The sequence below is a fragment of the Atractosteus spatula genome, chromosome 12, assembly GCF_055471065.1.
Source record: "Atractosteus spatula isolate fAtrSpa1 chromosome 12, fAtrSpa1.hap1, whole genome shotgun sequence".
NCBI classification, from domain to species: Eukaryota; Metazoa; Chordata; class Actinopteri; order Semionotiformes; family Lepisosteidae; genus Atractosteus; species Atractosteus spatula.
This window is the reverse complement of record NC_142717.1, coordinates 9563655-10717087: the sequence shown is the minus strand read 5'-3', so window position 1 is coordinate 10717087 and position 1153433 is coordinate 9563655. Positions and strand designations below refer to the sequence as shown.

Here is a 1153433-nt window from a genome sequence, read left to right as displayed (position 1 = left end):
GATCCAGATGGCAGGAGAGCAGGTTGGTGATGTAGCCCTCACCCTTAGCCCTGAGAGGTCCTCTATCAGTGAGGATCTGCTTGAGCAGCTGTCACGGGGCCACCGCCAGGTGCCCCTGGTGCAACATTCACAGGTTAGACAGGAGGTCCAGCTGGACGCTGAGACTACTGCGCTGTGGACACACCTGATCCCAGATGCCGATTCCCTCTGCTGTGACCCAGGGAACCTGCAGTCAGGTAACATTATTTCTCACAACTACCAGGTAGTGAGTGAGACTGACCTGATTGTTCCTGCCTCAACGGCAGGGTTGCCAACACACCCAGTCCCCCAGAAGGGACAGGGAATGAAAGCCGAGCTGGTTTTCTTACAGCCACCAGCTCAGTCTGTCAGTCTGAGTCTGACCAACAGTGGTTCAGCCAGACTGGAGCTGGATGGTCAAGCCACCCGCCTGCCAGTGCAGGACATCGCAAAGAGGGGTGTCAGAATCCCCGCCTGCACTGACATGGGCCTGGTGGGTGATAGCGAGTTCGAAGACAGTGAACTAGCTATCCCAATGCTGGGGCAGCTCCCTGAACCCCTAGCGAGGGAAGGGGGGAGCGAGCAGGTGTCCTACACCTACCCCCAGCGAACGATTGTAAACATGCCGATAGAGGGATTCCTCAATCAGGAGGTGTGCAGGGTGGACCTGAACAGTGAGAATGGGATAACAATCCCAGATCACTCAGGTGCTCCAGATGACCACTCAGCCGAGGGTCAGGCATGCTCCACCGCTGCACCACCCCCTGCAGGGTTCCTAGAGCACAGGCATGAACAAATCGAAAAAGCAGATGCCCTGGAAATGGAGGAGCAGCATCAGCCGCTGCGTCAGATCTCCCCAGATTTCCAGGATGTTGGTGCCCAGGATGCCACATGGCATACTGAGAAAGACACCATGTACAAGCTGTGCCAGCTTAGAAAGGCAACAGTCACTCAGAAGGAGATGACTGGGATCAGCCACCCTAAAAGACTTTTGGGAGGACTGATTGCTGCCACCACTGTTGTGCATTTGCTCTTTTTGGTAGGTTTGTTTGTTACTGGCACTCTCACCCTGACTGCCCCAAGAAGGCAGGTGTCAGAGATGCCAGAAGGTAGTGACAGACTGTATCAACAGCAGCAAAAGCTGGAAAGCTTAGGGAAAATCCTACAGGCAACTTCCTATGCAACAGAGGTGAACCTTATTCCCCAACCAGTGGACATGATTGCCAGTGTTATACAGTGGGTTTATGCTTGTGTGCAACAGGCCAGAATGTTGACACAAGACCTGTTAAGGGAGTTTAGTGCCACTGTAGCCAGTCTAGCCACGGCACAATTCCCAACCCACTTGATTCCACTCTTCTCAGTAGAGGAGTATGTGACATTAACCCCATCGCTCATAGCTCACCCAGAAGGCAATCCAAGATTGAATTCGGTTCCAAATCTTGAGATGGGTATGGCTACCAAAGCTATCCATTGGCTGTGTCTAAACGATTCACCAATGAAGGGTGTAAAGCTACTAATGGGCAGAGGGAGGTTAATGAACCCCATGAAGAGCAGGTGGGAAGTAAATGGCTGGTTAGCACACCACATTTAACTGTCACCATGACTTGTGACAGGAATGATACAGCTACCGCAATGCAGCTACCTAATCAAAACAGTTTTCCTGCAAGTTCCCGAGGAGGCCACAGTGTTCTTGAACTTAATACTGTACGGTCTGGAACCAGACAATATAAGACCAAACTTGAGGTCTTGGATGCCTTCAGGTGCCACACTATTGAATTGGATAGAAATCCAAGAAACAGTAAGCCTGAAGAGGTACAGGTAGTTGAGTTTGCTTTAATGGAACAAACCTCCAAACCACCCTAGCAGATACCCAACACAGGTGTTGTGGTTTATCGGGGGGCTGGGAACAGGAACTGTTGTTATTGTAACACTACTGCCAGGTAGCTGGATCATGACTGACAGTGTACTCTGAATGCTGTACTCTTACATCAAGATGTACTCCGGGTAGCATGAATGAGTCAAAGGTAGCATGTCAAAAGAAAGGAAGTGACTTCTCCCCAAATATCTACTACAGAGGTATCAGATATTGACAGTGAGCTTCCTGATGTGTAATTCCTAGACTTAGATAATGTCTCCTACCGTGTTTATACATACTCCAGATGTTATTCATCCTGTTTGTATCCAATGCTGGTTCTGGTATGAATTCTCGAGGAGTAATGTGGACATTTAAGATTAATGTTCTAATGGCAAGGGACATCACTTAACTCTGTTTTGTTTTGAAGGCAACAACGCCTCAGGACCTCGTGACCTTCAAAAAGGGGGGATATGTAGCGGCGAGGCTTAATAATAAGGCAGAATTAAGTGTTTCTGAGCTTCCCAAATGAGGCCCCATTTCTCTGTTCATCTCTGTGGAGCAGCCACAGAGAGACCATTAGTGCAGGGTGATTTAAGGTTTCCTAGGACAGCTCCCAAAGGGGGATGCACTTAGCTAAGTCTGGCTATCATGATCAATGGTCATCCACTGGCGCCTATCAGTCTAGGGAGTGCCGGATGGACATCTGGACTGCGTTACTAAGTGTCAGGACTAAGTGACTCATATCTCACCTTGATCAACCAATCAGGGACTGGTAGGGCTGAGTAACCCACGTGGGACTCTGATGCCCATGGAACTTTCAGCCAATCAACAAGCTGAAGTTCCTCCAGGTAAAAACAGGCAACACAGGCCTGGAGAAGAGATTCAGATTCAACAAGATTCAGATTCGGGAGATTCAGTAAGATTCTGGAGAGGATTCTGTGGACTGTTCTAAAGGGAATTCAAAGGAGAATTCCAGGGCAGGACGGCCCAGGAGCAGAAGGCTCCCAAGGGCAGGACATTCTCGCAGCGCGCCTCCTGACCATCCTGAGACTCAGCCCGGACAACCACGGAACGGCCAGTGTGTCCGAGGGCCAGAACTTTCCTTTGTTCTAAGAGTCTAGAGTGGAGGTTGCCAGAGAGTAACCAGCAGCAGGCCTCATGAACAGGTTGGAACTGTGGACAGCTGAATCACTATTCAGAACTAGCGCTTCACCAGGAACGAACCGGTCCCCTTCCTGACTTGCTGGGATCCACAGTCATCTTTTCTCCTGTGCACAAACTTTGCTAGTTAAAGCCAACACTAACTAGCCGGTCAGTGAGCATCAGCAGCGCACCGTCGCAAGCCGCACAGCACAACCTGGCACCGAGCCAGAGAGCGCGGATTGGACAGCAACAGCCTGCAACTGTTTCTTTGTGCCCGCAGGAGATCTGAATCCCCAGAGATTGGATGAGTATTCAACTTCAATGCATTACAGCTCGAGAATTCAATTGTTATCCAAACCAGTTGATATCAATTTAATTCCTAAGAGTTATGTACTTGTTTTGAGTATCTAATGTAGAAGTTGTAACCAAGTTCATTTACGAAACGGTCTAAATGAATGATATACTGAACGTATGTCCTCTTGAGATGTGTAACACTTCGTAACTGATTGAATCTATACCTTTTGTATTCTGATAACCCTCACGATAAGATCTGTTAGGTTTACATGCATATTCTATGTATTAATAAATGTATCCTCGTGTATTAGTACCTGTGTGTGCGCGTTGTTTGAGTTATGTCGCATGGTTGGATTCTAAAGCCATCAAAAGAATCAACTTTGTGATTTACTGCTACAATTAATAATTGTCACAGTAAATGCCCAAACCCTACAGAACTGGTGCCTTCAGAGAGCCACAACGTTACATATTTGGCTTCCCTGAACGGCTATGAAACACTACAACACATACAATCAGTCTTTTGCAAATCAGCCAATCGTCACTACTTAAGTGTTACGTTGCCTTATCTCTCCCGTCAGCAATCTCTAGCAAAACCCATCAATTTGCGTTGTGTATGTTTTTGTTTCTTTGTATTTTCAGTGAAAATCTGTGCAATGAAGTAAAATAAAGAAACCCCATAATGACACATTTAGCTTTCATATCCTGCCTCACCATTCTACAAGGACTAACTCATACTTATTTGATATTTCCCGAACAAATGAATGGAAGGAAAGGGATTTGTAAAGGTACATGTACCACTAAAATAAAGCCTGCTGTACTGTATGTCTCATCCTCCACAGCCTCCATCCCGATCCTTATCTCTCTCCAATGGGGGAGTACCAGAGCACTCCCCCCTACTCACTGTTCGCCTCCAGTCAGGCAACAGAAGCCCCTGGTTACAGTCTATAGAGGGCAGAGGCTTAAAGGCTAAAAAAGCATTTATAAAAATCTACATTGTCTAGTAGGACTTCAGTCATATGAGTTCTCTTCACTACTCTATTCCATGTTTAAATATGATGCTTAACTCCTTTTAAAAAAATATAGATCACTAATTTGCACAGTTTTGCACTAGCAAATAAAGAATCACATGCCTGATCAGTGAAAGTAATCCCAACGGCTTTAGTCAGTATATAAATTCAATGTGTAACTGTGGCCATTTGGCAGACATAATTACAGAATATTGTCTTGCTGCCTTGTGTTAGTAAAGATGCACTCTCTCTTCACGTCAGGCTTGTCAAGCCACGTGATATGTATTCATTTTGGTTTTGGACGAAAAAAAGGCTGTGTTGTCTTAAAGCCTTCATTAATTAATGGAGCCACGAGGCAACCCTAGAGCAGAGTGGATTGGATGTCTCTCCCTTACGGTCTCCTCTGACTGCCACAGGTACTGTAAGGGAGGGCTTGTGAGGATTACCTTCATGACTGCACCCATTCCTGGAGCCTGAGCTGAGCCCACTCCTCACAGCCACCAGGGACTTCATTTACATCTCAGCAGATCGCAGTGCCGCACATTGTGGGTCCCAGTCTTCAGAGTGGCATATAGCAATTCACCCTCCACTGATTCTGTGACAATGCCCCGAAACATACTAATTTAAGTTAGAAACAAGTTCTGTTAACAGATTCCTGTACAGTGCATCATCATTATAGGCTTAGACATCAAACTCCCCCATTGTCAACATGACGGAGATCCGTGCCGGTACAAATATGTGTGTAGCATAAGAATACGACATCCTTGAAATAAAATGTCAATACCTGAGATATAAAAAAACATAAAAAATAAATGGTGGATTCTATGATTGCAGTAAATGGGCAAATAACTGATGCGAGATGCTTCATTTGATTCTGATGTAGATAAAAAAGTAGATTTCTTTGCATTTAATTTAAAAACATTGCTAAAAAATAGAACTCTTTATTCAAAGCTAGTGCTGTTCTTTTGATTCCTATGAAAAATAAATAATACTGTTAATTCATTAATAAAGTCAAATCAATTTAATCTGTCTGTAACATATGAATATGCAGTATCACTATGAATATGTGATGCTATGACACCCATGACCTAAAAATCTAATACGTACAATATAATTATAATCTAATTAAATGGGCAACAGGCTGTACATTTAAGAGACAAAATATTTACAAAGAAGGTGGCTCTTGTGGAAAATATTTGATGTGAGATGTGAAAGATTTAGGGTTTTTTTTCATTTTTTTTATCTTTACATTTAATTTTTTTTAAAACATAGCTTAAAATCGATCTCCCTATTCAATAAGCAGTGCTGGAGCTGAGAATTTACTTCCACAAAAAACTATATAATACTGTTAATTCCTAAAAGACAAATTTACATTTTTCTATTGAGATGGAGTATATATATATACAGTAGTATAGTATTCACAGGTATGTCTGCATATTTATGCATATGTATTTATGCAAATGTTCACCTTAGTACACATTTACGTTAGATGATAGAGGTTTGTCAGCCTTCAGGCCTAGTCTCAGGGTGTGAAATGGGAGGTATTTGGCTAGGAGTCTCTGTTCTGTCTGTTTCAGGATAGCCAGAATGAGGAGACACCCCTGCTTCCATCATCACATGGCTCTCTGTAGGACATGAGAGGACAACGTAAAGGACTACGAATCCATACTCAACTAGGGACCTGGATAAAAATACAGTGCTGACAAGCCAATTAATCAGCTTTCAAGGTGCTGCGGCAGAAAATCCTTTAAAAGTTTCTGAGAAGAGCAGGCATGTTTACCACACAGAGCCCCATCTGCTTTTTGCCTCACTGCAGAAAGCTGTAATATGCTTCAGTTTCAGAAAACCAGCGTGAAAATTGAATGTATGTGCAGCGAGAGACACGCAGAGATAGCCATGTTTGCTAGCCCGTTGCAAGCAATTATATTGATTCACACAAACTTTAGGCTGATTTTAATAAAAATTAAATTTGTGCATATTAAATGACGTTATAATATTCTAGCACTGCCTATCTTGCATTTTGGACGTCTACTGTATTACTGTCGTTATCTGATACATTATTTAAGGGCCTATACAGGTAATTTTATCCCTGTTTTACGGGGTTATGGAGGACATTTTTAAAAGCACCGATGTATTTGTTCAACAGGTTTTTTGGTACAGGGTACCTCCTGGATGGGATACACGTTCACAACAGGGCAGGCAGATACCAGGGCCTATTTTCCTAGAAGCCAATTAATCAGCCAGCATGTTTTTGGAATATGGGAGGAAACCAGAGCACCTGGAGCAAACCCTTGTGAACACGCAGGTACAGTAGTACCTAGTAGTTCTACCAGTAGTAGAATTAAATCCTGGGACCCAGCACTGCTAGGGACGCAAGAAGCAATGATGGTGAGAGAATGGATGGATGGATCATATACTTTACATATAAACATTTGTTCTTTTTTGTTTGTATCCTCAAAATTCCTGTATTTCCTTGTCCCTGTATTTCTGTATTGTAGATCTCATAAAGACTATTGAATGGGTATTGAATCAAGGAACCAAAAGCAGCCCAAGAAAGATATGCAAAGTTGAAAGCAGCCAGACAAAGACAAATTCGAAACAATGCATCTGAAGCATTGAGTATTTGTTCCTTGAAAGGTGCGTTTTACAGAGATCTGTAATGTCTTTGTTCATTTCTTCCCTTGTGAATATTCTGTTGCATTGGTTTTGTGTTCTTCTTCTTCTCCTTTCTTTCTGTTTCCAATTACAGCATGAAGAACTGCTGGAAAAGACTTCCCCCAGCTGATTAGCGAGAGATGGTGGGTAGGTGCATGTGACCACTGAACCAGCATGTTTTATCGTGTGGTCTCCTACTGTAGGTGTAAAAGTTAATTGGTATGGTGAGTAACAATCTATACTAATCCCAAAGACAGAAAATTGCACAGAACAAGAATAAAAAGTGTAAGGCAATGACAAGAAAATACACAGAGTCTAAAATGGAACACTAAGACAGAAGCTGCTACAATCAGTTGGTTTTCACTGTAGTATGTCTAGATCTAATATCTTCCTCCCCCAATCAGGAAAATTAATTGAAAAGCTATTTCGATCTGCTGATTGCTGCAATAATGAACCCTCTGCAAACTTCAATAGCAGTTTTAAGTGGAAGAATTGAGAACACTGCACTTCAGCAGATATACATTTCTATATCTCCAGGGCATGCAGCATTGGGGTACCATGGGATGTGCTTTGTAAATATGGCCACTAATCAATAGTGCATGCCACAGAACTATTCATTTTGACTGGGATAATTGCGATTGCCCCTAGAACTCACTAGGCCTGTAGAGAGACTTAGAATCAGGAAAGCAACACTAGTTAAAATAGAGAGGCACTTGAAAAAGACGATTAACAATTAACCAGAAAACAATTAGAAACCTCATCTAAGAAAAATTTCACACTGGGGTTTGTAATTGTGTGACCTCTTCTCAAACATGTAAATGTACAGTATTTGCAGCGTTTTTATTTAAAGGAGTCCCCCCAGAAAATAAACAGTTCCCTTGTATAGAAAAAGCAAATTAATTTAGGATGAGCACAAAATTATGACCTCTTCCTGAAATCGTTTTATAAATTGTGTTGTACAATATGTTTTGGGAGGAAAGGCCAATTTTAATCTGCAAAACACAAAGTAATTCATTTTGTAAATAAATTGCAGGTGTTCTCTGTGCAAGGTACCACTGTAAAGAATGGGCCTTAACAAGAAGGGATTAAAGCAGAAAAAAAAAGGTTTCAGAGGCTGAAGCTGACCAAATTGGCAATTAGCAATTGATTGGCTGAGCGATTCGAGACATAGAGCTGTCTAATAGGGCGAGTGGGAGGGAGAAGAAGTATAGAAGTAAAAAGAGGCCGGAGGCCAAACCAAAAGAGCAGGAAAGAAAAATATTTTCAATAACAGGGTAAAAAACTGAGATTCTGTATGTGCAAGTATCATCCTGCTCTATGAAAACATTTTCTTTGGCTGTGTCTTTGTAACATGTCGAGAGTTTCTGTTGCCTCCAATAACGTGCGGCCATCTTCTACTTGTTCCTCATTTATGCTGCACACAAACATTCATCTGCAGTTTCTTTGCCTCTCTTGCTTTGTTTAACCTACCAGCTACAAAGCGCTTTATAATCAGCTGTTTATGTGATAAACGTGAGAATTAAGACTTGAAATTGCAGTTTGGAAGGCTGGTCAATTTTTTTTAAAGAAGCCCTGGGAGCCCTTCTTCATTTTCTAAGCATTATTGGGCTCTGCTACAAGCTGCAATTCAATATCAGGACATGCAGGGATCATTTCCTTTTAAGGACATTTTAAAGGACAACCACACGCTCTGGTCCTCCCTGTTTCACCAATTCCCCTTGGGCACAGGACACAGTGTACTGGACTTTCCTTTATAACGCCTTAGCTAAAAATAAATATTGGTTTAAACCTCCCCAGAAAAAGTGCATGCATCATCATCTACTGATAAAAACACTGTAATATGATTCATTTTTTATAATGTCTAAAGTACGGGAAAGACATTTGTAGAGAGAGATGCAAAAGCACAATGAAAATGTAACACTAAGCATTATTACATTTGCTGTTAATCTACACATCCTACCCCACCACTCTCAAGTGAAAAAAATATGATAGAACTTAGATAGAGTTAATTTAAAATAAAACTTACCTCAGGTGTAACCAACCATCTTCGAAATCACTCTAATCTTACAAAGAAACTGTTGTTGTATGAGACCAAGAATGTGTGTAATCCCAAGGTTTATCGGCAAGGTTGTTACATTTGGGTATGCATGCAGAAAAGGCATCAGATGAGGTTCTAGAACTTGTAGTACCATGCAGTCAAGTTACCTGTAGTAACTAGTTTCTTATTGCCCTGAATATCACATTTTGATCTTCTCATTATAGGTCTGTTCTATTCAATTAGTATGTCATTCTGCATGTCTGCACTTCACTCGCAAAACCTTGATTCATTGCAAAAGAGGCCTTGGCACTACTGTTAGCGAATCCTTCAGAGGATTCAAGAGGAGACTTGTCCAGGTCCCAGCATACCAAAGGTACTTTTGATAAGTGGGGTATATCGATTCCTTTTTGTGTTTTTCTTCCTTAACTTTCAGCAGGCTTGTCACCTGCACCCAATCTGCTCTCTCATTAATGAAGTGATTTAGTGTTCATGTAACACGCAAAGTCACTCGAGTGTATCATGGGTCAGTGATGAGTGATTAATCAATTAATCATGTCAGACCAAAATATAACAAACATTAAAAATCCATGTACAGGTAGTTTTCAATTTACACGGCAGATGCATTATGAAACAATGCCTTGAAACTCAAAAGCCTGGGAATTTAAAACTAACCATTTCCTTTAAGAACTCAGTTAAATGGCGTCCATTTAACATTAAAGTCATTAACATTACAAATCTTATGTTCTTTATTCAACTTTTTAGCTTGTAGACTATTGTTTAATCTATTGAAGATTAAGGTGAATGATTTGTTTTTTAATAGGCTTTATGTATGATTTATAAATGCTTTGTGCCACATTTTGTTTTTTCACACAATACGGTTTGGCAGTTTAGCTGATTTTAATTTAGAATGTACACAATATAAACAGAAGGTACAGACTAGACAAAGACATTGTACTGATTTGTTTAGCAAATGTGAGATATGGAATACGAACAGAGGCAGGAAGAACACTGAGACAGACTGAGACAGTTCTCCAGCTATTCTAGGTTTGGTAGAGCAATCAAGTTTTCTGTAAGATATCCATGGAATTACAACAGAATTTATAGTAGAAATCTGGGAGTTAGGTACGATCCTAATCATGAACACTTCCTCTCACCTTGTATATACAGTAAGTCTCACACCTGGGACTTCGCATCTCACTTGTCTGTTCCTGCCACCCTATCTACACCCCTGCAGCAGCTCCCTGGCTCATTCCTCGCCATTCAGAAGGGGGTCTGGGCAATATCACTCTTCTGGCCAGGATACCAATTCCCCCAGTCAGATCAGTTATGCTAAATTCACTCTCCATATCTCATCTCTCTCGCTCTCATTTATTAGGATTTAACAGAACTACTGTAATAAGACTTCCTGTTAAAACCTTGAACACTGATAATCTGTCCAACCACATTTTGTAACCTGAAGAATTCACGGTATAATTTTTCCTCAAGAAACAACGTTGTTGGACAGACATTTAACTACTCAGGCACTCCTCGTCTAGCACCCCTCCCTTCACCCCAACCACACCCTCACAGCAGCCGCCCTACTTTCTGTGCAAGGCAGAGCATTGTGACAGCTCTGATGTGTGGCCTGGCCAGTCATTTCCTCATCCATTTGAATTATTGCCAAAGTATTAAGTATCCCCTTTTCTATCCATAGACTTGTTTTATGGTGAATAGAATCTGACCATAGTACTGAAAATATGTTGGGAAGATACAGAAGAAAAAATTTAAAAGAACTATGCATCTGCATAGTTAAATGTGGTGGATGCTGTATGATGGCATGGGTTTGTCTTTCTTCCGTCGGCACTGGAGACTGAAGAATGAAGAATTGTCACGATTGTAATCTCTCCCCCTTAAGGGCACTCCGGCTCGTTCACATTTAAGTTGATTTTGTGCACCTGCTCAATGTTCCAGCCTCCTTACAAAAGCCAGACGCTCACTCACAATTTGTTGGATTCTTATACATCCGCAAGTTCTAAGAGCTCATTATATAGAAGGTTGTATAGCAGCAGGATGTTGGCCATCTCAGTCCCCATCAAGATATTATGGATTCCATATGAAATGGATTCCAGCCATGTTTGGTGAATGATTCAGCCTGGTTGTAAATCTGTAAATCATAGAGTTTGGTCTGTACATCAAGCAGAGCCAGACCAATTCTCTATGAGCCACAGGGTATATTAACTGTATATAAACTCTTAAAACCTGTATATTTTTTGGCATGCGTGACACCCTGATTGTTTGTAGAATGTTTGTAGGCATTGAAAAAGGAAAAAAAGAAACACCAAACAGCAGTTACAGTAAAGAGATTGTACTATTTTATTTACAGTCTGAGATGACTAATCTAAAATTTTAAAAGCCTACGGTAATCTCTGAGCTTCAAACTAGTTCTTCAAGAGCCCTCCCTTTATGCTCAGCTGGACAGTTAAGCTGCTTACTGTCTCTAAACACTAAGTCTCCCTCTGATATTCTTCCAATAGTCATGTGTTTCATTCAGTTCTATGGTCCCTTAGTTACCTGATCAAATTCTGCTTTCTCTTTCTCCTTCATCCTCTTCCTCTTCCTTCCCTTCCCCCTCTTCCTCTTCCTCTGGTACAGTTTACATAACGGATGATCTACCCTCTGTCTCCAGATAGCAGATGTTGACTAATCTTGGAAGCCTCAGCTTTCTGATATTTAAACTCTTACCTGACCGATTGTCTTCCACCAGATAGTCAGGTGACTAAGGATGGCAGGTCATCCCCCACAGCTTTTTTGGGGAATGTAGATCCTACAAAATTACCTTGTCTGCACCTCCCTCCCTCACACAGTATGCAAAATCTTAGTTACAGTTTACTGCACATAGTTCTTCCTGGAATGTGGTACAGTATATATTAAAAGACAGAAAACATCCTGTGACTGGCTTCCACATACAAACAAGCATGGAAACTGAAATGCAAGAGATCATTTTTCACATCCTGTGGGAGAGGAAGTAGGGTATTTTATTTTCAGTTTGTGATACTTAATATGGCTCAACGTATACAATGTACCAATGAATATGTTTAAATTGATTTTGACTTTCTTTCTGCCTCTATTTATGAATATGGAAGAGTTTTAAAAATTCAACGTGTCCTTTTACTCCATATTATTAATGAAACTCTAAACAATTAACCAGTTTAATTCATTTATTTTTATGAGAGGCTTTGATATGCTTGGTGTAGAAAACATTAGATATCACCCATTTACACTTACTGTATCTCCTTTGTATGAAATTACAACAAGAGTGACATTGCCTAGCTGGGGAGAAATGTAAGCTTTGGAGTTTGTGCAGACAAAGGTGATTTTTGCACTTGTAAAAGAAAGACAGATTAACCACATGGATGCCGGAGTTCAATAAAAGTGAGAGTCAATTCTCTGGCACTGCTGCTATGTCACTGTGAAACTACTAGCAAATTCAGGGCCCATTCATCTATCGTTACTGGACTCCAGCAGTGATACCAGCTCACAGAAAGCATCTATTATCAGCCCAAACCCCATCAGTTCCATTTAGAGACCTGAAAAGAGATTTAGAAGGACCACCTGTAGGATGCTAAAACACAGCAACAATCATGGCCTCTAACACAACTGGGTATCTCAAAAGACGTATGCATCTCACATGACTCATAGCTTTCAGGAACCAATGCAGGTGCCCTATCAATGGTAATATAATAAATCAATGACATCTGGCAACACTACTGTAACATGTGCAGCAGCCCCACTAGAGATATTGGCAATGTTTTCTGATGAATCCTGTTTCTGTGCCTTGTCAATGGAAAAGTGTATGGATACTGGGGAAATCATAGAATGTTACAGAGGCAATGTTATTTCACCAGCAGCAGCATAAAGCTGCAAGTGGTTACAAATGATATATTTAGCTGTTGGCTTTGTGGTTGTTAGTGGTATTATTAACACTGGCAGCGTTATGTTAACCATTTTTTGAGACTGTGCTCCACCAGTTGTATAAGCAACGCATGTGTAATCCTTTAATCTTTCAGTATAAAAAAATTATCAATTCAGCAAAACAAGGATCATTCACTTTCTGCTTAAATCTGAGATCGATGCTACACACTGTTTCTCTGGATCTGAACCAAACTGCACACCAGTGGGCCAAACAGGGAAGATGCACACCTGTAGATCAGTTTCAACCATCACAAAATACCCTTTGCTTATCTGACAGTTGCTTTACAGATTGAATGGCAGATCTTCTTATTTTTCCAATGAAACATCTTAGCCGATCTTTGCCATTCCATTTGCAAGTCTGAACTAACATTGGAAAAACAGGCATTAATTACTTACCTGGGACCTTCTCATGTAAAACAAGCCACAAGTGATTTTTAACTCTCAAGTCAGAAATGTGTTTATCAATGATGTCCCAATCAAATTGTATAATACGCACTTCGACTCATCCCCTCTCATGCCTGTACTGACTGTAGACTTGTATTTCTGAAGTGTTTCAATATGCGTTCATGCACACACAAGCAAAAACAGTTGCAGTCTGGGGCATCTGCAGTCAGACGTCTGTGAAGGCTGCAAAAATGTGGCCATTTGTTCTTCCTCAAGTGTATAAGAATACCAAAGACATGTGTAGACAACGAGTGTTTCAATCCTCTTTAGTCTTGTGATCTGAGTAAACAAAGACCTCTCCTGTTTGGGAGTGTGCCAAGCTGTTAGCCAGTGTTGCTAATTACAAAGGGAAGGAGAGAGTAATTAGGGAATCTGAGAATCCACTCATTCTAACTATGGGAAGGAGCTAATCTTTGAATTCTGCCTAGCCGCCGACAAGGGAGAAGCATTAAACTGTTATTTGAAAAAGCCCAACCTCAGGCACTGAAGTCCCTAGCCATTAGTATCCACTGGTATTAAAATAATATAAGCATTACTTACTCTGAATGTAAGGTTTTATGTAGAACAAACAGCATGGTTAACCTGTGTAAATAATGTTGAAGTGCTGATTTGTTATTACAGCTTGAAGACTGGAACTGTGGGCAGCATTTTACCAGACTGTCGATCCAGCAGGTTTTATAGATCTCTTGGTATCTCTAGCAACTAAATAACTGTGAAAAGGTGTTGAATTGATCCAGTTAAGCCAATAATAAGTTCAATTAGGTAGTTTACACCTATGGTGGGCGGAAAGAACCTGCAGAAGTTGTATGCCACTGTACTAGATGGCATTGAATAAACACAACATTATGTGAACAATAATAACTCAAAAGGGAAAGACAAATGTAATATTTTATCAAAATTTCAATTTCCTCAAAACGTATGGCAAGAGAAATTTGAAGTTTGCTACTACAGTATAATATTCAACTCACTTGTAATGTTCCTAAATCAAAACTAGACCCACCCGTCAGCACCACATCTTGATACAAATGAATAAAAGGCTGTAGTGAGTGCAGAGTAGTCAGGATGAAATTCGAAAAAAATATATCTACAACAATGCGACTTTTCAACATCAAATCCTACAGCTCTATGAAAGGGATTACAGAAATTGCAGATGACAGTAAAAATATAAGATTTTTTGAAAATGTAAATAGTTATTGAATGTTAAAAGAAACAAGTATACCTGTGTACTTGTTACGGTTTCCTAATTTTTAGAAACCACTAAAGAATTAAAACAGACCCTTTGCGGCACAGCGGAAGCCCTTAATGGACGAGAACCAAAACTATAGTCTGAAAAAAATAAAATACAAGGTTTTAATAACAAACCCATGGGAAATAATACTAATAACATTGTCTATAAGACAGTCTAAGGTCAAAGTTATCAGGCGAACAGGATATCAGGATTTACAAGTTCAATTACAGGCGTAAGACAAAACACTGAGTCCCTCCAAAACAAGACTTCTGTGATCACGATGTAATCCAAATACAGAGTCCCAAAATCCCAAGACCAGCACTGCTCCATTCGAAGGTATCCGTCACCAGGAATGGGATACAAGGCATTTCCCACGGGGTGAACAAGGACCCAGAAAACCAAGAGCTTCGCAACCCAGGAACACGGAATAGGATTCACGAAGAAGTCCGGAACCAAGAAAACCCAGGAGTCTATGCCGAAGATCTTCAACCAGGAAACCGAAAGCTTAAGTGCTGGAGAGAGTTCGACTGTACAAGCTGACACCGGAGATGTTACTAATCTGACAATGCTGAGCCCCAAATACAGGGTTAATCAACCTCATATACAAGGAAGCGATCAATGAACACATACTGATTGGCCACCACTCAAAGAGCATTCTGACAATTAGCACTTCCTAACACTACTTATATAGAGGTGAACACTGCATGAACATATAAAATGTATTTTATTGCATAGAAGGGGTCAATTTAAATGCTACATCTTTCTATCTGCTACTTTAAGTGACCATAAACATCTAGATTACTTGTATAAGTTTTGTATATCTTTATCAAGCCTGCAGGCCTATTAAGTCTTTTAAACCTCTGCCCGTGCAATAAGTACTTAAGAGCAAAGCACATTAAAAGCTGCTAAAGTTTCCAGGGTTCGTTTTGGTTTCCTGGTGTTAGGCTGGGCAACCAAATCTTGACAGAGCTATTAACTTTGATCTGGCCATCTCCCTGCTGACTGCAAGACCAAGGAAAGGGAGGAAAAAAAATACCACTGTGCTTCCGTTCCTGCCCATGACAGATTATTTCCTTGACAGAATGTCTTGTCAAAAACCCTTAAGACCTTTGTGAGATATTAGAGTATCGATTTCTCCGAGACGTTAAACGCAAGCCTCAGTCCTGCTTAAACTTCTGCCTCAATAAAGGGTTCACCTGTAACCCTGACAGTGGGAAAATAATTTAGAGACAAGAAAACAGCAACCAATCACTTCACTGTGCTCTCATAGATTACAATCAGTGTCGCCAAACTGAGATATTGATTTAACTCTTTCATTACTAACTGTTCCATTCGACCTTTCCAGCTGACCACTTTCACTTGGCTGCTGCTGCTGTCACTGACAGGTTCATGGTAGTCTGGTTATAGAAATTCAGGAGCACCATTCCCAGTTTTAATCAAAATGCTTAGAAAAAGATTGCCAGGTCTTGGATCATTTTAGAGATTAATATCAAAACGATACCCCACTGAGCATTTAAAATTGAACAAGCTGTGACGTTACCATGTTTTTTTATATATTCAGACAAATGAAATAAATAAAAAATATAAACTCAATGAATTAGACTACGGGCTTTTAACCCTACCTCTTAGTCTTTGCTTAATTTTGAGTGTCATAAATGATGGCTAACATATACAGGTAGCAGACAAAATGTTAATCATATAATCAAACTTTTTTGTTGACTATCATTTCTTCAAGGAACAGCAACAACCTGACACTACTTCAGTGCCTATTAACAAAGCAAGACCTTTTCTCACTTGTCAGACGCTACCTATACATCTAAATACATTCTGGTTAAGTGTCTTTTGATTTCAAAGATGCAAAGAAGAACTGCGAACTTTAAAAAACAAAAGACTGCTCTGCATAACTGGGCCTCCTCATTCATCATTTGATACATCTATATCTAAATGTTATTCCCAAAGTGGGATAATAAATATTTAACATCACACCTTTTATGCCCTACTGTAGATTAAATTATCAGATAATAATCCAAACGACAATGAAAAGACAGCTTTCTTCCTCTGCAAGATGTACTAAAAAACAATGTTTGGAAGGAAACATGAAGCAGAAATACAGCCAATATATGTCGGAATTTTAATACTGTTTGCATACCAAATAATAAAAAGGTGAATTATCAGCCAAATGATTAGCAAAATAATTAAATATTTACATTTTTAGTACAAAAGTACAGTATATGTCCAGTTGTGTTCGTTTCAGGGCTCAAAAAAGTAAACTAGTTTGTTATTGTATTAAAACAGTTTCAGTAACACAAAAGCATTTTCCCTCGGGCACAGAACACCTAGTAAATATAGCATGTGAAGTCCAAAAAACATCAGATTACCTCCTCAGATTTATTTTTAACAATCTATATGAAGAACTATAAATCTGGATGGTTTGCCACATATTTAGAAACAGAGGAAGACTAATTGTTCAGGAGATCCATATTGAATCCTACAGTAACAGCCAATGACCTACAGGAGGACTGTGAAACATCTGCTGGTACAAAAAACTGTACAATGGCAAGTGACCTGCTGGGTTCAGCTGTGCTTCCACTGGGATTCAATCACAGCCATTCGTGGGCACCTCTGGCTTCAGAGATGCTGCTCTGCTCCCCAGACAGCCGAGAATTCAACTATGCTATGTGGGAGAATTGAGTGTTATCCAGGTTCCAAGGCAGCAATGTCACCTTCTGTATAAGACCCAGTGTCACACGAGCACTGTTAGAGAAGCAGGGCGAGGTGTGAACCTACTCTCACCAAAATATCCAGATCAATTTGCACAAAACACTACACATACTGTAGAGCAATCAGCAATTCTGATTACTTCTCTGACAACTTCCTGTGTTCCCACAAATGTTTCATTGATGTCCGTACTGTTCGGGTTGAATTTGATTGTTTCCTCAAATTTAACATCACAACACGTAATAGAAAAAAGCAAGGATATGAGCAGTATGTTAATTTAACCTTTATCGCAAAGCCCAGTGAGTGAGTACAGAAGAGTGGACTTACCTTGTACAGTTATTTATAGCAAAGAGTGTGGCAGTAATTAAAGTTAATTATGTTATACAGAATAGATTTCAAAAGACAGAGGGGAGCGAGTGGGTAGACAAACTAATATGGAATGCAAAGACTTTGAAAGAGCTTTGGAGACTGTTTTGGTGAATGAAGTGCTCAGGCAGAAACTAACGAAGAGGAACACTGGTAATTATCTCTGAAACTCTTTGCACTACGTTCTAAACAAAAATGTTCATTTGAAAGTTCATTGCAATCTGCGAATCCTGTCTCTGTGATGCATCGTTATTTTTCTCATCAGGTTCTGTAAAATAGTTTTTCCAGGAGGGCTGTTTGCATAACCAGAGCTTTCCCAAGTGTCACAATATATCAAAGTGAAACTCAGTGCAGGATATACTTACTGCATAACCTTATAGTATATAGGCAAACAGTCCTTTAAAAATATGAGATCTGTTTGCTGTTGGTAAATTCAACTCAGATAAATGTTTTTCTGCACATATAAAGGAACATTATTTTATTGGTCTGTGCTGTAAATGCACAAAATCCTGGTGTTCTAAATGTAATTCCATCCTGGGAAGTTAAGATTATAATCTTTCTTACATGTCTCTATGTTTTTAAGCTGTATATATTTCTGTAGTAGTGAGAAATGTCAAAATCAATGCTCATAGTTATAACACATCATCAGCACTGTACTGATGCATTAGAGAGGGCAAAATATGGTTGAGTCAGCATGCAGTATTTCCATATAGAAAACATACAGTACGCAGAAAGGCACATGGACGTTTGCCATTTATAAATTCAGACTTCCAGTCTGGGTAGTAGATTTACATACTACAATAGTTTGTTAAACACTTTATTAGACAAAAAATATCAGAGGGTGATTATGTTAAAGAAAAATTAAAGTTTAAAGAAAAAAAGTGCCAGAGGTGAAAAGGTCATTTTAGTTGAAACCTAAACAATTTTATCCGTGCTTTTTAACAGTACAATTCTGGACTTTCTTGCTCTGACATATCTGCTTAGTTTAAACAACAGACGCTGCACACTAGTTCCTTATGAAGGCCTAACAGTACATCAAATGGAACAATGACTAAAATAAGTCAAGCAGAACAGTAGACATTTAAACTGCTTTACAAAAGCCAGGAGGGACACTTCTTTCAAGCTCTTATTTTTCTTTAACATGGCTTTTTCTTTTGAAGGGGTTTTTATAGGCAGTGTGTGAGACAGGCTAGGCGGTAAAGCATGCATTAACAAAACCATTATATTCTATGCCCCAGGACTCCTTTTCGAATGACACCTCACTCTCAGCAACATCTTTTGTAATAAAATATTATGCTAAGTAGTGAGAAAAATGTATTTTTCCTAAAGTATTTTTTCTTCCTCTCACGTTTTAAATAAGGAAATGGTATTTAAGTATCATATTCTTTAATATCCCGTTGTTGTAAGAACAGACTTTTTTTTCCTTCATAACAGCAGCTCTTTATCAGTTGAAAGGGTAGTAATATATGAGGGTCTTTTTAACACCCGTTCTCTGCCCCTTAGATAAGTGAAAAGCCTAGCAGACCCATAGGCAGGATCATGGAGAGAACGAAAGAGCAAGACTGAGTGAATGTTCTGTAATTGGACTGACCTAAGCTCCACTCCTCTCCCTTCTGCCTTTTTTCCCCTCTCCCTCGCTCTGTCTCCCTGCTAGCAATAGATTGTCAAACCCCAAACTCCCTCAGCTCATTTGCTGATGTGCATGACCGTATCCAAGAGGTAGCAGCTCTGTTATGAAGGAGAATCGGTGGTAGGAGTAGCACTGGGGAGAGGCAAGGGGGCTGGGAGGTTGCAGTGAGAGAGGAAGGGGTGGTGGGGGGTTATGAAAAGGGAACATACAGAGCCATTAACTTGCTCTAGCTGCTCATTTGTAATGCATGAACTAAAGCCAGTAAACACATTAAACCTAAACGCATATACTATACACTTTATACATCTAGCACTTTGTAATCATTTACTACATCCTTCTATAAGAATATTCAGAAACGGCAAAGAGCTTTTGCTGTTTTTATTTTCTTCTGGTTTTGTTTTTAAATTCCTTCAGGCTGTCAAAATCCCTGCTGTTAAATGTCTCGTTATGGACCACCTGTTCCGTCTGGCTTACAATTTATTGTCGTGTTTCGAGAACTTAATAGGAATCCAAAGGTAAAGAAAAGGTCTTTCTGAACACTTAAGCTGCTTTATGAAGCACGGTGTGATTTCCCCCCCCCAAAAAAAAACAGACAAAAAAACCCAATTAACAGTTAGACTACGTCCCAATGTAAAATCAAATGCCGTTTTGCTTCTTTCAGTTTTTTTTTTTCACATAAGCATATTCCTTTGAAAGATTCATAGAAAAATCAGCAGTTAAAACGCTCACATTTTGTCACCACTGCACTATGGCTGGGGATATGACATACTGTATTTAAAAGATTTACTGGGCTGCTCAGCTGAGCCAGAATTCTATTATGGGCCATTTTACAAAAAGTATGCTACATATTGTACAGAGCCATTCAAACAGAGCCAAGTTATAAAACCAAGAGCATTGTCAGAAACAATAAGAAACATGGGCAGAGGAAAGTGCAGAAGACAAGAGGAGGAGGAGCTCCTTTTTATCACTGCTTTGGTCTGTTGTGAAAACAGCTGTGGGTGGCTCTGATGTGTACAAGTGATGAATGTAGAAGGTGTTACTGTATGTACGTCAAGCATGCATACTTAAAATAATTAAAAGGTTTAAACTTAAAATACTTAAAGGGTTTCCATGTTCATGTCTTCTTGTTGCTTAATACAGTGAGCAATCAAAAAAAAGACAAACTTGCTTTGTAAAAAAAATTGCATTGTATCAATGCCTTAAAGCACATGAATTTTAATTTTCTATGTCCTTGAGGCATTAAGGAAATAAGAAAACACAGTTGTTCTTCTTGCTCTCAGAGTTAACACACTACCAAACAGGAGCAAGGTGACTTCTTCCCCCATCACTGCAATGATTATTCAGAAGTTATTCTGTAGCTTCCTCCTTAAAGATTCCCAAAACATCCATAGCTCACATCACCGCAGCTGGAAATGATGTGTGTTATAAAGGACCACTACAGTCCACGCACAGCAGTTCAATGAAATCACAGCCTGTCCATAACAGCTTACAGATCCCCTGATCTCTTGCACCAACAGGCAGTTAACACCTCTGTGTCCTTAATCACCAGTGCTATTTGGTGGCAGTAACAGATCTGTTTGCTAGTTTAAATTCACCACTTATATTGTACTATTTTCAACAACTTCAGTGTGCAGAATTTTATACTATCTCTTATCAACTTGTTGATTAAGAATATGTTTACTTTTATTTAATAAATAGCTCTTAAAGGGTTATCAACTGATAATTAGCAGACATAGGTGGGAATGACACTGTGCAGGAAACTCCCACAGCGAGTCGGTGTTTTTCCTTGTATCATTTCCTGATACATTTGATACATCCTGCATCATTCCCAATGGTTAAATTTCAGTTAGCACACCCAAATAAGGGCAGTCTCAAACTTCACTCACTAGGACCAATTACAAATCGCATTCCGTTTTTTTAAAGGCTTAAACCCAAGTTGTAAAAAAGGCCTAGCAAAGAAAAAATGGAAATCAATTAGACAGCGATTAAGATGTTGGCTGGAACAAAACACTGGAAACCCAGGTGTACTCCAGGACAACATTTTGGACTTTGAGAGGTTTTGCATAGGAAGCTGCAGAAGCATGCAAAGGAACAGATAAAGATTGCTGATTCCATGTTGGAAGGTAATGAAAGGAAACAGCACATTTAGTCTCTGGAGTTGCCATAGACACACCTGAAGAAGACTCCACAGCTGAAACCTTGTGTTCCTTTCCTTACCTTCCAGCATTAATCTTTATCTGTTCCTTTGAGATTATTCCAAGTTAAGCTGAGCGAATGGACCAGGATCATTCAGGAAAGCATAAAATGTCTAGAAGGAGCAACCTGAAGCTCATAGAGACATTTTTGGAAGCTCTAAGGTTAGTCGGAAGAGCAAATTGTTCAGCCCTTTCTTAAAAAAACTATTCTGTATAATTATAAAAGTAATAACCCAATGGCAAAACTTTAGTTTTCTATGTCTTAACTGAAGCTGGTCCTTTTGGGACCTCTATATATTAGGTCTTGTAAGTGCATTTTCTTCTACCATCTGTGTTTTTCTGAGATTTTAAAAGAATTTTAAAAACAACTGTTGTCACTGCTTGAACTAATAAATGTTAAGGAATGCAACTGGCTAGCAAAGATGACATTTGAGTGTATTGAGTGCTAATTGCAATCCAGTGAGCTGTGAGATTATATTTAAAAATCACCATCAAAGCAATATGGTAATGTTGCAGATCTGAAACAACGGTAGCATATCAAATTTAATTTAAAAATTTGTGTATGATGAGTTTCAGGTTGCAGGTAAAGGAAAAACACAGTGAAAAAAAACAGTCATATACTTTCTTTTTTGGGAGCTGTGTGGTCAGTGTGATACATTAAATATTTAATAGAGGAAAGTTTCTGCAAAATATGGAAATGCTCTCTTTCTGTGACATGTGCACAAAGTAACTCCTTCAGAACAAGATTTCTATGCAGAATGCATCCCCATGCCATTGAAGAACTCACAGCTTTTCCTTATTCATTTTAAATTCTCAAGAACACAGTAACTTAAAAGTGTACCTGGTCAAGTGTATAGAATAGTCTCCAAATGCATTCATACTGTACCTTTGATAAACTGTATCTAAAGTAAATTGGTTAGCAACATGCAGGAATGAATCCAATGTTGCAAACAAAAGGTAGTTAAATTGACTGATCCATCTTGCTTGGTTGCTTGTTAGATAACTGATCAAAGAAACTCATCCAGCTGCTTCTTGAAAGAAGCCTATTGATATTAGTTTTTACAGCATCCTGTAGAATTTCCAGTTGTCCACTTGGATTTACTTAGCCAATGCCTTCGACAAAGGAAGGATTTTGAGTACACAAATCTGGTCCCCTGCTTGTCTTCTCTGTTCAACACTAAAATGAATAAGTTATTTTGCCCCGTCAGTGTAGTCCTTCCGTTCCATGCATGGTTATGTATTTGGTTGCTCTTCTTTAATTCCAGGGTGACTCCAATAGATTATTTTCTTTCTGTAATGTGCTGACATAATGGTACACAATACTCTAAATGAGGTCCTTTCAGTTCACTGTACAATTTTAACACAACAGCCCTTGATTTAAATTATATTTTTGAATCATGTCCTAACTTTGCCTTTCTTTCTCATTCTTTACCACATTTACAGTACTAGGAGATGTAATGTCAATTTCATTTGGTGAGTAATCGTAATTTTCCAAATGCATGTCAGTTACTGCATTTTTTTGGATTGAGAACTGGTTAATGGATAGAAAATAGACAATACAAATAAGGAGTGCATTCTGTAACTGTACTGTAATTAGTGGAGCATCATAGTAAACTTTTTTGGACCACTACTCTTCCTATTTTTTATCCGTAATGAAGATTCTTGTATAGTTAGTATTTTTTATATTTGAAGATGAAAATAGAAAAATTAGCAAACACTGTATAAGCAGCAAAGGAAATTCAAATAGACTTTGACAAAGTATGAGGCTAGGCAAACACCTGGAAGATCCCAATTCATTTAGACAAGTGCAGAGTTTAGAAAACCAAGTCCATAAACTATAAATATGCAGTGGTATATGAAACACTGAACTTGAAGAACAAAAACGTTTGTGCTTGTATTGCTATATTTTTTAGGGAACCAATCAAAAGCAAACAGAATGTTAAGGTAAAAGAATAGAAGGCAGGTTGTATTTAAAATATTGTATACACTTTTGTCACCACATTGCAAAAAACTGCGTTGGAATCAAGACAGAGAAGTATGACTAGATACAGTCCCATCCTTAAAGGAGGTCCTACACATATACTGTAGATTAAAGAACTGCATCTTTTTAGTCTGAGGACTACAAGGGACTCATTTACTGTAAGTAACCAGATTCCTCAAAGACACTGAAAAAGTAAAACCAATCCATAGTGAAACTTGAACTAGAGGAGAGAAGTGGAATTAACAGTAAAGGGCTGTGAATTTGAACATTCACAACCCTTTTTACACAAAAGGTTGTGGGTTCTGGAACAAACTATCCAGCCATGATCTCTATGAGATCAAGCCAAAATGTGCCTGTGGATCAAATGGTCTCCTCTTATTTGTTACCTTCATTACAAACTCTTACGTTCTTAAAAAGTAGAAACAGTAAATAGACATAAGTGTAAATTTGTGAATATGTAGAGTAAATCCAGTGTAAAAACACACCTTGAAATGTTGGCATACTGTATATCAGAAGAAAGAAGTGAAGCAGTTTGAGTTTGATTGACACGTTCGTAACTCAACACTTCGAAGAAAAAGATTAATGTTTGTGAAATGTTCTTCAGATACTTTATTAATGTCCCTGCTGATCCACCCTCAGTGGTCGAAAACAACCCCCAAGTGAGAAGAAACCTCTAGGCCCTCTTCTGGAAGATCAAATTTGTTTTAATCCAGAGTCAGGAAAAGTGTCAAAAAGATCAAATGGATTGGAGAGCAGATCATTGGAAAATATTTTCTCAGCTGAACAAGAAATATGCTGCACCAAAGGAAAATATTTCCTTTCAAAAGAAGCACCAGAAGTAGAAAGAAGAGCTGGTCTGGAATCAAGACTTACGGGATCTGATGACCAGAGCAAGCTGAAAAAGAGCATGAGCATCACCACAGTAGACACAAGTACCATGAGGCATTAGGAAGGAGCATTTGGGCCTGTGTGTAATAGATTTAACTGATGAGAGTACACTGGTATCAGGGACTACCCTTATTACTCTTATAATTGTAGAAAGCAGACTTATTTTTGTAAATATCTGCAGGTAGTATCTTCAATGCCCTTAACAGAAGATCAGACATTGCTTTCATCAGCTGTAGTGCTTTGTTTTTCTGTGTGAACAACAGCGAATTGTGTAACCCTGGCAATTAGAGGCTCTGATTTTAAGACTGGTTCTGAGGTCAGTGCTAAAATGTAAGATCTTAGATTATACCTTTATGTTCTTTGGTTAAAAATTCCAAATAACATTGGAAAGAAAGCAAATTGTAATTATTTTACTGTTTTCTTTAAGTGATTTTGTTGGAAGCAGTTTAATATTTTGTGATATAACTGAAGATGTGTGTATGTACTGTAAATATGCACGAAGATCTATACAAATGCAGTCAGTTATTTATTACATTTTCTTCAACAACTTACAGTATTTTGGATTAAATGTAATTACAAAGGCGTGGGTTGATTGATTTTTTTTTCAAATCTTGCACCACCTTACAGTTCTGCGGTTGGAATTTTCTCAGACATTCTCCCCCAAGAGAAGCAACCAGTTTTGTTCAGTTTTCATTGATGTTCATCTGACTTGCACACCTCTCTCTTGAACCAATCTCATCCCAGCCTCAAGATGAAAAAGACCTTTGATTCCAGTCATCCATTCCCATCCCAGGTGACTGAATCCCATTCTGAAAGGTACCTATTTGATCCACAGACTTCAGTCACATCTCCTGCACTCTGAGGCCAGGCTGTGAGGAGACAGAAAGGGGCTTGAAGCTCAAGTAAAACTTTATCAAAGCAAGTCATAAAAACCAGAGATTAAAAGGGATATGGTTATCTTCATTCTTTTAGGATTCTACCTCCTCCATTTTAAAGAGCATGAATTCATTATTGGCATTCCTATTTTTGATCATTTTGCATTTGTTTTTACGGGTGTGACAATGACAGTCCCTTGTGCATTTGCAGTTGGGTGTCATTGTCTCATTGTGTGTCGTTGTGTTCGTCATTGTATTACTAATGTGATGTGCCAGACATCTATTCAGTAGACACACAAAGTGTACACAGAGAGTAGAGCAAGGCATTGAGATGATTCTGTAAATTTAAACATCAATTCCGTTTCAGCAAGCTCCTAATTGCTCGAAGGATCACAGATTCTCATCCTGGAAGCAGAAGATGTAAGTCAGGACTACACCTTTACGGGTGTCAGTACAGTATGTCACAGTGGGTTACACCCCAGGGAGATTCCCTAGCAAGCATGTCTTTAGAAGGTAGAAAGAAACTGGAACACAGAGAGAAAACCCTCTCTGATGGACAGAGGCAGTCCATCAAAACTCCACATACACTGCAGAAGGTGCCCTAGTCCTGTGCCAAAACTTGTCCAAGAGCTGTGAGGCGGTGCCACTGACTACAGTACAGTACCATGTTTAAATTTAGACATTAAAAAAAGGCCTTTTCAAAATTTAACACGTTACTTTGAAATATGAATGTGTATCAAAGGTAATAAACTATGAATGTAGCATTTTTAAAAGACCGATGCTTGCCAAACTGTGGCAGAGAAACTGGATATACTGTATATACTGTATGAATCCAGAGTCTTTCAAAAAGTGAATGTAGTCCTCCTGGCAATGATAGTAATAAGGCTACTTATTTCTGTCACGAAAGTAAGAAATAATGAACCTGAACAAAACCTTAAAAAGTCCCTTTAAGCTAAAATGAATCTCACTAAAAAATATGAACCTATCATATGGCCAATACTTATGTATAACTGTTGAAATTATGTTCAATCAACTCCTATTCTGCAACATCCATTTCCAAGGCTACAGCATTTATTATACATCTTGAGCAAGGAATCACCTTCATGGTAACCTGCATCTTATTACATGCAAAGTGCTTCACGCCTTAGGGCAGCTGTATAAGAGGGGACACTGCACACTGCAAAGCAAGGCAAAGTAGCTTATAATAACTTCATATTCAAATGATCCCTCTCCTGACACTGAAATCAACAGCTATTACTGCATCTGAGGATCGAAGCACCAAAGTACGTTTGCATTCCTCAGCACTGAAGTGCAGAACTATATTCTCCATGAGGGAATATCTAAAGGAATACTAACTACAAGAAGAAAAATAAGACTTCAGTGATACATGATAGCATTTCTTAATCATAAAGATAATGATCAACTGCTGCTACAATATTTCAGTGTGCACTACTCTGAGCAATTATTCAATGCACAAATAAAACAGTTAAATACATTATTTTGTGAATGTGTCTGATATTTATGTATGGCTATTGAACATATTATAACTATAGATATGTACTCAATGTTGTGGAACGGTACTTTTTTTCAATTTCCTGCATGTGTTTACAGTTTAAAATGAACAAGAAGCTGAGGGAAAACATTCTAAAAAGTCATCGGTTCAGTGATCAATGTAGTGTGTGAATAGTTTGAGTTAAAGTAATACTGTACATGACCTCTTTCAAATAAATTTCCTTTAAAATCTTGTGAGTTGAAAAAGTAATCTCTTACACAATTTGTGCTTGAAATGGATTAATTTTTAAATAACTTTTCCCAATACTATATATACTGATGCAGAATTAAAACACAACAGCACAAAATTTTATATTGATATCTTGCTGGACACATACATAATGATATTTACATTTAAAATAGTGAGTAATCATTTCCTTGGTTGTTTGAGTAATACTGTTCCTTGGGACAACAATGTTGCCCCACTATATTTCTTTCATCTGTATTTTGTTGATATTCTCCTTATTTATTTAACATATTTGCTAAAATGTCAGACCTCAATGTTGTATATTGTCTGTGCATTCATGTATAGATACATTTCCATTCATCTTTTACCAGAAATCTGCTTATTCATGGTAAAGGGCACAACAACCCAGAGCTTATCGTAATGCACTGCACACATAATGGACTACACCCCAGATAGCATGTCAGTAAGCCACAAAGCACACACATAGGGAGGAAAGGGAGGAAAGCAGAGCACTCACTAAAAACCTCTGTGAACAGGAAAAGAACATACAGACTCCATGCAAAGGGTGCCTGAGTTCAGAATCACATGAAACCAACAGCTGTGATACATTTCTATCCTTTTAATGGAGAACATTTAATTATCTTTCCTGCACAGTATCTATGACTGTGCTGATATGAAATTGTATCACGGCAAGTAGATTGTTCTTATTGCTTACTATATTAACAAGTGTGGTAGGTGGCAAAATCATATTGGTGTAACTGCAGAATCAGCAGAACCAAATTATATACAGTAGATCGAGCTGTGCATATTTGAAATGCACTATAATAAAAAAGGGATTTTGCAATGGGCCTGTCAGCTTCAAATACCAAAGACACTTGAATACCAATCTAAAATCACTTATCCATTCAGTCTGTTTGCATGGGTCATGCCCATGGAGAGCAGGTGTCACAGACTGGAATCTCCCGGTGCGAAGTTTCAGCTACAGTAGCAGAGGTTAAGCCAAACTAAGATATTTCAAAGCGGACATTCTAGTACTTACCGTCACGTTCATAAACCCCTCCTCTTAAGGACGCTCCAGCCCTTCCTTGTTCTTTACTCATCTCCCCCACCTGCTCCCTGTTCCAGCCCCCTTTTCAGTTCCCCTTAAAAGCCAGACGCCTACTGTCTTCCAGGCTCTGCATTGGTTCCCGTACCAGGCGAGTCCAGGACCTGGAAGCGCCTGGTCCCGTCAAGCTTTTAAGTTCCTAGTCCTGCCGTTTCGACCTGGTTCCCGTTTTTATTCTGTTCGTCTTGGATGGACCGCCCGGTTCTCTTGGATTCCCCCTTGGACTTATTTCTGGATTGTTTGCCTCGGCCACACCTTCCCCGAACACCAGCGCACCGTGGACACGCCCCCTGTCTTCATTCCTGACTCCTGCATGCTTTTTTCCCCGTGTTTTCCTCACTCATCCCCGGATTGTGTCGTCTGCATAGGGTCCGGAAAGAACGCTTCCGTTACACTTACTAAGATGGCAAAACAACTGATAACAGCAGTTGCAGTACAGTAGTCTGTTGTGAACAAAATGCAAGAATGAAGAAATGGATGTTAAAAACAGTTTTCCATGATTCAGGAAGAAGCAAAAAGAAAAAAGTGTTTTAAAAAAATAGAATAATCTTCTCTTGGATTATCTTTGTTTGTTTGTTATTAGAGTAGTTCCAGGAATTGCACATGCATTTAACCTAATATTCATACATTACATATACATACATTAGTAGATATAATTTCAGTATATTTATAGCTTTTTGAGATAATGCCAGTAAATGCTTATGCCATACACATCAGATTAATTGTTAGGCTATAAACAGGATTATTGTAAATATATTTCTAGGAACCAACATTCCAAATGAAATAATATTCATTTTAATCAAAAGACAAATGCTTCTAAAATTAGTTCTTTGGGTTGCCTCTTTTGCATACACTTCCAGTCCGAGTCTTGAATGACGGAAAATATCATGTTGACCTGTTTAGTTACTGACCTTTTTAAATGTTTCTTGTACAGTATACAGTACACATACTGTGTATAATGTGCAACAATAAATATTCATGATTGTGCTGTTTCTGTTTTCTCCTAAAGAAGGACAGCGTACTCACAGACAGTAAAATATTAAATGCCCAGCCAAATCAATGTGAAGAAAAATCTGATTTGTTTGCAAACACAAATGAGTAGATTCCGTAGTGAGATTTATTACATTTTAGATTGAAATTCAAGAAAAGAATTGAGTGTTTATTACACATATGACAAAATCTGGGGAATGGGTACTGTTTAATCAGATTCCACTAAGTGAAAAAAGGAGAATTGTATTCATAAGGACAGTTGCTTAAAAGGTGGTGCTTGTCTGTTTTCACTACCAAACGTCTATACATTAACCTAAGACTTGCAGGACAGCAAATGCCAAAGACATTGCAGAAAGAGATTAAAAACACAACAGAAAGTCCACTGTCCCTGACAGCCCTTATAAAATAAGCCATAAGTCGTGTTAGTGCAGATGTCTGCACAACAGATGAGCCAATGTCACACATGACCCTTTTGCGAGAACAGCATTTAAGGACTCAACCAAGAGAAATGTAGAGAAGGTGAACCGCACAATGATTAAAAGAGCAGACAAATTCACACAGCTAATAAGGGAAAAGCAAATTGTCAGAGAAAACCTTAGGGACTGCAACTTTAATTATAGCTGTACAGACATAAAACCTACTGTACGCAGTGTCCCAATCAGTATTCATGATGATAAGGATCATAGCAGTTGATCTTCAAGCCATATGAAATTAATTTAGCAGCTCAGGGTCTTCTCAGAAACATAAGATCTGTGATTAAAAAATAGAATTTGTTTTTTCCTGTGCACTTTTATAAGATCTCACAGCAGAGGCACAGATGCAATATTGTTTTACCATATGCTTATCATTAAGACATTATTTAATAGTTTGTTTTATGATTGAGGTGTAGCAAATTAATTCTTTCCATGTCCCCTTTAGAAGTTAGAAAACATTAATCGGAGGGAGGTTGTAGATAATGTTTTATTTTCTCAAAATATATGTTTTTGATTTACCCACCAAAACTAGGCAATATACAGACAACAGATTAAATGATGTTATGAGAAAAAACATTTTTCTTTACCTGTTATTATAGAATGTTGGTGCTACTGTATAGACTGTGCTACTATTAACCTTTTCAAAGAAAAATGGGTAGGATTCTGAGGCATAGTGCAACAGAGAGTGTCTTTGTTAGTCAGTTTCCTATAAATGTCACATTTCATTCAAAGTCAATAATTTGTGATAATGCAAATAGAATTACTGGACCTTGCTTAGTGGGCAAATAGATCATGAATTTGCAAAGTACCAATATCAAATGCATTCTGTATGAAGAGATGAATAAAGCTTACAAATTGTTGCAAATGTGATGCAAGAAAGCAACATTATCAACATTTCACACATTTTGTTCCCAGGTTATCAAAGCAGCAGTGTGGACAAGTATGTGTAATACCCCCTTAATTTGAAAAGATCTGTTTTGAAAATATTTGCTCTCTGGCAACTTCAAACAGGAAAATCACACCAATTTGGGAGAGTGGCTATTTTCTGCCTTTGAAGACAACTCAGGTTTTATAGCATTTGCACTCCTATAGAGCCAGGGCCTAAAATACAGTCTGCCACACCTCTCCCAGCAGCATAACATATGCAGCGTAGCTGGCCTGCAGTGGTCACCCACAGAGAAACTTACACTGAGATCATAGTCTTAAATGGAGAGTAGGCATCTAGGACACACAAGAGAAAAATTCCACTCATTCTTGTCTCATACTGGCCGGTGCTCCTGAATGCATGAATATTTCCTTCAATTATCTTTTTTTTATGAAGATTGAAATAACTCTGACATCTCTCTGAAGTGGAGGTTATAGACTCAGTTTTCACGGTAGGAAAGAAGCCCAACTGTCTGTCAGCCTAAAGCATGTGAATTATAAGGAATGCTTTTCTTAATCCTACTTGTAATGCAGTGCAGTGCCATTCATAACATCGTCCTCCAATTTAGAGGCTTTAAAAATGGCTGTCATGCAAAAACAAACAAAAAAAATTGCCTCCATTTATTTTGATTATGTTACAGATTTATGTAGTCATTCACTTGAAATGAATATATTACATATTTTTGCATTTACTGTATTTATGTTTAACATTAAAAATTAAAATACAGATCTGTTGAGGTTTTCAGATATTATATGTATTTCCAGAAGCCTCTCTTGAAAAAACAAGAACTATAAATCTAATAATAAAATAAAAGTAGGGCTTGCATGGTTAGCTTCGCTGCTGGTTTCAGACCTGGGTTCCATTCCATTCCAGCTCTGGGGTGCTGTCTGCATGGAGTTTGTATGCTCTCCCTGTGTATGGGTTTTCTCTCACAGTCCAAAGCCAACTAGCAGGGGGTCAAAGAATTGGGAGGGGGTTAAAGTATTCAGATTATTACCATGTTTACTCCCCTTAGTCTGGTCTCCAAGTAAAACTGTCAAGTTGTGTTCAATGTATGACTGAATTGCCACAGTCATTCTGTCCTTTTAATTTAGAAAAAGAAAGCTTTCCGAATTTAAATATCCAATGCAAAGAAAAATGCAGAGTCACAAGTCAGGACAATTTCCATCCATTCATTTTTTAACTTTATTATCCAATACAGGGTCACGAGGGAGCTGGTGCCCATCCCAGCAAGCAACAGGCACAAGACAGAACACAGACAGGAAGGACAACCAGACAGGATGCCAGCCCATCACAAGAACAGAAAGTGTAAGATTCTTCATCGAATGTTGCAGTAATATGCAGAGTTATTCTGCAAGAGAGTAGCATGTCATTATTTCCTATCGCTTCCCTGTACCTTATGAACTGAAACACCATGCTCCTTTATTTTTGCCACTGCTATCTACAATGATTGGAAATGGATGCCTTTTCCACAATTTCAATTAAGTAGGTTAATTGGCTTCTGGGAAAACTAGCCCTGATGTGAGTGTGTGCATGTTTGTGTGTGTGTCTATGTGTGCCCTACAACGGACTGGCACCCCTTTCAGAGTGTATCCTGCCTTGTGCCCATTGCTTGCCAGGATAGGCTCCGGCTCCTTCATGACCCTGTGTTAGATAAATCAGTTAAAAAAACGGATGGATGGAAGCAAAAGGGAGGGTCCCTACAAATACATTATCCTCCCTGTGCTACACTGGTACACAGACTAAAAGGTAGTAACCAGAGCTGTGTGATGTAGATCCAAGCGTTTGTTCACCTTATCATGGGTAAGGCTTTTGCATTAGTGGAAGTACTAATCTTAAAGGGCTGGAATTAAAAATGTTAGAATAGCGAAAGAAAAGCACTCAGACTTAAGAGGTCCTATAAGACACATGGCTTCTTCTTTTCCGATAATGAAGGACACTATGTAATGTACAGATTCACCCCCGCTACATCACAGCAATCTTTCTCTCTTTAGAAAGGACAGAACATGGTTTTGTTGTGCCTTGTTTGCAACCATATGAAAAATGCAAAAGCAAACTTTTTATACTGTTTAATGTAAAATTATTTTTATATTGTATGTTTTTTTATTCCATTCTCTTGTTGAACAGAAAACAAGAACAAAATATTTATGCCACTCCCTTTAAATACTTAAAATCCTATTTTTTTTACTTATTAAAACATCGGGAAATGATATATTAAAAAAGAAATATTTGTGTGGGAATAAATGAGAAAACATCTCAAATCAGTCTTTTAAAATAGTCAAGGATGATAAAACAACGACAAATACTGAGGCACCTGGGTTTAAATAAGTTCTGCATTTTACTTAAAACATGAAGTGAAATGAAGACTGACGTGAAAATACAGTGAAAAGCCTTCTGGATCAAAGTTGCTTGCAAATGTGTGAAGTGGTTTTGTATGGGAAGTGACATGTGTCAAAAACTTATTTTGCCTATACTAAAGACATAAAAAAACAGCATCTTTCATCAAGAACAGCTGTTTAAATTTTTCCCCTTGATAATTTTACCTGTTATGAAACCCAAGCAGTATACAGTGGATTGATTGTGTGTGATTCCTGTACTAATGTGTGCAATGTGATACTTTCTAATTTTAAGTATCTCGTCTTAACAAAAGTCAAGACTTTCAATTAATTTTGCCTCTGAGACAAAATGTTAGGGTTAAATCTGTCTAGATTTGGAGATTGTAAAAAACAGAACTGGAGTATGCAGGTCAAAGGATTTTGCAGTGTCCTAGTAATCACAGGGGAATAGCGCTGAGCTGACCAATTCATTAGACCTATACCAATATCAAATGATACCATTAAGCAACACAACTGGGTTTCTAATGACACAGAAGCAGAGGCTTAAAAAGACCTGAGGCTCCTATGAGAGATAATGTAATGTACTCCACCTTGAAGAAGCTCCAGAGGCTGAAGGTAATTCACTGAAATTAAACACATTAGCCAGAGGTAAGCTTTAATACATTACTGTGAGAAGGCAGTGGTAATCTGAGAGCACAACAAATGTTATACAAGACTAAAACTCCCAATTTAGAACAGCTGTGAAAGTATTTAAAGACAAGCATGCCAATAGGAATAGATGAACAGGGTCTTCTGTGTCTTGCTTTGGGAGGAAAGGTTTGCCTACAAGGAATGAAGATGATAAGACATTAAAAAGGAGGATAGTCAGATATACCCCTCTTGTCCATCCCACAATTAAGATAAAACCCTAATAAAGAATATTCAATCGCAGCAGTAATAAATTCATTTTTCCCCACAATCTGTTATGAATACTTCTGTGCTTAGCAGGTAGAAAACTGGACTAGTAAAATACATAATTCTGGTAGTTTTTGCAGTTCCAGTATGTCACTGAGTTTACTGAATATGCATTTTTAATCCTGGGACACTAACCCAGTGTTAACAAGCTTTTTCAGACAGGCTGATTAATACAGCTGGACTGTGACATGCTTGAGGTTACTTAAAGAGCTGAAAGAGGCGGATGAACTAACCAAGGGTATCTTGCGGTATCTTGCTTTTTTATGGACAGAACTTACAGTTAACTAATTTAGTTAACTTTTCATTTTTCCTGTGATATAAGTTTTTACTGTGAATACAAGCACGGCATATTATTAATGCTTCTTGCATTTCTTAATAACAATGGGATTTCTGAACCTCTTGTTTGAGTAGTTTACTGAAAATCAGATTCTAGGGTTTGTTAATCCTGACATTTTTTTCTTAATCGATTACTCTCACCATGTAGACGATTAATCTTCCCATTTAACAGGTAACTGTTAAACTCAATACTGTACTTGATCTTTGTTAAATATTGCCCTCTAGCAGGCTTTATGTGTAATGTTCATTGTATATGTTCTGAATTATGCATAGCTTTGAGATTAGGAATGAGCAACTCCTCATCGAAAAAAGCAGTGAAAATGAAGTTGCAGTCCTTCACCCTTTGTTGTAATTTACCCACCCTTGGGTTAAAAAGATGACGGTATATCCCAATAGCATACCTTCTGGAATTTTCTTTTCTTATTCATAGGTTTTTGCTATGATATGCTGTATAGATGAAGGATCAAGGACTTCTTAATCAGGTGGCACAGTGGCACACTTAGTATTGTTAGTGTTGCTGGCTTGCAACACTGGGGCGCTGCATTCAAGATCGGACCTGGGGTGCTATCTGCTTGGAGTTTGTATGTTCTCCCCATGCTTGCATGGGTTTTGGCTAGGTGCTCTAGCTTCCAATCTCTGACCAAAGAGGTGCCAGTATTTGGTTTCTGGGAAACCCGGCCCTGGTGTTGCTGTGTGTCTGTGTCTGCCCTGCAATGGACAGGCATCCCATCCAGGATTTACCCTGGCGTCTTTGCGCCCTTTGCTTTCTGGGATAGGCTCTGGCTCCCTCACTGCCCTAAATTGGTAGAAGCAGTTAGAAAATGGATGGATGGATGGACTTCTTAATCAATCAAAATCCACAAATCAATCAATCGGTAATAGATTAAATTCCCTACCAGATGTACATTCTTTGAAGCCCTTGTAGGAAAAAACGCTCAAATAAAGGATGGAAGGAAAAAAGTGATCTCCCATAGCCTAGCCCTAATTAAGGCAATGGAACCACCCTAGGAAGGTATTTCATGCAGAGTAGTAGGATACTAGAGATTAATATCCCATGTCAGAAGCAGGAGATTGTACCTGAGTTAAATATTACATTTCTGTGGTGGATCACGGGGGCAGGGGATTTAAAAAGCATTGTTCTGTTGACTGTTAACATCCCCAGGTACAAAGACAGGTATGTCGGTACTCTCAAACCTGTCATTTGTGTGAAGCAGAGCTGCAGGCCAGTTTTTACTGGTAGTGATAACATCTGAAAAATAAGCAGACTTCAAAGAAGGCCACGGCCTCCTGATATTGTTTCATGTGTAATTTATTGTTTTGAAAATCGATATAGAGGTCTGATGCCCTCCGGTTCTTCGGTAATGTACGTTACAACACTTTACAATCACACACTAAAGCAAGGTATGTTATCTTTGCATCACTGATCAGCTACTGTAGGTAATGAAGGAATTATCAGGGCAGGCTTGATATTAAAAAAACATTCACCTATGTATTAAGGAATTAGAAAATAATTGAAGGATCAAACTTTGAAGTAGCAACAACAACCAAATTGCTTTTGAATAATCTGTTGTCCATAAACTCATCTTTTTACTTTTAATTGACATGCCTGTCAAAGGTCATGAACCTTTGCTGAGATTTGGAGGTTTGGGAGATTTTCCAGTTGGCTATGGGGGCACAAAAATGCTTATCTTTTTTAAAGACAACTGCTCATGTCAGCAGTATTCCCCTTACAAAGGATCTGTATCTTTGGAATATCATTAGAAAAACCACAAATCACAGCCCTTGGAATTTGCATAAACTCTTCTTTACAATTGACATTCATCAGTCTCACATCAGTTCATGGACCCAAAAGCAGCAATTATTTGTTCGGCTCGGCACATGGAATGATTAAAGAGTGGTATGTTATTTCCAGACATCATTTTAGCACACACTTCCTCAGTCATGTCTCTCGTCCTCCGGTCAAGCTGTCTGTACCTTTGGATTCCATGAGCATGAAATTTGCAACCAGCACTTCATTGTGATGGAGATTTTCTTTTCTTTTAATCCCAACAAACCAGATTATGAATGCTTCACTCGGCTTTAAGAAAAAAAATAGCTTTATAAATACAATTCATGATGTGATTTCACCAAGAAATTACTGTTTGTGAATTAATTAGTTGAAATTTGTATAAAAATAGGTCTATGACATCTGGTCTAGTTGTAGTGCAAAGTGTTAATGAGGTCTATTCAGGCATTCTGCATCTGTTGACTGGATCTGTCTGCTATTATGAGGCCCAAGCCAAGACTGTACAGTTCTGGGCCAGAGAAAGCGGAAGTATAGGCCAGGGTGAGCATATTGTAGTTTATTTAGCTGTGTTAGACTGTAAAGCTTAAAAAGTGCTAGTAAAAACAAAGCCTTGTTCTTATTATTTATAGAAGAACGAGACATATAAATGACACTGCATAAACACATACATGTACGTGTATGTTAAATATCCACACCTGAACAATATGTATGTGTATGTATTTAATTATATGTATTCTATGCAGGCCCAGGGGATGTCAATACTACAGTATATCTGCAATTCAATAACCAAAAGAGTTCAAGACAATAGGATTGGTAACTCCCCTCCTGAAATTACCTTTTCATCTACTAATTCTCAGTGCATATAATACTTTTCAAGGATATCATATTGTCAGCAACCTGCCAATGTCCATGGTCTGTACCATGGACATTGACAATGGGGCACCTTCCCCATGGTGCTATTTACTGTACATGTGTACGAAATTTCAGGAGGGCTGCACCCTAGACAAGACTGTCGGGCACACACACAGAAGCTCACAGAAGTGCGGTATAGAAACACCAATTAACCCATCCAGAATGTCTCTGGAAGATGGGAAGATGGGGTGGGTATACAGTACCACCTGGCCAATACCCACAAGTTCATGGGGAGAACATACACACTGCACACTGAAAGCACTCCTTTCCAAAATCAGACTCAGAAGCCCAGAGCTTTGAGGAGGAGGGTAGTAATACATGCAAATTTTATAAGTCAGGTTTCCTGTTAATGCTGCTGAATTAGAAGATCACAAAACACAAGATAAAGAATAGTTACAGTATGACAAAGAACAACATATCTCAAACCTACAAAATTGCTATACAACACCTAAACTGTGCATTGCACATTTACCTGTACATACTTATATCAAAGAGTATTACTTTATTTGATAATGAGCAACTCTTTTAAATTATTTTAACTTAAATTTCTTCATAGAAATATATTTTATATTTTAAAACCTTCAGTTGCTACTTAAGAGGAAGAATATACAGTAGCAGGACATTTCTACATGTTTTGTTAGTCAAATGTTGCTATCCTGTGTAAATTGAAGCTATTTGAAATAGCGCCCGTACAGCTCATAGCTTGGTTCAAAGAAATCTTGATGCAAAGCCATGCACACTAAATTTACAAAAGTTAAGAAAGGCAAACATCTACAGTACGTCATGGTTCCTTAAAGCCTTTGTTACCTACATGGCACTGTAGTAATCCACCTTGCCTTTGTCAGTGTAGGCTTTTTGATGTTTCATGCATTATCCATACTTTTATGAGATATTAAGGGATAGACATTCAAATCTCTTTACAAAAATGTCTACTCTGCAAATGTATATATAAACTACGGTGCCAAAAACGAAACTTGCTCTTATCGCCCAGGTGAGGTGTCTCAGCAGTTATTGTGTTGGCGTGAATATGTCAGAGTCACGTTTCCAAAGTCTGTTCATTTCTCAGTCAACTAAAGAGGTGTAGATATGCGATTTGAAACAAAAGCACAGCAATATTTTCTATATGGGAGAATCCCTGGCTGTGACTAGAGACCTCTAAAATTAGCTTTCTCAGATAGACTGTGTGCAAATTCAGCAGATGCAGGAGCAGCGCTAGGTAAGAATCTTCCATGGGGACCTAAGTTTACCCCGTCCCACAGCTCCTGCTAGCAATATAAATATAGTTAACTTGGCATGGGAAAATGTTGCAGAGCCTGCAAGCTTCAAAAATGCAGTACAGGCCTCTGCAACCCAGCAGGGAAGCTGAAGGAGCTGTTTTTTTTATTTTATAAAGCACTAGCTTCATTTCTATGAATTGTCATTCCCAATGTTTCAAATTCTGTAGTGTTAGGTTCATGTAGGGGACCTATATTATGTATTTATCTTGTATTTCCCATGTTTTGCCTACATTTAACATTCTCAGTTTTCACCATTGTTTCAAATGTTGTGTTTTGTGCAGGTTAGTTGCATCGCTCATATACAGTAACACATCTCCTCCAGTTCTATGGATGATGCACGTTTTTTACTTTAAGACAGGGAATCATCTGCACCCACACAGAGCTCTTTGTCATCATATGAAGCTCACAATAGACCCTACCTTGTGCCTATTGCTTGTTGGGATTGGCTCTGGCTCCCCTGCAACTCTGAATTGGGCAACCAGTTAGAGAATGGGTGGATAATACAAAAGGTTAACTGTCATTCTTACTTATAATAATTGCTTACACTTATATAGTGCGTTTCTGGACACTCCACTCAAAGCCTTTTGCAGGTATTGGGGACTCCTCTCCACCATCACCAATGTGCAGCCCCCACCTGGATGATGTGATGGCAGCCATAGTGCACCAATACACCCACCCCACACCAGCTCTCAGTGGAAAGGAGAACAGAGGGATGAAGCTAATTCATAGATGAGGATTATTAGGAGGCCATGATTGGTAAAGGCCAATGGGAAATTTGGCCAGGATGCTACTCTTTTCGAGAAACACCCTAGGATTTTGAATGACAGGACCTCTGTTTACATCTCATCCAAAGGATGGTGCCTTTTTACAGAATAGTGTCCCCATTACAATACTGCATCATTAGGATCCACACAGACCAGAGGGTGGTCACCCCCCTACTGGCCCCACTAACAACCTTAGTTTTTCCCAGGAGGTCTCCCATCCAGGTACTGACCAGGCTCACACCTGCTGAGCTTCAGTGGGTTGTCAGTGATGAGCTGCAGGGTGATACAGCTATCACCGTAATATATTATCACCTATTATACTCTGCACCCTGAAATTATCACAGTAAAAACAATCGTGGAAATTATTTTAAAACCAAAACCATGTCCAAGACATAAATAAGTTAATCAACTGTATAGGCATACGAGATTAAGGGATAAGAGTTTTGGGGAGACTTGGTTTTGAGTGAGCATTATTAGCAGTTCAGAAAATGCGTAACCAATGTGACACAGAGCAGAAGTTTTTCCTCCCAACATACAAAAACCAACTGGTAGATAAATTGGTTTCACAGAAAATTGACACTACTGTATGTATGAGTGTGTGTGTGTGTGTGTGTGTGTGTGTGTGTCTGTGTTTGTGTCTGTGTCTGTGTCTGTGAGTCTGCCCTGCAATGGACTGGTGTCCCATCCAGGATGTACCCTGCCTTGTGCCTGTTGCTTGCCTTGATAGGATATGGCTCCCTGCAACCCTGAAATGGAGAAGAGGTCAGGAAAATAATTGATGGAAGACACAGAGCTCCAGTGGAGTGAGGGTTAAACAAAGAGATACATGCTGTAAATTAATATGTGTGCAGTGAAATGTACCATATTTGCTTCAGTGGTTGTATGCTACAAACTGTAGGGATTGCAAGTTACAGGTATTAGTTTCTACAGCAGTCACAATGACAAAAGAACAGCAATTACAGAATACAGAACAGGTGGATACTCCCATACAGCAGTTAACGACAGCAAAGAAAGATACACAATCTTACCTATACAGTATAATGAGCAGCTATATGGTTTAATATAACTGTCAATGCTGTAAGAGGTTCAACAGACTTCAAAAAGGGTCTTCAATATATTTTTAGCAGAACTATTTTTACATAATTTTCAAATGCATAATTATGGTACTTGTTTTCATATCTGGTGCGAGAAACTTACGTTTTTTATCCCCCTCAGTTTCTGTGTGCAGATATTCCCTGTTGTTTGATAGCTGCGCCCTAGATTGTAATTAGTACTGCAGTGTTTTTTTTCTCATTTCTACTATTAGTACTCTTCAATGTGCTTGTGAAATACAGCACCATATGCTAAACGCCAGCTATATTCAATCCCGGCAGAATCATCTTGTGTAAAAATAGAAGATTTAGCATATTTCTCTCTCTGTTTCAAATGTGTTTTCAAGTCACAGGAATCACAGCACTTCTGATTAGCCATATTTCAAATTCAGTGTGAAGGTACATTGGCAATCCCATGTTTATTAAAAGAATGGTCTGCTTCTTCTGGATGGCAATGGGCTGAGTGTGAACGAATGCAGAGGTACAGTAGTAATAAAGGCAAAATTTGAAAAACAGAAAGACAGTTTCTTGCCTGGTTTTTAAAATCGGTCCTCCTACCTTGTGAGACGGTAGAAAACATGAGAAGATGGGAAAAAAAAACTGTGGAAAAACTGCCAGCAGATTAAAAACAAAAAGGTTAAATTGATTAAAATATAAAGAAACCCAGAAATCTTCTTCTTTGACAGGGAGGACTGTAAGCATGAGGTCAGACAGCAGGAATGGTTGTGACAGCATGTCATGCCAGCTTGGTATCTCAAGGGCCTGGTGCTTGGTGCCAGTTTATTCCGAGCTTCTTTCATGGGCTTCTCCCCTCAAGGGAAGGAATGTCTCCTCCAGATTCTCAAATCCTAAGCCACAGGCTCATAAGTACGCAGAACTTGACATTTTACTCATCTGAATTTTGTGCTCATCTAGAAGGAAGCTGCAGTGAGTCATTTTTTCGGGTAGTCTGTTCACAACAGTGATAGAAAACGCAGTGCAATAACAGTTTGTTTTTTTTTAAAAAACAAAACAGTTCATGTGCTGCAAATCTATTATGGGCAAAACAATCCCAGGCCCTCCAGGTGAGCAACAAGTGTCACGCCCGACATCCCTCCCTAGAGGGCGCTCCACTGCTCCCATTATTGTTCGTGTGATTTAGTTCTCCAGGTGTACCCTTTTAGTGTTATTATTTAAGACCAGCTCCTCCAGTCCTCGGGGCTCATCATTAGGGTAAGATGTCGCGAGGCCCGCCTAGCACCAGGAAACCCTACGTCCGTCTCCTGAGGGCATAGGCCTCATTCCCGACACCTCCCGCTTCCTGAGCCCGGGGTCTGGAGGATCTCGCCCCGTCACCCTTGGACCTCCATGTTTTGTTTGTCCGTGTGCTCCCCCCTCCCGGGGATTTTAACTTTGTCGCGTCCCAGGATGGATTCCTTGTTGATGGACTCTCGGACTGTGCTTTGACCTGCCCTTGGACCCGTTTGGATTTGGATGCCGTTTTGTCTTCCCCGTACACTGTCTCACGGATTGTCACTATTATTTTGTGCACTATTAAACCCCTGTGTGTTCCCTTTTACCACGCCTCCTGTTTTCTCCAGCTCTTACCGCATCGCATAGGGTCTTCTACAAGATCTGACACGGATTTCAGTCCGTGTTCGTGACAACAAGTTTGTAATTGCTCTCAGGTTACATGGCTTTCAAAACTAGTTTTCTTCCAGAAATTCAAAATATATACAGACATGTCATAACTGGGAATTATTGACACCAATTTAGATGTAATCAGTGCTGTTTCCTCAAAACTGAAGCAATTAACAACCAAGAGCGATGTTTATAGTGCAAGTACACTTTGAGCCCAACAATCTTGATTCTGAAATTTAGCACTGATCCTAGAACAACATTAAATAAAATTCAATACATCTATATCCATATACTGCATTTTGATATATACTATAACATGTTAGTGCTTTGTGCACTGTTTGTGTAGAAGAATGAATGGAGTGCTGCAGTAGTTCTAGAGGAGCATGAGTAATCCTTGAAATGGCGATTGCAGCATTTTTTTAATATACAGAACCTTTTCAGAAGTTCATCACAAGACCTTTGAATCTGGCCCCTGGCCTTTTAAACTGAGCCTGTGTCCATCTGGCAGCCTGTCTACAGTGGTAAGATATCAATATAAATTATGTATACTGTACATTAAACACAGGAGGAAAAAAACGATACATTTTATTTACAATTCGCAAGGAAAACTTTAGTTTCTTTTTTCCCCAGGGAAAGATTACTCCAAAATCAAGATGTTCTTCTAATTAGTTTGTAGTTATTTTTTCCTAAATCAACATGACCTTAATGAATAGAGGAGATTTATTGTAGAAGAGAAAAACCACTTGCTTAAACATTTTACAGCCCAATTTACTCATTTGCTCAGCCTACTTTCACAAGATGGAAAAATAAGGACAAAGCAAATAGGTTATAATAGAGGTATCTTCAATGTTAAAGATGCACTATTTTATAACAGAGCTGAGTTGTTTTTTTAACTGCTTACAAATGTCTGTCTCTGTGTTTTATGCTAATTAATGTTTGGAGTGTCAGGTGTTGCTGATGAAGTACAGTATAAATATAGTTACCCTTTGATGACAATGTACAATATTAAATAATCCACCCCCTATCTTCAGGAATGTGAACTGAACACATATGTGTTGTTTCTTTTTTAAAAAAACAAAACAGCATGGTAGTAGAGTAATGGGAAAAACTTCAAATTTGTAAGATGAAAAAATATTTATTGTTATTTTGGGAGAAGTGTCTCTTAGATTTCAGATAAAGTCTGTGACACTTGGAAGGGTAAACACTTCTAACTTCAAAGGAGAGAGGATGTTTGCTGAGGTCTGGGGGGGCCCCTTGAGCAGAAACAATTGTTACGTTTACCTTAGTATCCCTAGGGAAGTTGTGGATTAATGATTGTCAAGAGGCAGTACAGACACACACAATAAAGATCACATGAAGAGCACAGAGAGGGAAGAAACAAGAAGCAGGGAAGAAAGAGAAGAGAGAGGAGTCCGGAGGAGTTGAGACTTGAAGCTTGCGCCAGGCGAGAGCCCCTACTTCATGATCATCCAAACCAAACCTGAGGCATGTTATTCTGTGTTTTTAGGGAACTTAAGTTTCCTGGGTAAAAGATACCTCAATTAGAAACATCTTTCCTGCTTAGGGTGATTTTTTATGGCTAGGAATATAGACTCCTGTTTATTTTGTGGCATCCGGGGTGCAGAGAGAGAGATTTAACTGCAGGTTGCTTTGTATTCAGTTAGAAGGCAGCTCATCTCTTATGTGACCTCTGTAGGCATTACAGTATGAGTTCATTGCTTAGTAGCAGTCTGGGGTTTTCTAGGTGACCAGAATATTAGGCCTCTGGAACGCCTTGTTTGTAAATACTGTACATAGAGTTACTTGTATGTTGTATGTTTTGTGGTGTGTAGTGTAGTTTGTGTCTTGTCATTGTAAGAAATATTTGTTTAACCATGTGTGCCTGGATTATTACTCCTCTCAAAGCTGTGCCAGAGAACAAAGAATTCACATGCCTCTAATTATACCAACCGCTCAGGTATATTCTGGAAAAAGCACTTACAAGTTGGGGGTTATGAATAATTATTTCACTTATTGACTAAATCTTTGTCAATTCCTGATTTTCACCATTTTTGCATTCCACCATTTGTAACATTATTTACAAAACTCAACAGGAACACATGACCTACTATTTACAAATAGTGCAGAAACAGGCTTCAGCTTTCTTGGACACTGAAAACCCTTCCTAAGCAAATGTCAGCTATACAGACATGGTGAACTACACCTCAATGAAATGGGCACCAGTTGTCTCAACTCAAAGATCCAGAAAGAGTTCCAGAAACATTGAAGTTGGAATGGAAAAGAGATGCCAAAAAACTTAAGAGGAAGGCACATTGGGAGTAATGGAGTCAAGGGAGAACAAACATAACAAAAGACGTGTTAATTACATGCTCATACCTAAATGCTTGCAGTAGTACAAATGAAGTACGTGAGACAACAGCTGACACATTAGCTGGTTATTATGGTGACACTGGAACTGCAGAAACATTCACTGGTGGTTGATCGGAAAAGCCACTCTAAATCACTCCCTCTCTCACAACACTATTGTCATTAAACCTAATTGCCAAAGCTACATCAGTCTGAAATATTTGTATAAAATATAAAAGAGAAATATTTCTCTTTTAAAATTGAAAGTGTAATGCATGGGCACGTCAGGGTTTAGTTGGACAACAGTGTGGAACAGTGTTTATGGATTTTGACTTGTAACTAAGGAGGCATGGTGATACAGTGGTGAGCACTGCTGCCTCAAAGCGCACGAGCCCTGGGTTTGCCGGAGTTTGTGTGTCCGTATGGGTTGTCGCTGGGTCTTCCAGTTTATTCCCACAGTCTAAAGACACACTGGCAGGTTAATTGGCTTCTGTAAATTGGCTGTCACATCTGCTGCTAATAGGAACCCTCCACACAAACGGTCTCACCCCAGTCAAACACCAGCTGGAGGCAATCCCCTCAAACGTCGCTGATCTAACCCTTCTTCCAATCAGAGCACCTCACTTGCTAACACACCCTCCACTTCCAAACCTGCTGAAGCCTTCCCCATTTCACTGAACATCGCTCGGTATCGTTAGCTTCTTCTGAACTTCTTGCCTCGCTTGGATAAACCTTTAGATCTTGCTTTTGGATATTCAGACCCGGAACTCACTTTCATCCTTGACCTCGTCTAGCGCTTTGGATTTGTCTGCCTTTCTCCGTTTGGATAACCTTTGGTATCGAACCCGGAATTCGCCCTCGACTACGTCTCTGTTTTGGATTCGTCAGAAATCTCTCCTGACTCGGCTCCCCAACTCCACATAGGGTTTTTCACTTGAACAGCAACACGGTTTACTACATTGGCCCTGGTGTGAGTATGTGTGTGTTGTGTGTGCCTTGCAATGGACTGGCGGCCCTTCCAGGGTTGCGTCCATTGCTGGCTGGGACCCCTGTGACCCAGTACTGGATAAAGCTGTTAGAAAGGATGGATGGGACCAGTAACTGAAAGGGTTCAAGCACTACCGTTACATGTTGAAGGGGTGTGTTCTATTGGGCCTCACTGTTGTGTTTGTGAATGTGTTGGGTGGATGCTGTCTATTGACAGCTTTGTGTTGTATATTTGTTTTGTGCGTCTTTATCGGACCAAATGCCATGCAATTCGATGTTATGGCAGTAAGGTATTGATCTGGGACTCCTTCACTCAAACTACTTCAGTAGAATACCAAGATGAATAACTAAGAACATATCTAAGATGTTTTGGATAAATGCATCAGCCAAATAAATTAATAAATTCGTAAGAATTGTGCTGATAAGCAATGCGTGCATATACTAATGCACAATAAGAGGCACGTCACTTACCAAAGAGATGTCTGAGTCTAGGTCAAACTTCCCAGCCTCCCTAGGATCGAAAGAAATGAGATTCTTGGATGTGTTTGTGTCCTTTTCACATTCTTAGGAAAATTCAGAATTTTGTTTTACAGACATTCAGAAATTTGCAGAATGGAAGCAAAATGCGTATTAATGAAGCGTGTACTTCCTATACATTTCCCGCGATTACCTTATGTGTTAATCACAGCCAGCTGAACCCTAATAACGAAGGTTGTTTGATGACAGTAAAGATGGCACACTAGTCACAATCAGAATCAAATGCTGGACCAATAAATAATCGATGAAAATGTATGTGATCCAGGGAATTCACAGACCGCTTTTACCCTCCTCTGCTCTGAAAGGGTTTAGACCTGCTGAGTTAAACAAGGACCAGATTGCAGGAGCAAGATGCCAAACAAACTCCTCCAGCATATTCCCATGTTAGCTCAACATCCTTCCCCATTACAGACTCCTTCTACCGCTACGGTTCACTGCATGAATGTTCGATCAAATTACCCAGCTGTATTTCCCAACAAGTGAAAAGGCTCCAGTGTATCTTGTGGTTTAAGTAATGTTTATCTCTTGACTACTGGCAGGGTGCTTTTTTGTACACCTAAAAGAAACATTAACATTGCCTGATGTAAAAAATGCTTTTTGAAGAAGATTCCTTTTGTTGCATCTCATTTACTGATAATATTCCAGGTATACTAAATATACTAATAATATTCACAAGACTTTACTAATCATTAATAAATTGTACACTGTGTATTAATGATACTTCTGAGGAACTATCTCTTCAGTTAACTAATGATTAAGAGGAGCAGAAATGCATTAATACAAGCACTACCTGTTACTTCAGGTCAAAAGACACTTAAGAGCATAAAGTTTGTTTAATTAAATTACTACCTATTGATTAGGACTCAACAGTAAGTAATATGTAAACTGACATATTGTATTTATAGTGGATTTTAACATTTGTCATAATAGTACTACTAATAAAAGACGTACAAGAAAAGGCTTTTAATTCCTATTGTTTTGAGCTTGTAAATCAATGCTTCATAGCTTGAGCATTTCTTACCAGAGCAGAAATGCAAATTAAGTCCAATCTATTTGTGCTATTTATACAATTGTCCTTATATTGTTCAAATTGAGATACCAACATAGCATTAACATGGCAAAAAGAGCAGGTCACCCAATTCTAATAGTACCCTACAGCACAAAAGGCATTTTAACAGCATGTCCTGTATAATGAGCATTCCTTTTGATTGTTTTTTACTTGGACTCGGTCTTAGACGCCACACTGCCAAGCCAGAAAACGCGTGAAAATCCATACAGCTCTGCTTTTAAGAATAAGGGATAAGAAGATGATTCCAGGTGAAGGCTGGTGCATTGCAGAGGCTAATTGTTAAACACAAAAGGTTTTGCAGCAGACTACAGCTCTTTAGGGACAACCTGAAGATCTCCTTGTCCACAGTCACTGCCAAGCTCATTTAATGTTTCATTAAAGTTAAAATTGAATCCAAGCTTTCAAATGCTAGAGGAGCAATCCAAATTATGTCCCCCTTAAACTTTACAGCTCCAGGTTCAGAATTATGGTAGTAGGAAAAATGGTTTAACATTATATAACGTAGCTCAGTTTATGTTTGCCCTTATGACTATCTATAGTACTTTTATGAAAAATCTAAATATACTACAACATTGGTGTTAATTATTCTTGAGCTTTCATCGAACTTTTAGTGTTTACATAAAGCAATATTTTCCTTTACGTGTTTTTACTTTTTACTACTTTCCTGTAAGATCCTGGAAAGACAGACTTAGATTAGAGCTGTATGTTTAATATTGATAAACATAATGCTTCAAAGTCTGTTTGCCGCACTCCTCCTGAGAAATGAAAATTGGACTCAGAAATGAGATATTGATGGCAATTCTTTAACGTTTCATAATTCTGATGACTTTTGGTTTCACAGAATAAAGTTCTACTTGGGTGTCAATATTGTTTTCATCCCAGTAATGCTTTTTAAATATTCAGTAGATGATTTATTTAAAGCAAAATCTCTCTCCCTCGGTTAATACTGTGTGTATCATTCGCTGATTGTGCTCCAAACTAGATATTTTCTTCAAACATTTAAACGTGACATGCAGTGTAAGAGTACAGTGGAAGTATTAAATTATGAAGCTTCATTTGCAGTGAAAACATTAAATTATTAGGATTAAATAACCATACATACCCCTACCCACTACTCAGCCAAAAGCTGCAGATCTGCACTGTGCTGCAAGAAGTAAGGAGCTGAGGAAAATTACTCATGACATACCAGACTTAAATATGATTGCTGCAGGCCTTATCCTGCTTAAAGTTTTCAAATGGAAGCTGATTGCTTGCACGTCGCGTGACTCTGACATTTAACTAGATATATTATTAGCACTGCTTCTATCTACTTATTCAGATTCATTATGAAGCAACATAGTCACTTGGCTAATATGGAAAACCGTTTGAAACAGAACTGAATAATTCCACTTGGGAGAAGTGCTATGTATCTCCACAGAAAAGCATCTCTCTTGTGCTTATCATAGTGGTTTGACCCCGGGACTTTATTGAGACCAAATTAAAGAGTGATTTATGGTGTAAGCATTAGGGCCAAACTTACCAAATTGTCTAATTTTGCTAATTACGTGCGCCTGTCCCCAATCCTGCCCCTCCTTATTTAAGCCGGGCGCTCTCGCTACTCCTGGCTCTGCATTGGAAGACAGACGTCTGGAGGCCCGCCTACCATCAAGTCGCCCTGCGTCTGCGGCTTGAGGGCATAGGTCTCCTATTGGTATCCTGACCCATCTGAGTCCGGGGCTCGGAGAGCCTGGCCTTGTCATCCCATTTTTATTCCCTGTCCCTGTACTGGATCCCATTCCGGTTTTTAACTCTGTTTTGTCCCGTCTCGGTTGGATCGCCTGGTTTTGGACTTTTGGACTTCGCCCCGGATTTCCCCCCTGGACTCCTTGGACTTGTTCGCCCTGGCTACGCCCCCGAGAGCCAGTTCACCATTGTCATGCCCCCCTGTCTGTCTACCCCATCTGATCCTCGTCGTCTCCTCCCCGTCATCCTTTTCCACTGATGACCGGATTATACCGTCTGCATAGGGTCCATGAACTACTCTTCAGTTTACAGTTGATGCATTTCAGTTATTCATACTGTAGCTCACAGTATTCCCCGCTCAGTCAAATAGATACATTGTTGAAGCAACTGAGTGATTTATTAACAGATACAATGTACTGTAATTGTGGACAGTTATCTGCAGTGCATCACAACATTTTGAAATGTTGCATTTGAGAAAAAATACTTGTACAGAGTACATTTGCTTTAAAAAGGGCCTTTAATAAGTAGAAAAAGTAGTGGATACAGTATTAGTAGTAGTGGTAAAATTTAACTTGCTTGGGAAAATGGCAAGAGATTCCAGACATTTTGCATTCCTTCACAATCTATTAGGTTTTTAGATCCGTCTATATATGCATCCATCCATTATCAGAAAGCCTCTGGTAAGAGTCATGGGGAACCAGATTCTTTGCACAGGGCATAAGGATGGAATGCCAGTACTGTACATCACTGGAGACAGACACAGTGACAATTTAGAGACAATACTTAACCTAAACAGCCTGTCTTCAGAAGGTGAGAGGGAGACCAGAGGACCTGACAAAACCAAACTGAACACAGCTGTCACGACCACCAGCCAGCAGAGATCAACGTGTAAGCGAGCTAATCAGCACCAGCAGAGGGTTACTATTAACAAGCGCCGCCGCACGAGTTAACACACCTGCAATTGCTCTACCGTGCGGCACGCCGGGTTACTTATACTATTCTAACCTACTTCCCGTTGCTCGGTATTGAGTTCACTTCTTGTTGCTCTGCCTAGCGTTTCTCACCCTTTTGCCTTCCTGGAATTCTGTCTACACCTTTTGCCTTCGGACTTCGGATCTCATCTCGCCCCTTGGATTGTTTGCTATCTTTGCCTGTTTTGGATTTGACCCTGCAGCTCTCTTTTCGACCACGATTCTGTCTCACATTTTGGATTGTTCGCCACCAGTGCCTTTACCGGATCTCGACCTACCTTATGCCTACGGACTACGACTCAGCTCCTGGTTTTGCTCTGTTCGCTTACTTACCTCCCTGCGACTCCTGCATCTGCATCGGATCCTTTTCACCTCTACAGAGCAGCGTTACAACAGCACGGTGTGTAAACTCTACACAGTAGGCATCAAACCAAAGGCTCAAAAACTGCAAGGTGGTAGCACTAACCACCACGACAGTGTGTGATTCAAGATGTAGCCAATCAAATAAAATGAGGTGGGACGCTATCTAAGTCTTAGGCCTGATTGGGCTCAAGTAAAACCTGCAGGACTTAAGTGTAACACTGCTCTTTTGTACAGCATGGAAGTCATGAATACTTACTGGAATACTATACATCTGTGCTTGCAATCATCAACAAAAATTAATATTAAAATCAGTTATACTTCACTGTGAGTTAGATCTACTATTTTGTCCTCTTTACAAAGTATAAGATTAGCAATTATCTAATTCAGAACAGCCTTGTTTTTTGTTAATAGAGACAGGTCCGGCTTAAGGAGTTTTCTTAACATGCTTGCACTGATAGATTTGGCACATTAGCACAGTGGTTAGCATTCCTGCCTTGCAGAGCTGGGACCTTGGGCTCAATTCCAGACCTGGGGTGCTCTATCTGATGGAGTTTGTATGAGGTGTGGGTTTCCTCTGACTGCTCTGGCTTCCTCTCACAGTCCAGACACATCCTGGTAGGTCAGTTGCCTCCTGGGAAGTTTGGTCCTAGTTTGGAGTGTGTGCATGTCTGTGTCTGTGATGGAATGGTGTCCCGGATGTACCCTGTTTTGAATCCATTGCTGGCCAGGTTAGACTCCCCCATTTCTTTGAATTGGAAGAAGCGATTAGAAAATGGATGGATGTTTGCGCAGAGGGAAGGTGGTTGGTACTTTACTAATGCTGCTCAGACATGGCTGATCTTCATAGCCTGGCAGCATGGGCAGCTGTGCCTTGTTTCTTGTTACTGTTGGGCATTTATTTTTTTCTGCCGCTCTACAAGTGACCTCAGGCCTCGGCATATGCTCTTCCTTCTCTGCTGTTGTAACAAATTAACACAGTTGTCAGCAAAAATTAAGCATTTCAAGTGCAGCTTTCAACTGCTAAAACATTGTCAGTTCTTAGAGACCTGCCTCTCACATAAAAATCTTGCATTGAAAAAGATAATGTCTGAGTGATATGCAAGTAGACATAATCATAAAACATTTAATTGCCAAGAAATAGTGTTAGTTGCACCAAGACTGTCTGGATTTATTCACATAAATCTTCTAATTCAATTTTGCTGTGAATAAATACACTTTAAAATAAAAATAATTGAATGATCAATAAAATGACCTTATAAAAAAAGGTTTTCCTGCATAAACCAGAAGACCTCATTTATCATGCTCGGTCATGATTTGTCCATTTAAAATCCCTCTGGAAGAGTACTTGTTTCTCTGTTTTTTAATTGGTATTAGTTAATATTGTTAAAAGTTAAATAGACATTTGAATCAAATATATATATATATATGTACTTGTGTATTATATTCACAAAAATCTTTGGGAAGTGATTCAAGTACTTTGAAATGAGGAATGTTCTTGTTTTTTCTCTTATTATCCATCCATCCAGCATATGTGTCTCTGTCGTCCTGGACCCATGAATTTTAAACATCTCATTACAGTACTCCCAGGGGCTTGTCACATTGAGACGCCCAGGAGATGCTCTTAAGGGACATAGAGCTGACTGAGACCAGGCAGGTGATAGCTGATGTGGTCACCTAGTGTACCCATCACACACAATGTTGATGCTGAAAGGTGGCACAAACACCACGGATAGTGGTATCATTATAAACATAGGTAGATCGGTTAGATCAAGGCGTGTGATACACACATCATGGTCATCCTCCAGGTGCAACTTTCCACAAATATTGCAAACCTGGGCATAGTATGTGTGTAGAGATTCATTTCACATCCCTCCCCCAACTTCTTACTAGGAGATGTGAAAGAGGCTTCTTTCTTCTCCTTGCTTGCTTTGGATTATTATTCAGAGAAAGCCATGACTACCTCTCACGTCTGACACAGCACAATGTTCAGCACCCTCTCTTCAAGGGTGCTGTGGTCATGATGATATCCCTCACTCATACTGGCATCAGGGCTTTTACTCAAAAATGCTTCCTGATACTGAAAAAGTACAGTAGGTTCTGCCTCATCCTAACATGTCACAATCTAAAACGATTCTCATAACTTCTGTGAGAGACCAGGCCCAGTAGAGACCCAGATTCCTCTGCGGGAATGAGCAGCTGTTCTGTCACCTGACCAGTTGCAGGAAGCCAATTGGTCAGGTGACTCTTTAAAAAACAGGACAAGGAAGTTTCCTGGATCAGTCAGTGAATGGAGGGCTGTCTGTCATCTGGAGGACAGAAAGACTGATGTGATCAAAGGAACTTGTGAGTGTCCTGAACCTTTCATAAAATGGTAAAAGAGTCTCAGAGAGAGAGAGAAACTTTGTGTATTTGGAAAAGTTTTTAAGAAGACTCTGGGAAGCAGGTAAGCAGGGTAGCTGTTTGGCCCTGATAGAGAGGGACTTTGAGACGTTTAGGCAGGAGTTTGATGAATTTAGTTTTTTTTATTTATTTGGCTGTGGTATTTTGAATTCCCTGCACTATAGATAAATTGCAGTAGGGTGTTTAAACCTCACAGCTGTGTGTGTTTTTGTTGTACTAGACCCACCTATTTTTAAAGATCCCATTACAATACGCCCACTGTTATGTCACACCATGCAGTTCAAGATGCTCATGCTCAAGGATATTCTCATGTAATATATTCTCAATATTCAGTGGTTTCGGACAGGTGACTGCTACACTGCACTAATACTGAAGAATGCATATTTTGACATCCCTATCTGTTCAGGTCACAGGAATTACCTCCATTTAAAAACTACCTCCAGGTTATCACATCCTGATGAATAGGATTAAGATGAAAAAAATATGCTACTCTTATCCTTAATTAGATTACGAATAGCTCTTCCTCTGGCTTGGAGGATGCACTCAACCTTGGAGTCAATGCAGAGATGTGGGTTTGTGAATGGAGGCACTGCTGTGACATTTGAGCATGCAAAATCCCATTTTAATTTTGAACGCCAGTAAGATGTTTTTGTAATCTGCAGCTCCTAGTATTCCAAACAGTGCGATATCCAGGTCAGATTCATATTTGTATTTCTGCTGTTATTGCACTGTTGTATTATGTAATTTACCAGAGTGGCAAAGATGAGTAGATAGGACCCCACCTGTATAAAGCATTAGTTGTGCTTGGTATCCAAGAATACCACAATGCTGATACCTTAGAGGACCTGAAAAAGTTTAAAATGTTAAAATGGTCAGATGAGGTCCCTGCTGTGCCAAACAGAAACTCAACCCATAATGTATTAGTTGAGAATATTGCTGACAAAAGCTTCCTGATTGTGCCTTGCAAAGTGAATAATGCAGCTAAGAATATTATTGGAGGAGATTGAGGGAAGCATACAGTTCCCCAGCCTCAGTGCTCACTGGGAATTGTGTTAATAAATTGACTCAATTGTGTTAATAAATTACATGTTGTTCTAGAAAAAAAGAAGGTAGATGTTCAGTGTGCTATGACAACATCCTGTGTAGCTGCATCCACCCTGAGAAGCAATCATAGAAACAATGTGAAAGAAGCCTTTATGTCACATTGTGAGACCCATCTCTACAAGTGACAGTGAGGTTGAGGGCAACTTTCACTACAGACAGTGTGACAAAGACAGTATCAGAGCGGTAATGTTCTGGTTGAGAGTCTAAAGCGCCCATTTTTAAATTAGCTAGTGTACTAAAAAACCAATAACCCCCGTGACCTCTATACTTCAAAGTACTTGAGATTAGTTACAGTACTGTAGACACTGGAGAAAACCTGCACTTCAATTTTAAGGTCTTGAGATAAAAGCCGAGTGCAAAAGTGTTTGATTTCCTTCTGCATTTGGAGAAACTGCCGCTGAAGAAGGTCAACCAGAAAGAAACAGAGAAGACATCTCCTTCTCTTTATTGAAAAGCTGATCAAAGACATTAAAAATGATGTTCTAGAAGCTGTCAATCCTCTCTTCTTCCCCCGATCTTTTAAACACAGTGTGTGATAAAGAAGACGAGGAGCTAGAACACCATGATGTCTGCATGTCGGAAGCTGCAACATATTCTGTGGCTCCCATCTTACCAGAGGAGAAAAGCACCCTGGTGGGATTTCAAGTAATCAAGCAGCTGTGAGATCTGGTGACACGTAATGAAGGTGCATGCTGCACTGCAAGCTGTTCAGAGCAATCAGATGGAGAATACTGTGAATCACGTCAGCCTGAAGACCTGTTAGGAAACCATGTATTGGGAAAGGGAGACAGGCCTCTCTTAACCCCAGCAACCCAGATGATGTATTGGAACAGTGCACACAAGCTAAACAGACATTAGGAAACACCAACAGGTTCCAACAGGGGAGCACAGTAAGGGATGAAAATACTCCCAAATAGTTGAGTAGACAGCTGTTAAGACCGTGAATGGGAATAGTCAGCCAAAAGCTGATGGCTGCCCTGATCAAACGGTGTTCAACAATTGGTAACAGCTGGCATGTAATTCATTGTCAATTCTATCATAAATACCAGTCACATGTGGTGTTACACCTACTTGAAGGACATGTGATGAGGGGAATGAATGACTACTGCATACAGGTGACCACAGACCTTACTGAGCTTTCAATCTGAACTCAAACCAAGCACATACAGGTATGTGTTCATTGTTCTAGGTCAATATTAGACACCTCCCAAAAGAGGTCACCCTTTAAATCCAGGACAGCACGAACAGGAACAACAATAGGTTCATGCTGGAGGAGGATGATAAAATTGCATGACAGCGCTCCAGCCTGCCATTGACATTCCTCTACTAACAGAAGCACTACTGTCTGTTTATTATGAGTATAATTCTCATCCACGTAGCCGGAGATCCTAGAGTAATCTAATATTTACCTTTACTAATATGTGCATAGTTCTGTGATTAATTGTTTTTACTGTAGCCGTCAGATGCTATAAGCAACAAGCTATCATAATACAACTGGTTGCAATCCTGGATGAGATCAATTAGCACTACAAACCAAAATCCAAATGGGCTAAGTAGCCATTTAACGTTTGTCAACGTTCTTATGTTCATATATGGGGTTAACAATGAAAGTTTGAGAGGGATGACTACAGTCACGTTCAGTCAGCAGCCCTGAATCATCATCATTCTTGTGAAGACCTGGAGACTGGCCCTCAGCCAAGCAGGTTAACACTGAATTTACTATACCTAAAACAGTCAGTAAAAATTCTCATCCACCCAGTTCTTGGGTGGTGAATTCCCAGCGAAATACTGTTAACAAAAACCCAAAGAAACATGTGGTGTTACAGTACAAAGTTCATATGCTTAACATGTCATTATTATCCATCTCAATGAAACAAAGTGTTTTAAAACTTCAGTTGTAGGAGAGAAGACCATCTGTAAATGCAGCAGGTGAAAAAACTTCTAGGTCAGCTTGCCTGGTACTTACCAATGGGACCAACTAAGAAGAGGAAAAGAGGGACAGTTTTAGAAAGAGAAGACTTCCTCCACCTCACAGACAGGAGAAGAGTTACTGGTTCACAGGAATGCACACAGTAAATATCTAACTTACAAGTTGAAATAATTTTCAGTGCGTCAAGTCCTTCAGCTCAATTCAGATTACTGGCCTGTAATCGATTAATACAAGATATTAGATTTCCAAAATGTCTTTCCAACAGCAGTCTCTTACTGAGCTTAGCTCACCTCTATTCTCTTAAGACAGTGCTCATATCCTTAGGGACATGCACTTGTTCAGCCATTTGCTTCTTTATCACATTGTGATGAGAACAACCACAGGTTAATCATTCAAGTAAAGATAAAAAAACTACAAATGTGGAAAACATGCCAAAACAAAATATCATCTTTATCTCTGTTATACAAACAATATTCTGTTTTAATATTATTTTTAATTTCAGCTGTCTTATCAAGACATCTTTCCTGAATGTAATGCTTAGTTTTCTTTTGAAGAATATTTTTTTACGTTTTCATTTCACTGGGTTTTAAAGTGACTCACTGTGTGTTGCAGCTTCTGTTCTCAGCCTTTGCTTCTTCAAACACGTGATGGCTCAGGGCTCCGTTCGTCTGCTGATTAACAAGGCCATGATTCAGCATCTTGTAATGAGAGGCATCCTATCCTACCAAGTTAACTTGCAGCTTGTACACTTCAATTAAAATCTGTTCTGATGTGTGTGGCAAACATTTTCAGAAGCAGTCAGCTCAAAGACATTTCAGGCTGTGAACTTCACACATCTGAGTAAAGAGCATATCTCATCGGACAAAAGTAACATGTCAATCACAATACACCACCTATTTATCCACATTTATCACATAATCAGGCTGGCTCTGGCTTCATCTGACAAACTCACAGACAGCTGATATTTGATACTGCCTGCAGTATGTAGATATAAAGAAGTTCACGATACACTCATTTTGAAAGATTTGCTAAGCTGGCAAACACAATAATGGCAACTTTCAGAAGAAGGCCTCCTTTGATAATTACTATCAAGCACCCTAGAAACACACACACTCCCTGACCACCACCAAAAAGTATTTTAAAAATCAGATACAAGAAAACAGTTCTGTTTACGTGGCTCTCACACAGCAGAACTCAGCCTTCACATGGGCTGCTTCACTTAACTTCACTTAGCACTTGTGATCCAAAGAAATACTCATCTAAACATCTAAATAGGAGTAAGCATCCAACAAAGAAGCAAATGTTCTTGCACATTTGTCTTACCTTCTGTGCTTTTTTTCTGTCATTCTTGTTCTTCTTCACGAACACATTTTTTAACGAAAAAAAACAGTCCTGTGTTTTGTACAAAAAACTCCAACTTGATTTCTGGTTACTGATGCTGTACATTAACTAATCCCCTTAATAAAAAGAAATCGTATTGTATTTCTGGCTTGCAGCTCTGGCTTTAGGGCTCATTTGTCTTCCAGCACTGAAAACATTGGACTTCAGGCTAATTAATAAGGTGAGCACTTCCACAGATATTGATTTTCTATCAACACTGAAGGTAATATCTCACTTTTTGTTGGCCAATATTCCTTCTTGCAAAAAGGAAAAGCACTTTTTTGCAAAAACACCTGCCTTTCTCAATGCTTAACATTGCTTGTGGTAACAGGTTGCTTGTGGGGTAGAGTGGAGGGGGTCTCTCAATGGTGTAGAAGTCTGGTATGATGTGTCTCAGTGCTTGGGGTTTATGTCTCTAAGGTTTGGAGACTTACCCATTCTTAATTTAAAAAAAAAATAGATCAAGGAATACTTTTTTTTTTCTTTCTAGTCTAATAATCTTTGGGGACTTCAGATGCAATATCCTTTCAGTCCTTGACCATTCAACATGATACAATTTCACACTGAAGCAGTCTGCTGACTTATGCAAATGCAGTGCTGGGGATTAGTGATGCATTCAGGTTTAAACTCTGTAACGACAGACACACATAAACACACGCACAGGGAAAAAGCAACAGGAAAGCTTTGAAAGTCACTCATGACTCAGGAATCTCTTCAGAGCTGATTATGCAAATCATTTAGTATAACTGGAAGGAAGGGAAAGAGCAGATCTTTGGCTCTGCATATACCCAAAAGCCCTAGCTACTGCAAAATGGATAAACCATGTCCAGAAGACAGAACAAATGTATTTCCAGTGCAGAAATGGGTCTGCCAAACATTGATTTTTACCAGAATGGGCTACATGGTTCCTCAGATTAGTTAATCAGAAGGTACTGTACCACTGCGGAATCTGAAGTCAGCAGCATTGGCACAGCAAGAATGACACGTGTTTTTGCTTACTATTCATTTGACCCCTTAAGCCCTTTCTTTCGTTAAAAAAATGATTTTTTATGTCTCACCAGAGTTAACTTTTCAGACAATAACGTTACAAGATGAAAAGAGCAAATGTGACATGAGTAGTTTTATTTTCTGCTGTTTCACTGTAACGTAGAATTTAAAAAATGTAAGATGCAGGTCATACATTTACATCTGTAAAGACACATAAAGATTACTGACATAAGAATACAACTATGCAGGGGAGCTTATTTACAGATAATACAGTGATTTTACTATGCGACATACTCTGCTTACAGTAGGGAAATTATGCATATCAAAATGTTTTAAATGAGAAATCTGTGATTATTGTATTTCATATACAGTAGGTGCAATTGTACTGAGGCTCCCAAAATCTGTGTTTTAACAGAAAAGAAACACGTTTTTTAGCTTAATGGACTCAACCTAAGCATTCCTGGGCACACTGTAACACTATTAAAACCATGACCCTGTATTTCTTTTAGAACACACCTCTGAACCTCTCTTGCATGACAAACTGAATGAATTGACTACCAGCAGAATAGCACTTAAGCTTCATTGATAAAGAAAGCCTTCTCAGGTTTTTGCTTTTTAAATAAGCCACCATTATCATTTATACTACAAAAACTAAAAGTGTGCTGTGCACCAGAGAGCTTGTGTGGAGTATCTGAGATTCAGGTTAAGCCTGTCAACAAATCAGAGAAACACCAAAAAAAGTATAAAAAAAACCTCAGCCCTGACATGCAGGGAGATTGTGGATATCAATCACTTACAGAATTGAGGTCATTTCCCTCAGTGATGGGGTTAATAGTAGTTACTCAAGGGAAAATACAAATCAGAAACAATTACCTATCCTCATCACATAGCCAGACTCTGTCCAAACCAAGAGCATGTTGGGAAGGAATAGCAGCTAGGAGACCTGGAACCTAACTCACAAATGATTACAGAAACTCAGCCACAAGCAGTGCTCAACTTGTTACCCATTATCCAAGTAATCTTAAGGCGTATTAGCAATACTGGGTGACAATCCGGGAAGAATGGTGTGATTGTGCTTTTAATACAGTTTTACTTTGAAATAAATCACCAGCCCCTGTCAAAAAACAATCCTTACACTATCTTAGACAGCCAACCTGTGAAAATCCTGAAAGAGTTCAGTGTTTCAATTCTGTCTTTATATGAATTAAAATTTCAAAGGTGTGTGAAATCAAATGTATTTAAAAGCAATCAACTGAGAAACGTTTCCCATAAACAATTTGAAATATGTGATTCCCTAAGTCTGTTAGTGAGCTATATCTTAAATGTGGAGCTGAACATAATGCGTGATGGAAATTATCCTGATTTGTTTGTCTGAGTTTGATGCTGATCATGATAACAAAAAGAAACAAGGCTTCAAAAGAGGACTTTATGGTATCTTCAAATGTCATTTTATTTTGAGTCTGTGTATGATGGACAAATTATGTTAAAGCCACAAAGAATTAATACACTTTCTCTCGGCATAGGCTTGAATATATATATTTTTTAGAAATCATATTATTATTTATATTCTTAGTATTCTTAGTGTTGACTCTTTGTCTGGTCACCTAGGCAGTTTAGGCATGTTTACCATCGATGTGTAGTGATTTGGTGGTCTGAATTTACTTACAAAATGAGAAAAGTAGATCAGCAAATTCAAAGTGCTTTTGTGGCTCCTACAAATCAATTAAACATTAATAATATTTCCACAAGGATTCAAAGAACATAAGAAACAATTATGTTAGTCCAATAATAAATTGTGACAATTAAACCAATACAAAAGGAAGGCTAAATCAAATTGCTGTGATACACACAAATGGCTAAGAAACCCAAAGTCCAAAACTTTGTAGCTGCTTCTCTGAATACGCATTGATATTCAGCTATAGTGACAAATGCATTTCTGGTGAACATATGAAATACTAGTTGGGAAATTGTCAGAAAACGTCTCTTGTAACACGTCTCTCAGTAGCCAAGTTCTTCTGCCTTAGAAGTACAGCATGGACAATGGCCGTCACAGTCATGTGATTAGTTAGTTGCCAGGGCTTTGGAGAGTGCAGAATGAGATGTAACAATCCTTAAGTCGCATTATGACGTATGGTAATTGACATTATGACATCATCAGGTGTAATAGCAAACCCACTTGGCACATTCCTCATTGGAAGGTCATTCTGGCCCTGTCGGTATGTTTATGATAGATGATAGCTATTTGGTGTATGAGTCCAGATTTGCATTCCTTTTGGAACTGCAGCCTACATGGTAGTGATTTGAGAATTATATAATTCCTTGCAAAAGTATAATATATTTTGTGTTGGCACAGTGGCACAGTGGTTAGCATTGCTGTCTTGCAGTGCTTCGGTTCAGTTCCTGAGATGTTATTTGTGTATTTGTGTAAGTTAGTATATTCTTCCCATGTTCATGTGGGTTTCCCCCAACATGCTAAGGTTTCTTTCATGGTCCAAAGACCATGGTTAATGGTCTTTTGGGAAAATTAATCCTGGTGTTTGTGTCTGTGTGTGCCCTGCGATGGACTGGCATCCCATCCAGGGTTTATACAAGTTTCACCTCTTCTTCTTTGCAAACTTGTTCAAGTTTGGGAATTGTTGATGGACACAATTTTAAGTCTTGTCATACATTTAATCAGATAAGATTCAAGCCAGGACTTTTTACTAGGCCATTCAGGAACATTCAAATTATTCTTGTTAAGCCCCTGTAGTTTGATCTTATGCTGTGGGCCATTGTCCTGCTGAAAAAAGAATTTTGTATCCCAGTTTTAAACTAAAGACTGTTGCAGATTTTTCCTAAGTTTTGCCTGTACTTTACTTCAGCCATTTTTCCATCAAGCTCCACAGTCCATTTTAAATAAGAAGCAGCCTCATAACATAATGTTGCCATTCTTAATAGCAGCAATGGTGTTGACACGGTGAGGAGTTTTCTTTGGGTTTACAGCAGATTAAACCAAAAAGGTCCCATTTTTTCTCATTTGCCCAGTGTCACAATTGTAGTCCCTCCCCCTTAAGGGCGCTCCGGCTCTTTCACTTCTGAGTTGATTTTGTGCACCTGCTCCCTGTTACAGCCTTCTATTCAGCCCACCTTAAAAGCCAGACGCTCACTCTGTTCCGGGCTCTGCATTGGTTCCTGTACCAGGCGAGTCCGGGACCTGGAGCGCCTGGTCCCGTTCCCCCCTGACCCTCCACAGGATCCCACTCCGGTTTTTAATTCCGTTTGTCTTTGTCTCGGATGGACCGCCCGGCTCTGGACATTTGGCTCGTCTTGGATTTCCCTTTGGACTGTTTGCCTTGGATTCACCCCCCAGAACACTTGCGCACCATGGACACGCCCCCTGTTTTCATTCCTGACCCCCGCATGCTTTTTTCCCCTTGTTTTCCTCACTCTTCCCTGGATTGTGTCGTCTGCATAGGGTCCTGAAAGAACACTTTCGTTACACCCAGTCTTCGCATCATTATCTGAAGAGTTTGTTGCAAACTCCATGCAATATTTCAAATGTTTTTTATTGTAATAGATTCTTTCTTGTAACTCTGTTATACAGATAAGCTTTGACTCATGGACATTTTCTGCCATCTTAGCCATTGAACTCTGCAGTTCTTTCAAAGTTGGCCTCACGTTGGCATTGCTGTTTCCTTCTTGGCCAGATGCACAGGTTGGAAGGACCCTCTGATCTAGGAAGAGTCTAGGTAGGAAGATGCAGCTTATAGTTCTTCATAACTTCACCATTCTCAAGGGTTTATTCATTGTTTTTTCAAAGTTTATGAAACATTTGTCCTGATGCCTTTCATGAGTCTATTTGAAAGCTCCTTCATCTTCACAGTTGAAAAAGCCTGACTGAAGGACCTTTCAGAGATAGAAGTATTTATTCTGAAATCATGTGAAGCACCATTATTGCACAGACAGAAGCCACTCAAATGCGTGTGTGTTGCGTTTTGTGCATATGAAATAATGAAACATAACAAAGGAACTGACTTATGCAATCAGTGTATTTTTTTTTCTTTTGCACTATCACTGGAGACCTTCTCAGAAACATTCTCAGAAACATTCCTCAGAAGTCAGCTCATTTGATCAGGTCCTGGCTACATTTGGAAGACAAGAGAATTACTATTTTTCAGATCTTTTTTTTGAATGATTAATTCTAGGCCCGGCCATAACCTTGCTACCACAGGCATCATTACTTTGTATGGAAAATAATATTTTTTTTCTTTTTTTTTTCCTTGGTGAAGTGTTAATTTAAGTGGTCTGCCATTTATTTCTGTCTAAATTGTATTCCTCTGTATGACATTTTAAGGGTTAACTTCATTTAACACTAAAGGCATGAACCCAGCAGTCCATCACTTTGGTCTCTTTCACAAATCTGAACACTCCATGGGAAAAACTTTAGAAATGTTAAAGAACCTACAAACCTGAATACATGTAGGATATTTATTTCTATAAATCAAAAGACTCCCTGTTTCCATTAGTGTGTCCCAGATTTTACTACCACAGTATCAGATACTGTATGTACAGGGCTTTTAGAAAGCTGGTAGGCCTATAAAAACATCTGTGGAAACCGAGCACAATGAACAATGAAATTTGGTGCACATACAAATGCACCATGGGGAGTACATTCCCATGGAAACTGATAATGGACTCAGAACAACTCTGTGCTACACACTTCCAAGCAACAAACTATCATGGATACAAATGGTGGTCACATACTGCCAATCTAATGGCCTCTTGTGTGTACTGTCTCCATCCACAAAAACATGTTCCCATAATCCTGTCTATGTGCATATACAATTTCATTGCTCCATGGTGCATGATTATTCGGCTCAGTTGTTTCAATAGCCCAATGAACTTTATAGGTTTCTTATATTTTCTACAGAAAAAAAAGCCAACGTAATCATAGAGATCCTGAAGGGGTCTTCGTTGTAGTAAAAAACGCTGCTGTAAAATGTTATTCCATTCCATTGAGGTGTTGGTGCATCAAAAACAAAACATTTTCACCTTTGCATTTCTCTCATAAGCTTCACATTTAAAACAGCTTACACCAGTGACAAATATGTCTGCTTTCCCTGTTGATACTGCCTGCAGTTGTTGCCATAGTCTGCATTTAGTACTCAAATGGTTCTTATGTATGACATGAATATCCAGTTACTGTGCTACCACAGAAGATTTCATTTGAGCCAGTCCATAGCTACATGAGTCAATTCATTAAGGGGTTAATGTGCTCCATGAAGATTCATTTGTTTGATTCATAGTATTCATAGCTTCACATGCGTTTTCCCAAAACAGCATCTGTTGGTTTTCATTCCAGCCGAGTTCTCAGTTATTTAATGGACATGCTTAATTAGTCTGTTTTCAGCACATTTAGCTCCCAGTATAGATTCTGGGTTACTTAGAAATTGGAATGTAAACTTGAGTTAACCAACACTTGGAAAAATTGAAAACCCTTAGAATGGTCTTTCTAATAAAAATTATTAGCACAATTAAGGATTCCATTGGCTACTGGGCATCTTTCCATGAATGAAAACAGGAGGACACTGGAGACACCGAGGGCAAAACTTGGGACATCCTGCATTGAAAAATTAGAATGTATTCATCTAAGGCTCTATTAATCTGAAGCCCTTTCAATTTACTTCATTGCAAAATGTGACTGCAATCTGCTCCTTAATTACTTACTTAATACTTAATTGATAATTACACAAATTGTGGGTCACACAGAACTACTGCAATCGAACAGAAGCCTGCATGTGGAATAGCCATTCTTTTTCAGCAACTATATTGTAGTTGAAGGCCATCTCAAATTTAACTTTAAATAATCTCATTTCTGCTTTCCGAAATGTATGGAAAGCATTTATTTCTACCATCATTTTTTTGTTTCCGAGCAATAACTTATTATAAAGTGAAGTGCACGGCAATAAAAAATGACTTGCTCAAAATGCATCCTTTATCAAATTAAGTCCCATGATTTCTTAGAAACTAGTCACTTTGTAGAATCCATTTCAATGACTGTAAATGCCAAGGGCATAAATAGTTTCAGATGGTGGAATCTGCACCGACTGCAAAGAAACCAATTAGTTATCTTTGACACATTGTACACATAACATTTCCTGTGTGCCCGTGTTTGTTGTGTGAGGTACTGAGAAGCAATAAAGAAAATTAAAAAAAACTGCTGCCTCATATGTTTCCATAATTAGAGGCATTACTGCTTACAAAGGAGTATATTAAAAGGGGGGAGAAGAATGGACCCCTTCTTATGTTTTCATATTAAAATTATTCCATCCTCCCATCCAATTTGTAACTGCTTTATCCAATACAGGTTCATGGGTGAGCTGGAGCCTGTCCTGGCATGCAACAGGCACAAGGCAGGATACACCCTGCATGGGACACTGTATGTTAAAATTAAGCCTTTTTTAAAAAGGACTCTTGTCTGTTTCAGGCAGAGCAAATTAAATGGCACGGGTTAGTAAGTGCTTTCTGATCATGTCACAGTCAGATCACATGCTCAGATGCTGCAGGAACTCTACAACAAGTGGCCATCAACCTGGAAAGGAGGAAACAAGTTGTCTTCCCTGCAACGAGATGACCGAGGGAACAAACAAGTCTACTCTGTGTTTGCAACCTGCCCAGTTAATCTGGCCAGCTCTGAAAATTAGGCTGAAGGCTAAGATCACTCTTTCAGACCAAAACATTGCACTGCCACTTTTGGTTTTATCTCATTTGTTTGTAAGAAAACTGTCAAAATATTTAGTTTTGTTCTGTTTCACAGATTTAGTTCTGTTGTTGTCACCAGGTGACAAAAGTGAGAGACAACTTCTTCGGTTCTCTTCAAATTATTTTTTGCTTTTACCTTTTATTCTACTTTTTTTATTCCCTATGTACAGCATTCTTGGGTTTGGAAAGGTGCATTATTATTAGTAGTAGTAGTAGTGTTGTTGTTGTTGTTGTGTTGTTGTTGTTTTTGTTGTAATACTTAGGTGTCTTGTAAGGGAGTGCTTGTGTTTTTTTCTCCTTTGTGCCTGCTTCTCTCTCCTATTAAGCTCTCCCAGCCTTCTGCCTAGACGCACATCAGTTACCACACAGGCAGAGACGACGCGTTAGATATGTGGGGGTCCCTGAGCAGGCTGGACTGGACCTGGAAGAGAAGAACAGAGAGAAGAGACAAAGGTTGAAAGAAGGGGGGAACGTTGCTCTGTGTCACCTGGTCACCTGCATACAGTCAGTTCCTCAAGTAACCCTCACTTATTTATTCCTTGCTACCCACCCCATGATCACCCTGGGACTCCTGCCTCTCATTAAAGTCCTTGGTTGTGGCAGAAAGAGAATGTACAAGTGAGTAGCAGCCAGGGCTGAGAGGAAGGCTCCCTGGATACTGTCTTCTTCCCTGGATTTGTTGTGGATGGTAGGTTAGGGGATATAATAACATTGTTTGGGACTGTCTATACTCTATAGAGGATGCTAGAGGCAATTGAAGGACTACACAGAGTTATGTTTCTTTCTTTGGGGCAGTGGAAGAAGGTGTGCCAGAATGCTGGACAGAACTGGACAGAACTGATTTGGCACAGTGATGTTGCTGGGTATGTTTGGGACGTCGGTTTACTGAAGATTATGGCATTCATTTTTGTCTGTGTGTGACCCTTGTGGATACTTGCTGTTTTTCTTGTTCTCTTTTCTATGGGTAGACAGTGCTAAAGACTACTCTGCAATTGAGTAGCCTTTCTGTCTTGTGTTGGCCTGTAGGTCCTCTGGTGATTCTTTGGGATATAACAGCCTGTGCAGGGAGGAGGTTTTTAGGACCTATTAAATTTCTGGGTGGCTAAGTTTGCCACCGGACCTGCAAATGTATGCAAACATATCCGCATTTTAACCTTGAATGTGGATTTATATGTAAAGATTAAATATGGAACTACCAAGTTATCTAAACATCCATGGTAAGTGAGTTAAAACTAAAAAAAAGCCTGATATTACTCTGTAACAAATTGAGCTAGAACGAAGAAAATGTCCCAAACCCCACCTCAAAACAAAATAGTAATAACTGACGGACTTTTAAAGTAATATATTACATGGCTTCCAATTGGCTCAGCCCGCAATGATGTTTATTTCGTAACACAGGCTGAGTTCTATCAGTCAGACATTTCTGCTTCAAGCACAGCTCATGTCATTACCTGACTGCAACCAGGATTCCTCCAACCTCCGCACACAACTGGCTGAAAGCTAGCTAGGGCAGGGTGGATTTCAGTTGACAGGGGTTCTCCCAGCTTTTGTTAAAAAGGGACTTGTGACTTACAGGCTTGTTCTGATATCGGGGAGACATGCACCCCCTGTAGGGCACTACAGAGCTTGCTGCATGTCAAAGGACGAAGGGCTCTGACAGGTGGCGTGTCGAGGGAGCACTCCTGCCAAGTCTCCAAACAGTACAAGAGACCACGAGCCCATGGCCATTACAGCAGGATCTTAAGCAAATGGCAAATCCAAGTCGAGGGGGTGTACAGCAAAAAAAATAATTGCCAATTCCATTTTTTTTAAAGAGCAAGAGTAGTATATTACCCTGGGGCTTGTGAAGGGTGAAGGACAATGGCACAGACTAAGTCAGTCTCTGCACCAGCTGGCAGAAGGACAGTTTCTTCTCACAGCTCTGCCAGAGCACCTCCATGCTGATATGAAGACCCCCTGCTATTTACCCCTGGTCCACCGCCAAGAACAACTTCACCATTGTGAGCTGTGTGGTGCTGCCTTTGTTCAGAATAATACCCTCTTGTGGATCAGCTGGGACTACCAGACCCCATTTGGCCAGTGGTCTGTTTTTGAACAAAACCATACCTAGGTGACAGGAATATGATAAATTCCACACCATTGTCAAAAGAATCTAATTAAACTGAGTAGCCATTTATTTTTAAAGTTATGATTCTAAGAGTTTATTTTTGGTGGATGTAAAACAATCATTTGTGCTTGCTTCACTTCACAAAATGTGTCTCATTTCTGAACATGTCATAGCTAAGGAATGCTAGAATTTGCTCTGTTATCACAGCAACCAAAATCATTCGAATGTGAGTAAACCTTTTGCAAAATAAACTGTATATTGATATGTATTAAAATCAGAACCAATTGGGTTTCACCAGTTGTTGTTATTGCAATGCCAGTTTTTTTAAATAATACTTTAATTAACCAGAGAGTTTAGGAAATAACAAATGACCATCTCAGTAGTTCAGTCAAATTCTAATTACAAAGAAACAAAGCTGATTGATAGAAAAGGGATAGCACATTTATTAATTTAATGTTTAGCATCAACTAACCCAACCAAGGAAATGATAGCCCTCGCTGAAGGTCAGAGCTATCACAACCCCCAAATGGATCCCCAAAATAACGATGGAGATTTTTGCAAAAACAGAGCCATGCATGCACCCAAATAGGTTTGGATGCAAATATTCACAGGAACAGACCGGAGATCATGCACCATAGCATGGAGTGATGACAACTGCATATGATGTAGGTATGAGTTATGTCTGAATGAGTAGATTTGGATATGCAATGCTTCAGACGAACACTAATGGAAGATAAAGTGAAGGAGAAGGACATATGATGTAGTTGTGAAATCAGCTACCAAGCTCTAGACTGCTTGAGATTGGAACTCAGCAGTATGCAGTGGAAGCTGGCAAGAGAAGCCTGGGGCGAACTGTCCTGACCCGGATGTAGGATAGTAATCACTATGGAGCTACTGCCTGCTGAAGTGTGGCAGAACTGAATGAATGAGGCAGGATTCCACATGTAACCCCCAAGAGAAGAAAAAAAATCGGCTATATTTGTAGGTGGAAGCCTGGGAAAGAGAAAGAGCCGAGGGCCAACACTGCACTAGTTGGGTGCCAACAGGAGTAAAGGGGGAGGAAACCTGTCGCTGTAGCAGCCTGAGCTGCAACTGAGGTGCAGGCTCCAGGGACAGTGAGAGCTACAAACAAGGAGCTCTTTTGAGGTGCAGACTGATGCCATGCGCCCTCACCCTCAGACCAAAATGGACTTCAGTGACCTGGGGGGGGGTCTTATAGGAATCACGAAAAGGAGGATTACAGAAAGGGAAAAGATGAAAGAATTCAGATGTGTTTGGGCTATAGGTGCAGTAGCTTAATAGAGAGGAAAAAGGTGGGGAGGGAGAGAGAGTGGACTGAGAGAGGAAATCAGAAGACACAGACACACAGAGTTTTGGACAGCCAGCAAGTATACATAGGATAGTGGAAATGCAAGATTACAATTTATCTTCCTGCCAAAGTTGTGTGAAATGACAATATTTACACTTATGACCACACCAATAGGCTTACAGCATTGTTGCAGAAAAAACAAAGTACGAAAAGAAAACAGTAATCAATAAAGTGTAATTAACCTAGCATAACAGGGCATGGGAGTGTTAACAAGTGCCAAGCTAAAGTGGACACAAAAGTGGATAGTTTCAACATACTCAGCAGATTTTTTCAGTCATTTGAATGGCAAATTACAACGATTTGGGCTAAAAGATGCCTGTTGCTCTTAGAAGGTTTCTATTTGATCACAACTGCATCTTGCATTGTAAGATGCTGCAGATACCAAAATAGATTTCTAAGATAGGAGAGTGTTTGCCAATAATGAGCATTCATGTAGTATACAAAGAGGGTCAATAAATCAATGAATAAAGATGAGTTTGACAGAGAACAATGATGAGTATGACAGTAGGAGCTACAGTATCACTGTAGTCCAAGACAGAGAATATGGACATTTGAACTATTGAATACCTGGAGGAACATGTAAAACAATATTCTCTACAATAAACAAAGCTGAGTCTTTAGTTTGTAATTTATTAATACATGTTTTGAAATGTAAATTATACAGTATACAACTAGTTGCCTATATACGGTATTTATAAACCTTCACTTGCTCAAACTGTGTTTCAGAAAAGAGCAATTGAAATGATATGTATTGAATGCTTGAACTTCTTTTTTAAAAAGAAGCTTATTTTTCTTTTTTGGAGTTTAAAAAATAATGTGAATTTATAGTAGAAATGACAGTGTGTATCCATTTAAATAAAACTGATTCTGAGTTCTATCAAAAGAAAGCTACACCAAAATGATGCAATCTATTTGATATATAAAGACAGGTATTGGTGCAGACATTTATATATATATAACTCACAAGCATCCAGCTTTGTCGATGATAAAAGCAGAATCTGAGACAAACCCTGTATAAATAAAAAGATCTGATGCAGCAGTGCTACACACGTGCTCCACTAGGGATAAGTTGTAAAGCAACAAAATTATTTAACCTGCCATGCAACTTCCAATTTAACACTGAAATCACTGAAGCCCGGGCTTTTGATTCCAATTACTTTTTGGCAGTAACCCTTCAGCTTTGAATCAGGATCCTCTGCAATTTTATCCAGTAAAGCTCCCAAGGCCTGCCCGCAGCTGTTCAGCAATCCACAGCCATCTTACTGTGACTGCAGCGTTCGAGCCGTCCCTCTCAAAAGCAATGGCTGACAGGTCGAGGAGGAAGGTATTCCCAGACCACTCTTCCTCAAACACCTTAGAGCTCTGGAGCAGAGGAGTGATTTGGGAGAAAGCCTCAGTGAATGATGGATCTGACTCCAATTAAAGCTGGCCAGATGGCAACACATGTCTGCAGAACACCGTAATAATGTTTTTTGGTCATGGTAGGAGCAGAACTATACAGATCGCCAACTGTTGTTAACCCAAATGCCCCTGACTACAATTTGGAGCCATTTGTGCTTGTTTAGAGAAACAATGAACTGCGAAGGCCTCTGTTGTCAAACACTATCTTAAATCTAATTTTCTCTTTTTTTCGAGATATTTTTATTTTAATTACCCAGCAGTATCATTATTCACTTGTGAGTTTATGCAGCTATTTAACTGGAATTTTCATACAATTTTCAGTGTTTTTAAAATTTTTTTTTATCAGCCAGGGATATTTAGGCATGTTATCATCAGAAAATTGTACATGCACACTTCTTAAAGTAAAAATGTATTATTATGTTTAAAGTAATCAGTATAGTAAGTGATCAATCGACTGATTTTATTTTCATCCATTGCCTTTGGCTTTCCTAATTGTTTATTATTATTAATCTAAAGCACAAATCAAAAAGTGAAACCTCCTGTCTGTTGCCAATTCAAATGTCATTTGAGGAGTTGAGGCTTCCTGTGGCACTGAGCTGAAGACTGCCATTAAGTGTTTAGCATTAATAATGTTTTCCATGATTCCTGCAAAGGTTTGACGAGAACTCGGGGTGATTATCTTGCTAGAAATCAAAACACTCACCTACAAGTTAACAGCTAGATTGAATAGTTTGGTTTTGAAGAATTCTGTGGTGCTCCTCTTTTGCCAATATTATTTTAATTAAAAAACATTCTTACAACAGTATCTTGAAGGAATCCCCAGTTCATTACAGTGCCTCCACCAGGCTGAATTGCTAGATCAACACCTTCCTTGTTAAAGTGTTCACCGTTAAAAATAAGGTGTGCACACAAACACATCACACATCTGCCCAGAACACGTCCTTCTAGTCCACTATTGTTCAATCTTGAAGTTTATTGCACTTTCAAGACTGTGAATTGCATTATCTTGCTAAACAAAAATCCTTTTACAACCACACATCCAGTTAGACATCCCACTCAAAAATGTTATTCCTGTTGAAAGGGATCCTTGATTGTCTTTTTTCCATTTAGGTGCAATGTGATCCTGGGGCTTGGTTAATTTCTGGGGCTGTGTTACACATGTCGGGCAATGTTAAATGCTCATCTCCCAGTTTTGATGTTGCTCTGCTAAACATATGGAATTGAGGATTCTTTCCTAAAATTCATTGCAGGGGGCCAGCAGACAGCACTGGACTGAAATGGTGGTAAACTAATATAATGCACGAAAGCTCACTAGTATTACTACAATATATATAGTTAATATTTCACATACAGTAAAGAGCTAAATTAGAAGTATGTTTATCTATCCATTCTTCCATTTTCTAAACCACTTTATCCAGTACAGGGGATGGCAGAGCCTTACCCAGCAAGCCACAGGCACAAGGTGGGATCCAGCCTAGATGGGATGTCAATCCATTGCAGGGCACAGAAAAATACAAATACAAACACACACTCATACCAGGGGCAATTTTCCCAGAAGCCAATTTACCTACCAATCTCTTTTTGGACTGTGGTGGAAACTGAGTAAAACACACAGGGAGAACTTACAAACTCCACACAGATAGCTCCCCAGGTCCAAACTGAATTTGTCAAAGGCTTTATCTTATTGGCTGATGGGACACAGCTCTTTAAGAGTTCTGAGTCAATAACCCCCTATGTATTTGGCCACAGGTATACTTCAAAGTATGAAGGTTTGGTACCTTAGGAAGAAAACATCTTTTGGTCTGCTTTAACAAAATGTGTAAGGACTGTATAATCTCCTCTTTCTACTTCTGGTAAAGCAATTGAATAGATAACATATAAGCCTTAGACCTGCATGTAGGGAATTGACAAAAGAAAGAATTTGACAGAGAAGCAGAGAGAGCCGCAGGGCACAAGAACAATAATGTTAAAAATGACCTGAGATGAAATCCCTCTTGTGCAAAGCTTTTCTTCCCCTCTCTCTGTCGCCTGGTGACTTATTTATAATGTGGTTTTGAGCAATGCTAGGGAGTTCCCACATAAACTGGGCATGGCTGTTTACCCATTGTGTTAAATAGTGCACTATATTGACTGGAATCAAAGAAAGAGAAATGGTAGCGTGATCAAGTAATTACTCAAGTCCATCCCTCCACGGTTTTGGGTTGCATTCAACTAATGGTTCCACTGCTCTCTCGGTAAAAGGGAATACAACATTTCTAAAACAGGGAGTAGTGTTTCTTTTTTATCCTTTTAATTAATGCCACACCCCTTCAAAAGATTTCATGGTACATAAGAATGGTATGTTCACAATTTGTTTTTGCTGTCTATACCACACACTTTGCTCTGCTGTGGTTTTATGTTAGGATTTACTGTGCTTTCATATGATTTTGCCATATTAATCTTTCCTGCTGGAAAACTCCTGGAAACCTTTAGAACAGTATCTTCATGTCTTTACACTCTCTTCCAAAGATAATGTTTAACAACTCTCCAAATAATAACAGATGTCACATACCTGTCTAATGAGGCAAACAACACAAAATCACCATACAGGCATACCAAATCACAGAAAAAATGGAGCCTTTTGACATCTGATTAATCCAGACGCAAATCTGGATGTATTGTCAGACTGAATGTTGGTATATAAAAATTACAAACTTAAAACTATGAAAGGCTTGAGTTTGCTTGAAAAAAAATGAGAAAATATCCTTTTTTAAAGTAAATCAAACTTTTATTTTGGATTTTATTCTGATTTTGATACTGAACATACAGTAAACCCTTAAAATAATTAATTGTTGGATACGAGAGAAATTAAAAGTTTGAGCAGAATCAGAATTCAGAATGCCTTCTGCCCCTGGTTGGGAGGGCCTGTCATTCTTTCAATTGCTTCAGTGCTCATGTCAGAATTTCTCACAGCGGCTTCGCTTGAGTACAGTACATGTTCATCACTATGACCACTGCTATTAGTCCTTTATAACCTTTCACAGTGCACCAGAATCCCGCACTAATATACCTATCACTGTTAGGGCAAAGGTCTTCCAAGGCACTGTACAATCTTGGAAGATATGAGTATGCTTTTCACTGCCTTTGAATGAAGAAATGTTTCAGATGTGGGTAGATTCCAGTTCAAATGTGAGTCCATAACAATCAGACAAATAAAACTGCTATCACTGTGAGCCGAACAGCACATATTTATTGAAAGAAAACCCAATAAAAAAAAACAACCTAAAGGAATCAAAAATGAGAGACATTTATGTGACACTTGTGAACTTTTCTTCAAATTAAGCAATTATTCACATTTTTACACTGTCTCACATTTGTGCCATCTTTAAAACCTTTTTAAGATAACGGTTTACATGTACAAGGCAGTGAAGTTATATGAAATCACAGTATCATTTTTAAATCATGAGCTGGGTTTCTTTAATTCATCCACTGTTTGAATCTTTTACAGATTTAAACAAAGGCAAGCAGAAGCCTTACAAACCTACTTAACATTACAGTTTAACAGTTAGACAGCGCCGAGCAGATTCCTTTTGGACCATGTGGTGCAAAATCTTTTAAAATTATCTTTCTACAAATGGCCTATACAGATGACTAAGGCTTAATGACATTTACTGTATCAAAAGATACAAAATCAGTCACAATAGAGAACCTCCACTAAGAGTTCAGAAGAGAGAAAGGGGTCTTTTCCTTCACTTTAATTTTGCAGACTATGCAGTTTGTTCAGCAGAGGGACAGAAAAACTATCTTTACCTACTGTATTGGTGTTAGCTTTTTATGGATTTGATCCAAACAGTGACTATATATAGCTCTGATAATGTAAATTGCTGCATCTCAGGGTAGTTGTTCCATACATAGACGTTACACTTGTCTTCAATGACATTGCATAAACGATAAGAAAGGGCGTTTTGCAAACACCTATGCAAACCACATTCTCAAGGTTGTTTCTTTAACCCTGTCTTTTTCAGTTCCCACTCTGAGCTTCACCTCAGTGACAGAAAGTGATCAAACGTGCAGCCAGTACGGTATGCGACAGCCAGCTTTGCAGCCCATTATAAATGTTTAAAGAGCACAGGGGCCAATTAACTATAGCTCATTTCCTACGTGCGAATGGGAACACTTAACAGCCATTTTTCATTATTAATACTTAAATATTACGGACAGAGAGGATAAATTTAATTTAATCAATTAACCCTCTATGAACTATTTCTGAGAGTTCGAAGCTAACCTACCTCTGTACGCTCATGAACTAAAAGAGAACTGCTTGGGATATTAATATTAATCTTCTCCTTTGTTATTTGGAGACACTTCAGAATTTCATTTCTAAGAACATTATACAGGCATAATGCCCCAGTTTATTTTCCAAAAGGACTACTGAATTACTGTCTGACCTTGTAGATTGACCTAATAATCTTCCAATCCACACCACCTTCCTACCAAAGAAACATGCATTCTCATTTTTTTAAAAGCTTTTAATGCTTAACTTAACCAGATGTGCTATCTACAATACAGTACATGACAGTCTACTTAATGAAGTTCATTAATTATAAAAGCAGTTAAAGCATATTTTAGACAAACTTGCTCATAGAAGTCTGGAAGCTTCTGTATACTTCTATTATATATATATTTTTTACCTTAAAGTACCTTTTCCTCTTCAGCAAGGATTGTTTTCTGTAAATTATTAACAAACAGGTTTATCTTGAAGGCATGATTGTAGTATACTGCAGCTGTTAAACAACACATACATTTTTTGTACAATAAAAGGCTGCTATCAAAGTTTATTCTTCATGTATACAAACTGATCAATATAATCGTAGTACAGTATAGATTTCAAGGACATTTTCCACAACCCCTAACTAAATCAGCTTAAAATATCAAAACGGAACTAAAATGATAATTTTACAAATAGGAAGCCATTTGAAAACGGGCATCTACCAAAATGGTGTCACAAAGTCAGTTAATAATGTCAGCATAGATTACAAAAAAAAACATTTAATCACAAATTCTCAGCTAATACTGCTATGGCGTGTAGAATCCACTGTTTATGAAAGCATATTTGAATTCAGCTGTTGCTCATGCTTCACTTGCACAATCTACACTTTAATTCATCTCCCTGCTTTGTCCAGATGAATTGAGCTTCTTCCACATCTCTGTCAATCTCTTGTTTTGCTCTTGGCGTGTCCCTCCTTTCACTTCTCCCTCTCAAAGCGCGTCTGCGCTTTGGCACAGCTGCTTGGCACAAGCACCCACCGCAAAACATAAAATAAAATAAAGCGACAGACCCCCGCTACAGCTGCCGATCCCTCTATAACAAGCCGCGCACACCGCCGAGCTGGCGATCTCCGTCACGCCGGTCACACGTGAGCACAGCCCCCCGGTCTCTCACTCCCGGGGAGTGACCGTCCCCCGCCAGCAGCGAGGGGGGTGCTGTAGCCCCAGTCGGCACCCTAAAGCACTAGCGCCTGAGCTGCTCCTTCACTATGCAGCAATTGCACCACCCAGAAGCAATGTTCCCTCTAATTGTTAATGGCCTGTGTGCGCAAAAAGTTCCGAGTCGTGCATTTTTTCCCCCAGTGACAAAAACATGTGCGCACTAAATGGAGTGCATGTAAAATTGTAAACCTGAATTTATTTTTTGTTAAGATAGTCATTCTCATAGAAGCATACAGATCCAAAAGACTGGGACAGCGATTCAACGAGCCCAGTCTTAGAGACTGTCGAGTGAGCATGAGCAGTGAGGTTCAAGACTACGAAAGCATAGATATCGATTATCAAGTAGCAATAATAATGCACACAGCCAAGTTGGGCCTCTCGCAGCCAGTCTCATGTGGTCAATTTATCATTTTTCAATTGACGACCGTGTTTGTTTTATTATTGTCATATTTTTGGGGATTTTTTTTTTGTGCGCAGTTCAATTTCTTATGTGCGCCGATTTCATAACCTGTGCGCGTATGGGAACATTGCACAGAAAGCTGTCCTGCTTCAAGTCTTCTGCATTTTAGTGCAGGGATTCAGAACAATAAGGCAGCTAAAAAAACAAAGATGAGAGTTTGGCAGGCATTTTCCAGCACAGGAGTGCCTGAACTAGCATTCTAATAATTGTACCACAAATGAGCAAGCACCCCGACCAAGTTACCTAATAATCTAGAGAGTTGATATGATTTCTACATCTTCTACTTCCCTTTTAAATACATGGAGGACATTAGATTTTTAAGCAACATACTTAGACTTTTCACTAACCTTTCTAATAGGACTTTGATCAATGCAGTTCAGCATAAGACCTTGCTCTTTCCTGGAAGATTTATTTAGTCTTCAAGTCTTTAAAGTGATTAGTCTAATTCATACTATGAAAGTATCAATAGTACAGGTTGCTTTAAAACTGAGGTAGGCAAATCTTGGTATCTTCATTAATTGACGGAAAACAATAGTGTTACTTACATTAACATAAATGCTGATTACAAGGTCAGCATTTAAAATGTATGGCGTCGTTTTAGAAGACACCTTTTTAGAAAACCTTTTCTATACAGTGTAACTTAATACCTCTGTAGTCCTAAATCATTAGCATATATATAAATAAAGGAAAGATGTGAGTTTTGACTGATCTATTCCTTCCATCCATTTTCTGACCACTTCATCCAGTTGAGGGTCATGGGGGAACCAGAGCTGATCCCAGTAAGCAATAGGTCCCCAGGCAGGGTACACCCTGGATGGGACACCAGTCCATCGCAGACTGATCTATTCCCACACAAGAAATTTGTCCAGTTTTCATCCTCTTAAGTTACTCACAAAAACATACAGAGAGGTTGGATTAGATACCGATGGTGTGCACAAGACTTTAGTGTATTTTCCAAAGAAAAGGTTTTAAACAATGCTGACATTTACAAAGTTAGATGGCAATAGTGTAATAATGGCATAGTCAATGTTTCTCAAAAGTACAAAACAGCTGTCCTAGTATGTTCAAGAAAATGCAAATCAATAGTGATTCCAAAGAAAATGATAAGTGAAGAACTATTGTTCCATACCAAGACAAAAATGTACACCCGCTTTAAAGGTTGCTATATGGTAGCAGCATCTATAATATACTGTACATTGATATTTCATTTAATTAAACCTTCCTACAAATATACCGTAACTATTGTAAGTAGGAAATATTGCTTTTTGGGAGGAACTACAATGTATTTGTAATATCTGTCTTAACTCTCAAGTACTAAGAAGAAAAATGTTGTAACAATTGGTTCTCTGGTGCACAATAACAACATGATAATAATGTCCATATATAAAATATATAACTATTTTTATATTAACTATTTTGCCTAAATAATTATAAATACAATGAACGTATTTCGCTTTATCTGTATTAAGGATATCCCATTTTGTTCCTTCATATAAATCGAACATTCATTTCAAAGTATTAATATGCTTGACTTCAAAGACACACATGAAAATCCAGCATTATTTTGGGGTAGGATGGAGTAAGAACAGTTTGTTGAACAAATCTAAAGTCTTAATAACAGGCAAATATTAACAATGTTTTTCTGCTCTCTGGCAGAAAAGAGATTCTCTTTTCTAGATCAGGCTAGGCTGTCCTAATGATGGCTTTGGGTATCCTGACTTTGCAAAACTCGGTCAATAAACCACATTAACCCAATAGAGCCCCACACATCTGTGCACAATTTTTCATTTCCTTTTGGCAGAGAGCTGGCCGACATCAGGATTAAGTTATAAGTGCTGTACCAGTCAGGCAAAATATTGTTTGAAAAGTTTTTAACAATATCTCTGCACCATGTACTATTGTACTGCTTATAAATCTGGAAATGAGCCCCAGCAATCAGACATTTTATCTGAAGAGTATGCTCTTTACAGCACCACTCATATCTTAAAATGCCGTTCTCAAAAATCCTAAAATACAGTCTGTAATGGGCTCCTATCTAAAAGGAAAAAATTGTTTCCAGGGAGTTTGTAGCAACTTGCCCTGTGCCTTTTTGAGACACAGAGCCGTGTTTCCAGATATGACTGACAGTGGTAATTGAAGTCTTGTTCTTTGACTTTCTTTTTGGGTTCCTGCAGTCACACAAAGGTTCAGAGCAGTTAGGAAACAGAATGTCAGGCTTACACTGCTCTCCTTATGTGCGAGTGAAGACAGATAAGTCCAAAACCTGAGGCATCCCTTAGAAACAGACAAGTGGCTTTTTCCTCACCAACACTCAGTCAAGTTAAAGAATGAATTTTCAAGGCGATAACATCAGTGCAACAAACTTACAAGACCCTTTTTTTTAATCAAAGTGGCTTTTTTTTTAATTTCATCCGAAAAATGCCTCCTTTGACAGATAAATAAGATAGAACTTTTGACCGAAACGGAAAGTGGTTCTTGAATTGGTCTTGTATGTGAATGCACTTTACATTTATCAAAAATATGGGCAATAAAGTTTTTTTTTTTAAATTCCAAACTTGGTTCCTGCAGTTCAGCTCCTTGCGCATTTGCTTGGATGTACCGCTGATAGGAATACATTAAGTGTTCTTTTTATCCCAGAAATTACGTTCTTACCCTTTTCTGCTGTGATAGTACCAGACAGACGTATAAAACTCAGCGAATAAATAAAACACACGTAGACGCGTCACATGATTTGGCACCACGCACTGCCCCTCCCCGCCGCGCGGGGGCACAGGGGTTCAAAAGAGCTGGAGTAGGAACTCCGGGGCCCAGTCCAGAGCAGTCTGCGCGACAGCCAGCGCGGCGGCCCCCAGCGTGGCCGAGATGCCCCACACGGCCATTTTGACCAGCTGGCTCGTTCCTGCGGGCGCCACCTCCTCCGGGACAGCCAGCTCGGACGAGGCCCTGTCCCGGAGCTGCTGTCGCAGGACGGTGTCGGGCCGCTGCTGGAGGGTGGCCATTTGGAAGTCTTTGAAGGAGCTAATGGTGATGCTGAGGAAAGAGAAAAGGGAAAGAGGAGGCACTGAGAAACAGCCAGAAAAGCCATGTCGTTCAGCAGCATGGAAAGAACAGCACATGGTGCTTCTTTCTTAAAGTGACGTCATTTAAACTGAATCAGGATGGAGCTCCGTTTTAGACTGTGATGAAGATATCCACTACTTGATACCTTTGGCTTGTTTATTCATATTCCTGCATACACTATAAAAACAAATAATTTTCTTCAAATGGGAACTTATTTTCGCTACCTAACCTATTTTCCATCCATTTTTCTAACTGCTTTATCCACTTATTTCCAGACCCTAAAGTGGCAAGCAAATTAGTGAAACGCACGATTCGTCCTGGACGGGACACCGGTCTATCACAAGGCAGACAGACACACTCACTCACACCAGGGGCAGTTCTCCCAGAAGCCAGTTAACCTGTAAGTATGTCTTTGGACTGTGGGAGGAAACTGGAGCACCCATAGGAAACCCATGCAAACATGAGGAGAACGTACAAACTCCACACAGATAGCACTCCCAGAATTGAACGCAGGGCTCCAGAACTAACCACTAACCACAGAACAGTGCTAACCACTTCGAAACCGTGCTGCCCATATTACCCCTATTATAATCTGGAATTAGAGCTTGGATTCACTTGTAACCACAGCATGCAGTACATAACGAAAACAGATTGTGTCATAACAGATAAAGGTGAGTTTGTTGTCCGTGAATTAGGGTCATAATTCCAGACTAATTTATTTCTCCAGAGACTATAAACACGAGAGTGAAAGTTTAATGCAATTAGCTATAGCAGTGCCTCTTTTGGTATGCTAATGATTTAGCCAGAGAGAGCTTTTAAAAATAAAAAAGCACACACAAAACTAAAAATATATAGGCTCAGTGTCTTTGAAAACAAACTACATGTTTTAATGAGACATCCAGTTCATTGTTTTCAGCTCGTTTGGATCTAGCTCTAAAGTTGCACAGCTATTAGTTATATAGATAGCTCCACAACAAGTTTAAACGTTGATGTGTAAAAGTTTAAAACACAAAATAATTAAACATTCTGCCCCCATAAATCACGGTGAACAGGTTTGGGACAAAAATGAAGACACTTGGGTAAATGAGGGACACCAAGTATATTAAAATCAAGGGATTCCACAGAGATGTGGCATTCATTAAGCAAATACAATCCCAGCATTGTAAAAGTCATGGATACAAATGTTGAACACATCTGGAGGGAGACCTCACTGACTCTGAAAGAGGGGTAAATGTTGGGGTGGGCGCTTTTGGCAGGAGCTTCAGTGACCAAGACGGCTCAACTTGGCGGTATTTCGAAAAGGTCATGTCCGCATGGGACTCCCGAGGGATAGAGGTCATTGGCAAAAGGGCAACAGCAGGGGGAAACGTGTCCTGCAGGATCGGGATATCTGTGCATGCATTCGAAGCGGCCGCGCCATCTCCACCGAATCCGACTCAGCACAAATTCCGCGGGAAACAAAGTACAGCTGACTGGGACGCCAGAGCAACTGAAAGCAATCTGCAAGCGACTGTCATCTGGGCCTTGAGGAAATAAATATGTTTGCTGTGAAGGGGGAGATGTAGATTAGATTGCAATGCAGAGGCTGGCTGTACAATGGGACTACCACTATCGTACAGAAAACCTCAGCTGTTGTCCGGAAGCACAGCTGCACTTGACCTTGTGGAGTGAGAAGACCTTGTTCAAGTGTTGCCTGACCTTCAGAGAGCTTCATTTCTAACCTAATGGATGTGCAGGCTTATCTACTATCCACCCCTTCCTTTCTGTACCTTAGAAACCCATTTTCTGTTTCGGGGCTATATCTGACTGATATGAAAAACAAGCCATATTAGGTACGTGGAGGGGGAAAAAAAAGGGATAAGAATCATCAGAAAACACTGGGAAAAAAGAAAACTGACATCCACATTATTCATTCTTTTTTACAACGTGGCTACCGAGCAGCAACACGTCGTCTTGCCCCCGATTAAGTCCAGCCCGAGGAAACAAAATAAATCACAGATCTGCCGGGATGACGCCAGACAATGACAAAGTCATCCACCCCAAATCCTGTCGGTAATCATATTTTTACAGTCCTGCTGCTCTTGATACCGATTCGCACTGCAAAAGGATGGACCTGGGCTGTAATACTTAATGCAATTCATCTGTACGGCCAACACCCGTTTTAGAATCTAGAATCTACATCGCTGAACATTAGCCTCACCTGCAACACCAGCTAGACAAAAAAAACAAAATGACGTCTGTTGTAATATTGTATATATTGCCGGCCAAACATTAGCGTTCGTGAACGAACTGTGCAGAGACATGAATACTGCTGCTAATAATGACCATTGGGGTGAATGTAGAAGGCATTATTCCCTCCACTGCACTACACTTTCAGGTCAGGCAGCACAATGGAGAGGAAGGTTAAAGCTTCATGCATGCTCATTTCATCACCTCCAACAAACAATGAGAGCACACGGGCCCCGGCACCCCTGCTGTGGAGTGCCAGCCCCGCGAGGCCGCAGATGCTGAGGGGGAATGTAATTTATGCAAAATTAGGCATGCACATAATTACCCAGGGACAGGTCTTATTTATTGCATGAGGTAGCTGCCCCCATAAGGGGCCTGGAGTCCCTTTAACTCTGAAAAGGCTACAAATGAAAGCCTGAAGTAACCCCAATTGTTAAATGCACTTTATTTCACCACTGTCTCCTCATAGGCATTGTATATATTGGCCTGTATCTGCTTTATTTTGCTTCTCCTGGACCGTAGTTGAACAAAACTACTGATCTTTTGGAGGGCAATGTGTTGGGGGTTTTTTTGTGCGTGAGCACATGTGAACAACATCCCAAAACTCTTTTCCCTTCTAGGAAATGAGATCTACAAATTCAATCTCCAGACTGACAGGCAATGTTTAGGCGGAAAGGATGCAGATGGAGACAGGCAGGACATTCGACTGTTGCATTACAACACCTCTAAAAGGCATCAGCTGCGGTGGATCTCAGCCTGTGATTTCATGCTCAACAGCCCCACCTTCTGGAGAAATGACATTCTGATAGGACAAGCTAATGGAGAACGATCACAAAATGCTGGGGGGAAAAGACCAGTCTCGTGTCAGTCGTGCAACTTCAGCTTTTCCTTAAAAATATTGCACACTCTCCTGAAAACTCTTTCTAGCCGCTGATTATTTTTCGGATTGACTTAATTTTCAAATAAAAATGAGAATGCCAGTGTATTTAACTCCAGTTCCCTGACAAATTAGGATTAACTCTAACTAAATCTAGGTTTTCCGTTTTGCTCCGCAGATGCTGTTTGTTTAATTTCTGAAGTTAATTTAAGGTGCCAAACAGTGTGCGTCATGCCTCAGAATGAGCATTCCAGGACACGAGAGCCTGTGTTCAGAGTTCACAAGTCCTTTATCGAAACATTACTGGCCCCTCACGGCGGTCTGCACAAACAAGAGCGGCTCTCAATCGATTATACTAGATCAGCCGCACTTGCCTACCTTAAATAAAACCACTTATCATATCCTTCTGGACAGAAATCTACTTCACAGTGCCTTTGCACTGCTACCTTGCCTGGATTTGGCGCCTCTACAGCATCACAGTCAGCAGTTGGGATTAGTGCTGAATTCTTCGATTCTGGGTACATCTTACTAAGCAGTTACGCCATCACTTATGTAGAACCTGCACAGTGAATACCTGAAACTAAATATATAACAAAGAGGCCTACTGCACCAGACTGATCTGACAATGATCCAATTTTTCTTCTTAGTTAAATATTTTTAAAGTGTCCAGGGAGTTCATTATAGCTGACCATCCTTAATCCATCACACTGCATGAGGAGGCTATAGGAGATCCAGACACGCTGACCATGAATTTTAACTTTCCATAAAAGTATGAGAAAGAGGACGAACACTCCAACAATTTAGAACTGCAGGCAAAGGGCACAACCTTTTTCTAGTACGTGTCATTTCACATCCCTCCCTCTGCTTCCTCGCCAGCCCTGCAGCAGTCCCTTGGTATAGTCCTACCTGGAGGGTTTCTGTGAGCTTTGCCCTCATAGCCGGGCTGTCTGTCCTTCAGCCAAGTGGATAAAACATCAAACCTCCCTTTCAAATTGCTCTGCCACTAAACCACTCTACAGAGCTTGAAGCGACTGAATACCAATGATATCCGCCTGATGAAATCTAATTCGGGCCACTCAGGTGATAGAGCGCCCTCTAATGTACCGGAGGGTGACTGCGCGAACGGACCGGGTGACGTCCCATCAGCCCTGATCTCCCGAGCGATGTGTCACTCCGAGCAGCAGCGAGAGGAAATCTGGATACATTCCAAATGAGGGAGGAACGCAACAAGCAACGCTTAAACCCTTCTTTTTTCATTGATACAGAGACAGGTTCATGTAGGAATGTCAGGATCCATAAAAAGGACACCTGTACTTGAAATCGCCAAGATGTACTACACTTAGAGAAAGCTATTAGGTACTTGCAAACAAAGCATTCCGGTCAAGTGACCTTCCTGAGTCCAGGAAAAGATGACTTTCTACACCGGTGTGATTTACAGTACGCATGTTTTAAAATGCTTCAGGAGACACGGCTCAGTTTCCACACGTATCTCCTCTCTCTTACCTCTCGCGGGGCTGAAGGGCAGCCTTCTTGGCGAGCACTACTGGAGGGTAACGAGTGAAGAGCTCCTGTGCAGTGGAGATGAGCTCCTCGTAAGGGAGGTTCTGGGGGATCTGGGACAGGAGGTGGTGGACGCTGGCCATGTCACAGTCACAGCTCTTCACTTCCTTCTCTCTGTAAAGAACTATCTGGAACAGGGGAGAGGGGAGAGGTGGAGGAGATGCAGGAATATGCTGCAGTATGTCTTTTGTCTCCCTCTGCCACATCACTTCGTAAGCTTTAAGTTATAGGACAACGTTCCAAGCTAGACGTTTCCACATTGTTCGTCTCAAAAACAGAAAATGAGTTGAGTGAAAACAATATTTCAGCGTCATATCATCTCCAGCCAGATCTGTACTTCTAAACAGCTCACACACAGCTGAACCAGGACTGAATTTTACCACGGAGCAAAAAGCTTTGGAAATTCCCGTCACTATTTTATACTGTTGACAACCATGCTACATTTTCCAGAGTCTTTGTTATCCAAACTTCAAACACCAGAGTGCCCCTTCAGGTTTCCACCCCATATCTGAAGGGGAATACGCTTATGGGAAAGAAGAAAGGAGCAATTTAAACTAATCTTGCTCAAACAGCAAAAGTCTTCCACACAAACCTCTAGTGAGTTCATTATAGTTCTTTAATTAACCGGTCTACAACAAAGTGCTCGAGACTCCCTCGTGACGTGAGAACAAAAACAGAAAGTAATGAAAAGTTTTATTTAAATCCTTCCCTTTTCTTTTAAAGATGCCTTGTTGTTGAAAACATAATGGAGGCAAAATACAACTTCAAACAGCACAAACGTCAAAGCATAACTTCAATTTTCCCTTTCTTATACCAGATTAAAACTAGTTTTTGAAAACTTGAGGAGTAACTCAGTTGCTTTGCACGAACTAGACAAATTGAAGACAGAAAAAAAATAATGGGATGCATAATTATTATTGAAGGCAGAAAGTTATAATCATAAGTGTAAGGCGAAACAAACTCCTTAATGGTACATAATAATAAACACAGCTACCTACTGGAAGTAATAAATTAAATATTTAAAATACTGACACTTCTTGGTATCACTGTTGTTCTTTTCATATTAAAAACAAATAGGAGTTAGGCTTACAATAAGAAAAATACTGAAAAAAATGTATCGTTCTTGGGCATTTTCTTGAAGAAGACAAAAAGATGAAAATATAATCACAGGAACTACAGTCGGAAAAGTGACTGCAGACAGATGACAGCAAAACTCTTGATACCTCTTCAGATCGTTCATAAATGAGCTCCCAAACACAATACATCCCACAAACATAATGCAGCACTGAATACAAACTGACACCTAAGTAACAATAATAGGTAATTTTTCCAGTCCTGCAAACTTAAATTCATGACAGGTTGCCTACAAATTCAATATTGATTGCTATGAAAGTAACAAAATAAAAAATTCTATTTAAGCTAAGACCAAATAAGTCAAAATAATTTAAGTACTTAATCTGAACAAGGAGTACATTTCTTAACTACAGGCCTGCCATTACAAAATAGGCAGCTTTTGCCAAGTCAGAAGAAAAGGATGGAAAAGGCTCTTTAACACTTATGTTTGGTTCGCATAGGATGAATACTATGCGAGTGTCATATAAACACGAGGTCGTGATATAAACCATACATGTAATATAAATAATTCTTCCAAATGGGTATAAAACCATTTGAGAAACCTTTGCTTCATGTAACAATAACAGTGTGGCTACGAATACTCATTCCTAGGCAATGTGCTTTTCCTAAGCCCTCATACCACTTTTAGTGGAAGCTAAAAGAGCCCTCACACCAGAAAGCCCATTAGATTCAGAAAATTACTGGGGTGCAAACGGGGTTGGTAGAAAGGAAACCTGGATTCTTACCACCGCAGCAAAGTAGATCGCCATTAGGGGATGGGAAGCCAGGAAGAAGTCGTAGAGCCTGAGAACGTGCCGGAAATCCGACAGAACATGCCCGTACCAGGTGATCAGCCAACTCAGCGCAAAGATTGTGCCCACCTCTGCCCTGCAGGAGCCAAAACAGACCACCACAAGGGCACTAGTGAGGGGAAACTGAACAAAAAAAAATCAATTTTTATTAGGGTAAGGTATTAATTAAACATAGTTTCCAATTAGGTTGGGGCTTGTTTCGCAGACGGGACTTCAGAAACCTTTAAAATGCTACTCGACTTCGAGAAGAAAAAATAGGCTCAATATTTTCTTCATTGAAACGCTTAAAAAAAAAAACTCCTCAGATGAAACACTTCTGTGCCCTGAAGCGAAACGGCATTCACCCAGCTACAGGTACAGCATACATTAGCAATGGAGTCTCGCCATTGATATTCACAGCGCAAAACCCAGCTGTTTATACCAATACCGTGGTGCTGGAGGGCCAGTCAATTAGTACAAAATGAAGCCTGACATCTTAAAGTGGTTTTCGAAGGCAATGAAACTGCCGAATGAATTTAAAACTCCTATAATAAAAGTTTCATTTTAACAGCTACTGAAGAGTTTGGGCCATGACCCTCACCGGGAATGAACAGCATGAAAACTGTGGGTTGGATGACAAGCCTGGCAGACACGTGCCTCGTATCTGTTTTATTTTTTTTTTGGGGGGTGTATAAAGGATAGAGCATGGTGTAAAAACAACTACCTAGCTCTGTAAAAAAAAAAAAGATTTTCTTCTTTGCTGCTTATCCAACGCGGACTCCTGCCTCCCAGGCTCTCCCATCGGAGAGAGAGCAACAGCACAGTCCTTGACTTGACTGTGAAACTGCTGACAACAGTGTCACTTATGATGCGGATATCCGTCTGCTGGGACCTGAACTGAGACAGACTGGCTTTCGGTCAGCAATGATTCTGAATGAAAGTGGCAACATGGTGATAAAAGACTTTGATGTCTTTTTTCCTCCAACCCCCACCCCCCATGTTAGGATGAGTAATTTCTTCCTCTCAACTTTATTACAGCCCAAGGACAAGATCCTGCAGCTCCCTACACTTCCCCAGGCCTGTGCTCTGTCACTTTGGCCTCATAAACCACAGGCAGCCAAGTGTGGCAGCTCACAGGACCTCGGAGAAGCTCTGCACCATTCGGCTTGGCAGGGGAACCTGTTACCTGCTCTCTTATGACTGCAGTTATAGACAATGCATCTTTCTCTGCCCTCATTCCGGGATGAGCAGTAGAACTACAGCAGCACAACTAATATACTAGGCACAAAGTGAAACAGCAGCACTTATACCGACAGTCACATTTTTCCTGTGTTTGTGCTACTCAGACCAGACAGCAGTATGTAAACCTCCCTCGGGCTCCCATGATGCACACATTCATTATTTATGGAGACACTCTTCTTCTCTAAATTTTAAATGTCCCGCGATTAAAAATAACTTACTGTGATGCTCGGTGCAGCCGAAGCTGCACGCACCTGAAACGCCACCAACCACCAAAAGTACATGTACACATTCAGACAACGAGCCAACAGGCTTTTGGAGTTATTTTTGTGAAAATAAATCCGATTTGGCGTGTATATTTGTAACACTTTTAGGTTTTAAAACGGACAGATTTTGGTACGTACCATAAACTGAAAAAAGGAAAACGTCTACCTTTATTCAGCTTAGCCTTTCATTCATATTGACCTCATTTTAAGCTTTAAAAGCCGTCAATTATAGTTTATCATTTTGAACAATGAATGGGTTTTCACAATTTATCATCCGCTAGCTTCTCCAAGGGCAGCAGGATGCCTGGGTTCAATTTCAAACCTGATTTGCCGTCTGTTAGGAGTCTGTATGTTCTCCCTGTGATCATGTGGGTTTCCTTCGGTTGCTTTGGAGGAAGACATACTGGTAGATTAATTAGCTCCTGGGAAAATTGGCCCTAATGTGATGTGAGTGTGTGCGTGTCTGTGTCTGTGACTGCCCTGCGATGGGCTGGCGTCCTGTCCAGGGTGAACCCTGCCTTGCACCCGAAACCTTGCCAGGACAAGCTCCTGCTCCCCTCCGTAGCCTTGAATTGGATAAAGTGGTTAGCTTTTAGCTTCGCCAAACCTTTGGTCTACATGGAATTGAAACAGCTCAAAACAAACAGCTTGATACAGGTCAAATCAAGAAAAAATATTGGGTTATGTTTCTTTGGGGGAAAGAAACACCAATAGCACCATTTTACTGGAAAGACGCTGATGTTTCCATTCAAAAATGATGCATTTAGGCCTACCTGACATGTCAATATAAAAAGTAAATGCAAATGCCAATTATTAGAAGGGGGTGTGACACTGAGATAGCAAACACAGCGACAACACTATTTATATGTTCCCTTGACTGCCGACAGCTTCTTTCAAGTAGTACAGAGTGTTGAGACAGATAAAAACTGAAGACTTCCCAATTATAGCGTGCAGAAGTGTATTTTCTGTCAGGTAATCAATTATGCACATACAAGAGGTGGAAAAAGTACCTGATAAACAGGAAGTTTACTGTATTAATTTACTGCAAAAGTTTCGGTTTTGCCCCCCTTCTCACATTTCATCAGCCTTGCAAACTCAGGAGCAAGGAGGAGGAAGTACAAAAGAGGAGATCGATAGAATGGATTTTCTCTATATCTGTTACTTTTGATCTACTGTAATTAATATCCCGAGACAGACTTGCATCCTGCACTTTACAGACATACTACACATGAAGCAAAAATATGAACAAAACTCCCTGTATAGAGGACATGATTGACATTGCACCCATTTAGTGTGAAGCAGTAATGATGATTTGTTCAAATAAAGTTATTTGTCCTATGTGTATTAAGATATAAGCCATCAGGGCTTCTGCATTTGTTGGAGCTGAATGCAGCTAATCGCATTCTAAAAATAAGTTTTTGCACCAGTTTTAATATTTCACTTGCTCAGAAGTATTCCTTAAGATTTTTTCAAATATTTATTTTTCAGGAGAAATACAAGTTGAAATGGCAAAAACACGTCTAATACATTATGCATAAATGTCTCATCAAAAATGAACAATTCTTTGCAAACGACTATTCTAGTCACTACTTGTTTCTCGGTAATACGAGAGTAAGTACTATTTACAACAAAAACTTGACAGGAAATAAAAAAGAATGACAAAAGCAATATTTTTATGAAACATCTAAAATTAGCCAAAACATTGTGTTTTCTTTCTTCTCTTTTCAGCATGGAATAAACCTATTACATGTTCCTTTGCAGCCTACGCATGCTGACGCAGCTACCCACCTGAACTAGAATAAAATTATGACTACTGATTGAGTTTTTCCCCCATTTGTTTTAATTATTTGTAAATTGAGCTTCAAAAAGGTCACTGGCACAAAATCTCAACTGCATGGAGACATTACACAGCCATTATATACTAGAGGAGAAACCTCTGTCACTCAGGGTGAGCTAAGTATTGTACAGAGCATGGCCTGAAGAATAAGCAAAACACAGGTTATTTAAATATGAACAAGTACAGCTATTTACTGCTTTTTTAACACTTAATCATAAATCTTAGAATCAAACCCATATCGTACAGGCAGCCAGCACAATAAAGGTAAGGATCACATGGCTTCTCATTTTAGATTTCATCAGGATGCAAGCTGCTCACATTCGGATGCGATTAGCCAACTTGTCTGGTACATCAGTTACAGAGTAGCTCTTCTGGTAATCAATTACACAAACAACAAAAGCTTTCTCAGTTTCAGGTAAGCCAGGACTTTAAACAGCCGATACCACAACTCAAAGAATTTTGTCAATTATAATTCCTTGTGTCTATATAAGCTCAAAACATTTCAAAGTGCTTTTCACACATAGGAGACCCACATCATCATTCACTGAAGTGCCACACCATGCAGCATGAGCCCCGCAATGTACAAGTTTAGGTAAAGTCATGAGAAACTGCTTTACCAACTGAGTTAAAGGGGTAAATTTAGAAAGGTCATTGTGTACAAGCCCAAAGTGCAGTTTAGTGAGGTCAACTGTAATAACATCCCTACTCTTTGGAAAAAGGCAACTTTGGATGTCTAATCTGCTAGTAATAAACAATTAAATTTAGTATCTCATCTGATAGACGACACCCCAAAACCACATCATCCCATACTGGTGCAATGGCTTGGTAAATTGGGAACAGAGGGCAAAGCGCCACCTACTGGTCCATCTATACCACTTGCAATAGCAAACTGGGTTACTCTGAAGGTTTTCCCTAATGGTGTAGTACTGACCAGGTCCAGCCTTGCTTAGCTTCTATGCTCAGATTATTAGAAAGTTATACTGCTTCTTATTATGATCCTTAATACACTGTCTTATTTTGCAGAAAATCTGATTGATGAGAACAAGCTGCAAGCTTGAAATCCAGCCTGCTGCTCCATTGCATCACTGAAAATGCGAGAATTAAAAATCAGTCCTGAATCAAGGAAATTCCAACCCAGATTTCTAACTTGAGGTGATAATATCTCAATATTGTCAAGAATCTCTCCAAGACGATTATACATCTGAAACTCAGAACAGAACAACATTGCATAATAGAATGTAATTGCAGAACATGACTCATTCAGCATTTCATTTGCTGAAAACTGTATCTGTATTATCCTTCTGCAGCGCTCTAGGAAACCACGAGAAGCAGAAAACAAATTTTATAAGGGTGAAAAGGCTGTTTTCACTTTGCAATTATGTCCCGTTGCATAAAGTATGTCTTACTCATGCTAATAAACGGGTAGGGTGACACAGCAGCAATGTAGTGGTGAGCCTAGTGCTGGGGCCCCGGGTTCAATTCCAGACCTGGGATGCTATCTGTGTGGAGTTTGTAAGTTCTCCCCGTGATTAGGTCCAAAGACCTACTTGCAGGTTAATTGGCTTGTGCAAAAACAGGCCCTGATGTGAGTGTGTGCGTGTTTGCGTCTGTGTCTGTGAGTGCCCTGAGAGAGTCTGGCGTCACGTCCAGCGCGTATCCCTACTTGCCCCACTTGCTTGCCAGAATAGGCTTAAGCAACCCTGAAGTGGATAAGGCTGTTTGTGAATTTTCATCTTTTATGTTACTGCACTGTTCAGTGCCTTATGGTATCTATATGCGATTCCGGCAATTCTTGTCCATCCACTTTCAAACACTTTGTAAACAGCTACTGATCTTCTGTGCCATTGATCACCACAGATTCCAATAATTTGAGCACACAGTGCAGACTGACATGGTGCAGATGTATAAGTTTAAAACAAATTGTGTTGCAGAAAATAAAATGTCATCATGATAAGAACATCAGTCACAAAAGTCAAAGGAAAGAGGCCTACAATCGCTTTACTTTAAGTGCCAAAGAAAACGCTTGTATATAAGCTGATAATTCTTCTTCCTGGACGTTTAAAAAAGCTGCACAGCTGACAGACCCACATTTTCAAGCCTACAGCTCTGTTTTGTACAAAGCACAAATCCTCATCGTACCACAGGGAGCATCAGGAAAGAAAACCTAAAGTGACTTCAGAGGAGTTAAACAGTTAGCAATATCTGCCCATGTCCGATTGCAATACTCTAAAACTCATCGTGTGACTGGCTACACAGCCTTATTAACATTCGGGGAGATTAAATACCGTCAATATGTAATCTAGCTATACGTTTTAATCATGTTCGTTCATTTTTTTTACGATTAAAACAGTCAAGGATAGGGGTTGTTTTAGAGATATGGTTGTAAAGGTTTCTCAGTCTTGACTTGATCCTGTAGAGTGTTTCTGTATTAACACGATGACCTCGCTGCAATCCATTCTAAAGGACATGGAACAGACATATTTCTGTTTACAACACAAAGTAAAAATCAAACTGAAAAACCAAAACAATTGGGGAAAAAGGGCTCAGTATTTCATATCTTGGACTATCTTTGCAAAAGGTAGCATGTTTTAAACTTCATCTAGGGGATGCTAGCCTGTCTGGTTTGAACAATATGCGATATTTTGCGCACGGTTCCCTTTTACAGAGAAAAAGCGAATGTGATATGGCTTCACTGTGGCATTGAGGGTTTCCTCCAACCTTTCCTAATGGCAGACTGAAGAGTTCATGTCCTATTCTGGTGGTTCCCAACCTCTAGTTCACAAATCCCTGATGGTGATCCTACAGGGGATCCGTGGAAAAGAAAATGGGATGTGGAGGCAGATTAAGGCTAAAGCTTGCACTGCTTACCTGGCATGGTGTCTTTGAAAAAAGCAAAATGGCAATTTAATACAGATTAACAATCTAAATTAACAGCGCAATACAGAGAAGCACTGCAGAGCTTTTCAAAAATATAATTGTTCGAGTACTGAATAAGAATTCGTGAACATTACAATGTCCACCAAGTGCTGACTATTTTTTGTTAGATATCCAATAATAACAAAATGCAAAACAAACTGGTAGCATCTGGTGGTTCACAAAATGTTTGGAAAATGGGACTGAACACTTGAAATTGTGTATTGTCCCACAGGTGGTATGACTGATTTCCCAGGATGTAGCTGGATGGAAGCTTACTGTATCATTACAATATGCCCACTGCTTTTCTCATGAAAATGCAGTGGAGCAACATTCCAGGTTAGAACCCACTGCTTCCTCACCTGATAGCTGCTATTGTGAAACAACTGGAGTTTAAGGGGACTAGTAAGCACGAATACTTCAGTGTTTCTCGCAAAACACTGGAAGATCTACTTCCATCTGCCACACATGGACTCCATTTTCGGGAACTTTGTTTTCTAAATGGTGGAGGGGTCAGACATGTTGCAAACGTCTTGCTACAGACAAGGAAGAAACAAGGTGCTCCCGTTTCAACGTAAACAGCCATACCTTTGCATGAAGTCATGGAGCTCTGGATCAACCTCCTCCAAGATTGGCATGAGGTAATTTAATATGTGCTTTGTGCTATCCATCGTAGGATCCATGAAATCCCTAAAAATGAAGTGAAAAATATGCACAGTTATCTTGTAACCATCTAAATGCGTATATTTAATTAAATACACCTGTATGCGTATATTAAAGTGTGGAAAAATATCCATTGATCCATTTTAGAAGAGCAAAACCATTAATTTTAAGGTAATTACCACAATTTGTTTGTCTTCAAGGTGGAATTTTAATGAAATCGCACCAGCTCCCTTTACCCTTGAGCTAATGTGTATTTAACAAATACTTCCCCAGTTGATGGTCGTCCTGCTTATTTCCACATCACTACACAAAACAGCCGACTTAGTCAGAAGAAACAATGCATGCTGTGACAGTAAGTCCTAGCACTGCAGTTGTGCTGCAAGACTGTCAGTAAGAAAGGAGATTACAGTCCCAAGCACAGTGGGCACAGAATCATCATTTCAGAACATTGCTGAAGTATTCTCATTACATGCATTGAAATAGCATCACAGACAAAATCTCTTTTTAACACAGGCACTTGTTGATCAAATCCTGCAGATGGACTGGGAATACATGCCATGTGCTTGCAGGCTCTGTTACGTTTAGTTCAGCTTTGGTGAAAACTCATTTATTGGGGAATACGTGACATTTTGTGTTGGCCACACCTTCTGTCACCCAGACATTGTGTACTCCATTTCAAAACTGACGGTTTAGCCAGTCTAGGGCATAGCTTGAAGCAACACCTGCAGCACAAATTAGCAGGTCAAAAGGAAATTGCAGATTGTTTTTCCAATGTTTTTTTCCCCCCACTATTAACTTGTCTGCATGCAGTGAATTTTCTATCCTCAACTGACATCAGAAAAAAAAAACTGTTTCATCTGTTACCCTCTCCGTTGAGGGAAAAACACACTTCAGTCATTATACAGTGCCTTCCAAAGGCATTGGAACAGTAAAATGAAAACCTGTTTTTGCTCTACAGTCAAGCAATTTCCATTGGTGATTATGAGAAAGTGGCAATCCTAGTGAGGTTAGTAAGCAAGCTCTCATCTTGATGAGACACAGGAAATCTATGCCCCAGATCAGTATTAAAGAAAAACAAAATTAGACCAGAAAGGAATACAGAAAGAGTAAAATGTGAGAGAACTCCTCCTTTACTGACCAGAGAATTCATTATCTCTTCATAATCAGAGCACTATAAAAACAGACACTAGCCTTTTATGTCCCATCCTTCGGATGAGATATAAAACTGACTCTCTGTGGTCATTAAAAATCCCAGGGTGTTTCTCAAAAAGAGTACCCTGGCGTCCTGGCTAAATGTCCCCATGGCCTCTACTAATTATGGCCTCCTAATAATTCCCATCTCTGAACTGGCTTCATCACTCTGTTCTCCTCCCCACTGAGAGCTGGTGTGGTGAGCGTACTGGTCTACTTTGGCTGCTGTCGCATCATCCAGGTGGGGACTACACATTCGTTGTGGTGGAGGACTGTCCAACAAAATGCTATATAAGTGAAAGATATTATTATATTATTATTATTAAGAGACTATTGCCTTAAACAGATGTACTTGTTTAGTGCAGCATGGTTTTGGAATAGGGAAAAAAGTCCATGTTTGTTAAGTATCCCTTTTAGAAAAAAAATAGTTCCAGAGATCACAGGTCTATAAATGTTAAGGTTCTCTATGTAGCTGTGATTTTTCCATAATGTACTTGAAAAGCCAGCTGGTGTCAGGACCTGAATTTTGATTATATATTCACATCCCCTTGTTCGTAATATTTACTTAAACAGGAAGAAAGTAGCTGGAATGAAAAGTTTGGGAATGCCCCAAGAAGTGAATACATGGATAAAAGAATGACATTTAACTATCTCAGGAAGTCATTTCTCATTTATGAAAAAATAACTGCTGAAAATGAAGAAGCCTCCCTCACGCACTTAAGACTGTACTGTAATGTTCTACTCGCTGGGGTATATAAATCTACTTTGAACAAACTGCAGTATGTCCAAAACTCAGCAGCCAGAATCCTGACCAGGTCTAGTGCAAATGATCACATTACTCCTATCCTGGAGTCCTTGCACTGGCTTCCGGTTAAATTCTGTGTGGACTTTAAAATCCACATGCTCACCTATAAGGCTCTGCATGGCTTGGCACCTCAGTACCTGTCTGAACTATTATTGCCCTATTCCCCACCTCGCAACCTTTGTTCTTCTAATTCTTGTCTCCTAACTGTCCCCCCCCCAAGCCCATCTTCATTGTATGGGTGACAGGACCTCCTGTTATGCCCCCAAGCTCTTGAACTCCCTGCCCAAGGATATCAGAGAGTCACCTTCTCTAAACTCCTTCAAATCCAGACTCAAAACCTTCTTCTTTAGAAGAGCCTTTACTTAACTGGTTCCATTCTTTACCCCTCTGCTTTTCTTAGTACCACCATCCATGGTCTCCTCTGTATATTGTAATTGTGTAATTGTGTTTTATCTTTTTATTTATTGTTGTTGTCATTCTGTAAAGCGCTTTGAGAAGCCACCTTTAAAGGTGCTATATAAAATAAAGTTTATCATTATTATTATTATTATTATTATTATTATTAAGACAGAACCCCTTTACCTGAGGTGGTGATTTGACAAAGTGTCCACCATAGCTGTAGCCATTCTCTCCCCCACGACCAGTAAGAAGGTGACCACGATATCATGGTAGCCTTGGTAGTAATGCAGTTGAGGGTTCCTCTTCAGGACATCCAGGATGATGTCAGTCAGCTGCTCCTGCAGGACCTCTCTCTGCTCGGCACGCATCCCTGAAGGAGAGAGGACAGCTGAGCCTGGCAGAGCCCGCGCTCGAGCCACGGGACACCAGACTCTCTGCACTTTACATCACCGCGAACAGCGGGTGCCTGTCCCTTCCTTACATCATAATCAGTCCTCGTCTGTCACCTCTGCCATCTGTTGAGCGAGTGTACGTTCTGCAAAGGACAATGGGATGCAATCGCAGATTGGGGAAGGAGGCTGAGGTGCCAGATCAGGCCCTAAATAGAACGGACAACCACCGCTTTTCTAAAAGTCCCCAGGCAAAAGAGTTCTGTAAACGTGTGAACCACACTTAATGGGCAGCAATGTCAAAGTTGACTTTTACCCCAATACCTGTACAACTGGTGGAGATTTACTGAGCAGCAGGGAACTAATAGAACTTGTTTCTTGATGTGGACAGAATGAATGTGAAAAGAATTGTGAAGACAGGTGTTTTTGTAGCTAAAAACAATGAATTTGTGCTCCTATACTGTGACAATGTGTCAGCTTTCTAATACAGGATTCTATTACTTCTGGGGCAGGGCAGTGGCTCTGTGGCTAAGGAACTCTGCCTTTGGCTGGAAGGTTGCCAGTTCGTATCCCGCAGCCAGCAGAGAAATCCTCCTCCATTGGGCTCCTGAGCAAGGCCCTTAACCCCAACTGCTCCAAGGGCGCCATATAAAAATGGCTGACCCTGCGCTCTGACCCCAAGCTTCTCTCCCTGTCTGTGTGTCTCATGGAGAGCAAGTTGGGGTATGTGAAAAGACAAATTCCTAATACAAGAAATGGTATATGGCCAATAAAGTGATCTTAAATGAAAGTCACAAATCTTTTGCAGTAACAAACTTTCCCTGTGCAAGGACACCAGGGCAGGAGTAATGCAACCACTTGTACGTGACCAGGTCAGGATTCCGGCTGCCAAAATCTGGGCATACTGAAGTTTGTTCACTGTGGATTCAGATACAAGTAGGGTGTTGCACTTATAAATCGTAGAAAATATTATTTTTTTTAAACTTACAACAACAATTCTACAGTTTCCTATTGAAATTTTCTGCCTTAACAATTGCATAATATTGCAACATTGCAGTAACAATGGGGTTTACTATAGATTAGTGGCACTACACGGGGATTGTTAATATCTATCCCACCCTCTTACAGTGGGATCCATTCTGAGCTCCTCTGTCACTTTTAAACAGTCGTTTCATACAACTAGTCAAAAGATAAAAAGGGAGACGTTACGGGAATGTTTTAATTAATTGTAATTACCTTTTGGAAAACGTCGCATTGACCTCCGGACATCGAGAAGCACCTGGTTGTAATCCTTGTGGCTCTCTCTGACATCTTTTCCTGGGGATATTTAAGAACCACTTTGTTATCGTTCTTGCTCATAACATTTGAAAATAAAATATTAGACGTCTCTTCCGGTCAATAATACATCTCAACAGACTGATGACTGAACATCAGAGCATTCATCCATTTCTACTTTGGAAGCCATCTAGGTTTCTATGGTTGACCATTTCAAATTGTGTAGAAAACAATTTTAGAAATCGCCCTCTTTATTCACAACTTCCATACCGAACTTTTACAGTTAAAAAAAAAAATAACATCTAACCGTGGCAGAAACCACAAGACAGCGCTTCATTTAGAGGCAATTAACTAGCAGAAGCTACAAAGAGCAGCCAATACATTTAAAAACACATCCAAATCATGCACGTTCATCGCAGCCTTCCACTTCTGTAGCACCTGGGGAGAATTAACGTTTGACCACAAGAAATTAACACCTGAGATATGCTAGCGGCCGATAAATAATTCAACATCAGCTTCCTTTCTAAGTTGCCTTAATTACACACATGAACACACTGAAACACAATCTCCACCATGGACACACGCCTGCGTGCTGTTTTCAGTGCTCTCTCACCTGGTCTGGGAGGCAGATTGTACACATTGACGCTGAGCAGCTTGGGCCACACTTTCCTCCTGATCTCGTCCGCCACGAGTCCCCCCTCGCTCACGGCGGCTCTGCGCAGGGTCTCGATGTCAACGGGATCGCTGTTCAGGGCCCGGTGGATCTCCACCAGCTTCTGCTTCTTCTTCGACTCGTGCTCTGTGCGCCGAAACCGAAAGGAAACGACTCCCCTCAGGGCCGGCATTCAGGGGGGGGGTAAAAGACGTACCCGTAGCACTTGAACTCACTAGCGGGTCAAGTTGTGGCAAACCTATCAAATGTGCAGCCTTCAAGCAACGTGAATACATTTCACCTGCCAGTGGAAAAGGAAGTCTTTTTTTAAGTCCTAACTACTCAGTAATGTTGGTTTTCTCTAAGAAATGCCGGATGGAATTAGCGATTGAAAAACTAGCAGCAACCACACGATCTAGACAAAAACCCAAATGGCCACCTCTTGCCTTTGATCGTTTTTATTTTTTAAATCTGCTGCCAGCGAACTGGATACGCTGAAGCGAAAAGCAACAATCCAGTTGCCTACAGGGGAGCTTATTTTGTGAAGATCCTATCACAACTAAATAGGGAGATGGATAAAAAAAAATTTGAAAATACCTATAATCAGCTGAATGGAACCAGTTCTTTTTGTCGTTCTGAAGGACTATCAACATCTTAAGATGCAGTACATGCACATCTCTATGTGATGTCCTCAGTGTGCTTCTAGAAATTACTAAACACTGAAGACTAACAACGGATAGGATCTTAAAAAGAGAAGGAAAAACTTGGATCAAATATGCTGACAGACGCAGATGTAAAAACTGTAGGTGTTTGCTATAATAAAGATCATTCACGTTGACACAATGCAGAAACATAGCACACGGAAACATAGAATTCAATATCAATATTTAATGGCACATGGCATTAACATCTCACAACACAGGCGAGGTCACTCCGTGGCACGCGCCCGTGTTAGGGCTCATTCACAGCCGTGCTGACGTCACCTGCTAATTTCCGGGTGGATCAAGACACAACATCAATACTTTCCTCCTGTACCCAACACTGATTTACATTACTGTCCTTCTTCAATATCTGGCCTGAATGGTCTTATTTTGACTTCATACTAATGGAATGTGGTCCTCAATTTTTCTGTTTTGGTGTGTCACAATTTGTTATTCGCTTTGCTTGAATAACGGCAGATCTTTTAATCTATTTTCCATATCCGAATTGGAAGAACCGACTGCAACTCAAACCTGGGATTGTGTCCAAACCTTAATTTACAGATTTCCACTCACAGCGTAATAATACATTCCTCTAATGGTGTTTTTTTTAATTGTTGAATTCCTACGTTAAATGGGAAGACAAATACTAAGTGTACACGGAAACAGTAGCCAACAGCTTTGGGAACAATTGTACAGATGTTTGCATTAGGCATGCAGCCTGACGTGATACTGACAAGATACGATGAAACAGAATTTTCTGTATTAAATACCTCATTGCAACAATAGAAAGAAGGCAAATTCTCATCGAAAGAACATCGTGTTATCTGTCTCCTCATTACCGAGATGGGATACTCAATTCAGGTAATATTCCACGGACAGCCCTACGCTACCGGTCGAAATCACTGTACTCTTTTTTTATAAACAAACTGTACACGGCTGCAGTATTTTATATCCGAAAAACACCGATTGCGACTGCAACACTGCCGCTGCTTTTATGCATTTTAAGCATTTACACATTTTGTCGATTGCCCGAAAACGTGCACTTACACGTAGGCACAGACTGAAAGAGCAGCCCGATTATGTCACTGGACGAATTTAGCGTAACACGGATTTGCATGACAGATAAAAAAAACAAAACGTAATTTTGCTGAGATAATAAAATATTCACAGTTTTGACACGGGTTATATGAAACATTAAAATAATAAATGAACGATTTTTAACCTCCTTGCTTCTTCACGGTTCCATTTCCAGTCACCTGGGATCCAGTGTTCTGCTGGTGTTTTTTTCCCTTCTTCATCTCCTTGTGACACGCTAGATTATCTCCCAGGATCTCACATACTTTTAAATAATTTTAAATAAAACAAACGAAATAAAGGTTACGTAAGCAGAACCATTCAAAAATCAGCATATCAGCCTTCCTTCACCTCAACCGTCCCCCGACAATGGCAAATTGCCTTCTACCCCAACCTTGACAAACCTGAAAGGGGAACTGTCGTGGTCTCTGATCCGATTGGTGCTCACTCGAGGACCCAGCCTGAGCGCTGCTTCTGATTGGCCGAGCTCTCTCGCTGGCGTCAAGCAAGGTATGTTGAGAGCGCCTGGTCGCGCAAGGAATTCTAGGAAATGTAGTTTTTTTTAAAAATCCGCTTCTTTTCCGTCTTTATTCTTCGGAATTTACCTGTACCTGTGTGGCGGCGGCCGCGACGTCGTTGACAGAAGAAGTAATGGAATTGGTGGTAGTGATATCTGAAGCTGTAGACCGAAGAGGCTGATCCATGTGGGTTTTGAAGTACATTAGACTATGTCAATATTAAACCATGAGCTCCTATAGACATGTAGTTATTCAATTCTGATATGTTAAGCAGGTGTTAAAATCCCCTTATACTGTTGACTAGGTTTGAAATGTCTGGTGTCCGTTCTGAATTGCACTCTGGGCTTGAGCAATCTGTTTTAACGAAAATGATCGGGTATTCAATTCGAGAAGCAGCATCTTCCTTTCCTGCCCAATTTGCTGGGCCAGTGGAAGAGGCGTTAGTGGGACCAGTAGGGTGCGCTCACCCTGCGGTCTGTGTGGATCCTAATACCCCAGTACGATGACAGGGACACTATAATGTAAAAAGGACGCGTCCTTCAGGTGAGACGTAAAACCGAGGTCCTGACTCTCTGTGGTCATTAAAAATCTCAGGGTGTTTCTCGAAATGAGTACGGGTGTAACCCCGGTGTTCTGGCCAAATTTCCCCCTGGTCTCCTAATACTCCCCATCTATGAATCGGCTTCATCACTCTCATAGCTGATGTGTGGTGAGCGAACTGGCGCATCATCCAGGTAGGTGCTGCACACTGGTGGTGGTGGAGGGGAGTCCCCATTACCTGTAAAGCGCTTTGAGTGGAGTGTCCAGAAAAGTGCTATATAAGTGTAAAGAATGAATATTTATTATATACTGGCATCTGTATCCCACCCAGGTGGATGCTGTACTCCGGGGATTGCTTTTACCTTCTACTTAGATAGCGTGGTAAGGGATGTAATCTCTATAAAATTATTTCTATCTAGTATACTGGACTTCAACTCCCAGGATCCCCCGCAGCGGCTCAGCCGAAAAGAAAACTACAACTCCCATGGCGAAAGGAGCAACGATATTTGTCACACCGCCTGTACATGACGTCTTGGGTTGGTAACTGTGGGGGGGATGTAAGAAGCTAGCCTTTGAATAGTCAAGACGCTCTCTGTGCTGGGGGAATTGAATAAACTTAAGGAAAAACTTTCGTACACATGCACGGGTTTTGATGCATCTCAAGGAAAATGGGAGATAAAGTCGAGAAAGGCCCCCACAACCGTAAAAGGCGAACCACCATCGCCGGAGGAGTGGGGCCAAGTTGGAAAGCTACTAAGTCTGATGGAGAAACTAACAGTGTCACGAACCACAGTGCTCATCAGAGGGCGAAGGAAGAAAAGATACAAGAGTTCCCCGCGGCAGCAAGAAAGGACAAGGGGAAACACGAGAACCACTACGACAAACTTAGGTAAAGGCGAGATGATATCTTTGATTGCTCAGACGCAAGCCCTCTTGCTATAGCACTCACGTATACTAATTTAGTTGTGTGTTTTAGATTGAGGAATAATTGTTGCATCGTTAATGACGTTGGGATGTAATTCTATAGTTTGCTCTTGCTTTCCACTCAATTGCTGAATTTCCCCCTTGAAACTGTTACTGTACCGTATCTCGTCACACGTCTTTTAAGTCTGGTCCTTTCTAAGAGGTAACTCTCGCAAAGTCCGAGGAGTGAACGGAGTCTGAATCAGGTTGCCTTGCGTGTGATTAGAATTGGGGCTTGACCTTTCTAGATGGGGGAATAATGACACACAAAAAAACATTTCGTACGGTGGTGTCAGTCCTGCTATTTTAAATAAACTACTCCACACGTGTGTGGGTTCATGTTCTGAAATTAAGCCAGGGTTTGAAGCCTGTTGACGAGTAACTCTAGTGCACTTGTTTCCGGGTGCAGCCCCTACTTGTAGTGGAGATTAAGGAAGTTCAAATCAGATACCAAATTCTCTCTTAAATTAACACCTTTTCTGCTTTTCATCTTGCCAGTATTATATGTGAAACATGGATTTTTAGCCCAATCCCTAGTATTGACATCTGAGTCTTAAGTAAAAACGAACCGATAAAATATAGACCAATGAAGGAAACATAGTTGCAGCATAAGTGATGTTATTGTGTAATTCTCTTGATATGGCAGTGCTTTTTACGTTAAAGGCAGTATACCACAACTCATTAACATGTGGTATCACCAGTACTGTAGGTTTGGGTAATGTCAGTGCGTTTAAAATGAAGTCTCCCTGGGATTTAAACGAAACGAAGTTTTGCTGTAGGTGTGAGCATAAAAAAGTTTTACAAACGTGCAGTAATAAATTCTTCCTTAAGAGATGTCATAATAATACTAATGGGAAATGTGCGCAGAAAGCTTTTGTTGTCATGGTTGAAGTAAAATATCCTATACCGCAAGTCAATAGAAACTTTTGCTTCCTTAATGTTGTGAAGTATGATTCAGTGAGGCGAAGATCAGCCTTGTGTGTACTTTATGCAAGCATAATGTGCTGGTTGTAAAGATATCTTCGTATGCAACCCCAGAGTTAGTTAAAAGGAAGATGTTTTCAAACAGCTAGGCGCAGGCAGGATCGACTAAAGAAAATGTGCTTTAAAAAACGTTTTTTTTAGGGTGCGGTTGAATGTTTGGCATCAGGTTCTTGGAACTTAGACCTTTGACCTTCAATATGGAACAAGCAGTAAACCTTTGTCCTTTAAATCATTCCTGTTGCTAAGTGTGAAGTTGTGTTAAGGAAACAATGAATGAGGCTTGGTTCCTTATGAGGGTATACCTAAAAAATGACCTTTGCTTTTAGGGAAAATTGCATTATTTTGAAACAATTTTAGTCACCCTAAAGTACACTACAGGAGACTAGTAATAGGTTTACAAGTCATAGGTTTATTAAGTCACAAGTAATAGGTTTATTCCATGCTGAAGAAAAGAAGAAAGAAAACACAATGTTTCGGCCGTGGAGCCTTCTTCAGGTGTGAGGAACCTGTAGAAGAAGCTCACACCTGAAGAAGGCTCCACGGCTGAAACGTTGTGTTCTCTTTCTTCTTTTTTTCAGCATGGAATAAACCTATTACTTGTTCCTTTGCAGCCTACGCATGCTGACTCAGCTACCCACCTGAACTACGGGAGACTAGGCCATTTTCTTCAAATTCCTATTTCTGGACACATTTAATTAGGAAAATGTAATGTGTAGGAGAACATTCTTTAAGAAAACTGATCAGTCGTATCCTATCCACTGCACAAAATAGCTAGGGGTTTGGTCAGTGCTTCCATGTGAAAGTGTGGCATTGTGGCTGGAAGGTTGCCGGTTCAAATCCCACAGCCGGCAGAGGCTCTGTTGGGCCCCTGAGCAAGGCCCTTAACCCCAACTGCTCCAGGGGTGCTGTACAATGGCTGACCCTCTACTCTCACCCCAAGCTTCTCTCCCTGTCTGTGTCTGTGTCTCATGGAGAGCAAGCTGGGGTATGTGAAAAGACAAGTTCCTAATGCAAGAAATTGTACAGGGCTAATAAAGCGATCTTATCTTATCTTATTCAAGAAACATTTTTTTGTCAAAATGACAGAAAATGAAATATTCAGTTTATTTCCGTAAAATCAGATAAAATTAAGGCAGTATATGAATTAGAGCTCTATTATAAAGCACCTTCAAGGTGATATTACTCCTACTTTTTTAGAGATCACCATGGGTCAGTTCTTTTCAAGGGACATAGTATAAAATACCTGTAGCCACACTACTTTTACATATTGTAATCTTGTCTCTGACAATCTTTTATTCAAGATTTTTAGACCTCTGACCCTTTCCATGTTTATTACATGTGTTGAAAACCCACAAAATACCAGATTAAAAATTTTTGATGTACCTTTTGCTTTTAGAAAAAAAAAGTCTGCTGATAACAGTGGACTGGAATGTTATTCACTGATAACAGATATACCCTGTAGTCAAGATTATTTAAGGTCTTTCCCTGAATGGTCGACCATCTGGTTTTGTAACTTTTGCCATATTCTGATTCCTTAAGATTTCGGAATCCGAATCTCTTGGGACTTTGTGTGTTTTGTAATTTATAAATGGCAGTTAAATACTTTACATGTCCTTTTGTGTCTTTTGGGCAAGTGGGATGGGTCTTTAAGGTGTGCCCTTGCTGATTGCACAATCCAGAGTGTTTAATGTCACTTAAGGTGTACATTAACATAGAAATCTGAGAAGAAAGAAAAGCCCAGGTGTGCTGAGATAAGTTGTCACTAGAAAAAGTACACCTGCAGCATTATTGCTTACAAATGCATGTTTTTGACATTATACGTTTTCTGCGGTTTTACAATATTTCACAATATTATATATAATTTGCAATATAATGGTAAGATCCTCCACAGTATTTCCAAGCATAGAGGAGCACTGAACAGTTACCCGGTACTTGAAAATTGACTCTTCAGCCTTGCCAAGTTAAAAATGGATTAAAATACATAATACTCTGGTGTGAAGATGGGGGGGGAAAGGCAGCACATAAACCTGCCTATTGTGATTCCTGATTTTTAAATGGTTTCCCTTAGCCTTTATAGGCTGATACTATCTGGAGTGGTAATAATTAGTTCATTGCTAATTGTTTGCCGATATTAATTACAGATTTGCTTTAGAAATTGCACTTTGAAAAATTAAATTCTTTCATATAGCCAAAACTAAGCTATAAGCTAGAAACCACACAACTTAAAACATCAAAGGCATTATCTTTTATTAATCTTATCAAACAGCAACGAAGCATTTGAAATTGCACACCTAGTTTGTCATATTTTCCGTTTGTGTTGCAATAGGCGTCCAGTGTGTTTGCACTTCAAAGTTTTTTGAAATTTGCAATATCTCTTAACAGATGTAAAGCTGTAACATTAGAATGTATAGAAAGTTTGCTGGCAAGCAAGGCTCAGCTAGTTCTTGGTTTCTAGCGGCTAACCGATCCAATGATCTCATCCAGCTGATTCTTTGAAAAAAGCAATTTGATTGTAACAACAAAGGGATAGATTGTTCCTTAGCTGATATTGCAGATCATCGGGTTTTGCCTGTTTCTTGAATGATTGTATTGGCTGAGATTTTAAGGTGGTGTTACTTTTAATCAAAGCAAGCATTTGGATCCTTCTTATTGACTGCGACCAAACGTATTCTATGTCTTGTCTTTTTGGAAATTGTGTGACTTTGTTTGAAAAAAGGATTGCTTAAAAGGTTAGAGCAGGTCAGAGGTTAGAACAGGTTGCCTCATGAGCATACCAGTTGCAAAGGAACAGGCAGAGGATAGTTTCAAAAGTTGACAGAGTTTGTTTCAACGATTAGTGGGTTGATGTTTGTTTGCTCATTTTTATCCAGACTCTCAACCTGACCTGCCTGTACCCTGCATATATATGTAACGTGTCTCATTGGATTTCTTATCTTGATTTAGTTCAGGTAAACTGAAGCATCATTGTGCATATAATTCACATCAGCTCCAGTGTAATCTTAATAATGTTTTGAGATGCGGCCCACAAAAATATCCCATGTAGCGCAAAAATGCTGCATAAATTAGTATGAAATATGTAAAAGGAACAAATGAAATGATAATCCTAGCAAACGTTCCCAGTCGTTTCAGTCATCAGACATATTTTTGTGCTATCGCTAGTGATTTCTCTGGTTAAATAACTGTGTAAGTGTTCTGATTATTCTACTTGGTTTTGTCTTCACTAGATGCCACAGGCAGCAGGAGTCCCTGCTCAGCTCAGCCAGTGGCTACAGTAACTACAGAGGAATCCTCAACTGGTGTGTTGTCATGCTAGTAAGTAACTTACATTGAGTGAGCTTCTACTCTCACTGGGCTCCTTAATATAGGTGGGTTATTTCAATAAAATGTATATTTGAATGCATTAAGCAAAACTGAATATTTGTATTCAGCCAGCAGCCATATCACCCTGCAACTCACAACTGGCAGCCCACCGAAGCTCAGCAGGTGAGAGCCTGGCCAGTACCTGGATGGGAGACCTCCTGGGAAAAACTAAGGTTGCTGCTGGAAGAGGTGTTAGTGGGGCCAGTTGGGGGCGCTCACCCTGCGGGCCATGTGGGTCCTAATGCCCCAGTATAGTGACGGGGACACTATACTGTAAACAGGCGCCGTCCTTCGGATAAGACGTAAAACCGAGGTCCTGACTCTCTGTGGTCATTAAAAATCCCAGGGCGTTTCTCGAAAAGAGTAGGGGTGTAACCCTGGCGTCCTGGCCAAATTTCCCATTGGCCCTTACCAATCATGGTCTCCTAATAATCCCCCTCTATGAATTGGCTTCATTACTCTGCTCTCCTCCTCACTAATAGCTGATGTGTGGTGAGCGTTCTGGCGCACTATGGCTGCCGTCGCATCATCCAGGTGGGGCTGCACATTGGTGGTGGTGGAGGGGAGTCCCCATTACCTGTAAAGCGCTTTGAGTGGAGTGTCCAGAAAAGCGCTATATAAGTGTAAGCAATTATTATTAATTTACATATTTTTATTAATTATATTTATAATTAATATTTATATTTATATATTTATTAATTATTATTAATATGAATTGGAAATGCGCCTCTATAGATAGACAATGTAGCAGCTGGAGGGCAATAAATCGTTAAGTTCTCCAAATTTGCCATGTCAGTTTTTCTTTGAAGACATCGGGTTGGCGTTGGAGGCTAAAAGGTTAAGTACAGTATTTGATGAGCTACCAGTTGCTACAACAGCTGCAGCATATAGTATAGGAAAGTACTTGAAGTATAGTCTTTCCCCTTAACAGCTGTAGCTCATTTATTTCACTCTAGTTGCAGAGTATTTTGGAAGGAACAAATATTCTATTGCAGTAAGCAAAAGGCTTTGTAGTCTTGACTTATACCTTTAAGGAAAGTGTAACATACGCTTAACATCAAACCCAGCTAATTGGATTATCTCCTTGTTGGTAAATGAACATAGTTTATAGGTAATTGTGACTCCAAAGGGAGGCAGAAACAGAGGAGCATGTCAGGAGACAGAACATTTCTTCTGGCTTGAGGTTAAATGAGGCGTTCATTATTTCTATAGTCCTTGTTTATTGCCGCTAATTCTGTTAAACCAACCAGACACCATTGTGTCTATGTGTTGGCTAGTCTCCCAGTGGTATCATAGACTTGCTGGTATGATGTTTTTTCAGGCGAAGATCAGATGATTTCATAGATAGGCTGTTTACTGTAGTTTTGGACATATTTAGTTTGACACAGCCTTTCCAGTGAAGGCTAAATCACCTGTCTGTGTGGTTAAATGGACTTTATTATAAATGCTTTGTGTTGCCTGGACCTAAGATTACCCTGTGTGGTATCTAGTTTTAAAGGGGTCATAATCCCTTCTATTTTTTATTTATTTTGTGAAGTCATTTTGCCAGTTGTATCTAGTTTGATCTATTCTGTCAAAAGGCTAGAAACTAGGTAATAATTTACTTATTCTGTTGATGTTATCTCATGATTTTGTAGTAAGGGAGAGTGGGGCAGGAGCAAATAATATCTCCTAATAGTAAAGAATAAAAAATGCTTGTAAAATAAAGCTGAAAGCCCTAAACCTGTTGGAGCATGTCATTCACTTATTATTAGCTTATAATTTGAGTGCAAATTGACATAGTCGATCAGTTAACAGAGGTCTTCACCCTTGAAACTATATTCTGGACACTCTAGTCTCTACTATTAAAAAAATACCAGCATTAAAGTATGCTGAGCAACAGGAATGTGGCTTTTTAGGGCATATGGAAAAATGATGCTGCTAAAAAATGTGTATCTCACTATTGATGCAAACACAAGCACATTGCAAAAAACTTCATGATCATTTATAGAATCTAAATATAATAAGGCTTTCTCATAGCAATATGTTCTGCCTTTCTGGGTAAAAAGTAACAAATAAAGTTACAAGCAGACTTTTTAAGGGGGCTCAATGATGCAGTAAAATCAGTCAATGTGTTTTTTCTATCCTCAACCGGTAGAACACATTTTTTCTGATTTTGTCACACTGATATAAAAATTAAATGGTCCTTCGGAAAAGACAGAAGAAACTCTCAGTTTGTTTGACGTTATGATGAATTTAAGAGCTCTTAAGTGTTACTTAATATTTAAATGACATAATGCTTAGTGTGCTTAATAGTTCGACCTAGCTCTAGGTCATAGGCCTTTGTTTGAGTTTGTAAAGTAAAACCATTGCACATGTAGCATTGTGAAACCTGGATGCCTTATGCCAGCCGTTGTTTATTTTTATAAATTGCCTTAAGGATGAAAAGGAAATGTTTTTGAAACTGAAAATAGTAGTTAGCATTGCTTGCATGTAGTGCTGGGGTCCTGGATTCAATTCCGAACCTGGGGTGCTATCTGTGTGGAGTTTGTATGTTCTCCCTGTGTTAACGTGGGTTTCCACTGCCTGCTCTGGTTTCCACATACTGGTAAGTGTATTGTCTTCTGGGAATATTGGCCCTGGTGTGTGTAAGTGTGTGTCTGTTTCTGTGTGTGCCCTACGATGAGCTGGTGCCCCATCCAGGGTGTACCCTGCTTTGCCCCTTTTACTTCCCAGGAAAGGCTTCAACATCCCCTCTGAATGGGAAGAAGTGTTTAGAAAATGGGTTGATGAACTCTGCTCACTGGATAACATGTTATGTTTAACATTATAAAACATTGGGCTAACATGAGGATTCTACGGTAGCTCGGGTTTAATAAAAGGTGTGTATTTTTATAGAACATAAAATCTGTGGTTCCAAAACTGACAAGTTCCTTACATGCAAAAGTCACCCTGTGAGCTCTACTGTGATAAAAAAAGCTTGTAGATTCCTCTTCCATAGAAAAAGAGCTAAAAGCTTTTATGACTGTTTAATCAAAACAAAATCAATTTGTGATCACAGCAGCCTCTTCAGATTCCAGTATGACTGCTGTAGCATGAGTGTGTTTAAGCTCCGTGTGCTATTTAAACACACAACCTTTCCCCTCTCATGCAGCAGATAGAAATGATATTGCAGTTACAGGCTGAACTCGGTGAACTGTGATGGCAAAACTTTCTCCATAACCAGGAAGCTCTGCTCTTACTCACGCTTACTGTCCCCTTTCAGGGGAGTTATTTATGAAGATGTGCTGTAGTTTTTAAGCAAATTACTTGGAAAGCCTTCAGGTTGTAGTGAAATATTTCTCAAATTGTATTTATCTACAGGCTCTCATTCTACTGACTATACGTGGGCATATGTCATGTTACTTAGTTACACAGTTAATTGAAGCCATCCACAAAAGTTAAAGATTTTTGAAAAAGCAAAATACTTTTATTGGAAGTCATCATTTGCTTCTTGCTCTCTGATATATAGTGTATATTGTTTTCCAGCCAATAATGTATATTGCAATTTGGAGAGAATATTTCACTGAAGCCAAGAATATAAGATAAGATAAGATCACTTTATTAGCCCTATACAATTTCTTGTATTAGGAATTTGTCTTTTCACATACCCCAGCCTGCACTCCATGAGACACACAGACAGGGAGAGAAGCTTGGGGTCAGAGCGCAGGCTCAGGGTCAGCCATTGTACAGCGCCCCTGGAGCAGCTGGGGTTAAGGGCCTTGCTCAGGGGCACAACAGAGTAGGATTCCTCTGCCGGCCGCGGGATTTGAACCGGCAACCTTCCAGCCTCAGGTGCAGATCCTTAGCCACAGTGCCACCGCTCCGCCCCGGTGGTATATTATTATTATATAATAATAAAATATGTATTATTCTATAATATATATTATAGAATATATATTCTATAATCCTTTTCTTCCACAGTAATGGTGAAAAAAAGAACTATTGTTTTTCTTTCAGCAATAAGATCATAAGACTGTCATTTTGTGAAGTAATAAAAAGGAATTTCCTTTCTGTGCTTTATTTTTAGACATTAAATCCCCAGGTTAACTGCCCCCTGTGGTGAGGTGTAATAGTGCCCGTTTGTGTTTTAGCACGTTTCTTGCTAGACCGCAGTTTCAAGGTACTGAAAGGTGACATTGGTACAGTAGAACGTCTTGGCTTTGTTTCATCAAGCACACTCGGTTGTTAAGGCGGGCCAGACTTCCCACCAATGACTTTGTGAGCAGCATGGGAGATTAAAATGTGTTGTGCTAACAGAATGGAGTGGTATCTCCTGGAATGCGATTTGTTTCTAATTTTGTCCATTCCTCCCTAGCACTTGGGGAAAAGAGCAGTTGCAGTAGATTAGGAACCTGCTTTACTTCTTCTTTTTTTCTTTTTTGTAAAATAATTTTTTGTGCCGTTTCATTTTTGGAAAATAAATACGAAACAAAACCATTTCCCCACTCTGCCACCATAGGTGGTACCTTCCTCCCAGTTTGAATAACTCAATTTATAAAATCACTCAAACGTCATAAATATACATTGTTATAAAGGCCCGACTGTGTCAGCAGCGGTATCACCAAACCCGTAACCATGAATATGAATAGAAAGTTCTATGAAGTGCAGCTAATCCAACCAGATTTGTTTCTACTAATGTAAAAGCACAAGGCCGGGGTCATTATTTCATAGTTGTGAACAGGAAACGGTATGGAATATTGGAAATGCAAGAAGAATCCAAGTACCTAGCCACATCGAGACGCTCCCTGAATGTATGTGCTGTAAAAGGTGCCTCCATCTCATTATGGGCAGATTACTGTATATGCAAGGGACTAGGTAAAAGTTTTATCTGATGGTATCTACAAGGGGTCAGTTGCATGCTTTGAAAAACTTAAAATATTTTCATTGTTAATGTTTCTAGAAGTCAAAATTAGCTTAAACAGTGGGTGTTAACCCCAGTGTCCTGACCAAATTTCTGCCCTGCTCTTGATCAGTCATGGCCTCCTAATAACCCACATCTATGAATTGGCTTCATCAATCTGTTCTTCTCCCACTGATAGCTGGTGTGTGGGGAGCGTACTGGCGCACTTTGGCTGCTGTGACATCATCCAGGTGGATGCTACCCACTGGTGGTGGTGGAGGGGAGTCTCTATTACCTGTACAGCCCTTTGAGTGGAGTGTCCAGAAAGGCCCTATATAAGTTTAAGGAATTCTTATTGTTAGAGCTGTTATCCAAAGCACCCCACAACATTTCTTCATTTGTAATGTTCGAATCTGTATTCCAGAAATGGCTGCAAAGACTTGTGTGATACTTCTAAAAGAAAGACAAATAAAGAATACAGTCTTTTTCTTTTGCCCATTTGTGTATCATTCTGTATGCTATAACAAAGAAAACCTGTACTCTTCTGTCATCTATTTGAGTAGAATGTGACCTACAGTACACTGTTCTTTAAGGGAATTATTTTGTTGTTGTTGCTTTAATTCGATTCATCAACCGTCTTGGGTTCTAGTTGAAGTGCTGTAGCTACCTAACATAGTCAATAGCCAGTGAGTTAGAAGACTCTATCAACAGTGTAATGTAGTGTAGTGTTTCATAGCCGTTCAGGGACGCCAAATATGTAATCATAGTGGCTCTCTGAAGGCACCAGTTCTGTAGGGTTTGGGCATTTACTGAGACAATTATCAATTGTAGCAGTAAATCACAAAGTTGATTCTTTTGATGGCTTTAGAATCCAACCATGCGACATAACTCAAACAACGCGCATACACAGGTACTAATACACGAGGATACATTTATTAATACATAGAATATGCATATAAACCTAACAGATCTTATCGAGAGGGTTATCAGAATACAAAAGGTATATATTCAATCAGTTACGAAGTGTTACACATCAAGAGGACATACGTTCAGTATATCATTCATTAAGACCGTTTCGTAAATGAACTTGGTTATAACTTCTACATTAGATACTCAAAACAAGTACATAACTCTTAGGAATTAAATTGATATCAACTGGTTGGGATAACAATTGAATTCTCGAGCTGTAATGCATTGAAGTTGAATACTCATCCAATTTCTGGGGATTCAGATCTCCTGCAGGCACAAAGAAACAGTTGCAGGCTGTTGCTGTCCAATCCGCGCTCTCTGGCTCGGTGCCAGGTTGTGCTGTGCGGCTTGCGACGGTGCGCTGCAGATGCTCACTGGCCGGCTAGTTAGTGTTGGTTTTAACTAGCAAAGTTTGTGCACAGGAGAAAAGATGACTGTGGGTCCCAGCAAGTCAGGAAGAGGACCGGTTCGTTCCTGATGAAGCGCTAGTTCTGAATAATGATTCAGCTGTCCACAGTTCCGACCTGTTCACGAGGCCTGCTGCTGGTTACTCTCTGGCAACCTCCACTCTAGACTCTTAGAACAAAGGAAAGTTCTGGCACTCGGACACACTGGCCGTTCCGTGGTTGTCCGGGCTGAGTCTCGGGATGGTCAGGAGGCGCGCTGCGAGAATGTCCTGCCCTTGGGAGCCTTCTGCTCCTGGGCCGTCCTGCCCTGGAATTCTCCTTTGAATTCCCTTTAGAACAGTCCACAGAATCCTCTCCAGAATCTTACTGAATCTCCCGAATCTGAATCTTGTTGAATCTTACAGGCTCTCTGTGTTGCCTGTTTTTACCTGGAGGAACTTCAGCTCGTCGATTGGCTGAAAGTTCCATGGGCATCAGAGTCCCACGTGGGTTACTCGGCCCTACCAGTCCCTGATTGGTTGATCAAGGTGAGATATGAGTCACTTACTCCTGACACTTAGGAATGCAGTCCAGATGTCCAACTGGCACTCCCTAGACAGATAGGCGCCAATGGATGACCATTGATCATGATAGCCAGGCTTAGCTAAGTGCACCCCCCTTTGGGAGCTGTCCTAGGAAACCTTAAATCACCCTAATGAATAGTTTCTCTGTGGCTGCACCACAGAGATGAACAGAGAAATGGGGCCTCATTTGGGAAGCTCAGAAACACTTAATTCTGCCTTATTATTAAGCCTCGCCGCTACAGTAGTATACCTTGTCAGGTGTACAATGTCCAGAAAAGATTTTGAGCTGATCCTTGTTCGGTCAATAAACATTCAACCCTTTCGGTGTATGACTTTCACGGGTTTATATATCAACATTCTAACACTCTTGCTGAGCTGACTTTTATCTTAGGAGGTTTCATTATTAATGGCATTGTGAAATTATTTAGATCAGGCATCTTGAGCCCTTCAAAGCAACAAGTAGAATTAGAAACCAGAAAAAAAATCTAAAGCCTTCTTCAAGAACGTTAGAGACATCTCTCAAATATGTAATCGGCACGTGACTTTAATTCATTTAAAGTTCCTGCTGTAATTAATGAAAACCATTAAAATGTGTGCAGTGAAATAATAAACAGCCTGCAGCAGCTACCCTCTCCGAATGGTAAAGTCTGGAGCGCCGCCTACTAAGTCTTACCTTCAAAGCAACAGAGAACAAATTTTAATTTTTAATATGGTATTAATCCACTCTTTGAAAGAAGATCATTTTGACATCACTAATAGCTATATTTTTTAATACTTTCTGAACACTTATCGTATTTCTTCAGAACATGGGCTCTTCGCTTGTATTTTTAATAATGAAAAATTACACATTGAAGTGGAAACTTGGCACTGCAAAATACAGAACAGTCCAGATTGCTGTGTAGATTACACAGAGTGACAGTTCTTATTTTAGCTCTCGAAAGCGAAGCCAGAGTATTTATTGAAAAATGTCATAGCCCCTGGCAATTAGTTCTATATTACATTAGAAGGAGTTAATAGATGTATATAAATAAAATGCATACTAAAGTGTTTCATAAATGTTTAACATTGCTTGTTTTAAGGCTAAACCGCACACTATGCATAATTTAGCCTACCTGTCACAAAGGGATTTTAATGCAGGCTTTTTCCCAAGGGAACCTGCTCTGCCATTCCCATATTTCGGGAAAGAGGGGTTAGGGAGATTTAAAACGAATTTGCTTGGAAGATACAGCCGTTTATTGCTGATTGGCATACAGCCGGCACAATCACAGCCCACTTGTAATGTGCACACAAGGGAGATAGGATACAAAAATAACAACTGGGAGATGAAGATTAATGTGCGGTGTATTTGTGTGAGGACCCAGCACACAGCTCCACAGTCCCTTTCCAGAGAGAAGAGCACATGATGTATTTGTATGCAGTATTTTTAAAGGAAATGTAAAAGTCGGCAGTTTTTTCTTCCCTCTTTTTCATTTTTCTTTTCAGATACCGCATTTTACAATAGCACTTTCAAAGAAAACCTTTCCCCCCCCCCCCCCTGTGCTTGAACTAAACTGATATGGTGTTTCTTAACATTTTAGACTATCTTCCTCGATTTTTTTAAAATGGTTTACTACATCTGTGATGTACTTCAGAAAAATGCTGCCATTGGCTATAACTCCTTGACATCTAGGCCACTAATGATATCCAGCGACAGCTAGATGTACCTGAAAGCATTGCCTTAAATGTTAGCTAGCATGCACAGTGCTGGGTGTGAAAGAAGTAGAATTCAGTGGAATAGTAGGCCACTTCCTAAATGTTCATTCCTCTTCCTTGAAGACGTAAATGATCTACACATACTGTAAGCAAATTCTTGATTCACTGGATGCCCCAGTAAATCATTATTATATTAATCATTAATATTGATTAATATTACTCTTTTATGTTTTATAAATATAAATCTTTAAAATTGACCATGTTGCTTTTATTTTTTATAATGTCAAACTAATGATGATTGCTGCAAAGACTGTATTTTAGCAATCTTTTGTTGTCAATGGATTGCCTGTTAATATTTGTTTAGTGAGAAATAGGGTTAAGCAAGTTTTAGAGACTGCATGAAGTTCTGTATGTTAAAGTCCTTGAAAATGTTTCTTCAATCAATCCTCAATTCAAAAATACTCTACTTCAAGGGACTGAAGTCTAAACAAACATCCATCAATTAAAGTAATTAATCAGCACTGGAGATTTAGAACTGAGCTGGAGCTTAAGCCATCAGTCCCAGAGGTCACTGAACCAGGGTTGGGGACTACTGTGTTGAACTACCAGAGCACCTGCTATTTTTGAAAGCTTCATACCGTTAAAATATAAACCTGACTAGAAGACAGTTTACCTACTGGGGCATGCAGAAATTTTAAAATGACACAGACTGTTTCTGTAACATGTGTAGATTGGAAGATAGGATTTTCTTCAGGGAAGCCAGCATAGGTAGAAAAACTATTTGAGATACAGAATTAATGTGAAATTGTGCCTTGAATTCTTCCTCCACAGGAGAAATGTATCTGCCAGATTCTGGTTGGTTTCACACTGAATGCCCTAATTCTCAAAATAGTTGGAGAAAACAAGATTCTGATTTCTTCACTGAAAGGGAGAACTTTGATATGGAGAGGTGGCATAATGTTTCTTCTACTGCCTATACACACTTTCTAGATCATGTTACAAGTGAAAAGACTTTGGTCTTATTCAGTCCTTTAATATACCGCAGTAAGTTCTGAAACTGGCCTGCTGTAGATGCACAGCCAGAAATACAACCTTATGGGTGCATGGGTTTGGTTGAACATGTTTATCCCCCTTTATTATTGTTTTTCCCTCAAAAGCAAAGGTAAGCAAAAGTAATTGCAGCATAGGGACAGGATTGTAGAGAACAATTCTTATGTTTCAGCTGTTTCGTGGATAAAGATTTTTTCATTGATTGGTCAAATTTCATGCATCTCAAAACCAGACAAACTGTTGTTCAGTTTGTCTACTGAATGACATCCGTCTGCTCAGGATGAGGGCAGAACAGTTCTAGGGTTCTGTTAGAGCTACGTAAAATGCTTTAGATAATTTTATTCTTTACATTTTATCAGACAGTGCAGCCACTAAAGGTCTAAAAGAAATATTACTGTATTGTACATCCGGTCTTCTGACAAGCATATTGAGAGCATTTTCAAGACATGACATGAGTAAATATGAATGTAGAACTCTGAAATCTACATATTTTTTTTATTTCATTATAACTGCTTTGCTGAGAACCCATAAAAACTGCTTGATCTGGCTGCTGTTCATTTTTGTTTAATGTAAATTGTAGGCTTTATCAGTACTGCTCTTTGACATAGATAAACACATAATGTTTTAGATTCACATCTAGAGACTTTGATCTGTCTTTCATCTAATATCAAATTAACCATCTGCACATTAAATCTCCATATTGATAGTATCAGTGTATCTTTAGAACAGCAGATAAGGTTTAATGTTGTGTGAAACGTCTGAATTTACAATTGACTGGTTATGATATTTGTCACATGCTGTTGTAACATATTTGCATTAACACGTTTTCTTCTCTATTTCAGGTATTGAGCAATGCACGACTTTTCCTAGAGAACCTAATAAAGTAAGTATTTTCTTTAATGTAGTAAACTGCTACCCTGCTTTCTTATTTTTCTTTTACTGAATGTGTGTGCAGCATGATCTGTAAAGGTTCTGTTATTGTACACAGAATGAAGAGTTCTGTTGCTTGATGCTAAGGACTCTATATAACATTCTAGTTTACGATGTTGAAGGATTCACAGCTGTATAAAAGGGAAAAATGTGCTTCAGGGGGAAAACTCATATTAGTTTAGGTAAAAAGATGTGCAACACTTGTGCACATCCAGACCAGCTACAAATGGGCATTCAGCTTGCTTAAGTTAAATCTATCACCACCGTCCTGAAATAACGTTCTCATCATTGAACAAATCAAAAACAAATATTTTATTCCTGTCTTTAAAGGGCTGAAATTTTACACAAGTAGCGATCAATGACACCAATTCAGATTAGAATTTCTTATATCAGGTCTGGGAAACAACAATGCACGAGGACTGAAGTTTTTACAGATGTTTTAAATTCAGCTACTGTACAAATTGAGGTGCAACATAGCAGGTTTTAACTTATCCAAATAATTAGTTCAGTTTGTCTCCCGATTTCAAGGGAGAAAAACAGATGCATATTTGTATTTTGTACAATATGTCCAGATGGACAGGAATGTTTGCCATCTCGTCTCACAAGAGCTGTACATTTTCATGCTACTAGGAATATGGACTAAAAATTAGAAGCTTGCAGCTGATATTGGATCCTCAAGCAACTTATGCAAATTTGAAATCGCTATTTCGCTTTGTTATACTCACCCAATTTAGAATAGCCAATTGTCTATTTTTCCCCCATCTTGGCTCATACTGTATCTATAAACCCTGTGACTGCACACGGGGAAGATTCCTCTGACCCACAACCTTTGAGCCATTAGTTTTTAATACAGGAATTTCAGTGCTGATTAGAACTTCTTTTAAAATACCTTTTAACTATATTGGCATTGGAATTCATTGGTCATGGGCTGTCTGGGCTAATGGCAGAACAGCAAATTCTTATGTTTCCCAGGTGTGTACAGGCTTACTGACAGTCAGTGAGAGATGCGCCACACCTCCAATCAGTGCCAACTCTACTGTGAGGCCCTGTGGTTCTGATGTGGGCAGATGTCTGCTTGATTGTCTTTGACCAGTATAGGAGTAATTGCTGTGAGTCCATACATAAGAATAAATAATTGGTACTTTCCAAGTGTGATGAGTATAAAATAAAAATCTCAAGAAAAGTCGAATGTTAACCAAAATAGAGTTCCTGTTACATAGAATATGTGTTAACGAGAATTAGTTTACAAGCAGGTCATTTTCTTCAGTGTTTTCCTACAGGACGGTCCTGCTTTACATTGTATGCTGTGTTTGTAGGTGAGGGCAGAAATAGTAATTAGGCGGCCTCATGTTCCTAATGGCAAAAAGTATCTTAGAGACGCAAGCAGTATTATGACAGGCCTTGAGGGAAACAATGTCAGAAATCTTGCCCACAGCGACCCTTTCTGAGAAAGTCAGTCTGTCAGCTCAGCTATGTATTCAGAAAACATTAGAATGTACAAAAAGACAAAAATGGGGAGAAGGTCAGTTGTTCAGTATAGCTTTCCTAAAAATGGGTTTCAGTGTTTGTGCCAGATAAAATTACTGTATGAGCAGAAAAAAGAAAGACGGAAAACCATTACTAGAAATACTAAATAATGTATGAACAATATGCCCATTAATGTGCTCACTCAGAAGGAAGTACTCTCACAGCTATGGGAGAATTTAGCCCACAAGGAGCCACTCAAAAGCTGTCACTTGAATCTGTGCCCAGTCCCTAAATGGTGCTGGTGCAAAAAAGTATTGCCATTTTTGTGTACTTGACTTGCTTAAAAATATTCCATATCAGTTGTCACTCAGTCAAAATAAATCGCACAATTAAACTGGTTAAATAGTACCGATGAAACACCACCTTTGGGTTAAGTTTATTCACTTGGCAGTATGATATTTCACAATTAATGACGTGTTTCTATTTTGTGATCTGTGAGAATTCATTTTATACCATCAGGGTAATACAGTATATGTGTTAGGTTATGTAGAATTATGCAGTTGTTGTTAGATCCATTTATGTTTTATTATAAACCACATCAGAGTAACTTTCCAGGTTACATCAGGCAAATAAAATACCTGATAGGGGAAATGGTGTTTTTTTTTCCTGTTATGAATGTTTGCCTGTGTACGCTGTGGTTATACTGTTTTTCATTTAATCTAAATAAGTGCTTCTCTGCAATATTATGTAAAAGAGTAGAGGGGCAGTGTGGTCTGCATACTTTGTGCAGACCTTACAGATTTTTGGAAATGTAATTGTAGAGAATATACTGAGCAATGAAGTATGCTTCTTGGTACAGTACAAATACATTTGATCAAATTTATCAGTTACTATGGTTTTTATGATTGCTTAGCATTTTGCTTCAAATATTTTCCCGTGTTGAGGATCCTAAACAAATGTTCAGTTCATTTTTGGAATGCCGTGGACCATATAGTATTTTTTTGGCATAGCTGCTATTTTGTGCACTCTTCTGACAGGAAGAAATATGGACTGAAATGTTGCAAAGAGGAAAGCAGTGTAAGCCACCATACTGCAGGCCATATGCTGCAATGCGAAATGTTGCAAAAGTTTCAAGTGTGCTGTTTTTCCCAGATGTCTCTGATTGCAGAATCCTTTATCCTCGCATTTACCAAGTTGAAGATGCTGAGGTTTAGTTTTTTTTCTTTGAATAACCCTACTGAACAATATAGAACCTTTCCCCCGCATCTTGTGTCTTACTGTCTTCTGGAATGTATTCAAAACTCTTCTGATGGGGTGTAACGACGTCTTTGTTATAAAGTTGGTATTGGGGTGTGTGGCAAGTTAGTTACATTGCAACATTTGTCAAGACCTTGTATAAATGCTAGTTCGTAAAGAAGTTAACAATGTGTTATCTTTCAGTATTAAGCGGAATATTTGTAACAACATAGGAAGCCAGTGCTTTAAAAAAAGCTTTCAAATCTTTGTTACAATGTGTTAAACTTCAGTCATCTGTATTGTTTGCCAACCATATCTAAACACTGCTCTGTGAAGCAATTTAGAGGGTGTGGGTATGCTATTTTTATTGCATTATTGTGACCCTAGTAAAATTGTTTAACACCACTCCTGACTTTAATTTTCCCTTTGCAATTTCTTTTCAATCAGATATGGTATACTAGTGGACCCAATCCAAGTGGTTTCACTGTTCTTAAAGGACCCTTATAGCTGGCCTGCTCCATGCCTTGTAATTGGTATGTATTCATTATTTCTGTGGTGTGGATTTTCAGTAGTGTTTTTCAAGTACAGTGTGTGTGGATTTTAGCTTGCCTGAAAGGATTTTCCTTCTGTTCGTTCTGGAGAATGCTGTAGTTTTTACAAGAAAGTTTATTACTTCCTGATTTTCGACTATCATCTCCAGAGGTATCTCCCCTGTCCTAGTTAATACACTGTGGAATACAACATCTAAAATAATTATTTTAATGTTTTGTTACATACACATTCCATGGTGCCATGTTATGTAAAGGTTGACCTTGGTGTTTGTTTCTGCAGAATACACTATTTTACTCAGTTGTAATAAAATGGTCACAAAAGTACTTAGTTTCCTTTGACTTTTCTGGGTGGCCTAATCATGAAGAAAAGATGGTAAAATATAAAGTTGAAAAATTGAATATCACATATCTTTGAGAGTGCCATGAAAAAAGCAATAACCTCTTCCACTCTCAAAAAGGTGTTAGTGCTCTGGAGTAGCTAATCATCTCCCAGTTTCTTGACATTCTGTCTGCATCACCTAGAGAAATGACAGCAGTCAGCGCTTTAACGATGGTTTTTCATTTTTATTAATTTTCTTGACTTCAACAACAAGAAAATGGGAGAAAATGACGATTCTTCCCAGCAGTATTGTAAATGTACTATAAACACTGTTGTGGTAAGAACTCAAGGATGCTTGACAGTAAATCCTACTGATGCTTCACAGTAAATCCTACTAATAGCCTTCTTCCTCTGTTTTGCTGTAGATCAGCTTAGCCGTTGTTAATGTCCAAAAGATGGTATTTCTTTACAAAACTTTGTAAAAGTACTTTCCCTACATGTGATAGTGGTGATGTAGACATAGACATAAATGTTTTAACTGGTTTGATAATTAGAATTCACAAGCCTTTTTTGCTTTTTAAAACATTTTGTTGAACTGCCTGCAATTAGCCTATCCACCCAAAAATAATAATGCCGGGAACATGTCCTGTTGCGAGAATGCTAACTTCTGTTCTTTTGCTTTTCTGTCCCAGTGTCAAATACATTTATAATCATAGCTTTGTACACTGAGAGGAAGCTGTCTGTGGTGAGTATAATCCCATAAAATGAATCTTTTTTACAGTGGATTTCTGTTAGTGTTGCAGGAAAATGTAGTATTGGCTGTAAAATGTCTGTTTGAATTCATTGAGGTGAATTAGAAAGCTTTATGATTTGTTAATTTACAATTTAGGAATGCATTTTATTAAATGGTTTGTTAATTCAGTGCAGTACTGTCTTTTTTTCCATTCAATATGCAGTACTTATAATGGATTTCTATTAGTGTTGCAGGAAAATGCAGTGATGGCTGTAAAATGTCTGTTTGAATTCATTGAGGTGAATTAGAAAGCTTTATGTTTTGTTAATTTACAATTTAGGAATGCATTTTATTAAATGGTTTGTTAATTCAGTACATTACGGTCTTTTTTTCCATTCAATATGCAGTACTGTGCAAACAAGGGTTGTTATCTCTATAGATGTGACCTAATAAATGACTTATAACCGTTGCATCATGGTACAATATTGTAACTGTACATTTTGACTCTACACTCTATGCTTTAGGATTTTTATAATGAATGTCTGTAAAACATTCCACAAGTTTAGATTTGTTGAATTCTTCTCTGATATGGCCCATATAGACTCAGTCCAATTCATGTAATGATTTTGAGAATTAAATGAGAATTAAATTCTTGTTTTGAAGTGTTTGCAACCCAAATGTCTTCACAGTACTGCTTATATAGTGCAGAATTGATGGATCACTATTATGAGCTCTCTAGCGAAACAGTGTATTTTTTTACTAATCAATCTCGGTGTCAGTCATACACTCTTAGCTTGTTCTTTCATTGAGTATAAGAAATTGAGTCCATGTTTCTTTTCAGCAGTACATTTCTTTCTCTCAACACTGTACCGCGTTGCCTTTCATATGCTTGCATCGTCATTTCATTGTTTAAAAACAAACACCTTCGTTTCCTCTGTACACAATAATTTGAGGGGCAGCTGTTATCAGTGTAATTACTTACTTGGTTAAAAAGAACGTTATGTTACACTTTGAGTATACCAGCCAATAAGGAAGAACATATTTGCATATGAATTGTCAGAGCACCCAACGCATCACATATTTGTATCGGATGACACAGGGCAGAATAATGATATCCGTTTCTGTGACAAAGTACTTTTGAGTTTAACCAGTGGCTGTGATTTGCACCTTTCCACAGGGTACTTTTTCTGAGAGGGTTGGGCTGTTTGTTCACTTCCTCAACCTTTCCACGATCCTCTGTTTCCCTGCTGCTGTTGTGTTAATGGTTAACTCCATGACTCCAGGTAAGCTTCTAGAAATATAGCATCACACTTTAAAAAGTTGGTTCTTCTTGCTGTGTGTTGCTATGAAATGCATTTGTCTAAGTGCACGTACAGATACATAAGAAGTAAAGCTGTTTGAAACAGATCCGTCTTCAGCTAATATTTAAACTAGGGGACAGTAGGGGCTTGTTTTAACAGTAGCCACCAGTGTCCCAGTGTAAGGCTGTAGCACAGCCCTAGAGCATTCCTGCTATTGTAGCTGGCTTAGGGAGAAGAATTGAACATGTTACACAATCCAAGGATCTTAGCTGCACCTCAGAGGTACAAACGGTCAGTAGATCAGGCAGGTTGTCAGGGCTGATTGTGTTAAGTTCATGGATTTCATTAGGAGAAACATCTTGAACCTGCTCCAGATTCTGACAGGCAACCGGTCAAGACCGCAGTAATGACCTTAATTAGAAAGTCTTGTGTCCAAGGGAATGCTGATGCATGACAAGGTCAAAGGCAGAATGGCAGCCTGCAGGTGTTTCTTTCAGGCCTGAAAAAGAGGTGGTTTGAGGCAAATATGGTGATGCACTGAAACGTGTTTTTTGTGGTATTGTGAGGCAGCTACTTCTCTCCCTCTTGATTCAATATGATAAGCCACGCGTTTCTTTCATTTGCTAGCAAAGAGCTCTTTATCAAGTGCTCTCTGTCTTTCTCCAGTTGGTGAGTTGTGTAGAAAACAGGGGATGAAGAATAATATACATCACACGCTGTTCTGTTGTAAATTTAAACCATTGTTACCTTGGGAAAGTACTTAATGGCGTATTTTTTCCTCTCATCTGTTAACGCCACAGGGAGTGACAAAGATCCACCATCTGTCAGTTGTTCCTCACACAGGGCGGCTGTTTATATATATCAAGGTCAGGGGAGTGAGCTGCTGTAGTCTCTTGACAAGTGAGCACCAGCCTTATCTTGGTGGCAGTGCCATCCATTGGAGCTCTAACAAGGGCCTTTTCCACTGACCACATGGTCATTATTAAAAAAGCCAGTAGTCTGTCTTGACAGGCATTGGTGTCTCGTTTCTTTGACCTGCTGCTGGTGTTTTTGTTGTTTTGGTCGGTTGGTCAAGCCAAAATAATCATGCAGGCAAAAACAAGAACAACATGCAGTTTTGAAGGCTTCCGAGCACGTCCCTACCCACACAATGTAGAAAGGCAACCTGCGTTAGTAAATCAAGCTCTAGACAGTGGCAAGGCTTGAAAGTCAGTGGTGGCAAGGAGATGGGATTCTGTTTCACTTCAGCGGAGTAAACAGTGGAAACTAAAATGATGACCTAGTAGACTATGAGCCAATCAATTTTAGAAGAAGAGCCGTTAGCCGTACTGGATGTGTGTGTCTGTGTGTGTTCACTGGTTCCTGAGCTCTAACAGTCACACAATGTCACACAGCTCATGCCAGCAAATGTTCAGTGGGCCTAAAGTCTCTAGCAAGTTGGACATCCATGCAGAACCGTCACATTCTCATTCCGCAAGAAAGCCATTGTTACACAAGCAGGGTAACCAGTGTGTCGTCCTGCTAGAATATTGTATCAGGACGAGATCACAGAAAGGGCAACAGGACCACCTAGGATCCTGTGTAGATCATCCGCAGTGTAGAGATCCCAGTCAGGTTGAGATCAGTAATTGCAGGCGAAGTCCTTTAAAGACAAGGCACTCCTGCCCAGACCACCACACTTGGACCACCCTCGGATTTGTCTGTTGTACACAAAGAGGATAGTTCTCTACACATCTGTGCCACACCTGCTGACATCCATCAGGGTGGTCTACAGAGAACATTCCCACGAGACCTGATTCTTCTCTAAGGAGGAGACAGGTCCACCTGTTTGACTTATTGACTCTGTGAAGCCTTCAAGCATACTGACGACACAAGGGCTTTTTTCCCTTGAGCACCATTCTCAAGAGAAAGTCTCTATTCTTTTTGTCCTCTTAAACAAATTAAATCCCCTCCACCTGTGCCAAGTTGAACACTCACTAATGAGGTGATTTAGTGCTTAAGCAGTAAGTCATTCAAGAGCATCACAGTCATGATCAATCTGTCAAAATGATGATAAAGATATTTACTCAGTATCCAAAACCTACAGTATGTAATCTATTTTACCTACAGTATGTAGTCTATTTTTTAAAAAACAAACACTTAAACAGAGGAATCAATTCCTTTTGTATTTGTATCTGACTCAGCCATCCAAAACAAACCCTATATCCAGTGTTGTGAAGTAAACAGGGATATAAGAGTGCTATTTTAAGAGAAAATGATTAAAATCAGACCTTTCTATATCTGTCTTAAAAACACATCCATCCATTTCCTAACTGCTGTATCCAATAAGGCAAGCAACAGAGCCAGGACCAGTTTTCTCAGAAGCCAATTAGGTTTCTTATGTCTTTGGACTGTTAGAGGACTGTTTACCCGGAGTAAACCCATTCAAACACAGGGAGAACATACAAACTCCACTCAAATAGCATGCCAGGAATTGAACTCGGGGCAGAATTTCAATTCATTTTTAAGTTTTTCAATAAGATAATATTTGTTCTTTCCTTTCCTGAATGCAACATCACTGAGCTCTGTACTTCGGGAAGAGTGTAAAGTCTTTTATTTCTTTGCAAATATGAGGTTAGGTGGTACAGCCCTTGCTGCAGCATAACAAGACATTTGTAAATTACCAGTAGATCAGTTTACATTACCAGTTTAAGACAGTCTTATTTAAGTTATCTGAAGTGATATATAAAAAGCTATTCTGAAATATTATGTAGTCTAAATGTTAGTAAGTAATGACTGGCCATCTGTAGTGGTGTGTAAATTGTGGTCCAAAAAAAGAAAATCTTAAATGTCTTTATTTGACCTGTTATCCTATACTATACTGTATATACCTATATTGGTCAATCACAAGCCATATTCTTTATCATGCAAACCCAGTACAAGCTGACTGACCACCAGTTCTAGTTTGGAAATGCAGGTTGCAGTTAAGAGTGAAGGTTGCGTTATGCGTGTTCCTTTTAAGCAAAGTAAGTAAAAATGAGTTGAAACTGAGAAAAGTATGTCTGAACCCAAATCATGGAGCATAAAACGTAGCGGCTGTCTGAATTTAAAATTAGCTTGGCTGAGATATTCATAATGTTAATAACTGCGGTTATATGTGGCATAGCAGCAATCTAGAAATTATATTGTAGGGTGTTTTACACATCAGCTCGAGGATTAGGCTTCTAAATGGAATGGTGTGGATTGAGGCACAGCAACGTGCAACTAAATCCCATCGAAGCCGTGACTAGAATACGGAGGCAGCGGCTTATGAAATGGAGAGAACAAAAGTATTGTCATAAAATGGAGGAGACGGCAGTATTGATGCTGGAAACCAATTTAAAATGACCGCTGGGCCTTGAAACGGATTTGTTCCCTTCTTTCTGTTTTTTTTTTTGTAATGAAACAGTTGGTGGATTATTCGTACTTGGAGTCTACACCATCCTGTTCCTGAAGTTGTACTCCTATAAAGACGTGAACAAGTGGTGCAGGGAAATTCGGCAAGCCCACGCTCGCAGCCTGGGCAGATCGCAGTCATGTAAGTCCGCTTCCACAACGGCCGTGTTATCTAACCTTCCCCGAGCTGTAGATGAACAGAGGCCTCAAGAATATTAAACACAATGGGAGAAAAAGTTTATTTTCGAGGCTGAGCTTTTTGGGTTTTTTTTTTATTGTTTATGAAATTCAGGATTTTTTACCATGTAACCATTTGGGATTTATGTCAGTGAGCTGCTATGATCAGCAAAACTTGAGTCACAGAACGCAGTGCCTACCATTTGTAACCACCCAGGGGTCCTCATAATTTACTGAGCTGTCTCGCCTCCCGAACTCTTGTGTAACGCAAGGAATGACGATGACCTTCCTATATTGCCTCTTGCATCTGAACAAAAAAAAATCCGCAATCAGGTTTATATGACTAATGTATAAATACATTTTGTGACCCACTGTTTACTGATGAGGTGTTACCTGTGAAGACGTTTTCTCTTTTTGCAAATTTTTCTCCTTAATTTTTTTAATCAGTTTTAAGCCTCTGCGGTGGTTACTGTCCTCTGCTGGTGTGTCAACGAATAGCAGGATGAATATGAATCCAGTTGAATGTGCTCTTTATTAATTATTATGCAATGGGAGGGAGTGAGGTAACAGGTTTTTGAGGGCATGATTAAGTTCTGTCTGAAATAAAATGTTCCATAATTGTGCTTTTAAGCACATGTTTTCAAGCAGTTTGGATAAGAAATCTCATTTTGGGCTGAATTTTATCATCCTGGCCAAATACATCTTGAAAAAAACCCCCAAAAACTGTTGTGTAAGACAGTGAAGCAGTAATTCCAGATTCTTGCCTTTGTGGTGCTACTCTTACATAAACATTTAACATGTCTCATAAGGACGACTTTATTAGAAAAGGCAATCTGCTCACGATTATTATGATCTTTTGAATGACCATTTATAATGTCTACCCATATTGGAGAATTTTCTGACAGTGACATAAGTGTCTGTGGCTAATGTTGAATAAGAATTGGAATGTTAGTTCTGAGTGAAGCACTCAAAAAAAAATCTGATCTTTGGAATCATTCTCTTAAATGTGTAAACTTATAGGACCAGAAAAGTTTTCTCTTGTGTTTTCAGATGAGGCCCTTCTTTGTACTGATAGCATTGAATCCTGTATTTAAACAGATCCAATGGTCGAGAAGGCTAATGGCTCAGCAGTTCAGGCTCAGACAACCTATCCTGGGAATCTCACACACAGAGGTCAGTAAGGAAGTACTGAGCTTGAAGGATGAGGAGAATGGTGTTATACGTACCATGATGGGTGCATTTTCACACACAGGATTTCTCATTTTGTCCGTTTGCTCTTTTTGTCCGTGTTCCAGATATGTACTATTTTATTTTTGCGCCCACCCTGTGCTACGAGTTAAATTTTCCCCGCTCTCCTCGAATACGCAAGCGCTTCCTCTTGAGGAGGCTTTTTGAAATGGTGAGTTGTACTTCAGAGTGTTCACGTTCGTCTTGTCCTGGTGCCTTAGCTTGTTTTCAGTGCTGCAAACAGCCGGTTCAGTACCGTGCTGACGGGCAGGATGACTCTTGCTTGGAACCTAGATTGTACTTTGGTTTGTAAGACTGGAAGTAACTCGAGCTAGTTCTCCAAAATTACATTTGAGTTAAAAGTTAAGTTTCATTTTTCCGGGTTTGCTTGCTAGATTTGCACCTTTAAATCTGGACATTTTCTGAAATAAAAACTGCAAATAAAAAGCTTTGAAAGCCATGCTGTAAGCATTGAACTTCTCCTGGCAGCACAGTAAGCTATTCTTTCTACCAAAAAAAACGAAGAAGCTCAGCCAGACCACACAGTGCTTACCATGGTGAGGAGTGTTCCATGTTCACTTTTTTACTTTGCCCTATAAATATCATAAAAAACAGAGATCATTCCATAGCCCTAGAGCAATATTGAGCAGTTTTACTGTTTTTTTGGAGTTTTGAATTTAAACATATTATATGAAATGTATATGGTATATTAAAGTACTTATCTTTTCTTCCAGCTTTTCTTCATACAGTTGTTGGTAGGATTAATTCAACAGGTATGTGTGGTTCAATTACAATGTGCTTTGTAAATAACACATCTAAAGCTGCGGTTCACTGTTTCTTCATATTCTCCGGAATTGAAGACTATTAGGATTGGTGTTGTTAAATGTACGAGCTTGTTTCTAAACCTCTAGATATATGTGCTTTTGAGTTCCAGGTGTTCCTAATGAGCAAAACAAGAGCAAGCAATCAGTGTATTTGCTGAAAACAGTCTCAGTTTCTTTTTCTCTTTCCAGTGGATGGTTCCAACAATTCAAAATTCCATGAAACCATTTAAGGTAAACCATCTTTCTTCAGATTTCTTATTTTTCAGACTTGTTCATTACCATCAGCAGTATCAATCTTGTCTGTCGTTTTTTTAGGACATGGACTTTTCAAGAATGATAGAGAGGCTCTTGAAGCTGGCTGTAAGTACTGAAGGAATATGACATTCATAAAATCATAAAATGATGACATTTTCGGCGACAGATATTTCATAATTACAGATTTCCTGCTAATTTAGTTGTCTACAATCCTATACACCAGATAAGGAACAGGTCAAGGTAATTCCATGCTGGTAAAAAAATCACAATATTGTACACCTGAAGAAGGCTCCACAGCCGAAACGTTGCGTGTCTTTTCTTTTCCTATCAGCATGGGATGAACCTTTAAATGTTCCTTTGCAGCCTACGCATGCTGACGCATGATCGGGTGGAAGTTTGGCCACAGCACAGTTGTACACCCCTACTCATTTCGTTAAATGGCTTGGGGTTTTTAATGAGAATCAGGACCTCGGTTTTACATCTCATCAGAAAGACAGTGCCCCTTTTTTACAGTATAGTATCCCCAATCACTATACTTGGGCATTAGAACCCACATAGGGTGAGCACTCCCTGCTAGTCCCAATAACGCCTCTTCCAGCAGCAACCTTAGCTTTCCCAGGAGGTCTCCTGTCCGGGTACTAGTCAGGCTCACACCTGCTGAGCTCGATTAGGTTGCCAGTTGTGAGTTACAGTATAGCTGCTGGCGAATGATGGGATGGGAGTTTCTCAACTGGGAGTCACTGGTGTTGACGACAGCCCGGGCCGGTTCTGGTGGAGTACACCCACTGGCTCAGAAAACCCCGAACAGAACCATTCACTACGTCGCCTGAAAGCAAGCTGGCAAGGCCCTGGCTTGTGCTAAAAACAAGAACATATTTATGGATGATAGCATGGAATAATAATTCAACTTTATTGTATATAGCACCTTTACAAGTGGTATCTCAAAGAGCTTTACAAGTTGAAGAAAATGTACACAAGAGAGGAGACAGCAGAATTACACAATTACTATAAGGGTTTGGAATATACTAATAAAGGGGCTGACACAGAACCAGTTGAATAAAAGCCCTTCTAAAGAAGAAGGTTTTGAGGCCTGAAAACCTGAAAATGGAATATTTCCTCACGATTTGAATGACCAGGCTGTGTATGTGTGTTTTTGTTTCAAAGCATTTTAAAAAGCACAGGGTTTCCCTTTTCGCCTTTAATCCCAACAGGTTCCCAATCACTTAATCTGGCTGATATTTTTCTATTGGTTTTTCCACTCCTCCATGAATTTTGTAGCTGAGCTCATGCAGTTCGGAGACCGCGAGTTCTACAGGGACTGGTGGTATGTACAAACACGTTACTTTGTGTGATTGCCTCATGCCTGATAACTCCTTAGAGCAAATTTGTGAAATTTGTTAGATTTGTGAAACCACAAATTAAGTACAGACTGTTAAATACAACTTCTTTGTAGCCTCAAATCTAGGTATTGTAAGGTAAACTTACAAAAGTGTTTTCATTTTACAGCAAAATTAATAGATATAGTTCTATCTCTTTCATTCTATAGTTACTGTATGATATTTCTTGGGTTTAATAAACTGATCTACTTCAATGAGGTTTGATAAGGGATGCGGGAATATATTTTGAGAGTCAAAGTGGGTGCATCCTGCAGTAAAGGTTAAGAACCTCTTAAAGGAATAGATGTGCTGTGCTGTTACTTGGAAACCTATTGTCCAACACCAGAAAATGGACAAGATGAACAGAGCAAAACAACAAACATAGCAAATTAACATTTGAGCTTTTTGTTCTCTGTAAATATCAGGTGGAGGGACACATTCCAGATGAATCTGTTACACGCTATCTCAGCTATTTTTGTATCTGAGAGCAATCTGTGATGGTTTCTGTGCAAATATTTGTCATTGTCATGACATTTAAAGAAATTGAACATCACTCCATCATAGTCGGTGATGGAAGATTTTGTGGAAATACTGTAGCTTAGCTTAGTTTCTCCCATAAGAAAGAATTGCATAAGTTAAATTACACTGTAGACTAGAATCTGATTGGTTGTTGTAAGACTTGGTATCCTGGGCCTGGATAACCACACATAAGTGTAGCATCTCTGTGTAACACAATATGAAAAGTACATCAGTAAGATTAGTGAACGTGCATTTCTCTGACCCACTTCTCTCAGAATTACAGAAAATAAGATTCACCTTTCTTTATTATATGAATAATATATGAATAATATACACCTACTAGAATTTCTAAAATTCTGCCTGGTGCTGTGTCGAGGGCGGGGGATATTGGTTTTAAAAATTGTCCCCTCAATGCAGTAAGCCAACATGAACATTACATTTTTTTTTCCAGCTTTTTAGTTTATTACTATGAAAAGTAATAAATGTCGAGGGGCATAGCTAAGATTACGGATTAAAAAAAAATACTTGAGTTGCTAGTAATGAGCTGTGAAAAGATTTGCTATTTATAATTTGAAATGCTTAGCAGGGAATTTAGGCAATCCTCTGCCTGATTTCCTACACTTTTTAATAATAGAAGCAGTGAGTCACAAGCCTTGGAAATGAGCTGTTTTTTTTTTTACTGCAGCTGTGAGGAAGCCGGTCTGTTCATCAAATTATGAATCTATATGTATTGTAAAGTATTGCTAAAAATGTTTTTTACATAGACCCTAAGATAATCTCAGTAATAAATCATCTTTTGACTGGTCTTGTCTTTGCTTCAGGACTGATGTCTCTAGGAAACCATTTTTTTTTGCTAAAAAGCTTAAGTGGTTGTTGGCCTGGAGTGCTAGTGATAAGGGCATTGACAGCAGCAGAAATCTAGGACACATGTAATTTCATAAATGTATCTTGGGTTTCCTAACAAGTTTTAATCTTGTTTATTTCTGGGGAAAAAGTCCTCGTGAAGAGTCAGGACAAGAAATATTATGGCACAGTGAAATATTTACTAAATTCAAAGCTGACGAATACTGCTGTTGGAATATTTACCACAATCTTGAGGTTTTTTTTGAAGTCTTCAACAAAAGCTAATTTATTTAAGGAAGGACTGTTTTTCATCACTCCGCAGGCTTTGAAGGCTCGCGATCTTCAGATAAATTTCAGTCTTGACACAGGATATTTATGTTGTGTGAATCAAGGCACAGCATAGGCTCATATTTCACATGCAATGAACAGGTCTTGCATTTTTCAGGAACTCTGAAACGGTGACATACTTTTGGCAGAACTGGAATATTCCTGTCCACAAGTGGTGCCTCCGGTAAGTCTCATAATCTTAGGCATTGAAGGTTTTAATTTAGGCATTTTAATTAAAATACTGTCACTTGTACAAGTAATCTGCCTACAGGCACATATTTCTTTTACTAAAGTTATCTAACATTGTCATTTTTGACAGTTGTTTTTTACCATAGTAAAAAAAAATGCTTGACAGTCACCATTAGATCATTTCTCAGAATGAGGAAAAAATAATCATGGCAAAGAACAACTTAGAAGGGTTATTTCTTTTTAAATGATAGGGATGTTAATAGTGAATTCCAAGGAAAATAATTTCTAAAATTTTCATAAATCATGAAGCTGGCAATGTTACTTAAAAAATATTCTAAAACATTTCGGGCAAAGAAAGACGTGTTCAGCAGTTTCCGAGCTCAGTTTTGTCAGAACCTAATTTGAGTTCGTACTTCCTCAGTGATTTATTATTAATCTCATTATTTTCTTTGAAGCCACTTTTACAAACCCATACTGAAGAGAGGAGTGGGTAAATGGGCAGCACAGACTGCTGTATTCCTGGCTTCAGCTTTCTTTCATGAGGTAAGGACTGACAGTTCATCTGCACATTCTCCTGGAAGCCTTGCATCCCTGGTAACAGATTGAGATTTATTCTCCTTTTTTTTGGCATTTCAAACCCTCCTCTCATCAATAATGGATTGAAATTCCATTTCACATACAAATCTGATCAGCAAAACTTTTCAGCTGTAATTGGCTTGTCTGATAAGACCCCTGAAAATAAATGTCTATAAGGGGATATAAAATAAATGCAGTACTGTTTTGGGAATACTGAAAAATAATTAAACGTCCTTGTTCTTTGAAAAGCATTATTGCATTTATTTTAGAATTTTTGCTACCTTTTCACCTTTCTCATGGTTCAAGATACTAATAACATCTGGTGGGAATCCTACCCAGTATTTGAGAACTCCTGATTTTCTTATATTTACTTTTTTAATGATGAACCATGATCATCACTCTCATTTAAAGACAGCTCATCACTGGTAGAAGGCAGAGTTTAAACACAGAGAGAGAAATGTTCCATTCTGTAAGACCAGCCTTTGAGCAACCAGAAAAGATTCATTCATCCAATGGAAAGATGTACTGTATGAATCCAAGCACAGTTGCTTATCTGCTAGATTCTAATCCTTCAGAAGTGGACTACTTGGCCCAACTGTGTTCTGACCCTCACAGGTGTGTTCATTTTGAATAATGACAGCAAAAATCTCAGGGGGAGAACTGTCCTTGCTGGGGTGACACCTGCTGAAGTTTGTGATTTGCACTCACCATAAAAACTAAGATGTGTCCCTTTGTTGTGTGCTGCTGACAGCTTAATCACATTTAAAAAATCACATTTCTGTGTTCTAGGTGACTGTATCCATTGTCTACATACAATGCGTGAAACACAATGCAACATGTTTTTGTTTTTCAGTATCTCGTCAGTGTTCCTCTGAAGATGTTCCGCCTGTGGGCCTTCATGGGTATGATGGCGCAGGTAAGAACACAGTAAACGGTAGTTTGCCTGCAAGTTGTCTTAAAATATTGCTGCTGTTTGATGGATAAGTCACCATGCATTGTATTTTTAAAAATCCTTATTTAGACATCCCAACACTAAGACACTGTTTGCTTTCATATCTCCAACCTTTTTGTCTTCACCACCTCTGACATGCATTGGAGGTGGAGAGAGTCATTTTGTGTTTTGTTTTACAGAAAAGCTTTTAACACTTACCATTGTAAATTTGTAATATACACATCTGGAGTTATTCAACAACCACATGTTTGAGAAATGTATTTGTAATGGGATCACTCCCTTAAATGTTATATTAGCTATTCGTTAAATCTCACTTATATAACCGCCAACCAGCTGTGACACCAGTACCATTTATAGCTGTTATGAAAGTGTCAACCGTAATAAAATAAAAAGTTCTCTTGTGAATCGTCAATATAATAATATAGACTACGGTGTGAAATGTATGCACCTGTCTGTAGCTTTCAAAAATACTGAGAAGTGCCTAAGGAGGCCTTCTGTAGTATCATATAGAAACTGATAATTATTGGAGAAATTTGTGTGCAGGTAGTAATACACCATTACTACACTGTCGACATTGGCATATCAAAATGATACGCTGTGGGGTTTTTTTCCCCTAATATCTCTCTAACATGCACATAACTTTAAAAACTGTGATCTGCAATTTCAGATTCCCCTAGCGTGGTTTGTGGGCAGATTCCTGAGAGGCAACTATGGCAATGCGGCCGTGTGGATTTCGCTCATAATCGGGCAGCCCATCGCAGTGCTCATGTACGTCCACGATTACTACATTCTGAACTTCGAAGAGACCCCAGCGGCAGCTGTGCAACACTGAAACGGAGTGACTCCAGAGGGCTTGAAACACTGATGCAAAAATATCCCTTTCTAGAGTTTTATTTTTTAAATTGGGGGGGGGGGGGGGGGGCAATGTTTTCGAAATGAAATTTGGGAGGAAAAAGGTGCATTCGTTCGTCTTACTGGAATACAGCGAGGGGTTATTTGTAGAAATGGATAAAAAGGGCAATCATTTCCCGTCCAGTAACGAGGGATCTTTAAAGGAAACATGCTGGCTTTGTTCATGGCATTGCTCACAGTGGTGTTCTATTTCCTGGTACTCTGCACTTTACTACTGCAGCTTCAGGGCTCTTATAGTATGTGCATCAACTTTGAAACACTGCCCAGGCGAAATTTCAATAAACGTTTTTATGCTGTTTTTCTTTTCTTTTTTACTTGAAAACTCGACTCTTCCTGTAAAATATGATCAATGCAAAGTATCCTCTTTTTCATTGCTTTTCACAATGTCAAAGAGACATACTTGGATGCCTTATTAGATGTTACTAGATGATAATTTGACTATCATACTGTTTCTTTTTAAGGAAATTACCTATTCACACAGACACTGAAGTAATAGTAATAGGTTCAGTTTGGCTTGGTTTTGAGTAAATGCAGCAAGATCTAAAGCACCCTTTGATTCAATTTAAAGCTGCCTCAGAATTTTTTTTTCCATTGTCATTACACCAGACTTTCTGCAAACTCTATTCACAATACAACAGACCACAGTGATTTTAAATGCACTTTGTGTAGAAATGCATTGCTGTCAAATGTCTGAATTTAAGATGCAGTGTTCTTTCTTGTGTTTAACTGCACTTCTACATGTTTAGGAAGAAAATAGGAGGGAAGTATCCTGCAGTCAGTTCAATAGGAAACTGTATCGTGCAATGCCAAGGCTGCAGCTGTTTATATGGGATAAAAGTCGTGAAAATAATTTCCATTTTGTCCTACAGATCTTAGGTCTCAGTCATGGTACCTTTGATCATTTACAATATAACTGGGAAAACTGTATATTTTAAATTAAAATACAATATTAAAGTTGCTAAAATTTGTATATTAAGCAATTGCAACTTTTACAATAGGACTTCAAGATTTGCATGTTCCTTTGAGCATATGGCATGCAAAGTATTGAGCTATTTTTTGCTACAACCAATGAGTTAATTTTCTGATCTTTACAGTTCCATATACAATACTCTGCCAACACCATGGTTGTTTTTCTTTTTCATAGTTTTACACAAGGTTCTTTGAAACAAACAGTTGCAGTCATCCTGGACAATAACTGTTTTTAATCAAGTATTCATTTTGTCCTGGTCATTGTTTTTAGATGACAATGTAAGTGTGCCATTTGTTTGACAAAATCATGATACAAGTCTGCTCTAGAAGTTTAAACAAATACTGCCAGGAGTTTGGTGATGTAGCGATTAACTTGTGGTGTATTTCAAGTCATTTTAAATAGTCAGATGATTTTCTAAGTATAATACTAATGAAATAATAATGCCCACGGTTGGTATGAATCCACTCAATAAGATGGAGAAATGTAACAATTTTTAAATAATTTTAATTACATAGACAGTTCCCCAAGTATTGGTTGGAACACCTAACATCTAAAAGTATTTAAAACAACTACATATTAAGAACATTTTATACAGAAAACAGACAATTCCAGGAAACTAGCATTTATGTACAGTATGTTACCCGTCTAGTCAATGCAAAGCAAATTCAAAGGTCTGAGATTAAGCGGATCAGATTCTTTATTCACTCGTATTGAAGTTTCTATTTCCAATACCATACAGTATACTGTTTATGAAATGTTTTATATATTTCAATATTTTCAATTTTATTCCTGTTTTTATCTGCTACTGCAGTAGCTACTATATGTGTGAAATAAAAGCTTGTCTTTGGAAAAAAATTAAATATTTTTCATTCAGCAAATCCATTTCCAACAGGACTGCTTTTTTAGGAACACCTATTTGTAACAGTGAAGAAGGAGAACTTTTACCACATTTTTGTGTAGTTAAAAAGTGGGGAAAATGAAAATGATTACATAATTGTAAAATCCATGGACATCTTTTCTTAATGAAAACAGGTTAGTGTTATCAACTAAGAGCTGCTTGTAAGCTTATTAGTGTCAAAAAATAGAACATATCCAAGAAATCGACTTTTGAGTTCATGTAAATAAAATGTTAATTCAATTAACACAAGAAATAATTATGCAAATGCTTATATATAAAATTTTTATTGAGCACAGGGTATTCATAATGTTAGACAGAGGTGAACACATGGTTGGAAAAACAATAAAAATCAGTGTGTGTTATGTAGGTGTCTTAATCTCATTCTGAAGGAAGATCTGAAGATAAATTAACAGCAGGGATGGAATGGAAAATTTCACCATTTGTTACTGCTGCAAAGAAAAGAAAAACAAGGCCTTTATCTGCCTACACATTTTTAATATAAACTAGCATTTATTCTGATTGCAAGACTTTATACTGCAGTCAAGTAAATTATCCTGGTACAGAAAAACGATTTTGACTTTAGAATTATTTCAGTCCATATTACTTTATACTAAAGTCCCCACTGTGGGCAAGCTGCCAATTCACAGTAACTAAATGGGCAGTTTGAACACAGGGTGAAATCCAAGCCTTATTTTTGTTGCTCCTGTGGGATTATTGATGACTGAATGGATTTTATTACTGAAGGTAAGATTACACAGTTCATCTGATATTTCTAAAAGGCATTTGAATACCTCTTCTATAAACAGTAAGTAGAAACATCCTGTGATGAGTAAATAATGGAAAGGATAAAAAACAACTAAGCAACAAAAGTAAATCTCCTTTATTCATTTAGAGGAAACATTTATTTTTCGGAATAACTTCATAAGCGAAGACTTACCTTTGCTTTATTCTGAACAGGTAAATAGAGTTTGAATTCTGCTGGGAGCTCATCTTCGGAATACAGTCTGTCTGAGAAATACACCCTTCGAATACGACAATTTGCGTGTATCTAAAAACGGCAGACAACTTTTAGAGACTATACTTAAGTTGGCTTTCGCAGTGGTATGTTAGTACCATAATGAGGAACATTCTGTGGAAAGCTTGCTACCTCTGATTCCAAGCTTTTCGTGACTGGAGAATCCAAAGACAAATACAGTTCGATAACTGGACATCATATTCTTCCTATCCACATGTGGTATTCTTTGGGAAAACTATTCTAGATTTTTAATAACTAGTTAAAGGTAAATATCATTTATATGCCAATTGGTTTACCCTATAAAGAACAGTAATTAATGGAATGCATAAAGTATTAGCTGCTGGTACAAAACATTGTAACTATACCATAGGTGGAGTGGTTTTACAGTAAAAATGCAACTAATTATTAAGTATGCAATTTGGCACTGTGAGCAGAAAGTAGATGAACATCAACAAACGCTATGAATGGGACTTCACTCACTTACCTGTACTCGGAGTGTCTCGATGTAGTTGGTGCCGTAGGCTCGGCGCGTAAAATCTGACAGATTAAACTGAATCTGGTTCCAGCCATCATCGAGCCTCATTGGCATAGTGCAGATGAAAGGTTTCACCCGGGTGGTACTCTGGTAATTGCTTGCTCGAAAACGGCGCCTGACGTTTTTATCATCTAACACCTAGATACAAACAAGCAGCAATGGCTGTTAATTTAATGCACCTATTTCGCTATGTGAAAATGTCGGCTAACGTGTGTTTTACAATTAAATGAAGTGATGAGTAATCCATGTGAAATTAATTTGTCTAGCCATCCCTCCATTTTCTAACCAACCTTATTCTTATCCAACCTTATGGCCAAATTTCCCAATCATGGCCTCCTAATAATCCCCATCTATGAATTGGCTTCATTACTCTGTTCTCCTCCCCACTGATAGCTGATGTGTGGTGAGCCTTCTAGCGCACTATGGCTGCCGTTGCGTCATCCAGGTGGGGCTGCACATTGGTGGTGGTGGAGGGGAGTCCCCATTACCTGTAAAGCGCTTTGAGTGAAGTGTCCAGAAAAGTGCTATATAAGTTTAAGCAATTATTATTATCCAATACAAGGACACGAGGGAGCCACAGCCTATCCTGGCAAGCAACAGACGCAAAGCATCACAGCGCACACACAGACATACGCTGCAGACTCACACCAGGGACAACTTTCCCATGAGCCACACCACAACATACCAGTAGGCCTTCCGACTGTGGGAGGAAACCCACGTGAGCACGGGGAGAACATACAAACTCCATACAGATGGTACTCCAGTTGGAAATTTAACCCGAATTGCGATGCAGCAATGCTAACCACTGCGCCACTGTGTTGCTCAAGTGTCTTTATGGCCGCTGGCAAAGTAGTGTTAGAATTCTTCAAGAACATAAGGTAAATTTGTATTTCTGTCTCTGCAGCGAAACAGTTAAATGCAAAACCATGTCATGTGGTGTGGAAATACTATTGTCATCTTACCTGGACTTCAAAGGTGAAATACTTCTTTAAATTTTTGATGATCATAACCAAAAATGGCAGCTTGATACCTAGTGTTTTCTTAGGATCAGCCGGACATGTGATGTAGGTTGTGCTACAATAGAAGAAAATGGAGATTACTTTAACATCCACCTTGTCCAGTTACCAGCAAGCCAAGCAACTGACCTGCACAGATATGCAAATACTGACAAGTAAGACTTGCTCCAGACATTCTTAGGAGCATTAACATATTAACAGCAGAACTATAGCAAGTAATTAACTTCAGTTGTTCTTAATGGAGCTGGAAAATGGAAGTCACAAAGCAAAAACAAACTCATTATTAGTACTTCCAAGTCATAAAAGAAACTAAGCTTTACCATTTTCTCATTACAATCCACAAGCCTAATAGTCACAGCTGACTAAAGTTCCAAAACTCTCTCAAAATGCATTTACTGATTCAAAGCAAGCAAATTAGTTTTGTATGTGTGTGGTAAATGTTATGTGCACTCCCTGTTCTGAATCCGAAGCAATATATTCCTTTTGAGGCTTTATTTAATTATAACTTACCTCACGTTAGTACCCTCAACTTCCAGCACCAGCGACTGGATATCATTGTCTGTTATCCGTTTAATGTGGCCATTTCTCACCTAAAATAAGGAACGGTGAGTTGTATATTTTACTTGTAGAAGATGCCAGAGCTCAATGAAAGCCATACAGGGTCCTTTTTAGTAAGTCAGCAGATCTGAACCCAACCCAACATTTATGGAACAATTCTGGAGTACTGGACACACGTGGAGGCCCAACGCCACATTAAGCAGACTCTACACTGGTGTTTCCACTTAATGTCCACTATCTCCATACCCTGGTCCTAGGGGACACTGAGGCTCCTATTTTGGTTCAGCCTTGGTCCAGTGATCTTACTCACAGGCTAGACCTAATTCATTTCAGTTTTCTATTGATATCTTCTTAAATTTGCTTTTCACAGCTGTGTAGCCTACTGCCTGATGCCTAATGCTCACTATGAGAGTTTTTTGACCCCCTCTGTGTCTGTTCATCACAAATTGATTACCACTTTAGGAGGTCTTTTAGACTGTATGAGGGAGTCTTAACTCTCAAATGAATGGGAGACGGCATCACTGCATCTGCTGATGCTCTGGGAACAATATGCTTTAAGTATGCTTGAAACCAAAGAATGACTACTGAGAATCTGACAAATAAGTACAGTAGGTATGTCAATATCAGCACTAGGTATTAAAAGCTCGACTGGAACAAAGCTAGCAGTCCCAACTATACTGACACGTTTAAATTCAGTATATATAAAATTGTAAAGACATTGGCAGCTTAGTATGGCACTACATACAGTATGATGTATATGATCATAATAACGTAAAAGCCCTTTCAAAGGGGACAACGATGCTACAAGCTACATCAATTAAGCTCTCACAAAGATAGATAAATAACTTGTTTATAATTTTCAAAATTAAAAAGCTAGCATTATCACAAGGAATGCTTTTTTAAGGAATGTATATGCCCTTAATTACAATATCCATCCACAGTTATTATATTCGGAAACCCTTAAATCAGAAAGTGACTCTTCTGAGCGAATGTATTAACCTGGGCTACCAATTGTTGAATATATCATCTACTTACAAAACAGGTTATTGATTGACATGTTTCATACCTTTTTATCCCAGATCTGTAGTGGTTTGCTCCCGATGCTGTACAGAATGGACAGGAATCCACTCTGAAATGTGTTTTTAAACATCTTCTTTCTTTTTGTCTTCTTGCACTCGAACGATGGGTTTCAAACTGCTCTGCTCCTACTTTTGTGTTGTTGTGTAGGCTCCCACCAATTGACATAAAATTCAAAAGCCTGCCTCCCCTTCCTTTCCCTGCAGAATGTGATCCGAGTGGAAACCAAGACAAACACTTAAGTTCCGCTGCTAAGAGAGATTACGTTTAAAAGACGACGCGAATTTTAACTTTCATCACAAAAGGCAGCTTTGACACTTTTAATTAGCTCATTAGCTACGCTGGTGTGATGCGCAAAATTATTATTTTTTATCTTTTAGAAAAGCACCAAATGACAAAAGAAATACCGCCTGCCAAAGTATGGTCACAACAAACGAGCGATTATATTAACACGTTTCCACTCGTTAATTAAAATGTATCAATATTTAAAAGATAAAACCGCATATCCAGCAGCACACAGCAGACTGGTGCTGCATGTGCAACCTTCTCTCTCTTGTATTTTTGAGTTGCTATGAGACGCAGCGCGGGTTCCTTCCCTGTTGACACATCAAGGTTGCCATCGTAACACAAAGCTAGCTAGTTATACATTCAAATGGGCGGTACTTGCGTCAAAGCGGCGTGCATGTATATAACAAATATAAATATCTACACATTTATATTTAATGAAATATGCATCATTATTCATTGCTAAGGTGTTGATTGTACCCATGTCACTCCTGTTTTTCAATCATTTTCAACAACTGAATAGCCCGAAACTACTTCGAATAGGTAGTGAAGGTGTAAAGTTCTGAATATAAGATTGTGTGTCTCTTAACCTTGAAACCTTCGTTTTGCATTTTTAACCATCTGACCTCTGCTGTGTTATAACGTAGAACAGTACTAATTTTGTTTAAAAGATGGGAGACTCACACAAGGGAGGGGTGCTTACCAAGGGCTTATTTTTCAACTGTGCAGTGCAAAATATCTAAACTGCACATCGTAAGCAGTAAACAAAACTCAGTTTGTTTTCTGTTGTGCATTCTCCAGAAAAGTGTGTAAAGCCCAAAGATTCACTTTCTTTAATACGTTTTAAAAAAAGCAATAATAAATAATGATTTTCATTTCTGATTTATAAAGCTATTTATTGAATCAGAATAACGTTTATGATTAAGGCAAGACAAATTTTCCTATGCAGTATTCCTATGTAATTTTCCTATCTAGATATTTTCCTATGCAGTCTTGCTAGAATGAATATGGCTGAGCACTGTAATACAATAATGTTCTCTTTAAGTGCAGTTTTAAGAGAAGAGAAAAGTGGCGCAGGGATAAGGAATAAATCGTCAATCTGCAGCTCTCAGGAAAATACCTTCTGCACACCGCAACCTACTTTTAGAAATGCTTTAAAAAGCAATACGAACGTGTCATTTTTCATGATGTATCCATTTATAGTTTTCATTTTCAGAAAAGCTTTTTAATGAAAAAATCACACCGACTTGCATTGATTTGGTCATGTGCCGTATACAGTATTATTTTTGCTTAGGCAGAAAAAAACGGCTGCCTGTTATCACAAATGTCAGCAATGGAACTGCTGACTGGATATGATTCCTGGAGTCCTGGTTAGGAAGAGCTGACACGGGAAAATCTTTTCCTTGTCATCAGCTGTGACGGGAAAATTGAGGCAAAAATGTAAACTCAGAGGGGCAATTTGTCAGTTAACTTGCCAAGTTCCTGCCTTCCAATTTTCTGCAAGCCATTGGCGCATAAATAAAATTACTGTATTGACCTGCAAGAATAACACAGACATTTCCAAATCAGGCAGTAAAAGCATGTAATCATAATGACACACTGAAGAAAGCTTAACAAATTAAGCAGTTGAAGAAACTGGAAGTTAAATAAGATATTAGTACAGTTTTGTGTGTACTTCCTCCCTACAGAACAGCTCCTAAGGCCTGGTTAATTTTAGCATCATCAAGATTTTGCCTAGTAATGCAATCTTTTTCTACAGGGTGGTCGGCATTTTAGTAGGGCTTGACAGGATTAATTGTTATACTGTATTGTGTCCAGTCCTGCTGCAACCAGTTTCTTTTGGGAGAGTTTGTTTAATCACGATGTAGTGAAGGGAGACAAAATGTACAGTACACTGTATATAGGATTCTGAAGTCTTAAAGAGAAGTACTACAATAGCATTCTGCTGCCATCAGTGGGAAACACAGTCCTAGACAATGAAAGACAGTATGATTTTATTCTTTTTTTCTTTAGTCAGTTGTTATAGATGAAATCTTCCCAAACAGAGAAAGACAGGGCAGAATTGAATTCTACCTGTACACTCTCATTCCCTTGATGACCTTTGAAGTAGTCCTTTGGTAGGTTTTGTAATATCTCAGAATTATGAAATTTAGTGTTTTTATATACTATAATTTTATAATAACTTTTGTACAAATATTTCATATAGAAAGAAGTCAGGACGAAACCTGATTACCGCACATTGCCAAACAGTAATTTATATTGATTACTGCCATGTTGTGGGTGCAGTGCAAAAGCTCTTCATATCCAAGCTTATTAGCTGAGGTGCAGAGCAGCACAGAACACTTACTGTTATGTCTTGTGGCAATCCCGAGATTGTAGATCCATCAAAGAAAATCTTATGAACATCTGCAGATATAATTTTTGTTAGCAAACCCTATCCCTCATACAGAATGACACTTCTATTTAAAGATTGTTTAAAGATGGTTTGTACTGTAACCTCAGAATTATATTGTCCCTGCTTATGGTTCCTTTAGAGAAAAGCTTGGCCCCTTTGGGAGATGTATTACTTTGATAATTTCCAATTCTAATTTCTGATCAAGTCCTTCTCTTGTTGAATTAATAAAATGTGATATGCAGAGATCAGGCCTCAACATATACAGTATAATCAATTACCACAATACAGTCTATTTTCTGAGAATGTACTGATCGTTTTCTGTACAAAGGTGTATAATTCAGTGTTTCAAGTATCAATAATTTTTTCAGCTGTCAGCCTTTTGTCGTTAACATTTTCTCTATATGTATTAGAAAATGTTTTTGAGTCAGAAATAGTCCTTCATCTCTGTGGTCCCCAGGCAATGTCTCTGTCTATCTATACTGTGCTGTTTGCATGCTCAGGTTTAATCTGAAGGTAGATAGACCAAGTATTGATCGCATTATTGATCCTGTCGGATTTGAACATGCCTGGTGTCTCATTCCACATGGGAAAAATTTTACATGGGAGCAAAATATACATGATTCATTCTTATAGTTGTGGCTATAACTATAAGAATAAATTGTATATGATCTGATTGTCATCTTCAATTATGGTTTGAATTTCACTGTGTTTCACTATATAATATTGTTTAAAAATATGTACTTGAACTTTATTGCCATATGTAACTGGTACATGTATGGGTACAATGGAATTTAGGCAAAATGTTTACCAATCCCTGTGGTCTTCTACTAGATAAAGAGGTTTAGAAAACTGGAAGAATTAATGCTTCCCAGAATCTCAACAAGATGATGAAAGGCTTATCAGTTCAAGCAATAATGTTTTTTCATTAATATTTCTTTATGGTAGTCCAAAACTGCCAGATTTTCACTTTGAATGAAAAATCCTGAGTACACTCAAAAATCACTTTCAAAAATCCTGATCCTCGCCTAAAAGGCTCAGCATAGTTTGGCACCTTAATACCTCTCTGACTTACTATCGTTCTACTCCCCACTTTTCAGTCTTTGTCTAATTCTGGTCTCCTGCCTGTCCCCCAAGCCTGTCTACACTCTATGGTATACTCACAGGGCCTTCTCCAGTTATGCCCCAAAGCTCTGGAATTCTCTCCTTAAATATATCAGAGAGTCACCTTCCCTGAGCTCCTTCTAGACTGGAAACCTTCTGTTTTAGAGGGACTTTTATTGAACTGGTTCTGTGTGCACCTCGGCTTCCTACTGTATGCTATACCCTCCTGTACTATCTATTCTCAACGTTTATTTTTGTTGGAGTTCTGTAAAGAGCTTTGAGAATCCACTTTTAACGGCATTGTATAAAAAATAAAAAGTGTATTAGTTATTATTAGATTTATCTTAGATTCTGCTGTTCCGTTCATTAAGACTGCTCTGCTCTGTCTGAAAAAGATTAGTTTTCTGTTTGTCCAGGAGGTGTCGCTATAAGGCAGCCAACGATTTAAATCCCAAGACCATTAAAAAAATTCGTTTAATGAAATTAGAAGAAGCTAAGATTTGCAGTGGTTCTCTCAAAAGTCGCATTATTACAGTGTCCTAAGGGGTATGAGGGCTTGGCTGTATCTAATCTTCTAGTTACTGCCACTGCTTACATATTTATTTATTATTTCACGGAATTTTAGACACACAATATTGGCATAGTACTCACTAGGGGCAACACACTGGCAAAGTGGTTAGCATTGCTGCTTTACAGTGTTGGTGCCCTGTGTTCAATGTCGGACCTGGGCTGCTGTCTGTGTGGAGTTTGTATGTTCTCCCCATGTTCACCTGGGTTTCCTCTGGGTGCTCCACAGACATACTGGTAGGTTAATTGGCTTCTGGGTAAACTGGCCCTGGTGTAAGTGTGTGTGTGTGTGTCTGTCTGTGCGTGCCATGTAATGACTGGCATCCTATCCTGGCTGTGTCCTGTCTTGTACCTGTTACTTGCTGGGATAGTCTCCTCTGACCCTGATTGGATGAAGTGGTTAGAAAAGACCGGATGCTTATTTTTCATGTTCAGAATACTGAATATTATTCGATCTAACCACTGTGGCCACACCGTCAAGCCCTAGACTCCCAAATTGCTGTTAATTTCACATATGACGTCTTTTGTTGGCGGGTCTTTATTGTGTGGGGATAGGTGGAGACTGAAATCCTTTTAGGGTGCCTTCGTTTATAGGAACTGTGTTTATAAAAAGACGTATAACTGAACTTAATGTACTAAGGCAAAACCTGTCAGCCCAGACTGTGGCATTTTTTTTATATAAAACATCTGTTTAATTATCCCTTTTTCCTTCCTTATGTTTTTTTTTCTGATTTTGAATTCCCTTTTATGGTGTTGTTTAGTTCTGTAATTGTTCAACGTTTGTTATGTTCTAAAAAGTTAAATAATTGGTTTAAAAATGCATACTGTGCCCTCCTAAAGTATCAGGAAAGCATTGTTAAAACTCTCATTTTTGCTTTACAGTCAGGCAGTTTATATCCGTGATCATTATATTATCATGAACAATATGTACTTTATAATATGCAATTTACTTTGAAGCACTTTCACAGATGTATTTGACCATAGAACAAAAACATACTTTGTGTTCACCCCAGTGATTTTAAGCGACCATAAGTATCAGAACACATTCCCTTTAGGTACATTTCAGTATATAAAAGCCAGTATTTGGTTGCAAATCCTCTGAGCCCATAACTGCATGAAGTAATCATTGTGTAATCATTTCAGATGCATTTCTGCAGCCACTTTGAGTTCTTGCCTATTACTTGGTAGACTTTTTTCGGCAATTAGAATACATGCTCAGTTGGGTTTAAGCCTAGAGAATGACTTTACTAGTCCATGATTTTCCACTTCTTTCAGCTAATGAGCTCACTGATTGTATTCACCATACAGTTTGGATTATTGTCATGCTACAATGTGAAGCATTGTCCAAAAGATGCGAAAGAACTTTGTTCTGCATAGACACAAGGGTTCAGAAAGACGTACTTGATGGTGTCTTCATCGGTTACACCACTAATAAAGGTGCAGAAGCCATGCACGTCCAGATCATGACATCGATCATGACCAACACTCTTCTGGCTCAGCTTTGTAGTTCCACTCAGTTTCTAGTCTGTTGTTGTGGTTTTTCGTGCTACTGAGAGTTTTACACGTGGTAGCATAACCCCTGTAAGTCTGCTGTCTCTTTTTTCTGCAAACTGTGGATTTTGTTGTTTTAACTCCCACACTCTGGTGGCTGTCGTGATTTCACTGATAGTTGTTTTAGAGTTTTCCTTGACAGCTCTCATAGTTTTTCTGTCGACAGCTTTTCTTGGCTGACCAAATTTTTGTTTTGTAATTGGTCTTTGTTTGGTAAGTACTGTATGCCGGAGGCTTCTTTCTTCTTCACTATACTCCAAGTCATTTCTGTCTTGGTATATGCCCATTATATGTGCATCTCTGTGCATCTGGGGTTTAATTTGACTTTTTCTTTTATTTCCACTTCACAATTGCCTGCTTTTCTGAAACAGAGCGTCCTCTTTGACTTTCAGCTATGGGCTTCACACATTGAACTCAAAGCAAGACAGAATGTTTAATGAGTGCCTAATTACGCAAATATCTGACCAACAAGAGACAGCTGTCAGCCAGTTCTCGCAATTCATCCGCTCCTTCCAAATAAAGAGGTTCAGCGCTGTTTAAATGAGTCAAGTGGGTTGAAATGGATTGACATAATTATTGTTGTTTTTATTATTACTGTTTGGCAATACTTCGTGAGAAATTATCATTATTTAGAGTTCATAATGAAACCTCCCGTCTAGACTTCAGTGTCCTAAAACTTTTAAAGTGTACTGTATAATTAAATATTTGGTCACATTTTGGTCATGTACTAAGCAATTTGACTTCTTTAGTCTGCTTTTTATGGATGAAAGTGGTGAATAAGAAAGTACATACCGTGCGCTACAAACGTATACGTAATATGTTAATGTGCAAAGAGTGTGTGCAAAATGTTATCTCGCGTCAGTCTACTCAACTTGTTGCAGAAATACAGGAGCTTCCTTCTCCAGAACAAAGCAATTGAAAAGAACTGGCAAAACTTGCAAGTTTCGTCTTTTGCACCTATTTTGCTCATTCAGAAAAGATCACTCTAAAGTTACTTTTAAATGTATGATCTGTGCTAAAGACAATATATGATACATTCACTATACAGGACTGAAATAATCGTAGGAACTGGGCTACTCCACGCGAATGGCTTGGCACATACAGTATCAGCTTTAATACGTCATTCCATCCAAACTTTCAAACGCAGATGTCATGCTTTAATGATAATATTGAGAATTCAGGAGTTATTTCTGATTAAATTCAGATGTTAATCAACGGTGAGGAGAATGGGCCTTTCCAATTTAACTACTGGAAAGCAAGCCTTTTTGGCTAAACTGCAGTCGATTCCAAGGTAACGGGAACACAAAGGCGGAGTTAGAAAAGTTTAACTAGCGTCAGGATAGAGGAGTCCCGATCGCCAGCGCCTGGATAAATAGAGAAATGAACGGAGCGCCTCTAGCACTTACCTCCTACTAAGACAGAAGTGGCATTAATCAACAGGGGAAAAAAACATCGACAGTAGGGATGCACCCTCTCGGAAACCTACACCACACCAAATAGCATAACGTCTTGTAACGAGAAAAAAAAATCCTTGAACATCTCTCTTCTTTACATGTGAGATGTTATTAAAATGGACAAGGCTGGAAGTTAATTTCTTTTGGTGCGAGGGTTTTAAAAATGTCAGAAACCTGCTCTGTCAGCTCGGGGTCCGTTGTAAATAGCGGTCAGCGGATCCTCCTGTTGGCTTTGAAAGGAGAATGGATCACACTGGAACAGACCCTCAAGGGATTTGACAAGGGAGATCCAGAAATCTCTCAAACTGATGAAGTGAGTACGAGGCAAAAAAATCAAACTTCACCTACAGTATGAGATCTCACGCCTTTTATTTTATTTTATTTTTTTGGGATTGTAAATAGTAAACATTTTTGTTACTAGTTATTTTGTGTAAACATCCTCGCTTATTCGTTAAGTAAGTAACGGGAAACAGCAATATACAATGGGAAATATAGTCCTGCAATTACTATTATCTGTATAATTAATTTCATACTTAAACAACTTCTCGTATGTAGTTACTGTACTTTAAACAAAGGCTGAGAGGAAATTCTAATTTCCAGAACTTTTTCATATTAAATTGAAACAGATTCCTCTACAATAGTTTAACAAATGTAAGTTACTCAGTGCAACAGAGCGTCTGCTGCTTGCTTTTCATTAGTGGTTATTTCCTCCGAGCCAGACAGTGCAATTGGAAAGCTTATGTCACTTGGCTGCTCCTGATTATTTGCTAAAGCAGTAGGTTTTTCTTCCAAAATCACACCGCTTTTTCTATGTATTTCAGGACAAATTACCTTTTGAAAAAATTAACTTAGGCTTCGCCACAGACCATTACAAACGCAGAGACAATGGTGGACTTAAAGTGAGAATTTCTTTTGGATTTGCAGGAGTTTGGCTTTAGCCCATTGATGATTGCCATCAAGGAGAATCGTCTCTCTATAGTGGACAGACTTCTGGAACTTGGTGTCAACCTCAGCGATCGAACAAAGGTAAGAGCGACACTAAACGCACATTGTGAATAAATGTAATATCCAAAGTAACAATATTCCTGCGTGGGTAAGGCTATGGGCAGCTCGGTGATGCAGTGGTTAGCATTGTTGCCTCACAGCGCTGGGGCCCAGGGTTCAATTCCTGAGGTGCTATTGGCATAGAGTTTGTCTGTTCTCCATGTGTTCAAGTGGGTTTCCTCCCACAGTCCGGAAAACATACCAGCAGGTGAATTGGCTTCTGGGAAGACAGGCCCTGTTGTGAGCATGTGCGTGTTTGTGTCTGTACTGTATGTGCCCTTTGAGGAACTGGCTTCCCGTCCAGGGTGTGTCCTGCCCTGTGCCTCTCGCTTGCCCGAGATAGAACTAAATTAATATTCCCATTTCCGGAACTCTCCAAAGATAGGATCCACAAATCTGCCCCTTGTTCCAGAGAAAGATTTTCTTTAAAAAAAAATACACGAAAAGATAAATTCCTAGAAGGACCCAGAAAGACAATGGTGGTTCTGCAGCGAGCTAATCTGTCTTCATTTTACTTGGCTGGAATGTGACAGGAATGCGAGGCTGACATTTCTGGAAGGAAGGTGGGGGATAGGGGCTGGGTGTTCCTCAAGGAAAAGGTCAGTAGCAGAAAAAAGAGGGAGAGACGGTCATAAAACAGCCTGGTTTTAATACTGACCTTTAAATAGAAATACTGCTATTGAGACCTCTGACTAGTAATATGCTTTTCCCTGGTGGCTATTGTGTGTGCTTGTGCCTGTAAGAAGACAGGAGAGCTGTGGTCTTCAATTCAGGGGGTTTGAAAAGGTGAGGAGTTCACTTTACAATAAACAGGAAGCAAAAGTGCTGCCTACAAAACCAAGCTTAGGGTAAAAAACATAGCTCTGACAACATAAAGATCCTTCTTTGTATTTCTTGGATTTATGTCTGGGCTCAATGGAGACAAATGCTTCGAGACAACAGGTTCACACACAGTGAAGGAATGCATAATGGAAAGTCAAATTTTGCTCTAAGTAGCACGGAATCTGTCTTTGTCCCTGTTGCATGATGTACAGTACATTAAACATGCTGTCCCAGTATCACAGCTCGCACATTTATATTGCTAGATACCAGGCTTACACATTTAGACTATTTTCTGTATTGTATCTATTGTTTGTTAGTTGATTCTTTCAAAGCTGTAACATCTGTAAGTGTAGTCAGCATAGCAGTAAACCTAACAAGGGACATTCAACAGATCCAGTGATTGTAACAAGTTGCGTCACTCATATGGATTCCATCAAAAGCCTTTAATTCTTTTTTTATTTTGTCCTTTCCAAGTTATAAAAACATCCAATAGCAGCCATTTTTCTTGTACAGAAACCGCAAATGTACTGAATCTGACTCAGTCCTGAAGAACAGCGTGGGTTAACTACAGCAAAGGTGAATAAAACAAGGCTGAGAAGGGCTCCTTTTTGTTCTGAAGTGTGCCTTCGTTTTAAAGACCAGGCATTGAGTGCCTTGCTCATCACGGTCACACCAGCAATTTAGGCACAGTGACGCAGAGGAGAGGCAACAGAACACCTGACTTGGGGGTGTTGCTCCTACAGCAATAGTCACCATTTCAGTGAGTGCTTGTAAATGACAGGAACTGAATGTAAATGATTGGACCACCCCAGTAAGTAGTGAAATAAGTAAGGTGCGCTTCCTTTAGTTACAAAAACAAGTAGAGAACAGCACAGCAGGGTTCTTTATTAGATACATTCTTTAAAGATATTATGGCTTGAGTGCTTGTTATGGTAAGCGACGTCCTGATTCACAAATGTGATTCAGAAAATCGCACCCAGTGACTGCATCCTGCTCACGACTATACCGCATCGCTTCCAGAGTCTGCTGTGTTTATAGCAGTGCACTCTTTAAACTTGCACAAAAATACAAAAAAAATGAGCTGCCTGGTTTTAAGGTTTCGCTTGAGAGCCCTTAACTAATGATGTCTGAACTAGGCACTGCAGCAGTTACGTTATTGGGCAGGGAAAATGCATGCGTGTGGCTTCTAAGTGAATCCTGGAGTGCAGAGACTGAAGGTAGGGATGTAACTATCCAAGCATGACAAAATTGACCAAGCCACTGGCTGAGTACATACTGTAGCTGGTTACAGTATCCTTGGTTTGCTCCACAGCACTGACCTCTGAGGCTTGCCAGACACCTGGGAGTTTGCTGTGTTGTCATTAGCTGAGGCATCTGTCCTCCCACTGCTGTTTTAGGTCAGTGAGAAAGAGACGTGACCATTCACATTTGGGAGGGTGAAGTGAATAAGAGATACAACACATGAATGAGGGTAGTAAGATGATTCCTGTTAAGAAGCTCTCAATTTAAAAAAGGGGGATTCGTGCTCGTTTTAAAGAGGCACATTACAAGATTTGGATTTGTACACCTGTTTAGTGATGAATCCCCCTGCATATTATTTCTGAATGGCTCCTAAAAACTGGATATATGTGCGGACATCGTGACTTTCAGACTAAAGTTGTTATGGCTCAGGGGTGTTGACTGGGTAGAATCTGCCATACAGAGTAACGTCTAAGAGGATTTCTGTTGCATGTGTGAAGAATCTTTCTAGTCTTTAATCTTAATCTGATCTTTTTTAACCTTGGTTTGCACGAGATTCAATTTGAATGGTGATGATTTCAAGGAAAAGCGGGTATTTGCTTGGTTGAATCGAGACAATGCCACCCAAGTTACAATCGCAGGGTTGTTTCACAATGAATGTGTAAGGCACAACAAGGCCCGTAAAACAACGTACTATGAGAAATTCACAGACACTTTTGTACCTCGTTAAAGTTTTAAGAGATCTTCAATTTTTTTAGAAAAAACATAAATCACTCCACAGACAAGCCTGCTAATGAAGATATTGGAAGGCCTTGATGACTTCATGTACAGAATCTCCTGGTAATAGTTTATCTGACAGGTGCAATTGATCTCTCAGATCATCACATTCAATAAATCAGATTCAATCAGATAATATACTGTCACCTCCAAAGTCACCCTTGATAAAAAAAGGGTGAAAAAAAGGCTTTATAAAATAAACAACACAGGTTATGTGCTATATTGTAATTTTTCAACATGTGGAATATATTTTACTTCATTAATGATTTAGTGGAATCAATCAAAATTACACGTTTCTCACTTTTCACATTTATTTCCAAAACATAAGTGCCACAATTTTGGCATTAGATCAGTTTTTCTGAATTAATACAAGATCTTCTTTTTAAAGATGTGGACTCTCAAGGTAGAGAGGTGTCTTGATCACAGAAAAAAAGCATCAAATGAATTATGGGATTCACAGCAATAAAATCTTTGAGTTCCATGAGTTTTAAATTAGAAATACAGTTAATACGTGTGTGTTCCTAAAGCTTTATTTTCCAATGCGTTCGAAAATTTGAATATGAAAAAGCAATTTCAGCATTATCATGACAACACCCATTAAACATTTACTAATAACTACATGGATGTTAAGAATTACCTGAACCCATTATGTAATTTTTGAAAGACTGGGCTTTACATTGGAAGAACATCATTCAGCCCATTTAGTAAAACCCTCCGACTTATGTGAACACATATCTACTGTATACTTTAATAAAGACACCCCTGTCCAAAAGTTCAGATGGTCAATCCATTTTCCAACGTTGAACGCAGGTTTCAACAAATCCAGAGAAGTATGCAGTTGGCTGTCGTTTCTTTCACACTGGTATCTTCAGAACGTTGGCCATTCAGCCCCTGATTAACTGAAAGAACTACATAATACTAGTGAGAGAACAGCAAGGACAGAGACCCCACTACACCCTTCATCCATATTACTCATCTTTATATCCTTTCCCCATATTTTGTGTCCATACAGTATGTGCACTATATTTTAGATTAAAACTTATGTATTGCCTTTTAATGGACAGATATGTATTGCTTTAACAACGTATACAGCATCATTTCACAGGAGCTTTGTAAAATTATATATGTTGATGCTACTTTCAGATCTTTGCTCAGGATTTGGATTCTGAAAAAATACTGCATCTCCTGAAGCCACATAAGAACAAAGTTCATACTGTGTAAGAGTTACACGTGTTATATTTTCAACAGGAAAGTTACTGTGCTTTTCTCTGCTTCCTAACGGGACTGGACTTGAATAACTTATGGGTGGTAAGGCATTACATACACTGCTTTCTTGCACAGCACTTAGCTATTCATTAGTACAAGACAACAATGTAAATGCTGTTAATAAGGAAGGGATTAAGACTGACACACTGTGTTCAGTTTTAACAAAGTTCCTGAAGGTCATGTTTGATTCACCTCCCAGGAAGGATGCCTGATCTGTCACGGAAATGTAGCTACTCTTGTTGCATGTTCCTGAACAGCAGAGCCTAGGACAGAAAAAATACTCACTCTGATGGAAAAATCGAAATATTTGCAAAATAATCATTGCTATTTATAGCTCAATATCCTGTATAAATATTACTAATCATGTTGCCCATCTCTTACGATGGAGATTTTTTTTTTATGAAGCTGGGGACTTCATTTATCTTTTCCCCCCCATCTCTGTTAAAGTGAAGCAACCAACACACCCACCCCAAAAAACAGTAACTGGATAATGAACATTCATCTCAATCTCTTCCGTGCATTAGTACCTTAAATAGCTCCTTGTGCAAAACGTAATAAATACAAATAAACGTAAAAAAACTACCTTCATGGGCATCACAAATGCTACACCTACAAACTGCTGTATCTAAGGTGCAGTTGTAAAACTGTGAATTCTTCATATGTGGAATTATTTCCAGGAGAGGTTTAATAGCCTCCAGGTTATGAATTCTTGCTGGAAGGACAATAGAAGAACAAAGCAGTGTTTAACCTTCAACATGTCATAGAAGTTAAGAAGTTTTCAGTAGTCCCCAGTAATAACAATAATTCATTTGAAGCTAAAGTAACAAAAGATGTGATTTTTTTTCCTGTTTATGAACAATTTTGATGGTCTATTTAATATAAAGCAGCTTTTTTGTTTTTAGAATGTGGTTAGGATGTTATTTGTTATGAGAAATAGGATGTCATTTCTAGTTTTTTGTTTGTTTTCCCTACTAAAAAGCAAGATGAAAATCAGTTTAATCATGCTGTTGCTCTTTAATGACTAGCTAGTGCTGTGTGGGCATGGTGACTCTGTGCTTCCAGACTTCAATATATCATATGGTCCATATCACACATAACTTTTACATTTTCGTGTTGTTATACTGTATGTACTGTACATGCTTATCTATAGATAGTAAAATGATATAACAGACAAAACCTAACTTCTAGATTAACATTATCCCCTCTAAAGTTGAATCTGTTTAGAATTTTGAATTAGAATGTGTTTGGTTTTTTTTTCAATAAATACAACTGTGCAATATAAAATACAGCAGATCAATGTCTCACCGGGAGCATAAATAATGTTACTCACATTTTAAATAGCAGATAGGTTTGAGCAGATAGGTTTGTTGATTGTCTGAGTATAATTCTTCCTTAAGACAAGAAACTGCTGAGCTTGGGCCATGTGATTTCACAAAAATGACAGGTGTTCAGTGCTTAAAATTTGAATTACAGATAAGAAAATTGAGTTGAATATAGTAGGTACAGTATTAGTACAGTAGGTATCTTCATGAGTGGCATGGTGGCGCTGTGGTTGGCATTGCTACCTCGCAGCACTGGGGCCCCATGTTCAATTACCGACTCTGCGTGGAGTTTATATCTACTCTATGTGTTCATGTAGGTTTTCTCTGGGCGCTCCGGTTCCCTCATGCGGTCCAAACAACAAACTGGTACATGAATTGGCTCCTGGGAAAACTCTAGGTGTGAATATGTGTGTGTGTCTGTGTTGGTGTGTCTGAACTGCGATGTATTGTTCCTGTACAAGGCTTATCGTCCCCTCTGCCCGTTGCTTGCTGGTACAGGCTCCGGCTCCACTGTGACCCTAAATTTGATTAAGCGGTTAGAAAATGGATGGATGGTGGCATCTATATAAATACCCATTCAGGAGAATGACAAAAAATACGCTTCCACAATCAGTCAACCTGTCCAGAGAAACCAGGAAATCAGTCTTTGATTGACAGGTCTTGTTCTGGAAGGCGGAGGGTCACCACACCAGTGCAGTAGCTACAGCATGAGGAATTCCAGGGAGAAATCCCATGTGCATCGGAAATGAAGACAATGTGCATGCTTGGTGGTCTTTCAAGGGTAACGTTTTGACAGGTGAGAAATAAAATCACTCACTTCTACAGGCTCAAGAACGGCTCAGGTGGTGGGGGAATCAGTGGTGGTTTGTATTATTCATCAATGAATACACTCCTGCCCTTGACAGATCTGGCAGAAGGCAATGTGTCTGGTGACAGCTTGGAAATTTATCCTGATTGTTACTTTGCACAAGATAAGAAATACGGCAGTAGAAGTGTGATGATATAGGGAGGATGATATAGACAAAATATTTCCTTAGGCACCCTACTGCTCAGCCATATATGTACCCCCCTCCCTCCTTTGGGGTAACAGTTTTATGACTCCAAGCCAAGCACCTGTTGTGTCTGTTTTCCGGCAGGACAATGTGAGATGATGGTGTGAGGATTACAATGGTACAACTTTACAAAAACAGTGTCGAGGTCTTGCCATGATCACCGGCACGTCTAGCTCAGAGACAGATTCAAAGACAGAGACCCACTTCTTGGATCAGTGCTGTCCAGGTTCAAAAGGCATGATTTCTCCTTCTGCACCAGGGGCAGTACCTCAACCTGTTGCACCAGATTTTTGTTTTCAATAAAACAGGTGGTTCCAACTCGCCAATGTCCTCAAAAGGAAACAACAACTAGAGAATCTAGTATGTACATTTGACCGATTATATGCTTATTTTACAGCTTATATTAATTCCAACAGTGGCCGCACACAGTACTAGCCTGTGGGTGTCACTTTTGAACAATCATGTTGATTAACCTTCTTGGTAGGCAATGTTATTCAGTCTGACATTTCTTGTGCCGTGCCTGTTCAATGTAATATCAGTGTACTTTCTACAACAAAATAATTTTTAGAAGCTTGCAAGAAATACTTCTGTTAATTTATTGCAGTTATAATGCATTTCTTTGCTGCTCACTATGTAGTATGGTTGTATAAGTACACGTTTACCATGTGATACACTTCTTTTACACAAACTTTACAATTCCTGAAGACTTTGATAAAGCCAGCAGAAATAATAGAAAAATAGATGGCGGTGTCATTGTGAGGGCAGCAAGTGACCATTGTGATTACAGAAATTGTAAATCACTAGCATTGATCTCTGTAAATTGGAGACGTAGATTTATAGAAGGTGTTGACAAACCTTAATTGTAGTGGGAACACAATGCTGCTTGGACAATAAATCTATTATTATAGTAAAAGTCCAGACAATTATTATATTTACTGATGGAATACCAGCCTTGCACAAAGACAGCTCTAATTTTAGGCTTTCTGCTGGGTTTTATTGATCTTGGCAGGGGCTCAAATCCATCACCAAGTGAGCTTCTAGTAGTCATTTTGTTGTCGGTTCCTCTCCTGCTTGCTCTCCATCTCTCTCTTCCCTTCTCATTAATGTGATCAAACATTGTGATTGTGTTCCCAGGATGGCAGGACAGCCTTGCATGTGGCAGCAGCTCATTCCAAAGATGAAATCGTTAAGCTGCTGGTGAAGAAAACTGATCCCAATGTGCCGGGAGGGGTAGGAGGTTTTTTTTTCTTAATAAACTTCATTCGTTTCCCCCATCCGCTTTTTAACTTCTCCAGGGACAAGACAGGATCCCAAAAAAGCTCTAGGGTCTAGTCAAATCAACCAAGTTTTTTATTCCATCACCTGCTTTTTCGTGGCCCTGACAACACAAAGCCTAGTTCATGACAGGGCACACAGATGCGCACAGGGACATTCTATATTTCCTGCATGTAGGAAACCAGCAGGAAAACCACCCACAGAAAACCCATGAACATGGGAAAAACATGCACATTCTACATGGAAGACACCCCTTTCCTGCATCAGGAACCCAGGAGCTATGAAAGCTGTTGCACTAACTGCCCCATCAAGCAAACATACAGTATATTTCCCACAGTATGTCAGTATAACTAAGGGCAGTAGGGTTGTATTGTTTAATATATGCATCATTTAAATATTTGGACTTTTCCACTAGGGAATAAAAGCAGAGTACGTGGTGTTTTTGGAATTCACTAGGGACACAAACTCCGCGTGTAGCTGGTCAGAATGATGTGGTCTCCTCAGAGTCTGTGGCGTGCACTGGGCTTCTGCTCCTGTCTGCAGATGTACAGCACGCCAAATCCAAGAGCTGGGGGGGAAGGAGCTCATCGGGTCTCCTCAGTTGAAATTGTGTTCCCTTCTGTTCTTCCACACCGACAGGCCACTTTTGTTTTGGAGACCAAAATGTTCCCTTTGAAAAGACTAAACATTTGGGTTTTTGTTCACTTTTCTGCTGATTATATACCTAAATTATTCACACATATCCACTTGCTGAGATAGACTCTAGGCCCCCCATGACCTTGAAATAGATGAAGCTGTTAGAAAATGGATATCCTGTATATAGTATATATGCATACCATATATACCGTATACGCATATCAGAACATTCCCTTTAGTATTTTTGCCACATGTATCTATGGCACCTGAGTAAGTATTGAGCAAGCAGTACTACAGGAGCTTCTTTAGTCAGGAAACTGAACACAGCCCTGTTTACTAAGCTTTGAGCCAGTGAAATCGTCTTCCATGCTTTTGCATACAAGCCTCTTGTGATGGTCTTTATGACCTCATGAAATCATCTCTCATGAAATCTCTCTCATACTGTACGTACAGTTTACAGCACCTTGTTAAATCACCCAGAAGTTTGGGGATTGACTTAGAATACCATTTAGATTTTAGGTTTTACCTTTGAAGCACTGGCATAGGTTCATATGCACTGAGGTAAGGAATTAATGCTCAGTGCTCTTTTATTGAAGGTGTTGTGCTTGTTTCTTAAGGTGGAAACACACACAAGGAATATAAAACACATCCTCACTCATTCTCCTAGTACTAACTGTGGCCTTTATTTCCTCACTACCCAATTTTGTACCCCAGGGGGTGTCTGTAGCACTGCTCCAAGGAACCTTATATGACAGGGTGAACTATTTCTAAATAATACACACACACTGCAGAACAGCAGTGAACAAAACAACAGGATCAAATTTTTACAGGTAACCAGTGTTCAAATGATACCTATATGCAAAGATATTTGTATTATAATTTATTATCTTTATTATCCAGTCCTAGATTTCCCCTGTGTGGTGTGTTGCCTTTATTGCATGTGCATAGTGATTAAAAATGATTTAATTTGCAGTTTTACCATTTTGCTTAGAAAAGAATATTCTTAGGCTGCTATATTGTGTTTTAAGAGCACCTGCTAAGTTCAGTTGAAAGTTTCAGATTCCAGCCTCTAAAGCCATAGCTGTGTCAATCTCTGTAGCCAGGAATCTGTCTGCTTCGTCTCTGAAACAGAAGCTTTGTTTGTACAGTGTAAAGGAAAGGAGCTGTACCCCCCAGGAGGTCTGCTTTCAAAGCCCTTCAGAAACACACTGTTGCCTACAGGATTCAAAAGAGAGTGAGAGCAACAGAAAATCCACTCATACAGTTCTTCCACGTAGGAGGAGCCTCACGGAGACTCACTGAAAGGGCCAGAGAAGAGGGCTCCCCACGTTGTAGGGCCGACTGCATGAACTGGGGATAAACAGTGTATTCAGATGCGCTGTGTAGTGCCAGATCGTTGCCTAAGGCTCTGGCAAGTTTAAACCCTAGCTCTGTCCGGGAGACATGGGCTTGACCGCTGCTTGGAGCCTTTAGCCTCTGAGTGACAACCGAGGGGGGGGGATGGCGGGAAGTTTGCCGCCACAGCGGTGAGGCCTGTAACTCAGGTTCAGTGAGGGGGGGGAGGGAGAGTGCATAAGACCCCCTCCCCCCTAATGCTGAGGCTGAGCCTTTACTGCTGGAGTGCTCACCGCTGCTGTCATATTATGAACACCCCTGGCATATACAGTACTGCATACAGCTCAAGGGCACACACGTATTGAGGCGGCTGGTGCAAGTGTAGTACCGCTTTCTCATTAAATATTGCACTTGGATATCATGTGGTGAGTGTTTGTTTCAAGACACCCAGGCATTTAGTGAGAATGCTGTGTCTATGTTGAAATGGGGTATAAAGGGTTATAACAGTGTTTATTCACTACAGATTCGTTGCCAAGTATGAATGCATACAGTGGATAAAGTGAGGCAAGGGGAAAATTCTTTAATCACCCAATCTTCCCCCTGGCACAGCCTTCTTGCTTAATACCTTAGTATTTTCTGGGTTTTTTTTTATTTTAAGGCCCATGTGAAACATTTAATAAACAAACCATATAACCAACCACCTAGAGAAGTATCCCTTGTTAGATACAGGATATGTGCACTGCTATGCAAAAATCTTTCATTGATCTTCTCCTTCCACTCAGTGTTTTCCACATTTATGAAGAAACAATTCTGTGGTGATCTGCTACTGAAATTGTATCCTTTGTTTTAAGACAAAATGAATCCTGAGAGATTAGCGTTTTATCGCACTTTTTATGGTTGCATGAAGAACAGATTGTTAATGTGGATGACCACCTGACAAGGAGTCAGTTAGTTTTGTCGGTAAATGTGATGGAGTAGCTCCTACAATGCTTTGTAACAGCTGCTGATGTATAATTTACCCTGAATTGTGGCAGACGTGCCTGTGGCATCTCAGTCCACCATACTGCACAGCCAATCCAACACTGCTAGCCTGTCACCTTACCGTTTCACGTTTTTAGCAGTTGGCCGCCACTCATATATTCTTTCAGACCCCGTTCCAAGAACCTAGCTCTTACCCATTGGTCCTTTATGGGGGAACTCTGTGCAGACTTCCCTCTGCCTTCAAGTCTTCCCTGTTACAAATATCTGGGCCCTGTGTTGACAATAAACTTGAATTCGCTAAGAACACGGGTGTCATTGGGAAGAAATCCCAGCGGTGCTTGTATTTTTAACTCTTTCTTTTATCTGTTGGTTCACTTCGCTCAGTTGAAAAGACAAAACACGCCTTCAAAATGTTGTAAACCTCAGCTCCAGACTGCCTGACACAGCTGTATTCCCAGCAGATCCTAAGGAAGGCCTATTCCATCACTGAAGACCCATCTCACTCCTTCATCAGTCTTTTAAACGTTTGTCTTCGGAAAGACGGTTTCACTATTCACAGTACAAGACAAATGAAAGGAAATTTAGCCCCGTTCCAGAAGACGTCTTATCAACGTCTTATCAACATGATGTCTGTTAGACAGAGCCCCCCAACAAATGTACATGTACTAATACCTTCCTAAATACTACACACTGTTACTGTTTGCTGTTATATCTACGTATACTTTTTTCTTAGCAATGTTTTTCTTTGTTTTGTCTTTGTTTTTGTCTTGTGCTGCACCGCTTGTTGCTGAAATTGCCCCCCTGGAGTTGAATAAAGTATTTTGAATTGAATTGAGTTCCCAAGTCTCTTCTCATACGCATGACTCTTGACTCACACTACTCTTCTTCCACACCATCATTCACTAGTTACGCTATCTTCCACGAATCGCCAGGCACTGGAGGATTCATCTTGACTGCCTTCCTCTCACCCTCTTCTCTGTCCAGTTCTTCACCATATCTCTCCATCCTTCATGAATCACCAGGCTTTAGGGCATCCGCATGCATTCCAATTTGCTCCGTGGCACCCAGCTTTTCGTTTACTCTTCACTAAGTCTTCACTCATACTCACTTCACTCCTTTCTCAAAGATACGCATTCACTCCTCACCAAGATTCTTCACTACCGCTCTTCACTAACTCTCGGCGGATCCTGTTGGCCGGGGTGCCTGTCCATAGCAAACATATGAATCGCTAACAAAGCAAAGTCATCCAGACTCTACTCTGTCTCAGCTCTGGAGAGGAAGATACACAGCTTCCATGACAACCCCTCAGTATAACCTCTACAATATCTGTTGGCCCAGTGGGAAATTCGCCATCTTGGCTCAAAACCCAGGGCCAAGGGTTTAAGCTTGAGCCAAGATGGACACCTGTTGAGTGAGAAAAGCTGTAGAATGAAGCACAGCTGGTCTGAATGAATCTGTATCTTCCTCAAGCATTCATAGCTTGCTGTTAACCAAATCCACCACTAATAACGACTCTCCCCTGAAGCTCTGAAGTTCTCACCCTCTCCCGTTCCAAGCACGAGCTTAAACACAGAGCCTCCTCCCCTCCGCCCAACTGCTACAGATTCATTTTAAACATCTTTGCTTCATTCTGCAGCTTTTCCTACTTAAGAGGTATCCGTCTTGGCTCAAGCCCACACCATTGACCTTAAGTTTTGAGCCAAAGTGGTGATTTTCTCACAGAGCCGCCTTCGGTTACAATACAGGGCCCTTTCTTTTATGTATTTTCCTTGTGCTGTATGTGCTCACTAATATTTTAATCTTTACAATGGTTCTGTTTCTTTGCATCGCATTGAATAAATAACATACAGTAATGAAGCTGTCATTTTTGTCAGATATATTCAATGACGCATGTAGTGGTTTTGCAAACATTTCTCAACATTAATGGTGATTTCTAAGCATTTCTGTAACCAAACTTTACCTTGTGTCCACTTTTGTTTTTTTCAGCCCAAGGACCAGTTGCCTCTGCACTATGCTGCCTCACGGCCCACAGGTGCCCAGAACGTTATTCAAACACTGCTCAGGTTTTCCAGCAAAGATGCTCGCATGGTGCAGGATAAGGTACAGAGTTAAAATATCCCTACTGGTTCCTCCTTATTTCCTTAAGTTATCTGTTTTAAATCAACTTAAATTTACAGTGTATACACTCTGATGCAATTTGCCAACTGAGCCTTTTACTTACAGAGGTTTTAAAGTCACAGTGGGATTACTTTTGTACTACAAAGATAACCATTGCTTGTTTTTACACATCCACCTTGTCGCCCAGAAACTATAAATGAATCAATCTCACCAGCCCCTTAGATTATGTTAATAATGCATTTAGAATGCAGTGCTGTTTCTTCCTCGGTGTTTACTACAGTATCATCATGCATATGCTGTACGCCTACTTCAATTCTTTCTAGGATGGCTGCATTCCAGTGTTTTTAGCTGTCGAAGCTGGGAATATTGGAGTTGTGAAGGAGCTTCTCGGAGCAACGCCAGAGCCACAGCTCAGAGCTCAGAGGAAGGTAAAAGTGGGACTGAGTCAGTGAAAGGCTTTGTTCCTTTAATCTTCACATCTTGGACGCTGTACAGTAGATCTGTCTTTGTATGATGTGCAGATTAAGTGAGCCCAAGAAGTTTCACTATATGTTTTAAGTTTTAAGTTCAGATTTTCTTGTTTCAGAAGTGTTTTGTTTGTTCTTAAGAGCCTCGTCCATTTCACAATAAGATGATGAAACTGCTAACGGTTACAATCAAATATGCCTACTGGTGTACAGAGGACTTGTAATAGTTTCTGAAAGACTGAAATAGAACATCAGCGTATGGTGTTAAAGTGTAAAAAGTTTCTCATTTCTAGGTGAGATGCGTAGTGCAGGGCAGCATGGTGGTCCAGTGGTTAGCATTGCTGCCTTGCAGTGCTGGGACCCTGGGTTCAATTATTATTAATTTATTAATAATTATTAAATTATTATTATTGTTTACACATTGCTTTTCTGGACACTCCACTCAAAGCGCTTTACAGGTAATGGGGACTCCCCATCACCACCACCAATGTGCAGCATCCACCTGGATGATGCGACGGCGACCATCGTGCACCAGAACACTCACCACACAACAACTATCAGTGGGGAGGAGAGCAGAGTAATGAAGCCAATTCATAGATGGGGATTATTAGGAGGCCCTGATTGGTAAGGGCCAACGGGAAATTTGGCCAGGATGCCAGGGTTATACCCCTACTCTTTTTGAGAAACGCCCTGGGATTTTTAATGGCCACAGAGAGTCAGGACCTTGGTTTTACGTCTCATCCGAACGACGGGCCTGTTTGTAGTATAGTGTCCCCGTCACTATATTCGGGCATTAGGACCCACGTGGACCATGGCTATGTGCATGAAATCTGTATGTTCTCCCCATGTTCACCTGGGTTTCCTCCTAGTGCTCTGCTTTCCTCCCACGGTCCGGAAACATACTGGTAGTTTAATTGGCTTCCAGGAGAATAAGCCTTGGAATGAGTGTGAGCATGTCTTTGTCTGCGTGTGCCCTGTGATGGACTGGTCTTTGCTTGCTGGGAAAGGCTCCAGTTCCCCTGTGACCCTGAATTGAAAGAAGCACTTAGAAAATGAAAGAATGTGTAGTACAGTTTTTAAAACCCTCATATACAAGTATTAATTGGAGCCAAAGCTACCATATTTCCAACTTAAACCCAATTTACTACTGTATTTCGAATTCTGATTTGTTCCTTTTTGCAAGGCTTGAGGTATTAAGTCATAACTTATTGGCAGAAAAATTACACTTGCGTTTAGATTGTCTCCATGTCCCAAGCGTTTGTTCTGTGTTATGAAGCTAAATCATTCCATCTGTAATTTTTCCAGCAGCTGTTATTAAATGATTCTGTGGTTCAAAAATGAGTTATGTGAAAATGGGAAAAGCCTTTAGATAACAGCAGTTACAAGATGCAGTTTGATTGTGTGAGTCACCATAGTGTTTAGTTCTTACTGCACAGCAAGATTCATTAAATACAGCACAATCATCTATTGCAGGTGGGTGCTTAGATCAGTATTAGTACCAAATGTGCCTAGATGTTTAATCTGCTTCTTTTGAGCAGTGCTAATTTTTGTGGTTTTTCAACTTAACCAAACAGACAACTGATTTACTTTAAAGGTTTTATAAATGGTCTTCACTTCAATTTAAATCTATGGAGGACCACCTCCATTCTTCAGGTGATTGTACCAGACATGAGATTCCACTGAATCCTTCTCCCAGGGATTTTTTTCCCGATTTTCATGGAAAGAGAGTTTCCATTCTCACCTTTGTCTAGTGCCGGGCAAGGTGAGCCGGGGTCTAGTGTGAGAAGGTTAAATAGGACCTTTGTTTGGAAGTAAAGTTGACGTCATACAACACAGCAAAATGAGAAATAAATGACACAAAACAACACAGGCGCCGCTCATACAAAAGTAAGAGGTTAGTGCATCTGCATTAAGTTATGTTGTGATTTCTCTTGCCATTGCAAACTGGCCCAACTTGTAATTAAATCTTATTTAATTTAATGTTTCAGGGTAATGGCGATGCTGCTCTGCATATCTGCTGCAGGAGGAAAGACATAGAAATGGCAAAGTTTCTCGTGGAATTTGGGGCCAGTGTAGACTTTCAAAATGTGAGTGTCGCTTCATTTTCAGTGGCACAGTTTCAACCAAATGTGACGGAAATACACCAATAAAGAAAATTACTGCAGCTATGAAGAAGCAAATCTGCGGTGTTATTGGATATCAGCAACTGTTAAAATGGTAAAAGAATGCCCATATGTCTATAAGTACACAATGGCCACATTTGTGCAGAATAATGAATGGATTCTTAGAATTTCCTTTGAGACACCACAAGGGCATTTCCTCAGTGGTTTCTGAATCTTTTCAAATGTTTGTCCAGCTGGAGTGTCGCCCGGTGCAGTGCTCTTTACGAGATGAGGCGATAGCTTATTTTTGAGTCGTAATTGTGGAGATAATCGTCTCCAACTGATTCTTGTGGCTTTCATTGCCTGACGTTAGGACGAAGGACAGACACCTCTCCATGTTGCTGCCTGGGAAGGAGATGAGCTCATGCTGAAATACTTCTACCAATGCAAAGCCAACCCCAACATTGTTGACAAGGTACATAGAGAATAGGAGGTATGGTAATGATGTGGAAGAAAAGGAGCTGGAGCTGTTGGAGCTGATGGCTTATTCACTGCTTTGTCACAGATGGACAGATCCCCTTTGCATATTGCAGCAGAACGAGGCCACACCAATGCAGTGGAAGTCCTGACAGAGAAATTCAGGTCTGATGTTTTGGCCAGGACAAAGGTACATTTTCAAATCCTTAATTGTTACACATGACATTTACCTTTCTATATTTTGTTTGGAACAGGAAGTTTGCCATCCAGTTTTCAGATCCTTAGAAGCCTTAATTGAATGTCTTAACCACATTATCAACCAAACTTACCTTGGTCGTCCTCAAAGTACTCAACATTCTGCATTTTAGTGCACTGGACCAAAGCATTTCCATCTCTGTGCTACATTCCCCTGATCGACGAAGGTTGCTATTGTTATGACACAATAGGCCTTATTGGGACACTTCTCTGTCAGTCTTCATGACAAGACAAAGTCTTGTCTTGTCTACCTACAGTACGTCCTGTAACAGACTGAAAACTTTGCACACAAATGCCTGACTACAACAATGAGTAGCCACATCTCATAGCTTTTCTTTCCCACAGGATGGCAGTACTCTCATGCACATTGCTTCTCAATGCGGCCACCCAGAAACTGCACTGGCATTCCTGAAAAAAGGAGTTCCTCTTCACATGCCAAACAAAGTAAGTTGTAAACAGCAGTTCAAAAAAGTGAATCAATGCTGAAAACTTCATAGGCTATCACTGTCTATATATAAATTATATTACTGGTTTACCTGAGCATGCTCTGGGACACATTTGTGTCAAAGACCCTCAGTTAAAATCCATAATTCTACCTGGTTTTGAGGATAATGCAGTCATTAAGTCACCAATATGGAGAAAGACCAAATGATTTGAGGCATTACTTTTTAAAAGAGTCCCCTGGTGATTTAACAAGGTCTTTTTTTTCTGTACCTGAAGAGTTAGTTTTCTCCTGAAACAGAACCCCAATTACTGCCCATTTAAGCAAATGTGTCATCCAGTCCATGATGAAACTGTGTAACCAGCGTTGAGAGTTCAAAATTGTAGATGCTGTAACAGAGCAGAGGAATCTGCTCTACCTCAGGGGGTTCTACCTCTGGTCAGACTGCCAGGGGCAGCGAATACGAACATTGCTAAGAATGTAATTAGTGTGCATTCTGCTGGGAGTTGTTACGGAAATTGGTGCCCCCTGCAGGTGAGTTGATTACCGACTCTATAAAAGAGAACTAAAGAAGATGGAGGTTATCGACTCCTTCAGGGATAGATCGGTAACGTCTCGAGCAAGACAAACATGGAGCTTATTCAGAGAGACAAAACAGTGAAATTTGTTATGATCTGGGAAAACTAACACCGATGGTTGCTGTGTTAGGGAATTGTGTAATCGTAGGTTTGATTTTTCGGTCCCTGGCCAAACAGGATCTACAAGTAGAAATATCAAATGATTTAGAATGGGAAAGTGGAACGGCTAAGGTTAAGGACCAAACTAGAGTCGGAAGGAATTAAACACCAAGGTTAGGCCGTCCTTAGCTGATTAACTACTTTTACTATTTAGAGAGAATAGGGTTACAGTATAAGTACATGGGTCCTCCATACCAAAGCGGTACGAACACGCTCTCGATGCTGGGGCGCTCCCTGGCCCAGCCGGCTGTTGTGTGCTCTCCCAGGCCGGAGCAGTGTGCCTCCATGCAGCCGCAAAGAGCGGCCACAGCGCGGTGGTGAAGGCGCTGCTGCAGAAAGGAGCCCACGTGGACGCCACCACCAAGGACAACTACACCGCGCTCCACATCGCGGTGCAGAGCTGCAAGCCCCTGGTGGTGCAGATGCTGCTGGGCTTCGGGGCCCGGGTCCAGCTCAAGGGCGGGAAGGTAGGATATCGATCAAACCCTTCCCATAGGCCATCGGCCATGACATTGAAACAGAACAGCATTGTGGTGTTTTTTACCGTATGTTAATGACAAGGTTCATATTTCTTATTTGTTTAATATACTGTAGGGGCTATTTATTTCATTCTAGGTTTACTATTGGCTTGATCCACATTGTTCCAAGATTGTGCGTCTTTCCTTATAAATATTTTTTGTGGAACATAATTAACTTGTGGGTCAGGGTTTTAATAAGGTGTATATATGGAGGTTTAATACATATTTATTATCAATTACTATCAGGTGAGATGTTTACAATGTTAATGAGGCATCCCTAGATATACAGTACTTATGAGACCAGGGTGCTGACCCAGTATTAATCTACTGTGTATCTGTACATATTGTACGAACATTCATGGCATTAATGTTATTTCTTCCACATTCACTAACATGATTAGCAATGGGGATATGGTGGCGCACTGGTTAGCATTGTTGCCTCGCGGTGCTGGGGCCCAGATTTCATTACTAAGGCTGCTCTCTGCGTGGAGTTTGTATTTTCTCCGTGTGTTTGCATGGGTTACCTCCAGGTGCTCCGGTTTCCTCCCGCAGTCCAAAGACAAACTATTATATTAATTGGCTTCTAGGAAAACTGGCCTTGTTGTGTGTGCCTGTGTGTGCCCTGTGATGGGCTGGCATCCCATGCAGTGTGTATCCTGTCTTGTGCAACTGCTTGCCAAGACAGTCTCTAACTCCCCCATGACTCTGTATTGGATGAAACAGAAAATGGATGGATGATAATGAATAGTATATGTTATTTATAGTAATGAGTTATCTAATGACTTATCATGTGGCTCTGACTACAGGCCCAGGAGACTCCTCTGCATATTGCTGCCAGAGTGAAAGAGGGAGAGAAAGTGGCAGAGATGCTGCTGAAGAGCGGAGCAGATGTCAATGCGGAGCAGGAGGTCAGAGAGTTCTGGATCATTTTGTATTTCCTTTTTTTTTCACAGGAAGAGAGAATATGAGAGTTTATTTACATAGAAAAAAAATACGGAAAGGGGAGAGCATGTGTTTTTTTATTTATAATCCAGGATATAGAGAATCGGGAGGAGAAATAAAAAGAAAACAGAAACATGAAGTGCCCAAAACTGACCTGCAAGAAATTCTTGAAGCCCCTTCAAGACTTGGACCGTCACCTTACTCTGACTTGCCAGTGTCAACATCATAGCAATTCACAAACGTTAACTAAGAGGCCCTAATTATGAGTTTTGGATGTGTCATTTTAATTCTACACATCTCTCCTTTCGGGCAGCTGCCCATATACACAACATTTTGGTAAGAAGTGTCAGGGAACCGATAGGTAGAATAGGAGGATCCTTATGCGTAACCGTGAATCCTTCAGAATGTGGAGTAGCACAGGGACACTATCCAAAACACGTAATCCAGGGGCTTGGTCAATTGGAGAAGCAATGAGTCCGGTTACCAGGGAAATCCGAGAAAGACAATCTGAAAAATGAAATCCAAAGGGCGTGGTTGAAAAAGGCAGAAGCAAAGATTAGGAACCGGGAGATCAGTCGAAAAGGTTGAAACGCGCACAAGAGAATTCTACAGGAGGCTTCTCAATAGTGAGCATGGGTTCGTGCGTGAGGGAACTTTAAATACTGAAGGGAGAGGGATGTGGTTGGATAATTGGTCTGGGAGTGAGAATTTGTGGAATTTGGTACCTGTGAGAATGTGATTTCAGTTTCAGAATGTGGGTTCAGTTAGGAATGATATTGTGAAACAGTGGGTTGGGAACGTAACTTTGCGAGGGAGAGTGGGGGGTGTGACAAGTACTTTGCCGTTACCAACGAAGACCTTGCTGTGGCCCTTTTTACCAGAATGGGGAAACAGCCATGCATATAGCCGCTCGCCATGGCAACCTGAAGATGATGCAGGCCCTGATCGAGGAAGGAGGGGATGTGACCTCGAAGTCTAAGGTAGATTTCTGAAGCATTTTGTGTGGGACCCTGCATCGGCTTGTGGGCTGAAACATTTTGTTTTTCTGTTTTTTTTCCTACTTTTCCACATGGAATTGACTTCTGCCTGTTCTTAAGGTATATGTATTCCTTCCTCTGACTGATTATTTGGAGTAAGCAGCAGCAGCACTGGGATTTGATAAATACCTTATTACTGTAATGGGACAGAATGCAATGGATTGATGTCAGCAAAACTACACTAACGGACGTTTTTTTTTCTGTCACATAATGAATTCCTCTCAGTGGGCAGTAAGTTGCTTTGTGAAGCACAAGCATCGCAGAACATAGTCCACTGACAAAAGATTGAGAAAGCACCCTTCCCTTTCAAAAACGTCTATAAAGAGACATGTGCTTTAAAAAAAAAAAGATGACATAGTTTTGTTTGTGTGTCTAATGATTTAAACCCTAAACCTTTGGCTTTTGACAGACTTTGGCACAAACAGTGGTCATCCTGGTCAGGATGTTTCCAATAGTGCCATTGTGCTTTGTGTAATGAAACCCAGCAGCTGTAATTACACTGATGGAGTTATCGTAGTAAGGGCAGTATAGAAATAAAAGAATAACAATAAGGTGTTTAGAGGTAAACTGTTGGCCTGTCCTGTGATTTTCTCAGATTGTGCACGGTACTTACTCCACACGTCAATATCTGCATTTCAATAAACCAAAACCCATTACCACCAGCCTAAGAATATTCTTGAATGTCTGAGCAGGACAGTAATATTGTCCATCTGTCTTCAGGCTGGAGAGAGTCCTCTGCACATAGGAGTACGCCACTGCCATGCCCACATTGTACAGGAGATCCTCAGCTATTTGGCCAATGAGAGGAGCCCCAAAGAGGCCACTGTGTGTGTCAGACAGGAGAACCAGGTGAGGGAAAGTCAGAGAGATGTGATTCTGAGTGATTGTGACACCAGAATGCAAGACGTGTTGTCACCGTTCCTCGGTGGAGCAAAAAGCATGGAAGACGTGAAAACAAAAATAATTTAAGACGGTTGTCACAAAGATGGTTTTGAATATTTTCTTATCAAATCAAATAAACAGTGCAATGCTGTACTATTTACAATAATATTTACAATACTGTAATGTGCACGCTGTAAAATGTTGTGTTGTAGATTGCATGTTGCTGCCTTTTATTATTTGTATGATCAAATTATCAGCAGCTATGAATAGTAGAGATCAGGTGCCATCAAGTGGTTGAGGCCTGTCGTTGCAGTCACTAGAACACAAGAGAAGATTACAAATGGCAGCAGACCATCTGACCCATCTAATTATCCACCCAGTCATAAGTGATCACTATTGCTAGGCAAAAAAAAAATTAACAAAAGAGAAAATCCTCTTTTTTCAAAGTTATTAATTGTACATTTAATTTAGCTTTATCAATTTGACAAATGGTAGAGATCCATCCATTCTTTTTCTAACCACTTTATCCGACTGAGTGTCGCAGTGGAGCCAGAGGGTTTCTCGGTGAGTAATGGGCAAGGCAGGATACACCCTGGATGGGACGACAGTCCATCACGGGGCACACCCTCGCACCTGGGCCAGGTTTCTCAGTAGTTTTTAGACTGTGGGAGGAAACCTGAGCTCCCAGAGGGAACCCACATGAAAATAGGAAGAATATAAAATCTCCACGCAGACACCACATCACACCACACCAGACCTGAACCCAGCACCGAGAGGCAGCAATGCTTACCACTGCCTCACCTTGGTCACCAGCCTATGGTCGAAATCCTTGTCACCAAAACACAGAAATCGGAAAACGAGCCAGCTCTTCAGATCCTTTCAACAACCTGTTCTTCTTCTCGTTTTCTCATTTCCGTGTTGGTTCTGTCTGTTCACTGGGTGCACAGGGCTGAGTAACTTAACTTTTAATTAAACAATGTGCCTGTAGGAAGGAGAGACACCCTTGCATCTGTCTGCGGAGCTTAAGAAGGAAATGATCCACTTCGAAGGAGAGGACATCGCAATCGTCAGAATCCTCATGGAGTGTGACGCGGACGTCTCTGCAGCGACAAAAGTGGTAACACACTTTCATGAGGAAGACTAACAGTTTTTGATAGTGAGGAGCACAGCAGCCTCTTTTCTCACCAAATCCTTTTAAAAAACAGTCTCCTCCAAAGACATGGGTTTTGCTGGACTCTGTCACCTTTGTTTTTTACGTTTCTCATTTCTCTGCCCATGTGCCCATCTCCAGCCCTCGTCACAGGACAGGATTCATCAGAAAACCTGACGTTGAAGGTCACCTAACTCATTTCTCAAAGAGGTTCCGACCCAAACACTGTCTGCGGTGTCTTCGTCAGTTTTTAACTGAGTTTTCTGTATCCCACCTACAAACACAAAACAAAAAACATGACCGACTTAAGACAATGTAGGGAGAGGTTTGAATATTTTGAGCGTGCTGTCTCTTTGCAGCATCTAAGTGGCTTCTTCTTTCTATTTTTGTGAACGTGCCGACAGTCCGGGGAGACACCCCTTCACTACTGTGCCAGAGTGGGCAATGCAGATGTCCTCCTGGAGATCCTCAAGAGCCTCAAGTCCAGTCAGCTGCAGCAGGCTGTCAACAAGCACGCCAAGGTACAAGTGTCTTCAACAGCTCAGACCTGGGAAATCAAAGTAGTGTCTTCTGAGGTGTGGGGATGAAATCAGCTCCTTTTGAGTTTCTAATGAATATCCTGTGTTCCTGGTTTCGGGAACCAATTACGCTTGAATCAACACATCACTGTTCATTACTTCAAAGAAAATGTTAGCCTAAGTCATTGTAATTTTGAGGGCGGTCAAGGGTTGATCCTAGTATAAATCTGGTTTGCTTACCATTAAAAATCCCCCTTCAGTAAAACAAAAATGTATATCGTGGAATTTGTTCTGTGGTGTTGGGACAGAATGGGTGGTCTCCACTACTGCTGGCGGCAGAGCAAGGACACAAACAGATTGTGAAGATCCTGCTGCAGAATCATGCCAGAGTGGACGTGTTTGATGAAGTAAGACATCATCCTTTCCTCTAAGATCTCCGTCATGTAGTCGTAGACTGAATGGTTTTTCTTCAAAGAAGAATGGTTGTTTTCCCCATCTGTGACTAAATTAGTCCTTATGCCAGAATATTGGGTATGGTTTTTGCTGTATGGCAAATATAAAGGCCTCTAATTTAGAAACAAATTTGCCGTGTTTATAAAAAAGTTGCCTGCAATGTCTTCTTAAGATTAGATTTCAGGTGTGCATGACATACGGTTTTACTGCATTACCAGTTTCACTCTCAGTCGGTCTTAAAAAACGAACACTGTTAAAAAGGTGTCTATTACCATGAAGGATCACAAGACATGCAAAGGTGATAATTTAAATAAACAGTCGTGCTTTTAAGTTTTGTACCTTCAGTCGCCCTTGGCTTGGTCTTCTTCTCTTGACATCCAGCACGGCAATGCAGCTCTGCACCTGGTCTCGGGAAAGGGCCATGAGGAGATTGCGGACATCCTGCTGTCACACAAAGCATTTGTCAATGCCAAGACCAAACTGGGCATGACCCCACTTCACCTGGGGGCACAAAATGGCTACAACAGGCTGGTGCGGATGCTGGTGGAGACCCACATGGCCAGCATCGATGCCCTCTCTTTGGTGAGACTCTTATTAGCAGTGAGCAAACTGCACATCTTTGTAAATGTGTACAATACCCAATGTGTATGATAGTGCAATTAGCTTCTAGTGTGTCTACCTAATTTTGCGTGAAATGATTACACTTTTGCCCATCCATCACTGTCTTTTTATAGCTAGCCATGATTCTCTTTTCTTTTCTTAACATTTTATTGAACAGACAAGACACGGGTAAAAGGCATTAATCTTACCTCGGTGCTTTCACTGTTTTTTATTGCGTTTTGCTGTTTTTTTCATTACAGTATATAGCATACACTTTTAGAAGGTTAGTAGAAGTGAGGGCTGATGAAAGAGAAGAACTGGCAGGTTTGTGCTTGGACCTCCCCCGCACATTTGGTGTCAGTTCTCATGGTATCTCAGATCATGGGCTGTCACTGACGGGCTGTGTTGGGCTGTATTGTCTTGGTAGGTTAAAAGTTGCTGTCTGCAACAGTTCTCTGATATAATCCATCCTCCAACATGGACTACAACACCAAAGGCACTATGATATCATTCTCTTGATACATGGGGTGTACTGGTGGCTTTCTTTCTGGGATTTTCTTTCTTTTCACCAGGCTTCACACTCTGCAGGTTAAATCACCTCATTACCTGTACTTTTCCAATCAACTCTCTCAGCAATGTGGTGACGTAGTGCTTACGTATCAATGTCACTGGAGTTGAGTTTATCAGTTAATGAAAAATGTAAATCAATATCCAAAATATACATAATTTTTTTTTAAAACATAGATCTATAAATAGTTCTCCTCTGATGCTCTGTTTACAGTATATGCTGGATAGATTGTAATCTCCCAAATACATGAATTTCCCAATTTCCCAAATACATAAAATGCCATATACAGCACTGCTGCATACATGGGGCAGCCTGTCACCCTTCACTACAGGTTTAGGAGTGTCACATATTGTGAAAAGTTAACTTTTCTTCTCTTCCAGAATAAACAGACACCTCTTCACCTTGCGGCTCTCAATGGTCAGCTAGAAGTGTGCAGCAGCTTGCTTAACATGAGGGCGGACGTCAACGCTACTGATATTGTGAGTGTGGGCTATAATGCTTGCCAAAGAAAACTGGGTGGTCACAGTGTCTCCAGGCAGCTCCTCATAGCAGCTTGTTGTAACTCACACCCTGAAAAAACCCGGAGGTTTACCCACTCCGTTTCCAGAACTGAAAAAGTCATGGAAGCATGGGGGTATAAATGAATATCCTGGGAAAATATAGGTATATAAGTATATAATATATAAGTAAAGCTGAGATGTGCTCTAAGTTGGTACATACCTAAACAGCCCAAAAATCTCAGATGGTAGTGAACGTGATTACAAGTTTTGTGGAAAAAAATAAAATTGTCCTGGAGGAAAATGCTTTCCCTGTGAACCTGGAGCTACTTTCCAGTGTGTTGGCATTGATAGAATACCTGAAAGTGCAAAGACAGACCATAGAACTCTGCTACCTTGTCACTCAAAAGCTTAAATTCCAGAGTTCAGCTTTTTTTATGGCATTTCATGGTAATATCTGTGACTCATACAGCGATTCCCCCTTCATCCCCACAGCACGGACAGACGCCTCTCCATCTGGCCGCAGAGAATGACCACTCGGAGGTGGTGAAGCTCTTCCTGAACCACAGGCCCGAGCTGGCCACGCTGGCCAACGTCGAGGGCGCCACCTGTGCCCACATCGCTGCTTCCAAGGGCAGCGTGGCCGTCATCAAAGAGCTTCTCAAGTTCAACAAGGGCGGGATGACCTCTGCACACAACAAGGTGACCGCTCTACAAAAAAACACAGCGTGTGATTGTGTCTGAGAGAGAGAGGTTCAAGGCAACGAAATCATGTGTTGTACATTGACCACCGAGAGGTCATCTAGGTCATTTGTTCATCCCATTGGAGTATATTGGTGGAGAAAACTGCAGTACAGCACAAAAGAATTTGAATAGGAGAAAAAGCAGGTTGTGATTGCAAGAAGATGATGTCGAAAAAAAATTGTTTCACTCACAAGGCACAGGGGACCACATACATTTTTTTGTTTTATTCTTGAGAATATCTGTGCCTCTTTTATATTAAACATGTGAAAACAGCAATGAATTCAAGAGATCACTTGTTAGTCTCAGTATGCATTGAAATAAAAAAACAAAGGGTGCTTTTGGTCACTATATTGGTACAGGAGGCAAAACACTTTTATAGGAAAATATTTCCAGTATGGAACCAGTTTTTCTTTTTACTGTGACAGGTGCCCACATGTGACTGACCCAGAGCACAAATCACAAACCTCGTGCAAATCTGATGTCTGTTCCCCTCTGGAAAAAAGAAGGGGCACAAGTGAAAATAATCGGAGTCTCCTTGGAATATCTTGATTGATAAATATTTGGGAAGCTTTAAGAAGAGCATCTCCTGGTTAACACAGTGATGAAGTTTAAAAGACGGCCATGATGATAAAGATAAACTGTTCCTCTTGCAGTAACTTCTGAGATACATTTATGTATACGTTTCTGCACTACAGTTGTGGGATTTTTAAAGCTTTATCTTATGGGGCAATTAAATAAATAATTTTAGTTTATCCATTCCCATTTATCCATTTATCCATTCCATTCCCAAATAAACCAGCAGCCTGTATATTTTTACCTTGGCTTGATTTTGTAGTATTTGGGCAGTCTGAGAATAGGTTTTTAGTACTTTATAGTTGATTACCTTATCTAAGGCAGCACTGGGGTTGCCCTTGAAGCACAGTGTTTTGGAACTCTGTGTTTTTGGGATCTTTCCCAGACAAATGGCTCGAGCCCAGTCCACTTGGCAGCTGCTGGAGGTCACACAGAGGTTGTGAAGGTGTTACTTGAGGCTGGAGCTTCAGCAGCTGAAGAAAATGCGGTAAGTGAACATACAGTAGAAGACAGTAAGGATGTATTAATGCACTGAGATAATAGACTGTGGGCTGACTGCACAGAACTCTGTGCTAACCTTTAATATCCACATCCTAATGACAATTTGATAAGGTGCCTCCTATTTTTGCCAATGGTGGTCTGTGGGACATTTCTTAATCTTAATTCTTTGTCACGATCACCAGGCTGTCAAGACCTACTCGTAAGCGAGCTAATCAGTCCCAGCAGCGGGTGATTATTAACAAACGCCGCCGCACGAGTTAAACCACCTGCTCACATTCCACCGTGTGGTGCGCAGTGCTACTTATACCATCTTCACCTGCTTCCCGCTGCTCGGTATTGAGTCTACTCCTTGAGAGCTCTACCTGGCGTTATTTCCCGTACCTCATTTTTTCTGGTTATTGGACTCCCCTTCCGCCTTTTCGACTTTGCACCTCGCCTCTCGCCTCGGACTGTTTGCTACCGGAGATCTCCTAGGATTACGCTTTGCCTTTCGCCTTGTGACCACGACCTTGCCTCTCGTTTTTGGATTGTTCGCCTGCCTCATCTATTACCCGTGCCTGCGTCTGCACAGGATCCTTGTATCTTCCCACCAGGGATTCCTAACATTCTTAATCTGCAAATGAAGCACATAAAAGACTATTTCTGTCTAATTACACCACCTATACACAAAAGACTGTCGATTTAAACAAATACCTGATTTAACGAAGATTTTCTAATGAACCTGGCTTAGAAAGCCATTGATAGTGACGTTTCTAGCAGAACAAAACTATTTTTAGGGAAAACTGTAATAGTGAGGAATGAGGTTTAAACCTCGAGAAAGGGACCAAAGTGTTTCTAGTTTTTTATGTTTGTTTTACATATAATCTTGTTTTACATATAATCTGAGTCACATTATGATCTGAAAAGCATTTAATTTTTTTCAAATTAACTTTGGTTAATTTATTAATTAACTAGTTATTATTTTAGATCTGTTTCAAAACTCTGACAATAGAAATACCGAGAGTTGACTGATATGTTTTTCATTTTTTTAGCTTTGTGAGGGTGATACTCATTCATGTCACTCTTTTATTGAATACCTAACAATAAAATATTTTTATGTCCTATTTTTCCTCCAGGAGGGAATGACTGCTATTCACTTAGCTGCCAAGAATGGACACACACATGTCCTGGAAGCCTTGAAGGGCAGCATCTCCCTTAAAATATACAGCATCAAGGTGCCCATTGAATTTAAGCACATTTTTCAATGGCTCAAAAATGTATTCATTTTACCATTTTGTTAGTACCATATTTGTGTTCAAAGGAAGCAGAATGAGGCTCTTCGGAGTTTAGAAATTCGTGTTGAGCCAAGATCGTGTTTCTCTGCAGCTATGAAAAATGCATTTTCAAACCATGCCCTGTTTGATTTTATTTATAAACTGGAATTTATTTTCATCTAAAATAGAAATGTTTACGGGAGCCGAACTATCTGTAGAATAAAGCACTAACATGAGCAGTATCGTAATGTCTGACTGGGCTGAACTAAAGCCACTGACATTCACCTTTTTATTTTGAGGTGTTATGTTTGAAGTGAAACACATAGAAACAGCTTTTTTTTAAATAAAAAAACACCAAGCCGTGCATGTTAAAGTGAAAACCGTAGAGAACTCAAGAGCATTGTGTGGTTTGTCCTTGCGTCTCGTAGATAATGGTTTTTCTAATCCTGTTGCGCAGACAGGACTCACCGCACTCCATGTGGCAGCTTGTTTTGGACAGACGGACTTTGTGAGGGAGATTCTCACCAAGGTGCCGGCCACGATGCGCAGTGAACCTCCTCAAAGCTCCCCAGAGGGACAGCCTGGTCGAGAACCACTCGCTGAGGTATCTTAAACCACGTGACAGGACCGAATAGCGCCGAATTGGCGCTGCTCAGCTCTGAGGCCCGGAGCTCAATTCCTGGGGTGCTGTTTGTGGTGTGGGGTTCGTATGTTTTCCCCATGTCTGCATGGGTTTGCTCCAGGTGCTCCGATTTCCTCCCACAGTCCAAGGGCAGACAGGTAAGGTAATTGGCTTTCGGGAAAATTGCCCCTGGCGCGAGAGCATGTTTATGTCTATTTGTTCCCCATGATGCACTGGAGTCCCGTCCAGGGTGGACCCAGCCTTGCACCCGTTGCTTGCTAGGATAGGCTCTGGCTCCCCCTGCAATCCTCAATTGAATAAAACTTTTAGAAAATGTACAGTATGGACAGACTACAAGACCTTCCCCCAGTACTTGCAAGAATGCAGGAAAAGCCATTGTGTCACAAGCTGTCTCAGCTCATTGTGTAACTCTGGGAGTGTGGATCAAAGTACCCAGCTGTGCTATTGAAGTCGATACCTAGGTTTCTTTCTAGAAACAGCTTATGAGATCTTTGGATCAATTACCTACTATCACCTTTTTTAGCTTTGTGATGCTGTGATACAAGCGAGGACTTCGTAATGCATGCGTTTCACTGTTTTATTGAATACATAAGACGGAAATATGTTTCTGTTTCTTGACCAAATGGCCTCCTTTCATTGTAACTGCTCTTATGTTTTGATGCGCAAGAGCTCAGTTACCTGGGTTGGGTCAGCAATGTTATGACACTTAATGGCTAATGTCCTCAGTTCTGAAGAATTTTTGCTTTTCAGCCATGTTCTCCTTTCTTCCGTGTTACTTGCGCTTGTTGGCTGTTTCTGTTCCTGTACGTCTATGTCGTCTCTCGCTCACCCTGTGCTGTGTGTGGCTGTCTCTCAGTCAGGCCTGACCGCCCTCCATCTGGCCGCACAGTCTGGCCACGAAGGCCTGGTGAGGCTTCTGCTGAACTGCCCCGGAGTGCAGGCCGACGCCGAAACCAACTTGCAGGCACGTCACACCCATTGGTTCTATTCTGAGAGCACAGTTTACATATTTTAGTGCTTAATACAGAGTAAATATAGCGTTAAAGAGCCTCATAAATGTTTTCATAACACATTTTTCAGGTTGACATTTTCATGAGATGGAAACACCAGTGCTCACTAATTACCAGATATTTTCCTATAGCTGTCCTTCCATTTATCCTTGGTGTTCTCTTCTCCCCAGATTGTCACCCTTTTTTAGAGCTTAGTTTGGCATGTTTTTCTTCCTTGTTGTGAACATGGACTCTGCAGATTTATTCCAAAATGAACCTCTTTTAGTCTCTTGTATCATTGTACTGTGGTTGTCATTTTCATCAAGTGTAATTGCTGTGTAGCTCTGTATTAAATACCTCACCGTTCTCTGGCAAGATTGGGGATCAGTCAGGTTAGGTGGCTTTTGAAAAGAAAAAGGGTGAAAAGACATGCTTTACCTGAATGGAGGTTATTGTTACGAATGCAAGCTGTAACAACCAAAGTGATGGACCCTTTGTGGGTGACGAGTTCACTATGAAGCCAACAGAGTCACAAGACGAAATGCCAAAGACGAAATCCAGAAGTTGAGGTCGAGAATATAGCTGTTGTCTGGTTACCAAGAATTCATACACAGAAGAAATGTTCACGCCCAATGGGGAAATTCAGCTCGCCAGGGAAAACCCACTACTGAGCACTGATGTCCCTACTGGCTCTCCTAAAGTACCTTAGCTCTGGAGGTGGGGTGGTGAACGGGAAAGGTGATTGGTAACTATCGCTGGAGTCTACGCCTTCTAAGATTGGTTGTGGTATGATTGCAGGAGGCTGATACCGTAACAGTTATTAACTGAAGTTCGGGAGGGATAACAACGACAAATCAATCTTACATAGCTGTACCTAATCACCATCTTTACGAAATTAGTTATATTGTATGTATATCGCACAATATAACACCTCCTTTCACGTTCGTCTCCAGCGTCCCTCCTCCACCACATGTCCACCTCGCAGCTGCCCCTTGGTTCACTCAGCCTAAATGGGGTTCGAGTCTCCTCATCCTGTGGCCAGGAGGCTGCCCGTTAACCAAGCAGGGCAAGCCAAACTTTTCTCACCCAAGTATTTCAAGCATTGAAAAAGCATTTAATTCTGAGATATTGTTGTCCCTAGTGCAATGATTTCAAAAATGCGCTTTGCATGACCAGGACTCTGGCCCCATTGCTGTTCGGTTGTCTTTGAGATCAGACTCTCTTCTCCCTGTATGCCCCCTTTGACACATCCTCAACAAAATTAACCTCTGTAGTCTGTAGTCTTGCCACACACTCAATGCACATCTGCACTATGCACTCTTACCATGTTTTTTTCTCTCTCACTACTACATATTTATTGTCCCACAACATATTTATTGTTCCTGTTGCTATATTGTGTTGTGTTTGTAATGTACTGTTTACATTGTGTGGTGCTGTCTGCTTGTAGCGATGCTGCGGTTGGAAGCATGGATGAGTCATCAAGGAGCAGAGTCATTTTATTCAGGAGAGCCACGTTCTTAAGATTTTCACGGAACTGGCTGCACCTGGTGACTTTAGCTCCCTATAAAAGCGATTCCTGAGGCAGTGAATGTTGCCTTTTCCACAGGCCCTTTCCACAGAACCCTCAAGGTTATGAAGCAGTGAGCATAGCGGGATTAGGTTACGATAGCAGCCTCGGTCGTTTTCCGGGCCGGCATGCTGGTAAGTAAGAAGACGGGTAATGAGCGCACCTGGCCAACTGGAATCGACCGAGAGAGGTTATTGCCACTGCTATCTGCAAAGAGACGGTTACAGGTTATGGAAAGATAAGGTTAAGGTTCATGTGGAAACCCCCTGGCCACGCTACCCAAAAAGGGGGCTCTTTCACACTGCTGTACTGTGTATGTCCAAAGAGATCAGCATGAATAAGAATTTCAATGTACGAGTGCGTCTGGCAATAAACTCCTCTACTCTATTACTCTCTCTCCACAGGGCTCGACTCCCCTCCACCTGGCCGCGCAGAACGGCCACACGGAAGTTGTGGGCCTCCTGCTCAGCAAGGCCACCTCCCACCTGCACCTGAAGGACAAGCGCGGGCGCACCTGTCTCCACCTGGCCGCCGCCAACGGACACATTAACATGGTCAGGGTGCTGCTCGGCCAGGGGGCAGAGATTAATGATGTAGACAAGGTGAGAGGAACACCGGCGGTGAGACAGAAGGAACAAGATGACACTACTCCGACTTTCTGAGAAAGGCAACACTTACTTACAGACAAAATTAGCTGTGTATGACATTTACCACTGTGAATTTAAACCAGAGGTTCTTCCCATGACGATGTGCTTTTATGCTTTTTAATTATTTATATTATGGTTTATAATCTTATATATAATCTTATGATATAATAGTATATATTATATAGTATATGTTATAATATTATATTATATATTACATAGTCTATCTTTTGGATGAGACATTAAAACGAGGTCCTGACTCTCAGTGGTCATTAAAGATCCCCGGGCATTTCTCAATAAGAGTAGGGAGTTGTACCGGTGTCTGGGCCAAATTTCTCCCCTCGGCCTTTACCGTGGCCCCCAAATTGTCCCCATGTATGATTGGCTTGCACTTGCCCTGCGATGGACTGGCGTCCCGTCCAGGGTGAACCCTGCCTTGCGCTTGTTGCTTGCCTACTAGGCTCCGGCTTCCCGCAACACCATGTGGTATAAAGTGGTTTGGCAAATAACATGACAGTGACATATTACATAGTATATATTACTATATATTATAATATAATAATTTATATTACAGTTCATCTTACTCACTGCCTTCACTGTTCTTTGCATAGTTTTACTTATTTTCATTACCGTATTCAATACCTAACATACAATACATGTCATTAAAAGTGAGGGGTGATGAAGGAGAGGAACTCATAGGTTTTTGTTATATTCCATTAAGGAAGAACTTCTTAAAAAGGTGGTAGTTACAAGGCCAGATTATTTATCTTTTAGCTTCATTGTAACTTGATACAGTACATTGTCTCAAACAGGAAGCCAAGATTTCAGCAGCTGCTGAAAATTGACATTTAAGGATTACACTTCTCCATCAGTTTTTGTAATCTAATATCGTAGCTGATTACGAACAGCATATGTTAGCTTATCCAACGCTGTACTATCCAGGAGCTAACCATGATTTTGTGGTCTAGATTAAACTAATGGACTGTATCTTGACATCTGCTCATGAGCACATTTTCCACTCAGCAGTAATGGATATAAATCTAGCACACTATCTGGTTAATTTAGATTTTCGGAAGCTTTTTGAAAAAGATAACTTCTCAACATTGTAGGTGATAGGCATTCAGATAATTCATGAACTTGAATGTAGTATGTAAGTGCCCTAATAACCAAGAACTGGCTGATAAGGGGCAGATCTACATTCTGGTTAAATGAGTAAACTAGTTACTGCAAAAAAAATATTAAAAGAGAGAAAAAAGAAGAGAGTTAATTCAGACTTGGGCCAACATCTGGCAGATGTCTTTTAATGTAGAAGTTCAGAATGTTGCATGCAAATAGCGAAAGCATTAACTATAAATAATTTGTGTCGATGCGTAATGTTGGGATATCATTTTAAAAGTGTTTGATTTGAGAGATTCAAGAAGGGATGTGACATTAAAATTTTAGGAGATGAGAATTCTTAATTTGAAAAAAAAAACACGTATTGTTTTTGTAAAACACCTTATTTTTTAAAAATCCACAGTCACAGCAAGATTTGCATTGATGCCCCGTATTTATTATTTAGTAAGACTATAACAGTATTATTTTTAAAATGCTTCAAGTACGATGAGGAAGCATGTTTATGAAATTCCACAGGTGTATCAGTCATTTTCCTTCTGGCCCTCAGAGTGGCTGGACCCCCTTGCATTTTGCAGCCAAGTCGGGGTTTCTGGGGATGGTGCGTTTCCTGGTGGAAAGTGGGGCGTCAGCCAGGATGGAGTGTAAGGAAGGAAGGACTCCCATCCAGTACGCCGCTGAGGAGAACCACCAGGACACCGTCAGCTTCCTGTTGAGGCAAAACAACAACACCTTCAAACTTGTGGAAGACAGGAAGGTAGGCCTGACGTCTGTCAGTCGGTCAACAGGCCACGAGTGACCCGTACATGATTCCACATCTAACTCTCTTTTTCATAATACCTTCCAAATTGGCACGCAATGAAAAACACCTTTGTATTCAGTAGAAAAAATAGGTCTGGCCTCACTTAACTTGTTAGAGTTCATTAAGCAAGTGGAAACAGCAACAGGCATGTACACAACAGGTATGTTAAAGTATATTTAATTTATAGGGAGGCTTTTTTTAAAAATGAGAGAAATATTCAAGATCATACATGTTTGGCTTGAGAACTAGCTAGTGGATAGAAAACAACATAGTTAAGGGGTAAATGCTCAGACTGATGTAATTACTAGAGTACCACAGCGATCTGGATCAAGACCACTGCTCTGCCAGATGTTTACCAATCTTCTAGATTCTGCTATGGTTGATAAACTAGTGACGTCTACAGATGATACCAAAATAGCAAACATTAGCATGGCTCTATTTTAAACTGATTTATGATGTATTTTAAAATCTGCCCCAAACTACAGTAAGATTTACTCTGCTTTTGGACACCATGTCCAATGTGACAGGCGTTTCTCTTACACAGATTTGATCTGTACCGTTATTGTTTTCAGTTCATTTTCGACCTGATGGTCTGCGGGAAGCTGAACAACAACGCTGTGATCGAGGAGTTTGTCCTCCACTCCCCTGCCCCTCTCGATGCGGCCGTGAAGCTCTCGCGGGCATTCAGCCTCACCGCTCTGAAGGAAAAGGAGCGCTCCATGGACCTACTGAACGCCGCGAAGTACTGCGAGGGCATGGCTACCGAGCTCCTCACCGTGGCCTCTGGAGGCAAAAGCGCTGGCTACATCCTACGCGCGCTGGACCACCGTGGAACAACCATGCTGGACTGCCTGATTGAGAGCCAGCAGAAGGATGTGGTGGCCCATCCTGCTGTTCAGAAGTACCTGACGGAGGTGTGGTATGGCAGCCTGAAGTGGGCACCCTGGAAGATCGTACTCCTCTTCTTCTGCCTGCTGTCCTGCCCACTGCTCTGGCTGGCCTTCTCCCTCCCACTGAAGCACAAGTTCAATAAGATCCCCATCATGAAGTTCATGAGCCACCTGGTCTCCCACATCTTCTTGTTATTGCTCTTCATCGTCACCATTGTTTATCCCCCAGTTAGTCCCATCTACCTTGGGAATCTGCTGCCCGAGTGGAATGAGTGGCTCCTCTTGGCCTGGCTTTCGGGGATGCTGGTGTCCGAATTGACACACCCAGGAGAGCGGGCCGGATTAGCCTGGATCCGTGTCTTAGTCCTGGGTTTCTCCGCTGTGGCCTTCTTCTGTCACTTGCTAGCTTTCGCCTTCCAGTCTCCCGATGACCTCCACTGTCTTTTTGCCCGCAACATCTTCCTAGCTGTTTCCATGACCCTCAGTTTTGTGCAGTTCCTGGAATTCCTGACCTTTCATCACTTGTTTGGTCCCTGGGCCATTATCATCCGAGATCTCATTAAAGACCTGGCTCGGTTCGCAGTCATCCTGGTTCTTTTCCACACTGCCTTCACCATGAACCTCTCTGCTGTCTACCAGCCAGTCTACCCAGAGGAGCTTTCCTTTGGAAACACCACTGGCGACCATAATAGTACAGAGATTCAAACCCCCTTGGAAATATCCATCAAACTGTTCTTTGCACTCTTTGGGCTGATTGATCCTGATTCCATGCCATCGCTGAATCGGTCGCCGGCTTTCACAGGAGTCATCACTCACTTTGTCTTCGGAATCTACCTGGTGGTGACAGTCATTGTGCTGGTCAATCTGCTGATCGCCATGATGAGTGATACGTATCAACGCATCCAGGCCCAGTCTGACACTGAGTGGAAATTCGGGAGAGCGGTGCTGATCCGGGACATGAACCGTAAATCTGGCACACCCTCGCCTTTCAACCTCTTCACCAACCTCTTCTTCTATGTCAAGATGCTCTGCAAACACGGAGGTATTTATATTGTTCCATCTTTTATTTCAAGAAATAAAGCAACAGATTACTCTTGCATTGACAAAAAACAATGGAAGTTCAGTGGGTTGCCTGCCTAAATTGTTTTCATATTACAAGGCTTATCACATATCAGATGGCTCAGCTGAAAGTGGAGCTCATTCAGTCCATGCCTTATAGTTCACAAAAAGCAGGCTAGTTCACTGTTGGGGACTGTCAAGTCCCCTACAAAGGTGAAGGGGTGAAAATGCAGCTGATACAAATTCAGCCATTTACCATGGAGAATTTACTGCATTTTTCAGGAAAGGTTTGCTCATCCGAAGGGAGGGACCTGATGACAGAGGAGGAGGACCTAGACGCCGTGTCAGACACCCACTCTCTAGATTTGCTGGCGCGCACATCTGTTGGCTGGATAAGAACTAACAGGAGGAGCCAGATCTCTCCAGAGGGCACGTACACCTTTTAATACATCTATTGGTACACTTGACTTTGAACACAATCTCTTGCTGTACATTTCCCAGTAAGTGCTGACCCTTAGCTTGTCTGCAGGACAACAGGTTTTTGAGGGAACGATCATGCTTGGATTGGGTTGGATGGCTTTTGCTTCTTATCTGTAGTTTTTCTGAAACGCTTGATGTTTTTGATTTTTTTAGGTGGTTTCGTCAGACACTCCAGACAGAGTGGGCTACTGCACATTGACGAGGTGACTGACTGGCACACTGTGTCTCTGCGGTACCTGGCCCTTAGGGGAAAAACTGATGAAACACTGCTTGAAAAGAATCAATGTCCATACGAGGAACCCATCGTGGTGCATTTTAAACATCCCTCCAATGCAAATATGCCAGATCGCATCTCCTGACAATAATTACTTTGTGCTTAATACTTCCTTGTCATTACAGCTCCTTATGCAGTGGTCTGCCTAAACCTTATGATGTAGTATCAGTATCTGTCACGATCGTTACTCCTCCTCTTAAGGGCGCTCCAACCCTTCCTCGTTCTGTCCCATTCCCCACACCTGTTCCTTATTCCAGCCCCTTTTTAGTTCCTCCTTTAAAGCCAGACGCAGGCGTTTGCCCGGGGCTTCTCATTGATTTCCACATCGTGAGAGCCCGGGGTCCTGCCGCGTCTGGCTCCGTTATGGTTTTAGTTTCCTGTTCCTGATTCCCTGCCCCGCCGGTCCCGACCCGGTTCTGGTTTTAACTTCGGATGGATCCCCTGGTCTTGGACTAAACCTCCCGTCTTGGATTCCCCCTCTGGATTTACCCTCGGATTGTTCGCCCTGGATTCACTCCCCCTGGACACCTGCACTCCTCGGACACGCCCCCTGTCTCCTGACCCTTCTCCTGCATGACTATTTTCCCTATTGTATCCTCACATTCCGGATTGTGTCGTCCGCATAGGGCCCGGAAAGAACTGCTCTTGACAGTATCAAGAAGAAATGACGCATCTGATTTGTTTTTCTTGCCACCTATGGAAAGCATGTAATATGAATGAATTAATTTCTACTGGGAATGCCAAAGAACTGTTTTCATCCAGGGAACCTTCATATCTGAGCTTTGCTGAGTAGAAACGGTAGATAAGATAGTACATAAAACCTATTGTTTGTTTTTTGTGACAGTTAAAGAGCAGACACTAAACCATGGTCATAAATGGATAGGACTGTTGCCCTTTACCACCTAAGAAACTTGCCAATTTTGTGTCCTCTACCTGTAGCTACTACTCCAACCCAGAGGGTAATGGTGACTATCAATTTAGATTGCGCGCTCAGCAGTGAATGTATCACCAGCAAGCAAGCTAAGATAATCTAAAGATTTCTACAAAGGGGCAGACTTCTATTGATTTAGACATTTTGGCACCTTATGTGGATGTAATGCTGTGGTCCAACATGAACTAAAACTGGGGCAAAAGTGTCTTTTCCCCAGCTAGCAGCATGTGGCCTATTTCTGGCTGCTGAATTTAGACTAGAAAATTATGTCTTTATTTTTATAAGGTGAAGACCATAAGACTCCGATAAAATAAACTTCAGAATGCAATAATATACTGTATATGTACTGTACATTCTAACGGTTTTTATTACCACTTGAGTTTATGTGCTTTAGTAGAGTGGTTCTTACTTCAATAACTGATTTTCTTCTCTTCTTAAAGAACCTAACCATTTGCCTAAGTGATGTTATAAACAGATAATCATTTTATTAGTGCTGATGTGTGTCTGAGACATGTCTCATGATTTACAAGGCTACATCTGGCACACTTAATTCCATCTTCAGCTTTAGTTTGATGTCATCGTGTCATTCTACACAGCCTAGACCTGTTTATTCGGTTTTCTCTGAATTTGTTTCATAGCTGTTATGGCTATTCGTATCTACATTTTAAATCCTCCACATTTTGTTGCTATCCATGTCTGCTGGAGTGCATGCTTTTCGAATGAGATCTTAGCTGCTTTATTTACAGGTAGGCCAGTTTTACTAGACTTCGGTCATGTTCAGACACAATAGCTCCTTTTACGTAGTGATCATTCCAGATGCACGGTAACAACTGGGCCAGAATGTGCCGTGCAGAAGCTGTCTGCATTTTCAAGATGTAGGCTCCATAATACACAGTTCAAGACGGCTAACAAAAATAATATGTTGTCATGCTGCCCATTAAAAAAAACAAATTACAGTATTAACATTCATTCTTTCTCTTTAAAAGCAAATAATTAACCTCCATTAAGTATTGCTTCTCTAGCCTATATGTTACACGAACATGTCGCAATGCACTAGAATTGAAGGGCTGAAAATGTTTAAATAAGCAGAAAATATTTATTCATGATCATTTTTTCACAGGCACACCTTTCTTCAAGAAGCTGTGTTTAAATGAATGTTTAGTGGTTCTTTTTAATACAGATTAACATGTTATATTTAGAAATTTAATTCTAAATTTCTGAAAGAAAATAGCCTGTGTCAACACAAGTGGATGACTTTTCGATAAAAAGGTACATTTGTTTATTTTTCTGTTGACCTTCCCATGTTGTGTGCTTAGATGTTGACGTATAAATGAAGATACAAAATGGAAGGTACAGTAGACACAAAATTCCTTTTCAGGACTGCGGTAGGTGACATTACAACCTATGTTGAAAATAATACGAGGAATATAATGGAATTTGAAGTTGCATTATATTGTTTGCAACAGTACAATATTTCACAAAGTTAGGCTAAAAATCACAAAGACATGTTTGACTCTGGTTCAGGCCAGCCAAAATCAGATTAGACTCTTGGACCTTATCACAGTGCAGTTATCTGTTACTGTTTAATACTGAGAAGATGTGGCTTGAAAGGGCATTTTTGCAACTATATTGTGCAAAATGTAGCATGCCTCTATAATGTAAGCACCTTATTAAGTATGTATTATAGCACTTAATTTGATGTTGTCTCCATTTAACCTAATGTCACCTTCAGGCTAGGGTTCATTATTTTGATGTTTTTCATGTTTGGTAAGGACATACCGTAACTATATGAATATGACTATATAGTAGCCTTCTAAAATATCTGGGCTGCAAAATCAAAATCTGGTTTTGACTAGCTGTTATTTTTGCTTTACAGTCAAGCATGTGGTATTTGTGATTGTGAAATGAATATGAATGATAAGAGCAATAGGACTTACTTTTATTTTTGGGCAATTCCATGCAGATATTTGATCAGATTTCGTCATATCATACTGTATAATAAGAAAACATTTAGACTATAAGTGAGAAGCACTACATTTACATATGATGTACATTTCAGAGTATTAAAAGACTTTGTATGAAACCCCTTGAGTAATCCTGGGTGATCACCAATTTCTGTGTAAGCATTGGGAATGCTTTGTCAAGCCTTTGCCGGATTTACTTTGAGATCTTGCCTAGTCTTAAGGTATTCTGACTTATTTTTTCTTTGGCACGTAAAATGCATGCTCAGTTGAATTTAACTTTGGACATGTGTTAGATTTTCTACTTTTTTCTCCTGATCCTTCTGGTTTACGTTTCCAGTATGCTTTGGGTCATTGTCATACTGCATGGTGAAGCACTGCGTGATTAGAATGGAAAACATTTTTTTTCCATGGATAGAAACAGAATGTTCCTGTCAACCATAGATAAAGACAAGTCAGCCAGTTCCTGAAACATCCAGGTGCTCTCAGGCCATGACATTACCTCCACCATTCTTCACAGATGAAGGGCTGATTTTTGGAGCACCTACAGGTCCTTTCTTTCTTCACAATTTAACCTTTCCATCACGTTGCTAAATGCTTATCTTGGACTCATCTGTCCATAAAACTCTGTTACAAACTATTCTGGCTCATCTCTGTACTTCTGAGGAAATTCAGAAGTATGGTGGTATATCATGGCCTGGACTGCCTCTGAAACTGACGAGTACATCTGAATCCATCTCTGTTTTTTATAAAAATAAAGTGTACAGATTTTGGATATGAAATGTCTTTTGTGTCATTTTGATTGATTATTCACTACTGGCTGTGAAACACTGAAGTACCATTGACATAAGTACCAAATGACTTCAGAAAAACTCAGAAAGGAATCGATATGCACCTGTTAACCAGAGAACTGATGACTTTGTACCATCAGCATGTGGAGGTTGACTGGCTAAATCTGACTGACTGACTAAATCAGTGCACTGTCATTCATTATCGGGGGGGTTCACAGCCAGTAATTTCAAGCCTGGTAAGACATACAACTAAACAAAGTCTGTCAACGAAAGACCCTGATCTGGGAGTCTTAGTGATTGTTTTTGGATTCCCAGTTAGACAGCATCAGAAACTCCAGATGGCAACGACCTGTACATATGAGCAGGAAACTCAACTGTTTTAAAAATTGCTCATTGACCAAGTTGAGCGAAGTTTTGTGAGTAATACTTCAGACCCAGCAGCAGAGCCAAGTACTCTTCAGGGAAGAATCAAGGTTTTGTGTGGTCTGCCTTGATGGATATCAGCAATTGTGGTGCAGACATTCAGAATTATGCTGTATGCTACTTATTGTGCACAACAGGCCAGTAGATAGGGCTCAGTGTTGTGGTTTCCAGAGGGAATGTGCCGTCTCCACAAGACTCCACTTGTGATGATTGACAGCAGCCTGGCTGCCCAGTCCCTCCTGTTGCCCTTCCTGTGTGCTCTTTCTTATGTGAGAACCTTTCTGCAGGACCTTGTTGTGAGATGCAAATGTGACAGTTGTTACCACTAATGCCCTACTTGCCCAGCTCCCCACAGAACATATGTGACGGTATGTTACATCTAGGCCTCTGAAGCCAGTGAACAGGCATGTGCTGTGCTGAGGATCTATAAAAGGAATTGGAAAACTACAGCATCTGCCAGCTGGTACAAAGCATCTATAGCAGATGTACAGCTTGTATTCACAACAGTGTCCACACATGCTGCTAGCCCAAATTTTAATCAGCATGTCACCTGCTAGTAATGTCCAAAATGTCCAACTACTAGTAATGTAATTTCCCTGCTCCAAAAAGATTTTTCTTCTTATTATTTTCCTAATAATTATTTGTGAATTGCTTGCAGTTCTTAAGCAATACATTCTATTTAATGCTCAGTATAAATGACCGGTTGTTTCTAGACTAATTGCATTTGGCACAGAGCTAAAGATGGGAGCTGGTAACTATGTATTAAAAGGAAGAGAAATCCTACTGTCATTGGGGGCAGACATTTTCAGGCTCTTTACTGCAGTTCATAACCATGCTGGATGTAGAACTATGGAGATATGGATCTGAAGTGTTGGGAGAATCTTGGAGATCCACACAAACTGTTTTGGTAGCTGCCAGAAGTAATGTCAATTTTGCAATTTGCACTATTTTATAATGGATTCATTGCATATTTTAAAGTTATTCAATTTTAGGCTTCAAAACAGAACAAGCTGCTTGAGCACAATGGAATGTAGAAATGGGGCATAACATGAGTAAAAATTTAGAGTCAGTTCTAAAGCATTGAAACTATTTTCTGAAATTTTTATTCCCTGTGATCTACATTAAATGAAGAGTTATGGTGTAGTCATAGTTCTACTTTATGATGGCTGTGGTGTTACACTAAGTCATTTCATGTGAACATGTTCAACATATTCTAGCATAATATTAACAGGATCAAGATCTGAACTGCTGTGTCTTTTTCTGTGAAAAGCATAACAAGAACATGAAGCTCAATAACACTGATGCATTTTAGACTAAACACTTGGTTTCTAATGGGCTATAAACACAATAAAAGTGTTCAGGACTTGGCAACTTAAGGTTTTTTCTAAATGTCTTTGTTAAATATATGTATTTTTATATATTGAATAGTTCTTCCAACAAGTTATTTTTCTATAAAGAAACAACTCCGTATGTGAATAATTTAATAATTATTTTATGTATGTATTAATGTATTCTTAGGTGACAATTTAATTGCATTTGAGATGAGTAAAAAACTTTTTATTTACTGTAGTGATTTGCAAGGAGACAGTAAAGGCTATGGTGTTGAGGATTTTCATGTAGAGTGAGCCTCTACTTCGAAAATGTTTAAAAACACATAGGATTTATGTGTTCTAGGATATCTTCATTGAAAGATTCAGAACGAGAAGGTTTAAAAAGGGGGGAAAGTTTTAAGTAGTATGATTCAAATTGCTCCATCTAGTCTTCACCTGAAAATAATGATCAAGTCTATACCAAAGCTGCTGCAGTCCGGAGTGTATTCTGGTATACAATTAAGTGCGCTAGAGAACATGTGACTCCCCCCTGGCTTTGTACAGATGTCCATTTCAGGTCTAGCCCCCCAGCAGTACCAGCCCCTTTTTATACAGCTGGGGGTGCTGGAAAACTGTGAAGAGGCACCTTGCTGAACGGTGTAGCAGGGACATAAACCAGCAAAAGACCAAAGACTTACTCACTATTGCCTCCCACCACCCCTAACCTAAAGACTCCCATCTGCAGTAATCAACATTCACAAAATGGCCCGGGACCTTTTTGTGAATATATCCACAACTCTTTGATTTACAGTCTACCGATGAAAAATGCTTAACTGGGGGAAAATCATTTTAAAATATTTTTCATTCGCTACATATGTACGATTTTAAACACACTGTGGCTTTTTTTTTGTGGTCAGCTTGATAAAAAGATTATTGGTGTCTATGGAGACAATTCGAGCCCCCAGAGTTTAACACCATGTCTGTACGGGTGTTTCAGTCTTCCTAATCACATTGTAGAATAAATTTCTGTTTCAACGCAGATTCCACACACTTCTCTGAGGCCAATGTGCATTAAATCCTGAAGACGTTTTGCAAACTTCAAGGAGATCATGCAAACATCCGGACATAGTATGCATAAATCACTTTTCATTTCAAGCTATTGTGCTTTCCAAAAAAAAAACCTATAAAGACATCCTGGGGTTAGTTCATATTTTTTAAATCCGAAAATCTTTTGCGATGGTGAGTGATGACATGGATGCATTAGTCTGTTCATATGAGAGAGTTTATCATCCAGGGGTGCTGATGTAACTTCCAAAAGGAATTATAGGAGTGTCAACACTGGGGTTTTAACAATAGCCCCGTGATACAAAGCAGAGGCCAAAAAGAATGTCGTCTTAGACTGACGGCTGAAGAAGATTGAGTAATTTTCCAGCCTAATATTAGCTTCTCAAGTTCAGCTCAACGTCAGCCACAGCTTGTTTCTGTCAGGGCCAAATTAGCTAAGCAAGGAAGTATTAGGTGGGGTTGTCTACAATGGGACTTTTCCGTTCTTCTGTTCTTCCCACATCTCAAAGAACTTCGTGACACCTAACAATAGTCCATCACTATTCAACAGTGAAATTTGACATTTAATTTAAAATTTAACATTTTTATACCCTTTTTTCAAGATACAGCAAGAAGGATTCTCAGTCTTGTTTTATGCGTCGCACCAATTTTCAACGTCAGACGTTTGATGAAAAAAGCAGGTTAAAACGCTGAACATCTGCAAAATGTTATGCTGAACAATAAAAAACTCACGCAATCCGCATTACCCAAGAAAGATTCATTTTGAATTGAACTCTGATCCGCTGCAGATGCCTGCTTCTTCATTGTGTAACGTCCTTCAGGAAAGGGCTGGAAATCAACAGGTTCGGGTTTTGTGCTAGGAAAAATGAAATACGCTGTGCATCTCACGCCATTGAAAGATGTTGCTGAAAGTTAGACCCAAATACATCCTTGGGCATCTATTTGAATTTTGCTCTGCTGAATTATATTGCTAAAGTCACTTACAAGAAGAAAGCCACTATAGTTATACAATGACTATGATTGTCCCATCTCCTGTTGAAGTGTCTTCTGGTTTGTGTTCCAGCTGTGTACAGAGTAACTTAAGAAGCTCAATCAGTTGCTTCATTATAAAGAGTTTTCCTATAATTCCTGCAAACATTTGGCTCTCCAGATCAAGGTGAGCACCACTGCAACAGACACTTTTAAATGGCCTTTGATGCCATTTTTTAAAGAAATGCAGGTTTAAGTGACTTAGTACATCACCCTTTTTCCAGTTGGATGTCCTTGTATTGTCTCCTCTATTAAACCATTCTGGAACTCAATTTGTGTTTAAAAAAGAAAGAAATATTTTTTAAACAAAAAAGTACAGGGATCCTAGGGCATAATATGCCCTGTGTGTCTGAAAGATTTACTTCCTATCCACTTGTTCTCATTTCCCATCTGTGTTCATCTATCTCCCTGTTCATAACACCTGACTGTCTTTTTGAGACGAAACATCCCCTTGACATGATGCATCTGGATAAAGAACGTTTTTGTGGAAAGGAAAAGGCTGTGAGATTAAGTTTCCCATAAATTAACTGAAGGTTTCTCTTGTAGTGTTTCACATAAAGATATAGCTCTGTGTGAAGATAGTTTTGAATTTTAAACAAAATACTATATGAATACAGAACTACACCTGAGAAGGGTTTTTTTGCGCATTATATGCAAGTAATTTTGGTGTTCCTACATGATCTCCATGGTACCAAAATGTGGGCTTGCATTGACATTCTTAGTTTAACATTTCAATTAAAAAATATATTAGTGTGCAGTTAAAGAGATGGTAGCAGAGCATGATCAAAAGCTATTTAACAGCTGGAATGTGTCATCTTAAGAAAACCTCTTGCATTAAAATTTGGTGGGAACTTCAAATCACCATAAACACTTCAAATTCATTTCAACGGCTGTAACAATCTGTCTGTGCAGCTGAACTGGTTATTTTGACCTAGGGGCCTAATACAGTGTACATCAGATCTAAATCAGAGCCTCCAACAATTTCGAAGTCAAATTGTGTATTTTAGAGACTTCTTATTTCCTGGCGATTGTTAAAAAATCTGTTGCAGTTTATGCGTGGCTCTTTCCTTGCAGATTCCAGATGCAGAATTTGCTCTGAATCTCTGCAGGGCTTTGAAATTTAAACACTTACTTATCTGATATGTGTGAGATTACTTAACTGTTACAATAGCATAACATTCTGTTAGTAATGGCATTTATCTTCATTTTCAGTCTCCATAGGGAAAGTATTAGGACTGTTTATACACCTAGTAGGGGGTCTTTATTTTTCACTCAGCAATGTACAAAGCAGCAGCCTAACCTCCCTGTAAACATATTTAATCATTACGGATAGTAAATTAAATCAATTTCTTTTATCAATTTTTATTATATGTGTATAAAGGTGGTAGAGTCATATGTTTAGATCCAACCAAATGATTAATGGCTTCAACTACTAAAGCTTTTCAACCATTTCAGGATATGTGTATAAAAAGCAACAACCTCAGAAACTACATCATTGCAGCAGCTGTTTAACTTGATGCCTCACACCGAGTAAAGAAACCTTTTTTTTTCTTTCATTTGTCCAGTTTTTTAAGCTATTAATTAATCACATGCTTTGGAATGTTTTCACAATCTAAGCTTTTTCAGATACATTTCTTTAAAATATGGGTAATATGGTCAAGACTAAGCTATTGTTGTGCATCAAAGTTGCTTAAGAAATAATTGTACTGAAAGCAAAACTCATGTGGCTGTCAGTCAAGGTCAAAACAAAATTATTCTTAAAATTTTTTGTCATTACACAAAAAACAAAGAAATAAAGGCTTGTGCCAGATTTAGACGCGCTTGAACAATTTTACAGGCTGTTTCTTTGTGGTCAATAATGATTGATGGCTACCAAAAAGTGTCTTATTTCTGTGCTGAACCAATGCACAATATTCAGTCTGACCACATATAGAAGTACTGTAATATTTGTGAGAACCATATTACAAAAATTATGATGATGCATTGGAAGTTTTAAAGAAGGAAGACTAAACTTTCCCAGGCTGAGAGGAATGAACTATGAATGAAGTATTGAAAGAGTTTGATCTTTTCTGCCTCTGAGAATACCACAGAGGGCTGATTCTTGAAGAGAATAAAGTGGAGCCCAGCAATTAGAAGCATTCGAAAACAAAAAGCAACACAAAGAGCTACTTAGTAAAGGCAGTTTTTATAATTGGCACCAGGAAACACTTCTTTAAATAATAAATGGTTGTTTAATAATTGTCAAGTTGTGTGGCACATTAGGATTAATCAAAGAATCAGCTAAATGTGGTGGCAAAGGTCATGTTCTTGTTTTGGATTGATATTTTTCGCTATCCTGCATGGGGCAGCACAGTGACACAGTGGTTAGCATTGCACTGGAGCCCTGAGGTCTAGACCTGGGGTATTATCAGCATAGAGTTTATCTGTTCTCTCCATGTTCGTGTGGGTTTCCTGCCGCTGCCCTGGTTTCTGGTTTTCCGGTTTAACTGGTAGGTTAATTGGCTTCTGTGAAAAAATGGCCCTGGTTTAAGTGTGTCTGTGTGTCCACCCTACGGTGGACTGGCATCCCGTCCAGGGTGTATCCTACCCAGCGCACGTTGCTTGCTGGGATAGGCTCCAACTCCATCGCGACTCTGAATGGAAAGAAAATGGATGAATGGATAGAAAATGGATCAGTGGATGCGATTCTGTGTGTTTTTTTGTGTGACAATGCCTATGGATCTGTCATCTCAGAGGGATTCTGGCACTACATATTGAGCATTAATGCAGAGGAGAAATAGATGTGTGGTAGATACAGAGGCTCTTTCCTAGTTTTGTGAAAAAAAATAGTATTGTTTCAGAAGATTTCACCCCCTAACACGACCAATTGTATTAGAATGTCTTATTTTTTCTCATTTTACATATTTTTAGTTTTTCATCCCTTCTTTCAATATGAATGATCTGCCTATCTGGGTGGGGGTCACTTCAGGCTAAGGCTTATACTGGGTAGTACAAATATAAAACATCTCTCCTCTTCAGCAATCGCAGAGCCATGGGGAAAAGAGAACAATTAAGCCACCACCATGTGCTTGAAGAGCAGGATACCAGAGCAACTGGAGAAAACCCATTCAAACACAGGGGGAACATGCAGACTTCACACAGACAGACACACAAGGCCAGAATTAAACCCTACACCCTTGAGCTCTGAGCTACAAATTATCATCATACAAAATTACAACCATACCTTAGAAGTTTTAATTGTTTATTTTAAGAAAATCGGTAATATCATAAACATTTGTCTTATATGATCAGTTATGTGATATTACGGAACTTATTTTAGTCAGTCTCTACCCTTTAGAAAACCATAACAACCCATAACATCGTGTGTAAGCTGTATAAAGCAGTCTGATCAGAATGTAATACAGATAATGTATCTGTTAATAAGAATCGATTCTGAAACTGCTTTTCAACCTTTCCTAATCTATACATTCACACTAAACCTCCAAATGACCTCATCCAAGCATACTTCCAAGGCTGTTTCTAGCTTTACGTCTGTATGATATGTTTTTGTGTGACTCCCCATTACCACTTTCAGGTGTTTGAAATTAAACACTCACCCCCTGCGCTTTGTCACAGTGACATACTGTTTAGCCAGGAGACTGCCTGGAGACTGCAGCTCTTGCTGGCAGCTTGCTCTTCTTATAAGCAGTGTACTTAAATGCAGCACTACTGTACTGTAGAATGTGCTAAAACATGAAAAGAAGTTATTTTCTAAAGACTCAGCTACTGATAGTGTTAAACAGAAGCAACCTGATTGAGAACTACCTATTTCATCACATCCTGTGCATTTTAATCGCATTATACAGTATGCGTTATTTGTACATGTTTTTTCAAAGGATCTAGTTATTCAGTTATGAGCAAAGACTTAGAAATAGTTTAAAAAATATACAGGTACTCACGAGTAGTTCCAAGTTTAATTCACTAGGCTGGTTTAATATATTAAAAAGGGTAAAATTCTTTTAATTTCTTCATAAATGCATTGTAGAATCAAAAAATAAAAACCTCTGAGCACATCAAGAATCTGTCATGAAAGATCGTGTATTAAAGAGTACACTTGATTAATTTTCATTCATCATCATTCATAATGTACAATAAAACTTTATGAAGTGACCACTGACAATCCACTCAAACAACAAAATCATGGATTTGAGCTACATATACGTAACTGCTTATAAATCTGTCAGATGCAAATTATTATTCCTTCCATATGAACTTTTGTGAAAAAAAACGCAAGTGAAATCATTTTCTAAAATTAACTTTTTGCTGTTAGATTAAAAATTTCAGATCCAGCCTCTTGCACAGGTCTGTTTGAAGTTTGTTTCATGGAGTTTTAAACAAATGTTTGTAAGAGGATTAATACCTAATTTCACACACTCCCACCTATCTAAGTATAAATATTACACTGATGCAGTTATATAGTAAGAGGTGGCTTTGTGAAGAAGCCACCATTTCAGTTTCCTGTTAATTGGGAAAACCTACAGAATGAAGCACAGCTGGTCTGAATGAGTAATTGGTTCACAGAGAGAGTGAGATTCCACATGAGAGAAAGGAGCTGCTGGGATAGGCTCTACATGGAATTAATCGCACCTCTGAGTTAATTAAGAAGCTTATAAGGGAGATTGGGAGGAAGAGGGTTTCAGACTTTGTCTAGGCTGTAACCATGAAGGAAGAAAGTGAGAGCTCCAGCTGAAGAGTGGGTCTCAATGAGCTAGGGTGCTAAAGAAGATATACTGTACTTCAGCATTAGTAAGAGGTTGTCACAGGTGTGAGATAGGCAGGGTGTATGGTAGTCTATTTGCCAGGCTCAATGGGGATGAAGTGCTCCTCTTGAGGATCATGGGTTAATTGAGGTATTGGCACCTACAGTTGTGGGTCATTGCTTGACAAGGTAGCAATATACCCCCCCACAGCTGAGAATGTCCAAGTCCCATAGGTTGAGTACAGAGAGCTCTCTGATCTTTACCACCACTAGAGAGATGGGCAGTCTTGGAAAGTGAGAGAATGGAGATGATGTAACCTGGCTGAGTCAGGGGTGCGAGGGTTGATGACGGGGAAGCATTTCTGTCCTAAATGGATCAGCTGGCAACATTTAATGAAGATTTCCTGCCTAGTAAGGAAAGCTGAGTTGAAGTGAGCAATTGAGAAGTGGGTGACATAGTGTTAATTGGGTTAAGTACTCTGGTGCTCAGTGATTTAATTAAAACAGTGAGGAGATGGTCAGTGTGATGACTGAGTAGAGGCAAGGGAGGATCAGCACAAACAGAAGAGGGCTACGTAGTATTCCCAAGAAGGGCCAAATGAGACGAAATGAGGGGGGGGTCTGAATAAATGGGACGTGCCATTTAAAATGTGAAATTGTCATCTTGCCGCTATTGGGGTTCTGGTGGCATATGATTCATCACAGCTTCTTGCTTGCTCACTTTGTTTTTTCACACCCCTCCCTCCACCTCATCTCTTTCCCTCTCACTTAAGTGCAATACAAGTGTGACAAAAAAAAAGTGAGTTTCGTTGTTGGTAAGACACAATTGGCGCTTTCTGGCCTAAATGCAAAGTGTTGCCAATTCTCATCACTCAGTCACCAGCATCGTTCCTGTTCGGTTAGGGTGGTGGCAGCATTGTTATCGTTCTGCTTCATCATCAGCAGCTTATAGGAAGGTTCTCACGACTTACTGTATGGGAACATAGATGTAAATAATTTACCGCCAGAGCTAAGAGGGAAATGTGCTCTCGGGCCTAAAATGGGCCACTTCAGCAGAATGATAAACTAAAGCACAAGACCAAAGCTACATTTAAGTTTAAGAATAATGAAGTAAATGTCCTTGAGTGGGCCGAAGGCCTGATGTGAATCCTGTCAGGAATCTGGGGAAAGACTTGAAAGCTGCCGTCTGTAAGCAGCCCCCAAGTAACAACGAGAGAGCTTGAGGAAAATCTTCCAACAAGAGTGGGCAAAAATTGCACGAAGCCGGTCTGCAAAGTTGGTGGAGACTTACAGTAGACAGAAATACATGTGGTTGCAATTGCTGTGAAAGGTGGTTCTGCAAAGTACAGTTCACAGATGCAAATAACCATTTCAGATTTCTTTCCACTTTAGTTTCAGGTTTTAAATGAAACATTTAGTTTGAAGAAATGTGTATGCCTCATGTAACTTAAAAAAATAGAACACTATAGGAAAGGCCTGTGTACCCCTTGCTGTCAGCTGGAGCGTTTAGGCATGAGGTTCCTAACAATGTCTGATTTGTGTAGTCTGTTGGGACGGAGCACATAATACCCAAGAGGCAAATTTCAATACAATGTATCCACTTTTATTTCCTTTAATATATGTCAACAATAGTTTACAAGAAAACAGAACATAGTCTGTCCAAAAATAAAACCAAATATGAAACACCCATTTCAGTGGTTAGGGGTTGAAAACATTTAAAAAACCATCCAACGTTGGTCAGAGCGAAAAGTGGCAACTTGCAAACCATACTTAAAAAATAGCATATTAATAAAAATATATGGTCTAAAAATAAATGGAGTTGTTAAACAGAAGTTTGGGAGGAGGTCAGATTGTAATCTTGCACTTCCACTCCATTTCACATAAATATCTTTCTTGCTAAACGCCCTTTAGAAATAGTAGTCCATTACATTTATATTGATAAACTTTTGTCTCATCTTCTTGCACATGCCAACCTTCCGAGCGTGGTTGGACTAGACGATCTGACCATTGTTCTCCTCCTCCAAGCCAGGATAGGAGCTGCTTTCTCATCTCATCTCAGACAAGTTGTTCTTCACCCCCACCAAGCTCTTCACAGAAAACCACTGGATTCCTGCACCTGCCATGATGTCTGCTCTTTTCTTCCCTTTTTTTCCAATGTCACACTCCTCCTTGAAACTCCAGAACAACTGCAGACTCTTCCTCTCTCATTGCCCCTCTACCCCCTCTGCCCTCTTTTCTGCCTTCCCTGCTTGCTCTCTCTCCCCGTTTCTGGTCGTGTCCAACCACCCACTCTGTTGTCTCTGTTTAGTTTTTTTCCCCTTCCCATCTATCTTTCTCCAAAGGACTCCGCTAGTTGCTAATGCTCACCCCAACCAAAGCATACAGTCACAGCTCGTTCTCAGCCCTCAATGTCCTCGGAGCCCATGGCGGTCATGTCTTCAGCTGATACAGCTACAGATCCCAAACTCTCTTATCACCCCTCCACTTGTGTCTAACAGGTGTTGTGTTGGCCCTCTACCTCGCCCCCAACACACACAAGCTTCTACCATAAATTTAAGGCCATCACTCAGACAAATAAACACCAAACATTAAAATATTGACTATACTGTTTCTTTATTCGTCATCTTGCTGCATTAATTAGAATGTGACCAGACTATTGAAATGTGTTTTAAAAGTAAACCATTAAATTTCCTTCTGTCATTCACACTTCCCAGACATATACAGGGGAGGTTTAACTGCATGTCTTTGGGAAAATACCATTATTTACCCAAATACCACCTGCTCTGTGTCTCCATGTCAATAATAATAATTAGTAGCAGTGGTTCTTTCAAACCACTGTACTTAAAGACTCCTGTGTTCTGATTTGAGATCAGTAGAGAAAATATTGGCCTTGAGTCTCAGCTCTTTCCCGGTTCTCCTGCTCTTCGTGTCTGTTGATGCCTTGTAACTGCCTGACAACATACACTGTTTATAAAGCAAACCCTGAAGAGGAGGAGGGCAGGAGGGTTGTGTGCTGCCATTCCTTCTGCCAGGCAAAGTCACAAACACAAGTGGAGGCTGCAGAGGAACAAAGACACAAGTAGTGATGCCCAGGAGACTCTTGCTGTGAAGGGCCTGTCATGATTTATGACTTACTAAATAAGTAATGGGAACTCTGCGGGCAATGACCTTGCGCATGTACTAAAGAGATGTTAAATGCATTGTTAGCGTCACTGAATGAGTTGTATGAAATGTGCTTTAATGGTTTCTCTACCTGAGCCATTGCTTTGCTTGATTTCTATTGGCCACTAACCATCAATCACAGAATAGATCAGGAAATCCTAGAGAATTAACTGTTTGGACACCAGTTAGTATGCATCAAAGAGCATTTTGCACTTGTTCATTAAGAAAAAAATCTTATTTATATATTAATATATTTGTATATTATATAATAAATAACAATACACTTACAGACATAAACGTGAGATCAGGATACAGCATACAATTTTAATCTAAACCATATATACATTGTTTATAAGTAAATCTTACACAAATGCTGCAAAACTGTTAACGCAGCACGAGTGATTCATGCTCTGAATAAACAGCTTAACTCCTGAATTCTCTGCATTGGGTAATATTGTATTAACATTTCTGTATTATTCTGTATTAACAATTGTGTTTCAAAAGTGTTCAAAAGCTTGAGTGGTCGGGCTCGGCAGTTGTTCTCTAACCAGAATATCCATAAAGAACATTTTCTAAAAACAGAGCATTGTTTAATTTTAAACTATAGTAGCAGAAGCAGTTAAATTGCGTCACACAAATACAAAAAAAGAGAAACAGACAGTCTCTACCAGTGTATATGTTAATGTTATTTTGTTTAGTATCAGTGTGTGTGGTATGGGAACACGGCTGTCTGTTAGTTTACTCAGTAATGCCCAAAACCCAAATACTGTTCGTACAGCAGCAGATGTGTAAGCGTCACTACACTGACAGCCAAGAAATGAGTGTTATGGCAAAAGATCCAATCTCTAGAATACCCCTTATAGTTCATCTGAATTGGCCTGTAATAAAATTAATTTTAGTGGTTTATATTTTCTTGACATTTATTCAACTGATGTTTATTAAATAAATGTCACAGAAAATAATGAATTCTAACAAAGGCACTCATATATAAAATTCTGGGCTACATTTTTGTTTGCGGTGGGACCTGATTTTTGTTTTTGCCATTTTTGTCTTTTGTTTCCATGTTGGTGCTAATTTGGGATCATATACGTTCCCAGGACCTACTAGAGAAAGTATTTTAACTTTGGCCAAGAAGGAAAAAAAAAGGAATCCTATGGGAATATTTCAGGGATTTGTTTTGGCTGAGCAGAAAAATGTTAAATACGTTTATTATTTTGGAGGGAGGGTTCTTACGTTTGTCATTTATTAATAAAAAAAAGCCTCCTGTATATGTCAAGCGCTTGTAAAAGATTCTTTCACGGAAAACGTTTGTGACTTTTGTAGGTTTTAGAAAAAAACATCATTCTTTTTGAGTGTGAGGCGTTACTCCAATATTAATTCCCACCCATATATTTTCGAACCACTTCTTCTAATTCGTGGTTACAGGGGTAGGTGGATCCTATGTCTGCAAGCAACATACCTAATACAGGGTACATCCTGGATGGGACGCCAGTCTATCAAAGGGCGCACAGACACAGACACACACACACACTCACACCAGGGCCCATTTTTCCCAGAAGCCAATTAACCTACAAGTATGTTTTTGGACTGTAAGAGGAAACTGAAGCACCTGGAGGAAACCCACACAAACAATGGGAAAAAAACGTAGAAAGCACCCCGAATCTCCTATATATAAATATATCATATATTAAAAAAGGTATGTGTTACAATTTTTTTAAACCTGTAAAATCTTCTGCAGTATGTGGTCTCAGATCTATTGACCAAACTAATACAGTAAATACACGTAAATGCAGGGATCTGATCACACAATGTGGAAAGATCAGTCCCACACAACACATAATTCCAAGCTAAAGAGCAGAAAGATAAAAACAACTTTTTGAGGTGACATGTTATGCCTTTTCTTGGTTTTTACTTTTCAACTTTGAATTAACCTCTGCCTGCATGCTGACACAGCTTCCCCACTCCTCGAATCGTAATGACTTCCGTGTGATATATTTCAAAATCCAATTCTTACATTTCGTCATCGCCTGCCACTTAGAAACGCTCATGTGTTAGAATTATATCTAGTTAAACTATATTTTACAGGGACACAATAGCTGTAGAATTATTGAGTAATACAGCACTGAGATAGTAATTCAAATGATTGCGATACATTTTTACGGCCATCAGTACACCGGATATTTTGTTGCAATCAGAGTTGAGATAAACATATTTAAATTAATGCATCAATGACATACGAGAAATTCATGATTAAATTATTAATTTACAATCAATTTAGGGATCGTAACCAACATTCACCATAGTTCCTTCAAAGTAAAGGTATAATTACGTGGAGTTTTTTTTATATTGCCATCTGTAACCACATAGGAGAAAATACCAATATTTTCTGTACTGTTCTCTTACACTGGCTTTTGTTTCACTCAAAGTCTCAGTTGCATAGTTAGTCAAAATATTTATTTTAGCTACATAATTGTAATGCTTCTAGCTAGGCTCTGAGGCAATTTATAAGTAACTGTATCTTTAATGAAGTGAATGTTTTGCATAATCAACTGTTAAAGAAAATAAAATCTATGTATGTCTAATTCAGAAAATAATGAAGTTAACTGTTGACTACTTTGGTCAGAACAAAAACAATAAGACAATAAGACAATGAGTATTAGTGTACTGTAAGTGGAAGCAGCTCTGTAAAAATGGATGTCCTATTCTTGTTTCATACTTAATAATTAGTAACTTCCGCCCAGTAGTCCAACTCGCCTTGATTACTTACAGGCCAAACGCAAGGGATACAACTGTGAAACAGTGCTGTTTAAAGAAAATAAGGTCCATTAACAGTCCTGCTGCTTGAACAGGAAGAGTCACCTGTAGAAAAACTTGAAAAGATTATGGCAAAGTACAGAGGAAAGGGAGAACTAGAGAGCAACCTTGTTAGTTAGCGAGATCTGAGAGGTTTCAAAGCAGGGAGGATGATCGATGATGAGGTGTGTTTAAATGGTATATGTGCAGATGCCTATAAGGAAGGAAGGGGTACCAGGTGATGAGGGCTGGGAACGACGCACTCGGGTCCTGAGCAGACTGATGCCATGCACTAACACTGATGGGGCCGACTGAGTTGCCCCCTAGGGTCAGCAACCAAGGGGCAACAAGAGAATTGGGAAGGGAAAGAGGCAGAATAATGAGGGCCGTTTCCAAAGGTGGAGTGGGTTGGACACCTCACCTGAAGGGGGGCAAGGGGAAGAGAGGGAGAGCAGAGACTGTGGAAAGGAGGGAAAACTGAAGGGGAATGGGGAGTGGAACACAAGGAGCCAGTTATTGTTTGGAGGACGGAGATGCAGAGGTTCAAAGGGCAGTTTGTTTGAGGAGATGTAAGAAGGCATTTCTTAGTTGGGTTGGGAGGGAGGATGGGAACTGTGTTTCTATCGCCAGGTGGAGTCATGTTGGAAAGACGATAAGGACACAATATTGAGGAAGCTGAGCAAGGAGGTTGGGAAATCCGAAGGGAAAATGGAGAAATGAAAGATGAGTACGAGGAACTCTACTCTAGCGAATGCAAAACAAAGAACATGAGAAAGAAACACAAAAGAGGTGCTCAGCAGGCTGTATACTTACTGTATTGTGTAGCAGAGTGGAAATGGACAATATAAGAATTTGTGCTCCCTCACTCCAAACTTCTCTTTAAAAACACCATTTGCCTGGTAAAACTGTTTTTTAAATACAGCTCAGTATTTAATAGTAGGTATGATGTCGCAAAATAAAGTGTTACCAGACACAATTTGTAAGACAGTCGTCTACAGATAACTATGAATTACCAAGCAAAAATCCCACAAGAATAGGAAAGATATTTCCAACACAGGTACCTCAGCATTGTACTGCACCTGTGCAAAGTAAAAAGATGTGTATTTTTACTGAATTTAGATATAAAGTCTATTGAAGCAAATACTGTTCATTTATAGCTCTCTTTCCATGACAGGCATTGTGACAGGTTTATATGAAGCAATAAATCTGGGAGTAAATTTGATAAGCTGTTGTCAGTAGTTAAGCGAACAATCTCAATGAGTACACATTACATTTTTACATTCATATGAGGTACTATGGGCCTCTCACTGAGTCATAGCCATGTATAGGATTCACAGCCATGTATAGGAAGAGGTAGCAACATTTGTGCATCTGTGAAGTTTTTACATTTATTCTAAACAACATCAGGGTATTAAATTGAACATGATAACATTTTGAACCAGTATGCCAGGCCGTCCATACTACTTATTTATTGAGATAACAAACTTCATAGGAGCAATATCCATAAAAGGTTGCCATATGTAACATCAGTAGAAGGACAATTTTTTACTCTATCTGTTGCCTAAGCATGCCAACCATTGCAAATATTTTTACATTTTTACCAGGAGTCAAAATCATTTGCACAACTGCTCTGCATCTCCACGAGAAAGACTCCTTCAGTCTTATCCCTCCAAAACAACTGCACCCCAAGTTTGTCTCTGCTGACCCCCTAGAGCAAATCCCAAGTTCTTACACTGTCTTAATGTTTCCTGCTAAGAGCTTTCCAAAGAAGTGTCAAGTGTTCTGACATGTGTCTAGACTATACAATTCTTTTCCTAAATAAATCAGAGTACAGTACTGGTATGTAATAATTCCTCTCCAATAGCTATAAACAAACATAATGCTAAGCCTGTTATAAACTTCAGCTAGGATTTATACTTGCCTTGAAGTATCAAATAATACAAGACAAAGCTGGCGATGTACTGAGAAAAAGCATACCGTTAACACTTATGCTTTAAAAACTTTGTTTTTTTTTCAGAATTTATTGTAGTTTTTTATCAACAAGAGAAAAGGCCCAGGGTATCCAAGCTATGGTCTGGTTTAAAGGGCCATTAAGAAACTGAAAAGGTTTCTGTTTTTGTTTTGTCAAGAGTTTGGAGAAGTCTGTGTAGTCTGAAAAGTAATTTGAAAAGAAGGAACAAAGCCTGAAAAGTTACATCATTATTATACTGCAACTATTATATCATCAGATTAAAAATATCACCTCTTTCCATGGCTTGTATTGTACTAAATAAAAAGTAATATACTGTAGAATAAGCTACTGTAGGCTGCTATTTTCGGCTCAGCGGTTTCTGTATCCCAGTTTTTTTGTTTCTGTTTGTTATCTTTGTTTTAGCCTTTATTTTGTCCATGTCTTTCTGCAATTTTATTGGCACATTCCAGGGGAAAGACCTCCCATTCCCAGCCATGTACTATAAGACTCCCAGCAGTTAAAAGGAAAGATCATGCACAGACAGATTGCGAATGGAGTGCGATAGTGACACTAGCAAGCTGCTTCCAGTGGACTTTTACCTAATAGCAGGTGAGGCTCCTGTTTGTCCTAATGACAGTCCTGATAAGACATATAGACGCTTATTTGTCATGGAAGAGGTGAATCCCTTCAGTCCTTGTAATTTACATGCTGTATCTGTTAGTGTCAGCTGAGCATGGTAGTGTAACAACAAAACTGTCAATTTCAAATGAAGTTCCTCTGATAGAGCTGAGGGATTGGAGAATCTGTGTTTTATATGCCAGGTATTTTTTCACACTCCTCAAACTATTTTAATAATCATTCCTAATGAAAGCATCGAGTGTGTGCTATTAGTATTTGCTTTAAATAAACACAAGCACAAGCTCTTTGATTTACTATCTGCATCTGAAACAAGAAAGGTCCAAAAAAATGGTTTGGGATTTGCTTTCTTCTTTAAATGTATCCCTTCCCTGGCCTTTTTTAATTAAACCATGCCTGCTGTAAGCCAAATTTTGAAACCACATGACGTCACTGTTAGAGAAAAACCTGGTAACATTTAGTTCCTCTTCAAGTGTCTAGAGCTGGGGGATAAAGCTGGAGTAGATTTGGCCATTCCAGATTCTGCAAGAGGCAGAGAGAGAGACTTCTGCTGCTGCAGCTGGTACTGCTCACTGGGACTGTGAGGACCTCCTTCTCTGAATAAAACGGGAAGAGGAAAGATTTACAGCACTGGAGAGAGAACAGTATGCATTCCCATTGGAGACTTTATTCTAAAGTGGAGACTAGCCGATAGAAAAGAACAGTAGTCAGGACAGCAGGGTCAACCAGTCATCAGTGCAAGACAATTCAGTCAAGGAATTACATAAATTCCATTGGAATTCCAGTGGAAGCAAACATCTGTCCAAACTGCAGCCTGGGCAACAGTTTACAAAATCACACAGCACTAAGGTAGGAACAGAACTTTCCTTGATTAAAACATCTTCCTGAAAGCTTCATTCTTGCCAGGCTTGATACCAATGGATTTGTTATCATGTCTGGATTGAATTTAGCTCATGCTGAGCAGAAACACATCTTCAGAATCTATGCAGTTCCTTTATAAATAAAGTGCAACTTTGGCTTCAGTTATAGGTAGATGGAGAAAGGCACAGATAAATATGCATTAAGTTTTAATTTAAAATTCTCCTACATATAGCATTTTTATCAAAGATAAAACCATATGTCCAAGGAAAAAAGGAAAATCTAAACAGTGTCTGTACAATTTTCTGTTTCAAGCATTTAACAATCACTTTGCATCATGCCTTTTTAAATTGTTCAGGACAGGAGAGGCAGAATTTTTGTATTTGATTATATCATGTGAAATAACCCCCATAGTCATCTACCAAAACAGTGGAAGAATATTTTTCCAGTTTGGAAGTGCTGATGCTGATGTTCCTTGGCAGTTGTTAAATTAAAATTGAGGTTAACCGAGCTTAATTTTGTTAGCTTCATTTCCTTGTTAATTGATCTGTTTGCCTTATCAGCAGAAGCAGTGTTATTAAGTCAGGCTTGCACTTTCTTCCACTTTTGCTATAATTGTTTTCTAAAGTTCCTTTGTGGTATGAGGAGCAACTAATTTCAAAAAAGGAAGCAAAGAATCAGCCATAGTGGGTGTTTTTATTTGTTGCTGTGTAATTAGTCAGTGAAACCAAGTTAGAAAAAAAAATAAAAAAGCTAAAGATAATGTTACAGATATATAGCTGTAAATGAAAGAGGGGGAAATGACATGGGCAGGCTAAATGATTTTAAAGTTTTTAGTCTTGAACAGAAAAGACAGGAGAACCTGATTCAAGTATTCAAGTCTAATAATCAAAATAACTGACAAAGTCGACTCAATGGACGTTTTTAGAGCTGCAGAATGTGGGAGTCTGAAGCGAACTACCCAGAGATGCTGTCGAAGCCAATAGTACCTCTTATTTCAAGAAACATTGGGATAAGGTCCTCAGGTCACTTAGCTACCACATACCCAGGCTTCCAAAAGGACCCCCTCTCATTTGCAAGCACTTTTTATGTTCCTGTGGAATATAACATACAGGACCTGGAAAGCCATTCCAGCAGGTGTCTGGATTTCTTTCGTTTTCAGTTCTTCTTCATCTCTGTTCTGACCTAAAGAAAGAACCTTTAAAAATATTAATAATAATAATAAACTTTATTTTATATAGCACCTCTAAAGGTGGCATCTCAAAGTGCTTTACAGAATGACGACAACAATAACAAAATACACAATTAATGCACAGTGAGAAAACACAAAACGAGCAGACAGTAGATGGGGGAACAGAATAAAGTAGGGGTAAAGAACAGAACAAGTCTAAAATGATTAAAATTAAAAATGTACTTCTCAATTGCCTACAGCTCTGCATACTGCCGAATGATTCTGCTACTTTTAGCTGAAGTATGAGAATTTGAACTGTAATAAATACATTTAAAGGAATAAAAAAGACAACAGAAATGGTGTAATGCATTCTTAACACTGGAAATTGATCAAAACTTGTAACAGTTGTTTTTTTTCTGCAATGCTTCATTTAAGAATTTTTCCCATAATTGATGAAAAGATCCTGTCCTTAATTTTCCACGCTGGGGTAAAAACAAAGCAGCTGGATGACCTAGGCAGTAGGAATTCAGTGAAATCAGATAAGTACTTCTTAAAGCATGTGCAATGCACAGCTGATACTCTTGTTTCTATTTTCTTTATTCTTCTGTTAATTCTTTTTCACTATCTGGGCAACATAAATAGCTGAGTGTCCAGAAGATATTATGTGCATCATTTAATAAGGAAACTTGTTTGGCAAAACACAATTAATCTAAACCGAACACTAAAACAATTTATGTCCCTCCTTGCTACAGGTTTCTCTTCTAACCTTATTCTAGAGCAGCCACAGAGCCCATCCAGTGTAGTAAACGTTTATTGTGAGTTCTTCTTGCCGTTCAGTAAAAGCTGTGTCACAGGAGGCAAAGGGGAGGGAAACAATGTCTAAAGAGAGCACGAACTCTCTCACACTGCAAGCTGACTTTCCCTTCCATTTTTAGATGAGTAGCAATTTTAATATTGAAAAATGATTTGTCATTTCTTAATGTCTTGCAGTTGTGTAGGAAAAAAAACAGTTTATCGGCAAGCACAAACCGTCCTCTCACGTTGTTTTGCTGGAGTTTTTAACCTTTCAGCTGCTGAATGTTTCTGACACTGGAGTCGAATCTGGCAGAATTATTTTTACGGAACACAACACAGTTTATGTTCTGCAGAGTCAAAAACCAGAACTTTCAGCCCATCTTCACGTCTGGAAATGTGTTGAAGGCTAATACTTTCGTCCATAGCGGAAGAGATGCTGCCCCATCTCACAACAACACTGTCGTGCTACTTCAGCACCATTTATAATCGTCTAAAATCTGGAATTTGCCATCTCTTATTTTGTGAGTCACTGGCATAAAGGACAGAGGTTGTATGTGTCGATTGATACTTGACTACTGTTTTGAGGATGAACCCTTTTCCTTTCTTTATTTTCCTTATTTGTATTAAATAAAGTGGAAGAGATAGTTGTATCTTACAAAATGAATCTCTTCTTGTGATATTTTGTAACATATTTTTGGGTTTGTTGATCTTGTGCTTAAAATTTGACAAAATATGAATCAACAGCTCAAGAAATTTCAGAAATGTAGGATTTGCGAGGACAATTTACCTTGCTCATACTCATTTTACTGGCTCAGTTAAGTGCCAGAGGATGTGCATTATAAGTCTTGTTCTTAGGCTGCTTTTTGTAATATCCTGATTGAATGTTTTTTCTTATAGAGAACTGCACACATGTAGACAGTGTCTTGTAAGTAATTTTTCTTACTAGTACTGAATTCTTCCCTAGCCCCATCATTATTTTCCCTTTTCATGGGCGTTGTGAAAAGACGTGTTATACCAAAGTGCTTTTTACTTCACTTTGGTTGAACGTGTTTTTGATCTTACACGTCTTGTTTCAGGTAATTAATTGTGTAACGTGTGTTTAACTTCCTTCCTGGTAATACAGTATATGTTTTCTTACGGCTTCAACGTAACAGTTTTAGAATTGGACAAAATGTATTCAAACGAGCAACACCTAAAATAAAGATTGTCGCCACAAAGTGTGTCAGGGTTCAAACCAAGGACCAGAAACCAGAATTTCCCTATATTTCAACACAAACCATTTACAAAACCTTTATTGCAAGTGTCGACAAGAAACTTGTCCAGGACAAGTTTGAGTGGAACCAGGACGAAGGATAAGAAGTGCTTTAAGGTAACAAAATGAATATTGAGAATGTTATAGTTGCGCATTCTTTAGAATATGATCTGTACAATACAGAAGAATATATAAAATTAGTTATGGTCACGGATATTTTTTAAAATTTCTGCTGCTAACCTTTCGAGCACTTCTATTTGTGGTAGCAGTGAAAGATGGAGCTGCATGAGATTAGTCTACGACAATAAAGTTTCCTTTCAGTCACATGTATGTCTTAGCAGGTTGCTGCATTTACAGTAGGTATGTTTAACTCAAACATTTCCATTTCCCGATTAGCTAGATCTAAGGCATGTCTGTGCCAGGACATACAATGAACTTTTCCTTGTTGGCCCTTCATTTTTGTCTCTGCATTTCAAATTTCAAAATCCATCACATTTCTTTGCCGTTCAGACAACAAGAAGTTGTCAAAGCCCCTATCAGCTGGCGGGGATGTTTCTTGAGAAGTGGCCACACTGTGCTCGTCAATGTGTTTCTTGTTCTGGTATCGCTGTACTGCTCTCCTGGGAGCCCATGCACCAGATTCTAGCAAATCCTTCCACAGCTTCCTGGCCCCTGTAAGGTTTGAACTCACAAGGTTTTTTAATGAAAGTTCAAATTGGAAGGTCCTGCTTTGACAGATGTTTGACGTAGTGTCACGTAGCTGGGGAGTTTCTCTTGTAACTTTGTAAAGTAGGGTGCATGACTTGCAGATGCTGCCACTACTTCACTTGTTCTTAATAATAAGGATTGCTCTGCTCCTTGGGAAGCCTCATTGTCTTTTCTTCTCATCGTAAGTTTATAACAAGCCTTTTAAACTTTGGTCAATAATCATTACTATCCTCTCATTATCCTTGTATCTTTAGATATGAACTGTACTATTCACAGTTCACAAGAATTGATTAGATGATTAGTGCTTTGTTTTACTTGATAATCATTATGTCACAATTTACTTGTTAAGATACAGCATGTTATATTGTAATTCCTGCTCACATGAAATGTTTCAGCTAGTTTTCTGTTTAAAATAGTATAGGTAATCAATTTCTTTGCTTAATATCATATCACTAACTATATTATAAATTGTTTTTTTTATTTTGGCCTTCATCACAATCTTTATAGATTATTTTGACAGAAGGAATATGTTTTCACTCTAAGTATATATTTAAATTCAAGTATGAGTTAGCATCAAATACATTTTTGTTTTAATAACAAAATATTATTGATATTTTAAAACCACACTCTGGTTTGAATTTTCAGTCAAAGAAAGACTAGGATTCATAAACCTAAGATTCTAGTAAACAACGTGGATTAATGTAGGAGCACTGCATAATGACTATGTACGAATTGATGTCCTTTATGAAATGTTAGATTTATTTTTAATGTAATGTTAATTTGTACTGCTTGTATGTTTTTGTAACATACAAACTGTTTGTGTAAAACACAGCTCTTTGGAAGGAAAAAAAATCTGAGAATTCGGACAAAGCATTATATAGAATTTTGCTGAGGCCAGATTCCTATACATAAAACACAAATGTTTATTCTAATGATTTTTACAGAAGATTTTAGTCAGGCAGTGTTGAGTAACAGTATGAGATAGGGACCTCTTTTGTTCTCAAAGCAAAACACTCTCTGTGACTTGCTGTTGGCTGTTGATAAACAAACCTTTCGTTTATCACCATCTAGGTGAAAAAAAAAATATGCCGTATCAGTGTTCGGCATAGAGGAGAAACGTAAAATATCTGAACCATGCCAATTCATTCCCCTGCTCAATTTGTTTACAACCCGATTCTACTGATTTATTAAATGTGGGTCAGGCACAATGTGAATGTAGCCCTTGCAGAGGTTTTCCCTCTGTTTCTGTTTCTGTGAGGTGATCCTTAAAAAGACAGGACAAAACAAACAAAATGTAATTGAAATCTGGAGTCAGTTCTCTCTCTTCAGTATGTGTCAGTTGTCAGGAATCTTGCATTGATTCACAAAAGGTGCAATTCCATTTTAAGGCATCTCACCACTGAGAAAAGAAGCCACATAATACTATATAATTCTATATATTATACTGTATATTTATATATATATAATATAGTAGAGAATTCATTTGTATATTTTTAATAATTATTTATATCTTTATTGTTATCCCACTTACAAGGTGTTAATTCCACATGTATGTCCACTGCTTAATTCATGTCTTCTTTCACTGCAAATTGTCTGTGTAGCTACTAACTAGACCTTCTGAATAGAAAATATATTTGTATTGAAAATATAATAGGATCTCACAAAAAAAAGTAAGGAAAACTTTGGAGTTACTTCATTCCTTTGTGATATAATTTGATGCATTTGTCTTAATTACTGGGTTGCTTTATGTATTTCACAAATTGCTATTGGCGTGTAAACATTAGCGTTTCTTTTGCCATAGTCCAGAATTTAAAAAAGTGGTATTAACAACCTGTATCTTCTTTTTTTCTGTTTGGGTCTTGAAAAGCAGTGAAGTTTTATTTTAACGGGTCAGTACTATTATATTAGCATATTCCCTGGCATTACGCAACGGGGTCACTTCTATCTCCCTTTGACAACTGCGCATTTGGGGTTCAACTGTGTGTCCCTCTTGGGTCAGTTATGTTTTTGTAAGAGACCAAAGAAGAATGTGATCACAGAAGCTATAAGGATACTTGTGTCAAAATATTTAAATTAACGACACAACTGTAACTTAATTGCAATAAAAAAAAACATTCTTATGCTGCTTTATAAATAGGGATTACATCTGAACAACTGTTTGTAGATCCTAATGTTTAACTCATGTAGTTTTATGATCGATACTGTTTTTTAAATGGTAAATCAAGAATCTTTTTCTTAAAAGCTGATTGTAACTGTGTCAGGAAGTAAGCCACTTCACAATTTAAGGCCAACAATCGTAGACAGAGATATAGAAAGAAAGACAGAGAAACACTGACCAGTGAAAAGTCTGTTATTAGATACTTCCCTATTTCCTAATATTAAATATTTTTATTCTTTTGGAAGCGGCATTTGCGGTAATACTAGTTGCTGAACACGTCAAGCCACAACCGAAAGGCGTGAAATATCCGGAAACTGCAAAGGGTAACAAGCTCTTTACAGTTAACTTAATACATATGCATTTTCCAACTTTAAATGCGTTTAATGCATTGTTTATGAGAAACATTGCGGTGGCCAGTGAAAGGATAGATTCATCGTTACGGAAACCAATTAAATGAATTCATACACGGTTTAAATAATATGGTTTTTATTCAAGGGGCTCATCTAACCTTCAAAAATGGGCTGGAATGCCCTCTGCAGTGAGCAGTGTTTGATACTGTATGTTCCATTGCCTCCTTCCTCCGACTTCAGAAGCCTTTCTCACCGTTGTTCCCTAATTTGGTAAATTACAAGCGGCTGATATGGATTTACACACACAGATCAAAAGGCGTACATCCTCAAGCGTTGCCTTTCATTCCATTATTATAAACAGGAGAATAAATCTTGCCATGAATTAAACAAGAGCTTCCAGAGAGATAGAGAAACATTGCCCAGGACTCCACTGCTTGCATTGTCTCTCCGAATCCTCTTTCTCTGAGCCTGTGCTCTTATATAAATAAATAGTCTAAGTAGGCAGTGACATCTTGAAAACCCCTACTGGAAATCATCCAGTTCATCGTCAAAATAGCAAATCACGGGCTGCGCCAGTTCTTTCTTTGGGATTATCACACGTTTGGTATAAATTGAAGCAGAGTTTTTTTCTTTTGCTGCTTGACAGCTTAGAAACAGGGGTCAAATGCTGCAGCTCATTACCACTGTGTATCTTAACAGATAATCAAGAACAAACATATAGTTTGTACAGTATGCGTTTATGTTGCAACGTTTGCATTACTAATTTGGTCGTATGAGAGTCTGTTTGTTTATAAACATACGGATGTGACATATAATACAATCTCGGATGGGTTTTCCTTTCCTACTTTTTGGTTGTTTTTATGAGAATTTTTAATTAAACTAAAAAGGAAACTAAAAAGGAAACTTTACTTAAATCAGTATGATGATTTGCGCCAACACGAAAATGTCTGTGTACGCAATTAGAACAGCTACATTAGCATTAACACCACTGACGATATTGAATTAGAGTAATAATGAGAAGTAAAAACAATATTAAAAAGTTAAAAGCAAGTTGTTCTCTTTCCACCTGAATAAGAATTTGAAAAAATGTATTTCTGTTGAGAAAATAAACTTTGAAAACCAGGAGCCACCTCCAGAAGTCACATGTGTGATTGCCAACATTGTCCACAGTGCCGTCAAAGTGCTCAGCACAGAAAGTCAAAGGACCTAAGAGGTTATCGGCTCTGGCCCAGCACATGCTAAAGGTGATTGAGTTGGATTTGAGTTGCTGTTTCCAGTTTTCACGAGCACCAGCGCAAGCTCTGGAGAGTGGAGTCTGTCCAAGTCTTCCAGTGAACACACACAATGCCCTAACAGCCAGCACTTTGTCATCATGATCTCATCCTGCATCGTTGTCTTAGTCTGTTCCTGGAAACCAAGATACAGTATAAAGACAACAGACAGCATTTCAGATAAAAAAAAACATTCCTCTTAGGAACCATAAAAAAAGCAGTACATACACAATTTTAAGGTGCATGCAGAATATCCCCATTTTCTTCTTTGTCAAAATGTACGAAATGAAGATGACTCTTACTCAATGAATTAGCAGCTGTATTGCTTACGTTTCCAAATTAAAACTAACAGCGCTGAAAGTGTCATGGTACTCCTGGAAGAATTCATTTGTTTTTAAATGCGGGTCATTACCGTCCTTTTGACCCTCACACGAGCAAACGAGGTAATGTCACCACAGAGGGCAGAAATTCTAAACCAACTCAGACAGAAGCTCAGTGTTGTCTGACGCTTACTACTGAAATTTAGCAGTCAAACTACCAACAGAAGGAAAGCCAAAATAAAGAACATCAAAAACTCTGCAGTACACAAGTACTGTCTGTCTGTGAACTACTTTCAGATATGATTTCCAGATATAAGACTTGACGTTTACTAAAATATGTCTTCAAGTACCGGTTGAAATTTTATTCGTATGATGCTCTTAAGGCTTAACGAATGCGTTGCAGGACACGTATCGTTTCATCTCCTGTCACCTAGAGTTAAATTACAGGAGGTTATTTTCCACTCTCTTTGGTGAGGGACATATGGACATATGCTAAATAGATAACACGAGGAGTACAGATAGTTCTGATATTTTTGGTGTTTATTCGATTTTTCAGATCAACTGTGCGGAAGGCTTTTCAGCTGGTGTGAAAATAGACATATCGTGTCACAATCAGAGTTGTGTAATTGAAGACACATGGGTGGATACAGGAACTTTTCTGCATATTGCATGACAGATATTCTTGTCATTTCACTCTTCTTCCTGAAGGGACGTTTCGACACAGTGTTGGAAATTTTCCAGAAACGGTGGTCCTGCGTCTAATTAAACCAATAAGCAGACGAACACGAAATGTCAGCATGAAGGTCAAGATAGAAAAAGTAATGTGAAGCTATCATACTCAAGTCACAGTTCACAAATAAATGGAATAACAAAGGAATTTAGAGATCTCATGAGATGAAGTGAGGATTAGATTTTGTTTTTTGCTAAACGTCAGGTTAACACCTGGACATCTTTCTGGAATTTTTATGTTTATGAAATGGGAATGTTTATTTTGTGTTATTCAGGAGCACTGCATGTGCTAATCCTAGCAAGATGCACAATAATTTAAAACTTCATCTTTTAAACACTTTTGCCAACAACATCCCCCTGCAATTCTAACCCAAGTCTGTAAATCTGAATACAGTAACAAAGATCATTTGTTTTCTAAGGATCAGTTAGATTTTAAAATTATAGTTAGAACCCACCTTGACCAAATACACAATGAATAAAACTACTCAAAGTCTGACACTAATTATGACAGCACTAGAGAACACATCAGCCTGTGCTGTCCATTCTGACTGAAGATTAGAAACATACTTTAAGAGTGGAGGGGTGGTGTAAGCCATTGGATGCAAAAGGTCCTATTACCACTAAGAGGCACGTGCTGGAGGTCTCATAAGCAACAGCAAAGAGGAAGCAACACTGCAACAAAATTAGGAAGTCCCCATGAGTGAAAGAGAGAAGCACAGCATTTGCGACAGCTATGAATCCGCTCACTCACGTGACTGTGCAAAATGTTTCAGAAAGACACTATCAGCTTTAACTCAAAGATAAGTTTCAAATGCCAAAGGATTTACCGTTTTTGGTTGACAGTGGTTGCTAGCCAGATCTTCTTGCCTCTGCAGCAATCCAAGATCAGCAAACGGGTAAAGACTTTATCAACGTGTTGGAAAGATAATGTCAGTGTCAGGGCTTTAGAATAGCTAAATAAACAGAAAATCAAAGAGATCTTCATTGTAATAAGATGTTCTTCATTGCTCTCAGGAGGACACTTGGGACGGAGCTAATTCACTGTTTCGTTGACATTGACTCCTTTTGCCTGTTGTTTTTCAGGTTGAAGTATAATTAAGAGGGGGATGGAGTCCTTCTTGACGAAAGACCCACTGCATGTTAATGTAACTACTGTGCCTACAGCAAACTTCAGCTCTCACCTCCACAAGGAGCCGTACCTACACAAGCTGGCGCACCTGGATGAGGGGCTTTACAATGACTTCTACAGCTTGTGGATAGCCTTGGTGGTCATCAATGCTGTGATCTTCCTGGTAGGCATCCTCCTCAACAGCCTGGCCCTGTACGTCTTCTGTTTCCGTACCAAGCCCAAGACCACGTCCGTCATCTATACCATCAACCTGGTCATCACCGACCTCCTGGTGGGCCTCTCCCTGCCCACCCGCATCGTCATGTACTACAGCGGAGGGGAGTGCCTCACCTGCTCCTTTGTGCACATCTTCAGCTACTTTGTCAACATGTACTGCAGCATCCTCTTCCTCACCTGCATATGTGTGGACCGCTACCTGGCCATTGTGCAGGTCGAGGCCTCTCGCAAGTGGAGGAACCCCAACTGTGCCAAAGGCATCTGTATCTTCATCTGGCTCTTTGCCATCGTGGTCACTTACTCCATCCTGACCACGGCCATCAAGTACGCCGCCTGCTGCCTCTCCAAACTTTTAGTCCTGACCGTCTTCGAGTTCTTCCTGCCCCTGGTTATCATTGTGATCTTCACCATCCGCATCATGTGCGCCCTGGCCAACCCCAACCTGATGCAGCAAAGCCGGGAACGCCGGATGCGGGCCGTCCAGCTCCTCATCACAGTGCTGGTCATCTTCACCATCTGCTTCACCCCCTTCCACGTCCGGCAGGTGCTGGTCTACGTCTACCCAGACATGCCCCACCACATCAGCCTCATTGTGTACCACGTCACCGTCACCCTCAGCAGCCTCAACAGCTGCATGGACCCCATTGTCTACTGCTTCGTCACCAACAACTTCCAGGCCACCATGAGGGGCATCTTCCGCAAGCCCGAGCTGGGACAGACCAGCGGCGACATCGTCAGTATGCAGAAGAGCTCCAAGGGCTCGGTGACAGTCACGCCAGTCACTCACAGTTTAATCACGACAAACTTTTCCAGCCCCGCGTTGGGTAGCTCTGAAGTGTGAGAGTTGAGGCGAAGGACATCCCCCGTCACTGGATTAATCAGGCTACTTATCAGTCCTGTCATGTCATGTATATCAGAGCATCAGCGGAGCTTTAAAGCACGTTGATGATCATTCTGTATTTGCTGTACATAGTTTCTGAAGCCAACCCGCGTGGAGACGCATTTGGTTTACTTGTCAGGTCCGTGTTTTTTCGTACTGTACATGGGCAAACACAGCGTTCTCACCCGTTCTTTGCAATGACTTTGACTGAAAAAAAGGAACTGAACTGTTTTTCCCGAGGGGGGAAAAAAAATTGAACAAAAACCCCGCTTTGAAGTTGACATAACGAAGCCACCTCCGACATATAGAGACAGGGAAGATGGACGTCAGGAAAACGGCTGGAATGTGCAGTACTGCATTCTTTAATTGAAATGGCTGTATCTGTGAAACATTCCTGTGAATGGTTTAATTCTTAATCACATACAGCATTTCACATGGAGCATTGTGCAGATAGATGCTTCAAGCAGTTAAGGTGAAAGGCTGGCTCTGGCTCTGTCACAGGGCTGTACTTATTACATCAAAGCAACAAATGACACAATTTATAAAGGATCACATACTGTACTACAGGATTTTTTAAATACATTTTTAGTTTGAACTGCTAATCTAATTCCCTTACATGAAAAATATTGCAGCCGGTGTCTGGAAATTTTTCTCTGGTAAATATTTCTACAAATTTGTTGTTGTTTTTTTTTTAGATAGAGCTCTTGTTATTTTGCAGCCTGTGTACAATGTAGTGGTATATATGTATAATCTGAAACCTTTAAAATTATCAACAAGCTGAGATTTAACCACATGAAAGGGCTACTTCCAAGGGTCAAAACAAGCTGAAACGTTATAAACTTGTAGCTCATGAAGAAAAGTACACAACTCATGATTATTACTAAAGAATCTATACAATTCATACAAAAATTAATTTGTACAAGAGAAATAATTGAATACTGATAATTGTGCATTGTTTGTTTTCAAATCAAAGTAATGTAACTAACTGTGCAGGTGATTTAAAAGTAATGTTGAAATTAATATGCATAATTAATACATATATTGAGATATTAATGGTAGATATAAGTTTGTAAAAATCTTCCCCTTAAAGAAACAGCATTCTATTTTTTATTTTCTTTTTAAAATCTCCAGAAATTCTTTATTATTCTTTATTAAAATAGTGTAATGTCTGTTCTCATCGCAGAGGTGTTCAATATTAAAGCGTAGAATTAAACATTTTAACTGTGGAAAAGTTTAGTATTTCTTAAATGCTCGTGGGTGACAAGGTGTGACACCCGAAGAAGGCTTAACTGCCAAAACATTACGTTCTTTCTGCATTTCAACATGGAATTTACTTTTACTTTTGCCTTTACAGCTCACACGTGTTTACGTACTATTTATAGTTTTCAGAAAACATACACTTTAGTGTCTTTTCTGAGTAAAGCTCTTCAACGTCAATTTTTAACTATCTATTTAACTTCAAAGTCCTATTAAATGAGCCATACTGGAATGGAATGTTTGGGTGTACATGTTTTTGGAAAATAAAAAAATACTTTCTGATGGAGGCAGCCCACCACATTTCTAAATTGCTATAACACTTCTTCTCAGCGCTCAGGCATTGCTTCACACACACCAAGAACAGAGCTGGTTTACAAGGAGATGTCTTGCTTGGGTTGATGTGATTAATAATCCAAAAAGAAACACCAGTGAAAATCGTATTAAAAGGCATACATCAGGTAAACTTTTTACACTTTGTTTAAATTATTTTCCATTAGGTACTGAGGAAAGTGAGCCTGGCAGCAGTGTTTATGTCACTTAACTTCTAAATATAAATCGACGATGAAAACAAGCATATTTGACCGCTACTCAGTCAGCAATGGAAAAGTGCCTAATTGTCTTTTGTCTTTAAGTAAATGCTTAACAATAGAACCATTGTCTGAAACGAGGCTTTTGAAAGGCCTTTTGATGAGACTTCTGAGTGTGTGCGCCTGAGAAGTACAAGTATCAACAGCCACACAGAGCCCACTAAATTAAATAAAGAATAATAAAGATCCACATTTGCCCACTTTTCATGTTTTGCATTGTTTGATCTTCGTTGATCCAAAAACGTCCACATAGTGTTCAGAAGTAAATATTTCCCAACACCAGGTGGCACAGTGGTTAACATTGTTGCCTTGCAGTGCTGTGGCCTCAGGTTCGATTCTGAACCTGGGGTCTGTGTGCGTTTGTCTTTATGTGCCCTGTGACAGGCTGGTTTCCCATCCAGGGCATATCCTGCCTCTTGCCAGTGAAAATGAAAAAGCATTTATTGTTGATTGTAGATTTTCAGGGGTGGCCTGGACTTTCCATTTAAAGCTGGTTTCCTATTCCACTTAGCGAATGTTGACACATACTGTACAGTACAGAAAAGGTACGTGAGCCACATTCTTCATCATATAAACAGTCTCAGTATCGCAGTATAGCATATTACTGATAATAACTGGCCACAGACAGAATGATGCAAGCTACATCTATGTGATTTGAGCAAGTAAGTCAACCAATTTACCTGCTGCAAGATGTATTTAAAATGAAAGAGACTGTCACAGTAATCTAGGATCATACAAATCTACTCAATCACCTCTCCAATTATTTTTCTGGTGTCAAGGCAAGACCATCAGAAGAGAGATAGAGAGGAGAGGAATTATCTAGTAGAAAGGGTTGAAATGAAAAGAAGACAGGCTTTCTTCAAGCCAATTTTTGATGGAGCGTTCAGCTGAAGTCTGACAGTAGAGAAATTGTAAATGCGAGGTGAGTGAAAAAATACACATCCGCGTACACAAAAATTAGCCCACAACGCACTTGATCATCTTTGGGACAGCTAACGTTTTTTTTTTATTTAAACAGAAACGAATTAAACACGAAAGTGATGATACAGTATATGAGAAGATACATATACGATATGTACCACTTATTTTCTTTTAGTATTGTTTCAATTTATAGAATAATTTTTGCAAGGTGTACAAAGGTGCTTGGTTACAGACACGCATTAAGAAATTCGAAAACGGACTACTCTTCTGTGTACATGTTGAGATGATTACTGTTCATACCATATATTTAGCAATGCTCCACAATTCACCAAGTCAGACATCATTGTTACATTATTGTTGTTGATTTGGAAGACAATCACAGGAGGCCAAGACAATACTATAGCAGGGATCCCAAACATGGAGTTTCTGGTTAATACAATAATTAACCTTAGCCAGACATCCATATTAAAACTTAATACTTAAAGCACACACTTTATTAAAAGTACAGGTGCCTATGTGGATTCTGGTTAGAAGCATTACAAATATGCAATCATTGGACCAACTATGCAACAGAGCTCAGATTGCATAGTAATTAGAAGACACAAGGCCAGAATTAGGCAACCCTGGTCCTGGAGCCTTTGTTTTGGTTTGAGTGATCAAATGTAATGGCTGCAGTAAACCAATTAAGTAGAATAGGAGTCACATCAGCTGTTATCCAGATGTTAGAAAGATGCAGATTGAAAGGTGCTTCTTACACTGTGGTTCCAATTCCTAATCCTGGGGAGCTGAGCCCTTAAATTAAATGAGTCCTTAATTGAACCAAAAAGTTACTTATGAATCCAATAGCTAAAAGGCAGACCCCCACAGGTATCAGAGCTGGCCCCAATTAAACAGCTCAAATTAAATCTATGACTAGGTCTATTCATATTAATTATTTAATTGAACAATCAGGCAGAGCAACAAACAGCTGGTGTGTGGTTTCTCAAGGCTAGAACTGGAAACTACTGCTCTAAAACTTACAGGGACCTAACACTTGATGATTAGGGATCCATTCACCTGCACTAAGGCCTTCAGAAATTGAATTTGAGGTCCTTGCGCTGGAAGAACAGAAAAGGACTGTATTTTTGCAGACTAACGAGACCTGAGGAGAACATCCGAACATTTACAGGATAACACCTCATAAAGCTAAGCAGCATCTCGAAACTACTCATTAAGACCCAGGGGTCCCCAGTCATGCCCCTGGAGAGTCCCAGTCCAAGTCTTAAATCACCTGGTTATTCAGGAATAACTAAGGCTGTTCCTAAAGAACACTGGCATATTATAGAGCAAATAAGCAACTAATTGTGGTTAATTTAAGGAGCTCTGATCCTCAAGGAGTTTTGTCATAAATTACATCTTTTTCATAATTTAAAAAATCGCCTGTTTGTAACTGATTACAGTAAAATTGCTCAGTTTTTAGAAATTGTTGACAATATTTACCAACGGTATAAAACCGGGGCTGGAGCCCTCTTGCCAATCTGCCCTTGATTGAGCATACTCTTGACTCAACTTCCCCTTACATCGCTGCCATCTGTTTTGAGGTAGTTACAATTACCAGATACGGCGAAATACGTTGACTGTATTTGTAGTTATTTCATACCACCGCGAGATGGAGCTGTTGTCATTTTTTTATTGATATAGCGCTAAGGTACAGTAAGCTAAACGCAACTGCAGCACTGTTCACCGTCACTTGACCGTTTGTGAACAATTGAGAGGAAAGACCATACGCAAATACACGTCACTAAATCAAAACCCACCTTTCCTACTGGGTTGTACGGCTAGAGTACTTCCTTAATGTCGGATGAAGAAAGCTGTTCTCTAATTTACGATTGGTGGCATGCCTGTGGCTGTGGTGTAATTGACGTTAATTCTTTAAACTGATCAAAACGGATACTGGCAAGATTTTCACTGTTTTCCGAAAATGTGTTGATTTGTTTTTAGGAACTTAATAACCATTCTTTTTAAGGAATTTAATACAACCTCATTTATTACAATTTCAGCCCTTTTTATTACTACTAGTGGATCACCGTTGTGAATTCCTACATGATAACCCTAAAACTCTTTTAATTCATAAAAATGAAGTCTTCTACTTCAGACAGCTTTGATTTGAATAGTTGCAAAAATGCAGAATTTAAATATTGACAGTTTAGTTGTTACCAGGTTAGAAACAACTCTGACTTGCGTTGTCTCTCTGTATTCTCTGTAGCTTTGTCTGTGCACCTACTTAAAGCGGTTGTGTCATCACATCACATTTGGAAAAGTTACGACCCTGGCTTTGTTGCATTCAATTATTCAGACAGCACTTCCAGTTACAAGAAACATGACCATGGGACCAAGTAAAGTAGCAATCCGTCCTCTGCACGTCTGTGCCTGTGTCTCATCTTAGTCCACTTTTGGAAATGCATTGAAAACCAAGCATAACAGGCACTTCTTCACTTGAAGGGTAGTGGGAGTATAGAATCAGCTGCCAAGCTGTTGAAGTCGATACTCTGGCTTGTTTCAGTAAGTGACTGGAGGAGATCCAGGGATCAATTAACAACAAACTACCAAATAGACTACATAAGACAAAGGGATACCTCATATGTGTAGCCCTACTTACTCTATATTCTTTCTTATGTACTTTTACGTTTTCTGATCATTGGCCAATTGTATATCTCGATGCACCTTATACGCTTAATATTGGGATAGCATACATTTCAGCAACAGCAAGCTGTCTAGCACTTTAATCCAGCTCAATGGTAACAGAAAGCAAAGCCACAGGAGCACAGAGAGACTAAAATGTAAAGCCTTTAATAGTGTAGGGCTTACACAGATGACCTTCAGATTACTGGCCGGCCGCCTCTGTGAAGATCACGGAACTGAATGTTTGCTGCCTCCTAGTGCGCATGTGCGTGTACTGCACTGACTTTGTTCCACTCCTGATGTTTCTATGCTTCAGTGTTGTGACTAAATATCCGTAGCTAAATACTATCTACTTGTAAGTATCTGTAAATAATGTGATTCTTTGGAATGTTTTAAATGTTTTTCTAAGATAAGACTTGCCTGTTGGACATACTGTTTACAAACTAGTATTATAATTTAGTTATTATTGTAGATAAGACTACTTTGTTGTTTTCTTTCATGTGTGAGAGAAATTTTTGCCTTTCCTCCAGATGGGTTCTGTCAGCTATGTGTCCCACAGTAATGGATGTGTACTGAAAACCAGATATCAACAAAACATCGGGATGTGAAGGAGCCAGTGTCTATCCCAGCAAGAAATAGGCATAAGGCAGGATACACCCTGGACAGGACACCATTCCATCAAAGGGCACACATACACACAAACACACAGTGACACACCTGTGCCCATTTTTCTCAGAAGCCAATTAACCTACCAGGAGGTCTTTGGACTGTGGAACCCAGAGGACACCCCATGTGAACATAGGAAGCACATACAAACTCCACACAGGCAGCAGTCCTGGTACAGAATTAAACCCAGGGCCCCAGTACTGCAAGGCAGCAATGATAACCATTGTATTACCCTGCTACTCCATGTAGGGCTTTTCATTCATTGTAATGGTAATGGCAGTTATTCTGAAGCAGTTAGAGCAGGGAACTGTGTCAGCATGTCAGCTGCAAAAGAATATTTAATTCTGCATGTGGTATTACCGACATCTTGTTCCACGGCTATAATTCAGTCATTCACTGAATAAAACATATCTGTGCACCTTCACAGCAATACGGACATATTACCCATAATTCTGTGCAGGAATCAACAGGAACAGAATGTGAAGGGAAAAAAATCACAGTGCTCTAGTTTTCATCTAGCAAAACAAAGAAAGAAAACAGTAGCCAGGTGCATGTACTGGTATGAAAGAGAGCCTAGGAGTTTCACAGAAACCTGGAGCAAGGTCAGAATTGTTCATTCTCCCACATCCAGTCTGAAAAAAGATTGTTTTGTTGTTGTTTTTTTGCTCCTTTATCTTTGCTGTAGGGTGCTCCCATGCAGGAGTAGCAAGGAATACCACATCTCCTCTAAAAAGAGACATAATAAAAAATACGAAGGGAAAAATACAAACTCAAGCCATAATAGAGAGAAGGAGTAACTTGAAGCTTTCCTGGCACAAAATCCATGAATTTGCATATCTGCTACATAATCAGCATGACAAAAGACCCTGACAGGGTGTTTCTCTGTATGGAAAAACCTAACCAGATGTCTGAGACAGGTGTGCTTGTAAACATTCATGTGCTAACAGCAGAAGTGCAGGTGACAAAATGTGCTGTTTGGAGCTAGATTTTTCTTAGATACTGCACAAACAGGTCACATCAAACATTTTGCCTTTGTGGGAAACTTCACTTTTTTGTGTTTTTGCATGTTATCCACTGTAAGTAGCAGAAGAATGACACAGCATCCCACTTCGATGTTCCTATATATCAGTAACATACAGTACATGATGCTGTGCTGGGTAACACATGTAGCACAATTAGTCAAACAAGCTGGCTCAATGTGTCCACAAGTAAGCAGTGGATTAAGTAGAAAGAAGCTATGTGCTATTTTTATTCTTAGATTCTGTTGGAAGTGATCAGTTTGTGAGAGTGAGAACTGCACTAGCTTTTGCTTGAGTGTCTGCTGAAAATAGTTTTTGCCAATGGCCCTTTCTATAGAAGCAGGCATCTTCCCAAGTCTACAAGCGCGTCCTGAAAACGTCAGTTGTTTCTCATGTAAAAACCCAGAACCGATTGTCAATCGAGGAGTGTTTGGAATTTCAAACACAAACAGGTAAAAATGCCCATTAGCTATGACTTGAGGCAAAAGGTGAATGAACTCTCCTGGGTTTTACTTATTCTGTTTATGAAAATGTATTTAAATAGTTTTACATGACACTTAGGGTTTAAGAGATTAAAGGATTTAAGTCTGCAGATATTATTTCTGTAATTAAAGACTGTAATTAATTTTGATGTTCAAATTAATATACAGTAAAAACATATTCAATGTCTTGATATTTATCATACTAATTAAAAAGGGTTCCAAGAAGAAAACTATGTAAAAACAAAGAATAACTGAAAAGATGTGAAAATAAAAAGACCTATAAAGGTCACAATCGTAAGCCCCTCCTCTTACGGACACTCCGGCTCTTTCTTGTTTGTCTTGATTTTTTGTTCCAGCCCCTCCCTACAAAAGCCAGACGCTCCCGCTATTCCAGGCTCAGCTTTGGAAGATGGACGCCTGGAAGCCCGCCTACCAGCGAGTCCAGGAGTGGCTCGATAGCATAGGCTTCGCACCGGTGTTCTGACCATCTGGGTCCGGGGCTGGGAGCGCCTGGCCCTGTTGCTCCTTTTTATTCCCCCGACCCTTCGCCGGATCCCGCTCCGGCTTTTAACTTTGTCATGTCTCTGTCTTGGATGGATTCCCCGGCTACGGACTCTTGCCTACTCTGGATTACCCTACAGACTCCCTTCGGACTTATTTGCCTTGGACCACAAGGACGCCCCCCCATGTTCTTCTCCCAGCCCCAATCCTAGTCTTCTTACCCCATGTTTGTCTTACTCCCCTCCGGATTCTGCCGTCTGCATAGGGTCCTGAAAAACACTTCGTGACAATAAATCTGCCTACATACAATATAAGAGAATTCAAATGTCTTCATACACTGAACCTATGAAGGGACATTTACAGTAAAAAGCTTTGCAATTCACATGCTTTTGTAATTCAAATACAATTAGGAGTGTCCGATTATGGTCTGTTGTGCTGCTATGTTTTCAAAGTTTCTTGAAAGCGGCAGCACTTGAAGATCAGGTACTCCAATGACCATCTGTTTGAGCTTGTAAGAGCTGTTGTTCCATTATCTAACTGTTGAATCCAATTCAGGCTCATGGGGCAGCCAGTGCCTATTCCGGCAAGCAATGGGCAAAAGATGGAATTCACTCTGTACAGGACAGCATTCCAGTGCAGGGCAGACACAGACACGCACACACTCACACCCGGGCAATGTCACGAGATTCCTGTGAAGTGCGTTGTTAAAGACCCTATGCGTGACGGTATATGAATGACACCAGGGAAGGCACAGCGAGATAAGGTCGGGATGACAGACAGGGGGCAGTGGCTGAGGTGATCCGGTGCATGGGGTAAGTGCAGGTGAACGAGTCCAAAGTGGTAGTTAGGGTGCAGTCCAATATCCAGATGCCAGGAGATCCACCCAAGACGCAGAGGATTAAAAACAGGAACAGGGAACTGGGACCAGGAACACAAAAGGTTAAAAGTCCGAGCCCCGGACTCAGAGGTCAGGACGCCGAGATGAAGCCTGTGCCCTCGGGCCACTGCTGATACGATCCCTGCCTCCCGGCAACGGAGGAGGCAGAAGTAGGCGTAGCCCCTATCCATCAGTTCACCTATTAGTTTTCCCATTCACCACCACACCCCCGTCTCATCCTACTTAAACACCTGTCCTTCCCTACCTCGTTGCTCAGTATTGGTTTTTCCTTTCGAGCTTCCCGGTCACGCTACTCCTACTTCTACCCTGTGTTCGTCTTGGCTTTCGGTTTGCGGTTTTTCCCTTTGGACTTCGGCTTTTTGGATCTCGGTTTGGCTTGGTTACTTTCGCTCTGTTTCGGATCACTGGCTACCCCTGGATTATCGGATTGCTCTACTGACTACGACTTCGGATCACGCTTCGGCTTCGGTACTCGTTCCCTTTCGGATATCTGGCTTCCCCTGGACTCTCGGCTCGTTCCTACGATTACGGCTTGCTTTCGGATTACGGCTTGGCTTTGTTCGCTCCTGCAAGTGGGTTCACTCACTGGTTCGGTCCCTCGTACCGAATCCCTAACAACTGCCCGGTGGTAGGCAGTCTGTCATCCAAAGCTGAGCCCGGAACTACAGAGACACCGGGCTTGAAAGGGGAAAGGGAATGAAACACCGCTGACACTAATAAAACTAAGAACAATACAGGAGAGGTAGAAGCACCCTCTAGAGGAGGGATGACGACCATGACAGGCAAGTTTTCCCAGAAGCCAATTAATCTACCAGCATGTCTTTGGACTGTGGGCAGAAACTGGCACACCTGAAGGAAACCCATGTGAACACGGGGAGAAACTCCACACAGGCAACGCCCTAGGTCAGGAACTGAACACAGGACCCCAGCACTGTGAGGCAGCCATCCTAACCACTGCGCTGTTATGCCATGCTAGAATGAAAACCCACAGCCCCAGTAGTGCTCCAGGACCAGATTTTAACACCCCTGCTATGCATGCTTCCTCTTCCAGCTTCATTCCATGTTTGCATCACCGCCTGTGGATGACTAATGGCCATTTGAAAGTGCTTTTCAAGACCTAAGAAATGTGCCGTCAACACATATTTGTGCAAAGAAAGCAATGGACATATAGTAGCAGTTTCAGGGGACGCTGCTCCGAGATTTTCTCCAGTGTCACAATGGATGAAGACGTTTAAACGTGTCAGAGAATATAATCAAAGATGAGCCCAGCTGAGGAAGACATTCAGGTATGACCAATCCAGAGTCAGTCAAAAATCTGTCCCTATGCAGAATGCTGCAGAATGCTCCTAACTTTGCTGGTTAAGAGTGCCAAGACATGATTTTAACACTGGAACAAGGAGTGAGTCAATGTTGTGGAAGCTCCTACTGTAGCATTTCCATTGAGAACGTTTGGCCTCCACTGTTGACGAGTAGATAAAAAAGCAATCACACAGCAGTTGGATATGAGGTCAATAATAACGTAATTGCTCATTTCAGAAGGACAATTAGTCTAGGTACATTGAGATGAAGACTGATCCCACTAAGAAATAAAATTGAGAAATTGATATTACCTTGTTCCTATTCATTTGAGATGCAAAACTCCTTTATTTCACATCAATATGACCAGTTCAAGTGCTTACTACAGAACTATGGCTGTTGAACCATGTGACTCTGTCATTAATACAAAGATAAATAGGGGACAGAGCAGGAACAGCCGAAGTGCTGGGATACACACTTCATTTTATAGCAGGAGACACTAACTAAAACAGGCTGTGGACATAGAATAATACAAAAAACAGTCCAGTCTGTCACTAAGTAGCAAGCATTACAGCACTCTAAGTGTGTATCTCTGGGATCCCCACAACACGGAAAGTGCATCCCTATTTTTACATACCCTAGGCCAGTGACACCGGGAGGACAGAGACCTTAAGGTACTGGAGGAACCCCCCCATTTACTTGAGCCCACAGCCCACCTGTGGTCCCTGCACTCATATTCCCTCCCCCAATGGGAGGGCAACATCACTGCCGTATACTCAGCTGCAGATCAGGACCTGACCACGGCCTACTCAGTGTAATGCGACTCCTGTCCTGTGAACACACATATACACACAGGAACAAGAACAGGGAGACAAACAAGGTGCAGAAAGCTATTTACAGTTATTCAGCTCTCGTTTTATGTCTTCAGAGCTCCATATTCATTACGACACCTTCAGCACATTCCTCTTCTCTCCTCATTGCCTGTTTTGTTGACACTCCCTCTTTTCGGGTTTTTTCCATAAGCGTGAATTTGGCAAGACGTGCTTGGACAAATTACACCGAGGCACACTTAATCGCTCATGTTCAAATTTGGAAAAAAAAATATTATTCGGCAGTTAGACGAGCATCTCCAAATTGTTTCAATTTAAATTGCTGTTTTCTGGGGAGGGGAATAGAAATTTCCTAAGTCAGTCCATGGAGCAACCTAATAATTCACATAAAAAATGCAGAACTCCGAATGTCCCCACAACAAGTGCTGTTCTGATAAAGATCTTTAGAATAAAACAAAGTTGAAAGTTACCTCTGACGTCTTTTGAAATATATAAAAGCCATGTCAGCTTCCTGTCGTTAGAAACTTTTTCTAAAGGTCAGCACAAACTGTTGTATTAAGGGAAGAGAGAACAGTTCTGCCACAAAACCTTCAAGGAAGTCAAAAAGGCTTTTTTTATTTTAGAACTTTAGGAAAACATTCAGATTATTAATAAATTTAAGTTTTGTTGAGCACAAGTTCATAGAACACTTCTCTTTCAAATCACAGCATACATATACATATATCTGAAGATGATTATATTACATACCCGTGCAAGTCCATTCATGCCTTTCTCATATTGCTACATTCAAAGATTTAAGTCTTGAAAGAAAAGTGTTTTTATTGAATTTACAAAGCTTATCCCACAGAGGAAGTACAATGAACAAAAAGCCCTTTCTTCATACAACAGGCACCAAATCAAAAACAATTCTTAGTTCTCTTACGGCTGACCATGTGGCTGGTCTTGGAGAAAGTGAGGAATTTAGGCAAACTAATCCCCTCAGATTAAAGTTCTATTAGATTAATTTTAAAACATTCTGTTGGGTATAGTCATGGCAACATGAATAAGGTGTAAGGTGTTCACTAGGAAATTTCCACTCACTGTTTTTTCCTGTTCTTCCTCATAGTTAGAGCTTTGCCTTCAAGTAAAAAACATCAAAAGTGATAACGTAATCATGCTTTTCTTAAGGGAACGAGATTTTAAATCAAATTCTGATGTGACATTTTTATAAAGGTTGGCTTATGACTAGTGTCACTAAGATGCCAATCACAGATTCTGGCTGTACAAATGGTATATAATGGCACCTCTTATGTAATAGGTAGCATTAAGTGTATTAAAAATTAAAACTTATACAGTAAAGTGCATTTCTTCCCAAAAGATCCCAAAGTTGCTGTACATATACTGTAGGTGAAGACCTACTTTGCCCAGCACAGCGATACACCCATCTTGGTTCTACATGGGAGCCAACTACAGCCCATGGGGTAGAGAAGTAAAAATATAAAATATACTTCACTAGTTGATGAAGTGGAGTTCAGCAAGGTCACTGAGGTTAAAACTCCAACTCCTTTCCCATCTGAAGAGCGGCACCTTGTATAGTTCTGTCTCCAGTACACTGGGATATTGCTTCAGAAGGAGGAGTACTGTCTACTGGCCACCAACCCTATTTATAGCAGCAACCTGGTTTCTTCATGAGGCGCCCACTCCAGTACTAACCAGGCCCAAATGTCAGGCATCACTTTCTGGGGTCTGAAGAGATCAGATGGGGCTCCCAGGTGGTAATGCTACTGTATTATATGATAGCTCACACAGGTAAGAGATTTGCACATCATCAAATTTAAAGTGAATAGTATTCTTTATTCTTTCTTCAAATGGTGTCTCTGGCGTCTTTTAATGACTTGCACTAGATTCAGCAAGCTATATTGTTTGGTATCAGTGCCAGTTGACACTATTACAATATTCATCGTTAATTTGTTTGTCTGATGTCTGTATTCAAAGTGGCTTACAGAGCTTGCAATTACTGTACCTAATTTCTTTACATACAAATGATGTTACCCATTTGTGCAGTTGAGTGTACAGAAGCAATCTGGGGGAGGTTTTTTCTTTAGGATACAGAAACTGCCACCACATACTGCCATCAACAATCTTAAAGCGTTTCTGGTAGGTGGCTGATATGTTTGTCAGAATTTGAGGAAGTACAACAGATTCCACAAAGGATTATATATATATTTTAATCAAAATGTTTTTTGCATAATATTGTATAGGTTTTACACACAAGATACGATTGATAGGACGTTTTCCACAAATGTTGATCTTTGGTGTCTGGGGTGGAAATGGCTACTCAGTTTGCCATAACGCCCAGGTATAGTTGTGCCCTAGACACCCATGTTAACACCGAAGACCCAGTGCGAAAATAAGCCTATGACCAGGCAGCTTACATGTGTTGGAACCAACTTCAGAGAGTGCAGTAGTAAGTTGGCGCGAAATGTTATTTGCTACCTCAGACCTAGGTGCATAATGGAACAAATCAATATCAATATCAAGTAACTTTATATTCTGTTGCTAGATGGAATGCCACTGCATGTACAGTAGATTCCTGTATTTGCTGTACGTTTTCTGTAAAAGAGCAAGGAGATAATTGCTACTTAACCCAAACTTGTGTGTCATCCCAGAATTATCGACGATTTAAGGCTCAGTAATGACATTAGCAACTAACATGAATATTTTCAAAAAGTGCACTTTAAAGAGTGCTTATTTTTCCCCAAAACAACGACATACCCGTGAACTAGAGACAAAGGTAAAGGCAAATGAAAGACATACTCATATATTTAATTTTTTGGGGGGGAAATTGAGCCACAGTAAATTTCTTAGTCGCAAACACACTTTATATCAATTTACAGTAAGAGTCTTAAATCCACTTCAGTTTTTTAAGAGATAATGCAGAACACTAAAGGTGTTTTTAAAGAATCTTTGTACAGCAGTGTGTTTTAGTGATTGTGCAGTACTATTTCATAAAGATGAGCAGGGACTTTCCTTCACAGTTGTTTCTCTCCTCCCAGCTAGTGGAATGCTGAAAATAGGACTTCCTCCAATAGGAAAGAGGTCACAGCATTGAGATGCCTTGAAACTGCCACCTACATTACGCCATCACCCAACTTACATTACAGCGTTGCCAGAGATCAGGCAAATATTATCTCTTAAAGTGACAGCATTCTGTAACATGCTTTTGTAACTCTTTATATGGACAAAGCAGGTAGGTCATTAGAAGACACACTCTAGGTAGTGCAGTGCTAGGTTACCATTCCAGTGCGTCAATTATATTGTTGTTCAGCTGAGGTGAGAAAGTGAGGATGCATTAGAATTCGTGATTATGTTCCAGTTCACAAAGAAAACAATAGTGGTTGGAGATCTGCCAAAGTTTGGATTCTCATTCACTGAGCCATGAGTTCACATTTTGTGCTCTTCCTTTCATAGTTTCAACATTCTTTGACTCAAGGAGGGCAAGATCTGGTAGCATGCTTTTGTTTTTGGTGTATACACAATTTTCTGTGTTCGGCACTCAATCTATTATATTGTTTGACAATCGTGTTTTGACTGAGAATGTGTGTGTCATACAATGTAGCATACAATGCGAGTTTGTCATACTGGTCTGATTTATGGAGGCAGGGACTTGGGGGAATGCGTTCAAGTAATTGTTTTGAGAAGGGGTTTTGAGGTGACAGAACTTGGTTAGCAGTTCAGACTTTTCAACTGACTAAACAAATCTGAGCTGTCCCGTTTTGCAGAAGGAATATCCAGTATCACTTTCAGTGAGGAAGTCTTTCATGTAGCTGTTTTCCAGCTTTGGTTTGTTTTTCTTACAAGTAGATTATACTGGGAAGCAGTAACTTGGCACCTGATTTATATATATTTCTTACACGGTTTCCCCCTTTTTCAAAGAAAAACAATAACAGAGTTCCTCACTTCAGAACATGAGGAAAAGTTTTTTTTTGTCAAAAAGGATATTGTTTCGTTTTCTTCTTCCCATGCAAGGCCTATATCAAGAGTCCTATGCAGAGACTTTTCCATTTATTAAAACCTTACTTCAATTATGTTGTTCTGTTGATATTACGGTATACAGCTGTGTTTAGTTAGAGGTTGTTAATGCTGTTTTCTAGAAAAATCCTTTCTCCCTTGGCTTCGTTCAATGATACAGTTTTAGTTTCATCTCTTGAAATGCATTTGAAATGCTTTTATCCCGGATTACAGTCTGTGGGGGGTTAGTAGTAATCTAAATCTTTCCAAGACAAAGATTAATTAATTAGTGACATACTGAAGAGTTTATGTTGTGGATGTTTACGAGAATGATGTGCTAACAAAAAAACACAAACTCTGAGAAATATTGCAGGAATATTGAATTTTACATTGCTGCCTATACAAGACACATGGAACCTTTGAAAACAGGTACAGTGTTTAATTTGCCTGATGAAAAGATTCAAACGTCAATAGTGAAGTCTTGGTAGGGTCTCAGCTATTAAATTAAACATTTTTATAAACCTTTATTTATAAAAGATGTGTCTTGTGAGAATAAAAATTACTTATACAGATGAAATTTACTGGAGTAATATTTTGGTAAAGGATACAATAGCATCCACCTGGGTTTTAATCCCACAATACTTTAGTCTTAGCACCATTGTGCATTGACTTTTTTGCCATGTACTGTAATACAATTCTAAAGCACTCCATCCTTAACCTTATTTGTAGTGTTTCCTCTTTCAATTGTAAACTTAGAAGCGTGGATTTCTAATATCTAATTTATGAGGTATTTGCTGTATATTTGTCAGAGCACTGAAAAATCATTGCAAATCTATTTTTCAGATAGACTGTAGATACTGTATATAGCCAGATAGATTAGCTGGGTTGAGGAGATGGAAATTCATCAAACCAAGATAAAACATACATCAGATGTAAAGGCAGGTAAAATAGAGAGACAAACACACATTGAAAAACATTTTTCCATCAACACAGTCACCCATGGAAAAGTGAGTCTACCCAGGAATGCAAACAAGCAAAGAAACAAAACAAGTGAAACATGATAAGTCATATATACAGTATATAGATATTTCATATTAAAACAGGGCAAATATTTTCATATAAAAACAAGGAAGACAAATTGCAAAAAGTGCTTTCAAGTAATTGGTAACCCATTTTGAAAGCTGTTGCTTGGAGCTATCAAACTGTATATGAATGAACCATGAAAACACACATTTTTAAAGTCCCAGCACTTACAAGAATGTTATGACGATGTACTCAACATTTTAAGAAATTGTTACAGTACAAACACCAGATGGTCAGAGAAGGGAGACAAGCATTGCTTAGCTTCAATTCTTCTGCCCTTTGTGGCTAGCCCCAGAGTCTGTCTTGACCAATAATCCCCACTCCACTCCATCCTTATGGCTTTTAAGAGTTTGAGCTTCCCTCACACCAACTGTAATTTAAATCCATCCTTACATCTATTTTGTAAACACGGTGCTGTGGTGGAGCTAGAGCCTATGGGCGGCACCCAAGGGTGGAGTGGTGGCTCTGTGGTTAAGGATCTGCACCTGTGGCTGGAAGGTTGCTGGTTCAAATCTCACGGCTGGCAGAGGAATCCTACTCTGTTGGGCTCCTGAGCAAGGCCCTTAACCCCAACTGCTCCAGGGGTGTGGTACAATGGCTGACCCTGAGCTCTGACCCCAAGCTTCTCTCTGTCTGTGTGTCTCACACGGAGAGCAAGCTGGGGTATTTGAAAAAGAAATTCATAATGCAAGAAATTGTATACAGTATTGGTAATGAAGTGATCTATCCTGGCAAGCAATAGGCACAAGACAGAATACACTTTGGATGGGACACCAGTCCATTGCAGGACTCATACAAACTCACTCACACTCACACAATTTTACCCAAAGCTAATTTAAATCCAGGTAAGAAAGTTCAAATTCTTCAACGTTTGCACTTTTGTTGCTTATTACTGACATCCCCTATTAAATAGAGGTAGATAACAGCAGGATTTCTATGTGTTTAATATAATTTTCACCAGCGACACTAGACCTTTTCTGGCTGCTAGATCTTAAGAATTTCTGTTGACTTTGAAAATATCGTAAATGGAGCATCTTTGCGCATCTTGCCATCTTGTTATTTCATGGCCAAAGAGGAGGTTATGAAGCCTTCTAATCTAGGAATTTCACTTTCTTGAGGATACAAAGAGGACACAACACTTCAAAGGAAAGGATTACCGATATCTGCAAGAAAGTTTGAATAGGCCTCTCATCTTTGTACCCTTTTCTTTCTTCTATGTTTCATTTTATTGCACTCAGCAACTTTGAAGATTATTTCTGCATTTTGTGGAGGAAAATTTTATTAGGGCACTACAAAAAAAATGGCTTTTGGATTTCCTTCTGCGATTAAATGAGCGGATCTGGCCACAGACCTCCCCGCAGTCTTCTCCCTTCTGTTGGGTTAGGAAAAGAAAAATAAAAACTTCCTTAAAAGAGGAGGGCGTTTGCCATACATTTCCTGATGTATCTTTTGCAGAATCAACATTCTGCTGTGTGCCCAACTTTTTCTCACAGTTTTTTCTTTTCCCAAAAAATTCTCTGTGCACCTTTAGCGTTCTGGAAGCACACGTTTATAAGCGCCTATAAAATAAATATTATACACAATTTAAATACATATGTTTATAATGTAGGGCATTAATTAAAAGGTCTACTTTCAATTGAATTTCCCAAATTCCTTACATTATTTTAAACCTATTCAAAGTCCACAACATGTGAGGTAAATTTAACAGCAATGTAACACTTTCTGAATCTGAAAGAGGTGATGTCCTTTACTTCACCTACAGAACAGCTAATCTCCTACTGTTCAGCACATTCCTGAGATGATTATTGCCCTGCTTTATTCAGGTGAGTGACTCAGGTCTTTTTTCACAAACATTAGTGGTGCTTTCCTAATAGAGGAGAGGATGGAGGGAGGGACTGGCAATGATTTGCACTTGAGGCCCAAGACCTTTGTCCCCAAAAGAAAAAGACGAGATTATTTCCAGCTATGTCATCTGAGAAATGTTACCTATGTTATCATTTTTAATGAATGGTCATTATTCTCCTTGTTCTCTCAGTTTTTCTCCTTATTTGATCTGTTTTTTAAACAGGTATCTGTTATCTGGCGGAGCTGTTGTTAAATGCGCACTGCACGTATAAATTAAGTGATCAGATTCACTCGTGCGTAGGAAAATTGTTCTTAATATGTGCTGTACTGTAAATGTGACACTTTATATGACTGTCGGTCTGCATTTTCTACTACAGGTTTACTTAACATCACATAGGAATTCATTATAAATAATAAAAATGCTCAAATGTGTTTCTCTAAAATGCTCCATACCACCTAGAACCCCAGATCTGTTTTTCAGAAGGCACTTTTATTGGAGCACCTATAGTATATGTGAATTTGTGCTGCTATCTTTCAGTTAACAGATTTATTCAGTAGCATAAAGAGGTTTTCACTCCGTCCCTGGCGTTGCTAACAAGGAGCCTTGTGGTGGCGATGGGAGAAACTGGTTACACCCGAACAGTTTCCCTGGGCTGGGTTCAGTTTTAATTATTTACAAATAAGAAAATGTCAATGCCCAGAGGCAGCTGTAGCTCCCAGACCCCAGTGAAAGTGGTTTTAAGCCTGAACTCTCCTTGTTTGGTATCTATGTATGTTTGGTTTTGATCATGAGCATTCAATGGCAAATGTCTCTTGACTCTTAGGTGAAAAGGGTAGTGCTTTGGTTATTGCAAGTGTACTTTGATTTTACTGTCCTTATTGCAAAGAATTATTCTATACACACCCTGAATCAAAGGTCTGGCAATGCCAATAGGCACTAGTGGTTGCTTAATGAGTCACGAGGCAGTGCTGCACTCACCAGACACTTTGTACAGTACAGTAGGTCTAACCAAAGCTATCAGTCTTTAACTTTACTTACAAACTCTTTACTTTAAAATATCTTTACTTAAAGACAGTTCTACAATACCTTCTCCATATTGTTATAATCCCTGCTACTGTAGTTCAGGTGGGGAGCTGCGTCAGCATGCATAGGCTGCAAAGGAACAAGTAATAGGTTTATGCTTTTTTTTTAATGCTGAAAAAAAGAAGATCCCTGCTATTGGCCCTTCACTGTTCTCTTCCATGAACATCATAGTCCCTTCTTATTTTTTCTAATGTTAAACTGCTGTGGCCTTTTTGCATTTCATGGTAAGATTACACAAGGTCGTTTCAGAAATCAGTGGATCGGAACAGACACAGCGTACGGAGTGATAATCAATTTCTTATTTACAGGCACAACCGAGCAAACCTGCCACAACAAATCCATCAGATTTCACAGAATGTATTCAGCAACATGGAATTCAGTCAACTTTCCCATCTTGCTGCACAGACTAGCCACCTAACCAGCCAAGAACATGTATAGAAAATGTTTTTGTCGCATTGAATTTGGAAACTCACAATGCAGAAAATATATTTCAGTTAAGTGAAGATTTGAGGATTTTTTTTTGTGTTAATAAAAAATGATCTTTTACTAGAAAAACCTTCCCCTGATGTCTTAGTTAATAGAGAACAAAGAAGGACCACAGATAATCTCCAGGTTAATTATTGATGCAGGGCATGTGAAATATAGTACCTAGACTACAAAATATGGACCAAATGCACAAGTAATAAAAAAGTGAATCATTCAAAGATTTTTTTTTGGACAATTGCGACATTTGGAAACCAGTGTAAAAGTCACAGGAGTCAACCAGAGTGCTTTCCTTTATCAGAAAGGATCTTTGATCAATGTGTGAATTGTTCAACAATGCTTTCATGCAGAACAGACAGAATGGGTTTATAATTCTGTCCCCCAGGTCAGCCACACCATCTGAAATCAAAATCTTCTTTCTTTTGAGCCGACACCTCCCAACTCCCAAACCACAAATACGGGCTCAGGCAAATAGGTTACTGACAAATTAAACAATGCAAAGCAACACATAACGTCAGAGTCAAATCGGAGTCCCCACCAGGTGCTGATCGTGCTGGATTCAGGCAGTCTCTGAAGATTCACATAATGGAAGTCGGCACAAGTGTGGCGACAACAAAGCAGTCTGTATAATAATAATGAATAATTGCTTACACTTATATAGCGCTTTTCTGGACACTCCACTCAAAGCGCTTTACAGGTAATGGGGACTCCCCTCCACCACCACCAATGTGCAGCCCCACCTGGATGATGCGACGGCAGTCATAGTGCACCAGAACGCTCACCACACATCAGCTATCAGTGGGGAGGAGAGCAGTGTAATGAAGCCAATTCATGGAGGGGGATTATTAGGAGGCCATGATTGGTAAGGGCCAATGGGAAATTTGGCCAGGATGCCGGGGTTACACCCCTACTCTTTTCGAGAGACGCCCTGGGATTTTTAATGACCACAGAGAGTCAGGACCTCGGTTTTACGTCTCATCTGAAGGACGGAGCCTGTTTACAGTAAAGTGTACCTGTCACTATACTGGGGCATTAGGACCCACATAGACCCCAGGGTAAGCCCCCCTGCTGGCCCCACTAACACCTCTTCCAGCAGCAACCAGTTTTAGTTTTTCCCAGGAGGTCTCTTCATCCAGGTACTGACCAGGCTCACACCCACTTAGCTTCAGTGGGTTGCCAGTTGTGAGTGGCAGGGTGATATGGCACAGAATCAGAGCATTTTGTTTAGCAGGTGCTCAAGCCTTTCCACCTTGTGTTTCAGCACGTTGTGTGGTAAGCTGTTTTTACCTAAAATGTGCTTCAGGGGTGATTCGCACAACACAAAAAAAGGGGTCAGAAAAGGTTATGTAGTGTGTACTAGCCCACACTGGTGGGGAGAGGAGGGACATGTGTTTGGCACTTTTCTAAAGGTATTATAATCTAAATAACGATTTATGACGGCAATTTCTTTTCACCGGGCAAACAGCACGTTAATTCGAGCAAGCAGCCAAAAAAGGATGTGGTATAAAAACTCCTCTTTTTCAAGCATTCAAACTGTCCTGGCTTACCAGTTCCTCAACTCTTTAAATCCACATTGCCAATAGCAGGAGCGAGCTCATCCAAGCAAGAAGATCCTACCCAGCACACAGTGAGCTGAGACAGAGAAATGTTTTGGACGTAATGAAGGTACTGTAAGGCATTGAGTAAATAAACGGAGAGGAGAATTCATACTGGAGAGTGGCAGGGCACAGATGGTTTTTAGCGAACCTAGGGTAGATAAATAAAGTGGAATAGTCCTATGTGTATTACAATAAATTTATCTGAGGCAAGGTGACACACAAGGGTTACAGCTAAAAGGCTTAGTTAGTATACATACCAGGCAACACTAAATCTCAGAATATGTGATGGAGTAAGATAATAAGTACAGTGACTGTACAGGGTGAAGAATACTGTAATGTAAATAGAGGGAAAGATAAGGAAATGTAAGGTGCCTGTTCACAAAAATGGCATGGTATTAACTACAAAGCAGTGTTGAAGACAGTAGGTCTGATAGAGGGGCAGATTGTAGGATCTAGAGGGGTAAATAGGTGAATTTAGATGAGAGGCAGGCAGGTGGTGACAAGTGATGTAAGGACATTGGTGTGGATTTGTAATAATAAAGCAAGCATTGAATTATAAAGTAGCCCAGTCAGATATCCAACTGGATTGTACATTTAAGGTATTGAATGGATTCCAACTTAGTAATGTTTTTGTAATATAACATTTTAAAGTAAAGGATGCAAACTAAAGATAAAGAAAAAAGTCAAACAATGATTTGCTAACCACCTTTATTTTTATATAGTGAATTTTGATACGTGACAGATTTACAAGCCTTACATACAGTAAAAGGCTCTGATATCAATGCCTTGCTTTTCAAATGTTTTCATTTTGCTTCAGCATTATAAACAGTGAAGTATCATCTAACCTCATCGCCCACAAACACTGTGCTTTACTTTCATGATTGGATTTGCTGCTTTTCTCTGAAAGTGAAAGTGGAGTTTTTAACATTAAAAAATATTCCATACGGACATACAGAAAATACCCCCATCGGATACCTGAAGGTATCTTTTTAAAAACCATTTGTTCCTTGAATTGTACAGGATGCATCGTTTAAATGGATTGTGTTTCTAAAATTATTAGTCTGGAAAATTACCACATCTTTTTTGTAGCTGCTGCACTGACCTTTTATCGAGGAGACACAACCTACTGTAGGTGAATTCTTTATACTGAATAACACTTGTCATTAACACAGAGCTAATCAACACGTACAGTAAATTAAAAGCAATGCACTTCTGTACATCTGTAATGTACGCTTTGCACCAGTTTGCAGATGCTTTCTTGTGGGATTCTGGCTCATTACTTTCAAAGACCCTGTAAAAACAGGTTAATTAGTCTCAGAGTCCTAAACACCACAAGCTTCCAGTTCATCCCACAAATGTTCGATAGGACTTTCATGGCACGGTTCCCACCGGAGCAGCTGGAAATGTTGTCACATTGGGATATGCCTGCAGAAAGATAAGCAAGTGAAGTCCCAGGACTTGATCAGTGCAGCATTATGTGAAGTTTAGGTCATTAGGTCAAGTGGACATTAGTCTCTACAAGTGGAGTGCGGTTCTGACTAGTCACTCTTGTCTGGATCACTACACTTGGTCTTTCCCATAATAATTGTAATTAATGGTTTCCCAGAAGGGTGCCTATATTAATGGACTGTGTTTTGGCTGTAACATCTTGCCAAGCTACAACACCCCAGACAGGAAGCAACCGTGTGCTTAGTCCAACCACTAGCGTACGGATGGCACAAAAGAAGTGTTCTCTTGATAAGTGGGAAACATTACTTTGTGTCCGTTTTGTCTTTTCTTTTGATTTTCGCCAGACTCGACGTGCAACAGCTTCAACGATCTCATTTCATGTGCTCGAATCCACTTGCTCAATGAGGTAATTTAGTTCTCATGCATGCAGGTCCCCCGGGTGTGTTGTGGTCAGTCATGAATGATTAGTTACTCAACACGCCGTCCAAAACATTTAATCAATGCTGAATATTCGTATACCTTATTTTCCAAAAATATATATTTTTAAAAAGGAGAAAGAAAAGCTCCTTTTAGTACTCAATATGCATTTGCTGAGCTTGTCCCTTTAAAACTACATAACTAACAGCAGACCAGCTGTCTTGCCTTTAAGATTTAGTCAGTACCTCTCAGTAGGTCCATCGACAGCCGTTTGTCCTTGCTCGGTCATACATTTTGCATATTCTCGCCATCACTTTCCCTTTAAATCCCAAACCCCACCTCTTTATTCAAATCAATTATTCCTCCGTCAGCGGAAGCGAGTGAGATTTTATTTCCGACAGAAATGTCTTTTTAAAGGAGAATTTAAACCGTGGAGGCAACAGTGGGACCTGTCCGAGAATATATCCCTTTAATGTTACAACAACAAAAAAAATTACCACCCGGAGGGTGTTAAAAGAAGAGAGACAAATACAACACTAAAAACGACAAACATAAACTCAACGCACTCGCATTAGAAAGAGGAAACCAGGTAAGCATTTTAAATGTATATTGTGGCATTTTGCAATTGCAGCATTTAAAGATGCATAAAATTCAACTATCGCACTGCAGTGGGTAGATGCATTCAAGTTACATTTAAGATGTTGTGGAAAGGCACATGAAAGACAATACATTCACAATCACTCTGTGGGGTCGTCAGGATGCATTAAGTACTGTACATGGTTGAACCATCTAGCGACACCTGTAATGCATCATCATCGTCGTCGTCGTCGTCGTCGCCTTCTGCCGAGGCAGCGTGCAATCAGTCACAAAAGCATTTTTGAACTGTTTTCGACCTGTTCGTGACTTTTCCTCGAATAGAAACGCCGAGCCACGCAGCTAGAAGGCGGTTATCCCGGCCGACCGCACTTACAGGTGCATCAGCAACTGGGGAAAAAAAGGGAATTCAAACGACATTGTCTCATCTGCTTGTCCAATTTGGGCACTTTTAAGAGTACGTGCACCTGTTGTATTTTTTTCTTCTTCTTCGATGAAGCATACAGTATTTAACCATGGATAGTCATACATGACTAATAATAAGATGCCGCATTAAAGATTGCCACTCTCTGGCAAAATGCAGCTCGAAATGAATTAAGGGGCTAGATCTCTTCAGTCGATTTACAAATTTACAAAGTCGATTTTTTTTTCCGTGCCGAGGTTAAGAAAATAGTTACAACTCAAAAAGTCCTACAGAAACGATGCCTCTCGTTTAGGAAAACGGTTTCTAAAATATCTGTATGCTGTAACGTGAAACTCAACTGTCTTGAGTAGTTTTTACGTTTGGTTTCCTCACTTGTTCCGTAATGCGTTTTTACGTTTAAACGCGAAGTCATTTCTTCTGCAGGGGAACTAACCTGAATGCTATGCGACGCTATATGGCAAGGGGCCGTTTTCAATTATTGTTTACGCTGCGTCAGACAAAAGACGCCACATTATATTACCAGATTACATTTTTAATACGTTATAAACACAAGGTGTTTTTAATTAAATAGGTTATTAAAGACAACATTAAAGTCGTTTGATACCCCCATTATAACAGTCCTGTATTGGGTGTCGACGTTGCCGGTGCGTGTTATTTTTTACTCTTTTTTTTCCCCTTGTGACTCAGGGTGTTAATTGAAATCCTGATTCGCGTCGTCAGTGCGGATTTATCGAAAGATTTCCCCCAGTTTTCATGATGGACCGGCAGATAAATCCAGCGTTTGTGATTGGTCCGACATTGAATGTTCACTTTAAATATCTGCAGACATACGGGTTTACTCGCAGCTGTTAAAACCAAGTCAAAACAGCAAGCCGTGTAGCTAAATCTTGATAATTTAGCTGACACGCTGCACTGACTCATGAACTCCAGTTATCAATTTGAGAAATAATTGCTTAAAGTGAAAGCATTGATCGCGCATACGTTTGCGCAGTACAGGTCGCAAGAGAATAAATTGCCTTTAGCTGTGTAGGTATGCGCCTGTGTTATTGATTAATACTTGACACTATTTCTTTTACGAAAGAATTAGGGTGTTTAATGTATTTTATCGTTGCTTTAATTGTTAAGTGAAAACCTGTTGCCGTGTTATATAACGAAAAGGAGTGTAATACGATGCGGTGCTTTTCTTGAGATCAGCTCGTCGACGCTTAAAAAGACATGCTCGTCCGAACTGAACGTTAAAATATTAGATCTAAAAATTATATTTGGTCCGTTGGGTGTTTTTGTTTTAAACGTACAGGCATGGAATTCGATCTCCCATTCGACAGCTCTTTCCGTGTTAAACTTCACGCATTACGATTTTTGAAATCCCCTTTTTTATATAAAAATCGTGTCAAAATATAGAAAATAACGTAAGTGTGTTTCATTTAGGTGAAATAACATTTTGGAAAAGTACTGCACTGCGTTTCACAGAGACCCATAACAACAGCGTCTCCACAGCGCAATCCTGTACTTTTCCAGGCTTGAAAGCTTGTCACGACTTGCTTAAGTATTCTTTAGGTTTCTATGTATCCTTCCTGTCTACCGGATTAGTCAGAAAGGTGGTTTTGCTCTGGTACAATGGGTTCATTTGATAATCTTGCATCACTTGCGGCATACCGTCTTGGAAAATATTTCATGAAGTTTTAACAGGCAGCCTATTACACAGCATTTTATCCTCTTTTGATATTATGCAGAGCTGTTTTCTGTTGGTTTTTCTGACTTCTGTTTGGGCTAATACGCAAATCCGCGGAATAAAGGAATGGTTAGTATGGACCCGTCTGTGTCGCAGACACTTTTTTTAGCGTTATCATGCCGATTTCTGCGGATAATTCTCATTTAAATTGGTACAAGAGAGATCATCAACTAGAACTGGACAACTGGAAGTTGTTAATCCTTTAAGTTGTTCCCATCCAAAGTTGTTCCAAATACTTTTTTTTTTAAACAAGAAAATTAACTGAACTCCTTATATAAAAAAACCTAGAGAAGTTAATGTACTGTATAGCTTACTCACCCCTAGTAAAATTTACTGGGACCAAACTATTGTTACACGTGGGGGGGTATTGTTTTATGACTGTACGTGGATATATTGTCATAAAAAGTATAGTTTACTCTTCCTTAGCTGAAAACAAGCAGGTTATCGCGTTATATAAATTCCTTTTGAATGCAGAATTGTTTTATTGGTGGAACCGGCCTTGCTGCCTGAAGTTCAGCTGCGTTTGAATTATGTAAATGTGGGCTTGGTTTTCCACAATTTTCAGTAACAACATTAGTCTTTGTCACACAAGTCTACCTAAAGCTTTTGGCAGTAGGAAGCGCATTGTTCTGTGTCATCTAACCTGTAAAGTAACATGGTGGCACAGTGACAAAGTACTTAACATTGCTGAGGCCCTGGGATACACTCTTTGTGGAGTTTGTATGTTCTCCCCATGTTTGTGTGGTGTTTTTTGCTAAGTGCTCTGACTTCCTCCCACAGTCCAATTATATACTGAGGTTAATGTGCTTCTAGGTAAATTGTCTCTGGTGTGAGTGTGTCTTTCTTGCAATGGGCTGATGTCCTGTCTAGGGTGGATCCAACTTTACACCTGTTGCCAGGATAATTTCTGGCTCCCCTGCAACCCTGAATTGAATGAAACAGTTAGAAAATGAATGGATATAGCAACGTGTGTGCCCTGTAATTCTAAAACCAAGCATTTCTCAATGTTGTTGTGTATTTTGTCTTCCTGAAAAGTCCTAAAATGGAATAATAGAGGAACTATGTCAAAACATGGTATCCCACCCAATGTTTCAGCTACCTGCAGGTCTTGTGCATCTTAAATTCTCCCACCTCTTCTGTGAACATGGTGATCTTGATTTCTGAATGTGAAATTTGTACTCCCCCATATTTGGATGTGTTGACCCTTTGTCAGTCATTGTGTTCTGCAGACTGATTTGTTTTAACCCATTGTGATCTTAATCTCAGTTTCTTAGTTACAATCACTACATGTAGAATTATCTCAAAACCAGTTTCTGTTCTAACAATGCTTGTAACTTAACACTAATTCTTCACTGTTAGACATCTCCACTGACTACTGCTTCAAGGGCTCTTGGCTGTGCTGTAAACTCTGTCTTTATATGTGGGTGGTTGCTATTGTTTTGCATGGTATTTTTGCCATTTTGTGTTTGAATGGTGGTTGAACCTTTGTTTTGTTACTTGGTTCCACTGTAAGATAACCAACTTTGGTATTTCAAGCAAAATGCCTCGTTCTTCCTAATTGTATTATGTCATTACTGCAAAAATTCCTTCTGAGACGCATACTAATGATTTGGGTTTGATGTACACACGTAAGAATGTAAAAAAAACTGAAAGGAGGTCATTCAGCTCATCTAGCCTGGTTGATAGTGAAGCAGAGAATTGATCCAAGGATCATGTGTTGCAGATTCTTGAAAGGAGCCAGGGTATCAGCTCCAATAACATGGATAGGTATTTTTTTTCCATTCTAAACCACAACCCCTGTGATTAAATCCCCCAAAAACCTCCTTAAAAATATATAAAGCAGTGTCTCTGTGTATAGGTTTGTGTTTTGGGAAAAAATTGCAACGTGAGAGGACAGCGACTAAACTAAGGCTAAATATTGTTGATGGCAATAAAGAAAAATGTCTTTACTTAAAACATTGTAAAACTTGTTACAGTCAAACATAAACTAAATAGCATTTCAGTGCAAACTATACATAACCCTATACTATAACCCTAGCTCTGTGCCTAGACTAAATTAAAATGTTTCCTTGGTATAGACTTTTATTTATTGATCTTCACAAATGTATCTCAAGTAGACTTTTATGATTAATTTGGGAGAGGCCTTTATCCAAGTTGCAGTATAAAGTACACTTGATACAATAACAAGATAGACACCGTAATCATATTATCAGTAATAATTACCTCTTATGTGCCAATAAAGGAAGCAGGTTATGAAGTGGTACCACAATATTCTGCTGTATTTGATATGTATGCTTTTAAAGCCTTCTGAAATCCAGGCAGGATATTTTGTAGTCTTTAACACTTGATGCTTTCATTTTAAAACTGGCGATTTACTCAGGAAAAACACAGCATCCGATGGCAACTGAAGAAATGAAATGACTTTTGTTTGCCAAACTTTGTCATTCTTTCATACCTCAAAGATTAAGATCATCATGCACGGGTGAGTTTAAGAGGATTATAGATCATACTTTGATGATTCATGGAGCTGAATGCATCTGGTGCTAATCAGTGAACTGTATTTGACATACTAATGTGGGGGAATACGCAGGCTCCACAGAAATGGGTATTCAAGACTGGAACTGAACTCGGGATCCTGACGTTATGTGGCAGAAAACACTAATGATGATGCCACCATGCCTCACGTCTGATCTGTATCATTAGTAAAATCAGATGTCTGTCATTGAAAACCAAAATAATGCACAAATGTGCACCAGAGCAGGATCTCCAAGCTGGACGACCCCAACTCTGTTACTCACAGGTAACCTCTTTCTAAATATTAACAACACACCTATAGTATTGCTGAATTAAGCAAGGGGTCTGTTCAAGTTGGAAAGTAATAATTGCTGGATGATGTACAGCAGCCATAGTGCGCCAGAACGCTCACCACACATCAGCTATCAGTGGGGAAGAGAACAGAGTAATGAAGCGAATTCATAGATGGGGATTATTAGGAGGCCATGATTGATAAGGGCCAATGGGAAATTTGGCCAGGACACCGGGGTTGCACCCCTACTCTTTTCGAGAGACACCCTGGGATTTTTACCACAGAGAGTCAGGACCTCGGTTTTGCGTCTCATCTGAAGGACGGCGCCTATTTACAGTGTAGTGTCCCCGTCATTATTTTGGGGCATTAGGACCCACATGGACCGCAGGGTGAGCGCCCCCTGCTGGCCCCACTAACACCTCTTCCAGCAGCAACCTTAGTTTTTCCCAGGAGGTCTCTCATCCAGGTACTGACCAGGCTCACACCTGCTGAGCTTCACTGGGTTGCCAGTTGTGAGTTACAGAGTGATATGGCTGCTGGCCGTGGTATGGTATGAACTGAAGTAAATTCAGCACTTGCTTGACCACATAGTAAAGTTGGAACAAATTAGAACATTGTGCCCATGTCAAAGAATCTGTAAAAGAGAAAAGTCAGAAGGGGATCATAGCTTTCAGTTTGCTGTCTGGCCAAGATAATTTCCCTTTTTTTGGTGGTGTTGATTGTATTTCACACGTTTTTTAAAAATCTGATTGTTGCCAGGGTTTTATCATCTGCTAAACCTTCCTTTAGAAGTTGGATGAACTCCAAAAAGTATTAGACTTCGTTTTTAGAAAGCTGTCAAAGTAGATTTTTGTGTTTTCATAGGATCTGTAATATGCTGCCTGTAAGGCCTTTCTTCATATACAGGAGTGACAGATTGCTGTACTCATAAAGTCTCTACTCTCTAAAATGAGACGCAAATTGCTTTTTACCCCAAGGGATCTGAAATGGCAAGCAGTTTACATTTTAACTGTGCACAAGGATTCACTGAATAATGTGCATTCAAAACTACAAGAATGCTTGTGATGTCAGTCTTAATTTTGTTCCTTGAAAAATATATTTGAACTGATATGATTTATTGACCTTTGCAGGTGCCAAGGCGTTTCTGGTCACCACTTACTGCACTGCACCTATCCAACCTGTGCTCTTGTATGCAGGCTGGGAGATATTTATGAAGCTTTCAAGGTCTACTGGTGAGTCAGACTTTGCAGATGTTGTGCCCTAGTGTAGATGCTGAAATTAAAAAGTGTGGGTGTTAGCACAAGAGGATGGTTTCATAAAGATGGTAATTAAAGGCAGAGTGCATTAGATTGCTGTGCATTTCTAGTCAGTTCTTGTTTGAATTCTAATCTTAATATTAACTAATTTACTGTCCTAAGCTTAAGAAATTAATGTCTCTTCATGTTTGCATTGAATAATAAACAATGGATGATAAAAGGATTTTTTGTCAAGGAGTGTTGCATAGAACCTTTGATTAAAGTTGTATATACTGTACTTGGAGAACAGCATATACATTAGGTAGTAGAATATGTATAGCAGAACATATTCACAATATTGTTCATTCTTTTTAGTCAACAGAAATAAGCATCTACTTATACTTAAATGTGTATTTAGCCTACCATAGATGTTTGCTGTCGGGACTCGGTGCAAATAAAAATCATTTGTATGAACAACACAGGTTCCATAGAACACACCTTTTCTCTCACTTCTGTCTGGCTGGTGTTATGAGATTGCCATGTTGAATAGGCATTTAAAAATTTGATAGTATGTAATAATAGCATAACTCAAATTACAGAAGATCTTTAGGTGACATTTTCTAGAACCTGTGAATAATGTTTGTTGAGAATAAATGTCTCTTTGGATGGTCTGGTTCTAATTATTCAACAGTCTTCCTTTCTTGTTGTCGATAATTTTGAGAGTCTCTTGTCTGTTTCTACAAAGAATACAGTATGAAATCCGATACTATAACAAAGAGGTTAAAGAATTCTCTTTGGCTTCATAAAGAATCACATTTCTTTCTTTTTATAGAAGGCGCCTACTATCCTTACTAGGGTAGTTATTACAATTATTTATGTACAAACAGCATATGTTTTTATTATTGTAGACACTGTATGCTTGCATAAACGCTACCAAATACAGAGAGAAGCCTTTCATAAATACCCAGGTTTATTACTTTAAACTAGAAGGGCAACTTTTCCTAGAAAATCCTGATTTTCAAGTGGAGGTGACCATTGCCAGTAACTCAATATTGTAATACTTTTCAGTCAGTAATTTTTATATTACACGAAGAGTGAAGGCTCATTGTATTATGACCATCAGGGACATCCGTTTTAATAATCCTATTGTAAAATGTACTGTTATGTCAGCTGAAGCTATGCAATGGAATAAATATCAACAAACAAATTCAAGTTTTGAAAGCCAAGATTTTAGCATTTAATTTCAGTACTAGTACAGTACTGAATTTAATGGCAGTGAAACCAGCTGTTTGTGGTGGATTACAGTCTGTGCACACAGAAGAAAAATATTTTTGGCTTATTGTTATCAAGCAGGTAGTTTGGTAAATTAAGTAGTTTTATGAAATGGAGAATGCTGAATATTGGTAGAAGTTTAATAAGTTATGCAAAATCTAATCATCACTTAATCAAGCATAGATGGCCATTTCTTGTCAGCAGATATTGTTACAATAAGGGGGTATTTCAGTTTTCAAAATGCAGTTTTAAGCACGTGATATTTTAGGTGAAGTGACGGAAATGTATGATCTCACTCGTGTCTGCAGTGAATCATATGAATTGCATGAAATTAAACCATTACTTCCCATTACTGGTATTGATTACAGTAGTCACTTTCGCTGACTCAGCAGAATGTTGAATCGGACTAGAGAAAAACATTGGAGGAAGTGAAACATGCACATACTTGTGATCTTATAAACGTTCCCTTGTTTCTGGTATGGAGTTAAGAATCGGTATCCATGAACGAAGAAAGAGAACTGGTGCTGTTCAGTACGTCAACTTCACCGTATCATATGGATTCTTCTGCTGAAGGAATCATTTTATCTATCTATATTGCAGTAATGGATGAAAGAGGAGTACTGTACATAACCGCTTACAATCCAAATATTATATACTATTCACAAGACTTTTCAAAGGTTAATATTTCAATTGAAGCATTTTAATAGGTTGCCTTAGGGCTTGGTAGGCTCTAAATCACAAAAATCTAGTTTTACCTTTTTCTTGCATTTTTTCAATTGCTTATTTTCTCTTAACTTAAGCACAAATGTTCATAAAGTTTCTATAAATTACTATAAAGCTACAAGAACTCCAGAAATCCTGCCTCTGCCCTTTTCACTGCTGTGTCGCTCACAAAAATAAGAAATCCATACTTTGCTATTGTTGGGAGTTGATCATGGATAATATAAGGTACATTCTGAAGAAGATTCTTCTGAATTTAATATTCTAAAGTACTATTTCAGAAAACTGAAATTATGACCTTGCATGGCCTTCAATCAGAACCCTTCTCTGGTTGAAACTTTGACCACAGTCCTTTTGTTACACTTCTGTTTTCTAGTTACTTAAATCCTTGAGGCACAGTGTTACAGTATGTTCTAGGATTAACTTTCTGCCTTGAATTTACAAACTACTACTTAAGATCTGTATTTATTTCATCAGTTTGCGTGTTGCAGCTTGTCGTTTTTCATAAGCTGGTGCTATTTAAGGTTAAGTAGCTGAAACACTTGCAAGCTTGAGGTAATGACCATATTCATGTGACAAAGTGCTTATTCTTGTTTTTCTGCCAGCAGAATGTCCATTGTGGTTACACAGTATTTCTTCATTTGTTTTGACATTCTTGCAGATCAACAGAGTTACTTTGAGATTTTGAAAACAAAACATATGTAGGGAATTAATTTGTATTAGTGTAGGTTTGTGGTGTAGTAGATTTTATTCGTATTCTAAGGCCTCTCCTAAGACACAGGCATATTGTAAACCTTTTTACTCCTGAATGAATGTTTTCTAGGGAAAGAATTTAAATAATGGATTTTTGTTTTTCTTTAGCCATCAAGTTGGAGGAAAGCTTTTCTTTCTCATAATAAAAGTTTGGATTCAGCTAAAGGAAGGAATTGAGCTATAATGTCCTTTATTCTGCTGGTGCGGTATTGCGTGGGCTGTTTGGTTTAATCAGGGGTTTTGTGATGATTAATTATGAGAACATGCAGATCCCTAGGTGAATAAAGAAGAAAAGCCAATCTGGTATTTTAAACGTATTTTGCTTGACTGTCTTTAATGATCTTGTCTTGGAATCTAATTAACAGAGATGGCATTGTAGAGTGTCCTAAAAGTGAAATCTGTGCATGCTGTATAGAAGAATTGAAACTAGATAGTTAGGAACATGACATTTTTAGATTTCAAAACTGGTTTACAGTTCCATTTTCTGCTTTGTTCCATTAGAGTGCTCTATACCTAACTACAGTAGAGCATTTTTACTTTAACAAGTGTGGTACAGAAGAATCTTTAGATCCTTGGCTATTCAGTAATGCAAAACACTGCTAATAATAGTTTATGTGAAGAGTGAACCCATTCAGTATGTGGCCTCTCCTTGGATGATCATGTGTGATCAGATCTAGGACTACTCCTCTGAAGCATACTGGCTAACATGCTGCCTTCTATGAATGTTTAGCCTATTATTTTCTACTGAACTTGGTCATAAGGTGTAATGCCTAGATGTTGCAGCATCACAAGTTAAATACTGTGTTGAGTAGACCCTTAGGCATGTTTTTTTTCCCCCCCAATCTGAGCGTATTTACAGTATTCTGGATCAATCAATTTAGATCACAGGGTGGGGCAAAAGCGAGGGAAGGGCTATGTGTGTATGTGTTTATTGTATTTCTCAGCGTTTTCTGAGTGTTAGACATGTCTGGGTGTTGTTGTCCTCGCCTCTTTTGACTGCCCTGTTGTTGGGTTTTTTTCTTCCTGCTTCCGTTTAAGAATGAATCAGATGGCAAATTTCTAGAGATCCTGCCTCCGGGGTTACCCTCTCTTTCCTAGAACCAGAGGCACTGAGAGGGCAGGGCAGAAGGGGGCGGGGGGGGTACCCCTTAGTTGTAGGAATGAGAGAAATGTTTGGCCGAAGCTGCGCTGTCGGTGAAATGGACACATTGCTGCCTGGAGATTCACACACTTCCAGTACATTTCCTTTAATTGCCCTTGGATTCCAGCAGTACGACTGAAAGATTAGAACTTTACCTGTTTCTTTCACCCATGTCTCGATCTTTTCCTGGAGATGATCTGGGCCTCAGGCTGTTTACTTGCTCTTGGGTGCTGTTCACGGTCTAGTGCTCTGGGACTACAAATTTTGTTACCTGCAGTGACACAAGGTAAGTTTCCTTGGTATACACCGTTTGTTACCAGGGAGTACTTGGCAGTAGTACAAAAAAACCCTTTGAACAAGGATTGTTACGAGCGGACAGACCTAAGGCTGTACAATGTGTAGGCTACGTCATACAGAATTAGTTGTTTTTATGTGTGGACACAGCAATTGAATGTGTAATATAGATCATGTATTGCAAGTCCTCCTCCTTAAAGAAGTTAGGGACTGATATTCTGGGAAGGATAGAGCCGTGCAATGTTTTATTGATGTAAAATCTTTACATCTATAGTAGTAGGTGTGAATGCATACTGTCATACTGAAAAGAGATGAATGAGAGGCGAGTTGCCTGCATTATATTGCATTGTGATACAAATCAGGATAAGGAAAAGGAGGAAAAGTTTCTGAAACTTGGTTTTCACAATGCAAGGGAAATATTCTTAGCCAGTTAAAGAGTACTGAAATAGATTTTTAGCAAATATACTGATTGAGAACGGTTTCAGTATTTTGGGTAAAATAAGAGGAAATTCATACCCAGTGCAAGACATCATTCTAAGGTACACAACAGACATGTCGGTCTAGGAAGCAGATTATGTATTATTCCCTGAAAATTGACATTATCCTTTAACTGACACCACAGCTTGTTTATGTGCAGCCTTAGAAATTTTGCTGAAGGCTCTTGCATTCTTTTGGGATTTATGTCAGATTGCAAGTTGAAGAGCAAAAAAAATTGTAATGAGCAGGTCCCGCGGTGCATCTGTAAGTGGGTGGCAGGAGATGGTCAGGAGCTGGGGAATATAGGCATTGAGATCACTGCCGTCGTGAAAACACAGATGTATTAACCAAAGAGGTGCTGCTGTTATGCTTTAAATATTAAACGTATATGGTCTGTTTTCTAACTAATCTTTACACAAGTACAGCATGCTAATGATCACACCTTATGTAATACTTCAAATATGTTTATTAACCGTTTTCACACCACAGTCGGATAGATCTGCTTTCGCCTCCTTAAAACCTGTATAATCTTTTACATGAGACTTCAAATTTTCTGACTTGGATTACTTCTGCAGTGTTGCATACTCTGTATTAACATGTAGTACAATGAGGCTTATTTCACTGTCGGTGAGATCTGAATTTGGGGAATGGACTTTCACAGATACCAACAGGAAGTTATAGAGCCCCAGATGTTATCAGCACTTGGTATGATGCATATTTAACATCTGGCAAGAATGCCATCTTGTAATATCCTCTATGTAGCCGTTTTCTGCTCTACACTTTTCATTTCATCGTGGTACTGTATGCATTTATGGCTCTCAATAGCTTGTCATATTGTTTAATACCTAGTGCTTCTTGCGTCTTGGACATCAATTTTTATTATTTTCAAAACAGAATAAATATGAATAAATTCAAAATTCCCCCCCTCACAATCAGTAGAATCCCTCACTGCACCCTAAGATACCGTAAAACAAAACCAGATAACCAGAATGGAAGCGTCATAACAAGGATTTTTCAGGATAGTCCAGGATGAGGTAATGCCAGCGGAGGAAATGTGGTCAGCGCCATTATCATTTTAGCTGCTGTTAGACTGGCCTGTCAGACTAATTTCTGCTGCTGGGAAGAGCAGTCATTGCCGTTATCATTTAATAATAATTCCTTACACTTGTACAGCACTTTTTTGGACACTCCGCTCAAAGCGCTTTACAGGTAATGGGGACTCCCCTCCACCACCACCAGTGTGCAGCCCCACCTGGATGATGCGACAGCAGCCATAGTGCGCCAATATGCTCACCACGTACCAGCTATCAGTGGGGAGGAGAGCAGAGGGATGAAGCCAGTTCATAGATGGGGTTTATTAGGAAGCCATGATTGGTAAGGGCCAATGGGAAATGTGGCCAGGACACTGGGTTAACACCCCTACTGTTTTCGAGAAACACCCTGGCATTTTAAATTACCACAGAGAGTCGGGACCTTGGTTTTAGGTCTCATCGGAAGGACGGCGCCTTTTTACAGTACAGTGACCCTGTCACTATACTGTGGTCTTAGGACCCACACAGACCGCAGGGTGAGTGTTCCCTATTTGCCCCACTAACACCTCTTCCAGCAGTTTTTTCCACACATACATATGTTCAGTGGGCTCCCAGTTGTGAGTTGCAGGGTAATATGGGTTCTGGATGAGAGCAAGGAATATCCTTGTTTAGAATAATACACCAAAAAGAGCCCGACTGCCGAATGTTAACCACACTTTCATAAAGGTACCTATAGTGTATCATGGACACAAGGGACTTGTATGAGGGACCTGTGTGCAATTTGTGAAGAAAGTTTGAGTGAATCATGTGCTGATTAAGATTTTTGGAAGCCTAATTTCACCTGTCCCAAATATTGTTATGGGAACTTTCTTACCCTGTAATCTAATTTACCACACACAGATTAGACATACAGTAGAGAATTAAGCCTGCCTAAATTCAATGGCAAAACAGAAACATTATATGATAGATACGTCCAAACTTCATATCGGAGAGGAATAAGTAGCGCTTGAATGAATAAACAGTAGGTGAAAGGCAATAATGGAAAGCTAGAAATTAACAACAGTGTAAACAAACTTCTGCCTGGAGTGGAGTAGGTAAAAACATGGGCACAGTAACCTCAACTGGGCAAGTATGTCCATATTGCCCTTTTTCTTTCAAACAATTGTTTCACAGCGTACCAGAGGAATTTGAAAGTAAACTTGGTGGCTTTTGCATTCCCTGGGCGTGTGATCTCCATATATTCTGTGTGCCTTTTGCATGCTCCAGTCACACTTTATCAAAACTGGACACCACGTAGGGACTGCTTTTTCAAGTCTCAGGCCTCTGGTTGGTTCACAATGTAGTTGTTGTTAGCTGGGAGCAGTCTTTTGGCTCAGTAAACGTGCGTTCTAGATTCTTCAGTTTTGTGTTCAGTACCTTTATTCAAACAAGACCAGGTCCAATTTGTAGAGTAACTGCTGAATAGTTGACTTTGAGCCCATAACTATGACAGAAATTTGCTAATTCACCTTTGCCTTCCCTCTTTTTGTTACACGCTGCGTCTGATGTTCCCATTGACACTGTCCATTTAAGTTGGTTCAGACGAATCGAAGGCTTTCTGCCTTTTTTTTAAATGGTGAAGAATCCGCCTCTTTTGCCTGGCTGCCTTTTTGGATGGATTTTACACTAAAATCAAATGTACAGTAAAGCTCTGTAAACCCATTTCACTGACCTAAATACTTGGCATAAATTGAAGCATTTTTGCTCAAAAAAATCTGTGGCATTGGATTTATGGAGTTGCTCAAAAGGCAAAGAAATGGAACTTGTAAGTGAGAGGTAGGAGTGTACAACTTCTTTTCTCTAATTTAGGTGGTAATCTAGTTGGCAGTTTGAACGCTTGTGGATTCACTTCTTTCTCGTGAAAGAAAGGGTGGTGAAAAGACAAAACCTGATTTTGAATGATTTTCAAAACTTCCAAGATAAATCCTAGAAGGATACATACATACATAAAAGTGGTCAAACAGGCTCAGAACAGGTTAAACTCTTTTCTTCATGTAGTCTGGGATCTTAAAATCAATATGGGGTTTGTAAGTCAGATTTTTCATAAGGTAGTAAAAGTATTGGTTTCTTCACATACTGCTAGGGTAGTTTTTAAGTCTTCTATGTGGCATCATAACTACTTATTGTATGAGTTAACACTATTGGGTACAGTATGTGCTACAGCTTCAGCATCTCCCTGTACTCTGTCTGCTTAATGCTATAGAATCCAGGTTAAGCCCTGATCTGGTGAGCCTCCGTGCTGTAGTTTGCCCTCGAGAACTGCTATATTTTTTTTAGATAGAGTTTTTAGATTAAGGGGCTCGGGAAATAAAACTTTGTAATTATTTGTGTTTTTTATAAGGATCTCTTTCTTACAGAAATAAAACGACTGGTTAGCCAATGCTGATTTATTACTTCTACATGCCTAAAGGGCCAACATTTTCTGTCTTGTCATTGTTTTCAAAGTATGACTGGTCCTTAGAGAGTTTCCCTGGTGAATGAATTGGGAGGATCTGATGAGGTTTTCTTAAATGCTTTTAATAGTTTTGGTACTGTTTTGGGGAGGTATAGTTGTTCTGCAGGTTACAATCGTGAGAAGGAAAAGGTGTGTACACTGAGTTCTATACTGCAGTTAAAGGTATTAAAAAAATAATTATTACTTACATGTTAGTTTCCTTATTTATTTCCATATCCTTTTTAGTTTGGCCACTTTGTCCTAATTTAGATGGCCAATACTGCATTTGTATTCTGTACTTTGTTTTAACTCTCTATTTCTGTCTAATTCTATCTAAAACATAAATGTAAGTGAATGAGAGACATGGGGTCCTGTTTAAGATGTATTTTTTTGTTTTGGGTTTTGTTAGGCCGATGGGGCACACCCTTCAGGCTACAATAAACTAGTATGGCTGAAAGTCATACAACCAAGCTGAGCGTGAAAACAAAATGGCTTTGACGAACTATTGATTAGCAGAGATTTTGCTTGGCACCTCAGTCATACTAGAAACTATAGTAAGTATATATCATCCACGTGCCTTGTCTGCAACTCCAATTTCAACTCCAGGAATGAAGTAGAAAAGGACTCCTAGGGAATTATCATCAATTTAGCACAAGGGACAACTGTTATAGGGTGTAAAGGGTCCTCTGACTGCACCATAGAGTCCCTTTCGCTTATCAGGACGAAGCAACAGTATATCAAAGCCCTCCAGAGTTTTAGAGGGGTAATTCTGTTTCAGTTTCACTGACATTTGGAATTTGCTAGCAAACTGGGTTTTGATGAGTGTGGCCCCTCCCAAAACAGCACTTTAGTTATAGCAAACTCCCCCCCCCCCCCCCCCTTGTTTTTTCTGAAATATAACCTTGTCTGCCAAAGTACCTCACTTCTTCTGTTTTGGAATGGACCTGGGATAACTTCACTGACACACACCAGTGTGGCAGTGTGCCATGGTATCTGCTGAACAGAATGATCTGGAGGGGAAAAAAACTAGTCCTTTGACCATCATATTTTGCATTTTCTGTCATCATTTTGGGTAGGTTTGTATTTTGCTAAAGTGTGCAGCAGTCTTTATGCTTGCCATACCATTTCCTTGTGTGGTTACAGTATACTGATTGTAGAAAAGGTGATTTCATTCAAATTGAAATAGAAACGTGTGTTTTTGTTTGTTCCACTTGGTCACGATCTGCTTTCCTTAAAAAATGGAAAGATGTCGTGTGTTTTTAGGATAAAAAAATGTTCAACTCCTCAGCAATTCAACAACTGTATCTTGTTTTGATGCCTGTTGCACTCATTAACAGATTCCTTGATGGATCAATAAATATAATTGCATCACTCGTTTTGTTTAAATATGAGATTAAATATGAAAGTAAAGGAGATGTGAATTGAAATAAGTTCCCTTAAGAATGTCATAAGGGAATGCGTCAGCATACAACATTCTTATGCTTGGACTGGACTGAATGAAGTTTATAACTAGTTTCTAATGGCAGTACACGGGAAGATACAGTGATACAATATATTAAATACAATTACACATTCTTTCTCTTTTTATTAACTGATTATCTTCCCAAAAATCATAAGTAGTGCTTTCTGAAATGAATGTTGAGTAAACACAGAAGAGATCTAAATCAGCCTGTCAAATAAGTGTAGTTTATCAGTAAATATTTCCAGAAAGATACTTCTCCCGTTGAGTGTTTTAGCAAGTGAGAAACCATCCCACAAGGCAGGACTGAAAGCGCATGAACTAACCCCAACCTCAGACTAGACAGTCAGTCCACAAACTATTACAGCTAATATGTCAGTAGTGTTTAAGTCTCCTATTATGTATTGCTTGTACAATGCTATTGTAAGATAAGGTAAACTCAATTCCTATTTTCATATTTATACATTATTCATTCATTACGTTAATAATCCCACACAAAGTGAGCACTAGTTAAGACATATGATCTATTCTTGAGCAACACGCATTCAACTTCAGACATTTTTCCCATTTTTAATCGCTAACCACAGGTCTGTGTAACCAGTCATTGAATCCCCAAGATAAAGAGCAACAGTGTCTCTGGTGAAAAATCATGCTTTAAACTACAGCAGCAGATCTATAGAATGGAATGTCAGGTCATGTTGACATTGGGGTCCTTAAAGAATGGATTCAATTCAAGGGAGATTAGTTCAAAGGAATTTGAAGTTATTCTCTACATTTTTTAATGGTGTTCTATTCTTTTTCTTATACCTGTACCATTCTTTTTCTGACTGCAGTACCATTGATATGAAAGACTATGTAAATTACTCGGTGAGTTTGTTGCAAAATATAGGAAATGTCAAACTTTTGAGGCGTAGTGAAAACTCCTTCCAAGTCTGAAGGTTAGTGGGATGCCTGGTTATAGACTTGCCCTTGAAAACGCCATCTCTGAGAAATTTCCTTGACCTGTTTCAAGCTGACAAATGTATCTGATTTTAATGAATTTGTTGTGTCAAATCTGCCCAGCAGACCTCTAAGAGTGAACTTCTACCGGTTGTAGATAATTCAACTGTTTTGTGGCACTGCTTGCTACAATTCCAAAGTACTGGATAAAAAAAGGTGAGGAAATTAAAATCTCAGGAATTAATGCAGGTTTATTTCTTGGCTCTATGCACATGTGATAAATAAGGACATGGCAGTTTGAGGTTTAAGACTAAGGAAACAAAACTGTTTTCGCTTCCAAAAATGAATGCAAAGAGATTGCAGCCAGATTTCACGGTTATTATTTATCCTTTTAAAATTAATCTCTGTTCATGCCATTCACTGCAGCAGTTAGTTTTTATGAAGATTTGACATGTGGAATTTTTGCTTGTAATTGTTAATATAGCTGGCATTTTTCATTTCTGAACAAAATACAAAAAGAAATAGTTTGTTTTTAATGTATAGTGTTAACCAGCGCACCTAGTACTTAATATGCTGTTGAGAGTCGCTAGTATTGGTTATTTTCAGTCATGATTAATTCTATAAAGCAACAGACTTGCAGTTGAAGTATTTATAGACAACAAGAAAAATAATTATACATACAGTTGCAATGGTCATGTTCCAAATGATTATTAATGTAGTCTGTTTTAAATACATTTCCTAAAACTGAAACTGAATAACTAACAGATAAGCTAGTATTTCTATTGTTAAACTAACTTTAAAAAAAATGATTTTATTTTTAAAAAACTCATAAGGGCATTTTAAATGCTGTTTGAAAAACACCTTGCTTCTGTGCTTGTAGTCCATTAATGGTGTTTGTTTAAAGTTTTCAACAGGTAAACAAGGGCAAAGCCTAGCTAATGCCACAGGCAGAAATGCAAGTAGTGTCACCAAAGTCTAAATATTAGTGGAGCTGTGCCTTGTGACTGTCTCTTGTCAAGCTCCATCCAAGTGTTTTAAAGCTCTTTGCCACAGCTTGGTGACTCAGACCAGGCCTCATCAAACAGCCTGCTACTCTGCTGAGCTGTTGTCACACATGACAAAACCCTCATTAGCAAAGCAGGCAAATAAGGGCTTTTGTCAGATCTGTTTTGTTTGGCCTGTGAAAATTGGATATAATAGAAAAACACGCTAATGCAAGTTGTTTAAGATGTCATAAACCTCACAGTTAGGATATGTAAAATTTTAAGTCCTTGTGTATTTTTTTAATTATTTGCTCGTATTTTTTTCATCACAGAATGTATATTATTTTTATATATACAGTATATTGCAGCAATTTGACCTGAAATGTCTCTGTGCCCTTTGAAATTAAATATTCCCCTTTTATTACGAGCAATTATTTGTTTCATACCCTGTTCCACTTCTCAGTTTGTGGCAGATCACTACAGCTCTTGTCTTCATACATATGCGCATACTGTACTAGAGCTCCAGGTTTCTCCTGAGCAGTTTTAAATCATCTTAACCGACTATAAATAACCTACCCTTCAGACTATGGCAGCAGGCATTTTCTTTCATTTTTAGCCAACATTGAGAGTAACTGGGGGCTGTATTCTCTTAAATTTTTAAGCTTGACACAGTATCGATTCCCAATGCCTAATTAACATTTTCCATGCTGATGATTGAATGCTAATGTAGGCCATATTTAATGCTGCAGAACCTTTCTCCCTCCCCCAGTACTCTTAAGCTTAATGAGTGGAAAAATATGCATGTGTTTTTCCTTTTGTATATTACGTTTTAAAGTACTGAATTGTTTCTGTTTGATGTGTCTTTCTAGTAAACCTTCTTTCTAGTTTTTAAGAAAAAAAAACAGTGAGCACATTTGCTGTGATACCTTCCAGGTTATTTACATTAAAATGTCATCTTTGCCATTTAGATCATTAGTACAGTTCTATAGTTTGAAGGGGAAAGTATTAAACCTACCAATGTTATTGTGTAGCTATGCAAGTAGAAATGTGATGCATCAGAAGGAACCAAACAAGATTGCAAATTTGGCTTATCTGCAGATGCACATGTCTTATTGAGCTCTTGCACATTGTGCAGTGTTGTTAATTTTGCATCACCCACCCTCATCCACCTCTGTGAACATGGAAAGTAATATTTGCCACCAAGACTAAGTCATTATCATTATCTCATCACAGCCAAAACCCTGTGGGTCACACACATGCTACGCTGTGTAGTACAATGCCAATGACTTATTTATGTTTGAAGACTCCTTATATATTGGTTAAAAATGGCAATAATGATGCTGTTCAATTTACTTATGTAACTAAAATTACATTACGCGTGTGGGGCATTGCTCCCTAAGTTACACTAATATACTGTATAAGAAAGAGTTACCTCTGAAAAAGGCATACATGAGCAAAAACAGTAACCAGATACAAGTGCATGAACGAGCTGGGTTACAGTAGGTTACGTCCGACACTTAATGTGCCTGGAGTAATCAGAGAGCAGAGAATGCCAACATCACGGAATCAAGAGGGCTAGTGTCTGCTAAATATAAAGGCAGGGATGATGATAGCCTTGTAATAGACTAGTAAGCCTGTGTAGTCCTTGGCAGCACTGTTAAAGAACAGGTCAATGACCTGACAGTGGGACCGGAGTCGTGATATTCAATCTGTTCATACAGTAAACTTTCAGATGAAGGCAGGAGGAATGCAGGCTTTCCATTGGTCCACTTTGTTTTGAACTTATGACACTTGCTGTGGTGGAGGTGTGTGTTAGACAGGTGTCTTAGTACGGTTGTGTAGTTCTGTTGTTGTTGATTCTGTCCTTAAGTGCTACAGTGAATTTTTGCCCCATGCTAAGTCGAGAGTGCTCCAGCTAATATACCGGCAGATCCTCTATAAACACTTTAAACACCATAGTTTTGAACACAGGAACCACAGGAACTGTAATATTGGGTTGATTTTTTTTTTTCCCAGTGCAGGTTCTGTCCTTATCTTGCTGCAGAAGTAGTGGATCTTGAATCTGTGAATCTTAAGGCGTGCGTGCTTTTGTCAAGCTGTTTGTCATGTCAGATTTGAGCTGTACGTCCTGGAAGACATTTGGGAACTTGGAGGCTGTGCAGCTGTATTTGATCGTTGTCATTTTGACTGTTTACTGGTGCAGACAAATGGGGTTTCCTTGAACACAACAGATGGTGCAAGGCTTCATCACTTGTTTATTTTCCTATTTTTAAATACTTTTTTAGAGAGCCTGATTAATTGTTCTAAAGAGTTAGACAGAGCAGCATTTTTCATGCTATTTTGTCTTACATTTGGAAACTTTAACATACCTTTATTAAAAAAAACACTCATACCAAAAACCTTTCTTCTGAAAACCAAATTCTAGGTTTAGTTTTCTTGTTTTCTTTTGTTGGGTTTATAATGTATCCTTTAAGGGGTGAGTCCTGTTTGTGAAGACTGACGAATGGTTGTGACTGTTGCCTAAGAATTTTCACTGAACTCTTCAGTTATCTTTTAAGCTTGTATGTGTTGCATGGAAAGTGATATAGTGTTAAAAGCAATAATAACCTGATTTTTTTTTTTACCTTTGAAAACCTAACACGGAATTCTGAAAAGAAGCTCTTCATTCATCCATGCATTTTCTAACTATTTTATCCAGTACAGGGTTGCAGGGGAGTTGGAGCCTATCCCAGCAACCAACAGGTGCCTACAGGACAGGATACACCCTGGACAGGATACCAGTCCATCGCGGGGCACACAGACAGAAAAACACTCAGGGCCAACATACCTACTCCACACAGATAGCACCCAAGGACTAGAATTGACCCCACGGCCCCAGCACTGCAGCAATGCTAACCACTGCTCCGCCATGACACCCCCAAGATCATAATGATTATGACAAATTCTTATTAAATTATTCCCCCTTTTTAAGTTAGGATATACAGTATATAAAGCTTGTTTTGAATTGCATACATGTCGAAGGCACCTCTGACAGCACGAACTCAGATAGGCCTGGATCTAACAACTTGAACAGGTGGCTTTCATGTATGTACTCAAAAGGGCAAAAGCTTTTTTGAGGTTTCACCTCAGCCTGAGATGATCCTCAGTGATTAGAACTCAGAGCTCCTGTTAAAAATGCGATTTGCGAGCTCAGTGGTTTACTGGGTAAAGGTGCTTGCTCAGAGCCCTGTAATCCCACGCTGTGCTGCATGATGGTGTTCCTCAAGCCGTAGTGCAGAACTGGCTTAGTGCCACATTGATTGGAATTGATTTGTCAGGGGAACCTCAGCTCAGGGGGCACCTGTTGGCACTGTTGTCAGTGACGGTAGTATCACGTCTTCGGTTGGTACGAACACTCCTGTGGGCACGAGGCTGGCAAATGTGCTTTCACAGAGGAACGCTTGCTCGTTTTTTACACTGGTGCTGGTACGAGGCTAGTAGAGATGAGCTGTGTTGATTCACAATTAGCACTGCCAAATGCCAAAAAATGGCAGTATTGACAGTGTTGGTGATCCCATTTTAAAAAAAAGTCATTTGTCTAGTACTTTGTTGTTACAATTATTCTGTTTTTACCCCAGTGTAAGAATAAGATAGGGTATGTGAATCTTATGTTGATTTATATTAATCTTGATATTAGAGATCTAAGGAAGCAGGCAAGGCTGGCATTCCCAATGGAGTGCACGGCTGGAATGATCCAAAACGATAATGAGCATATGTGATTTATTCATTTTGCAGGATTTTAGTGTTTTCTCTTTCTGTATGAGAATAAAGTGGTGTATGTCCAAAGTCCGTTTTAACATCCATGTGCCTGAATTCCAGGATTTTGGTGATTCTGTGTCTTAGCAGTGTATTCTGTTTAAACCAAGGGTGTCAGAGAACCTAGCATCATCCTCTGGTTTTTGTTCCAACCTGAGCTCTGGGTTACACTGGGTCTAATTAGTTAATGCGCTGCAAAATAGCTCTGAGGTGTTTTATAAGTAACTATCTTTTAATGAAGTGTTTTGAGTAATCAAGTGTAAAATAATAAATATGCCATAATGTATATGTCTGACTGATAAAATAATTAGGTTAATTATCTAATTGACTGTTCATGTTGGAAGAGCAGCATTAGATCCAGTAGATCCTTCAGGATGCGAGTTTAAAAACCCTGGTTTATACCATGAGGAGACAGTATTGTAATTTGTCAATGAAGCTGGTTTAAACAGGAATCAAGAATGAAAGTCTTTTCAATCGCAGTGTTTGGTAAGTTGAAAGCTGCAAAAATAACTCGGTGAATTACTCCCCCTCTGAAAAGATGATTCATGAATAGATCATTACTGTAACAATTTTGATTTGTTTGTGCGTTTCAGCTTCCTGAAGTTGGTAAATCTCTGTTCCGACAAAAGAAGCAGTGCAGGTTGTACAAGTGTTTGATCCAGTCAGATGGAGCCCTATTTTGAGATCTTTCTGGGTTGTTACATTCTGCCAAGCATGCTGCAAATTTGCTGTCAAAAATAGGATATTTTGAATTTCCTCTCCCCATCACCGGCAATGATTCAGAGTTAAAAGGAAAATAAATTGCTGTCAAACAGTCAGAGGAAGGGATCTCTGTAGACACATTTTGGCATCAGGTTTGCCTGCTCTTGAGTGTGCACTGACCTACGTATTTAAATCCGATAGCTCGTTTTCCCATCAGCTGGCCTCTCCACACTGAAGCATGTAACTCATACCTTATCTTTTTTTGACCAGGAAGGCCTTCTTGGCTGCCAGCTGCTCATTAAATTGTGGTTGTGTTTTTGCCAGTGTAGAAATCTACACCCTCTGCTGGGGTGTGACGAGACTTGGTCTGTCATTATCTAAAAGCAAAAGACAAATGGAATGTAGAGGTAACATAAAGCCATCTGGTGTCTGCACTGCGAAAGCGTTTTCTGCGTTCTGTTCAAGTTTTGAATATCTTGCTGGAATTTCCGTGCATTTTTCTGCAGTGAGGTCTCAATCCAGACCTTAGAAATGCCCCCAAAAAACTTTCCACATCTCACCGTTGTTTGGAAAATGAACGGCAATCTTAAGAAGAATGTGTGTAACTCGCAGTTTGATTTGCTGCATCACATCTTGATGGAGACCTGGTGGGTTTCTCCTGGTGAGCAGCTATCTGAGTGGGGCTGACCACAAGAGGCATGTTTGTCTTTTTTTTTCTGCCGCAGGTATAATTTTGCATATGCTCATAACAAGCAGATACTGTGCTTAAAAGCTTAAAGTCAGGCAGTTGTATTTTGATATTTTGTCACTTGTTTTCTTACCGTCTTATTGAAAAATGACAACACTTAACATCTTCGCATAAAATGAACGTTTCGTACCCCACTTAGCATGCAAAGAATGAAGAGCAGCTTATAAAATTCCTTGCATACAATTCAAGAGTTTGGTATTTAAACAACATTTGTAGTACCTTAATCACTTGACACAGCTGTGTTTTTCATAGTTTGGATACCTCTTAAGGTATTTTATGTCCTGGAGTTTTGCAAGTCAGTGTTCATCAGGTTTGCAGTATGTTAATCAAAAGGAAGGAAATGGAAAATACCATCAGCAAAAGGCTACATACAATTGTATATCAGAAGTCAGTGTTTCTGTTTGAATTTATTAGCTTAATGGAAATGGAATTTAAGTGTTTTTGGCCAGTGGATCACGAGTGATCTTTTACATATTGTACTGTTTTGATTCTGTGCAATAATTCATTTTGTATAGGACCTTTTCTGTCTAGTGTGTTGTCCCATGTACTTAACTGCAAATGTTAAAGCATACAGATTACAAGTATAGTAAAATAATTAAACTACAGCTGAACATCTTTAGGCAAATTAAATTTAACTGGAAACCAGCAATATGTGACCTATTTTGGTAGGTAATTAAAAATGTGTGTAAGAGATTTACAGCTTCGTAAACTGCCTTATCCTTTTTTTTTTTATCCTGCAAGATACATGCTTTTATCCTGCAAGATACATGTAAGCTGTTTTTTTTTTTACAGCACAGAAATTCAGATATTTTCATGTTACACCTGAATTGTACATTGTAAATACCTCCACAGGGACTCTATTTAGAAGCTAGATAAACACCTCCACACAGAGTTTGTCATTGGCCAAGTCCATGATGAAGGTGATACAGTAAACTTACAAGACACCATTATCAGCATTAAATTTTATTAACAGTACTCTTAAATAGTCTTGGAATATAGTATTCATTAACATTCATTGTAATTCATTGTTTATAATTAGACTTACCTTTGTATATATCTGTATTTTGCAATGCCATTTCTGTATAGATTGGAATTTCCTACGAACTGAATGCTATTCATTTGTTTTTATTCATCCAATTTTCAGTGTGGTCAACTGTATATCATGGTACTGCCATTTTAATTATCCAGCCTGTCTTGTGTGAAACAGTATACCAATATAGCTGTCCTTATTATGGACAGATGTAATTTGTCCAGCTTGAATTTTTACTGATTAAAGACTGGAAAAAATGGACAGGACGATGTTGACTTCTTTTAGCAAAGTTACATTTACATCCAAGATCCTGCATGAAAGTTTCCAATGAGTTTTTACCTTAGATAGGACAGCACTGTTGAACAGCAATGCAAAAATTAATTAAAGGAGTTGCCTTTTTTTTTTTAATCGGTAAACCACGTGTTCAGTTTAGTTCTGATAGAACATAAGTGATGCATTTACACAGTCAGCAGAGAAAGAAAGTTCAGAGAGAGGCCTTGTTATGAGGAGGACATGAAAAACATTAAGAGAAGGAGCAAAGCCATTTGAATTATATTAAACAACCGCTTTAATTATTAAAGAAATGTACCTGATTTCATTCAGCAGAGAAGTAACTTGACTGTATTATTACACACAAGTGGTTCATGGATGTTGAATTAACAAAAACTGATGTGCAAGCCATTAGATAGTGTGAACAGGCCAAAAATGGTAGTCCATGATTTTCACAGAGTGAGTGAAATGTAAAAACAGCCCTTTATTTGTTTTTTTTTCCACACATGCACAGTTATGTGCTTAAATCCAGCTCCTCAAGCATTACATTGTTTTGAGACCTCTCATAATGCTGGTTTGTAACTACCAGGCACTCATAAACTGAGTTTTAGTGTGTTAATCTCTTTGAAAAATAATCTCCCATCTCTAGCTGCAGTAAAAAGAGACGTTTTCAAAACCTTCATCTGTGTGTTTTTTTTATCATTCTTTCTAATGCTAGATTTTGTATTGTGCAAAAGAAAAGAATAGTGCTTTTTATTCTTTTCTCACGTTCATGTTTACACACATTTATATGTTCTTGCGGTCTCTGAAATATCAAAAAGGTTTTTTTTTAATAAACTAGCTGGAGAATCTGTCTGATTGGACTGATGAGGAATAAGAAATCTCGCATGTTCTCCCAGTGCCATTTTGGAAGGAGCTAAAGTTACTGGCATATTTCTGTCAAACGCAAAAACCCAACCATGTGTTTGTGTCTGTTACAAAATTGTCATATAAACGCATTGGAAACAGTCCTAATGTGAACAATTAAATATGCATACGATTTCCATATTCTATGTGTTAGCTTAGGGATGTCAAACACCTTACAGTTTACAATGCTGTTGACATTTCTGTATAAAAATGAATTGCTGTAATCACTTGTGCGTTACTGGTATTTTAGGATTATAGACTGAAATGAGTTCCGTGAGTCCTTGGTTTAATAAGCAACTGTGATCCACTAATCCACTTTCACTCCGTTTATATGGTAACGAAGTGTGATCAACTAAATAACATTATGTAAATAATTCAGAAATCTGCACTGTCAGTGGTAAAAATGCTCTGGTGTTTTTATTACATAAATCAGTCCCTGCATTTTTCATTTAGATAGGTTAAAGCACCATTTAGTGGTTGAGACTATTTTGTGATTTATTATACAAGAAATGAAAGAAAGCTCCACGATGAACATGGATTCAATATCTTCTGTCTCAAAGAGCGGAGAATGTGCAGTGTTTAAAAAAAGCTTATGAATATGTATGTATCTTTTCGGCAATAAACATAAATACGGTAAGAAGGATATGTATGAACCATTGTCATTCCAGCCCGGAAAGTATTCTTTTGTTCAATGTAAACTTTAAAGAAACAACTGCTTTAAAGCAGTTCAGAAGCTGCATTGTGGAAGATTTTAATCTTCCACAATCTAAAAGCCTTTAGTTCTTTAGGTGTTAGAATATTTATGTTAAACTCGTTTTTTATGCTAATTAAGTTGCACCAATATTTGTCCTCTGTATGCGTGGACTAAAACAGTCTCTGCACTATAGACATCATCATCATGCAGCCATCTCCTTTTGTATCGGTTTAAAAACAGGCTCCTGTCATAGTATTTAATGGGGAAAAAAAGGGTTTTTGGTTCCCATGGATTGAATTATTTTTTTCTCCTGCCAGCATCCCATTTAGAGCAGGCATTCATGAGACTGGGAAAGAAGAGTGACAGGCACTTGGCTTGCAGGATGCTTTTGCATTTTTTTTAACTGTTAGGATCTCTTTCGTCCCACAGTCCGAAGACATAATGATAGGTTAATTGGCTTCTGGGGAAATTGACCCTAGTAACAGTGAGTGTCTGTGTGTGTGCCCTGCAAGGGGCTGGTGTCCCATCCAGGGTGTACTCCTCCATGCGGCCATTGCTTGCCATGATAGTCTCTGGCTCCCCCACGATCATGAATTAGAAGAAGCAGTTCTAATGGATAGAAGATCTGTTCTTCTCAAATATTATGATGATAAGATGCATTAGGTACACGAGTGTCTGTAGTGGGGGTGATAAAGTGTATTTCCCATGGGGTTTTTTTCTGAGTCCCTGTTAATATTGCTTTTACGTCTATCTATTAGATCCCTCAAATATGGCGACAAAGGACCAGAACAGATTGGAACTTTGATACTCCCAGCTAGTTGCATATTACAGCTTGTGCTTGACTCTGTTTGGCAGAAGGAAGAATCCACTGGCAAACAAAGAGCTAATGATCCAAATGATCTGAAATTGGGGAACTACCAATTGACATTTTGGGCCTAAGGTAGATTTAGTGTATTAATGTAGTTTAATTTAACAGGAAGATGCATCTTGGCTGAGACTGTAAGCAAAGATCAAGAATTCATCTCAGTGAAATAACTACAGGAGGACCTCCAACCCTGCTGCTGGAGAACCCCAGTCCAGCAGCTTTTGTAGCTAACCATTAATAGTTTTAGTCTTAAAATAATTGCATTATGATCAAGTTAGCAGGTGATGTATTAACTTATTATATTGGGTATCATTTGTGACTTAAAGGGGAACTGCAACAATATTTATATTATATATATATTATTTATATTATATATAATATTATATTTATATATATAATCTATTCCAAATTGCTTGTTTTCATATTCATCTAATTTCAGCTAAAGTCCTTGGTTTTTTTTATGCCAGACCTGCAAGGCTAATCTCTAAACAAAAAAAAACAGTAATCTTCTGAAACATGTTAATTCCACACTGTGTTCAAGTAAGAATTCAGAACCCATTGCTGTAACTTTGGTATAATTCATGCTTTACTAAAGAAGGATTTCGTACATATACAGCTTGCTGTAACTATTTTCATTTCATTTCATTTTTTCTCTTTTCACATCGTCATTAGATTATCTGGTTGCCTTTTTTATCTAATGTGACTACCTGTTTATATCACTGGGCATTTCACTGAATCTTATTTCAGTCAAGTATCTTGTCCAGGAGTACAATAGCAGCTTACCCTGACCCCCAGGGGTTTAAGTTTTTAACCAAATTCATATCCCTCGCCTCTACACGATCCTGCTGCCTGCTCACAGGTTCACCTGTTTGAATTGTTCAGAAGTGTAAAGGCAGTAAAGTTAAACTGTTTGTCTGCTTCTTAGTCTCTTTCTGCTTCAATGAAGAGTTGTATGTTGTAGTAGATTTACAACTCCTTATGTCACTTTAAAAGCAACACAAAAATCAGATAAGATCACTTTATTAGCCATTTACAATTTCTGGCATTAGGAATTTGTCTTTTCGCATACCCCAGCTTTCTCTCCATGAGACACACAGAGGTGGGGAGAGAGAAGCTTGAAGTCAGAGCGCAGGGTCAATCATTTATACGGCGCCCCTGGAGCAGTTGGGGTTAAGGGCCTTGCTCAGGGGCCCAACAGAGTAGGATTCCTCTGCCGGCTGCGAGATTTGAACCAGCAACCTTCCAGCCACAGGCGTAGATCCTTAACCAGAGAGCCACCGCTCTGCCCACAAAATTATTAAAGACTCAATTTCTTCCTCTTCTAAAGAGAGGCCACACCTTTCTTAATAAAATCCAGGTGGCCGGGTTGACTTTGTGGTTCGGTGATGCATGTTCCCCTACACACAGTTACTGGTGGCTCCGTTTTGCTTTCCTATTGGCCCACCTTCTGTTTATTGTGCTTTCAACAAAAGGAGATGTAAACGAATGTTTTTTCCGCTAACTTTGGCGCCTGTTTCTCTCCTTCCCTGGCCTGTGGCTCTGCAGATTAATCGGCCGCTCGATGGGGATCTTCCGAGGAGCTCCCACTGGTGTCGCCTCCCCTCCACTCCGCCGCCTGCCTTCCCTCTTCAGGACCTCTTCCACAGAAATCATGAAACTCGTATTAACTGAATGGCAATTAATATGGATTTTCATTAATTGTAGTAGACAGTAAAGCCCATGACGAAGCCATATGTTATTGCATGTCCTTACCAAATACCTGTCTGTGCTCAGACACACGCCTGCGAAAGCCTCTTGAGAACCCCCAAGGAATGTCTTCACACTTCGCCACACTTCTGGAGAATTGATCACCAGGAAGGGGACAAAGACAAAGGAACTAAGTGCAATCGAAGACAAACCGCCAATCAGTCGTATTAAAGGAACAAAGCTGTATCGTTTGGGTTGTTTGTTTGTTTGTTTTTTTAATGCTGACAAGCATGGCGCCCCAGAACGCTGACTCGGATACTATGCAAGTTGAGAATGTCGCCGTGGCCCCGGTGAAAAAGCAGGGCAGCGGCGGGAGAGAGGTGGAAAGCCAGGATGAATCGGTGAGCGAGGGCTCTATAGACCGGATCCCCATGCGGCGCTGGGTGATGCACGGCGCCGTGATGTTCGGACGGGAATTCTGCTACGCCATGGAGACTGCCCTCGTCACACCCGTACTGCTGCAAATTGGTAAGCCGTCCTCCCTCTGTTCTCCGTGTACAGCTGCAGGCTAGAGCTGCAGGGTCATCTGTAGCTCCTTTGCATGAACCTTGGATAGTTATTCTTCCTATTTACTCCCATTTATAAGGCAAGAGGTGACAAGCGAATCAGTTGATATGACATGGCCTCAAACGACACCATTTTTCCCCAAGTGCTCTGTTCCGTAGTTTCTATGTTCTCAATCTTCCTTTCCAGTGCTTCGCACATTATTTTTATTCCTCACTGTAGTAATTAGCTTACTAAATGTACAATGCATTTTGTTGTAGCAAATGTAATGGATATTAGGACTGAATTTGATTTAATGATGATGCCACGGCAGAGGACATTTATGGCAAAACAAGTTCTCATGAATCTGTAGTTCACTGTGGTTCATTTAAGCATTTCCCAGTGCGCACAAATAATGGGATCTAATTGTTTAATTTTAACTGTAAGACTATTCAGCTGGAAAGAGTAAGATTTTTGCGTTTGTGTAGGAAAATTGTCAAGCTTTTCATGACCTTAAGATTTCAAAGCCCTAACTGTTTTGAGTACTGTATATTTGTTTTCTTAAGGCACATAAAGATATCAAAGAATGGTAAGATGATGCTAAAAATAAATTGAATACCAAAAAAGGAAAATGGAAAGTTCACCAGATAGACAAAACCTTTTTTGTTTTTCAAGCAGAACTGCAATTCTCAGTCTCGGATTTCTAAGCCAAGAGAATGTCGCTGAGCGCCAGAAATTGAATGTTTGCTTTTTGTTTACTTTTAAATGGAACTATTTCATGTTTATTCTTTTGCAAAAGTAAAAATGCTGCAGTTGACTTAAACCTAATGTTAAGCATAGCCTTCCAAGATTAACCAGTATCCATTATGAGATAATGTTTTGTCTCTGTAAGTTAGGGTTTATGTATACAGTATTTATAGCTCTATATGGGTCATTGCATGCTGCACAAATCTCTACAGCAAAAGCAGCAGACCGAGGAGATTTGCATTTATAATCAGTTTGAAAAAAACGACACTGAACTCCACTACCTGCAGTACCTGTGATAATGCTGTCTTGAATAGTGTAGACTTGCAATTTTTCAGATGTTTGCAGTTTACAACTTATATAACATTGCAGCATAAACTGGGCCAATGAATTTGTATCTACCCTAAAATGCCAGTTTGTTTCGGAATATACAGCTTACAAACAAAATTACATACAAGCATAGATCAGACATTACATCTTTCTTTGTCCTGATTTGTTTAAATCTGGGTGTTGAGAGCAGTAATCTGAGACCTTATAAAGACAATAAAATTAAAATATTCATCCATGGCTTCCAAGAAGCTTAACCAGTAATTGTGAAGGTGGAGAAATGGGAAATTTTATTATAGGGAAATTCTGCAAAACATTGAAGGACATTTGGCCTATCGAACTCGTTTTTTTTAAAGCTTATTGATCTTTTGTTATCCAGTCATTTCTGGAAAGAAGCAAAGCTCTTGACATCATCAACATGGCTGGGTGGCTGGTTCCAAAATTGCACATTGTTTTGTATAATAATAATAATTGCTTACACTTACAGTATATACTGTAGCGCTTTTCTGGACACTCCACTCAAAGCCCTTTACAGGAAATGGGGACTCCCCTCCACCAACACCAATGTACAGCCCCCACCTGGATGATGTAACAGTAGCCATAGTGCGCCAGAACATTCACCACACATCAGCTATCATTGGGGATGAGTATAAAGTATAGGTTCTTGTATTCCATTTTGAATTACCGTCGTTACCATTCTGGTTCATTCTTAAGGCTTGATTCTTTAGAAGCCTATGGGATGCAAGAAATACTTGATCAGGTACCCTCTTTGTCTTCTCTGTTCAAAGCTAACAAAAGTCATTTTCTTAGTCTGTCAGTGTAGGGCATCGTTTTTAAATTCCAGTATCTGTCTGGTCTCTCTTGCCTGCACTCCACAGTATACTGTTTGAGACATTTCTTGCCCACTTCCCCTTAAAAGCCATCTCGGACGTTAAAAGAAGTTTTTATTTCATGCGCATGGAAAGCGAAACACACAGAGATGCTCAGTGTATATTTCTCAAAGTAATTAAAGTAATTAAACAAAGTAATTAAACTAGAACAGTCCTTAAATATTTGTCTGTTCCCTTGACTTACAAGATTGGCAGTGTTCCAAAATCATGCACATCTTCTGACTTCCCTATTTGCTAAAGATAACTTCTTTTAGTAACATTTTTTACTTAGGTATAGAATAGGTATAGAACAGGATAGAATTATATAGTAGCCCTTGTGTCCAACGTTCTTCCAATCCAGTTCCAAATGTCCACCTTATGAAATATTGCATCTTCTGCAGGAAACGTGTGTACAAAGTTCACAGAGACCCTCTCAATAATACTAAACGAAGTCATTGTAAAATCTTGACATATCCCCGATACAAAATTCTATGCTATTAACTGTACTGTATATACCAACCTCCCATTAAATATCCTTTCCAACTTCTCTCTGTATCGTTCCAGTTTAAGTACATGTGAAGCTGAACTTCCGATTTCTGCAGTGTCTGTTCAGTGTAGTTAACCAACTTTAACAAAATCTAGATGATGGAAATACACCAGGAAAAGTGTATTAGTCATGCTAATGCATGTTTATGATGCTAATACAACCGTCTTAGTCATGCTAATACAGTTCCCTGTGTTACCACATCAATTCCTGTCTAACGAGCTGTTTTCTTCCACTGCTTCCCCCTAAGGATGTTTATTGTCTCCAATACTCTTTGTTCTGTATACAAATGACTTTAAAAGTTCCACTGAAGACACACAATTAAACTTGCAGACGACTCTGTTATTGTTAGTTTCTTGCGAGCAGATGAGACGGGGGAAGGGGCCAGGTGAAGATGAGGTTGCCACTTGGTGTGAAACTTGAAAATGTTGAATGTCTCTAATACCAAAGACAAGGCAATTGATTTCAGGATAAATCCTCAGTCCTCCACTTAAAACTGCAGGAGCGAATAAGTGGAAATAGACAAATATAAGTATCTGGGGACTGTTCTGGACTGCAGGTTAAATTTTGAGACAAACATTAATAATTAATAATAATAATTGCTTACACTTATATAGCGCTTTTCTGGACACTCCACTCAAAGCTCTTTACAGGTAATGGGGATCCCCTCCACCACCACCAATGTGCAGCCCCACCTGGATGATGCGACGGCAGCCATAGTGCGCCTGAACGCTCACCACACATCAGCTATCAGTGGGGAGGAGAACAGAGTAATGTAGCCAATTCATAGAGGGGGATTATTAGGAAGCCATGATTGGTAAGGGCCAATGGGAAATTTGGCCAGGACGCTGGGGTTACACCCCTACTCTTTTCGAGAAACGCTCTGGAATTTTTAATAACCACAGAGAGTCAGGACCTCGGTTTTATATCTCATCCGAAGGACGGCGCCTGTTTACAGTATAGTGTCCCCATCACTATACTGGGGCATTAGGACCCACATGGACCGCAGGGTGAGCGCCCCCTGCTGGCCCCACGAACACCTCTTCCAGCAGCAACCTTAGTTTTTCCCAGGAGGTCTCCCATCCAGGTACTGACCAGGCTCACACCTGCTGAGCTTCACTGGGTTGCCAGTTGTGAGTTGCAGAGTGATATGGCTGTGCATATTCCATTCTAGTGGCCTCTTCACACATTGTTTAACAAATTCCAATTACTCTCCTCAGATATAGATTTCCGTATTTAACAACAAACAGGTCTTCTCATTTATACCAGTGGCTATAACCTTGATCAATACACTGCTATAAAATATGTGTTTGTTTTTGTGTATACTGCTTTAAAGAGAGACTCTCTATCTTTGTTCTCTATCCAATAACTGAGTCCATTTCCATATTTATTTGAATATCACTTAAAACTCTTTAAATGTTTTATTCCATGCTGAAAGGAGAAGAAAGAAAATGCAACATTTCGGCTGTGGAGCCTTCTTCAGGTGTAAGAAGTCTTGATTCACCAGAAGAAACCTCCACAGCCGAAACATTGCTTGCATTCTTCTCTTTTCAGCATGGAATAAACCTATTACTTGTTCCTTTACAGCCTACGCATGCTGATGCAGCTACCCACCTGAATTCCTTAAATACTTATTGAAATAGGGAGGAGAGTTAGCTGCAAAGGAACAGGTGGTAATCACACTGGAGGCTGATGTTGGCTGTTAATGGCTTGGGTGACGGGCCTCTCAATGCAGTTGGAAGGATATCTCCCATCAACTGAAAAAAGAAACACATTTTCGGGACCTGCTTTTGGGCATTGACAAGACCCTTTATTCGGACACTTTCTCACCTGCCGTACACGTTCTGACCTGCTTTCTTTCCTTCTCCTTTGAGTCACATGCCTGTACCCTTTCTCTTCCACATAGTAAAGTAGCTCCCCACTTGATCCACTGTTCTATTGACCTTTTCCACAATGTTGCATGCAAGACTCTGATTTATTCATATATAATTACGGTAATCCCTCGTTATTAGAGCGTAATTCGTTCCTTGAAAACAGCTTGTAATGGGAAAACTTATATAACGTTAATTAAATTCCCATTACTTCCCATGTTACCTCTGTTGATTGCAAAACTTATACATTTTCCCTCCAGCACCCAAACTGTATCTTAATTCAGCACAAAACTGTACTTTAGTAGAAAAACAATAAGATAGCTTGCTAATTATTTGACTATCATGCTTAAAACAATGCATAAACAATATGTAGAAAAACAGTAGCACTCCAGCTTATGTACAGTACAGCATTTACATACCTTAGCTACAGTCATTAGTAAATGCATAAACATTAGGTACTGTCCTGTACTTGATTTAACACGCACATGCCTTTATAATAAAAAGTTTAAAATATATTAAAGAATAAAAAGGAGCTTTCTCATCTGAGAATATGCAAGAAGACACTCTGCAATGTTTAACGACAGCACAGCTTGTAAGAGGGAAAATCTCTTTTGAAATCTGTTAAATGAAAAGGCTGGCAGGAATGACTATATTGCATATAAACAAAAACCCATATGGCAGTTGTTCATATACTGAGGGGACTTGGTTTGATTTTGTAGCCTACTGTAATTTAAAAATGGATCCTAGTTTAGCAGTTCCAAATCCTGGCTAAATCATTAGTAGACTGACCAGATTCCCCCAAGGTGGTAGTACACAGTTTTTATGAACAAAGGGAGACCTTCAAACAGGCAGAATATCATTGCCTTGCTGCACAACAGCTAACACTTTGACTTGGCAGGTGTGGGTAAGCCAGTAAGGTCAGTGAGAGCCTTATTGTTGGTGGAAATGCACTGAAGGCAGTGAAATTCACACTAAATGGAACTCAAATGTATTTTTTTCATTTCAGGTAATGGTTTAGACAAAACCCTGTACTGTTCACCTTGTGCCAAAAGAGTGCACCACTGCAGATTCTGCAGATGTTTTAATGGTCTTTAAGCTGCCACAGGTTTTGTACAACAGAGAAATGTATCGAATAATAACAATGGAAATAATAAGATCTTTCAGCTAGACTTGGAACATGCGAGTCTTTTCAACCTTTTATAATGATTAATTGCCAGGGGGACAGATTCCAGATAATAACCAAAGCTTTGCTCAGTGTATTTTATAAAGATAGGTACTGTGTAGAATTCTCATTAACTATAAAATGACTTAAGCACAATCTTTCTAGTGTAAAGGTTAATAGTCTGATTGAAGTCATTTCTGTAAAGCTAGCTTTGTCTAACTGCTATAGAAAACCCTTGCTAAACTTAACCCAGCAGGTTCCTGTCTTGGAACTGTGGTAAATATTTTACAAAAGCTGGTACAGTCTTTAATTATAGACAAATTAAGTGTTACTGTAAGTATGCAAGTCATTGATAATGTCCAGGTGGTCGTTATTTTTCTCTGGAAAACAGATGAATCGGGAGTTGACTGTGACTGTAGACAGCATCAGATTAGAAAGGATTCCCTGGACAGTCTTTCCCAAAAGAACCACTTTTGTACCATAACCTTGGTTGAGATTGAATGTCAGAGACCTGCCAGATTGATTCTGTTATACCTTTGTGTCTTGAAATAGGCTGAAAAAGGACATCTCAGATCTAGACTTAAACAAAACGCATCCAGTTGGGATACAGTGTGCAATTGAATCACACAAACCGTATTACAGAAAATGTTGTTTAATGTCTTTCAAGTCAGGATAATGGAGCATCTCTGCTTCTTTGCCCTTCCCTGACAGTTCTAAATGGGCTTTAGCGGCATCTGTGAAATTGGATCTGTTTTACTTTATTGCTGGTAATGTGCGATAAGCCTGCAGACTATAGCTGCCATTCAGTATAGTTGGGGAAAAAAGATGAAGACTTGTATTTACACACAAAAACCTCAGTACTGCTACAATCGTGAGATTAAAAACAAATGTTTTCCTTTAAGCTTTCTTGTTTAAGCTGTATTCTATAGATACAAATCATGCAATATCAGATTTAAGGAATAAAGTGCAGTAATATGATCAGTTTAGGCGCTCATTTGGAAAAGAGACTGTAGTGTATGGAACGTTAGCCAATAGTAATTCATATTAAAAGTGTTCCTATGCACTTAGAAATAAATATTGCACGTTTTTTGAAAAGCCATTTTAAATGAAAGTTCAGTCACTTCAGGGATGAGAAATCCATGTTCTCCTTTGAACCTTGTAATATAATTTGAATGTGATATGACTTGACACGAAAAGAAAGCAAAAACAAAAATTATTTTTGTTATTCATCTTGTAATTTGTACAGCTTGGTACACTGTTGTTGCTCCTTGTTTTCTTTACTGAGCATGTGTGTTTTTCTGAACAGCTGTATATTTAGATTGATGTGTATGCTGTTAATATAAAGAAGCCAGATTTGAAATCAGTCAAGGTTTAGTTTTTAGTGTTGCATAAATCTGTAATGGAGAAGTTCATTGAGCGCAGCCTGCACTACTTCCCTCTTCCAGAGTTATCAACCTGGTGCCCTTCCAATCCATTCCCCGAGAGATTTTTACAACAAGCTACTGAAGTGTTGTATTTATCTTGCTGATTAGCAGGTAATTTAGGAGCAGGTGTATAAAGATTTGAGAATGGAGCAGATTGGAAGGGCCATAAACTGAGTAACCCTCCTTATTTTGTCCTAAAGAAAAAGCATTATGTGGACAATACAGTTGCAGTTTAATTATAATGAGAGACCACTTATTTCTTACTTTGGATCTTCTCGTCAAATACTGTATCTGTTGATAAGCATAAATCTTTATTGTAGTAATTACATTTAATCGCCACAGCTTGTCTTGCTTTCACAGTAAAACTCTGCTGGTTATGTCTAGGAACTAAATAATCTCTAATCCTATCCAAGTATAGCAGTCAATATCTTGAGTTTGTAAAACTTACTCAAACTTCATAGCAGTCACTTTGTCTCTCTTTGAGAGATTTAGCAAGCTTCCAAATTTCATTTTTTGATCATGCTGATGTTTTATGAAGTTCAAAATAGTGAACTTCTGAGGTACTCAAGGAAGAGCTGCTTGTAGCAGCTCCATTTTCTAACTGCTTCTTCCAATTCAGGATCACAGGGAATCTAGAGCCTATCCCAGCAAGCAGGGGGCACACGTCAGAGTACACCCAGGATGGGACGACATGCACAACAGGGCCATTTTCCCTAGAAGCCAGTTAACCTGCCAGTGTGTGTCTGGAATATGGGTGGAAACCGCAGCACCTGGAGGAAAACGCACGTGAACACAGGGAGAACATACTGTACAATCTCCATGCACATAGCACTCCAGGTCCAGCATTGAACCTAGACCCTCAGTGCTGTGAGGCAGCTACGCTAACAAATGCGCCACTGAGCCACCTGCTTATAGAATGCTTAAACATTAAACAGACAAGGAGAATCATTACTTACTATAGAAGGAGGTCTGTGGACAGACATTATTCCACAGGGCCGTACTATTCCTGTAAGTAAACTGAGCAGTGCTGAGTGCGTGAGCCACCACACGTAGGCTGTTTCTTGTACTTGATAAACTGTATAAGGTCTATTCTTGGCTTTTTAGTGTTCAAAAGTCAGTGCAGTTAATGTAATTGTCTTGTTTCAGGCCTTATGATTTCGTAATGCTTCTTTTTACTGTCGAATCGTGCAGGCTTACAGTATGTTTGCCTCATGTCCTTGTGATTTATGTCTGGCCCAAGTCTGCTGTTAAGTGCAGGCTGTGTATATGCCCTACAGCTTTTCCTTGGCTAGTGAGTCAGAAGTGGAGTGACGGGTCAGTCCTGCAAGCAGAGTAAGAAAGCTACTAACGAGATGGCATCATTGTGGAATCCTGTTTATACTTTATGGTTATGATTTGGGGCATAACGTCCACGTCTGACTTGATTGGGATGGTATAGTTAGTGATGCTGAAAGTTTGTGCTCATAACTTTCCCATTTCAGTGATGATGAAACTGCAAACTGATTCTAGAGTTCTGTCCAGCTATCCTGTTACCACACTGTCCTTACTGACTTTTTTTCTAAACATACCGCTATATGTTTGACACTGGTCTGATCGATTTAAATCTTCCTCATCTTTGTGCTGTGTATTTGTTATGGAAGGCTTGATATTAGATTATCTGACAGTGAAGGTATGTATCAACGAGGGAATAAATTAAAAACAAAACAAAAGATTCATTCATGCTCAGACGTAGGCTATAGCCTTTCTGCATGGGAAGCTGTTTGTGCTGTCTCTCTATGGTGATAAGTGATAATCTGAGAAATTGAGTTGTTTAGAACATGTGTATATATATATGTAAGTGCAGAAGCAAAGGGAAAAGCAGTTAAATTTGTATAGACTTAAAGGGGAGCTGCAACACTTTTTATATTTTGGAGTTAGAAGAAATAGTCTGTGATTCAGAACTAGGCAACCAAATTTCAGGTGAGGTGAAGCAGCCCTATTAGATTAACTACCAGGCTTGTGAATAGATCTTCTTGAATCCAATAGAAATATTTCTCTAAACTTTGAGACAGTTTGTTTGAGACAAATTTGGAATTTGTAAAGTTGTGCAATACCGTCAATGAATTTTTTGTTGTTGCCCCTATATAATAACTGGTGCCAGAAATTAGGACTGCGGTTCCCCCTTAATAGCTCTTTCTATTAAAACACCTGCTAATTTTAACAGTGTTACTTATTTATTAGCAAGTTTGGGGAACTTTTACAAAGTAGTCAAGTCACAAGTTTCTTACATAAGGGATTGCTTTTTTAATTAATATATTAATTAAAGGTAATGTATTACTTTGCATACACGTATGCACTACATTAGATCACTGTGTAAAATAGTTACTCCTCCTAAGATGTAAAATTATTTGTAAAAAGTAATCCCTTATGCAGGTACATGTTAACTAATGGATTATGTTTTAAAACGAATTTTCCCCACCACTGTTTATTGAAAGTATGCAATGAAAGAACTAGTGTTAACCATAGTATTTGTGATTGTGAACCACCTTGCTGGAGGTCAAGGGCAGCAATGTCGTGGATCGGTGTTGAGGTGCAATTGAGAAAGATATGTTAATAGATTTTTGAAAATTTTGAATGTCAAAGTAAATTAAATTGAATGTTGATAACCTCACGCTATTTCTCTTGTTTGTAACCTTTACATTTATATATTCTTAACTCGGCTGAATAAATGCCATATCATATATCATTTGGTATGCTGCTAGACTGAAGTTCAAGCAAATCTCGCTCTGGGATTAGTAAACAGCAGCTACTGTTATTTGTTTTGGAAAGAATGATAGGACATAACACTCTGCCCTAGCTGTAAATTCAGTAAAAAACTGTTCAGACCCTCTTTCAGAATAAGCAGAATTTTAATGCTTTTGACTAGGAAACGAATCACCAGAATGTATACTTTAAGCTATATGAAAGGCAGTAAAAACAGAAAATTTCAAGAATTGAGTATTTCAACACTTACAGTATGTTGGAGGATCATAAAACCTTTAAGGAGTAATTAAACTTGTGAAACTAGTTTCTTACCTAAAAACACCTTCTCTTCTTTATATCATTAAATGAAAACTTTAATGTTTTAGGCCTTAAAAACATGTATGCTTCCTTGTTTTTATTATAACCTGTTTTGACAGATGTTTGTGCTTTGCTCTTAGTGTTACCTGTGGAATGTTGCTAAACTCAACCCTGAAAATATTATTCCAGGTACTCAAATCTTATTCAGGTGATGTGTTCACAGCACCCACATTAGCAGTATATGCAGATTACATTGTGTTGACTCTATTGTTTATCCCTCAACACGCATAGTTGCAAAATCATATTTGCACAACTTGAAAATGTGGCACCAGCAACTACCCCGCAGATAAAATTCCCTGTCATGCGATATGAAAAGTGTGGAAATCTCAGACTGTTTCAGGATGCGTTGAAACGGCAATATCAAAATACAGGGAAGGGACACTTTGAAAATGAAAAAAATGGTTTCTCACCACAAACATGTATTAAAGCAATTCATGTGGTTTTCAGTAGTTAAAAAGCCAGGCTACTCAGAATTTAGAAAATAACTGAAAAAGGTGAAGCCACGTAAGTCACTTGAAATATTGCATATAGTCAAAGTAACAGAAAGAAAAACTTCTTAAACTGCTTGTTTTTACTGAGTCTTCAGAGTATGTCCCATTGGTGTCTTAATCTAGAGAAAACATTCCACAGAGAAATTTAAAAATTAAAAAATAGCAGTGTTTTCTGTCTTGAATTGTTACATTGTGCCTGAAGACAGCACAGTTTGGTCCTAGTGAAAATAACTTTCTAAACTTTCCTTCAGTCTAAATGAATTAGGTTTTTCTTATCCTCTTAAATTCTCCTCCAGTGAAACTCGTACTGTCTGTGAACATAACCACTGCGATCTATGTGATGCAGACTTCACAATCTTGCACTACATTGTGTAATGACAACTGCATCAAACCATGAATTATTAAGAGGTTTGAAAGGCACATTGTCAGTAGTCTTTTGTTGTTTCCCTTCAGCCTCGTCAGTTACTAATTTAAAAGACTGACAAAGGTCTGACTATCAAATACATCTCTTCCTCTTTAAAGGGGAGCTGCAGTCCTAGTTTCTCAGACTGGTTATTAAATCTCCGTCACAATATAAATTAACTATAATCTAAAATTGTACAAATTCTGAATTAAGCACAAAATCGTGATCTTTGTGAAAATATTTTAAATTGCTGTGTTTGTTTTGTCACAAACTCCTCGTCTTGCCATTGGGTGAGAGGGAGAGTTTGTGCAAATTGTAACGTGAAGCAGCCCTTCCTGCTGACCAGTCACATTTTACTGCAGAAATATTCCAACATGATCTCCGTATAGAGTTAACAAGTAATTAATAATAATAATTGCTTACACTTAAAATAGCGCTTTTCTGGACACTCCACTCAAAGCGCTTTACAGGTAATGGGGACTCCCCTTCACCAACACCAATGTGCAGCCCCCACCTGGATGATGCGACAGCAGCCATAGTGCGCCAGAACGTTCACCACACATCAGCTCTCAGTGGGGAGGAGAGCAGAGTAGGGCTGGGCAATGTACCGAAAAATGTACCGATACCGCCTAATTTTGCTTATATCGGTATGTTCAGTAAAAACTTTCCCCACTGTGTGCTTTCATTGGTGTTGGTGGAGGATGGAGGCCAATGGGAAATTTGGCCAGGATGCTGGGGTAAGACCCCTACTCTTTTCGAGAAATGCCCTGGGATTTTAAATGACCACAGAGAGTCAGTTTTATGTCTCATCCAAAGGATGGCTCCTTTTTACAGTATAGTGTCCCCTTCACTGGATTATAAGAGATGTATTCACAAACCTGCTTGTTTACAATGTAATTAGGGCTGTTTTACCTCACCGGAAGTCTGGTTGCCTTATTCTAAACTGCAGACAAGAACGGCAATGTAGCACTTAACATATCTGGAAATTGTCTATTTTGTGATGTGAATTGGGTTTTTTAAATGCACTCATCAATAAGATACGATCACTTTATTAGCCATACAGTATGCAATTTCTTGCTTTAGGAATTTGTCTTTTTGCATACCCCAGCTTGCTCTCCATGAGACACACAGACAGGGAGAAAGAAGCTTGGGGTCAGAGTGCAGGGTCAGCCATTTATAAGGCACCCCTGGAGCAGGTGGGGTTAAGGGCCTTGCTCAGGGGCCCAACAGAACAGGATTCCTCTGCTGGCCGTGAGATTTGACCTTTTAGCCACAGTGCCACCGCTCTGCCCAATGCAAATTCTTTCAACCCCAAAATATAAAAAACAGCGTTGCAGTTCCCCTTTAAGAGCAGTGACAACCTTTCTGTAGAAACAAGCAAAAAAGCGCTGGAGATAGCTGTCATTGCTAGTCTTTCACCTAACTACTGCGAAGGGCAAAGGGAACTGATTTCATGGTTATTCTCTTTGATAAAGTTAGGAAATTAGCTTCTTGTCTTGGCAGATGTTCTTAGTCCTTAACATGTGAACATTTTTTTGCCTTGTGGCAAGAAAATGTTCTGACTTCGATGGGTGTGCTGACCTTCCAACTTGATTATCTTTATGATTTATCAGGGGTTTAAATAGCAATGAGGCAATATTTCCTCAAACAATACTGTTACAGATTTAGGTGACTCTTGGATTACAGATAAAGTTTGTGTCACTTGGAAGGGTAAACGCTTCTAACTTCAAAGGAGAGAGGATGTTTGCTGAGGTCTGGGGGGTCCCTTGAACTGAAACAACTGTAAAGTTTACCTTAGTATCCCTAGGGAAGTGGTGGATGAATGATTGGCAAGGAGCAGTACAGACACACACAGTATAAGATCACATGAAGGGCTCAGAGAAGGAGGAAGAAAGAGAGGCAATGAGAAGAGAGAGGAGTCCAGAGGAGTTGGGACTTGAAGCTTGCGCCAGGCAAGAGCCCCTACTTCATGATCATCCAAACCAAACCTGACTGGAGTTACCTATTTGAACCTTGTTAGAGAAGGCATGCTATTCTGTGTTTTAAGGGAACTTGGGTTTCCTGGGCAAAAGATACCTCAGTTAGAAATGTCTTGCCTGCTTAGGGGACATTTTTATGGATAGGGATATAGGCTCCTATTTATTTTGTGGCATCCAGGGTGCAGAGAGATAGAGAGATTTAACGGCAGGTTGCTTTGTATATAGTTAAAAGGCAGCTCATCTCTTATGTGACCTCTGTAGGCATTATGAGTTTAATGCTTAGTAGCAGTCGGGGGTTTTCTGGGTGACCAGAATGTTAGGCCTCTGAAATGCCTTGTTTGTGAATACTGTAGAAAGTAACTTGTGTGTTGTATGTTTTGTTGTGTGTAGTGTAGTTTGTGCTTTGTCATTGTAATTATGTGTTTAAGGGCCTTGCTCAGGGGCCCTACAGAGTAGGATTCCTCTGCTGGCTGCGGGATTTGAACCTGGCAACCTTCCAGCCACAGGCGCAGATCCCTAGCCACAGAGTCACCACTCCGCCCTGCGTAACTGACTTCACACCTGAAGAAAGCTGTATGAAATTCAAAAGCTCCAACTGGTAAATGCTTTATCAAATTGCTTTCTAAAACATGAATTTTTTGTTTTAAAAAGCATTAAGAGTACATTGTTAATCAAAATGTGATACCACACTTTACTATACTCATGAAACATGCAGGGTGCTATTCCTTTATCTACCTGACACTATTGGCTATTTAATCTAATATACATAGGTTCAATTCTACAGTATGCTATTTAGTTATTTTGTGAAGTACTTTATTTTTATACTTAGCATTACTAATTATAGCTTTTTTTCAAGATCTTCAAACATAGGTTTTTATGTTGGGGACGATAACTATCTTTACTTATTACTCCTCTCAACAAAGCTGTGCCAGGAATAAGCCTGGCACGCTTGGTTAACCCCAACTGCTCCAGGGGCGCTGTACAATGGCTGACCCTGCACTCTGACCCCATGCTCTCTTCCTATCTGTGTGTCTGTGTGTCTCATGGAGAGCAAGCTGGGGTATGCGAAAAGACAAATTCCTAATGCAAGAAATTGTAAAGGGTTAATAAAGTGATGTTGTTATTATTATTATGACATTAGCATACAACTTAAAAGTAAAACTGGAATATCTGTGCAGCTGAGTGTAGACTTCAATGAATTATTTAAAAAATGTATCACTGGTGAAAATAGTGCATTAAATAGAAAGAGTTTGTCCCACCCCGCAATGGTACACTAGTCCATTGTGGGAGTCCCCCAGCAGTCTAGAACTCATTTTTGGGCTGAAGTACCCTACTGAAGCATGGGACAGCAGTCTAGGATCACACCTTTCCATTTAGAGTCTTAGGTTCTGCAGTCTTCTGCAGTTTGTTAGGTGACTGCCCTTAGATCAATGTGTGTTTGTGATTGAAGGCCTCCGAGACTCTCAATGTACCACACCTGAAAGATTCTCTTTTCTCATCTAATTAGAGAATGCCCATATAGAGGGTAAAGATTAGCAGATAAATCAAAACGTGTGTGTGTGTGTGTGTGTTACCATACTTGCATTATGGCATGAACCAGTTCCTGTAATCTGATAGGCTGACTGAGCTGAGAGAATCTAAATCCATTTTAACAGACCGTATGATCCCCCAAAAAACAACTGCAGTTTTGTGGTGTGTGTGAATCTGTACTCTTGTGTGTGTTGGGGGAGGGGCCAGGACTATTCACCTCCTCGTGTTTTGGTTGCGGTACATTCTTCACAAACGTCTCACATGGAGTACAATGCTTGGCTTGAGTTTTTGTGTATGGAAATCTTGTTGAGGGAAAATACAGTTCTGAGATTGAAAGCCAGCATTTCTTCAAATTGTGTGCCGTTTTGTTTCCTTATAAGATCTCGTGTTTCAAGAGTGAGAAGTGCTGTCCTTAGAAGCTCCTCACTTAATTGCTAGCCACCTTCAAGACCTTGAGGTGATATTTATTCATTTAAAAGCCTTGATATTATAGCATTACCATGAAACAACTTTTTTTATTAAACAAGGCTTATCTCTAACTGTTAAGCCCATGAGATTTTGTTTTAATTTGCCACTGGCACCTTAAGTGAGTAGAGTCTTTATTTCTAAATGGCACCACTGCTCATTTTTGACTGATGTGGACTTATAAACAGTTCTGGGGCACTTTCCAAAAATTTCATTTTCTGCTTTTTGTTTTTGGAGTTCAAGGATTAACACATAGTGTGACAGAATACAGTTCAGTTATAGAGGGAGTGTGCTATATACAGTGTTAAGAACCTCTATCCTCAGTAACCTTGCTTTCTAAAGGTTGTAGTTATCCCCATGGAAGCTGGACAGAGGAGATTGCTTTTCCAGAAAGCAATAGGAAAGGACAAGGAATAGCTGAATGCATAGGTGATAAGGAACAGCTGTTTTGGGATGGAGATTCGTTTTGCCATGAAATATTGTGGTGTGAGGATGAATGACTGGCCTAGAATAGGGCTTGTGAAAGCTGTGCGAAGGATTTGGGAAAAGAAAGGTTCTTGTAAAGGGCCTTAGTGCTGATGTGTGGTTGTTAAGTGGTCGAGTCACCCAACCTTTCTGATAGGCCTGAGGCCTGAGACCTGAAACCTTGAACTGATTCAGTGCTCTAAAAAAGGGAACTAGGTCCTTTTTTTTCCCCAATTTGTGGTCATTTTGGTTTGCACTGCAGGCGCATCTGTAAATACTGCAGCATCTTAAAAAGAAAATTGCTCCTGTTGTCTGTATCTTCTCTCCGTTCCAAAAGCCCAAACCACCATGACTCGACACACCGAATTGTCATGATAGTTCTAAATTACGTTGTCATGTGTGGTAAGCACACACACCTATTAAAATGAAAAAGCTGTGAACTATAGCTAAAAAAAGTCAAAACATCGAGTTTTAGATCCAATCGATTTTAACAGGGCACTGTCAGTTTCTCTTATTCTGTGTTGGTGGTATTTAAAAAAACATTTTGAACATAATTCAAGAGTCTTGTCTTTTCATAATTAAGATGAATGTTTGTTTCTTGTGGACTTGGTACAGTATGCATTTATATTGAACTGCAAAGGAAAGGAGAATGCTCTGAGTGCTGCTATTTTAAAAACATTTGAATAAAACTAAAAGCATGTCAGTTTGAATGTAATGGTTCCAGTATTCACATTTGTGCAGCTTTTTAAAGTGGTAATCAATTGTGCTCTGTAGCTACTATAACTGCATCTAAATTAAAACACAATTTTCCCAAACAAGACGACTCACTAGGCCTCTCCAACCCTAATCCTAGAGAGCCTCTGTCCAGCATGTCTGAAAGGTAACCACTAAATCAACTTTTAAAGATCGGAAACAATTTAACTATCAAATAGCTGATTTGCTGCATAAAGTTTAGGGATCAGCGAGACAAATTTGGATACCCTTCAGTCCTCAAGATGTTTGCTTAATTGATTAAATAATCAACTAAATGACTTGCTTAATTGATTAATAACTTCAATGGGCATCCTTAGGATGGCATGTGAGACTATAAATGGATTTGGGTTTTCCAGGATCAATGTTTACCCAGAGTATACTCACTTTTCAGAGCTATTGGTTTTTCTAAAGCAGAAAGGCTTCAAATTTTAATCTCTCTGATACTCGGACATTAAGAAAGGAAATTATGCTACAGTATAGAGCTTCATAAAACCGTTGTGATTTACCACACTTTTATATAAAGATAACCAGGAATTCACAGACTCTCTTTATCCTGAATATATCTTCTTGGTTTGACGCTATCGGATTATAGTGTTTATACACCATAAAGCTTTAATAAGGTGATGTGTTCTCATATGGCATGGTGAATCACAGTAAGGGTCTTCTGATCCCTACAATGAGTAGCTAGCTCGCACAGTCCAACAGGCAGCAACATCAAAAGCCTTTGGGTGACACTTTCATCCTACAAGGATAGGTAGGCTATGGACTTCTGTGTCTGGAAGGATTGTGGATTGTTTGTTAAACTATTATGTTACAGGCTAAATAATAGAATTTTAAGATCAGGGCAAGTTCAGGGTTAATATACATGTAGATGTGGAAGTCCTGGAGAATTTTTAATAAGTCTATTAGATTGAATTTAAATTATGGACTACAACACTGTAAGTACTCTACAAACTCCCTGTGCGTGAAATCTTTTTTCCAAAGGTGGTGTGGTTTACATCCATAAAGGGGCTATAACAGTAATTACATCCATTTTACACTAATGACTCCATTTGATGGGCCACTGGGTACCACATACTGCCTTTTTTATTTCATATTAAATTTCATGTTAAAATGCCCTTATATACATGACTTACAGTAGGTTTTCATTTCTTACATATATGTATATTAGAAAGGTTGGGAAAATAAGTGTTGGTCAATTGAGTTACTGATTTCTTTTTGTTGCTAAATAGGCAATAAAATTCAAATCTGAAGTCAGTGCTAAGGAATGCAAAGGATTAATTTAATCTTGTATATATCTTCAATTCCATTCCATACTGAACAGAAAGCCTACCTAGAACTAGTACAATGTGTTCCTAAATCAAGACCGTTTTTTTTAGATGCTTAGGTTTGTTAACATGTTTACAGTACGTGAAAGAGCATTATTTGTTGTTTTATGCGAATAAAAAATGAAATACAGTTTTGTAGACAGATCAAAATGTGTTATATGCATTAGTTGAGGTTGTTCAGGCATTGAATTGAACAAAAATCAATCTTAACGCGTTTAGCTCAGGGACATACCTGTGATTTGAACTGTAGGGCTTATTCTGTATACGTTTGTTGAACGTTGTGGAATGTTTTCCACTGCAATTTCTCTTCTGTATGAAATGCAGTGTTTGCATGTTGGGTGTATGGCATATATTGTAGGGGAATATCTGATGTTCAGCTGCGTGATAATGTAGGTTAATCCCTGTAAATGCCAGGTTCACCCTTTTTAAAAAGAAAGAAAAATGTTAATTATTTGCAGAGACAGCAAGGAGACCAATGTCAGGAATGTTTACCTACAGCGGCAAAAATAACAATGACATTTTTCAAGTTGGTAAAGTATGGTGGGAATGTTTTGAGTTAGCACATTCTTATTTTTCCCCGTTTGAGCTGTGGATAATTTAAGAGTGCATGATAATGTCATCCCTTGTCACAGTTATGAATCTATTTGCCACTCAGGGCCACTTGTCCAGAGTATTTTCGCAATCTCTCTCAGTGGGTGCTAGCTTTAATGTCAGTGTTTAGTTGGGCTCACCCTTTAGAGCATACAAATAACACTGAAAATGTCAACAGATTAATTTGCATCCTGTTCCACCTGTCATGTAGGACACTGGGGATGAAATGACCCCATTATAGTTGACAAAATATTCACAGCTTATATTTGCATTTTATAGTTGACTGCAAAAAAAAATGACAACTGAACCGCTCTTGATAACAGTGCTACACACAAGATGTCAAATTGGCAGGTATGTCATTGTATGTTGTGCGTCTGCTAGCTCTAACCGAGTTTCTGAAGCTAATTTGAATAATTGTGGGGGGAAAAGAGTCTACACAGAAATAGTACTGTGTGATTGTGTGGCTGAGATGCTTTAACTTCATAGATTGTACTACAGGGGTTCTTCTGTTGGCCATTTGTTTCTAATTTTTGAAAATATTTATAAATCCATCTGTTCTTATTATTCAGGTCTCATCTAGTTGTGTCCTTTTTGTGTTCTGCTGTATCCATCTGATATCAGATAAATATTTTCAGTCAGCTTAAAATGTTTTCAAAACCATGGAGATATAGCAGTATTTATTTGTTGCCTACCACTTGTTTGAGAAAACTGAGAGTGAAATGTTGTGGTTCTGAAATGCAGTTGTTTTTGTGGAATACATGCAGGTGCATAAACACATTTTTTTTTTTACTGTTTTTGTTCTTGTCCCAGATGTGAAATTTGCTTTGCAGGCATAACACATTACACAATACATTTAACACTGCATGAACTCATTAACAAATAGACATACATGTATGATGGGAAAGAAAATATACATATAAATAAAGTAAAATATTCAGTCAATTTTCCAAATTTTTCGAGGTGATTCTTGAAAACAGGAGTAGTGTCCTCATTTAGTTCTACATCTACTTGCCAATTGGCAGTTCTGTGCATCAGTTTGAATAGCCCGGCAATATTTAGAAGACAAAATACATGACTGATATATAAAAAAAGAAAAAATGCAATTCTTAAAAATACTTTAGAGATGGATGTTCATGTCAACCACATGGTTGAAGAACAGCTTGCCAAGAAGTAACAAAGCAAATGATCAAGACACAGGGATTTGTCCTTGTAATCTCAGTGTTAGGTTAATAATAATAATATTTGCTTACACTTATATATCTGGACACTCCACTCAAAACGCTTTACAGGTAATGGGGACTCCCCTCCACCACCACCAACGTGCAGCATCCACCTGGATGATGCGAAGGCAGCCATAGTGTGCCAGAACGCCCACCACACATCAGCTATTAGTGGGGAGGAGAGCAGAGTAATGAAACTAATTCAACTAATTCATAGATGGGGATTATTAGGAGGCTATGATTGGTAAGAGCCAATGGGAATTTTGGACAAGACGCCATGTTAACACCCATACTCTTTTCGAGAAACACCCTGGGATTTTTAATGACCCCAGAGAGTCAGGACCTCAGTTTTACGTCTCATCTAAAGGACGGCACCTGTTTACAGTATAGTGTCCCCGTCACTATACTGGGGCATTAGGACCCACATGGACCGCAGGGTGAGTGCCCCCTGCTGGCCCCACTAACACCTCTTCCAGCAGCAACCCTAGTTTTTCCCAGGAGGTCTCCCATCCAGGTACTGACCAGGCTCACACCTGCTGAGCTTCAGTGGGCTGCCAGTTGTGAGTTTCAGAGTGATATGGCTGCTGGCTAATGTCTTTACTGGCTCGTATTTGAATTTGGAACTTTATAAACGAGGCATCTTCCTTTGGAATATCGATGCGTGTTCATCAGTTAATTTCTAGAAATTTTAGGTGTCATCATATAAACTTGCTGGTGTTGAAAGAAGCAAGTAAATACATCTGTGTATTGTCCATCCCACTATATTTCCTGAGGAGACACGTGCATGATTGCTTTTCACAGCGGACCACAGCAGTATGTTAAGTCTGAGCCCCGATTGGTAAAACCTTCCTTCTTTTACTCAACAGACCATGCTGTAATGAAAAGCTATAACTCCCAAAACACCTCTCTACTCTTGAGTAAAATGTTTGTGCGAATGTTGCCTGCACATTTCCGGCCTCTAGGGAAACCTCTTCAACAAACTTTTATTAAAAGTGTCTATTTTTCCTGGCATCCAGTTGAAATACCTTGTAAACTTGGAAACAACTTGGAAATTTTAGGGGTTATAAATTTGAAGCAGCGCAAGAAGAAGAGGATATGTTCAGCGTGAGGTTTTTAAAACATGAGGTTACTCAGCCTGCATATGTTTATTGCTGCTGACAAGAAGTATTAAGGTTTCTATAAAAATGAATTCTATAGAGGTTATAAAAATCACACTTTTGCAACATTTCTCTGTAAATATATGTATAGTAGCCCTGGATATAGGTGTGGCTTTCTTTTCTTTGGTGTTCTCTTTCTGTATGGTTGAAGCGATATGTTAATAAAGTAGTCTTTGTAGTGGTTTCTTATTGTACTACATACAGGAGGTGGACAAAATAAACACCACATGAAAAAGGAGTTTAACTTTGAAGTTACTAAATTACAATTACAAATGCAGCTGCAAAGGTGAGTCATATTAGGTTGATTGCCAATTAGCAGTATCTGTCAGGTATAAAAGAGGTCTGACAATTAGCACTTTGATATGTGAGTTTTCAAAGCAACATGAGGCCACTAACAGAGTTCCAAAGAGGCCATATACTGTAGTTGGTGCCCGAATTGCTGGTGCATCGATCACAAAAACGGCAAAATGATTTCATGCATCAGGGGGAACAGTCTCAAAAATAATGACAGCATATGCCATCAGCAAACGGGAACAGGGATTGCAAGTCGAAGCTCACCGAGCAGGGATAGACGGACACTTCACAGAATAGTTGCCACAAAAGTACAGCCTCAAAAATTACCACAGAATTGAATCAGCACCTCTGTGACCCAGTCTCAACAAAAAGCGTACGTCGTGAGCTTCGCAAAGCTGGAATTTATGGCAGGGCTGCCATTTGGAAACCACTTGTATCCAAGGCCAACGCACAGAGACGCATAAACTGGTGTAAGGAGCACAAAACCTGGAGCCCTGAGCAATGGGGGAAAAAAGTGATATGGTCTGCTGAGTCATCTTTCACCCTATTTCCTACATCTGGACGGGTTTACATTTGGAGAAAGCCAAAGGATTCCTTCATCCCACAATGTGTTGCCACTTGTTAAAAATGGTGGGAGATACGTCATGGTATGGGCAACCATCTCGTGGGAGTCATTAGTAACTCTGCATGGTCGTATAACAGCCAAGGAATATGAGGCCATGTTACGGCACCAGGTGCACCCTATGGTGCAAACACTGTTCCCATATTCCAGGATGATAATGCCCCCATACACACTGCTAAACAAATTCAAGAGTGTCTTCATGAACACCAGCATAAAGTCAAACGCCTTCCATGGCCTCCCCAATCACCAGATCTAAACATCATTGAACCTTTATGGGAAGTTCTGGAGCGCAGAGTGCGAAGTAGATTTCCACCTTCTTCATCCCTCAAAACTGGAGGCTTTTCTTCTTGAAGAATGGTGCAGTATCCCTCTACACACAGTTCAGGACTTGTATGACAGCATTCCAAGAAGGATTGAAGCTGTTCTGAAGGGAAAGGGTAGCCCTACTCCTTATTAGGTCCTTGATATTAATATATTGTTAGGTGTTTCCGTTATTTTGTCCTCCCCTTGTGTGTGCAATTCTTGTAATCAGGTAAGATTTCTTGAATTGGGTTTCTTTAATCCTTGAGTTCCAACACAGTCTTGCAGTGACGGTAACTGAATGTTTGAATTGTAATTGTGAATTTCAAGATCAGTGAGGAAGACCTCCAGCCTGGAGGGGAATTTCCGATCACGAACCACCGAGATGCAGTTCAAGGCATTAGGCCACACTAATGCTGTAAGTCAACAGGCCTTTCTTCATGGGTATGGCACATTTCACAAGTGGGTGGGAAGCTTGGCCTTATACGACAGAGCCAGCAGTGTGCCATTATAGCTCCATGTCAGTATGAATTGGATTAAGACTAAATTAAACAGAAGTACTATAAGTGTCCTCTGTGTAATCAAATATCGTTACTGAATATACATGAGCATTAACAATGTGTACAGACATGCTCTTTCTACACTTACATAGTTATATGCCTGCCTCTTGAACCCCAGTGCTCTTGTATTTAAATAAACTTAAAACCTTGAACTATTTGTTCACACGGAAACAAAGGAATACAAGAAAACATTACAATGAGCTGTTTTTAGTGCATTATTGTTGTACTCCATTATATTGTTTTACTCGATCTGGCTATATTTTTATAGCAGTGCTGATGTTGGCTTAAAGGAGGGGTGGTGTCCTCTGGAATTCTACAAGGCCTTCTATTGTAGATTTCCATTTGCAGTACAATAGGTCAAATGTGGTTTCACAAAATAATAGTCATTTGAAATGAAGTAGAACCATTTAAATAATTGTCGGTTGCCTTCAGTGTTTTATTTGACCTAACCTGACACAGAAATTTATATTTTTTTCATTCTTCTTAAAAAAAAACCACCTTTCGGGCACGTTTTCTCAAGAAACGCGCTCTTTAAAATTTCCTGCAACACCAGGTGAATCTCTCTGTTTGGCCATTGTCTAAACCCTTTTCTCTCCTCTGCGAAATCCGAGCAAGTTGCCGTGCAAATGCTGCAGTGTTATGTAATGGGTGCAAAAGGGGAGCAGAAGGGTACCGCATAAAATTCATGCAGTTTTAATTATGTCCTTCAGGAGATGTAGCAGAGAAAAAAAAAAATACACTGCCGCATAAGAAGCAAAAGCATTAGAAGTCGTCTCGGCAGCTACCAATCAAATCCCTTCCCAGACACGCGTCATCTAAAAGCACTCCTGTGACCTTCACAGCAAAGCCACGACTCATGCTGATTATTTTCAGGGTATAGGGAGAACAGTGATGTGAAGTCAGGATTGGGTGTCCAGGGAATTGGTTCTGAGAACATATATGCTGTTAGAACTAAAGGCTGCAATGGGATTTTCACCTCCAGTTTGTTTGTTTTTTCCTCCTTAATCTTTTATGCGAATAATACCGTCTAAAATTATTTATTTTTTTTTATTTTCTTCACATGTGTTTGAAATGCAGTTCCTGGTGTTCTGTAGTCTTTCTTAATAGCTAGACGAGTGCTGTGTTCTTTTCTGGGTTGGAACAAGAAATCGCAACAAAATTAAGACTTCCATAAATGTCACAATTTGCAGATAAATACATTTGCGAAGATGAAACGGAAGAAATGCTTTCTAGAACACAGGATATGCAAAGCTTTACTGTGACTGTAATTCAGTCTTACTGCATACCAGCTGCAATTTAAGGAATTCTACTTATATATTGTGTTTTATTGTCAGCCTGTAATACAGTGCATTTCACCCCCCTGTGAAGTATCTGTGTTACTATCTGAGCTTACAATCATGACGCTTTTTAAATAGGACTTTATATATAGAATTTAAGAACGTTGGCCTGGTGTCCCCAGCGAATTTAAAACTGGGTAGAAAATTTACATTTCAGAAATACAATGGTAAGGCTTGAACATTGCAGTCCACTAACTATTCCCAGTGAACTTGTCACAACTGGACTAGTTTTTTTGCATGAAAAATGATCACAATTACATCATTCTACCGTACAGAGCTGGTAAAGACTTATCCAAAAATAATGATGGACTTTCTGAATCTACTTTTGTAGGTTTTGCTGGCATTCAGCTGCCTTCACATATAATAGTCTGAATTGAAACGTTCAGGGTGAACAGTACTGTTCTCAGTAAAAAACAGTTAATTAAAAAAATATATACACTACTTGTAATTCATTCGAATGCGGTATAATTGACAAGCTATGAACACTTTTGCTAGGCACTGTAAATGCAATTCAGAAGCAGAGAAACAAAAGCAAGCCAGTGTTGCAGGTCTTTTATTAGCAAGGGAATGTTTTTCCGAGCAGGCTGATGTGATAGTAACGGTAAATCTTGTGTGGGTCGACTGTATTTGAAAACTAATTAATGTCAGGCTTGTGAAGAGCTGAGTTTGCCGTTACGTTTCCTCTACTTTGCTCTGTGCCTGTGCTGTACCTGCCAGAGAGCTTAGTGCTAATGATGACATTGGTGTTAGCTCTGCGCTTCATACCTCAGCTCCCGTTGTAAAACTAAGGACTTGCATCTGCCTATTCCAAAAGTCCGTAAAAAGCCCCATCACATTTTCCTTTTCACTTTTTCCCCTGAGCTTTTCCAAGATGACTTTTAAGAGGTTTTACTGATTAGTATAATATAAAGGCAGCATGAAATTTGTCTAAATTTCAGCCATTATTTTTTTTTGAGTTGGTTTTCGAACAGTTGAGCTGACGCAAACGTGTTGATAAGGCAATGCTGTCTCCAGCAAAAATAGTGTTTATTAATCTGAGGCAACTTTTCCCCACTTGGTCTCCTTCTGGATGGTAATACCGGGAGGACCTGGTGCACTTGACTTTTTTTTGGCAGAGACAGGGGTGTACCAACTCGCTAAACAAGTGCAGGCACCTGTTTCCTCTCCACTTAACAAACCCCACGCCAGCATTCATCCCATCTGAAGGCACTTAACCCTTAACCCCTTCCTTCCTCTTAATTCCTTTCCCTTTTACTTTTCACACCATTCAAACAGTTTCTCCATTCTTCAGCTTTTCTCACAAGAAATGTTAAAGAGATGTAAGGAGAACAAGTCAAATAATGGGGCTTTCCGTAAATAGGTACATCACATGATATGCACCAATATGAGTCATTTTTTTTTTAAGTTTAACAGACGGTATAATGATTCACTGGATCCTTTCGGACATAAAATAGGCCTGGTGGGACAGTGACGTCAGAAGGAACTCTTTTGCCTGACCTCCCTTGTTCCGCAGAAGCTAGATCGTGAAGTTTGCTGAATTGCTTTATTGCAACTTAATTATTTGATGTAGTTCCAGTGCCGTTTTTTGTGCCGCAAGTGAGACCTCATCAGTTAAATTCTCTGTGGGACGTTTTCAAACCTTAAGATGCAAATTAAAACACATAGGCCTAGGTCTTTGAATGTATCAACAGTACTTTCTTTCTGTCTGTCCTGAACAAAATCTATTGGAAGTAAGCCACATTTTAAGTGTGCGGTTGCTTAATCACAGTTTCTGCTACAGTTAGGTCAAGGCGTAACAAATAGAGATAACAGAACCTTTTTTTGTTCCTTTCTTAGGTTTTTGTCAGAGCAACATAGAGAAGGTGTTTGCTATAATTCACTTTACTCTCAATGTTAAACAGCAAAATCTGTGCTATTTTATTTCCACTTTTTATTGAACAAAATGTAGGTTATATAGAGTAATACAATACAGTAATACAGGAGTTAGTGAGTTTATTTGTTTGTATCTTACTGTTTTTGTAGTGTCACCTTTGTGTGTGACTGTATGTACTTTTTTAGTTGTTTATAAGTGGTTGTCCCTGTTCTGACTGTTTTTGCCCTGGTTCTGCTTAGAATCCTGTGGTACAATAAGCATTTCCTGAGGTTCATGAGTCTTACAGCTCTCAGTATTGTTACTCATTTTTGTCCTAATGGAAAAACAGCATAATTTACTGTAATCTTATGTCCTGTTTGGATGTTTACAAGACTGGTTTCAGGAAAAAAAAAATCTGTGATTAAATCATTTTTTGTTGTGTTTTGCTACACAGAAGGTTTTTAGAAGGAGGGAAAAGTATATTTGTTTTCCCATAATCTCACAACAAAAAATAGGAAGAGGAAGTTGAGTTCTGACAAGTGATCCAGGAGGTCTGTCATTATACCGGGGAAAAAACTGGGTATGAAATATAATAAAAGGACATGTTCCCAAGCCAGGTCACTAATATTGTTAATTGTTTTTTGGTGTGAACAAAAATGTGAGTGAATTCTAAGATCCTGTTTGGATAAAGGGTAAAAGTCTAGTCTGAGGTAGCTGCTGATAAGGGCTTCCAGAATGTTCTTCTCACGCTCGTATCCAGTTACTCTAAGAGCCAAATAAAGATACAACAAACAGCAAAACTCAGAAAACACTGAGTGTAAAAACTAAAAAAACACAATAACGTGGAACAAATTCCAAACTACTTTTTATTTAGATGTTTTATCTTTTTAGATTTATTTTTTCTCGTGAGTGAAGCCTGGGTGTCCAAAGCAGCTTTAATATTAATTGTTTAAAGAGCTACGTAAACACAGTAGGTCTTTAATTTCCATAACCTCAAACGTATTTTTGTTGTATTGCAGAATTTTTTTTTTATCTAAAGAAATGAAGAAAATTGTTTTACTTATCACTTGTGTCTCTGGATTAAGGTATTGATTCAAACAAAAATTCTAATTGTCAGATACAGTCTTACTTAAAACATACCCTGCAAACTTTAAAATCCACTAAGAAGTTGCAATGCATTTTAATTATAAAATGTACATCTCTTTTAAATAAAAACAAGAACCAAATATTTAAATAGATGGTGTAGTAGTTAGTATTACTGCCTTGCAGGTTCGGTTTTCCTTGTTCAGTTACAGACCTGAGGTGCCGTCTGAAAAGATCACTTTATTGGCCATATACAATTTCTTGTATTAGGAATTTGTCTTTTTCGCCTACCCCAACTTACTCTCCATGAGACACACAGACAGGGAGAGAAGCTTGGGGTCAGAGTGCAGGGTCAGCCATTTATACTGCGCCACCCCTGGAGGAGCTGGGGTTAAGGGCCTTGCTCAGGGGCCCAACGGAGTAGGATTCCTCTGCCGGCCGTGGGATTTGAACCAGCAACCCTCCAGGCGCAGATTTTTGACAAATGTCTTTTCTGTTTTACTTCCCAATAGTTTCTTTTATCCCCCAGTTCACAGTACTGAACTCTAGTCCTGAATGGCAAGATTCAGGTTGGTTAGACCTGACCTTAGAAGACCTGCCCACCAATTGAGCCATTCATCTTCAACATACCACAGTGCTTTACAGCACTGCACACAGCACAGAGTTTTCACTGACATTGGTTGAGGAATACGCTCCTCTGCACAACGCTGAAATACAGGTGTCCAGGAAGTTGCAGAAAACCATGGCTCACTACTCTCTGATGACAATTTCTTCCACTTACAAAGCACTTATCTGCACACTCCACTCAAAGCGCATTACAAGTAATAGGAACTCCCCTCCACCACCACCAATGTGCAGCATCCACCTGAATGATGCAATGGCAGCCAAACGGCACTAGTACACTCCCCACAGATCAGCTATGAGTGGGAAGGAGATCCAAGTGATGAAGCCAGTCCATGGACAGGGATTATTAGGAGGCTATGATCAATAAAGACTAAGAGGAAATTTGGTCAGGACACCAGGATGACACCCCTATTCTTTTCAAGAAGCACCCTTCAATGACCACAGAAAGTGAGGACCACAGTTTTTTGTCTCATCTGAAGGACATCACCTTTTTTTACTGTAAAGTGTTCCCATTACTGTATTGAGGCATTAGGACCCACACAGACCACAGGGTGAGAAGCTACCTACTGGTCCCACTAAGACCTCTTCCAGCAGCAACCTTAGCTTTTCCCAGGAGGTCTCCCATCCAGCTACTGGCTTGGTCAACATCAAGCTGCTACTGGGGAAATCTCAGCTAGTGATTTATGGGCCATTGAGTTTATCTTCCACTCAAACAAGCACCTGTACTGTGTGAGCCACTTGAAAACTCGTGTTTTCTTTTTAGAAGGAAAATTGTTCTTCATTAATACAAAAGTTTTTTAAAAAATCATTTAATGCCATGTAAAGAGCTGATACTCCACATGACTTCAAGGATGACCCAAGCGTATTCCTCAATATTCTTCAACATTTTTTTTATCCACTTTACAAACCCTGCTGATAAGCGCTTTCTTACTTCATTTCTTTTTTTTCACACATTTTAAAGAGATCTGGTCTCGCTTAAACTCCAGAGAATATCGCCCGTGGAGCTATGTGTTTCATTATACCCGTAGTTCATTTATTGCAGGGTCTCTGAGCCAGTGATGGCTTGGTGGAAACAAGGAATGAAAGCTGTGCAGTAGTGTGTGAAGCTCCACATGGAGTATTTGTGACATTCGCAGTTTGAACACTCTGAGAGCACCTCAATTTACAGACTGTCAAGCCAGTGCACTAAAGTGTTTTTAGGTGAAAATGGCTTCATTGTAAAAAGGACCTGCTTAGTCCCTTAACCAAAGATGTCACTAATTCTAATGATGTTATTTCTATATGCAGTCTAGATACTGTTCTTTCGATTGGAGTGTTTTTTTCAATTGGATTTTGGTTATTGTCTTCTCCTCTAGAATAATGTTTTGGGGAGAGTACTGTAGGTGCACTAGGTGTTTCACATTGATGATGACACAGTTGTTGAAACAAATGTCTGTTTTACAGGTACAGTGTATCCAAATTGGTGAAAAGACATTTCATTTTCTTGCTCTAATTAATGGCAATGAGACCTAAACTGTGTTACTAAAGTCTGTTTGGCAAGTTTAATTCAGCATCTTCAATTTAATGTCTGTTCTTCTTATTGCAATGGTCATCTAATGCTGTGCTAGACTTGAGCTGATAGGCGTTGCCATCCTTAAGCAAGAGATTTACCTAATACCAGAAGAAAAAGAAACATTTTGCTCTATTTGTAAGTCAGTTCCATCAGTTCTTATAATCCTGCAACACCTTATTTAACAATCAGTTTTAATTTTTTGGCCAGTATGCAAATAAATCACCTAAACAGTATGTCGTGAGATCCAATCATTAAAACCAAGAATTTACTAATGACTAAATCTAGCCCTTAATGAAAAGCTTTGGTTAAAAGTTTACAAATAAAATAATTCTGCCATTCCTAGTAACCAGAGCAAAAAATGTTCTTATCTTATTTTGTTGTCCAATTTTATTGCTACCCTAATCTGAGAATGATAGAATGTAGTTTATATGAGCTATAATAAATGCTGTCAAGTAACTTAGCTACACTAATTTTATATTTTAGAATTCTGTTCTGTCAGTAGATATCAATCTAATGAACACACAACATAAGCACCATTTCCATGTTTTTCACAGGATTACGTGACTGTGCATTAATCCAATTTTACAGATCCTGCATACAGTTACTTCTACTAAAGCTGTTTACATCATGAGAAACTGAAGGTTATACAGCACGAATTCATAGGATTAATACAGTCCAGACGCTTTTTACCTCTTTGTTTTGTGATAGTGTTCACTATCTTTGTATAAGCAACACCTTAATCTACAATTTTACTACCTGTAGTTTCTCTAAAGGATGTAATAAAAAGACAAATGTTATTTGTGTAACCCTGGCCCATGCATAATTATCTGATGGGAAAACAACACATTCAGTAGCTCAGCAATAAACAGTGACCTTGAGATAACAGGACTCAGTAGCAATATAGAATAATGAATACCTAAACATTGAAATTTTATAGAAATTAGTAAGGGGTGTTGTTTTTGGCCTCAGTGTCTCATTTCTGGGCACAAGATGTACCTTAGTGAAGAAAATTGTTTTTCTTTGTCTGCATCTGCGTTATCTCATGGAAACAGAGGTCTACAAGGTCAGGTTGGTGCTTTTGTATTTGAGCAGGAGGTATTGGGTGATCGTTTCTCATCTGTCACTGCCATTGTTAACATGATGCACATCGACAGTTTCCTTACATTTGTGTCTACTTTCAAATATGATGCTTTTGAAGGCTGACAGGATCTACCCTTTGGAAGTTGATGGTTAAAAAGGTCATAACCTACAGATTAAGAAACAAAACAGGAACTTCATTTAAGGTGAGTTTTAACATCAGTATGTTAATTTGCAAGCCCTGGTTAGTACTCCTGCTTCACAGCTCTTCGGTTATAGATTATGGATTAACTCCTGACCTGGGGCACCTTCTGTGTTGTATTTGTTGACCTAGAGCTCTCGTGGCTTTTGTCTGAGTGCTCCTGTTTTCCTTCTTCTTTCCAAAGACATGCTGACTGGCTAAATGGGTTTCTCTGAAATTATTTTGGCTATTTTCTACTTCTGTCTTGTGCTCTGAGGTGTAGGGGCTTTGTAAGCAGCTTCCTGACAATGAGTGGATCAATATGGCTCAGAACATTTTCCTAATAATGTAACATTTTGACTTATAAAAGCGACACTCTCCGTAAAATAGAAGCAAACTGGAGACAAGGTCCTTATTGCTTTCAAAAACAGGATCCAGTTAATTTTAAAACTTTTTGGAACTGTTTTATTGTTGACATGAATGGCTATACTGACCCCAGGCCCTGAACATCTCAAATAGTGCTCCATGATGTTTAGTAGGAAAAAAAGGCAACTTATGCCTTCTAGGCCTGGGCTGGCAAATTTCCAGCCCTACTGTGGACTATCCCAGTTTTTTTTTATGAGTGTGGTGAAGTCTTCATTGTAACCCATTACTCTGAGGTAGCAGCTGGACACGCTGCTTTCAATAATGAAGCAATCATAGTCAAAATACTTTCAGAATACTGCTTGAAGTGGTAGTACCTTTATGTTTAGAAACAGACATAAAAGTAACAAATAAGAGATCCCGTCACTTTTTAACTGTGACATATCAAGGACATGGTACTCATCTGTTAAAGGCTGCTCGCAGAAGTTAACCTGTGCATTGAAGAGAAGTAGTTCTTAACTGTCTTATTTTCAGTTTCAGTATTTCATGGAGCATGCTGATGACCCGAGATAGAATATTGCTTTTGAAGCCACAAGTCTTACAAGTCCAGCTTTTTTCAAATTTGGGTCCTGACCCTGAGACATTTTCTTACAAAAAACACCCACAGCACAGTACAAACGAGATGTGATCAGTAGCATCCTGCTGAGATGTGACTGGCCTCCCAGTCATGATATTTTCCCTTGAGCATCATGAGCAACAAGGGTGTCTTGTACTGTCGTTTAATAAGACCTTATTTGCTCCTTTGCAGGAGGCCCTGCAAGTTAAATTTGGTTTTACTTTATTTTTAGTTTAGTGCTGTTAAAATGCATATATTATACTGTAATTTAAATTTTAAGTACAAATAACATTTTTAAAAACCTGACTGTTGAATTACAGTAAATGTACTGGTTATTTAAAAGTCGCTGTAATTCCTGATAGTACTGCAGGTGCCTAATAGTTTTTAAATTATTGTGCCATCATGGAGCTAATGCAAGCAGTGCATTTCCACATTTCAGTTTCATAGAGTTAAAAAGAACTTGAATTTAAAAACAAGCTTAAACAGAATAGAATATTTTAAATCTAATGGAGAAGCCTTTCCTTGGTTCGTAAGGAGTCCATGATCCCAAAGGCTTTTTGTAGCTACTACAGTACATGTAATTCTAGTTCTCAATATGGGTACTGCTTCATACTGCTACAGACAGATGTTTTATTCTGAGAATGTGTGTAAAAACTCTGTAGATACTTCTGTATAGTGTTTCTGTTACCACACATGTTCTATATTGAGTCTCTTAACAGATAAAAAAAACTTGCAGAAAAATGGATTAAGCTGTAGTACTCCATTATCTCAATTTCAGATTTTTGTTTTAAACAAGATCTTCTGTGGCATTTTGGTTTTCTCTGCAATTTTAAATTTGTATTTATTCCATGCTACCTTTAAAAGCCCGACTAGTGAATATTTGCAAACTCAAAGATGCAAGGTCTTCAAGAACTAAAGCCTGAAGATTTGCATTTTACATATTTTAAAGTACTTGGAAAGCTAGACCTTGTTGTATAGCCTCTGATAATTCCGAAATAGTTTGAATGTGTGGGAATATCTTCGGATGGACTTAGTTTTGACAATCATATTCATCTGAGGTAGCCAGTATGTTCGCTTTGAAAGTTTTGGATTCTTGTTTAGCTTTAGTGAATTTCAAAACAGCTTCTTTATCTTCTATTATTATCTTGGCAGACATTGATTGTCAGTGCGTGAGAAAGCTTCTAATTATAAGACTAGTACAGAATAAAGCACACACAATGGAAAAAGTGATGCTTCTAAACATAGTGGAGAAGCTATCGAACCAATGGCAGAATTATGCAAAACTACCTGGCATAGAGAGGAGTTGCCAGAGAGTGCAGATGTTCCTTTGGCAGCCATGAGCAACAGTCAAAGGGCAAAAATGATCAGCCCGTTAGTCCTTATGATATCTGGTCTTTCTGAGGTGTGAAACTGCTATAAAGATGAAAGCTTGTTCTTTTTTTCTGTTTTATTCTTTCTTGAAGGGTGCATCCCTTCCAAAAAAGGGTGATTTTTTCTTGCACAGTGCTACAGGTATTTAAAACATTTGAAATGAAAATCCCAGTAATGTGGGACGTTCTGTTAACAGTTGCTTCAGGGTTTCTATATGCAAGAATTTGGAAGAATTAGGTGTTTTCTTTCTCTGAAACTTGCATCGCACAACCCAGGACTGGTTCTCTTTAAAATAACATTTTTAATATGTTGCTTGGAACTTAACTGCCTTTTAGTTCCGCAAGCTGATATATAATGCATTATGTAGAGTCAAATAATTCTGCATTATGTTTGCTGGATTGGGCTTTTAATATTAAATATATATTATATTAATAATATATATATTAATATTTTAATATTTCTAAATGGTTAAATCTATAGTGTAGTAAGAGCAGTGTATTGATCTCAGTTTTGTGTTATGAGATTGATCCCGGCGTAGCTGAACTAGAGCGGCTTGGATTTGTTCTTTCTGACAACGTTGTCTGATGGGATTTCCCGTGTGGGGGATGATTGACCTTTGGCTGCTTGGTGTTAGATTCCACACCGCACATGTTTTTGCGAACTGCGTCATATGTGTGAGTTTGCATTGATTTCCCTTGCCATCGAATTGCATAATGGCTGTCTTTGCCTACAGAAATACAAGGTCACAGGGCTGCTTAACATCTGAGGACTCTGGTAATAGGCTTACTGTCTAACGAAAAAGATTAATACCAGTCCTGTTATTTGTGTTTGGGGCATTGAAAGGAAATAGGCTTGTTTTTGCTATGAATGCAAACCACAGGACACAACCGAAGGTGAATGTGCATTTAAAAACATAGAACAAGAGATACTTCCTTAGGCTAGGGGTTGTGGGAGTATGGAATAAGCCACCAAGCCACTTTCTTGAAGCCAGTAGCTTGGCTTCTTTTGGGAATTGGCTTCTTGGCTCAATTATAGTAGCATTCAAGTATTCACACCCCTTGGACTTTTTCGCATTTGATTGTGTTATAAAACTGTAGAATTTTGTCTTCACTTTGTCATTATGGAATGTTTTTTTTTATTGATTAATGGCAAAAAAAATCCAGTTAAATACATTATGACTCCATAGTGCAACACAATAAAATATTAAAAAGTTCATGCGGGGGAGTTGGTGAATACTTTCGATAGCCACAGTAGCTTCCGACTAGCAAGTGGACTAGACTGGCTTAACGGCCTCCTCTCATTTCTAATCCTTCTGCTCTTAAACCCTTCTTGTGGCAGTCGCATGCTTTTTGACTAGACCAGGCACTTGTTTTTGAGGTGTGTGTGTCAGTGTAAAACCTCCTAAATATGTCCATTTAAATGTACTGCTTGTTTATGTAAATTAATCAGTTTGCTATAGAAGATTGTCATACTGTATATAGTATGCCCGAAGTTTCAGCGTTCTAGATTTTATTTTTCATGAATAACAGCAGAACATGGCCTTTCTGTGAGAGGCCTTGCTAACATAAAATATTGATCTCTGCTAAATTTTCACTTTTGCACTCATCACAGGTGTTACTGCCTGTTTTGCAACATAGTTAAAATTGCATTGCTTTGTCAGCAAGTAATATTTCTCATCATTTTTTGTCCCTTCACTAAAAAAAAGTATTTTTGGCTCTATTTTGTGCAAGTAAGGGATATATTTAAATTATTCTTCAGCATTTCATGCACCTCACCTCCTGGGGAAGAGTTTAACTAAAATTTGGAGTTTTGTAATCCTTTTTATGTCCAAGCCAGGTTTTGTAAACAGTAATGGTAGACGTTTAAAGTATTGTTTGGGTTTACACTGACATTTCGTAAATAATACAGTTGCAAGCGCAACGCTGACTTGGAAGAAGGGGTTTCAGACTTGGAACTGACATACCAAATCTTTGTCTTCTGGTTCACCTTAATTGAGTTAGCTAGACTTCTTTTAAAAATGTTTGTCAATGAAAAATGTATAGTTAAATACATGATGCGGTTAGTTCAACTGCAGTGTTATTTATGTAGCTCTGACCTAAGATGGTACAGATGTCCTTCAGTTCATGCATTTTCTGTGTGCGAGTCATATACTTAAGTTTGTATTTTCAGCAGTTGTTTATTGTAGAAACAATCTTCCTTAAGATAGATAGATACTTTATTGATCCCGTGAGGGAAATTGCAGTGCAACAGCAGCTTAACACAGCAACAGTGTAACGAATGATACAATAATAATACAATACATACAATATAATCAGTACAGTGAGAAGTGCAAGAGATGTGTAAAAGATAAACAGAGACTAGGTGTGAGTGAAATGAAGGTAAGAGATGTACAGACCCTGTTACTTTAACTGAACAGCTGTGGGAGCACATTGCCACGCCACATTGTGAGTGCTGATGATGTAGGTTTCCTCAAGAAAAGCACTGATGAGATTCATGGTAAAGTGAGCTGCTAACAGCTGAATCACTATAAGTGAAATATGGGACTAATGTAATGCAGTTTAGTTTATGCAGGCTAGTTTTTTTTTCTCACATGTATTCAGTTTCCAATGTGAATAAACTGGGTCTGTTAATTATTAAGTGGGATACATGATGTTAAAAGTCTTGACTGTTTGGGCAGTTTCCTAATGACTGCTCCATATCTGAATCGAATATTGAATTCTTTTTTTTTTTTGCCAAAATGACACTATATTAATTCAACTAATGATTGCTGACTTCTGAAGCTTTTTTAACATAATTTAAAACTTTCATATGTATGATATTGCAGCAGGTCTACAGGATGATAGGGGAGCATATAATAATCATGTTTAATATTTATTCTTCATCATTTAGAAAGGGTTATGATAGCAGAAATAATAGTGTGAGAACCTAGCATGATAACATTGTCCTGTTGATCCCAAAGGCCAGACCTTTGTTATGCTTGAGAAAACCTTTGCAACTTATATACAGTATCTATCATTTTGTAACTGCTTTCTTTTCTTATTTTCTGATGCTTCTTACTGATGCTTATTTGGATGGCCATTCCTTTCAAATAAGCAGACCTCTAGACTGCAATGATTATAAAGGGTTCCAGCGCTTTAGAAGTGGGCAAATGTGTGTTTTAGAGTGTCCAAAGGATACTCAAGTCGCTTTCATGAATAGAGGGTTAATTTTGTCTGTTGGAGCTGAGCCAACACTCCCATTTTTAACCTTTCACAGTTTTAATTATGTAGTTGAAGTCAATATCTGTAATTTAGGGGATTGTGTAATCGTGGCCTTGGGTTGTGTGAAAAGCTCTTTTTTTTTCCATTTTACAGCATGGTGTTATAATGAACAGTAGTCATGTAAAAACCTAAAAGAACAAAATTGCTCTTTCTTTAGGTCATTCTTCCAATTATTTTCTGGGAGATTAGCTAGCCTTTGTACAGCCCCGTATTATGAGTCAAGAGCATTGTGATCCTAAGTCTTTCCTACTGCTGCCTAGCTTTGGGACTGGTAAAGCAGAGCCAAGGTCTAGCAAAGGGCTGTTACTCCTGGACTTGGAGAACCTTTTACCTTACAATATCTCCGCCAGCTGGTGGGAGGGGGGTCCAACTGCTTCTGTGTGGGTTGCAATTGCTAGAATTGTGAATTGAGCATGTCTGGAACATTCTGTGATTACCATGACATTTAATTATAATTTTAATTCTCAATGGCTGAACTGAGTGAAGAATGGTGAGCACATCTAGCACATTGTAATGAAACTAATCATTCTGCATGAATACTGAAGCAAGACATCGCATTAGCACATAGATGTAAGCAGCGGCAGAATGGGTGTGCTTTTTTATTGCAACAAAGCGAAAGTCGACATTGCTCCCAAACGCTAGCAGCTACTGGACTCCTCCTCCTGCATATTTAACAAACCCCAGCAAAACCCATGTTCCTTCCATAACGAAATTGGGTTTTAGTATGTTACTGTGAGGTTGGAACATAGACGACAATGGGGAAAGGTTGAAATACTGCTGTATTAACATCAATAAGTATTGGTTTATTGAACTGCAGTACCTCTGCAGTATTTGAATGAAAGCATTGATATACTGTTAAATTTTGTATAATTACATTATGTATTACAGTGTAATTACTATATATTATTATTCCCTTTGCAAATTATATATTGAAACCATGCTCATTTACCTCTTAATACAACACCAGCAGAAAACTCATATTTAATTACTTTGCTGTCTAAAAATGTGATTGAAAATAAACTTGAATTTGATTGAAAATAAGCTCGGAAATAGTCTTCCGAATATAGCAGGAAGTCAGTAGAATTGTCTCTTCTGTTTGGTGTCTTCTGTGTTCCAGCCGTCTGTGGGCAAGTTTAAAATGCGACGACTCTGACCTTAACGGCAATGTTAACTTTGGCCATTTTGCGGGTTGTTTCTTCCAGGTCTTCCAGAACAATACTACAGCCTGACTTGGTTCCTCAGCCCTATCCTGGGGCTGATATTCACTCCTCTGATCGGGTCGGCCAGTGACCGATGTACCCTACGATGGGGTCGCCGGCGTCCATTCATCTTGGCCCTGTGTGTGGGTGTCCTCCTTGGAGTGGCTTTGTTTCTCAATGGATCAGTTATAGGTGAGGCCAAACAGGGGTTTATTTCTCATTTTCATTTGGAATAATTTGTTTCTGGGTCTTTGTGCCAGAAAGCTGCTTGCTTAAACGAACACAACACAATACTCTTGCTTCATGCAAAAACATATGGTGTGTGTGATCAATGCAAGTACTTTTATGTTCAGCAGTTACCTGCTTTGAAATGCCACTAAGAGATTCATGCACAGTTCTTTTGAAAGTACACCGTTCGTTTCCTTTAATAGCCAATGTGGAGTTAGTGTCCACTCTTGTTTTTTGAGGGTTTTATGGATGGTAACATCTTAGTGGGAATCAGCCCTATCTTCTAACAACTGACTCCTGCACTTTACCCCAAAAGCAAAGTAACAATTAAAGACAGGTGAAGATTTAACTTCATTTCAGACTCGCTCACGTCCTGCAGGAAATGTATGTGTTCCGAATTTTACATTCGAAACACGAAGTAAATGTGGTCTGCGAGCTTTCTCGTGTCCTTTCTAGCATAATGTAAAGAAGGAATTGGAATATGAAGAGTGTGTTGAATAAGTAAGAGGCCCTTAAAAAAGCAGTTCCTTGAATCCAGCATGCTACATATGCTTCCTTAGGATTTGGAACAAAAAGAGTATGTTCAGACACGTTGCACAGTATTCTGCTGGTTGCTTCTTCTTACACTCCGGACAGTTTTGGGGTCCTCTGAGTGTTGTGTGTTAATGTAGTGATTTTGCTTTGCACTTTAGCCGGTCCACCAAATGAGCATTGTGTTCCCTTAGCTCCTGAGCCCTCATATATAATTCATCACCAAAACTAGTCACAATAATGGCCAGTAATGCAAACATCAGCGGTTGCACTGTGCACCGCTAGCAGCGCAAACTCGGTCTGTCTGTGTGACATGGGAAAGGAGTAGGAACCAGTTCACAGGGAAATATTTCCTGTTGTGCCCCTTTTACCTTTCATTGCCTATCTGGAAATACTTCCTGTCTCCAGCTTTATTTAAAAAAAGCATCACCCCTTTCCCCATTCAGCGTCTGTTCCATTGTCAGTAGGACGGCGCTGCCACCACACACAAGCACAAACCTGTGACTCTGACTTTTCTCTTTCAATAGCTACATGTTTGAGCAAAGCGCAGTTTCCTTTCTCAGTGACAGAGCTTGACTAATAACTTGTTTGTGTTATTGTTTTGTTTTGTTTTTTCTCCCAAAAGCTGTTACTGTCTTCTGGGACAAAAGAATTATTTGACTTCTACGAAAGCAAAGTAAAATAGCACACAACAAAGCGAAGGCATCATTGTTGCCAGGCTCTACCATCCGTGGTGCTGATCAGTGTCCAACATGTTCAAACAATGGCAATAATTCAGTGGAAAATGACATTCAGATAAATTTTCAAGCATAGCAATCCATATCCCAAGTGTGCTGTTATCAAGTAAACGGTGTATTTCAAGAAAGCATAAAATGATACGACTTGAAATACATGATCCATGATTTATACCAATATTAACAGCATCTCTTAAATGGAAAATTGAAGGCTAACAAAAGACAAAAAATGCTTTGTTAGCCCTTTAATATTTTGGCTATTAGTGTTTTTTGACTATACCGTTCCTGTTAAACATGACTGATGGGTGTGCCTTTTAAATCAACTCTCGCTGTCCGATATAGCAAATCAGGATGAATTTTATCTGTTACAGAGTTTCTCAGCAGACCTCGGAATCCCACTGATCTAATGATGAAGATGTCCCATTTTTCCCAACCTCCAACAGCACACGATCTTGAAACAGAGTGCCCAAAAGGTCTTCCTCGCTGGGCTTGTGGTACACGTGATGGATTAGATGTGACATTTCACACTGATTATTTCTGTTTCAGCCCGACCTGAAATCAGCACTCTTGCGGCCTCACACTGAGTGAAGTGCTTCAGCAGCCCTCTAAATCAATAGGTGTCATTAGAATGTCTTTTCCTTAAAACCCCAACATGGAACATTTGAATCACTCACTGTATTTTGGAATGGATGGACCAAGAAAGAAAGAAGGAAATTCAAGGACCAAGTCTAGATGCTAATGCTACTTCTTTGAGAATGTAGTAAATCCCGTAGTACAGCAGATAAACTGCAGGCATAGTATTACAACACCGAATGATACATGAAGTCTCATCATCATTCAGGCTAGAGACATTGACAGATTCTAAAATGCTAGTGAGAGAAAGGTTGCCTTTAGATCAATAGGAAAGCAGAGATGGATATACTGTATCAATGAAAGTGTGACACAGCGTATGTATTATGTATGTTTAAAATGGTTCAGCAAGCTGGGTAAATGTACTATGTAGTGCTCACTGTTCCTTTATTCATCTAGCTTGTTTTAAGAAATAATTGAGGTCTTTGTGAGGAGGCATGGTCAACCACTCAGGAATCTGAACTCTGTTCAAGTATGGCATGTAACATACACAGTTACGTGCCCGGCAATACACAAAGGGTTTGCCACTTTTTCAAAATGAAAACAGAGAAATGCCCGGCGATTTCCAAGAAGAGAACTCCAAGATGTAGTCCCCCATTTTAGTTTCCGATCAGATATTTTATTCACCCCGTTTTTAGTGCTTGAGCTTTTGAAACACAAAGTATTTACAGTATGTAATTGGGCTTATTAAAAAGGTGTTTTTTATAGATACAAATCCTTGATTCACAGAATGATCCAAAGGTATAGAGGACCTTCTGTTCAGCCGATGTTGAGTTTGAAGTGACGCTGACACACCTGACTGCACACACAATGCCCAGTAATCAGATAATGTTCTCCCAAGGGTTCAGCTGTTGTAAATTTTAAGTGGTCTGAAGTGGTATATTAGTCTAAAGGGCGAGACCTTTCTGAACAGTTTTTGCTTTCCATGACCGAGCCCGAATGTCTTGCAAGTTTTATACAGTATATAATATGGTACAGTGTCATGTGGTATATCTGTAACCAACTAAAAACATCTTAATTCATGTTTCTCAATTTCAACATGTTAATAAAAAGACTTTCAGTCAGAACCTGATTGTCATATAAAATACTTAAATGTTTATTCTCCCTTCTTTTGAAAAATATTTTAGGTTGGTATTCAGTTAGCTACAATTTTAACCGTATTTAAGCATTGCAGCTACATATACAGTATATTACAGTTATTATAAACTTAAAAAACTGCATAGTCCTTTAAACAAATAAACATGATAATTCAGGTGGGTAGCTGCGTTAGCATGCGTAGGTTGCAAAGGAACAAGTAATAGGTTTATTCCCTGCTGAAAAAGAGAAGAAAGAAAACACAACGTTTCGGCCGTGGAGTCTTCTCCACACACCTGAAGAAAGCTCCACGGCCGAAACGTTGTGTTTTCTTTCTTCTCTTTTCAGCACGGAATAAACCCATTATTTGTTCCTTTGCAAACGTGATAACTGATGCTTAACTCATTTAGCTCACATTTTTATCCAAAGCGTATTTTACATTTGTACCCATTTATACAGTCAGTTATTTTCTGAAACAATTCAGGTAAAGTACTTTCCTCAGAGGTAGAACAGTAGTGTTACATCTGGGATTTGAACCCACAGCCTTCCAGTTACAGGTCCAGAACCCTTAGAACTGCTCCACACCCTGGTCCCAAACCAAAACCTTAAGCTTGGTCCTTCTTAACTCTGTCAGCTGGGGCTATCCTTTTGAAAATAATTGCCATATGAGACAAAATTATGCATTATAGTTTTATTGCAGAGCTTTTTTATTGTGCCCTGCAAATGGCTCCGCTATCCCTGGATTGGGTATAACATTTAGAAAGAAGATGGCTGGATTATATTATTACACGTATCATCGTTTCTTGGTCCCTTGAACTGAAACTGTGAGTAAGAAGAATTGAGGTGTTGACATTAATTCATTTTAATTGATAATTGTTTCTTTTCCCTTGGGTACTGTGGTTGTAACCGTAAATTAATGTAATTATGCTAAGTAAAAACAAATGTAATTAGTGTGTTGCGACACAGGTCTGTTTTAAGGGTTCTTTAAAGCATATTTATGTTTTTATGATAGCTGTTCTCTTCTGATGTTAAGAGCGGTGTTTGTTTCGTTCTCTGTGTTACAGGTCTGGCCCTTGGTGATGTTCTCAATAACCAGCCCATCGGTATTGTGCTGACAGTGCTAGGAGTGGTGGTGCTGGATTTCTGCGCCGATGCTACTGAGGGGCCAATCCGGGCCTACCTGCTGGATGTGGCAGACACAGAAGAACAAGACATGGCACTGAATATCCATGCCTTCTCTGCTGGTATGAAACAGACTGATGCCGACCTTTCATGTGTACGAAATGGACACTGAGCCTGAAGAAGGGCGAACTACGCGTCTGAGGACTCCTATTTCAAACAGTATTGGGAAAAAAAAACTAGCGTTTTCTTTTGAATTTTTTTCTAGAAGATGTAAGCTATCTTAGGCTCAGCTTGGTATTTTTGGCAAATGTATCCCTCTTTCCAGCTGGGTTTTTGTAACATCTGCGCAAATACTTTTGCTTCATAACAGAAAAATGCCCAGGAATGGCAGACAGTCTATTCCAGTGGCCAAAATGTATTCTGTTTGCAGGCAAGTTTGAAGCCTGAAGTTCTTCTGGATCTTTACTGTACTACTGAAGATTTTTTTTTTCTTGAAGTCTAAAGAAGGTGCATTTTTAACTTGGCTTCACATACCACACCTAAAGCTGGGGGAACATTACACCAGTCTGTGGCTTGGTACCTAGTTTGAGGAGACAGGATTTCAAACCACTGCATGAGGGGTAGACCTGGAGAACACAAAGCTATTTTTATATAGGGTGATATACTCGATATATGAGGTGTCTATTCTTCATCCATCCTTTATCAGAAAGCTTCTTGTTCTGTTGAGCCAGGCTGCAAACTGGTCCCTGAAGCACAGGGTGTGTGGTATAACCTCACCTTGTGTCCATTGCAAGACACATACTCGCACATGGACAGTTTATGAGTCACTCATTGGCACAACCTTTGGAAGGTCAGGGAAAACCGGAGCATTCAGGGATGTTTAAAGACACCACAGGGAGAACATGGCATGGAAATATTTGAGAATGAAATCTGAGGATACAAATATATTTCCACTAACAGAATTCCTAATGTTTTATCCCTCACAGCATAGAAAAAGCTCCGTGTATCTGTTTAGAGTATTTGATGGCCAGTTTTCATCCTAAGATTCTTACTTAAGAATTCAACATGGGGTTGGAGAAGGGTTTCGACAGTTTCAGTTCCAGTTTCTGGGTTTTTCTTCTGTTCATAGGTCATTGATGACCAAAAAATACTCCCCACTATAGTAGACATTTGTAATACAGTCCACAGACCTTAAACTATTATTATGTAGAAGTTGGTGATTTACAGGTTTGCATATATACTGTATATCTACTGCTATTCTAACATTGCAATTGCTTGACTTTTTAGTAAAGTAGCATTATACATTTATAGGTGTATTGCACTTTTATAATTTAATATCTAGTAGTAGGTGATTTCACCAAACAGTAATGGCACATGTATCTGGTTCATATGACTCTTTAAATTAGTTTTTGTTTATTGTAACTATATTTCTCCTTTCTTGAATGGGTTGAATATGGTTACAATTTGTTTATCATCAAATCTCATTCTTAGAAGTCTATTATATCATTTAATGATCTGATGTAGAAGAGCATCGTGGGTTAACAAGTATCTCTTGTTCTGCCTCTGCAGGACTTGGAGGAGCAGTAGGGTATATGCTGGGAGGTCTAGATTGGACCCATACCTTCCTTGGCCAGGTCTTCAAGTCTCAGGAGCAGGTCCTCTTCTTCTTCGCTGCCATTTTGTTTACCATCTCTGTGGGGCTGCACCTCTTCAGCATTGAAGAGCAGCAGTACAGCCCTCAGCAGGATCGCCTGGATGAGGAGGCAGACACCATGTCTACAGTGAAGCTCAATGGCAGCCTGGTGGCTCCCGCCCTCCCCCCGCTGGACCTGATTGGCGAAGAGCAGCCCTACCGCCTGTACAACGAGGCCCACTCTGAGCACGACATGGACATGGACTTCCTGGACGTGGAGATTGTGAGGAGCAAGAGCGACTCCGTGCTCCACGTGACAGACGCCACCCTGGACCTGGACGCTGAAGCCCTGTTCCTGTGTGACATCGAGCCTTCCATCTTCCAGGACCACCTGTCCTCCTACCACAGCACCCCTCCGCGACGCAGCAGTAGCGTGGGCAGCCAGGAGTTCCTCCGGGCCAAGTTCGGCCGCCTCTCCGATTTCCTCCACGAGAACGAAAGGGACGGGCAGGAAACGCTGCTGAACAACCAGCTTCTCGAAGCCAAAGCTCCCAACGGAGGCCTGGCGGACGCCGACACGAACGGCCTCCATGGTCAAGCGCGCATCGGCATGAAGCAGTCCAACACCTCCGCCTCGATGCGGCGGCGCCGGCACACCTTCTACCGCCAGCCCTCCTGCACCTTCTCCTACTACGGCCGCGTGGGCACCCACCGCTACCGCTACCGCAGGGCCAACGCCGTGGTGCTCATCAAGTCCTCGCGCAGCCTGAACGACATCTATGAGATGCAGAAGCGGCAGAAGAAGCTGCGGCAGAGGCAGCGCCATCAGAGCGGGAACACCAACTCCAGCGGCGACACGGAGAGCGAGGAGGGCGAGACCGAGACCACCGTGCGCCTGCTGTGGCTCTCAATGCTCAAGATGCCCCCGGAGCTGCTGCGTCTCTGCCTCTGCCACCTCCTCACCTGGTTCTCCATTATCGCTGAGGCTGTCTTCTACACCGACTTCATGGGCCAGGTCATCTTCGAGGGGGACCCCACGGTAAACACCTAGTTCCCCCTTCACCTCTTTTTCCCTTGGGGATAACTGGTGTGACCTGATCTAGTGGTAGCAGGTCATTTGTGGTCTATTATTTTAAAGAGAAAAAGATGTTAAGTCTATAATCTTAGAAATGTTTATCCTACGTGATAAACAGATTTTGTCACACTTAAGGGCATAACAGAACAATATGTATGTTTTATGTATTTGAGTTCACCTTAAATCCACTGGTTTAACAGATTCAAATTGAGAACACTGTTTTTAGTCATGTCACGTTGTGAAGGTACTGTTAACAGAAATTAACAGCCTAGATGGTTTCTAATACCTTGCATTAATTGAATAATATAAAACCGACTTCCTTATTAAGCAGAACTAATCTAGTAAAGCTTTCCAAGCGTGATTTGCTTTGTAATAAGGTAAGAGCATTTTGTTTACACCTATACAAGGTAAAACAGTAGTATAAAGCAGTTTTAGGTTTTTAATTAAACTGTGAAAAGGCACTAACTAGTCTAACTGTATGTTACGTACTTTGTGAGGCCTATTAAGAGCATTCATACTGAAGGTGAAGTTTGGCTTCACTCATTGCAGGCTGCTGGGAACTCTACTGCTCTTCAGAATTACCACAAAGGAGTGCAGATGGGTTGCTGGGGGTTGGTCATCTATGCTGCTACAGCTGCCATATGCTCAGGTGAGTAATGGCAAACCTTCGACTCTACTCATGCAAACCCACCAACACCTGTATGGATCACGTGAACATTTTCCCCACTGGTTTCGTGGAGCAAATGTTGACAAATTTGATACAGTTCTTAATTAACATAGACAGTTTCCATTATGAAGAATGACCAAAAAAGTATTAATCTTAGAATCAGTTATTATTGTAGTGTGAGATTGCAGTGTTGCATAGATAAATAAATGCAGCATCATGCAATTTGTACAGCCTTCGCTCTCTCCAAGATCCCTAAGTAGTCTGAGCACAGCCTACATATTAGAGTAGAGTAGAAGAGGTAATTGTCATATGTCCATGTACATTGGAATTTCTATTTGCGCTGATCCCTTGGGACCTACACAGTATGACCGACAACACCACGCAATGTAGACAGTACATTACAAACACAATAAATAACACTACCAGAACAATACATATGTTGTGGCGACCAATAAATATGCAGCAGTGGAAAGAAAAACATGGTAGACCATGCAAAAAGTGCATAATTCAGACGTGCATTGAGTCTGTGTTATGCAGTTAGATGTTAAGGATGCGTCTAATACCCCTCAAGAGCAAATGGAGGCTGGTCCAGATTAACACCTGGTTCCCAGGCCTGTAGGGTGGGAACAGGAGTGAAGATGCAGCTATGCAAAGAGATTTGAGTGTGTTTTTTCGCTGTATATTTTCCGTAATATAAACCGAAAATAATGCCTGAATAATTCAGAAAAAAAATATTTCAGTCAATGAAAACCCCAAATTGGAATTCTCTGAAAATGAGACAGCGTATGCTGTAGATGTAAATTAGTCCCCATAACCTTGTTGAGTCACTAAACATGCATTAAATGCATAAATCAATTATCATTAAAATTCCATGCTGGAGAAGGCTGCTCTACTAATAATTAAGTGTTCATTTTGTTGTTGGGTTTTTAGCTTTACTCCAAAAGTACCTGGACAACTACGACCTCAGCATCAAGATCATCTACATCTTAGGCACCCTGGCCTTCTCCATCGGCACAGCAGTGATGGCCATCTTCCCCAATGTCTATGTGTCCATGGTGATGATCAGCAGCATGGGCATCATCTCCATGAGCATCTCCTACTGTCCATACGCGCTGCTGGGCCAGTACCACGAGATCAAAGAGGTGGGGCTGACATCCTGACCACAGGGCTGGGTGTGAATGCTGCATTCCATTTGCAGGATTGGGTGCTTCGAATATTTAACTTTCTTCTGAGTCACATTTATTCTTTCACCCCTCCGTACATAAGCTGAACAGGGCCAGCTCCATGTTCTTGAGGAATTTTCAAGCATTGTACATTAATGGTTACTTCATGTCTTTGGGACACAAAGTAAGTTTAACATCTTAAAGTATAATATGTCAAGAGGTTCTCTTCAACAATTACCCCAAGACAATCAATGTGAGACTTTACAATATGTAAATGTTTTATTATTAGGACCAAAAATAAATGGGACAGCACAGTGGCACAGCGGTTAGCATTGCTGCCTTGCAGTGCTGGGGCCCTGGGTTCAGTTCCAGGGGTGCTATCTGCATGGAGCTTGTATAGGATGTTCACCCCACATTTGTGTGAGTTTCCTTCAGGTGCACTGGTCTCCTCCCGCAGTCCAAAGATATATTGGTAGGTTTAATTGGCTTGTGAGAAATTTGACCCTGGTGTGAGTGTGTGTGTCTTGTGTGTCAGTTAAATGCCCTGCATTTAACTGGCATCTTGTCCAGGTTGTACCCTTCCTCGTGCCAGTTGCTTGCTGGGATAAGCTCTAGCTCCCCCGTGACCTTGAATTGGATAAAGCAGTTAGAAAAGGAAAGAATGAATTAAATAATTCTGTTTGAGATTTGGTTAATCTTTAATGAAGTGACCCTAATGGCTGTTTATCAGGGCAAGGCAAAAATGTAATAAAATATATTTTTCAAAAAACAAAAGCACCATGTTAGGAAAACCCACCAGTTAACATTCTGAGCAGTGAGCAGTGTGAACAGGATGTGCAGCACAAGAATGTACAACTTTTATAGCTAAGTCCTCTATTTTTCCTGTATATAAACACCTTTAACTGAGGTTCTGATAAGGATAATCATGTATGGGATTTCACTAAACTGCACACGACACCATAACTGCAGGTTATCAACAAGATTGATGTCTGGCAATTGTCTGTGTCAGGCTGAAATCAACTAAAATAAGATAATTTTATTGGCCTATGCCTAATTCTTGTATTAGGAATTTGTCTTTTCACAGGCTCCAGCTTGCTCTCCATGAGACACGTAGACAGGGAGAGAGAAGCTTGGGGTCAGAGTGCAGGGTCAGCCATTTATACAGCACCCCTGGAGCAGTTGGGATTAAGGGCCTTACTCAGGGGCCCAACAGAGTGGGATACGAACTGGCAACCTTCCAGCCACAGGCGCAGATCCTTAGCCACAGAACCACCGCACCACCGCTATATAATGCCAGTGTGATTATTTGACTGGGCTTTCCTTAAATGTTGACCACTGAGTGGAATATATACAGGATTGTAGTCTGTGAGGCCAGGTTGTTCAACTCAAACTCCTGTATCTCTTGTTTCTGCAGTACATTCACCACAGCCCTGGGAACTCCAAGAGAGGCTTCGGCATCGACTGCGCCATTCTGTCGTGCCAGGTCTACATCTCCCAGATCCTGGTGGCCTCGGCTCTCGGTGGGATGGTGGATGCTGTGGGTAGCGTGAGAGTCATCCCCATGGTGGCTTCGGGTGGCTCCTTCCTGGGTTTCCTCAGCGCCGCTTTCCTGGTCATCTACCCCAGCAGCGCCTCGGAGGAGCCCAAGGAAGAGCAGAAGAAGGCCCTGGAACCGGGCGAGGGGAGCGGGGCCAGCCCCACGGAGAAGCCCAGCGTTCTCAAACTGACGCGCAAAGGCACCACCACCACCACCTGCGAGGTGGAGTGTGAGTCCACGCTGTGACCTGGCGGCAGAGAGGAGAGAGACGAGGAGATCTTAGAGCAAGAATCATTCCCCAACCTTGAATAAATCCATCGCATCACCTGTATATGATCGGGAAAGACCGCAGGGGTGGAAAATGAAGCTCCACCGGTGGCTGTGAGGTCTGAAGTAGCAGAGTAGTGAGATTTGTCCTCACAGTCAGAAGCCTGGCTGTAGGGTGACCCCAGGTGGCCATCCTGTGAAGGGCACAGACTATCAGAAAATTGCAATTTTCTGAGGATTTTTCTTTTATTAAAAAAAGATAAACATGATTTAAGTTCTTCTGGAGAACAATTGGCAGGTATAAGATATAAAGCATTAAGCTTGTGGTAAATGTATATTCTTGATACAATTCGTTAAGAGTTAGAAATCATTTTATTGGCACAGGTTTTACATTTTATCTTTTTTTTATGTCTGCATGTGTTTCAGAGCAAAACAATAGAACTACCAAAAGCTGTTTGTTCTGAAAAAAAATTTCAAGTAGCCTACAAGTTTCGTGTTTTACACTTTATAGGCTTAATGGCTTTATATAGCAATGATTATACAGTACAGGGATATTTGGGGTGATTTTACTTTAGACTGGACTAGAAGACGAAAACACTGTCTGGATTGAGTTAGGAGAGTGCCATCTGACAAGTTTCCCATGTCTTTTTTTTCTCTCCACACCTATAAGTGCTTTAAGACATGGACATCTTTTTGTCTTCTGGGGGAAGTGGCAATTTCTGTGAGACAGGCGTCAGTCTTGATGGCTCATGTACAATATGTGCGCCATCTTATAAACGACATTTCCATGCTTGACGTTACTTAATCGTCATGTGGTCCATATGATAACTTTGATACCACCCTTCAGTGGAAATTCCACTATAATCAGCTTCCATGATATAAAACAACTATTTTTGAGGGCATTACTTACAGCAAAAAAAAAGTTGAAGACTTTAAAAATGCTGTATGGGAAATTGCATGGAATAATGTAAGCCTCACCATCCATGTGCTGTAATGTAGGTCGAGCGAGGAGAGTTTACCTTACCGAGAAAAGCCGCTCTCATTCAGCAGCTGCAGACTGAAGCATGGAATTAAGACTTTTATCTTAGAATCTGACAGGGACTGGCAGTTCTTTTAATATCTGTGTCTTTTGGGGGGAAGTCAAAGGTTTATGTTGAAATCTTTGGCTAGTTGCACTTTTTGGTAGAACATCTATTGTGCAAGAATACAGATGTATAATCCCAACTCTACACCCTTGATTTAGAAGAAAGCACTTTACCGGGACTCTCCTCAACATCCTGTCCTTAGCTCTTTGTTTACATTAGAGAACCATGAAGTGTTTGTTTTTTGTCATTAATGGAACCTCTACTGATTTGCACCTCCATTGTTCAGTGGGAAAAGAACAAGCAATCTTGGCGGTAGAAACACATCTCCAAGTGGCCTGCCTGCACATTCTGCTGTGCCTTTCGGGTCAGAAGCGAGTGGTTACAGGAGAGAATGAGGAGATGGTTCTATATAATGGCAATACACCGCATTATATGTGAGCCACTTGCGTTTTAAAACCAGGTGGCTAGTTGACACTATGTAGCACAGGGCTCTCAAATTCTTCATGTTCCTGTGTGGCCTTGTGTATTCTGGCTTTTGTTTCAGTTCCAAAAAAAAACAGTTACAATTGTGTAATAAATTATTTAATTTACTACATGTAAATGAAGTAAACAGTAAATTATTTAATTTACTACATGCTTCTAATTGGAGACTCACAGGTGTTATACAGGTAACTCTGTCTTTAAGAGAGTGAATATTTTGCATAATAAACAGTAGAAGACTGTAAGGGAACAATTATCTTAATCATTGAATTGGGTCCTCAGGTCAGAACAAACCCCAGAATCCTAGAATTTGAGATGCCTGATGTGGAGATGATGCCGTGACAGGCATGAGAATATAAAAAACGTCCTTGAATTGATGAAACGCATTGTGTTCTGTGCTGACATGTTGCCAAGCTTGCCTAGTGGGTATTTCAATAGTGCATTCATTTAAGCTGCTTCACCCACTCAGAACAAGGGGACAGAAATCCGCTAACCCTCAGGTGCAGTTTGTTTTAGTACATGGGATTCCAAGTATTACAGGCCGTAAATATAGCAATTCCTGTACTGCAGGAAAAAAAAAAATAGACATCAGTATCCTACAATTATATTGAAAGATTGTTCAACCAAATCCTGTAGGATGCTGGTCATTTTTTACATCTAATTACAGTATGTATACATATGTATTAGAATATATGTTAAAGCATGTGCGTGCATGTATTTGTAAAGGTATATGTGCTCACATATTATAATATATGGAAGTAGAATAATGCAAATATAAATCTGTACTGAGTGGGGAAAAACTAACATCTTAGTATCTTCGGAATGTAAAAAGAAGGTAAAAAGACTTGACAAAGGTAAAAAGTATCTGACAAATCACGTAAGTTGCAATAATTTATCTGCCTCAATAAGTGTAATCATTATAAGGCTTGGGGTGGGAGTACAGTGCTTTTATAATGAAAGGGTGGGCGTACTGTATGTGCATCCTGGTTCTCTTCACAAAAACAATATATAATAATCTAAGTACTGAAAATGCAACTTTGTAAAACTTTCTCTCAAGTCATTTTTTTTTAATATCTGAAGTGTGACTTGAGTATTTCTAAGATACACGAAAATGTGACATTTTCCAGTCCTTTTGGTTTGCGATACAGAAATGTCGGGACAGACTAGGAGCGTGTTCCCCTAGTTCAGGTATATCGGATTCATTTGGTTCCATCGGGCGGCAGAGGAAAGAAGATGAATGTAATTTTTTTTGTCGTTGAAATTTTGTTTTTGGCGCAACACATCTGAAATTGCACAGGACTTTATATGAACCTTGTATGCTTAAAAAAAAAAGAGAAAAAAGGTCTTGCCGAAGAAGAAGAAGAAAAACTGTGTGGATATTTATTTTTCGAACTTGTAGAATTGCCTTTTTTGATTTATTTAAAGAAAATCTATATTTAGTCTTCTACTGAATGCAAATGAGCCCTATTCTCACAAGAGGAGGATTGAGATGTGCTTGGGTAGGCTTCTGGCTCCAAAGTCACCTCTTCAGTCCTTCCTGATTTCAGTCTTCATCCTCGGCTTACCCTCTGGATATTATCCTCACAGCCTGTTTGCCATGGGCTGTCGTTCAGAAGTTGTAAATATTTCTTTATAGTAATTTTCTTTTGCTGCTTTTGAAGGAAGTTGATTGTTATTTTTGAGGTATTTTTTCTATACGTACTGTATATATAAATGAAATCTATGTAAATTTGCTTAAGCCTTTCTCATGTAGACCTATGAAAGAACACTGTATTGAATGCACCTTTTCACCTTTGTTAATCAAAATAAATTTTCTGTTTCTTTTTTTTTTAGAAATACCAAATTGAAATTTTAATAAATTGAACGTTTAAATGAAGATTAAACAATGAACAGACAGAATATTACAGACAAAAATGCAGTTTTCACTCTTCAAGGGAAAACTATTGGTACTTGAAGCTTAAACATTTTCTGTTAAGAGATCCCTACCCTGAAATACATAGTCATAAAACTTGTGAGGAACTTGAAAATATAATTTTGTGATCTTTTCAGTTTGCTCCACTGTAACTTCAACAGCTCCGAGTGCCTGATTTGTATAAAAAAAACACATTCTAAAATCAGACAAGAAGAATTTTAAAGATGTTCAGGAAACTACTTTTCTATATTGGAAAGGCTTTGAGGGTGTGCCTTCTGAGCTAAAAGTTTTAAAACACTGAATTTTTTTGAAATACCTATACAAAAAATAATATTGCATTTACAGTTTTAAAGAACTGCTGACCATACTAGTAAAAGCTTGTGTGAAAAAATATTCTCTGATCTGAAAAACATTTGTACTCCAGTGCATTTTGTTCTGCTGGATGGGAAGTTGACTGTGTCAACAGGGATTAAGGAGAAATGGTTTGCAAATTGATTGGTTTATATTTAGATATCTCAGGTGTATGTCTCTTTGACATCATTTTGAAATCAGTGCACCTCCGGATACTGTGTAGTCTGTGGAATTCCTTCATTGCTATTCAGACTTATGTTGTACACTGTGTGAATACTGTAGTTCTGTCACTTTGCATGACGGAGATCTGAGTCAGGTTCGGATTACTTCTGATTCAGCCAAGACAAATGGTGATTTGATCTCTGCTTAAGAGAGGGTGGAGGAGTAACTGCTCTCCTGTGCAGAGCTGTTGTCTACACTATTATAAATAAGTGGTTTTGAGCTCCTCTGTATACATTGAGAAGTTCCAAAAACTGGAAAGAATGCTTCATTTTGCTCTTTTACCTTCAAAGACACTTGCCTTTCAGGATTCAGCTCTAAACTGTGTAATGAGAGCCTTGTATCTTGGAACTGAAAGGACAGAATAGGATTGTCGATTGAGAGCAAACTCTTATTTACAGTACAATGAAGTTTCTGCTGTCTGATATTTTTACTGGAATGCTACGAGTGCAGTACCAAAGCAGGGTCCAGCCCAGAATTTGAATCCACATCCTTCCAGTTACAATTCCAAAATTAGCAGTTGCAACCAGTTTGGGTTGTTTTTAAAATTCAACTTCTGCTAGTCTCTTTTTGTTTTAATTGTAATTTAAGGTACAAGAGCTCCTTAAAATCACACCTGAAGCTGTTGGTCAAATGTCATTTGTTAAGCAGGTTTTTAATTACATTAAGATACATTGCAGTTCCAATTTATAAACTGCATTGATGATTTCATGATATGGAAACAGTTTTTATTTGATACTGTATATTGCCCCAGTATAACAGTGATGAGAAAGCAATATTGTCGGTAGTATTAAAAGAACATCAATGGTTCAATCATTTGGAACTTCGGGTCCCAGCTAAAAGTGAGCCTCATACTAATGAAAGGAGCAGTATTGCTACAGTATATAGTAGGAAACCAAGTGATTACATTATGTGGTGTAATAGAAATACTGGATCTAAAACCAAAAATTAGGCACTGCAATACTAAGTAATTATTTTAAAATAAAAACAGAAACATCAATTTTCCCTTGTTGTTTGACAGGCATCAGTTAAAGAGAAAAGACTCATGAATGTTCACTTAAAATGCCTTAAACCCTTTCCTGCTTACTTTTTGTGGACAAAATCCTTGAGAGCCCTGCTGCACACCACACAGCAGGGCTCTGACAGACAGCGGGAAGAAAATGTTAACCTGCTGTAGGACTTTGCTGTAGGACAAAGTGACGCATCACTTGCTTGTTCATTGTAATGGTTCATTTCCATATCTCTTATGTTACAAGCTAAGCGACAATTAGGCCAATTACCGGTCATCATTCGAAACCACTTTCTACAGCGGCAGCCAAATTAAATAATTGACTGTCATCTTCAGATACTTGAAGATCTGGCTTAATAAGTTTACTGGGCTCTGATTACCTGCTTTGTACAATGCCCTTTGAAGCCAGTTAATATCCTTTTATAGTAAATACTCAAACAATCCTTCTGGGCCTCACTATCATAATGGCATTCAAGCCACAGAAATTTCACTACAATATCATTACCATCCATTTTCTTAAGAGGATCACGGGGATGGCTAATGACAACCTTTTATCTTCCAGCTCCTCTATGATATATAGTTTTGGATTCTGTTCCGTAAAAGCATTGATGATGGCGGTTATGATTACAGTTTCCGATAATACCTTGTGGTTGCAATTAGAGTGAAATACAGTACATGGACTGTGACCATCTAAGCCTACGCTGAGTTCTTTAACTCTTTAACTATTGTTGCACCCAGTTCAGCCAAAAATACATCTTCCGAATTTTATGCTTTGTTAATCGCATAAGATAGACAACCAGTAACATACCAAACGTGTAGTTCAGCAGCACCCAACTGGGTGGTTTGGTATCCAACACTGCATTGAAAATGGCTTCACAAATACTTTTACGTATATACAGTAGCAACACATTGTTTTGCTAGACCCGCAGAGTGATGAATGTTGCTGACATAATTTGTATTTTCCTATTAAACAGGAGGGAGATGAGACGCCATTGGTTTTGTAGCCAAGTTTTCAAATTCTAGAAATGCTGGCCACCAATTCTCTGTACATTTTGACCAGGCCTGTTTGTTAGTCATGTAGCTTGTATCACTTGGATCTGTTGTCTGTTGACTTTGATGTTTTCTTTTTGTTTGAACTCAAACCTGAAGCTTGTGAGAGAAAAGGCCTCGTTGACTCTTAGCTAGACTGTGTATGTAACTGCAGAAGAGGCAGTTTAGAAGTATTAACATGCTGTTAAGGTGTAATGCTCAGTACTGATTTCTTTACTAGACATTACTGTGAAACCAGTCCCCTTCTTCAAAAAGACAAATACAGCTACAGTTTAATTTTTACCATTTCCTGGGTACCCAGTTCAGCTAATTGTTAGTTGTTCAAATACCATGTCATGGAATCAGGAGTTATGTAAGGCGTGGATTTTGTATTCTTTTAAAACTTTTAAAACAAGTTTTTCTCCTTGTGTCACTGGCGTGAAGTGGGTATGACTCAAATGACTGAGGAGGATGTGATGTCACATGAAAGGAGCTTTATAAAATAAAAATCATCACCATTATTCCTTAGAGTCAGTAAAGTAGAAATGGTGGGGAAAAAAAACATGATTGGAGTCTATTAAACACCCACATAAGCTAACAATCCATCCGTAAAAGGATATCTACGTAAAATATTTCTAGTTTTGCACAGCCTCTTTCAAATGAGCAGGGTGCCTAAAAAACAAATGACTTTTGCCTTGAATTGTTCTTCAACCAAAAAAAATATCTGTGAAATGAGACTTACTTTCGGAGTAATATAATTTCATTTCTAGACCTATTCAAAGTGAGAGAAGTCACTGGCCTAAAAACATGTTTTTGCTTTCTTCTAGATTAATGCCAAAATGAGAATTGTTTCATTTCATTTCACACAACAGCCTCGCCAAACATTATACAGTGATGAGTGCTGTAGGCATTACTTTTTTTTCTGTGAAAGATATACCAAAAATATTTTACTCGTTTTATCTGTGCAAGTCTCTTCAGGAGAGGAACCTTTGTTTCAGAATTTGAATCACTGTTACGTGAAGCTAGAATTGTAACTTGTTCACCAGGTGTACACTGTAATGCTACAATACCTTGCTGCATTATGAATTGAGCTATCACTCCCTCTAGAGCTGGAAATGTTTTTAAATGTTTTTGCCCAGCTTCAGAAATTAACTTTATTCTTCACAAACAGCAGGAAACAAGGAATACCTTGCGTGCAAAATACGGCAAGGATTTAAATATATGCCTGCATCAAAACAAACAGCATCAAGTACTTTTCAGGCTATCTTAGTCTGCTTTTCTTCTTCAACTCTTTGTGGAAGGGTAGCAGGCTGTAGGCAGATGAAAGGTGAATGAAATTAGCTTAATTGACCTTGCTCTTTAATGTTAGAATTAATTACCTGACACAAAATAAAACAGATGGGGTTTAAAATATAGGAAGCAGAGATGAAAGGGGCAGGAGACTGTCAGTGGTCTATTTGTCCAATGCAATGTCTGAATAAACAAATCCTCTTTTGGTGTTTCTTGAGTGACAGCAGCTGTTTCAGGACTCTTTCTGAGTCACCTGACGTAATGGGAGCAGTTGAGCAAACCACTTTTGCTCGGCTGATCATAATGTGCTTCAGGTGTAGCACAGCTTTACCCCTCTAGGAACTTCATAATGACACTGATTTAAAATTTTATATAATCTCTTTTACACGCGTGGTGTAGTTGCTCTCCTTTTTCAAGTCTGCAAATAGGCACTTCATTGTTGGATCTGTTTCTTTTTTTTGTTTCTTTCTTGAATATTTGGTTCCATAGTGAACTGATCGTAAATCAACTGCTTTTTTTATCAACTTATTAAGTTGGGGCGCTATTGTAGCTCTTGCCGAGTATAGTAATGTCATTTAACAATTTAAATAAGAGCGTGTGTTAAACACATAAGGTATTGAAAGACAAAAGGGATTAAAGCAAACAGGTGTTGCAAAAGAGCTAGTGCTGGAAACTGTGTGATATGAGGGCACTAATTGGACAAAGGCCTTCCTTATGTAGTGGGGGCGCAGGACTAGACTGCACCACATTGTACGCCAGTAGGCAAACCTGTGGAAACCCCACTGGCTGTAGAGGATTCAGCTTCAGTTTGGTTTGAAAGCATGATAGTTTACTATCTTAAAACATGCTAAAAGAGAACCAGAACTCTGTGACCATGTCAACACACAGTTTCTGTAAGGATTAGACGCAGTGTTTATTGTTTACATCGTGGGTTTGGAAGAAAGGGGGATATTTAAGGGGTTACGTCCTGAAGCAAAAAAGGTTGACTTATGTTGGGCAAAACTTAATCTCTTTATGAGTTCCCGTTCGTGACCATCACTGCATGTGGCATGTGATTTTGTGCCCATCAGTTTTAGCAACGTAAAGCATGCTGAAAGCACTTTAGACAGACCATCAAATGTCACAGAAAGGACAGGCACACACACACAAAAAAATGATGATAAACAGGGTTTTGTGCCTTCTGTATGTTTGGAATGGGCCAGGTCATTGCTGGAGAGGGTTTCTCTCAGGAGTGAGAAGTGTGTCCTCTCTAGAGTTTCTATGAGAAACCTTATTGAGTCCATGTACAGTTTGAACCAAGTTACACTTTGCAGTGCATGAGTGTGGAAAGGCCCAGACTCCTGCAGGTAGGTGGAATGGACACATGGTCTTTGTTTTCTTTGTGTTCAACCTTAAAGTTTTTATTTTAGTGTTTTTGTTTTCTTTCACTCTGAATTTTAATGCTGGGGGTGTTGGAAAAAAATACTGTTGCATGATTTCACTGAAGAAATTGTAAGGTTTTATTGGGAGTTTTTTTTTTCAAGCTTTTCGACACTTTTGAAGAAGTGTATAATCTTTGTTTTGGTTTCTTGAGGTTACTGGGTTTTATTGGTCATACAAAGAAGACTTCTTTGTCCACAGAGTGTTGTATGAAAAAGCTTTGTTCACAATCCCATACAAAATAATTTAAATATATATATATATTTCAATTAAACAGCTTCTCTTGTCATTCTTTAGTGTGCTCTGTGTATTTTTCCATGGTGAATGTAAAGAAAGAGTGAGGGCAGTGGTGTGTCTTGAATGTTCTTCAAAATGAGGGGAGCGGTGGCTCTGTGGCTAAGGATCTGCGCCTGTGGCTGGAAGGTTGCTGGTTCGTATCCCTCGGCAGGCAGAGGAATCCTGTTCTGTTGGGCCCCTGAGCAAGGCCCTTAACCCCAACCGCTCCAGGGGCGCCGTATAAATGGCTGACCCTGTGCTCTGACCCCCAGCTTCTCTCCCTGTCTGTGTGTCTCATGGAGAGCAAGCTGGCTATGCGAAAAGACAAATTCCTAATACAAGAAATTGTATATGGCCAATAAAGTGATCGTATCTTAAAGTGATCTTATGTTATTTTTTGGATTGTACAGTCTTAATAATTGGGGGTCTCAGTAATTTCAAGGAATATCGGAAGAAGTAGTCTGTCCTGCTCATGCCTGTCATCTGACTGGCATCATACCCGACCCCCATCCTTCGCCTCGTAGGGAGTGAGCCCACATGACAGCTCCATGTCGCCATTTTGGACACCAGCCCCAGGCCTGGTGCCAGTGTCCCTGATCGTCTCTGGGCAGGGTTCTCTCAGGGTTTACGTGAACCAGCGTGGGAGTGTAGTTTGGGTCGTTCCCTTTTCCGATCTAAGCCAGGGCCGGATTTGGGCATTCAATTATTGATTTGACAATTATAATTTTTTAGTTTAAACAGAATATCCATCACAATTGCGGTTCTTACTGATGAGCAAAATAGGGAAGAGAGGAAAGGTTCCTGTAGAATGTGTGACAGATAAGGTCAATCAATGCGCATTTACTATAGCTGCACCTCTGTACATTAATAAATTCACAGCCACGTCACTGAACAGGGGTCCTGTGTGCATGTATCCTAAATAAGTGGTGTTTGGCCTTATTGTTTTAGTTGGCTAAGTGGCTGATGCGCATGTACAGCGTGTGTTTGTGCAGATAGAGTGTAATTGATCTGTGATCTCAGCTTCCCATGACTGGAGTATGGCTGTCATCACTCAGAGCATCAGTACATACAGGAGCAAAAGTGCCAGCAAGTGTACTGTCTGAAACTGGAGTCAAAGAATTTCTTCATTTACATTACATTTAGGGAATCAGATACAGATTATTACTGTATAGTTAATTGAATTTTAATTTTTTTTTTAAATTGCAGCCTTTGAGGTCTGTTGCTTTGAAGTTTTTTTTATCCACAACAGAGCACCAAACATGCAGAAAGCTTAAGGGCCCTTCGAAGATGGCTTAGTACCAATGTAGACATTCTGAAATTCAGTGGTGAGGCCATTTTGTTCAGCCCACGGTGGTGTTTTTCAACATCATAGACTAGAACAAAATAAACCGATCAGTAATTTCTCCAGTGGCGTGAGAAAAGGGGTATGGAAAACATAAGAGTCAAGCTGTAGTAGACCCATGCAAAGAGAAATTGCTGTCATATTCCTCAAACACAACAACATGCGTTACTGGGGATATTCATAAGGAAGGATAATAATAATTGCTTATACTTACAGTATGTAGTGCTTTTCTGGACACTCCACTCAAAGCGCTTTACAGGCAATGGGGACTCCCCTCCAACACCACCAGTGTGCAGCCCCACCTGGATGATGCAACAGCAGCCATAGTGCGCTAGAAGGCTCACCACACATCAGCTATCAGTGGGGAGGAGAACAGAGTGATGAAGCCAATTCCAAGATGGGGATTATTAGGAGGCCATGATTGGTAAGGGCCAATGGGAAATTTGGCCAGGACGCCAGGGTTACACCCCTACTCTTTTCGAGAAACACCCTGGGATTTTTAATGACCGCAGAGAGTCAGGACCTCGGTTTTATGTCTCATCCGAAGGAGGGCGCCTTTTTTTACAGTACAGTGTCCCTGTCACTATACTGGGGCATTAGGACCCACATAGACCACAGGTTGAGTGCCCCCTGCTGGCCCCATTAACACCTCTTTCAGCAGCAACTTTAGTTTTTCCCAGGAAAAAGCAGGCTCACACCTGCTGAGCTTCAGTGACCCACTGGCAACCCGCCAGTTGTGAGTTGCAGGGTGATATGGCTACTGGCAATGACAACATGCAAAAATAGATGCAATTCAATTATCAGCAGGATCTGTTTCAGCATGAGTTTAACCACACTGAGTGTTTTCTGGCATCGATCGCATCCTGAAGAGCATTCATTGCTTCAGCCAGAGACAGCTCCTTTCCCAGGCGGAGTGACCTACACTATTAGCCAGGAAAGTGCTCTAGAGATGAGGTTCTCAGTCCTGGTCCTGGGGACCACCCACCTGCAGGTGAGAGGGAACTACCAAGGACACAACAGAGTCCTTAATTGACTTAATAAAATATTTAATTTGAGCCGTGACTGTTTGCAGTTGAAGTTCAGTCCTTCATTGCCGTAACAACCAGGTGTGTGGAATCTGGTTTGATGAACTCATGCAATTAGAAGACATACAATACAAATATACAACACAGAGAGAGAATAAACAGTATCCACCCAGCACATCTATACTTACCATCCTTGCACATATCAGTAATAACATGAATAACAGTAAGACTGGATAAATAAAGAGTCCTGCCAGAATTTCTAAATCAAAGTACCAAGGTCATGCATCTCACAGCCTTTGAGTAGGTTAAACATATTTTTAACATGTTAGTTGCCTTTTAACTATTGCGTTTCTTAAGTAAAATAAAACTTTTCAGTCCAAAAGTCTTCTGTTAGGTAGTCATGCTTCCCTTGAGTCAAAAACCAGCAGGTGTCTCTTCCTCCAGGACCAGAATTGGGAGCCCCTGAGCTAGGGCATTATACAGTATATCCTTCTCTTTTTTAGGATGGTCATGTTCTGGTCTGTCTGTGTACTTCAGGGACACTCGGGGTCACAACAGTCAGAGACAGAGTCAGTCATCACCATGGTAAGTGTCTGTACTATAGAAAGAAGAGCAGACAAGACAGGATAGACTTACACATGGCACATCAAATGTATATATGTTATTCTCCTGCAGGACAAATAAATTATTTATATACACTTATGTGTGCAACAGAGTGACACGGTGTGGCACAGTGTTAGCATTGCTGCCTAACAGCACTAGGGCCCTGGGTTCAATTCCAGACCTGGGGTGCTGTCTGTGTGGAGTTTGCATGTTCTCTCTGTGTTTGCATGGGTTCCTGCCAGGTGCTCTGGTTCCACAGTCCAAAAACATACCAGTAGGTTAACTGGCTTCTGGGAAAGTGGGTCCTAGTGTGACTGTTTGTGTCCCATCTAGGGTGTATCCTACCTTGAGCCGGTTTCTTGTAGTGCTGGATTAATTGGCTAATTGACAGCAGGAGAATGTGTGCAAAGCCTTTGTCTCATTTGCTGCTCAATCAGTCAATTAAATTAAACACCTGTTACAGGTGTTTGTAGACTATAAGAAGGGACTCCAAGGTAAGTTCAGTTAGTCCTGTTGAGGGACTCAGAAGAGAAAGCTTGCAACAGTTTCAGGCTTTGTGATTGCTGTTGGAGTAGTGGGGGTTCCTCTCTCATAAGCCAGTAATTTAACAGCAATGGAAGTTCAAGATGCAGTGCTAGGGTAGATGTTCAAGTGACAAGTTCAAGTACAATAGCCACTGCTCTGAAGAGCAGTAAAAGTTTGTTGTAGCTGTGGGAAACCACGTGTCTGTTGAGAGGGCTGGCTGCCCTGGTGCTGTGGCTATCGCTGAAAGGAAAACCACCTGGAAATGAGGTGTTGGAGACCTTTCTCCTTTCCTTTCCAAAGTGAAAAGTGTTTTTGAAGCCTTATAACACAAATGAGAATTGTCACCTGGAGAAAGGTGAAGGAGGAAGGAGTTGAATACTGTGCTTCAAAAACAGTCTGAAATACCACAAGATTTACAATATCCCCATTTTTTTTATAGAAATTTGCCAACAAAAATAAGCAGTGTCTGGAAAAACGTCTGGCCTTCTCAGCATTCAGATTTCTGCCAACTATGCCACCTAGTGGTGAGATACTGAGAAGCACTAGAAGGTTCCACAGTGTGACTAATGGCTCAAAAACCTAAATGTTTACATACATAATATAAATACTTCTATATTAATAAATTGTCTAATATATTACAGTATATTTGGATATAATGATGGACTGCCAGGGTCTCTATTAGCTCTAAGTGATGTGAAATCCACATCTGGATATAGTGCAAGCTCTGATCTCTCACTGCTTGCTACCTACAGGCATATTCAGCAAGTGGGTAACAAACATGCTGCAGAAATAACAAGGAAAGACTTCTTACTGTGTTAACTAAGTCGTGCTGTTACCTTAACTCCTCAGGCAGGAGACAGCCCTGTAATTTTATCAGTAGTTGATCTGGGGTTCAGCAATATAGATGGTTATATAGTATCTGATGAGCACTCCTCTTGAAACACTTACCTACTTCTAATTTGGGACAACTAGTCTACTTATAAACAGGGTCTAAGAAACCAGCCTCAAGAAATACAAAATATGAATTAAAACAAAATGTTAAATTAACCAGTGTGAATTTTTACAGCAGATAATTGCTTTGAAGATATTGTACTGTATATTTTTGCTCATACGATAACCCAAAAAGACAGGATTATTATCAGAAAGAAGAGTCACAGGCAGAATGTTTTGTGTGCAAACATGTTGCTATTTAATATTGAAACTATTCCATTAACCTTAATGTTATAACTATATATAGGGCTTCATTTACAGGCTCTTTTTTGTTCATCTTTCAAAATATACCCTTTTGAAGTAATTACATAGCATTTATTATATTTTTTACTGGTAGTTATATAAAACTAGCTGCTGGTGATGGAACAATATACAGTGTAAATCAGTCATATTCCAAAATATGACTATTCAAGTGAACATTGCTTTCACTTATAACTGTTTTACAAGATTTCATTAAATCGTATTCAAACATTAAAAAAATTCCGTACTTAATGTAAGAAAACAACAACACATGAAATATGGTTGTGCGTCAACAGCACATCCTTAAATATCACTGGAGGATGATTTTGTTCAGAATGACCGCATGTTAAAAAAGAAAACAGAACCAATTGGGTTGGTTCAAAGTAAAACACACTTTGTTCTTCTTAAGCTTCAAATGAATATATTTCAGTCCTAGCAGGAATCTCCTGAAAAAAGGAACCAAGTTCTTATAAAATGTATTCTTTTGGAAAAGTTATATAGAAGCAAGAACGTACAGTTTCAGTAATATGGAGCAGAACAAACAGAAACAAAACAATGAAATAATCCCTTCATTCAGTTGCCTGGGTTTGTTTTCAACTTCCACCTCAACATCACACTACATTCTTGGATGTTAACTTAAAACTGAAGATTTTTTTTTCCTTCAATAAATGTTTTTAAATGTTTTTTTTAAACTACAATTCAAACCAACTGTTTTTTTTTCTCGATAGACTGAGAGCTACTGTCTATAATTTACATTGTCATAAATAAAAACATGCATAGTAAAAAAAATACAACTTCAAGGACTACCTTGAATTAAAAGTAATACTCTCAAAGAAACATGTTTTGAGAAAAATGTGTATGTCTTTACGAAAATATTATTTTTAGTACTTAAAATGAAAGATAATGGAAAAACATAGATTTCTATCATCTATAATGTGAACCTCCAGACCTCAGTCTGGGGATCCACAATGTCTTTATTCCACCTCAGCTCAAAATACCCTAAATACCCTAAAGGTGGGTGGTGGTTTTGCCTTCGAGCGATTTTTCAACATGACTTCCAAAAGTTCTCAGCTCTGTGAGTCCTCTTCCCCCCAGATTAACCACACGCCATCACAATTATCCTTCATAAAAAACGGTCTGCGTCTCCCACCATTTTAAAACCTGTTTCACACCCAGAAGGCTGAGTTTGTTTTCCCCCGTGGTCCGAAGATCCTGATCCCAGCATGTCGCAGAAGAAAAAGTCCACGGGCCCATGGCTTCAAGGAACGAACTCGGGTCGGAAGGCCTGCTCTACTCCACCTTCCAGATGGCTATCTTCCCGTCTTCGGAAGCCGAGCCGCTGAGCACGTAGCGGTCCTCGGCGGAGCACAGGGCCTGCACGCAGTCTGTGTGAGCCACCAGCTCCTTCTCCACACTGTGCTTCTCCGTGTCCACCACGTAGATCTTCCCTCTGGGCTTCCCAGGAGTCTTCCCTTGGCTGCCCACCCAGATCTGTCGGGCAACACAAACGGGACACCGGGCCCCTGCTTAACATTGTCTCTGGACATTGAAGCTTGTGAAATAAAAGGTTGTTTCCGTATATAGTCTAGGATTTTGCAGTATAACCCAGGTTCTCTATACACAAGAGTGAGAAGACAGTGGCAGTCAGAGGATGGATAAGAGCCGCAGCCTAGACCAGGCTGTCCAAACCTATTTCTGGAGGGCTGCATTTTTTTGCGGATTTACAGTATATACCAGTTTAGCCCATATATGATCAATTTAATTATCTTAACTAAGTCCGTTTGACAGCTATTCCCATTTCCTATGGTGTTACTGTTTTAAAGGGGAACTACAGTCCCAATTTCTCAGACCAGTTATTCAATCTCGGCAGCAAAATAAATTGGCAACATTTCACAAAACACAAAATCAGGAACTTTGTGAAAGTACTACATATTCGCCATGTTGTCAAAAAGTCCTGGTCTTGGCACGGACGGGAGAGAGGGTTTGCGCAAATTGCAATGTGAAGTGGCCCTTCCTGCTCACTAGTCACTGTAATGACTAATGCAATGTGATGTACGAGCGAATATGTACAGGTTGTGCTGCAGACATTTCACCGCAGAAATTTTCCAACATGATCTGCATGCAGGGTTAACAAGCAAGGTCCACTGAAAGGCAACACTGTCGAGATATTTCTTAAAAGAAATGTATCCACAAGCCTACATCTACAATTCTGAATTGCAGAATATGGGGGTGTGCATACCGGTTTTGTGATGTAAATTGGAGGTTTGAAGTGTTACTGTGTATGTTCTACTTTCATTGTGGTTTGAAAAGCACTCATCAGTGACGATTCTTTCTAACCCCGAAATAACTTTCAAGAGGTCTGCAGCCCTTGAGAAGCAAGACTGAACAGTTCTGGAGATGACTGAAGACTATATTTGACATGAACCTTTTCTACTTCAGAAAACTAAACAGATAGTGTACATTCAGTATAAACAGGAGGAAGTCTATTCTGGCTAGCCTGCTCTTGTTTCTGTACTTTAAACATTTACAGTATCACACATTAAGGGAGATGAATGAAGGTTTTATCTGAGATATACCTTCCCTACTTCAGAAGTTAAAGTGACTTAGAGTCCATTGTCAGATTCTGGGCAAGATAAACATCATTTAAGCTGTTTATTTGGTCTAACAGACAGTTGAATATAAGAGGAGATGTCTTAATGGTTTAATAAAAAAATATAATCTAAAAATACTGTTTCTGACAAGACAGAGATTTCCCCAGGACTCCCCAAGACTGAACTGTAAACAGGAAACATTTGAATCTACCAAATCTGTCATAAAATATCCACTGTATCTGCAGCACACAAAGAAAAAAGAAAATCAAACTTTGAAGTTACGAGTTACTTATAAAAATGTTGTTAAAAAGAAGTTCAGGAGAAGGTCAAATTCCTATCTCGTACTTCTGCTTATCTCCTACATACAAATACTCCCTGGCTGCCCACATCTCTGTGCACATCCTTCCTACTCCCCTCTCTGCACCTACACTGAACCCTTGCAGCGGCTCCCTAGTTCATTCCTCATAAGGGAGGGAAACTGTGATAGTTCTGTGCCAGGTGAGTTAATGACAACGTATGAAGTATGCTGCCCCTTTGTATTTCTTGTAGTGATCAGCATTTGACCGAACTTCCAGAATCCCTTTTGTTATGATCTGTCTCCGATAACGGAGAACTCTTTTCTATAGCAATGGGAAGAGATTACCTGGTTCTTGACCTTTATCATGCAGCTGACGCCGGCACAGTCCTGCAGCTGGATCCTGTGGAAGGGCTTTGTCAGGTCTCTGACATGCCAGACGCACAGCTCACCAGCATCAGCACAGCCTGTCCACAGCTGGTCCTTCTGAAACACAGTCGGGATCGGGCTCTGACACCACACTGCTGTATAGGGCCTAGGCTGCACATTGACCGTGCCTACTGTTTAAAATGCAAAACCATACATAGCTTTTTCAAATTCGTATATCCATCCATTTTCTAATTGCTTTCTCCAATTCAAGGTTAGGGGGGAGCCAGAGCCTATCCAGGCAAACAACAGGCAAAAGGCAGGATACACCCTGGATGGGACACCAGTCTTTCACAGTGTATACACAGTATCAGTTTGCCCAGAAGCCAGTTAAATTACCTGTAAGTCTTTGGACTGTGGGAGGAAACCCACGCAAACATCGGAACAACATACAAATTGCACTCAGATAGCACCCTGGGAATCGAACCCAGGTCCACAGCACTGTGAAGGAGAAGTGCTATCCACTGCACTATAAGGCCTCCCCCAGTTAGTATACTGTATATTCATGGAAAATTATTTTTATAAGTGTAATAAAGCCTAACTGTGGAGGCATCTTATTAAGTTTAGGATACCAAAGTCAGTGCTCTTCTGCATGAGGTACATGTACCAGTCCAACCACCTCTTACTGAGAGTCATGGTTACTAACATCACATCATTCTGGTGTTGTTCCCTCTGAACACATTCACTATTCAGATACTATAGTCTGTGGTAGAATTGTACACAGAACAGAAGAAACAGCATCCCCGGAAGGGGACTCCCCTCTTCCTCCCTTGGAATGGCAAAGATGAATTAATTCAAGAAGAAACGAAGGACAAAATCAATCAACTATTTTCCCCAGCAATCACTCATCTGTCTGATCGGTTTTGCTTTCCGATGAAGTACTTCAGCAGAAAAGGTTGATTTAGGTCATTTTAATAAAGTTTTTAAAGTACTTATTAAAAAAATTAATCAGTCAGACCAGCTAATTAAAAAAACAATACAAGTCAGACCAACACTTCTTTCATTCCAAAAAACATGTTCCTTTAACTTGCAGTGCTGTCTACATCAGAAATGACCCTTGTGACTGTTTGGTTCATGACACTTTGCAAACAAAGTTATTTTAAGATGGTAAAACTCCAATGTAAAGTCACTTAACATGATGCTGGGCATCTACCGTAGCCTGTCGCTGATGATGTCTTTCCCTTGGAGTCGCCACCAAAGGCATTGCTGCTCGTGAAACGTCAGCAGGTTCAGCCATCATGGTCACTGAAGCTCCTGACAGAGGCGCCCCAACATTCACCCCTTTCCAAGTCCCCGACGTCTTCTCTTGCAGTTGTGCTAGCCATAATTAAAGTCAACCCAGCCGTGTCCATGTTTTTTATTCATGACCGTAAGCATGTTGGGATTGTATCTGCTTTATTAACGAGCGAGTCCCACGAACCATGAGCCTGTGTGGAAGCCCCTCCTTTCAATGTAATCGATGTCCTTCATTAACCTGGTGTTTCCATTTTTTTGTCCACTACATGTGAGTAACGTCAATAGACTGTACCCACCTCGATAAACAGTATGAAACTGCAGAAGAATGTAGGAATGTCTCTGAGATGGTCTGGAAGTGTCATCTTGCGATTCGTCATTCCATTTTTCCTGAGTTCTACGATGCAGTCTTTACCACCTAGACATGTAAGCAAAGGACATAACATTCATAACTAACCTACCTCGACTGGACTACATACTTAACAACTAGGACAGCATTATCCAAAATACGAATCAAACAAGTCAAATATGGATGGGATCGGAGTTTGTGTTACAAATGACTGAAAAAAAAGACAAGGAAATGAAAACTAAACTGGTAGTCGTAAAGAAAGATTAAACAGTATACTTACAGCACCACAGTGTTCCATTGATTGGCCTGATGGAAGTGAGTCTCTCACAAGTCACGTGAAACTGCTTTTTGACTTTAAGTGTAAACACATCCCAGACAATTACGGTGCCGTCAGCGCTGCAGGAGTAGGCTTGCATCTGGCTAATAAGGGTTACATAATTTGGAGATAAAAAAAGTCATGTTTACAGAATGTACTGTAGTTATTGGCTGCAGACTTTCACTAAATACAGTACGTCAAATGAGAGTACAATACAGCTTGATAAGAGTTATGGACTAAGTGAGCAAGTTTTTATAAGATTTAGAAACTCACATTAGGATTAATCTAGGTGGAGAGCAAGAAGGAGTTTTCATTTATCAACAATTTCAACTGTTTTAGGCGATGCTACTCTAGGATCTAGGAAATAAACCAGCTGAGCTCCCCTGTTAAATCATTTAAACATATTTTACAATAAATATTTTTTAAATGATAAAAATAAAGAATTCTGGTCAGATCAGAAAAAATGGACTTCTAAAATGTAAATAATAAATATAAATTATTTTTAAAGAAGGCGGATTTGTGATCTTACTGACAAAATCATGTTAGTGCTGTATCGCACAGACGATGATGATGATGATGATGATGTCATTTACCTGAACTTGTCAGTTTTCTCCTCTGTGGCTATATCGGTCACCTCACTGCGGTGCTCGGTCAGCTGCTTGTTACAGGACATGCTCCGAATGTTAATGATGTATATGACAGAATCCCGGGAGCCAATCCACACCTGGCTCTGATCCAAGCCCAGCATGCAGTTCTACACAAACAGAAACAGGTGTTTATAGTCTCTGAATAACTTAATCTACAGAAAAAAAGAAGTAACATACAGCAGTTAATTAATCGTCTTTCTGTAAAAGCTCTAATAAAATGGGACTATTTATAGTCTCTAGTGTAAGCAAGCTGGGTTTTTTAACCAAGAAAAATAAAAACAGAAACACCAGAGGGCGACAGAGTGGAACAACTTTATCTGCAAGACCTTATCAATCAACAAAAGAATACTTAATGCACCAAGCTTAATCCACAACTTTTTCTTGAGCAGATAGCAGCCTCTGCTTTAAGAAGAAAATGAGAACTGTTCAGACACATTCAGAAATGAGAACTGTCCATCTTGTTGAGTACAGTACCCTTTAATCTATATTACTCCTATTGTAGCATGGAAAGCTGTGAAATTCAAAGGAACCTATTTTAAGCACACAGCGGATTGGGAAATTCAGACACTCTACCTCTAAATTAAGATAAACATATTTACTGTATTTAACCATGTAGAGACACAGACGGAAGTCATAATTTAACCCATTCCTCCACAAAGAAAATCTCTAAATACTTCCGTTAAGTGCCAAGTGATCTTCATGTAAGCTTAAATTTAAAAAAAACTATTGCTGATATGTAAAAGCAACTCAGATTTGCTTGCCCAGGCAGGTTTCTGACTTTCAACATCTGTATTCGTATTGATTAGGTTATCAACTCTTAGATATCTAGACTCAAAAAATCGAAGGAGATAAAACTAGTAATAAAAGGAGATAATTTCTCTTTAAATGAAAAAAAAATATGATTCTTTTTCCTTTTTCCTGAGATTTTTTATTTCAGTCACATCTACTTCAACATAACCAAAAAAGTCAATTGTGGCTTCACACCACTGACTGAGAAACAGCGCCTCTTGGGCATCTCTTCGATTTAACAGATGAGCTGCTCTTATTAGAAGTGAACACAATACAATCTAAACTAGCCAAAGCTGTTGTGAGCTGTTAGGCCCAGCCATTTCTTGTAGTTTTCCCATAACCATACGTCTGCATGTTTTTATTCTGTTTCCCTTTTCAAAATTTAGCTACTGTACGAAGACACATGTGTGAGAGTGGGGAAGTAAAAGAGTAGAAAGCAACATCTGTGATCTTTGAGGGCTCTTTCTGTCATGGTTCCCTGTGGCAATGGTGTACTGAGGTTTCAAAAGGTTCTTTCTTTCTGATCTTACCAGTCGGGTGGCTCCCACTTGAATACAGTTCTGCTGTATCGACCAGCTCGCTGCATCGAACACCACTACCTTCCCATCGCTGAGGGCACACCATAGCTTTGGGTTCCCATCGCTGCCGGAATCGGAGAAACTCAGCTGGCCTAAAAGAAGGGGACAGGAAAATGGCTTCAGTTAGTGCAGCCAGTTAGGAGGGTCTGGCAAGTAACAGCTTAAGAAAGATGGCGTATCCCACGTATCTGTGTAGCTTAAAAAAAGAAGCTGCATGTCTCATCACAGGTAAAAGTAAGAAATACACGGGGCATGTGGTAAAAGTGCAAATTAAAACTGTTCCTATGATCAAACCTTAAAGCTATGTAGTAACAATTTTGATGAGTTGTTTCCTCATGCCTTTTCTAGTCATAGAAAGAGCCATGAGCTGTTATTTAGCAATGCCCATGCGTTTTTCAACATGTACTCTGTTAATAAGAAAATTGCATTGCGACTGACCATGAGGGAAATGCCCAGCCCACAAATGGGTCAAATGCTTTAACACTGTGTGGTTCTCACCCAGCAGGTTTACTAATGGCATGAGGTCAACCTGAGATCACTTGCAGCGACACAATCGTGCGAGTTTGCCGCAAATGCAAAACACTTAACTTAATGGTTCAGAATAGGAGGCTTAAAAAGCTCTCCTGAGGTTACTAGTTCTAAAGATATTCTGCTTAAAGTTACTTAATCTTGTTAAATGAACACACTGGAAAACAAAAAAAACACACAGACAGACTTGCTTTACTTGAGTCAATTTCAGCTCAGTTGTCAGTATTATGTTATTGCTTTCCTATTTGGGTTTTACTAACAGGTGCTTTTTAAATCATCCGTATAGCGATTTCCACAGGCTATTTTTATAGCACTGCAGTTACGGTAAAGGTTAAGGTTAGGAAATACTTTAAGAGGAAGTTCTGTGGGCATGCATGACCACAGGTTGTATTGATATAACTAATGTAAAGAGGTTTATGGAGCTGTAAAATTATCTAAAGCCTTCTTTTGACTTTAATCAAGAAAAAAAAACCCAACATTTTGTCTTTTTCAAAATTATATTTTTTTTTAATTGAAATGCCCCCATAGCAAATTGAAGAGAAAATAAGTTCTACTGGAACCTATCGGAGAGAGACAGGAAAGGTGGAAGAGGGGGAGATGTACAGTAGCATCAAAAAGAATATTGTGCACAGGAAACTGAGATAGATAAAGCAAAGGTCTCAGAAACTGTATTGCTCAGTGAGACTTGAACTTTAAAAAAATATATAACGATGCTACAAAACTCCAAATTCAGCTATCAATTATAATTTCCCACTTAATAAAGAACTTAAGAATATAAGAGTATAAGAAGAAGTCTTCATGGGAGACTTTAACTTTCCTCACATAGTCTGGGGAAAACCAATGGGAATGTCAGCAACAGAATGTTAAACTGTAGACACGCTTAATATAATAATAATAATAATAAACTTTATTTTATATAGCGCCTTTAAAGGTGGCTTCTCAAAGCGCTTTAATGACTGTACATAGTCTTTTTCAACAATCAAGACAGAGTTACGAAAACAAAGGGGAGAGAATTCTTAGGAAACTGATCATAATATGGAATGCTTTTATGTATAATTCGAAAGTGTACAGGGTTCAAGTACAGAAATTAAGTACACAGCAAACGTTCACAATTTCAGGAAAGCAGACTATGAGGACATGAATCAGTGTAAGAGAAGTAAAATAGGAAATAGGATGGATATTGAATCAGTATACAATGGATGTAAACAGTCCAAAGGTTTTTGAAGGAAAAAACAGATTTAACTCCAGAGTACACAAATCAAACAGTAGCAGGAAATGGCTCACATGGTTTAATACATGAATTAAAACTATATGGAGAATGATAGCACTTTATAAAAATGACTGTTAAATATTAAGTAAAAAAGTAAAGAAAGATGAAGTAAAATGAATCCGTGATAATAACAGGAAACCTTTGGGCTATTTACAGGGTAATGAGTGATGTATTAGACCCAATGAATGTTGCACTCATTAGATTTAGCATGGAGACGTATGATGAAGACAAGTGCAGTTTTTAAATGCAGATAGAAAACAATACACTATCAATACAAAATGGGAAACAGCCTGTAGAAGCTAACACATCATTTATATCTTCTAGACAGCACAAATAATAAAAAAGACTTAACATAAGAATAACTAGTTAAAATCTTTTTTTAAGTTCTAATGCTGATGTAGAATTCTACAGTTCTCTTACTAGTGTGTTGTACAAAAGCTTCACCTTGTTTGTTCTTACTGGAAAGGAGTCTACACAGCCTCCTTAACTATCCATTATATAATGTAGAAAATGAGAAATTAGGACTGTTTAGAGTTCAAATCTTCTTCATTGTCTTTCATCTGATGCATTGGATGTGTTTTTCCAATGTTCAGAACTTTACTACCTGACTTGAAGTATTACTGCTCTGTCTCAGCTTACCACTCAGCTTACCACTTTTTTTTTTAATATTATTTAACATGCTAGTAGTTGTATATTGTAAGTGAACAAACTGCACAATGTTGAACAATTATGTAACGTCCACAGGTCACGACATTTAAAACAAAATGTCCCACAAGTTACAGCCACTTAGGCTTTTTAGGTAGTCAGCTCTTCCTCTTTCTTCTATCAAGTGAAGTACAACAGATAAACAAAAAAAAGAAGCTTCTATTTTTCTGACGGTGTCTCAAAGGCTATTGAAGAAACTGAAACTTAACACTGTTACTGAAGCCTGCAGTGGAGAGCAGAGCCCTGGGGGAAGCGATGACGCAAGTAACCAGGAAACTGGTAATGCAAGACGCCTCTTTTGTCCTACCTGGAGTGTACAGCAAGACATCCACAGCCTGAGGAGCTGTCAGATCCAGGGACGGGTTAATCTTGTGCTTCAAGGTCTCAGATGTCGTTTTGGGAACCATCATAGGAACTACAAGAAAACAAAATGGGGAGATGATGACACAGATATAGCTTGTATTACATTTGAGAATGACAGGAATGGTCTCAATTTAGCCTGCTAGCAAACAAAGGCATTTTGTAATATTTGCTTTCAGGGGCGGCACTGCTGAATTTTTCAAATATTATTAAGAGCAACAAAGCTTTAAAAGAGCACCTTGGAGGAGGTCTGTAAGTCTGTGCTTTTGATGCTTTCAAGTTCTTGTTTCGCTTTCACTCATCTTTTGTTTTGAATGAAACAATAGAGACACTGCATTCCCAGGCTACGTGAGGATACTTTCACCTGGATTTGAGACTCAGAAACTGCAAATTATGCCCTGACGGGTGTACTCCTCAGTACAAAATGGAAACACCCTTCAGCCAGACAGCCTGTCTGAGGTATACCTCAAAGTGGGCTAGTGGAAATGTGGTATCTGGGCCGTTAGTGCACCACAGTTATACAACAAAAAAATCCCAAACATACCCTCATGCTTCATTTTGTCGAAGTATGCCAGCTTAGTTGCAGCAAAGATAGCTTTCTGTGACTGAAGACAACCAACCACAGCATCCATGAGCAGAACGTTTGTCAAAGCCTGCTGCATGTACTGCGGATCCTAGAGTAAACAGAAACTATTAATACGTAATCATACAGTGCCCTGTCCTGAAAACACATAGACACTTCAATTCAATTTGTTTACTATGAGGTTTGAAGTTCATGTTTTGTTCTTATGGCCCATACTGTTGCCCTTTCTGTGTTTCTGGAAGTAATTCTTCAGTGAACTTTGCTGGTACTTTCAGCTAACAACATTCATCAAGAAAATCAAACCCCAGTCGTACATGTGTGGTGCGTGTGTGAACCCATTAAGCCAATGCCTCCTTTATGAGATATGAAAAGAACCTGTCCTTATCCTTCTTCACAAAGCTCCTTGGCTGGCAGTTTAACTTGAGGATGACAACACTCTTAAAAAGCTGTCCAGCTCTAGAGGGGTTCAGGTGTAAAAAGCCTCTCTGTGGAAGGCAGGACAACACCTACAGCTCAGAGGGCAGTAATGAAGCCCCAGGCTGTGCTCTAGACTGACTGGAACTTTCCAATGACTGTTAGGAAAGGGAGGGGTTGGATCCTGGTTTCCTGTCCAAAAGCACCCACTATTACTGGCAATGCTCACACAAGACCTTGTGCATCATCCACTCAACAACAGAATTTCGGCGTTTTTGTGCTCCTCAACTGCTTGACCAAGAGAAACGTGTGACTTTTCTGTCTTGTGTCCTGGCCGATTAATCCTAACCCATCGTCTGGGGGCACTGTGCACCACTGTGCTTGAGAATCCCGTTCATGGATGGCTCGTGACAAGACCCAGATTCGAACAAACAAATGTCTGAGGCCATAAAGCTCAACTCAATCAATGGCAAGTGCCTTTAAGGAATTGATTATTTTAAATTTACCTTCAAATTCTTCCAAAATGTGTTGTTGTAGATATACTATAATGAGAGTATAGTATAAATATACTACAATAAGAATATTCAGTCCCAATAATCTAGGTTTTCTTTCACTCTCTGGACACCTGTGTGTTTGTCCACTGCTGGTCATTGCTCTTCCTCCTAACACGCATGTATGTGAGGTCTCTAACCTTGTGATCATCCGCCATCTTCCTCCCAGCCCACATTTCCTTCACCATCAGATTCCACAGGTCACACTCTGACTTCAGATTGGCTTCGAAAACCTCTTTTCTTGAGCTCGTCTTGATCTTCAACGAAGGCACTCTCAGTAAAAGGAAAGGCGCAGAAGAAATTTTCACTTCCTGTGTGAAGAACACAGACACGGAGTTGCCATTTCTTTTTCCGGTGAACAACTTGGACGTACTGTACTAATTTATACTGGGTCTGGGCAGACTAAAAAGAACTTCATGAAAGATAGCCACTGTCAAAAACAATCAAGCTACCTGGGGTTGGGACTGGAAAGACACTCCAGTGCAAACACTGTGTGTTAACTTAGGAACAATATCTGAGGTGTCAGGTTTATTAACGCGGCTGATCCTTCCTGCAAGCCTTGTGTGAGACGTTCCTTCTTCTTGCTTACTACTAGCTAAGACGGCAGAGGGTATCGGGTGGCTAGTTGTGTCACCCTGCCACAGTGTTACCACATTTGTCTTGTCACCACCCCGGTTTCATTAATGAGCTGGGCAAAGTGGTTTCAAGACAATGTTGCCACCAGATAGCACATAACATGTCAGCTGAATGTCAAACTGTCCATTCAGAAACTGCAGGAAACTGGGGGAGGTGGGGGGGGTGTTTCTGAAAACATTTTCAAATTTGAAAAAATTCATGCCTCACAGTTCGAAGTGAACTACCTCTATGTCTCTGAATTTGCTGATCTCAATGTAGCCTGGTCTGCCTTCTGTGAGTAGGAAGAGTCTCTTCTGCGTCATGGCAATCTTGCCCACGCCATGGTTGGTTTTGACAGAGCAGGACAGTTTGTACACACACTCGTTGGTGTCCAGGTGCTCTATGACTTCGGCGGGGAGGTGCACGTCCTGGGCTTCAGCCTCTGTCTCCTTCCAGAAAGTGTAGAAGACTCTAAACACCTCAGGGTCAATCTGCTTCTGCTGGCCTGGGGTGAAAGCAACAGAAAAAAGAGCCCCAGAGTTTCTTTTTCACTCATTCGCAATGAGATTGAACTATGCAGGCCAGAGTTTTGGTATTTCATAACAAAGTGGAAAAAGTACAAAGCTTTTAGCTCGACGTTTTATTATAAAATACCACCCTGCTACGCTTCCCAATAAAAACAAACATTACCATTCCAATCAGCTTTACTTGTCTGATTGATGTACTGAATAAATACTGGCTACACTTTAACTTGTAGACCTACTGTACTTGTTCTGCATTGTTTTACTCTAAACCTACATTAGAAAGTTTACTGCACAGCAGAAAGAATGGCAATAGTAATATTTTACAAGCCTTTTACATATTCTTGCAAAATAAAAAAAAATGGTTTATCTTAGCATTTTTGCTACTAAATTCTACAATCAACTCAAACTCTCCTCAAGAACAGACATAAATATGAAAATCATTGGAAACAAAGTATGACCTGCATACCAGTAGTGAAATTAGTTCTGTGTACAGGGGAAAAAACCTATGTGTAGGCTATCCTTGTAAAAAAAGACAACCAGCACGCCAAAGATAAAAATACAGTAATAACCAACAAGCAAAACAATTCAAAAGGGCTGAAACTAGCTCATGAATTCAATTCACGTAACATTCAGAATGCAGGTTATATAATTTAACTGATCATAAACATCTCCGACAATGAAATAAGGAATAATTAAAACAAGACTAACACCAAAAAATAATATATTTCATATATTTACTCCTGAAATATCTCATATAAGATCACAATAGCCTTGTCAATGGTAAAAACAAGCTCTTTTGTATGTTTGGGCATCATCTTCATTGAACTACATAATGTTTTGATAAGGAGAGGCCTTAATCAAAAGATGACCGCCTGCTTTTTACAACAACATAAAAAAACTACAAGGTCTGGCTCAATCAAAAAGGCCCTTTTTGTTTCATGACACTAACTTTCCACTTACCACTTACAGAACCAAGCAAATGCTTTTTTTTTTAAATTCCAATTGCTGCTTAATTCTTCTGCCTTTCTGCTTTTTTTTTGTTCAGTCTCTTTAAGTTCTCTTTTATACTGACTTGGAAAATAGCTTTTTTTAAAAATAGCAGAATACTTGCTGCAAAAATGAAGAAAGCTCCACGGCCAAAACGTTGCGTTTTCTTTCTTCTCTTTTCAGCATGGAATAAACCTATTACTTGTTCCTTTGCAGCCTACGCATGTTGACGCAGCTACTCACCTGAACTGATACACATTATGTACATACTGTATATGTACTGTATATATAAATACACGTTTACTTGTGTGGGGCTTTAAAAACACACATAGTGCCATCTAGAATGCTAATCCAAATACTACAGAGTATTTGAAAGACAAATTAAACCAGCCAGTTCAACTTCCCTGTCTTGGCTATGAATAATCTGAATTTTGTACACAGTACAGTGTTTGCAAGAAACAAAAGCAAACCTACTGTTGTTATAAAATTGTTTTCCTTCCTCACAAATTTCAACACAGATTTATCTCTGCATGACATTACATTGAGACCCAGGATACACAATAAAACTCAGGAAATACACAAAACTCTTAAAATAAAGCCCAAACACGGCTGAGAGAAAACGTATTAGTTCAGAAGCTGACGTGTAGCAATGCAAACACTGCGGAGAGAGCACAAATGTTGAAAAATAAATTATTTCGCGTGTTAACAAAATCTTTGCAAGGCCTGGCGGCAACAAAAGTGTAGCAGAAAAAAAAAGCTAACGCAGACTTCGAAGAGCAAACAGAAGGACTTGTGAAAGCAAGCGACCCTCCCATTCCCAAGCTGTGATTCAGACAGGCACAGCCACTTTGCAAGCCTCACATTTGCTTTGCTTACCATCCAGAGACGAATCAAGGTAAAATACAGATTGCGAAGATGCCCTCATTGCTGCATCCAGACCTTGCCAACTCAAGCCACTCTTAAAAGATTCTAATGAAGTGGATTAAGGGACAGTCAGATTTAGCATTCTATGCACCCATTAAGTAATCACATGTATATGTATGATAACATAAATGTGTATATACATATATAATGTGATTGCATATATACATGCTGTATATATGTGTGATCAACAGCATACACGAACACATATACTGAACATAAGTCACTGATTTTGTAGGAAGCTGCAATCATAATGTAGCATGTACTGCAGACTCATTAGAAGGGCAAATCAGGGCTCTCGGTCACCTATGATTTAGTTGGTAAAAGCTTGCAATAATCACCTCAGGCACACATGATTATGACACAATGAAAAAGAAAAATTGGCAATCAACGTAAAAGATTACAGCTGGTCTGAACCAATAAAGCATCAAATTCAAAGACATCACCTGAAAGTTAAATAAATGGAATTGAGCAATTTACCATCTTACAGTAAACTGAACAACCAGGTCAAACAAGCATACTTCTGCCTGCATTCCATACACAAAGACAGTTTAGTTCCTGATTGCTCATTCCATTCTCATTGTCTTCTGAAGGAATTTGAATTATTTGAACTCTCATGTCCTTCCATCCACTACTCATTTCTTCCTCAGGAACTGCCAAATCATGGTCAGAAGCCAGAAAAAAAAAGTAAAATAAAATGACTGGTTGTTAACAGATCAAGAAACCTGGGTTTATAATAAGAACAAAAAAGCAACAGCGCTCCTTGTTTTTCTGACCATTTCCAATTCAGCCCTGAGGCACTCGCGTTTGAAATATCTTGGTTCTCCGTAAGACCTGTGAGGAACCCACTCCCACTTACCGACAGTCAGCGCATCAAACAGGCGATGAATTGTCCCGACGTCCTTCACTATACCAGACTCCTGGATCCGCTTGACGAAATCCTCCAGCTGCATGTGCTTCTTTGGGAGCTCAAACTTCTTGACGTGGTCGTCCGACTTCACCAGGTCCCGCTCGTTGTCTTTTTTCATTTTGCTAATCAGCCGCTTCAGCTCCGAGCGCTTATCGGCTTGGGCCCGTTCCTCCCGGGCCAGGGAATCCACCAGGTTTTTCACCAGGTCCGTGGGAAAGATTTCGATGTCCGTCTTGTAGAGGTTCTGGAAGTCGCTCAGAGCGTCTAGCTTCTTCCCGCTGATGGTGTTGATGAAGCCCCGCAGGTAGAAGTATCTGGCTAGGAGGGTGGAATTCTCCGTAGGCACACTGGCAATAGCCTTCCCCAGCAGGCTTATCAGTTCCGAGTAATAGTTTTGGACATAATGGTAAACTAAGGGCGCAGGGAACTCTGGGAGCTTAAACAGGGTGATGGGCATCTTGGGAATCATAAGTGCTGCGCAGAATGTATACGTACATGGAGAAAAAGACATAAAGAGAGAACACAACCTTCACACAGATTCAAGCATAGTGAAAATACCTCTTGGATTTGCTAAACCATTCACTTTGTGGCAGTGTTACTTCTTGGGGAAATAATCATTATAAATAGGTCAATAATATCCACACTCCAAGATGAAAGAACTTGAAGCTTGAGGCCACCTATCTTAATGCCATAACTGCTTCTGACAGAAAACTGTCCTCTTTGAGAAATTCACTTATTAATCTCATTAAAATTGCACAGATTATGTAGGCGTCTACATTTTGTTGAAATTCAGTCAATCCTTCTACATTCAGTTGGAGTGGCCTTTTCACCCATGAGATGTACAGTAGCTTATAAATACTTCAACAGTAACAAAGTTAAGACCACTTAGGCAAATTAGTCCTCAGGCAATTGTTTGTCTTACAGAGGGTTTCTCTCAAAACTCCCAAAATGTTTACCTATACAAAAAAGGAGGGGGAGAAGGAAATCACACTCCAATGAGAGATTGTAGTATGACAAGTAATACAGGACAGAGATCAGAGACATAACTTGTAGCCTGTATACTGTAATCCATACCAATGTGACACATAAGCTAAATGTTAAGACGTCACAGTAGACTTCCTTAGATTCTGAGATGAACCATTAAATGAATCATGTAATGGCAACATGAACAATGTGCTTGCAACTAAATCACAACTTCCAGGTTGGCGTCCAGAGTTAAAACTGCCTTTCTACTGTAAGTCGGACTTTATCAGCGCAAACACGCTTGGAACGACACGTACTTTCATCTATCCATCCACTTCCTAACACCTTCTTCCAATCACAGGGAAGCTGGAGCCTATTCCAGCAAGCAAAGGGCAGGTACACCCCAGACGGGATGCTAGTTCATCGCAGGGCAAACCGACACAAACACAGACACACACACTCTCACACCAGGGCCAATTATCCCAGAAGCCAATTAACCCACCAGCATTTCTGTGGATTGTGGGAGGAAACTCACAGGAACATGGGGAGAACTACAAGCTCGATGCAGAGAGCATCCCAGGTCCAGAATTGAACCCAGGACGGGAAAGACGCTACGTTTCAAAATTAACCCTAGTCTGAAAAAAAAGTCCTTTTCGACAGGGAAGAAGGTAATTTACTACCGTTCTCTGTGCCCTGTTTCTTGAGTGAGGCCTGTCTCACTGGGAAGCCCACAGTCCTCTCCTCTTCCAGATTCGGCATGCTCATCCCCAGGCGCTTGCTCAAGCGATTCTCAGGACTGCTGTACTTTCGAGCCATTTCTTGCATGGTAGGCCTTCGGGGAGAGTCCATCGAGGGTTTCACTCTGTGGGGTAACCCAAAACATAACTGCAGGAGCTCTCTCTTATTATTTCCTCCTGCTAGTGTCTCAGGGTAAGGTGAGACACTATAACAAGATGAAGTTATTTGTTTATTTAAAAAAAAATATTACCAGAAAAGACAAAAGTACCAAAACAATTTGGAGTCAGGAAACTACAATGTAATGTAGCCTAGTAATGGGAAAACAAAATCCATATTCACTGGGAAAAAAATCTCAATTTCTTTCTCAGGAACTGCTGTCCCAGGAATTGTAAGAGAATAAGGCAGATGAAGAATACTGAAGTTCACCTAACATGTCTGAATGAGACTGGTGCTGTCCATAAGCAAACCAATTCTTGAAATAAATGTTGCTTTATATGTTTTCAATCTCTGCATACTTGTTAAATACTCTGTATTACAGGGGAGACACTGTATTAAGATGCACCACATGCAGATCTGTTTTATACAATAACCTGAGAATCACCTATGGGCTTCCGATCGACTGCTCAGCTCCATCCGACTGAAAGCGTCCATTTTCCTGCTGAGCCGCGCTTTCAGGAAGGAATGAAATATGTGCGTCTCCAAAACCTGAAAGAGGACAAGGATTTTCTCAAATTTTTTTACATGAAATATCTCTGCAGGAGATCCAATGAGCTTGTGTTAATTAACTGCGTAGTGTGGTTTGGTATTTAAAGTATTAAAAAGACATTTTAAAAAATATATATAAAATATCACCTTTTCGTAAAATGGCTGGTCCATTGGTTCTCGGGACTTGAGAAATTCTTCACTGTTAAACACTCTGTGTTCATAATTCAGATGATCATTGACTTCCCTAGAGAGGGAAACATCATCATTCAGTCTCCCTGTAACTGTCAGTAATGGCTTTTTTTTTCACAAACCGGTGTTAGAAGAGGGGTAATCTCAAGTGGTTCATCCAAGAAAGGTGCCCTCTGAGAGCACAGGTGGTGCCATTTAGTGCTGATATTGCCAGTCTGAGCCTGGATTGTGACAAATGTGTCAAAATGACGGTGTCCATCTGGCAGCGTGCTGCCTGCTGGGTGCTTTGCTCTAATCGAGAGTCACAGATCTGCACCAGTCAATGCTGACTCTTCATAAGGAATACCAATGTGTAAATCACGTCTGTGATTTACTGGAAGAGTGAGTTAGAAAAGTTTAGGAATGAATTACTGCACACAGGGGAACAATTCTGTAACTCTCATGATTATAGTACCAGCCCACATAAATGCAATGTAAATTACATGGTTTTTTTATGGTTTCAGTTCCCATCCAATTTGTTTCACTACCTGTACTTTGCTATCAGGTAGTCAGAGGGCAATCGTACGTGAAACTCAGTGCCTGTCAGGGGGAGACACAAGTCTGTTTAATTAGGATGGCTGTTTACATTTGGAAGGCAACTGCTACAGATGCCTCTGTACTTTTATTCAAGTTTTAATTTTCCTGCGAGGACACGGGGTGTTGAAAGTTACGTTGGTTCGGCGGTATGAGAAAGTGAGTAATACAGATGCCACAGGAAATTGCCACACAGGAAGTACAGTTAGACACAGCTAGAAAAAGGGGAAAATAAAATCAACACTATAGTACAGGAGAGCAGCTGAGGTAGGGGGAAACTCTGCAGTCTCACTGGTCCTTGTTGCACTTGATACATCACTGGCTAAAATAATAGGAAGCCCCCAGACAAATGAATAGGTTCTGTCAGTGACAAGCAACAACAACAACAATAACAACAATTATAGTAACTACTACTTTAATTTATACAGTACCTTTCCAAACCCAAGGATGTTGTACTTAGTGATAAAAAGATAAAAATGCACAATAAAAAAGTAAAAGACAAATACTAAAAAGAACATACAGGATAGAACACAAGGAAATTAGACACAGGCCCCAATCAAAAGGTGACATTTGAGTGTCTATCTGAATAGAACCCTCTCTCGAAGAGTCGGAGGAAGAGCATTCTATAACAAAAGAGCAGTGACAGAAAAGGCACAAATACACACTGGGAAGCACTTGCTACTCCATTTAGATGCACACTTCCCATAACAGTGGTGCAGACAGCACTGTGTGAAGGGGGGCTTACCTAAGGATATTGACTATTAGCTCTAAGGTAACCTGCTGGATTTCACGATTCAGCTTCTGCTGCCACTGTCTCCTCTGCATTCTCAGGTCGTTCATGTCAGTGCTGGTCCCCAGATGAGACAGCTCCAGATCGTAATGGACCTGAAGCCCTGCATGCCTGCAACCAGAAGGGAGAAAGTATACAAATGAGTACAATTCGGTTTTCTGCTGTTTTACATCCATTTTCAGTGCTCTGGTTTCAATTTGAATTACACGCCGCATCAGTGAGTGTGGAGGTCTGAGGTGGAATAAAATCTTCGCTTCATGTGAAAATGTTCATGAGTACAAGTTTCTCTCTTGAGTGAATTGTCGAATTGTTTATAGTGATACAGCAGGCACAGAATTAATCCCAAAATGTCAACTTTTATTAAAAGTTGACTCCTAAATGATATTTGTTAACAGACAATGGTCCTTTATGGTCTGGTACAGCATTTACAATAAACCAGAAACCATAAAAATCACTTGACAATAGTCACATTCTTTCTTGTGATTCTTTTCTTTGTAGGGAAATCACACACACAGGGAAAGTTCCTAGGCAGTTTTTTTACTTGGCCAACTTAATTGTCTTGAGTGAAATAAAAAATACCAATGCTACCAGACTGTAATGAAGGAATGAGAAAAGACTGCACTCAAATGGACTTTTAAAAATCACCAAATTCAAATTCTTGTACATATTGTACTGTACATGCTCACACCACAAACTCAACCACAGCCACAGATAATGATTCGCATTGACTATATGTTTTTGTACCCTAAGTACAGAGCTACTTTATGTGTGGTAGATACATTCCAGGGCATGCACTGTATGTGCAATTGAACTTTTCACCAGCAACGTTTGTAAAGCAATGCTAAATAAGGAAATATTCTGAGTTCATTAAAGAAGTCCCAAAAGAAATGTAATGTTTTTGAAGCACAAAAGGTGAAAGTGGCATTCAATCTGTCTTTCTGCAGAGCCATATTCCCCCTTATTAGCTAGAAACTGCATTCATTTGCACTTCCTAACATACTGTACCTATGACCTGTTAACAATACATAAACCCATCTGGAAGAAATGGCTTTATCAGTTTGCCATGCTGGCCTGTGATTTTCTTTGAAAACCTGAAGAATTCCTAGTTTTTTGATAGCACAACCTGTTATTGCTTTTTATAGAGAAAACAGTGGTTAAAGTGCTAAAACCTAAAATGAACTGCCAGTGGCTCTGTGGCTAAGGCTCTGCACCTGTGGCTGGAAGGTTGCTGGTTCAAATCCTGCAGCCAGCAGAGGAATCCTACTCCGTTGGGCCCCTGAGCAAAGCCCTTAACCCCAACTGCTCCAGGGACGCTGTACAATGGCTGACCCTGTGCTCTGACCCCCAGCTTCTCTCCCTGTCTGTGTGTCTCATGGAGAGCAAGCTGGGGTCTGTGAAAAGACAAATTCCTAATGCAAGAAATTGTAAAGGGTTAATAAAGTGATGTTATTATTATGTTATAAGTTGGACATTTGACTGCATAAATGCAATGTCAGTATAAGGATCACTGTGCATACAAAAGAAAATCTACAGAATATAAAAAATCTCGACCCATTCAACTCCTGGAAATTTAGAAAAAAACCTTTTCGTACCGTCTCATGAAACAGTCTGCTGAAGCCAATGGCATAGATGGGATGTCTGTATTTGAAGCAAATATTGTGCCATTGTCAATATTGATCAAAATCAGGTCATTTGTCTCCTGGAAGATGAAATAAAACACAGAAGAGTGATCAATATGGATGCTGGCTCTAAAGGTTGACTCTTGCTACAGCATTAAAATAGTATAAGATGCCACGAATCAAACAAATAATAGAAAAGGGCAATGTACAAAATAGGAAAACACATTTTATATTAATAGTAAATATTAAATATTAAAGTAAATACGTGAACTTAGAATTTATGTTAGAAATATACAATAGGAGTACAATATGCATTAAATGTTCACCTTTATGAAAAATCTACTCTCTTTTAACGCCACTGTAATGGTTAAGCATATTTTTTGTATTTGCTTAGAAATATCAAATCAATTTAAGAGAGCAAGGACTGCAACCAGCGGATGGCACAGTGGTTAGCATTTCTGCCTCACAGCGCTTCGACCCTGGGTTCAATTCCAGACCCGGGATGCTATCTGGGTGGAGTCTGCATGTTCCCACCGTGTTTGTGCAGGTTTCCTCCAGGTGCTCCAGTTTCCTCCAACAGTTCAAAAACATACTGGTACAGTAGGTTAATTGGTTTCTGGGCATATTGGGCGTGGTGAGCATGTGTGTGTGTGTCCTTGTGTGTGCCCTGTGATGGGACTGGTGTCCCATCCAGAGTGTACCCTGCCTTGCACCTATTGCTTGCTGGGATAGGCACCGGCTCCCCCGCGACCCTGAATTGGAAGAAGCGGTTAGAAAATGGATGGATGGAATGCAACCAGTGCTGAGAGGTTATAGTTGTCATCCTGCAGAGAAAAAACTGGGAGAGCCTTTCTTAGCCGAAAGCGTATTGCTTTACCGCTTCGACTTCTTCCAAGTGATCAATGTGGCAGCCCATGAGGAAAGAGGTCGGCGCCATGACGAAATCCAGCATCTGTCTGGAGAGGATGGGGACAAAGGTGTGCTGCCACTGCAGGGGGTGGATGTACAGCATGAAGCACTGCGACACCAGCGTGAGCAGGGCCCAGTCGGAGGAGAAGAACACTATCCTCTGCTCCGTCAGGAAACACGTGATGATCTGGCCGCAGAAAAACACACACGGACAGCCGTTCGTCAGCGCTGAGCTGTACATTCAGTCCTTTTAACCTCCCTGCCCGTGAACACATACTGTATGTCTTCATTTTCCAAAAAATAACATGTCACTTTAGAACTTACAGATACAGGAAAAATTACAGGTGAGGGGACACCATTGGAATAATAATAATAAATAATAATTGCTTACACTTATATAGCACTTTTCTGGACACTTCACGCAAAGCGCTTTACAGGTAATGGGGACTCCCCTCCACTACCACCAATGTGCAGCACCACCTGGATGATGCGACGGCAGCCATAGTGCGCCAGAACGCTCACCACACATCAGCTATCAGTGGGGAGGAGAGCAGAGTAATGAAGCCAATTCATAGATGGGGATTATTAGGCCATGATTGGTAAGGGCCAATGGGAAATTTGGCCAGGACGCCAGGGTTACACCCCTACTCTTTTCGAGAAACGCCCTGGGATTTTTCATGACCAGAGAGAGTCAGGACCTCAGTTTTACGTCTCATCCAAAGGACGGCGCTTGTTTACAGTATAGTGTCCCCGTCACTATACTGGGGCATTAGGACCCACATGGACCGCAGGGTGAGCGCTCCCTGCTGGCCCCACTAACACCTCTTCCAGCAGCAACCTTAGTTTTTCCCAGGAGGTCTCCCATCCAGGTACTAACCAGGCTCACACCTGCTTAGCTTCAGTGTGTTGCCAGTTGTGAGTTGCAGGGTGATATGGCTGCTGGAACCCATCTTGATTGCTGCTACTGTCTTATTAATCCAAGGATTTCCTGCCTTTTTACAAAGTATCCCAGGGAATTGGCTTCAGTAATACGGCTGGATAGATTATTTAAGTCAGCAACACTTTGTGTAAAGAAATTGGGAGAAATGCTTAAAAACCTTTTCATTCCTCTTCTCAATGGAATGTTTTAATACAAAAAAAAAACTTTCAGAAAGCAAACAAGTGTAACACTTCACCTAGAATTCACATTTTGTATCATTCCAAAATATGTTCCAAGATGTATTCTCCTAACTGTGCAGAATCTTCAGCACTTTTTGAACATACAAGTTCATAACATGAAAAAAAACATGACTGAACTTGCATGATAAAAGCTAACTGGTATTTCTATTTTTAAGTGCAGGCAAAGCTGTTTATGAGCTGGCACCTAATGATCTGCACTGACTGATCTGAAATGACTCATGGCAGCATGGTGGCACAGTGGTTAGAATTGTTCATTCACAGCACTGGGGCCCTGCACTTAATTCCTGGGGTGCTATCTGCATGGAGTTGGAAACTCTAAGTCTAAATACATACTGATAGGTGAATACATACTGAATGCTAGTTCAGACACCAGAAGATTTGCTGCCTTTGTAGGTATCATCAGATCTGCCTTTTATTTTCTTCCTGCCTGTGACAGCGGTTCGAGACAAGATGTAGGACGGCTACTCTTTAGTTGCGGGGTTGTGGTAACACATTCAAATTCACATCTGTGAAATGCCCTTGAATGACCCATTGAAGATTGGTTTTAGGATTAACCCTCATACCGCATACCAGTAAACCAGTGAAAAGAGTTTCAGAACCAATCAATACAACAGCCTGATTCAGTTCTACAATTTTTAAGTGCAGTTCAAAACAATACATGTTCTGTCACTAGTGTGGAATACAATATTACTGCAACCTTCCAATTTACCCAATGGGAAAATATTTATTATGATTATTTTGTAGTTCATATATCTAAAGAATGTATTATAGATTTTATTACATTAATGCTTTGCATAAAACAGGTATTTTGTTTTACAAAACAAAGTAAACACCATCCTCATCTTCTGCTAATACAAACCTCCCTTGTAAAATGTTACTATAGCTTATATTTTTTTCAATCTTACCTGCAAAATCTGTTTGGCATTGAAGCACAAGAAAGGAAGATGGAGATCCAAATCAACAGTAGGGTGATCCAAATCCTCTTTTGAAGGAAGCACAATCTGCAGAGGCTTCATATTGAACACCTAAATAAATATTAAAGAACATTAAATGTATAACATTTTTAAGAAGTTTAATTTGTATTTTTCAAAGCATGAAATATGTTATAAAAATTAAACAGTATCCATTCTGCTCTCCACATAAATTCTCCTCACCTATTCCCTCAATGGTACCCCCCTCCAAATGTAGTACAAATAGCTACAACTGAACCCCTGTTAGGATCCATAGTGTTGATAGGATCCAATCACCTGTTGTCACCCCACCTAGCAGTCAAAAGTTCCATATAAATAATATCAAGACAAGCCAGGATCCGGTGATCCCAACATAGGGAAAGCAGGAGCTCCCAATGCAGAGCCAATATTTGTTTTATCTGCAGTCAGACTACCCAGATCTATTTCCACCCATTTCCATCATCTAAGAAGGACACCCAATGTTAACAGGGCATTTTCCTATTCAGAATAACGGGATAATGGACAAACAGGAAGAGACTTGTTTCCAGAACACGATAACCTCTGGACACACGCACAACGTGCAAATAAATGCGACTGGAGCATGCTCATGGCAGGAAGCAGAAACCGTCTTCATAAAATATCATCTTCAAGACTCAAATACCTTCCATGAAGGAAATTTGAGCGGATCATTCGATGGTGAGCATTTTTGGAGACAGATAAGAAAATGGCCTTATCTCTAACATTCAAGTCCCTGTTCCAGACAGGAGATGCTGCTGAGAGTGTACAGTATGTGAAGTCTGTAATAGAAAGACTTCAACAGAAGAAGCTGAAGAAACCCTTTGTTTTATCCCTGATATTAGGTACTGAGAATACGAACCCCCTCAAGGGATTCTTTAGGTACTGTACACACTGCAGAATGTCAGAATAGAAAGAAAGAAGAGATTGTAGTGCGATTGCAAATCCTGCGATAAGCAAAAGACAGACTTTATGCAAAATATCTGTAGTAATATCATGTTCTTGTCACTCCAATGTGAGAAACGGGAAAGAAAATTACCTGTAAGGAGATTATGATGGTGCAAAACCAAAAAATTGGCATGTCTTCTGTGAATTTAAAAGCCTTTCTACTGAACATCAGGTCTTTAACTAATTGTGTCATTATGGGGCCAAAAGACACTCAACAATATATCCAAGACAATATATCAAAATATATAGACGGTAAGTACGACAATATCTAAGAGGTAAATCAGATTTTGATGTCATAAGGCTAGATTGGACTTTCTTCAAGTTAATGCCCAATACAGGAGTGTCAACCAAAGAAAGTTCAGAGAGATACAGAGTTTAACCAAAGAGACAATGCAAACCATATGCAAAGACATGCCATAGGAAAACATGTCATCCAGCAAAAGATTATATCATACATATAAAGGAGCTCTAAATTTTTAAATCATGAATGCTTTAGCCTCAGGGACTCTCTCTGAGTCAGGGCTGTGGTAGCTCTTTTCAAGAAATCAATAATGATTTGATCATGAGGGCTGAGGCAACCTTGAGCTATGACATCAAAATAAAATCTAAAATGAATATGGACAATACGAGTATCTGTTCTCATGTCGAATTGCAAGTTACAAGCCCAAACAAAATTTCCTCCCAGGAATGATAAATTGAATTGAAATTTTAAATTAAAAATTAGTGAATGGAACAGTATGGAGGTTTCAGCATCTTTTTTACTGATAGGTCTTACAAAAAAACAGCCCAACAGTTCTCACCAAATTAAGTTGTCCGGGTGGGGGGGTTGGCACTAAGGCCAGTTTTGCAGCAAATTCCTTGACTCGGTCTTCAAAGTCCATCCCTCTGTAAGACTTCAGCTGTGCCACTAGACTGCAAAAAAAAGAAGGGAAAAGATCTCAGGGAGAACAAGTTGGATTTTCCAGTAATGTATTAGGTGTTAACTGATTCTGCCACTTCACATCTGGAGAGGAAGGCCCTCCTGGTGAGGAACTGCCCGTGTGGTTTCAAGAAATCTGCTTGTTCTCATTTTTCTGTACACATGCTTTTCGAAAATGCAAATAACAGACTTATCTAGTGTATGTCCTTCCATCTAATGTGGCTATCTGCTCAGCCAGTCGTGAGATAGTGTTTTATTCCATTACTCAAGCACTGTTATCCATACGGTTATTGATTGGTATCATTATTATTATTATTATTATTAATTTATTCAGCTAATACCTCTATCCCCAGTGATTTATTTCACAAAAGATTTAAAAATAGAACAGTACAAACTACAAAACAGAGAAAATGCTGAACAGTGGATTGCAGTACAGGAATCAACATTATGCAATAAGAAAAATAAGGTCAATTCTTTTACTTTTTCCACGTGCAATAAACTTTTACCTGTACCTTTGCAGGATACGCATACTAATCCAGCCACTTACTTGAAATTATGCAATAAGATATTAAGAAGGAAAAACAACATAAGATATAGCAAATACAGTGAATGGAATAATGGAAATAAGGTAAGTAATTCTTAAAAATGTACTTTACAGGCCTCCTGAGTGGCTCAATGAGTACTGGCCCTTGCTTGGAGCACCTAGTGACTGTAATGTACTGTAAATTGCCTGTGCTCCATCATGAAACAACAGCATACTGCACAGCCGCTTGCCTGGTAGCATTTTAAATTTCTAAATGTACTGTAAATTGTAAAATCAGAGGCAAAGAACACAAACTTAAAAAGTGTGATAGAAAGGGACCTTCATGTGACCACCTGTTCGACAGTCAGGAAAATATTGGGGAAAAAAGTTAAACTTCTTTATTAAAATCCATCTAGTTGTATACACACTGTTGATTTTGTCTGAGCAGGGATATTCGTCTGAAAAGCTGTGTAATTAGATTGGTTACATCCAGCATCACACCTAATGATGAGTTTGGTCCTTTAAAGAAGATCAGGTGTGTTTCAGTATTTTCAAATCCTAAAAATCTGTCACCTAAAAATCTGGAGAGAAAAACTCCATGATCAATTGAATTTTTAGGGAATCCTGACAAGCACATGAAGTTATTAAATATAACAAGACATTAATATCAACTCTTCACATATCAAAAGGTTTTAGTGACAAATTCTTTCCAGCTACCCCATCATCAAAATAATAACATGGATCTTTGTTTTCCTTTACAAGTCTTAATCAGATGTCAGGTGTGAAGCACGAAGAGCAGTAAAAGCAAACAGTGAAACATTTGCAAATATGAAACCATTTATTTATTCACGCTCACATGGCTATTAAGCTTTCCAAGTGCTTTGGAATAAAGCTGTTAGAGCAGGTTCAGGCACAATGGCAGCCTTGTATGGACTACATTCCCCAGAAAGCTTTGGAGCATGAGCAGCCTCTCTCAGTCACCTGACCAGTTGCCAGATGACAACTGGTCAGGTGGCAGTTTAAAAACCAGAAAGCAGGGGCATTCCTGTTGGTTAATCTGCTGTATTAGAAGAGCAGGCAGATCTCTTTGGGGCACACTCACTGGAGGGGAGAGAGGACATGATGAAAAAGACAAATTTTTGAGTTATAGCAATTTGGAAGTGTTGTGAGGAGTCTAAGAGAGAGACTTACTTTAGAATAATGTTGTGAAGTCTGTGAGAGAGGCTGATGTTTAAGTTTTGAGGCAGGTAAGCATCTTAGGTACCTGGCATAATATAATAGTTTGGTGTCTTGTTTTGGTTTGTAGTGTGTTTTGATTTCCTGTACTGCAAATTGTGCTAGTTTTGAAATTTATAGTTGTTCATAAACCCCAATTTGTAAAGATTTTGCCAGAAAATATACACTAGTGGTTTGTATAATTAGTGGTACATGAGTTCTTTGGTTCTTTGGTGAAAAAAGTAAAAAAGATGCACTGGGTTAAACAAATATTTATTAATAATGAAAGATGCATTAAATACACAACAAACACATATAATATACAAGTTATGCTCTTTACAAATAAGGTGTCCCAGAGGCCTACAATATGTCCTGACTAGAGGAAAAACCACAGACATTCACATCCTCTATAACACCTATGAGTGAATGAAGAACCTATCGCCCTTTTCTAAAAATGTATTCACAAACCAAGAGAGGCAACTTTTAACCAAAGAGTTCTTTATACAAGAAATCAGTTTCTTAAAAACAACGGAATGGCAAGTTTTCTGAACATGGTTCGTATACTTAACATCTAGTCTTTACAGATCTGGACAAGGTACTCTTGCCTCGCACTTTCCTTCTTTCTCCTGTCTTTTGTCTCTTCCCTTATCTCTTTCTATCTGTATTATGCTATGTTCCTGGACTATTGATTGACACTTAATCACTTATCCAGACCTTAGTTACCCAAGGTAAACCAGAGATTGCTTTGATCGATGAATCTTGGACTCCTACATCTCAGCAAACATCTCCTTGCTTTGAAGCTCTGGAAATGTTGACACTAGTTAGGTGCCATTGACCCTGAGATTGACACTTCAATAAGCCACTTCCAACCATAAGAGAATATATCGAAGGCCTCATCCAAATGAACAAACTGTGTACTGTACTTACTGTATTTAAAAAAGGCAGGAAGCATGTTTCTTAATCATTTTAAAAAAAACAGACCGTGATAAACAGGAATCTTACCATGAAAGGCAGTCCTTGAGGGCATTGTAGTAAGCATATTTGGATATAATACAGATCCCAAAGGCAGTATAGAGTCGGGGAGCTCTGGAAGCAGACCAATGCATCTGCCCATTTTGATAGCAAGCAGCATCCTGTGAGAACTGAAACATGAACAAAAGTACTGCACATTAGCCAGCAAAAATGCCCATTGAGCTCACTCCCTATCCTAAATTCAATAAAAAACCACAACCCCCCCCCAACAAAGACCATTTTGGCCAAAACATCACAGTATTCTGCTTTCTATGTAAGCCCCTGCTAAGTTCCATCTTTCATTAGATGGTGCACTTTTTTCTTAGATGTTTAATCCTTCTCTTCATTGTATTGGGAGACCCATTTAGCCACGTCAAAAGTGTGGCAGGGTAACCAGCTCAAAATAGTGTTCACTGGGCACTGGTTTAGCGTGATAGTTGGAATCGCCCTACGTTTTGGGAGATGGAGCTAAAGCTGCTTGCTCTCCTTCCTATAATGGGGTTTCAGAAAGTTAAGATTTTTTTTTCTCCTTCCATTGCAGGGGTTCAGGATCCCCCGAGAGATAAAGAGCAGGGCTGGACCAGAGTCAGTTCTTTTCTTCCAAGCTTTCTTTCATTCTCATTTTAAGTGAACACCGAATGAAACGGTGACTGCTGTTCCCTTGACAACCCTCATTGCTTTAGTTGGCTATTTAACATCTCTTCACCCTCCTCGTTTGCCCTTTCAAGCGCCGTTTTGTTATGAGGGATGCCCTTTAGCAGAAGCAGAATCTCCACGTGTGGCTTTTCAACTTGAAAAATCCTCACTCGCTGGTATGTCGAGGGTCTTTGTCACAACCTTGGAGGTCTGTTTCTCAGCTGTTTTACTCACACTCACTGCAGTTCTGTATTTCCTGTCCAGATAGTAAGAGGGTTCATTAAGGATTTCTTTCTGCCATTTGCTCGATGTGCTTTATTGCCAAAGAAGTACCTGCAAGCAGTATTTGTATAAGACTGAATGCCTAAAGTAGCATTATTGGATCAAATGAACATGCAGTAGAATTCTCTACAGTCCTTTTGTTACTGGCATGGTATCATGGGGATTTAGTGCACAGTTAGCTCTACTGCCTTAAACCTCTTGGGTCCAGGGTTCACATAGAAAGTGCTATAGTCCAGAACCGGTGTTTTGCATGTTCTCCAATGGTCACACGTCTTTCTTGAGGTGCTCAGATTTCTTCTTTATAGGTTAATTGAAGGTTAATTAAACTGCTGTATAAGTGCTGTCTTTACTACCCCTAAACAGATAGTCTCCACTATTTAACTCGAAATGGCCTATTGTTTCATTTTCTCTTAAACTATTTTAAGAACAATTTAGGGACAGTATCTTGGGCAGTTGGGATTTCGCAAAAGGAAACAATTGTTTCTCTAGCTTTTAGCTTACACACATTTATCTTTTGCGTTTTGTTACAAGATAGCAAAGCAGGAAATAACCAAGCTTTATAAAAAGTGTTTTGTTTTTTTTCCCCCTCTGGCATAATGATAGAGTAATAAATCAGCCCTAAACCCAGACAAGACAAATATTAACACCTCTATGTAATAGTTACCTATTAAACAATGGTATAGAATTCTCTGTAATGTGCATTAACAATTAAACACCTTACAAAGGCCAAAGAAAGGACACCTGCATCCTGGCAAAAATGGAACTTGCTCCGTTGAATCTCTCAAACATAGATGCCTGTATGTGAATGAAAACCAATTGCCCTGTTCTAACAATGCGTTACTAAACTAAGAGAATGTTTTAGTCTAACGATTACACAATAAAGAAAATTGGAATTTCCTAAAATAATTTTGCTAACTCTTTCAATGCTCTGGTTACCTAGCCAGAATCTAGTCTACAAGACTACACATAAAGGATTTCCCACGTCGGTCATGCTTTGGAGGAAGTAGATGGTGTTTTCTCCTTCTCCCCCTGCCTCTCTGTCTTCCTGCTCTCCCACAGGAGTCACTTTCTTAGGTTGTAGTTGTGTGTTGTCCACTCCTATGGAGGCTGGCTAAACCTTCCTATTGGCCAGTTACTGTTGAATGTCTATTCTTTAATATGGGGTTTCTAATGATTAACTGTGACGTTAATTAACCAGAGTAAATCATTAGGAACAGTCTACTCAACTGTGTCTTTACCTGTTTGCCTCCTAGCCCCAGGACAGCTAGGTAAATACAGGAAAAAAAAAACACCGTTCTGCATTCTGATCAGGGCAACACAGCAGGGAAATGCAAATGTTGCTAAACTTAGTTAGCCTCCAAATCATGACAATATAATGGAAATTTCCTTTACAAACCACCTCTTTAACCACCTCTTTTTTGGTTTTCATTAAATAAGCCGTCTTTAATGTTAATCATGAGCACGTGCTATACTCATAAAATGCACACACCTGTACTGGCCTGTAGTATTGAACAACTGCTCCATAGGTTCTGGTCCCAAAGACATCGGTGAAAACCAGGAAGTGGAAGCGGTCTTCTTTCAGCTCATTGGTTACTTGAAGCCCTCCTGATGACAAAGACAAACAAAGAGCAGCCATAGGTTTGTGTGGGAATGTTTCATTTTTTCCCCCCAGACTTCCTGTAACCTGTAATCCTAAATCTTTCTGTAAACATGTACATGTATGCAATGCCCTGACAAAAAAAGGGCTCACCCATTCCATTTTCAAAATCTTTGTCCAGTACAGTTTTAAGGGGAGAGCCAGCATCTCTCCTTTCAAGCAACAGGTGAAGGTCAATTACTGCCCCTTCTACATTTTGCTATCTCTAGGCCTCTGGGATGCATTTTTTTTATACATGGTTTCTAAAAGTGTTAATTAATACACTCTCATTTCCATATATATGTTACACTCCACAACTGATTTTACTCCCTGGACAGGACGCCTGTCAATCGCAGGGCACACAGACATACTCGCGTCACGTCAATTAATCTGCTAGCACGTCTTTGAATGGCAGGAGAAACCATACTGGAGTATCGGGAGGAAACCCACACAAACATAGGGAGAACATGCACACTCCACACAGATAGCACCAGATGAACCCCGGGCCCCGGCACCAAAGCAGGCTCCACAGCCAAAACATTGTTTCCTTTCTTCTCTTTTCAGCATGGAATAAACCTATTACTTGTTCCTATGCCACCCCAAATGCCACATAACAGAGCAAATGTACATGTATAATTAATTGGTAAATACTTAAGCATTAAAGTGAAAGAAATTGTACCATGCAAGAAGCAGCTAATGCTAATGTCTTTTGAATTACTGCCCTTTCTACATTTTGCTGTCTCTAGGCCTCTAGGCTGGAGTTTTTGTTTATACATGGTTTATTAATACACTCATTTCCATATACTGTATGTTACACTCCACAACTGATTTTAGTGATTCCCAAAAGTAAATGCTGACTTGAAGAAACGCTGGCAAAGTTTTTCCCTTGTGTGAATCAAGAATTCCCATTAGCACTGCTGCAAATAACACCAATGTGGAAACGACAAAAGCTTGGCTAATTTCTTCCTCAAAATCCCCCTGGCAACGAATTCTGGGTCTAATCCAGCCCTTTCTTTTGTGCAGAAAAGTGTAGTCTTTTAAGTAAATTGTGCAGTGTTTTCTAACATTTTTTTGGGTTGGAAGCTGTAGAACAATTACTTCTGTTTTTTTTCTGGTAAAAGTATTACTTTTACTGGTTTTTAAAAACCAAAAATCATACATTACCTATATAAATTAGCTTAAGAATTTATTTTATTAAGTATTCCTTGTGTATATGCATAACTGTTATATTATGTAATATACAGAACATAACATTTTTACAAAATTGCCAGCTTTTCTTTCAAAGCTATCCCCCACCTTCCTTTTTGCTAAATTGTTTGGGCTCAACCTTCTAAATATACAAGCAAATATACCAGCATGTACAAAAAACTCAGTGGTAGTGTTAAAACTGGAATAAGCAGAGATGCATTCCCTCATAGCATGCTGTGAGGTAGTGAGAACTGACTTGGTGAGAAAGTCACCATCTTGGCTCAAACCACAACCCACATGGTGTGGTCTTGAGCCAAGATGGCTTACGCTGTTAATAGGAAAAACATGATGTGAATGTGCTCAGTGGGATACCATATGAGGAAATGCCGTTCTCAGTATAGGCTCTACAAGGAATTAGCCACTCCTCTGGGCTAAATAAGACTTCTAAGACCAGCTGGGTGGAAAGGGGTTTCAGTTGGTGTCTAGGCTACAGCCTAGAAGGAGAGAGAGTGAGAGCTCTAGAGATCCATTCTTAGAAATGGATTGGGCTGGTTTACAGGCCTGTAGGGCTCAGTGACCAAGGGATGCTGGACCAAATACAGCTCAGATGGTCCTGAGGGGTGTCACAGGCAGTATTTTTGCCAGGCTCAAGGGACTTGAAGTACACTGGCTATGAAACAAGGCGAGCCAGCTGAATCGGGACAGACTGGAGTCACTGGTACATGGAGGAGTGGGCCATATTGTTTGGCGAGAGAGAAGAGTCTAGACGAGTCTGGATGGCACAGGTGGAGTCTTGAGTACTCCTTGTACCTTATCAGCAGTAGACAGATGGCAGTCTCAAAGAGAGATGAGAGAGAAAATAACACACCAGCTGCTGCTGCTGTGTCGGGGGACCCTGGTCAAACAGGATCAGCCGTGGTGTAATCTTTAATTGTATAAAACATCTCAAGGCACTTTACAGTAGGTATAAATTAAATTTATAAGGATACCAAATTAAAAAAACAAGCATGTATGAAATGCAAGCGGGCAGAGCTGCGGCAGAAGATAATGGTCACTAGAGCAGACACGGACACTAAATAAAATATTTTTGGAGAGGCTTTTGATTCGGGGTTTGAATGTGATCAGTAAGGTGGCACTCTGATATCCTTGGGGATAGAAATCGAGAGCTTTGGGGTGTAGGAAGAGAAAGCTCATTCACCCACAGAATGTAAACGAGCTTAGGGGACAGACAGGTGACCGGAGTCTGACGAACAAAGGTTGAGAGGTGGGAAGGAGGAAGGTAAGTCAGACAGGTACTGAGGTGCTAAGCCATGTAGAGCCTTATAGCTGAGAATGAGGCTCCTGAAGTCGACTCAAAACCCAATGGGTAGCCAGTGCAAGGACTCCAGGACAGGTGTAATGTGATCACTTGCACATGACCTACATTCTTGCTGGCGAGTTCTGAATAGATCCATTTGTTCAGCGTGGTTATGGATCACCCAGTGAGTAGGGCTCTGCAGTAATCAATTCTAATGAAAAGAAAAATGTTGACCAGCTTTTCTGCTTTGGTCAAAGAAAACATAGGACAGAGACTGGCAATATTTCTGAGATGGAAGAATGTTGTTTTTACAATATTCTGCAGATGAGGTTCAAAAGTCAATCCCGGATCAAATTGGCTCTAAAAACTTCAGTTGTTTGAAATTTAAGCACAGTGCCATTCACAGATAAGGTTACTTCACTGGCTTTACATATGTGATGGGAGGTACTAAGTAGCATGACCTCATTTTTGTTACAGTATAGGTAAAGGAAACTGAGTCATCCAGGGTTCTATATCATAGATGCAATTAGAATGCAGACGAAGTAGCTGTTTCAGGTTTAGTGTGGACATGGAGGTATGAAAACGTAAGGTGACATTCTGGCAGTATCAGAAATGGGGCGATATACAGTAAGTGTATTAGCAATTGTTACTCTGATCTGAGTAAACCTGGCTGATGACAGTAGATACTCATCCTGAGCAGTTAATACCCACATAACCATGGCAGCAATTGTCCCTGCTCTGTTGCCTTAGGTAATCATAGCTGGTATAGAAACAGACCAGAGTTTATAAAATCAAAACCACAGGGCACAATCAACAGCCCTTTTCTAAAAACTCTTATAACATTCAGGCTACATTATCAAGTGGGTGATCCAAGACCCAATTATTTAACGGCTATAAAATCAACTCATGTATATCAGGACCCCTATAAAGAGTGTCATATAGATGCAATCAGATGTTTTAAAATGGTGTCTTCAATAAGAAAGTTAGAAGGCTAAAATATATTAGGGATCCATAGTATTTGCTCACATTTCTCCTGCCACTTCTAAAATGCATGTATCCAGTACTATATCTTCAAATTCTTCACCATAATTGTACTTTGGAATAAAGAAATGGCTAAATACCACTATAACTGAAAAGTACTCGCACATCGAAATCGACAGTGAGCTATGATTGAGCAGCTAAAACAAGCTGGATTTTGCATAGAACTTTTTTATAGATTCATTATTTTGGATGAACAAGGAAAGGTGTAACATTCATTCTGCAAGTCGCCAAAATCACCAATTTTATCCCAAACACCAAAGAAGGATATTTAATGGCAATGAAATATTGAAAAGCAGACCGCATTGTTATTACCAGGAAAGCAAAGCTGTGGCAGTCCAATAAGATCAATGTCTTTGGGGACGCTGATATCCTCTGTTTTTGGCTCACTGCTCTCTGGGTTTTCTTTCGAAGTCGCGTCAGGCTTCTCCCTCTTCTTCTTTATAAACGAGCGCCGACGCTGGACTCTGTTGAACGCGCTGCTCGACTCAAATGCATTCTCTTTCGTCACGAAAGGAGGAACGTGCACTTGCAGGACTTCAGGATCAAGAAGTGGCCATTCTCCCCCTTTTCCCTGTGGCTGTATCTGTACAGACAAAAGCAAAGGGCTACTGTACCAATGTGTGCGATGGCAAGACGACATAAATCAGATTTTTATTCCACAACATCTTTTCCAAAGATCGAAGGTCTGAAAATTGGAGGAATCATATAAAATCTGAAAGATTCAAGGAAAGAAAAAAAATCTTAGAAACATTAAGCTGCAAATAATCAAACTTTGAAAAACGATACAACACCAGTTCCATAACATTTAAATCCAGGTGGAGGCAGAGGGCATGTTTTGTGAGCTTTGTGAGAAATTTATCACACACGTCAGCTCCTAATTACAATTAATGTAATGAGTCTTCTGTCTCTTTCTCCTATAGTTTTACTTTTAGATGGGAACATTTTGGAGGGAGTGCGGTACTGGAAATTCTGTAATTTTTCCTTTCCATACATTTTCAGATAAAACACAATTTTTTATTACTTGAATATGTAACTAATGCATCGTGTATTTTTGCTGGTTTAAAAAACAGTACTTGTTCAAAACCTGACAGCCTCTTCAGGCAGGAGTGTAAGGAAGAGCATGTCTGTCTCATGTCTCGTTCTCTCCAGGTGGGTGCAGGAGCTACTGCCAGATACAATAAGTCTCCAACATTAAAAAATAAAGGGCAATTGTTTCTTATAAAAAGAAACCTATACCTCATTTCTCACAAATTGATCTTCACTTATGCTGCGAAACAGAAACAGAATCAATATTAAGCAGAGGTCTTCCCCATTTACCTGGCAAGTTTCCTTTAACTTATCAGTTGGCACTCCAATTACAACACACACTTCCAGCAAGCCGGAGGGAACAGTATCTGCCATCAGAAACGCCCCCCTTCACTGTGTCTCTCTATACCATGGCCACCTCCTGTGTGGGGAAACAAACAAACTCCCGTCTGTCAGATGTTACGCGCAGCAGACAGACGGCACATTGAAATCGTACATCTACAGGAAGCGGTGAGCGGCTTAACTCTCTGGGGAAAAAATAATAATTTGATGACTGGAAGTTTTACTCAATCCCATAGCTTGCTTGCATTGCTTATGTGATATGATTGTAGCATATACTGTATGGTTCACTAGGCAGCTTGGTGGCACAGTGGTTAGTGGTTAGTATTCTCTGGGTTCAATTCTTGTGGTGCTGTCTGCACGGAGGTTGTACGTTCACTTTGTTTGTATGGGTTTCCTCCAGGTGCTCTGGTTTCCTCCTACAGTCAAAAGACATGCTGGTAGGTTCATTGTCTTCTGGGAAAATTGGCCCTGGTGTGAGTGTGCGTCTGTGTGCGCCCTGTGATGGATTAGTATCCCGTCCTTCGGATGAGACATAAAACCGAGGTCCTGACTCTCTGTGGTCATTAAAAATCCCATGGCGTTTCTCGAAAAGAGTAGGGGTATAACCCCTGCGTCTTGGCCCTTACCAATCATGGCCTCCTAATAATCCCCATCTATAAACTGGCTTCAATATTCTGTTCTCCTCCCCACTGATAGCTAATGTGTGGGGAGCGTTCTGGCGCACTATGGCTGCCGTCGCATCATCCATGTGGGGCTGCACATAGGTGGTGGTGGAGGGGAGTCCCCATTACCTGTAAAGCGCTTTGAATGGAGTGTCCAGAAAAGCACTATATAAGTGTAAGCAATTATTATTAGTATCCCGTTCCTTGTGCCCATTGCCTGCTGGGATAGGTTCCTGCTACCACATGACCCTGAGTTGGATAAAGTGGTTAAAGATGGATGGATGTTACACTTTAAAGGGTTTAACTCTTCTTTCACTAAGTAGGAAGAGAATACGCATGATGAGACAAAATTAGATCCAAGATTTCATTTGGAATGATTCTAAAGAATTCCAAAGAAGAGCTGAATCACATTTCAACGAGAGTTGAGAGAGAGTCCTGATAAGTATTATTTTTGATATGCCTATATGTTGGCAGACAGACCTGTTTGACACTGGTTGTAACCCAGTTGTGATTTTCTCGGACAGCTGTACATTAGAATATTCTGTAAGACTTGCATGAATGTTCTATACCATGTATGACCTGTGACAGTCTATGGATAAGTGCTCCACCTTTCTATCTGTGGGAACACAAGAGGTTGACTTGGGCTGTAGAATGATGGTGTTTTCAGCACGGACCTCTGTTTATTGCTGTCCGGAAAGGCCTTCACTAAAATAAACTCATTTCAAAATTTCACTGAGCCATGCTCTGACTTCTTGAATCCCTGCTTATCACTGGTAGGTCCAGCAATGGATTGCCATTACGTCCAGGGCCAGATCAGACAAGGCCTCTCAGTTCAACCCTGTGTCTGTTGTGATATCAGATGCATGATTCAATAACATATTGAAATATACCTATACTTATCAGAAAATAGAGGCAAAAATCATTTCATCACGTGAACCGTATGGATAGTGAAGGGACTCTATTAAATGAATGTTGAAAATGACATGATTCTGTGAAAGGAAACACAATTAACCAATGGTTTGAATTGAAAGCCCAGGAAAAAGATACTTGAAAGGCCAAGAGGGAGATACTGTAGTAAGGGTTACTGCAATTAAGTCAAATGTTTGTCAGTATTCCAACAAAAATGCAGAGTTATTTAACATGAATCAGGGGTAATAGGAAACTTCTGGATAATAAAAGGAAAATGACTCATGTATTGAAAACAATGACAGTATTGAAAACAATCCACATACAATATATCAGTGACCTAGTAAGAGTGGTGAGATTATTTTATAAAATAAGTAAAAAAATAGTGACTTATTAAACATCTACATTCTAAGGAACATATTGGGATTAATTCTACATGGAAAACTAGAAAAAGAAAAGGTTTCAGTGGTGGGGTTTCTTCAGGTGTGTGGAGTGAGATACTGCAAAAGTAAAGTGTTCAGAAAGAGTATCATCTTCCTGTTGCCTTGAATGGAAAAATGACTTGGCGCAGCTTCTTTTCTGCGAGTCAGTTTAAGAGTATTGCTGGCTAGATGATCAGATCGTAAGTGAGAGAGGCTGGGAGTTTAATAGTTTGATAGTACAGGGGTAAAATCTGTCTCTGAGCCTGGTTGTCCGGGCCCGGATGCTCCAGTACCGTTTTCCAGATGGTAGAGGGTCAAACAGACTGTAGCTGGGGTGTGTGGGGTCTTTGATGATGCTTAGAGCTTTCCTCAAGCACCGTCTGTCATAAATGTCCTGGACGGGTGGGAGAGGTACCCCAGTGATGGACTGGGCAGTTTTCACCACCCGCTGTAGGGCTTTGCGGTCAGCAATACTGCAGTTGCCATACCATACTGTGATGCAACCTGTCAGTAAGTTTTCTGTAAACATTAGGCCTGATATTACGTGAAGTAGCCAATCGCAATGTTGCTCATAAATGTTCATCAGTGAGTCCTGACCGCAAAAAAAAGGTTTGTTGACCTCCATTGTTGAGAAAAACCATTTGCATACGTACGTACTGCCAATCATTGCTATGATTCTAACAAACGCAAAGACTAACCTCCGAAACCTTTCTGTCTACTTTCTTTATTGACAGAACTCCGTCAGCTAGCAATCAGGCAACAGAGATGTATACACCAACTCTTTGGGTTAATACACTCACAAGCGCTGTGAATAGGACCCGCAAGGTTAGGGTGGTTACAAGACAAGGGACAAAACAGGAGTAAGCAATTAACAACTATTTACATTAGGTTTTATAGTCACTATTTACATAGGCAGGGGCTATGCGGACCCTCAGACCATCTCCCAGCCTCCCAGTTCCCAGCCTGCACCAGAGGCACATGTATCAGCCAGGTGCGCCTTCACTTCGGCACCCGGAGAGGGTGCTACAATGTTTCCATGACGATTATTGAAACAGAAAATTAATCTATAGAACAAAAAATGTCAATAACCAGAACGACCTAATTTTTATCTTAAGACTGTGTGCAATAAGATTAATCTGGACAAGCTTTTCATTTGCCATCCTCAATATTGATTAAACAATATGCTTCAGTGGAAAAAAAAAAACATGCAACAATAATGTTTTAGACAAATTCATGAAGACTTTTATTTTCTGAGAGTACTGTTATTTTATATTGAGCAACATGTAACCTCTTGAGACCAGTGTCATGATAGCTGCATGCAAAACTGATCGTGCTTAATGGTGTACAAGCAAAGATACAGCAAACAATCAAATGCTCTGTGTATATACTATGCTGCTCGCTCTTTTGATAATGCTTTGCAGGAAGCAGTTCATACTGTACGTACCATTTTTGCAAGACACAAGTGAATATACGGCCGGCTTTACTTTGTGCGTCTGCCATGTTGTGTATAAGACCTTACTGCGAACAACAGAAAACATTCTGCCTGCTTTGAAAATGACCACATGGACAGCACGTGTCACGTTGCGTGTAACATTTCATACTGCTCTGTAGTGATGAAGAATAACAAGAAACAGCTGCCTCAAAAGTCAAAATGAAAAAAAAAGGGCGTCAAGGCTTTTGTGAAGTAATGGTGAATGTCTAGTTTCTGTTTACCAGATGACCTTCAAACTGGTACATATCCTGACTTCCATTTTGTATAACCTGAATGTGTGTCGCTGAAGCAAAACCAGTTAGGGAAACTGTTTAAACTGCACTTTGCCCAGATGAAGGGTTTCTTTGCTGTACTGTGGAAAGACGGCCTTAATCGTGCAAAACAACTCCGATGTACATGAAACTCAACTTCCTCAGCATCACCATTTTCACGGGAGAAAGATTCAAGTTTCTAATCTAACTGACAACCTCACAACGCCATATGACTGCTATAGGCAAATTTATTTTCAGAAATGAATCTGTATTCAGATTAATAACCAGATCAGATCTTTTTAAGTACAGAGTGATCACTCATTTCTGTCACGCTGCCCAACAATGTCACTTGCAGACCTTGAACTTTGGGAAAGGGACTTATTTTATTTGGAACTGATTTCAGATTTCAAAAAACTGAAAAATGGGTTAAGGATTAACCTAAGAGTTAAGGTATGGGGGAAAAAAATGAGTGTACAGCTGACATGTCCAAAGTAAAAAAAAAAAAGACCTTTCTGCCATCTTGTGCTCTGAAATGCAAAAAACTAACCATGCTTTTCCTAGTCAGACTTATTGTCCTGCTTATGAAGGTTAAAACATACCTAAGGGTATCTGCGCTTAGACTTAATTGTGTTGCAGTGCTTCCTTCACATATAGGCAATGAGCTATCCTTGAGCTAAGACTGCCAGGGTCTTTATGGGTTGGGAATGCAAGGAGAAGAAATCTCTTTATAAGAGAGAGAAAATGTGTTTCTAGACAATCATATGGTCAGTTAGCCCTTATGTTTGTGATAAGATGGTTAACGTGTGCTGTTACGGTGAAGGGTTTATACATATTTCTAATTCATTCTACCAGAAGCAGCAGGAGCTTCAATGTCTACGCAGCACAGTATATTGCAGTGATTCTTTCTTAACATTGCTTAACTCTTCAGATTCGATGTAAACATTTTAACAATAACTGCCAGGTTGCATGATAATTTAGCATTGCTGTGTATCTAAATACAATTAAATGTTTTGTAAGGTAGGGTTGGCCGGAGCCCCAGCGCTCCTTCAGGACCTGGAGCTGGAGTGAAGGTGAATCATTTTTACTCGGCTTTACTCCAGTGCTGGAGCTGGGTCTGCTGGAGCCCGGAGCTTAGCCGTAGGGGAGCTCCTGAGCCTGGAAGGAACTGAGCTCTAGAGTTGCCCCATGAATGAATGACTTGACCCAACATACAAAGGCCTAGCATTTTTTAGTAATGGAAGAAAAAAGTGCTTCCATGCTGAGTATTTACAGAACTGGCACTGATAATCCAATACCCTGCACTTGTAAAAGACATGATACTTGATGAGAGTGCTGTAAGACATTACACAGCAAGACAACACAAGTCTTCCTCAAACAGCGAAAAAATGTCCACAATCTGTAAATCTCTGGCTAAATACTGGAGAGACTGAAGGTGAGCACCCCAACAAGAAGTTTGACTTTAACTCGACAAGCGAACTGTAAAGATCTTTTGTCATTTTAAATGTTCCTTGACATTTAAACTTTAATAATTGGCAATTTTACTTTTTTGTTTAAATCTTGATATTTTAGATTTTTACATTAAGACTTAAATGTTTGACAGGTATGTTACAATCTTTCATATTTGTGTTCATGTTCAACCACCTCATTAAACATTCCACAATTAATCAACACAGTTGTGTTCATTGTTGCTTATGAGGATCTGACATTTTTTAAAAGACTTGTTAGCCTACTCAGTGTGACAAATGTTAAATCCAAGAGATCAGACGTTCTAGCTAACATCACAGAAACATAAGCCATCTGTGCAGACTGCAGAACTATCCACACATTCTACTTGCTTTAACTTACTCAGATTCTCTTTCTGCAAAACTATTAACACACACTTTAAGCACAGTTCTCATTGTGCAAACTTGTTTAAAGTAAACTTACTGTGAAGTTCCCACTTCAAAGTATACAATCTTTAACTGCCAGTTTATTTAAATCACGTACTATGTTTACAAATGTCCAAATAGTCGGTTGTTTTTTTTAAAGCATTTCTAATGCAGCTCAAATTGGAGTTGGAGCAGTTCTGGAGCTGGAGACCGCAAATCTGGAGCTATTGTAAAGTACTGCAGTATATCACATACTATACCAGCAGATTACACTACCATTAAAGAGCAGTTTACACTGGGCCCTCCAAGACTCCACACTTACAGAATTCAGCAACTTACAGGTTATAGAATTCTGCGACATACATGGGCAAGTATTTTGTGATCCTGTGATGGCAGACTGCTTTATTGTGTCTGTCCGTGTAAAAACTTTACCTATAATATGACAAAATACATATTCAATATTCTCCTTCAGTATCCTCTGTTAAAATGGCAGAACATATTGTGACTACCTGTGATCACGTGAAGTTGCAAAAAACAAGAAAATGAACGTGGGAGAGCTATGGTCACCACTATACATTCAATGCCTTGTAAATGAAGCAAAACAATCTAAACTAAGTTTCTGTGATTACTTGCTGAAGTGAAAATATCTTTGCCACCTTTTGAAGTTGATCAATATCACCATGACCACTGTAAAACTTCCAATTAACATTTATATATGGTATAGACCATATAGTCTCAGTCTCAGGACTGTCCCATATTTCCAGCCCTCACTTTTTCTAAACAAATTAGCTATTTCTCCCATGTTTCACATGCCTTCTGCCCTAGAAACCTCAAAAGAAATTACAGTAAAGCCCATTGACTGTAGGCACCCATGAAAATCCTTTTTTACCATTACCATCTTTGGTAGATATGGTCACCTAATATATTTGGAGCATCAGTTAAAACACGTCAGTTAAAACTGCAACCAAGTCACAGAGTTATTAGGCTTTTTTAATGGCAAGAGAGTGTGACAACTTATACCACCCTCCAATGTAAGAGGGCATATTGGATCCTTTCTGTGTTGTCTTTTTTAGCTCTGGCCAGGCTTGATATCCGACAGGTTAAACCACCCCATTTCCTGTACCGAATCTCTCTGATGACTCACTCACGAGATGATTCAGTACTTGCACACAATTTAACACACAGTCAATTTAAATGAATCACTGTCAGGTCATGAATGATCGCTTAACCAGAACGAGGCAAAAACATCTGGGTAATTTATCCATCCAGCTCTTCCTCCAACACCAAGTCCATCCCAGCAAGCTCCGGGAGCAAGGAAGGGTACACCCCGGACAGGACGCCAGTCCATCGCAGGGCACACACAGACACCTGGGCCAATTTACCCAGAAGCATGTCTGTGGAATGTGGGAAGAAACCCAAGAGACCAAACCAGGGTGGAGCGGTGGCTCTGTGGCTAAGGATCTGTGCCTATGGCTGGAAGGTTGCTGGTTCAAATCCCGCAGCTGGCAGAGGTATCCTACTCTGTTGGGCCCCTAAGCAAGGCCCTTAACCCCAACTGCTCCAGGCTGACCCTGTGCTCTGACCCCCAGCTTCTCTCCCTGTCTGGGTCTATGGAGAGCAAGCTGGGGTATGCAAAAAGATGAATTCCTAATGCAAAAAAATTGTATAGGGCTAATAAAGCAACATTATTATTATTACATGGGGAGAACATACAAACTCCACACGGACAGCACTCCCAGAATTGAACACAAGGCTTCAATGCCAGCCACTGCGCTGCTGTCCTGCCTGTGAATGATTTCGATGAAACTCAAAAGCTGGCTGTGTAGCTGATCCCTGCCAGGAATGGTCTTACTGGGGTAGGAAAGCTGTTTTCAAACAGAAAGCAGCGACATGGCACTACAGATATTCACATGAGGGGGCTACACTTGTGGGTGCAGGTTTAGTGTGAACTTTAATGAGGTAATGGTTGATAAGCACAAAGTTGCTGTTGTGAGAAAGCGCTGACTATCTCCACTTTCCACAAAACCTAAAACAAGCTGAGATCTATGACTAACAAATTCTGTAGAACTTCACTAAACATTTCTTTCCAAGCATTTAATCTTTCAATGATATCTCATGAAAGCTTAAATAATATTCTAGAGGTTTTTGAGAAATGTTCCCTTTTTCACCAAAACGCTTGTAATACAGTACATTGAACCTACTGTTTTTCAAAACCTTTAGTTTCCTGTTTATAGTGTTTTCTGGAACTTTGAGTTATGTAAAAGAAGAAACACGAAAAACGTTCAACATTTATTCAAGCAGAACTGACATAGTAATTCAAATTTTTATACTGTTTTGATCTTGTTTGCAACATTTCTATACTAATACTAAAGAACAAACTGAGCCACTGTTTGTGGATCTGTTTCTGGTTTATTCTGGGCTTTGATGTTGAAGGATTGTGGGTTTTTCATCATCAGAAAGCTATTATATCAAGCACACAAGCAGTCTTCTTGTACAATCCCCTAATTTGCACAGAGATGAACGGAAGTGAAATGATTTTGTTTGTGGAAACAGATGTGCTCTACTTAGGACCAGTAAAATCAGGAATGCGGTCTAAACAAAACATGCTAAATGATCACTGAATTGTTTGCTTTACTATCATAAGGTTTTGCAATCATTCAAAATCCCATGGCGTTTCTCGAAAAGAGTAGGGGTGTAACCCAGGCGTCCTGGCCAAATTTCCCATTGGCCCTTACCAATCATGGCCTCCTAATAATCCCCATCTATGAATTGGCTTCATTACTCTGCTCTCCTCCCCACTGATAGCTGATGTGTGGTGAGCGTTCTGGCGCACTATGGCTGCCGTCGCATCATCCAGGTGGATGCTGCACATTGGTGGTGGTGGAGGGGATCCCCATTACCTGTAAAGTGCTTTGAGTGGAGTGTCCAGAAAAGCGCTATGTAAGTGTAAGTAATTATTAATATTATTCAAGCATAACACAACTATGCCAAAATGTATGTAACTTGAAAACATAGCATAGATGAAAATGCCACAAAAAAAGTTTAAACCCAGTGAGTTGTACTTCTGTTTTTCTGTGGTTATTGACTAAATGCTAAAAAAGCTAGCTTTTGCTAGATTATATCAAAAGGAAATAAATTGTAACTTGCCTGTTCTTTCATCTATACATAGCATGCTATGAGGCGGTGGGGAATTTATTTCCTCTCTCATATCTAAGATTTTGAGCTTCTGTGCAGAAACAACTTGGCTGATTTGCACATACAGAAAACATCCAAATAAAAGATTTTCAACACAGGTTTGTGCTGGAAAGCAAGGAGGTGGCAACTTGAGTTCAGCAGTGTCATGATAAACTACTTCCACTACCACTATTAAGGAAGGAAAACTTGGAGATGTTAAGAAATTCTATTTAAAATGGCTCAACTATAAGATCAGTTTGTGGATTTGCTGAAGATAAAGCAGTAAGTATATGCCAAAAAATGCTGTGGAAGCTCATTTATTGTTTTTTTCAAGGGAAAACTTGACATATTTTGGACGTGCTGCAAAAAGTCAGGAACATTATGAGCCAAACTACAGTATGTGAGGCTCAAGAACTGACAAGCTAGAATTCCCAAGATCTTCAATTCTAGTACATTGTGAATTCACTGGAATCCAAACAGGCCAAAATCTAATCCAAAAAAAAAAGATTAAGCTTTTGCACAACAAAAATTAACTTATCCTGACTAGACCTTTTTTTTGTTGTTGTTGCTGTGAAATCGGGCTCCTGTATCGCAAGCTACTGTAGATAATATCAGCATCTCATCTCAATCCACTAATACAAAATCCAATATCCCCAATACTAAACTTCTTTGTGCTTGGGAATTCTTCCTTATTCCCAGTGGAATATCTCCAGCAAGCGCAAGGAATTTCCAGTGGTTGGCAAGTGAAGGTTTTGACATTTAATTCGTCCTTTCTTGATATTCCCCAAACACACATACAAATCTTTTCTTTTCCTTAGATTTTCACTATATTCTTATCCATCCGTTTTCAAATTGCTTCTTACAGTTCAGGGTTGCAGGAGAGCCTGAGCCTATCCCAGTAAGTAAGGGGCACAAGGCGGGGTACACCCTGGACAGGACGCCAGTCCATCACAAATGCACACACAGACACAAATCCAAACATGCTCATTTTCCCAGAAGCCACATAACCTGTCAGTATGTCTTCGGAGTGTTGGAGGAAACCCACCCAAACACAGGGAGAACATACAAACTCCACACAGAGATCTATAATCGAACCTAGCGCCCCAGCGCTCAGAGACAGTAATGCTAACCACTGCACCGCACTTTTATTATATCACATTAATGGTAAATGCAGCTTTTGGTTTCTATAAAAACTGCTGCCAGGTGGTACTTGTCCAAACTGTACAGAAAAAAATGTACTTTACGTGTTTTAATTCAGTCTCTGAACAACTGCAACATTTCAAGTCCTTACAGGACAGCAATTAACTTAGTGTTGCACAGAGCGCTAATGGAATGCACGAATAAATGTTCGTTAATATAGGAATATAAAAACTGAAGAATTGCAGACATGAGTTGGCTTAAGGTGAATTCTTACAAGTGAATGTTTTAGGCGTGGTTGGCTATATTTATTCCACGTATTGCAAAGAACAAAAACCCCTTTTTCTCCTTACTTACACTTACGGTATATAAGCATGACATCACGTGGAACTCGCCTATAGAGTTCGCAGCAATTTCCTTATATAGTTAAAAAAGACAAATTATGCCAAAACAAAAAAATTAAGAATGCCATTGGTCAAACACGAGGATGTAGGACTGAAAGTGTCAAAATAATTCCACAGACTGCTGCAATTTGTCGAAAATGCAATCGTTTAATCATGCCGTGATCGGGTCAGAACGTAACGTGGAGGACAGCCGATAGAGTCGATAGAGGGAGCTATAGAACTTCTGTGCTAATCATTTAGCAAGCTTGCTCCTTTTCCTGGGAAATTATACTGACCATTCACCGAATTTATTGGATGTGTGGCTATTTTGGGTAAACTGATATACAGTATAGGCCTAGATTATTTTATTGGCAATAAAGTGAGAGCATCGCCAATGCAGATTTTGAAAACGAGGAACTGCTAGCCAGACACTTGAACGACTTTTCCCTTTACAATTCGATTCGTGTGTTTTGAGTCGCCAAAATGTGACATCAAGCACTTCCATCACCCCAATAGCGTCGCACTGGCAAAAAAGTACAACGACCAGTGGACAAACTCCAAAAATGGGAGATGCCTGAAAAGTAGTTTGCATTCCAAACTAATGACATCACTGAAAAATGCTCAGATTGCTCGCTGGCCAATTTGCTTCTCTCTAAAAATTGTTTTAAAAACCGAAACTGGTGCAGCTACACACAAGAATTACTTATATATTCTTATGGACTAATTAAATTGTGCACTCCATAATCATAAAGCTCTTCAGTTTTAGACAGTTGTTAAGTTTGGAAAGAATCATGCAGAACTCAAATCAAGAAAATGCAGATACACTGTTATAATAGAACACAACTCCATGTTCAAAATCGTAGTAATTTGTTTGCAAATGCACGGAAATGTTCATTTTACATTCAGGTCGTACACTACTGTTTATCTCTTTAAGTGGTCGCACTGTTGACTGTTTCTGACGCAAAACGTTGACCTTTCGTCAATCATATTGTAGGCTATGAAAAAAAGTGTATAATTAATTCTGACCGCTTCCGATCAGTTTGATTTAATTTCATACGTGCTACACAAATAACATATTGTCTTTCTCATGCAAAATGTATTAAAATATAGACTATGCCTCTCTCAAGCATAAGTCCATAAAGAAAAGAAACATACTGTAAATGCCTAAATTGTACGATACAGTTATTGACTCCACTGGTTACATTAGAATTACACCAGCTCAGGTGTTTTGCAACGCGCAAGTAAAAATTACTAGATAAACAGCAATATGTATGTGTGTTTGGAATTTAAATGGTTCTTTCGTTGCCACTATCCTTAAGCAAATAAGTACAAACGATTTCTATCCTAATGCCACAAGTAAGCAAATCAACTCACTTGCGTCCGTGATTTTAGTCTCCCTCGTGATTAAATATCCCACGGTTAACATACCTCAGAAAAACGCACTTATTATCATAGCATGCTAAAACCCGGAAAAAGTTTTAGACAATTTGACAATGCCTTCAAAACCAAAGCTGCTGAATAAAATGTCACATGGAGACCGGTCACAAAAACATACTAACTAGTAAAACAAGTTAACTTCCCCCACGCAGAAGTTAAACATTTTCTTTGACAATAAACTAGCTCATAACTGTGCGCTACTTCACAGTGTAGACAAGTATATTGCCACTGCACAATAACATTCTTCAACAAGCTACTGATCTAAAAGTCTGCAATTGATGCAGGCATTGTCTTTAACCTGCTGTTTTTTTTCTTTAAAAGCTAATGAAATTACGGTTCACTTCCACCAGGTTCTTTTTCTCGTCTTTACTCATTCTGGAGTTAAAAAGCTCAACACGCAGTTGTGTGACACTGTATGCACGTACGGTGCCACTTCGCGGACACAGTACCGCAGCATCTAATGTAAATTAACGGCTCAATTAAAACCAACCTGGCAGCAGTCGTACTCTCGTCATGAAAGATCCTGAAAAACGCCCAGGATGATTCTTTTTGGAGTGGGACTGAGACCTTCCGAGCTGACAACCCCAGCCCAGAAGAGTATCCTTAACTCGTTAATGCAGTTTTACATGGTAAGGCAAGGTAAGAGAAGCTGAAATACTGCCCGATTCGGTGAATCTGCGCGCTGATGGCAGCTCCCCCTCCAGCAGATCCCCGGACTGTATCGCGAAGCTGCTTTCCCAGCCCCCCCTCGCTGTCTCACGCTGGCCGCTTCCTTACCCAGTCGACACATGCGCCCTGCAGGCGCGACAGCCTCCGTGCCAGTTGCCTGCCAACGCTTCCCGAGGACGGGCGAGTTTCCCGGGGACGCCAGCCGCCCGTTCTTTTACTAGGAGGAGCCGGTGGTCCCGTACGACTGTTAAAAGCGCCCCTGTGGGTGGGTGGGGGGGAGGGTTTCCAAAGTGTTTCTGTAAAAAACGACACTTTCAAAACAAGTACCAGGCGTTCTTTAAATCATTTTTAAAACCAACGTGTATGTACTGTAACTCCATCTGTAAATGGCAGTCTTAATTGATATAGGGCTGATACTGCGTTTTGGAAACGATTCTTGTTTGGCGTCTGACAATGAGAATTCACTTCCAAAAGTTTCTGTTTTACGCCTCTCCAAGCATTTTACTATACCACATCGTATTGATGCCCCCTAGTGAACACTGGTTAAACTATAGTGTACAATAGGCAATAGCGCACCAGAATATACTGTCCCTCTATTTTGTTGCATATTTAATAGCGATGAATTAAGACTGTGTCTGCTGGAGGTTGTAACCATTTCTGCGGTCTTTAACTGCATTTAATTTCATATACAGTAATTTAGAACAGTTTAGCAGTGAATGCATTAAGTGCTTGGAGAATCTTTTCTTTTGTTTTTCGCTACATTAGGTTATGATATATTTTAGGACAATAAACAATTTACATGTTTATCGAGTTTCTAGTCGTGTATGGACTGTTACAAAAAGTACACATGTAAGGGGGACCTTCTGTCTTCTCCTAGATCTCAGTATTTGTGTTCAATTCTCAACACATTGACAATCGTATTAATTTTAAATCTTATTAAAGATTAATTAATTAAGTTAAAAATGCATTTATGTTTTCTTTATGGTGGAGGAGTTTGCTGCTTCATACATCCATCCAAAGGTGTGCACAGATCATGTCAACTAATTAAAAACATATATAGCCCATCCATAATTAATTCAGCACACTTTCTGTTTTCAGCTGATAGTCTATGACCATTTTCCGAAAGGGCAAGAATTAAGGTGTTTCATCTCATATTTTGGTCAACTTTCTGTCTTTTTTGTGCCATTGCATTTGTTAAATCATTCACGCACAACTTGATATATAACAATATATCTATATTTGATGTTTCTAAAAGCATCAGTAAGCAGTTTTAGCATATCACCTTTACAATAAAATAAAGTACCGTCAAATTTAATAGCATTAAATAAGTGTCTGTTGTATAATTTAAGGACATCAAATTATGAAGTAGGAGACGTGTGTGTGACAGGCAGTTAATGTATCATTTTTTGTTGTGTTAGTCAGTTTTTGTATCCGTGTGTTAGTATATCAGTTCTTGGATCAGTTTATCTGTTAGTGTGTCACTGATTTTTACTGGTTCAGTAAATATGTTGATGTGGCAGTGTGTCAGTGAGTGTATCAGTGTGTCACAGTGCCACTCACTCAGTTATGCCAGCATGGTAGTCAGTCAGTCAGTGTGTCAGTGAGACAGTCAGTTAGTGAGACTGTTTCCTTTAGTTTTTCAATCAGCATGTACTGTATGTCAGTAGGTCAGTGTGGCAAGTATTCAGTTGTATTAGTAGTAGTAGTAGTATTTCAAGCAGGGTGTGAAGAAATCTTCAACAATCTCCTCTGCTACTTCCAGAAACAAGATGTGCTCCTCTGTGGAGACCCAAGTGCATTGAACAGGCACACTGGCAGACCTCATGAGCACACAGGGTAACCCGAATTATTGTATTTAGACAGTCCCCTCTGTACCCCACACTGGTCACTTCCCATACGTACAGCCATGACTGAGGTTAACAAAAACTGCTGTGAACTGCTACAGATCTCTCAAGGGTTGGCCCTGTACATCACCAATGCCAGGATGAGAGACTCTTCCATTTTCTAACCACTTCATTCAATTCTTTGAGAAGATTCTCTTACCATTCAGCTCCAGGTGAAGCATTATGGTGAACTTTGCTGTCACTAACTTGAACTTCTCCTCTATTAGTGCATCGCTTTTCGGGCTGAAATCTGAAAGTTGAGCACGGCAGTTGCTCCCGTGAAACACACGTTGCATGTGTGGGTTTTGCAAATTCTTATTTCTTTTTCATCTTTCTTTCCACATTTTTGTGATTAAATTGAAGCTTAAAAGGTGAGCTAATTGTTCGTTCTTTTATAAAAGTTTATAAAATTGTATACAATGGGGATGTTATGATTTGTATCTAGTGAAGTAGTTAATTCGTTAGATAATTGGTTAATGGTGAGAACCACATTCTCACAGGGGTTTCATTTAGCCTAAGTGTGGTATAAAAAGGGATTCACGGAGTTTGGTTTTAGATTGGGTGTTTCTTTTGTGTAAGGTGAGTTCATTTACTAAAATAAACCCTTTCACACAATTGTCGTTTTTTCTAGGGTAGTTTTCCCATGTGGTCTGGCTTCACAAGCTGCCCAGACAGTAGTAGAATTGTCAGAGTTACATTCAGCGTTTAGACCAAAAAATTCAAATTTGTTCATATCTCTCAAAATTAAAAGTTTGCCCTCTCTTCCAGCTGAGATATTTGAATATCTGCTTAAATGCATTTCACAATTAAAATATAAACTATAAAATATATGGGTGAGGCAGTGGTTAACATTGCTGCCTCACAGTGCTGGTGTCCTTGGTTCATTTCCTGCTGTGCTACCTGCATGGAGTTTGCATGGTCTCTCCGTTTTCTCTGTTTTTATATAGTTTTCCTCTAGTAAACTATACGTAAGTGTATGCATGTTTGTGTGTCCTGTGATGCACTGGAGTCCCAGCAAGGTGCACCCCTCCTTGTGCCCGTTGCTTGCTGGGATAGGCTCCAACTCTCCTGTGACCCTGAACTGGATAGTGGTTAGAAAATGGATAGATGGATCATGAGCAGGGCGATTGAGAATGTGCTGACAATTTGGCTCGTACTTTTCTTTCTCAAAATGCTTTCCCTGTTAAAGTTTTAATGTTTGTTTCCAATTCCTTAATGAAAACTTCAGCCTGATTTTTCTCCCATCCTAAACCCTTAAGAAGCATGTTGGGAATGGTGGACATCAGCTCATCGTACCAGAAGTGCACAAAGTGTGTGGAGTTCAAGTTTTTTTTTATCTTCAACGTACACAGATTTAGCTGTCAAGCACTGAAAAGTAAGAAAAAGTGCTATACCACTACCACTGAATGCATTTTGCTGATGCCTTACAGGGTGTTTCAAGAGTTCATGTTTTAACACTGTATGTTTTGCATTATTTTATTTTGGTTGAATGTAGCAGGTAATTTATTGTATTTTGTAACCCTTTGAATATTTACAGATGTCAAGATCATAGGTGCTGTAGACTATTCTCTACCATTTATTATTTGTTATTAAAACTCATGTTTCTGTGGGACAGGAGCTACTCTGGTACCTAGGAAAATACACCAGATCCAGAGGCAGTTCGTGACTTTAAGGTGAAACAATTCAAGAAACAAAGCTTCTTCAGATGAAACAATACACACCCTGTATCCCAATCCATTACCTTCAATGATCAGCCCCAGGCTGTTAACAACAAAGGAATCTTTGAACTGCTGCTTTGGCTCCCTCTATTGGTCGTTCTTGATCATTACAGTCATCATACTTTGGCAGGGCATTATCACAGTAACACACTGTGACCGAGATCTTTGTAAGAAAAAGCTTGTCGACTGCAATGAAGTTATCAACCGTGCTTCAGATGGTCGTTTTTTTATGGCGAAATTTAATTATATAAAATGTATGTGAATACCAGATTTTTGCCTTTAAATAATATATAAAATATATTAGTTTAGTTGCCTAGACAACGTGTTGGTATACATGAATGGTCTGTAGATATATACTATTTGGATTGCACTGGTACTGTGTACAAAAACACTTTCTCTCTTGTATAGTACCAAGAAGGGTAGCTTCTCTTTGGACTTGCCCAAACCCCACAAATAGGCCTTGTTTAAGAAGACATTTCACACCAGGGATTTGAATTCAATGTTGACTGGTAATGGTATAAACTCCAGTTTCCCTAAAAAACACTTACCCTGCCACCATTCATGGGAGACACTTGTAAGATGTAAGTACAGGTCATTTTGTATTAGGCATTCCAATGCACTTAAGTCGATCCATGCTGAATATTTAATGCAGAATTACAACAACACAACAGCCGCGGAGCTTGCGTTTTGGATTTTCATTCTCTCTCCCTTCTTTGCAGAATGAAATCCCCAAATCCTTAAATCAATGAATATGTGAATGTTAAATTAAGCATTAAGTGCAAAAGACTGCTCTTGCACTTAGCATGTGAATCAGTGCCTGTCTTTTTGCTTCAAAATGAACATTTAGTATGATGGGGGCCATCTGTGGTTTCCCTAGTGGCTTATGTGGGATGAATCATAGATGAGCAGGGAGGGTAAAAGACTTTGCAGATCTTTCTCCATTGGCACAAGCCCAGGAGGATGTGGAGACCGGCTGTATATCTATGTGCTGGACTGTAAAGTAAAACATGTCAGTAATAAAAGAAGAAAATTGTGCTCAATGGTTGCTTTCTGCCGTTGATGAGCACCGATGGATCCTGGACTGGTGCTGGTACAGTATTTGCTTTTGCTAATGAACACCAACACTGACTGTCCTGAGACAGCACCTGTCCTGAGGATCTTGAACAGTCTGGGATTAAAGGAAACCTTCAGAAAAAAGTAAAAAATCTTTGCAGTGCGAACTTTTACGAGAAGATGACAACCCCCATTGAAGACTAAATTCTTTTTTTTTTTAAATCTTAAAGAACCGGAAACATGTTTGAAGAGAAAATTAAAAAATAACTTTTCTCAAAAATAGAATTTTACTTTGGAAGTGTAACGTGTGCTTTGGTGTCTTAGACATAAGTATGCAGTGTTACAGCTTGTACACTACCACCAAGGGGAGACAGTACAGAAATCTTCAGTTCTGTCATTTCTCATACTGGTATGACATTGTTCTGTTGTCTTTTGGAGAACATTAATAAAATAAAGCTTTATATTTTTCTTAGACTGTGTCCCTTTACTCTGACAGTGGTTTGGTGTACACCACAAGGATGGTGAAAAGGTTTGATGATCAACTTGTGATCCTCTTGAAAAGTTGCTCTGCAGCTATTTAATCCAGAAGGACAAGGATCACTACAGATCCCTCAGTCCAGGCATTGTCAGATGTGGTTTTGAGTTCCCTGTGCTGAGAGTGAGCAAGCAGATTCTTTTCAGTTTTAAATTGAATCAAATCTGCAGTGCAGCCATATCCTCTACCAGCAATGGGCCTGGAGGCTGAAAGAGGTAAATTTGAAGCTTCACTATAAGAGAAATTATTCTCCTCCTTTGGCAACGCGACTAATGTGAACGCATATACAGTATGTTGTGTTATACAAATGACAAAGTTCAGGTGTCAGTGAAGCAGAAGTCTCTTTATTACATATGCATATGGAAGTCTGGCTTGCAACCATCAGACTTAAAAAATAAGTAGCTGAAGATGGTCCCTTATACCTTAAAACAAAAAGAGTTACTACTGTATGACACATTCTAAACAAATGGTAAGACAGCAACACATGCCAATTAATTATATCTAAGTTGCAGACTGGACAACAGTTAGTTCTTTTCGTGTTCTGGGCGTACAGCCAGCTTACCAAATACATGCCCTTTATCTTACCAAGGACAGGCAGCATCTTTATATATTTGGACGCAAAGCCAACTTCAAGACACTAGACTGCATAATTTGCAAAAAATACAAAAGCAAGAAATGATAGTATTATCTCACTTCCCAGGTGGCTCTCTTATCTCTTCAAGTATAATGCTTAATGCCACATCTTCTGCTGGTTCTAAATATGTTACAAGTTACTGTCTGTACAAAATAATAATTCCAGCCAGTATTAAGTTCCTGCAGCTCCAACTTGGACCAATGTTCTTACAATGGGAGTTCCAGCTCTATATCAAGTAAGATATTGGATCCTCCCTTGAAGAGCCTGTTGGTTTCTGAGCAATGCCATGTCTCAAGCAAAATCTACTCAGTGCCATATACAGCATGGAAAATAATGAAACAATGTAAGCTTCCTATTTTGTTTAATGAATGTCATTTCGCTTTTGAGGTTTTTATAGAGTTTTAAACACCCAGCTCAATAGGACACAGGCCTATACATTTTACTTTTTTTGCATTGTTCAAAGGCAAGTAGTTCTGACCTTTCAGATTTTAGAAATGGATAACTATCTCCGAGCTGGTTTGGACTTCAAAGACCTTTACGTTGCTTGAACGAGGCATTTCAAAATATATTGGCTGTTGCTGTTGTACGCCCCAGCAACACAAACATACATTTAAACGTTTAAATTGTTTTTACTGTCATTTGAGCATGTACCAGATTTTTCATTTTTAGGTGTCACTGAGCTTGATCATTAATTATTATTAAGGAATGAATTATTATATATTCATATTGATGCTTACAGCAATCAAAGGAAGACAAAATAAAATAGGGGAAGACTTGTAACTCCGGAGATTTCTTTTCAGCCGGAGAGCATCGTCTGTTCAATTGAGCCACTAAGGATAGAAAACGAGGTGTTAAACCGCTGTTAATGTATTTCTGGGGAAATCAGGGAAATAGGGTGTGTTCCATTTACAGCCACTATAAAATAGATGTCGATCATTTTCAGTTAATAGTGATCGCTTGGGAAGTAAACAAATTATGTAACTTGGCATATTTCTTTGAAATATTAAACAGCCCAAGCTCCTTCAGCAATGTAAAACTGGAATGCTGCATACCCTGTCTGTAAGTCAAAGAACAACATTAAACAAACACGGGCGTTGAGAAGCTTGTGAGCATTGAGTGCAGACAGAGGACGCTGTGGGCTTTTAAATGGTTTCTGTTAACCGTTGAAAGCACAGCAAAGTGAAGAAGAAAGTGTAACCCAGGCTAAGAGGGTAGTCCTGCTTATGAAAGCACTGTATCAAATGGAACTGTTAAGATATATCTACACTACAGCGAAAAGGTCTACAATGTGGTATTTTTCTCATCTTTCCACTCTTCCACTCAATCTTTCTACGTTTTTCTAGTCTATGATGATCTTCTATTGAACACTGTTTTGTTTAATAATAATTGTTTACACTTATATAGCGCTTTTCTGGACACTCCACTCAAAGCCCTTTACAGGTAGTGGGGACTCCCCTCCACCACCACCAATGCGCAGCCCCCACCTGGATAACAGTTTAAGATAACAGTAAACCCTGACAGGACTGGGTTTCACAAGGCAAAAAACTGCCTCTTGGCTTCATGGATGTGTGGAAACAAGCAAACTATGTTAGTGTCAGTGAATGCCTCGCATAAGCACTTACATTTGCTGTGATGAATCGCCTATAACACTTCATTTTGGCTGCCCATGTGTAGTTTACCTTCTGTAGTTGCAATTAGATTGTTGGAGATTCGTAAAATCGCCGTAAATTAAGGATTGCTAAATTACAGGCTAACTGTCGAAGCAGCTATAATAGTAGACAACAACATTGGAGGTGCCCTTAATATACATATATTGAAACTGGCAATACTGTCTAAGATGTACGCACAGCCTAACAGTGTATATAGTTGTTTGTGCATTAAAAGCAAAGCTGAAAAAGCAGAGGACTGAAAATATATTAATATACAGTAAATAACAGTGGTGATAACTGGAGCAAGGGTTAGTTCTGAAATGCGCCACAGGAGACAAAGAACATCTGTGAAAACCTAAAGTTAAAATGGTGAGATAAAAGCAGGAATACATTGGATGTCTTTAGCTGAAGACATGAAATAGTGGAAGATCACTGGGCAAGCCTTCATCTAGCAGCTGTGAAAAAACATGGGGGCAGGTTATAGAGGGTGTTTATAATGGATAGAGTGTTTATCCTCTGTAATTTCCACCCATCCATTTTCTAACCACTTTATCCAATTCAGGATCGTGGGGGAGCCGGAGTCTATCTTGGCAGGTAACGGCCACAAGACAGGATACACCAGGACAGGATACACCCTGAATGGGAGGCCAGCCCGTCGCAGGAGACACACAGACATGCACACACTCACACCAGGGCCAGTTTGGCCAGACGTCAATTAAACAACCAGCACGTCTTCGCACTGTGCGAGGAAACCAGAGCACCTGGAGGATAAACCTATGCGAATATGTGGAGAAAATACAACCTCCACGCAGACAGCACCCCCAGAAATTGAACCCAGGTCCCCTGCAATGCTAACCACTGCACCACCTTGCCATCCTCACTGTAATTTTCCTCATTTAAATTAGTTCAAAGACCCTAAAGGAAGTAGAACATTACATTTCCCAACTGGCCACAAGTTCTTTTTCCTTAGATGATTGAGCGCAGGAGTTGTCAATGAAGGCCTGTGCTACTGATACCCAGTTTAGGGGGTTGGCAAGCCAATTCTAGGGATCTTTTCATAGAGATCTGGTTCTGAGGCTGAGGGTAAAAAAAATGGAGGCCTTTTTGTTTAAGAAGAAAAAATGTAAATGACTGAAGAAAAGGACATTTGGCCTTTTGTTTAATTGTTGGTTATTGCATTAGGAAAAAGCCTGGAAAAAGTACAGCTAGAACTAGAGAGAGGAGGTTTTGTTTTGAAAGTGCTAAATTCTCTGGGCACTTGTTTTAAAAGTGCTTAAAAATAGATAATCTTAACAAGGCCCATGGGTCGTCTCTGCCATACTCAAGCCAAACAGAGCCCAGCTGAGGTGACCAGTCCCCCAAACTGTGACTGGATAAATACTGTGGATGATGATGATATACAGTATGTGTATGAATGTTTGTCTGTGTGTGTTTGACATTGGGCTGGCTCTGCACACAATTGACATTCTCATCAGTGAAAACACAAAACCAAGATTAATCTTTACTTTTTCAGATTGAGAAACATCAACATTTTAACTCATGGCCCGTCCATTTTTGCCAAACGGCAAGACATTTTATTAGGCTTCACGACCTTTTTCATTGATATGGTTGTAAAATGCACCTGCCATAAACTATTCTTCCTTTAGAACTCAAAGGAAAAGGATGGAAGATAACGAGTCTCTTAATTTCCAGTGTTTCAATACAACTGTCTTCTGAAGGTTTTGATTTAACTTCTGTTTATGATGCATTAAGGACTAATCACCCTTTTGACTTCATGATGCTTGAGCACTGTCGTCAGAGGCCGATAGTACAAAAGTCAAAAGGCAGCCATTTCTTCTTTTCTCAGTCTTTGTGAAAGAATTCAGACTCTGTACTCCAGTAGAACTGATTCAAAGCTTCATAGACTTGCATTGTGTCCTTAAACTTAAACATGCAACAGGAAGGAGAAGGAAAGGAGTTCCATCTTCCAGCCTGTGTTGTGGGAGCTGAGGCTGTAAATTCCAGTAGGATATGGTGGGCGGCCCGTCAGGAGCATCCCTGACCTTGTGGCCTCTTTTGCAGTGGATGATCTAAGAAGCAAGCGGAAAGAATTTTGGGGGGGGTGTGTCAGCTCAACAGTGAAAACACATTTTTATACGGCGCGTGGGTGTGGGTGTCAAGAGGGAATGTGTAGGCCTTCGCGTGCCGTAAGAAGTTCTGTGTTAGCAAAAATTCCCCATGGTACGCCTTTCTAGCATTTAATCAAACTGGAGCAGCAGGATAATTAAAAAAATACTTAATCTGCTTCGGAACAGTTAAGGTGGCTTCAAGATTAAATATACTTCTCTCGATGGCACTCTTTTGCCACAATTTGCAATCCTGCATAGACTTAGGCTAAACATAAGCCTTTTTTGTTTGACTTAAGTACTCAGTTCTCTGTTTATTTTTAATGTAGGTTACTCTCCCTCATACAGTATGAGGCCTACAAACAAACAGTGGTAAGTGAGGAGTTGCTGTTGACTGGGGGAAGCCGAAACGTGAATACAAAGTAGACTTCCAGCTGCATATAAAATATGACGAACACTGACTAGTTTGTTGTGAGCAGCAGGAAAGTAAAACATGAATAGTGTGTGGTCTGCGGCTTTTCACCAGTCAGTCGCACCACGGTTGATGACTGGAGTCCATGTGGATTTGAAACAAGGGAGGCAACGTAAGACTGCAGCCCGGAGACCTGTCTAGGTCAACAAATCTCTAGACTGTTTAATTCCTGCTGTACCCTTGAAACACCTCAGTGCTGTGACTGAGACGTGAACAGGTGGGTTCAAACATTTGCCCGAAAATCTCTGTCATGTTTGCCTTTCATTTTCCAGGTGTGCAGTAGACAAAAGTTCCAGGGCGGAGAGGTTGGTGGAGAGCTATGAATCACAGAAGACAATAAAAGGAAGAAAAGTGTTATTTACTCGTCTGTCTGAGGTCTCCCCCCTAAGGAAAAGTCCCAACAGTGGATCCCCATCTGCAGTGAGTCAAGTGATTTGTCTGTAATGACAGGTTCAGATTCCTGCTTTGAAAGACCACTGCATACAGTTCTGTAAAGGCTTAATTACATTTATCATATTTTCCTTTCTGTAAAATACAATAAAAGGTATAGGGTGATGAAACAATTCTGTCCAATGTACACTATGATACACGCCACAACAGCACATTCATGAACAAAACCTGTCCACATGTCCCAGCATTTGTGTATTATCACACTCTATTATTTTAACATCCACAAGTCATCCATCCTTTTTTCAACCACTTCATCCAGTCCAGGATAGAGGAGTCGGAGGCCAACCGGACGAGCAAAGGGCATAAAGCAGGATACACCCTCGACAGGACACCAGTCCATGACAGGGCAGACAGACACAAACACAGACACAAACACACACACCAGAGCCAGTTTTTTTCCAGAAGCCAATTAAACTATCAGTATATCTTTGGACTGTCAGAGGAAACCAGATCCAGAGGTAACATGCAAACAAGGGAAGAACATACAAACTCCACACAGATAGAACCCCAGGAATTGAACCCAGGGTCCCAGCTCTGCAAGGCTGGAATGCTAACCACTGTGCCACCCTATGTTTTAAAACTGTTTTTAAGATGGGATTGAGAATAAATATCGGATATTATCAGCAATCTTCAGAATGATACAAAACATCATTTACAGCTAAAAAAAAACACTACCGTGCACCGTTTTACATTCAACTGTAACTAGTGTTATCAGAACTTCATAAAGAGTCAGATATTATCAGCAATGTTCAGAAATATCGAAGGTTCTCAGACACTGGGGTGGGTAAGGCCATTTTCATATTAAAACTTTGTTAAAAGGGGATAGGTATTCACCCCACATTTTCCACCCAAGAATGTGTAGGTTGATTATTTCATCATGAAAGGCACTGTAAAGACTGCCTTCAAATGATCTAAATCATTTGAAGAAGAGTGCTTCACTTTTCATGCTGTTACAGTATGATGTAATCCCATGTGAAAAGCTTCAGCGCTTTTTGTGCCTGTAGTGTTTGAGAGCAGAAGAAAACAGGTGCACACTTTTGGCAGGTATTAAACACTAGTCTAGTCTTTATTAACTCAGTAATGTTTTTAGATTAACCCAGAGGACAGAAGAACCTTGGGGATAGTTCGGTATCACATCAACACTTGTTCTTAAATATTGCTTGTAAAAGCTGCCAACAAAAATAATTCAAATTTTAGCGATGACTACCTTTGAACGATAATGGTGTGCCATGTGTTTGTCATTGAGAATCTTTTTGAAATTAAACTGCTCCTGGAAAATGCTGTTCCTTTACGGGACTGTAAAGTGATCATTTATAGGACATAAGAACACGATCATGTTTGCATTACAGACCATTCTCAATTAAAACATTCCATTATTTGATTCTCCCTGCTCACAGGCAGGCAGTGTTTGTTAGTCAGGTCTGTTTTCATTGTTTGTTTTCAGATCATAGTGTGTCGTATTTTGGTCCCTACAGTTAGGGTTTAGTTATTTCAAAAAGCCCAATAAAATTCAATCTTAAAATCGTTTTAATATGCAGTATATTTGTAAAATCAGTCCTGAAAAAATATTTTAAAAGGGTGAAAAATCTACACAGTCCTGACAAAGACTTTCAATATTTGCAAGCAGTTTCCTAAGGGATTGCAGTGCCTGTAGTGGGTGGATTTGGGAATGACAACAATTCTTGTTCATAATACAAAATGGAAATTGTATACAACAGAGCTGCTATCATATACACATATTCACAAATGAAATGTAGTATTTTCCAATTGGAAGACCCAGTGTGGGCTGCTCTAGACCATAGATTGAAACCATGGCTTAACTTTCTAGTATACGTGGATTATCTTAGCAAAAAGTATTAATATTTTTTCAAAAATATTAGTCAAACCTGAACATTAATTGTGGTAGGTGATAACGTTAGAATTAGTTATTTGAAAGATTTAGCAATTGTTTTTACTGAGGGTACATTATTCCTCCATTTTCCAATCGCTTTATCCAGTACATTATCGTGGGGGAGTCAGAGTCTCAGCAAGTAATGTGCACAAAGCAGGGTAGACCCAGAACAGGACACCAGTCCATTTGAGGGCTACACACAGACAAAAACAAACATGCACTCACAAAAGGCCGAATTTTCCCGAAAGCCAAGTAACCTACCAGCATGGATTGTGGGAAGAAGCCAGAGCACCTGGAGGAAACCCATGTGAACATGAGGTTAACATACAAACTCCATGCAGATAGCACCCTACATTTTGGACTCAAAGCCTCATCCCTCCAAAGTACCAATGCTAACCACTGCACCACTGTGCTACCACACGAGCACAATAATGAAGTGTAATAGGCTAATCATTCCTTTACAACACATAAAGATGCATGTGCAGAAACATGGTCATGATCTCCTTAATTCCTTAGACAGTACCTTTCAATCATTAATTTTGGTTAAAAAACACACAAAAGATGTATTTCTAAACGGAGGTTATAAACAGCCACAAAAAAAAAGTTAAGGTACCTCCCATCAAGTGCCTGGGTGTCAACACAAGCCTTCCAAAGTAAGTGATTATAAAAATACTCCCTTTGTGCTATAATCAGCTATTTATATTTAGGTCTAACACTTTTCTGCAAATTTGTTTTCTTGAATTACATGTTTTCTTGCATGTGTTTGTTGAAGACATCAATCTTTCGTGGAGGCTCTATAAATGTTTTGTTTTTATGTATTGTTTGACAAAGGGAACGTATGACTATTTCCGTCCCAGTACTGTGCAGATCAGGTGATGGGTTTTTAATTAACCTAAACACATTTTTGTTCACATTGTTCACAAAGCCTAGCGACGAAAAGTTGAAAGGAAAATAGTTTCAAGATTTTTCAAAGCAGTGCAGTATAATCTATAAAAACTCTACCCATATATACAGGGTGCTTGTGAAGTTAGTTGTCCTGTTCACGTAACTAACTTGTATTAATGGAACCCATGCCTATATTACACAGCAGGGGACATTAATATTAACATTAACAGCAACCATCAGAGAATTTATGAAAGCTGTCGGGCACTAATAGTAGTTATAGAGATCCAGTATGGTGTTCTCTAGTGTTTTAATTGCCGTTTTCTTATAGAAATGTGTTCACCATTACCTAATTTATACAGTATATCTAAATTATTTAAGGGCTTCATCATGCAATTTTTGGGCCAAAATTCTTTGAATAATCTGACACTCATGAAAAGCCCTTCAAAAGTAAACAGCAGATGGGACAGAAAATGAACAGCCTGAGGATACAGTAGTGTTTTGCTAAAGTTTATGTGACAATAAAAATAATAATACCTTTAGAAATGTATTTTTTTGTGAGCCAGTCCGAAAAACATCTTAGTAACATGGGAGGAGTGAATTATATCTGCTGAACATTGTCATTGCCTTTTAATAATATCTTTGGTTTTTGTGTTTGGCACCGCAATGTACTGTATATTAACTTAGTTTAAACTGGTCAATTTAGTGCATTTGATCAGTATTGTTCTCTCACAGTTTTCAGACACCTTGACAAAAGTGAAGTCCCTTGAGGTTTGCTTCAGTTATTTTTCACTTCGTTAACATATGAAGTTCCTCTGTATTGACTGCTGTTGCCCCTTGTTCTTCAGTGGGTAATATATAAAGTCTGACAGCTTAATTGCGCCTTCATTACCATCTGTTTTAAGAGACTCTTGATTGATTGGATTGAAAGCTACAAAGTGGAGCTTACTGAAGCTACAGTTCCCAAATTTATAAACACAAAGTATTAACTTACTATCTGCATGAGACAGGTGACTGAACATCCTTCTAGGATGTGCTAGAAGGTTCACAACCTTCACATATTGCTGCATTTCAGTAATTGAAGTATTGTTGTTGCTTCCCTTATTACAAACCTGTGACAGTTCCATAGGTTGTGTTGAACTTGATTTGTGTTGAACATAGGAACTGAATTGGGCAAACGGGGACATGACAATGTTGAAGAAGGAACTCCAGCACTTACAGTACCACCAGCAGACAGCTGCCAGTGTTGAATGGACTAGACCTCAGCAGAGCTACGTTGGCAATAACTGGTAACAGAAGTAACTATATTGGCTATAAAGCTGACATGATAACATCAAGAGATGCACCAGGCCTCCAAACACATGCTAACACTCCTGTATGAACTGATTTGACTAACAATAGGTTCCAAACTGGCATCCATAAAACAGAAAATAATTCAACATTAAATATGTCTCGCAAGAATGCACTCTGGGGAAACAAATTTGTGCCATGTTATAATGTTCTGCCATTATAGCCTGTGCAATGCTCAGACATATGTCTCCAAACTTCTCTCCCGTGGAATCTTTTCCTGAACCAATTATTGTTAAAATTCTTCTGAAATGGCATTTTAAACGTAACCATCCTATAGCAAATTACTAGGGAGGAATGCAATCAGAAAAAGAAATGGAAAAGGCACAAAACTTATAATCCCCACTTTAAATCTGATATTCTGGAAAAATGTTTTCATGAGATACGAGTATTAAACTGTTTTTTTCTTTTTATTGACCATTACTGCATCGCCTCAAGAAAATTGTTTGGTATGAATAAAACATTTTAGATCTAGATCCCTAGGAGACAGTTTTATCCCACTGATGATGTGTTCCTGCAGTTTTAATCTCGCTCAGAATGAGAGGAGCCACAGGTTCAGACATTTGGAGTACGTGCTTGCTGAGGAACAAATGGCGTGAAACCCATCTGTGGGATTATGACTGAACGCCTAAAATAATTGTTCTCTGTTCTTTTAACCCTCCTAGCAGTCAGTCAGAGTGTTACAGTAGGGGATCATGCAGGAGGGCCATCACTAGATCCAGAGTACTCTTGACTGAAGTGGTGAATGGTGGTGCTCACACCATATTGAATGATGATACTGTAAGATGACAAGATTGTCAGTTTTGAATGATCTCTTATCAGTGATAGACAACATTGTTGAGTGTTTCGTGGGTGGAGAATTCTGCAGGTATCTGCTGTGCTGAGGGATAATGTGATTCTGTGCTAGAGCTGCAACATGATGGCATCATGCAGACTTGTCTAACTATGTCAGTCCTCATAGCTGTGATAAGCGACCACTGGGGGCCAGATGAGGAGAAATTCAAGGAACAAGATCAGCTGCACCACTCTGAAGTGAATGCAGTGTATCCATGCAGGAGGTGCAACTCTCATTATGATGGGAGAGGGAGTTTGTGGAGATGCTGAAGCTTGGGACTACCATCAGACACATACAGACACAGGTATCTAGTGTGGTCATCAAGGGCAGGGAGTTTGGCCCACACGTGTTAACAGGCACTGTCTACGGGGTCAACATAGCCATCACCCCAAAGGGATCACAAGCTAGTTGTCACTGTGTGATTAAACCCTGTAACCATAGTTAGTGAACACGAATGTGTCAAGGTCAATACAGATCAAGAGCCACAGAGTCAACATCAATGCAATCCAAGCTACAATAGGGACCTTCACAAGTGTCTTCCTGATTTTCAAAGCAGGACTGTGAGTGTAAGTGTGCAATAAGCAATTTGCACAACTTTTGAAGTTGAGTTTAGATGGACTGTCCTTGACAAAGAAGGAATTCTTCAGATCATTGAGGTCACGCCCACAGTCCCAATATCACGATACCAATGACTGTTGAGGACACTTGAGTTCAAAAGCCAGAAGAGCTGCAGAGTCTCAAGGCAGGGAGGCAGAATTAAAGGGTCTAAATGACAACCCTCAATTCAAGGTCTGAACCTTGAGTCAAGGTTGATGAGAATGGAGAATTGTTGATCCCAATCAGAACTGTTTTACACCACTGTCGAGTCAGGTTCAAGACACATTGAAGCTGGGCTGAAGTCCTTGAATTCACAGTGCTAAAGATACCTATAACCTGTTTTAGCCTAGACAAAGAGAATTGTAATGCACAGCCACTTTTAAGCATTTAGTGGTCCTCAACAAAAAGGGATCTGGAGCAAAGTACATAGAAGTCCCATACAGAAAGAGAGAGATGGAGAGATGGTAAGCAATTAAGAAAATGAAAGAAAAGGCCAGAGGGTTAAGGGTGTTACCTTATCAAGGGTTAAGCAACCTGCCTCCTAAAGAAAAATCCAGGTGTAGGACACAGTGAATCAAATCCAACTTCAACAGCAGAATCCAAAACCAGACCAAAGCCGTTTAAAAGCAGTAAAGACATCTGAGTGAACACAAGGAATGCAAAGAGATAGAGTCAATAGAGATTAAGAGCCAGGGTCAGGGGTGAGGCTAAAAATGGCATGACTTCTAGAAAAAGGCTGGGTTAGTATGAACTGATTCATCATACAAGCTCAGCAAACGTCATTGCAACATTAAAGCAACATTGATGTTCCACTTCCTGTTTGTTGCTAACTGCATTATGAAGATGAATGGGAACTATGGAATACATTATACAGTACGACTGAGGAAACATATCGTTTTAAGTACTACAACATACAGTATGGTGAAAGTAGCGTTTCTGGTCACCAAATTCACTGTTATCCATAGATTTTTCCAGTCGCAGGTCCACTTTTCAGAAAATGCAGTGTTAAAACTTGTAGGAACAGCATGCCAAGAATTTAAACATGTTGGCATTTTCTTTAATTCCTTAATTCATTGCATGAATTCCTTTGATTCCTTATTCCATTTTGATGTGATTTATTATGCATTCAATTAAATATTTTTTGCTCTGTTTAGAACTTTTTTTGCACAACCCTAGACACAGTGTCTTTTTTAGGTCAAAACTACAAAACAGTTTTGGATTTTGTTTGAATAGCAATATCCTTCCATCTGTTTTCTGACTGCTTTATTTAGTACAGGGTTGCAGGGGCGTCTATCCCAGCAAACAGCGAGCACAAGGCAGGATACATCCTAGATGAAACACCAGCCTGTCGCAGGGCACACATAGACACGCACACACCAGGGACACTTTTCCCAGAAGCCTGTTAATCTATCAGTATTTGAACTGTGGGGGAAAACGGGAGGACCCAGAGGAAACCCATGTAAACATGGGGAGAACACACAAACCCTATACAATGTTGACCACTGTGCCACCATAGTACCCAGAGCAGCAAGAAAACTCCATCATTTTTTACTTCTTTTGATGTCTCATTTTACCATTTTTATTTCATGTGATGTGTACTTCTATGTAAATGGCATTCGGTAATTACTGGGAATGTAGATGAAGTTTTCTATATTGTTTCAATTTTATTTAAATGATTATTTTTAAAATACCCATATTCCTTTAATTATGTGGCACTTTTTAATTTTGTTTTACTCTTTGAACATATCAGTACAGTGGTTATTAATTCACTGACAGCTAGAAACATCCACTTTTTCACTTGATTCCCAGCTCTAGAGTTCTTAGCAATAGGAACTGATTTAATCTGCATTTTGGGAGTGATTCTCAAATACTGAATTAGCTACAGTATTCTCAAATTAATACTCTAATTGTGTTCTAAATCCGAATGTTCATTGCAATTCAGAAGTAATCCATTCAAACATTCAAAACAAATAAAATCAGAGGATTTAATTAATGACTTTACACATGTTAGAGGAGTGTTAAGAATAATTCTTTAAGATAATTCTAAAGCAGATCCTGAAATAAACATGGAAAATCATGACAATAATTATTTTTTTCCACAAGTAACAAAGCAGCTCCTTACAGGGTGCCAAATAAAGATTAATGTTTCACTTACAAAACATGCCAATGCATAAGTTAGGCCGTGAATTAAGGGGAATGGAATTCATGACACCTGATTAAATTTAACTCTTTCTGCAAGGGTAGTGGGAGATGGTTTTCAGCTGCTGGTGGCTTATCTCTTGCTTCCAACTTGAACTTTACCACAAGAGAATTCTAGAAAGACAAGTCTGATGACAGCAGTTAATAATGTATCCAGTTCTGAACAGATCAGTCTCATTTAACACCACATTACCATCATATGAAAACAAAGTGTAAAAATGACTTCATAAAGAAAGGGAGAATTGAAGAAACTGTCTTTATTTAGTGAAAGTCCTCTCAGGCAGTCAGTGTTTTGTGTTTTATTATAGGGTATATTATATAAGTCAGGTTTGGTAGAGCTACAGGTAGTTTCAGTTGCTGTGTTAGAGGCACCTCTGAATGATGGCTTAGTAAGAGGTTTCGCTGCTAAGCTTGTATGTACACTTGCAGAATCAATTGGCTTAATTGATTTGTCTGTATAATTTGAAGGTGCAGAGGAGAATCAATGCTTTTTTTACTAACCGAACACTTTTATTCAATAGTGTAAATAAGAAAAATAACCTCTTCTATTTAAAATCTATACAACAACATGAAAGCGATCTACAGGTTCCTGAGAGACCATTTGCCTGTGCCCCCAGTCAAACCATAATCATTATACAATGCAATTAAAACTGGAGGTGACATTTTTTCCTTTGGGTGTGTTTAATTTCAATGGGACACAGACACAACGGTGGTGCAAGTTAGTCAAGAGAAAATTCACATGTATGCCTCTGGCTTAAAAGCTACTTCAATTAACGGCACTCTAGATGAACTCCACATCTGTCAACTCATGTTGAAAAGAAACAAGGAAAAAAGGTGTCAATAAATGGCACTGATATTGATGTGTTTATATACACGAAGAGAGATGGACTGGATAAATGTGCTCCCTGCCAGCTGGGCTGGCCTCTCTCCTGGTTTCCGAGAGGGTGTAACTGCCGGTTGGCCGGTTGCTATGCGTCAGCCATGTTGGAATGCTCTCCCCAGGATGCAGCGCTGCTGTGTCAGTGAGTGCAGGAGAAGGAGAGAGGCTGTGGTAGAGGCAGGCAAAGGGAAGCGCACGCAGAGCTCAGTCACCGCGCATTTGTCGGAATTAAAACACCTTTTAACAGCAAATAGGAGCGGAAACCCAGAGGGCAGCCTCCAGACTCTCACCGGGGAGGACAAAAGTGAGTAAGGCTTGATTATTAGGCATTTTGGAACGCGCATTTTTGACATAAAATAAGTTAAGTGTCTGTGTAGTCAGAGCAGTGGGAAGGGGGTTGCTGACACTGGGTTTTATGTTTCCATTCCCGACTGCAGAGTGGTCTCAAGGACTGGCTATTGCGCTTGAACGACACACTGAACTTCGCGTTATTTTGCAATAGCTGAGTGGGTCCGAGTCTTTCCTGGTCGGAATGGAGAGATTTTAAAACCTAGCAGGAGCGTTGCTGCTGACATTCTGGCCAAGAAAGCCTTTTCAAACTGTGCTTATGCTGGAACTGTACATAAGCGAACCAACCATTGACTTTTGCACTTTCCCCTCCCATTTCTCCCAGCGCCAGCAGCACTTAGGGCTGTGTGTGTACTGTACTGGGGATTTTCTGCAGAAAATAGCGGAATTATTCATCAGATGGTCAGGCGTACAGGCTCTAGAAAGCCACAGATTTCTGCTCCATACAAGTGCGCGATTGAGATGGGATACCACTGTTCCGATTGGCATCAGCTGTTGGAAATTAAAATCCGAAAAAGACCTAGTGCTTGCTTTCCAAATATAACGTGAAACCCCTGATTATTAATTTTCTGTGTGTTTTTTTGTTGTTGTTGGTTTGTTATGGATTGCTTTTGTCTTTGTCAAATTGAATCTTTCCACCGAGAGAGGGGGGTTTTAAGTAAACGGTCTGAGCTGTGTGGTTTTTGCTTTTCTTTTGTGTACGTTTTCCTTATGTTTCAAGTATTTATGAACAGGGTTGGGCACTTACCGCAGTTCATTTTAATTGTTCAACGCGAAAGCAATAGCGCTATTGGAGAGCGTTGTATTTCTGTGTATACAATGCCTTTATGGTATTTTTGCCTTTGTTTGAAAGTATTGTCGTTAGCTGGAAGGGTAGGAAATTGCAGTGCAGAAGGCCATATTATTTTTAGACAACAATTGGCTCACTTGTGCCTGAGCTCAATAGCAGCTTCCCCGCGTTTTGTAGTTCAAGTGGAAATATAATTTCAGTGAAAATATAGAAGAATGATGTGCAGTGACGGAGATGTTCCGGTGCTTGTACTTTATCGTTTACGTGATCTTGTAGGTGCTCATGAACGTAGACGTCATTTTCCTGCATCCTAGGTTTAGCATACTGCCTGTATACTCGTCAGAGCAATATACTGTATCCTACTGTAAGTCTTAGGTGCATCTTTATTTATAAACTTTATATTTTTATATTCTTATAAATGTTGTCAAACATGCTTAATATTTCATAAATAAAATTGCAGAGGCAACTGTGTGTAAGAATGTTTGTATGGCAATATGAAATGTTTATTTACCTCCACCTGTCGAAAGTGCTTATTATTCCTCACAAAGCTTGCAACAATATTTGTGCAGATTCATTCGATAACAATGGGCGTGAATTCGTTTCTCCTTTAAAAACAAACTTTTGTTTTAGTTTAAGAGCTTACAAACATGTTTTAAGTGATACTTTACATATAACATGTTTCCTCATTGAAAGTTTAGGACGGATTCAGTGACTACTTCAGATACTTTTTGCACTGGTATGAATGTTAAATCTGTGCCACTCATCTTTTAACTCTCTGGGTGGTAAGGAGCAAAGCGAGCAGCCTTTCTGCTGAAAAGCAGAAATATAAAAGTAGGGAGACTTCACCCATCCCTTAAAAAAGAAAAGCTTTTAAGGCCCGGGGACCAGATGTGCACTAGACAAAATTTATGAAAACAACTCACAAGGTTTCTGTTAAAAAACAAGCTCGGATTACATTGCAATCTAGAGTGGTGTGTGCTTCAAAATGCATTTTCTTCTGTTTTTTACAAGTGCCGCATGTCTTCCCAGGGCTGGATTGTGTAGTTTCCAACAAATAAGAAAACTGTGCACTTGAAATATATCCCTTAACATAAATGTGATTTCAATTTATGTTGGTTTTAATTTATGACATTTCTGTCAGTGTGTAAGGTCTGTGTATGGTACAAAAAATTGGATTAAAATACATAAAGAAAAATCATAAACTTGGGAAGTTTTTTAATTGGTAATCAAAATAACTGCACTTATGTAAAGTAGTACTTGAAATATTTGGTGCTAATATAGAGCTGTTTCGGGCTCTGTGTGGCCTGTTTCGAAGAGAAGGTCTGTTTTAAGTGCTTGCCTGCGAGAGGAAGTGTGGGTTAATCTGTAAGATTTGCTGGTTTATTCTGCCCAGATTGTAGATGCAGGATGTTTTACCTCATTCCATGTCCCTCAGGATCTGAGGGAAAACGCCTTTTTCCTTACAATAGCAAATGCTTGATATCCTTCTGTGTCGCGTTAAAGCTACATAGTCTTAAAATAAATGTGTGGAACAAATGGGCTTCATACCGTATCAAGTTTTTACATTTGATGCTTTCAAAATACACAGCATCTCCTTAGTTATCTCTTATTTGTGGAATGTGACTAATTAACTTCATAAACGAGAAAAAGTCCAAGCAAAAGGAATGACTCCATGCATGTCAGAGTCTTCTGTACTCTCTTAAGGGTTTTTATTTTCTGAGGAAAGTGATTTCTGTGTGGTATTCTTCATCTTAACGTTAATTATGAGTTGACAGAGAAAACTGCTAGCTTTCAGAGGTTAGCAAAATCCTTTAAATACTCTTTATGCTGTTCCTTCCTCCACTGCCTTTTAAATACCTCAGCAGTCGATGTAGAAAGTGGCTTTCTATAAAGAAAGTCCTGCAGTAATTACTGTGCTCTGGAAGGAACCATGTAGTGTTTAAGATGTTATATAAGATAAGCCTTAAATGTTTTCAGTTATGAAACAAAACTCTTTCAACCAATGAGTTTGATGGGCAAAACCTGAAATTTGTCATTAGGCAATACAAATATTTACAATTTAGTATTGTACTCTTTTTTTTTTTAAAGAGGGGGATATCAACAACACTGTGCTAGCAAGGATAGCAACCTGAAGAATATCTTGTAGATTGTATTAACAGCATACTTAAGTATATACAATATTTCAGGTGGGTAGCTGCGTCAGCATGCGTAGGCTGCAAAGGAACAAGTAATAGGTTTATTCCATGCTGAAAAGAGAAGAAACAAAACACAACATTTGTGGAGGTTGTGTTTTCTTTCTTCTCTTTTCAACATGGAATAAACCTATTACTTGTTCCTATAAACAATATTGTCAAGTCCAATTACAGTATGTATTCCCCCTTTCTAATGTACATTCAATGTACCCCAATGTTATGGAGTCTTGCATACAGGTGATTTGTTAGTGGAAACTCAGTTACCACAGATGATTACAAATATTGTCTTCAATCTCAAGATGGTAAAATCATAGATGCCTTGTACCCGTTTTGCTGCCTTTAATCCTGTGTCCACCAGAAAACTAAAAATATTGTAGCAAGATGTAAAGAGAAGACTAATCCAGTGGCTAGGATCAGAGAAAAAAAACAATCAGTCCTGTGTACTCCTGACATACAGGTTTCAGATCACTGCTTTTCTTAATTTATTTTAAGGACCTCATGCACATTAGAATACAGAATCAATTAGAAGCCATTAGCCATTTTGTTTGCAGTGAATTAAGCAGGGATCAGACCTTTTCTCTTTCTCTCAAAAATACGCATTTGTCAGCTCAGTCAATTTAAAAAGCAAATAGGATAATATTAAGCCCAAGTCAAATTAGAAAAGTGTTATTAATGTTGCACTATTATAGTGCTATTAATAATAGTACTATGTAGTGCTTCTCTACTGGTGGAAGCCAGCTTGATTTATACCGTTCTGATAAACATTACCACCAAAAACAGCTGTGCAGGTTTGTTCGCTATATCCAACAGATTAAAGTGTTTGTGTCTGTGTTGCCTTTGGCTTCACAAATCATTTCCTTACACAGACAAGTCTTCGTAATTAGCACTTTCAAAGACACAGCAGTGTTGAGCCTAATGAGCTCTGTACGGTCACATACTGTACAACACACAAATTCCTACAGCTCCAAGATTGCAGAGTGGTGACCAGTGTTACATGGGGTACTTTGAGAGGCACATTCATACATTTGCCTTAGTGTACCATTAGTATACATGCTGTACATGTTGTGTGAAGTAGGTCTTTAAGGTTTAATGTACTATACCTTCTGTAATATTTTGATGAAATGAGAACCACATTCTTTGTGCAGATTAAATGGCGTGACCAGCGACTGACAGTCAGTGGAACCTGGTGAAAACCACAAGACATGAATGAAAAGAAATTCCATTCGGTTTTGTAACACAGAGAATATCACTGAAACTTTTGGTGTTGGTTGGATGGGAGGATATAGGTTTGTGGAGTACTAAACAATCCAAAGTTAAGAAAATAATGAGCAGTATCCAGGAAAAACAGAAAGCCTGGTGACTTTTCAGACAATTCCACAATGTTTCTAAAAACACAGAAATGCTACAGATATAATGTAAAGATCTTTGATTCTCTGGTGTCCTGTGTACATGTAGTTCTACATGGCAGAGAAAATGTTGTTTGCACTCTTTAACGTTCCTTTGAATTTATACTAAGCGTGTCAAATGTTATTCTGTGTTGTAGACAACTTTAAATTGTGTAGTCTGAGGATACATATACATGCTGTGTATATGTTGTAGAGTCTAATTTAGTTTTTTAAATTAAAATAAACCTTGAACTGTGCTTATAATTTCCTGGAGTGCAGATAAATTGGTGAAATGGCATGTTCTAGGCACAAAAAAATTGTTCTTAATTTCTTTTCACATGAATGTTTCAGAGATGCCCAGTATTTCTGTGAAATGTCTTAATGTTTTTGTGTGTTTGTAACCCTACATGAACAGAAGAGTAACACAGAACAGGACTTATATTAGAAAATAATGGTTGATACATCACTTAACATCAAGAAGACATGGTTTGAGGGAATCTGACATGTTCTTTTAGCAGAGGCCTGATGGTTTAATCCATTAATGTGCATAAGCCTCTTTGTCAGTTTGGGGAATTTTATTTGAACAGAATCATGCACAGAGACTCTCTGGAGGATAAAACATCTTTCTGCCCGTCTGCAGCACAAGAGTACTGCTCAGATGAAAATTGTTCTGTAGATATGCTGCTTTGTTTACAGGGCTGCTGCTAAAGCTGGCAAGAGAGACAGGAAAAGGGAAACAAGCAAGGATACAGCTCAAAGATCCAGGCGAATGTGGACGCCTACCAAATACTTCTTTAACGAGGTTAACATCAGCACAAGCATAGTGATCTGGAGGTACTGAAGCCTCACAAGTGAGCGGTACAGCAGTAGATACGCTGCTAAATTTATCTACCAGCTAAAGAATTAATTGAAATGAAAAAACATGCGATAACTACTGTAATTATGTACAGTTGTGGCTTTGCAAATCAGAAACCTATAAATGAAGTTTATTTCCAGTTGCAGAAAAGTTACTGTTGAATGTGCTTATAAATGCAGTTTATCACAGTTAAAATTCATGACTGCTGTGCAAATCTGTTTCTCTAGATAGAATATCTTCAAAGCATTTTTGACTGTCATCAGGTTATCACTTTTTTTTCCTTTCTTTTCAGAAACATTACATTAGCAAATAAAGTACATTCACTGATACCTTGCTTGAAATTGCCAGACATATCTGAGGGTGCTTCCCTCCTACTGTATGTGCTTATAATACATCTCAACCATTGATTTGAGACCTAAACCAGGACAAGGAGCCATGAAAATTAGAAAACTGTTTGATATTGCAGCGAATGTGTAAGCTTATATAATGCAATTACTGTATGTGTTCATTTAAGTTGTCTTTTTTTATTTTCTCTAGCAATGAAAATAGAATTTTCTCATTCGATTAGTTTCGATGTACGTGTATACTGTGCATATATTTTGCTTGAATGTTTCCAGATTTAAAGTCTGGCTGGTCTGAAACGTTTGTGCTTCTGCCGTTAAATGAAGAGGTAATGTACTGTATCTTAAGTGTTGGTTGGCATTGAAAGTGTTAGTGATGCATGAACTGAACTGTAATTTATAATTCAGCTTATAGGGTTTGGTATGTGTCAAGACCTTGAGTGGCCTTCTGTCTATCTTTAACATTCTGTCTACTAATGAGGGAGCTTTTATCTTTTATGAGTTCAGTTTACTTGAATAAACTGTTACGAAAGAAGCTGTTTTCACGCTTGTATGACTGATCAAATTCAGATCTGTGACTGGCTTTCTGGGTTAGTAGTGTTTCTTTTTGTTTCTATTTTAAGCAGCAAGTAGACGTGAAGAATAAATAATTTGGGATTAGCTGATGTGTTGTTAATGTAGTGAAAACTAGTTGGCGTACAAATTAAGTATAACAATGGATTTTATATTTAGAATGACCTGTCATGGCTGTGGAGTTCAACTATGTTATTATAGCAATGTTTTAGCAATGTACTTAACCTGCTTTTTTAGAACACTTCTAACACTTCAATAGCCTGCAGCTATATCACCCTGCAAATCACAACTGAAAAACCACTGACGCTCAGCAGGTGTGAGCCTGGCCAGTACCTGGATGGGACACCTCCTGGCAATGCTAAGGTTGAGGAAGAGGTGTTTGTAGGGAGCGCACACCCTGCAGTCTGTGTGTGGCCTGTGTGAGACGTAAAACTGAGGTCCTGACTCTCTGCGGTCATTTAAAATCCCAGGGTGTTTCTCAAAAAGAGTAGGGGTTATTACCCTGGTGTCCTGGCCAAATTTCTCCTTGGCCTTTACCAGTCCCCAGCTCCCCAATAATCCCCAACTCCGAACTGGTTTCATCACTCTGTCCTCCTCCCCACTGCTGGCTGGTGTGTAGTGAATGTACCGTACGCACTTTGGCTGCCATTGCATCATCCAGGTGGGTGCTGCACATTGAGTCCCCATTACCTGTAAAATGTTTTCAGTGAAAATTGCTTTCACAGCTTTTCTGGTCATATTATTCTTCTGAGTTATTAATCATCTGGGCACTTAATGCACTCATTTATTGATTTTGAGGAGTAAATACGTTTTCCAAACAATGTAAAAATTCCTTAATTTAACAAATCTTTCCAAAAGATCACAAATCGTACTACATATTTAGAAATTGGTCATTTGACGGTCTCTTTTCAAACCTTTTGGGTTATGGCTTTCAAAAGCAGAGTTAGATATTGGAAGCCCTCACATTGAGACTGTTAATGTACTATAAGTTTGAGCTGTGTATTTGAAATGGAAAGTATTAAGTGGGAAAATGAACTAAGCTTGTGGTTGTTAGTAAGCGCATTCTAAAACTAAATTGAGCATTCTGTAAACTAGTAAACTTTGTTTTGATAGGTCAGCTTTTGGTTAAGTTTGTTGGCTATTTTATTCAATCGAGCTTTGAATAAGGAGCTGAGTCAGCATACGGGCTGCAACAGAGCAAGTGTTTAATACATTCTGAAAAAAAAGCTAATGTTTTAAACTGTGGAGCACACAGGACTCATCTGAAGGCTCTAAAGCTGAAACGTCTTTTTGTTCAATGACTCCTGACTCACAGCAAAGTGATTCAATTGATCTTGAATCTAGTGTTTTAGTTCTCATGTTGGGTAAATCCTTTACTTTTTTCTCACTCAGAATCACAATCCTCATTTCACATATGGGAAGAATTAAAAAAGTTTACACCACAGATATTGATATAAACTATTCAGCAAACATTAGTCCTGAGCTGATTTCCATTTGGATTAATTGTTCACAGATCTCTTTCATTCAGATCCACCTAGCCAGCCTCTCTGGTTAATGACACATGTATGATAGGCTTTTGTGAGTCTCCTGTGAAACGGCAGGTAAAAAAGGTTTCCAGTCTTGAGGGTTGAAAAAACTCTCAGGTTGTCACAGGTTTACACCTCAGTGGTCATGGATTGAGCTTTTATGAAGTGCTTGTCTTTTTTTGGATAGGAACATGGCATTTTTTATTTAGAGTTTTATACAGTGATTTATTCTGTCACTGAATGTCAAAGATGGTTCCAATTGGGCATCAAGTTCCTAGAGCCGTATACATGTAAATGTGGATTTGATTGTATTTTATGGGAAAATGTTCTTGACTGTAAGCTGTGTTTTCAAACTACACTGTCTTTTTCTTTCCATTATTATTTTTGTTTGTCTTGATGCACTACATTACTTTCATTCTTGCTTTCTTCTTGGGTATTTTTGTATTTTCATTACTGGAGAGAGTAAATGAAGAACATTACAGCTGTTCAAAAATCTCATTGGGATACCCAGTCATTAAACAGCTCGTCTCCTGTGGAGCTACCGTTAAGAGTGATTTAATAATATTCTCCAGAGCAAGATGAGAGCTCTGTGGTAGATATGGCCTTTCACGGAGCTGAGACTTCAACTATCAAGATTTCAAGTGTTTTGCTGGTGATAATTTTCAATAATGTGGCCTGTTGAAATTTCTTTTAAAATAGAAGTAGATCAGACTATTTTGGTCACCAGAACTATTTTTAAGCTCCCAAAAAGCTTTTTATTGCACAATAAAATTTAATAATGGTAATAATGGGTTGCACATTGGCATTGCATTGGGTCCTGAGTTTGATTCCAGGCTAGGGTGCCTTCAGGTGGAGCTGGCACGTGTGTTGGCTTCTGCCAGGTGTTTGGAAGATTGGAGGGAAACATGCGGACAGCGTTAATGAGTGTCTTGTATGCTGTATGTGTTTTGCATTGAGAGAGTAGTCTTGCCTTGTGCTGCCTTTAACTTCAGGGATAGGTATCAACATTTTATGATAAATAAAACACTTTATTGGTAGGAAAAAGTCGGTTACCCATCTTTAAACGAGTGTAACTGGAAAAGGTCAGTGGTGATGTGACTGAAAAAGCATAGGCTTTTAGTCTAAAACTTAACTTGCTGCACTGGAAATTAGTTTTGCTTAACATTATTTACCAGCGCTATATAATTAATGTTAAGAATCTTAAAAATCTCTCTGTTATTATGTTACTTAATACTCTGAGGAATGGTTGGAAGTTGTAGTGTTATTATCCCATTTATACACATGCAGTATATTTGCATAATGTGCTGTGCTACTTAATCTAAGTCAGTACCTAAGGTACTTTATTATTTTATTTAAGAAGTGTTAGTGGTTTTTGAGCTCTTGGTATAAGAGGAAAGTATTATTGAAAAGATGTTTCCTATTACTGCTAATTTTGTACGTTTTTTTTTCCCATAGGCACTCTGCGAAATGGCTCATCGGTAAAGTGCTGGTTTTTAACTTTTTTTAACCTAACATCATAATAGCCTTACATGAATGTGACTGTATTGCAATTACCTGATCCATGTCATGTATTTGTCAGCTGACCTATTTTTCTTTTTTTCTTTTAAGAAATTAATAACTTTGAATGCATTTTTTACATGATTGTGTTTCTTGCTTTTGTTCACACAATGTTGTGGGATTTCTCAGATCCCAATAACTGCACCCTTGTTTAGTTCCTATTTAGCTTAAATGGAGTCTGCCACCACTCATTGAAGGGTGTCAAGGCTGCACATTTTTAGTTTCATTTTAAAATAATGAAAGCCTGTCTGAACTAATCATATCAACCCACAGTCACGGAACTGGCTTAGAATGTCTGTAGGTACAGCGAAACAGATGAATCCTCTAACTTGTATCCCCAAATAGCACTCTTGCTTTTATGCTTACAGTATGTCAGAATATAATTTCCCAAAAAACAAGTAAGACATTCAGAGGTGTTGAGCAGCAATATTAAATATTAGATTATATCTAGAGGACCTGTTTCCAGCTAATATTAAATGCTAATGAATCAGTTCTTGATTTAAGGTGATACTATTTCCTTTTCTTATGTGATTTTTGCATGTATAAAATATTATACAGCCTTTTGACAGCTCATTCTCTTAGGTGATTTTTTCCATAGTAATTGCCTGGATAATTCAGAATTCACTTAGAGGCTATGAACGTCATAAGCATCGTAGATCCATGAGGCCTCACTGTGAAGTTCCTGCAGGTGCACTCTGAGATCATCAGACTGGAACCCTCTTGTTAACATTTAACAGGAACGTGTCTGGACTTTCAGTTACAGTTTTGGGATCTTTATTTGTTGTGTTATTGTGGACTCCTGTGGTAACTAGAAAGTGACGGGATTTGCTTAAGTCATTGTTTTGAATTGTCTTGCTGCCATATCTTAGTTATGTTCAGGGTCATTTCAGGGACCATTTCCAAAAGCATTTTCTCTAGAGACTCAAGAAGTGAGATGCACTGAAGTGATGCCACTGATAAAAAAAAATTGCAGAAGGTGGTTTTAGGTAGGGCAAGGTCATTGATGTTACAGTTCTGTCTTTTACCACCTCAGTAATTTTATGACACTGATACCGACCATGCCTGAGACTAGGACCTTCCTGCCTCTTGAATATCTTTCTTGATGCTACTTGTATGGCTTGATTAAGAGAAAGAAGAAAGGAATTCTAAAGAGTTTTTGGATTTCAGAAACGTTTAGCTACAGGGGGAATAAATGCCGTTATGTGAAAACGTCTCCTTTTAAGCTTTTCATTAAAACGTTTGCTCACTGATAATGGTCAGTTACTGTACCACAGCTAAAAGCAGCCATAGAAAGTCACACTTGTGAAACAAGGGTTAGAATGTGCTACCAACCCTCTTATGCGTTCAGTGTAGTCTGTATACTTATGCACTTTAAATTCCAATGTTTCTATTCAGTTGTTTACCTTGTTTATTGAATGCAGCAGATACGTATGTTAATAGAAGCATGCATTGTGACCCAACACTTAATGGCACCTTCTCTGTAAGGCGTGAATAAAGATTGTAATGTTTCTTCCATTAAACATCATTTGGGTGTCCATGCAGAACTAACTATAAAGGAATAACTCTTGCTTATAGATGCCAACAGATAATTTTTTGACCAAGGAAACAAAAGGAAAGACTGCATTTTATGAAAACACTGCAGTCAAGGATTAAGTGTTTTATAATGAATGTTTAATGATAAAGTCAGCACAATTATCTGTAGTTGTGCTGTGCATTGCTAAAATCATCATTAACAATTTACACTGCATTTCACTAAAGTGGTATGGCCCTTTTTCTCTGTATAAAATAAAATCTTTAATCACTCAATTTTAAATCTATATGAGGCTGTAAAAACAGGCTATTTCACTGCAGTTGGGATTTAGTAGGTCCAGTGTGAATTGTCGCTCAGAGGTGGTGTTTATACAGCTCTGCAACTGCAAGCAGTTTGTACCAGTTTTCTTAAGCCTTTGTGAGCCCCAGAATATTTTCTTTAGTGCTGATGAAAGCGAGCTTTATGAACTGCCATGCTCCACTATTTCATACCTTGACAATGTTTTAATCTGAATTTGATGCCCTACTCCGAGTGTTACAGGCTCCGTCTCTGAGGAAAAGCTGCTAAAATACTTTTTTTTCTGCAGTCTTTGCCCCACTTTGAAGAACAAACAGCTATGTAGTTAATACTTGAAATTGTTGCCTAGCATACATAACATAGTCACATTAGATTTTGAAGTCTTATCCCTTTTTCTTATTCGTAAGATTGAAGCCTCTGTGCTTTTACAGTATTTACAGTATGTGCTTGCAGACCATTTAGTCTAGTTGTAAAGACCTTACTGTCCCCTTGTATTTTGAGATAGATTCTACCTTTCTGATTTAAATAATGAGAGCAAGGGTGAAGGAGAGGGAGGGGAGGAGGGAGGGAGTGTGTGTGTGAGTGAGAGAGACAATGTGATGTGCAATTTCTGCGTCAGGAATTCATCTAGAAGAAGATTGCTTTGGGGCTGGATCTCCTGATATGTACCTTCAAAATGCAGTTTTGGAATTTTCTAAGCTGTGCAAGTGGAGGTAGGTCTATACCATTTCTGACTTTGTGGTCTTACGAAGATCTATAAATTCGATCTTTTACAGCAACCTGGACATTTGTGTACTAGAGTTTAAGAGACGATAGCTAGTGATACTGTAATCTGGACCTGGGTCATTTCGTAAACAAGAGTGAATGTGCTTGAGCTGAGATGAGGAATTTGTAGTATGTTTACCCTATGCAAGCAGCTGCTTGTGTGCATCTATAGAAACAGGTAAAACGATTTTGTTACAAAAAAGAAAAGCCTCATGGTCTTTAAACCGTTTATGGGATTTGTCAAACTTTCCATGCCGTGGATTCGTCACCTGTAGTTTGGAATTGTTGCGAACAGCAGTGGTATTTTAATGAGGGTAGCACTGCGTTTTATACACCAGTGACGGGGAATTCACAGTGGAAGGAAATGCAGTACCTAGATCACTGACTCGTAAAGCTTCAGGTCATGATTTTTGGGTTTCCTAAACTTTCTATGTGAATTTGAAAAGGGAGTGAATGTAAAAAAATTGTACTGTATATGTACAGCAAGTCTTGAATACTTGTTCTATTGTGGACTATTGTAAACAAGTGGTCTTATTTTTTACAGCATGTAACGGTGTATGGACACAAAAGGTTGATTAGTGAAGAAATGCCTATCATTGTTAGTTTTTATTATTTTCATTTTTTTTGGTAATTTCAGGGTTTGTGCTTGCATGATGAATGCCCTTTTATATGTGTTTTTATCAAATTGAGGCATTTGAATTACATGTTGAGTCAGTTTTATAGGATTAAAATATCTAAGCCAAGTCAAGTTATTTTGGTACCTTATGTACATTATTGGGTGGCACGATGGGAGGTGCTGGGCCCTTGTGTTCAATTCCAGACCATGTGGTGCTCTCTGTGTGGAGATTATATGTTGTTTCAGTGTTTGTGTGGGTTTCCTCTGGGTACTCTGGTTTCCTTCCACAGCACAGTTAATTTGGTAAATTAATTGGCTTATAGGAAATTTGGCCCTTGTGCGACTGTGTGTGTATCCATCTGCCCTGCCATGAATTGGTGTCCCATCCAGGGTGTACCCTTCCATGTGCCCACTGCTTGCTGGGATAGACTCTGGCTCTCCTGCCATGCAAATTTGAAGAAGCAGTTTGAAAATGGATTAATATTCACTCTTATACGATTTGTATATCAGTTAGTCAGGTAGTGACATATATACTAGTATTTTAAATGTGTTATTCCATAACACATCTTCTATAAAAACCTTGCTTTAAAAATATACAGAGTAGTTAGACCTTTTTCAGAAGTATTCTTTGCATTGTAGTAATTCAATGTAAAAGATTCCAGCATAAGAAATGTGCTGCCAGTACAATGCTGGCAACTGGAGCTTTGAACAGTGTGTTGTTTGCAGAGCTCACGTCACGGTATCTCAGCTGGTGAAGTCTTGGTAATGAGTTATGTTTTACTTTTTTTTTTAATGGAAACCTCATATTAAGCATGTGTGGTAAACTAATCTTCTCCCCTGTAGGCTGGGATGGTCATTCCTCTGGAAGAGTGGAGGTTAAAATTGTGACCCTTGCACTAGTATTCATTTCATGACAAGTCTGCACAAAGAGGAAGACCAACACACAGCTTCAGCAGCTTAGTGGATTAACGACCTCCTGTTTTCATCAGTATCTCTCTGCATCACTGGCTTTTATAGGAAAAGAATAACTACTGTAAATTCTGTTTCTTCCGTGCACTTCGTATCCTCAAACCAAACTCGCCTTTCCTCTTTGGAAGCGTGTCACCAATGTCTACCGTCCTAAGGCATAAGGCACAGTGAGAAACAAAATCCACTGGTTCCAACTGGAGCCTGTAATTAAGTAAAGCAATCCTTAGTGATTTACAGATTAACATCTGTGTAAAGGGTGAGCAATTATATTCCACCTATACGATATGTCCAGAAAATGCATTTGATGTTGCTTTAAAATGCATGTACAATAGTTTATTCCTGGTAGTAATTGAGCAGGGGATGTTGCAATTCTAGCATTTCTTGATAATATTTGTTTGCATATAAAAACAAGATTCAGCATGTAAACGTGAACCTATTTTAATGTTTTTCTGAAGTATAAGTGTTCATCTCATTATGGTATTTTTTTTTTACTGTGAACCTATAATTCACTCAATGTGGGGAAAACCCACTTTACACAATCTCTTTAAATCTTCGGCTATTATTTAGAAGTGAGTAGCCTATTAGAAATCCTAAACATGAAGTTTGTTTCCCCCCGGTCAGTGTGATTATATGGAAGATGTAGATTTTGTTTGCCTTATCGAGCTTGAAAAGTTGTGAAGTGTGGCTCCAGAGGAGTTTATTGCCATGTTCATCTGACAGTTGTCTGTGTCTTGAGTCCACACTCGCGTTTAGAGGCTCATCAGGCATGAGCTCATGCCCGTTCCTGCACCATCAGGAGGACTGAGAGAAGGTGACCCCCCCCAGCGTGGGACACAGATCCATCACAGGTTTAACCCCAGCAATGCTGATACCCATTTATCCAGCTTGGTGGAATGGAGCAATTGGGGAGAAATACCCTTCTCAGGGCTGCATCAGGTAGTGTCTGCAGTGAGGACATCCTTGCAGTTCTTAACGCTACTCTACACTGAAAGTAGCAGCTTCAGAGATAAGTAATTGAGGTTATTTCTTTCGGTGTTAATATTTACAATGGTGAAGATAAAGTCTGTCCATGTTTGTAATTATTCTTTAGCAATAACTTTCTCTGCTTGCTTAAAACAAAGGCTAAATAATGCTGTTTTTGGCCTTATTATTTTTTGCAAGATTTAGTACTGTGTGTTCTGATTGATCATAGCTTGATTGTCACATGTTATTTGGAAAATTCAAATGCAAAGCTGACTTGGGTGCAGTAAGTGCTGTGTTCAGGCGTTTCAGATTTCAGTTTCCCTTATAAATGTTCCATTGAATGCTGTTCTGGGGGTAAAAATCCAAACAGTTCTACACAGCAGATCGCACTCAAAATATGATTCCAAAATTTTCTCCTTAATTTTCTAGTAAATCGGTCCATCCTGCATTTCAATTCAATTTATTTTTATATAGCGCTTTTCACAACAAGGTTACCCCAAGGTGCTTAACAATGCAAGTAACCATCCAGTACATTTTGTGAATACAGAACAGAAGAGGAACCAAAAACTCCTTAGTAAGGAGAAAAAAAAACCTCTAGGGGTCCAAGGTCAACTGGCTGCCCAACCCCTATGGGCATGCTAACATTATATCATTTAAAAAAGGAAATACATTAATGGGGGTATTAATCCATCCATCATGTCTTCTGTATGTCAGTACTCCATGCAGATCTCTGTAGACCAGCAAAATCCTCCTAAACGATAGCTATATCCACGATGCCCCTCTTGGATCCATGGCGGCGTGCAGCACGGGCGCCATCCAGACATGTGGGGAGGAGAATAGGATAGTTTGGTCAGAACAGATGTATCTACCTGGTGGGCCAACATAGAGACACACAATGGCATGTACAGCAGCACCAGCAGCCATGGTTGCAGCAGGCTATGATGTAAGGTGTGAGTAGGCTAGGCTGAAGTAATAGGTCTTCAGTCTGGATTTGAATACTGAGATTGACTTGGCATCCCGAATATTGGGTGGAAGACTGTTCCAAAAGCTAGGGGCCCTGCAACTAAAGGCTTTACTGCCAATTGTTTTTTTTATTAATGCGTGGAATATGAAGAAGACCTGCACTCTGTGATCTAAGCAGGCGACTTGGATGGTATACGTTAATAAGTTCCATTAGATAGACAGGTGCCTGACCTCTGAGAGCCTTGTAAGTAAGCAGAAGGATTTTGAAGCCTGCTCTGTACCCGACAGGGAGCCAATGAAGAGAGCGAAGTATGGGGGTTATATGGTCGTACTTTCTGCTCCTAGTAACAATTCTAGCTGCTGCATTCTGAATTTATAGTTCTAGCTGCTGCATTTCTTGGGTAAAACGTTTTTCTAAAGTATATTGGATTATATTTGATGGAATACTAAATTTTTAAAAATAAGACTAATGAGCTTCAGAATCAAAATATTTTTTGTAGTGGAGTGTGTGTTATCTACATTGTAGAATTGTTTAGGTATTGAAAACTGCACATATGTCAAAAGTATTGTAAAAGTAAGGCTAATATGCAAAAGTCCAAAGCTAAGGCTACTGTAAATTTGCTACAGAAAAAAAACTTTCCAGACTTTATCTGATATGACTAGATTTTCCATGCCTCTGGTGCAGCTTTCGTGAGCAGATCAGTGTTTGCAGAAAACATTACTAAAGAGACTTGGAATGCTCAGTCTAAAATAAAAGATCTTCTCCACATTTGCATTTCAAAGAGAATTTTAAAGAACATTTCTCACTTTTATTCTCATGTGTTAGACCTGTTGGTAGTCGATCTATACTGTACAGTCAAAGCTTTTCCCAGTTGTTCCAGACAGGAATTACATTAATGCTACAGAAACGTCACCCCCCTGCCTATCTACATATGAATGATGCCTGTTCAGTGAATGCAATAACATTCACTGATCAGACAGATTAGAGAGTTAAAACCAGTCAAATCATGCCAGCTGACCTCTTGCTAGCGAAAGGTCATTCTTGGCCGCTTGTCATGATGTGATTTCCAAACATACACTCATTAACTCTTTGGGTATGTGGGTTTAGAGGTGAAACACCAAGTTTTGTACAGAATTATAGAGTTGTGTTGGAATAGACCTGAACAGTGGCCAAATGCTTGTGTTAATGTGATGCTGTATGTGTTATAGTGTTTTTAATAATGTGCTGGTTTAGAAGGTACTGTATAGAGAATTGGCAGTCTTGTGTGTAAATTATTTTCAAAGGAATGGATAACAATGGTGTACAGTATCAAGGCTCTAGGTAGTCATGTAATTTGAGGTCATGAACATTAGTTGGCAGATTTTATTTGGGTTTGTGCTCTAATTAGGATTAATTATGATCTGTAAGCTAATAAACTGTAGATGTGTGTTCTACTAATAAACTTGTAATTTGATTTTCAACATTGCTTCAAACAGGCTCCTTTTGTTGAGGTACATACTTGATACAGTACCGTTTGTTCTAGTATGCTGGAAGTTTCAAAAAGTTACAAAGAGGAAGATAAGGATTTTTAAAACATCAATAAAGTGATCTTTGAGGCGGTCATTCTGATGGGTTATTTTTTTGGGGAATTGGACTATTGTCTAATTATGGACATTAAAGATGGACAGCTGCTTCCAAATGTGATTTCAGGGTATCGGTAAAAGAAAATCAAGCTGCCTATTTCTTTTAAGTGTAAATCATTTTCCTTGACAACGTTACACAGCAATAATTAGAAATATACTAGTCAATTATTGAGTGATGGGGCAATATGTGAACCAAGTTTAAGGATCGTTTTGGCTGCTGATGTTTTTTCTGGTGTAGGAGACTTTGAATCTGTCAATTGTATAAGGACTTGAAATGTTGGTGTAGGGTAAAATAGAGAATGATGTGGACAACAAACATAAAGTACTACACAACAACAAGTATAGCACCATTTATCCATAACTCCTATCTGGTGATTAATGTGATCCCAAACATTACAGAAGCACCATGCATAGTTTTTGTATTGTTTATGAAGTATTATCTTACATCTTTTATTATCCTTATTATCTTACGTACCATCCTTTATTAATGATAGTTATATACTGTAGTTCATCTGGCTTTATTTAATTATGTAAAAATGTTGCTATGCCTAGTGTAATGCCTTCTATCGCTTGACATTGTAATTTTAAATCAATATAATTATTTCATAAACACAATTGCACAGTGCAAGCTACAGTATGTGTCAGGGAAGAGGTAAGGCTGTATGTGCATATGCCTTAATGTCACAGGACAATAAATAACATACAATAATGTTCAAATTTGCATGAAATTGCTGTAGAGTAAGTGTGTAATTTAAATAAACTTTAGTCTTGAATACTGGGGATGGCAAAGCACAGTAGGTAACCCATTGAAACGTTGTGGGTTGAGCTCCCCTCTGCAGGAACAGCTGTTGTATTTTGAGTGAGATGCTTTACCCTAGTTACTCCAGTCCACCCAGCTGTACAGTATGTGGGGACCCATGTTGCTGGGGGTAATCCTGACAGCCCATCTGGGGGCGCCATCACATGCTCTCTATTCGGCTTAATACCACAGAAACCAGGAATATGTATTATTTCACCACTTTAGCAAAGCTAGCCTTATAAACCTGATCGTGAGCTTCCTCCAACCAGCCATTAAGAGTCTGTTCAGTCGACTGGCTGTTGCCTTATGAATGTATACAGAGGAAACATTAGACAATACCATCAAAATAGATTTATGAAGGTTTTTCTTTTTCTTTCATACTTGGGTTCAGAATGTCTGTAGTCTGACCTTATAATGTTATTGTATTTTCCAAGAATTAAGTCAGTGGAGCCTGTGTCAGTAACTATTCTAGTTTACACTCAGTAGGTTAACAGTTGTAGGAGGTGCCTTTCCTCATGGTTTTTTGAAAAGATTCCAAGCTGTGTGACTCAGCCCAATGACCGTCTTCCTGCTGAAAAGAACAGGGTTGAACAAGAGATCTTTGGGACAGTGTCTGTAATTATGCAAGAATGAATCACAGGGAATTGCTCAGAAGAGAAACAAGAACTCATAATATGACCTTGTCTGCAGCCATATGATGTTTTCAATGAGAAGGAAAGATGCTGTTTTGCTACATCTTTTAACATGCTTAAAGTATAACCCATTTTATCAATATTGTGGCTGTCCTGTTCTGAGAGAAAACTATCAAGAGTTAAAGGACCGAAAGTGTTTCAAATGGGTTGTGGTGACTGTGAAAATAAGCTTAACAAAGACTAAACCCATCCAATACCTTTGCTTTAATAGTTTTATAACGTTTCCAAATAAATGATTATCTGAGCACTTGTCTGAAGAGAAACGCTTGGTCTCTCCTTTGTAATTCCCTTTTCCTTTCATTTCATGAAAATATCTGGAAATAGTTCCATGGGAGCTTTTGTTAGTACAGCTGTGGTCGCCATTAAGAGGGATAAAAGCGGTTTAATCAAGAAAGACATAAGAGACAGTTACACTAACAGACATGGGAACAGAACTTCACTTAAATAATTGTGGAAAAAAATCCTGACCCAGGCACTCCCCCCCCAACTGTGTGCCAACGTCTTACAGACTGCTAAATTTAATGTATGTTTTTATGCTTAAGTAAAACAGTGAAAAAGAAATCATACTTCCATAGTCTCCAACATGGAGCTTCATAGTTTGGTCCAAACCCGGCTGGAGCTTCTGTCCTCTCCTTTTCGAAGCCGCCGCTGGCAGAAAAAAGCTGGGGCAAGGCCTGTGATCTCCGAACTGCAGCCCGTTCATGTTCTCCGAGCGGAAACAAAGGTGCCCTACCTCTGCCCTGCCAAGCAGAAGAGAACCTTCCTTCTCCTTTTGCACGTAATTGTTGAAATACGAGAGCGAATCGTGCTGTTTGCACCACATTGACACTTGTGTTTTAATTTCTTCCTTTCTTTTTTGCTTCCCTTCCTCCCTTTAGGACACGCAGAACAGTGCAAACTTTATCATTGTCAGCAACTGTTAAACCAAAACAGATTTTGGCTTCTGCTAGACTAATCAAATGATGTAAGCTCAGCTTTGAGACCTGGAGATCAACCAAACAGCGAATGGGGGGGGGGGGGGTGAGTCAGAGGTGGAGGGGGGTAATTGGAAATGGGCCATTTCGATGACTTCATTGCAAAGCTTAAAAACTGAATTTGCACTTAAGTGAGAATCCATTCCCTTCACAGTGGTGGGGATGTTAGGGCTGTCGGAGTGGAGAATGAAATCTATGAATTTGGACATGAAGTTGTAATGATTCTTAGAGCACAGAGCTACTATCTGTGAGATTATGAATGAACACTTTTAAATCAGACTCTAATCTAAATGGTACAAAGTATTTGGTATTTGATAAATTAATCCAGTAAAGAGCCTCCTGAGTGACTCAACTGTTAAAGGCGTTCATGAAAACTACAGAAATGTATTTCCAAAGTTGTTTGGGTATTAGATAAGTGGCATTTTGAATGTATAAAAACATAGTATATAGTACTACAACCACTAGAGGGATCACTTGACATAAATTTTATATTACAGATTCATTAGGGGCTGTGAGATCAAGGGTATACTTTAAAAAGCGAAGTGGAGCAGTTTTTTTTTGTGCATCAGTTTTTGAAATTTGCATAAATGTAGTCTTAGGGCCTTACTTGGAGCTTAATCGTGAGAGATTTTAAAAAGACGCCAGCACTGCACAGAAGCGGAGAATAGCCAGCAATAACAACATGACTAATGGAGAATCGCTTTACTGAATGATAGTCCCAGGTTTTTAATAATTCAAGGTGTTGTTGTCAAAAGTAATCACAGTTTTAATAAAGGATTCAGGCTGATGAACCCAAAAAGGGTGATGGAGAAAATTGAAGGATTTTTCAAAAAATAAAAATCAAGACGCAATTGTGACATCCGTATTTTTTATGCACTTTATCCTTCTTTTTGTCCTTTTTCTTTTTATAGTAATAAACTGTTACAAGGGATGAGGAGGGTGTTGGAAATTGACTTCACCCAATGAAAGCAGAAATAAAGGAAAAAAGATTGGATATTTTCTGCCTCAAAGAAAGTCTTAAATAGAAAAAAGATGGTTTGAAAATCTTTGTATAAACAGAGTTTAAAGGATTCCAAAATATAAATACCAAAACCAAAAAATGTTTAAATTTGGAGAGTTGAAATTTTGTTGTTCAGTATTTTCCATGCAGCACAGAAATGTAGCAGATTGCCATATTTAAACCCAGATATAATTTCATATTAAGCAAAAATCTACAGATTTGCAATTCAGCAGTATGTTAATTTTAGTTATTACTAATTACATTTTTGTGTTACATCTTGTTTGGCATGCACAGAATCTGTTCAGTAAATGTCTTCAGCTCATCTTGTGGCTTGAAGAAGAAGCAATGAGTGAAAGGCGATCTAATAAGGAAAAGGAAACTGAGAGTAATAAGAATCTGTGAGGACTATTATGATGAGTTGTTGATCTTGTGAAGGTGTCCCTCTGTCTTTATGCTCACTTTTATATTATCAGTTTTAAGGACCATTTCAAAGAAACAGTACTCATTATGAGAGTACTTTAAAACCTTTTTTTTCTCTGTAGCTCATAATACAGTGTTTCTCTAGTGACGGAGGCATATCTTGCTAAGCTATCTTGCATAGTTTTTGTTGTATGCTTTATGATGCTGTGGTAATTGTATGATGTGAAGATCAATGTTTCTCATAAAGCCTGTAATGAAAACATTTTAGCATTCAAACATTTTCTTCCTTTGGTTTGAAATTGAGGAATACTGCCCATTTCCTAAGTAACCTTTCTGATTTTCAGAAATGAACGAAAGATATTCAGTGAATGAAAGTCCTTTTTTTTTCAGGTTTGGGGTTTGTCTTCTGTATGCCATTAGAATGTGTGGAGTGGGGGTCACTCCAGCAGGTAATGTTTGTATGTAAATAGCTGCTTTGCTGGATCCAGAATTTCTGTAGTCTAAATGGAATCTGATGTGCCTGAGGGATGTCAATGGCTCATGCACAGTTAGGAACTGTAGAATTAATCTGACTAGTGATCTTTTATGGGTTATCTACTAAGTTAGTGGCATTTAAAAAAGGATGTTGCTGCTGTAGTGCCATCATTTCAATTGAAGTAATTGCTTGATGTTTTTTAAAATGGTTAGTTTAACTTGCTGGTCTCTTCATTTTCTTTATGTTTCATACTAGATATACCAAGGAGATTAAGATCAAGAGCCAGTTTTACCAGAAGCCAGTTAACCTACCAGTATGTATTTGGACCGTGGGAAACCAGAGCACCCGAAGGATACTCATGCAAACACAGAACATACAGACTCCACACAGATAGCACCCAAGGTCTGGAATTGAACAAGGGATCCCAGCACTGCAAGGCAGCAATGCTGAACACTGTACCACCATGCTGCCTAGTTGTCATCTTTGTTTATAATAAACAAATAAATAAAACACAACATATTGTGTCCAAGAGTACACTTTACACTTAGTGTCAGTTTTAGTTATACTCTTACTTTAATTTCTGGCTGCCTGTGCTCCAGGCTTTCCAGTAAATAATACTGAGGGTAGTATTCTGAAGCATGTGAAGTATCAGGGGAAAATAGACAAAATTTGAAAGTATTGATATGGATATTAACATTTAAGATGTGAAAAATCCTTGATTTAGTTCCTATGTTTTCCATAACAATAAAACAAACCATCTGACTTGAAGTTTTAGTTGTTCTTTCAGTAGTGATCTGAACCTCATGATGCAGAACACTGTCCCAGAAAACACCAATTAGCAGTGGTGAAAGTGTGTGAAACGGGATTCTCTGTGTTTCATTACATAGGACACCTCTGGTCTACAGTCAAGGGTGTGGTGGTAGTTTATCCTTTTGTTCTAGTTAAACATATCTTGTAAAACACAGTTGTCACATTGTGAGACGTGTGACACGAATGTGGAATAAGAACTGAGGAAGAGATGTGCCCACAGATTTGATGTTTGTGGTAGCTGTATAATGTCAATACAGCGATGCTAAGAATAAATACAGACGCTGCAGTTATAATTACCATTGCTGTTTTGAAATTATGGAAAAAAAAACGCGTAATTGATGGAAGGTGTCTTAACCGGAACAAAGTCGAAATGAAAAATCAAGATGAACTGACTCTAAACACTTAAAAAGCATGAAGATTAAAACCAGTGAATAAATCTGTGTATGTTTGAATTCTGTGTATTACTAGCTATACAACAAACTTCAAATTAAAATGATAGTTGGTGTAGAACTTTTATTTTTTGTTACTTTGATAATGATTGAAAGCAGCTGAAATGCATATGAAAAATGTTCTGCCATGATGCAGCAGTGTGCTCATATGGCTTTTTCACGTTGTTTTTGGCACTTTTGACTTTTTTCAGATTAACACGCACTGTATCTCCAAGTGTTCAGAAGGAACTGAGGCCCATACAGAATGGAAAATTGAAACCTGCAAGACTGAGGACATGTTTAGTTTGGCTTTTGTTTTGCTCTGTCATTGACAAGAATTTCTTCATGGAAAATGTTTTTACAATACTTTGGTTGCATGTGGTATAGCCTTTATTGAAGTTGTATTTAAGGTTTTAGGAATGAATAATAAAGACCTTTGTAATATTTGCAGCAAATTAAATTAATTATGATTAATTATTAATCTTTCCATGTTTAAGAAAGCCGTAAAAGTAAATTGTTTTTTCAAAAATGTTTGTTAGAACCTGTAAATAGTTATGTTTTGCAGTTTTAATTTAATTAAAGCATATATTATCATTTTAATGTAATTGCATCCAATATAAGTGTATGTAAAGATTATTTGCACATTTATATTTGTTGTCATGGGTGAGTTGTGGACAAAAAGGGTCGATAATACCTTGCATGAAGCCAGTCATACTCCTAAGGCGTGAGTATTATTTAACAGAAATGCAGTCGTCTTCGTGGGGGTACCTTTCTCCTCTTGTTACTGTTAATTGCAGCTTAGAAGAAGGGTGTACTGCTTCTTTGCCAAGTTTAAACCATGTCAAAGCCAGAAAGCTGGCAGGTAGTCAGACACCTTTGTGTGTAGCTTTCTCCCTGTTGGAATTTGCTGTTAATTCAAACTTTTCTTTAGAAAATGAAACTGCTGTCAGCCTTTCAGGTTACAGTGTGCATTTTGCTAACCATTTTTTACATCCTGAAATGCTTTTATTCTAGTTACATTTCTATCTGCTTTAAAAACATTTCTTTCTTCCTTCATTTATCTTTTGACTTTTGGTGAAAATGAAATGTTTTCAGGTGCTTTCCAACCCCAGCATTTGTGTCCCCTAGTCTGTAAAATGCTTTTTATCCTAGGTTTGGCTATGTATCATGATCTGAATTTGAAGTAAAGCTTGTGAATTCGTCAAGCTTGTAAATGGTACAGACTGAAGGCGCTGAAGGTTGTACACTGTATTTTTCACGGTCTTTATTAGGTTTATTCAGCTTGCAGAAGGCACCTTGTTTTTATATATTTCATGCACCTTCAGAATGCTGCTGTAAATCTCATTTGACAGCATACTTGGATACCCTGTAATTCAGAGATACCAAGACACTGGTGCAGTAGTTACACATGTAGAATTTTAAATTGGAAAGCATGGAGTGATTAGTCATCAACTGCTCCAGTACAGTAAACCCTCAGTTTAATGGACTTTGGATTTAACAGACATAATCTTCTAAAGGGGAATTTCGTAAAATCAGAAATACCAGACTTTCCCTGCAATAATGGAGAAATGCAAAAATAATAAAACAAGGTAAATATTGGTACTATTTAAATTCAGGAATGGCAGTGGTGCCTTACTGGGGCTGGTCAATTGCCTATGTATAATGGGTCTTTTTTTATGCTTTAGTGAATTTTATGCAGTATACTGTATATACAGTATGACATGAAACAGAGCTCGTAGATTTATGCAAAAAAAAGGCACAGGAACAATTTTATCGGCTGTGTTGATTGCAATTGTTAAAAAATAGATCCTGAAAGCATATGTATATACATATATTTTGTTCTCACATAGTGTCTGTGAGCTGCAAAAACAATTTGTGATTTAATAGACATTCAGCAATAATGGGCTCCACTTCACCTCTATTAGTTCATCAAACCAAGGGTTAACTGTAATATGATAGAATTAGAGACTTATTTTCCTATTTTTCCAAAGCTGTAACAATCGGTGTACAGTATTTATTAAACTCTTAAACAGAAACTTGATGTTAACCTACCGGCACGTACTGTATGTCTTCTGTATGAATGTTAGACTTCAGCCAGAATGTTAAATGCGTTCCCCATAGTTGGCAAGATGTCAGAATAATTTGCTTAATGACTATCTGATGATTATGCTTGAAAATGAGGGGATTTCTTCAACAAAGACCAGATCATTTTCCTTTGTTTTATCTTAGACAAATGTGTGTTTGATTTAAAAACTCTTTAAGTACGACATGTGGCCTGTGATCCTAATCCATATGGACAGATGCAGAGGCTTGAAATAATGGAACTTCCTTTTGATTGAAACGGTCTTGCTAATAGGCTTTCAGATGGCTGTGTATTGTGCTGTTTTGTCTTTGCACATTTTTTGACAGAAGGGCATCAGCAATACAGGCCTAGTTTTTTAATTGCTTGTTTTCAAATTGTGATCTTTTACAAAAAAAAAACCCAGCACCGTTCAAAGTCTGTTGATAGAAGCTGCAGTAAGGGTTTCATGCAGCTTTCAGAAGATTCAGGCCAGATAAGGGAGAAAGATTTAAAACCTAAAGGCAAAACTAAAAGGAAATTGAATTACAAAAATAACCTTTTAACCAGATTGTTGGGATCATTGTTGAAGTGTGTGAGTAAAGTGCTGGATTTTTTATTAAGCTGCACATCCTGTAAAGCCCTATAGAGCCCTATAGTTCAGATACTTCTCTTTCAAGTCATCCAGTTATGTTGCCAGAAACCCCCCATACACACCAACACAACTGACCTTTGAGGTCAAGGTGCCTTTGAGCTGGTCTGGGTATCCCTGGTTTACTAATTGTCACTGTCCTCTTGCCTTGCTGGGCACCTGTGGTCTTAGCGTCGCCAGTCTGCCTTTTGGCGTTGGCACTGCTTGCAGTATGAATGTAACAGAACAGCTTGATAGTGCTTCTTTCAGATCGAGGCGTTCGTGGTCTGAGGGCGAGAGAGGTTATCAGAGTTGACTGACAATGAGTGATTATAAATTGCTGGTGGTACAAGAGTTTAATAATATTTTTAAATTTAAAAAAAAGTTGCTAGATGATAACATGGCTTTAAAGGGGCTCAGGTATCATATCCATTAGCATATGTAATGCTTCAATAGGCTAATGTGATGGTAAAAGCTTTTGGTTAGCTGGAATGGCATCTTCTCTGCAGCTCTTCACAGAAGCTTTTTACCATGTTAATACAATGAGCACTTTGCCCTCCCTTGTACGGATTGTAGATGTATCCAAGGAATCTGGGACTACAGCCTGCTGTGTACCAAAAGGCATTCTTTGCAGATGGCCTCCGAAACCCATTTAATACCAGTTATGAAAGTGGTAGCTTCCAAATCCAGAACAAATTAAACTGAAAGAGATTTGCAAACTTTTTAGAACATGATCCCGAGTAGCTTACTTAAAGGTGACTTCACTCCTTACAGAAGATGTCCACCTAGTGATTTTCATCCATATATTTTACTTTATGGTGCGTTGAGCACTGTAATTTGCCATGTCGTATTTTCACAAAAGTCAATATTTGATTTAAAAACGCAGTCGGCCCCCCATTTTTTTCCCTCTCATAAATTTCTAAACGCTCAGCAGTTTAGTGATTGACTGTGATAGTTCTCCAGATTAGATCCGTTCTGTTCCTTTCAACTGAGAGAAGGATAATAATAATAATTATTATTACACTTATATAGCGCTTTTCTGGACACTCCATTCAAAGCACTTTACAGGTAATGGGGACTCTCCTCCACCACCACCACCAATGTGCAGCCCCACCTTGATGATGCGACGGCAGCCATAGTGCGCCAGAACGCTCACCACACATCAGCTATTAGTGGGGAGGAGAGCAGAGTGATGAAGCCAATTCATAGATGGGGATTATTAGGAGGCCATGATTGGTAAGGGCCAATGGGAAATTTGGCCAGGATGCCGGGGTTACACCCCTACTCTTTTCGAGAAACGCCCTGGGATTTTTAATGACCACAGAGAGTCAGGACCTCGGTTTTACGTCTCATCTGAAGGACGGCGCCTGTTTACAGTATAGTGTCCCCATCACTATACTGGGGCATTAGGACCCACATGGACCGCAGGGTGAGCGCTCTCTGCTGGCTCCACTAACACCTCTTCCAGCAGCAACCTTAGTTTTTCCCAGGAGGTCTCCCATCCAGGTACTGACCAGGCTCACACCTGCTTAGCTTCAGTGGGTTGCCAGTTGTGAGTTGCAGGGTGATATGGCTGCTGGCCGTGGATGGGCACTGGATTGCCTTAAGTCTTGCGAACAGCAGCGAGAAGGTTTATAGCTTTGTATTTGTTAAATAAGCGCATGTGGCCCAAGCTAGCCACGACATACAGCCCTGCCTGTTGCCACTTCATGTGGTACTGTGCTGTTGAGAGTAATTAAGAGCCCACAGAGATGATTAATTCCTGGTGTTGTGCTCAGCAACGGTGGATCCTCATGTCCAACCGCTCCTGGCAGAAAGGAGGTGCATGTGGGGGACACTTCCTCTGGACTGTGCTGCCTGCCAGCCTCTGGTTCTTGTGGCCGCAGAGGGGAAAAAAAAGAGACGTGTATGATTGCCAGATTAAAGCTTGTTTTCATGTGCTTTGAATAAAAAAAGTCCATTAATTAAATCCCTTGAAGTGGATTTTTAAAATATTTTTTATCTAAATTGGAAAAAAAAACCCATAGTAAAACAAGCAGATTAGAAGTATGGTGCTGACTTTAATGGATATGACTATGATTTGTTTTGGGTTTTTTTTCAGGGAGCCTGTGTGAATCTAATCATATTAGTGTATCGCCGCATTCAAACAAAACGAGCCTTTCAGATCCTAATGGTGATTACCAAGCACAGCTCTGGCATTTACAAAGTGATAAAAGTACACTCTGTTGTGAAACATTGCATCTGTACTTTCTGGCAAAAGATTGCCTTTTTTTTTAAATAATTGAACCTCTGAGTTCTGGTGAGTTAATAATAAGAATGGTGCACTTAGGAAAACTATAAAATTGCACAATGCACAAGGGTCCAAGATAAATGAAGTTAATTATAAAATACTGTTCCTGGGAAGCTGGGAGAATAAAACAATGCAATTTGCTTTTGGTTCCAACCCCTACAGTGACTTGATGGAGGAACTAGGCTTCTGCAGTCTACAAAGTATCTGCAGAATTAATCAGTAGGTGCTGGGTTTTGTCTTAAGGCGCATAGAGCTTTCAGACAAAAGAACTAGAAGATGGCTTCTCAGCCTGTCTGAAGTCACTCCTTTCTCTGCCCGTACTCTCCCTGCAGTTGACTGAAGCACTGGCATTCAGCCTGAAGGGTGGAAGAGCACAAATGTGGAAGCCACACGGATGCCCTATTGAAGTCCACTGTATGGCAAAGGTGATTGAAGCCCTTTGTGGGGGGGAGACTTCTGTACTTTAATTCAGCATATTTCTTCCCCCAAAACTGGTAACCAGAGAAGTGTGGGACTGCTTATAGAACCTTCTAAAAGAAGAACACATGCACTCCTTTGATGTACATTAATGTACAGTATAGTGTTTCAACAGGAAGAGTTTTAGCAGACATTCTGCCCTGGAATTTGAAAAGATATTGTAGATTTATTTTTGACAAGTTCTTCATTTAAAGCAAAATTGAACATTATTAATGATGCCTTGCTTTAATAATACTCTGAAGCACTAAATGTACCATTATTTCTCGTAAGCCAATTTGAAATATCTGCTTTATAACACAATTGTATTAATAGAATGGTTTTTAGGGTGCCCTACTGAGAATTGTAATACTGTTTTCATTTCAGTTTCTAGGAAACGAAGTAATAAAATGTCTGTCTACGGTTCATCAAACAAATTAGCCACCTGTAGCAGTACTTTTTAAAATTTGTAATTCATGGCTTTTAAATGATAATGTTAATGGAGATTTTTGATAGTCAGCAGTCGAAAATCAGTACGTAATTAGCACCCTGCTCTCGTTAGGAGGTGCTCAGTTACCGCAGTCAAAACAATTCAGTCTTATCTAGCTGTGATCTGTTTAATTGAGTGCTCGTGAAACTATTTAAATATGCACAATAAATATCTATATATATATGCATATCTATATGGTGAAGTCCCAGTAGATCTTGTAGTTGCTGTGTTGTTGACAGACGATCCTTTGTGAGGTGTTGAAAATGATTTTTAAGTTTAAGTGGGTTTGATTTTACAGATCAGATTTCACAACGACCTCTTTCTTTTTTAGAATGGATTATTTTTGTGTCGCTTCAGGAAGACAGACATTTACTGTATCTCCACCCTGGCCCCAGTGTAGCCTGTATTTTGTGTCTGATTTAGTACAGCTATAATAATTGTTTCTTGGTAGCTCACCAACATCCTTTTTTGGCTCTGATCAAACGCAAAGTTAAGAAAGCAGTCAAACAGATAGTAATCAAACAGAGAAAGAGATTTGAAAGATTCACCTCCACCCTCCACTTCTAATGGCACAGATACCCCATTAGAAACCGTAATCGTAGGCATATTACAGATTGGGCTCAGTGACTTTTCTTTCTAATCCTTTTTTGAGCTGGAGTCAAGGGAAGGATTTTAATTGCAGGGAGAAGTTCTGTACATCACATTTCAGACCTTAGTTGCCTGATTCAGGGATTTTTAGCTTTTCTTTCTTAAGTGGTACTAAACCATTAAGGATTAATCATGTGCTATTGCCATTAAGCCACTGAATCTGAAATTAAAACTTTTTTTATCATTCTGTGAAAGCTTTAATAACATTTTTTTATAGAAAAAAAATGTAAAAATCAAATATTACTAGAAAATCTTCTCAGCTGAATGTTCTGTTGGATTGGGAGCAATATTTTAAAGCACAATCTGTAGTAATCAGAGTTGTGGTACAGATTAACACAATTTAAAATATATACAATACACTGTTGGGAAAAAAGCACTGAAATGGAAGCATTTTCTTTAAAATGATGTTTTAATTATGATGTGATTTACTGCAAAGTCTAAATCTCTAAACAATAAATATTGTTCAAAATATTCAGTTTCATGCATGGACACGTGTCTGTTTCCTGGTATGTGCCTGTGTTTGCTTTTAAGTATGAAAAGAGGAGTTAAATTATTCTGAGTTCAGCTGTCAGTGGAACTATTTCACACTCTATGCTGTATAAGTTCTCTTGAAATGCATTATTGGTTCATAGAGTGGAGACTGGAGTTTTAAGGTACCCGGTGTACAGGTCAGACTGGTGGACAAGCTCAAAAAGTGCTGTTGAATTTAAAGAAAGATGAGCCTTGCGGAAACACAAAGCAGTGACCGTAGCTGCGAAGCTCTGTCTGCTATAACGAAGCGTTGCATTAAAGGATTGCCAAGTAATTGTTTTTTATTTATTTAGGTATAAAAATAGTTATACACATTAACCTGCTTATCTGTCACACCTCTTAACCACTCCCAAAGATATTACTTTCATTTTCATGTATTTTACTGTTCTGTGAGAATCTTAGCTGGGTCAGTAAAGGCAAATTTCCTTGAACTTTTGCCTTTGCTCTTTTTTATAGAGGAGGAAAGCCGAGTCTCATAATGTGATGCAGTGGGAGCTGTGAAGAACTGTATTTTATTTCCTGTTGGCTGATACCATATATTTTAATTCCAACCACCTTCTGGTTTGATTTCTTTGAACCAGTCGACGCTGAGTTCAGGGTTCAAAGCTTTTGAATGTATTTTTATGAAATGAAGGATTCTCAAGATACAAATACAAACGTTTTCTTTTTCTGAAACTTAACCTGTAGAAAACGTAATGTTCAGACCTGTTTTACAACAGGTTTTCTCTATTTGAGTAGACAAAGCTTCCCTCCATTTCGGCTTCAAGTTATTGTTGTGAAGAGGAAGGCTGTGCTTTCTTCTCCCAGGGAGAGTTTTAAATTACGTGTGTAGCAACACATCCCCTAACCCTTTTGAATCAATTTTGCATGGTACGTTGTCTTTTGGCATGCATATCTCCAATGATTGATGGCTGTATGGTTTTTATGCCTTAGAACCTGGAGTGTATATTTATATGTGTGCAGTCTTACAAAACCACATCATACATTAGGACTACTTATAAAATACAGAGTTGTTACACTTATAGTTAGGAACAGAAGGAACCAATTCTCCTCCTTTCGATAGTCATAGTTAATTTGTATTTTAAAATATCAAGACAAAATTCTCTTTTGAAATGTGTGGCCTGAAGCATTTCTTGTGCTCTTGGTCCCTGTAATTCTGTTGCCTGAAGCAACAAAACAAAACTGTCTAATCGCTTTAGAAGTAAATCTGGAGATAATATTGGTGCGAGAAATGCTGTGAATTGTGAAGCTACCTAAAAGACTATGCAATGATGTGGTTTAGTTCATTTCCCACAGATTTCAGAACGGGGAACCGCTTTTAGTTGAGGCTGCCAGTTGTGAAGTGGTGATGCTCTGTGTCTAGTGCTGAATTTACTGTTTAAGATAAGAACGTTTTTTTTTATTCATCTGGTTGTAATGGGCTGTCTTGTCATCGGAAGCTAATGGACTTCCAGTGATGTGTGCCTTTTGTTTATGTGTGTGTCTCATTCTCTTTCCCTCCCTCTCCGTCATCCTCTCTCTTCCTCCCTCTGGCTTTGAATGAGAGACAAAGACCCCCCCCTCTCATTTCCTCTCCCTCTCTCCCTCATTTTGAGCTTGTCCACTTACATTATGAACAGGTTTGCAGCAGAGCAAGCAAAACGGCATAGTGCTAAGTGGGATATTGTTGTTTAGCTGTGATTAAGGGTGCAAAATGCAATTGCTTTCACGTTGCTGAGATTCACAAATCTTTTCCGGAGACAAGACCATAAGGATTACACATTGCACCAACTATAAGGACTAAATCTGAAAGCAATTTGTGTTTTAATGGAAGGACTTTACCACGGTAAGCATAATCCTTTTCTGCTTGTTTTTATGCAGATGTCCTCTTGCAGTTTAAATGTTGATAGATTGTGCATTTTTTAAGTAGGCTTTGAAATGGTATAGCTCCCATGCCTGTAATATGAAGTATTGTTTTATATTGCTTGTGTATGGATGTTTGCAAGCTTTCACTTTTGAATAACAGACACACTGCAGCACCATACTGTATCAACAGCTCCATCATAATCCCTTTAATGAATGTAAAGTATTGTAGAAATATAATTTAATTTATTTTATAAAATACTTCAAAGCAAATGGCATAGTTGTTGTACAGTATATAAGTAATTGACAAGTATAAAATTTCTTAGCTTTGGATGCCTGTAAAAATAAATTTCTTTCCTTTTTTAAAAAAAAAGTATTTTTCTGGTTGATTGATAGAAATCTCTCTGACAGTATCTTTTTTTATCAAGGTAGGTGTGTAACACAATCTTATTTCAGAGAAATAAGGTGTAACAGAAGACACTGTAAATGTTACGTTTCTAAGACGGGCCTGAAATATCTTCTTTCTTGTATGACCTGTTTTGCTCTGTTTTTTTTTTATTTTTGTTAGAGATTTGGGCTATGAGAATATTATAATCTGTTTTTAATATACCTTTCGGCTCTAAAGCACTCTTGAGCAAACAGGAAAATAATGGTGGTCAGGAAAAACTGTGCAGTCCAGGTCTACTTTTTCTTCTAAACCTGGTTAAGATGTGTTGCAAATTCTATCGCTTTAAAAGTGATATTGTTAGTCACCAGCACATAAAGTTATTTTTGTGTTTAATTGGCAGACATTTTGTGATCCAATATGGGCCCAATTTTACTTTTATTTCTTAATGTACATTTTCTGAATATTAATGTTAGTTGCCTTCATAAGTCAGCCCCTCACACAGTGGTTCACACATGGGAATAGAGAGAGCCACGAAAAAAATCTTTAAAGCAAAACGAGTCCTTCTCAGCACTGCAAAAACACAGGTATGCTTTTGTACAATTGCTGTACAAAAAGAGGATTTTTTTCTTTTATGATCAGAATGATAACTGACACCCTCTTGTAACCATCTCTTGTGGCCTCTGAGAATGGCAAGCTAGTAAAGGCAAAGTGCACACACACAGCCCTTTTGGCCAAGATGCTGGATCTCCTTTGTGTGTGTGTGAGTGAATTTGTGAGCAGGTGCTAGGACCCTGGGGAATTTCTACCGGCTGCCTCCCCTGCGTTCTGCCATGCACGCTTCAGTGTTGCTCTCTGTCTTGGCCTCTTTGTTTGACAATGAGAACCCGACGGCCTTGTGCCGCGCTGAAAGTCGAAACGCGATGGGACTGCAGCCAGCTGGTCTTGAGAAGCTCCTTTGGAAAAGCAGAGGAGGGCATCATCTGTGTCTTAGCTGTTCCCTATTACTTTGCCTTGTTGCATAAAAGCTGCCTTTTGCTAATTCCTGTCAAATCCCCTCTTTTCATCTAAAGGTGCCTGTAAGTCATGCACATTGTTTTCAAACTCTAACTGTGGCATGAAAATCTTTTGAGAGTTATGCTTCCAGTCTAAACTCTACTTTTTCTTCTCCTTCAAGCCTCAAGGGCAGTTATTTAATGTAGAAAAACTGGAGTCAAATGCTTTTTTATCAGTTTCTGCACAACCCGTTCCTTGTTTAGAGCAAGGCTAATACACAGGCTGCCTGCTTGTGTTGTGTCCTGAGCACCTGGCCTATAGATGATCACGAGTGGTGAAAATGAAACTGAATTTTAGATTTATATTGCGAGTAACATTGAAAAATGATAGTGTTACGATGTAGCCTGATCTTATCAGATGCCAGACAGTAAGGCTGGGTTTAGTCAGTAATGGAATAGGAGACTGCCAGGGTAATCACGATTGCTTCTGCAAATGGAGTTGGTGGAAAGGTGGGGGGCGCTCTTTTGGACTGAAATCTCCAAACCAGTTCGCCAGGATAGTGACCAGGAACACTGGGCTGTACATGGTGCTGTTCTCCAGGTGATCAACCTAGGACCTAACTAATTGGTGCATTAGAGATTTAATGGCATGTTAACATCACTATTCATTCAAAAGACTGCAAAATTCCATTCTGACATTCTGAAAGCTAGCACTGCTTGAGCTATTTGTATACCGAGTGGACAGATATTTATTCAAACCACTGCAAACAGAACATGAAAAGTACCTCGGAAAATAAGATCACAAGATAAGTGAAAGATGAGAGGTGAGCATTTGGTTTTGCGCGGTATTGCCTTTTGGGCTGTTTAGTAGCTTAATAATTTTTTCTGGCCCTCAAAAGGAGCCCAGTTCCATGGATCTACAACTCTTTGTGTAAAGAAGTAGGATTTTCTCTGTCTTAATGAATTCCCTTAGGCTGCAAGGTTTCCTCACTTTCTTGTATCACTAATAAGCCTGAAGTGCTACACTTTTTGACCTTGTATAAACCCCTTAGGACTCTGTAGTCTTCGATCAAATCTTTTCTGAAATTTTGTTTTGTTCTAGAGTGAGGAGGTTTAGCTACTTTAACATATGATCGTATGATTTTTAGAATGATCCAGAGCTTCCAAATTATATGACAGGAGGAGCAGAGGACATATTTTAGGATTTAACATATGCAGGATTTCCTTTAACATTTTTCTATAATAAATATGGAAACACTTGATGGATTCATCATATATTAGATATTCAGAAATGAATAGCTTTTAGTTTTGAAGACTATAAATTAGTACACACTAGATCATTTTAATTGTAGTTATTCAGTGTTTAATGTTGCTGGTAATTTGCTTGCATCCTCACATTCTGTCAAAAGACATCCTGTCTCAGTAACTGTACTGCTACAGGTAAAAGAGAACAACTCCGGGTTACCAGTTAGCAGTCTAATTTTAGAATTTTGCCTGAGAACAAGATTAGGATATTCCAATTGTCCAGTCATTCACACAGACATGGGCTGTGCTGCAGTTTAATTACTTTTCATGATATATCTCTATATTGTTGATATATCTCTATATTGTCTATATTGTTGATGGAGCTGCTCACACAGACAGCTTGAGCAGCAGGTGTTACAAGATGCTGCCAGACAGAGGCTGTCTAAATGAGACCCACCCTCCTTCAATGGTGGAGTTAGTGAAGTTCTACAGAACTGACACGCTGACATATGGGCATGACCAGTCAAAGCTGGTATGAAAGAGGACCATCTGTAATGTAGTATTATCAGCCTATTAAAACAAGGTTATCATGACTAGAGGAGACCCCAAAAGGTAGTTTGCAATTTTAACTGTTTTAATCACATCATTGATGTCTGGATTCTGGAGTTCATAAAAAAAGGTTTGTCAATCAGAAGTGCATTGACCAAATTCAGATTCCTTCAGCTCTACATAAAATCTAAAGCTTATGTTAATGGCAATATAACATTGAAAGTTCTCTCACGGAATGTTGTTATATTGGAAATTCCATTTTGTGTTTACTCTGTTGCACGCAGCGATACAGTTGACCCAGAAAACAACAAGGAGGTAGACATGAGTCACTGTTGAAGTTTCAATATGTGGCTTCAGTTTTGACTGGCAGTTGAGTGCTGGTGGACAGCTAATGGAACGAACTGTATGCTGATTTTAATGCTGAGGTACTTTGGGATCAGTGTCAAAAGACGCTGTATTTAAGTGTCGCACTGAATCGGTCATCCCTGTGCTTCCTTCCTCTTTTCTTTTCTAGCCAGTGAATAATCGCCTCTTTCAAAACATGAATCTTTGAATTGGAAACCGGCCTGGGAAAACTGAAGGAAATCCTAAAATGGAAACAAAGGCTGCTGATTTCTGCAGTACTGTTATACATGGAACAATCAAGTTTTATTCATGTTGCAGCACTTGCAATAGCTTTTCCGGTATCAAGAACACATTTCCAAATGTTGCCATTGTGAAGAAATTTCCAGCATAGTTGAAAATGTTTTGTTTTTGACAATTGTTACCTTCCTTTGTTTATTGACACATTTTAAAACCGTCAGTATTACATTTGGTCTCCATTGTAAAGCTCATATGCATTGTACAGTGGAACAGGTGTCTGTCCTTCAAAGCCTGTCTATCCGAAACACAAGCTGAACAACGGAAAAAGCAATGTATAGAAGACAGGAAGTAACCTAACAATCTAGACTTCTCATTGTTACATTTTTTGGTTTAAGGTTTATTTTTCTTAACTCTGTTCTTGAGGTGAGTCAAAAGCCAAGAATTCACTCCGCAAATGTTGCCTGCTTCCTAAATTTTAATCTAGTGCTATACCAAACAAGCCAATATAAGTCACATAGGGCTGTGCTGTTGGTGTTTGAGATAAGGAGTTTAATAAGGATTAAATAATATTTAAGAATTTAAATGAGCTTCTCTTGCAAAGGAAGACAAGGTTTCTAATCACTTAGTTTGCTTGCTACTACAAAATTATTATCCCAGTGTTCTGATTTTTATTTCCTATAGAACATTTATCACGTTTTATTATATTTAACATTTGAATATATTTTATATATATACATTTCTTTTTGGTTTCTAATAAATTGCCACAATAAAGTGCATGGTTACAATTTTTAACAATGAGCTAAGTGTGATGGAATGAAATTAGACATGAACTCAACTGAAATGCTCCACAAGAACCAGGACCTCAGCTAAGAACATCTTCCATTTTATGGCTAGCTACTTTTTACATTTTTGCTAAATTTACAGTGTTTTCTTGCTCTTTTTTAGCTTGCTTTTTAGGCCTTCTGAATAGTGTGATGTGTAATGGCAAACCCTGTCTGGTACCACTGGTCTTATTTCTCTTTCAATTCTCTAATGATATTCCCTTCACATTTTTTCCTCAATTGTATTTTTTTATTCAAACTGTTTCAGTTATGAGACGCTATAAAACTGGCATGACTGAGTCTTTTAGCTGCTAGATAGGACACTGCTGTGTCTTCAATTCCAGGCAATAATTCTTTCATTCAGTACATCCTGAGCGACTTGACAGGATGTCTGGTGATGTTATCAAGATGCAGTGCTGTCAGCCTGTCCACTGTTTTGGTACAATACTGTGCTCTGCCATTAAAGGCTACAGTATAAAGTTTAATCATCTTCTCTGAAGCAGAGTTGGCTCTGATGTGTCATCCTCTTCTCAGTAGTTTTTAATTTGTATTGGAGATTAGTTAAACAAGATGTTTTTTTAAACACTCCATTATGTATGACGTTTTTTGGCTACTTTTTGTTTCTAATGCTTAAGTTTGTTTTTATTATATTTTTACCTTAAACTGACTTTTAGGCGATTAAAGTTTCCTTGTATAACTTTCTTACAGAGACTCAACCAAGCTTGTAGGAGAATAAGCCACTGAGCCAATTCAAAACATAAGGATGATTACAAATGTGAAAAATCCATCTGAGACATTTATCTTGTTTGGTTCCTAGCAAATTCATTTAAACGAATTAATCCAAGTTTCTCATCCAGCCATTTTTTGAAAGAATTCGAGGAATCTACTTCAACAACAAATTTGGGCAGGCTGTTCCATACTCTCACAACTCTTTGCTTAAAACTTAAATATTTTTAGTATAGTTATTATAGTTTCTATTAGTGTCCTTTGGTTCCTGCTTTACTGTTGATTCTTCTGTAGATGTCCAATATATTGACTTTGTCTATTCCTTTGAGGATGATGAAGGATTGAATCATGTCCCTTTCATTTCCTTTCTCTGTGTAAGAATTCTGTTTCTTTAGCCTGTCAGGGTTGGACATTCATTTGAGTCCAGTAAGATAGTAAGATATCTGCTTGCTCCTTTCTGGACTGATTTCAGAGTAGTAATATCTTTCTGGTAACATGGTGACCAAACTTGTATATTATTCAAAGTCTATTATTTCTAGTTGATTGTACACTTGTAAACAATATTTTCCACTTCCAACTATAAATCCTGGTACTGTTTGCCTTTTTATTGCTTTCTCAGGTTTTTTTCTCCATTATTGCTGTTGCTTTTCAAAGGAATTGATGATTTAACAAGACCTGCCTCTTCTAAATTCGTTTTGACTCATTCCCTAGAACAGAGGTCTTCATCCCAGGAGCCTCAGTCAGCTTCATAGATAACCTTTAAATCATCAACCAACATGAGTTAAACAGGTGGTGTGTTCAATTAAGTAATTTAGAGGTTATTTGGAAGAACACAGAATATCCTTAAGATCTCAAGGACAAGTGTTTCCTTCTTTGAAACCTAGTTGGTAATGTTTAAATAACAGGTGATTTTTTTTTGTAATCTTTAAGAATAACTGGATTTGAGCTCTCCAGAACAAGGTTTGGAGAAGCCTGCTGTAGAATAATGAATTGAGGTGCTCAGCAAACTCCCTCATGGGAGTATTTAAATAACCAGACAAACTATCACTTTTTGGATTTATGTTCTTAAGTGGATTCTAGAACCTTGATCTTTTAAGTGCTTTTTGTCAAATTGGGTTTTGAAATTTGAAGCAAATAAATTATGAACTCAGACTGTCCTTGATCAATGTTAGGTCAACCCGATTAATAACAAAGATGAGGTTTAGTGGCATTGTTAGGGAATGATAGCATGCCAGGAAGAAAGTGTTTTGAAGAAAGTAAGTCATGTGATTTGCAGTGATTTGTTTTTTTTTAGATCTGGAAAGGTGATTTATGAAGTTAATCAGAAAGAATTACAGATGCAAATCTCAGAAGAAACTGTAGGATTTGCATATGTAAAAGATCATGTATATATGATGTTCTGTTTGGAAGGGGTTATTTGAGTGGTTTGTATGGATGTTAACTGTGGTTCAATGCAAGAAGTCACTTTGCAGGCATGTTGTCACTTAGTTCTGCTACTCTAGAGGGCGCTATACTATTTGTGGCTATCCTCTACATTGAGAGGTGGCGAAATTCCATATTGTTCTACAGAAGCATCTTTTTCAATACAGTACTTCCAAAACACATACTGTACGTTCATAAATATTTCATTAATGCATAGGCCTACTTTCAGAAACACTGGGAGCATGCTGTTTGTTCTGCAGTGGCAGTTGTCACTTCTCATGTGCTGGAACATTTGGTGTTGGTATTCGTGTTGTATCAGTGTTCAAAATGTCAGTATTAAAAGCTGGCAGACTGAAATTGTAAAATGTTTCCTCTCATTGTAAACATTATGCCTTTATTTATGCATACAGTTTTTTCATATAATTTGTCCACACATTTTGTATATTGAAAATATATAGCTAGAAAATCAACATTGATTTTGCAAAAAAAAAGCTGATCATTGTTCATTATGCATGCAGGAGACATTGCCATCAAGTTCTGCCAGAACCATTTTCATTCAGAAGTCAGTGTTTGAGTTTGCTAAACACAGGGCAAAGCACCAACTTTATCAGTTTATGTAGTCTGAATACTACTGGATTTTCAGATAGTTTTTTGTATCCAATAAATCTGCGCTGTAATTAAGCAAAAGTTGAATGTTATTTCTTCATTTTGCATCAAGTTTTTTTCCTTTATCACTGCAGTTTGTACATTTCATCATATTGCAAAAGTTTTACAATATTTACTGTAAAGGGAGTTCATCCTTTAAACATATACACTTCCTAACTGTCATGAGCAATGATTAAACACTTCCAGAGAAATTTTGTAAAAACACCAAGAGCCACTCCTGTCTCAGAATAATGAGTTTAGGGTTTTGGTGACTTCAATTTTTCAATCAGATCATCTTGATTTATACAAGTGACAAACAAAGACTGTTTGACCTTTTCAAAAGCAAAGTGAATGTTGCGTTTGAAACTTAATGTCACACATAGAGCCAAGGAAGTAGATCAGTAGTACCATTTGGATGTAAATGAAAGTTTAAAATTGATCTCATAAGATACTGTGTAATAAAGGTAAATCACATTTATTTTACATTTGCAACAAAATAGTGAGCTGTAACTGGAAAGAATGGAAAAGCAGTTGCAAAGGAGAAATGACAAAAGGAGAGGTTTTTAAGTACTTTGTTCTGCAGAATCTTAAAATTAGGTCTATATTTAGCTTTTGTGTAGTCTTAATTATTTTGAATACTGAAGGTTATATCTAACAAAAAGTTACAAAATAACCTTAAGACATGGTTCATCTGGTATACCTACAGAATATCACATGAGACTGCAGGGTTCCTGTAAAAATGCTTTTGATAGCTATTTGTAAATTATCCATAACCCACTCCTTATATATATACTGTATATCGCTTACGGCCACACCACCTTGAGCACACCCGATCTCGTCTGATCTCGGAAGCTAAGCAGGGTCGGGCCAGGTTAGTACTTGGATGGGAGACCCCCTGGGAATACCAGGTGCTGTAAGCTTAAGGGCGGTGTGGTGGCTCTGTGGCTAAGGATCTGCGCCTGTGGCTGGAAGGTTGCTGGTTCAAATCCCGCGGCCGGCAGAGGAATCCTACTCTTAACCCTAACTGCTCCAGGGGATCTGTATAAATGGCTGACCCTGCGCTCTGACCCCAAGCTTCTCTCCCTGCCTGTGTGTCTCATGGAGAGCAAGCTGGGGTATGCGAAAAGACAAATTCCTAATACAAGAAATTGTTGTTATATTCACCAGTCAGTGGGTACGTGCAAAAGTGTTCGATTTTCTGCTCAGTTATTCCCCTCAAAAGTACGGTAAACTGAAACATCAAAATATATTTTCCAGTGTTGACATGCTGTACGGTGCAGTTGATTCCCGAGTCCCCCACTGGGAACAGCAGTGCCAGGAGTGTGTATTGTAGGGTTTCTGCGGGAAGGTGGCAGTGCTGTTTGTGTGAGTGTGCCAGCTCCTGTCTGTGCTAAGTGCTTCACAGCTAGGTGGCTGTCTTTGCACAGGCTTTAGACAGTGTTGCAAACTTGTTAGTACTGCGGATCTTATTTCTTTTTTTTCTTTTTTCACAGATATTTCAAGAATTTCCTTCTACACAGGTGAGTGTCTATGGACTATAAAGGTTTTCATTCATTTCACGAGACTGTTAAAAATTTTCCTGGCCTAACTAGCCTATGTCCAACACCACATAAACAAGATGGCTTGGGAGAGCACAGCTTAGCTTTAAAAATGTAGAATTTATTTTAAATAAAGCATGATGTTGTCCTCTCAGGAGGACATAATTCCCTATTTTTAAATTCTAGATGTGGTGGATCTTTCCTTTTCTCAATTTCACCTTTGTCTAATTTTTAATGCAATCTTAAATCATTACTCTTCCGGAAAGAGTTGATAAACACTCGGTTTTAGCAGAGAAAGAGAAAATATTTTATGAAAGACGAAAATTAAATTTGGTGGATTCTGTGTGTCCACCAGTGCTAAACTTTGTTTCTATTTATTGGCTCATAAGCATCTTGCAAGGGTTGTGGAAATTTGTGGATAGAGTATTGTTAAATGTGTTATGGGTGCTTGATTCAAGCCTTTGTGAATCTATCACCCAAGGGGATTCATCTGTTGTGATGCTTTCAACATCTCATACATTAGTATTGATTGCTCATTGTTTTTTTATATACACTTTTGAAATGTTTCCTAACTAGGAGGTAGTATACTGTTCTGTTGAGCAGTCTTGTTCCCATTATTCTATGGTGGTGTAAATATTGCTTTATATTTGCTGCTACTGAAGAGGCCCTGCCTCTGAATACATTTTAAGGAATTTTTTTAAAGAAAAAATACATCATCTTGCCATTTTATTTGGAAATAGCCCTGTATGTTACCAGGGTAAAAAGGTTAGTCTAAGAGAGGGGTAGCTTTTTTTATTAAAAAGGAAAGTGCTAAGACTAAATTCAAATATAAAGACATGTACATGCACAGTCTGTAATCCTTTGTTGTATTTTGAAATGCTGTCCTTACTTGGTCGTGTTATACTGTACCTGCCTTGAATCGATTGCATTTAAATGAAAAGGAATTCTCTGCGTGGAATAGAGTTGGGAGGAGTCCCCACCTTGTATCCTGCACTGATCACAGCTCGGAAGCTAAGTAAAGCCAGGTCTGATCAGTAACTGAGACAGGAGTGGTGTTGGTGGGCCAGCACTCTACTGGCTGGACAAGTGCCAACGCTGTAGTATGGTGACCGGACATCCTTCAGATCCGGACTGCCTAGTCATTACAGATGCCATGGTAGAAATGTTAACTCTGGTGTCTTTCCTAAATTCCACTCTGGGCTAGCACACTCTCTCCTACGTAACGTTCCACTTGATTTAATTGGTGAGGTAAATTCTAGCTTTCCTACCTGATCTACTGTGTAATGAGGCTTCTGGCGCACGGTGGCTGTCATGCATCACTTGGATTTCTGCTGCACTTCAGGGGGGTGTTATACATGATGGATGCTGAATGTACAATTCTTTTTTTCACTCCTTAAAAAGTGCTGTGTAAATGCATTAAAAAAATAGTGCTTTAGTATGCTTCCTGGCCTCCACAGAGAATTGTTTCTGCATCCTCAAACATAGGAGCATGTTAGGATTCTCTTGCTAACTACAAAGCGTTCATAGCCTCTGCATTAGTTCTGTGCAGCCAGACAACAACAAAAGCCCGTGCTTGAAAAAAAACCCAAGAACAGTTTTAAACACTTCAGTTTACAGCAGCATTGAAATTTAAGTAGTGCAGTGCTTCATGTACAGTATTTCAATGAAAAGCTTTTGCTTCTTGTTATTCTGTTTGCCTTCCATGCCGTTCCACCATACATTTGTCTCGGAGATGGACTGTCAAATGAGCAGAGATGCACAGTAACGTCACACTGGATCCTTCACATGTGAAGCAGTTGCAGTGAATATTAAGCAGCTGTGTGGGAAATTCTAAACACGTTGCTAATTCTGAGGTGGTGAAAGTTTAGTATTTTAGGACATTTAGTATATCTGCTGCATAGAGAACATGTTTGCAAGAAATATAATTCCCTATTCCCTGAGATTAGGCTACTTACTGGAGTACAAATGTAAATGTCTACTCATTTATCTTCTTGACACCCCATCCACTTTCCACAAGACACTGCAGTGGTTGCGACCCCCTCTGTGTGCAAGTGTTTCTAAAGCCTCAGGCCAGAGACTTGGAGGTGAAGGACAGAGCAGCGGGCTGTAGGGACAGCAGGGTCTGTATAACCATCACACGTCTACAGGGCACACAGCAGCTCTCTGGCTACTCCCCAGAGCCGAGTCTCGAGTACCTGAGAAGAGAGTGGGGAGTGGAGAAACAGTTCTGTGGCCTATAAATAAATCAGATGCTGTCTTGATTAATGGTTTTGCTCGGGCTAGCTGGATTATACTTCCGACCACTGCATGAACATGAGCTCAGTTTGTAAGAAAGTTGTTCATAAAATGCTAACATTAATTATCAGGTAATGGACTTCTGCTTGAAATATTACTGATTATCGCAAAATATATAATCAAATGCAAGATGTTCTCTGCTGTACATTCCAGTTTTTTTTAAGATGTGAAAATTGTTCATAACATCTTTTTTTCCTTTTATATTTCCTGCTGCATTACAACATTGACCACTTTGCAGTGCGCCCTGCAGGGGTTTCTCGGAGGATGCAGTCTTGATGAGATACCTAAACCACAAAGCGTGTTTTGTTTTCATTTTGTATTTCTTTCTACCTTTTTTCCCCCAGCATCTAAATGAAAACACCAAAAAATACATTAACCTCTTGGCTTGAATTTTTATTTTTGTGTAATAAGTGCTCATATTTTAGGAATCCTTTCATAGAAAGATAACTTTAAATTGTTGTACAATTATATTTACAGGCAGTGAGACTAAAGTCCTGACTGTCTCTGTACGTCTTGAATATTTTGATAATATTAGGGTGTCAAATGATTGTTTTATGAAAGCTTGGTGTACTGTATATAATGTGTTATTAGATACAAAAATATCAGTTTTAGATATTTTTCAACAATGATGAATGTGATAAATTCATCAGCTTTATGTAAGAATTCAGCTTTAACCTGAAATCAAGTTCAAGGACAAAAGAGTTTTATGTGTGGTAAAACTCAAAAGAGCAGTTCTGTTTTTCATTCATGCAAAGGAAACCTTTACAGAGTGTGCACTTTGAATGTGGCTGAGATACAATTTTTTTAAAGGCACACAATTCAAACCTCCCTCTTTGGAAAACAGTCTCTGGATGACGTCCACCTCAATTCTGCTGTCTAATATCTTTTGACTTTACCTTGCTGTCCTGCCAGGCCAGAAACCCTGATTTAGTGTTTAGTTTTTTTTTCTGCTGGCAGGATATTCAAGTCCTGACAGGCCTTAAAAGGTTAAAGCAATTCCTAGCTCAATCTTATTGATTGATACTGATTTCATCACTGCATATTTGTTAATTGTTCTGGTATTGTATGCAGCTGTGATGAACACAATGGAATCTGTACTTAAATGATTCCTTAAACCAAGGAAATTAATTCTTATTTATATTCATCTTGACAATAAACTGCTCTAATAACCATTTTGTGGGATACAGAAAAGTACAGGACAAGTTTGGGACAGTTTACAGTCTACACTTTGACAATTTATTAAGAGTGCACTTGGTACATTTTCTTACAGATAATTAATGTTTCCTTACATTGGCAAGGTAAAGTGATGCAAGTCTCTACAAGTCTCTTAAATACTCCTGTAGCTTACCTTGACAAACTTTTTGTGGTTGTCTTAAGTGTTAGTTATTGGTTTTGAGGGTGTTTTAGAAAACCCATTTATCACTCAGTTTATTCCTTGTCTTTAGTTTAATACTCAGTATAATGCCTTTAATGACAGCATTGCAACGGTTTGAAATGAAACAGACCATTAAAATACGATGTATTACAAATGACATCTAAAAACTAGTGTATAGCGATCTACAGTAAGTGAAAGTGCTGTGATCCAGGCATGCTGAGGTTGAGTCTTGGCCGTGTCCTCAGCTGGGCCCCCAACTACCCAAGTAAAATGAGGTTAAGGTGGGGCTAGTTGGCCAGATCTCTTTGGCAAACACAGTGACCTCTTAGGCTTCCTGAGCATATGTAGGTTTGAGGTATTGTCAGTGAAAGAGGTGCCTCTCCTCTAATTGAACCTCCCACACAGGGCTGTGGTACCTGTGTCGTTAAAACACAAGCCGCTCTACACTTCCTCATTCTGTCCTCTCTGAGGTGGCTGAGTTTGTGAGCCAAGATGTGGAAAAATTGGAAAATTTCAAAATGGGGTGGGTGTAATAAAGAAAAAAGCCGTTCTAATTTAACTTTCTTGCAAGGTGATAAGAGCCTAGAGATCATGCCAGACCCTTGGAGCAGAACTGAGTCTAAAATATTGCTGCTTAACCTTACGTATTTAAATTAAAGTCTGGCATACAGTGCAAGCCAGCTGAAAGAGAGAGATGTTCATACATTTCAGTTTAAGATATAAACAGCTGAGTTCAGGACATATTGCAACTTAAGAACATACACCACCAAGGACTGCATTACAAAAAGGCTAGAAAAGACAGATGCATCCATTAGATTCACAGAATCAAACTGGTGAGAGTTTTTTTCTGAATTAATTTGTTTCTGTTTGCAACACGAGGCTGTGATTCAGGATCCGACCAATTTGCAGGACTCACAATCAAGCTTAAGTACTAAATCATAAAGTACAGTAGTGATTCCTCTTCAGAAGGGCTTCAGTGCATCATTTATTCTTACACAGAAATGTAGCTTTGTTTCCCAAGAATGGATGGCCTCTGTAGGGGACATCTGAGATGGTATTCACTGTAAAAAAATGACTTGATTCTTTTGTTGTGAAATAGATTGCTTTATCTCTTTGTATGACAGAAGACATGCATCTACCAGCCAAAGTGACCCTTCATCCCTAAATTTTCAAATAAAAACTAAAACAGGCTACAAGGAGATTGTCGATGGGGACCGATCTATCCTGAAAAAGATTACAAACACGTGCCCAACTCAAGGCAGTCATTAAATGAGATAAAATGATGTGTGATATCTGTCTTCCCGTGTTTGAATTGAGAGAGAATAACTCATCTTATTAAAATAATTCAGGTGGGTAGCTGCGTCAGCATGCGTAGGCTGCAAAGGAACAAGTAATAGGTTTATTCCATGCTGAAAAAAAGAAGAAAGAGAACACAACGTTTCGGCCGTGGAGCCTTCTTCAGGTGTGACCTGAAGAAGAACCCTCACACCTGAAGAAGGCTCCACGGCCCAAACGTTGTGTTCTCTTTCTTCTTTTTTTCAGCATGGAATAAACCTATTACTTGTTCCTTATTAAAATAATGTCATATGACAAGATATCATTTACCCTGTAAAATAAAACCTTTCCCAGGTTCCTTTACCAGGAATTATGGTAGTCTCATGCAGCCTACTGGTCCAGTGACTTGAAACCCACCAGGACTTCCTTTGTGACTGACTGGCAGCTGTTCACCCATAGTGCATTTCTTTTGACACACGACAAGCTTTCTGGGAATATGCAGAAAGTTCAGCATCAACTGGAGAGGTGCATCCTTTGCTGATGTCATCACAACCCTGCAGTCACCTGAGAAGCCCAAGGGTTTTTAGAGTTCCACAGGAAGCCAAGAGAGCTCGGTCTAACTAATTCAACCCCTCACACGAGAATAAAGAGTGCAGCACCTCTTGGATAATCCTGGTCATACACTTAACTTGTGACACCTGACCTGATAATTTGATGATTATTAGAAGCTTCTGTTAAATTTCAGATTTATGATGTAATTTATGGATAAATGGTGCCTATTGCTTTACAGTATGTTGTGCGTTTCAGGTTGATTTCAATATAGTTTTTCTGTAGTTTGAAAATGATCGTTAAACTAGCGTATAAGAAAGTATGTAAACAAGACAAGGATATTCATCCCTTTTTTGCTCGTTTGGTAATCTAGTGGCCAAACAAATCTAGGATTTTGTTCTGTTGTTTCTTGAAGGAGCTCGGAGTTGGGACCATCTGTTGTACTGTATATCAGAGTTATTGCCATATATCATGCTGGCAAACAGAGATGTGCAGTTCACAAATTATTAGTTCTTTTTGAATGAATCAGTAGGGTCGATTCAGGAGTCTTTGGCTGGTTTGTTCATTTGATTCACTAAGTCTTTTGGCCCTGTGAGATGAATTGACCGTCAAGCCTAGAGAGTCATGGCAGGAAATGATTTAAAACTTAAAATCTGTTCCAGACGCAAAGCTCAGAGGATGAAGGGAGTAACTTAGAAACCTGAGCCGGATGCGATATAGTAAATATTAAGCAATCATAAATTGCCAAACTCAATAAAAGCATACATAGACTTTGTATTAATGGACAGTGGGGAATTGAAGGCTGTGTGAAAAATGTATTTTGCCGTTTATTTTAAACAGCTGTATTGATTCAACTTCCCAAAAATTCCTGAATTGCATCAGGCTATAATAATAAACACTAGATATACCTAGTACGAGAGAAAAGCATGATTTTGTCTCTGTTTTTATTATGTTTTAAAGCTCGATGAGGCATTTTTTCCCATTGTTTTCAGTATTAATAATTTAGTGTATAACCCTGGCTTGATAGTTTCAGAAATAAGAATATACATTTTTTATGTTAATGTTTCATTTTCTCCATTTATAATTTATTTCACCCTTAGCTATAGTGAGACATTTGTTTATAAATGACAAATTATTTCCTAGTAGTTCAGCATTTGTTGATTTACAGTATGTTTAGCTGCTTTTTAACTAAGAAAATATTATTGAACACAACAAACAGACTAAACTCTTATCCATTAAACTGTATGTACTGTACTGTCAATATTTTCTCTCCAATTGTCACAAATATAATCTTGTTTCTCAAAATACAATACATATCTTTCCATGTGGAAGAAGGAAAACTACAGGAACTATCGATTTTGCATGATCTTATTTTGCATTTAGTTTGGTACATTTTAAGACTCGTTTCAATAATTTCAATGAATGTGATATTCAGTGGCATTGTGTGATTTGATCTAAATGATTTTTTAGTGGAATAATTAAAATGATCAATTAATATGTTGCTCTAACCCAGTACAAGTTAAAAGAAGGGCCCAAGCAAATATTATAGCAGTTATTCTTTAAGTAGCTAAATTGGATATAAATAACATTAAATAGATTTTAAACAAAACATGTGTGATCTGTAAGAATAAGTGTGGTGCCATTGCAAAAGAAATAAAAGCAGGGTAAAAGTAAATCGATCTTTCCCTGTAATGTGCTTAACGTACCCTTTGAGCATGACTGAGTTTAACACATTGAGTGCACCCTCAGGTTGCTCAGAGCCCTGACGTTTGTGCTCATGAGACACTCCACTTTGCTCGGTGTGTAGAAAAATAAAGGGAACATTGCCCCCAAGCGTTTCATTATCTCTGTCCTAATTTAGACTACCTTTTAGTTTCCAGTTGTGATCCTGTGTCACAGCTCCCGGGCGTGACCCTGTCTTGTACCTCTTAGGATGTTACATACGTGGATCGGATCTCTTCTCAGTCTTCTTTTTCTTGGCCCAGTAGATTTACCTTCTTTAGCCTGCCTGTATACGACAGTCCCCCGAGATCAGGAATCATTCTGTTGTTCTTAAAACTCTTAGGCTATTGTATCCTATTTGTGGTATGGAGACCAAAGCAACAACATATTACTATGCAGGACCTTATGAAAAGCTTTATCAGACTCAAAAAACATCATGTTTGATGTTCTCAGCAGTCCCTCTTCCTTGGTCAACGAAATCTGAACGATAGCTTCGCTTTCTAAATCCTTGTTGTCTGTGTCTTAAGATGACATTGTTTTGTGAGTATTAATCTGATTTAGCTCAAGCTATTGTTTCCATAACTTCACTAATAACAAAAGCAAGGTGTGAGAAATAAGATCTGTAGTTTCCTGGTATTAGGTTTGTCTCCGTTTTTAATAAATTAGTGCAATTCTCCTATTTGTAGATGCAGCCCCCTTCCTTAGTAAGAGTTGAAGTACTGTAGCTAATGGTCTAGGAATAAAATCCCTCATTTCCTAAAGTAGGACTGGGGAAATGTATTAGTTTGAAACCACCGTAGCTTTATAACCTGTGTGCCTATTATTTTAAAATTGCCCAATGCTACTGGATACCCTTCTGTCACATGAAATTACTACTGGTACTTGCAAGACGGTAGAAACACTTAAAGAACTCGGGCATAAGCATCTTCTTAATGATGATGAGTATTTGCCAATGTATATTTTCCTTTTGTGTTTCAACGTGCATGAAGGGCATTTGTTGGAACATAATGGGGTTTGTAACCAGACATTCGCTGCACCATTATTCCCAGTGGGAGTGTTGCATTGCAGAAAACACTCTACTGAATCACCACTGCATTTAAGGCACAGAAATGGACTTACTGTCAGTAAGCATTAGATCATCAGTAATTATTTATATTTCTAACTTTTTCCTTTCAATAGATTTTCATCAGATGGGGTTGAGGTTAGGTAGAAAAATTAATATAGACCTGTGTTTTGATAGTGTTTTTGTGCATATCAGTTCCAATTAGTTTGTAGTTTGTGCACTAATTGCTGAATATGTTTGATTAATTTATCAATCCCCTCATAGTCATTCCTATGTTAGCTTAAGGTAACCAGAAACTGCTGATTCTTAATTAAGTCACTTTTGATGTAATCACATTTTTTAGTTTTTGTCCCATGTGTCTTGTCATGTCTTGGCCTGCCAAAATGCAGTGATAAAGTTTGTTCTGCAGTATGTTGGTGGGTGGTATATTTTATATCACATGACCTCAAGATTCACGAAACAGGCTTTTTTTGTCAGGTCTAGTTGGCTATCATGTGTCTTCATTCTTTTTGTTGTGGTAATTCAAGGTCAATGTATCATTTTAATGTGTGCATCTGCTTTAGCAATTTACTAAAGGAAGATGTGGTACAATAGATGACTGAGAATATATACTGTATCTTCAGGTCAGAAATTGAATTCTTTATAGGCAGCACTATATTAATATACATGTAATACAAATATGGGGCTTTGTATGTCCATCTCAATTCTTTATCTTAATACAGATCTTCTGTGTGTTAATCACTGGCTTTCATGCACAGTCGGGATTTTGGGCGCATTTGATAATGAAAAGACAGCTTAGCTTTCTTGGGAAGTCCAATACCTGGAGTTCTTTCCTTTGCTTCTTACCAAACTCACCCCTATTCAAGTACGTGCCGAAATGTACTTGGGTGTTGCTCCTAAAGGGTTCCTCCAGTCAAAGTACAACATCAGGAGCTGGTACTACATACATTATTGATGAGTTATAATAGCTTAATCAAAGTGATTGCATTTTAGCTGGCAATAGTTTGTCAACATTTTTTCTTCATTTATCCTACACTGGATTAAAAAAATATTGTAAGCTTGATTATTTTTGCTCTTGTCATTATGTACTATATCTAGTATATAATACTATAGTCAGTGAATCTTTCTCCAGTTTCTCTTTAGGTCTTTACTGTGCATGCAGGAAAACTATACTGTAAATCATCAACAGTAGGGATTACCAAGTAGTTTTATTTATGACATGCATCATTATGAACATGACAGGCTATTTCCTATTCTTTAATATTAAATTCTTTTTTTATTGCCTGGTGATTTTAGGATGACTATGACATCGGCTTACAACTGTTTTGCTTGGATACCGTTAAATATTTTACAGTTTACAGAATCCTGTACAAGAAATCCTTATATACCCAAAAGTATTGCATCAAAGAATTTGATTTAAAGAAGTTTCTATTCTGAGCAAGAATGTTACAACAATGAAATATGGAATGGAAGCACCATTTCATTCACATTTGAATTCGCATAGGCCATAGGGAGATCCCACAGTATCAAATCTCTGCATGGTTTGCTGCAAACTGTCCTTAGGACAAGTACAATCTGTTCATTAGTAGCTGTAAAATACTGAAAGGTAGCTTTGGACCATGGTTATGATGTCAAATTTGAAAATTTGAATGTAATGAGATTTAAAAAATGCTGATTTTTGTTTGTCAGTTCATTATCACATTGCAGGTTTTACTAAAATTTAGAGCAGTGATTTTTAGGAATTATGCCAAAAAACCTTGTTTATCATTTATATAAAGTAGGATGTTGATTGTTATGACAAAACTGTATTTTAAACCTATTTAGGTTTCCAAGGGAACTCTTGGATTGTAGTAAGCCTTTTTTTATTACTGGTTCTATATAGCTTATTAAATTGTGGTACATGGAATTTAAAGAAAGGATGTCAAAGCTACAGATGTACAAAGGACTACATATAATTTTTTTTCCGTCTCAGACTTGAATTGCAGGGAACAGAGTAGGCCTCCAAAATATACTGTTTAAGAATATAAAAAAGCCAGTGTGTTTTCCAATCATCTCACTGACCTGTAGCAGTCTGAGCTGCTGAACAAAATAGATGTTTCCACACCTAGAAGAGCAAGAGAGATGCATTTAACCTGCATTACATTTCGCAATAACTGCTACTAACAGTTCAGCTTGGCTTTGTGGTTTGTCCATCCCTTTGACTTCAAGGAAAACAATTTTGTTCCTCTTGGCTTCGCCGATTTATAATCCTGTTGCATATTCTTTGGAGCCGTTTAAACAAGATTACATTTTGCATTTGATTAAATGGTGTTTTGGTTTTCATTGCTGGCTTTTTGTTAACAGATTACATATCTGTTTTCTTGTTACAACTGCCTTTGCAAAAGCATGGAAACACAACAGTAATCTTATTTCAAATTGATATTGTTGTAGCACATTCACTGTCTCAGAAGGCAAATGTTTCATCTCATCTAAATCGTGTTACTCCTAATATTGAAGAATTGCCATGTTCCACTTGACTTATTACGTGGTTTCTGGGTTGACATTATTTTTTCCCGTAAGGAACTGAATTGGATATCTGGGTGAAAATGCTCATTGTATTCCAGGCATGGGTCAGTCTAATTAGAAAAGACAGCATGGCAAAGCACTGTAGATGTTTTCTGCTCGTCTCCAAAGTAAACCATTTAACAGTTAAGGGAAAGTATTTATGGAGGAAAGCATCTTGACATTACCTTTATAAATATTTGAGGCTGTTCGTATCAAAGACTTATTCTGCATTGCAGCAAAAGATGAGTCAACATCAAACTGTTCTTTAATTACTTATTAGTTGCATTTCACTGTCTGTTTTATTCCAGATATGTTTTAACCTGTTTAATTTGAATGAGTAACAACAAATACTGTACGGAAACATTTCTAGGAGATTGTAGGGAGTAAAATGAAAATCTTCTGTTCACTACCTTTTCTCCAGTGGGGTTAGCTTATGTATTTGTAAGTCCTCTTTACAGTACAGAGAGTTGAGGAAACCAGATCTCGCAGGAGTCATTATCTTCCTTTTTTTTCCTGAAACAAGAGGTCTAAGGTGAAAAACCAAATCTAAATGAATGAACTGCCATCTACAGTACTGTGAATCCTTTACATTCACAATTTTATCTGTTTTATACTTTATTGAGTATATGTTAAAGGTCTACCAAGTAAGGCATATTCCATTGATCAATGGAATAAAGTCACAAAATGGGAATTGGTACTCTTAAATATTAGCTTAACTTTTAGTCATATAGTTCTTGCATGGAAATGTCTGTTTTTGCTTTAAACCAAAAAGCTTGGTATTTCTAAAGGTGAATTGCATTGCTTTAAACTGCAGAGATTGTAAGGTATGTTTTTGCTGAATTCATATCCTATGTTTATCTTGAAAATTTCCATAAGCAAATAGAAGTAAAATAACATGTTTGTCTAAAGACTACTACTTTCTTTTTTCCTAACGGAATTTATGTAGATGGTGTTCACGTAATCGACATCTGTGGCACTTTTTTTTTTCCCCGACGAGGGGCTGTACACTAACAGAGCATTTGGTGTGGGGGGGGGGGGGAGGAGATGCCGATCAAAACAATGGCATTCATTTCCATGCATTCCTCACCTGACCTTTCTGCAGGACAATCATTGCTAATCGAGTGCTGGAATAAAGGGGAGCAGAGGGGGCTGTGGGGGGCAAGCAGGCCTGGCCGAGGGCCAGAGGCAGGCAAGGAGAAAAGGATAGGTGGGGAGGGAGGGGAGCTGTTTTGCAGGGGCAGCAGAGCTGCAGACACGACCTGGGTCAGCCTTGATTTGCAGCTCCTGCTCACAGTGGAAAGGCACTGTCAGTTTTGTAAACACAAGTAGGCTGGGTGAATTGGAGCGAGGGTAAGATTAGCATATTAATAAGACTGCCCCTCTACCAGCCCCCCCCCCCCCCCTTCCTGCCCTCCCTTCTTTCCCCTGATTCCCTCAATGAAGCAGTGTGCGCGCCCACTCTGAGTCACACACACGAACCATGCTCACATACTCCTGCCTGCTTCAATTTTGTGCAGCCGCTGCTTGTACTGGATACAAAATAAAGGAGCCAAAGAAAATGTTCCATTGGAGCTGAGAGGATTCTATTTTTTTTTTGCCCCCCCCCCCCCCCCCTCCAAATTGCTTCTAGTTTCCAAACGGTGGTCTGGATTAGTTTGCACCCAGCAGGGGATTTATTTTAGGTCCTAGGGATTTTTCTTAGGGGGTGAAAGGGTGAAAAGCAAGCAAGCAAGCAAGCAGATGTGAAAGGGAAAAATCAAAGATCTATCTATCAAACATTTATTTTTCCTGTTTGTGTTTGCACTGATAACCCGGTTTCTTTGCGGCGAACGGGTGCTGATGTAGTGAAACTCCCCCCCCCCCCCCCCCAAGCCGGGACACCGAGACTAGCTTGCCTTCCCCCATCCCCATCCCCATCCCTTCGCCACCGGCTCAAGAGCTCTCCCCTGCCCCCGGCCCCTCTGCCCGAGAGGGGCTCTCCGGCCTGGGGCGGCGCATGCAGCGCAGCAGCCTGGCCTCTATGCGGTTGTGCGCGCGCGGGGAGACCTGGCTGGCCGTCGGGCCCGGGACAGAGAAGCAGGTGCCGTCCGCATGGAGAGAAGCGGCTGCAGCCCGTTCCCCGTGTGCTGGGCTAGAGGTACTTGTACTCGCAACGTCCTCCCATCGTTCTCTTTTTTTTTAAAAAAAAAATGTTTTTAATCTTAATTTTCTGTTCATTATTCCTCCACCCACCTCATTGATTTTTTCATCTTAACTTGTGCCGTTTTGCAGCTAGAAAGTGCTCCAGCCTCAGAATAGCCCATTATCTTCTGATGTATGCATGCCACTTGCTATATACTATATAGACATATGCCCATGAAAATATCTGTGTGTGGATCTTTTTAATGTCCAGCCGTTTCCACAGAATTGTGTTGCAGTCTAACGACCGATTTGTTAGCCTTAGCAGGTCTGCTTCATCAGCTTTGATAGTGCTGTGGATTTCACTTCATTCCTGGGGCTTAGCTAGCCTGCTGAAGTGCTGGATTCTGCCCGCGGGCTTTCAGCGCAGAATTACTTTAATTCTGCATTATTAAGATTAACTTTATTTACATGCTGTGGGTCTTGCTGCATTCATTTCACGTTCTGGTTTAAAAGGGCACAATTTATTCCAACCACTAAGAAACTACAGCTTGCCTGCCTTCCCTATAAACTGTTGGTCATAATGTTCTGCTTGACTTTTTTTATCCGGGTGTAAAGAAGCATTAAAAGAAGCATTCTTAGGGGTGAATTCCTGTTTTTACGATTAAGGCGGCTGTGATTAGTTTGGTTTCAGAGTTGCCCATACAGTAACTAGGGCAAATAAGTGACTTCATTGCAGCATTGCATACTGTTATTTCCATTGGTTTGGCTTGGAAATGTGTATATATTTGAAAGCAGTACAAGATAGCAAAATATTATACAATGTTTTAATAAACATTTCCATAAGGTTTGTCTTTTTTTTTTCAAAAATCAAAACTTTGAATGGGATTAATATATTTTGTGATTAAAAACAATAATGAAAGTTAAATCTTTCGCATGAAACAATACTGAAAATATTGGTCCTTGGTTCTTTTATAGTGATGAATGTAGTGACACAGATAAGAGATGACTGAAATGTGCAGCAGAGTCCAGGAAGTAACTGGAAAGCCCTGGAGAGAAGCTGGGAGATCAGTGGGAAGCTGGATTGTGTAGTAATGAGGGGCCAGTGCACTCAGGAGCAGGTGCTGGCTGATGAAGTTGAAGAGGTATTTGTAGGACATAGCAGCTGAAACTATTGATCCTTATGCAAGTAAAAGGAGGGAAAAGGCTAAATCTATTGCGCACACGCCTGACATGGACATCCCTGTAATCAACGTGCACTCAGAGAGGACAGCACTTAATAATCTTGATTGTGTTGCATCCTCCTTTAAACCCTGGAAATGGGTAGGTTATTAAAATTGAATGAAGAAATAACAATCGTAAATGAAGCCAAGATCCATTCACTCCACCCTACTTCAATAAACCTCTTGAGGGGAAACCTCAGATATTAATGTACAGAGAACTTGATAATTGGCTTGTAATTGAACTAGCAGTAGCCGTAATTGTCAGCTTGTCAAGGACCAATGCTGGATCCATAAGCCAGTGACAGACATCCAGCTTCAGTGGTTTCTATGTTTAATAAATTCTAAGTAATACTAGATTGCATAGAACTTGAATGTGCCATTAACTATGAAGAAACTCAAGCAAAACAATTCTGGTCACACTGGTGTTTTTTAGAAGTGTCCTTTGGGAATAGAAGAGCCGCCTAAGGTGTAGTATTCAGCGTGAGACAGTGTTTGAGTCTATTCACAGCTTCCCAAGAAGTATCGTAGGTCAGTGCTGGAGCCTTCTTGCAGTTGATGTACAGTAAAATTGTCAGCGCTTGTCAACAATCCTCTGCAAATAAAATGAACATCTACCCCACCCTATTAAGATATTTGAAAAATGTTCCAGAATAACAGAGGTGTTTTTTTTCATATACCTACTGATGTAAAAGAAATCATTTCATTGTGAGTTGTAGTTTTCTTTTAGAAAGTGATAGTATAGCTACAATATATACAGTATAGTCAAAAATCTACAATGTTGACGTTTAATTGCTACCTGTTATGACCTTGGTAGGCTCCTTTTGGGTTATTTTTTCCCACAATTCTTTCTTCAGAAGGCAGAGTGCTTTGCACAGCCTGGTAAATTGATTACATATTAATCAGTGTATTAGTCAATAATGCTGTGGTTCAATGTACTGTTTCAGCTTTCTTTTTCCCTTCTGCAATGCTGCTCAATGTTTTAATTCCTTAATGCAATGAAAATGTAATTTGTATTATATTAAGGAAGTTAAACATGGGATTAAGTTGCAGATTTTCAGAGTTAAGGCGATCCCATGGCTAGATGTTAGCTTCCTGATTGAAGACGATACGCAAGAATTCCTGTAGTCAATAACTGTCAGAATGTGAAGCATTTTCTAATAACAGATTTCTTTGGGGCCAGAGGAATTGAAAGAAGGCTGCTGTACGGAAGTTTTTTTGTGTCCATGACCTTCTCTCCCTGCAGATATGGAGTATTAGGAAGTGAATATTTAAAGTGGTAGCATGAACACTAATTGCTTTTTTACATGTTATATCTGGATAAAGAGCTCATCACTGGTGAATGTTACCATACTTGGTGCTAATAGAGAACAATAGTATGGAGACTTATTCTGCTCTTTGAGTCTTTTTTTTATTTTTGCCTCTAAGGCCAACTGTAACATTCAAGCCTTTTACATGGTACTTATATCTACGGACAGCGTAGGCTGTATTTTACTATTGTAAAACCAGCCCATCCTGAAAAAAAAAGCCCTGCTGGAGGGCCAGATCCTGCTTGGAGATTGGATAAATCAGCTTAAAACGGTTTCTATTGTGTTCGTATTGAAGCAGAATCAGCCTCTTTACAAAACAGAAATATCCCCAAGCTTCAGGAGGGGGAGAGCAGGCTGTGTGGCGTCTCTTCTGAGTTTAATTCACTCTGGAGTATAAATATTGTACACTACACTGTGCTATATTTAGGATAAGATGGTGATAAAACAGGTTCCTTCATTAGCAAATTATATCACGCATTATAGTGTACTACTTTGGAATCATTGATATTTAAAATATGGTTAAAGATTGAAACATTCCATTTGTTTTTCTTGCATTTCTTACTGTTTTTTTTCCCCTTTCAGACGTGTTAGATTGCATTATACTATAGAGCTTAACATTCAAAATCTTGTCAGAATGTTTACATTGCGAAGACAACATGTTTGTCTTAAGACTGGCGCCCTGGGTGTATCCTGCCATGTGCCCATTGCTTGCCAACATAGGCTTTGGCTCCCTGAGACCCTGCATTGGATGAGGCTGTTAGAAAATGATGGATGGATTGACTCATTTTTACTGATATCACATATTCTGGAAAAAAAGACTAGCAGTGACTACTTCAGCTCCGATATCCCCTTTGACAGGTGGTGAATGTTGAGCTAAACTTAGGTTTGGTTTAATGATCTGTGTCAGGATGAACTATACTCCACTGTTCTGAACAGCATACAGTGCAGAGTGGCAGGTTTGATACTTGATTTAAAAATAAACCCAGAAAAGCTTTAATGTTTTTAACAGGGGTAAAAGACAGATGTGACAGCAGAACTGCAATATTCTGGTGTTTTTTGTAGAGCCAATCCATTGGGATTTGGTCAGTGTATTTCACGTCTGCAGGCTCCAGTTTATGTTGAAAACTAACCATCTGCCTATTTCATACATTTAAGTAGAAACACTTTATCTGAGCTACTGGATGAAGGGAAAGTTTTAGGCCTGTGCTCTTAGCAGGCTTAGTGTGCTAGGAGAGCACTGGAAAATCCAGGCACAGATGGTCTCACCAAGCCAGGTGGTATGCTTTCAATAGGTGACTGCTCTGACATATACGTTTTCACTGTTAGGAGATGGCTGAGCCTCAAGGGCACCTCCAGATGTCATGAAGTTTAATTATATTTCATGAAAAAGAAAGGAACTGTTAATTGTGCTTTAATATTGAATCTTAATGTTAGACTTTACAAAATTCAAATATCCAAAATAAAAATGGACCTAATATCTGAATTAATTTTGACACCCCTATTTTTACTTACTGCAATCGGATTAGTTTTAAAAAATGGCATGGTGTCTTTATGACTTACAGATTTTTCTCACTTTGCTCATATATACTGCAGCTGGTTTTTGAAGTGGTTTCCCTACATGCTTTGAGCTCCAGCAGACTTAACTGTTTTCCCATTTTAGGGGGGCTCTGAATTTGAGGTGTTCAGTTTAAGTTTGGTGTTTTTGATCAATTTTCAAAAGGTTACTGTTTGCTTAATGTTGTGATTAAAATACATTGATATGGGAGTTCACGTGTAGCCGTGAAAGTGAGATCAGAAATTTGTTGACACTTTCTCAAAGGAAAGTTTTTTATTCAGTACGCTTCTGCCTTGAGCTCTTCTCACAAGAGAGGGTTAGAATTGCCTTGTTATACAGTATATTGACATTGAAAAATGTGACCTTGGCTTTTTGCTTTTTGGGTGGCTTTTCAGTTTTGAATTCTCATTTGCAAATGGGACAGAAGGGAGAGAGATCTATCCAAGTTGCAGAGACCATCCCTTTGTGAAATGCCATGCAAAAGTTGCATGTAATATTTTTTTTCAGTAGAAGTTGTCCATTTTCTAATTGGAAGCTATTCAAAAGTGATACTACTTGAACTGTTTGAACTACTTAACAATAAAGAGAGATGCTTTAAAAAATGCATTCGTTTTTGCAGTCCATTAATGTAACCATGTGTATCTATTTTTAAATATGTGCAGTAAGCAGAGGGACGTGTTTTTTTTCCAGTTCAGCAGTAGGTGTTGTCAGTGAAGCAGTCCCATCTTCACTAGTTTATTGGGTAGAGCCAGTCCTTTTGTTACCCTGGCAGATTCAGTCCAAGGAATCTGTAAGCCTCTGTGTGATGACCAGCTTGGTAAGGGCCTTTCTAAAAACTCCATTGTGCTCAGTGAAGCAGAAACAGCAAGCCCATATTGTATCAGCTCCTCCTTTGTTACAACCCTGTCAGCTGATCAAGAGTAGAATTAACCTTTTGTTTGCCTTGACCCATTTGTGCCACTGCAACCAGAAAGACGTCCTAAAAATGTTTAAAAAATGTTTCACAGTATACTGGCCAAAAATGAGGTTAAGGGGTAAATACGGAAAAAAACATTTTTGTTTAAGGTAGTCTTCTATATGTATTGTAACAGAGCACCTTACTACTTTAACAAAAAAAAAATTGGATGGGTAAAGCAGGCTCCATTTTGATGTATAATGCAGTCTTTTCCTGAAGGTTAAAGCGCTTTAAAATCCTTTGGGATCAGCTTGAGACTGATATATAAAACTAGGTTTCCATTTCTTGCATCAGTGTGTAGGCTGTGGGAGGCTGTGTAAATTTAATTTACGGCTTATTTGAATAAAACATGCCTTACATGTAGCTGTTGACCCTTCGTTGACATAATACTATAAATCTAGTATATCCTCACTGAGATCATGGCAGATCAGATTGGTTGAGACTGAAGTTCTTTAGAATTGGGTCACTCTTCATAGAAGATTCTGTTCTACTGCAGAATTATACGAGGCCTGTGACTGAGGTTCATGAATCAACTGTCAAAACAGTATTTTGATTAATTCCTTTTCTGCTTGGCCTTTTCTCACACTCATTGTAAAAATACCAGTGAAGCTTTTTGTTGTTTTAGGCACTACAATATGCCCAGTACAGCTGAGTGTTTCTTAAAAATCTCTTACATTTGTAATGATACATAATAAAGTATTCTCTGAGTGGATTTCTCTGCTGTTGTGACAGAAATACAAGTGACACACTGTAGCCAAAAGAAATGTTCTGTAGCCTAGGCATTAAGTTTTCTTTTTTTCTTTTTTACATCCTTAGCGAGGATGTAATTAAAGATGAGGAAGGCAAGACCTTATGAAAATACTGGAGTGTGGGTATTGTACATTAAAGGGCATTAAAGGTTCACTCTGTTTTTATATTTTAGCCTTAACAAGGTTTTAAATTGCTTAAAATGTGCTTGGAAACTTCTTGTACTTTGTTCCATTCAAATAAACTAGCCCTCAAGATCCAACCAAAGCATACTGTAGGTTTATAACGCAAATAACATGAGACGCTTTATTACTACTTAGATCCTTCTTAAACATAGAAAATGACTTGTGAGTGTGGCGAATTGTAAGTTCTGTTAGAAGACTTTTTCTGAACGTGTTTCCACAAGGAGAGGGCAGATGCCTGTGGATTGTGGTGATGATGGCAGGATGTGCTTCAAGGCAGAGAGGATGCTGTGTTTAACCCCCAGCAGCACCCGTTTGCCTAAATTCTGATTGTTTAGAATCAAATCCCAGGAAAATTCATAGGGATCAGTGGTTGTGGCTAGTATTTTTTAATCTTTACTTAAATATCTCTTCTGGCCAGGTTTTTCCTTCTGCTTTCTGCCCATTTTGAGGATTTTTTCCATTTTGTCTTGGTGAATGCATGTGATAAGAAACTTGATTGTATAAAAGTGGCTTTGAAAAGAAAAATAAATAGTGAGAGCAGATAGTAGAATTTAACAGCTACAGTGAAGGTTTGGAATACTGAAGGAAAGTAGACACAAACCAGTTAAATAAAAGTCTAGATTTGAAAGAGCTCAAGGAAGTCGACCCCCTGAGCTTTCCAGAGCTTTGGGACATAGCAGCAGAAGGCCCCCTCACCCATAGAGTGTAGAAGGGCTTGGGGGACAGACAGGAGACCAAAATTAGATGAACAAAGGTTGTTAAGTGATAGTAGTGATAGTTATCTGGACAGGTGACAAGCTATGCAGAGCCTTATAGGTGAGCATGAGGATTTTGAAGTTGATATGAAACTTGATAGGAAGCCAGTGCAAGGACGCCAGAATAGGAGTAATGTGATCACTTGCACTAGTCAGGAATCTGGCTGCCGAATTCTGGACACGCTGAAGTTTGTTCAATGTGGACTAAGATACCCAAGTAAGTAGGACATTGCAGTTATCAATTTGAGAGAAAATGAGACTGTTGACCAGCTTAGCGACACAATAGAACATAGTTTGGTGATATTTCTGAGTGTCTTCCGACCTAATAGAGTCTTTTCTTCACAGCACCGTCTACAGTCTGATGCATCATAGCAGTCAGCTTGAGCGCTAGTTCATTACATTTTCACTGTGAAGGAATGAAACAAATTAATCTTAGCTGAATTTCTCATTCTAACTCCTTGGTGCTTTATCAATGTTATCTTCTGTATTGATCTCTAAGACCAGGAACCGACCTAACAATACACCAAATGCATGTAAAGTACCTGTGTAATGTGTTGTACTAGCATGTTTCTAATGATTCTGCCTGTCGGTGGAAGCTGATCCCTGATAGCTGTTTTTAAAATTTTCATAAAATGTGTGCTTGTCTACAAATGTGTTATAATTCAGAAACATGCAATATACCATACAGCCCTAAAGGATAGAGTGCAGGTGTCAAACAAAGTCACAGAAAAATGTTTAAAATAAAGATGGGAAAAATCCTGTTCAATTTTCAGTGTAACCTGACAATTCTCAGACATGACCTACCTAAGCATTAATACAATCCTGGCATTAGAAAGCTCAACATTGTTTCTTGAAGTCATGCCATTGTAATTCTAACGCTGTGTGGTCTAGCATTGTCCTGGTAGAAATGTTTCACTTTTGGATTGACAGGAAGGAACAAAAAGATATTGGCTTAAGAATTTGAGTTTATCCTAGAGCAGTAAAGTTGCCGTCACACTGCGGCAAAAATGTTCATGTGGTAAAGGAGATTCCCTTTCCTCACACCAGTGGTCGGCAGCCTTTCAGAAGGCGTGTGTAAAGGCTTACAGTGGATCATGCACTGGATACTTGTTTAATGTTGTTAACAGCCCTACTTACATTTCAATTAATAAGAATCTAATATTAAAATATAATACTCTTTAAAATTAATATGCATATCTTACCATTTAGTATGATTATTGGCTTTGCCTTGCCGAGTTCTCCAATCTCAGGCTCGTAGCGTGAGGATAGTTTAAGCAGCATGCAAGCCTCTGAGTGTTGTTAACCAGCCTCTGGAAGGACAAAGAACTGACTTTGTGTGCAAATACCTGTTCACAGAGTTATGTTGATCCAAAATCTCTTTGTGCGCCAGTTATGGCGCACGTGCTGTCAGCTGTCGACCCTCACCTCATAACTTCCACTGCCTGTTTGGCTTTGCCATGCGACAGTCAATATAACTCCCACCATAATGACTCTGGTCTTACTTCAGGTCTGTCAAAGGCAAAACAGTCTTCATCAATTCATAAAACATTACACCACTGTCTCTGTTGCCACCTTTTAAGCACTCTGGCTGACCGAAGATGGCATTTACATTGTTCATCTGCCTGTGTTACCCCGAAACAGCCTTTTGAGCATGCAGACCAATTTCATATAGATGGCGATCTAAAGTTTTCTGATATGTGTTGTTTCTTCCTGGAATTTCTCATGCTGTAACCCCTGTCATTAAAACAATAATGTAGATGGATCAGACAGGTGTGATGACCCTGGGATGACTACCTTGGACTGGTCTTCTGATTTTTGACCTGGACCATCTTGTTCTCTCAAGCGGCTTCTCTTTAGTGATGCTGATAGCAACCAGATAGTTTTCATTATCGAGGGATGTGGTCATATCTTTCCCTGTTCTTGCCTTAATTAGTCATTTATAGTTGCTGTTTATCCCGATTCTTAATGGACTTAGTTTGCTGCTGTTAACTCAATTCAAGTAAGGAATGCTGAAACAGGTCTTCTTTAAATTGCTTGACTTGAGCTGAGTGCTTTATTCCAAAAAAACTGTTTGTTCATTGCTCAAATTGTAAATAACATTGTGTGCAGTGAGCTGTTTTATGCAAAATGTTACATTTTCATTCAGTATCTGTATATATATGTATGTACCAGTTGAAAGTTTTTTTTTAATACTTTTTGTTTTTGGTACAGTTGTCTTATAGTCTGAATACTTTAATTCCCTAGCAACACACAATTGCGCTGCAATGTTGTGCAGACCCTGCTTTTAGGTGATGCAGTATTTTTCTGTGAGCACTTTCAGAACAATGGCCAGCAATTTTAGAGAGTCTGAATTTAGCTGCAGTACAGCAGTTTAACCCTACGCATTGTTTTGTTTTCTTCCCTCTCTGTTTTTCACTGAGCATGATTTAAAAAAAAATCTTTTTTCCCAGCAGCAGTAATTTGTGGGGAGAAAATTATGCTTTTATATTTATAGTGTTTTGCTCTTTAAGATATAGACAGCATGATGCAGAGTAGTGATGCTAGATATACTTAAAAAATTAGAAGTAATTAACTTGCAGACTTGCAATAACATAATGATACTATCCCTGTCTAAATTAGAATTTAAAACGAAGGTTTTTCAGACTGTGCTAAAATCTGTAGTGTTCTAAAGCTTTCTATCTTTTTTGTAACTGACGAACTGCTATGTAATCATTACCTCATTGCTTTAGTCCTGGATCTAGATGAAGTTCATCATATTTCAGCAGGGGAGTTATATAAAAGTCAGGGTTATGAATAATTTTAATTTGCTACAGATTGTATAAGGGTCAGTTTTGAGTGTGCCATGTACAAATGAACATAAAGCCAATATCAGGGGATTTTATACAGTTTTACTTATATCAGCAAATACTTTTTCCCACTCATTACTTCAGAGCAGTAATAGGGCATTGTAGGCTTTCATGAATCCACAACTGAAGATCCTTTCTACTTAAGAACATTTTTCCTTCCTTGTGTTCCTTCTGTGCAGATTACAGAGAAATGTCTGAAAATTGCCTCATGAAAATGTCTGAAATACAAAAGTCTAACCAAAACAGTTAATGCATGTCCTCCTCCATGGTACTCTTTGTCATTGCCTATGCTGAATGTGGTGTGAGCTTTTGGCAGTTTAAAGGTTAACTTCAGCATAGCAGGCAGGTATGTAAGGCCCACCTTGTAGGCGTCTGCCTGTGCTGAAATCCGTTTAAGCCACTCAGGTCTTGTTTACTTCTGAAAGCCAGCCTGCATGCCTGCAGTCAGTAATTGTGGTGCCCCATGATAAAAGTGTGTTTTGTAATCAGCTGTGGTCCCTTCCCTGCACTGGGAAGGTGTAGTCAGATACCTTAAGGCCTGGAGAGGGGGATGAAGGAGAAGCCCTGGAGCCGTCTTCTCCCAGTGATTCATACCGCTGCTTGGAGGCAGGGAGTATTGTGATAACCAGGATGTGACGTGACTGGAAAGGAAAAAGCCCTAGGAAGACCGAAGATGTGTATGTGTGAGTGCTGAACGGAAAAGGCAAGGTGGAAAAACAACAGCTGCGATCACTTCCCTGGGATACCTTAAGAATAAGTGTCGATGAAGGATATAATTTCTCTCTTGTACAACTCATGTTTTCAGAGAGCTATGGTGGTCTGTCATCCCGAAACTCTAACATACCATGTACGTGCTGGCCTTTTCTTCTCAAAGGTAGGAATGATGTGTGAGACTGCGTCTGACTCTGGAAAGCAGCATGGTAATGAGTGAGACAGGAATCGGAGACTTATCTGTAATCCAGGATATACAGTATGTCACAATTTGTACTGCTTCACCTGGCAGTTTATCACGGTGTTGGCCTGTAATTACAGTTGAAAGGTTGTTATTCCTCAGAACTCTGTCTTTATAACTGCTGTTGTGAAACGTGCTAGTTGTTTGGTTTTTAACATGTGAATGTTCACTAAGTTTGGCTAGGTAAATGTTCATTCTGTTTGACTCCTATTTTGATGTACGGTGATGAAATGTCAGCATTGTATTTTTTGGTGGTGGCTGAAGGCAGGCCCAGGCATTTCAAACATTTTTGTGTGCGAAACCAGTTAGAGAGAATCTGGAGGAAGAAAACCACACATTGAAATTAACCAACTGTGGAATAAACCTGTGTATAAGCCTTGATAATATTAGTAACCAGTTATTCTTTTGTGTTGGTTTGTGATTAGGTCGGAGACAGAACTGTTTATAAGGATAAAGCTCACTAAATGTCCTTTGGTTATTAGCTCAATTACAGCAACAACATGTGAAGGTAGTTGAAAACCAAATGCAGGAAGTCAGAGATTACATTAAACTTTTAGCAAGGTTCTGTAGACGGTTCAGTCAACTGTAACATAGATAATTTCAGAACAATATCCCCCCACCAGGTCAGACCCGTGATATGATAATATTTTGTGATTTTATGTGGCAGCATTTACTCTTAAACAAGACAGTCTTTTAAAAATAAAACTGTAGATTTAAAATTCACTCAGCATATTTGTCCTACTTTCTTTATTACACGTTTTACCACCTGGTCTTTATTAATGTTTTGAGGATAAAAGATTAAAGCTACTAAATTAATTTCCTCCTTTATTCTATATCTGCTTATCAGACATCTTTGTCTTAATGAGGTTTATAATACTGCCTTGTAAAAGCTAGGGATACATAAATGAACAAAGGAAATGAATGCAAAAATTGTCATCCGACTTTTTTGTAAAATCAGCATTCTAATGAGGATAATTCAGTGCTATAAATATGGATTTGATACTGATGGTGTTAACATATCTCCACATTGTTATATTGTTCTTTTCTCTCCTTGCACTTTTTACAATATACTTTAATTTCACGGCCTTATAGCACCAGTTGAGCAAGGTAATTTTATTGATCATATCTTTCTGACATGTCATACTTGTACCTCACGTTGTTACTTTTTAACTTGCATGACTGTATTCCGGGTCACTGTGAGATTCCTTGCACTGCCACAGCTAGAAAATGAACAGAATTGGGTCACTAATGAATCGTATGTATAAGATTGTCACTGGCAATTCCCGGCTTGTGCATAATTATCAAATTGTCCGGTTCATGCATAATTTCTGGCTTGTGCATAATTATTGAATTGCTCTATTACTGCATAAATTATGAACTTACACTAAATTTCAGCAAGTATGTAATTTCAATACACAGTTTAGGATTATACATTGTGCTTAGACACCTCATGGTCAACATTTGATACATTATCTTGTCTTATTGAAATAAGTTATGATAGTAATAACAATGAAACCTTTGTGTTCTTTCTGGTACTGTCATTAAATTTGATACTGCAGGACTGCCCCAGAAGCTTCACAGCTATTTTAGATGAAGCGATAAAAAACATTATTTGTTTGTGTGTCTTCCCCTGGGCTGTGTCTTTACCTCTTTATTTTATAATAAGCAGCTGCTTTGTTTTGACTCCAGACAGCAGGCTGTGAAAGATAAACTGGAATGGAGGACAGTTTCTCACATCACATCACACAGATCACAGAATTTCAGGTTTTAAATTATGAATGCTTTCTGCATTTGTATGAATACAGTGTAAACAAATTAGTTATCCATGGCTTAGCTACCTTTTAAGCATGTTGAACTTTGATAAGTTTTATGGTGTTGTATTGATCAATTTTTGTGACTCACAGTGAAACACTTGAATGACTCAGGTTGCTCCAGAACTACAAATGACCTCGTTAGCGAGAAAATAGATTGGAACAAGTGACTTAACCTGTTCAGTGTTAAGTTTGGCAAAATCAGGAAAGGAAAACCAAGTAACCAATGTGCTTGTCAAGAGAACAATTAGAATTGTGCCTTTGGTACAGTATGGTGGATGCTGGACTAAGTCAAAACAACACCATGTGCTGTCTGGAGTGTTCACAGCCAGACGTTTTGAAGCGGGTAATGCAATACATAACATGCAAACACAGTCCGTCAGTGTTGGGCTACAATCTGGGAGACCATATGTCTTGACATCTCACCTCAAAATCGATTGGTGGGGGGGTGCTCTTAGACCTCATCTCTTGCCCATTCTGCTGGCTGGGAATGGAACAGAATCTCAGAAGACAGCATCTGCAACCTGGTGCAAAGCATGTATCACAGATGTACTGTACAGCTTGTATTACTTTCAGCAGTGCCCCTGGTACATTGTACTAGCCTACGAGTTTTACAGTACAAATGTTAGCATAATGAATTTACGTACGTCTGTGTCTGTTTGATAAAATATCACTACACCAGCTGCAAAAATCCTGTGAATTTGTTGGAGTTCTAAGTGGCATTTGTTTTGGTGCTCTGTGCATTGGCATATACTGTAATATTTTCTAACTTTCCACCTCATTACTCCTTTGCACACATGAGCAAAGAGGACTAGGGAGTTTCAGTGGGTATTCTCACATTCCATGGTTTATATTCAGAACATTATCTCTTTCTGCAATATCGCCTAATCCCGGAGTGCAGGGCAGGATATTTCACCTCCCGTCTTCTCTTTGAAGAGTGGGGGAATGCATGAGCCCAGTGCTCATCCGCCCTTCTTAATTAAAGGAATGTTTGATGGAGGCCCTTCGGTTTGAACACTTAGTGTTCAACGTTAATGCCTCAAAGGAATCTACTCGTGAAACTTGTTTCATTTTTAATTATGGGATATGTGTAAGTCAGAATGGGAACAACTGCTGGTCAGATATAGTTGACTTCCTGCACTACTTTCTTACAGCATGGATTAGCTCAGCGAACAGTGAACAGACAGTGTTGTTTGACCTCAAATCTTTCTCTGAGCCAGGATCAAGATTTTAAAAATGAAACCCCATATGGCCTTGTTTTTATGGGTTTTCTTTGGCCATTTTAAATCAAAATGGGTTTTATAAGTAGTTTGTATGTATAATCTGCTGTATCCATTTACAGCGCAGTATGTACTGTCCTTTTTAAATTCAAGGATTTGTAGGTTTACGGCATTTTTCATGTTACTTTTGGCTTTCATTACTTTGGAAAAAAGTTTATTTTTTTAACTAGTAAAATGTAGTGTTGTATTATAGTAGTTGTGAAATCTGAACTGATTTAAGTTATCTGACCTACTGTCTTTTACAGTGAACTTTTTCTTATCTTTGTTCAAACTACAAGGGCACTGAGGTCTTGGTGCTTATATGTAGTGGATAAATATTCCCTTCTCATGGTTTGCGTTACAGTGTATTTCAGAGTGTGTCAAGGACAAAAAAAAAACTTTTTCATAGCCTTGTCTTTATATCAACCCTTGATGGTTCCTTTCAACTGTTTTTTTGAATAGTGAAAAAACAGTGCTTATCTTTGTCTACTATTTTTTTTGTTTGTTTTCTTTATATTCAGAATAGGACATAAATTTAGTACAATTGAAAGCGATTCTGAGTGTATAATTCGTATCACAATAGAGAAACTGCAAAATAAATCCACAACATCCAGCAGAATAAAGTCAGTGATCTCCTGTAATATTTACAATGCTCAACATTTGAATTGCCACTGTTCCTATCAGATGCTAATTCAATTTTAGCCAGCATACAGTATCAAGGACTGAGCCTGCTGGGGATATCTGTTAATATTGTAGTACACTACGAAATTAAATTTGTATTTTCTCAGAATAATGTGGAGTTTAACAAACCGATATTAAATATATAAATACATTTTCTTTTTGCTTGTAGAATATGACAGACACCTAGCACCCAGCAAAGGCATGGCAGCAGCTTACCTGGACCCTAACCTGAACCACGCTCTGGGCTCGGGGGCCAAGTCTCGGCTCAGCATGGGGATGGAGCGCTCGCCGGGGGCCCTGGACCGAGTCCTCAAGGTCTTCCACTACTTCGAGAGCAACAGTGAGCCCAGCACCTGGGCCAGCAACATCCGTCACGGGGACGCCACCGACGTCAGGGTGAGCTCTCGGCAACTCCCACATCCTGACAGGGGCCTGTGGAGGACAAGAGTTTGTCTACTGCAAACACCCGGATAACAGTGTTCCTAAGCCGACTTAATACGGGCTGTCTCTGTGGAAAACATTATATGTGCAGGCTGAAGGTTGTTTTTCATTTGCACCTATAAAGGTGCAGTTAAAGGATAGATAAGAAGAAGAGATAAAAACTGAAACAAAGCCGCCAAAATAGAGAGAGATCAGAAAAGAGCATTTAGCTCATTTGATTTTCAGGACCTACTTGGTCCGAAAATCTCATTTATTTCTGAAGTCTTCTGAGAAGATATTGCTCTGTGAACAGATTTATTTTTTTGTTTGCTTTTAAGATCCTTTGCCATGAGGTTAGTGCTTTGTGGTTTTTACTCCTTTGTGTATGTTTCAGTAATCTAAAAATGACCTCTAAAAATGAGGTTAAACAGGTTGAAACCCAAGACAGATAAGTATTAGAATAAATTTAGGTTTAATTAGTACATTAGTTGGGCATGTATGTTTTCATTTTGATATCATTTAATATCTTAAAGACGTCTGATATACTGTACATGGCACATTTAATTTAGGTGCCCCTATATAAGTGATGAATACCTGAGGATGAATACCTTGTCTACAAACAGCAGAGTATTAGAGTGCAAACATACCACATGTCCACCCAGTCTGTAAGCTTGTGTTCATTCTATGTGCACACACATCACCTTAACATATGCAAACTGACAAGCACACATTTCTTGTGACACTTTTTCCATTTCATGATCGGGATTTAGGGCAGCACAGTGATTTAGTGATTAGAGGTGCTTTCTCTCATGTCTCCAGGGTAGCTCCATGAAGCTGGCTCCCCTACGAGCTGCACAAATGTTGCAATGCATATGTTAGTACCATGTACCGTAAACTTGACCAGTATTAACAATGTCTGGACAGCTCAAGCACTGAATTAGTGAACACATGGGTAGCAATGTCTGCAATTATGTTTCTCCATTTGCCTGGTGGGGCAGCGGTTGATTTTGTATTTAATACCAGTATTTTCTGTGCATTTGTGTGAGCCGAGAAATTAAATTTGTTTCCAATATCATACTGTAATCATGACCGTTGCAATTTTAATCTTAAAAAGAGATCATTAGTAAACAATTGCATTTTCTTAAAAAAGGCTTTAACTAGCACAGCTTAATACTTCACAGCTGTGTCAATATTTTCTATGTCAATATTTCTGTGTTAATATTTTCTAAAAATATCTATGAAGTGTTTGGATGTTCTCCCTGGGTTCATGTGAGTTTTGACTGAATGCTCTGGTTTCCTCCTACCTCACAAAGACATATTAGCTGGGTACAACTAGCTATTCTACTATGTCATCCCATCCAGTGGGAGAGATGTCACATGCTTTCAGTCCTGCCTAGAGCCCTACGCTTCTGGGATAGAATTCGACTTCCCATCATCCTCATCAGGGAGAGGGGTTGCTGGTGATGATGGACTTGAGAAATATGAAATTCAAAAAAGGAACATGAGTTCTAATATTTTCTTTTACACCACTCTCAAGCATGTTAGTCATTTAGCATGGAATAATTAATTAGGGTTGATATGCCAAGTTTCTAGAGCATTTCAGTATATTTGAAGGTTAAAGTAATCAGGTTTGCATTAGGTTGCTTTTAGGTAATAAAAATTCAACACGGGTTAGTTGAGCTAGACTCTGAGTCATTAATAATTGTTACTGATATGCTTTGCTTCACTGGATAGGTAGTAAATTAAAGCTGTCACAAGAAATATATTGATTTCTGTTTCCCATCAAAATGAAAATGTATTTGACTTCTTTATTTGCCAGTGTATATACATTGGAGGGGATCAGTTGTTGACCTCTGTCTGCCCACCAGATTTTCATTCCCTACTGCAGTTATTCATTATTTATCCACACTTGCTGTCACTCTGCAGCATTTTCAGTCCTTTTTTTGTAAAGGAACATACAGTAGAGGTTGGTCTATTTTAAACCCATGAGTCAGTTTTCAGATCCATCATACTGACAGAATTCTATAGCTAATATTCAGTTGCTGTTCATGCCATACATTTTGACATTCTGTAGTAATAACATTGGCGTTACTTAAGTTGGCTCATAATTTTGGTCAAAGGTTGTTTTAAAGTAAGGTAATAGTAATTTGATAAATGTGTTACAGGACTGTCTGTTTGGCATAATAGAGTGTACAGAAATTTAAAATACACCTATGCGGTGGTAAGCTAAAGTCTTTTGCATGTAATAATTTGGGGGTTACTGCACTTTTATGGACCAAAGTCAAAACTGAAATATCACATTTTAATTAGAACCTAAGAAAGGTTACAAATGGCTATCTGTGTCATCTTACCTGTCTGTATCCTAGCAGCTTTTTGACCCAAGCATCTCACCGAGCCATTTCTCAAAATATCCGCATGAATCACCCACAACAATAATTAGCAGGCTTATACTGTCAGTCCCACAGGTTTCTCTGGAATCCTGTTTACAGTCAGCTAACGATATAGCCCAAGCTGCGGGCTGTAGAGTTCAGAGTTCTCTGTGAGTGAGCATCTTCATGGGTTGAGATGAATTCATACACAGGTCCTGAAATTCTGGGTTTGAAAATAGCACTCTAAGGTTTACAGAATTGTCATATTTCTCCTTGTTTGTTATTGTGTCAGTAGGACACTGTAGTGTGTACAAACAGTTTTACTAAACACTAGAGAGACAAGCAAATCTAAATTCTCCTAATTCACACTAGTGCAGAGTACCAGATGTAACCTTTCATTCACTGACAGTGCTCTGATCAGACTAAGCCAATCTAGTTGAATATTACTGTTACCATCACTGGGTGACGGGAACTTGGAGTTGGGGCATATCTTTTTCAGTCCCACACTCATGATTTACTTATCTTCCAAAACAAATACAGTGTAGTAAAACTGTAAGGCACTCCTTACCGTTAAAAATAAACCATAATGTTGTTGCATCTGACTTTTTACATTCCTGTACAGTTCACTTTTATTTTCATAAAAAATAGAACTTTGTAATTAAGCACTGTGTCCTTCTTCTTTATTACAGGAAGTAAAGAGGTATTAGAGCAGAAGTGCAGAGCAAGGGAAAAGTCACAGTGCTATTCAGATGGTGATTAAAGAGCACTCTTCGCTCTAACATCATAAATTAATCAACTGAGTTTATATTTTGTCACACCGCATTATTTTATTTTTGCAGCAGAATAATGAAAATTCTGTGGTCTCTTCTGTATATTTGAATTGTTGGCAGCTTAAGGGCTCAGTAAAGATGTAAATATCTACAATGGAACACAATATTGTGCTGCTTTGGTGTTTTGGCATGTTTTCATGTCTGATTATTCCTAACTAACCAGTGTACAGTTAACAAGAAATGCTATTATTTATCCAGTTTTTAGCTTGTCTGTTACTGCTGGCTGTAATTTTAGCCATCCTGCTGCAGCCACTGGAGTGTTAACTTTTCAGTATCTGCAGGTTTTGAATTGACAATGAATTCAAGGATTTCCTGTTTATAACCTCTTCTACCTTAAATATCCTGTATAATTATAGTGTCAAGAGCATCTTTCATGCAGCAAGTGTTTTGGTTCCAAAGGAAATAATATAATTATAGTTACATGTATAACTATTTTTCTAGGATTTCTTCAATAGCTGGTGTTCTGTGGAGAAACGTCCTGCTTGTCTTCTGAAATGTTTTTTTATTGTAGATAGTGCGTGCTACCCCCGGTTCATGCTGAAGTAGCATATGAGAGATGGGTTACTTAATTATTAATTAACTTAATATTAAATAACTTCACTTAATACAGTGAATTCACATGTATAGGGTATTTTTCAATCTGCAAACCAGATCTCATGTGAACTATTATTTCCTCCAAGGGAAGGTTTTGGTTGCAGGCAAAACCATTTGAAAAATGACATAAGTGATGTATGCTGGGACAGGTCTCAGGAAACAGCATGGCTGAATTATTAAGCATATCAGTAATCAACATGGTCATACAAAAAGTAGTATTTGCATTTAATCAAAGGCAGCTTCTTGAATTTTGGGTTATACATTGTGTTCATTTCTATGAATTGTCTCTTTGAACACCACAGTTTTCGTTACAAATCTCCAAACAATTAAGGGTGGTCAATCTTATTAATGAAAATGAGTTTACATTTACCATTCTCTCATTTTCTGTAATATACAGTACCTACCCAGGTCAGAAACATACAACTGCAGCTGGCTAGTAACTTGACCCAAGTTTCCGGCCCACAATGCCTGGATCATAGAGGTCAACCTGTACTGGAGCAAGGTTGTTACTGCTTGAGCCGCCTGGGAGACTCTGTAATAAAGGTGACCTTTGAAGGCAGCCTAGGAGCTACAAAAGAATCTCTTAAATGTGGACAGAATAGTTGCATTATGTTACTTGTTGGCAGTAGTGGACATTTGATGCAGCCTGCCTGTCTAATGGTTACTCAGGCTGACAGTGTATTTCCTCTTCTTGAGCAATCACTGCTGCGTAAGCTTCTTAATCATCCTCAAGATCTCTTCTTATCTGGCTGGCTTGACAAAAAACTCATCAAATCAGAAAAGGCTCAATTGCTGGTAATTTAAAGGGGCTCTTTTTATTGTTGTGGTTTTTGAACGTTTATTTTTTCAACAGTCAGAAGCAAGTGATGTTACAGTATGTTACTCTTGAGCTCCTTCTTCAGGTGATTCTTATTCAGATTCAGGTCTCCTTGCACATCACCGGTGATTAAAGTGGAGGTGTTATGAATATTGCCAAACTGCTTTCCTAAGACCATAATGATTCAGTGTCACATTCTATAAGATTAACGTTTTTAATTTCAGTACTGCGGAAAAAGTAATCTATCAGTTTAACCCCCCCTCCTCCTATAGCTGTACAGTATAGCCTTGGAACAAACAAGAAGCACTGTGAGTTGTTAGGGGTTAGGCTTAGGCAATTTGTATTTGCATGTAAATGGTTTTAATTTAGATTCAGTCTCTGCTTTCAGATCTTCTCTTTCTTACCAGCATGCTTTCGTAAGTTGGCCATTGGAGAGTCGACAGGGCAGGGGTTTTAGAGGAGTCCTGGAATTGCAAGACGTGCTGTAGAATACAGCCAATTTGCATGTTCCTTGCCTGATTGGGTGTTTTGCAGTGTGCGTGGTGTTAAGAAGGTAATGAAAGATTTTAGTTGTACTGGGCTTATCTATAGGGGAATTTGTGTTTTATTATCAAGTCTCTCTTTTTTTGGTATTGTGCATTGTAGTCTGTTTTCAAAGCACTTGAGTTTTTCTGGAGCTCATGGAAATGAGGAGGCAAGTTAAGTAGTCTTTCCTGGTAAGTGGAATCCAATCAATAAAAATGATACCCTGCACCTTAAAAGTATGAGGTTTTTCCTTCCTTTGTGGTGTTAAATTGATACTGCACACAACAGATTGTACCTCTGCTGAAAACATACTCCTGTAAGTACTTTGTATATAAAGTTATGAAAATAAAGCAAATCATTAATCTTTAGAATTGGAGCATAAAAGCTCCACATTTTGAGTTCCATCATATATATTTTAAATCTCATAACGTCTTCAAATTTGGTTTAAGTAATTTAAGAATGTCTGTGCTATTCCACATTTCAGAATCAGTTTAAACCTGTTGGATGATTATTGAAGGATTTATAAAGTATTTTTATAATAGTTGATGGTGCTGTATTGATTGAGCTGTTTTGTGTATTAAATTCCATTCCTATAAGGTAATTTGAAATTATTTTGGTTGTTCTAGAGCAGTCATTTGTTTAGTTTTGCTTTCTGAAGCACCTAAGGTTTGTATCTAGTATTTGATAGTGAAGTCTCACCTGGATTCATGTTTTCTCATTCACATTGAACATGACAAGATTAACTTCTAAATAATTTACCCAGAGCAACTACAATGAAAGACAAGCTTATGTTGTTAATTAAAGAAGTTCCTGATGCAGTGAACCAAAACAGGATGGATGGTCAGCCTTTCATCTGCAGGCTAAGAGGCCACTTCCCTGTAGCCACATGAGAGAATTCCTACTTCTGGGAATGCTGAGCTCTTGCAGGACGTTTTTTAAATGAATACTATCCAATCAGCCTGCATTATTTATCTTATACTTGTATTTTATTATTTGTAAGAATATTTCTGACAATGTTGACATTTTTGGCATTGCTCTGGGCATAGGGGATTTTCAGTTTTCACTATGTAAGTAATCAGTACCTCCTGTTTTAACATCACCTTGAGCTCAGCCATTGTAATTGGTGTGGCATAGTCTTGGATTGTCTATGTGAATGTTTCTTCATTCATTCGGTAAAGCAGCTGCACGATCCACAGTGTTATTTAGTGGCTTTGACATTGTGCATCTTAAAACCTATCCCCCAGCTGTTTAGTTTGGTTCTGTAAATACAGAATCAGATGCAGGAATGTGGGACTAAATATTATTGAGTAGCATCGACAGGTGGATTAAGTCTCTCAGGTTGCGAACTGTATAATGACATCGTGCGGTGAGTTTACTGTCAACAAAAATTTTCCAGTTCCTAATAGTGACATTAACAGCCTCCACGCCTATGTCTTTTCCGCTGAATGAGAGACTAATCAGGCCATCGTGAGAAAAAGCCACACTAGCTTGGGTAGCCAGGTGACATCGCATTATGGCTTTGTCATTCCGGTTTATAGGTCTTCTTTGACACCCAATTTTGTTAGCAGCCATAGTTGTTGCTGTTCATATGTGATCCCTGAGGTTCCCTCACGACATCTCATGATCCTTGGTGTCTGGGATGTTGCAGTTGACGTAGCACGGGCTCACTCATGGGTGTTTTCCTTTCATGTGGTATAGTTGCTGCAGCCGGGTGATGGTGGTTTGGAGAATTCCTTCCATCTTTTTCACTGGACCACGGCATCAAAGCAGGGTGATCAGAACCAACAAGCATGGCTCTCACAGCTTTACACACATCACTGTGCAAACTAACACACACTTTACCAGTCATACATTGTCACCCTTGTAATCATTTTATACGAGGAGTGCAAAAGGAGGAGATCTATTTTTCTGCTAGCATTATATAATTAACTTTAAGGGTGAAGATACATTTAGTTCTCTCTAACTATTTTAGTGAGTTCTGCCATTAAGAAGTGTTTGCTGATATGAAGTTTGCCGATTCTTTATATCAGCAGAATACTGATTCATATGGCAACTTTGCAGTTGTATGGATTCTCCGTATTGTTCTGTTCATTTATGCATCTGTTTTTCCTGCCAATTTTATTCTTTATATACAAGTACAGCTTTGGGGAAAAAATTCTCAGGACTCAGTAAAATAAAAGGAAAATGATCAGTGAAGCACCCAAAAGGCTTTTCAGTGATTTTTGATGCCAGTTTGCTCCCATTCTACATTTGGCATGCTTTAATGTATCTTCAGCTGTAGAGTATTCTAAGTTTTTAATGTAACCAATAATATTTTAAGCTTTTGGTTTTGAGGAAATGCATTTTTACATATTAACCCCATAATTTCATAATGTAAAAATGTTGAAGAATGAAATTGAGACACTTCAGTTCATGTGAATGTTCCGAACTTAGCTCTTTTTGCATATGGGTGAATGCTGCATTTGTAAATGTGTGAGGGTCAGTATTAAAGCATTATGTAAACATTCCACATAACTCCTCTTAATGCATAGAAACCATTTCTGTCCTGTCTGTTGTGCTTTATTTTGTGTTCAGTAATGCTGCTAATAGTGAACAGTGCTGTTCCTTTTCTCATTCTAACAAATAGATCAAAATGAGTTAGTCCCCTTCACAGAGTGGAAAATCCACATTTCTTTGCAGGATAAATTTGTATACTCAGAGCAAAAACAGAGGGTTGCTTTCTCTTAAACACTGGTTGCACAAAACATGTTTTCCTGTGCTTTCTTTTCATGTATGATAAAAGCTCCTCAAATTCTTTTGCACTTTTACCAATTCTGGATTTCAACCTAGTGTGCATCTAACAAGGAGGACTGCCAGGAAGATTCTTGTTTTGTTCTTCGCCTGGAGAATTTGGAAGCTAGATTCTGCCTTCTGTTTTACTATTGACATCCTGTTTGTTGTGTTGTTTAGATGAGACCTTTTTTCTTCCCTTTCCTGCTCTTTAAAGTCTTATGTTTATGTTAAGGAGTTTAATCAGTAAAACTCGCCTGGGCCACTGAGAGCTTTTTCAAGTGAAAAACTGGGACAACAGCATTTCAGATGTTTTTCTTATGCTCGCCTGCAGGCTTAGGATACATAAAAAAAATCTTAAATATATATGTGAATGTTTTCTTTCTCTTTTTTATTTTTTTAAAGAGACAGTCATATCTCAAAAAGTTTGATCTCAGCTTTAATGAAGTAGTAAAAAGCTATGGTTATAAATACAACCTTACAGCACTGTGCTATCAATATCTTATTGTGCTATATTGCAAATCCAGTTAATAAGTGGTATGCACACATTTTGATTACATTGCAACTTATCATTTTAACATAATATTTTAGGCTTATTTTCATTTCACAAAATTTGTTATGTGGTATAAACATTGGCATACTGTAAGTGTTATTTTAGTTAATATTGCTACTAAACAGAATTTTGAAAGGTCATTTAAATTTTGTTATGTAGTCTTTGCACTACTGTTGCAGTCTTCATTAATTTAACATATCCTGAAGGAGAATGACCATTATAGTTAAATTAACTACTGTAACATCAAGAGCTTTTAGAACTTTTTTTCACAAAGTGATGTCATGGGAAGAATCCCACAGAGCAGAACTTGTTCACAGACATGTAATGAGCACTAGTTTGCAATGTTAAATTGCCAGGTACAATTTTATTCCATTTTGAACTGAGACGGTAAAAACTCCAGAAAGAAAACAATGTTTTCCCGTAATGAGATGGCTCAGGGAAGTCTTTAAATCAACTTCTTATTTTACAACACTTGTTTGCCTCAAAATGTGGATGAGAACTAAGGCAATTAATTTCAAGTACACAGTGGAACACATTTGTGGTAATAACAATGCTTTGCTTAAGTTGATGTGCTTGTCGATGGTGATGTTAAAACGGTAAAAAGGCGAGACCTGAAAAGATCAAAATATTAAAAGAGCACGATTACCTGAGATTAAAAATAAGTACAGTAAGATAACTTTCTAACAAAAGTGTAAACCGATGGTTCTTTTCCTCATTATCTACACCTTTGACTGTTTGAAATGGAACCAAGATAGTGACCTGGAATTGTCAGATAGTATTATATAATTAGAGAATATTTTCCCCAGAGCAGCATTTGTTGTTGCATCCGATAGCCAAGAAGCTGAAGTAATTTGGTTCCTGCAGTAAGGCAGGATGCTGCATAGCTTATACCACTTCAAGAATGACAGCGTTCCCTGGAGGAATCATTAGTATCATGTTAGTTCACATATCTAACGAGGCCGCTGCAATCATATTTGTAGAAAAGTAGGACATCTCTCAACCTTTACGCACTAAATGTGCAATTCCTGTTGAATTTTGGCTAGGTTGTTAGGTTATTTAATTACATGCAATTTAGAAGTGGCCCATCTGCATTGGATGGTCTGTGGAAGTCATAATAAATAATGGAAAGTGGAAAATGAGGCAAAAATCATATTTTTTGTGGGCCTGCCCCAGATCATTTCCTGAGAATTCCCATATGTCCTGGAAAACCTGGGAAATTACAAATTAATTTCAAGGATTGGAAAGGTCATGAAAAAGAAAAAAATGTCCTTGAAAAATCCTAGAAAAATTTGACAGAACCTTGTTAAGGGAATGAGTAATATGTAAAGAAGGGGTATTTTGTAATGACACAGCAAAATGTTCATGTTTACGCTGAAGCACGAAGAATAAAAAAAAGAGGAAAATAACTGATGATACAGCAATAAATTAATTATAGGAAACAGTACTGAAAGAACAGAGTCATCAAACCTCTATACTTAATTTTCTTGTCCATACTGTTCACTAGGCAGGAGTAACTCTTCGCTCACCTCCTCCTGGTATATGATACATAATGAATAGAGTACTTTGTGCTAAAGCTGGAAAGAATGAAAATGGTGAAACAGATTTCCTAATATTAGTAGAATTTTGGTTATCTTTTCCTTGGCAAGGAGGTATATTACTGCATGCTGTGCATAACGGGGAGTTCAGAAGTTGAATATATGGTTCCTTTTTTAGAGGAAGAATGAAAATGTAGTGGGGCTGATTGTTAATATGTGATTCTGTTTGGACAGGGCATAATACAGAAGATTGTGGACATCCATAAAGTGAAGTGTGTGTCCTGTTATGGACTCCGCCTCAGTCACCTGCAGTCGGAGGAGATCCACTGGCTTCACCCGGACATGGGAGTGTCGCATGTGAGGGAGAAATACGAGCTGAACCATCCCCAGGAGGAGTGGAGGTAAGCAATTGCAGGGTATCCCTGATCTCCCAGAGGAGGAGGTGTGCCTCAGATTCATACATTTAACCCTAGGATTGACGCTGCAGTCTAGCCACAATATCTGTTTAATGATATAAAAATGTTGCGCTACTCTATATCAAAATGCATGTTTTAACAGTGTAATATGTTGCGCATTTCAGTGACCACCATTGCTCTTCTGATAGGCAACAAGCTAGTTTTTTTTTGTAGAAGTATATCTACTATCATTACTCATATTTTTAGCTGCTGCAGTTGGTGAACTTTTTTTTGCTGCTGTTCTGTAAATCAGTACTTTTGGATTCGTATGCCAAGATGTGTAACTGATGAGTGCAGACGTACTCTGGGCTTGAAAAGGGTGTCATAGAGGCTGGGCATTAGGCATAATTTAAAATGATATGCCTTTTAGTGCAAATAGCGTTTGTGCTTTTAAACCGTATTATTACATAAAATGAAAATACATCTTTAAAACCATTCCTCATTGACTTGACATTCATAGTCAGTAATGAGTGTGGGTGGAGTGGAGTTGATGGCATGGCTTTATATATAGAATGTTTGAAATACGATTAGCAGATGCACAATTTGACTGTTTAACTTTTCTGCTTTAATTATGTTCTTGAGCCTTGAAAGTGCTCTTCTGGTTTAGAAAAGTGATCTTTTCTCTACCAATTTTAGAAACGTTTGCAAACCTACTTACTGTCCTGAAGGCTGACAGACTTTTTTTTTGTAAATATACCAAGAAGACACTTATTTGAAAGGGCTACAGAAACTGATTTTAAAAAATGCCAGCGGTGGTTGTGGCTTCACAAAACTGTTTGTAAAATTCACACAGCATACAGAAAACCTGTCATACAATGTTCTGCAAGTTTCATTAGTAATAGTTTGTGCTGCTTGTTGCACTTATAATTTTTCAAAATTCAATCATGATTCACTTTTAAATCCTAAATTGAAACAAAGCCTTATGAAAAGTATAAGATGTTAGATTTCCCACTTAGAAATAGAAATAAGCAGTGTAAGAGTCAGCAGGCAGATTTGATAAACTATTTGCATACACAATCTACAGCTGAGTTGACAACATACTGTATTTCTACAGCACTGGCAGAGCGCCTGCCTCATGAATTAATTAGAACCGTTCCTATGTCCCTTCCAAACATGGCACACTTTATTGTGCGAGAAATAGTATTTGTTTCATGTGAGAAGGTTTTCTTGCTGGTACTACATATTGAGGCAAGGTTTTGGGAAGATTGTAGTTCGAGTTGATTATAATTAGGGTTAAAGTGAGGACCGTGCTGCTGTCTATCAGTTCATATTATTGCAATGGTCAGAAAATTATTTTTTTCTGTTCTGTTAGCGCCTGTACCATAGTAAATGCAGAAAGACAAAGCACGATTTTAGAAGTACTCAGATATAAATTCTGTTCTTTTGGGTGGGATAGACATTGTATCAGCACTTTCAAATTTGCCTTTTTTTTTTGCAAGACAGGAAATGAAAAGGTTACAGGTATTCAACTTCAGATAAATATGAATTCCATGTCCCTGTGTTATTCAAACAGATGAGTCATAGCATTTTAATTAAATGCTCTTTCACATCCAAACTATCTCACTCATTGAAAAGCTGTTAATAAAATAACTAATACAAAAAAAGCTTTGCAATTTAAAATGTAAAACAAATGCCCCTTCCTGAATTAATTTGACATTTTTTGTTCTACATTAACGTTTCACCTTATCCTTCTTACTGTGAAAAACAGATTTTCAGTTTTCTTTCAGTATCTTCATTCAGTCTTTGCAGTATTGAGCGTTTGCAGTTTGCATTGCCTGAACAGTCTTTTTACTAAAAGTACAATACATACTGTAGTTCTTCCTCTCTCACAAATAGAGTGTGACTACTAAGCTCCCCAGCAGTATGTACTGTTACTTTTCCCTGAATTGAAGCTGCCTGCTTCCATGCTGTTTTTCATCTGACCCATGTTTGTTGTGAAGTAAGCTGTTTACCAGCGTTAATTGCTTTAGTTTTTGGAGCAGCAGAATGCCCAGAGGCTGACACTGCGCTAGGCAATCCCATTTCAGCCTCCATTTTCATTTGCTATCTGCCCAACTGTGAACTACCAACAAGGAGACGGACAGCTCCTATTTATCATGTGCTTTCCCCCCACAGCCACTCGGTGTGGGCACATATTTGGAAGACAAAAAGCGTCACCATCGCTTCAGCAGTGGGGGTTGGTCTTTGGAGCCAGTTTCCTCTTTTCCTTTTTGCTGTTCACTGCACTCTGGAAAGCTTGTGTTTTACAGCCCAAAACACTAATGTGTTCTACATTTCAGTAGATAAAACTCACCCCTTATAAATTGATCTCGGATAAAACAACTATGTGGTGGATTAAAGAGGCTGAAAACAGTCATTTTAAGTCCACTGATGCAGCATGCACAGGCCCTTATGCTAGCTTCCAGTGCTTTTGGCTCAACCTGTCATTACACCCTATTGTTTTCATCAGATTTATTTCCCTCTTTGGTTTACTTTTACCCTTTAGTTTGAAAGCTTGTCGCGCCCTGAAACCCTCAGCAGATGTGGTGTTACTGCAGCTTCCTGATACCACATGAGGGTATTGTCTTATTGTGAGGTTGATGTTTGCTTGGAGCCGTTCGATTGTTTGTGCAGCAATGTGAAAGCCAAATGTGCTTGATTTAAAATGTGCTAAAGAAGGTCACACATCGGGAAGCTACAGCTGAATAAATTTGCCCAAAATAGGGTGCAGACTCAGTTTGGCGCTTTTATAAGGAGACTTTGATTCGTCCTAGGAGTTGATTATTAAAATAGTAATACTGATGAATACTTTAACACCATATATAGCTTGTGAGAATTCTAAAAAAAATAATTTTTTAATGTGTTTTTTAACATGCTTAGCTACATGCCTTTTAAAAGTATTCACTTCAAGTAAGTGTGCATACAGTAAATCACGAATGAGTTTTCTACTTCTGGTTAGAAACAAAGTTCATCTGAGCGTTCTCCAGTTCAGAATAATGTATGGCAGTGCCAGGCATCTTTTCTTGGGTCTTCTCTGGGGTTTTCAGTGTTCACTGCTTCATGACACTGGCTGTGAACTACACAGGGAGCTAATAACTGAAAGTAGGGCATTTTGCTGATTGCGTATTGTAGACCAACTTATTAAGACACCTCATCTCTTTGAGGGTCTCAATCCAGCAAGCTTTGCAGGAGTCCTTAAAAACATTACATGCTCTAGACCTAAAAATAGGTTAAATTACGCAAATTACCTAATTAAAAGTTCACTTGGAATGATAAATCAGAACATCACATGGCTCCTTAGGTCTACTGTCCAGGACTACTGATACAACTCTTTGCAGTTTTAAGTTTGATCATACTGTACTTGAAGATCAAGTGTAAAGAGAGTTCTAGCTACTGTAAATTGGCAAGTATTTTAAACCGTGCTTTTAAAATCAAGATTAGATACCCCAGCAATCTAAAAGAATGAAGGTTGAAACCTGAATGTTTTGTAGCTAGTTGTGTATTTCTTTTCTCAATGAAATCTGTGTCCACAAACTAGGGTTCATCCTGAAAACAGCAATGACTTCAAAGGTGGAAGACCAGTTTTACATGGTTAAAATCCACGGCAAAAATATATTTTAGGTTGATTTCAACCTTTATAGAATGTGTGAAGCCTATTTCACGTATATACTCTCTTTGGTCTGTTTCTTTTTTTGTAGTTTCTGTTAACATTTGTTGTCTATAAAGCTTCTTACCATATTTTCAGTATCTTCCATATTCAGCTTCTAGAGGAAAGGGAGTATTATAATTTCTCAAAATTATTTTCTTATAATGCAAATGTAGGCACGTTAGTTGCTGAGAAATGTATTTTTAGCCACCAGGCATCAAGCACAGCAGCAGCTCTTTGAAGTAAATTAAAACGCTGTGTGCATGATGTGGCCTGGATGTTTATTTCAGCAGTGTAGTGTATTCTGAAGTTTTTTCTTCTGAGATCAGAAGGATAATTTGATATAATTGTGTACTTTTCATGATTCCTTCTTCAGCTTCTGTATTATCTACCTAGTCTTCTTTCATGAATGTAGAGCAATTAAATCTGTATTTGTATTTGAAGATGGGTATCATAAGACTCTGTTCCATTTTTATTTCAACATGGTTTTTTTTTACTTTGATACCACGTGAAACAATCATGCTTTTAAAAGTCCAGGTGGGGAGAGCTTATCAGGTTTTAGTCGGTGTCTGCTAAGCAGAAGGATGGGAGAGAGGAGGAAGCAGGGAGGGATTGCTGACAGCTCACTGGCTCTCCTGGGGACAGGCTGCTGCCAATATGAGCCAGCTCACCTCTGACCTGCACGCCTGCAGCTGCTGCCCAAGGGGGAAGACCAATTCAGGCTAATTGACTCCCACAGGGAAAGCTGTTAATTCCTCTCTTCATGCTGCAACCCTTTTGTTTCATTTATCAATGACTGTTTTGACTGGCTCTGAAAATTACAAATGCTGAAGCCTGTCTTTATTGATTTAGAACAGATAATCCACATCACTTTCTCAATATTTGTAAGGCAAAGCAATGCATTGAAAAAGGTACTGCTTTATATATTACGACCTCATAAGTAATGGTAAATCAGACATAATTTGTGTCTAAAACTTTGTATTCCTCTAAAAAGAACTGAAGACATTCTTAAGTACTGCAAAATCAAGCAAATGTCTAATAGATTAATGAAATGATATATATTGTTTTGTTTAAGGTGGTAGATTCATTTAGTTATTGGTTTCTGATAGTTGACATGTAGTGGGAAAATTAGATTGAGAACTTAAACCTAATAATCACCAGTTATGACTCTGGGAGTTCCAATGCACCTATCTTAGGGCAGTCACCCATGACCAGTTTACCATGTTGCATTAATTGGGAAAATGTGTGAATGGCTGTATTAGAACATCAGAAAATATTATATACAAGTAGCAAAGAGAATATTCAACCTGCACTGTATAACCAATGAGACAATGTACTGAAAATGCAGCACAGTACAAGATTGGTCTTGCTCAAGTATGTCGACGTGGAATAAATAAATCGTTTTGACAGAGAACACAGGAAACACATTACACATGACAAAAACCCAGTTCATCCACAGTTATTACTGCATTCCAGTTTCAAAGAGACACGTACAGTAAACTGTAACATGTACCTGTGGTCAGGTTTAGACCTCAGCATGTTATTGAAATCAAACAAATCTCTAGTAAAACATTTTGTTCTTAATCTTGACTAAAATTATTTGTTAATTACATTTTAGTCTAGGACCTCTCTAGAATCATTGTACTAAGAGTCAGTTCATTATGGAACTGAACAACTTGCCGATTTCTAATAACTTTAAACCTATAAAAGTGGTTCCAACTTAAAAACATCAAAAGAAAACTTTGCAACACACTGCATGTTAACAAGCATATGCTGATCTTTAGAAAAGGAATAAAAACGTGAGATTAATGACTTTCACACTTATAGTTCTTTGACATCTTAGAGCATAGTGTGTTTCAAAGGAACACTCTCTTTCTCTGGTTTTCTTCACTTAATAATGGCAAGCAATATTCTTTCTTTTCTCTTTCCTTGCCTAGTCAACACCTCAGACATCTTTCTTAGCGGTTGCATTTTCCTAATTTGTTATGATCCGAAGAGAGCTGTGGCTATAGCTGCACTTAACTGTGTTCAGACAATCCTTTTCATCTGAGATTGGTATATTTCTACCACTATTTATTATCGAACTGTGATCTGCAAAGTATGTTTTCTTCTTTTCAAGTTCAAGTTTGTCATTATACTCACACACAGGTATATGATACAACAAAATGCTATTTAGCTAGTTCTCAGACAGTAAGTAATACAATTGTGTAAGAAAAGAAAGACAGACGACAGGCAATGTGCAAAATGACAGGTGACAGGTAAAGTGCAAAACAGCAACAGTTGTGCAAAATCATACGTCAACAGAATTAAATAAAGGATACAGTATTATAGGAAGTGAACGTTTTGACGTGAGGAAGAGGTAGATTCCAATGTGTGAGTTTTGATAAAGAGAGAAGGCACTGTAAGGGTTCAGATCATAAGTGAGAGAGGCTGGGCATTTTATAGTTTAATAGTCCGGGGGTAAAAACTGTCTCTGACAGCAGGACAATGCATGATAGTCCAGGCCCGAATGCTCCAGTACCGTTTTCATGACGGTCCAAAACTGTCCATTGCAGCAGGACAATGCATGATAGTCCAGGCCCAAATGCTCCAGTACCGTTTTCATGACTGTAGAGGGTCAAACAGTCTGTAGCTGGGGTGTGTGGGGGTCTTTGATGATGCTTAGAGCTTTTCTCAAGCACTGTCTGTCATACAGATTAGGGTCTTTGGCCTTTAATCTCATCCATCTCGTCCATCCCATTGGTGGAAGCTGAACAGTTTTTTTCTGCAAAGACCGAATAGAATCTTTTCTAATTACAGCATTAGGTGAAGAATAAATGTAGTGCTGTAGAACTGTCTGAATGAGAGGACAATTACACAGCAGTTGGGCAGGCCAGTGGTGCATACTAAAAAGGAGGCCTGAGCCCCACTGTCCATTTCACAGAATGAAAATAAATCAACACTCCTCCAGCAGGGTCCAATATTTCAGACTTCACACCAAGTGTAGCAGAACCTATGGTAGGGGGAGGAGTGGAAACAGTTCCTTAAATGTTTTTTTATTACAATGTCTCCTCTTTATAGATAATTAATAGTCACAATGAAATACATTTTGTTTCTGATAGGGGAAAAGATCAAATTAAAAACAATGAAAGATGTATTGAGTATTCAAAACATTTATTTACGCATTTATGTTTGTAGAAAAATAAAGTATGTGGATAAGTGTTCTTAGCCTCATTTTGGTTAATTGATCATTTATGACTGATATACTGAGAGTATTAATTGGGCACAGGTGTTTTAAGATTTTGAATGTTAAGCCTGGTGAAAGAGAATAGTATAAAAAGGAGTTAATATGCTCCACTTATAAAGAAGTGACTTCTTCACGCCTTCATGTATGTTGGAAGCTGAACAAATTTGCTTCCTTTGACTCTCTGGTGGTGGAGCCAAATCTTATTCAGTGATAAATCAAGGTTTTTTGTGATCTGATGACATTATGGGTATTGGAAAGTGTGTGACAGACATGTATAACTACAGTATATGGTTATGTACAACAGACCAGTCCATTGAGAGATCATGTGTGATGGGCAATAAGTGGCTATTTGCTACCGAACTCTGCTAGTAGTGATTGATGGCGTCCTGATGGCACAGTGCTACATTGACCAAGCCCTGGGACCTTCTGCCTTTATGCAGACTCATCCTGATGTGACAACATTCCAGCAGGACAATGCATGGCCTTGTGCTTTTTGTATAACAGTATTCTTGACAGATATTAATTTTGTCATTAAGCCCCATTAAATGTTTTGTGGTCTGAGAGAACATGTGGTATGTAGGACTAGAGACCAATGATGAGGCACATGCTTGTTCAGCATCTACAACCTGGTGCAAAGAATGTGTCACAAATATACAGCTTGTCAGCACACACAGCTAACCTGTGATCAACACTGTTGATGGTAATTGCTAATATACAGTACCTGTCATGTCTGTTCAATTAAAATGTCACTCTAGCTGCTTAAAAAAGTTGTATTTTCTTACTATAACTAGACCGATTCTCTTATTGAACTCTTCTAAAAGTATGTTTCTGATTTAAACCTGCATACTTTTTAAATAGAACTGTGCTTGTATGTATTAGTTGTATAAGGCTGCTTTTCCTTTTGTTGTGAGCACTATACTTTTTTTTCTAAATAGACAGTAGTAAAATGTCATTAACCAAAATTAATAGCAGAAATAGAACTTTTTGCTTGCCACTTACAATCTGAAGCGTGGACTATATCAAAGTCTGAAAATACTTTTTACGATATCTAAAGCATTTTTGAGCTAAATTTTAGGTCTTCCTCTATTTTGAGTGCCAATTTGATTTTCTGTCCTTTTCTGACAGGTATGAGCTGCGGATTCGCTATTTGCCAAAAGGATTCTTGAATCAGTTCACTGATGACAAACCAACACTCAACTACTTCTACCAGCAGGTAAGATGAGACAAGACAGAGAAATATTATTCATGTAGATATGTTCAGTACCGTGCCAAAGTATTCAGACCCTTCTTGTAGTGCCCCATTTTTGTAAAATTATAAAATGCTGCACATTCTTAACCTAAATATTTTATTCAAGAGCAGAATACTCAGATAATTTTTAAGCGTAAGATAATTTGCACAAAGTGTCATCAAAAACTAAAGAGAACAAAATGAAATGTGTTGAGTGAATAAATATTCAGATGTGTGTACTCTGGTTGAAGCACCTTAAAGTATTTGCCTGAATCAACTCTAATTGCACTCATGTCTTTTTGAATAAGTCTCTGTCAACTTTGCACATTGGCTTGGTACAATGTTCACCCATTTTTCTTGGCAGATTTTCTTAGGCTCTCTCAATTTGAGAGGGGATTGCTTATGGACAGCAGTTTTCAAATCTTTTCACAGATTCTCGATAGGATTCAAGTCGGGACTTCAACTGGGCCACGCAAGGACATTACGTTTCTTATTCTTATTCCAGTCTAGTGTAGTGTAGCTTTAGCCTTATACTTTGGATCATTGTCCTGCTAAATAGTGAATGTTTGCCCCAGTTTTAAGTCTTTAGCATACTGAAACAGGTGTTACTCTAGTATTTGTCTATACATTGATCTGTTCATTTTTCCTTCAATCCTAATGAGATTTCTAGTCCCTGCCGAAGAGAGGCAATACCATATCATGATGTTGGCACCACCATGGTTGACTGTAGGAATAGTGTTGAGTGGGAAACTTTGCTGTGTAGGATCTGTAACAAATGTAATGCTTCGTATTCAGACTGAAAAGATTTCTTAATTTTGTTGACTGATACACGTATTATGCAATCTTAGCCTTTGAACTCTATCACTCTTTCAAAGTTAGACTCACAGTGGCATTCCTCACCGGTTTCCTCCTTGCCTCGCTACTCAGTTTGAAGGAACAACTAGGTGGTGTCTGAATGTAATGTACCTTTGATTTCTTGATGATTGAGTGGACTGTGCTAAAAGGGATACTCAGAGACTTCAGTATTTTTGTACCCTTCGCCTGATCTGTGCTTTTGCATGACTTTATCCCTGACTTGCTTTCAAAACTCCTTAGACTTGCCCATTTTGCCTTTGCCTGAAATTGAAAGAATGACTATGATAGCACACGGACAGGGGCCATCCAAGTAATTGTATGGCTCATTGTAGTAATTTTGTGTATCTAAATTTTAGTTTTTCCACAACAAGGGTTTAAAGGGTTATATAATCATGACTTTTCCAGTTTTCTCACTTATTTTTGTTTTCTAGTTTGTGTGGAGTATGTTGTGTACATATAACAAAATCATTTCTACTTGATATGTCATAACGGCAAGCTTTAACACAAAATGTGAAAACGTAAGGGTCTGAATACTTTTTGCAAGGCAATATACATTATGTGTGAGGCATTTTCCTAGAGTGCTGATTGAACAGTCTTTGTTTAAATCATTATTTCAATTTAAATTAAAAAAGGAGATTTGAAAAAGACCAAAAGTGCAGTGTTGTTGGTGGCATTTATGTGCTTGATCAGTTTTTTATTTTTTACATCGTCCGTCTTTCCTTTTTGTCCTTGTGTTTGCACATACAGAATGCATGAGTGATGCAGGTGTGTACAACTGCATTTTCACGGGCGAGAAATACTGTACAGGGTTGACATAGATTTTGAATCAGATGGAAGTAGTTTGTTGTATACTGTAAATCTCTGCAGTCTGTTAAAAATAGGTCAGTAGGCTCCAGTGTACTATACACTCAATGCCCCTGAGGTCTGCTACTAAATGTAATGTTTCAGTTGCAAAATGTTATGAGTACTGTTGCCTTAAGTCAGTCCTAATCTGAATGGGTTTTCTAGATGGCAGAAAGAAAATGTTCACATTCCACTGGCTCATGTTGTTAAAATTGCCACAGGATTTTTGTGATGAGAGCAACACACAATTATCTTTCACATGTGCTTTAGATTATAAGGTTTTATGGACCTCCTGCGGTATTTTCTCATCTTGTGTAATTTGCTGTGTTTGAAAATTTTAATTCTGGGTCCTCTAATTTTTATCTAAAAAACTGCAAGCTGGTTTAAGGTTTAAACTTCATCACAACATTAAACACAAAATATACAATTTAGGAATAACTGTTTTCCTGGACGTCATTAGCCTTCTGATGAAGATTAGATGTGTTTCAGGACTGAAACACTGACCATGTCTGATATATTTCGTAATATTTTTATTTATAATGCAAGACAATACAAAATCTCTGTGTGAAGACTAAATTTTATTTAGTGGTTTAATTTCTAACATTCATTTTCACAGTGAGATTTAATTTTCTTTGTACACTCAGGATTTGTTAAATTCATAATTGTATTAAACATAGCTCTTTAGAGTTGTAGCAACAATTCAAATGAAAATGTAAGACCTTCCATGATTTCATGGTTTGCATGGACATGTTTGAATAAGCATGCATTGTTGAGTAACATACTGCTTTCTTTATTTTAGGGTACTATATAGTAACACTTACACCATAGGTCAATGTATGTTAAGGTTGTGATCAGGACTGAAAAACTGTTTAAAAATACTTATTCATAGTTTCTTAGGGAGATTAGAATTTGATGTCCCCCATCAAAGATGGCTTTATAATGCTCATCCTCTACCAAATTACACAGGAATAAAGTCTGGTATTTATTATAAGTGGAAGATAGAGGTGTTTGATCTTTTTGTCTGTTGGCTTCTTCTACACTACATATACACTATAGAGAATATAACCATATGAAAAAGGTGATCTGCTGTAAATGGCCTCTTTTTGTCTTTTTGTCTGTGGCCTTCCAGGTGTTTGGATAGTTGGAAGACTGCTCACATTCACTAGGTCATATATTCTATAAAGCATAAAGCTGCCACGATTTGGCACTTTAATCAGTTTAGTGTTGACCAATGCTGAACTTCAATGAATTTTGTATGTCGCTAGCACCATTTTCATCTCCAGAAGAACTGCTTTTTAGACACCATTATTTGGTGTAATCAACTGTGGAAGGGCTGAAAGGAAGGCATTTTAGTCTTTTATTACTGAGCCTCTTCGGTGTAACTACAATTAATAGTTTTTTTACTAATATGTTTTCCATTTAATGAAATTACAGTTTCCTTTTAAGTAGTTAAAAAGTACATTTTCTGGTTTCATTAGTTTCAACTTGGGTTCATTGTAGCTGCTGTAATTTATTTTTACAGATGGGGATCTATAAGAAAATGCAGGGTTAGTTACGTTGGTCATCTTCCTATCTTAAAGTTCGGAGACCTAAGTTTGTATCTTATCTTGGATTTTTAGGTGCAATAAGAGATTTTGAGCCAAATAGTTTGTAGTGATTGGTCCAATAGTCTTTGCATCATGCTTAGAGAGATTTATTGCTGCCTAAGTTATCCACGGAATTGATGTATGAAGGATAAGTATAGTATAAATTTTGCAGGACATGCCTCTAAAACTGATACTTTTGTTTCTACAGGTTAGAAACGACTATATGTTAGAAATAGCGGATCAGGTAGACCAAGAAATAGCTCTGAAGCTGGGCTGCCTTGAAATCAGGTGAGTGGATGCTTGTAAGTTACAGATGCTTGTAAGGGTAGCAACTATATTATATTTAGGGTATCTGAAGCTTGGAACCAGCTACCCACCCATGTTGTTAAAGCCGATCCTCTTCTCTCAAGAACTGGCCAGATGAGATCTTTGGATTAGCTATTAACTACCAACAGACTAAATGGGTCAAATGAATGCATTCTATGTATTACAGTATCTGCTTCTCTAGAAGTGTACACATGCCATTTGTTAAACTTTATCATGTTTTCTGTCTTTATCATAGGAGATTCTTCCGGGAGATGAGAGGGAATGCTCTGGATAAGAAATCAAACTATGAACTATTAGAGTAAGTTGTGTTCTGAAAATGATTTTCAAATAATTTTTTTCAAAAGTCAAATTTCAGCCTTATTCTTTTAATTATGCTTAGGATCAAGACAGAATGCTAGAGATTCTAAAAATGCAACATTTTTAATGCCTTCAGATTAACTTATTTTTAATCAAGAAATTTAGTTGTATATTGTTCTAAATATAAAAGCTCTTATCATTGCTGTTAGTTTTGTGCAAACACCTAATATTGATTCTTATGTTTTCACATAAGAGCGCACTCTGCATGACTTGTTATTGTGATTTAGATAGATTGGTTCCTGTTAACATGGAGATTGTGAGAGGAGCTTCATGAATCCAAAAAATTAACCAAGATAAATGAGAACTGGGGGTGCAGAGTTTGCTTGCCATAAGATAGATCATAAAGGATGTCTTCTCTATCTTGTGAAGTATTGCACAATTTAAACAAGTGGATTCATGGTGTCTACTAATTGCCACTTGTTTTCCGGCTTTCAGATTCTTAAGAAATTATGATGAGTCAGTACAATCATGGAATGTCTGTAGGTTATAAAGGATTTTTTATTTAGTTTTTGTATCCTGCATCAAAATGTTCCTTCTTCTGAACCTGCCTATTCATAATTGAATACCCTGCTTTTGAACATAGTATATTTGATTACTATTGCTTTTTTCAATGGCTCATTAAAAGCATTTGTTTGACTCATTAGTTGACAGAAAAATGTTTTGGGAAAACTGTGGAAAAACCTGACACCATGAAACCTACTTTCTCCTAACTCTATCAGAGAAAAGAGGAATAGTTGTGTGGTTCAAGAGAAGGAGATAAATTTAGAATTCTTTGTTTAAATGAATGGAAAGTCGACATGCTTAAATTTTCCAAAACATCGCTATTGCCATAGAGCAATAGTGGTCGTTGTAGAAGTGATTGTTTGGCTGTTTTTATTTTGCTGATACTGTATGTAACAGTGAACTACATTTTCAAAGTTTATTTTCGTCACACAATGTCCCTTTAACATAATCTTTTTTCTGATTCCGTTTCCCAGTTAAAAAAATAAAACTCTGCTAATTGCAGAACAATTTGTGTATGATAATTACCATATTACACCTATAAGAGATGAGACAAATGGGTAAAAAATAAACTGTTGAATACACAGAAGTCTCTTGACAGCTCACCTTTTCCAGTCCTTTCTATTCTTTTGCCACTTCTATAGCCAGTGGGAATGCTTTACTTATTTTCTTGGCTTTTGTAAATCCTGAAGCACTGGCATCATGTTTTGCCAATATGATGTGGAAAAGAAGGAGGATTTTCAATGATACAGATCACTAAAAGACATTAAAAGGAAGAAACTACAAATTGAAACACTTCTGTCGTAGCAAAAATAGCTTTGTATGGCAAAAAAAAATGGGAATAAAAATGCATTAATTTTTATTAACATAACCGTCATATAGGGTGGGGTGTGTGTATAGAGGCTCAAGTTATTGAACATGTTAAAGAGCATATTTTTCAGGAGCATCTTTTGTGGATTATCTCTTTCTTTTAGATAGTACTGTTTACTATCTAAAGTGTACAATAATTGCATCTATGATATTTTGAATAAGGATGACTAACAATTCTAAAAACATCCCTTATTAGAGTTAAGAAGCAGCTTTGCTAATTTGTCATCTACTGAAGATGTCATGACTGCTAATTGAATTTTAAAGTTAATTATAAAATAAATGCCAAATATGCTAAATTATTTTTCCTATGGATGAACAAGTCCTCTTGGCCTTTAAGTCAATTGAGAAGTTCGTACATTGGGAGCAAGTTAATTGGTTAATTTTGCGTAAAGGTGCTTTAGTTCCTTTTACTATCAGCCATATAAAATCCCAGTCTTCCATCTATATCCAACTTTGCCAGCAAATCTCCTAGGATAATCCAAGAGAAACTCCTGCATGTCCACTAGTAAATGGTGGATAATTATTTACTCCAGCCAATGAAGTTTACTGCACCTTATTGAGGTTTGGACTATTAGAGATAAAGTCTATACCGTGCATTATTCCCATACTAGACAGTAGCCTAATGAAATGTTATTACATAATAAAATGTATTATGTGTGGATGGCTCAGTTTAACATGTATGACCCACAGACATAAAACCCAACAGATTAAGTATTTAAAAATGAAGACATGCAGTTCTTTTTGAAATATTTCAATATTTGATTAGTTTCCTGGATTTGCATGTCATTATCAGACTAAAGTCTGTTTTCTTTCCTGTCTTGTTTGTTAACTCTGCAGAGAAGCTGAAAGGGGAAGTATGAGATCCATCATGTATTCTGTCATTTTTATGGCCAGATAATGTAGGTCATCTTAATAGTGCTTCTTAAACCACACTTAGCAACATGGTTGTTCTATTTATAGTTAAGAATAATTGATCCTCAGTAATTTGCAGCAGTAACTTAAGATCCTTAGTGACTTTTTCCTTGCCTGAAGAGTATTTGATATTCTGCTGGAGTACTGGATTTCCACTGTAGTTGTATTTGGATGATTTTGTCAGGTCTCAAGTGACAACATATTATCTACAGTCTCTATGGGACATATTCTCTTTCATCCTGCTTCCTCTGTTATGGTAGAGAATGAAATAAGCCTGTTAATATCTGAATATTGAAGTTGGATGCTAAAGCTTTTAGTCTATGCATTCCTTGCATTCCGTGTGACACCTCAAGACTGCTGTTTATGTCAGCTTTACACCAGATTTGAAAAACACATCTGTACTGATGTGAAAGTAACTTCTTAGCCCTCGACATTATACATGTTAGTGTAATACTTTAGAATGGTGGGAATTTCTTGACCACAAATCGGTTTTATTAAATAACATTTTTGCAGCATTTGTCATTGCCAAAATCTTAGATCTCATTTTCCTTCAGACTGTCATAAAGTAAGCAAGATATTAAAAGAAAACGGAAGGTTTATTTCCAGCACTGTCTCATTTAACACCCCTGACAAAGTAGTTAATGTTTTTCCGGAAAATTTAAAATGACAGAGCTATCGGATCTTCAGGGAGGTTGTTTACTAGAACAGAAGTGATATACAGTATTTAGACTACTGTGTAATAAGTGTTTTATCAATATAATGAAACATACTACCTTCAGCAACTCCTGTTTCTCCCATCTTAAAAGGCTAGAGGAATTCAAACAAAACCCTTGCTGTATTATGAGCCTTAAGCATCCATTTCCCTGTGCGTTATAATTGCATTTAAGTCTTTTGTATTTTAGTCTTTGAAACAAAGAGATTACGTCCAATCAAATCACATCTTTGACATGGGAACTCTAATACAATATGAAAAACTACAAGAAATATTCTTTCCCGTGGAATAACCTGTCTTCAATATCTTTAGAGGAGGAAATACTGCCTAATATTAAAATGTTGTTCTTATCACCTTCAGCTCTTGTCTGAACAGTTATGCAAAAGCCACTGGAAATATTACACCAAATATTTAGTTTGATTATCAAAAGAAATATCACTTTTAATGTCATTACATCTCATACTTATCGTGTAAATTTTTGTAGCAGGGGCAACTGACATAGTATTGAATACATCGGTAAGTGTATCATGCTTATTAACATTTGTCATCAACACAATGAGATCACAAGAAAGTTGTTGTTGCACAACCATCAAGAGGACAAGTATTGTCCTGCTGTTGGAATGCCGTTCGCCTGAATTTTTGCATATCAGGACGCGCCTGCAGGAAGGTCAGCAGGTGACGTCTCGGGACTTGATCAGTGTAGCACTGTGCAGTCAGGTGGCTGTCGCTCCAAGTGAAGTTCCATAGCAACTCGTATCCATGCTTTGATCTCCCCATTGCCTGCTTTGTTGTAGACATCAAATAGCATACTGTTGTGCATGTCTGCACCATACTTGCTGTCACCCATCAAAGTTTTCTAGATAAAACTGTGCTAAAGAGAGCTCTAATCCTGGTGAATCCAGCTGAGTTGACTTTGTCCCGCCTCCAGCTGACATTGGCATAAAGGTGTTCTTTTGATATGCACAGCATGTTGGTTTCTCTTTTTTCTTAAAAAATGTTCAAACTCCTCTTTCTGAAACAACGTGTTTATTAAATATACCACGCTGCTACTACTTAATCTCAACGAGCTGTTTATTTTCTCATTCCTAATGAAAAATTAAAGTGTGACAGTGATTGTTGCATATTGTACCCCAGGAGGCAATGTCAGGCCTTTATATAACAGTGTAGTAATGCAGATATGCCAAAATGCACAATTATCCACTTTATCACATTTTTCCATTGCTATTATAAAATATAGTTTGTGTCTCTATTCCTGTTTAATTCAGAGTTGAGTGTAATGACAGAAGAATAAAAATTAATCTATCTGATCTGTACAAAAGTATAAAAAGATGCCAGGGATAAGCTTGTTTATTGCTTTTTAAACCAGCTTCTGTGTTTGATTTTTGTCAACATTCAGCCTGCTCTCCAAATACTCTGTGCTCCCTTTTAAGAGATGTTTTTTTTATTATTGCTTCTGTCACAAAGCTCTGTGATTGATGGTTATTTTATGACCCAGGTCTGTTGCAGTGTGTTAGCAACCAGAACAAATGCATCTTTTGTTGTAGTAATAAAGTATGTTTTCAATAAAAGTTTATCTGACATTGTGTCAGAAGTTCAGAGCATTCTTATTTATACAATTCTCAACTTTCAGTACACTCCCAGTTAAAGGCAAAATCTGTGACAATCTGTCTTCATTTCTTGCTTTCTCACATTCTTGTTCAAATTTCATATCTTCAGTAAGTATTTCAGGTAGATAGGCCTAATTTATTCCTCTCATTTGGAACGTTTTTTTGTATTGTGATAAGATATTTCCGTAGTTTGGGGAAAAACAAATGCCAGTTTTATTACAATTCATATGGTGTCATGGATAGCTGTAAAATTCATTTTTTTTAACAATGAGGTGTTTTGTCTTCTTCAAACAGAAAAGATGTTGGTTTGAGAAGATTCTTTCCCAAGAGTTTGCTGGACTCCGCCAAGGTGAGAAATCGTTTACTGTAGTTTTATACATGACAAATTCCCTTTGATTGAAGAAATGTAAGGGTCACTTAAAGTGGACAAATTAAATTACATTTTCCACAGCAAAAAACAATTTTAATTACAACGAACGACCACTATCAGCAAAGCTTCCTGATGGACTTATCCTGTGAGATCTAGGGGATAAAAATTTGTGTTATAGTTTATGGGAAGAGACAGACAATGTGGGAACAAACGATGGAACAGGAGTGAAAGTCCCTTTGAACTGAAGCCGCTTCTTGTATAAGAAAGCAGACAGATGCTGAGCCTGCAGCACTATGGGAAGAGTGCCAGCTGACCTGGGAGGTTTCATTAATCCTCCCATCTCGCCAGTCTCCTGGGATGCAGGGGTCCACTGTGAATTCCCCCTGCTGTCAAACTGGCTATTCCATCACGTAACTCTGATGTTGTGCATAATTTCCTGGCCGGTTCTCACTGTAAAGGCAGTTATTTTTTGCCAAAGCGATGTTTATATTGCCGTATGGAAGTAAGATTAGCATCGGGGTCATTTTCTTCTTTTTGAGCACAACCGTGTGTTTTTCAGGTGTGATGTCTCCAAATCTTCTTAATATTTTATGAAATATAAGAGAGATATTTCAGGGTCTGTTTAATTAGGTACTGTACAAATCAACAGCTCGTTCTGTTTTGTCATTTATGTGTTTGTTGTTGTTCAGACACCTCAAATGTTATCTTTCCAGTATGTCTAATAAAACCTTGACAGTGCATTTAGGGGATAAATGGCAGATTTGAACACCAAAACATTGTTGATGTGATTATTTCTGCTATCCAGATGAACACATTTTATAGACTGCAAAGTATATAATCCGACAGATGGCTCAGGCTTTAACAGCTCATTCACAGGGTGATCAAATCAAGCAATAAAAATGATTGATGCTTGAATGCAATATTTGCATAATTAATCATCCATAATTTATACCCAAAAGTAACTTAAATGCAATCTTAAAAGATTGATTAGGTATAAATAGCTTTTTCCCCGTTCCTTTTAAAGAAAGGAAATTAAGTTCCATCAAACATTAACCGTTTCAGGCTTAAACTTTCAGTTGTTTTTGCTAGTTTCCACTTTCATTCATTTTACATTTCCAAAAGTGGAAACTGCACATTGGATCAAAAACATTTTTGAGCTGTACCCTTAATATTCTGAACTTGTGCTACCTGTCAAGATTGAAGAAAAGATATAGCTGTAGTGCAGGATGGGTGTGGCGTTTTTGAAGAGCTGTATGTATTTCTAGTAATTGCACAGGTTCTGTTAGTTTACAGTTCTCACCTTAGGTCAGCAATTAACATAATCTACCAATTTGTAGGGGTTAATTTTTTGTCTGACAAAATAGTAATCCTGCAGACTGCAGGTCTTAACACACAATAAACCAATATGTATATTTATTCACATGTAAATATCTAATTTAAAAAAGAAAATCTCATAATATGCACTTAAAAGCAGTTAATATTAGGTGGTGTTATGTGTATTGTAAACCTACAGATGAGAAGAAACAAAAGGAAGTTTACTGATCAGTCACATGCCAGTTGAGATTGTTTTGTGCTCACATGTATCTTACTATTCTTGAAGCATGAACTCATTTACAACAGTGTTATATTCGACATCAGACTTGATCACCACCTATCATAGGCCTCTTTCAAGAGCCTGTGAGTTTTTCTGAGGGCCTACGCTGTAGTTCACTTATTATCCTCTAGGCGTCCCTGTAGATGCTTTTTTATTTTAGCATTAGGCAATCATAGGAAATATGATTAGTCAAAAAATTCAAACGTAATGGGTACAGATCAATTTAACTAATTGAAAAATATACTGTAATTTGGACTTAAAAGCCATTGAATGAGTGCAAGGGAAAAGAAAGGTGGCATGCAATAAAGTACTGAGGCATCAGTACGCACTCATGTTCCCCTGGATTAAAAAGTTAAGGTAATTGCACCTCTAAACAAATATTCAATAACCGATGGGGGAACTCCTATAGCATGTCACTTAAGAAACAAGCTTTTGCCACAGTCTGATGATTTGCAGTTACATAATCAAGACATACATCCAGTGTCATTTTTTTATGTCACATTCAGTACATTAGACATGTACATGTAATATCGGCAATGTAGTCTGTGTGATAAATATATGGTCTTTTTTTCCTCCAAAAACTAGACCAATTTGTTGCAAGCAAAATAGGTTTTAAAGAACATCAGAGAATCAAACAGGCTGTTCTCTATCCATAAAACTGCTCCTTGAGCCAGGTACAACATGATGGCTGAGAATACTTGGTGTTCTGTTGCCGGTTACCATTCTAAATAACTTATTTTTACTCAGACCTTGTGTAAATAGAAGTGGGCATTGAACATGATGGGGTAAAAAGAGTTGGAACCATTACTGAAAGATGTACTGGTTTTGAAACATCAGTGCTCAGATTGTGACAGATGGTAATACTCTCCCATACAGTGGTTTGAGTGATGTAAAGTCCACATGAAACAATCAATATGATAAGAAATTCAGTAAATGTAGAGCATAAACCACAGAATTAACGGACTGTGTTTTCATTAATATTCTGAAGAACTGACTGCATTCTTAAACTCTGATCAGTTAAAGATCAATCACGGTTAGAACCAAAACGAATTTGCTGTTTATGGATGTGGATCCTCTCTCATTAGGTTCTGTTCCAGATTTTAATGAATAAACAGTGAAATGGGCAACTTATGGATGTGGATCCTCTCTCATTAGGTTCTGTTCCAGATTTTAGTGAATAAACAGTGGAATGGGCAACTAGATTATACTATTTGTTAATAGTAATTATGTTGATCATGAGAAAAAAGCTTCAGAGAACTTTTTTCTTTCTCTGTCTTCGTTCCTAAGGATTGAATTAACCAACTTCTGCACAGCTGACACAACTTCAAGCAAGAAGGAATCCATTATTTCATTTTTAGTATTTTAATGATACTTTAACAATTCGTGCGATCATAAGCAGTACTGTAATTATTTCAAATATATCTCATGTTTTGTCTTATTTTTTAGGCCAAAACTCTACGAAAATTGATCCAGCAGACCTTCAAACAGTTTGCAAACCTGAATGATGAGCAAAGTATTCTTAAATTCTTTGAAATATTGTCGCCGGTTTACAGATTTGACAAGGAGTGTTTTAAATGTGCTCTTGGGGTATGTAAAATTAAAGTTTTATGCATATGTACTTTTAGAAAACTGTAAAGCATAATCTAAAAGTTTGATTCTGGACTGTGTGAAGTAAGGCCCAGCTTTGTCTGCTGTCTTTAGTACTTTCTTGTGAGACGGTTGTTCTATAGTGACACCTGCTGGGCAGCAGAGCAAAAATGGAGTTGTTCGTGGATTTTTTTTTTCTATAACCATGCTTCAATTTCTTGTGGACATTCCATTTTATATTTATATTTTTTGTGATGGATTTGTTCAGATTAGTCAATTTTCTGCATGCAGTGGAAATAAGAGATTTCATTCATGTCAGTCTGTGTTAGATGGAGTGTGACAAAAGATGCCTCTTTTGGCACAACTGGTATGATGAGTTCTCAGTCTCGCATTTGCAGTGTTTCCAATGATCAGAAGCTAGAGAAGCTTATCCACCTTTTTAGAACTTTGATGTTAAGGTTATTACTTTGATCAAACCGTGTAATCCAAGGAAAATGAGTTTCCTGAGTACTACTTTTCTCTTAACAGTCAAGCTGGGTGATCTCAGTGGAATTAGCAATTGGACCAGAAGAGGGAATCAGCTACTTAACAGACAAGGGCTCAACTGTGAGTGCTTTTGTTTTATTGTATTTCATATTTGTTATTTGCTTATTATGCATTATTTCTAATAGCACTGTTAGCAGGGAGAAAGTCTGTTACTCTCCCACATTAAAAAAAGAAGGTAGAGCAAAGAAGCCTCACTTTCACCAGGAAAGTGCAAAAAGAGGGTATTAACAAGTCTTTGTTGAAAACTGAGCTGAATCGGCACCTCTTCTGCAGTCACGAAAGTCAGGTTGCACACAGGTAGGGAAATGATCAGGTCCTCATCATTGGTCACTGCAGGAATATTTTGGTAGGATAAGCATAACGATCACAAAAAAGCCCTTATAAATGATGAATTGTTTAACAGTGCTCTGAAATTAGCAAACATGAAGGTTAAGGGTCTACAATTTTAAAATGGGCATAATTATCCAGAGCAGTCTTTGTGTTTCACTATTACAGTCCTGTGTTTATCAGTATGGCTAAACAAACAGTGTAGTTTAGCAAGTTTAACAAATATTCTCAGCCTGCAAGTCCATTGAGATTTTAATGCACGGCCTGTTTAGATTTTGGATAATTCATTATTTTCATTTAACAATCTTATTGCAAAATAAATACAGCTTAAGTATAAAGATTAAAGGTGTTTTATTAGCAGTTTCTTTATATTTGCATGGAGTAATTCAAAGCAGTACTTACTGATTCAGACAAACCAATTATGAAGTATCATTCTTCAGAACACAACACCTCATACTGCATAAGAAACTGCTCTTGATGCCTTTGAAATATTTTATATTATACTTTATATTATTCAAGGAATACATTTGGATGTTGCCTTTACTTATGTTTTCTCTATTGCCATACTTTTTTACATAACATACCTTTTACATAAGTTGACTTTCCATAGGCATTTATTAATTTGGAAGAGATCCTAATTATTTCAGTAGTTCTCTGCTCAGTGTGACCTGATGTTATCTGAGTACCTTATCACTACCTGTGCAAAGCTTTGCCTTGGTTTTGAGTTAGACATGAGCTGAAACCTGATACACCAGATCATCCTTGAGTTGCAGACTTTTTGGGGTTTTTTCACTAACCCTTATCGCAGTTTCACAGTTTTTCTCCAGAATGGAATTTCCAACAGCTTTGCTGAGAACAAATTATTTCATAAGTCCCAAGGTGCTGATATAATGGGAAAGGGATAACCTATCTACACCACAAAAGGCTTAGGTATATTAAAACATGGAAAACAAATAGGATTTTTTTTCCCCAAAGACAAAAGAACTTTTCACCCTTTTTAACTTTTCAAGTTTTGTTGGAAGATGTGAAAGTAAGGTTATAACTAGATTCCATGGGGGAGAATTGGCAATGAACCTTTATTTCTGGGAACAGTCATAATGACATGGAATGATGAACAGTTTTCACAGAAGGTAGGGGGAAGTGAGAAACTTACAGCTCAAATAAAACTAAACATACAATACTCTGGCGTAATAAAAGCAGTTGACCTCAATATGAGGGACTTCACAGACCTCGTAGAGATACAGTATAAGCAAATAGGCTCTAGGGCTTGTATGTGGAGCAGAAAGATCCAGAATAAACCCTTTTTATTAAATAAAACACCCTGTAGGGGAAATCTGGATCTATATTTAAATGATAATTCCTTCTTTCTTTCAAAACAATTTACAGTCCCATTTCCTTTTTACTGTGCATTCGAAGAAATCAAATTCAAAACAGGGACTAACCCAAAGCTTAGGTATTTTCAAGCGTAAGGTTCTTTTTCACTCTCATTAGTAGACAAGAGTCATAAACGGATAACATTACACATAAAACTGCACATAAAAAATACAATTTTAAAGCCATGTAAAACTGCATTGTCATCAAATTTAGGAGAAAAGAGTTTTAAGAGATTTATGGCATAAAGGTACACAACAAATCCAAGTAGCCCAATATCTCTATTTTTTCTGATTGCAGTCTAAAAGAATTGTTTAATGTTCTCACTTTTGTTGTTTTTTTTTTGCTCTCCACACATCTTTCTCAATTGACCTTATATTTCTAGATTTGGTGCTTAACAAATATAGTTTTGGTTTTCCGAAAATGTACTGGGATATGTACAAGTAATTGTTTTCGATATGTCCAGCCAACCCACCTGGCTAACTTCAACCAGGTGCAGACGATCCAGTACTCCAGCAGTGATGACAAGGATCGGAAAGGAATGTTGCAACTCAATGTGGCTGGAGCCCCAGAGGTAGGAACCAATCACGAGAGGCTAGACTGTCCCAATACAGTCTGTGAGGAGTATTGGAATACAAGTGTCATTTGCCAAAGGGATGAATGTATTGTAATTCCAATTAGCTGAGTCCTCTGTGGGTATATTAGAATTTATGTGGGGATAATTTGCATTTCTTCATTTTATGACAAATTACCGATTCCAAATGTTGGGAGTCTGGGCTCCGGGAAATTCTAAAGTGCCAACACCTTAGGACTGCTGAGAGCCGATAAACTACAACTACTGCTTTCATTACTTGGAAGTGCACTTAAAACCAGGAACAGAAGGCATTTCTTTACACAAAGTGTTGTTGGAGTATGGGACAAGCTACCACTCATGTTGAAGGTGGTATGCTGACTTCTTTCGAGAATTGACTGCATGAGATCCTTGGATAAATTAGCTACAGTACTAACTACCAGAAAAGTTTAGAGCAGTTAAGTGGTCTCCTCTCATTAAGAAAGAATCATTTTTTAGTTCTCTGGTCCAAATTAACACTTCTTTCGTGTTTGTAACCTATGGAGACATCGAACACCTCCTGGATTGTGGAACCAGGTACCAGAGTTGGCAATTCCCAAGTCAGAACATTAGAGCTTGTGGTTAAGTAGGAGTTTCTAACCTTGTGGTTAAGAATGGCAAGGAATGCAACAGTGTCACGAAAACCTTTTTCTCACTGGTGTGGATCTTAAAGCACTTGGCATTGTGAGATTGTAAAAGATTTTTGTAGATATCAATTTCAAAGACTTAGAGAGCTGATTTTTTTCTTGTGCTTCTGTGTTTGCTGATAAATGTTCTGGGAAGAGGACATGAGACCGTGTTACAGCTGTGTTCTGTCTTGTTAACGGGTACAGAGTTTTCTAGTTGACACAATGCAATGCTGGTGCTCTGGTATTGTAGCAGTGAAGCCTTTTTTGTGTATTTCATGCTCCTTTCTTGTTACAGGAAAAGGATATGGGAATCTTCACTAGCATCTAGGACTGTTCAAAACATGTACTGTAGTTTTTCAATTTTGTCTATTTAAGTAATGGACTGAGGAGTAAATGTGAACAAGATATAGTATTTCCTAGGTTCAGTTCCCAATTCTCCATGGAAATGCCTTCTTGTTTAATAGGGTGTCAGACAGAAGAGGTTTTGTGCAGTTATAGTATATGCAAGGTGGAGTCATAATTATGACAAACGACACAAACCATAATATTCTTGAAAGTATTACATTGCTAAACATTAGCTGAAATACAGTGACACCTTTGTGCTTCGCAATTTTAAAGCATAAGCCAAGTTCTGATGCCTTCTTCTTCATTCGGTTTTTACCAGTGAAACATGTACTGGCTTTGGGGCCACATTAAAAAGCAGATCTGAACTTGACTGGTGTTCCCTGTCCTCCTGTCCAGCCCACTGGCTTGTTTTCCTGTCTGCTGGTAGTGACCTCTGCCCTGGTGCCAAAGGAAGTCTGTGCACTGGGAAGGGGGGGTTTCTGCTTGTGTGTGTCTAGCGTTCTGTGGTTGCGTGTGGTATCTTGATGTAATGGGGCAGCTGTGCAATTCAGAGCACTTGCAGTGTTGATAATGCCTCTTTGTTGACTCTGTTTTTCAGCCTCTTACAGTGACCACGCCATCACTGACTATTGCAGAAAATATGGCTGACCTGATAGATGGCTACTGCCGACTGGTGAATGGAGCTTCCCAGTCCTTCATTATTCGACCACAGAAAGGTATGTTTCCTGAATCTCTGATGCTCTCCGTTGCTGTTCATTTTTATGTCAAAGTGAAACTTTTTAACAGTTGTGTGTGGCACACACACTGCATCCTTTGTAGGAGCTCTTGTATGCAGTTACAATAAATGTTTCAACTTTTAACCATTTCAATAGTGAATGCAATTGAAAGCTAATGGTAATTATTTTATATTTAGCTAAAAAACACATTATTAGCCAGTTTTCTTTTTTAAAAATAGATTTTAGTTTTCCTTCAGAGATTCAGAGATTTTCCTAAAAGCGTCTACAAATTTGTTGCATTCTGAATATAATTCATGTAATTTCAATCTTCACTTTAAATCTGTAGAGAATATTGGAAAACATTTATTTGGACTTACTATTTTCTCTGATAATGAGAATCTATTGAACAGAACTCTAAAGATCTCCTTTTTTGGTTTAAAAAATAATTAGCACTGTTTTTGAAATGCAAAAGCAAAGTTTCATGAAAATCTGAAAAAGAAAACTTGAATGCGGTGGAGACTCTTTTCATTTTATTCAGCATTATAGTGCATTCTTTTTTCGTGGTTTCACACTGCCTCTGGTTGTTAAACAATATTCAGTATCACAGCCCTAAAGTGGAAATGGCAGCATAACTGAAATTATGATTAGTTACAACATCACTAACCATTAACACATCTTTGGAATTGGAGGGAAGTACATTTCATGCAGCTCTCAATTCAGGATCTGTGTTTTATTAACATTGTGTTAGGTGCTAACCCTGAAACAAGAAGAGGATAATTTACTGTAATGTTACTGTGGTGCACTTTCGTGGTTTTGCTATTGTAATGGAATTAGTTTCCAGTGGCGTGACTATAAGCTGGAAAGAAAGAGACAAGGTTTTCCCCTTCCGACCCAAAGCCAAGTTTATGACTTCTGAACAGACTGACGATTCCCTTAGTATAACATCTCCATTCATTAAAGTTGAGCAACCCTTTATTTATGGATGGGCAAAACCGTTGGTGCCTCCAGATTTGAGTGTGCCCAACAAAAAGCTTCATCTGTAAGCTAAAAACAGAGCTGTTTTTATCATATTGCTACAGGGTTTAACCATTGATCTTCCTGTTATGTGATGTGCAATGCTTTGATTGCACTAGTGCTACTTTCATTTTATGCAGTTCATGAATATTGGCCAATATTGTCCAATCGCAGAGCAGATTAACATATCCTTTGCCAAGTAGGTGAGATTTTACACATGGCTTTAGAAGGCCATTAAGATGATTTATCCTGAAAAAACCTCAAGCTGTGATGTCCCTTTGCAGCCTCTGTTCTGTTTTCCTCAGACTGGCACAGTCTTCTAACCCAGATGGAGCCCTGCAGGACTAGCAGTGAAAACACTTGCCTCATTTAACTGACCTCCGTTTGTGTCTGATCTGTGAATTCTGCAGGTTTCTGTGTATAAAGTGTCAGGGTCACAGGCGTGCCATGACATTTATTTGCATGTCTTCCTTTACTCAACATTGTTGTTTTTTTTCTTTTCAGCAGAGGGAGAGAGAGCATTACCATCAATCCCAAAGTAAGTTGACAAATTATTTGTATTATGAATATATTTATCTTAATATAACTATTGTATGCCAGGTCAGCTCAGAAAACATAGAAGCAGAAAAACAGAATTGTAAAGGAACTGTAAGAAAGTTCTGTTAAAGTGTCAGCAAATACAGTAATGATAGAAAGAAAGGATTTAATGGTTAGATTGCTAGAACGAAAACTGGAGACCTTGAGGCTAGCCTTTTGCCACAGTTTTCTATGAAAGCCAGAATCTTTTTGTTTTTTAATATAAGGTATTTTTCCTTAAATAACAGAATAATGTTCTAGATGTATGCATTAGTGAAATTTAAAAATGTTCCTGAAGCCGAGAAGAGGCAACATTAACGTCTGAGTGCATAGGGCAGCTTCAGCCTGAAAGATGTTCCAGGGGATCTCTGCATGTCTTCTGAGAAATCAAGTACAAGAAAGTGTCTGTTCCTACATGGCTGGGATTACAAACAACTTCTAAACAACTCTCTGCCTAAACAGTTGATAAACCATACCAGGGCTGACCTCTGTTTAAAATTGAATAGAGAGAGAAAAGTTATTTTTTTCCTTGTTTTACATATTTTTCCAAGTTGTCTGAAGTTGTACCAAAAAATAATCCTTTTAACTTTAAATATGTTGTTGAAAAATGTAACTACCTGAATTACTGATGAAAACATTTAAACCAACTCTGTCACTTGAAACAAATAGTAGTTTTCTTTCACTACTTAGTATAGTTTTTTGTTGTTTGTTTTGTTAGCATAGTTTTTTATGTATTTAGATGTATGTTGTGTGTCCATATTTTTCCCCTATGGTATAATAAAAATTTCTTATGCTTTTTTTGATAATGCCAGCCGTGTATACTTGTATATTTCTTATCAAAGTATTGTTAAAATTAGTATTACTTCCTTTCCCATGCTCACAGTCTTCAACAATTATACCTATTCAGTCAGAACTGTGGCACACTCTGCTTTGGTCAAATAAGGCAAAATATTTTAAAGCCAAAGCTTTTTTTACATCTGCACAGACTTTGAGCATGTGGGTCAGATTTCAGGTTTCTTCTAAAAACCAAACAGGCTTCTCTCGAGTTTTGGCTGAATAGTAAGGAATTTCTCTATGTGTTGTGATGTTAATTTGATCCTTTTCAAAGGACTCGTGCCTGCCTCTTTTTAAGCGTGCCCCAGTGGTAGCTCCTGATTCGTGTGTTGAAAGCAGCACCCCTACCAAAAGTGCACAGACTGTAAATGGAACAGTCCAGCTAGTTTCTGTAGAATGCCTTGCTGGGGACAGACAGAATGAATTTCTAATGCACCATCTCCTTGGAGAATGTACAACATTCACCTTTTCAAACCTCTCTTTTACAGACTTGCTAACAACGAGAAGCAAGGAGTTCGAACACGGACGGTCTCTGTCTCAGGTACAGGCACTGCCACGACTTAATTGCTTTACTGCTTCTAAACTAGCATTCCCATTCAAGTATAATATGGTGTGGAGCATTCAGATGAAAACTCTTTAGCTATTTCAAAGCAAATATCTCACTCATACAATTGGAAGTTGTTAATGAATGCTTGTTGTGTTGTGTTTTGACCAGGAGTAAATTTAGCATTTTAATCTAATCAGGTAGGATCCTTACCATAGACTTGTAAACTGACACATGTTGCATCCATTTGGTGTTTCTATAAATACTGTTGTCAGAACAATGTAGGCTATCGTGACATTCCTTGTTTTGTGTGTATTTTAAACTTTTTTACACCTGTGTTTTAATTTTATCTAAGTGATTTTGTCAAAAATGTTTGCATACGTTTTCATTAACAGTGTCTCTGGCTGGTAGATGAGATTTTAGCATAAGCAGACATACTGTAAGACGAAGTCAAACAATGTTGTTAACCTGTGGAATTTGGTGACCATGCGTTTTCCTCAAAATAGTCTTCTAGAGAAAACACTAAACGTGGTTTCTGCTTTCTAGCTGTATGGGCCAGTGTTGGGCAGTGCTGTTGGACAGTATCATCATTCAGCAATAATTAGGTTGTGTGTGTTCAGTCCAGATTACTGTCAGGTTATGGGTCACTTTGAGAATGTCTTGCCTGATAGAATGAGATCATGGGTTAAGTGGACCACGTCGGGCTGATTAATAAAACATTTTGTCAAAAAATTAAATTTGCGTGATCCTTCATGATCAACTTGATAGATTTATTCATCAGGAAAACTATCCTGAAACTGTTTTGTGTCTTTGAGTACTATATATAAGAAATCCACCCCAGGTGAGGAATTAACATTTTTCTGAAAAATGCCTACAAAAAGTGTTTAACAGGAAACATTTCTAAAATAATTGTTTCCCCGTAAGCCTGTAATTCTGCTTCTTTGCTGAACCTCTTAACAAGGTGATTACCTCGTAAATTACCTTATAGCTAGAAATAGCTATAAACAATAACTTTATGGATTATTCTAATTAAAATGTCTGTGTGATTGCAAATTCGCCTTATATTAGAAATGATATGTGTATAGTAGCATGTGTAAGGGTGGTGCACTTAGAAACTGGAGGGAGAGAATAGATATCACATTCTAATAAATGGGTGGATGAGTGGTTTGTGCCATGAACCCACACTGCTAATGACAATAAATGTCAACGAGCACAACATGTGCCAGCGCTAGTAACAAATTAAAGTGCTAGCGGATTAGCACGCGGAGATTGCACATTGCTGCCAAAGAAATGACGAGGGACAGCAAGCAGCTGCGATGAATCTCTAAAGTGCGTCCTGCTTTTCCACTGTTGGCCTTTCCATGGAAACCTGCCAGCCCCTTGTCTCTTCACTGGCCAACAGAAGCAACACTTGTGCTAGACAACTGCAAGCCTCTTCCATGACAGCTTCAAGGACACGTGTCTTTCCCGTGTCTTTACTGATAAGCTGATGGCGGATTTCTCACAAGTAAAGTTACTTATTTTAGTGTAGATGGATTTTTGCTAGCTGGAATGGTGGGTATTTGGGGTTTTCCCATGAAAAAGTTAAGAATTTACGGCTACATGTATATATTCACATGCTCAAGCATTGCACGGGACTGCTCTGAAACATTCTTAGCGATAAAAGGGTATAGTGTTACAGTCGCACATTCTTTTTTTAAGACCTGGTTTCATGCCACGAAAAGCTTAAAATGTTATTTTTCATTACATTGCGTGTATCGTACAGACATTTGATTGGAAAGAAGAAAGCAAAAGAGTCGCGCGTATTATTGAAGGAGTACATACCTATGGTATCTACTTGGTTCATCTGGTTATTTATCTGAGGGAATGGTCGGGATGCTTAACAGAAGATTCCAGTGAAGTTTTAGTGTATGGGTAAATTAATTCTAGTTAAGACAACAGTTTAGCCACTTAGTGAACTATGTGGTCAAAATAGTCTCGTTGATCAGGGTAGCAGTTACTACTGTTCATCAGCTTGATTCAGACAGTGTTATATAGCACAAGTTGCTTGTTCCTGATTTATGCTATTGAATGTTATTAACATAGATTGAAAAATTGTGCAAAATGAGGTGGCCTTTTCATGTGGTCAAGAAGGCATCCGCCTTTTCAACAGTTTTGACCTCATTAGCTGTAAGTGGATGCATCAAATAGATATGTCCTTTTAAGGTAGGTGTTTGAATTTAAATGCCGTATGTTTAAAACCTAAGAAGTTAGGAGTATTTGGAATTTTAAAGAATAACAAACCCCATTTCCCTGGTACTGGTGGACACTGCCTAGGCATTAAGCCAGAATGAAGATCTTCACAGCTGAATTTGGCAATTTAATCAACTTGCAGATCTGTACAACAGAAGGTTTCCATCTGCAAACTGCATTGCTCAGTAACGTTTCTAGATAAATGAGCCATATTGACTTGTTTTCACCAACAGTCTAAATGCTAATGTTTCATGACATTTATTATCTTAAATGTCAGGAACAACAGCCTATAATAACGGGCCCATACAGTATAACAGGCAAATGCTAAATGCCAGAGTCAGTGAGTGACAAATAAAGAACTGATTGAAACTATAGTGATCCAAGAGAGCACAGACAGCCCTGTGTGCTTTGTGACCCAGTGTCTAGGCTAAGAGAAGCCTCTGACAGACTGGACTTTGAAAGGGTTTCTTGTGAGATGACTTATCAGATAACCAATTTGGGAATGCTGAAGACACTGGCAGTCTTCTCTGTCTCAGTACTCTAATCACTCCACACAGAGCTACATTATAATATCATAAGAGGGACCGCAAATCACTACATACTGACAGGGCTAATTGGTGCATAGAATGTGCTACATGACCACTTCTGAAGTAGTGAGATGCTGAAGTATTTTTCTGTTGAGCATCACTCTGGGATTTGCAGTAGGATTCAGTGTATATTACACTATCTTAAACCAGTGAGGCTTGTGGTTTGTTTATGGTTATAGCAGTTTAGACGGCTAAAGTTAGTCTGCGAGACTGTGCTCATATCATTGCAATAAGAATTAAATATAACGATTAAGAAAAAAAGTTCATTTTGTCATTTTAGTCCTATATTTGTAATCACTTACTGTAGGTAGGTCAAAATTCAAACAGAAGTTCACATACAATGTTTTGTTGGCACACTTAATTTGCAAGTGTGTGTGTGTGTGACGCTTTGTATACCAAGTATTGTAATCAAGGAGTTACAAATGTCCTCTATTTCAACATAAACTTGTATGTGAAAAATCTTTGTCAAAGAACAGTTCATGCTGCTTTACAAACTGGAAGCAAACTTTGTTGCATTGAAATTATTCCTTTTCTATTTTCTGTTTTTATGATGCCTGCGTATTGTTCAGTGCTTAAGTGGACACTTTTCAAAACCAAGTCAGGTTCGGATCACTGCCTGGAAATAAAAGTACCTTGGGAGGTAATGGTGTAGAAAATATCAGCCCTATTTAGTTTGAAAGCCGGTGTATTTCTTTTGGTCAAGAAGCAATTGGATGTTGCTGTGGGGAAAAAATGTTTTGCCTTTCGCTTTTGATCGTATGGTTGGAATGACCTGTTCTCAATTGCGTTTAAGTTTTCCCTTTCCTTCTCGTTCTTGATGTGAACAGTCCTATTTACTGCACAAAGGCCAGCTTCCTCTTGTGAATGGAATAGCTAATGGCATTATCATGCTGTGTTGTCAGAACTCCCGGAGCAATTCTGAGGACCTGTATTCTACTAAATAAAAATACAAGACAAGCACCAGAGGGAGAACTATATGATTAGGAAATGTATATGGTCTTCTATTTACGCTTATGGTTAGAAATAAGAAATAGTGAACAATGACAGTTTTCTGAACATTTAGAAGTTTCAAATTTTAAGGTATTCAACCTCAAAAAAGAGTGCCAAAAAATGGCACATTTCATAAAACCCTTTTTTAAAAGCATTTGTGTTAATAATCCCTTAGTTTGAATAACAATTTTTGTTGATTTATTTTCGTTTCCACAGATTTTTACGAGCATTTAATATGATGTTATCATGCTTAAAAGGAATAATTCCATAATTACACCGGTGTCACTTTTTCAATTTCTTATTCTGTGTTTTTAATTTGCTTAATATGTCCACCTTATATTTTAAAGACTCTTGAGTCAATTTGACTTTTTCCAATTTCAGAATTCATTCTTCTCAAAGAAGTTTCTTGTTTCTTCTCTCCTCTTTCCTCTTCTCCTGTCTCACTGTGCGAAGGAGTGAATCACAGTCAGCCTAGAGCTACGAAAGCCAGGCGCTTTCTCCTTCCTTTCATCTTCTGTTCGCATCAGTCTCCACCCAAGGGTACTGCACTCGCGCTGGCACTGCTGGCCTGCTCCCGATTGCCTGACTAACCCAGCCCAGCAACCAGCTCACCACCTGTCTGCCTCCTCCTCACCCCACTCAGAGGCTCAGTGAATAAGCCCAGGGGCTGATCCTGGCCAAGTCCACTCTCGGCCCTGTTACAACTTCAGTCGATAGCCAAAGTTCAAAGATTTAACTAAGTCAGAAATAGCAGTGAATCCACTCTTGGCTGCACTGTGGTACAGTGTTTAGCATTGCTGCCTCACAGGGCTGAGGCCCTGGTTTCAGTTCTGAATCGGGGGAGCTATCTACGTGGAGTTTGTATGTTCTCCCCACGTTTGCGTAGGTTTCCTCCAACAGTCTAAAAACTAGGCAGGTCAATTGGCTTCTGGGAAATCAGTGTGCGCGTGTTTCTGTCCTGCGATGGACTAGTGTCCCATCCAGAGTGTATCTGGCCTTGAGCATATTGCTTGCCGGGTTAGGCTCCAGCTCCCCTGTGACCCTGATTTACATGAATCAGGAAGAAAACTGAGTTACCCTAGTTTGACAGAGGAGAAAAGGCTGGGTGGAGCTACTTTTGCCTTGATTTTTTTTTAATAATACCGCATGAAAACTAAATCTATTTTTGAGTGTATTAACTAGAAATTGCATCCAATATATACGCCTCTAATTTCAACAAAAATGAACGTGACTTGCAATGTTTTAGATTTGTCTCCGAAAATAAATGTCAGTTAATCCTAATTTGATGTGTTCGTTTTGGTTCGGTACTGCATTCTCAGTCTTTTGTTTGCTTGATTAAATAGATTGAATGACAAACCACTGCTCTGTTATCCAGCTAAAACCGTATAATACTGCATCCACAACTTTTAATAACCAACCATGATCATGCTACTGCCTGAAAAGTGTCACACCCCATAAAACAACACATGGGATGTACCTCAGGCTCCTGTCATGATTACCTTCTGAAGACTGGAAATTCCCCATATTGAAAACATTTTTTCCCTTCAGTAGATTTTAAGAAACAAGTTTGTGAACATGCTGTTCCTGATTAGTGTCCATAAAAGAAACACATGGTAGGAAATACAGTAAACAATAGGTGGTACTGTGTAAAGTTTCACATGTGATATGGAGACTTAACCTACATACAGTCAGCAACTTTGTTAAACCTACAACTATACTGGCCTTGTCTGTACTTGCACATGTGAGTGTGTTGAGGTATGGAGATTCTCATTCCTTCTGTCAAATTTGTGTTGCCTCTTTGACTATAAGTGCATACTGTTGAGGTTATTTTTTGAAGAAAGAACTAGCATGGCAACACTCTTTTCCAGTGATTTACCAAGGCACCTTGGCTTAAGTTTGGGCAGACTTCACTGCCTCTCTGACGAGCAGGGAAATAACAGTGGAGCTCTCCCCAGGCGGTATCTTTCTGTTCTGAGAAGACGTAATTGAAGCTGAAAAGGCTTCACAGGATGGTGAAGATTAGATAACTGTGTTTTTGTCTAAAGGATTAGATTAGTTCATTTTGTCTAGAATAGGAGCTTTTAAATTACCTACAAACTCAGTTAAAACCCTTGACACAACGGAATGAATCACTTCTTTTTCATTTTAATCTGAAAACAGATGAATGTGCTGCAAAACTGCCAGAATGTGGGCTAAATTTAGCTTTTTATATTTACTTCCCATAAAAACTAATTTAAAAAACCTGCTAATTATTACTCCATCAGTGTGGCATTTTGCTTACATCTCCTGGAAGTTAAAGATTTTCCTTACGCTTTGGTTTGTACTTGGATTTGGATAGTTCTGGATTCTGCTGGAAATCCACAGTCATCGTTTTCTGTGTGATGTAAATTAAAAAAAAGTTTTAATGCTTAATGCTGCAGCTGTAGTGATACACACATGAGGGGTTTGGTTTCTTAATTATTGTACTTGAGCAAGTATTTGTTGACAGAACAACATATTTAGGATGTTAAATTACTTAAATTTGCAATAGCAACTCAAAACCATTGAAATCATAGTTGAAAGCACTACCTGTAACATTTCTTTACGTAGAAAATGTGAATTTATAAATCTTTTATACTCTGTATTGCATTAGTATTTTGTAACTTGTATAGTAACAGAATAAAGCTATTTATGTCCCATTTACAGAACTGAATTAATTTAAAATGTACTTTTTTGCTCTTAGATTTTTAAAACCCTTCATCATTTGTAGTTGTAATTTGATTAAAAAATCTTAATGGCTACGTATTTGATATGCATTTTAATCTTTATGTACTTTTAAAGGGTTTGTTGCATTACAGTACCTTGAACTCAATGAATGAAGTTTAGCATTGTTTTAAATGTTTTCAGTTGTTTAAATACTATGTATGAGAGTCACCTCAAAAATGAGGTTCCTAATTTTTTTCTAAATAGTTTTAATAGTTTTGCATTTGAAATTAGTGCTTCGCCAACAATGACTTCTTAGTTTACAGCCACTGCTGACAATTAATTTTGGCCCCACCCCTAGCATATAAGTGCATACAGAGTTCAGAATGGCTAAAATAGTGAAATCGTGTTTTAAGTGGAGAGCTGTGATTGAATTTTTCGGCTGTAAAAGGTAAAGTGCTAATAGCGATCCACAGATGTCCACACCTGTCCCCTCTGGCTTTCATTTCTTCAGCCCTCTGAAAGATGCCTTATAGAAGCACCATTTTCAATCCACTGACAACGTGAAAACAGTCATGTGTCAAAGCTTTCTTTTGCAGAGCTATAATGGCATGGCTTCCACATTGGTACAGAGGACAGGACTGTAATGGGAACTGTATTGAAAAATAAGTCTCAGGACATTTTCACTCATCTTATTGCTATGAATGTATACGTATGTTGAATAATAAGTCATCAGTAATAAATTAAAAATCAAGAGCATTACTTGTAGGGTGACATTTGAATGTATTTGTATAAGGAGTCCAGTAAATATATGATGAGCTGCCATACAGATGCAGTAGGTCACTATGATTTAGTGTCATAATTAAACACACAAACAATATCTCGGGACTAGGGAAAGAAAGACCATACAGAGCAAGTTTGCATTCCTAAAGGTGTGCTTTCAGTATAAAAAAAAAATAAACTTTGAGCTAATATTGTTTTATATTTATATATGATGTTTGAAATATAACAAGAGGGTATCGGAACAAAATACCACTTCATTCAGCACCTTGCCTTCTTCAGGAGGTAATTTTAACAAACCTTGCTCCCTGGTGGCTGTGAGACTGCTTCACAGACTTTGCAATGGCTGCTTCTGGATTCCCTTCTCACACTTAAACTGATTATTAATTAAGATCTTGAATGCTGCTGATCTAAATTAACCCTTTGTTACAGTGCTGACAGGTCTGTGGAGAGCTTTGCTCTTTGTTTATGTTTGAATCAAATTGTAATTCAGGTAGCCGGTAAACTGCACTGCAGCTTCATTGCATGCATAAATCATTGAATTCTAACTTCAAAGCCAAACATTTTTAACAGATTGTTCAAAAAGTAGACTATGGGCCTTTAAAATTTTTTAATCATGTATCAGTTTTTAATGACTCTTTAATTAAGTAATCTTTTTTTCTGCTTCTCTTTCCCTTTTTCCTTGCTCTTTGCATGCTACCTGGATCTCCAGATGAAATAAGTGGGGATGGTAATTTTTTACATATCCTTTTTACTATTTCTGTCTGTTCCTGTGACTAATATCAAAAATAGGTTAGATGACTTATTGGCTGATTATATCTCATGCTGTACATTGAGTTTCATAATTGTATGCTGCTATGCTTTTTTGGTTTTCAGTGTGAAACGTAAATATACATAGTGTATATTTCTATCATAATAGTATATGGTTGAATGAAATCTTGATGAGAATGAGGAAGTAGTAAAATTTAAATTTGGGTTGGTTTCACAAGTAGATGTATGAGATTTTGGGCTGGGGCACCTTCTCTGTGAAGTTTGCACGTTCTCTGCATGTCCACATGGGTGATCTCCGAGTAATGGATGTACTCCCATGACACAAATACCAGCTCACTAAGTTTGATTCTCTGTTCCAAACCGTTGTTTCTCTGTGGCTCTAAGACTGACCTGCATCCCATATAGAGCAAGACCAATATTGCGTTCTCTGTTCTGCCTTGCTCCTTGTGCTTCTCTAGGCTATGGCAGGAAAAGCAGTGTTCTGAATATGGATGAATTAATCTGTGGTGCTATAGTTTGACAATAATTACTTGGGCCTGTCTCGTCTCATTCTGTCCGAAGATAACCCAGTGATGTTAGGAACATTTTGCAGCTGCTGTTTTGAGTTACCTCATCCTAAGCATTATCTTAAAGACTTTTATTCAGCCAAAAAAAAGTCCTTTTAGAGCTCCAAAATTCTTGTGTTAAAAGCATTGGCTTCGTTTACTGTAACATTTTCCTAGAAGCGGTGTTACAGACAAGATGACTCTGAGTTACTGATGACTTAATCTGTTTTTCCTGAAGTTTCTCTCTCTAAAAAAAAATCACATCCCTTTACCCCTCCTCCTCCTTCCCTCTCCCTCTCTCAGATATCATAGCTGTGTTTATGTGCTCTTATTGGACAGTGCATTTTACACTACACAAAAGCTGTCATAATAGTGTGGATGGGCGGGGAGGAGTGTGTGTGTGTGTCCGGAAAAATGAGGAAGTTTTAATGCCCAATTGCTTTTCTTTAACCAAAAGAAGCATTTCAGATTTAACACAGATGCCTGTGGGACTTCTCAAACCCTAAAAAAGTTTGTTTTCTTGCAGAGACAGATGATTATGCAGAAATCATAGACGAAGAGGATACATACACCATGCCCTCCAGTAAGTACAACAGCAAATGTGGGGTCAGGCAGCAGGGAAACTAGCCTGAGTTTTATGTCTCATAGCAGTAGCTGTGAGAGTTATCTGGAGACCAGATTTGACTGCAAGAACATATGTTTTCTTTTCAAGTTTCTTTGATCATGGTTTGTTTGTAAAACCTTAACCTACTTTTTAAAAAATATTGCTTGTCTTTTTGGCTCTTTCTTTCCTGAAGCATCACTAAAATCCCTAAAAGACGGCTACAATTACATTCCTTAAATTGGCAGTTCTGGTGTGATTCAAAATGAAGGATATAGTATTTCCTTTAATCAAATAACCTGGCTTTATTTTATCATGAATTCTAAACCTTTTTGAGATCATTACACTAGGTTGTTAAATGAATTTTGTACATTTGTTTGTTTCTCAGTGTGCAGCATTATCAGCTTGATCTGTTGGCAGTTTGTGTTCAATTTACTTTTCCTACCTCAGCTCTATTGAGCATTGCCATGTCATGTCTTAGGTTTCCCTTTTTTTGATTATTAAAATTAAATCTATTAACAATTAAGCATGGGTAGCTTGGTTCACTGGAGTGAGACATGTTCCATGTTTTCTGTATTTTAATCTGTATCGAGGTAGTAAAATCAGTAATGTTGAATAAACAGTGTGAAATGTTATTCCTGTGCTTATTTTCCATGAGAAATCATCATGGGGGAAACAGCCGAAATCAGCTGACTAGTTGTGCCTCTCTGTGAAAGGCTACTTCTCTAGGAAGGAAGGAATTCTCTCTAACCTGTAAACCAGAATGTGAGCGGCATTTATTTCCATTAGGAGCAAAACATTTGCCGTTCTTTCAAAATTAGTTGTTTGATGTTCATATCTTTGCTTTATGGAAAAAGTTTGTTTTACTTATATTATTATTTTAGTAGTAGTATTAGTATTTGGGCAGGAAATACCATGCATCGAACTGTATGTTTTTCAAATGTGACAATCTAATCCTCTAGCAACAAAACCTAATTAGTTAAAATTCTATGCATTAACACCAGAGAAATTTGTACTGTAGCACATATTGATTGAGAGGATTTAATTTTATAAAGCAGTTTGAGTCAATTCTTGAACCTAATGAACCCAACAGCAAATTCTTGGTGACATTTCTTTTAAGAACTTACTAAATCATGGCTAAATTATTCCTTACAACAGAAAATGTATTTGTGCAAATTTACTTACACTAATAAAATCTTTGGGATGAGAACAAGTGGCTATCTTTTTTAAAGGTATACACCCTACACTTCAGCTAAAGGGGAAATTCCCCACTGCAGGTTTGTAGACGCTACCTTTTTCAGCATGCATGTGTATCAGCAGGAATGGTCATCAGTGACAGTACCCCAGTGGATTTCACTGTAATATACTGTAAATATGACAACATGCCTTAATTTTCAGTGTAGTTCACAAAATGAATTTTAGTGTGATAGTACTACAAACATGATTATTTCATTCTTCTAGCAATATGAATGCAAGCAAACCCATTACCCCCTAATTATAAAGATATAGTACCTGGGATTTTTAATATACTATATTTGTACTGTAACATCTCTGAAAGCAGTTTAGACTGTTGTCATTGTCATGGCTGCTGCATTGCTTTGCAGGAAAAAAAAACATTGAAGTCAATTGAGTGCACTGATACTGTCATTTTTATTTAATATAGATATACTGTATGTTTCTGCTGCTGAATCATTTTCCTGTGTAATGTTGTTGCTAAAGGCATTAGTCCACTTGCGTCAAAAACAATGCAATGTCAGTGTCATCACAAATCTGATGTGCTCTAAAAAACAGCTTTTTTGATTTTTCTTTCCATTAACTGCACTGCAGAAAGCTATGGATTAGATGAAGGTAATGGTGTTCCTCTTTTCCTTTCACTGTTACAGTGTGCTTGCTGCCTGTCCTAAATGTCTGCTGTGTTGTTGTTGTTTTTTTACTTTGGCTTGTTTTTGTTTGGTTACCTTTCATACATTTTTTTGTGTCACTTGGAATTAATTGATTTAATGATTTCAAAAACAAGCTCCTAAGATGGTGGTTTCATCAAACAAAAAATGTACTTTTATGTACTGAATCCAATTTAAAATATTGAATTGTTTACCAGACTGCTACCGTATGTAACATGACTGAAGTGAATTTCAAAGCGTCTGTGCTGTTTCTTGGTTTATTCTGACAGCTGACTAAGTTCTCCATACAAGAATGAAAAGACATGGGAAGGATGATGGGGATCATTTTTTTAATACTTGGTTATGATTGGAGTATTCATTCTATGCATTATGCATCAGTAGAGCCTCAAGTTCTCTACATGGTTTGCAGAACATTGAGTGGGTAGTTCTGTATGGCAAATCTTCAGTATTAAACATGGCTTTTAAACATTAGTTAATAAGTTGACAAAACTTGCTCGGTGAAATCCTCAGTATGCCTGAAATCACAAATGTGTGTGAGTGTGAATTACAAGAACTACTGCCTTCTTTTTTTAAATGTATAGTTTTAAACCTCTGCTTACACTTGGTATATTTAAAGTTACATTGTTGCTAAAAATCTGTCTACATAATTTTACATGTGTCTGGTGCTAATGAAGTTTATTAGAGCTCACCCACCTCAGTTTGAAGTACATGAAGCGTTGTTGCCATTTGGAATACAGATTATACCTTAAATCAGCTGTATTTAGACATTCCCAGTAGATAGCACACAACAATCTAAGTGATGGGTCTGTGTGGTGGAGATGGCCAAGAATTCGGCTGTCAGTAGTGCTGGCAAAGCTCTTACAGGACTGAATCTCACAGTAAGACCATCCTCCAGCTGACATATCAAAACCCAGTTGATTTCCACATTGGCAGTTTGGAAAAAGCAAATGATAGTTGGTTCTCATGTCCTGGAGATTCTTTTGTCTTAGTCTTCCCTAACACATTAGGAGATTACTATTCCAGAATGAGCCCGTAGAGGAAAATGTTTTCCCTTTCTCAATTAAAACAAACAAGAAAGAGAAGGACCAAATGCTCTTAATAAACATTCAGAGTCATCTCTTATATTATTTTAGGAATGTACACAGGCAATAGTCATATTTTGGTATAAAATGACTCAATTAGATGGAAGGGTGTTGCAGTTGGGGCCCTGGATTAAATTCCTGTGGGGCTATCTGCATGGAATTTGTATGTTCTCTCTGCGTTAATGTGGGTTCCCTCCAGGTGCTCTGGTTTCCTCCCACAGTCCAAAAAACATACTGGCAGGTTGACTGGCTTCTGGGAAAATTGGTCCTGGTGTGTGCGTGTTTGTGTCTGTCATGTGATGGACTGTTGTCCCATCCAGGGTGTATCCCACCTTGCACCCATTGCTTTCTGGGATAGGCTCCGGCTCTCCTGCATGAACCTGAATTGGAAAAGTGGTTAGAAAATAAGTGATTCTGTGAGATTCTCCTGAACCCAGTTGAATATTAAGCAAATGTTTCTTAAAGCACCTTTCATTTGCTTCTTGGCAAGTTAAAAATAGTGTTATATCTTCCTAGACAAGGTACAAAATCTTTCTTACTTCTGTTGTTCTGAACTACAGAAATACCTCTCTAAAACTTTAAATTTTAAATTAAAATATTACACCATACTTTTTTGTTTTCCAAAATCACACAAATTGAATCAGTCTTTGCAAAATAAAAAATAAAAATTCAGGTTCCATTGACTCAACAGTTGTGAAAAAAACATTATTTCTTTATTGCTGATTTGCTTCTAAACCAAAATAAGTCTAAACGTTTAAGTGTTTCGTTTTTATTTGCTTGGATTTACTGCGTTGTGTTTTCTAAGAACCAGCTACATTTGAATTGTTCTTGAGTTGTAGTGAACTTACAGATATTAATGTGAGAACTTAACACCCTGCATGGATTTGTTTTGTGAGACATTACCTTCAAAATATAACCATGGAGTTAACTTTCGGAAAGTAAGGCTTAGTGAGTGTTGACAGCAGCTTTCTGATTATTATATCATTTGTGTATTTGACCAAAAGAAACTGTTTTGTGCAAAGTGAAATATCTTGTGTGACTGGTGTGGAATAAGGTTGTGAAATTGCTTGTACCATAACGAACACTTACTTTATCAAATGCAAAAGATGGGCCAGATTTCTGAAAAGAAACCATTTGTTTTTCTCATTCTGCAAGCATGTCTACCCAGATGGAATGGAATTTTTCTGTAAGCTCTTATTTTTTTGTGTTGCCTTCCCAGCCAGGGACTATGAGATCCAGAGAGAGAGAATTGAACTGGGTCGCTGTATTGGAGAAGGACAGTTTGGAGATGTACACCAGGGAGTCTACATGAGTCCGGTAAGGAGCTCTGAGGTTATCAGCCCATAACTTTTTCCTTTACTGGCAGTAAGTGATTAGAGGAACATAAACATTTTTAGGAAATTCCTACGGTTAGAATAATTACACCTAATGACTTTTTCACAGGATGTTGTATACAGTGGCAGTTAGCAAAATTCCTTTACCGCAATTTGAAATTTGTGTTGGTAGCTTTTTAGTCAGAATACTGAAAATTCACAATTTCTTCCTGTTACTAGACAGTGACCCTTATGTCTCCAAGTTGTTCTTAAAAATTTTAAGGTGCAGCAAAGACAGGGTTTCCTTTAGCTTTGTTTACATCATTGGAGGTGATATACAGTATTTTTAGTGTGTTGGAACCTGTTTGAAACACCTTTTTCAGATTGTCCCAATAAAGATTTTTATTTTTATTTTTTTGTATTTTTAACCTATTTGCAGGAAAATCCTTCTCTCTCAGTGGCTATTAAAACGTGTAAAAACTGCACGTCTGACAGCGTCAGGGAGAAGTTTCTGCAAGAAGCTCGTAAGTACTGATTCTGCATCATCTGGTACATTTACTGCTTGGTCTTTTCACAAAGAATCATGGAATGTTTTGAAATTTTGATAGGAATCAATGTTTTTATTTTATTTTTACATTCATATTTGTATTCATCAAACTTACTTCTTCCCTAACCAATTTCAGATTTGTACGTAAAGAGTATTCAGATACTTTGTCTGTGGCCATGTGTTTAGTATTACTGCACATAAATAAAATACTCTTTTTAAAGAGTCTCTTGGAAGTCAGCTTGCCTGGAAGCAGAACTATCAGTCTTCTGTAGTCCCTTTAGAAAGACTTCTTTATGTGAAGGAACGACCCAGACAAGGTGGGACTAGCTATACAGATTGTAGAAAAATAAGGAAGTTGGAAGAATTTAGAGTGGGTTGCAGAATACAGAGTACCGTTTGAGTACGATGAAACTAGACCTCTTACACATGAACCGAGGCCTCTTGATTTGCCTTATTCTGCTGCTTCTTTAAACAGACAAAAAATAGCTTTACAAAAATAGTCATTGCCAAAGAATGTTCTCTTTGGGGTTGTGAAGGCATCGAAGGTTAAATGATTTTAGGTTCAAATGGTGTATTACATAGGTGTTTCTGAGTAGTATAAGCATAGTGTGATCCCAGATTTTAGGTTAATCGGCAGTACCTAGAGGCTGGTTTAAGTCTAAATTTAGTTTTTAAATAAAGTTGGCAAGTTATGGGAAGCTGGCATCTGGCTGGAGCATTGATTCTGTCTAACTCTGTGTTAAATAGCTGCAGTGTGCTTTTTTTGTCATTGTACAGTATATCCACAATATGTGGCATATACTGTCTTAGTATATCCATGTAATCATGTAGCTCTGGACTGTGAAAACGATCATGGCTTGTCTTCCTTCCCCAAGTGACAATGCGGCAGTTTGATCACCCCCACATAGTGAAGCTGATAGGAGTGATAACAGAAAACCCTGTCTGGATCATCATGGAGCTCTGCACACTTGGGGAGGTAAGAACTGTGTTGTGACTTTCACCCCTGCAGTCTATGCAGGTTGTTTTTTTTGTTATCCCTCCCTGCCCAGACTACCAAAGATAAATACATCCTGGCATTTCAAAATAAAATACATTTTTTATTGTCAGTGTACCATAAATTATTGAATAACAGTGATAAGACTTGGTGGGTTTTTTTGGTAAACAGTAAGTGTGGTCAGTTCCCAAATCTGTTCATCCCTCACAAAGGTATCCTGTCTCTAGTTTAGAATTCAAATAAAATTCCAGTCGTAAATGGTTATATCTGCTGCCATCTGGTGGTATGTCTAGTATTTTTCTAAGTGTGCAGTGTACAGTGGCTTCTTAGATAGATAGATACTTTATTGATCCCGTGAGGGAAATTGCAGTGCAACAGCAGCTTAACACACACAAAAAACACTACAAATATTCTCATAAGAAAATAAGGTGAGCTTTTCACTTAACATCTGAGCTGCTTGGTGTTTTAGCTCATCAATCCTTCAAGCACAGTTTATGGGTATTGTTGGTAAAGAGTCCATGAGTCTTTTTGTAACACTCATTTAAGTACTGCAGTTGGTATATAGATACTTTATTGATCCCGTGAGGGAAATTGCAGTATATAGTAACAGGTTCGTGATATGCGTATCTATTTTCTGCAGTAGTCGAATTTGTTGTTTTCAGCAACACTACAATATTTAAATTGAGATGAACATCCTACATCCGGAAGGAAAATAATGTTTTACTAAACTGGGATATACAGAAGATGCAACAGCTGCTCATTGCCTTTGAAAAGGTGTGATGTAACACAAAAAAAAAACGGTCTCAAAATGTGACCTTTCCCTTCTAGTTTTATTGCATAAAGCTTATTGTGTAAAACTTTTATCATCGTTATCAAAGGTCTTTTGCAGGTGAAAACACAGCATCAGTGAAGACCAATGTATGTTAAGACCATAGTTTCTCTGCTGTTTTTTTGTTCCATTTCTGATAACAGTTTTTGTTTGTAGGATTTTGTGACCTGCTCTGATATCTGTAGGCAGTTTAATTCAAGAGGCTTCCTTTTTCTTTTTAATGACAGTTGCGATCCTTCTTACAAGTAAGAAAATACAGTCTGGACTTGGCATCACTGATTCTTTTCGCCCACCAGCTAAGCACAGCTCTTGCCTACTTAGAAAGCAAGCGATTTGTACATAGGTAAGATGATTCGCATTCCGGCACCAGCAAAACATTTGAACATTTTCCATTATATGCATCTGATCAAATTTGAATTGCTTTTTTGAACGTATGCTTCTGTCCTCAGGGATATAGCTGCTAGAAATGTCCTGGTGTCTTCCACAGACTGTGTGAAACTGGGAGACTTTGGGCTCTCTAGATACATGGAAGACAGCTCCTACTACAAGGGTATGTCTCCTCATTTCTTCAGCACAGTGAAAAGGCTGTCCTCTTTTGTTATAAATCTGAACTATTAATATTCAGGAATTTGTAATACCTCAAAATGTCTCCTGTGAATAAACAATTTTCTGTGTGAGGATAGTGCATCTTTATAATTTTAAGTTATTCTTAAGACACATTTCCAAAAGCTGACAGATTCTATGCAGTATAACTTTTGATAATTATAAGGATTTTTGGTGGAGTTTCAGAAAAGTTACAACTTAGAACACATTACAGGCATCGACATTTTCATCGAGGAATTGCAGGTCTTCTTTGGTCTTCAGCACCTTTTCCTGCATACTTAAGCTTAGTGACTGGACTGCTTCGCCCAGATTGGAGCATTTTCTCATAATCAGGATTTTCTTTTTTTTACATATGTGCACGTTTGTCTTTACCTAAGTTATGTTTATTTTCAGCTTCCAAAGGGAAACTACCTATTAAATGGATGGCTCCAGAATCAATTAACTTTAGACGTTTTACCTCAGCTAGTGACGTGTGGATGTTCGGTGAGTGTAATGCTTTTAGACTTAAGAGTATTGTCTGCTTTTTTATCATTCAATAATCTACACAATGCAACTTGGCTGTAGCAGATCAGATATGTTTGTAGTACATAACCTGCTAAAACCATTGAACACAGACTCAAGCTACTGCCAAAGTAAACTTATCAATGCATATGAGTAGTTCAGGTGGGTAGCTGCGTCAGCATGCGTAGGCTGCAAAGGAACAAGTAATAGGTTTATTAAATTGAATAAACCTATTAATCGTTCCTTATCAAAACATATGACTAAAGGAAACTTTACAAACAAGGGTGAGCCATTTAATCCATATACAGTATATTATTTGTAGCCAGCAGCCATATCACCCTGTAACTCACAGTGTGAGCTTGGTCAGTACCTGGATTGGAGACCTCTCGGGAACGCTAAGGCTGCTGCTGGAAGAGGCGTTAGTGGGACAAGTAGAGAGCGCTCACCCTGCAGCCTGTGTGGGTCTTAATGTCCCAGTATAGTGATAGGGCCTTTTTACAGTTTAGTGTCCCCGTCTTTCAAATGAGACGTAAAACCGTGCTCCTGGCTCTCCGTAGTCATTAAAAATCCCAGGGCGTTTCTTGAAAATACTAGGGCTTGTTACCCTGGCATCCTTCCCATTGGCCTTGTGGTGAGCGTAGTGGCGCACTATGACTGCCGTCGCATCGTCCAGGTGTGGATGTTGTACATTGGTGGTGGTGGAGGGGAGTCCCCATTACCTGTAAAGCGCTTTGAGGGGAGTGTCTTAAAAGCGCTATGTAAGTGTAAGGTATTATTATTATTATTATTATTATTATTATTATTATTATTATTAAATAATTCAAGGACTTCAACAAGCCTTTCTCTGCTGTTGCAAAATCTTTAGGAAAACAAGTATATCCACAATAAAAAGCACAAGTACTGTGGTATTGTGTTTATTATATGTGATCAAACTATTTTCAGAATGGTTTTAGTTCAACAGTTGCTGATTAAACTATGAATGCTAAAAGCTCCAAGATGAAAATAAGTTAAATCCTGTTGTTCGTTACTGCAGTTTCTGCAAACTGTAAATGTACAGTAACACTAAGGTACGCTTTACGTATTTGTATGGGAGCCCATATTTTTGTGATTTAAATCACATGAGTAATATTGAAGATTTTAAATTTTCAGCTTTAATATTCTGTATAACCTCTGCGCTTTGCACTTCCTTGTAATATCTTATGAATCTTCCTTGTATATTGCTTTAAATATATTTTATAATACAGAATATTCATCTTTTGCATTTAGGGTGTTTTCAGAAACAATAATATTACACCAATATGCAGAGAGATTTGAATATAATATAACCAGCTTATAAAACAACTTTATCCAGTTTGAATTGAGAGCTTATTTTTATGTGTGAATATAGAATTGAATTAATGTATTTTGACTTTTTGTGTATATAACATGTATAAAATTGGTTAGACATGTGAGTAATATCAGATTTTGATTTTAAATTAAGGTATTCAAACTTCTACACACAGTACACTAGCTAGTCATTGAACTTGAGCACTGTAAACTACAGCCAGGCTAAAACCCATGAATCACCCTGAATGTGATTGGTCTTGGACTCACAGTGTATGAGTGAATCATGGATAGGGCAGAGGGCTGCACCACAAAGTAATGGATCTCATGTCTTTGCCACTGCTGCACATGGTTCAAGAATGAAGAAGTCTTCTTTCCAAACTTCAGTGTACTTCTGTCTAATCTCTCTCTATATATATACTGTCTTCCTGTGACAAGTTTGTCACAATGCACTGACGTGTATGTATGAGGGTCAGTCACAGTTCTCAGAACAAGGTACTGTACAAGATTCTAACCACAAGACTGCTGTGTCTCACACTGTATAAGACAGCAAACACGAATTGATTGGAATGGTCTGGTTTACCCAGTTTGCTATCCACGAGGGGAATGCCTTTAAACCTTCACCTTAACTTAATAGGATGCAAGACAGTTTCAAATAAGAGAACGGCCATCTTTCCCTTGATTTCGTCCTAGAACCTCTTTCAGTCATCTCTTAAAGGATTCTAGAATTTCAGCTTCATCAGCTAGGCTGGGTTTGTTCCAGATACTAATATCTCTTACTGTGAAGGTTAAAAATGGGTAAATGGGGCATTTGACCCATTTGGTACTTAGCAGCTAATTGACTCATCAGCCTCATCTAGCCATTTCTAGAATGAAGCCAGAGGTGCAACTTTGTTGGGTAGTTTGTTTCATACTCCCACATCTGTGTAAGGAAATCCTCCTGTTCTCGGTTTCAGTTTCAAGTAGATTCAAGTGAAATCTACTGCCATGTAGATTCCACTTGAGTTCTTTGGCTGGTGTTTTGCTGTTGGTCCTACTGTTGAACTCCATTGGGTCAACTTTATCTGGTCCCTTGAGGGTTTTGAAAACTTGGATGTTTGAAAACCCCAAATATTAAAAAGGTTTCTTTTAGCCATAGTCATTGTAGGACATTCCCTTAAGTCCCAGAATGCATCTGGTTGCTCTTCTCTGGACTGATCCATAGCCGCAATATCTTTTTTGTTACATGGTGTCCAAAATTGTATTTATTATTAAGTGAGGGCTTACCAGTGTGTTGTACAGTTTTAAGTGCTAAATACTCATCTTCTGAGTTGATTCTTTTGCTCAAGATTTTGTTTTCTGCAGCTCTCATGCCATGAGAGTTAATATTTACATTTTGAAACCAATATTAACCAGCTGGGACCTAGTTTTGTATTATTCATATTAGTCATTTCATAAGTACTAATAAAAGCTCTTAAAGCAATAGCACTAGAAATATTAGTATTATCACAAGTAGGTCCTTTAGTTAGCTTACCTCTTCTCCTTTTAGATAATACTTCTTGTAATACTGACTCCTATGGAGCCAGTGCTTCCAGTATGGATTCCTGCCTATTGAAATGAATAAACCATAAATCTGTGTTTCCTTTAACCCAGCAGATATGAAGGTTGTTGGATTATGAATGAAGGGTTCTGACAGCTGAAAAATGAATTCCTTCTTCTAACACTGTTCCTCAATGGATTTGAAAAGGACAGCCTTCTTACTGAAACCTTAGACCTATCCGAATACTTATGATCAATCTTTAAAATACTATCACATGAAATACCAACTTCTGCACTTCTCTAATTTATGCGACTTTTAAAGGTTCCAGCTTTGTGTTCCAACTTCCAGTCATTGTGATGACATCAGGAAGACATCCAGAACTCATTTCACCTTCATGTGACTCCTCCACACCCGAACTTGGCTACAGATTACGTACATAGTGAGAATTGTGGTGCTCAGTCATTATAAACCCACCATTTGCTGCAGAGTCTTGCTTTTCCTTTCCAGTTAGGAAGAGAAACAGGCACTGATTTTGTAGATCACACAAAAATGTGAAGAATGATCTGTGAACCAAACTGCAATGAATTTAATTGCCTTGTTCTATGAATTTATTGATGGACCCTCTTACTGTTTACAATACATACAGATGTACATAATTCCCTTTAGAGGTATTTTAAGTGCATCTTAAAATCTAAATCCTGGAAAACTGTCTATTCTACCAGTGTTTAAAGTTATCCCAGCTGGAATAATAATAATAGCTTACACTTATATAGCGCTTTTCTGGACACTCCACTCAAAGCGTTTTACAGGTAATGGGGATCCCCTCCACCACCACCAATGTGCAGCCCCACCTGGATGATGCGACGGCAGCCATAGTGAGCCAGAGCGCTATTTAGTGGGGAGGAGAACAGAGTAATTAAGCCAATTCATAGATGGGGATTATTAGGAGGCCATGATTGGTAAGGGCCAATGATGAGAAATTTGGCCAGGACACCGGGGTTACACCCCTACTCTTTTCGAGAAACGCCCTGGGATTTTTAATGACCACAGAGAGTCAGGACCTCGGTTTTGCGTCTCATCTGAAGGACGGCGCCTTTTTATAGTATAGTGTCCCCGTCACTACACTGGGGCATTAGGACCCACATGGACCGCAGGGTGAGCGCCCCCTGCTGGCCCCACTAACACCTCTTCCAGCAGCAGCCTAAGTTTTTCCCAGGAGGTCTCCCATCCAGGTACTGACCAGGCTCACACCTGCTTAGGTTGAACACACACCTGAACACAGAGGAGTTCATTGAGCAGCTTGTCCTTCCTGTGCTGTGGCCGGCAGACAGAAGCTCTGAGAGAGATGCTGTGTTTGCAGGCGTGTGCATGTGGGAAATCCTGATGTACGGAGTGAAGCCCTTCCAGGGGGTGAAGAACAACGACGTCATCGGCAGGATAGAGAACGGGGAGAGACTGGCCATGCCGCCCAACTGCCCCCCCACGCTCTACAGCCTTATGACCAAGTGCTGGGCCTACGACCCCAGTAAAAGACCTCGCTTCACTGAACTGAAAGTACAGCTCAGGTAATACCACTGCTTTTCTGAGATTTTTTTTTTATATCGGGGTGCTTAGTTTTTTCCCCAGATTTTCCAGTTAGGTAGTATTGATTTGTTACAGAACTGAATTGCTTAATTCTTGCTCTTTGGGATTAGCAAGTCACGATTCTTTTAGTAATGTAAATTAGATAAATGTGGTCCTTTATTCACATAGAATTACCCCTCCAGACAATAAATATAGTAAAACATTTCCATAGCAAAAATGAAAGCAATCCCATGTACTGTGCTGAATTGTCCAGATTTCTAATCCCGTTTTGCCCACTAGGTGTCGCTGTTTTACACAGGTGCTTGAATAGGCTGTCGAGGATTTTTTTTTGCCTTTTTTTAATTGTACAGTATTGGATATTTCAGTTTAACTGCAAAAGAATAAAATGTAAAGTTTTCTTTTGCCCCAGGACGTCGGGTGTGCCTTGTACTTATCCCTGTGTTCGACAGCACTACTGTTCAGAGAGGGGCTTTTGTCTTTGACTCACACCTTGCCAGTCTGAAGCACATCCTGTCAGCGTATTACCTCATAGCTGGCACTCTCGCAGAGAAGGATGATACTGCCAAGACTTATCTAATACCACTTCTACCTGGGGGAAGAAATATTAAATAGCATCCACTAGGTTCGTTTTCCTGAATTCACAGAGTTGCCAGTCACATAGATTATTTTATTGTAGCTTTCTGTCACCTCTCCTGATTTAGTTTTAGAAAACATTTTTCCTTAAAGCAAAATAAGACCGTTGTTTCCTAGCCCTGTGAATGAATGCTGCTACTGGAGACCACTTCTGAGTTCCTATAGACTTAAAAAACCCATCTGAAAAAAGAACAGTGTGCAAGTTAACGTGTAGCATATAATTTCCTTACACTATTTTTTGAGGCTGTGTGAGTCACACCTCCATTTTAGGTATTTCCCACTACGTCAGTCTCAGAGTGGCTGAGTTCTTGGAAACCATGTAAATATTTATACTGTTAATACTATTTATATCAAGTCCATTCCTTAAAAGGCATTGAATGTGAGGCTTGAGAAGCAGAGCTGAATTTGTGTAAGATAATTAATCCATTCCAACATCTTATTTATTTTAATTTTTTCTTCCTGTCTGTATATTTGTTTGGTTTCAGATCGTTTTCAATATTTTATTTTTTTTAGTGTGTGTCTTTAATAGAACTGCTGTTTGGTATGTGTTGGGGAGTTGTTTTCTAACTTAAACTGTTGTGAAGGTGATTTATCGTAATTGTCATTGATGTTTTCACAAGCTTATGGGCTGACCCCAAATCTGGACAATTCACAAGATTCCAGTCAGCATCTTGGTCATTTTTAAAGTTTTTTAAAAGTATTTCATATTGAGCACAGCTACCTTCATGCATAATGTTATGTTCACATACAGTTGACAAAAGCACATACTTTTGTTACATACATGAAACGTTTTCTAATAAGAAAAAAGACTTATACATGTGATCCCTAGTTTCAGAAGGGCTCACGGTCATTTTCAATTTCTTTACAAGTTTCCCAGCATAATGAGGGCGCAGTCAGTGTAGTTCAAGAGAAGCTGCTGAGTAATAAAGTCAGTGAACCGTCAGATACAGTAAATACAAGTAAATACAAGTGATAAAGCACTGTCAGTCTCGCATTATGATTGTTGTGAAAAAGAAGACTTTGCACATACATGTCCTTTGTAGATCTGAGGATGACATTGTATTGACTCATTTTCCTTTGAGTTCCTTTGGCAAGATGTGATTTTCTGTGTAATTGATGGGAATATTTGAAGTTAAAGAACTGTATTAATAACATAACATCACTTTATTAACCCTTTTCAATTTCTTGTATTAGGAATTATCTTTTCACATACCCCAGCTTGCTCTCCATGAGACACACAGACAGGGAGAGAGCCTGGGGTCAGAGCACAGGGTCAGCCATTGTACAGTGCCCCTGGAGCAGCTGAGGTTAAGGGCCTTGCTCAGGAGCCCAACGGAGTAGGATTCCTCTGCCGGCTGCGGGATTTGAACCGGCAACCTTCTAGCCACAGGCGCAGATCCTTAGCTACAGAGCCTCCGCTCCGCCCAAACATTATTATTCTGTTTCATGAAAGGGGAGACTATCATATTCCTGTGAAAAAGTTGAGGAATCTCAGTACTGTGTTCCTAACGCCCTAATATCCATTAATCAGCAGCCAAAGGATTTTCTGAAGCACATAATGCAAACTGTATTTATTGTAGATATACTCCCTGCACATTAGCAGTATAGTATTTAAAAAAAAAATTTGAGTCATACGTTTGCTTGTAATGACTCTGATCACATACTGAGACAGCATATTCATTAGCTTTTGAATGCTGTCCCTCCCATCTCAGCATTGATTATTGATTAAATACATCGATACATGGATGCAGTGAATGTAGAAAGTATTGACCCCTTTGGACCTCTACCGCATTTTGCTGTGATACAACCTCCAATTGCAACACGTTTGAATAACTTTTTTTGTATAGTTAACTAAACATACTAAATGTTTTGGTGGGGCATCATTTTTCTTGTACAATTAAATTTTATCAAAGATATAAAACTGTCAAATTCAGCTCGGACAAGTATTCCCCTCCCCTTCCCACGGGACCTTAATCATTTAATATTTTGTTGCCTCACCTTTTGCAGTAATTACATGCTATAGTCTTTTGCGTTATGTTGTAACCAACTTTTCACATCTGACGGGGTTTAATTTTCGCCCACTCTTCCTTGCAAAAGTGCTCCAGCTGTTGCAGGTTATTGTTTCATGAAAGGGCAGACTATCATATTCCTGTGAAAAAGTTGTGAAAAATCTCAGTACTGTGTTCCTAAGGCCCTAATATCCATTTATCAGCAACGCTTAAGATATTAAGCGCTAAGCACTTTGAGAAGCCACCTTTAAAGGCGCTATATAAAATAAAGTATCATTATCATTATCATTATCGTTATTATTATTATTATTATTGGGGGAGCTGTGGTGCACAGCAATCTTCAGTTCCTGCCACAGATCTGGACTTTGACTGGGTCGCTCAAGGACTTTCAGCTTCTTTTTAACACTCAAGGGTTGCTTTGGCTTTGTGTTCAGGGTCATTGTCCTGTTAAAATATGAATCTCCGTCCCAGTTTCAGATCTTTTGCAGATTGTTCTAGGTTTTTGCTCCAGGATCTGCCTATATTTTGCTCCATTTATTCTGCCCTCTATTTTGACAAGCCTGTCGGTCCCTGACAATGAAAAGCAACCCCACAACACTTTGCTCTCACTGCCATGCTTTATTGTGGGGATGGTATTTTGTGAGTGATGAGCAGTGCTCTTTCGCCAGACATAATCCTTGGCATTAAGGCCAATGAACTCAATTTGTCTCATCAGACCACTGTCCACTTCTCTGACGAATATCCTTCTTGCCCAGCTGCTGAGTTTTGGAGCACGACCTGGTGATTGCAGTTTCGGAGTATTTTTATATGTCCTTCAATTCCTGATAATTGATTTACTGCTCCGTGCCATTGAAATCTTTTTATATTCCTTACTTGACTTGTCTGTCCGCACCTTTTCCTTAGTTGTTACAGAAGCTTCTTTGACTTCATATTGCTTAGTAATGTCTATTGATGGGATCTCACAGACAGGTGTATTTAACCTTACAAAGAGATGTGTTTAATCTGAATGGCTAACCCCTCAACGTATTGGATCCCAGTCAGCATATTGTGTAAATTCTGAATACAACTGGTTGAGGCGGAGCCTGTTATGGAGTAATAATGCTAAGGGGTGAATAGTTTTCCAGTGAAGTTTGAGGTTTTTTTATTTCTAACTTTTTAGTCCCAAACTTTTAAACACATTGATATTGTTTAAATAAATGATACTAATGTGTAGATTAAAAGGGAAAAAAAAAGTCTGTCAGGTTTTCTGGTTGTGACAACAAAATGTGGCAAAATACAATGGGTGTGAATACTTTCTACACTGTTCAATAAACTCTTATAAAATTATACTCAAATCTGTTTTGTTACAGGCAAAATAATTTAGCCTTAGAACACTTGGGGTCAGACACTTTACCACTCACCCTGAAACAACTCAAGAATTGAATGCAGTGGCATGTTTGTCATGTTTAATGGGGTTTAAAATGTTTAATGGTGGTGTTGCTGGGTCAGTTAAAAGTCATTTGGGATGTAAACCTTTACACTGTGGTACAGTTCTACCTCCTGGGACACCAGCACCCTTGTTCCTTCACAGCTGTGAATACAGTGATCTACTGCTTGGCTTGTTTACAGGCAACCGCATGGAACTGATATAGTAATTTCATGGCCCCTGGCTTTTCTCAGAACCATTTTGGAGATCCTGGGGTTTTATAGAAACCGTTTCCTCTGCACTGTCAAAGGTAATTTGCAGAGCCTTAACTCTATCAGGTTATTACTGGTGCTTAGTGAAGAATTCTTGAGGACTGTGGAAGAGAAACAAAACCAAGAGCAGAGGAAAGCAGAAGCCTTTTCGCAAAATATTATCCTAAGCGAAATGATGAAAACATAATTAAGAGTAGAAGAGGAAAGAGTACAGACATTTAGGAAGCCTTTATTAAACATTTGTAAATGTATCGTACAGATGAAAGATAATCTATTGTTTCTTACATGAATGTGTCGTGTTAAACTAGTTGACGGAACAGATTTTTATTCAATTTTAGTAATTCAGCCAGATAAGGTAACCACTTTCCATTTTATCTCCCAACAATTCAGTTGGGAATTTCTTACAATGCACATGCGCATGTAGGCATTTCAAATAAAAATGTAGAAGGATTATGGGCAACCGTATCTGGCTGTTAAACTTTACCATAAAAAGCAAAGGTTTGAAAAGCACACTCCTACCATCAGAACTGCAGACCTGTTTCTGTGTGCCTTTGTTTTCCTTACTCCCCAAGGGTGCCCCAAAGATTTCACAGATATTGATCACATTCAGTTTGGAACAGGTCATATCAAAAGTCAGACAAAACATAGACTAGGCCATACCATATTTTACAATGTACCAGACTGCTAAACTTTCATGCCAGAATTTTTCTGATTTATAATGATCCACTTACTGTATATGGAACTTAAATTCTTTTTAGGTTGTACTGACTCATTACTATTACAGATGCTGATTCTGTCTCTAATACTGAGTCATTGTGAACAAAGTGTGTTATCAGCAGTGTATTCCTTCTTTTTGAAACGGAATGCTAGTGTTGATTTTTAGCCTGCATAGCTTCTCTCCTCTAGAGCATTACAAACGTGCATTCCCCTCTGGAAGTAGTTATTTATGGCATGTGTATTTCCTAAAGTGGCATTGCAGTTTGAGTTCCCATGATTGTCTGGGCAGGAGCACAGTGTGACTTGAGCCATCTCAGGGATTGTGCAGCCCTTCTGTGAACCTCCTTTAAAAAAATAAAATTCTGGAATAAAGCGAACTCAAGGTATCTGTATTTATATACAGTAGATCCTAGGATGGAAAATCTCAGCTCCTTTAGATTGAAGATAAATCAATTGGGTCACAACATGCACATATCTTACAACTATCTGTCCTATGAACATCTTAAAATCAGACACACAATACAAAACATTGATTTGTATTAGAATCGGTAAAAGTAATAAATTAAGTATAGGAAGGGAAACTATTCTTGATGTGCCTGGTTTATAATGAAGTTGTCAGGATTAGGGGCTGATCTCTTTCGCCAATTGCTATGGGCCTGTGTAGCTGTCAGCACTTATTTCTTACAGTTATAATTGTTTAACTATGAGCAGCTGCTACATTTTTTTGCAGTTTATCCTGTTGCTATTAGATACAAGCCAGAGAGCTGTCTTTCATGTGGTGCAGACTTCAGTGACATGTATGGTAAAGAATACTCCTGACCAGACGCCACATAGTGAAATAGTCACCACAGAAAAGAGATTGAATTCCAAGTCATTAGAGCTCTGTAAACTATTAATGAGTATGTAAATCCTCCAATATATTAAAACCCATCTGAAGTGGGTTTAAAGTCCAGTATCAAAATCAAGATCCAAAGGGTTTTGTGCACTCTTATGTTCCTCTCAGTGTATCTTCAACATATTCTTCATGCTGTATAGGTATGAATACAAAAGTGCACATTTTCATAGAATTCGTAGATTTGCTCTCCGGTGTGGCTGCAAGGTCTGCTGGTAAATTGTCACATCTGATATCTATCCAGGCAGTAAAGAGAGGAACAAATGTCAGAGGTAACTTCACATAGGGTCAGTGGGACTTTCTGTGGAAAGCTCCATGACCAATAAACTTTGGAATGCAGGAAATTGTTATAGTTTTTATGACACTTTGTGTATGATACATTTTTTACACGGTAAAATCATTTACAGCATGGTAAAAACTTTATTACGTTTAATAGCATTTTATCATTAACTGTTTTTAAAATGATTGTGAAGGAAATAGATACCTGCAGATCAAATACATGAGTTAGGATGAGAGCCTAATTTTATGTATGTATTTTCTCTCCTTGAGAGGTCATAATTAGACTAGAGTCTCTGCTTCTTTTCTGCAAGTTGACGGTGTCCAGAATGAAAACAAGAATTTATCCAAAAATGAAATTTAAATATTTTCTTCATGAACAAATTGGGTGTTCTTGCACAGTATAATGATGACTGATAAACTGTTGAAACACAAAACCTTACATATTTAGAATCTTCCAACGAGTGCTGAAATTCTTATATTACTACAGAATATTAGTGGTCTGTCACATGGGAAGCAGAAAGATTTTTGATAAAGGAATACAGTTTAAATGTTCCCTACCTTTCTGTCTTTATTGGAGCTTTGCTGCACCGACCATTAGCAAGTTAAAAACCCAGCCAAACTGGCAGAAAGAGGACTGCCCTCAAACAGCCCATTTCTGTGGAGCCTGAGTGTTGTACAAACTGCCCTCTTTTTTAAAAGCTGCCTGCCTGGGCTTTTATACGTTGGTCAGCTGCCAAGCGTAACAATCTGCATAGTTAGGCAGGGAGGAGGCTACGTCACAGAAGGCCAGTCCGTTTCTCCGTGGCTCTGATAAAGGCTCTTTTTACTGTGAGCTGCTCTGGTAAGTCTTAGTCAGTGTCAGCTCTGGATTCGCACTCTGTCGTGTGCTGTTCCTGGCATTCCCTCACGTGCTTTGTTTGATCTTCCATCTCAATGGATTCCGTTGTATGCATAAGAGATGAGGTGCTCCCAACTGAAGGTAACAGATGGGCTTCTTGGGCTTTTTGTTGTTCTGCGGGATAATGCAATTGCAGTTTGCACAATGTCAGGGTTTGGGTGTCAAGCTGTAACAGATTTTTGCTATGGGTAAATATGTTTGTGTGATTTTAATGTCCGAGTCTTTCGAAAAGTTTCAGTAGTTCTGATTTCAGTTCAGATTGAACATATGGGATTAGAAGCATCAGTTTTAAACGTTAGATACTACATTATTAGTGATTCAAGTGCTTTGATTAATGTGCTCATCGGAACCTCTGCTAAATAACACTAACATCTGTTTTCTACAAAAAATAGTCTTACTGACTTGGGATGTAGTTTATTATATTCAGTCGTAATGAGTTATATTAAGAGGGATTTACCAGTGGTTAGCTATTGTATTTAAAAGTAATTATCGTTATCTAGTTCAGTTTTGTTTGAATAGAAAAGCACAGATTTTGTAGTTATTTCAGGATGGACAAGGACAGATGGTCTTAATGTTGGGTTTTCCATTCATTCACAAGAACATATGCCAGCATTACACAGAGCAACCTCTCTTCCAGAAATAGCCCTCTCTAGGTGGCAGGCAATTAAGAGGAGACATTTGTCTTTCTACCTGTCAAATATGAGTCCTTGATGGTTAACCTGATGTTTTGTCATAACTGGCAGTGTAAAACAGTAAAGATCCAATGCAGTTGTGCTTGGCCTTTAACGTTAAAGCAGTGTTGGAAGGGAATATTCACAGCATTACTAGGTCACCCTTCCCTTAATTGTGAGTTACTATAAATAGATTGTTTTATAATGGATATAGCAGACTTAAAAGGGAGGGCAAGCATTTCAGCATTTCAAGAGTTCAGACCGATTTCCTCTATGTGTCTTATATTCACATATAAGAGAAAAACATAGAAATCAAGCAAATATACCTATGACTCTTCTTTGTAAATAAGAACAGAGAGACCTGTGCGTATAATGCTATAGTGAGTTCTGCTGCAAACCAACTGGATTTTTGTTCACATCTGTGACTGGGATTCCAGAGGAGAGCTGTAGTCATTTTAAGAATCTGGGCAATGGTACTACTAGTGAGTGCTCATCTTGAAACTATAGAAGAATTTTTTTTTTCTCCCACTCGCTCTGTAACAGATCCAGTTAGCTGCTTTTCAGCAACGTGAACTGGTGTCTGGAATTGTATCACTGTTTGAGTGTCTTTTGTCTCCTAAAACAGGGTTTTCTGGGTTTATATTTGCCAAGATGCTCTTTTATCTAAGGAAAGATAGACTGTTATCTTATTTATCTTTTATTTCTTCAAAGTGTGTAGGAATCCAAAGTTAGCATTTAACTCCCTAGGGCCTTGAGTTTTATTCCAAAACTACACAACGTTTCATATTTCAGATCAAGCAGTATTCCACAATAGAAGCTACTGCTTCACTTTGGTCTGTAGTTCAAAACCTGACTGTATGACAGTTGACTTAATGGAGTTCCTAAAGGTTAACCTGTTTCGTTTTTGCCACAGCACAATATTAGAAGAAGAGAAAGCTCAGCAAGAGGAGAGGATCCGAATGGAGATGAGACGTCAGGTCACAGTGTCGTGGGATTCCGGAGGATCTGATGAGGCACCCCCTAAAGTAGGTACTCTCTGGAGAGCTGACCCGATATTCTTATGGTCGGGTGGGCCAGAAAGACTGCAGCTCCCTGTGTCTTCCCCTTGTTGGCTTTGTCTTTTTGTGCATTCCCTGTTAAAGCTGGCAGCAGTGAATTGAGCTTCTCCCTGTGCCCAAGTATACAGTAGTTTAAGACACGAACGTTATAATGTGCTTTTCCTGATTGGAGTCTTGGTAAAATACTGCACCTGTTTTAGCCTTTAAAGCTTGGTCTTGTGTGGTTTGGCAGCTGCCTCTAAGTAATTGAAATTGCTAAAAGTACCTGATTAGTTTTATTTACACAAAGGGATTCTGAGTTCAGGGCTGTGGATAATTATGGCATAAATTTAAGTTATTTAGATTTTTAGTTGAAATAATACCTAGCTGATTTGGTTTATTTAGATTGCAATTTAGATTATTTCCTTTTTGCAAATGAAATCAACAAATCGGCTTATACCTCTACAGAAGAGCTGTCTTGCTTTTTCACCTTCACAACATTGCTGTAGTGAAGGCTAGGCTGATTCCCAGAAATGCTCACATTTTTAGCACTACGCAGATATAACTATCCCATCCTAAGCCTCAGTGCATATGGTAAGAAAGTGATTTTTCACTAATATCCTTCAGCCTAGCTGGACGTTTTCTGTTTAAAACTGTGTTTAAATATCAGTTTTTGCGCTGTATTGCCAATACCGAGTAATACATATTCTGGTGTTGTGGATTAGATCGTTTATATATGATTTATTTATATATGTATTAGTCCTAAATGTGCTTAAACTATTTTCTTGCTTTGTCATGTTCCAGACCCACACTTCTCTGCCTCCATCATGCACTGCTCTGCTTGCTATTTACTGTCCACTAAGTGTTTTTTTTGTCTTTCCAATGTGTTTTTTTTATGTGCTTCTGTGTCCTCTGTGCTGGCGTTGCGTGTGCATATGTCCGTGTGTCTCGTCTTGCAGCCCGCTCGCCGGCCATCCTTGCAATACAGCCTTAGCTTGGACTGTCTGTCTGTGCCACCAGAGCTCTCCCACCACTGCTCTCAGCTCTGTCTGGGCCTAAAAGGGCCTACCGATCAGCGCCTGCACCCTCTGGCCCTGCGCCCTGCCTCCGAGGCACCCTGTCAGGCCAGCCTGCTCAGGGCTGTCCCTGCTCGGCCCAGGAGGTGGCCTTCACTGCCCCCCTGTGGCCCCCGGCCAGGGCCACAGCGCACACTGCCACTCTGCTTTGACAGGCCAGCCCTAAGCCTGCAGCGCCAGCTGACCCCTGCAGGCCAAGGCCAGAGAAGACCCCAGGCAGGTGTTGAGTCGGGGAGGAGGTTTGGAGATTGCGGGCTATTTTTACAGTCAGACTTTTTCAGCAGAGCACTGAAACAGACTTCCGGGAAAAGGAGTCGTAACTCAGTCGTAGAAGCCAACCAGAAAGTTAGTTTCGTAGATGTACGCTTGCCTTTGAAAAGACTGCACAGCAAGGACAGTGGTTTAGAATTTGATTTTTCCTTTCCCGCATCTGTGAGTGATGTCTCAGTACTACTGAGAATCAGAAATAGGCATGGGCTCTTCCCTCTCAGTGCGGTACTGATGGCAGAATCTTAAGTTTTGTTTTTTCTAGCATACAAAGCAGTGCATTAGGTTTAATATAAAAAGGTTTATAAACTAAGGAAGCCATACTTTATTTCACCAAATGTGATTCTGTAGCAATGTAGGTATGTGCCTTTGTCTTCAATAATATATAGAACTTATAGCATGATATTTGAAATGGGTTCCATTAAAACAAAAACAAACTCACCTGCACTACTGCTATGTTAGAAGAGTATAATTTCACCCATTTCATAATCTTGATTTAAAAGACATATTCAAATAACTTATTGGTACTGCATGTTCTTTGCATGTTTTGAATGGAATGCTTTCTGTAATAGAGGCTTCTCGACTTTTATATGTAACTGATTATTAATGGTAGTCTCATTCTGATTCACTCTTTACTGTGGTTTTTGCATCTGTGGTTGAGACACACTTGACCATTATTTCATTTATAGTTTAGTGATGAACATTGGAAGCATAACACGCTGAGATTCACATTGGGGTGTTTAGACTCTCAAAGGTTTTGGAGCTTGCAGATAGCCGAGATGTACTGTAGTCAAGCTTTTTCTTTGTTCTTTTTGTGAATTATTACTTTTTTTTAATTACAGTAATTAATTTTCCTTAAGATCACAGCTTATACAAATAAATCAACATGTGTTCTTTTTATGGCTATCTGTTTTGGAAATGCCAGTTGGTAATCAACGCAGATGCAAGTTTTAGATGTGTTCGGGGTATATGGATTTGTCACATGGTTTGGCCATCTTATTGAGTCCATCAAAAACCATTCCAGTGACTTCTTTTCTGAAGTCACTATGAATCTTCAGACTTGGTTGATGTCATTCTTGTGTCAATATAGTTAACATTTGCTGAAAGCGGGCTCCTACATAGGCCACAATTCCTGCCTGATTGAGATTTTTTTCTTACAATAGATATACTGTTTTTGAGAACTTGACTTAAAACTTGGTGCGTTTTTCATTCTCAAATTTGCCTTAAAGTTGTACCACAAAGGCTGCAGTGAAACATACAGTATGTCCTCAACCTAGTCATCTCATGCTTTGAGAAGTGGGTACTGTACCTGTTTCTTCATTACAAATTTGACAAATTAACTGCAGATTTCGAACATATAATTCTTTTGACAGTGTAATTTAAAGACGGGAAATGGCGTTCTTACAAACCAGAAAGGTTACGTGACACCCATTTTGTTCTCATTAATATACAACCTGTACCGCACCCAGTGCATGATTAAAAACTGTTTGGCCAAGTCGTTTGAAACGTGGTGAGTAACCTTGTAATGGCAGTACGCTTCTGTTATGTATATTTATTCATTTATTTCTAAATGGGGTTCATGTTGAAACCAGGAAACCTGCCATTTTGTTCTCTTGTTGATATATATACCTTGCACTTGGTAGGTAGGCTTTCCTAACTATACATTTGAAATATTGCACTATACAGTAGGAGTTTTGTATTACCTCACAGCTGTTTTTCCCTGGAAATTCACCTTGCCTCTGGAAACACACTGCTGATTGTGCTGAGACTTTTATGTTTCACATGTTGCTGCGGTACTTTTCCTACCCAAGCCAAGACATTATAAAACTTAGTAGGCCAGGCATTCATTGGAAACCTTCACAACTGAGAGCAGCTTTCTAGTTTCCCTTTGAGGTACGAGTAATGAACAGAAACTGGAAGTGGTGTTTTGTAAATTATAGGCTCAAACATTATTCTCCTTGGTTCAATCCCAGGGAGATCTGCTGCAGACCAAGAACTTTGCCTTATACGTTTGGTTGTCGAAGTCGCTTAGAATGACTACAATTCACTATTAAATATAGACAACATTTCAATATATCAAAGATGGGGAATAATACAAGATAGTGGAAATGTACTTTATATTTGTTTCTAATAGAATTGAAGGTATGTCAATACTGAAAGATAACACCTAAACCTCAGTTGACTTCTATACTGTTTTATAATTTTTTTTATTATTTTTAGTCTTTTAGGGGTTTAGTCTAAATGAGCTTATTGGTTTAATGGCAATATTTAATCAATCAGAAGTGCTAGAGTACCCTACAGACTGCTAAAAGGCCCAAGATTCAAAACTGGAAAAAGGTATATCAAGCTACAGCCACACTGAAAAAACAAAATCACCAAGAGGGAGGTGGAAAAGAAGATTGAAATAGAGACAATAATACAAGAAGCTTTCAGTTCTAAAGCAATAAATGAACTGTAAAACCATAAACAGTTTATACCCATATTATCGCAATGATAGAAAATGATCTACTAAACATGCTAGTATAGAGAGACACAACAGGTATTTACAATACAAGACATCATTGTGTCCCCTGTTACAGAATGAGCCAAGCAGTGTTAGAAAGTTTTAGCTTACCACTTAGGTTCTGCAGGGGCCAGGACAGTTAACAACTTGTAAATAACCAGGTGTTCATGGTTTCCAAGTCATACTTAAGGAAATAAGGAATGTTATTTATAGACCCTTAAGTTGGATATTTAATTTCTTGCTTGGAATGGGACCAGTGCTCTCTGTTTGGAGAACTGCAAATGTAATACCAGTTTGTAAAAAAGGGAGACATCCAAGTCAAGAAACTAGAGATCACTGAGTCTGGTTTCTGTCACTGAATAAGAATTCTTCAAACAAGCAACATAAGATATATTTTTAGAAAGCTTTTGATAAGTTCTGCTGTAAAAGGTTCATTCTCAAATTAAGTCATAAGAATCCAAGAAGTTGCAGAAAGCTATGCACAAAAGTATATTGTCCTATGTCCACATCAACATGTTGTGGGGAATCAATAAAGAAAACACTGTTTAGGTAGCAAAAATTACAATTAAGGGGACTTTAATCTTACGCTTTACAATGGACTTGTACGATCTAATGTAGAATGTTATCATTTTTCATCACAGTACCACGATAATGATACCATGGTTTTAGAAAGTGCTCAAAGTAGAGGAACAAGAATGATGTGTGATAAAAGGTTTAATTTGAACTATGTTTACAGCTCCTAAGTGTGTTGGAGACTGCATTTTAACTATTGCATGTCTTAAGATATCTCCAACCTTTCTAGACTAGAAAAAAACTCAGAGGTTCCAACAAAGCAACCCTTTTAGTTCAGTTTGATTCATGTAAGTAAAGGAGATTAACAAGTATACTGATTCTCTTCAGAACAAATGAAATTCTATACAGGTATATAAAATCTTAAGAGGTTTATGTTATATCAAACTAGGAGACTCTTTCAGTAAGTAAACAAGATGGGGAAAAATTTGGAAATTTAGGGAATTTATTTAAGACCAACCATAGGAAACATACACAAGAAGATAATAGTATCTGGAAGAAGATTCCTATACAGGAAGTTAAGGCCCAATCTCTTGACACTTCTAAGAAAAGTGATTGGATGAAATTTTTGATTTGATTAACTACTGATCTCCTCATTTACAGCCTTTCTTATTTTCAAGTATATTTCTCCAATTTGGTCATGCATCTGACTCGGTTGGGTAGAAGCCATAACAAAGGACAGAATAAAAAAATGAGTTGGCTGAATATACAGTACAATACTTTCTCTGTACCATTCATGAATGTTCCCTAAACAACACAGTACTAAGTGCTAGACGTTTTGTTACTGCTTTGTTTCTTAATTTTATCTGCTTGCTTCTTATTGCAACGTTTTGTCTTCCAAATCATCTAACATCTTGTTTGCACTAACATCATTGCGTGTTGCTAATTTGGAATCCATTCCTCAGGCAGCAGTATGAAACCTTGTTCTCTGTGTTCTCCTCTTTCTGCTATTGTAGCCCAGCAGACCGGGATACCCCAGTCCAAGATCAAGTGAAGGATTTTATCCCAGCCCTCAGCATGCTGTTCAGCACAATCATTACCAGGTAAGACCTCATTAGCCACTTACCTAGCCTGTTTTTTATAAACTCTTTCTAAACCATTCAGTACCGCAAATGATCATATCACCTGCCTGCTCTACGCACCTTAGGTTTTCTAATGTATAAAATGATGTAAAAGTATAAAAGAAACACTTTGTGAGAAGTGATTGTATCCAGCTGTCTTTCCATACAAGTTTGATGATTTTATATACACAATAGTGGCAAACAAAAATAGCAAGTTTATATAGAGTCTTTAAAGGTGGCTTCTCAAAGTGCTTGATATATATATGTGTATATATTGTATATAGTGCACAATATATGGTACCCTTCATATTTATTAATTCCTGTTTACATAGGAACAAAAACAAATACCATAGATTTACAGATTGGGTAATATCCTGTCTAGGATAAATGTAAACATTGTGCTGTAATATTAATAACATTGTACAGAGCAAGTCGTATTTTTAATAAAGTCCAGGCAACACAGGGATTCACTTCCCTGGAGTAGCCAATACGAATCCTCTAAAGCCAAGAGGTTCTGGCACTTCTAAGGAGGAATGTCCTTTATGTCCTTCATCCCCTTTGGTTTGCATTTGTGTGCAGTCTTCTTGAGTTTGAACCTCACTTGCATATTTATTTAATGTCTGCATTTTTAAGTCAAGCACTGTTTTGTTTGCAGTTAATAATGTCCTTGTCAGCTGTGAATGTATGGTTTAGATCATTGTCATACTGAAATGCCTATATTTTGCTGTTTGGCTGGTTCATGATTTCCCTCTATCTTAACAAGGGCTCCAGGATCAATAGATGCAAAAGTATCTCAAAATAACTACTCAACTACTGTACTACCCCGCCATATTTCACAATGACCATGCATGTTTTCGCATCATGATCTTGACCATTTTTTGCACAAAATATAACGAGCATGATGAACATATCCAAAAAGCTTTTTGTGTTTTTTCTCCAAAAGAGGCTTTTTTTTTCTTGCAACCCTACAATGAATCCCACATTCACGCTGGCAACAAAGAGTGGTAGTTTTTCGACACTTTGTATCCTGAAGATGCCAGTTTATGTTGGAGATGTGTAGCTGTTGCTTTTGGATTTATGGTTTGCCTGCCATAGGACTGGTCTCTCAGTCTGTGGTGTCAAGGTACACTTGCGTTCTGTTCATAGGCGGGCCACCACTATACCAGTAGCATTAAATTCCTAATTCCTAAGACTAAAGCAAAGTGTTTCAGTTAGATTTTTTAGGATTCTTTTATAAACATTCCCCAGTTTTGGAGATCAATCTAAAATGTCTGCAGTCTTAGGAGAGCTTTATGACGTTAACCCTCATGATGAACGCTGCCACTTCTATGTGTGCCATGTGTCGCCTCCCTCCATACCCCAGGGACACTGGTAATCATCAGAGGCCTCTTTGCAATTCCAGAAGCTTCCATTGCTTTTCAGAAGGACAGAATGTTATCGCAGATTTGTTTTTGCTGGATTTACTTAAAGTAATACTTAAATGTGTGAATCAATTTGACCCTTTTGTTTTTTGAAATTCTGTTTAAAAGGGCAAAAACCTTTTAGAATAATTTAAAGCAAGACACATTATCTAATCTATAATTTATTCAATTATGTGATTTGTTTTTTCTTATTTCATTGGGGATATGAACAAACTTGAAGAGCACTGAATATATACGAATGCAGAGAACTAAAGGACTTGAAGAATTGATATGTCTCAGGAGATCGGAGAAAGTCACATGAGTAATTAACTAGAACATTTTAGTTTCTCATGAGCTCCAGACAGAAATTGTTAACAGACTGCAAAGATAATAAGTCAAAAATATTTTAAGTTTGTTAATGACCTTTAGGCTTCTCATAAAATACACTGAGAGCAAGCATTTCCTGTTATTTCATTTGTTTGCTTTTTTAAGATGTTGGAATTCAGTACATAAAGTTTGTTCTGTTGAGACCTCAATGCAATATTAGGAACACTTCATTTTGACATGATATTCCACTTCCACTCAAATAGATTTTTGTTGCAGCTAGAGTAGTTTACAGTGATTAATTCTGAATAAAGTCTATGCTGTATTTAAATGTACTGACAGGGCGTATCTGCAGGGCTGCTTCTAGTAAATGCCAAAGCAGATTCATTTATGAATCATAATATGTTACCAAATTGTGACATGTGAGTTTGAGCTGAACTGCATAGCAGCCTGTTACATCTTTAGCAGTGTCCTTTACATGCAAATAGATGGGGCCCTCTTGTCTGACATTTACTCCCATAGTTACTAACATGGGGAAGACAATAGTTTCTCTTTCTTGTCAGTATCAAATTCTGCTGTGCCATTGTGCTTTCTAAATCATTCACCGCATGAGTATTTTTTCCTCAGTCAGGAAGGCCAGGAAATGCATTTTTAGATATAAAGGGACACTTAGAAAACTGAGGACTGCAGTAATTTGTCAAGTAGAATGAATGTGTTTTCAGTCCGATTTCAGTCCGACCAATGATCAGACAGGCAATTATTATGCAAGTTGGCGAAGTTCTATCTGGATTTCGTTGGCCAGCCAGGCAAAGGGCTATGCATTCTCTTATTTTCCTGTTGTACGACGCACATTAGGTTTCAGTTGGTTTATTTTCAGATCCATGTGCATTCCGGATACCTGTTGCCTGTCGAAATCATTCCCTGTCCTGCTTGTGCTCCGCAGGTGTCCGGATACCCGGGCTCTCACGGTATGTCTTCGATGCCCAGCGCAGTGTATCCCCCCCAGGCCTCTGTACTGGATCCCCATGACTCCTGGAACCACCACAGGCCACAGGACATTCCCATGTGGTCTCCCAACATGGAGGTGAGGACCATTCCGTGCCACGTTTCCATATGGAAGGCCGTACAATTATCCAGACAGGCCAGATATTACTTGGTGCCCCCGCCTCCTCGCCCTGCATTTGCTGTTTGACAAAGAGGGAAGGAGTGCTCGCTGGTGGTTGTTTTCGAAACGCGTGACCACCGGGGCCGTCGTATTCAAAGGCTGAGATGGGTTGTTCCTCCTGCACTGCCCGCTGCCGAAGTGAGGAGGGTTAGCCGTGGTGTGGCAGGACAAGAGCTCAAGTGGGGCGGCCCGGGGCTGGGGAGGAGAGAGGGCCCAGAGAAAGCACGCTAATCGCCTGCGTGCCCGCAGGAGGGCGGAGCTCTGGACCTGCGAGGGATGGGGCAGGGGCTGCCCACTCACCTCATGGAGGAGAGGCTGATGATGCAGCAGCAGCAGATGGAGGAGGATCAGCGCTGGCTGGAGCAGGAAGAGAGATTCTTGGTAACGTCGCCTTATTGTTTTGTTTTCCATGAGCATATAATTTACGATGAAGATTTATTGCTTAGTTATGGCAAAGAACGGGATTTGACTTAATATAAAAAAAAAACCTTTTGCCCTCCATGAATGGAATAAGCAGGTCATTTCCATCCCCATTTTGTTTTTGCTGGCATCAAGTTGACTGTTCCAAGCCCCATTTCTCTCCAATTAATTTTTCTCGCTCCTGATTGTTAAAGGTATGTATTTATTTTGTGTAGAATAAATGGAAAAGTAATCCCCAGGCTTTTCTCAGCAGTGCCCGTTTTTCAAAACAAACCTATAAATCGTTGTGGTAGTGAGCTCTGCAAAAAACTGACACCAAACTCTGAGCTGTTTTTAGGAATAAAGGAATCGGCCAATGTCTAAAACATTAGACTTTTATCTTTTGAAATTATGATGAAATGTCTTTTTCCCATTTAGTTTCCCAACGCTGTAAAGAATTTGCTCCTCCCACTCTGGTATTTTTGGTTTTATACTTCCTTTCTCAGAATCGGGAGTAAACTAAACCCCTAAACATAGCCCACCACTTTCCAATACTTGGTTAAGAGACAGTTTGGGTTAAGTCTGCATATACAATTAATCTTGGGTATTGACTCAGAATTAGGAATGCATTTGGCGTACAGAAATCAGTGCCAGCAATAACTTAACTCTTTTAATGCAAGTTTGCTTGAGCTTGAAACATCCTTGCATAATAGCGCAGTGATGTATCAAGAATTTGTTTTTCTGGCTAGGTTAAAGATTTACAATGAAGGAAACCTCAGTGTCTTCTGATGTCTTTCCTGTGGAAAATCTGGGATCACTGCTGTTTTTTTTTGTAACCACTGTGAGCGCTTTGGAAGCGTCCTCTTGAATAATAGTTTGTCTACACAGAGATGTGGAACTCTTTGTGGCCTGCGATTCACATATTCTAAGAACCAGATAGGCTAGCAACTGACAGCTTCAGCAGCATTTATACCTGCTTTCCAAGGTGCACTGCAGACTGGAAAGTGTTTATTTTTTTCATTTTTCTCTACGTGGGCAATGGGCAAACAATGTAAATAATAATTTATGGATTCACTATTTTGGGGATTTGTGGAGAGGGAAAATGATCCTTTCCCTAGCTTCGTGATCTAAATCAAGATACTAAATAATTCAAATCCTCTGAAAAATTGCATCACTGCAGTGAATGTGGAAGCCTTCTTTACTTTCTCTTTGTTTTCAGTTAAATCTGAGGGACTATCTTTGATTTAGATCTAAGTGTCTGTCTTTGATTTAAGGCTATAAATTAGAGGGCAGAATTTGTCTGAACTTGTGCATTCAGTTGCTAGTAGTTTATTGACCCAAAGTTTTTGTCTGTTATTTTGGTGAAAAATCTCAGCTGCTCAGCTTCAACTTCATCACTGGGTAGCATGATCCAGACACCCATCACCCTCTGTGTAAAGAAGTACATCCTTTTCTCACTCCTAAATACCCTCTCCTTCAAGTTTCTGTTTCCTGGAACTTAAATTAGGCAATTTAAAAATTCCTCTTGAATTTCTGAGATGCTTGTTGCACTAGAAAAAGTAAAGTTCTCAGAATTGTTCAATTTAGTCAGTACCTATTTTGAATACTTTTAAATTTTAAAAAAGGGCTTGGTAAAGAAGGGTGTCGCTAAAGATAGAGAAAAGAGTTGGTTTGGGAAAATTAGGAGGGCTTCTTTGCAAAGTTTTGACATAGTAATCATGAAGGTATGTCAGAAACTACAAAGAAAGTTGGTTTAATGTCATGAATTAAATTCGTTTTATAAAAGAGCACTTTGTAAAACTGTTTACTGCACCTCTGTTTTAGGAGGGCTAAAACACTGTAGATTCCAGCTAATCTTCAGAAGCGCCCTTAAGCTTTTTGGTTTACTTTCATAAGATGGGGAGACATTTTGCACTGAAATGAATACCTTTGTATATCACTCTGTCATTGTGCTGTTTGTAAACTGCATGCCAGTGCTAGCTTGGAATTATCATTACAGGTAAAAACTGAGACGTTTATTGTCCACGTGCCAGCTCCTTGCGTGATGTGTACACTCCTCTTTTACCATTATTGATCACTATAGCTACAAAGTAATTAAAAAGGAAGTTTATTATACTACAGTCAGTATTTGTGGACAGATGTTGCATGAAAGCACATTTCAGTGTAAACCAATCCCAGTTATTTGTTTTAAAATAACATTATCTAAGAAATCCAAAATGGAATGCTTCATTTTGTTTTCTATATTCCGTTCCTGCTCAGTCCCACAGTTTTTACAGCAGACTGGCTTGACATCTTTTGAAAGTACATATAAGGCATTCTGTGTTTTTTTTTTTGCATGATAAATGGCTACATAGGAATTCTTGGAGCAGTAAAGGATATACAAGGTCAGAGTTCTCAAAAGCTTCTTTTATTTCATGAAAATATTTATATCTAGTTCTAATATTTCAATACAGCTACTTAGTAGAATTGTGTGTTTTGTTGGTTTTGGTTTCAAGTTTGTATTTGGGCATAGCAAGAATGAGAGAAAATAGACCTCCTGTGGCAGGGAATACTAGGAATACTTCAGTCGACAGCAAAAGGATGCAAACCAACATACTTAAGGGATAAAGTGGAGGAGAGATGCCATGCATGGTTATCTGATCACAGGCATGGCGCACTCAGAGCGAGGGAGAGAGGCTGAATTAGCTGGCTGCGTGTCCTCGCTACATGAATCAGCCAAGTACATATAAGCCTTCCTCCAGCAGGAAGCAGGAATTAATGCACTGCCCTTCTCATCCTGTCGATGGAAGTCCTCGTTGTTCGCTCCACACTTAAAACCGCTGCAGCGATCCCACAAGAGAAAAGCACAGAGGATGCAGGTTTTCAAGTCCTGCTTTGGAAAACTGGTACAGCAAAGGGGGGAGGGTTTTTTTTTTAACTTGTTCGTTTTTCTTTTTTTTTTCCTCAAATTGTTGGCAAGCAGCAGAGAACTGGCAAAGAAGACTGTTCTAACAAGTAAACCCTGTCAAAAGGGCTTGAAGGCTTTGAAGTGTTCTGTTCTACTTAAGGATTGTATTTAACGGGGGAAAAAAAAGGTGTTTTTCTTAAAAATTGTCACAGCAAGGTAAAGAAACAGTGAGCGTGTCTGGGTGTTCAACACTAGTTTTTTCGAAGAGGATTTTATTTATTTTTTTTACTTTGTGACCGTGGGAGTTATGAAAGCTCAGTGACTTGTTACTGAAAGCGTCGGTGGCTACTGTATAACAGTGCACTGTGGTTAGTAGTCTTGTTCTCCGAAAAATGGACCACAGTCATGAAAATGGACAGTGCTAACAAAGTTGCACTCTGTTCCTACTTTGCGGATAAGAGTTTTCAATAAGTCAATGTTTTATAAATAATGTAGACCATGTTTGTTTTCGTTAAACTGTTTTTATATATATATATTGCTAAAAAGCTGGAAATGTCTGTTAATCATCCCTCCTCTTCCCATCAGAAGCCAGACCCAAGGAATTCAAGGGGCAGTATTGACCGGGAGGACTGCGGTCTCCAAGGACCAGTGAGTGTCTCGTGTTTTTTGTTTATTTTTCCAGATGTAACAGCTCACAGAAAAGAGGGAATTCCCCTTCTTCATGCCTCCTCCTTCTCTCGAACAGGGCTAAAATGTTTCCTTCAGCTGAGGCTGAAATAAAATCATGCACTGACACATTTACAGTCTATCATTTTGCACCTGAGTTGAATGTTGCTTTGTGTCATCTGTAACAAACCCCTAATAACATCAGCAAGGAAATTGCTTACGATAATAGGCATAAATCGCTTCCAAACATTGAAATACACACTTATAATTGGAAAAAATGTGATTTGCAATTCTGCTAATATTTATTTCAGTAAGAGTTAACTTAAAAAATGTTGGGAATTCTCGATAAAATAGTTTTGTATTTTTAAAGCAATTATATTAATTGTAAAGACTGCAAAGCAATCCTTGAGCTATTAAAGTATTAAACCTTTTTTTTCTGCCAGTATGAAGCAGGCTTGTTCAAACACTTCCCCTCTCTATTAATGCCCTGGGGTGTACTGTGAAACATTTACTCTTAAACAATGGTTCTGTTTAGGAAATCATAAACCAACTTCCAGCAGGATTTCAGAAGAAACTCATTTCATATGTTCTTTTGCTAGTCTGTCATTGTTTTAGCACCTTAACAGAGGTGAAGTGTTTTCTGTGTGAACAAAAACACAACTCCGATATGAGCTACTAAGTAAAATACCAAACAAACTGTGGTGCTTTAAGTAATGTTTTTCTCATATGCTGCCGTGCTTCAGAGAACATGTAAATGGATGCCAGTACAGACAGAGGCAGTTATGATATTTTCCACAGGGAAGACATTATAACTCATTTGCTTCTCAGCATTTTTGCTTAGAAAATTCTCCTTTCAAAGATAGCACTAAATGTTGAATTATTAATTTAGAAATGGTTTTCTATTTTGGTCCATTTTTGGTATTAACTTTAGAATATATTAAAAATTATTCATAACTGTGGAGATTAAAGCATGATTTATTCCCTATTATTAAAAAAAAGTTTTTTTCTCCAGGAGTGCCGGGCTAAGAGCCATTATTTCTGGTGATGGAATTCAGTTTTGGATACCAGTATGTTTATATGGGCTTGTTGTGAATTCCTTAAGAGGACTGACTTTTAAATGATCTCTGTTTTATTAAATGTATTGTGTTCTCATTAATAACATTCTACTTTTAAACAAGTTATATGGAATATTTTAGTGTATAATACTATTATGTGGAAGAAGGTCTACACTAATGCAAAGAGATTTGAATCCTGTCCTGATGATATTTTAAATTTACAGTCTGTTTGGTAGGATAGGCTGATCCGTTTCTAGCAGAGCTGTTTTTAAAAAAACGTCTGCTTCTTTCATCATTTCAGTTCTTTTTGGATGTGTTTACTGGGTAAAAGCACATCTCTTCTAAAATGATTTAAAATTGGTTTATGGGTGTGTATGAGCAACTAAGTTCCTCCAGTGGAGACGAGACAGACGTTGTCACCAGTCCTTTTATAAAAAGATTTACTGACAAGGGATTTGTTGTTTGTGGTGTCACTACTCGGATAAAGGTTTTTTATTATTATTATTTCTTGTGGTCTAGGCAGATGTAACTGTGCTTTACAAACATCTGAACTATTTGTGCTATTCATTGAGAAACCACAGCAACTCAAAGATGTGGGAGTAATTTAACTTTAACATAATAAAAACATTTTTGAATCAGAAGCCATGAATAATTCTAATTGCTTTTCATTTTTTCTCCTTTTGGCAGACGGGAAACCAGCACATTTACCAACCCGTAGGCAAACCAGGTAAAACTCAGGCCAACTGCGCTCTGTTAATTGCTTTGTTCTCCAAGTTCCTTATTGTTCCTGACTTCCACCCCTCTTATTTAACATATTATATGTAGAGTTGGCATGTACTCCGCTTTATTGCTCCCACAAGACCAGCCCATGTGGCCTTGAAAAGACTAATTATTAATCCAAACAGAAGAAGCAAAAATGGTCTCAGCTCGGTGTTCATGTTGAGACCGACAGTCTACAGGAAATGAGTTGTTGGAATCGTGGCTATTTCATTCCCAGATGCTGATTCCTGCAGGTAGATCATTCTGGAGTTAGGTGGGTGTGTGGCCATAGATCAGCTCAGCTTGACACACAGCAGTGACCTCTATTAGCCTGCTTTGATCTCCATTTGAGCTGCGAGAGATGTCCATCTGCTGCCTGAACATTGCTTCTTGTACTTCTGCATCTTGGTCTTGAGATGTGACAAGATGTGAGGCACACAGACTCATCTCTGTCAGATCAGTATGAGTGTTCATTAACTGATATTTCCAAAACTACTATTTTAAGAAAACAATTGAGCAAGTAAAAGAAAGTCTCCAGTGTTGGCGTTTACTCTGTTAAATACATGACTAGGCTGTGAAAGCTACTCTTCTGCATACCATCTACATGTGCAAAGGCTTAAGTTGGGGAAGTATGGATACCTCTTAGGGCAAAATTGTGGAAGAAAGTGTATGTCTTTTTAGCTGCTGATATTCCCAAACATTTTGTCCTCACTAGAACATGTGGCTCCACCAAAGAAACCACCTCGCCCAGGAGCTCCCAGCCACCTGGGCAGCCTGGCCAGTCTGAACCCTGTAGACAGCTACAACGAAGGAGTGAAGGTATGGCTTTGGTCTTCTTGTTTGGCAGTCCACTGTCCCTGTTTTGTCTGAGACGTAACTTTCCGTATGGATGTTCTCATGGTCACCGAGGTTATCAGCTCAGGCTGCATGGCTGATAGAAATGTAATATCAGTGCCAATGGCCATGAAACACATGGCAAGTACATCACAGTCTTTTCTTAGAAACTATAAGGGCATTATTTTCAAGACGCAGTCTCACACATTTCTCAAGGGGAGTTCCAGTTGTGTTTTAGTGGATTGCTGTGGTCCCTGCTCACGGGAACTGTAGGGGACATCGGTCACAGGCCTTTGTAAATGTACGCCTCCTTCCATTTCTGACGCTAGGACACGCATACTGTACACCCACAGACAGGAAGGATGGAAAGTAGGCAGCCCTCTCAGCTTGTCAAAATTTCCCCTAGTTTACCAGGAACCTACATAGTTCCTTGGTGTCAGCAGAACAGGTCTCCTCCATCAGCTCCTCAGAGTCTGTGCAGCCTTCAGCCATGCCACTGGCCCCAGCCTGCCAAGCCTCAGCTAAACCAAGACCAGCTGTTCTCCTGCACAGCCCCCTCCTCCTTACTGCGTCTATCTGGCTGGCAGCGCAGCACTGTTAATAAATACCAAATATACATCTGGCAAAGGTACAGCAGGGAGGAGGGAGTTCCTTTACAGCGAAATATTAAAATCTGAGAAGGGGGGAAAAAAAAGATAGGTTTGACGAGAGCTCTTGCCCTGGGAAGCTATTTTGCTTTTTAAGAAAAGTACATTTGAAAGCTTCCTGTTGATCATAATCGTGTATAGAGAGATTATTAGTGAGAGATCATTTGGTAGTGGTATATAAAATGTCACAGTTTGTTTTGCTACCATTTTTTTTTCATTCCAATGTGATCTTTCTGCAAGCAGAGAGGGTTAGAGAAATCCCAAGAACAGACAAAAGAGGCCTCTCCAAGCTGTGAAAATAAAATAGGAGTAAAACTGGCATATTGGAGAATGAATTCCTTAAATATAACAGACACAGGAGTATGAGCTGGGCTAAGTTTACCTTAATGTTATATATTAATGAAAGCACACGTGTTTTCTACATGTTTGATCTCTGCCTTACATCATGATATGCTTTAGTAATGAGTGCAGGACCAGAGTACGTTAACAGAATATGACTGTTTTTGTAGAATATAAAAAAATTAAAGTATGATAAATAGGCTGCCCAGTAAATTCATTTAGAAGTTGCCCTTTCAAGTCAGAAAGAAAATATCTGCAACAAAGCATGTGCATGGTATTACTTTATTCTTGCAGCATTGCTCTAATGTTTAAGCATGTTTTTTTTTTTTTGCTTGTTACATTATTAATATTTTGTTCCTCTTTTGTTTCTCTGCACCTGCAATATTTTATTTTTTTTACCTTCTGCCACACTGTTCTTGAATTTAGCCCTGGAGGGTAAGAAACTTATGTGTGTTTGTGTGAGTCTCTTTGCCTCTGGTAGTGTCTCCATCTCCTACACTTGTTTTTCACTAGATTTCATCAATTACTTTGCTTGGGTCTGACGGGCTTAATTATCTCCAGCCTTTCTGATTCCTTTTGACAACTTTCTAACAGGGCTTTGTCATCTGAAAATCACCAAACTGGACTTAACTATCCTGGAATTCAGTCAATTAGTGTTAATATTCTTCACTCCTCATTGGTTCTGTGCTGTACCCAGCTTACTCCCATATTGGACAACCTCCATCAACTCATAAATTCACTATATTTCCCAGTATTCTTTGCAAAACACCTTTTTTTCCTGTTTTTATGAAGGCAACAACTATCCTTTGGGAGCAATATGTAGTTATTTCTTCCAATAGTTTTATTTAAGTACTAACCAACTGGTGATTGCGATATAATACTCCAAATTGATTTAGCTCATAGTAAACTTGTTTACAAGAAGCCCGTTTGCAGCTCATGTGAAAAATGTGTAAGAGCATGTCAGATCTGCAGACAGAGCCTTTTTAGAAAGAAGCTTCCTCTGCACTTCTTAAACACTTATCTTCATTGATCCAAATTGGTTTGTTCCCATAATTAACAATTGCAACATTTTAGATGAGAAAGTTAATATGGGCATTTCATCATTTCACACTAAAGCCACAAATGTCTGAGCATTGTCTTCGTACATTTATGTGAATTGAATTTTAATTGTACTGCAATGCATATTGTTGAGCCATGCATAACATTTTATCAGTGTTGTATTTTTATAGAATTGTATTAAATTTTAATGTATAAATTTGAGTAGCTTAATGTTAAACCACTCGTGTTACAAAGAGATGTGTGCTAATTTTGAAACACTAATTTAAGAAGTTTGAGATTAACTCTTAATTTGTGCTATTCTGGAGCAGTAAATGTAGGTGTTGTACAGATACTATTAATAAATGAATTTCTGCTTATTTAACTGTTGTATTATCATTTCAACATTTATAGGTTTTAATCTACATTCAGTATTTCATTTAGTAAATGAAAGCCAGTGTTTTCATTTGAGAACAAAATAATACCTGCTGTTTGTGTTTAATTGAACTCGCTCAAGCTATTTGTAAATTTAATTTAATCTTTATCAATATATCAGTATATAAGATATTAATTAGTTTCTGTATTCCAATCTTTTAAACTGCCTAAATAGAAGTATTAAAAACAGAAGCCTAGAACCCCCATTTTTAAACATTTGTTACTTAAAAGTACTTTCAAAAAGAGCAGTAGTGAAGAGCTGTTGTTAGGGATCATCAAATGGGTGCAAATGTAAATCAAACAGGATATAGAAATACAAGTATTTCATTCTGTTATGTGCTAGATAATCCTTTAAGCTCTTGAGGCATATATCAATAGCATAACAATCAATAGAGGTTTATGAACACTAACCTGGTACTGAAATTAATACATATTCTAAATTAATGCAATTAAAAAGTGGAACACTGCCCTCTGCTGGTAGAAAAGACAAACGCAGCGAAATCCAGTAAATTGTCCTTCACTATTGTCTTCATGAATATTCGGCATTTTGCTATGCATTGACCACCTCTCAGAAACTTTACTGTGAAGTAAAACTGTGCATTTAAGAAGTCTTTAAACAGTCTGTAATGCTTTTTAACGTCAATATAGCAATACTACTATGCTAAGATAGGGTAACCTATTATGAACTGGAGTCGCTAGGGAAATGGACTCCACTTCCTTTTAAGATTCAAAATGTTATTTAACTCCTTCGTTTTGTCTTTCTTCTTTTTTTTTGTTGTCTAGATTCAACCCCAGGAGATCAGTCCTCCCCCGACAGCCAACTTGGACCGCTCCAACGACAAGGTGTATGAGAATGTGACAGGGCTGGTTAAGGCTGTGATCGAGATGTCCAGTAAAATCCAGCCTGCGCCACCTGAGGAGTATGTGCCAATGGTGAAGGTACAGCAGTTTTCCACTTTTCCCTTTACTGTTTTACCCTGAATCTCAGTTGAGTAAAGTTGGGATCCATATATGTTTAATAATGGAATTTTTTAGTCAGTTTATTTTATTAGTGTTTACAACATCTGCTGCAGAGTGGGTTTTTTTAACTCTAAAAACAGTCTCAAGCCCATTGAAACTCAGAAAAGGTTCTTTATTAATGCTGGTTGTGCAGTCCCAATTTTTCAGACCGTTTATTAAATATCGGTAACAAAATAAATTAATTGACGGTATGGCTAAATTTGACAAATTCCAAATTAAGAACAAAATCATGAATTTCGTGAAAGTATTGTATGGTCAACATGTTGTTGCAAACCCCTGGTCTCGCCACAGGTGAGAGCGAGGGTTTGTGCGAATTGCGATGTGAAGTGGCCCTTCCTGCTCACTAGTCACTGTATTTACTAATGTAATGAGATGTACGAGTGAATAACTACAGGTTGTGCAGCAGACATTTCACCACATAACATATTCCAGCATGATCTAAATGTAGAGTAAATAATTATTTTGTCGGCAAAACTGTCTTGAAGTTGAAAGTAAGACTTTTATTGGATTAAGAGATGAATTCACAAGCCTGCTTGTTCACAATGTAATAGGGCTGCTTCACCTCACCGGAAGTTTGGTTGCCTTGTTCTGAATCACAGACAAGTACGCACAGCGCCACTGGAAGTTTGTCTATTTGTGATGTAAATTGGAGGTTTCACGCATTACTATGTACATTTTAGTTTCATTGTGGTTTGAAATGCACTCATCAGTGTTGATTCTTTATAACCCTGAAATTCAAAATAGTGTTGCAGCTCCCCTTTAACTGTATGTTGTTTCAGGAGGTTGGACTGGCGTTGAGGACACTGCTGGCCACAGTGGATGAGACAATACCTGTATTGCCAGCCAGCACACACAGAGAGGTAGACATTTCAGCTACAGCCCTTTCATTCTGCTGCTGCATCTTTCAGCTTTTTAGCTGATGTAATCTTTTTTGGCCATTACAATCTTCGAAATGTAGTTAGTGGAGATTCTTGATGGTTTTGTGTGTTACAACATTCCTTCCAAATTCCCTCCAGAACCTGAAGAAATGTTATTGTTCAACTGAGAGTTGAATTCTCTTTTTTTATTGGCTTTAAATCTTTTAAGACAGCGCTGTCTTTATCATAAACATATGCTGACGTTAAAAAAATCCTTGGCCTAAGTGAAGCTGAGAGACTATTTCCACTACGTTCTGTCATTGATGGAATATATATTGGCATTTAATAACTTAATTGATTAATTCTTGTTAGTTTTCCTCTACTGACTGTACAAGGTGAAACACTGACTGGCATGTGGGGATTAAAGATGCTCATTACTATTAAATTCATTATTTGTTTTTTGCTGCTGTGTAGAAAGCTACTTCTAGGTTTTAGACTACTGCAAATATCATAGGAACCTTGACACACAACGAGACGATTGCAATTTAATTTTCTAGCGTTATGGTATTGTACTGTACATGTATATGTACATGTATATGTACAGTATCATAGTGGTAAAGTATTAAATTGTCAGACTATTACTATTTTTAGGTAATCTGAGGCACAGACAAGCATCTAACATAGAATTATTGGTACCAGGTACTCAGGGCATTGTTGAATGACCTAGCCTGACCCTGCTTTGCTCTCTGCAGATCGAGATGGCTCAGAAGCTGCTGAACTCGGACCTGGCGGAGCTGATCAACAAGATGAAGCTGGCCCAGCAGTACGTTATGACCAGCCTGCAGCAAGAGTACAAAAAGCAAATGCTGACCGCAGCACACGCACTGGCCGTGGATGCCAAAAACCTGCTGGACGTCATTGACCAGGCCAGGCTCAAGATGATCGGGCAACCAAGGCCGCATTAATGTCCCAACCAGAGGGACGGGCAGTTGGCCAAGTGCACGGGGGTAAATACAAGTGTTTTGTGCTGCCGGATGGAGCTGATGTTGGCCAGACAGGAAAAGACTTGGATCACCTGTCACACACCAGCAACGACGGACAGTTACACCTGTACCAGTACTGAAGAGCGGGAAGGAATTAAACTTCAGTGAGTGTCCTTCTTCACTTCCTTCCAAGAACTTTTGAAAGACTACTTGGATTGCTTTCCAGACCAAGGACCTTTGAAGAACAGTCACACTTTTTGTTTTGATTGCGCCTATTGTGTGTGCTGATTGTACTTTTTTTTGTATCAAGAGACACGTTCAGAATTTCAGTTCAGAAGCCGAGTCCCTATAGGTGGATAATCATCGGATCTGGAAAATGTCAACTGGAACCATCAAGGAGATCCAAGCTGTTGTCACGTTAGAGTTCTGGGAAACCTGAAGGTTGAGAATTCTTTATTCACATTTAAAATAACAGTCTTTTTATTATTGTGTTTTATTGTAACACAGTAAATATGCTAAACCAGACTTTCAGTGGAGGATCGTAAATATATATTTTGGAGGTTCAAGTCATTTCATTTTTTTTTTCCCCATCTCCTCTTTCTTAGAGGGGAAAGTCTTCTGAAGCAATGAATGAAATAAACTGCCAGAGTGGGAAAGTAAAGACTGCAATTTGTCTTTCTTGACAGTGATCTCATGATGGTTTTTGTAGTTAGGTTTGAAGAAAATAAAACATTGAAATCATTGTGGGAAACGTTTTCTGGAAGCAAATTTGCTGGTTTTAAAGGGCATACCAGAGAATTGAGTGTTGTCTGGGGAAAATTCAAATCAAATGCGTCATTTCCTTTTATATTTAAAAAAGACTAAAGCTATGTTGGATATTTTAAACACTGTAGTTACTAACTCATTTCCTACGTTCACATTCTAATTTCTCTCTCTATTCTTGCCCAGGAGGTTTTAAGGAACAGAGAGACACTTTCCCCTTTTTCTTACAACCTGCTATGTGTAGCATCTGTTCGTTAAAACTCACTCTGCTTTTGGGTATAAATTATTCTCAGGAAGAATATAATGACCTGTACAGTTCCTTGACTTATTAAAATGGTGTTATCAGTATACTTGTCTCTTGAAGGTTTCTTTGAATATATATCTATAAAAGAAGTCCTTAATGTTTTGTACATCTTTGTTTTCTATTAAAAAAATCAACCTAATAGTTGTTCACTTATGATGACCTTCAGTCCTTTTATTTACATAAGAAGCACATTTCCTGAGAGGTCCTGGGACATTGTGGTGATCTTTTATATTGGCATCAAAGCATCCTTGTTGGGATTTAGTGAACAAGTCTGCACCACTTATCTTTTCAATACACACAGCTTTTATTATTTTATCAATATGGAAATGCAAATTCTAGTACATTCTAGTGTCCTTGTAATTGTTCACTTTACTTTAGTTTTTTTATTTTGCAGTAACTGTTTAATTTCTAATTTTAACATTCCACACACTACAGAAGCATTCAGATTGAATCGTTGTAAAAATTTGTAAATTTAAGCTTATTAGCAATTACCAATACACTTAGTTGTGCAATTGCTGTAAAGGTGGTCTTTGATCATTTTTATTAAATCATTAATTGGATCAATTTCTCTTTCAAATTGAAAGCCATTTTACACTCAGTATACCACTTTTATTACAGAAAACATGGTCACCAGCTTCTCTTGAAGATTGAGGAGGTCAATTGTATACTGAATATGCTGCAGAAGGTTTTTTTCCTGACTTGTCTGTGGAGTTCAAAGGCGAAGGTCTGGAATCAACAAGTGGCACCATCTGCAAACACAACACTATTTTTTTTTATGTAAACTGCATGTGTGATTTACTTACAGTATTTTAATAGGGGCTGCCATCATTTAAATTGTGCCATTTACAGTAATCCTATGCAGTTGAGGATGATTTTAATTTGGTTGCTTGATACAAGTTTCAGAGCAGAGGTGGGCAGCAGGTTTTACGTTTCCCTTAGCTCGTCAATTTTCTTAACACTGGGACCAATTTCGTCTTGACTACAGAAGCTGTTCAAGTTTAAATTGCAGTATGGAAATATTACTTTCCAGCTCTTAACCACAGGTGAGCATTGCTAGCTTAATGGAACCAGTTAACTTCTAATCATTGATCGAAACTCGTGTTGCAGGTCTTTACAGATTGGTGACCTACAGAGCCTGTCTCTTTATCCTTGGCTCTTTGAAACCAGGGTAATCAGGCCACCCCTGCTATAGACAAGGCCAGCGTGATACATTTCTGGCATTGTGCCCCAACTCCGTTCATTGACTTACCATCCAAGCTCAATTCTAATTCCTCCAGCTCCAGGCTTTTTCAGACAAACATCTGCAGAGCTGACCAGTGTTGTCCAGAGCTGTTTCTGACTACCTGCGACTTCATATACTGCAGAGTTGGAAGTGCTTCTCACTTGGAAATGGAGTGGTTGACTTGGTAAACTATGAACTTGTAAATATTTTTTTTGTAAGACTAGGCTAAATGAGACCTCATTCTAAAAGCTGTTACATTACTTAAAATTTACTGGCTGAACATTAGCACTCAAGCCATCTTTATACTTCAGCTGTGAATCTACTTATTGTATTGGGCTACTGGAATTCAGGCATTGTCTTCCAATGAATCAAAAATATAATGGGAAATATTTACCCCCCTGCATCCAGTGGTAAAGCATTGTTGTAGACTGTATCTCCCTTATTACATTATGAAAGGCTGCCCTTTGCACCAGATATTGCTTTTCATAGTTTACTCTGATTATTTTGTTCCATTTGCTAAAAAGAAGAATAGTCTTTGGTGTTTCATGCCAAAGCAAAATATTATTTGGATTCCTGATAGTAAAAAAAAAAGTGGAATGGGTATTTACCATGATATGCTATCATTTATTATGTTCTATTTTCTTACTGTTTTACATTTTATCATCTTGATTATTCATGAAACCTGCTTGTGATTTATAGACTAAACGCTTCGTCTTGTCACTGAAGAAGGTGGCATACCCGTTACATTTCCTTACCTCCTTATCACACACCTGACCATGAGAAAATGAGACAACTGGGACCAATTTGTGTAGATCACTGTCATTGAATTCTAATGCTAAAAGCAGAAGTAGCTTTAACCTGAAGTGATTCACACTCCCAATATCTGTCCACAGAACTTTGGATCCACAGATTGTAGTTTTTAGCGACTACAGGACCTAATACTTTTACCACATTTATATAACTGATTAAATGTTTTTATATCCATGCCCTTAATAATACATTCTTGTATTTCAAAAGATATCACCTTACTCTCAGCTTAGTATAACTAGTTTTAACTGACTGCATTCAGACTGTAGTGTTTCCAGTGGGTTAGTGTACGACAATAAAACACAAATGTAAATAAAGATACATTGTCATTGATTTAGGGAAAGTAACATGGTTTTTTTTCTAGTGGTCTACACAATGTAAAGCTTTTAATGCAAGCTATTTATCCATTTTCTAACCTTTTTATTCCATACAGGGTTACAGGTAATAAGCACTACATCCATGTAAAATCGAGCCTTATAGGGTCTGCTCACCTGCATTTCTGCTTTCAATATTTTAGTGTTATTATTAAGAGTAATATTTGATCAGTCACCAGCTTCATTTTTTATTTGAATTAGTGGCCTATATTAAACAATTTCATTAAAGAGCAGAACTGAAAGGCTACTTGATTGTAAACATCAAAAATCCACCTGCATCTTAACATGGAAGGAATAAGAAACCATGATCTAGTTACTTCCCCCCCAGATCAAACGGTCTCCCTTCTCCATCAGTAGGTTGTTACAGATGCTGTGATTATGCAGTAATTTCATGTACAGTTGTTTTAACCATTCAATTACATGTTCAGGAAAAAAGTATGGTATTTTTATAACTTGTTCGAGCAAAGAATTAAGATAATATTTCTCAACACAACATTCAAAATTATTAACTGAATAAACAATACATTTTTTTTTTATTCATGGTCATCAAGATCTGTAAGGCTTCTAAGCATGAAAAGTTCTTCTTACAAAGCAGAACGTCTTTATTGGGCTCAACTTTTTAACCAAATACTTTAAATGGGAAGATTTCCCTTCTTTTTAGAACTCAGAAGTCATCAAATTTTACTTTTTCTGAAACCTGATCCAATTAAATTAACTGTGAAAAGTATAATTTTTTTTAAAAATTCTACTCAAATGTTTCACTAAACTTTGACATATTTTAGGTTTTTAACAAGATAGGGGGATAGGAACCAGGAATTCTGTAATATGATTTCATATTTTAATGGGTTACGTTGTTAATGGCACTTTGGATTTGCTACATTAATAGACTTGCATACTATCAATGAGACATTTTTATAGATTTCTAGATAATTAAATCAAGTTTATAATGAGTTGGTAAGCAGCCTTCCCAGTATTGAGCCTAGTTTTAAATGCAAGGCAACCTGGCAATATAGTAACTGCCTGAAACAAAACTCTTTTGCCTGCTGTAAAAATTATCACATTTGTTTTGACCTTTTTTCCCCCCTCATAAACACATAAGCCAGAAGGGGCAGCATAAAAATAATTTCACAATTCCTATTCTAGACAGAGCATCTTGCTTGTTCTAGTCAAATGCCTAAAACCCAGCAGAAATGGGGAAACCAATCGAAAAGTCACAAAATGTTAAATGGTTTGTTCATCTGTAATATAGTTGAATGCACATTTACAGAAACTGTCAGATAATCACAAACCATTTTAACATTCATGTTTCAATGATTCGTTTTATCAGTGTTCAACATTCAACCCCTCACCGCTTCACCAACATTCATCACAAGAATTGGCATGTCATCTTAAACTGAATTGAACTTGAATTTTAGTTTCATCCTGAGACCTGTATTGCAATCCTGTTCAAACTGCAGGACATTCCCCAACTCTGAAACAGCCCTCACAGAGCGCCGCATCACTTGGTGGGGACGGTCAATTCTGATCCATATTTAAAACTACCCAGCCACGCTGCCCTCAAGTCCAAGGACAATTATAAAAAGACACCGAGAGCAGGAGTCATTTTCAGTTTTTTATTTTTCCCAATTTCTACAAAAACTTAGTCAAAGAGACCAAAGCCCATGTCATCATCAGACTCCTCAGACTCTTCCTTCTTCTCTTCTTTCTTCTCCTCCTTTTCAGCTGTAACGAGGAAAGTCCCAGTTAATTACAGTCAGCGCAGCAGGAATGACAGAATCCCGACTCTCCCATTCCAGGGGACCCTTCATTTACGCATCATGGCAGGAAAGCATGAGAGGTAAGCTTAACAATGTTTCTTCGAAGGCTTGCTATAGAAATCATGTAATTGAGAATATAACTTATCTGTAAGTAACCTGGTAAAGACACCTGTAAACCACACCATCATGTAACTGCTTAAAGGCTACATTTCAGTCTGAAGAACCTTGGCAACAAAAGCAGGCACTTCTTTACCCAGAAGGCTGTGCGACGAAGCCACAAACTACTCAGCCATGTGACTGAAGCCGATAACCTGGCTTCTTTCACAAAGCGACTGCAGGAGATCCGTGGATCAACTAGTTATGAGCCTATCTGGCCAAAACATCTCCTCTCATCTGTAACACATTTCTTGATGTTCAGGTAGTTTTAAAAAAAAAAGCCACAAGTACTTGAGGGCAAACTGTATTCTGCAATACTCCCACCGTCGAGTCATCCTATAACAGTGTGAGCCACCTTCCGTAAAAATAAACACTCCTGCTTCCCAAGAAAGAGCTACGAAACTTTTCTCTGGGTGGGCAGGGGCAGCCGGTTTCTTCTGGAAGGGGACCTGGCCCCGCCTGGCAGGCAGGGATCCTTACCTGGGGCGGCGGCGGCGGGCGCTCCGGGGGTGGCGGCGGCGGCGGCGGGGGCTCCTCCGCCGGCACCGACGCTGCAGATCAGGCTGCCGATGTCCACGTTGGCCAGGGCCTGGAACGGAGGACGCGAGGTGAGACGAGCGCAGGCGTCGCCCGCGGGCTGGCCCTGCCTTCACGGGCCCCTCGGTCGGGGAAGAGCAGGGACCGGAACGGCGAGCCGGGTTCGAACCTACCCCCCACCCCCCACCCCCCCAGGCCCTGTGGTGTTTCATTCGGAAAAAATGTGTCTCATGACCTCCTCCAGCAGATCAATTAAATATTATATTACCTGAAACCGTCTGCTCACACTAGACTGTATCCAGGGTGAAGGCAGGGGATCTCCAATACCAGCTCTGAAGGATCATGATAACTCACTTTCTACCAATAACCATCACACCCAGATCTCAATCTTCTGGCTAAACTGGATTATAATAGCAATCTTCCCAAGCTCTTTAGGTGTTGATGCTTTTAACAGATTGCAGAAAACCTTCAGATAATCCATGCCCAGGACTAGAGACCCCTGCTCACACTGCCTTTATTGAGCCTGGTTTCAGTCACTCTTGAGCTTCAGTTTGCAATTTGTCATAAGAAAAGCGTTTCCCCAATAGTTAAAAAAACACATACAGCACCAATAATTCTGCTACAATCTATTCTTTTTATATTGTACAACAGCAAAGCAGATACCCATTCAACGAGCTTGGGTCTGAAGCAAAAGGCTCTTGAGAAAAAGGATTCTACCTCGTGAACCGTCATACTTTAAACTCCAAGATTTAATATGCTTCCTATACAAAAGATATCCAAATGGGCCATTTAAAAGTTGTTCAATGTTAGTTGTCATGTATTCTTCCTGTTGACACGCAACAGCTCCTGTCTGTGTCTTAATCTTAAACTTCACTAATATTGACATTAGAAATCCTCATAAATGCACCATTAGGCACTACTTTGATCACTGTACAGATTTCATCCATCTTTTTCATTAATGTAATCTTCATCTGAAAAAAACTCAAGATGCATTAACGGTCTAATTAGTGTAAATTCAACTGTAAACAGCAATCTGCATAAAACAGACTAACTTTCAATAACTTTGGTGTTTAAGAATTGACCCAACTTTAAAGAGCACAGGTAAAAAAAATTCTTAAAAAGAAGTGCATGTGTGTGTCTACTGTGTGTGTGTAAGCAAACGGGGCTTTTTTCCCCCACTCTGGGGGGAAAAGCCAATAAAATGTTTAAGGTGTGGAAGCAGTAGCAGGGTGAGACAGTGCAGTAGCTCACCTTGGCAAACAGACCAGGCCAGAAGGGCTCCACTGTCACTCCGGCCGCCTTGATGAGGGCGTTGAGCTTGTCCTCCTGCAAAGACAGGGACCGAGTGAGGCTTCACATCAGCACGTCCACCCAAAGCAGGCTTTTTCCAAGCCCTACGCTCTCAGAGGACATCAGCACGCAGCAGGTGGGATTTATACTGGACAGCAACATCACAGGAAGCGAAACTGCAGGTTTCATTCAACACCGTTAAAAGCACATTGCTCTCATCTGGCACCGACTGTACTGGCCTCATCTAGGCAGAGTTTAATGCTGGTGATCGCAGTTTAAAGTAAATCATAACGGGTTTGAACACGTGCATCTAGAACAGTTATACTGGACAAAACTACTCCTATAATACAGGACCTCCTGCAGCTCCCTGGGAGAAAACACGTGTCCAGCAGTATAACAGTAGGGCCCAAGTTGGAGGCCAGGTGCTCCACAAGCAAAGTAATGAAAACAACCATGAATGTTCATTTTAATCTTTAAACTGAAGGTTTAATCCTCTCCACTCACGGAGGAGCCAACTGTAATATCACTGCACTTTATAGCACATGGGTTAGTTACTTAACTACGACTTGTAAAAAACACTAATGCCAACCAGTCAGTGACATTTTTACAAGCCACAAAGCGATTGGGACTTGTAAAATCCCAGACCCAAAATGAACATATGTCGGCACTTTAAAGCATGCACCGCTAACACAAGCCGACACTGAAGCTGTCGTGCGAAGGCAGTGGACGCACTGGCCGCTGTCTGCAAGCGCACCACATGAAACACTTTCCGGCTCTCCGCCATGTTGAGTTGGACCCGTCTGACAGCGGCCGGGGGAGACTTACTGTGACGGTGACTTCATCATCGTGGAGGATGAGAGCCGAGTAAATACAGGCGAGTTCGGACACGGAAGCCATGATTCTCGAAGGTGGGAAGGTTTTTGGCGTTGGATGCCTAAAAAAAGGAGTGCTAGTCGCCGGATTCAGAGGCCTTAGCTTCAGATGAAGGACCGAGCACCTTAGGCACCACACGTACTGGCTCAGCGGGAGCGGAAAGAGGAAGTAGAAGGGCGGGGATTAGCTATTTGAAGTGACTGTGACGTCACGTTAACCTTGGGCGGAGAAAGACGGCGGGGCCACACGTGTGCGCTTGTGCGACACACATTCACTTGTGCAGGGCTACGGGCTGCTGGTTTTTAAGTTGGTGTTTCTGAGGTTGTTGAGAAGTTACCCGTACACAAATATGGATTTTTTTTTCTTTGGAAGGTCGTTTAAAGTAGTGTATAAAATCAACACTTTTACAACGGTGTCGGATTTGGGTTTTTTTAGTCGATCTACATTGACGAAGCTTACAGTATTTGATCCTTTGGTACTTCGGATGCGTGTAATATTTTCTGATTTTAGACAGTTTTTCTTACGGGCTGCATGGTTTAATTTGTTTTTTTGGTTTAAATAGGGGATCCTTATTGGGGATGAGTGCCACGTCTCCGTACTAACCAGGGCACCAGGGTTAAACCACTAATAAATTGTGCATATGTGTCAATATGTATACATTTTCAGCCGATCAGACTCCTTCCTGTCCCCCACCTTCACTCCTCCTGGTCGTGCCTCCAAGGGATCCTCTGTTAGATTTGGGCACTGGCTGATGTAACGTTAATATTCAAACAAGGACTTTTTAAATCAGAAACCGAACTGTCCGAGGGCAACCCTATCCATTTGAAATGGTTTCTTCGCTGTATGCGTTAATTTTATTTCGTAATGCAGTGTGTTTGAATCCAGCGAATGTTTGCATTTCATAAGTTGGGACGGAAATAAAATGCTAAAGGATTACAGTTACAGTTGTATTGTAAAAGGAGAGCTCTGGATTCAAGTGGTTGCCACCGTCGACGTTTCTAGTGTGTGTTAGAAAAGATGGGTGTTTAATTTTGAAAAATAAAAGTTATCTGGTTGAGTGTTTCATGCGACAACGTCCCTGAAGTAAAGGCCATGTTAACATCCCGCGGAGGGGATCCTGAGTCCAGGAATGACTTTTGTGTCTGCTGGTTCTCTTTAAAGCATCAGTACCTGAAGAGCTGGGAGATTAGTCCAATTTATCCCTGAGCAACTTGATTCAGGTCATTAACTGGAACGAAACACACTCCCTGACCAAGAGAATCTTCATGTACTAATAAACTGGTGAATTGGGGGGGGGGAAAGAAAATAATTAGGTCTTGTACTTCAGTTCAGATTTTTAATGTTTTGTTGTCATTTATCATACATACACACTTTGTAAAATTGAATAAGTCATCTACTGCTCCTGGTTTTAATCTTTCCATGTTTCTCTTTGTGTAAGCAGTTCATCTAAACATCAAAAGATCAAGAATAGGAAATAATAGTTAATAATTTAGTTTATGAAGCACTCTAGTTAGAAAAATCTTAACTACAGTTAGACAAGCACTTTTCTCTGTTGTACTCAGACATAGTGATGGAATAGAGACAGAATTGTAGGATCTTTCAACATCCTGCTGCACAATTGCAGCTATTAATAGATCATCTAATGACTTGTTAATTTACGTGACACAGAATATCATTTTTTTGTCTTCAAATATGGAGTTAAAACAGTAGCTCGGGGGTTATCGTACTGCAGGCGGTCTGAGCTCAGGTGCTTGCTCTCTGCTGTCAGGTTTTGCTCAGGAGGAACAGTGAGCTCAGGGGCAGGGCCAGCAGCAGAGAGCTGAGCCTGGCTGTGGTGGAGCTGTTGGCGTTGCACAGGTTCGTCTGGCAGCAGGTCACCTGGTTGCGGTTCCCAGAGGAGTCCACACTGGAACCGGACGCGGCCGCAGAGCAGGTGGTCTTGCTCATGCAGGCTTTTACGATGGCCTTGATGTTGCCTACAGACGCAGAGAGAGAGTTTAATCGTGGCAAAAAAAAAAGAGACAGAAAGTAGTTCTGAAGTTTCGAAGCTTGAAATATTCACTAAAAGTAGTTCAGGTGGGGAGCTGCGTCAGCATGCGTAGGCTGCAAAGGAACAAGTAATAGGTTTATTCCATGCTGAAAAAAAGAAGAAAAACAACGTTTTGGCTGTGGAGCCTTCTTCAGGTGTGAGAAAGATAAGGCAGTAAGCAAAGGTAATGCTTGTCTTTCTCACACCTGAAGAAGGCTCCACAGCCGAAACATTTTATTGTCTTTCTTCTTTTTTTCAGCATGGAATAAACCTATTGCATATTTACTAAAAGTAGAGTAGAGAGAGAGAGTAGTAGAGTAGAGGAGTTTATTGCCCTATGTGCATTGGAATTCTTATTCACGGGACGTATGCTCTCTCTCAGGACATACAGTACAACAGACTGCACCACACAATGTAGCACATCACAAACACAATAAATGACAAGAACAGGAACCATAAATATGTAGTAGTGGAAAAAAAAACATGGCAGACCAATGCAAAAAGTGCACATGCAGATGGGCGTCGAGTCTGAGGCATTGCAGTCAGCTGTTGAAGATGCGTACTACAGTGGGATAGACTTGAGTCTAGTGGTCTGTGCTTCAATAGTGTGGCACTACTTGCCAGAGCGCAGGGGGCAGAACAGTTTGTGACCGGGATGGTGGGATGCAAAACCACATATTATCATCAGTGGGATACTTTTTACCAGGTACTCCAGTACCAAGGCTCTGTCCCGGGGTCGTTCCTCTCAGATTCTTAAATCTTCAATGCAATTGTATTCAGAAAATAAGTAAACTGAATTGAGACTAAAGGTATAAACCCTTAATTCTCTCACATCATTGCTTTTACGTGAAGCTGAATGGCCACTCTTCTTAGTGTTCTGGCTTAAGCAGCTGTTGTTTTGTTTTCTTTTTAATTTTTGTAATGTGCAAGGCAACTTAGAGAAGCAACCATTCAACATTTAATAGCACAGACACTCTTATTACCCATTATTGTCCAGTCGGTCCTTCATGTTCCGAACACACTATATTGAACCCAGTTCCAACTGTTAGGAAATTTGAATTCTCGTGCCCAAGTCTCAGTTGAAAAGAGACAAAACTGAATTATCAATGAAAATCCACTAACCAGAGACCAGGCTTTTGGTCAGGGGTCCCCAAATCTGGGCCTGAAGAGGTCTACAGACCTGCAGGGTTTCATTCCAGCTGAGCTTAGTTACCTACCTGAAGCTTTAATTGAATTAATAAGCTGCTTTGCTTGGGATATTTGCAAGTACTTTTTTGCCTCAAGAGTTTGGGATTTGTTTGAAATGCAATGGTTAAAAGGCTGCCTCCAGTAGGGTTAAAATCTGCAAACCGTCACACAGTTCAAATTCATCCCATTATTAAGTCAATAGCAAATTCAATACTGTAACAACTTGGTTGGAACAAAAACCAAGAGGTGTGTTGGTCACCAGGCACAGTATTGGGAATTAGTTTTGTAAGGAGATTCAATCAAGAATGTATATCACGTAAATAAATATGGTGGGAATAATATTTGAAAAGTACATCAGAAATGGTAAGCAGAATATTACTCACACCTCAGATAATTTTGTAACCCTTTGGGACAGCATTTTATCAAAATTCCTCTTAGAGGAAACCATCTCCCCTACAGCTAAAGTGCAGTGTAAATGCATAAACTTTGCTCTTGCCCTGCAGTGCTTTTATTTTTTAAATCTGTAGATGTTTCTTCTTTGTAAGCCAGGTGTTTCTTATGTATCATTCATCATATGTATCATAGATCATCTTAAATATCGTTAATTGTCAGCGATCGCTGCACTCGATCCTTGTTATAGAAACCATCTAATAAATAGGAGAAGCAAACCGTTACAAATAGAATTTCAGTGTCTGGATGTGGCTCTTTGTTGCCAGATTTTTACAAGTTGCTGAGGCTTGGTGTTTGTTACCCAGTTTATAAGCAGGTAAGCAGCATTATTGACATGATTACATCTGGCCAGCCTGCAGGAGGAGAAAGGTGTGTCCACAGTCTACTGATTGGTCTCAGTTTCTCACCTGAAGTGACTACAGTTGTCATGCATGTGTCCAGGGGGGCCTGACAGCTCTGTGTGTTCTTGTTGCAATCTTCATTGGTAGATGTCGATGGACACACATAGCAGTCTAATGCAACAACTGAGAAAAAGGAAAATGGTGTTTTCATTGACTAGTGCCAATTACGAGTGAGGCAGTTGTAATAAGTATGTACTTTTGTGTAGGTGCACCAAATAAAGACAAAATTCAGATTGTCTCACAATTTTTTTTAAACAGTACAATTAATAGGGGTGCTGAAGTCTCTGAAATAAAACCACAAAATAAATGAGATTATTTGTTAGAGACAAATCTGAACAGTGACATTTTGCCTCTTCATAATTTTAATGAACGTAATCAGACGTTTCTATGACACTGACTTAAAAAAAATAACCCATTTGTGTTAAATGATTGGGAAACAATTTTTCTGATTTTAAATTTTGTGATTGTAGGTTTCATTCACTTTAAAAGTCAGCTGTACATTGAAAGTGAATTATGATTCAGGGAAGTCCACAGTATGTCCAATAATACCACTGTCGTAACTGCAAAATAAATTAGACAGAAATATTTTAATGAAAACCCCGATGATTATTTATGCTTTCAAGTTAGCTTTGTTTTGTATTTAATAATTGAGCTTTAACAGTTACGGCTTTCATATTGCAAATTGTTCAAAACATAAGATTTTTAAATCAAGGAAACCTTGACATGGTTAGTTTTGCTTTGAAAAAAGGTTGTTGTTTTTTTTTCCAAAAGTGTAGCTTTAATATATGGTTTCACCTGATGAAAAGTTTGGGTGAATCCGATTGTCTCTATGCTTATTCTGTACCATCTCTCACTCAGGTACCATGTAGAGGTATTGTGTTCTACCAGTAGGTGGCAGTGTTTTTCCAGCAATCCTGTGATTGCTGGGCGTGTCACGTTTTACTTAATAGTAATACTACAAATGCAATGTTTAATTAGTTTAAATGTAATACAATTAAATAATTGGCACTTATTATCGGTAATAAAGAATTATAGAGTTCATAACACTGGAATTACACTTTTTAATGGATTTTTAAATTCCAATTAGATCTATTTCTATAGATTTGCTTTTATAATTTTAAAATTAAAGTTTATTAATTTAGTGTTTTCCTTCCCAAAGTATTCTAAAATAACTTTTTCATGTATGAAAATTCCCATTTTATCCACAATTAAAGTGCAGTATCAACCTGAGTAATTCTCAGGTGCACCAGCAGCCCATCTCCACAGTAGATGGGTTGGGGAATTTAGAAATGCATCACTGACTCAATTCAATTATGGGAGAGGTAAACCAGATTGAGTTTTCCTCAAATGGAGTTTATCTAGAACTTAAGGGCTAACATCCCTACTCTTCCAAATAGTGCCATGGGATCTTTAAAGACAATTTGGTCAAGAACTCAGTTTAACGGCTCATCCAATGGCTGGTACCTTCTACTGCAATGTGTCCCTGATCAACGTAGGTCGGTATTGTTTGGAAATATAACCCAAAATATTTCCCTACACAGATAATACACACAGCAATAGATAATGTTGACATAATTTTGAGTGTCAAAAACACAAATATTTCTAATAAGAATTTTTACTTTCAGCACCAGTGGACAGTAGCATAACCAACAAAATACAGTAATGCAGATTTTTATCATTCACTACGAAAACTCCTCTGTCAAGAATGCTGTTACAAAACCTCTGAGTCAGTGACACTGGATACACCAAGAGTGCATTAGGTGAGGGAGAGGATCCTATTTGCAATAGAATTTAGAATTATATTCTAATTTTGAATGTATTAATTTAGAATATTGTGTATGATTCTGGTCACCACTTTATCGAAAATATATTGTTTCTCTGGAATCGGTTAAGAAAAGAGCAACCAGATCCGTTTTGGGACATAAAGGAATCTCCTAAACTGACAGGGCGCGAATCGAACTGAAACTTTCTAGTATAGAGCAGAGAAGACTATGAGGGAAACTGATACCAGTATTCAAAATCCTCAAAAGCACTGACAAAGTCAACCAGGGTTAGCTTCAGAAAATGTCTAGGAAATGCAGGACTGAAGCAAGTTTTCCACCTTTGGATCCAGAAATGGATTGAACTGGCTGCACGCTCAGCTTTCACAGAAATCCCAAGTCAGACTGTGTCACCAACTCTGTCCACATAAATATTTACCATCCCAAATTAAATATAAGCTATACACTTAAGGCTGTATGTTATGATTCCTCTCTGATTCTCTTACATACAGTATGGTACAATTATGTATTTGATCTGTATTTTTAGATTTATATCATTGTTATTGCCAAAATTCTAAAACAGTCATTAAAAGTACAGCAAATGAGAAGTAATTTGTCAGAAGCTCAATCCTGATAATTACCATTGAAGAATCAGACTTTAAACAGGTAGTTACCAGTACTATATTGTATATAAACATACCGTACAATTAACGAATACACTAACATAATAGTAGTTCAGTCAGAGAATTTACCTGAAGTGACATCAAGACAAAGAACTAGCAGGGGAACCAGGATAATCTTCATTTTTGGTCTTTCAAGTCCACCAGTGACAGTACTCCTGCGTGTGTCCTCTGTGCCTCTGTGTACAACAGACTCCACTTACAATTGGAGGATCCACCCATACTGACACAAAATCTTGTTCTGCTCTCTTTGAGTTCATGTACAGCAGAATCAATACTCAGCAAAATGGAAACTGAAATTAACCCCCTTCCCAGTTTGGTCAAATTTGGTACATAGCCTTGTGATTTAAAAATCTGGTTTTACAGTTTTTTTTTAATCTATCAGCAGATATTGTTCTGAACTGTGTTCTTGTATTTTATTTCAGGACTTTAAAACTTGCACAATGTATAGCATTCATACATACTTGCACAACCTGACTTGCAGAAGGGACTCAATAAGAACTGGATTATTATTCTTTTAAACCTGATTAAAGTAATTAAGTCAATTTATTCTGATATTTTACATGAAATAATAACTAAAGCATAATGCATTTTTACATATTTTTGTCATTATTTTGTGAACAAACAAATCCCAACCTTTAGCATTTAATGTGTCACTAATACATACAAATTGTCGACTGTTTGTTTATGCAATATGTGGATTTTTACTTTTGAATATTGTGGTTCTCATTCTTTTTTTTCTTTACGATATCTGTAATACACTAAAAATGTTGCAATATGGAGCAATGTGTTAGGAATATGTTTTCAGTTTTTCTCGGTGAACAAAACATTATATTTCTCATGTTTCCTGAGTGCAGAACCTCCACAACAACTGCCTGTCACCAAGCTTATTATTTCTGTTACAAAGGAATGCAGAACACTCCCATCATTGAAACTACTCCACTTCTTCTGTTTATTTTTTAGGACCAGGTGAAACTGTGATCTCAAATGAAACTAGGAGAAGGTAACATGTTTATTTGTGTAATCTTCGTCCGAGTGCTCCGAAATGATATATTGAAGAGCTGTGAAAATAATGTGGGATTAATCTGACAATAAGAAAAGACACTAGAGGCTACAGCCCACAGTGAAGTACATACTAAATTGAGGCCACATCTCAGGGCTTTTCAGAGCATTCATAAGGAGAGAGGGCCTATTTTTACAGAAAATCCTTTTCTGTTAATTGTGCTAAGCTTTCGGAAGCATGTTGTGTTTAATAGGGTGTCTGGAGTATTAAGTGCTCACTGTACTGCATCCTAATAGTTTAATCTACCTCACTGCATTGCACTGGAAGTGTTTTGCTTCCTGTTACACACCAACAACAAAAGCCCTTCTTGTAAAGAAATGTTTCGCCATGTGTTGTGAAGAAGGTTCTTGTGCGTTTTCTGATTCTAGAGATACAGAATGCTAGATAATTATGGTTTACATGGTTTATGTTCCTTGAAGACAAGGTGGACTGCATTCACAGACTGATGTTTACGCTGTCGGGGCTCCAACACCTCTGCATAGTTGCAAGTATTTGTAACATAGACACAGTCAATAAAAATACATTCAGTTCTTACAACTGATACAGTGTAGATATATTCTGTTCCAAATACAAGTCTCCATATCTGAGAGTTAGCTTCTGGTTCTGTTTCAAGACTGTGGAAGGATCTCCAAATCCATATTAGAGCTCGCGAGTCATTCAGCCATTAAAACTCAGTCTTATAACTCCATCCATCCATTTTCTAAACATTTTATCCAGTACAGGGTTGCCTATCACCTAATGACACAAACAAGACTGGCTAATTACAGTGCCTGCCAGAATTATGGGCATCCTTGGTAAAGATGAGCAAAAAAGGCTATGAAAAAATGTCTTTGTTGTTTATCAGCTGGATCTCACACTAAAAATATGAGAGAAATTGAACCTTTCAGTGAGGTAAAATTATTCAAAGAAAAAAAAATATAAACTTTTTCTTTAAACATACGGGCACTGTATGTTTGAAAAAAATAAGACTGAATTCACTTCAGAGTCTCAGAAAAAATGAGCATTTGCCACCTCGCAACCCCTATATATTGTGCTATCCTGGCACTTTCTTAAAAATAAATTTAAAAATCTTTTTTAAAAAAGCACCTGGATAATCCACAAGTAATTTCCTACCTGCAACTTCAATGGAACACTTGGTGGGTCTTACACAGCCTGGCAATCCTTGATATCAGAAACAAACTTGTATCACCCTTCACTGCCAGTTTTTGCTGACTTTTTCTAGCACTCACTGCAGAACTGACCACCTTTGCATAAATATGTCGCTGCAAACAGCAACAGTGCTTTCAAAGGAAACATTTCCCTGGATATTCAAATTCAGCTCGCAACCAAAAACATCCACTGCTCTGATACTTCTGGTGTCAAAAGCCGTCATTACTCACTTAATTTAATCTTCTTCGTGAAACACTCACATATCTGATCCAGCTGATTGGTAGAGACCTTTCCATCATCCATTTACTAACCTCTTCTTTCAGATCAGGGTTGCAAGAGCCTATCCCAGCAAGCAGCGGGCACAAGGCAGGGTGCACCCTGGACAGGATGCCAGTCCAGCGCAGGCCAGACACACAAACACAGACACACAAAAATCAAATATTTGTGTATGCATGGAGACAAAAAAAAACTAGGTGTTAACTTTTTAATGACTGTGTTGGACAAGAAGTTACCAAGCCAGTTTGTTTCTTATTGTGTTTTGTTCATTTTATTATATACACACCCAACCAATTAAAACCTAAATCGCTGTCTTCTTGTACACTGGTATTGTACGAGATTGTTCATACGAAACTTTACTGCTGCCTAGCAATTTGTATATTGTTCTGGGACATAATATTGATATATTTAAAGACTCAAAGGAATAAAATCATAGGAGATCATTCAGTCTTAAAAGAGATTTCATAAAACTCCAAACTGATTTGCTTTCCCAATACTTTAAATAAATATCAGCACGATGTTAACAGTTACACAAATACATTTGTGAAATGAAAACCTTACAGATGTAGGTGAAATGAGATATTTATTATTGCTAATCTTTTAGGTTTAATTTTATATTTAGTGAAAAGCCATTGAAAAATCAAATGGAAATGATCAAATGTCATCAAACACAACATACCATATTTTTTAATGGTAATAAATATCTTATTGGCACATTTCTTAGGAAGTCAGGGAGTTTTTAACAGCATACTTTAATATTCAGTGACTTTTATTGTTCGGTTTTATTTACACCCATTATCTGTTTACATGAAGAATTTCCTTGTTGATTTTATTGACAATGGTGTCAGCTAAAAAATAAAAATGATGATGGTTATTAATAATACAACTATTTCACTGAAAACAATTGACCCTTAATTGAAAATGAAGACCGTGAGCACAGAGTAAACGCAAAACTACAGAGTGACAAATGGAGATGGATACCGGTATAATTATTATCTGTATGTCACCGCAGCAACTTGTATAATCAAGGCCACACAGATATAAAATAATTTTACGGAATTATGCGTTCATCTACCACAATGAGAAGCGGTTCCCCTGTTTATTTTTAAAGAAATAATCTATTTTGGACCTTCTCCACCATTTTAATGTGCAAGGTTGTATTTTTTATTTTTGGTTAGTGTCATGCATCAGGAAATTTCTTGTGTAAATTAAAATTGTGGAACTATGTAAAGGAATGGTGCTCAATGATATAATATATCGGAATACAGCAGTTTGAAAGAGTATTGCAGTATTAATTAATTCTTAGTATAGTGTAGATGTATTACGAACGCGCCTCGCTGCCATCAAGGGAAAAAAAATGTGTATCTCGTAATTGCGTGAACTATCTCATAATTACGAGATGGTACATTACCGCGTACTCAATGTGATAATCACGCCATAGCATAATTTTCACAAAATATCTACATTATCCGTAGTTGGCTTTCATTTTTGAGCGATTGCACGGTGCACTTTGTTGTTTAAGGATAAGTCTTGGTGTCTTTATGTTAATAATTGACAAAGCTGAATATTGTAACATTTCATTGTGACTAAACCCTTGTGCACCGTCACTCCGTGCACAATTTGCAACTGAGCAGCACACTAAGCCCTCAGTTTCAGCTGAGCTCTCGGTCGCTTCTGGGTGCTGTCATTGCACAGTGCAACAGGTTGTTCACACACGCAGATGATGATTTGTATCTCGTAATTACACCACCAAGTAATATCTCGTTAGAACGAGATCATTTGTTCGAAATTACGTGATACACGATTTTTTTTTCTTGATGACAGTTTCTGTAGTATTTAACCCATAAAAACGATATTTCAAATAAAAAGGGGATTTAAACGCAAGTGAGTTATTACCACTCTCATATCTTTTAAACACGTCCAGTGGTATTTTGATCGGCCGGTAAATAAAGTGACCAGATTTTCAAGTCAAAATGAGATTAGGCATTCAAAGGGCTTTCATAATTGGAAAACGGAACAGCAGCTGCCGCTTCTAACAAGACGGCAGCGATTCGTGGGCGAGCAAGACACCGCCGCTGTCTACCAGCCATCCCCGCTGGTGCTTTAGTTTCACGCTGCTCCCATGATGACCAGCACAAGCAAAGCGGAGGGCAGCCCCAGAAGCAGGAGGTTGAGCCTCGTCACCTCGAAGCCGCTGACGTCACAGAGATTAGTGGAGCAGCAGGTGACTTGCTTGCCGCCAATCACAAGGTTGACGTTGGTGGCCGCGGCGCTGGCGCACGTAGCTGCGGTGGAGCACTCCTTCGTGATGTAGTGCAGCCCCACTGCGGAGAGAGGGAGCAGGAGAAGCACTTCGCAAGATGCAATATAGGAAATGAATATTTATTCGTAGTCGATCTTTTAGGAATCATATAAGATATCGCATTCGGAAAACAACATCGGCTAATACTACTCCCCCCTTTAATGCTTTTAAGATGGAAGTGCAATTCTCAGCTGCGTCCAAAACGTGAAAACTAACAAGGCAAAAATGCCATTGTTTTTTGTAAAAATATAACTATATATATAACACTTTTCCGTGTGTGTGTGTGTTCACCTATCTTTTTCGGATGCCCTTTCTCCCTTGTATTATTGGATGGAAAATTAAAGATTGAAGAAGGAAAACAGACGAGGATCACTTCTCTCCGGTAGCGCATGTGTCATGCAAAATCAGCGCTTCTCCGTACCGGCAGTGGTTTAATCTGTCTACACTACAGTAACAAACCAAACGAAACAAGGGGACAAATTGATTTTTGAGCTATTTTCAAGTTTCTTTCGTCGAAATAATTCTTGTACTTCTACGTAGAAACCTTATATACTACGCTCCATGAACATTGGGACTGGAGATAAGACTTTATTGATCCCGAAGGGAAATTGATGATTACAGCTATGTTGATCGGCGTTGCTGCGACATGTTCTTGTTACTTACGGACGTTAGTGACGGTAGTCATGCAGGTGTCTCCCGTGGTACAGTTCTGTGGGTTCTGGTTACATTGCGTGTTGCTCAGGGTGGCGGTACACACGTAGCACTGCAGCGCCTCCACTAGAATTAAAATACCGACAGTCACTCATTGGGTACATCAGCACACCTGTCTTCCCCAAACGTGAATTACAACCACTCAAAGAAAAAATATTTTGGGCGACACCTCCCCCCGTTATTATAAAAAGGGCCAGAATACAGAACTTAGGCCTGCTTCAGTTTTTACCGGGGTACTAATATAAATAATCACTAATTGCATTTGTATAGAGCTGTTTTAATAGGACTCATGAGAACCACCTGGAGATTTTAAAAGCACACCTAAACGAGCTAAAATGCTAAAAAAAAATTAGCTGACAGCAAATACTTTCATTCCTTTACTGACTTGGTTTACAACAGAACACTTCATACGCGATTACATTAAGGAGTAAATGTTTGAAAGGTATCCTGAACAACAACCTGTAAGGTTAATACGATGCTCAATACATAGTTAACATGCAACAGGTTAAGGTAATTTGAAATAACAGTGCTGCTCTCTATATGTAGCAATCAAAGAGTACTGGGTTCGTTTCTTTTACTATCATTGCCAGGTTCTTATTGGTTCAGTTAAAATTTAAAACACCACGTTCTTATCCGCCTTGAACTTGATTGGAAAAATACACCCACCGCTAATTTCCCCGTATTGTAATAGATTGTGTCACGCTGAAAGAAATGGCTACGACGCCCAGACATAATCTGGAACAACAACTGAAAACTATGCATTAAAATATGGGATTTTGTGCCACCGAGCACGAAACTGGGGTAACTATTTGTTCACCATGATAATAAGCCTGTTCTTGACCTACCATCTCCTTTTTGTATCGCTTAATGCTAATTAACTATAATCAGCTCTTAGTTTGCATTCGTTTTAAGTGTCATCAGCATAGTGCTCATTTATAATAATCTACTTTCAACGTACTAACATCCCAATTACGTCTTTTGAAAACGTTTAAAGTACTGAGCTGTCTGAGGTGGGAGACTGGTGGTGGCGCAGGATGCAGAGCGGTTCCACAGCCCGGTGCTTCGCCACGGCATTTAGACTTCATATACTTCTTATATGTAGTCTGGCACCCTAACATCTCAACATTCACTTGGGCTGCTTCACCTCCCCCAGCTTTTTACGTTCCGCATAGGTACCCAGTGCATTTAGTGTCAGCCTGTCAGTTTTTTGTTTTGTTTTTCGACCTGTGTTTATTGCCTGTGGAAGCAGCTTGGCCACATTGGTGCAGACCTCGTCAGGTCTCAGAAGCCAGGCCACGCTGGGCCCGTTCAGCAGCGGGATGAAGACGGCCAGAGAATTCCGTGTGGTGCGCCCGGAGGCGCTGGTGGACTAGCAGGCGGCACTGTTTTCCAACCAGTGTCCCTGGATGGTGACCGGGGGACACTGTGCTGTCGGGGGTGCCGAGAGCCCGAATACTTGGTTATCAAAGATCCAATTTCACGTTACAAGAGAGTAATAGTTCGCCCTCAATTCAAGTTCGTAATTTCTCACTTTTCCTCTTGATCTGCCGTGTAGTGTTGGTACCCTGGAAGTTGCTGAGTACTATCGGAGCTAGATGAAGGTGACCTATATTATATATGTGAAGAGTTTTGGGATAGTTTGAAAGTTGCACTAAGGTGTTTTTTTAATTATTGAATTGCGTCCCTAATATTACAGCAAGGTACCGCAGATTAAAAATGAACAATCCAAATACCTCTCCAGCGCCTATCTAAAATTGTAAAATGTTCTTGTTTTCAAAATGTTAAGTTCTATGAATAACGATAGAGATTACTACTATGTCCGTCAGCGGACATGTGCCTAGGTTTCGTATGTACATCGTTTCAAAGAAAAGTACAATTTTATATAATTTTATAATAGTACTATTATAGTAATATCGTATCAGTCGTACAATCCACTCATACTAAAATTGTATTTTGCTATACAGGGGGAAATTCGCTATATCTTTTTTTCTGTGGAATTCACATTTTTTGCTATAGTCTGTTCTCCCTTCTCTATCAGTGACTTGCACTTTTCCTAATATGTTTTAAAAATAGTATTCCATCCTACATAAACCCCCTCATTTTTGTTTCCACGAGAATGCTAAAATAAGCAATTAAGTAAAAGTACTGTACCTGAAAGGCTGCTCATAGAGACCAGCAAGAGAAATGCTAGACCAGTCTTCATTTTGGGGGAATTCTTGAGGATTTCAGAATAGCTGTAACTGTCCAGTAATACACTTATAGATCGCTTGCGTCTTCGGAGTATCTGTCGATTTTTTTCCTTAAATACTGATACAGATATGTGTTTTGAGTTGTTGCCTAGATAGTGTTTGGTGAATCAGATCAAAACGTGACATTTGATACCACAGCTCTTTAAAGTCGAAAACCTACCAAATCCCCGTACATATAATTAAAGCAAAACAAGACGGCTTCCATTGTCTTTTTGTTTTTTATTACTCTGTTAGTGTTGTAATTATTATAGAATAATGGAGATATTTGCGTCAGCGGATTGGATTTCATACGTTAAAAAATCCGAATCTGAGTTTATATATCCTCAATACAGTTGTAACAATAATTGCATTTCAAAATTGGTTTGGAAACCTTTGTGGCAGAAAAGTCGTGTGGTAGAAATATCGTGGTTGAAACAGTGTACCAGTACCAGTTAACCCAGGTTCATTTTCCTGGTCGCATTATGTGTTTTTCTGTTGTACATTATGTGGTAAGTGGGGGCTGGAAACAGACTTGCATTGTGTGCAGTGTCCGTGTCACTGTGAAAAAAATTGCCCACACACCTTTTAAGAAAGGTTTCTACTGGCTTTGTGAAACAGAAATAGTTCATCCATCGTATTGAGGACACCGGAAATTTATGAGCGCGTTTCATTCCGATCAGAGAGATTAGGGTGGAGGCAGCAACCTACGTCAATATTCTAAAGCAGTCCTGCAAGATAAAATACCAAAGGTTTTTTTCTCAACAACAAAAAAAAAAAGACAGCAAATTTAAAAAATAGTAAAGTAAAAGGTACAGTCCAAGATAATCCCATTAATCAGTCCTTCATACGTCTATGGGAATGTTGGATTAATTCTGAATCTTTTTGTTGTTGCTTGTTTTAGACCATTTTTTTCTTCCTTTAAAAAAAACATATCAATTTTCGATTGTAGTTTTAAATCCTACAGTAATGATCAGTGTAGATTGGGAGGGTTTGTGGAAATCTAATTTACCTTATCCACCTACAGTGTGTTCTTCCTTTTCTGTAAAAACAATGACACCCGTTATTGTTTAATACATCAGGAGTCTACACAGTATAATCCAGATATTTCACAATGTACTTTTTCTGAAAGCATACCTTAAAAATTGAGATCAATTCATTTTGACAATTTCTTTCTATTGTTTATTAAAATGCAGTGTTTTCTCTGAGTAGTCAAGTAGAGACAGATTAAGGTTTTGGGCATAGAAAGGAGTCTCAGAATAGTTCAGAAATCTTTGCCAAGTGTTACAAAACTGATGGATCCACTGCTTATTTTAATTTTCTCCAATCTAAGGAACTGCACTGTATCTTTGATCCATTGAAAAAATTTGTTTCCTGATTTTGTAGTACAGATCTAGCATATTGCTGTATTTCATAATATGTATCATAAGTAACATAAATCTGCAAGTAGTCAGTAACGCAGAAATGTTAAACTCATCAAAAAAAATGTGACAATACTTGTTCCAGAGAATTGCATAGACTATTAAGCCTCTAAGACAAAAAAAAGCATTTTTAAAATTACTCATTTTAAAAAGAGTTCCTTTTCAGGTAACTCTAATTAAATGCTCCAGAACTAAGGAGCAAACATGCAGATGTTAATTGAGTGATTGGTTCAAGCTGTGAAAAACAGCTGAGGGGTGGCTCATTTAGAACTCATTAAACCAATCCAATCCAGCACTGAGAGAGAATGAACACTTTAATTAATCTTTACTTTTCTTTTATTCGTCTTCAGAATGTTCTCACCTTTAAATTAAAGAATACTCAGCACGGAATGATTTATTTTGCGTGGAAATACTGAATTTCATTTTTCGTCCCAGGATGTATCGCATTGTGTCACAAAATCCTTTTCTTTGGCCATAGCTGTAAAGGTGGCAAGAGCTTTTCTGAGTCTATCGGTCATTAAAAGGGAATTATTTAAATATATAGTATTGGGAATGAAGAATGAATCACATGAAAGTTTTTTTTCCTAGGATTAAACATGTACCACAAAGTAAAAATTCTTTGTGTGTGCAAGGTGGACATCTTTAATCATTATTCTGTAGGCAATACAGAATACCCTGTTATGCTTTGTAAGCCTATTTAGCGGTTAACCAGAAGACTTCAGATAAATATATTGTTATAAAATATGCTCTCTGATATTCTATCTTTCTTTGGAGCATTTTCTTTGCTTAAGCACAGGTGTGTGTAGTGTTGCTTAGAAACTGGTATCTTCAGAGGTTCAAACACAAAACACAGACATTAAAAAACACGACATTAAAAGTTTAAAAACTTTTACTTGATATATAATTACAACTAACTACCAGTGTTTTTTTCCCATTATCTCCACTGCGCAGCCTGTGCGCTCAACATGAGTCATAATTTTTAATAGATTGTGACTGGCAACAGACAACATTGAACGTGCTGCCAAACAAGGTTGTGATTATTAGCGAATGTGTTCGTTAATGTTCCAACAGAGGTTGCAGAAGATTAAAATTCAAAGAAAAATGTATAGCATTTATTACAAATAACAATCCGCTACTGTCATAAATTATTACTATATAATAAGAAACATTGTCTTATTTTTCCAAGAATTGAAATGAAGTGAAAGTTTATAGAGATAATTATTATCTCCATTATTATGTCCTTGCATCTGTGTTTACTTTTTATTTTATCTGTTGGTGCAAAAGTTTATTTTGCAGCACATTAACTTGTTATCTCTTGCTTCAAATGACTGGCCTCTTACCGGGCTGTATTGTGACTCTTAATAATAATAATCTTTATTTTATATAGGAACAAGTAATAGGTTTATTCCATGCTGAAAGAGAAGAAAGAGAGGTGAGGCCTTCTTCAGGTGTATATAGCACTTTTAAAGGTGGCTTCTCAAAGTGCTTCACAGAATGACAACAACAATTAAACAAAAGAATACACAAGATAAAACACAAATACAATACACAGAGGTGACCGTGGATGGTGGTACTAAGTATAGTAGGAGCAGAGGGGTGAAGAATGGAACCAGTTAAGTAAAGGCTCTTCTAAAGAAGAAGGTTTTGAGCCTGGATTTGAAGGAGTTTAGAGAAGGTGACTCTCTGATATCCTTGGGGAGAGAGTTCCAGAGCTTGGGGACATAACAGGAGAAGGCCATGTCACCCACACAATGTAGACGAGCTTGGGGGACAGTTAGGAGAGCAGAATTAGAAGAGCGAAGGTTGTGAGGTGGGGAGTAGGGCAATAATAGTTCAGACAGGTACTGAGGTGCCAAGCCATGCAGAGCCTTGTAGGTGAGCATGAGGATTTTAAAGTCCACACGGAATTCGACAGGAAGCCAGTGCATGGGTTCCAGGATAGGAGTAATGTGACCACTTGCACTAGACCTGGTCAGGATTCTGGCTGCTGAATTGTGGACATACTGCAGTTTGTTCAAAGTAGATTTAGATACCCCAGCTAGTACAGCATTACAGTAATCCATTCGGGAAAACACAAATGTGTTGACCAGCTTTTCAGCTACACTTAGTGATAACATAGGGCGTAGACTCTTGTGTTGCTTTACTCCAGCTAAGTGTGCTGTTTAGTCTATAATGGGAGCCTTTGGCAATATTTTAAAAGTGAATTATGTTCTTCCTGTTTATGCTCAAAGAAGAAAAAAAACAACCAAATCCAATAATCCTGAAAAGCACATGACATACGTCACAAAGTGGAAACAAATAGGTGTGAGGTGAGAGGTGTCAGGGGCTGTGTTGACTTTAAGTTTGCATACAATGGCCAGTGTCTCTGTATATTGGCTGCGTTCGTCTTTCCTTGTTCTCTCATTAATCAAAGGTCCTTGTGTCGATACTTGTTAATACCACACATTTCAGAGGTGACGGGGGGGATTTTGAGACAGGTCTAGCACCTCGGATTGAGAGGGAGGCTCCAGCACAGGGTTCAAAGACAGTGCAATCGTAACACCTCAATTTCCCTTCAGGATCAATAAAGTCTTATCTATCTACCTACACTTGGCCATCAGCATGCAGTTAGTTGGTCGATGAGCCCTAAGGAGCTGGCTCTGCCCACCCTTACACATCAAAGGGACAGGTCCATCCCCAAGAGGAGGGAGTCCTGAGCCCTGGTTAGGGGAACTTCAACAACCCCCGTGATAAGGTCTTGCTAGGACACAGGGACAGAAGAAACTGGGTGGACTGGAGGACTTGGACGCCCGAGAGAAACAGAGGAGCGCCCCAGCTTTGTCTTCCTCTCTCCTCTATCCAAAACTGGACTCGGGAGATAAATCCTCAGGGATCGTATCGTTTGGGACAGCCAGGACTGGAGAGGATGCTTAAGAGCACACGGAGTTTCTGCTCTGTGGCGGAAGAAGGCGTGCAGGGTCACCAACTGAAGTTATTTTTAGAGAATGGCGCTGCGGGACTGCTCTTCTGGGACGCTGGATTTTGGAAACTAGGGTCCCCTTGTTTCTTCTGCGTGTTTGTTAGTGTATGTCCCTTGCGGATAGTTTGTCTCATCTGTTATGTACAATGTGTAAATTGTATTGTAAATTCCAGTTGTGTAACTTATTGTATCCAAATGTTAATCTAATCCCTATAAAGTCCAGTCCTTCTACTCTTCTATCGCTCTTACGAGCTCGCTGACAAAGCATTTCATTGCCAACAACACTGCTGTACGCTGTACTGTTCGTGCATTGATAAATAAACCTTGATTGATTGATTGGATTGTTCTGTGCGTCAGGTGGGCAGCTGTAGAAATAGTTGTGTTATGGGGATACCTTTGTGTGATAAATAGATTGGTAGTCTGGGGTATTATGTAAAATAAGTCTTTTTTCTGGTCTGTGAGTGCCCTGGTGGCGCAGGAAGATAAAAAAAAGACCTGCTACGGGGGAAAGGGACACTAGAGCCTTTAAAATTGATAGGTGGCGTAGTGGACTACAAAAACAAAACGCAGTTGCTGTATTTAGATGTCAGTGTGAGAAAAGCAGGAGTTTCGCCACCTTTTGTTGCTCGACGCTTTTGAGTACAGTACTGTGAGTCGGTTGCGCCATCTGCTGGTGATTAAGCTAACTTCGCACGGTTTCTGCTTTGATCGTCGGCGAGCTGCTTGATGCAACTTGGATTTTGTATTTAGTAGCTGAGCGTCGCCATTACCAAATTTCCCAGTCCTCTTTACACAGGCTGGTCAGCCAGCCAGCCCTTTTAGCTCCCATCCATTTAGTATCAAAAAGCTGTACTTGTAAGGAACAGATGAATAAGATTTGCTTCGCGGTATGGTATTGGTGAATGTGTCCATTCACTACAGGAGACTGGAAGCTTTCAGTTAGGAGAGCAGAAGAGCGGTAACCAAGGCACTCTCTTAGTTTAAGTAATCGTGGGACAAAGAAAACACTGAAGCTAACCGTCTCTTTATAAAAGTCTCTATTTACTGGTCGGTAAAAATCTATTTTCTGTGAATAACATTGCATTCTTGTGATAATTCGGTTGTTCATTACACTATTGTTATACGCGGTATCTGATGTTCCGAGTTTTTTTTTTGCGCATGTTAATTTTAGGTATCATTTACAAATATTGTGTGTTAGAAAAGTTTTTTTTTCTAATACTAAGTCACCTTTATCATTTAAATAAACGAGTGGGAACGAAAGCACTGAAACTAATCGTCTTCCCTCTATTCTTTATAGTTGCGGAGGTCCCAGGGTTATTGTTGGTAATACACCCAAAAAATATTCGGACGAAATGAAACCAGTTGGTTTTAAAAGTTACACCAAAACTTGTCACTGTTTTTCTATTATTGATGACCATGTGCTGTTTCTGTTTCTTTACACACAAACAGTGCCCTGCAAAAGTATTCACCCCCTTCTTCGCTGTAAATGTTATTTTGGACGAAGTCAGGACTTTGACAGTCACTCAGGGACACTGACACTTTTGTTCTTAAAGCCATTTAAGTATAGATTTGGCCTTGTACCTTTACTCGTTGCCCTACCGAAGGGTGAAATTGTGTCCCAATTTTAGATCTTTAGCAGACCAAAGCAGGTTTTCCTCTAAGTAAGAGATCACCCTGTGCTTTGCTCCATCCATTTTCCCTTCAGGCTCGACAAGCTACCCAGAAACAGCTCTTTCAGACACATATACTGACACCACCGTGCTTTACAATCAGGAGTTAGACCAAAAAGTTTCAGTTTTTATCGAATTTGACCACAAAACCTGCCCAATGTCTGCAGTGTATATCTTATGAGTCTTTTGCAGTAAAGGCTTTCTTTCCACTTTCCCACAAATGCAAATCTATATTTCTGACATCCATCCGTTCATTTTCTAACAGCAGCTTTACATTCCAGGGTGATGGGGACAAAACTAGAAAGCAAAGGGCACAAATTAGGGTACAATCTGGACAGGATGCCAGTCCATCCACCACAGGCATAGAACTTTGCAAATCTTTCAGGTACTTCTGGCTTGGCTTCAAAATGCCCTTGCTGATCAATTTTCTGTGTGCCCATGTACTCAGTGTGGAAGGGCAGTTTGATCTACTTAATGTCTGGTTGCTATGATGCCCATTTTCCCTTCTTCATAATCAGCTTCCTGGCACATCCTGATATGGCCAGCACCTGTATCACCCTGCAACTCACAACTAGCAGCCCACTGAAGCTCAGCAGGTGTGAGCCTGGTCAGTACCTGGATGGGAGACCTCCTGGGAAAAACTTAAGTTGCTGCTGGAAGAGGTGTTAGTGGGGCCAGCAGGGGGGCTCACCCTGCGGTCTATGTGGGTCCTAATGCCCCAGTATAGTGACGGGGACACTTTACTGTAAACAGCTGCCGTCCTTCAGATGAGATGTAAAACCGAGGTCCTGACTCTCTGTGGTCATTAAAAATCCCCGGGCGTTTCTCGAAAAGAGCATCCTGGCCAAATTTCCCATTGGCCCTTACCAATCATGGCCTCCTAATAATCCCCATCTATGAATTGGCTTCATCACTCTGCTCTCCTCCCCACTGATAGCTGATGTGTGGTGAGCGTTCTGGCGCACTATGGCTGCCGTCGCATCATCCAGGTGGGGCTGCACATTACCTGTAAAGCGCTTTGAGTGGAGTGTCCAGAAAAGCGTTATATAAGTGTAAGCAATTATTATTAAATTTTATTATTACTCAAAGGGACAAGCAAATGTATCCTGATCCACTGTATGCCTCCCCTCCACTTTATCCCTGCTTCATAATGAGAGCTCAGTACCCTTCGTGATTGATTTGTAATGTCGCTGTGTGGTTTAAATCAAGATCGGTCTGAGGGAACTTACAGAAACACATGGCTTTACTATAAAGCCGAGTTAAAACACTTTGATCACACGCAGACAGAAACCTTTACACTAATTTGGTGACCTTTCAAACTACTCTTTTAACCTAGTGAAACCAACAGTAAAACTAAATGTCACATTCCAAGATTTAGTGAAGATTTTGTGTTGACAGATATAGAAGCTCTAAGGTACTTGAGCAGTGAGCTGTACATACTGTATATTATATATTTAATAATTAGTAAACAGAGATTTGGAAAACATATGGAGTACTTTTCTATGGTTTAGTAAGAATAATCAGAAAGAACAGTTCAGCTGTTATCCATAGTTCAATTGTAAGAGTTATGAAATAGGTGCAATAGCATATTAACAATATGGTATGACATATTGCATTAACATTTTAGAAAGAAACCATTTACCTATTGCAATGGTTTGATTTAACAGTGAACCATTAAGTATTAGATATTTATTTTGCAATCAATAATTGTTTTTCATATTCTTATCTATGTTAAAAAACATACTCTCAAGTTGCAAATGTAATTAAGATATGATTATACCTTGTAAAGTTATTTTTGTTGAGAGTGGAGGATTCTGGTAACTTTTCCAGAGGCAAAAAAAAATGTAGAAACAACATATATTTCCTTTTATTTAGAATTGTTGTTATTTTAATGTGATCAAACAAACAACACGTTTATACAATAGCAATGGAAATATCTGCATCATCCTAAATTTATGGAAAGGTATAGTGTTTGCAGCCTGTTTGATGTGTAGAAAATGAGTTTAACCTCCCAAGATGGGCTGGCTCACACTAACTGAGAAAAGCCAAGTAGAATATGACCTAGAGTAAAAACAGATATGAGTCATGTATCATATTTGTGCAAGGCTGGCTTCAGACTGCTTTTTTTCCCCTAGAATTTACTGTTCCCATGTGGGGCTGAAACAATGATATGACTGGCTCTTGAGTCAGATGCATGTGTAGAATATCTGTTACATCTTGACAATTTAGTATTCAACCTAATGTCTTGTTGCAAACAATTATCAAGATAAATAAATAAGGAGCTGCATCTTCTGGAAATTATTGAATATTGTAGGGCCATGAGTTACTCTACGTAACCCTGTTACTATATTTGAAAAAAGCAATGCATCAGTCCTAACATTTGGTCCTTATTATAAGACTGCTGAGCACATCCTCTGACATTATCACACAAATCAGGCACAAACGAATGCAAAGCAAAAATAGAACAGTGTAATAATAATTCCTTGCTTAATTCCTTAATTATAGTGCTTTTCAATACAAAGGATCTTAATGTTTTTTAAATATAGGAGACGATCCACTTCACCCACCAATAAATGCAGCTCTCATCTTGGTGGTACGCAAAGATCCCCAGACACAGCAGAGGTAGTGAGAAAGTGCTTAATTGAATTAAGGGGGAATTCTGGTTAGACCAGATGGTATAAACCTAGAGTAGAAATTAGCAAGCACACAAATCTTTAGTTTTACAAACATGGGACAGACTTTTGCTACCGAAATTTAAAGTCAGCAAAACAGTAATGGTTTGTTCCATGTTGAAATGACAAGAAGAGAAACACAATGTTTCAGCTGGGGAGCCTTCTTCGGGTATGAAGAAGGCACCACAGTTGAAACTTCTTTTTTCAGCATGAAATAAACCTTTACTTGTTCCTTTGCAGCCTGCCATGGTAACACAACTACATACTTGAACTAGTCAGCAAAGAGGCCATTGCATTTTTTAAAGAATATTATTTCTGTCGTGAAAACACAAAATATGTGTAATGGAGAATATAGTATTGTTAGGACAACTACTGCAATCAAGAAACTGGCTTCTGATAAATATTATTAAGAAGATATGTTTCCAAGTTCATAAAATATTAATATAACAATATTCTTAACATTTTTCAGTTAGATAGTATTAAACAAATTGTGATCAAGCTAGCGTTTTATTGAAAGGATTTGTAATTTATGATTCATTAATTTCATGAAAATGCTGTAGTCTTCTGTTTTGACAAGTTTAGAAGGTAAATTTCATAATTTTATAAGCAGTTTCAAAGTACTATCATTTTCAATGCTTGTGTTTGCAAAAGGATTTAAAATAAAAGCAAAGGAACTGACCATTTTTTTAGTTTTATTATTGTTCTTGCAGTGTAATTAAATTTTACATATTAAAATAGAAAAGCTTCTGCAAAAACCATTACAGTGTTATATCACATGAAGTGTTTGGTTACTGCAGAAACAGTTTTGATTTGATCCCAAAGAAAAGACATTCACTGCATTTGTAATCATTGGGCTGGTCAGGAAGATAAGATAAGACTTTATTTATCCCAAAGGGAAATTGAGGAATTTCCTAAAAAATGGAGAAATTAAGTAATTGTCATTTCCATTCAAATATCTTATTTTCAAAAAGAAATAAAGAATCCAAAACCAATATAGGGTTTGGCAGGCTATTGAAAAATGTTACCTCTCTCCAATCAGTCTGGAAAGGAGCAACTAGATACATTCTGGGACTTAATGGAATGTTTGGCACCAACAGGTTTTAGGACATGAACCTCTTTAGTTCTGAGCAAAGAGCACTAAAGACAAGAGGAAGCAATCCAAGTATTCAAAACCTCAAAGTCAAGCCAACTTCACAAGTGGAAAACAGGAGGCATTTATTTAAACAACATTTATTTAAACAATCTACATTTGTGAGAGTATAGAGCAAACTACCCGTCCATGCTGCTGAAGCCGAAACTCTGGCTTCTTTCACAGAAATAAATGGGCGTCATTATGTGGTCAGTTACAGCCACAAACGGGTTTTATGGGTCTAATCGGAAGCACAGAGCCCGAAAAAAGAACAATTATCATCTCAGTTGAATTCACACTGCTGATATTTCCAGGCAAACCTACGGCACCGTCTAGAATCCATAAAATAATATTTGGCGATTGCATTCTGAGCTCTAGTTACAGATTAATAATTACACGCGGGAAATGATCAACGCTGTTTAAAGTCAAAACAACGCGTTTTTTTTTCTTCCTAAACTTGGGCTCTGGGGGAGATGAACAGGATCACAGGCAGAAAGACACGCTTGCAGAGGTTAAGAGTACGTGAGCGTCGCTTGAAAAAGTTCCCTCTCGTAGTACAGAGGACTCCCGCTTGCAGTTAACACAGGGAGGGGAGCGAGGCGGGACAACGCGTCTGGTATGCAAACAGGACAGTCTTGATGCGTGTTTTCTGAATGGCCGTTTTTATAACGGCTAACTACGCCGCAATTATGTTTCAGATTTTAGAGTAGCCCCATCCTCTGTTTATACTTTACGAGGGAAAAAAAGTAACATTTTAAAAGAAGTCATCACAGATTAAAGATAAATTTACTTTATTTTATACGCGACTGTTCCTGGTACCGACACTTAATGTAAATATTTTTATATTGTCCCATACTAGATTAGGGCGCCTGCTAAGTAAATATAGTAAAATAATAAAAAAAAAAACTGGTTTGTATCCGGTTTACAGATCATCGTCAAAGCGGGCTGTATTTTGTGACTGAGCGAAGTCTGTGTTCCTTCAAAGCCTGTAAATGAACCACATCAAAAAAAAAACTGTACAGGCAGGTACGTTTTTGCCAGTTTTTTTTTTGTTTGTTTCCTGGTGAGGTAACTGAAAAAGCCCGTCGCTTCAAGCCTATGAACAGCCAGCAGCGGCGGCGTCTGCTCTCCGCCCAGAGGGCCCCCGGCGAGCACATGGCTTTCGCGGCGCCGGCCCCCCTGAGTGACGTCACGGCCCCTGCTCCTCTCCTGCGGCGAGCTGCTGGGGGAGGAGCGGAGGAGCCAAACTAGCGAGAATCCGTGTTTGTGTTTCATTTCCTTCACCCCCAACTTTAATCCTCTCGAGTGAGGCTGCCCCTCTTGTTCAACGTAATCACGGCGAATATTTTTTTTTTGGGTGGAAATCTGAAACGTGGAAAGTGAACGGCAGCCGGACGAGACGGAAAGATGTACACGGGAGGAGCAGCTGGCGGTAACTTCATCTAGTTTCTTTTTTTTAAAAAAAAAATACTACAGAATGTGTGTTGATGGGGGAATTTAAAAAGCGGAGGAGGTAGCGGGGGGGGGAGCGTTTATTTGTTTAAGTTTGCCTTTTAGTGGTTCCGTTAGGAAAGTTGGGCTTCCAGTTGAAAATCGCTTCGTGTTTGGAAATCGCCAGGCGTGCGGGGGAATGAGATAACGAGTCTTGACGCGAAGAGCGAGTCTGGAGGAAAGAGTTGGGAGCAGAAGGAGGAATAGAGGCCCAGGACGCCGATAACGTGAGGCGAGTAGGTGGGGGGTTTTGTAGTGGTAAGATTTCGGACGAGCCCCTTGCGAGGTGAGCCGGAGTGGCGCCGCGGTCGTGCGAGTTGGCGCACCAGCTGCGCCTCACGGCGGTTTCTGGTCGCGCTGGCGGGGTGGCGGTAGGCCTGAGCGCCAAGCCCCGATCTGGAGTGAGCGCGCAGGCGGGGGACCGGGGCTGAACTCCCGGGGGCATCCGGCGCTGGCAGCCCGGAGTCATGGAACCGGTGCACTCCGCTTCCTCCTGCGGAAACGCACGCTGAATAAGCTCACGAGTTTATCAACGTGAAAATAATGACTAAATATGGTCTATAATGCTGCTAGGCACGTCTCTGCACACTGGACAGCATAATGGTTGCGATACTGTACTTTTCAGCATCATGGACTTTTTCTGCTCTGAGACCAATTTGTTCGTAAGCTAGCGCGTATTAATTGCAGAATTTGTACGACACTGTTGTGGCTTTTGACTATGTAAGGTAGATCTTGACGTCTTATATCAGTGGTTGAGTGGGGTTTTGTTAACGGCAGCAAGAGTTTTACTTCATTCCCACACAACTGGGTAGTTAATTACGGTACCGTTGTTATGAAGGGTTTTGAAGTGAAAAGTGCACAGCTAATGGTAGTTTATCTGTTTAATTTCCACTGTGAACCACAGCGGTTCAGGTTGCGGTTTGCCTGGCATGTTTTGCTAATGTGCGGGTAGTACATTTTGCGAACAGGAGGGATTCTGCAGGGGGTTCTAATAGACACAACTAAGCTTTATAATTTTCATGTTAGACGAACTTTTTGTTTTCCAAAGTCACAAGAGCATATGTGCGACCTGTTCTTGAAACTGGAACTAGACAAGAACTACAATCTAAACTCGTGTGTTTCTGTATCTGAAATGCATCGTTTTTTTTCCCGTTGGCTCTTCTTGCCCTTTTAAGTAAGTACACAGTGCAACACAAGACATTTTACGTTGTGTTTACAACTGTACTGTATTACAAAGGGACTTTATATATGATCAAGAAGGCAGATTCCAGTAATGCATCTTCAGTTTACCTTAATCATCCTCATTTTCCCTTTCCCTTTGACTGAAGGGGGCTTTATCTGGGAGGAAGGGGGTGTCCCTGCCATCTCAACCGTAGTGAGGGATAACTTGGCTAGTGTAGGTGCAGAAAGATGAAGCTATTTTTGAAGTAGGCCATACGTCTTTCAGTGTGATGACCACAAATATCCGTGTGGTAATTGAAATTGTTCTGTTTTAGGATGTGTGAATGACAAAGTAGGATGGGCTAAATTTCATTAGAAGATGACTGCATGTTTGCTCTAATGACATTTTGGTGTGGATATCACATCTCCCATTCGGCTTTGATATTCTTGAAAACTAGGCATAGCTCGTATGTAGTGAGTGCTATGAGTGATTTTGAGTGTCAAAATGAGAAGGTGAATTTGCCTCGCCCCTGGTACAGAATGATGTTAAAAAAACTTTCTGGGGTAGATAAGAAAAACCCTAAACTGATGGTGGGATTTCAGTATGCTTCAGTAAAGTGTTCTTAAAGCTTCTGCTTGGTTTCCTCTGATTTCTAGATTCAGATCTGAGCGGGTTATGTGCTCTCCTCAGCTTCACTCAGTTTCTGACTGACAGAAGAGTATCTTAGTCAAGTATCTGCATAAGTTCCTGGAATGTGCTGGCCAGTTTGTATGATCTGAAAACCTTGTCGAAAAGACTCAGGAAAAGCCAGGTCCAGTTGGCTGAGAGCAATCCATTGCACTTCTATTTTGAAGCTACAAGTACAGCTTTGGTCCCCGTTACAGCCTAGAGCAGCAGTAACACATTACGTTCAAAACCTCAGAAGGTCTGTGAGCATAGTGATTCCTATTTGGACTTCTACAACTTATATATTGTAAACTCATGATGTATTATAAACTCAGAAATAAGTTTGTTGTACAGATGAGATGTATAAGGAGTGTTTAGAGCTGTATTTTTTTTTTAAAAGAAGGCCCTTGGAAACAAAGCATTTTGTCTTGGTTGTAATACTAATTTGATATTTTCAACAGTGGCTCAAATCTTTTCGACAGGGTGTTCAGTTGTAGCATTTAAGTAAGTGAAAATGTTTATAAGCTTTATATTCTGGATTGCAAATGGTAGGGAAACACACACTTGGAGAATTTTTGATTATTCCTGCTACAGTGGATATTTTTGAGACTTTCTGGCAGTGGGCTCGTGGAAAAAGTTCAGATCCTCGATCGGACAGCACTGTTTCTAAAAAAGTTTTGTGAGATAGTGGAAGATACAGAGGCACACTTGCTTGGAAAATTGAGCGTCTGCCTTTTCACTTGATCTACAGACATGAGAAACCTGGCTCGGCTGTTACTATTTGTTTATGATAGACTGGATGAAAAAATGGGATCAGTACAAAATTGGCCTGGCAGCTCTGTTCCAGCAGGATTAACGTCCTGTATGTCTGATTCCTGACCCTCAAATCATCAGTTTGTAAATTTTTGCAGTAATATCTTCCTGATCATATTTGGATGTGATTTGGTCAATTATACTTATATAGCTCTTTTCTAGACGCTCCACTCAGAGTGCTTTACAGTAATGGGGACTCCCCCCCTGCCTCCACCAGTGTGCAGCCCCCACCTAGCTGATGTGACGACAGTTCACCAACATAAGCTATTAGTGGGAAGAACAAAGTTATGAAGCCAGTTAATAAGTGGGAATTATTAGGAGTTAATGATTGGTAAAGGCCAGGGGGAAATTTGGCTTGGACACCAGGGTAACACCCCTACTCTTTTCATGAAACTCCCTGGGATTTTTAATCACCACGGAGAGTCAGACTCTCAGTTCTACGTCTCATACAAAATTAGTAATTGTTTTTTTACAGTATGATGTCCCAATCACTGTGCTGTGGCATTAGGACCCACAGGCTGTAGGGTGATCACTCCCTGTTGGTCCAAGTTATGCCACTGGTGTTACTGGTCCCACTTGAGCTCATTTGAAATGAAAATACCTTCACCATGAAACTCCCAGGACCATGGTTTTCCACTCCCGACTTCATTCAACAGATAATTGCTAAATGGTTCAAAAGTAAAGTTTTAAGACATTCTGAATTTGATTTTAAAGGGTGATCTCTAAGACCTGCGAGATTGTGGCTTTTATGGAGCAGATGTGGCTACCCCTGACACCCATAGACGAAGCAAGGCATATTTTATACAGAGGACTGCTAGCCTATAAAAATGGAGCTTCCAACCGAACGACGATTTACTTTTTTAGACGGTATGCTTTATGAAGCTCAGATCTCTACTTGGGATGTTTGTGAGGTACTGGGGCACTTCTGTGGATCTTTATTGAGAAGGGTGTTTGATGGGAAAGCAGATGTGGTTCAGATCTCGCTGAATCAGAGTTCTACATTGGTTGGTTATTTTAAAAAATCACAAGTGGATTGCAGAACTACCATATGTGCGGATATTTTTGACAACCTAAAAAGGCACAATATCAGTACACAGGCTCCAGGCACTTAAAGTAATGGGTCCCTGCAACAAAATGAAAAGGATATGAAGCCAGAGAAGGGTGTCACTAGCCCTGGGTTTAATTTCGGACTGTGATGCTCACTGGGTATTGTTTGTACGTTCTCCTGCATTCGCATGACTTTCTCCAGTTGCTTTGGCTTGGTTTCCTCCTGAAGACACACTGGTAGATTAGTTGGCTTCTGGGAAAATTGGCCATGATGCGAGTGTGTGTTTGTGTGTCTGGCCTGCGCTGGACTGGCATCCTGTCCAGGGTGCACCCTGCCTTGTGCCCGCTGCTTGCTGGGATAGACTCTTGCAACCCTGACCTGAAAGAAGAGGTTAGTAAATGGATGATGGAAAGGTCTCTACCAATCAGCTGGATCGGAAATGTGAGCGTTTCACGACGAAGATGAATTTATGTGAGTGATGACGGCGTTTGACACCAGAAGTTTCAGAGCAGTGGATGTTTTTGGTTGCGAGCTGAATTTGAATATCCAGGGAAATGTTGCCTTTGAAAGCACTGTTGCTGTTTGCAGCGACATTTATGCAAAGGCGGTCAGTTCTGCAGTGAGTGCTAGAAAAAGTCAGCAAAAACTGGCGGTGAGGGATGGTGCAAGTTTGTTTCTGATATCAAGGATCGCCAGGCTGTGTAAGACCCACCAAGTGTTCCATTGAAGTTGCAAGTTGGAAATTACTTATGGATTATCCAGGTGCTTTTTTAAAAAAAGATTTTTAGATTTGATTTTAAGAACGCGCGGGAAAGCACAATATGTAGGGGTTGCAAGTTGGCAGATTATTTTTTTCTGAGACTCTGAAGTGAATTCAGTGTTATTTTTGTCCGACTTAATTAGCTAGTCTTGTAATTTGTCATTAGGTGTGTCTGGAAGCTCTAAGGCAGCACAGCTGCTGTACGCTGTCTGATAAGAAACCTACTCAGCACTGCCTGCTGTAGTCCTCAGAGAAGATCTGCTTGTATTTTAACATCCCAATACATGCTCTGCTGCAGTTTTGCATTATTATTGCATTAATTAAGCATGAGTGGTGGAATTTTGTTTATAGTCATCCTTGATGTATCGTAACAGCCTAATGGCAAGAAGGAAAATCAGTCGTTTAACAGTAGTGTTTTGTGGAACTGTGTTATCCAGTTTAATTGCTTAATGTAGAGCATAATGGCTTTTTTTCTGCTGTATAACTTGTTGGGTGTTGAAAAGCCGCATGCTTATGGCATAACTTTTACATTTAACGATAGAATCGAGAAGTGGTATATTGAACTTTAAAAGCCTTTTTTAATGTGATATAGTTTGCTGTCATTTGGGAATTGTAAGCTGTTCTATACAACAGGCATTTGGATGGACAAGTTAATTGTTGCATTGTATACCATTAATAGGTTTGATCTGCAAATCTGGGAACTGCTTTAAGTGAGCACTTCTAAGCAAAGAATTTGAGTAGTTGAGCCTACTACTGTGGATTCAAGCAAGACTAAAAGCATTTCTCTTGAAATAACTGCTTTGTTTTTTCTCAAGCATGTTTCAAGCTAAGCTGTTCTTTTACTACTAAGTTCATGTAGAAATTTAAGGAATTTTGAAAACAAACCATATTTTGTGGATTGTTCGGATCTGCAATTATACAGATGGCAGTTGCTAGTTATTTTGGGGACAATACAGATTTTCTTGAAAAACTGTTACCCACACTAATACGCAGGTTTGCTCAGACTTACAGCTGTCACTGTCGCGATAATGTGTTTCTTTTCCCTATAGTTTTATTATAAAGAAAACATGTAGTGATGCAGAAAGTTTCTATTTGAAGTATTAAGTATTATGCTTATCTCCAATAAACTTGAAGGGTTCAACCCTTTGCATTAGCTTTACCTATGGCTTGGTAAAATGTAACTTTTTTTAAAACCTGCTGTACTTGACTGTAGGCATATTTTGTGTATTGCACGCTTGTGTTCTTTTGTGTTTCATCATTTAACCCATTACCCACAAAATGTTATACACGCCCAGTGAAAAATTGTGATAGGTTTTCCCTGATATTTCAAAGAGAATTGTTTTTGTTTCCTATAGCTGCTGAGATGTATGAGGAACTTCAATCCACTCATTCTGGTAAGCTTCTCAGAATTGTGCACCCGTGATTCCGTATGTTGTGTATGGAAATTGTTAAAGACAGTCTAAACCACATGCTCATTTGTAATTTCTAACCCCATGGAATTTTGCTAAATAAACCACTATAAAACATATTAGTTTAGATATGGTCTAGGCAGGTGCGTGGTTACTGTGTGGTAGCATGACCAGCCTTTTATATGTTTAGATGTGTAATACATAACAAATATGCCAGATCTGTGTAAAATTATTCATAGGCCATGAAGCCTTATTCATTATCTTCTGGGAAAAAAATGTTTAGGGTCATCTTGATGGGCGAGAACATTAGTTGGCTGGAGTTTAGTTGACTTAGTTTATGAGATATTTATCAGATATCTTGTAGATAGTAAGTTTCTGTAAGCTTTCAGCAGAAAACTTGTATTAAACACCTTTTGCAACTGTAGTGTTCTAAAAATAAAATGGTGATAGGCGTAGATGTATTTAAATCATTGTGCTTATGAATGTTTTAGTTTTTTTTACAAACCTTTTAGGACTTATTTCCAATATAACATTGAGCAAAAATAACTACTTGATACTAAGGGAAGAGCACTTAACTCTCCTGGCTTGTATTACGTTTCTCCTTAGCCTCCCTGGTCTGGCTAATGGCAAAAATCTTTATCATGTTAATCTTTATGATGTTGCAGCACCATTTGCATACACTGTTCAAGGCAGGCTTAGATTTGGGTGTACAATCCTACCCCTGAATCACAACATACTCTGTGACCTCTGGAATGAGGTGTAATTTAATATGGGTAGCTGCGTCAGCATGTGTAGGCTGCAAAGGAACAAGTAATAGGTTTATTCCATGCTGAAAAGAGAAGAAAGAAAACACAACGTTTCGGCCGTGGGGCCTTCTTCAGGTGTTCTTCCTGGAGCTTCTATACCTGAAGAAGGCTCCACGGCCGAAACGTTGTTTTCTTTCTTCTTTTTTTCAGCATGGAATAAACCTATTACTTGTGATTTAATGCGCACACATTCCTAACACCTAAACATTTTTTGCCCCTTCAGCCAAAAGCAACTTTATCAACGCTTGCTGTGAAGGCACTGTGGTTTGGTCCCAGCTGAACAGAATTGTTTGCGAAACTGATACAATTGAATATGTGAATCCTATGTCCGGCTTTGTAATGTTAAAAAATGAGAAACAACATTAGGGTAATGCTTTATTAGCATATAGTTTTCAAATGATATTGTCACAAAACCTGATTTTTTTTAAGCTTGGCTTTTGGAAAATGAAATAAGTACTAAGCCTGCCGCACTGAGGTCAACTGTGGTTTAAGCGAATTATGTAATTTGTATAGGATAGTAAAACTACATTTTAGAGGTGATAATTGCCCCTGAGTAGATTAAAAGTGGCGTGGGTGTTGTTCAGGTTCCTGAGCGACTCAACTGGTAATGGTGCTCCTCTAAACTGCAGTTTGAAGTCTGTGGTCCCGATTTAAATTTGCGCCTTGGTCATGTTATGAGCTGATTGTGACGGAGATTTACAAAACAATTGCAAGCAATTGAGCGCAGCAGGAGATAGTGTCGTAATTGGTTGTCTGGGTTAACCGACTTGCATTAGCATGAGTGAAGAATGTGTGCCATTCCTTCAGCTGCTGCTGAATTTCCTTTAAATTGCTCTGGAGTAAAAAGAATGGCTTGATGGGTGTGGGGTGTGGGGGTTGGGGGGGATCGTGTGTGCCTTTTCTCAGTTTCCACAGCCCAGCACAGGGGTTTGTTTTCTGGAGCAGACTGGGCAATTACAGGACTGTTGGCTTATTAAACAGCTGGCAATGCTAAACAAACAAACAAAAAGATGCAGTGGAATGTTATACAGTACATGCACATTAAGTGGGTAATGAAAAAATGAATTTCTGATGGCAACGTCGTCTGAAAAACGGCGATAGAAAGTTGTTTACTGTTTGTATACGTCACACGTACAACACTAGTCAGAGAATTTAACTCAGAGGAACAGTCCTAACAATTTTGCATTGATTTTACATGCATGGAGGCCAGTGCGCTCCGTGCGTGTTAGAATTTTTACTAACAGTTCTCTACCTGTTTGTTCTGTATGTAACTGTAACTGTTCTGTATGTGCGCTTGTTAATGACCTGCAAAGTTATATGAAATTTGTGCCAGGTTTTGTTTTGATTGCTACTTTAGTGACGGTATCAGCATCTTTAGTTATTGAATGATGGAGCCCTTGTTTTTTCAGTTTGGCTCTTGCTTCTCTGTTGTGTGTGAAACAGTGGTGATGATGGTAGGGGGTCATTTTGCATTTACGCTGCAGTTAGGGCAGCTTTGAGCCAGTGGAGGATGGGAGGGGTCATCTGGCAATGTTTTACAGTGCCCGTAAATTACCTAAGAGCAGGCCTAGAAATAAACAGCTTAAGGTGTCTCTGTACTGAGGATCAAAAGACATTTAGCACTCTCCATTGTTTAGTAGAATAAAGTATGCAGATACTGGATAATGATTAGATGTTTTTGGTGTCCGTGTGTGATGATTGTTAGTCGTGATCAATTAATCTACTCAAGTGACTTTGTTGCATGAGTGTTTCTGCACTAAATCGCCTTGTGGATGAGAGAGGTGATTGGGCTCAAGGGATAAGGCGACCTGTTGAATATCAGACCTGCTGAAAGTGAATCAAGAGAAATGAAACCACGGGAGGCCACGTTTACAAGTCTTGGTGGGTTTGCCTGCAGGGGGTATTGATCAACCTGATGGGTATCTGCTCCAGCCATGTCCAGGAGAGCCATACTCTCCTGTTTTCCAGTCTAGTTCTGATAGAATGAATAGGATTACTCAGTTGCTTAATTAAGGGAAAACCTTTCCCTTAACGCAGCCCGTAAAATGTGTTTGACTGCTGCGCTCCACTTTCCAGACAAATGATTGCAATTATTTAATTGCAGATGGATTAAATACATACACAGGTTGTGTGGAGTATGTTGTACAGTTTTTTGCGTTCAGTTTTTGAATAACTGAAGATAATTAAAGTAGAAATATTGAATTATATTTGGTGCACAGCTATAGATTCTTGTTTGAAATTTAGTCTTCACTGTATATATTTTATACATTAGCAGCTGTTTTTTCAACTTCATTAGGAACATCGACTTTCTAATTATGGAGTCTCAAGTGACTCTTTTGTTGTACTTGACCCTTATTTAAAACTAAATAGGAACATTTTTAGCACACATTTGCATCCAGTTTTACCGCCCATGTTTTGCCGAAAATACAAAATCTTAAAGTTAAAAATGAAAACATCTTAAATTAGTGTCCCCAATTATTTCACTTCCAAACCTCAGATGGGTTATAAACGAGGTTTTATGAATAGGGCCCACAGTTGACAGCTGGGATTCTAGTGATACCAGAAATTGTTTCATGTGGTGAGGAGAAAAAAAACAAGTATTTTGGTTGCTTTGACATTGTTTTAATTGTCAAGGTATATTTTTGCTCAACAAATTAATTCTTTAGTTATCTTTCTCAGGATTCATGCCCTTGGAAAGTAATTTTAGTTTGTAAATAACATACCAGCAATGGCTAGGAATGTTCATCTTAGACTTACTGAGCTAAGAGAGACTATTTTGTATAGATCAAGTGCCCTGGAGATGTCCAGGAGAGGTCTCCTGGAGAGCCAGAGTGTCTTTTGGTTTCCATTCTAGTTCTGACAGATGTAATAGGATTAATCAGTTGCTTAGTTAAGGAGGGTCAACATTGTTCCCAGGTCGCTGCTCATTGATCTTTTCAGGCTGCCTGTACAACTTCCCTGACTGCTGTTCCCAGGACCAAGGTTGCAGACCCCTGGTAGTTTTAAATAGAGCTTTTAAGATGTTTTTAGAACTACATCACTGTATTCAAGAAGTTATGGTTAGTATGAAAATCCTAAACACATCACCAAAATGTTGAATGCATGTGTCGGAATTATCTTTTGTTACTCATAACGTTATTGGATCTTAGTTTGTAATCTGGTACACGGCTACATTTCGAAGCTGCTTAAACATGGTTCACAGTGTGGTTACATTTCAGTGAAGACGATGTATAATGTTTTAAAAGCAAGAAATTTCAATTTTTAAAATGTTGATCGTGTAGAATAAGAATAAGAATAATTGCTAATAAGTAAATTTTTATACTTTTTTTTGTGCTCCTTAAGCCATGATTATTATGCTTTCTTATACGCTCCTGTAAAGAGTTTTTATAGTGCGTCGTTCATGAAAGCCAGGTTGATTCTGAATGACGGACTGCTGAAAGCTGTGCTGAAGAGATAAAATAACAGACTGCTGGGGAAGTGGGAGCTGATTATAGCAGGCTGCTCTGTGGTTGCTTCAGCTGAACAAGATCCAGACAAGCACACACCCGAACAGTGACGTGTGATTAACTGTATTCGTGTGACGACTTTAACCTTCAATTTTTTTTTTCCAGCCTCCCCCTCTCCACCGCCACCGGAATACATCTTCAAACCTCCTCCCCGACCGGACTTTGGTACGATGGGGAGGATCATCAAACTCCAGGCGAATTTCTTTGAGATGGAGATCCCAAAACTCGAGGTGTATCATTATGACATTGATATCAAGCCAGAAAAATGTCCAAGAAGAGTCAACAGGTAAATGAATTGGGTTGTTTTTCGGTCGTTTTAAAATGTTAACATACTTGATCTTGCCACGGAATGGGTGTTTCTTCCCTAGTGCAGAAATCCATTGTTGTGTAATACAGAAGGGTCTCAACATTTGGAAGGGTTTGGTGCCGAGAACTATCGCAAATGGTCACCTTCACATAAAATCAAGTCCGACTCTATACTGTTGCATACTATACTACAGGATGTAGTATGTATGGTTTGAAAGACATGAGTAACCCTCCATTTTATGATAAAGTACTCATGCTTTGGCTTTAAGCTAATTTTAAATAAAATCAATCAATTTAAAAGAAACAATAATCACAGAGTTATAGTAATCAGCTAAAATAAGCATGATTCCCCCAGGCTGATGCAGAATCGGGAGGGTTTGTAATATAAAAGCAAGAGCACTTTGGCAGGGGGCAGAGAGAGGCTCAATCACTAGCGAGATTCATCTGGCAATTCCAGTGTGGTGCAGTTAATCTGAAAGTGATTCTTAACCTTCAGTTTGGTTTCATCTGGCTGTTTTCCTCTTCCATACGAGCATAGATTCAATGATCTGCTCAAGAGCTAACATGTGTGTGCTAAATAGAAAAAGGTCTCGTACAGATCCCTCAGGAGCACTTTTCAGTTTTGACATTTTATGATTACAGTATGGAATAATAACCTATTTTGGGGGGGATTTTTTTCCCTTTGATTAACACAAGCACTGTAATATCAAACCAAAAACAGAATTTTAAAGATCCTCCTGCATTCATTCTAATATAAAACAGAAAATAATGAATTGCATAATCTTTGCTATGACACCTCCAGTCCAGCTAGGCTCCAGTCAAACCAATTCTTTAGAAGATAGTTGAATGGAGTGCTCTTATTCAGGAGTTGTGTATGAGTTCAGGTTAAAAACACCCATCTTTGGGGGGTTCCACAGTTAATTAGTACAGCTACCAATAAGAACTACATCATGAAGACAAAGGAACATTCAAAGCAAATTTGAATGACTTATTGAAGAATACCAATCAGGGGATGGGTGTAAGAAAATTTCCAAGGCATTGAATGTCCATTACAGTAAAGTCCATTATAAAGCAGTGGAGAAAATGTAGTACAACTGTGAACCTGTTTAGAGCAGGGCCAAAACGAAAACTATTGTTGAAAGCAACTCGCATCAGATTTTGACTCGGAAGGAAAGTGGAAGACTGAGACCAAGTGGAAGAAGGTTCTATGGTCTGATATGACCAAATTAAGCCTTTCAGCCTCAACACTAAGCATTATGTTTGGTGCAAGTGGTATACCGTACATATCCTGAGAATACCACTACTGCCATGGTGTCAGCATCACGTTAAAAACAAAAACATCAATATTCTGTAGTAGCCCAGTCATAGCCCAGACCTCAATCCAATTGAGAATATTTGGCAAGAGTTGAAAGTTGCCATTCACCAATGGTCCCCACCCAACTTGAAGGAGCTTGAGCAATTCTGCAAGGAAAATTGGGCAAAATGTGCAGTGTTCAGATGTGAAAAGCTTGTAGAGAGATCTATCCAAGGATACTCACAGCTGTATGTTTTGCCAAACATGTCTTGCAAATGTTGACTCAGGGGGAGTGAATACTTATCAATTATTTTTTTGCTTTATATTTATAATTTAGGAGAATCAGTAGGATATTATTTTTACATTGACATTTTAGAGTATCTTGTGTTGATCAACAAATCCCAATTAAAAACATTGATGCCATATTGTAACAATAAAACGTGAAAAAACTGAGGCAGGTGAATACTTTTGATAACCACTTTAAATGGGGCACCGTGTTATTAAATAAATGTTTTATCAATTGTCTCATGTTAACCAAATAAGATCTGAGCTGAAAAAGCGTGATCATTTCGGAATTTTCCATGTCAGCCAGCAAATAAAGATGATCTGCACCAGAAATCGTTAATACAGTCTGAAACCCCAAAGAAGCTGTATGGTTCAGACTCTTTTCTCAATTTAAATTGCAGTTTTGTGTTAATGGTATTTGTTCCCTTTTCATTGTACAATCCTAACACCTCATGATGGTCTGATATGCAAACTTCATTCGGCTAAACCTTTTTTCTGACCAATTCTCAAGGCATCCCTGAGTTTGTGAAGACCCTCACACAAGAGCCTTTTCACAAAGCCTACTTCAGCTGGAGCTCATTCAAAAGGCATATCAAAGCAATCCATTCTTGCCCGTTGTAGTGTTCGGACTGCCCTCCAGTGTTGGATCAGGGATTGTTTTCCTCTTTCTTTGTTGTCGAGCATTATACACCTTCTCCCCGGGGTTTGTAAGTGGTCTGTTCTGTAAGAGTTGACATAATCCAAATTTTCTGTCCGAAAGGACCCTTTCTCAGCTGTTGCGTGAATGCATACAATTACCATTCATGCTATTGCAGCAACGCTGCCTTATTTGCCCTAGATCTGTCTGCAAGTGCGGAAGGGGGTGCAGGAGAGCACAGTTGCCAGTTCAACAGCTCTTATCTCCCTATGATGCTTAACAGGTATGTGTGCTAATCTCAGAGTGGGGTAGAGAAACGTGGAGAGACAAAACAGCGATGAATGAAAAACGTGTTTTAAACTTAAACACAAATATAGCATACCTTAAAATAAGCAGTACAGAAAATGAGAGAATTTAGAAACGCAGTACACTGTACTGTTCATTAATTAGAAAAAAAAAAGTAAAATCACTTAGGTGCTTACCCAACATGATTGCAAAATGGGTTACTCTCCATTTTCATTGAAAGTGCCAAGATATAATTTTGAAAAAACACTTAATGTACCTTCAAATGAGGGATTATGTAAAAAGTTGTGTAAAAATACAGAATGAGATAAAATGGCTTAATATTTGTATAGAGCCCTTTATCAAAAAAATAAGGACAAGAAAATAGTTTCAAAAGTAATACACTTGTACTGGCGGAATGAAAAACTCAACAATATATTAAAAATGAGAAAACGATATCCACGGATTAGTGGATGAGTATATGCAAATTAGTAAAAAAAAAACTTTTCTGAGTTCACGTATGTAGAGAAACGTCTCTTGGAAAAACCTGATTTGTTTAGCTCCAAAATGGAAGTAAAAGAAAAGAATGACAAAAGAGAATCACTTCACAGGTTTGGAGAGCTGGTTAAGACCTACTTGCACATATTCTAGTCCTGTTGGCTATTCATAGCCCTTAATAAGGTGGTAAACTCAGTTATACCTTTTGAATTCTCAGTTACAAATCTGTAAAAAAGTCTCCTTTTGATCACATTGAGCCAAAAGACCATTGTATATTAGGAATTCATCTTGTGTGATAGGAAAAACGCTGTCACAAGAAAACAGTTTATCAAAGAACATCCGATATCTGAACAGTGGATTGATTTAGTGAATGAGATGTATATAATGGAAAGGATAACATTTTCTCTCAAATTAGTCAGAAAGGTTGAACTAATACTCATTAAACTGGAACAATTGTCCCCATTGAGACCTGATTTCAGTTTCTGAAGTAAAATGAAGTGATATTTCTGTGTAGATGCCTTTTTTGATTGGTGTTTTTAGGTAATGTTCAAGAGAGTGTAGATTCTGATTTTGTAGAGAGTCTAAATTTGTGCAAGTTGAGTCTTACACAGCCCGGGGAGAGAGTGTGTTTCTTTTCCATGGTTTTTCACAGACTCCTTTCAGCCACAAGACCTGTTGAGGGTTTGTTGCGCATGTTTGCTTAATGATGAGTTGTTTTGGGTTTTCTTCCAGAGAAATAGTAGAGCACATGGTCCAGCACTTTAAAACGCAGATCTTTGGTGATCGGAAACCAGTATATGATGGAAGGAAAAATCTCTACACAGCTATGCCTCTTCCTGTTGGGAGAGATAAAGTAAGTTCAGTTCACTTATTTCAATAAACTTGAAATTATTAAATGAATTCGAGGCTGCCCTGGTTTATTTGTCTGCACATTGTGCAGTTTACTCAGATATGGTAGTCTTTGTAGAATTTTAAATTATTTACATTAAAATGTTTTACAAAAGACGAGTTAGTTTGATGGAGTCTGTAAGATGATTTGTGGATGATTTTTATATTGCCACATTAGCAACCAGTTGCTGCAGAAATTGTGACTTCAGTAGTTTGAAACTTCACCTGTGTATGTAACAGTAGGATTGTTACAATACCTTTAAGGCTGAAGTGTTGCTCACTCTCTGAGTAAAGCAGTTCATCACACGCTTTTAATTTGCTCAGGGTTTAATACCTAAGAGGTGCAATTTCCAATGCAAACCTGAAACGGTAAAGTATGGCATGAAAACTCCTATTATTCTTCAGCCGTTCAAGTGCATAAAAGCTGGACTTTCAAGGATGGCTCTGGTACTGTACTGGAACTAATTTATTTTTCTCCGCAGACGGAACTTGAAGTTACCATTCCAGGGGAGGGAAAGGACAGAAGTTTCAAGGTGGCAATAAAATGGGTTTCTTGTGTCAGTCTTCAGGCTCTGCATGATGCACTGTCTGGGCGACTGCCAAATATTCCCTTTGAAACCATCCAGGCACTGGATGTAGTCATGAGACACTTGCCCTCTATGAGGTTAGTAATCCCAGTGTTGACCTGGGATCTTTGGGGACTGGTTTGTTTGAAGCAGGCGGAAATGCATTTTCTGTGCGTGAAAAAAGCCTTGTTTAGCATTAGGGCTTTCAGCAGGACATAAAGACACACATCTGAAGACAGGGTCAACACTTCAGTCACTTGACTGATTCTGACACTTCAGTGTTGTATTTAATTCACGATTGATAGTAAATCCTTGATGAAATTTGGTCATCCCTTGTTTCGTACATTGCTTTCAACTTGACAATGAGCCCTTCTTGTCAATAGTTCTTTTGTGGGAAAAGAATCAACCGCATGTATAAGTAACAAAAATATTTAAATTTATGAATCTACACGTAATTTACTACACGTTTTCAGTTGCATAGGGTTAAATAGGCAAGTGAACTGAGGCAGGTTCATTACAGTTTTATCTTGGCATTGCTTGTAGTATCTACTGTAAAGTTTTGCTCTTTTGTATTTTTATATTTTATTAATTGTGTACACTATTAGTTTAAAAAGAATCACAATGTTAAACTTAGTAGAATGTGAAGGGTTCTTTGAACAAAGCTAAAATTTAGGAGCTTAATGTACACTGCCCTCTAGTGGCCTTTGCAGTTTGTGGAGGAGCTGCCTCTGTGGAATTCAGTTTAGAAAAAGTATTCTGAAATACTGATTTGTGCTGCTGCATGTGTGGAGTCTTTCTGGCAGTTGAAATGTTGTAGAAGTAACCTTGTGATTTAGTAGATGCTTTTTGAAAAAGTGCATTTTGAATCAATGCCACCTTTATCTTACACTCTTAAATTGAAGTAAGCACCAGCCTTGACTAGATATCACATAAAAAATAAGGCTGATTGAATCATTCACATCTGTTTAATATTGATTAGTTAAGCTCAGTAAATGGTATGATAAGTAAATATTAAAAACCCTAACACCTGTAGACAGACCCTATTTACCAGTTTTTATTATGTTTCGTTCACACTATGGAATGAACATTTCTGACCCTATAGCTCTTGATTGTTTCACTTCAGAGGTGAATGGTACCCTGCCTCTGATGACATGTTCTAGGAATAATGGTCTTTGTGTTGGCAAACAACATTACTGCTTCGCTTTTATTAAGCGGCTTTGAAAAACAGCGAGACAGCAGCCAAGAGAGCAAGTTCCACCATCGCTAAGAACATGCAGCAACTCTGCAGCAACACGCTTAGAGCCAGTTGCTTGTATGGCCAGAGGGCCATATCACAGGCTTCATCACTAGACCGAAAGGTGATGGGCAATTGCAATTATTTTAACAGCACAGGATTAACTGAATTTCCTTGTGGTGTAAACATTCTCTACAGCAGCATTTGTATGATAAAGCTCCACCCAGCCAATCAGCTAGATATAAAATAGCCTTTTAAAATTGTGCTGTCAAGTTAGATTTTCTGAGACCGACAGGAGAGCCCTTCAGTGAAAATCAAGGAAAACAAGAATGTTAAAGTTTTAAAATGTTACAAAAGTTTTTTTGTTGGGCATTTTAAATGGAATATTAAATTTTACTACTCTAAAATTACAATGTGCGTAACTTCCAATCTGTCACTGTTCAGAAAGCCAACTTTCCATTTCTTTTGTACGCTAATGAGCGAACGCTAATTCACGTTCGCAAACATGCCTGCAATATACATGCTCTGGGACCCTGAGCAGATGACAGTTTTGAAAACGGAGGAACCTCATGATGATGATGTATACCACCTTCTAAGTGCAGTGCCGTTTAAACTAAATGGAATGGTATTAATCCAAGGTACAGCAGTGCAATATTTCCCAAGCATTACGTGCAGGATGTCTAATTACGGCGAACTTGTCTGTGCTCATAACAGGTACACCCCTGTAGGCCGCTCTTTCTTCACTCCCTCGGAGGGCTGTTCAAACCCCCTGGGTGGAGGCCGGGAGGTGTGGTTTGGGTTCCACCAGTCTGTTAGACCTTCTCTCTGGAAAATGATGCTTAATATCGATGGTAGGGTTTTAATCCGTGTGTAGATACCTTGTACTTGAATAACTGTTCTTTTTAATCCCTCCCCCCTGGCATTTAGATTTCACTTATCACTCCTCAGCCACAGATCACCCTTCGTTCAGGCACTCGCCTATGTGGCCATGCTAACCCCCCCTGTCCTGTGTTCTCCTGTTCGTGATGTCTCATCCACCTCCCTCTCTCACGCACACCTGCAGAAAGCTCAGCAGCTGAAACCTTGTTTCTTTGCCCTGCTTTTTAAAGGCCCTGCTTTTACCGCATCCTTTCCTGGTTGCCTGTTTGTCATTGTCACTGACATATCTGGTTAAAAAAAAAAACCTAAAGACTAGCACTCGCCATGTTCAGCTCAAAATATTTTCACAGCTAACTTCAATTTCTGTGTGATTTGTTTTAGTGTCTGCCACTGCGTTTTACAAAGCCCAGCCAGTGATTGAGTTCATGTGTGAGGTTTTGGATTTCAAAAGCATTGAAGAGCAGCAGAAACCGTTAACGGACTCCCAGAGAGTAAAATTTACAAAGGAAATAAAGGGTCAGTTATTTTAACAACGCGTTATTGTGGTTCTGTTTTCAATAAGTAGTTCAGGTGGGTAGCTGCGTCAGCATGCGTAGGCTGCAAAGGAACAAGTAATAGGTTTATTCCATGCTGAAAAAAAGAAGAAAAACAACGTTTTGGCTGTGGAGCCTTCTTGGTGTGAGAAAGATAAGGCAGTAAGCAAAGGTAATGCTTGTCTTTCTCACTCCTGAAGAAGGCTCCACAGCCAGCCGAAACATTTTGTCTTTCTTCTTTTTTTCAGCATGGAATAAACCTATTACTTGTTCCTGTTTTCAGTAAGCCTCCTGTATGTATTCTCTGTTTTATGTTTCTCTGCTATACTCTCTACTAATTACAATTTCATTGAAAGCTGACATGCATTGGGAACTGGCTTGTGGTCTTTAGCCTACTGTGAGAGCAAGAGTTGTTGCTTCTTATTAGATTTAGAAGTGCTAATGTGTTAGAAACACTCCAACTGTATTAAAAATCTTAGTTAATAGAATGCAGAAGGTGTCTAATTTTGGTGGGCAAACCTTTTCAATTCAACAGTTCACACATACGTAACTACTTGAAGGCTTTATAGGCACCCATAAGGTGGTAATATGCATTTTGGAATTACTCAAAATACTGCGGTTTGCATATAGTCAGTTGATGCATCTTAGTCGCACCTGCTTTACAAATGCTTTACAAAAAAATAAGCTTTGGATCTTGTTGTGTGTGTGTATATATATACATCTCATCTTCTTGATTATAGGTCTGAAGGTGGAAATAACGCACTGTGGACAGATGAAAAGAAAATACAGAGTATGCAATGTAACCAGGAGGCCAGCCAGCCACCAAACGTAAGACTTCACGCACTTTGTAGGTGCCTCCTTGTAGGCTCTCTTGTATTATCTATCTGCATTTGAAATTGATGTAACTAGAGACTCAAATTTCTTTAATGGATACAGAGAAACTAAATTGTAGCATCTTCTGTCTTGAAACCTTGGAGTGGTATTATACAGATAGGGATTGGCGTGCATCCTATTATTTGTCATACTAATTTTGTTTTTCCTTTGCATAGGTTTCCTCTTCAACAGGAAAATGGACAGACAGTTGAATGCACTGTAGCACAATATTTTAAAGACAAGTACAAGCTTGTCCTCCGTTACCCTCATCTTCCATGTTTACAGGTTGGCCAGGAGCAGAAACACACCTATCTTCCTCTAGAGGTTAGTCTAAACCCCATTGAGAAAATAGAGCTGTATATTCTCGTTGATCACATTTTTCGCCATGAGACAAAAAGTGAATGTTGGAGGCGTGCATGAGCGCCGACTTCAATGTGTTGCATGTCCATCACGTGTTTTATCTCTAGTTACCTAAACTAATTCTTTTTAAGAAGACTAGTTTATTCAGTCATCTGTTCCTCAGTTTATTCAAAGTGACCAATCTCTGTTTGGTGTAACAGGTTTGCAATATAGTGGCAGGTCAGAGGTGTATAAAGAAGCTGACAGACAATCAGACCTCCACAATGATCCGTGCCACAGCCAGATCAGCGCCTGACAGGCAGGATGAGATCAGCAAGCTGGTGAGTGTTACTATGTACTTAATAGTTGCTCTGTAGATCTCTGTACTGCACATCAGAAAAAGTATTATTTAAAACATTTCAGTGTGTTCAGTGTCATATTAATTGTAGATGAGCATAAAGAGAAATTTACACAGATATTGATTCCTCTCTTTGCATTTCTGGAGTCTGTGTAGGATCTAATGTTTCAAACACCATTGAGCCTTTGCTCATGTACAGCTTCTTTTCCATTACATTTTTTTCTAAAACATTAGGAATAGAGATTCCAAACATCCCTCGGTCCTTGATAACCGAAATGACTACTTCGCTTTCAGATGAGAAGTGCCAGCTTTAACAGTGATCCTTATGTACGCGAATTTGGCGTAGTGGTGAGAGACGACATGACAGAAGTAAATGGTCGTGTCCTTCAGGCACCTTCTATACTCTATGGAGGCCGGGTACGTATGTAAATAGAATTATTATGAATATATATGAGAATGTAATGTTGCAAATGAGAGGGGACGTCGGCTAACCCAGCTCTTGTGGTATTAATCTCTCAGCCTTTGGATTAATGCAAAACATTTTCTGTTTTGAGAGCTTTGTTGTTTCAGAAAAGGTCTTTGCAGTATTGGGATTTCTAAAGTTGTGTTTTTGAGGAGTACAATTTTTAATTTCACAGCAAAATAGCCTTAATATTGTGCAGGTGTAGGGAAAGAGTGGTGTTAAGCTCCCTATTTTTTTTTAGTATTTTCTGTTCCCGAGGAAATAAACAAGTCTCCTTACTGGAGCCTTCACATCTGTTGGAAGCAGTGAGAATATTTAATTCTTAACCTCTTTTGTTTTAACTTCCAGAATAAGGCAATAGCCACTCCAATCCAGGGCGTGTGGGATATGAGGAACAAGCAGTTTCACACTGGAATTGAAATTAAAGTTTGGGCGATTGCCTGCTTTGCTCCCCAGCGACAGTGCACTGAGCTTTTACTCAAGTAAGTACGGTTTCTTTCCCGTTAAGTTTTTCAAGAAGTTTTGGAATAGTTTCCAGATCTCCGATTTTAGGTGCTTATCCATCGTTAAAAAGACTTATTTTTTTTATTTTAAAGAGCTTTCACAGATCAGCTTCGCAAGATTTCACGGGATGCCGGCATGCCGATTCAGGGGCAGCCTTGTTTCTGTAAATATGCCCAAGGAGCTGACAGCGTGGAGCCAATGTTTAAGCATCTGAAGTACACCTACCAGGGACTTCAGCTGGTGGTGGTGATTCTCCCAGGGAAGACTCCCGTGTATGGTTAGTACTGCCCATCTTTAATTATTTTGCACACATTTGCGTATCTTGTTTTTAGAAACAAAACCGTTTTTAGGCAACTCTTTAGCTTGAGTTAATTTATAGTTATATGGGTTTGTAATTGTATTATCTTGTCCTGGGCAATTTTAGCTGAAGTGAAACGCGTTGGAGACACAGTCCTGGGGATGGCCACTCAGTGTGTTCAGGTGAAGAATGTGCAGAAAACTACCCCCCAGACTCTTTCAAACCTCTGCTTGAAGATCAATGTCAAGCTGGGCGGCGTTAACAACATCCTTTTGCCACAGGGCAGGTAAGGTCAATTTTCGTTTCACAATGTGGAAAGAATTCTGCATAACCCGATATACAGTACATACAAGGTGTATTGAAATACTTAAGCAGCACTGGTATGTGGTAGTAAGGGAATGATTTTATGACTCTCTGTATGATCATTCTTCATCTTAATGCTTTTGGCCCATTTGGTCTTAAAAAATGGAAATTACTTCAGCATAGAACCCTTCTGACTAGGTGTGTTCAGCTATGGTGTCAGATCAAAATGACCTTGGACTAAGAACAGTAGTGTATTTCAAGCTGTCCAAATTCACAGGTAATGAGGACCTGTGCCTTGTTAGCAGTACAAGAATACCATGTTGGTTGTTCCCAGTACATAGATTCAGTCACGATCTCTGAGGTTGAGTGGTGAACCTGTATCTGGTCATCAGTTACTAGATGATAAAGTGGCGGATCAACAGCTTTTCTAGACACCACTCTCTGGGATGTTTTGAGCTGAGATTTTGGGGCTCCCATTTTGCAATAATGTTTGACATGCTGAGATATTGCTGGATAATTTCCGTATTACAAAATTCGTTCCTCAATCCTCCAAATCCTGTAACCTCAATTCAGCTATCTTGTATCTGCACTGTACTGGACTGTGTCCAGGGGTTTTCAAAGACTGGGGTCGTTTCCAACTGTGCCGTGTTTGAACTCCTCTTCCCATCATGTGATTGTTTAATAATGATGGACAGCTTCCCCCTCATCCCAAGCACTTGTCCATGGATTTAGTTGCAATGTGTCCTTCCTTTGACCAGCATTTTGACAAAATGAAAAGATCAAAAGAACAGCCATTAGGTGTACATTAAATAATGCATGAATTGTACTTATTTGTGCAGCTTTCAGTAATTCTTATGATTTGCACAATACTCAATGCTTAAGCATGAGTTGCAAAACATTTTGAGCACCTCATTTTATAGATGTAGGTCAATGTTTTTCTTAATGCAAATGTAAAGTTTCAGTATGTAATTATTAAATGATCTCTTTCAGGCCCTTGGTGTTTCAGCAACCTGTCATATTTCTGGGAGCGGATGTGACTCACCCACCAGCAGGAGATGGGAAGAAGCCCTCGATAGCTGCTGTAAATTTTTTTGTGCTTGGCTTTAAATTCCTTATTGTGCATTTTTTTCCCCTCTGAACCTTGTGAGTGCCTTTGCTCTGCGTGCCAACTGGCTGTTCTCCTGCTTTGCTAGGTCGTGGGTAGCATGGATGCCCACCCCAGCCGATACTGTGCCACTGTGCGGGTCCAGCAGCACCGTCAGGAGATCATTCAAGACCTGTCTGCCATGGTGAGGGAGCTGCTGATCCAGTTCTACAAGTCGACTCGCTTCAAGCCCACGCGGATCATCTTCTATCGTGATGGCATCTCTGAAGGGCAGTTCAATCAGGTAATCGGGGGGAGTAGATGTACAGGAGGTGTGCTTTGTGTGGTCCGTCTTTAAAACTAGAAGATAAATTCAAGGGCCCTCTGTAATAAGTGAAGGACACTAAAATCGTAACTATAAAAACTAGTTTCTATTGTGTTTTCAATCAAATGCATTCTCAGGTTGTTCTCCTTTTGCCTTAGTCCTTTATTAGTAATTCAAGCTAATATTATTAATATTAGAATGTTTTTTCTCGGTAAAGGGGTAGCACGTGAGAAATTCTCTGCTAAATTTGAAAGTTTGTGTGTTATGCCAAAATCATGCAGTACAGCTGAGGCATGCAGATTTTGTCCTTCTGCCTAAAATCTTCTTGAAGATGCCCCATTGTTGTTGTTCATTTTCTTAAGGTGCTTCATTATGAGTTACTTGCTATCCGTGAAGCTTGCATCAAACTGGAGAAAGACTACCAGCCAGGGATTACATTTGTTGTGGTGCAAAAACGCCATCACACAAGGCTCTTTTGTATGGACCGAAATGAAAGGGTAAGGGATATTAACTAAATGCCGTACCATGCACGAACCGAGGCATTGCACACATTTTTCCTACTAATCTGAATCATTTTCGTCATTTCGAAATCCAATTTTATTGAGGTGGTATAAAAAGCTGTATAAAAGCGGTCTGTACATTTGGTCCTCTAAAAACTGTAATAAGAGTGTATATATATCATGGGTTTTCTTTAGAAAGTATGTGGACTATATAAATGGAAGCATTAAGTCAGCTTATTCAGTGGTTGCAGCATTCCTGGCTGTACTTGGCCTTCCAGAACTCAGAGCATTAATAGGGTTATTTAGGTCTTATCTAAATGTCTTCACTTGTTCATCTATAGTGGACTGGGGTACTCACTTATCCCCTTAAGTGTTAACTATTTTGTGAATATCCAGAGCTTTCTTGTCCCTAGGGGCTGATCTGCTCTCTCCTGAATGTCCTTTCTGTGAATGGTGCTATTTTAAGAATATTAGAGTTGACCACCTTGCCAGTTTGGTTGGTAGAGAGCTTAATGGTGATTAATAGTTTGTCCCACTATATCCTGAAGACGCCCAGAGTTTGGGTTGAAACTGGCTTGCCGGAAACCATGTACCCAACACCCACACCTGTTTGTGTAAAGAAATGACCAGTCTTTATTTCAACTCCTGCCCTATATCGGCTCCTTTTTTCACTTCCCAGATGTGACCCTGTGTCCCTGTTTTGGAACTCTTTACTAAGTTCTCCCTTAATTCACTTGAACAAGCACGTTCTTAAATATTTTTTTGCATTGTGTTGAATTTTTTTTTTTAAATTTTGACATAAATGCCTACTCCCTGAACTTGTATATTTTACCAGGTTGGAAAGAGTGGAAATATTCCTGCGGGCACAACCGTAGACACAAAAATAACCCACCCGTCAGAATTTGATTTCTATCTGTGCAGTCATGCTGGCATCCAAGTAAGTACTGAGTCTGTAACTGACTTCTGTTCTTAAATTTTTAATTACCCTGTAGAATGTATTTTGCCTGTGCTTTGCTTTTTTTTCTTAAACATTAACATTAAGGACTTTCATTATACCCACTCTCATCTGCGGCACCTTGACGTGACACCTGTACCAACTGCAATATGTCTCTACAGGGAACCAGCAGACCATCACATTACCATGTGTTGTGGGATGACAACCATTTTTCTTCAGATGAGCTGCAGGTGCTCACCTATCAGCTGTGCCACACCTACGTGCGCTGCACGCGCTCTGTCTCCATCCCAGCACCTGCCTACTATGCCCACCTGGTAGCGTTCCGAGCACGCTATCATCTGGTGGACAAGGAACACGACAGGTACGCAAGAATAGAATGAGAAAAATATTATTGTATAATGTATTGACCTGTTCTTATAATACAGCATGCTTCCTCATGGGTGGCGTTTGATATGATGTAATCAGGTTTTCCCAATTTTATTTTCTAAACGGGGTTCTTGGAAGCTTAATATCAGATTAAGCAGGTAACAAGTGCAGTTTATAAACCTTTAGGGTAATATGTATGGGATGAAGCCCACCTTTGATAATGAATGCCCAAATGATTTTCTTTCTTAATTCCTAGTGCTGAAGGGAGCCATACCTCAGGGCAGAGCAACGGACGGGACCAGCAGGCATTGGCCAAGGCAGTCCAAATCCACCAGGATACACTCCGCACCATGTATTTTGCTTGACCAGGGTGTGGGTGGGAGGGGGGAACTGGGCAAGGCTTGAAGCATAATGTTGCAGAAGAGAGCTGGGTTCCAGTCTGACTGAACTGCACTTCTCACCCCTCATTACTTAAAACAGATCAAGAAAGCGATTGGAAAAGCACTGACAAGACAGGTACTTCATGACATGTACTTTGATATTTCTTTAATGTACTTGGACAATACAACTTTTTTTTTTAGTGGTAGACCAGTTCTACTCTGAATGATCTCGACTGGCAGACTAAACATGTCAGGATCTTTTTTTTTCTATTATTGATGGGACTGGGTCCCGCCAGAAATGGACTTCAGTGACGCATTGTTCATATAGGTCCATGTTTTTGTTACAAATACCTAAGCAACAGGTATGCCACTTAAGTGTTTTAAGCCATGATCTTTCTATGCATTGCATAGGACACTGATAAAAATGATGGGGTCTCATTACTTTATGTATTAGCCAAGCAAATACTATTTCTTTTTTCGCTACTTATAGACTCTGTGGTGCACTGTAGTTTTAAACACAAAATCTTTCTTCTGAAAGTTTTAAAAATTGCTCTTGTATGCCACATTTTGTATGAAGCTTGCAACTTAGAATATATCAGAAGTTCAAATTACATAAAACCTCAAAAACATTTTAAGTGAGCTTGGGAGCAGGCAGGACTTTTCAACAAACATTGCACAAAAGGTGCAAATTTAATTTGACTGCTATACTGTTGAATTTTATCGTGTCTAAGGATATGTACAGAGCTGACCAAGAAAGATTTTAGATACTTTGACACTTAAAAGTCCTGAGTCTTGATTCCTTCCTGCCTTCATCTCGGTTTGGCACTTAGATTTAAGACCAAGACTAGAGAAAGGAAATTTGGATATTTTGGTTTTGTAGTGTAGTATGCTTTCTTATCTATGACTTTTTGAATTTAATCTTTTGAGAGAGATTTAATAACAGGTCTCTTTTGAAAGCATCCAGGAAAAAATGAGCAATGAAGTAATCATTAGTACTTTCTTTCTCCTTAGTATAAGGATAATATTTTTTTTGTAATTTGGCGCTCCACCCAAACTTTAGTCTACAGCTGTATATTTCCATTAGAATGTGATATTCCTGTTTTAATGTGAAAACAAAATTGTTAAATCATTTATAATAACTCCAATTTGGCCTCCATTATTGATCTAAATATTCAGTCTTTGTCTTTAGATATTCACTATTTATACAGCTACCTTGTGATTTTTTTTCTTTCAGTAGTTAGTTTCATTATATTGTGATGACTTCATTGTCTTGAATGGTACTTATGTGTCCACACACCTTAATTGTAGTGCAAAAACACATGCAATTTAAGAGGACATGAATTTTATTCCCAGTAAGTATAGATTGAATTTGTTTTACTTATTTACTGATATTCACCAGCACCTTACGTTGTCTGACATGCACAGAATAAGCAATTCCTTGAATTATGAACAAAACTAGAACAATGTTTTGCACTTTAACTGAAAAAATATAGATGTTGTAGTTTGAGAGTTCAGGACCAGTGCAAATCATGAAACAGTAAGTATAAATATCAAGTGTTTTGGACATGGACTTAGAATAGCAGATAGTCATTATGTATTTTGTAATTATTTGGCTGTTTTTCAGGAGAAAAGGAGAGAAAGGACAAGTTGACCATTTGTTGAGTAATAAGTTCAGTGCCTGAAATACTCGTAAAAACAAAGCCCATCTGCACTTTTTAATCTCTTATAGTACTTGTTTTATGGTCCAGTACAATGGCTGGTTTGAAGATCTCAATGCAGTCTATTACACCGCCATGACATTTTGATGGGTGAAGGTTCAGTGTAAGACATTGTCAGAGCTGCCCAGCTCCCTTCAGTTCAATTATATTGCCAATAGCATAGAAGAAAAAAGTTTACTTGTACTCAAGAACTGAAAAAAAAAGTTGTTTACCTGAAGGTACCTCTGTTAAACCAGCTATCAGCTTAAAACAGTCAGAAGGGGAGGTGGTACCTTCTGTCAATCTTTTGAAATTCCCACCTTGTTTTATGGTTTTAAGGTTCAATTAATGTGAGAGGTGGCAAGGAGATGTAATTTGTTGAAAACGTAACTGGTAAATCTTTAGATATTTGATTTGGTGAAAAATATTCATCTGCACACCTTGATAATTGAATACTATTTTTTTATTTAGAAATTAAGAGCTTCAAGGATACCTACACTATCCTTTTGTACTCTAAAAGCTACTTCAGCAGACTACCTGAATGTTCATAACTTGACTAGAGCCAGTGCTTTCATTGTCTTCAAAATAAGATCAGTAAAGAAAAGCCTTTTAAAGCAGTCAGGAGTCTTGGGAAGCTACTAAGAATGTATCAACCAGACTTTCTGATAGCAGGCCAGCATAAAAACAAATTGTGAAGGTTTTTATGTAAAACAAATCTTCACATTCTTAAAGCTTTTGTGAGGTGGTAAAAACGCATTAAGGGTGCTTCAGAGTCTTAAAAAATTAAGACTTGTAAATATTCTCTTTGCTAGTTAAACTCTGTTATGGCCCTGAATTTGGCCAATGTCTGTACATCAGGTTTCAAAGTGCGGTTTTACTTTATTTAAAAGTCAAATGTTGAAACAATTTCCTACATAATTTTTAAATGCCTATGGTATGCCTAAAGCTATTTTACATCTGCAAGTGCATCAATTTCACAGTAGTCTACTAATCATTACTTGTAATTGCAATCTGTTTATATATATATATGGTAAAACCAAGTTTAATGCAGATGCTTATCTATTTTAAAAAGACAAAGTTAATATAACATATCAATGTGTATGAGATGAAATTTTCTGGTACTTTCAAAGTAACCGATTTAATATAAAATGTATTTATATTTTTAGGAATTGTAGTACCTTTAACATATATTCAGATTCAGTCAGTGTGTTCAAAAGTAGATCAGAAACTAAAAGAGCAGTGGGTTAAGCCAGTTTTATTTATTTCCATTTTCTAATCACAGTTGGCCTGTTTTTGTAAATCTGATTATCAGGTTAAAACCTGTAAAATGTAAAATAATGTAAATACAGTTATCAGTCTATGCAGTAAGTTTGTAAATATCCCGATAAATCTTAACATAATTTGGTAGATTCTACCTCTACTATGAGCTTTTTTTGTCGACATTGCCTAGGCACTGTAGTTTAAACACATTACTTTGATGAAAGTTCATACAACAGGAAGCTGTGTATTAAAATAAATATAAAAATATTTAAAATGTCCTGAAAGTATTCGTTTGATCATGTCTGACTTTAGGCATATCATAGACTGAAACCAGCAAGTTCCAGATGTTCATCTGTAACCATGGCTAAAGAGCCATGCTTTGTTTTTAAACCTAGACGTGCTTCTTTTTAAAAGCCACACTTTGTTAATCATAGACCTGCTTAGATCCTTCTGCTATACTGCTCCCTTCAAAGATAAACTGTCAACATTCCACAGTAGGAACAGAGCAACGTCTGTATTTCTCTAGTAGACACTATGTATATACTTTTATTAGTGCTGTACAAGCTGTTCCAGCATCTTGAGCTTGAGTCCTTACTGCTGCTGCGAGTTGAATTTAGTGTGTGTGCAGGTAATTGTGTGTGTATGGGTGTGTGTTTGGGGGGTGGGAAGAGATTTCATCTCCGAGGTTAATGGGGTTGCATGACAAATCATGGAAATATGCCACATAACCAGAAAAGAGAGAAAATGGTGCTTAGTATAATACAAAAATAACAAAGTAGTTACGTCTCTTTGCATTTATTACTGCGGTATTTTTAAATAGTTCTCTGCCTTGACTGGTGTCTATTATTTTCGTTTATCGTTGTAATCACGAGCAGCTGGAGCATTGTAAGCTGTTTAAAAATCCCAGTCTGAGAAGGTTTCAAAACATTTTGGAATTCTTAATGTTTTCAATCAGTTATTGCATAAAGAAATGATCCTCTAGAAAAGATATTAATGATGATGAAATGTCGCTTATGCTCATGTTTGGATAAGGCAACATAATGGTCTCTTACACAAAGTTCTTCAAAAGATGACTAGTCCTGTATGTTTTTTTAAGGGGGAGCTTTCATTGGTAAATGGTGCCTCACATTTTTTCCATATGGAGTGTTTGAGTATGTTAGTGAAAGCTTTAGTTGATAAAAGTATTGGCAGCTTCAGTTTTTGCATGTGTCCCAACAAATATTGCTTTTTCAATCACTTTTGTAAGAAGGAATACCTTGATATCATACTGTTCAAGAATGGAAGGAATCTAATGTTCAACTTCGTATTAGGCCATCTGGTTTGTGGGAGTTTTGGAATCCTAACGTTTTGTAAAACAAAAACAGTCATAACTGTTATTGTTTTGCCTTTGTTATGAGATTTACATTCAGAAACCAGTAATATAGAACATCATACATTTTAGATATTGCTTCTTTCCAAATTGTAGTAAAATAGTTTGCAAATCAGCAATCTAGGCAAATTCTCTAGCAGTAGAATGTTTTTAATTGAACACAAGAAGCAGAACGAATGTATTTTGAGAAGCCAGCTTTTTATAATACATGAATATAGGTAACTGACAGTAGACACATATGTAAACTGCAGAAATACACTGGCTCCCAAAATGGCACAGATATTTTTACAAGTGTTTCTGTCTCCATTTAAAATGTCTTTGTTGTGGGTTTTTTATGTTTTGGTGGATCAACACAAAATATTTGACATGCAAAGACATCTCTTGCACATTTTGTGCTGAGTTTTCATGCTGAAGAAATGTAACATTGTGCCCATATAATCTTGTGGCCATTTGCAGTTTTCTTATTCATAAGTCTCCAACGTGGATATTACATTTATCCCATGGATAAAAATGCCAAATATGTCATTTCTCAGCTTCCATAAAGTGTGTGTGAAAGTTCAGTAGGCACCTATAAAATACTCATTTTGTACCTCATGAAATTTACAAATGTACCACAGCAGGACAGCACCAGCAATTAATTAACATTTAAAGATTTTGAAGAATGATTTTGGTAACCCAGTTTTCAGTGTGCACTTGAAACCGTGGAATACACTATCTACCATTTGAAAGCATTATATCATTGTTCAAACTATATAAAATCAATTTCTAGTAATATCAGTGTAGTATGAGAGCACAGCCTGTTTCAATCATAAAGTAATCTATTTTTATTTTTTTAAAGATGAACTAAAAATTCTGGTAATGGGACTATCCATTTAAATTTCGAGGTGCACACTGAATAGAGAGTCTGAATCGGAAAATGGTTCTTAATTTTGTAATGGGTCTGAATGAGAAACCTAATATTGTTCTAAGGATTTATCCAGTTGCTTAATATTATTTTGAATAACTTGTGTGTATATTATACTGTACTCATGGTAAGGTAGAATTTACAGCAATGAAGTTTTTAGCTTTTTTTGTAGTAAACACTGCCTCGTTTCAACCAGACTGGTGTTCTTGCAATTTTAAAACACTTTTATCTACGTTTTTCTTTGTTTTGTAATTGCAATATTGTACAAATTACCCATGGCTGCAAGGTATGTACTTGATAATTATAGCGGTCATTGCAGAATGAGTTTTTTTTAATATGGAGACATACAATTCGTGTGAAGAAAATCACATGATAAGATAATGTACTGTTAGTAATCTATGGAAATGTGAGATTCTGAGCAGTTTATGCCTTTGTTGAGTATAAACCCGTCATTTAGTAGGGTTCTTTACCAATGTACTGTGAGAGTTAGACTTTTTTCCTCTAAGTACAATATACTTCCTCTTAAATAATTTGGCAGCCTCATAGTTAACTCTTTGTGGAATACATCGGCTTCTTAATTTCTTTGGCAGACTTTGCCACAAATAGCTGGTGTGCTTTAGACCATTCAGTACTAACCACTGATGGTTATTTTTCTAAGATGAAGTGACTTCACCGCTGCCACTGAATCACAGCCAGAAATGTTGTCATAAATTTGCGAATGACAGAAAACTATTATAGGGCTCCTCATATTTAACAGCTGATGCCATATTCATTTAAGATGCTTATTAAAAGCAATTTATGACTAGAAAGAACATTGTTTTGTACTTTTTTTTTTTGCATGAGGCATTAATGATTTTGGGAGGACCTGGCTTTTTTAATACCAACTGGATCTACCTCAGAATGAAGGTCAGGTGCTACAGTTGTTATCCCTGACAGAAAATAAACCACAATTGTGACCAAACAGCCAATACTGTGTATATTTGTTAAAATAGTAATTGTGGACTAGCGTGATGGGTGTTTTCTTGAATATGTCATAGGAGTTCAGGGGACGATTTTTGTAATTGGAAACAATAGTACAAAGGGGGGGGGGTCTTTGCATCCGAATATTGTTTTAAAACTTTTCTCCCTTTTTAAAATGTAGTATAGACTTAGTAGACAAGGTTTTTCAGTTTTGTTAACATTTTACTTAACCTACTGCTACTAAATGAAGCACATTATATAGGACAACATTTGGGGATACATAAAAGGTTGTGCTCTTAATTGCAATGGAATTTGGAGATGAAAGTCACTTAAAAAAGCTATTGCACAATAATTGGTCTATTCCCTGGAACTAACTTTTCTCAAGTGAATCTGTTGGGCAGTATTGAGCAATAATTTCACTGTAAATGAGGTATTCGAGCACTGATTTGAGTTAGAGGCATGTCCCTACTTTTTGTACTTTTCACAAGTAAAGCAGGTTAGATATCTTGCAGTGCAGAAAGAATAGGGTGCAATTGCACAGGTTCAGTCTTCTAAATTTTCTCCAATTTATTTTCTTTTCATTTCAGATACCATACTTTTTTTGTTGCTTTAACTGGATTGATGTATTGAAATGAAGTGGGTTAGCCTTAACTCTAGTATCCATTGTCTAGGCATAGCAAAATGAATTCTGTGCAATAGGCTCAATCACCAGCATATTAATACACTTTCAATGGATCATTTGGCCAGCGAGAAAAAGTGGTGTCACTGCACCTAATAAGCTATGTTTTATTGATCAATGAAAATTATAAAGTAAAGCCTGACTCATTTGTCAGAATAAGTGATGGCTGCAATTTTCATAAGGGTTTTTACTACATTTTATAAAGGGAAGTCTTTTTATTTTAGAAAAGGTTTTTTTTTATAATACACATACTGACTGCATATTATTGCATATAGAAAGTAATTTTAGACTTTATTCAAATTAGAAGGTACAAAGCTTGTGTGTATATATATAGTGGAAATTTTCATTTTTGGTGCAGTTTGCAAAATAATTCAGCAAAGCTATTGTATTTGTTCCCTATGTCTCCCTGGCTGGAAACATCCCTTGTTTTATTTGTGCCTTTTTGTACAAGCAGTTTCCCTACTTTGGTTAGCTGTAATAAGTGTTATCCTTTTGTTTCACAGCACCACATAACAAAGTTCTAAATACATATACAATGAGAAATTACCGTGCATTCTTGAATATGCTGCAAAGAATGATCAGTATTGGTGTTTTGCACTTTCTAAGCAGTGACATGATTGCCTAAGAAGCTGGGCAAATAAAAATTAAAAGACGAGGTATTTTATGCTAACAAGAGGATCTATAAAAATTCAATAACTTTGGAATGAATATGAAGTACCTCATAAGCCTGATATATGCTGCATTGATTTTTGTTTTACCATTTTATTTGCTGCTTAGTTGAGTGGATTTCTATACTTCATAACCGAGATCACTTTGAAATGATTTTGCCCCCATTTCTTGTTGGTCTTGCTGTTCACAGGGTACTGTGCATATTGCCTTCTAGAAGTGATTAACATTTAATGACATAAATTTAACTCTTTAATGGAATGTATTCTTTGTAATACACCTTGGTAAAATGACACAAGCACTTTTGAACCTTTGTTTCTTTCAGTCCCATGACAATCAGCAGGCAAAACGTACTAGACACTATTGTTTGTGCACCAGAAGGTATTGATGTTTTGATGGGATCATTATACTGCTAGCTTTTATTAGCATTTAGTGCAGTTTGCAGCTTAAAGTTAATTCATTTTCAGTGGTCGTAATGGTTCGAATGGATAGAGCCGCAAACCTAAAGAGTAGTGTTAATGGAAGTACTTTTCATCAGGCAGTTACTCAAAATAAGCCCGAGTTCCTGAAAGTAAGACTAAATGTAATTGCCAAATGTAGCTTGCCTGATCCATTCCTAGCAGCTTGGTGATCAAAGTACAAATCCATCAAACCATTTCATGCTCGGCACCTGTATAGGCACGCCATGCCATATGTTGGTAGCAAGGCAGCAGTCTGGAGTCCTGAATCAGAGGGTTGTTACTGAAAGAGTACCTGGCTGGGATACTACTGTTGCACCCTTGAGCAAGGGACTGCATTCACGTTGCTCCAGTAAATACCCTGCTCTGTAAATGGGTCTCTAGGTTGTCGTTATGAATATTCTTTCTCAATTTACTTATCCGTTAAATTAAAATGGACTGTTATGACTTTGTAACATCCTTATACGTCCATCATCTTCATTACCCCCCAAATCAAATAGCTAAGAGAGTTATCTTCTTTGGGTAAGTAAAATATTTAGGCACTCCTGACAAAGTAATGGGCTCAACTTCAATACTGGGTGCGCAAACTATTTTGTGAGCATACGTTTTTGACTTGCATCTCTTCCTTTTCCAACAAGTGCAACTGTCAACTCAGGTATCGGCATTGAAGGGCTCTGTGCTCCAGCTGAACCACTGCTTGCACTTCACTTTTGTCTTAAATAGCCCTATAATTCGCGATGGGTTATAGTTAGAAAGATTGGCCTTAAAATACATAGTTGCACACTGTAAATTATGCTCAAATTTTAAAATATAGTATGTTCTGCTGTTGGCTCCTAACCCATAGATGTCACATCTACCTCCTCCATATTCTGTCATTTAGAGTTTGCAAACTACTGTGTTTACCATACCATGGAAGAGCTAAGTAACCAAAGTTACTGTTCAGGAATACTGCACAGTGTCTTTTGAACACAAGGCCTTGAGTCATGAGTTTTTTTTTTTAACATATGCCAAAATTGCTGACATTTCCATTGAGGTGAGGTCTTTTGTTGCTGTTTTAATTCATTCAGTTTCACTGCTAAGCTCCTTGTTATTGTAAGTATGTTGTGAGCATAATTTACATTTTCCTTTTGTTAACACTTATTAAAACTCCAATATGCTGTAAACCCTGTTAGAACATAATGTGAAAATGTATCATTTAATGAAGTTGATATTAATGTAGTTCACTTATAAGTTTTTTTTTTTGCTTGACTGTATTACGTTCTTAATAAAATTTAAACTTTTAATGTTTGTGACTTATTTCCAATTTGTTCTAAAACATAATTGACCAAGAGTAGTGTCTTGTTTCACTATACTAACCAAACAAGTAAGGGGCTTTGGAGACAACTGGCTTTATAGTCTTAGGCCTGGTTTGCAGTAAGAGATCTTATTCTGACTTGTTTTTTCTTTGCAAGCTGTGTCAACTGCAGTCCTTCCACCATTCAAATAGGAAAAATTTTGACCTGGACAAAAAAACCATGTCAATTACTGGTGAATGTCTTTGGTCTGACATATGTCGTTTAAAGTGCCTCCCAAAATAAGCTGGAAGTAAAATTTTTAACAGTTCTAATTACTGCATTCTTTTGTAGCTGAAGCATATGACTTCAAATCTGACTTGAGTTCTCTTCTCGTGTTTTTAATAGAGCGTATAAACTTATGACTGGCATTAAGGCATGTGCTGTGAAATTAATGATTGAGTTGGAAAACGATTGTAGCCACAATATAAAAATGTAAAAGCATACTTTGAGAAACATAGCTAATATTTTTGTACTCTTTTTTTTGTGATTACCAAATAGTGTATGTTGTTAGTGTTGATAAGATTTCAGCAGTTCGATTAAATGCCAAATGCTGTTAAATTCGTTTTCATCTGCGATCACTTGTCATTAATATGGACTCCTCTTGGCTATGCATTTTGAACTTCCTGCACTTAATCGACATACAAATAAAACACTTAATGGAGGGAAAATTACAAGTCATACAGCTGGCAAAGAAAAAAGTATTTTACTGTTGCAAATCGTAAAAGATTAGTTGATTGAACGTAAACCCATTGTAGTTAGGATAGTTGGGAAAAGGAGGTTATGTAGGGAATGGCTCCCCCAAATTGCACCTGGAATCAAAGTTTATTATATTAACATCGTCCAACTTGGCAAAAGAAAAAAGCAACGGAAGAATATGCACTTTCAGCATTTCACATGATTACGAACAGAGAAGCATTATAAGATGTATAAGACGTGAATATTAACAGCATTTGCAAAAAGAACGTTTTTATAGTCCTTGAGCAAAAAAAATCCCGATGCAATTCGATTCCTTAGTTATTGTCTAAAGAATCGAACCTTATTCCAACCAATCTAAGTAATAGATTTAATGCATGTCTAACATTTCTCTAAGAAATTAGCCGGCAGAAAATCTTGCGTCCAAAGAAATCGCGACACCGTCGCAGGATTCAGGTAATTTGTTTCAGGCATTATAAATTCTTTGCGCTTGTGTTAGTACTCCTTAATTAGTGGACAATTTTGGGGACTCATTCCTGCAGTACATACGCTATTTTTCAGCCCTGTAAACTGCGGTACTGCAATGTGTTTGCCAGCTGATTCATGTTTTGACTGCACATGAGGTTGCTGTAGAAACCGAGAAAATTCTGGACAAATGATGAAATAACGTTCTAGTCTGAATTGTATAGTCTCATTTCGAAAGTAGAAAGTTAATTAAACAATAGACATTCGCAAACAATATTCTGCTGCAAACTATAAAGACTGGTTAAGTTTCTGGTCCTTGTCAAATACATCATTCATATATTGTTTCAAATAATGTCGTGTTCTGTTTCATTTAAAGTGTTGAATGGCATTTTTAGTGTTTTAAAGATACGAGCGGCACTGCAAAGTCAGTAACTCAGACACTGTGAAAGCTTTGCTTCTGGTTTTAAAGAGAAAAAAAACTTACGAATTCCACGGTTGTTAAATGTCGAGTTTCAAAAGCGAAATGTGGTAAACCTCGAACGAAAGCAAATTATGTCGGCGAATACTGCCGAGCATTTCCCTTTAAATTCATACTCCAGGGCATTCAGCGTGTCAAACTTTCCAATAGCTCATCGGTGCTTGTAATAAGCCACTGCTGGCTCTCTGAGAAGGAGTTTTGATGTTTGATGTTGTGTTGTGACATCCACTGAAGGTAAGCAAAATATTTCGTTTTGATACGTTACAGCGATTTAACATGCTGCAATATTTTGCTTTGAATAGCACTTAATGCAAAATTGTTTGCGAGACGATATTTAATAAAGGTTAACAGTGGTGCATCTCCGCTTCAGTCTTTCTTGGCAGTTCAAATATCTTGGAGTCATCGAAGTGTCGTTTTTTTTTTATTCAGTGTTGTGAAAACCGAATGATGCAAATTGAAACTGACCACAGTTTGTGTTCTAAAAAAGTTAGTTTAATGAAACATGAACAAGCTCGGCTTTATTATTCACTGAATAATTGAGTTTCATTAGTTTGTATTTCTTATTAAAGCTTTCAAATGGCTTCCACCTGAGTTTTTCTTTTACGGTTTCCAACGCAGGTTTAGGTTGTTTTCCTTTGTCCGGTTACAAAAAAAAACTGTATCCAATCGTTATTAAAACTTAAACTATGGATCAGACTTTTTCCAACAGTATGTCCTTGGACGTTAGGAATCCCCAATCTTCTGTTTATCTTCATAGAGAGAGAGATATTACTTGTGCTGAGAATCAAATTGGATTTGGCTGAAGATAAGCTGGTCGCGGGAAGATTTCTTCTTGCATTTATCAAAACGTCTTTTATTTCTATTTCCCTTACATACAGTATGAAAAAGCCATTGTAATACCCTGGTCTGTCTTGCTAATGGCCTGCAGCCAGGTTACTCAGTAGGTTTTCCTATATAACCTATTAAGTTATCAGCCAACAGCACCTAGGCGTGCCAGCTGGGTATTATAGTCTTATTTTTATAGCTGCTACTGTACCAGACGTGTTCAGCACCAGTTGTAAAGGTAGCCTACCCCCAATTAATGGAAAAAATGTCATGTTCTCAGTGGCAAGACATAAGAAATCCTGATCTTTTTATATCATTTTTCAGTTTCTTGCTAACCTCCTTGTGAACATTTTACGTGGATTTCTTAGATTTTCTCAACAAAAAGGTTGCCCTACAGTACGTGCCTGTTCTGCTTCCATGGAAATGTTCCATCCGCATTTTGCGTTCTCGAAACAAACGTGACTGTCGGTATTTGAAGCTTAAAATAATGAGCATATTGATGGGGAGTGAGAAATAGAATGTTGCCGAGTGTCTGGATTTAACTTCCGAAGACTAGTATTTAAGACGTCAGTCTATTTTACGGTAGTTTTAATGCTAATAGTTTAGAAGTAGAAAAGGGAACATATTTAACTTTAGACATTTCTTGGAATATAAAAATGAAAAAAACGGCCAAATTTTTGCCAAACAAAGGAGGGTCAAAATAACAGGCTCCTTCTTTTTCGAGATGAAGATTCCCAATCTATGCAAACCCTAAAATCAATAGGGTTTGAACTATACTGTGGGCTTTTCAGTGACTTGTTAAAGTCTTTGCTCTAGCCTTTCAGTGGTGTCCCCAGTTTCTTTCATGATTCTGAGAGGTCCAGTGATGTTCCCCTCAGACATTACCAACAAAGAACCAGTTGTGGGTTTCTCACTCCTGTTAGTTGCCTTTTTGAGGCTGACTTTTACAGAGATGTGTTCTTTTAGGTCCAGTTGTCAGAAACAAATCTGCAGCAGGTTGGACACATGGGTGGAAATGACCATTTCAACAAGTCAACAAGCCCACTTAGATGATGTTTATGGTCAGCTGACTATTTTCTTATAGAATACCATGTTGTGAAGGGAATTTAATATTCATGGATACCATATCCTTATATCTAAATCTTTGTGTGGGGCCATGGTAACCCAACTACTATTCACTGATCTTGTATGTTCTTACACACTTCCTGTTTATATAGTCAGCTCATCAGCCTACATGTTCCAGTTTTTCTCTTATCACAATGAAATCACTTTCTGAAAGCTCTCCGCACCCATCTGAGGGGCTAAATGCCAGTAATCTCTGTGTACACAATTCATTTTGAACTCAAAACTGTTTCGCAGAAAGTATTGTTTTCCTTCTGTAGGATTGTAGTAATATTTCCAGGTGTCCCCCTAATGTGTACTATCATTGTATGCTACGTATGAAACATCCTACAGGCACTTCACGTAATTTATAATGCTCACAAGTGAGTAAGGCTTAATATATATGCTAGAAACTGATTGGGAGATTTGGAACAAACTGGAGCAATGTATTTCTTTGTAAGCACAGTTAGTCCCTAATCTAATTGAGGAATTTGTCTTGTGATGTTTAGGAAACAATGACACAGGCTTGGCTGCTAGGCTGCCTCCTGCTGTCGTTATGCACTCTGTGCCTTACGGAAAGCTTTCATCTGGAACTGGAGATGGAGCATGACTGGGACTGGGGGTCTGGACTGGAAAATCTTCTCCACAGCTTCCCGGCCGACAGCCCTTTTGTGACCGAAACCCCCGAGAAACCGGTTAACTGCTCCCAGCGCTTCTGGCTTCCCCCGACCTCGCCCATCTGTTGGGAGAACATTGCTGGACCGGAGGAGTTTGAGCAATCTCGCCTCCTGGTGCTGCAGAACCGGGCAGCTCTGAGGGCTGTGTCAGAGGCCAGCGGTGTGCAGGAGGGGGAAAGGTCCTACAATCAGCAGGCCAGGGAGGAAGTCCTGGCCATTCAGGCTGATCACCTCAACATTGTGCAGACAGCTGAGACAATGCAGAAAGTCTTCCAGAATCTGGAAGAAAAGAGGAAGGAAGGTACAGAGCTCTTGACCTTTTCAAGGTGAGTAACCCGTCTTGCACTACTCCAGGAAGCAGGTCTCAAGGTTAGCACTTAGAGAAAAAGGTAGAGTCATTAGTACTTAAAGGGGAACTGCAGTCCCAATTTCTCTGAGCAACACAATAAATTAATAGATGATATCGCAATGTTTTACAAATTCCAACTTAAAATCAACACGAAATCATGAACATTGTGAAAGTACTGTATGGTTGCCATGTTGTCGCAAACCGCTGGTCATGTCATGGACAGGAGCAAGAGTTTGCGACATGAAGCTGCCCTTCCTGCTGACTAATGGAATGTGATGTACGAGTGAATAAGTACAGGTTGTGCAGCAGGTATTTTGCTGCAGAAATGTTCCAAGGTGATCTACACGCAGAGTTAACAATTAAGTAGCGTTTTGTCGACAAAAGCATCTCGATGTCGAGAGCAATATTTCTATTGGATTAAAAGAGATTTATTCACAAGCCCGCTTGTTTCCAATAGGGCTGTTTCACTTCACCTGACGTTTTGTTGCCTAATTCTGAATCCATGACAATGACAGCAAAATTGTGCTGCGCATACCTGGAAATGTTATTGTGTTGTGTAAATTGGAGGTTTTACACATTACTGTATACATTTTACTTTCATTTTGGTTTGAAAATGAATCATTACTGCCAGTTCTTTCTAACTCTGCAATATACCCTAAAGGGTTGCAGTTTCCTTTTAATTAAGGAGCTTGACATCTTCCTTAAGTCCTTCCTGTGAGCCGTTCTGTCAGAAACAGACAGGTAAGTGCTCTGTATGGTTAAGAGTTACAGAGTGCTTACGTGGAAGCCAGACAGCTAGCGGAAAAATAAAATAGGTTTACATCCGCACATCACCAACACTGAATTCTCTGAGCATGAAGTCATGTGGATCGGACGCAAGTCCAGACGCATCAGCATGGGCTGCTTGGTCCAAAAACGAACAGAAAATATTCTGGATGCCATTTGTCTTGCAACTAAAAAACTTCACATGTTGATTTTATTTGCAGGCCCATCTGGTTTGAGGAAATGTTGCCTTTAAATGTAAACATGGAAACCCATCAAGGGTCCTAATTCTGATGTAGAGTGGGCTTTAATTACGAAAAAATATCTAAGTGCTTGAAGCACAGCCAAATCCTAAGTATTGTGCAGCAAGCAACACATAATCTAATCCCGAGGTGCTGATTTACACAGGATGTGTGGGAAGGTGCTGTAGATGAACTAGTCGTTTTGTCCTCTAAACTCTGTGATTTCTTTGCAGCTTTAAGGAGAGGATCAGCACAACAAAGGATTCTATACAAGGACGAGAGCACCTGGCAGACTTGCTGGAGAGACAACTGGCCAGCCTGGAAGGGTCTATTCACATCCTGCAGCACAGGCTAGCCAAGTTACTGGCCTGATGATTTTGTGAGTCAGCCTGCAAGACAGCACCCTCTCTCCCGATCAGCTTAGTATAGCAGACGCCAGAACAAAAACTTGATTTGCTTGGCTGTATGCCTAGAAAAGCAAATGAAACCTGTTTTTACACAGTGTATGGTAGCCTATAGAACTTTTTTTGTATCTCAATATCCATTCTCTGCATGCTGACAGTCATGTACTAAATTCTCCATCTACACATAGCGCTCCTACTTGAAGTTCCTAGCAATAAAATCTATTTTTATACTTGTAACTTGCTGCCTTTATTCCATAGTACTTTTATTCTTCTGTAGGAATGAGGATATTCTATGGTTATTTTTAATTTACAGTTTTGTATAGTACACGTACGTATGACTTATATACCACTAGTTCATTTCACTGTTTTAAGTATTGCGATATGACTATACACATTCCAAAATGGGGTCAACTCCCATAAAAAAAAGTTTCAAAAAGAATGTTTTTAAATGTTATTTTCAGCCTAATTTGAGTCTTTACATCACAAGCAAGATCATACTTGATATAAAATGTCATTAGCTGTAAAATGAAGGATTTGCTTGATGACCATGGGAATATAAAGTGTGTTAGGGTGGATGGAATGAAATGCATGGTGGTTCTGTGATAGAGAACTGCTTGTGATATTGATGTGTTGAGGGGTGTCAGACAGCATGCTGCTGAAAGACAACATTTTAAGCACTTGGTTTTCTAAGTCTGTGTCCTTGCTGCAAAGATGATGATGATGATGTCTGAGCAGAGAATCAGTGGATTTGTAATGCACAACAACTTTCAATCCCAGGTGGTTAGTCTTAATTATCTCCAGTTAAAACAAGATAATATTAATTGGCTCCCCCCTCAAAATTACATTGTCCAAAACTCACTTTTGGTGATACAGAAATTGTTCCCTCAGATTCTGTTAAGAACTTAGGAGAGATTTTGGACTTATCCTTATCTTTCAACTCACATGGCCACAAAGTCTGCAGCATATCCCTCTTACATTTACGAAACATATCCCGTTGATTCTTTGTTTTACTGATGCCGATGTTTTGCTAGCTAGATCATCCAAGAAACAACTTCAGAAACTACAATCTCTCCGAACTGCTGTCGAGTGCTGAGCAAGCCTAAAAAAACCTGCACAGATTTCTCCTGTGTTGAAAAACCTGGACTGGCTACCAGTTGACTTGTTTGTGAACCTACCAGATGCTGCATGGTCTGACTCCTGTGTATCTTACAATTCCCACACGTCCCAGACTTGCTCACTTTGCTCCGCTGGCTCTAGGCTCTTCCAGCTTTCCAAAGCCTTCACATCGTATGAGAGGGGACTGAGCCTTTTCAGCAGTGACCCCTCTTCTTTGGAATACTCTTCCTCCCCACATTAACGACCCACCCACTGCCGTTTTTAAATCTTGCATCAAAAGGTTTTTTCATTTCTTATTCTCTTTTTCCTGCTTAATATTCATTTTTATACGTATCATACAAAATGCTCTAGCTTGAAAGGTGCTAAATAAGAATAACCTTGAGACCAGAAAAGGAAGAGTGTCAGATTAGATATTAAAAGTGAATTTGAGCGATAGAAGTCAAAAGAAAAATATTTTTTAATAGCCACCAGAAATCCAATTCTTCCAGGTGAAGGTCACTGCCACCTTGCGCCTGGAAGCACAGACCAACCTGCACAATTTAGTTAATACACCCAGTCTGTCTTTAGACTATGGAAAGAAACCAGAGCATTTGAAGAAAACATGTTAATAGTAAAATTTATAGTAGTTTTTACATATTTTTGTAGATATTTACCAGGCGGCACGGTGGTGCATTGGGTAGCATTGCTGGGGCCCTGGGTTCCATTCTGATGTGGGGTGCTATCTGCATGAAATCTATATGTTCTCCCCGTCTTGTACATGAGTTTCCTCCAGGTGTCTCAGTTTTCTCCCACAGTTCAAAAGCCTACCGATAGGTGAAATGGCTTGTAGGAAAACTGGCCCTAGGTATGAGGGTGTGTGTATCTGCCCCGTGAAGGGCTGGTGTCCCATCCAGTGTGTACCCTGCCTTGCGCTTGCTCCTTGTTGAGACAGACGCCGGCTCTCCTGCGACACGAAATTGGAAGAAGCAGTTAATGGCAGCAAAATGTATGGAAAGATATTTACCTTTCGGATCTAATCAGTCTAAATTCTCTTGAAATTGTTCCGTACTGACAGTGATTTCTTGAAAAAGAGGTTTCACTGCCAGAAAAAGTCAAAACCCTCTTGCATATATTATGTAATTGCTGTAGTAGAAAAAGATGAGAGGAACTATTTAATGTATGTCATTTTATTTTATTTTTTACAAAACTGAATATACAAAATATCTGAAGAAAACAAAACAGCTGCATGATATACAAAATCTTCCAATATATCCTTCTGCTGTTTGACCAAATTATTTACAACAATCAGGGTATTTGATTAAAGAATTCCCCTTCACGCAGCAGAAGGAACAGTTTAATATCAACAGCTACCCCACACTCTTTACAGCTGTTCATTTTCATGAGGCAGCTGGGCTCAGAAGCATTTCTACCTCATGTGTAGATCGTGAGAAAGGGTCTATAGTATGCTACCTCACATTTCACAAGCTACTACATCCCAATTATGTTGAGTAATGGAAATGTACCATTTCACTAAGCAGAGAAAGTGTTATTTTTTATATTCCTCTGAGTATCATTAGCAAATATTTCATACAGTGTAAAGTATAAATTGTTTTTTTTTTGTTTCTGAGTAATTAAACTGACTAGAATACAGAAATGGTCAGTGCACAGTACAATCTAGCTACAACCTGTTTGGAGGTTGTTAATATTTCTATGTACAAACTACAGTTAGCCCTTCTTCATAAAAAAAGACAGTTTGTGAAATATCAGATGCATCCTGCTGTCTAAAGATCTTTTGTTAATGTTCCAATACACAATACCTGGTGACCTTATAGTTAATAATAATCATCATCATCATCATCATCATCATGCTTAATGGCATTCTTTGTTTAGTAGCATTCAAAATGACACTTGCGCAATTTACTATAAATCAAGGTATAATGTTTTGAGTGTAATTAAAGAGCTTCTGAAAAAAGCCCTTACAAGTGTCCACTAGTGTGAAATAACTTACAAAAACTCTAATCTACTTCAGTGGAATTAAACTTGAGATTTTCCGAAAAACACCCTTTCTTTGCAGCCGATACAAAGATTCTATCAAGGCACATCTCCTTCAGAACTGCTGCAAAGATCTTCTGAAGTATCACTTTGACTAATAGTTTTTGGCTGTTTTGATTTGTGGATATATGAAATTCCCTTTTCTCTCAGCAAGGCAGAATCCACTAATTCTGTTCTGAAACAAAAAAAACTGATCACCCCTTTTTTATGGTAAAATGTTCCAAGACTAGTAGAATTTGCGATATAAGACATGGACTCTTTGCACAATTTTCCCATGCCCTTGAAGAAATTTCTGACCAATTTCCAGTAGTTGCAAAAATTAAGCTGAAACAGATCATGGAGAATCTGGTAGACAACGGGAAACTTAAAACCAGCAGCCTTTATTGAACCAAAATTTTGATTTTTTTTTTAATGAAACTGCTATCAAACTCAGACTCTGAAATTGAAAATTATCAAAAATGTCTTCCATGATTTCCAGACGCAACATCAAACCTAAAAAGTAGAAAGTAAATGTTTAAAAAGTTGTTTTTGTGTCCCCACAGTATATGCTACCATGCTATACCACACAGTAAAGACTGTACATCATAACGTGGTAGTTCAATGTCTGTAAGCAGTGGTCGAAAACATTGTTTTTTGTATTGAGAACGGGCAAACAGAAGTTATATGGGTATTTCACTGGAGCCGATATATGGAAAAAAGGGGTGATCTGTGAGGATACTATTCAGACTTCAGAACACAGAACTCTCAAATGAAGTTGTCACATAAGACAGATCTCCGGTTGCAAACAACAAAGGTAAGGTTTGCTGGAGTGATTTGTTAGCAATTTATGTCACGGTCTTGAGGACGATAAGTGTGGGCCGTATGGTCTTTTGTGGTAAATGTCATCTCGCCCAAGATCTTTATTGTAATTTACTTAGTAGGAATCTTTTCATACTTTTCCTAGCTCTTATGCTGCTAGACAGTTTTAAGAGGTTAACAAAAACTTGGGCTGGGCCATGGAGTCACGTACCTCCACCTGAATTGAGCAGATCAAGGAAACATGAACAAAAAAAGATATGAGCCCGCCCTTTATATGGTCGAAATATTACGTTTTCTTTGGCAAGTGGCAGATTGTTGGGGGGTCAGGAGTATAGAGGCTAAGAGGAGTTCATTGGAGCCTGAGAGCCTGGCTGTTCTTCCACATCCCAAGCAACAGAATTTACTCGCTGTCTTCTCCCTTCTCCTCCAGCGACTTCAGGTAATCCCGTGCCAGAATCTTTCTCGGTAGGATATCTGAAAATTAACAACCACAGTAAGGAGTACGACATTACATCCTTGTATGAAAGACATATATAACACTACCTCACGCATTTCCTAGCCTGACTGGAAGGCAGTCACAGAATTACAGAATAAAGTGGCCAGCACGTATCAAAATATAGGGATTTCTATAAAATATTCAGTCATAGTCAAATAAAATCACTAAGTACTCTAATCAGCAGAGTAATACATGCAAATGGTCTATTGATAACTTAAACATATCATTTAGATTCTATATTACATGGGCTTGTACACCAAAACGCATATTTAACCCTTTAGAAAGTCCCAAAATATCTATTGCCAGGGTTCTCAAAAATAATGCTACTTTTCAAGGAATCTTAAGTGAACACAAAGAGCTCATTACTACATAAGTCTGCTTTTTTAAAACCTGAACTTTCTTAAGTTTTTAAAAGGTAGGACATACATCTGCCTCCCCACACCTTAATTAAATACACTGTATGAAAAACTGTGCCTATGGTCTTGACAACCAATTTCTCTTGATGTGACAGCAGTTTCCCCGATAAATAAGAGAAGATGGGGACGGACCACAGATCTCAAGGTCACAAGATGCACCCAAGTGAGTGGGTGGGTTTGGGTGTCGGAAACTGCGGAGATCAGGCTTTATAACAGTGGTACCCAACCCTGGCTCTGGTGACCCACACACCTCTTGGATTTTGTTCCAACCAGGCCCTCAGTTACACAACCAAACCCTTCATTGACTTAATAATGAGATTAGTTTGAACCGATTGTTCCCGGCTCTTAAACATGTTGGTGCTTTAACCGCTGTATGTGGTAGGTGAAACAAAATGCAAACATTCAATTGAAGCACCTTCTTAGATCGAATAATGCTTCAAATATCTAACTTAACGTGGGAAGGAATGAAACCCAGCAGGAGTGTGGGTCACTAGCATTGGGTGTCATATCTGTTTTGTGAGTGATACGAGATGCACCTGCTAGAAACTGGAAGGTCTCTGACTCCTCTGCAGCATTTGCAAGGTCACTGTACGTCAGCGAATTTTTCTCTTTTCCTTTGCCTTTTTTGAATGAGTAGGTTGCCAAGTGTTGCACAAAAAGTTCCTGTGAAAAGAAAGCAAGCATGGTGCCACAATCATGAATTGTCAGAACTGCTGAGATTTCAAACAGCTCAATCACTATATTCTCTGTGCCACTGCAAGGGAGGACAGTTTGAACTTCCAGCACTAGGGACAACGCTATGATGCACCAACAGCTTTCATACAGCTGCCTGTTTAGACTTTCAAAGGATGGAAGCCTTTGGTGACTTGAGGTGACTTTTAGACTTTAATTCTTGGGAGTTTCAGGTCCCAAGTGGGGGAAGCTTTAGGAACTGCTAGACCGACAGAACTGAAACCTGCCCGATTTAATTAAAAATCAAACCTTTGCGAATGCTGCAAATCAAAAGTTAAGACAACAGCTTTATAATAATCTTTACACCTCTCTGCTTTCCTCAAGCCCTGGCTGCATCTCACTGGTTACAGCTGTACCTGACACACCCACAGTGGGTCATCACCTGTTTAGCAAAATGCAACCCATAATGTTAACTGCTGTTGTTTAACTGGCTCAATATTTTTTTTTAACTCCAAACATATCCAGTATCATTCTATTAATAGTGTTTAAAGTGTCAAAAGGGAGTTCATGCTTCAAACCACGATGGTTTCTGATCTTGTTCTCAAACTTCTATAACAACAATACAGTATGTTCTTGACAAAAACAACCCTCGACAAAGTCTTCTTCAAACTTTTTGGTTAAAGGACTCCAAATTGGTAGGTAGCCCATCATTCTAACTTACCCATTACTAAAATGGTTAAAGACACGTTCAGAAGAATTCAAAACTGCTTTTCTGGGCATCAGAAAACCCCTTCAAAATCTCATGAGCCGCATTGTATTAAACTGAATAGCACATATAATTATCAATCGTGTTTTTAAACCATCATCTGAATAGTTGATGCGATAATGTTTTACACCCACAACCAGTCATAAACAGTTACAGAAACGCGGCCTATCCTGCAAACTGCTCCTGCTCAATAACCGTTCGGCCAATTTGCTCCAATTTCCCTTAATCTAGTCGCAGTCACAACAGTGGCTGAGGATGTACTTGGATCGTTTAAAAATGCCTTGCAGTCGTAGTTGACGTTTAAATTCGCAACATTTTACGTTTAGATTCTAATTTATGATTTGTTAGAATTCTCAGAACATACATTAAACAATAATTAATTAATCTACAGGCGTTGGATATCACACATCCAGTGCTTCCATTAGAAAGTGGACGAAATGTGCTCAAACATTATGACCATAACAGCTGTTTTTTGTACTACTCTGTCCTTACCGTAGCCTTAGCAGTCAGAAAAAGGGCGTCTTGATTAATACTGGAAACGTCGGGAGAGCTTTTCATTATCAGCTTAACCCGGGAAATAGGAAGTGAAATATGTTTGTTACTTGTGTGATTCTGTTTCTCATCCACATTGTTCCCCGCCATCTTTACAAAACACAACTGTCCCACAGCATTCTGTAAATAGAGATTTGAGTACATGAGGGGAGCTGTAAGTGGGAGTTGTAGTTTAAGCGGAAACAACGTGCCGTTTGCTAAAGCACTGGGGAACGACCACGGAACTACAACTCCCACTATTCAGGTCGGTCTTCCAAACTTTATTTAAACACGAATTTGTAGCTTGAGCACTTGCTCTCAAGAGGAAGCAGCAGCATTCCTTTTCTGACGTAGGATATTATTTGCAGTCCACAAAACCAACACAAAAATGTGTTTAGCGTGAGAGTTTAACAGCTGCACTTGCAAAATGTAAAATATCCCAGAGAAACAGATAACTATATCCTAAACAAACCCTCAAACCTTTAAATATTTTTGCTAGTAAACTACTCAATCACTGTCAGTGTGATCTACGTCACATCATTAGTACACCTGCGATGTTATACAGCGTTCTTGTTCTCACCGATGAAACATTAGTACATATTTATTATTATTAACAGTCATTTGTTCGTTCAAACGGGGAAGTTTTTTTAAAATAAAACACTATTGCCCAGACTGCACAGCATAGCCCAGCACACTACCCTTCCAAAAATATGTGGACAAACACGGCGAGGAGGGAAAGATCAACTAAACGACCGCTGTAGGGGTACGAGGTTGTTACTAGTATAAAACGCATAAATATATAGAAGACGTTTGTGCTATTCCAACAAGCTAATTTGAAAATTCTGGATTTTAATTAAGTTACATACATATTCCAGGGAAGCAGTCCGTAACTGATGGGCTCGTTAAGCGATAGTAACGAACACATTCCCCCGTTTCTGGGTTTGTAGCGATTAGGAAGCAGGAAGTTGCTTCTGCCATTCAAGGAATGCTACAAGAAAGCTGCCTGGATTTGTGACGGGAGACGCGCAGAAAGTGGGCATGTAAGTCGAGTGAGGCTTTCTTTTAATTACTGTGAAGGGTTTTAGGGTGCAAACGTATTTGCCTAGCTGTGAGTTACAACCACGTCGGCTAAATTACACAAGAAACAGTTCATTGGAAGTGAAAACGTCAAACACTTTACGTTAAGTACTGTTGCATAAATTGCAGTGCATGCATCCTAAACCTCTACACACCATTCCCAACCTCCCAACGGAGGTTTTTGCAAATTGAACCAGCAAAATGTGGCTGTTTTTTTACACCTGCCGTCAATTATCTACAGTTTTAACCTACAAACCTACAGGTTTGGCGCGTCTTCCTGTGATACAAGTCTAGTATACTCTTTATGTTCAAACGCCTTTTGGCATTTAATTTTGGACACATGCTATTGAGCTTCTAATATTATGTTAAATGCACTATAATAAAAAAATGTAGGCAACTTTGTAACACAAAAATGGAAAACCGTTAGCTGTCGTTTTTGTAATTATTTTATTTAGGGAGGTGGGTGGATTTCACGTCTGTTTTCGTAGTCTCAGGCTTGTACGAATGTTAGTGAAAGATGTAGGTTTCTGTTTCTGTTGTAAAAGACCTTTCTTTCATTTGGAACTTATCTGTGCTAGAGTATGTCTCCTGTAGAACGGAAGAGCAGCAACTTTCTTTGAAATAGTGTTTGGATTAAAACGCAAGAGATCTCAGTAGCTGTTTAAATCACACGGGGGTCTAGACTCCTCTGGGTAGAGGGGGCGTTTGACCATGGGAACTGTTTTAGAGCAGAATGAGCTGGGATGAAGACTGAAGAGTTGCATACCAGACTGTATTCATTTTGAACCGATCTAGTTACAAAAATGGGTTTTAAGACCCACAAAAAGGGTAAAAGTTAGCCGGGAACTCAGATTGTTTAATCGCCAGTATTTCGCTTCTTGAAAGAGCCAGCCAGTAACACGATCAGAAATACCTCCGGCAGAAGCGCTCGTAACTCGAGCTTTCCAGTAGTAACCAAGCCAGTGCATTGCTTACCTTCTGTGATATTGTGTTATTAGGTGGCTTGGTTGCTGGCCAAATTCAAAATACGAGAAGACACAGTTCATCATTAGATTAAAAAACCTTGCTGAATTTGCTTCTCAGTTCCTAAAGTTGGAACTTGGTTAGATTAATTAAACTGATGAGTTCATTCCATGTAAGTAGTCCTAAACTTTGAGCATGCCAAATTGCTCTCGGTGCTTAAGGAAAATGTGCATTTCCCTGATGTAAAGATAATAATTGGTTACACTTATATAACGCTTTTTTGGACACTCCACTCAAAGCACTTTACAGGTGATGGGGACTCCCCATCACCACCACCATGTGCAGCCCCACCTGGAAGATGTGACAGCAGCCATAGTGCGCCAGAACACTCACCACACATCAGCTATTAGTGGGGAGGAGAACAGAGTAATGAAGCCAGTTCATAGATGGGGATTATTAGGAGGCCATGATTGGTAAGGGCCAATGGAATATTTGGCCAGGACGCCGGGGTTACACCCCTACTCTTTTCGAGAAACATCCCAGGAATTTTAAATGACCAGAGAGAGTCAGGACCTCGGTTTTACGTCTTATCTGAAGGACGGCCTTTTTTTTTTACAGTATAGTGTCCCCGTCACTATACTGGTGCATTAGGGCCCACATAGACCGCAGGGTGAGCGCCCCCTGCTGGCCCCACTAACACCTCTTCCAGCAGCAACCTTAGTTTTTCCCATCCAGGTACTGGCCAGGCTCATACCTGCTGAGCTTCAGTGGGCTGCCAGGTGTGAGTTGCAGGGTGATTATGGCTGTTGGTGATGATGAAGGTGATCAGAATGAGGTCTAGGTCTCTTCCAGGAGAGCAGGGGGATCAAGCTTGTCCCTGTCTTGTATCCCCCTGTCCACAGCCGTGTGAAAGATGAGCGTCCCTGACTACATGCAGTGTGCCGAGGACCACCAGACGGTGCTGGTGGTGGTGCAGTCGGTGGGTCTGGTCCCCGAGGATCAGTTCTTCCGCATTTACAAACGCATTGCCAGCGTGAGCCAGGTCAGCATCCGCGACTCCCAGAGGGTCCTCTTCATCCGCTACCGGCATCACTACCCCCCGGAGAACAACGACTGGGGCGACTTCCAGACGCACCGCAAGGTGGTGGGGCTGATCGCGGTGACCGAGTGCTCGGCGGCCAAGGACTGGCCCCAGACGTCCGAGCGCTTCCACAGCCAGAAGGAGGTGTTCGGCTCCACGCTCTATGACTCCCGCCTGCTGGTGTTCGGGCTGCGGGGGGAGGTCACCGAGCAGGCCCGGACCGACGTGGCCTTTTACCCCAGCTATGCCGAGTGCGAGGACGTGGAGAGAAGAGTGGAGGACTTCATCGAGTCCATCTTCATCGTGCTGGAGTCCAAGCGCCTGGATAGGGCCACCGACAAATCGGGAGACAAGATCCCTTTGCTCTGCGTCCCCTTTGAAAAGAAGGACTTTGTTGGTCTGGATACTGATAGCAGGTGAGTTCTTTACCTTTCACATAGTATTTTCCCCCTCCTTTTATATCCAGTTCCATAGCAGCATGCACTGAATCCCGTGGTTCTAAATGATCCAAATTGGGATCAGTAGTATAAGTATGATCCTGGTTAAATGTTAAAGTGCTCATTAAAATGCTATGTTTTGTGTCTTTTCTCTCCTCCCAATCTCTGCAGTGATTTCCAGGATTTCGTCTTTAGGCTACTAAACAGTAATGCATGTAGTAGGAATTGTAGCAAGTGTAGTAGTGGGAACTCTTGTTGGAAATCTGGAAGCATATCCTGCTACAATATATAGCAACACTGCAGTATAGTATCTATCAAGTTTAATGTGATCTCACGGAAAGCGTTTGTCTCGCATACTGAAAAACAGCTCACCTTACTTTCAAATGCCATATAATTCTTATTTTTTTCGTATTGCTGCGCAAACCAAAGCCATATTACTGTAATTAATCAGCAGTATAGGAGGATGTGTAAGTCTGTGCGACAGCTAAAATGACAGTAACCTAGACCAGTGAGATATTTCTGAGGAAGTCTGGTCGCAGGTTAGCTGTATAAATAACTTGTTTAATTTAAATTCATTTTTAGGTTAAAGAGTTTGAGGTTGTATTCCTTGAATTACTTTTGAGCCCTCCCATCATGGGAGGGGAGAAGTTTTAGACCTGGGGTATTCACTGACTTGGGTTTTTCCCATTTTGTAGAGACAACTTGTAATGGTCAGTGAGGGAAGACATGGAAATGTTGGTTAATATATAATTAATGTAGAACAGTTGAGTGCACCATTCATTTAAACCAAGTGTTTCAGAATGCTGGGAAGAATGAAAGACAGAAGATACATTCACTTCACCTAAATGAGCGAATCTCTGTTGTAGACACTGTCAGTGGTCAAGACTTCGGTGTATTTATGAAGGAAGCTTCACCTCTCTCAGTTATTCTGTTTGTTTGTCTTCCTAATAAATGAAGTTACCGAGAAGGCGCAACACCTTCTCCTTCACACACATACTGAGGCTGAGCTGGGTTCAGTCTGATTGCATTGTGAGGATCAAACGGGGGGAAAAAATGCTTTGACTTTGTTCTTGTTTTTTCATCTTCTTAGAGTAAAATCTTGCCCCAATGAGCAATGGTTATAGAAATGTCAATTGTTAATATGTATTATTATTGTAAAGCACAGTTCTTAATAATTCAGTTAACTGCAGGTTAATAAAAGCAAGATCCGTCATTATTTGTGTAACAGGCTATAGTCACTATCAAAGCAGAATATTAGCACTGATTGTGTTGTAACTGTGCTAAATTCCAGTATAAGTAATACCTACTTTGTAGCATTGTAGCAATGTTTAAATTGGTTAATCTGCTTAAGAAAAAGTCATTCTTATAGTTTTAAGTTTGATTTTTTTTTTTGGATGTTGATTATTGGATGCATCTGTTTTAATAGTCTTTCTTTCATGAGTGTTGCAGTGGTACATCTTTCCCATGCAAGGTTGACTGCTAACTTCCTGTCTGTTGCAGAAAGAACAACTAAAAAAAAAAAAGACTCATACACAGTCACGGTTCGTTTTCTTTACTTGTCCATTGTGCAGAAAGGAAAGACTGCCCCTAGCATTTATGAGGCCCGTATCACAGGACACTCCCCAGCCATATGTTAAAATAATACAATAATGCTTTCAGTAATGAAGGAAATGTAAACAAACTTTAAACCAGACAAACTTCAAAACTACAAATGCAATTAAACAACAACAAAATCATGATTTTTCATTTGTACATATGAGGGATATGAGTTTCTTTAGATCATTAGATGTTTTGCAAAGTAAGCACATGACACTGATACGCCTTGGGGGAAAAAAAGCCTCGTTTTTATTTTTTATGCTTATTTTCTTTAAGTGATTTCTCTTGTTTTATTTGTCTTTCTTCTTTTTTTCCATACTGTCCTGTGAGTTTGTTATTGGGTGTCAAAAGGTGAGCTGTAGTCTAGTTTGCACCTTGCAGCAGCGAAACCCATAATGTGATCCATTGGCTTGAGCCCCTGTCCCGTGCAAGAAACCTCTAATGTCTCGGTGTCTGTGGTTTAGATCTGAAGTCCAAAGACATTGCCCTCCTTTCCTATTTGTTTTTAAAGCTTTGTCGGTCGGATTTATAACGTGTCAGGTCAACCAAAAATTCCAGACATCACAATTCAGTTCTTTTGCTCAGTTTTTCAACTCTTGCATGTCTCTGTAAGACCAGTCATAGTTGTTATAGCTTTAGGATGAAGTTTAAAAGTTCTAAAATTCTAATTTAGATGAAACACAACTCGATGTAACTATTGAGGTGTTTGAACCTCAATAACAGTATGTGGGTTAAAAAAGTCGGTATTTCAAAAGTTCAAATGCCTGGTTTTCCATTCTTTTCGCTGAAAAGTCATGGTGACCTTATTGAGACAAAACTAAGGTGATTAAGACATACTTTGTGAAAATCTTGGCTGTCATTTGATTTTAAATACACTACACCTTATTCAGATTAATATAAACCTTGCAGTTTTGGTGTTAAACTAGAATGGGTTTTAACAGGTACACGAAAGAAATTCGTTTGCATATAGTCACTTCCATAATGCTGAAAACCGTGAAAGCTTGTCAATGTTTTAATGCTGCATCAGAAACTACAGAGAAACATTTTCAGTAATTCCAGATGTGCTGTTTTGCAGACGCTGAATCGCATCTCGTTTTACCCAGAAGAGGCACCGTCCGCCGAGTATATTATCCAAAATGTTTTATCGTTAAGATTTTTTTAAACTGCACACAAACGGCAATTAAAAGCAAAATGCGAATCCTTTAGTAGCTGCACTACAAACTGTGTGATTGCTAATGCATGCTGGCTCCTGAACTTCAGACCTGTTTCAGGGCACAGGATGGTCAGGTTTGATCTCAACTAAGCTGTGCCAGGGTGAACTGTCATTATTTCCTCTGCTTATTTCAGTCCATCTATCAATTAGTCAAATCAGTCAGTTTTATTCTTATATGGCACCTTTCAGTTCAGGCGCTCTATGTAAAATGAATGTAAATACAATAAAATAATGTGAAATTTAAATAAATTCATAATCGATCAAAAATGTCTTAAGGAACATATCGGGGAAAATCGGTGAGCAAACAGGGTTAACGTGCAAATTCCATGTAAACAAACACCGTACTTTACCCAAACTGCAGTGAGACTGTTTCTGACCCCTGTATTGCTCTGTTTCACAGTACGGCTTTAGGGTGTCCATTCCGTATCCTTTTAAAATGCGGGATCAAATGCAATTGAACTACTTTTGCACTGTGTTTGCATTTTATCTTATATACGAGATGTAGAGTACAATCATTAATAACAAAAACAAAGTTCACAATTCGCAATTGTTTTGCTACTTGAACTCTAATTTAAACATTCGTTTAATTGCTGCATTTGTCTTGCCTCTCGTTTTGCATGATCAAAACTCTTCCCTAAATCTTTAGAGTTCTGTTAAGTAGGTTTTTTTTAGTGCCAAGTTGTTTATTCTTGGGATCAAGACGTGTGCTGCAATGTGTACTGCCACGGATCCGACAATGACAAAAATGACTTGTTTTTTAATTTAAAGACCAAGATCATCACCCACTTAAATTTATTCCTAGCAGCTTTATGCCTTAAACTGCAAGCTTTGCAGTTTAAAATGTGAGGAAAAAAGAAATCGGCTCCAACCCTTGTCTTGAGCATTTTCTTTTTTCTTTTAGAATTTGCTTCTGATTTTTTCCCCCTCCAGAATTTCTTTATGTAGAATTATAGGCGTATTGATGATTTCTCCCATTTTGAAGATTGTTTTGAAACTGCTCCTTTATTATATGAGCTGAAAAGAAACAAAGACTTACCAATTCAGCACATTTTCGGTGAGGACAGGATCGTTAATACAAACAACACTTCACTTTGAAAATGAGCAAAATACAGATTGAAGGAATTTGTGGTTGAAATGGTGGAACCTATGGCAAAGTAAATCCCTGGAGCTGTTTTGCCTCTGAAGAGCCTTTGGGCTAGAAGGTTAAGTGTCCTTCCTCTCCCAGTTTCTACATGAAGTTGTAGAGACATGTACCTGGATTTCATATGAGAATTCATGTGTTACACATTACTGTAGCTTGGCTTGCCATCTTGCCTTTCTTGAAAACATGAATTTGACTATGGCTTCCATGTACTGCATTTCTTTTGTGAATGGAGGTAGAAAGTTATTTTTTAATTCCAGGTACAAGGCTGGAGAAGGAATTCATTTGGCCCTGTAAGATGTTCCAAATTTATGACCATCACAATGCCTGTTGTTGGAAATGTGAGCAGTATGCAACTACTTGTTCCTTGCTTCTTCTGTGAACTTTGCATATTTTTCAGCATCATGTTCTTTTGTATCATCCAAAATTGGCTTTCCCCTTACCAAAATCCAAAATCAAATACCCGGATGTTCAAAGCTGATGAAAATGTTGATCTTGAAAACAGTTTGGAATGTGTTAATAATATTGTAAATCGGGATAATAGTATGTATAAGCATTGCATTATTAGATAATGGCAGTATTTCTGCAGCTTTAACTTCAGTTGTCTTCAAACCTCTTGATACACAACTGTAAAATGGTGTATATATAAAGATTATTATATTTTGTAATATATATATTTTAGTTTATTGGGTCTTTTTAGGGGATGACACTTAACCTTCTGTTGCACTGAGCTTCCAAAAACAAAGAGGTCTTGCATGATGGTCCTGTATTCTGTAGAAAATGAATACCTTTGCCTCATTAGGTCTTCAGAAATGTGCTTCTGCTTCCTTTTTTAAATCCAGCTCTTACAATTTGTACTTGGAAGGCCTGCACTCTCCTGTCCTTGTTTTCACGGAGCATTTATTCTTCTGGGTCACCCTAGCCCAGTTGGAAGTCTTTGGATGTTCTGGTAAAGTGGAAAATGAAAACCTGGCAAGCTGCAAAAATCCCTGCTACACTTCAGAGTGATTTTAAAGTAATTTTAAGGATGGCTGAATGTTTACCAGTGACCACACAAGTTGCGATGCCTTGCAAAAGTATTCACACTCTTCCCATGTTGTGAAATTCCATTATTATGCATACTGTACACTAAATGTGTTAAAGAGAAGGCACTGAAATATGTGTATTGCATAATTATTGAGACCCTGAACTCAATATTTGGTGGAAGCATCTTTGGCAGTCATTACAGCCTCACGTATTTTGAATATTACTTTACCGACTACACTTTGGCTTGGTGTAGTTTTTGCTCATTCTTCTTGGGAGATTAGCTCAAGCTTTCTCAAGTTGCTTGGACATCAGTTATGAACATCAGTTCATTAAGTCTTACATCGATTCTATATAGGATTCAAGTTGGAACCTTGAATGTCATTGAGTGACCCAGTTTAAGTTTGAATTTTGTTTTTTCTGTCCACAAACGCTTTTGCCACAGGTTTGCAGTATCACTTAAATGCTTTGTAGCAAACCTTGTGTGGGATGTGTAGCTCTTTCAAGGTGTGTTGAGAGAGATCACTTTATTGGCCATATACAATTTCTTGCATTAGGAGTTTCTATTCACATACCTCAGCTTGCTCTCCATGAGACACACAGGCACACAGATGTGGTCAGAGCTCAGGGTCAGCCGTTTAAACGGCTCCTCTGGAGCAGTTGGGGTTAAGGGCCTTGCTCAGGGGCCCAACGAAGTAGGATTCCTCTGCCAGCTGTGGGATTTGAACCGGTAGTCTTCCAGCCACAGGCGCAGATCCTTAGCCACAGTGCCACTGCTCAGCCTGGTGTCTCCAAATTTTGGTGAGATAGCCAATGTCTGTATGCCTTCCACTTATTAATGAATGACTTCATTAGAGAGATAAAGGGTCTTTGAATTTTCTATACCCTTCTACTTGTGCATATATACTATTTTTGCCCTTATTTTGAAAGCTCTCATGGTTGATTCTTTGCTTGACATTCACTACTTAACTTGAAGACCTTACAGTGATAGGTGTATAAACTTCTTTTATTGCACACAGAGACAGACAAAAGCAACCAAACTAATCATTGCTTAAGGTAATATGAACCTAGTTTAGTTTTGCTACAGTAAAACATTTCAATACATACCGTATGTAACCACGACCTTTCTATTTTTTCTTTCCTATTAATTATGTTTACTTTAATTTTCTGCTTTGGAAGTAAGGAGTAGGCTGTGTATATAACAAATATTAGCTGCAACTTCAGTGTCTTGACTGCAGGTTTTAAAATAAAAATGTGAAAGCAGTGTCTGAATATTCTTGCAAGGCAAAGAACTCCATATCAGAATTCATTCTAGAACTTTAAAATTAGTACCTTGTGCAGTTCTATTTTCCTGTGCACTTAAAACATTTTCTTGAGAAATTGGCTCAGATACAATTAATCCCATCTCAGTAAATGTTAACCAGTTTTGTGTCCTAACTTGAAATAAGTATTGTAGATTTAACTGGCAATATTATACTTAGCAGTTGTGGAATTACGTCATTACAGTAAATAAATTCCACTTAATAAAGCATTAATTTTAGTTTGTTTTATTCCCAGACCCAATTTTAATCTAAAAAATAGCTATACCCTTTTTCAAGAAATGATTTTCAATGAGAACCCCCAGATTAAACGCATCTAATTATTATTGATGTCAGTAAGTACGTTAGACTCCAGTGCTATCAGACCAGTCTCGCTATGCCAGTTTTGCTCACTACTACTAGAAATGGAGGTAGAGGTGACATTTCTTTTTTTAAGAGATCCCCTGAACAGTCTCGGAGGGGCTCCCTGAATCACCTTTTGCACACCCCTACTCTAAATTATAACTCGCATTAGAAAGGTTTATGGGTTACAAACATTTGGCCTATCTAGCAAATTCGGTAGTTATTAACTTGCTACTCTAGCTGTTTCCTGAAAGAAGCCTTGCTATCGGCTTCAAAAACATGGCTTGGGTAGCTATAGGTTATCGGAAAGGTTGTTGTCTACTAGGTAGAGTCATGCAAGTGCAAGTTCTCTGTCACTTTTATTTTAATTCTCCAATTTGTAACCCTCTCTTTCTCAATAGGCACTACAAGAAACGCTGCCAGGGGCGAATGCGAAAGCACGTCGGGGACCTGTGCTTGCAGGCCGGAATGCTTCAGGATGCTCTGGTCCATTATCACATGGCCGTGGAGCTCTTGCGCTCTGTTAATGATTTCCTGTGGCTGGGAGGTAAGTGTCTGCGCATGATTTATGAGCGCTGGTAGCAGCCTCCAGGGGGCTTCATAAAGAAATTATGTGCACAGAATTGTCACTTCTGTCATCTTGATCTTTACGGGATACCCTGCACCAGCTGCCACATGGTGGTAACATTTCAAGTGCATTGCATTTGATTTCTTTGTGGCTCATGGTCCATGACGGACAGCCAGCCACGTCTGATTCAGCCTGCTGCCCTTATCAAAGAGAAGCTGTTTCCTTGTCTGATGCATGGCAGCTGTTTTCATCTTTGGTGCATGGTCGTTCTTAACTCATTCAACAGCAAAACCTCGATTTCTGCTTATTAAACCAAACGTGGTTTGCAAGTAGTTTAGATTTATGGCCAAAGCTCAGAAACCACAGAAGAGATTCATTTAATATTTTCCAGCTTTGTATTTTTTGAGAAATTGTGCCAGGGATTTTGTGGTATTTCCTTGCTGGTAGTTGTCAGATTGATAGTTATCTCTTTGTCCGGTAAGCAAGTGCACTTGTGTTTCCACAGATGCATAGTGTTCATATATCAATCAGTTCATTCTTTGTTAACATCCAATATTATGTAAAAAAAAAACATGCTTAAATTTGAGCTTAGAGTTTCTTGAGAAGGTGTATGACAGCACTATTAATCTCAATCAGTTCAGTATCCTTCCAAAACATAAACATGCTGTACTCATAGGCATAGGCATAATTTGTTACATTTGACTCCAGTGTAGAAATTAGCTTGTGGGGTGTTGAAAGACATTTTATCATATCGGTATCTAAAGAATACGTTATAATTTTGAAAGTTATAATTTATGATTCTCTTAAATGTTGAAAGATGTATACAAGGTGATTGAAAGATTATATTGCTTTATTTTTGTAAAAATAAATCAGATAGCTTTGTAAATAAAATATTGATATAGTATAGAGAAGTTAGTGTTCTAGACTGTAACATTGTGGGTTCAAGTGAAACACTGCTATTCTGCCTTAGAGCAAGTTGCTTCAGTTTCTTCCAGTGACACACCTGTGTGAAAGGGAGCAAATGTCAGTTGCTTTGGAAGAAAGCATCAGCTCAATACACTGTGAATGTAGAAGAATAGATTGAACATGATCTTTGATGGTTATGCGTATTGCAGTTTTTTTCAAATGTATAATCGATTTGTCTTTGTGATGTACCCACCAAATGTGGTATCGCCAGTTCCCTGTATGTCTCCCTTTACATCGACGACCTCGACAGTCACGCGGGAATTGCACACAGGCTCCTCTTGAGGCTGCTCAGCCCTTGAGCTGTTCAGCTGTGCTGCCAGGTCAGCAGAGACGTGCGGCATGTATCTCATGATGTCACTGCAAGCCTCAAGGCACTTCGAAAGGCATTGCAGAGCAGAGGTCATTGTTTGAGTGGGAGTCGAGAGCCTTACTAATCCCAGCCCTGTTCCTGGTTGTGAACATATGACTTATGAACTTTCGAGCTTGTGAAGTGTCGATCTTGAAAACCTCCTACACTTGACACAAGCGCCTTTCCGGTCAGTGTCTTCATATCGCCTTATTTTGAGATTGCTGTATGTTCCTTGAAAGGAGCTTCTAACCAGCCATTGCATAATCCAATATAAATTGATGACACTGTGGAAAATTGTAAGTAAAACCGGACAGGCTAAAGAAAAAAAAAACACAGTAAAAAAATCTTCCCGTTAAACTAATATATTAAATGAGGAAACTCCTGCCAAAATTAAAGATTGATCAATGCTTAGAACGAACTAAGATAAAATAATACAGTTCATTTGTCTTTGGTGATGCTCTCAGCCGGAAACCTGTGACCACCAGAATGGTATTTTCTCAGCAGTGGGTCCATTCCTTTTCCTTTCCTTGCGTGTGACTTGCTGCTGTTTCTTCTCTCAGCTGCTCTGGAAGGCCTGTGCTCTTCCTCCGTCATCTACCACTACCCTGGGGGAACAGCAGGCAAGGCCGGGGGCCGGAAGCCCAGTCTTTCCCAGCCGTCTGACGCGGGGAGGAGACATCGGCCAGGTAATGCTGCCTGTTGTCCAGACCCTCCCTCTGCTTTGTGGAATAATAATAATAATAATAATAATTGCTTATGCTTATATAGCGCTTTTCTGGACGCTCCACTCAAAGCGCTTTACAGGTAATGGGGACTCCCCTCCACCACCACCGCCTATGTGTAGCCCTGCCTGGATGATGCGACGGCAGCCATAGTGCACCATTACTCTCCCCACACACCAGCTCTCAGTGGGGAGGAGAGCAGAGTGATGAAGCCATAGATTAGGAGGCCATGACTGGTAAAAACCAATGAGAAGTTTGGCCAGGACACTGGTACACCGCTACCCTTTTCGAGAAACTCTGGGACTTTTAATGACTACAGAGAGTCAGGACCTCGGTTTTACATCTCATCCGAAGTTGGCGCCTTTTTACAGTATAGTGTCCCTGTCACTACACTGGAGCACTAGGACCCACATGGACCGCAGGGTGACCACCCCCTGCTGGCCCCACTGACACCTCTTCCAGCAGCAACCTTAGTTTTTCCCAGGAGGTCTCCCATTCAGGTACTGACCAGGCTCACACCTGCTGAGCTTCAGTGGGTTGCCAGTTGTGAATTGCCGGGTGATATGGCTGCTGGCATGGTATGGCTTTAGGCTTTCACCCGAGACCCACATATTGCAGGGAACATTGAGTAGCGAATGGGCAATTTTAACTTTGCCTTTTTTTTTTTACATTGTTCCCCGTTTTCCCTTTCGGTATCTTCCCAGTTTTGTAATGACCCTTTTAATTGTATTTGTATCAAGGAAAAGGGGGATCAAAATCAATGAAGGCAACTTCATTTGGAAAGGTGTTTTTCATCCCGAATGATCCCAAAGCTGTTTGCGTTGGAACCCGTGACCTCACCCTAGAGGTGTAGCACATGCCTAGGTGACCAACACCAGCCAAGAAGCCCCACTGCACAGGAGAGTGAGAACATGCATCACATGTTGACTTAAGAGGGAAGATAAGGTAGTTCAGACTGAGCAAGTTTTAAATGGCATTCAGCCAGAACACCAGGGCTAATGGGCCTTCCCTTACCAACAATACCATGGGACTCAGGACACTGGTTTACTCGGTTTAACTTTCCAAGGATGTAATAATGTAATTCCTACAGCAAAGTATCCTTCTTTGCCACACAGGGATTTTGGGTTTTTAAAAATATTGCCCAGAGAAGAAAAAGAAAAGGAGGAGAAAGGGGAGAAGTTTGAACATTTTCGTCCAGAGGAGGAAAAAAGAAAAGCCATTTATTTGACCCACAAGCATTAATTACCACAGGGAACTGGTTTTTCTTGAGGGTCTACCATCCCAGTACTGACCTGGCCCAGCCCAGACAGGTTTAGGCAAGAATGATTGTTGTCACATATTAGAAAACAAGTAATAGTTGTTGAGATCAGGGACTTACCATCTCAATTAATTGTTTTATTAAAAAATACAGAAGTCAAAACAGTCAATTGGCACCTCGTATAATAGATTAAGTGATGTGCTTAAAAGGTCAAGTGTATCTAAAAATGCACTAAAAGCGCGCAGTTGTTTTTTAAATTGTGGAAAGGATGCAGCAAATATAGCCTTGTGATATAAAGTAAACAATGTTCTATCTCATAGAGTCAAGTGTTTATACAGTGGTAAAATATAATTTTTAGCTGTTGTTGTAAAGGTAATTAGTTTCTAGATTCCCAAACATGCACAAAAATGCAACAATAATTAACTGGTTGTTTAAAAAAATTCTCATCCAATCTTAGGTAAAGATTTGATAATCTTTAATAATCCACAACATGTTTATACATTAACAGTGTGTTTCCAAAAGGTCTTGTGGGGTATAGATCTTAAACTAGCAGAAGCACATCTCCTTAAGAATTATATGTGTGGTTAATTTAACACTTAAATATGCACTTAGTAATGCATTTATGGTGAAAGATGCATTTTAGCTTGACAAAATATTTTCTAAAATAAGACTAAATAGTGTATATAGTATTGTGAGTTTCATAGCTGTTTCAAATCTTTGACCATCTTAAGTAATTATGTACAAGATATTGTCTTCTGAAGTATATTTGTTCTGAAAATAAGTGGAGTGTAAGTTATTTACCTCTGAATTTTTACGTTTAATGATATTTGAGTGCACATAATTATGGGTCTTTTTTTGTGTGTGTGTGTTCACTTTGTTTTTGGATAAACACTTTAACTGCTGTACACAATAATGGGAATGAATGACGAGTCCGCCCCAGGGTTACAGAATCCTTGAACATTGGCCTCACGGTGTAAATAAATACAAGCCAACACTGCCACCTTCAGGACCTATAATAAAATTCATCCATCCATTTTTCCTTTCCTGCTTTTTCCTGATCAGGGGTTGCAGCAGTCGTAAAAGTAGGAAAAAAATCCATTGTTTTTCCTTAAAATACATCATGGTCATGGATAAAGATCTGAATAATAGCTTTATGAAAATGTATAAATTTAACACTTGAATATGCAAGTAATGGATTATGGAGAATGATGCATATTAGTTTAAAAAGTAATGGGTTTCTAAAATGAGATTTTACGGTCTTCTGAAGAATTCATACTTCTGAAAATAAGTGGAGTCTTTTTAACCCACTTTTGTATGCCTTTTCAAGTTGTAATATATTTAATTAGTGTATATTTGCACAGCTTCAAAGATGTTACAAACGTTTTGTGTCTAGGTCAAATTATTATGTTGTGTCCTGGAAAAAAAAGAGTTGATTTTAATGTTACTGTCTGGTCTTGTTAAATCTTTTACTTCTGATTTTACTTTACTAAACTACCTGAATGAACAACTGTAAAACTGATAAGTTGTACGATACTTGTTACATCACACTCAATGGTATATAACTTTAAAATGGACATTTTTGCAGTATATTTTAAATGATTTCCAACCCAGAGAAGATGTCTGATGTATGGTTTAAATGTCTGTGCTGGTTATACTGTTGTCTTTGCCAGTTTTGCTTTGCCTTTGCTGGTCATCACTTAGAATTCCCCCCCCCCTCACATGACAATACTGTCAGAATAATATCAACGTTTCTGTGTATTATTGAATTGAACGTTATTCTATTGCTAGAAATACACCATATTTATATTAAAATCATTCACATTGAGGCGTTTATGATGCTCTTAAATATAATAATGTTCCCTTCTTTGGAAAAATATCAAAAATCGGTAGCTCCTCTCATTCAGCTTTGTTTCCAGTAAGGCGCTTTCCAGACTAAGGACACGAACAATATCACAATCTGGAAAATTTAGCTGTTTAGTATGTTGTATCTAATATGTGAGTAACAACAGGTTCTTCTTCCTAATGGGAATCTGATTGTCTCCTTGTGTTAGAACATAAGATGTCCTTTGTTGTGGCAATGGTATAATAGTTCATTACAACGCTATTTCTGCAAGCATAGTTTCTGGTCAGCTATGCCAAAAGGAGTGTTGTAAGTTGCGCCTTGTTAAAAAAGTATGCATATTGAGCATTAAAAGAAACTTATCCCTTACAACTGCACAGATTCTCAAACATATATGGAACGTTACAGTTTTCTGTAGCAGGTGCACTGCCATATGAAACAGAAATGATATGGTGAAATTCATTATGCTGATTAAGTTTTGTCATTGACGAGGCTGATATACAAGGGGTCTGCTATGAGAGTCACTGAGCAGAAGAGTGTGTGGCCACCTTTGAAAGCAGTACAAGCTCTGTGCAAATGTGACTCATGCTTTGCAGCAAGGTGCACACTCCGTCAGACTCACTGAAGTCTATCTCCTCACTGATGAGGACAGATATGTGCCTATTCACTGGTCTCTGAAACCAAAATGCCACACATTATCCCTGCTCATCTCACAAATGTTAACTGTTGAGAAGGACATTCATGGCATATTTGTAACGCAGTGAGCAGCTTGAGGTCATGCGTTGTCCTGCTGGAATGTGGTTGCGTCAGGATTAGCTGTCAATAGGTAAAGCACAGGAGGTCTCAAGACTCGACAATATGAGAAGTAGAGTCTTTGACTAGACACTTCTGCCCAGACCGCCATGCTTGGCTCTCCCCATTGACTGATCTTTGCACACAATGAGGGTATCTTTCTGCATGTCTTTGCCAGACTCCCTAACGCCCGTCAGGCTGGTCTTTGCAAAACCTTGATTTATTACTAAAGAGAACTTGGCTCCACCGCTAGCAAGCCCATCTGAGGTGTTGCTCCATCATAAAACATCTTCTTCTTTCTTTGTTTTCAGCAGGCCTGACATTCATCAGGTTAAACCTCCTTATCTAAATCCAATAACTCCCTCGCGAATAATGTGATTTAGTGTTTGTGCAAGTCACTCAAGTGTATCACTGTCAATCACGAATCCTAAGTAAAATGATTTCAAAAACCTTTAACCTATTTAATTTTTGTAAAACAATACATGGCCTGCATCGAGTATTAACTTTCTTTGGGTTCTTAGTAGGATGAGAACATGTCTATACAGTAGTTTATATTCCAGTAACCTTTGCAGATGTGGTTGTCTATTTGGGGCTTTTTGAACGTTTGAAATTTAATTTCAATATATAGAGACAGTCTGATGTGATTTTTGTAGTTAGCCTCTGGTACAGTAAGTTTTGATCTCCAATTTTGTTGCATTTTAATCCTCTCTTGAAGGTACATAGTAGGCTGCGCAAGTGAAATTCAGGTTAGAATATGATAAAATGATCTAAGACAGAACTTCACATTTCTGTTTTTGAGGTATACTATAAAGAAATCATTCCTTTTGTTTCCAATTAATAGATTGGAAATGAAATGTACACAGCATGCTAGAAGGAATAGCAATTTTATTCACGTTATTTGTTGGTGTGATATAGTCCATCTTTAACAGGAGAAAGCAGTTTCTGCTAAAAAGGATAATTAGCTTTTGACTTGACTAAGATTGTTTGTGATATTCTCCGTCTTTGAAATAATTGGATTAATGATCGATATGCCTGAATTAACTGCGCTTTGTGCCAATGAGTGAAACTGCATTCTTTCTCTCTGTAGGAGCTCAGGAAGTTCTCATTGATCCAGGTATAGTACCATCAACTTAATGCTTTAGTTGCCTGTCTTTGCTTGTTTCTTGATGTGCGTATAGTGATGTGCTCCTTACAATGTAGTCTGTCTTCCTAGTTACTAACTGTATGAGTAAAGCTTGTTTTAGCCCGTGAGTATAGTGCATATTAATCTCCGGTTTCCGATTCTGTACTTCTGTCAGTCTTGCATGTTACGTTTAACTTTTGTTACATTTTTTGTAAACTGATAGTGTAGACTTCTAGCATATATATTCTTCTATTTCCAGGAATTTTGTTATGCTTTTTTTGTATTTTGTACATTCTACTCTCCTAATAACTTTGTACACAAGCCCCAACTTGTGTTGTTTCAACTCAAGAAACTTTATTTCTGAATCTGTAGAAAACATTTTTTCGTATTTATGCCAAATGTACAAAATATACCTGATTTATATAAAACCCTTTTAATTATTTTTTAAAGTTTATTATCCAAACAGTACAGCAACCATTTGTTTCCAGTATGACTTGTGATTATTACACAAAGAGAACTGAGGATGGCAGTGTTGTAAATGAAATAAGGGGACAGTACAGCATGACTAAATGAATGACTTCAAGAGCTGCTGTATCTGAAAAAGGTATCTCATGACTGCAAGTATATTTGCACGAAGCAGTTTGATAATGAGTAAACTAAAGATGTAACTTGGCACGCATCATGGGAAAGCACACAGTATGCCAATGTATATCATTTTCCTCCATGGAGTAAGGTTTAAAACAGTGCTGTCGGTAATCGTAACTGGCCTGAGCTAATGACTGCTGCAGCCCTGCTATGGATTCTGTGTTTATAGTTATATGGGGGAAGGCTGTTACATCGGTATACCCACATTGTTATACTGTGGAGTGTTTGGAAATCTGTGGTTCTTTTACAGCTTCTGTTTAGCCACACTGTTTTGTTCTGCTATCTCAACTTAAGCACTTGTGCTTAACTGTGGTAGAATACAGTACATTGCATGACAGGGCAGTGCAGTCTGAATTATTGTTTACTCAGGCTTAGTTTGTTCTGCAGCTGTCCCTAAACCGATTCAATCTTTTAATTTGCTTATTTTTACGTACTTCTAAAATGGAGTAGATGTGTTTTTTTTTTTAAAAATACGAGGAGGCAGGAGAAAAGCATCTTAGCTTGCACTGAATAAGCAAATGAGGAAATTGGGGAAATATTTTGTTCACGTATTCCAAGTTTCCTTCTGCTGAGGGTGGGTTTTCATGGTAGGTGAGTTCATTTGTTCTGTTAGTTTATCAGTTTGTGAGTGATATACTACTGGGTAATACCTAGATTGGAAATTAATTCAAAGCTTTTGCTCTATTAAACCTTTATTTTCTCTTAGAATAAGAGAAAAGAATATTGAATCCCCTGTGAATTGAAGCACACTTTTATTGATTTATCTCTGTAGTGTTTTTTGAATGAAACTGGAGTTATGGGCTCAATAGCAAAGAAAGGTGGGAAAGGAACTATCTAGCTAACGGGTAATTTAAGAATATATGATCTGTTATTGGATATATGATTTGTTACTAAGATTGGAAACCTTTTTTATAAAACTTTAAGGTTTAGAAGCCAGCCCAACCAAAGGTAAATAAAGTTGTTCATGTATTATAGCACACAACAACAAAAAAGTTTAGCTTGGTTGACAAGGATCGTTCTTCAACTTTCTAGGTAATGGATAGTGCATCTCGCTCTATGATAGCTCTCCTGTCAGCTCGTTATAGATTGTAATCATTCATTGAGACATATTGATACAGTTTGAAGTACTACTTTTTTGATCCTGTTAAAATTCTGAGGAAGAAATCAATAGGTATTTAAGGGCAGTTCCATTATTAAAACAGCCAGTGAATCCCAAAAGCTTAGCTAAGCTTTTTTTTTTGTTTGGTGCCAAGGCTTGATTATTACCTTTGGAAAATCAATACTTTAGTATGTTAATCGTGAATGCACATGTTTTTGGATGGAAGCAGTAGTTATTGGGTTTGTAGGATTCAGAATGATCTGAAAATATATTATGTTATCCGACATTACAAAATGTTTCAATTATTTTAAAATTTTCACTATTGCATTTATATTTTTAATCATATACTTGTGCAAAGCTTTCAGGTATATACATGTACGTTTCCCAGAGGATCCTCATTTATCAAGTCCACACTAATTCATTAATAAATGTACATGGCTATTTTTGTTGTTTTATTTTGTTACCATCTCTCTGAAGTAGCAGAATCTTTGATGTTCTTTCTCAAGATTTGATACCTTGATTCATACAGTTTTTTTTAAGTATTCTGACCAGTCCATATCAGCAAAAGAAAGATAAAAAATGCTGGTTCCTTCTTCTTCTTGGCTTTCTTTTTGAGATTAATCAGACAGAATTGAATAAACCTTATAAAGGGAATGCTTTTGTAAGAGCAGGTTTTATTTATTTCATGATTTTTTTTTATCGTGCTTTACATACTGTATGCAAAGGACCAAACTGTTGTTCGCTGAAATGTCTACTTGAAGAATAAGAGTTTGGTGTTTTTCTTCAAATGCTTTTGCAACAAATGCTAAATGTTTACTGTTAGTGATATTTTTTCTCCTATTGGGTGAGATGAAAGATGTGAATGCATGCATCTGTGCAATTTTTGTTTCTATTTAAGACCACTTGCTGTCCAGGTGATTCCTTGCATGACAGTAAATGTCCTTGTGTGAACATGGCTACATATGTAAAACTACTTCTTTTACATTTGCAGTAACACGTGACATTTGAAACCATTGTGGTGATTTAAGTGTTGAACTGTTTCATAAATTTGTTGACTGCTTGTAGTCTTGCCTAATTGTATTGTGTGCATGCAATCTTCAAGATGCATGTCTAAAGCCTTTTCCGTCAAAATGATCTTACATGGGCTCTTCCCATGTAAGTGGTTTGTGATTTATTCCTTTTTTTTCTTTTTCCTAAATCCTGGAAAGAGGATGGCAGGGGGAACTCGGTGTGGTTTGCTACAGGAGTCTGCGGGGATTAATTTCATTCTCGCTTTGTGCAAGTGCAGGTGCCCTGACCACCAATGGCATCAGTGCCGACACCAGCAGTGAGATTGGACGAGCCAAGAACTGCCTGAGCCCAGAAGACATCATCGACAAATACAAGGAGGCCATCTCTTACTATGGCAAGGTACTGAGCCTTTACACACCTTGGTATACATGGGGAAAAATGAAAGGATCATACTGCGGTTCCTTCAGTGTAGGAACCAGTGCAAGATTATTGTTTTTATGCAACTTGAGAAAGGGATAAATTACTTAAGGCTTGGTAGTGTACTTGAAAAGCACACTGAAATTAACATCCCTAGATGTAATCGTGGATATATTATTTGCACTATTACAAGAATATTATACCTACATCTATGAAAAGCTTTGGTTCGATTGGGTGACTAAGAATGAAAAGAATATTTTTCTTTGGGAAGTGAGCCAGTGTTACTTCTGGATTCAGGTCGTTGTTGAAGGTTAAAATGCATTCCATAACCCCTACTTTCCTTTCATTATATTCTGCTCCTGTTCATTGCCTTAAGAGCCTTCAAAGGGATGTTTATCCATTTTTATTAAAATAGCAAGCATTTAATAGCTTTGTAATCAGAATTGATCTCCCATGGGTTTCTGTGTACAACTCTGAAGTTGACTTAGACAAATGGTGCAAGATAAGACTTTTATTTTATTTATTATCTACAGTAAATGTGCACTGTTATATTAGGTACATAAATAAAACCATTATTAATGATAGTAGATAACTGGGGACTCGGAGTCGGAGGTGTAAGGTGTTGTCTTTAAAATTGGGGTGCAGAGATGATAAGATCAGCTTTTCCCCTTCCCAGTTAATTTCTAAGAACAGGCTACAGGTAATGTCTGAACATTTAGTCACAATGTTTTTTTTTCTTTGTGCTATAAATAAACATTCCAAAAAATAGTCACTTTATAAACTTGTCTATTTTGAAAGGATAAAGAAGAAGAAGAAGAAATTAGAGACACCGCCCTGCCCTTCTATGCCAGATTAGAAACAGCTTTAAGAGCCAAAGCATTGCTCAGAGCTGTGCTCCGATAATAGTCCACAGGTGTTGGAGATGATTGGTGCTCATAGCTCACCAGAGGGCTCTCTTTCCTTAAGGTCATAAACTGAGCATCACAGACAGGGCAGACTCACATTTCCAGCAGTTTGAGCCAACTTTATTTAGCAGTACTTTGAGCATTTTACTTTTCACTTGTCTGTGCTGATTTATTCACTACTAGGAGACCAGAACAGTCTTGTCTTCCTATAAGTTTCTAAAGCTAATAAATACTCAAAAAAAGGATCCGTCCACTGCTTAGAGGGAACATTGTTTCCCTGATTTATTTGGCCATTTAGGATCAAAAGAAGAGTCTCAAAAGGCAGAAAAAAGGTTTGTGCTCTTTTAAAAAGTATTAATATCTGTAAAGCATAAGAATCTGGTCAATCATGAAAAAGTGGTGTAGATATGCATGTTGTTGTTTAAAACAGTGCACGGTTGCACTCCGGCAGATTGCTATGCCTCATATATGATTGATATCGTTAGAAGCTGAAACGAAATGTTGAACAATGAGAAGACATCTACTTAAGTCTCTTGCCATGATGGAAAAAACTGTAGAACATTAATTGCCTTCTTTACATGCAGCTCTCATGCTGCCTCTTTCACCTCTAACTAGTTCATGCCATATCAAATTACACCCCTGATACAAGGGCCAATTTAGATAGTGATTGGATTTAATTAGGAATACAGTTTTTTGTGTTTCAGGCCTTGTCTGGCAATGCTATTGATTGTGATAAGTTGATTAAGCATTTCAGTTGGATCTAAACGGACTAATATGGATCTTGATCTCTTCAGAAGCTCAGATTTCCTCTTACCTCTGTTCGAAGCGAGTTGAATTTTACAGTCTTTATTGTAAAATCGTCACAAGTATTGGGATGTGAAATTAAGGCCAAAGCATTTTTGCATTTACAAGGCTACCCTGTTCTAATGTGGTTGTTGGGGTTCATAACTGGGAGACTGTTTTCCATTATAACATTATAATCAGTGCTTCTGAATTATTTACACCGCCCACAATCCCAGTTATTACCGTCTATGTAGATGTTGGAAGATAAGCAAGGCTGGGCCTGGCAGTCCAGGAATGGGACACCTCTGAGGAGAACCAGGTGGCTGCTGTATGTGGTGGTGTTGGACCAGTAGGTGGTGTTGTAGGAGTTGCAGTCCTCTGGCTGAGATGTTTAATTGGCACTAGGACTGTGTGTTCGTTAAAGATCTCATGGCACTATTCATTAGGCAGGAGTTATCCGTAGTGTCCTCATTCCACTGGCCTACCTGAGTTTCCTACAAATCAATTGTCATTTAAATTGACTATATGATCTGCTGTATAGTGAGGCAGCTGGCCCATAATGGATGACTAACGTCACCCAGGTTAGTGCTGTACATGGTTTATAAGTGGATCCACTTCTATCTGTGAAGTGCTTTTGGGAATCCTTCAGGATGTAAAGGACAATACAAATGCAAGGAATTACTGTATAATAGAAACTATAGTTCTATTATACAGTTACTAGTTCAAAGCTTGTGCCCCACTTATTATTTTTTTAAAGTTGTAAAAAATACAATTTTATTGTAAATACTACAATGGTAATATTGTTTGTTTCGGAAGGTGGTCAATTTGTTTTTAGTTTAATAACATTTGTGAGCAACAGTATTTTGTATAACTCAGTGCTACTGTGTAGGTTGTTTTCTTGTAAGAAAACAACAGCAAAATAAAACCAGTGTTGGAGGGTTTTCTTTACTTTTTTGAGTATCTTTGACAGGTTAGACACTCCTTTCTGATGTTTTTGCTGTGCAAAAATGCCTAGTTCAAGCCAACATAGTCATGCTAATTGCTTTCTCAGTGTGACTAGAGGATGAGGAGCTTCTGTATTTAAAATGAAAACTGTCTCTTTAGTTATTTTTTTTCATGCGTTCTGGTCACAGTAGGGGCATCCAGTTCTCATCATTTCTGAAGTTCTTAATTTGCAAGTCTTCCTTAATTTGTGATTGCTGCAGCGCTATTAGTCTTAAAAGGTGAAGAACATTTTAAATTGCCATGCCCTTGCGTTTAAGTTAACTGTTAAGGTTAATATTAGCAAGTTAAAATATACCTCGGATTAAAAGGTTGTGTTTTACCACAGTAGTCTGTGCAGTGCAAAAAAATATAAATGCATTAATAGGCTTGCTCCTTTTCAACTAAAACTCATGACATTTGTACCAGTTGGAAGATTCAAGCCGTAAACTGCTGTAAATACATCCAAAAACTTTTAATTATGACCCATTTTTCATCTGCAAGAAAAGAACAGTGCTCCTAACTTTCCCTCATAAACCCAGTTAATGGCATCCCTCTGCTGAGAGCATCACAGCCAGCCTGTTCTTGCTTGAGAAATGGATTGATCTGTTAAGTGCTTGTTAAATATCAATACCCCTGTTCGCAGTAAGACGGAGGCTCCCTGTTGGTGTTCCTGCAGAAACCACACAAAATGGACTAGTTCATTGTCTTCACCTCAGCACTTACCTGCAGGAGTCCTCTTTAAAGCCTCCTGCCTGAAGAGTCCTTCTTTGTTCCATCTTAACAGTATAGATTTTGCAAAATATATACACCTTTATATGTAATCAGCCATGGGAATTTAATCTTTTCTTACACAGTCCATCTCATCAGCAAGTGTTTCATTTTAAAAGTTTCTGACTATCTCCAATAATTGAGCCCAGTTATACTGAGGGATAGGGAAGCCATGCCCTTGCCAGCCACCATATTACCCTGCAACTCACAACTCATTGATTTTAATCCCCCCTTTTCCTTGATACAAATACAATTAAAAGCGTCCTTACAAAACTGGGAAGATACCGAAAGGGAAAACGGGGAACAATGTAAAAAAAAAAGGCAAAGTTAAAATTGCCCATTCGCTATTCAGTGTTCCCTGCGATATGTGTATCTCGGGTGAAAGCCTAAAGCCATACCATGCCAGCAGCCATATCACCCGGCAATTCACAACTGGCAACCCACTGAAGCTCAGCTGGTGTGAGCCTGGCCAGTACCTGAATGGGAGACCTCCTGGGGAAAACTAAGGTTGCTGCTGGAAGAGGGTGTTAGTGGGTCCAGCAGGGGGCACTCACCCTGTGGTCTGTGTGGGTCCTAATGCCCCAGTACAGTGACTGGGACACTGTACTGTAAACAGGCGCCGTTCCTTGGGTGAGACGTAAAACCGAGGTCCTGACTCTCTGTGGTCATTAAAAATCCCATGGCGTTTCTCGAAAAGAGTAGGGGTCTACCCTGGTGTCCTGGCCAAATTTCCCATTGGCCCTTACCAATTATGGCCTCAGAATAATCCCCATCTATGAACTGGCTTCATCACTCTGCTCTCCTCCCCACTGATAGCTGGAGTGTGGGGAGTGTACTGGCGCACTATGGCTGCCGTCGCATCATCCAGGTGGATGCTGCACATTGGTGGTGGTGGAGGGGAGTCCCCATTACCTGTAAAGCGCTTTGAGTGGAGTGTCCAGAAGTGTAAGCAATTATTACTATTATAAATACTAAAACAGGTCTACAATGAGGAGCAGTAGTTAACTTTCTGCACTCCTGACCGGTGTGTTGTGGATTCGATTCACAGCTGGGGACTCGGCTGTACCCCTGTGCAATGTAGTTTGCAATATTTCTCTAGCAAAGCCAGCTGTATAATGGATACTAAGATCTGTATGTAAAAATAGGCTCAGCTGTGTAGATCACTTGGGATAAACATTCAATTAATAATAATAATTAGTTGGCAAAAGCTTGCAATGACTCATTGTAATCGTGCTTTTAATCTTTGCAGTCATGTTTTCCTCTTTAATTCACATTATTACTTTTGTTCTGTCCTTGCAGCCTGCTATCAGGCTTTCTCTATTTAAAAGATGAAAGACTAGGATTTTAGAAGTAACAAAATCAAATTCGCTAATTAGTAATGATGAAAAGTTGCTGCATCTATTCATGTTTTTTCCCTTTAATAAATTTTGCTTTGATGCCTACACATTTGACAAATGTGAAGCATACAGTACGTCATTAGTTTTTTAATCCTTTGAGAAATGCGTTATTGCTTCTGACAGAAGAATTTAAGAGGTTAAAAACAAGAGCAAGACATTTGACTGTAGGTTTTGGATAATTGTGCCAAGAAACTTTTTAAGCTCCATCTCAGAGGATCCCAGGAAACCAGTTTGAAATTCCTTTAATGTAGCTGGAGCATCCACATTTTGTATTGTACACAAAACCATAATATACTCTATAGTACTCTATTATTGTTGGAAAAATTAAGGGATTCACATAGTGTTGGAGTAATATTTGTCTGTCTTATGCCTCCACCCCCACCAAGTCCCTCTGTTTGCTTTGTTTGTGTTTCTAGAAGTAGAAATATTTTAGAAAATGCAGTCAGCAAAGCTTTACTACATGAATTGTTACAACCAAATTTGTGGTTTTTCCAGTAATAAAATTAGGGAAGAAAGCTTGTCCTCCTACATCAGTTCAGTAGCTGAGTTTCACAGTAAGAGGATAACTGTTCCTTAAGGATGCAGATCCAAGCTGAATGTGAACAGCATGCTGCATTTACAAACCAACTAAATAAACGCAAGAGCCTGCTCATGATTTTTTCCAATTAGGCAGCGGTTGATGTTTTCAGCACTGAAATATGCCGAGACGTATCTGCCATATTCCTAAATAATTGCCGATCCCCAGGGGAATATAAGAAATGAAAACACACTCTAATTATGTGCGATACAGAATTTCCTGTAATTACAAATAACAATTGTTTTCTGATTGGTATCCTAAAGCCACAATCCTTCAGCCCTTGAGATAAACTTGTCCCCAGTTGGCAGCAATTAAGTGAAATAGCTTGTGTATTTTATCCACTGTTGTTCGATAACAAGCCCTTCAACTGAGAGCACAGACATTGCCATAACAACAGATTTTTTAACACTTGTGAAATTCGCACCAAGCACTAAAAATTTTGCCCCTTGTACGGCCTCATTTGGATGTGGGTGAAAATGATCATCTTTGGCGATTTCTACAGTAAGCAATTGAAGTACCTGAAACGTATCAAGCTCCTTGCACTTTACAGCTTCTTTTTTTCTTTCGCTGGGTGTTTTCTGGGAAATAGTTAAGTTTGTGGAGTTCTGAGCAACAGTATTCGCAATGACTTGATTCTCTCTGAGGAAAAGTAAAGAACAACTTCAGCAGTGCTGTTGATAGCCTCATCTTCTTGACTTAGGAACTGTGCATCTTTTCATCCATGTCTGATGTCAACTTTACAGTCTGACCCCAGGAATGCTTGTAAATTGTGATGAATGTCCATCGTCAAATTTGAGTTTCCTTTTATTACCCAATAAAATAATTCCATATTCACAAGAAATCCCCGTGTCTTGGTAAAAATGTCGGTGTTTTTTTATCTTCCCCATTCCACTTTTTTAGTGTAATCAGATAAGTTATTTACTTTGGTCATATCATAATTAGCAAATGGTTTGTATTACATTTAATTTTGTACCTTTTGCCAAATGATTTAAAGGTTTGAATAGAGACTGTAATGCTCTGCAAAATACTTAACATTGCCATCACAGGCCTGATTAATCCTGCTTGCATAATTTATTTTTTGTGATCGTTTTGCTGGTGGTTCTTTGAGTTTAGGTTTTTATTGCTGCAAAGTTACATTTTTAAAAACTGTCTTCAGTTACTCAGCTTCTTAAAAACTTTTTTTTTTTGGCTGAACACAGTAACAAATTGCTATTGCCATCGTGCACTCAAGAGTGCCGAATTTGCCTAAGGCTGTGCACTTTCTTTTACAGTATAAGAATGCCGGTGTGATTGAACTGGAGGCATGTGTGAAGGCAGTCAGAGTCCTGGCGATCCAGAAGAGAGCCATGGAGGCGTCAGAATTCCTTCAGAATGCAGTCTACATCAACCTCGGCCAGGTAATCTTCTCTCGCCAGATGCAGAGAGTCAGTATATCCTGTGATTGTCACTTAAACCGCACTCTCTGAGCCGTTTCCAAAAACGATGTAAAAAATGCAGTTTCCACGAGAATCATTAAAACGATACCGAATTCCGAAAGCAGGGAAGACCCTAACTGACTTATTTTCCAGTGCTTTATTTAAGTTTTGTATATTTCTTTATGTGCATGCTTTGGGACTTGTGATGGAGTTCTGCGTGGTTTCGTTGATCAGAGGAGGTCTCTGGGCTTCTGTGTGTTAATTCAGAAAAGGTGCTGAAACAGTGCCAGTTGGTGTGGTGTCAAGAGTTTGTGCTGGGTTATTTTTGGATTTCTGTGTAGGAGTGTTCCTCAGTGGAAACACGCTTTGCTCTAGACTCCCCTCTGCTCCTGTGTTTCACTGGCACCTAACCTGCAGCTTCTTAAAGCATCCATTCGCCTTCCCCATTGTTTCTGATCTGAAGTTCAATTTTGCTGGGCTCCCCCTGTTGAGAGACTGATTAAAAATAGCCCCAGGTAAATTTGTTGCTAGGAAAAGGGAACAGGACTCTTGATTTTGATCAGTTTTCTAATCTGATTTAGTTAATGCATTTGTGGTTTCAGTTTCAGAATATCACTGAAATATTTTAAATGGACTGTATTTATATTTCAAGTATGCTTTTAACTAGTTGCACAGTTTTGAAAATTGTTCTAGAATTTTACATGTTGAAAATTGTGATTAACTTAGTGAACTGTTCCTATAATATTTAGCTCAAAGAGTGTATATTCATAGGTAGTTTACTTTTCTAGGAGCAATAGCTGTTACTATACACAACAAAATGGGACAACTGGTTTTCTGATGGAGAATACTGTTACAAATATATTAATATATTATTATATAATATATTAATATTAATATATTAAAGCTTTATGGATATGATATTTTCAGTGAATACAATGGTGTTAAAAAAGCTGAAACATTGCTGTAGGATTTACAAGGAAACGCATGTGACAGTCAGAAGACGGTAACAGACTTGCTGATCTGTGCACAAACAGCACAAATGGTAGACCTTGTATAGGGTGAGATTCAATGCAGATGTTGAAAAGTCCGTCAACCCACGTCAATTAAAAAATTAGAAGTAGTTTCATTCACCTATCTCTGTTGTTTCAAGGCAGTGATGGAGGATGTTCAGCCCAAAACAAATGTGCATTTTAGACAGTTATGTTCTGTGCTGAAGAGGTTTGGAATCAAGCTGAAAAAATATTTCTTAACTTAATGTTAAAGGCTAAACATTATTTGTCACACAGCAAGGACAATCCCATGAAAGAATGAGTATTGCAACACATGATTCTATTTAACAGCAAGTAATAACACACAGTATCCTTTGAATATAATTAAGGAAAATAAGTATAATTTAGTAAAAATTGTTACTTGTACATTACATGTAACTGCCTTTTTACCCAACTGTACACTATTACCATACTATATACTGTATAGGCTACTTCTGTTTAATTTTGACTGTACACATTTTCTAATTTCAGTATCTTTCATCTCTTTATTTGAAGCAAATAAGGAACACTTTAGACATTACTTCGCAATCCTGCTGCGCCTAGCTTGATTCATTTTTTAAAGAATTCATTCACGAAATAACAACCCACTAACTACTAAACTAAAACCAGGAGGACCAAACCTTTTCTTCAAAGGTTTTCGGACAACGAAATGCGTAAGTGCAGTCAAAGGTGGCACAAGGTTTTGAAATGAAATGACAAAATCTTGAATATATCCAGGTCTCATATTCAAAAACTAAACATGAAGTTAAAACGGGATGTAAACTAGGTGAAGATTATGTTGCGGCTTTCCGAGTGGCTCAAACAATGAAGGTGCTCACTCAGAATGCAGGCATCTGTTTTGAGCATGGGACATGTCATTATGCCAGCTGTGACCCGGACTTCCTTAATAGGCTTAATAGTTGCTGCCAGTGCAGGGTGGATGTTAGGCCAGGATCTGTCATCCAGTGAAGCAGTGACGCTTGCAGTGATGCCAGTGAGAGATTACGTCTCCGCTAAGGAACTGTGGAGCTTGCTTACATCATAAAAGACAGATTGATTCTGGTAGGTTAGGGTTAGTAAGTCTGGTAAGTCTGCATTACTTTAAAGAGCCTTTTCGTTGTGCTGCATGCTTAATGTACTTTTTTTCCCCAAGAGAAGGACTTGGATATAGATATATTTGTGGATCCTGTCTCATTTCGGTAAAATATTTTCCAGAAATATAATTTTAGATTATTTATTTATTATATTTATTATATATATTATATATTATTATTATTATTAAAAGAGGAGGACACAAATATTGTCAGGTGAAATGTATGTAAACTGATGTGACGGAAACATTTAATACAGCCATTTTAAAAGGTATTTTTTGTATTCAAGATTTAGCTTCTCAGTTAAGATTCTATCTTTGACTTTATGGATAGGATTGCCACTATTCTAACATTTCCAGCTGTTCCAGCTAAGAAATTTCCTGAGATTTTGGCTGTTGGTTATTCATTGATGCTTTCTGTGGCTATAGTGGTCTACAGTAATCACTGGGACTGTCTGGAATGGATCATAGTCTAATTTCGCCTCAAGGACTAATTAGGTAGAAAAGTGGAAGAAAATCTAGGAGATTTAAATTTCATAGTGATTTTAGGACTAACATTGAAGCAAACTTAGTGCATGACCTTAAGATCTTGGGTTTGAAGTTTCTCTTGGTGTCCTTCATGAACATATTGCACATGCATGCTTTAGAAGATCTACAGGAGTAAAGATGATTATTGGGCTAATTTATCCATCTTCTACATGGAGATTATTAGTCTAATTTGCCAGTTGTCCTCCCATAAAAATGCAAATGTTAGCATTTTTTTATTGGAAAGGAAATGAGTGGGATAGGAACTTGTGTAATGAATTTTGAATTCCAAACCTGGAGGTTTCTATATAAAGAGCAAACTTTTAGAAATATGTAGCAACACATCAGATAGCTTGACAGCCAAGAAAAACCTGTCAGTATGCATAGCATGAGAACTGTAATTTTAATGAGGAAAATGTGGATGAAGAGAAAGCAGTATAAAAGTACCGTAAAACCCAAATTTGTGGAATAAATCACCCATAGAACAGAAATGCGTTAGGTCAGCTCCTTAATGATCAGATAACTGTACTTTGCAGATTTTGTAGATTAAGGTAGAATAATAACTTGTATGTAGTTATCATCTGTAAACAACATGGGAAAAATGTTTTCATTATGAATAGACCTAAACATAGTCTTTAGCAAATGGCAAAGACTGGTGCTTCAATTATTCAGAAACTACAATATCATTATGGCCAAATTAAGTTACTGGACTTCTTCAGAAAGAACAGTGACACATGAGCCAAAGACCACAGTGGACCTTACAGGGAAGTGCATTTACAGTGGCTATAAAAAGTATTCACCCCCCTTGGGCTTTTATAGAATCACAATGGATTTATTTGGGATTTTTTGCCATTGATCGACACAAAACACTCTGTAATGTCTTATATTATATTATATTCAAGTGAAAACAAAATTCTACAGATTCCCCTTAATTAATTATAAATATAAAACACAAAAGTGATTGCATACCTGTAAGTATTCACCCCCTTTACTAAGACACACCTAAATAGGCTCTGGTGCAACCAATGTCTTTAGTAGTCCCATAATTATTTCGAATGGAATCCCCCTGTGTGCAATTAGGGTGTATCATAGTATAGGTTTAGGATGCATATACCTATCGCTGAGAAGTCAAGTATTTGATTAGTACACCTCCCAGCAAAAATTACATCATGAAGACAAAGAAAGTTTCAGAGTAAATTTGGATATATACTGCTGGTGAAAACTTTTGCAATTCATTATTTTCCCATTTTGTGTTTATAATTAATTTAGAAGGATCTGCAGAATTTTGTTTTCACTTTATAGTGTTTTCTGTTAATCAATGGCAGAAAATTAATTCCGCTGTGGGGATGTCTAAAGTATTTTGAATTGAACTGAAAACTCCCAGTTTAATGCATTATGATTCCATATTGTAACACACAAGAAAATATAAAATAAAAAGTCCAAGGAGGGTGAAGACCTTTGCTAGCCACTGTAAAACTGAGATCATAAAGGGCTGTGAGATCTGGAACACGTTACCCAGGGATGAGATGAGATCCTTGGATCAATTAAGTAGTAAAAACCAAAAAAAGCTAGATGACCCAAATGGCCGCCTCATTTGTAAATGCCCTTTAAAATGGAAAATAATTTTAAAAACTCAGGGGATTTAACAATTTACACTAAAATGAAATGTTAAGTGGTTTCACGGTAATCATAAACTCTGTGTCCAATTGCAACTGTTCAGAACATGTTTTAATAATAGTGCAAATTTAATTAGGAGGAAACTGCTCTTTTGGGAGAACATTTGTTTTTCTGTGTTAGTACCGAAGCAGGCAGCATAACCACTGCTTGACATTTCAGGCTTTGCTTTGTTACTGTGTGTTTCGAGTGCCTCGTTGAGACGGGGTGCTTACAAAACCCAGACAGTGGAATCTGTGTTTGCAGGGAGAACAATCCCACACGTACACATACTCATTTGTAGAAAACGTGTATTTTCATATGTACATCATAAACGCATGTTCAGTATCCGCAGTATCTAAAGTTGTACTGACACGGCTTGCGGTTCATACAGCCTGTGAATCATTTGTCTTCATTTTAACCTCACTCTACTACTAGTTATTCTGTCCTTGTTCTTCACTTTATAAAAGCAAAATAACTAATATCTCCTCACCCCCTTCACTTGACTCAAACAGTCTCTGCCCTTTTAATATGCATCTAAAATTGGATATCTTTTGTGTGTATACATGTCACAAGTGGGGCTCTGATTTAGTCATTTTATCTAATTTCTCTAATCCAAATCTAAATAATGCAGTAGATAATAGATGGTTGGATCCATTCATGCAGATTTTGTATGAGTCCCCTGACTAGGCAGGTACCTCATATCATATATATGTATATATCAAAGTATCAAAGTTTAAAATGTGAACAGTCAGGACTCTTGGTTTCTCAGAACCTTTAGTGGGAGAACATTATTGGTAGACTTAATGCTCCTGCAATTGTATGAGAAGATTTGGCTGGCTTTTAGGGTATATGTACGAGTTGCAGTAAGATGTCAATAGTATATAAGAGGTATTCGCACCACCCCTTACCATCCACAGATCGGTGGAACGCCCAACCCTGAAGACTGTGGATCATCAATTTATCGCCAGTACTGACAAAGACTGTGGTTATTGGTTGGCGTAGTTGACTATTGCCTACTGGGAAAATGATGTGTCAACTGATTCATAATTAATAGTCAGATAAATTGACTGCTGAATTCAATATATTCGGTAATTGCAGTCCTATGGCAGCCAGATTTATTAACAATGTGATCGCAAATATTGGGAATGCTTGAGCACACACAGCTCAATCCGACATAGGACCTAAGGATGGCAACTGAAAAACTTTGGACCCTGTCCTTTCGTTTGATGTTCATCTATCCATTTTCCTAACTGCTCCTTCTAATTCAGGGTCATGGGGGAGCCAGAGCCTTTCTTGGCAAGCAACGGGCATTAGGCGGTGTACACCCTACATGGTCTATCGCTGGGCACTCACAAATACAGACATGCACACACTCACATTGCCAATTTTCCCAGAAGCCAACTTTTCTACAGTATGTCTTTGGGTTGTGGGAGGAAACCAGAGGACCCAGAGGAGACCAGATCGATCATGGTGTGAACATACCACGAGGCAGCGATGCTAACCCCTGCACCACTGGATCCATTTGATGTTCATATCAGACTGAAATATCTATATATGTCTGGATTTATCACAAATGAGACTACTTTAAAGTTATTCAACAAGTCAAGGTTTATTCTAGGCTGAAAAGAGAAGAAAAAAAAACACTACGTTTCGGCTGTGGAACCTTCTTCGGGTGTGTTTCTTTTCTTGTCTTTTCGGCCTGGAATAAACCTTGACTTGTTGCTTTGCAGCCTATGCATGCTGACGCAGCTCCCTACTTGAACTATTTTAATGTTTTGGCTTACTGGGGTATCTTCTAAGGTAGCTTTTGTATTTCTAGAATTCTTCTGTTTTTAGTTTTGCTATTTTGTAGCGTGTACCATTATACACAGCATTTATATAAAACTGTATTCGTATTGCTGTAAAAAAAAAACATGTATGAATTCAAATACTGAAATAATGATCTTCTTTTCACTTTAGCTGTCTGAAGAGGAGAAGATTCAGCGTTACAGTATTTTGTCCGAGCTGTACGGCTTAATTGGTTTCCATCGCAAGTCTGCATTTTTCAAGCGTGTGGCGGCTATGCAGTGTGTGGCCCCCACCATCCCTGAGCCAGGCTGGAAGGCCTGCTATAAACTGCTTCTGGAGACTCTGCCTGGATACAGCCTGTCTTTGGATCCGCAGGACTTCAGTAAAGGTAAACCTCTTCTTTTGATATCGGAGCTTCTGCTTTGAAAGTCCGCAAGTGTATCAGGTACTGTATGTAGGTATGACCTATGTTCCTGTGAACACTTGTGCTTGTGAGATTTCTTCACCAGCTGGTCTTGTTTCTGAGCCCTCCAACACACACACACACCTCTCATTTTGAGATCACAAATTTCCATTTGCCTCCGTCTGCTCAAGTGAGTCGTGCATTTTGTGGACAATTGCTGGAAATGTGGAGGGGTTAGTCAAAGAGCATCGTAGTGAAGAAATGAGTCATTTCTTATAACAACGGAGAAGACAATAACTATTCCTTCTGGATGGTTGCCAGTACATATTCTGGAAAAACTAAAACCAAGGCCATATCAAATCTTTTACCTAATCATATCCTTTAAAAAACCTTTGTTGAGGTCTTTACTGGAGCACTCTTGCAAACAGAAAGAAGCTATCAATTACGGGGTTCATAGTTTGAGAGTTATGAGTGGGTTAAAGTGCTTACTTGATGTTGTCCAGACAGAAGAATGTTTAAAGTTGCCCTTTTATAATGGGGAGCTTATTGTCTTAATAAACCTGCTGTTGTGTTAAGTGATGAAATGATCTATTTCATCATTTATGTTGGAATCTTTGTATTCTTCTGACACATGGTCATAATCAGAGAAGTCATTGGATGTCATATTGAAAATTATCATAAAAGGGCTATTGCAAGAGAGAGTTACACGTTTTTGTTTTAAACCAACCAGACAAACAGCTGTTCCAAGCAATACGTTTAAGATAAAGTGGATGCATCATTTTGTAATAAGAAAGGGTAATATAAGAAAGGGTCTGAATAATTTTGCAAGGCACTGTATATGCACAGGCAGAAACAATATATTGTTACTGTTTATAGCTTCTTATACTATAACACAAATTGCAAAATGAAATATTATGACCATATTCGCAGTAAATGATTACCACTGGGGTGTGAGCTCTTTTTCAGTATACAATATTTCTTTGGCCTCTCTTCCCCCCCCACAGTTTTCCCCCTTATTATTCACAATAAATAGATCCAGAGCATTACATGTGTTAGTTTTAAAAATAGTTTTTTCTTCTCACTTCTGGAAAGATTTATAAGGACTTTATAAGCTTAGATCAAGCAGTTACATTTTTGGTATTTCTTCTGAAATGCAATATTTAGAGAGGGTTATTTCTTTTACAGACTTCTCAAATTCCTTTGAAAGACACTCCACCAGAGCCATAATCTTTCAGAATGTCTTTTAAAATGGGGGAATGAATTGTTCTTGTTGAAGTTGGACAAAATGTTTTGAATTTAATAGGATCAGCTTTCAGGCATACTAGAACCCACATTACAGCTACTTGTAACCTGAAAACCGCTTCCTGCTTCCACTTACTGTTTTAATGTGCTTTTTCTTTGTGTGATGATAAGACAAAAATGTCACAGGGATCATCTGTGTTTTTACATTTAGGTTGTAAAAGGCAAAACACATAATATGCCAGGCAATAGATCTTTGACTTGATAATCTGCTTTCTAAAACGATTCTTTGTACTATCATTCGACAAGGAAGATGTTTGTCCAGTCTGAAAGCTTCTTTAGAATCACCACAATGGCATGATATTGAAATAGGAGGTAAGGTTATGCACTGAGTTGTTTTCCTGCTTAAAATTAATTAATATAATATAGCTTAAAATGTAGTTCTGCTTCCAGTTCTTGAATTCATTTGGATAAGCAAAAAAAACTAATAATAATTTTGGTTGTAGGAGCTGTTAGGTAGTTTAACAAAGAGTTCAGCCTTAATACATTTCCATTATGGAGTTTCTGTATAGAATGTTTGCTTTTTCAGAACGTGATTTGATCTATAGGCAATGCAATTTTTTAATGCTAAAAATAATGCTGTTTTTTTCTGTCCAGTCATCCATTTACTAACTACTTTTTCCAGTGATGCCAGACAGACATACATACAGACACGCACCAGGGCCAATTTTCCCATAAGCCAATTAACCTGCCGGTATGTCCTTAGACTGTGGAAATAAACAGGAGCACCTGGAGGAAACCTGGAGTTATTCTATCAGTTAAATATGGTGTATATATGAAAAATAAAATCTTTGCCTTGGGCCTGGTCACTGACTTTTATAAAATTCTTCAAATGAATATTGAATAGCAATTTTCCCTCAGGTATTCAAGTCATTTTATCATTTACGTGACCTCTGCACAAACAGAGTAAAACAAGACCTTGAGGGATCTGACAGATGTATATATTTAAAAATGCATGAGGAACAACTTTTCTGACTTGATTTTGATGGATTGATTAATTTTCTTTTACACCAGTGTGGAAGAGGACTATTTGCTTCATAAAGATTTTCAAGAGCGAAACTGTACTGTAAGGACACCAAGGTATCGGACGTGCATTTAATGCTCGAATAGGCAGTTCAGACAAAGAAACTGTCATATAAAGTATCTGCACAAAAATATTCAAAAGAAAGTACAGTAAACTAAAAAAAAAAAACATGGTTAAATCTTGTATTGAATTCATCCTTTGTCTTTGTAGTCTTTGTAGTTTTAGGTCTTAAAAATTTGCTTTCTACATGTGGAATTTGTGAGTCTACTGTAGATTGAGATGAGTCTGTATATTATACAAGTCTGTAAGTTGTGCATTTCATTGTTTCATAGCTGTGGGCCTCCATCTGCTGTCTCAATCCCTTGTCTGACCTTGTGGCCTACAAATTATATGACTGACCTTAAGTGCAAATCTGCAGAACAGCTCTGGGGATGATGTGTGTGTGTGGGTGGGGGGGGGCAGGTGTTATTTGCCTATCACCGTTTTGCTTCAGCACGCTAAAATGAGAGCTGATTAAAATAACAAAGCTGTAAATTGACACCTGGTGATGACAATGCCCCTGAGGAGAACCTGCAGTTAGAGCAGAGAAATACAGACAGGGCCATGTTTTATTATTCCCTTGTGGGTACGGTACTTACTTTGCTCTGTTAACATGCACACATGCGCAGACAGTTTATTCCCAATTAAATAATTCAGTGCCGAGAAACCAATAGTAAGCAATTAAATGCCACTCAACAGTGAATAGAGCACTATCCTGACTTGTTTCATTTTATCATTTACAAATCTGTCGGATGTATTCGAAAGTCAGCATTTGTGTAGAAGTTGGGTTCCAAATAACCTGGTTGTACTGTAATCTTTTCATTAAATTTTCTTCTTTTGCTTTTTTCGTTATGCATTTATTCTTTAAAATGCATACAGTTCATGACTGCTAAAGAAGCAGTGTAATTTCTTCACAGGGATTAAAACAACTTTTTCATGATTTGTTTTTCAGCTGCATGACATGATATCCTGCATGTACAAGATTATAATGCAATCAAGGTGCTAATTAGATGGAAGTATAATGTGACAAGATAGCCCTCCCACAGACCTGCCAAGCATGATTTAAAGATGCATGAAGTGCTCTCCTTCAGATTCAGTTCTTCAAATTAACATTTTAAATCTTGCATTTGGTCAGTTATATTCCACACAATTACCTCCCACAATTAATTTAATCATAAAAGGCGTGATTTAGGCTTGATCCGAGTCACAACAGAATACAATGTTTGCCTACCATATTGACAGAAATAACTTAAAATTGATGTTGCTTTAAATATTTAGCTGACATGATGAAAAACAAAATTTAAAGATAATAGATTCACAGTTTACATATCAGTGGTACAAGATACAAGTAATAGGTTTATTCCATGCTGAAAAAAAGAAGAAAGAGAACACAACGTTTCGGCCGTGGAGCCTTCTTCAGGTGTGAGAGAGACAGGGCAGTAGGCAAAGGTAAAGTAGCGGGAGAACAAAGGTTGGGAGGGAGGAGGAGTGAGAGGCGGGAGCAGGGGACAGAAAGAGAGGCCAATCAAGAGGTGTGAAGTCAGAATGGGTGCAGAGAGGTGTGAAATGAAACTTCCAATGAATGGAGAAAATTTAAAAGAACATTAGTCTGTCGTTAAGGGAAGGGAGAAGGTGTGATCCTAGCTGCAGAATAATTTTAGTTTCGGTGGTCTTTCTGATGTATGAGTTTGGAAAACCGTCTTTGAGAACACAGACGGAGAGATTAGAGTGGTCGTGGCCGTCAGAGGTGAAATGAGAAACAATGGGCTTGGAGAGATCTTTAATCTTTACAGCCCTGACGTGTTCTCTGAAACGGTCTCCGAGTCTCCTTCCTGTTTCTCCAATGTAGATGGCTGGGCATTTACTGCAAGAGATACAGTAAACAAGGTTGCTGGAGGTACAAGATGCTGTCTGGGTGATCCGGAATTGTCCTGAGGGGCCTTGAATGAGTGTGGTGGTGGCTGTGTATTTGCAGGTGATACAGCGAGCTCTGTTGCAAGGGAAAGTGCCTGGTGTGGATGGTTGTTGAGGGCGGTCAAGGGAGCTGTGAACAAGGAGGTTACGCAGATTAGGTGGTCGGCGATATGAGATAATAGGGCGATCAGAAAAGAGGGCCCCAATGGAGGGATCATCCTGTAGGATGGAAAAGTTGTGGTTAATGGTCCTGGGGATAGGAAGTGTGTTAGGGTGGTAAGGAAGCACCAGAGGAATGCGGTTGTTACGGCGGGAGTTCCTGATCGGGTTGATGGTCCGGGGGGTGTTTTTGGCTCGGGCAAGGGCCCTGTCAATCACACTGCTGGGGTATCCTCTGTTGATGAAAAATGAGTACATTTCGAGGGCTTGGTTCTCGAAGTCGATGTCGTCGCTGCATAATCGTCGTAACCTAAGGAACTGTGAAAAAGGAAGAGAGTTTTTAGTGTGGTTGGGGTGAAATGAGCTGTACAGGAGGTAGCTGTGTGAATCCGTGGGTTTGTAATAAACTGAAGTGGACAGTCGGGGGTAGTTGATAGACAAGTGGATGTCTAGAAACGGAAGAGTAGTGGAAGATATGTTAATCGTATATTTGAGGGACGGGTGGAAGTTGGTGAAATGGTGCAGGAAGAACTCAAGCTGATCGTTGGAGCATGTGGCGGCACCGACGCAGTCATCAATATATCGTTTGTAGAGGTCAGGGACATAGCCAGTGTAGGAAGCGAAGAAGCGTTCTTCTACCCAGCCGACAAAAATGTTGGCATAGCTGGGTCCCATTCTGGTGCCCATGGCAACTCCACTGACCTGTTGGTAAAAAAGATTATTGAAAGAGAATGCGTTCAGTGTGAGGACCAATTCTGCAAGGCGTACCAGGGTGTGGGTGGGTGGATCAAGCACTGTGCGTTTGTCCAGCATGTGCTTGAGTGCTGTAAGGCCGTCATTATGGGGAATGACGGTGTACAGAGATGTGATGTCCATGGTAAAAATGTAGCATTCGGTACCCTGAAATTGGAAATCATTAAAAAGTTGGAGCGCGTGGTTGGTGTCTTTGATGTATGAGGGAAGATCTTCAACCAGCGGTCTCATGAGGCTGTCGAGAAAGGCTGAGATGTAAGTAGTTGGACAGTTACATGCTGATACGATGGGGCGTCCAGGGGTGTCCGGTTTGTGGATTTTGGGGAGGAGGTAAAATTGAGATACCTGTGGATGTTCCATGATGAGCCGGTTTGCCTCCTGGGGGAGCTCATTACTGCTGATAAGAAGAGAAATGGTGGATACCACTTCCTTTTGGTAGTCAGTGGTAGGGTCCTGTTGGAGAGGGAGGTAGGCAGAAGTGTCAGTTAGTTGTCTAGAGGCTTCAGAGATGTATAGATCCTTACGCCACACCACAACAGCGCCTCCTTTGTCCGCTGGTTTGATGACGATATCATCCCTGTTGCGGAGAGACTGGAGCGCCTGATTTTCTCCTTGGGTGAGGTTAGACCTATGTTTACTGGGTATAGAGAGTGCCTTGGGAGCTTGATTAGTGCATTGGTTGATGAAATAATCAACAAGATGCCCACAGTAAGTAGTTTAAGGTGTTTGGAATGGAGTGGCATGGTTAAGTCAAGACACCTTTCGGTAGGTAAAACACAGATTTTTGAAATGCCTACCCCAGAGAATAATACAGGTGCTACCTTACAGGAGCATTTGGTCTGATTATTTATTGAATTGAGGAAGGTATATTCTGACATTGAGCACTGGATATTGAATGTGGTTCAGTAGAGATCATGAGGAAGTGAGTGGCACACAGGTTTTATTGTTTTGCAAATTCTTTTAAGCACTTTCAAATGACCAGAAATGGGAAGTTCAACTGTTCTGTTGCTGGTCGGGTTTTTTTACAGGTTAACGTCATTTGGGGTTTTGCAGTTATAGGGTTATTATTGTAGCTGTGTCATGAACCTTTTTTGAGTTTTTCCTATAGAAGTTCAGTGGCAGTAAATATTCAAAAACATAGTCCTAGCTGCTTTAATAGACTTGTAAATAGAGATTTATTGCTTGCTGTATGTCAGGATTAATAAGAAAAGATTTTGTGTTTGTGGATCAAACTAAAAAAATGAATAAAGTTTCACAGAACAAAACAGTTGTAATTGCAGTTGTGAACCAATCGCAACTTTCTTTACTGACTAAAGAAGTGCCTCCTTTTGGGAGACTGTGTTGCCTTTGTCAGTGCCTTTTGAGGATTTTTAAGATTTGTAACAAGTCCCTTTGCAGTCTTCACTTTTCAAGACTAAAAAAGTTCGATTCCTTCAGTCTGCCATTCTGAATATTTGTATATTTGTTTAATTTAATATCCCTTGATATAAATGTTATACTTTTGAGTATGAGAACATTTTGTTTCTTATTTCTAGATAATTATTTTAATAATGTTTTGGAAATAAGTAGAATATATAAGAAAGTTGTGACACTTTCGTGAAGGGGCTATCATTTGCAGTAGACATCATAATTTACTGGAAAAGAAGTAACTTAAAAAAAATGCTTATCCTAGGACCATGATATACACATAAATAAAACAGAAACGACATGGATTTAGTTCCAAATCCTTCTGGTTATTTTAGGCCCTGATTAAAGCAGTTGAAGCAGAGTCAATAAGAACTGATGGAGTTCTGTTTAAAATTCAATTGAACTTTGATTATCCTATTTTTATGTATAATCCTCAGTGCATGTCTTCAAGGAAGTTTGTAATTTATTGGTCAAAGAGTTAGGAGAATTAAGAATAATGGCAGTGTCCAGAACAGCAGGGAAGGAATTAAATTATTGAATGTGAAGAAGCAGCAGCAACATCGACATTTCTGTTTTCTGCAAACAATGTGCGCATCCACTTGTGACCAGGCTTAATTATTCTCTAAACCCATTTGTATTAGCCCCGGGAGTATATGCGCCTATCAAAATGTTTATCTCTCCTAACCCATGATATTCTAGGCAGTAAGGCATTGTATTTGTCGTGTAGCTGAAGATATAACTTTGAAAAAGCAACCTATTTAATCATTGTTAGTGGTATTAAAATGGAGATTTGCAGTCATAACCTGAAAAGTGAGACCAGTTCTCAAAACCGACAAAATAACAGGAGGTCATTTTTTTTCTCTTGGAAGACTTCTTTGTCGCGAAGAGGGAAGTCGGACAATACCGGAACAATCATTTTGCGTTCAGCTTTTGTGACATTTCCGTCTTGCGTTCGGCCTTTCAAGTTCCTTGAAGTTAAAAAAAAAAAGTCTTTGCATCGAGCAAGTAACTGTTTTTTGTACACCGTCCCTATAATTAGAATTTAATTAGAAGGTTGATATGCTCCGTCAAAAGAGTCGGGTCTCTGACTTGAGCCACATAATTTTTCCCAGTTCATTCAAGGATTTTACTTTCTCATGACAAGTGTGAAGATGAGTTTGTCCTACTGTTTGATACAGCCGGGAGATTCTCGGCTCCAGCTGCAGCACTTCGTCAGTGTGTGCCTGATGCCTGACAAGCAGATGTGCGGTTCGTCTTTGAAAGACACATTTAAGGTGATAAGCTTTAATTAAACCGGGTGTTGCAAAGGGAATAACGGGATGCAGGGAAAAAGGAAAAGGTTACTGAAAATTCAGATGTACAGGAAGGAAAATAATCATAGCTAGGTTCCGGTGCAACTTGCTAACACATTCGTGTTAAACAAATATATATGACAACTAAATAAAAAAATACCTTCGAATAACCAAGAAAATCAGAAGACTTGGTACTGACAAGCAGTATGTCTGTTAACTACGAGCAAGCTTTATTTTAACTTTTATTCATCTTCAGTTTATCTGTTTGCTTTCACAGCTTTCTAAGCAAGCACAAAATGATGTATTTTGAAAGCATTTCAGACTTCAAAAGATTTTGTTTTTTGTTTAGGCTTGTGCCATTTCATTTTTTTTCTTTCCTTATATTAATGCGAACAGGCAGTGCCTAATTTATTTACTTATAAAGCGACACAGGCAAGGGAGCCCAGCTGTGATGTGTCATCCCGAAACTGCAAAGTTCCTGGCAGCACCAGGAGAAACATAGTAGAACAAAAAAGCATCGCAGAGATACAGCCAGATAACAAACAGCCACATTTTAATTTAATAAGAAGCCACTCTTAAAATAGCGTAGGCCAGGTGTTCCGTTTTGCCAGAGAAAGGGGAGTTCAAAGTGATAAATGAATTTCACTCATCTGTGATGTAGCCTCTTATTAAGAAGACTTTGTAATAATTTGTTACAGTTGGGTTAAAATATTAGTGCCAACTTTTAATGATGAAAAAAAAATACCACATTTCTTCCCCGATATTGACTAATACAGTGTAATATTGTACACAGTTGTGTATATAAATATTTTTTTGCAAAACAAGAATAAATACATTGTTTTTTTTTACAAAGAGGGTTAATGAACTGACAGCATTTTTTGAACTCCTAAAGGATATTTCCTTTGAGATAATCTGTATTGTTAAATAGCGTCACTATTATACATGCTTTTTGGGCAGAAAAGATAAGGGGGGGACGGATTTAAAACGTTTTCAACAGTTTTCTTTTAAATGTAATAGATACTGGCTGAAATGATCTTGTGGCATCATAATTTAAGCAGATATTTAAGATGTTCCTTGCACACCTGAAAATGATTCACCTTTCTAAGCTCTAGAAAAAATAAATCGCAAACCTAAAATACGAGTATTGTTAATCCCTGCGCTAAGCACCCTCTGAAGTAAATGGAGCTTTGGTGCCCCTTTATCCTTTATTTTGGCAAGATTACAGTGTTGATTTTTACAAAAGCTACGTTCTATCATTTTATTTTGGATGCAGTATTTGAGAGAACCTTTTATGACTCCCAAGTGAATGTACAGCGGAGGTATTTGAACTGTGGGAATTTAAATAAATGCCAAGATCAGTATCCTGTACTCTTTACAAGGGACTAATACTCTGCCTTTTGTTAGCCAGGCAGAAGGTGTTGAGCCTTTGATTTAGGCAATGTGTGACAGTGTGATAGCTCTGTAGCACGACCAATATCATTATCTTGGCGGTGTGCTAATTGGATTGCCAGACACCTTCAATCATACCTTGAAATAACACCAATGAAGACTTTCACACGGAGAGCTGGAGCCTACAGCTTGTCCACTGGGTTTCTTTCACCCGATAAAGGCATGTTCAATGTATAATAATAAGAATCTGCCTCAGTTTTTGTCTTTAGGGCACTTCGTGTTCTCTCGGGCTTTAAAGTGATCAGCATCAGTTTTTAGGGCTAGAAAAAACGCGCTGTCTCACATGTAAGGGAGTAGGGGAAGTTGTGCCGCACTACACAAAATTGCGAACTTGCTGTATGCGTTTAGCCTAGAAAAAAACAGATTCATGCTTCATGCTTAATTTGTGAGTCTCGTTTTGTGTGCTGGTAATGAAAGACATTTAAATTTGTCAGCCTTATAAACACGTGGAAAGAGTGTGGAGACTGTAGCCTCATGTATATATTGCATCCACATTTGGTCAGGAGGCTGGGGTAACACCCCTATTCTTTTCAAGAAATGCCCTGGGATTTTTAATAACCACAGAGAGTCAGGACCTCGGTTTTACATCTCATCCGAAGGATGGCGCCTTTTAACAGTATAGTGTCCTCGTCACTATACTGGAGCATTAAGACCCACACAGACTGCAGGGTGAGCACCTCCTGCTGGCCCCTCTAACACCTCTCTCATCTAGGTACTGACTAGGCTATCACCTGCTTAGATTCAGTGGGTTGTCAGTTGAGATGCAGGGTGATATGGCTGCTGGCTTTAAAAGCTTAAGCTTTTTTAATGATAACACAAGCAGTTACTGTACCTATTTTAGACTTCTTGTTTTGAATTCTTAGCTTGCTGTGTCATTCTTCTAACAGACTTCAACTTTTAATATTTTCTTCTTGTAACTTCCATTTCTTTTATAGATTGCTTTGCAATAACAGTCATGACATAAGCTCTGTGAAATCATATTATGGAGATGCTCATTTTCCTGGTTCCCTAATAGCTTCAAAAGGACTAAATAACTTTAACTGAATATGTAATGTATAATGAAATTTGCCTCCTTCACAGTGTGCTTGACTTAGTGAGTTATGTGTGTATGGATTGCTTTTTAATTAAAAATAAAGCCTTATTGATACAATAAGTGGAACATCAATAGCACATTGACGTTTTAAAATAGTGATATATGTTTTTCCAGACAGGAGACTACCCTATAACTATAATATTATGTGCTTGGTAGTATACTTTAAAACTGTGCAAAGCCCCCCAAAAAGTTTACAGTGTTAGAAAATCAGACTTTGAAGGAATGAGAGAGAGCTTAAGAGAAGCAGAATGGTAGGATAGATGTGGAATCAGTGAAGAACAAATGGCAACAGTTTAAACAGATTCTGCTTGAAGCATAGAACAGGCATATCCCAAGAGTAAAGCCCAAGCTAAAAAAGGGTCCCAAATGATTTAACAAATCAGTTCTGAAAAAATGGAAGGGAAAAGGCTTTTATAGAAACATCAGAATCTGGTTAAGGAAAAGAAGTACAATGAATTGTACTCACAGGTAAAAAAAGATATTAGAAAGGCTGAGAGAGACACTGGGATTTGGAGAGCAACAAAGGCTAAAACAAAGTTCTTTCAGTACGGCAACAGTAAAAACTCTAAAGGGTCGTGCAAAGTGCATTTGGCAGAATGATGGGAACATTTTAGACGATGAAAGGGAAATGGCTGATGTACTAACTGGTTATTTCACTTCTGTATTAAACAGTATTAACACAGAAGAGGCGGAAGCACCTGGGTTAGTGGAAACACTCGAGATGAATAAACCTCCAGGTCTCTAGGTATTCTGCCAGTTGTGCTTAAAGAAAGATGTGATTCATAAGCCATTGATGCAGCTCTTCCAACAGAATCCTCAGGCTTGATTAGTGTCCATGGGCTGGAGAATTGCTAATCTAGTGACCACCAATAAGAAGAGTAACAAGCTTGAACCAAGTAATGGGAACCGATAAGTCTGTGTACCTTTATGGAAATGATTCTTATAACTTAATTAGAGGATCACTTCTGTGGAAATAAAATCCTAGGGAATAGTTAGCTTGGGTTTAATCAATTTGTTGCTTGTTCAGAGAATCCTATAAGCTGTAGCTGATACACAGAGTGTGCAATATAGTGCATTTATATTTTCTAATGGCTTTGATATATTTCCTTCTAAAACATTATTTCTCTAATGACATACAGTTGGCAAATGTGTATTTGAATTCAAAATTGGAGTTCAGATAAGAGGAGAATACTCAAAGGGACTTGATGTAATTGTGTACTACAAGAATCTATAGTAGATTTTATAACTGTTACCAATGATCTGAAATTTGGTACACTTAGTAAACCAGTCAAGTTTGCAGAGGATACCAAAATAGGAGGATTGGCAAGTCCATCGACACACACACACACACACACACACACACACACACACACACACATACCCAAGCAGAATTTTCTCAGAGGCCGTTTAATTTACCAGTATGTATTTGGACTGTAGGTAGAAACCAGAGCACCTGGAGGAAACCCACACAAACCTGGGTAGAAACTACAGTCTCCTCTGAGATAGTGCCTCAGGTCTGGCGTTGAACCAGGGCCCCAAGTGCTGTTCCTGACCAGTATGACTGGTGAAATACAAAGAATTTAACTGCTTTATTAAATTTAACAAAGAATTTACAAGCATTGCCATCTACATACTTTAACTGAAGCCAATACTGTTGTAGTGAGCAGTCAATAAGGAAAAACAACCATTCTTTAAAAGCTGTTTAAATTAAGAAGCCTCCGAAGTACAACATAAACCTGAAATTGGTATCCAGCTTGATCGTTACCTACAACTAAGGATATTGTATATGTAGGGTCCTTTAGTATCACAGCATTTTTACTATGACCAAGTAGTGTATATTTGTGTTTTTTCTTAATTTGGTTGAAAATCTTAAAAGGGAGCAGGGTAGGCTAGTAACTGGAAAGACGTGGGTTTAAATCCTACGCGGAGCACAGCTGCTGTGCTCTTGAGCAAGGCGCCTCACTTCGATTGCTTCAGTGAAGTACTCAGCTGTATGTATGGGTACACCTCTTAAGATGCGTCGGATAGCGGCATCAGGACAGTGATAATGCCAGGTATGCGCCAGTCCTTCAGGTATTGCGGGACTTTTGGGGTGATGAATGGCACAAAGAATTTGTGTGTTTTCCCCGCAGGGTCTCACCGGGGCTGGGCGGCTGTGCAGATGCGTCTGCTCCACGAGCTGGTGTACGCCTCGCGCCGCATGGGCAACCCCGGCCTCTCCGTTCGCCACCTGTCCTTCCTGCTGCAGACCATGCTGGACTTTCTCTCTGACCAAGGTAAGCCCCCCCCCCCCGCAGGCTCTGCGTCCCTTGACCGAGGTGTATTTATCGCTTTTTAACATTTAGAATTAAAGACCATGGTTTTGGTAACAGTAAGGAAACCATTACAGAGATTTTACCTCTTCAGTGGAGGAGACAAGGAAGACCTAATTTTTAGGTAGAAGGAGGAAAAGCTTGCAGACTTATCCTTACTTCTTATCCACTCTTCCTGTTTGATTTCTGTCCTCTGATGTCTAAAGAATATTTTGGGACATTAAATAATCTTTAGCGTAAAAAAAAAGCAAACTTAAACAAGTTTATTGCTCACTACTCGTAGCTGTTTATTGTGCTTAGAGTGTGGGACTCCTTTGTTGTATGAAATTTAGTTTGATTCTTTTTGAGGTGAACAGTTTTTGACTGCAGCGTGTTTATTATTAGGACTTAATCATGCCCTCGTATTTATCAAGACTCTATTAATATTCATGTATTTTCCTTTGAGATCTGTTTGCATGTTTTACAAAGTTAGAATGCATTTTACACACACACAGCCATTCTCATGGGGTCAGGTTCTCGTGGAATTATTTATTCCATGATTAAAATATTTATGTAAGAGAGCTCAGGGAGATGTGAATTCTCACAGGTCTTGGCACTAGAAATGAGGTCCTCATTTACTCAAGGGACAGTGCGTAATTGATGTACAGTTAGATGTCAGGCGGTGACGTGCAAGCCTTTGAGCAATCAGCATTACACGAGGAGAAAATCTGTCATAAATCGTAAGTTGACAGTGTCATCTATTAGTGCTAATTGGCTGTTTGTCTTTAAACAACTTTATCGATGATCTTGGTAGATAGTCTCTAAGGCATTAAAACCATTCTTCTTCACTTTTTGTGTACAGTTAAAGAGATACAGTACGTTTCAACCTGAAAAAGAGGTTATTTTTTCACACAATTACAATATGGGACTATTGAAATGTGGGTCCAGCATGGTACCTGTATGCTATGATGCAATACAATAAAATTAAAAAAAAAAAGCGTGAGTTTCAGGTAAAAATTGGGTCTTTTCTTTTCTAATAATGTGATTACCTGTGAATCGCTTTGTGGATCTGGAGATTACTGTGTATTCTCTGCTCAATGGTCCCTGTCATAGCTGTGAAGAGTGTAATATTACTCAGAACGAAGCTGCCCTGGAGTTTTGCAGCCATCGGTACTCACCCATGCAGTCTGGAGCTGAGTTTGCAGATGACATAATCAAGGCACATGTAATCCTCTGGCAGATAGAGTGCTAACACCATGAAATATTCAGCACTGTTAGCAAGAGCAATACAAATCAAGGGAATTCAGTGAACTGCGCGAGGTAAACGGCAGCCTCCGAAGGCTGCACTTTTCTTCCAGGGTTACCAGCACGAATCACTGCTGTTTTCAATTGCTATTTTAAGCACGATTCCTTATGAAGATGCCACCTCCGAAATGGATGACAATGGTCGAGCAGAAATCGCAGAACACTTTTTTTTTTAGAGTATACCCAAATCTCGGTTTCTCCTTCGTTTGCAAGATAGGTACCAACAAGAGCTAAGTTTCCAGCATGCTTTGATGTGAAGATCTGAAAATAACATGCAGGTTTTAAACAGCACTGAGCTGTGTTTAAGAACTGGCCACTTCTTGCTCACCGTTCAGTTTTATTACATCATGAAATGTTAGACATTTATTCCCTTATTTAAAATGTATCAACATCCTTTGTATTTGCAAAATTTAACTTGTATGTTGTATATTCTCTAGCTGCTAATACTGGCAGAGCCAAATACTGTGCAAGCAGGTCCTTAAGTGCCTGTTAAATTATGCTGTTTTATGCTCAGGTAGAATGCAGTATTATCAGCCCTGTTTTTTAAAGCCAAAAACTGAAAAATAACAGTAATACTTGATGCAAATGCTGTTGTTGGTCAGAGAAAATCGCGCGTCTGGCATCTGTTTTTTTCAAATTTTGAGCTAGACTGTAACAGGTGCAATTGTCTGCAGTTAATATTTGAAAATTATAGAAAAAGGTTTCTGTTGTGCACTTTCGATACAGTTTGCACCTAAAAATTGTATTGGCGCACGAGGAGTTTACAGCAGTGAAGTTATTTATGGTAACAGAATAGTGATATATGAGGGCAATTCAATAAAAAAGGTAATGTGACCTCATACAGTTGAAAATGAGTTTCCCTGGTGGTTTAAATAGACCGAGAAGGTGCGTCGGATCATCATGAGCCCACTGCGTTGCCCCACCTGTTTGCAAATGTGATTGGACACGGGGTCCTACTGTACATTGCTTCAGCGGGGCATCATGGTCCTTCATGATAACGCAGGGACACACACCACCAACCACAACCAAGAGTGTTGATGCATTATGGGTGTAGGCACTGGACCACCGACCTGAGAATCATTGATTCACATCTCCTCTGTCCCTTACACAGGCTCCTGTCCACATAGCTGATAATGTATAGTTGCTGTCGAAGTTCAATTGGCTGTTTTGTTTCAGCTCTAGGAACTAGATATGGATTTGTAGTACACTGGAGTTCTTCCTGTTACAACTGGGGACGCACCTAAACAAATTTTGAAACTATGTGACAAAGCATTTTAATTGTAGCTATACATTAATGAATGAATTTGCCCTGGATTGTTACTTGTTAACTTATTTTATAACATTTTTCTACATAATATTGCTTTTTTTGTTGGAATCTGGGAACAGGGCACTTGGCTTTTTAATAACAATTCCAGATAGGTTAGTGTTAGTTGTTCATTGTCCTTGATTTACCTCAGTCTACATGTACTGTAGAAAATGTCCTCTATCCATTCTTTCTCCAACACTTTGAATTACACTTTGAAAGTACTTCAGTAGATTCAGGTCCTCAGTGGAATTCTTAAGTAAGATTATAACATCAGGAGAGTGAAACACAAACACTGTGCCTCACAGTGACATAAATATGCACTGTTTCAGCATGCATAATTTCTTTTAACATATTGTTGTTTGTAAGAAAATAAATTATGCACAGAATAGTAGCTCCTGTACAGATGAGGACTTCCTTTTTTGGAAAATATAATAATTATGATTTAATTGCTTACACTTATATAGCTCTTTTCTGGACACTCCACTCAAAGCACTTCACAGGTAATGTGGACCCCTCCACCACCACCAATGTGCAGCCCCACCTGGAAGATGTGACAGCAGCTATAGTGCGCCAGAACGCAGAAGTGGTGAGGAGAACAGAGTAATGAAGCCAATTCATAGATGGGGATTATTAGGAGGCCATGATTGGTAAGGGCAAATGGGAAATATAGGCAGGATGCCAGGGTAACATCCCTACTCTTACCCTGGGATTTTTAATGACTACAGAGAGTCAAGACCCCAGTTTTACGTCTCATCTGAAGGACGGCGACTTTTTACAGTAAAGTGTCCCCGTCACTATACTGGGGCATTAGGACCCACATAAACCGCAGGGTGAGCGCCCCCTGCAGGCCCCACTAACACCAGCACCAGCTGCAACCTTAGTTTTTCCCAGGAGGTCTCCCATCCAGGTACTGACCAGGCTCACACCTGCTTGGCTTCAGTGGGCTGCCAGTTGTGAGTTGCAAAGTGATATGGCTGCTGGCATATTAATATTACATTTTAAGTTGTGTGTTCTGAACGTATATTTAGTTGGATATTATACATCAACTATTAAGTTATGTCTAGTATCTTAGTCTTCATTCCCCTCAGGCTGCTCTCTTAAGAGGTCATTTAAGGTTCCTCTTCCCAACATCACAAATACTATTGCTCTTCAGTCCCAGCACATGGTCATGCACTGTGCATAAAACACAGCAGAGCTTCATCTCGCATGCTGTAATTATTCAGCATTGCTCCATTTCTCCCTGCAGCTCCTTCACACTTGCCCTGGCAAGAAATCTAGTCTCTGGTCTCCACTGACATGGAGGTCATTGTCTGAATTTAACAGGGAATGAATTCTGTGGTAACACTCAATGTGCCCACCCATGAACTGAACCCCTGCTGCTCTGTGGTTGCGGACAGATTTGGAGATTTGATTTTAGATGCTCCAGTGCACCAATGGAGGTGAGCTGTGGGATGTGGCCTAGTGGAAAGGTTAATGTGACCGACACTGTGCTTCTCCATCTCTGATTTCTTCTCAGCAGTGTGGAGAGACAGCCTGTTGGTGGCAGCAAAGCATGTAGTCTAAATGTTGATGATAACTTTCTAGGCTGGAAAGAAGAATAAAGCTATATAAATCTTAAATCTAACTCTTACTGATGCCGAAACATGCTGAGGGCAGCGACATCAGCTTTTGTTCTTTTTTTGGGTTATTTTTGGTTCGTGTTTCTCATGCCCTTGTTTTGGGAAACCGCTGTGAAAGATGGACTAAATTTGCCACAGCTAACTGGCGGTATCGCTTTTGATGACCTGTTAGCTAATAGTTAAGTGGAAAGCATATTCCTTAGATTTTAAACGCACCTGTTCCCTTCATGAAAGCAGGCCTGATGTGCAGGTTGCAGGTGGATGATCTTTTAAAATATACGATTATATTGCTGTCGGGAGGGAGAGTGTGCAGAGGAGCAAAATGTTTTTTGTTTCTTGTGTTTAGTTTTTGCGACGGAGGCAGCTGGCATCTGTCTGCTCCTTCCACTGTGGCGTGAAAACATTAAATCACTTCAGGATGGAAAAAAAAATGTCCTTTGAAACATCCCTCACTAAATGTGCTAAAGAAATGCACTTGTGTTACTAATTTATTGTTCATATAGTTAAATATTTTTTAGATCTGGGCGTTAAAGCAAACTGTATAGTTGTGTATGTTCCCCTCTGGTTTCATATTAACCTGAGCACCTCGGTATAGTTTTCATGACTTGGGATTCAGTGAAGTAACATAAATATTAATGCATTCGAAACCTTTTTTCATGTGCTAGGAATGGAATAGCATTTCTTCAATATGTAACAGTATTGGAGGTTATAAAACCCGTCTCCAGTGAAAAAATGACAAAAAAAAGACTTCCGCCTCTGAAGATCAATGAGGAAAATGTCAGGTTTTAAATACTACAGTGCTTCCTTATATGTCATGGCAATGCTGGGAAAATATTTCAGAAATGCTTCTTGTGTAAGGTGAATCCAGAGAGAGATTTCTGTGTTTGCATCACGTTTTTGAAATGTTGTGGCATGACCTACAATGGGGATATTGTAAAAAAAAAAACACCTACTTTCACATGCAAACCATTTCATTTGTATTGTGACCTCGTGCAGTGCACTTCTTTAGCCAAAAAAAGAGAGGGGATGCTAAATCTTTAAGCAGAGGAATCTTATCTCAGACAAAATACTGGTGATATTTTTGAAGCTGATATGAAAATGTCAGACTGATGGAATTATGTCAGCATAACTGCCCTAAGACAGTTGCAGATTTAGAAAGGATGTAAAATTGTTTTTTTTTATTTAAAGTGGAACAAACCAGGTGTACAAGTGGTGTTTGATAAAACCTTGCACCATGCAATTAAGCTATAAATAAATAATTAAATTGGCTGTCATTGTATTTAGATGTACTCCATAAGCAGTTTATTTTTCAAATAATAAAGCAAACAGATAAAACAAGAGAACAAACATCAACAACGAAAATGTATTCTGTTGGATAGACAAGATTTGCCTTCAGTGAAAACTGTTTACTTTGCAAAATGTACAGCAGTCTCTTGCAATTTGCTGTTGGAACATAAGGAATCTGATTATCATTAAACCTCATTGCCTCGCTTTAAAGAGGCTCTGTGGGTGTGGAGGATTAATTGCATCTTTTAAGACCACTTAAATCATTTCTTTCATTTTTTGTCATACCACTTTATCAGCCCACTTATGCAGCCAGAACTGAAATTTTAATTCAACTGATTTCAGTCACAGATCACCATGATATCGGGACTTTTCCTCTGGATCTCTGGATGTTTTCAGGCCTTTGACCTGTGGCTCCATCATTAGTAAGCATTTGATATTCACCAACAGATAGCCTCTTCGATAAGGGTAGGCTTTGAATTTTGGGCATTCTGTTTCGGTCACTGCCTGAGGTAATTGCCTTTCAAGTTTCAGCCTGTGACATTAAAAACGTAACTTAAAATGTTTTATTTAAACAACCCTTAATGGCAGAATAGGCTTGAGCAGCACTTACTTGGGTCACTTGGGTCACAGCAGAGGGGTCGCGCAAGCTAATTACTTCCAAGCTTCTGGTCATGCAGACTTTCACCACTGACACTGAAAACAGGAGCAAATATGGAGAAAATGTAAGTGACAAAACTGAAAACTATTGCAGACTGACTGAGACGTTTCCTTGAATAATAGAGGCTTGTCAGTGGTGCTTAATATGGATGGATGCACAAGCAGAGAAAGCAAGAGTATGGCTTTTTTTTTATTAAGTCTGAGATGCAATAGAATGGCAAGGTATATTGCATGGAAACAATTAAGAATTTGAATAACTGAAATAATAAATAAACCCCTAGTCACTTAGCGCCTTTAATTCGAATTATGTGTTCCATTAGGAGTAATTAGAACCATGGCATTGAATAATTGGGTACTGAGTAAAAAAAGGACTGGGTTTCTGTAGTCCTAGCTTAAATAATGACCATTAACATTGTAATTTTGGTCTACACCATACATGTTATTGGAAACGTGTCATGTCATGAACAGAAGAGATTTCAGAGGACTGTAGAAAACAATTAGTTCATGCAGATCAGTCTTGTTAGGGTTGCAAAATTATTTCTAAACATTTGGGGCTCCATTCATCCATTATCTGTCAGTCTACAAAAGCGTCCAAGACCACGGTGGCTCTTCTACTAATCCTGCTAAGATCTCTCCAAGTGCAAGCTTGAATTTCACTCAGTTACATCTAAGGATCTTTTCTTTCAAGCCTTTTTTTATCAAGTATAGATTGGATGGGAATGGTTTTCATGGGAGGATAGGCAGGAAGAAAACATTGCTCTCTTAAAAGAACATTGCTACCCGCCTCATATTCGCCAACCTGCACCTGGTGGATCCACAAGACTCCTTGAAGAATGTTCTCTAGGTAAAGTTGAATGAGTCAAACATTGAATATTCAGTCCACAATGAGGAATGTTTTGTGTGGAGAGAGCCAAACACTGCCTTCTGACAGAAGAACCTCATCCTGACCATCAAGCATGGTGGTGGGGCTGCTTTGTTGCTTTAGGACTTGGACAGCTTATCATCACTGACTGAACCATGAATTTAGTATTGTATCAGCAAACTCTGGAGTTGATGAGGCCATTCATGCATCAGCTGAAGTTGAGCTAAAATTAGATCATGCAACATGACAGTGTTCCTAAACATACAGTACAAACCAGATCTATACCAGAATAGCTGAAGAAGTAGTTTGGATTGGCCAGGTCAAAGTCTGGACCTAAACCCCATTGAAATGTTATGGCAGGACCCCTGCAGTGAGCAGTTCATTAATGAAATCCCTCAACAGTCATAAACCTGAATCAGAACTACAGTACAGGGGAGAATGGGACAGTGTTGAAGTTTTCTAGTTGAAGTCATTGTTGCTCAAGGAGGTGCCACCAGTTGATGACTCCAAGCATTCACTGATTTATTCATATGAGGATACAGTATTTGCTGTTGGATCATTTTGACAAATAGTCCTACTACATCTTCTGTATTTTCTATGTTTAATCAGGTAATTTTCATGTTTTGTTAAGGCTTTTCATGAAGATCTATTATGTTTTTAGGTCTGAATATTGACCAGGCTTGGAGGTCTGCAGTTTTTTTCTCAGCACTTTACTTTCTCTTTACTTTTACTTTCTCTGTTGTCTCTGGCCTCACTAAAATTAGAATGCCTCTCTTTATAGCTTTAGTTCTGAATTGACTTGTCATGTGCTCTTCCTTGATGCAAATGACTATTTTTTACTCCTTGGGAAATGCTTTCTGTGCCAGTGCACCTGTGATCTATCCCTCTAGTGCTTCTTCTGTGTACCACTTAAAATTTGCATTCGGTTTCAGAGTTTTTTTAAACAGCTACTCTTTGAAACTCATAACCATTTTTTTTGAGCTGATGTTTTGAAAAGACCTGTCCATGCTCTGTCATTTTCTGTCACAAAATAGTGTGTAATAGTCAAATGCTCATTTCCGGCTGTTGGTATAATTTAGGCCTCTCAACCCTTCTTGAGTTTTGATTTTCATCAGTTGTTTATAAACCTTTTAATAGATATAAATCTTGCTTAAAAGTTAACATTTTATAATGAGGAATAATACTAGAATCTCTTAAATATGCATGGTAAAATCTCCTTGGCTAACAGAAATCTCTCTGTATAACAGAAATGATATAACAACCATTTCATTACTATTAATTGTTTCTTTGTATACAAGGGATAGTGTCTTTCAGCTGAATGACAGTTGTAGACAACTACTGAGGGTCTTATTTTTTTATCATTTATCAATCTTCTAACCTCTTTTTCCACTACATGGGTGCGGTGGAGCTGGGGCCTATCCTGGCAAGCTGAGGGCATAAGGCAGGATACACCCGGTCCATCACATGGCTGACACATGAGCACAGACGTGTACTTACACTTTCTGGGCCCATTTTCCCAGAAACCAATTCATCTTCCAGTATGTTTTCTTGAGTGGGGGAGGAAACCCAGGGGATCCTGGTTAGAACATGCAGACTCCACACAGGTAGCACATTAAGAATTGGACCCAGGACCCCAGCACCACCGTGCCATATTATTATATGTATCCTTAACTAATTTTTAGTTAGTGTCTTTTATTTTACATTGTTACTCTTTTAAAGTTGATGACACATTCTTTCATGACCTTTTTTGCATATTTCTGTGATTTGGGCTGTGTGTATGGGGATTTAGGATCAGCAAATGAGGGGATTCACAGCTTGGAAACTTTGTATCTCGATGTATTGTCCCCTTGAAAAACTTCCAATAATAAGATCTGAACTAAAGTACTGTATAAAGGCTAGCGCCTGTGGGTACAGTTACAGAAATTATCAAGCACTGTTGTATTCTTAACTGCTCTGATGCATGAACTTTTATTTGCACTTGGAGCCCTTCAGCGATTCATTAATTAAAACCCGCATAACTGAGAAAAATGCATTTTGTGAGAGTGATCTTCTCCTTAAAATGAAAAATCATGCTTAATGTGGGGCATGACCAATAATGCGTTGAGCTTCTGAGCTCATCCCACATGCATCTAGCCTTAAAAAAAGTAATTTATGCTCAAGTTGCCCTTACAGCTTTCATACGTCATTGTCTGTGAATAGAATTTTATGTTTTCCCTGTTGTGATTAATTTCAGGCAGGAATTGTGAGGCTCACATCCGTGTTCGGTTTAATGGATGATATGATATCCTTTTGTTTCTTAGCTCCGGGCACCTCATGGGGATGCGAGGCAAGCGAATCGGTACAAAAAGCGGATAATCAGAGTACAAACAGAAAGGCAAAAGGGATCAAATCAACAAATCAGTTATATGACCGCCCCTGGGGATTAGCTCTGCAAGTACAGCAGTAAAGTTTGACGTGTAAACTTAGACGAGGCCAAAAGAAATCGGCAGCAAGAAAATCTCTAAAGTTCTTGAGTGAATGTTTGCATTCGTCTCACAGACAAACGTCCTCTTGGAATTAGCAAGGGGCTAGGACGTCATCAGCAAGTCTGACACCCCATGTGCTTGCCATTCCTGTTGGTTAAACTGTGTTCAGCAGTGGAAACATGTGGCCTAAGCTGTCCACTGCCTGTTGGGACGTGGTGTGATGAAGGCTGCTGTTTTGTGAGGATCAAGCCTGAGCTGCCCTTCCAGCTGTTAGACTAGGGTTTGTCACTGCACTGCAACATGACACTGCTGAGCAGGAACATGCATGATTCATCCTATTTTATCAGCGGTAGGCAGGCCCTGATATTTTTTATCAAAGTAGCAATGCCCAGCTAACATTTTTACATTATTTGCAACACATCAAGCTAGAATCTGAATGCTGTAATATGTTTCCCAGCATTATAACGGATACTAACTTATTAAAAGTGAATATTTTGAATTAAAACTTACTCAGCCTAGACTCTTTTATGGCTGAAAGATGTCAGAAACCAAATCAAAAACTAAAATATGGTGAAATCTTAAGTATTCATCCCCTTTCTCCAAGACCAATATAATTTAGCTGCATAAAATTCTCAAGTCATTTATAATTAGTTGATGCCCTCTCTGTGCAATATTAGTGGTTGGTTGTGATTTCATAATAAAGATGGCTGTCTCAGTAAGGTCCTTCAGTTGGATAGTAAATTTTAATTGGTGTAAATGCAAAGTGACAAAAACCCAGCATAGTACATCACGCAGTCCGCATTGTAGTGGTGCATGGTAGTGGCAGCATTATTTCATAGTGCCGTTTCTCATCAGGAGTGGCTGGGAAACTTGTCAAGATTGATGGGAAAGTAGGTGGAACAAAGTACTGGAGTGTCTTAAAGGAAAACCAGATTCAGTGTGATAAAATCAGAAATTAGGGCAAAAAGTGCTTGGATTTTCTATGGAAACTCCATTGGAAGGATTGAAAATGACTGTCAATCTGTGTAAAAGGGTGAGAACTGCCCTGTCATTGTAAGTTTGTCATCGAGATTCTTAGCTGTAATTGTTACAGGAAGTGCTCCCACCTACAGTCATTTTGATGCAATGGTTCCACCTTGATGTTTTCCTTGCAATTTCTATTGGGCTTTCACTTCTTTCATCTGTAGAGGTGTTCAATTTGAGCACTGTTAAAAATATTCATATACACTGGATTTTTACATTTCAGAGTATTTGTCCATGTGGAATTTCAATCTGACTGAGCCCAAGATGAGGTTTTTAACCATTAGTTAATCGGAGTGTTTCTAGTTTCTAACCGTGTTCACCTAATGAATGAGTTAATGTGAGTCAGACACAGAATCGAGGACATTTATCTGAAGCTAAGAAGTTTTCGTCTTTGATTCTGCTGGCATCTGTACACTCACGTGATGGATCTTGTATAACAGCCAGGACACTGACCTTGGCTCAGCTGCCACGCCAAGCGCACCCTGACAGTGCAGTCTAATGACTGGGCAGTGAGTTCAGTGACATCAGCCACTGCTGAGAGTGCACTGCTGATTCCTCTGCTGTTCTCCTGTGGGCGTCGTGGCCTCTCTTAGATAACTGTGACTGAGTCACAGTGGACAGGTGACCCCGTCAGGTTTATGTCTCCCACTATTAAACTTAAAGGCCTGACATGGTGTATTCGCTGGGGACCAGTTGCTGAAGTGCTGACATGAATAATTTGTCTAGTAGCAGAGCAGAAAACGCCAATTTTCGTACTTTACTAATGCAGATTTTTGTCTGTCCATTTACCTGTCAGAATCTCTTGCGATTTCATTTCATTTGAGTATTAAACTGGTGTTTTACAGCATTGTAATGTGGTGTGAGATCAGACTACCACACTATGTGAATTTACTTTGGTTGAAATTATTACTAGAAATAATTTGACTTTTTTTTGTATTCTGTTCTGCTGTCTGTATTCTATAAGCAGTTTATCCATCAAACACCACTGACCAGTTTATCATCTATGGCAGCTGCAAGTATAAAGTCTGCTTTTATAGAATTTAATGCCCTGTCACAACACACTTCAAATAGAGATGTAATTCATCCAGAATGCATTTTGAGTTTGAAGCATACCGGATTTTTTTGAAAGGCAGCATGACACAGAATGTAAATGTTCTAAAAAAGCACAGATTGCCAGTAGTATTTCTGTCAAAATGCCCAGTGATTTTTACTCCCTACATGCAGTTAATAAAATATATGGATTCGGGGAAAAAAAAATACTCTGTAAATTGTATAAAATATTTTTTGTTCAGTTAAACGTTTTTTGTTGCAGCTATGCTCTTCATTTGCGTTACATTCTAATAAAATTTTGAATGTTTTAGAAAGCATTTGGAATTGAGCAAAGCAGTGATTAAAGGAGCACATGGACTTTTGTGGGAATTAATCTCAGAGCATCTGTAGTGCATTTGGTTGTTTGTGGATTTGTTTCGAATGTCTTTTGCCTAATAGTTCAAATCTAGGAGTCAACCATCTCATAGTGAATTATACTTATAATTTTGGTTATAACTAAAATAAGAAATAAAGCATTGTATTAAAAAAATCCACCTAACCCAGAACATTCATTGCAAACATTCCTAAACCCCTTGTATAATCATATCATCATATCATCATATAAGCCAGCAGCCATATCACTCTGCAACTCACAACTGGCAGCCCACTGAAGCTCAGCAGGTGTGAGCCTGGTCAGTACCTGGATGGGAGACCTCCTGGGAAAAACCAAGGTTGCCGCTGGAAGAGGTGTTAGTGGGGCCTGCAGGGGGCGCTCACCCTGCGGTCTATGTGTGTCCTAATGCCCCAGTATAGTGACGGGGACACTTTACTGTGAAAAGTCGCCGTCCTTCGGATGAGACGTAAAACTGGGGTATGATGACTCTCTGTAGTCATTAAAAATCCCAGGGTAAGAGTAGGGGTGTTACCCTTGCATCCTGGCCATATTTCCCATTTGCCCTTACCAGTCATGGCCTCCTAATAATCTCCATCTATGAATTGGCTTCATTACTCTCTTCTCCTCACCTCTGGCGCACTATGGCTGCTGTCACATCTTCCAGGTGGGGCTGCACATTGGTGGTGGTGGAGGGGAGTCCCCATTACCTGTGAAGTGCTTTGAGTGGAGTGTCCAGAAAAGAGCTATATAAGTGTAAGCAATTAAATAATTATTATATTTTCCTAAAAAGGAAGTCCTCATCTGTACAGGAGCTACTATTCTGTGCATAATTTATTTTCCTACAAACAATGATCTGTTAAAAGAAATTATGCATGCTGAAACAGTGCATATTTTATGTCACTGTGAGGCACAGTGTTTGTGTTTCACTCTCCTGATGTTATAATCTTACTTAAGAATTCCACTGAGGACCTGAATCTACTGAAGTACTTTCAAAGTGTAATTCAAAGTGTTGGAGAAAGAATGGATGGAGGACATTTTCTACATGTAGACTGAGGTAAATCAAGGACACTGACATTGACCTCTCCTCCCCACTGATAGCTGATGTGTGGTGAGCGTTCTGGCGCACTGTGGCTGCCGTCGCATCATCCAGGTGGGGCTGCACATTGGTGGTGGTGGAGGGGAGTCCCCATTACCTGTAAAGCGCTTTGAGTGGAGTGTCCAGGAAAGCGCTATATAAGTGTAAGCAATTATTATTATTACAAACATTTAATAACATGATGAGCGACATGATAATCTGAATTTGTTGATATTATTCTGTACATTGAATTATTATTCACATTGCTAGATAGATAAAGATGTCAGAAAAGGGGAGCTGGAGCAGAACTCTAACAACGAGCTCTGCCAATGTGGATTTTAATGTGTGGGTTTGTGCTCTTTGAAGTGCTTTTCACTGGCTGCTCATTTGTTTTTAACTATTAGACCCTAATAGGTTGATTGTTCGATAGTGGCAACCTTTCTCCGTATGAAAGCTGCATGCTAGTACAGTTCATATTTGTGTTATTTCTTTGCAGTCCTCGCGCTCAAGAAACACACGTTATCAAACCATAAGGAGGTGCCCTTCACAATATGTAAATATTTCACAGCACATTTAAGTGTGTCTTCTCTTTAGACTGAGTTTCTGGCTCTAACAGTAACCTTAAAGGAAACAGCTGCTTTTCAGGTATTCTTTCTACCACTCATACATCAGATTTGGGTAATTCAAGTTTAAATTTTATTCCACTGGTTGGTGAAAGGCACTGCCAGAATGACTTCAAACTGACATTTTCTGGAGAAACCCAGTAATATATTGACTTGTAGTGAGAATGTTCCTCTAGAGAAACCTTTGATTTTGTTTAGAAGGTCTTCACAACATAGCACTGGGTTTTGCTTCAGCAACAGGCAGACAATTAACATTATTATGCCAGTAGGTCTGAAGGAGTTTGAATCCTCAACTCCAGTGTCCTTGGAGGACTAATGCATCACCTACGTGTGACAGATGAGGAGAATATGTGAATGTAATTGATGGGCTTTGCCGACTATTGAAGTTACATGTGCTGCTGGAGTACCTGACATTCTGTGGCGGGTGTTTGTTGCCCCTTTGCATGTGGAAACAAGTCAAGCTTTTCTAGAGAGATTTGAATACTGAATCTATTGGTCCTCCTGGCTTTCTAACTGCAGCAGCGTAAACTGTAGTTAAGATGGAAATGCCAGGTTCTATTCATTTTTCAACATGTGAACTGTGGGAGTCAACTCACCAGTTGCAAACCTGCAACCTACTAGCGGACTTGTATTTCTAGACTGCCATTCATCAATCTCTGATGTGATCACAGAACTAGGGATCGCAAACCTTTCAGATTGGGATGGCTGGATTGCAGCAGTGAATATGGGCGGTGGCTGTTGACTCTTTTTGTGGATGCCAGTTAATTTAAAACACTATAGGAATCCTATTCTAGTTGTGTCCCAAAGAACGAGAAATAAAAAGTTTTATCACCTAGACTTTTTTCTTAATGCACTGATTTTATGCTGTTGTAACACTTGATAGATCGAATATGTTATAATGCCACACATCTCACATTTCTTTATCTCCATTGGGCATCTTTCCAAGAAATGTTTAGTGCTAAACACAATGCAGCTGCCTTTTTTCCCTTTATTTTTTATTACTGTTGATTTCATTTGTTTCAATAGCGTAACCCCCTGCTTTTCCAAGTGGAGATGAACCATACAACTAGCTGTTGTATCTGTGCCCACTTATACCCAATTGAAATTCCATTCCATGCTTTTGTCTTTTAGGTTTCGTGTACATAATGTATTTTGAAATACCACCTTCTTTCTCTCGCAAAAAACAGCAACATACAAACCGGTGTCATGTTCCAACCTCGCTGTGCCGTTAGTGTTCAGAAAGCAGGTCATGATCTCTTGGAGGATTGTGTGGAGACATCCCTGAGTTTTCGATTGACTCCATTACCGAGATATTTTTGATCTAATGGGCCGCATTTGTTGCACCTGAAAAGAGATTTTTGATGTTTTCATTTTGTTTCTGTGGATTTCTCAAAGCCTCCCCATTATGTGCTAAATTGGAGGTTTTGTGCGTATACATGTGTAGGTGTTTATTTGTAGTTTATTTATGCTGTTGGTTTTCTGGCCTTGAATGCGTCTACCTGAATGCATTATTTCCCCTTCTGCGTGGTATTCTGGCCCGCATCTCCTGACCTTTGTTCAAAAGCCTTTTTTTTTCCTGTGTGTATGCTTTTTTCTGAACGTCAAGCATTTTGCTTCACGCTAATACAGCTGCCTGAAATGTTTAGCTTGGACTTGTTCAAAAGTTTTTTTTGTTGTTGTTCTGCTGAGTTAAAGCCGTTTTTAAAAATGTTTTTTGGACGTTTTAACTTCTTTTTTCTAGAATGATACATTTAAACGTTTGAAATCTGCCAAGAATTTAGTGGTGTGTTAGTGTACTTGATGTAGTGTAGCCACTGCTTCAACAGAAAAAAAAAAATCCCTCTTTAAACACCATACTGGGCCATGGCTCATGCTGGCTCCCTTAGTGGCTGCACAAGTAATCCCCCGCAAGGTCTGTATTTCCTCAGACGCCTCTTGTTTGCAGGCTGATGGCTCCAAGTGAGCATCTGAGAAAACAAGAAACTCTGATTGGCTTTACTGCTTTATCTTTGTGCCCCTTGTTGCCTTCTCCTGATTTTCCTGAGCATCCAAGCAAGCTGTAATAAAGGCACATGCACATAGAAAACAGCATTTCATATGGGAGCTGTTATGAAAAAGGAAAAAAAAAATACTACTGTGCTTGGGGCATAACTTTCATTTGCTGCACTGCTCATTTTGTTGAATGCGGGCCTCACCTCAGCAGGTGAAGTCAAAGTCTTCTGCGGTGCTTGTGTGCTTAGTACCCCTAGTTTCAGATGCTCAATTAATATTAAAAGATTGAAATGCACCAAGGAACAATTTGGGGAAAGGAGGAAAAAAACATTCCATTAATATTGATGGTTCAGTGCACTGCAAAGTCTACCCTTAAGGAGTATTTTTGTGTTCCGATTTATGTAATTTATATACCTTAAAATCCTTGATGACTAATCCTTTAAAAAATGTTTTAAACAAAGTGGAGAAGAGTTGGAGGTCAAAGTTTTGAATTGTGAAATGTAAGACCATCACTTTCGTGACTTGGGTTTAGAGAAGCACTATTTCTAGCACTTAATTTTTTTTCCCCCCACTGAATAATAAACGGGGAGATGCTTGCTATGCATACATAGATGTAAACTTATTATATACACAAGTCAATATGCAAACTTTACAATTTGTTCACCAAAGACACTTGTGGAAAACACTTTTATTTTTTAAAATATTCCCCTAAAAATCCATACCCTTTTGCCACCAAATCATAAAGCTCTAGATGTCCTTTGTTATTTCTACACTGCTACTTAGATCTAATTATTATCACTCAGGTTCCGATGTCAGACATTTGTGGATGGTATAACAGTTAAAAAACTCTGATACCTATTAGCAAGGAATTGTATGTATAACACTGCTTGACTTTCCTTTTAATAGGACATAGTAAATACCTTTACAGGTGTATGTCCTTATACAGTATATGCATAATAAATATATGAATTTTCACTGGCTCTGTCAAACTGGTGAAAAAATACAAATCTGACACTGTGTGAATCCTATGTTAGGATGTCATAAGGGAAACAAAAGGGCTCTGAAGTTAGACTGACATCGTTTGTATGTTCCTAGTGAAAGGGATTCATACAGTACATAAAACAGCGTCTTAAAGAATATCATTTTCTTTCTTGGAAACAACTTTGCCCTAATCACCTTTTTGTTATTTCTTTCTTTTCCCTTTAAAATTGTCTCTGAGGTACAGCAGTATGTCAATGAATTTCGAAGTTCCGATTTGTATGTTGGCTTTCCTTTGTGTTTTTTTTTAGCAGGTTTCTTTAACCAGTGGTATGTGGAATTTCTGCCTAATAAGGAATAGTGCTCTTACAATTTTCTGTCATTCTTCCAGCATTTGTGCTATAGTTCTGGCCATGCTGTTTTTATGTACAGGGCACACGTTCAGAAAGACAGGAAGCAGATTTTATACAGCTTTCTGCTAGAGTAACTCATCACGTTTTTCATAAGCCAGTTGACAGTGTCTTTGCAGAAGTATGTGAGTAATATCAGGAGTCACCTAAATGATTAATAAGACATCATATCAAAACAGCTGGATGAGATCCTGGGATCAATGACCTACTAACTTCCCAGCAGGCTAAATATGCCGCATGGCCAGAAATCACATGTAACCATTCTTACTGTAAGTTCTAAATTTTAAATTAAAAATCAGTGGTTTTTAAGTTGTGTAAGGCTTTCCCATTTTTCTGAGCACCCTCATGCATTATCTTCACTTGTTTATCACTGATCTTCTGTTTTCAACTTTAATGCATCATTTTTACAACACTATTTTTACATCTCCCAAAACTTACAGATGTCCTTTAAATTCAAACCATGCAGACATCTAATATCTTGACAACTGTACCCGTTTACTTTATAACGAAATGTTAACTGTGTGGTATTTTGTTGGTAATAGTCATTTCCAGTGGCTCTGAAACGCTGGCATGAAATACGAACCACTCAAGACTCTTCCACTTTCTCAATGAATACAGCTGCACACTTTCTCCTAAATGTCACAATCCCAGAAATAATGCAGTATTTAAGCTTGACTTGGATCTTACTGTTATTAAGTCTATTTCCTAGACAGGGAGCCACCTTCAAGTGGCTTTGCAGGCCACCTATTTAAAAAAGTCCCTACAAGATCTATCGTACTTCACAAGCAATGAAGTTAAATGAAAAAGAAACCCAACAGCCATAAACCACACATAGTTGTCCCTCTTAATGAAAAATGAGATGCTAGAGACTCAGATTTTAATTTTTCATAGATACATTTAAATGGAAAAGTGTTGAAAAGCCTCACTTTCTATTACACATAATTTAAGGAATTATGTTGTAATACTATGTACAGTATATACTAATATATAATTTGTCCATTTCATCATGGTTTTTGTCTTTGAAAACTCAGTATTGCTAGTTATTGTTCTAGGTTCGGGTAGTAGATGTTGCATGGTTATACAGTGTATGCTTCACAGATTGCTCTGGATTTCTCTGGGGTTCTGTGATGAAAACCATATTTGTATTAGTTTCAAGATATGGAAATAAACTAAGCTTCTAACTATAGAATACGGCAGAAAAGCTGAAAAAGGATAAGCTCTTTGTATTCCATGATTCTATTTCCTTTAGTCAATTTGTTATACCTTTTCTTTCCTTCAGCTGACTGGATACAGGTCATATTTTACACCTTTTTCTGCCTTTGAAGCCCTAAAGTTGTGTGTTGTAGTAGTTTGAGGAGTACAATATTCCTAATTTATATGGAGAGCAGGAATTTCTGTTTACAGAAAATGTTAAAAGAAGGATGTTTGAAAGTTACTGTATATAAAAGCAAAAAGCAGCCACTGCGCTCGTTCACTGTAATCTAGATAGAAAATCACAGCACGAGTTTTCAGACTACTTTGTAAAACTGATAGCTGTAAGCTTTTCTCCTTTTAGGGTTCTCTTAATGGTGTCATTTATATGATTATGAACAAAAATGAACTGGTTCTCATGCAAATTGCCAATTAGGTCAGAAACAAGTGAAATCGGAGAAAAAAAGAGTGCATTAATGCATTTGACAAAAAGTTGACTAATGAGTCTCATTCATTAACATTGTGAGACTGAAAACAACAGGTCTGTACATTAACAGCCAGAGGAATGCTTGCCTTGATTTCTCAAATGAAGGGAGATTTACAGTAGTTAAGTTCTAAATTAATTTAATGAAGGCAGACCTATTTTTAATTTGAAGACAGATCTATTTTTTTATTCAACTTTTAAAGTCTCCAACTGTGAAAGTTAATCTACAATGATGATTTGCATGTGGCTGAGCTCCTCATCTAATTATAGAGCTCTTCTTTGTGGATGTAAAGCTGGTGAATTGCACGAGCTGCACTCAGAACTTGGAAAACATGCTGCTTCTTCCCAGAACTGGCTGTTATTAAGACATTTTCAACTGCACAGAGAGACAAAAGAAATGAAATGAGACAGAGAGGCAAAGTTGCCGAGACATATATGTTGGCTGTGCTTTGGACTAAAGGTTAGATTTCTTTGTGCTTTGGTTTTAGTAGGTATCCTACCATAAAGACATTGATTCCTTGTCAACCATGACATGTGGCTGTCCTTCAGCACTCAAGGTTAAAATGTTATGAGAGTTTTGTTTTAGCATTTGTTACAGAGGCTACAGCACTGTTTATGTTTGCAGTGGAACGTATTGATTGCAAGTATATAACGGGTCAGTTAAATTAACCATGGCAGGTGGGAGTAGTGATGAGGTTGGAAAGCACTTTATCACGGAAGGAGAGGCGAATTCTTGCAGTGGGATATCAGGTCATGCTGACAGCACTAAGACTTGAGGACGCACATAATTTTGATTCTCACTTGAGTACAGTAGAATATGCTGCATTTTCAGAATTCAACAGCAAACCGCTTAGTCATATAACCAACTAGGAACCTGCATTCCATAGGAAAATAAGCAAGTCGGTGACAAAGGTGCGTGGAAGATTTTCAATAGCCAGCACTTCTGAGTGAAAGAAATCATATCCTTCAGAGAACAATGTGTAGTTCATACAATACTCTCTCCTCTTCCTTTCCTTTTTCTGCTTCTAGATAATTATAATTCCCCAAATAACCAGTGTAGAAAATGACAATATAAAAGGAAAACAACAAAACCGAAACGGTTGTTTTTTAAAATTTCTTTTGAAGTCACTTTGTTATAATTCGGATAGACATATTTGTCATGCAGGAACGAGAGATGAAATTAAAGCATGACATGGGGAGTCATAAACGTTTTATAGCTCTGGCAGTGAAACAGCTTTGACATAGCAGAAGGCTGCTATGAAATTAGTGTTTAAAAAATAAGTGTACAAAAGATCTGCAAGTAGTAGGTAGTTTATCTTTTTAAATTTGGAAGCTTAATCTGAGATTAACCTTATTGAGCTAAAGTGTCACTTTAGCAGCTATAAAGAATTCATGCGTGAGACAGGCTTTTTGGCATTAGCTTGTTGGACACTGATCCTGCGTAAAAATATGAAAAAAGCAAAAATCAGACCCCGTGCCGTTCTCTTTGGTAGTTGTAGAGGCGCTTTCGTGTCACTTTTCTTAACAGCAGGGGTGTTAACCTCAGTGTCCTGGCTAAATTCCACTCTGTACTGGTACAATCTGGCCATCTTGAAATCCCTCCCTTAATTCATCTGTTGTAACAGTTTCTCACTTCTCTGCCTGATCTGTTGTGTAGTGTTGGTACATTAAAGCTGCCGCACTTCATTATTGGGGTAAGTTGGGTTCCTTCAGGTGTTTAAGGTGCTTTTGGATCCTTTAGAGATAAAAAAAACATTATTTCCATGCAAAGAGATATTTTTTTTCTGTGTGAGTTTAGCCCGTACAGCAATATTTTACCAAGGTGATGCCAGTTGGAAATCCTTTTGCTTCAAATAATGTTAGAGTAATGAGAAACGCTTGTTTTTAAAATCCTCAAAGGGTAAATGCCAGTAGGGTCTTGACATCTGCAAATTTAACATTTGCGAATTTGCTTGCTCTCTGTTCGGTCTGGCCGTCAGAGAAGAGTAGAACGGGATGAAATTGAGCTGAAGATTGTGAACTGCAACTTTCAAATCAGCAGTGCGATAGATTAGGATCATGAGATGAATCTAGCTAATGAGTGAGCATCTTCCTGTTCCCTGCCCAAGTACCCACTTCCCAGCATACGCATCTCAATAAGGTTCTGCGAGTGTATCGTAGCGAACTCTCCCTGTTCTGTGTCAACAGAGTGGGGACTGAGAGGTTGGAGATGACTTTACAGGCTCCCTGACAGTTTTATTGCCCTTTTGATTACAGTGGGGTGGGCTTATCCTGGTGGCAGAGGGAGAAAGTGCAGGCATCCGCTGGACACCAGAGGAGGAATTCATGTTAGTTTAGGTATAAGTGTGTGATTACTGTTGTTTCTTTTAGTTGATCAATGATATTTAAATTTACAATGCCAGTGCATTACTACTTCAATTACCACATAAGGGAGGGTTACTTATGTTTTTTAACTAAATACTTTTAACTTTAGTACATAGTGTAGTATATTATGCGATGGCACAAGGGTGGACGATGTTGTACAGTATGCAAATTTGGCTATTTGCAACGGTTCTTTGTACTGAACCCTCGTGAATGTGGCGACCCTATTGTATAACACTTTTTGGACTTGACTATCGTATTGTTTTGAAATGACACCTCTGTAAAATTGTGTGAATGTATTTTGTATGTGGGTGTTGTGCAGCATCACTGTTTTGGTTTTCCATTTGCCACAGAGAAAAAAGAAGTTACCCAGAGCCTTGAAAATTATACTTCTAAGTGTCCTGGTGGAATGGAAGTTATTACACTCCCAGATGGACTCAAGCTGCCTCCTGTGCCATTCACCAAACTCCCTATCGTCAGGTAAACTTTAATCTAACTCCGGGAAGCCGTGAAAAATAGCTAGGAATATGCTAATAATTTCTGTTGATATTGTTGCTTACAGAATACTGCAATAAAAAGTAGCCTTTTATTTAAGGAGTTGTTTTAATTTCCTTATTTTAACCTTTTTAACTATATACAGTAACAGTAAGCAATTAGAAATGCAAGTATACTGTATGCTCTTCATTTTTTAAATAACATAGATACGATAATATTCAGACACCTGCCCCCTTTTAATGTTTAAAAAGATGATGAAATTGTTTCCTACTGTCATTGAATTAAGTGATTTAAGGCAGTTTTAATGTTAAAATAAATCCACACACACTTAAAATGAGCAAAGCATTGACAGTTATCACTTGTGATAAATGATAATGATCCTCAACATCCAGTCAGACTCTGAGGTCAATTGGCATCTTAAATGAAACAATTAACAGGTGAGTTTTTTGTTACAGTACAGCACCATAGATTATCAATGTAAAAAAGTATGAAGCTTAAATACTTTATTTAGTAATAAATCACACATTTTCATAATTTTCCTATAGAGGTTTCAGAAATAGTGTTATTTATTTTTTTAAATTGAACTGTTTAGTCTTGGTAATCCTACAAATCAAAGAAATTAGCATTTTAAATGTGACAAAGCTATTACAAGGTGTTTTATTTTACTTTTCTATATATTTGTGCATGCTCATTGTAAAAAATCTTTCTTCTGTCTTTGGTCTCCCAGATATTACATCCTACATCTCAGAGACATTTTTTTGCTTTTTCAGCAGATAATATCCATGTGAGCGTTTAATGCTTCATTTTCTGGCTTACAGTACTGGCTTCATGTCAGTTTGTAAGCCTTGATTTCAATATTTCTTAGACTCCTTTCCTTTCAGAGAGACTTGCTTCCAACCCTGTTGCTTATCATATTTTTGTTCGGAAGTTGTCCATAACACTTTCACTGGTTGGTTTGCGCTTACTGAATAAAAGGGATTGGTTATGGGGTGACACAGTGACGAAGTGCATTGCTGCCTTGCAGAGCTGGGGCCCTGGGTTCAATTCCTGGAGTGTTATTTGTGTGGAGTTTGACTGGGTTTCCTCTGGGTTCTCCTGTTTCCTCCCATAGTCCAAAGACTGGTAGGTTAATTGGCATCCCACCCAGGGTATAACCTACCTTGTGCCCGTTGCTTGCCGGGGTAGGATCTGGCTGTGCCCTATATTGGATAAAGTGGTTACAAAATGGATGGATGGGGAGAGAAAAATAAAAAATCCATGTCGGTAGCCTAAAGCAAGAAATATTGTATTTATACCTCACAGTACTGTGTCAGCAAATGCTATGAGTACTCCAACATTTATTCCAACATTTTCATTTCCTTACCAGCTCTGTTTTATGATTTTAACATTTGAATCTTGATGGATGTGTTAGCCTCTCAATGGAACTTTACTACGTTTTTGGCAGCTGTGTTACCACCTTTTGGCCCCAGCTTGTTTGATCTCAGAATCTCAGGTCGGTACAGGCATGAGAAATCTCCAAGGAAGACTAGGTTGCTGCTACAAAGTGGACTAACACTAGGTGACAGTCTTCTCCCTGGACAAGACTTTTTTATCCAATGGCCAAGTGTGGTAATTGCAGACACTGTGCTAGAGGAGGTATATTCCCTTGCATGAGATATTAAACTATGGTACTCAGTGCTTGATCATTAAAGATCTCATGACACTTTTTGAAATAGTACAGTAGGAGAGTTAATCTCTGTGTTTTGGCTGAATTACACTCTTGACCTGCACAATCTGCCCCTAAGTCAACTTGCTTTTCTACCTGATCTGCTGAATACTGGGGTTGTGATGGCATATAATGGCTGCCACATGTCACCTGTGTGGGCGCTGCACCTAGTTGTGATATCTGGTGGCAAACAATGTATTTCCTTTCTCTCTGTAACAGATCGGTTAAACTCCTGAATCTGCCCATCAGCCTGCGGCCTCATAAAGTGAAGAGCCTTCTGGGTCAGAACATGGCCACCAAAAGCCCCTTCATTTACTCGCCTATCATTGTGCACAACCGCGGAGAAGAACGGGGAAAGAAAATAGGTATGGAGGAAAATAATGCTGTTCTCTTTTATCGTTTGTGAACTCTGTTGGGAGCTGACCTGTGTTTGCAATCCTTTATCTCTGCCTTGAATATTGAGGTACTGATATTGAGAATGGTGTCCCCATAAGATTCCAAACAGCATGTTGAAAAACAAAACAAATAAATGAATGTGGCTTTTTTCCTGCAATTTCATTCAGAAATGACTGTTGATTGTTTTACGAGAATTGATCCAAGCAGCTCACCCCGTCGTTTCTGAAGAAAGACAGGGTGTCACACGGCTTTTTCCATACACCCATTTATCTAAAAACAAATTAAATGCACTTGCACTTCATGTCCTCTGGTTTGTGATTCACTGTTTATTGGTAAGTCCATATAATTGTCAGCGAATGTCTTTGAGGATTTTGAATCACTTCCCCTTGTTGTCTTCTACTCAAAACTAAAAGGTTTTGATTCTTTTAGTTGATTCTTTTAGCGTAGGTCCTTCCTTTGAGCCCAGGAAAGTACTGTATATTGTTTCATTTTTATGAACTGATTCCAGAGGAACATCTTTTCTGTGTCTTGGTGACCATAATTGTACAGGTGCATTGTACTGCTTGAATATAACATTCCTACATTGCTTGCTCAAAGAACTCTTAATAAGTTAGTTAAGCATAACCTGACTTTTCTAAATTCATGTTGGCTATCCCTACGAATCTTATTTCCATGCAGATGATCCCATCCTTTAGTTTAAATTATTGTTTCCATAACCTTGCGTTAAATAGAAGTAAGACGTATTGTTCTATCATTAATTGGTTTAGCTTCATCTCCCTTTTCAAGGACGGGTGGTATATTAGCGATTTTCCAGTCAGTGGGTATTACCCTTGTCTTTAGAAACTGCTGGAAGTGTTTTGTAAATGGTCTATGAATAACATCTCTTGTTTCTTATGTTCAATTGGTAGAATACCATCAGACACTGAAGATCTGTTTGTCTGAAGTTCTTCTAGCACCTATAATACTAATATTTTTAGATACTGTATGTTTATGAAGGTGGCACTTGGTAAGGCCTTTATTGTGTGATGATGTTGCAGTTCCTTTTCCTTCAGTCCTGTTTATTAATACTTTTGAGGAGGATCAATGTTTAATGTAAGAGTTTACACATGCCTAGTCCTCATATTACACAGATTACAGATTGCAGGTTTTAGGACCATTTCATCAGACCTCGACTCCTTTAGGACTACAGTCTGTTTCGTCTTGTTTCAGTTTTTGTTAACATTTTCATTAGTTTTAGTAATAAAAGCCATAATAAATTTGAACAAATGAATGTTAACACACTGTAAACTTAAACGGCATCAAATTACATTGGTTATGCAGTGTTTGTGAACTGTGACTTCTAGTCAGTCAGCAGTGACACTTGATAATAAGTGAAGCTAAAGCAATAAAAAAACTGGTGCAGCTATGGAACAAATCTTACATTTAGTAAGACAGGTTTTGAAGCTTGGAAATAGGACTAAAACATGGAAAACATGTCAGATCTGGTCTGTACTGCATTCCTCAGAGAGCTGTGGAAAGTGACCTGCCATCCTCAGTCACATTACTAATTAATAGAACACAATTGGTCAGATCAGAGTTTAAAAACCTGGAAGCAAGGTCAGTCAACATCTGTTGTCTGGAGACAGAGGGAAGATTCTCTTTTGTGATTGCAGTGTGAATGGCGTATAGAGACGAAAGGATGTGATTGACCAACTGTTGGAACTCAGAGTGGTGCGTCTTTTGGAAGAGTGGGAGTCAGTGGGAGACTGTTGTGGAGCTGCTAAGCATCTTAGCTGCCTGGCAGTTTATTAAAGGGGGGTTTGTTTTGTTTATCTAAGTTATGAAAGTATGAATAAAGCTTGGACCCGTTTTTCAGTTCTGGAATAGCATTTTCATGTCCATAGGCACCCCGAGCCACACTGCCAAAGGCAGTGCTTTCACCTTTGTGGTGCAACCTGCCAGAGGATAGTACTTTTCAATGAAGTATTGCAGAAACTTGCCGTATCCCACAATCTACTGCATTGCAGCAGCACCTGGTAGGGGGATTCAGCCTGGTGTCTGTGAACAAGCACAGCCATCCAATATCCTCAGCAGGGTTAGAATTAATACAGGTGTTGTTTCATAAGACAAATGACGAGGGAGCATGCATGAGGTATTCAGCTTTTTGGTTTTGCTTTTTAATAGTAGGATTAAATTAAAAATGTCAGGTTTTAAATGTCTTCACATCATTAGGAAAATTTCACTGTTAACAGAGGCTCAAGTGATTATCCACCTCTTCAGATATGCAGTATAAATAAATGAAATAATCCTCGTTGTTAAATTTACTATTAATTTTAGGACATTCAGAACCTTCATTACTGGCACATGTAATATGTGAACAGATGGTTCTCCAGCATGTACATACCCCACTTTCCATGGAGCTAGAAGATCATATTAGTCCTTCTTTTTTTGCAAACTACTTCAATCAAAAGCCAGTGATTTGCCAAAATTCAGATTTTATTCTGAGAGGTTTTGCGAATACGAACACTTTGTTTACTTTGATACAGAAACTCTTTTTAGTGCCAAGAAATATTTTGTGGTACAGTATTTTCTGGCATTATGTGTATGAATTTGTTTGTAATATCCTCATGAAAAGAATCTGTATATAGCAGCAAGAAGGGTATATTTAAGATTAATCTTGACAGTTGATTTTGTTAATCTGTTCAGCCTTTTAGTTTTTAAATTACAGTTTTTTCTTACATAATACACAGGCGTACAATGTAACAGGTGCACTATCTTTTATACCAAAAATAGATTTAGTTATAGAATGTTTTCCTCTTTAACTGATTTCTATCTGGAATTCTTGTGCTTGAATGTCTGCTTAAAATGAACAATGTGTGATTTCTTTTATTATCTTGGGGCTAAAAGGATTCTGAAATATTTTTTAATCCTTAGTGCATTATTGGAATTTTCAGTTATTAATACATGTTTAAATACTGCTCTACTGCACATTCTTACAATGAAGTATACTGTTTCAGAGTTCTGGTCTGGATTTGTGTTTTGGATTCTAGTAAGTAGTTTAACCATGCCTTCCTGGCGAGTGTACACCAAGGTTAAGGTGAACCTATGAATTATTTTTGTTTGAACGTGAAAAGCGTATAGTTTTCATATTTTATGTACTTCCAAGCATATCTCCTTATGAGATCTCATAAGACTTCAATCCTTACATCACACTTAAAATCTAACTGGTCACCTCAAATCCCTGAGACTGAATAAATAAGTGGATATTTAGACTTGGGTTGGAAGATGAGATAAATGAAATCCTTATGAGGAATCAATGATGCAAGTGAGCAAGGAGCCACTGTTAGCAAAGACAGCAGGAGTCAGTGCTATGACCCACATAAAGTGCTGGGGAGATCTTTGACATGGACATTTGTTGTGTTGGAGAGAAGAATTACCAGAGAATCTGAAGTTACATAAAAGAGATCATACTTTTGTGTATGAATGCCTCTTTCCTATTATAAAACGCATAATGTATATGCATATATATGTTTACTAGAATAAAAAAGTAATATTGCATTTTAAGAATAAAACGGAAAGATGAAAGCTGGTTTATTTTAAGAATTTTGGCTCCAACATTAATTATGTATTATTAAAAACCACGTCTTTTCCACCCGTCTCTGTGGTGGAAGAGTGTGGGTGACTGCTGCTACAGTATATGGACGGCTGCTCTCTCTCGGCTCCGGAAACTCTCTTCCCTCAGCACAGGTAGATCAGACAGCAGAGACTCTTCCTTCTGGCAACACGCCCCTCTTTCAGCGCTGGTCCAAAGCTTGGCCTCTCCATTCTGTGCAGTAGCACCTCCTGCCGTCAGGTCTGGTTTATGGCTTCTTGAGAACGCCTCTTTCCTTCAGTTCCGGTGCAGGTCTTGGCCACTTGGTCTCCCTCCGCCAGCACTGCTCAGGACTTGACTCTCCGTCAGCTCTATAAGGCTACGTTTGGAGAAATTTAGTCATCTCTTCTGAGCACTACTTTACACACCTGCCATATGACTGTACACCTGTGGACATAAAATAAAAACGAAAACGAGAGAGAGCTACAGTACGTACGAAACATCGCCATTGAACGGCACCGATACATTTATGTGAGTGACCTCTAATTAAGGCCACATCCTTACACGAACAGCTCTGGCTCTGTCTGAGCACTTTGTTCGGCCACTCTTGTGTATCCAGACCCTTAACCACTGGTCTCTTTCAGTGGCCATTGTGCAATAACGTTGCAATGTTGCTGGCATGCGTGTCGATAAACCCCAATTTCAAAGAAAACAACATTGCTTTATTCTGTTGTTTTACTTTGGATTTGTGTTCTTCGATATCGGAAATATACTATAATGCTGAAAAAAGGAAAGAAGCTTCCTCTTCTATTTTTATGCTCTGTGTACAGGAATAATACTGTAATTTTCTGCTATGCTGGTCTCTGGCATGTTAGTTTGTGAATTTCTCAGCCTTAGACATATTGTATAGTAGAAGAAACAGTTGAGATTTATATTCATGGATCTGTAGACAGGCAATTACACAGGCATGCTGCAAATAACAGAAGCATCTTAGAACAGGAGGAATGTCCCTAGGTTATTCTGGATTTTTATGATCATTTCTGAAAGGAGCTACAAACTGATCTTTAATTTCAAGATACTAGAGAGAAAAGTGGGTAGTGCAATTGATAAGAATGTTGGACAAAAAAAACCCAACATCATTTGCAGTTCCCATTGCAGTACATGTGTAGTAATTGCCATGAGTTTTTCTTCTTCCACCTCAGTTTGGAATGGATAATTGTTGATAACTACTCTTCTCCTACTATCAACGGGGACCTGATGCTAACATAAATACTTCTTGAGGGACCTTATCTGAGCCTGCAGGTCTTTTTAAACTCCAAGCCCTCGGTGGAAATGGCAAAGCTAACACATTGGGCAGAGGGCTTGACACGGCTCTCACTGATAACACCACTTATCCCCAGGCACCTGGCCATCCACAGGAGTCAGTGGAAATCTTTGCCAGCTTCAAATCAACCTGGCCTTGGTGGTGCTTGCTAAATTGTGTGCTGCCCCCTGGGATCTCCAGGTCACAGATGGCTAATGACAGCCCAGATTTGAACCAGCGATCTCTGGAGCGTATAACCCAACCTGCCAACCTGCAAATCTGTTGCATTCAGAATTGCTTCCCTCTTTCATGCAATTGCAGGGAACCAATATTTATATAAAAAATCTTTAGGTGATATACCTCTTTCGAGCAGCCAAAAATATGTATATATTCTCTTTTTACAATTGAATTTGGCCCCAGGATCATAAGGCTTTAGGAATTTTGTTCGCTACCAAGAGGATTCAGAAAATTCAATGAGATGAGTATTAACCTGGCTTATCAGCTCAGTAATGCAATTGCAGTTCTTATGGGAGCCGGATACCTCCATTCCCATAATCATGTCAGCCTTAAGAGATTGACGTATGCCACGTGCCTTGTTTTTGACGTGGCATGCCTTGGTTTTGAAATAGCTTAAAAGGGAGAAAACCCAGACACGAATTGAGGCTTGTCGTTAACAGGCATAACTGTTTAAGTAATGCAGATCAGTGGTTATTTGCTCTCACACATTGTTATTGGTAGTATGAGTGCAATATCTAACAGTTTCACATATGCAAAGCCATGTTAATATGCAAACAGGTGTACTTCTTAAAGCTACTGCATCGGGTGTCATACTGGTATATTGAAATATAGTGCTGAAACAAATACTGATCAATGCTTATAATTCTTCCCAGGGTGCTTAACAGCAACTGTTTTTCTGAAAACCATGAACAGGAACATACATAATAGAGTAATAAGGGTGTAGCATTTTGAAAAAATGACTCATTTCTATACAGAATTGATTCCATGAATGATTAAATCTTTGAAGTAGAAATTCTCAAAGTCCTACTGGAATATTAGGACCTAATAGGAAATGTTCGACTTCAGTGTATTTTAAAAGCTTAGCAAGTGGATTTTAAGGTTAGCATCGCCTCACAGATCTAGGGTTCTGGCGGTGATTCCAATCTGGGTCACTTTCTGTGTTCGGGTGCATATTGCTCCTATATTGTTAGTTTTTGGGGCACCTTGGTTTCTTATTATCTCTCAAAAATATGCTGGTTAGGTTTCATTAGCTTTTCTACATTCTCCCTAGAATTTGCTCTCTTTGCCCCCTTAGCCTTCTGAACATAGAATGATACAGTATGTATCACTGTGTATGGCACTTGTATGGTTGTTGGAGTATGGGACAAGATACCCAGCCATGTTGTTTAATTCATTAGTACATCAATCCTTTCAAGCAGTTTTCCTGACATTTTTTTAAGTCCACTGGATTTTCATCATCGAAAAGCTCGATACTGTTTGAACCTGAGAAAGTAGTCTCATTCAATGCGCTCTGCATGTTGGTCAATGAGACCTCAGCAGATGATTGACAGTTCGATGATGATTAAATGTTTATGAGGTGTAGGTGATGATATTTCTTTTCACTTTGGTGGCTGTAATGTATTTGTATTGTGAAACAAGGAGTGCTTGGAAGTTTTCAGATCCAAATGAGAGAAACAATTTTGAGTTGTTTTCGCCTTTGAAAAAAAAACCCTTTTGCATGCTTTGTGTCAGTTTAAAAAACGTAAAGAGTGGTATGCAGTAACTAAGATAGGAGACATGATATAACTTGTCTGGACTCATTAAGATAGGAATCTTGACTGGCTTGCAATAACCTGTTGGTTTATACTACCCATTTTGAATGTTTTAAACAACTGACTCAGTCTTACTGCCTGAATTTCAGATGTGTCCATTGACTATTTTGCTTTCATTACGTTCAGAAGCAAGCACCATTTTAAAAGTCATATGCGTGTCAGCAGACGTTTTACAATATAGTTTTCAGTATACGGTATGCTGAATCAACCTCCCCTTCATTTTTTTTAGCAAGTGGCTGTAGATTAGTGCCTGTAACAGTTACATTTGCTCTTTTTAACCACCCTGCACAAAAAAGTCCTATACGTTCCATATGTTATATTAGATATGGTAAATTCAGTTGAATATTACCATATTTTGTGGGCTATAAGACTAGAGGGCTTTTAAGTTTTATGACACTCTTTTCGTGATGAGGCTTCTAAGATCCAAGCTATTGAAGATATGCTGTCTTCCTCCAGAGTGCGGGCCTAGGGCATTTTTCAATGTTCCAATCCATGCCACTTTCTATAAAACAGATTGATGCAAAACCATAAAATAGAGCTTCTATAATAATAGATTGTTTTTCCTATAATTGTTTGGAGACTTGTTCTAAAAACTGCTTAGTTTACCAGTATCCTTTTGTGACTCTAATCCACTGTTTAAGGCTGGCATTGTTTTTCAAGCATTTAAACCCGCAGAGGGTGAAAGTGGAAATCTTGAATATAACAATATCAGCTTGTGAGTGCGAGATAGAAACGTCTGTGTTAGATGAGACTTGGGGTGCTACTAATTTTTTAAAGAATGTCTGGCTGTCACTGTCTCCCTGACTCACCAGACTACTTTAGAGTAGGTTTGATTGTTGGTCTGTTTTAAAGACCATATAACCCATTCAAAGAAATCTGAGATTGTGTCGTGTAATTCAGGGCAGGCTGCTTTTCTCATCTTTCAAATGCATTGATTAATGCTGCATTACTCTCTTCAGATATAACAGTATTAATGAAGACACTTCTTATTACTGGCCAGCACATTTACTAACACAGATCTCAAGAATGAATATGTAAGGTAATGAAACAGGTACGCTCCCAGCAGTGAAACTTTAGTGGCAGAAAAAAGAGTAACACATCACTAAACCAAGTATTTTATTGTATTAAAGGATATTGCAATAATGATAGATGTATTTCATATATCCTTATTGGACACAATAAGGGAAAAAACATTCTTAATATGATGCTTTCTTTGGTTTTATAACGCTATAAAGTTGAAGGAATTACTGGTCCTCCTTTGTGATTTACATAAATTAACCATTTGGTATATTTTCATGAAAATCATAGTCTTTTCTTGAGGCTTTAAGTGAGTGTGATGTATTCATCTTTTAATAAAAGTGATCTCACAGGTAAGAAGAAAAAATCAGGCAAGAGGAAAAAATGACCTTGTGCTTCTATATATATATATGATTTATAAAAGCTTCCATTTTCTTACAGGAGTCAAGCAGTATATTTTAAAATGACATTTGAAGAGTGAATAAATTTACATTTATTACTGCAAGCTAAATCCAGCTGGGAAGCCTGCATTATTTTGAGTGCTGTTCTGTTTGACTGTTTCTGTCTAATTTGAAAAGAAAGGATTAAGTACCCTTGCATTCCTTATGGGTACTGGAGTATTGTCCTTATTAACCTCTGAGTTCTCTTGGCTCTTGTAAAATTTTAAATCAGCAGAAGTATCATTGTCTGCTCTATGCAGTCTTCATGGCAGTGATGGCAAGGAAAGCTCTCAGTGCTTAAAAGACAGTACCACTTTAAACTGTATTTTTTTAAAACCTTCTAAAAGGGTTTTCACTAGCCATTTTCTATGGAAATTGCTTTATCAGGCATAAAACACTCTTTTTTGCCTATAAAAAGCAGTATAAATTTAAAATATACCTTGGTCCATTTGTTAACAAACAAATGCCAATAATACACAAATCCATGGTATTAAATTTAGATCTGTATTGACCCTGTGAATTAACCATGGGCCATCTGCCAATTTCTTTGTAAATTACCTTAAACTGATCATTTTTCGTTTTCTCAATTTGCCCACAGGAACAACTTTCTCTTAATTATTTTTAATTGATGGGTTTTGCTTCACAAACTTGTTGGAAAAAAAAGATCAATATACCCATTACACACTGAACAGCTGTCGAGTACGATATTTTGGACGTCGTCATTTATTTTCATATATCTTTTTTAATTAATCTACTTACATTCTAGAAGGTGGAATATGGGAAAGTTATTTCTTAGCATACATTTAATTCTTTTAAGGATTTGTCCAGAATGGCACAGAACACGGAGTATTATGTTATTATTGATCGACCAGTGAAATATTAATGACTTTTGACTGAAATTGATTATTTTTAGGCGAGATTTACTTTTGATGACCATTTGGCTCTGGTGTGATATTTTGTGGATGGAAGAAGATGAAAAATAATGAAATCCACTGGAGTGACGATGTTTAGTCATGAACACACTTGGAGAAAATCTAAAAATAGTTTTATGTTAAATAACATGGGTGCAAATGTTCTTTTATGTATTTGAGGTGGACATAAGGAAGATGAACCTCACTTAGTCTCTGTTTGTAACTAAAATGATTACAGTCTTTTTATTTAGCAATGTCACACATTCTTTAAGTCAAAGAAAGTACCTGGTCATTCTCAGATTTTTTGTGCTGAGCAATGGTGCCCATTGTAGAAACCAAGAGATAGGCAAGCAGGCATGAAGGTTAGAGTTTAGCATGTGAATTCAGCAGTAGTTCACAGCTCCTACTACTATATGGGTACAGAGTAACATACAGATTCTGCTAGCGGACTCCATCACCATAATATTCTAAATGAGTCATTGCTAAAAGCAATTTGAGTATAAAGTCAGTGCTTGCTATTCTGTTTTTTTAACTACAGCAGGGTCTCGACACTTGCACGAGTTTGGTGCACAGAACCGCTACGAATAGACAAATTGGCATATAACCAAGTCCATCCCTATACCATTGCATAATGTAATACAGTATGTAGTATGTATGGTTAGAAGACATAAGTAGCCCTCTCTTATGTGATAATGAAAAGTACTAATGCATTGGCTTTAAGCTGAATTAAGTAACTTAGATCAGTTAAAAGAAACAACAGTAATCACAAACAAATAGTAAGTGTTTGCAATTTGCTCAAGAAGTGTACTAAATGTTGCACGTGCACGTGATTTAAACTAGTTAAATTAATCAACACTGTTTATTTGTCTCTATGTAATGAAACAAGCATTGGAACTGTCAGTCTGTCGAGTCGTCTCCAGCCCGTCATTCCCCAACACAGAACCTGGAGCGTTACAGTACAAAAACAAGACCACGCGGAGAGGAGGATGCTGGGTAGTGGGTGCTTGGCGGTGGGGAGAGGCTCACTCACGAGCGAGATTCATCTCGCGATCCTAGAGTGTTGCGCCGCTCATTTGAAAGCGGCGGCTAAGTATTCGCTCTTCGGCTCTTGTTTCATTCCGCTATGCTCTTCTTCCATCAAAGAGCCCCCTGGGCCAAGCCGAATGGCAAATTTACGTATTCGCGAATGATAAGTCCGAATGATAAGATGTTGAAACCCTACACTATATATATCCGAGCATTTTTCCTGTCTTATATTTACAGCCTTTACTTTTTTGCTCCCATCATGTAATACTCTGCTCTTCCGTTGTCTATATTTAACTCTGCCAGGTATTTGCCCACTCATGATTTTCTTTTATTTTACTTTTCTGCCAGTGCCTACAGTATTGCTGCTCCTCCTGCTTTGTTAATATCTGCAGACTTTTTCTCTTTATTTCTCTTCCAGCTTGGTGCAGAGTAATAAGATACAGTTGTTCATTGGTATATGACTTGTTTTGTGTTGCTCCAAACACCTTGTGCTCAGCCTAAACAAAAGATTGGAATAAAATTGTAGTACCTGGCAGGTAGTGCTTATGAAAGCAAAAGCCCTATTACTCTGTTAATGGCGAATAAGTATTGCATTTTGAATATTGAGGTAGCACCATGAACTGTGGAGTTATTTTGTACATCTGGGTTGCAGAAGATAAAGGCAACTGACGTTCCCCTGATCAGAAAAACCTGTAATCATTAACATGAACAAATCTGTAGATGGAATGTTGGAAAGTAAATAATTTAAAGGTAGTAAATATTTAACAAAACAATAGGTGGAAGGGGAAAGCTGGAGGTAGGGCGAGAGGGGAGGTGTCAGTGATCGTTTTTTCTAAACCAGCAGCGCTGATGGCTGCAGAAATAAAGCTCTCTCCCAGCAGAAATAGTAAACTCAGTTAAGGGGATGCAATTTTACACTGAGCAGCGAGTGTTGCAGGCCATCACAATTCATTGTGAGTTAGTAAATAGCATTAGGCAGATGGCTGGGGCTATGAAGACCTACTTTTATTTGCGTTTGAAAGTAAAACGAATGGAAATGTGGTTCCCGGCGGCAAAATAGCTCTGAGATGCTTATTTCAAATACCACTCTGAATTTTTTGACATGATTATCTACCTTATAGGGGCAGAAATGGGAGAGGGGCAGCTGGCAGGGAATGTAAAAATAACTTTTGGGGAATAGATCTTTCTCCTTTTCCCATCTCATTAGTGGCTTAATGAGCCTCACAAGTTACCTGTTGTAAGAGTTCTCCTCAAGGCTGAGTGAGGCTGCCACTACTGGCATTCTCTGAGATGCCATTTCCTGAACAGTGGCCTTTGTATTATCACAGAGCTTGGGTCTCTCGAGTTTAAGAATATTTATCTGTAGCCTCTAAATACTGATGTTTCAGGTGCGTAACAGGTGTCTCAAGCTGACGAAATCATTTCACTGTAGTTCCCAGTGCTTGTATTTGTAAATATGCTAAATATGTATTTAAATATTTATGTAAATATTCCAATTAAAAAGTAACATTTTGTAGCCATTTAATTCTTTATAAATAAATGTGCATGCTCTTTACATTTGCACATAGTCATTTGCTCAAGAAGTGTATTAAATGTTGCATCTGCATGCTATTTAAACTAGTTAAAAGCAAACAAATGTTAAAAGTCAAAACTAGAAGTGAAGTGTTCTCTTAGAATGTGAAACTGTCTAATCATATTTCTTCAGCATGTGATTTTGCAGGTGATTAAAATTGCAACTGTGCTGACCATCAAAAGAAACATATCACATACACTGTAACTACAAATTCCCAAATTTTCACCAGGAAAATGCTTTCTGTAGACAGTTTATTGAACAGACATCACATAAGTGAATACGCTATGCTGATGACCATCTGTCATCAATGGGGTATCTGCTGTGAAACTCAGAGGCTAGTATAGTAGGGTGTGTGGCCATCTTTGAGAGCAGTACAGACTAGACATCTGTGACACATTGGTTGCCGATGCCTTCGTGTGGGATTCTGTCCCTTTTGTCTTGTAGAGCCTGGATAAAAGTGCTGGTTCACTGATCGACCACAGGTCATCCCAGCTCATTCCATAAATGGTGAATGGGGCTCATGTCTAGAGAGTAGGGTGTCCGTGGCTTAACTGTAATACTCGTCTTTTTTAAACCACATATGGACTTGCATTGTCCCACTGTGTAACTCCAGAGGAAGTTAAGGCACTTAATGGGATGTTGAGCACAACTGTGTGAATGTGCATTTTGAGGAGAAAGACATACTGTATTGCAGTGCAGTGAAGTTTTGAACAACCTCATGTTGCCTCAGATATTAGGCAGGCTTATGTTTGACATTTGATAATCGCAAAGTAATTTCAGCAGCAGTTACATGATGACCAGATGGAGCTGTTTTAGTATTATTGTCATTTTTATGTTTGTATCATTTTCTTCACATAAGAGGATAGCTATCTTTCTTCAGTAGTCATAAATACACCAGGCCTCTTTTGTCATGTAGGAATTTGCATGAATATGTAGAAAATACAGCCTTCCATATTTAATAATTGTGAACTCCTGAAAGGAGTCTTGGGTTTATAATGCTCCAGTGTTGGTGAAAGACAAATGAATATAATTATAACTCATTTTTTCTTTCTTTTCTTGTGTTTGTTTGCATATTTAAGTTCAAGTCTGTTACATGTTGTGAATAGTAACTAAATGTGCTTGGAGACTAATTCTGATTCAGAGTGCAGTTCACACACTGAGCAAAATCTGCACGAATCCTCTAGTCTGCAGATTTTAGCCCGTTGTTAACAACAGGTCATCTTTAGGTATTTTAATTAAAGGTAATTTTCTGACAACTGCTATAATCAGGGCACTTGTCTTGTAATCAAAGATCAAAGAGGTTTTTTGACCCCAAGTAATAGACTGAGATTTGAAAAGGTGCTGGAAGATGTAATGCTGACTCTTGTCATCTGAGGTACTGAGGAAGGAACTACAAAGTTTTTTTTTTCCTCTAAGGGAGCTAGCCACCTGTCATAGCATGGCTTGAAATAACCAGGCTTTTTAATATTGTTTGGCAGGTGAATTGTGAAACAGTTTAATGGTGCTCATGGGTAATACAATATAAATTCATCTTTTCATTTTCGAGCCATAATGAAAGTGTGCCAGAAATGTGCAAAGTGCTGTCCTAAACAGAACTTGATAATGGAGAGAGAGCAGTGCTGGTTCTTGGAATAGAAGAGTGCCTTGGCTCTCTGACCTAATCCTTAAAATCTGCCTTCTAACAGGCAGCTCTGAAATGCTGGACAGCTAGGCAGCTACAAGCTAATTTGTTAATTTACATGGGCTATTTAGCAAAAGAGTTTATGGGCACTTAACTAAATACATTTTCATTAAATTTTGTGAAGATTTCCCGTTGTACTTTTCAGGAACATGCAAAGATGAATAACATCTGATATGCAAGCAACAGAACAGTTTTAGATGCTGTAGGATTGTGCATAGCAGAGATATGAGGTCTTTCTCCGTTCCAAACACTTGGATCTATTTACGGTGTGTTAGCTACTGCAGAAATGTTTGCAGTCCTTGATGTTAAATTATGAAAACAGATATGCCACTGTATATCAAAAAGGCCGTTTCTACAATAGGCTCCCCAAATGTCATTTTGTTTACTGTTTGATTTCCCGTGCTTTGTGTGCATGCATTATGCAGGGAATGATTACATTACAGCTGCCCATGTTTCCATACTCTAATATATATTGCTGGAATGGGATTCAGATGAAGGCAGTAAATATCTGTTCCTGTGTTTCCATGTAACTGAGGATCTGTGACCTGGGAAATATTGAGTATTTATGTGAGGACAGAGAAGCCTGGATCTTTAAAATTAATGTGGTGAAAAGAGAGCTTTTATCCACCCTATGATACACTGAGTGCTCCATTAGTGATTTTATTTACTGTATGTACATTTTTTTTAAAAAGTACTTCTGGCTAAAGTCAATACAAATAAAAAATATGATACAAAGCCCATTATAATTTATAATTTAACTCCAAACCCATAGTAATTTAGCCTTATGTCCCAAATGTTTCACATGTCTGCAGAAAATCTTTCTCTGTGATCTTTATCAGTGGATCCACACTGATACAGTACCAAACGGTCATGTTGTACAAAGCCAAAATGCTAGGTACTGTTGTGCAAATGTTCTATTTGTTTTTTTGCACTACAGTGATGCTGTATCTCTGTGTCCAGTCTTCATATTTTAATGTGACAGCACTTGGTATTTATGAATTGAGATGATTTCAGGTGGCAGGTGGCAGAATCTCAGTATCTTTCCAATATGCTTGTGTTCGAATTTTAAAATTCCTCCAGATCAAAGTTGTTTTTTTTCCCCAAGATAAACTTTTCAAACTTCACTTCTGTTATGGGAATAAGAATCCAAATCTCAACCTAAAACTTTTGACGATTTTCAAAATAACACTTTCACCGAGGAGAGATTGAAGTTTTATGATTGCTGTGTTAAGAATTCTCAACAGAAGCAGAAGAGTGCAATATGTATTGTAACATTCGTTTTCAGAACATTAAGTTCAAAACGGGGAATCACAAGGGACTGATCTTTTTTTTAAAAAATGGGTTTGATTTTTGATCATGTTTTCTAGGCATATGTCATGACTAAGATCTAAAAGAAAAAAAAGGAGTTTGCAGTCACAATCCTGTTAATTTAGAAGTTTGGTGTTAATCAGCAGAAGTAAAATATTCCATCATGACCGGTTATGTAGATTTTGTGTAGTAAAAATCTAGTCTGGACTCCATTTAGTGTATGTGTAAATCTTTGTGGATGAAAACAGTGTTTACTTATTACCACACTTTTCTTAAATCTGTTTCTTACTTAATTGGACCTTTGTGAGTCAGCATCCCAACAGAGAGATGAAGTTGTGATGGTTGTCTTTCCTACATTATGGATTAATTTGAATATCTTTAATTTCCCAGGTGCTCACAGAGCTTACTTTCTATAAATCCAAATGCCTACCAGATTTTAGAAAAGATTGTTCAAAATACTTCTCTTGGGTCCACTTAATGTATTTAGAATGCACAGTAGAAAGAGAAAATATATAGTTTAAAAATATGGAAAATTGAACCACAGTGTAATACTTTTAGGAGCGTTTTAATTAATCAAATGTGCAGTGTATAGTTGGCAGCTTCTTTCTATAACCTACCCTTACAGAATCAGGCTGAGAGACCACCTTTCCCCTTGTCAATTCTCTTGCTTTTCATGTGATATGAATTTGCATTATTTTCATGCAGATCACTTTCACCTGAGTCTTCTTGAACGAAAGCATTGCTAACAGGGTTTGTGAGAAACCACTGTTCTCGAATCTAGTTCTCAGCAAGAGTCTTATGGTAAAAGCATCGAAAACTGCTTAATTGACCCAAGTCAAATTTCATTCCAGCAAAAAAAAATATTTAAAAATATTGTTTTACTATTATCAAGGCTGTACAAATGATGGCCACATGATGTTCTAATGAAAGTGTTACTTTTGTCCTTACTGTTTCATATTCATAACAGTTCACTAATGAAAGGAATGAAGTATTGTATCGCAGTGGTCAATGAAAAGGTCTGTACTTTGTGCTATAGCTAATAAACAGTAGTTCAGTCAAATATACAATATTTTAGATCTGGTTATGCATTTTTAAAGGCAGACTAATTTGTTATTTTATCATTTTAAAGTAATTCCCTGTATTATGGTAGTGTTTGTCATCCCAGTAGATTCACATATAGGAAAAATCCCACTTTTTCCATAGCTGAAGTGGATAAAGTGCCGGATAGGCTTTTAAAAACTGTAGTATGGGAACTATAATGAACAAGTAATAAGGACCTTGCTTTAACATTTCATCCAAAGAAAGGTTCCTCCTACAGAGCATTCTGCCCTCCAACCACACTTGGACATTGGTTTGGAAGTTTTGAGATAGTGCTACTTACTGATTCAACACCAGTTTAAAGTTTAAAAAAGTTTAAAGTCATATTATAGCTTTCAGTTTGCCATGTGAATTCCTTACTCCAGTCTTTGTAACATTTTTATTTTTTTAACTTTGCCTTAAACTCACGGCTCTGTTAGCACGTGTCAGCACGTATAATACACGTAACGAAAAGCAAAGCTCACCAAACTGACTTAGTAGATTAAGACCATATCTATGATCGGAAAGCTGTTTTTTCTTTGTAAGTGTCATGGCGTCCTGTAGCGCGTCTTGGAATGTTAGTGAGTGAGGAGTGAGACTAACTGTGACTAACACAACAACACAGCCCCCCCATCACCTTATATGAACAGGAGTGGAGTTCAAGACTCATTTATGAGGTTATTTAGAAATGAACAAAGAGTAGTGAAACTAGCTTTGAATAGGACTAGGATCCAACAAACAGGTAGTGAGTTGTATTTTATTGATCAGCAGCATCGAGAGAGAAACATGAATCTATCAAAATAAGAGAGGGTGCCATTTTATGTCTTTTGTGTACCATGGGAGGATCAGGCAAAAGAAGTGGTTTTGTCGGAGCTGGACTTTCAATAACTTTGTATTAATGTGTCATTGTAAAGAGCAACAGAATCCTCAAGCGGCACTTAGGGGAGATATTGTGCTCTCCACTGAACCAGTTGAATTCACTACATTCAGTCTGCAGAAGGTCATAGTCCATTAAGTATTAATAGGAAGGAAATATAAAATACAGAACAGCCATTTAAAGCTTTTCTGTATTAAAATGCATCGATTGAGAATATAAGAAATGTTACAAATTAGAATGGTGGATTTAACAGATTTTAATCTTTTTTCAATGTTGCTACCTTACTGCTTTGAGGATTTTATCTGGTTGTTTTGAGCAGGAGCCCAGGGAGTCTTCAGTACCATGGCAGGTGTTTTTCTTTGAGAGAGATGGAACCTTTCATACCAGTTTTTGGTCCTAAATGCTTTCCCTAGAACGCACTGGTTTCATGACCTCATTTGATTAGTGTAGATTCATCCCTGAGACTAGAAAGCTGCTTTTATCCCTGGTGATTTCTTAGTATTGCAATGATTTAAAAGTATAGTAATGTTTATTTTGTGTTTATAAATTTGGTGTTAAAAAAAGGATTTAAAAAAAATCTGTGCCTAGAATTCTTATTCTTTCCATATTTCAAGTGTTTTAGGGTTAATTTACTAGTTTAGAGGCAGTTTTATGGTATTAACATCAGAGGAAATGTCACAGTACACTGAAATGTTTCAAATGACAGTGACTGTAGACCCACAGATCTCTCTCAAATGACACCATCTGTCCCCTTCTGTCATGAAGTGATGTGCACTATTATGAGTTTTGAAACTGAATTTCATTTTGTTTTGGAGACCCCAATAAGCAACTATAATTAATGTGAAGGGGCATTAACAAATGAAAGTTTTGTATTTGTACACGTATAAGTTCTTACTTAAATTTACTTCAGAAATGGGTTTACATAATTAGAAGCAAAAACCTTTTCACTTACGTCATGTAACATTTTAAACATTACAGGTTTATAAGGCACTTAGAAAAGGTTGAAGCATCCAAAATAGTAGGGTATTAAAATCAGTTTACAATGTTTTCATTTCCTTTTTTCAATGTGTTTGAATAGTGTTAATGCACAATTAGCTCACAATTATTTACAAGAAATGTAATTGATAATTGCTGTTGAAAGATAAGTTACTTGTGACTTATATGGGTTAATCCTGTTTCTTTGGTGAGCTTTGATACCACACACAGAACCTAGGTCTTATTTGTTTCTTTTTCTTTCAGACTTCCAGTGGGTACAAGGAGATGTGTGTGAGGTGCAGCTCATGGTGTATAATCCCATGCCTTTCGAGCTGCGTGTGGAGAACATGGTAAGTTCAGTTTCATTATCGGGGAAAAAAAAACATCATAATTAAAAACATAAAATCTTTATTTAGGCAATTATAATTTAATTGACCTTTATGATCACTGTTGCATCAGAGAGTTACATGTTAATCACGTCCAACCAAGCTAAAATGAAGTTTCAATAAGAATAATAATGTTTTCCTGAAATTCTTCTGGTACCTTGGGCTGAAAGGCTATAAAATAGCTTTGGCAAAGGTCATGTAAGCATATAAACCTTTGCTGTTAAAGATTTCATAGCTGTCCACTAAATCAGAGCAGGGATTGATTCTTAATTCACTTATTGAAGAAGTGCGTAATGGCTGAAGTGTTAGACTTCTTGTCACTAGGACTGGAAAAAATAATCTGTGCTTTGCTACTACTTTTCCATAACGAGCTTCATCTCAGTGTCAGATGGGTGATGTGTAAACTAATTATTTTCCCAGGTGGGAGTCCTAAATGTGAGAGTCATTTCTCTCAGAACTGTGACTTTGGCTCAAAAACAATATCTACTTTTCAAGGGGCTTAGCTCAAGGTATTTATTCACTTTAAGAGAGCTGAAAAAAACACCTTGAGCAAAAATACTGTAGTCAAAGACTCTTCTCCTTCTTGGGAGAGTTAAAAGCTTTCCCTTGCACTGAACTATAGATTTAATCCTGGCACTCATTTTAGTAGAAATAAGCATTCTGATGTTTTTCTTCACTTTGAATCTGCATAGTCTCCATAGCCTCCTTTTTTATAAGCTTCTTAATTATTCTAAAGATGAGGGACACCTTTGAACATTATTGACAACTCCATATCAGATATTGTCTTCACGGTGAAATTACTTCACTTATGATTTCTGGCTGTATTGCTCCTTCTTTTGATGCCACATAAAGGTGTCTTGTATGAGTGTATCACATTATCGTGACAGACTCCAGAGCAACATTCTATAATGAATATAAATGAAGAGTCAAGAAACCATCAGGCCTCTATGGCAAATTTGCGAGGTCTGTGAAAATGCGGATCCTGTCTAAACAAAATGAGGTGGTTTTAACAACCTCTCCAACCAAAGGGCCCGGGCCCATTACTACCTGACCTTACCTAAACATTCACAATGACATAACCTAGAAATGGGGTCTGGTTGAATCCCAATTTACTTTTGTGATGATTTATGTGCATCCTGATCTTACCTAGTATGTTACAGGCAGTCTTGTCAAGATAAGATGGGGCATATTCCATGTGAGGTTGTAGAAATTGTTCCATCATACTTTGAAATGTTGCAAAGTCGCTGTGTAAGCCAAAGAATATTGCTCTGTGTTGATATAATCCATTAGAAGTTGCAGAATCAATCTTGGGCTTTGTGACCTATGATAGGGATAGCTTCCAAAATTGGTAGTAAGATCTAGAGGTTGGGCTCTCCCTAGCCTTTCTAGGATTGGGCTTCCACTTTCTAGGCTTCCAATTGGGGCATTGCATAGCCAATCAAATTTGGAGACTTGCATTTTTTTTTGTCCCTGTGTGGGGGTTATATGAACAGTGACTCCAGGTTGTGAGATCTTGGTATGACGCTCAATGATTTGTGTTCTCCATGGAAATTTGAACATATGTCAGCATTTGTTGTAGGAACCAGTAGGCAGACTCTATATTCTTATGTCAGGCCAGGCAACACGTACAACTTGCAGAGGTGCAAATGTGCCTGGGTAACAGAATTATTCCTTCATGTCAACTCACTCCAAGGCTTCAAAGTTTTGCATGGTAGATTTATTTTATTTTGTATGATTCTGTAATTGACAGTGCCATTTTTATTCAGTAGCCTTATAGAGCTTCTGGCAATGGGCAATGTAATTTACAATCTGGAAATGGAAGGAAAGCAAGACTTGTTCTCCTGAGCTAAATTGCTGTATTAGGGTTCAGGTCATAATGGTTTTTTCTGTTTCTTGTAATCTAGTTAATAGCTCTGTAGGGAAAATGCGTTCCAGCAAGTGCAATGCATTCCTGGAAGTGCATTAAATAATAATCTAAAAGATTTAGATCAGTTACTAGTTTGTTCAAATTTCCAAGGAACTATCTAGGATACCTCTGGGGCATCTCCCACATGGGAGAAAAGGGAGAAAATCATTCAGAATCCTGGAGTACAACCTGGATAGTGGAGAAGTCAAAGTGTAGTAATGAATCCCAATCACATCCTTCTTTTCCTGAAAAATGCTTGACCAAAAATGTTTAAGAATGTTGTACAGGTCCATTCATTTACAGGTGCTAGAGCAAAAATCAGGAAATCCATCTGTGTAACATTCTCCGTTAATTGGGAAGTAAAAGGACTACCCTCATCAGTCAGACTTTTGCTAGGGATTCTTAACTCTTGAAAAGAGTACTGTATACAGTATATTCCTGCGAGAGATTGCATCTGGGTGTGCAGTAGCATAGTCTACTATTAAAAGGATTTTTCATGGAGTTTTTGTCTAATAGCCTATAAGGTCCATGGCTATTCCCTGGAAAGGATCCATGGTAAAGGACAGCAGCTGTTGTGGTGTGCTGAATTTGGGTTGAATAATGTCCATTGGCAATCAGAGTAGCCAGAATTTAAGGCAGTAAAATGTTTTGTGTGCCTTGGGCCAGAAATATTGCTGTAAAATCCTGCCTGATGTCTTTTTGACATAAAATAAGTGATTACGTGCATAGTGTTTTTGGTTTGCCCCCCTTTTCCATGCAGTTTATTTAAGGGGTAATTTCAGATTGCAAATGATGTGGGCATTTTGACCTTCATTCTGTAGGAGTTCCATTCATCTTCACTGCCGAAGCACAAACAGGATTGATGTGGGGTCCTCTAAGCATCTTGTAATTGAATCCATATGAATGTGGCCTATAAGAGTTTCCATTTCCCAGGTCTCCCATGGATCAGGGAGAGGAATGGCAGCGTTAGAGGGAAAGTCACGAAGGATAGATTTCTGGTCACTCTTCATTCTATTTTTCTACTGTATCTTAAGTGGATGGGAGGGAGTGTCCTGATGTTTGTCTTCCCTTCTTTGCAGACATGGTTTTGGAGTTTTTAGAGCAGAAAAATAGCTGAGACAAAGACATCTGGACTGAAAGAAGTGTCTATTGCAATTTCCATAGGTTTTTAAATGGGTAAATTCTCATTCTCATTCCTCATTAAACTCCATCAAAGTTTGGACAATAATCAAAGAGTAGGGCAGTTGAGGTATGACGGCTACCTTGGCATTATAAGTTTAGTTGCAAAGGAAGTTAAAGTATATTCCATGCTGAAAAATATAGCAGAGAAAAACAATGTTGCAGCTAAAAAAATATGCTTACCCATAAATGGGGATCCCAAGAAAACAGTTGTATGATAGAACATATTTTGTAAGGTGATTAAGAAAGAGCCCCGATATGAACTCAGCACTCATTTTCTAAAGAATTTTGTGCAAGTTGCATTTAAAATGTCCACTAACCATACTAATACCGTCAGTTGTCTTAGGTCCTTCTAATTGGTCTACTGTCAGCACACGGTCTGCGTCACCTCAAGTTGTTTCTGCAGGTTTTATGTCTGAACCTGCACTGGCTCTTTATGGATGTGGCTGGGCAGTAAGTCTGTGTTAGTGGTTCGTGTTCTACAAGTTGATGCAATTTATCGTTTTCCTTCCTGAATCAGCTGTCGCACAAGCTTATCTTCTTGTAGGTTTGTGTCCGATTGTTCAAAGCCTGCATGACATTGTTTGTCGGTTTGAGGAAAGTGGTTTCAAATATTTCAGTTAAATTCAGAATACTTTTTTTATTTAAGAAAAAGTACAGCTTGTGTGCATCGGCCGAGAATATCAACTTCTAGTGCTCTGTCCTGCATCTGTTGTGAAAAGCATCCCCTATATCTGTAGCTTGGAGTTACTTGAATCTAATTAACTACTTTGCCCGGCTTCTGGTCACTGGACTGCACAAAGTTGTCTGTGGGGAGGATATTCCAAACTCGGTTAGTTGTAGTTAGAGATGGATGGTTTCCGAGCAAACTCATTTTTATTTTCCCAGGTGGGAGTCTTTTCCCTCAGAACTGCTGCTCCAGCTAGAGGACGATATCAGTTATCTTTACAGGATAAAACGCCATGAGCGAACAACGCTGCAGTCCGAGAGTCATTTTCTCAGGAGGGCTAGAAGCTTTGCCTTGTGCTAACTTCAAATTTATTCTGGGAATCTCTTTCTTAGTAAAGAGGTGCCTTCCGTTGGCTCTTTCTCTTTTTGTGTCTGGTAATAGGCTGATACACTCTCCCTAGGCTATTCTCTCATAAGCCTCTTAATTATGCTAAGAATGAGGCGCACCTGTGAATATTACCGACATCGGCTTCACGTGGAAATTTCCTTCAAGCAATGATTGCTGTTGTGGTTGTTGGCACCCTCTTGTGACTTTTGATGGTATTGCTAGCCTCTTTTGATGCCACTTTGGTGCATTATTTTTAATAGAACATACATTTTACAAACTTCATTGGTACATAACTGTACTTCAGGGTAAATATCTGCAGTGGTATTAACTGCTTTGTTTCATATGCTGTACTCTCAATGCTTATAAAGTGTAGAATAGGAATAGGACAGTGATAAAGCTTTCTTTATTCATCTTAGTGAAAGCATTTTGATTTGAATTGGGTACTTTTGTTCTTCCATCTGTTGTGTCATGCTCAAAAGCACCATAAGGTAGCTCAGTTCCAATGTAACTGTTTTTAATCGCTGTTTGATGTTTAGCGTTGAAGAGCTAGATCGCGACACTTAAAGAAAAGAGCACAATCAACACGTAATTATGTTCTTAGTCCTCTCTTCCTCAGTGACTTTCTAGAAAAGTATGACCTTTATTAGTTTTATTTGAGCAGGAAGGATAATCTTTTTAACCTTTTCATATTACAAAAAGATGCTGAGAGTGGCCCTCTGTCTTGATCTACCTTCTTAGATTGAAATACATACAGTACTGTGTGTCAAAAAAATTACATGTGAACAAGAATAAAATGCACAACTTTCCTTTCCTAACGCTACGGTCTGAAACCCAATTTGGCAGCAAAAAATCAAGAATATCTACTGTTTAAGCAAACATTTTTTTAAAGTCAATCTTGTATCACCTCCTCCTTAGTTTAAGTCCTTTTTTGAGTATTTGAGAAGGAAGGACACACAACTTAAAGTCCTGAACAATGAGAAACATTCCTCTCCATTAGTTTCTCAAGGCAATGGCTACTTATTACTTTGACTCCAAAAGAGTGTGTTGAGGAAGTAGTTGATCTTTGAATAGCATTACAGGTATGTTCAAAGAGACTGATTCCTTAAAGGGCAATCCAGTCTAGAGAGAGATAATGCCATCTATTTATGTTAAAAGCCCTACATTCCCTTGGCTGAAGACTGGAAGATTAGTGCCACCATCCGTGAGGATTCCTGCCTGCACCATTTAAGAACTACGTTTGAGAAGAGAGAGTCACAGTAGGTGGGAAATAGCCTCATTAAAAGTATACAGTAAGAGCAAAATACACCAACTGTTAAAATTACCTCAGTATTTCTGGAGCAGTGGACTTAAATAACTCTAATGCTCCATTCTTGTCAGTTTATTTCTTTTATTTTGAAATGCATCATACAGATTTTCAACAGCGATTTACAGTGAATAGCTGAAGTAACCTCAGAGGACTAAAAACAAATGTTTTTCCAAAAAGCAAAACACATTATTGCATTTGCTTTTTTCTGTTTCTACCGATTATCTGTGCTCATGACATTTTATTATGTTTTAGAAACAGATGTGGGGAAAAATGTTAATTGAGAAATTACTTTTAATGTGGGATTTTTAGAAGATTGTATAATGGACTGTAGGTTTTGAGCAAATCCAGTGTAGTTGTTTTTGACTCTTTTATTTAATTTAAAGAAAACTTATTTTCAAATGTATAATATGTTCCTACATTTTAGCAAATGATGGGCCATCTGCCCTCAGTACCTTTTCTACCCAGCTAAGCTTTTTCTATTGCTGTAAAATCAGTCATCATTATCAATTCTCACAGTGATGGAGTGTCTGACCTCCTTCATGGAGATCCTCTGAAATTTCTCTGATGAGGCTATGCTGTCTGGATGACTTTTTTCTCTGAATCAGTTTCAGAGAAGTCTTTTTTCATTGCATCTCTGTAGGTAGGAGTTTTCGGAACCTCAGAAACACCTTTTGGTTCATTTTTTTCAGATCGTGTTTGAAAATCTGTAATAAATGACAAAACACTTAACTGGATTTTGCCTTATACACTGTGCTGTATTTGGAAGCCCATACTTATTTCTAAGAAAATAAACAGATGCAGAAGGAAAAGTTTTATAAAGTTTAGAGTACATCTTCAAAGGAAATACACATAGTGGAAGCCGATAAATTTTTAAAATCAGGTTCTCAGCGTTACACTTCCTCTTACTTTCTGCTTGGAGAGAATTTTATCAGCCTCTTGGTCTCTTTACAGGGCTGGAAGGCAGGATGAGATGAAGGAGTGATACGATCGAAGCAGTGAACCCATAGCAGATAAATGTCCTAGTACACAGATATGAGCCAAGTGTTCTCCGTTTTCCTAGCAGCACAATAATTACACTTATTGAGGTTTGTTGGAACATTTTCTCCTCCAGTCATATTTATGTCTTTATATTTTTACCTCCTAGAGTCTTTTATAGGTAAATTGGCAACTGTAGGTGATATTCAGAGGGCATAAGAGTGTTTCAGGAGGACACTATATGAGGAACAGGTTAACCTATAATATTTAAACCAGCTTGCCGATGTATTCTGAGCACTGACTCATGATGCCACAGCTCAAGTCAGAGCATTGCTGCTGCATATAAACCAGCCTGTCCAGATAATCACTCAAAGGCACCTTCCTTTTATCCTCATTGCAAGGTTATGAAAAACTTCACTCACTGGCTGCAGCCTTTAGAGTACAGAATATGCTTATATATGCTTATTTTCTTAAATTTGTTTTATGTCCTGACTAAGTTTTTGTGTTTCAACAATTGATTTTATTGAGGTTTGAAACATTCCCTCCTTCATATACACACTTACAGTTTACCCCTTGGTGGATTTTTTATTGACTTTAAATTTTTAAATTTACTGTAAATGGCCCTCCTGACTTCTCCACTTTGTGTATTTTTTCCATGAAAACATTTTCTTAGCTTTATCTGAGGATCCCAGTTAGATTGCGTTGCTTGAATACCTAAAACAAATCTAAATGTTTGAAAAGCTGAAATGGCGCAATATTGAAATGATTGAAACGCCCGATTCTGATCACTAGGCAAGGTGCTTACACTAAGGCAAGAGTTTTAGATTCTTGTTTCTACCTGTATGTTCAAAGTCGAGACAAAGCAAATTATTGCCATTACTGTGTGATTTTGGAACCAGCCTTTGTCAGAGGTTCCAGAAACAGTGCAAGCAATATACTGTATACAATGCAGTTCATAAGTATTTGGACAGTAATAAATATTTGATGTTTTGTCTCTGTACTCCAGCACATTTGATTTGAAATAGAGCAATGACTATGAGGGTAAAGTGCAGAATTAATTTGAGGGTATTTATGTCTATATTAGGTGAACCATATTGCAATCACAGCCCTTTTTATACATAGTCCTCCCAAATCAATTCAAAACGAACTAAAAAATACTGATATTGAGAATTTTTGATGAAAGTCTGATTAAAATGGTCTACTAAATAGAATCAGTGAAGAGAAATCTAATTTTTATGTTTTGCCTTTCAATGAGTCGCAGTAATCAATTGTTTGTTTTCCCAGACGCAGATCATTGAGTACATAAGCAAAGAAAAAAAGCAGTGTTTCACCTTTATGGAATAATCTCTTCAAAATGAAAATTTATTCTTGTAATATGTCTTTAAAGAAGTTATGCTTCTTGTGTTTATCAAATCCTGTCCAATATCCATGTAGATAATGGTGGAAAAATGCAAGGGATGTATGATTTTATTTAAATCTGAATTTTAAACTCTCTGTAATGTTTTCTGATATGATATCTGCAGTGCTTTTAATACAGTAGATGGGCTATTGCTACCTATCTGAAGCAGAAGTAACATCAACTTTTGTGATTGAATCCAGAAATGTCTTTATTCCTTTTTTTCTTTACCACTGCAGTAGAACTTATATAATGAGAATATAATGAGTAGAAAATATAATGTGAATTAAAAGAGCATAGACTTGGAGATGGAAGCCAGTGAGGTACCAGAGACCCTGATATTTTCATTTGCAAGCCCTGCTTCCTACTGTTATTTGTGGCATCTGCGCAATGCAAAGGCATTGCCTGAAGAATGTACTTTAATCAGCCATGATAATCAGGTTGTCAGCAACATCCATTGCTCTAGTGCAAAATTTGCTTTATTTCTTTCTGACTCCTAATAAGTCTTTGAGTCTAACTTTTTTTCTAAAGCTAGTTTTAAATTTAGAAAAATATTTTAGGTCTTTTTAAGACTATTGTCTTATGATACAACTTTTTACCTCACAGTTTTTTTTTGCTGATGCTTCCAGAAACAAAAGCCTTAAAAGAATATTCTGTATTTTCCTTGTTTTTTTTTCTACTACATGATTGAATGCCTTGCTGGGGTAAAACTCTATAAGTAAGACCATGACTCTATCTAAAATCCAGGATATTTCAACTATGGAGAAGAAAAGGGTTACAAGATCTCTAGAATGTAATGACTTTAGCTATAGATATGTTGTTAAATATTTGTGTTGTGATGGTAAATAGGAGCAAAGGCAGTTATGCTTTTTTTTAGTTTTTTTTCCCCATAGACAAAAAATCTTCTGTAAGCCAGGACAATAAATTTCCACACAGGGATGGCATACTCCCATAGGGTGAATGGTATGATTATAAGCCTTCTTTATCATGGTGATTCTCTTAATGGACTTTGTGACTGAGCTCATAGGCATAAATAAATGTAATGTGTGACCTGTACTGGGGTGTCTACACTGATGGTGTCAATTAGGATGAGTCAGTCCTTCACTTCACACTCTGGGTCAGCCAGTGAGTTGCTACATAACCTGGCATCTCCTGTAATCTTCTCCATGTATTAATCATAATATCCACAGAGGATTCGTGAATAATAGCTGACTGCCATCCAAGACTATTTCAGTTCAGTGTGTGAAAAGGTTTAAGACACTGTCCCGTTATTTTCTAGACAAAAATGCAGATGATCAAGGGCATAAGTTTATTTACTTAGGGATGATGAAAGCAGAAATAGCATAATGTCTGGATCTCCTTGTACACTGTTACCTCAAATGGTCTCTTTGACTAAGCTGCAAATGTATGTTTTCAGACATTGGATTTTCTGGCAGCTCGTTAGACTTACTTTGCATTAAAGCCTTTGTTGGGAACTTGAGTAGCTGGAATTAAAAGCACAGGTTATGGACCTGTGTTTATTTATTTTTTTGCCCCTACATATATCCTGTTCCATCATAGTAACCTTTACCAGGTGGCTGGGAAATGTTTAAAAACATATTTTAATTATATTTTAAAATGTTTTTATGTTAACACATGAATGCCATCTCCATGTAAAGACTCAGTTCACTGGAGCTGGATTATAGTAAGAACAGAAACAGTAAAAATGCATTAGCTTTTTTAAAATTACTGTTTAAAACCTGAAATTTTATAATTATATTTCATCATTGAAGGCATCCAGTGGTCGATGAGCTGAAACCATTTGTACTGTGCTAAAGCCATTTCATTGCAAAGCTTTTCATATTTATAATTTGTAGATCTCATATAATTTTTTTGCCTTAGATCATTTTCTGTTCAAATCATGGGCACCACAGGAAATTAATTGTTAACTTAACACTATTGCGCCTGTTTCCTTCAGCTTTTATGGTCAGCTTTTGGATAAATTTTGTAATACATTCCGAGTCTTATTTCTTACCTTAAGCTTTCCAAGTCTTCTTTTTCACTTGCAGGAAATTCTGCATACATCTACATGGTCACTCATTCGGATTCATCTTAAACACTGAAAAACACTTGTGAGTGTCAGTTTTGAAATAAAAATTGGGTCTCAATTAGAACTGACTATTACGATTCTCTTTGCAGTCTGTCTTCCCACTCAATATTAGATACAATAGGTGCAGCATTGGGAAGAAATCATATTAATCTATTAAGCACAATAAAGTTATGATTATTTTTCTCTGTGGAGCTGGGAGATTTTGATGGACTGCCAAAAACTGTTCTGTTGTCTTTGTGTTTGATTAGCATATATCAAAGTAGGCATGGGATCAAGTGGTATTCATGACTTGCAATGTTCATTAAAAATTAAGCACTCTAGCAGCCAAACTTTCAAGAGGAAAGGGTCATTAAAGTGAAGGGCGCAGGGGGGAGCTCCTCAGGGTACAGGAATAACTCCAAGTGCTGCCTTCTTATTCCTTCTAAAGGTTAGCACCTCCCCGGAGCTCTGTTAATTTGGCAGTAATATTTAACACATGCTTTTCTGCTTATTGAGCTTCCTTAAACTTCAGTGTCTTCGTGTCTACAGCCAAGGAATGGAAGCAAAGGGCCTGCTTTCCTTGGGGCATTAGTGACCGTATTGGTAGTGGGGGGCTAATGAATGCTTGAACTTTCAACTCATCAGTAGCATTTGAAATTCAATATTTTACTCACCAAGGCCCATGTGCATCGACGTCTTAGGCTGCTAAGTAGTGCAGTGCATAGGGGACTGGTCCTTCTTTTGCAGTAATCCTATTGAAATAACTTCTTGTAAAGGTTAGAACTATAAAATATGAATAATGACTTAATTTTGTGATTTTTTTTTATATTTGTTCTGTGGTTTTCTGCAAATATACAGCCCTAAAATTTGGGAAAATATAAAACAGCTTTTGTGATGTTATATAAGAGTTATCAATTCAGAACCATTAAATTGTGTGTATTACCTAATCTGTCCAAGTGTTAAATGTCATGTGATTCTGACATTTGGATGATCACTGATCATGTTTGAAAAGCAATGTTGTTTTAAGTAAACTCCCTATTGGTAGTTTGTATTGGATTGTCAATCCAGTGTCCTGCTGTGAGTGTGTGTGTCCGTGTGTGCCGTGCGATGAACTGGTGTCCAGGGTCTAGCCCCTCTTGCACCTGTTGCTTGCTGGGATAGGCTCTGGCTCCCCTGTGACCCCTGTATTGGATAAGGCAGTCAGCAAATGGGTGGGTTGAAATAGGTTTGGTCTAAAATTGCCAAAGATTCCAGTGAGCACCAATTTATAAGGTGAGACCCTTTTGTTTGCCAGAATTGATTGCAAACTATAATGTGACCTTTTCAAGCTTCACAAAATATTTCTTAATTGTCTTCTTTGATCATTCTGAAAGCTTCTTTTGAAAACCTCATTCATATTTGCCATACATCAACCTTCACTCTGTAAGACACAACATTTGGGTTTTACTCTCTCTTTTCATTTCATTATTTGATTTACAGTTCATCTTAATCTGACTTATTTTGTAATAAAAAAAGTGCCGGTAGAGCCTGCAGATATTTTTATTGTTTTTATGTTCTTGTTGAATGAGTTATTAAATCCGGTTTTTAGGCTCATCTGCTCACATCTGCTTGGGTTTAAACTTTGCAAACAGGTAATCACTTACAGGTGAGCGTTATTGCTGTTGGGTGATATAACTTGTGAACTGCTCTGTGCTGTTGAGTGCAGATTCAGAGTCTGTTTTCCCAGATTGCAGGCACTTGATTATGTCTAACACAAAGGGGAAAAAAGCCAAGTGGGTGTAAGCAAAAATTGGTTTTCACATAGTGATTGTAATATCAAATAGACTTAGAAAATAAGCTTCCCTTTCTTCTAAACTATTCCATTTATAACTGTAAATACACATTTTTGTGTTAGCTGACACCTTCATGAAAATACTGAATCCTACGGAGAACATCTTTTCTTTTTCTTACAAATAAAACCCCTAATGCACCAGCTGCAGTTCTCATTTGTTAATTATCAGTGGTAGGCAAACACAAGTTATAGAAAAACACAAATAACTACAGAAAAAAGGCATGAAATTTCAGCTGCTCTGTTTTGCTTTTCCTGTTGTCTCATTACCCCTTTCTGATCTTCATCTGATTGTGCTCGTTTGCCCATATTCTTTGTTGAAGGACAGGCCCTATATATAAGCTTCGCCTCAGTTGGAAGCTAAATGCTTTAATCTAGTTTACTGTCCACAACCTGTGAAGAATTCTTCATTGCATTGCCTGTGAAGAATGCATTACAGTGCCTTCTAATTAAATAGACACACTTTCAAAATAAGGACTGGAGTATGCCAAGCACTGAATATGTTTTAAAAAATATTTATCTGATTGTTTTTCACACTGAAAGCTTGGTCTGGGATGAGTCTTGCATGGTTCAAGTGATGGTATGTACTGTATGTACTTGTATTCTGCAATTTTCTTGCTAATAGTCCTATGCACCGCTTACTGAAATGAATGATGAATGAATCGTGATGAAATGAATAGAATTTGTCTTCTAGGATAAAACAGTAGGTGACATTTCTGCCATGATAAGAGTGTACATGCTCTCTGTGTAATCTAGAGTTGTGTTGACATTATGCTATAGATGTGCTGACATTGACCTCATTGTGTGTAGAAAACGGACATAATCATAAATAAAGAAGGTCTTCTTTTCTGTGCATCTTACTTGTCTTCAGGTGCTGGAATTATGAACAGGAAGAAATACAGTATGTTAACACTGCCAGTTGGTGTACCAGTTTTCATGCTAGAAGACTTTAACGAGACATTTGTGTGAATAATGAGGCAAATCAAAGAAGATCTCAGAAAATTGATGGGCTGTCCTGAAAAATACTAATCATTTTCTTACTTACAGTATGCTTGCATTATCAGAGTCGGACCTTGAAGAAAACCTACTGAAATTGTCATGATCTGTATAGATGTACAGTTTTAGACTCCGTTAGAAAAATCAAGCTTAAAGTGTCCCATGGCTGTCTAGTCCATGAAATCTACTTCAAACTTCATGACATACGTCAATGGTATACCCTAGGCAAAACTATGGAATTTAGCTTGAGTCATCCAGTCAGTGGGCATGCAGAGAAAGGAACAAGATGTTTTAAACTTGGATTCATTTTTCATTTTTTCAAGACACGATTAAATTGATTTGTACATGGTGAGTTGGGAAGTTGTTCCATGCCTGTTATGGATAGGTGTTCATAATACAACTTAATCCATTACACAATGTGAATTTTGTGGGTCTTACTTTAGACTTTAAAGAAAAATAGCACTGCTTACCTTTCATGGTTCTCTGTATTTGAAATACTGAATTGCATTAAGTGTAGTAAGTGAAGAGTGTATTGTTTTCTTTAAAGAATACACATTATTTGGATAAAATTCCTTTGAAATAATCCTCATAAAATGCAATCATTGTACCTTTGTTAGGTGACTTTAGGAAAGTGTAGTCTTTACCCTCTGAGTATGGGATGTTTTTCTAGCATTGTCAATTATATTTTAAATACCTGTTCAATATAATTCAACAACACATTAAATAAATGATCTGTTATATACAGTATACCCACTAATTTAATGCTCTGTTAATTATTTTTTTCTACAACAAAGCACATATGTTTTCTACATACTCTTTATATTTTACATAATGTCTGTAAAAGGTGTTGCAGTTGCTTCAGGTGTTATAAAAGCAAAGAGCACAAGCCAAAGTAAGGAAGACAAGATTGAAAAAGCCATGTGGTTGAAAGATATGATAAGGATACTCATTCTTAAATAAGATAAATGGGCTAGTTAACTCATGTAATAGCTTTCCAATATTTAAATTTGACATATCTCAAGATGTGAGTAATATTGGATGTTCTTGATCTTGGGAACAAGTAGTCCATGTAAAGAAAATGAAATTTTACTTTCATAAACCATATGCAGAATGTATTAATTGGTGAACTATTTGAATAAAATGTAAGTTACACCAGCTCTTGTTTAGGGATCAGGATCACCTGTAAACTCTGCTTGAGGTGTTGTTTTGAAGCTTTTTTTTAAAATTAGGAACCAGAGTTGGCAAAAGGCAAGATAAAACTGACACCTGTCAAAAATATACACTGAAAATGTAGAACATTATTTGCTAGATATCAGCGGTATAAAACCACAGTAAATTTACTATTTTTCTTTTGCAGTTGTTGTAGAATTCAAACGTAGCTTTTCAATTCACTGATATGAAGAAATCTTTTTTCTATTTAGATTTCTCAGCTTCTCTAGATGCACTTGAAAATTCCTGTTTTAATTTCTTCAGTATATAATTATAAAGGTCTTATTACTAAGTATTCTTTTGAGATAAGAGAAATACATAACTTTCAAAATTCACTGAAATCTGGTTGCTTCAAAATTTGTAGGGAGGGTTTTGAGGAAGAGTTTGTGCGGGTCATTTTTCTCTTAATTTTTGTGCAAGGGTTCGTCCCTGTCAAAGTAAATCTGCGAACACATCAAACAGCGGTAGACAACCGCAGCAAGTGTCTTGGTAAAATCATCAAGCTCGCTCACTTGGTGTGCGAGCTGTTCAAGCTCTGCTAAGGTTTGTGCTAAATCCTGAAAGAGGCTTCAACCTCACCTGCCTGTGATGTATATTTGACACCCCTGATTTAAATAAAACACAGATTAATGATAAGAAAAATCAGGCAATCTCTTACTCTCTTGAGTTTCCAGTGTGCTATAACAGCCTGATCAGGCAATCTCTTACTCTCTTGAGTTTTCAGTGTGCTATAACAGCCTGATTATTCAATTAGAATTAAAAAAAAGTTATTTTTCAAAGAACATCAGATCTTTTATCACGGCGATTAATAATAATCAACCATCATGTCGCAGAAATTGACAAGGACATTAATATATGTAATGGCATTACCATTATTATTTGCATGTATAAAGTTATTACTTCATGCCATTACTAAACTTCTATTCAGTGAAACACAATTAATCTCCATTCACCTATTATTTGATCAGTTTAAAAACTATATTATAACATACAACTTTCATTTTTGTTTTGTACCATTGAATTAAATTATTTTTTTGAAAGGGTGGATGGGTGAGCCATGATTTCCTGGAATAGAACTTGACCAGTATTCTATTTGAGCTGATAAAAAGTATCTAAAAATTGTACACACGGCTTATTCAATGCAAATTTAGATCCTAATACTGTGCAAAACCTGGTTTGTAAAAAATGGAACATTTGAGGATGTGCCAGTGGAATTTCGTATCGCTTTACCTCAAATCCATCCATTTTTCAACCGTTTTAACCACTACAGGGTCATGGGGGAGCAGGACAAATCTCAGCAAGCGAGAGGCACAAGGCAGGGTACACCCTGGGTGGGATGCCAGTCCATCGCAGGGCAGACTCACAGACATGCACTCACACCAGGGCCAGTTTTTCTTTGGACTGTGGGAAGAAACTGGGGCACCCTGAGGAATCGCACATTAACACGGGGGAGAATGCACAAATTGCACACAATTAACCACCTTAGGAACTGAATCCAGCGCCCCAGTGCTTCAAGGCAGAAGAGCTAACCACTGTGCCACCATGCTGCTCCATCATGTCAAATACATGTCAAATAAATGTGTTTCTTTGAATTGCAGGGCCTCCTGACGTCAGGTGTGGAGTTTGAGTCCTTGCCTGCAGCCCTCTCTCTGCCTGCAGAGTCTGGCCTATACCCAGTCACGCTGGTCGGGGTTCCACGGACAGCGGGGAACATAACAGTGAATGGTGAGCAACCCCCCGCCTTTTGCCATTCAAGGAACATTTTTATTACCTTAGACCTCGAAACGGACAAACCTTATAAGTTAGCAGAGTGGTTTGTTGTTGTTCATCGTCGAGGTTTGTGTTTTGCAGCAGCAGCAATCTCGAATCTCGGAGTTTCAGTTTCTAGAGGGAACTTACAGTGCCTTCCTACCCATAAACAGTGATGAGTAGACGAAACAGAAATGAAATATTTCCTTTTACTTCTGAGGTCTGACAATGTCCTGTGTCGTGTCATGGGCTACGTGACTAAAGAAACGGCGATAGCCTTTTTGATTTCTTGAATTAATTATCAAATAAAGGTCAGGTATCTTTATTCATTGGCAGCATGTTAGGATATTAATTGAGAATGGCTTGAGAGTGTTTCAACTTTACAAAGCTGTTTTCAGCTGTATACTACAGTAAGCTCCTCTGGCTCATTTGGTAGTTCAGTAGCTGAGTGAATCTAAAATTATATCTAGCTGTTTCTTAATGGTGTCCAACCAGCACATGGCTGGAAGCCTGTTCCAGATACCACTACTATAAGAGTGAAGAAGTGTTTCCTATTCCCTGTCTTAAATAAGTATTCCTTAAGTTTCCAATTGTGACCCTTTGTTTCTCTACTGAGTGTAAAACAGGCCCATTGGTTGAACCTTTATTAGTGCCAATTAGGATTGTGTTTACTTGGATCAAATCTTCTCTTTACCTCTAGATGACTAAAGAATTTTAGCTCTGTCAGTCTGTCTGTATTTCTTTGTATACAACAAAATAATGTTTTTAAGCGAGAGTTGGAGTTTTTGAAAAATGTTCATTAAAATCAGTGTCAGACGTATTGGGATGCAACATGAAATGCCTCTATTTAGAAATTCAGTTAGTTTTTTCAAAATAAAACCATATTTGTATTTCTTTTAGTTCATTGAATCAGCGAGTAATAGTAAAGGTTTCTATTGAATTAACTAGAGTTCTGTCAGCTGGTGCAAATAGCTGCTTCTGTAACTCCATATTAAAGTGAGTATCTGTTTCCCTTGGAAATTTTGGTTATTTTTGCTTAGTTTGCAGTACCCTTGGCAGGACATCCTGTTATACTTGTAGATTTGTATAAATACAGTACAGTAGCTGTAATGTAGACAATCGTGCAATGTTTTCATTCATTTGTTCCTCACAGTGAATACAGGGCACTCTGTTAATGTAGAATGTCTGACACTGTCCTTCAGACTAAACATTATTGCTTCAAGCCCTAGGAATTCCGTCTTGTACGTTATTTTTCAGATGAATTGATTGCTTGGAACGAGACAGAAGAACTTGCACATGCCCACTCGAAGCCTGACGCGGTTGTGTCTGACTCAAGAGTGCGTGGCCTCGAGTGGGCCACTTAACCTTCTGTTTGCACTTTTTCCTCCCGCTCTGAGATTATGAACTGTAGTGACTGCGCTGCGTGTTTCGATTGTCATTAGAGAAGAGCGAGTCACAATAACCTCTCTGGGAGCCCTGTGAGAATCTATTCAGAGTGCTCTTATTAGAGATACATGGAATCGGAGGGCTTTTCTTCACTGAATGTGCTCAACGGCCTACAGTTAAAGTTAAATAAGTTAGAACTATAAACATTTTATGCTAGCCTATGAAACGGTATCTAGTGTCTGCAGCTGTTTATTAACTTAAAGTTGATTTTCATTGTTGAAAATGTAATAAATTTTGTTTTTTTTAATAGTAGAACATTATTAAATAACACTGCAATTGGACATGTTTAATAACTACAGAGTGTCATGCAGACAAATGGCATACTTTACTCAGTAGAATAACCATTTAGTGTAATTCTTAGATGTGTCAAGTTCCCCTGATGATACATAGTCTTTTTTGCATACTGCTGCAAGTATTTAATTATTTAACTATATATTTTCAATTTGAATTACAGTCGTGACTTCCAGTGACCTACTGTAGATAAAGTCAGGGCAAACAATTGATTCTGTTAACCCACCTTCTTCCATTACCTTCACTTTGTCTGTCTTCCAACAACAGTTGGTATCAAAAGTATTCACCCCTCTTGAACTTTTTCACATTTTATTGTGTTGCAATATGAAATCAATATTTAATCAGCTTTTTTGTGAATGATTGGCATAACACTGTATAATGTCAACTTGAAAACAGAATTCTACAGATCCTCCTCAACATAAAACAGAAAGTAACTTGAGCCCATAAATATTCACCCCCTTTACCTTGAGACTCATAAACGTGCTCAGGTGTAACCCATTTCTTGGTTGAACGGACCACCAGAGTGCTATTAAGTGCTACTAAGATTCAGGTTAAACACATTTGTCTCTGGGCAGTGCATAGTTGATGAGTACAGCTTCCAACGAAAACCAAGGAACATTGAGAGCAAATCCGGTAAAGGATTTTTGAAAAGCTGGGGGAAGGGGATAAGAGAATTTCCAACGCATTGCACATTGTGGCTTACATTTATAATTATTTTTATAATTAATGTAGGGGGAATCTGTAGAATTTTGTTTTCACTTTGACATTATATAGTGTTTTGTGTTAATCAGCGCCTAAAAATGTGTTGATAAAGGCAAAAAATTATGATTTAACACAAAAACCTCCGGGGGGTGGGAAGGTAAATACATCTAATAGCCACTGTAATGATGCATTTTGTCGTTTTGTATAGAATCTTGTTAATTCCTGTTATGAATATGTGTAGCCATAGATTAATTGTAGTTATCTACAATTGCTTGATTTCTGGCTGGAGGATGAATCAAGAAATGTCAAAAGTTACCTGTCTTTAATTAGGATTATGTCAAAAGCCATGGTAATGTGTGATGTCAGCTCGCGTAGTTCTGATTCATTGATTGAATATGCATCTTGTTCTGCTTCTGGACAAAAAGAGCAACTGATTAATACCAGTTCTGTTGGTGGTGCTTGTGAAGTGAAAGGTCTGTTCAAAAGCATGCAGTCCATTCTGCTTTGCATTGCAAAAATGGTTAGGGAAACTCTTGAGAGTTTATGATGCAGCAGCTGTTTGTAAGCACACTCTAGTCACAGGAGTTTGTGCTGCTTCTTGATGGAGAGCAGGCAGAAATTGATTATCCGTAAGAAATGACTCAGTCCCGATCAAAACATGATGCGAGGCATGATGTGAGACGAGCTTGTCCCTGAGCACATCCTGTAATTACCTGAAGAGGACTGTGATGATGACAGAGTATAATCCTCCTCAGTGTCATGTTCACACTAAGGATTGCATCTGTGGGTTGAACAAGAGTGGAATAAATCTCTAGGGCTATGACATCCATGCAGTTTTGTAACTGTGGTGTGGCGACACCGTAATCCACTTTCAGTCTCACTTGCTGATAGTCGTGACACTTGATATTCATGTATCCTTTACTTGTTCTCCTTTTATGTGCTTTTATGTGGTCATCTTCCAAATTGCCACCATTTGAGCATTTCAAAAGCTTCTTGTTTATGGAACAGTAAACTCGTCCATGCATACTAAAAGTGAGCAATGAGGGTTATGTAATGACCTGCATGCTTTGATCTTCCCATACACCTCAGTGAAAACCCTCCACTCTTGCATGTGGAATACATTGCTGTTACCAGAATAATCTAATTTCTCAGGCAACAGCCAAGGATATGAAATGAAACTTGTTTTTTATATTTGAAAACTATTTGTAACATTCATATTGGGTTTTTAAATGTTTCTACCTGCTAGGTAATATTTTGACTTGGCATTGGAGTTGCAGCCTCTTTTATTTAAGAATAAGAACAACAACGCAGGCTTACAGAACCAGTGGATTTCTAATTAGCATCATGATGCAGTGACTTATGAATCAATGGTTGCCTTGATTTATTAATTGAGTATGATTTTTTTTGTGAAACATAAGGCTGTCTTAGAATATAGCACATCCAATTTAATACTCTTTACTTTTAAAATACTCATACTATATGTACTGTCTTTTATACTGTTTATATTCCTTCGATATGCAGTATGTGACTATCCTCTATTGTGTTTGGGTGCTGCACAAACACCTGTAAATTAACAATTCCCTCATTTAAGGGAAATAATAACTTAAATACCTCAAATATATTCCTTTCAAAACAAATCAGGTTACCTTTCCATTACCAGTTTATTGGGCTATGTATAGTATTCTAACAGTTATCTTATCTAACCAAAGTACAGGGGGGTCCCATTGACATTTTAAGGCTGTGGATTTAAAAATTATCTGACTTTACATTCAAAGGAGTCCAGAGCATAAAATATGGCAATTTTCTAGTAAAATCATTACAAAATAGCATTGTACTATATGAAATCATTATAGATATATATTTTGCTGTACACCTTTATAGCTGTATGTGTTTGAGGTATTTATGTATTTTTTATGTCTTTTCTATGCTCTGACTTTGTCCTTGTAACTTACATATCCTGACAAAGATGATAAGTTAAAGTAAGTTAAAATCTAAGTAATTTTACTCAGAATTTTACACGTTCAGTATTTTATCTATCTTGATGTAATATTATTCTGTACATACAGTAAGTTGAATTGAAAAGTATATTACGGTGTTGCTTTCATCTTCATGTGTTCTGTAGGAACACTACGCATTGATATTATTGACATTTTTACTTTTAAGGTGTACTTTTATTAATTAATTATTAATTATGGACTGGTTTTACAATCCCCATTAAGGATGTTAAATAGGGACCTACTGTATAAAGTTTTTTATTCCTAATCACAATGATGCATTTGTAGCACAGGAGCCAATGTTTTTAATCTGCAGTATTGTTAAGATACAACGACAGAATTGTGAGTGGCATGATTTAAAATACACCCCAATTCCATGTTTCGATTCAGAACTTTTCCAGTGCTAATAACCTGGTAGAAAGTGATTCTTATTTATGATTAATTACTTTAGTAACAAATGCGTTGCTTAATTAACAAAAGTCAGATTGTTATCATAAATGCTCACAAATGTGTAATGAATACTTCTTTGTTAATAACTTCATGCATTCATGCAAAAGTGTAATTTGTACATCATATTGTACTTGAAGTCATTGAGATAATGACGTGTTATATTGCAGTCTGATTTTACACAAAGGGTTTTGCGATACAAAAACAGGTACATATGGTACATATTTAAATCTCTACTTTCACATCTTCTTGAAAAGACAGAAACACACACTGGCTTTTTCCTCAGTGTCATGCAATCCTGACATGAACGTGGTGAAACATACAGTACATATGGGGATTGAGAGCTGTTCATTCAACAGAATCTGGATCGTACTGCAGTGTGGCCCCATACTGATCCAGTGCTTTTAAGGATACATAGCCAAAGGATGATGCCAAAAAATGTGCTTACTATAATACAGTATGAATGTATAGTTCATTTGATGGCGATTGTCAAACAATTTTGATTTTGACTGTTGAATAAAAGGTTCACAGCCAGGTATGCAGTATACCATTTTGCAGTGATGTGGAATTTGTGAACAGTTTGCTTGTCAATAAACGTGCTTGTTGCAGATGGTTTGATAGTCTGTTGCAATAAGACCGTCCATTCAGAATATATCTATGGCACTGCTTGGATCCGTTTTATTTATGAAACAAAATCCTTAATCTATCCCTTTGGGCAAAAAATAACAAAGTCATGGATGCTCACAGGAAATGATATCTGTTTTGCATTATTCTGATATTTTTTATTTAACTGAGTCGCTCATATGCCGTGCACAATCTCATTAAAAAATTGTATTAACCATAGAAGAGCAAACTAAGCACCGTTCTGAAGTATATTTTGGCACAATTTGTTGATTAATATCTCCTTCACCAAAGAGTTTACAATAACATGCGGCTTATTGGTGTATTCCCAGTGTGTGCCCTTTCTAATTCACAATTTAATTTCCTCGTCACCTTATGGTCTACTGATTATTATTGTGAGTAGACACAGCTTTGCTCAGCTCTTCTAATTTAATTTGATCAGGAGTCGAGGTGGTATGGCTACAGGCCATTAATTTTCTTAATGCCAATGCTAGTCGGTAATATCATTCGTGTGTTTGCTGATTTCGCTGAAATTAAAACAAGGGTCCAGAGTGTATTGCATGAAAACACATAGAACGTTCTTCCATTTCTAAAGGATCTCTCCTGGAACGTGTCCTTCTGCCAATTCCTTGCATGGACTGTAATAGTTCACCAGCTTGTCATTTGTTCTTACCATCAGCTTGTGCCAGGATACTTCATTGTCTTCTAAATTCACATGCACATAAAGTAAAGGAAGGATTCTGTGAGTTACCTATAGTCAGTTGAATGATTCATTAATCCTTTCTTGTGTTCTCAGGTTACCACACGTCGGTGTTTGGGGTGACGAGTGACTGTCTCCTGGAGCACTTGGCTGGGGTGAAGACCAGTGGCTGCACTGTGGAGGTGGTTCCTGCTCTGCCTCGGCTCCAGCTCGGCACCTCCCTGCCTCGGTAAGCCGACCTGTGCCTTTGTTGCAGTAAGAGGCGTTAAATAGTGACGCGGTGTGGTCACGCTGAGAATTTCAGAAGATGGGCAGTAAGTCTGGTGAAAGACAATTGTAGTTCCCTACAATGTCAGGTGATTTCTGATGCACCTGGCCCATACCCACCTGCTTGGCAGGAGTTGATAAGATGCTGGATAGGGTACTAAGGTGATATTATTTGTGGACCGGGTTATTTATGGAAATCAGGTGCTATTCCCTAACCTGCACTGATTCCCACCTGTACAAATTGACAGAGTACATTCTTTCCCAACGTGATGCAGCTGTTGTTATGGACCTGGCTGGCCCAATGATGATAGGTCTCCACCTCATCACTTTAGATCTCACCAAATACCGGCACTGACAAATACCCCTATCACACTTACAAGGAGTTAGGCACCAAATATCCCCCACCCTGGAGGCAAACCTTTCCTATTTCTGAAACAAAATTGTAAGCATCTAGTGCTGATTGTGCCTGATTTCAACGAGCATTTGTCGCTACAAGAGGGGGCTGGGTGCAGTTTTATTCCAAGTGAGAGATGGGTTGGGTCTTCCTGTCCTTTACCTCAGTTGCAAGCTGCTGCTGAAGGGAAACAGAAATTCAGTGGTGAAAACGTAGCATCTGGCTGTGAAGGGAGCAGTTAAGACTCTTACTGCTGGTTTGCAACCACGCCACCAACCACCTGAGAGTAAAACGAAAGAGAGCAGAAGACTACTTGAGAAGAGACTGGTGCGAGACCATGATGGAAAGAGGGGAGAGAGTGATCTCTGAGTGCGCTCGAGTAATACAAGGAGAGGGAGAGGCAGCGCCAAAGAAAAGTCTGATTTCAGAAGCAAGTGATTACCGGGTGTTAAGAAGTGGAAGTGGGTCAGATTTAGCTTTAGAAGAGAGAAATGTACAGAGTACCCCACCCAGTTGAAGAACATGTCCTTGGGAGGTTAACAGATAGGACTGATGATAACTCTGATATTTGTGTCACTGTCCACATTATACAGTACTTCAGATACACAATGTAATGGAGTTACAAGTGTCCATCTAAATACCTCCCTGTCCATAAAGGGGTCTGCCTGTTACACTGGGAAAGAATGACCATAACCATACCAAATGATTGTCACTGTGCCATAAGAGCCAGAATTTTTCCTCACACACTCATTAAAAGGGAAACATAAAATAAGCACACATAATCACAGCACAGGAAAATAGATTCTTCTATTGTTGGTCATTAGGTTAAAACTCAGAAGTTACTTGTCAAGTTTGATTTTCAAAGTTTGCACCTTGTCACTTTAGTATAACCTAGAGATAAGTCCCATAATTATCACCCATCATGATTTTTCATTTTATCATAGCACAAAATGAAAACATGTTTGTAAAAACAACAATGAAATGACACGGCCAGCAGAGTAAAAAAAAAAAGAAAAAAAGCAGGCCAAATATTTTGGTTGTTAATGCTCGTTTCAATCAAGAGTTTTAATTTCTAACAAATAACTCAATAGAACCCTTAAGATTTTTCATAACCTTTGACTTCAGGTGTTTTACAAATACGCATTAAACATTTGTAGAAATAAAACGGAACAACTGAAATATTGATGTAATGTGCGTACTACACTACAGTTATGAAATTCTTAATTTTAATAAAACATTTTAATAAATGTAATACATTTGAATAAAACATAGGTCACATACTATTATGTACAGCTTTTGACTTTGTCAGATAAAATCATTGAAGGACATTTACAGTTTTCCATGTTTATAAATGTATGAGTAAAGAGCATCATTGTCCTTTGGGCTTTATGACCTCCAATCCAATGGATAATTACACCACTGTTTTAAATGGTACTAGACTAAACCTTAATGTTTATTAATCATAATTTCCCTATTTAGTTATTTGTTTGTACACTGCAATTCAAGGTAAACGATGTAAAAATGTGGGATTGAATATTAACTCTGGTTTTGAGATGTTTGTTGACAGAACCATCTCAACATACCACTAGTTCTTCGTGAGGTATCTTAATTGACACTTACAGTAGTAGCCATACTGTATGTGAATAATTCAAATTCCCTTAATTCATCATGAAGGCTTGTTCTCAGAACACACTAACCCTGTAGGATGTTCCTTTTTATATTCATTTTTAATCATGGGATATATCAACAATGGCTCTGGCCATTTTCGCAGCACTAGAAAGCAGAACTCTAATGAGATTTTTAATTAGTCTTTGTATAAATTAAGTCAGTCTAAGCAGCCACAGACAAACTATTAGGGCTCATCAGCATAGCATGGCTGTAACTTGATGAATGAAACAGGCTTATGCATTAATCTTCTTATGAACATCTTTCTAGAGTATAATATTTTTAAAGAGTAAGTAGAGGTTGCTATGGATCATGGAGTATATGATTATGAAATAGATGTGATCATTTCGCAATTCTGTCCTTGGCTTCTTACTTTGACTTTTGAATATCCACAAAGCAGAATTAGAAATCTCTTCAGATGGTTCTTTTTCATAGCAAATGAAGCACTAACAGGTAATTCAGATTCACATTGTATATCCCATGATTCCTAGCAATGTTTCCTCGCTCTAGATAGATAAAAAAATAAATTCTTTTGACATGTTATGAAGTAGCTACAGGAGAAAAAAACATGTAAGCCCAGACATACAGGAAGAAAATATAGCTGTTCCTTTGGACTATGCAGTTGCTAGAAGGCAGTTGGCATTGTAAATGAGACCTAATCTTTGGCAGTCATATCTGCAGCAGAGTCTCCTAAAGCCAAATTTCTGTTCTATATTAGTTCTGAGTCACGCGTCATTGAACGCTCATAATTCTGACAGCTCCTGCCTCTGGCCAAGTATGATTCCAGTCAAAGTTTATTCCAGAATAAAACTGTTTTTATTTTATATTATGACATTATTTTATATTATGAATAAGAGTCTTTCTTAGGGTTGATGCTGTTAACTATAAGAAGTGTTTTGTCCTCTGTTATAGAGGTTTTTCAGTTTTTAAAGTCATGCCACCCAATAACATACAGTATTTTTCTGCATGCTTGCCCCACACTTGCTGATATCCATAAAGGACAAAACCTTCACTCATTGCTGAAAAGAACTTGGGTCCACTACTAACAAGTTCACCTGAGTTGACACAGTCCAGCCTCCACCGTACTGATGGCATGAAAGCGTTGTTCTTGCAAGAATAATTATTACTTTCTGTAGTTTTGTCTTTTTGGGCGGCACAGTAGGGCAGTGGTTAGCACTGCTGCTTAGTAGAACTCTCCCTAGAGCAATTTTCAAGATTATAATGTGAATATCAAACTTTCACTCATAAAACCCTGCCTGCCAAGAGTTTCAGGTCAAGTTTAAACTTCCGTCTGAAGGCAGAGCTGGGTTAGGTTTGTCACAGCCGTTGAATCTCCTGCAGCTGACAGGCCTGTGTTCCAGGGCACCGAGAGAGAGGAGAAGCATTGAGTTTGCATGCATGGAGTTTGTCTGTTCTCTCCGTGTTTGTGTAGGTTTCCTCCCACAGTCCAAAGACATACTAGCATGTTAATTGGCTTCTGGGAAAATTAGCCCTGATGTGAATGTGTGTGTTTGTGTCTGCATGTCCTGTGATGGACTGGCATCCCGTCTGACTGAGTCTGTCCCGCCTTGCGCCTATGCTTGCCGAGATACGCTCCAGCTCCCTTGCAACCCTTCATTGGATGAAGTAGTTAGAAAATGGATGGATGGATTTATCTTTATTTTTAATAGGCTTGACATTCTCAATAAGTTACATCATCTCATCATCTGTAGCCAATCAACTTCCCCAGTAATGAGGTGATTTAGTGCTTTTGCAAAAGTCACTCCACTGTATCATGGTCTGTCTTGAACGATCTATTAATCATACTGATGGCAAAACGTTTAATCATAATCCAAGATCTTTGTACTTTGTTTTTCTAAAAACATGCATGCATGAATAGAGAGAGGAAAGTTCTTTTGATGCTCAGTATCAATTGACTCATTGGCTGGGCAATGTTTCTTAAAGGAGAAGTTTAAGATGATCGCAAGCTTCTTTTAAAGGAGAGCTGACGGCAGAGTTTGTGGTCCATGATTTACCATCACGCTGAGGAAATACAGTGATAAAATAGTCATCATGCACCCGAACCTTAGCAAACCACATGACTGCAATCATTACTATCCAGGTTAGAATTTTAACTTTATTTCAAGATGCCAAGCTGAGGGAGAGTCCATATGGAAACAGAATTCTGACCAAGGGGAGAAATCTTGTGATTGCATTGTAATTTTTGGCCGATCAACAAAATGAACACAGTTGAACCTTTTTGTCGACAGCCAGGATATCAGAGTGTATTCAGGAATAGCCTGGGACGCACCAAATTCTCCCCACCTGTCTAATTGCAGCCTGACGCAAGTCAGACACCGTGCACAGTTTGTTTTGAAAAGCAAAGATCAGCACATAGCAAACTTCCCCAAGGAGCTGTCTTCAGCACCGTGCTAAGCAATGCCTTCCCTCTCTCTGTGTGCCCTGGGGCATGCCTGGCAGCAGGCCTGCCAGCTGAAGGAGATTCGAAAGCTGTGACGAACCCAGCCCAGCTCCGTCTTCACAAGGAAGTTAAAACTGGACCAGAAATGCTTGGCCAGCAGCGTTTGTAAATGTAAAAGTTTGATATTCACCTTATATTTTTGAGAGTTAAACTATTATTCCACATGCATGTCTGAACTAAAAACGTCTAGATCACAATAGTAAATGAATGTTTACTTGCCTTCGGGAATATTAATGTGTTTAATTATATGAGACTTACAGAGTAGCGAATAACAAATCTAAATGTTAATCCTAATGTTATTAATGCCCATGTAATCTTTAGAGAATGATCAGCCAGTCGTATCAGTATGTGAACCGATCGATTCACATAAAATGCATATTATATCTCTTATGGATTGCTATGAATGTTTAGGTATTGTATTAATAAATTATGCATTGTATAGTCGTCTCCTTGATAAAAATGAGCAAAAAAGGCTGTATAAAATAAACAACAGGGATAATGAGCTATATTGTAATTTTCTGACGTGGAATATATTTTACTTTTTTAATAATTCAAATCAAATCAACCAAAATTTCACATATCTCAAATTATAAATTGGATTCTAAAAATATTAGCACACCGTTTTAAGTACTTTGTTCACCCTCCTCTGGCGAGAATAACAGCAAAGCCTTTTTTATAATGTTTTCTGAGATTGGAGAACACATTTGGAGGGATATTATGTTCTTCTATAGAGAATTGTTCCAGATCCCTGAAGTCCAGGGACTTTGATGGCCTGTGATGCATATTTTGATTGCAAAATATTGATGTTGTGGTCAGTTACCATTTTTTTTTTGTGGATTTTAATGTGTGCTTGCTATCATTTTCTTGCTGGAAGATCCATGTGTCGCAAAGTTTAACCTTCATGCAGAGGCAAGCAATAGAACAGTATGTCCTGGCACTTGGTAGAGTTCGTGATGTACTGTAAACAACCTTAATAAGGGCCCTAGGACCAGTGAAAGCAAAACAGTCCCATGACATCCACCACCATTTTCAGAATAGGTATGATGTTCTTTTCTGTATACACATTTACCTGCTAGAAGGGTGTAAGGCTCTATTTCCATCTCACTGACAACAGTATCTGGTTCCAATCCTAGTCCCAGTGTCGTTTAGCATAAAATATAACTTCCTCATCAGTATCAAGGGTGCAAATATTTTTAGAGGTGACTCTATATTTTGAATCTTATTGCGGCGACTGCTTGTTATTCTGTCCTATTGATTCTAGACGTCCTTTTAAGCAAACTCATGATTTACTTTTCCAATTTCTAATTGCTTCAGTAAATCAAAAGCCTCCCATTGTTACCCAGGTATAACAAGTAGTGCCATTTTTGAAAAGGAATAGTCCTATTCAATTTTTTAAAATAGAATTCTCAGGTGATGGAAAAAAGGGTCGGTAATATAAAACCTTTCTATGTATTCACTTAAGCTTTTTACCTCAATTTCACTGGAAATTTGTGGAATGAGCTTGACCAAAGGGATAAATGGATCTTTTGAATGAGAAATGATGAGTATGCAGGATTAGATAGTGATACACTCTGTCTATGTGATGCCTACAGTATGTGCAGATGTTATTGCCGATGAGGGAAAGATTAAAGTCAATTTCTAGGAAAACGTATTGTCTTTCTTGACATCTATCAGTAGTTTCTTCTTTAATTCGTTCTTAACTATGTTGCAGTCAAATTTCCATTTTTTCATTCCCTAACTGTTCGGTAAAACTCTGAAGCATGTGTTCTTGTGTATGTGCTCTTGAGGTTCATCTGTACCTGTTTGGTTTTTGAGCCGATTTGTTCTTGATAATATTCTATTTACGTTGCTATCTGAAAAATTAATTAAATATAAGATGCTGTCTTTTGCCCCTTTTGAATATGGATTTGCAGAGCCTGAAATTGATCAATCATAGAGAATGAATTTCTAGGGTCTACTTTCAGCAGAGCTGGACAATTATGTATGTGTAGTTCTTGATGACATGTAAATGTTACAGTTTACAGATTTATATTTGACTTTTGAAGAATAGCTTACATTAACACCACATTAAGCGTCACCATTACCGCCTGTTTATTTTTTCTCACAAATGAAATAAGTAAAAAAAATAATTAACACTGCAAGAGGTGGCAAATGAGGACAGTTTTGGGTTATCAGTCTCATCCACTCTAAACTATGTCTAAATCCATCACTGTCAGGCAGAAATCTAAATCGGTTCTGCTCTGTCATTAAAATAATTTATATAGACAGTTTTTTGGCTTAAAGACACATTTTTAATTATTCTTGCACACATGAAAAAAAAAATTCAAATTAATCCTTGATAATCTGTTAATTACAGGTTCTTGCTTTACTTGTGAATTTTTTTTTGTTAAAAATTACTGTGTACTTGACAAAACATGATCAATTAAATACCTTTTGTAATGGTTTTAGTTATTTAGTTCTGAGGTTGCTTTTTTTCTTTTAGCCTGTATATTACTTTACCCTTTAATTTACCTTTTCAGATATTTTCAGACGTCTTGTAAATGTTCCTTCAATACTGAGTCACTTTGGATTATCCGAGATACCTTTTATTTTCTTGACATCTCTAGGGCTGCAATTATCACCAAATCTCCTAGGTGGACAGATTATTATAGAAATCCTCTGATAGTTAGAATACGCATGAGTACCTCAATATACAGTATTGACATAAAATAAACCCTTAAATTGCACCACAGAAGCATTTAATCAAAACAAACAACAAAGCATGAAGCGTGTTTTAACAGATAAGTGTGCACAATCACATTTCATATAGAAGCTTTTATAAGCACTAGATTTCTTTGATGTAGTTTTTCCAAATAACCCTGGCAATTTTATTTTACTAATACCTCACATCTGCTAGCTGTTTAATTTGATGCACATTGAGTATCTTTGCTGCTGGACTTCTGAATTGCTTATCTTTCTGTTAGAAACAAGCGCACACATAAAATATTTGTAGTCTGTATAAATGTGTAACATTACATTTACAAATGTAAATTGCTTGTATTGGACAAAATCGGTAACTGTAACCCCAGCAAGTAAAGAGTGACTAATCAGCTGATGGATCTCATTAATCTTAGAAAACCCTTTAGATGAGCTAATTAAAATTTTAAAGCTTAAACTTTGTTCCTAATTTTATTTTGTCAGAGCTTAATTGGTTCTGCTTCTTATTTCATGATGAGTAAGGCTGAAGTGATCAGTTAGTCTAGCAGGCAGCTCTTCAGATTGTGAAACTAGAGTGCTCGTGCTTTATTTTTAAATCCCAGGTTGATGGCAAACTTTCTCATTAATAACCTTGCCAAGTGACAATAAGTCATCAGACACCTAGCCTGGAGACTGGTTTGAATACTGGCAGTTCATTTAAAATGTGAAGGCAAAGAATCATAGATTTTCTTTCACTTTGACCACCTGAGCTTATTGGTACTGTATGTGTGCTGTAGACAGTTACTTCTGAAATTCTTGTGAAACTTTTCCTTTTCTCTGACTTTCTAACATGACGTGTTCACAGCAGAGACGGCAATACTGAGTCACTTGTAGAGGGAACAGGTTTTTAGCACATTGGCACTAAACCCAGGCAAATCACATACAGTAATAAAACAAGGGGCCAGTTATAAAACCCTTTATGCTTCTCAGTGGTAATACACAGAGCAGCAGGCAGTAACATTTCGGCAACATATACAAAACGTTTGTGCTGTACTAAGCGCAAATACATTTGGTGCTGCTGTCCAACAATGGAATGACAATGAACAATGTGTCCTCGTTGTGTTTTGCTGCTTGTTTCCAACACGGGTCATTGAAAGTCTGTCTTTATGTTCATGACCTTTGTCTGGTTTGAAAAGCCTGGCGCTGAATGCTGGTGCTAGTGCAGGTGAAAGCTGCCAATTTTTGTAGTTGTGACAGGGAGTTGCAAAATGTTATTTTGTGCACTACAGCACACACAAAAGGCTGCTGTGCATCTACTGTACCGCACTAGCGTGGCTCTGCTTAGTTGGTCAAGTGCCAAACCCATCTGTGCTGCTGTGGGTGGACCAAATAGATTTCAAGCAAAAACATACACTTAAAACTTGTTGCAATTATTTTTTAGCTAAACGTGAACATGTTTTAATTATACTTGAACCAGACTTAATTCTCTGTAAGACAGATTGTTCTAGGGTGTAGGGAAAACAGGGTGAATGATACATTATTTAATGCATTATATTGTAAGTATTCAGTCCCTTGAATAGTTTTCAAATGCTGCTGGATAACAAATGATACCTGCACATTCTTTTCCAATCCGTATTTTTATTGCCAGCTCACATGCTCAAAGACGGAACACTTTTAATAAGAAAATTAGTTATCAGCAGATATCTTAAAGAAATTCAAAAACTGAATGTGCTGCTTGCATAGGTATTCAGACACCTGTGGTATGGTAGTTTTAAGTTTGGTTGCTAACTTTCCGAATTTGATATCATCAGGAAAGATGTCTAGTCTTCTATAACAGAATCTACATCTTCATTAATTACATAAATAGAGTTTTGGCCCTAGTACAGATCCCTGCAATTTTATCAACCCACTATGAGTATTGACCTCTTATTTGTACCCTATGTTTTCTATTTAACAGCCATTTCTCAGTATAAACACTTGCTTTTCCCTAAAAGCCTACTTATTGTAATTTGAGATTTCAATAATTTTTGAGGAATTGTATCAAAAGATGTCTGGCAATCTAAATACACCATATTAAATGGCATACTGTATGTGTATCCATTACTATTGTTACTTTTTCATAGTTTTCAACTTCCTTTTCTAAATTCATATTCACCATTAGCTACAATATTATCTCCAGATAGCCACAAGTTTGATAAAGTTTGATTATAAGAGTGCATCGTTTTGGGTGGTGTGTAATTTTTCAACCATTTATACCATCATTTACAGCATATCAATAGATTGTTTATAGACTGTTAATAACATTAGGTATCTATTAATGCTTTACACTGCTACTGACAGAGTGATATTCATACATTTATTACCTGTGCAAAATCTTACTTTCATCTTTATCTTGTGGTTCTCCTTCTTTAGCTCTGCCCACACCCTGCAGCTTTCCTCTGGAGAAGAGGTCTCCACCAGTGTGTCAGTCCAGCTCTTCAATGGAGAGACCCAGCAACTCATCATCAAACTAGAGAACATTGGCACAGAACTTCTGGAGTCATTGGAGATTACTTCAAAGACTGTCAATACTAAAGGTAGGAAAGGTCTTTCAGATTGATCTAAATATATGAACTGGTTTACAAATGAGATTAAATATGTTAGACCATTTGTGTTTCTGTGTTGGTTGCTATTTGACTCAGAACCTTACTACAGTTTTAATTTTATGTTTAATCCTTTGTGCTAGGGCTTCTTGGGCATGTTTTAAAGACTTCCCTCTGTCCCGTTTCAAATTCATCCAACCTTGTTCCTCACAGTCAGTTGCTAGTCTGATGATGTTGATCACAATGGCATCAATATTGTGGGTAGTGTAATCTTGGTAACACTTAAAATGTGACACAACTGAATGTTGTCCTTCATTAAAATGTTATATAAATAGGTGCACATTTCTACACTTTGGATAACAGTGTCAGGAAAAATAAAAGCTTGTTGGAGCCTTCTGAGTAGCTCAGTGTACAGGGGCCATTCACATAACTTTGTGTTAAAAGTTTTTAGAAACAAGATAGTTTCTCAGTATAATCAACCTTCATCTCAGTAAGCCTAATTATCCATCAAGCTTCCAGTTCCCTATAAATGTCTTTCTTCTGACTGCTCCTTTAAATGCTTGTGAATGGTATATTTAAAAAACATCCATAACATCAGTCTGTGTACCATGGAATGCAAAGATCTAATGTCAGAACAACTAATAGCCATTAACATCTCAGTCTGGGCTGTAATGTGGAATATTTAACTGTTTAACTTACAGACTTAGACTGACAAATGAAAGCCTGTGTAGCTCTAGGTTTGTGAACTGGGATATACTTTAGTCATGCACTGATTGAATATCAGGTGTCAACATCCCCTGCTGTGTTTCTACAGTTTGAGAGTCTTACAAAACTGGGGTTGTACTCGATTATCTGGGGTTGTACAGTACTTCTATCTGGCATGTAATCAATTATCATTACCCCTTTTGAGTTCCAAAATATTTTACCATAATCTTATCTGCTGAGGCTATGTGGTGTCATTTCTCTAGGGGTGGAAACAGAGCTCTAACTGCGTTGAATTGTTTTGGTCAAAGTGAACTCATGTCTCATCGCTAGGAATGAGATGAGAGACAACTCCCTACTAAATTTTCAGGTGGCAGGCTTGTGAGCTGGGTGTTCAAATGTTTTGGGAAAATGTGGCAGAAACTTTTGATATGCAGAATTGTCCATGGGTTAGGGTTACAATGTTTCCAACAGAAATGCAAAATCTTCGTACCTGTCACTCAGCAGTCGGATATTGTGATGATTTCAACAGCAACATTATTAGTCCTGGACTGATTTTGTCTGAGACTCATACAGACTTGGGAGACATCTTCAGTTCTTTCCATTCTTTGTGTTCTCCCTTGTTTATCATGTTACTGTGGGATAATGAATTTACTTTGTAGTTTCTTACAAATGTGTGACAAGTGCTTGTGGGTCAGGGTTTGAAAATGTGTTTTATGGTGATATAGGAAACAACAAAATGGAATTTGTTGTCTTCAAATACAAACATGAAAATTGAACTATACAGTATGTATAATTGTAACATAAATGTTAAAAACCCATTTTTTAAAAAGAAAATCAAAGGCAGTAAATGTGGAGATACAAGAATCAGACACTAACTTACTAGAACCAATTTGAATGTACCCTTTTTGCTTTTTAAATTATTCCTGTAAGCTACAGTATAATGTGATGTTATAGATATCATTTCTTTTTGTACCTTTAGTATATTATCATTTGGGTCCTGTAAATATTATAATAATATAATGCAATATTATTAGATTAATATAAGAAAATTATTATTTGGGCCCTGTAAATGCTATATATTAAATAATATAATATTAAACTGCAATAGAGGTTTTCACTTTCACAGGCTCAGTACTTTGCACAAAAAACTATAATATACAACTGAAAACAGTGATAAAAAGTTACCTAAAGGAATGATGCATATTAGCTTGTGTTTAAAACCAAAATTTTGCTATTCTAGATAGGCTATACCTTAATGCCCTAAACAAATTATATGTTCCTCTGAAAAACAAATTATAAATTTGATGTTGGATATTTTAAAAATAAACACAAGGTCAACCAGAACAGTGCCAGTCAATCAGGTGATTCTCCCCTCAGATGGTGACAAAAACAGTATGCCAAATTTTTACTGAGGGCTGTGTAAAAACTCCTGCGGCGTTTGGCAGGGTTGTTGAAACAGATTATGTCTGTAGACATTTGGACCTTTCAGCAGATCCTGTAGAGCAGCAGGTAAATCACAGGTGCTGTATCGAGAGTCTTAAGTTTGAATGATGGAATAATTTCGTATTTTTCTTTTTTTTTGCTGAGACATACACACTTCAAAAACACAATCCATCGGATACAACATAACAGTATATGAATGATTAGGTACCAGAGTTTTTTTTTTCACATTTTACCTAGGGATATTTGGATCTGAGTATCTGAAGTGGAAATAATCAGCCTCAGTCATACCCTGAAAAGTGGAACACTGAAAGCTGTATATAGAAATTGACAGCAATTACTGTCCTTCTCAAAATCCACCTTTCAATAATGCACATAAACCGCTAAACTTTTTTAAACACCCCTCTTCCATGTTCTTGGTTTTTGTTTTGGCTGCAGGTTGATTCCTGTAGTCAGACATTGCTGCATTAAATCTGTTCTGCTTGGTCACATGACTCTAGCTGAGATTCCCCAAGTGGTGGAACACAGTTGTTTGAATGCAGGCGAGGTTGTGTAAAAGTGTGACTCAGACAGAGTATCCCATTTTCTCGTGGTTTCTTGGGCTCCTGTGAGCTGGCATGATGTTGTCGGCAGGAGTTGTGTCATTCATCCAACTGCTGTTTGCACTGTAGGATTTACAGGCTGAAAAGACACAGTTAACTCTTTCAAGGGCATGTTTTTGCCTTTTCCGTCTGTGCTGGTAGAAGTGGAGATCCTAGTTTGATGGATTATAGAAAGAAAAGCTAATCCTACCCTAAATATCAAGACTTTACTTTTCAATCTAAAATATGTCTAATCATCATGCACAGTAATAGAACCTTTATTGTTTTGGCCATGTTGCACATCAAATTATAAAAAAAAACTTGAGCTCACCCAGTGTCTTATTAATGGTTGGAAAAAGTAACTCCAAACCTAAGGAAAAACATACCCTTTAGGATTATCTTTTGGTGAATTTGGACTATTGTATCTACTATATCTTGGACTGGCTGCTTTTTGATGATGACCTTTTTTAATGCACTCTAAAATATCCTTTTCTCTTAGTGTGGCTTGTTTCTGGTGTCATTCTCTCTGTCCTAGTGGCTTGCCTGGAGGTCACTGGTCACTGCTTTGGTTTCTTGCCTTCTGCACTGGCAGTCCTTCATGCTTGCCCGCGCCTTTTCATTCTGAGTTACCTCACATTGCTCAACACCTGCTCTCCCTCGGTTCTTCTCCAGATCTCTGCGGCTCTCCCTCTTCTTCCATCTGACTACAGCAATATGCCACAAGATGCGAGAAACTTGTCCACATTTAAATTTAAATCAAGACTCATCCAGTTGCAGAGATAAAATGTTAATTTTTTTGTCTCTAAACCGCTTCAGATTTAGATTGATTTTGTTACCAGTCCTCTATCGTTTTCCCCCAGTGCCTAAAATCTGAAATAAAGTGTTTTTTCCATGCATTTGACGTCTATCTGAAATGTGTATTTGTCATATCCACTCTTGTTGTCAAAGTGTTTTATTGGCTGCATATACTTTTCTGGGTTTGAAGAAAACCGTTATGTTTGCAGAATATCGGTATAATATACAAAAATATACTTATATACTTGTTCTTGATACTCATTTCTTTTGATTTATGTGTTAGATTTGTTTTCCATATTATACAGTATACCCTTCTCAGATGTTCACTTTAAGATAAGCACTGCCTAAAATTGTGGCAGTGTACAGTAGTATACTTTAGTAACCTTCTGATAGGAGGGTTGAGGGATCAAATAGCAGGTAGGGACACTGGTACTGTGTCTTTGAGCAAAGTTTGTTGCCGAGATCGCTCTAGCATTCCCATCAGATGAAGTGATTCCAAATAAATAAATCTGAATGTAAAACAAAAATGTTTTAAAAAAGTTAAGGCCTGAAAGTCTGCCAAATAAATGCATGACCAAGTTCAGTATTACCACAGCTTCAGTGAGCAAATACTGGAGACAGTTTACTGCATTCTCAAGCAGAGTAAAAGCTATACTTTAATATTTTAAGGCTCTGTAAGGCTCTTGTGAATGCACCAGCTTGGAAAATGTTAAAATATAACTGCATGAGCTACAGAGTTATAGAAACTATGGCATAAAGTATTTTTATTCTGTGCATGTCCAGACATCATTTAACTTTGATAACGGTTTGATCTATGATGTTGCAGACCTACTTGCACTGAAAAGTAACTATACACGACTGTAAAGTGAAAAACTTCATATGCTGTCCATACTGTACATCTGCAGCAGCATTTACAGCATTTGCCCACAACATAATGTGGCTATGAGTTTTCTCCACATAGAGATGTACATCATGTTTAGTACTGTGATCCTCACAATGCTTTTTAATGTTCTTTTGTAAAGCCTGATGGACTGGGGATTCTTCAGTAAAAAAGCTTTCAGTGGATAATTTGCCAATATACTGTTGTTTTTTTAGAAGTTATCTTTTTCTTAACCTTTGAAATCTTTGGGCCCAGGATTTTGTGGGTGTTCCACTAAACTTTTTTCAGTCGTGTAGCTGGACATCAGAACAACTTGCTTGCTATGAAGACATGGTTGAAAGAACTGGCAAGCTAGTTTTTTTAAATGAAAAGGTTTATCAAGGATAAGAGAATTGCCCTAATTAATGCTTACTGTGCTTGAATGTGAAAAATGTCTGCTCATAACAAATAGCAATTGATGCTCTGACAGGCATAAAGTATTATGTCATCTCATCTAAATTATGAACTTTAAAAAAACATACAGCATTGTCATATGTGTTCTTATTTGGTTAAGAACTGTGTAAGAAAATAACTGAGGTAAGGCTGGAGACTTAAGACTGCTGTCAACTCGTCCTACACGGTCATTTGTTTTCATGGCATCAAATCATTTATTTCAAATAACACCAATGAGCTATTGAGTTATTTCTAGGTATGGCATGCCTTGAGACTGACTACCTTTGTTTTTCTGTATTACCTGTTTTGTCATCATTAATGCTTTCTGGTGCTCTAACACTACTTTTCTTAGTGCATAATGCATTTTCATAATTATTTTGAATTACCAGTAATGTCGAAACCAGTCAGGGCTTCTGCAGTTCAAGAAAGGTGTGAAATTAAAGTATTCACAAGAAATGGTAATATTAAGCAACTGTTTATTTTGATTTGGAAGGATGCGTCATTTATTTAGTTTTTAAAATATTATTAATATGTAATAACTATGAATAAGAATGTATGATCTGTATTCCTATGCATAGTTGTCAAGTGGGGAGCTATGTCACTGTGCTTTGGCTGCCAAAATTACAATTACAAGCTGAAAAATAGAAATACAAGCACACCAATATTACAGACCTAACCCCGAGTTTGCCAAAGCTTTCCAAAGCATAGAGTTAGTCTTTACTTGTTCCTTCCTAATACATAACACTAATAAAACTCTTTAAATGAATGCTTTATCAAATTAAAGTGGAAACAGTAGTTAATACATTTAAATGCAGAAAAATAGTTTATATAGTTTATTTATTCTTTAATGCTCTTATGTAAGAAATAGATTAGTGAAAATGTTTGCAAAATACAGCTTTAGTAGGATAATGTTTCAAAGAAAGGGTGGCTACATGAAAGTGAGAGGAACATTTTGAAGTGACTGAGTATGTGGGATGGATGAAAGCCACGCTGTCACCTGAAATGGCAAACCATGTGAATGTTAATATCTCTTCTAGCTCTGTTGTTGCCACAGGTCTCCATGGAGCGATTGCTGTCAAGGAACCAATAAAATAAGACCCCGAATAACTCAAAATATTGAATACTGGAACAGTGGAATGAAATGGCGTTACTAGTTCAAATTGAAAGTTTTTGGATATGGACAACACTATTTTCTTAGTGGGTGAGAATGGTTTTTGGGGATGTGTCGTCTTTGGAGGATGAAGACTTCCTTTTCTTGGTTTTTCATTGCTGATCTTTACTGACCTTTGGCGATTTAAAGACTAAGGTGTACACTTGAAAAATATAATTTAGGATTTTGGGAAGTCTATGCTGATTATGCAGTGTAAACTTTTTACAACATGCCTTATTACACCATGCTTTGGTGTATACCAGTATTGTTGTGTCATCTCAGTTGGATATAAATTTCTTGAAAATCCAGCATATTTTATATGTTATATAAAATATGTAGCCTGTATACCATTTTAAAATGTATCATGGCTATACAGTTTTTTGTTCTGAAATGGCAATTACATTCCATAAATGGAGCCAGGATCTCTCACTTTAGACCACTATACAGTATATGCTATTTCTATGTACAGTACTGTAGCATTCATGTATTGGAAGTCTTCTTTAAGCCCAATAAAAGGAAATTTTGGTTGCTGAAAATAAAAAATCACCAGAATATAATATTTCCTAAAGTTATTAAAATATTAGTTTATGAATAGAAATCGGATATATTTATATAGCCGGTAGTGATAGATGAAAAGAAAAAAAGTACAAAACAGTGTTCCTCCTTCTTCAAAAACATTTTCTGCATCAAATTATTTAACTCTCATTTGCTGCTGTTATTTTTGGAAAGTTTTGATGTGTTTGTTGTGACTACGTTTTCAAATTTGGAAATTTATTTGGAAATTTGGAGTCAAAATTAAAAACAATGAACAACATATGACTGAACAAACATAAATTATATGAGTACTTCTAAAACATCAAGGCTCTTTTTTCTTTTTTATTTTGCAATGTTTTGATATTTGGCAGTGTTATCTCGTTTAAACACTATTTTTTCCTTTGTGACGGTAATAGGCTTCCATAGCCCTGAAGGTCCCACCTTATTATGTATTTGAACTATGACCTCTGACATGAGGGGACAAAGAAAAATGAGATATGTGGACAAAAAAAACCCCAACATTTCCTGACCTCCAACACACCTTAACGACTTCTGTGAATATCCACAGATATCCATGTTGTACATTAGCTACAGTATTAGAATCGTTCTTGCAGACTACCTTAATCAAGATGAAAGTATTTACACTACTGTTTTACAAGTGCAAGTAAAATATTAAAATGTTTTGAGTGGTGCAAATCTCAACAGTCCTGCATCAGATTATTCTAAAAAATAAAAAAAGCATGAGGCAGCACACTGCCTACCGTGGTATACAGTATCTACTGACACTTTGCGCATTCTAGATGGCTGCATCTGTAGGTTAATTGGCTTTTGGGAAAATTGACCCTGGTGTGAGTGTGTATGCATGGCATCCCATCCAGGGTGTACTCTGCCTCGTCCTGTAGCTTGTCAAGTTGTTTTCTCTGGCTCACCAAGACCCTGAACTGGAAGAAGTGGTTAGAAAATTAATGAATGGATAGATGGAAGTCCTGTTTGAAAGTGTCATGATTTCAAACATGGTAAGAACATTTTGAAAACTTTTCAGGGGGCCTGAAAACTTCTGCAGCCCCTGTATGCCACACCATTTTATGCTATTATAATCTATGTTGCACTTATCCTTATTTTTCCTCGAACAGTGGTACAGTTTCACAGTAGAAATGAAACACAGCCCTGTTGCCTTTTCCTTTATAAAATAATCAAGCTCTGACTGGAATGACCCTCTAAAGCTTGACAGAAAAAATAACAAGTTGTTCTGAAACTCCATTTGAATCGTGAGATGCTGCCAGATGAAGGGGACTTTTGAGAGAAATAAGCTTTGCTTGTAGGGGAGCTGACAATATTAATAAGTAATGAAGGCAAGAAAAGATAATGGAATCGATTTGACTTTGTTGAGCAGACTGCATTTTTGCTTTAATTGAAGTCTTCCTTTTGTATCCCTCGGCAAAGATTGTGATTGTCTTGTCCTATGGCTGATGCTGATTTAATGTGATATAAGACAGTATTAGCAACATAAATGTTCTTTCAAATAATCAACCCACATCATGAAGGTCTTTAAAACAACATAAAAATAATAAATGTCCAGCAAGTGAATCCTGATGCATAGCAAAAGGCAATAAAACGATAATATAGGAGTTTTTATACAGTATTTATCATACTATATATATATACACCTTGGGTATAACACCTTAACTGATTAATGTATTACAGTTAAAATTAAATCAAAAGCCTTTGAAAGCTACAACATGACAGATCATTTTCTTCAGCTCTCTATGACCCGGGAAAATCTTTTTTCCTAAAGGGACCTCAGACTATCAGTGACTTCAGCTTCGATTTTAGCTATAGCTCTTCATGTCACTGTTCCACAACAGTCAAAGCTCTGTCACCCAGACATCCGTCTAAAAATAATGTTTATCAAAAGGGAACACGCTGGCTTAGGCCTCAGTGCCCATGGTTCCTATTATAACCATGCACTGATTCTGATTTCAAACTATGACATTGTGGCACAATTTAGAAGAATTCTGAACAAATTGTACTATTTTTCACTAGTCTGACACTCTGGGAATCCCTTTTCTGAATATTTACTATGCTAGGAGATGCTTTTAATTACAGTGGAAAGTTTCTAAAAAATTCCGAACTGCAATTATTTTTCATTTTATACACTGCCAGTTTGGAATTGCTGATTATTAATCAAATTAGCTTTAGTTTTATGACCCACTTCATACAATGTAGACCATGTGTGCTTTTCTTCAAAATAACTTGCTGTGATCTACAGTCCTGAACATTGCAGGTCCCACTGTGTCCACATCAACTAGAGAAGAGATGTGGTTCTAACTAATGTGAGTGCAAGCTCACAGGCCCTGGGCAAGTCACATTAACTGACCCTGTTTGGCCTTGAGCTCCTCCTATCACAAACAGCACTATATCAGTTCTGATTCACTGTTTGGGGAATTTTGGTTATGGTCAGCTAATGGAATAGCCTGGATTCTAACCACTGATGTTTGGACTTAAGTCTCTTTCTGCAATCCAAAAACAGTTTTACAGTGTGAGCCATGTGGGAGCTGCCAACATACTGTATTTAAAACCATTAAACAAATGTCTGTGGTATGAAATAACATAACAGATGTCCTCTTAAAAGTGAGCGTTTAAAATTAATAAATAAATAAGAGACCGTTAATCTCAGAATAAGTCTGGTATGAAGATGTTCAAGTATGGAGTTGCATCCACATGTATTGGCTACCGAGGAACGAGTAAAGGTTAATTCTGCACTGAGAAGTAGAAAGTAGAAACTGTTTTGGCAGATAAAACGTCTTCAGTTGTGTGACCTGTAATGTTGCCGTTTTAAAGATTCTCAATATGATTTAAGTCAGGATTTTGACTGGGCCACTTAAAAACATTCATTGTCTTATTTTTACACTATTGGAGTGTACCTTTGGTCATGTGATTTAGGTCCAGATCCCTACAAAAAAGTACATTTTTCACTCCAGTCTTAATTTTGTAGTAGAACTTTTTTTTCTGGGATAGTGCTGAGTGTGAGATACAGTATGTTGTGTTGTATTGGCTTGTTGTAGGCCTCACAGTGGCATCCCTGACCTTCTTGCCTGGCTGCCTGATCTAGACAGTGTCTGAGAGGCATAACGCACCTTCTTTGTTTTTTGTACCTTCTCATGATCAGAGCTTTTCAATGACTTTATCCTTGTCTTGCTTTGAAAGCTTCTTTTTCAACGCAAGGTTGAATCTGTACTTGCAATTCACAACCTGACCAAGCAACCTGGCAGAGAGGAATTATTACTCTCAAATCACAACAAGCACTACATTTGCACACAGAGGCCATTTAAGTAATTGGTTAGCTTGTTATAGTAATTTCATGCACCTAAATCTATTTAGGTATGCCATAGCTAGGGATTTGAATACTTATGTGATAATTATTTTTCCATTTTTCTTTAATATTATCTATTTACTTATGTCTTTTTGTATTTACTTTGAATATGCAGAGTAAATTGTGTATATGAGTGTATGTGTATATAACAAATACTGATTGCTAGTTCAGAGTGTCATAACTGCAAACTAAAAAATGCAGCACTATTATGCAAAGTTCTAAATACTTTTGCAAGCCCCTTTAGAGTGGAATTTATGCCCATGACTTATTACAGCTATAAATACAGCTTGGAGTGGCCTGACCAATTTTTTTATAGTTCTTGGAGGGGTGGCATATTCATTAATATATTCTCAAATGTATTCATGCTCCCAGTGAAACAGAAGCAAAAAACATAAAACACGTTTCATATTGGATAATGAATATTGCTTAACAGTAATCTAAACATTATACTTTAATTAATGTTAATGTACAATTAATATTGTACAGATCATTACAGTGACTCATATCTGTTGCAAATAAACCCCAGAAAATATTCCTTTCCATAATATTTAACTAAACAAAATCTATATTCTGCTTCTTGGGAAGACAATGGAACTATATAGAGGCCTCTAAAGATTTCTTGTTTCCCTGGATGTAAAACACAGCAGACATTCAGCAGCAACATTCATCATCATGGTTACAGTCCCAAAGCTCTCTGAAGACCGCAGGCAAATGATCATTGACCTCCTCAATTTGGAAGAGGGGTAGATTATGAAATAACTGACTCTGCAGTACCACTTCCCACTGTAGTTTTCTTTTTTAAGAAATATACAGTAAGACTACTGGTATAGTGGCATCTTTGTCAGGAAGAAGCCACAGTGTATTTTAATTAATAATAATTCCTTGCACTTATATAGCACTTTTCTGGACACTCCACTCAAAGCGCTTGACAGGTAATGGGGACTCCCCTCCACCACCACCAATGTGCAGCCCCACCTGGATGATGCGATGGCAGCCATAGTGCGCCAGTCCACTCTCCACATACCAGCTATCAGTGGGGAGGAGAACAGAGTGATGAAGCCAGTTCATAAATGGGGATTATTAGGAGGCCATGATCGGTAAGGGCCAATGGGAAAATTTGACCAGGATCCCGGGGTTACACCTATTCTTTTAGAGAAACGCCCTGGGATTTTAATACAGTATGCTGCTTTTGTCACCATGGAATGTAAAATAAGTTGTCTGGGAAGCAACAGTAAATGCGAGTGCAACAGTTAGAGGTTTTTGTCACAAACTTACATCTTGAGAATAGAAAGTGCTGACAATGACCGTTTGACATTACCTAAGTGATTTCTGATAAATATGGATTTGCTCTGAGCAAAGCTATTAAGAATTCAGTATAACATTTTCATACTTTTTAAGCATTATCCAATCTATGAATCTTTGTAATGTGATTTTTTTTGTTCCTATTTCATCGAGATTATGAGCAGATCTGCAGGGCACAATCTTAATTTCTCATTGTAGAGCTTTGCTAAAATGTGGAAATGTTTTCATGGACTTACATGCATTTCCTTAGACTGAACCCTCAGAAAATACTCGGTTTGAATAAGATGATCTGTTTCAACAAATACTGCCATTCATACTCTCTGATCAACTGAGTCAAGATGTCTTTTTTTCTTATTCTTCAGTGCAAAATACAAAAAAGCAGCAGAACAGGCTTGGCACTGAGAGCCAAGAGAATTTCTACAGGCCATGTTCAGGGAAACTAATAAACCACTAAATGACACATTATTTCTCTAGATAATCCAATGTCACCTTGTGGTCTTTTACTGCTCCTCACATCTTGCCTATGTGTGCATTTACATCCCAGATACTGAGGAGCTGAGATTAAAATGTCATTGTTAGTCTACAGGGGTTGAATTTTAAAGGTCATATTGCTAGGTAGCTCCCTGAACATACACTTAAAGAAATAATCACAATATTGAAAAGAAAAGTAGTGCTTCTGGCCTACAACAGCATCTAATGGTTATTTTCAGTATTTCAACTGAGATAATGCAAAGTGAATTGCTCTATCCTCTTGTGGCTTTGCAGAATAAATTATCACCGTATGGACTTGGAACTTTCCACATGCACAAAAAGGGCAGAAGGGCCAAATATAATGAGCAATGATTTATTGACTTTTAAAATTATTTTTCAGGTGAACCCAGTCAGCGACAAATGCAGACCCAACCAATTGCATCCCTGTTATAACATTTTAACCAGTATATTAGTTGTGAACGGGTCATATTCAACCCTGCCTACTCTTATTCCTAATAAGGACTCATCAAAATGAAGCTTCAGAGTATTACACAAGTTCAGTGCTATAGGCAGTTTAAATGTGTTTTTCTCCTTTTTTTAAAAAAAAGTGCGTTTGACATAGAGTGACAGAAAAGGCTCAAAGCAAGGCCCTTGGAGACGACATTAAGGACAAAGGCAGCCGCAGAAGAGACACTTGAAGGGATGCTGATGCTGTATGACAACACCTACTTATCCTCTTCTGTACTTACTTTCATCACTGAGTTCAGAAGGATTTCTCTATTTTGCCGAGTCTTTGCGTCATTATGAGCGCATGCTAAAATGCAGAATGAGACCTTGCACTTTTTCATGACTTATTATAAACAGCGATTCTTTTGGAAATAGTCGCAGTTTAAATAAGGGACTGAGAACAAAGCCAAACACTGTTTTTGTAAAAGAAAACCACTTCCCCAGGGGGGTGTTTTCTCAAGTTGTTAGTAAACTGTTATCGCTAAACTTGGAAAAAGTATTTGAAATGCTAATTGAAAACAAAAAACACAATATTCAGTATCTTGAAATTCTAGTAAGTTTCTTAAATTATTTATAAACAAGACTACGATAGCATATCAATAAAACCATGTTGTCAATGGAGCCACCACCCAGATTTTAGGCATCAACCATAACGTTAAGCTGAAAGCCAGATTTTCAATTATATCCTGTTCTATCCTGTATACAGTAAGTTTGGATATATCTGATTTGGTGAAATGGAAAACTACGTCTTGTGTGCCTATAATTGCTACTGTAGGTGTCATTTCAATCTCTAATACTGTATATCTTATTTTAATTCGTTGATGTTTCCTATCTTTTTACTGACTAACTCAAGCAAGTTGCCACCTTATCTAATGCTAGGTATGACGATACTGTCAATTACCCGTTGTGTACTGCTTCTATTTATCACAAGAGAAAACTTTACTCACTGTTTGGGTGGAGGAGAAATCCACATTTGACTAATCAGACTATATAGGGTGTTGTCAAATAACTCAGGAGGGTTAATGGTGTACATTTTGCCATATTGTATCACAATGATTTATGTATTGTCTTGAGACGCTGGTGGTATGGTATATTGAACTTTATCATTTGATTTCTTGCCTGGACGGTTGATGTTGTTTCTTTGATTCTGGTCTAACCTAACAATCTTTCTCTTTTATTCAAACATTTTACCACCAGATGTAGGTAGAGTTTTTTTTTTTTACTACTGATTTGCTTGCATTAAACATTCTTACAAAAATTAACAAGATTTCATCTTCATGTACAAATATAATTGATATCACTATTAAGGATTTTTGAAATATGTTTTAAAATCTAAAATACAGAATATAATGAATTGCATTAATGCTGTATTTACATTTTATACTTTGTCAGGATAGTTTCTGACTTACAAGGCATACTGTATACAATGCATACTCCTTTTTTTCAGTCAGTGAATAAATTACTTTAAATACATACAGTGTATGGTTTATACAGATTTGAGCAGGTATGTCATTACATTTGTTCTATCTGGCTGTATTTTCTCTATTAACAACGTTTGTGTGATGTCATCCTTTGATCTTTTGATTAATTTAATTTTACAACTCTCTTGCCTAAGTGGCTGAGTGGCTTTGAAGAGAAGAGAGCTCTCTTCAAAGCCATCCGGGGTGTGAACCAACAATTAGAGCTACCACCGCAAACCATTGGTTCTTTTCAACAGTCAGCAACTGTTGCATTCAATACACAAGAACACGAGAAGGCTTTCAGTCAAAATGAGGCCGTTTGTCTCATCTTGCTCGTTTGTTTGCTAGTAGCTGTTTGATCGTATCCAGCTGTTTCCTGAAAGAAGGGCGTCAGTTTTGAGAACATGACTATTTCCATTCCATCCAGACTTTGTGTCAAGAAGTATTCTCAAGCTTAAATGCACTTCCTTGTAATTTCTGCTTAAGGTTTTGGAAGATTTGAATCGGAGCCCATCACAGGTCCTCCAAAAAGATTATTTTCTTTAAAGCTCTCAATGTAGGATATTTTTGTAAGCCCTGGAATGTATCTGCTTGATCTGCTCTATAATAACTACAGAACAGCAATATTTTTTGTAACATGGTGACTAAAATTATACATAGCATTCTAAATGAAGTACAACTAGTGAATCATACTATTTGAACACTATCCTTTGATTCATATTCTCTACTTTTATTTTTTCTAGCATTTTTGTCACCTTTATTACATTGTCCTATATTGTCTAGATTGAGAAGTAAATTGTCAGTATATAAAAAACTTTTTTTGACAAGCAACTGCTTCAAACTGAGTTTATCCATTTTATGCTGATAGTTTCTATTACATGGGTTCAACACCCTACACTTGTCTGCATTAAATTTAGTCTAAGCCCTTTTGAATCTATTACAACGTCCTAAATTCATGCCAATCCGTTATTAAAATTATTCCTTTGGTATAATCTGCAAGCTTGTTTAATTTACTAAACTTTTCTACTTTACAAGTCTAGATAATTGATGTAATCTAGGAATGACAGTGGTCCTAATACTGATCCCTGTGGTGCATCACTATTTTCGTACTGTAGCTCCAGTTAGAGCATTCACCCCTTATCATTATCCTGGTCTGAATTCAAATAAATGTATTTATTACCTTAAACATCCACCAGTACAATTTGAGAATTAATATTGTTTAACATGTCTGCCTTTTGCATTCTATATTTATTATGTTTATGACTTTTGTACTCAGATTGTTTTCATTTTTATGTTTGGTCAGCATCAAGGTGATATATTAATTCATCAAGTTATTTCCCTTTTATTGTATAAATTATTGTATTATTAATTTTAAATTATAAGTTATCTTTGACAAAGGACTTACTGTTCTTTTTTCGATTACATATTTCTAACGTTAAACTTGCAACTTTGCTTTGGCTGTTGCAAAATGTATGTAGTAATAATTTTCTACAATTACTACATGAATTTACTATCAGTTATTTCCTTTTTTATTGCATATTTGGGCACTTTTATTTTTGCTTTGCACAAGAAATCATAATAAACAACAACATTAAAAAGGCCACAGAGGAGAGAAGGACATTTGGCTCATTTAACTCAGTTGGTTCTATTTCACTCTGTAGGCCTACAGACAGTTTTAGTTGCAGAAGGAACAATTTTCCAGTTATGATATCCCCTAATATTCCAGAAAGGGACAATTTTTGAAAAGTCAATCCATCCTAACCTACAGGTCAGGCTAAGTGTCCAGAGAAACTGCCAAAAACTCCATGTGAACATGCAAACACTAACCAGCCCAAGCTGGAATTTTACCCAGGGCTCTAGTGGTATAAAGCAGTAGTGCTAACCACATTTTCCCTTTCATTTCTAAATATCTTTTATGGTAAATTGCTTTTATGAAACCCAAAACCAGGCAAAAAGTGAACCCAAGGATTTCTTTCCTTCTATAATTGAATTGTTTCCCTTGTTAAATATAGCTATTTCAGAATTTCTCTGTGCCTTCTGTCTGTGATGTCATTTTATGTATCCTGCTGTGAGTCACATGATTCATCAACTCCACAGCTCACTGTTGTTGCATGGTGTCCTGGGATGTGTAGTTTTCTGCCCATTCTCTCCAAGTTGTAACTAATCTGGTGCATGGGCTGGGATATATCAGCAGCCTGTTGTTTTTACCTTCAGACTCCACAGATTTCCCTACATGTGTTACTTGATGGATGACTTTATTGATTTGTTCCTCAATGAGTTGGGCTGTGAAGCCTATGCATATGTGCTGCAGGGTTTGGCCATCGGTACATTCATTGCATTTTATAATAGCAATTCAGACACTACCAGGAATGAAGCAGATATACAGTAACTGGAGAACCAAAAATTCTACCAGTATTTTAAAAGTATTCAAATCCCAGTTGTTCATATCGCAGGAATTAGAATACTAACCCAAAATGATTTATCTAATATGCTCATAGTTGTTTTTGATCATTATCCATTCCTGACAGTATCATTTTTATTTTTTAGTGCCTGTAGTTTTGATGCTCTGGTGTACATACATTTAATTTCTCTCGTGATTGTTTCACTTTCCTCTTAGCTCCTTTATTCAGATTTAGATTTACAGATTATAGAGAATGTTTGTGTACCCTGTATAGAAGAAGTCACTTATTTTAAAGCTGTGCTAAGAGTTTAACCCATTATTGTGATTTGACTTCTGAAGCAATAATTAAAATAGGTAGTTGTGTCAGCATGTGTGGGTGCAAAGGAACAGGTAAAGGTTTATTCCATGCTGAAGAAACGTTGTGTCTGTTCTTTTTCCTTTCAGAACTGAATAAAGCTCTACCAGTTCTTCTGAAGCAATAGGTATTTTACTTTGCAGTGTTGATATTGTTAATCAATTACTGTTACATATGCAGTATACAACAACATACGGCACAAGCCTTACTGTAAATAGTCTTTTATAGGCTTTAATTAGAAAGGTTCTTAATAAGATCACTTTATTGGCCATATACAATTTCTTGGATTAGGAATTTGTCTTTTTGCATATCCGAACTTGCTCTCCATGAGACACACAGATAGGGAGTGAGAAGCTTGAGGTCAGGGCGCAGGGTCAGCCATTTATACTGCGCCCCTGGAGCAGATGGGGTTAAGGTCCTTGCTCAGGGGCCCAACGGAGTAGGATTCCTCTGCTGGCCGTGGGATACGAACCGGCAACCTTCCAGCCACAGGCGCAGATCCTTAGGCACAGAGCCACAGGTCCGCCCCTAATGTAATGTAGGCTTCCTCATTTTTTAAAATATGTGCTATGTACATTGGTACATTCATACAGCCAGGCATTTTGCGGGAGAAATTTGGGTGAAGTGTGCATAGCAGCCATGCTCCACAACCTTCGTTATGAGTCCAGAGCCCTAACCACTCCTCCACTAAACGTAACACTGAAATCTTTCCTTGAAAGACCCCAGGAGCATGTTTTATGAACAGAGGATAAACTGGATACAGCTTTGAAATCTGCCCTATGCTGTGACTAGTAATTAACACAAAACATCGTGCAGTTTTAACATGGTGCTTTGCTGCCACTGTGCTTGTTATTGGCAGCAGAATGTAGTCTAACTGTGATACCATAGAACATCTTATAACCCAGCTCATACTCCAATTACATTTCTGGAAAGTATTTTTAAGAGGATGGTGTAGCAAAGGATCAACACATAACCCAGTGCAACTAAATGCTAAATATAAAAAAACATACTTGAGACATTTTAGATTATTTGGCTTATTCTTTTACTGTTCTCTTACTTTGGTAGGTAGACCTATAACAATACTGAAAATGAGGAAAACAAATACTATTTTTGATGTCCATTAACCACCTTATGCATTTCCTTTCCTGCAAAAATCTTGTTTCCTTTTTTTGAAAAAAAAAAAGCATACCGATTTAAATAAATCCTTTTGTCTTTTAGGCAATTTTTGTTGCCTGTCTGAAAATGTTAAACTGTTAAAGGAAGAAGAAAACAATGCTGAATAATGTGAATGTTGGAGCATACTCAGCAAGGAGTGAGACATTAGATCTAACCACACTAAAATTTAACACACCTGTCACGGATGTTAACATCATCTCTTTATGACAGTGAGCGTCAGTCAAACTGAAAAAGAAGGCAGCCCTTTGCACATTGCTTCTGTTGGTTCAGCATTGATGCTTATTGCTTGTGCTCTTCACGTGTGTAAGTACAGAGTTCTTGTCCCACAGAGATACTTTCATCCTTTTAAAAGGGCTGAAGGAGCAAGAGAAGTGATAATAGTTCCCACCGACTGGATATGAGCGTCCTGCTGCTTTATAAAAAAAAAGTGAAATAGAGTCTTTGTGTTGTTATTGTTAATACTTGCAAACAATAATGCCCTTGCAAATTGCTGTAAAATTTATGCAGATCATTCAAATTGTAAAGTGATTATGAAGTATAATTTTTCTGTATTACATTTAGCTTTTCGCCAGCTTTAGTTAACTTCAGTAATATTGATGATCAAAGTGATCATGATCCTCCGATGCAGCATTGACTATAAAGCAGGTGATGTCAGCAATATTTAAAAACTAGAAAGAGTCCAATACTAGAGAAGATGAAAAAGAATTAAATTGCGGCAGCATCCCCTACCACAGAAATGAAAGTATTAATGGAAAAAAAGCAAGAGGCAAATTGCACACTTCAGAAAAATGTGGTAAATGTTACTTATTGCACTTCAAATTCTTGTTTCATTATTTTTGGGCTACATTTCAGATGTTTAATGTTTCACGTGAAGGTTTGAGTTATTGGCTGGTTTGATTAATTCTCATTCTCCAGCATTGTGCTGACAGAAAGATAACCCGTCTAAAACCTCCGAACTGCCTTTTCCTCTGCCACTGATTTTTGGTTACTGTGTTGAGACTCCTTAAAGGCTGTACTTCCCTATGAATAATGAATACTAAAAAGGGCTTTTCACAATAGAGAGTCATCTGTGGAAAAGCAAACAGCAGATTCGTAATGCAAATTTGCTGCTGTAGAAAGCTAGAGGGTGAACTGTCAGAGACTGAGAAGGCTATCTGAGTAGAACCCTGCAAAATTGTTAGTATACCAGTATCCTGACAGCAGAGGGCAGTGGAGCCAGCATGAACAGGGAGCGTTTTAATGGGAATCGGGGATAGCTGAAATCAGCCTTCACTTTGGACTAATGGGATTTTGTTGGTCTTGAGAGATGATGTGCTACATGTTCCATTATTAATGGATGACAGGTAAACCTGCTTCTGTGTAGCCAGTGAATGGAAATTAGAATTTATTTTAAACAAAAACCTACTCCTTCTCACTTTTTTTGTCACATTTAAAAACAAAACAATGGTGAGAACTTCTGTTTTGTCTTCTGGTAGTAGTGAATAGTATTTAAGTATTTGGCATCACTGAAAAGCAAAGCCACAGTTTTGTTCTTTGTACTCAGTGTTTTGTATTTAAAATGACAAAGGAGAAATAATATTGTGGTCTAATTGTTGCCTGAATGTTTCTGTACATACTGGACATATGAAGCAGGAACAATTTAACCTGTATTCAGAAGAGAAATTCACATAGCAGGATGATTTGGAAGAAGTAGTTTATTTAAACATTGAAATTGAACTGTACCTAATTAATGGTTTGGGTGATAGAGAATAGAATCCATTGTTAAGTGACCATTGAAATGTATTTCAAGAAAATGATTGCTGAGGGATTAGGGTCTAATCAAAAAGTGTTATTTCGTTCTAGGTTGTGTATAATGTGTTAGAAGGGAAGAACAGTCACTGTATTGTGACTTGTACTATGACTATGTACTTATATGACTAGCCTTATATATACAAGCTCAATATTTCTTACAAAGACCTGAAAGAAATACTTAAAGGTTTTATGCTGTTAAAAAGACAGTTTAGAATGAATGTGTCTTGATAGTTCTACCATACTGGAAGCATTGCTCATGTGTGATGAATAGAGACGCGTACAGAAATCTGTCAGTCAGGCATTGTTCAGGACTGCTGACTTCTGCCTAAATTTGGAAAAGCAGGACAAAGATACATGACCCTGTTGTGCTATCATGAGATACAGATTGATGCTGCCATTAAAGGAACTGTTTCAAGTACTGATAAATTACACAGAATAAGAAAGAGTAAAGATAACAGAGTTAAGGATTCATACTGTACATATGCAGCTTATTCCATTACACTTCACATCTGATAATCATACATGCACTGCAAATTAAATGTAAAAATTAATACCTTTAGTGCATTCTGGATCTCATAGATGTATCTTATTGAAACACTTGGAAGTTTTTTAAAAAAATTTGAATCCATAAATTTGTATTCATCCACAGTTGTATGTTATTACTATGTTTTTTTTTGTTTAAAACGGTAGTTTATGTGCATTACTTGTCTAAACAGAAAAATGAGTTCAGACAAAAATAAAATAAATGAAACCTATTCCCTTTCCATTTCTTTATAATCTACTGTACATTCTGTTAGACCTTATATATATACACCTGCAAGAGGACTGTCTTCCCACATATTACACTGTTGGTAAAGATATCAGAATAAACTGCACATTCAAAAGGTTTTCAAAAAGGACTAATGCCCTCATGTTCCTTATCCCTTTCCCCCTTGGTGCACAATTCTCTGATGATATAGCTTTTTGCTTCTTTACCCACAAATCGAAAGTGGACTAGGAAGAATTGTTGTTTTGAAATCATTTACCACAGAGTGCAGACTTCAGATACTGGTGCACATAATTGTCATGCAGGGCTACTTTAGAGCTGTGATTCAACAGTTCAGACCCACACTGCATAATGGCAGCCTATGTAACCCTGGTCTTGTTTTGCAACAGCAGAGCTGTTTATTGTACTGTATGTCAGCATCCCCTGCCATTTTCTTGTGGGTGGTTTCGTGCACCCAGGTCTGGAAGTCAGCATAATTTGATTGGGTATTTTGCAGCATGACTTTAAGGATCAGAACGTCTTTGAGGATGGAAATGCAAGGTTCTTCCACTTGATTTAGTGTTGGTCTGGGGGTCCCCTAGCACAACACCCATAAATACTGTAGATGCATTTGCTACTCATTGTACCCTTTCTTTCAGGAACTATGGCAGTGGATTAGTTAGGCTTTGAAAAGTTCATTATTCAGTGATGCTGGACAGAACAAATCTGTATTATTTAGTTACAGATAGTAATAGAAAAAAAAACTTTTGAATTACATATTGTATATCTTATAAAAATGATTTGTCTATAGGTTGTATAGCCTTTTGAATGTCTTTCTTACAAATAATGACTACATAGTTTTATTGTTCAGCCTCTTGCATTGTTCACAGACTTGCAGTTGAGAAATTAAATTCTGAAGTCCAAGATGAATATGACAAAGGTTTAATATTACTGTAGAATGTAGGGTGAGGTTTTGCAAAGAATATTCACAAGAATTACACCCAAGTTAAAATGGGTAGCTTCAATAATTTCCAGCTTTTTGGTGGAGGGCCTGAACCTCTTTGTCTCTACTGGATAAGGCAGGCGAGGTTTACCACTGACATTATAGTGTTTAATTTCAGTAAATTTTAAACTTAAAGCTGCTTAGTGTTGTCATTGGTTAGATGCATTGGTTTGTTTATTTTTTTATTACTTTTTCCTGCTTTTTTTCCCTTTTCAACATGTCAACTAAAAACAGTCTCTCTTCAGTGACATAGTGCATACTGCTGTAGCTTAAATGGTAGTGCAGTAAGCATTTTATATTCAGTTACAGTATACCGAAAATTCCAAGTTATTTCCTGATGTTGAATCCTACCACTATAACTCTGGCAGAGTTACTTTAGCCAGGTCTGTTGGTGTGGATATGGATGTACAGTAGGACACATGAAAATCAAACTTATCAAGCTGCCCATCAAAATTAAAGCTTATGAAAGCCTTTGAACTTCTGATTTCCAGTCATCTTTAAAGGGGCTCTGATGTGATATGGAACTATACAGAGAAAAAACAGGAAAACTGTGTTACATCAAGGGCTCTGTGCAGGATGAGTGATGTTGCACTACTTTTTGGTCTGCAGTGATAAGACTACCTGTTCTCAAAAGATGTTTTTCCTGTTTATTGATATTGGTGTGGATGCATTATGTTTATGGGTGGGGCAAATTGGTACGTCTCTTCTTCTGATCATTGAACTCTGAAGTCATCACCAATAGGGAAACGAGACATACAGTAGTACTACATAGAATCAGCTAATTTCTACTTTATTGCTTCTGCTGATGCTCCTTCCATCTTAACGCACGCTGTACACATGGCTTCATATGTGGCTTCTGGCTTCAGTCATAGTACATAAAGTATGTTGTTTGACCATAATAAGAAATCCCATTTTCATTTTATTGATATACATCCGTTTTTTCATTACAATGTGCAAGTGTGTATATTGCAGGTAAGGCAGAAACAATCTAACCTTTCCTACACTCTTTCCAGAGTGACTCACATCTCTCCCAGCAGAATATGATAAATAAAAGATACAGCTATGCAAATAATCTTGTAGGTCATGCACAGCTTTTCCTGATCCTTTTCTAGTATTCGACAGAATACATTCATAAAAAGAGTATTTTTTCATAAGCTTCTCACAACCTTGGTGTGTGTCTGATGACATAAAGTTGTTTGATTGGGTCAGATCAGATGGTGAGGAATAGGGACTAGAGCTATTACTCCTAATTATCTGTCATCTCATTATTTTTGCAACAGTGTTTTACAATTTCTTTTTGGCCGTACATAGCAATGAGGAAAATGCTTAGTTACCAGCTTTGGCAATGAAATGGTACAGACGTGCATTCACAATAGTTTTGTCATTAGAGTGCATTTTTGTTTCCTGCTTCAAGTTATGTCTTATTTTATACTATTAATTGGGAAGGATGTTTTATATTAAAGTACACTCCATTTTTTCATTCAAGATAATAATTTACTGATTTTTTTAGTTAAGCATGTTGATTTTGCAATCACCTGGTGTATGTGAAAACCAAAGCCTATCAGTTTTGTGACTTTGTGAAGTGTATGTATTTCACGTTTTAAATATCTTTTCTTCCCATTGTAATTATGATGACTGCATTCAAACCCCATCCATCCATTTTCTAATTGCTTAATCCGAATGGACGCCAGTCCATTTCAGGGCAGAGACAGACAAAGAGACACTTACACCTGGGTCGATTTTCCCAGAAACCAGTTAGCCTAACAGTGTATCTTTGAATTTGCTAAATAATGGTGAGCCAGTGAAGTTGTATCAGAATTGGGGTGATATGATAATGGAGTCTTGAATGTGATAGAGTTCAGTTTTGGACTAGTTTGTTCAAGTTAGGGAGGCTATAGCCTGTTACAATAAGGCTATTACAGTATTCTATCTGAGATGTGATGAAGGCATGAAATCAGGGTTTCTGCAGCAGCATAATCAAGAAAAGACTGAATGCAGACAGTGTTTTAGAGGTGAAAGTAAGTGAGACTTTACAGATGGCATTTATTTGTGCATCAAAATAGAGCTCTGGATCAAACAAGACACCCAGGGCTCTGTCCTGGGCATCTGCCTTTTGGGAGAAGGCAGAATTCCTATGCAGTATCTCCATTCAGTTCACTGAGATGTTCTGAATGGACTTTGACTCCCCGAGCTGGGTCACTGAATCCGTTCACCACCTTCTCTGCCTCAAGCAGAGTACCTTGCACACAAATATGCCATCCAGTTCTGGACCCTGGCCATTGAGTGTGGATGGGGGGTGGAAGCACTCTGCACCTTCTTCCGGGCCAGATGTTCAGCAGATCTCAAGGATGAGCTGACGTTTAAGCACCTGCTGGACACTCTTGACACCTTTATGACACCAGTCATCCATCTTGACAACCATCTGAGAGAGTGCTGTCTGGGAGAGGAATTGGAGAAACCATCTTGGAACCCTCAGGAGACCATCAGTGCTCTTCAGCTGACGAATGCTGGGTTCTTCTTCGTCCAGAAAAGGGATTGTTCATTCCATCCATCCTTGTACTGATTGCACAGGGCTAAATAAGATAAATGAGAAGAACTGGTATCCCCTGCCTCTGATTCTGTCACTACTTAAGAGGGCCAACCAGGTGAAATATTAACAAAAGGTGACCTGAGAGGCGCCTACAGTTTGGTCCGAGTCTGGCAAGGCGATGAATGGAAGACGGCGTTCAATCCACGTTTGGGGCATTACAAACATAAAGTCATCCTGTAATGCTGACCAGATTTACTCAACAAATTAAACAAACTCCCTTTACATACAGTGTAGAGTATCGCTATGACCCACGTGAAACTCTGGAAACAATGGTGAAAATATGTCGAAAATCTGACAGTGGGAAATACACATTTTTAAAATAATTCCATATACCCTTAAGTACAGTATATTTTTGTTTAAGTTACTGTACGTAGCGCGAGTCAAAATAAAGCGCACTGCATAGTTACGCCGTTGGCCGCCTGATGCTCTTGGTGCGAGTGTTGTGGTGGTGCGTTGGGAATGCTGGTACACAGTAATGCTGTTGTTGAGAGTTTTTTTCTCTCTCACATTTTCTCTCACTTAAATTCCCTTTACAGTAAACATAACTGATACTGGTATTTTATGTTTTTATGTATTTTTTGTCTGTGTAAACAGTGTTTTTGTTTAATACAAGTCACAAGTTGATGTATTAAAGGTATTTAGTGTATTGCACATCCCAACATTTGTGTCTATAGGGTGTAAATAGGGTCAAACTTATGCACGCGGAACGCAACTATGGCATTTACCATTATTTTAATTGGAAAAATAAATTCTCTGTACCTTTTCACGGAACTGTACATTCTCCATGCCATGCTAGTAGCTTAGAAGGATCTGCTACACATCTGAACAGTTTTTTCCAGACTCCGATAACCCTTTGAGTAGAGGAATATTACCTGTCATAAAAATGTTTTTCACATGTCCTCTGGTTCCGTGTTAGTTTTAAAGACTAAATGCACTATAGAATGTGACCTTGATGTGACTAATTCACTCAGTGATTGAATAAGCATTAAATAAAGTAAAATGCCTATTGCAGCCCATCAAGTTATTTGGACAGATCAGTATTTATTGCTGCCCTACGTATATTTTTCTAAATGGCTTTATAATAAGATTTGTTTTGTCTGTGGAAGAGGTGACAAGGTCACATCCTAAGGCACATTTAATCCTTTCAGGAAGAGCAAGTGTGATTCATTTCCTAGAGATAGTTGTTTACAGATAAAAATCTTTTAAACTTAACCAACAGAAGGTAAATTTATGGGGACATCAATCAGATTAAATCAATTAGGGATCTTGATTATTAAATATTATATTCTTAGGTCCGTATCTTTTGACATCTGTTTCTTTCTGTATCCATCCTTCTGGTGGTCTTTGAGTCAGTGATCATTTATTCCACTACAATGTCTTATGTGTTGTTAGGCTTCCTGTCTATAATTGTCATCTTCCTCACTGTTTCTCACCTTGTCTAAGATACAGAAGAGCCGCATTGTTTCTTCTGTTTTTGTTTGAATGTTTCTATATGTCTTTGTACTGTAGATATAAAATACTCTGTATACTGAAATAATTTTTAAAGGGCATTTCTATGGTCTGAACATGTAAGGTACTTTACTTTACCAGACTAATGTCAAATAAATTGACTTATGATGCAGATACTCAGGACAAAAGATGAAACACACAACTGTGCAAGTAATATATGGGCAAGACTTTGAAATGTCTATTTTTAGCTTATGTTGAATGGCAGCTAGAAAAAGCTTTTGCTGTCAAAGCGGTTGATAGATGATATGGCATATCAAACAAGGTGCAATAACTCACACTCACATTCAGGCTGTAATAGGTTAGGAGAAACATGCCGTAGTGCTTTTGCCAGTGACCGAGAGTGCTTGTGCATTGCGCCATATTGTGCAAAGCAACAGTTAAGTCGTTCCTGTAGCTTAGTAAGTGTTACAAAGATAATAGGTATATTGCTAAAATACATTCAATTACATGAGTAAGTGAGTAAATTACATAATAAGTATCCACTCCCATCAGTTGGAGATGTTACCCGTAAGTGCCTAATCTATTTAGTTTTTTTGTTTTTCCTTTTATAGAATAGCTTTTACTTGAAGTTTACTGCGGTGTTGCTTTCATAAATATGCATTTTCTGCCTTTTTAACACCCTCTATACTTTCAAAAGCATATATTTAAAGAAGGCTGAGCATACATTATGAAAGAGTCTAAAAGTGTCCTGTTGTGAGGCCTCCTAGATTTGAAATTTAAGATTTTCTTCATTGGAAAAAAATACTTTGATATAAGAAATGGCATTTAGTCTTTTTTCTATTGCTCTTCTGCACAATGGATATGGTACAGTACATTTCCATCGTTCTACTCACATTTGCCTCTGAGGTGAATCATAAATGGTTTTCTTGGTGAAACCTCTTTAAAAGGCTGAAAGGGTATCAACCAAAGTCTCAACCTTACTGTTTGTGGAAGCGTTTTAAAATGGTAGATAATAATGAAGGTTTGCCTTTCTTACATTTTTTGCAAGGCTATTGTACAACTAATGCAACATTTAAATATTTTAAATACTGTTGTAGGCAATATATGGACAAAAATGATTCAGTATGATATATTGCAATGTAAAGCCCCTAAAACTTGGAAAGCTTAAGTCATTCTTCAGGTTTTGTTCTGTCAGCTGTTTAGAGGCTATAAAATAAAGCTTATTTCTCCAGATGACTTAGAACTTGGGTGATATTTTATTGGCAAAAGGGTTTATGGTAATGACGCTTGATAAGAAAGGAGCTGACTTGTCAGTTTGATCTATACCTGGGGATCTTAAAACCTCTTCAGAGGCCCTGTCATGTTCAGCACAACAGATATGAGAATGTGCTGATAGGGTGTTGTAAAAACAACACAATATCCATGCATATTTATTTTCTCTTCCAGAGAAACTGTTTGGAGACTTCTTGAGTTGGAACCTGGAAGACACACTTTCCCAGTTTCCCCTGAAGCCTGGGCAAGTGGCCACTTTAACTGTGAACATAAGGGTGAAACTGGACTTCTCCGGGCAAGAAAACCTGCTGCAGGACCTCAATGATGGTAAGCACTGTCTGTGAATACTTGACATATGCTGAGGATCCCCTCTGTCAATGCTGTTTTGTCAGTGATTGTTTCTTCAATAAAAGAATTAGTCCTTGCAATTTGAATTTTAATTGTCAGAAATATGATTGATTTTTGATTAACGTAAGTACTATTATTGATGTTGCACTGTTTAAATCAAAGAATGAGTAGCAGTTGAATTTACTAGGACTTCCAGATCAATGGAGAAATGGTTTTACTTTGGTCTAGGACTACAGGCATGGGCATAAATTAGTAGCACTCTAGAAACTTCAAATTGCACTTTCTAAATGCATAATAATGGAATTAACGCTGAAGTATCCATTAATAGGGTATTTCTATCCAAGAGGATTTGGTAATAACCATACAGATAGTCATTAGGAGGGGTTGCTCCATAGCTGCTAATAATTGTAGAAGTTATACTGATGGAGAAACCTTCTATTATTCTTTTCTAGCATGTTGAACACTGCAAAGGAGTGAGAGATCTTGGTTCAAACCAGGCTCAATGGTGTATTTCGAGCCAAGATGATTGCTGAGTAATTCTGCAGAATTAGATAGATTTGGACTAAATGCACATACAGGTAGAGCATGGTAGGAAAAAAAAAGAACAGTTAGCCTGGCTGTGGAATTAGTCATTCCTCTGGACAGCCTGGGGAAAGCGAATCAGTCTGCTCCTAGACCGCAGCTAAGGTGAGAGTGAGGAATCCATATGTGGGGGTTCATCCTAGAGCCAGCTATGGGAGTCACCGAGCTGTGAGGTAACTTGAAGAAGAAACGGTAAAAGCTTTATGGAGGTGCTTTAGAGGTTCTGGATAGGTGGGCTGCATGAGCAACCGTTCCCGGTAGGAAAGTTCTCCTCATGCACTGCTGAGGACCAGGATGGCTTGCTGGACCAGGGCTGACAGGAGGCGCCAGCAGGAGGGAGGCATTGTCTGCCAGTGTAGGCAGGGGTAAGGGATGAGACAGAATGATTACTCTCATGCCTAGTGAAGGAAATGATCAAATAGGAAGTGAATGGGAAATTCAGAGGAAGACCCAGATCTAATTTTCTCTGGAAAGGGACCTATGTGATTGCTAGGATCTTGGATGGGGTCCTTGCATAGTAACCATATAATTCCAGGCCACTAAAAATGTTAAAAGGTCACATGAAGCAGCTACCACTGAATGATGTGAGATAAGGCTGTGAGAGGGGATGCTCTTGCTTTGTTACAAAGACCAATCTCAAGAAACACTGTTACAAAACTTTGTGGACCTCATGCATTCTGTTTCAAAACTTTGTTGGTCTCTTGTCAATAACAAAACTGCAATATAGCCAATATGCTGCATTTCAGTGTGTAAACGTTGATGGGGTTAAAATCATGCAAATAACCATGTCATGTTACGTAAATGAAATAAAGGAAATGGGAAAGCAGGATATTTATTAGCTGTGTCAATTTAAATGAGGAGGAAATAGATCAGATTTCTTGACATATTCACAAGATTTTGTCAACTTACTATTAACTTACTGTTCGAGTGAATTTGGAGTCCATGGTAGTTTCTAGGACTTTACTGTGAAAATGTTCTTTGATATATTTGATAGCACTATAATAATCTAAATAAAAATTGGCCAGAGCTCCAGCTTCTTAACTGGATGACTGTGGGTCCATGTCCTTAATGTAAAAACTGTTATTATACACTTAAACACGGTTGTTTACCTCAATTGCCCTGGGCCACCCAGCTGTGCAAACAGGCACTACCATTGGTGTAGGTGACACTGTGATACAAGGTCCGACTTTATTACTTCATAACCTGCAATATGTACCCTAATTTTAGACTTTTTAAATCCTTTAAAAACGTATTACACAGCTGCAATAGCTACATTTTATAACCCTAGTTTTTTCTGCATTATTATGTCAACTGTTATTTGCAGTGCCTTACAGAATTATTAAACCTGGATTTATGTATTTAATGAAAATGTAAAAACATGAATGTGTTCCCCTGAGGATTGTTGAATAGATCACATAGTTGTATATCATCAGAATCTGGTGAAATGTGCTATTTATAAATAATTTAATGGTTAAAATGATTTATTTAAATACACTAATGGTTTTGCAGAGAAGACAAAACACTACAGTACCAGCTATGGATCAGGAGATGACATAGAGATTTATTTATATAAATCTAGCACTAGTAGACAAAATTAAAACGTTTAAGGAAATTATCAGTGTATTATGATTCAGTATGTCTGTAATTAAAACAATCTAAGTATGTGTGGTCACTTCCAAGGCATTTTGATGAGGATGTTCTGTCAGGTGCTCTTTTTGGACCAGAGCGTCAGGTGACACTGTATGGCGTCCCACACAAGCATTTCCAGCTCCTGGTCTGTGGTCTTTTTTATTTGCCTTCTTTCTTCAAAATCCTGCAGGTTTACTTTTCTATATTGTATAAAATACCCAGGAAGTCTGCTTTTACAGTTCTTTGTTAAGCATTTAGCATCAACGTGCTAGAGCACGATACTGATTAGTAAGTTGTGCTTCTTTTTAGTGATAGTCTGTATTTGTGCAGAATTTTATATTAAAGTGTTATTGTTAAGTGTTAAGTCATTTTCATACTTAGTACCTTGCAAAAGCATTCAGCCCTTGAAACTGTCAAATTGTGTTGAATTACAAATGATGTATACATATGTTTTTAAAGTGAATATTATAGCTTGAGTGCTTGCACTAAACAGTTTAATGGCTGAAAGATGGTAAGTCTCAGAAAAAATCCAAAACTACTGTATATTATGTTGATTGTGAAAGTACTCGCCACTTTTGCTGTGGTAAACTTAAATTTGTTGAGGTGCACTAAAATACAAGTCACACGATTAGATGAATGGCCTATGTCTGTGTCCAATTATAATGGTTCACTTGATTTCAGGATAAATACACCTGTCTCTGAAATTTCAAGCAGCAATTCATCCATGAAGACCGAAGAGCTTTCAAAATAAAGTGGTAGAAAGGTACTATGGAGACGGGTATAAAAACAATTCAAAGACATTGAGCAAAGACCTCAGAGCATGGGGAGGCTGATCATTAAGAAATGGAAAGTCTATTGTACTGTAGCACACAGACATTGCCTAGATCGGTCTGTTTTTCTAGACTGAGAAGCTGTCAAACAGGAATGTGGTTGAGGATGCCATAGTGAGGCCACTTTGAAAATGCTGCTGAATTGGAAGAAAATGTCTACGAGTCAAAGCTGGTCTGTATGGCAAGAAGGAAGCCTTTGTCGAATCTCATTTCGTAAAGCTAGTAGAGAAGTCGAGAGATGTATTGAATCACTGGAGTGAATACTTATACACATCTAATTTTTTATTTTTCTTTTGCTAACATTTACCTTGTTTCATGTATATAAGTGTGTGGTTTAAATATTAAAATATTCCCGGTAAAGCAGTATGTATACATTATTTGCAATTCAACAGATCGTGACATCGTGAAGCTGGTGAATACCTTTATTAGGCACTGTAGTTGTAATCTAAAACTTTCAAACTGAAGAAGATTGTGTTCAGCTGATTTCAATGTTTAATGTAAGGCACCACACGGATACTACATCAAAATCTGGTGTGTAGCCATGTGCTCCTGTTACCATATGTTTGACTGTTTAATCATTCTTTGCTTAAGTATTTTTTTAAAATATATATTTTAATCTGTTTGTCTATAACATGTAACTTGTTACACATTTCTGATTTCATACATGTGTATGACCATAAGAAAATTAGTATTTTTTAGTGGATGTTGAATTATACTGTACCTTTACAAAGCAAAATCCCTGGATTTCTTTAACAATGCCCTCAGCAGGTTTCACTATCTATAGTTCACTGGCATATTTTTTCCCGGCATGTACTGTACATAGAATGGCAAGCTGCATAGTGTAAATGTTGTGCTCCCTTGACATTTTTTCAATTGAAACTTTGACCACCTGTCTGGAAAATGTGAACTTTCTGGCTAATGGGCCCAAGGAAATCAACTGGGTCAGTGGAGTCTGGAATGACAGATCATGTCTGGGGTCAGTCATAGCAAGAAAAGAACTCTGTACCAACGAAAGAGATACAGGGATGGAAAAAAAACAAGCAAAAATGTGTTTTTTTTCCATTTTTAAATTTAGAAATGCCAGTTGTTTTGTTTTTCCCAGTGGACTGTTGAAACACCAGCTGTGTGGTTTTCTTGCCTTGGCTCACAGCTAAGGCCACCTGCCGTGTGCCCACAAGTGTCTGGCAGGCTGTGGGGGGGTTGCTGTATTTTGGGGTGAGGGTCTGGCCAGTCATTCCCAGCTGTATCTTTGGGAATCTTGTAATATGCATAGCGTGTTAAGATGATTTTATTAGCCATATACAGTGATCTTAACACGCTATGCATATTACAGGATTCCCAAAGCTGCAGCCTGGAATGGAATGGCCAGACCCTCACCCCAATATACAGTACAGCCTGAAAGGTCCTATCCCAGGCTACGTCATATGCTAAACTCAGCTGTTCTTTACTCTGGAAAAGCAGCAGCCACCAGTTCAGAGAGGCGAGGCATCCATTAGAAACCTTGTCAATGCTGCTTATTCTGGTGAGAGCCTTATGAGTTATTTTGGAGCTGCTCAAGACCAGTCAACTAAAAGGAATTGTCGTCACTTCTAATGGTCACTTGCCAGTAAAGAATTGGTATAAAGGGTCCCATGGCCAGAATTTTTCCCTTTAAAAGTGAAACCAAATCTTCTATATTATTATTAATAATCATTTTGCATTATGTTAAAGCAAAAATTGATTCTGAGGTTAGTCCTAAGGTTGTGAAATCCTGTTGAGTATGGCACATTTTTTTTCCATAGATGTTCATAATATATCCTTGTTTCAATTAGATACAACAGTCGTTAGCTTTAACCATCACAATTTGTTTATTTGTAGATGTGGATAAAATGTATAAACACATACAGTAGGTAAATAACCAACCAAGATTTTCAAAAGCTGTGTTCATGATTACACAGTTCACCATACTTTTATACTTTTGTCTTGGTGGAAAAGAAGAACAGAAGACAAATAATGTTTACAGCACTAGTGTGCGTTTGAAAGCAGAATGCATATTTTTGCATAAATTGCAAAAATGTGTGGTGTAAATAATTGTGATGCATATGGTAATCTCTTCTAGGCATTTGAAGATACTGTTGAAAGTTTTAAATTAGGATTTAATTAATGTAAATAACTGAATTCCAGAGATAAAGCAGCAATTCATTTAAAAAAACACTGAATAATTTATATAAGGGCACATGGCACGCTGCTTGCTCAATAGTTTTAATGCAATTAGGCATTACAATGCATTTCTATTTACTGTATAGTATTAATAGTAGAAGTACTAGAACTAGTGTAGTATAATAGAAGTTTTGACTTACAGTATTATGCTCATTGGCTTGCATGTTAATCATTTCAAGCTGTCCTGCATCCAACACAGGACTGTATATGCATGTCCTATAAAAATGCATCCTGTATACATTATAAGAATTACCATATCATATTAAAATGTGATAAAGCAAAATAACAGGAAAAAAATAAAACAGCATTAAAATTCTATTACTGCAGAGGCGGGAAAAAATACCACTAGGGGGTGAATTATTTTGTAGCTCCGAGCCTCAGTAGCAGAGGTACAGTAGGATATTTAACCAGTCTTGTACTGTATGTTCAGGTACTGCTGAACTCCTGCTCAAAGTTATTTGCGTTCAATATAGTTTGGTAAAAACTTCAAGATAAGCAGTTTCTTAACTATTTTTTGTGCTGCACAGAACTAGATTGTGTTAGTTAATTCAGTTATGTTTCTGAATAACTGATATTAGTACTGTTACCATTTAAAGCTGCTTATGCATTTATTATGATTAATGATCAAGCAAATGTGGGAGACTGAAGAGTGGGTATTTATGAAATCTGGAGACATATATCCATCTTAATCCAGTAAGGGCAGCAGTGATTCTCTCTGTCTGTAATTTTATTCCTTATTGTTAATGCACCCTACTTGGGTTTTCCTTTTTTTCCATTACTGCAGTAGCGCCACAAAGGAAAATATTTCATATTGTGTTCATTAGTTTTCCCCAATAGCTTTCAAAAATAATTTGCCCTCGTGCCCTGTAAAGCATAATTACTCTTAAAAATGTGACTTTAAGTCCTCATGTATATCTAAAATGAACAAACAGCAAAGACTACTTGACAGACGTTAACTATAGAGCTGAAAGCTTTTTCACAATAATTAAAAACATAGTACATACAGGTACATACTGTACATGGTTAACTAACCATGAATGCTGTTTTTGCAGACACTAAAAAGAAAGTGAATATTTACTAAATCAGCCCGCCTTCGTTTCATTTTATTTGACCTAGACACACTTAATCAAATATATTATGTTGCTGTAAAATAAATTAGTCAGAATGCACTCCGAAGTGAGGGCTCTTTATAAGAGAAGGTTGCCTGACACCTGCATGTTTAACAGGCACATTTATTTTCCTTTTTTCAACAATCGCAATGTGGTTCTAGTTTTATTTAACCATTTATGACATGCATATTTGTATATACAGTATTTTGTATTTTAAGAAGAACAATTTGTAAATTTCAATTAGAGATTGTAGTAACTAATATATTTTTTGAGAAAGTGCAATATGCAATGTATCAATTTCAATAGTAAAATGTAGAAAGCACAGTATCAGTTTTTATATTTTACAAACTGCCCTACTGCTTTAAACTTACTCTCTGAGTAGTGCACATTATATATCTAAAATTGGATTTTATATTTTTAACCCTGATGAGAATTATTAAAGCCATTTAGTCTATGTGCATACCTGGTTGTTCTTCTTGATAAGACTAATCAATAGTGTTAACTGTTTAAAGATGTATAGAGTTCTCTATAGCAGTTTTTCAAGTGCCTGTCATGCATCAACTTAGGAGTGCCTAGCATGACTGATTTATTAATTTTAGAGAAATGAATTTATTCCTCACATAGTACAGTTCCATTTCAGAAAATGTGCTGTAATTTCATATCACCATATGTATTGCATATCTTTTCAGTGCATGTCGTACGCATAAAGAAGCATGTTTCTTTTCACCAGAGTAACTATAATATTGTGATCAGTCACTGAAGCGGCTTTTAATAAGAAGAAGATCAGAAATAAACATTAATTTTAATTGTGTTTAATGGCTACGACTTGTACCCATGCATTTTAGATATGAGTTCTGCCCTGGACTTTGAGAAATATGGAGAATCTATCAGTGTTTCCTCCCTGCACCCTGATGTTCTTTAAATCATAAGATAAAGAGGAAAATGGAGAGTTTTTTACTCCAACAATATACCGTGTTCTACTTAGTTTTTATTCCTAAAACAGAGATTTGAATTAAGAAAGCTCAGCACTTTCAGGTAGTGAGCGTTTTGACATGTGCCTGATGGTTTATTACTGGCCCAAGGAGATCTTATAAAAGCTCCCTGGAAAAGCAGCAGCCGCCAGAAACTTTCAACTCATACACAGTGAACTGACATTCCAGGCAGATCAGGTACAGAACTGATTAGAAAAGGGAAAACATTGTCCTGTACCAGAGCACTGAGACACTGTGTCAACCTATACCAACAACTTAAAACCCCTCATCATTATAATGAAAAAATGAGATCCCCAAACTCAATATGCCCTTGAAATGCTGTATTTTTCATTTGTTAAGACTGTCCTTTTGTACTGTATTGTTTTAACTCATCTTTGCTTGTTTGGTCTATGCAAACAGTGTGTCTGTGCAATTTATTCCATCCACCTCTAGATGTCAAATAATTTTCTTTTATAATGCAAAAATATTTTAATTTTTTTTAATGTTGTATAACTCTTCTTGTTTACAATAGGTAATTTCCATATCTAAGTCACACTGACTCATCACTCTAGAGCTTAACCTTGTTTTGCATGGTGTTAAGCAGACTACAGTCCACCCATCCGCCCCCCCCCCCCCAGCCAACCCACTGGATAGGACATCAATCCATTACAGGAATTACCCCCAGTAGTGCTGATCTCCACATACAGTATCCGGGGTGAAGATCTTTGCTCAGGGTACAAAAGCAGTGTCTACTGTCTGACTCCACAACCCACCAGCTATGAAAGCAGGGCTACGCTATGCTACAGTATCTTCCCTGTTTTTAATTTCCTTACTTTTAGATGGTCTCATCAGGATTTTTACAGATTTACAAGATTATTTCATTTGAACAAAACCTTATATTTATCATCCAGTGCTCTTACTCTGTTACCGGTGCAGCAATTTGAAGAAAATGTAGTGATGACAGCAGATATGAGTCAGATGTGTGTATTTAGGCTTATTTCCGCAGCTGATGACTAGTTATTACCTGTGCTTCCATGTTGATAGGTGTGGATCATAGTTATCATTAAGCTGCAGTATTTCTGTCTCATACTATAGTCATGAACATGTCTCATTAGTTTTGAAAACTGAGCTCCTTTATCCAAGAGAAAGTTATCTTAAATATTTCATGGTGTGCTACTACATAGAAATATATTTTGCTATTTTAAATAGGGTAGAATATGGTGGTTTATTAGAAATTCCGGTAATGTCTTAGCCTACTTTTAAGTCAGAATTATTTTACCTTCTTTATACTGTGACCATTTAATGATAATGACCATAATCTCATTCAAGCTCTTAAAGCACACATTATGGTCTTCCGTCAGAATAACCTTTTTTATAAGGCTTCTGTTCCCTTATCCAAGAGACGAAAGTCATTGAACAGATAACAATATTTTTAGAAAATTTCTGGGTCTTTGCTTTATTGCCTCGGTAATTACTCTTTGTGGCTCAAAGGGTGGGGGAGTAGAATATATGTCAAGTATATAACTCAGTGTTAGATAAGAGCTAATTGAAAAAAGATGAGAAGGACTCTTCAATATCATTGGAAGTCAATCCTAAGCGGATAATTTATATATATATTTCTACTTATTGTTGCTACTAATACATTGTATTATAAATCAATTATCTTTGCAGCCCAGTTAAAGTTAAAATAATCATTTTCTTCCCTGCAGTCAACGTGTCTCAAGGCATTGAAGGAAATCTGTGGAGCCTAACAGGATCCTGTCATAAAAAATAATTGCTGGCTTTGGCAGTAATTGCTTATTAGTAGCAAACCAGTTTAATAACAAGTCATTGCTGGTGTTCTAGAAAGGTTTTGATGAGCATATGTTAGGAATGAGAATTAAATATGAAACACAAGATAAGGAGTACAATTGTTTTCATTTGTTTTTAGTGAGCTACGTAAGGCTGTCATGAAGGTATTACTGCTAATCTCTAGGTAGTATTTAAAGGAAGGGTAGGAATAAAGTAACTTCTATAACTGTGATCTTTTAAAACTGTTATTGTTGTGACAGAAGATTTAATTAGAAGGTGAAGTGTGCATATTTTTATTTAGTCATTTCTGACAAGTGCTTAGTAAAGAAAAACTAGATCTGTTTGCTTTAGACCTTTCTTTTCTTTAATTTGAGGTGTGTGGATTAAGTGAGGGTTCCCTTAAATATTTTGGTGGCATGTATGCATATACCGTCTCCCAGCAGTGATCACTCATGTTTTATTATTCACTGTTAGAAATGATCCTTTTTTTCAGTCGAATCATGAATAATTAATCCTCTTCCAAAATGATCTTCAATTTCCGAGCTCATTTCGTTTTTTTTTGTTTCAGTCACACTTTTATTTTCCCTAGAAGCCACTCCCAGCATTTTTCCTTTGGAGTCTCTCCGCCTGTTGTAAATTGTCCAGTCACTATCCATTACTCTCTTTGTTGCAACGTTCATTTGTGGTTTGGAGAGGGTACCTATCCCTTCCGTTCTCATCCCGTATCCAGTTCATTAATTGAAGCTGAGCCCTCACAAGCTGCTGTTTGAAGGCAGCATAATATTTTTTATAGCTTTCATAGGAGACGAGCAATCTGATTAATGTTGTCATTATTTCTTACATTTGTTACTCACATTTTCATTTCATTTGTACTTCAGGACATGAAAACTTATGTGCGTTCTAAAAAGCAGGGGCATTAATAGAGCCATTAGTCACTAGGGTATAGCTAATGTTCCCGAGCGCTCCAGGCAGTTTCTCTCTCATTGAGAAAAGAAAAGAAAAAATCTGTACTTCCAACATTCAATAAAACTGTAATAAAAGTAATGCATTGGATATATTAGATTTCCATAGCGTTATTTCCCTGAGTTTTTCAAGAGGATTTCAGTGTGACTTGTCAGATAAATAATCAAATTCCAGCAATACAACACTACCACCACCACCAACAACACACAACTGATAATTCCTTCTTGTCTCTATTATGAGTTTGATGTCAGAGGACCAAACATCGATGTTATCGGTACCTTTTTTTAACCTTAATGCTGCAGTACCCCCATTAATTAGGTTTGCTGTCGGTGGAATTCTTTAAGTTCTAATTTCATGTCCTTCAGATTTGTCATACTGTAAATGTATGTGGTAAAGAAAAACAGCCGGAAGAAATGCAGGTTCTTTTTAATTGCCAGTGGATCCTACAAGTAGAAATTTCAGGGGCCCCTAGTTACTTTTACTAGAAAAAACACTTTTGTCTTTTTTATCCTACGGCGAGGACCAAAAGCAGCCTTCCCACAAGTGGTGGTTAGGCATTCGCAGATGTGTTGATAATGTCGGGAATCTTAATGCAGAATTGTTGAGGCCTAGGAGCTCAGAAAAACGTCATCTCAGAATAACCACAGATAATTTGTATCTTTTCTCAATTTCTGCTTGGGTAACCTCTTGCTCTATCACTCAGAATTGACTGCTGATTTCTAGACACCGGTGACAATTTGTAATGCTTACTACACCTCAAACAATAATTTGTAATATCTTTAGGACTGGCTGAGAGCTTGATGGATTTGCAGAGGTCAGGAAGTAATTGGTTATTGTAGTTCCAAGCCTGACCCAGGGGGCTGAATTTTATTAAAGAGGCAGTTTGCTATTTATCATTTGTATGAATTCTTTAGCTATATCAGCCATTGTGTTCATTTGATGTGTGTGATGTTTGTTTTGCTCTAACTGGGAGGCAAGTGAAGTCTGGCCTTAATGATCAGTTCAGTTATGCTTTTGAGGAATTTTTGGTAGGGTGGGGGTAGTGATTAATGGGGCTGCAAAAGTCGCAATTTAACACTGGTTGTACATTATATTGCAAATAAATGCTAAGTTTGCGTAAGTGTAATTATTTGAAATTTAGGATTTTCTCATGGCTTTGCTCTGTGTGTCTGTTCACCGGTTATTGTCATTTTGGGCAGTGAGGTGGTGGGGAAACTGGCTTCAGAAGTCTTTTTCAGTTTCAACCACACTTAAGTCAGGACTTTTCTCAGTCTTTTAAGCTAAATCAGTTGATTGTAATGTTAGAATTCGCAAAGACCCCTAACCCCCCCCCGAGATGGTTGTCTTCCCAATCTCATATTATAGCTCGCTGAGTGTTCAATGGATATAAGAAACCCTCAGATAAGAATGAATTATTTGGATTACTTGACTTTACCGTGTGTCCTCTCTTTTTCCTAAGATGTTTCAGCATGGCTGATTTCCGAACTTTGGGATAGTCTTAAAATGCTGCCCATTTCACAATGACTCAGTGCATTGAGTGGATAGGTATTTGCACTATTATCAAAAGATTTGTAGCGAGTTCCTGCCTATACTGGCTTTCCACCAGCAAAGGCCTTAGAATAAATCAGAACTTGGACCCAATCAGCACTTCTAAATCACAAAACCCAGTAGCCGATGGTGACTTCTTGGTTCTGTCTATTGGAAATCTGCTGTCAAGTATTTGTTTTGTAATTTGTGGTGGTGGGTGGGTCGATGTTTTGAAAATTTGCCCCTTAGTCTATTGACTTTACAGTGCTTTAGCAGAGGCATGTGTCTAATGATGCCTGTGTGGTGTCCACTTCACATGACAAGATGCTCAATAGCTTCTGCAAATTACTTGTAGTTACATAATGGGTAAGCAGCTGACACCTATTGGAAAATACTGTGCTTCATTAGTTGCTACCTAGTTTAAACTAGTTAAAGTAAAATCCCAGTAAACTAAATTAATATAGGTACAGTGATGCTCCCTTCTATCTATAAAAGATCTATGTATTTCTGTTAAAGAAATTAAATGACTTTGCAACAAAAGTGTTAAAGACAGTAATGTAGATGTACTGTATTAAAAAATGTTGTCAGCAATTTACTAATGCCATTGATTTGTATATTTAATGTGAAAAGTGTGCAGCCAAACTAATACCGAATATAAAAGAATCCAGAAAATATGTTTTCATTAAATGTCAGACGTATCATTAAAAACCTAAACTAGTTCCTGGACATTCTGTAAAATTAAGATTACACAAATTTCTTAATGCTTTTTAAAATAAGAACTGTAGGTGAATCATTTTGACAACTTTTTATATTAGACCCTTCTTCCATTTTAGCAGCTGTGATATGTGTTTCATACATCCATTTTGTAAATCTAGACACTTGAAATGAACAGATCAAAAGAGCTGCCATGACCTTCACCCATCTGTGAAATTTCCTGCTTCAGTTTTCTGGGTTATGTTGTAGTTGCTGCACTGAAAACTTCTTTATTGTTTCTGTTATCAGGTACTCCTATACCCAGCCTGGTCCAAAAACTCGTTCAAGAGCTTCCTCTTTAATGAAAGAAGTATGTTTTTTGGCACATGGTGGCATCACATGTAAAAGCAATGTGCTCTTAGCTGTAAATGAGTGTTTGAACAAACAACTGGTAATACAGTGCTAGTTCTAGTGAAATTGTTACCAAGCAAATAAACATATAGCTAGACGACAAGACCGTTTCACTTTGTTTTTTGCAACTTTGTACCTGATTTGTTTTAGATTACTGAGACTTAAGAAAATTGGGCCTAAGCGATCTACTTGTAATGTGGCTTTGGAGGTCATTGTATAAATCCTGTGGATGTTCACAGGGTGCTCCAGTCTGGCTGGTTGTGCTTAAAACACACACACAGGAGCTGTCCAGTGCTGATTTAGTTGATACAGGAGGAGCTGTCCGTAACTGCAGCTCAGTAGTTGGGCTGAGTGTATCCTGTGTTAACATAATAATCATAATTGCTTACACTTATATAGCGCTTTTCTGGACACTCCACTCAAAGCGCTTTACAGGTAATGGGGACTCCCCTCCACCACCACCAATGTGCAGCATCCACCTGGATGATGCGACGGCAGCCATAGTGCGCCAGAACGCTCACCACACGTCAGCTATCAGTGGGGAGGAGAGCAGAGTAATGTAGCCAGTTCATAGATTTGGCTATGATGGTGTCAGAATGAGGCCCAACTGAAAACAGTGCTGTAATACTGCTACTGCTGCTACTACTACTACTAATATCCTTCTTCATATGTCATACCTTTCTAGGGAATCCCTTCTACCACTACCAATGTGTAGCACCCACCTGGATGATGCAAAGGCAGCCAAAGTACACCAGTGTACTTTCTACACATCAGCTATCATTGGGGAGAAAAACAGACCCTTGATGTATCTTAATATAGGTGTAGGACATTGGATCCATTCCTAGCAAGCTTATTTCAGCTGTGTCTGCTACTCTGCCTTCCACAGTCCATACAATTGAACACAAACTTGCATTCCATTGATATGGCATATTTACTGTATTTTGTATTCTACTTGAATTAATGTTGCTTTTAGTTTAATGAAAGGGAGCACAACCTAACAAAGGATTTCTTTGCTTAAGAGTTTTTCTTTCACTCCTGAAAATTTTGAATACACTCAGTGCCAGAATTATATTTGTTTTGTGAGGGAGTGTTGAATGCTTGTTGGATTAATATTTTTTAGTATATCACATTTATTTGATATGTTATACCAAAAGTCCAGAGTTTTATTGATTAATTTTCAAACCTGTTTTTCAGTCTTCCAGCATTAACAGGTTGATTTTTTAAAAAAGTGGCTTTTCTAAAGCCACTTATTAAAAAATCATCTCATTGGGGTACCTAAGTCATCTCAGTCAAACACATACTTGACATAATTTACTCACATAAGCAAGCAGATTAACAGCACATGGCTATTAACACCTAATCACATTTCTGTTATAGTCAATAATATCATGGCCAATGCTCAACTTTATTGTATCTAATTTTTGCCACTCTCAGACCACTGATTAATCAGACTGTTTTGCTCAATGAGTTGCAGTCAGAGAGAGTTACGTTTCCAAATCTAGTGCATCCTAGTGGAAGTAACCCATTTGCTGTACCTGGCTAAGGGGGAAGTTTTATACTGTAGGCAGAATACATTCTTTGTGTTTAGTTATTTGCTTATTTTTTAAATGTGCTTAATTGTGCCATTATAAGTAATTGTACTGAAAGGCAGGCTGTGTAGTCACAGCTATGTTAAAGGTAGGACATACAGTAGGTGCTATTCTGTGCCTGTCCACTGACTTCTAGAGGACTCTAGTCATTGACACATGTGATACTTTACAAGAAGCAGCACAAACTAGTTTGTCATTTTCTCAAGTGAAAATAACATAAAACTTGTTCACAACAAAGAAACAACACAGATGTTTTCTAGCCCACCCCAGTTGTACTGCAGATATGCATATATTACATACTGTATATTTGTAAAGAGGCAAACTAGAACAAACAGCCCAACCAAAGTTGTCAAACTTCGTCCTGGCTTCAATCAAGAAACTGGGGCAAAATATTTGGATCAATCTTTGGATCATTAGATTGAATAACAGTTGCAATTCAAGTACCTGTGGTTTCTGTGTGCTCTCTGTGCAGTAAAGCAACAGTGCTGTTTTTGACATTTAACTACCCAAGTTCTCAGAACCACAAAGTGCTCAAGAATGAAAAATTAATAATATTCTAGATAAGTCATAATATATGTGACATAATATATTGGCCTAGAGTTCTGCTTTGCTAACACAAACCTGAATAGATGCTTCATCTTTGCTAGGCCTCATCAGCATGGCATAGATGAGATCAGTGAAACAGGCTTATATACAGAATTTATCTTATAAGGAACAACTTTCAAAGATGCGTTTTTAAGAGCAAGCAGAAAACACTCAATTATGGGGATGTGAATATTAATTAGTTCGGACCATTTCACACTGCTGGAACGCTGAGCCATCTAAATAGAATTCTGATTTCACAATTTGTAGAAATATAAAATATGCCATCAATGTAGTTAAGATGCCATTGAACGGCTGTAAAATGTTTTTCAACAGATGTTTTAGAATGGGAGGCATATGATGCTTCAGTTTTATTCCCATGCTAACACGTCTATTTAAGTATAAACATTTCCATTAAGGGAAAAACAATTAATTGAGGATACATTCACCTAATGTTGTAATATTGTCTATTGGGGTTTTCTTTAGAGCCTTCTCATCAAGGAACTGCTTAAGTGTCAGTTTAGTACAATTTGTTTAGTTTAATGATTTTTAAATCATTGAATCTTTGTATACAAAGTAAAATCCTTTCTTTTTTTCAGTAGATACAGTATGGTTCACTACTCATCCTTGGCTTTACATTTGCAAATGCAGCTTTCATTAATATTTATAAAGCTTATCATCGTGGTTATAAATTTTGGATTATTTATCCAATTCCTTTACCAGTCTTTTTAATAATAGTGTAGCCTCATTATTTGTTTGCCTTTGCCTGCCACCTTAAGCACATCTTTTGTTTGTAGAGAGCACAACATGTCTTTTTTTTATCCTTAGGGTGTCAGGTTTTAGGTTATAAATCAGAAAAAATATCTTTAATCTCCTTTCTCCCTGCTGCGGTTGTGAAACTAAACAGGGTATAGTACTCTACAACATGATATCTCATATCAACAATCAAATTTATCTGTTTTTAATGAAAGTGGCACCTTCTCTAGAAGGAGGGAGGAAGATTAAAAGTCCATGCTTGCCTTCAGATTTTTCATTCTAAACAGAGGCTCTGGTGGAAACAAACACTAAAATGTCTACTAAGAAAAAAGATCATTGAACTCTGTTGTTATCCCATTGTCATATCAGTTTGTTTTGTTGTGGTCATACTTAACATGCCCTTTAAGAAACAAGTTTGCACTCTAAGGCTGGGGCATTCATTTTCAGTGCATACTGTAGCAGTGTATGCACTCTACAGCGTTTCTTCTGCCTGCTAAGCTACAGTACCTTTCTATCCACCTCTCTCTTCTATCTGTCATTTTATTTCCTTTCTGTTAGGCTAGTATTTATTTGTTCTGCTGAAATTCTATTTTCCGATTTCAACAATTTTCAACGAGAGAACAATTTCCGCGTTCCTAGCTTTGTAAATCGTTACATCCATGCGGCACTCAAATACAAACGTTGACAAATAAAACAAGCACACACCTGTTCAGAAGACAAAACTGTTTTATATCTTGCATATTGTATGGCGTGTTCAAGAAGGCCTAGAACTATTGCTTGTACTGTAAAAAATCCCCTCCACACCATTAGAGCAATCCACCTACAGTACAACTGTGTAGTAAGCACACTGAGACTTTGTATTTTCAGAGTACTATGAAAAGAGTAGTTATTATACTGTATGTTTCTTGACAGCTGGTGTATTTTATTGCAGTACATGCAAGAATAATTTCATAACATATCACAGGGTACACAGGTAATGGGAAGAGTTCAGATTCCTAATACTTTTCCCAGAACCCTGTTCTTCCGTCTTGTTGTGCACATTCGTGTCCATGCTGTAGTGCCCTGTTGTGTTCAGAAGGATCTCAACGGCATTAACAGTGCCTCCCTTAACCAAGCGACCATCTTGTGTTGTGTGCTTTCAGATGGAATCAGTGTGACTGGCCTACCCATCTCCAGCCCCCTGCGTCAAGTCCTCAAACCGCGGGCCGAGAGCAAGACTGTCAACCCCTCAGACGCCAGCAAGGCGGGGGAGTATAACCACATCAAGGTACTGTAGGACCGCCGTCTCATAAGTGATGTGAAGTGCAGTGGTGAAGGACACGTTTTTCATCTTTCAGTGTGGGGTTAATGTGTCTTCCGTTAGCGAACTACTGTACACGCCAAATTTTATACCTGCGCAACACGTGTGTTTTGGATTTTTTCCTTTAATCTTACTTTCACAACACTTCTGCAATGTATTTTAATGATAGGCCTTGGGTTTTTTTTACCAGGACAGAATGAATAAGTCAGGCCAGACCACCTTTTTTTTTACTTCACCAAACCTAAGATTTTGCTGCAATTTCCCCATTTTAAATTCATTGTGTTTTTCCCCCCTGCTACTGTGAGTGACTGAAAAGCAGCGTCGAATTACCTCCAGCTGAGATTCAGAAACAGCATTGTGAACAGGGATTAGATTAGCTGTCTTGACTGTGTGAGTTTCAATGTCATGCACAGAAAAAAACCTGCTTTGTGTTATACAGTTGAGTATGAGGTATACAGTATAGAATCTATTGAACTTGGTTTATATTGGTTTTTAATGCTTTAATTAGCAAAATCTAATTAGGGAGGCAATTAGCAATCGGTAGAAAACAAACTTGGCAAAATGTCCAAATAAGGAAAAATGATCAAATTAAGCACAATCTAAACATGCATTTTATGCTTTTTGTTCTAATCATTTTGTACGTGCATTTGTGATTTGTGTGTGTTTTTTAAGTTTTTAAAAGGGAGATTTGCAAATATTAAAATTAAGTTAGTGCTTTATGGATCTTGATTGTATCAAATAGTTAGTAGATATTTTAGCGTTTTAACTCCTGGTAAATAAAATTGCTGAGTACTTTAAACTTTTAGTCATAAACAAGGAATACATATTTTCATTATACTGTAAGTTTCCTAATTGGACAGTTTGTCTTTTGTAATTTTCTTCTTTCCTTTGAACCTTTGTTTCACTAATTAATTTTATATCAGGCTTTGAAGAGATGAAAGTATATAAAAATATACAAATTATATTATTGTGGAGCTTTAATAGGAGACACACTTATATAAATATAAAGTTTAAATCTGAGCTCTTCACCCTCTTTGTCTGCAATGAGAAAGATTGTTTGTGTGAGTCTTTTGTCCATCACTGCTGCTTTAAATCGGGACAATTCAAAAACTCTTGAGGTTACTGTGTAATATTGAAACTCAAACCGGACTAAAAGTTTACTGTTCATTTCAAGATGTAGTTTTGACTGAACCTTCTGTGTACTCCAATACAAATATAAACGGACCCAGCAGTGTTTTAACTCTTTTTCAAGACTGAAGTAAAGTAAAATGAGTCCATTCCAAATGTTTGGTCTGCATTACATTTTGGTCACCTGTGGTTAGGAGTGTATGAATAAGGTAAGAAAAGCTGTAAAGTATTAGAATTCCCTCCGATAATGCAGTAGCCCAGCTGAGATACAGTATTTCACATGGGCACTAGACAGTTCACTGAAAATGTTTAGTTGAAAACTACGGCAAAGTCAGTAGATTGCAGGGGTCATTTTCCACTGATCCTTCCAGCTAGCTGTGCTGCATTGCTTTAACTACATTTGAATGAGATTGATGACAGCAGTGCATTAGTGGAGAGATTTAGCTAAACACCCTTTCTCTCAATTCTAGGCAGTCAACATAAACTAATAGATAACACTGCATCAGCTGATGATTCCCTTGCTTACAGAAATTTGAAAAGCACAAGATTACTACTATTCCTGTACCACCATTATTAGTTTATGATTAAAACCTTAAATCTACAGTTGAATATTTTTAGAAATAAAATGTATGCTTAAAGTATTAATCTCGTAAAACAAAACCATTTCCATTACATTTCCTTTGGGTGTGTTTTACTTCATGCTTTGGTGTATAGTTGAGGTATTTTGGTTGATAAATGTATGCACTGGGAACTGAATTCCAGCATATAGGCACACAACACCTGTCAGGGTTGTGAACACTCAAAATACTGTATATTCCTCCTTTAAGTAAGTGTAACGATGCAAGTTTAAAATGTTGTGTTGCTGAGGTTAAGTGAACCAAACTGGTAGTAAATTAATTATTGAGTAATTGTGCTGTAAGACTGTGGTACTGTATGTTAAATCACCATGTTTTGCTAACAGAATGAAAAACAAGAATTCTGTTTTTAGTGTGCATAAATTTCATGTGCTGTAACAATAAGTAGGTGAATTCAGTTTTTCTCACAACATACCAGCAGACTTTTAGTAATAATTATTTGCATTTCTTAAATGTGTTAACTAATTTTGGAAGTGTGCTTTACTAAAAAATGCCTGCTATTTGTTATGCATTGCACGAAAATGTTTTATTTCAGTTTAATATACTTTAGTTATGTCATTTTTGTCCTGAATTACAGATTGCTTTGACTATGGGAAACATAATAGAAACAAATTTTGTAATAAGGGGGACCCAGATTATTGTTTCATAGAGACAATATTAGCAGATTAGTTGTCCAGGTTAAGGAATGACACTCTCCCATCAGGAACTCTTTAACTGTATCCTGATATCCCAGAGTGAGGCCTGATGCCCAAGTCCAGGTGACCAATGTACAATCCTACTTAGCGCACTCATCACCTGCTCTTGGTGCTTGTTGCTGCACATCGGCTTTTATGTTCTTACCCCAAGGCAAGAAGAGTGGATGTGTCTTTCTCATTCATCTCTTAGCTGGAAGGGCTGAAGAGCAGATCAGTATGAGTTCATCTTCTGCAGATTGTGACAGGCGCATGCCACTCTGCTTCATTCACACCAGCTTTATTTAAAACTGCATTGACAAGTGCAGGTGAGGAGGAAGAGGGACTGTGAGGGGCACTTTTAATTAACTAAAGACTACTTTATTATTCAGCTCTTAAAAAATGCATAAGCCTGAGCATTCAAAGAACCGTTGCTTTGAATCTGTCAGACATACATGCTCTCTGGTGACTCACGAAGAATAAAAGTAGAGTTTTGGCTGCTTACACCAACAATTTTTATTCCTTGTTTTTTTTTCTTGTTTCTTAAGATTTATTTTCCAAATTTAAATCTTGCTTTTGGCTGCATGAAGAGATGCATTATACATATAGGCCTGTGTTTTGTGAAAATGCTTTTGACTTTCTCCACAACAATAATGTTTTGTTTTTATCAAAAGCTTGACTCAAGGTGAATAGAAAGTATTGTTTTGCAGTGTCAGTCATGTTCTTAACTTGATATTTTGATGCCTTCTTGAGTTAAATCTCTTTTAATAAATAAATTTTGTGTTATTTGTCAAATGAGGTTAGTTGTATCTACTATTAGGACTTGATTCTAAGGTCCTAATTTTAGATATGTCTAAATATGTTAAACCATAAAAAAATGGAGTGTACTTTTTCACCACACTGTGTATTGACAGAAGTCAATAATCTAGTAGAGTTGCATATTATTTATATAAGTGTTATACAGTGTAGTGTTTCATAGCCGTTCAGGGACGCCAAATATGTAATCATAGTGGCTCTCTGAAGGCACCAGTTCTGTAGGGTTTGGGCATTTACTGAGACAATTATTAATTGTAGCAGTAAATCACAAAATTGATTCTTTTGATGGCTTTAGAATCCAACCATGCGACATAACTCAAACAACGCACACACACAGGTACTAATACACGAGGATACATTTATTAATACATAGAATATGCATGTAAACCTAACAGATCTTATCGAGAAGGTTATCAGAATACAAAAGATATATATTCAATCAGTTACGAAGTGTTACATATATCAAGAGGACATACGTTCAGTATATCATTCATTAAGACCGTTTCGTAAATGAACTTGGTTACAACTTCTACATTAGATACTCAAAACAAGTACATAACTCTTAGGAATTAAATTGATATCAACTGGTTGGGATAACAATTGAATTCTCGAGCTGTAATGCATTGAAGTTGAATACTCATCCAATTTCTGGGGATTCAGATCTCCTGCGGGCACAAAGAAACAGTTGCAGGCTGTTGCTGTCCAATCCGCGCTCTCTGGCTCGGTGCCAGGCTGTGCTGTGCGGCTTGCGACGGTGCGCTGCAGATGCTCACTGGCCGGCTAGTTAGTGTTGGTTTTAACTAGCAAAGTTTGTGCACAGGAGAAAAGATGACTGTGGGTCCCAGCAAGTCAGGAAGAGGACCGGTTCGTTCCTGATGAAGACTAGTTCTGAATAGTGATTCAGCTGTCCACAGTTCCGACCTGTTCACGAGGCCTGCTGCTGGTTACTCTCTGGCAACCTCCACTCTAGACTCTTAGAACAAAGGAAAGTTCTGGCACTCGGACACACTGGCCGTTCCGTGGTTGTCCGGGCTGAGTCTCAGGATGGTCAGGAGGCGCGCTGCGAGAATGTCCTGCCCTTGGGAGCCTTCTGCTCCTGGGCCGTCCTGCCCTGGAATTCTCCTTTGAATTCCCTTTAGAACAGTCCACAGAATCCTCTCCAGAATCTTACTGAATCTGAATCTCAATCTGAATCTTGTTGAATCTGAATCTCCAGGCCTGTGTTGCCTGTTTTTACCTGGAGGAACTTCAGCTCGTTGATTGGCTGAAAGTTCCATGGGCATCAGAGTCCCACGTGGGTTACTCAGCCCTACCAGTCCCTGATTGGTTGATCAAGGTGAGATATGAGTCACTTAGTCCTGACACTTAGTAATGCAGTCCAGATGTCCATCCGGCACTCCCTAGACTGATAGGCGCCAGTGGATGACCATTGATCATGATAGCCAGACTTAGCTAAGTGCATCCCCCTTTGGGAGCTTGCTTCTTATCAAAAGAAAAACATTTTAAATCAACTTGCATGAATTCTTTCTCTGTGGTTGCACCATAGAGATGGAGGGTGAGATGGGGCCTCCTTTAGGAGCATACCAATGCTTAACTCTGTCTTATTACAAGCATTGCCGCTACATATCCCCCCTTTTTGAAGGTCACGAGGTCCTGAGGCGTTGTTGCCTTCAAAACAAAACAGAGTTAAGTGATGTCCCTTGCCATTAGAACATTAATCTTAAATGTCTACATTACTCCTCGAGAATTCATACCGGAACCAGCATTGGGAACAAACAGGATGAATAACATCTGGAGTATGTATAAACACGGTAGGAGACATTATCTCAGTCTAGGAATTACACATCAGGAAGTTCACTGTCAATATCTGATACCTCTGTAGTAGATATTTGGGGAGAAGTCACTTCCTTTCTTTTGACATGCTACCTTTGACTCATTCATGCTACCCGGAGTACATCTTGATGTGAGAGTACATCATTCAGAGTACACTGTCAGTCATGATCCAGCTACCCGGCAGCAGTGTTACAATAACACCAGTTCCTGTTCCCAGCCCCCCGATAAACCAGAACACCTGTGTTGGGTATCTGCTAGGGTGGTTTGGAGGTTTGTTCCATTAAAGCAAACTCAACTACCTGTACCTCTTCAGGGCTTACTGTTTCTTGGATTTCTATCCAATTCAATAGTGTGGCACCTGAAGGCATCCATGACCTCAAGTTTGGTCTTATATTGTCTGGTTCCAGACCGTACAGTGTTAAGTTCAAGCTGTACTATGGCCTCCTCGGGAACTTACAGGAACTGTTTGATTAGGTAGCTGCATTGCGGTAGCTGTATCATGCCTGTCACAAGTCATAGTGTCAGTTAAATGTGGTGTGTTGACCAGCCATTTACGTCCCACCTGCTCTTCATGGGGTTCATTAACCTCCCTCTGCCCATTAGTAGCTTTACACCCTTCATTGGTGAATCGTTTAGACACAGCCAATGGATAGCTTTGGTAGCCATACCCATCTCAAGATTTGGAACCGAATTCAATCTTGGATTGCCTTCTGGGTGAGCTATGAGCGATGGGGTTAATGTCACATACTCCTCTACTGAGAAGAGTGGAATCAAGTGGGTTGGGATTTGTGCCGTGGCTAGACTGGCTACAGTGGCACTAAACTCCCTTAACAGGTCTTGTGTCAACATTCTGGCCTGTTGCACACAAGCATAAACCCACTGTATAACACCAACAATCATGTCCACTGGTTGGGGAATAAGGTTTAACCCTGTTGCATAGGAAGTTGCCTGTAGGATTTTCCCTAAGCTTTCCAACTTTTGCTGCTGTCGATACAGTCTGTCACTACCCTCTGGCCTCTCTGACACCTGCCTTCTTGGGGCAGTCAGGGTGAGAGTGCCAGTAGCACACAAACCTACCAAAAAGAGCAAATGCACAACAGTGGTGGCAGCAATCAGTCCTCCCAAAAGTCTTTTAGGGTGGCTGATCCCAGTCATCTCCTTCTGAGTGACTGTTGCCTTTCTAAGCTGGCGCAGCGTGTACATGGTGTCTTTCTCAGTATGCCATGTGGCATCTTGGGCACCAACATCCTGGAAATCTGGGGAGATCTGACACAGCTGCTGATGCTGCTCCTCCATTTCCAGGGCATCTGCTTTTTCGATTTGTTCATGCCTGTGCTCTAGGAACCCTGCAGGGGGCGGTGCAGCGGTGGAGCATGCCTGACCCTCGGCTGAGTGGTCATCTGGAGCACCTGAGTGATCTGGGATTGTTACCCCATTCTCACTGTTCAGGTCCACCCTGCACACTTCCTGATTGAGGAATCCCTCTATCGGCATGTTTACAATCGTTCGCTGGGCGTGGGTGTAGGACACCTGCTCGCTCCCCCCTTCCCTCGCTAGGGGTTCAGGGAGCTGCCCCAGCACTGGGATAGCTAGTTCACTGTCTTTGAACTCGCTATCACCCACCAGGCCCATGTCAGTGCAGGCGGGGATTCTGACACCCCTCTTTGCGATGTCCTGCACTGGCAGGCGGGTGACTTGACCATCCAGCTCCAGTCTGGCTGAACCACTGTTGGTCAGACTCAGACTGACAGACTGAGCTGGTGGCTGTAAGAAAACCGGCTCGGCTTTCATTCCCTGTCCCTTCTGGGGGACTGGGTGTGTTGGCAACCCTGCCGTTGAGGCAGGAACAATCAGGTCAGTCTCACTCACTACCTGGTAGTTGTGAGAAATAATGTTACCTGACTGCAGGTTCCCTGGGTCACAGCAGAGGGAATCGGCATCTGGGATCAGGTGTGTCCACAGCGCAGTAGTCTCAGCGTCCAGCTGGACCTCCTGTCTAACCTGTGAATGTTGCACCAGGGGCACCTGGCGGTGGCCCTGTGACAGCTGCTCAAGCCGATCCTCACTAATAGAGGACCTCTCAGGGCTAAGGGTGAGGGCTACATCACCAACCTGCTCTCCTGCCATCTGGATCCCTTCCACCACTGCAGGGTGGTGGTCCTGACCCCTCTTGGGTGCCAGGGTGCACAGGGAAAGCTCCTTTTCATCGCCAGGTGGGGAGATCTGCTCCTCTTTAGGGATGTAAAAGGTGTGTGCTTTACCTGGTGGATCAGGCGGCTGCTTGGAGCACCGCTCCTGTGGCATGGAGGCTGTTGTGACCTCAGCCGGGACACGACTTCCCTGTATATCCGGGGAACAAGAAAATATTTTTATTTCTTGTCCAGAGGGAACAGAAGGAATCCCCACATAGGCTTCTGTGTTCGGTGGGCACTGTGTGAGCACAGTCTGCCTCTTGGCCCCCCTTTCCTTCTGTACAGAAGGCTTAGGAGCCTTGACCTGTTTCCACACTTTGCCTTTCTGGTGATCCACCAAAGGTTCCACTCTGAGTCGCATGCCCTTTTCTTTTTCAACCCGTTTGAGCTTGCCGTGTGACATCAAACACCTTTCAACCTCAGTGTCAATCAGTGTCTCACTGGGTAAGACATCTCCCATGGCAGCCTTGAGGTAAAAGCTTCCTGCTTTTCCTCTGTGTTTTACTGTCTGCTCTGTGACTTCAGGGGTGGAGTCAGTACTCACTTGGGAGTGGCTGACCTCATCCAGGCAGGAACCCTTCCGCTCAATCAGATAGACTGAGGGAGGGAGAGGGATCGGGTCTCCGCCTCCTCCAGTGGAGAGTATCAGCTCATTCACGCTTCCGGCAGCCTTGGGGAGCGGTTGTCCCTGTCCTAATAAAGCTTGTTCAAGCCTGGCCAGGCGGGCGGCTACTGAATCCTTTTGTTCAGCCTTTTCTAGCCCTTTCCCTTCCCCGGTGTTCTCATGGCACTTAGGACGCTGGGTGCGGTCCTGTGTGAGTGCTTTGGAACGGGGCTTAGCCAGCTCAGGAGCCTGTGCTCCTTCGAGCAGGGGGGAATTAACCCTGCTGGCTCTGACGGCGAACACAGTCGCTTTAGCAGCTTTTTGCTCAGAGCGACTTTGGACATCATACTCCCAGGCTTTCTGCGCGAATCTCTTAATATCAGTCATTTTCATGGTCTGTGCATCTGTATGCATTAAGATCATCTTTCTGACTGACGGGTGGAGATTCGCAATGAATAAACCCTTGAAATGTGTGTTCTCTTCGCAACCCTCATAATTTCGCCCTGCAAAATAAGTTCGTCTAAGTCTCTCGTAATATTCGCGAGGGGACTCTGCTCTCTCGTGCTTAATGTTAAGGGCGGCGGCTATCGCGGCAGTCGGGTCAATAAACGCACTGTATTCTTCGATAAGTGCTTGACATAGCTGCTCAAAGTCATTACAGACTTCTTTCATCTGCCTAGCCATCCACTCATGTACAGCTCTGCTGGTAGTTTTCCTGACCAGAAACACTTTCTCCTGTTCTGTGGCGTTTGGCAGGTACTGCAGGGTATACCTGAGGTCCTGAATATAACTCTCGATATTATTCTCTGACACTGCGGGGTCAAATCTCTCTATGTCCTTCGCTAGCTCTCTCAGAGAATGGAGATTTATTCTCCTAGCTTCTCCGCTGACGGAGATATGACGGAGATCGTGGTCAGACTTGTCGCTGCTAGAGAGAGTGCTTAATAGCGACTCGAATTCAGACCTTTTAGCAACCATCGTTAAACTTAAAGAGTATTACTTTTAAGTACGAAATCACAGTTTTACCACAGAAAACCACAAGATCAAGTATGCAATCAACCCGGTAGATTGCAAAAGATCACAAAACAATCAAGCACTGCTTAAAGAGCAAGGGGAACTTTTTTTCTTTCGGCTTTCAGCACACTGTATTGTCGTGTATGAAACCCGCGGCGTTTTATATGAATTATTCCGCTTGGTTGATTCATTTCAGTCTTGCCACGCCCGTGCCAGGGACGCCATAAATGTAGTGTTTCATAGCCGTTCAGGGACGCCAAATAAATAATCATAGTGGCTCTCTGAAGGCACCAGTTCTGTAGGGTTTGGGCATTTACTGAGACAATTATTAATTGTAGCAGTAAATCACAAAATTGATTCTTTTGATGGCTTTAGAATCCAACCATGCGACATAACTCAAACAACGCACACACACAGGTACTAATACACGAGGATACATTTATTAATACATAGAATATGCATGTAAACCTAACAGATCTTATCGAGAAGGTTATCAGAATACAAAAGATATATATTCAATCAGTTACGAAGTGTTACATATATCAAGAGGACATACGTTCAGTATATCATTCATTAAGACCGTTTCGTAAATGAACTTGGTTACAACTTCTACATTAGATACTCAAAACAAGTACATAACTCTTAGGAATTAAATTGATATCAACTGGTTGGGATAACAATTGAATTCTCGAGCTGTAATGCATTGAAGTTGAATACTCATCCAATTTCTGGGGATTCAGATCTCCTGCGGGCACAAAGAAACAGTTGCAGGCTGTTGCTGTCCAATCCGCGCTCTCTGGCTCGGTGCCAGGCTGTGCTGTGCGGCTTGCGACGGTGCGCTGCAGATGCTCACTGGCCGGCTAGTTAGTGTTGGTTTTAACTAGCAAAGTTTGTGCACAGGAGAAAAGATGACTGTGGGTCCCAGCAAGTCAGGAAGAGGACCGGTTCGTTCCTGATGAAGACTAGTTCTGAATAGTGATTCAGCTGTCCACAGTTCCGACCTGTTCACGAGGCCTGCTGCTGGTTACTCTCTGGCAACCTCCACTCTAGACTCTTAGAACAAAGGAAAGTTCTGGCACTCGGACACACTGGCCGTTCCGTGGTTGTCCGGGCTGAGTCTCAGGATGGTCAGGAGGCGCGCTGCGAGAATGTCCTGCCCTTGGGAGCCTTCTGCTCCTGGGCCGTCCTGCCCTGGAATTCTCCTTTGAATTCCCTTTAGAACAGTCCACAGAATCCTCTCCAGAATCTTACTGAATCTGAATCTCAATCTGAATCTTGTTGAATCTGAATCTCCAGGCCTGTGTTGCCTGTTTTTACCTGGAGGAACTTCAGCTCGTTGATTGGCTGAAAGTTCCATGGGCATCAGAGTCCCACGTGGGTTACTCAGCCCTACCAGTCCCTGATTGGTTGATCAAGGTGAGATATGAGTCACTTAGTCCTGACACTTAGTAATGCAGTCCAGATGTCCATCCGGCACTCCCTAGACTGATAGGCGCCAGTGGATGACCATTGATCATGATAGCCAGACTTAGCTAAGTGCATCCCCCTTTGGGAGCTTGCTTCTTATCAAAAGAAAAACATTTTAAATCAACTTGCATGAATTCTTTCTCTGTGGTTGCACCATAGAGATGGAGGGTGAGATGGGGCCTCCTTTAGGAGCATACCAATGCTTAACTCTGTCTTATTACAAGCATTGCCGCTACAACAGCCTAACAAAAAATGCATTTATCATGGGTTATCACTATTAAGAATTTTTAGTCACAACTTTTGGTTTTAAATGGTTAGCTCATGACATATCAGAGCAGTGTGTCATTCTGTATATTTATTAACAAAAACCAATGCTGTAGGTTTATTTCGCTAGTTCATTTCGGTTTGAGTTGCACCAGTTATTTTTCTCTTTGTAAACTCCTTGATTTGGAATAGTTATTTATTGACTTGGCTTTGTCAGTACATCTACTGTGCCAGCATGGACAAAATTAAAGTACCATGGTTGCACTTGTCAGAGCAATTTGTCATTTTTTGCACAGCACGTCTCACAGTGCTGAAATAAGCTTTAGCATTGATTACACAAGGAATGCATCTCTCACTCTTAACTGCTAAGGCTCAAAGGTTCCTGGCGAATCCCAGGAGTTGCTAAATCAAGCTTGCTTGGTTCTTGTGACTGTTAACAGACTGTGTGCTGCCTCTTGTGAATCACAGTTACAGGGGACTGATGCTTTCACCCAGACTAGGGTTTTCTTGACTGTTCAGATCAACCTGGGCTCTTGATTGGTCGAGCCATTTAGCAGGCACAAAGAGTGTTTTAAAGAAATAGAATGATTACCTTTGATATTGTTTCTAAACTCACAAGTGGTTGTGTGTGTTCTGTGTTCAAAATACAGTAGTTTTTAAGGTGTTTCAACCTGTGTAAGAGCATGAGCTGTGAATTCAACTGAACACACGCATATATTTTCTTAATACCATACACCTGTGTTTAAAAAGAAACCCTTTTTGTATATACTGTATGGCCTTTTTTATCATACAATGCACTATTTTACTGTCACAAACATTAGAATGTAATATTTCTTAGAAAATGTATTTAAAGTGTTTTAGAATTGTTGGATTTAGAATTACCATCTGCTAGCAAAAGAGAAGCAAAAAGAGACAATGGAAGCCTTTCTTCTACTGATAAAAATTTCTCTTGTCTCATTGGTGACATGCAGTCATATGAAGTGCCTCTTTAAGTTTTAATAGCTCAATTTTTTTAATACCCTAGCTTAAAAATATTTTTTAAGCCCTGGTTTCAATTTTTAAATGATCATGTGATGCACGATGATGAAGAATATTATCCTATTTCACTTGATGAATTATCTGTATGTAATCCATATGTTAATCGGTCTCTGGAAGGAATATTCATGATATCTATGACATGCAAATGTTTTGTTTGACAAAACTGATTTGAGTGCATCTTTCATATTCCCACAGTGTGTAATTTATTTCAAAATATATGCGCTTTCATCCTCTTTGAATATAATTTTGTCTTTCTTCCTCCTTTGGCAAGATTCCCCATTCAGCATCCTTTGGTGAAACTTTCATTTTTCATTAGTACTACAAAATCGGCATTTTTTTCCTCTAGTGTTCACTGATTTTTTTGTGCATTGACAGTCGTCACCCTTTTTTGGATTGACTAAGTTTTTCTGTGTGTAACCAACACAAATTAATCAGTGAATTGGAAGGGATTGATCTCACCCTTGTCTTCTGTACTCTGGAAATGATTTTGTTTGTGTTCTCTTACAGGCTATTCTACATAAGTACTTCATGTTGCTGCCGTAATACTATTTAACAAAGAATCTGTTGTTTCTGAAAATATATATAGTGCATACAGTATTCCATTACGAGCAATTTCTCTTCCATTTTAGACTTCAACTGCTGTTCATATAATGAGGACTGGATTGATATAAACTGTCCTTGCAAATAGTTCAGTAAAAATGAGAAAAATATAACACCTGTGTTTTTGCTTTTTGGTTTATCTGTTGGAGAAGCAATTCATAACTATTATCAGATGTAAGATCTTCAGATTCAGATACCACCTTTTAATAAGAAAACCACTAGAAAGTGAGCAAACTGATAAGGGTAACATAAGCCTTCTTTGATACAGTAAGAAAATATATTTTTCCTTTGAGAGCATTGCTTTAATCTTGAATTATTCTCGTTGACATGAGAAGCATACTTAGTACAGTATATCTGATGATACTGTATGTATGCATATTTGTGGATGCTTCAGTCCACAAAAAGTGACAGAGCCCATTCTTCAGTCATGGGAGTTGTCTTAGTGCGTCTTACAGTATGTTTGAAACATCTGCTCTTGCTGTCATTTAAACTATTACGTAAAGTACTATAATTGTGTGTGTACGATTGTAAGTCTATATACTGGTGATTACGCCTTTTATTGTTTTTATTACGTGAATGAATGAGTGAATGTGTGTGTTGATGACTGCATTTGCAGTTTGGGAACTATGGGTGTGACTGTTTCCCCTTTCTGCTGGCAAAAGATACTGCCCATTGATATGTAATAAAACAAATCTCAACATTTATGTGCAGACTTTTTTGAAAGCCTTGGCCTCACATCTCAGTTTTCTTTTTTAGTTTGGACAGTTTTAGTTATTCATCAATCTGATTTTTTTCCCAAATCAGCTGTATTCATATTAGTACTGTATTAAAGGAAATATGTACCTTAATAATGGCGGGATAACAACAGCAATTAGAGCATAATATTAAAGGATAAGGGATGTTTTACTATCAGAGCATTCTACGAAATTGAAGTTTCATTGGCTGTCCAGAGTCACTGTGTTCTCTTTATTACAGAGCATAATGAAGTTATTTTTCTTTTGCTGTAACTTCAAATTAAACATTACTTTTCATGTTATTGTACTGTACACTGTACACAATACTGTACACAATAAGTATCTTTCGCTGGTGGGCTGAAGTTGTACTGCTGTCGATGGTGTACATACTGTACTGTAATTGTGTACCACTGTCAACAATGAAAAGGCTTTGCATTAATGTCCTTGTGAATGGGTTAGATATTTTTTTCCTTTCCTCTACTAAATATGTTTGAATCTTTTTTTAAACTCTATTCCATTTTTTCTGGTACGAGAAGTTAAGTTATATATATATAATGTATTGTACATTAGGGAAACAGGAAAGAGACTCAGAGACCGCTTCAGAGAACATGTTAGGGCTGTGAAGATTAAAGATTTCTCCAAGCCTATTGTTTTTCATTTCACCTCTGATGGCCATGATCACACTAATCTCTCCGTCTGTGTTCTCAAAGCCGGTTTTCCTAACTCCTACATCAGAAAGACTACAGAAACTTAAATTATCCTGCAGCTAGGATCACACCTTTCCCCTGCTCTCAACGACAGGCTCATTTTCTTCTAAATTCTCTCTATTCATTGTAGGTTTCATTTTACACCTCTCTTCACCCATCCTGACTTCACACTACATTATTGGCCACTGTGTCTGTCCCCTGCTCCCACCCCTTGCTCCTCCTCTCTCCCAGCTTTTGTTCTCCTGCTACATTACCTTTGCTTACTGCCCTGTCTTTCTCACACCTGAAGATGGCCCCACGGCCGAAACAGTTTTTTCTTTCTTCTCGTTTCAGCATGGAATAAACCTATTACTTGTTCCTTTGCAGCCTGCGCATGGTGACGCAGCAATCCACCTGAACTATATATAATGTATTTTACCTGAAAAGTACAATTTGTCTTAATTGCCTAAATGACAAAGACTGCAAAGCAAATGGCTCCAGCAAGGCAAATGCTAGTAGACTTCATTCATATCCAAACGAAGACAAGGCCAAGAAATATAAACGTTCTTTAAAGCTTTTTTTTGTTCTACAGTGTGGCTGATATGGTCATCAGCATCTAGCTGATTCATGAGTAGTCACCATTAATCTGATTGAAAGAAAGCAACTTGAAGGCTTGAACTGTTCTGTGTAAAAATAAAGGAAAACAACACTTGGTAATGGCTACGTTTGCATGCTCGGTAAATGGTGGAAACTATTGATTTATAGATTTTTCAGTTTGATTCATATGTCACAGAATTCCTACGAATCCTCTCTATCGGTTCCTATTGTACTTTTTAAATGGCAAGTCAATGACAGAACAAAAAGGTCAATTATTCCCTCATGATCAATATTCATTTCTTTTTCACTGCAGTTGCTGGTCTGTTGTATTCATTGTCTGCATTCCTGTCAATTAGTAGCAAGCTTTTCTTTTTAGTGATGTTGCACATTATATGAATGCTTGCAACTGTAGATTGTAACTTTGTACCCTCAAAGTCTATAAATGACACTAAATTATGCTCAGTCGTGCTTACAGAAAGTGTTTTTATTTCCTTCTAGAGGTACGCTATGACAGGCATGTGTGCCGTTGGAGAACCCCTATTAATACCTCATCTTAAAATCAGCTGTGTCCTATATTCCTGTAAAATGATCATGTTTGCTTGACTTAACTTTGTGCTTCTTTGAAATTAAGTGTCAGTAGACTAAGTGTGGTGTAGTAGCTCACAAACTTTTGAAAAATCGCAAATTCTTTTACCTTCTTCTCCTTCCTCTTGAAATTTATCGCATGTTATTGACCTTCACTCACTTCCCACCTTGGGTCTGTAAATTAAGGTCTGGGCAAACTGTCACTACGTTGGGCTTTTTTTCCTGTAGTCTTCGCTTTCCTCTGCTTAGAACACAATCCATCCATTAGCTCCCACTGTGCCTATTAGTGAAAAGGCACTCTTGCAAAAGGAGGCTGCTTCACAAGGCATTAGTTTAAAGTGAGCAGATTGAACTTCAGCAGCAGCTCGAGAGGGGGTCGAAAGATTTGGCACTGACTTGTTATGATGTCCTAGCAGTCTTCATGACAAGAAAAGTGAATTTGGAGTGAGAAAGGAAATTTGTCCCACTGAGACTTATTTTTAAATGTTAGGAAGATGCCTTTATCTCTTTAGTGATGCTGTGAATTTTAACAAGGAAACCATTGCAGTAAAATGTGTCATGCAAAAATAAAATGGTCCAATGTAAGTACTGATTGCTAGGAGCTGGCAGTGCTTTGTGCTTTTCTGTGTCATTGTAAACCTGAATTTTTAAATTAGATTTTCTGTGTAACAGAAGGTTTATAATGACAAGGTCTTGATTTGCCATTCTGCAAAACATAAAAACTAAAGAGTTACTAAGTAATGAATAATTCATAATTGCTTACACTTATATAACGCTTTTCTGGACACTCCACTCAAAGCGCTTTACAGGTAATGGGGATCCCCTCCACCGCCACCGATGTGCAGCATCCACCTGGATAATGCGACGGCAGCCATAGTGCGCCAGAACGCTCACCACACATCAGCTATCAGTGGGGAGGAGAGCAGAGTAATGAAGCCAATTCATAGATGATTGGTAAGGGCCAATGGAAATTCTGGGATTTTTAATGACCGCAGAGAATCAGAACCTCGGTTTTACGTCTCATCCGAAGGACGGCACCTGTTTACATTATAGTGTCCCCGTCGCTATACTGGGGCATTAGGACCCACATAGACCACTGGCCCCACTAACACCTCTTCCAGCAGCAACCTTAGTTTTTCCTAGGAGGTCTCGCATCCAGGTACTGACCAGGCTCACACCTGCTTAGCTTCAGTGGGCTGCCAGTTGTGAGTTGCAGAGTGATATGGCTGCTGGCTGTAGGTAGCACTAATGTAGTTAAAAAAGTCTCGATTTTTCATTTCCATTACACATAACCAGTATTATAACTAAAATAACACAAGAACTGAGGGCAAAGTATTGAAAGCTTTTGATTTTGCTATCCAGAGGTATGGCAAAGTGTGTGACTCTGTGCCAATTGTGTAGGTGAGACCACATGGTTTTCTCTCAAGTCTAGTCTGGTGGGTCTAAAAGAACATTCAGGTCATTGTCCATCTCAGTACAATCACCTGCTCTGGCCATCAGTATACAGACTCTTTGCACTGAGTGATTTTTACAGTAACTGAACAAGTAATAGGTTTATTCCATCCTACGCATGCTGACGCAGCTACCCATCTGAACTTTTACAGTAAGTGCTGTGTCTGCTTTCGTTGCTTAACCAGGTGAGAAGATAGGAAGTGTTTTGGTCTGAGTGGCATTTGGGGTAGTTGTTAATACGCACCACTTAAAAAAAATACAGTTGCTATTTCCCAGTACATTTTGAATTTACTGTTTTATTTTTAGTATTGCTTAAAATTTCTATCCTTCATTCGATTGACATCATTGTTTAATAAACAGAGTCAGATGTACTGGATATATTGTTTCATAGCAGGACAAGGAGACCCTGGTCTGCTGTAACTCAGTAATAAAAACTCTAAATTTAATCATTCTGTGAGTATTATTTTCCCATTTCATTTTTATAGCAAAGGTATTCATTTATTTTGCTTATTGAAACAAAATGAAATACAATATGAAAGTGTAATATCTGAAAGGAAATACTATTTTTCCAAAAATGATTTCCTTAAATTCTATACTGGGGTCTGGGTCTTAAAATATCTGTGTAAAAATTCAAAGTATTTTTTAAAGATGAATTATGATGCTCGTTGTTAATGGGAGGGTTTATTAGAGACTGCTATAGTGCTTTTGTTACTAATTGGTGCAAAAAAAAATCCACTAGAAAATGCAATGTTCTGCTATTTGCTGAACACCCTGAACATGCTGTTTGCAGTTTACATATAGCTAAGACTAAATAAAGAGGATCAGACTTGTACTGAGGCAATCAAGGACAATATTAATAAGATGCATTTGAATCCTGAGCTGGTCAATCACATTTTTTAGTGCTTTTATTCTCATTCCTCCTCTTCTGAAGCTGGCGCTAAATTGCACTTGAATGATGAGTAGAAATCCTCAGTTCCAATAAATGCCATGTTTATAATGGGCCATTTCACAGTAATAAATAAGTTACCTTGGTAGATTTGAATAGCAACAACCCTGTAGCACTATCGTCTGCTTTATCAAGAGTCCTAAGAGCATGCCACCTGTGTGACACTAAGATTTGTTTACTCTAATGTTTTGCAAACATAGTAGAATACCAAGATGTGCAGCTTGATTTTATATCTGTGTGCTACAGGCTGTGGACATAACACCAACTGGAAAATGAATTGCTAGTGCATTTAGGTGTACAGACCTTATATTATGGCATGGAGCTTGGTATAACGGTGGTGAAGTGCCCTATGAAAATAAATTTAGGAAAGATAGAAATATGAAACCTGATTTAATTGACCTTGGTAACTGCCTATAGCCAGCACCAAAATAGCTTGAAGATGTTCATACAGTAAATTAACTCAGGGTCTGCCTGCTGCAGGTGGCCTCATAACACCAGGCTTCACATTACCAGCCATACCAGAAATTGTATGTCATATTACACGTGGGATTGCTGTATCACCCAGCTCGCAATTTTAACCTGGCATCCAAAGATTCTTCGTCCGTTCCTTAAGGAAGTGTCCAATAGATGACTTGGAACTGGAAGTGAAGTGCAGCAGGGAATTAAGCCTGGGCTTCAGGAGCTTGGCATGGATTTCTGCTATACTGGATTCAGTGCGTTAGTGTCACAGTGTGACACATGATTAAATTGGTTTGGAGTATATGTGAGGAAGTAATGAGCGCCATGGGTTTTTTATTGGTTAAACTGTAACCATGTGCAAATAAATGCAGTACCAAGGGAGCTCTTATCCTGCTGTTAGAGACGTGCTTATGTTCTAAACTTTTTTTGCAGTTTGTTTTATAGTTATTTTTGGTATACTCCCACTCCATTTAGAACTGCCAGCCTTCAAACCATTGAACTAGGCTACACAGCCCCACGCAAGAGCTGTTTGGAGGAGATTCCCTCACAGACAGTATTGGAAGACTGACTGCATTCACCGGGACGTCACAGGTGTGACTGGGAGCCAGGGGAATCCAGCCCAACCTATTCACCATGGCAGTCAGCAAATGGTGTGCCACTGCTCTTAAATCCCAGTCACTCACAGTGAGTGACAGGACAGGCTGGAAGTCATGATGTGTGGATCACAGAGCTCAACGTGCTTTCACCACCACTTTAACTGGTTAACCCACTTAGGGTACCCCCTTTTTTTCCCCATTAAACATGTGAAATATATTCTGATATTTGAATCTGTGCTCTGAGGTATGCAGTTTCAGTTCAGTAGCAAAAGCAGCAATGCCAAATTAGACAGCTTAATAATGATATTAACAGTATGTAGTTTGTATTCTAGGAGAGTGTACACACTCAGTCCACCTGGCTACAGGAAACGGTGTCTTTTTAGATGATTCAGTTTGATGCTCCTTATGCTGCTCTTCAAAATACTGAAACTGTTGTGCCTTCATTCTGACATTGAGCAGTGTCATGCTGCTGTTATTTAACTACCAACAGTGTATCCCCGATCGCTTTGGCTTAGATTTGTGATGAGTACCTACCTCAGGTGTGTGGAGATTACTGAATATAAGTATTTTCTAATGAAATGGAAGCCAAGAGGATCAGAGGGAAACAGTCATACTAACAAGAATTTACAGTATTATGAAAAGAAGGTCAGTTTGCATGTAGGTACTGTAATGGGAAATTTGTTTCATATAATATTTCATATAACAGTAGTGGAGTTTGTGTTAGTAAAAACAATCAATTTGATACAGTACATACAATTGAATACAGCATTACGGGTCCTATGAACATGCTTTTCTTTTTGTATTCATGGATTTTGTTTTGTAATAAATCTACCTTTGCACAGCAGAGCATTTGAAAGGCTCAGTGCTATCTCTTTCACCCTCCCAGTGGTAGAATAGGGGGAGGTTAGTTTCTGTTGCAGCTTCATTACTTGCTACATGTTCAGTGCTCTTTTGCTGTCTGGTTTGTGTGCTATAGTTTTCACACTTTTCTGAAATATTTTATATACTGTATATTTTTATAAAGCAAAGGTTGGAACTTCCTATAACTGTTGACTTAAGAATATACAATCGTTCATTTTGTCCTTTGGAAGCAATCAATGTTGATACATCATATCAAAAGTTCTAAAAAAGTTTAAGAAAAGGCTTTTTTAACATTCAGAACTAGAGACAATATACAGCAATGGGGGTTTGTGCTTTGACATTTTTTATTATGTTTATGTAACAAAAAGCTTTGCAGTCATTACCAGTGTGCCTTAAATATGTTTTTGCTGTATGTAAAAGTTAATGCCTTGCAGACATTGTTATATTAAAGCGCATTTACTGTATACATTGGGATGTATACAGCCATCCCAATAACGTCAGAATATAAGCAAGGGTACAGACAAGAGGAAGCCATTTATCCCATCTACTGTAGTACATTTGGTTATTAATGGCTTAATGACTATTTAACCCTGTATTTTCAGAAGAAAATGAAAGTTGGTCAAATGTGATGTGACCGAACGCAAATCTGCTTTAGAATAGGATTGCATGGACCATTAGAAAGAAGAAAAGAGCAGGTTGGGCTTTCATCAGCACTGTGACAGTGATGGGTGTGTCAGCTTTCAGATAGACCAGCCTCTACACCACTGGTGCCCAGTCCTGGTCCTGGTGACACACACACCTGCTGATATTCATTCCACCCCACCTTCATTAGAGATTTGAAACCTTATTTGATCTAAAAAGCTGCTCCAATTGAATGTTTGCATTTTGTTTCTAGTCACAAGATTGAGATTTTGTTTCACTTACCAAATACAACGGCTGAAGCTCCAATATATTTATGAGCTGGAAACAAACAGTTCACAACAATCTTATTATTAAGATAAGAGATCCCTTTATTGGCCATATACAATTTCTTGTATTAGGAATTTCTCTTTTCGGATACCCCAACTTGCTCTCCATGAGACACACAGACAGGGAGAGAAGCTTGAAGTCAGAGCGCAGGGTCAGTCATTTACATGGCGCCCCTGGAGCAGTTGGGGTTAAGGGCCTTGCTCAGGGGCCCAACGGAGTAGGATTCCTCTGCCGGCTGCAGGATATGAACCGGCAACCTTCCAGCTACAGGCGCAGATCCTTAGCCACAGAGCATTAAGTCAATGAAGGGTTTGATGGCGTCACTGAGAGCCCGGCTGGAGCAAAAAAAAAACTAGCTTAAAGACTTTTAATGTATATTTTATTATAAAATACATTTATTATTTTAATTTGGCATTTTGGTTTATCCTTGGCTTTGATGGGTCAGTTTGGTATTCCAGTGCTCATAAATACTGTAGATGCATGCATTATTATTATTTTTATTAACATTTTTATTATTAAGAAAGCAATAAAACCTTCAGACACAAATGCATATACTGTTCCTCTTGATATTTTTTTTATAGCTGTAATTGATCTTGAATTCTAGTGCTTTGCCATGCAGTTAAAGTTTCAGAAAATCTGTTTTGGCGAGGAAAATAAAACACGTACTGTATCCCCTGGCTGTGTCAATTAAAATTTTGGAATACTGCTGTATTTCTCCACTGATTTGCTTTCAGAAATTTGGTATTTTTGATGACACTCCCTTATTTGTTTTAGCCCTAAAGGAGTGTCATTGAGTAGCTGTGTATCAAATAGAGGTGGAGTCAGAGATGCACATTAATGTAAAAAGTAAACAAGCTGGCAAGTAGAAATGAACAGAAAATCCCAGACTCCTCCATTAACTAGTATAAGAAATTAGCACAGCTGTTTGAAATCATGCATGAGAGCTAAATGAAATGTACTAAATTAAAATAAGGACATAGTCTGAAAATAAAGATATAATTCAGTTATAAGATAAACAGGCAACAATGTTTGCTGTGTGCAGAACCATTTTATATGAGGTGCAGGATTAGTACAGATACTAATTAGTGGAAGGGAAACTTTCTCTAAGGATATTAACATAATCAATTTCCTTTCCAGGCTGATAAAATAGCTTCCTTCATTAAAAGGAAGATGGTGTTTTGCCCCCTCTCTGAAGAGAGGTATTTTAAATAAATAATACTGGAAAAAAATCCATACTTAATGAAAATCCGCGAAGCAATGCAGGAATGCACTGTGTGCTATTTTTAGCGTAGTCGCTGACTTGTGCCCAGTTCTGTTTAAAGATTCAGTTCTTGCTCCTGTTGGGGATATTTATAACTGTGCTGCTGACTACTGAAGTGTGAACGTCTTGATAAATGATAAATCTGCTCCTTAGGAAGCGTTCATTTGTTTACCATTAAGTTTTACTGACAGAGTGTGTTGTGTTGAAACCCAGCTCAGAGCTAACACCGGGCATTGCATTGCTTGAGTTCCATTGTGTTTGCAGCTCTTTTATTTTTTAGGCATGTTGATCTGATCTTATCCTTTATGTGAATACTGAATAAAGCAGTACATACTGTTACTAATGTAACTAATGGATCATACCACTCACTGAAGGTGCAAAAAAATGTGATGTACTTTGCTTATCATTTAGCAGGCCAAGGTTCTTATGCTATGCATGGATTATACTGTACGTTTCTGCCTGATAGTGGCTTTTTTTCTCTGCACAGCAGTTATTAGTCTTGTGCTGTGTACAGGTATGACTTAAATGTACAGAATTGGGCAACATCTGGGTTATTCCTTTGCGGAATATACTGTACATTTACAGAACATGTGGGTCATGTTGAAATATCCATCCCTTTCCAATTAGATGATTACATATTCAGGGATCTTTTTCATCTGATACAGGCGATCAGACAGTGATGTTTAATGTGAAATGATCAAGGTGCAATAACATATTTAGTAACATTTAATTGTTTAACAAAGCACAGTATACGGTCTCTTTGGATGGAGAACATCATACGGTACTTCAAATTGCTATTTGAGTTTCCTATCATCTGATTTCTTAAGGCATAGTCAAAAAATTAAAATAGAGTAAATGCCAGACTTGAGTTCAGGCACTGTTAATCTAAGTCTTTGTGACTGTTGCTTTATTTGTTATTCAGCATAGTTCTCTTTCTGCTTTAGTATGGTAGCTCTTGACAGGAAGAACATTCAGTAGTACTTTACAGTATATGAAACAAAGGACTAGAAACCTTCCTTTACTAGAAGTTTAATTTCTATGCTAACACAGATCTGTCTTCACCTTGTGAACACTTGTCAATACGTACACTAGGATCTTCTTTACCGAAGCATTTCATCAAAGAGCAGAGTTCTGAGATTATAAACCAGACTCATTTGCTCAGAAGAAATGCAGGTCTTCAGAAACAGGATGAGGTAATGCTATCAGATGGTGGTAATTACAAGCAGGAGAGGGACAGCAACATTTATTCACCTTTTGGTGCTGTTGCACATGATAAGGGCACATGACATAATTTGTTTTTAGAATGTATAGTGTAAGTCATGGTTGATATAAACTTCATTGCATCCATGACATTTAATTATTTGAAATTATTATTGTTGCATGTTTGCATAAGCAGTTTGTGCCTTACTTGATAGTAGATTTCAATATACAGTATCCTACTAATAATCTCTGATTAATTGCTCACTGACAGTGTTGTGTTCTGAATTCAGTTCTAAAAGGACATTGTTTTCCTCTTATAGCTTGAGCAGAAGTTGTTAAAATAAGATTTCCATTGATTTTTTAAAAAGTAATTTATAAATTGTAACAAATATAGTTCCATTACACTAGCATTTATTTCAAAAGTTATCTGGTACTGATTAATTCCACGTTTTCAGTGACTTGACTTTATATTTCCAGGGGATGCCAGATGCACAACAGGCAGTATATACTATTGACAGCAGGATTTGTAGGTACAGTTATACATATTGTACAGTGTCCTGCTTATCTTTAATGAATGCAGAATTTGTCGTCTTGGTTTCTAATGGCTGAAACCAGTAAAACCTCAGCTCTGAAACTTATTTTTTTTTGTTTTTAAAAAGAAAATATCTTTTCTGATATATCAAGTGGGTTAGTCTGTTTTGTCCTTTGGAAATGCATATCAAGATACATGTTTCGTTGTTTTCTTATTTCAAGTGTCACAAGGCATTGGTCCATGAATTTCACAAGGAAAAACACACTTCATCAAATATGACACAGTAGTTTATCATGTAGATCAATGGTTGTCAATCCTAGTGTTGAAGGACCCCCTGTGTCTGCTGGTTTTTGTTCCAGATGGGCCCTTAATCCCCAGTGATAATTGGTGCTTGTACAGATGCAGCCATTCAAAATGCGTGAGGTATTTCGCGGCATACCCCGGTGGGCGTGTCACAGTATCACGCGGTATGACGCAGTTAACGTGGTGTCACGTGGTTAACTATCCGGCGTCGCCTTGTAAAACCGCCAGGGGGAGCTTAACCTCTCATGTACAGCATTTGAGCCTTTAATTTTGAACTGTGTATTACAGCATGTTAATCATCAGTCATTAAAATGTTGGTATATTTTATGAAAGCAAGATTGCTCAGTTGGACAAAAGTACACAGCCTACCTTTATCATAAATATTTATGCATCAAAGCCTTTACTGAAGATATTACTAATAGTATTAATAATGGATGACTTTAGACAAGCTGTATACTCAAAGTATAATTTCTTTAGCACATTTGTACAAGCACTTGGAATCTGTCCAAGCCATACTTTGTCAGGCATTTTGTTTTACTTCAACGGGCATAAAAACTTCCTTGCTTTTAACAGGGCGTTTCATAATTTCTAACTACGAAAATGATTTAAAATGCGACACTTATCATTCAACTAGAGCTTAAAATATCACAAGGATCCTCAAGAGCACAGCAAAGAGTGTATTAAAAGACACTTGTATTTATCAACGCTTTCTTTTCCGTATACCAGATTTTATGGAACCACTTCAGAGGGGTGTCAGCCAGTCAGATTCCAGGATTCGGCACTTTAAAGGAAAAATACACACCGGTATTCCATTTCTCCCTAACGATTTTAAGCATCGAAGTATTTAACTAGCATGTGAAATAGCGTGTGAAAAAGTGGTAGTTTTAAGCTTTTCTGCTAATATAATATGGAATCGATATTGATTTAAATCGTGTTCTGATTTAAATCGCAAACGCGTGTTTAATTATATGTGTTTTTTAATCATAATCAGGCTAATGCAACATAAATTGATACAGTATCTTTGTCTTCTAAGCATCTTAATAAACTTTCAGCATAGCTTTCTACCCGTCAAGATTTATATTTCTTGGGATTTTGGGATCAAACGTGGAAGGATTAGATTATAATCGTTTTTATTTGTCAAATACGTGATTGTATTTCTGAATGTTATGTGACACCTACAGTAGTTCACTGCTTTAAATACATCGAATTAAGAAAGTTATGTGTAGCACTTTAGATCTTTTTTCTGAACCAGGGAAAATCTGATCATGTTTCTCTATAACAATAATAAAAAAAACTTTATTTTACATATCGCCTTTAAAAGTGGCATCTCAAAGCAATACAGTAGATCGAAAAACAGTTAAAAGGGACCAGATTAAATACCAGACAATCGCAAACGCATTTTCAATAAAATTATTTTATTCATTCAGCAGTTTGTGAGAGGAACATCCAGCAGGGAGAGACACACACACCGGTTTTCATTGACAAAATTGTTTTTTTTCAATTCCTTTTGTCTAACAGGAATGTTTTGTTTGTGGACAAACTGTTAGACAAGAGGAAAAGACCGCCTCCTCCTACGAAGCATTAATCGCGTATCTAAGGAAAATTGCAGTATACCTTTGTTCATGCACATCATTATACAGTACAGTATCTCAATTTGTATTTCGATAAAAAAAATCGTTTGCCCAGCCACTACTGTTGTTATTGTTTTTATCCTGTAAAGCGTTTTCTTTTTCTGCGTTTTCCATTTCCTTTTTCTGATCACTCGCTTTCTGGATACACATCTCACCTGTCCTGTTCTTTGTTTTCCTGGTTTGCTGATTATGCCTGCTGCGGTCCACTCCTACCCTCACACCTAAAGAATACTATTTTAAATTTCTTGGCGCAGTTCATTAACCCTTGTATGTGCTGTCCGCGCCCAAAATGCAATTAAAAAAAAGTAAAAAACCGCGCTCAAAATGCAATTTAGAGCTTAATAAGATACACTCCACAGGCAAAATTAAAGACAAAATTAAAGACGATTAAAATCTGTAATCTTTCCACTTGTACTGTGAGTCATCGGACAGTTTCTGCTTTGTGTAAGGATGGTGAGAAAGCTGTGTTCAATGTATTTAAGGGACTCAGAAGTAAAAGAAGATGCTTCATATTGCGTGACTAATTTTAAAAACCAAGTTATAAATGCAGACGCTCCCTCGGTGCCGCGCCGGGTGTAAATATCAAAGTATACATTCCCAACAAGAATTGTACCCATCTGTCAAACAAATAAAACACCTTGAATTGAATTGAGGGAGAGATGGGGGTAGTGGGACAGAGATACTGTAGACAGACTCAAGGCAAATAAGATACTTATGGGTACGCAGGCATTCACGACAGCAACATACGAAACGTTTGCACGTACTGTATAGTTAAGTTATTACTTGGTTTTCAAAGTGCAACGAAATACAATATTGTTGTTGCTGCTGTTCTGGTTGTTTTTATCCCGTAAAGCGTTTTGAGAAGCCACCTTTAAAGGCGATATATACTGTAAAACCACTGATTCTTATGGAATGTGCTCCGCAGGAGATTCAAATTTTTATTTATTTATTTTTTAATCGCGTATCTTAGGAAATCTCAGTATAACTTTGTTCATGAACAGTGGCATGTTACATTATCATTCGTTTTTTTAACAAGGCTCGCCAGCTAATGTGAATCGAAACCTGTCTTGCTAGCTTTTAAAGTCGTGCATGTGTAAACTGTACTAGAGGGCATGCAAGTTACTCTGCCCCTTTCAGCGGCAGGGAGTCCCTCTGCTGCAACACACAGCAGACAGAACGGGAGACTATTGCCTTTCATATCTGACACCAGTGAAGTAAAAGGGGTGTCTAAAGGGGTGATTTTAGACCACATTTTAGTTACTTTATTTTGTTTACTTTTAACATTTCTGTAATTTACAGTAGATGTCACAATAGAAGCCCGAAGCCTATTATACTCAGTCTAGCCTTGGATCCTCTGAGTCCCTTGACTCAGTTATTGCATATTAATTTCTTGAGATACGCGATTCCATATTATATTCCCTTTTAATCAAATTCTAAAAGTATGCTTGTTGACTCCGGTATCGCGTTACTTAAAGACTTCGATGCTTAAAATGTTTAGGGAGAAATGGAATACTGGTGTGTATGTTTTCTTTAAAGTACCGAGACCAGCCATATACTGAACGTTTAAGTTCCAAAATTAATATCGTTTATGGACTTCACACGCGTTGCAGTATGCTCCTATTCTTTTTATGCTCAGGCACTAAAATCTCCCTTCTGCTTTGTGTAAGGATGGTATCAAGAGCAATCTTAAGTGGTGAGAAAGCTGTGTTCAATGTATTTAAGGGACTCAAAAGTAAAAGAAGATGCTTCATATTGCTTGACTAATTTTAAAAACCAAGTTATAAATGCAGACGCTCCCTCGGTGCCGCGCCGGGTGTAAATATCAAAGTATACATTCCCAACAAGAATTGTACCCATCTGTCATGCAAATAAAACACCTTGAATTGAATTGAGGGAGAGATGGGGGTAGTGGGACAGAGATACTGTAGACAGACTCAAGGCAAATAAGATACTTATGGGTACGCAGACATTCACGACAGCAACATACGAAACGTTTGCACGTACTGTATAGTTAAGTTATTACTTGGTTTTCAAAGTGCAACGAAATACAATATTGTTGTTGCTGCTGTTCTGGTTGTTTTTATCCCGTAAAGCGTTTTGAGAAGCCACCTTTAAAGGCGATATATACTGTAAAACCACTGATTCTTATGGAATGTGTTCCGCGGGAGATTCAAATTTTTATTTATTTATTTTTTAATCGCGTATCTTAGGAAATCTCAGTATAACTTTGTTCATGAACAGTGGCATGTTACATTATCATTCGTTTTTTTAACAAGGCTCGCCAGCTAATGTGAATCGAAACCTGTCTTGCTAGCTTTTAAAGTCGTGCATGTGTAAACTGTACTAGAGGGCATGCAAGTTACTCTGCCCCTTTCAGCGGCAGGGAGTCCCTCTGCTGCAACACACAGCAGACAGAACGGGAGACTATTGCCTTTCATATCTGACACCAGTGAAGTAAAAGGGGTGTCTAAAGGGGTGATTTTAGACCACATTTTAGTTACTTTATTTTGTTTACTTTTAACATTTCTGTAATTTACAGTAGATGTCACAATAGAAGCCCGAAGCCTATTATACTCAGTCTAGCCTTGGATCCTCTGAGTCCCTTGACTCAGTTATTGCATATTAATTTCTTGAGATACGCGATTCCATATTATATTCCCTTTTAATCAAATTCTAAAAGTATGCTTGTTGACTCCGGTATCGCGTTACTTAAAGACTTCGATGCTTAAAATGTTTAGGGAGAAATGGAATACTGGTGTGTATGTTTTCTTTAAAGTACCGAGACCAGCCATATACTGAACGTTTAAGTTCCAAAATTAATATCGTTTATGGACTTCACACGCGTTGCAGTATGCTCCTATTCTTTTTATGCTCAGGCACTAAAATCTCCCTTCTGCTTTGTGTAAGGATGGTATCAAGAGCAATCTTAAGTGGTGAGAAAGCTGTGTTCAATGTATTTAAGGGACTCAAAAGTAAAAGAAGATGCTTCATATTGCTTGACTAATTTTAAAAACCAAGTTATAAATGCAGACGCTCCCTCGGTGCGCTGCTCTGGTGCGCCGGCTGTTACACAGTGCCTGTCTGCCGTAAGCGTTACAATATACATACCCAACACTGCTTGTACCCATCTGTCATGCAAATAAAACACCTTGAATTGAATTGAATTGAGGGGAGAGGGGGGGAATACTAAAGCCAATACTGGCTCAATACCCTCAATGGGCTTTGACGTGCTAATGCGTTGGTTTAACAGTCCGGGTGTGGCAGGCTTCCAATGTCAACTCGACTCGATTGGAAGACAATGAACGTATTTTAGCCCTAAATGAATTAATAGCAAACATGGTTTACATAAAATACATTTTTCCAAGAAAGTTTATAATAATACGATCTATAGTTGAAATCTGAGCCTACTTTAAAAATAAAGGAAAAGCATTTTCAGAGAGTAATCATGCTGTGTTTATGTAGAAAAAGCGATTAGGTTTACGAGCAATCTAATTACCTATTCGCTTAAAACGCTATTAAAAATTTACTCTGTTGCACACACACACACAATAGAAGCAGGCACCGCTGTCAGAAGGGAAGATATGTTCAAAATATCGCAAATATCGATCATGTTGCGATATTTTGAAATATAAAAGTCAATTGATTGTCCATAATATCGCTATTCTATTTTTTCGAAGAAATGTTTGTTAAAAGAAAAGACCAGCACCAGCTGGATTCGAAAACACAACCTGTCAGCTGGTAGTCACGTCTACAAGACAGCTCACATGAACAGGCAGGCGAAACAGCCCTACACAGCCCTGTCGCGGCACACGAATACCATTATTAAATTCTTTAGATACGCGATTCCATATTATATTCCCTTTTAATCAAATTCTAAAAGTATGCTTGTTGACTCCGGTATCGCGTTAGTTAAAGACTTCGAAGCTTAAAATGTTTAGGGAGAAATGGAATACTGGTGTGTATTTTTTTCTTTAAAGTACCAAGACCAGCTATACACTGTATGTTTATGTTCCAAAATTAATATCGTTTATGACCTTCACACGCGTTACAGTATGCTCCTATTCTTTTTATGCTCAGCTACTAAGATTTCCCTTCAGTGGTAAAATTCAATACCTACAACGGGCACAGCAAAGACGTTTACTGTCTTTCTACGACAGACCAACGGACCACGAGTGCCCCTGTCGGTCAACCAATCACGTACTGCGGTGCCCCGCGTCATCTTGCGTCATACTGAGCGACGTCACCTGCGGTACGTGTCTGTAACGCGCACTTTGAATGGCTGCATCTGTATCTGATGGCTTCCTGGTTTAGACTTTTTTCTACACTCAGGCCTTGTTCTCAAAAATACCCTAGTGCAGTGGTTCTCACTCTTCATCCTAGGTAACTTCTGTATCCTCTGTTTTTTCTTCTCTAGTCAGGTTCTTAATCACGGGTTAATTTATTTCAGTTTTCTAAGTATTTCAGTTTATATTAAATTTGCTGTCTGCTCTTAAAAAGCTGAATGAAGTTTCTAATTGATATGCACCTTATTCAGTTTCTGCCCTAATTCTGGTGTGCTAGCTGAAATAGACATTTGGACCTAAGCACAGGGGGAAAAAAACTGAATCATTGTGGGAGTTGTTTAATTAGTATTATTCTCACCTGTCTGTTCATCAGACAGGTGAGAATTATATTAGGCAGAAATATTTTTTTGTTTTAGATAGAGCACAATTCTGAAGTTATAATTCTACACATGAATATGGTAACACATATGCTCTCAGAACAAACACATCATGGATTGCAGCAGGAAAATGTTGGGTTTCCTACATTACAGTACATGCCTGTTTATTATCATCACAGTATTAAAAATATACTTGAATGGAGTTTTAGGAATAAGATAGTAATATCTGTTTATGTGGTTTTACTTTCTTTGCCCCAAGCTGTTTTTGTCTGAAGGAATTGTGGTAAACCAATTAATTTCAGAGGTGTTTTTAGGATGTTTTTGGCAAAAAAGGGCTCACAGTGTTGCTTGCCCATACATTATATAATGATAGAAAAAAATCAGGAACACAAGGAAATAACAGGCATCACTCCTAGTCCATCAATGGGCAGTGGCAGTCTCTACAGTTTCTACTATTCACCTTTCTTGGATTGTTGGCAATAAAACAGATGAGAGGTGGCTTCTATCAGGAGCTGATTGCCAAAACACCTTGGCATACAACCACTACAACTCTAGCAGTGAAAGTTGAAATTGCAATTAGACAGAAACTTGAGAAACGAAAAGTGCATAAGATGCAGTATCACTCCTTGCTCTGCTTTCTGCCTATTAGTTCTGTACACTGTACAGTATATATGAAGATTGACCTTACTTGGTAAAATGTTGGACACATTAGGGGTCCTCCTTGGCTGTATTGTTGCTCATACAGTACATATTCATCCACCTTCATATCTGCACAGGGACTTAGTTACAGTATAATAACCATGCTACTGTAGAATAGTAATAATAAATGTTAACAATAATAGTTACTGTGTAATAACTAAGGTCCAGTATTTGAATTTAAATAAACTTCAGCTTTGAAATTAGGGATAGACAGTCCTTGGTAATAAATTCATTTAAGAAAAACATAAAACCCAGTTCACTGTCTTGTCTGATACTAGTTTATATGTCGTTATTTTAAATGCAAGAAATGCAGAACATAACTACACATATTAGGGAGGATCATATCCACATCAATTCTGTTCAGCTGTGCATGTAAACTGGTTCTTCCTAGACATGTTAGCACATGAAATAATCTGCAGTGTAGTTGCATAATCACTCCCGAGCATATTTGAAATTGAACCTCAGTGGAAATTGTTGCTTTACTTGTTGCCTGCCTCTGATGTCAAGCAAGCCTCTCACACTCCAAATCACTCTTCAGCTCTTCTTGATATGTGAAGTACTCCGCGGAGATACAAGGGCCAGATTAACGTAACCAATCCATGAAGAGGAAGCAGCAGTGTGTTTCTGTTGTTCCTGCTACCATCAGACTCTGATGGGTCAAAGTATAATGTGTACCATCTTGGGTGATCTATACTTTCAATCCATGCACAGGAAAACGTGAAATATACTTTATTTAGCAGGGCTTTTATTTAACTGGCTCTTTGTCTGCCCCTTTGCTTTCCTACTGTATTCCAGTCCCTTATTGTAATTGTGTAATTCTGCTGTCTCTTTTATAGCACTTGTAAAGGTGCTATATAAAATACTACTTCTGTTAATAGCAGCAACAATAATACTGTCAATCACAGCACAGCAAAAAAGGTAGCTCCTATTTTTTTTGTTCTAAATTATTAGACCACTGCTCAGTCACATCTTCAAATCTATCTTTAAGGAACCTTAATGAGACCGCTTTTGCAGAAACGGTCTCTAATGTTGCAAGTTTGAAATTTCAGCTTCCCTAAAACAACAACAAGGCAGAAAGGTGCACGTTCATGTCTGTGTTTATGTGGGTTTTCCCAAAGCTCTGCTTTCTTCCCACTTAAACGACTACAGTATGTTTGATGGGCTCTTCTAAATTGCCAGTTGCATCTCATCCAGGCTGAGAGCAGTTATGTCCAGTTTGATGAGACCCCTTTCAAGGACAGCAGTTTTTATGATGATGGATGGACATAATGATGCAGGATTATGATAAGAGGTGTTGTTCACAGATTGATGCAAAATGTCGTACAATATGTGTTATAATATTAATCAGAACCAAAGAAGATTAATCAGAACAAAAGAACCAAAGAAGATTGATAGTGATGGATTGAGCATGAAGGGTGCAATGATAATGTGAAAAGTACAGTATTTGTTTAATTGAGAATCATACTTTACATTTTTGGTACAGATGAAAACACAAGTCATAATGTTTTTCAACTTTTTATAGTGAGATCAATATTAAGAAGCAGGTATTTCAGTTGTTATGCAGATACCTGGAAATCTGCACACAAAGAAAAAATAAGTCTCCCACACAAATGGGAAATTATAGTCTCAGAGAACCCAAGTAATGAAGGCATCCTACGTATTTTTGAAGAAAAAGAAAAGCCTCCAATAATTTTTGTAAATGTCCCTTCCTTTATACTTACTTTGTATGTAATGTGCTCTTAATTAGAGCTTTAGAACAACACATTCAAATCAGAACTTGAACATATTGTACTGGGTAATGCACTACAGTCTATTAGGAATTGAGTTTAGTTGATATTATTTGAATTTTTATTTTTGCCTAATGTATGTATTGCGTTTTTTTTTTATTTGATATGAAGTATTTTAATATACAAAATACATGTAGCCCTCTGGCATTCCACATTTATGAATGTTCAAAATATGACATGGTATTTTATGAAAAAGTATATAATGGTGAGCTTGGAAATGCAAATGGAAATTTCCCCCTAGGTTATTGTTCATGTATTTTAAACAGCTACACATTAATACATAATTATATTAATTCATTTAGCCAGCATCTTTATCTAAAGTGATTTGCAGTGTTTGAAAGGAAATAGAATGCAATGTTTGTTTAGCACATTAGAGTGTTACATATGTACATTGCTATATTCAATATGTATGTTTCTTGAATGCATTTGAAAAATGATCTGTGAATACTCAGCAAAAACATGCATATTTTCACTTTCAAATTACAATAAGCGATACCGAATGCTTTTCAGCATTGATATGCCTGTTTAGGCACCAAAACACAGTTGCTTTTCAACAGTAATAAGAGGGTTCTGAGAAGTACATATCTGCTTATTAAATATGAGAGACGTCGTGCCTAATGGTCAGTGTTTAGTTGTGCAGTCAACATACTAACTTACATTAAAAGGCATTAATGGTAATTAGGCTGAGTAAAAAGGCATTTATTTCTAAACAGGCATTGAAGTGTGTTTTCACTTACATTTTCCAAGCTACCCAAATTCCGGGCATATTTTCTAATACATTTGACTGTTTTAAAATAAATGTCTAAATATTATGAATTGTAACTACTGTGCATGTTATTGATATGTAATCATATTTCTCAAAATATCCTGTACTGTACAGGTATCCTGATAGTTATTGTCTACTAGGATTATGCAGAACAACACTTACATGTTGTTAGACTTATCAGAATACTTCAAGTGGTACTCTGTATAAGAAAACAATTTGTGTAAGCTTAATGGTTATTTTAACAATATATTTAATAATATATGAATATGTAGGGAGGGTATCAGGTGCAGGACATCATCTGCAATCAGGATTATTTTTAAACTGCTTTTGATACTTGATACTATCATGTTCAGTACTTTATCTAAAAATGCTTTGAGCACTTTTGAGTGTTTATTTGGACACAGCAATGCTCACATGCAGCAGTTTATCTGCAGTTGAAGTGCAATAAGTGTGTATATTGTTGGTAGCTTTTGTACTGTAAATACTTCGGCTACTAACTGTTTAAATTTTGCCAATACTGTACCTCAGAAGATTAAATCTTTACATTAATACAGTTAGTCCCTAGGTAGTACAGACCAGCTCAGATCCCCACTTACATATTGTATTTATAGCTCAATTCAGCATTGTGCTATACATTTTCAGTATGGGAAATGGATAATTACATGTCAAACTACCATCTAACCATTTTATCCAATACAGGGTTACAGGGGAGCTGGAGCCTATCCTGGCACGCAATGGGCACAAATCAGCATATCCCCTGGGCAGGGCCTTCACAGGGAACACACAGACACGCACACACTCACACCAGGGCCAGTTTTCCCAGAAGCAAGTTAACCTACCAGTATGTCTTTGGACTGTGGAAGGAAACCAGAGCCCCCAGAGGAAACCCACCCAAACACAGGGAGAACATACAAACTCCACACAGAGTTTCTCTGTGGAGAAGCTTTATGAAATGGAGATTGCATTTTGTGTTAAAGTAACATGGGTCCCTAAATGGACATCACTTAGAATGACATGATTGTATTTGACATGCTGCACAAGCACAGTAGTAGTTAGGTGGGATATTGCTGGAAATTAGTAATGATCAAATATGCTTTATCCCTTTTTTTTGTATTCCTTTGTTAATAATTCACAAATGTAAATATCACTAAATATTCAGCAACATTTCATCATCATCACCATTTTCTGTTCTCCAAATGAAACGTAATGTAAATCACTAAAATCGTTGTGGCAAGGTTAGATTTGTGAAGAAGTTTTTATGTAGTGCGTAAAAATAATTTGACTTTTGCAGACCCGTGACAGGCTGTTTCTCAGGAGTTACTGTTCTTTTGAGGGCTTTTTCTCCCGTTTGGGCCCCATAAACATAGTGTGCACACTGACACTCCCACATCGCCCTTAACTCCGCAGCGTTGTGTCATACTGACGTAAGGAAGGGGGGGATAATTAAATTGAGCCTCAGAAAGGGTGAGACTGCTGGCAGTGATGGAGGAGTAAGCCTGAATGAATGTCAATTAGCTGCGAATTTACAAGACAGCTGTGTGAGAAAGACAGTGATCAAGCAATCACCAGGCGTCTATAAAAACATATATCCCCCTTCCCATTAGGGGATCTGACTGAGTGCCGAGAACATTATTTTCCAATCTGCTTACCTTTATTAAGTGTTTAATTCACTTTTCTCTAATTCCTACCAGCTGCATGTGGCTACACTTGATTATTCTCCTACACAGAGCAGTGGGGTTGCATGAGGATGTTTGTGTGTAGGATTGCAGTGAATAGAAAAATAAATGTCTTACTTTACAAATGTATTCCCTTGGTTTTAGAAAAGGATATACAGTACTGCACTGGTGTATTCAGGTGGTTAACTATGGCTGTTACCTCAGCTAGCTTTGTACTGTACTACAAAGCTACACAGTACAAAGCTGTGTACATAACATTTGGCTACATAACACACAGTTATTGTTCAGCTTTAAATAAAAATGTGTCTATAGTGAGAGCAATACCTAATTCTTTTTAAATTAATTTGTGATCACGTGTACAACACAATTTTTCTATTAATTAAAAAAGCCCCATCAAATTAATTACACAGCCCTCAAAGAAAATGCCTAATTGTCTCTCCACACAATATAAGTAACTGGATATAGAAATATTGGTAGCCGTTCACTATTTTGAAACAAAAAAAATGGTAGATTTTTTTCAATATATTGAACTGAACCAAACAAATACTGCTGTTGTATTTTCCTAATTGAATGTATCAATAAAATACTAGCAAATGGACAGGATGAGCTGAATGGATTCCTCTCATTTGTAACCTTTCTTAATACTGTAAATGCAGTAATTCGTCTCTATAAATTAATGCAGAACACAGTACTTTGAATTACTTACTGTACAGTTTTGGTGATGCCTATTTGGATAACTGCTTCAGTAAATGGATGTTGGTATCCCTTTACCTGAGTTAGAATTCAAAGTTGGTTATTCTACAAGTTGTGGGTTAGAGTGTTGTTCCTCTGTGTAGGTCTAAGCTATTGATTCAGCATCAAAGTAAAATAGAAAACCATTTTGTAATGTCAGTTTCTAATTTCTAATCTCATAACTCATAGTAAACTACCAGACGAACCCATCTCTGGATGCTTGTCTAATCCAGAGAAGCACACCTCTAAACAGTCACATTAAATTAATATGGAATAGAGCGGTCCTAACATGTCTTCACTCTTCTTAAGGGTCTGAAAAAGAGTGAAGTCTATTAATAACTTCCATTAAGCCATTATTATTAAAGAGGAATGTCTAAAAAGATGTGCTCGAGTATTATTTTCATTTGTTGCAACAACAGGTATAAAAGCAAACTGCCATTTGTTTGCTGTAGTTTTCTTTGTTTCTAACCTAATGGAAGGTTTTTCCCACCTATTGCCTTATTTAAAGGACTGGCATTTCCATTGCTTAAAATATTGCTGCACCTAAAAAGTAGGAAGTATTTTACAGGTTCCCAAGGATAAACTTTGTAAAATATTTTTTTAAAGCCTCGGTGATGTATTAATATTAGGCATCGCCACCTCATATGTTAATCAAAACCCGTTTAATTACTTAATTAATATGTTTCTTCTACTCAGTTGTGGAAAATCATCTTGTCATTGGTATATATAGGTAAATATTAAATATATATCTCGGTACTTGTTCCTGAATAAAAACGACACAGAGAGATATACACTTCTCTGTTGTTATCTTCTCTATATATGTATTTGAGTGTACAGTAAGTGAACAGTAGAATCTTAAAACTGAGAGAATAGCTCAAGCTGGTGGTATCTGTGGGCTGATTTCTGGGACAGTGCTGTGATACGTACACATACCGTAAAGGGCAACTTGTGGCGGAACTCCAGAACGCTTGTGTAAAGGGATTTTAACAATGCAAAGAAGCTCACCATTTATTGGCCAAGGTTAGCCTCCTATTTTATTTTTATTGTCACTACAATGTCATGCCCTGGTGCATTATCGTACAGTTACCTTGGTTGTGGAAAGAAATGCATTTTATTATGGATAAATGTCAGTTTTGTGAGGAAATAATACTATGAACTTTTAAAAAAAAAAAACAAGCTGTTTTGCATTGGCTACTGGATAAAGTGAGACTGTATTTTCAACTTAAGCATTTTGTTTGTGTCCGTTTTGTACAGTAGTCACTCTAGCCTTTTTACAGCCCTAACTGTGAAATTTTAGTATAAGTAATGTTTTTATTAAAGGAATGTACACTTTTTATATTTAAAATGACATAACAGTTGCATGTATTTAATAAGAACAGTATGTCATGATGTGGGATATCACAAGCTTTTCAAGTAGCCAAAGAGCTGCTATAATATCCTACAACAGTAAAATCCCTGGAGTGCTATGTTTGTCAGTGCATATGCAGGTCATGCTGTCTTATTTTTTCCCTTCATGACCAAGCTTCACTCGTGCACCAGTAAGAGGCATTTTCCCATTCTACATACTGTATATAGCCTGTATTTTACATTGTACTGAAATTAATGTCTGCAGATAGTTGGTTTATCAAGTAGTGTTCACCCATCTCTCATCTTTGCTGTTTTCTTTGAGAAGGAATGACACATTGAAATAACTTTCTATCACTTCCTCATTAAGGTTTCTCACACATTTGTCAAGAAAGAAAATGGTTTCTGTAGGCTCATTGTCTGATAATGCCAGACGGAAGAGTATGTTCTTTGACAATCTGTACAGTGATACACTGAATCTTGTTGGAAAAAAATATACAGAGATGAGCATTACATCCAGCAGCAAGATAATTCAGCAAGCTGATGTTCTGGACTGTCTCTGAAATTCTTTATATAAAAGCGAGAAAATGGAGAGTAAATTCAATATATCATATCCATATCTTTTTTTTGTTGCTGCTCTGTCAGCATATGCATACTCTTTTGCTACTGTATACCCTGTCTGTTATTGCTGGCTAGTAAATTTTAAAGCCATTAAACTGAGCTTGGAAAGCTTAAATAGCTGCTTTGTATTCTTATTGCTAATCGCATATCGCAGTAAAATGCAACTTTCCTATAACACTAAGTATTTTTTTATGAGCAGAGGCCAGGCAAAAAGCTCATATTTCATGACTTTGTCACATTTTAAATGCCTTCCTGGAGCTGCAAATGAACAACATCAAGATGAAAGTCTGTGCCATACATATATTTATTTTTTTATTTTCATTGTCATATTGATCTAGACCCATTTTTGTACCTTAAAATAGCACTGAATTCAGTTAGTACTTAAAGGGAAAGTCTTCAAAATCTGTATAGTGGAGAAAGGAAGACAATCCTATGTTGTTTTTTTTTGTTTTTTAATGATATAATGGTAATGAAGATAATCTTAATAAGCCCTTGGAAGCATCACCACTCATGTTAGTTGGCAAAGTAAAATTTAAAAGTATAAATGCATGATTTGAATACCTTAGCAATCTGCAATGCAGAGTTATGCATACTTTATGTCCACCAGTGCTGCTCTGCTAGTCTTTGATATTGGCTAGAACATGGAAGAGAAAATCAACACAGGTATTAGGCAGGGAAAACAGAATTAGCCGTTTCACGTTGAATGCAAAGTTCGGGGTTTTAGTTTTGAATGATTTTGGATTTTTTCCTGATGGTTGAACGTATTTCAGTTCAATATACTGATTGAACATGTTTCAGTATACATCATTTGTACCTCAATAGCATGAAAAACTACTGTGAGGGGGTGAATACTTTTCTAAGATGCTGACAACTAATAAAACATCTATAGATCAGTCAGTGCGATAAAGTAGAACAGAGTGGTGGTGAAAGTGTTATTGTTTTAGGAATAACGTTCTGCTGACTGTAATAAGTATGACATAGGGAATATAAAACACTAATACATACTGTAGATATTTCGATTGCCTTTTTTAAGGATAGATTTTTGGCAGACTAAAAAAGACCGCTTGTCAAACGAAATAGTGGGATTATATTTCTCAGTGTCAGAGGTGGAATACACAATGACAGCTGTTTCTGTGCTGTATTCCCTCCAGGCTTTTCAGTCGCCACTGGTTGGGTTGTGTGGTTTGTGTACCCAGGGAATGTGACAGTCACAGGCTGCTGGCTTCACTTAATTTTATTTCACACAAAACGTATTTGTAGTGTTCTGTGTATACTGTTGCTTTTTGGTGTTGTGCCTGATTGAGCTGGCTGGTGTTGTAGTGTTCTCGCAATCACAGAATACATTTTAATGGGACTAAAATAGCTAATTGCTCACATTTCATGTACTTTACCTACTGTTTTACAGCATGTATATTTGAATAATTCATGTTTTAATCTCTGTTGCCTGAAAGAAAAACTGCAATACTGATATTGATTTTCATTCTTCTCTTTTGCATCATTTCCAAACACTGCCCCTCATGCTCTTTTCTATTTGATTTGTGTTCATAAAAGGAAATAAAGACACAAACCAAAGCTGCTCGCAAAACAAAATACTATCTTGAAATATGAAATATGGCGATATGAAACGAAAATGAATTGGAATTGTAATTTGCTGACTCGGTGAAGTAATGATGGAATTATAATTTACATCTGTATATTTGCCAAAGTAATTGGCAGAACATATTGTTGATTATTAATAGGAGTATCATCATCATTATCTTTCTCATTATTGTTATTATTAATTCTAATGCTTTTCATAATGCAACCTCAAAGCACTTCGCAATAAAAATAAATACATGGTAATGCACAGTTTCAGGATAAACAGTGATGGAAGATATCGCACTAAAGTAAGATGTTAGAGAGGATTTAGAAGTACTGATCTATTTGCAAAATCTAATATAGGCTACGTGATCATATGCAAAACCATTCAATCCTTTGAAGGAGAACATTTGTATTTTTAAAATTTTATTCTGAAATCCACAAAAAGCCATTGTAAGAAAGCTTAAGCGGGAGAGAGAAGCTCTTATAATTTAGTTTTGATTATGATTCAAGCAGTTCAGTTCTGAACAAATTGCAGCTGGTTAAGAATGTGATACATAAGCAGTGCATTGCAACAAGCAAGCCTAGAAACAAACAAAACCAGCCATTAGCTTCTCTGTGTCACTGCGAGAGGGACACAAAGAGACACCAGCAGTGTTATAAAGATGAAATAGAGCCACCTGTGCACCACTTCATGAGCCATGAAATTTGGATCAAAGATTCCTGACCCGAGAACTTGAACTGATTGCAACATCATCCAACGTCCAACTAAAGTCATCACATTTGTGCAGCCAATCAGCACTATCTATTTAGGCAGAGTTCAGATGAAAAAAGAAAATATTCCATTATTTTTAACATCAACTGAGTGGTTTGACAAGTACTTGCTTAATATCACACTTTGTGCAAACATACGTACATATATATTTAGATGTTATGATTTATTATTTCATCATAAAAATGTAAAGAACCCTGTGGGATACTAGATGTGACCAACTTTGAACAGTGCATAGTTCAAAAAGATGTTCTATCACTTAAATTAAAAAATAAACAACAAAAAAGCAGTTCAAATAATGCCATAAAACCCTGTCTGATGCAGTCAACCACCACAGACAGTAGTCATCAACCATTAGTAACAATAAGAACAATTGTAGTAGTATGCATAAATCTGAATCCAGATTAAAATGGTTCATTTGATAAGTGACTTTATAACTGAAATGTTGGTCAACCAAAAATGGGTTCAAGAATTATTTTTTTTCATTATTCTATTACTGTAATTTTCCCCCTAAAATCTGACTTACTGGTACTCAATTCTTTAGTATCTGATTGTTAATGTTTCTTGAAGGCAGGTGAATAAACAGATAGACAAGTATCCCCTCACCTTTTTCCATGTTTATGCTCATTAGATTTCATAGGAGAAAAGTTGCTAAAAGACTGTCATGAAAATGAAACATTCTCTAATTTTTTGGGGGGGAGCTAAACTATTTAAAATGATATCAAAGGTGGAATTCTGATGCATCATTTTCCTCAAAATGGACAACTCAGAATGGATTTTAAAATAAATTGGAAGTAGTAGACATGATTTTGTGTTAACATAGTAGTATTCTTGGGTTTCTAAGTGGATATACCTTCTGCTCAAAATGTATGGGTGATCTAGATTTCAAATGCCCAGTTCAAGGACTTAAAGGTTACTAATAAGCAGATGATAGCTGATGATCCAGTTTGTTACTGCTGGCATGGACAGATATATTCACATGCTGAATAAACAATTCAAGAGAGCCATGTTCTGCTGAAAAAACAGTGAAAACATGCTAAAATTTAACTCTTTGTAGAATTAAGCGTCAGAGGTGACGACATATCCTAAAACTCTTATAAAATCGATCTGTCCTTTGATAGCCTATCAACAGGTACCTTTTTGGAAACAAGAACTAGACAAAGGTGTTGAGAATTTTATGATCCCAGGATTCATTTAAACATAAGTGTAGTTCATTCACAGGAAAAAAAAATTCAGTAGTAAAGCCTTTGCTGGTCAAGGAGTGTGCATTAAACAAAGCTAATTTAACGGTATTTCTGGAGCTTGAATTGCTTGACAATACAAGAATAGGAATACTGTGCAAACATCTTACATCCATACATAGATGCATAGGTAAAGAGGATTTTTGCTTGTCTAAAGGGAACCTGTGTTAACGTTTAACTGCATATTGTAAATAAAATCTCTGCTAGATTACTGCCTAAGGGTCTGCATTCTTAACTGAGAATAACTGATTTATTTCAGAAGAAACAATATGTACAGTATATTACATTAAAAATGCAAGAATTCAGACAATGAGAAAACCCTGTAGCATCGTAAAGTCAGAAAATGATCAACTTTAAAGTTATATGTAGAGAATTAAAATTCCTTAGCCAAAGCGACAAATCAATCAAGTTGACTATAACACCTGGACAGCACAGCCTGAGATGGCTCCCAGCAATCCAGCACAAACACTGGATAGTACAAGAGTATGGAGTGGAAGCAGTCCTGACATACTCGAAGTTGGGTATCAAACTCACTTTTGTAGGAATAGCTTCTCCAGTACAGTGGTTTGTAGAAGATAGGAACAGGATGGGATAATGGCGGTCTTAGCCAACCACAAGTTACCACCTCGTTCAGTAACTGTGATCTGACTCAGTGGATTAAACCCCAGATTAGCAGACCAGTCAACCATGGACTAACTGCACCATAAGCGGAGAGACAGGCAATGCTCTCATCCAGTCAGCACCATTCAATCGATAGTCGAGGCTTGTAACACAAAATCAGGGAATCATAGCCTGACCCCCAGGTGACCAGGTCTAGCCTCTCCAAAGCTTGCAGCAGGTCACATTTAAATAAATGCATTGGATTGGATTAGAAACACAATTTGTAATAGAATATGGATATACTGTAAATAAACAATACTAGTGAAATGAAAAACTGCTGATGAAGAACCAACTAAAAACATAGACTAAAAACACGTGGCAGAGAAGTGGAAGCCAAGATGTATCAGTATACCCCTAATACTAAAAAGGACCCTGGTCTCTATGGGTTATAATTCTATCCAGTTTTATCTGGACCTTTTTCCAATTTTTGAAGCATTTTTTCCAATCGGCCAATGTTTTATTTGCTGTCACACCCTTTGCAGTTTGTCGCAGTTCCTTTACACACACAAAACACGCTCGGGAATATTATACTTCAATACCTTTGCACACCCCCTTACATAAGTAAATGTACACTTTTTATGACTATTTTAATTTCTTAAAAATCAAAGCACAAACAAGCATACAAATTTTAAATGATTTTTAAAAAGGTTTTTATTTAAAAAAATAATAACTGAGCTTAAGTATGTCCTTAACACGCACCTATTGATAAAATATAAGAAGGAAATAAACCGAAAAAGGTTTTTATGCGTATTGGGATGATGATAATAGTATTTTCTCACTTGTAATGAGCTGTTAGAAAGCTTAAGCACCTTGAATAAAAAGAAGACGGTGTAATTGAATGTAACAGCAGGTTCATTGTAAACTTCCAGCACCATATTCCTCATATTGAAGAAACTCCTGCCTTTGAAAAAGATAAATTAAAGGCTGCAGCTCCAATATAAAGCATGCTGTGGAGTCAGTCTGCTCAGCATCCGATTATTCTAACCTTGTTTCAGTTTGGAGCTAATCATCAAATATCTAGCAGGTGCCAAATGGTAACCTTGGGAAGTCTTATTCATAATTATGATTTGATTTACAGTATCAGCATCCAGCATTCATTAGGGTCACCTGAAAGGTAATTCAGCATCTGTCAGGTGTGTTAAAGAAGGTTCCCCAAGTGATTTTGTGGAAGGACCTGATTGCATTTTACCAACTTATTTTTTGTCATCACTCAAGGATACTTGTGTCTTCGTGGAGGGATTTAAAAGTTGTTTTGAGAAGGACTAGCTGTCTTGTGTTGCTTGAATCAATATTATCTGATTGTTATCCCAGTTCTGATGAAAGCCAGTTTAAAATGCCTACTATTCAATAAGGCCAGCTGTCTATTTCCCAGTTATTTTTCCTTGGAGGAGGCTGTCACTCTGTCTTACCCTAGCTCATGTGGTAAACGCTACAGTGCATGTTGAAAGCGATATCATTACTCAAATCAGTCTTAACACATGGCCAAAATGCAGGCTGTCAGTGTGGCACGTTAAATCATTCTTTTAAGTCACACAGGAGAAATAAACAGGCTTCCCAATGCTCCCTTAATGAGGAGGCCAGAAGTCATTTTTGGGATTTGCTGTTACATTGTCCCTAGAAAGGTTCGTATTTTCTAATATATTGATAGAATTGAGCAGTTATAAACTACGTTAACATAATAGGTTTTAAAATATGTTTAGTTTGCTTTAGTTTATTGGTATTTGTCTGTACTTCTTGTTGTGCAACTTTTATTTATTAATTTTCATTTATTGTTCAGGACCAGAAGCTTCCTCCTTTTGTCTTTAAGTGAGACATTTTTTGTTTCGTGGTAGAAGAATTTGGAAGTGCCTGGAAAATAGTGTGATGTTTCGCATCAATTATTACTGTATGTTTCTATTATGTTTCATCAATAATTATTATGATATAATATCTAGCAATTGTTTATCCTTTAGCTTTTTCTTTCCTCAGGATGTTTCTATAGTACAATTTGGACTTTCTGCAAAGAAAGAGAAATCAGTCCTGTCATTACTTTGTTTTTTTTATTACTCAACCTCATTCATTTAACATAAAGCTGTTGTTAAATTTTTTGTTTCCAACTCAAGTGACACGTGAAATCAGTGTATGTTGCTAGAAATCCTCCTGGTGCCTCTGTCCAGCCAAATACCTTTCATGTGTGTGTTCCAACAATCAAAATCAATCTGGGAGTGCATCTGATCTTATGGACCCTGGAGGTTCTACTCCATCTGCTGATGGAGAGGAGAATGTGTGACTCTACATCCTTGTACCCTAGACAGTCTAGAGGAACTGTAGTTCTCCTTGTGCAACCAAAACAAAGATGAACATATCTGTACGTTCAAGATAGAAGGCATAAAGCTCTTGATTGCAAATATCATCACTCTAAATGCAGTATTGTGTTTCATGGATGACACGCCTTAAATGTAGTTTCCTTCAACTATTTTAAAAGGTAAATTGATGCTCTCACTATTAACTTGCTTTTTTAAAATTTTAGCACAGTTAAATACAATTATCCAATAAGGTTTAATTGATTACAGGGGTATGTATATACTGTACTGTAGGTGTGCAAGTGAATGAATGAGTGAAGAATACAAGGCAAAGTTGACACAATTTAGAAATGCAGATTGAGTTTGATGTGCTTCATTTTGAAGAGAGGACAAAACGTCCAAGCAGTGCAGCTAATGGTGGGGATGTTGGGAGGCAGATGAATGGATCTTTAATCAAATGTGAGTCACAGTTATGATGAAGGAAATCCAACAAAGTAAGTGTCATGGGGCAGGACATCTGGCTCAGAGAACACATAACAGATGGGTGATATTTGTAACAGGACAGTTTCCAAGAATTGGAACATGATATTGGAGAAGACAGAAGGGGAGCTGGAGAGATGAATGTGAAAGAAGTGGAGCCGTGGGATGAGAATGACAGTGGACAGCGCTGTATAGCAAAAAGAGCGGACAGCGCACTCAGCAGTAGACTGTCATTACCTGAAAGCTATGAATTCCCTATTTGTTTGCGGTTGAGATTCCTTGCTGTATTAAATTAACATTAATTGAATTTCAGAACTTGCCTCATAGAGAGATTCTGCAGGGAGTTTTCAGATATCTCCGTTCAGCATCTGTTTTTTTGTTTTGCTCGTTTTCGCTACAGTTTATTTTGTAAAACTCTCTGACATCCAAACCGTATTCTTGGACTCTTCATAAACTCTAAAGAATTACACCTGAAACAGGCTGTGCAGCCAAATTATTGTTTTTTTATTACATTTTCCTTTTCAAAATGGAATGAATCACCTCTTGTTCCTTTGCAGCGCAAACTCTGACATAACGTCCTGTTTCTTTATATTGACATATAGAATTAAATCCATAGTAATTTCAGTCCATTTTTCTAATAAGAGTTATAACTATATACATGCAGACGTACCTAAAAAAGCAATAGTTTCATTTAGTGGTTGTTTTTCAGTGGTGATAAAGGCACAATAAAGTATTAAATCATTGAGAATTATATACTTATTGCGAACTGCTGAGCAGCAACTAGAATGATACACAAAAATGATTAAATGATCAGAAATTTTAATTTAATTTTTTTCATTTCATGTGAATTAAATAAAGCCAGGTGTATTTATGATTCTAGGCGCAAGATGAAGAAAAAGAAATGTGTTGAGGCTCCCTGGTGAGCTGTTTAATGCAGTAGATTTGTAAAATATATGTAAAATATGCCAAGGTCAGGACTTACAGTACTGCACTTTGTTGAGCAAATTATACATATTTCATTAGGACGTTGGTCTGTATCAAATGTGAAAAATAGTGCAATGTTTGGTTTTCTTGTCTTTCGCTCCTACATCATACTTAAAACCTTGAAGGTCTTCATTAAAAGCTGCTTTGAAATTTATTGTGGAATGTGAGTTATATGAGGCAGATCAGTAATTTATTAATTTTTATATTAATGGGTGTTTTGGGCTTGTGAATCATAGGATGTTATATGTGCACTTTTGACTTATTGTTTCTTTATCAGAAATTCAGTTTTAGACCTTGTAAACCACATGGTGTTAGATTTTGAGCGGTGGCACAGTAACATTAGTGAAGTGTTCTTTTTAAGAACATCAAAGATCTTCTGACACTCCCCTTGTACTGTTTGATATTTACAATCGAGTTTCCAAAGTGATTTTGCTGACATGATACCAAGTTCCACATATTTAGAAGTGACTGCAAAGATAATTTCAGAACAGAATGGTGAAAATGAATGACATTCTATTAAATACTTCTCTTGCTAAAAACTGTAATGTAATTTTAGTTTAATCTTGTCTGGGTGATTTATTTATTAGCATTGCATTTTTTATGGGCTGTGGGCTGCTGCTTTGACACGCTTATGTAAGCTTTTTAATTGGTATTATTTTGTAAGGCATGTCAGTTTTTCTAAAGTAAATTTCTATACTTTTTATGTTTATCAGTATTCTTTAAAAAATTCCCTGGCAGCTAAATTGCCGTACATTAATTGACAAAATTGTAAAGGAAGAAATTCAGTACAATCCAGAGACATTGGAGGATGTCCTACACGCTTATTATTCAAGCCCATAAGATTTTATAATTGTACATAGCTAGAATAGTACTAGTTCCAGACATTTTCCTCATTGATTCTTTCCCAGAAGCGTGAAAGATTGCCTTGTTAGCACTGACCCTGATCTCTGACAGATCACCTTACTGATCGGACCCTATTGAGTTTGAGTTTGACCAGAATAGCACTAAATTTTAATTACCTCCTTTACGCAGGGGTACTAAGTGATCCTTCTTTAATGTGTTCTGTCTGGCTTATTCAAAATGTCAGGTCCCTGGGTTGAATGTATACGCAGTATATACAGTATATTGAGCATCAAAACAGACACCAAATTCACAGTTATCAGGAAAAGGTTTTTTTTCATCAAATGTATTAGCATTTTATTAAAAGGACATGTCATCGCTAAATTCATGAAAAATAAAAACCTTAAGATGAAAGTCACTGCGTTGTAGTGTACGAGGCCATAGATGGGAAATGTATAAGCTGTACATGTTTAATGTGTGCTTTGCACCAGATTACAGATACTGTCTCGTAGGATTCAGTCCCATTTGTCCAGATAGAGCGGGGACAAACTAGAGCCTGTTCAATAATTGGTCAGTGATTGGTCACCAATAAGTCTGATTGGTAAGATTAATTGGTTTCTAAGCCTTAGATGCCACATGGATTCCCAGCTCATCCAACAAATGTTCTTTGGGGTTTACAATAAGTCTGAAAAGTAGAGCTTTCATGGAATAATTGGCAACTTTGAAAACTTGTTACGTGAGCAGCACTGAGCCATGCATTGTCCTATTAGAATGCTGTTACTTCAGGATCAGCTCACAGAAATAAGCAGCTATTGAGGTTCCAGGACTTGATCAATGATCAATGAATTATCATGCAAACAGGTGACAGTCAATCATTACAAGCAGAGGTCTGTAGGGACTAGACACTCTTGTCCTTATCATCATACATGGGGCTCCCAGTTGATTGGTCTGTGGTACTTTACAATTTGCATTTCCTTCTGCATAATTGCTGACATCCATCAAGGTGGTCTACACCAAACCTGCATTCATTGCTTAATGGGATCTGGTTTTATTGCTTGTGGGTGCAGCTGAACTGTTGCTCACAACTCATTATTTTGTGTCCATGAACATTGGTGAATGCTGGGCTCCTGTAGTGTAATCTAGTGTGAAAAGTGTAGAAATGTGTAGCTCAAAAATGTACCTCACTCTAGAATTAGTCATTGCGGCCTGGCATTTCTGATGCAGTGAAGGTGCCAGTTCAAGAACAATCACAGCGATGTAGCATGATAGTTTGTAAATCTTGGTAAGGTGTGGTCTCCCAGTTTGTGATCTAATATTGATGGACTGTGTTCGGCTATAACAGTGGTAGTTTAGAAATTAGTGGCTATCCACATCGCAGTTGTCCAAGGATAGTGCACTGACTTAGTCAAATCTCCAGCTTACCGACAGCATGAAAGCATTGTTCTCTTGTATGAGTATTTTTTTTGATTTATGTAATAATTATAAAATGTGATGTTTTTGTAAGCTCTTTCAAGGATATATTTATACAAAAATATTTCTAGATATATTTACAACATTTTTTGGCTTTTGTGAGAACTCTGGGATTAAACATTTCTTTTTAGCTTCTCCTTTGTTTAGATTGATAGATCTAATATTCTTCAATAAGTAAGGCACAACACAGGAGCAGTGAGGCAGGGAATCTGCTTGCAAAATAGTACTGTATTAGCTCATTCAGTTTCAGTTTAGTGTCAACATACAAGTAAATACTTTATTTTCAATTGGCCTTTTTTAGGTTAGATTGTCATATCTGTGTAACTTTGCCATTCTCATCGTCTTTAATTTCCTTATTTGATTCCTTACTGTGCTGTGAATTCTAAAGCGAATTCGTTTGAGCAAGAGCCATATTCTGTATTACGTTTAATCTGCTTAATTTATACAACAAATTAAAAGTTGCAAGGCAAAGATTTGTTTTATTATTGCTTTTTCGAATCGGAGCTGTAATTTGCAAAGATTTCCTAACATCTATAAATGCAACAGCAGTAATTTGCAATTTTGATGATGTTTTATGAACCCTTGGCCATGTATCCAACTCCTGTGAATTTGCATGTCTGAGGTGTTGTGTTGATTTGTTTAGATTGTGGCATCTTGTACTTCAAGGTACTGTGAGTTTATGGTCAGACTGCTTTAAAGTTTTGTGCATTGCTTCAGCTAAAGGCTACCTTCTGGTGAAGTGATTTCTCTCCTGTGCTTGTTCTTCTCTGCTCTCTTTGCAGTAGGATTTCTCTTCCAAATCTTAAATTCTTTTCTTAGATTACCCTTTTTCCATTATTTCGATGCAGTATTATTTTAATAAACTGATATCCTGAAATTGCGAAGATTGAGGATTTAGATTTTTGTGACATGATTCTGATTTGCTTTCAGTTTTAGGTGATTTTAATATTCACATACTGTAGGATGGATGATGGAATTAGTGAATATTTCGAATGCCTGGGCTGTCATTTCCCCTTAGATCATCTTTGGAAACATACAGTTCATTACTGTAGAAGGGCTTTCTGGGGAAATTGTACAAAAGCATCTTTGCAACCATGATTTATTGTAATTGGATAATGTGAGTTTTAGAACATGAAACCATCCTAAATTCTAAACTTTGCAGGGTATAATTTTCCAGAAGACTTTGCATGGTATAATGATGAACCTTGATCCATGAAGACTGCAGTTTATCAGCTTGAATACAAATGTAAATTGATTAGATAAACTGTTCTGTGCTCCTATGAGATACAGTAACATCAGTCATGATATAGTTCATCTTTATGGAATACCAGAAATGCCATTTTAGACCAGCTAGGTAGATAGTGAAGACCATAACCCAAGACATCGTTTTAAAAAATATATCTTCTGTCAGCCACCTTCTGTCTCTACTCTAGATGTTCAAGCAACAGCTGAAAAGTGTCATGACTCTGTGAAGTTTTTTCAGGATAACAATTTCAACCATTAAAGTCAGCAGTTTCTGCTCTGAAATTGTGATTTGTTTGGAATATTTTGAAAATCTCTCCTTTCAAGACCTTTTAGTTTTTTCTTTCTTTCTTTCTTTTAGGTTTTGAACAAGTTTTCATTTATCCGAGATATAGTAATTCCCACCTGTTTATTATTTATTGAGCAGATTTTCTCTATTACAAGCTGTGCTCTTGTAAAGCATTGTCAGGATGCCCATTCTCTCAGATCTTCTCGGACGATTAATTTTTTATATTTTATTACATTTTAATTTTTTTATAATAAAGTCTTCTGTCTTAAGTGCAGATAGTACAGGACAGCACCAAATGTTTGTGCATTTCCTAACAACTGTAACAATATAACTACTGTACTGTGCCATAAATGAGCAGGAGTGTTTTTGTTTTTCTACCTATTGTTTGTACATTGACTAATATCTTTAACCATGTTACTCCAATAATTAACCATGGATGTTATTTTTTCATACTGTGCTGTATAAGGTCAAAGTTGTGTGTTTCAGGGAGTTCTCCATTTTTTTCATTTTCTTCAAGTTCATTCTCAAAACAGAAATTATAAAATGGGAAAAGGACTTTAATTTCCGTTATACAAGATCGGACCTTTTGAGCAGTTTTCGAGGAACTAATTAAGATTGTAGAAATTACTTTAAATAAAGCCCAGCACTTGTTGCTTTGATCCCTTGCCTACATTTTTGTTCATAAATTAGTTTGCAGCTGTCTCCTTCTGTCTAAGGTGATAAATATTTTTCTGTGTTGTGTTGAGGCTGCAAATTACTTTTACTGTATATATCATTTTGTCCTCAGTAACTACAGATGAATTTCAAACCTACCATGTATATAGTAAAGATTGGGGAGTGATTTGTGCTTCCTTAGAAATTACTTTGGTTAACTTTGTAATTCATCTCCATTTAACAATGGGTTCGGTTTTTTGTCCATTCTTCATGTGGTTTTAATTCTGAGTTTTGCCTTTGATACTTTCGCAGCATCCTCCTTAAATGCTTCAATATTTCTTTAGTGACACTATTCATTGCTGATTTGAGCCATGAGAAAGTTTTTATCACTTGGTTATTGTACTTTTGCTACATCAGCTGTTTGTACTTGGGTGCCTCAGGGGTTTATATAGGAACCTGTCATTTACCATCTACATGTTCCCATTTTACCCTGAGGTGAAAAACTTCTGAATCTTAGCATGGGTTATCACTTTATACAGCATGATGCTGACATTCAGATTTCTAACTCACATGGTAGTTCCTTTACTTGTGCTACCAGGATATAAAACATAGGGGTGTGAAATATTTTGAAATTCCGATAAAACTGAGGTTATTTTATTTGGTTCATGGCATCAGATTGTTTATTTTAAAAGTCTGAGTTTGTCATTTGATAATCTAGATTTTATACTACTTTTTAAAGCCAGAAACCTTGGTGTTATTTTTTATTCTACTGTCAGATTTGAACTTCATTCAGAGTAAGACTAGAACATTCTTTTTTCATTTTACAGTATGTACAGTAACATTGGTAAACTCAGCTCGTTCGCATCTGTCCTGCTGAGACATTTGTCCACATCTTTGTTTATTTTAGGGTTTACTGTTGTATCACTTTGTTGGCTAGTGTCTCAAAAATCAAATAAAAAGTTCCAAAATGTCTAAATCGGTGTTTCTTGTGTCCTCCCCAAATCTAAGTTATCACTGCAATGATTACCTGTAAAATATAGAGTGAATTTTAAGAGCTTGCTGTTGACATGCAAAGCTTTATATAGCCTTGCTCCTCTGTATTTGAGGGACCTTTGGCAAAAATGAAATTTTATCTTTTAATGTATTATGTTCAACAGATTGCTGGTCTGTTTCTGTTACAAAGCTGGAAACTACTGTATGGGTGAACAAGCCATTTATATCTACAACTAAGCTGTGGAATTCCTTTCTCTTTCTCCATAAATGATTCTGAATTATTGTGAATACTTTATAAAAGACTTTTGTGCGATTCGATCTTTTGAAAATTATAGTCTTTATAGTCTGTATTATGTTTCCTGCCTTTGTGTAGACATTGTTTTTTAGTCTCTCATAAGCATCTTGAGATGCAAAGCATTAAATGGTGCTTTATAAATAAACTTTGACTTGAATTTAAAATGTAAATTTACAGAATGTAAAGTTGTCCACAAGTTTTTGTTTATTTTTTTGTCATTGAACACTACAAGATAAAGTTATGCAGCTGTACTTTTTCAATAGGGGTTTAATTATTGTAGTTCCTTCTGAAAATGGTTTGTAGCAGTACAGTACATTAACCTGCTTGATTGCATTCAAACATGTTTCATTGCATTTATTACTCCTTTTATGCATGATGTGTAAAAGTATTTAATGTATAATATTTGTGCCAGGCTTTAGTAGTCATTATATTAATGTAATTGTTTTTTTTTAAATAGGATTTCCAATACATTTTAACAGGTGAAGCAGCTTTGCATAATTTTATTACCTGACCTTATTCAGCTGTCTATTGTATATGCAGTTAGATTTTTTTAACACGCCAGTGCTGTTATAGAGTTTTGGCTTATTAATTGAAGTCCTTAAAAAAGATACCAAGTATGCAGTATACTGTATACAAATTACAAATGCTCTTATGCGTGTCTTTGCATTTGTATGATTACTGGAGCATTTCGATATATCTTTTGTCCCATTTATTTTTAGTTACAGCAAAGACAGCTAATCACAATTTACAAATAACATGACAATTTACATTTTAATTAACAGCAATGTGTCTCTTTGTGCCATCTCAGCAAGGAATCCATTTGAGTGTCGCGACAGATGTTTATTTAGACGTTCACAGACTATGGAACACAGAGGTCCAAGTGCTTGCTACAGTATTAAGAATTATGACGTACTAAGATCATAATGCACTACAGCACAAAGATTATGATGCAGTTTGATTATGCAGACATTTATATCCATGTTTTTCTTTCTATTAAGATGCTTTATACTCTGTGTCCTTCATTTATTCTACTAGGCAAGCTTTGAACAGTAGTCAGCCCAGGAGCCACGACCTTCAAAAACACGCATATACACACACACCTGTCATTAAACATTACTGGATTCCAGTTCCATAAAAAAATGTGTTCATTTTCTGTATCTAATTAATTAGAAGTGACAAGCCATTGTAGCATTGCTGAAGCCAGCTGTAGGTTCCTGGCTCAGCTGCCCCGTCCCGGATAGGAGTGAGACTTGTTTATTTATGGAACGATAAGTAACAAATCAGTTACCTGCTGGGAATGATTCTGGGTTTCATGTAAGGAAAAAGCTAAGGGTCTTCCCTGAATTCATTCTGCCATTAATTAAGGAAATCATAATGCTTGTTGACACCTATGTACTGTATCAGTATCCTTTTCATAATTGGAATAGAGAAATGAAAGCAAAAAACAGATACATTCTAATCAGGGATGAATGTTTGTAGTAATACGCAAACACCATCACATGCTGCACTGAATATGAAGATCTAATGGCATTGCGTTTCAATTTTCGGCACAAAAAACAGATTATCTGCATTTTTCTTGTTTTGCTGTTCTTATATCTTGTATTTAGTGAGCTTTATATTGCATCTGATCCATTTTCCTTGTTTTTATCATTTTAGATTCTATCTTAGGTTGTCTGTTTCCTAGAATTGTCAGGTCCACATTCAACTTATTCATTTTAAGAAGTGTTAAAGCAGCTACATGTTCCCTCATGTAGCTGTTTTCTAAAGTAAAAACATATGACATGTATGAGAAAGGGTTAACGTATGTTGAAAAGCAGCACTGAGAAAAATAACGAGAATGTCAGTGAGAAATATAATGTAATATTTGCATGGATAAGCAGTATGCATGTACTGTACTGAATATTTGTGAAGAAATTTGATTAAGTACCAGTGGTCTGCTTGTGCTGCTTTTAGTTTGAAGTTTATTTCCTTAATTAATTACATAATGTTGAAGCAGCACAAGGTCTTTTTATTGTTAAACGTCACTCTTAGTGCTCCCAAATAGAACATGTTTTCTTCTAACAAATTTTCAGTGACAGTTTCAAGATGACCATTGTAGAATTAAAAGTGGTCAGTAATGTAGGAGTTATTAATGTAATGCCTATTATATTCATGAAAGCTGCAACGTGTACACTTGTTTTAAAATGGTATTAGCCCTGTCAGAGCCAGACTCATTTGTAAGTAGATGAGGTAGGCTCTTGGTGAGGCATTCATCCAAGAAATGGGGCATTATTTGTGGCAAATGTCATGCTGGTTAGCATTCCAGTAATTAAGGAAGTCATAAGCTTTTATATTTTCTTTAGCTTCATTTAATGATGGCCAGAGGACCCTGTAATTATCAGGTCTGTTTTGCTGTAGTCCTCAGAGTTCTCTTCAGTTCCATTTTCATTCCAGAAAGGTCAACGGGAAAGACATTAGCATTATGCGTAGCACTGATATTGTATGTCACAAGTAACAAGATGGACATGTCAGAATCACTTGTAGCCATTTCAGGATCAGATTGGTGTTCCATGCTGAGAATACAGTGAGGTTTGTATTACAGGGCAATTAAAGTTCCTGTTTTATAAATGATTTATCTCATAATTACGCCCCCTAAGTCTATGTATGGATACATGTAAACACATTGTCGTTGTTTAAATCCTTTGCGTTAATAGGAAATGTGACCATTAAGTCATGGCAACACATCGCTTGCTACCATGACGTAAAGCCATAATGTGTAAATGATAATCAAATAAATCCACTTGGGTTGTTGCACTGTTCCGAGTGACTGCTTCTTTAGCCTTTTGTTGATAATGTCAGAAAAAAAATATTGTTTGGAATATTGCTTTTTTATTTCTTTGCCATGGCAGAGCCCTTTCTTCTGGCTTTATTAAAGTGTCTGTTGACTTTGATATTGCAGTGTATTTGTAATGTATCTTACATATCGCAACACCTTGTTATGCACTGGTTTCCTTATTGAAATATGCCACGGATATTGAATTGAGGAGATATGCATATAGTAAACCTGAGCAACATAATACCTTAGTTATCACCTGAAGAACATTAAAAACTGTCTCAGAGAGAATCCCAAGGGTTCAGCACTACTTTGTTATAGTGGACTAAAGGAGTTACAATATTTTGAGTACAGAAATTCAGCCAAGTCACTAATACTGCAAGTGAGCAAACTCTTATCTAACAGACTGAAATGAACGATCTTTCAGCACCTGAATATTCTCAGTTCATCATTATATAATTGCAGTCATTAGACTACACAGACATATATTTCAAAGTATAATGAGAGGGATATAGACACACATATATGTTGTGACACTGCCAGAGGTCTACTAGGCAATGATATTTTAATAGATGAGTCTCAAAAAAACAAACACACAGGTGCAGCCATAAGTGTAATGCAGTGTAATCTTAGTTATCTTTACAGAAAGGAAATATAAATCTAAAAAACACTGTCTCTCTTTGAGCAATAACTGCACTTCTTTTCAAATTGTCCTCTCAAGGCTGTCCTCTCTAGATGCAGCTGGGCATCTAAGCTGCTTCTTGCCATAAAAAAAACTCACTTTAAAAGTTGACATTTCAGAAAAGCTCACAGGTTCTGTGGTCAGCTGGTTGGTTGGTTGGTTGGATGGATGAATGTTTCCTTCACCTTCTCCCTCTAGTGCAGTGCGTAACAGAGGATCTGTCAGGTTCTGAGACATTACATACTGACCGACAGCTGGTAGCCTGTGTCCTGTTGTTTTAGTTCCGCCTGACAAATTGTCTTCCACAAATTGATCAGGTGACAATGGATTGCAGATTGTTTCCTACTGACTTCTAGGGAATGTGGTCCAACAAGAACTGTCATCCTAACTCCACCTACTGCCTTCTACAAATTGATAATATCAATGGGTGTGACTTTGTGAGAAGTAAATCCAGAACAGAGTTGTTATTAGCAGTGGAATGGATGGGATACCATTGAATACAGAGGAATAGGATTGGCCTGCTGTACCAGGGTTGAAGGGAGGCATTAGTGCCAGAGGAGAGGAGAGCAGAGAATCACTTGGCTATGCGAGAGAGCACAGTGAGAGAGAAGTCTAGATATCACAACTTGAGTCCTGATCAGTCCCTGTTTAATTGCTTAGAGAGAAAGAAAAAGGAAGGAACTGACAATCAGCTGTTGCTATGTCTGGGACACAAGTGTTTTTCATAGGTGTCCCTGGCCAAACAGGATTTGCCTGCTAATTACACAGGTAATTAGTGAGGTAAAGGAGTGGTGATTAGTTGGTGATTAGACAAGATAATTGTCAATTTGTGAGTGAGCATGGAATAGGTGAGAGAGAAACCTAGAATATGGGTGTCAGTACAAAAAGAATCATAGAAGGCCAGTTGAAGGAAGAGGTTCCATGCAGTCTTCTCCGAGAGGGGACCAAAGAGTAAGAACTAGGATCTCACAGGGGATCTGGAGAAAGAAAAAAGAAAGAGTAGGCACAGACATGTTAAGTGCAAAATGGTAAGGAGGCACACGGGCAGTTTTGGGATTGATAAGGAAAGTGAAAAACTATGGGTCGGCATTGCCACGGGGTGTTTCAGTAAATACAGTACACCCAAAACGTGTTTGCACACAATGAGAAGGCCATGGTATACAATTTTTCACATAAAAGGTGCTTCACAAGGAACTGATAAATGAGAACCAGGTCAGGGCAATGATGTGGTTAGTTCAACATTTATGGGTTTAATTGCCAGTGAACTGAGGCTGTAACATATGTAATGTGTCATATTCATGAAAGAGCCTCACCTGGGTGGATTCATGAGCAAACGTGTTTCATTATTCAGCAGGTGCCCCCAGGGAAATGTTTCTTTTACAGTGAAAGAAAGTTTCACAGGTCTGTCTTCCCTCATCAGTGTGGCAAATATTCTCATCTAGAGAGAGGTTAATGGGATGTCACCTTTGCAACTCATGAATGTCTGCTTTGACATTAACAGAGGCATTGTGCCACACCCACACACGTTTGTGTAACCTGACAGGAGATCTGTATATCTTCATGATTTGGAGATAAATTTTAGCTAAAGTTGCATAACACTGTATAACTCAGTGGTTGACCGTGTTTGCACAATGCAAGCCATCTTTAAACTAATACTTGCCATTAACACTAAGGTGGAACTACTATATGAACATATAGTATGACAGCATTACAGTGCACTACCTATACAAAATTGATTTGATTACTTGTTTTTGATTGTAAGAGGCCTTACGTATTGAAATGTTATTTTATTTTATTCTAGACACTTATAAAATATTTGCTTCTGATTCTAGCAAAGAAAAAAAGCACAGGAGAAAGGGGTTTGTTGTGCTTAATGTTCTGTAGACCTTATATTCCTCAATTGATTTCATGTTATAAAAATTTGATATATGTAGATTGAATGGATGTGGAAACCAAATTAAATTCAACTCACTTAGCTGCTTCATTCTTTGAGTATTCCTGAGTGAAGTCTTAAATTCTGTTTATGAAAAGGTATTTAATCAAGATTCCAATCACAGAGAACGATTATCATATTAGTTGGCAAAACACTTATGCCAGTTTCACAATAAGCAGTTTTCTGAGACACAATTAAAAACTACTGTCTTCATTGCCATCACTTGCAATCATAGGTTTGTCATAAAATGATTTAATTGCAAAGCATCCAATTAAGTTTTAGTTTAATACTGTGTATTTAGTTGGAGAATATGCGACTTAAACACAAATGAATTCCAGATAGCACTGGAGCATATTAAAAATATCACTCAAATAGAAAGCATGGTTGTCAAAAAACAGACATTTAGTTTTTTAAAAACATTTTTTTTTACATCCCCAGTTTGGAATTACCGAAACTTAATCAACTGAATTTTCTGTTAGTCTACTTTCTGAAACAGCAGAGGTGAAGACTCTAGACTCTAGACTTGCCAGCCATTTCTTGTTCCCACAGCAAACGAACAACTCCACTCAGAGAATTGAAAGGAGCACAAGTGCAACTCTCACTTACAGTAAAGCATTACAAGTTACATAGTGGTGCTGGGTAAGCAGCAGGGGTCACTGTTGTGTAGCAAGGTATGGATTCAGAGCAGCTCAAGGAGGACTTGCTTTTGGTTTGAAGTTTTCTCCATTGTATCTTTAAATATACAAAGTCAGAAGTCCTTAACTCTAGTTACAAGAGCCACAGAGCTTTTGGCTTATTCTGTCTGAACTGAATTGTTTTCTTAGTTGGAAGATTTTAACCTCAGGCTGGGAGTTACACACTCCACACAAACATACCAATTTTTTTTTTCTAGAAAAGCAGTGTGTTGTGAGCAATTATCATTCTAGTGCAACTACGGTTCTTTACAAAGAAATTAAAATGTCATTTTGAACTCCATCCATCCATCATCAGAAAGACACTTCAATAACAATATTCTTTAACAGTCTTAATCACCGAACATAACAGAAAATAACAGTGGTAATTACACTGCCATTAATAATAATGAAGAGAAAAGTGTATAAACTCATTTAAAGTTAATAAAAAAATATAATAAATCCTCATTAGGCAAAATCATGGACAAGAAGGAAAGCCTAGTTTGCCAGTGACATTTTTTAAGGTCATAGTTGTAGAGAAAATGATCTTTTTTTTTCTTTTGCCAATTTTCCTTATGAATCATCTGTGTGCCTCACATTTGCGCAATAGAAGCCAGATAATGTCAAGCTGACGCCAACCAACAATTATGGGTTTCTGCTTCAGAAGCTGTCAGAGAGGGGAAAAAAATGCATACATTGTTTTTATCACAGCCTGCTGATTATCAGATCATTAAAGTAAACCACGCATGGTCACCTGAAAACTGGAAAGCTACACGTCACCAGTGATAAATTCTACATATATATAACTATAATACTGTGGTAAAGACACTCTTACCTGTAATCAACAGGAACCTACATTTCTGAGGCATCTAGATTGCAGGACATAAACGTATTTGCATATTCTGTCATCTGTAAACACTAACTAATTAACTTTTACCTGTATGTTCGAATGTGTACATGTATATACATAAATATAATACATAATATATTTTTTGGTAAATTATTACAGTACGCTAATTTAGTTAATCAACAGACTAAATTATCAGAATGCTAAGAGAATTCTAAATGTAAATGTTGAATTACAAGTTTATGCCACTTGAATAATTGCAGTATCTATAGCTTGAAAATAGATGAAAAGGATTTTTTCAATGGCGGTCTTATTGGGTCATGGAACTTGAATGGGCAGTGTTTTCAAGAAGGTTTGCACTCTGATTCTCAGACAGCTTCCTTTTCCTTTCTGAAAGAAAGTGGCATCATTGTGTTGACTTAGTCTAATGAAATCCAAAAATTCTGTAATTGTTCAGCTGCATGAAGGCATATTTTAGACTTTAGTGCTGGGCAGCAGAATTGTTATCAATGAGTCAAATCAGTGGCGGTTAACATCTGTTCTTTTATTTTGCCTACTCAAAAGTGTTCTCTTTTTAAAAAAACAAAATGCTTTTGATAATAAATTCTATAGAATCCCATGAATAAATACAAAAAAATGAAAATAAAGAAAGACACTGCCAGACACTGCATTTTCAAAAGGCTTTTTTTATGCAGAAGCTGGTACTAAAAGCATAGAAAAAAGATGGTGCTTGAACTGCTACAGTTTTCTGTCTCTTTTTGTGTCTTATCAAGGTGGCCAATCCACCCTGACCTAATTTGCAGAGATAGCATAGTTTGTATTAGAGCCTTTTATCATTCTTTATAAAGGATTAGTATTAATTCAGTAATCTATCCTTGTTTCACTAAAAAATAGTTTTAAGTTCAACATTAGCCTCCTTAACTGTAACCCATCTGGTCTCTCAAGCATTCCTTTTTCAAATCATATCATTGTACCAGCATTTATTTAGCCTCCTGCATCTTATAAAATATTCCACTAATTTTGCCTCACACTTCAGTGGACAGTGATACTATCCTAATTAAAAACATTGTAAACTGAATATTAAAATTAAGTGCTGGATATGTACAGTAAATTAGAGCTCCCCTAAATCACTGCTAACTGATGATTTAGTTTTATGTCCTCTGATTTTGCATTAGATTGGCAATTATTTAATATCTTTTTTTGCCTTTGAAATTATCTGAGATCCGTCTTCTTTCAACCCTCAAAGGATTTCTAATCCTAAACCCTTACACTCATTAAGCTTTCTAATATCTAATACTTTTAAGTTAATTCTATAGTGTGTGCTAGACAAAAAGCAAGATGAATGATAAAATTAGGTTTAAAGATGGGGCACACAAGCAGAATAAAATTGTACACTGTAAAAGTGAAGACCACCTGTGAAACGTGTTAGTTGGTATACTGTTGCCCTCTGTTGCTTTTCATTTTTCATCCCACATCTTATTCTTTAGTTTTTCACAGTATATATTCACAATATTGTAATTATTCTGAGCTAGAGTTTTCAGCTTTTATTTTAATTATGTATGCGTAAAATGTTTGTCTGCTTATATGCAGTTAATTTTGAATTATTTATTCTTCAGATTAAAGCTCCAAAAATGGAAAATCTAATCAATATTTAACTCACCCTGTCCCTTCATTGCTTATACCAGACTGGGAGGCTTTTTGCTGGTGCTGCTGTGATTTGGTTTTGATTGCCATGGTTGTGGTACTCAATGGTTTATATACTGTAGTATCTCTGTATTATGTTGGGAAGTTTTGCATTAAAAAGCAACTACCCAGCAGAAGTATAACCATTTCAAAAGCTTATAAATTATGACTTGTTTGATTTCATTGCCTTAAAATGAATTGATTTTACATTTTTATGTACTGTATTGATTTAAAATGTTTTTTTGGATTGAGTTTTAAAAAAATGTTCTTGAGAAAAGGTGAGAAATGTTTCCTTATTGGCCTTTCTTTACTGTCTGCCTCTATCTTGGCAATACCAGACCCATCCAGTGAAATATACTGTATCTATGCAGTTAGAAATAATGGCCTTTGTCCTTTCTGGGGAATTATTCAAGTTTTGAATAGATTTTGAGCATCATGCTCACTGCCTTTTGTCCTGTGTACTGAAACATATGGAACAGCAAAAAATGTATTGTTTCAAGCACCTTATGGATAAATGAAAATCATTATCTGTCAGTAATGTGCATCATATAGTTTTTTGATGGGTGCATTGGCAATATAGGATAGCTTTGAGGTTTGCAAGTTTAATTGCGTGTGATTGAATTTAATTGTGTTTGATGAAATGTGAAATACATGAGTGTCAGCAGAAAGTATAATTCACCAATAGAGAGGTTTTTCCCTGTTTAGTTATTAGGCAGTAGCATTACCAAGTTTTTGCCTGATCTCATCAGATCTCAGAAGCTAAACAAGGCTGATCATGGATAATACTGTGGTGGAGATTTTCCAAGAAAACCTGGTTGCTGCTGCAAAAGTTGTTGGTGGACTAATAGCTGTCACACCACCTTCTGGATCAGGATTTCAAACCTGTTAATATAACCGGGGCCAATATGCTGTATGAAGGGCTATCCTTTGATATGTTAAACTGAGATCCACTACTTGGTCATTTCTAATCCCTTGGTACTTTTAGAAAGAGTAGGAGTGTTAACCTCAGTGTCCTGGCTCAATTCCACTCCTGGCTTGTACATCTGGCTTTTTTAAAGTCTCTCCTTAATTCAATGAGAGAAGCATTTTCTCCCTTCTCCACCTGATCTGCTTTGTAGTGGGACTGCAAGTGGTCCCTGTCTTATGTTTAAAGTACATTGATATCCTTTGGGATGAAAAGTGCTATATGAATTCAAAATAGTATATTTGGTGTTGTATTTACAAGGCTACTTTTTATTAATCATTATCTGTATTCCAACCATCCATTATTTAAGTTACTTATTCCTGGTAAGGATTGTGGCACCCCAGGATGTAAAGTAATGCTTATATAATCCACTGTTATAGTAATTTTCTACACCACTCAAAGCCTTTTACAGGTAATGGGGACTCTCCTCCACCACCACCAATGTGTAGAACCCACCACCTGGATGATGCAACAGCAGTCAAAGTGTGCCAGTATGTTCCCCACATATCAGCTTTAGTTGGGAGGAGAACAGAGTGACGAAGCCAGTTCTTAGATGGGTATTATTAGGAGGCCATGATTGGTAAAGTCCAGGGAGTAATGTGGCCAGGACACTGGAGTAACACCCCAACACTTCTCGAGAAACATTCTGGGATTGCATATGCTTACAGAGAGTTAGGACTTTTACGTTTCATCTGAAGGATGGTGCCTTTTTTTTTTTTACAGTATAGTGTTCCCGTCACTACACTGGGGCATTAGGACCCACACATATGGCACGGTGAGCGCTCCCTACTGGTTCCACTAACACTTCAAGCAGCAACCTTAGCTTTCCCTGGAAGACTTCTATCCAGGAACTGGCCAGGCTCACACCTGCTGAGCTTCTGTGGGTTGCCAGTTGTGAGAAGCATATGGTGCAAGGCAGGATTATATGCTGGATGAGATTCCAATCATGCACAGATATACAACACACACACACACAAATACACAGGGACAATTTAGAAGCAGCCATTAACCTAGTCAGCTTGCCTTTAGAAGTTAACAGAAAACTGTAAGAAACACATGTGAGCATGATCTTCTCCACACAGAACACTCCCCAGTCTTTGATTGAACCCAATACCTAAAGGCTTTGTTACTATGCTAAACTATGTATATACTGCATGTACAATACTTACAGTTTATATTGTGTAGAGTGAATGATGCCATCTTGGCAACTGATATTTAACTTTTTCATATTTTGTGAACAATATTTACATAATCACTCATACATAATTTTCAAATTCTTTGGATTTTTTGTGTTTTTTTTAATTTTTGTAGTAATTTTTTAAGACAAAACTAAGACGTTTTGTGAAAGAAGATCGTGGGAAACACTGAAAGCCATTGTGTTGCTTTCAGTTTATAATAGAATGCAGGCAGGCTCTGCAAACTAAGAGATAGGTCAAGCAAAAGCGCTTTTTGTCCTTCAATCCCAGAGTAGAATGTGTTTGGAAATGTGTGCCTATCATTAGATAGTTGTTGTGTTCCTGTGGCGGACCCTGGATGAGACCGCTGGTCTAGATTTGTGACATAAAGCCTTTGAAGCAGCTGCCACTTCTTCCCACTGGCAAGCTGACGTCACAAGTACACAAAGCTGCAGGGCTATTTGCAGCTCTGAAAGGCTATGGCAGATTTTCTGTGTAAGGAACAGTGCGACCTTTGATAAACTTTTAATGTTCCACTGGGAGGCCTCTTTAAATACATATTAAGGTTGCAGCTGAGTTACAGCTGTGCAGATAGCAATCCAATTTCTCTGTAGTACGTAGTGCCTTACTCCTCCTCTCTTGCCCAGACGTCACTACTAACATTTTGCAGAGAGCTTGGTGTAAAACTCTTCTATAAGCAATGGGAGATCATTACAGGATGCTGCATGTCAGTGTGGGGGTTTCAGCCTATGCAGTGCTAAGAAATGTTTTCTGTAGAGCTGCATTTGTTATAGTTATGTTTTCAGCTCATTTCACAAACACTGTATCTGAACCTTTGGTTTGAAGTTATTTGGATTAGAAATTATTTGGATTTTGATTAAGCATCAACTTGAGAAACCATGTAGCCCTTGCAGAAGTATGAGTATTATGTTTTGCTACTGTGGATTACTTAAACCTTTCAATATATTATTACTACCATCATAGTGATGCTGTTAAATACTGAATTTTAAGCACATTTACATAGCTGGGCTGTGAGATTCCTTTTGTCTCATCTTCAGGGGTCCCTTCTGATAGAATCCTAACTTCTTTAACTCTCCTAGTTATAGTCTAGAAGAGACAACACATGTACAGTACTGATTTTGTCAGCTAATGTCCCAGGATTGCCACCATTTCCATTGATCAGGCTGAATCACTGCAAAAGTGTGCCTTACGTGAAAAGCACACATTCTGGAAGGCAATACAGTTTTACACTTGCAGCATGGTTGTGTACTGTATTTGACTGAAATTTACAAAACTTCACAACAAAAGCCTTATTGATTAAAGTATGATGTGTCTAACCTGATACATACTTGCTGCAACTCACTAGTTTAACAGTAATATTAAGGCCATGGTAAATGAAGCCAGATGTCAATTATTTTCAGTCCTCTGTATTTCTGTGTCCATTGAGTTGGCTGGTTAAGTACAGGTTCATGTCATGATTGTCTACAGCTGTGAGAAAGATAGGTTGTTCATGCTTTCTTTGAGAGTGGTTAGTCTGTGTTTTCTGCCTGCTTGAAAGTTTATTTCAGGTTTGGACAGCCACAGATGGCCGAATGACTGATAGTAATTCAGGTAATATCATTTCACGTACTGGAGTAGTAGGGTACATAAATCTCTCATTGTACAATGTCGTAAAGCATAAAGTTATATACAGAGCAGCTGTTCAGATATTTGCACAACATGGAAATGGATGTATTTAAAAATGTAATTATCACTGTTTTTTTTTGTCAAAATAGATCACACCCTTCCACGGTTAATAAAACAAAACGATACATTTCTGTACAGGAAGGAGGTCACTGCTTTGGTGAGCAGATGCAGTCAAAACAATATCCAGCTCAATATAAATGAAACCAAAGAGGTAATGTTTGATTATGATTGATGGTCGGATAGTGGGTGAAGTAATATCTTCAGGTTTCTTGGCACAACAATCTTCTCCACCTTGAAATCGGTGACCAATGTACAAGAGACAGTGAATTAAGCCCATCAGACAGTATTTTCTAATATTGTTCAGAAAGTATGTCATGTCTCAGGAAGCCATGGTCCATTTCTACAAAGCAGCAATTAAGAGCATGTTAACTTTTTCTGTGATCGTCTGGTTTGGGAACAGCTGGATAGAGTAGTCCATACGGCTTCTAAGATGTGAGTTGTGACTTACCATCTGTTGCTTCCATATATGCAGCACATTTAAATCAGAAAACTGAAGATTATCAGTCAACACTCCCACCCAGTTTGGGTCTCACAACTCAACACTGTTAAAAAAAAGTACATATTGGTGAATTTGTGGATTTCTATCTTCGCTGTAATGTAGTAGTGTATTGTATTTTGTAAATTATGTGTGATTTTTATTTATGCTTTTTTTCCTGCTTCTTTTTATCTATGCCCTTTTTATCTTTGTTATTTTGAGTGCACCGCAAAGCATTCATAACAACCTGAAGGGGTAGTTTGGCCCTAACCTTTTTGTCAGACATTGATAGTGCTATACATTACTGTTTACCAGCTATTAGTCTTATTAATTAGAATCAAACAGTCAATTAATTTGAATTTCTTCTATTACTACCTTTTGCCATCAAGAATGTAAATCCTAAATTTACAGAATGTATATACAAACCTTCAGTCCAGAAAACTTGGAACATTAATGTGGCTTTTTCCAGAAACAATGACCACCTCAAGTCCATTATACAGTATAGTGGCAGTTATACATGACTTGGGGGATTCCAGTCACAGTTGGCTAATGTCTTAGCTCACACTCAAACATGACCGGACAAAATGACTGGACTAGAGGGATCAAAACTGTGCTTAATAGAAATGAAAGTTTTAAAGAAAGGTTATTGTTTCTAGCTTATTCATATACTGGTATCTAAGTGATCTAAGGAGTTCATCCACCCATTTCATGAAATATTCTGTTTTTTAATTCAGTTATTGAAGTACAGTAAGTTTTATTCTTTTAACTATACATCTTGAAAGGAATGTGAAAATCCTAGTTTACTGATTTTACCAGCAACTAGATCATAATTTAAATTAGGAAGATCTGGGGTTCTAATTCAAACCCCTGTGGTACTCTTCTAATTACAGTACTGTACATCACCACAATCCGAGTAGCCATCCCTTATCTGTACTATGTTTTAAATCCTCTAACCAGTGCTCAAACACATGCATTACTGTGTATGCCCACTGCTTCCAGTGTAAGAATTAATATTCTCTGAGGACTTTGATTAAAGGCTTTCTGAACATCTAAGTACTGTATATCAATACAGTCCATTGTTCTAGTTTTCTCTGTGTCTACAGGTGCTTGTAAACAACATATATTACACGTGAGTTAAGACATAGCTTTCCTAAATCTATGATGGCTATTCCCTAGAATGCTTTGCTATGTATTTGTAATTCTTCTCATTTCCATAACCTGCCATGCCAAGAAATTTTGCATGAGAATGCACAAAATTGAGCCGATTCTAACGTCTGCCCTTCATATTTCATCTGATCGTGAGACATGTTGATGTCTGAAATTAGGCATTACCAAAAAACATTTCTGTTCGCTTGAGTTTACTGTCAGTGGCTGCCTCCATAAATACTTTGGAGTGCTTTATGATCCATGGCTGATAAAATATGCTTTATAAAGTTGAAATTTGTTTAATTTATTAATTCCCTGTCACCCAAATTGTAGAACAGCCTTCCTAAGGCAATTGGGGATTTAGAATCTGCAATTATCACACAAAGGGCTCTGATTTGTCCTACTGCATTTTTGTCTTTATTTTAGATTTTTGTATAGCCTAATTTCAATTTTTGTAGTATGAATTGATCTTTTAAATGACTTGAGAAGTAATTGACACAAACAGCTCTTGCCCACTTGATCCTGTATTAAATATACAGGTGACTGACTCTCTGGCTAGTAGTGTAAGAGGTTCAGGATTCAGCTTTTTGAATGTCCTGGGAGAACAGCAATTGAACTAATATGTTGGGAAATTAAGATTTAGCATTTATTTGATATATTTTCATGTTACAATATGTGAGGTGGTTTGGAAAACAGAAATTAACAGAAGTGATCAACAGGCAGAAAAGTAAAAAAAGAGAAAATGGGATAATAACTTGCTGGCAATGTGATATGAAACATGAGTAAAATAAATGAGACATTAAAGTAATGAGGTTTTAAAGTAATTTTGCCAAACAATGTGCATTAAAATAAACTGTGTTTTGTTTCAAAGAGCAATAGTCTGAAACCAGCAATGAATGTGCAATTATTATGGCTGTTTCTGTAATTTGATCCAGATCCCAGCATGGGTTAAGAGAGTGAAGGGAAACATCTTTCCAAGGGTTTTGTTGTGCTGTTCACAATTGAATCTTCCTACAGTATAGTATATCTGTATTGAAAGACAAATAGGCTGATAAATCCAGCATTCAAACTGTCATTTCTCATTCTTTATAGATTAGGTTTTTAACAGTGTTTTTATTAATTTTGAGAAACGAATTTGCATCTGTTAAATGCAATAAATGGGAGCTTAAACAAGGAAATAAGGGAAAGGGGATGAATTTGGCTTTCTTTTATGATGATAACCATGCTGTTGCAATGTAGTATAGCAGTAAGTCTTTCTATAGGAACAGGAAAAGGCAGAAGCTTTGTGTTGTAAGTACCATGGGAGCCATCAATGAGAAAATGCAGTCCAGGGCTCAGTTGCATATAAACACCTAAAAGCACATAGCGACATGCGGATAAAAAAGCAGTTCATCACAGGACACCCCAAAACAGTGGGGTGGGGTACTTAGAACAACTTTGTGATCAAGAGGGAAAGGAGAAATCTTCATATAAAAAGGTCAGTATGGAGTTGCATGCATGTTGTCAAGTTTAAAATGGCAAGTGTTGCAACAGACATGTCAGTTAGGTATAGCATCCAGCTTGAACGTAATAGGAGGGGACTGATTTTAGAAGGCGAAGAAATCAATAGAGAGAAGAGACTAAATGCATAGTGTTGAGTGTTGAAACAATTAACTTCAGCCACTGGATAGGAGGGTAAGGTCTCTGCAGGCACCCCGTAGGTGTGATGGAATAATTGGAGTCTGGGGTCCATAAAAAAAGGAAGACCCAGGAGGTGAGTAAGAGTTCCTTGTATCCTGTAAGGCGCACAGGCCGTTTCCTTTCATGAAAACAGATTAACATTTGTTTATCAAAAAGACAAACATTTCCTGTAGGACTCCCCAGGTTGCCAAGCCTGTGATTTGCCTCCATGCACTGTATGTCGGATGTTTGTAATGATTGGATACACTGAAGGGGAGGCACATCTACTCTTGGGAGCAAAATGAAATCCTGGAGTGTAATTGGTTTAATTAAAGCTTCCTCAGGTTGGAGCTGCAGAGCTCATGCTCTGCAATCCAGCCACGCCCCAAACACTCTGAACTACAAAGTCCAGTAGAAATAAATTAAGTATAGCAAAGGTCTCAATAAGTTTTTTAAAGGCATCAAATTTTCTTAGGTGCACACCTCTACTGATGGAACTAGTTATACAGTAAAGAGAGTTATTTTGTTCTGGTATTTGAGTAAGAGTGAAATAGGAATCTTGGAAAATAAGGAATAAGTCAAAGTACATTAATTTCTGTAATGGAAACTCTACCTCTGACTGTAGCTTGTGAAGACCATCAAATCAAATCTACTTCCACTTCATTCTCAACCTTGAGAATAATCTCTTTTATAAAAGATCTTAATATCCACATAAGCCAAACCTCAAGACTGTAACTGAATATGAATATGAGGTAGGAGAGTGCTTGTCAGAGGAGTGGGTTTTAAAGATGTAAAGATAGAATTTGTCCAATTTATTTTAGATCAAGAGGATTTTTCAAAGTTGTGAAATAGTTTAAAGTGTGGGAAACTGAATTAGAAATATCACAAAGAAACAGGATATTGTCATCCTAATGGTATTTAGACCCTCCATATGTCAAAAGGAGCAATGCTGATATTTTTGTCCAGCAGTCCTAATAAAGAAAGTAAACCAATAATTCTGATAGTGCACAGCCCTCATTGAGTGCCTCTGTGCCGAATGAACTGAGGAAATATTACTGACCTGATCTACACATAAGCACTTTTGGATCAGCATCATATTGATAACTACATGGCCAGAATCAGATGTCTTCTCTCCGACTAAAAATGAGATCGTACAATCGCCTAGTTGATGAGAGACCTTGAGAGATCTGGTCCAGAATGTTAAAGAAGTGCTATATGGTTATTAGAAGATAACCACCTTGTCTAAAAGTCATATCTGCTTATAATATTTTAGATAGCATGTTTGTCACAAATAGCTTCGCCTCTGAATCTTTCCAAATCATTTTTTGCTTGAGTTTAAATATGGGCTAAAGCTAGCATTTTCTTATTGGTCTTTGCATTTTTTGAGAGTAAGTCAGCTGTGAAAGTTACTGTGAAAAGAGTAAGGTTGCAAAGAAAAAAATGTGCAGAATCTAGCTAAAATCTTTCTTAATCCCAGGGCACTAGAAGCAACTCAGGGGCCTGGCATTTCCACTTCTGCATAGATTAAGCAGCTCTCTTAAACTCTTGTAGATGTATAGAAGGAAAAACTCAGCATGTTTAACTGTTAACTGAGACAAGTTCGGTAGATTTAAAAAATGCTTGAACTTTGTCAAGTCAATGTGTGCTTTTAAGTACAGAGATGCAAATAGAAGTCTTAGACAGCTGAATGAATCTGTTCTGGGTTAGAGAATACAATATGTATGGTCCTTCACCTCTGTAGAAGCCTTTTTTTATTTTAGTCTTAGCACAAATAACCAAGTAGGGTATTCAATATGTTTGTAGTACTGCTGTTTTCTTTTTTATGTCTTAGCAATTCATTTATTGCTTTAATGCAGGGGAGATTTTTAAATTGACTTTTCAGAGTGGCCAGATGCCTGCCTTGATTCTCCAAAGAGATGTTTTTTTTGTTTTGTTTCCAACTGGAGTTTTCTATCTGAAAAATCTGCTTGTGGGTTTCACAGATTAAAAGCAACAGCTTCTAATATAGCCATTTAGTAACCTTCCATGAAGTAAAAGGATTTATTTTCCTATAGTTCATCCTTTGCTGTTGATATACTGTACGTCTTCCTAACAACTCTTAAGGGACCCTCTTTGTTTTATTCAGAGTATAATAATGAATGAATAAACAATGAATTGATTCTGCATATTTTAAAATCTGTGAAAATCAGCAGACTTGTGATGTGACTCCTTATATAAAACAATTGGAATGTTCTAATGTTTACTAGCTATTTTGTTGGGTGGAATCAAGATGCGCTTGTTCCAGGATATAACACAATCTTATTTAAAGAGATTTAAAAACACAGCAGTCAAGGATGGTTTTTGTCCTGGGATAGCATAGCTTCAAACACATCAAGAGAAATAAGGAGAGATAGAAGACGGTGTACTCTCCAGTTAGTCAAATAGATACCATCGGATCATATTGAAAAAGACAGGATCTGAAAATGTTAAATTACCTCACAACAATATTCAAACATTACCTTCACATGAAATCTAAGAAGCATTGACAAACACACTAACTGTGAAAATACTAGCCTATAACTCACTGCCAGAGCAGGATGGAGACCATGCATCCATTTTCTAACTGCTTACTCATGGTGAGGGTCACAGTACTAACAGGCTAAGCAGGGCAGACACTTTCCCCAGCAGCATCCAGCTCCTCCTAAAGGGATTTCCAGTCGCTCCGAGGCAAGCAGAGAGAGATAATTCCTCCAGAGTGACCTGGGTCTGGCCCAGGGGTCTCTTCTCCGTGGGCCGTGCCCTGAGAAGAGGAGGTCTGAGGATGGAGACCTCTGAGGAAAACTAGGTTTTTCTGGTTTTGGTGGACCGGTTGGTGATGTTCAGCCCTCTAGAACATTCTTAAAGTCACTGTGGGGATATTGTGCTGTAGGAGCTACTGTATTTCAGATGAGACATTAGACTGAGGTCCTGAAAACTTGTAGTACTTCAGTACTTGGTCTCATGGTACTTTTCGAAAGAGTAGGAGTGTTATCCAATTTATCCTGAATAAATGCCACTCAGCTTGTCATCCAGGTGAGCGCTATGCCGGTTACTGTGATGAGTGAAATCGGTCCCCTCTTGTATTTTAATGCAGTGAGATCTTTCTGGATGAAAAGTGTTGTGTATAGTTAATGCAAATAATAATTATTAACATAATCGCATTCCCTACAGTCTGCACTGTGCAAGACTTTCAAATTGTTTAGGTGGGTTTTAAGCAGCGATCTGGTTCTTTGATGCTGTTGTGGGACTGGCACTGTGCCACTTGCGAAATCTCCTCTCCCTTTCATTCTTCTCCAAATGTTAAAGGCAATATTAGAAGGTTCCCTGAGTGGTGCAGACTGCTTTAACAACCTCAAAGAGATTGGGTTTTCATAGTTCCCGAGGCGCTAACACAAGTCCCTCAGCGAGCTTAGCTGTGTACTGTATGCAAGAACTGCAGTAGTTCTGCTTGTAAGTTTTCCCAAAAAAGTTTGCAATCTGAAGTTACGACCTGTGATTTAAGAAGGTGTTTCCTGACTTCGTTTTGTGGATGATATGCCTGTATTCATTACTGATGAGTTATATTTGTTAGTGGTCTTCCTATTGCGGTGTTGTTGTGAAAATTGTCCTAAACTAAAACTAAAAAGTAAATGGGTTCAGTGAGATCCCCTTAACCAGGCAAACTGCTTGGCAAGGGGTAACCGGAACTGCCTGTTCTTAGAGTAATTAATGACGTACCTGTAATGATTACTAAGCTGAGAATTTTTTAATTGAGAAGTAATATTTGTGGTAGGTTTTATCTAATCTAATCAGGTTGTGTTTTGTACCTGATTGAATTCACTTGTTATTAAAGACTCCTTATATTAATAAATGCACTGTAACATACTGTTGTGAGAAAAGAAATGATGAATAGATTGACTTACAGGGTCAACAGATGAGAAAGCAAGTCAAACCTTACAAAGAACATAGAACATAAGAAAGGTCACAGATGACAAGAGGCCGTTTGGCCCATCAGGTCTGCTTGTCAGCAGTTAACTATTAACTACCAAGTAGTAGTAGTTAGTACTTGCTTTAATGCAGCAATTTCCAATATGAAAAATCAAAAATAGATCATGTTAAAACAGATATTTCAAACTCAATCATTATCAGTCAATTAAGGTATTAAATTAGGGAAGGCACGTGCCTTTCATTTCCAATTTAATGACTATAGGGAAGCTGCGAAAATGTAGTTTCTGTGCACCATAGAATACATGATTTTCTCAACCCCTGAGTTATCTTTACAGTTTTTGCCCTTAATGTATTAACCAGCAATTAAAAGTTAAAAGTAGTTAATCAATTATAATTATTAGGAGTTCATGTTACAGCTACAGTATAGGAGCTAGTGATCTGCTTTTATTTGTATTCATTCCTTAGTTTTGTAAAGCCCTGACTCTCTTGAATTTTGTATTCCAAGAGTACTGTATGTCTCAGCATTCATGTCTGCATCAGTAAAGTGAAACTCTATTCCTTGCACGATTTGCTCATTATAAGGCTGGCTATTTTTAGCTGCCTGCGATTGAAATAGAGTCTTAGGGGACCCTGAGGGAAGTATTGAACTGTTCAAGACGCCAGGGATCACAGAGCTGAGCAGCAAGTCTGGAAGCACTAGGTACAACATTACACTATTTCTGAGCTGAGCTCCTTGAGGAACCAACTGCGGGACCTGTGTAGCTTTCTGATTTTTCGTTGTGCCCTGTGTTTATATAGTATATTCCACGACATGTTAACATACTGTATAACGGCTTGTACAAGTGGCTCTAAGGTATAGAATGGGAATAAAGGGTTGAAGACTGCAGTTAAAGGCCCCACCTCTGTATATTACTATTTAAGAAAGGCAGGTCAAAACTGGCCAGATTGAATGAATATGCAGTATGTACAAATTAGATTAAAAATATTTAATGGTGCCAGAATTCCTAATATAACTTGGAATACAGTTCTAAAGACAGGAGACATAATGACGGAAGGCACTGGCCCGTGATTTTGATTGACTTTTGGGACCTGCATTAGTCATGGTTTTGGAGTGTGGCTGGGAATGCAAAGAGCTCTAATAGAACACAGTGTAAATCAAAATACCTACATTAACAAATAATTTACAATAAGGAGATAATATGAAGGAATATGTTCAGAGTGTACTCTCATCCAGAGAACTCACGTATAAAAACTTGCATATTTTTTCAGGCAGTTGTTGACAGTTGTGTTAGAAGTGATTTTAAACTAAATGGTAATGTTTGAGAATTTTGTGAAACATGTGAGGCAATTAGTGGTCCGTGATGGACAGTGTGAAAAAATACATAATTCTTTTGTCTTTTTACTCTTTTTAAAAGTCTTGTAAGTAATATAACGAATTGATTTGTCACGCAGCTTAAGAAGTAAACGTGAGATGTTACATCAGTGGTGGCTGTCAAAACACTGGAACAAAGTCTGCCCATCTGCCTGGCTGTCACCCAGGTGACAATATTTGTCCCAGCATGCAACTGTGTTTGTGCAGTGGACAGTATCTTGTCTAGACAAGTGGCCTGTTGATGGCAGCACCGAACAAGTAAAAGAAAGAACCAGTAGCTTCCTAATTTAAGAAGTGGTATATGTGCTTGAGGTGTATCAAACCAAAAACACACAAATTTATACATAAATTGAGAACTGACTGTATTTCCTTAATAACAAAGGTTATAGTCCCAGAATTTACCTTACGTACATTTACGTTAGTTTTCAAACCTTGAGCTATCCAATTGGGGTTCTCAGTCAATAATATTTTGCCAAGTTGAAATGTTAAATGTTGATTATTTATTCCAAAGTTATAATCACATGCCAGCATTTTAATCCTTGGAAGCAATCCCAGGTAAATCTGGGTCACCTCTTTCATGGAGTTTTCATTTTTAATAGACTCAGGTGTTGTGTGGGCTGTACATCAATACCACATTTTCATTTCAATCTAAGTTTGGTAATGTGCCAGTGAAACAAATATGTTTCAGCACGTGGCTGCAAATAATTGTAATTCCTCTCATTTTAATGACAAAATGTTATAGTTTTAGATTAGAAATGATCTTTTTTGTTACTGTCTGCCTCTTCATTAACTTTGTGGCTTTGCAGTTTAGGAGTCTTACAGGATATACAGCTTTCCACAATGGAGCACTTTTTTACTGGCTTCAGTACTTAGAAACAGAAACAGAAGTTAATCGCTGTCTATATCTTCATTCATGTTCCAGTGCTTTACTGGCCTTGCTGCAACCAGTAGCTCCTTCTCGGTTGGTATCAAGTCTCTGCTTTGCAGGTGAAGTCTGAAGTTAATGATCTGAAGCCTTCTGGTAGGCGACCTTGTCTGTGAAGTCTTCAATCATTCTGAAAGCCACAGCAAAATCCACGAAACCTGTGTACATTGTTTTTCATTTTTCTTTTTCTACATTTTGACAGAATTTATAAATCATGTAGTCACACTCTGGTTTCTTTGCCCATCATGCATTTTTCTTAGTGAGGTCCATTCTTGTTTTGATTTTGTTTTTAATCCTCACCTGCAGTTTATGTTTCTTTGTTTAGAGACTTCAAGGTATGATTGGCAGTAGTGTGGAGTGTTTGGAGTATAACTGGAAGGTCTTGGGTTTGACTGTCCTATGTGTAGGCTCATGCTAGTGTAACCTTGAACTTTCCTTAGATTGCTCCATGAAGAGATCCTGTTGTATAAACCAATATTTTGCCATTGACTTGCCTGGTGAAAAATACTTACAAATCTCTATCATTCTGAATTCTGTATACCATGAACCACATGTTGCACAGTGAACTTACTAATTGCATAGAAATATACTGTAAGGTAAGATCGCTTTATTGGCTATATACAATTTCTTGTATTAGGAATTTGTCTTTTTGCATACCCCAGCTAGCTCTCCATGAGACACAGACACACAGACAGGGAGAGAAGCTTGGGGTAAGAGCGCAGAGCCAGCCATTGTACAGCGCCCCTGGAGCAGTTGGGGTTAAGGGCCTTGCCCAGGGGTCCAATGGAGGAGGATTCCTCTGCCAGCCGTGGGAATTGAACCGGCAACCTTCTAGCCACAGGCGCAAATCCTTAGCCGCAGAGCCATCGCTCCACCCCATGTGCTATTAATGGCTGGGAATGGCTAATCTTGCAAGGCAGTGTATAATTACTGCTTAGCATTAATTCATTGTGTGACTTATAGGATATACAGTATATACTGTATGAAGATTTCACACAAAGGACAGTATTCTGCACAACAATTATCTGGAGTTCTTTGTGTTTGAAATACCACATTCCCCAACGTAAAAGTACTGTTTAGCATTTTTATAGGAGTTTCTATTGTGTACTATAACCTGTTATTGAGCACATAATCAGAAGGTAAAGACTCATAAGAGGTAAGAGAGAACTGAAAATGTCCTTTCAAATATAAACTGGTGAAATATACAGTACTGTCACAGTGTCTGATCCAATTAACCAACGTTAAAAAATATTTGCTATTTGTGATGTATGCATGTAACCAAATGTGAAGATCCACATTTTTCAGTATTTTTCTCCTCAGAACCTTGTAATGTAACATGAACATTTTTTAAAATATAATCATTAACCTTCTCATTCAATGTTTGGAATTTTTGTGTGCTAAGCTTTTGCCTGTGGGTTGTTCAAAATGGACACTTATTCTAAATAATATGCAGTGTAGGGTCACACTGCTGTTATTGTAATTTTGTCCCTTATTACCTTCATTGTTGTCATTCAGTGCTTCTTAAATATGTGTTAACTACAACTTGTATTTCAAGTACATTATACAATTTTAATAAAAAAAACATTCAGGAATTTAAATAACTGTTGCTCATTTCCACTTTATAGTGCTAAAAATGTGGAATCCTATTGAGTTTGTTCAAGTCATTAATGCATTTTAGTAAATGACCAAGATTCACAGTTGCTACAAAGTATACTTGTTGCCCAGTATAAAGGGTTAATGCTAATGATTTTTAATCTCACACCTTGCAGAATATTAGAAATTAGGCTCATTAATTGCTGTCATCCATCTGGTCTTTAAGATACGTAGTTTTCTCCGCCAGTCCTTTCAGGCTTTGTCTCTGAAACCTTTCATCACTTTCTTTTTCTACACCGGCTCTCTTAATGTTGCGTAGCCTCCAGTTCTGAGGGGTTCATTAATTGATGCAAGGACATAAAGCCAAGTACAGCCTGTAAATCTGTTTGAAACTTATACATCAGTTATTGGTTTGGTTCAGTTGGCTTAAGGAGGTTGTGTAAGAATAATTAAATGGCAGAGTGCTCCTGGGATCTGCGCAGTCTGCAGACAAAGAAAACTATTGCATTTCATACTCCCAGGATACTTTCTTTAGACCTATAATTGACTCTCCCCTAGGTCTACGCAGTACAGTTAACTGTATAGCGTAGAACTGATTCGCACTTTGATCGTTTTCCCCTGTATAGCTCTCTGTTATAACACAGAAAATAATAACTCTGCTCTGTGCCATTGACACCAACACAACTTCATAAGTCAAAGTAAAGCCAAGCAGTGTTTACAATGTGATATATACAATGCAGCATATATAGCACCTTACTTTGCATTACAAAGCTTTCCTTTTTTGTAATGTAAGTCATAATAATTTACAGGGCAAGAGAATTAATACTCATTAGTATGATCAATAACATTAAAATGAGGGAATTTGTAAAAAAGATAAAGTTAAATGGATACTAGAAATCAATACAGTGTGCATTCCTGTAGTGTCTCTTGCAATATAATACCTTAAAGTGTTTTAATTTGAAAGATTAAAGTACAGAAATATGACAGTTAAGAATGAAAAGCAGCTCAAACTACAATACTTAATTACTTTAATTAGTCGAACAGATTTTGAGATTGCAGTGCTAAACAACTAAAGTTTACAGTAACAAGACTGTAATGTAAATAAAAAATATGTATATATATGGATACATTTATGGAATCTAACAGGAGAACTGGCTTTTCATTAAAAATTTTCCTCTTTCCTGGTAAAAAATATCTGTTAACTACATATAGTACAATATAATCCAAAAGGTTTAAAGAAAGTATTTTTTGTCATGTGCTAATCAGAAAGCCTTAATGCTCACTGAAAGGCAGAGGAGAACTGTAATGATTTTCCTTTGAAAAATCGTTTGAAAGATACCTGTTGAATGCTGTTCAGAAAATAAATTATTTATCTTTTCTTAACTTGGCTTTTTAAAAAATAAATAAAACAAATGTTTTTTTTTCCCAGAAACTTCACAAGTTTTCATGGAAAGTTTTGTGGAAAGTTCTACATCTGCACCTTTCTTAAGAAGCATAACCAAAAGCAAAGACATGCCTTCTTTAAAAAAAAAAGTATTTTAAGACAACCTATCTACAGTGCTGCAGATTCTGCATACTCTTTCTTCTCGAATTCAGGATGAACTGTGGTGGAAGGTGTATTTGCACAGAAGCAGATTCCTGTGTACGTAAAATCCCTCCCTGAACTGTTCATCCTAAATCCTTTATGTCTGCATGTACTTAAGTGCTCAGTGTCATTTTCCATTTTTAATGCTACCTAGCCTTACTGCAGCTACAGACGCCAAGTAAATCGTCAGGCAGACGTGTGGATATCAAGCAACAGCTGGTGGTAGATCTCATTTTGCTTAGCTGTTAAAAGGAAAGAAAAGAGTAACAAAATCATAAAGAATTGCCAAATTTATTCCAGATCAGGCCGCGAGTGCCTCTATCAGCAATATGACAAATTGGCAGTGATGATGAATAGCCGGAGGTACAGAGCACCTCTTCAGCTCTTGCCCCTGCCAATAGCCACTGCATGTGCCTGAGTCAGCGAAGCTCTTTCTCATTAGCTGTCACTTCCAATATCACTTTTTCATTGCTCACGAAGAGCGGGCATTCAGAGGTAGTGCTGTTCACCACTCTTGCTTTTAAAAAATGGGACAGACTGATCACACTCTCTGCTGAAGCTTCAGCAGATACTGTACAGTACCTGTGTACCTGATGCAGAGAACATGAGCCTCAACACTTCTCCGGCTCACCGGTTTAATGCTGTTTAATGATGGAAGCTGGCTGTCACATGGACTGCAGAGAAGAACCCGCTTCCAGCAGTATGTGATTCCAGCAAGGCCTTCTGTTCATGGGAATGTGATTTACAAAAACAGCTTTGGTCTTTTTCTGTGGGTGTTTGTGTGCTCAAAGCTTTCCAACATCAGGTAATCATGGTTACCTTAAAGGTTCATCCTGTCCTTGGAAGTTGGTTTGCCTGAAGTCCCACCAAATTCGGAATTAAGTGACAGTACAAAATTATATGTAATGGGAATCGAACTGGCAAAGTACTGTACCTCCAGTTATAGAGCATGAAGGGTCATGAAGTTGATATGGCAGTTGTCTAATGTTTTTCTTCACTCTCCCTCTTTCACACTGACATTATTTTTGATTTTTAAACTTTGGTAATTATCCTCAGTATTGTTTGAGATGAATGGGAGATTCTATCTGGAAGTTCTCTGCATATAAAATGCTATTCTACCCTCAGGTTAAATAGTAACCTGCTAACGGCTTTGAGTGCAGGTAACGGTTAATAGAAGTTTTAGTCTGCAAATTTAACATGTTCCTACAGTAGGAGCTGATAGTAAATTTCTAAGGAAATGGATGCAATGCTGTTGAGTTTCCATTCAGAAAAAAACATGATAGACATATCAAGACAACTGATGTGCTTTTGGCATAGGGCTTTTTTGGCACATATTTTTTTGAGCACTTAAAGGGGAACTGCAATGCTATTTTATATTTCGGGGTTAGAAAGAATCTGCATTGAAGAGTGCATTTCAAACCACATTGAAAGTAAAATATACACAGTAATGTGTAAAACCTCCAGTTTACATCACAAAATAGAAGAAATTTCCAGGTTGGTGCAGCTGCATATTTTTCAATTCAGAACAAGGTGGCAAAACAAGGCGTTGACCTTCGGATGAGACGTAAACCCGAGGTCCTGACTCTCTGTGGTCATTAAAAATCCTGGGGTGTTTCTCGAAAAGAGTAGGGGTGTTACCCTGGTGTCCTGGCCAAATTTCCCATTGGCCCTTGCCAATCATGGCCTCCTAATCATCCCCATCTATGAAATGGCTTCATTACTCTGTCTTCCTCCCCACTGATAGCTGATGTGTGGTGAGCGATCTGGCGCACTATGGCTGCCGTCGCATCATCCAGGTGGATGTTGCACATTGGTTGTGGTGGAGGGGAGTCCCCATTACCTGTAAGGCGCTTAGAGTGGAGTGTCCAAAAAGCGCTATATACGTGTAAGCAATTATTATTATTATTATTATTAAAACTTCGGTGAGGTGAAGCTGCCCTATTACATTGTCGAAAAGGAGGCTTGTGAATACCCCTTTAACCAAACGGAGTGATTTAGTGATATCTCCAGGCTAAGCCTTTTTAGAGGGTGGTGTGGTTGGTGAGGGGTTCCTCATTTCTTTTACAAATTTAATTAGCACAACTTTCAGCAAATGTTGTAAAGCAAGCTGTGGCAATGTTAATATTATCATTACTATTTTTCATTTTTGAATAAAGACCTAAGCACTTCTAAATGTTAAAGTATTCTTTTATTTTACCACATATGTCAATTCAGAGTGAATTTTCAATTACAAGAATTTTCAATGAGCAGGAGAACCTTTTATACAGTACATCATGTCATTTACTGGAGCAATTGAAGAATATGATACCTTACTCAGGGGTACAATGGCACAATCCCATCTGCGATCTGAACCCCTAACACTCCTTCTGGAGACTGAAGCCCTAAACACAGCATGCAGCTGCCAAGTTAGAATACACTTACTTATCTAAAATATCCAAATATTTACATCCACACCTAGATACTGCCCTATAAACAGCTTTAGGCTCTCTCATGTGATGTAGTATTTTATGTAGAAACTTTCAGTGGGCGTTTTGGCACACAGAAAATACATTCTTTGACTCCTGGCACATGCATGTCTTTGAGATTTCAATCAGGAGTGCTATAATCAAGATTTATAAGGCGGCTTTAAAATGTTCCTCTTAAAATGTTTATTCTTAAGCCTTCTTGGATGCCCATTTGCAGGAAAATTAATTATGTCTTCATTTGCTGGCTGGGACTGCAATATGGGAATTCAAGCAGAGTGGGAGGTGGAAATCAAAGCTTGGTAATCAGTCATGCTGCATTGAAAATAAACCTTCACAGCTCTGCTTCTCCAATGCCTGCTACTCTTCGAGTTAAACAAGGTGTTAATGAGCGGAGCACAAGGGGCTGGTACTGTGTTCTTGGTATGAACAGGGGCAGACTCATAGCAAAAGAAATACACCTAAAATTGTGTGACTATGGAAATGTTTTTTAATTAGCAGAATTAGTTTTCCTCCTGATTTGTGGACCACTAGTTTGAAAATAAAAACAGAGATAAATTAGGAGATTATTATTAGGTAGATAAACATTTGTGGGAGCTCTAGGACCTTTTCTCTGAAAGTGTTAGGCTGAATGAAGTTAAATGTGGTATAGAATAAGTATGTCATGTTATACTGTATGTCAGATTTGTTTATGGCAGAGCGCTACCTGCAATGCATACAGTATATAGCATTAGTCTCTCGATGATATGGTCTTACAGACTCATTAAATCACATAAACTGATCTACAGTAAATGTTTAAATGACCCTAATCAGTCACATGCTTTGACCACATGGGGTGGTCACCATATGTGAGTATTCATAGTTTCGCACAATTTTGAAAAATCTTGTTTAAGATTTCTAAATCCTTTAATAGTTTTACCACATGCCCAACATTTTGATTTGTCCAGGAAAGACTGATCAATCAGGCCTGGCAGGCAGTTTGGAAGTTTGGTTTGCTGGAAAAAAAACATTCAAACATATCTTCTCAGGGTGGGCTTGCCCAGTTGCAATGAAATGTGGTTTCTGCAAGCTAGGGCAGGCTTTTTCTAAAAGTAATTCAACGCAACTTATCTTAAAAAACTTTGGTACTACAAGCCAGCAAAATGTCAGGTGTGTTAAAAGTGCTTATATTGTAACATACTGTACAGTACACCTATAAATCACAGCAGAATAGTAGTGTATGGAAATTATAGTTGACTAATAAAGTTGATTGGTCACATGATTTGGTAGATTAAATTATATTGTATACAGTATCTTCTTAGACACCAGAGTCATGGGTATTCTAGAACGATTCTAGAACGAGAGATCTAGAATGGTTCTATAAGAATTTTTTTGGTTGAATTTTATTAACAGTATTTACTGTAGAGGACATTGCTCGTGAGATTACTTCATAAAGTATGTTTTTAATTAAAAGTTTAAAGAAGTTTTATCTTGTTTTTTTTCCCCACACTAAATCTGATGCAATATGTCATTAAATGCAGTGTTTTAAAAAAACTTTGATTTCTTGTACTCTCACAATGTTATTTAATGAGTGAGCATCCCTGCAGTAACATGTACAGTACAAATACTGTACCATCCTTTTCTAAAGTGCTTCCTGAATCCTTACAATAAATCCTTACAATAAATCTGTTATCGGCTATTTTGCATTGTATCTGATATATAAAATCATATAAATTAATATTCCCATTGAGTTTTTGATATAGTTGTAGGATGTGATGTCAGATGAAACTGAAGAGAACAGAAGATGCTGATCTTATTCACATACTGTATCACAATGTTAGTCCCATTATTGATAAAAAATTCATGAATGCCATCAGTGTGCCCTTTTGAATAGTTTCAGTGTCAATGCGCAATACAGTGCACTAGGTTTAGTTCTCAGTCCTATGGATGTCTTTATAGTGTACTACAGACAAGGTTTAAATGAATTACCACAGCATCGTGTAAATAACGCACATGAAGCTTTCTCGTAACACTGCTCCAAGAGGTTAAACTACCAAATTACAGACATACTTTTGCTGAGGCCACAGAGACGTTTTGAAAGCTAAACTGTTTAAGATGGTTACGCTGATACCTTGCTGGAGAATAAGTTTTGTCAACTCAGATACCATTGTTCATGAGAAGGTCATCAATCCCACAAGCTTTTTACATTGTTAAAATCTTCAGTATTTTTTTTCTGGCCGTTGCATTTTATATTGTTATATATAAGTTTATGGTTAAGGTTGTGGTATTTTTCCATCATTAGTGCCTGGTTTTATGCTGTGGTACTTTTTCAAACCCTAAGAAAATCTACATTAATTATCAATACATGGCCATTTAAACAGTAAATTAATTATTCAATACTGCATTCCTTCTTATGTAAGAAGGCAAGTTCTTTTGATTGCATTTAGAGGTGATTGGGAACAGGGAACTGAGATGAGGCAGTGCACCAGAAGTGGCTAGGAAAGACAGGACTGCCAGATGGATATCTTTCTCATGCAGTAAAGACTTAAACCTGCAGTTAGTGGGGAAAAATGGAAAAAATAGAGTAGAGTTAGTAGCTGTAGAGTTAACCTCACTCGAAATATTTGAGTTTTCAAGAAATCTCTTGCTACTTATACATCATACTATATATACTGTATATCAATCAATGGATTTATTTTTGTTTTGTTATGTAAACCATACGGGTATAGTCATCATTTTACAACTCAATTTTACAAGAAAAACTGGAAGCACAATGTAACAGAATCTCATCTCCCTACATGTTATTTGGTCATTTTTAATATTCAAATATATGAACAATGTATTAATACCAAAGATGAAGACTTGGTAAAATACTAATATTTTACATACAGTAAGTGTGTAAATAAATCACGATTTGTGTATTTATAAATATTTATCAGTAATATTCCTGTGCAATCTACACTTCTGAGTTACACACAACAAATCATTAGTTTCATATTGTTAGAAGTTAGCCAGACTTCAAGACCTTTAGATTTTTCATTTATTTACATTGTCTAGGTCTCATACGTACAGTAAAATCATGAAACATGCATTGTATCAAAATATGTGTAGGAGATACAGCAAATTCCATCCATTTTTTTCTTACAAATCAAAAATTTAATAGAGCGCACAACACTGATGGTAATTAAAAAGCAAGCAATTCTTATGGGCTTCTCTGTAAAGATAGCATAATTGTTTTTAATATAACTGACATTTGTATGGGAGTCATTTCAGTAATGTTCTGTTCTGACTCTGCTGCTCTACTGCAATGCAGTACTTGCATACAGGACATACGAAGCCGGTGTGTAAACTGTTTATTTTACACATTTTTTCAATTTAAAGCAAAATTAAGGTTAAAAAACTAAAACTGTTATAACAATTTGATATGTTTAAATAATATAAATTGCTAGGTGGTGTGAGAACTATAAAACAGAGATGAGCTACATGTAATTTTGTGAATTGTACCCATTTGTGTCCTGTGGAACATTACAAAGAAAGTAAGGAAGGTGGATAGGGGAGGCTATCCATTATTTAAGTAAAGCTATGCCACTTGTTCTCTGATCTGTGGAAGTAAGATTTATACTGATGCTGTGAGAAATTAAGCGTTTTCTGGGACTCAAACGTTGACACTGATTTCATAGTTGGAACTTAAGGCCTGATTTTAGAAGTTTTGTGCAGACGTCAACCCATAAAATGTAAATTGAATTTTTGCATCTGTAGATCAAGTTATTAGTTGTACATTAAAGGTAGTGTATCAGTGTGGTCAGAAGCTCGTGTTAGCCAGGCATGTCCAAATATAACTTTATTTAAACTTTACATCCGTCCTTTGGATGAGACGTAAAACCAAGGTCCTGACTCTCTGTGGTCATTAAAAATCCCAGGGTGTTTCTCGAAAAGAGTAGGGGTGTTACCCCGACGTCCCGGCCAAATTTCCCATTGGCCCTTACCAATCATGGCCTCCTAATAATCCCCATCTATGAGTTGGCTTCATTACTCTGTTCTTCTCCCCACTGATAACTGATGTGTGGTGAGCGTTCTGGTGCACTATGGCTGCCGTCGCATCATCCAGGTGGATGCTGCACATTGGTTGTGGTGGAGGGGAGTCCCCATTACCTGTAAAGCGCTTTGAGTGGAGTGTCCAGAAAAGTGCTATATAAGTGTAAGCAATTATTATTATTATTATTATTATTATTACATGAAATTTCTTTTGTGATTTTACAACCTGCAGCATTAATGGCTTTAGAAAATTTTTCTTAACATAGGCTTATGACTAGACAACTATAACACCCCGATATAGTAGTGACAGGCAGAAAGAACTGAACCTTTTTAGTCTTAAACAGAGAAGACTTGGAGGGGACCTGTTGCAAGTTTTCAAAATTTTCAAAGGCATTAAAAATGGATAGCCAGTGCAGTGGACTTCTTCAACATAAACGGTGAAACATGAACCAAAGAACGGAGGTGGAGACTACATGGAAGTGCATTTAATACTGTTCAAAAGAGGCATTTCTTCATCGAGGGGTAATATGAGTATAGAACAAGCTACCCAGGCAGTTGGTTGAAGCCAACACTATGGCTTCCTTCAAGAAACAACTGGATGAGATCTTTGAATCAGTAAGCTACTATCTGCCATCCATACAATCCATTTAACCATTTTCTAACCAATTTATTGCAGGGCAGCCGGTGCTTCTGCTGAAAGGGCCAAATAACCTCTTTTCATTTGTAGTCTTTCTTATGTTCTTACTGGCAAACCTTGCCTTTTCTGTTCCATTCCTTTGCATGTTCCTTGCCTCTGAAATGCAGATACACTGGTTGTCTAATTTGTCTAATTTCTGTTTGTTTGTTAATGACAGAATCATTTATTTCTGCTTCTTTTCTTGCAGACTCTCGAAGCAGTTTTAAACTTCAAGTATTCAGGGGGCTCTGGCCACGCTGAAGGTTACTACCGAGATCTGTCTTTGGGACTGCATGTGGAAGTGGAGCCCTCTGTGTTTTTCACAAGGGTCAGCACCCTACCTGCGACCAGGTAATTCTTCAGATAGCCCATTTACACTGAGAGGTCTCATCTAGATACAGTAGATATTTATTTTTTCCATTTTTTATGTGTATGCTTACCACCAAGATAAAAATGTATGCAGTGTGAGGCATATCAACCATCCCAGGAATAATGGATTTCCCCTTCCCAGAATAGAAGCAGAAGAGCTAAGCAGTTATAAGGTCAGAAACCGTTGTTTGAAACAGGTTACACTAACCAAACAAGGTCATACTGCATAATTGATTTGTTCACAGAAACATTTATGAATTTTGTTCTGAGGGTAGAGTCACACCCAGTAGCTGCACAAAGACCTCTCCACTTGTTCTTCTGTCCCTTCAGAAGATTCATGGCTAACAACTCAACAGGGTGAAAAATACTTTTCAATCAAATTTAATTAACATTGTGTGTATTGCAAAGATTTTTAATATATAATTAACAACAGAGTGTTTTAGGACATCACAAATCATAAATGCATTAAATTCACCGCATTAATCTTGAACAAAAAATGGCTGGCATGTATGGTTAAACATTCATAATTTTGTGAAAGAATAGAAGAGTGTGTTTTTATTAAAAAATCGATGTATATGTATGTCTGTGAAGGATTTAATGTCCCAGATTTAAGAATTTCTTAATTTTGAATACTGTCCTTTAATGTGTCTTTTGAAGCCAGACCTGGTGGTGATAAATGCTTTTATCTTTAATGAAAAGTAAATATTAATTCCTGATCCTCTATGTCAACTGTGTGTTTTGGAATGTCTCATATTATTGGGGCCCAAAATTAAGAAATTTCCTTTCTGTGTTTAGTTATTGTAGAAAAAAATACTTTGAGGAAGACAGATTATACAATTTAGTCTGTGCAACTTGAATTATTTACCATAATTATAGCTGCAGTTTAACCCATCTATCTTACTTAGTGACAAATTAACCATCTGACAGTCCTGGCACCAAGAAATGTGTGTTCTTGAAAGTTTTCCATCATGAATGAAAGCACTAGATGTGCACACATTTCAGAATGGATATACTGTATATTTAACCATAGCATTTTATAGTGGCGCATAACAACTCATAAAAGTTACAAATCAGAGCAGGCCATTTGAACCCATGATTCATCTTGGATTTCTCTCAGGATAGACCTGCATAAAAATAATTTACTGCTCCAAGTTTAAAACCGTGCAGTGCTGGGGAGTAAATAGAAGCTATACTCTTGTTGAGATACAGTATTTCTGTGGAGCCAGGTCAATGTGTATGAATGTAAAAGTGCATTTAATAGATTTTCTTAAACTCTTTATGATGTAGAAGTTTGCATACTGTGCCATACTAAGTAATTGTATTGTATCAGACTGGAATCTGAAAAGAAACAACTCTCATCATCTCATCTCATCTCACTAAGTAAATTATTGAGACCCTTGTTTTTTTCTGTTTCGTGTGCCCCCCAAACCTCTGCTGCTGTTTGCTTAAAGACGTCTGACAGACAAGGGGATGATACATTGCTCATGAGTGGGATTTCATCCTGCACACAAAACGATTAAGAGAGATGTGGAGTACAATACACGGCTGGTCTCACATGGAGCCAACTGCTTATATCACTTAAACCAGTCTTTGAGTGGAAAAGTAACAAACGGAGAACTAGACACACCCGCTGCTGACATAAGATACGTTTTAATTTTCTTCTTCTTGAGATCGAACATTTGTGAGTTGAGAGAGAACACTAATTCTCTAATGTATTAGTGAAGCCTCTATCAACTTCCATAAGGTGGTAGTGCTAGATAAAAGTTCAACATATACAGTAGATACATACAATATATAGATATAAGGCTGCATTTACTGAATGTCAAAGAAGTTCGTTTGTGAGTAGGGACTTTTTAATTGCCTTTTTAAAAATCAATCCATACTTTCTCCCAAGACAATTGAGTTGATTCTTTGTCGTGTTAAGTAATCTCAAATCTTATTTCAAACACTTTTTTTTTTCCACAGTGACCTCCCATAATAGGATGACCCACACATTGGAATAAGTTCTTTATCTATCTGAAGGGAAAAAAATACAAGTTGAAAATCTGTAAAAGCTCAAGTGATCCGTGCAATGGTAGAGAATCTTTCTTTTTTCTGCAGTGCCTGGGTGAAGGTTGGGTAGCTGCTCCTTCAGTTGTTAAAATGAATAACACCTCAGTACTAAATTCTGTTGCTGTTGGTACTCAACCAATGGGAGCTGTTATGTATTGGAATGTTGGATATCAAATCAGGGCCAAGCAATCAGATTAACTAAAAATTTTCTTTAATAATGGCTTGTTTCATTAAAAATAGCTCAGGAATTGATTACACCCTATTATTCCCATATGGCATTTATCTGTTTTGGTAATTTAGAGGGTGTCTGTGTATTTATGTTTGTATTGTGGCTTTTGGGACACTCTTATGTTACTGGAAATGGAAGATTTTATTAACAGCACTGCAAGCATGTACTGTTCTTGTGGACTCATTTTATTATGGAAATTAAAGGCATTATGTATGCCAGACATTCATTTAGAATACCAGAAGATTGCAGTGGAGTGCTTTATTCCATGTAGAAGCTTAAGACTGCAATTCAGAAGAATTTGATTGCATTTCTGAGTAAAATCAAAAGCTGTGGCATGTCTACAAGCATTTCTAATTAGATTGATTTAAATTAAATTTTGAGTACTTTTGAAATAACACTGACAATACCCACATTCCTTACAGAGCGAATTCGGGGAAGCACATTAGCACAAGCAAACATTAGAAATAAGTCTTCTTTTATGTTCTTGTAGAAAGAAGTAATGTTTTCTCTGATTGGGGAAAAAAAAGAAGTCTTTCTTTTAGGTTTCTTTTTATGTGGACACATTTTTATTTTTCTAAACACGATAAACTACTATACAACAAAAATAACCATTCCCCACTCTGTAACCCCCTTCCTCCCAATTCTGCCCCCTTCCAAGTTATTACCCATGGGCATCAAAAGTGTGAGCAGCTACAATGGAACTCCCAAGCCACATGGCTTTGACTGTACTAGTTTCAGGTAAATAACAGAGACCAGGATCCGCTGATAATAGAAAAGGCAGTGCAAAAGCTCCTATGACAACATATTAGTGCTGTTCAGACCAGCCAAACAGCCAGTTTATTTTACCTGGGAATCCTTTGATCTTTGATGTCTCTGTGAGACACAGGTTAAAGCCATCGTCCAGCAAGGGTGTTAAATGCGAACAAGGAATATCGCTGTTTAGAAAAATGGAAAATCAGAAAAAGGCCTGTTTCCAAAATATAGCCTTTGGTGCCTTCCAAATACTTATAGCCAGAGTGTGCACAGTAACAGGGCGAAGTGTGACCCTTCCTTAGATCTCAGACATATTGACCAAAGATAAAGCACGATGAATTTTAATGTTCGAATTCTTCTTAGATCCTTTCTAATCCTTGTTCTTAGAGCTAAGAATGGGCTCATGAATTTTTAGTTATTGAAGCGTTTTTTTTTACTTTTGAAAAGCTACTCATTTTGTTTCAGGCCTACTTTATTTTTAAAACATTTTTTAAGAATAACTACACGGTCAGCGGTTATTGATCAAAGGCTGTTTATATTGACCAGTGGCCCATTGTAACATTGATTCTTGTTAATGATCTTTACTGCGGAGAATGTATTTTCTGAACTGAAAACACATTTACCTGCTTTATAAACGATGCATGCACACTCCTTATATGTGCTCTGCTTATGATGTCAGTATCAAAAATCTACTTTACAGTTACAGAACGATATCTATTTGCCCTGAATTAAATTATAAAAATCTACCGAATTTAAGAGTACTGTGTGAAGTGGCTGTGAGGCCAATCTACCTATTTTCCATACTAATAGGTAATATATCTAATTTTGTATTGAAATGATGGGATTTCATCCAGATGTTTCTTGAAGAAAAGCTGAAACAGTGTGGCTCTGTAGCTTGTTCCTGATTTCCCAGTCCTTTGCTTTAAAAAGTGCCGTCTCTTCTCCATAGTAAATGAATATTAAATGATTTTTACAATATCTTTAAGGCTTTTTTATTCTTGAAACAATTCCTATATCGAAATATATATAGGAATTCCTATATATAAGACTAAAGACATTCTTTTCTTTTCACTAGTCAGTGTAACATATGTATTCCTTTGTTATCAAGGAACACACCCGTTGGCCAGGGGCTTCTATCCAATGGAAAACCATCATGAAGCAGAGTGTAGTCTGTAAATCACGCACTTGGGTCAAGCTCTGGATTTTATCTGGGCCTAAATCACCTTTTAGAGTCGTCGTAGAAACGATGCTGGGGGTTACCTACAGTACAAGTGGCATGCATAATAGCAGTTTTTTTTAAATGGTCGATGAACGGCAAAAGGGTAAATCACTTTATGGATTTACTGCTCATGTTGGTATACCTTGTGATGCCTGTTGTATTGATGGATGGATTTATTGATTGAAATATATTTATATCAAATTAAAATCCCATTAGGACTCTTCCTTTTTAAAATGTGAATCCAGTTTTGGTCAATGATTTTGCTTCGTGGGGTCTTCTCTGATCACATCTCATTTATCAGTGTGGCGGATCTTAGCCCAGCTATAGAACCGCTGTTCTTTGTTTTGGAATGCATTTTCATTGGCTAGCCATTCTGGCTGCATTTATTTTTTAACATTTTGTGAAGTACGTCGTTTGCTTTATTTTAAGTAGAAAACAGATATATATATATATTTCTGTTTTTCGTTTGTTGTGAATATCTGTATTAACACAAGTCACTTTTTATACTTTTTACACCCAGAAAAATATATCAGGCATTGGTTGGCTCTCCAAAAGGTTTAAGTGTGAGATGGTCACTGTGAGACTGCAAAGATGTTCCACTTCTACTAATACTATCTGTAAGGTGTTGTTGAGTGTTCAAAGGTGGATTCAAAAAGTTACCTTTGGTTACAGTTATTTAAATTCCAATAGCCAAGTTGAGGTTGTTTCATTCTGTTCCTAATATATACAAAAATTCATCATGATGATCAAGCTCATGAGTTGTTTTCATTTCAGAGAATAAAGAATTAATGGAAATATATCAGTCTCTTCATACAGTATATGTCATTAGTTGCAGGTGGAGTACTTAGCAGTTGAAAAACGTGTTCCTTTTTTTAAAATAAAAAGTGTTACTGGCACCAGTCTGGCACTGAGTTGCCTTGATTAATTATAGCAGTTGAAAGCTTATGCAAAAAAAATCAGTGCTTTATCGCAGTCCTTGTAAATCATCTCCTGAAACAAAGGCAAAGATTGAAAGAAATAACTGAAGAAACATTGATATACCTTCAGGATGTATGTGCTTTTAATTACAGTTGATCGTTTTTAAAGAACTTCGTTACATTGTATGTAAGCAGCCATTTTTCCTAAGATTCAGTGCTCAGTAAGATGTCAGTGAGATTTTAACCTGCTTTCTGCTGTTTTGAAGTCTGCTTTTCTAAACTAACACAATATTGCCCTTTTTAAGTGCAAGAAATAATCACTGGCTCTTTTGGAAAATGTGTTTACTGCAGTCAATGTGTTACTGTTTGGACAAAGTTTGGACTTTTCTTTGCCTAATCTAGAAGCCTATTGATACTGTTCTGAGCGGCCTGATAGCAGAAACATGATTTTTAAAAACTTCAATGTGTAAAGTCATGCTATTTATTCAAGGAACAGTGGTGAGCTTATACTGTATGAAGTATGACCTCTGTTTGCAGCACAGGATATGTGTTATGTGTTTAGAATGTCGAAGTATCTTTTTTTTATCTGGCCTCTTTTAGAACTGCAATTTTGGTTTTATACAACTTCCCTGCATTTAAATAATTTAATTTAGAACCTCAGGAACTGTTCTTTATAATTGATCAGTAATATAGTACATTGCTTGCAGCGTCTTATGTTAAAGACTATTTACTTTGAGGCGGGAATGGTGATATAGTGGTTAGCACAGCTGCCTCCCAGCTCTAGTGATCCAGTGAGGACAGACGAACATACTGTACAAGAGGTTAGGAACTAGTGAAGGTATTTTGTCCCATCTCGGCTGTTTGGCAGTTAGCGAATTGATATACTGTATACCGAGTATGCTGATTGATATACTGGATACAGTATAGGATCTTATCCAGCTGTTTGGAATGGGTAGCTTGTTCCATACTCCCACAACCTTTATACTAATGAGATTAATCCAGAGTTTGGGTGTTTGTCTGTGCAGACTCTGCATGTTCTGTCCATGTTCTTGTGGCTTTTTACCCAGTGCTCCAGTTTCCTCCCTACCCCCAAAGACACGCAGGTTAGGCTCTCTGACTGCAGATTGCCCTCTGGATCGCACACTCTGATTCCTATTAGCCTAAGAATCATGGCATGATATGCTGTTTCATGATTATATATGTCATATGAAAAAAGCATGTTTGCCACTAAACTTGCCACTTTGACCTGCTTATGTACTTGTTTATAAAGTATTTTCAACTGATATGTTCAAAAAGTTTGAAATGTCTAATGTTCCACATAAGAAAATGGGATACTGTAAGTGATATTACATTATTTGGTTCTTCCAATACTTACAGAAGTGGCTATTTTATATTATGTAGTTTTTTTTTTCTGAATACTGTTATGTGTTTTAGAATCTCCACACTGAAGTGTATTCTAAGAAAAGAATTATAACAATATTGGGTGAAACAGATCAATAATACTTTGGTTCAACATGGACAAATCTGACAGTGTTTTGAAATTAGCACCACTGTCTACTGTACGTCTTGTAGCAATACAAAAAACACTTTGAGTCAGACTTAAAGATGAGCTTGAATTAAGGACTGTGACAAATCACTACCACCATAGCCTCTGGGCAAATGACACACCTCAGTTACTGTTGTTTTATACCTGATACTGTATGTGGAGCACTTTTCAGGGAATCTGTGTTGAACTGTGTGATGCGAATTTTGACCACGATGCATTTCACAATATTTTGGAATATAAAAGTGTACTTTAGGGTGGGGGTGGCATGGTGGCCCAGTGGCCTTGCATTGCCAGTGCTGGGGGCCTTGGGTACAAGGGCCCTGTGTGCCTTGCAATGGACTGGCGTCCCATGCAGGTGGTATCCTGCCTCTCGCCCATTGCTTGCCAGGATAGTCTCGCCTTTTAACCCTGTATTGGATGAAGCGATTGGAAAGTGGATGGATGAATGGATGTGTACATTAACGTAAAGACAAAACTAGTGATGGTGAGTGTCCGAGCTTAATCCATAAAATACACGCTTTTGTTTTTTTTGCATGTCTTGAGAGTGAAACTTCAAGTGATTTTTATTTTTTGTTGCAATATTGAGCCTGTTGTATGGACAGAAACAATAAGTCTCAATGATGGAGTATAATGCCTCTTGCCAGTATGACAAGGAGGAATGTCTGTATGGAAGTATGTGAAAAACAGCTGTAACGTCTTAGATCAATCACAATGGCAGTGTCTACAAGCTCTTTTTCTATGGTAAGTCATGAATGAGACAGTCATCATGAGTTGGCGGAACCTAATATACAAAAGTATGAATCAGACTTAACCTTCCTGTAGTACATACTAATGACATCATATGCAAGTTTTGTATTAATTGTGTATAGTATTAAAATATTTAGTATTTTAGGATTGTTATTTCTAACATTACCAGGTGTTGAATGGCTGTAATTTATATTTCAAATCCATGGAAATGTAAACGCTACATAAAACAGGAAGGCTTTTTAACCAAGGAAAAAATGACCTAAAAAATATATATACAGTAATTACATTTTTTTTTCCTAACAAAAGCACATCAGTAATATGGTGCAGCTGCAAGGGAAGTTGTTGTGCAATTGATCACCGTAGGAGACTAATTTCTCTCTCCATTCTCTTGTAATAGAAACATTTTCTAATCCTTTATGCAGCATATTGATTTACAGGTGGTGCACAAATTGGCCAGAAGGGCAAAAATCACTTTATTGACATATGTTTTAGCTTCCTAAATAAGGCTGATTGTTCCTATTAAGCGCCTGGTGCTTTGAAGGATGCCTTCTGGTATTGTACACAAGATGCAAAATATACTTTCCTAGGATGATGTAACCAGACCCTGGTTAGTGTTTTCTTTTTCTTCTCGTGTACATTTTGGTGTTAATGTGAACGATATGATCCTGAACAAATCAATAATGAAGAATTTTTACGACGGTGTGAAAAGTTTTAAATGTTGGTGAGCTTGGATTGACCAGGCTCACCAACATGCTACTGCTACTGCTGCTACTGGTGCTCCTACTCCTACTACGAATAAGCATAAGCACAGGAGAGATGAAGAAAACATTTGTGTCTTTCAAAACATGCGCAGTCTAGTTACCCACTTATATTTGCTATTGTGAGCCCAAAGCCCCAGCAGGAAGACCTGAAGAACTGGAAGGATGGACAACTGCAGGTCTCACTGATAACATCGTGCCTGGCAAGTCTGAAGTTGAGCAAACCAAGAACACTTGAGCCTAACTAACCACAACTTCAGGAATACTGTTTCAGTCACAGCTGGCTAATGCCACAACACCAGGCTCAGTAGAAATGACACTGTATGAGTATACATAGGATAGGCTGTCTTGACTTTAAATTGAGTCATTGGTACATTTAATATGTATTATATCAGGTGGTAATGGGGAAAAGTTAATCTGCCCAAGGTTAACAGAATTTAAAGTGCAACTTTAACTGTGAAAAGCAAAGTTGTAGTAATCTGTGGTGGAAAAGAATTCTTTTGGCAGCTTTTCCTGTTTTCATTAGCCATTTGCAAATTAGAATTTATGTGTGGGGTGAGTAATTCTGATATCATCCCTTTGCCAAAACAGAGGGCTGATCTAATCTTGGTTTAACTTGGGTCTTTAGCATTTCCGAAGTCATCTGCAATAAATGCACAGTGCAAAATGATATTTTGATTAAAATTATTTTCCCCCAGTAAGAAATAGAAATTTCTTACTCTGATTTCAGATAGACTTTATTTACTTTACCTTTATCACAAAGACCATCTTTATGACACATAAATGGTAACAGATCTATCTGTTGGAGGAAGTCTTGTTCTATTAGATCTCCTGACCAATTTTATTTGTAGGCTTATTAATAAAATAAGGATAGATGGATGGACGAATTGGCAAACTGATGTATGTGAAGATTTTATAGAAAAGCAGTTCTACTCTATGAGTTTGAAAAACATTCCTGACATATTGTACCCTATGGATGGTATCATCCAGGTGGATACTGCACATTGGTGGTGGTGGAGGGGAGTCCCCATTACCTGTAAAGCGCTTTGAGTGGAGTGTCCAGAAAAGCACTGTATAAGTGTAAGCAATTATTATTATTATTATTATTATTATTGTGTCAACAAGGTTAAAACTTTTATTTTTGCTTTGTAGTCAGTTTGTATTGTAGTGGCCAGATCATTGTCAACACCCATCCTTATTTTTTTTAGTTTCGTTTTGCACAATGGACATAATCTCTTGATATTTGAGTTAACATGCCAACTTTCTCAGGCATATCTTTCCTATCTTTCAAATGTACTCCATTTCTTTCTTTAAATTTCCCATATTTTCACAAGTACAGGCTGTTTTGATATGAGGCAACACTAATTAACATTGTAAATGCCATTGTCTTTGCCTCTTTATTGTGGTATACAAACAGAATAAAACATTGTAGGTAAGATATACTGTACAATAGTAATGAAGTCAACATATGTCAACATATTTTTTTATTTTATATAAAATATATCTAATGTCTCATTCTATCCCTTTACTTTGAGCTCTTTGTACAGTAATTGGTGCATGATTTCCATTGAAATTGTACTTTATTTTACTATGTTTGTGCTTTGGATAACAGTCTGCTACTATTAATACAGGAATAAAATATTCATATTGATTTATATCTAGTTATGTTATTGTTAAATAAAGGCGTGAACTGCTTTATTTTACATAGTTTATCTTAGCACAATAAAAGTTCAATATATGCAACCTGCTTTACTACCATTTTTATGGATTGAGAACCCTTCTTCTTTAATTTAGTCTGAAACCATACTATACAATGCTTGGAAATCTAACTTCTATCAGTGAAAATCTTTACCTAGTGCTAGATCAAATGGAGCAAAAACAGGAATAGCTGCAGGATGTTATATTTGTGATTCACCCTCTCAAGGGAGTTTTTTTGTTGGCCTGACTTTTTGAGGCAACTGTGCCTTCACATAAACTAGTACAAGGTGAATAGAAGTTGTTCGCAAAACAGTGGTTCAAGCAGAAATGTGCCTGTGGTTTTGCAAAGTTGGTCTAGATTGAAATCCAGGCACTGTGGCATAGGCTCCGAATGAACCTTTGCACCGACACTTGTCAGTTAAACATACTTCTGCAGGTAACATTTTGCTGACTGTCTTCTTAATGCACAATTTGAAAGCATTAGACTTTCTAATAGACTTTTCATTAGACGATAACTGTTGTATAAAGCAATGTCAGTGCCTTATCTACTGTTTTTTTATCTGTTTCTAACAAAACATTAAAAGTGTAGATTTTTTTTTAAATCAAAGTGAAATTGATTTCACGATTGACATGAAATTGAAACATTTCTTTTTCAGGGGAAAGTCGCAGAGTATATTTATCAAGTCTGTCAAAATGAATTTGACAAACTACTTCTATATCGGTACATCATTGAAATATAAGAAAAAGAAGAATTATTTTCCTATTTCCTACAGGCTTGACCTAGTATGGGGGTCGATCTCAGTTTTTGATTGGTTCCTTAAAGTGAGTCTCCCAAAACACTAGCATTAAGAGAATACTAAATAGTAAAAAAAAAAGTAAGTGAAAGTACACATTTAATGAATAACATGCTTCTGTTATGTTAGCTGAGAGTTTAAGTTGGCTCAGAGAGGTGCAGTGATGCTAGCTGTCCTAAAACCCCTTTGATCTGTCTGCTCAACTGGACTATTAAGACCCTTTTCACATAGGGAAATCTATAGGGAAATCTAAATTGCTTTGAGGAATTTATTTTTACTGCACAGTTTATGTTCTGTTTAGTACTCTCTATGCAGTTGAATAGATCTTTTGAAAAATGTTTCAAGAGTTATCATTTGTTAGGATTAAAGTTAAGCCTGGGGCTAAGACAGGTACACACTGTGTGAACCTTTCAGATAGGAACTGCAAAAGCACACATGATGTAGTTCACACTTACTTGTCTTTGAGTGCATGAGTTTGTTCTGAATCCTACATAATGTACTCAAGTCTGCACATAATCATAACAAGCATCAAGACTGTTTTAGAATGCTTTTCGTGAGCCTTCCTGTAATTATTATTGAAAGAGAATTCTTCTTAAAAACAAAAAAAAGCGTGATGGTATGGAGGGTACTATAAATCATCTGAGATTTTACAGATTTTATCTAGAAGATTGCGCAGTTAGGTCCAGGAGGTATGTTTGAGGGAAACTGAAAGTTCCTGTTTTCCTTGGGTCTTGACTGCTTCCTTAGAGATTCCAGTAGCTCCATCTTCCATCTTGTGCATAGTCCTGTATTTGCTTGGCTCTGCAGGAAGCTGATTTTCTCTTGTGAAGGCAAAAATGGGTCACTGAACTGAACACTGTGGACATCACCAGCTTGAACTTGGGCATTAACACCTGACAGCTGGTCTTAGCATAGTTTGGAACAATGTGAACTGTCTTTTAGGATAAAGCCTCATTCTATATTGGCCAGATTTTCACCTTTGTGAAATCCTGAAAATTCGCTTCAGTTCTATTTGATTTTTTCTGGTTTTATTTTACTCTTTTAAAAAATGCGTTTAGTTTTGAAGATTTTTTTTTTCTTTTTCATCCGTATCATATAAATGAAAAACACATTTCCTTTCTCTTTAAAATAAGCACAACTCTTACATGTTGAACTTCTGTTCCAGTTTTTCCTGCTTTTCTGCTTTTCAGATGAAATCACCTGGATTCTAGGATCTGTAGTGGTACGGGAAGCTCATGCCAACTGATTTTTATTGTGTCCTTACCCACAGTGCCCGTCAGTGCCACCTGCTCCTTGATGTCTTCAACTCAACCGAGCACGAGCTGACAGTCAGTGCCAAGAACAATGAAGACCTGGTCCTGCACGCTGGAGAGTGTCAGAGGTGAGACATGCAGGCTACAGCTCAGACCGTGACCATCAAGATCTCCAATTCAGACTAAAATGCCATTCTTTTGCAAGAATACTAGAGTTACAGCCCTTTGAATTTTCAGCACATGGAAATAAACTAGTGACCGGTGTTCTTACTTTGCATTTGCATATTAAAGAAGACCAAACCTGTCTGCTAAAAGCTAATATACAGTAACACATTAGAACATATGGATAATCTCTTTTAATTCACTAGATTACACAAATAACACGCATGAAATGATAGCTGGTAGAGCTCAGTACCTCGTTCCTTGTACCTAATAACTAGGTGCTAGTACTTAATCTCATTGGCCTGGGAAACACAATGACAGTTTATAGTCAGTGGTAAAATGTTAAAATAAATGAAGGTTTCTAAATTCAATTGTAAATTCTAAGTATATTGCAGCTTGAGGCTCTGAGACAGTTTTCTGCTGCATACCAGATATCTTGTTTTCCAACTAAGAACTTTAAATAGGCAGTTTACGTGCCTTTGCCTTGTGTAAATGAGACAGTAATTGCTCCTATGGATTTATTGGGCAGTGTCAATGAGCTCCTATACCCTCAGCCATATAATATGAATTGTCAGTTTCTCCACCAACAGTCTTATTGACATGTTAACCACACTGCCTTAGGCACAAGTGTTTTTTCTGCTTTAGTTTGTTGTTGGCAATGTAATTGCAATTTTTCTTTTTCTAGAGGTTAATTGTTTGCAGAGTGCTAGACTGAAGCAGTCTACAGCCTTAGCTTTTAGGTGCAGCATACACCATTGAAATACTGTACCAGAAATATGCTGACTTAAAGGAGATAATTTTATTTACTATTATGATGGATGAATCCTCCTATTCATATATCTTGCTGTCTGCCTGCCTCACTTTCTCTGTCCAACTAGGAACACATTTCAGGTTTATTGTGTGTTTTTAGCACATAGTTGTAGTCTTTTCAAGAGTCTACATTTTCAAGTCTAACTGATTTTTAAACCATGTATTAAATTCCAAAGTAATTAACCTATAAGTAATGCATATTGTCTAAATAAACCATTATTTGGTACAATCTGCTTAGTTTCACTTTGAGACTTCCCAAATCAACACTTTATATATACACAAAGCGGTTTAAATGGTCATTTTAGAACATTTGACCCAGCCATTTCAGATATTTTTTATTAAAAGGAAAAAATATTTGTACACTGCTTTTATGTCCACTTACAACCTGCAATGCTTGCCTGCACGTCTTTAATACAAAATATAGTGCTTGGGTGCATCAGGACTCTTTATGTTAAGGAATCACGACAAGTATAAATGCAATGAGTAATGACTTCCTTTAATATAGTAAAACTGCTTTTTACTAATTAAAAATAATTTTAAAAAGTACTCAAGGTGGGTAGACATGGCAGTTCAGCGATTAGCATCGCTGGGGCCCTGGGTTCACTGCCAGACCAGGAGACATGCAGTTTGTACTGTATGTTCGCCCTGTTTGGTGTTTCCTTCGGGTGCTGGTTTCCTCTCAAAGTCCAAAGATATACTGGTAGGTTAATTGGGCAAATTAGCCTTTTTGTGAGTGAGTATGTGTCTTTGTGTGCCTTGCGATGGACTGGTGATCCATGCATGTACTCCACCTTGTGCCTGTTGCTTGTTGGGATAGGTGCCAGATTCCCCATGACCATTTATTGGATAAAGTGGTTAGAAAATTGAAGGGTAGATGGGTAGGGTAGATGGATGGATGGAAGGAAGGGAAGTACTCTACACAACTGTTAGACATTATCTGTGCTGGATAGCAACGTGATGGACAGCTCAGAAAGAAAAGTGGTTCAGGAATGAGATTGTAAAAAGCAATTTATTTAAATGTGGTGTTTGTGCTATCTGCTGTCACTTGTTTTCTTTTTGGTAATGCATGCTTGAGTTAGGCATCCCATTAAAATTTCAGATATTCATGTGGTTCAATTTCCTGGAGATGGTTTAATTTCATTCACACAAAAGGCCCTTTGCAGTTCACAGCAGGTGTCAGCTTCTAAGTAAAATTGTTGTAGTACATTAAATAGGTGAGAAGGAAATACATAGAAATTAATCATAGGCAGAAGAAAATAGCACTTCCATCAAATTCAATTGTGTACATAAAATGAAAAGCTAAATAAGCGCACAAGCTGTAAAATAAGATAATCTTTAATGATACATTTCTAAAGTATTATGGGTACCTTAGATTGAATAAATGTCATAACCAGTGTCCTGAGTTTTTAAGATTGGTCTTGGGAATAATTTATGAATATGCAAATAAATCCCCTCTAAAGTTGTAAATGTCAACTGGAAGTCTTTTTATAAACTTTCTTTTTGCCATTCGAAGAGGAAGAGACTGGATGAAGAATCTATGCTCTGGATTTTACATTTCTAAGTACTAAGTTTCATAAGTACTTTTTGGGGGGGGGCGGTTAAAATACCTTTGAGGACAGGAGCTGGCTGTAGTTTCTTGTTTCTTATTAAAAACTTCTGTTTGACTTGCTAACACTGACGAAACAGTTCATCTACAGTAATTGCTTTTTGTGAGACATTAAAGGATTGCTTTTTTAGTTTTAAACTAAAAATTGGTGACCCAGTGAAAATATTGGTAAGTGTAATAATGGAATTATGTATCATTCAAATTCAGACATGCTGCTATTTCAAATCCTGAAATGTCAGAATATGTACTGTAATTTGAGTTACTTGTCAAGGACTCTGTCAGAAGGAAAATGTCAGCCATGACTATATAAGACATGCAGAGCATGAATTTAGAGAAGACAAATGTTTTATCAATACAATTATCTGCTGAAACTAAAAACGTTAAAATGGTTATCTTACCAATGAAAATACAGTGGGCTTTTTTTCAGAGCGATAATGTCTTAATATGACTTTGATATCTTGTCAGAGTAGTATCACAGAGATTAGTTGGAAATGAAAATGGAACTTTCTTGATCAGCAGTTTGTTCTGTGGTCTGTCTTGCTTGTTAGTCTATGTATCCTTGGTTTCACATCTCTGCAATCTGTTAAGTATCAGTCAGATTTCCGCCTTTTAAATGTCTGGCAAGCAGTGAGACATCGGACATGTTGTAGCAGGTGGTTTTTGTCAGATGTGGGCAAGCTTAGATCTCCTCTGGATAGTTTTGTGCTGTGTGCATCTCATCTTCTGTCCAATATGTCTCAGAACCTGCTTTAATAATTTTCTTGTGCTCCAGACTAAAACAAGTTGGAATGACATAATAAATCACATGCCATATTAAAATAATCTGGAAGATTAGATCCTGATTTTACAAATGTTTATTTTACAAAAAAAACTATCATTTTACTGTGGTACTGTATATACTGTATATAGTGCATATAGCCTGTTCTTATTGTTTGTGACAGGCTGCACTTAACTGAACAATTGCAGGAGTGTTTTTTTAAACAGGCCTTCTTAATGCACATAATCCTGCTGTAAATGTATTAGCAAATAATCCAATAAAGAGAAGTGGAAGGTCACAGAGTCTGTTCTTGGCAGAGTGCCATATCATTTATATAAAGCTTTGCCACCAAAAATCATTTCTTGCATGTGGGATTTTCCCAAATGTTGCATTGTGTTTGCAAGCATCTATTGTGATGCATTTCTAAAAGGGAATGGTTAATATTTTTTCTACTTGCAACAGAGTGGTGGCACTACAGAATGTGCTATTTTTCTTTATATTGACTGAAAATGTACTATTTTGTTGCAAAGGCTATTTTTAAGGTTCATCAAATGTGTAGGCTTGTGTTCGGTCTCAAATGAAGTTTTCATTAAAAATGTGTACATGAGCCACTGCACTGCAGGTCAGCCTGTAACGTCTAATCATCATGATTACAGCTGCAGAGAAACTAATCTCTTAAAAAGGTACAGTAGTTTTCCACATTGTGTGGATTGTGGACTTAATGTAATACATTATAAGTCCAGCATGAAGAATTAAATCAAAGGCACCCTGGTTTGATGGTGCTGTAAGTATTGCTGTCTGACAGTTCTTGGATCCTACTGTTGGTTTGATTCTGGTTTGGGCATATTGAATTCATTTTTTTCTTTCTTAATTTCAGTGTATTTACAGTACTATAGTGATCCTGTATGATTTTTGGTGACTTCTTTAAAAATTGAAATCTCAAGGCTTTATGCATAGTTCTAAAATTGTCGTAACATGCTTTAAGCACTTTAGAATAGTTTTACATTATTTCTTTGTTGTCTGTAATGACTAGATGAAGAATCTGTTGTTTATTGTATAAAATAAAGCTCCAGCAAATCACAGAAAACAACATTTTTAAAAGGTATTAATGCCAGGATACTTTGCATTATATTACACATCATTGTTTTGGATAACATAATAGAAATGGAACATGGATTTTAACAGTTCTTTTGTGATGCAGCTCTAGACAAGCTTGGCAGGTGTCCCTGCTTTAATTGTATTTGATAGATCATAGTCGTGTTTACGAATCAAAAACAACAAATAAATAATGACTATTTTCTCACCAGGTTTCACAATAGAACAGTACTAAAGATACCATGTATAACTACTGTTTTCTAAACAATTCTCATTGCTCTGCATCTGAGTCTCTTTTTGATTTCCTTGGGCTGTTTATTTTTTGACCTACGCAAAGTCAAAAGCAGATAAAGATTTATTGTCTGACATCAATCATCAGTTAAGGTGCTCTGCCCAGAGTAATATTTTTGAGATGTTAACAATGTAAAGAATAAAAGATTAGTCTAATGTGACACCAGAAAAGTACACAAAACCAAAAACTATACAGAAATAGTTTTGTGAGCAGAAAAAAAGCTGACACATCCCAGCTACATGCAATGTGCAACATCTACTGTGAAATTCTCGAAAAATATAAAGTAACAGTTTTTGGACGACATGGTAAATTACATAGTAATACCTTAGCTTTTACCTCCCCATATTGCTTACTTCATATACAGCTCAGATCCATCCCTGATCTTACATTATTGTATGGTTCATTTTGTATCACAATATTGTTGTATTTCTCATTTTCCAGCTTCCCAAATTATGCTGTCACCTTCTGTTTTCAGGCCATATTGAAAAATGAAAAATGTCAGTCTGTGATTTGTAGGTTTTAGAGAACTATGTAACAGATTTAAATGGTATAACCCTCCTCAGTATGAACTATTTATCTGCCAGTCATCTTGATTGCTTATATACAGTAGTACTGAGACAGGAAAATGCCTAAGATAGTACCCTCTAGACTAAAGTGGACTTCAGTTATAGGTCAGACTGTTCAGCACTGCAGAAGAACAGCAGATTTCTATCTCTTTTTTAATTTAATTGTTGTTGAATTCTTGTTAATTGTTGTTAAATTCCAAATTGGAAAGCATTAGTTAACTTCCTCATGGATGTCTTATGTGCATAATCAGGCTTCAGTGCAGTGTCTTTCTTCAAGAGCTATCACTATCTCTCAAATTAAAATCACCGGTTTTAAGATTGAAAATGGAAGATACTAGTCCCTTCAGACATATTTTTCTACATTTGCTCTGTGTTAAAGAGCAGATCACATTTCTTAGATCCCCTGCTTCCTTCCAAAACAACATCTTGTTTAAGGATATTTTTTCTTTTTTAAAAAAATGAACACAAACAGGTACTTATGAATACAAATTGACTGTGTGATGTAAAGGTGTTTCTTAAATCAGATGCCAGTTATTTAAATTAAATCAGATTCATGTCAGCAGTCAGAGTTTTTCGCTGTTTTTGATCTGTTTCTCTCACCCTATTTCTGCAGCCAAAGCACAAACATAAAATAAAAACTGTTAAGAAGTGAAATTTAGTCTAGTCTATCCCCTGTACCAACCACATACTAATTGTCTAGTGACAGTTCTATACATTGCTGAAATGTAGTTTTACCTTATTCCCCTGTGCCTTCAGATATATCTACTGTATCTATATTTCTGCCTCTCATAATATTTACAAATTAGATACATTATGTACGGGATGCAAGAAGAATGAAGTACTTCACCGAATTCAAATTGTTAAAAGTGTTACAAAAAAGTGGTCGTATAATATTTGTTCACCATGAAAAAGCTTTGAATCTCAATTCAGTAAAACCGCACATTGCAGGCCATACTCTGAGTGCTTTATCGTTTTAATTATTGTCTATTTATAATTTTGTTTTAGCTTTGCTACATACAGTACTTCTCATTTTTAAAATTGTATTTTAAGCATGAATGTGTATTAAAAAAATATTACATAAAAACAGAAGAAAAGCATTTGGAATAATAAGCATCTCATTATTTTTGTTTGGCTTTATGAGCCTTCTTCATTTGCCTTTCATAAGACGATCATTCCAAATAAATACAGTAAATCTAGCTTAGGGCATTGAAGACTTATAATAATACACAATTCATATTTATGAAGTGTGTATGTGTAGATTTATATATATATTAGTTTAAAATGTTTTTGTGTGGTGTGTTTGCACTACAATTTCTTCACAAATCCAGCTTGCCTGTGGTAATATCATCTTTATTTTAAAAATTCCCTTGCTTCAGTCTCCAGAGGGCATATAGTTTTAAATTCATGTGTGAGCTAATTTGTTGTGTCTTGTCTTTTTTTAGTTTTAGACTGCTATAGCATAGTGCATTTATATGGCAAACAAAAAGCTATAGGAGTGTAACGTGGACCAGTATGACTTTGGGTAAGAGAAAAGTATTACACTGTCTTAAAGAAAAGCTACAGTTAAAAATGGTCAAAAACCTCCAAATAAATAGGCGTAAACATATTTATAAATCCATAGCAGTAATTCATTCATTGCAGAAAAAAAGAGTACAGTACCATGTTATGGTGGCACAGTAGTGCAGTGGTTATCATTGTTACTGTACATTACAGTGCTGGGGCCCTGGGTTCAATTATCTGCATGGAGTTGGTATGTTCTCCCCATATTTGTATGGGTTTCTTTCAGGTGCCCTGCTTTCCTCCACAGCCTAAATACTGGTAGGTTAATTGGCGTCTGAGATAATTGGCCCTGGTGTGAGTGTGTGTCTATGTGTGCCCTTTGATGCACTGATGTCCCAATGAGGTAGTATCCTGCCTTGCTGGGATAGGCTCCAGCTCCTATAACCCTGTATTGAATAAAGAGGTTAGATGGTAAGAAGGTTGGATGGCAATCAATGAAATTGGTTGTCACAAAATAAATAAAACTAGACGCTTAACCTATAGAGATTAGTACTTGATTCTATCCTGCATATACAGAACAATTTTTTAAACAAAAGCCATCCCGAAAGGAAATGTAAATGAAAATAAATAATTTTCAATGATTATGAATTCAAACTGATGCAAATATACAGTATGAAAAGGATTATTGAATACATCAGTGGCACAGCTGGAAAAAATAGTTTTTTTTTTGCATCATGGATATTTTGCAATATTTAAAATGTTGTGTACAATTCTGGTCATAGAGAATCAGTCCAATCCCATGAACATTTCAGGGCTTAAGGGTGCAGTGTGTCCTTCTCTGTCAGGCAGAAGGAACTGGACCTTTTTTAGTTTTTAATAGAAAAATGATGAGAGAACCTGATTCAAGTATTCAAAATCTAAAAAGCACTGAATCATCTTGCTCGTATCCTTTTTGTGTTATGATTAGCAGAGAAAGGGTGATGCTCGTGCTGAAAAACTATTTCTTCCTTTTAGTAATGAACATGTTTTAGGATTGCTTTGTGTCTTCTAGTTCTGGTGTCCTAGTAAAAATGAGGGACATACAGATTACAAAGTTTAATAGGGTCTTTTTAGCCAAGAGTACTGGTGGCGAATTCTGCCAAAAAACCCATGCTTTGTCGCAGATGGACTTCTTACAACAGAATAACTACTTTCAACCTTTTATGAAACTCGATGCCCACATGGTTAACAGAACTTACAACTCTCAAGAGTTTTCAACACATGTTCTTGATTAATCATCACATTCTGTTGTGGAACATGTGTGGTATGAGCTGAAGAAACCAAATGACACGTGCAGGAAAAACAGGCAGAAGGAGGAATTCAGCAAGTGCCTCCTCTTGGTTGTGAAAATTATTTGCTTAGGTATCCATATTGAAAAATACTTACAAAGCTCTATCATTCTGAATTATGTATACCACGAACCATATGTTGCACATATTATGAACCATAATTGCATAGAAACATATACTGTAAGATAAGATCACTTTATTGGCTATATACAATTTCTTGTATTAGGAATTTGTCTTTTCACGTACCCCAACTTGCTCTCCATGAGAGAGACAGACAGGGAGAGAGAAGCTTGGGGTCAGAGCACAGGGTCAGCCATTTATATGGCACCCCTGGAGCAGTTGGGGTTCAGGGCCTTGCTCAGGGGCCCCAACAGAGTAGGATTCCTCTGCCGGCCACGGGAGATGAACCGGCAACATTCCGGCCACAGGCGCAGATCCTTAGCCACAGAGGTACCGCACCGCCCGTGTGCGAAAACCCATAAATTTTCTGATATTTTCTTCTTTTCATCTCAATTGCTCACCTAGGATGTCAGTTTATCTTGTTGTGTCAGTGCTGAGTATTCGGACTGAGTGTATATGGTCTCCTGCTGTGCTTACGATAAGTGATGAGCTCACTGTCTCCTCACATTTGAACTACCCTACTACTGTTCCAATCTGGTGTTTCTGATACAGTGCAATTGGCACTGTGAAAACAATCCCAATGATAACATGATCAATCTGGCATAGTGTTATGTCTCCCCATATGTGGAGAGGAACTGGGGCTTGTTCCCTTTAACTGAGTCTGCTCCAGTGTGGACTCAGATAAATGCAAGTTTATCTGTGCCCCATTTAATTAATCAATCCCACTAATTAGGTGATTTAATGCTTTTGCAACTGACAGATCATTTGAATGCATCACAGTCATGAATGATCAACTGAAGGAGATAATGCTAAAAGTGCTAACTTTATTAGATTTTGTTATAAAATACAGTATGTTGTCCTTTTTATGTCAAAAGGAGAAGCAGTAGAAGTAGAAGCAGCAGAAGAAGTTAACTTTTATAAGAAGCCATTTTGAAAGTGGGGAAAAAAGTTCTCTAGAACTGGTGATAACACATTGAAATCTATGGGTATGTTTTCTCTTGGGAGAAAATGTGACAGTCATCAAGACAAGTAATTTTTATTTTCAAGACTTGAAATAAAATTTATATTTAACATGATTAATTGTATTAATTGGCTTTTGAAAGACTGGCCCTGGTGTGAGTGTGTCCATGCTTGTGTCAGTGTCTGCCCTGTGATGGACTGGCGTCCCATCCAGGGTGTATCCTACGGTCTATGAATAACATCTCATGTTTTCTTAAGAACAGTTATGTACACTTGGAGATTTGTTTATTGTTAAAGCTTTTAGTACCTGTTTCTCTTCTGCTTCTTATATGCTAATACCGTTTAATGTACAGTAGCATGTTGTCTTTGCTCAGCCTGAGGCATGTTGTCAGTTTCTTTCTTGATGATCACCTGAGTGAATTATTTATTTCATACATCCGCCCTTTATCTTTCATCATCCAAAAGTTTCCCATTATTATATCTGAGATACCTTGCGTCTTTGTTTACTGTTCTTTTGCTGTTAAAAAGAACTTTCATTTTCTCTGTTGCAATAAGCTTTTGTATCTCTTCTCTTCCAATGTCAATACTTTCTCACAATTAATTTCCTCCTTTTTTTACCATTTGATCCTCTTAATTTAAATCATTTTACGAAGCACTTTCTTTCTCTATATTTTTATTTATTCTACCATTTAATCCACTGTATATTTCAGTAATGGAATGTGCCTTTTGCCTCATTTTTAATTGGAAGTGCACTTACATACTGTAAGAAGGTGCAATAGATCTGTCAGTGGCAAGGGGGTGGATATGGGAAATATTCACATTGATGTGCAGCTTCTTACACCCAGCATGTATTTCTGGTCCTGAAAAATAAGAATCAGTTGCTCAATGTCAAAAAAAAAAAGTTAGGGAGAAGATTATTTTTGAGTCCCTGAAGTTTCTTGCTCAGAACAGACCTTTTCACTGATTTCAAGCATTTGCCTACAGTGCTATACCTGTTTTTTTTTATTTTTCAGATTTTAATGCTTCATTTTCACGTTGCTCATCTCCAGTCTCTCCTAGTCGTACCAAGATTATTTTATTGCAGTAGCAGGTTAGATGTTAGTCACCGTACATATTCAAAACTAGATAAAGGTTTTGAAAGAGGGTAACCTCTGGGTACACACAACTAATGAAAGAGTACCAGTGTAAACAGTGCATTGTCAGTGTTTGTGGGTTTCTGCTAGTTTCTGAAAGTGCATTGTCTGTAAAAGTGTCCAGACTTTGACAGTTCCTATTTTAACTGCATAAGAGTTTATTTTTCTTTCTAAATTTCATGGTCCCTTTTTTAGTCTTGGGTACTTGTGTTCTCTATCCATTTCATTGTCATTTCTCAAACTTGATGTTGTCCTCATTGCTGTCAGTACACTGAGGACTAGTGACTGAGCTGTGTGTATAGTTTGTGTGTGATGGAAATGGCTTTTCTTATTATCCATCCCTAACAAATGCAGGCTGTTGCTATAGCAATGGATTCTTAAAAACCTTCCACATTGTGTTTGCAAAGACAAAGGTCATTGCAGTTATTGCAAGCCCATAATAAGGTGTGCTTTCTACTTACTTTTTTACCGGAGAGACAACATCACTTGGAGATATTCTCACATCAGTACAGAACACATCTGAGTTTGTGTACATCCTGGTGGATAGACATGGTAACAGAGAAAGAGAGAATTGTGTGTGACTGTGTGTTTGTATACAGTATGCATTCACAGATTCCTGTTTCTCCACCCCCTCCTCCCGTCCGTTCCAGTGCAGATAGTATTGAAGTGTAAAGTGTCCCTTATTGGCACTGAAGCTGTCACCTAGCAAGCTAAAAGGGTAAGAAAAGATGGGTGATGAGCAAATCAGTAAATATCTAACTGTAGTAAGGTACAGAGTTTTTATTTGTGAAAGGTCACTCTACTCAATAAAAACACTAATGTGACATTTCCCAGGACCTTTTTAAACCTTCTTCCTTCTCAGCTCGATTCCTGTGACACAATGATATTAAGTGTCATTGATAGTGACATCTGTCAGTTTAAGTTGGAAGCTACATGTTCCCTCTGGTCTTAGTGCTATTGAGAGAATATACTGTACCTGTGAGTCTTTTAGTTTAGTCTGTGTAAAATTTTTAATTTTCTTTAAAGAGAACACTTATTGTAGCTTTTAGACATTGAATCAGCAGAAGCTAAGTATACTGTAAGTCATACCTTATTTAAAACAAATCCTACTTCAATTGCAACACCTACTTGAATGTAATTTTATGTTTCACCACAAACAACCCTTTGTAGGTTAATGAAATGCAGTTTATTTTCCAGAAAGCAAAATGTCTGGTGTTTCAGATACTGTATATTCTTCCGACGTTTTAACTACCATGAGCATGTGTATCGTGTAATTGCAAATATTTAACTGTTATATGTGCCTTTTCCGTATTAGAAGAAATAAATTTCAAGCAAAAAACTGTATTGCATATATAAAAACTCTTTATTATAGGTTTTGAAGATTCAAAGATTTTTAAAGGTTCCTCTCAATCCATTCCTAAGGTAACTCTAAAAGTAGGTACCTTCTCACAGGGCTTACTGATGCTCTTCTTTGCATAGCAAGAATGTGTGCTGTTTGTAACTCATTAGGCTTAAACAACCATCACCAGGATAAATTATTGAGACATACAGTACTTTAACACGGGTTTATAGTATAAAGAATGTTGCAATTTTAGTTTTCTCCCAGTTATTGTCAGAGAAAAATGCTGATCCTATTTAATTGTAGGCTTGCCTGTCTCTCATCACTGATTATCATATCATCAGTTGTTCGTTTTTACAAAATATTGTTACATTTGAGAGATCAACCATGATATTCTCAACAGAGCAAACTTGTTTCTCTAAAATGTTATCTTTTACTTTGTAATAGAAAATAATTGGGTTAATTTATCACAGTGTGTTGCTGAATATTAGCTTTAGTACTGTTTTTTGCCTTTTCAACATGCTTTCATATTCAGATGAGTAAATGCCATAAAACATAATGAAACCAAATACAACAGACCTCTCTTTGATTAGACACTAAATTAACAAAAGAGATTTCATGAACAGTATCCCAGAAAACAAAATATATAAAGTATTCTATAGTAAGAGTGAGATGGATTTTAGTTGAATGTGTTTATAGTTTCTTTAGATACAGTATAAAGACAATGCCGGTAAATTGTTTTACGTTTTGCCTTTTATTTCCAAGTTACAAAATGCTGATGTGTAGAAAACCTTTGTGCATATTAGTTTGAGAGCGGAGAAGAGAGATGTAATTTGCAGTGTCTTGCATGCATCCTGAGACGCCTGTGCCATGTTATTTGCATGACGGATTCTTCCCACGTCTTACCTGTCAGGAACCACATCTGGTCCCCTCAGTGATCATAAGCTCAGTCAGTACTGAGTTGGAGACACTTTTCTGCTCCATTTCACGAGCACTGTCCTTCCAGCTGGGATTGTCTAGATCATAAGGAACTCTTCCTGCATCGGCTTTTTCCCCATGTGCATCCTTTTCATGCCGGCGTCCATCTCACTGGTTTGACAAGCTTCCTTACTGATGGAAATACAGCTCTGTACTTGCTGCCAACACAAATTAGCCCATTTTCTTGAACAGAATTGAATACGCTTCAATTTGTTGTGTGTTGTGTTTTTGAGATGAAGGCTTAGTAGAGAGAGTTACCTGTCCATAAATTGTATCAGATCTCTAGGCTTGGAAAGTTTCACATTGACTGAAGTCGTCTGCCCCATCGCTATTGTGGGTTTGTGTAGATAAAAGACACCAGTGAGTGTTGCAGCTTTTGGCACTTCTGGCTGTTGAGGGATTTATTGTCTTTCATTACAGAGAGCATTATTGTCTCTCCCTTTTGTGGTTTTGACATGTTTTCCAACATTACTGTAGAGTTTGGGTGAAAAGCATTTGTAGAGCTTTTTTTCGCATTTTGATCAGTCAGGAGAAAGAAGGTTGCAAAGAAAAGCCCTCTATGGTAATTGCTTTGGAAAACAACTCTCATTATGATCAAATCTTACAGCTGTTGGATGGTAAGAAATGTAGTTTAAGACACATAAAAACGGTACCGTTATTAACGGAATTCCTGGAGGATGATGTTCTTGTATCAAACATTATTATTCACCCAGGTGAAGTTGAAATCCATAATTTATGATTATTTTCCCTTATCAACAAATGCATACAATGTATACAAAGTTTTCATTAAGTGTATGTACAAAATAACCAACAATGATGTACAGTATGTGTAAGTACAATAAAATAATTAGACCTAGCACAGTAAAGCTAAAAGTGCACAAAACGAGGAAAAGATGAAATACAGTAGTAAGAGCTAAAAATAGCAACCATGTATTGATATATATCAAGCAACAATGTGAACTCTCCATTCATCTTGTGGTCTAGGTTATAAATCTGCAACCTTTTAGTGTGACAGCCCAGAGCTGTAAGATGTCCTGGTATACTAAAAGAAAGGCACTAGTGATTTTTTATTTACAGTACTTTATGTATCTTTCTCATTTAAGATGGTTCTCTTGTCATTTTTGGCATTGTTCTTCTTTGAAACATGAGCAACTGGAAGCATGTAGGAGTCAGTAACTTAATGCTTTGTTCAAGTTTTTAAATTCACAGTATGCCACTGTATCACATCTAAGCAGTTGGCACTTTTTTGACCAAAGGGTCAATATAGCTGGAGCAAACTAACCCAGTCATGTTGTCAAAACTTCTCCACAAGAAAACACCCAAATGAGATCCTCAGATCATTAAGCTAGTAGCAAATAATCAAGCTAAATGGCCTCTGATCATATTAAAATAATTAAGATCAATTCTCTTGTCAATGTGTACATTACCTGAGAAGGATGATGTTGAATGTTCTATTTTTGAGAGTTAATCAGCATTAGAGAGTGCAGTCTTATAATTCCTTAGCACTGTTTTTACAGCCACTTTCATTTGGGTTCTTTATCATCTTTCCACAGTAAACCTTTCTGATAAAGGGCCTCGCGCCACATTTTGCATGATCCTGATCATTCCGAAACCAGCAGGCTGCCAAGCTGTTTCTCCCAGATTTTAGCAATGAATTTAAAAATAAATCCCTATTCCCTTACGCCCAGACAGTCTAAATCTGTACCCTTTTCCTTTCAGCAGCACTTACAGATCTGTTTGCATTGAAGCCTGACGGTGTAAGAAGCCAGACTCAGAGTTCAGAAGCTGTTGCTACAGAAGGTTACCAGAGTCAGCCGCAGTCTAAAAATAGACTCCTGATGAAGGAGACTGCATTTTAAACATTTTTCTCTTCTCTGCCAGCCGCTGATCTCAACTGACGAGCAGATGCACGTGAGCTAAAAATAGCTCCTCTGTTGCTCTCTCTCTCTCCCCACTCCTGTTCTGCACTTTCCTTTTTTTTTTCTTCCAAGCTTTTCCCTAGTGCAATAACACAATTACAGGCTGTTAGAGCCAGAGCAAAAGGTTTTGATAAAAATTTCTTCTCCCCGGTGTCTTTTTCCCTAATGGGTTCCTCTGTTCATGCTTGAATTATGGATTCTACAGCGTTGTTTAAAAGAAACAGCAAAAGAAAAAGAAAGCAACTGAGTAATATTACCATTGGGAATAAATGTGACTACAGGAGATGTAATGGATGTAATTGCATTATAAATCATTATTTGTAAATCAACAATTTGCATGCGGATAGACTGATACATGCAGTCTTTTTTTAGAAATCGCTGCTGAGAACTACAACTGCTTTTTTTAATTAAAAAAACACCAAATGTGAATTTTACTCAGGATCACGGTATAATTTGACCCCTAATGGCATAAATGATCAGATAATAAGCAAACCTCGTAATCTTTAGGAAAAACAATTGCACTGAAAACGTGTTTTCCTTCTTATTTTGAGTTGTCTTATTTGGAATCGTAATTTAAGGTTTCTGAAGTAATATCCCTGGCTTTCCTTCTTCCCCTCCAGTACTGCCAGGCAGGCCTCCTCAAAGGACCTCTTTAAAGCTTTTGATATTGATTAGTTTCAAACACCATTGTTCAATAGAATGACATTTTGTTCCTTAACCTCTGGGTCCACGTAGTATTATAGAGTGAGACGACGTTTGTGGAGAGTAAACGCCTTTTTTCAGTCTCATGTTTAGAAGCAAATGTGACCTTATTTTCTGCATGCAAGCCTCATACTTTTCATGCATATAAAAATGTATATTCATTCTGGAAATTGTTTATAAAAAAGCTCTTGTTTGAATAACAATAGTTAAAATAAAAAGATTTAGCAGAGTTTATTTACCAATTTTGTCCCAATGCAATCAGTTTTCACAGCTATTATATTTTTTATTTGCATTTGTTTTTTTGAAAGCGGGAAATGAATGGGTAACATTTTTGCAAGTGGCAGCCCAGCCAGCCATTTCCTGGGTATAATGTTACAGTGCGGGGTGCAATAGCAGACTGTGGTGTTCTTCTCCTTAACCACATCTGCAAAAAACAAAGAATCCAGCTGAAGTGAGTACGCCGGTAAATGTCAGAGCTGGAGACAGAGGGGTTGTGCGGGGTTAAGCAGATGCTCCGTTTTGAGGAGGGGGTTGACACAGTCTGTCAGCAGGGGCGCTGTTGTCTTACTGCTGCATGCACCACACGGAGACAGCAAACCCCCCCCCTCCCTCCGCCCCACCATGGGCTCTGTGTCACACTGCCAGACTCAGCCGACTCTGTGCGCACCTTTCAGGCCCTGATCCAAAGACCGCATGTCTGCAGAGCTGTGGGATCACTTCCAGTTCCTCCCTTTCTGTATGGCTTGTATGTGTTTTCCTTTCTTCTAGCTGTCAAACAATAAGAAATCTGTAGTGTTTGGGGCTTCATAAGAGTGCTCTTCTGTTTCCTTTCCTGACTTACACTTAAGCATTTAAGGACAATGAAAACAAAAAACCCACACTGAAAGATTTCCTACCTTTTTCTTCCTCTTCTTGGAAGTAGAATGAGCCTACACCTTAGTGTTTAGTGTTTTAATAACTGAGAATTGTTCTTGTGTGCTGAAAATCTTATTCTTAGCTTGTTGTTCATAGATATCTGAACACTTTATTATTACAGTATGATTACGATGTGTAATCACACACATGCTTGGCTTTTGGAAGCTCAGTGTAAATTCAGAAGACCTACATACATCCAAAATCAGCAGTAGCTCATAGTGAGAGAAACAGGAAGAGAGTTTAATTTAGTTTTTGGATTCTTTTATATTTCTGTTTACATAGCGCTAAAGTAAAAATGGAGCTCTGAGGTAATGAGGCTCCTTGTGTTTCCTGAGTTATGTAGGCTTCTAAATATTTTTTGTAAAACCGATTTAAATTGGTAGTGTTCATGTATTTCATATGCATTCTCTGTAAAATATCATTTGTATCTTTTATAAGATTTTGCATTACAAATAGCTCTGTATCTTTCCTTTTTTGTGTTTAGTGAGAGCCACCCTGTACAATATACTGTATAAATATTTTCTCTTTCAAAAATCTGATCCAGGAATATACAGTAGTTACAGTATAGGAACTAGAAGGATTCAGCACAATGGATTGCATAACAAGACTTTAAACACTGCTCTACAGTATAATGAATATATGTATGCTTTTTTGTTTTTTGTTACAATATACTATTTTTTTCAAAAGGTAAAATGCATATCAGATAAAAATAAAACAATACAGCTTCTTAAAAATCCTACATGTTTAAGCCCTGCCAGCAGTATCACCCCAAAAAAATTAAAATCAACATATGTACATTTTTTTTTCATTATATTGTGAGGCAGATGGGTAAAAACCAAAGAGGTCATTCTGTCAATTTGGCAGGTACTATTATAATCATCTGTTTTTAATTATTACCATGATAATGATGTTAATTTTGTATTCTGTGGTGCATATCTCAGCAGCTCTCCAGACGTTATTACCTTGAGTTAGATACTTTAAAAAGAAAAAAAAAAGATTAATGTTTAGAGAGCTTTAGAGAGCTACACTAAGTACGGGTGCATAAATCAATTGCTGTTCGTAAGCTACCCTACTCATTGCCTTTCTACATCAGACAGATAACTGAGTCACTACCTCAGACTGTCCTGAGCCACTGAATTCTGAGCTTTTGGGTGAAAACAGTTCAATAAGGGCCCGGCAGGTGACTTTAAAGTGGCGTGTGTGACAGAACAGAATCAATGGAGGAGCTGGTGTCAAGCTTGGGAAAGTCCCGCAGATTCAGCACGGCCCCGGTTAGACGAGAATATGAGGAGGGATGGAGGAAGGAGAGCCAGTACTGCTTCCATTTTCCCTCTTGCTTCCCGGCGCTGTGTTCCTAGGTCAGTGAGGACAAGGTGGCGATTATCCGCTTTGTCTGTTCTTCAGGACAGTGGTGCCTCGGGGGAATTTTCCACTTCATGTGTGGGGATTAAGGCTGTAAAACCTCTGCTGCAGGCCTAGATTGCTGCGTGAATGAACGCAGCCAGTGATTAAAAGATGGTTAATAGACCAGATTAGCTCCCTGTTCCGGCTAAATCCCTCAAAGATGCTGGGGTCTTGCAATTCACAGAATCTGAATCAGCCTTTTAACCCTTTCCTCCTTAATGAGGATACCTACCTGACAACTTTAATACGCCAAATTAACCGATTTCGTATTTTCTGGGAGAGGTACAGGCCCATCCGAGAGCAGCAAAAGCGACTACTTGATAAAGGGTCTAGGAGGAGGGACCCACTCCAGGCAATATTTCTTATTCATGCTGTAATGCAGCTGCCCCTAGTGTACAATTTTGCCTGTCACTAATACCGCAGTTTTTCCATCACTGATGAACAAAGTAGAATGAAAACAATAGAAAAGAAAAAAAAATAGGAGTTCAAATCACATGGAAAGAAATAGGATATAACCAAATTGGAAGGGTGGTCAAGATGTCAGAATATGTGGTAGGCATCCTGTCAGTGCAGATGATTAATGGAGTATATTCTGAACTTATTTAGAATTTAATTACACTTTTTAACAGATTTTCAGCAATGAGAAATCAGCCTGGGGAACATGCATGTCATGCTCAGTACAAAGCAAAAACAAGATAAGATAAAATATTTGAAAAACCCAGGACCTGTATTAAACAGCCTAGCCTCTATTTTATTAATCTTGGATTGCTTCACAGAGACCGGTCTTCAGTTTATTTGGCTATGAAGCAGACTTTTAACGCATTAGCATTTGGCATGTTAAGCTTTACAGATTGTTTTTTTTTTCACCGATATGCCCAGTAGTGCCATAACCCTTCAGTTTTTGAAGGATGTCAGTTTCACATAATATGTTCTTATTACAGCATTTAAACTCTAAGGTTTGTGTTTCTTTGTTGCTAGATGTTAAAGATAACCTGGATTATCTCCAGGTATATAAGATTACCTTGATACACCTGATTACACAGTATCTTTTTCTATTGAAGAGGTAGGTTGATAGATTTTTAGCATTCATCAGGCTAGATTTATTGGATATGTAATATTAGAAACGGTAGAAGATGTAGTTGGAGGTTTTGAAATGCACTTGTAAGCGACCACCAATATGGCTGTTTACATTAAGAGTTCATTCCTGGCCAATGTGGTGCTTTTTCTGCTTTATTTTAAGTTATGCCTTCTAATAGTGTGCTAAGTCACTTCACATGGCATGCGTGGTCTTTTCTAAATGGCCTTTATGACTAAGTTATTTGGATGAAGGTCTTGTGTGTTTTAGCATGATCCTGGTATATTACAGTCTACTCTTTTTATATTTTAAAACATAGTGCATAGGAACAGAAACCTTTCATTCTCTTTGTACAGAGCCTTGATTATTGTTTAATTTCTGCTCCTCTTTGTTGTTAGGGCCTGTTAAATGATAATTTAACAATTTTTGCTTTGAGCTTTCCTCAAGGGTAATCTGGAGTGCCTGAAACAGGACTGCGTACAAAAAACACAGGCCTCAGTGTTTTGTTTTCCACATCCTTAACATGCAGTGTGCCACTGCCTTTTATATTTTTTGCATATTGCATCAAAGGTAGAAACCAGACAAAGCTGGAGAGAATTAGCCCTCCGCATTTGCGAGCACACGGCTTTATAATTCATTTACAAAACAAAATGATACTTTACATCAAAGAAATGGGGCTCCGCATCTTAATTAGCTGAGACGCTTCCCAGCTGAATTCCCATTCTTTCCTCCCCCCCCCCATTGAGTTTTTTTCAAGGTGTAGAGGGGATGGACATCTTTAATCTTAATGAAGCTTGGCTTTTTCCTGCTCTCTTTATAGATGCTTAGAAAGTGTAATTGGAAACAAGGTAGTTCAACCAGGAAAATAACATTATAGGATCAGATGAAGTCATGCATAGCTTTTTCAGGTGGTTTTAATGCCAGCTGACAAGGGTTTGTGTACAACACAGTCAAATAAGGCAGGTGTGTGGGATGTATCTGCACAGTAGGTACTGTATCTCACCGACAGCTCTTTGCATGCCAATGAAAATGATACAACTGTGGAACTTAAATAAAGCTATCTCCTATGCCAAAAAAGAAGAGGAGACATTTTTTTATTTACTACGAAGCATTGTTTTTGCACTGTTTCTTCATTCATGTTAAGGAAGAGAGTAATTGAGATGTTGTATTTAGATATTTTCCTTGGAAAATTTATTTTCATACTTAACATTGTGACTGAATAATCATAGTAACCACTGCAGTGTTTACCAAATTGAAGTACACAGGTAACATTATCTACAGGTGTTTTTTTAGGTTGTACAGTAAATCGAAGACAGCAAGCTGAACATTTGAATGAAACATCACTCATATGATGTTGGATTCACATGCTGGTGATTTAAACAATAGCTTGTTGTTTAATCTGTTTTCATGTTTTCAGTAAGATGAGGTCTCAAGCAAGGTTGAAGAAGAAACATAAGAAAAAAGTATGGGAATGCATAATTACTAAACACAGCATGTGGAAAAAGCTTATTCTTTAATGAGTAAGTCTGCATGATTGCTGAATTAGCAAGTGCCTTTATCATAGAGGCTGTTGAAGTCAATTTAGTTTGCACTTAGGAGGTGATGTACTGTATGGAAGGAAACTGTTTCATACCCATGATAGTTTTGCACAACCAGCTTGTTTCAAAAGAAATGTGAGGTCATCTCATGTTTATCTTGACGGAGAACCATTTCAATTCCTCTTAGCTGCAAGACCTAATGAATATTACAGTAGACCTTTCCTGCTATACCAGAGCATTTGAAAAATGGAATGTCCCCAGGCACCAAAGATGATGACTTTTCAAAGCCCAGGAAAGTCCACTGCTATCTGCTCTTTGTTAAGGAACGTACTTATTGAAACTATCTCTCTTCTAAAACAAATTAAAAGTCGCAGGCAACCAGGAGTGACTACAGTGTTTGTACATTCAAATCCTGCCTGAGAAATTAGTTTAATTACAAACACAGCATAGGTGAAATCTCTGAACTTTACCTCTAATTAAATGAAAGCTTGTGCACATCCTGTGTGATAAGAACCTGCTGCAGTGTCTATAATCCCTTGACTTTTTAACTCAAGAGAGGGCTGTCTCTTGACATGCTCTTCTTCATGCTGCGGGCAAATGCTTTTTTAGTTAACTTCAATTTGTTTTCATTTGATATGATTAGTGACTTCTCTCCTGCGTTATATAATTGCTATTGATGGGATTATTGTTCTTGCTCCCAGGCTGCCACTTATCTGTTGTGTAAAGATCTGCTTGCTGTCTTGTCTACAGTGAACATTATTTGATTACATCTTTTTCTTTTTTTTTTTTCTTGTTTTACAAAAGAGTGCTTTGCAAATAACCTGTTTATCTCAGTGGAAGGCATCGGAAGGGATATTAGCTTTGTTACTATTGTACAAGTGGCAGTTTAGTTAAGCAGACATTTTTGTGTCTGTGAGTTTCCCCTGCAAGTGGCAGTAATTTGAAAGAGAAGCGCACACACATCATTTAAATGGTTCTTATGATCACATTTGGATTGTGAATGGAAATTTTTACGAAGTACTCTATTTTATAAATATGCTTTTTTGTTACTTATTAAGTTACTCTATTTCACATTTTAGTGTCATCAGACTGCCATACTATACATGCAGTGGAAAAGTTCTTTAACAATTGTCGTTTAATTTCGCTTGGGTTTTGGATTATGGGATGCAAAGAAAAAGAACCTAATAAAGGAGCTTGGATTTATAGTATGTTCTTAAATGGAAATATATGACAGCATTTTGTTAAAAGTGCGATTTGTTTTATTTTTCTCCACGACAGCATGCTGGCCTGAAAGTTGAAGGATCAGTGGATTTATACCAGTCACCTCTGCAGTCACACATGGCCACCTTGCTGCTATTTATATCTTCTTTGCATCATCATACCTTTCCTGGAATGTAGTACAGAGAGCAGTTGTGCTGTAATTGGCTCTAACACAGCAGTGTGCCACACAGAAAACAGCAGTGTGCAGGGCGAAATCAAATCTCAGTGCTCCACACTCCACCCTTCTGGGAAGCATACTGCTCTCTAACTGCGGTCATTAACCTGTAACATCTCACAGTCAGAGACATTTATTGCAACTAGATGGAGTGTCACTTCAATATTTCAGAACTGACACTTCTCGATAATCGTGACAGACACACATAAAGTACATAGAAAATTAGCTAGATTTGTTTCATAACAGGTAGCGTTTTGATGTTTTCTTACAGTAAACTGCCATTTACATCTTACGATCTTACATCTTACCTATAATCTGTGTCCTGCAAAAATCACGTCTTTGTGAATTTATTGCACAATACAATTGTAGCAAATAGTAAATAACAAGTTGAAACAATAGAAAATATTTGATTGTGTCTTGTATTGCTGCCAGGATAACCTATTTTCTCTTCAGTGACTGACTCCCATACTATAAGTGAGAAAGTAAATTATCTGAACAACACTCCCTTTGTGCAAAAAGAAATAAAGCCATGAACTCATTAAAAGGAAAACGGTGTGTTAACCTGGTGAAATAGTATTGTCAAACTTCCAAAGCTGACTTCAAGGACATTATAAGGAGCTACGCCATTAAAACTATCTTGAATCTTGTCCTGCTTCAGACTAACCACTTGTACTGTATTTTTGTCTGATTTTGTAGGATGGCGATTCAGGTGAACAAGTTTGATTTTGAGAGTCTTCCTGAGCCTGGTGATGAGAGAGCCCAGTTTACTAACCTGAAGCAGCTGGAGGAAGAGAGACAGCAGGCCAGGGGGTACGAGATCAACAGTAAGCTGGACATCTGCTGGAATATCATATCCTTTTCCTATACTTCTCCTTGGGGTTGCCTGCTGTCACGCTTTTGGATACGTGGTGCTTAAATCAGCTTTGTGTGGGGTTAAAGTAATTCAAACAGGGTTCCATTGAAAGCACTGTAATAGGTTGTAATGCGTTGTAATGATACTTGTTGATGGGTAGGATTCTGTTTCCCAGACACACTTAGTATCTGCTCCAAGGAAAACTGTCACTAAGTAGCAAGTTTGGAAGTTTGTTACCGATGCATACGTTACTACTTGATCTTATTCCAACAACATTAAAAGAAGTATTACGTTTAAATGTGGAAGACAAACATGGTTGTGTGCTTTAAATCTGTGATTGAAAAATAACATTTTTAACAAAACAAATTAACATTTTTTAGTAACTTTCTATTTTAAAATTGGACTTTACAAGATGGATATACAGTGGAAATCATTATACAATGATTTATATTGTAGAGAAAATTGCAGATTAAAAATATTAAGTTTAAGATGTTTTAAAGCCAACTAAATCTACAGTAAGTTACAGTACCTGCCTGAGAGTCATGAAAAGGATAGATTCTGTGATAGAATCTGTCTAATCTAATTGTTGCACTTTACTTCATAGAGTTGCATGTTAAAGATTTGGTAGGATGTCCTTCAAATGGAACACGTTCTCAGTTTATGTATTCTTTATAATAAGATGTGTTTTTATGATGGCGTTGTACAGGATTATTTACCTTGTTTAAAATTTGAAGAAAGGAATTTAAATTAGAATATGCCTAGATAATTTAGAGTGATGGTGACAAATTACCTTCATTCACAGGTATGTTAGTACTTTTAAAGTTTTTAGCTGTTGGTATTAGGGTTCATTCTATAGTGGAGAATCAGTGGACCTCTGGCCAGGTCCTGCCCATTTCTTAATACCATCTTGCCTGTCGGGAGCATTTGGAAAAAACATACTCCAAATGTTTTTTTTAAATAAAAATAATGCATACGTTGTTACATTCAGGTGTGTTGATGGTGCAGTGTAGGGTAATGTTGGAAAGGACGTAAGTGACTGATTTTCTGATAAGGTGTGTATGGTGTCAATTCCTCCATTTCTCCAGATATGTCTCAAGTCATTTTATACTTGTTGAAGTTCTAGTTTGCATGGCTATTTAATAAGAAAAAGGTTTTTCAATTCTAAGCTTTTAAAGTATAAGGTATACTGTTTACTGCAAGCAAAGTGCAATATTCTTTGAAGAAAAATTGACAAATTATGTTTTGTGAGGATGAAATGCCTGTCCATTTGCCTGATTTGTGGAGAAATGATTTTTGACAAGAAACATCTAATATAGAAAGAAAAAATAAATCGAAGAATTGTTAGGAGATCTCCATTTAGACCAAAATAAGGAACCTATGATGAATTTATGCAGCGGGAGCTTCTCAGAAGATCATAAAAGGAGATAGTGTTACACCATCCATTAATTGTAGAGAGAACTTATTGGATCACAAGAAAATCTTGGCCTTACTCAGAAAGAGAATTTGTAAGGGGTGTACATTATTACTACCATCCCTGACTAAATAAAAAATTAGAGTTATTAGAAAGCATAATAAGCTTGCAATTTCTTCTTGGACATCATCAGGTCAAATGAACAAAACGATCTGGTAGTGTCCTAGTATTGAAATGACTAGGAAAGGTTCTACTCCCTAGCTATGAATCAGATGGCAGACCTAACAAATACTGGCCAGCAGGCTATTTTTATGTGCGGGATTACACCTGATTGTGTGATTCAAGAGGATTAGCTTTCTTTTGTATCAATGCTTGGCACGAACAAAGGAGACAATATTTTTGAGAAGGTTACAGTATGTCAGCTGTAAAGAGTCTTCAGTTATTATCTGAAAAATGTCAGTGGTCTTACTATTGATGCGGCGGCAAGTGTGGTGGGGTCTTGAAGGGAATTAGTTGCCCTAAGAAATGGATCACCTTAGCCTTGATCTTGATAAGTTGATGTTGTGTCCTTGACTTTATTGTTTAAGAAAATCTATCTGCAACTGAATAATGTAACGGTGGCAGTAGTATCATGCTTTATTTTTTTATTAGAGAATTAAACATTCATTAGTAGCAAAACAGATGAACGACTTAACTGTAAAATCACAGTATACTGTATATTCTAGAAGGATCCAAGCTAGGGTTATGTTAACAACATGTTGATTTGTTATTTCCTGGAAAATGAAATTTGGCGCAGTGTTGCAGTTTTTGCTAAACCATGTGCCTGTCAATCCAAAATGGTCAGAAATCACAAGCTAAATAGTTTTATTTTTTGCATTGAGAACCAAACAAAACGATGGTTTCGGCCAAACTGTAGTAGTGATTGTAATCCTAACCTGTAAACAGCTCAGAATGTGCTCAACTTATACGTCATTTCAGCAGCAGGTTGCAAAATAAGATGTACTGAAATTTTTTGAATAGATTCACAGCAAATACCTTTTGAAGTACTTTAAAACTGCTACTTCAAATGTTTATGACTAATTTGGAGTCATGGAGTACAGTATCTTGACCTGAACTGAGCTAGGGATAGGGTTGGGGTTTTGACAACACGTATTTTGGGAAGCATTTGAAATGCAGGAAAAGTTTTGTTTTGTAAGTTCCAGGAAGAAGAAATTTGGCCCAATGTTGCAGTTTTTGCAAAGCCTGTCAATCCAAAATGATTCAAAATCAAGTTAGAAAACACTCTTTCTCCATGTTAAAAAACATTTATTGTTTATATTGATAGAAACTGTAGTGGTAACCTGTAAATGGCTCAAACATGCTCAATTCAAAAGCCATTTCAGCAGCAGGTTGCAAAATAAGACGTACTGGAAAATGAAAATTGGTTCACAGCAGATACTGTACCTTTAAAGTCCCTTAAAACTGCCACTTTAAATGTTTCTGACTGATTTGGAGTCATGACGTAACTTTTTCAGTAGTCTTCGAAGCCAAGGTTTTTGATATATGTTATAGAAGGGCCCTAGGTAGGGTTAGGGTTGGGATTTTAACAACACCTGTGGGTTTTGTGATGTTTCTGCTGTGCTTTGGGATGCATTTGCGATGCAGGAAAAGTGTTGTTTTGTTGTTTCCTCGACACAGATACAAGTTTTATCTATAGGAAGAAAACTACAGTAGCTCTTGCATTTATAGGATGTAGTTTCTTTATAATGTGGTGTTGACATATACTGTAGAAGTGAGGGTAACATAAACACAATGAATCGTGATAATCTACATAATTAACAAGCTGCCTCTGGTTCAGTAGGATTGTTTTATTTTTGAGGTGATATTCTTTTTACCTTAGCAAATGAGTTTTTAAATTACAATGTGCAGTATAGGCAATATGATTCCTAAAGAATGTACCGATTGTTCTGGCCATATTCATCCTGATAATATCTACCTAATTTACAGTTGAAGCCCAAATGTACTGTAGCATTTTACTGTAGTATTTGTTCTTCACTTCTTTCAAATTTGAATTCATTCAACGCTAAGTAATGGCAAATGTAACTAAAAAAGGGCAACACGATCAAAAATGTATCAACAAGAGAGTATGCCAGGGACTGTACAAATTTGCTCCAGAATTTCTGTGTTCTTTCAAGATGTCAGAGTGGAAGAACTGGGATTAAACATTTTCTCCATGTTTCCAAGTCTGAGCCGTTGATGTGCTGTATAGTCCTTGGCAACTTTTCTCTGCTGGAATTCTGCATATTCAATGTAAGCGCCAAAGAGTTTCAGATCTTGAGGAAACATATTTTGAAAATTGCTGTTATGTTTGATATGCTGTGAGCAGTTTCTGTCAAGACTTTAGCTTGCCTAGATTGTTGGCTGCATGCCTAATTAACAGTTCTGAATTTGGAAAACCAGTTGTGGGTATAAACACCTACAATTTGTCTATAATTAGACACAAGAAGAAAACGCCATCTCAGTCATCTCTGGTGAGTTTAACATGTTATATTTCTTGCTTTCTAAAAATAATCTAAATTAAGCTCATTTGGTATGTATTGGGTGAATTTATATGTATTTAGCCTGGGGTTGTTTTTCTTCTGGGTCAATGGCCAGTTGTAGAAAAAAAGATTTTTCAACACTGGATTAACATTGCCAATTAGTAGTAATTTCCAAGCCTAGCCATTTCAGAGGTTTTATATATTTTATTATTATTAAAAATAATAGGTTAGCTAAATGATATAATGGTGTAGCAACTTGAAGGTTTGAGAAAAACAAGATTGGTTTCAATCTCATGCCTAAGCAGCTGCAGATTCAAAAACACCATCTAAATATACTATATATGTTCACTGATTGCTTTGAATTGCACTCTGTATACATCACAAGGTTTGACTTGATCCTGTCTAGAGTCACATGTTTTTTCACTTCAGAGGGATCTCGTATTAAGGGCAGTAGTAATTTAGTGTCTAATCTTTTGAAACACACATATTAAGGAATATTTATAACTGACTGCGAAGGTGTAAAATCAAATCACAATTTGCTAAGAAAGCAACAAGGGGAAAATATTTGAATACTCTTTTAATTGTGGTTTTATATCCCTGATGACGACAACCCGTACATCTGAGATTTATTCTGAACTGCCATCTATGGAAAACAATATTACTTCTTTCTCCTTGAGCTGTGCTTTAATGCAAAAGAAACAGATTGGGCTTTTTTTTTTAGGGATTTGAAAAGCCTGAAGTGATCACTGCCACAAATGCAGTGCATCTATGTTTTTGTGCAGTTCGTTGTGGAAGTCAAACCAGCTCTCAGCTAGCATCTGCCATCGACATCTGGATAGTACTCAGGATGAGAGGGCTGTCTGTAATGTGGTGAGAGAGCAGATGAGTTGATAGAGTTGAAGTGGATCGTGCATTCACAAATTTATTGTTAGATATAAAGCACTTCAAGAGAGCAGTTTGGTCTTTGGATGGATGTTAACTAAATAGGGGATCGTTAAATAGTATTTGGATATTGATTTTCTTCTGCATTGTATGTTTTAATGTATACATCTATTTTATAGATAAAAATGAGCAATACTTTAAGAGGGATTTTCCTTTAGCAATATTGAATACATTAGAATGCATTTTGTTGCTAATAAACTGGGAATTATATCTGTTTTCAATCATTTTTCCTACCCTGACACCCAGTAAGTTATACTGTAATTGTGTGTGTGACAGACAGCGCCAGCAGGCCCTCACTATGTACACATTATGACTCCCCATTTCTGATATACTTTGGCTGAGATCTTCCACCACTGCACTAACTTCTTCTTATCGTTGTTATTTTTCTGTTCCAGTCATGGATTGCTGAGTCTAGTGCTCTTCATTTCACTGTTGTTTTATAAAAACTTTTTTCATCAGCTTGTTCATTATTTGTTGTACTGGCAAGTGCTTATCTTGTGTTTTGCTTCAGATGAAAAAAAACAAACTAAGAGAGAACAACAGCCAGGTTGTCTGGACTTTTTGCCTGTGGCTTTCATATTTCTCCAGCACTCCCCTGTGAGATTGCTAGAGGTGGACTGCTGTGTTGCTGTGCATTATGTCTGGTGCTTTTGCACTGCAGTAAGCATCTGTAATCACCCAACCCCGGCTTCCCATTTTTTAAGCTCACTGCATGATAGTGGTGGGGAACAGGCATATTTCTGCTCTTTGTTTGGTTATACTGTATGGTTGTGTTATGTTTCTTGCTTCTCCTTGTTTCTAGAAATTAAGAGATCTGCAGTAGCTACAGTATTAGATAATACAGGCTTTGCAAGAAAACCCACTGTTCCAGCACTCTTGTGTAATTGAGGGCATCTTATTTTTTTAAGTTTTTATCTCTGTATTATGCACCACTGTTCTTTACACAGAATAAAAAGTGAGTTTTAGCTTTATTCTTCTAGATTCCTGTTTAGGTCTCTTGAGTGGCTCAACAGTTGAAGGTATTCACTCCACCCATGTGACTAACCAGCTTTGTCCGGGATTCTTTTGAAGTGATGGAGCACAACTGGTAGAACAAAAAATGGATGTTTATCACTAAAGTAACCTAAAAATAACTGGCAAATCCAATTTCATATTTAAAAATCCTACTTAGCTTATAAAACACCTTATAAAAGGTTATAGTGCTCATTCCTCTTCTTCTCATAAAGACACTGGTTCTGTGATGGGACTGTTAAAATAAAACCATATTGATATACAGTAATTTTGTCACTTGTTGCTGTTGATGGAATACAAAAAACCAATATCTATGATGCAGCACATTGCTGCAAAGTCAGCAACAAATTAGCCTGCAGAAGAAGTCCATATCTGGAACAGCAGGGTAGAGAAGAAACAATTATAGATTCAAACGTGGTTTATTTTAAAAGTAGCTGTCAGGTACTGTAGCAAATGCTATTTTTATTCAGTTGCATAGTTATTGAATTCACGGTCATGTTGACTAAACAGCCCTTCAATTATTTGTCTCCTTCTTTGAGTAATCAGCTATAAGAGAGGTTTTGGTACCTGTGGTGTTTAAACAAAATACGTTAAACACAAAGATATGATGAACCAATTGAATACAGTCGTATTAGAAAGGGTAGTACAAAAACTGTTACATGCTGAAGGTTGTTTTCAGTTACCTCAACAAGCATTACTATGAGGTTAAGGTATCCATTGTATACATTTCCAGAAAGTTTCTTTCATATTCACTGGCAGCAGATACAAATCTATATCTTGAATGGCGCAAGTGCATGACATCATACCAGGCCAGCAGCCCACGTAGGAAAATGCTAGATTGTAGTCATTCTAGCCAGCATAGCCATGAGCAAAGATGATGTAAGAACTGGCAAGAAGAGTTAATGATTTGCTTCAACAAGAGCTGCAACCCACTTAACTATAATACTGCATGTTATGAATTGCACCCTCTCTGTAAACTGCTAGCGATGTCATGATTTATGGGAAAATGTAATATTTATAGTTAGCCCATCAGTTGCCATTTCTGTCTTAAGAACATGGCTGACAATCTTACAGAAGAATTTTTTTTAAACAACAGAATTTTAATTACCTTATTTTCAGAATCTGAAATTTAAAAGTTTTTTTTTTATCATTTTTTGTGCATAAACATGGAAAGATTAACATTTTATAATCAATATTGCATAGTAGCGTCAGGTGATATTACATAAAAATATGCTGCCAGTTTGTTTAATTATACATTGTTAAATTTTGAGATTATTACCTTTTTATTTTCAGTAGTTTTTTTTCCATTACCCATGCTGTTTGTCTGCAAATAGACTGTAGATTTTAGGACCTCAGATTTGGCAGTATGAATTGGTAACTGTCCAAAATTCAGAGGTGCTTTTGTAATGTAAACTATGATCTGGATTTTTATGCACAGTAAATCATCCATTGCAAAAATCATATTACTAGTAACTTTTATTTTTGTGAGTTAAGGTAGAATATCCCAACAATATATGACATCACAAAACTGAAGAAACAAAAAAATAACTTAATGCAGGTCGTCACATGCAAAATTGAACAAGATAATAAAGGTTACAAACAAACGGGCACCATTTTGGTAGTTTGTAACAAATGGTTATGAGGAAATTTCATATTCTTCATTACCCTTTGTTTAAAGGGGAACTGCAGTCCCAATTTCTCAAACAGGTTATCTGTAACCAGTAACAAAATAAATTCACTTACATTATAGAAACATTGTACAAATTTTGAATTAAGCACAAAATCATGAACTTTCTGAAAGTATTGTAAGTTGCAATGTGGTTGCAAACTTGCATTCGAGTTTCCATGAATTGACGTGATACAGCCCTTCCTGCTCATTATCACCATAATTACTAATATAATGCAATATTTCTATTAGATTAAAATAGATGTATTCACAAGCCTACTTGTTTACAATGTAGTAAGGCTGAAACGTCACTGGAGGTTTTGTTGCCTCGTTCTGAATCACAGAAATGGGCACTGCTCATACCTGGAAGTTTTGTATATTTTGTGTTTCAGTGTAGCGCGTTCCCTGAAGCCTAGGAATGTATAGTATGTGGCTGTTCTTCTCCAGACTGATTCTAGCACAGTAATAATCTAGCTGTAATGGAGCAGCTATCTCTGTGAACTGTCCTTGTCAGTTTATGTCACTAGAGTGTGGCTAAAACAGCCTCAGTAAGTATAGTCATTCACACTATAATCTAAATATCACGCCAGGTGATTTCAATTAGGTTTCTCTATAAATTGGTAAAAAACACAGGTATAAATGTCTAGTTTTTTTAGATCATACCTGCATAGTCTCTTAGACCAGTCTCATGTGATTGTCTCATTTGGGTTATGTTAGTTAAGGCATCAACACTGAAGTGAACAAATGAGAGTGTTCAGAGTATGTCCATCAGCTCAGTGATTAGCGACAGCAGGTATTTCCCAGGTTAGGAATATTAGTATGCATACACTATAGGTTTAACTGTTGCCAGTGTGTTCACTCTCCGCGAAGCCAGTTGGTTCTACTTGGAAAGGAGGTTTTAGCACTGGGATAAAAATTAGTCGCTGATGTGAAACTCTGAAAGAACTACATTAAGAATTAGACAACAGGGAAATTCAGATTGGCAACGTGGATATGGGCCATATTAGAGTGGAAGTGTGATTTTATGACACCAAGGTTGGTTCGGTGTCAGACCCAACTCTAAAATTCCCCATAATGTTGCTGATGTTCTCCTAAAGGCAAAAGTTTGAAAATAAGTGATAATACAGTTCAAAATCTTATGTTTGGCATTGAATGGACAATGGTTGCATTAATTCTTTGGAGGAATTCTGAACCCTAACCCTAACCTAGTGCAAACCCAAAGCTAGGGTTAGGGTTAGGATTCCTGCAAAACGTAGATACTTTTTGAGGTCATGGCAGTATTCTAGGATGGAAATGATATTTAGGAAAGGTGTTATTTCGGTGATAGCTCCCAAAATTTTTTTTTCCATATATAGCTATTTGCCCTGCATTGCTCAAAAAGGAATGTTGCTGATGTTGCCCTAAAGAGACAAAATTGAAAATAAGTGATAATACAGTTCAAAATCTTGCCTCTGGCATTGAATTGACATGAATATTAAGGAATAAAGGCCATATTTACGTGGGATTCACGCTTAAGCCTGAAACCATGCTCAATGAGGTCACCATTGAACACAACATTTTCTGTAGTTGAATACTTGTCCAAAAATAGAATTTTACCCTTGTTGATGCATTCTCTATAGTTTTGTGTGCTTGCTTAAGCATTTCAGACCAATATATTGTTTCAGTGAAGCATATTTTGCTCTGAAATGAGTGGAATGTTGCATTAATTCTTTAGAGGAATTCTGAACCCTAACCCTAACCTAGTGCAAACCCAAAGCTAGGGTTAGGGTTAGGATTCCTGCAATACGTAGATACTTTTTGAGGTCATAGCAGTGTTCTAGGATGGAAATGATATTTAGGAAAGGTGTTATTTCGGTGGTAGCTCTAAAAAATTTTTTTTCCATATACATCTAATTGCCCTGCATTGCTCAAAAAGGAATGTTGCTGATGTTGTCTTAAAGGCAAAAGTTTGAATATAAGTGATAATACAGTTCAAAATCTTGCCTGTGGCATTGAATTGGCATGAATATTAAGGAATAAAGGCCATATTTATGTGGGAATCCTGACCATTACCCCCCTTTAGCCTGAAACCATGCTCAATGAGGTCACATTTGAACACAACATTTTCAGTAGTAGAATACTTGTCCAAAAATAGAATTTTACCCTTGTTGATGCATTCTCTATAGTTTGGTGTGCTTGCTTAAGCATTTCAGACCAATATATTGTTTCAGTGAAGCATATTTTGCCCTTAAATGAGTGGAAGGTTGCATTAATTCTTTGGAGGAATTCTGAACCCTAACCCTAACCTAGTGCAAACCCAAAGCTAGGGTTAGGGTTAGGATTCCTGCAAAACGTAGATACTTTTTGAGGTCATGGCAGTATTCTAGGATGGAAATGATATTTAGGAAAGGTGTTATTTCGGTGGTAGCTCTAAAAAATTTTTTTTCCATATATTGCTATTTGCCCTGCATTGCTCAAAAAGGAATGTTGCTGATGTTGTCCTAAAGGCAAAAGTTTGAAAATAAGTGATAATACAGTTCAAAATCTTGCCTCTGGCATTGAATTGACATGAATATTAAGGAATAAAGGCCATATTTATGTGGGATTCCTGACTATTACCCCCGTTAAGCCTGAAACCATGCTCAATGAGGTCACCGTTGAACACAACATTTTCAGTATTAGAATATTTGTCCAAAAATAGAATTTTACCTTTGTGTATGCATTCTCTATAGTTTGGTGTGCTTGCTTAAGCATTTCAGACCAATATATTGTTTCAGTGAAGCATATTTTGCCCTAAAATGAGTGGAATGTTGCATTAATTCTTTAGAGGAATTCTGAACCCTAACCCTAACCTAGTGCAAACCCAAAGCTAGGGTTAGGGTTAGGATTCCTGCAATACGTAGATACTTTTTGAGGTCATAGCAGTGTTCTAGGATGGAAATGATATTTAGGAAAGGTGTTATTTTGGTGGTAGCTCTAAAAAAATCTTTTTCCATATATTGCTATTTGCCCTGCATTGCTCAAAAAGCAATGTTGCTGATGTTGCCCTAAAGACAAAAATTTGAAAATAAGTGATAATACAGTTCAAAATCTTGTCTCTGGCATTGAATTGACATGAATATTAAGGAATAAAGGCCATATTTATGTGGGATTCCTGACCATTACCCCCCTTAAGCCTGAAACCATGCTCAATGAGGTCACATTTGAACACAACATTTTCAGTAGTAGAATACTTGTCCAAAAATAGAATTTTACCCTTGTTGATGCATTCTCTATAGTTTTGTGTGCTTGCTTAAGCATTTCAGACCAATATATTGTTTCAGTGAAGCATATTTTGCCCTTAAATGAGTGTAAGGTTGCATTAATTCTTTGGAGGAATTCTGAACCCTAACCCTAACCTAGTGCAAACCCAAAGCTAGGGTTAGGGTTCGGATTCCTGCAAAATGTAGATACTTTTTGAGGTCATGGCAGTATTCTAGGATGGAAATGATATTTAGGAAAGGTGTTATCTCGGTGATAGCTCCCAAAAGTTTTTTTCCATATATAAGTATTTGCCCTGCATTGCTCAAAAAGGAATGTTGCTGATGTTGTCCTAAAGACAAAAATGTGAAAATAAGTGATAATACAGTTCAAAATCTTGTCTCTGGCATTGAATTGACATGAATATTAAGGAATAAAGGCCATATTTATGTGGGATTCCTGACTATTACCCCCCTTAAGCCTGAAACCATGCTCAATGAGGTCACCTTTGAACACAACATTTTCAATAGTAGAATACTTGTCCAAAAATAGAATTTTACCCTTGTTGATGCATTCTCTATAGTTTGGTGTGCTTGCTTAAGAATTTCAGATTAATATATTGTTTCAGTGAAGCATATTTTGCTCTGAAATGAGTGGAATGTTGCATTAATTCTTTGGAGGAATTCTGAACCCTAACCCTAACCTAGTGCAAACCCAAAGCTAGGGTTAGGGTTAGGATTCCTGCAAAACGTAGATACTTTTTGAGGTCATGGCAGTATTCTAGGATGGAAATGATATTTAGGAAAGGTGTTATTTCGGTGATAGCTCCCAAAATTTTTTTTTCCATATATAGCTATTTGCCCTGCATTGCTCAAAAAGGAATGTTGCTGATGTTGCCCTAAAGAGACAAAATTGAAAATAAGTGATAATACAGTTCAAAATCTTGCCTCTGGCATTGAATTGACATGAATATTAAGGAATAAAGGCCATATTTACGTGGGATTCATGACTATTACCCCCCTTAAGCCTGAAACCATGCTCAATGAGGTCACCATTGAACACAACATTTTCTGTAGTTGAATACTTGTCCAAAAATAGAATTTTACCCTTGTTGATGCATTCTCTATAGTTTTGTGTGCTTGCTTAAGCATTTCAGACCAATATATTGTTTCAGTGAAGCATATTTTGCTCTGAAATGAGTGGAATGTTGCATTAATTCTTTAGAGGAATTCTGAACCCTAACCCTAACCTAGTGCAAACCCAAAGCTAGGGTTAGGGTTAGGATTCCTGCAATACGTAGATACTTTTTGAGGTCATAGCAGTGTTCTAGGATGGAAATGATATTTAGGAAAGGTGTTATTTCGGTGGTAGCTCTAAAAAATTTTTTTTCCATATACATCTAATTGCCCTGCATTGCTCAAAAAGGAATGTTGCTGATGTTGTCTTAAAGGCAAAAGTTTGAATATAAGTGATAATACAGTTCAAAATCTTGCCTGTGGCATTGAATTGGCATGAATATTAAGGAATAAAGGCCATATTTATGTGGGAGTCCTGACCATTACCCCCCTTTAGCCTGAAACCATGCTCAATGAGGTCACATTTGAACACAACATTTTCAGTAGTAGAATACTTGTCCAAAAATAGAATTTTACCCTTGTTGATGCATTCTCTATAGTTTGGTGTGCTTGCTTAAGCATTTCAGACCAATATATTGTTTCAGTGAAGCATATTTTGCCCTTAAATGAGTGGAAGGTTGCATTAATTCTTTGGAGGAATTCTGAACCCTAACCCTAACCTAGTGCAAACCCAAAGCTAGGGTTAGGGTTCGGATTCCTGCAAAACGTAGATACTTTTTGAGGTCATGGCAGTATTCTAGGATGGAAATGATATTTAGGAAAGGTGTTATTTCGGTGATAGCTCCCAAAATTTTTTTTTCCATATATTGCTATTTGCCCTGCATTGCTCAAAAAGGAATGTTGCTGATGTTGCCCTAAAGAGAAAAAATTGAAAATAAGTGATAATACAGTTCAAAATCTTGTCTCTGGCATTGAATTGACATGAATATTAAGGACTAAAGGCCATATTTACGTGGGATTCCTAACTATTACCCCCCTTAAGCCTGAAACCATGCTCAATGAGGTCACCATTGAGCACAACATTTTCTGTAGTTGAATACTTGTCCAAAAATAGAAATTTACCCTTGTTGATGCATTCTCTATAGTTTTGTGTGCTTGCTTAAGCATTTCAGACAAATATATTGTTTCAGTGAAGCATATTTTGCCCTTAAATGAGTGGAAGGTTGCATTAATTCTTTGGAGGAATTCTGAACCCTAACCCTAACCTAGTGCAAACCCAAAGCTAGGGTTAGGGTTAGGATTGCTGCAAAACGTAGATACTTTTTGAGGTCATAGCACTGTTATAGGATGGAAATGATATTTAGGAAAGGTGTTATTTCGGTGATAGCTCCCAAAATTTTTTTTTCCATATATAAGTATTTGCCCTGCATTGCTCAAAAAGGAATGTTGCTGATGTTGCCCTAAAGAAAAAAATTGAAAAGAAGTGATAATACAGTTCAAAATCTTGCGTCTGGCATTAAATTGACATGAATATTAAGGAATAAAGGCCATATTTATGTGGGATTCCTGACCATTACCCCCCTTAAGCCTGAAACCATGCTCAATGAGGTCACCTTTGAACACAACAATTTCAGTAGTAGAATACTTGTCCAAAAATAGAATTTTACCCTTGTTGATGCATTCTCTATAATTTGGTGTGCTTGCTTAAGCATTTCAGACCAATATATTGTTTCAGTGAAGCATATTTTGCCCTTAAATGAGTGGAATGTTGCATTAATTCTTTGGAGGAATTCTGAACCCTAACCCTAACCTAGTGCAAACCCAAAGCTAGGGTTAGGGTTAGGATTGCTGCAAAACGTAGATACTTTTTGAGGTCATAGCAGTGTTCTAGGATGGAAATGATATTTAGGAAAGGTGTTATTTCGGTGATAGCTCTAAAAAAAAATATTTCCATATAGAGCTAATTGCCCTGCATTGCTCAAAAAGGAATGCTGCTGATGTTGTCCTAAAGGCAAAAGTTTGAAAATAAGTGATAATACAGTTCAAAATCTTGCCTCTTTCATTGAATTGACATGAATATTAAGGAATAAAGGCCATATTGACGTGGGATTCCTGACTATTACCCCCCTTAAGCCTGAAACCATGCTCAATGAGGTCACCATTGAACACAACATTTTCTGTAGTTGAATACTTGTCCAAAAATAGAATTTTACCCTTGTTGATGCATTCTCTATAGTTTTGTGTGCTTGCTTAAGCATTTCAGACCAATATATTGTTTCAGTGAAGCATATTTTGCCCTTAAATGAGTGTAAGGTTGCATTAATTCTTTGGAGGAATTCTGAACCCTAACCCTAACCTAGTGCAAACCCAAAGCTAGGGTTAGGGTTCGGATTCCTGCAAAATGTAGATACTTTTTGAGGTCATGGCAGTATTCTAGGATGGAAATGATATTTAGGAAAGGTGTTATTTCGGTGATAGCTCCCAAAATTTTTTTTCCATATATAGCTATTTGCCCTGCATTGCTCAAAAAGGAATGTTGCTGATGTTGTCCTAAAGACAAAAATGTGAAAATAAGTGATAATACAGTTCAAAATCTTGTCTCTGGCATTGAATTGACATGAATATTAAGGAATAAAGGCCATATTTATGTGGGATTCTTGACTATTACCCCCCTTAAGCCTGAAACCATGCTCAATGAGGTCACCTTTGAACACAACATTTTCAGTAGTAGAATACTTGTCCAAAAATAGAATTTTACCCTTGTTGATGCATTCTCTATAGTTTGGTGTGCTTGCTTAAGAATTTCAGATTAATATATTGTTTCAGTGAAGCATATTTTGCTCTGAAATGAGTGGAATGTTGCATTAATTCTTTGGAGGAATTCTGAACCCTAACCCTAACCTAGTGCAAACCCAAAGCTAGGGTTAGGGTTAGGATTCCTGCAAAACGTAGATACTTTTTGAGGTCATGGCAGTATTCTAGGATGGAAATGATATTTAGGAAAGGTGTTATTTCGGTGATAGCTCCCCAAATTTTTTTTTCCATATATAGCTATTTGCCCTGCATTGCTCAAAAAGGAATGTTGCTGATGTTGCCCTAAAGAGAAAAAAATGAAAATAAGTGATAATACAGTTCAAAATCTTGCCTCTGGCATTGATTTTACATGAATATTAAAGAATAAAGGCCATATTTACGTGGGATTCCTGACCATTACCCCCCTTAAGCCTGAAACCATGCTCAATGAGGTCACCGTTGAACACAACATTTTCAGTATTAGAATATTTGTCCAAAAATAGAATTTTACCTTTGTGTATGCATTCTCTATAATTTGGTGTGCTTGCTTAAGTATTTCAGACCAATATATTGTTTCAGTGAAGCATATTTTGCTCTGAAATGAGTGGAATGTTGCATTAATTCTTTGGAGGAATTCTGAACCCTAACACTAACCTAGTGCAAACCCAAAGCTTGGGTTAGGGTTAGGATTCCTGCAATACGTAGATACTTTTTGAGGTCATAGCAGTGTTCTAGGATGGAAATGAGTTTTAGGAAAGGTGTTATTTCGGTGGTAGCTCTAAAAAATTTTTTTTCCATATATTGCTATTTGCCCTGCATTGCTCAAAAAGGAATGTTGCTGATGTTGTCTTAAAGGCAAAAGTTTGAATATAAGTGATAATACAGTTCAAAATCTTACCTGTGGCATTGAATTGACATGAATTTTAAGGAATAAAAGCCATATTTATGTGGGATTCATGACCATTACCCCCCTTTAGCCTGAAACCATGCTCAATGAGGTCACATTTGAACACAACATTTTCAGTAGTAGAATACTTGTCCAAAAATAGAATTTTACCCTTGTTGATGCATTCTCTATAGTTTGGTGTGCTTGCTTAAGCATTTCAGACCAATATATTGTTTCAGTGAAGCATATTTTGCCCTAAAATGAGTGGAAGGTTGCATTAATTCTTTAGAGGAATTCTGAACCCTAACCCTAACCTAGTGCAAACCCAAAGCTAGGGTTAGGGTTAGGATTGCTGCAAAACGTAGATACTTTTTGAGGTCATAGCAGTGTTCTAGGATGGAAATGATATTTAGGAAAGGTGTTATTTCGGTGGTAGCTCTAAAAAATTTTTTTTCCATATATTGCTATTTGCCCTGCATTGCTCAAAAAGGAATGTTGCTGATGTTGTCTTAAAGGCAAAAGCTTGAATATAAGTGATAATACAGTTCAAAATCTTGCCTCTGGCATTGATTTGACATGAATATTAAACAATAAAGGCCATATTTACGTGGGATTCCTGACCATTACCCCCCTTAAGCCTGAAACCATGCTCAATGAGGTCACCATTGAACACAACATTTTCTGTAGTTGAATACTTGTCCAAGAATAGAAATTTACCCTTGTTGATGCATTCTCTATAGTTTTGTGTGCTTGCTTAAGCATTTCAGACAAATATATTGTTTCAGTGAAGCATATTTTGCCCTTAAATGAGTGGAAGGTTGCATTAATTCTTTGGAGGAATTCTGAACCCTAACCCTAACCTAGTGCAAACCCAAAGCTAGGGTTAGGGTTAGGATTGCTGCAAAACGTAGATACTTTTTGAGGTCATAGCAGTGTTCTAGGATGTAAATGATATTTAGGAAAGGTGTTATTTCGGTGATAGCTCTAAAAAAAAATTATTCCATATACAGCTATTTGCCCTGCATTGCTCAAAAAGGAATGCTGCTGATGTTGTCCTAAAGGCAAAAGTTTGAAAATAAGTGATAATACAGTTCAAAATCTTGCCTCTTTCATTGAATTGACATGAATATTAAGGAATAAAGGCCATATTTACGTGGGATTCCTGACTATTACCCCCCTTAAGCCTGAAACCATGCTCAATGAGGTCACCATTGAACACAACATTTTCTGTAGTTGAATACTTGTCCAAAAATAGAATTTTACCCTTGTTGATGCATTCTCTATAGTTTTGTGTGCTTGCTTAAGCATTTCAGACCAATATATTGTTTCAGTGAAGCATATTTTGCTCTGAAATGAGTGGAATGTTGCATTAATTCTTTAGAGGAATTCTGAACCCTAACCCTAACCTAGTGCAAACCCAAAGCTAGGGTTAGGGTTAGGATTCCTGCAATACGTAGATACTTTTTGAGGTCATAGCAGTGTTCTAGGATGGAAATGATATTTAGGAAAGGTGTTATTTCGGTGGTAGCTCTAAAAAATTTTTTTTCCATATACAGCTAATTGCCCTGCATTGCTCAAAAAGGAATGTTGCTGATGTTGTCTTAAAGGCAAAAGTTTGAATATAAGTGATAATACAGTTCAAAATCTTGCCTGTGGCATTGAATTGACCTGAATATTAAGGAATAAAAGCCATATTTATGTGGGATTCATGACCATTACCCCCCTTTAGCCTGAAACCATGCTCAATGAGGTCACATTTGAACACAACATTTTCAGTAGTAGAATACTTGTCCAAAAATAGAATTTTACCCTTGTTGATGCATTCTCTATAGTTTGGTGTGCTTGCTTAAGCATTTCAGACCAATATATTGTTTCAGTGAAGCATATTTTGCCCTAAAATGAGTGGAAGGTTGCATTAATTCTTTTGCGGAATTCTGAACCCTAACCCTAACCAAGTGCAAACCCAAAGCTAGGGTTAGGGTTAGGATTCCTGCAATACGTAGATACTTTTTGAGGTCATAGCAGTGTTCTAGGATGGAAATGATATTTAGGAAAGGTGTTATTTCGGTGGTAGCTCTAAAAAAATTTTTTTCCATATATTGCTTTTTGCCCTGCTTTGCTCAAAAAGGAATGTTGCTGATGTTGTCTTAAAGGCAAAAGTTTGAATATAAGTGATAATACAGTTCAAAATCTTGCCTCTGGCATTGATTTGACATGAATATTAAGGAATAAAGGCCATATTTACTTGGGATTCCTGACCATTACCCCCCTTAAGCCTGAAACCATGCTCAATGAGGTCACCGTTGAACACAACATTTTCAGTATTAGACTCTTTCTCCAAAAATAGAATTTTACCTTTGTGTATGCATTCTCTATAGTTTGGTGTGCTTGCTTAAGCATTTCAGACCAATATATTGTTTCAGTGAAGCATATTTTGCCCTAAAATGAGTGGAAGGTTGCATCAATTCTTTAGAGGAATTCTGAACCCTAACCCTAACCTAGTGCAAACCCAAAGCTAGGGTTAGGGTTAGGATTCCTGCAATACGTAGATACTTTTTGAGGTCATAGCAGTGTTCTAGGATGGAAATGATATTTAGGAAAGGTGTTATTTCGGTGGTAGCTCTAAAATTTTTTTTTCCATATATTGCTATTTGCCCTGCATTGCTCAAAAAGGAATGTTGCTGATGTTGTCCTTAAGACAAAAATGTGAAAATAAGTGATAATACAGTTCATAATCTTGTCTCTGGCATTGAATTGACATGAATATTAAGGAATAAAGGCCATATTTATGTGGGATTCCTGACTATTACCCCCCTTAAGCCTGAAACCATGCTCAATGAGGTCACCTTTGAACACAACATTTTCAGTAGTAGAATACTTGTCCAAAAATAGAATTTTACCCTTGTTGATGCATTCTCTATAGTTTGGTGTGCTTGCTTAAGCATTTCAGACCAATATATTGTTTCAGTGAAGCATATCTTGCTCTGAAATGAGTGGAATATTGCATTAATTCTTTAGAGGAACTCTGAACCCTAACCCTAACCTAGTGCAAACCCAAAGCTAGGGTTAGGGTTAGGATTGCTGCAATACGTAGATACTTTTTGAGGTCATAGCAGTGTTCTAGGATGGAAATGATATTTAGGAAAGGTGTTATTTCGGTGGTAGCTCTAAAAAATTTTTTTTCCATATATTGCTATTTGCCCTGCATTGCTCAAAAAGGAATGTTGCTGATGTTGTCTTAAAGGCAAAAGTTTGAATATAAGTGATAATACAGTTCAAAATCTTGCCTCTGGCATTGAATTGACATGAATATTAAGGAATAAATGCCATATTTATGTGGGATTCCTAACTATTACCCCCCTTAAGCCTGAAACCATGCTCAATGAGGTCACCATTGAACACAACATTTTCTGTAGTTGATTACTTGTCCAAAAATAGAATTTTACCCTTGTTGATGCATTCTCTATAGTTTTGTGTGCTTGCTTAAGCATTTCAGACCAATATATTGTTTCAGTGAAGCATATTTTGCCCTTAAATGAGTGTAAGGTTGCATTAATTCTTTGGAGGAATTCTGAACCCTAACCCTAACCTAGTGCAAACCCAAAGCTAGGCTTAGGGTTTGGATTCGTGCAAAACGTAGATACTTTTTGAGGTCATGGCAGTATTCTAGGATGGAAATGATATTTAGGAAAGGTGTTATTTCGGTGGTAGCTCTAAAAAATTTTTTTTCCATATATTGCTATTTGCCCTGCATTGCTCAAAAAGGAATGTTGCTGATGTTGTCTTAAAGGCAAAAGTTTGAATATAAGTGATAATACAGTTCAAAATCTTGCCTCTGGCATTGAATTGACATGAATATTAAGGAATAAAGGCCATATTTATGTGGGATTCCTAACTATTACCCCCCTTAAGTCTGAAACCATGCTCAGTGAGGTCACCATTGAACACAACATTTTCTGTAGTTGAATACTTGTCCAATAATAGAAATTTACCCTTGTTGATGCATTCTCTATAGTTTTGTGTGCTTGCTTAAGCATTTCAGACCAATATATTGTTTCAGTGAAGCATATTTTGCCCTTAAATGAGTGTAAGGTTGCATTAATTCTTTGGAGGAATTCTGAACCCTAACCCTAACCTAGTGCAAACCCAAAGCTAGGGTTAGGGTTCGGATTCCTGCAAAATGTAGATACTTTTTGAGGTCATGGCAGTATTCTAGGATGGAAATGATATTTAGGAAAGGTGTTATTTCGGTGATAGCTCCCAAAATTTTTTTTCCATATATAGCTATTTGCCCTGCATTGCTCAAAAAGGAATGTTGCTGATGTTGTCCTAAAGACAAAAATGTGAAAATAAGTGATAATACAGTTCAAAATCTTGTCTCTGGCATTGAATTGACATGAATATTAAGGAATAAAGGCCATATTTATGTGGGATTCCTGACTATTACCCCCCTTAAGCCTGAAACCATGCTCAATGAGGTCACCATTGAACACAACATTTTCTGTAGTTGAATACTTGTCCAAAAATAGAATTTTACCCTTGTTGATGCATTCTCTATAGTTTTGTGTGCTTGCTTAAGCATTTCAGACCAATATATTGTTTCAGTGAAGCATATTTTGCTCTGAAATGAGTGGAATGTTGCATTAATTCTTTAGAGGAATTCTGAACCCTAACCCTAACCTAGTGCAAACCCAAAGCTAGGGTTAGGGTTAGGATTCCTGCAATACGTAGATACTTTTTGAGGTCATAGCAGTGTTCTAGGATGGAAATGATATTTAGGAAAGGTGTTATTTCGGTGGTAGCTCTAAAAAATTTTTTTTCCATATATTGCTATTTGCCCTGCATTGCTCAAAAAGGAATGTTGCTGATGTTGTCTTAAAGGCAAAAGTTTGAATATAAGTGATAATACAGTTCAAAATCTTGCCTGTGGCATTGAATTGACATGAATATTAAGGAATAAAGGCCATATTTATGTGGGATTCCTGACCATTACCCCCCTTTAGCCTGAAACCATGCTCAATGAGGTCACATTTGAACACAACATTTTCAGTAGTAGAATACTTGTCCAAAAATAGAATTTTACCCTTGTTGATGCATTCTCTATAGTTTGGTGTGCTTGCTTAAGCATTTCAGACCAATATATTGTTTCAGTGAAGCATATTTTGCCCTAAAATGAGTGGAAGGTTGCATTAATTCTTTAGAGGAATTCTGAACTCTAACCCTAACCTAGTGCAAACCCAAAGCTAGGGTTAGGGTTAGGATTCCTGCAATACGTAGATATTTTTGAGGTCATAGCAGTGTTCTAGGATGGAAATGATATTTAGGAAAGGTGTTATTTCGGTGGTAGCTCTAAAAATTTTTTTTTCCATATATTGCTATTTGCCCTGCATTGCTCAAAAAGGAATGTTGCTGATGTTGTCTTAAAGGCAAAAGTTTGAATATAAGTGATAATACAGTTCAAAATCTTGCCTGTGGCATTGAATTGACATGAATATTAAGGAATAAAGGCCATATTTATGTGGGATTCCTAACTATTACCCCCCTTAAGTCTGAAACCATGCTCAGTGAGGTCACCATTGAACACAACATTTTCTGTAGTTGAATACTTGTCCAAAAATAGAAATTTACCCTTGTTGATGCATTCTCTATAGTTTTGTGTGCTTGCTTAAGCATTTCAGACAAATATATTGTTTCAGTGAAGTATATTTTGCGGTTAAAGGAGTGGAAGGTTGCATTAATTCTTTGGAGGAATTCTGAACCCTAACCTAGTGCAAACCCAAAGCTAGGGTTAGGGTTAGGATTGCTGCAAAACGTAGATACTTTTTGAGGTCATAGCAGTGTTCTAGGATGGAAATGATATTTAGGAAAGGTGTTATTTCGGTGGTAGCTCTAAAAAATTTTTTTTCCATATATTGCTATTTGCCCTGCATTGCTCAAAAAGGAATGTTGCTGATGTTGTCTTAAAGGCAAAAGTTTGAATATAAGTGATAATACAGTTCAAAATCTTGCCTGTGGCATTGAATTGACATGAATATTAAGGAATAAAGGCCATATTTATGTGGGATTCCTAACTATTACCCCCCTTAAGCCTGAAACCATGCTCAATGAGGTCACCATTGAACACAACATTTTCTGTAGTTGAATACTTGTCCAATAATAGAATATTACCCTTGTTGATGCATTCTCTATAGTTTGGTGTGCTTTCTTAAGAATTTCAGATTAATATATTCTTTCAGTGAAGCATATTTTGCTCTGAAATGAGTGGAATGTTGCATTAATTCTTTGGAGGAATTCTGAACCCTAACCCTAACCTAGTGCAAACCCAAAGCTAGGATTAGGGTTTGGATTCGTGCAAAACGTAGATACTTTTTGAGGTCATGGCAGTATTCTAGGATGGAAATGATATTTAGGAAAGGTGTTATTTCGGTGGTAGCTCTAAAAATGTTTTTTTCCATACAGTATATTGCTATTTGCCCTGCATTGCTCAAAAAGGAATGTTGCTGATGTTGTCTTAAAGGCAAAAGTTTGAATATAAGTGATAATACAGTTCAAAATCTTGCCTCTGGCATTGAATTGACATGAATATTAAGGAATAAAGGCCATATTTATGTGGGATTCCTAACTATTACCCCCCTTAAGTCTGAAACCATGCTCAGTGAGGTCACCATTGAACACAACATTTTCTGTAGTTGAATACTTGTCCAAAAATAGAATTTTACCCTTGTTGATGCATTCTCTATAGTTTGGTGTGCTTGCTTAAGAATTTCAGATTAATATATTGTTTCAGTGAAGCATATTTTGCTCTGAAATGAGTGGAATGTTGCATTAATTCTTTGGAGGAATTCTGAACCCTAACCCTAACCTAGTGCAAACCCAAAGCTAGGGTTAGGGTTCGGATTCCTGCAAAATGTAGATACTTTTTGAGGTCATGGCAGTATTCTAGGATGGAAATGATATTTAGGAAAGGTGTTATTTCGGTGATAGCTCTAAAAAAAAATTATTCCATATAGAGCTAATTGCCCTGCATTGCTCAAAAAGGAATGCTGCTGATGTTGTCTTAAAGGCAAAAGTTTGAAAATAAGTGATAATACAGTTCAAAATCTTGCCTCTTTCATTGAATTGACATGAATATTAAGGAATAAAGGCCATATTTATGTGGGATTCCTAACTATTACCCCCCTTAAGTCTGAAACCATGCTCAGTGAGGTCACCATTGAACACAACATTTTCTGTAGTTGAATACTTGTCCAAAAATAGAAATTTACCCTTGTTGATGCATTCTCTATAGTTTTGTGTGCTTGCTTAAGCATTTCAGACAAATATATTGTTTCAGTGAAGTATATTTTGCCGTTAAAGGAGTGGAAGGTTGCATTAATTCTTTGGAGGAATTCTGAACCCTAACCCTAACCTAGTGCAAACCCAAAGCTAGGGTTAGGGTTAGGATTGCTGCAAAACGTAGATACTTTTTGAGGTCATAGCAGTGTTCTAGGATGGAAATGATATTTAGGAAAGGTGTTATTTCGGTGGTAGCTCTAAAAAATTTTTTTTCCATATATTGCTATTTGCCCTGCATTGCTCAAAAAGGAATGTTGCTGATGTTGTCTTAAAGGCAAAAGTTTGAATATAAGTGATAATACAGTTCAAAATCTTGCCTGTGGCATTGAATTGACATGAATATTAAGGAATAAAGGCCATATTTATGTGGGATTCCTAACTATTACCCCCCTTAAGCCTGAAACCATGCTCAATGAGGTCACCATTGAACACAACATTTTCTGTAGTTGAATACTTGTCCAATAATAGAAATTTACCCTTGTTGATGCATTCTCTATAGTTTTGTGTGCTTGCTTAAGCATTTCAGACAAATATATTGTTTCAGTGAAGTATATTTTGCCGTTAAAGGAGTGGAAGGTTGCATTAATTCTTTGGAGGAATTCTGAACCCTAACCCTAACCTAGTGCAAACCCAAAGCTAGGGTTAGGGTTAGGATTCCTGCAATACGTAGATACTTTTTGAGGTCATGGCAGTATTCTAGGATGGAAATGATATTTAGGAAAGGTGTTATTTCGGTGATAGCTCTAAAAAAAAATTATTCCATATAGAGCTAATTGCCCTGCATTGCTCAAAAAGGAATGCTGCTGATGTTGTCCTAAAGGCAAAAGTTTGAAAATAAGTGATAATACAGTTCAAAATCTTGCCTCTTTCATTGAATTGACATGAATATTAAGGAATAAAGGCCATATTTATGTGGGATTCCTGACCATTACCCCCCTTTAGCCTGAAACCATGCTCAATGAGGTCACATTTGAACACAACATTTTCAGTAGTAGAATACTTGTCCAAAAATAGAATTTTACCCTTGTTGATGCATTCTCTATAGTTTGGTGTGCTTGCTTAAGCATTTCAGACAAATATATTGTTTCAGTGAAGCATATTTTGCCCTAAAATGAGTGGAAGGTTGCATTAATTCTTTAGAGGAATTCTGAACTCTAACCCTAACCTAGTGCAAACCCAAAGCTAGGGTTAGGGTTAGGATTCCTGCAATACGTAGATATTTTTGAGGTCATAGCAGTGTTCTAGGATGGAAATGATATTTAGGAAAGGTGTTATTTCGGTGGTAGCTCTAAAAAATTTTTTTTCCATATATTGCTATTTGCCCTGCATTGCTCAAAAAGGAATGTTGCTGATGTTGTCTTAAAGGCAAAAGTTTGAATATAAGTGATAATACAGTTCAAAATCTTGCCTCTGGCATTGAATTGACATGAATATTAAGGAATAAAGGCCATATTTATGTGGGATTCCTAACTATTACCCCCCTTAAGTCTGAAACCATGCTCAGTGAGGTCACCATTGAACACAACATTTTCTGTAGTTGAATACTTGTCCAAAAATAGAAATTTACCCTTGTTGATGCATTCTCTATAGTTTTGTGTGCTTGCTTAAGCATTTCAGACAAATATATTGTTTCAGTGAAGTATATTTTGCCGTTAAAGGAGTGGAAGGTTGCATTAATTCTTTGGAGGAATTCTGAACCCTAACCCTAACCTAGTGCAAACCCAAAGCTAGGGTTAGGGTTAGGATTGCTGCAAAACGTAGATACTTTTTGAGGTCATAGCAGTGTTCTAGGATGGAAATGATATTTAGGAAAGGTGTTATTTCGGTGGTAGCTCTAAAAAATTTTTTTTCCATATATTGCTATTTGCCCTGCATTGCTCAAAAAGGAATGTTGCTGATGTTGTCTTAAAGGCAAAAGTTTGAATATAAGTGATAATACAGTTCAAAATCTTGCCTGTGGCATTGAATTGACATGAATATTAAGGAATAAAGGCCATATTTATGTGGGATTCCTAACTATTACCCCCCTTAAGCCTGAAACCATGCTCAATGAGGTCACCATTGAACACAACATTTTCTGTAGTTGAATACTTGTCCAATAATAGAAATTTACCCTTGTTGATGCATTCTCTATAGTTTTGTGTGCTTGCTTAAGCATTTCAGACAAATATATTGTTTCAGTAAAGTATATTTTGCCGTTAAAGGAGTGGAAGGTTGCATTAATTCTTTGGAGGAATTCTGAACCCTAACCCTAACCTAGTGCAAACCCAAAGCTAGGGTTAGGGTTAGGATTCCTGCAATACGTAGATACTTTTTGAGGTCATGGCAGTATTCTAGGATGGAAATGATATTTAGGAAAGGTGTTATTTCGGTGATAGCTCCCAAAATTTTTTTTCCATATATAGCTATTTGCCCTGCATTGCTCAAAAAGGAATGTTGCTGATGTTGTCCTAAAGACAAAAATGTGAAAATAAGTGATAATACAGTTCAAAATCTTGTCTCTGGCATTGAATTGACATGAATATTAAGGAATAAAGGCCATATTTATGTGGGATTCCTGACTATTACCCCCCTTAAGCCTGAAACCATGCTCAATGAGGTCACCTTTGAACACAACATTTTCAGTAGTAGAATACTTGTCCAAAAATAGAATTTTACCCTTGTTGATGCATTCTCTATAGTTTGGTGTGCTTGCTTAAGAATTTCAGATTAATATATTGTTTCAGTGAAGCATATTTTGCTCTGAAATGAGTGGAATGTTGCATTAATTCTTTGGAGGAATTCTGAACCCTAACCCTAACCTAGTGCAAACCTAAAGCTAGGGTTAGGGTTCGGATTCCTGCAAAATGTAGATACTTTTTGAGGTCATGGCAGTATTCTAGGATGGAAATGATATTTAGGAAAGGTGTTATTTCGGTGATAGCTCCCAAAATTTTTTTTCCATATATAGCTATTTGCCCTGCATTGCTCAATAAGGAATGTTGCTGATGTTGTCCTAAAGACAAAAATGTGAAAATAAGTGATAATACAGTTCAAAATCTTGTCTCTGGCATTGAATTGACATGAATATTAAGGAATAAAGGCCATATTTATGTGGGATTCTTGACTATTACCCCCCTTAAGCCTGAAACCATACTCAATGAGGTCACCTTTGAACACAACATTTTCAGTAGTAGAATACTTGTCCAAAAATAGAATATTACCCTTGTTGATGCATTCTCTATAGTTTGGTGTGCTTGCTTAAGAATTTCAGATTATTATATTGTTTCAGTGAAGCATATTTTGCTCTGAAATGAGTGGAATGTTGCATTAATTCTTTAGAGGAATTCTGAACCCTAACCCTAACCTAGTGCAAACCCAAAGCTAGGGTTAGGGTTAGGATTCCTGCAAAACGTAGATACTTTTTGAGGTCATGGCAGTATTCTAGGATGGAAATGATATTTAGGAAAGGTGTTATTTCGGTGATAGCTCCCAAATTTTTTTTTCCCATATATAGCTATTTGCCCTGCATTGCTCAAAAAGGAATGCTGCTGATGTTGCCCTAAAGAGAAAAAAATGAAAATAAGTGATAATACAGTTCAAAATCTTGCCTCTGGCATTGATTTGACATGAATATTAAAGAATAAAGGCCATATTTACGTGGGATTCCTGACCATTACCCCCCTTAAGCCTGAAACCATGCTCAATGAGGTCACCATTGAACACAACATTTTCTGTAGTTGAATACTTGTCCAAAAATAGAAATTTACCCTTGTTGATGCATTCTCTATAGTTTTGTGTGCTTGCTTAAGCATTTCAGACAAATATATTGTTTCAGTGAAGCATATTTTGCCCTTAAATGAGTGGAAGGTTGCATTAATTCTTTGGAGGAATTCTGAACCCTAACCCTAACCTAGTGCAAACCCAAAGCTAGGGTTAGGGTTAGGATTGCTGCAAAACGTAGATACTTTTTGAGGTCATAGCAGTGTTCTAGGATGGAAATGATATTTAGGAAAGGTGTTATTTCGGTGATAGCTCTAAAAAAAAATTATTCCATATAGAGCTAATTGCCCTGCATTGCTCAAAAAGGAATGCTGCTGATGTTGTCCTAAAGGCAAAAGTTTGAAAATAAGTGATAATACAGTTCAAAATCTTGCCTCTTTCATTGAATTGACATGAATATTAAGGAATAAAGGCCATATTTACGTGGGATTCCTGACTATTACCCCCCTTAAGCCTGAAACCATGCTCAATGAGGTCACCATTGAACACAACATTTTCTGTAGTTGAATACTTGTCCAAAAATAGAATTTTACCCTTGTTGATGCATTCTCTATAGTTTTGTGTGCTTGCTTAAGCATTTCAGACCAATATATTGTTTCAGTGAAGCATATTTTGCTCTGAAATGAGTGGAATGTTGCATTAATTCTTTAGAGGAATTCTGAACCCTAACCCTAACCTAGTGCAAACCCAAAGCTAGGGTTAGGGTTAGGATTCCTGCAATACGTAGATACTTTTTGAGGTCATAGCAGTGTTCTAGGATGGAAATGATATTTAGGAAAGGTGTTATTTCGGTGGTAGCTCTAAAAAAATTTTTTTCCATATACAGCTAATTGCCCTACATTGCTCAAAAAGGAATGTTGCTGATGTTGTCCTAAAGGCAAAAATTTGAAAATAAGTGATAATACAGTTCAAAATCTTGCCTCTTTCATTGAATTGACATGAATATTAAGGAATAAAGGCCATATTTACATGGGATTCCTGACTATTACCCCCCTTAAGCCTGAAACCATGCTCAATGAGGTCACCGTTGAACACAACATTTTCAGTATTAGAATATTTGTCCAAAAATAGAATTTTACCTTTGTGTATGCATTCTCTATAATTTGGTGTGCTTGCTTAAGTATTTCAGACCAATATATTGTTTCAGTGAAGCATATTTTGCTCTGAAATGAGTGGAATGTTGCATTAATTCTTTGGAGGAATTCTGAACCCTAACCCTAACCTAGTGCAAACCCCAAGCTAGGGTTAGGGTTAGGATTCCTGCAATACGTAGATACTTTTTGAGGTCATAGCAGTGTTCTAGGATGGAAATGATATTTAGGAATGGTGTTATTTCGGTGGTAGCTCTAAAAAATTTTTTTTCCATATATTGCTATTTGCCCTGCATTGCTCAAAAAGGAATGTTGCTGATGTTGTCTTAAAGGCAAAAGTTTGAATATAAGTGATAATACAGTTCAAAATCTTGCCTGTGGCATTGAATTGACATGAATATTAAGGAATAAAGGCCATATTTATGTGGGATTCCTGACCATTACCCCCCTTTAGCCTGAAACCATGCTCAATGAGGTCACATTTGAACACAACATTTTCAGTAGTAGAATACTTGTCCAAAAATAGAATTTTACCCTTGTTGATGCATTCTCTATAGTTTGGTGTGCTTGCTTAAGCATTTCAGACCAATATATTGTTTCAGTGAAGCATATTTTGCCCTAAAATGAGTGGAAGGTTGCATTAATTCTTTAGAGGAATTCTGAACTCTAACCCTAACCTAGTGCAAACCCAAAGCTAGGGTTAGGGTTAGGATTCCTGCAATACGTAGATATTTTTGAGGTCATAGCAGTGTTCTAGGATGGAAATGATATTTAGGAAAGGTGTTATTTCGGTGGTAGCTCTAAAAATTTTTTTTTCCATATATTGCTATTTGCCCTGCATTGCTCAAAAAGGAATGTTGCTGATGTTGTCTTAAAGGCAAAAGTTTGAATATAAGTGATAATACAGTTCAAAATCTTGCCTCTGGCATTGAATTGACATGAATATTAAGGAATAAAGGCCATATTTATGTGGGATTCCTAACTATTACCCCCCTTAAGTCTGAAACCATGCTCAGTGAGGTCACCATTGAACACAACATTTTCTGTAGTTGAATACTTGTCCAAAAATAGAAATTTACCCTTGTTGATGCATTCTCTATAGTTTTGTGTGCTTGCTTAAGCATTTCAGACAAATATATTGTTTCAGTGAAGTATATTTTGCCGTTAAAGGAGTGGAAGGTTGCATTAATTCTTTGGAGGAATTCTGAACCCTAACCCTAACCTAGTGCAAACCCAAAGCTAGGGTTAGGGTTCGGATTCCTGCAAAATGTAGATACTTTTTGAGGTCATGGCAGTATTCTAGGATGGAAATGATATTTAGGAAAGGTGTTATTTCGGTGATAGCTCCCAAAATTTTTTTTCCATATATAGCTATTTGCCCTGCATTGCTCAAAAAGGAATGTTGCTGATGTTGTCCTAAAGACAAAAATGTGAAAATAAGTGATAATACAGTTCAAAATCTTGTCTCTGGCATTGAATTGACATGAATATTAAGGAATAAAGGCCATATTTATGTGGGATTCCTGACTATTACCCCCCTTGAGCCTGAAACCATGCTCAATGAGGTCACCATTGAACACAACATTTTCAGTAGTAGAATACTTGTCCAAAAATAGAATTTTACCCTTGTTGATGCATTCTCTATAGTTTGGTGTGCTTGCTTAAGAATTTCAGATTAATATATTGTTTCAGTGAAGCATATTTTGCTCTGAAATGAGTGGAATGTTGCATTAATTCTTTGGAGGAATTCTGAACCCTAACCCTAACCTAGTGCAAACCCAAAGCTAGGGTTAGGGTTCGGATTCCTGCAAAATGTAGATACTTTTTGAGGTCATGGCAGTATTCTAGGATGGAAATGATATTTAGGAAAGGTGTTATTTTGGTGATAGCTCCCAAAATGTTTTTTCCATATATAGCTATTTGCCCTGCATTGCTCAAAAAGGAATGTTGCTGATGTTGCCCTAAAGAGAAAAAAATGAAAATAAGTGATAATACAGTTCAAAATCTTGCCTCTGGCATTGATTTGACATGAATATTAAAGAATAAAGGCCATATTTACGTGGGATTCCTGACCATTACCCCCCTTAAGCCTGAAACCATGCTCAATGAGGTCACCATTGAACACAACATTTTCTGTAGTTGAATACTTGTCCAAAAATAGAAATTTACCCTTGTTGATGCATTCTCTATAGTTTTGTGTGCTTGCTTAAGCATTTCAGACAAATATATTGTTTCAGTGAAGCATATTTTGCCCTTAAATGAGTGGAAGGTTGCATTAATTCTTTGTAGGAATTCTGAACCCTAACCCTAACCTAGTGCAAACCCAAAGCTAGGGTTAGGGTTAGGATTGCTGCAAAACGTAGATACTTTTTGAGGTCATAGCAGTGTTCTAGGATGGAAATGATATTTAGGAAAGGTGTTATTTCGGTGATAGCTCTAAAAAAAAATTATTCCATATAGAGCTAATTGCCCTGCATTGCTCAAAAAGGAATGCTGCTGATGTTGTCCTAAAGGCAAAAGTTTGAAAATAAGTGATAATACAGTTCAAAATCTTGCCTCTTTCATTGAATTGACATGAATATTAAGGAATAAAGGCCATATTTACGTGGGATTCCTGACTATTACCCCCCTTAAGCCTGAAACCATGCTCAATGAGGTCACCATTGAACACAACATTTTCTGTAGTTGAATACTTGTCCAAAAATAGAATTTTACCCTTGTTGATGCATTCTCTATAGTTTGGTGTGCTTGCTTAAGAATTTCAGATTAATATATTGTTTCAGTGAAGCATATTTTGCTCTGAAATGAGTGGAATGTTGCATTAATTCTTTGGAGGAATTCTGAACCCTAACCCTAACCTAGTGCAAACCCAAAGCTAGGGTTAGGGTTCGGATTCCTGCAAAATGTAGATACTTTTTGAGGTCATGGCAGTATTCTAGGATGGAAATGATATTTAGGAAAGGTGTTATTTCGGTGATAGCTCCCAAAATGTTTTTTCCATATATAGCTATTTGCCCTGCATTGCTCAAAAAGGAATGTTGCTGATGTTGCCCTAAAGAGAAAAAAATGAAAATAAGTGATAATACAGTTCAAAATCTTGCCTCTGGCATTGATTTGACATGAATATTAAAGAATAAAGGCCATATTTATGTGGGATTCCTGACCATTACCCCCCTTAAGCCTGAAACCATGCTCAATGAGGTCACCATTGAACACAACATTTTCTGTAGTTGAATACTTGTCCAAAAATAGAAATTTACCCTTGTTGATGCATTCTCTATAGTTTTGTGTGCTTGCTTAAGCATTTCAGACAAATATATTGTTTCAGTGAAGCATATTTTGCCCTTAAATGAGTGGAAGGTTGCATTAATTCTTTGGAGGAATTCTGAACCCTAACCCTAACCTAGTGCAAACCCAAAGCTAGGGTTAGGGTTAGGATTGCTGCAAAACGTAGATACTTTTTGAGGTCATAGCAGTGTTCTAGGATGTAAATGATATTTAGGAAAGGTGTTATTTCGGTGATAGCTCTAAAAAAAAATTATTCCATATAGAGCTAATTGCCCTGCATTGCTCAAAAAGGAATGCTGCTGATGTTGTCCTAAAGGCAAAAGTTTGAAAATAAGTGATAATACAGTTCAAAATCTTGCCTCTTTCATTGAATTGACATGAATATTAAGGAATAAAGGCCATATTTACGTGGGATTCCTGACTATTACCCCCCTTAAGCCTGAAACCATGCTCAATGAGGTCACCATTGAACACAACATTTTCTGTAGTTGAATACTTGTCCAAAAATAGAATTTTACCCTTGTTGATGCATTCTCTATAGTTTTTTGTGCTTGCTTAAGCATTTCAGACCAATATATTGTTTCAGTGAAGCATATTTTGCTCTTAAATGAGTGGAATGTTGCATTAATTCTTTAGAGGAATTCTGAACCCTAACCCTAACCTAGTGCAAACCCAAAGCTAGGGTTAGGGTTAGGATTCCTGCAATACGTAGATACTTTTTGAGGTCATAGCAGTGTTCTAGGATGGAAATGATATTTAGGAAAGGTGTTATTTCGGTGGTAGCTCTAAAAAATTTTTTTTCCATATACAGCTAATTGCCCTGCATTGCTCAAAAAGGAATGTTGCTGATGTTGTCCTAAAGGCAAAAGTTTGAAAATAAGTGATAATACAGTTCAAAATCTTGCCTCTTTCATTGAATTGACATGAATATTAAGGAATAAAGGCCATATTTACGTGGGATTCCTGACTATTACCCCCCTTAAGCCTGAAACCATGCTCAATGAGGTCACCTTTGAACACAACATTTTCAGTAGTAGAATACTTGTCCAAAAATAGAATTTTACCCTTGTTGATGCATTCTGTATAGTTTGGTGTGCTTGCTTAAGAATTTCAGATTAATATATTGTTTCAGTGAAGCATATTTTGCTCTGAAATGAGTGGAATGTTGCATTAATTCTTTGGAGGAATTCTGAACCTTAACCCTAACCTAGTGCAAACCCAAAGCTAGGGTTAGGGTTAGGATTCCTGCAAAACGTAGATACTTTTTGAGGTCATGGCAGTATTCTAGGATGGAAATGATATTTAGGAAAGGTGTTATTTCGGTGATAGCTCCCAAATTTTTTTTTCCCATATATAGCTATTTGCCCTGCATTGCTCAAAAAGGAATGTTGCTGATGTTGCCCAAAAGAGAAAAAAATGAAAATAAGTGATAATACAGTTCAAAATCTTGCCTCTGGCATTGATTTGACATGAATATTAAAGAATAAAGGCCATATTTACGTGGGATTCCTGACCATTACCCCCCTTAAGCCTGAAACCATGCTCAATGAGGTCACCATTGAACACAACATTTTCTGTAGTTGAATACTTGTCCAAAAATAGAAATTTACCCTTGTTGATGCATTCTCTATAGTTTTGTGTGCTTGCTTAAGCATTTCAGACAAATATATTGTTTCAGTGAAGCATATTTTGCCCTTAAATGAGTGGAAGGTTGCATTAATTCTTTGTAGGAATTCTGAACCCTAACCCTAACCTAGTGCAAACCCAAAGCTAGGGTTAGGGTTAGGATTGCTGCAAAACGTAGATACTTTTTGAGGTCATAGCAGTGTTCTAGGATGGAAATGATATTTAGGAAAGGTGTTATTTCGGTGATAGCTCTAAAAAAAAATTATTCCATATAGAGCTAATTGCCCTGCATTGCTCAAAAAGGAATGCTGCTGATGTTGTCCTAAAGGCAAAAATTTGAAAATAAGTGATAATACAGTTCAAAATCTTGCCTCTTTCATTGAATTGACATGAATATTAAGGAATAAAGGCCATATTTACGTGGGATTCCTGACTATTACCCCCCTTAAGCCTGAAACCATGCTCAATGAGGTCACCGTTGAACACAACATTTTCAGTATTAGAATATTTGTCCAAAAATAGAATTTTACCTTTGTGTATGCATTCTCTATAATTTGGTGTGCTTGCTTAAGTATTTCAGACCAATATATTGTTTCAGTGAAGAATATTTTGCTCTGAAATGAGTGGAATGTTGCATTAATTCTTTGGAGGAATTCTGAACCCTAACCCTAACCTAGTGCAAACCCCAAGCTAGGGTTAGGGTTAGGATTCCTGCAATACGTAGATACTTTTTGAGGTCATAACAGTGTTCTAGGATGGAAATGATATTTAGGAAAGGTGTTATTTCGGTGGTAGCTCTAAAAAAATTTTTTTCCATATATTGCTATTTGCCCTGCATTGCTCAAAAAGGAATGTTGCTGATGTTGTCTTAAAGGCAAAAGTTTGAATATAAGTGATAATACAGCTCAAAATCTTGCCTGTGGCATTGAATTGACATGAATATTAAGGAATAAAGGCCATATTTATGTGGGATTCCTGACCATTACCCCCCTTTAGCCTGAAACCATGCTCAATGAGGTCACATTTGAACACAACATTTTCAGTAGTAGAATACTTGTCCAAAAATAGAATTTTACCCTTGTTGATGCATTCTCTATAGTTTGGTGTGCTTGCTTAAGCATTTCAGACCAATATATTGTTTCAGTGAAGCATATTTTGCCCTAAAATGAGTGGAAGGTTGCATTAATTCTTTAGAGGAATTCTGAACTCTAACCCTAACCTAGTGCAAACCCAAAGCTAGGGTTAGGGTTAGGATTCCTGCAATACGTAGATATTTTTGAGGTCATAGCAGTGTTCTAGGATGGAAATGATATTTAGGAAAGGTGTTATTTCGGTGGTAGCTCTAAAATTTTTTTTTTCCATATATTGCTATTTGCCCTGCATTGCTCAAAAAGGAATGTTGCTGATGTTGTCTTAAAGGCAAAAGTTTGAATATAAGTGATAATACAGTTCAAAATCTTGCCTCTGGCATTGAATTGACATGAATATTAAGGAATAAAGGCCATATTTATGTGGGATTCCTAACTATTACCCCCCTTAAGTCTGAAACCATGCTCAGTGAGGTCACCATTGAACACAACATTTTCTGTAGTTGAATACTTGTCCAAAAATAGAAATTTACCCTTGTTGATGCATTCTCTATAGTTTTGTGTGCTTGCTTAAGCATTTCAGACAAATATATTGTTTCAGTGAAGTATATTTTGCCGTTAAAGGAGTGGAAGGTTGCATTAATTCTTTGGAGGAATTCTGAACCCTAACCCTAACCTAGTGCAAACCCAAAGCTAGGGTTAGGGTTAGGATTGCTGCAAAACGTAGATACTTTTTGAGGTCATAGCAGTGTTCTAGGATGGAAATGATATGTAGGAAAGGTGTTATTTCGGTGGTAGCTCTAAAAAATTTTTTTTCCATATATTGCTATTTGCCCTGCATTGCTCAAAAAGGAATGTTGCTGATGTTGTCTTAAAGGCAAAAGTTTGAATATAAGTGATAATACAGTTCAAAATCTTGCCTGTGGCATTGAATTGACATGAATATTAAGGAATAAAGGCCATATTTATGTGGGATTCCTAACTATTACCCCCCTTAAGCCTGAAACCATGCTCAATGAGGTCACCATTGAACACAACATTTTCTGTAGTTGAATACTTGTCCAATAATAGAAATTTACCCTTGTTGATGCATTCTCTATAGTTTTCTGTGCTTGCTTAAGCATTTCAGACCAATATATTGTTTCAGTGAAGCATATTTTGCCCTTAAATGAGTGTAAGGTTGCATTAATTCTTTGGAGGAATTCTGAACCCTAACCCTAACCTAGTGCAAACCCAAAGCTAGGGTTAGGGTTCGGATTCCTGCAAAATGTAGATACTTTTTGAGGTCATGGCAGTATTCTAGGATGGAAATGATATTTAGGAAAGGTGTTATTTCGGTGATAGCTCCCAAAATTTTTTTTCCATATATAGCTATTTGCCCTGCATTGCTCAAAAAGGAATGTTGCTGATGTTGTCCTAAAGACAAAAATGTGAAAATAAGTGATAATACAGTTCAAAATCTTGTCTCTGGCATTGAATTGACATGAATATTAAGGAATAAAGGCCATATTTATGTGGGATTCCTGACTATTACCCCCCTTGAGCCTGAAACCATGCTCAATGAGGTCACCATTGAACACAACATTTTCAGTAGTAGAATACTTGTCCAAAAATAGAATTTTACCCTTGTTGATGCATTCTCTATAGTTTGGTGTGCTTGCTTAAGAATTTCAGATTAATATATTGTTTCAGTGAAGCATATTTTGCTCTGAAATGAGTGGAATGTTGCACTAATTCTTTGGAGGAATTCTGAACCCTAACCCTAACCTAGTGCAAACCCAAAGCTAGGGTTAGGGTTAGGATTCCTGCAAAACGTAGATACTTTTTGAGGTCATGGCAGTATTCTAGGATGGAAATGATATTTAGGAAAGGTGTTATTTCGGTGATAGCTCCCAAAATTTTTTTTTCCATATATACTCTTTGCCCTGCATTGCTCAAAAAGGAATGTTGCTGATGTTGCCCTAAAGAGAAAAATTGAAAATAAGTGATAATACAGTTCAAAATCTTGCCTCTGGCATTGATTTGACATGAATATTAAGGAATAAAGGCCATATTTACGTGGGATTCCTGACCATTACCCCCCTTAAGCCTGAAACCATGCTCAATGAGGTCACCGTTGAACACAACATTTTCAGTATTAGACTCTTTCTCCAAAAATAGAATTTTACCTTTGTGTATGCATTCTCTATAGTTTGGTGTGCTTGCTTAAGCATTTCAGACCAATATATTGTTTCAGTGAAGCATATTTTGCCCTAAAATGAGTGGAAGGTTGCATCAATTCTTTAGAGGAATTCTGAACCCTAACCCTAACCTAGTGCAAACCCAAAGCTAGGGTTAGGGTTAGGATTCCTGCAAAACGTAGATAGTTTTTGAGGTCATGGCAGTGTTCTAGGATGGAAATGATATTTAGGAAAGGTGTTATTTCGGTGGTAGCTCTAAAAATTTTTTTTCCATATATTGCTATTTGCCTTGCATTGCTCAAAAAGGAATGTTGCTGATGTTGTCCTTAAGACAAAAATGTGAAAATAAGTGATAATACAGTTCAAAATCTTGTCTCTGGCATTGAATTGACATGAATATTAAGGAATAAAGGCCATATTTATGTGGGATTCCTGACTATTACCCCCCTTAAGCCTGAAACCATGCTCAATGAGGTCACCTTTGAACACAACATTTTCAGTAGTAGAATACTTGTCCAAAAATAGAATTTTACCCTTGTTGATGCATTCTCTATAGTTTGGTGTGCTTGCTTAAGCATTTCAGACCAATATATTGTTTCAGTGAAGCATATCTTGCTCTGAAATGAGTGGAATATTGCATTAATTCTTTAGAGGAACTCTGAACCCTAACCCTAACCTAGTGCAAACCCAAAGCTAGGGTTAGGGTTAGGATTGCTGCAATACGTAGATACTTTTTGAGGTCATAGCAGTGTTCTAGGATGGAAATGATATTTAGGAAAGGTGTTATTTCGGTGGTAGCTCTAAAAAATTTTTTTTCCATATATTGCTATTTGCCCTGCATTGCTCAAAAAGGAATGTTGCTGATGTTGTCTTAAAGGCAAAAGTTTGAATATAAGTGATAATACAGTTCAAAATCTTGCCTCTGGCATTGAATTGACATGAATATTAAGGAATAAATGCCATATTTATGTGGGATTCCTAACTATTACCCCCCTTAAGCCTGAAACCATGCTCAATGAGGTCACCATTGAACACAACATTTTCTGTAGTTGAATACTTGTCCAAAAATAGAATTTTACCCTTGTTGATGCATTCTCTATAGTTTTGTGTGCTTGCTTAAGCATTTCAGACCAATGTATTGTTTCAGTGAAGCATATTTTGCCCTTAAATGAGTGTAAGGTTGCATTAATTCTTTGGAGGAATTCTGAACCCTAACCCTAACCTAGTGCAAACCCAAAGCTAGGGTTAGGGTTTGGATTCGTGCAAAACGTAGATACTTTTTGAGGTCATGGCAGTATTCTAGGATGGAAATGATATTTAGGAAAGGTGTTATTTCGGTGGTAGCTCTAAAAAATTTTTTTTCCATATATTGCTATTTGCCCTGCATTGCTCAAAAAGGAATGTTGCTGATGTTGTCTTAAAGGCAAAAGTTTGAATATAAGTGATAATACAGTTCAAAATCTTGCCTCTGGCATTGAATTGACATGAATATTAAGGAATAAAGGCCATATTTATGTGGGATTCCTAACTATTACCCCCCTTAAGTCTGAAACCATGCTCAGTGAGGTCACCATTGAACACAACATTTTCTGTAGTTGAATACTTGTCCAAAAATAGAAATTTACCCTTGTTGATGCATTCTCTATAGTTTTGTGTGCTTGCTTAAGCATTTCAGACAAATATATTGTTTCAGTGAAGTATATTTTGCCGTTAAAGGAGTGGAAGGTTGCATTAATTCTTTGGAGGAATTCTGAACCCTAACCCTAACCCTAACCTAGTGCAAACCCAAAGCTAGGGTTAGGGTTAGGATTGCTGCAAAACGTAGATACTTTTTGAGGTCATAGCAGTGTTCTAGGATGGAAATGATATTTAGGAAAGGTGTTATTTCGGTGGTAGCTCTAAAAAAAATTTTTTCCATATATTGCTATTTGCCCTGCATTGCTCAAAAAGGAATGTTGCTGATGTTGTCTTAAAGGCAAAAGTTTGAATATAAGTGATAATACAGTTCAAAATCTTGCCTGTGGCATTGAATTGACATGAATATTAAGGAATAAAGGCCATATTTATGTGGGATTCCTAACTATTACCCCCCTTAAGCCTGAAACCATGCTCAATGAGGTCACCATTGAACACAACATTTTCTGTAGTTGAATACTTGTCCAATAATAGAAATTTACCCTTGTTGATGCATTCTCTATAGTTTTGTGTGCTTGCTTAAGCATTTCAGACCAATATATTGTTTCAGTGAAGCATATTTTGCCCTTAAATGAGTGTAAGGTTGCATTAATTCTTTGGAGGAATTCTGAACCCTAACCCTAACCTAGTGCAAACCCAAAGCTAGGGTTAGGGTTCGGATTCCTGCAAAATGTAGATACTTTTTGAGGTCATGGCAGTATTCTAGGATGGAAATGATATTTAGGAAAGGTGTTATTTCGGTGATAGCTCCCAAAATTTTTTTTCCATATATAGCTATTTGCCCTGCATTGCTCAAAAAGGAATGTTGCTGATGTTGTCCTAAAGACAAAAATGTGAAAATAAGTGATAATACAGTTCAAAATCTTGTCTCTGGCATTGAATTGACATGAATATTAAGGAATAAAGGCCATATTTATGTGGGATTCCTGACTATTACCCCCCTTAAGCCTGAAACCATGCTCAATGAGGTCACCTTTGAACACAACATTTTCAGTAGTAGAATACTTGTCCAAAAATAGAATTTTACCCTTGTTGATGCATTCTCTATAGTTTGGTGTGCTTGCTTAAGAATTTCAGATTAATATATTGTTTCAGTGAAGCATATTTTGCTCTGAAATGAGTGGAATGTTGCATTAATTCTTTGGAGGAATTCTGAACCCTAACCCTAACCTAGTGCAAACCCAAAGCTAGGGTTAGGGTTCGGATTCCTGCAAAATGTAGATACTTTTTGAGGTCATGGCAGTATTCTAGGATGGAAATGATATTTAGGAAAGGTGTTATTTCGGTGATAGCTCCCAAAATTTTTTTTCCATATATAGCTATTTGCCCTGCATTGCTCAAAAAGGAATGTTGCTGATGTTGTCCTAAAGACAAAAATGTGAAAATAAGTGATAATACAGTTCAAAATCTTGTCTCTGGCATTGAATTGACATGAATATTAAGGAATAAAGGCCATATTTACGTGGGATTCTTGACTATTACCCCCCTTAAGCTTGAAACCATACTCAATGAGGTCACCTTTGAACACAACATTTTCAGTAGTAGAATACTTGTCCAAAAATAGAATATTACCCTTGTTGATGCATTCTCTATAGTTTGGTGTGCTTGCTTAAGAATTTCAGATTAATATATTGTTTCAGTGAAGCATATTTTGCTCTGAAATGAGTGGAATGTTGCATTAATTCTTTGGAGGAATTCTGAACCCTAACCCTAACCTAGTGCAAACCCAAAGCTAGGGTTAGGGTTAGGATTCCTGCAAAACGTAGATACTTTTTGAGGTCATGGCAGTATTCTAGGATGGAAATGATATTTAGGAAAGGTGTTATTTCGGTGATAGCTCCCAAATTTTTTTTTCCCATATATAGCTATTTGCCCTGCATTGCTCAAAAAGGAATGTTGCTGATGTTGCCCTAAAGAGAAAAAAATGAAAATAAGTGATAATACAGTTCAAAATCTTGCCTCTGGCATTGATTTGACATGAATATTAAAGAATAAAGGCCATATTTACGTGGGATTCCTGACCATTACCCCCCTTAAGCCTGAAACCATGCTCAATGAGGTCACCATTGAACACAACATTTTCTGTAGTTGAATACTTGTCCAAAAATAGAAATTTACCCTTGTTGATGCATTCTCTTTAGTTTTGTGTGCTTGCTTAAGCATTTCAGACAAATATATTGTTTCAGTGAAGCATATTTTGCCCTTAAATGAGTGGAAGGTTGCATTAATTCTTTGGAGGAATTCTGAACCCTAACCCTAACCTAGTGCAAACCCAAAGCTAGGGTTAGGGTTAGGATTGCTGCAAAACGTAGATACTTTTTGAGGTCATAGCAGTGTTCTAGGATGGAAATGATATTTAGGAAAGGTGTTATTTCGGTGATAGCTCTAAAAAAAAAATTATTCCATATAGAGCTAATTGCCCTGCATTGCTCAAAAAGGAATGCTGCTGATGTTGTCCTAAAGGCAAAAGTTTGAAAATAAGTGATAATACAGTTCAAAATCTTGCCTCTTTCATTGAATTGACATGAATATTAAGGAATAAAGGCCATATTTACGTGGGATTCCTGACTATTACCCCCCTTAAGCCTGAAACCATGCTCAATGAGGTCACCATTGAACACAACATTTTCTGTAGTTGAATACTTGTCCAAAAATAGAATTTTACCCTTGTTGATGCATTCTCTATAGTTTTGTGTGCTTGCTTAAGCATTTCAGACCAATATATTGTTTCAGTGAAGCATATTTTGCTCTGAAATAAGTGGAATGTTGCATTAATTCTTTAGAGGAATTCTGAACCCTAACCCTAACCTAGTGCAAACCCAAAGCTAGGGTTAGGGTTAGGATTCCTGCAATACGTAGATACTTTTTGAGGTCATAGCAGTGTTCTAGGATGGAAATGATATTTAGGAAAGGTGTTATTTCGGTGGTAGCTCTAAAAAAATTTTTTTCCATATACAGCTAATTGCCCTACATTGCTCAAAAAGGAATGTTGCTGATGTTGTCCTAAAGGCAAAAATTTGAAAATAAGTGATAATACAGTTCAAAATCTTGCCTCTTTCATTGAATTGACATGAATATTAAGGAATAAAGGCCATATTTACGTGGGATTCCTGACTATTACCCCCCTTAAGCCTGAAACCATGCTCAATGAGGTCACCGTTGAACACAACATTTTCAGTATTAGAATATTTGTCCAAAAATAGAATTTTACCTTTGTGTATGCATTCTCTATAATTTGGTGTGCTTGCTTAAGTATTTCAGACCAATATATTGTTTCAGTGAAGCATATTTTGCTCTGAAATGAGTGGAATGTTGCATTAATTCTTTGGAGGAATTCTGAACCCTAACCCTAACCTAGTGCAAACCCCAAGCTAGGGTTAGGGTTAGGATTCCTGCAATACGTAGATACTTTTTGAGGTCATAGCAGTGTTCTAGGATGGAAATGATATTTAGGAAAGGTGTTATTTCGGTGGTAGCTCTAAAAAATTTTTTTTCCATATATTGCTATTTGCCCTGCATTGCTCAAAAAGGAATGTTGCTGATGTTGTCTTAAAGGCAAAAGTTTGAATATAAGTGATAATACAGTTCAAAATCTTGCCTGTGGCATTGAATTGACATGAATATTAAGGAATAAAGGCCATATTTATGTGGGATTCCTGACCATTACCCCCCTTTAGCCTGAAACCATGCTCAATGAGGTCACATTTGAACACAACATTTTCAGTAGTAGAATACTTGTCCAAAAATAGAATTTTACCCTTGTTGATGCATTCTCTATAGTTTGGTGTGCTTGCTTAAGCATTTCAGACCAATATATTGTTTCAGTGAAGCATATTTTGCCCTAAAATGAGTGGAAGGTTGCATTAATTCTTTAGAGGAATTCTGAACTCTAACCCTAACCTAGTGCAAACCCAAAGCTAGGGTTAGGGTTAGGATTCCTGCAATACGTAGATATTTTTGAGGTCATAGCAGTGTTCTAGGATGGAAATGATATTTAGGAAAGGTGTTATTTCGGTGGTAGCTCTAAAAATTTTTTTTCCATATATTGCTATTTGCCCTGCATTGCTCAAAAAGGAATGTTGCTGATGTTGTCTTAAAGGCAAAAGTTTGAATATAAGTGATAATACAGTTCAAAATCTTGCCTCTGGCATTGAATTGACATGAATATTAAGGAATAAAGGCCATATTTATGTGGGATTCCTAACTATTACCCCCCTTAAGTCTGAAACCATGCTCAGTGAGGTCACCATTGAACACAACATTTTCTGTAGTTGAATACTTGTCCAAAAATAGAAATTTACCCTTGTTGATGCATTCTCTATAGTTTTGTGTGCTTGCTTAAGCATTTCAGACAAATATATTGTTTCAGTGAAATATATTTTGCCGTTAAAGGAGTGGAAGGTTGCATTAATTCTTTGGAGGAATTCTGAACCCTAACCCTAACCTAGTGCAAACCCAAAGCTAGGGTTAGGGTTAGGATTCCTGCAATATGTAGATACTTTTTGAGGTCATGGCAGTATTCTAGGATGGAAATGATATTTAGGAAAGGTGTTATTTCGGTGATAGCTCCCAAAATTTTTTTTCCATATATAGCTATTTGCCCTGCATTGCTCAAAAAGGAATGTTGCTGATGTTGTCCTAAAGACAAAAATGTGAAAATAAGTGATAATACAGTTCAAAATCTTGTCTCTGGCATTGAATTGACATGAATATTAAGGAATAAAGGCCATATTTATGTGGGATTCCTGACTATTACCCCCCTTAAGCCTGAAACCATGCTCAATGAGGTCACCTTTGAACACAACATTTTCAGTAGTAGAATACTTGTCCAAAAATAGAATTTTACCCTTCTTGATGCATTCTCTATAGTTTGGTGTGCTTGCTTAAGAATTTCAGATTAATATATTGTTTCAGTGAAGCATATTTTGCTCTGAAATGAGTGGAATGTTGCATTAATTCTTTGGAGGAATTCTGAACCCTAACCCTAACCTACTGTAGTGCAAACCCAAAGCTAGGGTTAGGGTTCGGATTCCTGCAAAATGTAGATACTTTTTGAGGTCATGGCAGTATTCTAGGATGGAAATGATATTTAGGAAAGGTGTTATTTCGGTGATAGCTCCCAAATTTTTTTTTCCATATATAGCTATTTGCCCTGCATTGCTCAATAAGGAATGTTGCTGATGTTGTCCTAAAGACAAAAATGTGAAAATAAGTGATAATACAGTTCAAAATCTTGTCTCTGGCATTGAATTGACATGAATATTAAGGAATAAAGGCCATATTTATGTGGGATTCTTGACTATTACCCCCCTTAAGCCTGAAACCATACTCAATGAGGTCACCTTTGAACACAACATTTTCAGTAGTAGAATACTTGTCCAAAAATAGAATATTACCCTTGTTGATGCATTCTCTATAGTTTGGTGTGCTTGCTTAAGAATTTCAGATTAATATATTGTTTCAGTGAAGCATATTTTGCTCTGAAATGAGTGGAATGTTGCATTAATTCTTTGGAGGAATTCTGAACCCTAACCCTAACCTAGTGCAAACCCAAAGCTAGGGTTAGGGTTAGGATTCCTGCAAAACGTAAATACTTTTTGAGGTCATGGCAGTATTCTAGGATGGAAATGATATTTAGGAAAGGTGTTATTTCGGTGATAGCTCCCAAATTTTTTTTTCCCATATATAGCTATTTGCCCTGCATTGCTCAAAAAGGAATGTTGCTGATGTTGCCCTAAAGAGAAAAAAATGAAAATAAGTGATAATACAGTTCAAAATCTTGCCTCTGGCATTGATTTGACATGAATATTAAAGAATAAAGGCCATATTTACGTGGGATTCCTGACCATTACCCCCCTTAAGCCTGAAACCATGCTCAATGAGGTCACCATTGAACACAACATTTTCTGTAGTTGAATACTTGTCCAAAAATAGAAATTTACCCTTGTTGATGCATTCTCTTTAGTTTTGTGTGCTTGCTTAAGCATTTCAGACAAATATATTGTTTCAGTGAAGCATATTTTGCCCTTAAATGAGTGGAAGGTTGCATTAATTCTTTGGAGGAATTCTGAACCCTAACCCTAACCTAGTGCAAACCCAAAGCTAGGGTTAGGGTTAGGATTGCTGCAAAACGTAGATACTTTTTGAGGTCATAGCAGTGTTCTAGGATGGAAATGATATTTAGGAAAGGTGTTATTTCGGTGATAGCTCTAAAAAAAAATTATTCCATATAGAGCTAATTGCCCTGCATTGCTCAAAAAGGAATGCTGCTGATGTTGTCCTAAAGGCAAAAGTTTGAAAATAAGTGATAATACAATTCAAAATCTTGCCTCTTTCATTGAATTGACATGAATATTAAGGAATAAAGGCCATATTTACGTGGGATTCCTGACTATTACCCCCCTTAAGCCTGAAACCATGCTCAATGAGGTCACCATTGAACACAACATTTTCTGTAGTTGAATACTTGTCCAAAAATAGAATTTTACCCTTGTTGATGCATTCTCTATAGTTTTGTGTGCTTGCTTAAGCATTTCAGACCAATATATTGTTTCAGTGAAGCATATTTTGCTCTGAAATGAGTGGAATGTTGCATTAATTCTTTAGAGGAATTCTGAACCCTAACCCTAACCTAGTGCAAACCCAAAGCTAGGGTTAGGGTTAGGATTCCTGCAATACGTAGATACTTTTTGAGGTTATAGCAGTGTTCTAGGATGGAAATGATATTTAGGAAAGGTGTTATTTCGGTGGTAGCTCTAAAAAAATTTTTTTCCATATACAGCTAATTGCCCTACATTGCTCAAAAAGGAATGTTGCTGATGTTGTCCTAAAGGCAAAAATTTGAAAATAAGTGATAATACAGTTCAAAATCTTGCCTCTTTCATTGAATTGACATGAATATTAAGGAATAAAGGCCATATTTACGTGGGATTCCTGACTATTACCCCCCTTAAGCCTGAAACCATGCTCAATGAGGTCACCGTTGAACACAACATTTTCAGTATTAGAATATTTGTCCAAAAATAGAATTTTACCTTTGTGTATGCATTCTCTATAATTTGGTGTGCTTGCTTAAGTATTTCAGACCAATATATTGTTTCAGTGAAGCATATTTTGCTCTGAAATGAGTGGAATGTTGCATTAATTCTTTGGAGGAATTCTGAACCCTAACCCTAACCTAGTGCAAACCCCAAGCTAGGGTTAGGGTTAGGATTCCTGCAATACGTAGATACTTTTTGAGGTCATAGCAGTGTTCTAGGATGGAAATGATATTTAGGAAAGGTGTTATTTCGGTGGTAGCTCTAAAAAATTTTTTTTCCATATATTGCTATTTGCCCTGCATTGCTCAAAAAGGAATGTTGCTGATGTTGTCTTAAAGGCAAAAGTTTGAATATAAGTGATAATACAGTTCAAAATCTTGCCTGTGGCATTGAATTGACATGAATATTAAGGAATAAAGGCCATATTTATGTGGGATTCCTGACCATTACCCCCCTTTAGCCTGAAACCATGCTCAATGAGGTCACATTTGAACACAACATTTTCAGTAGTAGAATACTTGTCCAAAAATAGAATTTTACCCTTGTTGATGCATTCTCTATAGTTTGGTGTGCTTGCTTAAGCATTTCAGACCAATATATTGTTTCAGTGAAGCATATTTTGCCCTAAAATGAGTGGAAGGTTGCATTAATTCTTTAGAGGAATTCTGAACTCTAACCCTAACCTAGTGCAAACCCAAAGCTAGGGTTAGGGTTAGGATTCCTGCAATACGTAGATATTTTTGAGGTCATAGCAGTGTTCTAGGATGGAAATGATATTTAGGAAAGGTGTTATTTCGGTGGTAGCTCTAAAATTTTTTTTTCCATATATTGCTATTTGCCCTGCATTGCTCAAAAAGGAATGTTGCTGATGTTGTCTTAAAGGCAAAAGTTTGAATATAAGTGATAATACAGTTCAAAATCTTGCCTCTGGCATTGAATTGACATGAATATTAAGGAATAAAGGCCATATTTATGTGGGATTCCTAACTATTACCCCCCTTAAGTCTGAAACCATGCTCAGTGAGGTCACCATTGAACACAACATTTTCTGTAGTTGAATACTTGTCCAAAAATAGAAATTTACCCTTGTTGATGCATTCTCTATAGTTTTGTGTGCTTGCTTAAGCATTTCAGACAAATATATTGTTTCAGTGAAGTATATTTTGCCGTTAAAGGAGTGGAAGGTTGCATTAATTCTTTGGAGGAATTCTGAACCCTAACCCTAACCTAGTGCAAACCCAAAGCTAGGGTTAGGGTTAGGATTCCTGCAATATGTAGATACTTTTTGAGGTCATGGCAGTATTCTAGGATGGAAATGATATTTAGGAAAGGTGTTATTTCGGTGATAGCTCCCAAAATTTTTTTTCCATATATAGCTATTTGCCCTGCATTGCTCAAAAAGGAATGTTGCTGATGTTGTCCTAAAGACAAAAATGTGAAAATAAGTGATAATACAGTTCAAAATCTTGTCTCTGGCATTGAATTGACATGAATATTAAGGAATAAAGGCCATATTTATGTGGGATTCCTGACTATTACCCCCCTTAAGCCTGAAACCATGCTCAATGAGGTCACCTTTGAACACAACATTTTCAGTAGTAGAATACTTGTCCAAAAATAGAATTTTACCCTTGTTGATGCATTCTCTATAGTTTGGTGTGCTTGCTTAAGAATTTCAGATTAATATATTGTTTCAGTGAAGCATATTTTGCTCTGAAATGAGTGGAATGTTGCATTAATTCTTTGGAGGAATTCTGAACCCTAACCCTAACCTAGTGCAAACCCAAAGCTAGGGTTAGGGTTCGGATTCCTGCAAAATGTAGATACTTTTTGAGGTCATGGCAGTATTCTAGGATGGAAATGATATTTAGGAAAGGTGTTATTTCGGTGATAGCTCCCAAAATTTTTTTTCCATATATAGCTATTTGCCCTGCATTGCTCAATAAGGAATGTTGCTGATGTTGTCCTAAAGACAAAAATGTGAAAATAAGTGATAATACAGTTCAAAATCTTGTCTCTGGCATTGAATTGACATGAATATTAAGGAATAAAGGCCATATTTATGTGGGATTCTTGACTATTACCCCCCTTAAGCCTGAAACCATACTCAATGAGGTCACCTTTGAACACAACATTTTCAGTAGTAGAATACTTGTCCAAAAATAGAATATTACCCTTGTTGATGCATTCTCTATAGTTTTGTGTGCTTGCTTAAGAATTTCAGATTAATATATTGTTTCAGTGAAGCATATTTTGCTCTGAAATGAGTGGAATGTTGCATTAATTCTTTGGAGGAATTCTGAACCCTAACCCTAACCTAGTGCAAACCCAAAGCTAGGGTTAGGGTTAGGATTCCTGCAAAACGTAGATACTTTTTGAGGTCATGGCAGTATTCTAGGATGGAAATGATATTTAGGAAAGGTGTTATTTCGGTGATAGCTCCCAAATTTTTTTTTCCCATATATAGCTATTTGCCCTGCATTGCTCAAAAAGGAATGTTGCTGATGTTGCCCTAAAGAGAAAAAAATGAAAATAAGTGATAATACAGTTCAAAATCTTGCCTCTGGCATTGATTTGACATGAATATTAAAGAATAAAGGCCATATTTACGTGGGATTCCTGACCATTACCCCCCTTAAGCCTGAAACCATGCTCAATGAGGTCACCATTGAACACAACATTTTCTGTAGTTGAATACTTGTCCAAAAATAGAAATTTACCCTTGTTGATGCATTCTCTATAGTTTTGTGTGCTTGCTTAAGCATTTCAGACAAATATATTGTTTCAGTGAAGCATATTTTGCCCTTAAATGAGTGGAAGGTTGCATTAATTCTTTGGAGGAATTCTGAACCCTAACCCTAACCTAGTGCAAACCCAAAGCTAGGGTTAGGGTTAGGATTGCTGCAAAACGTAGATACTTTTTGAGGTCATAGCAGTGTTCTAGGATGGAAATGATATTTAGGAAAGGTGTTATTTCGGTGATAGCTCTAAAAAAAAATTATTCCATATAGAGCTAATTGCCCTGCATTGCTCAAAAAGGAATGCTGCTGATGTTGTCCTAAAGGCAAAAGTTTGAAAATAAGTGATAATACAATTCAAAATCTTGCCTCTTTCATTGAATTGACATGAATATTAAGGAATAAAGGCCATATTTACGTGGGATTCCTGACTATTACCCCCCTTAAGCCTGAAACCATGCTCAATGAGGTCACCATTGAACACAACATTTTCTGTAGTTGAATACTTGTCCAAAAATAGAATTTTACCCTTGTTGATGCATTCTCTATAGTTTTGTGTGCTTGCTTAAGCATTTCAGACCAATATATTGTTTCAGTGAAGCATATTTTGCTCTGAAATGAGTGGAATGTTGCATTAATTCTTTAGAGGAATTCTGAACCCTAACCCTAACCTAGTGCAAACCCAAAGCTAGGGTTAGGGTTAGGATTCCTGCAATACGTAGATACTTTTTGAGGTTATAGCAGTGTTCTAGGATGGAAATGATATTTAGGAAAGGTGTTATTTCGGTGGTAGCTCTAAAAAAATTTTTTTCCATATACAGCTAATTGCCCTACATTGCTCAAAAAGGAATGTTGCTGATGTTGTCCTAAAGGCAAAAATTTGAAAATAAGTGATAATACAGTTCAAAATCTTGCCTCTTTCATTGAATTGACATGAATATTAAGGAATAAAGGCCATATTTACGTGGGATTCCTGACTATTACCCCCCTTAAGCCTGAAACCATGCTCAATGAGGTCACCGTTGAACACAACATTTTCAGTATTAGAATATTTGTCCAAAAATAGAATTTTACCTTTGTGTATGCATTCTCTATAATTTGGTGTGCTTGCTTAAGTATTTCAGACCAATATATTGTTTCAGTGAAGCATATTTTGCTCTGAAATGAGTGGAATGTTGCATTAATTCTTTGGAGGAATTCTGAACCCTAACCCTAACCTAGTGCAAACCCCAAGCTAGGGTTAGGGTTAGGATTCCTGCAATACGTAGATACTTTTTGAGGTCATAGCAGTGTTCTAGGATGGAAATGATATTTAGGAAAGGTGTTATTTCGGTGGTAGCTCTAAAAAATTTTTTTTCCATATATTGCTATTTGCCCTGCATTGCTCAAAAAGGAATGTTGCTGATGTTGTCTTAAAGGCAAAAGTTTGAATATAAGTGATAATACAGTTCAAAATCTTGCCTGTGGCATTGAATTGACATGAATATTAAGGAATAAAGGCCATATTTATGTGGGATTCCTGACCATTACCCCCCTTTAGCCTGAAACCATGCTCAATGAGGTCACATTTGAACACAACATTTTCAGTAGTAGAATACTTGTCCAAAAATAGAATTTTACCCTTGTTGATGCATTCTCTATAGTTTGGTGTGCTTGCTTAAGCATTTCAGACCAATATATTGTTTCAGTGAAGCATATTTTGCCCTAAAATGAGTGGAAGGTTGCATTAATTCTTTAGAGGAATTCTGAACTCTAACCCTAACCTAGTGCAAACCCAAAGCTAGGGTTAGGGTTAGGATTCCTGCAATACGTAGATATTTTTGAGGTCATAGCAGTGTTCTAGGATGGAAATGATATTTAGGAAAGGTGTTATTTCGGTGGTAGCTCTAAAAATTTTTTTTTCCATATATTGCTATTTGCCCTGCATTGCTCAAAAAGGAATGTTGCTGATGTTGTCTTAAAGGCAAAAGTTTGAATATAAGTGATAATACAGTTCAAAATCTTGCCTCTGGCATTGAATTGACATGAATATTAAGGAATAAAGGCCATATTTATGTGGGATTCCTAACTATTACCCCCCTTAAGTCTGAAACCATGCTCAGTGAGGTCACCATTGAACACAACATTTTCTGTAGTTGAATACTTGTCCAAAAATAGAAATTTACCCTTGTTGATGCATTCTCTATAGTTTTGTGTGCTTGCTTAAGCATTTCAGACAAATATATTGTTTCAGTGAAGTATATTTTGCCGTTAAAGGAGTGGAAGGTTGCATTAATTCTTTGGAGGAATTCTGAACCCTAACCCTAACCTAGTGCAAACCCAAAGCTAGGGTTAGGGTTAGGATTGCTGCAAAACGTAGATACTTTTTGAGGTCATAGCAGTGTTCTAGGATGGAAATGATATGTAGGAAAGGTGTTATTTCGGTGGTAGCTCTAAAAAATTTTTTTTCCATATATTGCTATTTGCCCTGCATTGCTCAAAAAGGAATGTTGCTGATGTTGTCTTAAAGGCAAAAGTTTGAATATAAGTGATAATACAGTTCAAAATCTTGCCTGTGGCATTGAATTGACATGAATATTAAGGAATAAAGGCCATATTTATGTGGGATTCCTAACTATTACCCCCCTTAAGCCTGAAACCATGCTCAATGAGGTCACCATTGAACACAACATTTTCTGTAGTTGAATACTTGTCCAATAATAGAAATTTACCCTTGTTGATGCATTCTCTATAGTTTTGTGTGCTTGCTTAAGCATTTCAGACAAATATATTGTTTCAGTGAAGCATATTTTGCCCTTAAATGAGTGGAAGGTTGCATTAATTCTTTGGAGGAATTCTGAACCCTAACCCTAACCTAGTGCAAACCCAAAGCTAGGGTTAGGGTTCGGATTCCTGCAAAATGTAGATAGTTTTTGAGGTCATGGCAGTATTCTAGGATGGAAATGATATTTAGGAAAGGTGTTATTTCGGTGATAGCTCCCAAAATTTTTTTTCCATATATAGCTATTTGCCCTGCATTGCTCAAAAAGGAATGTTGCTGATGTTGTCCTAAAGACAAAAATGTGAAAATAAGTGATAATACAGTTCAAAATCTTGTCTCTGGCATTGAATTGACATGAATATTAAGGAATAAAGGCCATATTTATGTGGGATTCCTGACTATTACCCCCCTTGAGCCTGAAACCATGCTCAATGAGGTCACCATTGAACACAACATTTTCAGTAGTAGAATACTTGTCCAAAAATAGAATTTTACCCTTGTTGATGCATTCTCTATAGTTTGGTGTGCTTGCTTAAGAATTTCAGATTAATATATTGTTTCAGTGAAGCATATTTTGCTCTGAAATGAGTGGAATGTTGCATTAATTCTTTGGAGGAATTCTGAACCCTAACCCTAACCTAGTGCAAACCCAAAGCTAGGGTTAGGGTTCGGATTCCTCCAAAATGTAGATACTTTTTGAGGTCATGGCAGTATTCTAGGATGGAAATGATATTTAGGAAAGGTGTTATTTCGGTGATAGCTCCCAAAATGTTTTTTCCCATATATAGCTATTTGCCCTGCATTGCTCAAAAAGGAATGTTGCTGATGTTGCCCTAAAGAGAAAAAAATGAAAATAAGTGATAATACAGTTCAAAATCTTGCCTCTGGCATTGATTTGACATGAATATTAAAGAATAAAGGCCATATTTATGTGGGATTCCTGACCATTACCCCCCTTAAGCCTGAAACCATGCTCAATGAGGTCACCATTGAACACAACATTTTCTGTAGTTGAATACTTGTCCAAAAATAGAAATTTACCCTTGTTGATGCATTCTCTATAGTTTTGTGTGCTTGCTTAAGCATTTCAGACAAATATATTGTTTCAGTGAAGCATATTTTGCCCTTAAATGAGTGGAAGGTTGCATTAATTCTTTGGAGGAATTCTGAACCCTAACCCTAACCTAGTGCAAACCCAAAGCTAGGGTTAGGGTTAGGATTGCTGCAATACGTAGATACTTTTTGAGGTCATAGCAGTGTTCTAGGATGGAAATGATATTTAGGAAAGGTGTTATTTCGGTGGTAGCTCTAAAAAAATTTTTTTCCATATACAGCTAATTGCCCTACATTGCTCAAAAAGGAATGTTGCTGATGTTGTCCTAAAGGCAAAAATTTGAAAATAAGTGATAATACAGTTCAAAATCTTGCCTCTTTCATTGAATTGACATGAATATTAAGGAATAAAGGCCATATTTACGTGGGATTCCTGACTATTACCCCCCTTAAGCCTGAAACCATGCTCAATGAGGTCACCGTTGAACACAACATTTTCAGTATTAGAATATTTGTCCAAAAATAGAATTTTACCTTTGTGTATGCATTCTCTATAATTTGGTGTGCTTGCTTAAGTATTTCAGACCAATATATTGTTTCAGTGAAGCATATTTTGCTCTGAAATGAGTGGAATGTTGCATTAATTCTTTGGAGGAATTCTGAACCCTAACCCTAACCTAGTGCAAACCCCAAGCTAGGGTTAGGGTTAGGATTCCTGCAATACGTAGATACTTTTTGAGGTCATAGCAGTGTTCTAGGATGGAAATGATATTTAGGAAAGGTGTTATTTCGGTGGTAGCTCTAAAAAATTTTTTTTCCATATATTGCTATTTGCCCTGCATTGCTCAAAAAGGAATGTTGCTGATGTTGTCTTAAAGGCAAAAGTTTGAATATAAGTGATAATACAGTTCAAAATCTTGCCTGTGGCATTGAATTGACATGAATATTAAGGAATAAAGGCCATATTTATGTGGGATTCCTGACCATTACCCCCCTTTAGCCTGAAACCATGCTCAATGAGGTCACATTTGAACACAACATTTTCAGTAGTAGAATACTTGTCCAAAAATAGAATTTTACCCTTGTTGATGCATTCTCTATAGTTTGGTGTGCTTGCTTAAGCATTTCAGACCAATATATTGTTTCAGTGAAGCATATTTTGCCCTAAAATGAGTGGAAGGTTGCATTAATTCTTTAGAGGAATTCTGAACTCTAACCCTAACCTAGTGCAAACCCAAAGCTAGGGTTAGGGTTAGGATTCCTGCAATACGTAGATATTTTTGAGGTCATAGCAGTGTTCTAGGATGGAAATGATATTTAGGAAAGGTGTTATTTCGGTGGTAGCTCTAAAAATTTTTTTTCCATATATTGCTATTTGCCCTGCATTGCTCAAAAAGGAATGTTGCTGATGTTGTCTTAAAGGCAAAAGTTTGAATATAAGTGATAATACAGTTCAAAATCTTGCCTCTGGCATTGAATTGACATGAATATTAAGGAATAAAGGCCATATTTATGTGGGATTCCTAACTATTACCCCCCTTAAGTCTGAAACCATGCTCAGTGAGGTCACCATTGAACACAACATTTTCTGTAGTTGAATACTTGTCCAAAAATAGAAATTTACCCTTGTTGATGCATTCTCTATAGTTTTGTGTGCTTGCTTAAGCATTTCAGACAAATATATTGTTTCAGTGAAGTATATTTTGCCGTTAAAGGAGTGGAAGGTTGCATTAATTCTTTGGAGGAATTCTGAACCCTAACCCTAACCTAGTGCAAACCCAAAGCTAGGGTTAGGGTTAGGATTCCTGCAATACGTAGATACTTTTTGAGGTCATGGCAGTATTCTAGGATGGAAATGATATTTAGGAAAGGTGTTATTTCGGTGATAGCTCCCAAAATTTTTTTTCCATATATAGCTATTTGCCCTGCATTGCTCAAAAAGGAATGTTGCTGATGTTGTCCTAAAGACAAAAATGTGAAAATAAGTGATAATACAGTTCAAAATCTTGTCTCTGGCATTGAATTGACATGAATATTAAGGAATAAAGGCCATATTTATGTGGGATTCCTGACTATTACCCCCCTTAAGCCTGAAACCATGCTCAATGAGGTCACCTTTGAACACAACATTTTCAGTAGTAGAATACTTGTCCAAAAATAGAATTTTACCCTTGTTGATGCATTCTCTATAGTTTGGTGTGCTTGCTTAAGAATTTCAGATTAATATATTGTTTCAGTGAAGCATATTTTGCTCTGAAATGAGTGGAATGTTGCATTAATTCTTTGGAGGAATTCTGAACCCTAACCCTAACCTAGTGCAAACCCAAAGCTAGGGTTAGGGTTCGGATTCCTGCAAAATGTAGATACTTTTTGAGGTCATGGCAGTATTCTAGGATGGAAATGATATTTAGGAAAGGTGTTATTTCGGTGATAGCTCCCAAAATTTTTTTTCCATATATTGCTATTTGCCCTGCATTGCTCAAAAAGGAATGTTGCTGATGTTGCCCTAAAGAGAAAAAAATGAAAATAAGTGATAATACAGTTCAAAATCTTGCCTCTGGCATTGATTTGACATGAATATTAAAGAATAAAGGCCATATTTACGTGGGATTCCTGACCATTACCCCCCTTAAGCCTGAAACCATGCTCAATGAGGTCACCATTGAACACAACATTTTCTGTAGTTGAATACTTGTCCAAAAATAGAAATTTACCCTTGTTGATGCATTCTCTATAGTTTTGTGTGCTTGCTTAAGCATTTCAGACAAATATATTGTTTCAGTGAAGCATATTTTGCCCTTAAATGAGTGGAAGGTTGCATTAATTCTTTGGAGGAATTCTGAACCCTAACCCTAACCTAGTGCAAACCCAAAGCTAGGGTTAGGGTTAGGATTGCTGCAAAACGTAGATACTTTTTGAGGTCATAGCAGTGTTCTAGGATGGAAATGATATTTAGGAAAGGTGTTATTTCGGTGATAGCTCTAAAAAAAAATTATTCCATATAGAGCTAATTGCCCTGCATTGCTCAAAAAGGAATGCTGCTGATGTTGTCCTAAAGGCAAAAGTTTGAAAATAAGTGATAATACAATTCAAAATCTTGCCTCTTTCATTGAATTGACATGAATATTAAGGAATAAAGGCCATATTTACGTGGGATTCCTGACTATTACCCCCCTTAAGCCTGAAACCATGCTCAATGAGGTCACCATTGAACACAACATTTTCTGTAGTTGAATACTTGTCCAAAAATAGAATTTTACCCTTGTTGATGCATTCTCTATAGTTTTGTGTGCTTGCTTAAGCATTTCAGACCAATATATTGTTTCAGTGAAGCATATTTTGCTCTGAAATGAGTGGAATGTTGCATTAATTCTTTAGAGGAATTCTGAACCCTAACCCTAACCTAGTGCAAACCCAAAGCTAGGGTTAGGGTTAGGATTCCTGCAATACGTAGATACTTTTTGAGGTTATAGCAGTGTTCTAGGATGGAAATGATATTTAGGAAAGGTGTTATTTCGGTGGTAGCTCTAAAAAAATTTTTTTCATATACAGCTAATTGCCCTACATTGCTCAAAAAGGAATGTTGCTGATGTTGTCCTAAAGGCAAAAATTTGAAAATAAGTGATAATACAGTTCAAAATCTTGCCTCTTTCATTGAATTGACATGAATATTAAGGAATAAAGGCCATATTTACGTGGGATTCCTGACTATTACCCCCCTTAAGCCTGAAACCATGCTCAATGAGGTCACCGTTGAACACAACATTTTCAGTATTAGAATATTTGTCCAAAAATAGAATTTTACCTTTGTGTATGCATTCTCTATAATTTGGTGTGCTTGCTTAAGTATTTCAGACCAATATATTGTTTCAGTGAAGCATATTTTGCTCTGAAATGAGTGGAATGTTGCATTAATTCTTTGGAGGAATTCTGAACCCTAACCCTAACCTAGTGCAAACCCCAAGCTAGGGTTAGGGTTAGGATTCCTGCAATACGTAGATACTTTTTGAGGTCATAGCAGTGTTCTAGGATGGAAATGATATTTAGGAAAGGTGTTATTTCGGTGGTAGCTCTAAAAAATTTTTTTTCCATATATTGCTATTTGCCCTGCATTGCTCAAAAAGGAATGTTGCTGATGTTGTCTTAAAGGCAAAAGTTTGAATATAAGTGATAATACAGTTCAAAATCTTGCCTGTGGCATTGAATTGACATGAATATTAAGGAATAAAGGCCATATTTATGTGGGATTCCTGACCATTACCCCCCTTTAGCCTGAAACCATGCTCAATGAGGTCACATTTGAACACAACATTTTCAGTAGTAGAATACTTGTCCAAAAATAGAATTTTACCCTTGTTGATGCATTCTCTATAGTTTGGTGTGCTTGCTTAAGCATTTCAGACCAATATATTGTTTCAGTGAAGCATATTTTGCCCTAAAATGAGTGGAAGGTTGCATTAATTCTTTAGAGGAATTCTGAACTCTAACCCTAACCTAGTGCAAACCCAAAGCTAGGGTTAGGGTTAGGATTCCTGCAATACGTAGATATTTTTGAGGTCATAGCAGTGTTCTAGGATGGAAATGATATTTAGGAAAGGTGTTATTTCGGTGGTAGCTCTAAAAATTTTTTTTTCCATATATTGCTATTTGCCCTGCATTGCTCAAAAAGGAATGTTGCTGATGTTGTCTTAAAGGCAAAAGTTTGAATATAAGTGATAATACAGTTCAAAATCTTGCCTCTGGCATTGAATTGACATGAATATTAAGGAATAAAGGCCATATTTATGTGGGATTCCTAACTATTACCCCCCTTAAGTCTGAAACCATGCTCAGTGAGGTCACCATTGAACACAACATTTTCTGTAGTTGAATACTTGTCCAAAAATAGAAATTTACCCTTGTTGATGCATTCTCTATAGTTTTGTGTGCTTGCTTAAGCATTTCAGACAAATATATTGTTTCAGTGAAGTATATTTTGCCGTTAAAGGAGTGGAAGGTTGCATTAATTCTTTGGAGGAATTCTGAACCCTAACCCTAACCTAGTGCAAACCCAAAGCTAGGGTTAGGGTTAGGATTGCTGCAAAACGTAGATACTTTTTGAGGTCATAGCAGTGTTCTAGGATGGAAATGATATGTAGGAAAGGTGTTATTTCGGTGGTAGCTCTAAAAAATTTTTTTTCCATATATTGCTATTTGCCCTGCATTGCTCAAAAAGGAATGTTGCTGATGTTGTCTTAAAGGCAAAAGTTTGAATATAAGTGATAATACAGTTCAAAATCTTGCCTGTGGCATTGAATTGACATGAATATTAAGGAATAAAGGCCATATTTATGTGGGATTCCTAACTATTACCCCCCTTAAGCCTGAAACCATGCTCAATGAGGTCACCATTGAACACAACATTTTCTGTAGTTGAATACTTGTCCAATAATAGAAATTTACCCTTGTTGATGCAATCTCTATAGTTTTGTGTGCTTGCTTAAGCATTTCAGACAAATATATTGTTTCAGTGAAGCATATTTTGCCCTTAAATGAGTGGAAGGTTGCATTAATTCTTTGGAGGAATTCTGAACCCTAACCCTAACCTAGTGCAAACCCAAAGCTAGGGTTAGGGTTCGGATTCCTGCAAAATGTAGATAGTTTTTGAGGTCATGGCAGTATTCTAGGATGGAAATGATATTTAGGAAAGGTGTTATTTCGGTGATAGCTCCCAAAATTTTTTTTCCATATATAGCTATTTGCCCTGCATTGCTCAAAAAGGAATGTTGCTGATGTTGTCCTAAAGACAAAAATGTGAAAATAAGTGATAATACAGTTCAAAATCTTGTCTCTGGCATTGAATTGACATGAATATTAAGGAATAAAGGCCATATTTATGTGGGATTCCTGACTATTACCCCCCTTGAGCCTGAAACCATGCTCAATGAGGTCACCATTGAACACAACATTTTCAGTAGTAGAATACTTGTCCAAAAATAGAATTTTACCCTTGTTGATGCATTCTCTATAGTTTGGTGTGCTTGCTTAAGAATTTCAGATTAATATATTGTTTCAGTGAAGCATATTTTGCTCTGAAATGAGTGGAATGTTGCATTAATTCTTTGGAGGAATTCTGAACCCTAACCCTAACCTAGTGCAAACCCAAAGCTAGGGTTAGGGTTCGGATTCCTCCAAAATGTAGATACTTTTTGAGGTCATGGCAGTATTCTAGGATGGAAATGATATTTAGGAAAGGTGTTATTTCGGTGATAGCTCCCAAAATGTTTTTTCCCATATATAGCTATTTGCCCTGCATTGCTCAAAAAGGAATGTTGCTGATGTTGCCCTAAAGAGAAAAAAATGAAAATAAGTGATAATACAGTTCAAAATCTTGCCTCTGGCATTGATTTGACATGAATATTAAAGAATAAAGGCCATATTTATGTGGGATTCCTGACCATTACCCCCCTTAAGCCTGAAACCATGCTCAATGAGGTCACCATTGAACACAACATTTTCTGTAGTTGAATACTTGTCCAAAAATAGAAATTTACCCTTGTTGATGCATTCTCTATAGTTTTGTGTGCTTGCTTAAGCATTTCAGACAAATATATTGTTTCAGTGAAGCATATTTTGCCCTTAAATGAGTGGAAGGTTGCATTAATTCTTTGGAGGAATTCTAAACCCTAACCCTAACCTAGTGCAAACCCAAAGCTAGGGTTAGGGTTAGGATTGCTGCAAAACGTAGATACTTTTTGAGGTCATAGCAGTGTTCTAGGATGTAAATGATATTTAGGAAAGGTGTTATTTCGGTGATAGCTCTAAAAAAAATTATTCCATATAGAGCTAATTGCCCTGCATTGCTCAAAAAGGAATGCTGCTGATGTTGTCGTAAAGGCAAAAGTTTGAAAATAAGTGATAATACAGTTCAAAATCTTGCCTCTTTCATTGAATTGACATGAATATTAAGGAATAAAGGCCATATTTACGTGGGATTCCTGACTATTACCCCCCTTAAGCCTGAAACCATGCTCAATGAGGTCACCATTGAACACAACATTTTCTGTAGTTGAATACTTGTCCAAAAATAGAATTTTACCCTTGTTGATGCATTCTCTATAGTTTTGTGTGCTTGCTTAAGCATTTCAGACCAATATATTGTTTCAGTGAAGCATATTTTGCTCTTAAATGAGTGGAATGTTGCATTAATTCTTTAGAGGAATTCTGAACCCTAACCCTAACCTAGTGCAAACCCAAAGCTAGGGTTAGGGTTAGGATTCCTGCAATACGTAGATACTTTTTGAGGTCATAGCAGTGTTCTAGGATGGAAATGATATTTAGGAAAGGTGTTATTTCGGTGGTAGCTCTAAAAAATTTTTTTTCCATATACAGCTAATTGCCCTGCATTGCTCAAAAAGGAATGTTGCTGATGTTGTCCTAAAGGCAAAAGTTTGAAAATAAGTGATAATACAGTTCAAAATCTTGCCTCTTTCATTGAATTGACATGAATATTAAGGAATAAAGGCCATATTTACGTGGGATTCCTGACTATTACCCCCCTTAAGCCTGAAACCATGCTCAATGAGGTCACCTTTGAACACAACATTTTCAGTAGTAGAATACTTGTCCAAAAATAGAATTTTACCCTTGTTGATGCATTCTGTATAGTTTGGTGTGCTTGCTTAAGAATTTCAGATTAATATATTGTTTCAGTGAAGCATATTTTGCTCTGAAATGAGTGGAATGTTGCATTAATTCTTTGGAGGAATTCTGAACCCTAACCCTAACCTAGTGCAAACCCAAAGCTAGGGTTAGGGTTAGGATTCCTGCAAAACGTAGATACTTTTTGATGTCATGGCAGTATTCTAGGATGGAAATGATATTTAGGAAAGGTGTTATTTCGGTGATAGCTCCCAAATTTTTTTTTCCCATATATAGCTATTTGCCCTGCATTGCTCAAAAAGGAATGTTGCTGATGTTGCCCTAAAGAGAAAAAAATGAAAATAAGTGATAATACAGTTCAAAATCTTGCCTCTGGCATTGATTTGACATGAATATTAAAGAATAAAGGCCATATTTACGTGGGATTCCTGACCATTACCCCCCTTAAGCCTGAAACCATGCTCAATGAGGTCACCATTGAACACAACATTTTCTGTAGTTGAATACTTGTCCAAAAATAGAAATTTACCCTTGTTGATGCATTCTCTATAGTTTTGTGTGCTTGCTTAAGCATTTCAGACAAATATATTGTTTCAGTGAAGCATATTTTGCCCTTAAATGAGTGGAAGGTTGCATTAATTCTTTGTAGGAATTCTGAACCCTAACCCTAACCTAGTGCAAACCCAAAGCTAGGGTTAGGGTTAGGATTGCTGCAAAACGTAGATACTTTTTGAGGTCATAGCAGTGTTCTAGGATGGAAATGATATTTAGGAAAGGTGTTATTTCGGTGATAGCTCTAAAAAAAAATTATTCCATATAGAGCTAATTGCCCTGCATTGCTCAAAAAGGAATGCTGCTGATGTTGTCCTAAAGGCAAAAATTTGAAAATAAGTGATAATACAGTTCAAAATCTTGCCTCTTTCATTGAATTGACATGAATATTAAGGAATAAAGGCCATATTTACGTGGGATTCCTGACTATTACCCCCCTTAAGCCTGAAACCATGCTCAATGAGGTCACCATTGAACACAACATTTTCTGTAGTTGAATACTTGTCCAAAAATAGAATTTTACCTTTGTGTATGCATTCTCTATAATTTGGTGTGCTTGCTTAAGTATTTCAGACCAATATATTGTTTCAGTGAAGCATATTTTGCTCTGAAATGAGTGGAATGTTGCATTAATTCTTTGGAGGAATTCTGAACCCTAACCCTAACCTAGTGCAAACCCCAAGCTAGGGTTAGGGTTAGGATTCCTGCAATACGTAGATACTTTTTGAGGTCATAACAGTGTTCTAGGATGGAAATGATATTTAGGAAAGGTGTTATTTCGGTGGTAGCTCTAAAAAATTTTTTTTCCATATATTGCTATTTGCCCTGCATTGCTCAAAAAGGAATGTTGCTGATGTTGTCTTAAAGGCAAAAGTTTGAATATAAGTGATAATACAGTTCAAAATCTTGCCTGTGGCATTGAATTGACATGAATATTAAGGAATAAAGGCCATATTTATGTGGGATTCCTGACCATTACCCCCCTTTAGCCTGAAACCATGCTCAATGAGGTCACATTTGAACACAACATTTTCAGTAGTAGAATACTTGTCCAAAAATAGAATTTTACCCTTGTTGATGCATTCTCTATAGTTTGGTGTGCTTGCTTAAGCATTTCAGACCAATATATTGTTTCAGTGAAGCATATTTTGCCCTAAAATGAGTGGAAGGTTGCATTAATTCTTTAGAGGAATTCTGAACTCTAACCCTAACCTAGTGCAAACCCAAAGCTAGGGTTAGGGTTAGGATTCCTGCAATACGTAGATACTTTTTGAGGTCATAGCAGTGTTCTAGGATGGAAATGATATTTAGGAAAGGTGTTATTTCGGTGGTAGCTCTAAAAATTTTTTTTTCCATATATTGCTATTTGCCCTGCATTGCTCAAAAAGGAATGTTGCTGATGTTGTCTTAAAGGCAAAAGTTTGAATATAAGTGATAATACAGTTCAAAATCTTGCGTCTGGCATTGAATTGACATGAATATTAAGGAATAAAGGCCATATTTATGTGGGATTCCTAACTATTACCCCCCTTAAGTCTGAAACCATGCTCAGTGAGGTCACCATTGAACACAACATTTTCTGTAGTTGAATACTTGTCCAAAAATAGAAATTTACCCTTGTTGATGCATTCTCTATAGTTTTGTGTGCTTGCTTAAGCATTTCAGACAAATATATTGTTTCAGTGATGTATATTTTGCCGTTAAAGGAGTGGAAGGTTGCATTAATTCTTTGGAGGAATTCTGAACCCTAACCCTAACCTAGTGCAAACCCAAAGCTAGGGTTAGGGTTAGGATTGCTGCAAAACGTAGATACTTTTTGAGGTCATGGCAGTGTTCTAGGATGGAAATGATATTTAGGAAAGGTGTTATTTCGGTGGTAGCTCTAAAAAATTTTTTTTCCATATATTGCTATTTGCCCTGCATTGCTCAAAAAGGAATGTTGCTGATGTTGTCTTAAAGGCAAAAGTTTGAATATAAGTGATAATACAGTTCAAAATCTTGCCTGTGGCATTGAATTGACATGAATATTAAGGAATAAAGGCCATATTTATGTGGGATTCCTAACTATTACCCCCCTTAAGCCTGAAACCATGCTCAATGAGGTCACCATTGAACACAACATTTTCTGTAGTTGAATACTTGTCCAATAATAGAAATTTACCCTTGTTGATGCATTCTCTATAGTTTTGTGTGCTTGCTTAAGCATTTCAGACCAATATATTGTTTCAGTGAAGCATATTTTGCCCTTAAATGAGTGTAAGGTTGCATTAATTCTTTGGAGGAATTCTGAACCCTAACCCTAACTTAGTGCAAACCCAAAGCTAGGGTTAGGGTTCGGATTCCTGCAAAATGTAGATACTTTTTGAGGTCATGGCAGTATTCTAGGATGGAAATGATATTTAGGAAAGGTGTTATTTCGGTGATAGCTCCCAAAATTTTTTTTCCATATATAGCTATTTGCCCTGCATTGCTCAAAAAGGAATGTTGCTGATGTTGTCCTAAAGACAAAAATGTGAAAATAAGTGATAATACAGTTCAAAATCATGTCTCTGGCATTGAATTAACATGAATATTAAGGAATAAAGGCCATATTTATGTGGGATTCCTGACTATTACCCCCCTTAAGCCTGAAACCATGCTCAATGAGGTCACCTTTGAACACAACATTTTCAGTAGTAGAATACTTGTCCAAAAATAGAATTTTACCCTTGTTGATGCATTCTCTATAGTTTGGTGTGCTTGCTTAAGAATTTCAGATTAATATATTGTTTCAGTGAAGCATATTTTCCTCTGAAATGAGTGGAATGTTGCATTAATTCTTTGGAGGAATTCTGAACCCTAACCCTAACCTAGTGCAAACCCAAAGCTAGGGTTAGGGTTCGGATTCCTGCAAAATGTAGATACCTTTTGAGGTCATGGCAGTATTCTAGGATGGAAATGATATTTAGGAAAGGTGTTATTTCGGTGATAGCTCCCAAAATTTTTTTTCCATATATAGCTATTTGCCCTGCATTGCTCAAAAAGGAATGTTGCTGATGTTGTCCTAAAGACAAAAATGTGAAAATAAGTGATAATACAGTTCAAAATCTTGTCTCTGGCATTGAATTGACATGAATATTAAGGAATAAAGGCCATATTTATGTGGGATTCTTGACTATTACCCCCCTTAAGCCTGAAACCATACTCAATGAGGTCACCTTTGAACACAACATTTTCAGTAGTAGAATACTTGTCCAAAAATAGAATATTACCCTTGTTGATGCATTCTCTATAGTTTTGTGTGCTTCCTTAAGCATTTCAGACAAATATATTGTTTCAGTGAAGCATATTTTGCCCTTAAATGAGTGGAAGGTTGCATTAATTCTTTGGAGGAATTCTGAACCCTAACCCTAACCTAGTGCAAACCCAAAGCTAGGGTTAGGGTTAGGATTGCTGCAAAACGTAGATACTTTTTGAGGTCATAGCAGTGTTCTAGGATGGAAATGATATTTAGGAAAGGTGTTATTTCGGTGGTAGCTCTAAAAAATTTTTTTTCCATATATTGCTATTTGCCCTGCATTGCTCAAAAAGGAATGTTGCTGATGTTGTCTTAAAGGCAAAAGTTTGAATATAAGTGATAATACAGTTCAAAATCTTGCCTGTGGCTTTGAATTGACATGAATATTAAGGAATAAAGGCCATATTTATGTGGGATTCCTGACCATTACCCCCCTTTAGCCTGAAACCATGCTCAATGAGGTCACATTTGAACACAACATTTTCAGTAGTAGAATACTTGTCCAAAAATAGAATTTTACCCTTGTTGATGCATTCTCTATAGTTTGGTGTGCTTGCTTAAGCATTTCAGACCAATATATTGTTTCAGTGAAGCATATTTTGCCCTTAAATGAGTGGAAGGTTGCATTAATTCTTTGGAGGAATTCTGAACCCTAACCCTAACCTAGTGCAAACCCAAAGCTAGGGTTAGGGTTCGGATTCCTGCAATACGTAGATACTTTTTGAGGTCATGGCAGTATTCTAGGATGGAAATGATATTTAGGAAAGGTGTTATTTCGGTGGTAGCTCTAAAAAAATCTTTTTCCATATATTGCTCTTTGACCTGCATTGCTCAAAAAGGAATGTTGCTGATGTTGCCCTAAAGACAAAAATTTGAAAATAAGTGATAATACAGTTCAAAATCTTGTCTCTGGCATTGAATTGACATGAATATTAAGGAATAAAGGCCATATTTATGTGGGATTCCTGACTATTACCCCCCTTAAGCCTGAAACCATGCTCAATGAGGTCACCTTTGAACACAACATTTTCAGTAGTAGAATACTTGTCCAAAAATAGAATTTTACCCTTGTTGATGCATTCTCTATAGTTTGGTGTGCTTGCTTTAGCATTTCAGATTAATATATTGTTTCAGTGAAGCATATTTTGCTCTGAAATGAGTGGAATGTTGCACTAATTCTTTGGAGGAATTCTGAACCCTAACCCTAACCTAGTGCAAACCCAAAGCTAGGGTTAGGGTTAGGATTCCTGCAAAACGTAGATACTTTTTGAGGTCAAGGCAGTATTCTAGGATGGAAATGATATTTAGGAAAGGTGTTATTTCGGTGATAGCTCCCAAAATTTTTTTTTCCATATATAGCTATTTGCCCTGCATTGCTCAAAAAGGAATGTTGCTGATGTTGCCCTAAAGAGAAAAAATTGAAAATAAGTGATAATACAGTTCAAAATCTTGCCTCTGGCATTGATTTGACATGAATATTAAGGAATAAAGGCCATATTTACGTGGGATTCCTGTCCATTACCCCCCTTAAGCCTGAAACCATGCTCAATGAGGTCACCGTTGAACACAACATTTTCAGTATTAGAATATTTGTCCAAAAATAGAATTTTACCTTTGTGTATGCATTCTCTATAGTTTTGTGTGCTTGCTTAAGCATTTCAGACCAATATATTGTTTCAGTGAAGCATATTTTGCCCTAAAATGAGTGGAAGGTTGCATCAATTCTCTAGAGGAATTCTGAACCCTAACCCTAACCTAGTGCAAACCCAAAGCTAGGGTTAGGGTTAGGATTCCTGCAATACGTAGATACTTTTTGAGGTCATAGCAGTGTTCTAGGATGGAAATGATATTTAGGAAAGGTGTTATTTCGGTGGTAGCTCTAAAAAAATCTTTTTCCATATATTGCTATTTGCCCTGCATTGCTCAAAAAGGAATGTTGCTGATGTTGCCCTAAAGACAAAAATTTGAAAAGAAATGATAATAAAGTTCAAAATCTTGCCTCTGGCATTGAATTGACTTGAATATTAAGGAATAAAGGCCATATTTATGTGGGATTCCTGACCATTACCCCCCTTTAGCCTGAAACCATGCTCAATGAGGTCACATTTGAACACAACATTTTCAGTAGTAGAATACTTGTCCAAAAATAGAATTTTACCCTTGTTGATGCATTCTCTATAGTTTTGTGTGCTTGCTTAAGAATTTCAGATTAATATATTGTTTCAGTGAAGCATATTTTGCTCTGAAATGAGTGGAATGTTGCATTAATTCTTTGGAGGAATTCTGAACCCTAACCCTAACCTAGTGCAAACCCAAAGCTAGGGTTAGGGTTAGGATTGCTGCAAAACGTAGATACTTTTTGAGGTCATAGCAGTGTTCTAGGATGGAAATGATATTTAGGAAAGGTGTTATTTCGGTGATAGCTCTAAAAAAAAATTATTCCATATAGAGCTAATTGCCCTGCATTGCTCAAAAAGGAATGCTGCTGATGTTGTCCTAAAGGCAAAAGTTTGAAAATAAGTGATAATACAGTTCAAAATCTTGCCTCTTTCATTGAATTGACATGAATATTAAGGAATAAAGGCCATATTTACGTGGGATTCCTGACTATTACCCCCCTTAAGCCTGAAACCATGCTCAATGAGGTCACCATTGAACACAACATTTTCTGTAGTTGAATACTTGTCCAAAAATAGAATTTTACCCTTGTTGATGCATTCTCTATAGTTTTGTGTGCTTGCTTAAGCATTTCAGACCAATATATTGTTTCAGTGAAGCATATTTTGCTCTTAACTGAGTGGAATGTTGCATTAATTCTTTAGAGGAATTCTGAACCCTAACCCTAACCTAGTGCAAACCCAAAGCTAGGGTTAGGGTTAGGATTCCTGCAATACGTAGATACTTTTTGAGGTCATAGCAGTGTTCTAGGATGGAAATGATATTTAGGAAAGGTGTTATTTCGGTGGTAGCTCTAAAAAATTTTTTTTCCATATACAGCTAATTGCCCTGCATTGCTCAAAAAGGAATGTTGCTGATGTTGTCCTAAAGGCAAAAGTTTGAAAATAAGTGATAATACAGTTCAAAATCTTGCCTCTTTCATTGAATTGACATGAATATTAAGGAATAAAGGCCATATTTACGTGGGATTCCTGACTATTACCCCCCTTAAGCCTGAAACCATGCTCAATGAGGTCACCTTTGAACACAACATTTTCAGTAGTAGAATACTTGTCCAAAAATAGAATTTTACCCTTGTTGATGCATTCTGTATAGTTTGGTGTGCTTGCTTAAGAATTTCAGATTAATATATTGTTTCAGTGAAGCATATTTTGCTCTGAAATGAGTGGAATGTTGCATTAATTCTTTGGAGGAATTCTGAACCCTAAGCCTAACCTAGTGCAAACCCAAAGCTAGGGTTAGGGTTAGGATTCCTGCAAAACGTAGATACTTTTTGAGGTCATGGCAGTATTCTAGGATGGAAATGATATTTAGGAAAGGTGTTATTTCGGTGATAGCTCCCAAATTTTTTTTTCCCATATATAGCTATTTGCCCTGCATTGCTCAAAAAGGAATGTTGCTGATGTTGCCCTAAAGAGAAAAAAATGAAAATAAGTGATAATACAGTTCAAAATCTTGCCTCTGGCATTGATTTGACATGAATATTAAAGAATAAAGGCCATATTTACGTGGGATTCCTGACCATTACCCCCCTTAAGCCTGAAACCATGCTCAATGAGGTCACCATTGAACACAACATTTTCTGTAGTTGAATACTTGTCCAAAAATAGAAATTTACCCTTGTTGATGCATTCTCTATAGTTTTGTGTGCTTGCTTAAGCATTTCAGACAAATATATTGTTTCAGTGAAGCATATTTTGCCCTTAAATGAGTGGAAGGTTGCATTAATTCTTTGTAGGAATTCTGAACCCTAACCCTAACCTAGTGCAAACCCAAAGCTAGGGTTAGGGTTAGGATTGCTGCAAAACGTAGATACTTTTTGAGGTCATAGCAGTGTTCTAGGATGGAAATGATATTTAGGAAAGGTGTTATTTCGGTGATAGCTCTAAAAAAAAATTATTCCATATAGAGCTAATTGCCCTGCATTGCTCAAAAAGGAATGCTGCTGATGTTGTCCTAAAGGCAAAAGTTTGAAAATAAGTGATAATACAGTTCAAAATCTTGCCTCTTTCATTGAATTGACATGAATATTAAGGAATAAAGGCCATATTTATGTGGGATTCCTGACTATTACCCCCCTTAAGCCTGAAACCATGCTCAATGAGGTCACCTTTGAACACAACAATTTCAGTAGTAGAATACTTGTCCAAAAATAGAATTTTACCTTTGTGTATGCATTCTCTATAATTTGGTGTGCTTGCTTAAGTATTTCAGACCAATATATTGTTTCAGTGAAGCATATTTTGCTCTGAAATGAGTGGAATGTTGCATTAATTCTTTGGAGGAATTCTGAACCCTAACCCTAACCTAGTGCAAACCCCAAGCTAGGGTTAGGGTTAGGATTCCTGCAATACGTAGATACTTTTTGAGGTCATAACAGTGTTCTAGGATGGAAATGATATTTAGGAAAGGTGTTATTTCGGTGGTAGCTCTAAAAAATTTTTTTTCCATATATTGCTATTTGCCCTGCATTGCTCAAAAAGGAATGTTGCTGATGTTGTCTTAAAGGCAAAAGTTTGAATATAAGTGATAATACAGTTCAAAATCTTGCCTGTGGCATTGAATTGACATGAATATTAAGGAATAAAGGCCATATTTATGTGGGATTCCTGACCATTACCCCCTTTAGCCTGAAACCATGCTCAATGAGGTCACATTTGAACACAACATTTTCAGTAGTAGAATACTTGTCCAAAAATAGAATTTTACCCTTGTTGATGCATTCTCTATAGTTTGGTGTGCTTGCTTAAGCATTTCAGACCAATATATTGTTTCAGTGAAGCATATTTTGCCCTAAAATGAGTGGAAGGTTGCATTAATTCTTTAGAGGAATTCTGAACTCTAACCCTAACCTAGTGCAAACCCAAAGCTAGGGTTAGGGTTAGGATTCCTGCAATACGTAGATACTTTTTGAGGTCATAGCAGTGTTCTAGGATGGAAATGATATTTAGGAAAGGTGTTGTTTCGGTGGTAGCTCTAAAAATTTTTTTTTCCATATATTGCTATTTGCCCTGCATTGCTCAAAAAGGAATGTTGCTGATGTTGTCTTAAAGGCAAAAGTTTGAATATAAGTGATAATACAGTTCAAAATCTTGCCTCTGGCATTGAATTGACATGAATATTAAGGAATAAAGGCCATATTTATGTGGGATTCCTAACTATTACCCCCCTTAAGTCTGAAACCATGCTCAGTGAGGTCACCATTGAACACAACATTTTCTGTAGTTGAATACTTGTCCAAAAATAGAAATTTACCCTTGTTGATGCATTCTCTATAGTTTTGTGTGCTTGCTTAAGCATTTCAGACAAATATATTGTTTCAGTGATGTATATTTTGCCGTTAAAGGAGTGGAAGGTTGCATTAATTCTTTGGAGGAATTCTGAACCCTAACCCTAACCTAGTGCAAACCCAAAGCTAGGGTTAGGGTTAGGATTGCTGCAAAACGTAGATACTTTTTGAGGTCATAGCAGTGTTCTAGGATGGAAATGATATTTAGGAAAGGTGTTATTTCGGTGGTAGCTCTAAAAAATTTTTTTTCCATATATTGCTATTTGCCCTGCATTGCTCAAAAAGGAATGTTGCTGATGTTGTCTTAAAGGCAAAAGTTTGAATATAAGTGATAATACAGTTCAAAATCTTGCCTGTGGCATTGAATTGACATGAATATTAAGGAATAAAGGCCATATTTATGTGGGATTCCTAACTATTACCCCCCTTAAGCCTGAAACCATGCTCAATGAGGTCACCATTGAACACAACATTTTCTGTAGTTGAATACTTGTCCAATAATAGAAATTTACCCTTGTTGATGCATTCTCTATAGTTTTGTGTGCTTGCTTAAGCATTTCAGACCAATATATTGTTTCAGTGAAGCATATTTTGCCCTTAAATGAGTGTAAGGTTGCATTAATTCTTTGGAGGAATTCTGAACCCTAACCCTAACTTAGTGCAAACCCAAAGCTAGGGTTAGGGTTCGGATTCCTGCAAAATGTAGATACCTTTTGAGGTCATGGCAGTATTCTAGGATGGAAATGATATTTAGGAAAGGTGTTATTTCGGTGATAGCTCCCAAAATTTTTTTTCCATATATAGCTATTTGCCCTGCATTGCTCAAAAAGGAATGTTGCTGATGTTGTCCTAAAGACAAAAATGTGAAAATAAGTGATAATACAGTTCAAAATCTTGTCTCTGGCATTGAATTGACATGAATATTAAGGAATAAAGGCCATATTTATGTGGGATTCTTGACTATTACCCCCCTTAAGCCTGAAACCATACTCAATGAGGTCACCTTTGAACACAACATTTTCAGTAGTAGAATACTTGTCCAAAAATAGAATATTACCCTTGTTGATGCATTCTCTATAGTTTCGTGTGCTTCCTTAAGCATTTCAGACAAATATATTGTTTCAGTGAAGCATATTTTGCCCTTAAATGAGTGGAAGGTTGCATTAATTCTTTGGAGGAATTCTGAACCCTAACCCTAACCTAGTGCAAACCCAAAGCTAGGGTTAGGGTTAGGATTCCTGCAAAACGTAGATACTTTTTGAGGTCATGGCATTATTCTAGGATGGAAATGATATTTAGGAAAGGTGTTATTTCGGTGATAGCTCCCAAATTTTTTTTTCCCATATATAGCTATTTGCCCTGCATTGCTCAAAAAGGAATGTTGCTGATGTTGCCCTAAAGAGAAAAAAATGAAAATAAGTGATAATACAGTTCAAAATCTTGCCTCTGGCATTGATTTGACATGAATATTAAAGAATAAAGGCCATATTTACGTGGGATTCCTGACCATTACCCCCCTTAAGCCTGAAACCATGCTCAATGAGGTCACCATTGAACACAACATTTTCTGTAGTTGAATACTTGTCCAAAAATAGAAATTTACCCTTGTTGATGCATTCTCTATAGTTTTGTGTGCTTGCTTAAGCATTTCAGACAAATATATTGTTTCAGTGAAGCATATTTTGCCCTTAAATGAGTGGAAGGTTGCATTAATTCTTTGGAGGAATTCTGAACCCTAACCCTAACCTAGTGCAAACCCAAAGCTAGGGTTAGGGTTAGGATTGCTGCAAAACGTAGATACTTTTTGAGGTCATAGCAGTGTTCTAGGATGGAAATGATATTTAGGAAAGGTGTTATTTCGGTGATAGCTCCCAAAATTTTTTTTTCCATATATAAGTATTTGCCCTGCATTGCTCAAAAAGGAATGTTGCTGATGTTGCCCTAAAGAAAAAAATTGAAAAGAAGTGATAATACAGTTCAAAATCTTGCCTCTGGCATTAAATTGACATGAATATTAAGGAATAAAGGCCATATTTATGTGGGATTCCTGACCATTACCCCCCTTAAGCCTGAAACCATGCTCAATGAGGTCACCTTTGAACACAACAATTTCAGTAGTAGAATACTTGTCCAAAAATAGAATTTTACCCTTGTTGATGCATTCTCTATAATTTGGTGTGCTTGCTTAAGCATTTCAGACCAATATATCGTTTCAGTGAAGCATATTTTGCTCTGAAATGAGTGGAATGTTGCATTAATTCTTTGGAGGAATTCTGAACCCTAACCCTAACCTAGTGCAAACCCAAAGCTAGGGTTAGGGTTCGGATTCCTGCAAAATGTAGATACCTTTTGAGGTCATGGCAGTATTCTAGGATGGAAATGATATTTAGGAAAGGTGTTATTTCGGTGATAGCTCCCAAAATTTTTTTTCCATATATAGCTATTTGACCTGCATTGCTCAAAAAGGAATGTTGCTGATGTTGTCCTAAAGACAAAAATGTGAAAATAAGTGATAATACAGTTCAAAATCTTGTCTCTGGCATTGAATTGACATGAATATTAAGGAATAAAGGCCATATTTATGTGGGATTCTTGACTATTACCCCCCTTAAGCCTGAAACCATACTCAATGAGGTCACCTTTGAACACAACATTTTCAGTAGTAGAATACTTGTCCAAAAATAGAATATTACCCTTGTTGATGCATTCTCTATAGTTTTGTGTGCTTCCTTAAGCATTTCAGACAAATATATTGTTTCAGTGAAGCATATTTTGCCCTTAAATGAGTGGAAGGTTGCATTAATTCTTTGGAGGAATTCTGAACCCTAACCCTAACCTAGTGCAAACCCAAAGCTAGGGTTAGGGTTAGGATTCCTGCAAAACGTAGATACTTTTTGAGGTCATGGCATTATTCTAGGATGGAAATGATATTTAGGAAAGGTGTTATTTCGGTGATAGCTCCCAAATTTTTTTTTCCCATATATAGCTATTTGCCCTGCATTGCTCAAAAAGGAATGTTGCTGATGTTGCCCTAAAGAGAAAAAAATGAAAATAAGTGATAATACAGTTCAAAATCTTGCCTCTGGCATTGATTTGACATGAATATTAAAGAATAAAGGCCATATTTACGTGGGATTCCTGACCATTACCCCCCTTAAGCCTGAAACCATGCTCAATGAGGTCACCATTGAACACAACATTTTCTGTAGTTGAATACTTGTCCAAAAATAGAAATTTACCCTTGTTGATGCATTCTCTTTAGTTTTGTGTGCTTGCTTAAGCATTTCAGACAAATATATTGTTTCAGTGAAGCATATTTTGCCCTTAAATGAGTGGAAGGTTGCATTAATTCTTTGGAGGAATTCTGAACCCTAACCCTAACCTAGTGCAAACCCAAAGCTAGGGTTAGGGTTAGGATTGCTGCAAAACGTAGATACTTTTTGAGGTCATAGCAGTGTTCTAGGATGGAAATGATATTTAGGAAAGGTGTTATTTCGGTGATAGCTCCCAAAATTTTTTTTTCCATATATAAGTATTTGCCCTGCATTGCTCAAAAAGGAATGTTGCTGATGTTGCCCTAAAGAAAAAAATTGAAAAGAAGTGATAATACAGTTCAAAATCTTGCCTCTGGCATTAAATTGACATGAATATTAAGGAATAAAGGCCATATTTATGTGGGATTCCTGACCATTACCCCCCTTAAGCCTGAAACCATGCTCAATGAGGTCACCTTTGAACACAACAATTTCAGTAGTAGAATACTTGTCCAAAAATAGAATTTTACCCTTGTTGATGCATTCTCTATAATTTGGTGTGCTTGCTTAAGCATTTCAGACCAATATATCGTTTCAGTGAAGCATATTTTGCTCTGAAATGAGTGGAATGTTGCATTAATTCTTTGGAGGAATTCTGAACCCTAACCCTAACCTAGTGCAAACCCAAAGCTAGGGTTAGGGTTAGGATTCCTGCAATACAGTACGTAGATACTTTTTGAGGTCATAGCAGTGTTCTAGGATGGAAATGATATTTAGGACAGGTGTTATTTCGGTGGTAGCTCTAAAAAATTTTTTTTCCATATATTGCTATTTGCCCTGCATTGCTCAAAAAGGAATGTTGCTGATGTTGTCTTAAAGGCAAAAGTTTGAATATAAGTGATAATACAGTTCAAAATCTTGCCTGTGGCTTTGAATTGACATGAATATTAAGGAATAAAGGCCATATTTATGTGGGATTCCTGACCATTACCCCCCTTTAGCCTGAAACCATGCTCAATGAGGTCACATTTGAACACAACATTTTCAGTAGTAGAATACTTGTCCAAAAATAGAATTTTACCCTTGTTGATGCATTCTCTATAGTTTGGTGTGCTTGCTTAAGCATTTCAGACCAATATATTGTTTCAGTGAAGCATATTTTGCCCTTAAATGAGTGGAAGGTTGCATTAATTCTTTGGAGGAATTCTGAACCCTAACCCTAACCTAGTGCAAACCCAAAGCTAGGGTTAGGGTTCGGATTCCTGCAATACGTAGATACTTTTTGAGGTCATGGCAGTATTCTAGGATGGAAATGATATTTAGGAAAGGTGTTATTTCGGTGGTAGCTCTAAAAAAATCTTTTTCCATATATTGCTCTTTGACCTGCATTGCTCAAAAAGGAATGTTGCTGATGTTGCCCTAAAGACAAAAATTTGAAAATAAGTGATAATACAGTTCAAAATCTTGTCTCTGGCATTGAATTGACATGAATATTAAGGAATAAAGGCCATATTTATGTGGGATTCCTGACTATTACCCCCCTTAAGCCTGAAACCATGCTCAATGAGGTCACCTTTGAACACAACATTTTCAGTAGTAGAATACTTGTCCAAAAATATAATTTTACCCTTGTTGATGCATTCTCTATAGTTTGGTGTGCTTGCTTTAGCATTTCAGATTAATATATTGTTTCAGTGAAGCATATTTTGCTCTGAAATGAGTGGAATGTTGCACTAATTCTTTGGAGGAATTCTGAACCCTAACCCTAACCTAGTGCAAACCCAAAGCTAGGGTTAGGGTTAGGATTCCTGCAAAACGTAGATACTTTTTGAGGTCAAGGCAGTATTCTAGGATGGAAATGATATTTAGGAAAGGTGTTATTTCGGTGATAGCTCCCAAAATTTTTTTTTCCATATATAGCTATTTGCCCTGCATTGCTCAAAAAGGAATGTTGCTGATGTTGCCCTAAAGAGAAAAAATTGAAAATAAGTGATAATACAGTTCAAAATCTTGCCTCTGGCATTGATTTGACATGAATATTAAGGAATAAAGGCCATATTTACGTGGGATTCCTGTCCATTACCCCCCTTAAGCCTGAAACCATGCTCAATGAGGTCACCGTTGAACACAACATTTTCAGTATTAGAATATTTGTCCAAAAATAGAATTTTACCTTTGTGTATGCATTCTCTATAGTTTTGTGTGCTTGCTTAAGCATTTCAGACCAATATATTGTTTCAGTGAAGCATATTTTGCCCTAAAATGAGTGGAAGGTTGCATCAATTCTCTAGAGGAATTCTGAACCCTAACCCTAACCTAGTGCAAACCCAAAGCTAGGGTTAGGGTTAGGATTCCTGCAATACGTAGATACTTTTTGAGGTCATAGCAGTGTTCTAGGATGGAAATGATATTTAGGAAAGGTGTTATTTCGGTGGTAGCTCTAAAAAAATCTTTTTCCATATATTGCTATTTGCCCTGCATTGCTCAAAAAGGAATGTTGCTGATGTTGCCCTAAAGACAAAAATTTGAAAAGAAATGATAATAAAGTTCAAAATCTTGCCTCTGGCATTGATTTGACATGAATATTAAGGAATAAAGGCCATATTTATGTGGGATTCCTGACCATTACCCCCCTTAAGCCTGAAACCATGCTCAATGAGGTCACCGTTGAACACAACATTTTCAGTATTAGAATATTTGTCCAAAAATAGAATTTTACCTTTATGTATGCATTCTCTATAGTTTGGTGTGCTTGCTTAAGCATTTCAGACCAATATATTGTTTCAGTGAAGCATATTTTGCCCTAAAATGAGTGGAAGGTTGCATTAATTCTTTAGAGGAATTCTGAACCCTAACCCTAACCTAGTGCAAACCCAAAGCTAGGGTTAGGGTTAGGATTGCTGCAAAACGTAGATACTTTTTGAGGTCATAGCAGTGTTCTAGGATGGAAATGATATTTAAGAAAGGTGTTATTTCGGTGATAGCTCTAAAAAAAATGTATTCCATATATAGCTATTTGCCCTGCATTGCTCAAAAAGGAATGTTGCTGATGTTGCCCTAAAGAAAAAATTTGAAAATAAGTGATAATACAGTTCAAAATCTTGCCTCTGGCATTGATTTGACATGAATATTAAGGAATAAAGGCCATATTTACGTGGGATTCCTGACCATTACCCCCCTTAAGCCTGAAACCATGCTCAATGAGGTCACCGTTGAGCACAACATTTTCAGTATTAGAATATTTGTCCAAAAATAGAATTTTACCTTTGTGTATGCATTCTCTATAGTTTGGTGAGCTTGCTTAAGCATTTCAGACCAATATATTGTTTCAGTGAAGCATATTTTGCCCTAAAATGAGTGGAAGGTTGCATTAATTCTTTAGAGGAATTCTGAACCCTAACCCTAACCTAGTGCAAACCCAAAGCTAGGGTTAGGGTTAGGATTCCTGCAATACGTAGATACTTTTTGAGGTCATGGCAGTATTCTAGGATGGAAATGGTATTTAGGAAAGGTGTTATTTCGGTGATAGCTCCCAAAATTTTTTTTTCCATATATAACTATTTGCCCTGCATTGCTCAAAAAGGAATGTTGCTGATGTTGCCCTAAAGAAAAAAATTGAAAATAAGTGATAATACAGTTCAAAATCTTGCCTCTGGCATTGAATTGACATGAATATTAAGGAATAAAGGCCATATTTATGTGGGATTCCTGACTATTACCCCCCTTAAGCCTGAAACCATGCTCAGTGAGGTCACCTTTGAACACAACTTTTTCAGTAGTAGAATACTTGTCCAAAAATAGAATTTTACCCTTGTTGATGCATTCTCTATAATTTGGTGTGCTTGCTTAAGCATTTCAGACCAATATATTGTTTCAGTGAAGCATATTTTGCTCTGAAATGAGTGGAATGTTGCATTAATTCTTTGGAGGAATTCTGAACCCTAACCCTAACCTAGTGCAAACCCAAAGCTAGGGTTAGGGTTAGGATTGCTGCAATACGTAGATACTTCTTGAGGTCATAGCTGTGTTCTAGGATGGAAATGATATTTAGGAAAGGTGTTATTTCGGTGATAGCTCTAAAAAAAAATTATTCCATATAGAGCTAGTTGCCCTGCATTGCTCAAAAAGGAATGCTGCTGCTGTTGTCCTAAAGGCAAAAGTTTGAAAATAAGTGATAATACAGTTCAAAATCTTGCCTCTTTCATTGAATTGACTTGAATATTAAGGAATAAAGGCCATATTTACGTGGGATTCCTGACTATTACCCCCCTTAAGCCTGAAACCATGCTCAATGAGGTCACCGTTGAACACAACATTTTCAGTATTAGAATATTTGTCCAAAAATAGAATTTTACCTTTGTGTATGCATTCTCTATAGTTTGGTGTGCTTGCTTTAGCATTTCAGACCAATATATTGTTTCAGTGAAGCATATTTTGCCCTAAAATGAGTGGAAGGTTGCATTAATTCTTTAGAGGTATTCTGAACCCTAACCCTAACCTAGTGCAAACCCAAGGCTAGGGTTAGGGTTCGGATTCCTGCAAAACGTAGATACTTTTTGAGGTCATGGCAGTATTCTAGGATGGAAATGACATTTAGGAAAGGTGTTATTTCGGTGATAGCTCCCAAAATTTTTTTTCCATATATAGCTATTTGCCCTGCATTGCTCAAAAAGGAATGTTGCTGATGTTGTCCTAAAGACAAAAGTTTGAATATAAGTGATAATACAGTTCAAAATCTTGCCTCTTTCATTGAATTGACATGGATATTAAGGAATAAAGGCCATATTTACATGGGATTCCTGACTATTACCCCCCTTAAGCCTGAAACCATGCTCAATGAGGTCACCGTTGAACACAACATTTTCAGTATTAGAATATTTGTCCAAAAACAGAATTTTACCTTTGTGTATGCATTCTCTATAGTTTGGTGTGCTTGCTTAAGCATTTCAGACCAATATATTGTTTCAGTGAGGCATATTTTGCTCTGAAATGAGTGGAATGTTGCATTAATTCTTTAGAGGAATTCTGAACCCTAACCCTAACCTAGTGGAAACCCAAAGCTAGGGTTAGGGTTTGGATTCCTGCAAAACGTAGATACTTTTTGAGGTCAGGCAGTATTCTAGGATGGAAATGATATTTAGGAAAGGTGTTATTTCGGTGATAGCTCCCAAAATTTTTTTTTCCATATACAGTTATTTGCCCTGCATTGCTCAAAAAGGAATGTTGCTGATGTTGCCCTAAAGAGAAAAAATTGAAAATAAGTGATAATACAGTTCAAAATCTTGCCTCTGGCATTGATTTGACATGAATATTAAGGAATAAAGGCCATATTTATGTGGGATTCCTGACCATTACCCCCCTTAAGCCTGAAACCATGCTCAATGAGGTCACCGTTGAACACAACATTTTCAGTATTAGAATATTTGTCCAAAAATAGAATTTTACCTTTGTGTATGCATTCTCTATAGTTTGTGTGCTTGCTTAAGCATTTCAGACCAATATATTGTTTCAGTGAAGCATATTTTGCCCTAAAATGAGTGGAAGGTTGCATTAATTCTTTAGAGGTATTCTGAACCCTAACCCTAACCTAGTGCAAACCCAAAGCTAGGGTTAGGGTTAGGATTCCTTCAAAACGTAGATAGTTTTTGAGGTCATAGCAGTGTTCTAGGATGGAAATGATATTTAAGAAAGGTGTTATTTCGGTGATAGCTCTAAAAAAAATTTATTCCATATAGAGCTAATTGCCCTGCATTGCTCAAAAAGGAATGTTGCTGATGTTGTCCTAAAGGCAAATGTTTGAAAATAAGTGATAATACAGTTCAAAATCTTGCCTCTTTCATTGAATTGACATGCATATTAAGGAATAAAGACCATATTTACGTGGGATTCCTGACTATTACCCCCCTTAAGCCTGAAACCATGCTCAATGAGGTCACCATTGAACACAACATTTTCTGTAGTTGAATACTTGTCCAAAAATAGAATTTTACCCTTGTTGATGCATTCTCTATAGTTTGGTGTTCTTGCTTCAGCATTTCAGACCAATATATTGTTTCAGTGAAGCATATTTTGTTCCGAAATGAGTGGAATGTTGCATTAATTCTTTGGAGGAATTGTGAACCCTAACCCTAACCTAGTGCAAACCCAAAGCTAGGGTTAGGGATCGGATTCCTGGAAAACGTAGGTACTTTTTGAGGTCATGGCAGTATTCTAGGATGGAAATGATATTTAGGAAAGGTGTTATTTCGGTGATAGCTCCCAAATTTTTTTTTTCCATATGTAGCTATTTGCCCTGCATTGCTCAAAAAGGAATGTTGCTGATGTTGCCCTAAAGAGAAAAAATTGAAAATAAGTGATAATACAGTTCAAAATCTTGCCTCTGGGATTGATTTGACATGAATATTAAAGAATAAAGGACATATTTACTTGGGATTCCTGACTATTACCCCCCTTAAGCCTGAAACCATGCTCAATGAGGTCACCGTTGAACAGAACATTTTCAGTATTACAATATTTGTCCAAAAATAGAATTTTACCTTTGTGTATGCATTCTCTATAGTTTGGTGTGCTTGCTTAAGCATTTCAGACCAATATATTGTTTCAGTGAAGAATATTTTGCCCTGAAATGAGTGGAAGGTTGCATTAATTCTTTGGAGGAATTCTGAACCCTAACCCTAACCTAGTGCAAACCCAAAGCTAAGGTTAGGGTTAGGATTCCTGCAAAACGTAGATACTTTTTGAGGTCATGGCAGTATTCTAGGATGGAAATGATATTTAGGAAAGGTGTTATTTCGGTGATAGCTCCCAAATTTTTTTTTTCCATATATAGCTATTTGCCCTGCATTGCTCAAAAAGGAATGTTGCTGATATTGCCCTTAAGAGAAAAAATTGAAAATAAGTGATAATACAGTTCAAAATCTTGCCTCTGGCATTGAATTGACATAATATTAAGAATTAAAGGCCATATTTATGTGGGATTCCTGACAATTCCCCCCCTTAAGCCTGAAACCATGCTCAATGAGGTCACCATTGAACGCAACATTTTCAGTTGTAGAATACTTGTCCAAAAATAGAATTTTACCCTTGTTGATGCATTCTCTATAGTTTGGTGTGCTTGCTTAAGCATTTCAGACCAATATTTTTTTCAGTGAAGCATATTTTGCCATTAAATGAGTGGAAGGTTGCATGAATTCTTTGGAGGAATTCTGAACCCTAACCCTAACCTAGTGCAAACCCAAAGCTAGGGTTAGGGTTAGGATTCCTGCAAAACGTAGATACTTTTTGAGGTCATAGCAGTGTTCTAGGATGTTAATGATATTTAGGAAAGGTGTTATTTCGGTGATAGCTCCCAAAAATTTTTTTTCCATATATTGCTATTTGCCCTGCATTGCTCAAAAAATAATGTTGCTGATGTTGTCCTAAATGCAAAAGTTTGAAAAAAAGTGATCATATAGTTCAAAATCTTGCCTCTGGCATTGAATTGACCTGAATATTAAGAAATAAAGGCCATATTTAGGTGGGATTCCTGACTGTTTCCCCCCTTAAGCCTGAAACCATGCTCAATGAGGTCACCATTGAACACAACATTTTCAGCAGTAGAATACTTGTCCAAAAATAAAATTTGCCCTTCCTGATGCATTCTCTATAGTTTGGTGTGCTTGCCTAAGCATTTCAGACCAATATATTGTTTTAGTGAAGCATATTTTGCCCTCAGATGAGTGGAAGGTTGCATTAATTCTTAGGAGGAATTCTGAACACTAACCCTAACGTAGTGCAAACCCAAATCTAGGGTTTTGGTTAGGATTCCTGCAAAACGTAGATACTTTTTGAGGTCATTACAGTATTCTAGGATGGAAATGATATTTAGGAAAGGTGTTATTTCGGTGATAGCTCTAAAGAAAATTTCTTCCTTATATTGCTATTAGTCCTGCATTGCTCAAAAAGGAATGTTGCTGATGTTGTCCTAAAGGCAAGAGTTTTAAAATAATTGATAATACAGTTCAAAATATTGCCTCTGGCATTGAATTGACATGAATATTAAGAAATAAAGGCCATATTTATGTGGGATTCCTCACTATTACCCCCCTTAAGCCTGAAACCATGCTCAATGAGGTCACCATTGAACACAACATTTTCAGTAGTGGAATACTTGTCCAAAAATAGAATTTTACCTTTGTTGAAGCATTTTCTATAGTTTGGTGTGCTTGCTTAAGCATTTCAGACCAATATATTGTTTCAGTGAAGCATATTTTGCCCTGAAATGAGTGAAAGGTTGCATTAATTCTTTGGAGGAATTCTGAACCCTAACCCTAACCTAGTGCAAACTCAAAGCTAGGGTTAGGGTTCGGATTCCTGCAAAACGTAGATACTTTTTGAGGTCATAGCAGTGTTTTAGGATGGAAATGATAGTTAGGAAAGGTGTTATTTCGGTGATAGCTCCCAAAAAATTTTTTTCCATATATAGCTATTTGCCCTGCATTGCTCAACAGGGAATGTTGCTGATGTTGCCCTAAAGAGAAAAAATTGAAAATAAGTGATAATACAGTTCAAAATCTTGCCTCTGGCATTGATTTGACATGAATATTAAGGAATGAAGGCCATATTTATGTGGGATTCCTGACCAGTACCCCCCTTAAGCCTGAAACCATGCTCAATGAGGTCACCGTTGAACACAACATTTTCAGTATTAGAATATTTGTCCAAAAATAGCATTTTACCTTTGTGTATGCATTCTCTATAGTTTGGTGTGCTTGCTTAAGCATTTCAGACCAGTATATTGTTTCAGTGAAGCATATTTTGCCCTAAAATGAGTGGAAGGTTGCATTAATTCTTTAGAGGAATTCTGAACACTAACCCTAACGTAGTGCAAACCCAAATCTAGGGTTTTGGTTAGGATTCCTGCAAAACGTAGATACTTTTTGAGGTCATTACAGTATTCTAGGATGGAAATGATATTTAGGAAAGGTGTTATTTCGGTGATAGCTCTAAAGAAAATTTCTTCCTTATATTGCTATTAGTCCTGCATTGCTCAAAAAGGAATGTTGCTGATGTTGTCCTAAAGGCAAGAGTTTTAAAATAATTGATAATACAGTTCAAAATATTGCCTCTGGCATTGAATTGACATGAATATTAAGAAATAAAGGCCATATTTATGTGGGATTCCTCACTATTACCCCCCTTAAGCCTGAAACCATGCTCAATGAGGTCACCATTGAACACAACATTTTCAGTAGTGGAATACTTGTCCAAAAATAGAATTTTACCTTTGTTGAAGCATTTTCTATAGTTTGGTGTGCTTGCTTAAGCATTTCAGACCAATATATTGTTTCAGTGAAGCATATTTTGCCCTGAAATGAGTGAAAGGTTGCATTAATTCTTTGGAGGAATTCTGAACCCTAACCCTAACCTAGTGCAAACTCAAAGCTAGGGTTAGGGTTCGGATTCCTGCAAAACGTAGATACTTTTTGAGGTCATAGCAGTGTTTTAGGATGGAAATGATAGTTAGGAAAGGTGTTATTTCGGTGATAGCTCCCAAAAAATTTTTTTCCATATATAGCTATTTGCCCTGCATTGCTCAACAAGGAATGTTGCTGATGTTGCCCTAAAGAGAAAAAATTGAAAATAAGTGATAATACAGTTCAAAATCTTGCCTCTGGCATTGATTTGACATGAATATTAAGGAATGAAGGCCATATTTATGTGGGATTCCTGACCAGTACCCCCCTTAAGCCTGAAACCATGCTCAATGAGGTCACCGTTGAACACAACATTTTCAGTATTAGAATATTTGTCCAAAAATAGCATTTTACCTTTGTGTATGCATTCTCTATAGTTTGGTGTGCTTGCTTAAGCATTTCAGACCAGTATATTGTTTCAGTGAAGCATATTTTGCCCTAAAATGAGTGGAAGGTTGCATTAATTCTTTAGAGGAATTCTGAACCCTAACCCTAACCTAGTGCAAACCCAAAGCTAGGGTTAGGGTTAGGATTCCTGCAATACGTAGATACTTTTTGAGGTCATAGCAGTGTTCTAGGATGGAAATGATATTTAGGAAAGGTGTTATTTTGGTGGTAGCTCTAAAAAAAATTTTTTCCATATATTGCTATTTGCCCTGCATTTCTGAAAAAGGAATGTTGCTGATGTTGTCCTAAAGGCAAGAGTTTTAAAATAATTGATAATACAGTTCAAAATATTGCCTCTGGCATTGAATTGACATGAATATTAAGAAATAAAGGCCATATTTATGTGGGATTCCTCACTATTACCCCCCTTAAGCCTGAAACCATGCTCAATGAGGTCACCATTGAACACAACATTTTCAGTAGTGGAATACTTGTCCAAAAATAGAATTTTACCTTTGTTGAAGCATTTTCTATAGTTTGGTGTGCTTGCTTAAGCATTTCAGACCAATATATTGTTTCAGTGAAGCATATTTTGCCCTGAAATGAGTGAAAGGTTGCATTAATTCTTTGGAGGAATTCTGAACCCTAACCCTAACCTAGTGCAAACTCAAAGCTAGGGTTAGGGTTCGGATTCCTGCAAAACGTAGATACTTTTTGAGGTCATAGCAGTGTTCTAGGATGGAAATGATATTTAGGAAAGGTGTTATTTCGGTGATAGCTCCCAAAATTTTTTTTCCATATATAGCTATTTGCCCTGCATTGCTCAACAAGGAATGTTGCTGATGTTGCCCTAAAGAGAAAAAATTGAAAATAAGTGATAATACAGTTCAAAATCTTGCCTCTGGCATTGATTTGACATGAATATTAAGGAATGAAGGCCATATTTATGTGGGATTCCTGACCAGTACCCCCCTTAAGCCTGAAACCATGCTCAATGAGGTCACCGTTGAACACAACATTTTCAGTATTAGAATATTTGTCCAAAAATAGCATTGTACCCTTGTGTATGCATTCTCTATAGTTTGGTGTGCTTGCTTAAGCATTTCAGATCAGTATATTGTTTCAGTGAAGCATATTTTGCCCTTAAATGAGTGGAAGGTTGCATTAATTCTTTAGAGGAATTCTGAACCCTAACCCTAACCTAGTGCAAACCCAAAGCTAGGGTTAGGGTTTGGATTCCTGCAAAACGTAGATACTTTTTGAGGTCATAGCAGTGTTCTAGGATTGAAATGATATTTAGGAAAGGTGTTATTTCGGTGATAGCTCTAATAAAAATTTATTCCATATAGAGCTAATTGCCCTGCATTGCTCAAAAAGGAATGTTGCTGATGTTGTCTTAAAGGCAAAAGTTTGAATATAAGTGATAATACAGTTCAAAATCTTGCCTCTGGCATTGAATTGATATGAATATTAAGGAATAAAGGCCATATTTATGTGGGATTCCTAACTATTACCCCCCTTAAGCCTGAAACCATGCTCAATGAGGTCACCATTGAACACAACATTTTCTGTAGTTGAATACTTGTCCAAAAATAGAATTTTACCCTTGTTGATGCATTCTCTATAGTTTTGTGTGCTTGCTTTAGCATTTCAGACCAATATATTGTTTCAGTGAAACATATTTTGCCCTTAAATGAGTAGAACGTTGCATTAATTCTTTGGAGGAATTCTGAACCCTAACCCTAACCTAGTGCAAACCCAAAGCTAGGGTTAGGATTCGGATTCCTGCAAAACGTAGATACGTTTTGAGGTCATAGCAGTGTTCTAGGATTGAAATGATATTTAGGAAAGGTGTTATTTCGGTGATAGCTCTAATAAAAATTTATTCCATATAGAGCTAATTGCCCTGCATTGCTCAAAAAAGAATGCTGCTGATGTTGTCCTAAAGGCAAGAGTTTGAAAATAAGTGATAATATAGTTCAAAATCTTGCCTCTGGCATTGAATTGATATGAATATTAAGGAATAAAGGCCATATTTATGTGGGATTCCTGACTATTACCCCCTTCAAGCCTGAAACCATGCTCAATGAGGTCACATTTGAACACAACATTTTCAGTAGTAGAATACTTGTCCAAAAATAGAATTTTACCCTTGTTGATGCATTCTCTATAGTTTGGTGTTCTTGCTTCAGCATTTCAGACCAATATATTGTTTCAGTGAAGCATATTTTGTTCCGAAATGAGTGGAATGTTGCATTAATTCTTTGGAGGAATTGTGAACCCTAACCCTAACCTAGTGCAAACCCAAAGCTAGGGTTAGGGATCGGATTCCTGGAAAACGTAGGTACTTTTTGAGGTCATGGCAGTATTCTAGGATGGAAATGATATTTAGGAAAGGTGTTATTTCGGTGATAGCTCCCAAATTTTTTTTTCCATATATAGCTATTTGCCCTGCATTGCTCAAAAAGGAATGTTGCTGATGTTGCCCTAAAGAGAAAAAATTGAAAATAAGTGATAATACAGTTCAAAATCTTGCCTCTGGGATTGATTTGACATGAATATTAAAGAATAAAGGACATATTTACTTGGGATTCCTGACTATTACCCCCCTTAAGCCTGAAACCATGCTCAATGAGGTCACCGTTGAACAGAACATTTTCAGTATTACAATATTTGTCCAAAAATAGAATTTTACCTTTGTGTATGCATTCTCTATAGTTTTGTGTGCTTGCTTAAGCATTTCAGACCAATATATTGTTTCAGTGAAGCATATTTTGCCCTGAAATGAGTGGAAGGTTGCATTAATTCTTTGGAGGAATTCTGAACCCTAACCCTAACCTAGTGCAAACCCAAAGCTAGGGTTAGGGTTAGGATTCCTGCAAAGCGTAGATACTTTTTGAGGTCATGGCAGTATTCTAGGATGGAAATGATATTTAGGAAAGGTGTTATGTCGGTGATAGCTCCCAAAATTTTTTTTTCCATATATAGCTATTTGCCCTGCATTGCTCAAAAAGGAATGTTGCTGATATTGCCCTTAAGAGAAAAAATTGAAAATAAGTGATAATACAGTTCAAAATCTTGCCTCTGGCATTGAATTGACATAATATTAAGAATTAAAGGCCATATTTATGTGGGATTCCTGACTATTACCCCCCTTAAGCCTGAAACCATGCTCAATGAGGTCACCATTGAACTCAACATTTTCAGTTGTAGAATACTTGTCCAAAAATAGAATTTTACCCTTGTTGATGCATTCTCTATAGTTTGGTGTGCTTGCTTAAGCATTTCAGACCAATATTTTTTTCAGTGAAGCATATTTTGCCCTGAAATGAGTGAAAGGTTGCATGAATTCTTTGGAGGAATTCTGAACCCTAACCCTAACCTAGTGCCAACCCAAAGCTAGGGTTAGGGTTAGGATTCCTGCAAAACATAGATACTTTTTGAGGTCATAGCAGTGTTCTAGGATGTTAATGATATTAAGGAAAGGTGTTATTTCGGTGATAGCTCCCAAAAATTTTTTTTCCATATATTGCTATTTGCCCTGCATTGCTCAAAAAATAATGTTGCTGATGTTGTCCTAAAGGCAAAAGTTTGAAAAAAAGTGATCATATAGTTCAAAATCTTGCCTCTGGCATTGAATTGACCTGAATATTAAGAAATAAAGGCCATATTTAGGTGGGATTCCTGACTGTTTCCCCCCTTAAGCCTGAAACCATGCTCAATGAGGTCACCATTGAACACAACATTTTCAGCAGTAGAATACTTGTCCAAAAATAAAATTTGCCCTTCCTGATGCTTTCTCTATAGTTTGGTGTGCTTGCTTAAGCATTTCAGACCAATATATTGTTTCAGTGAAGCATATTTTGCCCTGAAATGAGTGGAAGGTTGCATTAATTCTTTGGAGGAATTCTGAACACTAACCCTAACGTAGTGCAAACCCCAATCTAGGGTTTTGGTTAGGATTCCTGCAAAACGTAGATACTTTTTGAGGTCATTACAGTATTCTAGGATGGAAATGATATTTAGGAAAGGTGTTATTTCGGTGATAGCTCTAAAGAAAATTTCTTCCTTATATTGCTATTAGTCCTGCATTGCTCAAAAAGGAATGTTGCTGATGTTGTCCTAAAGGCAAGAGTTTTAAAATAATTGATAATACAGTTCAAAATATTGCCTCTGGCATTGAATTGACATGAATATTAAGAAATAAAGGCCATATTTATGTGGGATTCCTCACTATTACCCCCCTTAAGCCTGAAACCATGCTCAATGAGGTCACCATTGAACACAACATTTTCAGTAGTGGAATACTTGTCCAAAAATAGAATTTTACCTTTGTTGAAGCATTTTCTATAGTTTGGTGTGCTTGCTTAAGCATTTCAGACCAATATATTGTTTCAGTGAAGCATATTTTGCCCTGAAATGAGTGAAAGGTTGCATTAATTCTTTGGAGGAATTCTGAACCCTAACCCTAACCTAGTGCTAACTCAAAGCTAGGGTTAGGGTTCGGATTCCTGCAAAACGTAGATACTTTTTGAGGTCATAGCAGTGTTCTAGGATGGAATTGATATTTAGGAAAGGTGTTATTTCGGTGATACAGTAGGTCTAAAAATATGTCTTTCATATATAGCTATTTGCCCTGCTTTGCTCAAAAAGGAATGTTGCTGATGTTGTCCTGAAGGCAAAAGTTTGAAAATAATTGATAATACAGTTCAAAATCTTGCCTCTTTCATTGAATTGACTTGAATATTAAGAAATAAAGGCCATATTTATGTGGGTTTCCTGACTATTACCCCCCTTAAGCCTGAAACCATGCTCAGTGAGGTCACCATTGAACACAACATTTTCAGTAGTAGAATACTTGTCCAAAAATAAAATTCTACCCTTGTTGATGCTTTCTCTATAGTTTGGTGTGCTTGCTTAAGCAATTCAGACCAATATTTTGTTTCAGAGAAGTATATTTTGCCCTCAGATGAGTGGAAGTTTGCATTAATTCTTTGGAGGAATTCTGAAATCCAATTGGGTTTGCAGTAGGTTAGGGTTAGGGTTTGGATTCCTGCAAAACATCGATACTTTTTGAGGTCATAGCAGTGTTTTAGAATGGAATTGAAAAAGGAATGTTGCTGATGTTGTCCTAAAAGTTAAAGTTTGTATATAAGTGATAATACAGTTCTAAATCTTGCCTCTGGCATTTCATGCACATGAATATTAAGAAATAAAGCACGTATTTGAGCTTAATTCCTGAGTTTTACTGCACTTAATTCTGAAACCTTTCTCATTGAGATCACCATCGAACACAACATTTCCAGTAGTAGAGTTCTTGTCCAAAAATAGAATTTTACCCTTGTTGATACATTCTCTTTAGTTTGGTGTGCTTCCTTAAGCATTTCTGACCTATATTTTGCCCTCAAATGAGTGGAAAGCTGCATTACTTTTTTGAATAAATTCTGAACCCTAATCTAGTGCGAACCCTTAGCTAAGGTTAGGGTTAGGATTCCTGCAAAACGTACATTAATGTTAAGTAGGACAAGTGTTATTTCCATTACATCTCCAGAATATTTTTCTTCCATATACAGTATACAGTATGCCATCACCTTATAAGGTCAGTATGCGTTTAGTTTTGTTTATGTTGGGCTTGAGTGCATAACTAAATCAAAGGTAAATGAGTATACCTTATTAGTCATTATTTATTTGATAGTCATGGTGTTTATAGAAAATCACTGTTTTACGTTATTGTCTTAATATTGGTAAAATTTGGAAAACACAATCTCATATCTTGATTATACCAGTATGCTTCTCTGCCAGACTATCATTGTCAGACTTCCAAAGATTTCAAAAGTTCAAAGGCTGCCACAAGGGTCAGAAAAAAAGTCATTGTTTATCATTCAGTAATTACAGTTTATACAGGTACAGTATGTGTGCAGTTGAGACAGCTAGTTCCTCTCTCTGCGCCAGTGAAGCCCATAATATGATGCTCAATGTATATTCAGAGTACATCGTAGTTGGATTTATGTGATTCATATCGAAAAACGGAATGCCTATTAAATTAATGTTTTTTTATTGACCTACTTGATGTACAGTAGTGTTTTTTTAACTGACTTTTTGTTTGCACACTACATTTTTTTGATAATTGAATGAATCATTCTGAGATTTGAAGGTGCTATATTATTCACAAACCATTTTGTGCTCAGATTTGTTTTTAAGCACACAGAACACAAAAACAGTTCTGCATTTCCATAGTCCTGCGTTAATTATATTTTAAATTATAGATATTAACTGGTACAATAACTTTTTCCAGTTTAGTTTTAATATAATTGCACCGTTAGGTTGGTTTGATGTAGTAAAACAACTACATTGCTCTAACAAGATCTGTTTGCACCTGTTACAGAAAATGCTTTATATTTCTACATGTATGCAGTGTTTCTTCTGATTCCACTGTATACTTTATTTATGATATTCAGTGACAGTTAAAATTTAAAATTTGAATTATAAATTGGAAACAAAAATGAAAATATTGTTGAGTCTGAAGATTGGTAATGAAGTACCAATTAGTGTGCTTTGCCCTCTGGGAGGCTGTGGCCAAATTCACAACAGCTCACTGAGCAGAGCAGTTTATGTTCTCAAATTAGCCCTTGATCTACACTCAAAGACAGTTTTTTATCACGATCTGGCATTTTCATGTTGCATTAGAAAGGAATGGAACCTATGACAGGAATTACAGTATATCACAAATATAATATTCAAACTTGCCAATTCTGACCGTATAACTTTGCATCTCTACAAACTGATTACTTGATGACCCTTAGATTCATTGATTATGTTTAAAATGTTTACGGCATTATTTTATTAGGATGTCTGTTTTTAGAATAGTGGAATATTTATTAATTTCTGCTGTGTGTTGCTTCAGATTAAGTCTAGGGAAGAACAGACTATAAATATAATTTAAGGAATTAATTTCCAGAAGCATTTGCTAGCAGTGCAAGAGGGAATGATGTGACAGATCTGGATGCTAATTTTCTTAATTAGAAAACGAATATTCGTATGGTATTTTCATGAGCTGACATTCAAATGCAACCCTTACTCTCATTAGAATATGCAGGGTTTTTTGTCTAAAAATTTTACATGGTTTCCATATTATTTACTTGTTGGGCATAATATTCTTGTGGTCTTCATCAACTGTACATTCCACTAATTAAACTTTCATCAGAAGAAGTGAAGTACTTTCTTCAGTTCCAATGAAAAGGTTAGATAGTAGAATTTAGCATGGCTGAATCATACTTATAAAATGAAAAGAAAGCCTAGTATTTCCCTAAATTAATTTGCTTCTAACATGTCATTGGTTCTTAATGACACCTTGTAAAATGTGTCTACTCTCCTGATAAGTAGATCCTGGTTTCTGATTGTGGTTCTGTCTTCTTTTTGATTGCTGAGACATGACCACTTCTGACGGGCTTTGTTTTTACTTGGGCTGGTCTCATTCGATTATCCCCCTTTATATTTTGTATTGTATGCCATCAGCGAGACACTCTCCAGCATTCTGGAAGAGCTCAGATAATTTATTTTCTTTTGTGAACAGGTTTTTAATTTCTGAATTTGTCAATGTTTCGATCATTCTGCTTTTCTTGCTCTAGAAGTCATACAAAATTGGGTGTATATTACATAAGACCAAACAGCTGCCTCCAGCACTATTGCAGCACCATCCCCACCGATTCTGACACTATGAATCCTGGTAGAAAGCTTCATATAAATGATGCCATGAAATTCCACGATAGGAATGATACCAAGGAAGGGAACTCAGATGTTCTTCACAAAGTGCAAGCATCCTTTTTATCAACAGCAATGCCAGTTAGTGGGATCCTTTTCTACTGATGTTAAAGGCCATGATTGGAGACATCATTTTACACATCATTTCACGCAAGTAACAAAGTGTGAACAAGGAATGTACTTGACTAAAATAGAGGACAGTTTCCAAATCAAATTTCAAATTCTTTTAAAACATGCTTCATTTGTTATTCATTCCTCTTTCTTCATCAGGATTTTTGTCTTTTGTAATATGCTCTTGTCTTGTGTAGTGTCAAATTATAGAATAGTAGTTTGCAAATGCTGAGGAATGTTTGTTAGTGTTGCTTACATAATTTAAGTAGTCTACATCCTCAACCACAAAGCATTTTGCCACGTCTGCAATATCACTTAAATGCTTAGTTGCAAACACTAAGCAAATTTTTGAGCTGGGTTTGCCACTCAGCTATACAGTCTACCTTTGCAGAGTGACCGCGATATTATTGACTCATGGGTATTTTCTCCCATCTCACTTATTGAGTACGGTATGTGGCTTTTCAACGTTACTGTTGGCCTCACAGTGGTAACTGGTTTCCTCCTTGTCCGAATGCTCATTTTGAAGGGACGGAATGACCTACTGTACTGTAGGTAGTATCTGGGTTGTACAATACAGATTCCACATCGTAATAACCAACTTCACTTTGCTAAAAGAAATATTCAGTGTCAGTTGTTAAACCGTTCTCCTGTGCCTTTCTTCTAGTTGTTTTAAAGGTTTCTTTGTCGTCATGGTTTAATTTTTGCTTGAAATTTAGTACCTGACTGAGAGACCGTGAGACAGGTGTATTTATTCTGAAATCAATTATTATTTTTTATTATTGCACACAGACAGAGGCAATTCAACAAATTGTGAGACATTTTATTGTTGCGAGTTGGCCATGATTCACCACACTGCCCAGATGGATTATTGTGTACCTTTCCATTTAGCTGAACAACCTGTTATGATTCAGAAGTCCATTGATCATGTGCTTCTTATTGAACAGCCATTGTTAACCCTTATGTCAGATTGGATAGTGAAAGCAGGGGAGGTGTTTACTTATGTATCGTTGTATAATTAAGAAAAACAAAAAATCACAATAATTATGCAAAGACAACATTGTGTGAGACAGAATGTGCCAATTTCTTATACACAACAGTCCAGAACCAACTAGTGTTCAGTGCTTGAACAAAAAGGGGAATTTAGCTTTCTGTTACGGAATCTGTTTTTATTTTTATATTGGCTTTCTTGTTTGTGTCCCTCCTGGATAAGCAGAGATGGCCCATAATGAGTCTGGGTACACCATTATACACATCAGGTAACTTTTTGTTAAGCAGCAGCTGGCTTCCCATTTTCAACCATTTATGTCATTAAAATGGAAACTGGCCCACAGCACGTTGCAATCTACAAATGTTTAATTCAGCACAAGGTCTGTTTTTTTTTTCAATACCTGAGGGTAATCTGCTTGTTGTTGATATATGCAACATTATTATTCAAGAAGATGACCTGAGGGTTATTCTTGCTGGAAGGGGATTGGCAATAGTTGCCGTGTTTATTTAGGAATGATGCTATCCAGACAAATTGACTCATTTACTTTCTTTCAATAGAATGAAGGCAAAAAAGAGGTCCTTTTGAAAAAGCTGATTTTGCTCTTGTTTTTATTTGACATTATATTTCATGGCTATTAATACCTACTACTGCTTGGGTACTGGGTTGTATATAAATATATTAATTATTATGTATTATTTTTTATAATTGCTTCATGCCTTGAAGAAGGAAAATTCACCTTTATTATATTTTACATTTTCCTGAAACACACTTACAGTTGAACTTAAAACACAGATGTAAAATATTATCACACTTATATGCTGCACAGATGAAAAGGTGTTCTTAGAAGCATCTGCAGTTTCTTTCTTTCTCCACACTCTAACCTTTCCATCACTGTGAAAGATTAATCCCGGTCTCATTCGTCTATAAAACCTACAAAAATGTGTACTTCTTTGCTTTGATGGAAATTCTGAAGCATGGCAGAGGTAATGTCAAGGCCTGGGCATGCTCAGCCACCTCTTGAACTGGCTCAGTTCTCTTTATTGATAGTGTATGGTACCTTCTAATGGCAGCAGCAGAATATGTTCTGAAATGTACATAAATATTTAATGCACTCATGTTAAAAAAGAGAATGTTTTTATACAGCATGGCATTGCAACCAAAGAACCAAAGAATTCAGCAGGGGTATAACGTCCAAGTCAATCTCTAGATTTAAATCCAATTGAGTATTTTACTTCCCAAAGAAAAAAAAATGAAGTCATAACATCCCAGGAGCAGGCAAGAATTGAAAGTGGATGCAGCAGAGCATCGGAAATGATTGCATGAAGAGTTTTGATAAACTCAATGGTTCATAGTTAGGGCCTCAAAGGGATACGCAGCCAAATGCTGACTTTTTGCACTGAAATCTCACTTAAGTGAATGGTTTCTAATACTTACTATTGCTTGAAATACAGTACAGTACATACTATTTTATAGTCGATTTTTATGCACTGTAAACCAAAAATACTAGTTTTGACTTTGCTGCCTCACTAATTTTTGAGCTCAGTGAAGCTGAGCTCCCTGAAGAATTGAGGTTATCCACAAGAGTGTGGTTCATTGGAAGTTAAAGATTGAGTTTGAACTGCGGTAATGTGAGAGTTCATTGAGTCACTAAAATAATAGTTATCAACCGAAATATTACTATATGCTGGATGGAATGGTTTGGGAACTATATTTATATTGAATCATATCACCATGTGTCGTGGGATGTTTATGTTTGGAACACTTGTGTTGATAGTAATTATGTTTGTAAGGTATTAAAATACATAGCAATTATTTTTCAAAATGTAAGCAGTCCCAAAATTGTCTAGTGAACCTGTAACATTGTTAGGCTAATTATACAAACGTGCTGTAGGCAATATATTTGCTTTAAACACTGGAATTCAGCTAAGGTGTTAAGTTTACAACTGAACCTGAGCAATAGATGCCCTTGGTAAGGGAATTTTACAATCTGGAGGATATAATAGCCTTAAGCAGTTATGGAATGCAGCTCACATGACAAGTCTGCCAAGAATCAAATGGCCGAAAGGCATACTGTCTAGAGAGATCCCATGAAAAGGTTGTACATCAAAATCAATCATGATACATTTCTTTCAGTCCATCTCCTAGTTGGCACTGTTAATATTGCTGTTCACCTGCAGGAAATGGACAAATTTGGGGTCACAATGCATGGTCTAGCTGCTGCATACTGTATAATTCATAACACAAAACACAGTAACGCCTTGTATTAAGGTAAATGTTTTATAATAGAAAATATTAAAACTGTTTATTTGTCTGTTTCCTGTCATAGCCAGGGGTTGTAATCAGGATATTAACTGTAACATTTAACTCTTTTAAAAGTTAACTAGTGCACTGAATTGAATTAAGTTATAATTGTTGACAAAAAGTATTTATTTCATTTGATGTTTCAGCAACAATAATTAGATGGTTTACAAATACCCCTTGGCTGTATCTCTGTTGTTAACACAGACATTGTAACATAGACATTGACAGTAGTACTGTATGTTATAAAAATGTAAACTAGTGTTTTTAATACATTTTTGGATTGAATTATTTTCCCAGCACACAGATCTTGCATTGTTCACTAGCATTTATACCAATCACAGACATTTTACTAATAAACTAGTTGGGATGATTTTTGTAGTTCCACAAAATTAGATTAGGCTTCTTTTCTAACACTGTTGCTCTCACTCTCTTCTTGAAGAATCCAGAACAAAGAATGAACATCTTATGCCCTTATCTACAGTATAAACTGAATTACTGTTTCTGTAAATCTGGAGGAAAAAAAATACTTCCTCATGTTCATTATGTAATATTCTGCCTATTGCAGCTGGAAAGTGACTTTCGGAAAATGCTTATTCTGTTTTGCAAAGGACTGGCTTGGATGGAATGTATCTCTGCTACATTTGATAAAAGTGTAAGGGGTGCTTTCTATACGTACACTTTAATTCACATGATTGAAATGAAATGCTGTGCTTTTTGTTAATAATCACATGGTATCAGTTAAGAGGGGATGAGAATTAAAATAAGGAGAAAACATTGTGGAGGCTCAGTTGCATTTATAAGAGTTAATGTGATAAATTTGTTTTTCTAGCAGTGTCTACACACTTTTCTTTAACCGAAATTCACCCTTCTCTGAAGAGGCAGGGAGAAGCTAGTGTGGAAGGTGTACTCAATCAACTTGTTCTGGAACACCTGCAGCTGGCTCCTCTTCAGTGGGGTGAGTACATGAGGGCTTTTTTCCCCCTAAGTATGCTTTGCTATGGTGGTAGGCATCATGTTTGGGTTTGAAACGTAAAGATCTTGGGGACTGCTTCTATTGAAATGGGACTTGGGTCCTTTTCTGGTGTTATCTGTTTCAAGAGAATGATTGTCAAGAAACAAATGAGCTATCCAGGTCATCCCACCTTTCGTCCTTGGGCTTAGTGAGATCTTATGCTGTTACTAAGCAAACTAGACTCAATGATCTTGAACTGTTGATGCTACTAGGGTTCTGTAGATTTGTTTTTGCCTATAGATGGGGAGTTGTGTATGCATTGAAGACTACATTGTTGAAAGCAGTACAGTAATTTAAGGATTCATTGGATTTGCCATCTGCAACTATTCTCTGAAATGTTTGTTGTTTCAGTGAAATTGTTTTTGTGCAGGTTATGCTTCATTTGCGGACAGTTTTGATTATATAGGCTTGTCACTTTTGGTTTGCAGACAAAACCATCTGCATGAATGCATGTCATCTTCCATTTTTAGCATCTTTTGTCATGTAAACAAGAAGTACTGACTTGGTTTTTCAATGAATAAAGACCCACCTGGCTGTAGATAGTACATAGAAGTGTCATTGTCATATACTACCTATTCCAGTAACACTGAATCCTTGTGTTCTAATTTTGAGTTATTATGATGGAGTAAATGCTTAAATTATGAGAGACAATTACTTTTTGATTTGTGAAATTCCAAAATGATACATGCACATCTCATTCAACTTAATATTTTATTCAAAACCTGATTCCTCAAACTGAAACTTACTAAGAGTAAATGCCAGCCAAAAATAGACTCAAAACTGGAATACGTTGTTTGCATAAATATTTAGACCATGATCTCAATTTTTGGTGGAAGCACCTTTGACAGAAATTATAGCTACAAGTACTGTATTTGTGGGCAAGTATTATCTCTACAAATCTTTTTTCACCAGCCTGGTGCAATTGGTTTTTGGATCTTCTTCACAGATTTATGCAATCTGTGTGATGTTGCTTAGAGATCACTTATGATCTGCACTTAAAGTTTTTTTTCAGATTCTCAGTTGGACTTTGACTGTATTGCAGGTTAGAATATTATTTAGAAATATCGAAATCATTTGATGGTATCTCCAAAAATTACAGATACAGTAAAATCTTTAAAGATATCTTATAATGATTCAACAATATATCTAAAACCATTAAAGATATCTAGAAATGAGTTATAGATATCTTCAAATAATGTGGTATAAATTATATCTTTAAATAACTTAAACATATCTTTAAATGATCCACTCAAGGATATTTGCTACCGTATTTGATTGGTAAGCTATTTCAGTGCTTTGGGTCATTGTTCTGATAAAAGTGAATTATTTTCCCGGTTTTAGATTTGAAGCATGTTTTCCTCTTAGAATGGCCAGTATTTTGCTCCTTCTATAGTTTGTTCCCATCATTCTTAACAAGCTTCCTAGTCCCTGCTGATGAGAAGCAGAATTATAACATAATGCTGCTGTTGCCACATAAACAAAACAATGGGGATGATTTAGCGTTTTGAAAACCCAATTCAGGATTTGAGATTTTTTTCAGTGGCTTTGTGGAGTGTCTGGGATATTGTTGACCCCATGGACATTTTTTCTAATCTCAGCCACAGAACTCTGTAACTAAGTATGGAGGGATTGCCAGATCGATGGAGCATGAATAACTTCACTATATTTAAGGAATATTAAGAGTTTTTTATATCTTTCACCTTATACAGTATGTGTGTTTTTACAACATTTCCCTGTTTAGCTTTGAAAGCTCCTTGGTCTTCATGGTTGACATTCTTTGCTTGACATTCTACATCTAATTTAATTAACCTTTGCCTTTGCAAAGGGTTTGAATACTTATGCAGTCATGACATTTTCCTCTTTTTTCCATAAATATATATATATATTATTTTTAGCTCTGAATGTCTTTAGCATTTTCTGTTTATAATAAATAGTAATTGCATATCAATTATGTATATTAAATATATATGACTGCAGGCTTTAAAAGCAGCAAACACTATGCAATGGCTTGAATACTTTTTGCAAGGCACTGTATCTTACATTGAGGGATCAGATTGAAATTAGATGCATTCATTTTACCTCATGATCTTGCTGTCATCAATCAAATTGAAAGGAAATCCTGCTTATTACTTCTGTAGCCCTGTGCTGATATTTTCTGCTTGGATCTAAAACAGAAACAGTGACATTTATTATTATTTGTAGGGGTTATCGGATGTTAAAGAATAACAGGTGGTAACTTTTTTATGATTACTGTGCAATTAATTTTAATTCATCCAATAAGAATCCCTTCATCAATGTTGCCAAGACTATCATAGCTTTAATTATCTGACTTCACTCGGAGAGCTTTCCCTACGGATAGGAAAACCATTAACGTGAATCGGATGCTTTAATACTAAACCACCGTTAGCCACAGATCAGTGTAAAGGTGATTAAGTGCAGGATCCATCTAAATTAATCAGCTGCGTGCCAACTTTGATCTGCAGAAATCAACCTATTGCATGGCCTTTTCTTTTTTTCTTTTTAATAATATGTTTGCTTCCTTTTGTTTTTAAAAAAATGTACAGTCAAGTCATTGAGTTTCTTTCAGTTTTCCCAATCTTCCTGGAAGATTTCTCAGGAAGTGAAAAGGAATGTGAATCTATAGACGAATAGAAAGATGAAATACATATAGTATAGATGTTTATACATGCAGTATATGTTTATAGATTAAATATATTATAATTCTTCAATATGTGCAAAGAGAGCATACTCTAGCTATTTATTGAAATATGCTTTACCACACAGGTGGAATGGGAGTCTTGTTAATGGGTGTCTCTTGGGATACCAATAGCTGAGTAGAAATGGAACTGACTCTTTATCTGCCCACGGGTTCTGTTTTAATGTAATGGAAATCTGATTTGGGCTTTAGGTTATTAGGTTACTCCTTTTCTAATATGATTTTTTACTGTGTTAGTTTATAGGTCGTTATTAAGTAGTCTAGGAAAAAAATGCTATAAAGCTAATAAAAAAGCATGCACTTCAGCTTTGGTTAGAAGTGACATTAGCGGTACTCAATGTGGGTTTGAAATACCACACTCCACATATGGCTGTGCCCTTTAAAATAATGGAAATGTCTACAGCAATAACTTTAACCAGAAATAGAGCGGAGATTGATTGCTAGTTTGGGAAATCCTTTTTATTTACATTTATTTTTTTTATATCAATGAGCCAGAATGACATTTTTCATTTTTGCTGAATGAGGTCTGGGAGGTGTGAAGGTCCTGCCTGACTGGGTGCCTGCTTTCCCGAGTGAATAGTGTAAAGCAAAATAGCAGTCTGTTTTAGTTCTAATAGTTCTCTAAATGTGTGTTAAAATGTCAATGCAGCTTTGTGCAAGTTACCAGCACAAAGTTCTTTCACAAAAAAACGATTAAATAAAAAGTTTCCCTTCACATTTCAATCTTTTCATTTTGTGATTTGTTAAAAGTCAAATCTGTACAACACTGTTTAAAACCCAGACAATGTCAATATAGCAAGAATACCCAAGTGAAGTTTTATCTCCATTATTAATGTGAAATGAAAAAGCATCTCTGTTAAAGGACCTTTTTTCAAGATACGAAGGCAACAGCCATCTCTGTCATATCTTTACGATACTTCTGTCGAACTGTACAGTACATGTACAGTGAGGTGGAGTGGCCTGAATGCTAAAAAGATCAATTTTTATTCCCCCTCCACCACCCCCACAACTTTGGAGGACATATTTATTTTAAATACATCTTTTCATTTCCTAAATACATCTCTAACCTTTATACTTCCTATCATCATACTTGGAAACAGGAAATATTAAATAGTGTATTCAACTATGATGCACTTCCAGCTGATAGACAAATACTTTATCTAATGTTTTTTTTTTCCTTTTGGTCCTCTTAATGTGTTTTAGAGCATGTCCTTACTACTGTTATCCTCTTCATTTGCATTATCTTTGAAATGCAAATGATATCGCAGGCCAAGACTGGCAGGCTGCTCACCCCAGCCTCTTAAGGTGCACGAGACCCCGTGCCGGGTCCTGAGAGCTATTGATTCCACAGGTTTGGTTTTGTGTTGCTTGTTCACTGTTCCCTCTTCATTAAGCGTGTCTTGGGGTTAATGAGGGAGTGTTTGTCTTGCTGGCCATCTGCCACTGTGCACCTCGTGACAACAGTCAGTTTGCCAGCAGCGATCCTGTAGCCTGTCAGTTCTGAAATTACCTGCAATAAAAAAAAAAATTATATTTCATCTTTGTTGTAGGAAGAGAAATAGTGGTAGAAAATAGTACTAGTTAATAGTAAATGCATTAGAAAATGGGCCACTTAAGGTGATATGCATCCTGATTTCAGCTGATAGTGGCGTGGTTATCCATTTGGGACATCCTATTTCCATTGTAACATTTGGAAAGCAGCAGATTATATGGCATGCAATGTCATGCCACGTGGTGTACATATTTTATGTATTACTGTATATAACTAAGCAATCATTCTATACTTGCGGGGAGAAAAAGCATATTACAGTATATGTTTTCTGTGCAGTACTGCACTGTTCATGGATAATTGCCATGTTATACAGTACCTTTTCCATGAGTCCCAGAAATCTTACTGCTATGGGTGCTGCTAGTTATCCCAATAAATGTATTGTAAATGTATAAATGTATTGTATTACAAATGTATTGTATTACGTGTACTGGTGTATTATTTACCTAAGATTGCAGGATAGGTGTCTCCTAAATGTTTTGACTTCAGAGTAGTCATCCTATCACATGTCAGTTCATGTCTTAAGTCATCTATATTCTAATATCTTACCTTAAACAAGCTTTGTTTGCAATCAATTCTCATGCATTGTCAAATACAAAACAAGGTCTATATGCATATGTGCTTATTAGTGATTTCAGTAATTATTGGACTGGCTTTCCTATGATATAAAAGCTCTGTCTATCCAAATATAATAAAATTCCCTTTACTGTATGCAATGACTTTTATAATTCAAGTATTGTAAGATGTTGCAGATCTGTCATTTTCCTTGCCTTTTTGGCCAGGACACAGTGAAATGGATAAAAGTGTTCGATAACCACCTTTAAGTGACTTTGCAGTCCTCACCGTCTCAAACTAGAGAACTATCCAGTAGTTATGTGTTTTGAAAATTACTGTTTTTCTTAAGATGAAAATAATTGATTTTATTTTAATCAGCAGTAACATGTCTTTCTTTCCTGTTGGCTATCCAACACTTCAATGCTTACGTAGTTTTGAAAAGTCTTGCTTACGGCATTAATAGTACCTTAGCTTCTTTCTATTGCTTGGTCTTTGTTTTATGGCATATTGAATATATTTTGCACTTTAAAACATCTGAGGTTAGCAAAAGAGTTTACTTCCACTATCACTCTGACAGAATCAAATCCATACCAACATTGAATAACTTAAGATGCTAGGCATTGTGTAGCTGGGTGCACTACAGTTAATACAGTAAATCACAAATGCAAATCTATTCCAAATGTGTTTTTTTTTAATATCTTTTCAATGTGTGAAATGAGTCTTATTTGTCTGATCAAACTAATCCTGCAGTTTGCCCTACAAAAAAGCACCACCAACATTGGATTGTAAACTTAAATAGAAAGCTATTCTAAAGTATAGAAAACATGTGGAGTGGTTTTCTGAGAGCTAGCATAGTTCTGAAACCATAAAGTTGTACAAATAGTTATTTTTATTACAGATCCCAGATTTATTACATTTATTACAGATTCCTGAGATTTTACTGTCTATTCTCTTTTTGTGTTAATATATTTTTGGCAGCACGTCAAATCTCGGTGTCCTCTCACATTCTCACCTCACTGGTGTTCCGAATGAATGATCATAGCTATAATTGTCCAGCAGAGAGCTGTACATTGAAAACCAAGGCTGACGTTGTTCAATTAGAACCTTGTACTTTTTCCTGATATGGTTTGCCATACAAATGCTGTATCTGTATCCTTATGTAAAGTACAGCTACAGTAAGAAATAATGCTTTCAGGACAGTGACCAATTGTTCAAATTAAGAGAAGAGGTATTGATAAAAAATTGAATTTATACTGATTCGCATTATTATTAGTTATTGTGTAGTTGTGGTATTATTACAGGATAAGAATAATAGAAGTGTACTGTATTAATTAGATATGCATAGAAAATGTATGAAATATTCAGCATTTTAAGGAAAAATAGGGCTACATTTTTATCACCCAGTTGCTGAATTCAGCCAAGCAGTTAAATCTTTTTTTTTTGGAAATACAGTCAGTATTTAATGAAATGCAGTTCTCAAGACTGCTTGGCTTGAATTTTCAACAAGAAGAAGAGACAAAAAATGAGGACACGGCATTATCATATATAAATGAGATCTGTTTAAAGTTTATTTTTCCCTGCATGAAATAAAATGAGAAAGATGATAGAATGCAACCCACAATAAAAATACTAATGCGTGTACTTAATTAAAGTGTAGTAGTTTAAGTGATTAGATAAATGCTACTTTTTGGCTGCCCTATAACTTCATCTTGTATCCTTTTGTACAAATTCATACATAGACTTAAGAGATTAGTCAGTTTTGTTATATGGCTGTGCATTGAATATATAGCTATTTTCAATTCAAGCATTTATTCTTATCTGTTAACTGTATGGTGGGAATACAATTTCCCTGTAGGACATGATTCAAATCAAATCTTTTAATGGTTTTAGTAAGGGCATCACTTTGCAATCAATCATTCTCATGTTTTTTTTCAAGATTTTAAAAATTGTATTTTTCCTAAATGGGTAGATCGGAGAGTTTTATGAATTCTCTCTTAATTTTCCTTTCTGAAATATTCTTTACATAGAGGTACAGTAATTATAATCACAATGGAGTTTGCTTTTATATCACTTTGTAAAATCTTTAAAATGTTAAAAAGTGTTAATTAATGAGCAGAAGTAAGCAATACTTAATGTAATTTCTGCTAGTTAAATGCAGTTTTGCTGCTGTGATACAAACACATTAAATTTTTTGAGGCATTGTGTATTCTGATCTCTTGTCCTGTAAGTAATATCTTTAATGCTACTGTATTCCAAGTGCTATGCACTTAAGATACATTTGAGTCAAAATGTTGAAATTATACTTTAGATACTTCAAATGTGAAAAAATATATACAAATATATTTTTACATAAACATTTCATGTACAGTATGCCCTGTGATGGACTGGCGTCCCATCCAGGGTGTACCCTGCCTTGTGCTCGTTGCTTGCTGGGTAGGCTCCAGCCTCCCGCAACACCATCTGGTATGAAGCAGTTTGGCAAATGACATGGCATGACATTTCATGTATTTATGTATTTAATACATACTCTAGGAATAGGAAATATCTTGGACATCTTAGTTTCAAATACATGTATATACTATTTTTCATATGAATAACTGAAGTTTGATCATACCCTAAAAGATTTCTAGAGGATGTTATATCTACAGTATAACTGTGGTTTCAGTAGGTATTGTTGAGTAAACAGGTTTTCTTAATAGTATTTGTAATTGTTAAATATGGCAAATATTTTCTTTATACAGCAGGTATGTTTTTGTTATGTAGTTTACACAGTGAAATGTAGATTTAAAATGTTGTATCTGTATATTTGTTCTTTATTATTTTGTTAGTGGTTGTATTTAAGAAGTAATTTATGATTGTCTGATATACCGCTTGTATTTACGAGTGATATCATGCATTCCTGGTTATTCTCTAGCTATAAAAATTGATGTTGCAGTGATTGTGATTTAGCACTGATGAAGGATACTTGTGCTTCTGAAACATCTGTTTTGTGCTAGGCTTGATACAGTAAGCAATTATCCACTTAATCCTCAATACGTCTCAATAAATGTATTTTTCAGCAATCTAACTGTCATTTAGTCTTGGACTTTATTTTTTGCCTAATTGACTGCACATCCAATTTGGGTTCGTCTTAATTTTATTACCATTTTCAAATGGGTGCTGGTTGGAAGAACTGTAGCGTTTTTGCAGTAAGCAGGAATTCACTCAAAGCAATCCCCTTTCTGCCCCATTAAATTTTGCAAAGGGCCCAGAAATGTTGATTCCACTGTATTTTTCAAGTCATATCTGGATTAAAAACATCTTTTTGTATTTGGCAGATACGTGTCTTAACAAGAAACAGTCTCTCCATTGAAATGCGGGGCCACCAAAGGCTTCTTTCTACCTCGGCTAAGCGCAATTAGTTTTAGTGATACAAGCAGACATCTACTGCTTGTAGAATAGTGTCATGCATATTAAAAAGGGGTCAGAACACAAGCTGTTTCTCAGTATTTATTTTTTTGTCTTTCTAGTCATCCATTTAATTGAGCAATTCTGTCTGAATAATAATAACATAGTAGATATAACAATTGATATGTACTGTTCAATGTTTTACCCTGGTTACACTGAAAAGGCTGAATGGACAATGGGTATCTGTCTGTGGAAGAAAATGACCTGTGCTTCCAAAGAATCACTTCACTGTCCATTTTCCTTTAGGTTCCCAAGCAACCCTAATTTGTCATGCATTACCATAGCAACAAGTGGATTTCTGAACATCTGTTTTCAATGAATGCATTAGTCAGCATTGTTTTGGTTTACCAAACTAATAATCATCAGTGCTTACTTACTGAGTCTGATACCTATAGTTTGTCATTTTCCTTATGAGTGACACACTGCTTTCTGGTCTCTTCTTCATTATCAGCAACATTAACTATTAGCTTTGGAAATCTTGCAATTATGCCTGAGTCCAAGACATCTTTTTTTCTAGTCCAGAAGAACCACATGGCTATAGTTTTTTGGAACTAACATTCGGCTATGTGAGATGTCATAAAAAAGCTTACTGATGCAGCAATTGCATCTCCTAAATTATTCAGGTCCATACTGTGTTCTGTTTTTTTTTTAATTCTTACCAATGTTTGAACATATCTCTAAAACAATTAAACTATTTTTTCACTACCTTACATTGCACAATAAAATAGAAATATTTTTGAATATTTGGCATGATATTTGTAGATTTCCAGTAAGTGTTTGATAAAGGCCCTCATAAAGCTAATCTAGGTTAGCTAATTCAAAAGCAGTAGGAGTCCAAGATAATTAACACAAAAAAAAACTGCATATTAAGGAGCATAACCTGTCAGTGGCAAGATGTACAGTAAGCAGGGTTGTAGGGAAGGGATGCATTTTAAGCAAGTTCCTTTTCTCTATAATAAAATGTAGATCTAATATATTGTAATAAAATACTTGCAGATCTTACACAATTAGTCGTAATGGTATGCACTGAAACAACAGCAAGGACATATACTATATGTATTGGGCATAAATGCGGGGAACTACAGTATGTGATCAGGAGAACTTGGTGTTTACAGTATGTAGATTCTTCTGTCTTCTATGACACAGGGAAGCAAAACAAATTAAACAGAATGCACACAAGCAGCAAGTGTGGAATTTAAATTAAGAGTCAGCTAGATCTTTACAGTGCATTTGTAAGCCATTGGGATATAGTCTGCAAAGGAACAAGTAATACAGTAGATTTATTCCATGCTGAAAAGAGAAGAGAGAAAACACAACGTTTCGGCTGTGAAGCCTTCTTAGTATTTGGTTCAGGGGGCCGTACCCCCAAAATGAACATTAAAGCCTTAGAGAGAGTTCAAAAGTCAACAAAGGAGAGATTTAGCTGCTTTAAACATGACTGCTAATTACTGTATAAAGGGTACTGTATGTTCATACCAATGTAGAAAAAGCCATGATTGAAGCCTATCACTGCTGCCCCTTTTGTCCTCTGTTTTGTTAATGTTTGCTTTGATAACTTATGCCATCATTCATTTATCAGTCAAATATTTTGAAATAGCCTTTCTGCCTTTTTCCTCAAAATTCTTCAGTGTCTGGATTTTCCTTGACTATGCCATTTGATTGCCACTCAAAGATTGATGTTTTTGGACTTTCAGACAACCTAAAAACAAATGTCATGTAGCATGAACTCCAACAATTCAATTGATGTTCATAAAATACTTGAAAGCACATTAATTGTCTACTGTATCTTATTATGAATATTGATCATCGACAGACCAGAACTTCAGTAGTTTCAGGAATCAGAAATGTAGAATGGTTACAATGAGTAATTATGCAGGTACATCTTATTCTTCTGGGATTCACAATGAGTACAAACAGTAATGGTACAGATCATTTAGAAATGAATATTTGTTTATGATAACTTATTTCGAGTTTTTAGGATTCATATTCTTATTTTGTATGTTATAGGCAGTGAGATTTGTGAGCCTAGTTTGCAAATATGCAGTGCACCTTACTGTAGATACAGTACCCCTTATTTTCTTTTTTGTCCATACTGTAGGGCTGTGAGAATTCCTACTGTATAAATAGTGTTTTGTGATTGTGCTTTTACAAATGTGAAACACCTATGTTTTGATTAATTCTAGTCTGACAGGTAGTTAATTGTAACTGAAATTGCAGTTATTGTATTTAGAAAACACTGTACTGTGTAAGTAACTGACATTTTGAAAAAAAATTTCAGTCTTGGGGATTCTAATTTTAATTAATATTTCTGTGGATATATCAGTGATGCATGGCAATATACCTACATAACTAGTTTATTTTCTATAATTGATAAAATGTTACGTATGAAAACAATGTACATTTTCAATTGGCCTCATAATTGGAATAACCTTTAATATCCTATTTCTTTAATTAAAACATCTCGCTTTATTAGCTTAATTCTCTGGCGATTCACATTACCTAATGACACAGGGTAATCATGGCAAAGCTGAAGACAGATGTTCTTCATATTGAGTACTGAATCACCTTAAGTCAGAATTATTTAACGATTACCATAAAATCACAATTTGTAGTAGTTATGCCATGAGTACTTCCAATTTTAACATCTCATTTTTAAGATTCATTTAACTATATTTAATTTTTATCCTGCCTTAATTTTAAAATTGAACATTGAGACATGTATATTATATTATTTCCTTTTTATTTTAAGTGTTTAGCAGTGAATTAATTCCCAATCAAAACCAATTACCATTCCTCCACTTAACTAACATCAAGACAATTTACTGGGCAATTATTGAAGTATTCTGAAATCATATTTAATGGACACTTAGACATACAGTGCCTTGTCTGAGACATGTACAGTATGACAGCAAATCTAAGTGTGAATTTCAAACCATTTAGTTCTGAACCATTCTAGGATGAAAACAAACAAAACATTGGTTTTTCATTATTTAGAAGATCTAATAGAGGTGGGTCAAATGTTTCGCGCCCCAAAAAGTTGTAAAAGAAAATGATGTCCGTCTGATTTCATCATGAGCATTTTAATTGCTCTTGTTCTGCCATTCTCTCATCATTCTTCTTTGAAATCCTTCTGGGTGTCCTACGACGAGATGCTTGAGTTGCTAAAGAGGTGGCTCTACCGAATGGCATGTGGGTGAGGAGGAGATGTGGCACAGACTGATGCTGTCAGCGGGCAAGCAAGCTGAGCTGTGTCCCTCTGGTCTTTTGTTACCAGAAACATTTAAATGTTCCAAGCCGACAAAGGGTTTCTCTCCATGCTGAATGTGTCAGGAATAAGTACAGCCTCAGTTCCAGTGCTAGAGGCAGTTTTGTGCATTGTTAAACACTGTGTTCTTTCCCCATGTTATCAGACTGAGAAAATAATGCCCCTGTCTAAATGTCAGCCTGGGTGCTGCTGCCTGTGACTCTGTCTTTTCCCCATTGTGTTACAGAAGGTTACTGGCTGCCTGGTTAATTATCTGTGACAAATGATTGTGAAGTTCCAGAGCACCTTGAGGGGTTCATGTCATTCTTCAAAACGGATAGGTCAAAGAGAGAACCTGCGGATTAAAGAAGTGGGGGACAGAAAGAACATGAAAATAAAAAAAACAGATTCCTGTATTAAAAATAATTCCCATGTGAATAGATAAAGAACACAGAACATTGTATTAAGTGTCAGTACATCATGGTTTCGCTGAGTCTGTAGCAGATCTGCTGTATACAGTATGAATTCCTTTTGCTTGAATATTCATGTAATGGAAGACTGAAATATTCTAAATTCAAGCATGCCTTGGAAAGTTGGAAAAAGGTTCAAATGAAAATAAATGTTACTTGTATAACAGTAAATAACTCAGCAAATCAGTACTTTCAAATTCGCCGTTTGCACATATTTGGATAACGTTTTAGATAGACACAGTGCACAGCTTATGGAACTTGTGTTAGTATCCTTCGTTGAGTCCTAACATAGCTTATTATCTGAAAATGGCAATACTTATATGATGCAAATTAGGCCTATTAGTGCTTTGTTTTATCTGAAACTTTCCCATTCACCACTTTCACTAGCAAGAGAAGTGAATAAGATTTAATAAACCGATAAATGGCTAAATCATTTAGCTGATCTGCAATTTAGATGAAAATTAATTGAAAGAAAGACCTTGTAGACTTAAAGAATATGTGTACTGATCAACAGTTAATTAGTGTATTCTATTACATTCCGGCTTTTAACCCTTGGAGTTACAACAGAGAAACAGCAGTGCATCATTTTGCCAAATTACACAGACTCGTCATTCCATTAACCCTGGCCAAAGATTCACTGCATTCACTCTTGGCTTCATCCTTTCTATTATGTTTTGTTTACCTTCGAGAGTCCTGACACACATCTGTTTTGTTATGACAAGAAGCTAATTTCTAAATTCTAAGACTCATTTCAGTAAAAAATAGTTTAGGTCAGAGTTACTGAATTGTGTAGGATAAGTTCAAGGCTTCCATTATCGAGAGATAATTTAACTTACAAACAAAAACTAAAGTTATGTAGTGTTTAGAAACTACGTGTCTTCCACAGATGTTAACACTGGTATAAAGGATTTATTTAAATTTAAATTAAAAAAGACTTTATCAGTTATAGACTCTGAAGATTAGGTTCTGGAAATGTTCAGAAATATAAGATCTTCTCTGAAAAGTGGTGGCTGAATGTACACCTTGGACAAGTAGTCTGTCTGCCTGTGTTTGTTTTAACGTTTGTGTCTTTTTCTGTTTATATATGTGTTTTGCACATGAAAATTCAGTTTATTGCCTTTTAGGCAAGCCAAACCATTTCAGTAAGCATGTGAGAAACAGAAATTGATTTGCACATTGCATTACTTGAACGGCATTTATTGAAATTTGTAATTCTATAGGACAGTGTAGTACAGTATGTGTGTTGTAGTAAATATTATATATCCTCATGCTTCAAAAAGGTGTGTAACTGCTTTGTTCTCAGAATTGTTAGAAACAACAGAGAGACATCTGCATAGTGGACTTAAATTGTTCCTGTGCCATTCCAATTACTTGCTGGAGACTTCAGGGTCATCCCTATCTGTGTAAAAGGAATATTAAAGCTCTTTAAATTAGTCCAAAGAAACGGAAAACATGAATAATGGGAGATGACGCCATTGTATCTAAAGCAGTGAAAATCAGATCTCGCCACAGCAGGAACATGAGCCTGCAGGGTCAGATTCTTTTTAGAGTTTAGAGCTGAAAAGGGCAGGATGGAACAGAAAAAAGCATCTGTACAGTATATCGGAAATGGAATATTCCGCTTCTAGCTTAATTTATTTGTTGTACTGCCAGTATTTTGTATTGAATGTCTGGCAATATAGTACAGTATATACAGTATATATATCAAGGATTCCAATGAATTATCTAGTATCAAAACTGTTATATTCAAGCAACTAAAGTGCTTCAACTCAAAGAAACATGTTGACATTTAAACACATGGCATGTAAAACCAGACTGTGAAGCAGCAGAATTGCTTGGGAACTGAGGATGGCAAAAGAGAACAGCCAAGATGCACCAGTCCGACAGAAAACGCAGCAGCCGAGGCCAGGTTTCAGCAAAAAATCAAGATGTTTATGTTTCAAAAAACAAAAGTCCAGAAAAAATGATAAAACCACAAAAACTGTATCCTTGTTGCTCTGCAGAATCCTGGCAACAGATATGAAGTGTTCAAGGAATTTGCGATGTGAAGTTTCCAATGATACCAGCAGTCTGCAGCAAGGATTCTGTCATCAGTTTTTGCATCTCAGTCCTGAAAAGGAGATAAACTGCAAATTCAAGTGACATGTTTTTACCATTTCTGTTGTTAGGTTAGTTTATATTTTGTCTGCTTGTGCCGTGGAGATCTGTGTGGACAGCAGATCAGCACAATTTGCATTTAAAAATGTAGTGTTTGCTCAATATTTTTGTGCTCCCACACAGTATTTTCACTGCCTAAGGTAAGAATAGTTTTCTCAGAGGCTGTTTCATCTGTAATCATTAGTTAACAAAATGTATCATGCAAGGAAACACAACAGTATGAACTTGAGCAGCCAAAAGACAACAGATATGAATGTGAATATGGAGATGTCACTGATAAGTCCTTTGGTTTTACAAATCGCTGATGTGCTTCTAAGGACTGAGATGCTAAAATTAACAATTAAACAATTGCTTATAATGTCTTCAACTAGGATTCCACAGAGCATTGACTATGCTTATTGTGGACATCGTACTCTTATAACTGTGATCTGAACCTCTTTCAGTGGGAAAGAGAATTCTGTAAGACAAAGAGCAATTGTGGATAGAAATGTGAAATGGAGGTTTGAGCAAAATATTTCAAATTTCATCACCCAGGACTCACTGAAACAAAACAACACAGCATGAATGTATTTATTTTTAATCGTTTTTGGAAGAGCTGTAAAGTTTATTTTAGCAGTTACCTGGTAACCAGTTTACCATACCATACAGTACATACAGTTTCTGTATGTGAATTACTGTATGGTAATTTCATCCTTAAAATGAAAAGCTTTTCTGCACTACTTTGATGCTCATTAGTATTGATTGTGCTTTTCATGCCACTCAATAGTGTAATTATTATTTTGTGGTGATGTTTTATGTTTGTATGAAACAACGAGCTGATGTTGTAGTTTTTCCCAGTTAGTGGAGTTAAATCAGTGTGGGTTCGCTTATTTGCTTCACTTGACCCTGCCTTTATCCAGCCTTAAACAAAAACCAAGAATAGTGTTACATTTTTAAAAAGACCATTGTTATGCAGGATCATTCCCTTGTTGGTGTAACATAATGCATACATTTTAAGAATCTTCTAAAGCCCAGCTTTCTTTGATATGCTCTACCTGCATAGTCACATAGTGTGCTATGGGCAGCTAAGCATTTTTGTATTGCAATTTCAATGATTCCGATTCAATCATGGGGCAGAGAGGCAGTGCAATGCATGCAATGCAGAATCAGTAACCCCAAAACACTATTAATGTTGAAATTTTGTTGTTGTTACCAGAGCATTTTCTGATTTTATTTTAAAATGTCATACTACTACTGTATGTACTGGACAGAATCCTGTGGAACCCTGGTTCAGTAAACGTCTTGGTAAACTTTTGGAGCTGTTATGGATGCTTGCATGGCATTGATTTGTAGCTTCACATTGTGCCATTCCTGCTACTATTATAGAATTTATTCAAAGTGTTTAAAAAAAAAGCACACAGTACTTTCAATGGCATGGGGGTAGGAGTCACCAGGTAGGAGTATGAGTGTAAAAGCCCTTAATATCCATGAAAGGTAATTAGTAGGAGATCTACCTTTTTCATCTTTTCTGTGTTGGGCTGTGGGTGTAAAGTAATTATTCCAATTAAGAGTCACCACAGATTGGCTAACCCTTTCTCCGCTTAGACTGACACCATCATGTGATCAGGGGTATTACCGGTAATCAAAAGCAAGACATGCAACCATTTCCCTTGTCTGCAGCCATAAACCTTTCAAATTACAGTATAACACCAACCAGAATGCTTGCCACAATGCTCATAAGCAATATATCAAAATCTTGGAATAGAAGTGCGCTTTGGTCTGTGACTACAGGTAAGGGAATATAGATGACAGTCATGAAGTACAACAGTACTCAGACCTAATGTAAATGGCACTAATTGCTTACATACTGACATTTTAATTAAAAACAAAGCAGTGCACCTTGTGTTTGGGGTTGACAAGTCTGGATTGCAAAGTGTGGCTACATAATCATCAGATATGCTTGCTTTGTATCTCAGGGGTTCCAGGTTGACATCTGACTGCGAGGGAGTTGCCTTTAAAAGTGGAGAAAGCAATAAATGTGCTGATTTCTAGTGGTGATGCTAGAGAATGAACAAGACTGATACTGTATTTCATATTTCGTTTCAAGGACATTTGTTTTCTAAAGTCTTTTTAAAGTATATTTTAAAGGCACACAAACAGGGATATTCTTAAAGCTTTTTGCTCAAGAGCAGAATTCACCAAAATATTTTCAGAAGAATGAATATTCCTTTGAGCTGGAGACAAAATAAATGTGGGAAAAAAAATTAAACTGCTGCTTTTCACTTTAAAATGATTTAGGGATCTAAAGTGACACAAATCTTCCACTGTAGCAAAACGCTTTGAAAGTGCTCCTATTAATTTCCTTATTACGTTTTTGAACACTCAATTGAACACAAATCTTCATAGGAATGAAAATATAAATATTGGCTGATGAAAAAGAGGGGACTGTAAAAGCAATAAGCCTGTTTAATATAATGGCTGCTTTGAACAAGCACACAATTTTCTTCTACAGACAGATGGCCAATTGAAGTGGTCACAGACCTCTGGTTTTCCAGAGTATGCTGGAGATAACGGCTGGGTAATGCTCCTTTAAGTCTTTTGTCAAGAACCCAATCAACAGGAACAGGGAGGACAAATGAAGCTTGCATCAGTTTTGGCTGTAAAATTCCACAGCACTTTCCTGATTGATAATGTGGTGTCAGCACACAGAGAAAGAGACAGTGGCAGCATTCACATATGAAAACACAAAAGCTATGAACTCATTAAATTCAATTTTATGACAGGCGAGCTTGCCTACTCGTAAATAAAGAAAATAGAAGGGCAAACTGAAGTAGATTTGGTACAAGATCGTCAAGGTAAAAATAATGTACTATAAGTGTTGACAAGGGCCAACAACAGTGAGGAGCATTGCAAAAATAGATGAACTGTTTGTTTTTTATGTTATTATTGTAAACACTGTATGTTTTGAGTCCCGTGTTTGTCCCAGATTGATTCTCCTGAGACAAAGCTTAAAAAATGTTGCTGTCTGATGCAAGGTGCCATCCATTGATTAGATTTCCAACTAAGGTCCAGGCCTTGTGTAGGCCTAAATACTCAGAGCACACATAGCTTTGAAAACCTGGGAGTTCCTTTGCCGAGCAGAGAATTCAAAATGGCCTCTTTTGTGCTGCGGAAATTTCCGGATAATATATTTATTACTGCCAGTGCCCTGTCTTTCTACTGGGAGTTTGAAAGTGGGGAGAAAAGCAGGGAAAAGATCTGTTCCCCTTGATTAAAAATAATTATTTACATATGGTATAAAATCTGAATTGAGACTGTGATATGATTTTCATGCTTTCTGTTCTGTGGCAAGTGGACGTCAGTGTTGGGATTAGGCTTGACCAGCCTCTTAGTGTCAGAATGAACCACACAATGTATGTAAAGCTCTGTTTAGCCCTAGAACGAGTTAATTCTTTTCGGAGTGCCTGTAATAAACAGACCCTGAAGTAAATGGAGGGAAGATGAATCGCCAGAGCTCCTGTGTTAACAAACCAAGGCGTAAATCAGAGGGGTACTTTGCACGAGTCAGGTGCCGCCTCGTTTTCTGAGTGATGGCTCCTGGGGAGGAGTCCCGCTGAGACTCGCAGGCTGAATTACTTGCTTGTTGTTCAACCCTGCCACTGCAGCACTGTCCATCACCTCGCCTGTACGACAACCCTTTGCTTTTTATTTATTTTTCTCTCTCTCCACGTGGGGTGGTGGTGCAGAAGGAGTGGAGAACATCTTGTTAGCACTTCTCTCCATAGTTTGCTGTTTATTGAAAGGCTGAGTTGCAGCTGTAGTGCTGACAGTACTCTGAGGAGTGATGCAGCAGAATTCAGAGGTGGATGCATGCTACCTAAAGCAGGAGGCAATACAGTATAATCCCTGTAAGGCACCATTGAAGTGAAAGTAATTTAGCTAATCTACTGTATGTATTAGTCTGTCTATCACCCAACAATGCTATCTTATCTGAAGGAAGAGGAAAGTGAAGGAGGAAGGTGTCCCTCAACAGCTGTCGGGTGTTCCTGTTGCTTTCTGTCATTTGTACTATTTCAAGGAGTCATGACATGCTTCAGAATTATCAGTGGTGGTGCAGTGCAGCTAATCACACATCAATTAGTGGCATTGACTGTGTGGTTACCTTGACCTCCAGCTGCACTCCCAGACTGCCACTCCTTTCCTTCTGGGCCTCTCACCTGCCAGGATTCATTGGCTTGTAGTGGATAGCAGGAGCACAATGTGTCAGGACATGACTCCTGATATTTATTGGGAATACTGGATTTGCTGTGTAAAAACTTCATTAATCAGGCTTATTTATAGTTCTATCTCCGATGTCGGAGAAAATGCATTGTGTCAGTGGCCCTTTGAAAAGGTTTCTTTTTCGTTGAAAGAAAAATTAAGTGAGAAGCCGTGACGTCTTTCCAGAGACTCTAAGTAAGCAAATTAAGTTGAGAGTATGTTAATTACAGGGGGAACTGATGTACATTGGAAGTCTCGAGGTTTTGCCAAGAAATTTGAAATTCATGTAGTGACATATTGTCGCTAAGAAAAATCTGGCGTCAGTCAGACACTGAGAGTCCCAGTGTGGAAATTCAATCAGACATTCTATCAGATAACAGTTGGACTTGATCACCGCTGTTGATGTCTCTCATTAATGGCTCACGTGATTCATGTTTACCCTTCAAGATGGAAAAAAATAGGATATGGGCATATTTGTAATTTAAATTTGAAAAGATCTTCTTCACAGTTGAAATGAATTCTATTCAAGCAGGCATTTATGGTCTATGGTATACACCATGTGTGGGAGACCAGACAGTATAAAATGTCAGGTCATGACAGCTGTTGCTACAGTTTCTCACTGAGATCTGTGTAAATATGGATTGTGTCTTACATGAAACTAGCCGTAGGTGGGGTTTGTGGTACATTACTCATTGCCACCAAGCAGCTCAGCCTGTCACCAAGTAAATTTGGATGAATACTGCAAATAAATCACTACTCCTCCAGGATCTAACAGAAAAGAAAGATAATTTTCTATTGGGATAGAGGAAGAGGGTGTAATGGATAAACTTTTTTTATATATTTAAAAGAGAACAAAAATGTAAAGAATGTACTGTATCATAAAAAGAAGGCTCTGCCTGTTGGACTTGAAAACTATACAAGAAGCAGTTATTTCTTGAGCTTTAATAAGCGTGATGTAAAAGGAAGTCCTTTGTTTCATTCTGCCACAATTTATTATGATAGATTTGCTAAGCTAAATTCATGTTTTGCAATATAACAAATTCAGGCTGATACCATCATTTCCTAAATGTTCTTTCATTTTCATATATTGGAATCAGCAATCCCAGACAGCAATATATTTAAATTATGTACTATATGTGTACAGTAGCAGTGTATTTAATTTTCTAAAATGTATGTATTCCAAACATTTTTGAAAAAAATGAATGAGACCTCTTTTAAGAATTAAAATTGCACCTATTTGTACAATAAAGAGAGAACTGTTCTGTCTTACCTTGTATAGGTACAGTACAAAAATGAAGCTCTTAAGGAAACCACAAAAATCAGCAGGAAATGAAATTTAAAATTCAATCAGAAGGCTTAAAATGACTAAAAATTCAAATTAAAATCAAAGAACTGATGTATTGCTCAAGTGCAGCACGTTTATTTGAGGCATAAATATTTAATGATCTATGCAGCATTTAGTGTGTTATATAAAGACCTTTTCTTCCTTTAAAATGGTATGGCTACACAGAGAACATTATGTAATTGGTTACAGTAGCCTCTGCCTCACTAATTTTTACATGCAGAGTGCTTACATATTTTGTGCTATGACAGTTTATATATAATCTACATGCCTTTACTAGTCTAATTTCACAGGGCCTGATGTTCAAGATAGTACTCAATATTCTGTAAACCATGCATAAAGAACATATTTCAGTAAGTCCACATAATATAATCCAATTACAATGTACTCATCAGAGGCTGAAGTCTTATGCCTGAGCCATACAAATGAAACTACAAGGTTGGGGTAGAATGTTTAATTAGGCCATTTTGTTTTTTATAAGATGGTCTCTGTTGTTTGAACTGAATGTACTGTACATTGATCAAAAAATAAATGGATAATTTATTATATGTATTACAATCTAGATGGAAAAGTAACCATAAACAAACAACACACTGTACAAGAGGTATGTGTTAACAACTCAGAACACAGATGTTTCTTGTCACATTGACATTGGGAAACTAATTCGATGAGTAAGTTTTTTTTTTCTTTACGGGCAGCAGAATCACAAAGTTGTTGTTTGTGTCACCTGCCTCATCCCATTATTACCTTTCTTCCTCGGTGAATGTTTTTTTCTGAATGTTCTTGTGATTTCCTCTCCTGCTTTTCTTGCTAACATTGTTATTTTCTTTCCAAATGAAGTATTCCAGCAAAAACTGACTTCTCAAACTTTACCTGTTTGCAGAGAAGGACTGGGCTTTTCAAACAGGAGTAAAATGTTACTGTGCAAAACTGAAATAAGATTTCCTCATGAAGTAATGAGACATCTTTAAAAATATTTCCAATTTAATTAAATTACTAAAAAGCAAGAAGTCAAAAGTTCTTGTTTGAAAACAGGAGTCTCTATGCCAGCCTGTCTTTCTCTAGCTTGTTAAAATATACACTGCTTAATACAGAAACAAAAGTAATTTTAAAAGTCAAGAATAAGGTGGATGAGTAAAATTTGTAAATAGTACAGAACAGAAATACACAAAAGTTATTGCATTTGTTTTTGATTTTCTAATTTTGGCTACATAAAAAAAAAACATTTATGAAATTGCAGTCCTAGAACCAAATTGAAAAAGTATTTTTATACTGTGTCTTTTACCATTTCTTACACTCAGCAATTAATATTTTTTTGACTGGATAAGCTACATTCTGAGGAGCATATGCAACTTCAATATTTTCTGTTATGGCAGAATTTTGTACATCCATCTGCTTGCTTAAACTTCATTATTAGACCATATTTATTAATTCTCCAGTCTGCTTGTATGAAAAAAAAAAGATAGAATAAGGTTTCTCATGGACATCAACATTAAATCATCTTAATAATCTCTTTGATAATCCTTATTACAGAAACTTGTTGGCTTTCTGTATTCTTAGGAAATTCCAGGATTAGTGGTTGGATGAGAGATTAGAGGAGAAAAAACACATCCATAACAACTAAATACAAAATCTTTTTCTTCATGCTGTCAAAATGTAAGTTTTTTTTTCTCTGTTGAACAGCAGCAAAAATGTTTTGCTTAAATGCAAAGCCCCCTGCCCTGTTTGTGTTTTGTTGCTATCATCAATATCAAGTAACTGATGAAATGACAAGTAAAAACATGGCAGTTTGAACTGCATTAAGCACAAACAGGCATCAATAAATCAGTCGTTGAACCTTATGTGTCCTAAGAAAGCTACACATCGCGACTCGCAGTACCATGAGCAGTGAGTGGGAGTAAATAAAGATGAAGGCAACTGTGGCATGTTATGACTTGCACTTTTTAAAGTTGAAATTTTTACCTAGTCTTCAATTTAATATACATGTACAGTATAATATAGATAGATCTAATTAAAGTTGAAAGTTTGGTTATGTTTTCGCCACTTGTCGAAGAGCCTTTAAAACTGACATTAATGTTAATGATGTTAACATTTAAAAACAAGGTGCGCCTCTTTACCGAAAAGGCGGCGGCGTGTGGAACGAGCTCCCCAGCCATCTTGTTGCGGCCGATTCCCTGGCCTCTTTCAAGAAGTGGCTGGATGAGATCCATCCTACCAGATGGACAAGATGGGCTGATCGGCCTCCTCTTGTTTGAAAACTAACTTATGCCCTCCCAATTCGGAATCTCCAATTGATAATCAGTCTGGTTCACCACCATGGCCACTGCACCTGCAAAAGGGCAACTAGGATTTCTGCTTGCTTTCTTCCAGCATGCCTGCCTTTGAGCTGCTCAGCTTTTGACACAGCGCAAACTTCACGGAGGTTTACAGGCTAGTTGGCATAGGCTGGAGTAGGGACACATCCTTCACTGATATGGCTCAAATGTCAAGTTCAGATGCAAAACCTGGCAAATTAATGGCACACAGGAGCAATGCAAGTCCTCCCGCCCTCAAGTTACTCAACCAGCTGGGAATGTTCAGTTGGATAAATGACATAGCTCTACTGCAAATTACTATTGCTATTGACTATGTTACTGTATGTGCCTATTATTAATTGTAGTATGTTTTACTATATTTTCTTGCAAATTGGAAAATATTTTTTGCCTTTTATACATAACTAGTATAAAAAAATTCTGAAAGATGTATTGCTCAGTATTTGTTAGTGTGTGAAACGGGTCATGTACTGTACATGAATCCTTTTGGTGAAATTTATCTCACTTTATTAAACAGTGTAAAAGAAATAATAGGAATATTGCACTGATTTTCAGGATAAAATTCAAATACTTTTTTGTTTTTGCTTGTTCACTTGCAATTTGTGCAAAACTGGAAGTAATGGGATTATAAAATCAGACTTTCTCCTGCTTGAATGTCTCTCTTCAGCTATGGCAGAGCATTAAAAGTGAGTTATGTATCTGTTAATTTTTTCAAGAGCCAGCTGTGTTTGACTGTGGTGTCATGAATGGGATTTTATTCTTGTGGTTTTCACAATATTTGACAAAGCACGAGAATAGTGTTAATATACAATACTCACTGTTAGGGTCCAAAATAAAGATCAGTATTCCATAAACATTAGAATACGTTCCTATTTTCACATTTCAGAAAATGTTATTTTTCATAGAAACATTAAAACAAGACATTCAGGTCTCTAAAGACAAAAGTTTTATTGTATTTAAGTACAATAAAATTTGTACTCATCATTATCTCATTTTTATCATTTTTGCATTAGAATGTAAGACCAGTAACAGGAAAGCAAGTGGGTCTCTGACCCCTATGTATCAATCATCTGGGAAGTCACTGTGTGTCGATGAGAAATCAGACGCTTTTAATAGGTTGAGTAGTGCCCACGCTATATACACCTCAGCAGTTCGGAACAAAAAAAACTAACTGGTAATTTCTTATGCCAATTTGCAGTCTTATATCTGTGAAAATAAGAAACAGCATGTGGACTTCTTATATTCAGCTAGCCTTCCATATTTATATGGTAAATTAAATACTAATTTTGCTTAATTGCCATTTTAGCCCTTTCAGGAGTGTTTGGCAGCAGATGTTTTATAAAGAAAAAGAGGTTCCTGTAATTTATTTTTGAGTATTCACTTTTTTGTGGTATTTATTTTTTACCTGTACAATTATTTATGGTATCTGACTGATGATAATCTTCAGGAAGTAAGTCTGTGTTTACTCTTTATTTGAAGATGTTTCCTACTTGCTTGCTGCCTTCCTCAGAAAGGTCTCCAGAGTGCCTCTGTGTAAGAGGCATCTCGTATGATTGGTTAAACTCTTTGCTTCACACTTGTGCTTCAGCCAATGCAGTATCAGAGCACAAGTGCAATTAGAAAATGGAAAACAAAACTGACAAAATTTAGAACAGCTTTTAAAACACAAGCCGTTTTAAAAAAATGACAGCTCATTTCAGTTTGTACAATAATCACAGAATTTTCTATATGAATCAAGGACAAGACTTTGTCATAGCTTTCAGCAAAATGTAAACCCTTTTATAAAACTCCACATCCAGGAAAGGCTCTTGTTGGGAGCACAGGCTTGACTCCATACAGCTCAGGTTTGATCCAGGGTTGTGTCATTTGCTGATTTTAAATAGGAATGTGCTCCCGTATTGCTTCGCTGAATAAGAGCAAGCAGGAGCTGAGTTAGTTTAAGTCAGCCAGTTGAGCCAGTGTCCTCAACTTGCCACACAGTTTTGTTAATGAATCTTTTAATGTGCATATTGTTAATTTTGAAAATGCCAAAAACTTTTTAGTAACGTAAAGAATGCTACTATTTAACGAAGAACCAAATGCTTTTGACTCTTCATGCTTAAAATAACAAAAACAGTACTTATGACCTCCCATCATGTGATAAATAGATACTGACATGGGTCAAAATATCACAGTCTTTAATGTGATATGTTGCATGGGAATAATTTGGCAAGTGGTTGGTTTTAGTATGAGTAATCCTACTGTCAAAGCTAGTGATAACGTACTGTATCTTTTGCAGTTCTACAATGTGTAGAAATGGCATGCTGTTCAGAAAATAGAAATGAACTTTAAAATGACGAGACCCCTGCCTGATATCACTTTTTGAGCTTTGAATAGACAGCTAAGGGTTTGCGTTCAGTTTACAAAGTTTGATTTTTGGTGACAGTATCTCAGTATTGTTAGAATGAGAAACGGGTTATAAGAGTACAGTAACTTGTGAGGAGAGTTCGGGCTTTATTGTGTGTTTTGCCCATTGCCTTTAGTCATTGATTGGACTGTGGTTCATTTGTCAATTCTTTATGCAGTCACTAGCATGTAAACAGAGCATTTTGTTCTAATTCTCAGCTGGATCTCTGCTGAAACTTGACGTTTTGTGCCCTTATTTGGAAACCAGAGGATGAGTGCACTTTTATTCTGTACAGCTTGCTGACTTGAAATACAACACAAAGGATAATTGTAAGTTTGCCAGACTTTTATTATGTGACCTTATAGCCTAGAGCTTTTACTGGCTCAGCCTTTTAAAGTCACTCCTGAGGTTTCCAGTGATGTAACTTTGCTCGTTCTGTGTTATTATTTATTAGTCTGTAACTTTTTTGTCAGCTCTTGTTTCTTTGTCATTACGTTCCGGTTTTGTTTTAAAAGAAATTAACTTTAAGCATTCCAGAATGCCAGGTTTTTACAACACCACAAGACATTGGAGAAGACATTTCAATTTTATCAAGGTAAAACAATGGTTTTAAGAAAGATAAGTAAATCTAAAGTTACCATAAACTTGTTTTAGTCCTAGGAAGCTCAGGTATTTGTACTGATGGTGAACCGAACAATTCAGTATACAGTATATTCATATTATTTAAGTGCTGAGTTTTTTTCAGTTGAGCCCATGGGTCATGCAGTGAGCTCTACATGGCCCGCACAGCCAGTTTTCATTAGAAAATAGATTTTTTACTGCAGATTGCCCATCTTATTATTTACCATCGAGTGGACAGTTTATCTGCAGGGACAGTTTGGCTTTTTCTGTAATACAATAAATTTGATTTTTTTTATAATAAGCTCATTCAAGAGTAAAAATTGCCAAAAAAAAAAGATCAGAAAAATTGAGTTATCCACCTTCTAGTTTCTAGTTAGCAGCCACATTCCCTGGAGGAATCCATTCTAAATCAGTGACTGTTTCAGCACATACAGTAAAGGAAAAATACTAGGTGTCTTAATGTAGCCATCTTTCTCGAAACAGCATTCTTGTCTTCTATACAGTAAAGTGTATGTGTATTTACTAAAGCGCCAAATATCTGGGCTGGGTGTAACCAAATATCAGATATATTATTTTAAGAAATTATACTGTTTTCATCTGAATTCATTAAATGGTATATTCATAGCAGCAGCTACTGTGTATAACCCTGCAACTCACAACTTCCAGCCCATTGAAGCTCAGCAGGTGTGAGCCTGGCCAGTACCAGGATGGGAGACCTCTTGGGAAAGCTAAGGTTGCTGCTGGAAGAGGTGTTAGCGGAACCTGTAGGGGGTGCTCAACCTATAGTCTGTGTAGGTCTTAATGCCCCAGTGTAGTGACAGGGATACTATATTGTAAAAAAGACGCTGTCTTTCAGATGAGACATACAAATTACTGGCGCATTGGCTACTGTTGCCTCATCCAGATGGGGGCTATATATTGGTGGTGGTGGTGAGTCCCCATGACTTGTAAAGAGCTTTGAATGGAGTGTCCAGAAAAGTGCGATATAAGTGTAAGAAATTTATTATCCAAAGATGATAATTGTAGAATTGCCTTTAACCCCATAATACATGAAACTGTAACTTCAAACATACTGTATGTTTCCACTTTGAGCTTTTTTTTTCTAAATGCACAAGATTTGAAAGTAGTGTGCATCATTTAGTGCTTAATACACAGGTTTTGTAACACTAGTGACAGGATCTCTGCCCTCTTTTGTGTCTTGACGTGACTTCCTCTTGGGGAGAATAGACTTTATTGGCAGTGCTGCAGCCTCCACAGGCGCTTGTTAAAGAGCCCTTTGAGTGACTGATGCTGCCTGAGCTACAGTATGAGCAGTGGGAAATGTCAGTATTGCAGCTCTCTGCTGGTCAGTAATAGAAGAGGAATAAGGGATTGTCCTTCAGGGAGTTAGTCCTCCAAAAACAACAGGTGTTTGTAAAATGGATGAAAAACAGAAAGTCGCTGGTATGATTTCAGCAAATTTTATTTTTAGACAATATAAATTACCATCCCCCTGCTTTTGAATCTCCCACTTCTTTTCCACTCACAAACTTAAATTTAGAGGTCCCAAAATGATGAGGAAAGTGTTAGTTTCTTGGAATAAAAAAGGTTTTTAAGGCAAAACTAGATTGTATCTTAGGATAGATTGTTAACCCTTATTTTAAGGGTGCATGCAGAAAAATCAGCAGTCAAAAGTGGTTCACGCAAATTGTTATCTTTATTCTACACAGGTGAACTAGGCATTACTTGTTGTCTGTCTCTATGACAAGATTAACATCTTGGCATTCAGGCATTTACGATTTTGCAAAGGCTTCATATGACAAGACTAAAAGAAAGAAACCTTTTTAGTTTTGAACACAGAAGAATATGAGGGGATCCGATTCACTTATCAAAATCCTCAAATGGATTGACAAAGTCGACCCAGTGGAATTCTTCTGCATCAGTGGCAAAAACAAACCAGAGGAAACAGAGTTTGAGAAGTGCTGGTACTGTACCTGCTTCAAAGAGGAGTTAAGTGCTTCCTCAATCAGTTAATCTGACATCTGCATCCTCCAGATCTGGGAATTAATAAGGCATTGGTTGTGATCAATAAGCAAAATGTTTTAATGTCAAAATGAATATAAAAACACACAATAATAAGATACTGCTAAATACTTATAAGGCAGGTAAAAATTAAAGTTAAAAATACATTCTTAGACACACAAATTCACAAATGGCCAGGGATCTTTCAGCAGCAATGAACAGAAGGAGTCTAGTTTGCGTTAATTTTAGCACAGCAGGCTTGTTGCCTAGAAGGAAGCCAGAAATGAAATGTCTTCAATTTACACCTCTTGTGTTCCGCAGGCTTGGTGTGCATAAAAAAGTAAAAATTTGAACATAGGCACTGTTAAAGATGGAACTCTGTTCTCTCCCAATATAGATGTGTAAAAATAAACTACCAGAAAAAATATGTCTTGGCATCTGTCAATGAAGTGGTAACTCTCTAGTTAATTATCATTGCATTAATTATCCAATTAAACTGTGTTGTGAGTGAATGTAGTACTATATGCTGAATAGTGCTGGGAATACTCAGAAACCCACAGTGGGATTGTCAGGAGCTCAGGTGGAGCTGTCCTGACCTGAGGAAGCGTCGACCTTAGCTGTGATAAAATGATAGAACATACTGAAGATGTTAGATAACACAGATGTCTCAGCATAAAGTATCAATTTCCATTTAGTGAAAAATAGTTCTATTCGTTTTTTCCATACTTACATTACAAACTTGTGGGCTTGCAGGTGCTGACCTATGATTCTGTGATTCGATGACTTACAGTGTATGTTTGTGTATTATTTTGAAAGTGGTTCTAAAATCAATACACCTGTTTGCAAACTCCCTTCAGACTGAGTGCTACCTACAGTAACGGCCTCATTACACAAAGGCACAGATATCCTTGAGAAGGAATGGATTTAGTGACAAGCAAATATTTTTATTTTGTTTTATTGCATATTTTTTCATATCTTGATTCAGATTAATAGTTTTATTTAGTTATTGGAAATAATACTGGAAAACTGATAACTGAAAAAATCATTAAAAAATGATGAAAAAACATAATACTTTGCTAACTTACCTAATACCTTTACTATCATATACAGTATGATTGGATGGTTGAGTTGCTTATAATGTACAGTACTTAATTCTTCAGTGATAGTATTTCAATTTAAATAATTTTTGCTGGGCTACAGAAGTAGCATGTTTGGAAGTTGAGGTAAATACAGGGATTTTAAAAATATTATTTTTAGCTCTAGATATTTATCAGGGTTCCAAACTGTTTTTAATTAGAGGCATAACCCATAGAATTTTATTTTTAGGCTGCGGTACATAAAGAGTAATGTGAAGGAGCTACTGTTCACAGACAGTTTAATTCTTCATCAAGGTCATTGTTACTGAGCTTCATTGTTGATCTGGTTAGAATTTAGCATAACATCTGATAAATTATTAAGCTCTTAGGTGTTGACAAAAAAGAACTTATCTAGTGCACTATTTGCTAGAAAATAGGTTTTGAAAAATTGTCGTCAAAATGTATGAAATTCTTGTACAAATATTATCTACAGGACTCTGGAAGTATAGCTTACAGCTTAATCACAATTCTTTCATACCTAGCAAGGAAAGAATGTAAAAAAAATGGTTGAAAAGGCCCTGCACATTTGTAAGTAAAGTAGAATTTCTATTGAAAGATGCAACGTTTCAGAAATTTAATACAACCTGTCGAAGTGGAATTCAGTTGCCTAGTAACAACAGCTATATAGTACCTGAAACACTTAAAGGCTTTGCCCTTAAGTTGAGAAAAGAGAGTAAAAATCAGTAGCATATCAAAATATTCACCCCATTTATTTAATATTCTTAATGATGTTTTTGGCACTGATTCCCAAGATTATGATTATGCAAGCTAACCGATGTAACCAAAGAGTTGTTTTTTAATGTATTGATTTTTGCTTGAATTCTCTATTTTCTCTGCTGGAATTAAATGTTCTTTTTTTCTTGTGGTAGACATTTGTAATGTTGTTTTTTTTTTCTTTTTAAAAGGGATTTGAAGAGACTTTGTTTCTGTTTAGAACACCCTGATTTTAGTTCATTTTTACCAATTATTGTTAGATTGTTCCAGACACCTGTGTTTGCTTAGGATTATTGAAGATAATCTAGTAGAAGAAATCTACTGAAGGGAGATTTTGGTCAAATGGAATCAGGTGACCAAATCATTTGTAAATGTGCTAGAAACTTGAAAGTTTTCAAGACATTAAGGCCTAAATGTGATTTGACTTTTCGATTGAGAGATTTAATTTTGGTAGCAGAGAAAATTCTTTTCATCAGCACAAAATGTGTTAGTGTATTTATAAATCTAATGCATCTAAAGCTACAGCTAAGACAACAATTTTTGTGAAGTTTTTACCTTTTCAAAAAATCAGTGAGATAAATTTGAAAAAGTCAGCAACTTTTATTGAATGGTTTCGTTCTTTTCTTAAACGCATTTCAGATCCAGGCAACGGTAATTGCTAAACACTTGTTCTTTTGAGTAAGTGTTCTCTCTTACTCCAGTGAATTCCCTTTGATATTTTTTTTTCCCGCAGTTCATAATAGCGTTGTCTATTCTGATCCTAGAGCAATACATTGGGTCAATTTTGAATAGAGGCAGCTGGAAACAAAGGAAGCTCATATCCAAATTGATGAGTTTTCAAAACTGGAAGCGATGGCCATTGATCCTCTCCTGTTGAAATATGTCTCTAATATGACAGCCATTGATTAGGAAGTATAATTAAAACAACCAGTCTACTATAAGAAAGTATATTATCTGTTATACCATACTCTGCACATTAATTTACAGTGGGTGGAATAATGGCTTCACAGTGCCAGTTTTATTGATTTAGGGTCTTTGAATCTCTCTTAACTCTTGTTCTGTACTGCTCATGCCAGTGAGGACAGTTATTGCCATTCAGCTAAATTAGAAATTTAGACAGAAATATGCAACTGTATTTGAGAACATACTGTAGTAGAACTTTCCAAAGCCATGGAGAAACAGAAATGAAACAAAAAAGCAATAAAGTACTAAAATAAATTAAAAGTAATGGGCTTCCCCCCTTATTTTTGTGGTTGTTTGTTGCATGAAACTAATTCTGAAACACTTTATCTCTACTTTTAATCTAGGAAATACAGTAGCAGACAGTGTTTCTTTTTAATATTTGGGCGGGGGTTCTGTTCCATAGCATTTACTTTTAGCTTAAGGTTAACTTAAAATTGTTTTGGCAAATTTATATTAGATTTACAAATAGAAATAGTTTGTCTTCATTTTTGGGGAGAACAAGTTCTAGTTCTTAACAGTGCAGCCACATTCTTCCTGACAGGCTCTGCAGCACTCCAGCATGGCCAAGGCAGATAGCCACACCTCCTCTAATCTGTCAAGCAGTGTTGGTTGCCATGGATACACATCACACAGGAAACCTGAATCACCTGCCGGGGGTCTACAATAAAACCCACTTTAGGTGGTTCAGGATATTTACCATCTCGGACCATCTCTGGTCTCCAATATAGAGTCTGCTCTAGGTACTGTACCTACTCAGAGTCTCCTTGTACAGTCTTCCTAGTTGTTGCATTCCTTTGTTACCTTGTTCTCGAGTTCCTTACTTGTGCTGTGTCTTGTACAGTATGTTCAGCCTTTTGTTTGCCCTGACCATTTCATCTGGATTTGCCCCTTTACTCCTTGGTGCTGTGTATTTCTCAGGCTACAAACCTTGCCTGTTTGTCTCGACTACGATTGTGGAATTCCTCTGTGTTTTTCTGGTTTTGACTCACGCTTCCATCTGACCATGGATCTGGCATGAGTTTGTCTGCACCAGGCTTTGCAGGTATCCCTAGTCTGCTCACACACAAGCAGCTCTTTTTTGTCTTTCTCTTGTTTTGCACGTAGATTCACCTTACAAACCACGACCACTGCTTAGTTCCTTAAGCAGAGGACATGACGTTTGCTTGTACTTTCGCAGTTTATGTCCACAGTTGCTGTAAAAACTGTTGTTGCTCTGAATTCTATACTCAGAATGATCAAGCACTCTGTGCATTTACCACCTATTGCTTTTAGTTAAGAGCAAAATCAGACTGTGACTTACACATTATTATCACAGATTGGGAAAACACTAGAGTGACAAAAACCGGGGGCTTTGAGTTTCATCATCTCACCTTTGTTGTTAGAGTTACTAACAGGCAGTTCACTGAAAGGTAAGACTTTATAGTGCTGAACAGAGCAAACTTCTGAATAGGATGTTAAACTATATTTTATCACAGCTGCTCAAATTGGATGGACTGATTAAACATTAATTTTGCTGGGATTCTGTTTTCATTTTATTGTTGATATATATGTATCATTTCACTAGGATGCTAGATTTTCCCTCATTAGAAATTATTCATAAACTGTTTAATTTCTTAATTGGAAAATATCGTGTTCTGAGTGCAAATTTTGACATTGTTTGAACTGTACATTTTTTAAAGCTTTCCCCGTCCTTTAACAGTTTAACTGATTATTCACATGACATCTATTTATCACATGAGAAAAATGCTATTACTAAACACAAAGACAGACTGATTTGCTCCTGTTTAGCTACCTAACCACAAGTGAGCCTAATAGCAGCAGTAAATTTACAAATAATTCATAAATGCTTTATAACCCCTGTAAAGACCGAAATAGCCTCTTAAAATGATGTATTGCCATTGTCTCATGAGCTACAGACAGGTGGCTCTTGGAGTGTGCTTTGTGGGGTGATAGCTATAATCTCAAACCTCTGAGATATTAAGGTTGTAACAATCTATTGTCCAAAACCATTCCCTGAAGTCCTGGAGAATGAGTGTGAGGTTTTTAAAGGGTCTTAAGTAGGAAATTGAAAAACAATGTTGAGAAATAATGTATTTTATACAGACTCTAAATACACAATTACCTTCATCTTTGGTATTCAGAGTTTTAAAAAGACCAAACACCCCAAGCTGACAAAACTATCTTCTAAGGCTGAAAATATTTTAACCTTTAAAAAATGTTACAGTATATATACATCCAACACCACAGCATCTCTGGCACCTCTCTTGAATAATACAAGAAATGGCCAGAAAAATTGAAACACAGATGACTTCAGCTGGCATTCTACTTTGCATTTAACAGCAGGACTAACAAGTTAGTTCCTTTCGTGCTCTTCTTTCATTTTAATAATACACTCCAGTTAAAATTTAAAAAGCTTTTTTTCCTATCATCATGTAATCATCTCTTTAGATTTTGTCTGAATTTAGTGTAATTGCATTTACATTAATATTTAAATACTAGGTTGTAAAGTGGTTTGGCAGAGTTAATTCATTATATTTTGATTTACATTTATACAGAGGTAACACTAAATAATGCAGTGAAATGCTTCTGGGAGGTATGATTATTTTGTCTTATTTTACAGTTCATAAATTAATGTTATTTGTGCAGCTACAATGGAGAAGATGATGATCAATTTTGAGTTTTGGCTTAAGGCTGTATTAGACTACAACTATTTTACCTTCCTTCCAGTTGTTTAATTAATCCTGTTCTTCAGTCTACTAAATGATACAGCTGATTCGGAAAATAAGCAGTGCAGTTTGTTGAATTTACCATCTCATTAATCAATTTAGTCAGTCCTGTTATTTAATAAATTTAGCATTCTGTTAGTCAATCTGTACCATATAGCAAAGAGGAACCAGATATTTGTTCATTTAGTGGGACAATTTCTTTTAATAAATTGTCTGACAAGGTGGTATTTTAATAGTTTAGTTATTTGCACAATTGATCAGCAGTATATTAATATAGTATAGTAGTTTATAAGATGTCAGGTTCATTTATAAACTGATCAATAATCTGATAAATGTATTAATTTGATGTTTTAGAAATGAAGTGATTTTCTACATAAACTGTAGAATATGCATTCAATTGTTTCCTTTAAGCTTACTAATTGTAGTCAGAATCTACCTAAAATCTGATAAAGATATTCTTTAGAATAGAAAAAAAAAAACATTTTTCAGACAGCATGATGATTAGCATTGCTGCCATGCGGTGCTGGTGTTTTGGGATCATTTCCTGTAGTGCTGTCTGTGAGGAGTTTGTAAATTCTTCCACTGTTCATGAGGATTTCCTCTGGGTGGGCTGGTCTCCTCCCACAGTAGGTTAACTGCCTTCTGGGAAAACTGGCAGATAGAGACAAAAATGGTGTGTTTGTGTCTCTATCTGTGTCTGTGCGTCTACACTGTGATGGACTGCCATCTTATTCAGGGTGTATCCTGCCTTACACCTATTGCTTGCCAGAAAAGGCTCCTGCTCTTCTGCAACCCCTGATTGGATAATGTTGTTAGAAAATCCATGAATGTATGTATCTGTTTCTGTGTGGTTGTATGGAAAAAAAACATTTCTTCCCTGATCTTTTTTCTTGCATTTTATTTTTTATTTCCTGTACAATCCTTAACAAATGCATACAGTAAATCATACCATGCTTTTTTTAAAATTGTGATGTGCATATGTTTATTACTGTACAGTAGCACTTGCTATGGTTTAATTAAAAAACACAAGTACAGTACTGCATTTGACTGTAAAAAATATGAAGCAGGGTGGTTATTTTCTTTAGAAATCAACAAGTAAATCAGCTTTTTAAAAATAAATACAGACTCAGAGCAGCAGGAAATAATTTTGTCATTGCACTTTGTAGAAGTGATGCACTCTAGTATAATATGATACCCATTATTAAATGTCTCACTGGAATCACTTCTGTATTCTTTGACTACATTTGCAGTTGCTACAGTATACTGTGCACCAGCCAGCAACTTGTGACAAGTCTTTTGTAACATTATCATTTTAGGTGACTGTATTTTTTCAAGCTGTACAAGGCCCTTTGTTTTCCCCATCTAACTAGTGCTGTAGCTTGCATTGTTCTTTCATCCTGGGATCTGAAAGCATTTGAACTTTACATGAGCTGTAATTAGATCTAACAATCCCACCCATTTCTATTTTAAGCTAGTCTGTGAACATGCGCATACTGCAGCATAGTAAGGTAGGTGACAATTTGAAGTGGCTTTTTGCTGTAATGTAAGGAATGCCAGATGGCTTTTGTAAAAAAAATAACAATGACACTTTCAACATGTTTTATAATTAGGTCAGAGTGTGTACTTTTTCAAATTAGTGATTGGAACGGAACAAGGGACACTTCTTTATCCAAAGGAGTATAGTACAAGCCCTTCCATGTTGCTCAAACAGATACCCTGGCTTTCATTAAGAAACAACTAGTAAATGGACCAAATCGCCATGTATACCTAATGTTCTTTTGGGATTGAACTTTGTTTTTGCTTTAATTTAAAAATCTAAAATTTCTATTGATTATCATATACAAAAATCACGTAAGTACTACAAAGAATTTTAAAGGATCACTTTCATACAAACTTTTGGGAAGAGCGGAGTCATCAGCACTAGTTATTCTCTCCTCTCCTCACTTACCCAGGAGAGGTACAGTAGTATTCTTGTTTCAGCAGCTGCAAAAAAAAAAACGAGACTGTTTCATTCTGCAGCTTTCTCTATGATATAGCATTACATCTGTCTATTTGAATTCCTTAGATTTTTGAGTCATTTCCTCTGAAATGCATAGTGGTTTCAAGGCTGTAATGGAAAGTAAATGACAGTTTTTCCATTTTTATTTTCAGGTATCCATATATTTTAAAATCATCCACAGTGTTTTAAAATCAATTGATCAATTCGTCCATGCATCCTCAAAACTTTCTTTTAAATGAGATTATTTCTTGCTTTTGTCACCTTGAACCCTCTTGGGATTCTTTTTGATTTAAACCTGGTGAAGAAAGAAGACTAACTGGATTTCTTTTCTTATTCGATTTGGACTTAAAGGTGGAAATGTGGATTTTGCATGTATTGTATGCTTATAAAGTTAGATAGTTACTTTATTGATCCCGTGAGGGAAATTGCAGAAAATAAGATCAGATCACTTTATTAGCCATATACAATTTCTTGCATTAGGATTTTGTCTTTTTGCATACCCCAGCTTGCTCTCCATGAGACACACAGGCAGGGAGAGAGAAGCTTGGGGTCAGAGCGCAGGGTCAGCCATTTATACGGCACCCCTGGAACAGCTGGGGTTAAGGGCCTTGCTCAGGGGCCCAACAGAGTAGGATTCCTCTGCCGGCCATGGGATATGAACCGGCAAGCTTCCAGCCACAGGCGCAGATCCTTAGCCACAGAGCCTCCACTCCACCTGGGCGTCTGTGTTAAGGGTCTGTAGTTAAAAGACCCTTAATGGCTGTCTAACATTTACATGTACAATACACGAATACTGTAAATGTCTGGCACAACCACTTGTTTAATGCCAATTCCAATTCATAAAGAACCTCTGAAATGTGGCGTAAAGCCCCAATCACCTTAATTTATGATGAGTGCTTGAAACCAATTGAGAATAGGGTGATCACCCCATTAGCATGATGTTTACATCGGTCCTTACCGTCACCTTGCTATTCAGAAATGTGAACAGCAGGAAAATGCTATCAATAACTAGATGTTACTGAACACCTGCTGAGGTTAGTTCAAAGCCAACAACAGCCTTGAAGTCAGAGCACAGTCAAAAACAAACATCTTGAACATTGTAGAGTTTCTATGCAGCAACATTTATTATGTTGGCAATATCATCAAATGGAGATTTTGCTTTTGAATTACTATATTCCTATTCGTAAAATACTTAGAAACACAGTCTTCGTGGGTAATTTTATAAATATGAGCACTTGTTTTTCTAACAAAATTCAAATGACTATAGCAAGTACTTTTGTGAATATACCCCATGGTGCATAATACATGTCACTACCGGTGTATAAGTCAGGTGCCGAATTGTGGCACCCTCCTGGGTGCACCACTACACAGTAGATAACGTAGATGTACAAGTTCAAAGTGGCATTAGTTTGGGACAAAAGGATGATATTCTTACAAAATGCAGTGAAATCTTTAATGACCAAATAATCGAGACCCTTAGTTTAACCTCCTGTAGCACAGTGTCCCCATTCACCTTACTGTCCACATGAAGAGCGGCACCTACAGTTCCACCATTCCACTACATACAAATGCAGCCTGGTCCCCATTCCACTACTGACCTGACCCAGTCTTCCTTAGTTTCTGAGATTCAAACTAAAAAGCAGGGATTCAAACCCATGAAAGTGAATAGTGGGGAACAGTAAGTAATGACTTTTAGTATCCAGCTTCACAAACTGCCTTATCTAATTTTTGAACTGTTTAAGGGAATAAAATAGCATGCTGTGTAATTCTATTTTAGAAATGTGTTACTAAGACTGTAGCAGTTTGTACAGTTAATTAAAGAGAAAATGTATTTGCAGAAGGAGTAAGAGAAGTGAACTTATATTTAGAGCTAATCAGGGTATATTGCTTACAATAATTTCTAAGAAAAGCTTATTTACTGTATGTAGGACAGCAACTTATACAAATGTATTACGTTTTCAAAAATAAAAATGCAATATTAAAGTTATTTAAAATAAGGTTTATTAAATTAACAATGTGGTTATGAATCCATATGGAGTTATATTCCAATGTAATGTCATAAAGATGCAGTATACGCCTGATCTAGCACATGATTAGAGTGTTCCCTGTTGAAATTGCAGGTGATTATACTGGCTGATACTCTGCTCTAATCCTCATATGCTTTAAAACCTTATTCTTTTTCACATGGAAGAGTATTGTCAAGTTAGAATCACACATCCTATTCACTGGGTGCACATTTGAGCTTTCATTTCTATGCCTTTGCCAACAGCTTTTGGATTTTGTGCATCTCATGATGCAAGGGTATATTGCATATGTTAAATAATCTTGAAACAGCTGAATAATAGAATATTAAATGCAGCAATCTCTCTTTAATCTCAGTAAAGATCTTTTGGATACAGTGTCTTGCCATAATGGTTATGGACTAAAAATTAAACCCAGGGATTATGCCTTTCAACAAATGCCAAGCAGTCCATATTGCTTCCATACTGGAATTAAAGCCTATGAAACTTTTCCAGCTTTCTTCCAGTAATGTAAGCCTTGTTCTGTGTAGTGGGCCACTACAGTACATACTCGTACTCATCCAGATAGATCTCAGTTTTGTAAATAAAATCAAATCTGCAGGTAATTTGTGGGACTGTGGGTCTGCATAGCTTTTTGCACATTATGGCACTCTTTGAAATAGCACTACAGTATTTAATTTACAGTGTATGAATAATATTTAAGTGGTCTTTTGTGGACTTATTAGTATCTAATGTATTGTTACTATTGTAGGAACTTATTGTTAATTTACTATAAATTATTAGGATGTATATCAAAGTGATTGCTTTCAGTATAAATAAAGGGGTTTGATATCATAGCTAATTTAAGTAAAGGTGTCTTTCATTGAACATTGAAGAATTGATTCAGTAGATTTGTGTCAGCAGTGACTAGTGTTCTTCACATTACTAGCTTCTTCAGTTTAAACTTTGCAGTTTGGGAATCCCTGTCAAAATATATAATGCAATCTTTGTCACTTTGAGCTTTCAGGGCACAAGTCATTGGGTGTCTTGTGTCTTTCCAAAGGTGCCTTGAATTGCCAAAGCACTGCTGTAGTCAGCTTCCATTTCAAAGGGGTCCCTGTTTCACTTTGGTGAGCTGTCAGTTCAAAATATGTCCTGAAAAAAGCTTTCATTAGACATCAGAGGTTTACTCGCCCCCCCCCCCCCGTTCAACCCATCTGATCTATCTTTGATATACAGTATATTGTACTGTAGCTAAAACCAAAATGTAATACACTTGGCTATTTACATTAAGTGCTGGACTCGAACAAATCGAAGAATTGCTTGTTTGTCTTCCTAAGAAAGTTGTTCCTATGGAGCTGTGGCACGAATGCTCTTCCACTCTCTATTCAGAGCTCATGTAAGGTAGAGGGGCATCCTGGGGCTAAAATGGTAACATTCAGCTCAGTCATTGGTTGTCTTCACCTCCCATGCAGAGGAGACGGCAACCTCCAGTTCTGGGGTTAGCCACTTGAGCCCCATGGTGTCTCCCTACCAAATGTCGGGCATTGTCGAGACAACTGCTACAAAATTCTAGGAAAGCTGTATAGTAAGGGGTTGTGTTAGCCTCTAAATGTGCTAAATCTACAGTATAATCTTGTTGTGATTTTTTTCTAAATATTTTTGTGGACATATAGTGCAGTGGTCTTGAATACATTATGGTATACAGTACATCAGCAAGTACTGTATAACATGCCGTGTTAAATACACACAACTTCCAAAATCAGCGTTTGAGCATAAATTACAGTTGCACTAGTTGTGAAAAAAATATCCTGATCAATAGGTAAATGATAGTGGGGATTAGGCCTTTCAGAAAAGAGACAGCAAGGGGGATTTTGGTACTGTTTGAGTCATACATTTCACAAAATCTGCATTATGCAGAGCATGAAGATCCTACAAAGCGTCCTTGCCATTTAACTCTGTACTTTTCTCTACTGTCCAGGCTTCCTTTGTAGGTAGTGATTTATTCCCTTTGCACTTAATGCTTCTGAATCCAGCCTGTTTGGAAGATAGCAAAGCTCTTAAAGTTTGAGGACTTAAAACGTCTTCAAAACAGTGCATACCTGATTTCCCCATGGGCATAATGATATGCTAAAGCACGTTATATATCCACAAAGATTAACAGTGAAGTGACAGATTTATAAGACTGCCTCATGAAGATTACTGTAGCATAAACACTCACCAGGGTTTGGTAAAGGAGCTCCAGCTGGCAAGTGCAGTGACCTTAGAAACAAGAAGGTTGCTCATTTATCCCAACATGACCTTTTAATGAACACCAACATAAACTAATTTGTGCAATGATTATTGAATTGCTTTCCATTTTAAAAACTGCTTTATATTGTAGGTAGCATTGAATAGTGTCACCCCCCTCCCCACAAGAAATAATGCTATATATGCTTATATATAATCTGGTTCTTTGCTGTTTACTTATTTATAAATCACAATTAGTCCCATTATATTCCAAACAAAATGATTACCTTGTTTTATGTCATTTACCTACAGTTTAAAATATGCTTAGAAATTCATGTGACAGAAAAAAAGTGCAAATCGAGGGCATGGATTCACTTAATGTTACTATATTTCTTGACATTAAATCTAAAAATAGGTCTTGGATGAAGGTTAAAGCTTTTACTTTGCTACATTTCTTGATCTGGCTATGTGCATGTGCTTTGAGAATAAGTTAATGAGTATTCCAAGTATGCAAGTGTTAAAAGTAGAAATTAACCCTCTAATCTGATCCTTACTTTTTTTCCTGGTGATTTTTGGTAAAATGCGATCATGTCTGTTGCTCACAGACCTCTTCCCTGCGACAGGGCTGCCCAGCTGCTGTACAGAGAGAGGACGTACGCCTGTGGAGTGCCATATGTTGTCTACAATGACACCCTGCTGTAGAGGGTATTTTTGTGCAAATCAGTTATTTCATCAGTGTGCCTCTTTTGGATACATTTAGCAGTCAATATTTTTTTAATATGCACACATTACAGGCTTTGATAATGCAAACATTAGCCTTTTCTCTTTACTGATATGCCAGCAGGTGTCGATGTTCGGAGCCTGATTGAATGGACAGTATCTACAGTACATCTCTGTCTAGCTAGTCCCCTTGTCTTCCTGTCTTTCTGTTGTGCTGCAGATTAAGATCTCTCCTTGCCTGTGAAATACAAAAGTACAGAGCACGGAGCTGAGAAACAGCATGTTCTTAAGAAAAGAGAGGTACTGTATTGCAAGTCTTTATAGAATTAAAACACTAGAAGGATGTTTATGATTTATTCCAAATTAACAACGAAACAACTGATGTAGCTGATAATTCTTCAACAAGGCGCCTGGAAACCTTTTGCATTGAATAATACATCAATGAAGAGATACTGTACTTGTATGCTCAGAAGAGAGGGCATTGGTTTGCCTTGCTCTTTTTACTGTACTGTAAATCTTCAGAAAGTATAGTTGTCGTGGCCATTTTGTTGAGTGGATATTTTGTAAATGATTTCCAATTTTATATACAGTACTTGTCTGGAAAAACAGTTGAAATTAAGCTAACAAATGTTATAATATTTTATTGTTTTAGTAGAGGATACAAAACATTTTAGCGTTTTAAGTGTCATACTCCAGTTTTTAACAGACTAATAGGGAGGAAGAGGTGTCTGTTATTGATGAATGATGTTTTGTCAACCCACAAACATATTATATGAGAAAAAAATACACTTTTATATGTTTTCTGGATTTGTTTTACTTGTATTTTTAACAAAAACCTCAAACTGCAGTCAACACAGTCAATGAAAACTGTTTCTGTGTTTCTCTATTTTTAATAGATCATCATAAGCAACTGCCCTACCCCTATAAGGCAGAATTGATATTCCTAAATGTTAAACCTTTATTTTTAATTTATTTTTATTATTTATGGATTTCCCAATAAATTTGGGGAAAATTGGGTTATTTCCAATTTTACAGATTAATCCCCTTTTGATTTTGTGAAGTGTTAAAGTGAATATGTGAAATACTGTATGTGAAAGCAAGGTTGTTTTAAAGTGCGATACCTTACAAGCTTTGTGTTAAAAGGACATGATAGATCAGTATTGTTGCTTATTGGGTTTCAACCACTTGCTATGCTGAGATAGTTCATACCAAGCATTTCACTGTCCTGGTAATGTCAATTTCAAATTTAGTCAGGGGTTACGTTGGGGATGTGAGGTGACAGTTGCTGAAGAGACAGCAGTTCTTCTCAATCGTGAATCAGTAATATAGACAATGCAAAGAATATAATATAGAGAAAATTATTAATGTGATACTAGATTGACTTGATACTGTATGTAGCCTGATAGTCACTGTGTGATGAATGCAATATAGAACAGAAGGGATAGTAGACTTACTTGCTATCAGTGTGCTTGCATTCTCATGCTTTGCACCTGCCACAATCTAACACATGTATCCTCCAAGCAAACAGAGTGTTGCAGTCTGAGTGTTTCTATGTACTAGAAAGAAAACTAAATTGATAACTGTAAATGATGAATATCTCTTTCATATTTCATTTGCACTTTAAATGGAATTAGGGCTCTTCTCATCAGGAGTCCTGTTTAATTTTCAGCCTGGGTCTCCCCAAGACAATTACTTTCAGAGACAAATGAAATTCCTCAAGACATAAGTTTTACAAAGCTTCCTTAATCACATCAGGTGTTGAGGACAGATATGTCTCATCCAATTAGTTGTTATCCATTGGATTGTCAGAAGGAAAGAAAACAAACAAATTCTTGTGGCAGGTACCATGTTTCTGAGACAGGCAGATTTAAGAAAAAGGTAAACGATGCCTGGTGCTTTTTTTATCTTCACAAAGGTGTCAAGATAAGTAGTAACATGGCTCCAAAGACAGAACTGTAAATATACAGTACATTTTGCCAATTAGGGTTTCATGAATTTCAGAGCATTTCAGTGGGAGAAACAAAAAATTAAACAGTAATAATACATACAAAACCTTGGTTTTTATTGCTCCTTTCATGGGACATCATCACAATCTGCTGAAAAGTACAAAAAAAATAACAACATAGACAAAGATAATTAAAACAGTAAATCAAAACCTATTAAAATAGATAGGATAAAAGTAAGTTCTAAGAAAGGATTTGAAAGTGCTAGTGCTATTTGACCTGCAAAATCTGATTTTAGATCTGATAGGCTGGAAAATCTCCCCACAGTTATGGAGAACAGAACAGAAAGCAGAGCATTCCCCTTTCATAAGAGACTACTGTATATTGGGAATCGAAAAGAAATTCAGAGTCCAGTACTTGCGGAAGTATTTTCGTGACCAAACCAGTTTCCAACTATCAATCAATCCATCTATTTTCTCACTGCTTCATCCAATTCAGGTTTGCAGGGGAGCTGGAGCCTATCCCAGCTAACAATCTGTGCCTGCTGGGATACACCCTGGATGGGATGGGATGCTAGTCCCTTACAGGGCACACTCAGACACAGACACACACACACAAGGGCCAATTTTCCCAGAAGCCTGTTGTCTAGCAGTATGTTTATTGACCTCCGGAGGAAAACCACAGGAACACAGGGAGAATATACAGTAGAAACTCCACACAAACAGCACCCCGGGTCCAGAATTTAAGCCAGGGCCCCAGCACTGTGAGAACAGCAACACTAAGCACAACCATCTCACTCACCAGTTGAAATAATTTTCAAAAATAAATGGCTTTATCGCAAGTGCTGTAAACATATCTGTAATGGTGAGAGGTATAAGCTGTTGCCAGTGTCTCATTACAAAGAACTCTTCTGAATGGACAGTGAGATACCTGACTTACAATGTATAAATGAACTTTACTCTATTGCTTTGCTAGAAAGAGTGTGAATTTTTTATCTGCAGTTGTAATTAATGTTTGAGTGATCGAATTTGAGAGTCCATGGAAGCTGTTGACTTCAAGGGTTTTATCATCAGCTGTACCAGCACATCTTAAAAGAATTGGTCCCATGCTGTTTCATACAGCAAGGGAATTCCCAAACCCAATTTTTTTCAGAAAGCTATTCCAAACTAAATGCTTCAAAAACATATTATAAACATACGTTATAATGAATATGAACTTGTTTGCTGGTGTGCTTAAGTACCTGAATGTTAACATTAGTCATACAGACTTCAGATTCTGCCTTACAAGAGCACTTTTTGACCAACAGTAATGAAAGCATCCACTTAAAGGTTGCATTTTTAAAGCACTTTATTGCGCTTTCTGTCAGACTTAAAAATTGATAAATGTGCAGTTCTGATCTGTCAGAGGTTTTTGTTGGTTTGTTGAGTAACGTCATTAGCAACAGTCAATAGAGCAGAGGAAGCTCCTTCTGCTCTTAGAAATCATGGCAATTCAGCAAAAAGTGAGTAAGCAAAGTTGATTGGTTGTTTAATGAAGTGTAATCTGAAATGCTATGTGTGGTTTGTTACAGTAGATACAGAGATTGATGATCAAACCATTAAGTTTTCCAAAGATACTGCCAACATTAATTATCCTAATTCCACAAAGCAAGACAATGCACAAGGCATTTGGAAAAATGCTCATATTTTATTTGAAGAAGCATCCCTAAACAAAGGCAAAATTGACTTTTGGATAAATAGATTGAAACATTTAAGATATTAACCATTTAAGCTCAGGCAAATGTATTTTGGTGAGCCAGCTACCTGAAAATGAACATTATTTTCAGATATCATCATGAACCAGGGTTTATTATAAAGCAGATTGGAGGCTCTAATGATCTCTACATCCTACAGTATATGTGTAGACTTTTGTCAATGCAAATAATATGACTGGGGTTGTATATCTCCATGTCATTAAGAGCTATTCACTGCCTCATCCCATTAATAATTTTGCAATGGGTGGTACTGTATCATTCAAAAGTTTTGAAACTCAGTTTTCTGGTTTTAGAAATCAGTAATGGTTAATTTCCATGTTCTAGTTAAAGTTATGACTTTTCAGAATATTTTTGTATTGCATATTTAATTGATCTTGGGGGCACATCTACTTGTACAGTACTCTGTAAATGAATTCATATCCCTAGTGAAATATATCTTTCTGTTATATCAAAATTCATCATATAGCAGACTGGGTTACGGATTAGACTGGGTTTTGCTTTCCAATTGTAAAAATAAAATGTTGTGCTATAATTATTGAGCCAGATGCAGAAGTGACATCACCCCCCTCTGAAATCTAGTGTAGAGCACTGCCTTAGCAGACGTCGGGTGCTTTAACATGGAAGAATTATCCATTGCCAAGGGCAGTGATTCCCAGTTCTGGTCCTGGAGACCCACACATCTGCTGGTTTTCATTCCTTCCCACCTTTATTAGATAACTGAAGCCTTATCTTTATTAGATAACTGAAGCCTTAATCTAAGAAGTTGCTTCAATTGCATATTTGTATTTAACCTTTGTGTTCTATGATTTTGTAATCCTATTTCTTTGGCAATGTGGACACATCTGGAGGGAACTTAATATATAGTATGTATATGAGTGTATGTAATTGTATGTTTAAATCCATAAACCATGTTTCCATAAATACATTATATAAATGGAATATGCATCTTCTTGAAGCAGTTCCTCCAGTTCTCCTGATTGTAACAGAAGAATATCGACATTGTTCTGAGAAAATGTGTATTAGTCAATCATTCTACTTTCACTCACACTGGATGGGTGGTACAGTTCAGGGCTGAGTTCATTAAGGCCTGGTTATTAGATTAAGGGCATGTTTGGAAGGTGACTCCTTCCCTAATTACAAAGGCAATATAACAGGTATAGGCTTTGGCAGCTGGAGTACACTGGATCTGTTATTGCTGCTCTAAGCACTTGCTGTCCCATCCACTCTGACCCAATGAAAGTGACAGGGTGGTTGAACAACTTTATTAAGGTCAGTAGATACAGCACAAAGCAATTTGTATTCCTCGGGAGCTAGCTGCTTATAGAGGTAGTCACAATAACAACCAAAGTGGCTTCCTTCACTGCAACGTATCATGATCTAATGAATAGTAGAACAGAAGAAAAGTTAAAAATGAGCGCAAGCCATTCAAGCTGATGTTGCTGCACTGAACATATTTTGTGGATTTTCTTTCCTGAATCACTTTGGATAATTTATGGAACATACAAAGTCTTTGTATAAAGATGACCTTGTTTCAGTCAGGTGAGAATGTGCCTGTTTATCGGCTGTACAATTTAGATGGATTCCATCAATAAGCAATTTTGCTGGCAATGGCAGTGTCAGCCCTCTGACTATATCTCGTGCGCATGTGTTTAAATGTCAATCTTCAGGATCGATCTTTCATTGGTCTGTCAATATTGCTTTCATTCTGTTCCCTGACTTATGGACTTTCTCCTGGAGCACTTCACTTTGAGAGTTATTAATTGAAATCCAAGGTAGATGAAATTGCATAATACACATTATTTTCCTTATTTCTTCTGTTAGTTTCTGTAAAAGTTATCTTTACAGATTTCTACTTTACATTTGGCATATACTGTATGCAAAAATATTCCCCTAAGCTTGTATATGTTTTGCTGAATTATTTAAACTCCGGGTTGGTTGACACTTGCCCCAGAGAATCACAAAAACGGATGCACTTAATTTTGTAATGTACTGCATGCTTCCATTGTATTTAGAGAATGAAACCTCAAGGATGGTCATGGGTACGATATTTCCAATTTTTAAATATTGTAAAGGCTATATGAAAATACCATGTAGTTGAACTAAGATTGTTTTTTACCTTTTCTTCTTTTAGTTTTTAATGTGTGCATATTTAATGCACTTTTTTCTTCCCTGCTGTGAATAATATATGATTCTAAACACATAGCTTTCAGACATTAAAGCACCAAGGAAAACTGGTGTTTTTTTTAAACAAACCTAAAAATTTTATAAGCAAAGTAAAGTACAGTGTAGTTTTTATATGTATTGGTAAATAGCAGTCATATGAATTGTTCTTTTACTGTCATTAAATACTATACTACTACTCACATAAAGCAGTACTTTTACTGTAACTTGTGGAAATGCACAGATCCCTAAGAATTCACAGAAATATGGACAGCAGTTATACATTATTTAGACTCTTTCTTAGTCACCAATGACTACTACTTGCTTCAACTAGGCAAGCTCTGGATAGGTAGGAAAGTTTTATACTGTGGGTTTTTACAAGAAGGATCACCTGACAATCAAAAAGGATCATCGATTAATGAGAACAATAAACAATATTCTACTGTACAAACTAAACTGTATGTTTTTTTTAAATTCAGGAAAAAATTGAAACTCGGCAGGAAATGTCATTATTTTGGCTTCTTATTGTATAGGGTCAAATGGCCTTTTTTCATTTGTAACCTTCCCTGTGCTCTTATGTTCAAAGTAAAAAAAAATATTTTCTTGGCTAACAATTGATTCCGCAGGGGATAATATTATTTATTGTTGATCTTGGAAGGTTATCCAAAACAGTCTGGTTTTCTTCATTCAATAAAAAAGCCACTTTGCTAAGAGATGTAGATCTATACTGTAACTTCGAAGCAGTTTTTTGTTCATTTTTCCCTCACAATCATGGATGTGGCACAATCATCTGGGTATTTATTTACTGGGATGTATTTCTCTTATACTCTGTAAAATCTTTTTTTTTCACCCTTCACCTCATTTAATTTCAAAATAGAAAACTAAAAAAAAACACTCATTGAGGCATTTGGTCTTATTTTTGTAAAGAGAATCTCTGTACAAGAATCTTAATTTTTCAGGTGGCAGACACCGAAGCATGTGAAAAGAAACCAGTGTTATTTTCAGTGTTAATGTCGCTGCTTCAGTCACAAACCTTATAGTTCGCATCTTAAATATAAGAAATTGCTTGGCATATTCAATTCATTGTAAATGGTTACAGGGTTGAGTGGGCTTCAGTAAGCCAGGGTTTCCTCATCTTGCTGCACAGCAGTGACTCAGGAGATCTGCCAGGTACTTCCAAGCTCCCAGTGATGCTGATGGGTGATGCACTGCTCCTACAGTCTTTCCTAACTCTCCTGGTAAGGCACTGTAGCACATATTGTGTGTAAAAAAACTAAAGGCTTGAAGTGGGGGTGGAATTGGATGCTGTCCCCAGTTACAGTAAGATACAGTAAAATGATTGATAAGGTCATTGATGATTCCAATATTTATAGACCAGGTTGCTACTGTAAGTAGGTATCTGTCTTTCTCCTGTGCCAGATTTCCCAATCCTGTGACCAGGGAAACTACTGTCAGAGTTGCTACCTTTCAGATAAAACACTAAACCAAGGCCCAGACTACTTGGCCATTAAACTTCCAACAAAGTGTTACTTTTCATAAGACTGAGTGCTCCCTTGGTGTCCTAAACTCCACTTTTTAAACTAGTGATTTTTGCAAATGGCATTAAAACAGGATGATTGGCAAACACTGTATAAGATGCAAAGGAAATTGAAAATTATTCAGTGACTAAGATTGGGCAAACACCTGACAGATGACATTTAACATAGACATTTACAGAATGCTTCATGCAGGTAGCAGAATGATAATCTATACTGTGTATATAAGATGGGAAAACACTGAGTTTGAAGAAGCTGTTTATGGAAGAAGTCTGTGTGGACACATCATTTTCATGTAGACAGTGTGGATAAGCAATAAAAAAGACAAATGTTATGATATTTATTAAAAGCTCATACTTTCTTCAAAGGATGCTATGTTAAAGATAAAAGAAATAAATTGCTCCTCTGGAATCAGTCCAGAGAAGAGAATACAGATACAGTACGTTCCTGGTTTCAAAGCAATGGGTGTAAGAATTGAGAATTATTTCCACATCTTGGAAATAAGACTTCATATGGACCTGATTTAAGTATACATAATCATCAAAGGCACTGGCAAAGTCAACCCTATGGATCTTCAGTGAAACAAACCAGAGAATATAAGTGTATGAGAGCAGGGGGCACTTCTTTACTCAAAGGAATGGATATGCTATTGAAACTGATGCACTGACTACCTTCAGAAATTGCCTGGTTGTGATTCTTGGATTAAATAGCTTCAGAAAAAAACATTTCAGATGAGCCTAATGGCTGGCTTTCTTTTACAGCCGTTCTTATGGTGTATATTCCTTTATAAGTTGTACAATGCACTAGTAAGACCTCAGGAAGAATGCAGTGTACAATTTTGGTTATACAGTAGATAAAAATATCACCGCTCTTAAATCAGTCCAGAGAAGAGCAACCAGGTACTTTCAAATATTTCAAAGAATATTGTTGCAAAAAGTAAAACAACAAACACCAACAAAAATTGGTTAAAAGAACTAAATGTTTTTCGTCTCAGAGAAGATTGTGAAGGTCCTCAAGGCTTGACAAAGTTAATCCTGTGGTCTTCTTCAGAATTATTAGTAAACAAGAACCAGATAAAACAAATGAAAGTAGAGTTTGGAACAAGCTACCCAGCTATGTTGTTGAGGCTTCTTTTAAGAAGTAGCTAGATGAGATCCTTTGGTCACTTAGTTATTCAAATACCAAATGATGTAGGGCTAAATGTCCTCCTCTTCTCTGCAAACTTTATGTTCAACCAATAATACAGTTGTGCCTTTTTTTAACACGTTTAGATTTTGCTTGAGAGAGTCAGACCCAGCAATGTTCAGGTTTTGGCTAATAGAGAATGGAAACTCCCAAATAAAGTGACAATTGCTGTCCTAAGAAAAACTTGAAATGGACCAAAACATTTATAAGTCATTAATGTCCATGTCTAAAATCAGATTCTGATTGCAGAGGAAAGTTCACCATAGATTAAGATGAAATAAGGTGTTACAGAAAGTATTTATAGGCTCTTGTGATACTGTTGCCATCTTATTGGTTTCTCATACAGTAGTTAATTTTTTACATGCAGTGAACAGGTTGCTTATTTTGGATGCCTGTAGGTTAAAAAGTGCAAAGAAGGAAATGCCAGAATGTGTCATGCATGGTAGTACCAAGGCTGAAAGTAAGAAATGTTATAGCTTGAGGATGAGCACAGAAAGAATATATGAGCACCTAATCTTTGTAAATACGCAGTAATAAACAATAAAGATACAGCAGGATTACTGTATTATTAAAATCTGTCAAAAGTGAGCAATGCATATCATCTTACACAGTACATTTTGTAGAAGCCATTAAGATGGAAAAAGTATTTTAAGACACTTAAAGTGTGAGTCAGCTGTGGGAAATGCCAAAATTATGTCCACGACTCATCCCCCGCAAAGAATCTGTGGTACAGATCATCAATAAATTGTGGGACCACCAAAGAGAAAAAAATTCAAGATATGATAATATATTTCATAACATAAAATTGAAGATGTGCAAATCATTCTGAAAGTTAGGGTGATACAATATTTGTGTAAGTATTCCCAAATCAAAATAGAATGTGTGTGTTTTGGAGATAGCAGCATTTGAAACACCCAGTGTACCAATAACTCTGCTGCACAACAGCTTTTCAGTATGAGTTTGTATTAAAATACATAATTATACACAGTGCCCTGGAAATGTTAGTGTTTTTTTTCTTATTATTAAAAAAGCAAAACAAACTGAATATTAAAAAGCAGTTTTCTTTGAACCTTTTATGTTTATTATTTTTATGTATAGCTTAATGACTTTTTAATTTGGATGCCTTTAAATATCAAATAGCAAATCTCTCTTGATTATGTACATTTATATCTGTATTCTTTGTATTTATTTGAGAGTCTTCTTAAATTATAATATCTGGTTATGTGTAAGTGCTGGTGATCTGACAGTGAGTGGGATTTGCTTATAAAGTTGTATTTCCTTCCTGCAGATAATACACCAGCTGACTGCCCCTTTCTTGAAATACAGAAGTTGTCTGAGAAATGCCAGGGTCCTCAGTTCAGTTCTGGACTGGGGCATGATTTATGTGGTTTGTTGGGCTTTTGGTAGGGTTTCCTTCAGTTGCCTTTTTTCCTCAAACTTTCCAAAGACATTCTGGGTAGGTCTATTGGTGTACATTACCACTTTATAGTTGTTCTTATGTATATTGTGTACCCTGGAAAGCTCCTGTAAGGAGCTTTCTGGAAATGGATAGATTTTGATAACAAAATTGAATTTTATGTATTGTTGTGCAGATGTGACAATAATGACCTGTCATATCACATGTACAGTAGCTATACATTTGCATTTTAATCAGTGCAAACAGTGCTGGATACTGCTGGAGAAATGCTTCTAGTTTCTCAAGCAAGAATATTGCTTAGACGTGACTTCTCTAATGCCTATCAGGTCATTGTATGGATCCGGTTTCATTGTAAATCTAGATCACTACTGCTTTACTTCTTTTCTGAGATTTACACAGCTATTAAGCTGTACTTTAATTACAGCAGCCAAGCACCTCCATTTTCGGCTGTAAATTTTGGGAGGTATGTGTCTCTTCTTTAGATTTAAGTATGTAATTTATTAAGAATCATTCGGCTGTTTACAGCAGTAGTAAACATAACCCCTTATAGCTTTATAAAATAGTGTTTAATGTGTGTCTTACAGCCGTTAAGTGGTGTATTTATTATGTTTCTTACAAGTGGTTTGCACTCTACCTGTCAGACATGCTTACACTTATAAATATACTCAAAACTAGTTGGCATCCCAGCCTGATGTGCTACTATCTGAATAGTTTAGAGAAATGGGTTGAAAGCTCAGGTTCTACCTGTGATCAGTTTTACAAAAGGAATCCTGATGGAGCTGATCAAGGGCCAGATGAGTCCCAGCTGTCATAAACTGGTGTATCGATGTCCAGTCTTCCCTAAACATACACGGTACTTCCAAGACAAGCATTGAAACTGAAGACAAGTGAGAGAGAATGCACAATAGAATTGTATGCCAACGCAAGAGAAAAGTTCAGTTTAAATTTTACAAAAAATTTAAAAGATGTTTTAAACTCCAGTCCACGCTTAAACACAAAAAATATACTGTACTTTTTATTACTTGACAAGATTATTAGTAAAGGCTATACTGTATATAGTTCAGGTGGGTCAGCATGCATAGGTTGCAAAGGAACAAGTAATAGGTTTATTCCATGCTGAAAAGAGAAGAAAGAAAACACAACGTTTCAGCCGTGGAGCCTTTTTCAGGTTGAGTTCATGGCATGTTTCAAGTGGTAGAAGTAAAATGTGTTCACAAGGGGTGTCTTTTTTGTGGAATCATTAATCCAAATCTTCTACAACAAGAGCCTTTAATACTGTAAACAAGTAATAAAGTACTGTAGTACAAGTAGTACTCCATGTCAAACTGCACAGCTTCCAGCACATGACCAGCACATTATAATTCAAGTGATACCATAGTGCCAATAAAGAAAACTTAACTCTATATTCATGTTTGTTTTGAATGTAAAAAATGTGATGATCTTGTCCCTCAGTAATGGTCAAGGGGGAATGTCTCGCCAGCAAAATGCCCCTGTTCTACTAACGTAGGTGGGTATCACATATTTTTTTAAAAGATACCACTTCTTCAAGAAATGAAATTTAGCCGTACAATTTATGGCACTTTGTGTGTAGAGCGACAATGTAACGCACAGGGAAGGCAATAGCTATAACATACTGCACACACAAAAATGCTAAGCCTGAATCCTGATCCATGCCCCTACCTCACGATACGGTTTCAACATTTGTTGTTCTGCTAAAACGCCGCAGCTGGGCACACAATAAACTTAAAAAAAACCCAGCAGAAACAGCATCCCTGCAAGACACGTCCAACAACACCACAAGGGAAGAGTAAAAATGTGCTAAATATATCAAACAGTTCTAAGATTAAATACATCAAGGGTCAAGCATCTGAGTGTCACAATGAAGTACAGTGTATAGATTTTGGATATTGATTAACTTGGCATTATTTTGATGAGCTTGTCTTGAATATGACACGCTCAAGTGAGTTTGACTGTAGAATAAGGCCTAAATGACCTCATTAGTTAGAGAGTATTGTAAAATAGAGATGACTCTAATTTAACCTCGGGTCTGGTGAAAATCTAGGATAAAAAAATATAGAAAGGAGCAAAAATGTCCTTCTTATCAAGAGAAAAACACTTTTGTGCCCTTGGTTTGTTGAGGGCTATAAGAAGTCACTGTACTACTCCATACTGAGGTATTCAAAGCCAGTGATTTTTAACTTGGCAAGATGTTACAGCCAAACACAGACTTTCAATTATAGGCCACAGTCTAGGGGACCATGAGTCATGACATCTCACCAAGATCAATGTGCAGGTCTGAGTGTGATGATCTGGATAGAAGTGTTTAGTCATTACAGAACTCCACTTAAAGTGATTGATTGCAACTGGACTGCATGGCACTGTGTTGATCAAGTCCTGGAGACTCACTTTCTGCTCTTCCTGTGGGCTCATCCTGATGAACAATGTTCCAGTAGGACAACACATGTTCCCATAGTCATGTAACAACAGCCTTATTGTGAGATATCAGTTATGCCACGGATGCCCTACTCATGAGACTTGAGCCTTGTACTTTTGTGGGATGAATTGGAACTGCATATGGTTTCTGTATCTCAAACAATTGAACAGGCACGTTTGTCCAGGTTCTATGAAAGGAATGGGACAGAAGCATCTTTGAGCTGGTACTAAGATTTACTGTACATGACAGGTTTACATGGCAATCAAAATGGTGCTAGCCTATGACTTTCACAGTAGACCCACTTTTGACCAACCATGTTGATGCTACTGTAAATGTTAATCAACATAATGACCTATGTCAGCTAAATTCAATAAAAATGTCAGTACACCTGTTACAAAACATCTTGTCATCAGTTTCCTGTTACTTTTCTGGAAAAAGTTGTCATGGTATGTTTTTTTTTTTATGTCCAGTATACAGTAATATAGTTTAGGTATTTAAAGTTTGCAAATACAAGGACATCAGTTCACCTTAGCATATTGAAATGCAAACTGCTGTGGAGTTTCTCTTTCCATGTAGCTCTCCTACAGCATGTGCTCTTAAGTGATAATAAAATCACAATTCCTACCTTTATGAGTAATAAGTCTTTCCCTTGATCTCCAGCATATTTGACTCTTAACTCCAAAGACCTGCTTTTAACAAAATGAAAGCTGCTTTATTACTAATACCTTGAATGCCCCTCAGACATTTTTTACATTTCCAAACTAAGGTACAGTATACAGGTTAAGCATGCATATATAGTTCAGAACAGCTAAAGATTCAATTTCACCTAAATTTCCTATCATTGTATTTTGCATTAATTAATTGTAAATGATAACATGCCCTACAGCATGTTAATTAGAACTTTAAACAACTGCAAGATTCCCTTTAACAACATAGCTTTAATTGCCTGTAAAGCTTTCTATTAAACAATTTAAATATCAGATACTGTATGTCTTTCTTAAACGCTTTAATGCTTCTAAATCACACTAAGCCATATCCTGCTAAGCAAAAATTAAAACCAGTGCCTAACCTCAGATTATTTCACTTTTTTTAAAACTCTGTGTTTGAGATAAAGTACCAAGGAAAATGCTATACTTTAATTACTGTATCTGTTACATAGCTAATGTTGACAAGTGAAACCAGTATTGTGAAATGGCCAGAGATCATTGATCTTCCCAATCAAGTACTTTGTAGCTACTGCTTGTTCTTAAAGGACAGTATAACCCTGAAAGATATTCTTTGCAAGATACATGCAGTATATGCACCCCTTTCATTTCATTTGTAAAAAAATAGCTTTTGTATGCTGATGAGCCTTATTAAAAGCCAGAGAGGTGTCTGTAGCTTCTGATTTTGACTATATACAGTATGAAAAAGTGGAATTAATGTTTTCTAGTGTTGTGAAATCACTAATATTCATATTTGCAAATTCACAACACAGTGCTGACAAGGGTTCCTTTTATTGTAGAGGACAAAATTAAACTAGAATTAAGTTTTTTGTGTTGTATGTACAGTATGTGTAATTGTACAGTATATGTGTAATTTTATTTGGTTACACACTAAAACTGATAGATGTCAGCTTAAACTACATTAATTCTTTAAAGATTTCTTAAAAGACGCTTAGTTGAATTTGATATACGTTTGTTCTATTCTTATCTGCCATATTGATCCTAACTGATCCAGAAATCTATCCACCTATTTGCTGTATAACATAGTGTCAGCTTTTACTGTGTGGGACTTGTCAGGTTCCCGATCAATAAGCCAATGTAACATTGTTGCACTCAGAAGCCTTGTTAATACTATGTAATATCTGTTTGGCTTTTCAGGTATGCAATAAAACCTCAGGCTTTCCAACCTCCATAATTCTATAGATGTAGTGGAGCTGCTCAGCAACTGGGCTGAGTGAGCCATCTGTGCGCTCTTATTGTTTGACCCTACTTGCTGGCCTGTGTTGGCTAAATAGTACAGAATGTGAAATGACTATGTTATAATTCATAATTAGTATGCCTAGAATACCCCCCAGCATTCAACATTGTTTTCATTTTTTTGCCTAAATCCATGGACATGATTCACCTGCCATGAATGTGAACCAGTCATGATTTTGAGAGTGAGCAGCTCACATCCACTAGAGTAAAGTCACAAATTGTGCCATATTAAGAATGCACCTTCTTAAGCTATGATTTCTGAAATCTCTTATTGGTGTGGGGAAAGCATAGCAGATAAACATATTCAGAACCGGTGGGTTTTGGGATCAAGTCTCCATTGCGGACCCTACTGTTGTACAGTACTTTGAGGTTTTTTACCCAAATCTTTACCCAAATTACCCAAATCACGTCCACCCAGCTTTATAATGAGCCAACCTGGCCTGAGTATGGAAAGTACCTACTGTACAGTACCTTCTTGATTTACTTGTGTATATTTCCATTTATTTGGATGTATAATGGTGTCAAGAGATGACTGAAGTCAAGCGCATGCACTCATCCAGATTGAATTGTTCTGTTTAATGTAGTCTAGCCTCTGTAATAAAATCATAAAATAAATAAATGCCTTCAGTGACCTTAATCCTGTTTATAATGATAGTTGTACTGTATGCTGTAAATGAGGAAGATGCTGTGATCCCAAAATCTGTAATCAGTGGTATCCAGTTTACATGTGCAGTTATGTGATATGATGTAATGTTTGTAATGCACTGTAATGTGTTCCCCTGCCTGTTTCTAGTATTTTATTGTATGGTGACAAGAGTTATGCTCATTCTTTCCCAAAAGTTTAAAATACTGTGAGTTCCCATCTTGACACAGTACATACCCCTAATACAGTGGCTACACAGTGTATTTCTTGAGCTGTAATTGCTACAGGCTTATTTCTGTCTCTGAGGTGAATTTATTGACAATTAGGCTTTTTGCCACTGAGAACTCTCCTCCCACGGACTGCCAAACTGGAGGTGTGTGGCATTCAGAGAAAGGCTTTCTGATTCCCCCAACACAAAAAAAGTAATCTATGAGTGCTTGCAAATTTATTCAAGGCTCAAATCACTGGGTCCTCCTAGAGCCAACAAGAATAATTGCCGCCTTTAGCAAATTGAACTCCTGTTCTGCTGATAGTGCAGCTCTTTTAGAAGTCTCCCTCCCTCAAACTACCAGGTTTACAGGGGGATTAACATGACAGGCCATGTTAATGCTTTTAAAAGGAACACAAACGCTAATGGGGGCAGGGTTTTGATCATTTTATTTGGTGAAAGTCTACAAGAGGGAAAGGAAACAAAGTTCTTTTTAAGCACAGGAAAGTGTATCTAAAAAAACATTTATTATGAATGACCAGTCTTGACACTCAAGGGAAAAAAAAAAAGATGCACTCCATCATATTAAGCAATGAAATCAGAAATCAAAATGAACGCGTTCAAATTATTATCGAGAATTAAATCATTTTCCTATATAAAGAAGTTTCCAGACAGTTTTCCGTAGTGATGTTAAGGTACGATACTAAGGAGGAGGATTTGAATGATCACCATGTTGTTTATGACATTGGTAGCAGTATTTTAACAGCAATGATAGTAGAAATGCTCGTGTCATACTGTTGTCATTAGGCAATCCTTACTACCGTATATACTGTATGTATGGTGTAGTTTTCTTCAGAATTATGCCTTGCAACCAATGGACCTTAGGGACTAGAGATAAGAAGTTTTAAGGCATAATTGCGGTCATTCACAAATGGTCACAATCCCCACAATTGGCCTTTGCTTGAAAAGTATGTAATACTCAGCTGCTATAAACCTAATCCTTATTATAAGCCTAAAGTTAAATTCTCTGAAGAGTAACATTTTTCATTTGAAACCAGGATTAGTGTCTGTTTATGAACTGTAAACACAGTAAATGTTTCCTGAACAATAAATGTTTCTTGTTTCAGGTTCCCATTGGGAAGTTACCTGGTCATGCACATCCTTTTCCAATTATAACTGTGGGTAGTTGGAAAGTATTTTAATCAGCATAATCCTTTTTTCATCATCTAAGCATTTACTGAAAAAATCCGGCTTTATACTTTTTTGACCTGAGAATAGAACTCCTGATGTACTGTAGCTTTCATACATTCACAAAGACTGTCACATATAATTTACAGGAATTTACTTTCCTGCAGTTCCAATAGAAAGCAATTCATATTCATTTATCAGCCTTTAGAATGCCGATGAGAGAAGTGTATAACATAGAAGCATGCCCATATATTTATCTGTTCTTCTGGATTTTGTATCTTCTGTAAATGTGACAAGTTAACTAAAGATACTGAAACATGGGCGTTTTGAGTCTACAATGAGGTAGTGATCCTAACACTGACCCTTGAGGTATTACACTAAATAGGTTAACTCAGAAATGCAGAAGATGCAGCTTAATGGGGATTTGTATTTCCTTGAAAATGCATATTAGAAAAAAAGTAACTTCACTAGATTTTGTTAAAATAAGTTTGGTTGTTTTTTTAATGTATGAAATGTGTCTCCTCTGGATCTTCTAAGTGTTTTGGCTGAATAAGCAATGGTAAAAATTTATGAGAAGAATACGATGATAAATCTTGTAAACATTTTTCAGTTTCACTAAAGCAGATGGAGAAAGGTTTAATTGTTTAAGAATGTTTCAGATTGCTTGTAATGCTTTCTTGATTACTGAATATTTGGTCATTAAACATTTCACATCTGCTGAAGTAATGAGATGTGTCTTTTCAATGTTACATAAAATTGTAAAATTACATTTTTTTCTTAGCTTTCCATCACTGTGAGATCATAGGTTATACAGTAGCTTCATCTTTAGATTTTATGTCATTCATTTCCTTAGTTTAATGTGAACCTCAATGCTAGCAAACAAGGCCAGCAAAAAGGGAGCATTAGGTCTTTTAGCTGTAAATAACTGCTGAAAATAACAAAATTGCTCAGTATTACCATACCCATCTGACAATGATATTTAATTATTGTAAACAAGAAACAAATCGAAAACAAGGCAGAGGACTATAATAAAGTTTACTTTGACACACTTTACCTGCACCATAATAGAACTGGTATTACTTACTAATGTCTTACTATTAGTTTTAAAATGGGATTGAATAATGTTCATTTTTCTCAGCTGTGATTTAATCATGTTTTCCACAGTCCTTTGAATTTAGTGCTTTGTTATTAAAGCATTGTGACTGTGCTTTCTGTGTTGTACGACAGAAACAACTATGGCTTTTTAGACCTTGAGAAGCATTTGCTTGTGAGAATTGCACAGAATACTAAGTACAGTATACTGTATATATTTATAGGATGGTTTCTCAATTTTTTTTTGGTTGTGGGTCCCCTCTTTTGAAACACTTCTTTCTCAGTAGAAATATACAAGTATACATAAAAATCACACTGAGAGATCATTATTATAATCAGTCACATTTTTGTCATAAATCTATTCAACAGTGAATTTCAGGTCAACATGTTCACCTTGAGATGTGCTGTGTGACAGTGTTAGTTTTAAACAGTGATTTTAAAGTATATTTGTGAATAAAAACAGGGAAACATTTTTTGGCCAAAAACTCTGCTGATTCCTTTTAACTCACTGTGGTCTTCTATTTTCATTTCATTTTCAACATGACTAACCTTTCACTCCCTGGCACTAGTTGTTTTCAGGCTGTTTCTCCAAGTTGTTCCTCTGACAATCCAGGGCACACACCTCTCTCAGTGTTGGTTTTGTCAGTTCATCAATTTCCTGGAGCTCTTTGAGTGCCTTTAGTTCATTATCAGAAGTATTTACAGTTTGTTTAGGACAAAATAGTGCTTCCAGTCATCTTATCAAAAATGCAAATTAATGTACAAATGCTGTAATGACTGGGCTGGGACTGACTTGTGTCCTCCTGCTGCCCCTGACAACAGCAATAATTCCCACTTGCACTCAACCTGTCATTCAAACTAGTTTGGGACATCTTTCAATTAAACCTTCAATCGTTCAATCAGGCTCTCTGTTTAAGTCTGTTCTGAATGCCGAATCTCCACTCCGTCATTAGAGCTAAACCTTAAGAACCTCTTACAGTCAAGATTATAACTTTGCTTTTTATCTTAAAACTCTCATTCTTTGTTCCTGAAATATTTTCTCCTGTATTTTTTCCCTTTTTTCTGCGCCGACTCGCCAGCCTCTTTTCTTTATTTCGGCTCAGAGCCATGCGCCCTTTTCTCTATTTCTTTCCGCTCACATTTTTACATTGTCCCGACCTCTAATCATCAGCCTGTGTTCAATCTGATACTAACTCTCTGGTCATTCAGACAAGCTCTGAAAGTGCTTTAAGTCCTGTCCCTGGGCTTTGACTGTAGCTCCTGCTGCAAAACTGTTTTTAACTTTCTGCATGACTACAGATGCAAAATAAAACATAAAAAATGAGCATACTAAGTACTGAAAAAAATATTTTTTTACCACTTATATTACTATTCTAACTAAATAACCTGTTTCTGATTGTTATCACTCATATATTTAATATTAAATTATATGATGACACATGATCATGATTAAGTACATTAAAAATAATGTCTATATATAGAATTAGATTGCCTGCTGCCTTATTTTCAGTGTAAACCTATGTCCAAGTGTGTAAGCTTGGACATAAATACTGTACAGTATATGACGATAGTCAACATAGAGAACAGTGCACTAAGGTGCATATTATAATCCTAATGAAATCTGCAATGAAATATAAAATAAGTCAAGTTGAGTATTAGGGGAGGAAGGAGAGTTGTGTTTCTACAAAGTTATTAAGCAGTGCACTGTGGTGTTTCAGAGAATCCCCCAGGCGTGGCAACTTAGACAGAGCCATGCCCTTTACATCATGCCATGATTAAAAAGTTGACCATATTGTTTTTTTTTCCTTCAGCTTGGCTGTTTTCTTTTTAAGTTCTGTAATTCATCACACTGTAATGTCAATTTTGCGTAACAGATTGCTTTCAAATGGAGCCATGTGAACTGATTCAAAACTGTTTAGCTACTGTAGGAAGCTTAGAGACACTAGAATGAACCAACAATTAAGCACTAGAGCTCAACTTTTATGTATGAAATATATATGGTGCAAAATATATTGCTGTGTTAAACAGGTTAATCTAGCAACTCTAGGAAACATGGTCTCTATTGTATTTGATGGCCTGCTATTACTAAACTATTTCTCTAATTCAGGTAATACGAAGGATTCCTTCTGATCTTTTTGCACTCTAATATTGCATTCATCCATAATATATTCCATTAAAGGAAGTGAGAAACCCATGCACTGTTGAGAATACGTTCCAGACTATAAGGTGAACCAACTGAGCCATATGTACCGTATATGAATATATTAATGCATTCATTCATATTCATATTTCTGCACATAGTTTCTACAGTATATGGCAGCCGATATGATGTGTGTAACGAAACATTCAACTGTTACTTTGGTAAAATAAATACTTGCATTTTCCATTGAATTATTTTATTATCTCAATAGATATACTGTACAGTATATACTGTACCCTATAGTGTTTAATGTCTCTTTGTATTCAGTACTCTTTATTTTTTGTGAGGAGAACAATGAATATTTTTGGAGTGTGATGTGCGGGACTTCAAACAAAATGTATTAATTTTCTGATGCTCGTCTTTCTGTTTTAAAATAACACCTTTGTCACTCAAAGCTTAAGCAATGACTGAGGGAAGGAGTACAACACAGACTTGAATGGAAGCTTGGATCTAGCCTCAGTACTGATTCCTGACACACACTTACTGTATGCTTGTCCTCCTATTTTTACACCACAATGTATCTCCATTATAGGACACGCCATTGTATTCTTAATGGCGCTCACTCATGAAATTAAGTGGCTTCATAACAAATTCTCCCCTAGAACGTATTAGTAATCAATTAGAATAAGTTGTTTCAGTAGATACTCAAGTACAGGGAAACAGTGAGTTTATTAAAATCATAAAGAAAAAGAACAGTCTGAATAAATGGCAATAACACAATTCAGTACCTCTAACCTGGGCAGTCTCCAGGGAAGCAGGAAATGATAAAATTATAGGCAGTACTACTAAAAGCATTATGAGGTGAAAGTCGTTTTTCCCTCCAGTTCTTCAGAGCGAATTTAATATGGTTTAATACAATCAATTATGAACACCACACCTTCATTTTGCTTAATTTACCCCCCCCCAATATTCAACGTTATTGACCTAAACAATATCTGAAATACAGTATACGCATAAATGGTAGACATTTTCCACAGGCATAGCCTATAGTAGAGTAACTGTTGTGGCAGGGCTTGCCTTTGAAACTGGTACAGCATGTTGCTGAAAAGGATGGCCTCCAAGATTTCCCACGATAATACTCATGGCAGTAAAGATGGGTGTTGTTGTGAACTACACTTTTGTGTAGAGGAATTACAGTACAAAGCCTGCCACACATGCAATATTTGTAATATTACAATTTGTTCCAATGAGCATTGTTTTACTGTCCTAAAACTGAGTTTAGCATCAGTGAAAGGCCCATGTTAAGGTTGATGTTAAGTGTCTGGACTTATTGAACATTTACTTTAGACATGCCATATGGGATAATCATTAAAACTGTCCTTCAACACAGTATTCAGTTCATTCAAACCAAATACATTCTTATTCTTTATTGCATCTATTGGAGCATGATAAAATGCATAGTTTAATTGGAATTCCCTGAATTTCACACCCCTGGGGTGTATCAAATCTGCCGCCACCAAAATAAAATCTTTTGATTTATTAATCTAATTATTTCCCAAATTGATCTATTTTGGTTTCCTGATTTATATATTAACCTGATTGCCAAACAAAAGCTTACTCCTTTATTTAACCAAAGGAAATGTGTTGTCTCCACATATCTACTGGAACTCATTTTTCTCTTTGAATCTTTCTCTGCATTGAAGCAAAAGTTTGATCTTATTAATTGGTTTAGTGGATTAAATCTCATTATGAAAATAAAAATCAGAGCACAGATGCTGACCTTTTATTTTCATTGTTACACTGTGCTTTCTCATTTGTTTAATAATCCACTTAGAATTTGTATGCAGCATTTTGTTAAGAAAAAAACATTATTTTTTTTATCTGAGGCCCTTTGATTAGACTATAAAGGAATGTTGATGACAGTGGATGTTGATCTAACAAATGTGATTGTGGAAAAAGCAAGGTCAGCAAATTAGAGGGCATCAGTTAATAAGCCCAATTAGGCTCTACATAATAAAAATCTTAAAATCATGATGTCACCTGAAAAAAACTCAGGTTGGGGTTTTCCATGCTAGAGTACTATTTCCATGCAGGTGTGTGGTTGTTGGTGGGGGATTTTCATGTGAAAGTCTGATATAAGTTTTTCAACAAAATTTCTTAAATACATGTAGGTGCCTTTTTTTATCCTTAACATAGTTAGAAGTTTGGTTAGAAATGAATTCATTTTTATTTGATGGGTCAATGAAAAAGTTTATTATATGCATTCTTCTCTAATATTGCTATTTTATTTGCTGCTATGATATGATGTATCATATTAAATATGTGTGTTTATTTGAATATTAGGGTCAGCTCCTTGTAATAAAGTAGTCAGCAGACACCAGTGTTTCTAGGAACATTCTACTGAAGGAGTCCCAGTGCATATGTAAGAAGAATACAGACTCATTGCTGTTTTATTCTGCAGTTTTGTTATCAGTTAATAACCCCCTAACCCCACCCCTTTGTAGTCAATATCTTTTCTTGCCCTTATTGTGCCTGCTCTGCTGTCAGTTAAGGGCTTAAAATAGCTTTGGACTGATGTCACCACTTGCAGTGACAATGCAGAGCCAGCACTACAAATGAGATTACAATCAGCAGAGAATAGACGCTCATTCTGAAACGTCCAGGTGAAACTTCCAAGTATCCCTCATCCTGGTACTTTCAGGCTGGTTCTGGGGTTAGGGACTTTGAAAGCCCCATTGCTGTTTTAATTACAGTATAATTGTACATAATTTTTTATTCCTGTAAGATTCCTTTTGTATGGTAGCAACAGTGTTTAAATACAGAATAAGAAAAACACCAATGGTACTCGAGTTAACATTTTTACTGTATTTATTAATATTTACCTCAAAGCAAAAAGCTTAGTATGGTACAAATGCTCTTTATATGTTTTTATTTGCACTGAACTTGTGAAAGATGAAATTTGCTGTATGCAAATGTCTTTTGTGTTGTTCTCTTTTCTCTTGTTGTTTGGTGTAAACCAAACTATATACTTTAAAATTTTAAATGGTAAATGATAAGTAATCAAGATTAATCACCTACAACAGACGAAACAAGCCCAACAGGTACTATTACTGTACTTTAAGAAGATTGCCAGAAATGCTGACTTTTTCTATTTGGTTTTGGTAACTCAATGTAAAAATTTTGGAAACAGGGCAACTCTTGGAAACATGACTGGGAAGCTTATTTCATGCTCCCACAGCACTGTGGGTAAATGTTTTCGGTTTTAAATATACTCCATTGTAGATTGCACTTGTGCCCATTGATTCATTATTTACTCTGGACATGGTCAGGACTTTTGAGAGTGACTGGGATGTTGCTGACTGATGCACATTCTCTCCAGGCTCCTTACCAGTCTTCCTTCACCAGTTTCCTCCTTGCCTGGCTACTGACTTATATAGGTAGAGCTTAGGACCTTCCTTTTCTTGACGATTGAGTAGACCACACTGACAGAAATATTCAGACTTCAGTACTGTTTGTGTCTTTTTGGGATCTCTGCTTTGTGGTGACTTTTTCCCTGGCTTTCTTTTAAAGTTCCATAATTTTCATGGTTGGTTACTTGCTTGAAATTCATTACTTAAACTAGGAATCTCACTTTAGAAATTATAATAAATTATATTTGTTCATATGCATATAATAGCTCTGGTTCCTCTGAGTAAAACTGGTGTTATGAAGATTTATTAATCATGAGTACTTCTAGTGCCCAAATATTTCTTCCTCTGCCATGGTAATGCTGTTTAGTAAAGAACTTTGTCCTTCTACTGCCCGTGGCTTGTTGTTGACGTCTTCCTTAGTCAACATCTGAGTGAAATTATAATTTGATATATTGACAGTCTCCTTTTCAATGTCTAGACGCTTCCCAGTGGATAATTGTTGTTTTCTTAAATAAGATCTTAAATTCATAAAATGTCTAAATAAATAATACCCATATTTAGGTCATACAGGTTAGTATAATATAAAACCGTTCAAAACATTTGAGTATGATGATAGCTTGTAAAACTCCTTCATAATCAATTGATTATTCAGGAAAGTGATTCTATAGTAATATTTCTCATGATGCTTTTATAGAAATAGGTTCAACATGCATCAAACATTTTCTCATTGCTGATACCAATTACTCCAATTCCTGTACTAATACTCCTGTTAAAACTATTAACTCAAATTGCGATAACATCTGTAATTAATAACTACAATTCCAATAATATACTGTGTAAATCTTACACTGAATCTTCCAGTGCATACAATGTGTATGTTGTGCTCGCACTGTATTTTTTTATGCAACTCATAATCTACACTGGTTTCTGTTTCCAAAACATAACATGTTGCGCTGCTTATTGCACAAATAACAGGAGCTTCTCAAGTTCTTTACCATTTCTTTGTCAGCAATATACTGTAGTCGCCATCAAGGCTGTGTAACCAGAATAAACAATGTAATTAATGGACATCTGTTTTAATTCCATTATTTTGCTGTCACATACATTATTTTCTTAAATACAGTACTCATAGTGAGCACCAATGACAGATGAAATGCCATTGTGATGCCACTGTCTGAAGGGCAGAGCTACAGTCTCTGCTTCTCCACTTCATTTGTATGTCGCTGGGCTTTGAATTGATTCTTACACTTAAGACGTGGTTTGACATCTCATTGTTTATTTGACCCATGACCTTGTCAACTAGCCATCCACTTCAGCCACAGGGTTTCGGATGACAGCTTGGAAAAACTAGGGCCAACTGGGTTCACCTGCATCCCTGCAAGCATCTTAGGATATTTTGGCAGTAATTGGAATGTTGGTACATTGTAATGGTGTGATGACATACAAAATAACTTTATTGCATGATACAGCTGGATTATGTATTTTTACATCCCAAGTAGTGCATGGAGGAATGTTAATAATAATAATTATTGCTTACACTTATATAGCGCTTTTTGGACACTCCACTCTAAGTGCTTTACATGTAATGGGGACTCCCCTCCACCACAACCAATGTGCAACATCCACCTGGATGATGCAACGGCAGCCATAGTGCGCCAGAACGCTTCCCACACATCAGCTATCAGTGGGGAGGAGAGCAGAGTGATGAAGCCAATTCATAGATGGGGATTATTTGGACACCATGATTGGTAAGGGCCAATGGGAAATTTGGCCAGGACGCTGGGGTTACACCCCTACTCTTTTCCAGAAACATCCCGGGAATTTTTAATGACCACAGAGTGGTCTAATGTTAAAATAGACTAGAAGCATTCAAAGACAAAAACGACTACAGGGATCCAGGGTGTATCTTAACTTGTACCCATTGTATGCTGGGTTAGGCTGTGGCTCATTGTAGCCCTCTATTGGACTAAGTGGTTATTAAAACGATTGAATGAAGTTAGAATTTGATGATTAAAAAAAACTTCATGTTAAAGGTTAACTTGTTGCCAAATGGTACTTTTTTAAACAGGAATCTGAAAAATATCAACACAGATTTAAAGTTTTTGATTTTTCAGAATGATCCCTTTTAACATATAGTATCAACTAAGCCAATGTAAACCTATAGAGAGGGGTAATTAGAATTGAGCTGAAATAATGGCAATCTAGTTAAATTCAGTCATTGCCTGTTTTGTCATGCACAGTTCTGCATGAAGTGCTATCACTTTATCTCTGTCTTTATGCGTGTGATCTGATAGCTCAGGGGGGAAAGAGGTGGCTATAAATAGCACAAAAGGCCACTGCGTGGTGTTCCACTAAAGCTTGTCTCTGATTCTATCTGGCAGTATGGCACACAGCTCTGGGAAAGAGCCAGTAGGAAAGAGAGAGAGCCACACTGAGACAGCATTAGGAAAGCCACCAGGAAATAAACCCCACTGAACAGAACCCAGGACATTTCTTATGATCTTTAAAAAGTGCTTACGTTAATTGCAACTTTAAAAAAATTAAACAACCCAGTTTGCCTTGATTAATCTCTCATTTATTTAAACACGTTTTTCATGTTAGTAAATGGGCATTTCGTAGGTGAGTAGAAGTGTTTTGAAACGACGAGGATGGATTTCAATTATGAAGGGTTAATGATTATGTACTGTATGTTTGTGTTATTTGTGTAGAGAAAATATTTGATAAGTCAAATGTCTCTTCTAGCCATTAACAAACCATTACCTCAATTGATTGTCTTTGGACACCGTGTTCCTCATGGAATGAAACATTAATAGAGAAAAAATATTACATACAGTACATCGGTTAATCCAGAAGCTAAGCACACCTTCAGTATCTCTTTGTATTAGAATTAACTCTAAAGAATGAGAGTCTGGGTGGAATAGTTAAAGATTCTTTGAATTATATAAATGTGTGGATGGAATTGGATTCAGTTCGAATACCCAGGTAAAATACTTGGATTCTTTACCTTTATGGTCAAAATATATTGTCTCTATATTGTTATTCTAACCCATAACCCATATTCTAACCCATAATCTAAGATATACTGTACACATCCAAAGCCATGTAAATGAATTTTTTTAAAAAAATACTTTAAATTATTTAAAACTCAAAGTCAAGAAGACTTACAAATTGCAGCATAGCATAATACAGTATCTAAAAATATGTTCCTGTTTTGTAATTTTCAAATGACACTAAATTCAAATTCTTGTGCCTTTTTTGCCAGCTCTCTACTGCTGAAAATTTAAGGGAATGTCGGGACAGAAATTCCAAACATAATATTAATTCTAGTACACAGTACACTGTTTTGCAGGAGATTTACAGGAAGCTGTGATGTAAAAGATTAGCAAGGTCTGCAAAGGCAAAAGCTGGAAGCTATGGAGGTTATCTGCATATGTTGATAAACATTTTATGCAAAGGGTTTTGTATTTATGTTTTGTTATATTTTTGTTTTTTATTTGTTATTTCATTGCATTGGTCTTGTATTCTGTTATTCTATGTTCATTAATTTTGTGCATACATGGTCCCTACAAGCCTATGATACAAAATACGTGTAGATATATAACACTATGATACTGTATGTTGGACAGATTTCATCTTGATGAGATCCATGGAATTCTCTGTTGTAAATAAGTCACAAAAAAAAGAAAAAAAAGTCCCTCAGATTAATTGTCTGTGTACTGTAGCAAAACGGGAGAAGAGAGCAACCCCATCCATTGTCTGGATATTACAGAGGGAGAAGACTACAGTAACCTATTGCTGCCACTGCAGCTGTCAGGTTTTGACATGTAATGTCGAAGTAATGTAACTATTCAGATGGAATGATCTCATTTCTTTACTGAGACAGCAAATGCAGAATGCATAAAACATCCAATGGGCTTTACAAGATGTACAAAACAGTACAAAAACATAAGACCTGAACTGTTTTTGATACAGTATGCACTGCAGTAATCACCTCGTCAGAAAGGACAACCCAAATAATTGGCACCCTTTAAATAATGTATTAAGAAACTTGTAGATATCTTTTTGTATTCATTCATCTACTTCTGGTCTTTGCTTTGGGTTATGTCCTACAAGAATCAAGTTTTTGTATATCAGTTGGTGTTGAGTATTAATGCGTGGTCTGTGTAATCTCTCTCGTTGGCCTTTGTGTTCACTATATGCTCTAGTAAAATTCATAATATGGTATCCTTGTGTGCCAAGCATGTTTTCGTTTCAATAAACTATTTAAGCATAACTACATTTGCAGTGCATTATTGTAAATAATGTATGTGCTGCTGGCAGACATACTTTATAAATGTATGATGTCACAGTAATACTAAGTAAGATTTTATAATGTGGTTGTAGTTAATATACTGTAATAAACATATAATTTTGTCATGTCCTGTAGATAATTTGACGGGACATACTGAAATAAGCGTGAGGGCTACACGTTAATTCATTTTAATGGCTAACATACAGTAGTTGTGTGTGACATCACCTCTGACCCTCCTACAGCCAAAAGCAGGTTTGATCATGGGTGGGACATGACATGCAGCATCATGTAACCTCTGAGCTATCAGTATAATTTAATCTATTGATGTAATCTATCAGTATTAGGTTTATTTTACATACAGTACATTCGTATTGTTCAATACACAAACTGCAGCACACCCATTACAGACTTTCAGAGAACTATACTGCAGTGTACCACCTTGAGCTGGATTCGACCCAGACGCACTACAGGCAGTGGTGAAAGTTCTGTTGTACCTGTGTCCAGCAATAGTAATGTGATGCACAGCGGTGGTCATGAGCTCACAAATCAGACACCTGACCGATATACAGTTTGTAACAGTGACTGTTCTGCATGGGTACTGACAACTGTATGAGTCAGCTACAGTATGGAGATACCACACTTAGCCAAAAAACCTTACTTTTTTATGTTGCTACTCATTAGGTTGGAAATGGTATGTATTCCTGTGCATATTTCACTAATGATGCTATCACATCTTGTACACCTTGGATTACTGCACATGGACTGATACTTACTGTATACTGTAGCATAAGCTACAGTCCTTGGGAAGGAAACAGTGGCATAAAAGCCTTAAGCTGCAGACACTTTTCCCATTACATGCAGACAAGTATACAGTATCTTCTACTTTTGCCTGCTTGGTCTTTCTGCAGTAACTGACAGATGTCAGTTAGTGTTTGCTTATTTAACTTGAGCTGCTGCTGTCATTGTTTCTTAGAGAGGACTAAATAATTTATTTTTCTTCGACAACTCAGTTCTGCATCCTACATTTTTCTACACTTCTTATGCCCGATGAGCAGTAAACGGTACTCTTTCGCATCTGCAGCAAAGCACAATTAAGTTATGTATTTCTTATTTAGGGTTTCCTAAATTCAGGAATGAATTCAGTATTTTAGTCTAAAAGTGGGTTGTTTTGTAGTTATGCATGGGCCCATTTAAACATGTGGAAGAACTGTTAAATTGCCATTTTAATTCATTGAGTGAGACTACAAGTAAAGAGTACATTTTAAAGAGATCTGAAAACTATTTCTAGGAATGTCACAAATCGCACTTGCAGAGGCAACACATCCAGTCTGACAGCTCTACTCTTCCATTCAGTTTGTTCATGTGCCTGTTCATTCAGCAAGTCATTTTCGTCTTTGCCTTTCATTCACCAAATCATATGTACAGTACTTATTCACTGCATTTTCATTAATGCAGGATCACAAAAGACAAACCTTCCTCCATAGAATTGAGTAAAATCATGTAAATCAAGTAAACCAAGTGATTTTACATTGTTTTACATGGCCATACTGTACCAAGGATTTGCAGTTCAGCATTTATTATCTTATCTTGAACATGTTTCCTTGAGGTAAAACATTTCTATGATTTATGTCTGTATACAACATTTACTGTAAATCCAATTGATAAAATTCTTTCAATACTCATTGAAATATTTATTTTTCTTCATCATTTTTCAGTAATACCTATAGATATCCCCCAGTTTCAAAGAAGGTGCATCTATTCAAAATGAGGTTAAATACTGTAAATGAGCCTCTTAGAGCAGTGTGTTTTTTAATGTTCTTGCAGGCGATTTCTAACTTTCACACCCGAGTTTGTTATGCTCTTTTTATGCTGCAGTTTTCAAATTGTCAACAGCGAATACTCTGCTGATATTCTGTGTATACAAATCTTTTTACTTACAGAGGGAATATTGTATTGCTGTAGCTTGCAATACAGGAACAGATTCCTCTGATTTATTTAAGCCATTAAAACATGAATGCATCACTTTGATCTTTTAAAGCTGACAGAAATTTAGTGATTTGTAGAAACAAGAAAGAATGCTGGCTTAAACTTTTAACCTGTGAAAACACTAGAGGATGTTAAGATGAGGAATCAATTAGAAATAACAGTTTGAGTTAATGAACTTCTTACATTGCTGTTCACATTGATGTTTATTTTTTAAAATCTGAGTGCTTTACTGGGTAATGAGGTGTTCAGTTAGATTACCAGTAACCTTGAATTTTATGTAAGCTGTCACACTGATACAAAACTGCTAGTGCTAATTGAAGGTCTCAAACATCTGTTTTCAGCTACACACATCTGGATTGTTCCAGCACATGTCTCAATTTCATCTTGACACTTTTTATGAGTTGTTGTCATGGTTATTCCTTCTGACTAGGGATCCAATCACAATATTTTTCCTTTGGCAAATTATGATCCATTGTGTGTCCTTCCCGAGTTCATTTCAATGTCTTCTCTCTATACCATTCATAGCCTTTTCTGTCCTTTTCCTTTTCAACATGACATCATTATGTTCTGCCTTGGCTTGCTTGTGGTTGTTCCAAGAAAAATGTATGAAATCAGTTTGAATTTAGCGGTTCGGAATTGACATATCTTTGAAATTTGAAAAGAAAAAGTCAAGACCCTTTCTTTTGAAGCACAAAGGTACTGTAGTTACTTCTTCAGATATGACTTATTCTTCCTAAAGCACTCTTGTCCATTTTCTTATCACTTCCATCATCAGGGTTCCAGGTTTCCATCAGATTTGGGTAGAAATTAACTCAAATGTTCATAATTTAATACTATTTTTTTCTAGATTCATACTACTAATTCCAAAACTTTCCCTTGAAAATAAACATTTATTAAACACTAAGTTAATTTTTCTAAGTTCCAGACCTATTTTAGTGGTCACTTTGCACTGTTCTGTAGTTTGTAATTGACATTTTTCTGTCTTGTGCACAAATGTAATGATGCCAGTAGTCTGTGTATACTGTAAATGACTATACAATTTTTTCAGTTCTAATTGTCTCTTCATCTTTGTATAGCCTTATTTTCCTGTTTACTTATTGTACTTGTAAATGGTGCATACTGTAGGTTTTCCAGTTGCCTTGATTCCTGAAAACAGGTGCAGTATATAGAGATGTATTTATATACAATATAACCTACTGCTTTCTCCTAAGCATTGAATTCTTACACAGTGGCATCTCAGACACATTGACTCTTCTATTATTAGTCCTGTTTCTTGAAGATGGTCTGAGGTATTAAATTCACCTCTTGAAACCTACTTGCGCACTTGGCTGGACAAGATCCAATTCTCCCCATGGCCTTTTTGTGATACCTTGTGCATGACTTTGTAGATAAGAGGGGTGTAAGTGGTTTGTAATTCGTCTTTAGATCTTCTTTGTTTCCTTACCTGTGCCGATGTATTTCTACATAACCTTTCCATTCACCTTAAAAAAATTGTTATAAACTTTTTATTTAGCTGACAAAAGATGCAGAAAGCAAAAAGAAACAAATACCTGAACATAAAGACAAAAAAAATTTTTTTTTAAAAATTTCAGTATCATATATTTGGCAGCGCTTGAAGTGGTGTTTGTTGGACCAGTAGGGGGCGCACATCTTGCAGTTTGTGTGGGTCCTAATGCCCCGGTATAGTGGCAGGGACACTATATTGTAGTGGGCGCCATCTTTTGGATGAGACATTAAACTGAGGTCCTGACTCTCAGTGGCATCCCCAGGCATTTCTTGATGAGACCAGAAAGTCCTTTACCGTGGCCTCCAAATTGTCCCCATGTATGATTGGCTTGCACTTATCATGCGATGGACTGGTGCCCCGTCCAGGGTGTCCCCTGCCTTGCGCTCGTTGCTTGCCGGGTAGGCTCCAGCCTCCCATGACACCGTTTGGTATAAAGTGGTTTGGCAAATGACATGACACATACTTGGCAGCATGCTGCCCTGGGGTTAAATTCCAGACCTGGGGTGCTACTGTATGTATTGATGTGGAGTTTGCGTGTTTACCCTATATTTGTATGGGTTTCCTCCAGGTGCTTCAGTTTCCTCCCACAGTCCAAAGACAGGTTATTAGCTTCTTGGAAAATTGGCCCTGGTTGAGTGCGTGTCTGTTAATGCCCCGAGATGGACTGGCATCCCATCCAGGGTGTACCTTGCCTTGTGGCTGTTGCTCGCTGGGAAAGGCTTAATCTCCCCTGCAACTATGAGTTGGATAAAGCAGTTAGAAATTGCATGGATGTCATATAAATATTTTCATTATGCCAGCAAATTTGAAAGAGAAGAAAAGGGAACATGCATTATTAAAAAAAAATAGTGAGCCAAAAAGAAAAATATACTTTTTGATTGTTTTATGGTATTGATACATTCTGTTAAGCCTAGTGTGAATATCCCCGTTCTTTCCAAAAGTTTTGTATAAGGCTGCAGTCATAAGTAAATGCAAAAAATGAACAAAACAAAGAGTTCAGGCACTAAAGCCTAAGGCTGCGTCATGTTTACTTTGTTTTTTATTTGCTTGTTTTATATTGATTTTGGATAAAGGAATATACCTCAGTGTGCTGACAAAGTGAATATATTGCTTTTTCACTAACTGTATTTGAATTGACTTGGAGGATTGTGAAAACCTGCTTTTCTGTCTTTGTTTTTAAAACCACATGAACACCATGTCTATGATTTAAAGCAAAATAGAAATAAAGGAAGACCTGAAATTGCTTAGCTGGCTATAGTTATAAAGGAATTTATTATTGTTGCCTGTGTGCTGTAGTGTGTAGATTATTTTATAAAATATAAGATCAGTGCTTTAGAGGCTAAATTATAGTTTTCCAATATGATTTACTAGATATAATTTCTATCAAGTGAAGACCATTACTTCCATAATTGGAACCAAAACAATATATACTGTACGTAGTAGTTGTAGCAGTGTCTTTTTTCTTTTAACACTGTGGGTATAAGCTTCCATTCTTGAGCTTCTGGAAGTGGGTGGGTTTGTAGCTTTCAAACTTTGGAAAGCTTTTCATTCTGTTTTTGGAAGTCTTCAATGTCGTCCATACTGTTATCAGAATCTGGCCCATCTATTAAGACAGTTCCTCTAAATGTGGCTTTTATAGATTACATAGCACGTTCATGCATCATGCTGTGAATACTTGCCCACTGAGTTGCCAAATTCCGTTTAGTAGCTCTGATGCAGGGTGGCAGGCCAGTGTCTAAAAGCCAGGGTTTTGAGTTCTAAGAGAGCGGGGGATAATAATGGAGGAGATTGGTGTGAAGGTGAATTGGAGCGAGAGAGCAAGCACACAGCAGCCTCTGGCAGTCTACAAACTGGGCTGGTTGGCAAGAAGGAGTTCTGAATGCTGCAAACATGACTGGTGGCCTAATGGAACCCATGCTGTTAAACTGTGTGATTCATGAGAGTCCTCTGTGTGACATTCCCAGCTATCTGTGAGATAAAGTGGTCTCTAATTGCTATAATGACCTCCACATCAACCATTCATCTGATTCTTGCCTTACTTGAATTGTTTGTCTTCTTAGTTACCCCTCCTATACCTCTTCAGGGTATCTGTACTTAGCATGCATTTGAGCCTAGATAAATCACTTTTTTTGGTGATTAAAACTTAATTAGAGAAGCCACTTAGGAATTGTTTTGTGATCCGGAGCCACCCAACACATGAGCTCACTTATTACTTTGGCTATACCAGAAATTGTTTTTTTTATTGCTGCTTAATAATCTGATATATGTTTTTGGTGTTCTAGCACTTTATGTGCATGTGCCCTGCAGAAGAAATCACTACTACTTTAGAAAAGTGAATATTTGTACCTGAAACAAAATGAAGATGAAAATCAATACCCTTTTCTGGTTCATCGATGACTTTAATATAGCATACATTTTGATTTGATATACAGTATTTCTTCTTTGTAAAAGCTTGAAAAAGCTGAAAAAACCTCACCCTAACTGTACTAATGCTACTAAGAACCAAATACTTTTTTATCAGCGAAATCTTTACTGAATGTCTGCTATGTAGTGTTCTCAGAAGTCTTCAATGAATATCGTCTAGTTAAAATCAGTTTTTGCAGGACCCCTTTCTAGTTCATAGAGTGCTAGTTATTTTGCATTTTTAGAGATTTTAAGTGAAATAAAAATAACTCACATGTAAAGTATAATGGTTTTGATAGTGAACGTGTTTTTTCTTTTCTGAAATATGCCATCTTATAAAGCTGTTATACACAATACATTCATAATTTAGTCTGTCAGGCTTTTGGCAACAGCTGATACATCTTGCTCTCTGAACAGTTTTGTGTAAGAGGACAACTGTGTGCGAGTGTACAGTACATGCATTTGTCTCTACAGTATGTGTACATCTGCACTAGTCACTACATCACTACATGTGACAGTTGGTGGAACTGACAGGGTGGTACATTCCTGGAAAGCTGCCCTATGCAGGTTCAGATTGGCCTGCGAAAGACTGTACTTTGTCAGTGTCATCTCTTCTAGGGAAGTTTCTAAAGTAAAATTATCCTGCACCCTTCCTCCTCCCTTTGTGCCATCTTGTTAGTCATAAATTAGACATAATAAGAGCAGAGTCAATTTCTTATTTGTCCTTCAAAATGGCAGTTTTGTAATGTATAGGTAAAAATATGAGCCTTACTTAAATAGGTGGTATTCAGTCCTCGGCCTAGAGTACTCCTGTGGTTTCTGTTCTAGCTTGGACCTTAATTGCCAGAGCTAATTGCTTCCAGTAATTGATCTGCTTGCTTGTTCAGGCTTTTTTTCTGCACTCAGACCTTGATTTAAAAAATACCCTAGTACAGTTGTGTAACCAACAGACGCAGGGGTACTCCAGAACCAGCATTGAGAAGCACTGCTGTAAACGGTTCAGATTAATCTTTGAATCGCGACTTCACTGCCTGTATTCAGTACTTTGTGGAATAAATGAGTTCTCCCTTTCCTCATCTAAGGTTACATGCAAAACCATTGTATTCTGACTTCTGAGTATTTCACCCTTATGTTCTTATAAGGCTGAATAGGCTTTGTATAATAGTAGTTATTGAGATAAATGGATGAGTGAGAGTTGAAATCTGTGATCTGTGAAAGTTTCGAAGAATGCCTTTGACAGAAAAATATTGTTTATTGTAAAATGGTGCATATATTTTGTCTTCGTCCTTAAAGACTTCTAGACCCACTTATTAACCAGAAAAAGGTTTTTGTGTATCTAATTCTAATTTATCTAATGTAGGTGAGGTGTTTTCAGACTGAAGTTTTTGTTCCAAGAAGGGTGGGGATGATGCAGTGTCACTTAGCAAACTGTGTGTGTTTATTAATGAATGAATATTTAACAGAAGAACGCCAAGTGCCCTCATCGCAAACCTCTTATTGATCTGTTCTTCGCAAAGGCTATTGCAGCAAGCTTATGCTCTTTACTCAGAGGAAATCAGAGGAAAATAATTGCCAGGGATATTCACACAACAAAAATCATTGACTTATTCCCATGTTCACTAATACCTCCAAGCATTGTCTTTAAAACCTGTCTTCAGATAATCTTGAAAAGAGGCAAGGGAGCAAGGTATACAGTATGTTGTACCAAAATAAGGATGATTACTAACACTTGTTTTTTTTTTAAATAGTACATTAAACTTGCTGTAAATCCTTCTGAGGCAAACAAAATACTAGATAATTTTACTTGTGCACATAGATAATCTTTTCCTGTTTCTTAATTAAAACCTCTGTGAAGAACAAGTGCAATTTACTGTAACAATGTGGACAGTTTGGGCTCTCATCCTAACTCAGCTGCCAAATCTGAACATATACTGTACCATCTGACCTAGCTCTATGCTTTGCTATTGTTATTTAGAAGTTCAGTTAATTAGGGTTGAGGCAGCAAACAGATGCATTTTAGAAATAGGGACAGGCAACAGAGGACAGGTGTCCCTACCTCTCTGTTTCTTTTGCATCTTCTGCTGTATTCACATCCATCCATCCATTTTCTAACCTCTTCATCCATTTCAGGGTCATGGGGCAGCCGGGGCCTATCCCAGTAAGCAGTGGTCGCAAGGTGGGGTACTATACATTCTGAATGGGACTCCAGCTCTTCACAAGGCAGACAGATACAAACATACTGTACATGTATATGCAGCAGGAAATGACCACAAGGCAGGGTACACACGGGGGCACACACAGACACACACACTCACACCAGGGCCAATTTTCCCAAAAGCCAATTAAGATGCCCGCATGTCTTTGGACTGTGGGAGGAAACAGGAGCACCTGGAGGAAACCCACATGAACACAGGGAGAACATAAGAACTCCACACAGATAGCACTCTGGGTCCTGAATTGAACCCAGGGCCCCAGCTCTGGGATACAGCAATACTAACCACTTCACCCCCATTCTGTCCTGCTTTATTCACATTTGAAACTAAATATACACTTATATTTAGATGCACTATATCAATGTTTAGAGCTTTGTATGGAATCTAAAAATTAACATTGTATTTCTGATTTGTTTTTCCAGTAGATAATTAAATGCATTTTCTTATTGCTTTAACAGAACAATGGCAGTGACTGTCAGAAGTCATGTGTGATGATGCTACAGTACAGTATGTGTCTTGATTGCTATTTGTCAGCTGGTTGTGATCACTTGTGCTGTATTTAAAATAGCTCTGCTTCTTCTCTTGAGGAATTGTACATCTCTCTTCCCTTATAGGTCAGTTAAACACACAAACTACAACATGGCAACACTCACCCAGTTTCTATAGCAAACAACCAAGTTTGAGTGGGTTCTGAATTTCATTCAGTGGCCCTTTTACAATGCCTGAAATGAAATACACCCTCCTGACCATTCATGTCTACGCAGTAGCAAATGCAATCAAGTCTCTTTTAAGATGTATATCACACTTGCATCATATTTTTGCATGCACTACAGTATGCAAAATTCACAAACAGCATGCACTGTGTATGTTCTTAAGTATAAAATGGGGCATTCACAGGCAAACTGGCTGCATGTCTATTTTTAAAACAGAAGCTTGAAAAACTATGAATATTTTAAAGGCTCTCTCTTTATTTTGGGCCTGGCAGCTGTTTTTAGATGCCGCTGCTATTTATAGAGGTGCTCACGTGTAAACTTGAATAACTGGAGTATGAAGAGGGAATGTGAGGTTAAGTAATACCTTTCTTTGCCTCACTTAGTCTGAGACATTGATGCTAAGAGCCACAGTCAGGTCCCATTGTTTTAATTATGTATCTTTCTGTCTGAATGTGTCTGTCTGCTTTTCCATTCATGCATTATTTGGTCTCTCTAACAAGCTGCCCAATGAATTGTAGAACCTTTTAAGGTTACTAAAATGAATGAATTTTAATATAGTGATTCTGACTATGCTCACACAGTATTTACTGTATACTGTTTCTCCATCCCATCAGATAAGTTGACAACACTGAATATAGCTTTTCAGATTTATGTATATATAGACAAGATTTCAATTGAGAAGGAAAGCAAATAATAACTGTATTCTTTTCATGACATTGCTGCCATAAAACTTTGGTTTCTAGATAATCGATTCTGAGGAACAGTACAAGAATATCATAATTCTATTTAAAGATTAATCAAGTTTGATAAGAGAGAGGAGGTTTTGTTTTTCAGAATTACTTTTCAGCAACTGCTGCTCTAGCAAGCCAAATAGTGACAGTCTTCTTTAATAATGACACTTTGTCAGTACAAAAGTGTGTATGTCTTCTGAACATACAGTATTTTAACAAACAGTACATGAATGCCTATCAGTTGAATATTCTCATGTTAGAAAGGGGAGATCATCTATCCATTATCCAAAAGAAATGATCATTTCTTGTAAATGTTACTGTAACTTGGAGCTTATCCTGGAAGCACAGGGCCCAATGTGAGATTACATCCTGAACAGGATACCAGGTCATCGCAAGGCACACATATATACTGTAAACTGCATACACCCACAATCAGAGAAAGACAATTTAGAAACATTAAGTAGCCTAGACGGTATATCTTTGCATGTCAGGAGAAAACTGAAGCATCTGGCTGAAGCACTCAAATGCCAATCTCAGGGAAGATCTCCCTGTCCAGAATCACACTTCAGGACCTACAGCAGCTAAGAGGCAACACCACCAACCATGAGGAATCATCTAGGATTTTACTAAAAAAAAACAATACTATACAATTCACAGGCGTTTATAATCAAATATTGCACATAACATTGTGCCTGACATAGCTGTTACAGTATTATGGTACCATTTTGATTTGGTTAGGGAAACTCCAATTTATAGCATATAAAAATACTATCTCTGTAGAAAATGTCAAAATACAGCAGTTGCTTGTCATTTGTCTAGGCAAATTGTAAGGAAACTTGGATTCTGATCCATAAGGTTTTCATGACTTACTGTTACTGTACCTAAACTACAGTGTAACCTGTTCAAACTGAACTGATTCAACACCACTGGCTTCTTTTCCCAGTGATGTGATTTCTTGAAATTGCTAGCACTCTGTCTGTCTTTTATATTTGTGCTGGGTTTCTAGTGTAACATGTCTTTATTTGTAAGTTCCCAAATGACATACTGGGACTGCCAGCAAAGTTCCAATTTTTGGACTGCTTTTTCAGTCCTTTAGTCAGTGCTTAGCGGTTTGAGACTGTACTGTTTTGCTAGCCAACAGTTGCCAAGGCACTGTACTGTATAGTACATAGCAATATAGTTGGTCAGATGCTGCCAAGGTGGGTTGAATTGCAGTGGCCAAGGTGTTCTTGATTTTGCACAGCAGTGACACCTGTGGCTTGTTATTGTCACTAAAAGCTACATCTCTTTCATTAAATGTGACATCCTGTAGGTGTCATGGAACAAGAGGTGTCTGGGTCATCGGTGTTCATTTTGGAGAAAGACCTGCACAGTAGTTATAGTAGTGAGCCAAGTTTTTACATCTCTGGTGATTAAAAACAAATGGTATTTATAGAATGAAAATTAACTGGAGATTACAATTAAAAAATGGCTGTGCTCTACTACAGAAGGGACTCTTTAGCTGGGTACAGTTCTTTTTTACATTAAAGTAATCCTACTGTAGATTTTGACATTTATTTAGCCTGACTCTTTTTATGGATCTCACTGTTCAGTTTGTTTTGTGTGAACATCGGGGCTTTTTCTATAATTAAGTTGTTTTTAAACATTCTCGTAAAACATCCTCTGGTTTGTTTCAGAAATGTCTATGAAATTTACAATTCAGAATCAGAATGTCATGAAAAGTACTTCTCTCTGAAAGTGGCCTGTTAGTATTTAGGGTACAATTGCAGGGTAAAACAATTCCATGTTCCCCTTGTGAATTGATTTGAATGTACAAATAACCATTTAAACTTTTTTTAAATCAGACGCAGACAGGCAGGATGTTAAGCCAAGGAGTAAATACACATTCTATTTTTTAAATACACATTTTATGCTGTGTAGTGAGTTACCTTTCAATCTTTTATGTTAGCAACTGTATGCTTGTGAAGGCAGGCATGTACTGTATGAATAACATTGGTATAAAAAGTGTATCTGCTTTTGGAAAAGAATACAACAGGTTGTTTGAATAAAAGTAACAGTTTTGCATTTTAAGTTTTACACGGAAGGTGATTTAATAAAAGATTGCTGCATTATCTTTACTTCATTTTGTGCATCTTGTATAATAGTTTTTCTGAAGCAGTTATTTTAACATTCAAGGAAACACCTAGAGGATAAGATGTTCTATGTAGCTGTCTAATGTATGTTCAGTCCTTTTTAAAGGGATAGTAGTTAATTTCCATGAGAGATCTTTCAAAACGATTTTAACTTTATGAATCTCTGCTCTCCTGCTTTCCTGACTATTTCTAGCAATGTTTTTTTTTACCACAAAGAAAAGGAACTAATACAGTGAAATACTAAATTATTTCAGAGTATTAAGACAAGTTACCAAATCTACACATGCAGTGTCAAAAAGGACTTACCGTTTTTACATTTTTTATTTTGCATTCCACACAAAAAAAGAAATGATCAGAAACCTGATCTCTTGGATACAAGCAGCAACATTTTCCACTCTTAAAATTTACAACGTTATTTTCATTTATCTTGTCAATTGCGTGTGTGTCCTATAATTCTGAGTATTTTTCACTAGTTAGTGCAATAGCAAGTTTCTCATTTTTTTCCAAGCACTTATTTTTTCCTGCTGAATAAACAGCTTGATAAGACTACAAATAGGCTTTGAATGTGTCTGTGAATGTGAATTTGGAAGATTTTACCTTTAATTTGGGAGAAAACATGTACAGTACGAGCTAGGCAGGATTGTAGCACTTAATGGAGAATGCTCAGTTGCAACAGTGCAAGGTGACAGCACCTTGACAGTATTCAAATTGATCATTATTGAGTTGAATCCAGGGAATTCAATTTAGATAAAAGTGGTTATAAAAGTGGTGGTATAGACAGTTCTTTGTAACCGGTACTGTACATTTACCCCAATTATTCCAGACTTGCTAGATGCATATGGTACTGTATATGGATGGAGTTCCTGGGTATTTCAAAAGTGGAGTCTTGTTCTCTTTGTCCACTTAACACTGCAGAAAGAGAATTAACCTCACATTATGAAGGTCAATTAGGACATTAACGTCATTAAGTGTTATTGAAGGTTATTAATAGTTTAATCTATGGGATCTGTCATTTGAACATTTTTGTTGTACAGTATATAGCTTTATGTTTCACGTTTATTTTGCATTGAGAGTAAGAGAATGCACAAACACTATACATGTTCTGTTTACAGTTCTAACAGAGCTCCCTTGTAATTTTATCACCAAACATTGCACCCTAGGATTTAGGATATAGGGTATTTCTGAAACCTGGATAAAGATTAAGAAGTGGCTTTATTTCTGAGAGGATTACTTTTTTCTCATATATTCATAGTGATTCCTCATTATCCATTTAGGTTTCAACTGGTAAGCCTTTCCTGACATTGAGAAACTATTGTTTGCCCTGATTAATTGCGGAATAGTGTAACAGGCTATCACTCAAATATGGGTGCTTTTAGCTGCTGTTTATCTGGCTTGTGGCAACCATGCCTCAAACAGTTTTTGCTGGTGTTTGTATTTGTCATTATGGATGTTCGTAAAAGGGTTGACGGTATTTCTTTTGGTTATTGATTTTAGTGCCATATTACCACCACACACAATGACAGTTATTGAGGCATTTGTAATCAAGCAGTTGGAGAAGGGTTTGGTAGCCATAGAAACCGATTAGAAGGTTGTCCTTCCCCAGCAGGCATGGGACAACATGTCCTTATGTTCTGCAGGCTAGCATTCTTACTGTTTTTTTTTAGAATTAGAAAAACTGTACCACACAGTATTGTTAGAGTTTTGTTGATCGTCTTCAAATAAAAGTTTAATAAAACCATTTGTTTTGAATAAACAGTTGATATCAGGGCTATCAATTATTTGATGAGAGAGGATTCCTGACGCTACCTATTCTGACAAATAGACTCTTGAACACAAGAATTTCTTTTTGTTTAACAATTATTTAACACTTTGCAGTATCAAACCATTTACCTAGTTCTCAAACAGTTAAGGGTCAACCTGGAGTCTCACGGTTGCAGGTGACAACTGTTGAGGCCTGGCCTCAGTTAGGCAATTCCATGGTTTAACTAAGAGTTACTAAGTTACTAGGAGTCTTTTCCTGATTGACTAACTTGGAGTCTGCATCACCTTTTAATTTTACCCAGACTTTGTTACCTTCCCTCATTTTTTCACTATTTGTTCTGATACTGTATTGTAGGTGATTTCCAGAAATTATTGATTAGGTATAGAGAGCTTCCATTTATTAAGTAACTTTTGGCTTGATGAGAACTAGATAATAAATCTGAAACAGAGTTCAGTATTATCAATCTCAATATAATGCTTTTCATTAGGAAGTGAATATGCTGAGAAAGTTAAAAAGTTTGTGAAGGATTTGTTGGTGAATTTCCATTACCTAATTATAAATCATTAATAAATTTAATTAAATTCGACAATATTGTGAATAATTTAGCTGTTCATTTTTTATTTATTAGATTAATGGTTGATTAATAGCTAATTCATTTATTTTACTCTGCAGTTCTTGATAATTGTGTACAATACTCAATCGGTAGTCTTATACTGTAAAAATATACAAAATAAAAAAATACAAAAATACCTGTATTTGTTAATATGAGTTTTACATACTTCTATACATAAAAATATTGATTGGTCCTCTAGATGTATTTACAAAGCATTATAATGGCATAAAGTAATACTAGCTAGACAATTAAGCACTGTATGTGAAGTGACACCCACAACTGTTATCATGTCCTTTTTTCATTTGTTCAACTCTTATGCTGAATTTGTCTTAGTCATATCTAGAACGGGATTTAAAATTATCTTGCCACCCTAATACTATTACTTTCACAGCACTAAAAGGAAGAGCAGACCTTTTGTGAGCCTGTATTTTTCTCACATAATAGATGCAGAGGGTCTGTTTGGATTATCATATGCCTTGGAGATCAAGCTGATACTGCAGCACAATCTTTGCTTTATGGGTGAACTACATTGAAAATTTATAGTACCTTTTCTACTCTAGTAGACTGTCATTTCTGTATCTGTGAATAACCATTTTAGAGCAGCAGAGAAGCACAAAAGCCTTGTTTTAGTGGAAATTAATATTGTACTTTAGTTTTGTCAAGTGCTTTGTTAAAAGACATATACATTCATTGAAATATATCATTTATACTTTATATTTTTTAAGCTTCTATGGTAACTTTCCTGGCTGTAGCTTCCAAAAATAAAATCAGGACCATTCTGACTGATCTCGACACTAATTTCTTAAAAGATATCACATAGTTCCTCACATGTGGACATAAAAGTGAATTGGAAAATTGCTATTCTTAGAAGTTCTAATATTTGGAAAATAAGGGAACATTGTATTATTGAAAACAGTAGTAATTGATAGACCAACGTCTGAAAAATATATTGGTCAAAAATAAGTTGCTAGCAAGAGGTGAGCTCTGAACTTGGCCTGTGTTAAGAAACACTTACAAGAAGGACACCACTTGCATTTCATCTCTTTTAGCCTGTGAGTGTTCCTTTAGCTGTTTGGAAAGAATGACTTTGAGCAATCTACAAGTTTACTGTGGAGAAATCAATCAATGAGCATCACGCTTTGATCACAAACTGAGCAAACACACAGACTTTGCCTGCTACCTTATGTTTTTTTCCTGAGTAAGTGATTAACCGTGACATTGATTTTACGATTTTCCAGTGTTCCAGAATAGAAGTATATTGCCATGAGGCTAATTGTTTAACAATAAGCAGTTCTACCAATCACTGCCCAGTGGTATAAAATTGAATCATTCTAACATGCATTTAGGGATTTTGTTTATATTTTGAAATCTAAATATCAATTAGAAATATAAAGCAATACTGTATATGAAGCTTAGTTTCATATCATCCCACCACTCCATTTTGTCAGCTTTGTTCCTAAAAGTAATCTGTAAAGAGACATTGGAGTTTAAAATATCTTCAGGACAGCAAGAAAATTATTTAAGGCAGCAGACCTGGAAGTAAAAATCTGAGGATATAGCAGACATGTGAAAACTAAAGTTAAAGTAGTTATGGCATGTTTGACATCATTTTAAAAGTGTAAGTTTTTACAACATAATTGTGAATTAGATCATAAAAAATCAAAGTAGTGCTAAATATAAATTATGGCTTTTTGGGGTCCTAAGTGACTTAGTCAGTCAAGGAGCAAAAATGCATATAAGATGCAAGAATTATATATAATTATAATTATATATAAGATGAACCAGGTAGACTTTAGCTGAATGTGACTGATTCTGGCTTACATTGCTTAAGTTGAAAGGGCTTGCATTGACCACAATATACAGTGTATGGTTTTCATACAGGCAGTAATCCTAGTATTGGTGGCCTCCCGTGTGTTACAGTACTGTATATACTCACCCCCACCCCTGTTAATTTATATATATTTTTTATTTACATGCACATTGGATCATATGTGATTTTGATGTTTGTTTTTAAAGAATCATTATAATTATTGCTTTGATTCAGTATGGGTTATTGGTTCTCCATTAAACTTTCTTATGTTTGTGAAATCCTATTAAATAGTTCCAGCATCTGGAAGACAGTAGCTTCAAAAGCAATGCTCTTTACTTCAATAAGGAAGGCTAAGGAAACAAAATGCTTTAGTGGTTTGTAACCTTAAACTAGTTTCTTCTACATTTCTGTAAGTCTTGTGATTTCTTGTGTGTAGTTATTTTTTTCAGTAATAGCATAATGTGTGAAAAGCTTAAGTATGAAATATTGATTATTTTTTCATTGACAAACATTCATAATCAAAGCTGGAAATTCAATAGACAACATACTGTACTGTATATAACATCTAAAATTTAGGTTTTAGGGTAGGGTGTTAGCATTTCTTGTAGGTTATGTCATATGCACTGCAAAGGCCAACCTTTTGCAAATTGACCAAACCTTTATCTATGAACATATTCTGACAGTAAGGATTCATGTATATTGTAGCCTATATAATAGAGCCTATTAACTGCTTATACTAAGAAACCACTGACAATGATGAAAAAAAGTAGAATCATGGCTTTGGATGCTGTAAATGGAAAGTATAGCTAGATTATTTTAAAGTGCTTGAATTAAGTGTCAGTGTAGTTAAAACATTTATAGACTTTGGAGAGGTGTTCACACGTGGACAGGCTGTGAAGTTTAGTCCTATTTTCAGAGTAGAATTTTTGTTCCAGCTACCATGTGATGTGTGAGAAAAAAAAATTCTAAAATTGAAAGGTGTTTGCTTTATTGTGAAGGAAAAATGCTTTGATTTGCTTGTCACAGTCATGGTGATGAATTAACACAATTAACAAAGAAATCTGCACAAATGCAAATACTGTCCTACCTATGAGCCTGTTTTAGGGAATATGCCATTAAAAAATGATTGTAACACATCAGCAATACAATATTTAAAATTTGTGGAGGAGAACACAAGAAGATTTTGCTGTTAATGTTAATCATTAATGACAGAATTGTTGAAGCACTGTCAAGTAATGGACTCACAATAGACGGTCTATGCATTATTTTAATGAAGTTTTGCTATTGGTTTAAAGCAGTTAAATCATTACTGTCATAGTTAAATTATTTCACTGTTCTTATTTCATTTAACTAGGAGCTGTGTTGGGGAATAATCCCTAATTACAAACCAGCAGCTGACCAGTGGAATTAAAAGAGCTCTCATGTTTTCATTTCCAATTCATGCAGAGCGGATGTTGGATAGATTGGGTCACTGATCAGTGTGTCTTGATCTTTGACCCCCTGCTATTCGAAATCGAAGAGAGTAATCGTTAATAGATGGGATTTCGAACAATTCAATCTGGTGTTGTGACGCCAGTGGTTCTGCAGCCTCTCTTTTTCATCACTCACGCAAGGAGAATGGAAACTATCCAGTGAATGAATGAACCTCATAAAGAGAAGAACTGGTATAATGATGATCTCCTTTGGCCTCCTTTTAATCCAGCTAGGGCATGGCTTTCAAAATCACAACCAAAAATAAGCAAGCCGAAAAGATCAATTGCAGTATACTGAAAAGTTTGGAGTTATAGATTTTAGATGTCTGCTCTGTGCTTGAAGGAATAAGGAATGGCTTACAATGGTGAGGAAATGGTGAGTGTTTGTTGCATCACCCTACACATTTCTCCTCACAGTCTGCTACTAAAATATGTTCTTTAGGTGTTTCACTTTAACAGAGGAGATTTACACCCATATTTGGCATATACAGTGCAATATTTAATTGTGTGCACACAGCTTGATCCATTTGTATGATACAGTATCTCCCAGTATTTCAGTAGTAGATCCTTACATACTGAACAAAGATTTTAAGACTCACTTGACTCAGGTGAGTCGCAGTTTTTCTTGAGAGCAAGACTTCTCATATATTAAAGTAGAATATATCACTTGTAGTTGTGCCAAATTTGGAACAATAATGAAGTAGAGTTGTAGTGTTGCTTTCTTAAGTCCAATAATATAGATAACTTTTTCCAGTCTTTTTTGCATTATAATTTATGGTTTATTCTGCTTTCAACAGCTATTTAATGATGTAGTTGCATCTTTGTATTTTTTTTGCTCTTCCTTGGCATTCTTAAATGAACCCAATGCATCTTTATGTGGTGAGAAAGTTTTAATTAAAACTGTGGTAAATATCAATTGATGCAGTCATTGTGCTAGTGCAGTGAATAAGGCTTTCAGATCAATAGGAGTAGGATATGCTGTAGACGGCAAATTTTGCTGATTTCTTAAGTTAATATAAAGGCTATACAGTGTAATTCTCCTGGGGAAGCTACATTCTATAGAACAAATCTTGCTCCAATAAATAATTATTCAGAAAGACTATCTTTGGCGTCCTGGGGAAACATTTTGTGTATATGTTCTAAAGTAATATACTGTAGGTTTAAAAGCAGTGTTTTGTTTAATTTCTGTAAATTGCAATTTCATACATTTATAAGAAAATGCGTTTATCATCCTCATTTAGAATGTTGAATACAGTTTTGATTTCCACATTGCAATATACTATACATATTTACTGTATATTGCTGCTCTGGGATCAGTGCAAAGAAAAGCAAGCAGGTACAGTACATTGGTACCAGTCTTAAAGGAATCTTCTACTCTGTTGTAGTCTCAAACGGAATAAACACAAGGGGATCAGATTCAAGTATTCAGAATCCTCAAGGGCATAGGCAAAGTCAATCCAAGGAACTTCTTCATAATCAGTAGTGCGACATGAACCAAAAGACCCAGCCAGAAGCTATGGGGGAATGCATTTTAAGCAGAGAAGAGGAAGCACATTTATTACTCAAAAGGACTGTGGGTGTGTAGATAATCTACTCAGCCATGTTGTAGAAGCTGATATTCCCAGAAGAGGAACAAAGAGCTGAGTAAACCCCCCTATAAATAAATGTTTGTATAGTAAAGTAAACATGGTCTCCCATTTAATAATTAATTTCCGGAATAAAGCCTACATGATCATGCCATCTATAAACCTCTTGACCAGCACATTCATAACTTACACTGTTATACTGATATAAAGAATTTCAATTGGAAGAAGGCCTAAAGGACATTCATTCGGATTTCTCACAAAAAACTTATTCTTTTAAAAGCTGATTCCTTGATTTTTTCCCCCTATGCCGAACAACAATTGCTTAATGCTTTATCGACCGGATACCTTGATGACTTAAAAACATTTCAAATCAATTATTTTGCTTACGTGATAAAATAAAAGGAATGTAACTGCAGTCATTTTGAAAACATATATGATTTGCATAGTCCCATTCGATTCATTTTTAATGTTGTAGTATAATTAAGCAGCTTAAAATATGGGAAAGGAACACTCCGCTCCATCAGAACAATTATAGGAGAGGATACTGAAAGCTTTTTCCAATATTTTTGTCTTGATCTTGATGCCAGCGATTACTCTAAAGGTCTAATACACTCTTCTTTTTCTTACATGCCAGTTAGGCAATATTTGTTCCAGTCAAATGTGACAGGATTGTTGGAGCTTTAGCAACCACTGGCTCATTTCTGTTGGTGCAACCTAATTTATTCTTACTAGATTCCCTGTGGCATTTACTCGATTTTTTCCATATAAATCAGGAGATTTAGATGATAATGGAGGTTAATACTCCAAAAAAATGTAAATGTATTTATTGTATTGTATTACTGTATTACTACATTTGTATTGTCTTGGCTGTGCCTGGCTGCTGTAGCACTTAATAAAGTACCTACCTAAATGTAATTAACACAAGATGAAGAGAGATATCAGGCACTTTGAATCATGGATTCACCACCATACAGTAGTTTCATGTAGAGAGTTTCTGATGTTCCATGTCCTAGTATACAGTACACAGGTCCTGGAAAACCCTTTTAATTCAAGTTCAGGTCATTAATGGTTTAATTGGAACAATTTATCAGGTTCTCTTACGTTTTTCTTAAAATCCACAAACACACTGGCCCTCCAGGACAGGTGTTGGACCTCTCTGACATACAACATACTGTACAAATAGCACATGTTCAGATAGCTCCTAACGTTATGAAGAAATCTTCTTAATTCCAACAGTATAAAATGAATTTATAATATATAATACATAGTACACACAATAAAACTATCTTTTTGCTTCATTTTGGATGGGAAGCCAGTGGGTTTTAGAAACACATGAAATACAAACATTTCTGATTTTATTTTCAGCATTTCTGTGGGTTACAGTTAAAACGATGGCAAGATCGGGGAAAATGAAGGACTTTGAAGAGCTTTATTTTTCTGTTTGGTTGTGGTTCCTGAATGGCTCAATCAGTAAAGATGGTCCTTGAGTGGGCAGGCTGAGTCCAGATTTCCAGACATTACCGGCTCAAGCATCATCAGGTGTAACAACGATTCCCCAAGGTCTGGAGTACAATCAACTGCACCCTTTTCAGGAAGTGGGCTACGCTTAGTCCTCTCTTCTGCGAGTGACCTGTGTGACTTGTTAGACATCTGTGAACTTGAAGTGTTGACAGTGCACACTTCCTTTCTCCTCCAGTCAGCACAAACTCTCTCCCATGTGCTCTTGATTTTGCAGTGTTTTAAAGTTCTTGTTTCTCTGACTACACATTTGAAAGAAATGTGTACTCTTCTCATTTTACCTGTGTTGTTACTGTATAAGGTTGGTAGTCAAGATATTTTTTTCGCCTTTCAAAATACAGGTATTTCCAATCCTTTCATGTTTTGGATTGCAGAGCTTTAGATGTGAAAAAAGCTTTTTATTTATAGATGACATTTATTGGATTTTCTCATTTTCTCAATAGAATTTAATGGAGGAATTTCATTTATATTATCAATATTAATATGACCTCAGAACCTAACAATGCCAACTTTTTTGTAGATGTGCTTTCAAGAGACTCCTGTTGCTAGGAGCCTTTTAGAGTAAGTCATTATACAGTACTTGTGCTAAAAAATAACACCAATTATGGTCTTATAGCTTAACACTATCTGTTGAATAAATTTTAATCTACTCGTTTGCTTTTCTCTACACCAAATAATAACCATCTTTCACAAGTCCTGACATTCATTGGCTAAATGAAATAATAACTGTGACACTAAACAATGTTGCACAATACTTTGGTAACAGTTCTGTTATATTGGTTACATTTTATTTAGTAAATTCAGGCCAGGTTACATAGTCTGGTAAGGTTACAAATGTGTCAATTAACTTGATTCTTTTTATCCTTTACCACTTTCCCTGTTCACATGAAAAGATTTCATCCTTAATAGCATTGTGGCTGCAACGTCTTCTGGTTTGTATGAGTGTTAACACCTGGAAGATGATATTTAATGTAGACACATGTCAGGTGTTACATTCAAGTATCAAAAACAGAAACTATACATATAAAATGGAAAAAGACTGATCTTGAAGAAACTACTTTTGAAAAATACTTTTGAGACTATCAAAGGAAGTTATGTTAAAATTATACAATGTACTACTAAGACCTGATTTGGTGTACAGTATTATGAGCAAAGTTATTTACTATAATAAAGTTTTTTGGTTATTACAGAGACATTTAATGCTGCTCTCAAATCTGTCCAAAGAAAAGTGGGCAGATATCTCAGCCTTAAATTCCTGTCCTAATTTGATGTGATAAAAGACTGAGAAGACCATGGGACCTTAGAATCACTAAAATTGTTAACAAAGAAAAACTCAATGGAAATACTCAAAACTCATTGGACTCATTTAGAATCAATTTAGTGAAAGACAAACCAGTAGAAAGAACTGGAAACTACTGTAGGTTCTGTCTTTTGTAGTGTGAGATCTGGAACAAACTATCTAACCATGTTTTTGAGGATAATATACAGTAAGAAATACATAACACAATTATAATGAAATTAGGTTTAGATTTATAAATAAAAAGTTTAAAGGGTTATCTATATATATGAATTGTTGTGAGTAATTTTCGTCTATATCATTCAGTAAGCGTTGAGTTGTGTCCCATTTATCTAACATAAAGAAATTTGCTGAACTATAAGATAAGTGTAGTTCAGCAAATTTCTGCAGTCAGTTTTCTGACAGTCAGAAGTCTATAAATCCAAGGTGCAGCTTCATTTGCAGTCAGTGTGTATTTCAGTAGATAGTAACTCCAGCCCACGGGTTAATAATAGAACATTCTCATTTACTGTAAAATCCTTCCTGAAAGATTGTTTGTGTGGGTCTCCTACAGAAGGATCTTCAAGGTGAGAAAAAAGCTTAATGGGGGAAAATAGGACTACATGCAAAGGGGAAAAACTATCGTGAAACAAACTATGAGTAGTATTTTGGTGTCTGTGATCACTGTTGCTCTGTCTAGTAATGATATTGAAGAAACCTCGACATGGTGTTGATTATTTCTGTTTAACAGCTCATGCTATTTACTAAAGTGATAATCAAAAGGGACAGTTTTTCAGTAATGTATATATCCACAAACCCCAATAGTAGACTGAAGCACAACCATAATTCTCTGATGAAACACAGTGACACAAATTAGAATGTGATTTGTTTTGCGCTGTGATTAGTGCAGTAGAAATATGACAGTGACTCTTGATATAGAAGTTGTAGGTGGATGTTGCCAGGGAAAGTAGCTGACATTTAGAATGACAAAGACCAACTTTATATATAGATCTAATGTTGTGCGATCTCTATATATAAATATACACTAGTCCCCATTTTGGAGTCTATTAGCTTTGTTTTATTCTTGTATGATGTGACATTTAAGTCTAACTTGTAATTTTTTTCCTTTTTTTATTGCTCCTTGCTCTACATTATTATTCTGATTTCCTGGTCAGGCAATGCTGACTACAAGTACTGTATATCGTGAATTCAGATTATTGGTAGGATTTCTGATATTCTGTTGAACTTGATAAGGTTTAGTCAAGCTTGCATAAATATACAATAAAATCTTGAGGTCCTGACAAACCCAGTATCCACTAAATTGAAGATACCCATTGTTTTATGGAATCACATGTATTGATATTTGTGTAATATTTACATATTACCCCCCCTGCCCCCCCCAAAAAATCATATGATTTCTCTCCCAATACTTAGAGATGATCCATTGAAATAGTTGTTGTCAAAACTGGCACATTTGAATGTTTTTTTTTTAAAAACTTTGCTGAGCTTATATGGAAAGACATCATCTGAGACCTAATATTTATAATACTGTACTGCAGCCAATAGAGAGCTAATAATAATAAAGATCATACAGTGCTTGAAAAGGTTTCATCAATATTGTAAGAAATTGGATTAATTAAGAGTGTGTAGATCAGTCAATAGCAGCAATAGTGAGAGATAATGAACTGAAGTCTCTCTCATTGTTTGTGTGTGTGGTTTAGTATTGATGAGCTTTTTTTTAGTACGTCCATGATGTGCTATTCCCTCTCTTTATTAGAATTAGTTAAGTTTCTTAATCCTCTGTTTCAGCACACACTGGAATATTAGTATTACTGGGCCTCACACATACTGCTAAATGTCATTACATTGTTCCGTCTCTGATTCCTGTGAGAGAGAAGAGCATTTCTGGATTAAGCTGCTGTTTCAGAATCTCCTCATGTTATTTTAATTCAGTTGAATGGTTAGACACAGCTATTTGTACTGTTACTCAGCAAGTACAGTTGGTTCCAGTTTCACAGTAGCTTAGGCACGGAGCCCTCTTGGGATTTATTTGTGGAAACATATAAGGTGATGTATTTGTTATCTTTTTGTTTTCAGTTGCTTTCCTTAGCTGAAATCTGTATCATACAAAGTAAACATAAATAAAACCATTACATTCCTACTATGCCTTTCTATGTGTATTTGAAAATTTGGCAGTGAATAACACATGAATTTAAAATATTTTACTCTAAATTGAATGCTATTTTTTCATACTGTAGATGCTACTGAATGAATTATGCTACTATGTTGTTTTTTTTCGCATAAGTAAAAACACAACACTGAACATTATCTTATTCAAATTTAGTAGCAGGGCTGCTCTATACTGCTTCTGGAGAATCACATTCTGGCACACAAAAGGTAGCACCATTAAATCATCAATCTGAAATACCTGAAATATTTTGTTTCACCACCTAAGCCAGTGATTTGTGCAATTATGTTGAGTATAGACTTGAAATGAAAATACCCTGTTGTTCTCAAGGACTTTGTTCTGAAGGAAAGAGCTGGCTGTTCCTGACTTATTCCTGGATCAGTTAACTTTAACAAAAAGTTTTGTTAAAATTAACAAAACTTACATTGCAAAAATTGATAATTTAATTGACCTATAACACATCCACCTGGTTTCCAGTGATTTAGTGACTGACTAGTTCTGGAACAGCTGAGGATAGACCATTGTAGTACAGTACTCACAAAGTGTTAAAATGTCAAAGTAATCACAAAGCATTGAACTGTAAATATCACACAATAGTTTAGGATGAGCCACATTTGGAACACAGCACTGTGCTGTGAACTCATGATTCACATATGAAGCTAGAAAAGTGATATGTTTTGGACAAATTAATGTAATGTGTAATCCATGTAAAGTGCTAACTGAGTAAGACAAAACCATGCCACACACATACAAAACATGTGCAGAGACAAAGTGTTACAGGAATTGCACATGCGCAGCTTTAAGACCACCTAAGCTCATCTTAGTAACAAGCAAAGCCTACATCTTCACACTGGCTTCAACAATGGCACACCAAATCCTTTTGTAAGGGTCCCTGTTATGCTGTTTTCTCCCACAGACATATATTATACATTGCCTTCCAAAGACTTGAAATCCTGTCAAAGCCACCTACATAACCTGCCACAAATCACACACACTCAGATAACACAGAGACGCTCAGTTGCAAATAACTCTCTTCTCAGTTATATCACAGGCATTTCTGGGCTACAAGGGACGCTGTTGGAGGGTTGATCTAAGACCTAAGCTTGCCCATCTCATCGTAGGTGGATTGTGAACCCACCATGTTTTTTTTGTTGCCATGGCCGCATTCATGCCACATTAACCTGGTCGGTGCAGTTTCTTTGCCACTTTGCTACATAGTAGATGGCAGGAATATCCATTCTCTTTCTAATTACACAATAAGGTTATCCGTATACTGTATACCGTACACTGTATACTATATTTTTTACTGCATAGTGTGCTATATACTGTATATGAAGAAGCTGCTGTGCCCTGTGACCATTGTGAGGACATCAACACCTTCAACCTTCTGGAACAAATTTATTGGTGTCTTTTTTCTTTATTGTTGGACTTTTCTTAGAATCTTTTATTTCGTCTTGTCTATAGTGGATATCACCTGGCCCCTTATTTCTTTTAATGTGCCAACCAGTATCCAGTTAGAGGTCACTTCTGCTCTCTAATTTTCTGCTCATGAAAATGCCAACTAGCCATTAGAGGAGAGTTAGTTGAGAAAGGGACGATATAGGTACCACCTTCCTGTTTTATGTATAACTATCAAAATGCCTTTATATTGTCTATTGTTTTATTTTTCATAAAGCATTTTTCATTGCATGGTAATTTACATTCTACTAATGTTGCAGAGCCTTAGTAATTCAGTATGGTATCATGTGATATACAGTACTGTCACCTTGTGCTGAATACTTACAAAATATACAGTATAATCTAACGATTTCTACAAAAGAATTCCAGTGCACCTTATAAATCAGATCCAGGAACAGGGATATCACAGTGAAGAGAATAGAAACCTGTTTCTTTATTGTGGTCTGTTTTTTTAAGGATTTATGTTCTTTCAAAGATGAAAGATAATTATAGAAGAATCATTTCAAATACCAGCGCTTTGTGTGGATCACTACAGCAGTGATGCATCTGCTGTATCTGTGATTATAATCTGATTGTAAAGCTCTTAGAGATACTACTTGACATACCCCACAAGAATGCCATTTCAAAGCTATTGTTCTCTGCTGCTTGAAACTGAAGTAGGGAATTGTAGATAAAGGTGCATGCTATTAGTGAAAAGGCAGATTTTTTAGATTCTATTTTTCTAAGCAGTATCAAGAGTGGTGCATTGCCAGTGTCCTTCAGATTGGTGGCAAAACAATGTAGTAGTGAAATCATGTGACTGAAAATGAAATACATTTAATCTCTCTGTGTAATATATTTATTCAGTCATGTTATATTTAGATATTTTAGAAAACTTGGGGCTTTACTAGGCAGAACAGTTAACCATTGTAGTACATTTATTGTCATGGAATTCACAGTATAAATGATATTTTAACGGTTAATATAAAAAGCATAACAGATCCAATTCTCAATAAATGTATTTTCTATTCCACCATGCTATTCAATGATCAATGAACAGTAAAAAAAGAGTACAGTATATCAAAGCAAGCTAGAGACGGGGCATTTGTTTAAATACTGGGGAAAAAAACCCTATGCCCTGCATTTCCTTCTGTGACTAAATATTGTAATGATTACTTTGACCATGATGTTACATGTACTTGAAATATTGGCTTTGCAATCCAAGATTCACACCTGGATATTTTATTTTTTTGAGCAAGTACAGGAAGTATCTTCAAGGGCTTTTACTTTATTTGGTTCTAAAATCGAAATGGAATACATTTTTCTTCACAGAAAATCACCCAGTTCATTAAGATCTCATGAAAAGGTTTGCGACAAACTAAAGCTAATAAATTCATTAGTCACAGCACAGTTTATATGTGTCATAACTGAAAGCACATGTTAATTTTTTGTATAATTTTGTTTAGTGTTTCTAATCTTATATTTTACCTTGGGTATGCTGCTGTGGTCCCCCAGTGAAATGTAAGAGATGTAAAAGGTTGTTACTTATTGTATTTTTTGGTGCCTTGGGATCACTGTCACATAAGATGCTGTGCATGTGGAGGTATAATTACTAATGATGAATATTCACCTCAGGGAGTCCACAAGAAATTGCAGACTTGATTAGTAAGCCCTTCTCAGTGTTCTGTGCCCTCAGTGAGTGATAGACTACATAAGACCACAGTCTCTTCACTTCATGGGTCAGCCTTGGGCAAGTGAGGCCTCGAGACCTTTCCTTCTAGGCCATTCTTTGCATTCTGTATGCTTGCTTGTGCCCCTTTCCCAAAGCCCAATGCAGTCTACTGATTCCTTTAAAGACATTGGATCTCTTTCATCGGTGTCACATCATCCTAAACTGAAACAGAGGTTTAAACCTGGTCTAAAGGATTGTGCTGGATCTCCATAAATACTTTAGTACTGTATGTCGTATTATGTATGCAATGATTCTGGCTTTCAACAGCTACTGTATATACTGTATGTATGCAAAGATAAAAGGGGGGTGGAGACTGTTCATTGTCTTTCATGCTCACTTTGTATTGTTCAATGAGATACAGTGTGCTGTAATTTTGTATCTATTTATATATTAAAGATGCATATATCTTTACTGGTTCAGTTTCTTAAAGAAATAAGTCACGTAGCTTAATTACTCAATCAGAACATTCTATACAATTCTTTCAGTATATACTGTACTGCCTTTTCAGAGTCATGTTAAATAATGTGAATACACATGAAATAATAAATATGAAATGAAGAATATATTTTTTAAAGCTAGACTAAATATACACTGATATTTTGCATGAAAAGGTGAAACAGTGACTCACCATATGTGTTTTACAAGGTCTGCATTTTTTTCCTTTGACATTAAATGCCTTCAAATATGAGCCAAAGAGGCAGGTAAAGAAGATAACATCCCTAAACAGTTTTACTTCACAGATTAAACTACACAACTACTGTTGTGTATTGAGTGGTGTTAAAATTAAAATTAACAGTGAAATTAATCCACCCATTACAGTTTTTTTATTTTCTAGTTGGCGTTTATAAACTTTTATACTTCACTGAAAGCAGGTGAGGTAAAGAGTCCCATTTTTCAGGATCAAGATACGAGGATGAAGCCAAAAGTTCAAACTCAAGGGAACATTTATATCTATCCTGGGTGCTGAAACAGCATTTTTACCATAGCTGGCAAAACAAATCTGCAGAGATGAGTATTGATCAGCCAGCACACAGAGTATCATCAGAGTATTACTGGAGCAGAAAGAGGCTCAGCAGCTGGACCTGAGGGAATTTCAGGCACCACTGGGGAGAGTGCTTGGCACAGCCAAGTGTTTATATATTTGATGGGCAGGCTTCTCAGTGGCTTTAACTCTTCTTACATAAACCTGTCCTTCATTCATCTAACAGTATGGCTTTTTTGCATCTGTCCTGGGTGATTCTGTGGGATTAAAATATGACATTGTATGTATAATGCATTACTATTATCTGTAAGTCACTTGGCTTAAAGTGTTTGACAAAATAAATGAGTGAAATCCAACATTAATAAGGCAGTATGTTATATAAAATATGACTTTGTACTTTTACAGAGCGAGACATGGTACCACTGAACAAAAGGTACTTCAGCTAAGGTATAATGCGCTGGTGTGGACATTTTAAAATACATACAGCACAGTAAGAAGGAATTGAATGTGTTTGTGATACAATTCCTGATATTTAAGGGATATGGAGGGAAATAAGATTAACAAGATAAAATAAGAATAAGTTAATATGTTTATATTTTCATGATATGGCTACGTTCCTGCATTGTACTTGTATCTTGGTATCCTGAATAATCCTGAAAAATCTTAGCAGAGCTGCTGCATTTAACAAATGGTCATCTTTCCATGTGTCAGCCTTTAACAGATAATATCCTAGTGGCATATTATCTCTGAACCCATTTTTGCAATGTTACCTGTCTGTTTACCTACTGTACAGTATAGTAAGCAAACGTGTTAAACGTGTTAATAGATACTGTGTTAAAAGTCCTGGGTGTAGAAAGGAACAGGTAATGTCTATTTTAAGTTCATCATTAAGAATACAACCATAGATTTACCTTTACAGTTCAACTGCTACAGAATGCTGTTTATAGTTCAGTTAGAACCTCAGTTTACATTTTGAAGGCAAGCGTGCACTCAATACATTAGTCACCACTGCAGTGGAAGGGTTTTAGCAGGGAGTTGGGTTGATTAACAATTGGAGTAATAAAACCCTTTGCTGATAATTATGATAAAATGGAGGCAGACTAGCATCAGTGTCCCAAAATATAATGCTTCAGCACCAATACTCTACAATTACTATGAACACACATTATTGAAGCTCTATACCTAGACTAGGCTCATGACCAGCATCTTGAACCAAGTTCTTGGTGTCACCAAGTGTTGTTCTGTATGTTTTCTGTATACATGCATTGTAAATTCTAAAGAATACAAGAAAGCAAATACAGGCACTTAAATATCAGGCCTGTTTTATATATTAGCTTAGTTACTTTACTTTCAATTAATACTCCTGAATGCATTATCTTTATTTATAAGCATCTCTCTAGAGAACTCTTGTTTCACCTTTAATATACAGTAAATATATTAATACACAGTACATCTTTATTAGAAAATATTAATATCTAGAATGTACATGTATAGCATGTATGCCTTGCTTTATGTTTTTCTTTCTTTTGTTCGGAGCCCTTTGTGTGTATAGGTCAGAAACAGAAAGAAGGCACACTACTCTGTTTGATTAAGATATCAGCTGACCCCATGTTTATTTTTCCATACTTTATGCTTGTGTTATTGATGGAAGAAGAGAGATGTTCTCACTAATATGTTTCCAGTCCAGTAACCCTCCTCTCTTTCCCTGTTTGCAAATATTTATTTGTGAAACAGGTTTTAAATTTATGTCCCAAACTGCATTTCACCCTCCAGTAATAATAATAATAATGCATAATATATATTTACACAAGTGAACATTTTATAGACCCTTCTATTGCCATTGTGGACTCATGTTTGAATTGTGAGATTACTGTCTTTGATTTTGACATGATAAAACATCCACAGTGCTATAAACCACCTGTTTATTTTCCATCCGTGTTGATATGTGGATTTGTTTATTACCACAACCATCCTCAGATGGGCACAGATTTTCTACCAAAATGTTTAGAAAAAAACTTAAAACACTTAAAGTATATTTGTTATTTTCACAATGTCAGGTGTGCCGCTTTATTTATTCTTTCTTTTAAACCAAAAGAAATCAGCAGTAAAATAATGCTTGAATATAAATAGATTATAATCCTTTTTTACAAATCAGCAAACCTGCTGTTTTGTAACTTTAAAGAAGTATGAAATAAAACATTTTTAGAACTTCACATTAGAAACCAGAAACAGTATTAAACTTAAGTATGTCTATTTGAGATTCCATTGGCTTTTATCAATAATTTCTAGCTGCCTTGGTGAAGTTTTGGAAATTGGAAAAGCACAGGGTTGCATAGTTGCATGTTAGAAAGACAAAAAGAAATGAAAATCACAATATTTTGCTTTCCTAATGAGGTTTTAATGGTGTTCTTGTTGGATGCAATAGGTGTTAGTAAACCTGGCACACATGCAGTTGCTAGTCACTGTTTACTTAACAGGTTGTTCATCTGTTATGTGCTGCATTTTTAATTCATAATTCATATCCAGCTATTGAAACCAGCAGCATTTATTATCAGCAGAGTGTTTCTCTGTATATTTAATAAAGGTTGCTAAAAACGTGAAGACTGAAATAAATAAATAAAACATTTAAATGTAAATTCTAGAGCAAGGTGGACTTTCAGATTCTGTGGATTTGTGGCTAATAAGATGATTTGCCTGTTTTGTTAGCTCAAAGATTTGTTAGGCAAATTCCCATTTCCAAAGTACTTTGTGACAGTGACAGCATTTTGCAAAATGAAGAGATATGCAATTCCACTTTTACTTCTGTCATTTTTGGATCCTAGGAGAATATTACCCTTTCTTATCCAGTTGAATAGCTTAAGGTGGTGATTTTGTACTTAAATACATAAAAAATAAAACAGCTGCAATTCCAGTTTATCTCCAACAGCTTAGCCAGTTGCTTGTTAAAGACGCATTGCTCTGAGCTGTTATTTCAGAATTGACAAGAGGGAGATACTGTACTATATTTCCTGTATTTCTTGTTGTTTAGTGTGGTGATACAGGAGAGGTACAGTATGTTAATTTGACATGCTTCAAAAAATCAACAAGATCACTCCCCCTCTTATTGTAAAACTTTGGAGTAAAAACATACTGTAAATACTGGATTCTGGGAACAATCTGGAATGTCTTCTTTTTGAGTTGTGCGTGTACATAAACTTGGATTTACTCTAGACATTACTTTAGCGCATATCTTTAGCTTTGGAGACAGAAAACCAATAAAGACATGTAGCAGTTTTATCAATATTCCTGCATGAGTTGTGCTGAACTTCAAAGTTGCCTTGTAGTTCCTTATTTGTGTTGATGTGTTCTGTTGATGAAAGCTACTACTTAGTCTACTGTGGTTAAATGGAGATTTGCTATAAATAGGCTAAAATAGTGATAAATTGTGTTATGACTAATCATCTGCTCCAGAAGACATCTTAGATATATTCACCCTTTTATCTGAGACTGTAACTCTGTAACATGTCTCAGTGTAGAAGCTCTGTGTTTGGTCTTCACAAGTCCCTCATCGTCTTCATAAGTGACAATCAAATAATTTGGGGTTGCACTTTAAAAGTATTTAAGATGCCATTCTCTTTTTTTTGCTACACATATCACAAAGTTAAACCTGTGGTAGACACACAAAAAAGGCTAAAAACAATTTAAAGCTACTGGATCAGACATAACTTGTATCCTCCTAGCAGCAGTTCAAAATTGGCTGAACAAAGTAGGATTTGGGTGGCTTTGAGCTGGATAGGGTCTTCTTGGCTTGCAGTGCAGCAGTACATCCTACTCTGGTACTTTGGAGGCATGTGTGAGCCAACAGTGGTGTTGGGAGGAGCAGCATCTGTCTGCTCTCCAATGCCTCGGTTTTTCTGCTGGCAGTGGGGGACTTGTGGAAGGTACAGAACAAAGCTTGACAGTTCATGTGTACAGTATGTTCTCTACACTTCTTTGATGGGGAATGAGCATTGTAGCAGTGAGCCACGTTTGTGTTATAAAATGGTGACTCACAATTTGGGGTCAGAAAAGAAAGGCAGATGCAGAAAAAATGACATGACAGGAAAGAAGGTGACAAAAGGAGTCAAGGAAACTGTGATACACAGAACAGTTTTATGCATTTATTTGGGTACTGTGCCATTGCACTCAGATTTATAATAATAATTAATGATAATTGCTTACACTTATATAACGCTTTTCTGGACACTCCACTCGAAGCGCTCTACAGGTAATGGGGACTCCCCAATGTGCAGTCCCACTTGTATGATGGGACGGCAGTTAGAACGCTCACCACACATCAGCTATCAGTGGAGAGGAGAGCAGAGTAATGAAGCCAATTCATAGATGGGGATTATTAGGAGGTCGTGATTGGTAAGGGCCAATGGGAAATTTGTCCAGGACGCCGGGATTACACCCTTACTCTTTTAGAGAAATAGGTAAATCAGATGCTACTGCTTTTACAGTCTGTAGCTTCTGGTGTGATATAAAGATAGGAATGCAACAGAGGGTTCTCAAGCTAAAATGTGAGAAGACAGCGATTATATACAGTAGGTATTTATCACAAACTGTGTACGGTAAAATCGCTGATTAATACTGTAGCGGTTTTCATTGCAATCAAGTCCTTGATTGAAGCTGGGAACTACAGTGTTATTTTTCATCATGTTTGGTTATTCCTAACCCAAGCTCGAAAAGTCATGGGCATTTTTTCTACATGTGTAATGTTGCCAGGTTAAGGTCCTTCCTCTGTCTCATGCTGAAAAACTGATACATTAATGCCTTATTTACAGAATTCTGCAGTTTCTGTGTGCAGTTTCTGTGTATAGTATGTTAACTAAAAGTTCTCTGCCTGAGCATACAACTACCATCTAGCTCAACCAGCATGAATTGCATTAGTTCCTTGGGACATTCTGAATGGGTAAAAATTAAGGAAAATCTAAGACCTATGAGTTTAAGTTTTCTTATTTCACCCAAGGCCTTTCTTAGCGTGAAACTCAGACTGACCTAAGGGCATACAGTGGGTGCCTTCCCTTAAGGAGTTCCATGATTTTAGAACTCATTGCCAATATACTGTATAATAAACTCTGTGACTATAGACCACATTTTGATGTACAGTACTCTTTATTGGATTGTTTTATTCCGAGTTATTACAATATTAATATAATCATATTATGATTATTATTCATTCTGTTCATTGCAAAAGGGAAAAGACATGTAAGTGCTATTGATTTTCTTTTCTTTGTGCCAATAATTTTCTCTGGCAATTTCTCACAAGTACTGTCGCAAGTGTTGTAAAATTTCCTAATCTTTTGCTTCCTTGATATAGGCATCCATGTGCTGTTGATCTTTGAGGTTTTACACTGGTTATCTAGGAGCCTACAGCTTTCTGCTAAAAGCATTTCATTTGTTTGCGTATGTTTTAAAAAAAGAATTTTCATAGTCACTGTGATGGTTTTGTGGAGATTTCAAAAGCAACAAAATGCATACAGTACCTGTGTAGAATTATAAATATCTAAGAATTTCGGTATACCTGTACTCAGATCCATCCGCTTATGTGATGCATATTTTACTTTGTTCTTTATATAGAGAACATAGCACTATGGGATATTACAGTGTAATTATTTCTATTTAAGACCAAGACATTAATCCCCCTCATGGCACAGTTCCATTGTCACTGATGACCTGGGGGCAAGCGGCAGCAAATTACATTTAAAATTGCAGAGTAATAATTAGATAATTACAGTTTAATGCTATTTAGGTCTCAGATTGATCCAGGCTCAAGACGAGAGGGGGGCTCATGTCGATGAATGACTTGCAGGCACTGTTTTGTCTAAGATGAACTCTATTAAAAGCTAGAGTGTATAACCATAAGTTCATATACATCAGTATATGGCTTATGATTTATGTGATTATAGAAAATGGTACAAAAATTATAAAGTGTACGGACTTTTGGTCGTCCATCCCTGTCTAGCTTTTTAAAAGATTTTACTCATTTCTTGACATATACGAGGGTCCAATGTCTTGTTTTTGACAAAAATTGCACAAATTAGGTCTGTAAAGCAGGCCAACGTGTGTACAGTATGCTGCTATGTTACATTTGCTGTGTTGTTGATGCCAACGCCGAACTACTTTAAATTGTTGTTTTTGGCCCAGCACCTCAAGCACACTAATTATAAAACAAAAATAAACTTAAGTGGTTACAATCCATCAGTCATCAAATTAAACATTTTCCTACTGTGCTATAAATGAAAAACACAATCAGTATCAGCGTTCTTCTTTGCACTTGGGATGTTTGAATGTGTAATAATAATGATGATACCTTGATAAGGATTATTTTTGTAGCTTTTTTAAATAAAAGATGGATTTGGGGATCTTTAAAAAATTCCAAAGCATGTTACATATACAGTAGGAGGTATTCCACTAAAGAGCAATACCTACCTATGAGTCATTATGCACCAACAGTCCCACTACTCAGCGGGTCAGGTAGATAACTGGTTGTATCCCAAATAAGGACAAAAATTATGGTCCATAGAAAACAGTGCCACTTACTAGTCTATCAACACTATATGCAGCAGCATCCTGGTTTTCTTGGAGGTCTTTCACCCCTGGACTAAGAAGTGTTCAGAAGAAGAGATTAATGAGATTAAAGAGATTAATGAGTAATCTTCGGATTTTAAATAGATGTTTTTCTTTATTCTTCCTTTCTACTTAAATAGGGGTTTGATCTATTAGAGGCTCAGTCTTAAGGACTGCTCTCTTGAGTTTTTAAAATATTTAGTTTGTTCTTCTCTCGTGGAGTGTTGTAGATGGGTCATATTTCATTGTTCTGATACTTGTACTCCTTACCTATTATACTCTGTGGTTTGAAGATTCCAGTTAAATATTCAGAGGTGCTGAAGCCATATATCTATATTTTAAATGTATTTAAAGTTTTAATTACATTGTTGCTGCCTGTGTTTCCATTAGTGTAAGATATCTACAATAAATCACTAAAGTTCAGATCAGTTCAGTGCTCTGTGAATTTTCTGGAGTAAATTTCAGTCCACCAACACCACAAGTGAATATTTCAGTGCATTCATAAAGGGTCAGACCCACTTGTAAAGTAAACACTACATTTCATTTTTCCTCCTGTGTCACCTACAGTATGTCTATCATGAATTCCTGTCAGCTCTTGAGTCTACTGAACTATGGAGGCATGGTGGCACAGTGGTTAGCATTGCTGCCTTGCAGCTCTGAGGCCCTGGGGTGCGATCTGTGTGGAATTTGTATGATCTCCTTGTGTTTACCTTCTCTTTTGCTTTAAGTGTTCAAAAAAGTGTTAAGAATTGCACTGAGAATTGAACCTCTGTCCTCAAAAAACAATACGATGGATTTGTACTTTATTCGCTATTTGTTTCATAAATTAAATGTTGAAATTCTAATTTACCAGCCAATGTGAAATATATGGATAATTAGATTTTTTCTCTTTGTTGTATATGAATTGATTGGATTACAGTACATCAATTGGCAGTTCTGTGTTTAAGAATGATTTATCCCTATGAGAGGAGTAATGCTTATCAGTTTTATACAGTAAGCAAGAGTTGGTCTTAAAAAAAGTCATGTCTTTTCAGTTTCACACTATAACATCAAATCCAGTGGTCTATTAGTCAGTTTCTTTCAACTTAAATCAAAATCAGTCTCATTGATTCCAATAAGGTGTAGAGAGACTAATGCACATTGAATGTTGTAGCACAATATTAGCCATCAGAGTGTTTGCAGTCCACATTATTTTTATTGTAGACAATACAGCATGAGAGCAAACATTTTAATTAAAAAATAGGTTTGACCTTGGGTAGCACAGCAGTATTTAATGCTGTTAGGAACCAGCACATATACCTGTCTAAGTAAATAAGTCTCTTTCTTTTCAAACCAATAAAATTTTCTGCTGACCTTTTCTCTTTTTTGCCCCTGAAGATACACATAGCAGAATGTCCTGTTTCTTAAGTGTCTCCACTAATCTCCAGTTGAAACATACCAGATTAATTTACAATATCTCCTTGTCTTCCTTTCTCCTATTAATAGCTTAGCATGGCAATTATTTTAGGTTTTGTATTTTGCAGCACCTGAGGTTAATGGAAATTAAACTTCTCAATAATTTATTTATGTGAAAAGATTTTTTTATTAATGTGGGCAATTGTACTTTCTTTTTTTAGCTGTTAAATTACATAAGCTAACTTAAATGTAACCAAATATATTCAGGTAGAGAAGTTTAGCCATTATGATTTTATTAAATATAAATATTTAAAATCATTTTTTATAAAACTCTCTGTGCTTGTCATTTCTTATATTAAAGAACCTTTTTTACAGAAATTAGTATAAGTGTAAGATTTGTCTTATGATGAATTTCACATTTTCAGTGCTTCTGAGACCATGTAGTTTTTTACATATTACAAAATGGAAAGAAAATATACAGTGCTCAAAAGGTAATTTCACATTCCTATGAGGAAATCATTATTTTCTTTTAGGAGCCATGCAATTGGATGAACTTGAATGAAACTGTAAACTTAAACTGCTACTTTATATACAGTATAATGTTTTATTAATGTATTTATTTTTAGTTTCTGACTTTAAGTTTAAAATTAAAGCAAAGTGCAGATCAGACAGTCTTCACTGGTGAACAGATTAAAAAAAAAGAAAAACAGAAAACTTGTTTCTTTAGGGCTTACAGTAGTTAACACAACATCCCTGTGGCTGGGGGAAAAAATGGATGTAGCTGTGTAGATAATACACCTGTAAAAAACTGAACATTATATCAAACATACTGTATTTGAACTGCTTACATTGTTTAATATATAATTGCTTCTTATTTTTCATCTAGGATTTGAAGTACTTGATTAGCTTCTGATGAAAAGTTATAAATGTTATTTGTCCTTTTCAGTAAGTAACAGTATTAGTGGTACTGCAGATGCTTTTTTCATTGAAATGTTTTACACAGTACTATGGTTCTTTATACCAACAGTATAGTTGAGATTTATTTTCCTTTCTTAACTGGTAGCTTTAGTGTGAAATGGTGGGATGAATTCTGTTACACATTTAAAGAGTAGTTATTTGTTGTTATTATGCAGCCTTGGAAATACAGTAATGTGCTTATCTCAGAGAAAATCGTCATTCTTAAAACAGGGTGGAACCCCAGTGTCCTTGTTTCTGAGTAATTAAAAAAATGTAAACTCGTTGTGACCCAATCAGTAGAAACCATCTTGCATGCTGGGATTAATTTAACAGTGAATAGCAGTGAGCTTTGTACCTTCCATATGAAGTAATGTTGTTGTATTGCTAAGATTTTAGTCACTTTGGAATGAACAATTAAACTTGAACCAAAGGGTGCAGTGGAATCTATACAGAAGTGCATTTAAAATAAAAAAATAGCAGGCACCTCTTTATTTTAAAGATTGTGGGAGTGTGGAACAAGCTACTTAGTCACATTGATGAAGCCGATACCATTACTTATTTCCAGACACACCTGGATGAGGCTACCAAATGGGCTGGATGAGCCAAACAGCCCCCTCTCATTCTTATGTTATTTTATAATCTTGCTTTAAAAAAGATCCAGAAAATAACTGTATTGATTTATTTTCTTCATATCATAATGTGGCCTTTGTGAACTACACTGCCAAGAAGAATCTCTGGAAAATTAGAAATCAGATAAAACATCGACATTACAGTTGGAACAGGTGTGTTAAAAGTAAATTGACTATTATTATTTGATAAAAGACTATGAATATGAAAAAAGTGCTGTGGATCAACAATAAGTCTCCAAACCACCTCACCACCTTTAAAGCAGCTTATTCACTTATTGATTTTGCTTGTCATGTGAGTACAAACTAGGAACTTGGATATATCCCTGTCATTAAATAATTGTCCGAGGTGTGCATAGAATATCACAGGCAGAGCCTCCATAAAAAGCATTTACTTTAAAAAATGTCTCAGGAAATGTGCTCTATATCTACTAAAGTTTGAAAAAATGTGACTTAAAGTTATACTGTACTTCTCTCCATTTCTGTACTGCATGCAAATTAAATGTTTAATACTTTAAGGGCCATCATCATGATAAAGAACATAGTGATACATTTAAGTTGAATGGTTGTTTCCATACTGCTCACCAGTATACTTATTTCAAAAAGATCTGAGGAGACACTGTCCAGTTGAGCCCTTTGACTCCATTTTATTTCTTATTCTTCTAAAACACTCTAATCTCATTTGCACTTCTTAGCAGCAAAGTTAAAGAGGAAAATAAAGAAATAGGAATCAATAATGCTCCTACAAGGTTAGCTGTGAGTTATTGCCTCTGAAATGCCCCTGTGTGTCGTAATGAAGCTTTCCATATCTTTTTATCTGCCTCTCTGTCCTTTCGCCAGCTTACCAAAGTAAAAATTCACAGTACTTGAAAAAACTCCATGTAGTCCATTCAAGGATAAGGAGGGGGGTTTGTGGACGGTCTTGCTAATCACTTGATGAACAATCTACAATATACAGTATTTTTAAGAACTTAATTTAAAAAAGACATTTAATTTAAAAACCCATTCAAACTGCTGATGCCTGCTCTGCTTTAGAAAATAGAGACTGTACCTGTGATGTAAAATAAGAATGTGATCACTATGTGTGATTGTCAAAGTCTATAGTCTATAGTGTTTTCTATAAATCCCTGCGGTTGAACTTAAAATTCTGATCTACAGTACTACCTGACCCTTTTAACACTATTCTTTTTTTAAAAACAGGACAGAAACAGTCCACTGCATACAGTAGTGAGTGGGAAATGCAGTGTTCATTATTTTTTTAATGCTTTCCTTACTGTCATTTACCCATTACTAATAGTATTTGTGTGACATGCGTCAAATATTCTGTTTTTGAAAAAGGGCATTGCTTGTGGCAAGATTTTTAGGTTCCAAATCTCTTGAGGTGAACAAAACTTTTTGTTATTAAATATTACAGTTTCAAGTCTTTACTGGTGCCTGTCTCCAATTACTGTATAGCATTGACAGACAAATACTAACTGTAATGGACAGTTCTGTGCAGTGACAAATACCCTTTTCATTGATTTTAGGATTAGATCTAAGAATTAAATCTCAGATTAGATTTTAGATTTTTAATATGAACATCCTGATTTCTTAGGTTTTAAAGCCAAGTGTGACATGTTTTATAAACTCTTATATTTATAGACCTTTTTCATAAATAGCTAGTGAGGTAACAGCACAAATCAAGACTGCATGACTAGTGTTTGGCTCTGGACATTTTGTTCACACATTAATCATGACATCCTGTGAAGATAAAGTAATAAACTGCAGATATTAAACTTAACTAAATAAAATGTAAAATACTGTCAAACTATTTTTGCAAAACCAGTACAGTGGTATTTTCAGTATAATTCCTGTTGGGGAATTATGTGTTGTAGCAAAATAGCTGCAAAATCAGTTTGCAAATGCACTGTATTTTCCTGATTTTTCTTTTTTTCTGGTTTTGCATTGTCCAGCCATTCATCTCAAATCAGAAAGCCTTTTATTTATGGCAGTGGTCACAGTGACCTGGACATTATCCTAGACACATGGGGTCCTAATCTGGATTGCACCCTGGAAAGAGAGATTACACCCAGGATTCGACACCAGTTCTTTATATACTTGTTCCCAAAACTGCAAAGGCGTGAAAAGAAAATTCTATTTTTCTTGGAAACTCTGTAATTACTAGGTAGTGGGAAAATATTGCAAAATATTTTAGCTGGTGTTCTGCTGCATCTAATGTACCAAACTGGAAGAGCCTCCAGCAATTCACTATAGTTTCATTGCTACCTAGGAATCAGTAGAGCATGCAAAAAAGAGAAAGTGGGGTTTGCAATATCTGCTGATTTACAGAGGTGTTAAGGAAGAAAAAAGAGATGGAGCCAGGCTGCATGAAGTAAGAGGGTTTCTTCATATAGAAAACAGACAGATGTAACTAGCTTGTAAGCTGTATTACACAGAAAGCATATGAAACAGTATAGTTATTTTATTGTGGCATTCCATTTAGGAACCACAGATGTTCACAGGCAAATGGAAAAGTGGAAAAAGTGTTACTAGTGTTGATATTGTTAAAATTATTCACTATCATTATGTTTTAGGTAAATGATTACTGGAAGAAGCTGAGGTTCAAATGAAAATTTTGTCTTCAAGCCAGCAACAGTGAAAATTCCATTGTCCTTCACAAACTTTGAAGTCTGTGTATTTGTCTCTCATGATATTTGAAGATGAGAGGTATTTTTGAACATTTGTATGGAAATGTAAAGGCACATATTGGATATTTAAGCAGCATATAACAAGAGATGCATCTTATGAGAAAGTCTGGCAATTGAACAACACTGACAGTCAAATAGAAATGTACATTTTAGCAAGTCTTAATATCTGCCTGTTGTTTAATTGTAACGCACCTTCAAATTATATATTACAAAGACACTACATAAATTAAAGATAATCTCTATTTACTTGGCAACAAAAACAATGATAACAAAAATATATTTTTAAAAAACTTAGCAATGAATATTACCAATTAGTCATACAGGACATCACACATTGCTCCCAAATAAAGAAAAGAAAACTGTGTATCATTGTCCTCTATGTGAGGATCATTTTATTTTCTGAGATTATTATTCAGTGACTCAGTGTAAGGTTAGTGAACTTAATTACTGGATCCTTTGTACCCAATCAAAATAAACAAAATCAAAAGACTTAAGAGGAAGGCAAGTAAAAGCGAACAGATTTGTAAGATTTCTTTATGCATTCTTAGTTCTTTTGCAAGTACATATTTTTTTTCATCAGTGCTATCTGGCTGTTAATAAAAATGAAGTGTGCTTTCAACTGCTTTTTAATGAAAAATGATTAATAAGTGTTTGCACCTGTTGGACCCCCCTACTCTCTGGTCATAACTAGTGTCCTCTTTACTTTTTTTGTACAAAACCCACCTTAAAAGTGGGTGGTTTATATTGAAGAAACAACAGGAGATATTTCGTGAAATACCCACGTCATACAGTACTTTTGAATATTGTTATTCTAAGGTCTTCAGTGTGTGAATGAATAATTACCATTCGATACTTTGTAATATTATAAGACAGAAGGAACGTGTTTCTGAGGTGAAATAGACAATCATTGTAATGACACATCTTGAAAATGTTTTGTCTGTAAAGCTTGGATAGAAGGTGTTTTTAATCTTATATCTTATATATTATATAGTATTATCTTAATACTGCGCAAAACATTTAGGTAATACTGTAGCTATGAAAGCAAGTGTAAATAATGTTCTAGTTGGAAATCCAAAAGGTCAGGAAAATTTTTTCTCTTTCTCTTCTACAGGGAAGTATCCCAAATGAGCACTTTGTTGCAGAAAATGTCTTTGCACCAAACTAACCATGAATATATATCTTAGATCACAAATGGATTTGTGATATATGGTAATCCCTACTATGTTTTGATTTCTGTCACCATCCAATTTTAAAAGAGAAGTGCAACACAATACAGTTCTTCATAAAGCATATAGTAAGGAACATTTTCAAGAAAACCAAAGGCTTTACAACATATTTTTTTAAGCAGCTGGTATACTATACAAATAATTTATTCAGAAGACACAGCAGTTCAAAATCTACTGTGGCCCTTTTCATGCAGGGAAGATTTGTGATCCTCAAGTAGTCATTGAATTGTGTAACATAAAAATGCATGACAAGAAACTCTTGATCCTTCTATCCATTGCCTGTATGGTTCCCCTGTTGCTAGGAAAACAGGGGGATTCTATTTCATTTTTAAGGAATAATGCCAAATTCTGCATGAACTAGCTTTATACTAAAAATAAATCACACTGCTACACTACACTTGACTATTAAAAATTCAATACAACTTCATTACCTTGCTATTTCACAATTACTGTTTGAGTAGTTTTATCTGAGGTAGTTGTTTGATAAATTGAGCAGCAATATAGGATGACATATTACAAGACAAAATTTCAATTTGTCAAACCAGACTTTCAGAAATGAGTTATGTTTTATTACCAATTCAATAGTTTGGGATCATGTGATTTTTTTAACATTGCTAATTTTGATAAAAGCATTTGATTTCCCACAGATATTAGACCAACACCCACTGAAGAATTTTTCATATCCTGAATATTGTTATAAAAATACCATCTTTACAGAACAACTGAAGGCTTTTTAAAGATGCCGATTAAAAAATGATTTTTTTTGGTACACATTTGTATTTGTCACTCATTTAATGCCCCTTTTCACCAGGCCATTAGCTTTTGCTCTTTTCATCCATAAATTAAATTAAAGTGACCTTTTCAGCATAGTTATTTTTACTTTTGCCAGGTATATACTGTAAGAATAACATTGCAAAAGACTGACTACAAATAGTTTTGTTTCTCTTCTTCTTTAGTGCACATACTGTATATATCTTAAACAGGGTTCATTTTATCTGTTTGCATTGTCATTAGACTGCTTTTTTATACTGAAATGGTTTTACAGAAAGTGACATTAAAAAGCCTTTTATTTTTTTCTGTTCTGTTTTGCAAAGACTGGCAGGTGTGCAATTCTGAGGCTGTAATAGAAATCCAAAAGGCTTAGGAATCCTGCCTGCGCTTTGCCCTGCTTCTCTTCCACTTATAGCTAAATAGTTCCCCCCTGCAAGCATTAGGGCAATTAAAGCAGGGCCAACAGCTGACAGGCTGCAGCAATATGTGAATGTGTTGGTGTTTTTTCATAGGGATAAGACGTCTGATTTTTTTCAATAACTGCTGCATGCATGTAATTCTGCACAATACAAGTTATTGATTGATGGCCCTTGCCTTTCATAAAATAATAGAAAACAGACAGCTTAAACTTTGTTCAGTATTATTCAGTTTTGCTCAGCAAATTTGAAGAATTCTCCAATTCACAAGAATGAACTGGTTTTCTTTTGCCAAACCTAGCTGGTTTGTATTAAAGTTTTCATTGACTTTGGGTACAAACAATTCAATGAAACACCACCCCCAGCCACGATCAAGCGTGTATCAAGTAAATCCATCAAGTGTGTATTGTCTGTCCACCCTTAAAAAAATAGACAGGTATCGTGTGATAAGATGTTTGTTTTACAAAGTCCACAAATTTAATCAGGATTGATTATGCGTGACTCTTCAGTACAATTTATGACTGAAGCATTTCAGCTGTCCTTCTAGTAATGAAAATAGGTCATTCCCTCAGATACGTTTTTTTTTTTAATCCTTGCATAGCAAGAAACAGGTGCATGCCCTACTGGATAGCCAGTTTTTATGACCTGCTAGCAGATGAAATGCTAGTTTGTAGTCTGTGATACTGTACCTGTTTGATATTACTATTTTTCTTTCAAACTAATTATTAAAAGATTTAGCAGATTTATCTTCACTTTATAAGATGGAGAGATGACCGATTCAACCCATTAAACTTTCCTGATTTTCCCCAATCATCTTTCTTAATAATCTTTGGTACTTCAGTCTTGTTAAAATCCCTACTGTATGTATTGTATGGACAAAAAAACAATGGAGAATAGAAAGATTTATATTTTTCAAATTTCCCAGGTAAGAACCTTTTGTTTGTAAAACATCTGATGTCACTGGAGGTATCAATAAATACTTCTGCCTCATTCATCCTCTTGCTAGATTTTCAGTTGGATCATTCTTCCAGCAAATACAGCCCACATTAGTGGGAATTAAACGTGTAAATACATGTCCTTATGAGTTATGCACTATACAGTTTTAGTAACATGCTTTTTTGTTAAAGCATTACTTTAAAGTACCAGTGTCACATGTGCAATGTGAATATCTTGATCTTCTTCAAACTATGCCAGTGGTTTTACATCTGTACCCCGAAACATGTATGGCAAGGTTTATGGGGTGATTTCAGTAATGAAAAAGATGATTCTAGAAAGCAGCTGGAAACCAAAGAAAATGGCCGAATGTTTAAGGTTTGGAAAAAAAGATGGCAGCTTTCCAAAATGGTTAATACAGGATGTGATCCTGAAAGTGCTGCAGGCCGCAGAATGATGAAAGGACAATACTGAAACGTGAGCACCAGTGGTACAGCCTCATACTGTCCTCTGTTCAGAGGGACTGGGCAGTAGCTCCAGAAAGGTCAGAGTGCCTTTTTTATTGAGTAGTCATTCCTACAAGGGATTCTCAAAGTCCTCATTAAGGCAAAATTATGTTAATAATATGTGAATAAGAGAAGTATTTGGAAAATGTATAAAAAAAGAAATAAAGACCACAATATGTAAAAATTATACTTTGGTCTTGGATTTTTCAATGTTTGCTTAATTTGAAGTTGAAAGATTCTGCAGATAACTCAAGTGTCATTTGGAGTGTGAAAATAAAGTACAGGGGAAGAAAAACCTGACCCTTACTGCAATAATTCTGAAAATAAGAATGAATGTCAGATGGGTCTACAGTAATATCTAAATTATATCAAATTTTAATGAGCTTCCACCTTCATTTTGAGTGAGTATTGTTCTTTTAATTTTAGGTCTTATTAATTTTGGCGAAAATGATATCTATATTAAATAATGTAGACAAGTAGACGTCTTACATCCCCAGTATTGGTTAATTAACATAACAGGAAAGTGCAGTAAAGTGCTAAAATTGAAGTTAAGTTGGGGTATTTTAATAATTATCTTAAACTAACCTTGAATTTCACAGTACCGTGAAGAGAGTAATACTGTGGCATAATGACACTATGAAAAAATTTACAAAGGCTATGGTAGCAAAATATACTGTAGAAGTCATGCTGTTGTAGAGTTTTCTGAAATGGAATCAAAAAGTTCACACTTCCCTGATACATGAGGTTAACAGCTACAGGGGTCAGGTTTTGACTGTATTCATTAGTACTCAGTACCAGGACTTTTTAAATATCTGTAATGAGTACCGTGACTTATTTGATCTGCTTTTCACAAAATATCCATGTGTTGCAATCAATCATCCATTAGGTGACTTAAAACAGATTTAAACTGTTTGTAACCATTGAACAAATGTCTTTGAGATGCAATCCCCTGTATCCTATGAGCATATTGATAGCTGATTGTCGTGTTTAGTCTCATACTTCCAAGCAACCCTCAGTTTTCTCCTTTGGTTGTTTTCCTCCTTTACCCCAGCCCTTTCTGTTTGAAAGATTCTCATTTTTCTTTACCTGATGATGTGAGGCATTTCATTTTCTTCCGATTTCCTTCACAGTATGCCCCGTTTTTAAAGGGGCTATTATATTAAACTAATCCCCAGGAGTCATGATAGCCCTTTTCACTGTACAATATTCCAACTTCTTCCAGGATCTCCATTTAAAATACCAGAGTAATGAGCTGCTGATCCAGACTTTCACAAGCTTCTTTTGGTCTCAACCAGCTCAGTTACTGAAGACTGTCTCTATTATTCAGGCTGAAAGGGGAATACTGCTGTACAATTGGTAAAGATTTCTTGAGGGTAATTGAGGTGTAACATATCCAACTGTTAAATATAGGTATATTTAAATACATAATGCTTTTTATATTTAGCCAGTGCTTTAGATGTACCAGTTTAACTTTATTTGGATTTCATTGTTTTCCTGGCATTCCTGTAATTTATACACCTACAGGCACATACACTCTATAGGTAGACTGATTCATTAAGATACATAAAGGCATATTTTACCCTCTTATTAATCCTGCCATACTTGTACAGTAGTGGACTGTCAAAAAAGTAATTCAATTAAATGTCTGTCTTGACTTTCAATGAGCTTGAAGACTAAATGTTCTTAATAGTGAATCTTTTAAAACTGTGGTGGTGATTTTCTATTATTTCAGAAGAGACTCACAATTGCAGTCTCTCTCTTTCACGCAAATTCATCCAGTGTTCATGTATTTGGCAGGGGACTAAAGTATTCACTGTGCTCATTTTTGCTGCTCCTGTATTCTGTGGAAGGCCGTTCTGATGCTCACAGAGTTTGCTGTATTTTTGCCAGTGTGGGCAGGCTATTGTAGGTGAAAGATAAATGGCACAGTTAGGGCCCTGCTGGGAGTTAATGAATTGTAGAGAAAAGAGACCCGCCTTACATCCATTTAATTATTTTCATAGAAATTCCTTTAAGGTTCTTGAAGTATTGACAAAGTACACTGGAAAAGCTTTCATATTCAGCAAAATTATTTTCTTTGGTTACTTTAACTTATACTGAATACAGATATTGACAAGATGGCTAAATTATGATTTGTTTGTCCAAAAATGCATAAAACACGTTCATTTGGCCATTTCTGTTGAAATATTCAGATTCTGTGATAACAAGCTCCATTAACACCTTATAACTTTTATGTGACATTCTTTTATTATATTGGATGCTAAAGAAGAGGTTAAATCAACACGAGTAAACTGTGACTTGATTATGACAAGTTACGCCACAACAGTTCAAAAGTCAATCAACTTCATCCTTACCACATAATAATATCAAAGTTAGGCTTTAAGAACCTACAGTATATGATGTAGATTGGTACTACAGTATACAGTATACAGACAAGAACAAAATTTGTCATAATCTACAGTATACCGTACAGAATATATATATATAAATGATGTAGCAGTTCAGGTGGATAGCTGCGTCAGCATGCGTAGGCTGCAAAAGAACAAGTAATAGGTTTATTCCATGCTGAAAAAAAGAAGAAAGAAAACGCAACGTTTCGGCCGTGGAGCCTTCTTCAGGTGTGAAGAAGAAGAAGGCTCCTTCTGAAGAAGGCTCCACGGCCGAAACGTTGCGTTTTCTTTCTTCTTTTTTTCAGCATGGAATAAACCTATTACTTGTTCCTATATATATGATGTATTACAGTAAACCCATAGTTTAACCGAATTCAGATTAAATGGACAAAATCTGCTAAAGGCAAATTTTATCTGTAAAATCAGAAATACTGTACTAAACTTTCCCCACAATAATGGACAAAGCATAGGGCAATTGGGTAGATGGATTGCTTATGATGGGTGTTGTTCGTGTTTTATGTGCTTTAGTAAATATTATAAGAAACAATCATTTTAAGAAATGCACTAAAATGTTAACAAATTAAAAGAAAAACCTCTGTAAAATGCACAAATAATAAAACACATAAGGTACAAGTGCTACATAAGTTGAAAATTCAGAAATATCAATGGTGGAACAGTACTGTAAGTGCTTGTGATGGGTGTTGTTTGTGTTTTTATTCTTTAGCAAATTTTATACAGTATATTTATGACATTTGAAATAAGCTTGTATGTTTATGATAAAAAAGGCACTGGAGCAATTTTCATGTGGTGTGACTATTGCAGTTCTTAGAAAAAGAAGTCAAAATATCCAGGAACCATATACAGGCATATAAATTATGCATATACTGTATACACATTTATTCTCATATAATAGGGTTTTTTGTCCGAAAAAAACAATTTGTGATTTAGCGGAAATTCAACTGTAACTGTGAAATGGTCCATTAAACCAAGGCTATAATGTATCTGCATTCTCTTTATTAAATAGTGTTGTATTTATGATAGTAAAGAATTAAAGACTTAGGTTTCTGGTTTGTTATCCCTCCTCCATTCAGCACTTTTGCAAACCTTACTTATTTCATCACTGAACAGAAACCATGAAATATAACTCTAATTCTTTGGTTTCATTTCAGTAGAAGCCCTGCAAATACAGACACACTAAAAAAGCAAACATTTCAGAATTGGAAAAGTAAAAATAACTTCAGTGGTTGTTATGGTGATAATTATAAAAGTAGCAGATGGTTGAAGGTATCAGATGCTGTAGTGATATGTAACATTAGCAGGGTTATTTTTAGCAGCGCAGTGACATGTCTGCAACCTTACTAAAGCAATTACTCAAACTTCATCAGCTCATCCATGAAGGCTTCCTAATAGAAAGGGTTATGACTTTGGAAGAGACATATATCAAGTCAGTGTAAACTACCAAAGAGCAAGGCAGCATAGTCTAGCTTCTCAGTGTTTATTGCTTTGTTTTATGAGCGCTTAAGCTCGGGTTAGCGAATACTAGAACTTTTTTTTTTAGTTTTTACATCTGTTCAGTCCATGACACGTGGATTGAAATAATCCTAAACCGGCTCTTATAGGTAATTCTCACATATGTTGTCATATTGTAGTTTTATAAAGGTTTTGACATTATCATTACATATACTGGACGTTATAACTTGTGCATCCATTCTGTGATGTTAGCTTTATTGTTTTCTGTTGTGCTTTCTTAGATTCAGTTAAAATTTGTTTTACAAAATTGGGTGCCTTAAATGATTTACATGGGTGTTTCTTCCAAAATTACTTCATTCAAAGGCCACAATAATGGCAGACATTCTAAGATATTTCACAGAGTTCAAAATGCCACAGCAAACCTGTTCCTTAAAATCCTTGTGGTGTCCTCATGGTGTTTAGAAATAAATGAAGCTAAACGCTACTTACAGTAGCAGTTTTGAAAGCAGGGACGAAGTGTCCGTTTTATTTGGATCTATAGTAAAATTCAAGACAAATCTTATTCCAGATAATTCCAGAAAGATGTTTGCTAATACCTCTCTTATTCTTTATGGAGGGTAACACAAATTTTATCGTTTTTATTTAGATTTTCCTCCCTGAAGCATTATTATTATTCATCTGTGGTAACTCTTCTTTTCTTCTTGCATATCAGATGTTGTGCTTGGCTGGTTTTTGTTTAGTCACTGCACAGTGTGCAAATGGGAGCAAGTATATAACTTTTTTTTTCCAAAAACTTTTGTCAATTATTTCATATTCTTGTTCTTTGAGATTATGGTTTTCACTATTTTCTGTTTGCTTTAGCAGAGAGTAGTGTACTCTTTTTCTTGCAGAAAGGCATTTAAGTAAATAATTGGTATCATAACTCCTGTCAAAGTTTGGAATGAACATTAGCCACCAGTGACCCATATTTGATTCATGTTTAGCTTCTCATAAGTCTGCCAAACATCACCATGGTGTATTTGTTAAATTAATAAGTTAAATCCCTTCTTTCTCAGTGTGAAACAGAAAATGGATGGATAGTTTGATTGCATGTACACATCAAATCAATACTGCAGAACACATTGAGTGTTAATACATTGTCACACCAGTGCATAACAGAAGTTCTTCTCTAACCACTTTATTCAAAACTTGGTCATGGGGCACACAAGAGCCTAACCTGGCAACAAGGCAGGATACACCCTGGGTGGAACGCCTATCCATTACAGGGCACACACACACACTGAAATCAGGCCATTGTAACTGAACTCAAGGAAAAGTATTAAAAGACAGTTTATTCAACAACAAAATTTATTGAGATAATTCATATTTTATGTAAGAATTGTTGAGCCCCTGGGAAGGCAGATTTTGTGGAATTCTACTATGATGGTTGGCCCAGCCTTTTGGTGTAGTGTTTTTACCACTGTCTGGGAAAGCTCTGAGCCAGCCACATGGAGACCATACAAACCCTGCCCAATTTTCTTATTGGGCATGTTGCTGAAGTCTAACTTTGAATGTTAAGGTGTAAACGCCTGAGATTAAATTGAATTTATACAGTTTCAAGCTCCTGTCTGTTTCAGTCCCTGACATGATATACAGTAATAGTCGAGCCATTGGAAAAAAATATTTTGAATGAATGACTTCCTGTTTTAGAAAGATTTTTTTAAATGGAAGTTGCAGTTGTGTCCTTATGAAACTTAAACTTAAATCCTGAAGCAAAATTTCTACAAACTCATTGTACCCAGTATGAAATTATATACTTTCTCCTGAAAAGCAAGGAATGTAATAGGAAAAGGGTGTGTTTCATGACATGGTCAAGACTCATATATCGTATTCAGGGCAGTACAATTAAAATCATATTGCTATATTTATGCCAGCACAAATTACACAAGGACAGTAACGTTTGAATTGCTGCGTTCTACACTGGATGTTGCATATTTAACATAAGTATAGCAAAATACATATTAAAAGCTGTAGCATTCTATCATAATTTCATATTCAGTCTGAAGACAGGGCTAAATTGCCGTAACTGATAAAGGCTAAACTTTTGTCAGCACTATCCTAATTTAACAGCATCACTTGATAATGTCTATTAGATGCAATTGTTTTGTCAAAAACAGTTCTCAAATGTTAGCAGGAACTAGTACAAACAGCTGATTTGCAAAGCCTCTATTAAAAATAAAAACACACCTATTTGTAATATTGCTGGTAGATATACTGTATATAAAAATGATTTGTTCCTGACTATGTTGCTTTGAGAATGAGAATGTTGAGATAATGGTCACATTTGTTGTGGATTTACTTATTAATCTGTAAGAGTAAGTGTTATTAAGTTTCCTTATTTAAATAGATTATGCAAATAAGCTTGTTTTAAAAGATTATAGAATATTTCCAGAATTAATTAAGAAAATATTTAAAATCATGAAAAGATATGTATTGAGAGTAAAATGTAACTTGTGATAGTTTCTGTAATTTAGTTTTAAATTATGTTGGACTTTAGAAACTAAATTATTCAATATTTAACCACAGTTTAAACTTGGTTAGTGATACATTTACAAATTGTATTCAGGGTGGAAAACAACTGAATACAGTAGGTTACTGTGGTATCCAAATTAGCATTACTACTGCTGTGAAGGTAATAATAATCATCATAGTAGCAATAACAGCCAATTTACTATACTGCCTCCTATTAAGGTCTTGGTTTGCTTCACTAAACCTATACTGTATTTGCACCATTAAAAGCACCATTAATCTCATGGCTACCATCATTACAATAACACAGAAAGAATGTTAACCCTCCCACAAGGCAATGTTCTGTGGGCAATCACATAATGTTTTCCAGTGCTTGCACTGGGATAAGGCAACAATGAGAGATTCATAATTTTAAATTAAATTTGGTGTTTCACTTCCAGAAGGCTCAACCCACGGAAATCAATGACTGCCATTTGCTTTGTGATACTGCACCTGCTCTTTCCCTTATTTCTCGAAAAGCTGGTTTGTTGATCTTCAACTATATGCTTTGCTAATCCTACAGCATTAACTTCTCTTTGTTGTACATATGTACTATATACAGTAGATGGGGTGCATCAGCTAAAATTAGCCACTTGAGGAATGTCAAGTTAAAATGCTGGAAATACAGTGTCTTGCAAAAGTATTTGCGATCTTCCGATCATATCCTAGTGCTGACATTTATCTTTTTCCACCTATGTGAGTGCTCAGTTTGAGTACTCACTTTTTATTGATACTATTCACTTTAATAATGCATATGCATATTTTGAATTCAACAAAAGTAGGCATTATTGGAAGGAGACAAATACTTTGGGAAATACCATTACTGTACTATAAGCTTTTAATTTGAAATAAATCAGAAAATGTTTGTGCCTAAAAAGTTTTGGATTACTATGCACTGAGACCTTTTTGTAGATGTCATGGAGCATATTGTAAAGGGTTTTAAAAAACTACATACATGATTATTATTTATGTGCTTTATGTAATGCATATAAAATTAGTGTTCTCATGTTCTTATGTTCTCACAAGTAATAGATACTTCATTAATCCTGTGAGGGAAATTGCAGAATAAGAAACTGTACTACTGTAATACTGTATATTACTATTACTGGCTTGATTAAGTGTATTTCTAAGCATGAAAAAGAAAAATAAATATGTAGTCATTAAATTAATTCAGATGGGACTTAAAGTAAATATTTTTGTCACTTTTCGATATACTGTAGAGTCTGACCAAAATTAACAGCTGCTCCAGTTCTTTTTGAGAACACCACACATTAGCAGCTTGTTGTGGAAAGCAGTGTGTTACACCCTTAAGATCTTAAGATCCTTTTCTTTCTACTAAATGGTGTTTTTTTCCATATACACCATGTCCTTCACTTACCTGTTCCCTTTTTCTCTTTTAAGTGTTGAGGTAGGAGCTTCTGTCCTAAAATAAAGCCCTTTAATATCTTCTATTAATTCTACCTCATTGGGTTTCAATCATGACCAAGTCCCAAGAGCTTAAGTCTCACAGAACCTGTGTTTACTCAGCTACAGAGGTGCTGTAAATCATACACCTGCTTAATGGAGAGCTGTGCAGAAACAGAGAAGAGAGAGAGATGGGTTGGTGATAAATGTTTTCAAATTAGCTGTCAAATCTGAGCTTAACCCTTCCTTTACAGATAAAAAAAAGTTTCCATAGCAACCAGTGCTGGTGAGTTGTACAGAGACAAAAGTCCCTTGATGAATAAATAAAACAAGAAGACATTTCACTGTTCTTAGAAAACAGACATTTGCTTCCTATGATATGAGGAAATTTAGTTTCTTGCAAAAGTCATTTCACAAATTATACTGTCAGTTAAGGGATAGTTGAACATAACAGTTATTATAACAAACACTAAGAATTGTATAATCTTTTGAATCAACTTTGATTTGGGTTTCTTTAATCCATAATTATACTGTATATCTATAAATTATCACTGGTGTTCAGTACATGCAGTAGTTCTGGTAGAAAACCCTCTTAAGGTTTGTGGATTGAATCTTTTTTATCTACAGTTGAAATTCAGATCCCTAATTGGTCTGTAATTGGTGTTCTGAGGTCATTGTGCAGTTTTAAGAAGAGTATTGTCGTCTTTCAGTCCTATCATTTGTAACAGAGAGGTTTCTCACATTTTAGTGCTTTGTCAGCTGAAGACAACCCATTGAAAGAGGTCACTGAAAAAGTCCATAATAGACTGCAGTTTAATTGAGTGATTGTAAAGCCTTTAGAATGTTTTTCTGTCTCTTCATTGGCATTAGAAATTTCTTTCTTTGTCTTTTACTTAAACCCTTGTACAGTCTTAAACATCAAATCCTAATAATCTTGATAGTTGAATGTCAAAATTTATTTCCAGTAGTGACACGTAAATGTTGAACTCACATTATTTTCAAATATTCCTTATTATTAGTTATACAGTATTAGTTAATAGATCAATAGTTTTGTGTAATTCTGACAATAAAATACACGTTTGTATGGATGTACCTGTATACCCAATAGTTATTTTAATGATTGTGATTTTTAAGATGTAACCTGTGTTTTCAAGAGGGCTACAGAGTGTATTCTGCCTTTTCAATGTCATGGCAATTCATTAAAGCCATGATCGGAATCTCTTTACACATCTATTTAAAGACAACTATGTATGTTTTTCAGTATTCTATAGAATATTCTAGCAATTGGTGTTCTTTAGAAATGTATCAAATAATTGTGCTTTAGGACTAAGAGACCAAATAAGTACTGCATAATAATGATTATATATTTATATAACTGATACAAGTGTGTCCTTCATAGCCTGAATGGAAAGCATTTCATGTAGTGCAAGCCAAACACAGTTCACTCAGTCAGAACTAACAGGACACTCAAGAATGGTAGTGGCAGCATCAGGTTATGGGGAATCTTCTTATCATCAAGGACTAGAAAGACTGTCAGAACTGGGGACAAAATGTACGATTCAGAGTACAAATCCCACAGGAAAACCTGCTTCGCTTCACTCACCCCAGAATCTTAAACTGGGTCATAAATCCTCACTTCAGCAGCACAAGGAACATAGCACAAGACTGAAGCCACACTGAAGTTGTCTGACAAGAACCAAGAAGGTGAATGTCCTTAAGCGGAGCTCACAATATCCTGATTTGAATCTAATGGAAAATGTGTGTTGAGACTTGACACTTGCAGTCCATCAACTATACCCGGCAGACATATCAGACCTGCAAGAGTTCTGCCAGGAAGAATAGACAAAATAACACTGCCCCACTATACAAAACAGGTAGAGATCTATCCCAAAATACTGATAGCAGTAATTGCAACCAAAGGTGTTCACCAAGTACTTATTTAGGGGGCTGAATACTTATAGTATGCAATCATTACATTTCACTTTTCTATAAAGGTTTTTCTGACATTCACGCATAGCAGTTCATACTTTAATCAGTTCATACACATAGTAGTGCGTACTGTACTTTAGAGTTTTGAACCAGAAAATTTAATTTTAAAAATGTATACATTATTTGTTTTTTGCAAGGCACTGTATATACTGTACATATACAGATGGTTCCCATTATAAATCCTTAATATGGATTACAAAATCTGGGTAAATGGGCATCATAAAGATACAGTACATTTTCCCCTGTTAAACTCAAAACAGGGAGGATGCATCCATAGAAAATAATGAAATAACCCAGACTAACACCCAGAAAAAAAGTATTGGGCAATATCACCCGATAGTTTACTTCTGCACTGATTTTAATAAATTTAATTATACATTTAACATAATGCCACTGTACTTACTCTAATCTCCTCAAATAACACTTTCACTACTCTTTGATTTCATTTTGCAAAGATGCAATAATTATAAGATGATAAAACTGTTGCACAAGTTTCCCAGTAACTTAGCAAAAGCACTGTAGTTGTGTTATGCTCAGGAGATGCAGGAGTACACGGGAACTTCCTGTTCTCTATGGCAACATAAACAACACATATCGTATGTAATATAAACCTGTACGATACATGCAGTATCTGCCTACATTACTGTAATTAAGTACAGTAAAACACACAATTACACAGATAGTAGTAACAGTAGTATAGGGTATTGATTACATTACAAGGGACATGTGCAAGAATTTTACTTAGCAATGACCTTTTCATGCTTCTCAATGCTCATTTTAGGAGGAAGTTTGCCTCCAATTGACTTAGTAGTGGGACAGTTTTATACCCTGGTCAAAAATGTCAATGGTGTAAGTGCAGGAAGACATACATGTATAACAGGGATACTTACTGTATAATGGACCATCTGTTTACACATATAGTGTATACAGCACTATATATACTGTATATCCTGTAAGTTGTCAAATATACTTGATGTCATTGCTTGTATTTCCAAATACCTGTAGGTCTTTGTCACCCACAGAGTCATGTTGAATGTTTTCTCAGAGCTCATGCATTTTGTCACCATGGGGCACCCATTCTAAAATCGAGTGTCAGTTCTTTTCACTTCCTTCTGTATGAAACTTTGTTTCGAGTGTTGTCGGATGTTTCTTTTTGCTTGCAGAGATGCATTTACTGTACATCTTTAAACAGCATTTCTCCTGAACTTCCCTTCAAATAAAAATTTAAAAAACATTTTTTTTTGTGTAAAGTGATGCATACTGGACATCATCAATGAATCCAGGATGTTCTTTAGTTTGATCTGTTACATTATGGAATGCGCAATGTAAGAAATGGAATACAGGAATTAGCTTTATACTTACCCATCCAATAGTTCACTGTACATTGCATTATGTGTGTTATGGAATTATACAGTAACATGGCAGTATTGTAATACACAAACATAGAGCATTAAAATTATTATATTGCACTTACAATGCAATGTAAAGTTGATCCATGACTATGTGCTGTCTGTGTTGAATGCTTCTTTGTGATTTGATCATCAGAGTAATGTTTTTCTGAAGCATTATGCAAATGGAAAACAAATAGTAGGATTGCTACTTATTTCGAGTCAATGGATATAGAGTCAAAGTATATAAGCATTTTCAGTTCAGGTATTGAAACACTCTCATTTATAAAAGAAAAATGTCTTATTACAGATAAATGCTTAGCGAGTAAAGGTGCTTGCTACCAGCACAGGTTGAGCTGTATGAACAGCTCATCAGATATTTTACATTTAAGCCTGGGTCATGCCACTGGCAAACTATGACAGTAGCCAATCCTGTTACTTCCCAGGGCCCTGAAGGCTTGCTGTGGGACTCCAGTGAGCCTGGAGCATATCCGGATAGACGGATTACTCCTTGGTTGGGTGGGTTGATTGAGCTTGTTTGCCCATTCTCATCTGCCAGAGTTTCAATTTCTCTTCTGTTACCCATAATGTAAAAAAAAAACTTAGATGGAGTTTTCAAGATTTCAACCCATGTGAGCAGTAAGTGAAAAATGATAACCCCTGTTTAAATATAAAAAGTATATATGTTTATTAATGTTTGTTATTTTTATAATGGATTAAGTTTAATTCCAAAATATTTATTTGCATTCCCTGTTGCTCTAAACAGCATGGAAGATGCATTCTGGTCTTGCAATAAGAGTTAGGGATTGTAGGAAAATGTCACCAGACATTTTCTGAAATTCTTTACTGAAAACAAAGCATCATAGTTTTTATGCTCTGTATATGAAACATGGTGCTTAGTATGAATACAAAGTTCTAGCTGACTCAAAAACAGAACTGATTTTCATTATTTTTAATGGTAGCAAGTGATGCCCGACTGCAATGTGGAGGAAGTAAGACTGCTCAGATGAATGGTTCCATGAAATAATGTTTGAAGCTACTGAAAGATTAATCCACCTGTGATGGCAATAAGTGAAAAATAGAAGCCATTTGTTGCCGAAGAATTTTCTTTACGCTTGTTGAATGAGCCCTGAAGATAATGAGGCTCATAGATTGAAATTCAAATGCTAAGTATGACTTTTGAGACAATGAAAGCATGAAAGAGTTGAATTCAGAAAGCTGTTGTTAACATGAGCCTGAACTTTAACATTGCTCATTCACCAGAGGGAGGCTGTGCTTTGGAGGTGTATCGATTTTTCTGTACCACTTGGCCATTGAATGGCAGTCTGTAGAATCTTAAGACAGTTTTTTTGCTTTTTGTTAATATTGCCATAATGACACTTGGGCATTTCTGTTTCTGTATTTTGACGGTAAAGGGCTAAATGAAAAAAAAAAGATATCTGATTCTGAAAATAGAAAGTTCCAATTGAAGATTTCCAATATAAATGATTATGGACATGCTATAACTACAATATATGCTATTTGAAAGGTGTATATGTAGGTACAGTATAAGATTTGGGTTATAAAATAACAAGGTAAAGTGAATATGTGGCTTATCCCCAGCCCAGATCTGATCTCCATTTCTCAGGCATGCTTCTAGCCATGAGCCACACAACACGCCCTTCAAGAGTGGTGAATTTTATTGTGCCAAAAGACTGGCCCCATATTGCATGAGAATTCATTGTTCTTTGATGTCTTTGGGGGTTACATCATCATTACAAGGTCAATGAATGAGCGGTATTATACTTTACTGATTAATTTGGATCTCCTGTTTGTTACAGGCTTACCTGTACTTTGCATGTCTCCTAGCAACAAGCTTTTCAAAACTAAATATATCCTCTTTGTAAGGTGTTGTGTTAGGACTGGCTCGATTTGGTGATAAAAATGCAGCATGTAGAGAGGTGCAACTTCCTTCATGTCTGCCATCATTGTATATCATCAACCATCATGATATGAGTAAGGTATATGGTGTGAGGTCCTTTCAAGGCTTCACTAGAATGAAAGGTAGTAGTGCAAGAATATGAGGCTGTACTGTATGAGTTACAAAATACGTTACTCATTATTCACTCACATTTCGAGGAAAATAATTAAAGTATTAAAAAATATTTCTCTCTGGTTTATTTTTTGGTATCATTAATATGTCAATGTTATTCAATAGGAAAAGCACAGAAATGTTATACTATGATTTTAATACATTAAAATACATGAATACATTATATAGATGATTCTTTTTTGAAGGAATGTATTGTGAAACTACTGTACTGTATATCACAAGACAGCAACATATAACATTTGTAAAGAGAAATGTAAAGAGATGGTAAGGGACAAAGGTGTAGATGGTCACAACTGAAACCCTGTACTGTCATGTAAACCAGGTGCATTTTGCATATGCGTCACTGACTATAGTATATGCATTCAATTACTTAAATGCAATTTACAGTTTTTTATTGTGTTAGGCTAGATAATCGACAAGCCAACTCATTCGGTTAGATAATGATGTGATCACTTTGTCTAGAGCCCCCAGAACAGAACTACACAAGGAGGGCCAAGAACTTTATGGCTTTGCTTCCTCTTCATTACCTAATTGAACCCATCATTTGTTGAATTTGAGAGTTGAAACCTTTTGTTTTTCTTTTAAGAAGCTAGTGACTTTGACCTATAAAACTGGCTGGACCTTAACAATTGAGGACTGGAATTGTATAGCCCTATTCTAGAGGTTTCCAACCTGGGGCAAGGACATTTCATTTCCCTTCTAAGGATAGATTATGTACAGTAAATAGACTTATAAAGGATCATGCGACAGTGAACAATTAGCCAATATTCATTCAGGACAGTCTCATGTTCATAGTTTTTATTTTCCAGGTTCGGTATCTGTTTTCTGTTCTTTATGTGTGGTAGCCCCTTTGTGTTCTGTGTGTCTTTCTTTCTCTCTGCACTGTGTAAATCAGAATGCTACTAAGGTATGTGTGAAAGCCATTCTAATTTAATGAGAATTGTTCCAGAGTATATTCCATTTTACCATTACCAACGCCTCTACAAGAGAATGTTCACAACCAGGCAATGCACAGTGATTACTGATCTCAAAGATAAAAATGTACGAGTGTGAGTTATTTTAGGGGAGTAGTACACCATTTCCTGAAAATGATAGGGTATTCCTTTTCTTTCAAGAAACAGCTGGATGAGATCATTGGATCAATTATTTATTTAAAACCAAATATGCTAGATGAACCAAATAACTGTATGTTCTATTATGCACTATTATTGGATTGGACTAGCTTAATTATTTGCATTGTTGCACAATTATTCAATATATTAAGCAGTTCTGGATTTAAAGATGCATTACACATACTGTGAAAATGCACCTCCTGAGGACCTGGATATATGCACTAGCTATTGATCGAATGGCTTTTGTTTTTGCAGACTTAAATGAGATGTTCCCAAGAGAAGTTTTATTCATCTGTGCCAGAAGCTTAAATGCTTCTACTTCTGTCTTAAATTACATCCACATGACCACCCCCCCCCCCGCCCCCTTTCCCTATTTCACCTACTTTTGCAAGTTCTTTTTGATCGACAATAAACAATATTTATGACCTCTTTGAGTGAACACTGTTATACCCTAATACCTTCCTGCATCACAGTGTTAAATTTTTAAACCAAGTGAGCAAATTTTCAACCAAGTGTGTGGTCAGCAGAGTGCCATTGTCAGCAAGTAGCCTCAATAATAACACTGTATTTCATTCAATGACTTAATATGCCTGAAACATATTCGCCCTCTTTGACCTGGACTAGTCTATAAAACAGATAATGATGAAAAGAATCTGCCCTTCTATCCCACTCAAGTACATACAGTTTGTGAGCACCTGCGCCAATACCTATTTGAAACCTTATACTGTATAATACATTGAGAGGAAAAGGCAGTGCCTTCCTCTTGAGGCAAATCGTGGAACAAATCCTCAGACCACTTTTGTTACCAATAAAAAAGGTAGCTTTGTGAATAGTTTGGATTGGTTTATGGGGAAAAATAGTAGCATGGATTCTGAATTAGTGATAGATTTGCAACAAATGCAACACTGTACAAACTTCATGGAATACCATTCAGTGTGAGGATGACATGAAGGTACACTTCCAAGCATTATGCATTAAGGTGACAGCTGTACAGAAGCCCCAGGCACTCGGTGAATATTGGAATTTTTCACCAATTGATTGCTCATGATTTTAAAGCCCACCCCGTAATCATTTTATTGTGGTTCAAGTAGGTAGCTGTGTCAGCATATGCTGCAAAAGAACAAGTAAAGTTTATTCCATGCTGAAAAGAGAAGAAAAACATTTCAGCTGTGGAGCCTTCTTCAGTTGACACCTGAATCATGTAAAGGTGACACCTGAAGAAGGCTCCACAGCCGAAACGTGTTTCTTTTCTTCTGTTGAACAATGTTCAGTGAAGGAGTGATGGTGTGATGCACAATTAATCCTCAACTCCATCAGAACTTATTTTTGTACCAAGTAGTATGACAATGTCTGGTATATGGAAAAACAGATTTAACTTGTGATGGATCAGCTGCTGTAAAGCTTCATTGACTCCCCATGCATAGTTTTTCTTGAGTTGTTGTATGTTTTTGAAGATTCTTATTAGTATGTATTAAAAGCTGCTTAATGGCTTCGTTTCTTCTTAACTGAACTAAGCATTGTTAATAACAGTCCAAGTTGTTTTATTAATAGAATCTTTGTGTATACTTTGCACAGTATATTCCATTGCATGGTCAAGGAATTTCCCAGTTCTTGGAGTATTAAAACATCATACATATATTTTTCAGTATTCAGAGTATTAAGTTAGATAATATAAAAGTTGCTATTTTATTAAGCATAACATCTATTCTATGCACAGATTGCCCTTTTCGATAATCAGCTTCACGTAATAAGGACTGCTGATTTTAGCATGCAATCGCACATCGTAAGTCCTTATTGTAGTAGATAAGAAAAATATTTTCAGTTAATGTGCTTTTGGAATGATTCACCACATGAACATTTGTCTTTCATGATCTGTGATAGGCGATATATGTAATATATAAAATATTACACGTAAATGCATATAGACGTAAGCATTATGATTGTAGTTATGCACATTTAAAAATAATAAATAACCTTCGTTGTACTGAAGAGTTTTCAGTGAAAATAAATGAATACTGAAATCATTGTTGTCATCCCATTGTCATAAAATGAATTGGCATTAATTTCAGCATTTATCACAATGACAACAATGACTCCATGCCAGCAAAAACATGCTCGAACCGTATGTTTTTGAATATGCATGCAAAACCTGTTATATAAAATCATAGTCATTTCTTCAACTTGTCATCAACAATGAGCCTGAAATAGTTATTTGAATATGATCGACCCTGGTACACTGAGAGGGCTTTTAAAATTTCTGAGCACAAAGGACAATTGTGCTTGTTTAAAATAAATTGTGGCACTTTAACTTCACTTGAACTGGATCTCTGTTGTATTAGGATTAATGACACATTAGCTAAATTAAATTTACTCCTAATTTAACATGGTATGAAAATGTCAAAAAGAAACAGTTTTCAATGTGTGTGTGGGTGGGTGGGAGGTAGTTGTGTTCCAACAATCTCATTTGTCCCTACTTGACAGAAATTATTCATGCATGAGATTGATTGATCCCAACAGGAAGAAAACAATGTTTACATCTTCTGTACAGTTTCTGGAAAGTTAACAGGTAAAATAAAAAATGCTGAGTGAAAATCTATAATTTCTTATGTATTCAATGCCTTTGTAGACTACAACATTGTCTTTTTTTCAAACATGGGTTTATCATGGATTAGGGAATTATTACATCACAGGTACATAGGGTGTATTTTCTCTCTTTTAGCAGCTATCACTGACTTTGGTCTTCATGTTTCTACAGTACATCATTAGCAAGGGTTCAGATGTAGCTGCTATCACAGAAAATGTGAACTGGGTATTTAAGGTGAAATGGAGGTGACCAAGAAAGTTTTAAATACAATGCTCTATGAACTGAAATACAATGAATTCTAAACATTAACAAAGAGTAAAAGAAATCAGAAACCCTCACCATAATACAAATACTTTTTTTTGGGTTTGTTTGAACAATTACTGCATTCTTGAACCACTGGATTCTGAGAAGTCTTCTGATGTTTGGTTACAAACGTACAGTAACTATTCAGTACTGAGATATATACTAGTTTTTATATTCTGTTCTTGCTGTTCTGTTCTTGCATCCCAAAGCTTGCTGCGTTTATTTTATGGCCCAATACATCTATTAGAGAAACTACATTTTCTAAAATTTTCCCAGCTAAATACTATAAGATAGAACTCAGTGGAAATACAATAAACTACTGTTTTGTTTAAGAGTGTGTTGCTTTTGTATTATTATACAGAGATGATTGTATAAGTAGATTGGGAACTGGCACTGAGAGGTTGTTTTCTGAATATTTATTTAGAACCTGTTTTCTTACTGGTTAAGCAGTTGTTCTTGTATTTGGACTTTTTTTTTTGTTGTTGGTCAGGTCCTGGGTGCTTATTTGCTTGCTTATTTCTGTTTTCTGATTGATTCCACATTTCTACAATCTAATAAGCTGATCAGGCCCTGTGATGTCATTGATGCATAGCACACCTTAAGAACACACACATCAATTACAATATTAAGCCCCTCTCTGATTAAATTCCTACTGTATATGAAATTCATGTGGCAATTTTAAAAAAAATGTATACCTCTGAGATATTTTTTATCGTATCTGTGCCTGTGTTATGTCTATTGATGGTATCTGCTCATTTTCCATATTCTTATTACTTTTACCTATGAAAGTTATGTTTTTGGTGAAAGAACTATTTCACTGACTCTAAACTGCAGTGGATTGCTCAAATTAATCTCCCGAGAAAGCCCTTAAACTATGCAAGGACAGCATTTTGAAAAACAAAATGATTGAGAAATTGTACTGAGAAAAGACGTTTTTTGAAATGGAGTACTACTTTGTACTGTACATACAACACCATTTAGGTAGCCATACGTTTCACTGAATTCCTGTAGAATTAATATCACTCTCTACTGTAGCTTCTCTTTACAATGTGTCCTCAGATGTTTGAATGGTCCTGTATGTTTTCATTGCAGTTGAGTTCTCAGTCCCAAAATTAAGCCATTAATTGATGTATGATCCATTTGAACTCTTTAATTTTATAAGCTTCTAAACATTTTGAACATTGCCCTTTAACAATGTTTCATACTGTATGTACAGGTAGCTTAAGATCCCCAACTTTTGAGTAGGAAAAAAACATGCACAGCTCACAGGTCAATTACAGTTGTTATTGCAATTAAGGATTCAATTAAGTAACGAGCTCAGTTAGAACATAAAGCAGCAGGTATATATGGGTTCCCAGCACCAATACATGGCTTTATTGTAGAGGCTTGATGTACCAAGGATCACATTTTGTTTATGCGAGACATACAGTCGGCCATATAGCCTAAATCCTATCCCATTTTCTTTTTCCTTTTTCTTCAGATGTACTGGTAAATGGGAAGCCTTGTGACTGTGATGTTGTAGCTGACTGCAAAGTAGGAGACCCAGTGCCTCTTGAGGTGAAGTTGACTAATTGGAGCAAGCATGCAGTGGGTCCCTTTGCACTGACCATCATTCCCTTTCAAGACTACCAGAATGGAGTCCATAACTATGATCTACAAGATGCTGTCACCTTCATTGGATCCAATACCTTTTACATTGACAAAGTGAGTGAAATTGTCAATGTTCCGTTTGCAATAATAGGCCTCTCCAGCGTTTATGCTTCCATTTAAAAGGCGTAAAGCAATCCAATTTATAATTTCTTGACGTAATAAGGAGTCAGATTTGTATACCTCAAACCTGATCATTTTATCAGACAGCATTTCTAAACCCTTTACCTACTATTGTTTTTGTACAGTATATGTATGTTCAGGGTTTATTCTCTTAGATTTGCATGTTTCTATCTGATTCACTTTCACTTAAACTGTTTCTAAAAAAAATAGTAGTATGGTCAATTGTATTTGTGTGGTAACTGTTGTTGTGGGTTCTAATTGGCAAAAATATGCCCATTACCTTATTGATCTGTTATCACGGTCACAGTAATTTCCAATGATGCTGAAAAGCAGCTTCATAAAATTCCTTTTGCACTGTGGAATGATTGCAGAATGTATATAACTTTCGTCTGCACACACATTGTATCTGGACATAGATGAATATCCTACCTATACTACATCACTTTTTAATCAGTGATGGAAAACAATTCTGCACGTTCATTTATAACTCATGTCATTGGATTTATGGAAACGTCTAAGAATAGTTCCAGATAAAGAAAGCTTGTAGCATTTCTATATGTTTATGAGATTAACAGACAGTCTCTTTTCTATTTTTTTTGTACAGTAGACTTTTTTTCTGTATATATGAAATGATTTGTTTCAGTGATTTCTTAGTTTTATTTCTTAAACCGCTTATCTTCATAGAAAAAAATTGAAATGAAGAACCTTACGAACTGTATGATGTATAAAGTTGTAAAATACTAATTCAGAAACATTTCCTTCCTCTGTTTTAGGTGAATCCCACTGAAAACATCATCTGTGACGGTGCTCTTTTATTCCTCTACACTGGAGATTATTACCTGAACATCAAGTTTCATGATGACAATTCTAGCCGGGAGCTTCCCTTAGCTTGGTTCTGCTTGCCAAGTATTCATATCAAAGCCGTGGACCCTGAATTTGAAACCAAATTTTAAACAGTGTCAGCACTACCTCTTCCCCTGCTCTCCCCCCCCCCCCCACCCCACCCCCTCAGGTTTCTGTATATTTTGGAGTGATATTGCTTACTGAAGCAAATGTATTCTGCTGAGGATGTTATGCTGGGGTGACATGACATACCAGATATTCTGAACTCAATCAAGGACGACGTGTTAAAAAAAATGTATTTTAGGATAAAAATGCCTTTGACTTACTGTATTTTTATGTTGAGACTATACCCCTGGAAAACTAAATAATTAAAAAAACTAGTAAGTGAACATAGATTTCAAGAAAAGGACAAAAGAAATCTATTTCAGGCAGCAAGTTTTATTGTAGCTTGGGTCACATTTACAATGACCCAAAACTGTCAATCTCGGTTTTATCCCTTGGACAAACAGGCATTAAAGAGTATACCTAGGCAGCAATGCCATGCACAGTGGGATTACTGCTTCGTTTTTAGAAGGCACGATCTCGAGCCCAGGGCCTCTACAAAGACTAGATGCTAGAGACAGTACAGTAATTGGTCTGAATTTCACTTAGTGTATTGTCCCAGGAACATTGCAGTATAAAATATACAAAATGTATGTAATACTTATAACCAAGTATCTTTTGTGCAATGAAAAGAAATAAAACCAACAATAATGTCTTAATTTACCCAATAAAATTGGAGTTAATATAAGAATAAGAAAGTGTTTCACAATATTTGTATTTGGCTTTTGCCCCATTAAAGTACCATCATTTCAGTATAGAGCTCAGCTGAATATTTTATGCTAATCCACATAAAACCGAAGTTTAATTACGTGAGTACTTTTTTATTTTGTGTATGTTGAGAAGAGTATACTGTTACAAAAAGCATCATGTATAAAATCATCCATTAGACTGTGAAACCATCTGCAAATAATTGAAAGAAAATTATCATAATTAAGGAATCCTAAGACAGCCTAATATTGTACCCAAGGAATTGCAATATCCCTGTCTTTATGAGACACCAAATTGGCCAACATATATGCCAATATTGGGGCTTTGTCCAAATAGTTTGTGAGCAGGTCTATCAACTCCTAAGGAATACAGTTGCTTCTTGTACTGCTGATTTTTCATTGTATGTTTGGTTACACTGTCAATGTTAAAATAAGCTGAAATGTCTAGAAATGCAACATTTGTGAGTATATAAACTTCAGCACAAATTTGTGAATAATTATAAAAAGTTGGTGATCACTTGAGTTTTTGACTTGTCGATAATATTACCTGTGCCTCAATAAATATTCCGTCTGAAAAATAAAACTCAATGCAATTGCAGGAGATTAATTTAAGAAATTCACATATACAAAATTTCTTACATTTTTAAGTGTAATCAGATTTTTTTTGGTGGAAATAAAGGTTGGATATAATCTTTTTCAAATGTAAAAGAAACAATTATTTTAAAACTAAGTTGGAATATTTTTTTTCAGTATAGAATGAATTAATATCAAGATCAAACATTGTAATCATTTTAATTGTTTTAAGATGAATATGTTTAATTTTAGAAAACTAAAACACAACCTAAACAAGCATGAAACCAATTAGTGAGATAAGTCTTGAGAAAATATTAGTTTAATAGATTCCAAATGGATAAATATTAATCTTTTTAACAATATCTGCTTTGATGTATTAATATGTTTTAGATTATCACAAGAATAAAGTCTAGTAGATTTCAGATTTTAGAGGGAATTCCAGAACTATTTTAGTTTCTAAATAAAGGCATTGCAGTTGTTATACCTGTAGAAAGTTTGAGAAGCTGCAGTCAGATCTTGATAAATCTTGTTGCTTTTACAACCAAACTTCATCACGTTAACTTTAGTTTCACTATAATAAAGCCATGCAACTAAAAAAGTGAAATTTGTAAAGAAAGACACATGATTAAATATGATCAGTGGATCATTATTTTGTATTGTTGGTTTCTAAAATAGTAAATACTACATCCTAAGTAAACTATCACATTAGAATGAGTTTCCTTAAAAAGAATTCACTCTGCATCCGATTGTAAAAACAAGCGGTATTCCAGCCCCTTTTCTAATTCACTACACATTTTAACAGAAGTTAACTTTAAGCACAGAATAATGACTGCAGTCCAGGTTAGTTAAAAAAAAAACAGAGTAAAGAAAAAACTGTATTGTGAGATGTTTCACAAGCATAATTTAGTCCTTCCAAGACAATACTTCTCAGAAAGTAGTCAAGTTTGAATGGGAAAGATGTCACCCATCAGGTGTGGAGTTGACATCTGGACATGCCGTGCTTGTCCTTTCCTGAAAGTCCAGGCAACCTCAGTCTTTGCACTTGTGCCAGGCACAGCATTCATCAGCGTGTCACAATGACAGGGGGCATCAATGTCTTCACACACTTCATGCAACACTTGCTCACCTTGGTGAAGCTCTATGGTGAAAGTGTGGCCAGCTGTGAGATATGTCAAATTCCAAAGCAGTCTTGTTTCTCTCCCTGGCTGTCTTGGCTCCTGTCAAACGGACAGTATTATTAAACTCCTAAATAATAGAAACGCATTGCCTTGCATCAGGTGGTCCTACTGGAAAGAGTAGACAGAAAAATATTCCTGAAGCACTTTGTCAAAAAAACATTTAGTACTAAATTTAAGGGAAATTTAATGTGTCCGGATACAGCATTGTTTAAACAGCACATTGAATTCTCATTAATGTATCAGTATTTTTTTTACTCTATTAATGAGCTACTCTGGCTAAGCTTTTATTATTTGTTTTAGGACAAAGTAGTGTAATTTTCTTTATATATTCTCACAAGCTGACTCTTTCTGACTAAGCAAACATGGAAAATAAAAATATCTGTGCTGTACCTCAATCACAAAATCGATGCTATCAAAAGCCATAGATTTCAATCTCCCACTGAAATTGCTGATCTGATGTTTTGAATAATTCATCCCTGCTATCTCTTAACAACTAAAATTGTTCAATGATTATCAGCTTCGATTGTAATATAAATACATTAAAAAAAACTTAAGCCATTGAAATGCTAAAAATAAACACTATTAATTGAGTCAGTCTGTTACACATCATACCATATACAGCCTTTGGATATCCCTCGAGGTGTTATCTCAGAATAACATACCTGCTGTTCAGTTCTACTCCTAGATGCATTGCTTGAAAGCATTTTAATTAAGTTATGAATCTCTTAACAAATTGCTCTTCACAGATATTTCCAATTATTATAATGATGTTTTAAACTTTCCAATGGAGCCACATGCATTGTTGTTAAGCGGATGTTCGTGTATGTCTCCATATCAAATATACAAAATTAGTTGAGGGTTCCCTTGAGGTTAATTGAACATCATTTCACAGATTGATAATCTCAATTTCCAAAGACAGGCAATCCAGTTTAAACAGCAAGCTTGGTTTAGAAATTACACTAACAACCCTATTTAAATTAAACTTCACAGCTCCAACTGCTGAAAATCATTAAATCTGTGGAATTTTAGGCCAACCTTAATCAAGTGGCCGCTGTACTTGATTATGCCTAGGAGGCTAGCAGCGGTTAACCCAGATCAACCTAAAGGTTAATTTTCAAATGGAAAGCTTTCACTACACTAAGCATGTCCGTCATTATCCTTGGTTCCTCTTGCAATTCACAGCTCAGACTGTTACATTTTTCTGTCATCTGTTAGAAATGTCAGGTCAAACTGCCACACAATGTCTGAGATTGTGGTAGTGCTTTTGTTTCTTGTCTCCATAAACGGTTTGATTTATGATACAAATAAAACATTTTCCCTTTGCTAAGCCTCTAGACCTCAGTATGCAGCACGCATCACAAAACTAGATGAAAGTTCATTGAGAAGTGATTTAAACTGATAATGTTGTAAAGCTTTTGCGCAACTCAAATTAATTTTAATAAGAGGCATCATAACATGATTAAACCCTATTGCTTTACATCAAATTACCTGTTGGTGAATGATACCGTGGTATTTCAAGCAATGAAGGAAATCAGGATCTGCTCTTAATGAAACCAGCATGACAGCCAGTCATTGCTGTGCACCGTTTTATTAATATGAGCTTGTGGATTGCATGTTCTTTTGACAAAACAATTCTTAACCCTGTTAAATATATTGGTTCCTCCATTTTGTCTTTCAAAGGTAACAATACCACTTCAATGTTGAAGTCCTTAAACACTCTCCCCCTCACTGACCAAAGCTGCATGAATCAATTCAGCATAATGAATGGTAAACTAAATGCAAATCTTCTCTTTTCCCGGTACCTTTTTTGTTTACCTCAAACTGTATATACAGCACTACCCCCCATTTAATATTCCAAAACATTTGTTTTCATGCTCTACAATGTTTTGGTCTGCTCATACAGAGTTTCCAGTAGTTTGGTGAAAATTGTGGCAAGTGTCTGGAGATGAAGAGTAGCAGGAGTGACAGAGGCGAAACATTGCTAGTTCTTTCCAGAGATGTCTGTCTGACAACCCTGAAACAGAACGCTAGAAAACACCCAGTCAAGGTGTTACAGGTGAGTATTTCAACAAACTACAACATTTTATAAATGTATATCTACCCATCATTACCAATGCTCAGGTTTTGGAGTAAATAGCAATAAAAGATGCTGCACTTCACAATAGGAAATATATACACTATATTTCTGACACTAACCTTACCTGTAATGCAAAGAAGTACAACTTAGAAATGTATATTATAAAGTAATCCTTTTTCAGGATCTTGGTGCCATTTTTATTGCAGTGTGTATCCAAAAGATATTTCATATAATGCAACAATCAGAAAAATGCAAAAGTCTGGTCCTCATTCCAAAGCACTTCATGAACATATTCACTTTCTTGCAAGCATTCATTTTGTTTTAGAGATACTCTTGAACTCAGTTCTGGGTAGTGGTCTTGAAAAATACTGTTTTAATTTAAAAATACTATTTTAGGAACCTTTGCTTTTTCATAAATATTTTATATAGACTAGACAAATACGTGTACCCCACAATGTGGCTATGACATCACTGGCACAATAATTACAATTGCAGTCATACTAGTTTCTTATATTATTTTTTCACATTTTTAGTGGCTTCCTATTAAGTCTTATGGAAGACTCCTGGCTGTTTCAGCGATCCACCCTTGAAGAAGTTGGCACAGTCTTCTTTTCTTTATCCTTTTTTTCCCTTACTCAGATCTTCATTAAACTTTTTAATTAAACTATTTTTTAGTGCAATCAAGAACTGGATTATTCTCACCAACTCATTCCACATCAATCAATCACTCAGAATCTTAACTTTGTTAATTACTCGTCCACTCATTAAAACCAGCTCTTTTCATTAGTGTATATATATATAATTCTATACTGGCTGATCCTGTTTGGCCAGCTGCTCCCTTTTCATTAATCAGTATCCTGATACGTCTCTAGACTTCCTTCTCTCTTAGTTATGGGAAGAAGATATGCTGCTATCTTGTCCTACTCCTCCAGAAGCTAACACCTCCCATTAAACTTGGTTCAGCTCGCTAACCCTGTTCCTTGGTGCATTTCAACTGAGCCAAGCACATTCAATTCAATTTAATTTATTTTTATATAGCACCTATCACAACAAGGTTACCCAAAGGCGCTTAACAATGCAATTGACAATACATTTTGATGACTACAGCCTAGGAATGTAGAATGACAGTCGTCTCTCACCTTCGGGCCTATTTCACAAGTTTTCACTGTCTCCCGTCACAACTTCAACAGCCCCTTCCAAGGTACCCTACAGATCACCTGTCGAACACCTGTGGTGTCCCTCAGTACATTCTAAGCTGTATGTTCCTAAGCATCATCACTCACAGGGTCCACAGGCCCATAAATCAGCTTAATCCATTACTATTTAAACCCTCCCATTTTAGTCGAAGGGAATAGCCAATTCCACTCAGCACCTGTGTTCCTTCCCTTTTGTGGAATCTCACTCCCTCTTGGGGGCCAATAATTCAATTAGAAAAGGTGTCTTATTTCACCCTGCTTTTCCCTCAGTAACAGATCTTTTTCCTCTGTCTTTTACTATTTGAAAGATACACATTGTATTGTTCACAATTTAATTGTCACAAGTATATATTTTAAACTCTTAATAAATTATTAATTAATCAGCTAAAAGTTGTTACATGACAATCAATTTATGAAGTGAAGCTAAAAGATTATTTTGTGTCCATTCATAATGAATGTTATTGTCAGTAAGTAATAATTCATACTGTAAGTAGCTTATCTTCGTTATACATAAATGCATTAAAGTCATTCTTGCTTTCACTCTTTCAGGGCTCTTGGAACGAACAGAAATTGGGATGACTGACAACATGCTGCTAAGCTGATCCACAGCTCAGAAAACAAAAAATGGACCCAATGCGGTTTTCTAGATCACAAAAATTCGAAGACAGACAATTATGGAAGTCCACAGCCAGGGTCAAGAGGTGAGCAAAAGTCCAAAGCCAGAAGAAAAATTCAGTATGAAGCGCCAGAGACACAACCCAAAAACCAAAGTCAAGAAACAGGCCAAAATCCAGAAGTCAGGCAAGGAGTCCAGGGAGAATTCAGCAAGTGCAAAATCCAGATCTCAAAGTTTTGAAAACAATACTGAGCAAAGCTTGAACAAAGAGCAGGGGACGCGTTGTGATGTACACTGGGCAAGCAGGGATTGGCTAATGCTGTCTGCTTTATCTACACCTCTGCTGTACAGATGAAAGAGGCACCAGAGGTTGAGGTGCTCTCTGGTGGTGGGATGCTGGGACTGTAACACATGCTTAGTGTGAAGTTGCTACTCAACTAAATAATTTAAATCAAATATACTAACTGCTTCAGATTAGTAGGTTATACAGTATAATCTGATTGTGTACTGTGGCAGATCTGGCCAATATTTTGTCTCAAATTCTTTTGCTTTTCAAAACTAATGTTCATATAGTACAGTACTTTGCAAAGGAAAGGCAGGAATGGCTTTATGCTTACAATGCTTAGGCATATGAAATAATGGAGCTGATCAGTCATGGTAACACATTTGAGAATGTGAGAAACAGGGAATTGTAGGTACGTCAAAACTAAAACAAGGTTATGATAGAAGTCAAGGTCAAAAGGCAACTGAGAGGTAACTTGATAAAGGCTTCTATACTGTATGTAATACCTTGCAAATGTGACAAAAGTGAATTTAATGTGCACACAAAAAGTGCCTAAAACACATTTTATTACATTAAATGTTGAGCTCCAGGCAAACGCCTTGGCCATATTGGATGTAAAACTATTATATCTAGGTCAGTGAAGCATGTCCAGCTGTTGCCTAGAAGGCAAAAAAATGAAACAATTTATCGATGATGTAAGACTTTCTAGAAAGAACAAGGGAAAGTGCCCTTTCAAGCTCTGTAGATCTGATAGCTTTTGGGTCAAAATTAAATTTATACTCTTATTTTATATGTACTGATAAGGTCCTTGAGTGCTGCATTCCTGCAGGTTTTTGATTTCCCTTTCAATTAACATCTGATTAAGGCATTGAAACACTGCTGATTGGTCTTCTTAACCTCTTAATTGGTTCAATTAAGTAATTAAAGTCTGTGATAGAAGGAAAACAGGCATAAATCCCATGAAAACCCTCCATAAAAGATTTCTCCTTTGTGTGATCTAAAATGCAACTATAAATCTCAATGCATTTAACTCCTGATATTAATCTTATTTCACACATATAAGTGTTCAATTTGAGGGTTTGAGCTCTGATTACAAAAGTTTCTTTTAAAAATGTGTATACTTTATCTGTAATTGAACAAAATTGGACACCATTTGGAAATGTAAATTAAATTGTACTGTACATTAGGTCTGATGTTTTCATTAGGTACTAATACAGGCAGAAAAACTGAATGCTTCTCATGACTTCAAGTGTGAAACAAACACCTTCAGAAAAATAGAAACACACAAAGAACTGTCTACAAGCTCTTGTAGTACTTATTGTATTCACCTCTCTCTTCATTATTTTGTGAGCCTGTTCTCGGTAACTGTTTTTGTAAAATGCAAGTGGAAAACCAAAATAGTACATGGAAATTAGGCAGAACACAAATCCCTGTAATGTTATCAAGTTAAAAAAATGAAAACCTTAACATGAGCAAAAGTAAGAAACTGTACGTTCAATTTTCCATATATTAGAATATGAAGACGTTTCCACCTGAGCCGTCTTCTGATGGATGTACAGTACATTTTGCTACAAATTGTCAAGCAAAAATTGCCTTAGACTCTATACTGTACTGTACATACAGTATTAGTCAATGTCTCTAGTTTTATGTCTTTGCCTTTGTATTTCTGTTTTTGTGTGTTGCTTGCATCAAAGCTGTATTAATTCAATAAATTCCAATCAAAGCAGTAAAGGAAAATGTAAAAAAATAAACTGTATTGGTACAATTTTCATTTACGTATGCTATTCAAATATGGCTTTACCCACTGTAAATCACCTGGAATTGAATATCACTGGAAAATATATGATCGATAAAATTTGAATGATGTATTTTGTAGATTATTTGTCTCTCGTGGTCCCCTGTGACATGCCATACTGTGCTTAACAAAAATAGTAAAATCATGTATTATGTTAACATCCTGGATAATAACAGGAACAGAATAATGGTAGATTTTGCTTCCATTTTTAATTACACTGCAGTGGATTCCACTGAACCAATATATTAATATTTGATGTATATATAATTAGTGATTGTGCCGTCAACAGTCAATAATGATTGTTCTCAGATTAAAAACAACATGCTTACTGTACCATAAGTAGGCTAAGTGGATTTTTACAAGTACTAAATGGATAAAAACGTTAAATGTTAACACATGGACTCACCTCTAAATGTACTGAAAGTTCAAATTACCATTAGGTTAATAATCTATTAATAATAGTCCTATGCACAAAAATTCTCATTCTTTATAGAAACAAAAACGTCCCTTTTTGGCTTTGATAACCTCAGACAGGTATTTATAAAGGTTCAGAAATTGCTTAGTTATGTGTTTTATCAATTGATCATTCATATTTTTCCTGAGGTTATATGGCTTTTATTTGTGATCTTCACTATTCAGTTTATAACCCAGTGGTCCACCAGTTTGTGGACGGGAGATTTTGATGGTACCTCAGGGATACTGATTTCACGCTTCCTTGACCATTTGTTTGAAGACTGTATTAAATAAATTTTGAAGTTTTGTGAGCTCTCTAACCTAACCTCTGCGTTTGATTATTATTGAGTATGAGGAAAGCCCAGTTTCACAAAAAAATAAAATTACTTTTATTGAGTTAAAAAAAGATAAGATATACATGTTATGACCAGAAGTAAAAACTGGTAAAGCTGCTGCAAAACATGGCTATTAAAGAGCTTCATTGATTTTTTATGTTCATTATTTTAATCATTTATCTTGCCAGATTAAATCCATTTTTTCCTGCTGTGTTTCTTCTGGACTAATGGTAATCTTCTGTACTGTCTCCTTTCACCTCATCCAGCCTCATTAACAGATTAAACCACTAATTTGTTCTCACCATCAGGTCCTGTGTTTGTGGCTCCTACTGTGAATGAAGGGCTGACCACACTGGCATTTATTCATACAGAATAAATGCCATGTGGCATGATGTGTTCTTTGGATTGTTATCCTTGAAAATCCATTTGAAACCAAGCTTGAGCTTCTTACAAGAAGGAACTGGGTTTTTGGATAAAATATCCTTTTGAATCTGTCTAATCTGAACAATAGAACCAAAGGATTCAAAATAAAAGCGTGAAAGATTCGCCTTCATTCTTCACAGAAAGAATGCCATTCTTCTCAATAAGGGTTTCACTTTTCTGAGCCAAACATACAATTGCTCAAATTATGATTGTCCAAAAAGTTCAATCTCCAATCATAACACATGCTGGAGATACTGTATACTAATGATTGTAATTTTGTCGAAGATAACCAATCATTGTTCCTGGGTTGGAGTTTGCCTCCTGAATCACTCAGGCAAAAGTTACTTTTACAGCCATCCTCCAAGTTATAGGGGTTAATAACCTTTTTGTTTGAGGTCTTTGGATTTCAACGTGATGCTGAATGATATTTACTTCTTAAGTGGCAATCAACATGAATACAAGATACTATACTTCTGTTAGCATCCAGTGTTTTTGTAAAATTACAAGATGATTACAAAATACTGGAATTATAGCACTTATTTTGAACTTGTTTTGAACTTAAGCTTTTATAATTATAGTTATACAGTAATATATTAATTATAAGTGTATTTATAATTTAATGCATTTTCTTTTAAAACGTGCTATTAACATTAAATAAACTAACTTATTTATCCACATTTTATTTTGTCTTAATCTTGATATACTCTTGAATTTTCTTTTCTTAGGTTTATTAAGGATAATGAAATTGGAGCCAACCCTACAGTATATATTGTATAAACTATAAGACTATATATAGGCTATGCTAAAAGGTTGTGGCTCAACATTACATCGTTAATACATAATGCTCTTAAATAAACTTACACACAGACAGTCCTGTGGTCATCAACCACCTTAGCAATCATTATAAAAATGAAAACAAATAGAACATGGATAAAGCAAAAAAAGAACAAAAAGAAGACAATAAGAACTATAATAATAATATTATAAAACTATAAAATAGATTTTGTTCAGTAGTCTAACTGCTTAAAGAACTAAAAACATACACAGAATAAGTAAAGTTTTTAGCACCTCTCTATTTTTTTGAGGTCTCTACCTTGCCTAATAATTTTCTTTGAAGAGCCAAACTGTGATGCTGAGGTGTACAATGACCAGGCAAACAAAAACAACACTTTGAGAAAATTCAATAACAGCTTTAATAATCCAATACTGTTGTGCCCTGTATGTGCTATGTTTGGTAACACCATTCATCACCATGTCCAATGTGAAGCCAGCTGTGCTGGAATCAGAGGCTGGACTACTACACGTGGGAGACGCTTGGTATGTTCTTGTCATTAAAATAATTCCGACTAGTGTCTCTGAAATGTCAGTAACCAAATCTCTTTACACCAATCACACCAATAGGAATATGCCTATTGCTGTTGCTGATCAATCAAATGAACAGTCCAAGTGCTGTTACACTAGGAGTTGGATTGCAGGGTGGTACTTTGGGATTCCCTGCAAAAAACCCAGGATGTACTATACATTTATTGTACTGTTTGCATTCATCATGGGAGATTGTGTTTATGGTACTTCTAGACATGCATTTATTAATTACTGTTAGAAAGGGAAAATTCAACACCTTCTGTAGCACTGGAAATGCAGGGGTTTACCTAAACAGCAGAAACAGCAACATATTGCTGTATTCAGCACATAGAGGGAATCCTTGACTTTATTATATAAGTTCTTTCTAGTGTTATTCACCAACACTGTTTTCGGAAGTAGGTAATTTGCTGTTACCAAGGTGCATAAGGTTATCCTATCCCTGTCTCTTCTTTATTGATTTTTCTTGATATTAAACGGTTGTCTTAATTCCTTTCTTTGGTTTGTCTAATCCACAATATTCTTAAGAATAAGTGTGACTTTGCTTCTGTATATAATGACACATTAAACAAAACGGCCAACTCTTTTCCCTGATAATTAGTACACCCATTGTTGATTAAAGATAATGACACTCCAGAGGAGAAAATAACAGAACCATCTGGTTTCCGTCTTCACCAGCAGTAAAGTATCCCATTTTCTTGTGTGTTTGTTTTATTTTTTTAAACGAAGAAAAATAAAACAGTGTGGCACCCCCACCATCTTTCTTCAGTCCAGTCTTCCTGACATGCCTCCAAATAACTATTGGTTCATCCCTCCTGGCCAATCAAAATTCCCAAACTTTCTTCTATATTACAGTATTTTACCCTAGTTGCATTCAATATCTACTAAATGCCCTTTCTCTTTTTTTTTTTTACTTTTACTTTTTCCTCAGGAATTTAATGTTTGGTTGAGATAGCAGACCAAAAATTGTCAACACCTTGACAGAACCACCCTGCTAGATCCTATTAAATAATTCTAAACTCCCCTTTCTTCTTCATGTTCTTGTTTATTCTTTATTCAATTGTTTTTTCCCCTAGTGTTCCCCCCGTGAGACCCTCCTCCATTTTGATCTCTGTTATCAAAAAGCTGATGGTCACATCTTCCCATTGATAAAACATCTGGTTTCTCTAAAGTTGTTGAATTTGTTGGAATTATTCTCACCTTTGAAGACTTTTCTGCCTCTTTGCCTTGTGATAAATCTGACCACATCTGGATAGTGGATAGGCAGTTTACACCTACTGTACCTGTCATGTACCTCAAACACTAAAAATGAACTCTTAACCTTGCAGGGTCATCTCAACAAAGCTACTTGAAAGAGAAGAAACTCATCTCAACTAGAAAGATACAACTCATTCCACAAGGCCAAGTATTCAGTTCTTATATCTTTATTATTGCCTCATTTACTCTCCTCCTTCTATTCCATATAACCCTTACCTCATTCTGCCAAGCAGAGTTTCACTGTGGAATTCATTTTTTAAAAATGGAATGTCCTTCTTTTATGTCAAATTT

The 1153433-nt window shown here is 37.8% G+C and overlaps 14 protein-coding genes, 1 long non-coding RNA gene and 1 other non-coding gene across 39 annotated transcripts; 9 read left to right on the top strand and 7 right to left on the bottom strand.

The window, feature by feature from the left end:
• Positions 1-72213: 72213 nt before the first annotated feature.
• Positions 72214-98383, bottom strand: LOC148822643 (TBC1 domain family member 20). Its single transcript, XM_088929805.1, has 8 exons — positions 98119-98383; positions 96157-96342; positions 95505-95585; positions 94063-94249; positions 91410-91511; positions 84522-84663; positions 82606-82790; positions 72214-77966 (listed from the first exon to the last, which is right to left on the bottom strand). Exons 1-8 carry the CDS (start codon positions 98192-98194, stop codon positions 77714-77716), a joined length of 1212 nt encoding a protein of 403 aa, XP_088785931.1. The 5' UTR covers positions 98195-98383; the 3' UTR covers positions 72214-77713.
• Positions 98384-99562: 1179 nt separating this feature from the next.
• Positions 99563-133830, top strand: dgat1a (diacylglycerol O-acyltransferase 1a). Its single transcript, XM_088929140.1, has 17 exons — positions 99563-99917; positions 104200-104287; positions 114720-114760; positions 117958-118043; positions 119073-119125; positions 120291-120396; positions 123842-123970; positions 125104-125178; positions 125301-125404; positions 125967-126005; positions 126246-126287; positions 126372-126416; positions 127523-127635; positions 129495-129560; positions 130021-130108; positions 130995-131057; positions 131761-133830. The coding sequence occupies exons 1-17, from the start codon at positions 99697-99699 to the stop codon at positions 131923-131925; spliced, it is 1524 nt and encodes a 507-aa protein (XP_088785266.1). The 5' UTR covers positions 99563-99696; the 3' UTR covers positions 131926-133830.
• Positions 133831-134141: 311 nt separating this feature from the next.
• Positions 134142-138722, bottom strand: cfap20 (cilia and flagella associated protein 20). Of its 2 annotated transcripts, XM_088929142.1 has the most exons (6): positions 138064-138722; positions 136950-137029; positions 136386-136497; positions 135373-135561; positions 134811-134921; positions 134142-134322 (listed from the first exon to the last, which is right to left on the bottom strand). In XM_088929142.1, exons 1-6 carry the CDS (start codon positions 138145-138147, stop codon positions 134317-134319), a joined length of 582 nt encoding a protein of 193 aa, XP_088785268.1. In that variant the 5' UTR covers positions 138148-138722; the 3' UTR covers positions 134142-134316. The 2 variants fall into 2 exon arrangements, with proteins under 2 accessions (XP_088785268.1, XP_088785267.1); XM_088929141.1 differs by lacking the exon at positions 134142-134322 and having other exon boundaries at positions 134793-134921; positions 138064-138718.
• A 6867-nt stretch (positions 138723-145589) lies between these two features.
• Positions 145590-182729, top strand: trpn1 (transient receptor potential cation channel, subfamily N, member 1). Its single transcript, XM_088929179.1, has 28 exons — positions 145590-145740; positions 146352-146453; positions 154084-154179; positions 159163-159276; positions 159618-159722; positions 161750-161848; positions 162237-162338; positions 162429-162530; positions 162941-163039; positions 164041-164241; positions 165099-165200; positions 166116-166214; positions 166992-167120; positions 168142-168270; positions 168708-168824; positions 169130-169228; positions 169656-169856; positions 170823-170921; positions 171435-171641; positions 172642-172743; positions 173873-173971; positions 174468-174614; positions 175510-175617; positions 177614-177811; positions 179517-179723; positions 180341-181700; positions 182000-182146; positions 182351-182729. Exons 1-28 carry the CDS (start codon positions 145591-145593, stop codon positions 182554-182556), a joined length of 4926 nt encoding a protein of 1641 aa, XP_088785305.1. The 5' UTR covers position 145590; the 3' UTR covers positions 182557-182729.
• A 21083-nt stretch (positions 182730-203812) lies between these two features.
• On the top strand, positions 203813-216319 carry LOC148822639 (G protein-coupled receptor 20). 2 transcript variants are annotated; one of them, XM_088929343.1, is made up of 2 exons: positions 203813-204110; positions 213957-216319. In XM_088929343.1, exon 2 carries the CDS (start codon positions 213980-213982, stop codon positions 215057-215059), a length of 1080 nt encoding a protein of 359 aa, XP_088785469.1. In that variant the 5' UTR covers positions 203813-204110; positions 213957-213979; the 3' UTR covers positions 215060-216319. The 2 variants fall into 2 exon arrangements, with proteins under 2 accessions (XP_088785469.1, XP_088785471.1); XM_088929345.1 differs by lacking the exon at positions 203813-204110 and adding an exon at positions 207396-207454.
• Positions 216320-238570: 22251 nt separating this feature from the next.
• On the top strand, positions 238571-317476 carry slc45a4a (solute carrier family 45 member 4a). Of its 2 annotated transcripts, XM_088929283.1 has the most exons (9): positions 238651-238754; positions 244852-244953; positions 267054-267722; positions 304454-304642; positions 308712-308891; positions 310339-311441; positions 312027-312126; positions 313075-313286; positions 314722-317476. In XM_088929283.1, exons 3-9 carry the CDS (start codon positions 267473-267475, stop codon positions 315088-315090), a joined length of 2403 nt encoding a protein of 800 aa, XP_088785409.1. In that variant the 5' UTR covers positions 238651-238754; positions 244852-244953; positions 267054-267472; the 3' UTR covers positions 315091-317476. The 2 variants fall into 2 exon arrangements, with proteins under 2 accessions (XP_088785408.1, XP_088785409.1); XM_088929282.1 differs by lacking the exon at positions 244852-244953 and having other exon boundaries at positions 238571-238754.
• An 11365-nt stretch (positions 317477-328841) lies between these two features.
• Positions 328842-377674, bottom strand: dennd3a (DENN domain containing 3a). Of its 3 annotated transcripts, none has more exons than XM_088929704.1 (25): positions 377415-377669; positions 365142-365271; positions 364137-364407; positions 360152-360267; positions 357736-357875; positions 354877-354988; positions 353069-353188; positions 350953-351171; positions 350049-350155; positions 348412-348567; positions 347052-347148; positions 346801-346904; positions 346142-346323; positions 344448-344972; positions 343544-343636; positions 341402-341661; positions 340682-340852; positions 339538-339667; positions 338941-339048; positions 336083-336222; positions 334710-334870; positions 334081-334220; positions 333751-333869; positions 332141-332278; positions 328842-330397 (listed from the first exon to the last, which is right to left on the bottom strand). In XM_088929704.1, exons 2-25 carry the CDS (start codon positions 365223-365225, stop codon positions 330197-330199), a joined length of 3894 nt encoding a protein of 1297 aa, XP_088785830.1. In that variant the 5' UTR covers positions 365226-365271; positions 377415-377669; the 3' UTR covers positions 328842-330196. The 3 variants fall into 3 exon arrangements, with proteins under 3 accessions (XP_088785830.1, XP_088785832.1, XP_088785831.1); XM_088929705.1 differs by having other exon boundaries at positions 330072-330397; positions 332141-332275; XM_088929706.1 differs by lacking the exon at positions 343544-343636 and having other exon boundaries at positions 377415-377674.
• Positions 377675-396846: 19172 nt separating this feature from the next.
• On the top strand, positions 396847-554853 carry ptk2aa (protein tyrosine kinase 2aa). 17 transcript variants are annotated; one of them, XM_088929406.1, is made up of 35 exons: positions 396847-397027; positions 437424-437450; positions 464855-465081; positions 475332-475498; positions 483529-483616; positions 487124-487203; positions 487478-487540; positions 492496-492550; positions 495612-495752; positions 496281-496358; positions 498463-498570; positions 500179-500296; positions 501815-501848; positions 503209-503261; positions 507527-507613; positions 511248-511265; positions 512378-512434; positions 514280-514300; positions 516655-516752; positions 517188-517272; positions 518171-518271; positions 519346-519461; positions 519568-519668; positions 520115-520204; positions 524425-524629; positions 533338-533449; positions 538834-538920; positions 541606-541746; positions 542077-542208; positions 545702-545761; positions 547522-547561; positions 548309-548412; positions 551667-551822; positions 552683-552763; positions 553513-554853. In XM_088929406.1, exons 1-35 carry the CDS (start codon positions 396847-396849, stop codon positions 553723-553725), a joined length of 3525 nt encoding a protein of 1174 aa, XP_088785532.1. In that variant the 3' UTR covers positions 553726-554853. The 17 variants fall into 17 exon arrangements, with proteins under 17 accessions (XP_088785532.1, XP_088785531.1, XP_088785533.1 ...); XM_088929405.1 differs by having other exon boundaries at positions 545699-545761; XM_088929407.1 differs by lacking the exon at positions 514280-514300 and having other exon boundaries at positions 545699-545761.
• On the top strand, positions 436732-436850 carry LOC148822636 (5S ribosomal RNA). The gene has a single exon (XR_016093883.1). It is a non-coding gene; the product is annotated as a 5S ribosomal RNA (ribosomal RNA).
• A 3958-nt stretch (positions 554854-558811) lies between the features above and the next one.
• On the bottom strand, positions 558812-561994 carry rplp1 (ribosomal protein lateral stalk subunit P1). The gene is made up of 4 exons (XM_088929403.1): positions 561778-561994; positions 560914-560988; positions 559606-559714; positions 558812-558934 (listed from the first exon to the last, which is right to left on the bottom strand). Exons 1-4 carry the CDS (start codon positions 561847-561849, stop codon positions 558852-558854), a joined length of 339 nt encoding a protein of 112 aa, XP_088785529.1. The 5' UTR covers positions 561850-561994; the 3' UTR covers positions 558812-558851.
• Positions 561995-563156: 1162 nt separating this feature from the next.
• LOC148822633 (uncharacterized) lies at positions 563157-573142 on the bottom strand. Its single transcript, XM_088929232.1, has 4 exons — positions 570857-573142; positions 568406-568512; positions 565900-566016; positions 563157-563801 (listed from the first exon to the last, which is right to left on the bottom strand). The coding sequence occupies exons 2-4, from the start codon at positions 568455-568457 to the stop codon at positions 563590-563592; spliced, it is 381 nt and encodes a 126-aa protein (XP_088785358.1). The 5' UTR covers positions 568458-568512; positions 570857-573142; the 3' UTR covers positions 563157-563589.
• LOC148822632 (uncharacterized) lies at positions 571573-573902 on the bottom strand. Its single transcript, XR_016093848.1, has 2 exons — positions 573787-573902; positions 571573-573145 (listed from the first exon to the last, which is right to left on the bottom strand). It is a non-coding gene; the product is annotated as an uncharacterized LOC148822632 (long non-coding RNA).
• A 13312-nt stretch (positions 573903-587214) lies between these two features.
• Positions 587215-613642, top strand: ago2 (argonaute RISC catalytic component 2). Of its 3 annotated transcripts, XM_088929039.1 has the most exons (20): positions 587215-587342; positions 593206-593244; positions 597677-597857; positions 601606-601726; positions 602244-602425; positions 604276-604412; positions 604822-604956; positions 605714-605801; positions 606023-606170; positions 606407-606526; positions 606838-606960; positions 607355-607488; positions 607603-607787; positions 607935-608094; positions 609102-609192; positions 609305-609499; positions 609883-610017; positions 610856-610957; positions 611137-611336; positions 611598-613642. In XM_088929039.1, the coding sequence occupies exons 1-20, from the start codon at positions 587318-587320 to the stop codon at positions 611704-611706; spliced, it is 2610 nt and encodes an 869-aa protein (XP_088785165.1). In that variant the 5' UTR covers positions 587215-587317; the 3' UTR covers positions 611707-613642. The 3 variants fall into 3 exon arrangements, with proteins under 3 accessions (XP_088785165.1, XP_088785166.1, XP_088785167.1); XM_088929040.1 differs by lacking the exon at positions 593206-593244 and having other exon boundaries at positions 587240-587342; XM_088929041.1 differs by lacking the exons at positions 587215-587342; positions 593206-593244; positions 597677-597857 and adding an exon at positions 600315-600376.
• Positions 613643-622668: 9026 nt separating this feature from the next.
• LOC148822630 (uncharacterized) lies at positions 622669-627264 on the top strand. Its single transcript, XM_088929690.1, has 3 exons — positions 622669-622918; positions 625120-625613; positions 626874-627264. Exons 2-3 carry the CDS (start codon positions 625126-625128, stop codon positions 627010-627012), a joined length of 627 nt encoding a protein of 208 aa, XP_088785816.1. The 5' UTR covers positions 622669-622918; positions 625120-625125; the 3' UTR covers positions 627013-627264.
• Positions 627265-629310: 2046 nt separating this feature from the next.
• On the bottom strand, positions 629311-634010 carry chrac1 (chromatin accessibility complex subunit 1). The gene is made up of 3 exons (XM_088929226.1): positions 633832-634010; positions 632438-632564; positions 629311-631463 (listed from the first exon to the last, which is right to left on the bottom strand). The coding sequence occupies exons 1-3, from the start codon at positions 633979-633981 to the stop codon at positions 631390-631392; spliced, it is 351 nt and encodes a 116-aa protein (XP_088785352.1). The 5' UTR covers positions 633982-634010; the 3' UTR covers positions 629311-631389.
• An 831-nt stretch (positions 634011-634841) lies between these two features.
• Positions 634842-1142180, top strand: trappc9 (trafficking protein particle complex subunit 9). Its single transcript, XM_088929735.1, has 23 exons — positions 634842-634910; positions 636813-637407; positions 644464-644609; positions 646506-646631; positions 651645-651671; positions 654713-654834; positions 661538-661663; positions 667940-668156; positions 680733-680876; positions 702306-702432; positions 704372-704517; positions 722401-722486; positions 738041-738167; positions 744489-744621; positions 754268-754431; positions 781024-781176; positions 797972-798096; positions 881842-881984; positions 893986-894096; positions 916299-916452; positions 1009694-1009784; positions 1139656-1139879; positions 1140719-1142180. Exons 2-23 carry the CDS (start codon positions 636824-636826, stop codon positions 1140896-1140898), a joined length of 3456 nt encoding a protein of 1151 aa, XP_088785861.1. The 5' UTR covers positions 634842-634910; positions 636813-636823; the 3' UTR covers positions 1140899-1142180.
• Positions 1142181-1153433: the final 11253 nt, after the last annotated feature.

Coding starts and splice junctions, on each gene's coding strand:
- LOC148822643 (XM_088929805.1), bottom strand. CDS start 98,194: ATGAAGAAGGGAAAAAAACACCAGCAGAACACTGGATCCCAGGTGACT. Junction 91,512..94,062: donor TTGTCAAATCACCACCTCAG/GTAAAGGGGTTC, acceptor CTTCATTTTTAG/GGATTTCATGGATCCTACGA. Junction 84,664..91,409: donor CTCCATGACTTCATGCAAAG/GTATGGCTGTTT, acceptor TGGCTCCTGCAG/GGCAGAGGTGGGCACAATCT.
- dgat1a (XM_088929140.1), top strand. CDS start 99,697: ATGGGAGATAAAGTCGAGAAAGGCCCCCACAACCGTAAAAGGCGAACC. Junction 119,126..120,290: donor CTGAGAGGAAGCTGTCTGTG/GTGAGTATAATC, acceptor ACCTTTCCACAG/GGTACTTTTTCTGAGAGGGT. Junction 126,417..127,522: donor AGAGGCTCTTGAAGCTGGCT/GTAAGTACTGAA, acceptor TAATCCCAACAG/GTTCCCAATCACTTAATCTG.
- cfap20 (XM_088929141.1), bottom strand. CDS start 138,147: ATGTTTAAAAACACATTTCAGAGTGGATTCCTGTCCATTCTGTACAGC. Junction 137,030..138,063: donor TACAGATCTGGGATAAAAAG/GTATGAAACATG, acceptor TCCTTATTTTAG/GTGAGAAATGGCCACATTAA. Junction 136,498..136,949: donor GTTGAGGGTACTAACGTGAG/GTAAGTTATAAT, acceptor CTTCTATTGTAG/CACAACCTACATCACATGTC.
- trpn1 (XM_088929179.1), top strand. CDS start 145,591: ATGTCAGAAACCTGCTCTGTCAGCTCGGGGTCCGTTGTAAATAGCGGT. Junction 146,454..154,083: donor ACCTCAGCGATCGAACAAAG/GTAAGAGCGACA, acceptor TTGTGTTCCCAG/GATGGCAGGACAGCCTTGCA. Junction 168,825..169,129: donor CTGTCAACAAGCACGCCAAG/GTACAAGTGTCT, acceptor GTGTTGGGACAG/AATGGGTGGTCTCCACTACT.
- LOC148822639 (XM_088929343.1), top strand. CDS start 213,980: ATGGAGTCCTTCTTGACGAAAGACCCACTGCATGTTAATGTAACTACT.
- slc45a4a (XM_088929282.1), top strand. CDS start 267,473: ATGCTGACAAGCATGGCGCCCCAGAACGCTGACTCGGATACTATGCAA. Junction 308,892..310,338: donor TATCCATGCCTTCTCTGCTG/GTATGAAACAGA, acceptor CTGCCTCTGCAG/GACTTGGAGGAGCAGTAGGG. Junction 313,287..314,721: donor AGTACCACGAGATCAAAGAG/GTGGGGCTGACA, acceptor TTGTTTCTGCAG/TACATTCACCACAGCCCTGG.
- dennd3a (XM_088929704.1), bottom strand. CDS start 365,225: ATGGCAGATACTGTTCCCTCCGGCTTGCTGGAAGTGTGTGTTGTAATT. Junction 347,149..348,411: donor CTAATAGTCAATATCCTTAG/GTAAGCCCCCCT, acceptor TTCCCTCTCTAG/GGAAGTCAATGATCATCTGA. Junction 333,870..334,080: donor CAATGGAACACTGTGGTGCT/GTAAGTATACTG, acceptor TTACATGTCTAG/GTGGTAAAGACTGCATCGTA.
- ptk2aa (XM_088929405.1), top strand. CDS start 396,847: ATGCAGCGCTGCTGTGTCAGTGAGTGCAGGAGAAGGAGAGAGGCTGTG. Junction 397,028..437,423: donor TCTCACCGGGGAGGACAAAA/GTGAGTAAGGCT, acceptor CTTTTTTCACAG/ATATTTCAAGAATTTCCTTC. Junction 500,297..501,814: donor CATTATTCGACCACAGAAAG/GTATGTTTCCTG, acceptor TTTTCTTTTCAG/CAGAGGGAGAGAGAGCATTA.
- rplp1 (XM_088929403.1), bottom strand. CDS start 561,849: ATGGCTTCCGTGTCCGAACTCGCCTGTATTTACTCGGCTCTCATCCTC. Junction 560,989..561,777: donor ATGATGAAGTCACCGTCACA/GTAAGTCTCCCC, acceptor CTGTCTTTGCAG/GAGGACAAGCTCAACGCCCT. Junction 558,935..559,605: donor GCCCGCCGCCGCCGCCCCAG/GTAAGGATCCCT, acceptor TCCTCGTTACAG/CTGAAAAGGAGGAGAAGAAA.
- LOC148822633 (XM_088929232.1), bottom strand. CDS start 568,457: ATGAAGATTATCCTGGTTCCCCTGCTAGTTCTTTGTCTTGATGTCACT. Junction 566,017..568,405: donor TTGTCTTGATGTCACTTCAG/GTAAATTCTCTG, acceptor CCTTTTTCTCAG/TTGTTGCATTAGACTGCTAT. Junction 563,802..565,899: donor GACAACTGTAGTCACTTCAG/GTGAGAAACTGA, acceptor CTGCGTCTGTAG/GCAACATCAAGGCCATCGTA.
- ago2 (XM_088929039.1), top strand. CDS start 587,318: ATGTACACGGGAGGAGCAGCTGGCG. Junction 608,095..609,101: donor ATCCTTTTGCCACAGGGCAG/GTAAGGTCAATT, acceptor GATCTCTTTCAG/GCCCTTGGTGTTTCAGCAAC. Junction 609,193..609,304: donor AGAAGCCCTCGATAGCTGCT/GTAAATTTTTTT, acceptor CTGCTTTGCTAG/GTCGTGGGTAGCATGGATGC.
- LOC148822630 (XM_088929690.1), top strand. CDS start 625,126: ATGACACAGGCTTGGCTGCTAGGCTGCCTCCTGCTGTCGTTATGCACT. Junction 625,614..626,873: donor GAGCTCTTGACCTTTTCAAG/GTGAGTAACCCG, acceptor ATTTCTTTGCAG/CTTTAAGGAGAGGATCAGCA.
- chrac1 (XM_088929226.1), bottom strand. CDS start 633,981: ATGGCGGGGAACAATGTGGATGAGAAACAGAATCACACAAGTAACAAA. Junction 632,565..633,831: donor TTCTGACTGCTAAGGCTACG/GTAAGGACAGAG, acceptor TTCTTTTCACAG/GAACTTTTTGTGCAACACTT. Junction 631,464..632,437: donor GACCTTCCAGTTTCTAGCAG/GTGCATCTCGTA, acceptor GTTAATTTTCAG/ATATCCTACCGAGAAAGATT.
- trappc9 (XM_088929735.1), top strand. CDS start 636,824: ATGAGCGTCCCTGACTACATGCAGTGTGCCGAGGACCACCAGACGGTG. Junction 754,432..781,023: donor AAAGACTGTCAATACTAAAG/GTAGGAAAGGTC, acceptor TTTCTCTTCCAG/AGAAACTGTTTGGAGACTTC. Junction 1,009,785..1,139,655: donor GCTGGCTCCTCTTCAGTGGG/GTGAGTACATGA, acceptor CTTTTTCTTCAG/ATGTACTGGTAAATGGGAAG.